Source organism: Antechinus flavipes, chromosome 4 (genome assembly GCF_016432865.1).
Source record: "Antechinus flavipes isolate AdamAnt ecotype Samford, QLD, Australia chromosome 4, AdamAnt_v2, whole genome shotgun sequence".
In the NCBI taxonomy this organism is placed as follows: domain Eukaryota; kingdom Metazoa; phylum Chordata; class Mammalia; order Dasyuromorphia; family Dasyuridae; genus Antechinus; species Antechinus flavipes.
This window is the reverse complement of record NC_067401.1, coordinates 90310831-91464263: the sequence shown is the minus strand read 5'-3', so window position 1 is coordinate 91464263 and position 1153433 is coordinate 90310831. Positions and strand designations below refer to the sequence as shown.

The following is a 1153433-nucleotide window of genomic DNA, read 5'->3' as shown; positions in this document are numbered from 1 at the left end:
CTTCCTTTCTCAAAATTACTTGGGCCTTCAAAAGCTGATCAGAGCAAAGAATTCCCTTTGAAGGTAATGGGAGCTCTAAATAGGAATAGACTCCATGCAGGTATGAACAGCCAATGTTTTCAACACACACACACACACACACACACACACACACACACACACACACACAGAGTCCAGATCACAGTTATTAAGCTGCCTTTGCACTTATTTCCTTGTGTCTGCCTGTGAATAGTTACATAGTTTCCTAGGATTGTTCTTTTTTTCTTTATTAATAATTTTTTTAATTATGTCAACACAGAACCATATTAAAAAAATATTAAGGGTGAAAGGACTTGAATTAGACCTTGTAGCATGGATAAGATCTAGTTTAAAGGATGGGAAAAGGGTGGATTTAAGGGAAAGAGTGGCAATAATACTTTGCATATATATATAGTGCTTTATAGTTCATAATTTATAATATGCTTTCAAGCTGAAAGCATGTTATAAACTATGTATATGTGTGTATGGGTATATATATATATATATATATATATATATATATACACACACACATTATTGAATACAAAAAGCTACTCTTTGTGTCAGGTAGTGTTAATGTTGGATGTCATTGCAGAGATAAAGAAATTGAAGGATAGCCAAGTTTAAATAATTTGGTTCCGGTCGCATAGCTGGTAAACAGCAAGGTCATGACTCATATCTATGTCTTCTGATTCTAATTCCAAACATCTTTTCACTATACTAAACTGCATCTTAAGTAGTTAAAGGAGGATAGGCAATGGGCCAGAGGCAAGAAGTTTATACTTTGACATTCAATTCAACATAATTTTTTCTATAGAAGAGACCTGAAAACCAAATATTAAGTACCTACTGTGTTCAACAAATGGGGAGAATAAAAGTGTACCTTATCTCTAGTCATTGTTCCTCCTAGAACCCAAGATTTAAGAGCAAAGACATAAACACAGACAATTGTTTTGCAATATAAAAAAAAACTACAAAACAAATAGTATATGAAGTTTCAGATGCTAAAAAGGGGTGATGTTGTTGCTTGTTGTTCAGTTACTTCAGTTGTATCCATCTCTTCATTATCCCATTTTGGGATTTTCTTGGCCAAGATGTTGGAATAGTTTACCATTTCTGCCTCTAGTTCATTTTACAGATGAGAAAACTAAGGCAAACAGAATTATGTGATTTGTCCAGGGTTACATGGTTAGTGTCTGAGATCTTTGAAATTAAGTCTTCTTGACTCTAGTCCCAGAAAACTATTCACGGTGCCAGATACTTGCCCCTGTTTTGAGTATGGGTACCTATTTAATAGATGAAGAAAAGAGGGAAGGTAATATAGGAAATGGAACTCTTTTAGCAAAAGCACAGAGATGTAATGTGTTCAGAGGTTGAAAAAAATGTAGGTTAACTACTACAGCATGGAATCAACTGATGTTTCATGAGGAGGATGACACAATAAAAAGAAGAAAGATGAAAAGAAAAATGGAAGAGAATATGGTTTATATAGTGCCTACTATGCGCTAATCATGTGCTTAGTGGTGTATAAATATTATCTTCTTTAACTTTCATATCAAGGATATAGAGCTGGAATGTATCTTGGAGATAATTTAATTTGTCAATTTCCTAACACAATCCTTTTAATTTTATAACTTCAAGTAAATCATTTCACTACTCTGGGCAGTAATATTCTTATCTATAAAATGAATAATTTGGACTATATGGCTTTGATAGAAGATTCAGCTAAAAATCTCTGATATTATAAGCTTATTATCTTATGACTGAACGATTATGATTCTTGTAGTGAATTTAAAAAGACAGAATGCTATCCATTTGTGGGGGTCATAAATATTAGGAAAAAAGAATCTAAAATTTATTCAGTAGTTAAAAAGAAATCATTCAAGATCACTGAGTGGAGAGATGACATGACCCAAACTAGACTTCAGAAAATTTTAGCCGAATAGATTAAAGACGAAAAAGTAGAGACAAGAAGACATATTGTGAGTTCACTATAATAAACTGGAATTATGTTTGACAGTGAGGATACAAAGAGGGAGGGAAGGACATATACAGATACTGTTTTCAAAAAGAATATTAAGGAATTGAGTTTTTTTAAATCATAATTTGACTTTGTCAATTTAAAGTGACATCCTAAATTTTATTTCACATTAAGCATAATGCCTATATTTAATTATCTCAATTCCATTAGACCATCAGACTAATCAGCTATGCCTAGATTTATTGGTGAAGCACATATGAAACTCTTTTTAAAGAAAGCAAACAAGGAAGTGACATTTGGATTGTACATCATACACGATGCTAAACATTTAGATAAAACTGCATCATTAAAAAATATATAGCCTTTCCATGCAAAGTTAGGTTGACCTCAAATCTTTATAAACAGATACATAGAGTATAATTGAAAACAGTGAACTAGAGAATCCAATGAAAGAAATGAAACTTTTGCTTGTAGGCATTACTACAAATTGGTAGGTGGACTTTCCCCCAAAAAGAAAGTGAATAGGAAAAATATATTGTTAAGTAAAATTGGAAACTCAATATATAGAGATTTGTAAGAGACAACAGAAGCCATAGTCTTATTTGTACCTAAAAAAAGTATCCTATGTACAATATATTTAAAAAGTGTTACCAATTATTATTTGAAGACAGTGTGAGGAAAAACAAATATTTTATGGGATAGCCCATTCTTTAGATATAACTAACTGGCAGGAAATTATTACATTACACTTAAATTTAATTCTGAAACTTCTATCTGTTGCTACAAATTTTGTCATCTTATTCTATGCAGAAAAACTAATCCTCTTTCCAGATAAGAAACCATCATGTATTTAAAGGCAGACATTATATACTCTTAACATTCTCTCTCATCATCCTCAGTTAGAGTGCCAATGGATAGGTCACTACATTTGGACTAAGATCTGATTTCAAATCCCTGTCTCAGATATTTTTCTAGCTGGCTGACCCATGCAAGTCACTGTAGTTGTCTCAGTTTACTCAATTTAAATTAGGCATGATAACAGCATCTATCTTACAGGATTATTGTGAACATAAAATGAAATATAATTGTAAACCATAAAGTATTGTGATAAGGGAACCACCTGCCAGTGACTGCTGGAGGTCTAACTCAGACCTGTAGAATGGTTCTCTTCATGTGAGAGACTGATGATGATACAAGGATACTGAGAGGCAATTACTGTTCTCTGACCTCTCCACTGAAAGGCAATTACATTTTTTGACTTCTCTCCTCTTCCCTCTTGCCTCCAAATTATTTCATTCCCAATCCACAAAGAACATCTGTGTTAATAAACATTGCTTTGCAACTCCTTCAAGTGTTACAATTCACAGCTGGAGAGACTCTTGGAGAACTGACCTGTCCCTTCACTTAAGCATGGTTCTTAACAATAAAGTGCTATGATGATGATAAATATTGTTACCATGAGCAAAAGAAAATCTAGAAAGAATGGGCAGGAAAAATGTTTGAAGTACTTTGGTTGAGGACAAATAGAAGGGGAAAATGGGGGATTCCATATCATCAGGGGAAATGCTACACACTATCTGGACTATCTGGACAGAAAGAAGAAATTAATAAATTTTGGAAAGGGGTAAAAAATATCTAGCACAGAGACTTGATAAATTGATCAATGTAATTAGAAATATACTGGACTTTTTCTTAACCAAAAGCAAATCAGCTAACAAAATCAACTTGTCAATAAGCAATAATTTGACCTATGTGTATGATTCTATTTTAAATAAGAGGAAAAAAATCAAATAGAATTCTAATTCCATATTTAATTTGTACTAACAAAGAGAAAATGCTTTTATTGTCAATGTAAAAATGATAAACAAAAGTAATCACTTTATCTGAAAATCAATTATAGTGAAGTAAAAAAAAAGCAGGTATTCTATTCGTTCATCCAAGTCATTGACAAAAATGATAAATGAACTATATCCTAAAATACTGACAGGTATGATTGATGAGAGTTTTGGAAGATGTTTGCAAGATCATAATTGGTCTTTTATTTGCTCTTTATATTTTAGTGTCTTTCCTACTTAATTTCATCATCTACATAATTGCTAAAATGATATTCCAAAAGCACACATATGACTATGTCACCCTGAAATTTCAAACACCCCAAAGATTTTTTTATTATCTCTTGACAAAAATATAAAACATCTTTATTTATCACTGAATACATCTCACACTCTATCTCCAACTTTTACTTTGTTTAACATTGAATACGTCACACTCTATTTCCAACTTTTATTTGCTGATGGATTTCATATTACTTCTTCTAAGGCATCCTTTCTCCATCATGAGTCAGATAAACTAGCACACTTGCCTTCTACATCACATTCAGTTCCTCATTCCTGTACCTTTGTACAAGCTGTTATATGTTTTGACTGTTTTTTTTTTCCTTTCTTACCTCCACCTCTTAGAATTCATACTTCTTTGAAAAACTCAGTTTAGCTTTCTCCTTCTTTCTTAATTCCCTACTCTTATTTTTATCATTTTCTTACCCTAAAAATTACTTTGTATTTAATATGTATGTATATATGCATATATCTACATATATGCACATATGCATATACATATGTACACAGAGATACACATTTGCATTATATATATAAGTATATAATGCAAATGTTTATCTGCATTGTAATGCAAATGTTTATACATACATACACACACACACACACACACACACAAATGTATATATGCAGGTGACAATGTTTCAATGATTATAACTTTAAAGCTAAAAAAGAACACCAAGCAATCACAAAATCTCTTTATTGGTTAAAAAGTTTTGTTTTTTTAAAAGAGAGTTTTGTGGTAAATTAAAGCTGTGGGAAGCATCAACCAATCACTAATCAGTGATTTTATTTTTAAAGCAAGTCAGATAATGTACTTAGTATTGAGATACCAACTATAAATTGTGAAATAATTTATTTTTACACTGAACAGTGCTAATGGGAGATTAAAATAAAATTGAATAAGAGTAATTTTTTATTATACCTTTTTTATTTACAAGATATATGCATGGGTAATTTTTCAGCATTGACAATTGCAAAACCTTTTGTTCCAAATTTTCCCCTCCTTCCCCTCACCCCTTTCCCCAGATGGCAGGTTGACTAATACATGTTAAATATGTTAAAATATAAATTAAATATAATATATGTATAGATATCCAAACAGTTATTTTGTTGCATAAAAATAGTCAGACTTTGAAATAGTGTACAATTAGCCTGTGAAGGAAATCAAAAATGCAAGTGGACAAAAATAGAGGGATTGGGAATTCTATGTAGTGGTTCATAGTCATCTCCCAGAGTTCTTTTGCTGAGTGTAGCTGGTTCAATTCATTACTGCTCTATTGGAACTGATTTGGTTCATCTTATTGTTGAAGATGGCCATGTCCATCAGGATTGATCATCATACAGTATTGTTGTTGAAGTATATAATGTGAATAAGAGTAAATTGAAAGAATCCTGAAGTCAAAAAGTCAATCCAAAATATGGGATTTGAGAAGCATGGTGTTCACAATTCATTTGAAAAAAATCTGGAAGTTTTAGTGTATCCCAAGTTCAAGACAAGTCAAGAATAAAACATCTAAAACAATATATTGCAAATTTAAGTCTCTAAAGGTAGATAAAGGGTAAAGAATTAGGGATATAATAATACCACCATATTCTACTCTGATCCAATCACATTTGGAGAATTGTGCTTCTAAATTTATATTAAGTTTTGTGCACCATATGTTAGAAAGTACATTGACACATGACAAAACAACTAAAGGAGTATAACCATGATAGAATAGGGATTAGGTAGCATTATTTACTTAAAGGAACTATTATTATTTAACCCAAAGGAGAAAAGACTTAGAAGAGACATGAGAGTTACATTCAAATATTTGAAGGGTTATCATATCAAAGAGAGATATGGTTTTGTTCTTCTTGAGTCTGGGAAGATAGAGAGAGGTAAATAATAATAATGAATGACAATGATAATGATTAAGAAATGTATTCATTTGATCATAACAATAGTCTTGAGAGGCAGGTACTTTTACTATACCTATCTTCCCTAAGATCATATACCTTGTACAAGTTTGAAAGTAGTTTTGAGCCCCTATTTACCTAATCACAATGGCTTGCAATTATCTCTAAAATCAAATTTAAACTACTCAGTTTAATTTCTAAAGCTGTTAACTACCTCAACCCTAATTGACTTTTCCAGTTTCAAAAGACATGCATGTCTCTTCTGCATTCTGGGATATGGAAAAAAAAAAAAAAAAACTACCTTTTACTCTGTTCCTCATGCATGACATTCCAGCATCTCTCTTAATGCCTTTACATGCGCTATCTTTCATTTCTGAAAATCATTCCCTTACCCCCCTTCCATATTCTGTGATATTGTCAAACTATTTTTTCTGTTTTTCATACATAACAGGTCATCAACCATTTTCATTACATTGAATGAGCCACCTACCATGCCAAGAATTCACTTCACCAACAAAAAGTGTGCTTGACACATTTCTCAAAGATTCAGTTGAAATACTTGCTTCCACAAAAAGCCTTTTCCGATCCAGGATTTTTTATTTTGATCATGACTTTAAGTTAGACCAAAAATTTTGAAATTGTCTCTCCTGGATCTATTTTCCAGATCAGTTGTTTTTCCAATGAGATATTTCACATTTCTTTTCTTTCTTTCTTTCTTTCTTTCTTTTTTTTTTTTTTGAATTGTTTTTGGTTTTGCTTTAATGGATCTTGCAAAAATGGTTTTAATGATCACTGATTTATTATATAGTTTTAGGTCTGGTACAGCTAGACCAGCTTCATTTTCAATTTCCCATGAAATTCTTTAGCATTTGTTCTTACAGATGAACTTTGTTATTATTTTTCTAACTCTGTAAAAAAAATTTCTTGGTAGTTTGATTGGAATAGCACTGAATAATTAGATTAAGTTAGGTAGTATTGTCATTTTTATTATATTAGCTCAGTCTACCCATGAGCATTTGATATTTTTCCAATTGATTAGAATTAATTTTATTTGGGTAGAAAGTGATTTCTAATTGTGTTCATATAGGTCCTGACTTGACCTTAGCAGGTAAACTACCAAATACATTATATTATTACAGTTATTTTATTTTATTTATTCTTTTACTATATTTTTTTATTTACAAGATATATGCATGGGTAATTTTTCAGCACAGACAATTGCAAAACCCTTTGTTCCAATTTTTTTCCTTCCTTCCCCCCACCCTCTCCCCAAGATGGCAAGTTGACCAATACATGTTAGACATGTTAAAGCATAAGTTAAAGGCAATATATGTATACATGTCCATACAGTTATTTTGCTGTACAAAAAGAATCAGAGTTTGAAATAGTGTACAATTAACTGTGAAAGAAATCAAAAATACAGGTGGAAAAAAATAGAGGGATTGGGAATTCTACATAGTGGTTGATAGTCATCTCCCAGAGTTCTTTTGCTGGGTATAACTGGTTCAATTCATTACTGCTCTATTAGAACTTATTTAGTTCATCTCATTGCCGAAGAGAACAACATCCATCAGAATTGATCATTACATACTATTGTTACTGAAGTATATAATGATGTCCTGAAATCATTCTGCTAGTCATTTCTTACAGAATAATAATATTCCATAATACTCATATACCAAAATTTATTCAGCCATTCTCCAATTGATGGGCATCCACTCTGTTCCCAGTTTCTGGCCACTATAAAGAGGGCTGCCACAAACATTCTTGCACAAACAGGTCCCTTCCCCTTCTTTAAAATCTTTTTTGGAATATAAGCCCAGTAGTGACACTGTTGGATCAATGGGTATGCACAGTTTGATAACTTTTTGAGCATAGTTCCAAATCACTCTGCAGAATGGCTGGATGTATTCACAATTGCACCAATAATGTTTCAGTGTCCCAGTTTTCCCACATCCCCTTCAACATTCTGCATTATCTTTCCCTATCACGCTAGCCAATCTGATAGGTGTAGAATGGTATCTAGAGTTGTCTTAATTTGCATTTATCTAATTAATAATGACTTGGTGCATCTTTTCATATAGCTAGAAATAGTTTCATTTTCTTCATCTGAGAATTGTCTGTTCATATGCTTTGACCATTTATCAATTGGAGAATGGCTTGATTTCATATAAATTAGAGTAAAATATTTAACATGTATAGGACTGCTTGCCATCTGGGGGAGGGGGTGGAGGGACAGAAGGGAAAAGTCAGAACAGAAGTGAGTACAAGGGATAATGTTGTAAAAAAATTACCCAGGCGTGGGCTGTGTCAATAAAAAGTTATAATTATGAAAAATAAATAAATAAATAAGATAGAGTCAATTCTCTCTATATATTTTGGAAACAAGGCCTTTATCAAAACCTCTGACTGCAAAAATATTTTCCATGTTTATTGCTTCCCTTCTAATCTTGTCTGCATTAGTTTTGTTTGTACAAAAACTTTTCAATTTGATATAATCAAAATTTTCTATTTTGTGATCAATAATAAACTCTAGTTCTTCTTTGGTCATAAATTCATTCCTCTTCCACAGGTCTGAGAGGTGAACTATCCTATGTTCTAATTTATTTATAATCTCATTCTTTATGCCTAGGGCATGAACCAATTTTGACCTTATCTTGGTGTATGGTGTTAAGTGTGGGTCAATGCCTAGTTTCTGCCATACTAATTTCCAATTTTCCCAGCAGTTTTTGTCAAACAATGAGTTCTAATCCCAAAAGGTGAAATCTTTGGGTTTGTCTAACACTAGATTATTAAAGTTATTGACTGTTTTGTCCTTTGAACCTAACCTATTCCAATGATCAACTACTCATTTACTTAATTGATGACCACTGCTTTACAATATAATTTTACATCTGGTATAGCTAGGCTACTTTTATTTGATTTTTTTTTTTCATTAGTTCCCTTGAAATTCTTGACCTTTTCTTTTTCCATATAAACTTTGTTATTTTTTCTAGGCCATTAAAATAGTTTCTTGGGGGGAAGCCTGACTGGTATAGTGCTAAATAAATCGATTAGTTTAGATAGTATTGTCATTTTATTTTATTTTCTTGCCCTATCCAAGAGCATTTAATATTTTTACAATTGGGTAGATCTGACTTTATTTGTGTGTAAAGTGTTTTGTACTTTTGTCCATACAGTTCCTGATTTTCCCTTGGCAGATAGATTCATAAATATTTTAAACTATCAGTAGTTACTTTAAATGGAATTTCTCTTTGTAACTCTCACTGTTGGATTTTGTTAGCGCTATATAAGAATGATGATGAAGTATGTGGGTTTGTTTTGTATCCTGCAACTTTTACAAAGGTGTGGATTATTTCTAATAGCTTTTTAATAAAATCTCTGGGGTTCTGTAAGTATACCATCATATCATCAGCAAAGAGTGATAATTTGGTTTCCTTGTTACCTACTCTAAGTCCTTTAATCTCTTTTTCAACTCTTATTGTCAAAGCTTACATTTCTAATACAATATAGCATAGTAATGGTGATAGTGGGCAATCTTGTTTCACTCCTATTCTTATTTGGAATGGTTCTAGTTAATCCCCATTACATATGATGCTTACTGATGATTTTAAATAGATGCTCCTGACTATTTTAAGGAAAAGTCCATTTATTCCTATACTCTCAAGTGTTTTTAATAGGAAGGGAGATTGGATTTTATCAAATGATTTTTCTGCATCTATTGAGATGTTTGTATGTTTTTTCTTAATTTGGTTATTAATATGATCAATTATACTAATCATTTTCCTAATATTGAACCAGCCCTGCATTCCTGGTATAAATCCTACTTGGTCATAGTGTATTATCTTGGGGATGATTTTCTGTAATCTTTTTGCTAATATTTTATTCAAGATTTTAGCATCAATATTATTTAGGGAGATTGGTCTATAATTTTCTTTCTCTGTTTTCAACCTACTTGGATTGGGTATCAGTACCATATCTATGTCATAAAAGGAATTTGGTAGGACTCATTTATTCCCTATTTTTTCAAATGGTTTCTATAACATTGGAGTTAATTGTTCTTTAAATGTTTGGTAGAATTAACATGTAAATCCATCTGGTCCTGGGGATTTTTTCTTAGGGAGTTGATAGCTTGTTCTATTTCTTTTTCTGAAATGGGATTTTTAAAGCAATTTATTTCCTCCTCTGTTAATCTCGGCAGCCTATATTTTTGGAGGTAGTCATCCATTTTACTTAGGTTATCAAATTTATTGGCATAAATTTGGGCAAAGTAACTCCTTATTATTGCCCTAATTTCCTCTTCATTGGCATAAAGTTCTCCCTTTTTATTTTTAAGGCTAACAATTTGATTTTCCTCTTTCCTTTTTCTAATCAGATTTACCAAAGGTTTATCTATTTTATTATTTTTTTTCATAAAACCAACTCTTAGTTTTATTTACGAATTCAATAGTTCTTTTTTTACTTTCAATATTATTAATTTCTCCTTTTAATTTTAGAATATCTAGTTTAGTATTTGATTGGGAATTTTTAATTTGGTCTTTTTCTAGCTTTTTAAGTTGCAAATCCAATTCATTGATCTTCTCTTTCTCTATGTTATTCAAGTAAGCCTCTAAAGATATAAAATTTCCCCTTATTACCACTTTGGCTGCATCCCACAAATTTTGGTATGATATCTCATCATTGTCATTAGTTTGAGTGAAATTGTTAATTATGTCTATAATTTGCTGTTCCACCCAATCATTCTTTCAGATGAGATTATTTAGTTTCCAATTTCTTTTTGGTTTATTTACCCCTAATGTTTTGTTGAATGTAGTTTTTATTGCATCATGATCTGAAAAGAAAGTATTTACTATTTCTGCCTTCCTGCATTTAATTTTGAGGTGTTTATGTCCTAACATATGGTCAATTTTTGTATAGGTGCCATGAACTGCTAAGAAGAAAATGTATTACTTTCTGTTACCATTCAGTTTTCTCCAAAGATCTATCATACCTAATTTTCCTAATATTCTATTTACCTCTTTAATTTCTTTCTTATTTATTTTGTGATTTGTTTTATCTACCTCTGAGAGTGCAAGATTGAGATCTCCCACTATTATAGTTTTGCTGTCTATTTCTTCTTGCAACTCTCTTAACTTCTTCTTTAGGAAGTTAAATACTATACTTGGTGCATATTTTTATGCATTGATATTGTTTAGCATTGATATTGCTTCATTGTCTATGGTACCCTTTAGCAAGATATTGTTTCCTTCCTTATCTCTTTTAATTAGATCATTTTTTTTTTTTTTGCTTTTGCTTGATCTGAGATAAGGATGGCTACCCCTGCTTTTTTGACTTCACCTGAAGCATAATCGATTCTGCTTCAGCCTTTTACCTTTACTCTGTATGTATTTCCCTTCTTTAAACGTGTTTCCTGTAAACAAAATATTGTAGAGTTCTGGCTTTTGATCCAGTCTGCTATCTGCCTCCACTTAATGGGAGAATTCATCCCATTCACATTTATGGTTAAATTACTAATTTTGTATTTCCTGTCATCTTATTATCCCCAGGTTATGCTTTTCTTTTTCTTGCCCCCCTTTACTCCCATTCCCAGTATTAAACTTATGGGCACCACTTGCATCATGCAGATCTCCCTTTTTAAGTTCCCTCCCATCCCCTCTGAGTCCTTTCCCCTTTCTTATACCCTTTCCTTATTACTCTTTCATTTTTCCCCTTTCCTCTCCCACATTTTAATAAGGTGAGAGAAGTTTCTCTGTAAACCAAATATGTCAATTGTTTTCTCTTTTAGCCTGCTCTGATGAGAGTAAGATTCACACAATGTTCTTCCCTTTCTCTAAATCCCCTCAGATATGATATGTTTCCTTTGCCTCTTTGTGGGATGTAGTTTCCCTCTTTTTATCTCTCCTTTTCCCTTTTTTGACACTACCCCTTTCCATTTCTACTTCCCTTTTTTATGTTATATCAGTAAAATCAAATTATACACGTAGACTTTATGTATATCTACAACAGAAATACAGTTCTCAAGAGTTCCTTTTACCTTTATCTGCTTCTCTTGAGTCCTGTGGTTGGAGATCAAATTTTTTATTTAGTTTTGTTTTTTTTTTTCCTTAGAAACAAATGAAATTCATCTGTTTCATTAAATGTCCATCTTCTTCCATAGAAGAAAATGCTCAGCTTAGCTAGGTAGTTTATTCTTGACTGCATTCCAAGTTCTTTTGCCTTTGGGAATATCTGATTCCAGGCCCTTCGATCTTTCATTGTGGAAGTAGCTAGATCTTGAGCAATCCTTATTATGGCACCTTAATATTTGAATTGTTTTTTTTCTGGCTGCTTGTAATTTTTTTTTCCTTAGTCTGATAGTTTTGTAATTTAGTCACAATACTCCTTGGAGTTTTTATTTTAGGGTCTTTTTCAGAAGGTTTTTGATAAATTCTTTCAATGCCTATGTTATCTTCTGATTCTATTACATTTGGGCAGTTCTCTTTCATGATTTCCTGTAAAATACTATCTAGGCTCTTTTTCATCATAATTTTTGGGAAGTCCAATAATCCTCAGATTATCTCTCCTAGATCTATTTTCCAAGTCTGTTGTTTTTCCAAGTAGATATTTAACATTTTTTCTAGGCGGGGGGGGGGGGGCGGTTTGCTTGACTCCTTCTTGATGTCTCAATGAATAATTCATTTCTATTTGTTCAGTTCTGATTTTTTATGAGTTTTTTTCTTCGTTAGTTTTGTGTGTGTGTGTGTGTGTGTGTGTGTGTTTGTTTGTTTTGGGTTTTTTTTTTAACTTCTTTTTGTATATGTCCAATTGAGTTTTTAAATCAGTTGTTTTGCTCTATGGAATTTTTTTTTCCCATTTCACTATTTTCTTTTTTTACTGAGTTATTTTCTTTTTCGAATTCACAAATCCTACTTTCTTGGGTGTTCTTTACCTTTTCCAATTCACAAATCCTATATTCTTGGGAGTTCTTTATCTTTTCCAATTTACAAATCCTACTTTCCTGGGAGTTCTTTACCTTTCCCAATTCAAATTTTAGGAAGTTGTTATTCTCTTGCATAGCTTCTTTTTCAGGTCCCCATTTTTCTTCTAGCTCTTTTTTAAGATTTTTCATACTTTCTTGTAGGTGAGCCTTGTGTGATGGGAAGTGGGTTACATCCCCCTTTGCAGTTTTGTCTGGAGACTATATGCTATTAGTCTCCTTGGGGTTGAAAACCTGCTCTCTTTCTGTATAGAAGCTATCTATCATTCTTTTGATTTTTTTTTTTACTCATTTTTTAAGCCTTTAAGATCTGCCTTCAGGCAGGGAGGTTACCAGCTTCCTCTGCATAGCAGGGATATGCATATGGAAAGTAGCTCTCCTGCCAATGGACTGCAAAGAGAGATCAGGCTGGCGAGAGTGCTCTGGGAAAAGCTCCGCACTGGAAGTGACTCAGGCCCAGACCTGATTATAGGCGAGCTACAGAAGTGCCTGCAAAGAGCCCAGCTGTGAGGATTAGTAACTGCTTTGGGGCTAGAGGCTGAGCAGCAAAAGTGTCACTACTCCAGGCAAAAGCCCACTGTGGATATTAGCAGTTGCCCTGCCCTGCTTGGCACAGTCATACTGTGGAAGTTCTATTGCCCCAGGCCAAGCTCTCCAAGCTGTGCCCCCTGCCATGCAGATTTGTGACTACCCCAGGTAGAAGCCCCTTGCTGCAGAATGTGGCTGCACAGCTGTGCTGTGACCTGTGCTAGTTCATTCGCTTCCAGTTTTTAAGGTTCTGGTGTTTTTTAGACTACCATCTACCTTTGGCTTTAATTTCTCTGCTGGTCTATTGCTTTGCAACCAAAGAAGAGTAGTCAGCCTATGGTAGAGTCCTCTCTGTAAATTTTCCAGCCACAGAGACCATCTCTGCCCCACTCTATTTGCCAGCCTCTCCTATTTCCCTGCTTGTACAGTTCTACTCCCGCCACTCAGAACAAACCTTTTCTGGTGATCTTCCAGATTATCTTCAGCTGGTAAATTGTTGCACTTCCAATCTTCATTAATTTTGCCAGTCAAGTGCTATTTTTGAGGCTGAATTTAATAATTAATAGTGAGGGTATGAAAGAGGCTCAGAAAGTCATGTGTGCCTTCTCCACTATCTTGGCTCCACCCTATTACAGTTATTTTAAATAGAATTTCTCTTTGTATCATTTGCTGTTGGACTTTGTTAGTAACATAAAAATGCTGATGATTTGTGTGCATATATTTTATATCCTGCCACTTTGCTAAAGTTATGAATTGTTTCTAGTACTTTTTACTTGATGCTCTAGTATTTTCTAAATATATTATCATACTATCTACAAAGAGTGATAATTTGGTTTCCTCATTAACCTTTCTAATTCCTTTAATTTCTTTTTCTCTTTATTGCTAAAGCTAACATTTCTAATACAATTTTGAATAGTAATGGTGATAATGGGCAACCTTGTTTCACCCCTTATAATGTTCGGACTAGCTCTCTGGAGGGCCTCAGGATCAGTCAGAGTCAGGATCAGTCAAAGTCCTTGGTATTTAGGAGGAAAAGTGAAGGAGGCAGGCAAGCTGACACATGGTTCATCAAAGATGAATCCTGGACTCTGGCATCTGGAGCCTGAAGTCTTCTCTCCTCAGTGTGCTGTGGCAGAGAGATTCTTAGTCTCTGCCATAGCCCTCCAATTATTGGCTACTATTACCTCATCATGACATGTTCAGCAAGTGTCAATCTTGAGGAGAGCCATCACATCACCATATCATCTAAATATATGTTTATAGAATCATTGTCTCACATTGAGTAGGTACTTAGCCTTAAGTACTTTTAATTTTTTAGTTTCATGCCCCATTCATTAATCTCTTTCTCTATTTTATGCAAGTAAGTATCTAAAAATATGAAACCTTCCCTAAAAACTGCTTTGGCTGTCTTTAGATTCAACTACATCTTTTCAGACTTCCAGCTCTCTACAATTGTTGATGTTGCTGAGACTAGTTCTAGTTTATTCCCATTGCATACAATGCTTGCTGATGGCTTTAAATAGATGCTACTGATTATTTTAAGGAAAACTCCATTTATTCCTCTTCTCTTTATATTTTCAAAAAGAATGAGTGTTAGATTTTGTTATCTGTTTTTCTGCACCTTTTGAGCTAATCATGTGATTTTTGTTAGTTTGCTTAATAATAAGGTCAATTACGCCAATAATTTTCCTAATATTGAACCACCCCTGCATTCCTGGTATAAATCCTTCTTGGTCATAATGTATTTTCCTGGGGATAAAGTTCTATAAAATCTTTGCAGATACTTTACTTCAGATTTTTGCATCAATATTTATTAGGGAAATTTTTCTATAATTTTCTTTCTTCATTTTAACCCTACCTGATTTAGGAATCAGCAGCATATCTGTGTCATAATAAGAATTTGGTAGAACTTCTTCTTTCTCTATTTTTCCAAATAGTTTAACTAATATTGGAATCAATTGTTCTTTAAATGTTTTGTAGAATTCACATATAAATCCTTCTGTCCTGAGATTTTTTGTTGTTGTTGTTGTTAGGGAGTTGATTAATAGATTGTTCTAGTTCATTTTCTAAAATGGACTATTTAAATAATTTATTTCCTCCTCTGTTAATCTGGGCAGTTTACATTTTTGTAAGTATTCATTGATTTCACTTAGATTATCATTTATTGGCATATGGTTGGGCAAAATCATTATTATTACTCTAATTTCCTCTTTATTAGTTTAAAATTCAGCCTTTTCATTTTTGAGACTAACAATTTGATTTTCTTCTTTCCTTTTTCTAATCAAATTAACTAAAGATTTATCTATTTTGTTAGCTCCTTTTATAAAACCAACTCAGTATTGTTTACTAGTTCAATAGTTTTACTTTCTGTTTCATCAATATCATCTTTTATTTTCAGAATTTCAAATTTGTTATTGAATTGGGAGTTCTTATTTTTTTTTCTTTTTCTAGCTTTTTTAGTTTCATGCCCCATTTGTTAATCTCTTTCTCTGTTTTATGCAAGTAAGTATCTAAAAATATGAAACCTTCCCTAAGAACTGCTGTATCAAATACATTTTTGTATGTTATCTTATTATTGTCATTCTCTTGGATGAAATTATCAATAAAGTCTATGATTTGATGTTTCACCCACTCATTCCTTAGGATTAGATTATTTAGTTTCCAATTAACTTTTAGTCCATTTTACCATGGTCTTTAATTACATGTAAATTTCATTGCAAAATGATCTGAAAAAAAGATTCATTTAACATTTCTGCCTTTCTGCTTTTGATTTTGAGGTTTTTAAAATGTTCTAATACATGTTCAGTTTTTGTGTAGGTTCCATGTACTGCTGAGGAAAAAAAAAAAAAGTATATTCTTTTCTGTGTCCATTCAATTTTCTCCAAAGGCCTATCAAAATTAACTTTTCTAAAATTCTACTAAATCTCAACTTTTTTTTCCCTGAGATAATTGGGTTAAGTGACTTGCTCAGGGTCAAAGAGCTAGGAAGTGTTAAGTGTCTGAGACAGATTTGACATCAGGGCGGGTGCTCTATTCACTGCACCACCTAGCTGCCCCTCTTAATTTCTTTCTTATTTGTTTTGTGGTTCTCTTTATCTATGGTTTTGAGAGAGCAACTTTGAGATCCCACATTAGTATAGTGGGGTATTATTCTTGCAGCTTTCTTAACTTCTCCTCTAGGAATTTAGATGCTATATCGCTTGATACATATATGTTTAGTATTGATATTACTTCATTATCTATGTACACTTTAGCAAGATATAGTTCCTTTCCTTATATCTTTTAATTAGATCTATTTTTGCTTTTTCTTTTTTTCTTTTTTTTTTTTTTACTTCAGCTGAAGCATAAGCTGATTCTGCACCAATCTTTAACTTTACTCTTGTATACATCACTCTGCTTTAAATATGTTACTTGTTAGAACTTATTGTAGGATTCTGGTTTTTAATCCAGTCAGCTATCCGCTTCCACTTTTTGGGAGAATTCAGAGTTTAAGTTACTGACTATGTTTCCCACCATCTTATTTTTCTCAAGTTATAATTGTAGCTTTCCTTTCCAGTGTTTTGCTTCTGACCACTCTCTCCCTCAAACAGCACTCCTCTTTTATATCCCCTTTCCCTTTCTTATCTCTTTTTTTAGACTCCCTCTTTCTTTTTCCCTTTCTTCTCCTACTTCTCTTTTGGGTGAGACATATTTTACTTGAATTTTAGAATCCCTTTTGAGTTCTATCTTAACCTGAGTCCAATTCTTTTTATTCTTGGAGGTTTAGGATATAGGAGCTTTGAGGTTTTTTAAATCATTTTCTGAATGTGTGTTTTGATCTTCCTTGTCACCATAATAATTTTCAATGATCAGAAACGGTTTTTTGTTTTGTTTTCTGCTCATTTTCATAGCCTATTACTCTTTTTCTTTTTAACTCTTTGTTAAAGTAGGGTTCTGTTTCCTGGGTAGAAGGTGCATTGTCCCAAGTTTCAGAGCTTTTGTGCAGCTATTTTTGGAAATTCTTCTAGGAATCTGACCACAAACATTCTTTTCTGCTCTGGATCTATTAGATGTGTCCCCACCCCATTGTAGCTGTAAGATCTAGAGTGCTGATTGAAGTTGGGGCTCTGCTGTCTGGGGCTGTCCTAGGACTGCACAACAGACTTCCACCCCATTGCCACAGACCTTCTCCACTGACTTTCCAAGTCTTCTTTGGTGTCTTGGGACTGAGAGGTCCAGAAGTGAGTAGCATTGTTGCTGATTCAGAGGTTTTTGTCTCATTGATGTTGGGGTCCCAGCTAGCCCTATGCTGGAATTATGCACTTCGACTCTAGTTCAACAGACTTTTTCTGTTGACCTTTCAGGGTACTCTTTGGTTTCTCTGGGCTGAGAGGTCTGGAAGCCACTAGTATTGCCACTGATTCAAAGATCAGGCCCAGGCCATGGCTGGGGCTGGATCTAGGGATGCACAATGGACTCCCATCCTGGTGACACAAACCTTTTTCTGTTGAGCAACCTTCAGATGGAAAATGCTCTACAACTTTTACATTATAAAATTTGTTTAGAATTATTATTTAAAGGAATTTGTAGCACTTTGGGGAAGAGATTGGGCAAGTTCCTTTCTTTATAATACTGGCTGCACCCTCCCCCCACCCCCAAAGCCTTTTTTGATCAATTGATGAGTGTCCAGTGCTATTCCTCCAAAGCTACTTTTTTATTTCACATAAGTATATGTGTGTGTATATATATATATATACATATATATATATATGCACACACACTCACATACACACATATATGCATATATTTACAATTAATTTTCTATTTATTACATATGTGTATTTTGTGTATGTATGTAATATTTGAGATGTATGTATATATACCAAACACATATTTTATGTTTTTCCTCTCCCATGAGTATTTTCCATTGTTAAAAGGGAATGCTTCACTGGTTATATTTTCAATGTCAATGTCCATATCAAGTGCATTTCTTGACATGCTTTAAAAAAACCTATGCATTGATGATTGATTGATGCTTCTCAAAGCTCTAATTTACTACATCACTTTCTTAAAAAGTAACAATGCTTCAATTAATAAGGGATTCTAAAGTTTTTTTTTTCCATTTTTTTCTAGTTTCCTAGTTATAATCATTGTATTATTGTCTCCTTCTTTTCAAGATCTTACCTTTATTATTTTATGCAATGCTTTAGTATAATTGCTTTAATCTTGCTGCTGGTTAATGGTCTTTTCCATATCAAGATTTCTTTCATTTCCCATCTTGTTTTTACAGTTATTCTTTTTGCATTCTTTCTTGAATTTATTCCTGTTTTTAAGTGATGAATGGAAACTGGGATTTGACCTAAACTATCACTCAGACATTTTTCCAAACTTAGAATCAATTTATTTTTCATAATAATTTTTAAAATTTTAAATGTTAAAGAATTAAAGTAACCTTTATCACAGACAAAATGATTTTTTTCCATTAGAATGCTTATAGTCACAACAATAGAATCTACTTTTCCACTAAAATATTGTGAAAGTCATAAGGATATATATTAACTAGTTTCTTCTTTAGATGGATGCTTTTATGAAAATGTGGAAAGTCATAAATCAGTCAATGAATCATTGAAAGGGGAAAACACTGATTAATATTTACTATGTGCCAGACTCTGTACTGTCAAACTGCTAAACCAGTACTTTTTTTCAAAATACACTAGATTGCTTTTTTTTCAAAACTCTTGTCTTTCAAAGATAAAAGATGAGCAAAGTAGCTGCATAGTTTCCTTTTTAAATTACCTTAAATTCCTTTATGCCACTTTGAGAATTTGATTTTGAAGATTCAAATTTTTTGCTTACAATCAAATACTGAGCTAAGAATTTTTAAGTTTATTTTTTAACATGTATTACTTTATTTGATTCTCACATGGATCAGATAATATAAGTATTATTATTCACATATTTTTTTTTCCTATTCTTGGTCTTCTCTAATTCTTTTTGTTTCCCACTTGAAGACAGTCTAATTCTTAAAAATTTTTTTCTCATGTAAAACTAAAGTCTGTCTTCTTTTTTGTTTGTTGTTTTTTTGTTTTTTTAATTTTTTTTAAATTTTTTTATATAACTTTTTATTGACAGAACCATGCCAGGGTAATTTTTTACAACATTATCCTTTGCACTCACTTCTGTTCCAATTTTTCCCCTCTCTCCCTCCACCCCCTCCCCTAGATGGCAAGCAGTCCTATATATATTACATATGTCACAGTATATCTTAGATGCAATATATGTGTGCAGAACCAAACAGATCTCTTGTTGCACAGGGAGAATTGGATTCAGAAGGTAGAAATAACTAGGAAGAAAAACAGAAATGCAAACAACTTGCATTCATTTCCCAGTTTAAAATAGTGACAAAGACACTTCTGAAACCAATACTTTTTAAAGGACATAATTTCTCCTCTATCCATAGTACTTTCCTCTGTCTGAGATGCTCATAGTACCTTCTATAAAAAGAGACACAGAAACATAAAAATAGCCTTTGGTTAATGAATTTCAATACTACATGAATAAAAATGTTTAATCCTTAAAGCTCTTGATATAGTATTCAGTTTTGTCTTTTGCCTTACCATAACTTCTTGTGTATATATAATTTAATATGTACTTCATAATAGTAATAACATTGGTCTATTGTGGCTCCTTGATACTTGAATTGGGTTTTTCTAGCCGCTTGCAATATTTTTTCTTTCATCTGTGGGTTCTGGCATTTGGCCACTATATTCCTTGGTGTTTTGATTTTAGGATCCCTTTCAGTGGGTGATCGATGAATCCTTTCAATGTTTATTTTTTCCTCTGTTCCTATGACTTCTGGGCAGTTCTCTTTGATAATTTCCTGGAAGACAGTGTCCAGGCTCTTTTTTTCATCATGTTTTTCTGGGAGTCCAATGATTCTCAGATTGTCTCTCCTGGATCTGTTTTCCAGGTCTGTTGTCTTTCCCAGAAGGTATTTCACATTTTTCTCCATTGTTTGATTTTTTTGGATTTGCTTGACTGATTCTTCTTGTCTCCTCGAGTCATTCAATTCCACTTGTTCAATTCTGATTTTCAGTGAAGTATTCTCTTCACTCACTTTTTTAAAATCTTTCTCTAATTGTCCAATTGAGTTCTTTTGTTCTGTGGAATTTTTTTCCATTTCGCCAATTTTGTTTTCCAGTTCACTAATCCTATTTTTCAAGGATTTTACTTCTTTATCCACTCTCTCTTTAACTGACTTCTCCAGGCTCTTTTGCCAAGCCTCCCTCTCCTTTTCCAAGCTTCCTTCTCCTTTTGCCAAGCCTCACTCTGCTTTCCCCATTTTTCTTCTAGCTCCCTTGTGAGAGCCTTTTTAATCACTTCTATGAGGTTCATCTGTGCTGAGGAACAGACGATCTCCTCCTTTGGGGAATCACCTGGGGACTGCCTGTTTTTAGTCTCCTCAGGATTTAGAGTCTGCTCTCTATCTGTGTAGAAGCTGTCTAGGGTTAAAGTCCTCTTCAGCTTCTTGCTCATTCTGTCTATTAATCAGAGACAAACTACCAAAGAAAAACAGAAAAAACTGGAGTCTTTCTTTGGGGGGGGGCTGGGTGTGTTATCGAGCTTCCTCTACAGACTGCAGGTGGCAGCAGTGAGGCACTAGCAGGACTGTGCTGCGCCTGCGCTCTGAGATCCCAAAGCGTGCTGAGTCACTGAGGGGGGGGAAGGGGGGGGCGGCCAGGTCCTGAGAGACTCCAGCTGTTTGCGGTTGTGTTCTTCAGCCCCGGTGTTTTTAGCTTCTCTGCTGGGCTGTTGACTTGCTGCAGGTTCCAAACCTGTAGCGAAGCTCTCCCCGCAGAGACAGCTGCGATCACTCCCCGCCCCCTCTCCAGTCTGCTCCCGTGCTCTCACTGCCGCTGCCCTCAGCCTGCGCCCGATCTAAAACCGCCCCAGCCCTCCAGTAAAGACAGACCTTTCTTGGCGGATCTCAAGGATGGCTTCTCTTGGTAACTATTTGTGGGTTTTTTTCAGTCAAGCATTGATTCAGAGGCTTGTAATGAAGTGGATAGTGAGAGAAAGCGCGGAGCTTATGCAACTGTGAGCCTCCTCTCCGCCATCTTAACCGGAAGTCTTCCTTTTTAAATTACCTTAAATTCCTTTATGCCACTTTGAGAATTTGATTTTGAAGATTCAAATTTTTTGCTTACAATCAAATACTGAGCTAAGAATTTTTAAGTTTATTTTTTAACATGTATTACTTTATTTGATTCTCACATGGATCAGATAATATAAGTATTATTATTCACATATTTTTTTTTCCTATTCTTGGTCTTCTCTAATTCTTTTTGTTTCCCACTTGAAGACAGTCTAATTCTTAAAAATGTTTTTCTCATGTAAAACTAAAGTCTGTCTTCTTTTTTGTTTGTTTGTTTGTTTTTTTAATTTTTTTTTAATTTTTTTATATAACTTTTTATTGACAGAACCCATGCCAGGGTAATTTTTTACAACATTATCCTTTGCACTCACTTCTGTTCCAATTTTTCCCCTCTCTCCCTCCACCCCCTCCCCTAGATGGCAAGCAGTCCTATATATATTACATATGTCACAGTATATCTTAGATGCAATATATGTGTGCAGAACCAAACAGATCTCTTGTTGCACAGGGAGAATTGGATTCAGAAGGTAGAAATAACTAGGAAGAAAAACAGAAATGCAAACAACTTGCATTCATTTCCCAGTTTAAAATAGTGACAAAGACACTTCTGAAACCAATACTTTTTAAAGGACATAATTTCTCCTCTATCCATAGTACTTTCCTCTGTCTGAGATGCTCATAGTACCTTCTATAAAAAGAGACACAGAAACATAAAAATAGCCTTTGGTTAATGAATTTCAATACTACATGAATAAAAATGTTTAATCCTTAAAGCTCTTGATATAGTATTCAGTTTTGTCTTTTGCCTTACCATAACTTCTTGTGTATATATAATTTAATATGTACTTCATAATAGTAATAACATTGGTCTAATGTGACACTCACTGAAGGGATTGTAAAACACTTTTATTCCAGATGATTTTTTAGTCATGTCTGACTTTGGGAATACATTTGGCATTTTTAATAGTATTCACCCATTACCCAATTGATGGGAATTCCTTCGATCTCCAACATTTTGCCATCAGAAAAAGAGCTTCTGTAATAGTTTTGCATATGTAAGTCCTTTCTCTTTTTATAATCTACTTGAGATATAGACCTAGCAGTGGTATTTTTTGGATCAAAGGATTGAACAATTTTATAGGGTTTTGAGCATAGTTGCAAATTGCTCTTCAGAAAAGTTGAATCAATTCCAACAGTTCGTTAGTGTTCTTATTTCCTTATAACATTTTTAACATTTATCATTCTCCTTTGTCATATCACCTAAACTGATAGGTATGAGGTGGTATCTCAGAGTTATTTTAATTTTCAATTCTATAATCAAAAGTCTCAAAGCATTTCTTAATATTCTATAGATAACTTTGATTTCATCTTAAACTGCCTATTCATATCATTTGACCATTTATCAATTGTAGAATATACATATTCATATAAATTTTACTCAGTTCATTATATTTTTGAGAAATAAGGCCTTTCCTCATTTCTAAAATATGTAGGTAATTGACTCCAATTTATACCTATTCAAGATATTCTCCAATTGATAAGTGGTCAAGCGAACAATTTTCAAATGAAAAAATTAAAAATCATTTATAGTCATATGAAAAAATGCTCTAATTCATTATTGACCAGAGAAATACAAATTAAGAAAATTATAAGATACTACTACACAGACTGGCTAAGATGACAGGAAAAGACAATGATGAATGTTGGAGAAGATGTGGAAAACTGTGACATTGATACATTGTATCACTTGTGGAGTGGTAAACTGATCCAATCATTTTGGAGAATAATTTGGAACTATGCCCAAAGGTCTATAAAACTGTGTATACCCTTTGATCCAGCACTGTCTCTACTTGGCCTGTATTCCAAAGAGATCATTAAAAAGTGAAAAGTACCTATGTGTGCAAAAATGTTTGAAGCAGTCCTTTTTGTAGTGTCAAGGAATTAGAAACTTAGTAGATGTCCATCAATTGGAGAATGACAGAATAAGTTATGATACATGAATGTTATGGAATATTATTGTTCTATAAGAAATGAGCAGGACGTTTTCAGAAAGGTCTGGAAAGACTTACATGAACTGATTCTAAGTGAAGTGAGCAGAACCAAGAGAATGTAGTTCACAGCATCAGCAACATTATATGATGATCAATTCTGGTAGATATGGCTCTTTTCAACAGCAAGTTGATTCAGGCCAGTACCCATAGTCTTGTGATAAAAAGAGCCATCTGAACCCAGAGAATAGACTATGGAGAGTGAGTGTGGATCATAACACAGTATTTTCACTTTTTTGTTGGTTTTGCTTAACATTTTGTTTTCTTTCCTGTTTTTTTTCATTTTAAATCTGAATTTTTTTGTGTTGCATGATAATTGCAGAAATGCATGTAGAACAATTGCACGTGTTTAACATCTATTGGATTACTTGCCATCTAGAGAAGGAGATAGGAAAAGAGAAGGAAAGAAAAATTTGGAGCACAAAGTTTTGCAGGGATGAACGTTGAAGATTATCTGTGCATACATTTTGAAAATAAAAAGCTTTCATTAAAAAAAATAATAATACCTTAAAGGGAAAGCATATTTTTGCATCACAAATGTTTAACACAAGGTTTTGCAAGAGTGAATGTTGAAAATTATCTATGCACATTTTGAAAATAAAAAGCTTTTTTAAAAAAGAGAAACAAGGCCTTTTATCAGAGACATTTGCTGCAAAGATTGTTCCTAGCTTTCTGCTTTCCTTGTAATATTGGTTGCATTGGTTTTATTTGTATAAAAGTCTTGTGATTTGATAACATCAAAATTATTTATTTTCCTTTTCTTAATGCTTTCTATTGCATTACTGTCCATAACCCTTCCTTTCCCATTGATATGATAGGTAAACAATTCTTTGCTCTTCTAGTTTTCTTGTGGCATTATCCATAATGTCTAAATCAGAAATTCATTTTGATTGTATCTTGGTATTTGGTGTGAGATTTGGTCTATAGTAGTTTGTGTTCTATTGTTTTCCAGTTTCCCCTGCAGTTTTTCTCAAACATTAAAGACAAAAGCTGGGGCCTTTATGCTTATCAAACACTTGGTTACTATGATCATTGACTACTGTTTTTTGTATACCTAATCCATTCCACTGATATATCACTTTGTATATTTTAGGCATTAATAAATAGATAGTTTTAACAATTACTGCTTTACAATAATGTTTGAAATCTGGTATTGCCAGACCTCCTTCTTTTATATTTTCGCCATTAATCCCTTGATATTTTTTACCTGTTTTTTTTTTCCTTCCAGATGAATTTTGTTATTTTGTTTTTGAGCTCTATCAAATCATCTCTTGATAGTTTGAGCAAAATGGCACTAAATAAGTAAATTCATTTAGGCACAACTGTCATTTTTATTTTATTGGCTCAGCCTATGCCTGAGCAACTTTTTTTCTAGTTGCTTGGATTTGACTTTGCATGAAAAGTGTTTTGTAATTGTTTTCATAGATTTCCTGAATTTGTCATGGCAGGTAAATTCCCAAGCATTTTATATTGTTTACAATTATTTAAAATGGATTTTTTTTCCATCACTATTGGGTTTTGTAAGTTTTGGGAAAATGCTAATGATTTATGAGGGTTTAGCTTATATCCTGCAATTTTGCCAAAATAGCTAATTATTTCATTTTTTTATTTGATTCTCTAGGTTTCTCTAAGTATAACATCATATCATGTACAAAGAGTGCCATTTTTGTTTTCTCTTTGTCTACCCTAATTCTTTCAATTTTTCCTTGTTTTATTGACATAACTAATATTTCTAGTACTGTATTGAATAATCATTGTGATAATAGGCATCTTTGCTTTATCCCTGATCTACTGGAAATATTTCTCACTTATCCCCCTATATATAATGCTTGTTAATTGTTTTAAACAAGTAGTACTTTTCATTTTAAGGAATGTTCTCTTTATTCCTATGCTCTGTAGTATTTTTAATAGAAAGTGATGCTATATTTTCTCAAAAGATTTTTCAGTTATCTTTTGAGATACTCATATAATTTCTGTTGATTTTGATACAATTAATTATGACAATTGTTTCCCAATACTGAATTAACTCTGTATTATGTCAGTAATACATACAGTAATACTGGCATAAATCAAATCCAGTCAGAGAATATAATACTTGTTAATATATTGTTCTAATTGCCTTGCTATTATTTTGTTCCAAATTTTTGTAGCTATATTTATTAAAGAAATTAGTCTATAATTTTCTTTCTCTGTTTTAGCTCTTGCTGGCTTAGGTATCAGCACCATATTTGTGTCATAAAAGGAATTCAATAGGATTCTTTTTTGCCTATTTTTTTCTAAATAGTTCATACAGTATTAGAATATATAGTTCTTTAAATATTTGATAAAATTCACTGAAGACCCCATTTGACCCTGAAATGTCTTACTGTGCAGTTAATTAATGACTGTTCAATTTGTTTTTCTAAGATTGTATTATTTAGAAATTTTGGCATGTTCATCTAAATAACTTAAATTAATAAATATTCATTAATTTAGTTCAGATTATCAGATATATTGACATATAATTGAACAAAATATTTCCTAATAATTACTTTTATTTCTTCTTAAGTGGTAATTTCACCCTTTTCGTTTTTGACATTGCATATTTTGTTTAATTATTTTTTAAAAAATAAAATTAACAATCACTTATCAATGTGGTTTTTTTTTTTTAGATTTATTAGCTCAATAGTTTTTTTATTATTTATTCATTAATTTTTACTTTCAGTCTGACTAATCTCACCTTTGATTTTCAGGATTTCCAATTTGGTGCTTAATTGGTAATTACATGCCTTATGCATTGATCTGTTCTTTTGTTATTTTGTTGACATAAGAATTTAGCAAAATATTTTCCCCCGAATTCTGCTTTGTTTTCATCTCATAAGTTACTGCATGTTTTTTTCATTATTATCATTCTATTTAATTAAGATATTGATTGTTTCTATGATTAATTCTTTGACTAGATTATTTTTAACATTAGATTATTTAGTTTCCAATTAATTTTTAATATTTCTTTCCATTTCCTTTGTTGGATATCTTATTGAATTATGATCTGAAAAGAATGCATATAATATTTCTACCTTTTTATAATTGATATTGAAGTTTTTCTGTCCTATCTTATGGTCAATTTTTTGTGTAGGTGCCATTGCTGCTGAGAAAAATTTATATTCTTTTTTGTTCTCATTCAGTTTTCTACAAGGATTTCTCTTATCTAACTTTACTAATATTCTCCTTAGTTTTTTCTGGTTTATTTTTTGGTTGGATTTATTGAGTTCTTAGAGGAAACAGTTGAGATACCTAACTGGTATAATTTTGCTGTCTATTCTTCTTGTAACTCACTTAACTTTAAAAATTTGGATGCTAAATTAAGACAACTCTGAGGTATTATTTCACAATTCTCATACTGGCTAAGATGACAGGAAAAAATAATGATAAATATTGGAGAAAATGTGGGAAAACTGGGACAGTGATACATGGAGGTTGTGAACTGATGATTGGTGGAGTTGTGAATTGATCCAACTATTCTGGAGAACAATTTGAAACTATGCCCAAAGAATTTTCAAAATCTGAATACTCTTTGATCCAGCAGTGTCTCTTTTTGAGTGATATGCCAAAGAAATCATAAAAAGGGAAAAAGGACTCACATGTGCAAAAATGTTGGTAATGGCTAGAAACTGGAAACTAATTGGATGCTCATCAGTTGGGGAATGGATGAATAAGTTATTGTATATGTATGTAATGAAATATTGTTCTATAAGAAAATATCAGCAGGCTGATTTCAAAAAGGCTTGGAAAGACTTACATGAACCGATGCTAAGTGACATAAATAGAACTAAGAGAACATTGTACATAGCAACAACAAGATTATATGATTATCAACTGTGATAGGCTTGGCTCTTTTTAACAGTAAGGTGATTCAGGACACTTATGATGAAAAAGGCATCTGCGTCTAGTTGAGGATTGAATGTGGAATACAACATGATCATTTCACCATTGTTGTTGGTTGTTTTCTTGCCTGTTTTTGGTTCTTTTTTTTTTCCTTAGTGATCTGATTTTTCTTCTGCAGCATGATAAATGTGGAAATATGTTTAGAAGAATTGCACATTTAAAGTATATTAAATTACTTGCAATCTAGAGAAGAGAGGTAGAGAGGGAAAAAAATCTGGAACACAAGGTTTTGCAAAGTGTTTGTTGAACACTGTCTTTGAATTTATTTAAAAAAATAAAACATTAAAATAACCCCCCCAAAAAAAAAACTTCAATGCTATGCTATATCATTCATATATGATTATTATTGATATTGTTTCATTGTCTTTGGTACCTTTCAGCAAGATATATTCTTTCTTTATATTTTTTAATTATGTCTATTTTTGCTTGTATTTTGTTTGAGATCAGGATTAATACCCCTAGTTTACTTTATTTTTGCTATTGTTGTTTTAGTTTTGTATGTTAGCTGAAGCATAATACATTTTTCTACAGCCCCTTTCCTTTATTGTCATTGTATTTCTTTCATTCAAGTGTGTGTCTTGTAAAGAATATATTATAGGTTTTGATCTACTTTGATATCTATTTCCATTTTATGTGGGATTTCATCCCATTCACAATTATGATTATCACCTGTATATTTCCTTCTATCCTATTTTTTCCTCCTATTAATACCCTCTTTTCTTTCACCCTTTCCCTCCCTACTAGTGTTTTACCCATTTGATGTTTTCTTGACAAGATATTGGGGTGGTTTGCCATTTCTTTCTCTAGCTCATTTTACAGGGAAGGAAATTGAGTCAAAAGTTAAGTGACCTGTCCTGGGCCACAAAGGTCTGGGTCATGTTTCAACTCAGGAAAATGAGTTCTCTTGGTATCAGCCCTGGTACTCTATCTGCTGCTCAAAGTCTTTCACTTGGATAGGGAAATATATATATACATACACACACACACACTTCACAAGTGTAAGGTAGAAAAAGCATTTGATGGAATTATTAGATTTATTCTGGTTGGAAACAGAAAACAAACAAGAAGTCATAGTTGGAAGATAAAATGAGGTAAATGTAGCCTTATAGACAGAAAACACTTCTCAAAAATGGAAACTATCCAAAGGTGGAACGAATTACCTGAACTTCAGTGGAGTTTTACTCTTTCAAAATCTTCACGCAGAAGTTAGCCAAGCCTTGGTTGAGTAAATACAATAGGAATTACAGTTGTATTCCACTGCTACCTTTTTGTAAAAATACATCATCTAAGCTAATATTAATATTGAATAATCATATTCCTCGTATTTCATTATAAGTTTCTAACCACTAATTTTGATCCAATTATTCTCCTGATTTATTAAAAAATTTCCCCTATAGATCATATGTACTCACATATAACATATAACAAAAACAAAGAAAAGGAAGTTTCTGTCTACCAAAAATGGAATGCAGTGAACACACACACACACACACACACACACACACCATATACAGAATATATGGAATATTTAATAAATTGAATACATTAAATATGTATATAAAGTTATTACAAAATAAATTGAATTCATTAGAGAATAAATGAACATATATCATAGAATAGTAAGTAATTATATATATTATAGATATAAATATATATATATAATATTTGTGTGTTGAATATGTGAATATATATCTCTTCAGATACATATACACACATGCATACACACAAACACACACACACACACACACAGAGTAAAGATTGAAGTATTTAGAGCTCTCAGTCCAGAGATGGTAATGATTCAAACTACTGGTCAGAAAAAGAATACAGCTGACATTTTGCTGGCACTCGGTAAAAGATCTGATAGTGTGGCAATTTCCATGTCCATATGCAATTCTGAGACACAGTTCTTGGACAGAGAGAACAAGCTGAGGAAATAGCAGTGTGAAAAAGTCTGAAGCTTGGGATATTATTTCCCCACTTCCAGGTGAACAGAGGCCAACTTTATTGTAAAGTTCAAAATCAAGAAATAAGCTGGAATAATGATAAAAGAAGAACCTAACCATAAAAAGTTACAATAGTGACAGGGAAAATTGAGACAAACTCCAAAAAAGAGAACCAGATGAAAAGCTACAAAGCAAAGCCCCAGAAATAGTTGCTGACAAATAAACATGTATCAAAAATACTGAAAATTACAGGAGAAAAGTATATTGAAAACCAAAAACATTATTGATATGAAAAAGAAGATGAAGATTTGTTTCTTTAAAAACAACAGAAAAAGATAAATTTTTAGCCTTAATGAAAAGAGGAAGAGAGAAAAATTTGGACAAAATAGCAAATGAATAAGATGCAAGGAAAATCACTGAAGAAGTAAAATTAATTCTAACACTCTCCTAAGTACAATTTTCTTATAACAAACCTCAAATTCAGAAAACTGGAAGAGATAACAGAGTCAAAGTTGGAGGAGATGTGGAAAGGAAAGTATATTGGCATATTGCTCATGATACTCTGAATTAGTACAACTCATTTGGAAACAATTTGGAATTATGTAAATAAAGTTATTAAAATGCCTTTTTTTTGACCCAGAGATTCTGTTAACAGAAATATATTCCAAACACTAATAAAAAGAAATATGTTATAGGAAAGGATTGGAAGCAAAATAGATGCTCATTTATGGAAAAATGCCAAAAACAAATTGTGGTATTTAAATGTAGTAGAATATTACTATGCTATAAGAAATAATGAATTTTATGAATACAGGAAAGCCTGGAAAGATAATGAATTAAGAAGATGCAAAAAAGTCATAACAATAATTATTGTAGTAATGTAAACAGAAAGAACAACTAAAAATTGAAATTGAAAAAAGATATGAAAAGATATTCTCACTCCATCCATTTGCAGAAGTGAGAATATTGTACCTTATATCTATTTTCTGGCTTTTTTCAAAATATTAAATAGTTATTATTTATCCCTTTTTGCTTTAATATGCTTTTTATTCTTTTGAATGATTTTCTGGGAGGGGAGGGAATGAGATATTGAGGAGATTTTGTGATGATATTAAAAAAGGTAGCTATTAAAACCTATATTCTAAAATTTTGTGGATGTAAATATTTGATTTATGGTTCAATGATCTATTATATGAATCTAGTTTATATTTATAATCTTCTAATACAGTCACAGATCTAGTTCCCCATTTTTATCCAATTCTAGAAAGTTTTGATGATTACTGATTTGATTTCAGACCTGAGAATATATTTCATGCTACATTTCCCCTTTTTCATAATTCTACTAATGTGTTTGACATTTGTTTCATTCAAATGAACATTTTGGAAAAAAAAATGGGGCTAATTCTAGAAATCATGACATTGATATTTGGAGCAAAGTTGTTGTAGGGATTTTTGTTTATTTGTTTTTGCCACTTGTTTATCCCTAGGTGGCAATACTCTCTCCATTCTCATTTCTGACTTCTGGCTTCCCTGGTTTATTTCAAATCTGTACTGAAACCTTATTTTTTTCTGGAAAGACTGTTTCCCAATTTTCCTTAATTGTAAAACTTTCTCTCTGTAAACTATTTCCTATTTATCTTATATATAGCTTGTTTGTACCTAAGAGTTTGCTTGTTATCTCTCCCATTAAACTGTGAACTTTTCAGGTGCAGATATTATGTTTTACCTGTCTTTAAATCCCCAGAACATAGCACAGTGCCTGACAGAGAAGATTTACTTAATAAATGTTTATTGTCTAACTGATTATGTCAGCTAATGGTTAATAAATTTCATTTGGTTCAATAAGGCATTTATTTTAATTCATTAATTTAATTATTCAACTGCAGTTTTTGTTTTTTTTTTTTTTGTATCTAAGAAATTTGCTTTTTTAATGCATATTTTGGGCCTATTGACACCTTGTTTTTCCAAATTGTTAACTATAAGCTCACTTCATTAACCTCATCTTTTTAATATAAGCATTCAGGAGGTAAATTTGCTTGCAAATTCATTTTAGCTTTGTCCCATAAATTTGAAAATGATATGTACCATCATTGCCTTTATCTTTATTCTATCTTTAAATATTTCTATCATTTGGTCTTTGTGCCAATCATTCTTGAATGAATCTCTCTGTCTCTTTATCATCTTTAATGATGACTTTCACTTTTAAAGCATAGTAATTTCAAGAAATATCTTCCATTACCACTCCCAAATGCACAGTGGAATAGGCCTTACATTAAAATAACAAGTAAAAACATGAAAGAAAAGACAAAGATCACTTGAATTGACCATATCTACCATCATCTTAAACATTTTACTAATAATCTACCAGATCATCAATGAAGGGAAGAAGGTATATTTCCTCATCCTTTTACTACAAGCTTGGTCATCTTGGTTCATATAATTACACAAAACTAATTTTATGCTATACTTATTCCCATTTGTAATGTAATCATTTCATTTTGGGAGCTCTCCCTATTTTACTTTATAATAGATCAAAGAAATGTTCCCATATTTCTCTAAATTCCTCAAATTCACTTTTCCATATTGTGAGATCATATTCCATTATTTTCACTGAACAAAATATTTAGCCATTTCTTATCCATTTCACACACTTTGATTCCAATTCTTTGCTCACTCCTAAAAATAATTTTGTTACAAATATTTATGTATATGTGAGAAATTTATTTCTATCTTTAACCTATATGTGGTTTGTGTCCAATATCATATTTCTGGCTTGGTCCATGAAAAAGCAGCAGCTGCATCATTTACACTGAGCTTAACATTGATTTTGGAGTGAAAAAAAAAAAGAGGGGGATTACCTTCAACTTCCAGGGAAAGAAGGGTTATCATACACTTGCAAGTAGAACTATATGGTATGTACAATATCCTAGCTACTCCTCACTGCCATATAGTTTAGGCTAGGTTTTTTCTTTTTTTTTTTCCCTTCAAAGGTACTAAAACTGTTTAACTGTTTAATTTAATTGACTTAGGTAATTAACACTGAAGCCACTAGCTAAACATTTTTGGAGATCTATGTGCAAAAGCAGTTAAGGCACAAAGGGACTAGAATACCCTCAGGTTTTTGAACCTGGCCAACATCAACACAGAAGACTACTATTCAGCTGAATTGAGACTATATCCTCATTAAATATCATTTTCCACTCTGAACGTCCTTTAATATTCGAAATGTTTCTTACCTGGTCTGGGTAAGCAAACATTCTTTTGTTAACTATTAGATGGATCGAGTATTTCTTTTCATCTCTTTTGTTTTTAAATAACTTTTTATTGTCAGAATCCATGCCAGGGTAATTTTTTTACAGCATTATTCCTTGTACTCACTTCTGTTCCGATTTTTCCCCTCCCTCCCTCCACCCCCTCCCCCAGATGGCAAGCAGTCCTTTACATGTTAAATAGGTTACAGTATATCCTAGATACAATATATGTGTGCAGAACCAAACAGTTCTCTTGTTGCAAGGGAGAATTGGATTCAGAAGGTATAAATAACCTGGGAAGAAAAACAAAAATGCAAGCAGTTTATATTTATTTCCCAGTGTTCTTTATTTGGGTGTAGCTGCTTCTGTCCATCCTTGATCAATTGAAACTGAATTAGATCTCTTTATCGGAGAGCTCCACTTCCATCAAAATACATCCTCAAACAGTATCATTGTTGAGTATATAATGATCTCCTGGTTCTGCTTATTTCACGTAGCATCAATTCATGTAAGTCTCACCAGTCCTCTCTGTATTCATCCTGCTGGTCATTTCTCACAGAAAAATAATATTCCATAACATTCATATACCACAATTTACTCAACCATTCTCCAATTGATAGGTACCCATTCACTTTCCAGCTTTTAGCCACTACAAACAGGGCTGCCACAAACATTTTGGCACATACAAGTCCCCTTCCCTTCTTTAGTATCTCTTTGGGGTATAAGCCCAGTAGAAATACTGCTGGATCAAAGTGTATGCATAGTTCCAAATTGCTCTCCAGAATGGCTGGATGTGTTCACAATTTCACCAACGATGTATCAGTGTCCCTGTTTTGCCACAGCTCGTCCAACATTCCGCAATATCTTTCCCTGTCATTCTAGCCAATCTGACAGGTATATAGTGGTATCTCAAAGTTGTCTTAATTTGTATTTCTCTGATTAATAATAATTTGGAACATATTCTCATATAGCTATAAATAGTTTTCATTTCTTCATCTGAGAATTGTCTGTTCATATCCTTTGACCATTTATCAATTGGAGGATGGCTTGATTTCTTATAAATTAGAGTTAATTCTCTATATATTAGGAAATGAGGCCTTTATGAGAACCTTTGACTGTAAAAATGTTTTTCCAGTTTATTGTTTCCCTTCTAATCTTGTCTGCATTTGTTTTGTTTGTACAAAAACTTTTCAATTTGATATAATCAAAATTTTCTATGTTGTGGTCAATAGTGATCTCTAGTTCTTCTTTGGTCATAAATTCCTCCCTCTTCCACAGGTCTGAGAGGTAAACTATCCTAAGCTCTTCCAATTTATTTATAATCTCATCCTTTATGCCTAGGTCATGAACCCATTTTGACCTTATCTTGGTGTATGGTGTTAAGTGTGGGTCAATGCCTAGTTTCTGCCATACTAATTTCCAATTTTCCCAGCAATTTTTGTCAAATAATGTGTTCTCGCAAAAACTGGGGTCTTTGGGTTTGTAAAGTTTTTGGCTGTTTTGTCCTTCGAACCTAACCTATTCCATTGATCAACTAGTCTATTTCTTAGCCAATACCAGATGGTTTTAGTAACTGCTGCTTTATAATATAATTTTAGATCTGGTACAGCTAGGCCACCTTCATTTGATTTTTTTTTTCATTAATTCCCTTGAAATTCTTGACCTTTTGTTTTTCCAAATGAACTTTGTTGTTATTTTTTCTAGATCACCAAAATAGTTTTTTGGGAGTCTGATTGGTAGTAGCGCTAAATAAATAGATTAGGTTAGGTAGTATTGTCATCTTCATTATATTTGCTCACCCAATCCAAGAGCATTTAATATTTTTCCAGTTGGTTAGATCAGACTTAATTTGTGTGGAAAGTGTTTTGTAGTTTTGCTCATAAAGTTTCTGATTTTCCCTTGGCAGACAGATTCCTAAATATTTTATACAATCAGTAGTTACTTTAAATGGACATTCTCTTTGTAACTCTAACTGTTGGGATTTGTTAGTGATATATAAGAATGCTGATGACTTATGTGGGTTTGTTTTGTATCCTGCAACTTTGTTAAAGGTGTGGATTGTTTCTAATAACTTTTTAGTAGAGTCTCTGAGGTTCTCTAAGTATACCATCATATCATCAGCAAAGAGTGATAATTTGGTTTCCTCATTGCCTATTCTTATTCCTTAAATCTCTTTCTCAACTCTTCTTGCCAAAGCTAGTATTTCTAATACAATATTAAATAGTAAAGGTGATAGTGGGCAACCTTGTTTCACTCATGATCTTATTGGGAATGGTTGCAGATTGTCCCCATTACATATGATGCTTACTGCTGGTTTTAAATAGATGCTCCTGATTATTTTAAGGAAAAGTCCATTTATTCCTATACTCTCAAGAGTTTTTAATAGGAATGGATGTTGGATTTTATCAAATGCTTTTCTGCATCTATTAGATGATCATATGGTTTTTGTTAATTTGATTATTAATATCGCCATTTATACTGATAGTTTTCCTAGTATTGAACCTGCCCTGCATTCCTGGTATAAATCCTCCTTTATTGTGGTGTATTATCCTGGGTATGATTTTCTGTAGTCTTTTTGCTAATATCTTATTTAAGATTTTAGCATCAATATTCATTAGGGAGATTGGTCTATAATTTTCTTTCTCTGTTTCCACCCTACCTGGTTTAGGTATCAGTACCATGTCTGTGTCATAAAAGGAATTTGGTAGGACTCCTTCATTCCCTATTTTTTTCAAATAGTTTATAAAGTATTGGGGCTAATTGTTCTTTGAATGTTTGGTAGAATTCACATGTAAATCCATATGGTCCTGGGGATTTTTTTTTTTAGGGAGTTGATTAATAGCTTGTTGTATTTCTTTTTCTGAAATGGGACTATTTAAGCAATTTACTTCCTCCTCTGATAATCTGGGAAGCCTATGTTTTTTGGAGGTAGTCATCCATTTCGCTTAGATTATCAAATTTATTGACATAAAGTTGGGCAAAGTAACTCCTTATTATTTCTTTAATTTTCTCTTAATTGGTGGAAAGTTATCCCTTTTCGTTTTTAAGACTACTAATTTGATTTCCCTCTCTCCTTTTTCTAATCAGATTTACCAAAGGTTTATCAATAAAATTGTTTTTTTCATAAAACCAACTCTTAGTTTTATTTATTAGTTCGATAGTTTTTTTTTTTTTTTACTTTCTATATTATTAATTTCTCCTTTTAATTTTAGAATTTCCAGTTTAGTAATTGATTAGGGGTTTTTAATTTGGTCTTTTTCTAGTTTTTTAAGTTACAGGCCCAATCCATTGATCTTCTCTTTCTCTATTTTATGCAAGTAAGCCTCTAAGGATATGAAATTTCCCCTTATTACTACTTTGGCTGCACCCCATAAATTTTGGTATGATGTCTCACCGTTGTCATTATCTTGAAGAAACTATTAATTGTGTCTATAATTTGCTGTTTTTCCCAATCATTCTTTAAGATGAGATTATTTAATTTCCAATTATTTTTTGGTTTATTTACACCTAACTTTTTGTAGAATGTAGTTTTTATTGCATCGTGATCTGAAAATAAAGCATTTACTATTTCTGCCTTCCTGCATTTAATTTTGATGTCTTTATGTCCTAATATATGGTCAATTTTTGTGTAGGTTCCATGAACTGCTGAGAAGAAAGTATACTCTTTCTTTTACCATTCAGTTTTCTCCAGAGATCTATCATACCTAATTTTTCTAATATTCTATTTACCTCTTTAATTTTTTTCTTATTTCTTTTGTGATTTGATTTATCTCAATATGAGAGTGCAAGATTGAGAGCTCTCACTATTATAGTTTTGCTGTCTATTTCTTCTCGCAATTCTCTTAACGTCTCCTTTAGGAACTTAGATTCTATACCACTTGGTGCATATATGTTTAATACTGATAGTGCTTCATTGTCTATAGTACCCTTTAGCAAGATATAGTTTCCTTCCTTATCACTTTTAATTAGATCAATTTTTGCTTTTGCTTGATCTGAGATCAAGAATGGCTACCCCGGCTTTTTTGACTTCACCTGAAGTATAATAGATTCTGCTCCAGCCTTTTACCTTTACTCTGTATATATCTCCCTGTTAAATATGTTTCTTGTAAACAACATATTGTAGGGTTCTGACTTTTGATCCCGTCTTCTATCTGCCTCCTCTTTATGGGAGACTTCATGTCATTCACATTCACGGTTAAAATTACTAATTCTGTATTTCCTGCCATCCTAATATCCCCAGATTATACGTTTCTTTTTCTTGTCCTCCTCCCCTTCTTCACTAGTATTAAACTTATTGGTCCCATTTGCATCGCGCAGTTCTCCCTCTTTAGCATCCCTCTCTTCTGCCTTCTTGTGCCCTTCCCTTATTACTCTTTTTCCTTTTCCCTTTTCCTCTCCCACTTTTTAATGAAGTGAGAGAAGAATCTCTGTAAAACAAATATGTCAATTATTTCCTCTTTCAGCCAACTCTGATGAGAGTAGGATTCACACAATTTTCCTCCCCCTCTCTAAGTTCCCTCAGATATGATAGGTTTCCTTTGCCTCATCGTCACATGTAGTTTCCCTCTTTTTATCTCCCCTTTTCCCTTTTTCTGACACTATCCCCTTTCTATTTCTATTTCCCTTTTTATATTATATCAGTAAAATCAAATTATAATATGGTTTTTATGTATATCCACAACAGAAATATAATTCTCAAGGGTTCCTTTTACCTTTTTCTACTTCTCTGAGTCCTGTTGTTGGAGATCAAATTTTTTTATTTAAATCTGTTTGTTTTTTCCTTAGAAACAAATGGAATTCCTCTATTTCATTAAATGTCCATCTTCTTCCATGGGAAAAAAAAATACTCAGCTTAGCTGGGTAGTTTATTCTTGGCTGCATTCCAAGCTTTTTGGCCTTTTGCAATATCTGATTCCAGGCCCTTTGATTCTTTAATGTTGAGGCAGCCAGATCTTGCATGACCCTTATTGTGGCATCTCGGTATTTGAACTGTTTTTTCCTGGTTGCTTGTAAAATGTTTTCTTTAGTCTGAAAATTCTGAAGTTTGGCCACAATATTCCTCGGAGTCTTTATTTTAGGGTCTTTTTCAGAAGGTGTTCAATGAATTCTTTCAATGCCTATTTTCCCTTCTGGTTCTATTACTTCTGGGTAGTTCTCTTTGATGATTTCCTGTAAAATAGTATCTAGGCTCTTTTTTTCATCATAATTTTCAGGTAGTCCAATGATCCTCAGGTTATCTCTCCTAGATCTATTTTCCAAGTCTGTTGTTTTTCCAAGTAAATATTTGACATTTTTCCCCAATATTTCATTTTTTTGGTTTTGCTTGACTGATTCTTGATGTCTCCATTAATCAGTCATTTCTATTTGTTCAGTTCTGATTTTAGTGAGTTATTTTCTTCATTAGCTTTTTTTACTTCTTTTTGTATATGTCCAATTGAGTTGTTTTGCTCTATGGAATTTTTTTCCATTTCACTATTTTTTTTTAGTGAGTTATTTTCTTTTTCCAATTCACAAATTCTGTTTCCCTGCACTTCTTGGGCATTTTTTATCTTTTCCAATTCACATTTCAGTTGTTTTTCCACTTTATTAATTTTTTCTTTTAGTGAGTTATATGCCTTTTCTGTACTCTCTTACATTGTTTCTCTTTTCTTTCCCCATTTTTCTTCTAGTTCTCTTTTAAGGTTTTTAATAGTTTCTTCTAGGAGAGCCTTTTGTATTGGGGACCAGTAATTGTCTGGAGACTGTCTGCTATTAGTTTCTTCAGGGTTGAAAAGCTGTTCTCTTACTGTATAGAAACTATCAATCATTCTTTTGATTTTTTTACTCATTTTGTTAAAGCCTGTAGGGTCTGCCTTCAGAGTCAGGAGGTTACCAGCTTCCTCTGCAGAGCAGTGAAAGGTGTATGGAAGGGTAACTGTCCTGCCAGCTGGCTACAAAAAGCAGCGAGATACTGGAGTGCTCTGGGAAAGAGCTCCCCACCTGCAAATAATTCAGGCCTGCAGGGCAGAGCTGGGAAAGTGCCCTGCAAAGAACCCCCGTTGTGTGAGATAATGATTGCCCTGGGGCTAGACACTGAGCAGTGAGAGTTTCACTACTCCAAGCGAAATCCCACCCTGGGGCTGTCAGTATTAGCAATTGAGCAGTGAATGGATTTGCAGGGATGAGAAGTGTTTTCCCAGGAAGCACAGTCTGCTGGGAAAGTTCTATGGCCCCAGGCCGAGCCCCCCACTTTGCCAATTAGTGGATGCCCAGGCTGTGCTCCCCTGCCATGCAGATTTGTAAATGCTCCTGCAAAAGCCCCGAACTGCAGGATGTGGCTGCAAGGCTGCGATACAGTCTGCCTGAGTCACTTCTGGGTTTGAGTGGTTTCAGCCAGATCTCATTAGGTTCTGGTGTTGTTTTAGAGTACCCTCTGTTTTAGGCTTTAATTTCTCTGCCAGTTTACTGCTTTGTAATGAAGGCAGAGCAGTTAGCCTATAGCAGAGTCATCTCTATAACTTTTCTAGCCACAGAGATCACCCCCACCCCTGGTCTGCTCAGGACGCTAGTCTCTCACAACCTGTGCTAGTCAGTTCCTGGCCCCTCAGGACAAACCTTTCCTGGCAATCTTCCAGGTTGACTTCGGCTGGTAAATTGTAGTACTTCTAATCTTCATGAATTTAAGCAGTGAAGAGCTATTTTTGAGGCTGAATTAAATAGTTGGTTATGAGGGGAATGAGAGGAGCTTAGAGAGTCATGTGTGCCTTCTCCACCATCTTGGCTCTGCCCCCGAAGTCTGGACTGAGTATTTCATTTCATTCCAATACCAAACAAATTCAACTTGTCTGATTTTAATTAGCTTTGACCTACTATTAATTGCACATAGCTTGAATAGAACAGAAGTCATCAGAAAGGAAAGATTTAAATTACTTTTTCATCTCTCTTTTGTGGTAAGAAAAACTGAAGAAACAAGTAGTTCCTCTCCTTTGTCTTCCCTGCTTTCTACCTCTCAGCCACCCTCTCTCTCCCTTCTTTCCTTCCTTTCTCCATATTTCCTTCCCTCCCTGTGTCTGTCCCTCTTTCTCTCATAAAGACTGTCTTTTTTCCCCCTCTTAATAGTAATCCCCACACACACTTATAGGTAAAAATAATTTGCAACATTAAATTTTCTAAGACACTGAATTCCAAATTTTTCTCCCTCCCTTTCTCCTTAATTTCCCTTTCCCAAGGATAGCAAACAATCTGATATATATTATGCATGTGCAATCATGTGAAACATATTTCCACATTGGTCATATTGTAATAGAAGAATTATAACCAAAGGACAAAACCATTGGAAAGAAAAAAGGTGAAAATTGTATGCTTTGATCTTAGAAAGACTTAAAAATTTTATGCTCAATTTATAAAAATCATTTTTAATGAATTTCATATTTTACTTACCTAGAAATTTCCCCCACTGTCAATGTGCTTTTAAGAATTAATTAGATACCTCTCCTCATCTTTGTAAAGCAAAGTTGTCTCTGCATGAGGATTAGCTCCCCATAGTGTACTCTGGACTTCTTGCTAAAAGATCCCTAGAAATACTGGCAGGGAAATGGTAGTGTTCATAGCATAGAGGCATTTGGACTGCAATTAGTAGCTTGGTATAAACCAAAGCTGTGTGCTAAAAGGAATTTTGCCTAATAGCATTTTGCAACAACTTCTACCTTTCTTTCCTCTTTTTTTTTCATCTCTGCTCCTCTATTGAACAGAGCCATTGTATGATTTCCTTTGCTGCTTTGCTCTTCGTATTTTTTATCAGTTTATGTATTGCTGCTTCTTAAAAAAAAGTATCACATGTCATTCTAATGATCCATGTTGTATTAGTTATTTCTGAACAAAGTATATGTCTTTGAGAGACTGTAAGCTCCATGAGGACAAGAATTTTTTTTTCCTCTGCTCATATGCCAGTACCTAGAGAAAACTGTATAGAGTACATATATAATACATTTTTATTGAATAAAATGAACATAAATTAATGGGGCTAACATGTTTTACACTCACTATTTGAGGATAAATAAAGAATCTTTAGATGATATTTTTTCAATCTAATATTTGACATCTGCTCAAGAAGACATAAATTGAAAAATACCAGTAGCAACAGTCTGTGATAAAATTCCAGTTATCTTATTTATCTAATAAGGAATAAGGTTATAACCCCTTATTACTTCATGTCTAGATTATTGCAGTAAACTTTCTGATTGGCTTCTGTGTATCTAGTTTCTCCCTTCACTACTTAGCAAATCAACATTCATAAGAAGCCAACATTCCCTTATTTGAAAATCTTCAATGGTTTCCTAACTACATGAAGAAGAATAACTGAGACTGATATTTAAAGAACTTAATGTTTGGCTGCCAACTATCCTTCCAGGCATTTTTAGGAGTCCATTTTACCTACTACTTGTTCAGGCTAAGTTTGTTTATCTAGGGTTTTTTTTTTTTTTTTTGCCTTTTTTAACTCAATATGCTATTTCCTGTCTTTTTGCCCTTATCCTGGCTAGCATCCCTACTTGGATGTAATATCTCCTTCTTGAAATCTCTGGCTTCTTTCAAGACTAATAACAAATGAGATCTCCTATAGGAAACCGTTCCTGATTATTTCAGTTCTGGGTATTCTCTTTTTCATGTATTTGTTGATATGCATATATGCTTATAAGTACATATATTTATGTGCATATATGCTCTCTCTCCCTAGGAAGTGAACTACTTTAAGGGGATATAGTCCATTTCATTTTTGTCTTCATATCTCCAGCACAATGTCTGGCTGAGAGTAAACATTTAATTAATGTTAGTTGTATGGAATTGAATGATATGATCATTAAGTACCAAACTGCCCAGGGACATGATCTTGATTTGAGTAGTCCAATGTGTCTTAAATATCAGAGTCCATATACAATACATAATATCTTCCTTCAAAAAAAAAAGCTTTGGTTGGTAATATCATCTCTAAAATTCGCAAATTATACTAGATGATTAATAGTTTTGCTTTCAGCTCTAAAGTCTGCATTCTCATAAAGTTACAACCAAATAATTTCCTGCCTTCCCTTTTTCAACATAGTGATTTCTTCACTCATTCACTGAAGAAATATTTTCTGGTTATATGCCATTTGTAGAACATATCCTCCATTATGGAGGGAATAAATCTAATAACAATATCTATCTATTTGTTAATTATGTCTCTCTGTATTCCCTTTCTCAAGGAACTCATAAATTGGAAAAGCTGTTTGCTTGAACAAAAGAAATTTATTAAGTGTTTATACCAAAAAAAAAAAAAAAGTGTTTAGTGCTTTAAGTACAAATAGAAAAGTAAAACAACTGTGGCTTTCAAGAAGCATATGTTCCATTAACTGAAACAACACCTGAAATATTCATCTGTAACTCTAATAGAAAGCTCCTATGATCATTAGATTATAATGGCAAAGCCAATAGTAATTCATCATCTTTTATACCCCTTCTGCTGATAAAATCATAATCATTTTTTAGCCATATGACAGTGCTTAAAATTTTGCTCGTAAGAATTTTCTATTGTTCTTCAGGAGGTGGCACTACAGTGCTTTGTCATATAGTAATGGCAATTACAGAGAAATTAAAAAACAAAACAAAACAAAACAAAACAACTTCATCCCTTAAAATCTAATTCTCATAATTTGTAAAATGAGAATTGTAAGATGGTGTGATATCATGAAAAAGAGAACTTTCTCCCCAGCCATATGACTCGGGTTCAAATCCTGGTTGAGATAATGACTACTCATGTGCACTTTTACAATTCACTAAAACATTCTGGGATTAAATTTATTCTTGTGTAAAATGATAAGGTTAATCTTGATGATTTTTAAAGTTCTTTTCAGTTCTGAAATGATGAAATTTTCCTATATTGCCTGCTTTATGGGGATATTAAAAGAATCAAAGAAGATAAAACACAATTATGTTTTATCTTTTGCTTCAAGTAAGTCTATTTGGTAAAAACAACTTTATATTTTTAAAGAATATTTGATTAAAATTATTTCTTCCTATGGAAACAAATGGACCAAATCATCATGAAATGGAACATTTTCTATTTTATTGTCAAATGTCGATAAATGAATTGATTAGGAGAAGCAGAATGGGGAGAGGGGGAAAGTCTGCATAGAAACAATTATCCTAAACAACCCTTACTGAGCAACAATTTAACTTTAAAACACTTTAATGAGGATTAAAATAGAAGTTAAGGAACATAGCAAATTCTATATTATCCCTATATTTACAAAATGTATAATCAATTCATAAGGTGCAAGACTCATTTTCCCACTGATTTCCATTGCTAAATAAGGAACACCATTTTGGCTTTATTAGCTACATCCATATATAGATAACAATGCGAAATGACAGGAGAAACAACATGTCAGAATAGAAAGCTGAATTTAGGTTCAGAAAGACCTGGAATCAAAATTGTTCCTAAAATACTAAATGTATGACCATGAGCAAATTATTTAACCTCTCTTGCAATCAATTACTCTCCATAAAATAAAGAGATTATACTAGATGTGTTTTAATGTCCCTTTTAGCTCTAATCATCTGAATTCTATTAAACTAGAATCTATAAGATCTCCTTAAACAGAAAGAATGAATAGATATAGACTAAAAATGGGAATAAAGCCTGTAGTTTCTATGGTATAGAGACCTTCCCAGGTGAGAAAACTCTTTCTACTTATGTGAGTTTATACTTCCCCAATCTGCTAGAAGCCAGTCTTGTAGAAGCCAACATTTGTAGAGGAACTAGATTAAAAAGTAATTAGGAAATACTTAACAAGATGAATTAAAAAACAATAGAATGCTCAAGTACCTTAATCTGGGGCATACAACCAATATTACTGACAAGACTTGAACTCAGGTTCTCTTGTTTTCTAAACCAGCTTTCCACCCACTCCACAATGCTGTCTTTTGAAAAAATAATAATAATATAGAATAATCACATATATAAATGTTTATGTGCATATATATTATATTAAAATATATAATAGTATGTATATGTGTTTTATATATAGATAGATAGATTACATAAAGGATTTTTTTTCAATTTCTTTCCATTAAATAAAAAAATGCTTCATTATTTTTTTCATCTTTTATTTTTGTTTTCATTCACTATTTGTTATTTCAAAATTTTTTCATACTAACCTCTAGTTAATATGACAAGCTGCAATGCTGGAGAAACTGAGGCAGGATAGAGATGAGAATTGTTAATATTTTCTCTGGATTTCTGAGAGGGAGAGATTGTGCTGGGGGACTGATGTTCAAAGCATCCAGCATGGAATGTGAGTTCTCAATGACATTTATTTGACTATAAACTCAGGTAGACAAAGGCAGGGGCGGAGTCAGAACACTGACAATGGGAATCTCCAGGCAGGGACTATCAATCCAGTTCTGACAGGTTGGGTAGGACCATAAATTCTTACAAACTGGGAGTCAAGGAGGTGCAGCTTAGAGCCAGGAAGTCTGAACTTAAAAGTATAAACAATGCCAATTAGGTACCTGAGATAGGACATCTGGAGTCTTATCTTCTAGAATGTCAGATCTCCACAGCCCTAATTATCTCATTTCCAATAAGCAGAAGGCTGGGGTCACACAACAAGGTCACAACAGCTGTGTCTTATTTATACATCAGAAAAGTGGGAATCCTAATTTTGCACCATTTTCCAAGAGGGAGATGTTACGCAGATCAAATGAGTCCATGTAACTAAAGTTTGCTAGTTGAATAAAGCACCATTATAATAATTGCCAAATGCCCTAACTCCCACTTAACCTTTGATATCAATGGTACACTAATAATGAGGAACATTATTGTTATATATAGCAGGTCTTCCAAGTTTAAAAAAAAAAAAAAAACTGTTCAGTGATATGACTTTGCCAAAAAATTCTAACCAGAGAAAATTATTTAATGTTATCAACAGCTGTCAGTTTCTCATAGTAGGGGTAATATTGCTGTATGTAATCCTGTAGAAAAGATTTTTCAAGGCCTCATTAAGTGTGTAATTTTATTCTATTCAATTATGACATAGTATATACTATGTTATAACTGAAAGGAAAAATGATACCTAGTTTGGTTTAATAACAAAGTATAACTAAGATATAGACCAAATTGAGTTTTAGGTTTAGGATCAATTACCCAAACAATAAGCATTTATTGTCTGTCATGTATTTGGTATTGTGTTAGGTATTAAAAGATACATGGACAAAAGAGAGACAATACTGGCTCTTGAGAAGCTTCCAATCTACTGGAAGGAAATAGATTGTCAATAGATAAGTTAGTTAAATGTAAAGCAAATGCAATTTGGGTGTGGAGGAGGCATTACTAAGAAAATCTAAAGAAAAAAAATTAAGTTCCAAAAAGAATTGAACTGAGACTTGAAGGCAAAATTAAAGACAAAGAATATTCTTAGCATGAGAGGAAACCTATAAAAAATACAAAGATGGAAAATGAATTAATTGGATTAATTGGAACAACATACCAGTTTTACTAGATTGTGGAGGAAATAAAGGGAATTAATATGGATCATATTAGAAATTTATGTAGAAGAGAAAGAAATAAATTTATATTAAACATCAGGATGTATGTGATGCTGTACAAAGCCCTTCAAAATGTTATCTCAGTTAATCAAGTCATAAATCATGTTGTGAAGGACTTTAAATTCTGCCAGCCCCATCTCATCCCACCCCTACCCCCACCCCTCACCCCCACCCTCCACCAAATGTTGTTAATATTTTATTCTAAAAATTAAAGAGGACCACTAAAAATTCTTGAGCTTGGGAGATACTGTGCTTTAAGAACACCAATTCAACCCTTTATGGAGGAACTTGAATATCTAACCTGGAGGGAAAAAAAAAAAAAGACTTATGTCTTCAAGTTTTTGAAGAACTGTGATGCTAAAAAAGGAATAGTCATTGTGCTGGACATTAACAGAGAGAACATGAAAACATAGGTGGATGCTCCAAGAAGTTTGATCTAAGAACAATTAGAAATATTTGAAATAATGGAAAGTAGTTACTGCACGCAAGGATGCATTCATTGCACATGTGTGTGCATATGTGTGTGTATGTGAACTAGATAACAGTGAATTGTGCCAGATCTGGAGTCAGAAAGACTCATTTTTGTGAATTCAAACCTGGTTTCAGATTAGCTGAGTGATACTAGGCAAATCACTTAATGCTATTTGTCTCAATTGTTCATGCATAAAATAACCTGGAGAAGGAAATGGAAAATTATCTTTGCCAAGAAAATGCAAATGGAGTCAAAGAGTCAGATATGATTGAAAAACATCAAAACAAAAATTACAAACATACATGTATATAGTTCTATGTATATTTGCATATATATCAAACATATACATATAATATGTATGTGTATGTATACACACTCATTTAATTCACACAACCCTATAAGGTAGTTATTATTATTAATGCTATTTTAAGGATGAAAACAATAAGGCACAGTCACAACTTCCTAGAAAAGATGTCTATCTATAAGAAAAGTCCAAACTCCTGGCTTAGCTTTCCTGAGCTTTTTTTTTTTTTTTTTGAGCTTTTTACCCAGCTATGTGGTCATAATTCCTCTCTTCTACCAATGTGAATTCAGAACACCATCCTTACCCCCATTCTTCCAAATAACTTCTCAAAGATTCCTACTATTTTGTGAGGGATGGAATAAGAGATAACTAAGATGGATTCACTACTTTTAAATTTTCATTGAGTCAGTGGTTCTTCTTGTAAAGCCCTCTACATTTAGAATTATTGTGTTAGAAGGACTTTCATATACCATCCAGCCCAAACAGAAAACAAAGAGAATTCTTTTTTACAAAATATGAGACAAATGATTGTTATGAGCCAGAACTTGAAACAAGGTGTTAACTCACTAGAATTGATAAAAACAATGCTTAAAGTTACACCTTTGAGAGTTCACACATTAGCTCACACATTAGAGTTCACAAGTCTAGGAGATTCACAAAGTTATACTTCCCACAATCCCACTCTCTCAGAGGAGGAGTCAACCTTTGGGTTCACACCTTTAAGAGATCATATATAAGAAGCTCTTAGAGTCAGTGAGGTCAGTCAGTGGAGGAGTCAGTGGAGATTGAGAGAGCCAGAATTCAGTCAGGAGAAAATTGAGAACGAAGGATTTGGAAGAGGAGAAGTTGAAGCTGCCAGAGGCAAAAGACTAGCAATGAGAGCTCTGGGAACCAAAGAAAGCTAACCGGTCTATTTTGAAAGAGACAATAAAGGACTGTACTTATTATCCTGGCTCCTTTTGAGGTGATTATTACTTTGAACTGAAACTAAGGCTGCCTCCAGAAGCTCCCTATGAAACCTGCTCCCAGAGACCCATTATAGTTTAGAAAAGAAGAGAACATTACAAAAGATGATGCATTTTTTTTACTTGAAATTACCTGGGGGAACCCTTTAGTTTCTGAGGCAGCCTATTTCATTTTCAATTATGTCAAATATTTCAATTATTTCTCATTGTTTTTAGATCAAATTTCTTTGGAACATTCACGTTACCTGGTGAACAATAAATAGACTATCTTGTTAAAGATTTTTTCTGCACTGAGCTACATAAGTTTCTGGAGTCTTCAGATGGGTCTGCAAATGGGAAGTTTCTACACACAGTTTTTAGAAAGGTCATATAAGTCAATTCTAATGCATTCTCCATAGGGTGTAACTCTAAAACACAAAACACGGATCTCATCACTACAGTGATCCATGCAACCACAGCACAAACAAGTCAAAAGTATTTAAAGTATCACCTTGACTTTAAGATGTTTAAGAACCTGATACCAGCCTGATGCAAATTTCTGTACCAAATGCTATACAAAGAATCTATTGAGTATTTTGACATGAACACATAAATATTCCATGAAAAAAGGCAGTAAACACATTTCACATCCAGAATTTTTTTTGCAGCTTCCTTATTGCACTAGAGTTTTTGTGTTAGATGTGTAGAGCATAGTTCATCCCTGGTCCCTAGAGAAAAACTCTCCAGTGTCTGCCAATCTATTACCATTTCATTTTGGAAACAGAGAGGAAAATTATGAATTCTCTTCTTTCTACTAATAGGTTTCACTCTCTCTCTCTTTCTCTCTCTCTCTCTCTTTCTCTCTCTCTCTCTCTCTCTCTCTGTGTGTGTGTGTGTGTGTGTGTGTGTGTGTGTGTGTGTGTGTCTTTCTCTCTGTCTCTATCTTTCTATTTTCCCTTCTCCCTGTGTATGTAGAGATGGATGCGTGTGTGTGTACATATGTGTGTATACATATATATATAATATATGTATATATTATATATACACACACACAGTGTGTACATATGTGTGTGTATACACACACATGTATGTATGTGTTTGTACATCTATCTTAAGTCAGGTTTTCATATGCTTTCAAGACATTTTTATTATCTTAAATGCAAACAGAAGTGGTTCATTTACATTTCTTCTGTTTCTAACTAGGCATATTACAACAGCCCTAAGGAACTGATTTGGTTGTTTCACGTCTGTTACATTGTTATGAATTCTTGTTACTATCACTTTTGATTGTCTTACTTTAAATGTAGATGATGAGAATGATGATAAGCATGATGATGATGATGATTGTATCTTTATAGTCTATCTACCACAATACATCTTATGTTTTAAATTAAGATATACAGTATTGAAATTTTTTCACAGAACCATATGTTTTCTTGGTATCCTTTAGGATCATTTGAGTTTTGGGCAATACTTTAATCCTAATGAAAGTTATAGGGTCCACTGCAATACTGCAGCAAGAAAAGCTTCCTTTAAAGCAAGTACTCAAGATTAATCCTGGCATGTAGAAGTTAGTAGAGCAATTGTAGAAGTTGCAATGAAGGAGGGAGAAAGCTAAACTTAAAAAGAGATATAAAATTCTATTAGAGTTTCAAGTTCTGCTAACCTAGCGTAAACAATAAGAATAGAAAACACAGGAACTGTGCTGTAAATGAACCTTGGAGCATATATTAGGTGAAGGGGGATGAGGATGGGGGACAGAGATGAAGAAGACATTTTTAATGAGATTTATAGCAATGTGTACCCAAGTGTATATAAGAATGTAACAGTAATTAGCAAGGCTTTTAAAAAGTCAATTCTGGTGTAGAGTCAAAATGGCCTAGTAAATGAAGTACTACAGCTGAGCTCTCTCAACATTCCCCTCCAACAATTTTGAAATAATTGCTCAAATCAAATTCTTAAATAACAGGGTTGATAAAAATTCAGTGTGTGACATTTTTCCAGCCAAAAAACAACTGAAGAAATTGGAAAGAGAGATCTGTGGCACTGGTGTGAGGGCTAAGCCAAAGTCCACATGGATGCAATATGAACTTTGAGACTTGGTAATGGTGAAAAAAGCATTATCAGAAGTTCAGTAATAGGATCTAGTAATTGATCTGGAAGAGACTATGTAGGACTCCTTTATGGTACTGGATATAGAACCAGGAGCCGTTTGCCCACTCTATTGCCTATAACCATTTTCAGGTTGCAATTCATGGCTGAAGAGGAACATTTGCAATCCTAAAGGATCAGGAATCCTGGAGAGTAGTATTGCTTGTCATGACAAGGGATTATGTGGAAAAGGAATGACCACCACTGTCATGAGATCACACCAACTTGGAAACACCAAAAACTTCCTAACACCTAGAACTAGCTCTGCAAACAGCAGTATGACAAAACCTAAAGTCTGGAACAGTGCTCTTTTATTCCCATGTTAGGAACAGATTCCATCTTTAATATAAAATTTGAAATCAAGAAGCAGACAAAAAAAAAAGGAGAAAGAAGGAAAGAAAAAAAGACACAAACACAAAAAGAAGGAAGGAAGGAATATAAATATAAAAATAATCTATTGTGGTAAGAAGGAAAATCAAGACACAAACTCAGAAAAAGATAATAATGTCAAAACAGCTATAAGTAAAATCTCAAAGGAAAAAGTATATACTGATCAAGTCAATAACCCAACATAATTCCAAAGGGCCCAAGAAAAAAAATTCAACTCACACCCAGAAAGAGAACTGATGAAGATTGAGTGCAGATTGAAGCATTTTTTTTTTCATTTTATTTTCCTTTTTTTTTGTATGTGTGTTTTGCTACATGACTAATATGGAAATATGTCTTGCTTGAGTTCATAGGTATAACAAATATCATTTCAATTGCTTTCTCAAGGGGTGAGGAAAAACAAGCAGGAGGTAAAGTATTTGGAGCTCAAAATTAAAAAGAAATATATATTTTTAATTATTTGGAAATATTTAAATAAACAAATGTCAGCTGTCAGATGAGACAATTGATAAAACACCAGTCCTTGAAATAGGAAGACTCATTTTCATATTTCAAATTCAGGCTCAAATAGTTACTAGCTATGTGGCTCTGGATAAGGCACTTAACTTTATTTGCCACAGTTCCTCATCTGTAAAAAGAGCTGGAGAAGGAAATGGCAAACCATTCCAATATTTTGTCAAGGAAACTCGCAAAATATGATCATACTGAAATATCTGAAATAACCATAATAAATAAATAATTTCCTAAATGAAATACTATTATTAATAAGGGAAGAAAAAATGAAATAATAAAAATTGGCAATGGAGAAACAGAACTACCACCCCTAGCAGATGATATAATGGTATAATTAAAGACCCGATGGAAAATCATGTAAAGCAGAAAAAATATTAGTTGAAACTATAAAGTGGCAGAATAAAAATCAAACCTACATAAAGCACCAGCATAGTTTTATATTACCAACAATACCCAGCAGGAAAAGGTAGAAAAAAATCCCAATTAAAACCATTTCTAGTCATATAAAAAATGTTCTAGGTCACTTTTGATCAGAGAAATGCAAATTAAGACAACTCTTGGGTATCACAACACACCTCTCAGATTGGTTAAGATGACAGGAAATGATAACAATATATGTTGGAGGGGATGGGGGAAAATTGGGACACTGATACATTGTTGGTAGAGTTGTGAAGTGATCCAACCATTCAGGAGAGCAATGTGGAACTATGCCCAAACAGCCATTAAGCTGTGCATTCCCTTTGATACAGTGTCTTTACTAAGTCTGTGTCCTCAAGAAAGCATAAAAAAGGGAAAGGGACCTACATGTGCAAGAATGTTTATAGCAGCCCTTTTTGTAATGGCAAGGAAGTAGAAACTGAGTAGGTGCCCATTACTTGGGGAATGACTAAATAAGTTATGGTATATGAATATTATGAAATATTATTGTTCTCTAAGAAAATATCAATAGGATAATTTCAGAGAGGCTTGGAGAGATTTACATGAACTGTTGCTAAATGAAATGAGCAAAACCAGATCAAGGTACACAGCAACAATACTACACAATGATCAATTCTGATGGATGTGGGTCTTTTTAATAGTGAGGTGATTCAAGTTAGTTCCAATGGTCTTGTGATGAAGAGAGCCACCTATACCCAGAGAGAGGACTGTGGGAATTGATTGTGAATCACAATATAGTATCTTCACTTTTAAGTTGTTTGCATTTTGTTTTCTGTCTCATTTTTTCCCTTTTTGATCTGATTTTTCTTGTGCAGAATGATAATTGTGGAAATATGTATGGAAGAATTGCACATGTTTAACATACATTGGATTAATTTCTGTCTAGAAGAGAGGATAAGGGGAAGGGAAAGAAAAAAAATGGAATACAAGGATTTGGAAAGGTGAATGTTGAAAACTATCTGCATATGTTTTTAAAATAAAAAGTTTTAAAAAAAGAAACTAAAAATACATATATTTAAGTAACTGAAGGTAATATAAAAATACTTGGGAGTCTACTTCCCAAGACAAACACAGGGATTATAGGAACAAAATTACAAAATACTTTTCACACAAATACAGATCTAAACAGTAGGAGAAATATTCATTGCTCATTGGTCATGTGCCAATAGTAAAATCATCCTTTTATTTTAAGTTGATTTACTTATACAGTATCAGAAAAATCAAAATATCAAGCAATTATTTTAGAAAATTGAAAAAAAATTTTTTTTTTGGAAAAAACAAAAAACAACTATATTAAGAAGATAATTTTTAAGTGAAGGAAGCAATCCTAGTATAACTATATTTGAAACTATATTACAAAGAAATAATCATCAAAATAATTTGTTACTGACTAGGAAATAAAGTAATGGATCACTGGAATAGATTAGTCACACAATAGACTAGTAAATTATCACAGTATTCTAGTGTTTCACAAAGACAAAGAGCCAAATTTGGCAAGGGGGGGTGGGAGTAAAAATTTACCACTGAGTAACAAAATGTTGGGAAAACTAGAAAGCACTTTGGAACAAATTAGGCATAGACCCACCATAGATTAAAAGAAGATTAACATGGATAAATGGTTTAGATTTAAAGGATGATGTCAAAAGTAAATTAGGGAAGCATGGAAAAATATCTATCCAATTTAAAGATAAAGGAAGAGTTTATGATCAAATAAGAAAAAGTGTCAAGGGAAATAAAATGGATAATGTTGATTGCATGAAATTTTTTAAAAATAGGTTTTTCACAAACATAAACAATGCAAATAAAATTAGAATGAAAAAAAGGAAATTGGGAAATAATTTGTACATCATTTCTCTGAAAAAAAAAAGGCTCTTTTCCCAAATACATAGGAAACTGAGCCAAATATATAAAAATAAAATCAATCTCCAAATAATAAATGGTCAGAGGATATGAAGAAGCACAATTCAAAAAAAAAAAAAAATCAAAGCTATCAAGAGTCATATAAACAAAATACTCTAAATAACTCTTGATTAGAGCCATGATAGTGGAATGAAATCAGGAAGCTACTTGAACTCTCCCAGGCACTCATGAAATCACATGAAACCACACCTCTGAAAAGAGTCTGCCAAAATGAAACCACTCTCCAGTTCAAAATAGAGTGGCAAAACTTCAAAAAAGGTCAGTCTCAAGGTGGTCTAAAGGGTGTTCAGACAGATACTGGGAAAGGCAGTGAGACAGTATTAATCACAGCAAATAAGCAAATGAGATAGTTGGTCATAAGTCAATAGAGAAACAGATCAGTGGGGCAGCCTCCAGTCCTATCTCAATCAGAAGGCAAACTGTGAAATCAGACTGTTTCCCAAAAAGAGCAGGCAAAGCTACCCCTATAAGTAGCTTATACTTATATAAGGGGTTCCTGTGCTCAAAGCCAAAGCTGAGCTGCACAAGAAGCTTAGGAAAGTACCCTCTTTACTCCAAGTATAAAGCTCAAAAATAAAAGTTTTTTTTTTTTTTTTAAAGTAAAGAAATTGGAAAGAAACAGAAAAGAACTTTGATGACAGAAAGCTGCTATGGTGACAGGAAAGAACAAAATACTAACACAGACAAGAACAGAATCTCTACAGAGGAAATCTCAAAGAATGATATAAATTGGACTCAAGTCCAGAGAGACTTTGTAGAAGAGCTCATAAAAGACTTTAAAGCACCAATAAGAAGTGCAGAAGAAAAAATGACAAAAGAAATGAGAGGTATGCAAAAGAAAATTAACAGCTTGGAAAAGGAATGCAATCCCTTAAAAAAAAAATACAATGGGCTAAATGCAAAAAAAAAAAAAAAAAAAAAATCCACTGAAGAAAACACATTTCAAAAATGGAATCAGCCAAATGGAAAAACAGACACAAAGGATAACTAAAGAAAATCACACAATAAAAACAAAAACAGGGCAAATGGAAGCTCATGACTCTAAGAGACATGGAGAATGAATAAAAAAAAAAAAACTGAAAAGATTGAAAAATGGGAGAAAGTGTGAAATATTTCATTAGAAAAACAGGCAAACTGGAAAATAGATCCAGAAAAGACAATTTAATGAATACCATTGCAAAACTCCAAAATTGCCATCTCAAAATAAAAATACCACAAGCAACCTGACAAAAACAATTCAAATATCAAGGAGAAACAGAACATCTGGCAGCTTCTACAATAAAGGATCAGAGGAGCTGGAATACCATATTCCAGAAGGCAAAGTACCTGGGTTACAATTTATCTAAATTTTTCCACCTCTTAATGTCTTTTTCTCTTCATCAGAGTCCATTCACAACCACACTGTAAGTCCATGTGTTCCCCACCTCTGTCTGCCCTAATTACAAATATAGTTTTCAAGAGCTATAGGTAACATTTTCCCATTTAGGGATATAAACAATTTAATATGTATTTTAAATATATATTTCCCCTGCTTAAGTTTCTATGCTTCTCTTGAGTGCTGTGTTTGTTGATTAAATTTTCTATTTAGTTCTGTTTTTTTTTTTTTTTCAGATGGAAAAACAATATCTGTAACTCTTCATAATTTATTTTTGATGAAGGACGTGGTTGTGAATTGACTCTGATGTCATAATATCAAAGAAAAAGACATTAAGGGGTGAATAAATGGCCCCTCAATTAACCCTTCATGGGTGGATGGAGAAGGAGAGAGGGAGAGGCAGTGATACAATCAGCACCACCTATGAAGCAGCCTATGACACAATTACAAAATGCACTAGTTAAAGCTAAAAAAGAAGGACAGGATATATCTGATTTACAAATAAATGCATATCCCATTATTGAAGAGTTTGACTCTTCAAGTCAACAAAGAAGAAGATACATTCCTTTTGATCTGGAAAAAAAAAGTCATGGATTTGAAAAAGAGTTGCACTCTTTATGGAGCTACATCATCTTATGTTAGGATGGTATTAGAGAATTTGGCTTATTAAATTCTAACTCCTAGAGACTGGAAATCTATAGCAAGGACATGTTTCAAACCTGGACAAAATTTGGTGTGGATTTTGAAGTGTAATGAACTATGTAGGATACAAGCCTAATGAAATAGGCAAACTGGAGTTAATATACAAATCACCTTTGACCAATTAGCAGGTAAATGTCAGTATGCAGATGCTTCAGCACAGATTAATTACCCTTTGATAGCATATGAGCAAATTGCTGTTGCTATCAAAGGATGGGCTCCCTCCCAGGAAAACAAGATCAAGGGGAAGCCTTCACGAAAATAGAGCAAGGTCCAAATGAACCCTTTGCTGATTTTGTGGGATGTCTGCAAACAGCTGTCATACAAACGATTGAAGAAAATGCTGCAATAGGAAGAATGATCAAACAACTGGCTAAAGAAAATGCTAATGAGGTCTGTAGAAGAATTATATGGGGACTACGCAAAGATGCTTTTTTAGAGGAGATCATAAGATGCTGTGCCACAGTGGGCATAAATGTCTTTTTTATACCCAGGCTATGATGCATAACATGGAAAGACAGGGTCCCTTATGGCAAGGGACTTCCAGAGAGACTCATCAATGTTTTCAATGTGGTAAAGTAGACCACCTAAAAACTCAATGTAGGCATAGAGATAGAGTGTGAAAACAGAATGGGAGAAACCCCATTCCAAAATGCAACAAGGGCTTCTACTGGGCCTCAGAATGTAGAGTGACCAGAGAAATGAGAGGTGGGGCCCAGCTCCAAGAACTCAAACAAAAAAAGAGGTGAGGTATGATGGCAACCAAGGTTGCACCCAGAGTTTTTAAAAGTTCAATACTCTGATATGATCAATCAGCCAAAAAGTAATCTTATGGAAGAAAAGAATTACATGATCAATCATCCAAAAAGCAATCAGACAGGAGAAATGGATTACAACTGGGGAGAATTCAGGCTTTTTAACTCAGCAGAACAGTGTCTAGTACAAGCAGCTCCAATATAATCTCCAGGTGATGGTGAATGGAAGGGACCAGATAGATTAATTGCTTGGGAGAAAGGTTTGCTTGTGTCTCTACAGATGGAGAAGGAATCAGATGGGTGCCAATGAGCACCCAGAGAGAGATAGAAAAAGAGAAAAAACCTTAAAACAAAGGAGAAGACCTAAGAAATACTTGACACTGAAAGAGCATGGCTGATAATGAGACTGTTACAGAACTTCAAAACCAGCAGGAATCGCTGGATTTTCTGAGATAAAAAATTATTGATAAGACTGTTGCAGAACTTCAAAACAAGCAGGAATCAATGGATTTCCTGATGATAAGACTGGTACAGGACTTCAAAATCTGCAGGAATCATTGGATTCTCTGACAGATGAAGTAATGGACAATAGATTGGTTTTGGACTATTTCTAGGACTTATGGACATGTATAATTCCTCATGTTGATTCATGTTGTTTGTTACATCACTACTAGCCTGTGCTATATTGCTATGTGCTTATGTAATAACTCCCATGATGATGGATTTATGTATGCCTGTTTCAAGTGAGACCCTTCAGAAACCCACTAATCTGGTTTGATTCCCCATTTCCTTTGGTGTTTTCATCTTCTTTCCTGAGATGTCAAGGAGGGTGTGATAACCTCCTTTTTTGGTGTTTTCACCCCTTTTTTGAGAAGTCAGCGGAAGGCATGATCACTTCCTTTTTGGGGTTCTCACCTCCCTGAAAAGTCAGGGAGGGCATGACCACCTATATTCTAAAACAGAAGAAAGCAGGAAATGTTATGGGCCAGAACTCTTATCCTTAAAACAAGGATTCTTACAAGATGTTAACTAAGTGGAATTAATAATACAATGGTTATCCAGTTTAGCATAGTGATTAATACTTCTCTAGTTCAGTACATGTACATAGTACATAGTTCTACAAGATTCATACCTATGCTTATGTAATTATAATAGAGTATACAACAGCCAGCAGGGACTAAGACACAAATTCATTCCATTGTCCTCTTTTGTGGTGGCTGGAGGATGAAACACAAGCCCAGGGACTTGGAGCCAGATTCATTCAACTTCATCTCATATGATCTTGGTGGCTCACCTCCTGCACTTCCCCACTGAAACCAAGGCAGGTCTGAAAGGCTCTCCAGAAAGCTGCCCAGCCCCAGGCAAGGAGACAATAAATAATTTGGATTTTATCCCTGGCTATTCTCATGGTAATTACTCTACTGAAAAATAGGAACATTACATTGTAATGGTCAATACATTACAATGTAAAGGTCAATGTAAGGAAGGAACATTACATTGTCTGAAGCTTGATGTATTTTCTTGATCTCATCAGTTTTAGCTCTAACAGGGAATAACTAATTATTCGGTTAGGTATAGACATTTATCTAACCTTATAGAGAAGTAGGAGGGAAAAGAGGAAAGAAAAGAGAAAGGCTGAATAGAAGGGAGAGCAGAAACACTAAGAAAAAAATGTAAGAGGATTGGGGAGGTGCTAGGAGATAAGGTAGTGAACTGGATGAATTAAAAAAAAAAAAACACTACTAAAAGAAGGGAAAGGGATGATAGAAGATAAAGTAGTGGGGGAGGGTGAGACAAAAAGTATATTATATATATATATAACTGTTAAGGACAAGGTAAAAAGAGAGAACTAAACTATATATAGTGGAGAAAATAGTGTGAAGGGAAATACAGAGCTGGTAATCATGATTATGAATGTAAATGAGATAAACTCTCCCATGAAATGTAAACAAATAGCAGAGTAGATGAAAATGCAGAATCCTACAAAACATTTGACACAGAGAAACACATTCAGATTAAAGTTAAAAGGTTGGAAGAGAATATATTAAACTTCAACTAATGTAAAAAGATCAGGGGTAACAATTCTGATTTAGGATAAAGCAAAAAATATAAAGAAAACAAATAAGGAAAATACATCTTCATAAAAGGAATTATAAACAATGAAGCACTAACAGTATTAAGTGGTAGAGCATACAAATTCCTAGACAATATATTAAAACAATACAAGAAATAGACAGAAAAACTATATTAGTGGAGGACCTCAACCTTTCCCTCTCAGAATCAAACAAATCGAATCACAAAATAAACAAGAAAGAAACAAGGGAAGTTAATAAAATTTACATATGATAGACCTCTGGAGAAAATTAAATAGAAACAAAAAGGAATACACTTTTTCTCAGCAGTACATGGCAAAAGAAAACATGTTTGTTTTGCCAACAAAAATCTCTTGGGGTATAAAAATCTCACAATCAAATGCAAACAGGCAGAAATAGTAAATGCTTCCTTTTCAGACTGCAATGCAAAAAATCATACTCAATAAAGGATTAGGGAAAGATAGACTAAAACCCAATTGGAAATTTAATATTCTAATACTTTTTTCTGTTTTTTTTTTATTTTGAAAAAATAATTTCTTTACATTATCCCTTGCACTCACTTCTGTTCTGACTTTTTCCCTCCCTCCCTCACCTCCTCCCCCAGATGGCAAGCAGTACTATACATGTTAAATAGGTCACACTACATCCTAGATACAATATATGTGTGCAGAACCGAACTGTTCTCTTGTTGCACAGGGAGAATTGAATTCAGAAAGTAAAAATAACCCGGGAAGAAAAACAAAAATGGAAACAGTTTACATTCATTTCCCACAGTTCTTTCTTTGGATGTAGCTGCTTCTGTCCATCATTGATCAATTGAAACTGAGTTATATCTTCTCTTTGTCAAAGAAACCCACTTCCATTAGAATATATTCTATTAGGATATTCTCTATTAGGATATATTCTAATGGTATCCTCATACAGTATCATTGCTGACGTATATAATGATCTCCTGGTTCTGTTTATTTCACTTAGCATCAGTTCATGTGAGTCTCTCCAAGTCTCTCTGTATTAATCTTGCTGGTCATTTCTTACAGAACAATAATATTCCATAGCATTCATATACCACAATTTACCCAGCCATTCTCCAATTGATGGGCATCCATTCATTTTCCAGTTTCTAGCCACTACAAACAGGGCTGCCACAAGCATTTTGACACATACAGGTCCTTTTCCCTTCTTTAGTATTTCTTTGGGGCATAAGCCCAGTAGTAGCACTGCTGGATCAAAGGGTATGCACAGTTTGATAACTTTTGGGGCATAATTCCAGATTGCTCTCCAGAATGGTTGGATTCATTCACAACTCCACCAACAATGCATCAGTGTCCCAGTTTTCCTGCATCCCCTCCAACATTCATCATTATTTTTTGCCTGTCATCTTATCCAATCTGACAGGTGTGTAGTGGAATCTCAGAATTGTCTTAATTTGCATTTCTCTGATCAATAGTGATTTGCAACACTCTTTCATATGAGTGGAAATAGTTTCAATTTCATTATCTGAAAATCATCTGTTCATATCCTTTGACCATTTATCAATTAGAGAATGGCTTGATTTCTTATAAATTTGAGTCGATTCTCTATATATTTTGGAAATGAGGCCTTTATCAGAACCTTTAACTGTGAAGATGTTTTCCCAGTTTGTTGCTTCCCATCTAATCTTGTTTGCATTAGTTTTGTTTGTACAAAGGCTTTTTAATTTGATATAATCAAAATTTTCTATTTTGTGATCAATAATGATCTCTAGTTCATTGGATTTAACCCAATTTCATCTGTTATTTTCACATTGAAACACCAAGTTGTTGTGTTGTTGTTGTTGTTGTTGTTTTTTGGTCCCTTTCATGGTTTTGGCTTCAGATATCAATATTGTAGTCACTACTTTCCAACCCTGATTCCTTTATTTATAAGTTATGAATTTCTATTAAACTATTAAACATTCCATTTATAGCCAGATGACTTTGTCCTTAGAAAAAGAAAATACCATCTTCATTTCTTATAGATTATACCAACCTGCTTGTTTCTACACCATACAAAAAATTCCAGCTTCTTGTTAATTTTCCAAGCAGTATTACATTCAGGTAGTTAATCACCAAATAGTTGGCAAATTCAATTCACCAAAGATTTTTGAATAGCTAATGTGTGTAAGCAGGATAAAATTAGACATTTTGATATATGGAAAAAATACACAAAATACCTTCCCGGACAAACAGAATGAAGAACTTCCTTAAATCAACATATGACAAATTCAAATTTTGGGAAAATCCTCTACGAGAAACTCTTACACATTGAAACACTATGCCTCATAGAGCTGAATCCCATGTGACATCATGACAATATCACCAGGATGGCTAACCCCTGAAATGATATTAAAAAGGGATAAGCCAGAGCAAAGTTAACATTTGGAGAAATTTCCAAGGAGAAGCAGCACACTTAGCAGGTCCATTTTAACTAATTATTTTATGCTATGCACTAAAATAAGTTTTGTCTATTGGTTAAGAGTATGGATGTTGTCAATATTCTAATTTTAGTCATCTTGAGAGCCCTATCATAAAATCCTGGTGTTAAAAAAATAATCCTCACATCATGAAATAAACATATATACATATATGATTTATTTAAAGCACTTCTATTATAAAAATAATAATTTCATATGTTTATGCCTTGTTATGACAGAACTTCAAAAACTAGATCAGTTGATTCTTTCACTGGACCTATACTTAAAGTTCTGTTCTTCTTTAGGATCTAATAGCACTTGTGGTCCAATTTCATAGCCTTCAAGAATTGAATCCCCTCCATCAGACAATGAAATATTGGAAGGCATTAATGGAAATGTGAATATCTTTAGCCTAATTTAATTTAATTTTGCTTTCTATGTTTGTGAGAGACTGTGTAGCAAATTGGATAGTGAGTTAGCCTCAGAGTTAGGAAGTCCCAGGTCCAGATCTGTAACCAAATAACCAAATAAGAGAGCTCTTCTAGGTATTCTGAAATAGCAGAATAGCAGAATGGTTGGCAGTGAAATCCCAAGTATTGAGACTCCTTCCACACCTACCGTTTCTCTTTATTATTGATTACCTTACCTCTGTCACAGAAGAGATCACCTCTATCCCATTTATAATATTTATTATTTCATTCTTCATCCTCAGAATTTTCCATGAACTATTCTGGTGTCACACTCAATTACTCCAATGAGAAATTACCTCAGAGGGGTTTTATATAGAATTTCATGATTTAACTATATGAACTTTTCATGTACTAAGAAAACTGATGTCTGATTATTAAGAGCTCACGCAAAATGGCTGAAGAGTTCTAAATTTATATTCTCAAAAGAACATCTTAAAGTTGATTTGATAACCAATTCTTTATTATCATGGTATTTTTTTGCTCCTTAATGAGAAGTAAGAGAATGAAAAAGAGAAGGAGAGGAGAAGGAGGAAAAAAGAGGAGAAGGAGAAGGAAGAAAAGGAGGAGGAGTACAAAAAGAGCAAAAAGAAAGAAGAAAAAGCAATGAAAGTCAAGCTATTTATCTGTCAGATAACAAATAATTGACATTGGTCTTAAAATTAACTAAGAAAAGAATATGATACCTTAATTTAACTATATAGTTAGGTCTCTGATTGATTAAAATTAGATTTCTGAATTCATTCCTTCAAGATTTCATGTTTATATACTTGTTTTCCAATAACTATATAAACAACTTGACTAAGACAAAACTATATAAAAGAGCCTGACTAGGACTAGAAAGGAGATTTGAAGACTTCTATTCTACCACCTCATTATATAAACAAGTAAACTGAAACTAAAACAGATTAATTTATTATTATCATTATTTATATTTTATTATTTTAGTATCTAAACACTGAAGGCAAAATTAATTTCATATTTTTAGCATTTGCACATATCTGAGGCATAAATGCTTACATTGGAAATTTTATAATATAATTCTCAAGACCTTTTCATGATGACTCCAGAAAAAAACAAGCATCTAATCTTTGTTTTACTTCAAGATATAATTTAATTATCTGTAAAGATGGGATCAACTAAGGTCAATCAATTTCCCAGTTGAAATATTCTCAATCCTTAGGACTATTTTAATGCCCTGAGAATAGCTATAGCAGTGAATATTTGGAAATGTGACTACAAGTGAGAATGGAGATTGGGATACTGAGATCAGAGACAATATATGTGCTACATATCACCTTCTACATGAAATCTTTATTGATTCCCCTTAATGCTAATAATTTCTACCTAATCACCTCATATGTAACCACTTTGTATTTATTTGTATGTTATGTACGTTTTGTTTCCCAATTGGATTTTAAGTTCCTTAAAAGGAAAGACTTTTTTTCATTCTTTGTATTTATGTCCCCAGAACTTAGCAACATAGTGGTCACATAATAAGCACTTAATAAATGCTAATTGAGTGATCCTGACCATTAAGGAGGAACTAAAGAATTTCTGGGAACTAGAAGATTAACAACCATTCCTTATTAGTTTTTATAACAAAAAAATGAGAGTAAAACTGATTACACTAAGAAAGGCATGCTAGAATTCTAAGGATTCAAAGAAATGAGAGGTAGCATCTCATGGCCAAAAATTCTATGCAACTAAGTGATAGAATATAGAGAGCATTGGGCTTAGTATCATGAAGGCATCAGTTCAAATCCTACCTTAGAAATTCACAAAGTATCATTTTTGGCAAACCATGTAACTTAGGCGCAACTTCTTCATCTGTAATATTGGAATAATAATAGCATCCATTTCACAGCATTCTGCTTAAGTCTCAACTGATAAATCAAATTCTTTTTGGGTCAGAACCAAGATGGCAGAGATGACACACATTTCTCTCTGACCTTCTTTACAACCCTCACAATAATTATGAAATCCAGCCTCTGAATTAGCTCTAGATGGGCAGAGTGCAACAAATTATCAGCAGAAGATAATTTCAAAGATCACCAAAACAAACAAACAAAAAAGTCTTTTCAATTGGAAATGGAAGGGAGGCAGTCAGGGCAACCAGTACAAATGCCAACATAAAGAGCTCAGATTCCTGGGGCAGATAATTTACAGAAGGAAACAGACCAGAAATGATCTGTTTCAATCAGAAACAAGAGAAAGGCAGCAAAGCACAAAAAGCTGACCACAAATGCCAGCACAGACAGAGAGGAGACCTGGGGCAAAATAGTCTCAGTGTGTTGGTGTGACTTCCCTGGAGCAGAGAGTTTCCGGAGGAAGTAGACCAGAGAAGGTCTATTTCAATAAGAAGTGGGAGAAAGACAGTGAGGCCCGAGAGGGTGACCAGAAATTCCAGCACAGATAGCTCATAGTGCCAGAGTAGTGCAGTCTTAAAGTGGTTGAGCAGAATCCAACCACAAACATCAGGACAGATAACCCAGAATCCCAGGGGTATTGCTGATGACTCCACATGGCAGAGCCAGCACCAGGAGTGAATCAGCATTTACCCAGTGCAGCTGAGGTTCCTTGAAAATCTGTCCCACCCTAAAGGCAGACCTTAACATAAAAAAATGAGGAAAAAAAGTAAAGAGGACTCTAACAACTGACAGCTTGGTGAAAGAGAAGAACAGATTTCAAAACCTGAGGAGACTAAAGGCAGATTGTTTCCAGATGAAGCTCTAAAAGGTGAAATACCCTGGTCCCTATCACACAAGGCTCTCCTAGAAGAACTTAAACAGGATCTTAAAAGAGAGCTAGATGAAAAATGGGGAAAGAAAATGAAAGCTTTGCAAGAGAGTTCAGAAAAGGCAACACAAAATAGATATAGTGAAATGGAAAAAGCATGCAACTCATTAAAATATAGATTTCATAAACTGGAAAAAGAAAGCAACTCCCAGAAAACAGAATTTATGAAACAGAAAAAGAAAATAACTTCTTAAAAACAAAGTTTGTGAAATGGAAAAAGAAAATAACTCCTTTAAAAAAAAAAAAAGAATTTGTAAAATGGAAAAAAATTCCATAGACCAAAACAACTCATTCAAAAATTCAATTGGACAAATACAAAAAGAAGTTTAAAAAAAAATAAATGAAAATAACACACTAAAATTCAGAATTAAATATATGGAAAATAATGACTCAATAACACAAGAATCAGTCAAGCAAAACCCAAAAATAAGGGAAAAAATAGAAAAAATATAAAATACCTAATGGGGAAAACAACCAACCAGAAAATAGATCTAGGAGAGGCAATCTAAGGATTATTAGATTCTCTGAAATATATGATGAAAAAAAGAGCCTAGACAGTATTTTTTAGGAAAGCACCAAAAAGAATTGCCCAGATGTCATAGAAACAGAATGTAAAACAGATATTGAAAGAATTCATCGATAACCTACAGAAAAAGAACCCAAAATTAAAATTCCAAAAAATATTGTGGCTAAATTCCAGAACTATCAGATAAAGGAAAAAAAGGCTACAAACAGCCAGGAAAAAAAAAAAAAAAGAAGCAATTCAAATACCAAGGAGCCACAATAAGGATCAATCAGGATCTAGCAGCTTCCACATTAAAAGATCAAAGGGCCTGGAATCTGATATTCTAAAAGGGAAAGAGGAACTTGGTATGAAGCCAAGAATAACTTATGCAGCCAAACCGAGCATTTTTTTTTATAGGAAAGAAAATGGACATTCAATGAAATAGGTGAATTCAATTTATTTCAGATGAAAAAAAAAAAAAAACAGAGCTAAACAAAAAGTTTGACCTTCAACTATAGGACTCAAGAGAAGCATAAATAGGTAAAAAGAACTCTCAACAACTGTATTTCTGTTATGGGCATACATAAAGAGTAAATGTATAATTTGTTTAGGGTGGAAAGGAAATTGTACCAGAAAAAGAGAAAAGTAGAGGTACTATAACTCATAAAGAGGCAAAAGAAACCCATTATATCTGAGGAAAAGAAGGGAGGGTGATGATCATAATGTGACTCTTACTCTCTTCAGAATTGGCTCAAAGAGAAAATATTAGACATAATCGGTTTACAAAGAAACTTCTCCCACCTCATTGAAAAGTGGGAGGGGAAAAGTGAAAAGGGCAGGGGTAGGATAAATAGAAATGAATACAGAAATTTAAAGGGAAAGGCTTAAGAAAAGGGGAGGATCTCTGGGTGTAGGGGGGGGGATCCTAAAGATGGAGGGCTGTGTGATGCAAGTGGTGCTCATACGTTTAATACTGGGGAGGAGGGTAAGGAGAAAAACAAAAAAAAAAAACAAAAGAAAAAGGGGGGTTAACAAGGTGGTAGGAAATACAGAATTAGCAATTTTAATCATAAATGTGAATGGGGTAAACTCCTCCTTAAAGCAGAGGCAGATAACAGTCTGGATTAAAAGTCAGAACCCTACTATAAGTGAAAACACACTTGAAAAAGGGCATTACATACTGACAAAATGTAAAAGGCTGGAGTAGAATCTACTATGCTTCAAGGTGAAATAAAAAAAGCAGGAGTAGCCATCCTGATCTCAGATCAAGCAAAAGCAAAAATTGATCTAATTAAAAGAGATAAGGGAGGACACTATATCTTGCTAAAGGGTAGCATAGATAATGAAGCAATATCAATATTAAACATATATGTACCAAGTGGTGTATGTAGCATCTAAATTCCTAAAGGAGAACTTAAGAGAGCTGCAAGAAGAAATAGACAGCAAAATGATAATAGTGAGAGATTTCAACCTTGCACTATCAGAACTAGATAAATTAAACCACAAAATAAATAAGATAGAAGTTAAAAAGGTAAATAGAATACTAGAAAAAATTAGGTATGATAGATCTTTGGAGAAAACTTAATGGAGACAGAAAGAAGTACACTATCTTTTCGGCAGTTCATGGAATGTATACAAAAATTTGACCATATATTAGAACATAAAGACCTGAAATTCAATGCCGAAAGGCAGAAATAGTAAATGCATCCTTTTCAGATCACGATGCAATAAAAATTACATTGAATAAAAAGCCGGGGGGAAATAGAGCAAAAAGTAATTGGAAACTAAATAATCTCATTCTAAAGAAAGATTTTGTGAAACAGCAAATCATAGACAAAATTAATAATTTCACCTAAGAGAATAACAATAATGAGACATCATACCAAAATTTGTGGGATGCAGACAAAGCGCTAATAAGGGGAAATTTTAAATCTCTACAGACTTGTATAAAAAAGAGAAAGAGAAAATCAATAAATTAGGCTTGCAACTAAAAAAGCTAGGAAAAGAGCAGATTAAACCCCCCAATTAAACACTAAACTTGAAATTCTAAAACTAAAATGAGAGATTTATAAAATTGAAAGTAAAAACAAACAAACAAACAAACAAACAAACAAACAAAACTATTGAATTAATAAATAAATCTAAGAGTTGGTTCTATGAAAAAAACCACCAAAATAAATAAACCTTTGGTAAATTTGTTTAGAAAAAATGAAAGAGGAAAATCAAATTGTTAGCCTTAAAAATGAAAAGGGAGAACTTGCCACTAATGAAGAGGAAATGAGAGCAATAATTAGAGTTACTTTGCCCAACTTTATGCCAATAAATTGTAAGACATGATATATTCTTTCCCTCTACTCCAGTAAAAAGATGTAAACTGGACCATCTCAATTTACAATCATAAATCCTTTGATTCATGTTGAATGAATGTGTGATATATGCATTTTTGTGTATATTTGTGTATTCTTATGTGTGTGCATGAATGCTGTATAGACATATATATATATATATATACATATATATATATATATATATAAACACACACATACTTTGCATTTTTACACCTTCTTCTACAGTGAGATTTATCTGCCATAGACAAGTACAAGATACTGATTGTTGAATGTTCTGAGGTGACTTAGCAATTTTTGTTTCCAAAATTCCTTTGGACTTAACAAAATACTCAGCAATTACATCTGGTTAAAATAAATGTGGTTAGAAGGTAGATATTGATGTTTGGAAAAACTGACTAGACTGAAGTATAGAAAGGATTATGAAAATGTGGATCAGAGGAGTAGAGAATCAGGCACAAGAAGCATGAGACAATTGCCCTTCCATCATGAAACAAAGTCCAGATTCAAAATAAAGAAAAAAAGTTCAAAAAAATTAATAAGGAAAAGGGAACATGATCATAGAACGTTATTATGGTGACAGAGAAGACCAATTCCATACTCAGAAAATGTCAAACTGCCAGTGGACAAAATCCCAAAGATAAGTGAGAAGTGGTTCAAGTCCCCAAAATATTTATGGAACAGAGACCAAAAAAAGAAATTTAAAAATCATATAGTAAAGATTGAAGAAGCATGAGAATTATAGGGAAGAGAGAATTAATGTATTGGAAACTGCTTAAAAAGTAGAATTGGCCAAGTGGAAAAAAAGGAGACACAAAATCCGCAGAAGAAGATAATACCTCCAGGAGTTTAAAAAAAAATGGCCAAATGATAAAATACAAAAGTTAATTGTGGGAAACACCTTAAAAATTAGAATTGGATATATGGAAGCTAATGACTAAAAAACATCAAGAATCCACCAAACACATTTAAAAGAATGAAAAAACAAACAAGAAAATATAAAATATCTCAAAGTAAAAACTGATATCGTAAATTGTCCAGGAGACAATATCAGAATAAGTTGCCTACCTAAAAGTCCTAATCAAAAGGAAAACATAGACAGCATCTTTCAAGAAATTATCAAGGAAAACTGTCCTGATGTCCTGGAAACAGAGGACAAAAGTAGGCATTGAAAAAATTCACTTATTGCCCAGGAAAGAGATGCAAAACAAAAACTCCAAAGAATATTAAAACCAAATTTCAGAACTATGAATTCAAGGGGAGTTGGTAGATAGGAACAATCACTGGTGCAGAGGGACAGAGTGAAAGAAGAGAAAACATAAAGGAAGAAGAATAAGATAGAAGAAAATATACAGATAATAATCATAACTGTGAATGGGAATGGAGTGAACTCTTCCATAAAATGGAAATGGATAGCAGAATGGTTTTTTAAAAATCCATAATCCTGCAATATGTGGTTTATAAGAAACATACTTGAAGTAGAGAGAGACATACAGGGAATAAAGGTAAAGTGCTACAGTGGAATCTATTAAGCTTCAGCTGAAGGGGAAAAAAAAAAAAAAAAAACAAAAGAAAAAGGGGGGTTAACAAGGTGGTAGGAAATACAGAATTAGCAATTTTAATCATAAATGTGAATGGGGTAAACTCCTCCTTAAAGCAGAGGCAGATAACAGTCTGGATTAAAAGTCAGAACCCTACTATAAGTGAAAACACACTTGAAAAAGGGCATTACATACTGACAAAATGTAAAAGGCTGGAGTAGAATCTACTATGCTTCAAGGTGAAATAAAAAAAGCAGGAGTAGCCATCCTGATCTCAGATCAAGCAAAAGCAAAAATTGATCTAATTAAAAGAGATAAGGGAGGACACTATATTTTGCTAAAGGGTAGCATAGATAATGAAGCAATATCAATATTAAACATATATGTACCAAGTGGTGTATGTAGCATCTAAATTCCTAAAGGAGAACTTAAGAGAGCTGCAAGAAGAAATAGACAGCAAAATGATAATAGTGAGAGATTTCAACCTTGCACTATCAGAACTAGATAAATTAAACCACAAAATAAATAAGATAGAAGTTAAAAAGGTAAATAGAATACTAGAAAAAAATTAGGTATGATAGATCTTTGGAGAAAACTTAATGGAGACAGAAAGAAGTACACTATCTTTTCGGCAGTTCATGGAATGTATACAAAAATTTGACCATATATTAGAACATAAAGACCTGAAATTCAATGCCGAAAGGCAGAAATAGTAAATGCATCCTTTTCAGATCACGATGCAATAAAAATTACATTGAATAAAAAGCCGGGGGGAAATAGAGCAAAAAGTAATTGGAAACTAAATAATCTCATTCTAAAGAAAGATTTTGTGAAACAGCAAATCATAGACAAAATTAATAATTTCACCTAAGAGAATAACAATAATGAGACATCATACCAAAATTTGTGGGATGCAGACAAAGCGCTAATAAGGGGAAATTTTAAATCTCTACAGACTTGTATAAAAAAGAGAAAGAGAAAATCAATAAATTAGGCTTGCAACTAAAAAAGCTAGGAAAAGAGCAGATTAAACCCCCCAATTAAACACTAAACTTGAAATTCTAAAACTAAAATGAGAGATTTATAAAATTGAAAGTAAAAACAAACAAACAAACAAACAAACAAACAAAACTATTGAATTAATAAATAAATCTAAGAGTTGGTTCTATGAAAAAAACCACCAAAATAAATAAACCTTTGGTAAATTTGTTTAGAAAAAATGAAAGAGGAAAATCAAATTGTTAGCCTTAAAAATGAAAAGGGAGAACTTGCCACTAATGAAGAGGAAATGAGAGCAATAATTAGAGTTACTTTGCCCAACTTTATGCCAATAAATTGTAAGACATGATATATTCTTTCCCTCTACTCCAGTAAAAAGATGTAAACTGGACCATCTCAATTTACAATCATAAATCCTTTGATTCATGTTGAATGAATGTGTGATATATGCATTTTTGTGTATATTTGTGTATTCTCATGTGTGTGCATGAATGCTGTATAGACATATATATATATATATACATATATATATATATATATATAAACACACACATACTTTGCATTTTTACACCTTCTTCTACAGTGAGATTTATCTGCCATAGACAAGTACAAGATACTGATTGTTGAATGTTCTGAGGTGACTTAGCAATTTTTGTTTCCAAAATTCCTTCGGACTTAACAAAATACTCAGCAATTACATCTAGTTAAAATAAATGTGTATAGAAGGTAGATATTGATGTTTGGAAAAACTGACTAGACTGAAGTATAGAAAGGATTATGAAAATGTGGATCAGAGGAGTAGAGAATCAGGCACAAGAAGCATGAGACAATTGCCCTTCCATCATGAAACAAAGTCCAGATTCAAAATAAAGAAAAAAAGTTCAAAAAAATTAATAAGGAAAAGGGAACATGATCATAGAACGTTATTATGGTGACAGAGAAGACCAATTCCATACTCAGAAAATGTCAAACTGCCAGTGGACAAAATCCCAAAGATAAGTGAGAAGTGGTTCAAGTCCCCAAAATATTTATGGAACAGAGACCAAAAAAAGAAATTTAAAAATCATATAGTAAAGATTGAAGAAGCATGAGAATTATAGGGAAGAGAGAATTAATGTATTGGAAACTGCTTAAAAAGTAGAATTGGCCAAGTGGAAAAAAGGAGACACAAAATCTGCAGAAGAAGATAATACCTCCAGGAGTTTAAAAAAAAATGGCCAAATGATAAAATACAAAAGTTAATTGTGGGAAACACCTTAAAAATTAGAATTGGATATATGGAAGCTAATGACTAAAAAACATCAAGAATCCACCAAACACATTTAAAAGAATGAAAAAACAAACAAGAAAATATAAAATATCTCAAAGTAAAAACTGATATCGTAAATTGTCCAGGAGACAATATCAGAATAAGTTGCCTACCTAAAAGTCCTAATCAAAAGGAAAACATAGACAGCATCTTTCAAGAAATTATCAAGGAAAACTGTCCTGATGTCCTGGAAACAGAGGACAAAAGTAGGCATTGAAAAAATTCACTTATTGCCCAGGAAAGAGATGCAAAACAAAAACTCCAAAGAATATTAAAACCAAATTTCAGAACTATGAATTCAAGGGGAGTTGGTAGATAGGAACAATCACTGGTGCAGAGGGACAGAGTGAAAGAAGAGAAAACATAAAGGAAGAAGAATAAGATAGAAGAAAATATACAGATAATAATCATAACTGTGAATGGGAATGGAGTGAACTCTTCCATAAAATGGAAATGGATAGCAGAATGGTTTTTTAAAAATCCATAATCCTGCAATATGTGGTTTATAAGAAACATACTTGAAGTAGAGAGAGACATACAGGGAATAAAGGTAAAGTGCTACAGTGGAATCTATTAAGCTTCAGCTGAAGGGGAAAAAAAAAAAAACCAGACCTATCACTGCTGATCTCACACAAAGTAAAATGAAAAATAGACCTAATTAAATGACAAAAGGAAGGAGACTACATATTGCTAAAAGGCACAATAAATAATGAAGCAATATCATTCCTAAACATATAGCTACCAAGTAGTATAGCATCTAAATTCTTTTGATAATTCTTTTTATTAAATAATAGCTTTTTATTTTCAAAATATATGCAAAGATAATTTTCAAAATTCATCCTTGCAAAACCTTATGTTTTAAATTTCCTCCCTCCCTTTCTGTCACCCCCTTCTTAGACTGCAAATAATCCAATACATGTTAAACATGTACAATTTTTCTAAACATATTTCCACATTTATCATGTTGCACAATAAAAATTAGATCAAAAAGGGGGAAAAAAGAAAACAAAACAAAAAAAAACAAGCAAACAACAACAAAAATGGTGAAAATATTATGTTATGATCCATATTCAGTCCTCACAGTCCTCCTTCTGGATGCAGATGGCTCTCTCCATTACATGTCTATTGAAATTGGCTTGAATCACCTCATTTTTGAAAAGAGCCATGTTCATCAAAATTGTTTACATAATCACTTTGTTGTTGTAGCATCTACATTCTTCAAGTAGAGGAAAGGAATAAATAGCAAAACTAGACTTGTGAAGGACTTCAACTGTCCCCTCTCAAAACCTGATAAATCCAACCAAAAATAAACAAGAAAGAAACTAAGAAGGTAAAGAGAATATTAGAAAAGTTAGATATCACAGTTCTTTGAGGCAAAAAAACTACATGGGAACAGAAAGCAATACACAGTTTTCTCAATAGCACTTGGCATCTACACAAAAATAGATGATGTAATAGGCCATGAAACATCAATATCTAATGTAAAAAGACAGAAATATTAAGGATATTCTTTCACATCATAAGGGACTAAAAATCACATTCTACAAAGATCAGTGGAAATGGAGATTAAAAATTAATTGGAACCTACGTAATCTGATCCTAAAGAATAAGTGGGTCAAAGAAAAACTCATAGGAATAATAAAAAGAATGACAAAAAAGAGACAACATACCAAATAAATGCCATGGAGTCAAAGAAGTATTTAAGGGGAAAAGCATTTCTCTAAATTTTTATACTAATAAAATGGGGAAAAAAAGCAGATAAATGAATTAGGCTTTTTTTTGGGGGGGGGGGATTTTTTAAAATAACTTTTTATTGATAGAACCCATGCCAGGGTAATTTTTTACAACATTATCCCTTGCACTAACTTCTGTTCTGATTTTTCCCCTCCCTCCCTCCACCCCCTCCCCCAGATGGCAAGCAGTCCTATACATGTTAAATAGGTTACAGTATATCCTAGAAACAATATATGTGTGCAGAACTGAACAGTTTTCTTGTTGCATAGGAAGAGTTGGATTCAGAAGGTATAAATAATCCGGGGAGAAAAACAAAAATGCAAACAGGTCACACTCATTTCCCAGTATTCTTTCTTTGGGGATAGCTGCTTCTGTCCATCCTTGATCAATTGAAGCTGATTAGATCTCTTTATCGAAGAGAACCACTTCCATCAGAATACATCCTCAAACAATATCATTGCTGAGATATAAAATGATCTCCTGATTCTGCTCATTTCACTTAGCATCAGTTCATGTAAGTCTCACCAGTCCTCTCTGTATTCATCCTGCTGGTCATTTCTTACAGAACAATAATATTCCATAACGGTCATATACCACAATTTACTCAACCATTCTCCAATGGATGGGCATCCATTCATCTTCCAACTTCTACTCACTACAAACAGGGCTGCCACAAACATTTTGGCACATACAGGTCCCTTTCCCTTCTTTAGTATCACTTTGGGGTATAAGCCCAGTAGAAACACTGCTGGATCAAAGAGTATGCACAGTTTGGTAACTTTTTGAACATAGTTCCAAATTGTTCTTCAGAATGGCTGGATGTATTCACAATTCCACCAACAATGTATTAGTGTCTCTGTTTTCCCACATCCCCTCCAACATTCTGCATTATCTTTCCATGTCATTCTAGCCAATCTGACAGGTGTGTAGTGGTATTTGAGTTGTTTTAATTTGCATTTCTCTGAGTAATACTGATTTGGAGCATATTTTCATATGTCTATAAAAAGTTTTAATTTCTTCATTTGAGAATTGTCTGTTCATATCCTTTGACCATTTATCAATTGGAGAATGGCTTGATTTCTTATAAATTAGAGTCAATTCTCTATACATTTTGGAAAGGAGGCCTTTATCAGAACCTTTGATTGTAAAAATGTTTTCCCAGTTTATTGTTTCCCTTCTAATCTTGTCTGCATTTGTTTTGTTTGTACAAAACTTTTCAATTTGATATAATCAAAATTTTCTATTTTGTGGTCAATACTGATTTCTAGTTCTTCTTTGGTCATAAATCAATTCCTCTTCCACAGGTCTGAGAGGTAAACTATCCTATGCTCTTCCAATTTATTTATAATCTCATTCTTTATGCCTAGGTCATGAACCCATTTTAACCTTATCTTGGTGTACGATATTAAGTGTGGGTCGATGCCTAGTTTCTGCCATCCTAATTTCCAATTTTCCCAATAATTTTTGTCAAATAATGTGTTCTTATCCCCAAAACTGGGGTCTTTGAGTTTGTCAAACACTAGATTATTAAAGTTATTGGCTGTTTTGTCCTTTGAACCTAACCTATTCCATTGATCAACTAGTCTACTTCTTAGCCAATACCAGATGGTTTTAGTAACTGCCACTTTATATTATAATTTTAGATCTGGTACAGCTAGGCTACCTTCATTTGATTTTTTTTTTCATTAATTCCCTTGAAATTCTTGACCTTTTGTTTTTCCATATGAACTTTGTTGTTATTTTTTCTAGGTCATCAAAATAGTTTTTGGGGAGTCTGATTATTATAACGTTAAATAAATAGATTAGTTTAGGTAGTATTGTCATCTTTATTATATTTGCTCGCCCAATCCAAGAGCATTTAATATTTTTCCAGTTGGTTACATCAGACTTAATTTGTGTGGAAAGTGTTTTGTAGTTTTGCTCATAAAGTTTCTGATTTTCCCTTGGCAGACAGATTCCTAAATATTTTATACAATCAGTAGTTACTTTAAATAGAATTTCTCTTTGTAACTCTGTTGGGTTTTGTTAGTGATATATAAGAATGCTGATGACTTATGTGGGTTTGTTTTGTATCCTGCAACTTTGCTAAAGATGTGGATTGTTTCTAATAACTTTTTAGTAGAATATCTGGGGTTCTCTAAGTATACCATCATATCATCAGCAAAGAGTGATAATTGGTTTCCTCATTGCCTATTCTTATTCCTTTAATTTCTTTCTCAACTTTTCTTGCCAAAGCTAGTATTTCTGATACAATATTAAATAGTAAAGGTGATAGTGGGCAACTTTGTTTCACTCCTGATCTTATTGGGAATGGTTGTAGTTTGTCCCCATTACATATGATGCTTACTGCTGGTTTTAAATAGATGCTACTGATTATTTTAAGAAAAAGTCCATTTATTCCTATACTCTCAAGAGTTTTTAATAGGAATAGATGTTGGATTTTATCAAATGCTTTTTCTGCATCTATTGAGAAGATTATATGTTTTTTTGTTAATTTGATTATTAATATGGCCAATTATACTGATAGTTTTCCTAATATTGAACCAACCCTACATTCCTGGTATAAGTCTTACTTGATCGCAGTATATTATCCTGGGGATGATTTTTTGTAGTCTTTTTGCTAATATCTTATTTAAGATTTTAGCATCAATATTCATTAGGGAGATTGGTCTATAATTTTCTTTCTCTGTTTCCATCCTACATGGTTTAGGTATCAGTACCATGTCTGTGTCATAAAAGGAATTTGGTAGGACTCCTTCATTCCCTATTTTTTCAAATAGTTTATAAAGCACTGGGGTTAATTGTTCTTTGAATGTTTGGTAGACTTCACGTGTAAATCCATCTGGTCCTGGGGATTTTTTTTTTTTAGGGAGTTGATTAATAGCTTGTTCTATTTCTTTTTCTGAAATGGGACTATTTAAGTAATTTACTTCCTCTTCTGATAATCTGGGAAGCCTATATTTTTGGAAGTAGTCATCTGTTTTGCTTAGGTTATCAAATTTATTGGCATAAAGTTGGGCAAAGTAACCCCTTAATATTTCTTTAATTTCCTCTTAATTCGTGGAAAGTTATCCCTTTTCATTTTTAAGACTACTAATTTGATTTCCCTCTGTCTTTTTTCTAATTCACATTTACCAAAGGTTTATCAATTTTATTGGTTTTTTCATAAAACCAACTCATAGTTTTATTTATTAGTTCAATTGTTTTTTTTTTTACTTTCTATATTATTAATTTCTCCTTTTAATTTTAGAATTTCCAGTTTAGTAATTGATTAAGGGCTTTTAATTTGGTCTTTTTCTAGCTTTTTAAGTTACAGGCCCAATTCATTGATCGTCTCTTTCTCTATTTTATGCAAGTAAGCCTCTAAGGATATGAAATTTCCCCTTATTACTACTTTGGCTGCTTCCCATAAATTTTGGTATGATGTCTCACTGTTGTTATCTTGAGTGAAATTATTAATTGTGCCTATAATTTGCTGTTTCTCCCAATCATTCTTTAAGATGAGATTATTTAGTTTCCAATTATTTTTTGGTCTATTTACACCTAACTTTTTGTTGAATATAGTTTTTATTGCATTGTGATCTGAAAAGAAAGCATTTACTATATCTGCCTTCCTGCATTTAATTTTGAGGTCTTTATGTCCTAATATATGGTCAATTTTTGTGTAGGTTCCATGAACTGCTGAGAAGAAAGTATACTCCTTTCTTTTACCATTCAGTTTTCTCCAGAGATCTATCACACCTAATTTTTCTAATATTCTATTTACCTCTTTAATTTCTTTCTTATTTGTTTGTGATTTGATTTATCTAAATCTGAGAGTGCAATATTGACATCTCCCACTATTATAGTTTTGCAGTCTATTTCTTCTTGCAATTCTCTTAACTTCTCCTTTAGAAACTTAGATGCCATACCACTTGGTGCATATATGTTTAATACTGATAGTGCTTCATTGTCTATAGTACCCTTTAGCAAGATATAGTTTCCTTCCTTATCTCTTTCAATTAGATCAATTTTTGCTTTTGCTTGATCTGAGATAAGGCTGGCTATCCCTGCTTTTTTGACTTCACCTGAAGCATAATAGATTCTACTCCAGCCTTTTACCTTTACTCTGTATGTATCTTCTTGTTTTAAATTCCTGTTTCCTGTAAACAACATATTGTAGGGTTCTGACTTTTGATCCAGTCTGCTATCCACCTCCTCTTTATGGGAGAGTTCATCCCATTCACATTTATGGTTAAAATTACTAATTCTGTATTTCCTGCCATCCTAATATCCCCACATTATATTTTTCTTTTTCTTGCCCTCCTTCTCTTCTTCCCTAGTATTAAACTTATTGGTCCCACTTGCATCATGCAGCTCTCCCTCTTTAGTATCCTTCCCTCCTCCCTTTGAATCCCTTTCCCTTTCTTGTACCCTTCCCTTATTACTCTTTTTTTTCCTTTTCCCTTTTCCTCTCCCACTTTTCTGATTTTCTGTAAAACAAATATGTCAATTATTTCCTCTTTGAGTCAACTCTGATGAGAGTAGGATTCACACAATTTTCCTCCTCCTCTCTAAGTTCCCTCAGATATGATAGGTTTCCTTTGCCTCATCGTCACATGTAGTTTCCCTCTTTTTATCTCCCCTTTTCCCTTTTCCTGACACTATCCCCTTTCTATTTCTACTTCCCTTTTTATTTTATATAAGTAAAATCAAATTATATATATGGTTTTTATGTATATCCACAACAGAAATACAGTTCTCAAGAGGTCCTTTTACCTTTTTCTACTTCTCTTGAGTCCTGTTGTTGGAGATCAAATTTTTTTGTTTAAATCTGTTTGTTTGTTTGTTTGTTTTTTCCTTAGAAACAAATGGAATTCCTCTATTTCATTAAATGTCCATCTTCTTCCATGGGAGAAAAAATACTCAGCTTAGTGGGGTAGTTTATTTTTGGCTGCATTCCAAGCTCTTTGGCCTTTTGCAATATCTGATTCCAGGCCCTTCGATCCTTTAATGTTGAGGTAGCCAGATCTTGCATGACCCTTATTGTGGCATCTCAGTATTTAAACTGTTTTTTCCTGGCTGCTTGTAAAATGTTTTCTTTAGTCTGAAAATTCTGAAGTTTGGCCACAATATTCCTTGGAGTCTTTATTTTAGGGTCTTTTTCAGAAGGTGTTTGATGAATTCTTTCAACGCCTATTTTCCCTTCTGGTTCTATTACTTCTGGGCAGTTCTCTTTGATGATTTCCTGTAAAATAGTATCTAGGCTCTTTTTTTCATCACAATTTTCAGGTAGTCCAATGATCCTCAGGTTATCTCTCCTAGATCTATTTTCCAAGTCTGTTGTTTTTCCAAGTAAATATTTGACATTTTTCCCCAATATTTCATTTTTTTGGTTTTGCTTGACTGATTCTTGATGTCTCCATGAATCAGTCATTTCTATTTGTTCAGTTCTGATTTTTAGTGAGTTATTTTCTTCATTAGCTTTTTTTTTTTTTTACTTCTTTTTGTATATGTCCAATTGAGCTGTTTTGCTCTATGGAATTTTTTTCCATTTCACTATTTTTTTTTTTTTAGTGAGTTATTTTCTTTTTCCAATTCACAAATTCTGTTTCCCTGCACTTCTTGGGAGTTTTTTACCTTTTCCAATTCACATTTCAGGAAGTTGTTTTCTTTTTCCACTTTATCAAATTTTTCTTTTAGTGAGTTATATGCCTTTTCTGTACTCTCTTGCATAGCTTCTCTTTCCTTTCCCCGTTTTTCTTCTAGTTCTCTTTTAAGGTTTTTTAATAGTCTCTTCTAGGAGAGACTTTTGTATTGGGGACCAACAATTGTCTGGAGACTGCTGCTATTAGTTTCTTCAGGGTTAAAAAGCTGTTCTCTTTCTGTATAGAAACTATCAATCATTCTTTTGATTTGTTTTACTCATTTTATTAAAGCCTGTAGGGTCTGCCTTCAGAGCCAGTAGGTAACCAGCTTCCTCTGCAGAGCAGTGAAAGGTATATGGATGGGTAAATGTCCTGCCAGCTGGCTACAAAAAGCAGCAAGGTACTGGAGTGCTCTGGGAAAGAGTTCCCTACCTGCAAGTAACTCAGGCCTACAGGGCCAAGCTGGGAAAGTGCCCTGCAAAGAACCCCTGTTGTGTGAGGTAATGACTGCCCTGGGGCTAGATGCTGAGCAGTGAGAGTTTCACTACCCCAAGCCAAAGCCTGCCCTGGGGCTGTGGGTATTAGCAGTTGAGCAATGAATGGATTTGCAGTGACCCGGAAGTGTCTGCCCAGGAAGCACAGTCTGCTGGAAAAGTTCTATTGTTCCAGGCTGAGCCCCCCCACTGTGAGGATCAGAGTGCCCAGGCTATGCCCCCCTGCCGTGCAGGTTTGTAACTGCCCTACAAAAGCCCCAAACTACAGGATGTGGCTGCAGGGCTGCATTAGAGTCTGCCTGAGTCATTTCCGGGTTTGAGTGGTTATAGCCAGATCTCGTTAGGTTCTGGCTTTTTTTAGAGTACCCTCTGCTTTAGGCCTTAATTTCTCTGCCAGTTTACTGCTTTGTAGTAAGGTAGAGCAGTTAGCCTATAGCAGAGTCATCTCTATAACTTCTCTAGCCACAGAGATCACGCCTGCCCCTGGTCTGCTCAGATAGCTAGTCTCTCACTGCCTGTGCTAGTCTGTTCCTGGCCCCTCAGGACAAACCTTTCCTGGTGATCTTCCAGATTGACTTTACTGGTAAATTGTAGTTCTTCTAATCTTCATGAATTTAAGCAGTGAAGAGCTCTATTTGAGGCTGAATTAAATAGTTGGTTATGAGGGAAATGAGAGGAGCTTAGAAAGTTGTGTGTGCCTTCTCCACCATTTTGGCTCCCATGAATTAGGCTTTATACAACAACTACAAAAATCTTTGAAGAAGAATAAATTTAAAATCTCCTATTGAGCACCAAATTGAAAACCCTGAAAATCAAAAGTGAGATCATTAAGATTGAAATAAAAAATAATAATTGGATTAATAAATAAATTTAGGAGCTCATTTTATGGGAAAAAAACCTATAAGATAGGTGATCTTTTGGTTAATTTGATTATTTTTTAAAAAGGAAAAATAAACAGAAAAATAAATGTCTTGTATCATGCATGAAAAGGATGAAATCACCACCAATGAAGAAGAAATTAAAACAATCATAGGAAATATTTTGCCCAATTTTATGTTCCATCAAACTCCTTTTATGATACAAACATGGTGCTAATACTTAATCCAGGAAGAGTTAAAAGAAAGAAAACTATATAGCTCAATTTTCCTAATGAATATTGGTACAATTTTTTAAAAACAAAATATTAGTAAATAAATTAGAGCAATATATCAGGTGGAATTTATACCAGGAATTCAGGGTTATCTCAATATTAGGAAAAATACCACTGTAATTGATCATTTCAATAACAAAACCAATATAAATCATATGATTATCTCTATAGATACTGAAAACCCTTTTGACAAAATACAGCACTGACAAAAGACTATTTACTAAGACAAACAAGCCCAGAAATTATATTAACAATCCTGCCTAAACCTAATTTACTTATTTAGTCCCACACCAATAAAACTACCAAAAAAAATTTTTGTTGTTGTTGTTGTTGTTGTTGTTTGTTTGTTTGTTTGTTTTTCCTGATAGACCTAGAAAAAAAATTAGTAATGAAATTCATCTGGAAGAAGAGAACATCAAGAATTTCAAGGAAATTAATGGAAAGAAGGGTAGGAATACAAAGAAAAATGGCCTAGCAGTACCAGGTCTCAAACTATGTTATAAATCAAAATATCTGGTACTGGCTAAAAACATAAAGTGGATGGATTAATGGAGTAGATTAGATATACAAGACATAGTAGTCAATGACCAAAACCCAAAGACTCCAGCTTCTGGGATATGATGTGACTATTTGACAAAAACTTCTATAAAAAGTGGAAAACAATAGGACACAAATGAAGTATAGACCCACACCTCACACTGTGTACAAAAATAATGTATGGATGTATGACTTAGATACAAAGGTTGAATCCATAAGCAAATTAGAAGAGCAAGGAATATTCTATCTGTCAGATATGTGAGGAAGGGAAGAATTGATGACCAAACAGAAGATAGAGAATATTTCCAATTATAAAATAGAGAGCTTTGATTGTATTAAATTAAAAATCTTTTGTACAAAAAGTTCTTTGCAACCCATATTAGAAGGAAAACAGAAAGATGGGAAACTATCTTTACAGAAAGTATCTCTGATAAAGGCCTTACATCTCAATTAAATATTGAATGAATCAAACTTCTAAAGAAATGTGTCACTCTCTAATTGACAAATGCAGAGGGAGAGAAGGAGGAAGGAGAAAAAGAAATAGAGAAAAGGAGAGAAAGGGGGAGAAGGAGGGAAGAAAATAGAGAGAAAAAGAAAATATCATTTAATTCACAGTGAGTGAGTCTGAATGCTTGTGATATAAATATTTGAAGATTTAAATAAATGTTTTTTTTCCTGACCTCAAGGTATCTAAGAATGATTTTTTTAAAATTTTATATAGTCAAAAAATAGAGTGATCATTATATTGGGATTAATGGAGGGAATACACAAGTCACCAGGAAAGTGTCAACTAAATTTGGAAGAAAGGGCAGGCGGAAAGGAAAAAAAAAATTCTTTATTAAATTGTCACATTAAAAAAAAAATTCCCCCATTGAAAGAACTAAAGAAAATCTCCTTGAGGATATTCTTTTCTTTCCTTTTTTTTTTTTTTTTAATTTACCCTGTTTGCTTTATGTAATGTACTTTCACTTTAAGGTACTTCCCTTTCACATTCTTTAATTTGTAATTAATTGCCTGTTCTAGATGAAAAAAAAAATTCTGAGTTCTGAGACAGTTGTTACTTATTTTGAATGTTACAATCTATATCCTACTGGAATTACATGTATTTCAGAACTGTTCTAGGATTACAGGACACATTTGATAGATAAGACAGCTAGAAAATGACTATTTACTAACCATAAAGTAGGGTGGATCACAGAAAAAACCTAAAGTCTGGACCCAGGAAAATCAGGAAAGGTAGAAGGGAAGATAAGATTTGAATTGGGTATGCTTGAAGCTGGTATTGATGTATACTGCACTATTAGGGAGTAAATCCAGTTGAACAGAAGAACACCTTAAAACCAGAGAATTAGAGAAGTCACGAAGGATGATCAATTAGTTTGATTGAAATATAATGCTCAGTAAAGTGGTAGTCATGAACAGTAGAGCTCAATTTAGCCTAGCTGTAGAAGCATCTTTCAACATAAAAACTACCTCATGAAAGTAAATTTTATGGATAGTTTCTCAAAAAGAAAGAGAATAAGAAAATTTAAAATCCCAGGGTTGTGAGTTACCCTAGGCATCCAAGTTTTCCTCAGTTTTATACTTCTTTGGTAAGTTTCTTTAACTGTATACTCACTTTCCTTTATAAATCCTGACTGTATTGGTGGGTTAGTGTTATCCAAATTATGTGTGAATTCTGAAATATTTATTAATCTGTGATTCTTTTTAATAAATGTGAATTTGTGATATATTACTTTTGAATGTTGTCAAGTATTTTTTTTTAATTATTGTGAGTGGCTAATTTTTATTTAAATGGAAATACATTGTAGGGGCCTTATAGTTGTAGTGCTGAATAAGTGGGGAAATAGCCTCTCATAACAAAGATATCCCTTGGAGAGTTTTATTCTGACTGGAGAGTGTTAATACATCTCTGGGATTCCTATCATCATGAAGAGAATCCTGAGCAAACAAGGTAGTCAAAGAAGAAACAGTATTTTTTTGTCAGATGCTATCATCATATATCCAATATACTTAGTTTCTTTCTATTCTGTCTTTTGGAATTTGAAATTATCTCTTGGGAGAAATAATCTAACAAATTCCTCTTGTAATATCCTATAATAATATGAATTATTGTTGTTTTATGGCAAACATTTGCTTTATTATTTCTATTGATAATCTACCTCTGAATTTGTCCTGTGCTCCACATTATCTCAAGAAATGCTAACATGTTTTTGTTTGTCTAAGGATAAATTAATTTCCCTCTCTATCCCTATCCCCACCATGAAAGACAATTAAAAAAAATAAGGGAGAAATGAAATTCCCAATCTTTATTAGATGTTCTCTAAGAAAGATTGCCATTCTTGGAGAGATATGAAAGTGTGTAAAGAAGAACCCAATAGATATAGTTCTTACTGATTCTTGTGGAAGAAAAATAATAATAATAACAGAGTGACATTCATCCTACTTTCAAATCCCACCAAAAAATGAAGTGTTCCCTTAATAATATGTCATTCTCTTCTCTATCAAAAACAAATATAAATGTATATTGGCATTAGAGTGCATTGTTAGCAAAGAAAATTTGCAGTGTGGAATCTATAAATCCATAGTTTTATAATTTTAGAGGAAATCCAAAGAATTAATCATTCATTTACAAAGCTGGAAAAATTTTTAAAGATGATCAAGAAATACATGAAAATAATTGCATATTATAAACACAAAGAAAGTACCCAAATCATATGGTAGAATTTAATAGAAATAAAATTTAAACATTCAAAAGATTTGGGGCTTCAAATTAATTGTCTAAGTTCTCTGTTAAATTACTTTGATATTCATATTTTATTGCTTGGATATCTTATATCAGATTTTGAAAACAAGTAAAATAATGATGAGAATACATGGGACATAACTAACATTCCTATCATGCATACCATGTGTCAAGCACTATTCTAATCACTTTCTAAAAAAAAAAAAACTATCTCATTTCATTTGACATAGGTGCTGTTATTATATTCTACTTTATAGTTAAGAAAACTGAAGCAGGTGAAAATTACATGGCTTTCCCAAAGTCACAGTGAGGTAAGATTTGAACTCAGTTAGCATTGATTCTAGGCATAGTGCTCTATTCATTCATAGCTGCTTCAAATATAATACATCACAGGTGTGGTAGGAAAAATATCCTAACTTTCACTCTCATGAAAAATTCTAATATTTCTTTAAATGGTATTGTGATCATTCTTATTGTTATCTGTGTTGGCCATATCCCTGCATCACAACATTTTAATAGGAAACAAATACATAGGTAAATCTACTTGGGAATCTTCATAAGCCAAAGAATAACACAGGGAGTTACACATATCTTTCATATATATAAAGAAATGCAAGACATCCAAAAACTATGGAAGTACCCCTCTTTCAACTTTGTCTCTTGTAATCTCATTCCTCTTCACCTTGCTGATACTTTACAGTATTTTATCAGTAGTTCAGTTAACATCAATGTCTTATCAATAGTGAAACCCTCTTGCAATTAGTTTGGGATAAATACTTACATTTACATGAATAAAATAACCAGATGAAGTTTTTTAGATTAATAAACATAAACCCATTCTATTTCCCTCCCTCTATTGGAAATCTATAGTACCCAGGTGGTCTACTTCTTTCATCTGAACATATTTTGTAATTAACCAGTAGCCCCATGCTGGATTCCTTGCTTTTTGCTCTTCTTTCATAAGTCTTTATTCTTTTATTATTTGACCATTCTTTCTTTCTTAAGGAAAAAAAAATTGGTAAACATTCCTAAGTATTGACAGGCCAGAATTGTGTCATTAGGTTTTTTCCCCCTTTCCTCTTGTTTTATTATTGTCGTTGCTATCGTTGCATTTATTTCTTAATCAGATATCTCTGAGACGTCAAACTACTAATTTGATAATGCAAAGAGCAAACTTAACATAAATCTCAAAGATTAAAAATGAGAAAAAAAATGTAAAGAAATTTAAACAACTTCAAACTGACATGATATAAGGGATTGAGGTCAGAATGAGGAAATGGATAGACAAAAATGATAAAAGTTGTTGACAACAAATGTTTAACCATGAAAATTAGAAAAGACAAAAATAAGCATGGAATTTCAGGGAAACATATGTCTAGAATATAATATCAATTGTACAATGTATAGGAAAAGATTATGGAAGATTTTGAGCTCTATGATTTTAAATCTTAAGGAATAGAGAGAAAAACTCATATAAATAAAACTTGATGAGAGCCTCAACTTATTAATGACCTCTAAAGGGCTTTTGATTCTGAAATTTAGAAATAGAAAGAAGCAGATGAAAGATATAAATATCTCTAAATATGTTGTTACAACTTTTTTTTAACCATATTGAAGAAGAGAGCTACTGTTTTTGATCTATAGCATCACAATTGCAAGTGAACTTACTGAAAAAGTGAAGATATCATGAAAGAAAAGAAAGAAAATACATGGACTAGACAAACTATAGATACAGGAAAGCTAATTTGTAGATAATCCATCTATGTTACTATACATGTAGAAAATTATCTCAACCACTGTCAAAAATAATCCAAGAATGAACAATAATTACTATTCTTCTGAGAGAAGAAAAGCTCATGCATCATTTTAAATCTATGTACATTTTTCTTGCCTGATCTCCCAAACTCTGAATATAGAAGAGGGTCTTCTGTTCCATTGTGTACTTTCCATTTCATAGTGATGGGTCTTCTATAGAAACAGGAAGAAATGAGGTGATACTTTACATCTGTCTATAACCCTTTAATTCTGTTGCTCTACTCTCTATCCTGATGTCTCACATAAAGTTTAAGTTCAAAACCTGCCATGAATTGCCATTCCCATACTCTTGATGCCTAAGACTTTCCTGCTATGCTGATTATAACAGCTGGCCTAATTTCCTGGTGTTATAATATTCTGGTTTAAAAAAAAAAATATTCCATTAAGTAATCCTTGAATACTTCTAGCGCTCATCATGACCAATGACTTTCCAGACATTTGAAAAGTATTCTGGTTTTAGGTCATTCTAAGTATTCTGGAGAGTTAGAGCATCTAGGAGAAAAACATATATGAAATCAGGCTTGAGGTCCTTTCATTCATTGAATTCATCATTTTGGTTCCATACTTGGCAGACATATCTGATAAGCTTTTGATCTACTGCTGCTCAGAACTTGTGACCTCAAATGATCAACCAGGTTCAGTCCTTCCAGTAGAAGAAATATATAAGTAGGATGAAATTCAGCCCAGACTTCTTAAGAATCGGATCATCTATGTAAACTGTTTTAATATAAATATCCAGATAATTTCTATGTTGTTTCAACAGTTAATAAACTAAAATGAAAATACCTAGAGATCATGTTATTGTTGTCATTAATATTCTATTCAAACAAAATATCCATCTAAATGTTTCATTAAGTTGCTAAACTGGCTAGCGTATCAGAGAATTACCCATAACATTTTTAGAATCTAAATTAGTAGAAAATTTTGCATCTGTCTTAAGTGCCAAAATTACAGTAGATTACAGAAACCCACTATGCAGCAATTCCAAGCAGTAAAAGTTAAAGGTCAGAGTTCGCATGTAATATTATTCTGGCAAGGTCATGACATGCAACAAAGTCCATTTAAAAAGAAGAAGAAATCAACTCCTTTCTTCATCTCATAGATTATATTGATTATTCATCAGAGCTTGAAGTTTGTTTAAGTTGACTATTCAATTGTTAACATACTAAATTAATATGTAAAGATCACTTGAGGCCTCAAAGCTCAGTCCCAGATGTGAATGAATTCTTAATTCAAAATAAATAGGAATTCATTTATATGCAATAATTATGCTACTTAATGCCCAAATGCTTCAAATTTCCTCCAAGACTATATTTTCCCCTAAACTTCTACACTAATACCAAATGAGAATAAGATAATCTCCTGCAAAACTCCCTTCTCTTAGGTTGTTTCTACAAAACTACTTCCAGACCACTAGAGGCTCCATTGTTACATGTGTAGCTTGTAAAGCACATGAAAATAATTTTCTTTTGGGATAAAGGAAATCTACTGATGAAACCAGAATCCGCAGATCATTACACGTGATGATTATGAATGCATATTAACTATTTTAATCAATCATCAAGCAATCTGAGTCAAACTATCTGGGACATAGTATATAAAGTACTATATATACTAGTACTTTATATACTAGACTTGAAGTCAAGAAAATCTAACATTTAATTCTGCTTCACACATTATCTATGTGATTCCTGACCAAGGATGTTATTAATTTCTCTCTGTCTCAGTTTCCTCAATGGGAAAGTGACAAAAACAATAGCTCCTATCTTATGAGATGGTATCAACATATATTTACAATATATGCAAATCTCTTTCTAAATTTTAAAGCTAATAAATATTAGCTGCTTTTAAGTGCCTTCTGATATATGTGAATCACTGTGCTATATTACTGGAATACAAAGACAAAATTGAAAGCTTCACCTGCCCCCCCAAATTACCTACCTATTAGTATAGAGCAAGTTTCCTAGATTAAACATACCAAAAGAAAAAGGAAACACTAAGAAAATAAATCCAATGAATACTCAATCTCAGGGAAAAAAATAAACACAATGATAGCATCAGACTAAGTGAAAGAGAGCTAAATCACTTACTTAACATAGTTACTCTTTGGTTTCTCCATCTGACTTCCAAGGATAGCCACCATGTTTATCTGTTTCACTCACTAGAGTGAAGAGAGGATTAATGTATATTTACAGAGAAAACCCATCTGCCCACAAACCAGCTAAGCCAAAGCAGCTAGAGATAATGGCATTTCTCCAAGGGAATACCAAACATTTTCAGAGTTTTGCCAGATTCCAGACTTAGTTCTTCCTTTACATCTCTCTTTCCTTTTTTCAAAATGATGCTTTTTAAACAAAAACAAAAAAGATTTTTTTATTATGTAGTGCTATATAATTAATATAAGTCACATCAGCTTCAGCTTTCCAGTGATTTTATAACAAACTCTTTCAATGGCATGAGTTGAATACATCTTGAATACATATGATTTATCATTATCTGCCCTTTAGGTTTATACATTTATCATAGCATGTATTAAACAAAAATCATACTTTAGAGCCAGGAAGTCTTGGTTAGTCTTCCTGCCTTCCAATATATTGCATTTTGATTTTTTCTTTGTATTTAGAATTTTCTCCTGAAAATTTATTTTTCTTTTGATTGCTATAAATGATGTAATATCCTATAGTATTTATTATCTCTATTATGTAATTTAACATTTGACTGTAATCTCTTTTTCAATATTCCATAAAAATGTAATGTTTAATTGATAATTATTAGTAATCCCAATTCTTCCAACTCTATTTAATTTAAGAATAAGACTCTGGCTTGATTTCTTTTTTATATTAGACAGTTGTTGTTCAGGTTGTCCTTAGAATTGTTAAAAAGAAAAAAAAAAGTGAAGGGAAAATACTAACTAATTTGGGATTAAAGCTCATTCATTTTCCAATTTTAATTCAATTGTTTTAAAAGGCTAACTTCTTGATCTCTTTACATTTGGTAACCTTCAGCTTTAAGAATTGCTGACTTCAAGCCTTGTCTGACTCTGGAGTTTTGATTAAATTTAGTTCCCTTCAATTCAACTGAATTCCATTCAAAACATTTAAGTGCTTACTATAGGAAATATGTCTTCCAAGGATCAGGGACACTGAGACAAAAACAAACATACAAACAAACAAACAAACAACAACAACAACAACAACAACAACAACAACAACAAAAAAAACCTTTGACCTCAAAGAGCTGATAATTATTTGGAGGATTGCAGTACATACATAGGTGAATGAACTTATGGAATCTAAGAAAAGATTGGGCACTAACAATTTAGAGGATTGATTGGGAAAGGTATTCTCTAAGAATTGACTTCTGAACAAAATTTTAACAAAAGCTAAGAATTTTAAAAGACCAAGAGGAAAATGCATTGTGAGCAAGATGGAATATTTATTCCATCAGTTAGAAATTTTTAAAAGATACATACATGTTTATTAAGTCCTTACTAGTGCCAGTACTATAAATAGTTATTTGTATCTGTAACAGGGATTTACACATTCCCAGATTATCTAAAATAGAAACATTCAGTGGAAGACAGCAGGGTCTTACAATTTGGAGATGTTCTGCATTCCCCTACTACATGGGTGAATTCAATATCTTTCATTTGGCTGGGAAGAGACTGCTTTTTTTAAAACCACCAAAATGGAAGTCTTAATCTCATTTTCTGGCTACATCTTTATGTGAAAGTCTTGTTTCCCTAGGGTGCAGATATCATGCACTAAACGGGGTGAGGACAAAATGATACCATCCTGATTTTCTCTTTTTAGACCTTGTGTCCCTGAGAATTAAGGTTTGAGTTTTCTTCTGTTTTGTTTACATTTATCAGTTCTAAATGAAAGAATTGGATTCCTAAAATCCAAAAGTTCATATCATGTTGACTTTGGAGTCAGGATTCCAGGCTGTCTGTTACTATTAATCCAAAAGGGAAGCCTTAAGAAACTAGAATGGTGATATAAACACAAGAGAGCTTTGATGTGCACTTGGTGGGATAGGTTCTGTACAGAAATTATTTAAGACAGGAGACTAACTTTTTCAATACAAAGGGTATAATTGAGCCATCGAGGTATTATTGGAGATATATGCATATTTGTTCTAGCTCTGTCTTTGAAGTAAATATTCCTTTGTAATAGCTAATGTGATTGCTATGGTCTTAAATCAATCTGGAGTACAAAAGACCTCCTAAAACTGGGAAAACACAATTGCTAAAGGTTTGAGGCAATTTATATATATGAAGTTATTTTGGAAGAGAGGTACTAAAAATGGTGGAGGAGGAAAAAGCTTCTTAATGATAGTAGTATTTGGACTAAGTCTTCAAGGAAGTTAGAAAATGAAAATAAGGAGGGGAAACATTGTAGGCATGGATTTTTCAAACAATTAAAAGAAATGAACAGAGGTCACCCAAGTCAGAAGAGTAGGAATAAACAGAACAATCCAACTCCTTTCTTAATAATTATTACACCCAAACCTATAAAAATCCAACACCATGTTTAATGAGAAAATTCAAAGAATATCCACAATGAGTTTAGTTCTATATAGTGACAGAAGTCTTTGGACATTTAAAATGAGATCTACCTAAGTGGGTGACATAAGGACTGAATTATTTTCTAGGGCACGAAATGGTAACAGCTCTATCTTTGAGCAACATGATATTTTAAAGGATGTAGGAATAGAAATAAATGGACAGCTCTGCAATTCACATATCAAAGATGTTTCACATATCAAAGATGTTTCACATATACATAATAGAATAACAAGAGGATATCTTTCTAGAATAACAAACCAGGGTACAGAAAAAAAATTGTGGGCAAAAAGAACTTATTGAGTAAGGAGCAGAAACAAAAGCAATACATAGTGGTGTGGTTCTCACCCTGAGAGCTCAAGAAGAGCTCAGACAATCCTCAAACCAATTCAAAGTGTGTAGTGTGATAAACTGACAAGAAGCACAGACCAAGAAAAAAAAGATGCAGTTTTATCATTCTAATGCCAAAGAGGCAGTGGCTGTGGACAACAAAAATCTATGGAAGCACCAACCAGGACAAGCCCACAGTTTCATTGCTCAACTCCAGAATCAAGTCAAGAGCTTACAATTTTCAGATCAAGAAGCTAGCAATCATATTTCACTCTAGATCACATGGTCATGAACAATGAACTCTAGTAGGTCCCCCTTGAAAATGCCTCTGAGGAAGACAATTCTAGGAAGATGGCAGAGTAAGTCAGAAAATTCTAAGCTCTTAGATTTTCCCCACGAGACAAAATTGCACTGTTAGGCAAATATAGAGTAATAAACACAAATAAGATTTGGGGCACAATGATGATCTTCAAGGGACAATCAGAAAGGATCTGAAGAAAAATACTGGATGATACCAGGATGATGATTTGATCTCAGTGAAGTGTAATCACTTCCAAGCTAGTTCTATTAAAAGAGCAAGTTGTGACATCTGTGGATAGCCCCAGCCATAAGAATTTTCACCTCCTAAAGAGTATAGAGAATCAGGTGTCTGAGTCAGAAAAGATCGAGGGAACCTCTGCTGATAAAGAATGCCAAGTCCAACTTGCTACTAAGGTATGGCACTGAAAGAAGAGTCTAGCTCACACCAGGTGAGCACAGAAGCAATGGCGCAGATACACTGCTTGATGCAGTCACTTTCAGGAAGATTGAGTTCTTGTTCTTAGATTGCAGGCTAGAGGGGAGATTTAAAGCAGGACCTGAGGCCAAACGGGCCATCTTCCTATCCTCTATACTCTATGACTAGAAGTGATTATACCAATAATACACTACAAATAAAATAAAATTACTAGGCAAAGGAGAAAGAATCCAACTATAGAAACTTACTATTAGAATAGGGAAGATGGGGATTCATCAGAGAAGAAGGACATTTAAGTAAAAAAAAAAGTCTCTTCTAAACCAAAAAGTTATGTTAAATTGTCATCTGCCCCCCAAAAAAATTCATATAAGAACTCATAAAAGAAAGATCAAATGAGAAAATGAGAGAGAATGAAGAAAAACTAAAAAAAAAAAAAATCAAGAAATATAAGATTATGTAAAGAAAGTCAATCAAATAGAAAATAGAAAGATGATCCAGAATCTTAAGGAAGAAAATGACTTGAAAACTGGAATTGGGCAAGAGAAAGCCAGAAAAGGTATAACACCAAGAAATAATAAAACAAAATATAAAGAAAGAAAAAAAATAGAAGAGAATGGGAGACATTTCATAAGGAAAATAACACATATGGAGAAAAGATAAATAAGAGAAAATATAAGAATATATGGATGACCAGAAAACCAATTTAAAATTGGTTTAAATTTTTAAATTTATTTTTTATTTAAATTTAAAATTTTTTTAAATATTTAAAATTTAAATTTAATTTTTAAAAAAACCCTGATACAATAATACAAGAAATGAAGAAATTTGTCCTGAAGTATTAAAACAAAAAGAGCAAGTAGAAATAGGAAAAGTTCACCAATCATCACCTGAAAGAGATCCTATGAAGAAAATCTACAGGAACATCATAGTAAATTCAGAAATTCCTAGATCACTGAAAAAATATTACAAGAAACAAGAAAAAAATCAGTTCAAATATGGTAAAGCCACAGTTAGAATCACATAAGGTCTAGCAGCAGCTAAATTAAAAGACTGAATGCCTTTGAACACTGTATATCAAAGAGCAAAAGAATTAGGGTCCCAGTCAAAAATATCATACCCAGCAAAGTCAAGCATAATCCTGAATAATAATTTTTAAATGAACATTCAATTAACTCCCACACTTTCAAGATTTTGCTGCAAAAACCTGAACTAGATCAAAATTTTAATACATAAAATCAAATAAAATACATAGAATCAAAAATATAATGAAAACATCAGGACTTATTTCATGAGAATTATAAATATAGACTGTAAAAATACATAGAAATATAAACCATATATCTAAGTTTATCATTAGTAACAGTATTTGGGGGGGTGGAATTGGGAAAGAAAAGAGTATGATGTAGTTTAGAAAAGCAAAACCATCTAAGAAAAGGTAAAAAAGAGGAATGATATCATACAAATAAGATATGAAAGTAAGAGGTCTTCCAAATTTAAGAGGAGAGAAAAGGACAAGAGAAGGAGGGAACAGAAATGGGATTCTGTATGAATATTAATAGGAAGGGAAAGGATAGGAAATGGAAAAAGAATAAAGAAGGGGTCCTTGGAGGTGGGGTAAGTTAAGTAATAGCAAGGAAAAGTAGTAGGTAGAAATAAAGCAGAGGAATCAACAGTGATATGAAATAAAAGATACATACAAATATAATAATACTTATCAGGAGTAGAATTTATAAGAAAAGCAAAGCTAGCAATCACTGATAGACAAAAATTAAAGCCAAAATAGATTACATAAAAGAGAAAAGTAGGGAAATCTCACTATATGCCATGCGTATTAATCAATATTGTTTTAGGCTATTTAAAATAACTAGGTGGTATAAGATTGTAATATTGCTGTAGTGTAGGAAATGATGAGTTAGTAGATTTAGATAAAATATGAGATACTTGAACTTATAAAGGATGATGTTATCTACTATCAGAGAAACAGAAGACAAGCAAGTGTAGTACAATCTTACATAAATGTATATGAAGTATATTTGGATATGTGTGTATGTTTCTGTGTGTGTGTGTGTATACATATATATGTATATATACACATATCTATGCTTATAGATATCTATATATATATCTATATATCTATATATAGATATATATATAGTGTAAGTATGTGTATGTGTGTAAACACATATATACTTAATTATAGTCTTCTTGGGGGAGATGAGGGTTGGGAATAAAGGGAGAAAATAATAAAGTAAAATGTGAACAGAGAACAAAAGAAAAAACTACAAGGAAACAAAGAAAAGATGAATAGCTTTTTAACACAATGCATAATATTTACTATATAGGCATTCTTGAAATGGAAATTTATTGTCTCATATGTTGAATCCTCTCATGTTTTATTTTACACATAGCAATAGCTTTTATTCTTTTTTTTTTTAGTTTTTTCCTCTTTCTGTCATTTTTTTTTTTTTTTTTGTATTAGACTCTTAAATTAATTCATTAAAAAAGATGTTCCTGAGATTCATGTAGATCATTGGCCTTAATATATCTGTGTAAAACAATAGCAAGATTCAAAAGAATATAAAACATAACAATCATATTTTGCACATTTCCTTTAGAAATAGTACTGTATCTAACTTTCCTAAAAAGCCCTCAAACAAGAAGATTAAAAACATAAATAAACAAATAAACCAGATTTCAATATATCGAGCTACTATAATATCAGACATGAAGAAGATAATGACTCTGAAATATCTACCAGCAATGCACCACACACACACACACACACACACACACACACACACTCACACGCACATGCACACACAACAACTTTAGGATGAATTCAATTAGAATGTTTTGTAAAAGAAAAAAGGCAACATTTTTTTAAAGAACTAATATTGTTTTACAAATTAAATAGGAATGTTAGAAAAATATGAAAATAAATAAGAATTAAAAAAAGAAACACTTGGAATGAGAATTAACAAGATAGCATAAGAGATATGAAATCTTAACCAAGTAATAGATATATTGAAAAAATGAAATGTACCAAATAGAAATTAATCATTCTGTGAACTGATGAGTAATATTTAAAAAAAATAGAACCCTAAAACTAAAGAAAAGAAGAAAAATTAAGTTACCATCCTCTCAATAGCAACTGAATTGGGAAACATTTCAAAAGGAAACAACATAAATAACCAGACAATGTGAAAGCTATGACACCTTTTCCTCCTAAACCTAAAAAAACCTAGAAAAATATTTCAAAAATTCCTGAAAGAAAACTGCTTAAGTTTATTAGAACAAGGGGTGAAAAAGAAATACACACACATATATAATTATACACATTTGTGTTTGTGTAAAATATAAATGGATATATAAACACGGATTACTTCCTAAGAGGACCCAAAATGTAAAATCCCAGATATGTGATAGCTAAAAACCAGAAGTTGCTGATCTAAGAAAATGTAATGCAAATACCTAACACGTAATAATTCAGGCCTGAGGAACTTGAGAATCACAAAAGATTTATCATTAACTACCACTAAAAAGAGATGATAAGGAGGGAGTTTAGAATACAATTTCCTAAAAGGCCAATCAAAAATAGTATCTAGTTTAATACTTCAGGATCAAGTACTTTTTAAGTGTCTATTATACTCCAGTCACTATGATATGTTGTTGGAATCTTTACAAACTGCTAACTAATTAGAGTGATCTACTCTTACAAGAAGATGTTTTGGGCAGAACCTGAAACAAGGTACTAAGTAGAACTAATTAGTACAATGCTTGTGTTTGCACCTTTACTCATTGGAGTTCACAAGTATGCCAGCTTCACAAAGTAAACTTTGTAACTTTGGGAATTCACACCTCCCTTAAAGCTCTTAGGGCCAGAGAGCACTATGGGAGAAAACCCACAATTCCTCCCTCTTGTATAAAAGAAACAGACAGAGGCTCTCGATCAGATTTCAGCAGAATGACATAAAGAGTGGAGCTGGCTGGAGGCTGAAGAAAGCAGAGGCAGAGGCTGAAGGACAAAACCTTTGGATTTGGCGACATTTGGAGAGAGCTCTTGGAACCAAGCAAAGAGATAGGCCTCTAAGCTAACCGGGCTATATTGGAGATAATAAAAGATTTGAACTTTTATCACCTGGCTGCATTTGGGAAGAAGATCACCACAATATGTACTTTATATATGTTAGCTCATTTGATCTTCACAATCACCCGATAAGGTAGTTGCTATTATTATTCCCATTTCATAGGTGAGAAAACAAGGGAATCTTAGAGCTAAGGTAAACAAGGAGAACATTCTGGACATGGGACACCAGCAAAAAAGCATGGAATTGTAGATAAGAGTATTATGTGACTTAGAAACAGGAAGAGCTGAGTTCAAATCTTTCCTTAGATTTACTAGCTGCCTGAACTTAGGCAAATCATTTATCCTCTCCTGCCTTCAGTTTTCACATTAGCTCCCACATTGTGGGAATGAAAGAATTTTTTTTTAATGCTTTGCAAACCTAAAGGTGCACATAAACTTTAAGTACTATTCTATCTTCTCTTCCTCCTCCTTCTCTTTCTCCTCCTCCTTCTGCCCTTCCTCCTCCTTTTTCCTTCTTCCCTGCTCCTTCTTCCTCCTCCTCCCCCTCCTCCTTTCTGTTCCTTCTCCTCCTCTTTCCTGTTCCTCCTCCTCCTCTTCCTTCTTCTTTCTTCATTTTTATCAGCAAATGAGTTTGTATGAATAGACATAGATTTTGTTCAGAGTTGTAATTTGCAAAAATATTGGAAGGATAGGAAGGGAACAGATTATAAAGAGCTTTAAATGACAAAGAATGAGGTTTATATTTGATCCTAAAGACAATGGGGAAAAGGACACTAAAATTTATTGACTTGGGGAAGGCCATAACACAGAGAGATCTATATATGGACAGCACTAGAGTGAATAGAATGCTTTATAACTATGTTTTGCTATGATTGTCTAATTTATTTTTACACTCATTTGGGGGTGCAAAAGAAATCCTCTCATTTAATTGAAAAGATTTTTCAGGTTGACTTACATATAATCAAAACTATCCTAATTCATTAATGCTTCAGCATATAACCCATTTCTAAAATGGAGTGAAAAGAACTTTTGAATTCAAAAGGATTAGTAACCTTTTTAACAGATATGACTTATGTTAGAAGACTTTGGCATCCCATCATTTAAGATGTTGTTTGCTATGTGAAAGTCTCTTCATCTTAGGGATCTGGGTATGTTTCAAAGCCCTGCTGTACTAATGGATAGTATTAGAAACTGTAAGAAGAACCAGAAATTAATAATATTAATTTGCCAAGAAAATAGCTTATAAAAAATAGGGACAAAAACAACATTGCTCATTAATGATTCAAAGGAGAAGAGGAACGAACCCTATTGTCACTATTTTTTTTACTTCTTTGTATCAGTACAGCAAAGTTTGTCATTACTACTTTAAAAAGAATCAGAATCAGGGGATTATAGACCCTCAGAAAAAATGGACCAATTGCCAATGTCTGGATGGAGATAGTACGATATAGTGGACGAAGTACTGAGTTAGTAGTTAAAGATATTTGGCTTAAATGCTGGCCCTTCTAATTAGTAGATTCTTTCACAAGTCATTTAATCTCAGGGGATTTCATTTTCTCCACCCATAAAATGAGACACTTGGATCAGGATATCTATAGGGTTCTATGTAGCTCTTAAAATAAATTATATTAATCCAGGGTTCAAGGAACTTTAAGACTCAGGACTGAATTACACTGTTTCTATATATTTTTAAATAAAACTTGGCATCCTTTAAGATTACATATGGGATTTGAAGGAATGCCTTGAAATCATTATAGCACCATAGCAACATTGTAGCTACCATTGTAGTGAATTAGAATTGTAGTATATGAGCTCATACTAAACACTAGATATATGAGTCAGTAGGAGAGGTGTTCTGTATCTTTCTCTGGTTCACTTACAGAAAATGTTACTTCTGTGTTTTAAAGAACCTACAATTTATACATATAAATCAATGTCTAAAGTCGTTTCTTAAAAACTGGACTAATTGAAATGGTCCAATAGTCTTTAAGTTCATAGAATTTGGAACAGGATAAAGATCATCTTATACAATCTAATTTCATAAATGAGGTATCTAAGGTCTACAAAAATTCAGTAAGTTGTCCATAGTTTTAGAATAAGGATTCAAATTCAAGTTGTGGTAAAAAACAATATCTAATCCACATAGGTTAGGTACTTTTCCCCTAAAAAGAAAAAGAAAAGAGACACTTGAAATTTAATAGATCTAGAGCTTTAAGACTCAAATTATTATCTTATGGTTCCTGATATCTAAGGCATAAAAAATCCAACAAAAGAATTCTTAAGACTTTTAGATATTATAGGATTTTCTGTTGCCCTATATAAACATAATTAGCCATCTCTGTCTTCTTAAGGAATAAAAAGAACTGTATCCAAATGAACCACTTTTGTATTTTTGTTAAATGTTTTGTAAGATACTCTTAAGAATATTTCTTTTGTTAAATATTACACTTTTTTTGACTATATTATTTCATTCTGGACTAATTTGAGTCAAGCCTTAGCCCAGAACATGAGTCATCTGAATACAACTCAAATGATCTTTCTACTTAACCACCTGTCACATCATCCTACCTATTCACATAAGCTCCATTATGTACTTGAATATTCAAAAGAAATCTCACCCTGAGAGGGAGTTGTGTTCTTTGACCTCTCTCCTCTTCCCTCTGTCTCCAATTTATTTCCTTCTCAATCCACAAGGAACATCTGTGAAGGCTGCTTTGTAGCTCCTTCAAGTGCTATAATTTGCAGCTATGGAGGCTCTAAGAGAATTGACCTGCCCCTTCACTTAAGCATGGTCCTTAACAGGAATTAAATTTATAAAAACAACAGAATTCTTCAATATTTAAATAGTCAGAGGGTATTGACAAAGGGTTCTTGACAAAGAAAATGACAATTTTTGGAGGAAATACAGGAAAGCAGACACAAATATACTGTTACGAACTCATTAATTGGATCAAACATTCTGTAAAACAATTAGGAAACATATCCAAGTAGTCCCTAAACCTTAAATGCTCTTTGATCCAATAATACCATTATTAAGTCTATGACCCAAAGAAATCAAAGAAAGAAAAGAACCTTTATGTACAAAATATTGATAATAGCTCTTTTTGAAATGACAAAGAACTCAAAACAAAAGAGTGCTGCCCAGATCTTGACATAGAGGTGCTGGATTCAAGGTGCTAAATTAGAAATATATTTTCTGATTGAGTGAATGCTCATTAGTTGGGGAATGGTTGAATAAGTTGTGGTGTGTAAATGTAATGTAATATTATCGTTCTATTAGAAATGATAAGCAGACTGATTTCAGAAAAGCCTGGAAAGACTTCATATGAACTGATGCTAAGTGAATAGAACCAAGAGTATATTATACACAGCAACAAGAAGATAATATGATAATCAACTGTGATAAAATTGGCTCTTTTCAACAATAGTGTGATTCAAGGCAGTTCCAATAGACTTGTAATGAAAACAGCTGTCTTTCCAGAAACAGACATCCAGAAATCCAGAAAGAGGATTATGAAGACTAAATGTGGATCAAACATAGTATTTTTAATTGTTGTTGTTGTTGTTATTTGTTTGTTTGATTGTTTTTAATCTCTTGTTTTACCCCTCTTTTGATCTAATTTTTCTTGTTCTGGAAGACAAATATGGAAATAGGTTTAGACTTAGTATCTGATTACTTGCTATCTAGAGGAGAGGGGAAGAGGAAGAAAAATTTGGAACACAAGCAAGGTTTTACAAAGGTGAATATTAAAAACTATCTTTGCATGCATTTGGAAAAATAAAAGCGTGTGTGTGTGTGTGTGTGTGTGTGTGTGTGTGTGTGTGTATTTTCTGAAGCATCCAATGTGGCAATCTCTGTTGTTCAATTATAAATATTGAATACAAGGGTTTTTCTTATGGCAGTTAGGTGATGCAGTGGATAGAGCCCTAGATCTGGAGTCAAGAAGATGCAAATTCAAATTCAGCCTTAAATATCTACTAGTTGTATGATCTTGGTCAAGTCACTTAACTTCTATTTGCCTCAGTTTCCTCAATTATAAAATGGGGACAATGATAACTCTTACCTCACATAATTGATATGAGGATCAAATGAGATATTTTTGAAACATTTTGTGCAGTTCTTGGCACTACTATTACTACTGGTGCTTCCAACTTTTTCATTTCATAAATGAGTAAACTGAGGGTGAAGTAGGCAAAATGATTTGGCCAACATAAGAAATAAACCATATATATTTTTTAAATGAAAATAAAATATCAAGCTGTTATATGCAAATCTCTGGTTCAATTTAAGATTTCCAAATATACTAAAATACGATTTTCTTTTTCCAAAGATTTTTGGCCCTCATATTTATTCCCTATTCTCTGATGGTTTAATCTTTTTTGGTTCCTTTTATTTTCATATCATCTCAATATCTTTGACTTATTGATTTATGTTTCCAAAGTAAATAAAAATGTCTTTGTTCATTTTTAGGTTTATACCCCAATATTTTTTTGTGTGTGTTTTCAATTAACTCCTTTTTAGATTATTGAAAGTTTACTTCACCCAGAAAGCCTATTTTCAGGACAAAACACTTGATAATAAGGATTCAGTTATCATTTGGAGGCAAAAACATCATAGCTGACATTTTATATGATATTGTTCATCTTCCTAGTTATTATATACTTGGTCTATTTTATTCAGATTATCTGTAAATAGCAATGGAATAAATCAGTTCTTAATTATTTATGCTAACAAGGATAATATGGATAGTTTTCATCTATCCATGATGAAATGGAAATAGATGAAATCCAAAAGTAACCAATTATTGAAAGTGTTTATACGATAACCCTAAACTCCTTCCCTTTGGAACCAGTTTTTGAGTTGGTAACATTAGATTTAACTTTCCTCTCCAGTTTACAGCCCCTCTGACCTTAGGAAAGGTGCTTGTGAACAATAAAGAGATTGGGAAGCATTGCTAAGAGAGTAAATTATCAAAATAAAAGACTTAAATAATGAAGAGGATAATGATCTCTGAATAATTGATAGTGACCTACTTTTCATCAAATCAGTTTAAAGGCATGGTCCAGATTAAACATATCTCTTCATCCCAATCATGAAAGTTTAGTTATTCTTCTCTCTCCAAAATAAGAACTATCTTTGCTCAGGGCAATTAGAGGAAAGGGAAGTCTGAGAAGCAGAGGTATGTGGGAGGACGATTTCTGTATAAATTGAACATGACTCCAGGGCCTTACAGAAGAGAAGAAATTATATATTTTTTTTCATAACTGACAAATGTCAATGTAAAATAAGAAAATCATAATTAGTATTATTATCAAACGATAATGGCACAATTTCTCCAATAAAAAATTCAGGTTCATTTCTGCTTTATAATTATTGGGGAAAGTTTTACTATTATTGTTACAATGGATAGAAATGGAATGAAACATCATTTATTCATTGTTGGAATCCTTACTAACTGCTAACTAATTAGAGTTGATCTAATCTTACAAGAAGATGGTTTGGCCAGAACCTGAAACTAGGTACTAAGTAGAACTAATCAATACAAGGCTTGTTTTCACACCTTTACTCATTGGAGTTCAATGAGTTCATACCTCCCTTGAAGCTCTTTGGGCCAGAGAGCACTATAGGAGAAAACCCATAATCCCTCTCTCTGGAAGGAGCATAAATAGGCCAATGGGCCAGTCGAAGAAGTTCTTGAGAGGAAGACACTACAAGTCGAGATTTCACCGGAATGACATGAAGACTGGAGCTGGCTGGAGGCTGAAGAAAGCAGAGGCAGAGGCTGAAGGACCAGACCTTTGGATTTAAAGACATTTGGAGAGAGCTCTTGGAACCAAGCAGAGAGATAGGCCTCTAAGCTAACCGGGCTATATTGGAGATAATAAAAGATCTGAACTTTTATCACCTGGCTGCGTTTTGAGAAGAAAAAGCTCACAACATTTTGGCGCCCAACATGGGGCTAACAGACTCCTCAGTGGATTTCAGTGGAAAAGCTATGATCCTGATTCAAGTGGAAAAGCCTCTGATCCTGTTCCAGTGGAAAAGACTCTTCAACCCAGAAATTAGGGTGAGTGCAACAAAGAAATTTTGTTAAAAGAGTTAAAGTAGAATTTCAGCTAAGATGGGACAGATATTTAGAAAACAGCCTGTTTCTGTTCAAGGAAAATGTTTAGAGAGCATTGTCAAAATTATGGAAAGCCAAGGTTTAATTATAAGTTTACAGCAAATCACTGAACTTTTACAAACTGTAAAGGACATATGTCCTTGTTTCTCTCTTGATAAGGAATTAGATATAAATGAATGGAAATTGGTTGGAGAGGATCTTTATCAATTCTATGATAAAAATGGGCCTAACTCAATAATTAATACATATAATGTAATACAATTGGCTATAAGAAGTTATTTAAGTGATAGAATGATGAAAAGGAAAGTACAGGAGGAAGAAATGCCAACTTTACTAGGTGAAAAGGAGGACAAATCAGATGAGAATGGAGTTAATTACAATTCTGAGTATGATACTTCACAGCAGGAGGAATTATGTGATTCCACATCTCATGACCCTCCCTCCACAATTAACCCTTCATGGGTGGAACAAGGGGGAGGGAGAGAGACAGAAACACAGTCAGCTTCTCCTGTAAAGCAGAATTTGACAAGATTAGAAAAAGCATTAATTAAAGCAAAAAATGAAGGAGAAGATATATCTGATTTTATAAATGCATATCCTGTGATTGAAGAGCTCAACTCCTCAGGTCAAAAAGAGAGAAAATACACTGCTTTTAATTTGGGAAAAATTAAAGATTTGAAAAAGGGTTGCACTCTTTATGGGGCTACATCATCTTATGTGAAGATGTTACTAGATAATTTGTCTTATGAAATCCTAACCCCGAATGACTGGAAATCCATAACAAAAACTTGTCTAGAACCGGGACAAAATTTATTGTGGCTTTCGGAGTTTCATGAATTATGTAGGATTCAAGCCCAACGCAATAGGCAAACAGGAGCTATTGTACAAGTTGCTTTTGACCAACTAACTGGAGAAGGTCAGTATGCAGAGAGTTCAGAACAGATTTATTATCCCATAACAGTGTATGAGCAAATTTCTAAGGCTGCAATAAAAGCTTGGAATTCTCTCCCTGGACAGAAAGATGGAAATAATGCTTTCACAAAAATAGAGCAAGGTCCCAATGAACCTTTTGCAGATTTTGTGGGACATTTGCAAACAGCTGTAATAAGAACCATTGGAGATAATGCTGCCACAGAAATAATGACTAGACATTTGGCTAAAGAAAATGCCAATGAGGTTTGCAAGAGAATTATATGGGGGCTAGACAAAAATGCTTCGTTAGAGGAGATCATTAGACGCTGTGCCACAGTGGGCACAAATGCTTATTATGCCCAGACTATGATGAACATGGAAAGACAAGGTCCTTCTTGGCAGAGGAATTCTAGAGAAACTCGTCGATGTTTTCAGTGTGGAAAAATTGGACATTTGAGAGCTCATTGTAGATATGGAGATAGAGTGAGAAGACAGGGTGAGAGAAAACCCAAAACCCCATGTCCAAAATGTAACCGAGGCTTTCACTGGGCCTCTAAATGTATATTGAACCAGAGGAATGAGAGGCAGGGCCCAGCTCTAAAATATCAATCAAAGGACAGGTGGGGCATGATAGCAGCTGAGGTTACACCCAGAGAGACTTTAGAAATTCAGAACTCTGATGTCATCAACCAACAGAAAAGCAATCAGGATTACAGTTGGGAAGAATACAGGTCTTTTAAGACAACAAGACAATATCCAATGCAAACAGCTCCAATGTAATTACCAGATGATGAGGAGAAATCCCAAAAGTGGTAAATAGAAGAGAATTAGATAGGTTAACTGCTTGGGGAAGAGGATCTGCTTATATTTCCACAGGTGGAAAAGGAATCAGATGGCTAACAATGAGACTGTCAAAAGAATTTTAAAATCTTCAGCTTTCAGTTCCTGAAAAACTAGCAAGAATCACTGGATTCCCTGAGATGAAAAATTGTTGATGAGACTTTTTGCAGTACTTCAGAGCTTACAGGAATTATTAGATTCCTGGCGCATGAACTAATGGACAATGGATTCCTTATGGACTATTTCTAGGACTTATGGACATTTGTAAATTTTCAGGTCGATTTATGTTGTTACATTACTACTAGTCTGTGTTATATTACTATGTGCTTATGTATTTTAAGCAATTGCAAGAATCATTGGATTTCTTGAGATGAAAGATTGTTGATGAGACTTTTGCAGTAGTTAAATTTTCATGTTGATTCATGTTATTTGTTACATTACCACTAGCCTGTGTTATATTGCTGTGTGCTTTTGTAAATTATGTATAATGCCTCCCATATTGATGGATTTATGTATACCATGTATATCTGTTACAAAGTTCTGGCCCATATTGATGGATTTATGTGTACCCCCTCAAAAACCCCCTAGGTTTTAAAACAAAAGAAAGGGGGAGATGTTGGAATCCTTACTAACTGCTAACTAATTAGAGTTGATCTAATCTTACAAGAAGATGTTTTGGCCAGAACCTGAAACTAGGTACTAAGTAGAACTAATCAATACAAGGCTTGTTTTCACACCTTTACTCATTGGAGTTCAATGAGTTCATACCTCCCTTGAAGCTCTTTGGGCCAGAGAGCACTATGGGAGAAAACCCATAATCCCTCTCTCTGGAAGGAGCATAAATAGGCCAATGGGCCAGTCGAAGAAGTTCTTGAGAGGAAGACACTACAAGTCGAGATTTCACCGGAATGACATGAAGACTGGAGCTGGCTGGAGGCTGAAGAAAGCAGAGGCAGAGGCTGAAGGACCAGACCTTTGGATTTAAAGACATTTGGAGAGAGCTCTTGGAACCAAGCAGAGAGATAGGCCTCTAAGCTAACCGGGCTATATTGGAGATAATAAAAGATCTGAACTTTTATCACCTGGCTGCGTTTTGAGAAGAAAAAGCTCACAACAATTCATGATTTAGATGACAACAATCTAATAGAGAAGCATTCATCTTAGCTCTCCCAAAATTCCCCTTCAAACAACTTTAAAATAATGCCTCAAATTTGATAATGGAGTAGCAAAAAAAAAAAAAAAAACACTAGGTCAGAGAGAGACATTTTTCCAGCCCAAGATAAAATAGGTTGGAAAGAGGATTCTGTGACACAGGGTAGGAGATTTGATCAGAATTTATACATGTGAATACCTAGTGGTGAGACTAGGAATGGAAACAGTTGCAGCTTCTAGATCTCCTAAGATATAGATGATAAAGAGATGATTGCCTATATCCAGTTCTGGATCATATTTCAAGAGGGGAGAGAAGTACTTTTGATTAAGAGAAAAGAGAAAAGTTCCCTTTTAATGTCCTGACCCAGTTTCTCTAATTGTCCTATTCAGTTACTCTGCCTTGGATTATAATCATTCCCTCTTAATGTTAGCATAAAGGTCTTATATCTTAGACCGTAGGCTATAATCATTCCTTCTTAATGTTTGATGGGATAAAAGTCTTTATCCATTTTAGACATCATTAGAATATCAGGAGCCTCTCTAGTACCTCCCTCCATTATGTCATCCTAGGTGCCTCCCCCCATTAGATCACCCCCATCCAAGTACCTCCCCCATTATGTCATCGTTCTTGTTACCCTATAAAAGAATCTTGTTTTCAACATTCATGGCTGGATTCTTGGAGACAATAGTCTCTTTCAGCCCTGGGACCAAACTATGGATCCATTTGGTCCCAGTATATCTCTCCATTAAATAAATTACTAAATACTTTCTAATCTCTATCTTGCTCAGTTTCTCCAGCATCACAAGATGATGAAGCTGTAAGGGGCACTGTGACTTTAGACTTCAAGGGATCAGGGACCCTAAGGAATATAATTCCAATCCCAAAAGAGAAGGGGTCCTTGGGTAAGGAACAGAGTACAGACCAAGAGAACAGTGACCACAGCTCTTCCCAAATGATGCCACCTTGCAAGTGCTGATAACTTCAAAACCCAGAACTAATAGGGCAACAAAAGCCTGAAACATGAAACAAATATTAAAAGAAATTAGCATTTCTGATGAAAAGATGAGAACTATATAAAAAACTTGACTTTCAAATATGAGAAGTATAAAAAGGTAATGATGAAAGAGAAGTCACAAAGGAGTCAATAAGATTTTAAAATGTACCTTTTTTTAAGGGAAAATGACACATGTATCTTCTAAGATTACTACAAGGGCCAGTAGAGGGATTCTACATAGAAAAAGGATGCAAGAGTGAGTCAATAATTTTGGTACATGTGCTGTCAAAGCAAGCATGGGTCAATTATTTTGGAATGATGGGGGGAAATTGATATGCAAGTAAAAGAAATGAGAAGGATGTACTAGATGGTGTGGATAGGGAGAGAAAAAATGGGAAATTATGTCAGAAAAATGGGCATACAAAGGAAGGGAAAATGGCAGAGCAGATGGACAATGTTTAAACCTTACATATAATTGATTCAAAAAGGGAATTACACATACATACTTAAATATACACACACATACACACACACACACACACACACCACACACAACACACACATACACAAATACTTAGCTGGTAATAGAAATCTGCCTTACCCAAACAGAAAGTAGGAGGGGAAGAGGATAGGAAAAGGGAAGGACAAAGAGAAGAAAAAAAAAAAAAACAGGATCAGGAAAGTGCACAGTTAGCAATCAAAACTGTGAATATCATTTGGATAAACTCCTCCATAAAAAGGAACTAGATTACAGAATGGATTAGAAACCAGGATTCAACAATATGTTGTTTACAAGAGATACATTTGAAAGACAAATACATATAGTCTCTGGTGTTAAAATAAGGGGCTGAAGTGAATTATGCTTTAGTTGAAGTTTTTTTTGTTTGTTTGTTTGTTTGTTTTTTTTTTTTAAAGGCAGAGATAACAATAATGATCTCAGACAAAGATAATGTTGGGTAAGTTATTCAATCACATATGAAGATTTAAAATTTTGAACTCCACTGTGGATTTCAAGAATTCTATTAACTAGTAAATCTCTGAAGAATATTCTAAATATTCAGTAATAGTTTTTCAACATGCTGTCTACCACCCTCTTCCATCTATAAATGTCTACTATTTCCATGAATTGGTTCCCTTCAGTAACATTCCTATTTTCAAGGGAGTAGGGGAATTAGCTATGAGGAGGTATTTAAGATTGAATTTAAAACAGAAAAATAAGTCTTAGAAAAATTACCATGCACTCTGACACCAATGTAGACTTAGGTTATTGAAGCCTAAAAACAAATAGTATATTAAGCCATAAATTCAATATTTTTAAAGTATAATTCAATTCACTTAATTTCTGTACAGATTATATTTATTAAAAAATGCTTTAAAGACCTGAGGGTATCTTTTTAATTCTCTCCATGAATTTAACACTTAAGTCCTATCTGAAAAATTTCACAAACCTATAATTTGGTATCTAAGCTTATAGCCCAAAGTCAGAAAATATTTAATGGGAAACCCAAGCAGAGAGAAATTACTAATATGCCTTGTTGGAAAAGACTGTTTTTTAATTTTTTAAAGCCTGTATATACTGTAAAAAGTTGGAATCTCCAAGCCAATATATTAAAATTCAGTTAATTTCTTGAGTTTGAATATACTGTAAAGAGTTGGAATTTCAAACCAATATTTTAAAATCCAGTTGCTATATGGAGAAAGGCAAAAGGGAATGCAAACATAATGAAATTCCTTGAAATCTTAAAAAAATATGATATATTTGAATAATTTTCATCCCAGAACTATTCTTATGATCATTTTTAATCACAACTTTTTTAAAGGCAGTACATTAATCAGTATTAAAATTTATGCAATGATAGAACTACAAGAAATATAAAAATCATTTAATTCAACTTTTTTTTTAACAAATGAAGAAATTAAAGCTTGTTAGAATGACACTTTCTTAAAATCACACAGCAAGAGACAGTGGTAAAAATCAAATAGAGCTATTGATTCCCATTTCAGTGCTCTTTTCCCCATACTACATTAACTTTTGTACTTGAATTTGAATAATTGAATGATTTGTGATTTTTTTTTTTTGGTGTCAGCATTCATTCTACCAATTTATAACTCCTTACCTTTTATTAAGTAGCTTTTGAGAGCTGATGTAATCAAATCCCTGATGACAGCATACTCCAAATTTAGATAAATTGGTTCTGTATCAGTTCCCTAATGTTATTGTAGTTATTGTTGTTTGATTATTTCAGTCCAAATCCAACCTTTTGTGACCTCATTTGGAGTTTTCTTGGCAAAAATTCTAGAGTAGTTTTTCACTTCCTTCTCCAACTTATTACACAAATGAGGAAATTGAAGCAAACAGGGTTACATAATTTGCCCCGAGTCACTCAGCTAGTGTCTGAGGCCAAATTCAAGTTCAGGTGTTCCTGACTCCCATCCTTGTATTTTATCTACTGTGTCACCTACTTGCTCCCCTCCACTGTGATTGTTTTGTTTTGTTTTGTTTTTCTTTTGTGTAAAAAAGTGAGAAAGTTTACATTCCACTGGCATAGCCTTCAAAAACTTAATGCCATCTCCATAACATGATACATTAGAAGTAGACATGAAAGGATATTGTAGGGGGGAAATTAGATACACAAGAATGGATTGACTTCTCACAATTATAAAATAATAACAGGTTATGTATCATAGCCTGGGAGATACTATGTCTTTCTTTTTATCTCTAGTACTTATTACAGTGTCTGTCAAATAATAACAGCTTAATAATTATTATTTTCAACGATGATGAAAAAGTAAAGAAAGAGGAGAGAATAAACTTAGGAGGTAACTATAGCATTATGCATTATATATCACGCATAATGTGAAGCAAGGCAAAAATTTAGAAAATGATCCTTCAGTACATCAAGAGAGAGAGAGAAAGTGTAGTGTTCTGGTTAGTTTTCTGGAGATCTCTGGACCAGCCTTTGTTTCAGCAGATAATCATCACAAGAATAGCCAGAGATAAAGTCCAAAAATCGTATTGTCTCCTTCACAGTCTTGTCTCCTTGCCTGGGGCCCAGGCAAGCTTTCTGGAGATCCTCCAGAATGTGTCTTGGTTTCTGTGGAGGAGGCAGGTGGACCACCAGGACAGTCTTTGTCTTGTAGTCTCCCTGAGTCTGGGAGCTTGTGTTACAAATTCCAGCCAATACAAAGGTGGGAGATGGAATGAATGTCTCAGGCTGAGTTTGTCCCAGCTTATACACTCTATTATAATTATATCATCGTAGGTGTTAATCTTATAGAACTATATTAAGTACTAAGTACAGGAACTAGAGAACTGTTAATCACCATGCTAAACTAGATAACCATTATAATATCAATTCCCCTGAGTTAACACCTTTCTCCAGAATTCTGGCTCATTACAAGAAAGAAAGAGAAAGAGAGAGAGAGACAGAGAAAGAGACACAGAGACAGAGAGACAGAGATTTGTGTTAATTGTATACTAACATACATTCTTTCTGTGGAAAAAAAAATGATAGTTCTCCCCAGGCCACTGCAAACTGAGGGAATCATTCATGGAAATGCCTTTCTTCTCAGATATTTGGAATATTTATTAAATTTAATTTGATGAACCCTCACATTTTGTTTACAAGGAATTTCCTAATTCCTTTCCAACCCAGTTGTCTACTTCCCAGACAAAACCTTTCCTAATGTCCATAGTTATTAATGCTCTCTTCTGTCTAGTAAAATTATCCTGGATATATTTTGTACATATTCTTTGGGAAAAAATAAACACCTTATCTCTATGCACGTTATATCATTCAGCACAAATTGAAATTGAAGGTAGGATTGAGTCACATTCCCTTTTTTTATTTCCACAATTGAGTATAATTTCTTCCAAATAGAACACATCTAATAAATATTTATTCAAATGCATTGAATAAAAATAATAGTAATGTCTGGCATCTTTGTTGTTTTTATAGTGTTTTACATGTACTATATAATTTTAAACTTCAAAACAATACTGAGGTAGATGCTTATTATTAGTATCCCCACTTTACATGTAGTATAAGGAACTTGTTCAAGTTATATAGCTATTAAGTATATGAAACTAGATTTAAATTCAGATTCTTCTGATCCAAAGTTCTCTCCCAGTTACTACCTAGTTATCTAGAATGTCAAACCTTATTCCCATTTTGTAGAAAGGAAAATTAGATGACAATTTATAATTTTATTCAGCATCTCTACTCCCTAAAAAATGATCTGGACATTATTTTAAGGGTTCATGAACATATTCTCAGAATTTGAGAAAAAGAAAGGGCCCTCAGTAGAATCTTTTAGTTATAGTTCTGGATTGTGTCTTTTCTCGAAATGTACATATGGTAAAATGTACTTATGTAGTTTCCCATTTATTTTTTTCACACCTATAAAGTTCACATTTAGAAGTCTCAGCACAAAGCCCATAATTGTGTTTTTTAACCACATGTAACATTTCCATTTCTATATTCCTGTTATATTAGAAACTTGTACAGCAAATCTCTCTGTGCTCCCTCCCCTCACTTTGATCTGCTGTCATATCTCCTAAACACCACCAACAAAAGTGCACTTTATTTTTGTGCTGTTATTATCATAGCTATCAATGAATATCCAGAACCTAGAATATAGTGCTGTTCATATTGGCTGATTAATATATTTTTTTAAATTTTCATCTACTGCTATCTCTTTGTTAAGTTGTCTCACACACAGATGATATAATTCAAGACTATAAAGTATCTGTTCTGAGAATTTTAAGCTTTCTTACACATCAAGATATCCAGAGCATTTATATCCTATGGTACAGAATCCTTAACATAATTGTGTGAACTTTTTCTTCTAGAAGCATAGTGCCTAAATTATATATTGGATCTCTCTTAAATATGACTCTTCTCTGCCCTTTTGGAGGATGCTGTAAAGTAAGGATAGTGTACATATTAGGTCTCTGGCCAGGAACCCAATAACTACTTTATTTTTCCTCAGGGTACTGCAACTATAACAGATCCTGGACTCTTCAAAGGTATTCAATTTAACTGTACACTGATTGAGTTGGCTCAGTCATCGCAAGACCTTAAAAGAGTGGTCACTATCCGTTGGTAATTCTCCATTTTAAGGTGTAGGTAGTCCTAGTTCCCCTTCCCTTTATTCACATACTTTAGAGTCAACAACAGCTGAAAATAAAATAAAAGAAATAACAACAAATCTTCCTGTTTTCCCTAGAATCATTACTATGAATCTCAATGATATTTTTTCCATAATTCATATAATTGCTTGCAATTACAGTAATGATCCTTGGAATCTTTACTGTATTTCAACAAAATTATTGTAATTTTACTCCTAAAGTTCCATTTTGAGACTTCATTTCTCCTTTTGCTTTATTGATGATATCATCGATTTCCATAGGATTCGTGACAATCTCTATGATTATGCCCATATGTTTCCATTTAATTCTAATTACTACTATAAACTCTAATCCCATATTACCAATTACCTGCTAGAGATACCTGGATATCCCATAGGTATCTGAAATATAACAATGTCAAACTAGCTTCATTATAAACTCTTTCCTATTCTCATCAAATCCCTCCTCCAAACATTCCAATTTTTGTTGGACTCAGAGGCTGAGACAGTTTGGCAAATCTGATAACTTGTAAACTTCAAGAGTGTATTTCTATGCCTGGGCATGGGAAGTTGGCTATGAAAAAGCTTCAGCTGGACAGTTCTCCAATAGCAACACCTTCAGTAGAAGCAGCTGTCTCAAAGAGCAGATAAGAGCAACAAGAACAGAGAAAAAGAGGAGATAGAAGAGAGACTGAAACAGAGATACACAGAGAGACAGAAAGACAGAGGACTTGGAAAGCAAGTATATTTTTCCAGGCATCACATAGAATCATTTATAATACTTAACGAATACTGCCTAGGGGGCAGCTAGTTGGTGTAGTGGATAGAGTACCAGCCCTGAAGTCAGCAGGACCTGAGTTTAAATCTTGTTTCAGATACTTAATACTCCTAGCTGTGTGATCCTGGGCAAGTCACTTAACCCCAATTGCATCAGCAAATTAAAAAAAAAGTATATTGCCTGGGTCCTAAATGTTAATGATGTACAAAAGACTCCAGTCCTAGAAAGGAGAGTTAACAGAAGCAACACTTGTGGGGCGGAGGGGAAGAAACAAACAAACAAAAATTCATTCAAGTATGGAAACTCCAGCTTCAAAAATTAAATCTCCATAAATGAAAGCAGTACCCTGAGGGGGAAAAAAAAAAAAAAGGTTTGTTCTCCATGTATTTTTAAAACCTGTTTATTCTTCCTTACAGAGGATTTATTACTTCTCCCTATTTTTGATGGGGGGCACTTATTCCTAATGGTCATAATCCAGTTCTATTGTCAACAAAAGTCATTTCTCTAATTCCATCACACTGACCCTAAAGTGTCGTGAGATGGTTGAGTATAGCCCCTTAAGCATTTGAATTGCAACAAAACATTAGCTGATTAGTCTATTATTTTGTATAATACAGATGCTCACCAAGTAGAATCAAAAGTCTCCCAGGTAGATTTTTAAATATAATTTAATATTTTATATTATCTCTGATTTCAGATTTCCTAGTAGATACTCCATAGCCCCACATAGCTGTTCTATTCTCAGATTTCATCCAGATCTTCTCTTTTGTTTATTTTAGGCAACTTCTAAAATTTCAACCCCATTATGAATCTTCAAAATAATTTTCATAAAATACAAAGCTATAATTCTTTCCTATCCAATAAACTCTACTGGTTCCTTTTAAACTTTATTAAAAAATACAAATTTTTTGTTTAGTATTTTTAAATCCTTCACTTTCTATTATAGAATAATTATACATTATAACTGTTTATATATTCTACATATATCCAACCAAATTGGCCTTCTTATTGCTCTATTTCACCTAAGCCTTCTGTTTCTTAAAATCCCTTACATTTAAAATTTTATCTTAGATGCCAAATTCTGTGAGACCTGTAATGATTTCCCCACCCCCTGGCTGCCTCCTTGCCCAAATTCTTTGAAAAACTTGCATAAGCTTCTTCAGGGTAGAGATTATTTCTCTATTAAATAGCACGTTATACTACTTAGCATACATATGCTAAATTAGTCAATAAATAAACAAGAAATTATTAAAGACTTAAAATATACTAGATCAGCTCACCCTAGGGATACAAAGGCAAGAGTAATGCCTGTCTTTAAAAGACAAATAATCTACTAGGGAAGATAACATACAAACTAAATACAAACCAATATTTCTACCTTCTGTATCTAGGATATACTGTGGCATATTTAACATGTATAGGACTGCTTGCCATCTGAGGGAGGGGATGGAAGGAGGGAGGGGAAAAATCGGAACAGAAGTGAGTGCAAAGGATAATGTTGTAAAAAAATTATTCTGGCATGGGTTCTATCAATAAAAAGTTATATAAAAAATAATAATAAATACATAAATACAAACCAAGACATATATGTTAAATCATAATCATTGATTAAATGCTTATTGACTGATTCCCTAGTGAAAAGAAGAAAAATATTAATGACCTCTGCCCCACAACTTTCTAAATACCCCAAATATTTGAATTTTAATGTTTTATAACACTGATATTAACATATGTTTCATATTCTACATTACTGGTTGTTATGAAGACAAGCTTCATGTTTTAGAAAGATGTCAGCTTAATTCTTTCTCTTCTGTTCTGACAGTACAACATATAATATAAAGACTTAATAAATGTTTGTAATGATGATTACTATCCAATTTCCAACTGTTCAATAAAAAAAATTTAATTACTTGAAAGAGCACCTGAAATCCAGTCTCTACCTTTATTAATTCTGGCAAGACATTCTACCTCAAAATGTAACTACCTATAGCAACCTAAACCTCAAAAATAATTAAATTGATTAAAAAATCTAAAATATCACTACAAAGATGTCACTTTCATTTATTTTTAGGAAGAAGGCACTAAAAGATAGATAATACATCTTCTATTATATTCTGTTCTCAGAATCATTCTCAACTCTTTGTTCTCCCTTGATACTTACACTACATGCAATAATTCATTAATTTTCCTAATCTTGTTCTGTAAAGTTTTTTTTTTTTTTAATCATCCAATTCCCCAATTCCTTTTATTCACTCATGTAACTATGACTTTATCTTAGGTCATAATAATTCCTACCTCTGACAACTACTCTTTTTTTGTTGTTCAGTTGTTTCATTCATGTCAGTTTCTTCATGACCCCATTTAAGATTTTCTTGGAAAAATACTGCACTTGTTTGCTATTCCCTTCTCCAGCTCAACGTACAGATGAGGAAACTGAGGCAAATAGATTTGAGTGACTTGCCGATAATCATATAGCTAGTAAGTTTTTGAGGCTAGATTTGGACTTAGGAAAATGAGTATTTCTAACTCTAGGCAGTGCACTCTAACCACTCTAGTTGTTCCTATTAATAACTCTAATATCCTTCTAATTAAACTCTGCTCTTTCTCTCCTCTCATCCAAACTATCTTCCTAACAGCTACCAAATTTTGATTTCAAAAGCATAGGCTTTTGTTTTTTAACATTGCTTCTCCCCAACCAGGAACTTATCTTTTAGGCAAATTGACTTACATAATGTTTCCCATAGAATTCAAGCCATTTCCTGGCTCTGTGTTTTTGCACAAATTATCCTAAAAGAATTGAAAGTTATTTCTCACTACTACTTCTTGGTATTTCAAGACATATCACATGCAGTCTTCACCATAAATTGTATTAGAAATGAAAACTTATAAATGTTAAAAAATAATTATTTATTTACTTTAAATTAACAATAATGAAGCTTTATATGTTAACATAAGTGACATTTTTAAAATGCTATATTTCAAAAATAAAAAAATATAGTGAAAATTGACATTATTTTTCATTTTTGCAAATCTCTATGATGTCTATATTAATAAAAGACAGCTAGATTCTCATATCTGCTTCTGTATTTAACCATTCAGTCACAATATTTTGTTTTAAATACATGAAGAAAACATTGCTTCATACAGAACTATTTTTGGAAAAAGAAAAGCATTTAATAGTCTTTTCTGATAAGTCTGAACCATCTTCTTTGAATAACTTGAAAATTTCTAAATTAAAAACCGACAATGTTGGAATGACAAATGTGAAGTAATACCAACAAATTCCTTGCAAACTGTTATGTTAAAAGACATTAGTCCATCTTTCACTTTTAATGGGTCTTATTTATGTAACATCATATAATGCTGTCTCATCAACTCATTCAGATTTTTCACCACAGTTGATTATAGAATATTAAAAATTTACATTCTCACAACAAAATCCTAAGTATGAGAAAGTTGTCAAGTTCATGGCAGCATGATTTTTCCTCAAAAAAATTCTTTTTTCTTGAAACTTTGGATTTTTCCATTGGCAACATATTTTATTAATATTTCAGCAGTTCATTTTCAAGAAAATGTCTGCTAAATAATTAAGTCTGGATAATCATAGTTTGTCAATTATTCCAAAGGTAAAAATGATGATCCATGAAAAAATAGCTAGTTTAATTTGCCTTTAAGACAACCATTATACTTAGACATGGACCAACAATACTTCAAGCATATGTTCAATTCCTTTCCAAGGTCAAGATTCCATAAAATTAATGGTTTTATTTCTTTATCAAGTTTATTCTTGAAAGAAATTAAGATTTTTTAATTCTAACAATATTTAAACTCCATTAATAGTGTCTAATATGTATTGGGGATTGTATTAAGCAATGGGGTATAAAAAAGAGGCAAAAAACAGTCTGCTCTCAAATAGATTGCAGTCTAATGGATGAGTCAATATGCAAACAAATAAATACAAAACAAGCTCTATTCAGGATAAATAGCAAATAATTACAATAAGGGAGGTATTGGAATTAAGGGAGATGGGGAAGGCTTCCTATAAAAGGATTTTAGTTAAGGCTTACATGGAGCTAGGAGCAGTAGTAAAAGTGGAGGAGGGGGAAAGATAATTCCAAGGAATGAGCTAGAAAGAATGCCTTTGAATGAATTTGAGAGATGGACTCTCATATGTTCCCTATGTCAAGGGACAAGCTTAATTTATTGTGGTAAAGGAAGGAAAACATTCTTAGGCAGTGATTTTCCAAGGATAATCCTAGGATTTCAGAAACCCTTTGAGGGGGAGTCTGTGAAGTTAAAGTAATACTGGTATTATTGTTATTATTATTATTATTATTAGCTATTTCTGGAACAGATTGGAAGTCAGGATTTGTCACTGAACCAAAAGATATGTGGCAGAGAATAAGGTATAAGATGACTGGAATGGTAGGAGGGGGCTTAATTATGAAGGACTTAAATATTAAACCAAAAGATGTGTATTTGCTCTTGGAGACAATTGGAAGCATTGAAATTTGTTGAGCAGCAAGGGAAGGGGGTAATATGGATGTGCTTTAGGAAAATCACTTTAGTGGCAAGTACATGGCAGTAAAGAATATAATGACTACTAGTATAATTTTGTACCATTGCTTTAATTCCTGCTAATATCCTGAGAGCTCTCCCCACTATTGCACTCGCATAATTAATGCAACTATCAACCCTCCTGTTCCAAGATAAACAACAGGATTCCAAAAAGTTGTTCGATACACTGCGAGTTGAACCCAAAATGGCCTCTTTTAACAGGTATTTTAATCAATCAAGTCACAGGAACAGCCAAAGTCTCCCATTGCCATCCAGGGTTATCTCCAATTATCCTGATCTACATCTGGGCCTTGGACCCACATGGCTTTGGAGGGGAAAGTGAGGCAGGTGATCCCTCCCTCACTTTATTGTCGTAGCATCACCTCCCTGATATTGTGGTCCTGTTAGAGAATGAAGGACAAACAACATTTCAGTATTTGTTATTGAGTAATCACATAACAATAGATCTTTGATGATTGGTTTTGATACTTGGTATTGCATTTAGTCACGAACAAATACAAACAAAAACAAGTTAACCACATCTATAGCTTCATCTGCTTGTAAAGCAAAATTACAATACATCAAAAGATATTAACTCAGTTTTCATGTTTAAAAATAAACTTTATTTCACTGATTATTTAGCCTCTGGAAAATTCTACTTGACACTCATGAAAGAATAAAAGAAAAAAGGGAAAAGAGTTTCTTAGTATTATTTTGTCCTCACAAACCCTCTGAAACAGTTTCTGAAATATTGGTGTTCTTTTTTCTTCTTTAAAATGTATAATATAAGATGATGGTTCTCTCTGGGGGAGAGGGCAGGTTTCTCAGGGAGGTTTTCTTGGAGGTAGCCTTAGTTTCAGTTAAGAGTAAATAATCACCCCAATGCAGCCAGCTGGTAAAATGCAAACGTTTATTTTCTCCTTCCAAAATAACTCGGTTAGTTGAGGCCTATCTCTCTGCTTGGTTCCAAGAGCTCTTGCAGATTGTCCTTTGCTTCTGCCTCTGCTTTCTTCAGCCACCAGCCAGCACAAAGATGGAATGAATGTCGTGTCTCCTTCACTTGGGACTAGGCTAGCTTTCTGGCGAGCCTTTCAAACCAGCTTAGTCTCAGTGGGGGAAGTGCAGGAGCCCAGCCTTCTCAGTCTCCCGCTCAATTCTCGACTCATAGCTTATTTCTCCCAAAACTCCCCTGCCACCAGACAGCCAAGTGGAAAATATTCTCATGAATCACTCTTCACTGGTTTATATGTGACTCTTCTGAGAGAATGGGATTATGGGTTTTCTCCCATAATGCTCTCTGGCTCTAAGAGCTTCAAGGGAGGTGTAAATTCAGATATCTCATACTAAACCCTGAAATTTACCAAACGTGTGAACTCCAATGAGTAAAGGTGTGAACACAAGCATTGTATCAATTAGTTCTACTTAGTACCTTGTTTCAGGTTCTGGCCCAAAACATCTTCTTGTAAGATCAGATCAATAATCTATCAACTCTAATGAGTTAGCAGTTTGTAAAGATTCCAACACTGAAATCCTTGGGCCATGTCTAAAAGCTAATGTCTAAGAATGTTTCCCTCTCTTTGACACAGTAAATTAAACAGATCTCTTAAGAGACCTAAGTATTATACAAGGAAATTTGGGTTAGATAAATAGGTTATTTAGAAAAGCAATTCATGTTTTAAAGATTAAATAGGAAAAAATAAAAGTAAATTTAAAAATAAATAAAAGTTAAATAGGAAGAATATCTCTCTATCCTATTAAAACAGTGAATACCAATGATACCTTTGTATCCTGAAACTGAATATGTATGTGTTTGACACATTAAGAAGAGTAGAGGCTCTTGTTTTAATATTGGCTCTCCCCTCCCCTCTTCTATTCTCACTGTTTTCAGAGTGCTGAATCTTAAATACCTCTTAACTTTTTCTGCTTAAACAGTAGCTACCACATAGCTCAGGAAGAATTATGACAGATTCCAGAGGGAAATAGTTTTGTTTTGTTTTGTTTTTTTCCCCGTACTCCACAGGTACTTTCACATGTTGCATCCCTTTCTATGTGCCTACTATTCTGTGTGTATTTGTATTTGTTTTCTCCCTCTTGTGTTCCTTCAAACTATTTGTCTCTTTTTTGTATAACTTATCTTATTGTGGTAAAATCAAATTTCTTTATGCAAAATAATTATGTGATTGAAGTAATTCTTATTTTGATGAAAAATGACTCATGCATATATCTGAAAATGAAATTTCTCCAATATAGTCAACATATGTTTTAATTCTGTTTACCTAATTATTTTATACTCCTGCTTTCAAAGAAATACACCTGATTTGGGCGAATATAATATTCTAAGACACACAAATTGATGACACTAACAAAAGATTACAGTCACAAGATTACATCTCAGGATAGTTGCTATTTAAAAAAATGAATTACTATGAATTTTTCAAGTACTTAATTTATTCCAAGCACTGGAGATAGATGACAATGAAAGTTATATTTCTAGGCACAAAGACCAAGAAAAGACAAGAACCTTTCAATCTATTTTTTTTTTTTTTTTGCTATTAATGGACATACAGTCTAGAAAAGTTGTTTCTCATTAAGAAGATAATAGATATGACTTTGAGATTTCCATACCTGAGGGTCATTGAAAAAGACAAGAAGTAAAGTTTAATATCACATAAAAAGGCTGAAAACAAGATTAGTATGCTCAACAGATTGAGTTAATTATATATAAACTTTTTCCTAAAAATTCAACATTACTTAACATAAGTGCTTGAATATTTGCTTGAGCATAGGTTGAGATCTAAACCTACAGTCAAGAAGTCCTGAGGTCATATTTGGTCACAAAGAGTTACTAGTTGTCTAATTCTGTTAAGTCCCTTGACCTCTGTCAACTTCAGTTTTCTTGTCTGTAAAATGGAGCTAAACATAACATTTACATTTAACATTGATCTGTATATAAAATGAAACATTTCAAAAATACTTTATAAAACATAAAGTATTATAAATTCTAGATTTTATTATTATGATTACAACTTCTTCCTCCCTTCTTTCCTTATATACCTTACCAATGTAGATATCTCTATTGCTCCTCTTTGCTAGTTATTTTATAGTAGTTATATATTTTTCAAAATTCTCTCTTTTTTATGTTACTATCCCTTCATGAATAGTGATATTACCACTGTGGACTAAACCACAAGATTTGGCAGACATCACACCATAGAAAGAGTTTAACTGAAAACTTTGCTTGATACGTGACTTGACCCCACCTTTCCTTAGGACCTAAAAATAGTATAACTAATTTCAGTACATACCTTTGAGTCCTAAATCACTGTTGTTATCTTTAAAATATTATTTCATTTTAGACTTTATAACAAATTCTCAAGGATGCTATTTATGGCTGACAAAAAAAAAGAAAGACACCCCAAAAGTATATGTAAATATTTGGTTAATTTCAAAGTAGGTTTCCTCTTTACTAAATAATGGTATAAGATTGTAATATATTCTTTTTTCCTAAGACATGACAGCTTTATTCATAAACAAGGTGACATATACTAATCACAAAAAAACAGAGATGCCAACACTCATGGCAAAGAAAAAAGAATATTCTGTAAAATCAGAACATATAAAATACTATTATGTCTACTATAAATTCATGTTTTCAAAACCAATTTTTGTGTTCTAAAATATTTTGTTTTCCAACTAAAAGTTTATTTTTTTATCTTTGATATTGAGAGTAACATAACTCATCTATGGATATTGAAGCATAAATGTTAAAGCTATTAATGATTATTCCTAATTCAGGTTCAATCATAGTTATAAATTTTATTTCCTTAACTTTATCAAAAGGAAAACAGTTCTAATGAAAGATCTCAGTCATTTTATGTTTTAAAACTTTTTTAATGATAAAAATAGTTAAATGTTAATGGGCAACCAGGCATTTTTTAAAAGTATAAATGATAATCAACCTTATTAAAAATCACTTATAATAAGAAAAATATACAACAAATAATCTACTGGATTGGGAAAAAAGACATAAGAGAAAAAGGACAGATGTCAAAGAGACTTTATGGAAAGAAAGGCATACTAATTCACTGTAGGTCCAGCTAAGAATTGTTTTAATCAATCAGAAATGAAATTTTGATCTGTATTTCATCTTGCCTTCTCAAACAAATTTTGTATATCTTAACCTAGCATTATCTTCATTTGGCATTTGCCACAAAGAGGTTAAAGGGGAAAGAGGAAAAGTACCAAATGTTCAAAAAATTATAGCTGTACTTTTTATTATAAAAGGTGTGGAAGCACAGGAGAAAATCTATTAATTATGGAATAACTGAGTAAATTACATTATATGAATGTAATAAAATACTATTTTTACATAAGGAATTATAAAAGAAAGGAAGTCAGAGAAACTTTAGAACACTCATACATACTGAAGCAGAATGAGGTAAGCAGAAACAGGAAAATTCACATAATAATCATAAAAATGTAAAGGAAAAAAATGAAAGATTTCAGAATTTTGATCAACGTAGTGACTAATCATGACTTTAGAAGACTGATGATAAAGTTCTATACACAATTTGTTGTTGAGAACTAGAGAACTAGAAGTGTAGATTAAACATATTTAGGCACAGCCAAAGTTCAATGGATATGGTTGAGTATATGTATGTGTACATAGATACAGATATAGATATAAATAGATATAGCTATATGAAAGAACTTCACTTTTTGGAAGGGAAAAATGGAATTAGTGAAATAAATAGAACACAAGGAAGACAAGAGCATTAGTGGAATATTTTTAAAATACACAAAAGAGAAATAAAGTTCAAAAGAAAACACGGAGTAGGGCATTTTTGTTATTGCTATTTTTAATTTATGCGAAAATTATAATTTAATCTATCATTTTTATATGTTTCTTTTTCTTTAAAAGATTCACCTTTATTGAGTTTGTTAAATTTATAATTTAAAAAAGAAAGGCAATTGTTTCTATTTTATTTCCTCCCAAGCACTCAGGATCATTCAGGCTAAACAACACAAGCCCTTGCCCTTGTAATTTTGCATACATATTAGCTTAATTATTACATGGTTGAATGAATGTGCCAAGGGAAGAAAAGGAAGACAGAGACAGAGAAATTGAGAGTGAAAGAGAATAATTCTTGTAAATGCTGAAGGATGGGAATTGAAGGTCAAAGGGAAAAGAAGACATCTTTGTCAAAAGATTAATATTATCAGATAATTGTAAGAGAGTTCACTTTAATATATATTTTCATTTAAGTACTTACTTTGATATTTATGAAATGGGATATTTGAAAGGCATTTATCATAATGTCTACAGTGTCTACACCCTGGCAGGTACTTAATTAATCTTTATCCCCATCCACTCTCTGTGTGTGTAAGATACTGAAGTATAAAAAAAAAAAAAAAAAAAAAAAACCTAAAAAAAAAATGTCAACCCAGCTTAGCATACTATTGGAATCTGACATGCACATAATACTTAACTTATTTAGCCCTCCAAGAATTCCCATTTTGCATATTAGGTAACAGCCTCAAATACTCAAATATTTTAGATGTTCACATCTAAATTAGTGTATGTCAGAAATAAGATTCAAACTTTTGTCTTCTTGATAGCCAGCATGTCATCTTCTATAATATATTATGTTTTTATTGCTTTTGTTCTATGGAACAGATTGTTGATTTAAAGTTGAGAGTGACATTAGAAGTTTTCTATCTTAGTCCTTTCTTTTTACCTAAGAAGAAACAATATCCCAGAGAAGTTAAGTAATTTGCCCAAATTTACATAAGTAGAAGCAGTAGAATCCAATCCATTTCTACCAATTCCAAATCTATACCTCTTATTCACACAAAAAATTATAATTCAAGATATTCTAGAGTCAGGTATTCTAGCTTGCACAATGAATAGAGTACCAGGACTGTAGTCAGGAATACTTAAATTCAAATCCAGCCTCAGACATTTGCTACCTATGTAACCTTGGTTAAGTCACTTAATCCTATTTTTCTCAATTTACTCATATATAAAATGTGAACTAAAGAGGGACATGTCATACTACCCAGGTTCTTTTCTAAAAAAACTCTAAATGGGGTCACAAAGAGTTCAACATTGCTAAAATGATTGAACAACAACAGTTATTAATATATTAAGATCAATGAGACAATTGGGCAAAGTTTCACATAAATGACCTCTGAGTTATGCCCTAAATAAGGACAGTATTTTGAGAGATTGAAATCAGAATGTTTTCCAAGAATAAGAAATATTTTAAAAATCTTGCAATGTGTAATAAAAGTACAAAAAAGTAACATTAAATAAATGAAATCTTATTTTATGACATTGTTAACTGTTGGAAACAGGGGTTAGGTTGGAAAACTGTTGCTACAGGTCTAAATTAATTGAAAGCAATTGATTTTTTGAACTTATTTTATCCAAAGGAAAAATGAACTCTATAAACATATATAAAAAATATTAAAAACTATATATTGGTCTTGGAAATATTCACATGAGGTCAAGCAGCATTGTGTATTTATTTTTCAAATGCAGTTAGACATGGACAATAAAGTCTGATGAACTAGAGAAACACAGTTCTATGCCCAACTCATTTTTCACCCTTATTGTGTCCTTCACAGTAAAACCAAAGAACTAAACCATTTGCCTAATTCTTCAAAAGTGTTGGTGAGCAAACAGATAAGGTCAATGAATTAAAAATGAGTTGAAAAATTTGGAACACAAGGTTTTACAGGGATGAATATTGAAAACTATCTTTATATGTATTTGGAAAAATAAAAAGTGATTTAAAAAGAGAAAATGAATCAATTAGGTTCCATTAAACACCAACCTTTCCACTAAAAATCCACTTAGATCATTCATTGTGATGTAAAGTAGATTTTGGGTCTTTGCTGTGTCAGCAAAACACAAACTCTACCAACCTAGAAATGCTTTGAATATGAGTCTAATTATCACATGCCCTTTATTGAAAAATCACCCAAGATAAATTTAAAAAAAGATTCTTTCCAAAAAGGAAAAAATGTAATTCTTTCTCTAAAGCAAATCTCAAAGATAGCCTTCAGAATATTAAATAAATTGACATATGCCCTGGAGAAGAGACTATAGATCATTTTAGTATTTTTTTTTAAATCATAGTAAAATTCATTCTTTTTTTTTTTTTTTAGTTTCTAAAATTTATTTATTATATATTTTTCTCAATTACATTCAAAACAAATATTTTACATTTGGTTTTAAGATTTTTGAATTCTAGATTCTCTTCTTTATTCCCACCCACAATTAAGAAACCACATGTGAAGTTAAATAATTGATTTATTTAACAAATATTTAATGATTAAGTAACATATCCAAAGCATATGTAGTTGAGACTAAACATTTTGATAAGTATATCAATCTTTTAAATATTTTTATTCAATTAACAAACATTAATTTTCTCTACCTTCTTTCTCCCATATCCACAAGAAAATAAAATTATCATAGCAAAACAAATTACCATATTGGAGATGTTCACAAACCTGTGTCTTATTTGGCATGTTTAATCTGTTAAATCTCTGTCAAAAGATACGCAGCATTCATCATTACTAGTTCTGAAACATGACTTATATGAATGTTACTGACTATAATAGTAGGAAAGATAGAAGAGATTGCTTACTTTTTGTCAGAAAGTTTAGACATATATGAAAAGTGGCACATTTGAAAATTTTATTTTATTTTGATGCAAAAATTTGTTGAGTATGCATTTGACTCATGGACATCAGAAATTTGTTGGGTAATCAAGAAGCATAATATGATATTATAAAAAGAATACTAAACAAGTAAAATTGAATATTTTGGTTTTATTCTTAGTTTCACTGTTAATTAGCTACATGACCACTGCTCTATCAATTCTTTTCTATGATGAAGCTTCCCCAACTTTAAAATAATATTGCCAATGCCACCAATGCCAATGTCGTAACTGCCATGCTCTTTCAGTGCTGGGTACAGTCAGCAATGGAACCACCTGATGTTTCTTGGGTCTTCTCCTTCATTTCAAGGGTCTGCTCCATCTCTCTCTGATGGACAAGGCAAATATGGCTCATTGGCATCCATCTGATTCCTTCTCCATCTATAGAGATATAATCAAACCCTCTCCCCCAAGCAGTTAACTTATCTGGTCCCTTCCATTCACCACATTCTGGATTGCTCCACATCACTTGGCAATTATCTAAAGATAGTAGAGTGATAATGATAATTAATGAAGTAGGGAGGCTGTTTCAATGAGTGAATATTCATACTAACCTTTATATAGTATAGATTAGATACATTAGAAAAAATAACATCTGGTATGAACACATCAAATAATTTTAATTAAAGTGGTACTTTAATGTCTGCCTCCCTTTCTCCAAATGCTTATGTGTGTATATGTCTGAATCGCTCCCCAGACCCAATTATTACAAAATTTCTACAAATAAGTTTAATTAGCATATAATAGACATAGTAGTTAGTATTTCATTTTATTGTAATAAGCTTTAAGAGAGTCTTTAGTGATATAGTGAACCCAAAGCATGCATTTCAAGTAACTGCTCTTCTGAGAAAACCTTACTTTGATTGCATGGACCTGGGATAGCGTGTAAGAATAAATAGGACAGAATCATGGTTATATTTTTAAATCCACTTTAAAGTTCAGATTATATATTAAATTTATGAATTATTACTACATGGAATGGAAGAGAGAGCAAGAGAGAAAAGGTACAATAGCTTAGTCTCATACTCAAAGAACACTGCTCTTAAAAATTCAGGATAAAAGCACTAAGTTTTGACTTCAAGATGAGATGAGGAAAGCTTAGGGTTCTTTGATGCCATCTGATGAAGTAAAGAAGTAAAGGTCCTTAACAATGCCAAATCTGGATGATATGAAATTGCTCAAACCTAAAAGTAATCCATTTTCATATGGGTTTCATTATATTTATTTATAGTTTTCAAAATTATTTTACAGACATTTAAACCTCTATTCCTATGGTGTAGGCATCATTATTCATATTTTGGAGAGTAGGATTCAGCATCCTACCAAAATCCCGTAGAAAGCAGGAAATATGGGAGTGGAACCTAGTTCTTTTTCCTAATCCAGTATTGTTTGCAATAATTAATGTTGCCTTTTGATTAAGAATGGCTGGAATTTTCTGTCTTAAATTCCACTACATTTTCCCCTTAAATGGAATGGATGAATTTAGGGAACCATTGGTTCTTAGGTTAATTACACAACTAAATGTCCTAGTCAGTCTTGGAATCTTTCTTCAGTTTATGTTCATATATATGACTTTTTCCTGCTTTTTCCTGCTATCCAGAGGATGAATATTCCATTAAGGAAAAATACAGATACAAACCTTACTTGAGAGAATACCACAATTGATGTAATTTAGTTGAATTGATATAATTTAATAAATTTTTCATTTGATGATTATTTGGCTATTTAATCTTTTTTAGACCACTGAATTATTTTTATAATTATATGTGTATATAATTATATATTGAGATACTGATAGATTCTATATTAATTTTTATGTACAAATACAGATAGTAAGTTTGTTGTGAGAACTCTAGCATAGTATATATATGTGTGTGTGTGTGTGTGTGTGTGTGTATGTGTTTGTGTGTACATATATATATATATATATGCATACACACATATATGATGCATATTTTGTGTGGTATACAGGTTAATATATTTGGGCAGGAGGGATTTTATTACAATAACAATAGTATATTAATATTATAACATAATTGTATAATGTGAATTATATTATATACATTATATATTATATAAATATATTTAAATATAATTATATCATATAAAATTATAATAATAAATAATAACAAAAATTATTATAGTACTGCAATAGTATTTTTCTGGCAATAAAAGGTAAGAACATAGTGAGGCTCCATTAATTGAGATATAGCTGAACAAACTTTTCTATAAATGTAATAGAATATAAAAAAACAATTGATATAAAGAGTTTAGAGACACAAGGTATACAATTTCTACAATGACTACAAAGCCAAACAACAAAGAAGTATATCAGAACTCAGTTAAATGTAGTGATCAACCCTTCCCTCCCAGGACTAAGGTAACAAATTTCCCTTCCTAAAGTAGGAAAGTGATAAACTCTAAGTGTTTTTTCCTAAATATAATTTTAATGTTTTTGAAAGGCAAAGACTTTTTAGAAGAATAACATTTACAAAGTAACAGCAATAGTTAAAATACTTACTAAAAAACTCTGCCAATAATAAAACTGAAGTACTTGAATGAACAGACTAGCCAAATATAAAATGTTCAATAGTCATAGTTCACATTTTTTATGAAATTCTCTTAAATAAAGGAAAATATTCACATGATTTGTGATCAAATGGATGATTTTGTTTAAAATGTGTTCTTATAGCAGCTTATTCTGTGGAACAATTTGCTGAATCTTGGCCCACTTCCAAATTGAACAAGATATTAGCTTTTTCAAGATCTCTAAATATAAAGGCTCTGGTTTGATTCATGTGACTAAGGTCATAATCACATGGTCAATGTTCAAAGTCATTTCCAAATAACATAAAATGACTCATTTATGGGTAGAGAATTGTAGGTAACTGCTGCAAGCTTTGGAGGCTACCAAAAAAAAAAAATAAAATGGTAGCATGACATGAATGTAGTTACCAAAGTCAACTTTACATTTTTATTAAACTGGTATTATGAATCATGATTAGGTGAGGAAAAAACACAATCAAGATGTAGAAGAATAAATATTCTCCTAATTCATTGTCCCAACTCTCCTTCAATTATCCCCAGTGAATTAAAATGAAGCTCTATTGAATTAGAAGACTCATATCTCTAAACAGGAGAACTTTGAATATTCAGACAGAAGATCAAAATTGGATTTCTGCTATCTTCTTGAATTCCTTCACATTGTTTTTCAAATACAGTGAAAAGTGTTTTGCTTTCAAGTATTCATTACACTAGTGTTTCTCAAATTGAAAGGTAAAGATGTTGGGAGAGAAGGTTGTTTAAGGTTCAAGAGAATAGGGAAATTGGTAGAAGCAACTGAATTATAGGTTACATGAACAGTAATTGAATTACAGGTTACATGAATAGTATATGACATCATCCACAATTTTCTGTATTTTTACTCTTTTCCTAATATTCCATGCTTTTATGGATTCCGTGATCTCAGAATAAGACTTAGCTATTTAATAGATACAATGCTTGTAACATGAACCAGGGGATTATTATTCTAATACTGAGAATTACACACATACTGGTGAATAACACATTTACAACCCTTTTTGTTCCAGAAAGTTCTTAAACTATATGTCAAATGCATTGCTTCTCAAAATCTGAACCAAGGAATTTTGACTCAAACTCTCAAAAAGGCTTGTGATGGTAAAATTACAGATATTTACTTCAGTGATTCAGATTACAATTTTATTCTGCCTGATCAGTTGCTCCCCAAAATTTATAAAATGTATTTTGGCATGTTTGCCAAAATCTTTTACCTTTAGAAGTTTACCCTTGAAAAGAAATGAAAGAGAAGATTAAGGTTTTTTGTTTGGTTATTTGTTTGTTTTGATTCTAGGGTTTTTTCTCATGCTAATGATGGAAGCCAGTTCTCCCTTTCTAATGTCTTCTTCTTGATAGGTTACAACCCTTTCAATATGCTGTCTTTATAAATTACTACAACAACCAATATATCCCCAATTTTTTCCCATTCATTAGAACCCTTTGAGATTAAAGGAACTAGAGTAGGTAATGAGGAAACCAAATTATCACTCTTTGAAGATGATATGATGGTATACTTAGTGAACTCAGAGAATCAACTAAAAAACTATTAGAAGTAATCCACAACTTCAGTAAAGTTGCAGGATATAAAATAAATCCACAAAAATCATCAGCATTTTTATACATCACTAACAAAATCCAACAGCAAGAGATACAAAGAGAAATTCCATTTAAAATAACTGTCAATTGGATAAAATATTGGGGAATCTATCTGCCAAGGGGAAGTGAGGAACCATATGAGCAAAACTATAAAACACTTTGCTCACAAATAAACTCAGATTTAAACAATCTGACAAATATCAAATGCTCTTGGATAGGTTGAGCAAATATAATAAAGATGACAATATTACCTAAACTAATTTATTTATTTAGTGCTATCCCAATCCAACTCCCAAAAAATTATTTTACTAATCTAGAAAAAATAACAACAAAATTCATCTGGAAGAACAAAAGGTCAAGAATTTCAAGGGAATTAATGAAGAGAAAATCAAATAAAGATGGCCTAGCTATACTAGATCTAAAACTATATTATAAAGCAGCGGTCATCAAAACCATTTGGTACTCAATCAGACTCCCAAGAAACTATTTTAATGACCTAGAAAACATAACAACAAAATTCATCTGAAAGAACAAAAGGTCAAGAATTTCGAGGGAACTAATGAAAAAAAAATCAAATGAAGGTGGCCTAGCTGTATCTAGCTAATCTAAAACTATATTATAAAGCAGCAGTCACCAAAACCAATTGACATTGGCTAAGAAATAGACTAGTTGATCAGTGGTATAGGTTAGGTTCACAGGACAAAATAGCCAATAACTATAGCAATCTAGTGTTTGACAAACCCGAAGACCTCAACTTTTGGAATAAGAATTCACTATTTGACAAAAACTGCTAGGAAAATTGGTAAACTAGTATGGCAGAAACTAGCCATTGACCCACACCTAACACCATATACCAAGATAAGTCTAAATGAGTTCTTGATCTAGACTAAAGAATGATATTATAAAAAAAAATTAGAAGAACATAGGAGAGTTTACCTCTCAGATCTGTGGAGAAGGAAGGAATCTGTGATCAAAGGAAAACTAGAGATCATTATTGATCACAAAATAGAAAATTTTGATTATATCAAGTTTAAAAACTTTTGTACAAACAAAACAATGCAGACAAGATTAGAAGGGAAGCAATAAACTGGGAAAACATTTAGGCACTTAAAGGTTCTGATAAAAACCTCATTTCCAAAATATATAGAGAATTGACTCTAAGTTATAAAAAAATCAAGCCATTCTCTATTATTGTTCAGTAAGAAATGACCAACAGGATGATTTCAGAAAGGCTTAGAGAGACTTACATGAACTGATGCTGAGTGAAACAAGCAGGGCCAGAAGATCATTATATACTTCAACACCAATACTATATAATGACCAATTCTGATGGACCTGGACATCCTCAGCAATGAGATGAACCAAATCAGTTCCAATGGAGCAGTAATGAACTGAACCAGTTATACCCAGCAAAAGAACTCTGGGAGATGACGAAAAACCATTACATTGAATTCCCAATCCCTATATTTTTGCCCACCTGCATTTTTGATTTCCTTCACAGGCTAATTGTACAATATTTCAGAGTCCGATTCTTTTTGTACAGCAAAATAACAGTTTGGTCATGTATACTTATTGTGTATCTAATTTATACTTTAATATATTTAACATCTACTGGTCATCCTGCTATCTGGGAGAGGGGGCGGGGGGAAGGAGGGGAAAAATTGGAACAGGAGGTTTGGCAATTGTCAATGCTATAAAGTTACCATATATATAACCTGCAAATAAAAGGCTATTAAAAAAGAAAAGAAAAGAAAAGAAAAGAAATCAAGCCATTCTCCAATTGATAAATGGTTAAAGGATATGAAAAGACTTTTCAGATGAAGAAATTGAAACCATTTCTATTCATATGAAAAGGTGCTCCAAATCATTATTGATCAGAGAAATGCAAATTAAGACAACTCTGAAATACTACTACACACTTTGTATATTGGCTAAGATGACATAAGAAGATAATGACAAATGTTGGAGGGGATGTAGGAAAACTGGGACACTGATGCATTGTTGGTAGAGTTGTGAACATATCCAACCATTCTAAAGAGCAAGTAGGAATATACTCAAAAAGTCATCAAAGTATGCATACCCTTTGCTCCAGAAGTGTTACTACTTAGCTTATATCCCATAGAGATATTAAAGAAGGGAAAGGGATATGTATGTGCAAAAATGTTTGTGGCAGCCCTTTTTGTAGTGGCTAAAAATTGGAAACTGAGTGGATGCCCATCAGTTGGAGAATAGCTGAATAAATTATGGTATATAAATGTTATGGAATACTATTGTTCTGTAAGAAATGACTAGCAGGATAAATACAGAGAGGATTGGAGAGACTTACATGAACTGATACTAAGTGAATCAAGCAGAACCAGGAGATCATTATACATTTCAACAACAATACGATATGAAGATCAATTCTGATGGAAGTGTCACTCTTCAACAATGAGAGGATCTAAATCAGTTCCAATTGATCAGTAATCAAAAGAACCGGCTACACTCAGGGAAAGAACACTGGGAAATGAGTGTGGACCACAACATAGCATTTACACTCTTTCTGTTATTGTTTGCTTGCATTTTTGTTTTTCTTCCCAGATTATTTTTTTCCTTCTTTCTAAATCTGAATTTTCTTGTGTAGCAAGATAACTGTATAAATATGTATTCATATATTGCATTTAACATAAACTTTAACATATTTAACATGTATGGGACAACCTGCCATCCAGGGGAGGGGTGGAGGGAAGGAGGTGAAAAGTTGGAACAAAAGTTTTTTCCAAGTTAATATTGAAAAATTGCCCATGCCAATGTTCTGTCAATAAAAGGCTATTAAAAAAAAATTGGTACTGGCTAAGAAATAGAGCAGTTAATTAGTGGAATAGGTTATGTTCACAGAACAAAATAGTCAATGATTATAGCAATCTAATGTTTAACAAACTCAAAGATTCCAGCTTTGGGAATAAAAATTCACTATTTGACAAAAACTGCTGGAAAAACTGGAAACTAGTATAGGAGAGACTAGGCATTGACCCATACCTAATACTGTATACCAAGATAAGGTCTAAATGGATTCATGATCTACACATAAAAAATGATATTATAAACAAATTAGAAGAACATAGGCTAGTTTACCTCTCAGATCTGTGGAGGAGGAAGGAATTTGTAACCAAAGAAGAACTAGATATCATTACTGATCACAAAATAGATAATTTTGATTATATTATGTTAAAAAGCTTTTGTACAAAGAAAACTAATGCAGACAAGATTAGAAGGGAAGCAATAAGCTGGGAAAGCATTTTTACATCCAAAGAATCTGATAAAGGCCTCATTTCTAAAATATATAGAGAATTGACTCAAATTTATAATAGTTCAAACCACTCTCCAATTGATAAATGGTCAAAGGATATGAACAATTTTCAAATGAAGAAATTGAAACTATTTGTAGTTATATGAAAAGGTGCTCCAAATTACTATTGATTACTCTGAGATACTACTACACAGTTGTCAGATTGGCTAAGATGACAGGAAAAGATAACGACAAATGTTGAAGGGCATGTAGGAAAACCGAGACACTGATACATTGTTGGTGAAACTGTGTATGGATCCAACCATTCTGGAGAGTAGTTTGGAACTATGCTCAATAAATTACAAAACTGTGCATATCCTTTGACCCAACAGTGTTTTTACTGGGATTCTATCCCAAAGAGATCTTAAAGGAAGGAAAGGGACCCACATGTGCAAAAATGTTTGTGGCAGCCCTCTTTGTAGAGGCTAGAAACTAGAAACCTAATTGATACCCATCAATTGAAGAATGGCTGAATAAGTTGTGGTATATGAATATTATGGCATATTATTGTTCTGTAAGAAATGACTTGTAGGATGATTTCAGAGTCCTGGAGAGACTTATATGAACTGATGCTAAGTGAAATGAGCAGAACCAGGAGATCATTATACATGGCAACAACAATACTATATGATGATCAATTCTGATGGACATGGCTCTCTTCAACAATGAGATGATTCAAATCAGTTGTTGTTTGCCTGCATTTTAGTTTTCTTTTATAGTTTTTTTCTTCCTTCTTGATCTGATTTTTCTTGTGCAGCAAGATGACTATATAAATATGTATACATATATTGGATTTAACATAAATTTTAACATATTTTAATGTATTGGACTACCTGCCATATTGGGGAAGGGGCAGAGGAAAGAGGGGAAAATTTAGAACAGAAGGTTTTGCAAATGTAAATGTTGAAAAATTACCCTTTCATATGTTTTGTAAATAAGAAGTTTTAATTTAAAAAAGAACCCTTTGAAGGAAAAAGAAGGAAAATATGATCTGCAAAAAAAGTTTGTTTCATTGAGACTGAATAGAAAACTCAAAGTACATGTAATTAGAAAATATTCTATAATGGCATTTTTCTTTTTCAGGTTACCTCCCAACTCTCAAACATCACCAAATGTTGTCCTTTAAGATTTCTATTCTCTCAAAAATTTTGGAAGGTATATGGGAAAAAGGGGCACTAATGCACAGTTAGTGGAGTTGTGAACTGATACATCCATTTTGGAGAGTAATTTGGAAGTAGGCCCAAAGGGCTATAAAATTGTGCATACTCTTTGATTCAGCAATACCACTACTAGGTCTGTATCTCAAAGTGATCATAACAAAGGAAAAAGAACCCACATGTTCAAAAATATGTATACCAGCTCCTTTTATGGCAGCACAAATTAGAAATTGAATGGATACCCATCAATTGGGGAATGGCTAAAAATGCTGTATGGTACAGGAATGTAATGGAATACAATTGTCCCATAAGAACTGATGAGTAGGTAGAGTTCAGAAATACCTGAAAAGGCTTACATAAACTGATGTTGAGTGAAGTGAACAGTAACAGCAAAATGTTTTATGCAGTAACAGGAAAATCGTGCAAAGATCGATTCAATTCTCCTTGTCAGATAGATTTAACTCTCTTTGGCAACACAATGATAAAAGACAATTCCAAAAGACCCATAATGGAGAATGCTATCCATATCTAGTGAAAGAATTGTGGAGTCTAAATGCAGATTGAAACATGTTATTTTCACTTTGGCCCGGGGGTTCTTTGTTGCTTTTTATTTTATTTTGTTCTGATTCTTCTTTCACAACATAACTAATGGGCAATCATTTTAATATTATTGTACTTTTATAATCTATATCAAATTGCTTGCTATTAGGAGGAGAAGGGGAATGGAGATAAGGGAAAATATGGAATTCAGCATCTTATAAAAATGAATTTTGAAAAATATCTTTACATATACTTGAAAAAAAAAACTACTAAAAAGAGATATTCTCATTTTTTCTCATAGAAATGAAGCAAAACTAGGCTCACATGAGATTTTCTGTGCTGTGGTGACAATTTATAAACATTAAGACAAAAGTGTTTCATTTTCATTACCTTCATCAGGCCTTACGCCTCCACTGAATCACTATTCTTACTTGATCATAAAACAAATCAAGTTAACAAATACTGACTAAATATCTATTCTGTACCAGGAACTTAATCAGATGTTGTCACACTCTTTTAAATTGTATAAAATAAATTGAAAATATGGAACAGATACAGTTGGCAGAGATCTTAAAAATTATCTCACACTTGCCCTTACTTTTATAAATGAAAAGACTGAATCTTTCTGAGGTTATTTGTCTGCGGTAACAAAGCTAGTTAGTGTCAAAGATAGGATTTGAAACCGAGATCTTCCTGACTCCTAAATTCTGCATTTTAACCACAAAAATATTGCTTTTTATAAATATTCCTCATTACTACTTGTTGATATCTTTCTGATCATTTGGGGATCAGTTCAAATGTTACATAGTCTTTCCTTTATTTGATCTCATAGAAAATTCTATGAATTTTATTCATGCATCTTATTTTAATTAGCATGCTATTTGTTTGGCATATATGCCTTATCAGCACATTAGCCACATTTTTCCATCACTTCAACCACTTTCTAATAACCTTAAATTAAATGAAGGAGCCATATTTTCTTTTACATATGCACTGCACGTTGTAGGTGCTTTACTAAAGGTGATTGAATGAATACACACATTCTAATGCCATCATCATATGAAATGTTACTTTTATCATTTAAGACAAAGTTTCAAATTTTCATGTGAAATGTATTTTGCTCTAAGCTAAAAGAAATGTTTTAACTTATAAAAACATAAAACTTATTTTATATAAAATTTTTATTCTTCTTTACATATTGAAATGTTTGTGTTAATAATTGCCCTCAAGGTAAAAAAAAAAATTTAAAAATCATTTCAGAGAAGGAAAGGTAAGTAACCCTATTGACTTTTCTCTATTCCATCTCATTTTCACTTTACCAATGACTGATCTTATTCCTGAGTTCAATTTATATATATTAAAAAAAAAAACACTTTATGTGGATACTCCACCATTGGCAATATTTTATTTATAGATGAATCTCTCTTTTCTAGTATTCACTTTACAGTGACCTAGAAAGCTGACCAGACTGACACATATGGGAAGAGGAGGAGAAAGAATTCATCTTTTATGCAGAATCCACATTATTTTCTTCCTTATATGTAAGGGACAAAAATGATAGTAGAAGGCATCTTAAGGGTGTTATTGTATAGGAATAAGAGAGAATTTACTTCCATAAAAATTTCCCCTTGCTGCTCCTTAAATCCAGACTTTGAAATATGAGTTTCAAAGTGGGCTGCCCTATATTCTTTCATTTTCTTATATTCTCCTGTCTCATCATCTCTCTATTGCTGCCACATACCTTTTGTATTCTAATATCAACATAGCTAGGATATAGCATTCTCCCCACATAGATCAATAGTGTTCTTCTCATCTTTCCTTCAATGACTGGCACTTTCTTGAAATGTTTATCTTTACTTATTCTTATCTAAAATTTTAAAACAAGGGATAAATATCTATCTATAATTCTGTACATATTTCTAGGCATAGACATATAATGGCAAAATGTAGATTAAATGATATAAAATATCATAGGGGATGATATTTTTATATTATATTTACATCATTTTTACATTTACAGGGATGACTGTTTTACATTAATTAAAACAAGAAGAACAAGAAGAAAAAGGAGAAGGAGGAGGAGAAGAAAGAGGAAGAGAGGAATATTTAAATTGACCACGATGTGTTACCATATTTGATTCCAATATGATTTGGATCTAATTTGAATTAAAAAGCAATTTGAATTAATTCTCACTGACACATTTTTTATTAACTTTTTATTGACAGGACACATTTTTAAAAATAGCTTTTTATTGACAAAACCCATGCCAGGGTAATTTTTTACAACATTATCCCTTGTACTCACTTCTATTCTGATTTTTTCCCTCCCTCCCTCCCCCTCCCCTAGATGGCAAGCAGTCCTGTACATGTTAAATATATCACAGTATCTTAGATACAGAAGATAGAAATAATCCGGGAAGAAAAACTAAAATGCATACAGTTTACATTCATTTCCCAGTGTTCTTTCTTTGGGTGTAGCTGCTCCTGTCCATCATTGATCAATTGAAACTGAGTTAGATCTCTTTGTCAAAGAAATCCACTTCCATCAGAATACATCCTCATACAGTATCGTTGTTGGAAGTATATAATGATCTCCTGGTACTGCTCATTTCACTTAACATCAGTTCATGTAAGTCTCTCCAAGACTCTCTGTATTCATCCTGCTCATCATTTCTTACAGAACAATAATGTACCATAACATTCATATACCACAATTTACCCAACCATTCTCCAATTGATGGGCATCCATTCATTTTCCAGTTTCTAGCCACTACAAACAGGGCTGCCAAAAACACTTTGGCACATATAGGTCCCTATCCCTTCTTTACTATCTCTTTGGGATGTAATCCCAGTAGTAGCACTGCTGGATCAAAGGGTATGCACAATTTGATAATTTTTTGGGCATAATTCCAGATTGCTCTCCAGAATGGTTGGATTCATTCACAACTCCACTAACAATGCATCAGTGTCCCAGTTTTCCTGCATCCCCTCCAACATTCATCATTATTTTTTCCTGTCATCTTAACCAATCTGACAGGTGTGTAGTGGTATCTCAGAGTTGTCTTAATTTGAATTTCTCTGATCAATAGTGATTTAGAACACTCTTTCATATGAGTGGAAATAGTTTCAATTTCATCATCTGAAAATTGTCTGTTCATATCCTTTGACCATTTATCAGTTGGAGAATGGATTGATTTCTTATAAATTAGAGTCAATTCTCTACATATTTTGGAAATGAGGCCTTTATCAGAACCTTTAACTGTGAAGATTTTTTTTTTTATTGTTTCCCTTCTAATCTTGTTTCCATTAGTTTTGTTTGTACAAAGGCTTTTTAATTTGATGTAATCAAAATTTTCTATTTGTGATCAATAATGGTCTCTAGTTCATCTTTGGTCACAAATTTCTTCCTCCTCCACAAGTCTGAGAGATAAACTATCCTATGTTCCTCTAATTTATTTATAATCTCGTTCTTTATGCCTAAATCATGGACCCATTTTGATCTTATCTTGGTATACAGTGTTAAGTGTGGGTCCATGCCTAATTTCTGCCATACTAATTTCCTCACTGACACATTTTGAAATAAATCTAGGGTGTGAAATGAAACATAAAATTATGGATATAGAGAAAGGAATAAGATATGGTTTTGTCCATACTCCATCTCAAGATCATTCACTGGAGATATGGGGAAATGCAGAAGACATAGAAGTAAAACAGTCATCCCTTTTCCCACATTCTAGCTTGCTCATCCAAGATGATTTGTAACACATGAAAGTTTCCGCAACTAAAGATCTTTTCTTCAATAATCTCTGTGTACTTGTTTCTCTACTGAGATCAAGATCTCTTTCACAGTCCTTGCCTCCAGTCTTCTCTTGCTCTAGGCCTTTAGAGACATGGCAACTTCAGACCTGCTCATATCCTCTTTCTCATGAAAACTCAAAAGACTAAGTACAGGAAAACAGCTATTTGTCTCCATTTCTCCCAAAGTAACCAGGGACTCTGAAATCAGATTCAAGTAGGGCAATCCCCCTATTTTCTCTCTTTTAATGAGGTTAGGGCAATCTCACTTGTGATTTTCTTTAAAAAAATATAATCTGCTAAGTGAAATGAGCAGAACCAGGAGATCATTATATACCTCAACAACGATACTGTTTGAGGATGTATTCTGATGGAAGTGGATCTCTTCGATAAAGAGAGCAAATTCAGTTTCAATTGATCAAGGATGGACAGAAGCAGCTACACCCAAAGAAAGAACACTGGAAAATGAATATAAACTGTTTGCATTTTTATTTTTCTTCCCGGGTTATTTATACCTTCTGAATCCAATTCTCCCTGTGCAACAAGAAAACTGTTCGGTTCTGCACACATATATTGTATCTAGGATATACTGTAACCTATTCAACATGTAAAGGACTGCTTGCCATCTGGGGGAGGGGGTGGAGGGAGAGAGGGGAAAAATCGGAACAGAAGTGAGTGCAAGGGATAATGCTGTAAAAAATTATCCTGGCATGGGTTCTGTGAATAAAAAGTTATTTAAAAATATATACATATAATCAACTTGACACCTTCTGTGGAAACTTCATGGGTCCTAGGGTCTATACAGAGAGGGAAAAAATCATACTGAAATATTGGCTACAAACATATATATATATATATATATATATATATATATATATATATATATATTTACACATGCATATATGTACATTTATAGCTAAATAGATATAGATAGATAGATATACACACATATATATATGTGTGTGTATACATGCATACACATTCATACTAGAAATGAAATGTAATATAGAAATAATGACTACAAATAAGTATGTATATATGTATCTATTCTGTAAGTGATACCCAATCTCACAGCATTCACTACAGTGATCCTTGTGAGAATATAGTACATTTCCAGAGTGGTTAAATTGTTCTCTGTAAAATTGCTATTAGCTGCTTAGAGATTAAGTATTCTTTAGTTTATGGAGTAGAAAGGTGGCAGAGTGGATAGAGTACTTGCTAGGGGTTTGGAAAGTCTGAGTTCAAATTCAGCTTCAAATACATACTAGCTTTGTGACCCTGGGTAAATCATTTAACCCTGTTTGCCTAAATTTCTTTATCTCTCAAATGAGCTAGAGAAGAAAATGGCAAGGCACTCCACTATCTTTGCCAAGAAAACTTGAAATGGGGTCATAAAAAGTTAGACACAATTAAACAAATAACAACAACAAAGCTTATTGTAAGACAATTTGTAAACCAGTCACTTTAAATGCATGATATTAACATATTATACACTCAACAGATGTTTACTTACACTAGGTTGACAACAGACTTATTCATGTCAAGGTTTATTTGTATAGACATCTTGCCCAGCCATGTATAACCATTTGATCTGTGGGAGTTATTAGTTCATCAGCTTCTTTCTGAAATGGTAGGCAGCTGAAAAAGAAAATGGGAGAGGGGACTTGTGAAAGTATTCCAGCTGTTTTGCAAAGAAGTTCAGAACATTGAACTCTAAAAAGCCAAGTTACAGTAAACATTTAAAAAGCAAAACCCATTAAATATTAATAGATGTTGGATAGAATCTGTTCAGGCTTTTGAAACCCCAGCCTTTTTCTCTGTGTTCTTACAGACCAAAGTTTTCCTTATTCAAACTTTAGCCCTCCCTATGAAGAAATTTTATAATTAGTTTCCTTGATTCCAAAATGTCCCTTTCTAATCCTCTTCTCCATAGGTGCCAAAATAATGTTCCTAAAGTTTTCACTGTTTTTTTTTTTTCTTTTCCTTCCTTTCTCATATTTTCACTTCCTTTCCTTTGCAGCAATTAAAACTCTCTACATATTGTCACTTATATACCTATCTAATCTGATAATGTATAATTTCCCTCCAGAAACCTGATATCCAATCACAATGGACTCCTAGCTATTGTTCAAATTCAGTACTCTATATCTCATCTTTGTGTGATTGCATTAGTTGTCCTTGATGGCTGTAATATACTTTTGGAATCTCTACCTTATAGAGTCTCTGATTTCCTTCAAGGATCAACTCATATGGAATAGGCTAGAATAGTAAAGTCTTTCCTGTTTTCCCTTAGTCTTCTCTGACTCAATTTATATTGTTATACTTATTTAGAACACACAAAATCACTTGTATTATATGTATTCTTTCAGAGCAAGAACTGCCTTTTTCTTTTTCTTTCTTTTTTTTTTTTTTTTTTTTTTTTTTTTTTTTGATGTTTTAGCCACAGTCCTAAAGTTAGCATGATATTGCATATAGAAAGAGTTCAAATCTTGGTTCTGGTACATCCTGGCTGTTTGATCTCAAAAGTTGTTTAATTTTATTATACCCCAACCACTCTTTAAAATTAAAAGTTGCAGAGCAATTGTTGATTTGTACTGATGAGGAAATTTTCTCATCTGTAACTACCAATATCAATGAAACCACAGTACTTTGTATTGAAAGGTATTTAATAAATGTGTGTACATGTATGCCCATTGCATAGAATAAAGCAAAATGTTTTATCAGATATGCTCCACTCATATTGTATTTTCTCTCTTCTTCTACCTCATAGAATTGATGGTTCTCAAGAATTTGATTGGGGCTATGCAACTTACTTTATTGACTTCAATATAATTTGTGTATAATTTGTGTGATGCCAAAAATTTTTAGTCAGATTATCATAATGAAAACTAGAATAATAATTCAACCCTATTGAGTAAGATAATAAAATTGGCTTGTACATGTGGTTACCATCTTATCTTAGGCACACTACTATTATGCCAGTTTAAAAAAAAAAAAACTGTTGAATTCCATACCTAAATATTTGATTCAATGGCACAATATAAAAAGCTTTAGTTCTAGTTATACATAAATTGTCAGAATTCCAAAGAAGTGAAATAACTTCTTAAAAGTTCTATAACAAGATATTGTCAAAAAGAAAATTAAAGTTAAGTTAGATTCCCAATTAATTCCACTTAGTCCTTGAAGCACTCTGAATATATAAGGGTTTGTACAATTGAAATTGTGTTAGAATTCCAAGGATCATCAGGCTCTTTCTGAAGCCTCAAACAATTCAGGGAATAAGATTTACCCACAGTCCAGTAGAGCCTTGCAGTAGGACTTTGGCTAGTAGAGCAAATGATCCAGGTGACACTAAATGGACTAGTCTTTTCTTTAAGAACTAAAGAATTGCCTACTGGTTGAAGGAAACAAATAGGAACATATCTTCTATGGACATTGGATTCAAAAATTTATGCTGTATTATCAACAAGACCAAATGTTGAGCCAGTGTGCTTCTAAGCAAGAATTCCTTATATACCCATTAAATGGGGCCAGAATTGGTCCTCAATCTATAAAGAATGAGGTTCAGAGGAGAAAAGAGCAATAATAATAATAGCAGAAGGCAGGACAGTATCAGTCAGTATAGTAGAGGAATGACATTTCTGGCAGCATGGTATTAGACCTCAAATACTATAAGATGAATATTCATCATTCAGGACATGATACTAACAGAGAGTAGTAGGATTACAGAACATAAGGAAGTAAAATTATAAAAATATATTAGTATCAAATTATAGACATCCTTAAGTATGAGTCCAAGAAGAAATAACTTTCAGTTTACATACAACAAGGAGTATTTGATTTTATTTGTTTGTTCTTTTTAAGTAAATGTGATATGATCAAAGTGATAATATTGAGAGATTAATTAGATTACACTGTCTCAAATCTCTCTCCACTCAATGATCCCATGGAGTTTCAGAAAATCGCTAGTTCACATCATCTCCTCCTTCCCCCAATTTGATAGTGGTTTCCTATTTCCTTTAGAATCAAACATAAAACCCTTTGTTTCATGCTCAAAAAATCTTCATAACTTGTATCTATGCTACCTTTCTAGATTTCTTAAATGTCACATACTATTTTGTGCAATGCAATGACTCTTTGATGGTTTCCTTATAGAAGACATGCCATTTCCTGACTTCCAACCATTTTACAATGGCTATCCCTCATGCCTGGAATTATCTCTTGTGGCTAGAATTATTCCTCATTTTGTTTCTAGTTTTTATCTAACTTGACTTCCTTCAAGAACTAGATAAATCTCATCTAATACAAACCTTTGCAGATTCCCCTTAATTCTAGTGCCTCCCTTGTCCAATTTGTCTTGTATATATCTTGACTGGATACTACTATTTATATGTTATCTGTTCCTTACTATGTGAGTTCTTTGAGTTCAAAGATGGTTTGTTAATTTGTTTGTTATTTTGGGGAAGGTTGGTTGGTTGGTTGGTTTTGTTTTGTTTTTCTATTTCATTGTATTCTCAGGTATTACCACAGTACATAACAAGTTGTGAGCATACAATAAATTTTTGTTGACTAAGTGACCAACAAGTTACAATAGCATGATTATTTGGGTCCTAAAGTCTTGCATTCAGATCCTGCCTCTTATACATACTAGCTGTGTAACTTGGACAAATCACTCAGATTGCATATGAGTCTTGGAACTGCCTTGGATTTAATTACTAAGTCACAACCATATGACTTTTATACTTAGTAGGAGCACTTTCCATATTTTTCTTTATGCTGATGAAATTACAGCAGAAATTTGGAAGTAGGCTATAGGATGGTAAATAATGGAATCCTAGAAACCAATTAAGAAACTACTATAATAATTAGAGGATTAGTTAATAAGAACCTGGGTTTTGGAGTTGCCACAAACACCAAAAATATTGGAGACAGAATGATGTGTTAAGTCCCTAATATCTGAATTTATATTAAATAAATTGGGGCCTTAGAATATGGTCTCTTTCTCTGATTTCTTACTAGTAATTTTGTTTTCATTGTCCACAGATAGGTATTCTTTCTGCAAGACAGATTTCAATAAATTTATGGATTTTTCTCCTCTATTTTTAAAGACAAAACTTCAAATATTGTGACCCCTACTTCAAATCATGATATTATGAAGTGATGACAACTAACCAAATAACAACAAAAACAGACAATACCTGTTCAAACAAGTTCTATCATAATAGAGGCCTTTGAGAAGTTTTGTGCAGAGCTAAGTTGGTGGAGAGTACACAAGTCTTTGAGTTCTTTCTGATGTCCCAAAGACCAACACTAGATCAAGCCTCTGAATGGGTTTTGGAGTGACAGAATACATGGATATTTGTAGTATAACAAATTTTCAGCAGAATATATTTTGGAAGAACTTCAGAAAAGGTATTTTTCAATTGGGAACATGGGGCAGAGGGGAGAGGCAGCAGCACAGAGATGCAGAGAGGTGTCACATGTGCCCATCAGTGAATCTACTGGGTGGCTTTTAGCCAAAATACAGCAGCACCACTACTCTGTCCTTGTTCAGCAGCCAGTGGATCATCAGATTACCTGTAAGACATCCAATGCAAACACAAAAGACAAATAGTGAGTCCTCTAAATCCCAGAATAACATGGGACATGGCCACACCCAACCCACAAAGGAAGGAAGTCAGCAAAATCAGGCCAGTAGCAAAAAGCCTCTGTAACCTCAAGCGAAAGCCTGGGAAAAGCTCCCCTTTGCTGGAAGAGCAGAACTCAACATTCTGACCATAGATAGTTTTTATGTAGAAAGAGAAGGACAGACCCCAAACTCTAAAGATACTAAACGGAAATCATCTCTAGATGAGGCTCAAAAAGGTGATATGAATTAATTCCCATCTTACAAGGTTCTCTTGGAAGAATTTACAAAAGATATTAAAAGAGAGTTAAAAGAAAAATGGGTAAAGGAAATGAGAATATTGCAAGAAAGTATGGAAAAGGAAACACAGAAATCATGAGAAAAACTCCTTATAAAATAGATTTAGCAAAATGTAAAAATGCATATAACTCCTTACAAAATAGATTTGACAAAATGGAAAAAGAAAATAATTTCTTGTAAAACAGAATTTGTGAAATGGAAAAAAAAAATAATTGAACAAAACAATTCATCACAAATTTAGTTGTCCAAATGCAAAAAAAAAAAAAAAAAAAAAGATAAAAAAGGTAACTGAAGAAAATAACTCACTAAAAATTAAAATTAAACAAATGAAAGTCAATGAGACTTCAAGAATTAGGCAAACAAAATGAAAACAATTGAAAAACTATATATATATATGTATGTATGTATAATACCTCATTGGAAAAACAACTGACCTAGAAAATAGATCTAGGAGAGACAATCTAAGAATATCTAAGAATCATTGGACTTCCTGAAAACCGTGATGAGAAAAGAGTCTACACATCATCTTTCAGGAAATTCAACTTCAAAGATAACTACCCTGATGTCCTATAATCAGAAGGTAAAATAGCCATTGAGAGAATTCACTGAATACCTCCTGAAAGAGACCCCAAAATTAAAACTCCAAGGAATATCATGGCTAAATTTCAGAACTATTGGAACAAGGAAAAAGGATTACAAACAGCCAGAAAGAAACAATTCAAATACCAAGAAGCCACAATTAGAATTACACAGGATCTAACAGCTTCCACCTTAAAGAATCAAAAGGCCTGGAATCTGATATTCCAAAAGACAAAGAATCTTCAATTGCAGCCAAGAATCAACTAACCATCAAAACAGACAGAAATACACAGGGGGAGGAGCCAAGGTGATGGGGAGTAGGCATGTCTTTATCTGAGCTCCTCCTAGCATCCCTTAGGTGAAGACCAGATCAAGCTTCTGAATTGGTTTTGGAATCACAGAAGCCAGAAATATTTGGAGTGTGACAAATTTCCATGAGAAGATATTTTAAAACAACTTCAAAATAGGTCCATTTCAATATGGCATGGGGGGAGGAGACCAAGTGTGAAGTCCAGCCTAGCTCTCTGGAGGCCTCAGAATCAGCCAGAGTCAGGATAAGCAAAAGTCCTTGGTCGTTAAGGGAAAAAGTGAAGGAGATTGACAAAACTGCCAGGAGTTTTGCCAAGGATCCTTCCTTGATTCTAGAGTTCAGAATTTCCACGAATCTTTACACTTTTCTCCTCCTCCTCCTGAAGCCAAGTGAAGTTCTCTCACCTCTCTCACTCTACCCCCTAATCCTTCCCTACAATTCTCTTAAACTCAAGCATTGAGCTAGCATTAACTATGAAAAGAGAAATTCCAAACATGCTAATAGAGTTATTGTCTGATAGGTAATTAGCCTTAAGTGCTCAGTTGTCTGATTTCAGTGCACCTATTCAGAGTTTTAGCCCTTTACATCTCTTGTTTTCTTTGGTTTTAGAACACAGGTGGTCATGCCATCCCTGACTTCTCAGGGAAGTGAGAATCCCAAAAAGGAGGTGATCACTCTCTCCCTGACTTCTCAGGAAAAGAGATGAAAAACACCAAAGGGAAGAGGGGAGTCAAGTCAGATATTGTTAGCAGGTTTCTGGGCTGAAGGGTCTTATTAGAAACAAGTTCGGCCAAACCCATCAGCATAAGAGGTATTACACAAGCATATAGCAATAAAGCACAGGCTAGTAGTGATGACTCTCCCCACAGCCAGTGCAGGCTCAATGTGGTGTGACAAACATGAATGGTACATGCAATTGGCAATATAACAAACGATATAAAACAACATGGTGTTGTAAAAGATTTCCAGAAGTCCTAGAAGGAAGTATGTAAACAACAATTACATATACACCTTCTTCAGCCAAGAGATAGTCCAAAACCAATCTATTGTCCATTGCTTCATGAGTCAGGGAATCCAATGATCCCCACAAATTTTTGAAGTCCTGAAACAGTCTTATCATTTCTCAGAAAATCCAATGATGCCTGAGGCTTTTGAAATCCAACAATTTTTGATGTCCATAAGTCAATTGCCATAACTGCCATGCTCTTTCACTGGTGGGCACAATCAGTGATGGAACCATCCAATGTTTCTTCGGTCTTCTCCTTTGTTTCAAGGGTCTGCTCCATCTCTCTCTGATGGACAAGGTGAATATAGCTTGTTGGCACCCATCTGATTCCATCTCTATCTGTAGAGATACAAGCAAACCCTCTCCCCCAAACAGTTAACCTATCTGATCCCTTCCATTCACCACTTTCTGGGTCTCTCCACATCACCTGGTGATTATCTAGATAGTGCAGCTGCTCGCACTGGACACTGCTCATCTGGTGGGTTATAAAACCTGTCTGCCAGAGCCAGTGCATCTTTTTCAAAAATCAAGAAGTTAATAGTATAAAGAGTTAAATTTAGAAGTTCTCTAGGGTTACCAGTGGCTCCCCCTTTCTTTTATTTTTGGAGGAATATCTCAATGTCTGTTTCTCCTCTCTAATATTACCTGTCCTTGAGGATTACAAGGTATGCCAGTGGTGTGTAAAATCTGATACTGTGCACAAAAGTGTGGAAAATGTTTAGAAGTATATGCAGGTCCATTATCTATTTTTATTGCTTGTAGCCCATCCATAATTGCAAATGATTGCATAAGGAATTCAGTGACCACTTGGGCTGTCTCTTTTGCTGCTGGTATTGCAAAAGTGAATCCTGAAAAGGTGTCTACCACAATGTGGATAAAAGACAAATGACCAAAAGATTTATAATGAGTCACATCCATTTGCCGAATTTCACTGGGTCTGAAATCAAGAGGGTTCTTCCCTGGGAAGAGTGTAGGAGCATGAAAAGGAAGGCAAGGTATACAGGTTTTAGTATGCTCCTAGCTTCATTTCTTGTTATTCCAAATTGTAAACATAAAGCTCAAACAGTCTGATGATATTTAGAATGAGAATCTAGGGCTTCCTGAAATAAAGGAGTATTGGCCAACATGGTTAGAAGGCTATCTGCCTTTGAATTATCATCAAAAACAGGACCTGGAGAGGGGTGGAGCCAAGATGGTGGAGAAGGCACATGCAATTTTCTAAGCTCCCTGATACCCTCAGGACCAACATTAAATTCAGCTTCAAAAATAGCACCTGACTGGTAAAACCCACAAAGACTAGAAGTACAACAACTCACCAGCTGAAGATAATCTGGAATTCCATCAGAAAAGGTTTGAGGGGCTAGGGAGAAGATCAGCACAAATAGGGAGAGAACTAGAGGCTACCATATTGTGCAGACCAGACAGGAGTGGTCTCTATGGTTAGAAAATTACAGAGACGACACCAGCATAGACTGATTGCTCTGCAAAACAGTAGATCACAGAGAAATCAAAGCCACTCTAAAAAACACCAGAACCTCACAGCATCTGGCTGTACACGCCCAAAACTGGAAGTGACAGCACAGATCACAGCACAATCTTACAGCCCCAACGCATAGTATGGGGCTTTTCCTTGGAGCAGTGATGAACCTGCACAGCAGGGGTGCACAGCCTGGAAAAGTCTATAATCTTCACAGTGCGGGGCTTGGCCTGGGGCAATAGAACTTTCACAGTGTGATTTGCTTCTGGACAGAGACACTTCCAGTCTGAGCGGGGCTATTTGCTGGTCATCTGCTAATATCCACAGCCCCACAGGGGGCTTTGACCTCAGGTAGTGACACTTTCACTGCTTAATGTCTAGCCTTAGGGCAATCGCTACACCACACAGCAGGGTTTTCAGCTGGACATTCATAGCTTGGCTGTGCTGAATCACTTCCGGTGTGTGTGGAGGGAGACACTCCCATACCTCGCTGCCTGAAGTCTGTTTACATCTTTCCTTGCTTTGCAGAGGAAGTTGGTAACCCCCTTGCTCTAAAGGCAGACCCTAAAGGCTTTAAAAGTGAGTAAAAAAATCAAAATGACAATTGATAGTTTCTATAGAGAAAAAGAGCAGGTTTTCAACCACGAGGGGATTAACAGCAAACAATCTCCAGACAATACCCCAAAGGGGAATGTTACCTGGCCCCCTTTACATAACGCTCTCCTGAAAGAGCCCTCAGGTTGGCTAAGGTCACAGGAAAAGATAATGGCAAATGTTGGAGAGGTTGTGGGACACACTAATGTATTGTTGGTGGAGTTATGAACTGATTCGCCTATTATGGAGAACAATATGGAACTATGGCCAAAGGACTATCAAACTGTGCCCCCACCCTTTGATCCAGCAGTGTCTCTACTGGGCCTGTATCCCAAATAGATCATGAAGAAGGGAAAGGAACTCACATGGGTAAAAATGTTTGTGGCAGCCCTCTTTTTAGTGGCAAGAAACTGGAAAATGAGTGGATGCCCATCAATTGGAGAATGGCTCAATAAGTAATAGTATATAAAAGTTATGGAAAATTATGAAATGATATATGGAAAGTTATTGTTCTATTTAAAAAAAATAACCATGATGATTTCAGAGAGCCCTAGAAAGATTTACATGAACTGATGCCAAGTTAAGTGAGTAGAACCAGATTATTGTGTACAAACAGAAAGATTATACAATTATCAATTCTGATGAATGTGGCTCTTTTCAATAATGACATGATTCAGGACAGTTCCAATGGTCTTGTAATTAAGAGAGCCATCTGCACCCAGAGAGAGGACTATGGGGATATAATATTTTCATTCATTTTGTTGTTTGCTTGTATTTGTTTTTTCTCATTTTTTTTTCTTTTTTGATCTATTTTTTGTGCAGCATAATAATTGTGGAAATATGTATAGAAGAATAGCAGGTGTTTTACATATATTGGATTAATTGCTATCTGGGGGTGAGAGTGGGGAGGAAAAAAGGAAAAAAAATTGAAACAAAAGGTTTTGCAAGAATAAATGCTGAAAATTAACTATGCATATGTTTTTAAAATAAAAAGCTTTTATGAAAAATAATTTGCCCCTTAAAAATAAGAAGAGTTAGAACCATACATGGAACAATTGATTGGTTTAAAATTGGAAGAGGAGTACAAGGTGATATGTTGTCACATCATTTAACTTATACACAGAATACATAATATAAAATCTCATGATGGACAAATCAAAAGCCAAAATTAAAATTGCCAGGAGCAATATCAAAAATCTTAGATATGCAGATGATGCCATTTTAATAAAAAAAAAAGTAAAGAAGAATTAAGAAGCCTCTTAATGAAGATGAAAGAGGAGAACATAAAAACTGGCTTGAAACTTAACATAAAAAATCTGAGATCTTGGCTATCATTTCATGGCAAATAGAAATGAAAGCACTGTCAGATTTTATATCCTTGGAATGAAAGATCACAGCAGATAGCAAATACAGCCATGAAATTAAAAAGCACTTGCTCCTTGGAAGGAAAGCTATGACAAATCTTGACACCATACTAAAAAGCAGAGACATTATCCTCCCAACAAACATTTGTATTAGACAAAGCTTATTTTTTCCCAGTAGAAATGTCTGATTTTGAAAATTGGATTACAAAAAAAAGCTAAGTGCCACAGAATTGACACTTTTGAATTGTGGTGCTAGAAAAGACTTATGAGAGTCCCTTGCATCCCTAAATAATTAAAATGTTTTAATACTTTGTCAATACTTAAAGAAATTGATTCACTCTCTTCACTGGAAGGTCTTCTGGAGCCAAAGATGGAATATTCTGATCACATAATGAGACTCATTGAAAAAGACCTGATGCTGGGAAAGACTAAAGGCAAAAGGAAAAGGAGATAGCAGAGGATACAATGGATAGATAGTGTCATGGAAATAATAATGTAAGCTTTTGGACAGACTTCAAAAAATAGTAGAGAGGTAGAAGGACCTGGTGTGCTATGTGGTTTATTGGGTCACAAAGAGCCGGACAGGAATTATTGAATGAATAACAAATTGTATCTAAATAAGAAAACACAATTGAGCAGGTAAAGATAATAAGACATGGTATAGATGCTTAAAACTGAACCAATAGAGGAGTAAAATATATAGTCTATAACCCAGTGGTCATATGGGATTTCTTTTATAATCAAAAAAGAGAAGTTAGCAATAGATAGACAGATAAGTAGATAAATATTTAGATTATATAAAGATATAATTATACGTTTATTTATTATTTGTTTGTTTGTTTATGGGCCCAGACCAGAAAGTTCTTCCTCTGCAATTAGCTCAGTGACTAACTGAAGTTTTAAAAAAAATCTTTACTAACTAAATATGCCATCTTAGCAGAGAAAAGGATGGGTTTTTTGTTTGTTTGTTTGTTTGTTTTGTTTTGTTTTATAAAAAGGTTTTAGCCTTTTAAAATGGTTCATCCTGAAATGGCTGAGACTCTGTGCTTGCAATGACATTCAGACTTCTTCCTCCATTTATTTTGACATCAGTATCTAAACTTACAAATATTTCAGCTTGTGTAATGAAAGTTCTCTCTTATAAATGCATTATTAAATCTAATTTGTGCTGTTGTTTCTCCAAATTTAGAAATATCACTGATCTTTCATAAACTCACAGGGTTAGTTGAAGAAATTTTAGTAGCATAGACAAAATTGAATTTTCCACTCCAGGGCACATTGTTTGGTATTCCTCTGAAGTGACCACATCAAGGCTGTACTTAAGAAAACTTGGAATTGACAGCCCTTTAGACACACCATCATAGGCAGCTTGTGGTCTGATTATCCTGTGTCCAAAGTTATTCTTGACAGTTTTAAGCACATTGAAAGTATAATTTGTTATATTTATTAACTTATTTTTAAAAATTAAAAATTAAATAGGCAGGTCTATTAAGGATTTAGCTTCAATAGAACCATGGCTGTGTGTGTGTGTGTGTGTGTGTGTGTGTGTGTGTGTGTGTCCCTATCCCCAAACTAGAAACTTTTCCCTTCACTGTAATTAAAGTCTATTTTTTTGTCTTCAGAAGATACTAGTCCAGATTCAGATACTACTCCTAGTTCTTATTTCTTTGATGCCTTTCAAAAGTCATTTAATATTTTTAGCCTTCTGTTTTCACACATAGTAAAATGAAGTTTATGATTGTATGACCGAATCAAACCAAAGGATTTTAAATATTACAAATTAACAATTTTCCTTCACTATGACATTACCAACAAAAGAAAGCAAAACATAGGAGTTTTTTCCACTTGAAAAAAATTGAATTTCTTTTAAAATTTAATTTTAAAAATATTTCTGCTAGTACAAAGAGAATGGATGTTCACTTTTATTATCTTTTGTAATTCTTCACTCCTAGCTATTTTGTTCTATTTACCTTAACTTCTTTCTTACTGAGGGCTATATTGCCATGTGTTCAATATTTGGCAAAGTCAAGATGTCAGATAAAAGATAGTAACTTGCTTGAGTGTCCCTCCAAACCCTTCCAAATACCTTTATTTAAAATAAAGCAAGTTCTGGAGAGGCAGAACCCACAAAAGAATGGAATGAACCAATCTTCCAGCCCAAGATAGCTTAGAAGGTCAACTAGAAAGGTCTGTTGCACAAGTATAAGTGAGTAAACTAGTTCAGCACAGGCTGCAGCAGTATAGCTCAGGCTCCAGCACACATGAATTAAGCATAAGGGTAACTGACTGAATCCATGATGGCAGTGGTGTTTACAGAACTCTAAGCTTACAGATGGTAAAATAGTCAGACAGCTGATCAGAAGGCTATTACAGGGACCCCTACTAGCACAGAGGCAGGACTTTTTGCATTGCCCATACTTGGATCTAATTTTCAGTCCTAGGTCTCAGTCCCTGAGTGGGGAAGAGCACTAGCTTACCAGAGTTTGTGCTACAAGCAACCCAGAACCCCAGTCATCGTATTTGTAAAAAGTGTTTCTAAAAAATACTTGTAGTTATTCAAGAAGAGTAAGAAATACACCTATCCCTATATCATCTTGGAAAAAAACAAAAACTTATAAGTCTCCAGAAGTACTCTGAAAACTGCTGCACCAAAAATCTGAAGCTTGGGATAATACTTCCTCCATTCCAGCAACAGAGAGCCACTTCAGCATAGAGTTAAAAGTTGAAAAATAATAAAGGAGGGAAAAGAACTCTCATGTGCAAAAATGTTTGTAGCAACTCTTTTTGTGGTAACAAAAAATTGGAAAATGAGTAGATGCCTATCAATTGGGAAATGGCTGAACAAATTGTGGTAAATGAAGGTAGTGGAATATTATTGTTCTATAAAAAGTGATGAGTGTGCTGATTTTAGAAAGGCCTGGAAAGATTTACATGAACTAATGTCGAATGACACAATTAGAGCCAGGAATATATTGTACACAAAAATAGCAAGAATGTATGATGATCAATTATGAAGGACATTGTTCTTTTCAGTGGTTCAGTGATTCAAAGAAATCCCAATAGATTGTGGATAGAAAATGCCAACTATACATGGAGAGAATGAATGTAAATCAACACATGCCATGTTCACTTGTTTTTTTTTTCCCTTTTTAATTTTATTTGTTTGTTTGTTTGTTTATTATAGCTTTTTATTTATAAAACTTATGCATGGGTAATTTTTCAACATTGACACTTGCAAAATCTTCTGTTCCAAATTTTCCCCTTTCTTCCCCAACCCTCCTCCCCTAGATAGAAGGTAGTCCAATACATGCTAAATATATTAAAGTATATGTTAAATCCAATATATGTATACATATTTATATAGTTATCTTGCTGCAAAAGAAAAATTGGATCTGGAAAGAAAGGAAAAAACCTAAGAAGAAAAACAAAAATGCAAGCAAACAATAACAGAAAGAGCAAAAATGCTATGTTGTGGTCCACACGCATTTCCCATAGTTCTTTTTCTGGCTTTAGATAATTCTCTTCATTACTGAACAATTGGAACTGATTTGAATCATCTCATTGTTGAAGAGAGCCACATCTATCAGAATTGATTTTCATATAGTTTTTTTTTTTGTTGCCGTGTACAATGATCTCCTGGTTCTGCTCATTTCACTCAGCATCAGTTCATGTAATTTTCTCCAGGCCTTTCTGAAATCATCCTGCTGGCCATTTCTTACAGAAAAATAATATTCCATAACATTCATATACCACAATTTATTCTCCAATTGATGAGCATCCATTCACTTTCCATTTTCTAGCCAATACAAGAAGGGCTGCCACAAACATTTTGCACATACAGGTCCCTTTCCCTCCTTTAAGATCTCTTTGGGATATAAGCCCAATAGAAACACTGCTGGATTAAAGGGTATGCACAGTTTGATAAACTTTTTGAACATAGTTCCAAATTTCTCTCCAGAATGGTTGAATTCAGTCACAATTCCACCAACAATGTATCAGTGTTCCGTTTTTCTTTCATCCCCTCCAACATTTGTCATTATCTTTTCTTATCATCTTAGCCAATCTGAGGGGTATGTTCACTTATTTTTTTCAGGTTTTTTAAAACCTCCCATGTTTTTTTTTTTCCCTTTTATTGATTTTTCTGCCCCAACATGATTCATAAAACAATGTGTATTTAAAAAATATACATTTATTTATTTATTTTTAAAAAAGACAAAATGCCTTATAGACAATGTCAGAAACACAAAGTCTCAAAACTGGTTGTTTTAGTTGTCCTTGAAATTCATAAAGATAATTGAACTAAGTTGCCATATTATTTATATGATATATGCATTATGCAGACATATATATAATGCCCATATTAAGCTGATATATACACACACATTTAAATCATATGATTTAAGCATATATGTATATTGAAATGCATGTATGTGTAAACATTTATGCATACAGTTTAAATATAACTGTATATGTATATATGTATACATGTTTCTATGTTTGTATATATACATGTGCATATTCATTTTAGGCATATATCTGTGTATACAATTACATATATATTCATAGGCCTATTAAAGAAAGCTATAAATACAGTAATGAAAGTACTTTGATACTTAATAGTGCATTTTGTCCAGATTTATAAATTCATTAATTTAGGGATCTGCCAAATAGAAATACCTCATTGATGTAAATCAGCAAAAACTCCATTATCATTTTAAAGCTTTGCTTTCATCCCTCAAAGGTTAATAATAACTAGTTTTTATATAGTGTTCCAAAATTTATATAGTGTTCCTTTATGTAAGTTAATTCATTTGATCTTCACAACAACCTGATAGTGCAAATGTTATTATCTCTGTTTTCCAAATGAGGAAAAGTGAAAGACAGAAAGGTTAAGTGATTTCTTCAGAATTAATGTTGATGGAGGGTTGAACTCTTGTCTTCTTGACTCCAATGGCTGAGCTTTATCTATTACACTAAGGATAAGTAATTTCACCTTTCTCAGCATTAGGACATAATGGAGAGAAAATTCAAACTAGGATCTTAGCAACTCTAAACAAAACCTTCAATAACTGTACTATGTTCTATTCTTCTAATAACTAGATCATCCAAAAGATGGAAATACTGCTTCTCAAAGTTTTGAGTTTCCTATTGCTATAAATGTTCAAATTAAGACTGGTTGACCACCTGTGTAAAGAAAATTGCTAGATTTGGTGACAGGTTGGATTGGATCTATAATCTTTGATATCTCTTTCAATTCTATTAACTTTAATCAAATTTCTACTCACTCATTAAATACCCAATGATAAATTATGTAAACTGTTTAATCTCTAAGAAACAAAGCCTTGAATACTGTAGAATCTTTAAAATATTAAAAATAAATGTTCTAACATGAATTATGTAAAAAAAAAATTATACCATATTTTCCATAAAACATGTCATAATTTCTCTTATTCCATTATTCTCCAAATAGAGGATAGTTAAACATATGACTCATTGTCACAGTGCAGAATTATCTTGCCTTTTTATAAGTGGCAGTATTTTTTTTTTTGTTTTGTTTTGTTTTGTTTTGCATTTGACTAAATGTAATGGAAAAAAAATGTTCAAACACACTTATTTCTAAAATAATTACCTGAGATTTCTAATCACTGATGGTATTCTCTGAATAACTAATTAATTCACTTATGAAATCATCATGCACTTCATTATACCTGGGTTTTGACAGAGAGTAAGAGAAAGTAGGTATCTATATGGAAAAAATTGTATAAAACATTGAAACTATTTCTTTAGTTGCTTTTCAGCATTGTCTCCTGTCAAGCTAACTCAGACAGTTAGCTTGATGATACTTTGATATGCAAAATAACTTTCTGTTTAACTATAGACCACCCACTAGCAGAAGTTGAGAGTATCATTAGGTAATTTGAAAGAGTGAAAGAAAAGGGGAGAGAAACTGTGACAAGTGGAAAAAATAAAGAAAATTAACTATAATTAAGGTTTAGTTGATACAGTACTTATTGATATTAATGATTCATTATTCAGTAGAACCATGAGTGGGCACTCACCAAGTATTTGTTGAATTGAATCAAATAAGAACAAATGAAAAGGCTAAAAATGAATAGCACTTAGAAAAAGAACACAGAAAAGGTATTAAAAGAATAAATATGGAGGGGGGGGATGATTTAGGACTCAATAGTCATAGAAACTGATGTGGTCCTGGGTGACTAAGTGGGGTGACATAGAAAACTTGAAGTATTAATAAAATTATAATAAACTTGAGGCAATAAAAGAAAGGCACTGATGGAGATAAATTCAGTCTCAGAATCCCACCCCTATGGAGGTCTTGGATAATCCCACCTTACTATATCCAATCAGAAAGCAAAGTTATGATGTCAAATTCCCCTCCCCCCCAGGTTAAATTTCCCTTATAAATCTATCAATGGCCTATGCCATCTTCACCCTTTTGGGTTCCATCAAGGTGTCTTTCTCTCACCTTCTCCCCCCCTCCCCGTAATTAGTGGTGTTTTTTCCTCGTTATAGTTAATGAACTCTTTTAGGGTGCTAAACTCCTCTATGGATTTAGCTAGCCAATCAATGCCATACTCCCACCTCATGTTATATTCCCTTTCTACTGGTTAATTTTAAGTTCCAGTCAGGAATTTTTCATTGTTAATTGTTAACCCCCTTTCCTTGCTAACTATATCTTTCCTGACATAGTATCTATATCCTTGTACCTATTTTACCTCTTCATTTTGTCTGTAACTTCTTCTCATAAGTTAAGGTACCTTTTTAGCAAAATGACTTTCTAGTCATTGTGAAATTTTTTCATGTGCCTTGTGCCTTATGCCTTCTATTTGAATTAGGAATTGCTACCCTAACCTTATCATTTGGTGCTGAACCCCATCATTTAGTGCTGACCTCACCAGCAACCAACTACAAATGGAATATTAATCAACAACAAAACAGTGGGTTTAAAAAAAAAAAAAAAAGTTTGATACCTTAAAAAATGCTAATACAAGTTTGTTGACCTTTGCCTTCTTATGGACACCCACCTCCTTGATTTCAGAGATACCTAATTCTTCTTTTTTTACCTCTCTAACTGGCTCTTCTCTATCAATTGACTCTTTTTTCTCTTCACTTCCTTCACTGTTAATGAAATATCTCTGAAATCATTCCCTATTTACACTGAGTGAAATTTATACACACATGGTTGTTTCCACACTGCTGTCTTCCTACTAGGAGAGGGATTGTGTTTTTGCAGTAATTGTTGCTGAGCAAAATGCAACTTTACAAATGTTTATTGAATTGAATTTGAACCACAGGAATGATAAATCCAAGAAAAAAATCATAGAATCATAGATTTAGAGCTGAGATAAACCACATAATTTGTTTACTCAAACCCCCTCACTTTATAAATAGGAAACTGAGGCCTAGAAATATCAGCCCCTCAAACCACTTTGAATTTTGACGGGCTGTTTGTATATTGCCTATATTTGGGCTTCCATAGCATTTCTTGGCCATGTCCATATCATACTACTGTGTAGGAGCCTCTCCCCATCTTTCTTTTCTTTTTTAATTTTATTTTTATTTTATGGAATAAAACAAACATTTACATAATATAGTACAATTAAAATAAAATTATTATATATTAAACTGCAAATCTACTATGCACAATTTGCTATTTTTTTCAAATGTCAACAAAATTATCTTATATAAATTTCTTTTATTCTTCATCCTCTACCCTAGATATAAGTAACATTAAACACAAACAGGTATGCAATAACAGCAATATTGTTTTTAAATTGATTTGAATGAATAAGTTATTTTGAATATTCTAAGTACCCAAATTAACTATAACAGACATATGGAGAAAGACCCTATTTGCACCTACCTTTTCCAGCTCCCTTTTATATTTTTATCATTTCTCAGTTAAATATAAATTTATTAATGACAGGGACTGTTTTCCTTCTGTTTGGAATTCCTGTTTATAATACAGTATATGATAAATAGTAAATACTTAACAAATTCTGCATTTCTTAATGAATAAATGCTTTCTCTTGTAGGAGATATATGTATCTGATTGCTATCTGAGATAGGATTTGAATTCAGGTCTTCTAACTCCACAGTTAAAATTCTTTCCTTTGTATTACTCTGTGTCTTTTGTATGATGTTGAGAATTGATTAAATCAAAGTCAAACGACAGTCAAGTGCCATCTTCTCATTATTTTCAGGCTTGCTTTGTTTGCTTATTTGTTTGTTTTGTGGGGAAGAAAAGAAGTAAAACAACAAGGACCATGAAATTCCAGTAGAAATGATTAATATTCTAGACATCATAGCCAATGAGTAATGATTAGAGGTTATCATTCATATCACTTAGGTAGTATGTAATAGTTGTATATTTCTCTTTCCTTTTTTAGGTATATAATCTGTCCCTTAAACTACACTTTAAGCCACTTCCATTGAAAAAATAGCATCTTGTTCTTCCTTATTTACCCAATATCTAATTGTTGTTGTAGCAATAACATCATCAAGTAAAGGATTGTAGATTTTAAGTTGCCTGATAAATCTTTCTGTTAGAGCTGCAGTTGTGTAGCCTGGAAATTACCACCAGGCAATACCTGCATTTTAACAGTTATCTATAAAATATTACCAGAGCATAAAATAACTTAGCACTTATTTCCTCCCTTCATTAGAAAATATCAATAATATACTGAGGCATAATGATCATGTGGAAAGAGGAAAGGATATGTCCTTTCTATTCTTCCCTTAATGTGTGATTCGCAAGTCACTCTACCTCAGTTTCCTGATCTGTTGAAAAAGGGATCATACAGTGCTATATAATCTTGTGATCATAGTGATACATGATCTTGATAAATGAATGAGAGATTATGAGAACTGTTTTTTAAATAATAATGGTAACTAACATTTATATATACCTCCTTTATGCCAGACTTTATGCTTAATGTTTTACTATAATTGTCTAATTTGATTCTTACAATAATCCTTTGAGGTAAGTGCTATTATCATCTCCATTTTATGGATGAGGAAACTAAGGCAAAGGGAAATTGTCTAGGGTTGCTCAGTTTATAAATGTCTAAGGATTTGAACCCAGGTCTTCCTTACAGGCCTAACACTAATATAGATCTTGAAAAAAATATATTTCATTCTACTTGTTCTATAGGAAAAGAATTAGAATCAGATGATCCTTGTAGAATGATACAACTCTATAATTCTTTGTTGTGGGTTTAGGTTTTTTAAACAACCTGATTTAATCCTATTTCTTTCCAAAATCTCTAAACTTTTAATTGGGATAATATTGTAACTGGATCTAAAATATTTCTCAACTGCACCTGAATAATATGCAAGTAAAAATTTATTTAATTTCATTATCCTTAAGCCATTAGGGAAAAGCATAACTAATCAAGTCATCATGCAATTCAACTAATGAAATAGGGGATTTCATAAGCCTGCAATCTAGATTTTGTCATGCCCAGGAGTGCCAACTGACACAAGGTTAAATGTAGTCACTGACAAAGAAAATTGGCTTACAGAATCGCAGGAGCACATAATTTTGCAACTGTAAGGCTTTTCAAAAAAGCACACCCCCCCTCCAAATTATTCAACATGTCATTATCCAGTCTCTTCTTAAAGATATCCTATGAAGGCAAATCCACCACCGCTCATGTTAATCATTAAACTAGCTATATCAAACTCAGAGAGAAAAGGATCTCTATGGATCACACATTGACTTAGAAAATCACAAAATTAGAATTATCTATGTTATATTTAATTTCTATTTATTTAAAAAAAAAAAAACATTTCCCAATTACACATTTATCTCTCTTTAGGACACTTGGGAGTTTTGCCTCCTACAAGTCTAAAATTTATTGCAAAACCATGGTGCCTTACCTCAAACATGTGGAAGAATGGAATGACCAATTTAATTACAGCAAGAAATGAATTTAAATTGAGAAATGTACTTTCTGATTTAGCTAGAAAGGGTAGGTAATATGTGTTTTAACGTATCCTTAGAAAGTAGATATTTAGACAAACCAAAATATCCTTACTGAAAACTACATAAAAGTAGTTGCTCAAATAGATCCCTAATGCCAGCAAAACCACCCACTACTACCAAGCTGTATATTCATTACTACTTTTTTTCAGCATAGAAATACATACATCAAATGAAGAATGAAAATAATCCTAATTTACTCTCCCGTGGGAGGTAAACCTAATGTCTAAAGTTGTACATCTCCTCTTAGCAATTTTATTAAGTAAAAAATAGGTTTTCCCTAGTTTCCTTTTTTATTTGTATTATCAATTAATTAGCATATCATTTATTGTTTGGTAGGATTCATTGTTAAAGATTATCTTTAATAATCAAAGGATATGAGCCATAATAACATCTATCAGCTGAAGCATATATGTTTTAATAGCTCCAGCTCAATAGGCATTTACAAACTATTTATTTAGACCTGGAACACTTCCTACTAAGTAAATAATAATAATAATAAAGGCAACTCATAATGTCTTTGGGGGCTGGCAGAAAGTTATTGTATGTGAAAATGTAGAAATATTATTTTTTATGATAACTTTTTGTCAAAAGAACATATGCATGGGTAATTTTTGAATATTGACCCTTGCAAAGACTTTTGTTCCAATTATTCCCTTTCTACCTTCCATTCTCTCCCCTAGAGAGCAGGCAGTCTCATACATGTTAAACATGTTAAAGCATATCTTAAATATAATAGATGTGTACATATTTATACAATAATAACGAGTATTTATATAAAACTTTAAAGTCTTCAAATTGCCATATAGATATTATTGTATTCTATCCTACCATATACCCTAGTAGGTAAGTTTACATATGTCAGGCATATTAATATTTGTTTAAACTTATGTCTACATATGTGCAAATGAATACACACATATGTGTGTGAGTGAGTGTATGTATGGTGTGTATATCTTTATTTGGGTAGGAGGATATATGTGTGAATAGATTTTATATGTATATATGTAGAGAGCCTGAACTCTGGAGAAGTATACTTGAAACAAGGTGTTAACTCAACGGAACTGATGAGATGATGATTATATAAATCATATAAATATAAATAATATATATGTAAATATATATGTGTGTGCATAAATAAATAAATATATCTGTGTGTGTGTATTCTGTTTATTTATATATGCATATATAAATAAACATTTATACATGTATATCTCTCTGTGTGTTTGTGTGTGTGTGTGTGTATAAATATACACATGCTTGGGGAAAGTGAGGGAGATGGAGGAAAAAATACAATAAAGTGAAAAGTACAGAGAAGAAAAGGATAATTTACAAGGAAGCAAAAAAAAGAGGGATAGTCATGAATTATTTTTTATTAATTCCTTTGAAATTCTTGACCTTTTCTTCTTCCAGAAGAACTTTGTTATTATATTTTTTAGCTCTTTAAAGTAATTTCTTAGGAATGTTATTGGTGTGACACTGAATAAGTAGATTAGTTTAGGTAGACTTGTCATCTCTATTATCTCTTCTTTTATTATACATGCTTTCTTGAAGAGGAAATTTATTGTTAAATATTTTGAATCCTCCCTGAAATTCTATTGGGCACATGACAAAGTTTTGTTTTCTTTTTTTATTTTCCTTTTCTGTTTTTCTTTTTTCCATTTTAAAATTTTGTACTTACTTTTAAATAAATAAAAAAAATAAAATAAAATAAAATAAAGTCATTTCTAAAGCAGCTAATAGGCACAGTGGAAAAGTACTAGACATAGAAAACAGAAAAACCTGAGTTCAGATTTGCTCATCTGCAAAATGAAAAAGGGAAATGGCAAACCATTTCCATATCTTTGGCAAGAAAACCCCACATGGAGTCACAAAGAGTTGGACATACCTGAAAATGAATGAACAATGTAATTTTTAATTTTGAATATGTGTGTGTACAAAATCATATTTTCTTATTTATTCCATCTTGTTTTCCCTACTAAATTCTAAGTTCTTAAAGGGGATGTTTTTTGTGTGGCATAACATAAACATAATATCCAATAAATGTTTTTTATTAACTAGTTGTTTGATATTTAAAACCTGTTAAGATTTACTCATTGAAAAAAGAGAATTGCTGGCATTAATTAAATTTATTTTTAAAAGATATTAAGGCAAGGAAGCTAGATTGCAGAATAAATAGAGAATAAACCCTGGAGTTGAGAAGACCTGAGTTCAAATCTGGTTCTAGACACTTAACACTTCCTTCTGATCCTGGGCAAGTCAAATAACCCCAATTTCCTCAAAGAACAAAAATGATAGAAAAAAGAAATTAAGCAGTGGTACATAATCTCTAGATTTCATTTTATACCAATTTACAATCAAAAAAGAGAATGTACTTGGGGAAAAAAAAATTACTCTGTTCAGTTGCCAAAGAACTAGAATTTCAAGAAGAGAACAGAACATCTAGAAACCTAATATGTAAAAATAAATAGATATCAAGGACATCAAAACTGAAGAATTAACCAAGAAGAAAACCTATGGATGAAACAAGTGATGCAGTTAGGAATGATAAGAAAAGCAATATGAAGTAGTATCTCATACCAAAAATCAAATTCTAGGAAAAGAGAGAATGTACAAATAAAGCTTGAATAGGCCCCACAAAATAAGGTTGATGCCCTAAGGTACAACATTTCTGTGGCTTCCTTTGATATTGAATTGGGGAATACATGCCTTAGCTCAATTTGTTTTATTGATAAATCAGTTTGCTAAGGTTTATAATGCAGGCAATAGCTGCCACTTCCTGGAATGTTTCTTTTTATTTCAGAAGTTTTGAAACATTCAAATCCAATGCATATTTTAAGAAGAATTAAAAAATATTTTATATCTAAATTATTTCTCCTTATCTCTATTTAGAGAATCAACTTCAAAATCAACTGAAGACTCTTTATGAAATATGAATGATGACAACAAAAGATTTGAGCTGGGAAGGATCCTTCTGAAAAGGGAAAAGGGAAAAGTGACATAACTAAGTGTACATTCAGGCTCTGATGGCAAATTTCCAGGAAAACGAGCTTATGGTCTTTCTTTTATTATAATATTTGTTCTCTTTTATTATCATCTGATTCTTTGGGGGAGAGGGGTTTGTTTTCTTTTTCTATGTTTCACATATGTAATTCTTCTATACATATTCCAATAATTATCATGCTGCACAAGAAAAATCAGATCAAAAAGGAAAATAAATGAGAAAGAAAACTAAAAGCAAGCAAACAATAACAAAAAAGGTGAAAATGCTATGTTGTGGTGAACATTCAGTTGTCATAGTCCTTTTGCTAGAAGCAAATGGTTCTCTCCATAACAAATCTATTAGAATTGTCCTGAATTACTTCATTGTTGAAAAGTCCATAACAATTCATTGTTGCATAATTTTTATAATGCTCTATACAATGATCTCCTGAATCTACTCACTTCATTTAGCATAAGTTCATGTAAGTCTTTCCAGGCCTTTCTGAAATCATCTTGTGGATTGTTTCTTAGTGAATAATAGTATTCCATAACATAGATATACCTTAACTTATTCAGCCATTCTCCAACTGATGGTCATCCACTCACCTTCCAGTTACTGTCACTACAAAAAGGGGTACTACAAACATTTTTGCACATGTGAGCCCTTTTCTCATTTTTTTTTTATTTCTTTGGGGTACAGGTCCAACAGAGACATTACTGGATCAACAAGTCAGCATAGTTTGATAGTCCTTTAGGCATAGTTCCATATTGCTCTCTAGAATGGTTGGATCGATTCACAACCTCACCAAAAACATATTACTATTACAATTTTCCCATATTCTCTCCAACATTCATCATTAACTTTACCTCTCATCTTAGCTAATCTGAGAGGTGTGTAGTGGTACATTAGAGTTGTTTTAATTTGCATTTCTCTGATCAATAAAAATTTGGAGCATTTTTTTCATGCAACTGAAAATAGTTTTAATTTCTTTGTCTGAAAATTGTCTGTTTATATCCTTTGATATCAATGACAGAATGGCTCTTATAAATTTGAATCAGTTCTCTATATATTTTATTTTTTTATTTTATTTTTATTTTTTAAATAATTTTAACTTTTTATTGACAGAACTCATGCCTGGATAATTTTTTACAACATTATCCCTTGCACTCACTTCTGTTCTGATTTTTCCCCTCCCTCCCTCTATCCCCTCCCCCAGATGGCAAGCAGTCCTATATATGTTAAATAGGTCACAATAGATATAATATAGGTGTGCAGAACCGAACAGTTCTCTTGTTGTACAGGAATAATTGTATTCAGAAGGTAAAAATAGCCTGGGAAGAAAAATAAAAATTCAAACAGTTTACATTCATTTCCTAGTGTTCTTTCTTTGGGTGTAGCTGCTTCTGTCTATCATTGATCAATTGAAACTGAGTTAGATCTTCTCTTTGTCAAAGAAATCCACTTCCATCAGAATACATCCTCATACAGTATCGTTGTTGAAGTACAGAATGATCTCCTGGTCCTGCTCATTTCACTTAGCATCAGTTTGTGTATGTCTCTCCAAGCCTCTCTGTATTCATCCTGCTTGTCATTTCTTTTTTTTTTTTTTAAATAACTTTTTATTGATAGATCTCATGCCAGGGTAATTTTTTACAGCATTATCCCTTGCATTCACTTCTGTTCTGATTTTTCCCCTCCCTTCCTCCACCCCCTCCCCCAGATGGCAAGCAGTCCTTTACATGTTGAATAGGTTACAGTATATCCTAGATACAATATATGTGTGCAGAACTGAACAGTTTTCTTGTTGCACAGGGAGAATTGAATTCAGAAGGTATAAATAATCCGGGAAGAAAAACAAAAATGCAATCAGTTTATATTCATTTCCCAGTGTTTTTTCTTTGGGTGTAGCTGCTTCTGCCCATCTTTGATCAATTGAAACTGAATTAGCTCTCTTTATCGAAGAGATCCACTTCCATCAAAATACATCCTCAAACAGTATCGTTGTTGAGGTATATAATGATCTCCTGGTTCTGCTTATTTCACTTAGCATCAGTTCATGTAAGTCTCACCAGTCCTCTCTGTATTCATCCTGCTGGTCATTCCTTACAGAACAATAACATTCCATAATGTTCATATACCACAATTTACTCAACCATTCTCCAATTGATGGGCATCCATTCATTTTCCAGCTTCTAGCCACTACAAACAGAGCTGCCACAAACATTTTGGCACATACAGGTCCCTTTCCCTTCTTTAGTATCTCTTTGGTATATAAGCCCAGTAATAACACTGCTGGATCAAAGGGTATGCACAGTTTGATAACTTTTTGCTGCTGGTCATTTCTTACAGAACAATAATATTCCATAATATTCATATACCACAATTTACCCAGCCATTCTCCAACTGATGGGCATCCATTCATTTTCCAGTTTCTAGCCACTACAAACAGGGCTGCCACAAACATTTTGGCACATACAGATCCTTTTCCCTTCTTTTGTATCTCTTTGGAGTATAAGCCCAGTAGTAGCACTGCATAGTAGATTCTGCTCCAACCTTTTACCTTTACTCTGGATGTATCTCCCTGCTTCAGGTGTTTCCTGTAAACAACATATTGTAGGATTCTGGCTTTTAATCCATTCTGCTAACCACTTCCTCTTTATAGGAGAGTTTATCCCATTCACATTTATAGTTAAAATTACAAATTCTGTATCCCTTGACATCTTGTTAACTTCTGTTTATTCTTTTCTCCCTTCTTTCCCTCTTAGCCCCCTCCTCAGTATTAAACTTGTGAGCACCACTTGCTTCTCACAGTCCTCCTTTTTTTTAGTATCCGTCCCCTCGCCTTAGAGTTCCTCCCTCTATCTTACTCCTTTTCCTCACAGTTTCTGTATTCCCTTCCGCTTAGCTTATTCCTTTTCTTTTCACTTTTCCCTTCCACTTTTCAATGAGCTGGGAGTTTTATCATAAATCGAATATGTCTAAAATTTTTCTCTTAAAGCCAATTCTGATGGCAGAAAGATATCCACTATATTCATCCCCTTCCATTCTTTCTCTCAGATATAATAGGTTTCCTTTGCCTCTTTGTGAAATGTAGTACCCCCACTTTATCCTTTTTCTGGTACAATTTCCTTTCCACCTCTAGTTTCTAGAACAAGGTATATATGTATTCTTTATATATCTTTATAGCAGAAATATAGTTGCCAAGGTTTCTTTTTACCTTTTTAGTTCTTGAATTCTATATTTGTAGATCAAACTTTTTGTTAAGTTCTGGGTTTTTGTTTTGTTTTTTGTTTTTTTTCATCAAAAATAGGTGAAATTCACTTATTTCATTGAATGTCCATCTTCTTCCCTGGAAAAAGATGCTCATTCTGGCTGAGTAAGTTATTTTTGGTTGCATACCAAGTTCCTTAGCCTTTTGGAATATAATATTCCAGGCCCTTCAATCCTTTAATGTGGACGCTGTTAGAGCCTGGGTAATCCTTAATGTGGCTACTCTATATTTGAATTGGTTTTTTCTAGCCACTTGCAGTTATTTTGTTCTATGGAGTTTTTTTTTTTTTCATTTCACCAATTTTATTTTTTAGAGAGCTATTTTCTGTTTCCAGTTCACTAATTCTATTTTTCAATGATTTGATTTCTTTATCCACTCTGTCTTTAAATGAGTGGGATGACTTCTCTAGACTCTCTTGCCAAGCCTCCTTTCCTTTTCCCATTTTTCTTCAAGCTCTCTTGTGAGAGCATTTTTAATTTCTTCTATGAGATTCATCTGTGCTGAGGACCAGATGATATCTTCCTTGGGGGATTCAGCTGCAGACAGTCTGTTTTTATTCTCCTCAGGGTTTTGAGATTACTCTCTAGCTGTATAGAAGCTGTCATTCTCTAAGGTCTGTTTAAATTTGTTGCTCATTTTGTCAGTGAAGAATCAAAGACAAACTAGCAAAGACAAAAAAAAAGAAAAGAAACCCCAAATAGAATTTGCTTTTTTTTGGGGGGGGGGATGGAAGGGGGCTGAGTGATGTTATGGAGCTTCCTCTAGAGACTGCAGGGGGCAGCAACGAGGCACTAGCAGGACAGTGATGGCTGTGCTGCACCTGCACTCTGAGACTCTGAGAGTGTGCTGAGACAATATGGGGGAGGGGTGGCCAGGTCCCAAGAGACTCTCAGGGGTCCTCAAACTACAGCCCCCGGGCCAGATGCAGCAGCTGAGGACATTTATCCCCCCTCACTCAGGGCTATGAAGTTTCTTTATTTAAAGGCCCACAAAACAAAGTTTTTGTTTTTACTATAGTCTGGCCCTCCACCAGTCTGAGGGACAGTGAACTGGCCCCCTATTTAAAAAGTTTGAGGACCCCTACAACTGACTGTTTAGGGTTGTATTCTTCACCCCCTGTGTTTTTAGCTTCCCTGCTTGTTTACTGGCTTGCTGCCAGGGCAAAATATCCAATACTGTAGCAAAGCTCTCCCCGCAGAGACAGCTGAGATCACACCCCACCCCCCCCTCCAGTGTGCTTGGTCTGCTGCACTCTTGCTGCCACTGCCTGCCCTCAGCCTGCAACAATCTAAAACCCTGGAGCAAAAACAGACCTTCCTGGTGAATTTCAAGGATGTCTTCTCTTGGTAATTATTTGTGTTTTTTTTTTTTTTTTTTCAGTCAAGCATTCATTCAGAGGCTTGTCATGAAATGAATTCTGAGAGAAAACACTGAGCTTACACAGATGTGTGCCTCCTCTCCGCCATCATGGCCAGAAATAGTTATCTCTATATTTTAGAAATTAGTTTTATGAGAACCCTTGGATATAAATTTTTTTCCCAGTTTTCTGCTTCACTTCTAATCTTTTTTGCATTGGTTTTGTTTGTACCAAACCTTTTAAACTTAATATAATCAAAATTATCCATTTTGAATCTCATAATGTACTTTAGTTCTTCTTTGGACAAAAAATTCCTTCCTTCTCCACATGTCTGAGAGGTAGACCATTCTTTCTTTCTTTTTTTTTTTTTTAATTTGCTTCATGAACTGATTTTGATCTTTTCTTGGTATAGAGTATTAGGTATTGGACAAAGACTAATTTCGATCATAATATTTTCCAATTTTCCCAGAAAATTTTGTCAATCTGAATCCAGAATCTGAAGTTTAGGGGTTTACCAAACATCAAATTCTTATAGGTCTTGATTATTATGTCATGTATATCTAATCTATTCCGCTGATCCACCATTTTATTTCTTAGCCACTATTGATTGATATGATACTGAACAAGTAGACTAATTTAGGCAGAATTGTCATTTTTATTATATTAGGTCAGCATAGACATGAACAAATGCTATTTTTCCAATTGTGTAAATATGATTTATTTGTGTGAAAAGTTTTTTGTAATTATTTTCATAATTTTTTTGGATTTCTCTTGGCAAGTAGAACCGCAAATATTTAAATTTATCCACAGTAATTTTAAGTAGAATGTCTCTATTTCTTGCTAATGGTTTTTTCTTCCAGTAATATATAGAAATGCTAATGATTTGTGTGGTTTATTTTATATCCTACAATTTTGCTAAAGCTGGAAATTGCTTCCAGTAGGTTTTTGAATGATTTTCTAGGATTCTCTAAGAATATCATCATATCATATGCAAAGAAGGATAGTTTAATTTTCTCAATACCTATTCTTTTTCTGTTAATTCCTTTATTCTAATTGCTTTAAATTCTTTTTTCTTTTCTTATTAGTGAAGCCAACATTTCAAGTACAATGTTGAATAATAATGGTGATAATGGGTATCTTTCTTTCATCCTTGATATTATTGGGAATGTGTTCCACTTCTCTCCATTACAAATAGGGCTTGCTGTTGGTTTTAAATAAATACCATTTATTTTAAGGAAAGCTTTCTTTATCTCTATGCTCTCTCGTGTTTTTTAATAGGAATTGGTGGTATATTTTGTCAAAATCTTTTTCTGCATTAATTGAGATTATCATATGATTTCTGTTGGTTTTGTTATTAATATGGTCAATTATGGTAATAGCTTTTCTGATATTGAACCAGCCTTGCATTCCTGTTTTAAATCTTGCATGGATATAGTATAATATCATGCTTATTAGTGGCTGTAATGTCTTTGCTAATATTTTATTTAAAAATTTTGCACTCATTGCATTCATTAGGGAGATTGGTCTGTAAATTTCTTTCTCCATTTTGCTTTTTTGTGATTAAGTATCTGTGCCATATTTGTGTCAGAGGAGGAATTTTGCAGTACTCCTTCTTTACCTATTTTTCCAAATAGTTTATATAGTATTGGAATTCATTGTTCTTTAAAGGTTGGGTAGAATTCACTTGTGAATTGATCTAGTCCTGGGAATTTTTTCTTAGGAAGTTGATTAATAACTTGTTCAATTTCTTTTTCTAAAATGGGACTATTTAAGTCATTTATTTTCTCTTCTGTTAACTAGGAAATTTTATATTTTTGTAAATATTGATCCATTTCACTTAGATTGTTAGCTAACTCTGCTCAAAAAGTTATCAAACTGTGCGTACTCTTCAACTGGGCTTATATCCCAAAGAAATCTTAAAGGAGGGAAAGGGACCCACATGTGCAACACTGTTTGTGGCAGCCCTCTTTGTAGTGGCAAGAAACTGGAAACTGGATGGATGCCCATCAATTGGAGAATGGCTTAATAAATTATGGTATATGAGTATTATGGAATAATACTATTGTTCTGTAAGAAACGGCCAGCAGAATGATTTCAGAGAGGCTTAGAAAGGCCTACATGAACTGATGCTAAGTGAAATAAGCAGAACCAGGAGATAATTATACACAGCAACAAGAAGACTATATGACAATCAATTCTGATGGGCATGACTCTCTTTAACAATGAGAGTATTCAAAACAGTTCCACTTCCCACTCTCTCTGTTGTTATTTGCTTGCATTTTGTTTTCTTTCTCAGTTTTTCTTTTCCTTCCTTCTTGATCTGATTTTTCTTGTGCAGCAAGATAACTATATAAATATGCATACATATATTGGATTTAACATGTATTTCAACATATTTACCATGCATTGGACTAACTGACAGTTTGGGGAGGAGATGGGGGAAATGGATGAGAAAATTTGGAACAAAAGGTTTCCCAAGGTTGGAATGTTGGCAAATTTATCCATGCATATGCTTTGTAGATAAAAATAAATAAATAAAGGGGGGGGGGGGAGAAATTACTTCACAGAGCTAGGAAAAAATAATATCAAAATTCAGCTGAAAGAACAAATGGTCAAGAATTTCAAGAAAATTAATGAAACAAAATGCAAATGTATGTGATCTAGCTGTGCCACCCTTAATAGTTTTTTTGTAAAGCAGCAGTCATCAAAACCCATTTGGTACTGGCTAAGAAATAATGTAATGGATCAGTGGAATTTGTTAAATTTACAAGACATAATGGCCAATGACAGTAGTAATCTAGGGTTTGATAAACCTAAAGACCCCGGCTTCTGGGATAAGAATTCACTATTTGACAAAAATTGCTGGGAAAATTGAAAATCAGTTTGGCAGAAACTAGGTATTGATACTCACCTAACACTTAATACTAAGATAAAATCCAAATGACTCAGGATCTAGACATAAAGAGTGATATTATAAGCAAATCAGAAGAACAAAGGATAGTCTACCTATCACATCTGTGGAGAAGGAAGGAATTTGTGGTCAAAGAACTGGAGTATATTGTCCAATGCAAAATGGATAAGTTTAATTATATTAAATTAAAAAGTCTTTGTATAAGCAAAATCACTGCAGACAACATTAGAAGGGAAGCAATAAACTGGGGGAGAAATTTTACATTCAAAGGTTCTGATAAAGGCCTCATTTCTAAAATATATGGAAAATTGACTCACATTTATAAGAATTCAAGCCATTCTCCAATTGATAAATGATCAAAATATGTGAACAGACAATTTTCAGATAAAGAAATTGAAATCATTTCTAGTCATATGAAAAATGTACTCTAAATCACTATTGAGTGATGCATCATGAGAATCAGAGAAATGCAAATTAGGACAATTCTGAGGTACCACTATATACCTCTTGGCTAAGATGACAAGAGCAGAAAATGAGGAATGTTGGAGAGGATGTGGAAAAAACCATCTGGGAGAAGGGATGGGAAAAAGGGAGGGAGAAAAATTTGGAACACAGGGTTTTTCAGGGGTGAATGTTAAGAATTGTCTTTCCATATGTTTTGAAATAGAAAAAGTTTTAATTTAAAAAATTAAAAGTTCAAAGTATAAATTAATTTCCAGTCTTAGTTTATATACTAGCTCTAGTATCAGAGGTACAAAGGTTTATCAACTTGCTAATTAATAAACCTCTTTGTACCTCAGTTTCCTCATAAGTAAAATGAAGATAATTACTCTTACTTGCCTTAAAATGTTTTAAGACAGCAATGTGTAAATCTTAGTAAACTTTGAAAATTACCATTGGACTAATTAATTTACATGCATGTTCTCATTCTGCAAATAAAGTAGATCTAGCAAGACAAAATAACTTGCCCAAGTAATAAAGTTAGTTCTATGTATATGTGAGATTTCATTGATTATCATTATCATTATTAAGGCTGTCAGAAAGGGGAATGCCTCATAAACTAATAAGCTTTCTTTCTTTGGAAATGATCAGGCAGAGGCTGAATGAAGGCCCAGCAGAAATGATTTCTACTTAAAATATTTCATAAATTAAATGACTTCTTCTTGTATCCAGTAACACTTAGATTCTATGAATTTGTATGTTTTTAGAATTGTTACTATATGTCTTTGTTCTATTTCTCCCATCCCATCAGTGTATAAAGTATTTTAGGAAGAGGCAATATATTTTAGTGGAAAGGACATTATCCTGAACATCAATAGGCCTGGGAAAAAATGAAGGTATTATGGCTTAACACAATCCTGGATTGGTCTATCCCACTGATTAAGGTAATCTGAAATCACTGAAAATTCTTTTTAGAAGGAGACATCCATATGTTTATTTTTCTCTCTTTCTTTTGAAATCAATTACTCAGGACTTCCGGGGTGGAGCCAAGATGGCAGAGCAAGCACACACGACTCTCTAAGCTCCTCTCATTACCCTCATAACCAACTATTTAATCCAGCCTCAAAAATAACTCTTCACTGCTTAAATTCATGAAGATAAGAAGCACTATAACTTACCAGCCGATCCAGAAGCTCATCAGGAAAGGTTTGTCCTGAGGGGCCAGGAACAAGACTAGCACAGGCAGCGAGAGGCTAGTGTCCTGAGCAGACTAGGGGTGGGGGTGATCTCTGTGGCTAGACAAGTTATAGGGACCACTCTGCTATAGGTTAAGTGCTCTGCCTTGATTACAAAGCAGTAAACTGGAAGAGAAGTTAAAGCCTAAAATAGAGGGTCCTCTAAAAATCGCCAGAACTTAACGAGATCTGGCTGTAACCCCTCAACCCCGAAGTGACTCAGGCAGACTTTACCGCAGCCCTGTGGCCACATCCCACAGTTCGGGGCTTTTGCGGGGCAGTTACTAATCTGCACGGCAAGGGGGCACAGCCTGGGCAGCCTCTAATCGGCAGAGTGGGGGGCTCGGCCTGAGGCAATAGAACCCCCCCAGCTGACTGTGCTTCCCGGGCAGACACTTCCAGTCCCTGCAAATCCATTCACTGCTCAGCTGCTAATACCCATAGCCCCAGGGCAGGGTTTGGCTTGGAGCAGTGAAACTCTCACTGCTAAGTGTCTAGCCCCAGGGCAGTCATTATCTCACACAGCTGAGGTTCTTTGAAAGGCACTTTCCCAGCCCCGCACTGTAGGCCTGAGTTACTTTCGGGTGGGGAACTCTTTCCCAGAGCACTCCAGTACCTAGCTGCTTTTTGTAGCCGGTCTGCAGGATAGCTACTCGTCCATATACCTTTCACTGCTCTGCAGAGGAAGCTGATAACCTCCTGGCTCTGAAGGCAAACCTTACAGGCTTTAACAAAATGAGTAAAAAAATCAAAAGAACGATTGATAGTTTCTATACAGAAAAGTTTCAGCTTTTCAACCCTGAAGAGACTAATAGCAGACAGTCTCCAGACGATTGTTGCTCTCCAATACAAAAGGCTCTCCTAGAAGAGACTATTAAAAACCTTAAAAGAGAGCTAGAAGAGAAATGGGGAAAGACACATAACTCACTAAAAGAAAAATGTGAATGTGAATTGGAAAAGGTAAAAAACAGAGTTTGTGAATTGGAAAAAGAAAATGACTCACTAAAAAAAAAAAAAATTAGTGAAATGGAAAAAAATTCCATAGAGCAAAACAACTCAATTGGACATATACAAAAAGAAGTAAAAAAAGCTAACGAAGAAAATAACTCACTAAAAATTAGAACTGAACAAATAGAAATGACTGGTTCATTGAGACATCAAGAATCAGTCAAGCAAAACCAAAAAAATGAAAGATTGGAAAAAATGTCAAATATTTACTTGGAAAAACAACAGACCTGGAAAGTAGATCTAGGAGAGATAACCTGAGGATCATCGGACTACCAGAAAATTATGATGAAAAAAAGAGCCTAGATACTATTTTACAGGAAATCATCAAAGAGAACTGCCCAGAAGTAATAGAACCGGAAGGGAAAATAGGCGTTGAAAGAATTCATCAAACACCTTCTGAAAAAGACCCTAAAATAAAAACTCCAAGGAATATTGTGGCCAAACTTCAGAATTTCCAGACTAAAGAAAAAATTTTACAAGCAGCCAGGAAAAACCAGTTCAAATACCGAGATGCAACAATAAGGGTCACACAAGATCTGGCTGCCTCCACATTAAAGGATCAAAGGGCCTGGAATCAGAACTTGGAATGCAGCCAAGAATAAACTATCCAGCTAAGCTGAGTATTTTTTTTTTCCACAGAAGAAGATGGACATTTAATGAAATAGAGTAATTCCATCTGTTTCTAAGGAAAAAACCAGACTTAAACAAAAAATTTGATCTTCAACAACAGGAATCAAGAGAAGTAGAAAAAGGTAAAAGGAACTCTTGAGAACTGTATTTCTGTTGTGAATATACATAAAAACCGTATGTATAATTTGATTTTACGGATATAACATAAAAAAGGGAAGTAGAAATGGAAAGGGGATAGCGTCAGTAAAAGGGAAGAAGGGAGATAAAAAGAGGGAAACTACATGTGACAATGAGGCAAAGAAAACCTATCATATATGAGGGAACTTAGAGAGGGGGAGGAACATTGTGTGAATCCTACTCTCATCAGAGTTGGCTCAAAGCGGAAACAATTGACATATTTGTTTTACACAGATTCTTCTCTCACTTCATTAAAAAGTGGGAGAGGAAAAGGGAGAAGGAAAAAGAGTAATAAGGGAAGGGTACAAGAAAGGGGAAGGGATTCAAAGGGAGGAGGGAGGGATACTAAAAAGGGAGAGCTGCGCGACGTTAGTGGGACCAATAGGGAAGAAGGGAAGGAGGGCAAGAAAAAGAAAAGTATAATCTGGGGATATTAGGATGGCAGAAAATGCAGAATTGGTTATTTTAACCGCAAATGTGAATGGGATGAACTCTCCCATAAAGAGGAGGCAGATAGCAGACTGGATCAAAAGTCAGAACCCTACAATCTGTTGTTTACAGGAAACACATTTAAAACAGGGAGATGCATACAGACTAAAGGTAAAAGGCTGAAGCAGAATCTATTATGCTTCAGGTGAAGTCAAAAAAGCAGGGATAGCCATCCTTATCTCAGATCAAGCAAAAGCAAAGATTGATCTAATTAAAAGGGATAAGGAAGGAAACTATATCTTGCTTAAGGGTACTATAAACAATGAAGCAATATCAGTATTAAACATATATGCACCAAGTGGTATAGCATCTAACTTCCTTAAAGAGAAGCTAAGAGAGTTGCAAGAAGAAATAGACAGCAAAACTATAATAGTGGGAGATCTCAATCTTGCACTCTCAGATTTAGATAAATCAAATCACAAAACAAATAAGAAAGAAATTAAAGAGGTAAATAGAATATTAGAAAAATTAGGTATGATAGATCTCTGTAGAATACTGAATGGTGACAGAAAGGAGTATACTTTCTTCTCAGCAGTTCATAGAACCTACACTAAAATTGACCATATATTAGGACATAAAGACCTCAAAATTAAATGCAGGAAGGCAGAAATAGTAAATGCTTTCTTTTCAGACCACAATGCAATAAAAACTACATTCAACAAAAAGTTAGGTGTAAATAGACCAAAAAGTAATTGGAAACTAAATAATCTCATCTTAAAGAATGATTGGGTGAAACAGCAAATTATAGACACAATTAGTAATTTCACTCAAGATAATGACAACAATGAGACATCATATCAAAATTTATGGGATGCAGCCAAAGTAGTAATAAGGGGAAATTTTATATCCTTAGAGGCTTACTTGAATAAAATAGAAAAAGAGAAGATCAATGAATTGAGCCTGGAACTTAACAAGTTAGAAAAAGACCAAATTAAAACCCCCCAATCAATTACTAAACTTGAAATTCTAAAATTAAAAGGAGAAATTAATAATATAGAAAGCAAAAAAAAACTATTGAACTAATAAATAAAACTAAGAGTTGGTTTTATGAAAAAACCAATAAAATTGATAAACCTTTGGTAAATCTGATTAGAAAAAGGAGAGAGGGAAATCAAATTGGCAGTCTTAAAAATGAAAAAGGAGAACTTACCACTGATGAAGAGGAAATTAAAGAAATAATAAGGGGTTACTTTGCCCAACTTTATGCCAATAAATTTGATAACCTAAGCAAAATGGATGACTACCTCCAAAAATATAGGCTTCCCAGATTATCAGAGGAGGAAGTAAATTGCTTAAATAGTCCCATTTCAGAAAAAGAAATAGAACAAGCTATTAATCAACTCCCAAAAAAAAAAAAAAAAAAAAAAAACCCAGGACCAGATGGATTTACATGTGAATTCTACCAAACATTCAAAGAACAATTAGCCCCAATACTTTATAAACTATTTGAAAAAATAGGGAATGAAGGAGTCCTACCAAACTCCTTTTATGACACAGACATGGTACTGATACCTAAGGTAGGTTGAAAACAGAGAAAGAAAATTAGAGACCAATCTCCCTAATGAATATTGATGCTAAAATCTTAAATAAGATATTAGCAAAAAGACTACAGAAAATCATCCCCAGGATAATACATCATGATCAAGTAGGATTTATACCAGGAATGCAGGGCTGGTTCAATATTAGGAAAACTATCAATATAATTGGCCATATTAATAATCAAATTAACAAAAATCATATGATCATCTCAATAGATGCAGAAAAAGCATTTGATAAAATCCAACATCCATTCTTATTAAAAAACTCTTGAGAGTATAGGAATAAATGGACTTTTCCTTAAAATAATCAGTAGCATCTATTTAAAACCAGCAGTAAGCATTATATGTAACAGGGACAAACTGCAACCATTCCCAATAAGATCAGGAGTAAAACAAGGTTGCCCACTATCACCGTTACTATTTAATATTGTATTAGAAATGCTAGCTTTGGCAATAAGAGTTGAGAAAGAGATTAAAGGAATAAGAATAGGCAATGAGGAAACCAAATTATCACTCTTTGCTGATGATATGATGGTATACTTAGAAAACCCCAGAGATTCTACCAAAAAATTATTAGAAACAATCTACACCTTCAGCAAAGTTGCAGGATATAAAATAAACCCACATAAGTCATCAGCATTCTTATATATCACTAACAAAATCCAACAGTTAGAGTTACAAAAAGAAATTCCTTTTAAAGTAACTACTGATTGTATAAAATATTTAGGAATCTATCTGCCAAGGGAAAATCAGAAACTTTTTGAGCAAAACTACAAAACACTTTCCACACAAAGTAAGTCTGATCTAACCAACTGGAAAAATATTAAATGCTCTTGGATTGGGCGAGCAAATATAATAAAGATGACAATATTACCTAAATTAATCTACTTATTTAGTGCTATACCAATCAGACTCCCAAAAAACTACTTTGATGAATTAGAAAAAATAACAACAAAGTTCATATGGAAAAACAAAAGGTCAAGAATTTCAAGGGAATTAATGAAAAAAAAATCAAATGAAGGCGGCCTAGCTGTACCAGATCTAAAATTATATTATAAAGCAGCAGTTACTAAAACCATCTGGTATTGGCTAAGAAATAGACTAGTTGATCAATGGAATAGGTTAGGTTCAAAGGGCAAAACAGCCAATAACTTTAATAATATAGTGTTTGACAAACCCAAAGACACCAGTTTCTGGGATAAGAATGCATTATTTGACAAAAATTGCTGAGAAAATTGGAAATCAGTATGGCAGAAACTAGGCATTGACCCACACTTAACACTGTACACCAAGATAAGGTCAAAATGGATTCATGATCTCGGCATAAAGAATGAGATGATAAATAAATTGGAAGAGCATAGGATAGTTTACCTGTCAGACCTGTGGAAGAGGGAGGAATTTATGACCAAAGAAGAACTAGAGAGCACTATTGACCACAACATAGAAAATTTTGATTATATCAAATTGAAAAGTTTTTGTACAAACAAAACAAATGCAAACAAGATTAGAAGGGAAACAATAAACTGGGAAAACATTTTTACAATCAAAGATTCTGATAAAGGCCTCATTTCCAAAATATATAGAGAACTGACCCTAATCTATAAGAAATCAAACCATTCTCCAATTGATAAATGGTCAAAGGATATGAACAGACAATTCTCAGACGAAGAAATTGAAACTATTTATAGACATATGAAAATATGCTCCAAATCATTATTAATCAGAGAAATGCAAATTAAGACAACTCTGAGATACCACTACACACCTGTCAGATTGGCTAAGATGACAGGGAAAGCTAATGGGGAATGTTGGAGGGGATGTGGGAAAACAGGGACACTGATACATTGTTGGTGGAATTGTGAACACATCCAGCCATTCTGGAGAGCAATTTGGAACTATGCTCAAAAAGTTATCAAACTGTGCATACCCTTTGATCCAGCAGTGTTTCTACTGGGCTTATACCCCAAAGAGATACTAAAGAAAGGAAAGGGACCTGTATGTGCCAAAATGTTTGTGGCAGCCCTGTTTGTAGTGGCTAGAAGCTGGAAAATGAAAGGATGCCCATCAATTGGAGAATGGTTGAGTAAATTGTGATATATGAATGTTATGGAATATTATTGTTCTGTAAGGAATGACCAGCAGGATGAATACAGAGAGGACTAGCGAGACTTACATGAACTGATGCTGAGTGAAATGAGCAGAACCAGGAGATCATTATATACCTCAACAACGATACTGTTTGAGGATGTATTCTGATGGAAGTGGACCTCTTCGATAAAGAGAGCCTTAATTGATCAAAGATGGACAGAAGCAGCTACACCCAGAGAAAGAACACTGGGAAATGAATATAAACTGCTTGCATTTTTGTTTTTCTTCCCGGATTATTTATACCTTCTGAATTCAATTCTCTCTGTGCAACAAGAAAACTGTTCGGTTCTGCACACATATATTGTATCTAGGATATACTGCAACCCATTCAACATGTAAAGGACTCTTGCCATCTGGGGGAAGGGGTGGAGGGAGGAAGGGGAAAAATTGGAACAGAAGTGAATGCAAGGGATAATGCTGTAAAAAACTACCCTGGCATGCATTCTATCAATAAAAAGTTATTAAAAAAAAAAAAAAAAGAAAGAAAGAAAGAAAGAAAGTCAATTGCTCACCCCCCAAAAAAATATTTTTTAAAAATTTGTTCATTTAGCCAAAAATAGATAAAATAAAATTGATAATAATTTCTAAGTGTGGGCCTACTATGTGCAAGGTAACATACCAGAATCTGTGATGAATGCAAAAATGAATTGGCAAGATCACTAATGGTAATGCTGGCAATAATCAGCAGTCAAGAGTTGAAGCAAGTACATTTGGATGTATACTAGATAATATAGGCATAAGGACTATAGAAGTGAGGGAATGTGAAAGACCTTTATAAAAATGAAAGCTGCAAATTGCTTAATAATCAAAAGCAGTACTGTATTTATTGCTTTATGTAGATTATCTCATTTGATCATCTGACATAAACAGTGCTATTTCCCCCATTTTACAGATGAGAAAACTAAAACTGATTATGCTTACATGACTTCCCCAGGATTACACAGTAGAACTTGAGCTCAGATCTTTCTGACTAAAGTCTAACATTTTATCCACGGAACCTCATACTTACAAACTATAAAATGTACGCCTATATTTAAAAACTGCATTGTAAAAAACTGACCCAGCATGAATATATAATTTTTTTTATTCTAACAAATTAAATAATTGCTTTGAATCTGTTCTAGTATATATCAAATGCTACAGTAACAAATATCATCACATCATATATAAAACTAACATGATGTATAGGACATCTTGTCCATTAACATCATATTGGGGATGCCTATCAAAAAATTGAAATACAAAAGACCATCTGATGCTAAAATAAAGATTGCAAAGAACTTATACTAAATTATATGGCTAATGAATTGAATAATGTAATAGTCTACAAGCATAATTATGTTTAAAATTGATGGTAATTTGGGCTTCCTCTTCTTTCCCCTCTGTTTTCTCTTATATAATTATCCCATCATTTGCCGAGGAAGAGAGATACAGACACAGAGAGAGAGACAGAGAGTCAGAGAAAGAAAGAGACAGAGAGAGAGAGAGAGAGAGAGAGAGAGAGAGAGAGATAAGAGAGAGTACAGTGAATAGAACATCAGGCTTGAAATCAATAAGACCTTAATTCAAATCTGGCCTCAAATACTTTCTAGTTATATGAATCTGGGCAAGTTATTTAACCTTGTTTTCTTCATTTTCCTCATCTGTAAAATTAGCTAGAGAAGGAAATGGCAAACCATTTCTGTATCTTTTCCAAGAAAACCCCAAATGAGATCATGAATACTCAGACATGACAGAAATAACTTAACATATATAGATATAGATATAAAGATATACATAGATGTATAGATATAAAAATATAGATATAGGTAGACAAACAAACAGATAGATGATTCCCAGTTCTATATATTTAGTCCTACTTTCCTGAGCTTTAGTCTCAGATAATCAACTGTCTTTTGGATATCTCAAACCCAGCATGTCCAAAAGAGAACTGTTCATCTTTCTTTCAAAAGTCTCCTCTGTCGTTGATGAAGGCAATATAACCTCAGCCATCCAGAGTTGCTGATTTATTGTCATCCTTAACTCCTCACTAACACTTACTCCACATATCCAATCAGTTGTCACATCCTGAATGCTTCTGTCTTATATCATAACTCTACAGTGTCTTATATGCATCCTTCTCTATGTTCATACCACAGCTACAATGTTGCAGGCAAACATCCTCTTATACCTGTAGTACTATAATAACTTTCTAATTGTTCTCCCTGGCTCAAGTCTCTCTCAATCCATTTTCTACTCAAAGTGCACAATCACCTGCAAAAGTGATTTTTCTCCTAAGTATAGTTCTAACCATATTATCCTCCTAATCAATAAATTATGATGGGGCCATATTACCTATAAGATCAAATAAAAAATCATTGTCATTTATTGTCCTTCAAAATTAGCCCCTTCCTATCTTTCTGCAGTCTTCTTACACTTAGCTCTTTACATAAATCTTTGATTCAGTGATACTGGTCTTCATATTGTTGCTCCCACTTAGCATTCACCTCAACTTTCTGCCTTTTCACTGGATATCCCCCACGACTAGAATGGTCTCCATCCTCAATAATCTCTCCTAGATTCTATGGCATCATTCAAGACATCTCACATCCCACCTTTTGCAGCCTGCCACCATTTGTTATATTCCTGCTCTGAAACTTCTTTTATTTGTGCTATAGATTTTTTTTTTTGTATAGACATTTTTTAACATGTTGTTGCCTCCATTGGAATAAGAGTTCCTTGAGGGCAAAAGTGAAACCTTAAGATTTCTTTGTATCCTAAGGGATTATCATAGTGCTGGCACACAATAAGCAATATTTTTGTTATTGCTTGATTAGTTATGGAAGAATAGTTTGGACTTTGAAATCTCAAAATAGTCACTATATACTCAAAAAGAAAAAAAAGAGAGAAGAAATGAACCATCTTTGATACTGGTAGAAATGAAAGAAATCAGATTCTTACCATGATCTTCAATACTAATTTATGTTCTATTTGACACATTGAAAATCAGTTTCATGTGCTGGACTGTCAGCTTAATTCCTAGATCTAAGTAGTACTTCTGAGACAATCTAACTTTATGTTACTAGATAAGTCATTATTTTCTCAATGTGCTAACCCAGCTCTTTAAGACTATAAATTTCAGAGAAGGTGTCAACCTGCATAAAGGAATTTTTCTAACCTCATTTTATGCAATATACTAGTGAAATCTCATTTCTGAATAGAGTGAAATTTCTATTGAAATTAATTGAAAATTAATCATCAAGTATTTATATTCTGAGAATTTTTTTAGAAAATTTCCTTATTACCTATCAGTTTTGCTTTTGTTATGTTCTTTAGATAAGTATTAATAATATTGTAATACTTTATAGTTATAAAAGATATATGCCCTAACAAGCAGAAAGGGGGTTTACTCTATTTTTAGAAGCAAAGGAGTGATCTCAATAACTTAAATTCCATTAAGAAATCACAGGAGGTTTGTGGTCTACAAATATCCTGTCTCAAACTCCAGTCCAATTTGCTCTTACAATTTTAAAGAGGGTCAGACAATCAGTAATCAAGAAAGCAACTGGCAAGGTAAGACCATCTTGCCTTAAGCAGGGTTCTTATGATTCAATACCTGGCAATTTACTTTCCCTGTGAGTCACCACTGAGTCAGTTCTCTCAATATAAATCTAAAGCTAAAGAACTATTCAATGTATCATTCTTTGATGAAGCATAAAAATAAGGTCCTAATCATTTCTAGTTGCCCAAGATCCCCATGGCTTTGAATACAAAAATAAAAGCAATAAGAGCATCTGTTATAGGGTCTTGGTCAAATCTCATGAGGGATAATTTAATTGTTTTATTTCTGTTCCCTTTACTTCTTGTCCTTAAAAATACTTCACCAACCTCTTGGCACCTTCATAGAATTAAGTACTGACTTAAGACATATTTAACCATTAAATCATTCCTTCTCTATCCCTGCTCCAACCCCATTAAGCTATTTTTCTTTCTTTGGAAAGTGAAGTTTGCAAAAGATATCATAAAACACAAATAATAGTAATCAGTGATTATGAAAGGAATAATTGAAGCATGTATGTCTGCGTGTATGTCAATCTGTGGGGGGGGGGGGGGAGGGACGTGTTTAACTTCAGTTCCTTCTTTTGGCCAATTGTATAATCTAATGGAATCATTATGGAGGGTAATATCCCCTTCACATTGTTAAACAGTTGGTAAGCATCAAAGACATTCTCTTAGGTCAGATTTTCATTTTTATTTTGTTTCAAAGAACTATATTTTTCCCCTCCTGTCCTTTGTTTCTATTCCTTCACAGCAGGAAACAGCCTTCAAAGATAATGAGAACCCTCCACCCAGGAAGGACAGGATTATGAAGTATATCCTTGGTTGGCAATGTGGTGAAGGTGATCGAGTATATTAGAGACACAGTTGTAGAATGTAGCAATAGGACTATAAAACAAAAGGTGATAGGAATTCCAAATGAATATGGGAAAGGAGGAAGGTGTTAATAAAAATTGCATGTAGAAAGATATTGCAATCCTAAGGAACTGAAAAGCAAATGTTTGGAAGAGATCAACTGGAATATGGAGTCAAAAGTAACTCACTTCACATATTATTAAATGGGCCTCATTAGGAATCCTATTCCATTGTAGGAAAGGATCATATTTTAGTCTTATATATCAGATATTTTTCTTCATGCATCTACTCCCTTAACTAGACATAATATACAATAGGATACATTGTTATTATTAGTTTTATTATTGCTGCTGTTTTTATTATTAATAATACAAAAATACTTTTATATTTATTCACTAGATTTTATGCCCCCGAGTTTCTCTTACATAAATATTATTCTAACAATTTCTATATCCTTTCTCCATGCCACCTTCTTCATTCATCATTAGAAAAAAAAAAGAATAAAACAACAAACAACAACAACAATCTGCGAAATCCAAACTAAAATCAGAGAATAAGAAAATAACACAGTAGCTGGGGTTAACCAGGGACAGAGAGCTAAGCCTACAGTCACAAACATATTTTCTTGAATTCAAATCTGGCCTCAGATTCTTACTATCTATGTGACCCTGGTGTCTATTTCTCATCTGTAAAATGAACTGGAGAAGAAAATGGTAAATTACTTCATCATATGTGCCAAAAGTTGGATGTAACTAAACAACAAAACACAGAGATAGATGAAAAAGGATAGTTTTTAATTTTTTCTTTTAAATTCTGATTAGGAAGTTTTAAAGCATTTTAAAGCAATACAAATTGTCACATAATTGAAAATATTATTAAGACCTTGGGTTTACCTGCTTGTGGTAAAAACATGTGGAACAGAGAAAACAAATACCCTGATTTTAAACTAATGCTGTCTCAACATGATGGCAAAACTAAAGCAATATTAACTTACTTGGCTAAGACAATAAGATATGTTGCAAATTTAATCATCATTCATATCCTCCTTTACTAAAACATTTAGCTATTTTATATCCTAAATTATGTTGATACTATAAGTTTAAGACATTTATTTTAACTTGACACCTGCACAAAATTAGTTAAAAGTCTCACCATGGCTATGTATATATGGATTTCAATACAACTGTCACACAAAGAGCAAATTAGTCTTTAGGAAACAGTCAGATCGTTCTCTATTCTTCTACTGGAGAGATTTACATAATGTTAAGCAATATGTTTCACCTCATATTACAAGTCCATCAGGAAAGTTGACTAGTTATAACTCTTTTCATGGTGCTCATATATCACTGGATTTAAATAACATGATATTTGTCAAGCATTTTGAAAAATTTAAAGTGCTATAAAAAATGTAAGTTGTTATTATATATATTCTCTAGAGTAAAAGTGTATTCATAAGTTTCTTTTTTTTTAATCCTTTGTGTTCTGTTTACATTGTTGAAGTCATTGTACATTGACCATAAAGGACTTTCTCATTCCTATCCATTGTGATTACCTTCCCTTTGAGATTAACTGCAATTTATTCTCTATGTAGTTTCTTTTTAATTTAATGTATTTTCATTTCCTAAAGGACAGGAACTGTGTTTCTGCCTTATTTGCATCACCATTGCTTAGCATAATTTCTGGAACTGTTTTTGCTGAGTCATATCAATCATTTCCAACTCTAAAACAAGCAACAACAACAATGAAATCTTAATTTGCCCTTAGTCCTTACTCTAAATCTCAAAAAAATTAGGAAGTGTCTAGTTCCCTTCTGAAGCTAATTCAATTTTAAAGCTATCATGCCATTTGAGGGGACTATATAAAAGGTTATGCAAAAGCCTAACTATCCCACATAAAAAAAAAAAAAAGCTAATATCCAGATAGATAACACCAAAAAGAAACAGAAGACAGTTTTTCTATTCAGTTCAAAACTGCACAAAATGTGAATCAACAGATGATAATAGAAAGATTATATCAGAGAATGCACTGAATTCAGGTAAAAAGGTTGGAAAGCAAATAGTGGCAAAGGAGCCCCCACTAGGAGAGCCAAACTCCTCAAAACAGTCTTTTATTCATTCTGAACAAAGTGGGTTCTGAAGTTAGATCCTGGTTTAGCCTACTGAAACAAGTAAGTGGTATATCAAATATCCAAATATCATTATATAGTAAGACATTATATAGTAAGTAAGAAAGCAAAAAATAATTTAGAGCTAATTCAGAATCTTGGCAGTATACCTGGGAAAGTTAGGGAGGGGAACTGTTCTGTAGACCTGAGCCCATCATAATTATCAATATCCACTAGGTACTAGGTACCCAACTAAGGTTGGGATCAAATATCATTTGGGGAAGACCTTAAAATGGATATGGAGAGAGATGAGTTCTAGCCAGAATTCCCATTAAAATGTTAGGAAACTATGAAAGCAGTACTAGGTTGGCTTAGTACTATATACCCAGTTTAGCAATGGCATCCAAAGGACAGAAGAAGTGGATCAAACAAGACCCACATGATCCTTTTAAAAGTACAAAAGAGAATTGACCACAAAAAAGTCCTAATAGAATAACTGAGGCTGGAAATATTAAATATACATACCAAAACACAACACATTCACAACATGCAATTAAGTCAAAGAAGGCTAAATAGATAATTAGGAAACATCTCAGATTTTTTTTTAAATTAGGCATTGCCCAATGGCTAGAATGAAATGTAGCAAGAGGTAAAAATGAAATTAGAATCTAGGAAGAAAAATTTAAAGCACTGGAACCAAGTAGTGGACATAGAATGGAATGAAGTATAGAAGTCAGCACTCAATGATGTAACATAAATATTATACTCATTGATCTAAGAGTTAAAAAGCACCTCTATTATGTTCAGCATATAATACGGTTCTCCCTCCCCTTTTCCTTATGAGAATTATTTTTCTCAAATGAGACAAAACTAACCTTATGAACCCCAGGTCCCTTGAGGCATTTTTCTGATCAGCTGATAAGAAGACCTCTACCCAAGAAGTTGGAACTCCTTTTTTATGATGGATCTCTGAAAATCTTATTATAAGGAGGACAGATATTATAGCAGTTACACAGAATATCTTTGTTATTTTAGGGCTAAGTAAATCTATTTTTTAAAACTATTAAATGACTTCTGAGTGCCTCATTTCCCCAAAAATGATCCTAAATTGACAGGACATGAATGTCAGAGCTACCTTTAACAGATCCATAAAGATTATTATATCTAAACCCCCCTTTCATTTCACTGATGAAGAAACTAAGGCAAAGAGAGATTAAATGATTTTTCCAGGTTCACACGACTTGTAATTTTGTCTGTTGAGGTTTTTAATCCATATTCTCCTGACTCTGAGTCCCTTATCTTTTCCACTACAATAACCTACATTTCTCTATTAAAGCCAATAAGCAAATGGGCCAGATCTATTAGAACAGAAGGTAAAGTAAACATGCAAAAACCCATAAGTCAGTCACTTATTTAAAGAAATCCCAAACTAAAACCACCTATGAGGTCTATAACCAAAATTCAGGGCTTTCAAGTCAAAGGAAAAAAAATGTAGAAAAGCCAGAAACAATGAATTTAAGTGCTAAAGAACTACTGTCAGGATTATATGTGAATATGCTATAATTTCTGCAAAGGAAAGAAAATCTTGGGAAAATATAACAAAGAGTAAAAGAGAAAGGTTTGTGATCAAGAGTAACTTACTCTGCAAAAATAAATCCAATTGACCTAGAAAAAGTAACAACAAAATTCATCTGGAAGAACAAAAGTCAAGAATTTCAAGGGAATTAATGGGGGAGGGGGGAAGCAAAGATGCCTTAGCTGAACCAGATCTAAAACTATATTATAAAGCAATGTTCATCAAAACTATTTGATATTGACAAAGAAACAGAATAGTTGATCAGTGGAATAGGTTAGGTTCACAGGACAGAATAGTCAGTGACTACAGTAATCTAGTGTTTGACAAATCCAAGGACCACAGCTTTGGGGATAAGAATTCACTATTGACAAAAACTGCTGGGAAAATTGGAAATTAGAAAGGCAGAAACTAGGCATTGACCCACACATAACACCATATACCAAAATAAGGTTAAAATGTGTTCATGATCTAGACAAAAAGAATGATATTATAATCAAATTAGAAGGACATAGGATAGTTTACCTCTCAGATTTGTGGAGGAGGAAGGAATTTTTGACCAAAGAAGAATTAAAGATCATTACTGATCACAAAATAGATAATTTTGATTATATTAAGATAAAAAGGTTTTGTTCAAACAAACTAATGCAGACAAGAGTAGAAGGGAAGGGGAATCAATAAACTGGGCAAACTTTTTTTTTTTACATTTGAAGGTTCTGATAAAGGCTTCATTTCTAAAATATATAGAGAATTGACTCAAATTTATAAGAATTCAAGCCATTGATAAATAATCAGAGATATTAAAAGAAGGATAGGGACCCACATGTACAAAAATGTTTGTGGCAGCCCTCTTTGTAGTTGCAAGAAACTGGAAACTGAATAAATGCCCATCAATTGGAGAATGGTTGAATAAATTATGGTATATGAATGTTATAGCATATTATTGTCCTGTAAGAAATGACCAACAGAATGATTTCAGAGAGTCCCATAGAGACTTACATGAACTGATGCCAAGTGAAATGAACAGAATCATACATGGCTATACTATAAGCCTATACAATGATCAGTTTTGATGTACATGGCTCTCTTCAACAATGAGATGATTCAAAACAATTCCAATCGTTCAGTGATGAAGAGAGTCATCTACACCTAGAGAGAGGAATGTGGGAACTGAGGGTGAATCACAACATAGCATTTTCACTATTTCTGTTGTTTGCTTGAATTTTGTTTTTTCTCAGTTTTTTTTTTTTCTTCTTGATCTGATTTTTCTTGTGCAGCAAGATAACTGTATAAACTATGTATATATATATTGGATTTAACATGTATTTTAATATATTTAACATGTATTGAACTACCTGTCATCTAAGGGAAGGGGGTTAGGGAGGAGGAGGGGAAAATTAGGAACAGAAGGTTTTGCAAGGGTCGATGTTGAAAAATCACCCATGCATATGTTTTGTAAATAAAAAGCTTTAATAAAATTATAAATAATAAAATTTTAAAATAAATTAATTTTTAAAAATAAATAAATCTGATCCTATCAGTGGAATAGCAGCATTTTAAGACAAGACTTTCAAGTATTTGCTGAAAGAGAATTTTGTATACACTTTTGAATACAAATACATGAGTGAAGTGATAACTAGAAACTTAAATACATCTGAGCAGAACTATAGAATTTAAAGAATCATAAAGCACTTGTATTCATATGGGTTTGAAAAACATATATTTTCAGAGGTGAGCTTCCTTCAAGGATAACAGAGAGAGTTAAATGAGATTGGCAGTAGGTAGGAATTATTGGTTTTTTTTTTTTTTCTTTTCTTTTCTTTTCTTTTTTTTTTTAGGTTTTTTTGACAAATAAAAAGGAAACATACTACAGAAGAGCAGAGAAAGAAAGGAGAGAGTCTTGCTATCTCACATAACCATAGTGTTGAATATAAATATGGAAGAAATATTAGGATTTGGGTTATCTCATGGACCTCATTTTTATCTGAACCATACAAGATTTAAATATATATATATATATATATACATATATATATATATATATATATATATATATGTATATATATATATATATATATAATGTATAAAAATACAGAGAGACAGAGAATATATGATATATAAATATATTGAAATAGAAAAACAAAAACTTGAAAAGGAGAAACACAATGCCTAATATACATTTGAAAACATGTGAATGTTTTATATTCCATAATTTCTCCTTTTTCTTTTTAATTTTGACTGAATTTATTTTGTTTATGCAAAGCCTTTTTAAATTTATCATTCTAAAATTATCCATTTTGCCTTCTATAATCCTACCTTTTTAAATTTATTTCTTGTTGTATTTATCAGACACTAGGTTGCTCTAGTTATTTACTTCTGTATGTTGTGCACCTAATCTATTTCATTTATAAACTACTCCATTTCTTACCCATTATAATATTGTTTTGATGATTACTGGTTTTGAATATAATTTGAGATCTAATACTGTCAGGTTACTTTTCTTTACTATTGTTTTTCATTGATTACTTTGATATTCTTGACCTTTTATCATTCAAGAAGAAAATTTTAATAAAATTTTCTAATTCTATAAAACATTTTTGGTAGTTTGGTATAGCACTTAATAAGTAAATTAATTTGGGGAGCATTTTGACATTCTTTTTCTGTGTTGTCTCACCACCTCATTCTATTATAAGTTTCTTGAAAACAGGGAACATTTTTTTAAGTTAATTGTATAATCAGCACTTATCACAGTTCCTGGCACATACTAGGTGCTTAATAATGTTTATTAGATTGTATTGAATTGTATTCCTCACTATCTCTTGCCACACCATATGACCAATGTCAAAGCAGATTTCAAGGCCCACAGATTTCACCTTTGCAACATTTCTTGAATATACTTCCTTTTCTTTTATGATACTGCCATTTCTCTAGCACAGGCCCTCATAATTTCATGTGCTGATTATTTTAAGAGCCTGCTGGTGAGTTTGCCTGCCTCAAATCTCTCCCTACATCTATCTATCCTCCATTCAATTACTAAAATATTCCTAAATAACAGATCTGATCAGGTCATTTTATCCACTCAATAAAGTTCAATACCCTCTTATTGCTTGTAGGACCAAAAACAAAATGCTTTGTTTGACATCTGAATCTCTTCATAACTGAGTGTTCTCCTGCTTCTCCCTGACACCTCTCCAGTATTGTTATACCTTACTTCCCAAAACATATTATTTGATCTAGTGATTCTGACCTCCTCACTATTCCACAAACAAGACAGTACATTTCTTGGCTCCAAACATTCCCTCTGACTGTCTCCATGGATGGAATACTCTCTCTTTCTTCTAACTACTGACTTTTCTGGTTTCCACTAAATTCCAACTAAAATCCTACCTTCTATAGTTTCTTAACAATATAATGTTTCATAACAATAATAATGTTGGGCAAGCAACAAGATAACATTAGTATCAAGCAATCTAGGAGCATATATCAAGGACTACTGGTTTCACTGTCCAAAAATAACATAAAAGAACAACTACTATAAGGGAGTTGATTACAAATCATTTATTTGATAATGACTGCTTGCAAAATATAAGAAATGTCTTGTATTTTGAAATGATATTTGAAATGATACTGCTGAGAAGTAGTATAGATTGTGGGAGTGTTAATTAGAGCAAGTCATCATTTGAGTGACCTATCATAGCTCTAAAAGCTTTCAGCTTTTTTTCCCCCTGAAAAAATGCAGACTGGCTTTCTATATATAATATTATATATGAAAAAAGCCTCTCAGACATTGATGTCTCAGTATTCATAAAGCACAGTAAGCAGGAGAATTAATTGTACTTTCATCTTTTCTACTCACTAAAAGATCACTCTGTCCCTCCATTTCCTTCATTTTAAATAAGATGCAATCCTATGAAATAACATATCAAATTACAATGAACATCTCAATATAATAATGATAGTTCAAATAATTAGCAGCCTTTTCTAGGTTAAAATATATCTTCCTCACAATCCCTTTTTCATGCAGCTACCAAATTTATATTATTAAAAATCTGATTTGATCATGTCATCATAACTACTCAAAAATATTTATTGGTTTTCTTCTGCAGATAAAATACAGTCTTCAGACAATCATTAAAACCTCTCCATAATCTCGCTCATACTTACTATTCCAATCTTATTACTATTAAAAATCAGTCTCTGGTGCCATTTAATTGGGACTGTTAGTTGTTCCTTGTACATTTGTACCTTTATTTATTTTCCATATCTAGAATGTATCTTCTCCTTACCTCTGCCTCTTAGAATCCCACACTAGGGTGCCATCTCTTAAATAAAACCTTTCTCGATTACTGAAGTAGTAGTTGGTACTCTGCTAGGAGACTGGCATGAGTCAGGTCTAGCTCAAAAAAATTGGTTTAAAGAACACACTTGATTCAGTACAGCATGTTAACTAGTTTCAAATGTATCAACCATGTTGCTACCAAGATTTCAGACTTTTTCAAATTCTTCCAAAATTCTCACTACTTTAAAATAGTCAAGAAGGTAAACTAAGATGTAACATTTTCTTTTAGAAACATCATTTTTTACTATTTAAACATGTAAGTAACAATGAAGGGGCCAAGAAAAGAAAAAAATATCAACCAATATCTTTGAAGATCTAATATTCTATCCAGGTAATGATCTGCTTTTAATATTATATATAAGTAGCATTTATAAGCTGTACAAAGTAATTCATTATCTCAATGATTATATGATTTTCTTCTATTCCCTTCTTCTCCTTAAAGGATTCATTTTTGTACACCTATGAGACTGTGAATCAATGAAACCTTTTAGTTTTTTTTATTATAACATTTTATTGACAGAGCCCATGCCTGGGTAATTTTTTTACAACATTTTCTTTTGCACTCACTTCTGTTCCACTTTTCCCCTCCCTCCCTTCACCCCCACCCCCAGATGGCAAGCAGTCCTATACAAGTTAAATATGTCACAGTGTATCCTAGGTACTATATATGTGTGCAGAATTGAACAGTTCTCTTGTTGCACAGGAAGAATTGGATTCAGAAGGTAAAAAATAACCTGGGAAGAAAAACAAAAATGGAAGCAGTTTACATTCATTTCTCAGTGTTCTTTCTTTGGGTATAACTGTTCTGTCCATCCTTGATCAATTGAAACTGAATTAGATCTCTTTGTCAAAGAAATCCACTTCCATTAGAATACATCCTCATACAGTATCGTTGTTGAGATGATCTCCTGGTTCTACTTCAATAAGACTTTTTATATGCTCCTACTGCTTCCTGTTGCCTGATGTCATTTGTATCATCATTGATCCTAAGTTACAGTACCTTTATTTCTCTCTGCATGGTACTCTGCGAGTCTTACTGCCTCTACTCTTTAGAATTTTTTAAAAGCAATTCATTTGGTTCTCTCCTTTTTTTAGAGGCTATCCAATCACAATATATCTTTGTAATTCAACTACTTGGACCTTAAACTATTCTCTTTAATTGCAAAATAAATGTGCTTGCCATAGATACAACACTAACAAGTTTGCTTTGTTTTGTTTTGTTTTGTTTTTGGATTACAAAACCTTTGAAATAGATACAGTTGCCCTTTATGTATGAAAATATTTTGAATTTGCAATTGAAAAGATCCATATATAACCTGTTGTTTTACTTTTTCATGAGAGCATAGCGATTGTAGTTTTAAGGGACTTTAGAGGTTATCTAACCAACAACACCACCTATAAAAAATATAGAACCATGGAATTATGATTGATCATCAGACTCAGCATTTAATATATGAGGAAACTGAGATCCCAAGATGTAGTGTTATGTCCTAAAATCTTATGTCATAACTGACTGAGCTAGAATTAAAATGTGTGACTTCTGACTAACAAATATAGCATTCTTGCTTTTGCACTATTCTACCAGCCATAGGAAGCTCTTCAACGTGATTCCTAAAAATTGGTTTCTCAAAATCTTCTTTTGAAGCTTTTAAATTCATATCTAATGATAAGTAACAGGGGCAAGCTATAACAATCCTGAAATATATAGGGATTGAAATATTTAGATACAAGTGATAGTAAAGACTATGCTTCCTCCTTTTTTGAACCCTGTTTTATGTTCCACTATAATTTTGGAAAACATCTTTTAATGAACTATTTATAACTCATCTATTTGCAAGGCAGTGCCAATCACTATGCACTTCGTGTACTCCTCTAGACTGTATAATACTTAACCTACGATAGCTTTAAGCAAAATTCCTACTCTTTGTATGTATGTTCTCATTGGAAATGATTCCCAACTAACAAATTATAATTGGGAACAGGGCAAACATTAAACTTGGATTAATTTCCCAGTTTGTGATTGTTACAATGAAGTGATTTTTACACTTTTTAAAATAAAAATCTAGGGCCACCATGGAAGAATGACTTGTTCCAAAGGGAAAATTGCAACAATCTAGATATTTCTATCCATAAATTAGGAGTGACAAAACTGGCATCACCTCTGAGTGACAAATCTGAAAGAAAACTGTATATGAACCAATGAATACCTTTGTCACCTTTGTTTTAACTAGTGAATATTTTAGTTTGGGCATGGTGACTTCCCAGAAGAGTGACAACAATTTAGTTGTATCATCCCTCTCTGGTAACCTAGATTCAATGGCCTCCTTTACTATGATTCCCCTCTTTTTATGTTCTTCTTTTCCTATGTACTTGGGTGCCTCAAGTAAGAACTAATCCTTTTTTTGATATGAGTTAAACCAATCTACCATGAAATACCTGTTCCTTATTACTCTGTTTGGTTCATTACAAAATATATTTAAATCCCAAGACAACTAAAGCAAACTAAAACATTAGCAAAATGAAAATATGAAGTAAAAAAATAATTAATACAATTTAAGGGAGAATAAAAGCTCAAAGAAATCTCAAGTGGGTAGAGATAAACCAATATGAAATTTGCCAGGTACTAATACAATATCGATATTGAGTAATCAAATCATCAGCATGCAGGATAAAGAAAAACTGTACTCAACAACATTTTATTTGACAAAAATCAGAGGTTTAGAGTTGACCACAAAGTGATCATGAGCCAAAGGTGTGACATGCCTGGAAAAAAATCTTAATAATGATATGAACAAAGGGTTAGAATTGCCAGAGATCTCAGAAATCATATAATCACATTCTTCATTTTCAAGATTGGGAAAGTGAGGTACAAGACACATCAAATGATTTAATAATGATATCTTGAAAAACAGAACAAAGTATTGTCTATGCTAAAGAAAATGATAATGATAAACTCTAATAGTTATTAAAAGAACTTATTATACACAAAAATATTTAAGCAAACAGAATAATTTAAATAAAACTTTACCTACAAAAATATAAAATTCTTAAATTTATAGATTATGAAATAGAGGTCTCAATCAACCCAATTTTAAGAATAAATTTATGTTACACATAAAAATAGTTCCAGATGAATAGTTCCAGTCCCTATCTACCTATCTATCTATCTATCCTTGATTAAATGTATGTGTATTTATTGTATGTGTTTATGTATTTGAAAAATAGAAATATTGGAAGGCAATAAAAGGCAAATGTAAATTGAAGATGCACCTATTTCTAATGCCATAATTCTTGTTATATGAAGCATTTACAGTAATGCTGCTAACAATATAAACAATATAAGAGAAAGAAAAGGCATAAATCTAAATAAGGAGAGAGAATTGTGCTGATTCTACTACTGAAATGCTTTTTCTTTTCATTTTGCTTAGCTAATGAAAATAATAATTTCACTCAAATATTGGAATACAAATAAAATGCACAAATTTATCACCATTTTTGATAACAATGACAAATTCCAGGAGGAAATAATGAAAAAAAAATCCTATTCAAAATAATAAAAAAAATCTTGGAATTATTCTATCAAGGCACATGGAAAATATATAAATACAATTATAAAACACTCTTTAAAGATACAACTAATCCTTTAATAAAGATTCTGTATATAATATTATACAGAATAAAGATATCATTAAAGGAATATTTATTGCTTAAGTTTGGACCATGCCAATATAACAAAAATTATGATATAAACTAAAGTTTGAGTTGAGTGCTATGCTAATCAAATTACCAAGAACTATTTTAAAGCATTAGATGAATGAATGAATGAGAAAAAGCATTATTAAAAGCTTAATTTTGTACTAGGAACTATGCCAAGTGCTAGGACAGATATTTAAACAAGACAATCTTGTATCCAATAAATTTAAATCCTAATTGGCAAAGAAAATGTGTAGAAGTAATGAAGAATTGGAAAGTGATCCAGAGGATATATGATTACCTGCCCAAAAGTGATGCAAGGAATAAAAATATAGGTCTTAGAATCAGGTAAACCTGAATACAAATTCAGATTCACTTATTGGCTATGTTAATCTTTTTTTAAATATATATTTTATTTTATTTTATAATAACTTTATATTGACAGACTCCATGCCAGGGTGATTTTTTTTTTTACAACATTATCCCTTGCACTCGCTTCTGTTCCAATTTTTCCCCTCCCTCCCTCCACTCCGTCCCCTAGATGGCAAGCAGTCCTATATATGTTAGATATGTTGCAGTATATCCTAGATACAATATATGTTTGCAGAACTGAACAGTTCTCTTGTTGCACAGGGAGAATTGGATTCAGAAGATAAAAATAACCCGGGAAGAAAAACAAAAATGCAAATAGTTCACATTCATTTCCCAGTGTTCTTTCTTTGGATGTAGCTGCTTCTGTCCATCATTTATCAACTGAAACTGAGTTAGGTCTCTTTGTCAAAGAAATCCACTTCCATCAGAATACATCCTCATACAATATCATCACTGAAGTGTATAATAATCTCCTGGTTCTGCTCATTTCACTTAGCATCAGTTCATGTAAGTCTCGCCAGTCCTCTCTGTATTCATCCTGCTGGTCATTTCTTACAGAACAGTAATATTCCATAACATTCATATACCACAATTTACCCAGCCATTCTCCAATTGATGAGCATTCATTCAATTTCCAGTTTCTAATGGCTATGTGAATCTAAGCAAGTTGCTTATTCTCCATCTTCTTCAGGGTACTTGATGATATAATGAAATGATAACAGTATTTACCTCCTAAGGTTCTTATGAAGATTATATAGTATTATATATGCAAATAGCTTATCATAGTTTCTGGCACATATTAGTCACCTAAATTCTTATTTCTTCCTTTCACTTCTTCTTTCCTATTGATGAGTCTTAAAGTTGTTCAAAAACTGCCTTGTGCAAGTTCAGGACTTGGTAAGAGAAGACTCATCAATCAAAGTACAGAATCCGAGAGACAAAAATCTGAGTTCCAATGGGAACTTCAGTGGGAAATATAGTAGATACAATAATCAAATTCATTCAGAGTAATAAAATGTATGGAATCTCAAAGGGAATGATTTTAAAGATAGAAAGGGGAATTTCACTTTCAGACATCAAATTATATTGGAAAGTGAAAATTATAAATGGACTAAATAAGTGGGTAAATAATTCAGTTCCATAATCAAGTATTCTATCAACCTAAGAAAATCAAGTAATTGATGAAGAATTCTCTATTTGACAGAAAACTAATGGGAAATTTTGGAAGCAGTTTGGCACAAATTCAGTTCATATCATCTTATACTACATACTCAAAAAACTGAAACTTTATACACAACTTAACTATAGTATAAAAGTTACATCAAAAAGCAAATAATAAAATTAAGTAATTTTTTACAAGTACAACTGGTTTCTTTGAACATAAAAATAAAATACAATTTTGATTATGTGAAATTAAATATATTTTGCATGAATAAAATCAATGTAATTAGGATAAGAAAAAGAATAACTTAGTTTAATTCCAAGATAAATGAATAATTAACATAAATATATGACTAAATACCATTCCCTATTATATGTGTTCAAAGTATTTGAACAAATATTTCCCAATAAGAGAATCTCAAACTATTAACTGTCATGTGAAAGAAAATCATTTTTACCTGAGTAAAGTCATTCTTAATCACTAATAATTATGACAGAAATAGAAGAAAAGATTCTGAGGTCTGACTTCACAACTAGAAAAAGACAGAAATAGTTAATTATGGAGAAGACATGGAAAACCAAGAATACCCACTTGAGGAAACCGATTCTTAGAGAAAATTATGGGGATATGTTAATCCTTTGCAACAATTTACTAGTGGTTACCATACTATTCCTTTTTACAATGCTTGACATCTATGCAAAATAGTAAAAGTGTTAATAAATGCTTTTTGAATGTCAAAAAAGGAAAGAAAGAAAAACAAAAATACAAACATTGTTGAGGGAGTGTTGAATTGGTTTGACTGTTATGAGAAACAGTTCATATCAATACAAAAAAGTGATTAAATAACTATACTCTGATCTAGCTATCTTATTGCTATGTGTATACACAAGGAAATCAAAGATAAGAAGGTCCCAAGGCACAGCACTTTTCATAGCAACACTTATTTATTGTTGCTATATTAAACAAAGTAAATGTTAGTTTATTGGAGAATGACAAAAAAAAATAATAAAAAATAAAGAACAGGTTAAGAATCCCTGTTCTGCATGGTGAGATCCTTCTGTTATTTTTGTTGTAAATGACATTGCACTAATTCATCAAGATTTGAATCATTGCAAATCCTCCTTTAAAAGATCCATAACTACTTAAGAGTTTAGTTTATTAACTCTGTTATTGGAATGAATCAATTATTAAAGGGAATGAACATTTTTCTATACCCTTACCTAAGTAAGTGCACTTTCCTAAGTACTTTGCAATTATCATCCCATTTGATCTTCACAACAAACCTTGAATATAAGGTGCTGTTATCAGCCCCATTCTACATATTAGAAAAGGAAACACATATAGACTAGGTGACTTTTGTAATGTCACATAGCTAGCAAATTTGAGGTCATTTGAACTCAGATCTTTCTGACTCCAGAATTATATTCACTGCAGAGTCTAGCTACCAAAAAACAAAAGAAATGAACAATGTTTGATGAGTTATATGATACCGATAGTAAGGGTCTGTTAAAGAGACAGATCTGCAAAAAGTAGTTAGACAGGGATGAAAGATAAATAGATAGACATATAAATACATACATGCATACATATAGGTATATGTACACACTGAGTGGTCACATGACTCTTAACACAGCACACTTTCAATCCTCTGAAGGGCCAGTGCTACCTCCACAAGTGATCCACATTGCTCCTAGTATATTTATATTGGGCACAGATGATCCTCAAATAAAGCAAGATGAAGGATCCAAGAGAAGGATCAGAATTAAATCATTTCACATATATTTATGTGAAGACAATAATGCAAAATTTGAGAAATTTGCGAACTTAATTGGCTATGTGATAGATGCAAAAAAAAAAAAATGGTGATTGCTTTACCTTTGACAAAGTGTTGAGTGATTAGATAAAGAGTGATTCAACAGGCAATTGTAGCTGCTCTATGGTGATTTCTTGTTAAAAGAGCTAATCTAGAAAGCCCTAATTACTATTCTGCAGAGAATGGATCACCCAATTCTTCACAGTTCCTGGAATAATGTGGTGGCACAGTAGACTTAACCTGGAAAGCAGTTACTCACAGAAGCTGAATGGAAATATAGCTTTAGAAGAGTCCTTGAGAATAGATTTTTCACATAGGGTAACAAGTTGAAGCTACATTATACAAATACTTGGTAGAAAAAAGTGTGAGAAACACTAGTAAAGATGGCTTCTAAGGAACTGTTGACTGCCTTTCCTCCAAATGAATAACATCTATACTACACAGTGAGGAATGCTTAGGAGTTGGATTTGGTACAGAGGATTGTTCATTATTCTGTTGATGAAACTATTGATCATAAAGGGAAACCCTCGGGGAATGACCAACTGAAGAAAATTGGACCATACATTTACCATAACTCCTATTTATACAAATATCTGTGCTGTCCACAGACAGAATACGTAATTCTGTTGCTTCCAGAGTCTATTTGGTATAGTTTCTATTTCAAAAAGAAATTATAAAGTGAGATTAAATAAAAATGTGCTTTTAAAAATAAATAAAGAGCTTGCGAATTCTATTAGGTAGAGCTAAAATGTGATTTATTCCCTAAATTTGAAATTTCTACCTTATTTTACCAATTGCGAATAAAAAAAAAAATTGCTTCATAAAATACCCAACCAACTTTAAAAAAAATAACCCTGACATCCTGTCTATAATTTTCTTTTACACTTGGATGAAATTAAGTACAAAGATTTATCACATTTAAAGTTGATTAGGTGTTACACTGTCATCTCGTTTGCACTTTGCTTTAATAATGGTATACTGAGAAGAAAAATAGAATTAGTGGCAAGACTTGGAATCATAAAATTGATTAAGTCAAAATTTACATTCAAAATCCAATTTCCTAAGTGGAGAAGATCAAAACTAATTTTTTTTAATTTAAAAAATCTGGATTTTTTTTCTCATATGTTCTTAAGTTCATCCTTTCTATTTTGCTCTAAATAGAATAAAATGTGTGATAGTGAAATTTGTCTGGTATTGGTATTTTTCATGGATTGATGAAGCTTTTTCTGGCTATTATTATCTTTGTTGATCTGTCATTTTCCTGTCACATAAGAAGGCATTTAGTAAATGTGTTGATTTGGTTTCCTACAGCAGTTTTTGTTTATGCTGCATAATCAGAAATTTATTCTTTATTTTTTTTAACCTTTTGAAATCTCATGTTCAGAGGTCTCATCCAATTACTAATGTGGGGTCTTTTGCCCTTTTTATAAAAATCCATACCATTATATCATTACTACCTAGATTTGTGGAGCTATATGGCTATGAATCATGGTTGTTATGCTATATAGCTATAATTCATAGAATACTATAATTAAGGGACACTCAAAATTATAAGTAACTTAAGGAACAGCCAAAAAAAATAAATATTTAAGTAGGTTGCAGGTTATTACCAGTGTGAGAAATGAGTATTTCTCCCTTACATTTAATAATTAGTTATTATATTAAGACCAACTTTTTTTTTTCCTCTTCTGTATTTCATCATCCCAGCCAGTGTGAGAAATCTTAGGCAGAGATTTACCCACGCTATTTCTTATCAGAAAATAAGAGAAATTCTAAATTTGGACAAAAGGGTGCATTCCTGCTCATTGTGTTTGCACAGACAAATCTAGGGAAATGTTGATATCCCAAGATCCTCATCATAATATAACCTGTCCTCTCCTTATATTTTTTCATTAATTGTTAACCAATCAGAGTTGATTGACACTCTCACTGGAATGCCCACTTTGTCAATAGCAAATAAACTGTGAGTCATCTCTCTGAAGGGTCTTTGGTCTAAGAGAGAAAGTTAATTTTATTAATAAATATGCTGACCTTATTAATGAAATGGTTAAATTATGCAGAAACTATGTCCCTCAAACTTTTTAATTGTCACACCAATAAGCACATTTGTGAAAGATTAAGTGTAAAAGATATCAGGGACACTTAATATCAGTCAAGCAAGCAAAAGTTTATTGAGCTCTTTTTTTTTTTTTTTTTTTTTTTTTTTTTTTTTTTTTTTTTTTTTTTTGCTTTTTCCTGAGGCAATTGGGATTAAGTGACTTGCCCAGTATCACACAGCTAGGAAGTGTAAAGTGTGCCTGAGACCAGATTTGAACTCCTGACTTCAGGGCTGGTGTCTATCCACTGTGCCACCTAGCTGCCCCTATTGAGTTCTTAATACAGGGGAGTCCTTATTTACTAAGGAATTTACTGAGGAATTATTTCCTTTCCACAGGAGTTTATATTCTGATAGGGTGGAGGTAAAGGGTAAGGAGAGGAACATTATTTATATATATGAGTAAATATAGATTTATGCACTACAAGGTATTTGTGGGGTAAGGCTGCTCCATAAGTTGTAGGAATCAGAAAAGGCTTCATGAAGAAAGTAGTCCTTCAGTTGATTCTTGAAGGTAAACAATTTTTAGTTGTATAGTCATATGAGAAGGATAAGAAATAATAGATATATAAGACCAAGTAGTACCATCAAAATAACAAAAGAACAAAGTATTGGGTGAATCCTCTATAAAGAAAGAAAGGCATGAAGAAAAAGGGAAAATAACATATGAGCAGTCACCTGTTTACTACTGGATTAAAAAAATATTGAACGATGAAATCATCAAAATATCATTTAAATACTAAAGACCTGAATTATATTGAATCAAAATAAAAAATGTCTCATTGACAATTATTTTTATTAAATTAAACTTTCTTTTTTTTCTTAATCCAAAACATCTAAAATCCCAATGAGAAAATGGAAAAAAAAAAAGAAAAGAAAAAAGAGGGGAGGAAAAACAATGCAAAGATCTGAAAGATCTATCTGAAAGAGCTTCTTCAACTGCCCTCCACACACAATGTTCTAAGTAGTACTAAATTTATACAAAACTTTTCCTATTTCTAAATGGGATGGATTGACTCTTATTCCATCAAAGTCCTCTTCATGTAGTTCTTGCTTTTTGATTATTGTCATTAGTCTTCATAGCACTGGTATGGGAGAATTGCTTTGTATATTTCTTTTCCATATCTATTGCTTTTTGATTTGTAATAATTACAATAACAAGTTATTTCTTATTGGAGTATAATTACTTGATTAAAATTCATTAAGATAAATGTTAAGAGGATATATTCAAAAATGCTATCATGAGCTAAAATATTCTGTTCATTGGTTGATGTAAATGTTCTTTGTTGTTAGAGGCCAAAGCCTCTAAAGATTTAAGTATACTTGGGAAATCTGCAGCTAGCAGAAGTTATTGGAGTCTATAGTCATTTACCTTGCCATCGCTTAGTCCCCCTGATTGTCCTCTTGGTTCCCCTCCAAATCCTGCACAAGTTGCATTTGCTGGAAAAAAAAATCTTGTCAATATTGTCTTAAGTGGTGATAGCACCCAGTAAATTACAAAAAACTTTATGCAGAAGAAAACATTACCTAAGACCACTATGGGTCTCTATTACCCCCATCTAAATTGCTCTATAATAATAGCAATTATATTCATTTTGACATAAAAATAATGTCTGCTACTTTTGCAAGCATTCACTGATCTATCAAAGCTCTTATTTTAAAGGGCTAAGAATTAATATTGGTTGTGCTTGTGCATGATCTCTTGCTGAAACAGTATGACACAGTGTATAGACAGTCAATGGTTATTGTGAGGATCAAATGAGAGAATATTTGTAATGAAGTTAGCACAATGTCTAGCACATATTTAATGCTTAATAAATGCTAGTCCTGCTCCTCATCCTCCTCATCATATTAAATGCCTGGAATAAAAAGAGACAAAAAACAGCCTCTGCTTTGAAGGAGCATAATAGTTGAATGAAATAGATATTGTGCAAACAACTGTGTAAAAACTAGATAGAGGATAATATCATAATATTGAGTTCAGTCCTATACTAGACATTTACTAGCTTTGTGATTTTAGTCAAGGTGGCTTTCAGATTTCAATTTCGTCTTTTGTGTAAGGTGAATGATACTAATAGCACTTATTTCTCAAAGGATTATTGTAAGGACTAAAGAAGATAAAGTATGCAAAGTGCTATGTTTGCCAAATTAAAATGATATGTAAATATCAGTTATTTTATTATTATTATTATTATTAAGGTATGAAGTCATTTCTACTAAGTTACAATTACTTACTTATGTTTATTTAGTGTTTGAAATGTCAGTTAGCCACCTATTATCTAGTAGTTTCTCAATTTATTACATCTGAAGAAAGAACATATAGAGCAATAGAAAAATAAGTATCATGTAAGGTTCCTACAAGGACCCAGGAACACTAGTCTATAGTAATCTGACAAAATATGGCAAGCTTTACACTCTTCCAATAATATACTTTCTTTGTTTCTTGAGACTTGGATTCTCAACTCTCTTTGTTTTGTCTCTAATTTCAGTTCTTGCCATGCTAATTCCCACCTGACTTTGGTAGCTATGTAACTACATACCTATATATAGCTATATAGATAGTTCATATATTAAATTCCTCTATCTCTGGTTCCTTAACTCTCAAAATCTCATAGTTGAAAGGACATGAGATATCAAAATCTAAACTATTCCCAAACAATAATCTCCTCTATAACATTCCAATAAATAAGCATTCATTCTTTATTTGAATTCTAATGCTGAGGAAAGCAATATTTTCTTAAGTAGACCATTCTACTTTTACTTGGTTCTCATTTTGTAACTTTAAAAATATTGAGCTGAAATATGCCCTTTTACAACTTCCACTCATTCTAAGAAGGATTCATTCAATAAATTCAATTCTTTGTAACCTGGTAACTATACAAGCCTGAGGCATTTTGTGTGCTGCTCCAGATGTAGAAAGAAGCATAATTTTTGACTGGTGGAAAAAGTGCTGGACAGACTACTAAGAATGATTGCATACATAGAGTCCTACTAAGTTGGTTCCAGGCATTTGTTGGAGAAATATGTATAAAGAGGATGCTCTAGAAAGAAAAAAATGAAAAACTTAGAAATACCAGACATTAATGGAAAGCCAGTCCCATGAAGTCTTTGAAATTGAATTGAAATCTAGAGGCTGATAGAAAGGATCCCTTATGCTAAGATTATTCTTTCTTTCCTAGTTTGAACTGAGATAGAATTGCTGAGGAACTTATTCACTCTAATGTATTCACTGACATTCTAATTTATATAATTTTGATATCTATCTGCTATTGTCTGGATAAATGGCTTTGCTGTTCAGTAATATGATTTTTTTTTAATGTAAGCAGTGGTGTGAGAAGGAGCTAATCTAGTGAATATAAACTAAAGCTGCCCTTCCTCTTGAGAGAAATAGTGCCTCATTTGCTTGAACTTTATATGCTTAAACCAGATAGATATTCAAGCTGAAGAGATAGTTATAATTATAGCACAACATCTTTCCTGAAAATAAGTTCAAGAGTAAGGCAATCCTTTTCTCTGTACCCTTTAAAGCAGTAATTGTATTCTGCCTTGAAGAGGAGTGAGCAAAATGCTATTGATATGCCATCCATTAACTATATCATATATTCGCACAACCCATGATACCTTATATTAGAATAATTTGTTAAATATTAACTACTTATAAAGCATACTACCAGGTGAAAATTTATATTAGCCTTAATCTTAAAGACTTGGCAATTGATTAGATTTATGTGGATGAGGGAAAGAGAAGACTTAGAATGATTCTGCGCTGTGAACCTGGACATAGTGAGGATGGTATTACTCTTAAGAGTAAGAGGAAAAATTGAAAGAGTTAGTTCTATTCAAGGGGCAAGCAAAAATGAATCACACAAGAGGTGATTAAGAAACCTTCTCTCGGTGGCCTAGCTGTACCAGATCTAAAATTATATTATAAAGCAGCAGTTACTAAAATCATCTGGTATTGGCTAAGAAATAGACTAGTTGATCAATGGAATAAGTTAGGTTCAAAGGACAAAACAGCCAATAACTTTAATAATATAGTGTTTGACAAACCCAAAGACACCAGTTTCTGGGATAAGAATGCATTATTTGACAAAAATTGCTGAGAAAATTGGAAATCAGTATGGCAGAAACTAGGCATTGACCCACACTTAACACCGTACACCAAGATAAGGTCAAAATGGGTTCATGACCTAGGCATAAAGAATGAGATTATAAATAAATTGGAAGAGCATAGGATAGTTTACCTGTCAGACCTGTGGAAGAGGGAGGCATTTATGACCAAAGAAGAACTAGAGATCACTATTGACCACAACATAGAAAATTTTGATTATATCAAATTGAAAAGTTTTTGTACAAACAAAACAAATGCAAACAAGATTAGAAGGGAAACAATAAACTGGGAAAACATTTTTACAATCAAAGATTCTGATAAAGGCCTCATTTCCAAAATATATAGAGAACTGACCCTAATCTATAAGAAATCAAACCATTCTCCAATTGATAAATGGTCAAAGAATATGAACAGACAATTCTCAGATGAAGAAATTGAAACTATTTATAGACATATGAAAATATGCTCCAAATCATTATTAATCAGAGAAATGCAAATTAAGACAACTCTGAGATACCACTACACACCTGTCAGATTGGCTAGAATGACAGGGAAAGATAAAGGGGAATGTTGGAGGGGATGTGGGAAAACAGGGATACTGATACATTGTTGGTGGAATTGTGAACACATCCAGCCATTCTGGAGAGCAATTTGGAACTATGCTCAAAAAGTTATCAAGCTGTGCATACCCTTTGATCCAGCAGTGTTTCTACCGGGCTTATACCCCAAAGAGATACTAAAGAAAGGAAAGGGACCTGTATGTGCCAAAATGTTTGTGGCAGCCCTGTTTGTAGTGGCTAGAAGCTGGAAAATGAAAGGATGTCCATCAATTGGAGAATGGTTGAGTAAATTGTGGTATATGAACATTATGGAATATTATTGTTCTGTAAGGAACGACCAGCAGGATGAATACAGAGAGGACTGGCGAGACTTACATGAACTGATGCCGAGTGAAATGAGCAGAACCAGGAGATCATTATATACCTCAATAATGATACTGTTTGAGGATGTATTCTGATGGAAGTGGACCTCTTTGATAAAGAGAGCCTTAATTGATCAAAGATGGACAGAAGCAGCTACACCCAGAGAAAGAACACTGGAAATGAATATAAACTGCTTGCATTTATGTTTTTCCTCCCGGGTTATTTATACCTTCTGAATTCAATTCTCCCTGTGCAACAAGAAAACTGTTTGATTCTGCACACATATATTGTGTCTAGGATATACTGCAACCCATTCAACATGTAAAGGACTCTTGCCATCTGGGGGGAAGGGGTGGAGGGAGGGAGGGGAAAAATCGGAACAGAAATGAATGCAAGGGATAATGCTGTAAAAAATTACCCTGGCATGCGTTCTATCAATAAAAAATTATTTAAAAAAAAAAAAAAAGAAAAAGAAAGAAACCTTCTCTCTCCTACACATAAAATTTCCACAGGGCACATTCCTCTGCTAGTCCCTGCTTATCTGCTGGTGACTTTTGGTGATCTAAATATTGCACATAAAGTATTGCTCTGCTGGATTTGGTAGTCTCATGATAGCTGGTGGTTGTGGTAGCAATTTAGACATTGCCCCCAATACAGTTTTTTGGGCTTTGTCTCTTTAGAGCCAACTGTTGGCCATCTCAGATCTGATAAGGTAGGACAGGGCTTCTTAAACTTTTTCCACTCACAACTCCTCTTCAACTGAGAAATTTTTATATGAACCAGGGTATGTAGATACACAAAATGGGTATATAAATCAAACATTTACTGATGATAAATAATAATTTTAGAATCCCCACATTATGAGATCCCATATGGGGTCATGCACCATAATTTAAGAAGTTGGGAACTAAAGTATGATTGAAAGTGATTAGCATAGTACCTAAGGAATAGTGGGCATTTAATAAAATGTTTGTTGACTGACTGGCTAGCTACAGCTAGACTCTGATAAGGGCAGATTGAGAATTCTTTTGTCATAGCCACCACATTCACCCAAAAAAGCCCTAAATTTGAGTGGAGAAAACAGATATCAATTGCAGATATATATCTAACTTAGGGATAGACATTTTCAAGCTCTTTCCTGGTCTATTTTGTAAGTTAATTTCATCAATATTATAGAAAGCAAATATAGGTTAATGAAACGAGATTATTATTTTGTCTTGGTTTGAATCCTTATCTTTATTATGCTCATCTGTCAGCAGCAAAACCCCTTTGCTTTGGGATTTTATTTTGTTCAAGAAAAAGAAAAACAAAACAACTTCATTGTCTTCTAACACTGTTGTGGGAACTAACTGCTCAGAGACAATAACTAAATAAGTGGAGCTGATGACATCACTGATAGAGTATAAAGAAAGACGAAATTAGAACCTATGAAAGAGTTTTGGGGAGGTGCCATATTTAATAGAACAAAGGAAGAGGATGATTCACCACAGACAGCTGAAAAAGAATAGACAAAAAAGTAGAAGAATAACAAAATAAGAATAGAATACAATTTAAATGCTACAAGCAGCCTAAAAGGAATGAAGATTAAGGGTAAAATAATAATAATAATAATAATAATAATAATAATAACTATCAAATTTAAAGTTAAAACATGAGTTAATAGTAATAGATGACATTTATATGTTTTCTTCCAACTCATTAAAAAAATTGCTGAACAACCTAGGGCTAAGAACATGAGTGACTCTTCTCCATTAGAGATTGTCTTCCACAATGATATTATTCCATTAAATACCAAACTTCTTGATCTAATCATTAAACAAAATATGAATCTACCTAAAAAATCTTTTCAAATCAATTTTTTTTTAAAAGTATATCTTTGTGAATGGCATGAAACACTGTATAACATGATGAAAGCAAGCAGAGTTCCTGACATTCATTTGTTACAACTATGTAGTAATCCTATCAAAAAAAGATGAACTTAGCCAGACATAACTTGTTTTTTATGAAGCCATGGCAATCTTAGTATTCTTACTTTACTTTCTAATTGCCCAGAACTCACTACTTTAAAATAATAAATTCCAAAATTTTTGTGAAAAACTGAAATCAAATTCATTAGTCTATGATTTCAAAACTCTATCCTTTCCTCTTATTTATTTGTTTGTTTTTGAAAATTAGAATATTTACTCATATATAATATTGAGGCAACTCTCATATTTTCAATATTTTTAATTATTTAGAATAGCTTAAAAAATAAAGATTGTCAAATCTTTAAATTCCTTTGGCTGAGGCACATCTGTCTTGGTAATTTAAATTCACAAAAGACAGTTCTCTCACTATCTTAATCTAATCATCTTGAGTTTCAATTCAATGTTAATCCTTATGATTTTGTGTTTCCCAGTCTAAAATCATTCTATTTGTGAGGAGAAAAAAAAAAGGGAAATTCATTGAGAAATACTGTCTTTCACCTATGAGCAGCTGTTCTCATCTATTCTTTGATCTTTCCTCTTATATAAAGATTTAAAAAAAAAAAAAAACTTTACACTGTCTTTATTGTTTATCATGAACATTGGCTTATTCTGACCTTTGGAACTTCTGGCTTGTGTCCCAATTATACTTTCTTTCCTGTCATCTTTATATTGGTCTCATTATTCCCTTTCCTTCAGTGAATCATATAATTATGGAATTAAAGCTTGGAAAAGACCATCTAGGTCACCAATTTTCATCTCCTAATTTACAAACACATTAATTGGGGATTAAGAAGGAATGTGATTTGCCTAAGGACATACAAGTAGTAAGTAAAATAAGTCATGTATATGAAGCATATATGAAATCATGTCTTCTAATTCCAAATGTACGTTCTTTCCTTTATCCTCTGTTGCTTCTTTGGTGTGTCACTTTTTTACTAGACATTGAATCTTGCTATCTTGTATTTACTTCAATGTCTGATAGCTTTAAACAAACATTTTCCTATTTCACATAGTGTTCCTGCTATTTGAATTTAAAAAAAAGGAAAAAAAAAAAGCATTTCCTTATCAGTCATCTAATAAATATATCCAGAGTATGAATAAACCCTTCAATTCCATAAGTAAGGAGTAGTCATCCAGTTTCTGCTAGAAGACTTTGGTGAGGAGGGATCCACTAATTTCCAAGGCACCTCTTCCTCTTTACAAAGATCTTGTTTTTTAGGAAGTTAGAAAACAAAAGTATCAGTTCACTGTTGCCCTCTGTTGATACCAGTGAGACTTGGAGACTGAGAAAATGAAATACCAACCCACTTAATTTAAAATACCTGGAGCATCATTTAGAGTCATCACAATATATGCTAATTTTTCAAATCATTTCAGTTTGTTTGTTTTCAAATGTCCCTTAGTAAATTCAATATAATTTACTTCAAAAAACAAGAGTGATTGTTATCATCCTCCTTTCTGAGACTCAGGATCACTCAAGAGCTTAACATGCAAAAAAAAAAAATTAAAATATTTATTGTCTAGACTACTGAGTGTGGCTTAATGGACAGTTCATTGAGTTGGTCTTTTAAAACATTTATGATAGAAATATTTGAGGAAGACAATTAGATCACGAATTAAAGAACACAAAGAAAATGTACTAGATTTCCTTTGTGTGATTCTATAGTATTTTCAGTGATCCCAGACTGCTCATTGAAATACAAATGCATCATAAAAGATCACAATTTATGAAAAATGATGTCTGTCAGCCAAATGGTGTAATAAAAGAAATCTATGGTGGGCATAATATATTATCAATACTGAATTGTTAATGATCATTTTAAAAGATGATAAAAGGTGTTATTAAAGATTTGTACTCAAGTAGGGTGACTGCTCAGGTAATCAAATGGCAAAAAGAAAGACTCCTTGCAGCTCTAATACCTTTATATATTAGGAAGAATTCTCATATTAGACAATCCCTAGGAAGGATTTATGGGAAACCAACAGTCAAACAGGATGAGAAGGATGGAGAGCTGCATTATTCCAGAAAATACTCACATTAATGAAATCACAGATCTTTTGAGGTATATAAAATAAGTGTCACATTAATATCCTAAGTTACTTATATTTCTCCTTTTTTTTTAATTTTATCAACAGTCTATAGATGCTTCTTAGAATCTTCTACACACTCTTGTTGGGAATTTTAAAATTAGTATGGGGAGATGACAATTAAATAGTTGCCAAAAAGTATTTGAGAGGTAAGCATTTTTATTTCTCCTAGGTGCTAGTAATATGTTTTGGAGAGAAAAGTTTGCCAAATACTTTTATTATACTTCTGCTAAAATATAAATCAAGTCTCAGGATAGTAAGCAAAGCAAAATATGAATAAAGCAAATAAAAAGCTAGACAAGAAGAAAGAAATATAAAAGTGGGAAAAAATGAAAAAAAGAAAAGAAGAAATGATGAATAAATAAAGAAAAATGTCAAATGAAACATGATTCTTTTCTAAACATTTTTTTTCATCAATTTAGAAAAAGCAGGAAAGATTTTGTACAGTTCATGTTATTCTTTATTTCTTCCTGCTTATTACATTTTGCTTTATATTTTCCAAGTTTTCTGCAACCACCCATCCTTCCTATTTTGAAGTGACTATAATATGATATCTCATTTAGCTTCTGTCAGATAATTTGTCCTTTGTGCCTATCTCATTTTGCAGTTTGATTTGATCTATCACACCAAAAAGAAATATGGATTTGAGGCATAGATAAATAAATCAAACAAAGTAAACCAGAAGAAACTGGGTTTCATTCCTTAGAGAGAAAAGAAAAACAAGGAATTGTTTAAAAGCTACTAGAAAAGTTTACAATTAATCTGAAGGATATGTGAAGATATGTTTATTTTTCATACATGCACATGCATGGACATAAATAAGTGCAAATATTATACAAATAACCATGTGTGTCTGAAGATTATATATATATATATATATGTGTATATATATATATATATACACACACACATATATATAATGTGCACATATAAATATATACATATATGTCTGTGTGAGTAAAATGGAGGCACTGTGCACTATCATTCTAAGGTCTAATTTTAATATTTCCTCCTTTTGGAGAATTTTGGATTAATTTTTAATGAAGCTGCATTGAGGCATAGTATCTGGAAAGGGAAATGCAATAATCAATCATCAGAACATACCCTGGTCAAACCACATCTGATATATTATATTCACTCCTTTGTACCACATTTTAGAAAGGTTTTTGACAGTCTGAAGTGGTATCAAGAGAATTTCAATCAGGATATCTGAGGCCATTTTATTTGATGTAGATGTTACAGGAATTTGAAAATGTTTCCGATAGTGAAGATATCAACTAGTAGAAATATGATAGCTATTGTCAAGTATTTGAAGGACATCATATAGAAGAAGGATTAGACTTTGTTCTGATTTTTCCAGAAAAATACAATTAGGAGCAATGCACAGAAATTGAAAAGAGAACGATGTAGATGTAGAATTATTGTAAGGAAAAGGGGAAAAAATCTTTCTATTTAACAAACAATAAACAAATAATTATTAAATCCCCTTTATATGTCATGATATGTATTCAGGGATAGAGATATAAAAATGAAACAATTTCTCCCCCCACAAAAGAAACCACAAACTACTAGGGTTGGAAAATAATGGTATGGACAAGATAAGAGAGGACACACCACCAGTAGCTGAGAAATTTGAAAAAAATTCATGTAGAGGTCTAATAATTAGAAACATCCAAAACAGGAATGTGTTGGCCCTTATATTGAATAGGGAATTCTTAAGAAAATATGAGTTAGACCAGATAGCTTTTGTTTCCTTTCAACTTTGATATGCTCTAATTTTTAGGTAGTATTTTAAAGTATTTAAAAGTGTGTGTTTGTGTATATATATATGTACACCTACATTTTATGCCTATAAATGTGCATATGTGTTTGCATAATATATTTATTTGTATGTATATATGTTTATGTATATAAATAGACATGCATGTATATGCCTATACTAAAAGTTTAAACTATTATTTTTCTCTTTTCTTACATTATGCTACTTTTAATCTGTCTGACAGGTTTATTTCCAAAATAGTTTTCCTTGGTGCACAAAGGCTGTTTTTACATGGCTGTCACAGAATAAAATTGCCAAAAAAATCCACTGGCTCTAATTTACCATAACTTTTATAGACTGTTACATGATTTTTGCAAAGAGTGGAAATTAAATGGCATTTACTGAGTTTATCTTATATACATCATTATACAAGTTCTTCTAATTTTATATAACCACATAGAAAGTATCAGTAGGCTTCTGATCCATAATTAATCATTTCTGAATCTAGGGCAATAGCACAAACTAGTCCCAGGGCAAGTAACTTGAGACTTATCCTCAAATTATCTTTGTTAAGAAAAATTCAGGTGTGAATGAATGACACCTGAGAAAGGTCTAGTGCATTGAGAGAGCTGAAAGGGCTGGAAGGAATGAGCATTCTGTATGCTGGAAGCTTTATGAAATCAACAAGGGACAGAGTAGCATATATGTCAACAACAGGGAGAAGATGTAGAGGACTACCCAACAACATTTTCCAAAACAGGATATAAAAGGCAATTGAAAGAAAATGTAAAGTTATAAAAAGATACTGCTTAAAATATATTCATCTGTTTTTATTGATTATAATAATTTCAAAATGAAAATAAAAGAAAACATCTGAATATCTAAAAGAAGAGTGTCCAAGTGTCTATATCCCTTAGCAAATACAACTTCATTTTCTTAAAAAAAATAAGACTGTAACTAATTTAATTTATAAAAGCAAAACCTGGTGCTAAATGATAAATTAATTTGTGGTATTATATCCACAGAAGGAATCGTTGTTTATCTTAAAGGTAGCATTAGATATAGGGAAATGAGGGAACAAAATTGGATTTGAGCTGAGGGATATAGGGAATATTTATTTGTAAACTTTTTGGTGTGTTATTCAGCCTTAAGCTACTGAGTTTCTTTTAAATCTTTTTAATTTGCCTCAGTCTGATATTTCTTATTTTAGTAAACATTAGACAGAACTATAAAGAACAAAGGATTTTTAAAGAACACCAGTATTTTGAAATATCAGGTACCTAATAAAGGGAAAAATGCCTTTACTTAAAATCAGTTGCAATTCTATATAATTTATCTTTTATTATCTATTTTTAAAGTTGTAACAAATCTATCAAACATTTACATAAATTCTATCATCCAAGAAATAATACAAGATTCAAACAAATTCCCTTTGAATAGTCTCTTATCCTTCCCCTTATTAGATATTAAGTTTGTTGTCATATGAAGTTACCAATACAAATTTAACATATGGATTTATAAATAATCATATAAATAATATAAATAATTCATATCATGTTATGTATTCAAAAACTTTTGTTACTAAAAAAAAAAAAAACATGATTTTATTCCAAACCTGAGTACATCACAAACATTTAGCTAGCAAAACTGCTTCCTAAGTATAATCTCTTCCCTTCTCAACATCAAAGACATAATCTTCTGCTCTGGAATACTATTGGTATTCACATCTTGCCAAATTTAACCCTGAGTTAATTCCATTGCCCACCTCCTTAACACATATGTTCACTATTGAACAGAACTGGAGGAAATCAGCTGACTATGTTGACTACAACATCATCTACAAATTCATCTATTAGTCAATAAACATTTAATAATACCTTACTATATGGCAAGAACTATGCTAAGCTATGAGGATATGTAAAGATGAAAAAGACAAAGCCTTTTCTCAAGGATCTAACAATTTAACAAGGGGAAGGTGGAACAAGTGGGTGGGAGGGAGGATGAGGAAACAAGAAGAAAAGAAATATATACAAATTGTAAATTATGTATATCTGACTAGACTTAAAAATAATAGAACCCCTCAAATTTAATAGCTGCCCAGTTAGTTATATATTCTATCAAATATTGAAAAATATAGACATTTTCAAAAGAAATATGTTGACCTAAGGCATTATGTAATATTTTTAATAATATGGATACCTTATGATGCTATAACCACATGTTATTAGATTTCAGCTCATACAACAAAACTCATCTATGCAATGGAATGATATTCAAATATTAGAAAACAAAAACAACATCTTCACTGATCAAGTACTTTAAAGCTCTCTAACATAATTTTAATTCTTAAAAAAAAAATAACTCTGCCACAAATTGATCTTTCCCTTCTGTGATCTTCCATACAAATATATAAATCTAGACCACCTAATCAAGCATTTGGTTTTAGTGAGATGTATTATTCCCTTATCATTCCTGAAATATATCTTATATTCCCAATACAATTTTCAGTAGTTCCAGAGTAAATGCTGTGTGTGTGCACACATGTGTGTATGTAGATTCTATAGAGTATAAATTACTATAAATAAATTTCCAAATTCAACCATTTTATTCCTCCTCCAAGCTTGTATTTCTTTCAAGTGATTCTTATTGTCTGAAAGCATTATTAATTGTGATTTTTTTTTAAATGAATATAGAAGATGAGCTTATTATGTGGTTTTCTGTCATTTCCCTCTCTAAAACCAATAAAGAATTTTCTTGGAAATGACTTCTAAGGGAAGAGCCAAGATGACAGAGTAGAGAAGCATTCAGCAAATCTCTCCTAATGTTCCTTCCAAAAAACTTTAAATAATGCTTCAAATTGAGTTTTGGAGTATAAGAGTCAACAAAACAGTAGAGTTAGACAGTCTTTCAGCTTAGATTGAAAAAAGAAATCTATATCTATCCTACAGCCCAAATACATGTAAAACCAGTGAGGGAACTAAATGTTGTCAACAGAAGCAGTAGCAACTTTGGAAGCCCCCAAACAAAAAATGGTAAGGGGACCTGGCGATTCTGACCAATTCTGTTCAGAAAAAAAGTATAGTGTATCCCAATGCTAGTACTAGACACAAAAACAGTCATCATTTGGTGTCTCCATCACTACTCTCATTTCTAGGTCATAGTTGAAGGGTAGAAAAGAAACCTGTTCTGTCAAGAGAGAGTAGAAGCTCTATGGAACAACCATTTGCCAATTATTTTGCCTATATCCAATTTTGGGATATAGTTTAAGGGCAGGGAGAAGCATCTTTGTTCAAGAAATGGAAGCCCTCAGGTAAAATATAATTTCATGCCCTGAAGGACCTCTGATCTTAGAAAAGGCATTATTTCCAATCCAAAGAAAGGGGCTGCCTGAGGAGCAGTATGCATCACATGCCAAAGGAATCAAAGATTCTTCCAAAGAATTAGAGTTCAGACCGAAAGAACAATGACCATACATCTCCCCAAATCATACCACCTTGGAAGCACTGAAAACTTCCAAATCACCAAAGTCTTAAACTTTATATTGTAAAGGGCAAAATACCTAATCCTGGGCCATCACTTCACTTGCCAATGTCCTAGTGTTACTCTGCAGCTCTTTACATTGCCAGTCTCTCCTAATTCCCGGAGCTTCAGAGAATCCTCTGGCCACTGACCTTTTGCAGTGTCAACCAACTTTAACCCAGCTTACCTCTTCTGAGGCCTTCAGAGGTTTCTGGCTATGATTTCTCAAACTGTAGTTTAATAACCGATAGCATACTCAAGAACAGATATGTGCAAACTTAAAGTCCTTTATTATACTTGCTTACATATTGCCCTGACCTATTAACTCCCACATGGACACCAGGTCTGCAAGAGATCCACATGCTCACTACCTGGAACCTTACCACTCAGCTATCCATCCTCTCAGCTTCCCTAGCCCAAAGAGACTGACCTCTTTCTGTACGGGGCTTAAGAAGGGTCTGTGAGGTCACACACACAGCCAGTCAGAGAAGGAGACACTCCCATTCATGAGGCTTTCTCGATATGAGCATCCCACCCACTAGATGGTCTCTTGGTCACAGAAATTACTTCTGGAAACCTCAAGTATTTCCAGATTCTTACTTCCTGTTTGCTCTGGGCTTGACCCTGGTTAAAAAAACAAACAAACAAAAAAAAAAAACAACTAACAGATACAATCTCCTTCTAATCACCCTCTGCAATATGGGAAACAAAGTCCAAAATTGACATAAAGTTCCAAATCAAAAAATAGTGTGAGAAAGTGGACAAACAACAACAAAGAATAACCTACTTAACAAAACTGAATAAGTTCATTTGAGGGAGAAAATATATTTAAGGAATTAGAGAATTTTAAAGCATTCTTAATGAAAAAAAGATTAGAGTTGAATATACATTTTGAAATTCAAATTCAAAACTCAAAAGAAATATAAAAAGGACACAAAAAAGAGAGATCATAAGGGACACAGCAAAGTTAAACTGTTTACTTTTGTATATTAGAAGTTGATACATAATTTCAAACAAAAGAAAGAAAAATCAGTCCTAATTAAAATAAAGAGGGAAACTTTATCTTCCTAAAAGGAACTGTAATCAGGGATATAATATAAATACTGTAGGCAAATGCCAAATAGTATAGCATACAAATTCATAAAGAAAAATAAATAAATAAATGAATTACAGAAGGAAACAGTAAAACTATGGGGGAATCTCAACTTTTCCATCTCAGAGATTGATAAATCTAAACATAAAAAAGTTAAGGAGATGAATAGAACCTTAGAAAAGTTAGATATGATAGACTTCTGAAGAAAGCTGTATAAAACTACAAAGGAATATAACTTTTTTCTGCTATACATGGCACCTGCAGAAAAAATAAACATGTATTAGGACATAAAGACCTCATTGCTAAATGCAGAAAAGCAGAAATATTAAATGAAACCTATAAACAGTACAATAAAATTCAATTAAGAATTCAATTCATTTAATTAAGAGCTAGGGAAATATAAATTGAAATTTATTTGAAAACTAAAATGTGTACTCCTAAAGAATGTTTCAGTTAGGGGCAGCCAGATGGCAAAGTAGCTAGAGCACTGGCTCTAAAATAAAAAAGATTGTGTCAAAGAACAAATTATGGATAAAAAAAAAAGTTTCATTAAATAGAAATTCAACAACATTGTAGGGATTAAATTCATCCCACCTACAAGAAAAAGGCTGAAACAGAGCAAAGAGCCAATGGCACTTTATTAAAGAGTCAATGGTCCCATCTAATGAAGTGGATCTTAGAAGGACCTTATTTTTATATGGCTAGATAGCCAGTCATTCCAAAACAACTATACCAAATACAGAATAATTCCATTGATTAACATGTGACAATAAGCTAAAATAAGCAAAATAATATATCATCAGGGTCACAAGTTGGGTGAAGTAAGGAATATCTCCACACAATATTGACAGACCTCTCCTTAGGTTAAATAAGAAGAAATGGTGCAAGCTCTTACAGTCAGTGACCTAAGTGGTCATAAGATGGTCATCTCTTCCTGTTGAATAAGGGATTGGTCTAGAGGCACACAAATATTTTGGGGGGCTTTCTAAGAAAGGAGTAATTGCTCACATTAACCAAGAGATGGACAAACATAACCATTCTCATCCGGTAACCATACACTGCCTCATTCACCAACAAGCACTGTGTAGTAAATAACTGAAGTGGGACTCTGTTACAAAAATTGTAGTATTTTGTGTTAACTTCATTAGAACTAATGCACTAAATCACAGACAATTTCAGGAATTTCTGTCTGAGCTAAATGTTGAGTATGAAGTTGCTCTATATCACACAGAAGTCCATTGGCTGAGTCAAGGAAGAGTTTTGAAATGGTTCTATAACTTACTTCCACCGATTACAACTTTTCTGCTTTCAAAAAACAAAGAAGTGCTCAGTGATGCAGAATGGAAATGGCACCTTGCCTTTCTGACAGATGTAACAGAGCTACTCAACAATTTCAATATGCAGCTTCAAGGAAAAGGGAAGCTCATCTGTGATATGCAATAATATATCAAAGCATTTGAAGTAAAATTAGGCCTTCTCATCAAACAAGTGAAGGAGGAAAACTTCTGCCATCTCCCCACAACTCAAAATCTGTTAGCAGAAAAACCGCTGATTGCATTCCCAAACAAAATACATGTGGATTTACTGGAAAAATTGCAAAACAAGTTCCAATTTAGATTTAAAGAGCTTTATCTTCATGAACAGAACCTACAGCTTTTCTGTAACCCATTTTCTATTGACATTGAAAATGTGGATACAATTTACCAAATGGAACTGGCTGAACTGCAGAATTGTGAAAAGATGCATTCAAGTCAAGCAGCCTTCATAATTTCTATGCATCTCTCCCTTTTGAGACATATCTTCATCTCAGGAATCATGCACTCAAAATGGCAACCATCTTTGGCAACACTTATGTCTGTGAACAGACTTTTTCTAGAATGAAACATTTGAAATCTCCAACCAGATCAAAACTAACAGATGCACACTTGTATCACTTGTTACGACTAGCAGTGACAAATATGGAACCAGACATTGACTCTGCTATCTTAGATTCAAGTACATCTTTTCAGAATTCCAGCCCCTGCATTCATTCCAGCCCTGTACAGATTTACATGTGAATTTGACCAAACATTTAAAGAACTATTATTTCCAATATTATGCAAACTATTTGGAATTACAGGGGGAAAGGAGTGCTACCAAATTCTTTGTATGGCACAGATTGGTGTTGATGCCTAAAATATGGATGATCAAAACAGAGGAAAAAATTATAGATGAATTTCCCAAATAAATATTGATGTAAAAATCTCAAATAAAACATTAGCAAAGAGATTACATCAAGTTACATCCAGAATAATATGCCATAACCAAGTTGGATTTGTACTAGGAATGCAGGGATGGTACAATATTAGGAAAACTCAGCATAATCAATTCTAAAAGTAACTAAACTAACAAAAATCATATGTTTATCTCAATAGATGCAGAAAAAGCATTTGACAAAATCCAATACCCATTCCTATTGAAAACATTATAGAATAGAGGAATAAATGGAGTTTCCCTTAAAATGATCAGAAGCATATATTTAAAACCATCAGCAAGCATCATATGTAACGGGGATACACTAGAATCATTCTCAATAAAATCGGAAGTAAAACAAGATTGCCCACTATCACCATTACTATTTAATATTGTATTATAAATGTTAGCTTTCACAATAGGAGAAGAAAAATAAATTAAAGGAATTACAGTAGGCAATGAGGAAATTATATTATTACTCTTTGCAAACAATATGATAATATATGTAGAGATCCTAGAGAGGCAACTAAAAAAAAGAAAAAAAACTACTAGAAACAATTCACAGATTTAGGAAAGTTGTAGGACATAATAAATAAATTTACATAAATCAACAGCATTTTTATATGTTACCAAAAAAAGTGCAGCAGCAAGAGATATGGAGAGAAATTCCATTTAAAATAAGTGTAGATAATATAAAATATTTGAGATTCTACCTGCCAAGGCAAAGTCAGGAACTATATGAACACAATTACAAAACACTTTCCACCCAAATAATTGATCATATCTGATCAATTGGGAAAATATCTAGTGGTCATGGGTAGGCTGAGCTAATAGAATGAAAATGACAATACTACCTAAATTAATCTACTTATTCAATGTCATGCCAATCAAACCTCCCAAGAAAATATTTTACAGAGCTAGAAAACATAATAATAAAGTTCATCTGGAAGAACAAAAGGCCAAGAATTTCAAGGGAATTAATAAGAGTTGCAAATGAAGATGGCCTAGCTGTACCAGACCTAAAACTATATTATAAAGCAGCAGCGATTAAAACCATTTGGGACATAGACTAGCTGCTCAGGGAATAGGTTAGGTTCACAAGACACAATAGTCAATGATTATAGTAATCTAGGGTTTGATAAATCCAAAGACCCCAGCTTCTGGGATAAGAACTCACTATTTGAGAAAAATTGCTGGGAAAATTGGAAATTGATATAGCAGAAACTAGGCATTGACCCACATTAATACCCTATACTGAAATTATGTTGAAATGGATTTATGATTTAGACATAAAGAATGGTATTATAGGAAAATTAGAAGAACAAAGGACAATCTACCTCTCAAATCTGTGGAAAAGGAATACATTTGTGACCAAAGAAGAACCAGAATACATTATAGAATGCAAAAGAGGTTATTTTTATTATATTAAGTTTAAAAAGTTTTGCACAAATAAAACAAATTCAGGTAATATTAGAAGGAAAACAGTAACGTGGGGGGAGATATTACATTCAAGGGTTCTAATAAAGGCCTCATTTCTAAAATATATAGAGAATTGACTCAAATATATAAGAATTCATGTCATTCTCCAAGTGACAAATGGTCAAAGGATATGAACAATTTTCAGATGAAGAAACTGAAAGTATTTCTAGTCATATGAAAAGGTGCTCTAAATCACTATTGATCAGAAAAATGCAAATTAAGACAACCCTGAGGTACCACTATACATCTTTCAGATTGGCTAAAATGACAGTAAATGATAATAATGATGTTGGAAGGGATGTGGGAAAACTAGGACACTAAAATTTTGTTGTTACAGTTCTGAACTAATCAACCATTCTGCACAACAATTTGGAACTATATCCAAAGAGCTATCAACCTGTGCATACCCTTTGATCCAGCAGTGTCTTTACTGGGCCTATATCCCAAAGAGATCATGAAAAAGGGAAAAGGACTTATATGTGAAAAATGTTTGTAACAGTCTTTTATAGTGGCAAGAAATTGGAAACTGACTAGATGTCCATTACTTGGAAAATGGCTGAATAAGTTATGAATATTATGAAATATTATTGTTGTATAAGAAATGATCAGCAGGATGATTTCAGAGAGGCCTGGAGAGGCTCATAGCATCAGTTTTGATGCTAAGTGAAGTGAAAAACCAGGAGATTGTACACAGCAACTGCAAGATTATACAATGATCAATTCTGAGAGACATGGCTCTTTTCAATAGTAAGGTGATTCAGGCCAGTTCCTCTGGTCTTGTGATGAGGGGAACCATTTGCACCCAAAGAGCACTGTGGGTACCATATACCTGCAACATCATATTTTCACTTTTTTGTTGTTGTTTGCTTGCATTTTGTTTTCTTTCTCATTCATTTTTTTCTTTTTGATCTGATTTTTCTTCTTCAATATGATAATTATGGAAATATGTATAGAAGAATTGCACATGTTTAACATGTACTGGATTTCTTGCCATCTAGAGGATCAGGAAGGGAAAAGGAGGGAAATAAATTTGGAACACAAGGTTTTTCAAGGGTTAATGTTAAAAATCATCTATTCATATGTTTTGGGAAAAAAAAAGAATCAAGAAAAAAAAATTAACAAGCCAATATTGAACTCCCTAAAAAGAAAACCCAATTCAGTAGGTTGACAAGTGAATTTAACCAAACATTTAAAGAACAATTAATTCTTATAGTAAATACACTATCTTGAAAAACAGACAGAAAACAGGTCCTATAAAATTCATTCTACTATGCAAAGATGGCGCTGGTAAACCAATTTCTGCAATGAATATCGATACAAATATTTTAAATAAAATTCTGGCAAGGTGATTACAGCAACATATCACAAAAAAATCAAAAATTATAACCTCATGAGATTTATACAAAGAATACAGGCCTGATTTAATATTAGGAAAACTATCAACATAATTGACCATATCAAGGACAAACCCAATAGAAATAATATGATAATCTCAATGTATGAAAAAAAGAAAAAAAGCTTTTGACAAAATATTATGTCCGTTTCTATTAACAGCACTAGAAAGGTTAGGAATAAAATTCCTTTCTTTAATATTATAAATAGAATTAATCTCAAACCATCAAAAATCTCACACTGTATACCAAAATAAGGTCAAAATAGTTATATGCTTTAGACTTAATGATATCGTAAGCAAAATAGAAGAACATGAAATACTTTACCTGCTGGATCTATGGATAAGGGCACAATTTATGACCAAATAAGAGATAGGGAGTTTCACAAAATATAAAACAGATAACTTTTATTATATTAATATTTTTTAAGTTGAACACAAATAAAACCAATGTAACCAAGATAAGAAGAAAAGCAGGAAACTGGTGAATCAAAATTATAAGCATATTGAGCCACCCCACAATTGATAAATTGTCAAAGAATATGAAAAGTAATTTTTCAGAAGAAAAAAATTATCTAAAATCACTATTGATTAGAGAAAGGCAACTCTAATACAATCCCATTCCTTTCAGACTGGCTAGCTTGATAGAAAAGGAAAATTATAAATTAGGATACTAATATTCTATGTGGAGTTGTAAATTACTTCAACCATTCTGGAGAACAATTTGAAACTATACACAAAAGGCTCTAAAACTTCGTTTACCCTTTAGCCCAGAAATACCACTACTTGGTCTGTATCTCAAAGTAATCAAATAAAAGGGAAAATGACCTATATTTACAAATATATTTATAACAATTCTTTCTGTGATGGCCAAGAATTGAAATTTGAGGGAATACCCATCAATCGGGGAGTGGCTAAAGAAATTTTGGTAGATTGTTGTGATGAAATATTATTTTGCTATAAGAAATGATTTGTAGGATGGTTTCAGGAAAATCTTGAAAGCCTGATTATGAACTCATGAAATGATCAGAAACATGAAACCATTGTGTCTTACAGCAATAATGTAAGGATAATCAGCACATTAACTATTCTGATACATATAATGATCCAAGACAATTCCAAAAGACTCATGATGAAAAATGCAAGAATGAATGACCTCTAAAAGCAGCTGAAGCAAACTTTATAAAACATTTTTTATTTATATTGTTATATTTTGTTTGTGTTTCCTTTTGTAAAATGGCAACCATGGAAATATATTTTACATTATTTCACATATGTAACTGAAATCAAATTGCTAGCCTTCTCAGATAGATGGTTGAGGCAGAAGACAGGAAAATCATTTTGAACTCAATTTTTAAAAAAAATATTTTAGCATTTGAATTACATGAAAATGGTAAATAAGAAATAAAATAAAAATAACTTTGTTCCCCCAGAAAATAGAAGAGAAAGTAAAATTATGTATACTTACTTCCAGTTTCCAAATAATTACTTTTTAGTTTGAAATTCAAATTAACCTCTGCTTTGTGGAGAATGATTGGATAAATATGTAAAAATCTTACTAATAAAATATTTCCCATATTCCCCTATTGACATCTATATTTACAAGCAGTGAAACTTCAAGTATTCTAACTTTTCAGACAGAAAATATCAGATATTATTTGAAGATTAAGTGTCATATCTTTAAAGTTTCAGTGTTCAATGTCTTGAGCTTTATGGATTTTATACACACATGCACATATATACATACATACATATATACTAATTAGTAGAAAGGAATGTAGAAAGAAAGTACACACAAAGAGTACACATAAAGTGATTTTTGATAGGATAGGAAGATATTCTATGGAAAGTAGCACTTGAAACTGACTTATAAAGGATACTAAAATTTTTAGGGAGTAGATGGAGAATGGTATGGGGACAACCAGCATAAAAGCATAGATTGAGCAACAAGGCACAAACAAACAGCAAGAATATTCCCTTTATTCCAATAAAATAGATATTCACCATAGTGAACACATATTTGCTTGAGACATTGTAAAAATTTCACCTCTCTCCTGGTAGTAGAAAACAAGATAACTTCTCTGAATACCATCTCTTGATCTTCATGCCATTTTGGTTAAGGAGTTTTCTAAACCAAAGCTTATTAAACTGCAAGTCCCAGCATCATATGGAGTCATGTAACTGAATCTGGAAGTCATGAAAATTTTGGCAACAGTAAAAGGTACCCAACATTCTTTTTTTTCTTTTTTTTTTTTTTAAATTTTTTATTTAATAATTACATTATATTGACACTCATTTCTGTTCCGATTTTTTTTTCTCCTCCCTCCCTCCACCCCCTCCCCTAGATGGCAAGCAGTCCTTTATATGTTGGATATGTTGCAGTATATCCTAGATACAATATATGTTTGCAGAACCGAACAGTTCTCTTGTTGCGTAGGGAGAATTGGATTCAGAAGGTATAAATAATCCGGGAAGAAAAACAAAAATGCAGATAGTTCACATTCGTTTCCCAGTGTTCTTTCTTTGGGTGTAGCTGCTTTTGTCCGTCATTTATCAATTGAAACTCAGGTCTCTTTGTCAAAGAAATCCACTTCCATCAAAATATGTCCTCATACAATATCGTTGTCGAAGTGTATAATGATCTCCTGGTTCTGCTCATTTCACTTATCATCAGTTCATGTAGGTCTCTCCAAGCCTCTCTGTATTCATCCTGCTGGTCATTTCTTACAGAACAATAATATTCCATAACATTCATATACCACAATTTACTCAGCCATTCTCCAATTGATGGGCATCCATTCATTTTCCAGTTTCTAGCCACTACAAACAGGGCTGCTACAAACATTTTGGCACATACAGGTCCCTTTCCCTTCTTTAGTATTTCTTTGGGATATAAGCCCAATAGAAACACTGCTGGATCAAAGGATATGCACATTTTGATAATTTTTTGGGCATAATTCCAGATTGCTCTCCAGAATGGTTGGATTCGTTCACAACTCCACCAACAATGCATTAGTGTCCCAGTTTTCCCGCATCCCCTCCAACATTCATCATTATTTTTTCCTGTCATCTTAGCCAAACTGACAGGTGTGTAGTGGTATCTCAGAGTTGTCTTAATTTGCATTTCTCTGATCAATAATGATTTGGAACACTCTTTCATATGAGTGGTAATAGTTTCAATCTCATCCTCTGAAAATTGTCTGTTCATATCCTTTGACCATTTATCAATTGGAGAATGGCTTGATTTCTTATAAATTTGAGTCAGTTCTCTATATATTTTGGAAATGAGGCCTTTATCAGAACCTTTAACTGTGAAAATGTTTTCCCAGTTTGTTGCTTCCCTTCTAATCTTGTTTGCATTAGTTTTATTTGTACAAAGGCTTTTTAATTTGATGTAATCGAAATTTTCTATTCTGTGATCAGTAATGGTCTCTAGTTCATCTTTGGTCACAAATTTCTTTCTCCTCCACAAGTCTGAGAGATAAACTATTCTATGTTCCTCTAATTTATTTATAATCTCGTTCTTTATGCCTAGGTCATAGACCCATTTTGATCTTATCTTGGTATATGGTGTTAAGTGTGGGTCCATGCCTAATTTCTGCCATACTAATTTCCAATTATTCCAGCAGTTTTTATCAAATAATGAATTCTTTTCCCAGAAGTTAGGGGCTTTGGGTTTGTCAAACACTAGATTGCTATAATTGACTATTCTGTCTTGTGAGCCTAGCCTTTTCCACTGATCCACTAATCTATTTCTTAGCCAATACCAAATGGTTTTGGTGACTGCTGCTTTATAATATAATTTTAGATCAGGTACAGCTAGGCCACCTTCATTTGATTTTTTTTTCATTAGTTCCCTTGAGATTCTCGACTTTTTATTGTTCCATATGAATTTTGTTGTTATTTTTTCTAGATCAATAAAATATTTTCTTGGAAGTCTGATTGGTATAGCACTAAATAAATAGATTAGTTTAGGGAGTATTGTCATCTTTATTATGTTCGCTCGGCCAATCCAAGAGCACTTAATATTTTTCCAATTGTTTAAGTCTGACTTTATTTGTGTGGAGACTTTTTTATAATTTTGCTCATATAATTCCTGACTTTCCTTTGGTAGATAGATTCCCAAATATTTTATGGTATCAACAGTTATTCTGAATGGAATTTCTCTTTGTATCTCTTGCTGTTGGGTTTTGTTGGTGATGTATAAAAATGCTGAGGATTTATGGGGATTTATTTTGTAGCCAGCTACTTTGCTAAAATTATGAATTATTTCCAATAGCTTTTTGGTAGAATCTCTGGGGTTCTCTAGGTATACCATCATATCATCTGCAAAGAGTGATAGTTTGGTTTCCTCATTGCCTACTCTAATTCCTTTTATATCTTTCTCGACTCTTATTGCCGAGGCTAGTGTTTCTAATACGATATTAAATAATAATGGTGATAGTGGGCAACCTTGCTTCACTCCAGATCTTACTGGGAAAGGTTCCAGTTTTTCCCCATTGCATATGATGCTTACTGATGGTTTTAAATATATGCTCCTGACTATTTTAAGGAAAAGTCCATTTATTCCTATGCTCTCAAGTGTTTTTATTAGGAATGGATGTTGGATTTTATCAAATGCTTTTTCTGCATCTATTGAGATGATCATATGGTTTTTGTTTGTTTGGTTATTGATATAGTCAATTATGCTAATAGTTTTCCTAATATTGAACCAGCCCTGCATTCCTGGTATAAATCCTACTTGGTCATAGTGTATTATCCTGGTGACAATTTTCTGCAATCTTTTTGCTAATATTTTATTTAAGATTTTAGCATCAATATTCATTAGGGAGATTGGTCTATAATTTTCTTTCTCTGTTTTCAGCCTACCTGGTTTAGGTATCAGTACCATATCTGTGTCATAAAAGGAGTTTGGTAGGACTCCTTCAATCCCTATTTTTTCAAATAGTTTATATAACATTGGAATTAATTGTTCTTTAAATGTTTGGTAGAATTCACATGTAAATCCATCTGGTCCTGGGGATTTTTTCTTAGGGAGTTGATTGATAGTTTGTTCTATTTCTTTTTCTGAGATGGGACTGTTTAGGATATTTACTTCTTCCTCTGTTAGTTTGGGCAAGCTGTATTTTTGGAGGTATTTTTCTATTTCATTTAAGTTGTCGAATTTATTGGCATAAAGTTGGGCAAAGTAACTCCTAATTATTGCTCTAATTTCCTCTTCGTTAGTGGTGAGTTCTCCCTTTTCATTTTTAAGACTAACAATTTGATTTTCCTCTTTCCTTTCTTTAATCAGATTTACTAAGGGTTTGTCTATTTTGTTGGTTTTTTCATAGAACCAACTCTTAGTTTTATTAATCAATTCAATAGTTTTTTTACTTTCAATTTTGTTGATCTCACCTTTTACTTTTAGAATTTCAAGTTTAGTGTTTGACTGGGGGTTTTTAATTTGTTCCTTTTCTAGCATTTTTAATTGCAAACCCAATTCATTGACCTTCTCTTTCTCTATTTTATACAAATAGGCCTCTAGAGATATGAAATTTCCCCTTATTACCGCTTTGGCTGCATCCCATACATTTTGGTATGATGTCTCATTATTATCGTTTTCTTGGGTGAAGTTATTAATTATGTCTATGATTTGCTGTTTTACCCAATCATTCTTTAGTATGAGATTATTTAGTTTCCAATTATTTTTTGGTCTACTTCCCCCTGCTTTTTTGTTGAATGTAATTTTCATTGCATCGTGTTCTGAAAAGGATGCATTTACTATTTCTGCCTTACTACATTTGAGTTTGAGGTTTTTATGTCCTAATATATGGTCAATTTTTGTATAGGTTCCATGAACTGCTGAAAAGAAAGTGTATTCCTTTCTGTCTCCATTACATTTTCTCCAGAGATCTATCATATCTAGCTTTTCTAGTATTCTGTTTACCTCTTTGACTTCTTTCTTATTTATTTTCTGGTTTGATTTATCTAATTCTGAGAGTGCAAGGTTAAGATCTCCCACTATTATAGTTTTACTGTCTATTTCTTCTTGCAGCTCTCTTAGTTTCTCTTTTAAGAATTTAGATGCTACCCCACTTGGTGCATATATGTTTAATATAGATAGTGCTTCATTATCCATGCTACCCTTTAGCAAGATATAGTGTCCTTCCTTATCTCTTTTAATTAGGTCAATTTTTGCTTTAGCTTGATCTGAGATCAGGATGGCTACCCCTGCTTTTTTGACTTCACCTGAAGCATAGTAGATTTTGCTCCAACCTTTTACCTTTAACCTGCATGTATCTCCCCGCTTCAGGTGTGTTTCCTGTAAACAACATATTGTAGGATTCTGGCTTTTAATCCATTCTGCTAACCGCTTCCTCTTTATGGGGGAGTTTACCCGTTCACATTTATGGTTAGAATGACCAATTCTGTATTACTTGCCATCTTGTTAACCCCGGTTTATGCTTTCCTCCCTTCTTTCCCCTTTCCCCCCCTTCCAAGTATTAAGCTTGTGAGCACCCTTGCTTCTCACAGCCCTCCCTTTTTAGTGTCCCTCCCCCCGCCTTAGAGTTCCTCCCCCTATCTTACCCCTTTCCCTCCCAGTTCCCGTATTCCCTTCCGCTTAGCTTATTCCTTCCCTTTCCACTTTTCCCTTCTCACTTTTCAATGAGATGGGAGAAGTTTCACCATAGATTGAATATGTCTTAAGATTTTTCACTTAAAGCCAATTCTGAAGGCAGTAAGATACCCACTATATTCATCCCCCTCCATTCTTTCTCTCAGATATAATAGGTTTCCTATGCCTCTTCATGAGATGTACTACCCCCACTTTACCCTTTTTCTGGTACAATGTCCTTTCCACATCAATTTCTAGAACAAGGTATACATGTATTCTTTATACATCTATATAGTCAAAATATAGTTCCCAAGATTAATCTTTACCTTTTTAGATTTCTCTTGAGTTCTATATTTGTAGATCAAACTTTTTGTTAAGTTCTGGTTTTTTCATCAGAAATAGATGAAATTCGCTTACTTCGTTGAATGTCCATCTTCTTCCCTGGAAAAAGATGCTCATTCTCGCTGGGTAAGTTATTTTTGGTTGCATACCAAGTTCCTTAGCCTTTCGGAATATCATATTCCAGGCCCTTCGATCTTTTAATGTGGATGCTGCCAGATCCTGGGTGATCCTTATTGTGGCTCCTTGATACTTGAATTGGGTTTTTCTAGCCGCTTGCAATATTTTTTCCTTCATCTGAGGGTTCTGGCATTTGGCCACTATATTCCTTGGTGTTTTGATTTTAGGATCCCTTTCAGTGGGTGATCGATGAATCCTTTCAATGTTTATTTTTTCCTCTGTTCCTATGACTTCTGGGCAGTTCTCTTTGATAATTTCCTGGAAGACAGTGTCCAGGCTCTTTTTTTCATCATGTTTTTCTGGGAGTCCAATGATTCTCAGATTGTCTCTCCTGGATCTGTTTTCCAGGTCTGTTGTCTTCCCCAGAAGGTATTTCACATTTTTCTCCATTGTTTGATTTTTTTGGATTTGCTTGACTGATTCTTCTTGTCTCCTCGAGTCATTCAATTCCACTTGTTCAATTCTGATTTTCAGTGAAGTATTCTCTTCACTCACTTTTTTAAAATCTTTCTCTAATTGTCCAATTGAGTTCTTTTGTTCTGTGGAATTTTTTTCCATTTCACCAATTTTGTTTTTTAGAGAGCTGTTTTCTGTTTCCAGTTCACTAATCCTATTTTTCAAGGATTTTACTTCTTTATCCACTCTCTCTTTAACTGACTTCTCCAGGCTCTTTTGCCAAGCCTCCCTCTCCTTTTCCCAAGCTTCCTTCTCCTTTTGCCAAGCCTCACTCTGCTTTCCCCATTTTTCTTCTAGCTCCCTTGTGAGAGCCTTTTTAATCACTTCTATGAGGTTCATCTGTGCTGAGGAACAGACGATCTCCTCCTTTGGGGAATCACCTGGGGACTGCCTGTTTTTAGTCTCCTCAGGATTTAGAGTCTGCTCTCTATCTGTGTAGAAGCTGTCAAGGGTTAAAGTCCTCTTCAGCTTCTTGCTCATTCTGTCTATTAATCAGAGACAAACTACCAAAGAAAAACAGAAAAAACTGGAGTCTTTCTTTGGGGGGGGGGGGGGCTGGGTGTGTTATCGAGCTTCCTCTACAGACTGCAGGGGGCAGCAGTGAGGCACTAGCAGGACTGTGCTGCGCCTGCGCTCTGAGATCCCAAAGCGTGCTGAGTCACTGAGGGGGGGGAAGGGGGGGGCGGCCAGGTCCTGAGAGACTCCAGCTGTTTGCGGTTGTGTTCTTCAGCCCCGGTGTTTTTGGCTTCTCTGCTGGGCTGTTGACTTGCTGCAGGTTCCAAACCTGTAGCGAAGCTCTCCCCGCAGAGACGGCTACGATCACTCCCCACCCCCTCTCAGCTCTGCTCCCGTGCTCTCACTGCCGCTGCCCTCAGCCTGCGCCCAATCTAAAACCGCCCCAGCCCTCCAGTAAAGACAGACCTTTCTTGGCGGATCTCAAGGATGGCTTCTCTTGGTAACTATTTGTGGGTTTTTTTTCAGTCAAGCATTGATTCAGAGGCTTGTAATGAAGTGGATAGTGAGAGAAAGCGCGGAGCTTATGCAACTGTGAGCCTCCTCTCCGCCATCTTAACCGGAAGTCCCCGGTACCCAACATTCTGTCAAGATTTAAATCTTTATGTAAAAATAAAAAAGCACATACATCTCATTAGTAGGTAAATTTGCTTTCATGTTTAATAAATGGTAAAATTATAAATATACAAAAATAGTTTTAAAATGACTATGATTTACTATTAGTAAATGATTTATATATCTATTTTATATACTATATACAGAATCACATAAAATTTTTTCAGGCAAAAATGGATTGCAAGTGAAAAAAGGTTTAAAGAAGCCATGTCCTAAGCTATCCCATAAAATAGCTTATCTGCCAAATGAAGAGAACTTTAGCTATTGTCCAGAGCACATGGACTTTCCAAAAGTGTGAGAACCTGAAGACCCAAGCAAGTCTGTGCTGGAAAAAGAAAAATGAAGGGCCCAAGTGAATATGTTAGAACTATATCAATAAAAGCTGTATATCTAAGTCTTCCCGGAGATTGGAATCAAGAAACTGCTGAATTAGAGAGCACCTCCCTTCCAAGATTGAGATTAGTTTGTCAAAGATATGGTTCCTGGCAGACTAAACCCCACAGCTCAGGTAGCTGATGATTCAGCTGTACTTAGTATGGACAAATCTCTGGTCTTGACAAATTTGAAAATTATTTTGCAAGTAAAATTAAACACTGAAATTCAGCAAGAAAGCAATAAGAGCCCTTCAACCCCTTTAAAGCCTAGAATCCTCTAAATTCTCTGTCCCATTGACATCTTTCATTGTAAGCTTAAGACAGCAGATTATGGAAAGAAAGGATATGGACAGTTAGGAGTTCATATTTTTGCAGCTTTTTTCAGCAGATTCATTTTTTTTTTAGTAGGGTAGGGCTAAATGAAATTCTTGGAGTTACCCAAACCATCCTATGTGATTAAAACCAAATAATATCATGTCCCAGAGGTAGTAAAATAAAATTCTTCTTTAGTAATAGAAATAAAAGAAGTTGGGAAAGCATCTGGTCAAAAAAGCAGTGTGTGATTTTCAGTCTTGGCACATCCACAAACTTTCTAACTCCATGGGAAATTATAGCAAGGGATTCAGAGGTAAACCTTGAACTCTGAATAAATCAGCTCCTGATGACATCTTTGTTGTCTTTTAAAGGAAACCAATAGGAGTAAAGTTAGGAAGCTGCTCCAGCTCTCCCAGGTTCTCTCGAAAATCACATGAAATAAGAGTCTGAAGGAATGAAACCATTCTTCAACTCAAATTAGACTGAAAAAAACTTCAAAAAAGACTAGTCTCACTGGGGTGAAAAGGGTGTTCATCAGAGATTACACCAGAGATCCACAATCAGAGATTGTGGGAAACCAGTGAGAGGTTCTTAATCACAACAAGTCAGCAACTAAGACCCTCAGTCGTGACTCAGTAGAGGAAAAAATCAGTGGGGCAGTTTCTAGACACAGCTCAGAAGACAAATTCTGAGAAACTAGTCTGTTTTCTGAAAAGAGCAGGCAAAACAATCCCCCCATCCCTCCATACACAAGGGGCCCCTTTGTTCAAAGTCAAGGCTCAGAGTTGCATAGGAAGCTTGGGACATTGCCCCCTGTACCCAGGAGCAAAGATCAATCATAAAAGTTTTAAAAAAAAGTGGAAATACCAAAATAAAATGAGTACCAAACAGAAAAGAACCAATAGAAAGCTACTATGGTGACAGGACAGACCAAAACACAAACTCAGACAAGGATGGAATGTCCACAGAGGAAATCTCAAAGAGTGATATAAATTGGTCTCAAGCCCAGAGGCTTTTTGAAAGTGCTTATAAAACACTTTAAAAGGCAAATAAGAGAGGGAGAAGAAAAATGAAAAACTTGCTTTTTTAAAAGGTAGAATTAATCAAATGGAAAAAGATGAACAAAAGCTAACTGAAGAAAATAACACATTAAAAACCAGAATGGGGGGCAAATGGAAGCTAAAGACTTTGTAAGGCAGCAATAATCAATCAAAAAAAAAATTAAAGAACGAAAAAATGGAAGAAAATGTGAAATACCTCATTGGAAAAACAGTTGACCTGGAAAATAGATCCAGAAGAAACAATTTTAAAATTATTGGACTCCCTGAAGGCCATGTTCAAAACAGCATTCTTCAAGAAATCATTAAGGGAACAGTTAGGTGTCACAGTGAATAGAGTACCAGCCCTGAAGTCATGAGGTCTTGAGTTCAAATCTGATCTCAGACATTTAATACTTCCTAGCTGTGTAACCCTGAGCAATTCATTTGACTCAGCAAAAAAGAGAGAGAGAGAAAAAGAAAGAGAGATCATTAAGGAAAACTGCCCCAATATTCTAGAAATAGGGAAATAATCATTGAAAGAATCCATTGATCATCTTCCGAAAGAGATCCCACAAGGAAAAGCCCAAAGAACATTGTGTTATGACCCAGCTTCCTTTTAATGTCCTGACCCATTTTCTCCATTGTCCTATTTACTCTACCTTGAATTATAACCTTTCCTCTTAATGTTTGATGAGATAAAGGTCAACCTCAGTTGCTCTGCCCCCAAACCCCAGGCCATAATCATTCCCTCTTAAATGGTTGATGAGATAAAGGTTTTATATCTTTAGGTTATAATCATTCCTTATTTATGTTTGACAGGATAAAGGTTTATCCATTTTGGCTGTCATTAGAATATCAGTAACCTCTCCAGTACCTCCCTTCATTGTGTCATCCTAGGTGTTTCCCCCCATTAGGTTATCCCCATCCAGGTACCTCCCCAATTATGTCATTGTTCTTGTTATCCTTTAAAAGAATCTTGCTGTTTAATGCTCAATGCTGGATTCTTTGAGATGATAGTCTCATCCAGCCCTGGGACCAAGTATATCTCTCCATTTAATAAACTATTAAATTGGTCTCTAATCTCTGTCTTGCTCAGTTTCTCTGGCATTACAATTGTAACAAAACTGCAAAACTACAATCTCAAGGAAAAAATACTACAAGCTGTCAAACAAAAACAATTCAAATATCAAGGAGCAACAGTCAGAATTACCCAGGATCTGGCAGCTTCTACAATAAAGGATCAGAAGGCCTGGAATACCATATTCTGGAAGGCAAAGGACCTGGGATTACATCCAAGAATTAACTATCTTCAGCGTCATTTCAGAAGAGACAATGGAACTTCAATGAAGTAAGACACTTTCAATCATTTATATTGAAAAAAAAAAAAAAAAGGACTAAACAGAAAATTTAATCTACAGTCACAAGACTCAAGAAAAGCAAAGAGAGGTAAACAGGGGAAAATTATATATTATTTAAAGGTTAAGCTATTTATATCCCTAGATAGGAAGATGATATCTGTAACTCTTGAGAATTGTATGTTACTGAGAAGACAGAAGAGACCATCACATAGACTGTGCTGTGAATGGACTCTGATGTAATGACTTCAAAAAGAAGATATTCAGGAGTGAAAAAAGGTCATACTGAAGAAAGAGGAAAGAAGAAGTATAATGGAAAAATTAGTTCCCATGAAGAGGTACAAAAAACCTATTATAAAAGAGGGAAAGAAGGGAAGAGGATGTCTGAAGCTAGATCTTTTGGTTCTAAGAGGGAATAACTTAATCATTCAATTGGGTATAGAAATTTATCTAATCCTATAAAGTTGGAGAAGAAAGAGGAAAGAAAAGGGAGGGACAAGATAGAAGAGAGGGCAGAAACACTAGGGGGAAAAAGTAATAAAAGGAGGGAAAGATTGAGAGAAGACAATATAGTGAGTGAAGTGGGTTAAAAAAACACTACTAAGAGAATAAGTGAGGGCTTTTAAAAGATCAAGTAGTAGGTGGAATGGGTTAAAAAATTGCTAAGACAAGGGAGGAAGGGTGACAGAAAATAAGGTAGTGGGTGGAGTGAGCAAAAAAAAAAAAACACAAGAGGAAGGGATGATAAGGGACAAGGTAGTGGGTGGAGTAGATTAAAAAATATTACTAAGGAATGGATTATATACACATGACATAATAATCAAGGTCTTTACTAATCTAGTGTTTCATAAAACCCCAAACTCCAGCTTCTGGAACAACAATGCACAAAAATTACTGGGAAAACTGGAAAATAATATGACAGAAACTTTGCATAGACTTACATCTCCCACCCCATATCAAAATAAGTTCATAATGGGTACATGGTTTGGGCATAAAGAATGATGACATTAAAAAAAAATACAACAAGGGATTTTTACTTATCGGATCTTTGGAGAAGGGAGGAATTTATGACCAAAGAACTAGAGAACATGAAAGACAAAATGGACAATTTTGATTACATTAAAGAGTTTCTTGCACAAATCCAATAGAAACAAGATTAAAAGGGAAATACAAAGCTGGAAAAAAATATTTGCAGGCAATATTTCTGATGGAGTTCTCATTTTTAAAATTTATAAAGAATAGTGGCAAATTTAGAAGAATAAAATTCATTCCTCAATGAATAAATGGTCAAAGATTATGAACAAGCAATTTTCAGATGATGAAATTAAAGCCATTTATAGTTATATGATAAATGGTCTAAATCAGTATTGATTAGAAAAATACAAACTAAAATAACTCTGAGCTACCACCTCACACCTCTCAGAATGGCTAAAATGACAGGAAAATTTAATGATGAATGTTGGAGGGAATGTGAGAAAACTGGAACACTAACACATTATTGTTAGAGTTGTAAACTGATCTAATTATTCTGGAGAGCAATTTGGAACTATGCCCAAAAGGCTATAAAACTGTACATATTCTTTTAACCAGCAGTATCATTACTGGGTCTATATCCAAAAGAATTTCTAAAGGAAGGAAAAGGACCCATATGTGCAAACATGTTTGTAATAGCTCTTTTTGTGGTAGCAAAGAATTGGAAAATAAATAGATGCCCATCAATTGGAAAATGGCTGAACAAGTTCTATTATATAAACAGATGTATAAAAAATTATGAACAAGCTGATTTTAGGAATGTCTGGAAAGATTTACAGGAACTGATGCTGAGCAAAACAAGAAGAATCAGGAATACGCTGTACACAATAACAACAATGTGCAATGATCAAGTATGAAAATCTTGGTTCTTTTCACTATTTCAGTGATTAAAAGCAATTTCAATAGATTTTGGACAGAAAATGCCATTCATTTGGACAGAAAGGAGACAGAATGTAAATGAACACATCCTAGGTTCACTTCTTTTTTCTGTTTTTTTTTTTTTTTTTTTTTTTTTTTTTTTTTAATCTCTCCCATGGTTTTTCCCCTTTGCTCTGATTTTTCTCTTTAAACATGATTCAAAAGGCAATGTGTTTTAAAATAAACAAATTAATTGATTAAAAAAAAATAACAGCCAGAATGTGCTATGATAACAACAACAGCAACAACAACAACAACAACAACAAAAAAGAATGGAAACCAGTAAACTAACTCATATGACATGAGGAGGGAGGAACCCTGGTACATAATGATCCCATTACAATAAGGCAATATAAAATATTCTCTTTTGTTGTTGTGTCATTGATTGTTCTTTACTTAAATGTTCATTCTTTTTTTGTTCTGTAAATTTTGTAAAGTTAAAAATAAATAATAATTTGAAAAATACATAAAAAAGGTACTATGATACAAACATATAGAAAGATACATTTTATTTATATATATATATATATATATACACAGAGATATAGATATAGATATTAAACATACCAATCATTTAGTGTCCAAATAATAGAAGTAAAACCCTTGCCTAAAAGAAAATGTTCATTTACATTGTGAAAAGCTTAGTGCTTGCAGCTTGGAGAAATATTGCCATTGTTGTCCCAATTCTACCCAACTAGAAAGACAGGACAGTTTTTAATGGGAATCAGGACAGTAGAAATCAGAACAGTTTTTAATGGGAATGATAACTCCATCTTACAAACTCTTCGAAGAAAAAAGTCTGTCCTCTCTCATAACATTTAATTTAGATTTGGGGGGGAGCACATCATGGTTCCATAGTCATAGAACAGGATCTGTACCCAAAGGCCCCAATAACAAATTCTCTATATTCCAGTTAACTCATCTACAAAATAAGAGTATTGTACTTGATGACCTCTGAGTTCCTTCTAGTTGTAAATCTCTGATCCTATTATTTCCATAGAAAAGGCTTCTCAAGAATTTTTTTTTTCCACTCATGCCCACCAATTAGGGAATGGCTGAACAAATTATGGTATATTAATGTAATGAAATATTATTGCTCTATGAGAAATTATGAGCAGGTTGATTTCAGAAAAATCTGGAAAGACTTATATGAACTGATGCTAAGTGAAAATAGCAGGACCAAGAGAACATTATACTTAGTAACAAGATTATGTGGTGATCTGTGATGGAGTTTGCTCTTCAACAATGAGGTGATTCAAAGCATTTCCAATAGACATGGAATGGAAAGTACCATTCACATCCAGAGGGAGAACCATGAAGCCTGAATGTGGATCAAAGCATAGTATTTTCATTTTTGTTGTTTTTGTTTGTTTTTTTTGCTTGGTTTTTTTTTTTCCCTTTTGGTCTAATTTTTTCTTGTGCAGCTTGACAAACATAGAAATATATTTAGAAGATAGCCTATATAAAATTACTTCCTATCTTGGCAAGGAGGGTAGGAGGGAGAAAGAGAAAAAAAATTGGAATACAAGGTTTAGCAAAGGCAAATGTTGAAAACTACCTTTGCATGTATTTGGAAAAATAAATAATATTAAATTTTTTTCACTTACAATCCCTTTTTGCCCTAGAAATTTTTACATGATCCTGAGTACATATGTATAAAATGGGTACATAAATTAAACATTTACTGATAAAAAAAATCATAATTTCATAAATCCCACATTTAGTTATGAGACCCCATTTGGAGTTTAATTTAACAAGTTTTGCTATAGAAGAAGGTAGCCAAAGCTATCGGTCTTACTCTCAAGAATTAAATTTTGAGACTTCTGGGGCAAAGCCAAGATGGTGGAGAAGACATATGTTTCTTTCTAACCTTCTCCTACAACCCTTCTCCTAATTAGTAAATCCAACCTCTTTTCAAAGATCACCAAGAAAGGTCTGTTTCAATTGGAAATGGGAGGGAGGCTGGCAGCACAAGCAGTTGAGCACAAATGCCTGCACTGACACAGCAGGATCACAGGGTGGTGCAGACTCAATTTGGCAGAGAATCTATGGGGACGAATCTATAACAGCAGTGTTGGCTGCTCTGTCCTGGCTGCAAGCCAGTATATCAGCAGAGAAGTTAGAAAACATCCAACACATACACAAAGGTGAACCTCGAAATGCCAGAATCTCATGGGACCTGGCCACACCTACCCAGCACTGAAAGTGAGTCAGCACTGGCCCAGTGCAGCCACCGCTGCTCATAGAGGAAGCCACTGCTTGTAGAGGAAGCTTGTAAAACCTTCCCTGCCCTAAAAGCAGGCTTTTACTTAAAAAAAAAAAAAATAGTAAAAAGTAAAGAGAACTCTGATGATAGACAGCTTCCATGGTAAAAAAAAAAAATAACAGTTATCAAAACCTTAGGAGACTTAAGGCAGATTGTCTCCAGATGAAGCCCCAAAAGGTAATATAAACTGGTCCCCATCACACAAGGTTCTCCTTAAATTAAAAAAATAAATTAAAAAAAAATTTAACATGGATCTTAAAAGAGAACTAGAAGAAAAATGAGGAAAAGAAATGAAAATTTTGAAAGAGGGTTTGGAAATGGCATATAACTCATAAAAGATAGATTTGATAAAATATAAAAAGAAAACAACTTCCAGAAAAACAGAATTTGTGAAACATAAAAAGAAAATAACTCCTTAATAACAGAATTTGTAAAATGGAAAAAAAATTCCACAGAACAAAATAACTTATTTAAAAATTAAATTGGACAATTACAAAAAGAAGTAAAAAAAAGTAAATGAAAAAAATAATTCACTAAAATTCAGAACTGAAAAAGAGAAATGAATGACTCAATGAGAAAATAAGAATCAATCAAGCAAAAAAAAATGAAAAAATATAAATACCTACTTGGGAAAACAACTGACCAGGAAAATAAATTTAGAAGAGACCCTTTAAGGAATATTGGACTCTGTGAAATCCACCATAAAAAAAAAAAAAAAAAAAAAAAAGCCTAGAAACTATTTTTCAGGAAATCATCAAAGAGAATATGACTGGATGTCATAGAATCAGAACATAAAATGACAATTGAAATAATTCATGAAACACTTCCCGACAGAGACCCCCAAATTAAAGCTCTAAGGAATACCATGGCTAGATTTCAGAACTATTCAGACAATATGGACCAATTATTATCCAATATTACAAGAAGCCAAAAAAAAAAAACAAACAAAAAAACAATTCAAATACCAAGGACCCACAATAAAGATTACTCAGGAGCTAGCAGCTTCCACTTTAAAAGAGTGAAGGCCCTGAAATCTGATAATCTGAAAGGTGAAGGAATTTGGAATGCAGACAAGAATAAATTACCCTGCTTAATTTAGCATTTTTTTTTTTAGAGAAGAAGATGGACATTCAATGAAACTGGTGAATTCCATTTATTTTTGATGAAAAGACCAGAGCTAAATAAAAAAAAAAAATGTACTTCCAAATATAGAATTCAAAAGAGGCACAAAAAGGTAAAAAGAAAAGAAAAGGAAAAAAAAACACTCTTGAGAACTATTTCTGTTATGAGTATACATAGAAAATACATGTATAATCTAATTTTACTGTTATAACATAAAAAACAAACTAGAGGGGGAAAGGGGATTGTAATGGAAAAAATGGAGTAAGTGGAGGTAAAATGAAGGAAATAACATCTCAGGAAAAGGAAAAGAAAACCTATTATAATTGAGGGAAAGAAAAGAGGGTGATGAATATTGTGATAATCTTACTCTCATCAGAACTGACTCAAAAAAAAAAAAAAAGAATATTATGTATATTTGGTTTCACTGAGAAACTTCTCCCACCTTATAGAAAATCGGGAGAGGAAAGGCAAAAAAAAAAAAAAAAAAGAAAGAAAATTACAGACCAATCTCCCTAATGAATATGATGCTAAAATCTTAAATAAAATATTAGCAAAAAGACTGCAGAAAATCATCCCCAGGATAATACACTGTGACCAACTAGGATTTATACTAGGAATGCAGGGCTGGTACACTATTAGGAAAACTATTAGCATAATTGACTTTGTCAATAACCATATTAACAAAAAACCATATGATTATCTCAATAGATGCAGAAAAAGCATTCAAGAAAATCCAACATCCATTCCCAATAAAAACACTAGAGAGTATAGGAAGAAATGGAGTTTTTTTTCTTAAAACAATCAGTAGCCTCTATTTAAAACCATCAGCAAGCATCATATACACTGGGGATTAATTGGAACCATTCCCAATAAGATCAGGGGTGAAACAAGGTTGCCCACTATCACAATTACTATTCAATATTGTATTAGAAATGCTAGCTTTGGCAATAAGAGAAGAAAAAGAGATTAAAGGAATTAGAAGAGATTAAAGGTAATGAGGAAATCAAATTATCACTCTTTGCAGATGATATGATGGTATATTTGGAGAACCCTAAAGAATCAGCTAAAAATTATTGAAATAATCCACAACTTTAGCAAAGTTGCAGAAAACAAAATAAATCCACATAAATCATCAGCATTTTTATATATCACTAACAAAATCCAACAGCAACAGATACAAAGAGAAATTCCATTTAAAATAACTGCCAATAGTATAAAATACTTGGGAATCTATCTGCCAAGTGAAAGTCAGGAACTACATGAGCAAAACTACAAAACATTTTCCACACAAATAAAATCAGATCTGGAAAAAATACAAAATGCTTTTGGATAAGTCAAGTGAATATAATAAAGATGACAATACTTCCTAAACTATTCTATTTATTCAGTATTATACCAATCAGACTCCCAAGAAAATATTTTAATGACCTAGAAAAAAGAACCAAAGGTCAAGACTTTCAAAGGAACTAATTGGAAAAAAAAAACCAAATGAAGGTGGACTAGCTGTACCAGATGTAAAATTATATTATAAAGCAATGGTCACCAAAACTCTTTGGTATTGACTAAGAAATAGACTAGTTGATCAGTGGAATAGGTTAGGTGCATAGGACAAAATAGTCAATGCCTACAGCAATCTAGTATTTGACAAACCTAAAGGTCCCAGCTTTGGGGAAAAGAACTGACAAATTCTTCTGGGAAAATTGGAAACTAGTATGGCAGAAATTAGGCATTGGCCCACAACTGACATCATATACCAAGATAAGGTCAAAATGGGTTCATGATATAGACATAATGATATTATAAACAAATTTGAAGAACATAGGATAGTTTACCTCTCAGATTTGTGGAGGAGGAAAGACTTTGTGAACAAAGAACTAGAGATGATTATTGATCACAAAATAGATAATTTTTATTATATTAAGTTTAAAAGTTTTTGTACAAACAAAACGAATACAGACAAGACTAGTAGGAAAGCAACAAACTGGGAAAACATTTTTATATCCAAAGGATCTTATAAAGATCCTTTAAATTTTAAATTTTATAGAAAATTGTCTAAAATTTAAAAGATTTCAAGCCATTCTTCAATTGATAAAGGATCAAATGATATGAACAGACCATTTTCAGATGAAGAAATTGAAACTATATGTGGCCACATGAAAAGGTGCTCCAAATCACTCTTGATCAGAGTTTTAAGATAACTCTGACATACCACTACACACCTGTCAGATTGGCTAAGCTGACAGGAAAAGATAACAGATTTTGGAAGGGACACTGATACATTGTTGGTGGAACTGTGAATGGATCCAATCATTCTAGACAGCAATTTGGAACTATGCTCAAAAAGTTATCAAACTGTGCATACCCTTTGACCTGGCAGTGTTACTACTGGGCTTATATCCCAAAGAGATATTAAAGAGGAGAAAAAGACCCATGTGTGCAAAAATATTTGTGGCAGCCCTTTTCATAGTGGCTAGAAACTGGAAATTGAATGGATGTCCATCAGTTGGAGAATGGCTGAGCATATTGTGGTATATGAATGTTATAGACTATTATTGTTGTGTAAGAAATGACCTGCAGGATGATTTTAGAGAGACTTGGAGAGGCCTACATGAACTGATGCTAAATGAAATAAGCAGAACCAGAACATGGCAACAAGAAGACTATATGATTACCTATTCTGATGGACATGACTCTCTTCAGCAACGAGAGGATTCAAACTAGTTCCACTTGTTCAGTGATGAAGAGAGATATCTACACCCAGAAAGAGAGAGAGAACCATGGGAACAGAGTGTGGAATACTACATAGCATTCTCACTCTCTCTGTTGTTATTTGCTGGCATTTTGTTTTCTTTCTCAGTTTTTCTTTTCCTTCATTCTTGATCTGATTTTTCTTGTGCAACAAGATTACTGTATAAATATGTATACATATATTGGATTTAACACATATTTCAACATATTTAACATGTATTGGACTACCTGACAGCCAAGGGAGAAGATGGGAAGAAGGAGGGGAAATTTTGGAATAAAAGATTTTGCAGGGGTCAATGTTGGAAAAATTACCCATACATATTCTTTGCAAACAAATAAATAAATAAAATAAAAATAATTAAATCCTAAAGCCAAAACAGAAATAATTGCACTGAGGAAAAAAAGGTGTAAGTTATCTAGAAAAGCATAATGTGAATCCCCAAGGAACTCATTAATTAGTTTTAGTTTCTGAAAAAAACTCATAGAAAGCTGGTAAATAAATAACAGGGAAGGAAGGAAAAGGAAGAAATCTTGATATGGCAAATTAAGGCAAATCAGAGTTTGAGCCAAGACCCTAGGGTCTTGATTGTTCTGTTCTTTGAGAAAAGGAGAATTTCTGACACTAGCTATGGGTCACTCCCCACTGAATCTTTTTTGCAGATAAATTGGACTAGTAGATATTTTCTAAGTTTTCAATAACTTCTTCTGATTTTGTGTTTTCATACAGTCAACCTTCAAGACTGGATGAGAAGACAAAGAACAATTGCAGTGAACAATTTAGAGGTACTTGCTAGATGATTTGATACTTTGCCTAGTTAAGCCTTACCCTGCTCTTTATACTTCCTCAAACACACAGAGTGACAACCACTGTCCTGTGATTTCTGCTAGATTAGGAATATTGGTTTCATAATTTTAGCAATGATAGATCTTGGCATCTTGTCCATATTGACAGCCAGAGGGCCAAGGATAATGGGCATCTGAGTGGGATATGTACTTATCAATCTGTTTTACTGTCTTCTCTTCAGAGAGCATTAAGCACAATTCAGGACATCATTATATTTATATTATATTGAAATTCCCCAAAATAAGAAGTCATCATGCTGTCTATATATCTATGATATACAGCTAACACCAAAAGATAGATCCCCATTGTTCATGTCTACAGTCTATTAGACCAAATTATACTATGTGTTTTAAGAATTCATTGATATGCAAAAAGCAACCAAGTTAGCATTTTTCTCACCAAAGCCCAAGCTTTTCTCAATAAGAAGAAAAACTGGAAAGGTTAAACACTATATTGATTAATAGGAACTTAATGTCTCCAATATTGGTGACTAAAATCTATATTCATCCATGCCTCCTCCTCTTGATCCCCAACTTATTGGAATAGCTCCACTGGGATTTTATTTTCACCAACCTATACTGTCATGGAGTACATACAGAATGTGCTGGTCAGTACCTAATAGCTGTTTCTCAAAAGATATATATGAAACACATTCTTAGTTTAATATGCAAAATTAAAACTTTAATAAATCTAGGCAATTTACCTGGTCTGTGGTAGAATTCCTAAGTACATAAGTATTCACACTGAAAATTTAGGAAAGATCTTGCTGGTTCAAGATAGTTCCAGCACATCCCTGGGTACATAAATCAGTATGGACCATGAAAGGGAATCAATTCAATTTTCATTTAGATAACAAATTATACAATCATACAACTATAGTTACAAAGCTAGAAAGAACTCAAATACCATCTATTCCAGGATTCTGAGTACACTCAGATACTCTCTCAGAGTGCCTTCCATCTAGTGATAGATATCTACTTAAAATATATCTACTTAATTGTTTATGTGGTATATTTGTTTGTTTATCTCACTCATTAGAATGTAAGGTCTTTAAAAGCAGGGACTTTTCCCCCCCATTTCTTTGTATTTCCAATGCTTTTGGGATTTGGCATATTGTTGATATGACTTGAAGAACCTAAAAAGTCATTTAATCCAACTTCCTCATTTTATACATGAGGATATTAAGAGCCAGAGAAGTTAAATGATTTGCACAAGGTCATAGAAATAATTAATAGCAGAACTGAGATTCAAAATGAGATTCTTAATTATTGCTCTATTCCTTGTCTCCTTTAATTCTTTTTTTTCCCCAATCATTTCAATTCTAATTGATTCTACATGACCTATTTAGAATTTTCTCAACAAAGATACTGGAGTGATTTGCCATTTCCTTTACAACTCATTTTACGGATGAGGAAAATGAAGCAAATAGGATTGTGACTTATCCAGCATTACCTAGGTAGTAAGTATCTGGATTAGATTTGTAATCATGAAAATGAATCTTCCTCACCAGGCCTGCTGTTCTATCTACTTCTCCACATAGCTACCCCCAGAAGTCCTATTGCAAGGCATGCTATCATTCTGAAAATGACATAGAAAAGGGACCACAAATGTCATGAGTTAAGGAATTCATTGTGACCTCCTCAAGAGCAATGGTTGCCTTTTGTCTTTTTTTTTTTTTTTTTTTTTTTTTTTTTGGTATTTTCAGGGCTTAACATAGCTTCTGGCATATGGTAGGCATTTAATAGATGCTTATTGATTAATCATCAATTTAGATCTATAGAGGAATTTTATAAATCATCATCTATGTAAACTTCCTCATTATACAGATGAAGAATCTGAAGTCAAGAGGTTAAATCAATTGTTCAAGATGTCCTAGAGAATAAGTAAAAGAGCAGAATTGTAATCGCTATTACTGTGGCTCAAGACTAAACACTATCTACAGTTTTCTAGGCATTACTTTTACGGAGTCTAGTATTATACACAGAATGCATTGATAATCACAACTTAAAGCACCTATCAACAGTTCTCAAGCTTATCAAATGATCATTGTTACAATCCAGATACAGCTTCTAAATCCTTTAGATAAGACTGCCACAAGCACATTTAACATTTCTCTCTATCATAAGCCAAAGTATCTGATCTAAGCCAAAGATGTTGTATTTATTAGATTCAAGTTAGAAAATATTATTGCAATCTGACTCCAGTGTACATGCAATGAAGTATTTGCGTATCACCCTTACAAGTTTATTGTTCAGCTTAAAAGTTAACTAGTGGCATGATTTTACAGAAGATATTTCTGGATGTGGAAATTTCTAGAATCTTTTCAAAACCAAACCTTTGGTTTTTAAGTGAATGGATGATTTCTCCCAGTTCTACTACTATTTTCACATAAAGGTTGAATTGCAAATCATTGTGTCAGGCAAGTTTTTCCATCATGCTCAATTCTCACCACACTTATTTACTATGTGTTGTACTAAGAAAAGCCCAGTTTCTAAGAACCTGCAGCCCTGAACAGAACAAGGGAAGACATGACAGTTCTGTGTAGGATAATGACTGCTACTTTTAGCCTACAAGAAGACAAACATATTTCATAGGGGGAAAAAAAAAAAAGCATATCACCCATTCCTAGATGTTCCCAGTAATGAGACACTTGTTCAGTCATTCTGGGGGGGGGGGGGGGGGGGGGGGGAGGAGGGAGAGGGAGGACAACAAAACAAACTAGTAAAAGCCAAACCTTCCTGTAAAAGAAGTCTTGACATGTTTTCTCTCCTATTACCATCTTTTGCAATTCCTATGTCTCTTTAAGATGACTCAAAAAATACCTTTCTCCCAAAGGCTCTTTGTTTTCCTGATTGTCCAGTGGAGATTCTCAAACACTGTAAATATATCAATGAGCATTCATCAAGCACTTACTATATGAAAGGCAATATGAAGAATTCTGGTATATGAAGAAATGAAAAAAAAATCAAAAAAAACTTTTTTTATCCTCAAGGAACATATATTCCAACGAGGAGGATAAGATGTAAATAAATAGATATATACAAGATATTTAGAACAGAAAGAATGAAATCTTACAAGGGAAGTATATCTTCCCTATAATCAATAGTTATATATACCTACCTTTCAAAAAATGTAAGCTCTTTTATTTAAAAAAAATGTATATATTATTATAGCTTTTTATTTACAAAACATATGCATGGGTGATTTTTCAACATTGACCCTTGCAAAACCTTTTGTTCCAAAATTTCTCTTCCTTTCCCCCCACCCCATCCCCTGGATGGCAGGTAGTCCAATACATGATAAATATGTTAAAATGTATGTTAAATCCAATATATGTGTAGATATTTATACAATTATCTTGCTGCACAAGAAAAATTGGATCTAGAAAGAAAAAAAAAAACTGAGGAGGAAAAGAAAAATGCAAGCAAACTATAACAGAAAGAATGAAAATGCTATGTTGTGATCCACAGTCAAGTTCCCATAGTCCTCTCTCTGGGTCTAGATGGCTCTCTTCATCAATGAACAATTGGAACTGGATTGAATCATCTCATTGTTGAAGAGAGCCACATCATTAAAATTGATCATTGTATGGTATTCTTGTTGCTGTATACAATGATCTTCTGTTTCTGCTCATTTCACTTAGCATCAGTTCATGTAAGTCTCTCCAGGCCTCTCTGAAATCAACCTGCTAGTCATTTCTTAAAGAACTATAATATGCCATAACATTCAAATACCATAATTTATTCAGCCATTCTCCAATTGATGGGCATCCATTAAGTTTCCAGTTTCTAGCCACTACAAAAAGGGTTGTAACAAACATTTTTGTACATATGGACCCTTTTCCCTCCTTTAAGATCTCTTTAGTATATAAGCCAAGTAGTAACACTGCTAGATCAAAGGGTATACACAGTTTGACAGCTTATTGAGCAAAGTCCCAAACTGCTCTCCAGAATGGTTGTATCCCTACACAGTTTTACTAACAATGTATCAGTGTCTCAGTTTTTTCTCATTCCTTCCAACATTTGTCATTATCTTTTCCTATCATCTTAGCCAATCTGAAAAGTGTGTAGTGGTATCTCAAAGATGTCTTAATTTATATTTCTGTGATCAATAGTGATTTGGAGCACCTTTTCATGTGACTACATTTAGTTTCAATTTCTTCATCTGAAAATGGTCTGTTCATATTCTTTGACCATTTATCAATTGGAGAATGATTTGAATTCTTATAAATTTGAGTCGTCTCTGCATATTTTAGAAATGACATCTTTATCATATTCTTTAGATGTAAAAATGTTTTCACAGTTTAATTTTTCTCTTCTACTCTTGTCTGCATTCATTTTGTTTGTACAAAAACTTTTTAACTTAATATAATCAAAATTATCAATTTTGAGATCAATAATATTCTCTAGTATTTCTTTGGTCACAAATTATTTCCTCTTCCACAAATCTGAGAGGTAAACTATTCTTCTAATTTATTTATAATATCATTCTTTATGTCTAGATCATGAACCCATTTTGGACTTCATCTTGGTGGTATGCAGTATTAAGTGAGGATCAATGCCTAGTTTCTCTCATACTAGTTTCCAATTTTCCCAGCAGTTTTTGTCAAATAAAGAATTCTTATCCCAAAATCTGGGCTCTCTGGATTTGTCAAACCCTAGATTGCTATAGTTATTGAACATTTTGTCCTGTGAACCTAACCTACTCCATTGATCAACTGCTCTATTTTTTAGCCAGTACCAAATGGTTTTGATGACTACTGCTTTATAATATAGTTTTAGATCTGGTAAAGCTAAGCCACGTTTATTTGCTTTTTTTATTTCATTAATTCCCTTGAAATTCTTGACCTTATGTTCTTCCAGATGAATTTTATTGTTATTTTTTTCTAGCTCAGTAAAATAGTTTCTTGAGAGTTTGATTGGAATAGCACTAAATAAATAGATTACTTTAAGGAGTATTGTCATCTTTATTATATTTGCCCAACCTATCCAAGAGCACTTAATATTTTTCAAAATGCTTGGATCTGACGTTAATTTGTGTGAGAAGCATTTTGTAGTTTTGTTGATATAATTTCTGACCCTCCTTTGGCAGATAGATTACCCAATATTTTATACTATAGACAGTTATTTTAAATGGAATTTCTCTTTTTATCTCTTGCTAGTGAATTCTGTTAGTGATGTATTAAAAATGCTAATGATTTATGTGGATTTATTTTGTTTCCTGCAACTTTGCTAAAGTTGTGGATTATTTATAATAGCTTTTTAGCTGATTCTCTGAGATCCTCTAAGTATGCCACCATGTCATCTACAAAGAGTGATAATTTGGTTTCCTTATTACATACTATAATTTCTTTAATCTCTTTTTTCTTCTCTTATTGCCAAAGCTATCATTTTTTATAGCTTTTTATTTACAAGATATATGCATGGGTAATTTTTCAGCATTGACAATTGCAAAACCTTCTGTTCCAATTTTTCCCCTCCTATTCCCCACTCCCTCCCCTAGAAGGCAGGTTGACCAATACATGTTAAATATGTTAAAGTGTAACTTAAATACAATATATGTATACATGTTCATACAATTATTTTGCAATACAAAAAGAATTGGACTTTGAAATAATGTACAATTAACTTGTGAAGGAAATGAAAATGCAGGCAGACAAAAATAGAGGGATTGGGAATTCTATGCAGTGGTTCAAAGTTATCTCCCAGAGTTCTTTCGCTGGGTGTAGCTGGTTCAACTCCTTACTGGCCTGTTGGAATTGATTTGGTTCATCTTATTGTTGAAGAGGGCCACATCCATCAGAACTGATCATCATATAGTACTGTTGTTGAAGTATATAATGATCTCCTGGTCCTGCTCATTCCACTCAGCATAAATTCATGTAAGTCTCTCCAGGCCTTTCTGAAATCACACTGCTGGTCATTTGTTACAGAACAATAATATTCCGTAATATTCATATACCACAATTTATTCAGCCATTCTCCAATTGATGGGCATCCATTCAGTTTCCAGTTTCTGGCCACTACAAAGAGGGCTGTCACAAACATTCTTGCACATACAGGTCCCTTTCTCTTTAAAATCTCTTTGGGATATAAACCCAGTAGTAACATTGTTAGATCAAAGGGTATGCACAGTTTGATAACTTTTTGAGCATAGTTCCAAATCACTCTCCAGAATGGCAGGATGTATTCACAATTACACCAACAATGTATCAGTGTCCCAGTTTCCCCACATCCTCTCCAGCATTCCGCATTATCTTTCCCTGTCATTCTAGCCAATCTGACAGGTGTGTGGTGGTATCTCAGAATTGTCTTAATTTGCATTTCTCTGATTAATAATGATTTGGAGCATCTTTTCATATAGCTAGAAATAGTTTCAATTTCTTCATCTCAGAATTGTCTGGTCATATCCTTTATTATTTATCAATTGAAGAATGGCTTGATTTCTTATTAATTAGAGTCAGTTCTCTATGTATTTTGGAAATGAGGTCTTTATTAGAACCTTTGACTGTAAAAATGTTTTCCAGTTCATTGCTTCCGTTCTAATCTTGTCTGGATTGGTTTTATTTGTACAAAAACTTTTCAATTTGATATAATCAAAATTTTCTATTTTGTGATCAATAATGATCTCTAGTTCTTCTTATCTTGGTGTATGGTGTTAAGTGTGAGTCAATGCCTAGTTTCTGCCATATTAATTTCCAATTTTCCCAGCAGTTTTTGTCAAACAGTCAGTTCTTATCCCAAAAGCTGGGGTCTTTGAGTTTGTTAAACACTAGATTATTGAAGTTATTGACTGTTTTGTCCTTTGAATTTAACCTATTCCACTGATCAACTAGTCTATTTCTTAGCCAATACCAAATGATTTTGGTAACCACTAAAACTATCATTTCTAATACAATATTGAATAGTAATAGTGATAGTAGTCAACCTTGTTTCATCCCTGATCTTATTGGGAATGGTTCCAGTATATCCCCCTAACATATTATGTTTGCTGATGGTTTTAAATAGATGCTAGTGACTATTTTAAGGAAAAGTCCATTTATTCCTATATTCTCTAGTGTTTTTAATAGGAATGGGTGTTTGATTTTATCAAATGCTTTTTTTCTGCATTTATTGAGATGATAATATGATTTTTGTTAATTTTGTTACTGATATGGTCAATTATGTTAATAGTTTTCCTAATATTTAACTATCCCTGAATTCCTGGTATAAATCCTACTTAGTCATGGTATATTATCCTGGGGATGATTTTCTGTAATCTCTTTGCTAATATTTTATTTAAGATTTTTGCATCAATATTCATTAGGGAGGTTGGTCTATATATATATATATATATATATATATATATATATATTTCTCTATTTTCATCCTGCCTGGTTTAGATATCACTACCTTGACTATGTCATAAAAGGAATTTGATAGGAACACTTCATTCCCTATTTTTTTTCAAATAGTTTATATACTATTGGAGCTAATTGTTCTTTAAATGTTTGGCAAAATTCCCATGTAAATCCATCTGGTCCTAGGAATCTTTTCTTAGGGAGTTGATTAATAAATAGCCTGTTCTATTTATTTTTTTCTAAAATGGACTATTTAAGTCATTTATTTCCTCCTCTGTTAATCTGGACAATCTATATTTTTGTAGGTATTCCTCCATTTCACTCAGGTTATCAAATTTATTGGCATATAATTGGGCAAAGTAACTCCTAATTATTGCTCTAATTTCCTCTTCATTGATGGAAAGTTCTTCCTTTTAATTTTTAAGAATAACAATTTGATTTCCCTCTTTCCTTTGTCTAATCAAATTAACTAAACATGTTTATCTACTTTGTTTTTTTTTTTTTTTTTCACAAAACCAACTCTAAGTTTTATTTGGTAATTCAATATTTTTTTTTAACTTTCAGTTTTATTGATCTCTTCTTTTATTTTTAGAATGTCAAGTTTGGTATTTGCTTGGGGATTTTAATTTGCTCTTTTCCTAGCTTTTTTAGTTGCAGGCCCAATTCATTGATCTTCTCTTTTTCTATTTTATGCAAGTAAGCATCTAGAGATATAAAATTCCCCCTTATTACCACTTTGGATGCATCCCACAAATTTTGGTATGTTGTCTCATTATTGTCATCTTGGATGAAATTATTGATATTGTTTATGATTTGCTGTTTCACCCATTCATTCTTTGGATGAGATTATTTAGTTTCCAATTACTTTTTGTCTATTTTCCCCTGGCTTTTTATTTAATGTAATTTTTATTGCATCATGATCTAAAAAAAATGTATTTACTATTTTTACCTTTTGCATTTGATTTTGAGGTTTTTATGTCCTAATATATGGTCATTTTTTTGTATAGGTTCCATGAACTACTGAGAAGTGTACTACTTTCTGTCTCCATTCAATTTTCTCTTAAAATCTATCATACCTAACTTTTTTCTTTACCTTTTTTAACTTCTTTCTTATTTATTAGGTATTTTGATTTATCTAGGTCTAAGAGAAACAATTGGTATCTTCCACTATTATAGTTTTGGTCTCTATTTCTTCTTGCAGCTCTTTTAAGCTATCCTTTAGAAATTTTCATGCTATACCACTTGGTGCATATATATGTATGTGTGTGTGTGTATATATATATATACACATATATATATATACATATATATATATGTATATATATATGTGCATATATATATATATATATATGTATATATATATATATATAATATTTATATTGCTTCATTATCTATGGTACCTTTAGCAAGGTATAGTTTCCTTCCTTATCTCTTTTAATTAGATAATTTGTTGCTTTTGCTTGATCTGAGATCAGGATGGTTTCTCCTGCCTTTTTTACTTCACCTGAAGTACAATAGATTCTGATCCAGCCTTTTACCTTAACTTTGTATGTATGTTGTTTAAAAAAAAAATTGTAGGATTCTGGCTTTTAATCTAGTCTGCTAAGTGCTTCTGCTTTATGGGAGGGTTCACCCCATTCACATTTATGGTTACAAGTACTAATTCTGTATTTCCTGCTATCTTATTATCCCCAGATTATACTTTTCTCTTTCCTTCTCCCCTTTCCTTCTTCCCCAGTTTTTTTTACTTATGAGTGCCACTTGCCTCAAGCAGCTCTCTCCCTCATTAGAGTCCCTCCCCCTTTCTTATATCTTTCTCCTACTATTTCTGTTTTCCCTTCTATTTAGACTACCTCTTCCCCTTTTCACGTTTCCTCTCCCACTTTTAAATAAGGTAAGAGAAGTTTCTTTGTAAACGTAAATATGTCTAATAGTTTCTCTTTGTGCCAAATCTGATGAGAGCAAGATTCACACAACATTCATCCCCCTCCATTTTTTCCCTCAGATGCAATACATTTCCTTTGCCTCTTCATGAGATGTAATTTCTCTCATTTTACCTCCACTTTCCCTTTTTTCTGTACAAGCCACGTTCCAGATCTAGTTTTGTTTGTTTGTTTTTTTTTATTTCATAATGGTAAAATCAATTTTTATGTGCACTCTCTGTGTATACTCATATAAGAAATAGAATTCTCAAGAATTCTTTTTACCTTTTTATGCTTCTCTTGAGTCCTATATTTGGAAATCATTTTTTTTTTTAGCTCTGGTCTTCTCAACAGAAATAAATAGGATTCACCTGTTTCATTGAATGCCTATCTTCTTCCCTGGAAGAAAATGCTCAGTTTATCAGGATAGTTTATTCTTGACTGCATTCCAAGTTCCTTTGCCTTTCAGAATATCAGATCCCATGTCCTTTGATCCTTTAAGGTGGAAGCTGCTAGATCCTGGGTAATCATTATTGTGGCTCCTCATTATTTGAATTTTGTTTTTGTTTTTGTTTTTGTTTTCCCCTTGCTGTTTGTAATATTTATTCCTTGGTCCAATAATTCTGAAATTTAGCTATGATATTCCTTAGGGTTTTCATTTGGTGTCTTTTTCAGGAGGTGTTCAGTGAATTCTTTTAATGGACATTTTACCTTCTGATTCTATGACATCCAAGCAGTTCTCTTTGATGATTTCCTGAAAAATAGTGTCTAAGCTCTTTTTTTTTTTCATCATGGTTTTCAGAGAATCCAATAATCCTTAGAATGTCTCTCCTAGATCTATTTTGCAGGTCAGTTGTTTTCCCAAGTGGGTATTATATCCTTTCTTTCTATTTTTTCATCTTTTTGGTTTTGTTTGACTGATTTTTGATGTCTCATTGAGTCATTCATTTGTTTAGTTCTGATTTGTAGTGAATTATTTTCATCATTTAGTTTTTAAACTTCTTTTTTTATTTGTCCAATTATGTTTTTAAATGAGTTGTTTTGTTCTATGGATTTTTTTTTATTTCACAAATTCTGTTTTCCTGGAAGTTATTTACCTTTTCCATTTCCCAAATTCCATTTTTCAGGGAGTTGTTTTCTTTTTTCCATTTTGTCAAATCTATCTTTTAATGAGTTATATGCCTTTTCCAAACCCTCTGGCAAAGTTTTCATTTCCTTTCTCCATTTTTTTCTTTTAGCTCTTTTTTAAGATTTTTAAAAATTTCTTCTGGGAGAGCCTTGTGTGATGGGGCTTGATCTGGAGACAATCTGTTTTTATTCTCCTCAGGGTTTGAAATCAGTTTTTCTCTTTCACCATATAAACTATCTATGGTCAGAGTTGTCTTTGCCTTTTTACTCAGTTTTTTTTTTTTTAATTGTGATCTGCTTTTGGGGCAGGGGAGATTTTTCAAGCTTCCTCTACAAGCAGTAGTGGCTGACTTACTCCTACTGCTGGGTGGGCGTGGCCAGGTGCTGTGAGATTCTGGAGTTTGGGGGTTTACTCTACCTTTTGTGTTTGTGTTGGAAGTTTTATAACTTCTCTCCTTCTCTACTCTCTTGTAGCCAGGACAGAGTAGCTGATACTGCTGTATAATCTCTCCCCTATATTCTCCTTCACACAGAGTCTGCACCACCCCACAGAGTTTGCACCTACCTGGGTCTGCACAGCATGCACTGCTGTCCATGTTTGGCCTGCTTGTACCTGGCCACCTCCCTTCATGCCAGACTGAAACAGACCATTTCTGGCTATATTTGAAATTATCTTCTACTGGTAATTTGTTGCATTCCCAATATTCATGGATTCTGCCAGTCCAGTGCTAATTCAGAGGCTGGATTTGGTGATTAGCTGAGGGCAAGGGAAAAGATCAGAAAGAAGCATGTGTCCTCTCTGCCTTCTTGACTCTGCCCTAGAATATAAGCTCTTAAAAGATAGAGATGTTTTCAAGCAATTAATCAGTCTTCCGATAAATATTTTTGTTTGTCAGGCACTGAAAATACAAAGAAAAAGAAAATAAAAACAATCTTTACCCTCAATTATATTCCAGGGAGGGAGATAATGATTTAATAGTTTCATTTTTTTTTACTTCATATTTCTAGAAGCTAGCATCTATCCCGACACATAAAGTTTATTTATTTCTAAAATATTTGCCATCTATATAAGATGTTGATTGTGTATGTGTGTATGTGTATTATTTTATCCTTCCACATCATGAATTTCCCCATCACAGGTTTCAATATATCATGGATCAGCATAAAAAAAAAATTAAAAGAGAATTTTGCCAAAGTTTTATAGAAGCTGAAGATGACACACAAAGGCCAGTAGATGCCACAGGAAAAAAAAAATATTTAGAAACTCACAAATGCACAATATATATATATATAATATTGTATAATATCAACATACTTTGTCTTTTAATACTATAATAATTAAGACTCCTTTTCTGGTGCAAAGAGAGAGTCAAAAATCTTCATGCAGATTTTCCAGACCACTGGGACATTATGCCTTTAATTCTCATGATGTGGAAGGGATAACTCTGTGTGTGTGTGTGTGTGTGTGTGTGTGTGTGTGTTTACATATGTAGATGAATATATTTAATGAAGAAGAAAAATAAGATGATGAAGGAGAAGGAAAAGGATTACATCCAAGAAAATGGTTGAGTGGTGATAAGGTCAGTGGACTCCAGCAAAAGATCATATTTGACTTTCCTTTGAAAACCACATGAAATCAAGCCTCTGAACAGAATCTCACAGAATGAAACCACTCTGAAGCTCAAGCTAGATTGGAAAAACTTTTAAAAAAGTCTTTTTTTTTCCTTTCTGTCTATCTGTCTATCTCTTCTGTCTGTGTGAGTGGGTATGTCTCTCTCTCTTTTTCTTTCTTTCATCTCAGTAGAGTGAAAAGGGTATTCATCCAGCTCAGCCAGACTCTGGGAGAGCTGGTGAAAAAGTCTTAACCACAGCAGATCAGCAGCTGAGAACCTCAGTACTGGCTTGGTAGAAGAGCAAATCAGTGGGGCAGCCTCCAGTCCCAGCTCAGAAGGCAAACTCTGAGAAACCAGGCTGTTTCCTGAAAACACAAGGGATCCCTTTGCTCAAAGCCAAAGCTCAGTGCTACACAGGAAGCTGGAGAGAGCAATCCCTTTATCCCAGGAGCGAAGATCAGCCATAAAAGTAAAAATAAAAGACATACCAAAAGAAAAGGAGATACAATTTCTTGTTTCGAAAAGAACCTTGACTAAAAAGCTACTGTGGTGACAGGGAAGGTCAAAACTCAGATGGGAACAAAATGTCCACATAGGATATTTAAAAGTGTGATATGAATTGGTCCCAAACCCAAAGAGGCTTCTTGAAAGTGCTCACAAAAGACTTTAAAAGTAAATAAGAGAGGCAGCAGAAAAAAATGACAAAAGAAATGAGAAGTATGCAAGAGAGAGTTAATAGATTAGAAAAGGAATTGAAAAAATTGTCTGAAGAATACAACTCCTTAAAAAATACAACTGGCCAAATGAAAAAAAAAAATTAAAGAAAACAACAGCTTCAAAAGTAGAATCAACCAAATGGAAAAAGAGATACAAAAGCTAATTGAATGGAAATTAATATGGCAGAAACTAGGCATTGACCCACACTTAACACTGTACACCAAGATGACATCAAAATCAGTTCATGATCTAGATGTAAAAGATGAGATTATAAATAAATTAGAAGAACATAGGATAGTTTACTTCTCAGATCTGTGGAAGAGGAAGGAATGTATTCAAAGAAGACCTAGAGATCATTATTGATTACAAAATAGAAATTTTTGATTATATTAATTTTAAAAGGTTTTGTACAAACAAAAGTAATGTAGACAAGAGTAGAAGGGAAGCAATAAACTGGGAAAACATTTTTACAGCCAAAGATTCTGATAAAGGCCTGATTTCCAAAATATATAGAAAATTGACTCTAATTTATAAGAAATCAAGCCATTCTCCAATTAATAAATAATCAAAGGTTATGAGCAGACAACTTTCAGATGAAGAAATTGAAATTATTTCTAGCCATATGAAAAGATGCTCCAAATCATTATTGATCAGAGAAATGCAAATTAAGACAACTCTGAGATACCACTACACACATCTCAGATTGGCTAGGATGACAGGAAAAGATAATGACAAATGTTGGAGGGGATGTGGGAAAACTTGGTGGAATTGTGAACGAATTCAACCATTCTGGAGAGCAGAACTATGCTGAAAAAGTTATCAAACTGCGCATACTCTTTGACCTGGCAGTGTTACTAATGGGCTTATATCCTAAAGAGATATTAAAGAAGAGAAAGAGACCCATATATACAAAAATGTTTGTGGCAGCCCTTTTCATAGTAGCTAGAAACTGGAAATTGAATGGATGTCCTTCAATTGAAGAATGGCTGAATACATTGTTGTATATGAATGTTATGGTATATTATTAGTCTGTAAGAAATGACCAGCAGGGTGATTTCAGAAAAACCTGGGAAGACTTTACATAAACTGATACTGAGTGAAATGAGCAGAACCAGGAGATCATTATACACTTCAACAACAGTACTATATGATGATCAATCCTGATTGTCATGGCTTTCTTCAACAATTAGATGAACCAAATCAGTTCCAATTGTTAAGTAATGAAGAGAACCAGCTACACCCAGTTACACCCAGGAACTATGGGTAAAGAATGTGGACCAAAACATAGCATTTCCACTCCTTCTGTTATTGTCCACTTGCACTTTGGTTTTCCTTCTTAGGTTATTTTTACCTTATTTCTAAATCCAACTTTTCTTGTACAGCAAAATAACTGAATAAATACATAAACATATATTGTATTTAACATATATTTTAATATATTTAACATGCATTGGACTACCTATCATCTAGGGGAGGGAATGGGGGCATGAGGGGAAAAGTTGGAACAGAAGATTTTGCAAGGGTCAATGCTGAAAAATTTCCCATGCATATGTCTTGTAAATAAAAAGCTATAATAAAAAAAAAATTAAGCTAATTGAAGAAAATCACACATTACAAGGTATAATATGGACAATGGAAGCTAAAGGCTCTATGAGACATGAAGAATCAATCAAACAAAGTGAAAAGAATGAAAAAAAATGGAAGAAAGTGTGAAGAAAAGTATTTCACATTTTAGAAAAAAAATCAATCTGGAAAATAGATCAGAAGAGACAATTTAAAAAGCATTGGCCTACTTGAGGCCACGACCCAAAAAACCTTGCATAGTATTCTTAAAGAGACCCTTAAGGAAAATTGCCCCAATATTCTAGAAACAAAAGGGGAAATACTCATTGAAAGAAACTATTGATCACCTTTGGAAAGTGATCCCACAAGCAAAACCCCAAGGAACATTGTAGCAAACAATCCAGAACAACTCCAGAACTACAATCTCAAGGAAAAAATACCACAAGCTACTGGACAAAAACAATTCTTATATCAAAAAGCAACAGTCAGGATTACCTGGGATCTGGTAGCATTTACAGTAAAGGATTGAAGGGCCTGGAATAACATATTCTGGAAGGCAAAGGGCCTAGAGTTACAACCAAAAATTAATTACCCAGTGATACTCAGCATAATCTTTCTGGAGAGGTGATGTATCTTCAGTGAAGAAAGAGATTTTCATTTTATAACAGAACTAAACAGAACATTTAATTTACAAATATAGGATTCAAGGAAAACATAAAAATTAGATGGCAGGTATATCTTACAATGGATCACAATGACAGGTCCAACATCAGAGAGAAATTAGTTTATATTCAATCTCAGAGCCTTCCTAATTGATGATCCTGAAGAATTTCCTTCAAAGTAAATCATTTATCTCCTGGAGTTTTGTGGGGATCAAATGAGATAATGCTTCAAAAACTGTTAACATGATGCCTGGTACATAGTGCTCATAAATACTTATTTCCTTCCTTCCTAAATGGATATTCAAATTGAGCGTGCCAATTTTAGCCTGAAGTAAAGGGTCACTGAAGGAATCATCTCATGCATGGTGGTCTACCATTTGTCATTTCATTTTGTATAGCACCTATCCCATTTCTGAGTGTTTAGAGCCTCAATGGATTATTTTGGACAGTAAGTTCTAAAGACACTCACAGTTACTATTATGTGGCCTTTACAGAGGGGTACAATATATTTTATTAGTATATATGCCACTCAAATTTTTTTCTCTTTTTGAGGCAAAAAATTATTGAACTATGACAAAAATAGCTAACATTTCTATGGGTTCATAGAGCACTTTGCATATATTTTTCATAACATGGTACATAGCATTTTTTAAGGTTGATGGAGCTCTTTACATATATTATTTGAGTATCACAAAACTGAATTACTATCATTCCCATTATATAGACTAGGAAGGAAACTCAGGGCTACTTAGTAGCATCACACAACTGTAAGAGTCAAATCATGTAATCCTGTTTCCCTCAGTTTCCTCATCTGTAAATTTGATGACCTGGATAATTAGATGGAGTTGGAAGAGAAAACCTGATGTACTGATGAGATTGTAATATTTCCTAAGGTAAGCAGGAAAGGGCACGGATGGGGATCAGATCAGTCTTACAGTCCCACTCCTGTGGAGATCTTGGGTAACTCCTCCTTACAGTATCCATTCAGAAAGCCAACTTCTGATGTCAAAACCCAGAGGTTAAATTTCCCCTATAAATCGGTTATGGCCTATGACATCTTTGCTGAACCTCCTGCTTTGTGGTACCTCCTCTCACCCCCTCTCCCATGCCTCATGGTGTCTTTCTCTTTATAATAGCAAACTCTTTTAGAGTATTAAACTCCTCTCTGGATTTAGGCTGCCAGTCAAAGACATATTCCCACCTCATTGTGTAGTGCCTTACTCCTGGTTAATTGTGGGTTTCACTAAAGAACTTATTTTTCCTCTTGTTAGTTGCAGAACCCCCTTTCGTTGCTAACTATATATTCTCCTGATATTATTTCATATTCACCACTCTTGTCTATTCTACCTCTTCCTTTTGTCTGTAACTTCTCATAAATAAAGGTACCTTTTGGCACCAAGAGAAAAAAAAAAAAAAAGATCATGTCCCTGGTAGCAATCCAGTATCTTAGTGGGCCCCAGTGATAAGCAAGATGACCCTGTAGAATTATCTTATACTAATAGAATTACCCTGCTACTGACAGAGCTACTGACACCCACTGCTACTTTTGCAAATTGGAGGTTAAGCTATAAATGTCAACTTCCTCAGCTATCTTGCATAAACAGGTTGGTCACTACCATCTGTTGATTTACTAATGCACACGATTGTCATAGTTATCACACCTTGCTCTAGGTCTTTTCCCATAAGAGAGCCAATACTTACCTTTGTTAATTACAAGTTCATTATGAACTTGCCTGCTTGCTAAGCATAATAATAAAGTAATATCCCTTAACTTGGAGATGGTTTGAGTCCATGAATTCATTCTAGATGACTACCCACCTTCATGACTCATTAGACCTCATCATGGTTTTTAGCCATCATTAAGTGTATTTCATATTTGACGCCAGCATGCCCCTATGATTCTATGATTTCATAAACACTTTATTATTTAAGTAATTTTAACTCAGATCACTCCTTTAAGAAGAGGCCAAATTTTTTGACAACTTAAATTACCCTTCTCTTTTTTAGCAAAGGAGTAGCATTTGAATATGATGTCACTTATTTTGAATGTTGCCAAGGGTGTTAGAAAGATATCTTGTCCCCAACAACTCCCATTGTCATCAAAGAAACAATAATCAATAAATATGTATTAAATACCCACTATGTATCAGGCAGTGTTCTAAGTGGGGTTAAAAAAGAAGCAAAAGATAGTATGTTCCCTTAAGGAGCTTATACTTTAATGGGCGAGGCAATCTGCAAGCAAATATATGTAAAGCAATCTATATGCAGAATAAATAGGAAATAATTAACAGAGGGAAGATACTGGAATTAAGAGAGCTTGAGGAAAGATCTTGAAGGATTTCTGTTATCCCTCTAAAATGACAAATACCATTAGGCAGGGTTAGACTAAAATCTTTTTGTTGTTGTTTATTCATTTTCAGTCATCTCTGACTTTTCAAAACCCCATTTGGGGTTTTCATGGCAAAAACACTAGAATACTTTGCTGCTTCTTTCTTCAATTCATTTTACAGATGAAGAATCTGAAGCAAATACGGTTTAAGTGATTTGTCCAGTCACCCAGCTAATAATTGTCTGAGGCCAGTTTTGAACTAAGGAAAAGCTTTCTCTCTGACTCCAGACTCAGAACTCAATTCACTGTATCACCTACCTGCCCTAATATAATCCTTGCAAAATTGTTTATATTTTGCAGAAAAGAAAACTGAAGCACAGAAAGTTTAATTGAGTAGTTTGTCCTTAACTACTCAATTTATTTATTCAAGTTATTTATTCAAAGGCTATATAAGCAGTTGCATATCTGGAACTAGACTCCAAGTTTCTTGATTGCCAATTCATTGTCTTTTACTTCATAATATGCTGCCTCTGAGATCAAAGGCATACAGTAGAAGCAGCTGGAAAGCTGCCAAAAATGGGGGAAGAGTAGTACTGAGAGAAATGAGAAAGAATGAAACAACACTGCCTGTCTCACAATTTCCCTAGGATTTCCCCACCATAAGGGTATCAAAGCTGTTTAATTTTAAAGCCTCGTTTCCTTAAAAAAAAAAAAAAAAAAAAATGATGCAAGGATGTTAGGTGAGACCAACGTGGAGTTACAGGAAGTAAGAGGCCAGTACAACTAGGGGTCACTAGTAATCATCCAGTGCTATAAAGAATAGCAGGAAGCAGCTGGCACTGAGAGTTTTTATGGTTGCACATGACATCTCCACAAGAGAAATTCAGATAAGGGAAATTTATATGGGTCTATTTTAAAATTTGGGTGCTAAATCAACACTAACTTATTAAGCATCTATCTACTGCAGGCTTGACACAGTATCAAGGGCCATATAGAAAGTGAAACACTTTTTTTTTTAAGGTTTTTCTTAATGTTTTTTAATAATAATAGTATGAAGTATATAATGTAGGTTGAGACCCTGACTTTGAAAAACAAAAGACAGAATCAACATGCCTGAGTAATGGCAGGGATTCTCCTGAGTTCTTCCCCAAACTCTTCCAAATACCTTTAAGTTATGATTTAAATAAATTCTTGAGCAGCAATACCCACAAATAGTTGGAGTGAAACAATTTTCCAGCCCAGGATAACTTGAAAAGTCTATTCACCAGGAGTAGGAGTGGAGGGCAATCCAGCATGGGATATTCCAGCATGACCCCAGCCCTCCTCAGAGCAACTGAATTAGAAACAGCAGCAGCATTGCCAGACCTCTCAGAGGCCAAAGATAATTTAGAAGTTCAATAGGAAAGATTTGCCTCACTTGGATGGGAGTGGAGAGCACTCCACTGCTAGAAACACCAGCAAAACCTTGGTCTAGCAGAACAGGAGAGGACTGTGACAGCCGCTGAATCAGCAACAACAATAGTAGCTTCTGGAGGTCTCAGCCTAGAACGTAAAGAGATCCACCAACTGGTCAGAAGGAGAATATAGGGGAGTTTTGCTAGCTCTGAGGCAGGACTCATTTCCTTTGCCTTTACTCAGATCCTGGACACAATGCTTAGTGACAGTCCTAGAATGAGGAGGAGCACTCATACACCAGAGCTTTCAGCAACTGTGGAGCAAAGCTCCTCCTCACAATTTCAAGACAGAAATGAGTACTTGCGGTCACTCACAGACCAGAGCACAAATAAGGAGAAAAGTAAACACACTCTCCTTACATCATACCAACTTGGAGGAACTAAAAAGATCTGTAGAAGTATACTTGAAAATAACTTCACAAGGAGCTTAACACAGTATACCTTCAACCATGGAAGCAGACTCCTACTCTAATCAAGAGCTAAAAGACAAATAATAGGCAAACAACAGAAGAGTCTGATCATAGAAAGTTCCATAGTGAAAAGAAAGTTCAAAACATACTCAGAAGAAGATAACAAGTCAAAGTTCCCACATTCAAACTCTCCAAGAAAAATATGAATTTAGCACAGACCATGGAAGACCTCAAAAAATATTTTGAAAATCAAGTGAGAGAAGAAAAGGAAAAATTAGAAAGAGAAATGCAATTGATGCAAAAAAAAATCATGAAAAACAAGTCAACAACTTGGTAAAGGAGACACACACAAAAAAAATAGTATAACACCTTAAATAATATACTAGGCTACCAAATGGTAAAGGAAATACTAAAAGGCATCAAGGAGAAGAATACCTTATAAAGCAGAACTGGCCAAATGGAAATTGAGGTTCAAAATTCTCTAAAGAAAAAAATTTCTTAAACAGTAGAATTGGCCAAATAGGGAAAATATCCACTGAAGAAAACACCTCCTTTAAAAGTGGAATTAGGCAAATGGACAAGAAGGTACAAAAGCTTACTGAAGAGAATTATTCCTTAAAAAATAATAGTGAACAAATAGAAGCTAATGGCATTATGAGAAATCAAGACACAAAAAAACTAAACACAAGGATTGAAATGATAAAAGACAATGTGATGTTATCACATTGGGGAAAAAAAAAAACTGGTATGGGAAATAGATCCAGGAGAGATAATTTTAAAATTATCTGAAAGCATGATCACAAAAAAGAATCTAGACATCATCTTTCAAAAAATTATTGAGGAAAACTACTCTGACTACTCTAGATCCAGAGGATAAAATAGAAATTGACAGAATCTAGTGATCACCTATTGAAAGAGATACCCAAATGAGAACTCCCTGCAATATTATAACCAAATTCCAGAACTCTTAGGTCAAGGAGAAAATATTATAAGCAGTCAAAAAGATACAATTTAAGTATTGTGGATGCAGTTATGATAACACAAATTTAGCAGCATCTATGTTAAAAGATCTAAGTGCTTGGAATACAATATTCTGGAGGGCAAAGAAATTGGGATTACAACCAAGAATTACTTACTCAGAAAAACTGAAATAACCTTCAGGGTTAAAAAAAAAAAGACATTCAATGAAATAGTCAACTTTCAAATAGATAGAAAAACCAAAGACAATGGAAAATTTGACTTTCAAATACAAAACTCAAAAAAAGCATTAAAAAATTTAATTGGAATGGGAAATTATAAGGGACTTGATTATTTTTTGCATTCCTACATGAAAAGATCATACTTGTTATAAGAACGTTCTCATTATTAGGGCAATTAGAGGGAATTATATATATATATTATATATATGTGGAGAAAGAGAGAGAGAAACCACTTGTGTGAATTGAATGTAAATGGATGAAAAGGTGAAACTAAGAGATAAAAGAGGAATGTACTAGGAGAGAGGTAGAAAGGTAGAATGGGGTAGAAGCTTTTGTAATAAGGAATAAGAGGGGAAATATAAGAGGAAGTAAATGAACCTTTCTTTCATCAGAAGTGGCTACTTCTACTAGATTGGCTAATAGGACAGAAAAGAAAAATGACAAATGTTGGAGGGGATATGAGAGAGATGAGACAATATGCACTTTTGGTGATTCTGTGAACTAATTCAACCATTTAGTAGAGCAATTTGAAACTTTGTCCAAAAGGTTATAAAACTATGCATATCCCTTTGACCTAGCAATACTACTATTCTATCTGTATAAAGAAAATAAAACACAAAAATGGAAAGGACTTATATGTACAAAAATATTTGTAGCAGCTCTTTTTTGGAAGCAAAGAACTGGAATTTGAGGAGTAGCTGAATAAACTGTATCATGTGATTATGATGGAACACTATTGTACTATATGACATGATAAGCAGAATGCTCTCAGTTCCATGAACTGATATAAAATGAAATGTACTATATACAAAGTAAAAGCAATATTGTAACATGATCCGCTATGAAATGACATAATTTATTCTTGGCAATACAATGATCCAAGATAGCTCTGAGGAACTTATAATAAAAAATGCTTTTCATACTCAGAGAAAGAACTAATGATGTCTGAATTCATATTTATGTAAACTGTTTTTAAAATTTTATTTTTCTGGAGTTTTTTTTCCTGTTTTTTTTTTTTTTCCCACAACATGACTGTATGGAAATGTTTTGCATGAATCTATATCAAATTTTTGCATTCTCAGTGAGAGGGAGGTAAGGAGGGATGAGAAAAAAATCTAGAATTCAAAGTTTTAAAAATGAACATTAATTTTTTACATATAAGAAGAAAATACTAAAAATAAAATGAATAAGAGGTAAATTAGGAACAATTCATGTTTTACCACAGGAAATAAAATATAATTAAAGTAAAAAAGAAAAACAATAGAGGACAACACGTTACTTTTTGTTATTACCCTTGCTCCATGTGAAAAAAAAATGTCTATTCCATCTACTTTATAATTAATGATCTTCCTCAGTATTTCAGTTTTTTGTAAGTTTGTTTTTTTATTGTAGTATCATTTATTCCATTTACTAAGCTCTCTATGCTTCACATTCATGAATTATTAAGCTTTTCTGATTGAGTAGCTGCAAATAAAATTCATCCCTTAGAAGTCCCTCTCATATTTGAATTCTGAGCCTAACCTGATCCAGGAGCCACTGACAAGACCACTTTTTGATTTGCTTAAACTTTGCAAGAGATTGTCCTCCACTGGGATAGTGTTTGAGATTCCTAATAGGTCTTACATGAAGTGATGGAAGAATTAATGAAATGTGATATTTGCAACAAAACATATTTCAGCTTCAGATAAGAAAACACTAAATTATTATAGCTACATATAGCTATATAGCTATCTATTTTATAGCTATATATAAAAATGGTTTTTGTCTGAAAATAACGGTTTCCTTGTCATTAGAAGTCTTCACTTAAAAGTGGGTAGAGCATTGATCAGAGAAATTATAAAGGAGATTATGTCTGAATTCTCAGAAAGTTCTTATTTCTATAACAAATTTACTTTAAAGGGAAAATATATAAACATACTCTATATGCAAATATTCATTATCTGTATTTACACATCCCAGATTTATAAATGGATTGATATTTGTTGTACACCAAATGAAAAAGAGATATTTTGACACAGTGAATAGTCAGTCTTGGAGCTAGCTGGAAAGACCTGGATTTAATTGAAGCTTCTTATATGGATATATTAGCTGTGTACCATGGATATGTTACTTAGCTAATCAGTGACTCCAAGCAACTATAAAATTATAAGCCACTAAAATCTTACTGCCCATGTGTTTGTGTCAGAAATTCCTCCATTGACAAATATAGACCTTCCCCTCCCAAATAAATAAATAGAATCAGTTTGAGATTAAAATTAGATTTGCAACAAAATTTGAATGATTCCAACTATATAATGTACATTTGCTCGCATTTTAGATAATGGTATATCTATTTAATATAATTGTTAAGCAAGAGATTAAATGTAACTCAGTTCTAGAGTTGTAAATGGATGTAGGAAATAGCTCATTTTTTTTTTCAAAATGGTAGTTCTCCTATCTACATTTATAATAAAATATTAAGGAATTGAAATTTAATGTCCATCAAATCTGTAAAATGTTCTCTTTAAGATTTGTATCTTCCATTTTCTAATCCTATTGTAGACCCAGAACCCTCCTTTTGCAGTAATATTCATTCCTTTTTCCATGTAAGAAATTCACCATATATACATGGACATTATTGGAAGGCTATCTCAACAAATTAATGATGTAATTTCATACTGGAAAAATGCTAATTAAAATCACTTAATGTTAGTGCCTTCATGCATTTGTTTATCTCTGATTTATTGGTACATAATTGCTTGCATGTTATTTTTCATATTAAATTGTAACTCCTTGAAGATAAAAACTTTCTTTTGTCTTTCTTCATATCTCTGATGTTTATAACAGCATCAGGCACATAGTAGGTCCTTGATATGTTTATTGTCTGACTGAAAAATGACCATAAATCATTTAGTTTGGTGATTAAAACAACAAATTTTACTTTTATAACATTTTAATTCTCATATACAAAAATTATTTCATATTCATAATTCCCCTCAGATATTACAGAATAACTATATCTTAATAATAGTTTGTCCAGTTTCAGCTTTAATCTAAACATTTTCTCTCTTCCCTGCTAATATTTTTTTTTCTCTGTTCTTTTTACTATCTGCAAAGGAGTTTATCCCTATAGCTACCCTCACCATCTCTCTTAACTTGGAGTTAAAAGTCAGTCTGCTTGTTGAGTATAGACTTGTCAAATATAAGGCAGCTAGAAATGAATAAAGTGAGAGAAATCCATTATGAAATCATCTAGATATATCCCATCTAAAGGAAAATCACCAAGTAGGAATTTGCATTCCAGGAAATAAAAAATTATGTTTATAACAAACACACTGTGCAAATCTAGGCACCCCCTAATTAAATAAAGAACTGCTGCTGAAGCCAAATCAATAGCGGCAAACACTCTTTAATGTGGTCTGAGTCCAAATGGCCCTTAGTTAAACAGATAGACAATTAGCTCTATTTACAATAGGAAACAAAGGGCTAAACATTAGCACAGCTAAAGTTCACTTTATTGCTTTTGGTTTCAAAAGAATATTTGTTTGGAATATCTAGGCAATCAAAATTCATATATATGCATACATATATAATTATTATATATTTTAAAATAACATTTTGTTTTGTAACATTTAAATATTACTATTAAATTTATCCAAAAAAAAATAACATTGAGAAAAGAAGATATAATATTCTTAATTGAGATTTTTATTATAATTTAGAGAGAATTATTTTTTCTTTAAGAATATATCTCCAATAACACAACTTAAATGACTAGCATATATGAGTGGATTTTCAACTAATTTATGTATATACAGATTTTCAGATGCACATCTACTCTAAAATGAGATATTTAAACATGAGGAAATAATTTTGTATTTGTAAAATCCACAATGTGATGATGAGAGTTGCTAAGAGACAATCTAAGATGCCTTATTAGATTATTTTCCCTATCTTTTAATCTCTCATTTAGATGCAAGAAATTTGTTTTGCTCACAGTTATTTCTTCCTTAGTATTATATTCCCTCTTAATACCAACTTTCCCTATCCATGCTTATTTCCTTCTTGAACTTGATGTTCTTCATCAAATTGTTTTAGTGTTTGTTCAACCTTCCTTTATGTTTTAGATAATAGTAAGATTAAACTCTTGCTCACTCACCCTATTCTTTTCTCCATGTTTGTACACTGCTCCTGTGCACCCAATAATGAGCATTAGCAAATTTCACCACATCTCTGTCAATACTTTAAGGTTTCTTATTTAAATTCTTTCTGCCTTGGTCAGTTTATTTTGGTGGCTTCCATTTTGGGGCATGTCCCAAGCCAGTCAACCTACAAAATCTTCCTGGTTCTGCTTCTGACTTTCTGGAATTTACAACCATGCCTCAGGTTCCTTTCAATTTAAAATTTCTCTCATATTTTAGGTCTGACTCACCCTAGAACATCTACTATTCATAGCAGTCTTCTTATGGTAGAATAGGAATATCTATCTACTGTGTTGGCCTACTTCCATTATACATTTGGGGAAGGAGAGTTCCCTATTTTTAGGAAGGGTCCATGATGAATAATGTTCATGCTCTTCTTAGTTTTGCTTCTGAAGTATTGGACATGGATATTAATCTCCCATATAGGTATCTTCCACCCAGACATACTTTCAATTCAATTCCCAATTTTTGTTTTTATCTTCCCCCATTAGAAAGTAAATTCCTTGAAACTTGGGAAAGTCTTTCTTTTTGTCTACATATGTGTCCTTAGTTCTTACCTTAGTGCCTTGCACTTAGTAAGAATTTATAAATTCTTACTTTTCCTTTTCTTGTCTCAGTTCCTATTCTGAAAAACACTTGTTTCTTTTCTCTTAGTGAAATATTAACACTACATTATATAATTCCTTCATTTGCTCAAACAAATTATATTTTTGGTTTCTCTTGACTCTTTTATTTATAGTTCAAGGTGTCTATTTAGTTCTGGATTTTGATCAGAAAAGATTAAAAGTCCTCTATTGCACTAAACATCCATATTTTAACCATATGGAATGACACTCAATTTTCCAGGATAAGCTATTCTTGGTTGTATACCACTTTTTTTTTTCTTTTTTTTTTTTTTTTTTTGGAATATCATATTTCAAGATTTCCTCTCATTTTTAAGAAAAATTACCAAGTCCTATAAGATCCTGATGATGTTTTCATAGTATTTAAACTATTTCTTCCTGAATTGTCTCAGTACTTTTTCATTGATGTGAGAACTTTGGATTTTAACTATGACTTTCCTGGGACTATAAGTTCCTTTCAGGATTTTACTTTCTTTTTAATAGATCTGGCTAGTTTTAATTTATGATGTGTTGAAATATAGTGTGCAGGCTTAAAAAAAAAACTTATTTTATTTAAATATTTTAAATATGTCACAATTGAACCTATACTGTACTTTGAATGGTAAAAAGATCAACATCTATAAAATGTTATAAAAAATTACAATTTAAAATTTCCTTTCCATGTGCTATTCCTCTCCTAACTCCCCCTCCCATAGCAAAATGTGTGTGTGTGTGTGTGTGTGTGTGTGTGTGTGTGTGTGTGTGTGTCTTTAAAGGGATTGTTGAGGTCTAGCTTTGGGGTACCTAAATGAAATTAGGGTTAAGGTCTAGTGGCAGGTTTGGGGTACAGATTTGGCGCAAGGTGGTCTAGTAGTGGCGCGAGTTCCCAATAAAAGCATTTATTGGCCCAGAGAGCTAGATTGATAAAAGAGGTTTATTATTAGATAAGCAAAGGTAAAGTATAGGCGAAGGTAGAGATAAGGAGGCCTCCAGTGGACGGAGGGTCCTCACATGGTAGCCATGTTTAGAATCTCTGCAAAGAGGGGTTCCCAGCGTGGCCTTTTTATAATAGGACACTTAGTTCGAGGGGCTTTCGGGTGTAGCCCCAAAGTTGGCTCATATCCGGGTGGGGCTGGGAACAGGTCAGATCTTCTATTGGAATTCAAAAGGACCAGGATGTGTGAGTTAAAGAGCAATTTACATTATTAACTAGGAGAGGGTGGGAATCTAGAAAGCAAGCTTTCCCGCATCAGGATGATGAGAGGTTTGAAGGGGATGGTGGGAGATTGAAGGGCTTGATGAAAATAAAAGCACCAATGCCTTATGTAGGACAGTGGAAAGAGGAGATTGGGAACAGGAGGCCAAAGAGACTCTACTTTCCCTCTGGCCCCCAGGCCAAGGGGCTTTATCAGTAGCTAAACACCCTGCTGTTTGATGGTGAAGGGTTTTTTTTTTTTTTTTTTTTTTTTTTTTTTTTTTTTTTTTTTTTTTTTGAGCTTCAGACACTGGAATATACAAAAACAGGAAGACTAGGGGATAGAGGAGCTATAGGAATTTAGGTAAATGCTCCATTGATATAGCTACTCCCCTATAAACTGGATCACCTCAGATGTCATATCTGCAGCACTAAAGAGCTGCACTCTTTAAAGAGTCTTTAAAGAGACCCACTAAAGAGGGTGGGAAGGATTTAATTCAAGAGTCCTGGTAATTTTATGTGGTTTCCTCCTTTGATGAGGATCTTTAGCTTGGATGGGAAGATATGCATCATTCTTCCTTCCATCCACCCACCACTTGCTCTAAATGTTAGCATCCATTGCAATGGAATTAGCTATGGACTTTACTTTACTTGCCAGTATTGCCTGTGAGTTGTCCTGACTTGTTACCCTATAACAGCCTCTTTAGTTCACTCCTCATTTCTTTGGGTGCTCTAGAAAAAACTGAGGAAGCAGTTTAACTTAGAACACATCAGGATATAATCCATCCACTCTTTTCCCCATTCCTATAAAAGAGAGAAGGGAAGAAAGAAAGAAACCTATCCCCACCAAAAGGGGAGAGGTAGGAAGAATTATTCCCAGTTTTTAAGAGTTGTTTGAGGCTTATATTTGCAAATTCATCTTTGCTACTCTTAATACTCCTCATTGTTAGCATTTAAGGAAATTCTAGATCCTGACAACACCAGCTCACTTCTCTTGACACTCAGGACTGACTGACATTCATTAAGATTATGACTCCCAGAGATCATTCACTACACATAGGAGGGGAAATGCATAGAATTTAGACCAGGGAAAATGGATATGAAAATAAAATAGGAAAATTGAGCAAAATCTGAAAGCCAAGGTTTCCTTTATGATTTCATTGAACACTCAGACTTCTGACAAACAGCATTCCTTGTTTTTTTCACCAAGTTTAATGAGTAATTGTCATTAGTATTTAATAATAATATATTAATTAATTTGTAATTATTAATAGAAGTACTATTGCATCTCCCAAAAAGATCTTTACATCTTTGCCCTAATGAAAACAGTGGCATTCAAAATTGCCATTGTTCAAGAATCTCTAACTCTATGCTTAAAATTGAAACACCAGAACACCCAATTTGTTAAATAACAAAATCATTATTATACAAATCCCCAAAATCATTGAGATGCTACCCAGTTTTTCAGGAATCCTTTAGGTAGGAAGAAAAGAACTGCTTAACTCAATTTGCTATTACTATATATTCCAAAATGTGAGAAATAGATGGGCATTTGTTCGATTTCCACAGCTGAAGGTTGAATTGGGAGAAATAGGACTTGAATTGGAGGGTTAAACCCACAGGGTTACTGGAGAGGGGATGGTAGAGAGAGGAGGTTAACTTCCCTAAAAGAATATGAAAATGTAAATTCCTTGGGGTCAAGGATTGAGTTTTGTAATCAGGGATGGTCCCTAAGACTTGGGGAAAAAAAAATTTGTTCTTTGCCTCTAGCTTTCCACTGTTGTCTTCCCCTTTTAGAATGGAAATTCCTTGGGTGTGGGAATTGGATTCAGTGGGAAACATCTTGCCCTGTTAAGTATTTGATAGCCTAAGGCTTTCTTACCTCACATTTTTAGAAACTATGCTTTAGGAACTCCAGTCAATGGGGGAAAGGAACCAGGAATTTGAGAAAAGGACCCCCCATTAGGGAATAAAAAGGGACTGCCCCTTGCTAGTGTGTGTCTCTTTCTCAAACCACACTTTATGTGTCAGAGTGTGCACCCTTTCCTGTTTTATCTTTCCTAAGAAAAGTCTTTTATTGACTAATTGAAAGAACAGGGCAGGCAGTGATCCTTACCATACACAAAAACACCCACACTAGTATTGTAAACATAAATACTTATAACCAATCAAACTTCTGAGAGGTGGGGCTTCTGGGGTTTGTATATTACTTAAAATATGCCTATATTGGTTCTATGAGTCAGTACTACTACCCCTACCCAGATCAGAGCTATGGAAGATCTTTAAGGAGGGAATAAACTCATCTGGTCCTTTTATTAGGAGAAAGAAACCATGTTTATCTCAATACAACTATAGAACTTATGTGGGATATTCCTCTTTAGGTGATAACTTTTTTTTTTTTTTATGTCCAGTGTCACAAAGGTAATAAGTGTCAAGTGACTGAAACAGGATTTGAACTCAGATCTTCCTCCAACTTCAAGGCCAATGTCTAAATACTGAGCCATTCAGGTGCCCAAAAGTGATAACTACTTCGAAAAGCTCTCAAATTTTGCTTACAAATAAATTTGTTGGGTATGTTTTATTCTTTCTTTCAAAAAAAAAAATCATCTTGTTCCATAACCATCCCCAAAAAAGTTTTCATAAAAACTTCTCATAATTCTCTGAAAAGAAATGAAGCCAATCATTTAAATGAAATAAAAGCTGTATAAGAAAGAATTAAAAGAACATCTAACTTAGAAAAGAAAGTGGCAAATGTAACCCAAATAGCATATCTTGAAAACCAAAATACACTGCTCTCCTATGCATCCTCTCCAATAACTCCATGAGACATCAAGAAATAGTAGAACAAAATCAAAAGTTTCAAAAAATAGAAGACAATCTAGGGTATCTAATATCAAAACCACCTGACCTGGAACATTGGTAAGGGTAAGAATCATTGGATTCTGAAAACTATGATTATTAATAAAAAAATAAAATAAAATAAAAAAACAGTCTGCAGGAGAAATAGGCCCCTAGCTGGGGTTTGTAAACTTGCTTCTGTCCCTTCAGGGCAGAGGCAGGGCTGACACCAGAGAGTGGACAGTGAGAGAGGACTTCTCCCATACAAGAATACTGCTTGAGGCAGAAACATGAAGTTTCAGGTTTCTGAAACAGATTCAAAGCAACTTTCAGAGACTTGAACAGTACACCTAAGATTGGTAGGTTTTTGAATAGGATTGATTGGATGAAGTTCTCTCAAGATGTCTGGAACTAAACCTGGGTCACAGGATTCCATTTTACAGAGCCAGAAGATGAGGTCTTGGGCCTCAGGTTGAAGGAAATCACATGATCTCTTGGCCTAGATCTCTAAAGGTCAACCCCAAGTTCAATGACAGGAAGTTACAGGAAATGATGTGACCCACAAAAAACAAATAACATTTGTGACCATTGGTCAAGAATGGTTACTTCCTTTTAGTCTGTCTAATGAAAAGGCTTGGGTCTTTTACTATTTAAATCCTGACAAGATTCTGGTTTTTCAAATTCCACAAGAACATGGTGGGATCTGGGATATCTCCCAGGTGTGCTTGTTTGGACCTCTCCCGGCAAGGACTAAATAAATGCTTTCTCTTTGTACCTGAAGATGTCTTTGATCAATTCATTCGGAAAAGGGGGTCTTGCACCCTCCCCACAAGTTTGTGGGGGCTTGTCTGGGATCTGTGGCTTCCCACAGAGATGGGTAGGATCCTGATTCAAAGCAGGAGCCCGGTTGGGTTTTCTCTGACTGTCCTTAAGATCAGACTCTCAGCCTCCCTCTCTGTGATGTACGGGCCTAGAAGAGACGCTCAGATACAAACAATGTTTCCAAAGATGAAGAAGCCCGGGTAAGAGTGAGCCTGGTAACTTATGCATGTGTAATCCCTAGGGACACTGCCTGTGAATATGTCCTTGGGCTGTTTATAGGAAGTGTGAGCCCTGAGGAGAGGTAAGCCATGAAGGAAGGCATGTTAATGACACAGGACAGTGGGGCTCCACAGTTGTCTTTGGAAGCTAGGTAACTACTTCTGAGCTTGATTGGCAGACTCACTGAGGAGTCGATTCTGTGTAGATGAAGCTGTGAGATTGAATGCTCTGATGATCCAGGGGAAGGGGTCACTCTCTGAGTAAGGGACCCTGGGATCATCAAAGAGAGGAAGCAGTCCAACTCAAATACTCAGAACAAAAAAAAAAAAGAAAGAAAAAAGAAAAAAGAAAGAAAAAAAAGAAAAGAAAAGAAAGAGGGAAGGGGGGAAAAAAAACGCACTTGATGGGATATATCTGTTGTATGTAGGAAAGGGATGGTTCTTTTCCATGTAATTTTTGTCTGTGTTTGTCTTTGTGCAGAATGTCTTTGTCATGTCTGTTCTGTGAGCTATAATTTGTTAAAAAGAGAAAGTCTGTTGAGAGTAATGATTGAGAAATTTGTCAATTAGTCATTTCAAGATCCCAAAGCAAATGCTATATGAGTGTTAAGATAAAAGGGGTGTGTGTGTATGTGTGTGTGTGTGTGTGTGTGTGTGTGTGTGTGTGTGTGTGTGTGTGTGTAAGGTAGTTTGAGAGCTATTCAATGAAGCTGGGGCCTCCTGGAGGAGGATAGTGCATAAAGAGAGGCTCTTTTTCTTTCCCTTTCACCATTCCCTGACTGCAGCAACGACTTGTGGGGGGACCAGAGGGAGAGAAAGAAACTATGCTCAATCAGTGTAATGAAATCTGTTATTTGAAATACAATAGTAAAAGCAGGTTTATATTATTGGAAATTTAAATTCGTATTTGATTTGATTTTAAGTTAAAATATAGGTTATTAAAACAAAGTTCCAGTAGCTTACCTTAGGGGAGGTCATGTTTGTATCCACCTAATTAGATAATATGTTGCTTTCTAAAGTGTATATTGGGTAATTTGTAAAATTATGAGTTATACCTTAAAATTTTGTCAGCCCTGCTGGATATATGTATAAATTTTATGAAATTTGGTCCAAAGTTATGTAATTGTGAATCTTAAAGTTTAAAGTTTAAACAAAAGAAAAGTGAGTTAATGACAAAGGACAAGAAAGATTGATTTGCAAAAGCAATTAATAGTTTGAAAAGAGCATCTAGTTAGAAGAGTTATTGGTTTGGGTAATGTTAGAGAAAGAGAGAGAGTATGTTGGAGAAGGAAAGAGTATGTTGAAATAGGGAGAATAGAAAAAGGGAATGAGTTACCAGATGAAAGATGGCATGAGAGAGATAAAGAAGAAAGAGAGGAAAATTGCATGTTGGGAATAAGGGGGAAAGAGAGAGAAAAGCACAGTATGTTGGAAAAGAGAAGAGTTAGGTTGGACAGAAAGGCACTAGCTTTTAGTGGTACTTGCCATTTTCCAGGGGAAAGAAGATACCCCATAAAGTTGGGGTACATCTTTAGCTGCCAGGCTGGATTCTGGGAGGACTTGGCACACTAAAAAAGTTAGCTGTGTGTCAGGTGACAATCTAACTCTCCCTCCCCCACTAAGTGAGGCTGCTTTTTAACAAACTGCAGCTCTTTGGAGCATCCCTCCCCCTTTCTGGTTGAAACATTAACTGCTTGTATTATTTAAAGGATCAGCCTACATTTACATGGTGTTAATAACTGAATGTTTCATTTTTATTTTTCAAGTCTATAGCCACTTTAAGAGGTTTATTGAAACTGCAAGTTTTCTGAAAGAGATTTATTTCTACTAAGGTATCCCATCTGTCTTCAGCACATTATTTAATGTTTATCTAAGTATATAATAATCTCCTTGTTTAAGGAATATGATAACAAATGTGATCTATAGCTTTTTTGAAGTACTTAAAGCCAAATTTTCAAGGGACTCCTCAATTGGAAGAAGTTGACTTAATATTTTTTAAGAACAAAGAAATTATTAATGTTAACTCTGATAATGTTGTTTTATGTGAAATTAGAATATGCTATATTTTGTATGAGTTTTAATTTATTGTATTGAGTTATCTTAAAATTGTAACCCATTATCTAAAGAGACTCTGGGAATAATAGTTTTTGCCTTTGAACATGTTTCTGCTATAGACAATGTGCAATTTAGATTTTTTTCTGTGTTTTGGGCATTTTAAAAGCAAAATGATTTGTGTAATGTTGAACTTGACCATCTAGTTAAATATGAAAAATAAGCTATGAATGTTTTACTGTGATCCTTGAGAGCTAGATTCATCTGAAGCTTTGATTAATGATAATGGCTATTGGAGATAAAATCTCTTGGGACTGCAGCTGATATTTAATTGAAGTTTTAAATCCAAGTATAACTATCTGATCATCAAGCCACCATCTGCAAGAAATATACCACAAACTACTCAGAAGAAATTATTACAGGTGGAAGTTAGTATTTGGGAACGAATTAGGATGATGATCTTAGCCTCTGCTGAAAGTAGTATCCTTCTGACTCAATTTCCCATTGATGTTCTTTTGAATGAAAACCTACCTGATTATTCCTGACACTGGCTTAAGGGGAAATTGTTAAAAACTAGACAATTACTTGAAGTAAAATTGCATTAAGAATGTCTTATCCTGTATGTACTCTCAGGTCAAGATCTGAAGGAGCAGTTTTGATATTATTTAAATCATGTCCCTGATTTTTCCTTTTATAGCAAATTTCTATAATCAGAGCAAGTAGTCAGTGGAAGATATGAGACACAATACAAGTATATAGATGATATTTTGATTTGCAGCCCAGCCTTGGAGGATTCTCTGGTTGCTGGTATAAAATCTTTAACTCTTTTGCTTCCTCGGATTAGAGTTTCTTTATTTAAAGGCACACTTTGCCTAAGTATTTGGAGCCACTCCTACTTTTCTTTTTGCTCATTGGAAGAGGAAACAGACAATCTTAGCATGCTCTGATCAGGCCAAGGTTTTTTAGGACCCTGAAATCTAAACCCATCTACCTAGAGCTTTTTACACTGTATGTTGATGAAAGGTGGAACTAAATCCTTGGGGTTTCTGGAACCCTATCCTAGACCCCTTAGTTACTTTTTAAAGATCTATATTGATTTTAACTGTGTTTTCATATTTTACATGATTATGGGGGCTATATGGAAAAGAAAGGAGATTTTTGATAGCCAAATAATTCTCCATTAAGTATGCAGGGAAAACAATTACTGCTAACTGTCCATAGACCTAAAAAGGTTTCTGTTGTTTCCTATAGAAAGGGGAATTCACTTCAGATGAAAGCAAACAAGCTTACCGATTAGCTGTCTGCTTACCCCTGACCATGACACATTTAATTCTCCAACTCCTGACTCTTGCATTCCCCCATATTGCTCCCAGGCAAGTAAATTCTAAAAGGACTATTAAATGGGCTTGCACATGTGTATCTTTGCAGGGGCTTCAAACTGCTTTCCATTTTGTTAATACCTGTACTAATTGGGTAAAAGTATTTCCTTACCTATATGTGCCAAAATGTTTGCGGCAGCCCTTTTTGCTGTGGCTAGAAACTGGAAATTGAATGGATGCCCATTAATTGGAGAATGGCTGGTTAAATTGTGGTATATGAATGTTATGGAATATTATTGTTCTGTAATAAAAGACCAGCAGGATGAATACAGAGAGGCTTGGAAAGACTTACATGAATTGATACTTAGTGAAATGAGAACCAGGAGATTCTTCTTCTCCTTCAACAACAATACAATATTGTTGAGGTTTAGCTTTGGGGTACCTAAATGAAATTAGGGTTAAGGTCTAGTGGCAGGTTTGGGGTATAGATTCGGCGCAAGGGGGTCTAGTAGTGGCGCAAGTTCCCAATAAAAGCATTTATTGGCCCAGAGAGCTAGATTGATAAAAGAGGTTTATTATTAGATAAGCAAAGTTAAAGTATAGGCGAAGGTAGAGATAAGGAGGGCACTGGACAGAGGGTCCAGTGGACGGAGGGTCCTCACATGGTAGCCATGTTTGGAATCTCTGCAAAGAGGGGTTCCCAGCGTGGCCTTTTTATAATAGGACACTTAGTTCGAGGGGCTTTCGGGTGTAGCCCCAAAGTTGGCTCATATCCGGGTGGGGCTGGGAACAGGTCAGATCTTCTATTGGAATTCAAAAGGACCAGCATTTGTGAGTTAAAGGGCAATTTACATTATTAACTAGGAGAGGGTGGGAATCTAGAAAGCAAGCTTTCCCACATCAATATGAGGATATATTCTGATGGAAGTGGAGATCTTCGACAATGAGAAGATCCATTTCAGTTCCAATTGATCAATGATGGACAAAACCAGTTACAACCAGAGAAAAAACACTGGAAAATGAATGTGCACTACTTGCATTTTTGTTTTTCTATGCAGGTTATGTTTAACTTTCTGAATCTGATTTTTCTTGTGTAACAAGAGAACCGTATGGATGTGTACACATATATTGTATTTAAGATATACATTAACATGTTTAACATATATGAGACTGCCTGCCATCTAGGGGAGGGAGTGGAGGGAGAGAAGGGAAAAGTTGGAACAGAAGTGATTGCAAGGGACAATGTTGAAAAATTACCCATGCATATATTCTGTCAAAAAGCTATTTTTTTAAAAAAGAAAAAAAAAAGCATTCCCTTATAAAGGCCTAGGATTTTTGCTGGGAGAGATCAGAACTCACTGAAGGGTACAATATTCTACCCATTACACCTACTTCTTTGAGGAAACAAAAGAAGAATTTTGAGAAAACATTCTTTTATATTTATCCTAGGAAAAGCTGTTTGGACGAGACATTTGTAATAGCCTCATCTTTCCCCCCAGCCTTCCTCTTGGTGGGGTACTGTCCCTATTTACTCCCATATTAACTCCACTTTTGTTTATACTTTTTCTTTTGCATATACTTAGTCCCTGAATTTTATGGTTTTTTTTGGTCTTTTTTCATTTTATTTATGAAGGACAAATAATTAAGGACTCACTATAGGTTAAGTGCTAAAAAAAAAAAAAAAATAGAAACTGGAATAGTCCCTGCACACATTCTAATTGGAAAAGTGTATAAAACAAAGTTTAGCTGGAGGGAGTTTGAAATGGCCTTAAAGTCCTAAGAGGTCAGGAAGGCAGATGTCAAGGATTAGGGTCCTTTAGTGCAAAAGGAGTAGGCAGGGCACAGAGACAGAGCATATGATAAAGTTTGGAGGATCATAGAATACAGCTATAGGGTTAAGAAGAAAGGTTAGTGGCTGCTTTCAGCTGGTTGGAATTGATTGGTGATCTGTTAAGTAGTCTAGACAAGGATGGGAAAGGAAAACAAGTGTCCATCAGTGGAGGTGGCTTTTCCTGCCTAAGAATTTTCAAAATATTTGTGAGAGTTGCTTCTTCCAGAGACTCCAACTCTTGAAATTCCAACAACTTGGTCAACCTGAAATCGCCTGAGACCTTGATTCTAAGATTCAGCACCAGAAGTTGCTACTGCCTCCAAGTAACTTGTCTTCCCTCTCAGTCTGAATCCCACAGTAAGACCATCTATATGCCCCTTGAAAGTCTGAAGCAGCTCCAGAAGATGAGACCTTTGTCCCTTTTTTCCCAAATGAATCTGAGTCTGGACTGCTTGAGGTGAGAATGATGTGACAATGGCTCTGAGGCTACTGGCCTCCACAGTGCTGTAGTTCTACTGCTACCAGATACCAATCTATTGGTCTGTGATGAGTGGATTTCCAAGACAAATAGTGGCTTGGAAATCAGGGGTAGAAGTGATGAGGTCTAGATATGGAATACCTAAATGAAATTAGGGTTTAGTTGAGGTCTAGTGGCAGGTTTGGGGTACAGAGAGTCAAACAGAGTTCCCCTGCAACCCCCATTGGATTCGGGGCAAGGATACGGCAGTAAATGAGGTCTAGTAGTGGCGCGAGTCCCCAATAAAAGCATTTATCAACCCAAAAAGCTAGATTGATAAAAGAGGTTTATTATGGGGTTTGGAAACAAGGTTAAAGCATAGTTATGGAAATAGGTGAAGGTAGAGATAAGGATGGCACCAGACAGAGGGTCCAGGGAACAGAAACTCCTGCCATGGCTAGCATGTTTGGGACCTCTGCAAAGAAGGGGTCCCAGGGTGGCCTTTTTATAATGGGAGGTTTAGCTAGAGGGGCTTTTGGGTGTAGCCCCAAGTTGGCTCAGATTTGGCTGGGGCTGGGACAGGCCCGGACACTTCTATTGGAATACAAGGAACCAGGATTTGTGAGTTAAAAGGTAATTACATTAACTAGAGGGGGAGGGGAGTTGGGAATCAGAAAGATAGGAATCTTAAAGGGACCACATATGCATCAGAAGCAGGGTCTCTGATTCCTGTTAATTGTTTTAAGCAGCAATATCCTATCACCCACTTGCTTATTCACTTAATTATTAGATTAGTTCAAGATTATCTAAGTTCAGGAGTAGCTAAAATAGTTCCTATAAGCTTCCATTGTTGTGTGAGTGTTGTTTCTAAATGGTAGAGGGAAGATTATAATTATTACTGAAGAGGGACAATCCTGAAGGTCTAGGTCACGGAGATGCCTTAATGGAAGATATATATATATATCAGGATTGCAGTGAGAAATCTTCAAACGGATGAAAAAGAGGGGGTACTGAATATGACTATATGGATGAAGTTTTCTCAAAAAGTCTGGGACTAGGCTTAGGTCACATGATCCCTATTCCCAGAGCTAGAAGATGAGATCTTGAGCCTCAAATTGCAGGAAGTCTCATGATCTTTGGGCCTAGGTTTCTAAAGGTCAGACCCCAAGTCAATGACAGGAAGTTACAGGAAGTGACATGATCCACAGGAAGCAGAAAACATATGTGACCATTGGTTAAGGATGGTTACTTCATTTTAGTCTATCTAATGAAAAGGCTTGCTGTTTAAATCCTGACAAGCTTCTGGCATATCAGATTCCACAGGTACATGGTGGGAGCTGGGATACCTCCCAGGTGTGCCTACTTGAGCCTCTCCCTGTAGGGACTAAATAAATGTTTTCTCTTTGTACCTGAAAATGTCTCTGATTAGTTAATTTGGGAAAGGGGGGTTTGCATCCATCCCACATATTTTCATTCTACTCTGACAACAGGAAGAAGTCCATCAGAAAATGACAACTTCTCTTTAACAGACATGAAATTCAATTTATTTTTTATCTTTTTCAATCTTTTGATTTTTAGTTTAGGATGACTGAAGATGGTCCTGGATGCAGTGAAAAACACTTGCTTTTTTAAGCTAAGGTCTTTCCCAGGTTTCAGTTTATCTGAGTCAATACTCATTCAGTGATTAAGGGTAGGTAAGAAATGAGGCAAAAATGGCATCTTTTACCTACTTGGGAAAACAAACAAACAAAAAAAAAAAACAATTCTGGAAGGGAAGGGATGAGGGTGGGAGTGTTATGACCAAAACAGAAATAATTCCTATTTACATTCATTATGAACCATCAAAAACCCAAACAATGATTTAAGGTAGACTTGGGCTGGGACTTATTTTAGTTCAATTGTTGAGAGTCAGAATGATTTAGGTTTAAGGTATGATCTTTAAAAAGAAATCTCGCCCATAAACCCCAAGGTATCTTCCAATATTTCAGCAATCAAGATTTATATTATTTTAGCTAGAGTTGCTGCAAGTAAGGGTGTGATTCCATATGTGGACAGAGAGAAAGGAGGGACCAAGAGGAGAGGGCAAGGAAAGGAGTGGAAGGAAGGAAAAGGAAGGAAGGAAAGAAGGAAGGAAGGAAGGAAAGAAGAAAGAAGGGGGGAGGGAAAAGTAAAGAATGGAAGGAGGGAGAGATAGAAGGAGAAAGGAAGAAAAGCTTTGCATTGGTAATCCAACTGACTAGTTCCAATTAAACAATGGGGCAGCTACTACTACTACTACTACTCATGGTTTGTTGTTTGTCCCTTGTTCTTGAAAAGAACTATGACATCAGAAAGATGATACCATGACTTGCAAATGAATTGGATTCAAGTGAGGCAGAGATGTGCAAAGTTATCAGACTCCCTCTCTACTCCTGATGATGAGGTAAAAATGATGAGATTAGTGGTAATTATGATAAGGTATGAGAATTGGGGTGAGGAATCCCCTCTGGTTGGTGCAGGTTCAATGCGAAAGAATTCGCAAACTCAAAATCTGTGTGGCAAAAGGGATTTTTATTGGCACTGAGAACCCAGCCTGTTAGGAAAACAGACTTCTTAGTGGAAGGTAACCGAGGTTAATACTGAGAAGAAAATATCTTCACAGTGGACAAAAGTCTTGGCAGGGATGCTTGCCAAGAGAGCTTCCTTTGCAAGCATAATCCTGTTTAGGACTTCTGTAAAGATTCAGGGTTCAGAGTTGTCTTCTATTAGATGCCTGAGGCTCGGGGGTTCAGTTCAAAATTGAATGAGATTTCCTCAATTTCTGGGGAATGCCCAGAGCCTAGATTTCCAATTGAATAAGCTACTATGAGTTGCTCCAACCTAATCTTCAAGTCAAGGGAGAGTGCAACCAGTCCCTGGCCAAGATTTCCAACTGAATGAGACCACTTATTTTGATTCCCTGAAAGTGGGCCTCTCCCAGAGGAGAGTTTCTCAGGGTTCACCTCCATCATTTCCCCAAAAAAGTCAAAGGGGACACAATTTGCAACACTGAGCCATCTGAGTCCAGTGCAAAATAGACATCCAGATAGTTGAAGATGGCTATTTTTAGTTAAGGGTACTGGTATTTCTTCAATCCTCTTTCCTATTGCCATTAACTTTCTGGCTGACTTATCATTACCTACTCATGAGAGAATATTCTGTTCACAATTATTTACAGAAGCAGAGGGTTTTTTTTCCCCCTCCTTTGGTGCTTACTGAAATTTAGTACCTAATTAATGCTTGTTGACTTAATCCTAAAACAGAGGAAGGATGGTTTCAGGTAGAACCTCTCTTAGCTCTCTCTCCTTCCCCTCCCCCTCAATTTCATATACTCAATCCTATCCTTTTATTTCTATCCCATTTTTCCCTTCTGGTGCTTTCTATTGTTAAACTCACTTTTATCCTAGAGATACTATTCTAAGTAGTATACAATTTGGGTACCATTTTATTTCCCCATGATTATTCAAAGACTACAGACAATGATTCACTTACCAAATTCATTAGCTCTTTAAGTACCCTTGTATATACTTGTTTGGCTTAAGGGGAGGGAGCAGGGACTTGAACTTATCAAGATCAAATATGTACACTCCCTTTTTAGCTTAGCTCACTAGAATATATGTGTGTGAATTCAACTTGACCTTGTTTAGCTCATTTGGAAATGAGCTTTATGAGTTCTTTTCTTATGGATTCTTCCTCCATTTTTGCCTGTCATCCCTTGAGAAATGAAGAATTTCCCTTTCTTTTTCCTTTCTTCTTTAGTTCAGTCTTCTTTTTCTCACATTTCATTTTTCACCTAAACCAATAAAAACAGAACAACAATCCTCCACCCTTATTTGTCTTAATTTCTATCACTTTCAAAAGCAGTGGCATTGTGGAAATAAACTTCCTTTATTAGCATGTAAACAATTTATGGTTACATGGTCCTTTATAATTGACCAAATATACATACTTTCTCTCATGTTTCTCTTGCCTCTTAGAATGCTATTTCAATGTTTCTTCTCAGTTTTAGCCTTACAACAGGATTGCTTGGGGATCCTCTATATCAGGGGTCCTCAAGCTTTTTAAATAGGGTGCCAGTTCACTGTCCCTCAGACTGTTGGAGGGCCAGACTATAGTAAAAACAAAAACTATGAACAAATTCCTATGCATGCTGCATATATCTTATTTTGAAGTAAAGAAACAAAATGGGAACAAATACAATATTTAAAATGAAGTAAAGTTAAATCAACAAACTTACCAGTATTTCAATGGGAACTATGGGCCTGATTTTAGCTAATGGGATGGTCAATGTCTGGTTCCATGTTTGTCACTGCTAGTTGTAACAAGTGATGTAAATGTGCATCCATTAGTCTTGATCTGGTTGGAGATTTCAAATGTTTCATTCTAAAAAAAGTCTGTTCACAGACATAAGTGCTGCCAAAGATGATTGCCATTTTGAGTGCATGGTTCCTGAGATGAGGATATGTCTCAGAGGAAGAGATGCATAGAAATTATGAAGGCTGCTTGACTTGAATGCATCTTTCAGAGAGTCACAATTCTGCAGTTCAGCCAGTTCCATTTGGGAAATTGTATCCACATTTTCAATGTCAAATAGAAAATGGGTTACAGAAAAGCTGTAGGTCTTGTTCATGGAGATGAAGCTCTTTAAATCTAAATTGCAACTCATTTTGCAATTTTTCCAGTGAATATACACATGTTTTGTTTGGGAATGCAATCAGTGGTTTTTCCGCTAACAGATTTTGAGTTGTGGGGAGATAGAAGAAGTTTTCCTCCTTCACTTGTTTGATGAGGAGGCCTAATTTTATTTCAAATGCTTTGACATGTGATTGCATATCACAGATGAGCTTCCCCTTTCCTTGACGTTGCATATTGAAATTGTTGAGTAGCTCTGTTATATCTGTCAGAAAGGCAAGGTGCCATTTCCATTCTGCATCACTGAGCTCTGGTACTTCTCTGTTTTTTGAAAGCAGAAAAGTTGTAATCGGTGGAAGTAAGTCATAGAAACGTTTCAAAACTCTCCCTTGACTCAGCCAATGGACTTCTGTGAGATATAGAACATCTTCATACTCAACATTTAGCTCAGACAGAAATTCCTGAAATTGTCTGTGATTTAGTGCATTAGCTCTAATGAAGTTAACACAAAATACCACAATTTTCACAACAGAGTCCCACTTCAGTGATTTACTACACAGCACTTGTTAGTGGATGAGGCAATATATGGCTATCGGATGAAAATGGTTATAGTTGTCCATCTTTTGGTTAATGCGAGCAATTACTCCTTTCTTAGACCCCACCATGCTAGGATAACCATCAGTTATCATGCTGATGAGTTTAGCCCAGTCCAGCTCCAAACCATTCATAGTTTGACAAAGCTTTTCATAGATATCCTCTCCTGTCGTTGTTCCTTTGATGCTTTGAAGTGCAGCAAGCTCTTCCATGACTTAAAAATAATCATTCACCCCATGAATAAAAATTAGAAGTTGTGCAGAATCACGAACATCACTGCTTATGTTGAGTGCCAAGGAAAAATATGAAATTTTTTTTTTATGGAGTTTTGCAAATGCTGATGCAGATTGTCTCCCATTTCTTCAATCCTCCGTGTAATTGTAGGTGCTGAAAGACTCATTATACTAAATAAATCAGCCTTCTCTGGACACATCTCTTTGGCAACAGAAAGAAGGCATTCTTTTAACAAATTCTCCCTTCATGAATGGTTTGCCAGTGTATGCTATTAGCTTGGCAACTTGAAAACTTGCTCGCAGTGATGAAATATTTAGCTGCTTCTGCTTCACAAAAGTATTTTGCTGCGTTGTCAATGTATTTTTCAGTTTTAATATTTTATCTTTTCTCACTTCTCCAACCAAACAATTATATTTATCTTTATGTTAAGTTTCATAGTGTTGACGCAAATGATATTCTTTGAACACAGACACTCTATTCTGGCATATCAGACATACAGCTCTTCCCTTGTACTGCATGAAAAACTAATTATAAATCCACTGTTCTTTGAATATCCTACACTCTGAGTCAATTTTTCTTTTTCTTGACATCATTATTTCCAATTGCTATTAGTAAAATACACACATACATATATATATATATATTTATATAGCACTACAAAAACAATATACCAGCAATAAATCTGCCCACACAGAGACATACAGACTACAATGCCCAACTTCCTCCAAGCTGCCTCTGTGTTGTGATGCCTCCATTACCCACACTCTCTCTCTCACTCTTTGTGTTCCCGCTTTCGACCTTCACTGCTGCAGTGAATTCCCCCTTCAGTGGCCGTGACATGTGCAGCATGCACTGTACATCCCCATGCCTGTCTATTGTGGTGGCTGCCGTTACTGTACAAGGCCATGGGCGGTCAGTTCTCCGTCTTCTGCATCTCTCTCCCTTCCCCACACCACACACCCCATATCACCTCACACTCAGTCTCTGCCTCCTCAGCCCAGTGCCAGAAGTGTGCATTGCTAACCGAGTTTAGGTCAAACATCACTTCTGGTCTGATTTTGCCATAATCCGGTGGGCCGCATATATGTCCTCAGTGGGCCACATCTGGCCCGCGGGCTGTAGTTTGAGGACCCCTGCTCTATATCATTTCAAGTCCATTCCTTCTTCTCCAAGATTATACTCACTTTACAAAAATCACTTATTCTTGGTTATAAGTCTTTCTTTTTTGTGTTTGGGAATTTAATATTCTGAGTATTTCTCTTCTTCACTGTGACAATTGCCAAGTCTTTTTTAATCCTGACTGATATTACTAGTAAATGATAAAATCCAGATTTTTCTGCAGGTTTTGTAGCCCCCAAAGTAATGCTCTATATACTCTACTACTATCAACTCAACCCCATTGAAAGGCACTTGATAATTGTTGGTGTGGAATATTATATAAGTACTATACCCCTTAATTCATGCAAACCTAATTTTTAAAAAATAAATAAGAAGCACAATGTCTTGGAACATCCATCAAACTAGATGTCATAGAGTGCAACTACAACATAGGAAGAAGAACAGTGGAAGTTAAGAGTAATAAAAAATTCTAAGAAATCAGCTAATATTAATATTCATGTTCTTACCTATTCTTACTCCAAAACAGAAAGTATAAGTGATGGAAATGGAAATCCTAAAGCAAGAAGGCAACTGTAAATCTTGTCAGTAGTACTGATGTTACTGAAATGTGATGTTGAGAATAATAACTTCAATATGACTTCAGAAGTTTATATGTTACTCACAAAAAAACCTAGTAAAGAAAGTTGTAGTGTGTGAAATAGCATTGTATCTTTTAAAAAATATTATCACATAAGAAAGTTTTGGAATCAAGGGAGGTAGATAGCATCTGAGTAATTATAAATGGAACCAGAGAGTAAAGCAAATATTCTTTTCGCAATATGACAGACTTGAACCTGAACAGAAAGAAGAAAAACTTGATTAATCTGAGAAGCAAGTATAATCAGAATGCAAATAATCATATGGTAGTTATGGTTGATTTTGTCTAATCATCTTATGGAACCTTGTCAAAAGCAGACTACTAATAATTGCTTGATGATAAATTATTAGTTTCTTTTTTTTTTAATTTTGAAAAAAAAATCTTTACCACATTATCCCTTGCATTCATTTCTATTCTGACTTTATCCCTCCCTCCCTCTATTCCATCCCCAAGATGGTAAGCAGTACTATACATGTTGAATATGTCACAGTATATCCTAGATACAATATATGTGTGCAGAAACGAACAGTTCTCTTGTTGCACAGGAAGAACTAGATTCAGAAGGTAAAAATAGCCCGGGGGAAAAAAATGCAAATAGTTTACATTCATTTCCCAGTGTTATTTCGTTGGGTATAGCTGCTTCTGTCCATCATTGATCAATTGAAACTGAGTTAGATCTTCTCTTTGTCAAAGAAATCCATTTCCATCAGAACACATCTTCATACAGTATCGTTGTCGAAGTGTATAATGATCTCCTGGTTCTGCTCATTTCACTTAGCATCAGTTCATGTAAGTTTCTCCAAGCCACTCTGTATTCATCCTGCTGGTCATTTCTTACAGAACAATAATATTCCATAACATTCATATACCACAATTTACCCAACCATTCTCCAATTGATGGGCATCCATTCATTTTCCAGTTTCTAGCCACTACAAACAGGGCTGCCACAAACATTTTAGCACATACACCTGTATGTGTATACTATATATGTGTATGTATACACCCTTTCCCTTCTTTAGTATCTCTTTGGGGTATAAGCCCAGTAGTAGCATTGCTGGATCAAAGGGTATGCAGTTTGATAACTTGTTGGGCATAATTCCAGATTGCTCTCCAGAATGGTTGGATTCATTCACAACTCCACCAATGATGCATCAGTGTCCCAGTTTTCCGTTATCCCCTTCAACATTCATCATTATTTTTTCCTGTCACCTTAGGCAATCTGACAGGTGTGTAGTGGTATCTCAGAGTTGTCTTAATGTGCATTTCTCTGATCAATAGTGATTTGGAATACTCTTTCATATGATTGGAAATAGTTTCAATTTCATCATCTAAAAATTGTCTGTTCATATCCTTTCACCATTTATCAATTGGTGAATGGCTTCATTTCTTATAAATTAGAGCCAATTCTCTATATATTTTGGAAATGAGGCCTTTATCAGAACCTTTAATGGTGAAAATGTTTTCCCAATTTGTTGCTTCCCTTCTAATCTTGTTTGCATTACTTTTGTTTGTACAAAGGTTTTTTAATTTGATATAATAAAAATTTTCGATTTTGTGATCAATAATGATCTATAGTTCATCTTTGGTCACAAATTTCTTCCTCCTCCACAAGTCTGAGAGGTAAACTATCCCATGTTCCTCTAATTTATTTATAATCTCGTTCTTTATGCCTAGACCATGGAGCCATTTTGATCTTATCTTGGTATACAGTGTTAAGTGTGGGTCCATTATTAGTTTCTTCTTCAAAAAATATGCAAACCAAGATAAGAAAGAACTGATTTATGAAGAGGAAATCATAGTAAACTCAAGAAAAAATGACCAATTTCTCTCAAAGTTTGTGATAAAGAAGAAAAGTCACACATAATTGAAAATATATCTAGGAAAGCAGATTTAAATTGTCAAAATTTATGCTATTTCCTATATGTTCTGTACTAAAATTAGCTCTAACCAGTCCAGTGATTCAGTCTTGAGGCAGGAGGATAATGACATATCAGTGGACCATAATACATAAATTTTAAAAAAGTTTTCTTATGATAAAAGATAAAAGATGATAAGAATTACCTAATTTAAACAGTCTCTACTCTTCTCTACTCACCTTTACCTTCACATTCACCATGGCAAAAACATTAGATCAGAATACCAAGTTCTGATCATACCACCAGAAAGAAAGGTCTTATGTATACCAAAATATTTTTAACAGCACTTTTAGTAGTACCAACAAACAAACAAACAAACAAACAATAAAACCTCCAAAGTGAATATCAATTGACTAGTGAATAGTTAAAGAAATTATAGCATATAATATCATTGAACCTTATGCTTTAAGAAATATGAAGAATTCAGACCAATATGGGGAAATCCCCTTGATATTCCATGGTAAACATCATTTGCCTAATGGTCAATCTATTATTCCAGATTCATATAACTGTAATTAATTAATTAATACTAATTAGTAAAGAATAAAATTGGGGGTAAATGACTTTTTAATCTTGAATGCTGGCACTTGTTTGTATAGTATTAATTTGGTATGCTGTGTACAAGAGATGAAGTATGGTGTAGTTTAGACATATCAAATATACACATGGAAGAAACAAAATATTTTACCAAGAACTCCATTGACTGACTGATGAATGCTGGAAAGATTTTATTTTACAGTATTGCATGAATGATTGTCTAGATTGGTAGACGTGTTTCTAAAACCTCAAGGGCACTGTTTTATTTCCTGTCCTGGAACACAAGTCCCTCCCCTGATTCTCCATTTATTAAATGTTAAAGAAGGTGCAAAATGTGATTCTCTATCCCTACTCACATAAACCAGTCGCTGGCCTCAAGGAGTTTATATGCTTATGGGGGAAGTTAATCTGAGAAAGGGAAGTAGGCAAGGTTCAGAGTTCCTTTCCAAATCTAAAATCACCAACTTCAGATTCTTTTGAAGGAAGATAACACTTGAAGGAGACAAAAGAAAGAGAAATCCACAAGGTTCCTTTTCAAATCTAACATCTCCACCCCTGATTACATTCTTTGATTTCCTTGTCAGTCCCAATCTCCCATTTCTTAGGTTTCATTTCTCCAATTCAATTTTTCATTATTTTGTGAAAACTAAATCAACATCTAATTCTCACATGTGGTATTCATGAAACAGACTGTCTAATTTTCCCTGGTGAAGTAACTTAACTTTTCATTGCTCTTCTCTAATACTAGCAGTTGCAGAGAAGATGCCAAAATAAAGAAATGGAAGGATTATTCTTCCCAGAAGTTCTCTACACTAAGGAAATTACTAATCCATTTCCTCTTCCTGTAGTTTGAACATAATTTTTTTGTGTACATGCTGTCGTCTCCACAACAATTTGACTTTTCTCTTGCCACTGGACTTTGATGACTCTGGAAAACAGCGTGTGATTTAGGAATTTTTTTTTAGCTCTGCCTCACTTAAATACAATTCACACACAAGTCAAGAAAATACTATGAGAATAAAAGATTACCAAGAGCATTATTCACTTCATATTTACACACACATATATATGCACACATAGATTTACTTATAGACAGACAGAATATCCATTTTGTACTTAATATACAAATTATGATAAGGTAATTTTAGGAAGGAAGAATGAGGAGTCAACTAATCTTGAAGTTCTATTCTAAATGAGTGTTCATAAAAGTTAGTTGAGAATGTTGGAACAATAACAATAACATTTGATTGCTTTTTGCTCTCCAAAATTCTATATATAATAGCAATACTGAAGAAGGGACCCTGAAACTCTAAAACTCCTTGAAGAAGAAAATCTCCTTCAACTCTGCCTCAGTGAGAAGACTGCCCCCAAAGAATCAGATAAAATGGTTTATCTAGGTGGGGTTTGTTCAGTCCTGTGCAAAAGAATTCCAACTCTATTCAATTAAAGAAACTCATTCAATTCTATTAAAATTCAGCTCAAGCTGAAAACCACTTCATAGCCAAAACTTCTATTACAAAAGAACCAATCTAAAATCCTCTCTTTGCAGAAGGTTCTAGACATACCAGCTATGCCATGCTTGCTCTGCCAAGGAGGCATTTATCCACTGAATAATATTTTTTTCCAGTGCTATCCTCTCTTTATCCTCACCTATTTCCCTAAAGAAACTCTATGCCTCTATTGGGATTTCTAACATTACTTCCCAATCTCTATAATAAACCTCTTTCATCAATCTAGGTTTTCAGGTTTGTAAATTCCTTTACAGAGAATGCCTGCACCACCAAAAGGGGGTACCCCAAAACTCCCTATCCTTGTGCCAAATCCCAAGGGGTGTAGGAGAGCCAAACCAGTCCATTTGGTTCCCTGAACCCTGAACCTGTCACTGGACCCTATCATTTAACTCTCTGACCACCAGAAACCCTAATCTCATTTTGGTTCCCTAAATCTAGACCTCATCATTTGGTTCCCTGACAGAATGGAACCCCAAAACCTAAATCTCATCAATACTAGTTAGTTAAATAGAAAAACAAAATTACATAAGTTCGAAAACTGCATGAGTAAGTCTAGTTTTATTTTCATTTAGCTGTTAAGGCTAGGTAAGAAATAAAGCAAATGATGGCTAGTTTCTTTTCTCAAAAAAAAAAAAAAGAATCTGTCTGGGAGGGAAAGAACCTCAGGGTCTCTTTAGTTTCTTTGACCTCAAATGGCCTAGAAGATAATGAATGATCTTGGTCTTACAAAATTGAAGTCTTTCAAGGGTTCCCTCAATTTATCTGAGGCAACCTAGTAGGTAAGAATTGAGACAAAAGATGCCCTAATTTACCATAAAAAGTATTCTGGGAATGTTACAGTTATGAGAATGTGTGGTAAGGGTCACTGTCCCCTTCCCCCCTTTCCCTTCAATTAATCAATCAGAAACTTGTCTTACAAAAAGCAAAACAGAATTTATTTCTTTTTCATGAAAAAGGATGCACATACTCTCTGACACACAAAATGTGGTTCCTTAAGGAGGGGGGAGGGGGGATCCCTTCCCAACCTGCTGTCTCCTTTTCCTATTGGCTGGGGTTTTTAAAGCACAGTTCTAAAAATGTAAGGTAAGAAAGCCTGAGGCTATCAAATGCTTAACAGGGAAGGATGTTTCCCACTCAATTCCTATCCCCAAGGAGCTTCTATTCTAGAAGAGGAAGATAAAGTGGAAAACTAGGGGCAGAAAACAAAAGTTTTTTTTTTTTAAAGATTATTGATTTATTGATTCTTATGTAAAAGCTATCTTTATGACATCAATGATAATATAAATAAAATTTATATCTATAGAGCACTATTAGAGTATATTTTTCTTCTAATATTTCCCTTGACTTGACTCTCTTATGGGAAATTTTATGCCAGAGCTACCAATTGCCAGAATCAAAATAAAAAATTTTGGTAGCTGGGTCAAGTGAGCATCAAAAAACATGCCAAGTAAACATATCATAAGTGTAGCACTCAAATCAACTTGTAGTGACAAATTTAGATGAATATAAGAGGATATCTGTCTTTATATTAATGACCAAAAAAAAAATTCTTTGCAAAAGACAGCAATTACCTTAATGTAGGGGTTCTTAGTCTCGTTTAAGTCTTTATGTGTGTGTGTGTGTGTGTGTGTGTGTATTTGTGTATGTGTCTTTGTTTATATGTGTATGTGCATATACCATGCCTAGAATGAAATAACTCCTAACTCCTGCATCCTGATTTCCTTTAACTCAGTTCAATTTATAGTATCAGTAGGAAGCATTTCTGGAAATTGCCCCATACTCTCTGAGGTAATCATTTATTTTAATTGTATATTTCTTGTACACACCTATATGGTTGGTCTCTTATTAATATATCATCTCCTTTAGGGCAGGAATCATTTTGTTTTTATTTTCTTTGTAATTTCAGTATATAGAATGATTCTTGGCGTATCATAAGCATCTGATAAATTCTTGATTGAGAGATTGTTGATAAAATCTGAAAGTGAAACAATCCTTGCCCTCTAGTGGAGAAATCAATATGTACATAAGCTCATAAATAAATATGTATGTTTAAGAGTTGACTAAAATGTCTCAAAAAAATTACAGAGAAAGAGTCTTGGTCAAACCTGAAATGCCCCCTATAAGAAAAAATATCAAGAATTAAAGGAGGAGAACAAAACCAACGCAGCTTCACACAAATGAAGGGAGAAATGGGGACAACAAGGATAGAGGTGTTCCTAGGCTGCCACTCTATCCTAAACAAAGGAGAATTCTGAAGAGAATTGATTCTATTCTGAGACTGTCCACCAGTTAAGAGAGTGCCCTCAGTGAGGATCTAGAGGAGAAGAAATATATGTTGTTGCTGTGTTGAGGGAGGAGGAAGCAGTTGCCTCAGGGAGAACATGTGATTGGGGGAAGACTTGGAGACAGCTTTGTGGGCCCTTGGAAAAACCAAAAAAATCCCTAATCTCTATTGTACTGTCATTGTTTCACTACAATTTATATTATCTGCTTCTTGCTGCCTCCTGTGGTTTGGAGACAAAGCTAGAGCTATGTCCACTTATCAGTTCTGTGGAAGATTTGAGGCTCCCTGGATGTGCTGTCCATTTTTTAAAAAATCAAGTCACATTTTTCTTTTGGTAGGGGCAGAGGTGGGGATAGGGTGAGGAGAACAGAGGTAGAAAGCACAGTGAGTATAGCATTGGTCCTGAATTCAGAAAGACTCATTTTTCTGAGTTCAACTCTAGACTCAGATAGTTGTTAGCCATCTGATCCTGGATGAGTCACTTAACTAAATTGGCCTAAATTTCCTCATCTGTGAAACAAGCTGAAGAAAGAAGTGGCAAACCATTCCATTATCTTTGATGAGAAAATCCCAAATGGGTTCAAATGAATTGGACACGACTGAAAAATGATTGAACTGAAATGGATTTTTGAGTGCCTATAATGCTGGAGAAACTGAGCAAGATAGAGATTAGGGAGTATTTAATAATTTATTTAAATGGGAGAGATTTACTGGGACCAAATGGATCCATGGTTTGGTCCCAGGGCTGAATGAGATTGTTGTCTCAAAGAATTCAGCAGTGAATGTCAGATACAAGATTCTTTTATAGGGTAACAAGAACAATGACATAACGGGGGAGGTACCTGGATGGGGCTGACATAATCAGGAGAGGCACCTAGGATGACATAATGAGAAGTACTGGAGAGGCTCCTGATATTCTAATGATGTCTAAAATGGATAAAGACCTTTAACCCATTAAACATTAAGGGGGAATAATTACAGCCTAAGGTCTAAGATATAAGACCTTTATCCTAATGTTAAGAGGGAATGGTTATAACCTAACGCAGAGTAACTGAATAGGACAATTAGGGAAACTGGGTCAGGACATTAAAAAGGAACTGTGGCACAACATGCCCACTCTGGCTGCTCTAGGCACTGTAATAGATACTGAGAATATAAGAAAAAGAAAAGAAAGAACAAGAAGAGAAAAATGATTTCTGATTCTAAGTTGCTAACTCACTTGTGAGTTGAAATAATAGTATACTGTTTGGAAAAGGAAGTTGGTTTCTCAGTTCAGTTTCTTGGTTCATCATTGTTCCTTTTTTCAAATAGCTATGCATCTGGCTATGTTTTAAGAGGAGAAATACTTTATTATACTCCTATCCCAGGAATGTGTTTATCAATCAGCAATCTGGACACATACACACATCATCTGCTCTTTTAAATTTAAACTACATTACTAACATTCTCTTTATCATTCTCTTAAATCAAGATAATCAACTAAATGGGAAACAACTAAATCAACTGATTCATAGATTTTCTGGATTCTGAAGAGTAAATGCTCAAACTTAAAATTTAACAATAGGTAATCCAGTTTATGATGTCACAATGGATCAGCATTTATTAGGTTTCTACAGTTATGAAAATTAAATTGGAGAAATGAAACTTAAATTAGAAAGTTGAAAACCACAAGGACATCAAAGAATAATCAAGGAGTGGAGGTTGTAAGAATGTAAAAATGTAAACTCTTTAGGGGCAGGAATTAGGTTTTATAATCTGAAGTTTTGAGACTTGAAAAGAATTTTTTGTTCTTTGCCCCTAGATTCTCACTGTTATCTTCCCCTTTTAGAATGGAAGTTCCTTGGGGGAAGGAACTGGATTGAGGGGGAAATACCCTGCCCTGTTAAGCATTTGATAGCCATTGGCTTTCTTACCTCACATTTTTAGAAACTGTGCTTTAGAAATCTCAGCCAATGGGGAAAGGAGCCAGGGGGTTGGGGAGGGGAGCCCCTATTAGGGAATAAAAAGGGACTGCCCTTTGTGTGTGTGTGTGTGTGTGTGTGTGTGTGTGTGTGTGTGTGTGTGTTTTGCTAAGATTTTTTTTTTTTTTTTTTTTGCTATTTTTACTATTTTTGCTAAGAAAATCCCAAATGAGGTGATGAAGAATTGGTCATGATTGAAATGACTGAACAACAACAAAAAAGCTAAAATTATGAAGTTTTGTTAAGAATGACTGTTTTATAATATAACTCCCAGGTCACTGGAATTAAAAGAACTCTGGGTTTTTCCTGAGTTTTAAGACAGCACAGAGTTATATAATGTACTTCAAAATTCCAATTATCACCATCTTTTCCTAATGTTTACAATGATTTTTATTTTTCTCTGACAGGACTAGTCATGAGGAAGTTTGTTTTGCATGCTTGGATTTCATAAAATAATATCTTCATTGTTGACTTCCTTATTCCTCTCTGAAATAGGTCTTTGTGATGTGACTTCATTCAGGTACAAGCACTTGTAACTTCTACTTCATTGACTCAAATGTTTGTTCTTTAACTCATTTGGAATTCCAGTTATCAAATACTTTTTTTCCTGTTTTTTCCCAGTAAGAATTCAATTTAGCATATCAAAGTGACCTCAGAATTGATTCTAGAATTAAAAAGATACAATTAGGAAAATAATAAATACTGTTTCAATTGCTCAGTTGTCAAGTTGACCTGCACAAAGTGAAGTTTGTTTCCTGTGTGTGTGTGTGTGTGTGTGTGTGTGTGTGTGTTTTAACCTGAAAAGTAATCCAGGATGTGGTTCAAGCAGGGAGGAAGTCAAACAGGTTAGTGTAAAGGCAGTTTGAACTATAGCAACAATTCTTGACACAAAAGATAGTAGTAGATAGAAATGTAAAAATAGTTTGGCCAGTGATCAAGTGCTCCAAGTAGTCAGCAACCAAACTGGCAATTGGACCAAATTTAACAACTTCTGGCCTCAGGCGTGTTCCATGAATATGGGACTTAAGACTTACAAGAGAATAAAATATATAAGCAGAGATGTACTGGCATCAGATTAGAACAGTTCAGAAGCCAATTATTAAATTTTCATTGTGAGCAATGATCCTACTACAAAACAGGAGTTATTTAATTTATTGTTTTGGTAATTGTATAGATTTAAGAAAGTAGTAGCAAAAATGTTAATAATGCAGATTAAAAATGAAAGTGTTATGTTTGAGGAAAACCGATTGTTAAATGTTTAACATGCCCAAATACTGTGCTTAAAATATAGCATGACTAAACAGTGATGTAGTCCTTCTTAATTTGCTTCCAAGTAGCCCCAAAGACAAGAAATTCATTGGCTATTCATTGTGAGATTTTTTAAACCAAAAAGGGGTGGGGGGGGGGGGAGAGGGGAAGGTAAGCATAATGGGCTACCATCATCATAAAGAAGATTTATTCAATAATGGCTTCCACCAGCAGTAGTGAAATTTGATTAACTGTGCTAGGCTCTCATCATTCTGTTACAGATGACAGTTAACACTAACCAAACCTGAAGCACAACTCAAATAATTGCTAATAACTGGGATAGATTTTCCTGGAATGCTAAGCCAGCAGGGTCTTGACTACTGATGAAAGTTATGTTTTTTGGTTTTTGTTTTTGTTTTGTTTTGTTTTTTTAAGAAGTGGATAAGGTTTTCTTTTTAACGCAAAACATTCCCATATTAGATAACAACAGCAGTAACAGCCACAAACATTATATGACACTTTATGGTTTGCAAAGAACTTTACATATACTGTTTCATTTGATCTTCACAACAACCCCATAGGATAGATGGTCTTATTGTTCCTATGTTACAGATGAGGGAATTGAAACTAAAAGAAGTTAAATGACTTTTACTGAATCACCTAACTAGTACATATCACAGACAGAATTTTAATTCAGTTATTCTAAGCACCAAGTCTCTATCAATTATATTACTGAGCTAATTTTATAAAAGGACTAGGGAATATCTTGTTAAAAAAGTTGTTATATTACTCCAAATTAGCAAGAAGAAGGCAAATGAGTTTTTCTCTTTTTTTAAGCAATGAATCTTTATTCTCAGCTATAGGTCTTAAGGTGGCAAAAAACTTCTTGGAAATGCTGGAAAGAATTTTGTAATATAAGGCATGCAGGGTAAAACAAGACTAGTTTCTTTCTTTAATTCAATTATTAAACCATTTTAAAATTGAAAGGCTGATGAAGCCATTGATTTAAATAACCATAGTGACAGAACTTATGGTCATTAAAACAAGGAAATATTAACTTGCCAATTAGAACTACATTACTATGGCATCCCCATTTGCAAACATAATGCCTAAAGAAAGACAGAAGAATATAGCTTTATTTTACTTTCAAAAGAAGGATTTAATATGTCCATCCAGTATGAGATGATAAGGACCTAATAGCTTTGCTACAAAGACTTGGCAATATTTTAAATGGCAAAAAATGGGATATTACTGACCTGAAATCAATACATCATGCCTGATTTTGGTGTCTACAGATAAAGTTGAACAAAAGATAAGTGAACAAAAGATAGTTTGTATCAAATTGATTATATGTTACATAAAAAACATTTTAAGATAAAAAATATAATTTTTAAGTTTTTAAATTTGTTTTTTATACATCCTTGCTATAAACAGCTTTTGTTGAGTTCTCTAGTTGTTAGAACTCCCAGTGAATGAATGTCATTGTATTTTATATTTTTAAATATACTTATGTGTGCATATTATTTTTTTAATAGAATAGAAAATCTTTTACGTCAAGGATTGTGTTTTCTGCCAGAACCCAGCATATAAATTATGTTTAATAAATGTTTACTGAATTGAATTGACCTAATAAAGAGGTGGGAACATCAGACTGTGAGTGTTTCATCTACAATCAGTCAGATGTAGTCACTGTTGACTTTTTTTTTTTTTCATTTTAGTCCCATGTTATAATGGACCACAGCTCACTGAGCTAGGATATATACAGGAAATAAAACATAAAAAACATAAAATGGGATAAAACATAAAGTAACATAAAAAGTAGCAAGAATACATTAAAATAGAAACACCATTATGCTAAAGTTTACCCAGCTCTTGGAAATCTTGTCACTTTTCTCCCTATTTAACAAGCACTGTTTGCTCATATAAACTTGGGTCTTAGCTCTCTTTATTACTTTATAATGGTACCTGTGGTCTGCTTCTACTTTCTAGCTAATTAAATGTAAATATTGTTTCAAAATGTAATCCATTGGCACAAGGTGTTATTTCTTCACCTGTATGTCTAAAAGCACACTTCTTAGAGTAATAGACTGCGATTGTTTGTTCCCCCCCACTTACTACCTAGATTGCCAGAAATCTGGTGTCACTGTCTAAAGTCACCAGTAATCATTTTACCACAGAAGAAGATGAAATCCTTGGAGTAGACATATGGTAACTTAAAGCTGCTCAAGGCTAATTAGAGAGTCAAAGCACAAGCACATGAAATTACTTAGAACCATAAAAAAGCAATATTTCAATAAGTAGGGATTTTCATATTAAAGTTTGATTACATAAGGATTGAGAGATATATACACTATATAAAGGAAGGCAGTGATTTAAAACAAAGTTTTAAGGAATTGTAGCATTTAGCACTGGAAAAACACCTAAAAGTTCAACTTGTCTCTCTCATTTTATAAATGAAGTCACTGAGTAACCAAAAGTGATTTACTTAATATAGGAAGGAAGGAAGGAAGGAAAGAAGGAAGGAAGGAAGGAAGGAAGGAAGGAAGGAAGGAAGGAAGGAAGGAAGGAAGGAAGGAAGAAGGAAGGAAGGAAGGAAGGAAGGAAGGAAGGAAGGAAGGAAGGAAGGAAGAAAGGAAGGAAGGAAGGAAGGAAGGAAGGAAAAAAGAAGGAAAGAAGTAAAAAAAGAAGGAAGGAAGGACAAAAAAGAAGGAAGAAAACAAAAAGAAAGAAGGAAGGAAAAAAGAAGGAAAGAAGTAAAAAAAGAAGGAAGGAAGGAAAAAGGGAAGAAATGGAGAGAAGGAAGGAAAAAAATTGGAAGGAAGGATTATGGGAAGAAGAGAGGAAGAAAGGAAAGGAAGGAAAATAGGAGGGAGGGAAGAAAGAAAGCAGGTATGCATGCATTGGGGATTTTTTAAAATGACTACCAAGGAAGGAAATTGTAGGATTTACTCCTATATTGAGTGATAATTTAGACTCAAATCCCTTCCAACTAAAAGACTGCATATTCTAAAATACCAGCTAGAAATTTTAACCACAAATTGAAGCAGAAAAAAAAAACCTGACCAATTATAGAATTTTTGTGCATTCAATGAACTATTATTTCATAAAATCAAATAAGTGAATAATTATCATATAATATAAAATCCCAAAGCAAGATATTATGAGGAAAGTTTCTTCAATACTCCAATGAGTGAGGTGGCAGATTTCACTTTTTGAAAAATAGTCCTTAAATAATTTACTCTCCAAAGACTTTTTATATTGATTCTTAGAAAACAGTAAAGTCCTTTACAAAATAAGGTAATTAAGAAATATATTTTCTACAAATATCATGCAACAAATTCCAAACTAGGAAATAGAATATTCACAGTCATGTTTATTTGAGTACTCTTTTAAAAAATGCTCTTCTTAATTAACCGATCTTACCAACTACACAGGAAAAAAAAAAGAGGTGACCTTTCTAGAATAAATAATGTTCTGTGCTTTGCTAAATCAACAAATAAGTATTTCCAAGATTCAAGTCATTTTATTCTATTCGAGCAAATTGACTCTTATTATAAGGAAAGAAATTTGTGAGGAAGAGAGATATATGTGTACATTTTATATATGTTTCTGCTTATAAATTTGTGTATACATACAGATATTATATATATATATATACATACATATATATATATAGAAAACTCATTTATTTGTACAGATGTGTATGTGTGTGTACACACATACATATGCAGATGTTTTATATATATAATGAAACACACACACACACACAGAGAGAGAGGGGTAATTTGTATAGTAGATAAAGATCAAAACTCAGAGAGGTAGATCTGTGTTCAAGTCTTACATCTGAAACACACTGGTTATATGACTCAACTTTCAGTGTCTCAGGTAACACTCAGAGTTTCCAATTCTGATACTTCTCTAATTTCTTAAACTATGGTTCATAGCCCCATATAGAGTCTTATAATAGAATGTAGAGATTAAAAATTATGATTTATTATCAATAAATGTTTTATTTGAACACTATATTATAATAAATTCTGATGGACGTGGCCCTCTTCAACAATGAGATGAAACAAATCAGCTCCAATAGAATAGTAATGAATTGAACCAGCTATACCCAGCGAAAAAACTCAGGGAAATGAGTGTGAACCACTACATGGAATTCCCAATCCTTCTATTTTTGTCTGTCTGCATTTTTTATTTCCTTCACAGGCTAATTGTACACTATTTCAAAGTCGGATTCTTTTTGTGCAGCAAAATAACTGTATGGACATGTATGCATATATTGTATTTAACATATGCTTTAACATATTTAGCGTGTATTGGTCTATCTGCCATCTGGGGAGGGGGTGAGGGGAAGGAGGGGAAAAATTAGAACAAAATGTTTTGCAACCGACAATGCTGAAAAATTACCCATGCATATATCTTGTAAATATAAAGCTATAATAAAAAATAAAAATAAATAAATAAATGTTTTATTTGCACACATATTTTATATCCGACACACCTGGGATCCTGTAAAATTTTCTTGGGCAAATAGACTTGTTGCTTTTCATCATTTCAGTTGTGTCTAAATCTTCATAACAGTATTTGAGGTAGAATGGTTTGCTTTTCCTTGTGCAGGTCATTTTACAGATGGGAAAACCAGATTAAGCCCACAACCACACAATTAATATATATTTGAGACTGGACTGGAACTCAGAAAAGGCATCTTCCTGACTCCAGACCTAGCACTCTATCCATTGTACTAGCTAGCTTCTATATATACTGATATACACATGTAGTAAGAAAAAAAGAGAAAAAGAGAGAGCAATATTATGTGAAATAGTGTGAATAGAGAGATGATATCAGATTCTCAAAGACCTGAATTCAATTACATATACTGACTCTTCAAGGACATATACTGAACATATGACTCTTAGCAAGTCATTTAATTTCTTACTCCTCTAACAAACTCTTTAGAACTATAAATTGTAGAGAAAGTCCATATTTGCATTAGAAGTTTCTTCATCTACAAGTTAACATTATCAATGAAATCATAAGAGTAGTCCCTTTTTTTTTTTTGTTTCTCTCTTTCCCTTTCTCTCTCTCTCTCTCTCTCTCTCTCTCTCTCTGTCTCTCTGTCTCTCTGTCTCTCTCTTTCTGAATCTCTCTGTCTCTGTCTCTTTCTTTGTCTCTTAATATATGTGTGTATGTATATGTGTAAATATATATACATATATATACACATACATGCATACACACAGAATTTAGAATCTTAATGCTAGTAAAAAAAAAAGGAAGCTCAATTAAATAATGCATTTTGTGATACAGAGCCATATATGTGTTTTATTTTAATAATAAAATTATCAATATTATTCTTCCCTGAAAGAAAAGTGATTTCCTTTTACTGTGCATTATATTCTGTTTTCTGATCCCCACAAATATTAATTATATATATTTAAAAATGAATAATGATACAGTAGAAGAATTTGGCTAGAAAAAAAGAAGAGCAGTGATATAATCTTTGTTCTGCAACTTAAAGCCATGTTATCTAATTCACCTTTGTGGGTTTTGGTTTTTTCATCTTTAAAACAAAGGGGAAAGGAAAAATTATACCTAAGTGTTTTTATAAATGTATAATTTGATCCTCATAACAACTTTGGGAATCAGATGCTATTATTTATATATTATCCTCATTTTACAAATGAGGAAACCGAGACAGAAGTTTTGATTTACACAGGTAGTAAGTGTCATCATCCTGACTTCAGATCTGCATTCCATCTTTCCACAATTTTTTATTCACAGCATCTTATCTACTCCTTCAATTACCTCTCCTCTCTAATAAGAAGACTGGGCATTAGAATGAATGCTAAACTCCTCCCAATTTCTTTCTTAAGGGTTGAGAGCTGAACTTTCCAAGCAACTCTCCATTTCCCAACAATAATTCTACTTGATTTTAATTCCATTTAACCGTTTTTTTTCCAACCTCTTCTCAGTTTCTTTTTGTATATATTTTCCCATTAGAAACTCTTTGAAGGCAAGGATCATGTTTCTCATTAGTATCCCCACTTAAATATAGATTTTCTAACTACAAAGCCTTTTTGTACTTTCAACTACACCTTGCTTTGGCAGTAGAAAAACTATTAAATAAAATTTTGCTTTATGATTGTCTGTCAATTTAATTTATTTAAAGTTATTCCTTCTCAAGTTTTGGGAATCTTACTTGAGTACAAATCAAAGGGTCTAAGAATTATTATTGAATACTTTCAAAAATTGAAAATTTTTTTCCTGAATGTTTTAATTTTAAAGTGTTGATTTTCAATGATTACATCCATATATAAATTCTATATTCTTCCTTGTATTACCAAATATTAATATGTGATTGTATCAGATAGCAAGAGTATGCGAGTTCACTAACCAAAGTCATAGAATATTCTCTTAAAGCAGCTGAGGGAAACTTTATCAAAGTAAATTATTAAGTCCTGGCACTGCAGTGAGTTTACGTAAGAAGAGGCTGAAGTGTACAATCAATTGATATGCCAAATCAGGCAAAGGATTTAGTTCTAGAAACAACACTGTTTTATACAAACAGCACGTGTTTGCTCAGATGTCTACCTTGATCATTTTCTTCTTATTTTGCTCCTGTGATTCAACCTGAAGGTTGCCAGTTTCTGGAGGCAATCAAATGGGACACATGAACTTCTTTATGGATCAAGCACCAATGGTACACAGTAATCAGACATCATTATATGGTATTGGTCCAGTGATTTTGATTTGTACTTTTTACTAATTTTTTAATTGCCTTTTAGGTTTTCTTTTTATTAACCTACTCTTCATTCTGAACCTATTGGTACTCCTGAAATTTTTGAGGCAGTTAAAGTTCTATCAGCATTTCCATTATGTAGCTCCCACAGAGGAAGAATTTATTACTAGGGCATTCCATTCATATTGGGTTCAAACTTGTCTTAGCCCAGATGCACCTTTGTTCTTAGCCTTTTTTTTTTTTCCTTTTACTGGTGTGTGTATTGGGGAGGAAGTTGGATGACATTTTATTTATTTTAAATTGTCTTTTTTTTTCAGGAGCAGCAAAAGGAAGGATGTTTTCCTGGTTAATCTTTTTTTAGAAACAGATTTCTACAAGCAACAGTCTTTTCATATTTTTTGAATAATCCCCCTTGCAAAAGACATTATTTAACTTTGAAATGCAGCTGCTGCACACCCTTCTTAACTACTCTCCAGAGCAATTTTCCACTCCACATTGTGCCCAGTCATATATATGCTATCTTGCAAAAAGCCTGGACCTCTGCCAAAGTCAATTGAGAAATTTAATAGGTTCTTGGGAGTTGCTAATGAAATATATCATTCCCCAAAACTTCTACTACTGAAAATATCACATGTGACAGTTTTTCCAACAGTTAATTTAAAATTGGGTTGTACATCTGAGACCTAACCCAGGCAATAAATTTAGCCTTTCAAATTGCTCATCTATGAGCATATTTAACATTAAATGGCAAGGTAGGATCATAGAATCCCAAAATTATATTTAAATAACCTTATTCTATCAACTTGGAAGATAGTTGAGAACAGGAGATGTAATGGGCTGAGGCTTGAGTTGATGCATTGAGGTCCCAAGCACATGAGGCTAAATAGTAATTGGACCATACTCTATTAATATATAAGCTTGGAGAAAGAATGGCCCCCACCCACTCTTTGTGCAAGTCCTGATGTGTTGTATAGGAAATGACGATTTTGGTGGGTAGAGGCAGGGGAGTGGAAAAGGAAGGAGAGGAGAGCTCAGACCTCTCTTTCTGCTAGCTGTTTGTTTTGGTGAACAATATATGGTAGAACAAACAGTAAGAAAAGAAATGCTATACACCAAGACTCACAATTTTTTTTTAAAGTGCTATTATAAGGTTCTGACTTCTTTCTTTCCATTGAGTAGGACAGGAGATAGTGGGAATATGGTACACAAGCACGTCACTGGAAAGAATAGGGAATATGATGAACCTGTAACATACTTCATACTGAAAATTAATGTTGCCAAAAATGGTACACATACCACAGGTTGCCATTACTTGGTATGCTTAGAGCAATACAGACAAAAACTAAAAGATATCTCTTATAGACCTATGTTTTATTTCTTAATCAAGAAATTAAATGAAATCATTCTCAAGATTTGTTTAGTTCTTTCTAGAAACTAAGGTTCTGGCTTCCTCAGCATCCTAAATTATAAAAGCCTAGTCCATGGAGTTGGAACTCCTGGAGTTGATATGTTGAGAGACATTTCACAGAGTTAGAGTCAACATACTTTTCTGACCAAATACAACACTGGCCAGTGCAGATATAAGAGGAATAATGTCCAACTGATCCAATAATCAATTTTTATTGAAATCCTTTCTGTGAAATTGTGATCATTTCATCAAATGTTATGTGTGATATAAACCTCTTCTTTCATTCCAAACTGGAAACTGAACCAGCAGACCAAGACTGAAGGAAAGAAAAAGAAATCAAGTTTGTGTGCAAAATCAAAGTTGGGGGATTCTTGAGAATTAAAAAAAAAATGAACAAATTTAATGGCCTATCATTGAGAAAGTTACATTCAAGTTCACTATGCAGAGGGAAATGTGTAAACATTCATTTCAGAGCCCTAATATATGGTGAGGCTTTTTTTGTAGGTGCCATGTGCAACATGCAGCAGGTACTGAGGGGAAAAAAAGTATAATCTTTTCTATTCCTGTTTTGATTTTTGTTTTTTGTTTTTTTTTGTTTTTTGTTTGTTTGTTTTTTTGCTAGTTGTCTACTCTATTTTTTTCAAAAAAAAAAAAAAAAGTATTCATCTCCTCAAATTTTTTTTTTTAAATTTCCTCTAGAGAGGGAAATTTGAAGTCTCCCATTAATATAGTTCTGCTACTTTCTTTTTTTTTTAAACTCATTTAACTTTTCCTTAAGAATTTGTATGATATAACATTTGGTACATATATATTTAGTATTGATATTACTTCATTGTCTCTGTTACCCCTTAACAAAATGTCATTTCCATGCTGATCAATTTTTGCTTTTGTTTTCTCTGAGCTCATGATTGTCACCACTAGGTTTTTTGTTTATTTGTTTTTTATCAGCTGGAGCAAAATAGATTCCAGCTTCTGTGTGTCTGCTTCAGGTGTGTAATATTCAGGTAACTAATATATTGTCAGATTCTACTTTTTAATCCACTCTGTTATCTATTTCTGTTTGAAGGATGAGTTCATCCCATTCACATTCACATTGCTGATTACTATGTGTTTTCTTCTATCCTATTTCCCCCCTACCCGTGCCCCCCCCCTTATCTTTTTCTCTCTCTTCTTTAACCTTATCTCTTTTCAAAAGTGTTTTGCTTTTGTCTGACTTCCCCAATTCATCCTCCCTTCTAACAGCTTCTCACTTTTTTTATCCTCTAATTCTACTTCCATGGAGGGCAAGATAGACTTTTATATCCATGTGAGGGCCTATGTTATTCCCTCTGTACATTATTTCCTCTTTGAGCCAATCCTAATGAGAGTAAATTTCAAGCAATGTCTGCCAGCTCTAATATTACTCATCACCTTCAAAGCTCTTCCTCTGGTGCCTCTTTTGTTTGAGATAATTTATTCTATTGTGCCTCTCCCTTCTCATTTCTCTTGATAAATTCTTCTATTTCACACATAGATCCTTAAAAAAAATTCCATTAGTTTTCTCATACTCTCTATATGTGTACTCTTTCAAGTACCTAATAGTCATAAAGTTCTTAAGAGTACCAAGTATCAGCTTCTCATTTATATATATAAATAATTTAACCATATTAAATACACTTTTCTCTTTTCTATTTAGCTTCTTTTATTTGCTTGTTTTGTTTCTCTTGAGGTTTGTCTTTGGAAATCAATTTGTTTTTAAAGTTCTGGTCTTTTCCACTTTACTATTCACTGCTGTTTTATGGGAGAATTAATCCCATTCATATTTACAATTATGATTACCCACTCTATATTTCTTTCCATCCTATTTTCTCCTCTGTTTTTATTTTTATTCTCTCTTTCTACCCTGTTCTTTTTTAGTGTTTTTTTTAAACCCACTCCACTACTATCTTGTCTTCTATCTCTTTCCTTTTCCCCAGTGTTTCTGCCTTCCCTTCCATCCTGCATCACAGTTTCTTACATTTTTTTCCATGCTTTTTTGTGTAATGGGATGAGGCTTGAGTTGATGCACAGAGGTCCCAAGCACGTGAGGCTAAATAGTAATTGGACCATACTCTATTAATATATATGTATGTATGTGTGTGTGTGTGTGTGTGTGTGTGTATATATATATATATATATATATATATATATATATATATATATACATATACATACGATTTTGGTGGGTGGAGGCAGGGGAGTGGAAAGGGAAGCAGAAAGAGAGACTGCTGGCTGATTTCTTGACACAGCTACTCAAATTGCTATCGCAATCCTTCTTAACCTCTACTGAGAATAAAGATTGAAGATTTTTCCCTTAACCTGACTTTCTGACTCTAGCTGATTTTAAATATGTGGTCATCACATTTTTGGTTTGTTTAAATGATTCTTGCTATCTCACAAAGTCACTGGCTTCTATTTGCTTTGTTCTAGTTTTCAAAGTATGATTTTCTTCAGTTAGCTTTATATATCTTCCCCCCCCCCATTTGATTAATTCTATTCATTAAGGAGTTGTTTTCTTCAGACAAATTTTTGCTTTCCTTTTCCAAGCATACCTTTGATTTCCTTTCTCATTTTTTTTTCTTCTGATAATTGAATTGCTTCTTTCTGGAAGTTTGCAGTATTTTTTTTTTTTTTGATCTTTAAGTTGTGAAATTTAAATATAATATTGGTGGAAATTTTTATTTTGGCAACTTTTCAGAGTTGATCAGTGGATTCTTTCTATTTCTATTTTACTCTCTGGGTTTAAGATATCAAGGACATTTTAACTAACAAATTATTGAAATATGATATTTATGCTCTTTTTTCAATCATGGATTTCCAATAATTCTGACATCATCTCTCCTAGATTTATTTTCTAGATCAGTTGTTTTCCAATGAGGTATTTCATATTTTCTTTGATTCTTGATGTCTCATGGAGTCATTAGTTTCCACTTGCCCAATTCTAGTTTTTATTTACTTTTTTGTTTTGTTTTGCAAGGCAATCAGATCACATACCTAATAAATGTCAAATAACTGAGATCAAATTTGAACTCAGATCCCCCTGACTACAGGTTTGGTATTCTGCCACTTAGCTGTCCCCTAATTCTAGTTTTTAAGAATTTTTTTTTCTTCAGTGGATTTCTGTACTTCCTTTTTCATTTAGTCAGTTCTATTTTTAAGGAGTCATTTTCTTCAGGGAATTTTGTATATATTTTTTCTCCATTTTTTTTTTTTTTTTGGTTCTTTGTCAAGAAATTGTCTCTCCTGACATGATTCTTTTGCATCACTCTCATTTCTTTTACCATTTTTTTCTCTTGTTTCCCTTATTTTATTTTAAAAATTAATTTTGAGTTCCCCCCCGGGGGGGGGGGGAGTGAAACCAATTCTCATTTTGCTTATAACTGTTGTGACATTGTTGTTCACTTCTGTTTGTATTTTTAAAAATTGAACAAAAATTGAACATGTACAACTGAGAAAAACATATTCAGTTTTCTTCAGGGAACTGCCATATCTAAATTTCCTTAGAACTTCTTCATCCTCTTGTCTTCTTCTTATTTATTTTATGGTAATATTTATCTAACTCTTAAAGGAGAAAACTGAGGTACTCCATTAATATAGTTTTTATTTTTTTTTTATTTCTTCCTCCACTGTATTTTATGTGTGATAATTTTCCCCATTCTTGTTCACCTTTTCCTATTATCTAACAGCATCCTTCTTTTTGATATATATATATAAACATTATCCCAACATAATTGACTCACTCCCATCCCCCTTTTAAATGTAGAATCTTTATAAATAACACAATAATGGAAAATAATTCTTAGAAGTTCCATGATCATCTTCCCACATTGAAAGGTAAATAGTTGCACTTTATTGAATCCCCTATGATTTTTTTATGTTTACATTTTTGTGTTTATTTTGAGGCTTGAATTTGATTGATGGAAATTGTCTGATTGGTTTTAGCTTTTTCATCAGGAATACTTGAAAGATCTCTGTTTCTTTAAATATCTTTTTTTTTCCTTAAAGGATTATACTCATCTTTTTCTGTGTAGATTTTTTTTTATTGTAATCCCAGTTCTTTTGCTTTCTATAATATAATACCCCAAGCCCACTTTTCCTTTAAGGTGGAAGCTGCTAAATCTAAAAAAAAAAAAAAAAAACAAAATATTAGTATGTACAAATCATTTTCTTTTTTTGAATCAATTTAGATGTAATTGAGGTATAAGCATTGTCAACTCTCCCCCAATCAACAGTGATTCAGAGCATTTTTTCACATGACTAGAAATGGCTTTAATTTCTTCATCTGAAAATTTGGTCTGTTCATATTCTTTGACTATTTATCAATTGAATAATGACTTGTATTCTTATAAATTTGAGCCAATTCTCTATATATTTGTGAAATAAGGCCTTTATAAAAAGAAATACTGGCTCTAAAACTTTCCTCCAGCTTTCTGCTTCCCTTTCAAGGTTGGCTGCCTGGGCTTTGTGCAAAAAACTTGTATTTAACATAATCAAAATTATCCATTTTGCATTTCATAATGTTTTATAATTTTTCTTTGGCGATAACTTTCTCCCTTCTTTACAGATCTGACAATCTTTTGGTTTTTTGTTTGTTTTTCCTCTTTTTTTTTTTTTCTGAGTGACTTGCCCAGGGTCTCACACAGTAAGTGTTAAATAACACAGTAAGTGTTAAGTAAGACCAAATTTGAACTCTGGTCCTCCTGACTTCAGGGTTGATGCTCTATCAACTGCACCACCTAGCTGCCTCAATGCTTTGTTTTACTACTTTGGTTATAGTATCATCTTTTATGTCTAAACATTATTTTTCTTTTAAAATATTTTATACTTTCTTTTTTTTTCATTCATTTAGCTTTGTTTTATTACTTTTTATACTTACTTATAAGTCTTTGGGGTTTTTAAGAAAGTTGTTTCAAACTTCAAGCTTTTTTGCACTGATGTTTTAAGAACTAGTTTTGTGGTTTAAAAGTTTTTGATGCTTCCAAATTTTGGGATTTGGAGAAAGTTGTGGTCACTGCTTTAGTTTTCTATACTTGGATTCTTACTTGGGAAGGCTCCCTGATAACCCTGGGTTTTCATTTGATACTGCTGCATAGAGCCCCTGCTTCCTCGGGAACAAAAAAATGATAGTGTTCCTCAGGATCCCTGATCCTTTATGACTAAAATAAATGTGAACCGTAATAACTGCAACTCTTTCTTGACCACATATATTCTCTTCATTCTTGAACTATGACCTAGAAGTGGATATAAACCATCAACTTGCCAAATAGCACCTGGTTCTGCATCTAGTGGTAATACAGTGGTCCTCTATAATCTCTTTCTAAATCGTGTTCATATCTCTTTAACTTTTCTTGATTGAGGGCTCCACAATCTTCTGCTTTGTAGCCATCACCTAGTCCTATCACCTAATACTACTGGTATTTTACCCACCTGACTCTAGAACAGACCCCACTCCCATGTCATTAGTCTATTTCCAGTCCCCTAGAATCTTTGGATTGGAAGAATGTCTCATTCTGAACTTGTGTTACCTCTACTAGTCCAGAATTCAATTAGAAACATTTTAAAATTGTTTGGAGGGGACTATTAGGACAGCTTAGTTGATTTCCTTCTCTACCCCAACATCTTGACTCCACCCTGATTGTAAGCTTTTTAATATGCTGGCACTTTTATCTAAAATTTCTAGCTCCCCAGAACTTAGCATAGAATTCTGTATGCAATAGATATTTAGTAAATACATAGGATCTTTTGGTTATAGGATTGAAATAGGTAGTACATTTCAATTATATTGGCTCAATTATCATTATATTTCTAAAGTAAATAATGAAAAGATCATACAATCCAACCATGTACAATTATAATAGCCTTGATAAGTAAGAGCAGGTTCTTTAAAAGCACTTGTATTAGACATGTGGAAGCTTCACTGATAAAGTAGACCAGTCTAGAATTAAATTCTGGTGATTTGGTCACCATGTAGATACTGGTTCCAACTTATTCTGAACAGGTAAAAGAATGTGTTCTTAAGTATAAACATTATTTGTTTTTGTCCTTATATCCAGAGAAGTCAGCACAGTTTCTGGTAAATATTTAATAACTATTGAATTGGATTGACCTGAAACACCATGAATAGACATGATATGAATGCTTTGTAATTGACCTTTGGCAAAGACCAACTATTCTGAGAGCTCATTAACTGTAAAATGGGGAGGGGATTTAGATTAAATGATCTTTAAAGATTCTTCCATGTCTAAATATTTCATCCTATTAAGCTATTATTTTTCCCTATAAAATTTCTTCTTTCTTGTCTTCCTCTCTTCTTTCTCATATCTGTTCTCCATTCCCTCACACACACCTTTTCTTTCCATTTACCACAATGGAGAATACACACACACACACACACACACACACACACACACACACACAGATAGATAGATACATACATACATACACACACATTTATATTACACATGTGTGTATGTATTATTATGGTTGTATTTCTAGAAAAACAAAATGTTATACATATAATTAGAAAAACTGGAGCTGCACTATCTGTGCTCAAAATAAACAGTCTAAGATTACAACATACACCTTTAATCTGTCTCATTCTTATTTACCAGCCATCAGTATCTGTATTATTTTCTCCTTCTTTATAAATCAATTTATTGACCAATATTGAATATTTGCTTTGTAATCGACTCTATATTAATCACTGCAGTGTCCCCAGTTTGCTGACTATGGACCTCTCTGAGCCTCAGTTTCTTTTCATGCATGCAACTATCCTCATAGTGTACTAAAGAGTACATGATAAAAGTGTTGGTAAAGTATCCTGGCAAAGTTTATTTTTATTATAGTTTATATTATTTATTTATTATAGTTTATTTTTAATTGTACTTTTGACTTTCCCTTACTATGTCTCAAAAATCTTTTAGTTTTGGAAGTTTACTCTCATGCTGAAATTTTTGCATTGGAATTATGCTTCATTCCTGTGGTCTCTCCTCCTGATTCAATGACTCCTCCCAAAATCTCCAATTAGGAAGGTCCCCAGGTCATCTATAACTCTTTCCTCTGTAAATTGTATTCCAGATTTTTTTTCTACCATTCAGCTTTACTGTGTACTCCCCATCCCTTTTCAATCTCCTTTTATGTGTTTTCTTCCCCTATTAGAATGTAGGCTTTTTTACGAAGGATTATTTTTCTTCCTTCTTGCATTTATGTTTCTTGCACAGCATCAAGCACACCATAAGAACTTAATTGAGGGGCACCTAGGTAGTGCAGTGAATAGAGTACCAGCCCTGAAGTCAGGAGGATCTGAATTCAAATCTGACCTCAGGCATTTAACACTTCTTAGCTATGTGACCCTAGGCAAGTCACTTAACCCTAATTGCCTTAGGAGGGAAAAATAACTTAATTGAGATTGTTATTTTTGAATTGCAGCAATAATCTTTATTTTTGTTCTTCATCTACCTTATAATGTTGAAGCTTAAATGAAGAAACAACCAAAAATGTTTTAACATGTTATACGTGATTTTAAAATTACTGTTGAAAATATTTTATTCAAATATAACTGTCAGCATATTTTCCCTCTTTGGATCAGAAATTCCTCATTGAAAAACTTTGCTTCCTTAAAATTGCTTTATTAAATGAGGCAAATACTTATTTCAAAGTTTAGCATCAAAAAATACATATTAGAGCAATTTTCCTGGTAAAACAAAATATATTTTGTTAAAAAATTCTTCACAAGTCAATATTTTTACTATGCTTTCCATTACCTATTAAAAATAATTGCTATGATATATGTGATGATGGTCAGCATCAGTGAGCTACTCTATTTGCTTAAAGGAAAGCTCAGCATAGATCAATTTCCCTTCCAAATAAGCAAATTTCTTTCCTCCCTTCCTTCCTTCCTTCCTTCCTTCCTTCCTTCCTTCCTTCCTTCCTTCCTTCCTTCCTTCCTTCTTTCTTTTTTCCTTTTTTCTTTCTTTCTTTCTTTCTTTCTTTCTTTCTTTCTTTCTTTCTTTCTTTCTTTCTTTCTTTCTTTCTTTCTTTCTTTCTTTTCTTCCTTTCTGTCTTTCTTTTCTTCCTTCATTCCTTTCTTGCTTTCTCCTCCTCCTCCTCCTCCTCTTGTTCTTCTCCTTCTTTCTTGCTTTCTCCTCCTCCTCTTTCTCCTACTCTTCTTTCTTCTCCTCTCCATCCTCCTCTTCCTTTTTCTCTTCCTCTTCCTCCTCCTCTTTCTGCTTCTTCTTCACTCATCTTTATTTCTTTTCAGTTCAATTTGGTATCCTTTTAGCCTCTATTTGACTTACAGGATTTGCTTTAAAATGACACAAAGTGATAAAATAATAAATGCTAATCATAGGATTCTGATCTTGGGACCCAATTGCCTCTTTCAAGTAGAACTAGCTCAGACCCTTGGGTTATTTACCTGCCTACAACTAAATAGCTGTTATCTCTTCCAGTTAGTTACCTTATCAGCAGGTGGCTCCAGTGTTTCCCTGTTCCTTCTATAAGATCTTGTGAGTTAACCTTTATCTTATCACTCATTTAGCTTAACTAACTTGGTTTCTAGTTGCAAACTACATAAACGTGTCGGGAAAATTTGGGAGAGAACAAAATATATAAGACCATTTCCAGATTATAGTTCATTATAAATGGACAATAAGAAGATCTTGAATGAAAGTTCTCTTTGGTCTTGTCATAAGTGGGTTCTTCTTACCTGCTGTTGATTAGTTTTGTAGCAGATGTTCTACCAGTTAGAAGTACAAGACTTGTTTATTGTCTTACTTCCTCTTCTTTTAATTTTCCACATGAGGAAAATGTAGTGGATTTTAAAAACTGCCTTGTTTTATACAAGTAGTTGTTAAGGGAAAGAATGATTGCTCCATTGTGCATCAGAAGCTGGCTTTAAGAATGAAAATATTCTAAAGAAGCCACACTGCTTGCAAGAAGCCAGATCACCTGTGCATCTAAATCACTGTGTTGTCACTTTGGAAAAGTCCTTTTACTTCTGCCTCAGACTCCTATATGAATCAAAAAGGGGGAAAAGGAATATCTTGCTGGGTTTTTTTTTTGTCATTTATTCAAGATTTCAATCAATTTTGTGTATTTTTGTGAATACAGGTGCAGTAGGAAGTTAAGCCAATAAGGATATATTCATTATTGCACAGCAAAATATGATGTCAGAATATGGTTTCTTTTGAAGGAAAGATCAGAGGAATGGACAAAGTCTATGAAATCATTAAAAATAGAAAAACAATAAAGTCAAAGTTATAAGTCCAAAAGTAAGCCAAGAAATAATTCTGAAAGCACACTGTGTCTTCCCATAAATATGTGTGGGAATATGTCACTGTGATATGTCTGGCATACGATTTGCTAGAAATAACTATATCATAGTGACAGGTAGCAATGGACTTCTGCAGTAAAACTAAACTAATAAGTATTCCAGAAGTCAGATGAGTAAAAATAGTGGTATATCCTACCTCTAAGCAAAATGAAAATCCTGGATTGTGACTAAACATGGTCAACAACCAATGGCCATTTGAGGGAGAGGATAGAGAAACTTTATGTATATTACATTAGAAAACTGGCTTAGAAGTATCATCTACCCTCCTCTATTCATATCATTTAGAGTTCTAGGTAACCATAGGTAACCATCCTCCTCTTTTGACAAATGAAGAAATTGAGGCCCCAAAAAGTGAAGTGATTTTTCCAAGATCCCATAGGCAGTAAAAGTACCACAGATAAGATTCAAACCTTGGGGCTTTGATTACCAATCTAATTAATTTTCTTTTCTTTTTTCTTTTCTTTTCTTTTCTTTTTTTTTTAATTTTCTTTTCTTCTTTCTTTCTTTCTTTCTTTCTTGCTGAGGCAATTGGGGTTAAGTGACTTGCCCAGGATCCCATAGCTAGGAAGTGTTAAGTGTTTAAATGTCTGAGACCAGATTTAAACTCAAGTCCTTCTGACTTCAGGGCTGATACTCTCCACTGCACCACCTAGTTGCCCCAATCTAATTAACTTTCCATTGGCAATTTTTAGGGCAATTTTATTTTGACATGTCATCCAATGTAATCTCTGTTTTTACTTAATAAGTTGTAATTTTATAGTCTGCCATCTAAAGAATAGACAGAATATATAAAGTGTTTATAAATCTTAGTACAATTCTAAAAATTTGAAGAAGTGAATTTCACACACACACACACACACACACACACACACACACACATACACCCATATATGTTTATCTTTATGAAACCATATTTGAGTTCAATTTTGGGATCTGTCCTAAAGAATTCTTTTTTAACCTTTTTAAAGCTCTTTTCCTGGAATAGTCAAAGTAATGACAGGATACCCAGACCAAACAGGTGTTTAATATTCCATGCTCTCAACATTAGTTTAAAATTTGAAAGTATATTACTAAAGGTAGCAATCATACTTTTTTTAAAAAATGGCTTATCACTGCATGTATTTTTAAACTAAATTTTGAGTAGGTAAAGGTCAAATTCTCAAGCTTTTGTTTGTCATTCTGGCATCTTTCACCTGGTTTCTTTCACACAATGTGGGTAAAGTTGCTTTTCTTTGATCTTAGTTACTGTTGATATGATTCTGTGAGCCTGAAAACTTGAACTTGATGTCTTTAAGCAAATAAATAGCAGAGGGGATTGTCTGAAATAAAAGAATTAACTCTGGATGAAGTCTTAACTCTATTATCCAACACCAGGCATTAGAGATTTGAATGGCAATAATTCTTTCAGCATACAGATACTTGCATGAAATTTTTCCAGTCTTTTTTTTTCTATTTTGAGTTTTTTCTCTTGCTTTAAGACCTATAGGTTGTAACTACAGGTAACAACGACCTGTGTCTATAAGGCAAACTTATACAATCTTACCCAAATTCATAATAATTCTGCATTTAGAACATTAATTACAAAGTGTCTCATGCCTAAGTCTCCAGTTAAAGAAAAAAAAAAACTTTTAATATATTATTGAGGATCGAACTCTCAGCCTTGTACTAGGAAATATCCCTCTCTCCTGTGTGTGTCCCATTTCAACCACGTGACATAAAAAACAAACATCTAGAAACATAAGGACAAGTACATGCATTGGTGTTTATGCAAAATAATATTAAATGTGGCAAATGTACTCCATTATAGAATAAAATTTTAAAACAATAATGTGGAAATAAAGCAGGGGCAGGGCAGGACCCTCCAATCCCCAGCCCTTAATATGTGCTTGAGACTTAGTAGGGACACCCAATAAGTATTGATTGACTGGCTGATACTTCTTGTGATTACCTGACTTTTCTTAGAACTCCTGCTACATAAGTGAGTGCCCATAATGAACAATATAATTTAATACATACATCTTGAGTTGTGCATTTAGAAATCACTCCTTATGGGTTAAAGAAGAGAACTGTAGGTTTGGTAGAACAAATTGGTGCCATGGTGGCTCTACTGCCATGGGTAGCTGCTACCTTTCCCTTCTCCTCCCAAACTCCCAAACTTTCATTGTTGCCATGAATGCAAACATTCCTCTTCTCCTCTACTACTCAAAGGCTGATCTCAATTTAATTTTCTTTCATTCCAGGCTGGGAAGAACTATACATCTCCTTGCCAGACATAGTTACATATGCAATACCAAACACATTTTATTCAGTGAATGAAATCTCACTAAAATATGATGGTAGTGGGGACTTAAGAAAGAAATTGTACTTTAGAAATTTGTTTAGACTTTAGAATGAACTTAAGTTCATTTATCATTTCAAATACACAGTCTCATGCTGTTTTACATTATTTGTAATGGGCATATCACTAAATGGGCTACATGCCCAGGGTCAGAGAAGACCAGTTCAAATGACAATTATAGGTGAGGATGGGTGGTTTTAAAAGAGAATGTTGGGAAAGCAGAGAAAAAGTTGTAATGGGCTGAGGCTTGAGTTGATGCACTGAGGTCCCAAGCACATGAGGCTAAATAGTAATTGGACCATACTCTATTAATATATAAGCTTGGAGAAAGAATGGCCCCGCCCACTCTTTGTGCAAGTCCTGATGTGTTGTATAGAAAATGACGAGTTTGGTGGGTGGAGGCAGGGGAGTGGAAAAGGAAGGGGAAGGAGAGACTTTTGGGATTGCTATTGCGACAGTTGGCTCAGCTCAGATCGCTCTCTGTTAGCTAGCTTCCTGTCGCAGCTGCCCATATTGCTATTGCAATCTTTATTCACCTCTTCACCTTAATAAATATTGAAGATTTTCCCCTTAACCTGAATTCCTGACTCCGGCTGATTTAAAAGCGGTCATTACAAAGAGTGGTAGAATTTGGACAAGAACTGTCAATTTGTGTCTCTCTGCATATTTCCTTTTGGATGAAAGTAGACAGTTTTTTATTTCTCTTTGGGTAAATTCAACCTACTTCTTTTTGATACTAAGTGAACAAAGGTATGATAGAAATATTAATAATCTTAAGCTGATAAGCATGCAAAGAAACAAGATGTGGAACTTGGGGAAGAGGGATTGCCTGAGGCTGACCTGGAGAAGGAAACTGAAATGGACACCATCCACTTCCCTGACTGGACTTATGCTTCATTTGAAAGAAATAAATATTCATTCTAGTATGCATCAACTCAGTCTGAGATACCCTGTTAGAACCCTAATGTTAAACTCAAGAGAGTTCAGCTGAATTGGATTGAGAGTCAGGAGCACTTTGGGAGATACAGAAACCCACAAGCCCTCTCTCGGAGGCAAGAGAGATTCATTCCATTTTCCACTTGGCTGGCTGGTGACTGAAGAAAACAGAGGCAGAAACAAAGGACAAAGCTGCAAGAGCTCTTAGAACCAAGCAGAGAGATAGGCCTCTAAGTTAACCGGGCTATATTGGAGACAATAAAAGATCTGAACTTTTATCACCTGGCTGTGTTTTGAAGTGATTATTACTTTCAACTGCAACTAAGACTGCCTCCAGAAAACCTCCCCCGAGAAACCTGCCTTTCCCCCAGAGAGAACTGTTATATATATATATATTTTTTAAATTTTTTATTTAATAATTACATTATATTGACACTCGTTTCTGTTCCGATTTTTTTTCCCCCTCCCTCCCTCCACCCCCTCCCCTAGATGGCAAGCAGTCCTTTATATGTTGGATATGTTGCAGTATATCCTAGATACAATATATGTTTGCAGAACCGAACAGGAGAACTGTTATATATTTTAAAGAAGAACAAAAACACAACAATACTCTATCAATTACTTAGCAAAACTCCCTTTTTTTAACTCCCTACTGGGAATCACTGAAAACTGAATTTACATGTTCATTACTTCCTTACCATTTGGGAGGTTGGATTCGGGGCTGGACAAAGTTCACTGTATATGATTGTGTGGCAGTCAACTCTGCTATTACTAAATGTAATTGGGGTCTGCTACTGATAAAAGATACATAGAGTGGTATATCTTAACATGGAGAAGTTGAGAGTGTGCAATAGAAAATTCACTAATAAGTTCTAGCATCTCTTATTCCAGAGTTGGGCCAACCGCAACTATACCTTGGTATTATAGGATATGTTGAAGCGATAGAAGTCTCTTTTTCTATTATCTGGAGCTCTCACTGGGCAAATTCTCCCATTTCCAGGGTACCAGTAACTAAAGCTTCACTTCATTTATATTTAGCCTCAATATCAATTGGTATTTTTCTTTCAAGGAATAACAAGGATAAATATGTATAAACATTTCCCTCAATTTTGGGGGTCACATTGTCCTTAGTCTCTGAGGTAAATAGGATCTATTTAGCTCAGTTCTCACATAGAATTATTCTAAGTTTTGTCACTTTTGCGGAATGATTCCTGGTCTGTACTACCACTGAGTTGGGAGACTGGACTCCAGAAGCTAAATTCTAAAGACAGGAAACAGAACTCTCTTGATCTTCCAAACTCACAAAGTTAGAAGTTTCAGTTTCCTTCATCTAAGAAAAAAAGAAAAAAGGCAAAGAACAAGAATAAAGATCTTATCATAGGGCCATATGACTTCATAGAAGAGAAGACTTCATGACCTCTCCTATTGCAGCCCAATGTCAATAGACATCATGAATGAAGGAGTAACTGAAATAGGCTAAGAAGTGGCAATAACAAGATAGAAAACTTTTCAAAGTGGTACTACAGTCAACCAAAGAGCCTCCTTTTTTACACAAGATAATCATAGCAATTACAGAATGTCTCCATATTTTAACCAGTCTCCATAATTCGTCTCTCACACATCATCACAACTTTTCTGGAAACAGAGTCCCAGGCCTCCATTTAGAGAGATACCATTCCAGGTATTATCTATGCATCATACCCCAGTTATATATAAACATATCCCCTTTTTTGTCTCATGATTAAACTTATTCTCAATTATTGACCTTGGAAAAGTGGCAATATGAAATGCATTCAAGGACCAGAAGGAAGGAGAGTAATTAATCAAGGCAGGCTTAAATCAGATTTGATTGTTGGATACAGACACACTCCTTCCTAGTATTATCCTTTCAGTAGGCTTACTTACTGACAGACTATCATCAGAATCCTGACTGAGAGAAATAGGCTGACTGATAACCTCAGCAACCCCTACTAAAGATAGTACATTTACTACTTATTTCTATTATGCCTGTCTAAATGTCACACTAATCAATAAGTTCCTTAAAGGCAAAGCATAATCTTGTACTTCTAAATACCTCATTACATATAATCAGTGTTGAGTATATATTAGAGGCTAAATATTTTTTTATTAAATAATTAAAAATTAAAAAAAATAAAATTTAATTCAGGACAAAAATATTGAAAATACTCATTTCCTAAAATCATAGCTGTAAAGCTGGGTTTCTCAGAAGTCAAATTGGGGGAGTTTTTGTTTGTGTTTACAAAATTGCTACCAATGCATCATTTCCAATTACTCCTAAAAACTGAATCTGGGTATGCTTATGGCTTAAATGAATTATTTAGTGGTTTGTTGGTCTCACCATACATACTAGGTAAATGCCTGATTTCCTTTTTACCATATGCTCTGCAATGTGAATGCAGCGTAATAGAAAATTACAAAAATGTTTAAGAGCACAAATATTATATTTCAATTTGAAGGAAGTACATAGACTCATATAGACAAATAGAATTTAATACTTACTATTTAGGCTTTAATTCATATCTTTGTTTCAGTGAGCTACTGATTGTACTTTTATCCTGGTATACTTCCCATGCCTTACCACCACCCTGCCTCTTTATACAGGGGGTATCAAAATAACAGATCTTTACTTCATATTAGAGACTAGGAGTTGAAGTTTCAGTTCTGTCAACTGTGACAATGTCTGTTTTTTAAAAAGAAAATTAGTTATGACCACAAAAATAGAGGATTGTTTTTTTCACTTGCCAGTAGTGGGAAAATAGTGAAAAGTGGAAACACACCCATAGCATGTAACAATCTTGAGGATATACTGACACTCAGGATGAAAATGAGAGGAAACTGATGGGAGCTTTATGTGGCAGAATTTCCAGAGTGATATTGAATGTGAGCCACAACACCTGGAGTGTTCCCAACATTATTTAATTCTGTCCACCTTCCTGAAGTTCTTCTCATTTTTAAGTCTGTTAAATAAGTGTGTGTGTGTGTGTGTGTGTGTGTGTATGTGTGTGTTTACTTCAAATGTTCAATAGGACAAATGCCCAATTCATGGTAGAATCTTCCAAGATTGTATTGGACTGATAAGCCACATTCAGACACACAGTACTTGATCCCAACCTAGTGATGCTATTTAGTTCCTCTTTGAGAATGAAGGACAGCAACCAATACAAACATCTATATGATATAAAGAAAGAGACAAAGAGAGAAAAAGACAGACAAAGAATGTATACTCATGTATGTATGTGTATATATGTGTGTACATATTTATATATCACATATATTGTATATATGCATATATATATACACACATATGGAGATAGAGATATCCATTTATACATTTATTTTTACATACTACTTGAGGACAATAAATCAGGAGTGACCAGCAAGCCAGTACGAAGCCAACAGTTAGAAAATATTAGAACTACCTTTTTTTTTTTAACATCTTTTCAATAATCTTCAATGTTATAGGAATGGGAGAGAGGGACCCATCCTGTGATTTCATTGGCATAAAGTACTCAAAGTGATAAAACTTCTCCCAATAGATTGGCATTTTTCCTGTAACTTGCAGTCTTGAGAGCTGCACACAAGATTGAGGGGTTATGACTTGGAACAGGATTACATAGCTATTATGTGTCAGAGAGAATATTAAATATTGGTCTTCCTGACTAGAAGACCAGCTCTATGCATTGAACAATGCTGCCTCTCTGTAGTAATATAGGAAGCTGTCAAACATTTATATCAAGACTTGGAAAGTATAAATACTTTGTCCAATGTTACCAAGTTAATAAATTTGGGGAGGATTTGAACCCAACTTTTTTTATCCAATCTCTACCTTCCCAAAACTGAACTGTTTTCAAAAGACTCGAAATGTTGCTTCATTTTAATGTGTATTCTTAAAAAATAATAATAATTTCAGCATTATGGAGAGATCTTGGTGAGGAAAGTCCTCTATCAATTCTGATTGGCACCTCCTTTGCAACTGCTAATCTTAGAGAGTTGCCAGATATATTGAATGATTGCTTTGCCTGAGGTCACTTCTTGGAAGCCCTGAACCATATCCTACATACATTTCCCATCCATTTTTATTCAGATTTGCCCATGTTCTGAGACATTAATCTTACTTTTGTTAATTTATATCTTACTTATTTGTTTACTCCTTTTTGTAACCTGCATATTAATTTTTAGTAAGGTACTGGTATCTATAGTTTTCTTTGTTTTCTATTCAGTACTATGGAGGCATGGAAGAGAAAGGAGGGGAAGAGGAAAATGCTTGTTTAATGGAAAGGATTAAATCATATAATGGAAAGAGGTTTGAGCTTCAGTAATAATTTTAAGAGTAAAAATTAAGATATTTCTATCTCTTTCTCTATCCATGAAAATGTTCATTTCAGGGAACTCATAACTCAAGCTACAAGGGCTTTCTACTTATAGTATGTGCTCAAGAGATGGTCATTCTTTTATTTTTACTTCCTCCGTCCCCTCTCATAGCCTATGAAGTAACACCAGAAGAAAATGACACTGGAAAAATATACTAGAAGGATACTGAAAAACCCAGGAAGACACTGAGTGATAAATACAGCCAGATTGTAGGAAATGTGTAGTGAATTAAGAGCATACAGCTGTAATCTTTACCTTGAAAAGGAGGTGTTCAGGAAGCAATTATTTATCAACACATTTTAGGATATAATTGCAGAAACTAACACAAAAGTCATAGTAGGAGGAGTTGAGCTTTAAGAGTGTGCAGGAATGTCCTCCACCATCCTATTTTATCATTCTAATTCAATACTTCATTAATTTCATTTCCATTTTATACATATTTTTTAATTAAAGATTTTTATTTACAAAACATAGGTATGGATAATTTTTCCAACGTTGACCCTTGTAAAATCTTTTGTTCCAAATTTTCCCCTCCTTACCCCCACACCCTCCCCTAGCTGGAAGTTAGTCCAATACATGTTAAATATGTTGAAATATATGTCATAAATCCAATATGTGTGTGTGTGTATATATGTGCGTGTGTATAGATATAGATATGTGTGCGTATATATATCTATATATCTGTGTATATGTGTGTGTATGTGTGTGTGTATGTGTGTGTGTGTGTATACATATATACCATTATCTTGCTGCACAAGAAAAATCAGATCAAGGAAGAAGAAAGAAAAAATTGAGAAAGAAAACAAAATGCAAGTAAATAACAACAGAGAGAATGAGAATGTTATGTTGTGTTCCACACTCTGGTTTCCACGGTTCTCTCTGTGTGTGTAGATGTCTCTCTTCATCACCGAACAGGTGGAACTGGTTTGAATCATCTCATTGTTGAAGAGAGCCATGTCCATCAGAATTGATCATGGTATTGTCTTGTTATTCCTATGTATAATGATCTCCTAGTTCTGCTCATTTCACTTAGCATCAGTTCATGTAGGTCTCTCCAAGCATCTCTGAAATCACCCTACTGATCGTTTCTTACAAAACAATAGCATTCCATATCATCCATATACCATAATTTATTCAGCCATTCTCCAGTTGGTGGCCATCCATTCAGTTTCCAGTTTTGTGCCATTACAAAGAGGGCTGCCACAAACATTTTTGCAAATGTGGGTCCCTTTCCCTTCTTTAAGATCTCTTTGGGATATAAGCCCAGTAGAAACACTGCTGGATCAAAGGGTATGCACAGTTTGATAACTTTTTGAGCATAGTTCTAAACTTCTTTTCAAAATGGTTGGATTTGTTCACAGTTCCACCAACAATGTATCAGTATCCCAGTTTTCCTACATCCCCCTCCAACATTCCTCATTATCTTTTCCTGTCATCTTAGCCCATCTGATAGGTGTGTAATGATATCTCAAACTTGCCTTAATTTGCATTTCTCTGATCAATAGTGATTTAGAGCACCTTTCATGTGATTACAAATAGTTTCATTTCCATTTTAGAAAATGTGGTTTAAACTATATATGAATGAGTAATTTTTTTGGGATTACACAAAGTTGGAAGAGATTAATATCCTCTTGGAAAGGGAAATGGGGATGTTTCATAATTAATACAGCATTATTAGAAATATTAATATCTCTAGAGTATATGGAAATTCAAGGCTAAGGCAACTGGCTAAACAGTGGTTGAAATATATTCAGAGAGTAATGATCAGGCTACTCACTTGGATTGGCCTTTGTTTTGTTCATGTATATGTATATCTGCTCAAGCTGCTCCCTCAAGATTTTATTATCTTCTAACTTGTATAATTAATCAATAAGCTTTTATTAAATACCTATTATATGTCAGCAACAAGCTAAGGATTGGGGATACAACAATGAAAAACTATCAAGGACTCTGTGGTTGCTACATATAGAAGGATATTAAGAACATATGCAAAATAAATATAAATTAGTTTGGGACATTCTAAATCATATAAGAGTAGATAAATCATTAACATTTTGCATCTTAATTTCTTTATGAATTAATGACATTGGACTTCAATCTCTAGATATATGATCTCATATATAATGACATGAAATTAAAGAGGAATAACTATAATGTACCAATTAATTAAAATAAATTATTTACATACAAGATGAAAGAGGTATTGCTATACAGTTTGGTTTTTTTGTTTGTTTGTTTGTTTGTTTGTTTGGTTTTTTTGGTGAAGAACTCTGAATTTAAGTGAATCTAAGTCATCATGAACCCACATTCTTCATGCAAGCTAACAAGCTACAGTAACATTAGGCTACATGAATGGAAACATGATACCACAAAAAAATAGCTTGTTGTACTTTGCCCTACTCAGAAAACATGCAGAACACTATCTTTATTTCTGGGTACCTCAAACTTTGTATGTGGACTGACTGAAGAAACTAAAGAATGTCTTTACTCTGGAAAAGAATGACTTAAAAAACAATATTATAGCTACGTTCAATTATTATAAGAACTTCCATAATACAAATATGGTTTGACCTCAGAGGGTAGAACTATAGAATACTATGTACTGACCAATTTTGATGTGAGAAGACAGGTAAGTGGCTCAGTGCATAGGATGTGGGACTTGGAGTCAACAAGATCCGAGTTCAAAAGTAGCCTTAGGCATTTACTAGCTGTGTGATTTTAGGCAAGTAATCTATGCCTTAATCCTTGGAGAAGGAAATTGCAAATCACTTTCTAATGTCCTTCCAAGAAAATGCCATAAATTGTATGATCCCAAAGTAATAAAGAATTGGACATGACTGAATAACCGATTTTGATGTGATATAAGGAAGAACTTCCTAACAATTAAAGCCATACAAAGTAAATTGAATTGAAGGACTTCAGGTGGAGGTTGGGTGAATATTTAAGGGGATAGTGTGTTGAGGTTAGCTATTCAGATAAGACTTGGACTAAGTAAACTTCAGGTTTTTTTCCCTTTCATATAATTCTGAAGTTGTATGATACTAAGAATATTTTCTCATTACAACTCAATTCATTCCATGGTAATATGTATTCATGCATAATAATTGACTTAAAAAAGCAAATAAATTGTGTTTTAGAAAAAAAAAATTCTGAATGTCCAAATTGGAAGAGGTCTTTGAAGTCAGCCAATCCAATACATTCAACAAATGAGGAACTGAGACCAAAGAAGTTATTCTTTATAATTAGCTGAGTATGGAATCAAAACTAAATCCATCTTCTAACTCTTAGTTCACTAAATCTTTAATTCCACCATACTGTTTTCTTCTTTTTAAGCACTTGAAATAAAAAAATAATAATAATAAGCCATGCAAAATTAGAGACTTCTTAAAGGGTTTCAAAGCATGTCTTTCTGTCTTTCCACCCAAAACTAAATAGGATTGTAGAGAACAATAGTTCAAACCATAACATTTTGTTTCTCTTCTCATTCCCAGATTCTCAGGTGTGTTTTTTTTTTCAAGTAGTCTAAAAAGTAATCAACAGGCTCTAAGTATAACAGTTAAAGTATTTCCTCAAACTAGATGTTCCTGATGATGTCTTCACACTCAGATCCTGTTGACTTCCTGTGCGATCCTATTATTTTCTTAAATACCCTCCTCCTGGTTTCTTCACTTTTAATGACTCAAAACAAAACCTACTGTTAATTAGAGGCTCATCTATCCCTCATGATATAAAACTTGTAAAAATCTACTTTTCTCTCATTTACAAAACCAACAATCTTATTTAATCATCGTAGGATGCTATTTGTTGTATCACTTTGTGATTTATAACCTTTCAAATTCTAAAAGCATCTATCTGTAGAAGATCCAAGAGATAACATTCTATCACAACAATCATTTTTTTTTTTTTGTCCTCATACAGATTCTATAAGAGCTGGGGAATTATATTAATGTGAGAGGCAGTTTGTTATCCAATCTTCCTAACAATCTGCATTTCCCCAAATCTTTTATGAATAAAATTGTTTGTTTTTTTCAGATATGCATTTCTCAATTTTTCATACACAAATTATTTTATCGGTCCTTTTGGCAACTATGCAACAAAACTATTTATACATGAAAGGGATAATATCTTAAATCTTTGATAAATTTATTCCAATGTTTTTTTCCTACATGAAAATTTATTTTCTACCTCTTGTCCCAAGACTGCTCTCTTAGGATTAGGATAGCCAACTTATGAATAGAAATCAAAATGGTATTTTTCAAATCTTTGACATTTTGAGTATGAATAACCTTATTATATAGTCAACAAATACTATTGAATAATTGGTGAAAGAACCACTGGACTTGGAAGTCAGAAGATCTAGATCCCAATTTCATCTCGGATATTTTATTAATTGTGTGTATCTATCAATCTGTTTCCTCAATTCTAAAATGAGCATAATATTACTTGCTTTTCTTATCTCAAAGGTTAACATCAGAATACAATTAAAGAGTATATAGTGGTAGCTTGGCGTTTGTTTGCTTCAAAACTCATCAAATTCCATATTTGATGTGAAAAAATGATTAAGCACTTAATGCTTGCTCTGCACTCATCACATTTGTTTGTCTTAGGTGAGCAGCAAGAATGTGAGATTGGCCAGGTATACAGTACAACTCCCACAACAATTGCTGCTATTGCTCCCAGTCATGAGCAGCTTCTCCCTCAGGAAGACAGCAATACACAGAATTGTGAGGTTGGATCCCATGATGATGCTAATATTATGCCCATTGGTGGTCATGAGACAATTCCTGGTGATGTGGCTACAATGTGTAGTCACCTAGATGCCAAAATAGGAGTACTGGAAGAGGCATAGAGCAGTGGTGTGCTCAAGAGGAGGAGAAGCAGCAGCAGCAGGAGGAGCTCAGGTGGAGATAATGTTCATAGCAGTGGGCAACTCAAGAATATGGCTTCCAACTCCACATCCAAGTTTCCTTTCCCCCAAGGAAGTTTGGATGGTGTAGGGTGGGAAAAGAGTATAAATGTTAAGGTTCCTCTCAGAAAATGAGTTGGATCAAGAAGGGAGAAGAAAAAAGAGCTGGGCTGGGCTACTTTGTTTCTCCACAGTTGTAAACCCCATTTGTTCCTTTGGGGAATTGGGTGAGGAAGAATGGTTAGTTAGACTGTGGAATGGAGATGCATTTTTGGTAGGAAAAATCCATTCAATACTCATTGGTTTTGCCATTAGTTGTGCCTTCTGAAACCAATTAACTATGAGTGCCAAGATACCATTCTATAATATAGAATTCTATATTATCTTATATACTATAAGATATTATATTATATATAAGATAAGATATTATATAATATATCATTCTATATTATCTTATATACTATAAGATATTATGTTGGAATCTTTAGAAACTGCTAACTCATTAGAGTTGATAAATTATTGATCTGATCTTACAAGATGTTTTGGGCCAGAACCTGAAACAAGATACTAAGTAGAACTAATTGATACAATGCTTGTGTTCACACCTTTACTCATTGGGATTCACAAAGTAAACTTTGTAACTTTGTGAATTCACACCTCCCTTAAAGCTCTTAGGGCAGAGAGCACTGTGGGAGAAAACCCATAATCCCTCTCTCTCGTATCCCACAATTCTTCTCTCTCATATATAAGATACAGACAGAGGCTCTCAGACTGAATTCAGCCAAATTACATGGAAAAGAGTTTTCAGAGAAAGAAGCTACGAGTCGAGAGTTCAGCGGAAGATTGAGAAGGCTCTTTCAGAGGCACAACCAGATTCATCTTCATCTCACACCACTGTGGTGGCTGGGCTCCTGCACTTCCCACACTTAGACCAAGCTGGTCTGAAAGACTCGCCAGAAAGCTAGCCGAACCCCAAGTGAAGGAGACAAGAGATTCATTCCATCTTTATGCTGGCTGGGGGCTGAAGAAAGCAGAGGTAGAGGCTGAAGGACAAAACCTTTGGATTTGGAGACATTCGGAGGGAGCTCTTGGAACCAAGCAGAGAGATAGGCCTCTAAGAATCTAGCTATCTGGGCCTAAGGAAAGAGACAAGACTTGGAAGGAGAAATAAATATTTGTATTTTTACCAGCTGGCTGCATTTGGGGTAATTATTGATCTGAACTGATACTAAGGCTGCCTCTAGAAAACCTCCCCGAGAAACCTGCTCTCCTGCAGAGAGAACTATTATATTTAAAAGAAAAAAATACCACAATATTACAAAAACATTTTTCCTATAATGATAACAATAATTTTTTATTATTATTTACAAGTGATTATTCTAAGGATTATAGGGCATTTGAGGAAGTTTAAGACAGTTTCGGTCCTATAATATGGTTAGGAAGAGTAGATATATGAAAATTACTAATACTCCCCTAAACTACCTACACATCCTCCAGCATGGGTGTGACCTCTCTTGCTACTTCTCCAGTTCAGTATACACTTTTAGAACATTTGCTACTCAGTATCACAGGCCAATAATACATATGACAGCTTATACCAAAGATACCTGAATTTGTTTCAAAAAAGGAATTTCATTTAACAGAGTAGCCAAGTAAATAACAAGGAATTGAGTCTGGGAATATTATTTGTACCTGTAAAAAAAAAAAAATGTATCATCTATCTCACTTTCAAAAAAAATGTTAATCAACTTCCCCTTTAATTTCTCAACTTGCTGTCCAAAGTAGTATAAAGGAATAATAAATTTGAATACATATGGCTTATGCACTGAAGACATTTCCTACTTAAGTTTCTTTCCCTCTATTTTCAGTGTGCTATAAGTTTTGAAGTGCAACAGGCTTCTTTTAATGAATTTATCACACTATAGTAAGAAAACATGTAATCTCCTCCAGCATCCCCCATAGCTCTCACAGCTTCTTCTGTCCTCAGTTTTCTTTTCTTTTGTTTTCTTTCTTTCTTTCTTTCTTTTTCTTTTCTTTTTTTTTTTTTTTTTGCTGTTCTCTAACTTTGCCCATAATTCATGATATGGCTTTATTTCATATTTTTGAATTCAAGGAATCATTTTCCTTGTTTTCTGGACAACAGGCTGCTCTTTCCTTCTCCTGAATACAATTTACTTTCTCTTCCTGCTATTGGCAGATGATTCTCATTTAGTTTATGCTACCACATCCCTACTTTTCCTTTTCATGTGAATGTTTGTCTGGTTCTAACTTTCTGTCGAGTTGACACAATCTCCTATCTTATGAATACCTCATTGTCGAACATTCTCACAAGAATATTAGCTCAGTTGTGAGAAAATTGGTGTTGTCTTGAAAAACATAAAATAAGATTATATTATACTAATTAGAGGTAAATTGGCAAGGGATCTGCAACTTTGGTCTTTTTTGGAGAAAACTCTTGCTTGACATGGGACCTACCAATACATAGATCACAATCTATCTAAGATTTAATGGATGATCCATAAAGAATTGTCTTTAAAAATAAATTATTTGATTTAATATAGCACAAATGTCAAAGGTTATACTGAAACCCAGGTCTTCTTGACTCTGAGCCTCAGTGCTCTATATACTATGCCTCATGGCTTCTGTGAAATATGATTTCTACACGAACATTATAAAACACTGTATGAAAAGTACAAATTAAGTGGCACTACCAGTAAGTTATAGATGATTCCAAACTATCAATGTTAAATGCTACTTTAAAAAGCCATTTGGAATTAACTACATCAGAAAATATCCATAAATGTCTATAGTAAAAACTAAAAAGTAAAACCATAACAGAATATGAGTAAATCATCAGAAGTAATTGTTCCTTCAATTAATAGAGTTCTCTATGGAAATTAGAGCTATAAGAAACAAATTAATAAAGCTAATTTTGATTAAATTGAAAAATATGAGGAAGGAGCTCACATGTTGAAGACTTTGATGGTAATGACAACAAGGAAAGAGTTTTGTTGATAAATTGAAAATATATTTCTGCAGCCAAAAAAAATGTTTGTGGTTGTTGTTGATATTATCAAAAATAATAGGGGCAGCTAGGAGGCACAGTGGATAGAGCACCAGCCCTGAAGTCAGGAGTCAGCAAAATAATAATAATAATAATAATAAAATAAAAGTGCTGATGAAGAAAAAGAGATAACTGATTTTCCTTGTGGCTACAACAGAACTTTATTTTATTCTCACCCAATTTCTGAGTGCATTGAGAAATTAAGAGAGAATGTGGTGAATCATTTTAATCAATGAAAAAGTGATAGAATTATTCCAAGTGTACTTGGAGCATAGGGCTTAATCCCATCCATTAACACCACCCCCTCCCCAGAGGAACATTTATATAGTCTCTTTCCTTTCTTCTAATGATAAGGGCCAGTAACAGTCTTAGGTATAAAGTTTATATATAGTTTTTTGTTGTTGTTGTTATTGTTGTTTTTTTTTTTTTTGTTGTTGTTGTTGTTTTTTTTTTTTCTGAGCCATCTGGTGTTAAGTGAAGTATTCAGGGCCACACAGCTAATAAATTTTAAGTATCTGGGGGCAGATTTGAACTCAGCTCCTCCTGACTTCAGATCTGGTGCTCTATCCACTGCACCATCTAGCTGACCTCAAATGTATAGAGATTTTAAAGTACAAAATACACAACTAGTAACACATAAATCTATCATAGAATACATATATTTATTCAACAAAAATCTATTATATCCTAATCCCCACCACTTATGCTTTGGTTTTTGTTGTTAAACATTAATTCTAACTAGGTTAACTAACAAGATCACAAGAATCTGTTTGTAATTATCCCATACATCAGAAATACAACACAAAAGTCTAGCATCAACTTAATGTGATTCAAGAAAAGTATCATTGCATATGAAAGAATGTTCTCTCATTGCAAATAACAAGGTAATATAGAAGATAGATTGCTGAGCATGACAACAGGAAAACATCAGATCCCCTTCTTATTAGCTTTATGATCCTGACTAAGTCAGCTAACTTGAGTCCATCTCAGTTTCTTCTTCTGCAGTGGCAATAACATTGGTGCTTATCTCACTGGTTGTTGTAAGGATCAAATGAGGTAACATCTATAAAGAGCTTGTACTTAGTAAGAGCTTAATAAATTCTTATTTCCTGATGATAGAGAATAATATTAAACCTTGAATGCTTTCTTACTGAATAAAAATCAGACCAATTCAAAGCAAACCTAAGCATATCAGCAAGCAAACTGTAGACAAAAAGCAACAATATTCTATTGATTCAGGTTATTTCTTTTCTTCTTTCTTTTTTTTTCTTTCTTTCTTTCTTTCTTTCTTTCTTTCTTTCTTTCTTTCTTTCTTTCTTTCTTTCTTTCTTACAGACCTCTTGGATTTTTTTTTTAATAGTCTGGCTTAGAATTGTGTTTTGGCTTGCTTTCTCTCTTCTGAACTTTCATAAAATTCCTTTTCTTATCTAAGAGAATTAAATTAACAGAGGTTTCCCTTCACTGCAGTTTATCAGAAGCTCATTTTTCCAATGATTTTCTTTGTTGATTAACTTATCAGTCTTCATTGTGGGCATGCGGGAAAATAGAATAAAGGCCTCCCTATACTGAAAGGAAGATTAAGCCCAATAGTAGATTATCTGAAGTACAAAGTTCGGTTTATATATGTTGGAATCCCTTCAGTGCTTTGTATCACTGTTGTTAAAAAAAAAAAACACTTAAGATTCTAGATTATTTGGCAATAAAAACACTATTTCCCCCAATCTACATTTCAACAAAGATTCAATTTAATTTAAGAAATGTTAGTTTAATTTTTAGCTATATGAAAAGATGCTCCAAATCATTATTAATCAGAGAAATGCAAATTAAAACAACTCTGAGATACCACTACACACCTGTAAGATTGGCTGGGATGACAGGAAAAAATAATGCTGAAAGTTGAAGGGGGTGTGAGAAAACTGGGACACTGATGCATTGTTGGTGGAATTGTGAATGCATCCAACCATTCTGGAGAGCAATTTGGAACTATGCTCTAAAAGTTACAAAACTGTGCATACCCTTTGATCCAGCAGTGCTACTACTGGGCTTATACTCCGAAGAGATACTAAAGAAGGGAAAGGGACCCGCATGTGCCAAAATGTTTGTGGCAGCCCTTTTTGTAGCGGCTAGAAACTGGGAAATGAATGGATGCCCATCAATTGGAGAATGTCTGAATAACTTGTGGTATATGAATGTTATGGAATATTATTGTTTTGTAAGAAATAACCAGCAGGATGATTTCAGAAAGGCCTGGAGAGACTTACATGAACTGATGCTGAGTGAAATGAGCAGGATCAGGAGATCATTATATACTTCAATAACAATACTATATAATGATCGATTCTGATGGACATGGTCCTCTTCAACAATGAGATGAACCAAATCAATTCCATTTGTTCAATAATAAAGAGAACCAGCTACACCCAGAGAAAGAACTATGGGAAATGAGTATGAACCCCAACATGGCATTTTCACTCCCTCTGTTTTTGTGCACGTGCATTTTTTATTTCCTCCTCAGGTTATTTTTACCTTATTTCTAAGTCTGATTTTTCTTGTGCAGCAAAATAATTGTATGGCTATGTATACATATATTGTATTTAACATATACTTTAACATATTTAACATGTATTGGGTCTACTTGCCATCTAGGGAGGGGATGGGGGGAGAAGGAGGAGAAAAGTTGGAACAGAAGGTTTTGCAAGGGTCAATGCTGAAAAAAAATTACCTATACATATATCTTGTAAATAAATATATATATATGGAAATGTTAGTTTAGTTCTTTTTATGAAACAAGAACAGTGACAGTACAAAGAACCCTAAGTGATGTAATGGATAAAGACCTGGACTCATGAAGTGCTACATTCAAATTTGACCTCAGTCATTACTCAGGCAAATCACTTAACATATATCTTGCTTAGTTTTTTCTCAAAAATAAGATGGGAATATCAATAGCACCAACATAACAGGGTTGTTGTGAGGATCAAATGATATAGCTGTAAAGTGTTTTGTAATAATTCAAATATGATGTGAATCCTAGAATTATTATTATAATGAAGACAAAATGAAATTATCTTTGCATTCAAGGAGTTTATGTTCAATTGGGGGAAATGTACAAAAAGATATGTAAATAGAAACATTTTAAAGAGTAGGGATGATGGAACACTAATCATCTAAAGAAATGGATGAGCAAAGGCTTCTGTAAAAGGAAATATTTGAAGCAGGCCTTGAAAAGTTCTTTGGGTTCTAAAAATCAGAACTGAAAAGGAAGAGCATTCTGAGTATAGAAGACAATCTGTCCAAAGATAGGACAGGAGACAGAATATCACTTCTAGAAAGAGTAAGTGGAGTCTAGCTGATAAGAAGAGTATCTGAAGGAGAGTAATGTTTAATAAGTCTTGAAAAGGTAGACTGGATCTATTGCTTTTTAATAAGTGTTCATTACATATCAAGAGACCTCTTCCTCACTTCTAACCTACCTTTTTTTTTTAGAACTGATAAAAGTAAACCAGAGCAAATATTTATTTAATATTGACATCTTTATCCTCCTAAAAGGGGGCCCCATGTTAAAAGGAAAATGAGAATTTCAATTCAGCATTTTATGTACTGAAAAATTATCTTCTAGCATTTACTATAGAGCACTGTTGACCTAAAGCTGAGGTTCTAAATTGCCCTTTAAATCAATGGAAAAAATAGAGAAATTAGGAAAAGTGCTTTACTGTTGCCTTTACTGAGTATAAATTTGTATGTGTGTGTATACATGCACATTTGTGTATGTGTTTGAGCATGTGTGTGTAACTTTCAATCTAGTTTATATTACAAATTTTGCCATAATAAAAATTATTGGGAAAAATAACTTTTTTTGGAATAAAGCCAATTAATATTTGAGAGATTCTTTCTGTAAATACTTTATGTTATGTATCTACTGATCCTTTCTACAGTATGCAATAAATCATATACTCCCCTCCAACTTGGAATATCCATGGAATATTACAGGTTAAATTTGCTAATGCTGAAATAGATCTAGAAGGGACCATCAACATTCAGTCATACTTAATATAAACTTGCCTTTTGTATTGTATCATATTGAATGAAATTAAATTTTATCTAGTCCAACTTCTTCATTTTTCCAAGGAAACTAAAATGCATATAGGTGAGATAACTTGGCAAAGGTCTCATAAGTAATAAATTGAAGAATTGAAATATAAATTCAGTTTCTCTGACCATATCCAGCACTCCTTCTAGATAGATATCAGATAATATATGTTCTGATTCAAATGTCTTCCTGAGTATTATCTATTCATTTTGCTAATGTGTACTAACATACTCTAGGTCATATCACAAAATAGCTTAATTTAGGGTTTCCAACTTTGACACTGGTTTGTATGGCTGAAAAAATTATCAAAGTATTATGATAGAAGTGAATAGAATGACATTTTAATTCTAATAATTTTGGTACTATATATTTATTCTTAAAATTGTAGCCAAATACTCTTCCAAAAGCATAGGTCTTAGTATGTAACTTTCTTATTCAAAAGGCTCTTGATGAATTCTAGGATGAACTATGAATCTTTTTTATCCAATTCTGAAGGCCTTCCAAACTATCACTAGTTTAGAGATATGAATTTGTTTTTTCTTACTTTTAAGAAGTTTTTCTGGTTGCTGCTCTTCAAATAGGAGTTGATAGCCCCAAACTTACATCTATGGGTTTGATTCATTTCCGCAAAATGAAAGTTACACAAAAGACCATTGTAAGTAAGGAACAGTGATTATATAGATGCATCCAAGCAGATAGCAAACAGAAATCAAAGAAGTTATACAGGATAAAATTTACCAGACAAAAATCAGAGTGAATGACTTATCACATAGGGAGTAAGATGTCAGATTATCCAAGAGAGAACATAATAATTCAAAGAGAAATTTGTCAAAGATTATAGGGAAGCAAATTGGAAACCAGCAACATGTGGAGGAGCCAAATTTCCCCTTCATGTCTGTACTCTAAAATCTGTTCTCTTTCCACTGGAGCTGCTTGCAGTATTTTTCTTTTTTAAAAATAACTTTTTATTGACAGTACATATGCATGGGTCATTTTTTACAACATTATCCCTTGCACGCACTCCTGTTCTATTTTTCCCTTCCCTCCCTCCACCCCTTCCCCTAGATGGCAGACAGTCTTATACATATTAAGTGTGTTATAGTACAACCTAAATACAATATATGTGTGCAGAACCAAATTGTTTTCTTGTTACACAGGAAGAATTGGATTCAGAAGGTAAAAATAACGTGGGAAGAAAAACAAAAATGCAAACAATTTACACTCATTTCCCAGTGTTCCTTGTCTGAGTATAGCTGATTCTATCCATCATTGATCAAACTGAATTAGATCTTCTCTTTGTCAAAGATATCCACTTCCATCAGAATACATCCTCATGCAGTATTGTTGTTGAAGTATATAATGATCTCCTGGTTCTGATTATTTCACTCTCCATCAGTTCATGTAAGTCTCTCCTCTCTGTATTCAACCTGCTGGTCATTTCTTACAGAACAATAATATTCCATAACATCCATATACCACAATTTACCCAAACATTCTCCAATTGATGGGCATCCATTCATGTTCCAGTTTCTAATCACTACAAAAAAAGCTGCCACAAACATTTTGGCACATGCAGATCCCTTTCCCTTCTTTAGTATCTCTTTGTGATATAAGCCCAGTAGTAACACTGCTGGATCAAAGAGTATGCACAGTTTGATAACTTTTTGGGCATAATTCCAGATTGTTCTCCAGAATGGTTGGATTCGTTCACAACTCCACCAACAATGCACCAGTGTCCCAGTTTTCCTGCATCCCTTCCAACATTCATCATTATTTTTTTTCCTATTATCTTAGCCAATCTGACAGGTGTATAGGGGTATTTCAGAGTTATCTTAATTTGAATTTCTCTGATCAATAGTGATTTGGAACACTCTCTCATATGAGTGGAAATAGTTTTAATTTCATCATCTGAAAATTGTCTGTTCATATCCTTTGACCATTTATCAATTGGAGAATGGCTTGGTTTCTTACAAATTAGAGTCAGTTCTTTATATATTTTGGAAATGAGGCCTTTATCAGAACCTTTGACCGTAAAAATATTTTCCCAGTTTATTGCTTCCCTTCTAATCTTATCTGCATTTGTTTGTTTGTACAAAAACTTTTCAATTTGATATAATCAAAATTTTCTATTTTGTGATTAAAGATGATCTCTAGTTTTTCTTTGGTCACAAATTCCTTTCTCCTTCACAAGTTTGAGAAGTAAATTATCCTGTGTTCCTCCCATTTATTTATGATCTCATTCTTTATGCCTACATCATGGATCCATTTTGATCTTATCTTTGTGTGCAGTCTCTTTTTTTTTTTTTTCTAACCAAATGGAAGAAGAAAGTCTCTTTTATCAAGTCCATGCTCAAAATCCATTTGTTGTGAAGATATATAGCACTGAGTTATTTTCTTTTTTTTTTTTTACAATACTTTCCCCCCCAGTTACATGTAAAGATAATTTTCAGTGTTCATTTGTGTAAGATTTTGACTTCCAAATTTGTCCCTCAAGCAATCTAATGTAGGTCATACATGTACAATCATTTTAAACCTATTTCATTATTAATCTAGTTGTAAAAGAAAAGTAAAAACAAAAGGTAAAAATCATGAGAATGAAAAAGGAAATAAAATAAAAAGTGAAAATTGTATGTTTCAAACTATATTCAGTCTTCAGCGCACTCTCTGGATGCAGGTAGTATTTTCTATCCAAAACCTATTAGAATTGTCTTGGATCACTGTATTGCTGAGAAGAATTAAGTTTATCACAGTTGATCATAACATAATCTTGCTATTACTATGTAAAATGTTCACTTCATTCAGGAGCAATCCATTTAAGTCTTTCCAGGCTTTTCTGAAATTAATCTCATATAACAGTTTTCATAAAACAATAATATTCAATTACATTTATATACCATAACTTATTCAATCATTCCCTAGTTGATGGGCATCCAATAAATTTCCAATTCTTTGCTACTACAAAATGAGCTGCTGCAAACATTTTATTTTGCACATGTGAATCCTATTTTCCTCCTTTAAAATCTCTTTGGGATATAAGCCCAGTAGAAACATTGCTGGATCAAAGAATATGCACAGTTTTATAATTCTGGGGAAAGTTCGAAATTGCTCTCCAGAATGGTTGGATCAATTCATAACTCCAGCAACAATGTATTTGTGTCCCAGTTTTCCCACTTTCTTGTCAACATTTGCCATTATTTTTTTCCTGTAATCTCAGTCAATCTGAGAGGTTTGTGGTGGTGTATCTCAGAATTGTCTTAATTTGCCTTTCTCTGATCAATAGTGATTTGGAGTACCTTTTAATATGACTAGAAATAGTTTTAAATTCTTCATCTGAAAATTGTCTATTCATATCCTTTGACCATTTATCACTTGAAAAATAGCTTGAAGTCTTATAAATTTGATTCAGTCCTCTATATATTTTAGAAAGGAGGACTTTATCAGAACCCTCGAATGTAAAAAAAAAAAAAAAAAAAATGTTTTCCCAGTTTCTTGCTTCCCTTCTAATTTTGTCTGCATTGCTTTTGTTTGTACAAAAGCTTTTTAACTTTATATAGTCAAAATTATGCACTTTGTATTCAATAATATACTCTAATTCTTCTTTGACCACAAATATCTGTCTTCTCCACAGTTCTGAGAGGTAGACTATCCTTCATTCTTCTAATTTGCTTATAATATAACTCTCTATGTCTAACTTGTAAACCCATTTTGACTTTATCTTGATATAGGGTGTTAGATATGCGTCAATGCCTCATTTCCATCATATTAATTTCAAATATTCCCAGAAGTCTTTGGCAAATAGAGAGTTTTTATTCTAATTGCTGGGGGTCTTTGGATTTCTGAAACACTAGATCACTATAGTCATTGGCTATTTTGTCCTGTGAACCTAATCTATTCCACTGATAGACTACTCTGTTTCTTAGTTGATACCAAATGGCTTTGATGACCATTGCTTTATAATATAGTTTTAGGTCTGGTACAACTAGGCTACCTTCATTTGCATTTTTCATTAATATTCTCGAAATTCTTTAGTTTTTGTTCTTCCAGATGAACTCTGTTATTATTTTGTCTAGCTTTATAAAATAATTTCTTAGGAGTTTGATAGGTATGGCACTGAATAAATAGATTAATTTAGGTAACATTGTCATTTTTTTGTTTTTTGTTTTTGTTTTTGTTTTTGCTGAGGCAATAGGGGTTAAGTGACTTGCTCAGGGTCACACAGCCAGGAAGTGTTAAGTGTCTGAGGTCAGATTTGAACTCAGGTCCTCCTGACTTCAGGGCTGGTGCTTTATCCACTGCACCACCAAGCTGCCCCCAACATTGTCATTTTTATTATATTAACTTAGCCCACCCATGAGCACTTGATATTCTTCCAATTGATTAGCTCTGATGTTATTTGTGGGCAAAGTGCTTTGTTACTGTGTTCATATAGTTTCTGACTTTGCCTTGGAAGGTACAGTACCAAATATTTTATATTATCTATCATAATTTTAAATGGAATTTCTATTTATATCTTTTGCTGCTGGACTTGGTTGATAACATAGAACTGCTAATGATTTATATGGATTTGTTTTGTATTCTGCAACTTTGCTAATGTTGTGAATTGTTTCTAGTAGTTTTTAAGTTGATTTTCTAAGACCCTATAAGTATATCATCATATCATCTGCAAAGAATGATATTTTGGTTGCCTTATTACCTATTCTAATTCCTTTCATTTCTTTTTCTTCTGTCATTGCCAAAGCTAACATTTCTAATACAATATTGAATATAGTATTGGGCAATGTTGTTTCACCTCTGATCTTATTGGGAATTGTTCTGTTTATCCCCATTACATGATATGTACTGATGGATTTAAAGAGTTGCTACTGATCACTTTTAGGAAAACTACATTTATTCCTATACTTCTTAGTGTTCTTAATAGGAATGGATGTTGCATTTTGTCAATTTTTTCTGCATCTATTGAGATAATCTTAATATTTTTGTTAGTTTGATTATAGATAGAGTCAATTATGGGAATAGTTTTCCTAATATTGATCCAGTCCTGCAATCCTGATAGGATTTATACTTGGTCATGGTGTATTCTTCTGGAAACAACTTGCTATAATCTCTTTGCTAATATTTTATTTAATGAATGTTCATTAGGAAAATTGGTCTCTAATTTTCTTTCTCTTTTTGGCCCTACCTGGTATAAGTATCAGTATCATATCTATGTCATAAAAGGAATTTGATAGCACTCCTTCTTTCCCTAATTTTTTTTCCAAATAGTTTGCATAGCATTGGAATTAATTGTTCTGTAAATGTTTGGTAGAATTCACATGTAATCAATCTGGATCTGGAATTTTTTTTTTTTAAGGAGTTGATTAATTGTTGAATTTCTTTTCTAAAACAGGACTATTTAAGTAATTTATTTCTTCTGTTAATCTGGGCAATCCATATTTTTGTAAATATTTCTCCCTTTCAGTTTATCAGACTTTTTGATGTACAGTTAAGCAAAATACCTCCTAATTATTGCTCTAATTTCATCTTCATTGGGCATAGTTCACCTTTTTTATTTTTGATACTAACAATTTGATTTTCTTTTCATTTTTTAAATTAAATTAACTACATATTTATCTATTTTGTTAGTTTTTCTAATAAAACCAACTCTTATTTTTGTTTATTAATTCAATAGTTTTCTTACTTTCAGTTTTATTAATCACCTCTTTTCTTTCCAGAATTTCAAATTTGATATTTAATTGGGGCTTGTAATTTGTTCTTTTATTATAGCTTTTTTAGTTGCATGGCCAATCCATTGACTTTCTCTATTTTATCTAATTAAACATTTAGAGATATAAAACTTTCCCTAAGAACTGGTGTGGCTGCATCCCACAAATTTTGGTTTGTCTCATTATTGTCATTTTCTTTTGGATGAAATTATCAATTGTGTCTATAAATTGTTCTTTCACTTATTCATTCTTTAGGATTACATTATTTGGTTTCCAATTTATTTTTGGTCTATTTTCCCCTGGCCTTTTATTGCATATAATTTTTTATTGCATTGTGATCTGAAAAACAGGGATTTAATATTTCTGCCTGTCTGCATTTGATTTAGTGATTTTTAATGCCATAATACATGGTCAATTTTTGTACAAGTTCCATGTCTTGCTGAGGAAAAAAAAAAAAAAAACAACTATATTCTTTTCTGTCTCCATTCAATTTTCTCCAAAGTTCCATCATACCTAACTTTTATAGAATTTTATTTATCCCATTAACTTATTTCTTATTTATTTTGTGGTTCAATTTATCTACTTTTGAGAGAGCAAAGTTGAGATTCCCTACTAGTATAATTTTGTTGTCTAATTCTTCTTTCAGCTCTCTTAACTTCTCCTCTAGGAAATTGGAAATATACCACTTGGTACATATATGTTTGGTATTCATATTATTTCATTATTTATGGCAAACTTTAGCAAGATAGAGTTTCCTTCCTTATCTCTTTTTATTCTTTATGAAGCATAAAAGCTTCAGCTCCATATCTTTACCTATACTCTGAATGTATCACTCTGCTTTAATTGTGTTTCTTGTAAACAACATATTGTAAAATTCTGACTTTTAATCCAGTCTTCTATCTACTTCAATTTTGGGGGAGAGTTGATGCCATTTACATTCACAATTAAAATTATTCATTCCATACTTCCCACATCTTGTTTTCCCAAAGTTGTACTTTTCTTATTCTTTTCCCTTTCCTGTCTCAATAGTATTTTGCTTCTGACTACTATCTTCCTTAAACACCCCACCCCATTTTCCTTCCCCAGTTTTATAGCTTAACTCATCTATTTCTGTTCCCCCTTCTATTAGTCAAATTTGGTGAGAATAAGATTCATACAATATTTATCCCCCTCCTATCTTTCCCTCAATTGTAATAGGTCTTTTTTTCTCTCCATGAAATGTAATTTAACCCATTTAAATTCAATTTTCTCCTTCTTTCAGAAGAATCCCATTTGCTCCTCTAGTTTTTTTTTTTTAATATATAATCACAATAAAATTAAATTATGCCTGCATCCACTAAGTATACCCATAAGAGAGTTACAAATCTCAAGAGTTAAACATATCAGCTTCCCTTATAGAGATAGAAGCTTTTTTTAACCTTTAAAAGAAAGTTATTTCTTTTTCTTTCTGTTTTATGCTTCTCTCGAGTTTTGTATTTAAAGATCAAGTTTTCTGTTCAGCTCTGGTCTTTTCACCAGAAAAAATGAAATTCACTCATTTCATGAATATTCCTATTTTCCCCTGTAAAATAACACTTGATTTTGCTGTGTAGTTCATTCTTGGCTACAATCTAAATTCCTTTGCCTTTCAGAATACTATATTCCAGATCCTTCAATACTTTAAAGTGCAAGTTGCTATTTCCTGGGTAATCCTGATTGTGGCTCCTTGATATTAGAATTGTCCCCTTCCTCTTTGCCTGCTTGTAATATTTTCCCCTTGATCTTATAATTCTGAAATTTAGTTATGACTTTCATTGGAGTTTTTATTTTGGGGCCTCTTTCACAAGTTGATTGGTGAATTCTTTCAATGGCCATTTTACTTTCTGGTTCTAGGATGTCAGTGCAGTTTTCCTTAATGATTGTATGAAATATGATGTTCACACTTTTTTTTTACATCATAATTTTCAGGAAGTACAATTATAGATTTTCTCTCCCAGATCTATTTTCCAAATCAATTGTTTTTTCAGTGAGGTATTTTACATTTTCTTCTATTTTTTTCTTTTAGTTTTGTTTGATTGATTCTTGATGTCTCATTGAATTATTCACTTTCATTTGTTCAATTCTAATTTTTAGTAAATTATTTTCTTCAGTTATCTTTTAGTTCCTTTTGCATTCGGCCAGTTTAACTTTTAAATGAAGTGGGTTTTTTTATTGGATTTTTTTTTCCATTTCACAGATTTTATTTTCCAATGAATTGGTTTCTTTGTCAATAAAGGAGTTATTTTTTTTCCATTTTGTAAAATCTATTTTGTAAGAAGTTATATTATTTTCCCTTTTCAATAAATCTATTTTAAGGAATTTTTTTCAAATAATTTCTGTTTTCTTTTACAAATTCTCTTGCAAAGTTTTTATTTTATTTTCCCATTTTTCTTCTTTCTTTTAAAATCATTTTTGGATTCTTTCAAGAGAGCCTTGTGATATGGGGACCCACTCATATCAGCCTTTAAGGCTTCATTTGGAGATAATTTGCCTTTAGTATTCTCAGGATTTGAAGTCTGTTCTTTTTTCCCATAAAAACCATCCATGATCGGAGTTCTTCTTGCTTTTTTTACTCACATTTTTTTTTTTTAAAGTATGAGCTCTGCAAAGGGGAAATTGTCCCAAACTTTCTCTACAGGTGATAGTGGTTTTAGGCTGCCCTGGACCAGTGCTGCTGATTTCCTTTCTGTACTGGGTGGTCCTGGCCAGCTTCCCTGATATTCTGAAATTCAGAAGCTCACTCTTTGCCTTTTGTACTTGTGTTGCATGTCTCACAGCTAATCTGCTGATCCATTGCCTTGTAACTATGATAGAATAGCCAATGCTGCTATATTTTGGGTTAAGAGCCTCCTGATGGGTTTGTTGGTCAGAAGACCCCACACTGCCCTGGGTTCCTGTGCTGTTTGTGCTCAGCCACCTCTCCCCACTTCACCTCCCTATTCCCTACTTCCTCATCTTGATTGAGACAGACATGCCTTGAAGTTCTTTCAAAATATCTTCTGCTGGAAAGTTGTTACACTCCAAATATTTGTGGGTTCTGTCACTCTAAAACCAGTTCAAAGCCTTGGTCTGATTTTGATCTGAGGGACATCAGGATGAATTCAGATAAATATCTGCCTATTCTCTGCCATCTTGGCTCAATGCCTCCAAAGGTCTCATTTCTAAAATATATAGAGAATTGAGTCAAATCTATAAGAATAAAAATCATTCCCCAACTGATAAGTGTTCAGAACATCTGAACAGTTTTTAGAAAAATAAATAGAAGCCTTCTCTTGTCAAATTAGTTTTAAAAAACTCCAGTAGACAGGCAGAACTAAGATGACAGAGAGTAGACAGATCTTTGTCTGAGCTCTTCCTGGCTTCCCTCATATCAACACCAGATCAAGCCTCTGAATGATCTTTGGTTTGACAGAACCCATAAGTATTTAAAGTGTGATTAATTTCCAGCAGAAGATATTTTGGAACAACTTCAGGAAAGTTCTGTCTCAATTGTACAGTGTAGGTGAGGTTTTAGACCAGTGAGGGGCACAATACAGTGCAGTGCAGTGCAGGGAGACCCAAGGTAGAGAGGAGGGAATCTAGTGGAAGGCTTGTAGGCAGAATACAATGGTGTTTGCTAATCTGTCCTAGTTCAGAAGCCAGTGGGTAAGTAGGTTAGTTGCAGGACCATTAATAACTACCAAAGGCAATAATAAGGCCCTGAACCCCAGCAAAATGTAGGACAAGGCTACATCAGGACAGCATGAATCTGCCATTGCCTGTAGAGGAAGCTTGAGACAATATTCTCTCTGCTCTTTAAAAATGAGCAAAAAAGCAAAAAAAAAAAAAAAAAGAGCTCTGACTATAGACAGCTTTTATGGAGACAGAGAAGAACAGACTCCAAACTCTGAGGACACTAAAGGCAAAACATCTTCAGATGAAGCTTCAAAGAGTAACATAAGTTGTTCTCCAATTCACAAAGTTTTCTTGGAAGAATTGGAAAAGTATTTTAAGGGAGGAGGGGAAGGTTAGAAAAGAAACGGGAAAAGTAAATGAGAGCTCTGGAAAAGTAAACAAAGAAATTATCTGAAGAAAATCACTCCTTACAGAGTATTTTTGACAAAATGGAAAAAAACAAAACAACTTGAAAACAATTTCTGATGGGCAGAAGTGGCTACACCCAAAGAAAGAACACTGGGAGATGAATATAAACTGCTTGAATTTTTTTTTTCCCCGATTATTTATACCTTCTGAATTCAATTCTCCCTGTTCAACAAGAAAACTGTTCGGTTCTGCACATGTATATTGTATCCAGGATATACTGTAACCTATTCAATATGCAAAGGATTCCTTGCCATCTGGGGGAGGGGGTGGAAGGAGGGAGGGGAAAAATCAGAACAGAAGTGAATGCAAGGGATAATGTTGTAAAAAAAAAATTACCCTGGCATGGATTCTGTCAATATAAAGTTATTATAAAATAATAACTGGCTTCTGAACTAGGACAGATTAGCAAACACTATTGTATTCTGCCTACAAATATTGTATTCTCCCCAAAACAGAGACACTTCCAGTGAGGTGTTCCCATAAAATGGGAGGACATATTGAGGTAGGTAGTGATTAGAAGCAAAACATTTGTGAAAAGGGAAAGGGGGAAAGAGAAAAATATAACTTGGGGAAAATAAGATGGCAAAAAATACAGTTAGTAATTTTATCTGTGAATGTGAATGGGATGAACTCTCCCATAAAATAAAATTGGATAACAGGGTGGATTAAAAGCAAGAATCCTACAATATTCTTGTTTACAAGAAACACATTTAAAGCAGCTTGATGCATATAGAGCAAAGAGGAAAAGAAAAAAAAAATAGAGCAGAATCTACTATACTTCAGCAAGGGTAGTAATCTTTATTTCAGATAAAGCAAAAGCAAAAATATTTCTAATTTAAAGAGATATGGAAGCAAAGTAGATTTTGCTAAAGGATATCATAAATAATGAAGTGATATCAACACTAAACATATATGCAACAATTGATATAGCATCCAAGTTCCTAGAGGAGAAATTAAGAGAGCTGCAAGAAGAAATACACATTGAAACTATACTAGTGGTATATCTCAAACTTGCTCTATCAGAACTAGGTAAATTGAATGACAAAACAAATAAAGAAATTAAGGAGATAAATAGAATTGTAGAAAAGTTAGGTATGGGGAAAAATGAAAGAATAAAATAAAATACTTTTTTTTTTTTCTCAGCAGTACATGGAAGCTACACAAAAAAAACTAATCATGTATCAGGGCATTAAAATCTGAAAATCAAATGCAGAAAGCAGAAATAATAAATGCATATTTTTTCCAGATCATGATGCAATAAAAATTACATGTAATAAAAGGCAAGGGAAAATAGAGCAAAAATTAATTGGAAACTAAATGATCTTATCATAAAGAATAAGTGAGTAATAATCATATACACAATCCATAATTTCATTTAAGAGGATTACCATAGTGAGACAACATACTGAAATTTATGGAATGCAGCCAAAGCAATAATTAGGTGAAGTTTTATATCTCTAGATACTTAATTGCACAAAAAGGATAAAGAGATCAATGAATTGTGCATGGAAATAAAAAAGCTAAAAAAAGAACAAATTGAAAACCAAAATTAAATATGAAATTTGAAATTCTGGAAAGAAATATGGAGATTAATAAAAAAAGAAAGTAAGAAAAGTATTGAATGAATAAATGAAACTAAGAATTACTTTTATGAAAAAAAAAAAAAAAAGGATGGAGCCAAGATGGCAGAGAAGACACATGCAGCATCTAAGCTCCTCTTATACTCTCACTACTTATTACCAAATTCAGTCTCAAAAATAGTGCTTGCCTGGTAAAATTCATGAATATTGGAAATACAACAACTTACCAGCTGAAGATAATCTGGAAGGTTTGTCCTGAATAGTGAGAGACAGCCAGCGCAAGTAGGGAGATAGAAGTAGAGGCTAGCATTCTGAGTGGACCAGGGCAAGGGAGGTCACTGCAGCTGGAAAATTTACAGGGAGGACTCTACCACAGCTTGACTGCTCTGCTTTAGTTGCAAAGCAGTAGATCAGCAGAGAAGTTAAAGCCAAAGGTAAAGTGTATTCCAAAAAACATCAGAATCTAACAGGATCTGGCTACACTCACTGAAAACTAGAAATAAGTGACTGAGCACAGACCACAGCACAGCTATGCAGCTGCATTATGCAGCATGGGGCTTTTGCCTGGGGCAATCACAAATCTGTATGGTAGGGAAGCTCAGTCTGGGGCAGCCTCTAATCTTCACAGTGCGGGGGAAGAGGTGGGGAGATGACAGGGGGAATAGAACTGGTGCAGCATAACTGTGCTCCCCAAAACAGAGACACTTCCAGTGAGGTGTTCTTCTCAGGGCAACTGCTAATCCCCACAGTGGGGTTCTTTCTGGGGCAGTGACACTTTTACCCACTCAACCTCTGGCCTGAGGACAGTTGCTAATCCTCACAGTGGGGCTCTTCACAGGGCATTTTCACAGCTCTGCTGTGCTATCCAGGGCAGAGACATTTCTGATGCAGGACTTTTCCCAAAGTACCTCTGCACTTCGCCATTCTTAGCATCCCATTTGCAGGACAGATACTGTCTATATATCTATCCCTGCTCTGCAGAGGAAGCTGGTAACCTCCTTACCCTGAAGGCATACCATAAGGGCTTTTTTTAAAAATGAGTGAAAAAGCCAAGCAAACTTTAACTATTGATAGCTTCTATACAAAAAGAAAGCAATCCTGAGGACATAGTAAACATTCTACTGACAAAAATCCCAAAGGGGGATATAACCTGATTCCCATCACACCAGGCTCTACTAGAAGAAATTATTAAAAAATCTTAAAAGAGAGCTAGAAAAAAAGGGGAAAGGAGAGAGAAACTATTCAAGAAAGTAAAGAAAAGGCTTATAGAACTCATTTAAAGAAAAATTTGATAAAGTGAAGAAAGAAAATAACTTCCTGAAATGTGAATTGGAAAAGGTAAAGAACTCCCAGGAAAATAGGAATTGTGAATTGGAGAAAGAAAATAACTCAGTTTAAAAAAAATAGTAAAATGGAAAAAAAATTACATAGAGCAAAACAACTCATTTAAAAACTCATTAAAAACTCAATAAAAGAGGGAAATTACATCCCACAAAGAGGCAAAGGAAACCTATCATATCTGAGGGAATTTAGGGAGGGGGAGGAACATTGTGTGACTCTTACTCTCTTCGGATTTGGCTCAAAGAGAAAATAATAAACATATTTGGCATACAGAGAAAGTTCTTTCACCTCATTAAAAAGTGGGAGAGGAAAAGGGAAAAGGAAAAGAGCAACCCTAACTCCCTTTGCTTCCCTTCCCCTTTTTTGTGCCTTTTCCTTAAAATAGTCAGTAGGAACTATTTAAAACCATGAGTAAACATCAAATGTAATTGGGATAAACTGGAACATTCCCAATAAGATCATGAGGAAAACAAGGTTACCCACTATCACCATTACTATTCAATATTGTATTAGAAGTGGTAGCTTTGGCAATGAGAGTTGAGAAAGATATTAAAGGAATTGAAATAGGTAATAAGGAAACCAAATTATCACTCTTTGCAGATGATATGATGGTATGCTTAGAGAACCCCAGAGATTTGACCAAAAAAAAAGTATTAGAAATAATCCACAACTTTAGCAATGTTGCAGGATACAAAATAAACTCACATAAATCATTGGCATTCTTATATATCACTAAAAAAATTCAACAGTTAGAGATACAAAGAGAGAATCCATTTAAAATAACTGCTGATAGTATAAAATATTTGGGAATCTACCTGCTAAGGGAAAGTCAGGAACTATACAAGCAAATCTACAAAACACTTTCCACACAAATAAAGTCAGATCTAACCAATTGGAAAACTATTATGTGCTCTTGGATAGGTTGAGTAAATAAAATAAAGAAGACAATACTAGCTAAACTAATCTATATATTTAGTGCTATACAAATCAGACTCCCAAAAAAAACTGTTTTAATGACCTAGAAAAAATAATAACAAAATTTATCTGGAAGAACAAATTTCAAGACTTTCAAGGGAACTAATGAAAAAAAAAATCAAATGAAGGTGGCCTAGCTGTACCAGATATGAAACTATATTATAAAGCAGCAGTCACCAAAAGCATTTGGTATTGGTTAAGAAATAGACTAATTGATCAGTGGAATAGGTTAGGTTCACAGGACAAAACAGTCAACAACTTTAATAATCTAGTGTTTGGCAAACCCAAAGACCCCAGATTTTGGGATAAGAACTAACTTTTTGAGAAAAACTGCTGGGAATATTGGAAATTAGTATTGCAGAACCTAGGCATTGATCCACACTTAACATCATACACAAAGATAAGGTCAAAATGGGTTCATGATCTAGTCATAAAGAATGAGATTATAAATAAATTAGAACATAGCATAGTTGACTTCTCAGACTTGTGGAAAAGGAAGGAATTTGTGATCAAAGAAGAACTAGAAATCATTCTTGATCACAAAATAGAACATTTTGATTATATTGCATTTAAAGGTTTTGTACAAACAAAACTAATGCAGACAAGATTAGAAGGGAAACAATAAACTGGGAAAACATTTTACAGCCAAAGCTTCTGATAAAGGCCTCATTTCCAAAATATATAGAGAATTGACTCTAATGTATAAGAAATTAAACCATTCTCCAATTGATAAATGGTCAAAACATATGAACAATTTTGAAATGAAGAAATTGAAACTATTTCTAGCCACATGAAAAGGTGCTTCAAGTCATTATCAATCAGAGCAACATAAATTAAGACAACTCTGAGATACCACTACATACCTCTCTGATTGGCTAGGACAACAGGAAAAGATAATGCTGAATGTAGGAGGGGATGTGGGAAAATTTGGACACTGATATATTGTTGGTGGAATTGTGAATATATCCAGTAATCCTGGAGAGCAATTGGAACTATACTCAAAAAGTTATCAAACTGTGCATACCCTTTGATCCAACAGTGTTATTACTGGGCTTATAGCCCAAAGATATCTTAAAGAAGGGAAAGGGACCTGTACGTGCAAAAATGTTTGTGGCAGCCCTTTTCGTAGTGGCTAGAAACTGGAAATTTAATGGATGCCCATCAATTAGAGAATGGCTGAATGAATCGTAGTATAAGAATATTATGGAATATTATTGTTCTGTAAGAAATGACCAGCATGGTGATTTCAAAAAGGCCTGGAGAGACTTAGATGAATTGATGCTGAGTGAAATGAGCAGGACCAGGAGATCATTATATACTTCAACAACAATACTATATGATGATCAATTCTGATGGACAGAGCTCTCTTTGACAATGAAATTAACCAAATCAGTTCCATTTGTTCAATAACGAATAGAACCAGCTATACCTTGTGAAAGACCTCTGGGAAACTGAGTCTGAACCACTACAAAGCATTTCCAATTCCTCTGTTTTTGTCCACTTTCATTTTTGATTTCTTTCTAGGTTAATTTTACATTATTTCAAAGTCTGATTCTTCTTGTGAAGCAAAATAACTGTATGGATATGTATACATATATTGTATTTAACATATACTTGAACATATTTAACATATATTGGTCTACCTTCCATCTGGGGGAGGGGGTGAGGAGAAGGAGGGGAAAAGTTGGAACAGAAGGTTTTGCAAGAGCCAATGTTGAAAAATTACCCATGCATATATCTTGTAAATAAAAATCTATAATAAAAAATAAGACACAATAGTAAATGAGTATAGTAATCTAGTGTTTAAGCAATATAAAAATCCGAATTTCTGTGATAAGAAGTCAGTATTTGACAAAAATTTCTGTGAAAATTTGAAATTTCTATGGCAGAAAGTAGGTATTGATGCACACCTAACACCCTATATACCAAGAAAAGGTTAAAATGATTTCATGATCTGTACATAAAGAATGATAACAAGCAAATTAGGAGAACAAAGGACAGTCTATCTCTCAGATTTGTGGAGAAGGAAGGAATTTGTGGCCAGGGAAGGAAGGAATTTGTGGCCAAAGAAGAATTAGAGTACATTATGTAATGTAAAATGAATAATTTTGATCATATTAAGTTAAAAAGTGTTCTACAAACAAAACCAATGTAGACAACATTAGAAAGGAAGCAATAAACTGAGGAAAACTTTTACATCTAAGGGTTCTGATAAAGGCCTCATTTCTAAAATATATAGAGAATTGGCTGAATAAGCAATTCTCCAATTGTTAGGTGGTCAAAGGATATTAACAGATAATTTTCAGATGAAGAAATTGAAACTCTGAATTATATATCAGAATTGATCATCGTATAGTCAGAACTGAATGTGGACCACAGCATAGCATTTTCAGTCTTTTTGTTGTTGTTTGCTTGCATTTTTGTTTTGCTTCTCCCTCCCCCCCCCTTTTTAAAACTGATTTGATTGGATTTTTCTTGCATGACATGATAATTGTATAAATATGTATGTATATATTGGATTTTCAAAAATATATAAATATTTTTTTCTTCATTGCTAGTAGGTTCATTCTTTTCATTGTTTACACTGATAATTTGGTTTTCTTTTCTTTTTCTAATCTATTTCATTAAAGTTTTATCTATTTTGTTGTTTCGTTTTCATAAAACTAAGTCTTAGTTTTATTACTTGAATTATTTTCTTATTTTTTATTTTATTCATCTTTCCTTTCTTTTTCAGAATTTCTAATTTGGTATTTAATGGGATGGGGTTTAATTTTTCCCCCTAGTTCTTTTAATTGCTAAGTGTTAAGGATCTGAGGCCATATTTGAATGAGAATCTTCCTGACTTTAGAGCCAGTGCTCTATCCCTCATGTCATCTAGCTACCTCATGCCCAATTTATTGATCACTTATTTCTCTATTTTATTCATGTAAGCACTTAGAGATATAAAATTTCCCTTAGAACTGCTTTGACTACATCCTATACATTCTCACTGTTGTCTCACTATTGTCATTTTCTTGGATGAAATTACTGATTGTTTTTATTGTTTGCTGTTTGACCTACCCATTCTTTAAGATTAGATTATTTACTTTCCAATTAATTTTTGGCCTATTTTTCCATGACCCTTTATTACACATAATTTTTTGTTGCATTATGACCTAAAATGATATATTTAATATTTCTGTCTTTCTGCTTCTAATTGGGAGGTTTTTATGTCCTAATATATAGTCAGTTTTTGTGTAGATGTCATGTACCACTGTTAAAAAGGGTATATTCCTCATGAAATTTTCTTCAAGGATCTATCATATCTATTTTAAATTTTTTATTCCGCTTATCTTCTTTTGTGTTTATTTTGTGATTAGGTTTATCATATTCTGACAGAGGGTGGTTGAGATCCTCCACTAGTATATTTTGCTGTTTATTTCTTCCTGCAACTCACTTAGCTTCTCCTTTAAGAATCTGGATGTTATATCACTTAATGAATATATATTTAGTATTAATATTACTTCATTATCTATTGTACCCTTTACTAAGATGTAGTTTCTATCCTCATCTCATGTAATTAGATCTATTTTTTTTTTTTGTTTTTGCCTTATCTGACTGAGATCAGGACTGCATCCCCTGCATTTTCCCCCACTTCAGCTAAAGCATAACATACTATTTTAACCTTTTACCTTGATATTGTGTGTATCTGTGTCATTCAAATGTGTTTCTTATAAAGAACATATTTTACTGTTTTAGCTTTTAATCTGCTCTGCTATTCACTTCTGCTTTATGGGAAAGTTCATCCCATTTATATTTACAGATATGATTGCTAACTGTGTACTTCCCTCTATCCTGTTTTTCCCCTTTTATACTTTTCTCTCTCACAATTTCCTTGCTCATCAGTGTTCCTGCTCACCTTCACTTTCCTCAATTTGCCCCCCTTCTATCAGCTTTCCCTTTTAAATTTTCTTTTCCTTTTTCCCTCCCACTTCCTCAAAGGGTTAAATAACTTTATATACTCAATGAGGAGTGTATTTTATTCTCTTTGAGTCAAATCCAAGGAGATTAAGGTTCACACAATGCTCATACCCCTCCCTTCTTTTCCTCTACTAGAACAGGTCTTTTGTGACTCTTCATGCGATATAATTTATCCCTATTTTACCTCCCATTTCTTCTTTTTGCAATATAATTCTATTTCTACCCCTTCATTCTTTTTTATACCATCACATCAAAATCAATTTATATTCATATGCTCCATCTATGTATACCCCTTCTAACTATTTTAACAAAGACACAGTTCTTAAGAGTTAGAAATATCTTTCTGTGTAGGAATGTAAACATTTTTACGTTTAAATAATGTTTTTATGGTTTGGTCATGTATACTTATTGTGTATCTAATTTATACTTTAATATATTTAACATCTACTGGTCATCCTGCCATCTAGGGGAGAGGATGGGGGGGCGGGAAGAAGGGGAAAAATTGGAACAAAAGGTTCAGCAATTGTCAATGCTGTAAAATTACCCATACATATAACTTGTAGATAAAAAGCTATTAAAAATTTAAAAAGAAATAAATGAATTTTTTTAAAATTAAAAATAAATGAATAAATAAATAATGTTTTTATTCTTCTCTGTTTACTTTTTATATTTCTCTTCAGTCTTGTATTTGAAGATAAAATTTTCGGGTCTGTTCTGCTCTTTTTATGAAAAATGGTTGAAAACCCCCTATTTCATTGATATCCATCTTTTCCCCTAAAAGATACTGCTCAATTATGCTGGGTAGTTTATTTTTGGTTGTAGTCTGAGCTCCTTTGACTGCTAGAATATTTTATTCTAGGCCTTCTAATCCTTTAATGTGAAAGCTGCTAAATCTTGTGTAATCTAGATTGGTGCCTTGATATTTGAATTGTTTCATTCTGGCTTCTTTCAATATTTTTCTTCTTACCCTGATAATTCTTGTGTTTTGCTACAATATTTCTTGGAGTTTTTATTTTGTGATCTCTTTCAGAAGGTGATCTCTAGGTTCTTTCAGTGACTATTTCATCCTCTAATTTCAGGGTTTTCCTTATGTTTCTTGAAAGATATTGTCCAGACTTTTTTTTAATCATGGTTTTCATATAGTCCAATAATATTTAAATTATTTCTCCTGAATCTATTTACCAGGTTGGTTATTTTTTTCCAATGAAGTATTTACTCTTTCTTTTATTTTTTCAGTTTTTTTATTTAATTTGACTAATTCTTGATTTTTCATTGAGTTATTTACTTTTCCTCATCCAATTCTAATTTTCAATGTATTTTTTAAATAAATTTGTTTTTTAGTCAGCTTTTTTAACCTCTTTTTCCATTTGTCTAATTGTACCTTTAAAATACGTGTTTTGTTCAGTTTTTTTTCATTTTGCAAATTCTATTTTTAAAGGAGTTGTTTCTTCAATACATATATATTTTCATTTCACCAAATCTAGGTTTTTAAGAATTTGCTTTCTTCAGGTAAAATTTGTGCCGTTGACTTTTTTTTTTCATAATTCTCCTGCATAGCTCTCATTTCTTTTCCTAAGTTTTTTTTTCTAAATCTCTTATTAGATTGTTAAAATCCTTTCTGAACTCTTCCAAAAGAACCTTATGAGCTTGAGACCAATTCATATCCCTTTTTGAAGCTTTATATGTAAGCATTTTGCCATTGCTATTGTTTTCTGAGTTAGTGTTTTGATCTTCTCCTATTACCAAAATGGCTTTCTAAGGTCAGAGTTCTTTTTTTGCCTTTTTTCTTCTTTTTAAATGTTGATCTCACAGGGGACATTGTCTCATGATTCTATTGTAGGGGAGGGGAGCCTTCACTGGCTCTCTGCATTGGAACCAAAGGTGCTATTGGCTTTCCCACTGTAGTGGGTTGGCCTGGCCAAGTCCCACCTGTTGTGCTGAAGTTAGGGGGCTCACAATTTGTCTTCTCTGCTTGGATTGGAAGTCTCATATTTGGCCTGCTGAGGCACTTATCCACTGAACAAGAATAAAGGGTTTTCATTTGCTGGTCTGTGCTATGACTAAGAGCCACCCACTCGATTTCTGGGCCATGTTCTCTTTTTATCCAAATGAAGTAGACCTTTCCTGAAGTCTTTCCAAGATATCTTAAGCTAGTACACTGCTTCACTCTGCATTTTGTTGGGTTCTATCACTCCAAAATCCATTTAGAAGCTTCATTTAACATTTTTTTATGAGTAAAACTGGATAGAACACAGACAATTTCCTGAATGCTTTCTGGCATATTTCATTGAGTAATTTTCTTTACCAACAAGGAATGCCTTATATGAATGCTAGTGGCTTAAAGTCTGAGTTATCTATAGATCTGGAAACTGTCTATATAGAAATGCTATCTGAACCACAAAAAAATGATGAGATGTATACAGCAAGATGGCATAAATTAGAAGAAAAAAATATAAGCAGGGCAAAGAGAAACCTTTAGGGAATATCTATAATGATCTGGTTGAAGATGAAACAAAAATTAAATAAACAAACAAATGGAAAAAGAGTGGTGAGGCAAGTACAAAAAAAAAAAAAAAAAAACAAGGTTCATAAAAATCTAGAAAGGACACAGTGTAAAGGAGAGGATTATGAATATTGTTAAAGTTTGAAAAAGGTCAAGTAGAATAAAGATTCATTAAAGGCCATCAGGTTGGGCAATTAAAATATCATTGGTGACTTTGGAAAGAACAGTTTTAGTTGCGATAAGTTTAGAAGTCTGGTTGCAGAGAGTTTAAAATTGAATGATAGGAGGGTAAGGGAAAATTTATAGCATAAATCATTTCTCAAGGAGTTTAGCTGAGGATAGATAGAAGGTCATAAGTGGTTCAGATGCTAGAAATAAGTGAAGGTTTTGTTTAAACATAAGGGAGACTATGGGAGTATTTCTAGGCAACAAAGAAGCAGCCAATAGACACAGAGATTAAAGATTAGAGAGTAGGGATGATAGGATGGACAATCTGTTCTAGAAGATGAAATGAAATAGGATTAAAGGGTACACATAGAAGTGTTTGCCTAGGAAAGGAGAAGTGTCATCCTTTCTTGTGAAACAACAAGAAAGGAGAAAAATGAGGGAGTAAATACTTTGTAGTGCTTGAATAGAGTTGGGAATTTTCAGAGTGAGTAAAATAGCAAATTTATTAAGGAGGTTTAAAGTATGCTTCATGGATCTGACTTTCTATATCTCTTAAATGAGGTGGTAAAACTAATTTGCCATTAGGCTCCATTCTTTCCTAAGAATTATGATCCTATGTCTCCTAAACTGTATGGTGCATCCAGGAAGTCTGCTGTCCTTGCCCAGAATTCCCTCTTTTCTCAACATTACCTTTTAGGTTCCTTACCTTCGTTCAGTTTCAACTTAAATGCTACTTTTCTTTCTAGTCTTCCCGGATCCTCCCAGCTGAAAAAATGTTTTGCTCCTCAAATGTTCCTGTCCATTTGTCAAAATCTCTCATTTGCCTCTAGTATCCCTACCTGGTATTATACTTAATTTTCTGTAAGTTATGTCCTTCTAGCAAATGGTAAACTCTTGAAATCAGGAATTGTTTCACTATGTGCCTGACACTGATTTTCAAATAGTACCCGATAAATATTTATTGAATTATCTTGTAAATCAAGGAATATCTCCTTTATCTCAGTGGATAATATCTGCTTATTTATTTTATCAGTTCCTGAGTTTTCTCTAAAGTTGCCACATGTCTAGTATATATTTTGAGTATATACAGAAGCAGTTAGTTGGTCCATCAGATAAACCACTGGTATCTGAATTCAGGAAGACCTGACTTCAAATCTAGAATTAAACATTTACTTTACTTACTTAATCAACTCTCACACACTAACAGTTTTAAGCTTCCCTTATGTAAAATTAAAATAAAAATAGCACTTACCTCCCAGAATTGTTGTACAAATAAAATATTAGATAATATTTATAAGTTATTTCCCAAATTTTAAAGAATTGACTATATGCTAACTGTAGTTATTATGTTTATTTAGCTACATATTTTCTTGCCTATCAAATTTGAAATACTTTGAAGACAATAGCATATTTTGCTCTTCCTTTGTATCCCAGAAATTATATAGAGTGGGACTTGAAGGTAATCTTAGAGAGAAGGACTAGGGATGGGAAAGGTTTCTTGAAAATTTAAATTTGAACAGAAGTCAAAATATTAAGCCCATTTCTGCAAACAGGATCTAGGCTGAATTTTTACTAAGATTGATGGCTTTATCATCAATGAAGATACTAGGAATTTTCACTTTTTTTTCCAATAGTGAGATCAACGTAAATGGGAAGTCAATCCTGAAATTTCTATTTTGTGACCTGGTGTGAAATTTATCCTAGGAGCTCATAATTCATAGTCTTTTAATTAGAATTAATTGGATCAAACTATAATACATTGTGTAAACTGTCCAAACTTGGGGGAACAGGGTAAAACTGAATGATTTCTCAATTGATCATTAGCTGCTTTCTTCTTTTAATTGTGGTCCTGATAATACACAGCTCCAACCTCTTTTGAATTTGTGTAGCTTGACTGAACCATTCATCTTTCTTTTAACAGTTATGTGGGAGATTAGGGAGACAGCAAGCACAGTTTTATTGCAAGGCTTAGCCAAATATAGGCAGATGGCTCCAAATTTGCCCAACATATCTCAACGATCCCATCATTGCACAATGTGGTATTTTGTCAATGACAACCAAAAACTTGAATCTACTTACTATAACACTGGCAACTTCAAATTAAATTAAACAAGAAACATCAAATCTCATTCTTTTATATCTAATGTAATAATTAAATCTATTTTCTTAATTTAAATTTTTTTTTCTTAATTCATCCTATCAAACTAGTAAATATTAGTTAATTTTACTATATTCTAAGCATTATGAGCCTGATATGGTCATCCTCGATAAGAATAGCAAACAAAATAGAAAATAAAATTCAATGATCATAAAAATTAATAATTCATATTCACAGGAGGCTTAACAGTAACAACATTTTGGCATATATTATCTCTTTAGATAATAACAAACAATTCCATGAGTTAGGTACTTCATCTCAATTTCACATAAAGCAAGTGTTTAAAAATACTTCTTGACTTCATTTGACTAAGTGAGCCTTAGTTATCAAATCACTTGCCTCAAATCTTTTAGCCTACAAATAAAAGAAATATAATTTCAATTGATATCTTCTAGATCAAGAGAAAGTATCCAAGTCCCTTGTTCTTTCCTTCATTCCAACTTTTGTGCTAATCCAAGGCAAACCAATATAAAATAGCAAAAGGAATAATTGTCCTTGAAATAGTTTTGATGTAGAAGAAACAAGGAGATTAACTTTCTTTCTAGATCTAATTCTGATTAGAATATAATAACTGGTTACCCCTGCATAGAGAAAAGATAGGCATAATCCAATATACACTCTATGTAAAATATATATATATATATATATATATATATATATATATATATATATATATATATATTCCATTGGATATATTTCTCATATGTTGATTTAATTCTTGAAAATCCATGGATTTTCAAAAATTAAATCAACATATGAGAAATATATCCAATAGATTAGTATTTTGTAGAATTTGGTCTAAGAGGATTGAGATTACATGAGAATTAAATTCTGAAAACAAAACCAAATATAGTATCAATGCACAGAATAAAGGAGTAAATAATTAACAAATAAAAATTGTGGCTACACAAGGAATTCAAATAATTTTAGGAAATGTAATCAAGGGTAAAAACAGGTGGAATACAAATGAAAAGCACCCCAAATTAGTGGTAAATATAAGGGTAAATAAAAAGATTTTCTTTTAGCTATTTTGGGAGTAAAAGAAGGATCAAAAATGTTTATATCAATTTTTAGTTGTAATACAGATCAGAGTTTTCCTCACAGATGTAGTTGCTCTAAGACAACCAAGTTCCATTGGGAGGACTGCAATTTATCTCTCAAAAGAGCTGAAAACAAAGGCTCAGAAATACAGATGACTATAAGAATGCAGTGGGGTTTTGCTGAATAAGTTCTCCCCATCTTGAATGTTTATGTCTTGCCCAAAACTTAATAGTTATGTTTCTGCTGATATATGGGTTTGCTGAGCTTCTGGCACTAATGTTGAGAGAGAATCCTAGAAAAATACTAGACCATATTATTAAAAGGATGGTTGAGGACTTAGAAAGAGAAGCAATGATCATTAAAACATGAATAGTTTCATGAAGAACAGGTCACACAAGACTAATTTAATTCCCTTTTTAGAATAATAGAATTCAAATATAATACAGAAATAGCACAATTAGATTTTAATAAAATATTTGACAAAGGCTATGTACAAAAATAATATATGAAAATACATTAGTTTCAGAGGTTAGAAACATGGGAATCTACCAGTGTAAAGGGCATTAGATGGGATAATGTTCCTGCTGTAATAAGACAGAGATAGAGAGAAGAGATGGAATTTAAGGCGCAGAGCCAAGATGGCAGAAGAAAAGGCAAGAACCCACTCCAGCCCTCCCTTAAACACTTCCAAAGACCTTTAAGTAATGTCCTAAAACAAATTCTGGAGTGACAAAAACTCCAAAAAGATAGAGTGAAACAATTTTCCAGCCCAAAGCAATTTAGAAGATCACCAGAATGAGAAAGGAGCACAAGCCAATACAGGTTATGTCGATGATGATCAAGTTCCAGCAAATAAGGAACAACTATTGTGAGCCACTGAATCAGCAGTGACAGGAGCTGCTTCCAGAGATATCAGTCTACAGATGGTAAGGGGCGGGGGTTGAACAACTAGTGAGAAGGAGATTACCAGGGTTTCTATGTTTTGATCATACTTAATCTGAGCCACAGTCTGAGCTACAGTCCTAGGTGACAGATCCAGGGCAAGGAGAAGCATTAGCACACCAGAGTTTGTGGTCACAGTGGAGTAAGGACACTCCTCACAGTTACAAGGCAAAAGAATCTCCATAAAAGCAAAGCCAAAGGAACAAATTACAATGGCTACCACTATATGTGGCAAAACCACAGTGATCTCTACTCTTGTGTTAGTATTTATTAATATTATCTTACTGAGTAGTGGCTCCAGATATTATTTTTCAGTGCCCACTCACTGTGACATATAGAGTATAATAAAGGGAGTAGTGTGAGAATAAATAGGTTAGATTTATATTGTAAAAGGCAAAAAAAGCAAGGCTCAGTAAATTATGCATTATTAGGCAGTTAATGCAGACTAACAATAATTTTAATGGAGTAACAATATGATTAAAGCAATATAATATAAAAATTGTTCAGGATATAGTAGAAAGAATTGATTGAAAATAAGAGGGAATGAGGAAAACAGTTAAGAAATTGTTAAAATAGTCAAGATGCATTTTGGATGCGGTCAGAACAAGGGTGATTATTCTAGTGGGGCTAGAAAGGAGAATGTAGATGCAAAGAATATTGAAGAATTAGGACAGGTTTGGAACATGATTTTATTTGGTCAGTGAGTGAGAAGGAAGTGTCAAAGATGCATCCAAAATTTTGAGTGTGGGTGTCTGGAAAAAGCAGACAGGTGTCAGGGCAGAGGATAGGGGAGAACATTGTTATAAATTTAATAGTGCTTTAAGTTTTACAAAGTGCTTGGCTCACAACTATAAAATGATGAGTTCATTTTGGGACATGTTGAATTTGAAGTGCCACCAATTCATCCAGGATATTATGCAGAACATCCTTTTACAGACACTAAAGTAAAGAGAAATGCAAACTAGAATGACTCCTTTAACATCGTGTCCATGATATATAGTATGTCCCCAATAAATACTCCTCTCCCCCTAAAAAGTTGAATTCTGTCAGTTTGGGACATATTGTCCTATACCTGAAAAACCAGGTATAGTTCCCTGGATGGTTGCTTTCACAAGTCTATATTCATGACCCCTTACTTATTGATTGTATTGGACATTGAAACAAAGGGTAAGAGTGAAAAAAAGAGTAAAATTAGGGATAATAAAGGAATGAGTAAAATGGCAAAGCTATTCAAAGAAAGGAATATTTCCCCTCATTCTCCATTCTACCACACTTTCAGACCTTTATAGGAAATAAAATAATTAAATCCCTTTGGCTTTGCATAATCATATTGGCTCATTTGAATAATCATAGCAATAATGGCTTAATATTCCTAAGTGAACTGGACAAAAGAAAGTAATAGTATTTTTATATGTGGAAAAAAATCTTGATACTCCTAATTTTTTTGTTCTTAAACATATATATTCAAATGGTTTTTAAATAGTTCACAAGATTGCAAAATAAAAAAAGTTTAAGACAAAGATGCATTTTTTGGTGATAGATAAGGGAAAATTCAGCAACTTTTCAAAAAGTTAGTCCTTATTTCATTGTGCTGTAGCTTTAAAGTGTCTGTGATGTCAATGCAAATCAATGTTTGGATGTCAGACAGCTGATCATCATGAATTCATGTGTCAAGGTGGAATATAGTCCTAGATTCTGGACATTTTTTTTTTTTTTTACAAAATTGCCTGTTTTTATCGACACTTGAAGGTAGTGGATTTTTAAAAGCACTAAAATATTTTCTCCCATTTTTTATGTTGAAAAAAAAATAGACACATTAGAATCATGAAAACCTGCTTTTGACTCCTGTGTTAGACATTTAATAGGTATGTAAAACTGGAAAGTACACTTATTCTATTTCAGTCTTAGTTTCTTAATATATAATATTATTTTTTTTTGAGAATCAAAGGAGAAAATGCATATAAAATGCTTTGTTAAACTTAAAGTACTATATAAATGCCATTGTTGTTATATATGGCTTTATAGATAGATAGATAGGTAGATACATAGATAGATAGATACATAGATACATGTCTCTCTTATATAAATACAATAGATAGATGATATATATGAATTTGATTACATTTTACTCACTTTCAATTAGTTCAGATTTATTTACCTTTCTAGATATCATCTGTCTCCAGTATTTGTATTTCAAAGATTCTATGTAACTTCTATCCTTTCCAACAGCCTACTGTTGGTTTTCCAATAGTCTGCTGTTGATTTACCGGAAAATTAAATTCAGATCTATAGGAAGTTATATCAGGGTATAGGTCTTTCTTTTTTGCTTTTGACTACTAATTTTCTTCTCCTATTAACTGTAATGCTATATGACAGTGATCAATGTTTCTGGGTTATGATCTACCTTTTTCTAATGGCAATAATGTTTCTTTTATTTGTAAATGCTGGAATTTAAATCTGGAGATACTTTTTAGTCCATAGCCCATGGATTCATCTTATTTTTCATTTTCATTTGTCTTCTAGTTCCAATTGTTTTGGGGAATTTTTCCCATAGCCCATGATTTCCTAATATCCAGTTTTTGTTTATTTTTGTTGTTTCATCATGCTTTCTTGGGAGCCTAATTATGCTTAGTTTCTCTCTACAAATTTTGTTTTCAGGTATATATGTTTTGAAGAATAAATATTTCATGTGTGTTTTAAATTTTTTCTTTCTTTTAACTTTAATATTTCTTGTCATATCTTTGAATTTTGAAGTTATACTTCTTGCATTCCATTAAATCATATACCTCAACTTGTTCAGCCATTTCCCAATTGGTGGGTATCTGAAAGCCTTCAATTTTCAAACTTTGACAGCCCAAAAAGAACACACACACACACACACACACACACACACACACACATATTTTTGAAATATGTCTTTTTCATTTTTCTTTGATCTCATCAGGATGTAGATTCAGAAGTGGTATGCTGGGTCAAAGAGTAAATACAGTTTTATAAACTTTGGGGCATAGTTTTAAACTGTTATTCAGAATAGTTAGACCAGTTTACAACTCCACCAACATTGCTTCAGTGTCCAAATATTTCCATATCCCCTTCAATATTTGTCAGTTTTCTTTTCTGTCAACTTAGCCAATTTTACAAGTATAAGGTCGTATTTTGGAGTTGTTTTAATTTGCCTTTCTCTAATAAGTAGTGATTTAGAACAACACTTACATGATTCATATGATTATTGATAGCTTTGATTTCTTCTTCTGAAAATTGTCTGTTCATATCCTTTTAGCACTTATCAACTGAACAATAATTTTTATGTTTACATATTTGGTTTAGTTCCTATATATTTGAAATTAGACCTTTATCAGAACAACTAACTGCAAATGTTATTCTACTTTCATGCTTTCCTTGTAATTTTGACTGAAATATTTATTTGTTTATTTTTTTTTAATTTTGTATAATCAAAATTATCTATTTTACTTTTTTTTTATGCACATGAAAGCATCTGGATTCTTTACCTTCTGTGCAGTTATGGATAAGAAAAGTAATGAGTCAGATAAATGTTGTTACCAGAGAGCACAGTCATAACAGAATAACTACAGGAACACCATCTACTCTGTTTCTCAACCAGCACAAATTTGTTTTGAAATTTGATGTTTTGTAATATAGGTTATATTACAGGATTGCTAGGCTGTCTTCCTGGAGTCAGAACGATTCATCTTCATGAGATTTAACCTGGCCTCAGACACATAGTAGATGTGTGACCCTAGGCAAATAACTTAACCCTATTTGCCTTCGTTTCTTCATCTATAAGATGAACTGGAAAAGGAAATGACAAATTACTCTAGCATCATTGCCAAGATAACTTCAAATTGCATCATAAACAGTCAGACATAGCCAAAACAATTGAACTTTTTTTTTCTGCTTTGCAAATTGAGATTGTGATCACTACCACCTGCCTTTTTATTAACTTAGCTGAAGCATAATAAATTCTGCTCATTCTGTGTGTGTCCCTCTGTTTTAAGTATGTTTCTTGTAAATAAAATTTTAGTGTTTCTGTTTTCTAATCCATTTTGCTGTCTACTTCCATTTCAAATGTGAGTAGTTCCCATCCACAATCACAGTTATGATTGCCATTTATAAAGCCTCCATCCTATTTTCTTCTGTATATTCTTATCTCTCTTTTTATCCTTGTCTCTCCTCAAAAGTCTGTTTTGCTTCTATCATTACCTTTAACCTAAAAAGGTTTCATTTTTAAGATGAACATTGGAGTTCTTAGAAGCAGAGAGTGAGATAGCTGCACATCTAAGGAACAGATACAATGTAGTAATAGCCTATGCAGTCATAGAGATGGGAAATACAACACAGGTGAAAGGGGAAGCAAGAAGATTGATTTGTTTGATCCAGCAGTGTTACTACTGGGCTTATATCCCAAAGAGGTCACAAAGAAGGGAAAGGGATCTGGTAATCCTCATTACCTCATCATTTGGTAATTACATTGGAGTTGTTTGCATTGGATATTGTCTTGTTGTCTTAAAAGGCCTGTATTCTTCCCAACTGTAATCCTGATTGCTTTTCTGTTGGTTGATGACATCAGAGTTCTGAATTTCTAAAGTCTCTCTGGGTGTAACCTCAGCTGCTATCATGCCCCACCTGTCCTTTGATTGATACTTTGGAGCTGGGCCCTGCCTCTCCTTCCTCTGGGTCAATATACATTTAGAGGCCCAATGAAAGCCTCGGTTACATTTTGGACATGGGGTTTTGGGTTTTTTCTCACCCTGTCTTCTCACTCTATCTCCATTTCTACATTGAGCTCTCAAATGTCCAACTTTTCCACAAAGAAAACATCGACGAGTTTCTCTAGAATTCCTCTGCCAAGAAGGACCTTGTCTTTCCATGTTCATCATAGTTTGGGCATAATAAGCATTTATGTCCACTGTGGCACAGCGTCTTATGATCTCTTCTAAAGGAGCATTTTTGTCTAGCCCCCATATAATTCTCTTGCAAATCTCATTGGCATTTTCCTTAGCCAAATGTCTAGTCATTATTTCTGTGGCAGCATTGTCTCCAATGGTTCTTATTACAGCTGTTTGTAAACGTCCCACAAAATCTGCAAAAGGTTCATTGGGACCTTGCTCTATTTTTGTGAAAACATTATTTCCATCTTTCTGTCCAGGGAGAGAATTCCAAGCTTTTATTGCAGCCTTAGAAATTTGCTCATACACTGTTATGGGATAATAAATCTGTTCTGAACTCTCTGCATACTGACCTTCACCAGCTAGTTGGTCAAAAGCAACTTGTACAATAGCTCCTGTTTGCCTATTGCGTTGGGCTTGAATCCTACATAATTCATGAAACTCCGAAAGCCACAATAAATTTTGTCCCGGTTCTAGACAAGTTTTCGTTATGGATTTCCAGTCATTCGGGGTTAGGATTTCATAAGACAAATTATCCAGTAACATCTTCACATAAGATGATGTAGCCCCATAAAGAGTGCAACCCTTTTTCAAATCTTTAATTTTTCCCAAATTAAAAGCAGTGTATTTTCTCTCTTTTTGACCTGAGGAGTTGAGCTCTTCAATCACAGGATATGCATTTATAAAATCAGATATATCTTCTCCTTCATTTTTTGCCTTAATTAATGCTTTTTCTAATCTTGTCAAATTCTGCTTTACAGGAGAAGCTGACTGTGTTTCTGTCTCTCTCCCTCCCCCTTGTTCCACCCATGAAGGGTTAATTGCGGGGGGAGGGTCATGAGATGTGGAATCACCTAATTCCTCCTGCCGTGAAATATCATACTCAGAATTGTAATTAACTCCATTCTCATCTGATTCGTCCTCCTTTTCACCTAGTAAAGTTGGCACTTTTTCCTCCTGTACTTTCCTTTTCATCATTCTATCACTTAAATAACTTCTTATAGCCAATTGTATTACATTATATGTATTAATTATTGAGTTAGGCCCATTTTTATTATAGAATTGACAAAGATCCTCTCCAACCAATTTCCATTCATTTAGATCTAATTCCTTATCAAGAGAGAAACAAGGACATATGTCCTTTACAGTTTGTAAAAGTTCAGTGATTTGCTGTAAACTTATAATTAAACCTTGGCTTTCCATAACTTTGACAATGCTCTCTAAACATTTTCCTTGAACAGAAACAGGCTGTTTTCTAAATATCTGTCCCATCTTAGCTGAAATTCTACTTTAACTCTTTTAACAAAATTTCTTTGTTGTACTCACTCTAATTTCTGGGTTGAAGAGTCTTTTCCACTGGATCAGGATCAGAGGCTTTTCCACTTGAATCAGGATCGGAGCTTTTCCACTTGAATCCGGATCGGAGCTTTTCCACTGAAATCCACTGAGGGGTCTGTTTGTCCCTGTTCAGGCGCCAAAATGTTGTGAGCTTTTTCTTCTCAAAACGCAGCCAGGTGATAAAAGTTCAGATCTTTTATTATCCCAATATAGCCCGGTTAGCTTAGAGGCCTATCTCTCTGCTTGGTTCCAAGAGCTCTCTCCAAATGTCTTTAAATCCAAAGGTCTGGTCCTTCAGCCTCTGCCTCTGCTTTCTTCAGCCTCCAGCCAGCTCCAGTCTTCATGTCATTCCGGTGAAATCTCGACCTGTAGCGTCTTCCTCTCTCGAGCACTCTCTGACTGGCCCATTGGCCTATTTATGCTCCTTCCAGAGAGAGGGATTATGGGTAGTTCTACTTAGTACCTTGTTTCAGGTTCTGCCCAAAACATCTTCTTGTAAGATTAGATCAACTCTAATTACTTAGCAGTTAGTAAGGATTCCAACATCTCCCCCTTTCTTTTGTTTTAAAATATAGGGGGTTTCTGAGGGGGTACACATAAATCCATCAATATGGGCCAGAACTTTGTAACAGATATACATGGTATACATAAATCCATCAATATGGGAGGCATTATACATAATTTACATAAGCACATAGCAATATAACACAGGCTAGTGGTAATGTAACAAATAACATGAATCAACATGAAAATTTAACTACTGCAAAAGTCTCATCAACAATCTTTCATCTCCAGAAATCCAATGATTCTTGCAATTGCTTAAAATACATAAGCACATAGTAATATAACACAGGCTAGTAGTAATGTAACAACATAAATCGACCTGAAAATTTACAAATGTCCATAAGTCCTAGAAATAGTCCATAAGGAATCCATTGTCCATTAGTTCATGCGCCAGGAATCTAATAATTCCTGTAAGCTCTGAAGTACTGCAAAAAGTCTCATCAACAATTTTTCATCTCAGGGAATCCAGTGATTCTTGCTGGTTTTTCAGGAACTGAAAGCTGAAGATTTTAAAGTTCTTTTGACAGTCTCATTGTTAGCCATCTGATTCCTTTTCCACCTGTGGAAATATAAGCAGATCCTCTTCCCCAAGCAGTTAACCTATCTAATTCTCTTCTATTTACCAAGTTTGGGATTTCTCCTCATCATCTGGTAATTACATTGGAGTTGTTTGCATTGGATATTGTCTTGTTGTCTTAAAAAGCCTGTATTCTTCCCAACTGTAATCCTGATTGCTTTTCTGTTGGTTGCAATTTCAAGAATTTTGGTGACAAGAACTTTTCTTTTCCAGGTCTTCCATAGATGTGGCTGTAACATCAGCAGAACAGAAGTTTTGATGGCTCTCCTGATTCTACTTTCTACTTGATCATTAGTCTATACAAATTTTCCCAATTTTCTCTGAATTCTTCATATTTATCTTTGCTTATAGTCTAATGGATAGTTGTAGGATACGAGAGAGAGGGATTATGGGTAGTTCTACTTAGTACCTTGTTTCAGGTTCTGCCCAAAACATCTTCTTGTAAGATTAGATCAACTCTAATTACTTAGCAGTTAGTAAGGATTCCAACAGCAGCCCTCTTTGTAATGGCCAGAAACTGGAAATTGAGTAGATGCCCATCAATTGGAGAATGGCTAAATAAATTATGGTATATGAATATTATGGAATATTATTGTTTGGTAAAAAATGACCAACAGTACGATTTCAGAAAGGCCTGGAGCGACTTACATGAACTGATGCTGAGTGAAATGAGCAGGACCAGGAGATCATTATATACTTCAACAACAATACTATATGATGATCAATTCTGATGGACCTGGCCATCTTCAGCAATGAGATGAACCAAATCATTTTCAATGGAGCAGTAATGAACTGAACCAGCTATGCCCAGCAAAAGAACTCTGGGAGATGACTAAGAACCATTACATTGAATTCCCAATCCCTATATTTTCGCCTGCCTGCATTTTGGATTTCCTTCACGGGCTAATTGTACAATATTTCAGAAGCCGATTCTTTTTGTACAGCAAAATAATGGTTTGGTCACGTATACTTATTGTGTATCTAATTTATACTTTAATATATTTAACATCTACTGATCATCAGTAGTAGGGGAGGGGGTTGGGGGAAGGAGAGGAAAAATTGGAACAAAAAGTTTGGCAATTGTCAATGCTGTAAAATTACCCATTCATATAATTTGTAAATAAAAAGCTATTAAAAAAAAAAGATTTGTTTGGCTAAATAAAAGACTACACAATAGGTTCATGTTATTGTTTCCTCTTCAAGTAAAATCTTTCTAGTTCCATTTTTAATGCAGAAGTATAAATATTTTCTCATATTCCTTTGAAGTACGTAGCTCAGAAAAGATTACATCATAGCTATTTCATATAGAAAAGAAGAGGCACTGGTATTTCTACTACATTTAGGGCTTAATGGGTGGGGGTAACCTCTGATTTCTTTCAGAAGAATATAAATTTCTTGAAGATAGAGACTTTCATTTTTTTGTTGTTGTTGTTTCCTTGATCCCTAGTATAATCCTTGCATTTAATTAGTCTTTATTGAATTCAGCATCTTGTGTGCAAGTTCCAAAGACAATTTTATTTTGCTCTTATTTCAACATACTGAAATGTAAATCACTGGAAAATATTAACATTATTATATTATTTTAGTATGAAAACTAATGTTGAAAGTTATTTATTTGTACCAAGATATGAAAGCACTAAAATAAACTTGAAACTCTCTCTTGCTAATTTCTAAGTAGATCTCATAGACTTCTGCCTTAATTGAACCATGGTCATCAATGACATTTTGGATTCTGTGATTCCTCAAAAGTTATTTTGTCCCTAAAGAGATCATTTACCATCACCTTGAATAAAAGGAAGGAAGGGGATAGACATTTTCTCTGGATTCTGAAGCCTTAGGGAAATATTTTTTTAAAGTCCCTAAAAATAAAACCCACAAGAAACAAGATTAAAAGGGAAGTGCAAAGCTGGGGAAAATCTTGACAGCTACTGTTTTTGATAAAGGTCTCATTTCTAAAATATATAAAGTATTTGTCAAATGTATGAGTATAAGTCATTCTCCAATTAATAAGTGGTCAAATGATATGAAGAGTTTTCAGGTGGCCATCTATAGTTATATGAAAAAATGTTCTACATCATTTTTGATGAGATAAATGCAAATTAAAAGAAGTCTGAGGTATCACCTGACACCTCCCAGATTGACTAAGATGAGAGGAAAAGATAATGATAAATGTTGGAGGTGATGTGGAAAAACTGGGACATTAATACATTGTTGGTGGAGTTGTGAAATGAGCCAACCATTCTGAAGATCAATTTGGAAAGATACCCAAGGGACTATAAAATTGTGCAGGCCCTTGAACTCAGTAGTGTCTCTACTTGGCCTGTATCCCAAGGAAATCTTAAAGATGGGGAAAGGACCCACATGTGCAAAAATGTTTGTAGCAGCTCTTTTGTGATAGCAAAGAATTGGAAAATGAGTAGGTGCATATAAAATGAGGAATGGTTGAACAAGTTATGGTACATGAAAGTAATGGAATATTATTATTCTATAAAAAATTATGGACAAGCTGATTTTAGAAAGACCTGGAAGGATTTACACAAACTAATGCTGAGTGAAACAAGCAGAACCAGGAATACATTGTACATAAAAATAGCAAGAATGTGTGATGATCAACTTTGAAAGACCTGGTTCTTCTTGGTGGTTCCATGATCAAAAACAATCCCAATAGACTCTGGACAAAAAAAAATGCCATCTGCATTCAGAAAAAGAACTAAGGAGACTGAATGTAAATAAACACATGCTATGTTCACTTTTTTCTGTTGGTTTTTTAAGTCTCTCCCATTTTTTTTTCTTTTGCTCTGACTTTTCTCTCCCAATTTGATTTATAAAGCAATGTGTATTAAAAATAAATAAATTTCCTAGGGAAAAAGTCTCTAAAAAGAAGCCTTAAAAGAAATATAAATATTCTGAAAAGACAAAGCCATTCTTCAAGAGATTAAATCCACTTATTGTCCCACAAAATGCCACATGAACCCAGGCATCATCTATGCAACATTTACTATTTATATGGTAAATAAGAAATGATATTTGATTCCTTTCCTGGCATACAAATATGATTAGATAAGAAATTTTCTAAACTTTCCTTACGGCTGTTGGCACACCAGTACTATAAGGCTGGTATTTCCTTTTATTTATTTTTTATTTATTTTTTTCCCCCAGCACTAGAGGTGAGAATGTTGTAGTCAAGTATTTTAGTAAAAATGATTTTCGTTAAAAAAAAAAAAATTTAAAAAGGTTCTTGCCTTTAACAAAGGTGCCTAATTTTGATGGGTCTTCGCAGAATATACGATGACACTCAATTATCTTTGAATCTGTTATTAATTGTGATCATATAATGCCAAATCCTCTCTTGCTTCTTAGAGAGGCAGGTATAAAACAAAGTGGTCAGAAGACATTAGCTGAAGAAATTATTTCATAGAAAAATGGAATCTAGTGCAGGATAAATATATGTTGCGATTTTTTTTTTTATTCTTCTGTAGCTTATATAAGGACTCTTTGCTTCTAATTTCTCATAGTAAATATGGGACTGTAACACAAGGTTTGGAACAACCAAAGTTAAGCAGCCTTAGTCCTGAGCACCTTCTGGAAATGACACTGATATCAACCAATTCCTCACTGGCTTTTAAATTAACAGTAGGGGATTGGAGAGTACTAAATGTTAATACATATAGTTGTTTAAAAAAAGTGCGATGACAAGATAGATCAGTTTGTTTCAAAGTTAGCCTAGAGGAAATCTAGCATGAGATACATTCTATTAATGATCCTCACTTTTGAATGGTAGAACATTGTACACAGAAACAGCAAGATTATGTGATGATCAATTCTGATTAATGTGGCTCTTTTCAACTTCAAGGTAATTTAGGCCAGTTCCAGTGGTCTTGTGATAAAGAGAGCCATCGTGGCATAGTATTTTCACTTTTTTATTGTTGTTTGCTTGCATTTTGTTTTCTTTCTCATTTTTTTCCTTTCTGATTTGTTTTCTTGAGCAGAGAGGCCACACGTTTAACATATATTGGATTGGAGCAATAATGAACTGAACCAGCTACATTCAGCGAAAGAACTCTGGGAGAAGACTAAGAACCATTACATTGTATTTCCAATCCCTATATTTTTGCCTGCCTGCATTTTTGATTTCCTTCACAAGCTAATTGTTCACTATTTCAGAGTCTAATTCTTTTTGTACAACAAAATAACAATTTGGTCATGTATACTAATTTTGTATTTAATTTATACTTTAATATATTTAACATGTATTCATCATCCTGCCATCTAGGGGAGGGGGTTGGGGAAAGGAGGGGGAAAATTGGAACAAAAGGTTTGGCAATTGTCAATGCTATAAAATACCCATGCATATAACTTGTAAATAAAAAGCTACTAAAAAAAAAAAAAAAGAAAGAAACAAATGTTTATTGTCTTTAAAAAAAACATATATTGGATTACTTGCTGTATAGGGGGAGGAAAGAGGAGAAAGGGAGGGGAAAATTTTGAAACACAAGGCTTTGCAAGGGTAAATGTTAAAAATTATCTATGCATATATTTTGAAAATAGAAACAGTATTAAATAAATAGATAAATTATCCTCTGTTTTCCTTTGCCACAAGTAGTCTTTAACAGAGATTCAGATGACATATATATATATATATATATATATAATATATATATATATATATATATACACACACACATGTTTGTTTTAAATAATTGTACATTTTTGATGTTCTGCCTAGCTGGAAGTCTTAAATGATTTGAAGACATAATGAAAATAAGATATCCCTATATTTAATTTTCCAGGGTTTCAGTTTTATCTTTGTATACCTCACACTTGGTATGGTATTGGCATATAATATGTGCTTGATAAGTATTTGTTCATAGGGATTGAATATTTCTAAATTAAGGAAACAACTGTTACAATAATGTTTCTAATCCATTTTTTGCTATGTGTACTTATTTTCATGGGCAGTTATCTTATTGTAAAATGCCTTGATTCTCAGGGATTGCTTTTAAATGTAGAGCTGTCACTTTTCGCCAGAAGACACTTTTAGTTCAAAAAGTTCATCTAAATTTATAGGAAGTATATTGGAGATACTTAGATGGACTATAAGAAACTGGTAGGTATAAAACAGGAATTTAGGATATATAAAATCATGTCTATCTGGTCAACCAGCCTGACTGAGCATCCTTTATGCCGCTAATGACTTTTAGATACCAGGGAGTCCTGCAGGCAAGCAAGTGCTATGCCTCTTACTCAAACTTCCCTCTAGATAAATAGTAATTATGGAACTACTGTGGCATAGCATTGCTTTGTCAATAGGAGGTGAGAAGACGTGGAGCCTGGGGATAGAACCCCATGTTGGGGAAATGGGCCAACTTTCAGGACTAAGATTTTGAAAGTACAGGATCTTGCTGTTTATAGAGTAAGTGTACAGTTTCTTTCTGGGAAAATGTGTAGTAATACCCTAGTCCAGAAAGACGCAAATTGAAATAATAACTAAAACCAAATGATGAAGCAGCTTCCTGACTAAAAGTCCAAGATCATCAAGGATAATTAAAAAATAATAGCATCCCTCAGCATTAGAAATGCAAGCTATCCTTCCTTATATGTGCTTTAGCCATATATGTGCCTCTGTGTTTGCTTCTTTATTTATAAATGATATTAATATCAATTCTTGCAATAAAGGTTGCTTTAGGCAAGAATATGTAATAGATGTATTGGAAAGGTGTTTTGTTGCAATTTTTCTTATGGTGCTTATTATACACCCTATTATTTCTACTGATAACATGTCTCATGGTTTTTGTTGTTGTTGTTGTTGTTGTTGTTGTTGTTGTTGTTTTCTTTTGTTTTGTTTTGTTTTTTCCTTTTCCCCCTCCTGACTTTGCCATCATTCTGATACAAATCCTAATTATTTCATGGCTAGAATACATAAATAGCCTGCTGGTTTGTCTTCATGACAAATATCTCATAACTCCAGTTCATACTCTAACTCTAAAATTGATCTTCCTTAAGCACAAAACTGACCACATTACTCCCCTTAAAATAATAAACTCCCCCTCCCAAAAGCATGATTCCCCATTACCTAAAGGATCAAAAATGAAATCTTCCTATTGATACTTACAGATTTCTATAACTTGGCCCCTTATTACCTTTGCATTTGACTAGTTCTGCTTTTTTAGGATTCCTTATTTTCAGTGGATTTTGTACCCCACTCCCTTTTAACCATTTGGCTTCTTCTGTTTTTTTAAGGTATGGTATTCTTGTATCACTGTCATTTATTTTTCCAATTTTTCCTCTATTTTATTTTATTTTTGAAATACTTGCTGCACTATTTCCAGGAATTATTTTTGGGTCTCAGACCAATTCACATTTTTATTTGAGGCTTTAGATTTAGCAGCTTTGATGTTGTTGTCTTTTGATCTCCCCTGTCATCCTAGTAATTTTTTTATGATTAGATTCTTTTTTGTTGTTTGCTCCTTTTTTCTTTGTATATTTCTTGACTTCTATCTTTAAGTTAGGGTCTGCTCCTAGAGTGAAGGATATACTTCCAAGCTTCAGAGTTAGTTCTGGAGGGATCTGTAAGTTTTCACTTCTTCCAAGATGATATGAACTAAGAAGAGATATCTTCACTACTCTCCTGAACTGTTATATTTGTGAGTGACCATAAGCATTTTTTCCTATCTTTGAACTGTGATCAGAATCCTCTGAGGTCTAGTGAGCTAGTGTTCTTTCTTGCCTTAGGACTTTATGAACTGGACCTGAGTATAGATGATGTAACAGAGAACTATATACAAAACCAACAAAGGGACTCCTTTTATCTCCTGATCTGATCTTCCACGCCCTTACCATATGTGGATTCAGAGCTATAGAAGCTACCATTGCTGCTACTGATTCAGTTACATATACACAGAAAGAAACATACAGAGAGAGAGAGGAGAGAGAGAGAGAGAGAGAGAGAGAGAGAGAGAGAGAGAGAGAGAGTTAGTTTGAGTCTGTTGCTGGACTATCAAGTCATGGCTTGTGCAGATAAAACCTGCTCTGGACACAGACCCTTCCTGCTGACCTTATAAGTTGTCTTGTGCTGGAAAAAAAAATATTTTCCTATCTTTTTATGGACTCTTTTGCTCTAGAATTCAATTTGAGGTATTATTTGAAGTTATTTAGAGAGAACTCAGTCTCATTCCTGCTTTTTCTCTACCATCTAAGCCATAACCCTTCACTTCCTTGACAGTTTTTGAAGAAAACATTTCACCTTCTGGTCCTGATCAGTTTCACTGGCTAGTTCCCATATATCATCATTTTTGGTTCCTAGCTGTTATGAGTTCAAATATTGGAGTTCTTGTTCTTCTCAAAACACGGGGCTTAGAGGCTTAGAGCCCTCCAAATATCTCCAAATCCAAAGGTTCTGTCCTTCAGCCTCTGCCTCTGCTTTCTTCAGCCTCCAACCAACACAGAGATGGAATGTCTCTCTTGTCTCCTTCTGGGGAGCCCAGCCACCAACTACAGTGGTGTGAGATGAAAATGAATCTGGTTGTCCACTGAACTCTCCACTCGTAGCTTTATGCTCTGAAAACTCTTCATCTGCTACCAGCCAGCCAAGAGGAAAAATGTATTCTGGAATGGCTGTGTCGCCTTATATGTGAATCTTCTGAGAGAATGGGATTATGGGTTTTCTCCCATAGTGCTCTCTGGCCCAAAGAGCTTTAAGGGAGGTGTGAACTCCCTTGAAGTTAGAAAGTGTACTTTGTGAAGCTGGCATACTTGTGAACTCCAATGAGTAAAGGTGTGAACACAAGCCTTGTATTAATTAGTTCTACTTAGTACCTTGTTTCAGGTTCTGGCCAAAATCTTCTTGTAAGATTAGATCAACTCTAATTAGTTAGCAGTTAGTAAGGATTCCAACATCTCCCCCTTTCTTTTGTTAGATGAAAACACCAAAGGAAATAGGAAATCTAATCAGATTAGTGGATTTCTGAAGGGGTACACATAAATCCATCAATATGGGCCAGAACTTTGTAACAGATATACATGGTATACATAAATCCATCAATATGGGAGGCATTATACATAATTTACATAAGCACATAGCAATATAACACAGGCTAGTAGTAATGTAACAACATGAATCAACCTGAAAATTTACACATGTCCATAAGTCCTAGAAATAGTCCATAAGGAATCCATTGTCCATTAGTTCATGTGCCAGGAATCCAATAGTTCCTGTAAGCCCTGAAGTACTGCAAAAGTCTCATCAACAATTTTTCATCTTAAGGAATCCAATGATTCTCGCTGGTTTTTCAAGAACTAAAACAATTTCGTCTTGTGTTAGGAAATCCAATGATTCCTGAAGATTTTAAAAGTCTTTTTAACAATCTCCTTGTCAGCTATGCTCTTTCAATGGTGAGCACAATCAGCAACAGAACCACCCGATATTTCTTGGGTCTTCTTTGTTTCAAATGTCTGCTCCATCTCTCTGCGATGGACAAGGCAAATGCAGCTCATCGGCACCCATCTGATTCCTTCTCCACATGTAGAGATGCAAGCAAATCCTCTCCCCCAAGAAGTTAGCCTCTCTGGTCCCTTCCATTCACCACTTTCTGGATCTCTCCACATCATCTGGCGATTATCTAAAGATAGTGGAGCTGCTTGCACTGGACACTGCTCTTCTGGTGGGTTATAAAACCTGTCTGCTGGAGCCAGTGCATCTTTATCAAAGATTAAAAAATTAATGATATAGAGAACTAAATTTAGAAGTTCTCTAGGGTTACCCGTGGCTCCCCCTTTCTTTTGTTTTTGGAGGAGTGTCTTAATGTCCCTGTTTCTTCTTTCTACTATTGCTTGACCTTGAGGATTAAAGGGTATGCCAGTAGTGTGTAAAATCTTATACTATGCACAAAAGTGTTCAAAATGTTTGGAGGTATATGTTATGAGTTCAAATGTTGGAGTTCTTGTTCTTCTCAAAACACGGGGCTTAGAGGCTTAGAGCCCTCCAAATATCTCCAAATCCAAAGGTTCTGTCCTTCAGCCTCTGCCTCTGCTTTCTTCAGCCTCCAACCAATACAGAGATGGAATGTCTCTCTTGTCTCCTTCTGGGGAGCCCAGCCACCAACTACAGTGGTGTGAGATGAAGATGAATCTGGTTGTCCACTGAACTCTCACTCGTAGCTTTATCCTCTGAAAACTCTTCGTCTGCCACCAGCCAGCCAAGAGGAAAAATGTATTCTGGAATGGCTGTCTCGCCTTATATGTGAATCTTCTGAGAGAATGGGATTATGGGTTTTCTCCCATAGTGCTCTCTGGCCCAAAGAGCTTTAAGGGAGGTGTGAACTCCCTTGAAGTTAGAAAGTGTACTTTGTGAAGCTGGCATACTTGTGAACTCCAATGAGTAAAGGTGTGAACACAAGCCTTGTATTAATTAGTTCTACTTAGTACCTTGTTTCAGGTTCTGGCCAAAATCTTCTTGTAAAATTAGATCAATTCTAATTAATTAGCAATTAGTAAGGATTCCAATTCCTAGCTTCTTTCAAATCCCAGTTAAACAATTACTTTCTACACAAATTCTTCCCATACCCCTTATTGATAGTCTCTTCTCTGTTGAATATCTATAATTTATTCTGTATATATCTGGATATGGCTTATTTATGCGTTCATTTACATATGGTTTCCTCAATAGATTGTTAAGTTTCTTGAAAGCAGGACTATTTTTCCCCCTCCTTTATTTGTATCCCCAAGATTTGGCACATAATAGATGTTTAATACATGCCAGTCTACTGATTATTACATTTCTGTAATAATTTAGGGCTCATGTATAATTGCTTTCACAGTGAAAATCCACAGAATACAATGAATCTGAGGTTATCCACACCTGGGATATATACTGCATATGTGATCCTAGATAAAACTAAGTTTCCTTATTTAGGTCATAGATTATTTATCAGATTCCATTTTTTATAGCTTTTTATTAACAAGATATATGCGTAGGTAATTTTTTTTAGCATTGACAGTTGCAAATCTTTTTGTTTCAACTTTTTCCTTCTTTCCCCCACCCCTTCCCCCAGATGGCAGGTTGACCAATACATGTTAAATATGTTAAAGTATAAGTTAAATACAATATATGTGTACATGTCCAAACAGTTATTTTGCTGTACAAAAAGAGTCAGGATTTTGAAATAGTGTACAATTAGCCTGTGAAGGAAATAAAAAATGCAGGCAGACAAAGATAGAGGGATTGGGAATTCTATGTAGTGGTTGATAGTCATCTCCCAGAGTTCTTTCCCTGGGTGTAGCTGGTTAAGTTCATTACTGCTCTATTGGAACTGATTTGGTTCATTTCATTGTTGAAGAGGGCCACATCCATCAGAATTGATCATCACATAGTATTGTTGTTGAAGTATATAATGATCTTCTGGTCCTGCTCATTTCACTCAGCATCAGTTCATGTAAGTCTCTCTAGGCCTTTTTGAAATTATCCTGTTGGTCATTTCTTATAGAACAATAATATTCCATAATATTCATATACCACAATTTATTCAGTCATTTCCCAATTGATGGGCATCCACTCAGTTTCCAGTTTCTGGCCACTACAAAGAGGGCTGCCACAAACATTCTTGCACTCTTTCCCTCCTTGAAGATCTCTTTGGGATATAAGCCCAGTAGTAACATTGCTGGGTCAAAGGATATGCACAGTTTGATAGCCTTTTGAGCATAGTTCCAAATTGCTCTCCAGAATTGCTGGATGTATTCACAATTCCACCAACAATGTATCAGTGTCCCAGTTTTCCCACATCCCTTCCAACATTCCACATTATCAGATTCCATTCTTGAATCAATATTTATTCATTATAAAGCAATTAAATATCTGATAAAGCTATGAGATATATACATATATTATATATATATATATATATATATATATATACACATACACACACACATACACACACACATATATATATATAGTCGCAAAAGTTTTTTTTTTTTTCAAGATATGATTTTAGGCTAAAAGAAACAAAAAACTTACACATGTTAAATGCACATAAACATTTCCTGATAGAGCTAATGTTACATTTCTTTGAGGGTAGAATTATTCAAATGTCCAAACAGTAAATCCAGTACTATGGAGAGAATCAAGAATAATCGAATTATATAATAATCTCTAAAAACACAAAAACCCTTCAATTTTAAGCTTCAAAGATTTTATGCAAAACTGCATCAAGGCTAGACTCACATTAGCTCAAGAACCCATAGATCTCAGAATTTTGGAACATAGATGGGGATTACCAAAAAAAAAAAAAATGCTGTTTGAGCTTGACTCCCTGACTTATATCATCATCATTATGATAAGCAAAATATTTTGAGATTTTCTCTTTCAGGCTAAAATGGCTGCTCCAGTCTGAGTTATATAACAGTTAACAATTGTATAGTGACTTAAGGTTTGCGAAGCACTAGACATAATAGATACATAGATGCATAAAAAAATACACAGATAGATACATTCATATACACATACATAGACAAGCATCTTCTTAAGAATCATTTGTAGTTTGAGCTATCATTGTATAAATTTATGCTCAAGGAAACTGAAGCTATCAGAAGATATGTTTGAGACAGAATTCAAAATCTACTCTTCCTGTCTCTAAAATCACTACTGACCCTAACTCTATTCACGATGTCTTTGGAGTCAAACTCAAACAGAAACTAAAGTCATTAAAGCACACATAAGGATCTCTGTGGCCAGCATACTGACTTAAAAAAAAACAAAAAACTAAATATTAGTATTTTCTACGTTCTGTAATATTTTGGTTTATTTCATTGGGTAGCCCCAATTCCATTTTAGTCTGGTTTTAAATAGTAAGATTTTGTGTTTGACACCTTTGTATTAAACCACCTATCTTCTATTTCTTTTATGTTCCAACTCACACCTCTGAATCACAGATGCTCAAGGTTAGAAGAGACCATCTAATCCAATGAATAAATGAACAAAATTGTCTCTACAAGTTGAAAATAGCTCTCATGATCCCTCTAATTACTCTATTCTTTCTATTTGTTATCATCCAACTAATCCTCATATGGCATGATTTATGTCCTTCACCATGTTATTGTAATCCTGAGATCACAAATCACAATGATTTATTCTTTATATATGGTGCCTAAAACTAAACACAATAAGTTGTTCTGACTTGGAAAGAATGAAGTAGTAAGAAAGAGTAGCAAATCTTTCAGTGGAGACAAAGATTACATTAAGGTTTTTTTTTTTGTTGTTGTTGTTGTTTTTTGTTTTTGTTTTTTTTTTTAGTTTGCTAATTGTAGACTTGACTAGTAAAACTAAAAACCCCGTATCTGACCTATAGTTTTCAGATTTCATTTTCTTCTTTGCGTAAAAACTCAAACATTTTCTCTTCTCCTGTGATTTATTACTTCTCCCATTCTCCAAAAGTATTTCAATCACTGATGCTAACAATTGAGCAATCAGATACATAAGTTCTTTTTGTGAAATCTGAGTGCATTCTACTTATGTCTAGTGATCAGAACATCAAATTTAGAATTCCTGTACCATCTCTGTAGTTATTTTGAATTGCAATTCCTAATTAACAAAATTATTTGTTCTTTCTTGTCCAAACATCATTGTGAAACAGAAGCAAAATAAAAGCTAAATTGTTCTACATTCTTTCTTATCATCATCCCATCTATCCAAAACAGCCCTTCTATCCTATATTTGGGTTATCCTATTTCCCACTATAATTTTTAAATCATATTTTACTGAATTTAGCATTATTTACCAGCCAAACTTTATTCTTAGGTCTAGCATTCATCAAAATATTTTAAGAATACGCCATGCTTTTCTGTTCATGCATTTGTTTCCTTGGCTGTAAAATCGATTTCTTTTTTTTTTTTTTTTAATTTGTTCCTCAGTTCTCAGTATATTCATAATTATTTCTTTTGACTGCCTGGCTTTTCTTTCTCATTGGAATCTTAATTTTTTCTTTGCATCTTCTATACTTTATTCCATTCCCTATATTCCCTAGTATTCCTATAGTTTAATCCATCAGTCTTCAAAATCTGGCTGTAGTATAATTACAATCATATTTGAAAATGTAAAAACAAGGCTCAGTTTTTAACTTACTGACTATAACAAAGAAGACAGTGGTCCATATTTCACCTTCGGCTCATCAATTGTTGAACTCTGGAGTTAGTTCCATGGGACTAGCTCCAATGCAATTTTTTACTAATATTTTCTTAAGAGGCATTGTAATTGTTCTTGAGAGTCAATTATTAGTACAGTTTCCTAGTCCTCTAAAGAGAAAAAAATAGTACACCAGGAGTCAGGTAGTTGCTTTGAGGCTTCTGAGAGTCAGGCTATCAGGAATATTGTGCATCACTGCATTATTGCTGTATCTTTGCTGAATGTTTTCCCCCTATTATGACAAAATTATTTTTATTAACTGCTAAATTCTTCATGACCAAATTATTTCACTTTAACCTTTAATTTAAAGTACTATTTTAACATAAGCAAGGCTTAGAGTATTAGAGGTTCCAGAGTTTAAAATTCTATTCCGAGAAGTTCTTGATAATGAGATTCTAAAGAAAGAAAGTAAAGCAATTTCAATAATGGGAGAAATATTTTAATTTTTTTTTGTCTGAAGAACTGATGTGGATATTGAAGGAATTCATCAACTAACATTTATATTTTTTTAATTAAAGCTTTTTATTTACAAAACATATGCATGAGTAATATTTCAACATTGACACTTGCAAAACTTTCTGTTTCAAATTTTCCCTTCCTTCCCCCTACTCCCTCCCCTAGATGGCAGGTAGTCCAATATATGTTAAATATATTTAAAATATTATTACTATAATACAAAATTAAATACATGTATACATATTTATAGTTATCTTGTTGCAGAAGAAAAATGGGACCAAGAAGTAAAAAAAGAAAAAAAAAGAAAAAAGAAAAAAAAATCTGGGAAAGAAAACAAAAAGCAAGCAAATATCAACATAAAGAGTGAAAATGCTATGTTTTGGTCCACAATCAGTTCTCACAGACCTCACTCTGGATGTAGATGACGCTCTTCATCATTGACCAATTGGAACTAATTTGAATCATTTCATTGTTAAAGAGAGTCATGTCCATCAGAATTGATCATCATATAGTATTGTTGTTGAAGTATATAATGAGCTCCTGGTCCTGTTCATTTCACTAAGCATCAGTTCATGTAATTCTCTTCTGACCTCTCTGAAATCACCCTTCTGGTCATTTCTTACAGAACAATAATATTCCATAACATTCATATTCCCTAATTTATTTAGCCATTCTCCAATTGATGGGCATCTATCCAGTTTCCAGTTTCTTGTCACTACAAAAAAGAGCTGCCACAAACATTTTTGCACATGTGGGTCCCTTTCCCTCCTTGAAGATCTCTTTGGGATAAAAACCCAGTAGAAACACTGCTGGATCAAAAAGTATGCATAGTTTGATAACTTTTTGAGCATATTTCCAAATTGCTCTCTAGAATGGTTGGATCCATTCACAGTTTCATCAACAATGTATCAGTGTCCCAGTTTTCCCACATCACCTCCAACATTTGGCATTATCTTTTCCTGTCATATTAGCCAATCTAAGAGGTGTGTAATGGGGTATCTCAGAATAGTCTTAATTTGCATTTTTCTGATCAATAGTGATTTAGAGCACTTTTTCATGTGGTTTCAAATAGTTTCAATTTCTTCATCTGAAAATTATCTGTTCATCTCCTTTGACCATTTATCAATTGGAGAATTATTCGAACTATTGTAAATTTGAGTCAATTTTCTATATGTTTTAGAAATGAGGCCTTTATCAGAACCTTTGAATGTAATATTTTCCCAATTTATTGCTTCACTTCTAATCTTGTCTGCATTAGTTTTGTTTGTACATTTTTTAACTTAATGTAATCACAATTATCTATTTTGTGATCAATAATGATCTCTAGTTCTTCTTTGGTCACAAATTTTTCATACTATCTATAGTTATTTTAAATGGAATTTTGCTTTGTATCTCCTGCTATTTGGATTTTGTTAGTGATGTATAAAAATGCTGATAATTTATATATATTTATTTTGTATCCTGCAACTTTGTTAAAGATGTGGATTATTTCTAATAATTTTTTAGTTGATTCTCTAAGGTTCTCTAAATATATAATCTTATCTGCAAAGTGATAATTTGGCTTCCTTATTATCTACTCTAATTTCTTTAATCCATTTTTCTTCTCTTATTGCCAAAGCTATTATTTCTAATAAAATATTGAGTAATAATAGTGATAGTGGGCACCCCGATCTCACTATGAATGGTTCCAGTTTATCCCCATTACATATGATGTTTTTATATATGATCATTATATATGATGGTTTTAAATAGATGTCACTGACTATTTTAAGGAAAAGTCAATTTATTCCTATATTCTCTAGTGTTTTTAATAGGAATTAATTTTGGATTTTATTAAATGCTTTTTCTGCCTCTATTTAGATAATCATGTAGTTTTTGTCAATTTGGTTATTAATATAGTTTTCCTAATAATTGAATGAGCCTTGCATTTCTGATATAAATCCTATTTGGTCACAGTGTCTTATCTGGGGGATGATTTTCTGTTATTTCTTTGTTATTATTTTATTTAAGATTTTTGCATCAATATTCATTAGGTAGATTGGTCTATGATGCTTTTTTCTCTGTTTTCATCCTACCTGGTTTAGATCCCAGTACCATGTCTGTGTCATAAAAGGAATTTGTTAGGAGTTCTTCATTCCCTATTTTTTTTTCAAATAGTTTATGTAGTATTGGATTTAATTGTTCTTTAAATGTTTTCATTTTTTCAATTTTTTCAATTAGTTCATATAGTATCGAAGTTAATTGTTCTTTACATGTTTGGTAGAATTCACATGTAAATCCATCTGGTCCTGAGGATTTTTTTTTCCTTAGGGAGTTGATTGATAGCTTGTTCTATTTCTCTTTCTAAAATGGAACTATTTAAGTAATTTATTTTCTCTTCTGTTAATCTGGGCAATCTATATTTTTGTAGGTTTTCCTTCATTTCAGTTAGGTTATCAAACTTATTGGCATAAAGTTGGGCAAAGTAACTCCTAATTATTGTTCTAATTTCCTCTTCATTGGTGGAAAGTTCTCCCTTTTCATTTTTGAGACTAACAATTTAACTTTCCTCTTTCCTTTTTCTAATCAAATTAGCTAAAGTTTTATCTATTTTTTTAAAATAAAACCAACTCTTAGCTTTATTCATAATTCAATAGTTTTTACTTTCACTTTTATTAATGTCTTCTCTTGTTTTTAGAATTTCAAGTTTGGTGTTTGATTGGGGGAAAGAATTTGCTCTTTTCCTAGCTTTTTTAATTGCAAGCCCAATTCATTGATCTTCTTCTCTATTTTATGCAAGTAAGCATCTAGAGGTATAAAATTTCCCCTTATCACCACTTTGGCTGCATCTTACAAATTTTGGTATGTTGTCTCATTATTGTCATTCTCTTGGATGAAATTATTAATGGTGTCTATGATTTGCTGTTTTACCCATTCATTTTTTAGGATGAGATTATTTAGTTTCCAATTACTTTTTGGTCTCTTTTCTCCTGGCCTTTTAATGAATGTAATTTTTTTATTGAATCATGGTCTAAAAAAATGCATTTGCTATTTCTGCCTTTCTGCATTTGATTTTGAGGTCTTTATAACATTTATATTTTAAAATACATATACAAAATGCAGAAACAAAGAAAATAATAGAAGAATATTGCATTGTGCTGCAACTGAAGATGAACAAAGTATTGCATAGAAAAAAGCTAATAACAAAAATGATTTTCAATGACTGTTTTTGTTTTGTTTGGTATTTGAGGAGAAAGAGGTAAATAAAAGAAAAAAGTAAAATAAGAGCTTGAGGTACAGGATGACTATAACTGATGAGGAAAGAATGCCACTCAATTCTTATTTCTCTTCTATTTTTTCTGAAAGGAAAATGACCTTTGCTCCAGAAACAGCAAAACAAAATTAGCTAGGAGGAAAGTGAATACATTATAAGGACATAGTAAGGGAATGTGGAATTATCTTTGACAAATTGAAGTTATCAGGATCTAATGAACTGTATCATCAGCTATTGAAAGAACTGGAGAATGTTGTTGATTCATTGTCAGTGATACAACAGAGATCAAGGAGAATAGAAGAAATGTCGCAGAATCAGAAAAAAAATGCTGATTTAATGCTCAAAATAGAAAAGAAAATGGATGTTAGATCACTGAATTTTACAGAACAAATGATTGAAGAGTTGGTTGGTGAAAATATTTGGGAGGTAGAGGTGCCAGGTAAGCAATGACAACAATGTTGCAGAACATAAAGTATTGAATCTGCAGTCAGAAAAAATTAAGTTCAAATCCTACTTTAAACAGTTTCTAGTTTTGTGATCCTGGATGAACTATGAGGATGTTGTCTGCTTCAGTTTCCTCACCTGTGAAATGGGGATTATAATAACACCTAGACCCAGCATGCAGCAGAGAGGTGGCACAGTGAAGGGTAACCCTGGATAAGTACCTTTAATCCATTTGCCTCTGAATAGGAGCTAAAGAAGAAAAGGTAAACCACTACAGTTTCCTTACTAAGAAAATCCTAAATGGAGTCATAAAGAATGAGATATAGTCTGAAATGACTATACAACAACTTCTAGCATTCTTAAGAAGATAAAATGAGATAATACTTGTAAAGCACATAGCACAATGTACTCACTAAGAATTTAATAAATGATACAAAATCTGAAGGAGAGAATCACTTCAAAACATCTAAAAGCAAAGCCCCAAAGGAAACACAGCTTGGTAAAAATTCAACTAAAATTCATGAAAGAGACAAAGAAAGACCATTACAAAAATGGTGAAGGCCTAATGATTATATAAATGAAATAATAACAGTAGGGAAAATTGGGAAAGAAATGAGATCTATAGAAGAAAGAATTAGAAAGAGAATTAACAGCTTGAAGTTATGCCAACATTTCTAAGCAGCAAGTACTTTGAGAATGGACCAAATAGAAATTAATTGTTCCATGGTATAAGATTTCAAAACAAAGCCAAAAGATTGGTGGGGGTGGGGGGAAGCAGGAAAAAAAGGGGGGAGGAAGCTCTTTTATAACAGAACCAAGTGACATAGAAAACAGAACAAGGAAAGTTAATTTAAGAATTATGGGAAAGGGACAGCTAGGTGGTACAATAGATTGAGCACCAACCCTGAAGTCAGGAGGACCTGAGTTCAAATCTGATTTCAGACACTTAACACTTCCTAGCTGTGTGATCCTGGGCAAGTCATTTAACTCCAACTGCCTCAGCCAAAAAAAAAAAAAAAAAAGAAGAAGAAAAGAAGAAGAAGAAGAAGAAGAAGAAGAAGAAGAAGAAGAAGAAGAAGAAGAAGAAGAAGAAGAAGAAGAAGAAGAAGAAGAAGAAGAAGAAGAAGAAGGAAGAAGAAGAAGAAAAGAAAGAAAAAAAAATCATTGAAAAAGGCTCTCCAGCATCTTAGCACATTGTGTTAGGGACCTCACAGGATATCCTTTTTCTGCCTGCCAGAACTTGTAAGGATGGTGGTGTCTGTGGTCCTCAGTTGCTTTTCTGTACTGAGATTGGCTCTACTTGTGGACTCCCTTACCTACAGCTCTCAGCATCTTGTTGACTTTTTGCACTGTTCTGAAGTAGAATAAATTACTGTAGTTTTGTTGTTGTTATGATTGTTATTTTAATTAGATTTCTTGATCACTTTCAAGGATAGTTTGAACTTCTGGATCTTTCTGGAGCAGATATGTGGGCGCTAAGTAGATTACCTCCATTCTAATGATTATTTTGGAAAGGAAGAAAAGAAGGAAAGAAGGAAGGAAGGAAGGAAGGAAGGAAGGAAGGAAGGAAGGAAGGAAGGAAGGAAGGAAGGAAGGAAGGAAAGAAGGAAGAAAGGAAGGAAGGAAGAAAGGAAGGAAGGAAGGAAAGAAGGAAGGAAAGATGTTTCTTCCGACAAGTTACTCTTCCACGTATTTTATTACCCTGGCTACATCAATGTACATGGCATCATGCAGTACTTGTTATCTAGGAAAGCAATTTGTCTTTCAGTTGTGATTTCTTCTTCAAGTTCCTAATACAAAGCACTGGGGAAAATTCATGCATAAGATATACGCTGAATTTTCAACTACTTGGAAAACCATCAACTTTCAGTTAAAATCCAAGAACCAATTTTTAATTCAACTTCCAAGTTCTTTCTATGCTTTTTCTGACAGGACAATGGGATTTACAATTGGAAAGAGGCAATGGCTACTCAAGCAATCACAGGCTCTTTCTTCTCTGACTCTGTTAGGGAGGTCAGGAGTTTGGGCTGGATCCAACTGAACTGGGCTTCTTTGAAATGGGGCTGAAGGTGGACAGGACACTTCTAGGGAGCAGCGGCTTCTCCTAACTATCTCTGTTCTGTCTCCCCTGAACTATGCTTCATACCTTATAAACACTGTATTCACCTTTACAATCATTTCCATATATACATCACATTTATGAAAACAATCGATACACTACAATTTCCAGTTTTGTTCATGACACTGAATGATATATTTGTTGTTTTCTGCCATTTGGAGAGGGGGGAGGGAAGGACACACAAGAAACATTAAGAAAAAGTTAGTAATAATCAAATTTAACAAATTCTTGCTTGCCTTTAATAGGGCATCTAGGGAGCTGGCAAAATCCTAGGAAATCTCGGGTAGTCTCCCACCACTTCTACTTCACTTTTTTTTTTTTTTCTGACCCTTTCTGTATTATTTCTCATTTTACAATGCATGCAGATTAAAATCATTCAATGGAAGAGAAGCAAAAGCTTCCTTCTTATTGACCTTTCATCTAGCAATCAGGAAAAGTCTTATTTCTATTTTTTAGCTTCAAATTTTCAGTCATCTTTTAAATAAAAGGGAAGACGTTCTTCTAGGTCACAATATTCTCTACACCCATTTTATTATACAGAGGAATATTATCCTTTGCTTCTTCAGATCCTTTTTATTCTTTGATTTTATGTTTAAGTATTTCTTCTCTTTCTAGTAGTCAAGAACTGCTGCTATGCCTAACTAATGAGAATTTCCCAAAGTCCTATACACCCTCATCCATCAGGCTGGTCTTGTTACTCCTTCTTACACATTTGATTGGCTGAAATTATCTCCAACTAATCCTTTTAAAACATCCCCTCCCCACTCCAACTCTCAGTATCATAAGGCTTGCATTTTCTGTCAAGTCAGATTAAGAAAAGAATGGTAAGGGCAAAGTGGACAAGACACCACCTTCAAAATCAGACCCAAATCCTCCATTTGATTTAATTGCCTAGAAAGACTCAGGTCTAATTTTCTTTCTGCTTTGTAAATTCATTAAAAAAATAATAAAAATAGATTTTTATTTTTCCAAATACATGCAAAAATAGTTTTCAACATTCACCCTTGAAAAATTTTATGTTCCAAATTTCCTCCCTTCTCCCCCTTCCCCTTTACCTAGAAAGCAAGTAATCCAATATAGGTTAAACATATGTAATTCTTCTAGACATAATTTGGAAATTCTTTAAACATGAATAAATAATATCATTTCCCTGCTCAATCACCCAAGAAAATATCTTTTCTACTGAAACATATACAACAATATGAAATCTGTTTCAAAGAAACAGTAGAGTGACCCAATGGATACAGAATTGGACCTGGAATTAGGAAAATTTGTGCTCAAATCATATTAAGTCACTTTACCTCTGTCAAACTCATTTTCCTCAACTGTATAGTAATTGCAATATATTCCAGGGTCATTGAAAGGAACAAATGAAATCATATTTCTAAAGTGTTTAGCCTAGTGCCTGGCATAAAGTGTCTACTTAATAAAACTTAACAAATGCTTATTCCTTCCAAAGCCTCTACTATTGCGTTTGCTGCATAAGTATATCATATTAGCTGGGAGACTTGCCTCATATTTTACAGTTAAAAAATGACGTCATTTACCATGGGTTCCTTTTTTTACCCTTTTCATCATCTCATATCACTCATGTGAATTCTAATGCTATCTCCTCTTTCACTTCTGTCTTACATGAAGAAATGGCCTTATTCCTTATTTACCTAATCTAGCTACCTAATCAAGTGATCCTATTCCTTCCCATCATATTCAATATATTATGTCTGTCATCTCCACTTTGTCACTTATTTTCAATCTTTCCATATCTATTTGCTGCTTCTCTACTACTTATTAATGTGTCCACATCTCCTCCATCTTACTTTATTCTTTCATTCATGCTATTACCCTATATCTTTTCTGCTCTGTGGCTAAATCATTTGAAAAGCCTGTCTATAATAGATCTCCTCTAATTCTCTTCTTCTCTCACAATATGGCTTCTAACTTCATCATTCCACCAAAACGGCTTTCTCTAAAGTTATCAATAATCTCCTAATTGGCTAAGCTAATGATTTTTTCCTCTATCTCTATTATTCTGGACTTCTATGGAGCCTTTGATACTAGTGATACTTTGAACTTTCTTGTCTTCAGCAGGATGAATACAGAAAATCTTGGAGAGACTCACATGAACTGATGCTAAGTGAAATGAGAGAACCAGGAGATCATTATATACCTCAACAATGATAGTGTATGAGGATGTAGTCTGATGGAAGTGGATCTCTTCGATAAAGAGATCTATTTGAGTTTCAATTGATCAAGGATGGACAGAAGCAACTACATCCAAAGAAAGAACACTGGGAAATGAATATAAGCTACTTGCATTTTTGTTTTTCTTCCCAGGTTATTTATCTTCTGAATCCAATTCTCCCTGTGCAACAAGAGAACTGTTCAGTTCTGCACACATATATTGTATCTAGTATATACTGTAACCTATTTAACATGTAAAGGACTGCTTGCCATCTGGGAGAGAGGGTGGAGGGAGGGAAGGGAAAAATTGGAACAGAAGTGAGTGCAAGGGATAATGTTGTAAAAAATTACCCTGGCATGGGTTCTGTCAATAAAACGTTATTTAAAAATAAAAAAAAATAAAATAAAATAAAAATCTTCTTCTCTAATATTTAGATGCTTTTTGCATTTCAGCATACTAAAAGGGGCTAAGACAAAATCAAAACAAAAGCAATAAAAAAATTTTCATAGATAAAAAAAAAAGAAAAGAAACTTTCTTGTCTTTAGATTTTTTGGAACCTCACTTTCTCTGTTTTTCTCCTACCTTTCTGATCACTACTTCGAGGTTTCCATTGCTAGATCCTTATTCAGATCATATCTTCTAACCACGGGTGTCTACATAGGTGTCTGTCCTAAATCCTCTATTCTTTTCTCTATATATTATTTCATTTTGTAATCTGATCAATTACCATGAATTTAATGTCATATATTTGCTCTTGATGGTTAAATCTACCTATTCTGTTGCAACCTAACACATTGCTGAACTCCAAATTTGAATCTCCAACTATCTTTCCAACACCTTAAAGTACATATTCAATAGACATCTCAAACTCAATGAGTTCACAACTGAACTCATTATGTTTCCTTCCAAATTTGCCTTCCCTCCTAACTGCCTTATCACTGCAGAATGCAATATCATTTTCCCTGTCCCCAAGGCTCACAGATTATGGGTCATCCTCAATTCTTAACTATATCTTACCCCCAATATCGAATCTTCTGACATGATCTGCCAATTTCACTCTTGAAACATCTTTCAAATACTCTGCCTTCTATCATCTTACATAGCCATCACTTTGGTGCGAGTCCTCATCACCTTACACCTAGACTAACACTATTAAAATAGACTTATATTAGTTGTACCCTAGTTTATGTTTCTCCCCAATCTAATTCATCCACCATTCATCCATGAAAGAAGTTTTCTAAATTGCAAGTCTGACCATGTCAACTCCCTACTCAATAAATTCCAGTGACTTCCTATTGTCTCAAAGATCAAACACAAAATAATCCACTTGACATTCAAGTCTCTTTATAACCTAAACCCCTCCAAATTTCCCAGTCTTCTTATACTTCCTCTCATATGTTCTTCAAAACTGAAAATAGCCTCCTTTATTTTCTACAAGCAAGATAAATACATCTCTTCAATCTGAGAATTTTTTTTTGGTGATTGTCCACCAAGCGTATAGTGCTTTTGCTCCCCATCTCCAATCACTACTTTAATTAGCTTCTATCAAATCTCAATTAAAATAATTTCCACAGGAAGCCTATAAATTCTAGTGCTTTCTCTCTCAAAAATGCCTCTTTACTTTATATAAAGCTTGTTTGCAAATATGTATTAGCTTCTTATATGCTTCTCAAGGAGGAAGGAATGTCTTCTCTTTTTCCATGCTCAGCACTTAGCATAGTACTTAGCACCCTACACAGAAAGTAGCAAACAAATGTTTTTAACTGCCTCACTGATATTTACATAGATCAAAAATGTAAAGATTAACCAACTTTATCATACTTAATTAGCAAAACATAATAAAAAGCAAACAGACTTTTAAGAAACAGAGATTCATTGAACATTTATACCTCTCCCAGGAAGGGAAAAAATAAAAGGAAAGGAAAAGAATGATAGAATTCCAGCTCTGATAACAGATATTTGAATAATCCCATCAACAGAACTTGTGTCTCATCTACATAGTTCAGTGTTTCAGCCCTTTCCCTTTTCCTTCACTGCTGAAGATTTCATGGCTGCCACTTTACCTCCACACCTTATCATATAGTGAACCTTTTGATTCCTGAGCATAGTAACATGACTTCATTGGTACCCATGTGGCTGCTCTTGGTGGAAGGTTGTGATTAATTTATGAGTCTAGTTCTGTCATTCATAGGTTCAGGGCAACTCCTTCAAGACTGTATCTTAATAGCAATTATGTTATTTCCAAGATCCAGATCTCCTTGGTAACTTTAAAGGGAATTATATCACTTTTTTAAAATTCTTTAATTAACACTTTTTCCTCCATGTTTATCTCAGCATTGGAGAAGATGTTTCTTTACTTTCTGTTCTAGAAGGAAAACAACTTTTTCACTAGTTTAAGCATTAATATCAGTTACTTGGACATAGCAGAAAGACAAAGATCTAAGCAGGTCATTGAGAAACTATTCCTGATCTTTATAGTCATTGGAAATAAATCCTCAGCACTTTGTCATTCTTGCTAGAAAATTTTAGTTTTAGTTTAGTTTTTTTTTTAAACAACTTCTGTGGAAGATTTTATGCTACTTCTGTATATAATTGATAAATTATCCAACCAGTGAACTGGAAATGTTGAGTGAAAAATATAGTTATTAATTTGAGGGGAGTAATAGATGTTTTTGTCTGACAAACCAGCTGCAAAAAATTGTCTTAAAATGTTTCAACTATGCTAAATTAATGACTGAATGAATATTTACAATCTAGTCCTTCATTTACTCTTCAGTTTACCTAATAGCACAGTTTTATATGGCACTTAAAGGGCTTACAAAACAACCTTACAGGCTTAAGAACCTTTCTTCCCATAAGGATATCTAAATTTAGTGAGATATAATGATTTTCCCAGGATCACAAAGCTCTTCAGGATCAGAGTTGAAATTCAAACACAGATCAACTAAGTCCAAAATTCTTTCTACTATATACTAGTTTTCCATACATGTAACTCTTCAAAATAAGCCATGGCTTTTCTGTCATTAGGGTCTCATGCAATGGATTTAAAGAGACATTTAAGTGTCTCTAAATGGGAGTGCTTCTGTGGATCAAACTAACTTAGACTGAGTTCAACTTTATTAAAGTAGAAAATGAAATCAAAATGTGTGTCAATTGCATATATCTATAAGAAGAGTAAATCCAAATTATATTTTTGGGAGTTTGGTTTTGAGGGTTTTTTTTTTCCTATAATGCAATCAAAAATTTATATTTAGTTTTGTTTATGTCTATGTGTCTGTTTAATATGTAACAAAGAGCAGGTGACATTTCCCGCCTTTTTAAGCACTTCATTTTTTGTGTGTGTGGTTATTGTTGTATTTATATCTTTTCAAAATGCTACATAGCTTTTAGGTATAGTTAAATCAAAAAATCTGGCCATTTTCTATACATTAAAAATTATATACACTAAAGACTCAGACAAAAATTTTCTTGGATGGGAAATGGCATAGGTTTCTATTGAAACACTAAATTGTGTTTTTATAAAACATAAAATGAAAACATTTTAAGTTTAGAACATTTTGTTGTTACATTTGATATTTGGAATGGTACCAAATTATGGACAAAATGCTATTAAAAAAAAAGAAAGTAATTTGTGCTTTTTTTGTTTTTAATACTTTATGAAAATCCTACCTTCTAATATTGAATATTATACCTCTATTCATTTTTTCTACTTTTAACACTGCAAAATCATTTTGAAGTAAAAGATATGATTAAAAAAATGACAGTATTCTTGTACTTTGGGTTAATTTTATATTTACATTAATCAATGATTACTACAAATGACCAGTCTACGTGCTTGTTAAATTATCAGGCCAAATATACCTACATTGCTTCCTTGACTACTTCTTTTCACAGTTGTGTGTATGTGTATTGTGTGTGTGTGTGCATTTTCAATCAAAATGTTCAATGCTAAACTAAATATAGATATTCTATTTCCATCAGAACACTCATCCAAAAAAGAACAGAAGATTAAAGTGACTGAGGACTAGGGAGATCTAAAAAGATCTAAACAGAAATCTGGTTTAGACTTCTATAAGAACTGGACAAGAATAAGATAAGCTAGCCCAATAATTTTCTTTCTTTCTTTTTTTTTTTTTTTTTTTTGATGTGATTAAGTTTTTTTTTTTCTTTTCTTTTTTTTTTTTTATTTAATAATAACTTTGTATTGACAGAATCCATGCCAGGATAATTTTTACACAGCATTATCCCTTGCAATCACTTATGTTTCGTTTTTTCCCCTCCCTCCCTCCTCCCCCCCCCCCCCAAGATGGCAAGCAGTCCCTATATGTGTTAAATATGTAGCAGTATATCCTAGATACAATACATATTTGCAGAACCGAACAGTTCTCCCACTGCACAGGGAGAGTTGAATTCAGAAGGTAAAAATAACTCGGGAAGAAAATCAAAAATCAAATAGTTCACATTCATTTCCCAGTATTCCTTCTTTGGGTGTAGCTGTTTCTGTCCATCATTTATCCAATGAAACTCAGTTAAGTCTCTTTGTCAGAGAAATCCACTTCCATCAGAATACATCCTCATACAATATTGTTGTCGAAGTGTATAATGATCTCCTGGTTCTGCTCATCTCACTTAGCATCAGTCCATGTAGGTCTCTCCAAGCCTCTCTGTATTCATCCTGCTGGTCATTCCTTACAGAGCAATAATATTCCATAACATTCATATACCACAATTTACCCAGCCATTCTCCAATTGATGTAGCCCAATAATTTTCAATCCTCCCACCCAAACTACCTCCTCAAAATTCATTGCCTGTTATCTACACAATGAAAGACTAGCACAGGGCACTCAAAGAAATTATAATTTTATCCTATATGAAATCTGATGACAGTGTAAGGCTTCATCGAACTTTTTTAGCTTCACCTTGACTGAGGCAAAAAGGCCATTTGCTTCATTGTGAATATTTGCTAGATTGCCAACAATAAAATCTATTACACACACCCACAAAATATAATACAGGTAATTAAATGCATCTGATTTAATAGAATCATTTGAAAGATGATTCATCAGTGGTAGGTGTGAAAAGGATACTAAAACAAAAACAAAACAAAACAAAACAAAAACAAACAAAAAAAAAAACCCAAAACAAACAAACAAACAACAACAACAACAACAAAAACCTTCAGTTTGATAGTCTCCCGATTTCACTTTAGGTTAATAACTAGATGATTAAGCGTCTTTAAAGGTCCTGATTCAACCCTTTACCCTTACCACTGATACTCTGTTTTAGTCTCATGCCAAACTGTTTATTTTTAGAACGTTAAATAATGAAATCTCTAAAATGATTATAATGGAGGCCCAAAGGATATATTACATGGGAGTTATATAAAGATTGATAACATAAATCTACCCATATATACCTGTTATTAAATTATGAGAATAAAATTAACAATTGTAAAAATTGTAAAATGAGTTTGCATGCCTTGGCCCATCTTGCCTTTTAGTTCATTCTTAGTTGCCCTTCCTGACACAGCAGTCTATCCCTCTCAACCACACTCTATTCCCCAAGCACACACTCTTGTTCCTTACAATGAAAGCATTTTGTTCTACCTATTGAAAGGCCTGCCAACAAGTCCTATTCATCTAGTCAATTCCCTGTGCCTGCATTAGTCTGTTCAATCTGCCCTCTCACCTTCCCTGTAGCCAAGTGTCAATTGGAAAGGTTTTACAAAATTCATTCAGTCTCTATTATTAATAAATCATAACTATTTTATATTGCACCTTTCAAGAAAGTTTCTCTGCTAAGAAGCAATGCTCTAAATGTTAGAATGGGACATAAAATTATGAATTTTCATAGTATCATAATCAGATAATAAGGAAAATACTTTGGGAATGTGACCTCCTGAAGTTTGCTCAAAAAACTCATATAGGTAGTCATCTAATTCACTTATCAAGAATGTTGCTGTTTATCAGCCTGCTGTGGTAAAGCAATATACTGTTAGCATATTATGTCAACAAAATGTATCAAGTGTCAAACAGAAATTGATGTAGTGAAAACTACTTCCCCTTTTCTCAATTTATTTTGAGAGCAATGACTGGGATTTCCCAGAAGATAACTGATTCTCAAATTGACCACAGAGAAAAAGAAGGGAAGAGTAGCTATTTACTAAACTCTTACTCAATCTCATTTCAAAATTCACATGTCTTCCTGGGCTATCTTTTTCTTATTTTTTTTTTAAATTAATGTTATTTTTTATTTATTTTTTAACACACATTGCTTTATGAATCATCTTGGGAGAGAAAAATTAAAGCAAAAGGGAAAAACCATGGGAGAGATAAAAAAAAACACACACACACACATACACACATAAAAAAAGTGTTAATGTACATTCAGTCTTCTTAGTTTCTTTTTTTTTTTTTTTTCGCCATATGCAGATGGCACTTTCTGTCCAAAATCTATTGGGACTACTTTAGATCACTGAACCACTGAAAAGAGCCAAATCTTCCATAGTTGATCATTGCACATTTTTGCCATTATTGTATGTAAGGTATTCCTGATTCTGCTTATTTTGTTCAGCATCACTTTGTGTAAATCCTTCCAGGCCTTTCTAAAATCAGCTAATTCACCATTTTTATAGAACAAAAATATTCTATCCATACACCACATACTTATTCAGCCATTCCCCAACTGATGGGCATCTACTCATTTTACAATTCTTTGCTACCACAAAAAAGAGCTGCTACAAACATTTTTGCACATGTGGGTCCTGTTCCTTCATGTTTTCCTTGGGTTACAGACCCAATAATGGCCCTGACACGTCAAAGGATATGCATAGTTGTATAGCTCTTTGGGAATATTTTCAGATTGCTCTCCAGAATGGTTAGCTCCCTTCACAAGTCTATCAACAATGCATTAGTGTCCCAGTTTTCTCACATCCTCTCCAACATTTATTTTTATGTTTTCTTGTCATTTTAACCAGTCTGAAATTTGTGAGGTGCTACTTCAGAGTTGTTTCAATTTGCATTTCTCTAGTCAATAGTGATGTAGATCATTTTTATATAACAAAAGATGATTTTAATTTTGTCATTTGAAAATTATCTATTCATATCCTTTAATCATTTATCAATTGGGGAATGACTTGTATTCTTATAAATTTGACACAGTTCTTCATATATTTTAGAAATGAGACTTTTATCAGAAATATTGGCTGTAAACATTTTTCTCAGATTTGTACTTTCCTTTCAATCTTATTTCTGTTGCTTTCGTTTGGACAAAATCTTTTAAATTTAATATTATCAAAGTTGTCTATTTTACCTTTTTAAATGTTCTCTAGTACTTCTTTGATCATAACATCTTCTTCTTCTTCTTTTTTTTTGTTAATTTGTTGCTACATCTCTTATCAGTACAAAACCCTAGATATTGGATACAAATTAAGGACCTGCATGTATTAGTATAAATGATAACAATATATTCAAATCAGTTGCCAAGTAAGCTTTGAGTGAGTTCTCTCTTAGAAGAGAGAAGAAAAAGAAAACCACGTAAGCATATCCTAAAAGATAGATACCACAGAGTTGCTTCAGTAAAAGAAGTGGCTACTGAAAATATATAGGAAAAATCCAAGAGAGGAATCCATATTAAAATTCATGACTTCCAATGTTTAAACAAATACAGAAAGTTTAGACATGAAATAACAGGACTTACAAGGGAGGCACATTTCACCTCAAAGATATTGAATCTTGGTGAATGAAATATATGATTGTAATACAGTTTTAAACTAGTAAATTTTGTTTAAAAAAAAAAGAAATAGGATAGGTAAAATCGAGAGGGGACAGAATTATGTATTAAAGTTTATTCATAAAAGAAAATTCAGGAGCTAGAGTGGGTAAGCATGATGGAGAATATTTGGATGATGGTCAATGGATAAAGGAATAGAAGTGATTTTCAACATTTGTGTTTACTACAAATTAGTAGTTAGGGAAATAAAGTACAAGCCTGATACAGAAGCATGATATAATAGTTTTTTTTTTTTTTTGGTAATTTCACTTATTTATATATCTGCTAGAGTTTTCTTCCAAACCAAAATAGCTTAAAATATCTTGCAGTGCCTTATTAGTAATGTCATCCTTTAAAAAGTGATGAAACAACAAAGGAGAAAAATCTATTCTATATTTGATTCTTTTTTTTTTAAATAACTTTTTATTGATAGAACTCATGCCAGGGTAATTTTTTACAACATTATTCCTTGCATTCACTTCTGTTCCGATTTTTCCCCTCCCTCCCTCCACTCCCTCCCCCAGATGGCAAGCAATCCTTTACATGTTGAATAGGTTACAGTATTATATTTGATTCTTATGAGCGGAAGAAATTATATTTCTGAAGTGGAAATGGTAGTGGCCTTGGGAATGAGGCAGTTAGTACTCTAACCTAAAATTTATTATATGGATGGAGAAGACATGTGAGTGTAATCTTTAGCCTAGAATTTTGGAAAGTCACTTTAAAAAGTGGAAAGATAGCTAGGATGGAAATGGACAAAAATGGTAGAAAGCTAATCAGCACAAGAGGGATAGGAATGTTCAAGAATGAATTTTGAAGATAGAAAGGGAAATGATTCCAATAATGAGGAAAATGAGATTTGTTGGGAAGTTAATGTGGATGAACAGAAATCTCAATGATTAACTTACTTTTTTTTTTTTTTTAAGTACAGAAGATAAAAGCAAGTATAAGTACTTGATTCTGTAAATACATGATTCTGTAAAGTTAATGGCAGGAATACTAATGCTCAGAATGAGCTGGGGAAGGCATAGAAAGGTAAGGATAATAAAAAAAAGTTTGTTTATATATTATGAGAAGAAGAAAGATTATAGAGGAAAAAAAGAATGTTTGTCTGAGGTGGATGGGCCAATCATAACTGAAAGTAGACTGAAGTCAGATCTCAAATTGTATTTTGCTTCCGTTTTCTCTGCCAAGGAAAATGAATTTAGTGCTAGAAATAAGAGGATAAAAAGATACCCAAGATAAAGTAAGGACATAAAAAAGATCACTTAACTGCCATGGATGAATTCAAACCATCGAGCTCAGATAAAATGCATCTTTGGGTTGAAATAAATGAAATGTGACTGCTGAAGACATACTGCCCATGTTATTTGAAAGGGTATGAAAAATAAAAACTACTACAATATTGAAGCAGAAAAAAGATTGCAGTTATTTTTTAAATGATAAAGAATGGAATCTAAAAATTATAGACCAATGAACTTGACTTTTATTCCTGTGAAATCAAAGGACATGTATTAAGCACATCCTGTGTGTCAAACACTGTACTGAACCCTGGGAATACAAAGAAAGAGAAGAAAAAAAAAAAACCAAAACATCCCTGCTCTCATGGTACTCACAGTCTAATGGAGAAGATAAAATGAAAGAAAGATATATAGATGGATATGTGTATTTATAACCTATATATGAATACATAAAATATATATTTACATAAAATATACATACACGCATATCTATGTGGGGAGAAAGTGAGAAAGAGGGAGAAAAAGAAAGGGAGAGATTGAATTTATGTGAAAATTGCAAAAAAGATTATTTAAGAAGTGGTCAATGACCATCTCTAAAGGGAAGTAATAATTACACAGAACCAATACAGTTTCACCAAGAACAAGTCATAGCAGATTAAAATCATTTTCTTTTCATAGGATTACTTAAACTAAGTTTTAGCAAAGATTTTTTTGGGGAAATCTCATACTATTTGTGTGAAGAAGATAGAGAGATGTTAGCCATTTTAAATAATTTAACTAGATTGTTTAGAAATGGTTAAATGGCTGTACTCAAAGTATAGCTGTTAATTATTCAATGTTAATGTGACAGGAGTTATTCACTGGAGTGACCCAGAGATCTGGGCTTAGCCCAGTAAAATTTAATAGTTGTATCAGAGACATGATTAAAGGCTTTAACAATGTGTTTTTTGTTTGTTTGTTTGTTTTGTTTTGTTTTGTTTTAATCAAATTTGCAGGTGACATAAAACTGGAAAGGAGAGATAACATACTCAATAATTGAGTCAGGATCTAAAAAGGTCTTGACAGTGCACATTTAGAATGACTCTAATAAGATAAAATTTAACATGGCACAATTTAAAGTTTTACACTTGTAGACATAAAATGAGCTTCAAAAATACAAATTAATAGTAGTTGGTCTGCAAAAGAATTCCAGGCTTTATCCTAAGATTCAGCTTTCTGTTGCTGCAGTCAAAAAAAAACCAAAACAAAAATAAGTTTTATAATTTTGAGATGTGTTGAGTAGTCTAGATCCAAGGAATACAGAAGCAATAGCCCCACTGTACTGACTTCTTCAAACTTTTAGTCTCTTGTGTTAAATTGACTCAGTTATAAGAAGGGTGTTTATAAGCTAATGATTGTCCAAAGTCAAGAATCTAGATTGATGAAGGGCCTTGAATTAATATCATATGAAAAACACAGGGAAGGACTGAGAATGTTTAGCCTAGAGAACAGAAGATTCATAAAGGACATGCCAAGTATGTTCAATTATTTGAAATGTTAAATGTTAAGTGAAAAAGGGAATTAGACATAATTTATGACTACAAAGGACAGAATTTTGAGCAATGGATAGAAATTTCAAGGAAGCAAATTTAGGCTTGATGTCAGGGAAAAAATAATAAAGCTTTCTAGCATAAGAAAAATGCAGAAGTGGAAGAGGATTTAAGGAGAAGTAATTTCTCTTTTCTTGTATATCTTCACTAAACTGGATTAGCACATACTAAGAATATTAGAGAGAATATCATTTTCATATATGGATTGGACTAGATGATCACTTATCTTTTCTAAGACCTCCCCCTCCTTTTTAACTTTTCATAATCTTCTTGCCTTTTAGTGTTATGTTCTTGTTGGTGGAAGGGGAAAGTGACTGTGGACCTATCCTATATCTTCTATTCTATACTATAAGACTTATTATATACTTACACCATATTATAAGATCTACTCTATACTTCATCAGTTTAGAAAATTCCTCATGGTCCAACCTATAACTCTCATCTAGATTGTCAGTTCTTCTGAAACTTAGACTCTTCATGGATACCTGAGAATATTGAAAGATCAAGGGCTATGTTTATGGTCACACACTGATCATTTTTCAAAGACAGGATTAGAAACCACAGCTTTCTTGACTCCAAATTTCCATAATAACTTTTATAAATATAACTTGAAATGATGCACAAGAAAACAGTTTTAAAATATCTTTGTATTTTTGGTTGTTTAAATTTGTGAATTCAACTTGTGGCAAAGTGAACAGACATGAGCTAAGGTGTGTCTAACCCACTTGGAGGAGAGATATGCCAGCATCATCAGAAACCTAACAAGGAAAGAGAGCGAATTTGGACTAATGATGCTGGACAATCCTCCAGTTAATAAAAGAGATATTGTATCATATTTATTTTTATTTGACACTTCACAGATAAGTTAATGGGTACATTTCTAAGAAGTTCAGAAGGAAGAGTTGTTTTTTCTGATTGCACTGAAGAGAAAGAGTAAATAGAAGCTTAAACTCTTTAAGTATCTCAAGAAACCTCTCTAATAATTATTTCAGCATACAAGATTTACATTTTTCTATATGCAATATCATAGGGATATTCCCCATTAAACACTCTTCCATTAGGGTAGGGTTTTAAAAAATAATGCCAGTTAATTCAAAACAATATTGTGAATTCTTCCTTAAGGAAGATGTTTAATAATTGAATGTCAGGACTTTAACCTCATCCCATATGCGTTAGATTCAATTCAACTGCTATTTCAAAAGAAATTTTCTTTCTACAAAGCAAATGAACTTATGTTTTAGATTTTAAAAATACTTTTCAAATTGCAATACATAAACAGCTTTATCTTTGTCATTTATGTGTTTTTTTTCCAGTCTCCATATAATTTATATGTCTTTGAGTTTTTCCACCTCCTTGGCTTAGCAATAGAAGGTTAATCCAAATAAATTTCTTGGAAAACTGCTCTTTTTCCTGAGCAGCCCTAGTTTTAGGGTTAAAGTAGCAATATTCTTTGATTCATTTCAAGAAATATTTAATTTATGACTATATTTCAGGCACTGTTCTAAGCATCAAAAATGCAAAGTGGAAAATGCTAAAGAATAAATAGAAAAAAAGTAATTTGGGATACTGTAATACAAGAATTGGGAGGACCCTATTAGAATATTAGAATATTATTGTGATACTGAAGGTAAGTCTTAAAGGAAGCTAGGAGTTTCAAGAAAAAGAGATCTGATTGGTGTTATTAAAGTTTTAAATTAATGAACCTTTAAATTGAACTAAGAATTTCAGGATACCCTATATGTAAAAGACCAGTGATCAAAGGATATGAATAAACTGTTTTTAAAGCAAAAAAAAAAAAAAAAAAAAAAAAAAAAAAATTAACAACCACAAGAAAGACTGCTCTAAATTATTTATAAGGTTTATATAAATCCATATAATTCTGAAATACAACTTCCCAGTTTACTGATTGGCTAAGTTGACACAATATGAATAATCAAAATAAAAAATACATGGTTATATAAAAAAGGCTTATCAATGTTGTGCTATTAGAGCTATGAATTGGTCCCAATATCCTGGAAGTCTATATGAAATTATGCAATGAAATTGACTAAGATAACCATACTCTTTGAGAAATTTTCACTGTGTGGTCCAAGACAGATAGGAATATATGCAAAAAAGGTCTCATAATCACCAAAATAGCCACAATACATTAGTGTAATATAAAATAATTGGAAACAATGTCATTGATTGGGAAAAATCTAAATAAAAGCCAATCTATTGATGCAAAAAAATTACCTATATGTTCTAAGAAGAAATGGATTTGAGGGTTTATATGAACTCTAAAACCTAGGACTATATCAGAAGTAAATCGATATTAGAGGATAAAAGTAGTGTCTGAATATCACCTTGTTAGTTTTCCCTTTCTGTGTGTAATATGACTATTTGTTGATTCCACTAGTTTCAGTGATGGGGTTTCAGGCCATATAGGAAAGGAGGGCAGGTTGATAATGAAAATGATTAGAGCCTGGGGACCTTAATTTACTTTGCCAATCAGACCACACAGGTGGTCAACTGCTCCACTTATGCCTGGGAGTGGTTCTGATAAGTGTAAAGAACTGAAAGGAAAAGTAGTTTCTTTGTTCTAGTTTGCTGAATACTCAGAAGCAGTTCCTGCTCATGACAGGTGATTAGCCAAGCTTTATTATAGGCCATTAAATCCTAAGAGTCATGGATGTGACAATAAAATATTCAGTTTTGTCTGTTTTCCCAACTTAAAAGCTTTCAAATAGAATTAACTACTTTTATCAATCATTGAGCAAGTACAGATTTAAAATGGGCCGAGTTACATAAAGAAATTTTAAAAATCTATTCTGTTGAAAATATCACTAATACAAATGTGCTTCTAAAGGAAGAAACATGGGGCAGTCATTGCTATCACACTTATATACTAGCAAAAAGATATTAAGACTGGAAAGCTATTTTTAATCTTTGAATACAACATCTAAATTCCCATAGTGTAGGATTTTTATATCTCTACTCAAAATCATTTTATTTTTTCCCACTCATATCTGATCTGTGTGTATGTGTGTATATTAAGGGGTGACTGCTATTGGTAGGAACTATATTTTTGAGGGAGGAATAATTTTCATGACTAAAGCAGTAGATGTATTTGTTTTCATTATATATATATATATATATATATATATATATATATATATATATATATATATATATATATAGTGCATTCTTCCTTTTCAAAGTTTCATCTACTTGCAATGAAACCTGGACATAGTTTTCCTTTTTTTTTTGGTTGACACTCATAAAGTGACTATTAAAATGTATTTTATATTGTCTCCACTAGAAAGGTTGGATTGTTCTTTGTTTATAGAGAGTATTTTAATACATACCCCTTATCTGTGTCATTGTTGCATATGGAATGCACATATCATTCTCCAGAATCCCTGTCAGAAAGACAAAGGAGTAAATGATCTTTTATCAAATATAAATTTATTGACTTTCACTATCTGAAACTATAAAGTAGAAGTTTGTTGTTGTTGTTGTTGTTGTTGTTGTTGTTGTTTTTTGTTATTCAATTTCAAACACTTAGAAACTGCAGTATGTAATATTTTAATCCTCATCAGGTAGAAAAGACCAAGAAGTTCTTTCCCACAAGATGTCTCATTTCATTATCTTCCACTGGTCTTGAGGGAAACAATGAATGAAAACTCACTAACATTTTGTTCTGAATTTAGTCCTTCCCTCCAACCTCATCTGCCTATTTCTTCACAATTATCCTTCTTTCCAGAGGATAGTTTTTTTTTTTTTCCTTCAAACTCATTCCATTGTTGTCTAGGTATTCAAGAATTAGAATTAGAGATCAGTTCTTCTTCCCCACCATAGGAAACTGTTCCTTTTTCTTTTTCCTTGCAGCTAAATGTAGTATAAAGAATAAAATATAAAAGACCTGAGTTATATCCCTGGCTATTTTATCAACTCAAGGTTGTGACCTTGACCACAGGAGAGATTCTTTATTTCTCTCATTTAAAGCTTATTAATATATTAATCATCTAAAAGAATTGTACTAAATGATTTCTAAGATTTTTTTTTTCAGCTTAGATATGTAGCTTGCTCTTAGAATATTTCATTTAGGACCACTTTGGGCTTTATCTGCTTTGGACATAGGAGATAGCATGTTTATATTTCAATATCAAAATCAAGTAATTCTCTGATCTGATCTAAGTTGATAGTCTCCAAATCTGATCACAAAATTTAAGTGCTTTGGGATTGGGGAAGTAAATTCTTTACATAAATGACTGTCATTATTTCTACTACAACATTAAGACACTTTAGGATATGTTTTATTGGTCCATTAATAGATTCTTTGAGTGGTGAAGATATCTGGCTAGCAGCACTGTATCTTTGAATACAGCTAAGATGTGGGTTAATGGACCAATTAAATACATTGTCATCTCTTAGGGCTATTGCAGCATTGGGGAAAGTTAAGTGAACTACCAAATTAGATGGAATGTTTTAAATTAATAGAAAATTCTAATAGAAACAGAATGAATAAATTCTGCAAAAGTGAGGGTCATAGGGTTTTAAATGGTTGTCCTCTCACAGAATCCTTGACATAAATATCATCAAAGTTTCTTTTCATTTAAAAATAATTTTTTTAGTTATATTTTGTTTTAACATTTTCATTCCTGAATGTAGTCATCCTTTTTTTCCTATACTCAGAAGGATACATTCTTCATAACAAAGAATTTTTTTTTAAAATCCCTTAAAAATCGAACAAAAACAAACAATATTATCAACTATGTCTGAAAATATATGAAAAGCTTTTACACTGATATTTTAACCTCTGCAAAGAAAAGAGGGAGGTATTTGGCCTTTGTAAAGACAAGGTTGATCCTTATAATTACACAACATTCAATTTTTTTTCTCCTTTCTATTTACATTGTTTTAGACATTATGAATGTTGTTTTGTTGATTCTGCTTACTTCTCTGCATTAGTTCAAATGATTATTTCCATACATTTCTGAATTCTTCTTATTCATCATTTCATGTGGTAAAGTAATATTCTATTACGTTCTAATTCTATTACATTGCCATATAACAATTCTTTTGGCTGTTGACCTATGGGTTAGCATCTATTTTGTTTCTGGTTCTTTGCTACTAGCAAAAGTACTCCTATTGTTTATATGGGACTTTTTTTTTTGTCATTGACCTCTTTGAGTATATGTCTAATAGCAGAATCTCTACATCAAAGTGTATGAACATTTTATTCACTTTCTTAGAATATCCACATGATTTCCAGAATAGTTGACCCACTTCACATTTCATCAAAAGTGTATTAATGTACTATTTTTTTTTTCCTGTACTGCTTCCATCTTTACTATTTCTTTCTTTGTCATTCTAATTAATTTATCAGATGCATATTAAAATCTCAGAATTATTTTGATTAGCAATATTCTTATTATGAATAAGTGCATATCTCTTATGATTTAGAACAATCACTAATATAGTTGTTAATGTTTTGTTGATTCTTTTAACTTTATTCATGTTCTTTGACCACAATACAATAAAAAGGCCCTGGGTTTGGAACCCCTGGATATGGGTTCAAATATTGATTCTGCTACCTATATGACCTTAGGCAAATCACTTCATTTACCTTGGCCTCAATTATAGAATTAGATTAGACTGAAATTATATACTTTATTTTTTGTTTTGTTTTCAACTCTTTCCTTTGTTTGATTAATTCTCTCTTAGTTAATTCTTCCCCAAGCCATCAGATAGTCATTGATTTGCTTCTTTTCTAACTTTTTGTCATTATGACTTTTGTATTCAGGTCATCTTCATTTTGAACTTATTTCAGTAGGTGTGATCAAAGCTTGGTTAAGCTCAATTTCTCCACAATTATTTTGCAGTTTGCCTAGTAGTTCTTTCCAAATAGTGAGTTCTTCTCCGGGTAATTTAGGTTCCCATGTTTATACAAAACAAATTATTGAGTTAAATTGATTCTGATTCTCTTTTTTTAAACTAACATCTTACATTGATCTACTTTTCCATGTTTTAAATAAGTACCAAATAGCTTTGATGATTAATGATTTATAATTTAATTTGGACTCTGGAGATGCTATTCCCTTTTTATTCTTATTCTATTTCCTTCTCTACTGAATCCTGACTTTCATTTCAAATCAGGTACAAATAAAACAATAAGATCTGAAAAATAAGTTGGTTTAATTTCAGATTTGTTCCTACCTCTTATGTGACCTTGAACAGATATTTTAACTACAGACGTAGACTAGATTATGTTTAAAGGCACTTCCATCTATGATATATATATATATGTATATATATACACTATGATAGGTTTTTACTGAGCTGAGAGACAGAAACATGAACGTTATCTAGATAGGTAAAATAGATAAAATATTTTAAAAATCAATCAATAAATGTCTGTGGCTCATAATATTTTAGAGTGATCAAAGAGCATTTTGAAATATACTGAAAGCTCACTGATGATAGGACATTAGTACACTAAATTAAATATAATGAAAGAAGTTTTCACAAATGTAAAAGAAGAAAGTTGCATAATTGTACATTTTAGGTAAAGGAAGAAGAAAATTGTTGCTGGGAAAAAAAAAAAAACTAACAATAGTGATGCTACAGACTATATAGCAGTTATTTACCATGTGCTCATTTTTCTTTCCTTTTCCTTATCTTATATCACTCATATGCCTTTTGCTACTATCTTCTCCCTCACCCCTATAATTTTTATATCATTAAATAGTTTTACTCCTTAAGAAAGCTAATATCTCTACTGCTCAAGAGATCTCATTTCCATCATGCTGTCCAATAAAGTGCCCCCCATTTGTCATCCTCACTTTATCACGATTTTCAATCTCTATCTATCTAGTGACTCTTTTCCTACTGTGTACAAATATGTGTCAATCCTATCCTCAAAAACTCTCAGTGGATCCTTATGTCTTTAATTATGTCTTTTAGCTCTTCCCCTACTAAGGTCAAACTCCTTGACAAGGCCATCTCCAAAGATGTCTCCCCTTTCTTCTCTTTCTCTCTATTCTTACCTCTAACAAACTGCCTTCTGACCTTATCATTTCACCACGCTGAAGTTTCCAAACTTACCAATGATCATTGAGATGCAGTTCAATAATCTTTTCTTAACCCTTATTGTCCTTGACCACTTTGTAATTATGACACCATGGAACATTCTCTTGTCCTTAATCCTCTCTTCTCTCCAGGTTTTCAGGGCACTATTTCTCTCTTGATTCTCCTCTGATTCATCTGACTTCTCATTCTCAGTCACTTTCATTGGATCCTCACTCAGTTTATGTTATTTAGCAATAGGAGTCCACAGGTTCTGTCTTTGGTCCTCTTTTCTCTACCTCTATGCTACTTAACTTGGATTTAATTATTGCCTCTAGAGTGATGATTCTTAAATCTACCTGTTCTGCTCATGCTCTGTGCTAGACTCCTATCATCTAAGTGCTTTTCAAGCATCTTGAATTGAACATCTAATAGACCTTTTAAACTCTACATATGCAAAATAGAACAATAATTTTCCAACTAAACCCTCCTCACCTCCTACTTTCTCTATTATTGCCTAAGGCAAAACCACTGTCCCATTTCTTTAGACTTATATGGTTATTTTGATCCTCAATTCCACATTACCTCTAACCTGTTAAACCCGTTAACCAACCTGTAATCAAAATCTACTAATTTCAGCTTTTTAGTGTCTCTCAAGTACTCTATGTTTTCTTCTCTGACATTGCCACCAGTCTTGTACAGGTTCATATCACATCAAAATAAAACATTGTAATAACTTGCTGTTGGAGTGCCTGCCTCAAATGTCTCCCCACTTATCCCATCCTCTAATTTGTCACCAAAGTGATTTCCTGTCTTTCTCCACTTAATAAACTGCAATGGTTCCCAATAGCCTCCTGCATCAAATACATTCTATCATTGGCATTCAAAGCCATTCATAATCTAGCCCCTCCCTGCCTTTTCTAGACTGCTTAAATCTAATTGACTGCCACATACTTTTTATTTTTTATTTTTTTTTAAATTTTTATTTAATAATTACTTTATATTGACACTCGTTTCTGTTCCAATTTTTTTTTCCCTCCCTCCCTCCACCCCCTCCCCTAGATGGCAAGCAGTCCTTTATATGTTGGATATGTTGCAGTATATCCTAGATACAATATATGTTTGCAGAACCGAACAGTTCTCTTGTTGCATTGGGAGAATTGGATTCAGAAGGTATAAATAACCCGGGAAGAAAAACAAAAATGCAGATAGTTCACATTCGTTTCCCAGTGTTCTTTCTTTGGGTGTAGCTGCTTTTGTCCGTCATTTATCAATTGAAATTCAGATCTCTTTGTCAAAGAAATCCCCTTCCATCAAAATATGTCCTCATACAATATCGTTGTCGAAGTGTATAATGATCTCCTGGTTCTGCTCATTTCACTTAGCATCAGTTCATGTAAGTCTCGCCAGTCCTCTCTGTATTCATCCTGCTGGTCATTTCTTACAGAACAATAATATTCCATAACACTCATATACCATAATTTACCCAGCCATTCTCCAATTGATGGGCATCCATTCATTTTCCAGTTTCTAGCCACTACAAACAGGGCTGCTACAAACATTTTGGCACATACAGGTCCCTTTCCCTTCTTTAGTATTTCTTTGAGATATAAGCCCAATAGAAACACTGCTGGATCAAAGGGTATGCACAATTTGATAATTTTTTGGGCATAATTCCAGATTGCTCTCCAGAATGGTTGGATTCGTTCACAACTCCACCAACAATGCAATAGTGTCCCAGTTTTCCCGCATCCCCTCCAACATTCATCATTATTTTTTCCTGTCATCTTAGCCAATCTGACAGGTGTGTAGTGGTATCTCAGAGTTGTCTTAATTTTCATTTCTCTGATCAATAATGATTTGGAACACTCTTTCATATGAGTGGTAATAGTTTCAATTTCATCCTCTGAAAATTGTCTGTTCATATCCTTTGACCATTTATCAATTGGAGAATCTGCCACATACTTTTTAAAGAGGGATACTAGTTTCCTTGATATTCTCTGAGCAAGACACTTAATCTCTTAGTTCTGGGCTTTTGTCCTGGCTGACACTTTTGTCTGAAATGCTATCCTTCCTCTTTCACATTTACTGACTTTCCTAGTTTCTTTAAATCACAACTAAAATCTAATATTTTCAGAAACCCTTTCTCAACTTCTCTTAATTCTAGTGTCTCCCTTCTCTTAAATATTTTAGCTTGTTCATAGTACATTTGCACATCTTTGTTATCTGCATTGGATTGTGAACTCATTAAATAAGAAGGAATTTTGCCTTTTTTGTATTTCCAATGTTTAGCTTGATGACTGGAAAAAAAGAAGTACTTAACAAATTTGTAATAGAATACTGACTGAGATTATAGATCATAATTTATACTTAGAATATCAAATCAGATCTTCTCATTTTCAGACATGGCAGCCTCAGGCCCAGAGTAGTTAAATGACTTTCCAAGGGTCCAAGTGCTAATTGATGTCTGTGATAAGACTTGAAAGTAGGCTCCAAAATCCAATGTGCTATTCATTATACCATTTTGGCTCCCATAATGACAATAAAGTCAGTGTTTTTAATAAGCAAGTATTTAACAAAGTGGAAAATGAGCCAAATATTAATATATATTTGATATTATATTGAGATTGGATTTTGATTTTTAGAATCAAAAGATAGTTTTCATTTCTAAACTTCTATTATTTTAAATACTCTGGAGAGTGTTTCACCTCATATTTATAAGAATGAATGATGAAACAATAGAAAAAGGTAAAAATTCCCCAGGTGTTATTAGAGATATATGCTGATTTTCATAAGTGACCAGTTATTGTGAAAGAGATGAAAAGAAAGACATAGGAAAACTGTATTTTACTAGGATAAAGAAATCCATTTGTACTGTATGTAAAAGAAACTCCTTTTGTTCTTTCTTGATAGCTTATAATGGGTATATTAAATGTTTCTTTCCCCCTGCTATCAAAATGACTCTTAATATTGACTATCTTTATTATCTACTATCTTTTCTAGCTCACTATCTTAATTATAAAAGTATTCTTTGTAAATATCCAAAAAATAGACATTAGCTGTTAATAAAGCCTCGACTTTCCATTGTTTAACAGATATATATCGGGTTACTACTATGTGCGAAACAAAACTCTTTTAGGTACTGTGAGAGATTATTAAAAAGATGAAAAACACAAAAAATATAGTCCCAGCTTGAAGACAAAGACATAATCGCAAGTAGAGACCGTGATCAAAAAATGTAATAATGGAAGTTTCAGAGTGTTATATTGGTACAAAGTAGAAACATAAAACATGTGACCAGAAGGATAAAGAATCTTTCCAAAAATGCAGTTGAAATTTAATATGAAGGTTGAAAATGTTTAGAAGTTGGATAGGGTGCCATTTCAGGTAAAGGAAGAGTATGAAAAAGGTATGGAAATAGGAATAGAGAAGCATAAATCTGATAATTTGACTGGATTGTAAGGCAGTGCTAGGAATAAAATGGGAACACAGAGACTAGAGGGACATAAGATTGGGAAGATTGGAAAGAGCCAAATAATGAATGATTATGAATGTCACATAAAAATAAGACTTTTTCATGTAGCTAATGAGGAGTCATTTAAATTTTTGAGAGAATATGGCACATTGAAAATGTTGCTTTATGAAGATCAACCAAGTAGTAGCCAATACTTAGATGTAAAAAATGTGTCAATATAATACTAGTCTAATTACTATTTATGGAGTAATGAAGTAATCATTCATAACAACTTATTGGAATACAAATTATAAAATTGAATGTGAGTAAGAATAGAGGCTTAGAGGTTAATTTAAACTTTATGTTTGGATGATTGATCATGAGTCCTGAAATCCAACGATGAAACATGTCAGTCATAACAGAAATGATATACCTAAAAATGTAAAATAAAACTTACAAAATTTAACAATGGGCAAAGTGGGGATTTGTTCTTGCTGAACTATGTATGTTTATGATGAAAATCTTATTCTTCATTTTATTTTTTTTTCAGTGAGAGGGGAGTGGGAATAAATACACTTAAAATAAATGAGTGTACTTTAAAACAAACAAACAAAAAAAAGGGCTCAAAATGCTTTACGAACACACCATTAACTCTCATTGGGCCTCAAGGAGAGTATAGTTAAGCAAAAATTCTCATTTCTAGGGCAAACCTAGTAATTTACCCAGTATGGGTGAGATGGCATCACTTTGTGGAATGTCTTGGATGCCACAATGATAAATTTAACCTTTGTTGGTTGGGCAAAAGGAAATCATTGAAAGCTTTTTAACAAAGTCAGATTAATACAACAACAGATTTTTAAATAAATGAGATTTATTTGTTTGTCAAATGGCAGAGTCATGATTTGAATGTAGATTTTCTGAGTCCAAATAGAGTATTTATTTCCATTACACCATGATGTTTCTTGAGTGAAATAATTGTAACAAATTTTATGCCTAACCTTAGAATTAATCTTTTCATTAGAAATTTAATTTTAAAATATTAAATAAGATTTCAATAATATACAGAAAATTCCCCCCATTTATACACCTTTTTCCCTTTTCATCTGTACCACTCTCAGAATTTGTAATTTATTTAAAACCTCAACTCCTGTACTAACAAGACAGAGGAACCTTGATCCCTTCAATTGACTATGCTCTTTTTCATAAAATTGCTGTGTATATTTGCATTGCATCACTGCTATATAATGAAAACCTTTTAAGGCCAAGAACTGTTTAATTTCTGTCTTTGTTTTCTTAACACCTAGGACAGTGCTTTGCACTAAGACTGTTCTAAGTAAATGCTTGCTTAGTTGAATTGAGTAGGGTTAATTCCAAGTGTGCAAATTTACATGGAAATAATAAGAATGATTAAGTCTGCTAATGCTAATATTAGCAGACTTTTGTTAACTAATGTATAATATCTTGGGACATTAGTCCAGTTTGAAAATAAAAATCAGGAATCTCTTGATTATTAATGAATTCTACTTAATTTTAAACTGATAAGCTGATTACCTTTTCAGTTCTGGGAAAAGTGGCTTTCTTTAGTTTAGTGTATAGTTAAGCTATACTGAAATTTTCTATTTTTTTTTCCTGAGGCAATTGGGGTTAAATGACTTGTCCAAGGTCACAAAGCTAGGGATTGTTAAGTGTCTGAGATCAGCTTTGAATTCAGGTCCTCTTGACTTTAGGGCTGGTTCTCTATCCATTGTGCCACCCAGCTGCCACCAAATTTTCTATTCTTACTCTTCTTTATACCGGGATATTTTGGAACTTCATTAAAAAAAGAAAGTGAGACTCAAAGTTATGACTAAATTGTCTATGTTCACAAAGCTAATAACTACCAGAAACAGTATTTGAAATAATATCTTCAGGTTTAGCACTGTTTCCATACATAATCTAATCATGATCTTTCATAGGGTGAATACAACTCTGGGTTCTTGAAAACTATTCCAGTCAGTCAACAAACATTTATTAATCACCTACAATGTGCCAGGCACTGTGATTAGTGGAAAGTAAGGTCTGACAGGTCCTACCAAGCTGTAAACATTTCAAATATGGTGATAAAGTATTTGTCTATCATACAAGGATCATCCTGGCTAAATTTCTCACCAGGTTGGCTAAAGTTCAATGATTTTTTAAACTCTCAAAGACAATTTACAGTATGATAGAGAGATCTTCATTTATATCATTGGAGGATGTGCGCATAGTATTGAAATCATAGAAATTTTAAATAGTCATTGAGGTGTTTTGTTTTTTACATAATAGTATTCTGTTTTTCTAATTACATGTAAATATAGTTTTCAATATTCATTTTATAAGATTTTGAGTTTGAAATTTTTTTCTTCCTCTTTTTCCCTTCTCATATCCCAAAGACAGCAAGAAATTAGATGTAGATTATACATATACAATCATCTAAAAAATATTTCCATATTAGTCATGTTGTGAAAGAAAAATCAGAACAAAATGGAAAATCACAAGAAAGAAAAAAACAAAAGGTGAAAATAATATGTTTTGATCCACATTCAGTTTCCATATTTGTCTTGGATCACTGTATTGCTGAGAAGAGATAAATCTGTCATAGTTGATCACCACACTATCTTGCTATTATTGTGTATAATGTTCTCCTAGTTCTGAGCACTTCACTCAGTATCAGTTCATGTAAGTTTTTCTAGGTTTTTTTGAAATCAACATGCTCATCATTTCTCATTGAACAATAATATTCACTCACATTCATATACCATAATTTATTCAGTCATTCCCCAATTGATAGACATTTCCTGGATTTCCAATTTCTTGTCATCCCCAAAAAACCTGCTACAAGCATTTTTGCACATGTGAGCTCTTTTCCCTCTTTGGGATACAGACCTAGGAGTGGCACTCTTGGATCAAAGGTATATGTACAGTTTTATATGCCTTTGGACATAGTTCCAAATTGCTCTCTAGAATTGCTAGATCAGTTTACAGCTCTATCAGAAATTATTGTGGTTTCTTAGAGATTTAATATAACCTGCATTTAAATTGTTTCTTTAAATGAATCATTATCAAAAGCATTTTAGTATAGACATGGTGGTATACTTTTCTCATCAGTAGGGCAGCTGATGTTGGTGATGATGGTGGTGTTCTAAGTTTCAGTAGTGCTAAACCAATTGGATGTCCCCATTAAATCTGGAAATAATATGAAGAATTTCAGAAAGGGTATCTACCATGCTGCCTAAGGAGATATAAACAAACTCATGTCAGAAAAAAAGAGCAAGTTACAACTTCCATGCTAATTAGAGGTGGGATTAGTCATAGCATGGCCACTGTACTTTTAGGCTTAGTGAGAAAAATCATTTTTTTTAAAAGAAGCATTAAAAAAATTTTTTAATAATGTCATTAAAATAATGATGTTTTTCCTACTTAGTAAAGTATAAAACTAAATCTAACAACTTTCAAAGTAATCATTAAGAGAACATTTTAAGCTCTAAAAATGAAAGAGTACAAGTTAAATCCCTACGCATCTTTGTGACAATGGGATGAAAACTGAATAACAGAGATTTTAACTGTAAGTTAAAAGAAAGTATTGACATGTCCTTGATCTAGTGATATCACCCATGTGAGCCATTTCACAAATTGATAGTAAATGTAGGAAACATCAAATTAGACTAACAACACCATCAACTTAATGTTTCAAACAGACATTCCAAAAATACTATATATGTAACTGAAATACATCTATGTTGGGAAGGGATTAGTACAGACTCCATTCTAATGATATATCTCTTATTCAAACTGTTTAAATTATTATTTTTATCTGCTGAATATATATTTATTAGTGTAGATTGAGCCCCTAAAGTTCTGGGTGTATGTTGGAGAATACAACAATTAAACATATATTCAAATTATGCTATAATATAATCCACAAAATAAATAAGCTAAACAAAACTTTACAAGTTACAAGCTTTGCTCACATCTAGCATCCCCAGAAGGACAGTATTGAGTCACCTCTGCACTGGCTTCATCACTGGCAAACAGATCCCAATCAAGAAGCTATCTAGGTGGTTCTTTCCTACTATAAAAGACATTGATTGCCTAAACAAATTGGAAAGACCACATAGAACATTTCCATTGAATGTTTGAACACTATCAGACATTGCTCATATTCCCCTACCATGCTTCCACTCAAGATAAAATTGTTATTGCTTCCTGCCAGGATATGATATTCATCAAAAGTCAGGCACTTAATTTAGTCCTTCATAGCCACTGAGAGTCAAAAGCAGTGTGGATGAAACTACAAACTATACTTCTGCCAGACATTCTTCAAAGCTGTCCATAAAGTGGGTACTGATGATCTTGGCTGATAAAAGGGAGCATTTACATGTGAAAGTTTTCAGGCACTTCCCAATGTTCAAATCGCATGCCATCTGGTTAATACTGAATTTCCTGCATGACTATATTGGGTCTTGTAGTTCCTCTTCTTCTGGACAATTAAGTAGTCTAAGATCCTGTAGTTTGAATGATGGATAAAATAACTTATGCTGCTAGTCTACATTGAGCCCTCAGGACAGATGGGAATAAGCCTTTCTAGTCTGCCACATAATATAGCAAAAATAACAAGATTATATTCTTAACAACATAGTGGGATGAAATTCAATTCACAACATACTATACCAGTCTTGGTAGCCATTCTTCTTTTTTCCTAGGTTTTTTTCTCATTAAAAATAAAAATAATCAAATAAGGTTTGCCACACATTGAAGATAGAAATTAAAACAACATTCAAAATAATTCTTTTGTTTCTTGTGAATTTAACAATTATCAGTAAATATTTCAATATACAAAAATTTAAAAAGATGGATTATATAAAAATCCAATCAGCCACAGAACCAAAAAAAAAACTATCAAAAAGCCACTTAATAAATCTGTATTAAATTTGTTATGAAACAGTTTTTTTCTCTGACCTTATGCAACTGAATTTTTTATTTGTGTGTGATTTTACTATAAAGCAATATATAAATGTGATGTTTTCATTAAGCTATACATCATCATTATTATTTTTTATTCTCTATGGGATGCATTTCAATTCAATATCCATTTATTAAGTCATGATAAAAACCTTTGAACTGAAAGAATAAAGGATAATATAGAATAACATAAAAATAATTATCCTCAAGGGTGATTTGGATTCATACACTGAGTTTTGAGTATTATTTTTTCAACTAGTCACAACTTCTAACTATTAATTTCCCATCTTAATTTTGTCCATCAACTTTATCAAATGGTTTAAAGAAATGAAGAACAACTGTATGTGAAGCATTCCCTCAAATAAAGGAAATTAGTATATTAATTTGCTCTTAATTAATTCACTTTAGTCTAAGTGATAACTTTTCTTTCATAAATTGACATTAAACAGCCTCTCAATAAAGTATTCATTGTGATACAATAGAAAAAGCATAGAATCTAGGATCCGAAATTACCTCTGATAGCTTTTGTTGCTTGGATCTTGGTAAATTACTCACATTCTCTTTGCCTCAATTTCCTGGCCATAGATGAAGGAATTGAACTAGATGGCCACAAACACAAGTTGGATTATCAGTGGATTTCTATTTAAAATGTTTGTTACTAATTAAAAGTCCATACAATCTGGAATTCACTTTTATATATATTTCATATATAAAAGAACAGATCTGGCATCTCCCAAATATTCCATGATTTCACAATAAAAAGTCTAATAATGGTACTCCCTTCTCTTCTATTTTACACTTAATTCTTCTTTGATGTCACTTGTTTTTTTTTTTTTTTCTGTCTAGTTGATTGATCATTCTCTTTCTTGAAGACAGAAGTTTTGAGGAAATATTAGACTCAAATAATTTCTTATCTTTCTCAAAGAGTATGCCTGTCCCTTTCTTATTAATTTTCTTATTCTTAAGAATAAGATATAATTTATGAATAACTTAAAACAATAGAAACAACATAATATGAACTTATGAATTTTTGAAAATAATTTGAAGCAAGTCTAAGCACTTGCTTTACAGTTTTTTGATTGTCTCCTATTATTTTATTCTTGCTTTTTTTATGTGATCCTGCACTTTATTTTTATTCATGCTCTTTTAAAATTTGAGCTCATCAGAGAGTTCCTTGTGCAACCACATTATTTTCTTTAGCAGCTTCTCATTTTAGTTCATTACAAAAACTATTTGCAATTGTATTTCATAATTTTGCCATATTTTCTGACTCATATCGCCCTTTTGAGTTTCTAGCCTTATCAAGATATCTTCAAAATTTGATTTTCCTGGAGTATGCACATGTATATGATTGTTTTTCCCATTTTCATGATTGTTTTTTCCCATTACCCTCTTGTAGTAAAACATTCCTAAAGGCAAAACCGAATACTCAGAATAGACTGTGAGCTTAAAAGCAATGAAAGAGATAATTTAATCCATCCTTTTCAATTCACTGAGAGGATAACCACGATCCGAAGTGGTTGTTGCTTATCTGATCTCTCACAGCTATTAACAGAATTTGGACTAAACTGCAATTCCAAATTAAGGGCTTTTTTTTCTATTATAGTATAAAGTGTCTGATTCTAATAATGTTCTGCTTCCTACCACTGCTAAAGGAATCATATACTACTAGACATTATATTATGATCTTCAGATGCAGACTTCTAAATGAATAAGATTTTATACCAAGATCGTGACTATTAAAACAAGCCCCAGATAATGCATATTCGCTTACAACCTTTTGAATAATTCCCAAAAAAGCCATATCCTTTTGCAGTAGCCAAGAGCAGAATAGGTGACACAGGTGTGGTTCAGAGTGATTGATTGATGACCCTCTGTCCCCTTTCCCACTTTTCTCACGGCTTCCAGGAAGCATAAACCCTTAGTGGACTATCAGAGCTTCCCTGATCTCCTTCCCGGGCGGCCACTAAAACAGGGAGAAGCGGAATCTCACCGCACATGGGAGGTTAGTGTGGTTCCACTAGGGCAACTGGGCATGCTCAGTAGCCAGGACAGGTTTTGGTCTCAAGTAGACAGCCAGTGCATTACACCGGCGCTAGGCAGTGAGGGAGCTTAGGGAAGGCAGCTGCTGCAAGAGGAGGAAGGAGAGGAGGAGGAGGGAGAAAAAGAGGAAGAATTGGCAGGAGGGGTGGGAGCAGCACTGAGGAAAATAGCCAACCCTAGGTGAAGGAAGGGTTGGTGGGGAGCGAACGTGTAGGTGGTGGAAAAGACCCTCCTTCCACTTCCAGTCTCCTGTGCTTGCTTTGGGAAAAAAGAAGAGGAAGAAATTTTAAGAGGGAGAAAAAGAAAAAGAAAAAGAAAAGGAGCGAGGAGAGAAAGGGGTTGGGTGGGGGTGGGGATAAAATACGGTGCGGGGGGGAAAAAAAAAAAAGCAAGAAAGCGCTGCGGGAAACGGATCCCGGCAAGATAGCGCTGCGGGGAAGGGATCTCAGCAAGCCCGGGGTTGGCAGCGTGGAGCCGGCGCGGTTGCTTGGACAGGTGCCGCTGCCCTGAGAAGAAGGCATGTGACGCGGCGGCGGCCGCTGCCTGCGGGCGGAGCGCTCGCTGGACCTAGAGCCCACACCCCGAGTGAGGGACAAGTTGCCCTTTCTCCTTTAGTCAACTCCCATGGAGCCTACTGAGCTTCGGATTGGATCATGAACCGGAGTCTACGAAGCGTGAATCTGGTTTGAGCATCTTGGTCCTGGGTCATTTGCTCACTGAACCTTCCTAGAACGCGAGTGGAGAGAGGAATCCAGGCACCTTGTTGAGGGCATTGGAAAGGTTTGGACAAGGCAGAGGTACCTGCAACGTTCAGAAGTCCAGTCCACCAGGTAAGTAAGGAGTCAAGCGTCCAGAGCTTTGGGGAAAGGGTGGTGCCAGGGTCGATTTAACCTTCTTATTGCCTTTGCGAGTAGTTATCTGGAGGAAAAAAGTTTTCAGCTGGGGTGGAAAAGGTCTTTCTTCACCGGAGTTGAAACAGAGCTGGGGAGAATGAAGGAAAGCGTTGCTCTTAGTGCATTTGCACTAAGACAGCGCATAATAGGGTGAAGATGGAAATGGGGGACAGACTGAGGATACCGCCTTTGTCACAATAAGATACCCCTAAAGGACTGACCTAATGGCGAATTGCAGCCGGGGGCTTCCCTTGACGCCTATTGGGTCGTTTTCTTTCTTTCCGGTGACAAGAGTTCTGACTTGAAGGACATGGTGTTCTGGCAAAAATAACTTATCGCGTCTTGATTTTGCCCCCTTTGCCCCATTATTTAAGTGGGGCAGAGAAAAGATAAGCTCAGTTTTCCAGCGAATGATCTTGATCCATTTTTATTTCTGTAGAGGGTGGAAGTGGGAGTTGGAGTGGGGGTGGGGTGAATTGAGATCTGAGACTTGAGCAACACCTAGGCGAAGGTACGCAGCTCAGTGCGCGCGTCTCTACTGTCGGGGCAAGGAGTCTTCCAAACTTGTGGAACAGCTGCTGAACTACATTCCTATTTCTTATCCAGCGCTGTCAGTCCCTGACTTGATTCATTTTAGGAATATTTGTTAACTAGACTATGTCTTTTTTTTCTTTGTTTCTTTCTAGCTATGTAGAAGAGGGGGGACTTGACTTATGTAATAGAATTCCCTTGTATACTTAGTAGGGTGTGCATGTTGGAATTGGGAGCTCTATTAAGATTGTGTGTATGTGCCCACGAATGTTTAACCCTTGTGTTGCTTCCAGAATGGAAATGTTACGAGGAATTAAGGACTTGGGAAATTTTCCAATACGAAAAATTCTCAAGGATGGAATGAATCATTTATTGGCTTGCGTTATTTAAACTATTGCGACGGAATACAAAACGCTATTTCTCTCCCTCTGTATTTTCAACGAGGGGTACTGTTGATACTTGCTATAGCGAAGAGAATACTATATTTATCATGACAATTAGGCTGTTGAGAAAATGAATCATTTAATGTATTTTTCACAGTGGTTAGAATGTTGGCTCAGTTTGAGTTCAAGCCGAACTTTAAATCATTTTTCTTTGTAATTCTGTAAATCTATATTGAGTGATTAAAAAAAATCTATTAAAGATCCCTTTGAAGATTGCATTTGAATAAGTAAGCCCCCAAAGATTTTAGTAGGCAAAGAGTGTTAAGACAAATTAATATGGATCTACAATCGCCAGTGATTAAAACTGAGTCCAAGTATTTACTTTAGATAATGTCTCTAAAATGAATAACAATATTCATTCTACAAAGTGTGAAATTGAGCTCAGGTTTCAAAGAGAACGTGCATGTCTTTTGTGTTAATATAACCAATATAAAGATTTGTCAGGGTCTTTCCCAAATGTTCAAGGTTGGGGGGCACCCCCTTGTAATAACAACTGGTATTGCTAGGTATAAATGCACACAGAAATGCCTGTTTGTGTCATTGGTGTTCGTTCTCTCTCTCTCTCTCTCTCAATCTGTGTATGTGTGTTCTAACATCTTATTTTGGCTGCATTATCTAACCTTTTCACAGAAAATGCAGAATAAATAGATTTTTACACATCATATAATGTGCCTTAATTTAAAATTTTCTTTAACATTTTTCACAAGAAATAGACACATAGGGTCATTTGGATAGAATAGAATTTATTTTTGATATGACTTTCCATTTAAGAATGCATCGTACAGGTTTAATACATTTGTATCCATCTTTCTGATCCAGAGAGTCGATTTCTTTTATATGAAGATTGTCAATATGTATGTTTCTATTCATATCTGATTCTTTAAAATAATAAAGCTGTAATGGCAATTAACTAATATGATAAAACCTGTAATTGAATTGAACATTTTGTTTCTTTTACTTTAAACAATGAAGAATCAGGTGAGAACTTTGAAGAATTGGGACATTTGAAAAGTTAGGTATGGAGATATAAGAAAGTTTCTTAGAATATTACTGTAAATATATTTTCAAAAAGGTCTTTTGGTTTGTATGAGAATTGCTTGCAGGTAGCCTAATAGCCTTATATAAGTAACATCTTTGTATTAACCTTTAAAGTTATTATAAGAATACATATAGTTTAGCAAGATATAGCACTATTAATTCTTTCCCCTACCAAAGTGCCCCCCACAATCATTTCTAAGATATGATTTCTTTTTTTTTCAGTCCTTAAAAAACCCAGTGCAACAGGAATTTGCACATGCACACGCCGAAAAAGCATAGTTGATATTTTTCCATTTAGAATACTGTTTTTTTTTTTTTTTTTTTTTTTGATTTTTAGTTACACAGAGTGTAAAGGAAGCTACCGCTTTGGATGATGTTCAGTATATGAGATTGTTGCATAACACTGAGGTATTAATGCAACCAACCTGTTGAGGGTATAATAGGGATAAGAGCTAAAACTTTAATTTCCTTCATGTGGAAAGCTTCTAGGGTGGAAAATCCTTTTCCCAATGAAGAGCACTAAAATCTAAATGACTTGCTTGAGATTACACAATCAGTAAGTGTCAGAGACACAACTTGATCCAAGTCTTTCTGTCTTTAAGACTAGCTCTCTACCTACACTGTCATGCTGTGTCATTGAGAATATGATTCTGAAAAAAATACCCTAAAATTTACATTTATACAATTATTTGTATTAAAAATAATTTGAGTAGAGAGAAAATTAAAAGATAACATTTAAAAAACTTTCTTTAGTTAATTGCCGTGATTACATATTTCTATGTAAAAATTCTTTGTTGTTTAATGAAATGATTCTAACTCAAAACATATATTTTCTACCATCTTTTTTCTTACTCCCCCTTCTTCAATGGACATACTGTTCTGGCCTATTAACACTTGTAGAAATAGTTATCCTCTCTTAAATGATTTGGCTGTTTCTCATGTGAGAATGAAGAAACTAGCTTGTTTTGTTTGTAATTCAGGGAAGTTTATATTCTGAACAGCTGTGGTGTAGTGCCACTTCAAAAGACAAGATGAATGAACTGTGAATCATATGAAGGAAGGGACTTAGATCTGTGTGTATGGGAGAAATGCATCAAGGCTTTATTTACATAAATGGAACATAATTATCTTGCTGTAATATATTATGGCTAATAGCAATATACTCACAATTTGGCTTCATTTTAAAGTTTTAGTGAGGAACTGGAAAAAAGATAACTCTTTGGGAAGGAAGGCAAAAAAGCTATATTGAGAAAGGAAAAACAAAGAAAATAGGACACAACTCTACTTATACCTGAGTATCATTTATATCAATCAAAATGATTTAATTTACATAGTAATTACTTGAAGATAGGAATACAGTTGCAAATAAGTAATAATAATATTACTCCATGAGAGAAGTTGAGAGGAGGGGCAATATATAGCCTTTCCTCAATTCAATTGGCATTAATACTGTTTTTATTTGAATTCTGCAATATAACGCACCATACTTCCTCCCTTCCCCTGCCATTTGAATATAGAATTTGAAAAGTATATACCTATAGCATAATCAAATGGAAACTGTAGATTTCAAAAATGTTGATATTATTCAGCTAATTTCATAGGAAAAATTAGGCTCAATTAAAAGTTATTTCATTTATGCTCAACAAACACAATTATCTCACTCTTGATTCAAAACAATTATCTTGCAATTCTCTTTCTTCTAGGTTCTGCTCAGGTGCTTCCCTCTGCAGCATTCCCTGACTTAATGTCCTGAACTGATAGTGATTTTTCCTTCCTAGAATTTCTTAAAGCTTCTTGCCTAAACCTACCTCATGCCATTTTGTATTTTGTGGTATAATGAATGCTACATGTCATATTTTTTTCCAATTTTTGAAACATTTTTATTTAGTTTTCTATTTCAAATTCTATTGCCTCTTCTCCTCTCAGACATAAGAAATCAGATATAGTTTATGCTTTATAGTCATTTTGTGTAAGAATTTTCAAATAAAAAAATGAAAGAAAGTTTAAAAAATAGCATACTTCAGTCTGTGTTCAAACACTATATGGAAGTAAATAGTGTGCTTCAATATTAATACTTTGGAATTATTTTGAATCATTCTATTGCTGAAAATAAGCAGATTCTTTCACAGATCTTCATCAAACAATATTACTATTACAATGTATAATGTGCTCTTGGTTCTGTTCACTTCACTATGCATTGGTGTATGTATTATTTTCAGGGTTTTTGGGATCATTCTGCTTGTCATTTTTTTAATAGCACAATAATAATCCATTACAATAAAAAACAGCATGGTTTAGCCATTCCTCAATTAACAGTAATCCCTTTGATTTCCAATTTTTAGCCACCACAAAAAGAGTTATTGTAAATGTTATTAGTACAAATACATCCTTTTTCTTTTGGGGGGGGATATCTTTGGGATATAGATCTAGCTGTGGTATTATTGGATCAAAGGGTATGCACAGTTTTATATCTTTTTGGTCATAATTCTAAATTGCTCTTTAGAATGATTGGATCAGTTCACAACTCCACTAACAGTGCATTAATGTCCCAGTTTCCCCACATCCCCTCTAAAGTTCCAACATTATTTTTGTGATAGTAACCAATCTAATAGTTGTATGGTGGTATCTTGGAGTTGCTTTAATTTGCCTTTCTCTAATTAATAATGATTTAGATAATTTTCCCCCATGACTATAGAAAGCTTTGATTTCTTTGTCTGAAAACTGCCTGTTCATATCCTTTGAACATATATAGTTGTATTTTTATAAATTTATACATATTAATTTCATTTAAGTATATACATTATACATATAGATGTGTATATGTGTATATATGTATATATATATATATATAATTTTATAAATTTATCTTTGTATATTTGAGAAATGAGGCCTTAAAGGTATTTATTGCAAAAACATTTCCTTAGTTTTCCACTTTTCTTATAATTTTGGTTTCATTTATTTTGTTTGCACAAAAACTTTTAAATTTCATATAATCAAATATACCTATTTCATGTTTTGTAATGCCCTCTTTATCTTCTTTGGTACCTTAGGACTTATTTTGACTTTATTTTGGAATATCACATGAGATGTTAGTCTTTACTTAATTTCTGCTATAATATTTCTCAGTTTTCCCTGCAGTTTTTGTTAAATAATGAGTTTTTATTCCAAAAGTTTACACCTCTGGATTTATCATATGCTAGATTACTATGGTCATTTACTACAATGTGATTTGTATCTAATCTATTAGACTGATCTAAACTCTATTTTTTAGCCAATACCATAATGCAGTTTGAGATGTGATAGGGCTAGATCACCTTCTTTTGCATTTTTTTTTATTGATTCCTTTGATATCCTTGAGCTTTTGCTTTTCCAGATGAATTTTATTATTTTCACTTCATATTCTTTTTAAAAATATTCAATTGATAAGCTCCTTTTGGATAGGGACCGATTAGTTTTTCATCTTTACTTTTTTACCATGTAGCCCAAGACATTATATGTAGTAGGAGCTTGATAAAAGTTTGTTGAAATGAATTTAAATGTCAAACATATATAAATAATATCTTTGGACATATATCAAAACTCCCAAGGTTTAAGAGTGTCAAATATTTGGACGATGATATCTGTTTTGCTTCTTGTGGGTACTCCATGAAGGATCTTTTTTAATAATTACTAAAATCATTGCTTTCAGAGAGCAAAGATTTCTTCTTTTTTTTTTTTCTCCATCCTCTGTACAATCTCAAAAAAAGCATATTGTTAGCTTTCTTCTGGTTCACGAATGCGAAGTTCAACCAGAATGTGTGCTGTTTAGGAAATGGGGGTTGGGGGACTTGTAGAGCAAGCTTGCATATTCTCTTTTAAATATTCTCTACTTCACCCAGAGTCTTCAGTATTCCTTGATATTGCTATGAGGATTAATGTGAAGTGTCCTTTTAGCTTAGTAATTGGCTACTGATTATTCTCTTTTGGCCATTAGGCCTGGCACCATATACATTACCCTGGGCATTTGGCAGTCTCTGTTATTGAGACGAGAACCAGTGTGATTTATCCACCTGTTACAACTTCCCATTTATTCCTTTCTGAGTGCCAACTACTTTGCCTACATTAATAGTTTCCATATTTCTGTGATTGAGGTTCCAGTTGCAGCTTGACAATTTGTCATAGAATAGGTCCCTTGATGGCAGGAAGAATGTTCCCAACTAAAATCAGCTGTTCTTCATTGATGATGCCAATTCATTTCAAAGCCAATGGAAACTTAAACATTTTGAAGAGAAATATGGAGATACAATTCATTTTATAGAAAATATAGTTGGTAGAAATTTGTCAAATCCTATGTGTACCTTTATATACTATGTTCAGAAATAATTTAAATATTTGAAAATAAAACCTCAAATATAATTTAACCTATTCTTGAAAACTGCTAGCAAGGTTATATGTGATGATTTTCTACATCAGGAGTCTGATCTTTTTTATGTTGTTGTGCTGTTCTGTTCATCATCTGAAGTTTTGCAATGTAACCCCACTCCTTGTTCCCTCATCCTCTGTGAATAGGTGTTGACAGAAATATATGATATCACATGAATTTTGGCAAGATAATTTTAAAAGCATACATTTGGCATTGAAAACTGGTAATTTTCTTCTACAGAACAACCAAAACAAACACCTGGAAACACAGTAAATAGCTGCCACATACAATAATCCTCCACACTGGACCATAGACTATTTGAAATTTAGATAGAAATGATTGGATCCTTTCCTGGGGTAGTAGAATTCTTGGTCATCTGAATACTTCCAAGTGGCATTGGGAATGTCCTTGGTCTCCAAGAAATGGAGAGACTAGCCAGAGATTGCTTCAACTTAATCAAGATAATTGGAGGTCCGTAATCAACTGGACAATCTTGGTATCCTTGCTCTATATTCTAATCATTTTTAGTATTTATTTTTCTTACATTTTAGGTGACTATAGTAAATAATCAATCAGTCAATATTTATTAAACATCTACTATGTGCCAGGTACTGGGCTTAGTGATGGGGATATAGAAAGAGACAAAAGCTAGTGCAGATCTCAAAGAGCTTATAGTCTAATGGAGAAGACAAATGTATGCATGATAAGCTATATATATTGTAAATAGGCAATGCTTAATAGAGGGAAGAAATTAAAATTAAAAGGAGTTAGGGAAGGCTCCTAATACAAATGGTATTTTAATTTCGACTTGAAAAAGCCAAGGAAGTCAGTAGGCAGAGGTGACAAGAGAAAGCATTCTAGGGATGGGGGACAGTTAAAGGAAATACCCAGAGCTAGAAATCTTGTTCCTGAAATGGCACTGAAGATGAAGAATACTTATTGTTTTTACATTCACCTTATATTTATGCTTCTTTGTATCTTCTCTTTCTATATTGCAGTCTCATCTCTCCAGAAAAAAAATAATTATTTTTAGTGTAATTTGTATCACTGAGTGTTTAGCATGATTTATCTACTAGGTATTCAACAAATAAGTGTCATTAATAAGGATTTTTTTTCTGATTACTTCCTGTATTTAAACCTTATCTTTCCCATTAAATTATAAAATTCTGGAGGGAAAATATTATAACTTCCTCTTATTTGCCTAAGCTCAAAAATATAGTGGAAATATAAATATAATCAGAAGGATGGCTAGAAAACACAACACCAAAATAAAGGCAGACTCATTATTTCTTAGAATCGATTCATTAAAATGCTGTTTATATCATAGAAGAGCACAAGTATATTGACCTATTTAATAGCATTTAATAAGTACTTACTAATTATCAGACACTGTTTTAGTGCTGAGGATACAAAGAAATTTAAAAACAATACCTATCCTCAATAAGTGTGCATTCTAATGAAGGAGACATATAAGAAACTAGGTAACTCTATATATTCAGTACAACAGATACTTTTCATGACATAGAATCAAATTACATTCTGAGGCACTTTGTTGCTTGTATTTTGTTCCTAACAAAACCTAAGATTACATAGTTTTTTTTTTTTTGTTTGTTTGTTTGTTTGTTTGTTTGTTTTTGTTTGTTTTTTCCCCAGGAAACTGAGAATGAGTCACCTCTTTTAAAGACTCGGTTTACAATATTACCTCAAAAAAGTTTTTGTTTTTTTTTTAAATAAAGCACAGAAACTTTTCTCGCTCTCTTTTTTTTTTATTTACAAATTATCTCATTTTGCCTACATGTTCTTCCACACAAGAAGGCAAGAAAAACAAAACTTATTACAAATATGTATAGTCATGCTAAACAAATTTCCTCATTCATCATCTCTCCCCCTTTCTCCTACCAAAAAAAAAAAAAAAGCAAAAGAAAGGAATAAAGAAAAAAAAATAGACTTCTGTTTACATTGAGTTCATCACTTCTCTATATGGAAGTGGTTAGTATTTTTCATTGAATACTTTGGAATTCTGTTGGATGATTATGTTAATCACTTACTGTTTTTCAAAGTTGATTAGCTTTATAATATTGCTTTTACTATGTTGATTGCAATCTGATGAGTTCTGTTAATTTGCATTTTATAACTGTTACTGATTTACTGCATTTTAAATATACTTATTGATAGCTTTAATTTTGCCTCTGAAAATTGCCTATTTATATATCTTGACCAATTATTATTGGAAGGAATGACTCTTATTCTTATAAATTTGGTTGTTTTGTTCCCTGTGTATTTTAGCAATAAAATTCTTATTAGTGAACTTTTCTGCAAAGTTGTTGTTACTCCAGTTTTTTCCTTTTCTTCTAATTTTAGCTGGATTGGTTTTGTTTGTATAAAAACTTTAATTTTTAAAATTATTCATTTTATCTCTTATCAAATGTCTTCATTTCTTGTTTGGTTCAAAAATCTATTCATTGATCTGATAAGTAATTGCTTCTCTACTCCTTTAATTTGTTTGTTTTATCCTTTACCATGTGATTTTTTTGAGCTTATCTTACCTTGGCAAATGATATGAAATGTTAGTCCATGTATAATTTCTATGAGGCTACTTTCCAAGATTCCCAAGATGTTTAATTATATTGAGTTCTCATCTCAATATCTGGGATCTTTGAGTTTGTCAAATACTAAGTTATTTTTCTTATTTGCTTCTATATTGTATACCTAATTTTTTCAACTGATTAATCTCTTTACTTCTTACAGAGTATCATATTATTTTGAATACAACTTTGTAGTAAAGTCTTAAGATTTGGTATTGCTAGGCTCCCTTACTCATTGATCCCCTTAATGCTCTTGACTTTTTTTTTCCTTTCCAAATGAATTTTGTTATTTTTTCTAACTCTTTGAAGTAATTCTTTGTTTTTGTATTGGATATAAAAAATGAATTTAGGTAGTATTGATATTTTTATCATATTGGCTCAAGTCTACCCATGAGCATTGAACATTTCTCCAGGTATTTAGGGGGCAGTTAGATAATACAGAGCACTAGACCTGAAGTTGGAAAGACTTGAATTCACATTTAGTTTCAGACATTAGCTGTGTGATCCTGAGTAAATCATTTACCTTGTTTACCTCAATTTTCTCATCTATAAAATGAACTGGAGAAAGAAATGCCTAACCACTCTAGTATCTTTGCCAGGAAAATCCCAAGTGGAGTCACAAAGACCTGAACACCACTAAAATGAACAACAATAGATATTTAGATTTATCTTTATTTATTTGGAAAATGTTGTGTAATTGTGTTGATATAATATCTGTATATTTCTTAGCAGACAGACTTTGAAATATTTTATACTAACTAATTATTTCAACTGAAATTGCTCTATCTCTTGCTGCTGGATTAGTGTGGTTATTTTTTAATGGAAGAAAACAAATATAAATTGAGTGCCCATTAGTCCCACAAGCCTAAATCATTCCTTAGAAAAGATCCATCTTTAATGTGGGAGTTTCTCACTGCTGTGAATTCTCAATGGATGGTTTTGGGTGATAATCTCAATTGTTTTTTTGCTCACTACTGTTCCTTCTGGTGTTCATTGTTTCTCCTTATAGGGACCCAAAGTACATTTCTCTCTCATTCAGCCATGGAATTGTTCTGGTCAGCCAAGTTATATAACCTTTTCTGCCAAGATAATATTTAATTATTTCATACTGTTTCTGTGTACTTTCTCTTTCCCCTTCTCTCTTACTCTTTTTTCCCTTCTTTTCCTTCTCTCCTTTTCTCCTCCTCAGTTCTTCTCTTCCTCCATTGCCACTTCTCTTTTTTCCTCTAAAACTCCCTCTCTTCATCCTCTCTATCTTCTGTTTTCCTTCCTCTCTCTATCCTTATTTCCCCCTCTTCTCCCTCAACCCTTTCCCCTAAGAAGGGTCCCCCTTCTTCTTTTCTTTTCTCCTCCTTGTCCTGTTTATCTTCCTTTCCCTCACCCTTCTTCTTACCATTCTCTTCTCCTCTTTCTTTCCTACTTCTTCTTCTTCCCCTCTTCTTTTCACCTTTTATCCACTCCTTATCTCTTGCCCCTTTTCATCCTCATTTTCTTTGTCTTTCTTTCTTCATCCTCTTGTCCTTTTCTTATACTCTATCTTCTTTTCACCCATTTTCTTCTATTTTACATATTATTTTCTCCTATGAGTTTTTTAAAATTATCTCTTTGCACAAAAGAATATATTCATCATCTGTCCATCCTGACACTTTGGTTCTATATAACCAATGACCTATTGTACACTTCAAACTAGATAGCAGATATAGCAAACTCAACATTTCCCAAATGTAACTCCTTCTTTTCCCCAAAAGTCTGACCCATTTTTGAACTTTCCTACTTCTATCAAAGACATCACCATTCTTCCATTCTTCCAGGTTTATAACCTTGGAGTTGCCATTTAATTTTCTCCCCTTCATCATAGAATCACTTGTCAGAGTTCACCATTTTTAACCATAAAAACCTTTCTTATACGATATTATTTTTCAAAAGTATTCATTTTTATTTAAATTTATGGAATAAAGTAGGCCTTTCCATTGTAAAATAAAAGGTTATTGTACATGAAATTGTAAATTGATGATGCCCAATTTGCTATTCTTTCCAAATTTCAAAATTATCATGTAAATTTCTTTTATTTTCCTCTCCCTTCACTAGAGAGGATTATCATTAGACAAAATAGGTTATCTATATCTATCTATGTGTGTTATCTATATCTATAGCTATCTATAGATAACACACATAGATAGATATATCTATGCACATGCATGCACATGTATATGTAAAATTAGTCTGTACATACTTCTATTTATCAGTTCTTTCTCTGAATGAAGATATTTCATGTGTCCTTTATAGTTAATTTGGATATTCATAAAAAACAAAATAACTTATTCATTCACACTTGTTCTTAAAACAATATTCTTGTGATTATATACATTGTTTTCTGCTTATCTCACTCTTTACAAAACACTATTATGTTTCAAATTTTTTTTACCTCATATGTAGTTTATTAAACTAACCATTAGTCTCCCTGTCTCATCTCTCCTCACTTAAATCCATGCTTCATGCAGTTACCAAACTGATTTTCCATAATTTAAAATTTTCCCCATGTAACTGCATTCCTTCCATAAACTCCACTATTCCTTAAACTCCAGTGACTCAATATTGCCTCAGCGATCACTGCTATTTTACCTTTAAAGTTCTTCACAGCCTAATTATTCAGCCTTGATATATCTTACTTACTTTCCAATACACTATGACCCAGCCAAACTGATCTTTGCTATGTTCTTCACAAAAGGTACTTCATTTTCTTTTTGTGTCTTGGCATTGACCATCTCTCATGTCTGGAATCTATCTCTCCCCCCCCACCCCTTCCTACAACCTCACAGAATTCCTGTCTTCCTCAAAGTATGACTCAAGCACATCTCCCTCCACAACAGGAGTTCTTTTCTGGCATCTGTAAGCTTAAGCTATGTATTTCAATATAATTGTATTTCAATGTAAATATATTTCAATATAATTGGTTTCTCCTATATATTTTATTTTATATATTTAAAAAAAACAATTATTCTGAGATGCATCCAGAGGTTTTTCCTGCCACTGTATCTTTGATACAGAAAAACATTGAGAATTTCCATTCTTTATAGAACTTTTCATTATTCATCCTCTCCCAACTGTTAGAGACTTTTCTCTTTTTATTAATTCTGTAATCACTATGAGTTAATTCTCTTAACATTTATTCTGTATACACTTATATGTATACTTATTGTTTCATTCATTAGCATGCAAACTTGTTTATGTCAAGATTTATTTCATTCTTTGTATTATCCCTAGGATCTGGTACATTGTCAGACATGTAGTAAGTGCATAATACATGCTGTTGATTGATTTACCTTTTAGAGGCTGACCAGGCAAGACTGTAATTCATTGGGATTAATTGGTAACAAAAAAAATAAGAGTTAAGGTTTACCTATCTGGAAGCAAATTGGTGAGATGGAAAGATAGTAGTGCCCTCAAAAGACATGAGGAAGTCAGAAAGAGGTGATTGAAAGGTAGGGAAACAAGGTAATGAATTCTATTTTTCACAGATAGAATTTACCTAAGTTAAATTGCCTGTGGAAGAACTAACTGGAAACATCCAATAGACAGTTGGTAATGCAGATGGATGTTCAAGAGATAGAATCAGACTCTTAATAAACTAAAAATGATATACATAGAGATAATAGTTGAACCTTCTAAAGCAGATGATATCACTAAGAAAGTGTTGAAAGAGAAGAGGGTCTAAAACAGAGATCTTCCTCTGTGCAGGGGACAGGGCATAGTAATTTTGAAAAAAAAGAGATTAAAAAGAAATAGATAGAAAGGAAGAAAAGTATGAAAGAGCAGTATCAAAATATCCAAGTGAGGATATTAGAATTGGTAAACAGCAATGAATGCTGTAGAAAGATTAAGAAAAATGAAAATGGAGGAGGCCAACTGATTTGGTATTTACATCATTGGATCTCTTTAAAAAAAAAAAGTGGCTGGGAATCTTGAATAATATAGTTCCAGAAGAGTTATTACATTAGAAGTCAAATTACAAATTTATCTATCTATTTATTTTGCTGTGGCAATTGGGGTTAAGTGATTTGCCCAGGGTCACAGAGTCAGGAAGTGTTAAATGTTTGAAGCCAGATGTGAACTCAGGTTCTCTTGACTTCAGGGCTGCTCCAAATTACAAATTGTTAAGAAGTGAATCATAGAAGAAAGAGAGACTGCTAAGTGGAGACTGAAAGCTTTATGATGTTTAAGGAAGGAGAAATAGTATGAAAATTGAGGAGATAATATATTCAACTGAAGTTTTTTTAAGAATTGTGGAAACCTGCATATTTTTGCACACATTCAGGTAGTAATAGGAGATATTAGAGGAAGTGGAGATGATAGTGGGGGAAATTTCTTAAAAAGAGATAGAAGAGAATGGAATTAATTGTACATGTAGAGTGTGTGGTCTTGCTAAAAAGGACTATCTCTTCATCAGTAATGTGTGTATATATGTATGTTTTACTACAGTATGTAGTAATGAATGAAACAATAAGAGATGATGTCACAGAAATGTGAAAACTGAAAGATAAAAGAAATCGCTCAGAGTGAATGGTCTATATTTTTTTCCCACAAATCGTTTTACAGAATGTTAGGAAAAAGAAAAGAAATAAACAACCAAATTGTCAATGATAATTATATCACATTCAATACTATGCTATATATTTTAAAACCCTTCTCTTAAAATAATTTTCTGAGGCATATAAGACAAGTTTTACTACCACCATTTTACAGAAAAAAAGATTAAAGCTTAGGGAGATTAAGAGAATTATCAATGGTCACAAACTAGTAACTTGTACAGTGAGGATTTGGACTCTGGTCTCTTGATTCCATATATAGGTGACTCATGTTAAGTACCCACATTGCATTCAGACTAGCCAAATTTAAAGTTGTGAAAACTTGGAGCCATGTAAAAATTATATTACAATCCCTTATGAAATCATAAACTTCAGAAAAGATAAAGTGAATGCAAATTTATTTTAGTTTTGGGTTTATACTGCTATAATATAGACTTATTTATAAAATGAAATAATTTACATTAAATTTCACTTATCTAATAAATGTGTATTATTTTAATACTTTTATATCATTTATTTACACTGCTATTCACTGCCTCTATCATTTTTTAGTCTCAGATGAATTCCTTCTTTGTTTCTTATTCTTTATAACCGCTGAAGTATAGTAATTTTTCCCCTAACTCCTTTTTATATTTCCATTTTTTCAATTATACTTGTTGACTTTTGCCCTCCAGATGACTTTTAAAATTTGTTCTTTTGCTCTGTTTCTTTAGCCAAAGAAATAGAAAATGGCTTGTAGAACACCTGAGATTGTAACTTAGCAATGATATTGTGTGGTCATATTTGCCCTTGCAGATAGTGCATCGGTTGAATTAGGAGAGTCAGAATGTACTTTAAAAATTTAGAGAGTAATGAATATTAGTAGTCCTTGATTAGTATTTACCTTCCAAAAAATTCTCGTCTGTTCATTAAAAATATCTCAGAAATGGATGCTTATTTTTCCTGGGTTAGTGAATTCAATCTTTTATCATTTTTAAAACATTTTTAAAAACTAATTAAAATCCAGTGGTAACTGAGGTCATTTGCCATGGAAAAGAGTGGATAGTTTAAGAACTAACTGGAAAAGTTATAATGTAAAATTCATTATTTGATTTTTAAAATTATTTAAATGTATTACATTAAAGTATTTTTAAAATACATGTAAAAAATTAACAAAAAATTTAAAAAAGTTCCAAATTCTCTCCCTTCCTCTCATCCCTTTCACGTTATTAAGGAGGCAATAAATTTTATTTTATTTCATTTTAAATGTGAGGACAACATATTTAAATATTAGCCATATCACTAAAGAAAAGACAAAATAAAACAAAAAATATAGTGTTTTTAAAGTTTGCTACAATGTGCATTCAGAGTTCATCTGTTCTTTTTTTCTGGAAGTAGATAGCATTTTTTATCCCTAAATTTTAGGCATTTTCTCAATTTTTAATGGTCACCAAAAGTTACTATAAATATTTTCATATAGATAGGTTATTTTCCTTTTTCTTTAATATTATTGCAACAGAGGTCTGATCAGCACCATCAACAACACTTATAAAAGAGGGGAAAAAAAAGTTAGAACCAGTTGAAGCCCATTGTCAAGAAGTCCTGGAACAAAACAGTCTATTTCCCATAAAAAAGTATACTCAATAGAAAAGACCATGATAATGGCTTAACAGTAGGGATTTGGAAAAACTGAAATAACAGTCCAAAAGCAGTTTATAAATAAGAGCAGAGAAATCAAAGACCAAAGATAGTTATCGACATTTAGAATAAGATGTGAATCTAGACTCAAAGTCCTCAAACCAGGTTAAATTACTAAATTGTAAACATCAAGGAAATCTCCTAGGATTCAGATATCAGGTTATATTAAATTAAACTCAAACTCAGGCTTTACCATGGATATAAGAGAAATAGCATATTTTGCCTCTGTGAATTTGACAATACTTCCCTACAAGAAGGTGCCTGTGAAGAAAAAATTCTAAATTGGATTTCTGGTAAATGAGAGAGGAGAAAGACACAGCAATATTGACACTAGGGATTGTCCATATACATGTATGTGTATATATATATATATATATATATATATATATATATATATATATATATATATATATACATACACACACATACACATATATAAATACATGTATGTATATATGTATACATATACATATATATACACATACATATATATGTATAATTTAACCATGAAAGATGATAAGATATTGAAGCATCTGTGCAGCTAAAGGCAGAGAGATCTGAAGAAACACTGAACATTGCCTGAAGCATGACCTCACATGGTACAGTCTAATTGGTATCTGGGAAAGAAGCTACACCAACTCTTACATAAGTTTAGCATAAAGCTAAGGAAATGGAGCTGCTCTTTCTGAACAAGAATGAGGAATCTAATGTAAGTTGGGAACCCCAAAAACATCTTCAAATTTCAAATATGTGCTAAAATTATATTTTTATTTTGTGGGACTTTCCAGATGATTCTTCCTGCCTTCTCCCCCCAGCTCTGCCCCCTGCGCAGACACACACACACACACACACATGCACACTTTTAATTGCAAATCATCATTGGTAATATCACTTGGAAAACTAAATGTTACTGTTGTTCACTTGTTTCAATTGTGCCTGATTCTTTGTATCTCCTTTTCATGTTTTTTTAGTAAAGTTACTGGAGTCCTTTGCCATTTCCTTTTCCAGCTGGTTTTACAAATGAAGAAGCCCAGGCAAGCAAGTTTAAGTAATTTGCTCAGGATATCTGTTGTTGTTTGGCCTTTATTCTCAAAAGAGGACCATGACATCAGGAAAGTGATACCATGACATGCAAGTGAATTGAATTTAAGTGAGGGAGAAATGTGTAAGATCATTTGTCTCATTTCCCCTTCTGAACCATGAGGGTCCAATGGCAAGATATAGATCAAGGTGACAGATAAAATAGCCCTTGATAAAATGGTAGACTTTGGCATTTTTTAAGCTAACAACTAGTTTCTGAAGCCAAATTTCAACTCCAGAAAATGAGTTTTTCCCACTCCAAAGCTGATTGATACCTTATCCATTATACACCTGTCCACTGTCTAAACTAAGAAACTGAAATCATATATAGAAATTTTGTATATTAATTCAGAGAAACAAATTAATTTTGTGTACATGGTTGTGTTGTACATATTGAATTTTTTTGTTTACATTTTTGTTTTTTGTTTTTTTTTATTTTTTTAATTAAAACTTTTTATTTTCAAAACATATGCAGAGTTTTCAACATTTACTCTTGCAAAACCTTGTGTTCCAAATTTTTTTCTCCCACCGTTTCCTCCACCTTCTCTCCTATATAGCAAGCAATCCAATATATATTAATCATGTGCAATTCTTATAAACATATTTCCACAATTATCATGTTGCACAAGAAAAATCAGATAAAATAGGAAAAAAAAAAAGAAAAAACAAAAAGCAAGAAAACAACAACAAAAATGTGAAAATACTATGTTGTGATCCACACTTAGTTCCCACAATCCTCTCTCTGGGTGCAGATAACTCTCTCTATCACAAGACCATTGGAATTGGCCTGGATTACCTCATATCCATCAAAATTGATTATCGTATAATCTTGTTGGAATAGTGTACAGTGTTCTCTTGATTCTACTCACTTCACTCAACATCAGTTCATGTAAATCTCTCCAGATCTTTCTGAAATCATCCTGCTGATCATTCCTTATAGAACAATAATATTCCATAATATTCATATATCATCATTCCTTCAGCCATTCTCTAACAATGGGCATCCTCTCAGTTTCCAGTTGCTACAAATATTTCTGCCAGTGTAGATCCTTTTCCCTTTTTTATGACCTCTTTGGGATGCAGGCCCAGTAGGGACACTTTTGGGTCAAAGGATATGCACAGTTTTATAGGCCTTTGGGCATAGTTCTGTGTTGCTCTCCAGAATGGTTGGATCAGTTCACAAATCCACCAACAATGTAGTTGTGTCCAGTTTTCCCAATGCCCTCCAACATTCATCATTATCTTTTCTTGTCATCTTAGCCAATCTGAGAGGGCTATAGTGGTACCTCAGAGTTGTCTTAATTTGCATTTCCCTGTTCAATAGTGATTTAGAGCTTTGCTCCCATTTTTGTGATACTTCCTTATTTATTTTTAAAATTCTATTTTATGTTTAGTTCCAAATACTCTCCCTTCTCCCATCATTCACCCATTCATTAAAAAACAAGAAATAGAAAACCCATTATAGATATCAAGTAAGTCATATAAAAAACTTTCTGCAGTATTCTTTAAAAAATCAAGAAAACAAAGTGAAAAAAAAATACGTTTGTCTGTAGTTTTGAATCCATTGGTTAATCTAATGGTTTAAATCATTTCTAGCATCTTGAAATTCTAATAGGTCATTGTGTTAATCATTTATGAAATCTTTAAAAGTTGATTATCTTTACAATATTGCTATCTCTGTGTAAATTGTTCTCTTGGTTCTGCTCATTTTATTTTGTATCAGTTCAAATAAACCATGCCAGGTTTTTCTTTGCCATTTCATACATCGCAGTAGTATTTCATCACATTCATATATCACAAGTTGTTCAACCATTGTCCAAATGATGGACATTTTTCAGTTTACAATAATTTTTAAACCATAAAGAGAGTGGAATATACACACCCATTCATATTCTCTGTCTCTGTCTCTGTCTCTCTCTTTCTCTCTCTCTCTTTCTCCCCTTGTAATGTAACCCTTGTAGCAATCTTGTTGGCTGAAAAGGATGTGTGGTTTGACAACCTTTTGGTCATAGTGCCACATTTCCTTCTGGAATGGTTGGACTAATTCACAACTTCACATACCCTGCATTAGTGTGACTTTTTTTCTGTATTCCCCATACATTTTCAGTGTTCTTTTTTTTTTTTTTTTATCATCCAGTTTGATGACTATTACATAGTACCTTAAAATTTTGAAATTTGTGCTTTTCTAATATTTAGGGATTTAGAACACTTTCACCATGACTATTGTGTTTGATTTCTTCCTTCTAAAAGTTGTCTTTCATACTTTTGATCATTTATTAATTGTGGGGGAAATGGTTCTTTTTATAAATTTGGCTTTATTCCTTATGTATTTTATACACATTTTCCTTATATTATTAGTATATTATATGTAGTATAAAATAGTATTATGTATCATACTTTCTTATATTATATATGTTCCTTATATATTTTTAGAAATGAGAACTTTATCAGAAAAAAACCTTTTAATTTTATATGCTTGGTATTATCTATTTAATTGTCAAGAACTTTTCTGTGTTTTGTAGGTTCACAAACTCTTCAGCTATCCATAATGTGACAGGTACTTCCTTTCATACTCCACTGATTTTCTTATGATATCACCCTTTAGATTTTCATTATATACTCACTTTGTACTTATTTTGGTGTATTGAGTGCCAAGGCCTAGTTTCTGCTTTCCAATTTTCCCAATGATTTTTGTTCTGAGTGTTGGAAAGTGTCATTCTTCTTCACAAAACAGACTAGAGATTAGATAGGAGACAAATGAAGTTTGAGATAAAAGTCACATGACTACATCGGCATATATTCAGATGGGAGGCATAGGCCAGAGTCTGGAAATTAGACAGGATAGGTTGCAGCAGTAGACAATGCATCAAGACATAAAAGTTGATGGAAACCCTGCTGTCCATCTTGAGGAACAAGCACAGCAAGGGATGGAAGGCTTGAAGTCAAATGAAAGGTTGCATCTCTTTACAAAGGAAGCTCTCCACATTGCAATTTAGAGATTAAGAAGGCAACAGAATGTTGGAATCCTTACTAACTGCTAACTAATTAGAGTTGATCTAATCTTACAAGAAGATGTTTTGGCCAGAACCTGAAACTAGGTACTAAGTAGAACTAATCAATACAAGGCTTGTGTTCACACCTTTACTCATTGGAGTTCAATGAGTTCACACCTCCCTTGAAGCTCTTTGGGAGCATAAATAGAGCTTCAATGGGCCAGTCGAGGAGTTCTTCAGAGGAAGACGCTACAAGTCGAGATTTCACCGGAATGACATGAAGAGTTGGAGCTGGCTGGAGGCTGAAGGACCAGACCTTTGGATTTAAAGACATTTGGAGAGAGCTCTTGGAACCAAGCAGAGAGATAGGCCTCTAAGCTAACCGGGCTATATTGAAGATAATAAAAGATCTGAACTTTTATCACCTGGCTGTATTTTGAGAAGAAAAAGCTCACCACAACAGAAGATAAAAGTTCTATATCCACAGAAGTAATAATGGATATCTTTGTGTCAGTCCTGATTTTACTGGAAAAAAATGAGTTTTCCTTTTTATATAAAATTGTAGCTATCAGTTTTAGGTGTATATACTATGTCTCATTTTGAGGAAAATTCACCTTGTTCCTATGTTTATATTGTTTTTAAGAGGAATGACTATTCTATTTTTATATAAATGATGATTTTTATTATTAATGGCTTTGAGTTATGTTTTATAATATTAAACTGACATTACAGTTCCAAAATAAATCCAATTTCATCATTATGTATAACCCTTGTGCTATGTTTTTTTGTCTCCTTGCTAATGTTTTTATTTAAAAGTTTTTCATCTATGTTCATTTGGAATACTGATCTATAATTTTCTGTCAGTTTTGACTGACTTGATGGTTTATCAACACGCTATATGTTATAAAAGGAATTTATACATATATATACATATATATGTGTGTGTGTATGTGTATATATATATATGCACATATATATGTATATATATACATACATATATGTATATATATGGAATGTAGAATTTTTTGCCATTAAATTTTTCTCTTCTTTGTCTGAAAGAATCTATTCTGAATTCATCCAGACATTGGCATTTTGGAAGTTCATAGTTTAGAAATCCATGACCTGTTCAATTTATTTGTCTATCATTGGGTGGCTTTTAAATTTTTTTTTCTTTTCCTTTTAACTGTTTTATTTTTATAAGCACTCATTTATTTCATTTAAATTGGTGATTTAATAATTTTGCTAGACAAAATAATTTCTAAGAATATATTTTTTCTTATGTGTTGTGAATTTTTTTGGTAATTTGATAATTTGTTTTTCTACTTCATGGTTTATATATTTTATTCTTTAAAGAATCTTTTTATTCACTTATTTTTTTGGTTTTGTTAATCTCATCTTTGTTTTTTTTTATTTTGGTATTTAATTAGATGGCTTATTAGTGATGTTTTTAGTTGTATTACTAGTTAATTGATTTCCTATTTATCTTTTTTTGGTGAATAAAAGTTGTTAGAGATATACATTTTCTCTTATATACTTCACTAATGATATTGCTCAAATTTTTGTGTTGTCTGATTGTTAACATTAGCTTTAATGAAATCATTCATTATTTCTTTGATTTATTCTTTGACCAATTAATTTTCAGGTTAAATTAGCCTCCAGTTTATTTTTTATGTTTTTAATGACTCTTTAATATAATTTTATTGCATCATCATCAGTAAATCAGCAAAATCAACACAATTAATACTGAACTAGTAATATCCTAAATATGAATAATTTAGAAAACTTCTTAAGCTGATGAAGAATAAAATGATTAGAACCAGAGCAAGTTAAACCTTAACGGCACTGAAGAAACAGACAACTTTGAAAGTTACAAGAACTAACATCAATATAGAGGCCATTTATGCTCCCAAATGAAGAGTGATGAGAGAAACCATCCACCTTGTGGCAGATGGTAATGGATTTAGGGTGCAGAATGAGAGTAACCTATTTTTATACCCAGTCAATGAGGGAATTTGTTTTACTTGACTATATATATTTGTTTCAAGGAATCTGTTTTTCTTATCTTAATGGCTGGAAGCTGTAAGGGAGCAGTTTTTGTTTGTTTGTTTTGTTTTGTTTTGTTTTGTTTTGTTTTACTTCAAAAACAGAGGAGGATAAGTTACTACAAATAGAGAATGTTTCAGAATCTTTTTATATGAGAGTATTGTTAAATTAGCTTAATCATTTTACTGTGTTTCTATGAGAATTCTCATAGAGTGGTAGTAATAGATAAAGTTAATAATATAAAATAAAATAAATGTTCATAAATAAACAAAACAACTTTACTAATTATCCATTACAAATGAATCAGTTTTATCCTGTTTATAAAATAAATTGTCAAATAACTTTTTGAAGCCTAGATCATCTATTTCTGTAATGTTCCCCTAATAAATCAATCTAAGATCCCTATTAGGAAAAGAAAGTTTTTCATGATTTTTTTGTCCTGAACCCAGAGTGACTCCATGTACCTTCATTCTAAAATGCTCACAAACATATTTCTTAATCTATAAATTTAGAGTAAATTTTATATTTCTTCTTTATGTATCATGTTATGATGTTAATTTAATATTCCTGGTATTTTGTTTTAGATTGAACATAATAAATTAGTCTAATATTTAGAAAACTTACTTCTACTTTTCTTTTTTATTCATTTTGAAAATGAGGACCATCTTTTCTGTTATATAATCTCACCAATATTCCATGGTTCTCAAAGATCACTGAAATAGTTTTATGGTTAGATATCCAAATTCTGTATAAATATGTAATTTTTACTACATTAAAACATATATTTTTATCTTTGTTACCTTCAGTTTCAATGCATTCTTATTTTTGTTTACTCTCTTTACTCTAGGGGAAGGGAATAAGCATTTATTAAGCAGTAATTATATGGTAACCATTGTTCTTAGTACTTTACAAATATTATTTCATTTGATTCTTTGTCTGAAAATTCTTTTGTTTGAGAGAGAAGACAAAGAAAATAGAGTTTCAGTAGTTTTATGCTCTACCAGTCATGTTCATTCAGTGTTGACATATTCCTGGAATATATCTGATCTATATTTTCTTTGTTCTTTTTACCTTGATACTTCTAAACAAAGAAACAAACAAAAGACATTTCTTATTATTGTTTGTTGTTGTTGTTGTTGTTGTTGTTGTTGTGTTGTTGTTGTTGTTGTTGTTGTTGCTGCTGCTGTTGTTTTCCTTGGCATTTGTCTCAGTTCTCAGTTCCTTCTGGGATTAGATTTCCTGACACTGTACTCATAAGAATGCCTTTTTTTCTTTGCTTGTATTCAGATGTTCTTGTCTCTATCGTATGTTACTTTAAAATACCAGCTAATGATAGCTTTCTGTGAAGTTATTTTGTTTCCTTAGAGGTTAACCATTTTTTCTTTCTTAAATGGTTCATTTTCAATTATATCTTTTGATTTTCTGTCTTTAAGTCCTCCAGTTCTTTTTGAATTATCACATTTTTAAGTCTCAGGCTTATATTACTCCTTAATTTTATCAATCTATCAATAAAAAAAATTAAATATTTATTACTAATTGCTTGAGATAGAAAGAAATGCAAGGTGTTCAAAAAGAAAAGAGAGCATATGTGAGAAATGTTTAAAAGTAAAATTTTCAGGTCTTAGCAACAAATTAGATATGGGTAGTGAGAAAGATTGAGGAATTGAAGATTATAACTAATTGTGAGCCTCAGGGAATGGGAAGATGGTATATTAATGAATCAATAGTATTAAAAAAGTTAGAAAAAGGAAAAGATAGGTTTGGTGATGGTAGAGATAATGAGTTCAGTTTTGAACATACCAAGTTTAAGATAGCTAAAGTACATTTAGTGTAAGATGTCTTATTGGAAGTTGGAGGTATAAGACTAGAAGGCAATAGAGAATTAGTACTGGATAAGCAGATTTGAAACTCATCAGCATAGAAATGACATAATTAAATCCATGAAATCTGATGAGATTATCAAGTTAAATAGGCTAGAGGGAGAAAATGATTCAGGATGGAGAACTGTGGAGTATCCAAGATTAGGGAGTATAATGTTGATAAAGATCTAGCAAAAGCAAAAAAGGAACAGTCAGATAGTAGGAAAAGAACTAAGAGAATGGAGGATTATGAAAATTTTGAGAGATCAAAAATGATGAAGATTGAGAAATTGATAAGGCAATTAAGAGACCACTCATAACTTTGGAGAGAGAAGCTTCAGTTTTTGCCTATAACCTGTGAGGTTCCATAGAGGAAGAAATGTATAAAGTTTGAATTGTAAAACTGTTGATTTTCATCATTTTTATTCATTATTTTAAAATACCATACTACCTCATAAAATTAGGAAGGCTTGGGATTATCTGCATAGATGAAAATTTGCTTTATTTATATTTTTAACCGTGGAGCAGAGATGTGCTTAGTTTAAGAAATGTCAGTTAGACTATTTCTACTAACAATTGTTTGTTGAACTCATAAATTTTCATGATAGCTACTTTCCCTCTGAATTGATATTATTGAAAAGAATTATTAGTCCTTTGCAATATCTAATCATCTTAATACTATCATTAGATACCTTGTGGTATTGTAGTATCCTAGGAAAAGAGTTCAGAAGACTTAGGTGCTTTTGAAGCATCCTCACTCTGTAACTCTAGGTAGAAAACCCATTTAACTTTTCAGTACTCCAAGCAATTCAATAAAATTATTAATTTTGGAATAATTTCATATCAGTACTGGCAGAGGGAGATTACTGACCAAACCAGTTATCGTTGCCCATGATGACAAGTTTAGGTGAAGTCTTTTGTTAGCATTTCTTTTTTTGCAATAGTTATAAAATTTTTCATACTCATTTAGGATATGTAAAAAACTACAGATATTTCCCAACAGCATGGGATTATTTAATGAGAACATCCTAGATTCCACAATTCCTGATTTGTGTTTATTATGCAGCAGATCAACAAGCAAAACCTAAGGGAGAAAAACAATTTAAGTGAAATAGCATACAACTAGAGACATTGGACTTACACAGAAATGATTTAACTCACCATACATCATGCATCATTTATATATACATCACACACACACACACACACACACACATATAATATATATTCTATTTTCTATATTCCATGGTTTTCTATATTCCGTGGTGATATACACATATATATGTATATATGTATGTGTATATCACCACGGAATATAGAAAATCATAACTATATTGTGAGATTCCATTCTGATACTGAAGAGGCATGTTCTGAACATTCAAACTAATGATTGCAATTTTCCACACTATCTTGATTTTAAAGTATAAAACTTTCTGTATTATTTACATCTCTCATAGATTCATTGACTTTCCTATCTATCTGTCTACCTTACCCTTTCTTCCAAGTTTCATTTTGCATCATTAATTTTCTTCCGGACATTCCTGGATGTCATGCAGGCATATATGATTCAATTGTGTTCAAAGTAGAATTAATTACTTTTCTCTCTGTAGGCATCCTTCTTACCAATATTTTATTGCTGTCAATAATACCATCATTGTTTCAGTCATATGTTTACAGTCTAAAAGTGACCCTTGACTGTTTCTTCTTCACTCCATTGTATTCTATCAGTTCCTAAAGGTCATGCTATAATTTTAATTGATAAATAATATGTATTGATTATATTATAATTCTTTCCACCTATTCTTTTCACTCACATGGCTTTTACCTTAGTTTAGGCCCTCATCATCTGTTACCTGGACCAGTATGATACTGTCTTCTTTGTTCTCTTTGTTTCCAGTCCCCTCACTCTCCAATCCATCTTCAATATAGTCAAGATAATATCTAAAATGTATGTCTGACCCAGTCTTCCCTTGTTTCAAAAGCTTCATTAATTTTTTATTAATTCCTATCCTTGAGAATAAAATATAGACTTCTCTTCTTGATATTTAAATCTCTTTATTTTTGAATCCAACTCAAATTTGTAGGCTGTTTACATTTTATTTCAATTCATGTATATTGTGGTTCAGTCATGCTTTTTTAATTGTTATGCCTCATATATGATATTTCACCTTCCATGTTCCATACTTTTGCATGCCTGAAATAAATTCTTTCCTCAACTGGAGTTTTAAAAAAAAATCTTTCTTCCTTCAAAGGCCCATTTATTCATTGCCTACAAAAGACTTTCAGCTGTCAGTGCCTTCCTTTCTAGCCTAAACAGCCTTATATCTTACATATTTTGTCCATATATTTAAAATAAAATTGGGAGAAATTACATATAAGATTCTTGAGATCAGACCCTATGTCTTTTTTGTCATTGTATCCTTAGCACAGTATTTGATACATGGCACATACTTTAAAAACACTTAATTGTTAATTAATTGATGTGGCCCAACATCGTCAAATGATATTCTGTTTGGAAAATGTTTCCCTCACTAGAATGTAACAATATAAACACATCATAGAGCACCTAGTGGACAGAATATTGTTCTGGAGTCAGGAAAACTTGAGTTCAAATGTGACCATAGACACATACTAGCTGTATGATCTTGGGTGAATTAATTAATCTTGTTTGCTTCAGTTTCTTCAACTATAAAATGATCTGAAGAAGGCAATGGCAAACTGCTTTAGTATCTTTGCCAAATAAACTCCAGATGGGGTCATGAAGAGCAGAACACTACTGAAACAAGAAAACAATCCCCTTTTTCTTCTCTCATCAGAGTGAGCATTTGTTAATCTATATGAGGCAAGTTATTATTTCTCACCATAAATATGTATAGCAGGCAGATAGCTTTAGGTTTCTTTTATTTTGGAATCTTCTTTTTTTGCTATTGTTGCAAGTGCAATTTTGGTGGCTAAAGTGTAATAGTAGACTGAAAATATGGAAATCAAGAAGAAAAAATAAGTGAATAAAAGTGAATAGAAGATCCACAAGGAAGAATAAGGTAGAGGAAATGTCCTTCTGTGTCATCTATATCTGTCACAATAAAAAGGCTATTATAAATGGAACTAGATTTTTTTTAAATTTAATTTTATTTAATAATAACTTTGTATTGACAGAATCCATGCCAGGATAATTTTTACACAGCATTATCCCTTGCAATCACTTATGTTTCGTTTTTTCCCCTCCCTCCCTCCTCCCCCCCCCAAGATGGCAAGCAGTCCTATATATGTTAAATATGTATCCTAGATACAATACATATTTGCAGAACCGAACAGTTCTCCCACTGCACAGGGAGAATTGGATTCAGAAGGTAAAAATAACTCGGGAAGAAAATCAAAAAATCAAATAGTTCACATTCATTTCCCAGTATTCCTTCTTTGGGTGTAGCTGTTTCTGTCCATCCTTTATCCAATGAAACTCAGTTAAGTCTCTTTGTCAGAGAAATCCACTTCCATCAGAATACATCCTCATACAATATTGTTGTCGAAGTGTATAATGATCTCCTGGTTCTGCTCATCTCACTTAGCATCAGTCCATGTAGGTCTCTCCAAGCCTCTCTGTATTCATCCTGCTGGTCATTCCTTACAGAGCAATAATATTCTAAATGGAACTGGATTTGAAGTACAAAGACCTAGGTTTGAATTTCAGTTCTGTCATTTTAAGACCTTAAGCAAGTCACTTCATCTTTAAAAGCTAGAAGATATTCATTTGTAACATTACATTACTGAAAAAGCCCTTTTTAGTTGTGCCATTCCATTTTTTTTGTGAAAGTATTCTAAATATAAGGAGAAAACTATGAATATCAGATAGGTACTTTATCATCAGCAGAGTAAAATATATTTTACATGATTTAGACTTGAAACAAATTGCTAAAAAAATTCATTACACAATTTATTTAAGAAGTATTGTCAAGTACACTGAATTTAAGTCTTTTTCCAAATTCAAATCTGACTTTGTGGATTTCTTTATAAAAATCACATTTTAGTACTATTTCTGCTTTTTTCCTTGAAAGTACATATACAAAAATGTTTAAAAGTAATTTTACACATGAATGTATAAAATACAGAAAACATTTTTTAATGCACTGTTCTATGTAAATCCTAAAAAATTCTTTGGCAAGTTTTAAAAACTTTGATCTTTCCTATAAAATACATAGTGATAGTGGAGTTATCATATTTTACAGTTACTTTTTTTTTTTTGCTATTAGACAATTGTGTGTGTGTGTGTGTGTGTGTGTGTGTGTGTGTGTGTGTGTGTGTAATGAATGCTAACTTCTAAGAACTGAGTTCAGGGTCAAAAGAAAAAGGAATTGGGTAGGAGGAATGGTTTAAAGTTAATTCAATGGAAAACTCTTTTTGATTAAAATGCTTGTAAGTTACTAGGTGTCAAAATTAATTATTAAATCTCATTCCTTTGTAGGTGGAATAGGAAGTTTTCTGCTAGAGTTCACTTTAATTATACAAGGTAGCAGGAAAATATGAACTTAAGTTGAATATGTTGTTTCATGTAACTAATACCTTTCAGGATGCCAGAATTCTAAGTTCTTGATTTTTTCAGAAGGCTACTTACCAAAAGCATGACTAGGTTATTTTGGAAAAATCTTTATCATCTGTTTCTGAATTTAGGAAAAAAGATGAATATGTACTTTTCATCATCATTCTAAGATGTGAAGAAAACAACTTCAGCTGTGAATATGTGTTGCTCACACATGCTGTTTTCAAAAGGAGAAAAATGTGTGAATGGAGATAATTTCTATGAAATGAAATTCACAGGCTACATGATGACATAGAGATTATACTCCAGAATATTTTTCATCAAGTGGTTATACTTGTAGGTGTAAGCTTGAGATTGAACAGTCCTTTGTATGAAGAAAAGGGAGGAGAGGAAGTTAGTCACTAAACAGTTACTTCATTATCTACTATTTGCCAGAAACCGTGCAGTGCCTTGGGAAGACAAAGAAAGGTAAAAGACAATCCCAGTCTTGAGGAGATTATAATTTAATAAAATAAGATCACATATAAAATGAAACTTAAAAAAAAGGGGGGGGGAGTGAACATGATGAAGTATTCCAGGGAACTACAGATGGAAACCATGTAAAAACCTGGTTGCCTGGGGGCTGTCTTTAAATGGAGGTTCTTAGAGGAGCTCTCTATTCTTCATAGCAAGATAGAAACGCAAGGTCAGAGCTTAGTAACCAGAGATGAGTTTTAGGACTGAAATGGATGGACTAAAGTCTGGTACAGAAGTCCAAGGAGTACATCCTGGTGGGAAAATTAATGTTATTTTTTGCATCCTACATTAGAATTTTATTAAGAAACCATAAGACTTGGGTACTATTATAAAATTTGTAGGTGGTGAAAAGAAGGGTAACTAATTCTCTGACTTTTATAGGATCAGAGTCGAGGACAATATATGCTAGCCACTTTTACTCTATCAAGACAAAAAAAAACTAAGATAAATAGAATTTAAAATCAATATTTTAACTTTTTAAATACAGTATGAATGGCAAATAGTTATAATAACTGCATGATAGAGATAATTTTCATTTGGTCACAAGGCATGAGTTAATAATTTGAAGGGAAAATCAGAATACTTAATGTGATCTTAAACTTTGTTAATAAGAGTATATTTTCCAGAATAAGGGAATAGTCACAGTATATACCCTGCCAGAGTCAATCTTAAATATCAAAGTCTTATCTAAAATTTTTAGATATGCTGTCCATTTCCCAGAACAAAGGTATTATGAAGGACATCTCTACTCCAAAGAATATCTAGTAGTAGAATTCAGATGGTGAGAGAAACTTGAAAGCATGTCATAGTAGTAAGAATTGAAAGAACTGGGGCTATTGAATTTGGAAAAGAAACTGAATAGGGGGATGGGAGACAAGATAATTTTCTTCAAATACTAGTTTGTCCCATGGAAGAAGGGATAGACATTTATTGTAACTTCCAAGTATAAAAATATAATCAATAGGTTAAAATTACTCAGAAACAAACTTAGGCCAAATATAAATGGACATTTTTTTTTTTTTTACAAATCTTGTGATTTCTTTGTAGAGAGAATTCTTAGCAAAGAAATTACTCAGTTTATCAGTATATATTGGTAACTGTCCATAGGACACTATGAGCTTGAATAATTTGCCTAGTGCCAGTGTAAATCACAACCAGCGTATATCAGAGGCAGAATTGGACTCTTTTGAGACTGGACTTTTCCCATATTATACTGCTTGTATTTGGAACTACAATATTAAATAGACTGCTTCATGTGATAGTGGGTTCACAACCTTATGTTGTCAGGGCACTTCATTCTCTATGAAAAGGATTGAATTAGATGACTTCTGAGATCCTGTCTAATTCTAGGATTCTATGAATTTCCCATGGGAATTAGTGGTATACTGTGTACCCATTGAGATATAAATTATTTGATTATGGTGATATATGTATGTATGATGACAAAGCATGAACATATATGTGTCATGATCCCAGTTATATATTCATTTTCTTATGAAAATATGAGCTTTAGGACTGGTCTAAGTACTATGGGTGAAAACAGAAAAAGCTGGTATTATGTTAAAACATTAAAATCCATAATCACTCATTTCATAAAAAATTCAAATTTGCCTTCAGATGGATGACTCTTGAAGGTATAATAGTAACAAGGCTGGTTCGATTAAAAATGGTTACAATTCATTAAACAGTATGCATATCTCTCATGATATAAGTACCCAATTAACAGAGACCTGGAAAAGTGGCCTCTTTCTGTTGGAGTTATTCAAGTTGACTACAAATCTCAGAGCTTATACAACAAAACAAAATAAAACAAAACAAACCTTTCATGATATATCTCACTACATACAATTAAATATGTCATAGATTCAGTTTAAACCCTGAAACCCTGAAAACTAAAATCCTCACAAAATATTTTATAAGTAAGCTTTAAACTAATATTCCAATGTTAACATTATTGTGAGATTTTACTGCATACGATTAGATAAAACAGACCATTTTTTTTTTTTTTGCCTCATCTCTTACCTATTCTTAATTACTTAATGGGTATTACCTCGGGTAATCTGGGACTTGGAAAAGAACTTAGCTTAAAAAGGCCAAGATCCCCCACTTCATCCAGGACCATTCTGAATCATTCTGATCTGTTACTTGCCACTGAACCCAGGAGACTCTGGGGAAAAGAGTGAGGCTGGCGATTTTGCAAAGCCCTGCCTTCCATTTGCAATCCATTCCACTTGCAAGTCCTGACATCTCACCCTCCTGATGTCATGGTTCTCTTAGAATAGTTGTTCTGAAAACTTCACATATTATCTCCTTCCTATATTCCTTTATATAAGCCATTCCTCATGCCTATAAATACACTATTTATCCCTAAATGTTAACATTTTTGTCTTTCTCCAATTCTTAACTCAGGTACTGTCTCCTTTGTGGGGATTTCTTTAACCCTGCTCTCTTGAAATTGTTTCTATTCACATATCTGTATCAATATCATTTCTTCCATAAGAATGTAAACTTATTCAGGGTAAGGACTCATTTTTGTCTTAATATTCCTGGCACCTCGCCCAGAGAATTATGTAAAGAATATGCTTATTGAATTAAATTAAACTTGCTATAGTTGCAAATATATATATAAAAATCTGGGAAATTTCCTGAAATGGCAGTTAATCGAAGGGCAATTTTAAGGATTTTAAAACAATTTTGAGCATAGCTGTCATAACAGCCCACAATTACATAGTGCTTTATAGTTTTTTTAAGAAATGTTCTGATGACAATATCATGAGATAGGCATTACTCATTTTATAGATGAGCAAAATGAGGTTTATAAAAAAGTTATTGATTTACTTAGAATCAAACAGCATTGTTGAAGTAAGTATATAACTACTACATATATATGTTCTGATATATGCATTTTTGAGTAATACTTCAAAGTCTCTTCTCTATGCTTAATATCTATCTAGCGCCTACTCATCTGTCATAGTCTAGCAACTTCTTTGACCTTGTAACCTGAAATAATCTCTTTCTCTTGTGAAGTCTTATAATTCAATTTTGTCTGTATAATTCAATTCACACTTAATAATATGCTTCCTTATGACACTTCTATTATTGTCTTGAATTCTTTTCACCATTTACCTACTCCTCAACTTTTATCATTCAAATGTTTCCCTAACTGTATTATATACTTCTTCTCTTATATTTCTATGAATTGTTTACATCCACTTGACCCATTCAATCCAGAATTACTTTATCAATATTTTCATGCATAATTCAGGAAATTGTGGTATGGGGCAGCCTATATATATATATATATATATATATAGAGAGAGAGAGAGAGAGAGAGAGAGAGAGAGAGAGAGAGAGAGAGATAGATATAGATATATAGATATATACATATGAAGAAAATATGAATATATATAAATCTAAAATATGAGATAGTTTTTATTTTGATCTCTAGAAAATTCAAAAGAACTTTCAGTAACCTATAAACAATTAATGAAATTTTCTTTCTTCTCTACCTCTACCATCCTGTGGTTTAGACTCCATAAAGTTTGTACTGAGGCACCTAATAACATTCAAATTAATTCTATCTTTTGTACCAAATACCCATATGGGAATTCAACTTTATGATACTATATGAAAGCTATGCAATCCCTTAAAAAAAAAAAAAAAAACATTTCCGGAGAAATACCCTTTCCCATGAGATTCTTATCATTTGAAAATCTCATAAGAATGCAGAAACCAAACTACAAGTCAACGAGTTTTCGCCATATACTTTATATGTACTGTCTTTTAGTCCTTCTCTACTCATTCATCTTTGTATATTAGAAGAAGACAAATATATAACCCTGTTCTCCCTAAAAGGTTGACTTACCAGTATCCAGGTAGTCTCCCCTCTCTAACGTTAAGCCTAGATTCTTGAATCAGATTATTAAGTCCATATCCTCTCTTTTATCTAGGAGTATAGATTGCAAGAAATCTCACCATTTAGCCACATAGTCCCACATTCTACAGCTGCCACATCTGGGGCTAAAACCAGGATGTATAACAGAAAAGTCAAGAATATAAAATACTATTAATTTTACAGGTTATATGAAAACCTTATTTGGCTTGCCATTTTTATTATTCTTCACATTTGAATTACATTTTTAATATTAAACATAAGATGTGAGCAAGAAGTGATATGAGGAAGAAGACACATGGAGAGATTGAGTAGTTTTGTTTTTTTTTTTTCCCTATCCTATAGTAAAAGACGATACTGTTTTAAGTATTCTTAAAGATTGGAGATTATCTATTAAAGAAATGCAAATTAAGACAACTATGAGGTACCACTTCCCACCTCTTAGTTTGGTTAAGATAACAAAAAAAGATAATGATGAATGTTGGAAGGGATGTGGGAAAATTGGGACACTAGTGCATTGTTGGAGGAGTTGTGAATTTATCTAACCATTTGGCAGACTAGTTTATACCTGAAAGAGCTATAAAACTGTGTATATCCTTTGGATCCAGCAGTGTCTCTACTGGATTGGTATCCTAAAGATATCATAAAAAAGGAAAAATAATCCCAATGAACAAAAATGATTGTAGTAGCCCAGAACTAGAATATGAATATATGTCTGTCAGTTGGGGAATGGCTGAATAGGTTATGGTATATGAATGTAATGGAGTACTATTATTCTGTAAAAAATAATGAACAAGCTGATTTCAGAAAAGTCTGCAAAGATTTGCATGAATTGATGTTAATTGAAGTGAGTAGAACTAAGAGAGCATTGTACACAGCTATGACAAGATTATGTAGTGATCAACTGTGATGGACCTGGCTCTTTTAAACAATGAAGTGATTCAAGGCAATTCCAAAAGACTTGTGATGGAGCCATTTGCATACAGAGGGCACTATGAAGACTGAATGTGGATCACAGCATAGTATATTCGCTTTGTTGTTGTTGTAGTTTATTTGCTTGTTGTTTTTTTCTTTCTCATTTTTTCCCTTTCATTCTTATTTTTCTTATATAGCACAAGAAATGTGGAAATATGTTTAGAAGAATTGCACTTGCTTAATCTATATTGGATTATTTGTTGTTTATCAAGGGAAGGGACTTGTGCTTCAGGATGAGAAATAAAATACTATCTATGGAGTTTCAAAGGTGTGTGTATTAACCTAGGCACCCATTCTTGTAAGAATGTAAAATAAATCTTTCCTGCATTTATCAGTGAGTTAGTGGAAAGATATTTTGTTTCTTACAAAAGGAAGGGATGAAGGAAAGGAGGAAAGGAATGGAGAAAAGGGAAGGAGCAAGAGAGGAAGGAAAGAAGGACTAGTCTAAAGAGGAAATTCTTTGTCTCAATTGCTACCTAGCCTGAATCACTGAATGGATGCAGACTCAGTCAAATTTAAATCTTGGGTTAAAAAAGCCTGGGTTTCCCATTTCATTCATGGCCATCTCCATTCTTTTTGATCTATATCTGGCTACTGGAGCCAGATGGCTCTGAAAGGGAAAGTAAGGCAAGTGACCTTGCACAGCTCTTCCTCAATTAAATTCAATTCACTTGCATGTCAGGGTATCATCTCCTTGATGTCATGGTGCTCCTCTTTGAGAACAAAGGGCAAATAATAACAACTTGCTGTCTAAGGGAGGAAGGAAGTTGAGAGGGAGGGAGAAAAAATAAGAATACAGGATTTTATAAGGATTAATCTTGAAAACTATCTTTGCATGTATTTTGAAAAATAAAAACATTATAAAATACAATAAAGCTGTTTTAGCTCAGCCAGTCCCCCAAAATATGAGGAAGATTTTCATTTTTCCCCTCGATACTGGGAAGTTAGAGAATTTCTGCTTTTGTACAAAAGAGTTCTCTTCTAAGATAGCAAATCAAATTCTAGACTTACTCCTAATTTGCTATTCTACTTTTTCTAAGAATGTTATTGAGAGAAAAAAGGCAGAAGGATCTCAATGAGACAGTTAAAACTTGCTAGTAAAGATGTAGAAATAAGTGAGGGAAAAGTTAGAATTGTTTGACTGCTGCTTCTAATAATGAATACCGAATGTATTCTTTTCTTGTCAAACTATTTAATATTAAAATATAACATATTACATTATTATATGGTGATATGGATACTTAGTGTATTTAAATTCATACATATTAACAAAATTCTATCAGATTTAGTAGCTTCTAGCTTGTAGTTTTCCTAACTTGTAGTTTCTGTAACAACTAGTGGGTTTTCATTCATCATGTGAAGCATAACAATGCTTGTCAGTTTCACTTTTTGGTTCCCATACACTAAATACCACAATGTTTGGATTTCTTTTCCACCAGAGAGGACTTTTACTCTTATTTTCTTACCAAGAGTAAAAGGAAATGGGGAAATAAAAATAGATTATATTTTACAAGCCTATCTTTTAATAATGCATATTGTGTAATTTTTTAATGTAATGTCTTATTTTTTTAACTGTCTAGAATTACTAATTTTAGTATTTATTATATTTAGTTATACAGACTAATACATTTATGTAATACTTATCTCTATAATAGCTTGACTTTTTTGCAGGGTGCTGGTTATTGCTGTGCTGTTTAATCTTTGTTCTTGACCTTCTCTAATGTCTGGTTCAGGGAGGTTCTCTTTTTTGTTGTTCTGAATTTCTGTTTTCAAATTTAATGGCTGTGCTTTGGAACTCAGTTTTCAAGTAATTAGTTTCCCTGCAGCATTATCAGACTATTCCATATAGGTGCTAGATTGGTTATCCAGAATAGATGTGAAGCATTATATGTGTTCATTTTTAATTCTCTCTCTCAAAAAAAAAAAAAAAACACAACTTGTGATTGATGTAAGGTTATAATTTGCATCACACAGAGCAGTATATTTGAAATTCAATTGTTATGAGTCCCAGATATAATTATGACCCTTTTATGACATATCAACTTAAGTGAGGAATTATCAATGAAATGACTTAGCTCTCATTTAAGGTGTTAATTCAACATATTATTTATGCACATATTATATTTCGTCATACACTGTGCATTGTGGTGAAAGTTACAGATGGATTTGTAGATGCAGAAATAGAATATTCCATTTTTACCTTTCAGATGCTTATGACATATATTAGGAAGAAAGGTTATATACAGATATAAGTAAACTAGAGAATAGCACATGACAATAGGTAATAAAGTACAAGAATTTATTATGTTATATAAATATGGCATGGATTTAGAGAATGGGGCAGTCACTTGAGGGACATGGTTAATAAGAAAGTAAAGAGGGAATAGGAAAATATAAGTTTTAGCTTGGGTCTTGAAAAAGTGAAGAAATTAGATGGGAAGAATATAAAGAGGGCCACTAAGTGATATGCAGTTTAAGGAGCACAAGATTTGGAGTAATAAGATGCTAGTGTTTCCATTTGGAACCAAAGACAGATTGGACACAGAATCACAGTTCTAAAAGGAGCCCAGTAAAAAATACCATCCCACTGCCAAATTCTAGGAGCCAGAAAGAAATGTGGTTCAAATATTGCAGAGGCACAATTGGTCTCATAGAAGATTTAATGGATCTCTCATTGAAGTAATGGAGAGCTTGAAATATGATATTCTGGAATTCAAAGGTGATAGGGTTCATATGTACCCTAAAAATGGAATACAATGCCTCATGGGAAAGAATGGACATTTTATGAAATGGAAGACTATTTAAGCATTCCTGATTGAAAGACAAGAAGTGAATAGAAAGTTTGATATGCAAACACAAGACTCAAGAGAAGCATAAAAAGGTAGACATTAAAGGGTGATAATAAAAATTTTAATAAAGTTACACTGTTTACTTTCCTAATGTTGATGAAAATAGATGTAACTCCTGAGAACTTTATCATTATTTGGGCAACAAGAATAAGTTTACATAGACAGATAGGATGTATGTGAGTCAGTTATGTTGAATGATCTCTCCCAAAATTAAAGCAGTGAAAAAAGGGGATACAATAGGGGGGAAATTATCTCATGTAAAAAGGTGCACAGAGAAAAACTTTAACAATGAAAAGGATAATGTGGGGAGGGGGGGAGAGTTGATGGACGATGCTTGAACATCACTTGCATTGAAATTGGTTCAAGGAGGAAAGAATACACACATATAAAGAGAGACATACAGATGACTAACTCTATTGCACATACTGAGTATATATACTAGTATAACATAATTTATTAGGAAAATAAGAAGGCAACAGGATAAGGGGAAAAGGATTGATAAAAGGAAGGGTAGATTAAGAAGAAGCAAGTGTAAAAGCAAAATAGACTTTTGATGAGGGACAGGATAAAGAGGGAGAAGAAGAAACAAGAAAATAGGATGGATTCAGTAATTATAACTGTGAATGTGAATGAGATGAGCTCATCCATAAAAGGGCAACAGATAACAGAATGCATTAGAAACCAAAATTCAAACAATCTATTATTTGTAAGAGACATACTTGAGACAGAAAAACACACACAAAGCTAAATCTGTAGTAGAATCTAATATGCTTTAGCTAATCTAAAAAAGTCAGGAATAGCAATCATGATCTCAGACAAAACAAAAGCAAAAGTAGATCTAATTAAAAGGATAATCAAGGGAACCACATTTGGTAAATGGTATCGTAGAAACAATTTAAAAAATATATATAACAAGTATCTTTTTAAAAGACATAATTTCTCAAATATATATATTGAATATAGAAAAATCAGTTTTATAATGAGTCATTCCCCAAATGATAAATGGCCAAAGGAGATAAACAAATAGTTTTCAGAAGAAATGAAAACTATTATAATCATATGAAAAAAATGCTCTAACTCAGAGCTTCTTAAACTTTTTCTACTTCTGACCCTTTTTGCCAAGAAATTTTTACATGACTCTGGTATATAGGTATATCAAATAGATATGCAAATCAAACTTTTACTGATCATAAATCATAATCTTGCCAATACCACTTCCCTAATTCAGTTATGAGATCTCATATGTGATTATGAAATTTAATTTTTAGAAGTTGGGTTCTAAATCACTATTGATTAGATAACGGCAAGTAAAAACACACCTCATACCTATCAGAACTGACAAATGCTGGAGAAGATAAGGGAAAAAAATTGGAAAATAAAAGGGAAAAAAAAGTGAATCATTCTGGATTCACTATTCTATCAACAGTTAATCAGTGTGCATTTTTTTTCCCCTTTTCTAATGCATTTTGCTATCTGCTGCCCCTTTATGGGTGAGCTCATCTCATTCACATTCTGGAGAATACTAGACTCAAAGGACTATAAAACTGTGTATACATTTTGACCCAGAAATGCCAGTACTAAATCTGTATTCCAAAGAGATCAAAGAAAAAGGGAAAGGCCCTCTCTGTATAAAAATTTTTTATAGCATCTGTTTTTGTGGAGGCAAAGAATTGGAAATTGAGAGGATGCTCATACTTGGGGAATTAGTGTACAAGTTGCAGCAAATGATTTTGATGGAATATTATTATGCTGTTGAAAATGACAAGGAGGGATGAAAATGACATGGCAAGAAATGAGAAGAATTGGGAATTCACTATGCACAGTAACAGCAATGTTGTGATGTTGATCAACTTTGGAAGACGTGGATACTCTGATCAATACAGTAATCTAAGACAGTTCCGTAGGAATCACAATAAAAAACAACAATAACAACAACAAAAACAAAAACCATTTTAATGGTTTCCAGAGAGAAAATTGTTGAACTCTGAGTACAAATTGAAGTATAATTTTCTTACTTAGTTTTATTTTGTTTTTTGAAATATGGCTTATATAGAAATATTTTGAATGATTTCACATGTATAACCAATATTATATTGCTTTCTGGGGAAGGGAGGGAGATTAATTTGGAACTCAAAATTAAAAAAAAATAGTTTTAAAAGAAATATATAATAAAAAAATAAATATTATGCTATGGCTAAATATGACATTTTCAGGTCTCCAGTAAAAGAGCTTTCAAGGAGTTATGAGTTACCCTTTTTTGTCACATGTTCCCAACTTTAAATTTGCTTTTACTTCACCTTTATATATACTTGTGGGAGATTATGCCATAGACTTTTGAGGGGATGTTTTATATGAATTGTACCAATCTTAATTAATATATGGTAAAATATAGGTAAAATATACCTACCTGAAAGGTGATTTTTCCGTCTGACTCACTGATAATCTACCCCAAGTCATAGTGGGGAACTCTGAGCTATACTAGTGAAAGATAAATCTACAACCCCTTAGGAATTATTCCAGAGATCTGAAGGGATATATACCTCAGAGGGAACATTCCCCTCGGGGACCCAGTTATTCTTGTTTAGATAAAGTTTAGATAAATGAGCTTGAGTTCTAAAACTATATTACCATTAAAAAATGAAGGCATTGGCCAGAGCTTTAGTAGTGACAATAGCAATAAAGGAAAGAATTGGAAATCATAGTTTAAAGCTAAAAGGAAAGAAGGAAATAAACATTTATTAAGAGCCTACTATGTTCCAAATACTAAATACCTTAAAAATATCATCTTATTTAATATTGATGACACCCTTGGAAGATGTGTGGTATTATTATATCCATTTTAAAGAAGAAGAAATTGAGACAGGTTGTAGTTAAGTGTCTTGTTTAGGTTCGTATGGTTAGTAAGTGTCTGAGGCATGATTTGAAGAAAATAGCCATTGAAATGAACAAATCGTCACTACCTAGTAATAAAAATAGTAAATTCTCCAAAATTGGAAAATATTCTACAATTTAACTCATGGGTTATTAGATGGAAAAAAGTGATTCTCCACTCTCCCCTCACCCCCCTTTTCCCTTTCTGACTAACAATCTCCAAGAGGGGAGGAAGCACCAGCATTTGTATCTTGAAGTTGACAGGGTTCTTTAATTCCTTTTGTTGACATTGGTTTTTGTCTTGACTTTCAGCGATGATTTGACCAACTTTCTAATTTATTTATTTTTTTTTAATTCAAAGATACCTATTCAAATAGATCTACATAAGAAATAGAAGTAATTTAGGGACAGCTAGGTGGTGCAGTGGATAAATATTTTCCCAAAACATTCATATAAATCCAACTTGTTTGAGTGTTTTTTTTTTTTGGTATTTCACTGAAAAATATCAGATATTTGATGTATGAGTTCATAGTTTTATTATTTTTCTTTGCTCTTCTATTCATTTACCTCTTTTGGTGTAGATAGTTTATAAATATATCCTTTAAAATTCTGTTCTCAGTAATATTAGGAACTTTTTCTCAAAAAATTAATATGTTTACATTTCAAAGTCTGGATATAAAGTTGATGGTGTAAATACGTAAAATTGATTCTTGCACTATCCAGACAACCAGGAAATAAAATAAAAAGCAATGTTGAATATTTGATGTAATATCTCAACACTGGCAAGCTGGCAGGGATGAAGAAAGAAGGAAATATCCAGTAGGAGGAGGAGTTATATTATTGATGGAGCTGTAAATTAGTACAGTCATTCTGAAAAGCAATTTAGAATTATGTAAATCAAATGACTAAAACATCTATATCCTTTGACTCTAGAGATTTTACTTCTAGGCATGTACCTCAAGGAAAGCAGTGACAAAAAAGAAAAGCATCATATATACTAAAACAATTTATCAGGTTACTTTTGGTGGTAGCAAAGAACTGGGTTTGAGTCCTAGTACTAATACTTGCTACCTAGTACTGATACTTGATAATAACTTTTATTCATTTAATATTTCCATCGCTTAAGTTTTCTCATGTATAAAATAATAGAGGGCTTGAGTAGATTATTTCAAAGGAACATTTTTTAATCCCACAACATATTCAGTACTATTTTATGAAAACAGACTCAAATATAAATTTCATGTGAAATTTCACATGAAAGTAACTTAACCTAGAACATGACCTGTTTTATTTAGAAAATGTATAAACATACTCATGTGTTCCTGACAACTTATTTTTATATAGAAATTTTTCCTGTTTTTTTTTTTGTGTGTGTGTGTGTGTGTGTGTGTGTGTGTGTGTGTGTGTGTGTGTCTGTGTCTTTTCTCACTGAATTTCTGTAGCTTCTGGGAATTGAGACATACAGAATTTAGGAGAATCTGTGTCTGTTATGACTGAACAGTTATTAATATTTTCTAATATATCAAATGGTCCTTTATCAAAATGCATAACATCTAAAAGCATTTTGCATGTACGGGCACTAATTAAAGGTCATATTTCAGTGATAATGCCAAAATTTTAATAATTTTTATTATCACCTCTAATGAATACATTAGCAATAAAGTTTTTGTATTTATCCTGATTTTTATGGACATTTTTAGTTATTATTAAAGCTTTTAATTTCAAAACATAGGCACAATTTTCAACATTTACCTTTTTAGAATCTTGTGTTCCAATTTTTTCCCTTCCTTGCCCTCTCCCCTCTCCCCTAGACAGAAAGTAATCCAATATGTTAAACACATGCAATTCTTCTATACCTATTTTCCAAATAGGAAATATAGGAAATATCCAGTATCATGCTGCACAATAAAAATAAACCAAAAAGGGGAAAAATGAGAAAGAAAACAAAGTACAAGCAAACAATAGTTAAAAAAAAAAGGTGGAAATACTATATTGTGATCCACACTCAGTCCCTGAAATCCTCTCTCTAGGTGTAGATGGCTTTTTTCATCACAAGACCATTGGGACTGGCCTGATTCACCTCACTGTTCAAAAAAGATCCACGTCTGTCAGAATTGATCATATTATAATTTTACTGTTGCCATGGACAATGATCTTCTGGTTCTGTTCTTTTTTACTTATCATTAGTTTCTGTAAGGCTCTCCAGGCCTCTCTGAAATCATCCTGCTGATCATTTTTTACAGAACAATAATATTCCATAACATTCATATACCATAATTTATTCAGTCATTCTCCAGCTAATGGGCATCCACTCAGTTTACAGTTTTTTCCACTACAAAAGGGGCTGCTACAAACACTTTGGCTGTGGGTACCTCTCCGTTTTTTATGATCTTTTTGGGATACATATTATGGACATTTAAAAATCAGGAACTCAGGATAATTACATCTTTAATTATAAGGATTCTAGTTTACCATCTCCAGTATCCTTCACATTTTTTCCCCCAAAATATTCATGTAAATCCAACTTGAGTGTTGTTTTTTTTTTTTTTTTTGGTATCTCACTGAAAACTATTATAAGTTAATAGTTTTATTGGTTTTCTTTGCTCTTCTATTCATTTGCCTCTTTTGATGTAGTTTATAAATTTGTCCTTCTTTAAATTTCTTTTTATGACCATACCACCATCCTCCTATTTGCCTAGATTCACAGCCTTGAAATCACTCTTCATTATTCACTATCCTTGGTACAACAGGATCTGATAAGTTGTCAAGCCTTATAAAAATATACTTTAACCTATTCTCTGACACTCAGCTCCTAGGCCATCACTGGAGTTTGGGCCCTTATCATCCTTTTTGTAATTCATTCCATAGGCTTTCAAACAATTCTGGTGATTATTTTATGACTTCTAAAGTCTTCTATTATAATAGTATGGTTTAGTCTCTTATCTCTCTAATCCATCTTCTTCACAGCTGCTAAAATATGGTCTGACTGGGTCTTTTCCAAGATCAATAATTTACTATATCCCTATTGTTCTTAGGATATGAGTCATTTAATTCATTCACTATCAAATACAGACTTTATTCCTTGACTTTTTCATGTTAGTTCTCTTACAGTGTTCTCCTTTTCAGCTAACCTTGTCTAGTTACTCTTTCATTTTGAGTATGAGGCTGCTCATTTTATGCAGACCGTTACCTCCTATCTCTGAATCTGTGTCAGTTATCACGATACTCTGGCTATATACCTTTCTTTAAATGAAACACAATTTTTATGACTGTTGGATGAGATTTTTTTTCTAATCCCACAGGTAATTGTTTCTTCTATGGGTTGGAGACAGAGTTAATATATCCACCTATATATTTTTGTACATCTAAAGCTGGAAGAGACCTTCTAGATCCCTCATTTAATTTATTTTTCCCACTTAGTAATATTTCATTTTCCCCAATTCATATAATGGTAATTTTTTAACCTTTGTTTTTATATTTTGACTTCCATTTTTCTCCCTTCTTTCTCTCTTTACAAAATGGCAAGCAATCTGATATATATTATTCATGTACAATCATTTTAAAACACATTTCCACATTAGTCAAGTTGTGAAAGAACAAAAGAACAAAAGAAAAAACACAAGAAAGAAAAAGCAAAGTGAAAATGCTATATTTTAATCTTCATTCAAATTCTATTGTTCCTTTCTTGGATGTAAATAGCATTTTTTATCATGAGTCCTTTGGAATTGTCTTAGGTAATTGTAATGCTGAGAAGATCTCAGTCTATCAAAGTTGATCATCACACAATTTCGCTGTTAACTTATACAGTGTTCTCCTGGTTTGGTTCACTTCGGTCAGCATCAGTGAATCCAATACATGCTCTCTGGGATCCAAATACAAAACATAAACTAGGAAAAACTATGCAAATAAGACATCTTTATTTTTGTTGTTTGACTAATTCCAAATGAGATACTTCTTTTCTGTGAATTTAGACAACAGATGATCTCTCTATGCTTCATTTTCCTTATCTGTAAAATAAAGTGAAATTGAGTGATCTTTAAAAGCCATTATAGATCAATATTGAAAGAAAACTGGTACAAACATTCCATTCACATTCAAAGTTATAATTATTGTTTGTGAAGTTCCCTCCATGTTATTTTTACTATTTTCTTTCTCAGTCTCTCTTTTTTATCCTGTTACCTTATCTTCTCTCTCCATCCTTCTACTTCCTAACTCCTTTCTTTGCCCACACTCACAATCACAGCCACTATCCATGATCAGCACTATTAAGCCTGGAACCTAAAAGCAGCTGAGATTCTTCAGTCTTTTCCCAGTAATCTGCAGTTCTTTAGATTAAATGATGTGAGGTAAAAATTCAGCAGTTGAAAATTCCTTAGGCTGTGAGATGAAAGATGGGGTAAATTCTCTTAAGGCCTTGTTGGTTTCCTGAGAGAACTGCTCAGGGACTGCTATTTGTTAATTTATCTAGTGTCTTTTTCTTTCTCTCCACAGATATTTTTATTTATAGCTGCTTGAGAATTGAGAATTTATTTCTGGACCTCCAATTCTTAACACAATGTTTTTACATTCATTAAGTGTTTTAATAATATTTATTGTACATCACTCATATCTCACAGACTGTTGAGTAGTCTTTCTTATAGAATAATTGAGTAACTATTGTCTTTTCAATACTTTGCCTACAAAAGGAAAATATTTAACCAATTAAATAGTAGGCTAAACTTAAATGTTTAAATTCAATCAAGAAGAGTGATGGACCCAAACTCAGAATATCATGGCAGACTATAGAATATTTGATATTATATGAAACATTTTTATCTTAACTTTCTAATTAACATAATGCTTTCGTTATGTTGAATATGTTTAATTTAGCACAATGAATACAGCACTGGACCTAGAGCTGGGAAGACCTACTTTCAATTCTGTCTTAAAAACATAATTGTATGAACTTGGACAAGTCATTTAACTTCTGTTTTAGCGTAGCTGGGTGGCATATAGTCGCTAGAATTTGGGCCTGGAGGAAGATTTGAATTCAGGTTCAGATATGGCTTCTGCACTTAATAACTATTTGATCCTGGGCAAGTCACTTTAATCCTGTTTGCCTCAGTTCCTCTTCTGCTGGAGGTGGATAAGAAAATGGTAAACCACTCCAACATCTTTGCCAAGAAAGCGTCAAATGAAGTCAAAAAGAGTTGGACAGAATGAAAAAATAGTTAAACAGTATTTAATTTCTCAAATTCACCATCATTATCTATAGTTAAATATCATTCAAAAAGTAATGGTACTTTATAAGACTCTCTATGATATATGTGAAATTAAAAAGCATTTGTGTCAATTAAAATTTAAAGACTTCAAAGTAGAATCATTTCAGATCAAAAATGATAGTCATTTTTTTTTGCCAAAAAATAATAAAATCAGGATCCTGGCAATATAAACATTGTACATTTTCATATAGTTTCTGTTTCAAAATATTTATTGATATTGATAAATCAGTGTTTTAAATATTTTATTACTTTTTCTGTGTTCTTTAGAGAAGTTTTTGGTGATTACATATATCTAATTTCTTTCTTATAGATGTTCTTTCTTTCATAGGTCTTAAAGCAAACATGGATTAATATGTTCAATAGGTTGTTAATCACATATGTCTGGTTAAGCAAATTATTTATGATATTTGTAGGAAAAGGAAAATAAATTGTTCTCAAAAGAAATCTGATCTTGTTCTTTTGTTGTTGTTGTTGTTTTGTTTTGTATTTGTTTGTATTTGACTGGGGAGAAGCATAATCAAAGTAAGGGAATGCTAGTAACCTAAGCAGAGATTAATTACTCTTAACATTGTCTATGTTTTCATGTGAATCATAATTTCTCACTATGAAAAGAACAAGTTCCTCTATGCTTCCTGTGTCCATTAGTTGCTTTTCAGTGGTTTTGAGGCCAAATAGATATCAGAGGATGTGAGGTCATGTTCTTTATGAACTCTTATAACCACATCCACTTCACACAGCTGCTATCACAGAAGGTGAGACTGATATGCTGGGGCAACAGCAATATGTTCTCTTTCTGCCCTAGGAGGACAAACAGTAGCTGCAGAAAAGAGCATAATCAAAGAGAAATCCACAAGTAGAGCTATTCCTGTTTTATGGGGGGGAGGGGAGGGAGGAGAGAGTCAAAAACAAACAAACAAAAAACCCAACCATAATTAAGCAACAAACATTTATTAAGTATGTATTAACCAGGCAGTATTATAGGTATAGGAAATACATAAAGAAACAATCCCCACTTTCAAGGGCCCTAAGTTCTGTTAGAGTGATATGGTATATTAACAAATCTGTGCAGAGGTTACATTCAAATAAAAAAAAATGAGAGAGAAGTGATAAAAAAGAATAGAAAGCTCAAGAAAGGGCTCTGCATTAGATGTGTATTGGGGGAACAAAACATAATTGAATCTGAAAAGAAGGAAAAGGAATGGTGACAATGACAGTTGGAAGGGATTTTGGTTGTCATCTGTTTCACCCTTTTAATTTTTATAGATGAGAAAAGTGAGATCTAAAGAGGTTAGTGGTCACTCAAATAGTAAATGGCAAATCTACCTTTTTTTCCTTTTCCACCTCCAATTAAAAGCTATTCCTTATAACAAAACTATAGTTAGTCAAAAGAAATGCTTAAAATGTCTGTGTCAGAAAAAAAAATGTTTCATTTCATAACTTTAGTCTATGACCACTGACTTAATAAAAAGACATGATTCATTATCTATCATGTTTGGTCATTTCATTATTTAGATCTCATAGCATCAGCAAATCATTTTCAAAATAATTTTTCAAGCCTGTCAAATATTAAGTAAAATACAAGAGAACATACTGTAATAGAACAAATAATGAAATTCTTATTATTGGGAAATCCACACAACTTACTCTCCTGTATAATAATGAGGAATTATATGACTAATATGGCTTATTTGTCATATATAATATAATATAATATTCTTAGGCATTAAAAATCATAAGAATCAGATCGTTGAAAGGAAGAGGCTTATTTCTGTTACTGTTAACTTCATTGGAGGTTCATTATCTTTTCTGTGAGGCATAAGTGATTTAGGGAACTATTAATTACAATGTGAAATTTTAGTAATCCAATTGATTTAGTGAACACTTTTGAAGAATTATGAATTATATAAAGGAAGCAGAAGACAAAGAATCTCCCCTGGACGTATACTTAATTATCTTCAGTGGTTAAAATGTAGACTTAGGAGAGTAGAATTGGAGAGGGAGATATTCAGAATCAAAACGGACTTTAATTAGTGAGAGTTGATTATGAAAGGGAGAAAGGAGTGACAGAAAGGTTTAATTTTGGTGGTTTAGGTTGACAAAAGAGAAGGGAAGAGATTTGGCATTAGCTTATTCCAATAATTAATAACTAGTAATGAGAAGGGGTCAAAAAACAAAACTCAATAATTCGTTATTTGTGGAAAAAGCCATTTAAAACAAAATATTTATATACACTTAAACTCAAGGGCTGAAATGAGATTATGTTAGTGTCAACTCCCTTTCATTCCCCCACCTCCCAAACATACAAACAAAAACAAGGGTAAATCATAATTTCACATTAGGCGATTGGTGTGATTAAAGGAGAAAGACTTTGAATTTACATTATGCTGACAAGTACAGTAAATAATGAAACAATATAAATATTTCATATATGTATTTAGATACAAACATTTGAAATAGGATAGCATTTTAAAAGAGAATAAAATAGAAGAAAACATGAAACAGTAATATTAGGCAACTTCTTTTTAGGCCTTGACAAATCTTAGATGTTATTTTTTAAAGTCAGGAATGTAACTAACTTATCAATGTTAGATATGATTGACTTTTCATGATTATTAAGTGAGGATTTATGAGAGAATACTTTCTAACTTACATGACACCTTTATAAAATTTTATCTTATGTTAGGGTATAATAGTCATGTAGACAATCCGCTATATTTAAATACTTTCTTATTATATATAACTTCATAAATAGTTACCAAGATAAATAGGGAAAGAGATTTACATTTAAATAAAAGTTAATAATATTATTCTAAAGAATGGATGAATCCAGAAATGAACATATATAAATAATTAATAACCATACCAAATAAAACTTGAACAGCATGACACACTTAAAAAAAAATCAATTATAGCTTATATATAAGTAGAGAGAAAAGTATATTTTTAAATATTTACATAAATAAAAAGAAAGGAAAAAAAGAATTCAATTGATTCAATATGGAATGCAAATAATTCTCTAGAAAAATGAATTCAAAACTCCCAATTAAACATAAATGTTATTGAAATAAAAATAATCATATAAACCTGAGACTGAAAAAATCCAACAGCAGCAAGAAACTAGTATCAGCATAAAGAAAACTAAGAAAACTTTTTTTTAAAGAAAGTTTCCTTGGAAGAATAAAAGGTCAAGAATTTCAAAGGTATTAATGAAAAAAATGTTAATGAAGGTGGCCTACCTGTGCTAGACCTAAAACTGTATTTTAAAGCAATGGTCATCAAAATCATTTGGTACTGACTAAGAGAATTGTCCGTCAGTGGAATAAGTTAGGTTAATAGACCAAATTGTCAATAACCATAGCAATCTAGTGTTTGCCAACCCAGAAAACACCAGCTTTTGGGATAAGAACTCACTATTTGACAAAAAACTGCTGGGCAAATTGGAAACTAATATGGCAAAAACTAGGCATTGACCCACACTTAACACCATATACCAAGATAAGATCAAAATGGATCCATGATTTAGACATAAAAAGTGATATTGTAAGCAAATTAGAAGAACATAGGATAAACTCTCAGATCTGTGAATCAGGAAGGAATTTGTCCCCCAAAAAACCAAACCAAAACAAAACAAAACTGGAACTCATTATTGAATGCCAAATAGATAATTTTGATAATATTAAGTTCAAAAGTTTTTGTGCTAACAAAAGTAACGCAAACAAGATTAGAAGGGATGCAATAAATTGGGAAAACATTTTTATATTTAAGGGTTCTAATAAAGGCCTCATTTATAAAATATATAGAGAATTGACTCAAATTTCTAAGAATTCAAGCCATTTTCCAGTTGATAAATGGTCAAAGGATAGGAACAGACAATTTTCAGATAAAGAAATTGAAACCATTTTTAGTCATATGAAACCATATTCTAGTCATTTCCCAGAGTTCTGTTGCTGGGTGTAGCTGGTTCTAGTCATTCCTGCTCTATTGGAACTGATTTGGTTCATCTCATTGTTGAAGAGGGCCATGTCCACCAGAATTGATCATCATATAGTATTGTTGTTAAAGTATATAATGATCTTCTGGTCCTGCTCATTTCACTCAGCATCAGTTCATGTAAGTCTCTGCAGGCCTTTCTGAAATCATCCTGCTGGTCATTTCTTACAGAACAATAATATTCCATAATATTCATATACCACAATTTATTCAGCCATTCTCCAAGTGATGGGCATTCACTCAGTTTCCAGTTTCTGGTCACTATAAAGAGGACTGCCACAAATTAAATAAAAAGCTTTAATTAAAAATAAAGAAAATTTTTAAAAAGTATCCTTAATCTTAGCTAAGTTGATTTTTCATTAAAAATCATAATCATAATAATCATAAAAACCAAAATAAACTAAAAGAAATAGAAAGAGATCACAATAAAAGTAGAAGAAATAAAGGAATAGAGGAAATCAAGGAAGTGTTTAAAAATTACTAAACATAATTATCTGCCAGCAAACTGAAAAATGTAAACAGATAAGCATTTATGACAAAATACTCAAAGTTAGCAAATGCAGAAAACCCAATTTCAGAAACAGAAACTGAATAAGAAAGAAATTTGATGGAAATTAGGGTTAGATGATTAACTTATGTCTTATACCACAATAAAATCCAAATAGATATGTGACTTACATATATGACTTTACCATATCATGGCATAATAATAGCTAAAATTTTCATTTTACTTTAAAATTTGTAAAGCCTCTCTAACATACTAGCTTTTTGACTGTGGACAACATGTCAGTTTCTCCCCCATCCCACTCCTATCATCATAAGAGAATAGGTTGGGGAGAAGGTCCATATTACCATTGCTAAAGATAGTTTTCTTACTGGAAGTTCCTAGTAGCAAGCATAAAGTCTGATTGTTTTTTTTTTTAAATGAAATTATGTGATCTTATACCAACGGGAGTAAGAAATTATATGCCTTGAGAAGTAGCTCCCTACTACAGCATTTAGAAATAGATCGAGCCTATAGCACTTTTATTCTTCTATCATATTCCTTCTAAAGAATGAAATTCCTTTCCCTGAATGTTATTATTGTATTCCTGGCACAAAGGTTTGCTTTTTCACTACCCTGGCAAGGTTCCACCTGTTTTGTGCTGGGAAACATTTAATCATTTGTAAACTGAGAATTATTACAAAGAAAGTGATTACCACCTGGGGTTGTCATTAATCTAAACATTAAAGGATAAACAGATACAGCTATCTAGTTTTTCCACAGCCATGTCCTTTACCTACAGTAAAATGTTAATGCCATTTGGCTATGACTGTTCTATCATACAGACAACTACTATGATCTTGATAACCTAGATGCTGTCAGATTTATCTGTTCAATATTGTTTGAAATAATTGCTGTGGGTTTGTTTTTCCCATTTTTATTTTGTATTCAAACTTCAATATTATCAGTCTTAAACTAATACATAGACAATATTAAATTCACTTTGCCTTTTGATTATTTCAACAATTCACCATATTTTTATTAATAATCTACTATGAGCAAGGTAACATACTAGTTAATGTGTACATAAAGATGAATAATCACAGACTGAAAACTTACAATAAGATTATGGAATTGATATCTGAGGAAAGGTTATTAGACTTTATAACTCCTATTTCATTGCTATTCCTAAATAGAACACTATCTATCACTGTATAGAAAGATAGCCTCAGAATCAAGAACACTTGGTTCAAGTCTTGTTTCTGAGATACTGAACAAAATCTGTCTCTCCCCATCTCACCCTTGTCAATCCAAGAATATAGGTTGGGGGGAATGTATATATTTTCACTGATAAAGGAAGTTTCAAAAGTTTTCAAAACAAGTGTTGCAAAAATAGAAACAAAGAGCATGTGGAATTTGACAGTAGATTGTGTTGGTGGATGGAACTCCACAGAAAGATACCTTGAGGCTGCACAGTGTCATGACACAATTACTTTAGCATAGGAAAGATCTATTCTTGCTATAGGTGGATTGAAGGAAGCAGTAGAGAAGGAAAGACTGAAAGTAAGAGAGGGCATAGTGATAATGAATGGAGCAAAGTCCCAGAGGATGAGAATACAAATACCTTAGTCTTTTAAAGAAGAAAGACTCTTTCATTCTACGAGATAAAGTAAAGGAAGGTAGAGAAATTTTCAATTGTTTAGGATAGACAATGAATCACTCCGGACTGTGCTCAATAAATTCCAGGGACTTCCTATTATCTTTGGATCAAATACAAAAGTCTCTGCTTGGCATTCAAAGCTTTTCCAAATCTGCTTCCTCACCTCCCCTTACTTTTCCACTCTTATACCTGTATACCAGGAACGTTGTGCCATGGAGACAAAGACCAAAAAAAAAAAAAAAAAAAAAAAGTGAGACGATTTCTTCCTGAAGAAGCTTACCTTTTCAGGAGTGGGTAATATCCTGTCCATGGGCCATATTAGGCCTTTAAAATAATTTGTTGAGGCAACTGCAGGCAATGCTGAAGTGAAAGCAGTTCTGAGAGGAGAAAGGTAAAACCGGCCACTCTTTGAATTCCATATGTTGGTAATTGTATCACCTGCCAATGATATAAATATCTAAATGGCCCTTGGAATACAAAAAGTTCCCTACCCTCTTATAATATAATGGAATAATACATTCATAAGAGAATGAAAGGGCAGGGGAGAGAGTTGTGATTCAGGATATTACAGAGATTAGGAGTGCAGCTATAAGGCAGTTGATTATCATATTCTTTCTGGTATCAATGGTAGAATTGATTTGACTTCCATGCCCAGAACAAGAGGTGGAAGGGAGAATAACAGAGCAAATAACATGATTCTTGTAGATAGGTGGTCTTTAGTTTGCTGATGGAAGGGGAGGATAGTTAATTATAATGGGCCACTTATCCAGCAATTAGGGTATCCCAGGCAAAGAAATGTGACTTGCCAAAGCCAGTTTCAGTGATAGAAAAACTTCCTTTTCCTCCTTCCTTCATCCCTGTTTTTTTTTTTTCTTAGCATATATTAAAAAGAAGTGGCGTTTCTTTCTTGTCCTTTGGGGTTAGGATTGAAGGCAGTAGCCAGTGCCCACCACTGATAGAGGTCAACTTACTATGTGTATGGGAACATTTTCAGTTTTTAAGTAAGACCTTTTTTACTTAAAAATTTATATTGGACTGGAACTCTTCCTAAATAAAAAGAAAAACATTGTCCTAAAAAGCCACACCTTGTTGATTCCTCCTCAAAGAGGTTTCAATTTTTTTTCTACTCAATCTTTTCCAAAGAAAACTTTTGATCCTCTATTTTAAACAAAATTTTCTATGCAATTTTATCTTTGCTTTGAATCATGAACAAGGAAATTGTTTTGAATCACACAGTCTTTGCCTACCAATACTTAAAGATTTGTCATTATTAAAATAAAGAATTTATATTTGTGCTATGAATAATGCTTGTGATTAACAAGTGAATAAAAAAAAAATTGTGTGTGTGTTCACTCTTGTGTTTGTGTTTATGTTTAGGTGTGTTTTAAACAGAATGGGGAATTATTTTGATTATTTAATAAACAAGTATTTTTTTTTTTTAATTGGCAAAAGTTGTTTTGAACTTCAGCCACACAAGGGTTTTCCTACATTTTGTAAACCTTGTGTTTTGATGGTTATCAATTAAGGTAACAGTGACAGAGTATTTACTTTATCACTACTATTATGATCTTAGGCAAATCACTTTTTCTAATTGCTTCATCTGTAAATTGAGACAGGGTTGAACTGACCTTTAAGATTTTTTCCAACCATGACTGTCTGCAGAGACCCCGAAAGAAAAAAAAAAAGATGAGCTATTTGAAATCAGAAACTATGACCACAATTTCTGTTCATTTTTTCTCAGCATGGGCTAATTCCAGTTAACAGAATTCTTGCTCTTTGCTGCTTTTACTAGATCATAAATAAATGAGCAGGCTAGGCTACCCTTGCTTTCTAGAATTTTAATGCAGCTGAGCTATATTTTGTGGGCAGCCCTGAAATGTCACAATCACTGCTTTGTATTCACTAATACAGGTGTCCATCTATCCCATAACCTGTCAGGGCTTGTCAGTTATTAATCCTTTTTTTTTTTTTTAATTTTGGTAGGAAGTGAGTTTGCTTTGGCAATTTGATAAACCTTTCTTTTACTGTGATCAAGTATTTCCTGTGTGACTCTTGGCAATTTCCCTCAAGTAGGTTACCCACAACACCTTAGACCTTTCAGGATGGGTTCATTTGAGTCTACTGTGTTTTTGTCTTCCTGGGAACTTGTCAAATAGTTTGTTGTTGTTTTACCATGTATAAAGTTATTTGACCACTCTTGCTCATGACTTAGTCCTTAGATAATTTTTTTCATTAGAGACAGACACCAATAATTCCCATGATAAAATGGTCTTTCATCATTAATTAAAGTTTCTTTTGACATGTGTATTTTGCCAGTTAATGACTCATTTGAGAATAATGTTATCACTTGTAGTGATTGTATGATTTTAGTCCCAGGTGCTATTTAGTTGGTTTTTTGATGGCATTCATTTTAATTTGAAATATTTCCCTTAGTTTCATGATGCTATATCCTACCTTCTATTAAGTGAATGGAAAGATAAATGCTTTATGTAAAGCATGATGAAGTGTATCACATAATTGACTTTCCAGAAAACTCAAGGTAATACATGAGCACTTAAAGTTCATTTTAAGAATAAACCACTTAAATAGAAACTTAAAAAAAAATTCCCCTGACTTTTTAAGTGCACTATATTAACCCCTTTTCTTGATTATTCAGCATATTCATGTACTAACATGACAGTCAAAGAGCATCAAAATCAACTAGGTGTCAAGGATTGTGCTAGGTATTGGAGTTACAAAGACATACACACAAACTCTTCCCTTAAAGAGTCTATATTCTGTATAAGCCAGAATGCTGTCTTTGGGCTACTGAGTACTATCAGGGTAGTTTTTTAGATTATCTTTTGTCTTAGAAAATTTTGCTTTACTATTTCTTGTGTTTGCTTTAAATGGAATTTAGTTCCTTTCTGACCTATCAGTAAGTTTTAGAAACTTATAAAAGGTAAATTCAAAGTGATAATGTGTTATTGAACTCATGGGTTTTAGTGTATAAGAATTTTACTATTTTTTCTGCATTTTTTTGCCTTTTAATGTTTTGAGATTTTTATATGTGTTTCAGAGGCTTTAAAATGATACACAATTGACATCTAGGTTAAATGTAGTCTTACTTTAACTCTTCTGTACTCAGTAATTATTGCATTAACTGTCTAATTCAAGTGAGTTCCAAGTACTTCATTTTATTGTTGGAACATTTGAATCATAGAAATTGAGTAAATTTTCTAGTTTATTGAGAAATCAGTTGCAAAGCATCTCTTATTTTAAGGATTAATTTTTAAAAAAAAATACTTGCCGAGGAGATTTGTGTGCTTATTATTTTCACCTACTCCCTCTCATTCACCACATATATCCATTCAGCATAGATCTCCGTTTTTCTACCTGTGTACCCAACTCCACCACTGCTCACACAACTACCACCATACTTCAGGATTATATCATATTCTGGTTAGATTATTTTAGTGACCTACTAAATGGTTTCCTGTCTCAAGTTTCTCCCTCCTTCAGGCCATCCTTCACACTGTTGATAAACTGATTTTCCTCAAATATAAATTAGATCAAGTCACACTCTAGTTCAATCAACTTTGATGGCATACTATCGCCTGGAGGATAAAATAATAAATTCCTCTGTTTCGTTTTTAACCTTCTTCATAACCTTGAACCTACTCTTTCTTTCCACCCTAGGTATGCTCTCTGTCCTACATATTATAATGCAATCCTACGGTGGGTTTTCTCTATGATGAGCACAGATGAGCAAGTATATGACTTCATTTCTTAATGCTTTTGCTTCGACTGTTCCTGATGCTCCAAATTAATTTTTCTTATTTTGTTTCCCTTCTTTTTTTAGTGTTCTCTATCTTATTTTCCTTATATCTTTCAATGTTAATACTTTTCTTTTTAGACAACTGTAGTATTTAACTATCCTGCAATTTGAGGAGAGAGGCATTTATTCTCTTTATTTTTATTCTGTATTTACTTATGTATCTTTACTGTTCCTGTGTTAAAATGTAAACACCTTGTACTGAGTAGGCACTGTTATCTGTTATTGTTATACTTCCAAAGCCAAATAAAGTGCCTTAAACATATTAGGAACTTAATAAATGAATATTTATTGACTGGTTGCAAATGTTAGAGGTTTATGAAAAGGGACCCCCCCCCAAAAAAAAAAAAAAAACCTTACAGTGTAATCTAGAACTCAGAGAAGAACTGGTAGTCCAGGTTGGCTGAAACATTATATGATGGAGATTGATATGAAATTATTCGTTAGTAGGAAAGGTAAATTGAAGTCCAAGGAGAATAATTTAAATGTAAAAATAAGGAGTTTGTATTTATCTTGGGGCAATAGAGAGGCACTAAAAGTTTCTAAACAGGACAGAGTCAATGTGAGACCTATACCTGAGGGAGAGATCTAGTAAATCAATTAGAGAGAAGACAAAGTAGAGGGATGTAGGCCAGTGAGAGGATATTATTATAGAAGGGCTTGCTGTGAGAAAAATGTTAGGAAAGCATTCAGGAATTGGGTTCCATATTTTTGTATTTTTCCCTAAGAAATTCAAAATTACTAATTTATTATAGTTTGTCATTTCAGCATATTTATGACAAAGTTGAAGCTATATTTTCAGTGAAATTTATGGTTGATGAAATTTTTATGATAGCACATAAGTGCGTATTTATTGTTTGGATGAATGAAAGAATGAATGCAAAACACTTTTAAATATGAGTTAGAAAAAAGTACTTGAATTTTTATTAATATCTTTGGTTTTTTATTACCTATATTTTCTAGTGTACTCTTCTCAACTTCTCTTCACAATCCTGTAATATTCAGTCAGAAGTCAGTAAGCATTTATTAAGCTCCTACTATGTGCCAGGCACCATGCTAAATGCTAGGATTGAGACAAAAGAGAGCTCTCAAAGACCTCACAATCTAGTGAAGCACACAACAGCCAAATAAATATGTATAAATTAGATATATACCAGATAGGAAAAAAATAAGGAAGAAGGCATTACATTTAAAGGATGAGAAAGGCTTCCTATAGAAAAATGATATTTTAGTTGGAATTGAAGGAAGTCAAGAAAGTCATTAGGTAGAGATCAGGAAAGAAACCATTCAAGGTATGTATGGTAATAGTCAGGAAAAAAATGTTTTGAATTGAGAGATGGAATGTTTTGTTCATGGAACAGCAAGAAGGGAAATGTCATTGGAACATAAAGTGTATTATTCTAGGTAATAACAGATGAGTATTTGCAAAATTGAGGTAGTGTGGTAGAATATAAAGGTTTTTGAACAATAAGTAGGATTCAAGAAGTAATGATAAAGATAAAAAAAATGACTAAGCAGTGCATATGAAAAATACTCCAGATTTCCACGTCTATAATCTTCTTTGCAAAGAAGGATTGGAAGGTGTATTCTCTGCATTCTTTTATCCATTCTTTGGCAACCAACTGATTATTATAATTTCAGTGCATTCAATTTCAATTGTTCTTGTTTTTCCATTTACATTATTGTAAAGATTGTATATATATTTTTCTGGTCTGCTTACTTCATTCTGCATTATTTTACATAATTATTCCCATGAATCTTTATATTGATCATATTCAACACTCTTAAAGTTCAGTAATACAACATTAAATTATTTACCATGATTTATTTAGTTATTTTACAAGCAATTGGTATCACCTGCTTTGTTTCCAGTTTTTTGGTAATACAAGGATATAACTATAAATATTTTATCTTATTTAGGACTTTTCTTTTTTTCCATTGTCCTCCTTGGGACATTTGCTTTATATGCCTCTCTAAGTCAAAAAGTATAATTTATAGTAATATTTTAAAATATAATTTCAAATATTTTCAGGAATGGTTGAACCAATTCACATATCTACATACTAATTTTAGATGATACTTTTTTGCATTTCATTCTGATTTTGTGTTTTGAAACATTTAAATTTTTTTGAAAGTCAAGACAAAGCAGCAAAATTTGTCAAGTGCTTATTAAGCTATACATTGCCCTAGTTGAAAGGAATACAAAGAAAACCCAAAACCAAACCAAACCAAACTCAGTCGTGCTTCTAAATGCAAAAAACTATGTACAAACACATTGTATACAGGATAAAATTAAAACAATATTTCTCATTTCTCATATTAAACATTGTTATTTTCTGGGCAGGACAGTTTAAGTAAGGAGGGTATTAAAAAATTGGAGATTATCCAGATGACATTAACCAGGATATTAAAGGTTCATCAGTTCATGAAATATAGGATCAATTGAAGGTTCTGCCATGTTAATGACAGATGGAGAGGAGATTCAAAGTATATATGTTAGCTGTTTTCGATTGTTAGAATGACTTTCATGTAGGGGGAGGATTGGGCTTATTTTTTTTAGTCCCCTTCATACACCAGGAGTAGGGGTAGAAATTGGAAAACAGTGAAATTTAGGCTTGATGTTAGGGGAAAAAGCTCCCTAACAATTAGGCTCAAGAGTGGAATGAGTTTCCACCTCCATTTATGCCTTTAAATTGGAGTCAGATGCACACTTGGAGTCTGTTTTATAATTTACATTCCTAGTCCCATTCTAATCTAATTCCCATGGTTTGGACTAGATGGCCACTAAGGTACCTTCTAGTTCTCAAATTCTGTGATTCTGTAAATAATTGAATAATTCCATTTTCCTTTAGTATTTTTAAAATGATGTCAATGAGTATTCATTTATGACAGTTTTGTTTTTATAATTCTAGATGAGATAACAATGCTTGTTTTATTCCATTTTATGGTGAATTAAAGAAGGTTGAGATCACTGTTCTTATGGGGAAAATGATTTATCATGTATTGTGTTATACCTCCCATTTGTGTTTTAGGAGATTTGCCTTTGGTGTTTTTAAGAAAAACTCAGAGGAATAAATGTAATCTAACCTAAGAGCCATGTCTTTAAGGGATAGCATGAAAATAATCTTGGCCATTGGCCTTATGGGCTCCCAATATGATGTTGAAATAAACGTTCCTTATTTAATTCACTAACAGTTTTCAGAGCTCCGAATTCAAAGATTACTTTGTCTCTGTTCTAAAAGTATAGCTCTTGTATAAGACTGTTTGTTGACTGTTAATTATATTGAATTTTTTTGTGTTTTTTGTGTTGTTTTTACTTGGAACTGACATCAGTTGTATTTTAAGAAAATATTTTGAGTAGGGGAAAAAAAAAAACCTTAACATTAATTTATTAGTAAGATCCAATGCTGGTGTTTGTAAATAGTTATCTATGCATAAATATAGGAAAATCATATTTGATGGAAAAAAATGATTCCTATGATTTTTTTGTTCCCTAACTAGTCAAGGTAACATTAAAAGACCATTTGAGACAGCTGCTTTAAAAGTTATTTCACAGAAGCGAAAAGTTTTAAGTTTCATTCTTACAATGGTATTGGTGTTTTAGGTCCAATAAACTTCTTTTAGGTTCAATGGTCAAATGGTTAGAGCAATAAACTTAGAGTTTGGAAATGATGAATTTAAGATTTGACTTGCCTAAAATATGTATTAGTTGTTTGATGCTAGGTTAAGTGTCTTAACCTCTGTTTATTCATATGTAAATGAACATAATAATAGCACTTAACTTACAGAGTTTTGTGAGCATAAAAAAAAAGATATTTGTAAAAAAAATACTTTGCAAATATTAAATATTGTATAAATGCTGGCACTGTTAGCTACTGCTAAAATGTGGCCCCTGGAACTGAATACCATATTTCAGATATGCTCTTATCAGGACTGAGTCTTGTAGGACTATCACCTCCTTACTCTTAGACACAGTGGCTTTGTCAGACAGTGTAAACATTGTATTTCCTTTTATCCCTGCAACATCAGACTATTTACTTATATTAAAATTATTATTCATTATATCCATAGATCCTCTGCCCTCTAACCTTCCCTTTTATCTAGCCATGTCTCTCTGCTTCTTCTATATGTTCTTAATCATTAATTTGGTATGACATCCTTAAGGGATGTGCTTAGTGAAAGGTGTATATAGTGTTTAATGATTGAGAATTCACTCTAAAAGATTCATTCATTCTTCATCTCAATATTCTCCACACAGTGGTTTATATATAGTAGTTACTATATATAACTATATAGTTTATATTAACTATAAGTTAATAAACCTTATAACTTCTTCTTTTTCTACTACTTCAGGTCAAATCTAATTAATAAATAGAAAACAGTCACTTTAAAAGCTCCTGATTTGCATCTTATAACTAAAATAATGTATGTTATATTACATTCATGTGGTTTTTTTTATCTTTTTCAAAGTATTTTCTCATGTATACTTCATATATATTAGAGCTTCTTAAACTTTTTCCACTACAAACTCTTTTTGGATAAGAAATTTTCACATGACTCTGGGTATATAGATACATAAAATAGGCATATAAATCAAATATTTATTGATAATAAATAATAATTTTGTAACCCTTAAACTTAGTAATGAGGCTCCATAGGGTTACAGTATACAGTTTAAGAAACATTGATATATAATGTTATGTATTGCCACATGGATTATCATATATAATGTTTATAATAATAGTTTTTTTTTATTTTTCAAAATACATGCAAAGATAGTTTTCAACATTTACCCCTCGCAAAATCTTGCATTCCAAAATTTTCTCCCTCCTTCTCCCCTTCCAGGAATCAAATATAGATTAAGCATATGTGATTATTCTAAACATATCTAATATAATTGTTATTTCATAAAGTATGTTACTTCTGAATGCCAAATGACAGATCAGTACTTTTGATTTTGTAAGACTAAAATGTTTTGATTATTACTGGTGAGACAGGACTATAACTTTACGGTGGAAAGTATCTTGGTCAAACCTCTTAATTTTACATATATATAGTTGAGGCCCAAAGATATCGGTGGTCACACAGGTTACAAATGGTAGCATCAAGATTTGAATTTACTCCTCTGTTTCCAAATCCCTACTGTATCAAGCTGTGAATACAAATAGAATCAGGCTATCACTGTATTCAGTTGCAAATAGATGAAATAAATACTAGTAGCTATCACTATGATTAATATATTATTTTTTGGCATTTTTAATAAAAATATAAACAAATAAGCTTTCCCCTTGTCATTTAGTCTTAACATATTTAAATATTGTTTTACTGTATAATTTATCACTTAAATACATATTAGGTCAGAATTAACCATAGGATGATGCCAAGATCCCTGAAGTCATGATTAGCTTATATTCTCCCTTCTGTGGTTTATTCCCCCAACATTTTAAGAAATAAGCTTCAGCTAAATTGTCTTTTCTGGTAGACATTGAAGACTGAGACTTCCAGTTCCTATTTGATTTTAACACAACGGTTCTGTTTATTATAACCGTTTGTTACCATAAAAGTATAAACTGAAAGGTAGCAATGATGGGTTAGGGTAATATATTACATTAAATAAACTTGTCCTGTGAGCAGTGCATGGAAGGCTTTGTTTACATTACAGTAAGCTGTTTTGTGCTGCATTTATAATTCTGCTGTTCAAGTAAATTAAGGGAACATCTGACAGCACCCTTTAGCTTATCTATCCAAACCAAAAGGCATTATTATTATTATGTTAACATATTTAATTCTATTTATGTATTTAGTCATACAAGTCATCAACCCTTTCACTTTTCAAAGCAATAAGTGAAAGTGTGTTGTCTGATCATTTAGAATAAAGCAAATATTATAAAGAATTCAGCAGCTTCTAATGGAATATTGGGATAAAACCTGTGTAGTATCAGGAACTATGATTTATGGCTTTGGCATATGGTCAATATAAAGTGAATTAAGGAGAGCTGAGGAATTATTTTAATAGTGATAAAGTTTCAAATAGTTTTTTTAAAGTAGGATAGTTTTTTATTCCCTAAAGTAACATATAAACCAGTGATGTACATTTTGCTTGAGAAACTGTAGTAACCTGGGACACTCTCTGTTGAGTGAAAGAGAATAAACTTATTTAAAATAATGAATGCTGCTACCATATATCTCTATATAGCATTTGTTGTTCCAGAATGAATATCTTTAATCATACTTGAATGGTAATAATATTTGTATAGCATAGAGTTTTTGAAAACTGTTTTATATTTGACATCTCATTTAATCCTGTAAGATAGGCATTATTATTATTTCCATTTTATGGATAAGGAAACTGGGGTTTGGAGAGGTTAAGTGATTTGTGTAGGGTCACATATTAAAGCATCTGAGATAGGATTCAAGTTCAGCTTGTCTGACCCCAAGTCCACTATTATGTCCCCTATATCATGTTGTTGTTTCAAACATGATAGACACACAGGTAGCTTATTAGAAATGACCTTGTTTCATCAAATAAAGAAGACCTGATTTCAGATGTGGCCTTTGACACTTAGTGATTATGTTATCAAGGCACAATCTTTTTGCCTCAACTTTTTTGTCTATAGTGTGAGGATCAAATGAGAGTGTAATTAAAAAACACTTTGCAAACCTTAAGTGATAGATAAATGTATGTAATAGTATAATATAGTAATAGTATATAATAGTAATAATAATGATGATGATAATTCAGTGTTGAGTTTAGAGAATGAGCAATGGTCTCCTTTGACAGGATAGTACAGTTAATACATCTGTAGGAAAGAGGTTGAAGAGAGGGACAGAGAAAAGAAAGAAACATTTATTAAGGACATACTTTCTGACAGGGACTATGCTATGTGTTTCACAAATATTATCTCATTTAATCATCACAATAATCCTTATGAAATAGACACTATTATTAACTTCATTTTACAGAAACAGTGAGTGACTTACATAGAATCATAGAACTAGTCATTGTCTCAGAGCAGATAGAAGGGAGCCTGGTTTAGAGGGCTTTCAAATCTAAGCTAAGGGATTTGAATTTTTTTCAAATGGTTGGTGAGGAACCATTGACATATTTTGAGCAAAAGAGTTGACTGGAGGAAACCCATGTTTTGTTTCTCTATGGGGAATGAATTGGAAAAGAAAAAGGACTGAAAATGGGGAGGCCATTTATAGTATTTATAGGGAGGCAATCAATAAGTCTTTATTGAGTCTTTGCTGTGTATTCCAGACAGCATGCTGGATGCTGAGGATACAGAGGAAAGGAAAAAGAGTTCTTTTTTAAAGGAGATCTTGTTCTAATAAAAGAGAAGATAGTTTGCATAATATGTTGCAGAATATGAAATTAGGGAAATAACATTTTAGTAAGATTCAAGTCCTTCATTTCTGAGGCTTACAGGGTAGCAGGAGTATCACATACACACAAATATAATTATAGTATACAGAATTATATCACATTAGAGAGGAACAAAATAAAACTTTTTTTTTTTTCATTTCGAAGGGGACAATTCATTATTGACCTCAAGGAAGAAAGAAGACTTCTTTGAATAGGTGATATCTTAAGTAAGGTTTTAAAGGGATAGGCAAAAACTCAATAGGCAAAAAGGGTAAAGAAAGAAATTGTTGGTAAATGAGAATTTCTGAATAAAAAAATTAGAGGACATGTGTTATATTCAGAGAACACAGAGTAGCTCACTTTGGTTGGAGTTGAGATTGAATAAAGGTAATAATGATATAAGACTAGAAAGATAGAATATTCTCAGATTGTGTATATTGTTTTGAATGTTAGACAAAGAGGTCTTATCTTTACTTGGTTGGCATTAGGGAATGTGCTAAAACAGATCAATGATATGATTAATTCTCTGTGTATAAAAGCTTATTTCATTAGTGGTATAAAGCAGAGCTTCTTTAATTTTTTTCTACTCACGACCTCTTTTAATCTAAGAAATTTTTATGCAGCCCTGGTATATACATATATAAAATAGGTGTACACATCACACATTTATTGATAATAAATCTTAATTTTGTGATGCCCACATTCAGTGATAAGCCTCCATATGGAGTTGCAAGGGGCAAAAGAATAGAAGTGAGATGATCTATTTAAAGGTTATTGCTGCAGGCCAGATAGATACTAGGGAGCAACTATCCTAGGTTTATGTAGGTAGAATAGAGAAGAGGTAATTTATTAAAAATGTTGCTCTTAGGGCTTCTAGTAATAGGGGTTCTTGGTAGGACAAATTCATCATTATTATTTCTAACTAGTGAAAAATTTTCATTGTTAACCATGTGGAAGGAAATCTGCTCTTTTTGGTATGATTAAATATTGATATTCATTCAGAAGAGCATGGAGTTTAGGTGTTTGGAAAGGATTCCATGATTAGCTAATAGAATATATAATTAATATCTTAGTGTGATATCTTCTACTGTACCCATTTCAGAAGTTTAACATGTTCAGACAATTGACATTTCTGCATATGCATAATATAGAACTTTAGCTATCAAGTCTCCTTAATATAGCAGAGCAAGCATTGTATTGATTCATTCCTGGGTTGCCATTGCTTTTAAAATGGTGAAGTAAATATTGTAAACTGATGAAAATCCATTAGATTAGCAAAATATCTTAAAAGTCCATAAAGCCAGAAGAGGTAAAGTCATTTGTAAAAGCATAATACTTTAAATTATGATCTGTTGTGACATCTGGCTTAGGTGTGGATTCATGACCAATCCTTTGAATTAACAAAGTTTAAAGATATTTGAAAAATATTTTAAGTAGGGAAAAAACAATAACAAATACATTAAAAAGTAAAAAAATAAAATAAAATAAAAATATTTCAATTCACTTCAACAACGATTACTAAGTAACTACTTGTAGTATATGCTGAGACATTAGTATAAGAAGACAAAAATGAAAGTTGCTGTTCTCAATATCATTTCTCAATAATTAAATGGTCATGGTTCATTTTTTATGAATCCATTAAATTGCTCTATGATACTGTTCCCCATAATTATACCAGTCACTTCTGTTAATATATAGAAATATGGGGACATATATTGATTTCTAGAAGTTCTAATGCTTTTATCTTCACTTATATCATTTTTAGGATTCATTTAAGATTCTGGTGAAATTGCATATTAACTTTGGATGATAGATTTAGCATAGGAACATTTTTGCTTGCAATACATTTCTTTTCAAATATTTTTGTAGTATCATAATGGAAGCCATGACAATATACATTGAATTCTAGTTATTTTAAAATTATAAATATAATTAAATCATTGTTTTTGCATTAGTACTGGGAAGCTTAGCATATGACTAATAACATAAAAGTGTTTAGGGGGGATTGAATGAAAAATAAGTGCTGAAATATGTGTTTAGGTGACAATTACATTGCAAAGTCTCTGACATATATTCATCAATAAATGCTGATACTTAACTATTTATTGCTATCAATGCCCAAATTTGAAAAGTAAGGATAATTCATTATGACAGCATTCATTAGGTTAATGATAACACTGTTTTCTAAGTTTATTTTAATTAACTAGCTAATTATGCTTTCCATTCAACTTGTAGGTTTGAATCCAAATCTTTATTTACTCTTTATAATTTTTGCATATCTATTCCTGTAATGTGATGTATTAAAGTAGAATTTTACTATTTAAATTGCAGCATTCAGTTGTAAATGTGTATTATATATCTGTATATGACATGTTAAATCACACATAGAATATATAACAAAACTCAATGACTCAAAAAAAACCACATTTTTTTCTGCCTTCAGTTAATGAAAAAAGTATAAAGATACATTATTTGGTAGTTTGTATAAACTATGTCAAACATTTTGTTTAATTCTATATATGTGTATATATATATATATATATATATATATATATATATATATATATATAATGTGATATATTTAGATGTGTATATATATGTGCATGACTGTGTGTATAGAGTTGAATTTTATTTATCAAGTGGTAAGTTGTATTTTTTATCTATCACTTCAAAGTAATATTAAGTTATAATATGACAGTTTGTAGGAATTTGACTGATTTAGACAAATGATTTATGATTTATGATAAATGAAGAATAACTACAATGATTTTAATGAACTAAAATTTTAAAAATCAGACTCTTTAATAATTATCACATGCCTTCTGCTACCTAATTTCATGATTTTACACTAAGAAATATTATCTTTCAGTTAAGTTCTTGAAATTCATAATCTGAATTTAGGAGAATAGAAAGGTTCATCTCAAGTCAGTAAACATTTGTCAAATATATATTGTGTGTTCAGCACTGTGCTAAGCAGCTGAGGATTTAAAGAGATGAAAAACAGTAAGTCAATCCCTTCTCTCACTGAGATCACATTAAAATGGGTTAGAATATGCAAACAACTATGCATATTACATATACATTATTTTATGTATATATATATATGTATGTATGTATGTATATATATATGTATGTATGTATATATATATCACATATATACAAAGCTACTTATGTGATGCTGTGGTTCTGGGGTCAAGAAATTAGTTTTTTAAATTGCTGAAAATTATCATAAGTATTTTTGTTCACAATTTTCACAGATGTTAAATTAATGTCATAGCCTTATTAGAACCATAGACTTATAATTAAAAGTGACTTCCTAAGGTATCTTGTCAAAACATCTCTTAAATCATGAATTCTCTCTATGATATCCCAGCTATTAGTAAACTGTTTCTTGCTTGAAAAAAAGTATTATGTTCTTCTCTTCAAGCAGAGTCTGGATGACAATGTAGAGATGTAAAAGTGATTTGTGATAAAGTATAAGATGGTCTAAATAGATTTTAAAGAGCCTTCAAAGTCTTAAGGTTCTGTGATTACATGATGACTAAGAGAACTAAATATCATGCTTCTCCTTTTACCTTTTGGAAAAAAAATTAATTGTTAGTCTTACTGCTGTTTTTTTTTTTTTTTTTTTTTTTTTTTTTTTGATATGCTCCAGTATATGTAAATTCCTTCTGAAAGGGGATGCCCAGAACTAGAATGCTGCTTTAAATTAATTCTGACTAGATCAAAATATATTGGGACTGTGAACCTAATCTAGTCACCATTCTTTGTGGTATTTACCACCTTCTTTTTAAAAAATAGGACCATCTGCTCATCTTGCATTCAGCCATAATTGTTTTATTTTCGACGATTTTTCAAGAATAATTGTTATATGTGTGTACACACACACATTATAATAGTTCATGTTTACTATATTAAGAATAAGAATGAAATTTATTTTCTGTCACCAGTATTTCTAGGAAATGAAATATTTTTTCCTTAATCTTACTCTCAGTAAATTGGGAATCCAGAGGTTGAGATAGGAAGATTGATGCACATTATAATCTGCAAAGGAAGATTCCCAGTTCCTCTTATCTTTTCAAAGGCAGCTATGAAGTAGATTTATTTAGTGCTTGAAATTCTAAAAAGGATATTTAAAGGTATAAAGAAGTAGGTGACTAAATGATGTAGCTATTGGGTTGCCTAGTGCTTTCTCCCCAGTCACTTTTCTTGAGATATTAGACCTGAATGTAAGCTCACTTATGCTATGATTTGAATATCCTATACTAGATAGAATCTGATCGGAGGCTCTTTTTATTCCTTATGCTATTCTGGCTCTTGCTGTGAAGGAAAGTGGTACTAGTAAGCATTGAATAAACTCTAATCTACAGATGCTACTCTGCTATGCCAAAGTGACTGCAATGTAAGGAACTTAGTCACAAACACTACTTACCTGAGAGCCTGTGTGTGCCATATTTATTCTATCTACTTACTAATACCCTTGTATATTCCCTCAAGAAAATATAAATATGCAAAATTTTGGATTGCTGGCCCAAAAATGAAGAAAGTGAGAAGGCATCTTCCCATCATAGTAAGACACTACTGGCACCTTCACCCAATGTAGCCATTCCAACACAAATTAGGATTTAAAGTTTCTTGTTCCTTCCTTCAAAAAAAAATCACCAGAGTAATTTGTATACCATAGTATACCATAGGTATATTTACTTATAGTAGTTTAGAAGTGATAAAAATCATTTGCAATATAGAAATAATAACCATTTCAAGAAAAAGGAAGAAATAAGTTTTTGTTTTATTTGTTAACATTGAAATATCATAGATTTTGATATTAATTTGTTTTCTTAAATTACCCAGATCTCCTTATTAATAAGAATGTTTTCATTGCCATAGTGTTATTTGTTTTTCACGAGGGGAAATATTTACTTTTAGGGATTGTTTTCCTCTTTTGAATTTGAATTTTATTTTAGTGATAGTATTTGTAATAGAAAGTGTTTAGTGACAGAACCTAAAACTCAATTAAATGTTAAATTGTTGAATGTGAAAGTAAGTGTCTAAGGTCATATTTGAACTCAGGTCTTCTTGATTTCAGACCCAAGATCTAAAGTGCCACATTTATTAACATCCTGACCACTGTTGTCATTTATATTTTTCAAGTAGTTTCCCTGCATAAATTAATAAGAGAATAAACTTGTAAAGGTGCAGAAAGATGTTATTTGGTTCTTCCATGGATTTAAATGTATATCCTAAGGAGACCATTTTAATTCCCCCTTTCAAAATGCCACAATTTCAAATTTGGAAAGACTTTAGAAATCTCTTAGTTCAAAACATACCTGAACAAGGATTCCTTTTATGATATCCCTGAAGCATGCTCATCTAGCCTCCCCTTTAAGATTTCTAAAGAGAAATATCCTCCTTTTAAAGAAAACTATTACCCTTTTAGCTGTCAGGAAGTTTTTCTTGTGTCATACCTGAATCTTTTTCTGCAATTTCTAGCTATTCATTCTAATTCTATTTTTTGGTAGAATTACCACCTCATATTGCCATCTCATACTGGAATTTTGAATGGATTTTCCCATTGAAATATTGGTACATATGATGACTAGATTCTATTATAGAATATAGAAATTTAAAAATTCTTCTAACTTACATGGGTCAGATGGCTTACCAAGGAGTGTCCAGAAGTTTAATTGTGAATGAATGTTCTCTCTAGGTACCTCAAATCCAGAGGGGGAAGCTTCAGTGTAGTTTGTCCATGTCTTACAATTTCATGGTAGGTTGCTGCATGGATAGCATTTCACAATGGTAGAACATGATGGGCCACAAATGGGTGGAGGAATGTTGAATATGTGATGTTCAGGGAGAGGTTGGCCTAGATGTAGGGTCCTGAGCTAATTAGCAAGATAACAAGATCTGAATATTGGTAGGTAGCTTTATAGTATTAAAAAAGGAAAATGAAGAGCCCTGATTCTTATTTAAAGTGGACAAATAGGACATGTACATTTTTGTTCACAATAGGGAAGGGTAGGCAGTATGAAGATATAGAAAGAACACTGGACTATGAATCAGGAGATTCAGCATACCTGTCTATCTGCCATTAGCTGACTATATAACTGGTATTCTTTATAAAATAAAGCCTCAATAAATTAGTTGATCTCTTAGTTTCTTCCTTAGCTCTAACATTCTAGATATGTATTGAGCTAAATAGACTCTTGATGTCTTGGATGATAGTTGTTTTGTGGGAAACTGAATTCCAGTTTTCAAAGGTCAAATGATTTGCCATCATTTATAACACACCCCTTTTAGACAGTCAAAAGCAGCCTAGATTCTCTTATTAAAACTATTCGGCTCTCATGCATTGTTTTAGTAATTGACTGGATAATTTTTTATATATTCTCCCTCAATAACTAATCTGCATGTATTTTCAAGAATTGGAAACCCATTGGAGTTGAATCAATTAAATAATTTATAAAGCCTAAACTCGGTATTTTTTCAACCTTCAAAATAAATAATCAAAGCAAATATGATCTTATACTTGCTCCAAAAATGGGAATAGCTACCTGAACAATTTAGTTTATTTAATACCTGACCTTGAAAAAAGTTACATGCCAACTTGTTTGGGAATAAATAAGATCACAAATTCTTTCAATCAATATTTATAGAATATCTACGGCTTACAAAGTTAGAGCTATGTCAAGTATTGTAAAACATACAAATACAGTTTCAGAAGAGGTTCTTTTCCAGAAAGATCTTAAAATTTAGCTTGAAAAAATCTATAAATTACCAAAATGATTAATAAAAAATACATAGTATCCTTGCTTTATTATGGCATCTGTATGTATATTTAGGTTTTTGCAGTAGATCTTATCCTGAAAAATTGCATGCATGCCAACCAATTTATGATCATTCTATAAATTTTTATGGAACTTGCAGGGGAGGGATTATGTTAGCTATCATAAGAGAATGATATATGAGAGATGCTTTTTATCCTTATAGATTTTGAAATTTAATTTGAAAAACATGTTTTAAATGTTGTACAGGAGCTTGCAAATTACAAAAAAACTTCATGGTCAGGCTGTTCAGTTTGCTAGGAAACTATAAATAAAAGATTGTTGGGAAATGTATAACAACTGATTCTTTAAAAATAAAAAAAATATCTTCACACACACACACAAAAACAAACAAACAAACAAAAAACTTCATGGTCACTAATTTTGAAGAAGCAATGATTATCTTCTCTAACTCAGTCTCAGTTAGAGTAGCATGATTCAAATTTTCATTGCCTGTTTCCATTGGACTAGAATTAAGATATTTTTATATAATCAAAACTTCAAATAATGTAAACTCAATGCTATCACTTCATGTGATTTATTTTTCATGCTACTTCACAGACATCAATATTGTACTAATAGGTCCTGACTGTAATTTCTTTTTCTTCCTAGCCATATAGATATTCAGTATATGTTTGTCTAAAGATTAAAGTGTTTTGACTATATGTGTATAAAATGTCACAATATCTATACTATTCAAATAGGTGTGACTGGTTCTCGTGTGATTTTTTTAAACAAACATAAAAGGCAATAATAACAAGATATTATCAATTATGATACCTCAATATTCTTGATAAAATGATATTCTTGATATCAAAATGCTTGTGAAAATATCTAATTTTCTTGCCTCACAAAGTATACATTCAACATTCATGACAGTACCATTCTGCCTGCCTTGTTGACCAAATGTCAATATAAGTATTGTGGTTCTTATTAACTGTTTATCTTTTAATGCATTAGGTGATCATTAGAAACAGCTTAACATTTGTTCTTTTGTTAACTATTTTAACAAGTAAATGATAAAAAATCTTTAATGTTTGAATTCAATTAATGTTCAAATGCCAACAACATAAGCAATTCTACTTTTCTCACTGTGAGGGTAGAATTGGATAAGTGTTTCAAAAGGTAAATAGGGTAGTAGAAGTAAGTTGTCATTTTATTGGATGTTGCATACTATTTGTTAAAATTTACATGAGATAGTATCATGATTGAAACTATTTCTTTTGGAATTCTCTTCCATGAGAAGTAAGAGACAATGCATGTTCCTTTACTTTGAGTTTCTTATTTCTTTGTTGTTGTTGTTGTTGTTGTTTTGTAATGACTACCATAAAATAAATATTTGGTGCAAATTCTATTCATGGAATTTTTTAAAGCATATCCTACAAAATGTTATAAGAACCCATCTTTTAAACTCATTTTTACATCCTTGGAACAGATAGCTTCCATACTGCAACAATTAAAAGATTTTGATTTTGAATTAATAATGTTAAGATGTAAAACTCCTTTCCTTCTCTCTGAGAACTAGGCAAATCATTTCTTCTTTATCCTATATATGACCTTTTTGATTTAAATATGTAAAATTTATGTTAATGTGCCAGTATAACAAAGGTCAGGTTGAAAATACCTTACTTGCCTTCCAAAAGGAAAAGTAAACTGTCTTGTAATTGTCTTAGATTAGCATTCATAGTAGATACTATATTTGAGTCCCAAGGCAACTCAGGAAGAAATAACTTAAAGATGACAGAATTTACAGGAGCTGCCACATTTTCATACAAACGCAGTGTGTGGGAGAACTAGCTTTGTTTACTGCTGTACTGTCATCATTCCCTCTCCGGTTTTTTTCCCCTGCCAGTTTGTGTATGTTACTTGAGTACTTCAGGCACAGGGTCTATACAAACAAACCTCTTGGCAAGGAATGTACTGCTTTCTGCATAAGCCCATGGTGCTACTGACCTACTTGTCCTGAAGGCTGACTCTTTGAGGATTTTTTTTTCCAGTTGTGGTTGATTTGCATTGATATATCTATATAATCTCACTTGATTCTGAGCTCACATGTTTGCAAAATGATTGACTAGGTGAAGGTGTCTGAGGTCATGGAAGAGAAAGTAATGCTTAATTACTGGTGGAGGAATTGAATGCTTGACTTAGACTTCAGTAATATTATACTCTAAGTCATTAACTGAGATAAATTAGCATTTCTTTTTCAACCCTGTGTAGCTCCAAACATAATAACCAGATATTTTGAAAAAATATTTGACATAAAAGTGAAGCTTCAATATTTAGCAAGTGATGAAGTTAAGACATAAATTGGAAGTTATGTCAAAGTCCAGACATTTGAATATGTTTAGAATAAAACTTTGCTATTTATTTTTACTTATTTTAATGTATTGCCACGCAATCTTAGGTTAATCAATATTCTTTGTTATCCTGTTTCCAGTATCTGTAGAACTCTTAATATTAAACTAGGATAACATAAATAATAGACAGAGGATTTAAAATTTTATAACAGACTTGAAAAATGTTTTTGACTTCACATACATACAGAGAAAAGTTAGAAAAGTTGTATTTCTTATCTTTGATGGATCTAGTCACCTTATTTGTTATGGATGGCAGTTTCATAGCACTGTTCCATTTCTGGAATAAACTTCATCTTCAATTAGCATTCTTCGTAAAATATGTTTTCACTTCTAAATTATGTAGTTAAATTATGTTAAAAACCACCAAGTATAATTTCTACATTATCTAATAATCTTTTAAATATTTTCCTAATATGCTCCATATTTATCAAATGACTAATTTATCCTGGCCAAAGATGATTAAAAAAAACACAAAATATGGTTATTGAATTTGCAAAGGCAACATATAGAAGTAGTATACTATAGCAGACAGTTGTACTCAGAATAAAGATGGGTTAAAGTCTAGCCTCTGAAAAACAAATGCTTTATGACTGTGCAAATCACTTAATTTTTTAACATTCTAGACAACTTTCAAAGAGCATAATTTACAAATTTTGTGTCAACCCACATTGTAAGAAAAAGTATCCCCACCTGGGGGTTTATTATCCCAAAGAAAACACAAATTACAATAGTGATATCAAATCTTACAATCAATTTTAGTTTTTAAAGTCTTAAATGCAATTGTTTCACTCTATTTTTATTTTGTTTTTAAAAAATAGAAGTTAGAATAGAGAGAATACATGAGTGGAAGAAGGAGAAATCCATATAAAAATTAAGATCTAATTTCATTAGGTTTTTCTTTTCTTAAGTTGTTCTTTACTTAAATTTAAGAGGTAAATAAGAGTAAATTTCTTGTAATTCTATATAAAACTATGTAACATTAAAATAAGTACCTTAAACCAGGAGAATATTTACAGCTTGAGACAGGTAGACACATACATTTCATTTTTCCATGTGATGTTTCATCCAAATAATGCTAAAATTGCTTTTATTTGAAATGGATTTTTTAGAAGTCATGAAGATTTATTGTCAACTAATGAAAATGAAAAGTGTTTATGTTCTTCTGCCAGACAATAACTATATTTGTTTTGTTTCTATGATATAATGCAGTCTAAGAATATAAGAAGCTAGTCAACATTTCATTTTTATACATTCACACTTATACAGCTGCTTGGAGGGTGTATATTAAAAATAACTTGACTAAAAGTTCATTTCTCTGGCAGATTAAGATTTCAAAATAGATGATTGATATTCAGTTACCAAGACATGTTCTGGGGGAGATAATTTGGTTTTACACATTTTAAGAGGTTTTTTTAGGTTAGTGTCACAAAAATATTATATTTTTTAACATACCAGTGGGTCCATAACTTCTTTTGATTTTGAGATATGCTTAGTATTAACAAGTGAGTTTTTATTTTCTCAATTTTGGGTAATAATAATAGATATAGTCTTTTTTCAGGGACCTTACTCAAGCAATTGATCTAAAATTTAATACACTATATTTGTTTTAAAGAAGAAAATATCTTTTGAAAAATTCTGGTATGAAATAGACATGGCCCAAATAGAACCACAGATTCTAAAAAGTGAATGGGAAGCTATCTAGTCCAATTTGCTACAAACCAAAGCTTCCACTGTCTATGATGTGGTCTTTGTTTGAAGACCTCTAGTAAGGGAGAACCTATTATATCTTCAGGTAACCCAAGTCTAAACATTAAGTATTTCATTAATTTTGATAAATTACATGGGTGAAAGAATTGTTAATGAATGTTTGTTGATTGATTCATTTTATTAATAATCAAATATTTATTTATGTAAATCCATATGAAGCAAGGTGGCACTGCAGATAGAAAGCTGGAGTTAGGAAGAGTCATGTTAACAATTTTTCCTTCAGATATTAACTGTGTGACCTTGAGCAGGTCAATTAATCCTGTGTGCCTCAGTTTCCCCATCTATAAAATGAGCTGCAGTAAGAAATGGTAAACACTTACAGTATTTTTGACAAGAAAACCCCAAATGGAGTCACAAAAAGTCAGACATGACTTAAAATGACTGAACAAATTTATTGAGGGATACATCTTTCTATACTCTGGAGGGGTTGTTGATGGTGGTAGAATGTAGACAGTATGTAAGATATGGTCTCTGCCTCCAGGTAGAGATTAAGAAACAGACTTCTAATTTCTGGTGAAAAATGAATGGTTAAATATGACAATATGTGATTATTTACTTATTTTTGTAGGCATTTATAATGGAGAAAGATTATTGTGGGCAATGATGAAGAAGAACATGAGCTTAATCTAAAAAAAAAAAAAAAAACCAACTAGGCTTTTGAGAGGTAAAGGTAAAGAATTAAAATGAGTGATGATGGAGATGTGGAAATACCTACAGTATGTGGAAGTAAATACAGGATAGGGAGAAGAATGGTCTCACTGCAATAAAGAATAATGAGATGTAAGATAGAAGTGGAACCTGGCCCTAAAAAAAAAACAAAAAGAAGAGTTTTGTGTTTAATGAGATAAGCAGTCCTTAAAAGAGATTTGAAAAAAAGAATATTATGTAAGGAAGAGCTAAGGAAGATAAGCCAGCAGTTATGTGTTGGATAATTTGGTGTGGGAGAGACTAGATTTAGGAAGATAAGCTATGTTAATAGGCGAATACTACGAGAATAAGGGACTTCCTAGAGGACCCAATCCCATGTCTGTGCTTCAAGTCATTAACAATAAATACTTTTCATGTTCTGTTGGGGTAGGCACTTGCATACTCTTACCAGCCTTTTTCCATCAGTGTCAGCAAAGGGACATAAACACAGAAGAAAGGCCAAGAATGACTTTTCTGATTATCATAGAATCGGCCTACTGCTCCCATTTATAACAAATTTCTTTTTCATCTCTTTTTTCTTGATTTCTTTTCATCTATCCATTTCATCTGCCTCAGTTATTTTTCTGCCTATCCTTGATCTTAATCATGAGTAATTCCACTTCACACACTTCAAACTTTGTACTAGATTTGGTCATTTGAATATGATTTGACTCCCCAAACTTGGTTCTTAATTTCTTTCTCTGAATTATGTCTTGGGAAGAAAAAAAAAAAAAACTTTCCTAATTACATTATGGTTCTGTCTTGTATTTCACATGTTCCTTTTGTCCACCCTGTTGTGTTCTGCTTACAAGAATATGGTAATAGGATAGAGACTTTGGCTCAGAAAGACTTGGTTTCAAAATCCATCTCAGACATTTACTAACACTGAACTCTTTAAAAAGTCATTTAACATCCATGTAACCTTAATTTCTTCATCTATACATGAGCGTTTGAGACTGAGTGGATCTTAAAGGCTTTTTGTATCCTGTGATAAGGCTGAATTCTTGCTTCCAGATTTATGTACTTGCTTCCATACTCTTTGAAAGGCTGAGCAGATGTCAGAAACCATCTCATTTTTATTTTCTTAAATGATCTATAGGAATAATTCCAGATTGTTTTTGTTGTTGTTGTTGTTGTTTTTAAACTGTGTTAGGGTCTTTTTTCAGAAGTGCCATTTGGGATCTTTGGGATCCATTTTCCCTTATTGTTATCAATTCATAGCTCTTAACTAATCTTGGCTTCCCCATTTTTTAATCAATTCCTCTTCTTGATCAGGAAGTATAATGACTTGAGCAATTAAGGAAGAATGTGTACTTACCGCTCAGTTGAACCCTCTAACCAAAAACTGGGGTCCAGTAGCTTAGGGTCTAGAAAAGAAAGGCTTCTGACATTTACTAGCTGTGTGACCATGGGAAAGTCATTTAAATTTTTTGAGCCTCAAAAAATTTCTTTTTTCTTCCTTAGTAAAACCCCAGTTAAATTATTCAGCAAAGTTTACTTAAGCATTTATTCATACACAAGTGTTATTCTAGGCTATGGGAATCGAAAGATAAAAATGGCCTAAAAAATTAATGACAACATTTTCACTCATTTTTCCACTGGCTTTTCCAATGTGTTTTAAAATCCTATTAGGACTTTTCAGTCTTCAAAGAAAAATCTTTACTTGATTGTGCTGCATAAACATGTACATATATGTGTGTGTGTGCGTATGTGTGTATATGTATATGAATATGATTTGTAACCTTCATATTTCTTCTGTGTTTCCTTTAAGATCTAAACTTGTAACAGTTATTTGCATCTAGTGGTCATTTAGGATTACTAGATGACATAATAGATAATTATTCCAAGACACAGGAAAACAAGTTCTAATTCACCCTCAGAAAATTCTTATCTTTATGATCCTGAGCAAATAATTTAATCCTATTTGCATCATTTCTATCATCTGCAAAATGAAATGGAAAAGGTAATGGCAAATCACTCTACTTTTTTAGCTAAGAAAACCCCTAATGGGTTCACAAAGTGTCAGACATGACTGAATAACAACAGTAACAAGTGGTCACACACTACAGTTTTGTTTCATTGAAAGTAAAATGAAATATACTCTCTCTGCTTCAGTTTCCTTATTACTTAATGCTTATTTTAACTCACAATTTGGCTTACCACTTTAAAGAAATGTCTTTTGAAGGTGAACAATCATTTCCTTATTAACAAATTTAGTATTCTAAATTGAACTGAAATTCTTTTCTCCCTTATTAACACTTTCCCCCCAGATCTTCTTTGCTATACTGACAAATGATTTTAATCAACTCCCTTCTTGGTACTGTTCTTTTGCCCTAATATATTTGTCACTGAGGTAAATAAAAAAAATAAGATTCAGGATAGTTTCAGACCATTACCCTGTTCTGTTTATTTTGTCTTAACCTCTTCAAAAATAGGAAAAACAGGTGACAATAACATCAATAACAACATTAAAGATAAAAGTGTATCATCTGGGGTAGAAGATATTCAATGGTGTTAAATGAAGTATTTCAGTCTTAAAAGGATTGTGAAGAGATCTTCATATCTGGCAATAAAAAGATTACTGGTAACTTTGGAGAGAATAGTTTCAATTGGATGATCAGGTAAGAAACCAGATAACAAATGATTAAGGAATGAAGAGATAAGAGGTAGAAGAAATGAATGTCAAAAACTTTTTTCTACTAATTTGACTGAGAGAGGGAGATAATGTATGGGATGATATTCAGATTTAGTGAATATTTTTCTCTTTAATGAATGATCTTTGAACATCTGAAGAGTAGATCCTTGGAACTTAAATGCCTTAAAAGTGGTGCTAAATTAAAATAGAAACAAAGCTGCTAAATATTACCTAGGGTTCTATGCAGTCTGCATGTGACTTAGAAAAGCACATATTTATGTATTTCTTTTTTTATTAATTTACTTATTTGGTTAAATATTTAGCAATTATACATCGATCTGGTTTAGCCTGAATGTGGATTCAGGAGTGTTGTAGGCTGCAAGTAATCCAGATATATGTGTTTGCTAACTCTTCCTTAAAATGTCTTCCAGAGAGAATATACATATTTTTTATAGTTTTCCAAATATTTTATGTCATTTTTTCCTATTAAGTAGAATATGTTGTATAAAGCTGTTCTCTGGTGAAGTCATGTAGAATCTGACTTTTAACACCAAATAGCATTCATAGTGGAGAAGAAGTTTTATAGGCTGATTTTAATCTACTGTTGAAATGAGATAATAGCAATATTGTGTTCGTATCCTGTCTCTTAAAAGCATCAAGGAAACAGAGTGGGCTGGTTCATTTTTATTTTTTTTTGTACTTCCCAAAGTCTCATCCTTAAAATAGAATTTATCATTTCTACCAAACTTCCCTACTCCTCCCAAATATATTCAAAGAAGAAAGAGATAACAACAACAACAACAAAAAAATTTAGTTGATTCCTCTGTTCCTGGAGATGTTATAGAACTCCTAGATGACATACCAGATGAATTTATCTTAAAAGCACATGACCATATAATTTTGCTCAAAATCTGGAAATCTAAACCTAATGAAATAAAGGACTTGAGTCTCTGTGAAAGTATCAAGAAACTGAAACTCAAGGGAACAGAGAAGATACTAAATTATTAGCAGTCACAGATGACTGCACAGGAAAAAAAGGCATTTGCCAGGACACTTTAAATAACTTTCTCACGGGGCAGCTAGGTGGCGCAATGAATAGAGCACCAATCCTGAAGTCAGGACGACCTGAGTTCAAATATGACCTTAGACACTTAACACTTCCTACCTGTGTGACCCTGGGCAAGTCACTTAACTCCAATTGCCTCAGCAAAAATAAATAAATAAATAAAAATAAATATATAACTTTCTCGATTCTATAAGGCACTTACAACAATGATCTAAATATATATTGATGGTATCCTTGATAAAAAACATAAACCTGGAACAAGTAGGCTTTGACAAATGATTTGCTATAGTGGAAAATATCCTCATTGAACCATAACCAGTTGAAAGTTAAAGAGAATACAAGACCTGAAGCTTATGTTTTTTGTTGGTGATTAAAAAAAAAAAAAACAAACGAATATCACCAACAACATTTAATTCAGAAAAGTAAAGGGCTATCTTAGTATTTGTACTCCACAGAGTAGCCTCTATTTGTCAATGTTAAAAAGTTATCTAACTAAAAACAAAGTTTAAATACCCAATGATCAAATGAGTTTTACGTATATGTACATATGTGTGTACATATGCATGTGTATTTGTGTGTGTGTGTGTATATATATATATATGTATGTATATATATATATATATATATATATATATATATATATATATATATATATACATGCATATAGAAATTCACCATTTCTTAAATCAAGGAGTTTTAGCCTGAGGATCATATTCTCTTCTGTCTCTTTTAAATATATATTATTAAAATTCTATTTAATTATGCTAAAAAATTTTTCATGGTTCTATGTATTTTGATTCATTTTAAAAACAATTTGTTTAAGCAAGTGTTCATGGATTTCACTAGGCTGCCAAAAGAATCTGTGATACAAAAGTTTGGAAACCTTAAGGACTTATGTCAAAGACTTCCACATGTTTCTGAATGTTATTATATTGACTGAATCACTAAATTAATTTAAAAAAAAATTTCCTAAATGTAAATACTCATGTTAAAATTGGCCTAAATCCACAAAAGGAAAAAAAAAAAGAATGAAAAAGATTGATTATTCAGACTATGTTATGCATTTCTATAATCGGCCATTAAAGTTGATCTAATATATTTTGGGCAAGTACTGCAGATGAAAAGAGCTTGACCTAGAACTGATAGGAAGAAAAAGTATACCAACTTGCATAGCATTCTTGACCATTCTCAATGTTTTTGGTGAAAAATAACTAATAAATATTTTTGTACCAATAATTTTCCTATCATGTTTCCCATAATTCTTAAAGGTAGAATGCCACTATGGTGTAAAGATCAAATTTATGGGTGATTAAATGAACATTTGGTGATCAAGGATCTTTAGTCTACTGAAGGGATACAATATTCACACACCAAAATAAAACATAAAGTTGGGTGTGACAAGAGCAAAAAACAAAATGATGTGGAAAAATCCAGGCAAGATGTTTTAGAAAATTTGAGGAGATGACAATTTGAAGTAAATAAGAATAATGATAATGGGTAATATTTATCTAGCCTTTTGGATATGTGATATTTTGGATATGTGATCTTGGTTCATCTTCCCAATAAGCCTGTGAGGTAGGTTTTGCTACCTACTGTTATTATCACCATTTGGTAGATAAGAAGAATGAAACTGAGAAGGGTTAGATAACTTGATAAAATCTATGGTAGTGTGGGAAATACTGTTATTTTGTTATGTTTTGACTCTAAATCAATTGATGTATATAATGTGTTGTGTTACATTATTGCCTCTTCCTACTTCTTATAAGACCTAAAGAATGAGGAACAAGGTATGAAAATTTCAGAGAGGTAAATTCATTTCATCCCAAATAACTTTCTAATAATAAGAGTTACCCCAAATCAGAAATAATGGGTGCCTCTGGTGGTAGCAAGTTCTCCCTCAATGGAGGTCTATTAGTGAAGGGATTTCTTTTTCAAGCAAGGAGTTGGTGAATTAGTCATTAAATTCTTTCCAGTTCCGAAAAAAATATATTCTATTCATAATTTAGAAATATTTATTTCTTAACTCATTGATTTTAGTCACATGATTTAGTTTTTCCTGCCTAAATTTAAAAAAAAAATTACAAATGTAACCAAATAATTATCTCTCCTAAAAGGAAACAATGCTGGTCTAGACAAATTTATTCCACATGTATTTTAATACTAAAATTTTACTTTTATCCTTTTTACACTTTTTACCTCTTAAACACAGTTTCTTTCCACTAGAATCTCCAGTAGGAAGCACAATTGGTTGATGAATTATACTCCATGCTGATTAATATGAAAATGGCCAAGGCAGGTAAGAAAAATGAAAAGTAAGAAAACTAAGTGTGTTGTCATCTACAAGAGGGAAAATAAACCACCAAATAATTGTGATTTGTCTCTGCCTTAATAATGCTACTTATTTTCTAAGAATGTGTCTCTAAGGAGCTCAGAGTATATTAGAGACATTATTCAATTAATTTCTCTATATGTGGGAGGCAGGATTCAGATTTAATTCATTTCATCATTTAAAAAGCTTTCAAATGTGAAAAAATGCCTTGTCAAAAATGTGTCTTAATTAGGGAGATTTTTGTAGTGGAAAAGTCCTGTTTTCTTGGGAAGGTGACAGTTATATCCAAATACTTGACCTCTCGGGCTTTTGAATGAACAGTCTTCTCATAGCAAATCAGCCTTATAAAGCATGCTTGAATTTCTACTATAAAAATCCGATGGATCACTCTAATACAGAAAAGGGTCACTAAGACTTTTTGGTATGGCATATTTAAGTGATTAGCTTTTTGTTTGATTGGCAAAGTACTGAAAGATAACAAAACCTATGTCTGAACTGTTGGGTTATAAAGTATAGATACATAAAATTGCATTCCTGTTTTTGACTACTTGATGGTATCTTGAAGGCTCTCAAATCCCTTGCTGTTTTCCATGTTTATGGCAAATCTTGCAAGACTCCTTAACTAATAAAACATCAAAAATTTTGCCAATGATCTGACAATGTCAGATGATGTTGGATTGCTTTGGGAAAATTAGGGAATTCTTTAAATGACTTAATGGGATAAAATGAGGGAGATGTTCCTTTTTTTTTCCTGAAGCAAAAACCTATATTTGGAAGATCAATTGTCTTTCGTAGTAGATTGCTATATGTCATTATTAGTTACAAGAAAATGTATTATATGTTGTGGACAATATAAATTTGAATAAAACATATTCCCTATTATTGAAGGATTTAGAATATAGTTTAATAAAATATATCATTTATTAAATAATAGTTATAACTATATAATTTTCTTATGGAAATATTCCAATTATGGAATAATAATATAGTTAATATAAGCAATTATGTTCATATTAAGATGTTATTTTTGATATAGATATGTAGGAAGATGAACAGTGATAAATATTTTTAAATGCTTACAATTTGCTAGACACTATGATAAGCCCTCATCACGTCCCTGTTTTCAAGGAGTTTATATTGCCCTCCCCCCATCTTATTCTTTATTTTTAATGGTATTATATTTTTTCCAAATACATGCAAAGATCATTTTCAACATTTATCTTTACAAAATTCGTGTTCCAGATTTTTTCTGCCCTCTTCTTTCTCTCCTCCCCAAAACAATAAGTAATTCGATGCAGGTTAAACATGTGCAATTCTTCTAAACATATTTCCATATATTTCGTGCTGGATAAGACAAATCAGTTTAAAAGGGGGAAAAAACCATGAGAACATAAAAACTTACAAAAACCCAAATAAGTATGTATTTACTTGTAGATAATTTAGTTTGCTTCTAGTGTTTTATTGGTATGATAAGATGTCATTTGTGTATTTAAGGGGAAAGTCAAATGGAATTTATGGAAATTTGAAATTATGTAATATTTCAAAAATTCAATTTCAACATTTCAAAAATTCCTTCCAAGTACATATAATTAGTCAAATTAAACTGTTTTCCCTAGTTAAAGTCCTTTTAGGAACTCATTGACTTGTTGGACAAGAATGGCTTTGAATGGACATTCTTCTGTGCTTGAAGACGATTTTTTCACTCAAGTGATTTAATGAAAGAAAGCAATTTCTTTAAAAAAGGACTTTAGCTCAACATTGTTCCTTATACCAAAAATCTCAGTAATAGTGTCCATATTTATTAAATACTGTGTTCTAATTAAGTCATTTAAGCAAGCAGAGACTTGATAGATTTTCTCTACTCAGTAGTAGTTATTTAAAACTCGCCTTATGTTAATATTTTTATTTTTCCTTCTTCCTATTTGATATTTGATGATAGGAATTGTAGTATTCCTATAACACCTACTGCTATACTTACACATTTTGACAACAATACCATATTTAGTTCAGGAAATAAGAGAATAAAGAAAATATGAAGAAATGAAGATATTTTTCTGTATTGTTATTGTTGTTGTTGTTATCCTAAGGTTTTTTTTTTTTTTTTGGGGGGGGGGAGGGAATGGATAGGGGAATATGTTGGAAAAATAAAACTTATCAGAATGAGTCACTGGACAATATATTGAGGGAGTTTAATTGTTATTTCATAATTTTAGGGCATAGTATTAACCTTATAGTTTACATCTCCCAGTCTGAACAGCTCTTTCATAGTATCCTTAAAAGTTACTTTAAAGGTCATCTAAGTGGTACAGTAGATAGAGTGTGAGGCCTATAGTCAGGAAGATATTTCTACCTGAGTTTATATATGCAATCAGATGCTTAATAGTTGTGTGATCCAAGGTAAGTTTTTTAATCCTGTTTATCTGTTTCCTTATCTGTACAATGAACTGGAAAAGGAACTGGCAAACCATTTCAGTGTTTCTGTCACGAACAGTGGTATGTGACTATTAAACAATTACTCTTTGAAGTGTAAACTAGGACCCATTTTTAATCAGTATTAAAGCATTTGGATTTATTTTGATATTTGTGTTATTTCAAAAACTATATTTGCTATATCCATCTGTTATAAAAATTCAGTTTAACCCTTTATTGGTATTGGCATTTACACCAGAAGAGAAATCTAGTGACTTCTTTTACTAATTAGTGGTATAGATCCCTTGCAGTTTTAATATTTGATGAATCTCTATATTAATTCAAGAAAGAACTTACCTGTGTAGCTGAGAAAAGTCTGTATTTCAGTAATTTCTGGGTAATGATATTTCTATACAGTATTTCTAATATAAGATTTAAAGATCATTTAATCTTCTTCTCTTAAGATCACTTGTTTTTTCCTTAGTCAGTGCTCTGTATTAAAGCAGTTTTTAACTTTATGATGAGTTGTATTGCAAAATGTAATTTTTCTATCTGTTATTTGATACTAAATATTTTTTCTACTTAGCATTTTTATACCTAGTGATTTTAGGTTATTTCACAAACTCCTATTTAATCTATAATAGCTTTCATTCATATACATATTCATTTTAATACTCATATATGTGTGTAATATCCATTTATGCATGCATATAAATATTATTATGAATTAAATATAACTATAATTACATTATAGTATGATTAATATGACTATATGCATGTGTATACATATTATATATTTATGAGTATGCATATGCACACGAATGTATATGTATAGATAAATACACATATATATCATATATCATTTTTGGAGCTTATTATTTTTCTTACTCAAGATGTGAAAAAAGCATTATTGTTCTATGTTTTTTGCAGTGGGAAAAGGACAATCAATGACTTGCCAAAGATCCCATGAGTCAAGAGCAGTCTAAGTTTTTCTGTTTTAAAATAAAATGTAAAGCAAAAATTCTTAACCTTTTTTGTATTTCATGTATATATCTCTGGCAGATTGGTAAAGACTATAGATTCATATGAGAACATTGTCTTTAAATAAAAAAAAGTACAAAAGAATACAAAGGAATCTGGATATATTAAATATATATATGTATATATTATACAATTTAAAGTTTATGAATCCAAGAACCTCAGATCTGGAATGGAAAAAAATATGGCCTAAGCACTAAATTTTGGCTTTTTTCATTTAAAAATAACTGAAGTAAAATTCATTTATTTTTGTTTCAAAGGGAAACCAGAAGGATTTAGAACTACTGGAGAAGAGATCATTCTTTTCTGTTTTAAAAAAGTAGAAAATCATACCGTCCCAATATATTTTACTTACTTGTGTTCATCTGAAGCTGGAATGGGAAAGGAGAATGAGATCAAAGATTTAAAGATTGAATGGGCCTTAAAAATCTCTGGATCCAATTTTTTTTTTCATTTTAAAGGTGAAGAAACTAAGATCCAGAGATGAAAAAATGAATTTCCTAAACTCACACAGGAATTAAGTGACAGAGCCAGTATAGAGGACTACATTGTGGGAGAACTCTGGGAAAGGTATACTTGAAGCATACTTACAACACGGTATTAACTCAGTGTGATTGATGAGATAATGGATATCTAGTTCACATATAGTTAGTGTGATAAAATGATGTAATCATTCTAGTTAGCATATACTTGGTGTGATATGGTGATATAATAATTCTACAGTTGGCACATGTTCAGTATGTTGTAGTGATGTAATCATATTAAGGTATTTAAGAGCTGAGAGGACTTGACATAGACAGACTCCAGACTCCAGACTCCATCCTCCATCCTGGACCATCCTCGTGGTAGCTCACCTGCCTTCATCACTTCTCCATGTAAGACCAAGGCCCATCCAGAGATCTTCCAGAAAGCTACTCCGGACATTACATTTTGGCACCCAATGTGAGGCACAAGAAGCAGCAGCATCCTAGAGACAGGTACAGGTCATACAGTCATTAGAAGTGCCAGTTGGCCCAGTCATTGACCAAAGATTACGGGAGGCACTCTGTAATCAATGGCATAGGAGAATCAATGGCAGCTGAAATTAGTGCTACCCTTTTGAGATGGATGTTTGAAGGTGAAACAGGAGTTTTTCATTCATATGAATGGACAGTTTTGCCACAGGGAATGAAAAATGCCCCTACTATGTGTCAAATGTATGTTGCTGCTGCTCTTACTTCAGTAAAAAAAAAAAAAAGCATTTCCAAAAGTAATATTATTACATTACATGAATGATATCTTGAGGTGTGCATCTGAGGAGCAAATGTTAGAAGCATGAATACAAAAGATCATAGACACACTAAGAAACTACAAATTGTATATAGCTCCAGAAAAAGTTCAATGGTATGCTCCTTTTCAATATTTAGGATATGAAGTATATCCTAAGGTGCTTACAGTACAAAAGCTTTGTTTAAGAACAGAGAAGTTGGACTCCTTAAATGGCTTTCAAAAATTGATAGAAGATATCCAATAGATGTGCCCAATGTTAGGCTTAACTACCTATCAGTTACAATCATTATATGACATTTTAAGGAGAGACACTGCTTTAGACTCACCACACCAGCTTACAAAAGAAGCTCAAGAGCCTTTGAGAGAAGTTGAACTGGCTTTATCCAATGTGGTTGAAAGAGTCATTCAGAAAGCCTTGGAAATATCAGTTTTTGCTACAAAAGAGGCACCCCCAGGAATCCTTCATCAAGGAGACATTGTGATAGACTGGGTGACTCTCCAAGACAATAAGATCAAAACCTTACTCCTTATTCAGTGCTTGTGGCTAGAATCTTATTAAAAGCCATGAAGCAAGTAATACAGTTATCAGGGATAAGACCTGCAAGATGCACCTTTTACACCAATGCACAAATTAATGTATGCTATGAAACCATCCCAGAGTGGAAAATTTTATTAGCCACGGCTCCAAATTTTACACACAGGTCTCCATTTAAAGATAACCAGGCTACTACATAATTGGCAATGGATTTTTGAAGAAAAAGTTTCTAAAGGACCAACTATAGTTACAGATGCATCCAAAGATAACATTTGTGTGTATACTCTCATGACTTAACTATAGAGTAATTAGAACTCCTTTTCAATTCACTCAGCAGAATGAATTGTGTGCAGTCATGCTAGCTCTGATTTATTATCCAGGAGATATAAATATAATATCTGATTTGGCCTATAAAGTAGGTGTGATACAAAGAACTGCCATAGCCCAAATAAAATTTGTAGCTTCTAATATATATCAGTTCTTTAAGGAACTTCGAGAGCAAGTGAGAAAGCATCCAGATAAGATTCATATCTTGCATGTCCACTCTCATAATGCACTTCCAGGTCCTATTTTTTTATGAAAATTCAAAGGCAGATAGCCTTCTAACCATGTTAGCCAATACTCCTTTATTTCAGGCAGCCCAAGAATCTCATTTTAAATATCATCAGGCTGCTCGAGCTTTACATTTGCAATTTGGGATAACAAAAGAGGAAGCTAGGAGCATAGTAAAAGCCTGTACAGTTTGCCTTCCTTTCCACACTCCTAAACTCCCTCCAGGGAAGAACCCTCGTGGTTTGAGACCTACTGATATGACCTATTATAAATCTTTTGGTTGTCTGTCTTTCATCCATAGTTTAGTAGACACCTTTTCAGGATTTACTTTTGTAATACCATCAGTAAAAGAGACAGCTCAAGTGGTCACTGAATTCCTTATACAAGCTTTTGCAATTATGGGTGTGCCACAAGCAATAAATACAGATAATGGACTTGCATATACTTCTAAACATTTTGCACACTTTTGTTCACAATATCACATTTTACACACCACTGGCATACCTTTTAATCCTCAAGGACAGGCAATAGTAGAGAGGAGAAACAGAGACATTAAGATGCTCCTCCAAAAACAAAAGAAAAGGGGAATCACAGTTAACCCTAGAGAACTTTTAAATTTAACTTTTTATACTATTGCGTTTTGATTTTTGTTAAAGATGCAATGGCTCCAGCAGACAGGTTTTATAACCCACCGGAAAGGCAGTGTCCAGTGCAGGCAGCTTCACTATCTTTAGATAATCACCAGATGATGTGGAGAGATCCAGAAAGTGGTTAATGGAAGGGACCAGACAGCATAACTGCTTGGGGGAGAGGGTTTGTTTGTATCTCTATAGATGGAGAAGGATTCTGATGGGTGTCAACAAGTCATATTTGCCTTGTCCATTGGAGAGAGAAGGAGAAGACTCTTGAAACAAAGAAAAAGACTCAGGAAACATCTGGTGGTTCCATCTCTGACTACATGTGCCACTGAAAAAGCATGGCTGTTAACCCATTGTGTATGGCAATTGACTCATGAACATCAAAAATTGTTAATGAAACTGCTGTAGCACTTCAAAACCTGCAGGAATCATTGGATTCCCTGACACATGAAATAATGGACAGTCGGTTGGTGTTGGACTATGTCTTGGCTGCTGAAGGAGGTGTATGTGTGATTGTTATTTATATACCCTCCTTCTAGGACTTATGGACTAGTATACTCATGTTGATTCATGTTGTTTGTTACATCACTACTAGCCTGTGTTATATTACTATGTGTTCGTGTAATACCTTACATGCTGATGGATTTATGTATACCTGTTTCAGTTAAGACCCTTCAGCCCAGAGGAAAACCTGGTAACAATATCTAGTTGGCTCCCCATTTCCCTTTGGTACCCATCTCCCTTCCTGAGAAGTCAGGGAGGGCATGACCACCTGTGTTCTAAAACAAAAGAAAGTGGAGATGTAGAGGACCGCAGATAGTAGGAGAATTCTGGGAAAGGTGTAGTTGAAGCATACTTACAACAGGGTGTTTATTTAGTGTGATTGATGAGATAATGGATATCTATCACATATACTTAGTGTGATATAATGATGTAATCACTCTAGTCGGCATATATGGTGTGATGTAGTAATGTAATGGTTCTACAATTGACACATGCTCAGTGTGTTGCAGTGATGTAATTGTACTAAGGGATTTAAGGGCTGAGAGGACTTAAGATAGACAGATTCCAGACTCCAGACTCCATCCTGGGCCATCCTCATGGTGCCTCTACTGCCTTTATCACTTCTCCACCTAAGACCAAGGCCAATCCACAGATCTTCCAGAAAGCTAGTTCAGACATTATAAGCCAATTTGAATACAAATTTTCTGACTCTAAAACTAGCTCTATTTCCATTATTTCATACTGTCTTGATTCATAACTAAGAATAGAGCAGGATTTTTTCTTCAGAGGCTTTATTCTGAATCTATTTTCATTAATTGTGGATGAAAAATTGATTTATTATAATGTTATCATAGTTATTTGTTCCATATACCATATTTCAATATGTGATTATTTTTTTCCTTTGGGGAATTAAGTTTACTGTTTTAATTTGTTTTGTCTTTACATAACACAATTATGTTATACTCTTAAGGCAAAGAGTCCCAGATTGATAGACACTACTGAAATCCAAATAAATGAAATGAATCACTTTCATAGAAAATTTTATTACCTATTGAATAACTTTATAATTTTGGGCACTGAAATTCTCAAAGATGTATTCAGATAATATTCTTACACATTCAGTTCCATAGTATTGCTCATTATTTAGCTTTCAACATTTTGACAAGATTTTTAAAAATAGCTAAAACTAGTTTATTCCTCAGCCCTGTATAATCTGTCCCCAGCCAATCTTTAAGTTTATGATAAATTACACATTCTATGGTCCTAGCCCACTTGCAGTCTTTCATGTATGATGTGATGTCTATTATTTTTGTGCCTATGTAAGCTTTCTCAATGTCTAGAATAAATTTCCTCCTTGCTTTTGATTCCTAAAATCTTTCATTTACTTCAAAATTCAAATATATTTCATTATTATTCTTTCCCTTTAGCCCCAATTATTTTGTCTCAATCAATGAAAATCTAGCTTCTCTCTCCCCTTCTACTTTATTAACAGAGAAAGAAGTAACCATAGGATAAAATATGTCTAGTCAAGCAAAACATTTTCCCACATAGGCCATGTCCAAATATCTATCTATCTAGATACGTGTGTGTGTGTGTGTGTGTGTGTGTGTGTGTGTGTGTGTGTAGATAGATAGATTCAGATATAGATAGATAGATAGGTAGATAGACAGATACTGATATATATTATGAGTCTGCTACCTCCCCATCAGGAAATGGAAAGCATGCTTCTTTTTTGGTGTCTTGGGAATAGTACTTACTGTTTTGTTTTTCCTTTGGATTTGTTTGGTGTAGCTTTTAGAATTTTGGAGGAATTATGGGATACAACATAACAATACTTCTGGCTGAAACTCTACCATCTTGACTATACCTTCTTCAAATTGGCTTGTATTTTCAAAAATACTTTTGTTTTCTGAATTACCATTGCATTTTATGTTCTATCTTGATGTATAACATATTGGACTTAGAATAAAATATTCTAGGTTTTAGTCTCCCTACTTCCACTTACTACCATAAGAATCCTTCTATAAGTCATAATGTCTGTTTTCCCATCTGCAAAATGGGGAGAACACCTATAATTGCTATACTTTCTTCTAGTTGAAATAAGATATTTGCCATTGTTTCAGTTGTTATTTTCATTCTGTACAATTTTTTTATTACAAAAGGATCTTTTGAAGGCCAAGGAAAACCAAGTAATCAATGTTTAATAGAGGCAGACATTATGGTTGTGTCACAAAGGCTTGAGTTGTGAACAGATCTGCATTGTTTTCAGTTTCCCACTGCTTTATGGAAAATAAGGTACAAAAGCTCACTGAAGAAAATAATTCTTTAATAATTAGAATTGAGCAAATGAAAACCAATGACTTTATCAGACATTAAGAAACAAACAAAACCAAAAGGATTAAAAAATAGAAAGAAATGTGAAATATTTCATTGAAAAAACAACTGACCAGAAAAACATTTATGAGAAATAATTTTAAAATTATTGGACTACCTGAAAGCCATGATTTTAAAAAGACCTTAATCCATATTCAGAAAAAGAATTGATAGACTCTAAATGCAGATCAAAGCTTTTTTTCCCCATTCAATTTTTTCTTGTGTGTTTTTTTTATCTGTTTCTTCTTTCATAACTGTGACCAATATGGAAATGTGTTTTACATGAGAGCACATGTATAAACTAGATCAAACTGAATACCTTTTTCAGAAAATGGGAAGGAGTGGGGAAAAAAAAAGAATTCAAAATATTGTAAAAGTGAATGTTAATTTTTTTTTAATGTGTCATTGGGGAAATAAAATACTATCACATTTAAACAATGAACTGAGATGTTTTCTTTCAAGAAATTGTCAAGGAAAAATGCCTTAATGTTCTAGAATTAAAGGATAAAATAGAAAATGAAAGAATGCACCAATCACCTCCTGAAAATAATCTTTACAATAAAAGTCCCTAGACTATAATAACCAAATTCCAGAGCTCACAGGTCAAAGTGAAAATATTACAAAAACAAAGAAAGAAAGAGAAAATTCAAGTACTGTGGAGCCACAGTCAAGATAATTCAAAATTTAGCAACTAATACCTTAAAAGATCAGAGAGATTGGAATATAACATTTTGGAGGGCAAAAGAACTAGTATTACAATCAAGAATCATCTACCCCTCACCTGAGTATAATCTTTTAGAAAATTGTATTTTCAATTAAATAAAAGACTTTCAAGAATTCCTGATGAAAAGACCAGAGCTGAATAGAAAATTTTACTTTCAAATACTATCATAAGGGATTTAATAAGGTTAAATTGTTTACATTTATGAGTACTCAAAACATTTCTCATTTTTAGGGTAATATGAAGAGGATGCAGTTGTAAGTTTATTTCAAAGAGAAGATATCTAAAAAATAAAATTTAAAGATGAAAACAAGTTTATTGTGAGAAAGGGAAATGGAGAGATGAAATGGGGTAAATTATCTTATGTATAAGATACCAGACAAACAGTGAAGGGGAAGATGGAAGAGGTGGGGGTGAATAAGTGAACCTTACTCATGCAGGAATTGACTCAAAGGAGAAATAACATATACACCCAATTGGATATAGAAATCTATCTTCTCTGATAGGAAAGAAGGGGGTGTAGGGAATAAGAGAAGAGTCTGTGTGATAAAGGGAGGACAAACATTGAGGAAGTATCAGAAGCAAAACAATTTTAAGGAGCAAATGGGTGAAAGGACAGAAAGAATAATATAAACCAAGGCAGGAATAGGATGAAGGGAAATGCATCTAATAATTGTAACTGAAAAAAAAAAAAAACTTTTGAAGCAAGTTTCTCCAATAAAGGCCTCATTTGTCAAGATATAGAAAATTGACAAATTTCTCAACAATAAGAGCCATTCTCCATTTGGTAAATGATCAAAGACATGAACAGTTTTCACGTAGAAGTAATTTTAATAATTTAATAGTCATATTAAAAAATACTCCAAATCATTATTGATTGTCCAAATGAAATCAAGATAATTCTGACATACTAGCTCATACATACCTATTAAATGGGCTAATAAAACAGAAAAGGAAGACAAATATCAGAGGGAATGTAAGAAAAGTGAAATATTACAACAAATACAGTTGTGCTCTAATGAAACTGTTCTTTGGCTCAATTATATTCTTTGACCTAACAATTATCACTATTAGGTCCTTATAGATTTAAAAAAGACTGAAAAAAAAAACAAAAAGGAAAAGGAATTATGTCTATAAAAATACTTATAGCAACCTCTAATGTCTGGGCTAGTTTTCTGGTGGGCTTTGGGATCAGCCTGACGCCTTGGGCTTAATAGGGGTAGGAAGTGAAGGAGGCAGGCAAGCAGACATGTGGCTGGTCAAAGATGGAGCCTGGCCTCTGGAGTTTTCTCTGTGGCTGAGATTGCTGTGGCCCAGAGCACGAGAGTCCTCTGTGACTCCTCTAAATACTCCAGTACAATTATGGCACTATCTTACACAGAGCATGCTCAACCACATTTGAGCATGTGCCAGCTTGTCAGGAGAGCCATCACATCACTATATTACCTTAAGTATATGTACTTGACTAGAGTGAATACATCAATAGCTAAAGAACTATCTCATCGACTATACTGAATCTTAAGTACACCTTTTCAGAGTTACAGCCCTCTACAGCAAACCTTTCCTGGTTTCAAAGCATTGAAAATTTCCCTCAATTTCTAATATTTTGTCACTGCAGAAAGAGCTAGCATAACTGTTTTTGCACATATATGTCCTTTCCCCTTTTTATGACAATTTTGCTTTACTGATCTAATAGTGGCATCACTGGATCAAAGGATATCCAGTTTGGCTGACATTTGGGCATAATTCCATATTGCTTTCCAAAATAGTTGGGTCAATTCATAAACTCCCCCAACGATGCATTAATGATCCAGTTTTCCCATATCCTCTCCAATATTTACCATTTCCCTTTTTTCCATGTTGACCAATCTCAAAGGCACAAGGTGGTAACTCAGAGTTGCTTTAATTTCTTTAAGAGTGATTTATAGCCCCCCTTCATATGTCTATAGATAATTTTGATTTATTCATCTGAAAAATGCATGTTGATATCCTCTGATCATTTAGCAATTGGGGAATGGCTTATACTCTTATAAATTTGACTCAGTTCTCTATACATTTGATAAATTAGACCGTTATCAAAAACACTTGCTGTAAAGATGATTTCAGGGAGGCCTGGGGAAACTTTTATGAACTGATGCTGAGTGAAATGAGCAGAACCAGATCATTATCCATGGAAACAAGATTATACAGGGATTAATTCTGATGGATGTGATTCTTTTCAACAATGAGATGATTCAGGCCAGTTCTAAAAGACCTGTGATGGAGAGAGCCATCTACATCCACAGTGAGGACTGTGGGAAATGAGAGTGGATCACAATATAGTATTTTCAGTCTTTTTGCTGTGGTTTGCTTGAATTTTATTTTCTTTCTCTTTTTTTATTTTAATTTTTGATCTGATTTTTCTTGTGCAGCAAGATAATTATATAAATATGTATGCCAATATTGGATTTAATATATATTTTTGCGATGTTTAACATATATTGGATTACATGCTATCTAGGGGAGGGAGTGTGAGGAAGGGGGGAAATGGGAACACAAGGTTTTTCAAGAATCAATGTTGAACAATTATCCTGGTATATGTTTTGAAAATACAAAACTTCAATTAAAAAAAAAAGAAAAAAATAAACACTTGCTGTAAATATTATGTCCCACCTAGAAAGAAGCTTTCCTTCTAATCTTGATAACATTTCTTTGTTCTTCTAATTTTATTATGATGTCACTCTTTATGTCTAATTCATGCACTCATTTAAAAAAAAGTCCTAGTAAATTTATTTATTTTAATACACATTGTTTTATTAATCATGTTGGGAGAGAAAAATCAGAAAAAAGTGAAAAATCATGGGAAAGATTAAAAAAAAACAGAAAAAAATGAACATAAAATATGTTGATTTACATTCAGTCTCTTTAGTTCTTTTTCTGGATACAGATGGCATTTTCTGTCCAAAGACTATTGGGGTTATTTTGGATCACAGAACCACTGAGAAGAATCAAGTCTTTCATAGTTGATCATTACACATTCTTGCTGTTATTGTGTACAATATATTCCTGGTTCTGCTTGTATTGCTCAAATTCAATTTATATAAATATTCCAGGCCTTAAAATCAGCTTGTTCATCATTGTTTTATAGAACAATAATATATTATTATATTCATATACCACAACTTGTTCAGCCATTCCCTGGTTGATGGACTTCCACTCTTTTTCCAATTCTTTGCTAAAACAAAAAGAGCTGGTAAAAATGTTTTTGCTCATGTGGGTCCTTTTTCCTCCTTTATGATTTCCTTGGACTACAGACCCAGTAATGGCACTACTGGCTCAATAGGTATGCCATTTGATAGTCCTTTGGCCATAGTTCCAAATTGTTCTCCAGAATGGTTGGACCATCTTACAACCTCATCAACAATTTATTAGTGTCCCAGTTTTTTCACATTCCCTCCAATATTTATCATTATTTTTCCTGTCATCTTAGCCAGTCTGAGAGGTGTAAGATGGTACCTCAGAGTTGTTTTAATTTGCATTTTTCTAATCAGTAATGATTTGCAACCTTTCTTCATATAACTATAGGTGGTTTTAATTTCATCATCTGAAAATTATCTGTTCATATCCCAATTTGACTTTTTCTTGGTGTATGATGTGAAATGTTGCTCTATATCTGAATTGTGTCCTCTTGTTTTCCAGTTTTCCCAGAAGTCTTTGCAAGTAGTGAGTTCTTACTCCAAAGGCTAGGATTTTTGGTTTTAACAAATAGTAAGTTACTCTGTCCATTTACTGTGTCTCGTATACTAATCTATTTGATTCACCATTCTAGTTCTTAGCAAATGTCAGGTAGTTTTTGATGATTACTGCTTTATTATATAATTTTAGATCTGGTAGTGTTAGGATACCATCTTTTGTATTTTTTCATTAATTTCCTTGATTTTCTTGGACTTCTATTTTTCTAGATAAATTTTGTTATTTTTTCTAGCTCTGTGAAATAATTTTCAGTACTTTGATTTGTATGAAACTGAATAATTAAATTAGCTTTAAAAATTTATGCTTTCTATTATATTGGCCCAGATTAATCATGTGCAACAGATATTTCAAGAGTTATTTAGATATGGATTTATTTGTGTGAAAACTATTTTGTAATTTGTAAACGTAGTCCTTGGGTTTGTCTTCATAGGTAGATTCCAAAATATTTATATTGTTTACTGTTATAATGTAATTACTTTTTCTATTTCTTGCTGCTAGGCTTTGTTGGTCATGTAAACGTGCATAAGTCATTAGCATTTCTTTATATTATGTCTTGAAACTGGTAAAATTGTTATTTCAAATACTTTTTAGTTGGTTCTCTAAGCATACCATCATATCATCTGTAAAGTGATTGTTTTGTTTCCTCATTGCCTATTTTAATTCTTTCAATTTCTTTTTTGTTTTATTGCTATGGTTAATGTTTCTAGTACTCTATTTGATAATAGTGGTGATAATGAGCATCTGTGCTTTAACTCTGATTTTATTGGGAAGGTTTTTAGCTCATCCCAATTACAGATAATGCTTGCTGATGGTTTTAGATAGATATTGTTTATCATTTTAATGGTCATTCCCTTTATTCTTTTTCTGTTTGGTGTTTTTAAATAGGAATGTGTGTTTTGTTTCATCAAAAGGTTTTTCAGCACTTTTTAAGTGCTGAAAAGTGGTGAAATGGAAGCCATACAATTCCTGTTGTGTTTGTTATTGATAAGATCAATTATCTTTGATAATTTATCAAATATTGAACCTATCATGCATTCCTGATATAAATCTCACTTTATCATAATATATAATCTTTGTGGTATGTTGCTATAATTACTTTGCTACTATTTTGTTCAAAATTTTTATTTTTACATTCATTAGATAACTTGTTTTTTATTTTAGGGAGTCTAATGGCTTATGTGATACTGAACTGAGTTCCTAGTTGTATATGGCATAATCTGAGACTGCTGGGTTTTTTCTGTATTTCCCTGAGAAACAGTGATCATCTGCCAGTTGGAGGCTACCTGTTTGTGCAGGGCTAGGTTGAATCAGATGAGTTAACAGTGCTGGTATCTGCTTATTTGCTTAAGAACTATAGGCTTGTCTAGCTCTTTATCTGAGACTATACTGAAATGTAAAAATCTGGCCAATTGAAGTTGCCTGTTTGCTCATGGTTATGGTGAAGCCCTTGGCATTTCTCAGAGTTGGAGACTGCCTGTTTTCCTGCCTATTTTGAGGCATGTTGGGGATCCTGGTTTTGGAATTTGCCTGCTCCATTGCACAGGGGCTTAGGATCTACTCTGATTTGCTGGAATGTTTCCCATCTTGGACTGTTGCTCCCCTTTTATCCAAGTGAGACAGACTGTTCCTGCTGATCTTCCAAGTTTCTTAACTTAAAGTTTGTTTCGCCCCATCTTTTTTGCTGTTTCTGCTGTTCCAGGATTTGTTTTAAAGCATTATTTTATGTTTTCTGGTATATTAATATGGGAGAGTTCTGGTCAATTACTATTTATTTTGCCATTTTGGCTTTTGGAAGTCTCTGAGTGAACTTATACTTTCTGACTCCAGATCCAGTGTCCTAATCACTTTGCCATCTAGCCACCTCTAATAAGGATCAGGTGAAAACCACATCAAAATTCATAATGCACAGTCTAAATATAAAGTGATATCCTAATTCATTATTATTACTATCTTTTCTTCTATTCTTACTATAGATATTCATTAAATGTGGATGATTCAATTTACATATTGTAGGCATTATTTTTTTTTTTTTTTTGCCAGAATGCATTCCTGGGAACTTTATGACAAATCTGATCATATTTTCACATAGAAACAATGTTATAATTAGAGGATATATTCCTGACTAAGAACTTAGCACCACATAAATCTTATCTACTACTATCATAAACAATATGTCATAAAAACAAAAATACAGCTTTGAAAAGAGTTAAGTTATCCTCCAAATCCTATAAATGGACATAGATTGCCCATTCCATTTGATTATACTTGAGGTGCAGGTTGGTGTAAATGATGAAGACAGTAAATAATACAATGCTGCTATAATATCCATTTTTCTTATTCTGAACTTAAAATGCTGATTTACACTAAATAGTAAACTAACAACAGCTACTTGCCTCAGAGGATAGAGATTTGAGCCTGGATTCAAGAAATCACTTTGGGCCTTAGACTTCAACTATGTGAACCTGGATAATTTGCTTAACCTTATTTTATTATTATTATTATTATTTTTTGGTCTCAGTTCTCTTACTCGTAAAATGAGAATAACATTCGCTTCAAAAAGGAGATCAGGAATATCAAATGAAATAATATTGAAGAGTGGGCTTGGTGCTTGTCATATTGTCAGTCTTATATAAATATTTTTTTTTCCTTTTCCTTCCCATTCAATTTAAACTTTTTTTTTTACTTTAACTTGAATTTACAAGTTCATTGGATAGAGGGAGTGATTATTTTAATTGGACCATATATTTTTTTAAATTATGAAATTTTGAAATAATGTAGACTCTTCTTGACTTTCTCAGTATCAGAAAAATGACATTTGAGAATAATTCTATTAAATTTAGAGTTTCATTCTCTTCTTTGGATTAGTTTTTTTTTAATATGTTTTGTCATATTTTAAAGCCTCCCTGAATATATTAATATGAAGTTTAGGGAATTTTTTCTTTTTTCCTCTTATTCTTACTCTTCCATCTCATTTCTTTCATTCTCTCTCCCATCTTAAACTCCCCATTGAGGATCAGCTTCATAGGAAAATAATTTTCAAAAAGAAAATAACAGGAAGAATCCAATGTATTCTGCAGTATAACAGAGGATGGGGCGGGGAAGGTGGGGACATTTATAAACTGTTACTTAGTCTTAGTGATAATTAAGAAGGATATATAGGATTGAGTGGTGTGAATATTGGTTTCCAAACTTAACACCAGCTGAATAAACAATCTCTCTTGCCTTCTCCTGAGCTCCTCCCTTAAGTTCTTCCAAGTTCTCCTTGCTCCTCCCTGAGCTTCTGCTCCACACTAATTACATCATGCCTATTCTTAAAAAAAAAAAAAAAAATCCATACAAATGAATGGAACATCGCCTTAAGTTGGATGAATTCAAATGAGTAGAATAGTGAAGATAATGCAGGTCTAATACTTAACTGTATTAGTTTTTGACTTCTTTGATATCCATCATCTGTATCTTCAGAACAATAATTTGTAGGCTTTGATATGCTACATAGATACAAAATTAATTACCTACTTAGGTACCCCAAAAGTCCAATGTGAAAGAGAATTATGCAAGTGAGCCTAGAGGGGAGTGTGTGTACTCCCCACATATACACAACATAAATCTGAATATTTCAATCAATTATGCTATGACTCCAGATCAAACATACCACTCCTTTGAATATATTATTTTCCCAATTAGAATAGAAATTATTTTAGAATAGGAAATATCTTGTTATTTGTAGCAAGTGCTTATCAAAATGTATGGCATATAGTAAGCACTTAAAGTGTTTTTATTTTATTTATCCATTCATTACATATTGTAACTTCTCTGTGAATTAATAAATTATCTTCAGGATCTGGTGTTTCTATAATATTCCATATGGTTCCAAGCCTATTTGGTATGAGCTTTTCTCATCATAGCTAAGCTGATCCTTAGATATTAGCATAGATACTGTTGTCTGTGACTGCCGGCAGTTGAAGTTTTTTTTCATTAAGGTACAACTTAGCCAATACTTATGCTCCACTGGTATAAGCCTCAGAATCGTAAAGCTACTTGCATGCCAAAATGAGACACTGGTCTGTATTTGCCTGGGAACTAAGGTGAATAAACAAGTACTCTAGTAGTCAGGTCATAACAATGTCAAGACAGTTTCTAGTAATTAGAAAATTTGTTTTTTTTTTTTTTTTGTTTGTTTTTTTTAGTATTTCTCTCTTTTTTTTTTCTCTCTTTTTTTTTATTAAATTTTGTTATTTAATAATTACATTATATTTACACTCATTTCTGTTCCGATTTTTTTTTCCCCTCCCTCCCTCCACCCCCTCCCCTAGATGGCAAGCAGTCCTTTATATGTTGGATATGTTGCAGTATATCCTAGATACAATATATGTTTGCAGAACCGAACAGTTCTCTTGTTGCGTAGGGAGAATTGGATTCAGAAGGTATAAATAATCCGGGAAGAGAAACAAAAATGCAGATAGTTCACATTCGTTTCCCAGTGTTCTTTCTTTGGGTGTAGCTGCTTTTGTCCGTCATTTATCAATTGAAACTCAGGTCTCTTTGTCAAAGAAATCCACTTCCATCAAAATATGTCCTCATACAATATCGTTGTCGAAGTGTATAATGATCTCCTGGTTCTGCTCATTTCACTTAGCATCAGTTCATGTAGGTCTCTCCAAGCCTCTCTGTATTCATCCTGCTGGTCATTTCTTACAGAACAATAATATTCCATAACATTCATATACCACAATTTACCCAGCCATTCTCCAATTGATGGGCATCCATTCATTTTCCAGTTTCTAGCCACTACAAACAGGGCTGCTACAAACATTTTGGCACATACAGGTCCCTTTCCCTTCTTTAGTATTTCTTTGGGATATAAGCCCAATAGAAACACTGCTGGATCAAAGGATATGCACATTTTGATAATTTTTTGGGCATAATTCCAGATTGCTCTCCAGAATGGTTGGATTCGTTCACAACTCCACCAACAATGCATTAGTGTCCCAGTTTTCCCGCATCCCCTCCAACATTCATCATTATTTTTTCCTGTCATCTTAGCCAATCTGACAGGTGTGTAGTGGTATCTCAGAGTTGTCTTAATTTGCATTTCTCTGATCAATAATGATTTGGAACACTCTTTCATATGAGTGGTAATAGTTTCAATCTCATCCTCTGAGAATTGTCTGTTCATATCCTTTGACCATTTATCAATTGGAGAATGGCTTGATTTCTTATAAATTTGAGTCAGTTCTCTATATATTTTGGAAATGAGGCCTTTATCAGAACCTTTAACTGTGAAAATGTTTTCCCAGTTTGTTGCTTCCCTTCTAATCTTGTTTGCATTAGTTTTATTTGTACAAAGGCTTTTTAATTTGATGTAATCGAAATTTTCTATTCTGTGATCAGTAATGGTCTCTAGTTCATCTTTGGTCACAAATTTCTTTCTCCTCCACAAGTCTGAGAGATAAACTATTCTATGTTCCTCTAATTTATTTATAGTCTCGTTCTTTATGCCTAGGTCATAGACCCATTTTGATCTTATCTTGGTATATGGTGTTAAGTGTGGGTCCATGCCTAATTTCTGCCATACTAATTTCCAATTATCCCAGCAGTTTTTATCAAATAATGAATTCTTTTCCCAGAAGTTAGGGGCTTTGGGTTTGTCAAACACTAGATTGCTATAGTTGACTATTCTGTCTTGTGAGCCTAGCCTTTTCCACTGATCCACTAATCTATTTCTTAGCCAATACCAAATGGTTTTGGTGACTGCTGCTTTATAATATAATTTTAGATCAGGTACAGCTAGGCCACCTTCATTTGATTTTTTTTTCATTAATTCCCTTGAGATTCTCGACTTTTTATTGTTCCATATGAATTTTGTTGTTATTTTTTCTAGATCAATAAAATATTTTCTTGGAAGTCTGATTGGTATAGCACTAAATAAATAGATTAGTTTAGGGAGTATTGTCATCTTTATTATGTTCGCTCGGCCGATCCAAGAGCACTTAATATTTTTCCAATTATTTAAGTCTGACTTTATTTGTGTGGAGACTTTTTTATAATTTTGCTCATATAATTCCTGACTTTCCTTTGGTAGATAGATTCCCAAATATTTTATGGTATCAACAGTTATTCTGAATGGAATTTCTCTTTGTATCTCTTGCTGTTGGGTTTTGTTGGTGATGTATAAAAATGCTGAGGATTTATGGGGATTTATTTTGTAGCCAGCTACTTTGCTAAAATTATGAATTATTTCCAATAGCTTTTTGGTAGAATCTCTGGGGTTCTCTAGGTATACCATCATATCATCTGCAAAGAGTGATAGTTTGGTTTCCTCATTGCCTACTCTAATTCCTTTTATATCTTTCTCGACTCTTATTGCCGAGGCTAGTGTTTCTAATACGATATTAAATAATAATGGTGATAGTGGGCAACCTTGCTTCACTCCAGATCTTACTGGGAAAGGTTCCAGTTTTTCCCCATTGCATATGATGCTTACTGATGGTTTTAAATATATGCTCCTGACTATTTTAAGGAAAAGTCCATTTATTCCTATGCTCTCAAGTGTTTTTATTAGGAATGGATGTTGGATTTTATCAAATGCTTTTTCTGCATCTATTGAGATGATCATGTGGTTTTTGTTTGTTTGGTTATTGATATAGTCAATTATGTTAATAGTTTTCCTAATATTGAACCAGCCCTGCATTCCTGGTATAAATCCTACTTGGTCATAGTGTATTATCCTGGTGACAATTTTCTGTAATCTTTTTGCTAATATTTTATTTAAGATTTTAGCATCAATATTCATTAGGGAGATTGGTCTATAATTTTCTTTCTCTGTTTTCAGCCTACCTGGTTTAGGTATCAGTACCATATCTGTGTCATAAAAGGAGTTTGGTAGGACTCCTTCGATCCCTATTTTTTCAAATAGTTTATATAACATTGGAGTTAATTGTTCTTTAAATGTTTGGTAGAATTCACATGTAAATCCATCTGGTCCTGGGGATTTTTTCTTAGGGAGTTGATTGATAGTTTGTTCTATTTCTTTTTCTGAGATGGGACTGTTTAGGATATTTACTTCTTCCTCTGTTAGTTTGGGCAAGCTGTATTTTTGGAGGTATTTTTCTATTTCATTTAAGTTGTCGAATTTATTGGCATAAAGTTGGGCAAAGTAACTCCTAATTATTGCTCTAATTTCCTCTTCGTTAGTGGTGAGTTCTCCCTTTTCATTTTTAAGACTAACAATTTGATTTTCCTCTTTCCTTTTTTTAATCAGATTTACTAAGGATTTGTCTATTTTGTTGGTTTTTTCATAGAACCAACTCTTAGTTTTATTAATCAATTCAATAGTTTTTTTACTTTCAATTTTATTGATCTCAAGTTTTTTTACTTTCAATTTTATTGATCTCACCTTTTACTTTTAGAATTTCAAGTTTAGTGTTTGACTGGGGGTTTTTAATTTGTTCCTTTTCTAGCATTTTTAATTGCAAACCCAATTCATTGACCTTCTCTTTCTCTATTTTATACAAATAGGCCTCTAGAGATATGAAATTTCCCTTATTACCGCTTTGGCTGCATCCCATACATTTTGGTATGATGTCTCATTATTATCGTTTTCTTGGGTGAAGTTATTAATTATGTCTATGATTTGCTGTTTTACCCAATCATTCTTTAGTATGAGATTATTTAGTTTCCAATTATTTTTTGGTCTACTTCCCCTGCTTTTTTGTTGAATGTAATTTTCATTGCATCGTGGTCTGAAAAGGATGCATTTACTATTTCTGCCTTACTACATTTGAGTTTGAGGTTTTTATGTCCTAATATATGGTCAATTTTTGTATAGGTTCCATGAACTGCTGAAAAGAAAGTGTATTCCTTTCTGTCTCCATTACATTTTCTCCAGAGATCTATCATATCTAGCTTTTCTAGTATTCTGTTTACCTCTTTGACTTCTTTCTTATTTATTTTCTGGTTTGATTTATCTAATTCTGAGAGTGCAAGGTTAAGATCTCCCACTATTATAGTTTTACTGTCTATTTCTTCTTGCAGCTCTCTTAGTTTCTCTTTTAAGAATTTAGATGCTACCCCACTTGGTGCATATATGTTTAATATAGATAGTGCTTCATTATCCATGCTACCCTTTAGCAAGATATAGTGTCCTTCCTTATCTCTTTTAATTAGGTCAATTTTTGCTTTAGCTTGATCTGAGATCAGGATGGCTATCCCTGCTTTTTTGACTTCACCTGAAGCATAGTAGATTTTGCTCCAACCTTTTACCTTTAACCTGCATGTATCTCCCCGCTTCAGGTGTGTTTCCTGTAAACAACATATTGTAGGATTCTGGCTTTTAATCCATTCTGCTAACCGCTTCCTCTTTATGGGGGAGTTTACCCCGTTCACGTTTATGGTTAGAATGACCAATTCTGTATTACTTGCCATCTTGTTAACCCCGGTTTATGCTTTCCTCCCTTCTTTCCCCTTTCCCCCCTTCCAAGTATTAAGCTTGTGAGCACCCCTTGCTTCTCACAGCCCTCCTTTTTAGTGTCCCTCCCCCCGCCTTAGAGTTCCTCCCCCTATCTTACCCCTTTCCCTCCCAGTTCCCGTATTCCCTTCCGCTTAGCTTATTCCTTCCCTTTCCACTTTTCCCTTCTCACTTTTCAATGAGATGGGAGAAGTTTCACCATAGATTGAATATGTCTTAAGATTTTTCACTTAAAGCCAATTCTGAAGGCAGTAAGATACCCACTATATTCATCCCCCTCCATTCTTTCTCTCAGATATAATAGGTTTCCTATGCCTCTTCATGAGATGTACTACCCCCACTTTACCCTTTTTCTGGTACAATGTCCTTTCCACATCAATTTCTAGAACAAGGTATACATGTATTCTTTGTACATCTATATAGTCAAAATATAGTTCCCAAGATTAATCTTTACCTTTTTAGATTTCTCTTGAGTTCTATATTTGTAGATCAAACTTTTTGTTAAGTTCTGGTTTTTTCATCAGAAATAGATGAAATTCGCTTACTTCGTTGAATGTCCATCTTCTTCCCTGGAAAAAGATGCTCATTCTCGCTGGGTAAGTTATTTTTGGTTGCATACCAAGTTCCTTAGCCTTTCGGAATATCATATTCCAGGCCCTTCGATCTTTTAATGTGGATGCTGCCAGATCCTGGGTGATCCTTATTGTGGCTCCTTGATACTTGAATTGGGTTTTTCTAGCCGCTTGCAATATTTTTTCTTTCACTGAGGGTTCTGGCATTTGGCCACTATATTCCTTGGTGTTTTGATTTTAGGATCCCTTTCAGTGGGTGATCGATGAATCCTTTCAATGTTTATTTTTTCCTCTGTTCCTATGACTTCTGGGCAGTTCTCTTTGATAATTTCCTGGAAGACAGTGTCCAGGCTCTTTTTTTCATCATGTTTTTCTGGGAGTCCAATGATTCTCAGATTGTCTCTCCTGGATCTGTTTTCCAGGTCTGTTGTCTTCCCCAGAAGGTATTTCACATTTTTCTCCATTGTTTGATTTTTTTGGATTTGCTTGACTGATTCTTCTTGTCTCCTCGAGTCATTCAATTCCACTTGTTCAATTCTGATTTTCAGTGAAGTATTCTCTTCACTCACTTTTTTAAAATCTTTCTCTAATTGTCCAATTGAGTTCTTTTGTTCTGTGGAATTTTTTTCCATTTCGCCAATTTTGTTTTCCAGTTCATCAATCCTATTTTTCAAGGATTTTACTTCTTTATCTACTCTCTCTTTAACTTTCTCCAGGCTCTTTTGCCAAGCCTCCCTCTCCTTTTCCCAAGCCTCCCTCTCCTTTTGCCAAGCCTCACTCTGCTTTCCCCATTTTTCTTCTAGCTCCCTTGTGAGAGCCTTTTTAATCACTTCTATGAGGTTCATCTGTGCTGAGGAACAGATGATTTCCTCCTTTGGGGAATCACCTGGGGACTGCCTGTTTTTAGTCTCCTCAGGATTTAGAGTCTGCTCTCTATCTGTATAGAAGCTGTCAAGGGTTAAAGTCCTCTTCAGCTTCTTGCTCATTCTGTCTATTAATCAGAGATAAACTACCAAAGAAAAACAGAAAAAACTGGAGTCTTTCTTTGGGGGGGCTGGGTGTGTTATCGAGCTTCCTCTACAGACTGCAGGTGGCAGCAGTGAGGCACTAGCAGGACTGTGCTGCGCCTGCGCTCTGAGATCCCAGAGCGTGCTGAGTCACTGAGGGGGGGGAAGGGGGGGGGGCAGGTCCTGAGAGACTCCAGCTGTTTGCGGCTGTATTCTTCAGCCCCGGTGTTTTTAGCTTCTCTGCTGGGCTGCTGACTTGCTGCCCGAGCAAAGTATTCAGTCCTATAGCGAAGCTCTCCCCGCAGAGACGGCTACGATCACTCCCCACCCCCTCTCAGCTCTGCTCCCGTGCTCTCACTGCCGCTGCCCTCAGCCTGCGCCCGATCTAAAACCGCCCCAGCCCTCCAGTAAAGACAGACCTTTCTTGGCGGATCTCAAGGATGGCTTCTCTTGGTAACTATTTGTGGGTTTTTTTCAGTCAAGCATTGATTCAGAGGCTTGTAATGAAGTGGATAGTGAGAGAAAGCGCGGAGCTTATGCAACTGTGAGCCTCCTCTCCGCCATCTTAACCGGAAGTCCCCTAATTAGAAAATTTGAATGATTTCTGATGCTTCCTAAAACCCCCATTTTTTTTTTGAATGGGATCCTACTCCAAACTCTAGCTAAGGTAACAAGCAGAATGCCTTTTGAATCAAAAAAGAACAAACTCCAATACATTAATAACTTCTTTTGAGATAGTGTTTTACCAAACTTACTTTTTTTTTTTTTTACTGGTTTCTTTATTTGGATTTGAAATATTTTCATGTGGAAGATTTTTTCTGCTTATCTCCCAAGATATTCAAATGATTCCCACAGGACAAAATTAGGAAGAAGAGGCAGAGATTTCAGAGGCAAATTTAGAGATAAGAAAACTTCCTTATAATTAGAGCTATGCTACTATGAAATGATTTTCATCAGAAGTCTATTCCTTGCTTCCATTTGAGCTTCCTAGAAGGAAGTTCCCCCATCCCGCACATACTCCCACTAGAAGGTCTTTTTTCAAAGACTTGATAGATAGTCAATTGTTTCAGTTGTCAGCTTGCATAGAGGACATTCGTATTCAGATATGATTTGTAATGTTTATCCTATGAGGTTTCTTGCAACTCTGATTCTATTTTTGTTATTTACTTCTATTTGTAGTTTTATATGAGTTATTTAAACTCTAGATATCAGTTTTTCATATGTATAATAAAGAAATTGTAATAGACAATTTCTAAATAGAGGATTCAAGAAATCATAATACATACAAAGATTTATTTAGAGATTTTTTTCCCACCAGTGTTCATTAAAAAGTGAAAACTAAAACCCCAAACAATAACAAAACAAACAAAAGAAAAGAACAAACAAAAAACTCAGCCACTTAATTAAGCCCCTACTGTATTTTAGGAACTATGTTTGCTAAATTCTTCCTTCAGGCTCATTATTACTTGTGCTCCACAAGTCAAAGAAGAATTCATTAACCAACATTTTATAGTCCCTTTCTTCCTCTCTTAATAATGACAATTATTTTTCTTAGCACCCTCTCTTCAATCAACTTCTGGCTTCCTAGTTTATAGCCTATTAGATAATTTTAAAGTCTATATTTGTTTTGTTCTTCAGTTGTGTACAACTCTTCATGACCCTCTGGATTGTAGAGGGTGGGATTTGGAGAAGTATACTTGAAACAAGTATACTTGAAACAAGGTATTAATTCAGTGGAATTGATGAAATGATTGTTCTCTAGTTCACATATATACTTAATATTTAGTATGGTGATGTAATGATTCTCTAGTTCATACATAATCAGTATGCTGTAATAATGTAATTACAATAAGGTATTTAAGGACTAAGAAGGACTGGAAGGTAGACATTCTATCTCTGACCAGCCTAGTGGTGGTTCTTACACCTCCTGCACTAAGATCAAGACTGGGCCAGAGTAAAGAATCTAGACTCTATATTCTTGACCATTCTTGTGGTGTCTATCCTGTTGAGACCAAGGCCTGTCCAAAGGACTTCCAGAAAACTACCCCATACCTTACACTGGACCATATTGTGGAAGGATTTTCATGGCAAATATAGTGAAATGGTTTGGTATTTCTCTAGTGGATCATGACTTGTCCAAGGTCACACAACTAGTTAAGTATCTGAGGTCAGATTTGAACTTAAGTCTACCTGACTCCAAGTCTAGTGTTCTATCCACTGAACCACCTAGATGTCTTCAGCAACCTGCATCTACCTGAGTCATTGCTAACAGGTAAACTTCCTCATTTCTTCTGCTGGTCTTTGATACTTTTCCCAGGCCTTGAATATCATTCCTGATTTCTTCATGATTATGCCACCATCCTTTTTTCTTCCAAATGATAATCTGGTCATAAAATATGGATGTTTCATATGAGGATTTTAAGTTCAAGTAAAAAATGGAATTTTTTGATTTTAGAAGAATTAGTTTAGGGGGTGGAGCCAAGATAGTGGAGAGGGGACATGTCTTTTTCTGAGTTCTCCCCATATCCCTCAAATTAACAGAAAATTAAGCCTCTGAACTAGTTTTGGATTGACAGAACTCACAAATATTTGGAGTGTAACATTTCCAGCAGAAAATAATTTGGAATATCTTTAGAGCAAGTCTGTTTCAATCAAGCATGGAGGGAGGTGGGCTGAGCATAGGCTCCAGGGAAACTATTGGGATGAATCTACAGCAGTATTGGCTACTCTGTCCCGGGGGCAAGCCGGTAGATCAGCAGATTATCTGTAAAACATCCAACACAAATACAAAAGGCAAATGGTGCCTTTAAACCCTATAATATTGTGATCTGGCCATACCCACCCAGCACTGTTGCCTGTAGAGAAAGCTTGGACATTCTCTCATTTGCCTTAAAAGCAAACCTCAACTTTTTTTTAAAAAGCAAAAAAAAACTCTGAGCATAGATAGGTTTTATGAAGAAAGAGAAGAACAAATTTCAAATCCTGAGAACACTAATAGCAGATCATCTCCAGATGAAGCACCAAAAGGTGATATGAATTGGTCCCCATCTCACAAGGCTCTTTTGGAAGAATTCAAAAATGATATTAAAAGAAAGTTAGAAGAAAAATAGGGAAAGGAAATGAGAACTTTGCAATAGGGTTTGGCAAAGGAAACACAGAAATTATCTGAAGAAAACTTACAAAATAGATTTAGTGAAATGGAAAAAAAGCATATAACTCCTTACAAAATAGATTTGACAAAATGGGAAAAAGAAAACAACTTCTTGAAAAACAGAATTTGTGAAATGGAAAAAAATCCACAGAACAAAAATTGGCCAAATACAAAAGGAGCTTTAAAAAAGATAATTGAAGAAAGTAATTCACTAAAAATTAGAACTGAAGAAATAGAAATGAATGACTCAATGAGACATTAAGAATGAGTCAAACAAAACAAAACAAAAAAGAAAAGAAAAGAAATAAAAGAAAATGTAAAATACCTCATTGGAAAAACAGTTGGCCTGAAAAAATAGATTTCAGAGATAATCTAAGGATTATTGGACTTCCTGAAAACCTTTTAGCCTCAACATTATCTTTTAGGAAATTTTTGGTCGAGGAAAACTGCCCTGATTTCCTAGAATCAGAAGGTAAAATAGTCATTGAATGAATTCACTGATCACCTCCTGGAAGAGATCCCGAAATGAAAACTCCAAGGAATATCATAGATAAATTTCAGAATTATCAGACCAAGGGAAAAGTATTGCAAGCAGCCAGAAAGAAATAATTTAAATATTGAGGAGCCACAATCAGGATTACCCAGGACCTAGCAGCTTCTACCTTGAAGGTTTGAAGGGTTTGGAATATGATATTCTGAAAGGCAAAGGAACTTGGATTGCATCATAGAATTGACTATCCAGTTAAATTGAGCATTATTTTTCAGGAAAGAAGATGGACATTCAATGATACAAGTGAATTTCATTTATTTCTGATGAAAAGACCAGAGCTAAACAAAAAAATTGATCTCCAAATACAGAAGTCAAGAGAAGCATAAAAAGGTAAAAAGGAAAGAACTCTTGAGAACTTTATTTCTGTTATGGGTCTACTTAGAGAGTGCAGGCATAGTTCCATTTTACTGTGATGATATAAAAAAGAAACTAGAGGTGGAAAAGGGATTGTATTGGAAAATGGAGGTAAAATGAGGGAAATTAAATCTTATACAAAGACAAAGAAGATCTTTTGTAATTGAAGGAATGAAGGGAGGGGGATGATGATTGTCGGAATCTACTTTCATCAGATTTGGCTCAAAGAGAGAATATTATACATTTTTGGTTTCACAGAGAAACTTGTTTAACCTTATAAAGAAGTGGGAGAAGAAAGGAGAAAGGAAAAGGAGAGGCTAATAGAAGGGAAAACTGAAGTGATAGAGGAAAGATATAAGAAAGGGAAAGGGGAAGGAGTGTTTGAGGAAAGTGGTGGTCAGAAGCAGAAACTGGGGAGGAGGGAAAGGGAAAAAGGAAAGAGAAAAGCATAACTTGGCATAAATAAGATGGTGGGAAATACAGAATTAGTCATTTTAACTGTGAATGTGAATGGGATGAACTTTACCAGAAAATGGAATCAGATAGCAGACTGGATTAAAAGCCATAATCCTACAATATATTGTTTACAAGAAACACATTTAAAGCAATGGCACATTGAGCAAAAGTAAAAGGCTGGAGCAGAATCTATTATGCTTCAGGTGAAGTTAAAAAAAAAAAAAACAGAGGTAGCAATACTGACCTCAGATCAAGCAAAAGTAAAAATAGATCTAATTAAAAGAGGTAGGAAGGAAACTATATCTTGGTAAAGGCAACTGCAGATAAAGAAGTAATATCAATGCTAAATATATGTCCCAAATATTATAGCATCTAAAATTCTAAAAGAGCAGTTGAGAGCTGCAAGAAAAAATAGATAGCAAAACTATACTAGTGGGAGATCTTTTACCTTGCTCTCTCAACACTATATAAATCAAACCACAAAATAAATAAGAAAGAAGTTAAGAAGTTAAATAGAATTTTAGAAAAGTTAGGTATGATAGATCTTTGGAGAAATTGACTAGAGACAAAAAGTAGTATACTTTTTTTTGATGGTTCATAGAATGTATACAAAAATTGATCATGTATAAGGCATAAAGACTTCAAATGAAATGCTGAAAGGCAGAAATAGTAAATACATTTTTTTAAAGATCATGATGCAATAAAAATTACATGCAATAAAAGGCCAGGGGAAAATAGGCCAAAAATTAATTGGAAACGAAATAATCTAAACATAAAGAATGGATAAAACAGCAAATCATAAATACAATTTATAATTTCATCCAAGAGAATGACAATTATGAGACAACATACAAAAATTTTTGAGATGAAGCTAAAGTAGTTATTAGGGAAATTTTATTTCTACATGCTTACTTGCAAAAAATAGAGAAAAAGATAAATGAATTGGGCTTACAAGTAAAAAAGCTAGAAAAAGAAGAAATTAAAAAACCTCAATTAAATACCAAATTTGAAATTCTGAAAATAAAAATGGGAGGTTAATAAAACTTAAAATAAGAAAACAATTAAATTTATAAATAAAACTAAGAGTTGGTTTTATGGAAAAGCCAACAAAATAGATAAACCTTTATTTAATTTGATTAGAAAAGGGAAAGAAGAAACTGAAATTGTTAGTCTCAAAAATGAATAGGGAGAACTTTCCACCAATAAAGAAGAAATTAGAGCAATAATTAGGAGTTATTTTGCCCAACTATATGTCAAAAAATTTGACGATCTAAGTGAAATGGAGGAATACTTACAGAAATATAGATTGTCCAGATTAACAGAAGAGGAAATAAATTATTTAAATAGTTCCACTTTAGAAAAAAGAAATAGAATCAGCTATTAATCAATTCCCAAAGAAAATAGCTACTGGGCCAGATGGAGTTACATGTGAATTCTACCAATTAAGAACAATTAATACCAATACTTTAAAAACTATGTGAAAAAATAGAGAAAGAAGGAGTCCTACCAAATTCCTTTTATGACAAAAATATGGTGCAGATACCTATACCAGGTAGAGTGAAAACAGAGCAAGGAAGTTATAGACCAATTTCCCCAATGAATATCATTGCAAAAATATTTAATAAAATATTAGCAAAGAGATTACAGAAAGTCATTCCATCATAATACACTATGACCAAGTAAAATTTATACCAGGGATGTAGGCCTGGCTCAATATTAGGAAAATTATTAGTATCATTGACTATATCAGTGATCAAATTAACAAAAATCATATGATTATCTCAATAGATGCCCCAAAAAAGGCATTTGATAAAATCCAATACCCATTCCTATTAAAAACATTTGAGAATATAGGAATAAATGGACTTTTCCTTAAAATGATCATTAGCATTTATCTAAAACCATTAGCAAGCAACATATGTAGTAAGCCAAATTAGAACTGTTTCTAATAAGATCAGGGGTGAAACCAGATTGCCCACTATCACTATTACTATTCAATATTGTATTGCACATGTTAATTTTGACAATAAGAAAAGAAAAAAAAAATAAAGGAATTAGAGCAGATAATGAAGAAACTAAATTTTCACTCTTTGCAGATGATATAATAATATACTTAAAGAACCCTAGAGAATCAAATAAAAAACTACTAGAAAATTCTACTACTAGGAACTACTAGACAATTTTACTACTAGAAACAATTCACAACTTTAGCTAAGTTGCAGGATACTAATAAATCCACAGAAATCATCATCATTTTGGTATATAACCAACAAAGTCCAGCAGCAAGAGATGCAAAGAAAAATTTATTTTAGAATAACTTTTAAAATAATAATAAAATTCCATAACATAAAATACTTGGGAATGGGTCAGCTAGGTGGTGCAGTGGATAGAGCACCAGCTCTGAAGTCAGGGGGAGCTGAGTTCAAATATGGCCTCAGATACATAACACTCTAGCTTTGTGACCCTGAGCAAGTCATTTGACCCCAATTGCCTGAGCAAAAATATACATACATATACATACATACATTATACACACACACACACACACACACACACACACACACACAACTCTACAACTACAAGACACTCCTTTCCACACAAATAAAATCAGATCTAATCAACTGGTCATGGTTAGGCTAAGTGAATATAATAAAAATGACAACACTACCTAAATTCGTCTACTTATTTAATGCCATACCAATCAAACTCCCAAGAAATTCTTTTACAGATCTAGAAAAAATAATGATAAAGTTCATCTGGACAAACAAAAGGTCAAGAATTCCAAGGGAATTAATGAATAAAAAATGCCAATGAAAGTTGTTTAGCTGTGCTAAATCTAAAACTATATATTATAAAGCAGCAGTTATCAAAACCATTTGGTATTGGCTAACAAAGAGAGTAGTCAATCAGTGGAATAGGTTAGATTCATAGGACAAAATAGTCAATAACTGTAGTAATCTTGTGTTTCACAAACCCAAAGACCTCAGCTTTTGATAAGCACTCAATATTTGACAAAAACTGTGGGGAAAGTAGGAAACTAGTATGGCAGAAACTAGGCATTGACCCACACCTAACACCATATATCAAGATAAGGTTGAAATGGGTTCATGATTTAGATATTAAGAGTGATATTATAAGCAAATTAGAAGAATGTAGGATAATTTACTTCTCAGATCTGTGGAGAATTTGTGACCAAAGAAAAACTGGAGCTCATTATTGAACACAAAGTAGATAATTTTGTTTACATTAAGTTAAGTTACTAATATAGACAAAATTAGAATGAAAGCAATAAATTAGGGAAAAAAATACATTCAGTGTTTCTGATAAAGACTTCATTTCTAAATTATATAAAGAATTGACTCAAATTTATAAGAATTCAAGCAATTCTACAATTGATAATTGGTCAAAAAACAAAAACAGATAATTTTCAGATGAAGAAATTGAAATAATCTCGTCATATGAAAAGGTGCTCTAAATCACTATTGATCAACAAAATGCAAATTAAGAAAACTCAGATACCACTACATACCTCTCAGATTGGCTAAGATGCAACAATGGCAGAGTCAGCAATGCCCTTGGAATCTGCACTGTCTGCACTGGCATTTGCCATCAGCTGTTTGTATTAGGCTGGCTGCCTCCCTCTCATTTCTGATTGAAACAGACTTTTTCTGGTCTGTTTTCTCTTATAGATTCTTTGCCATGTGGAGTCTGCAGTGCCACACTGAGATTGCACTTTACCGGGATTCTGCGCTGTCTGCACTTGTGTTTGTACTCAAGCTAGTTTGCACTGGCTACCTTCCTCCTGTTTCCAATTGAAATCTTTTTCTGGCAATCTTCAAAATTATCTTCTGCTGATAATTTGTTGCACTTCCAATATTTGTGGGTTCTGTTGGTCCATAGCTAATTCAGAGGCTGGATTTCATAATCATTGTGAGAGTTGTGGAGAAGATCAGAGAGAAATGTATGTTGTCTTTGCCATTTTGACTCCACCCCTGGAAATCTCCTTATCCCTCTTTTATGCAAAACCAAACCTGATGACCAGTTACTTCTTTATTCTTCTATAATTAATTGTTTCTAAACAGATACAATTAAAATGTCCAGAAGGAAAAGGTGTTCATTTATTCTGTCCTGTTTTATTTTCACTGTACTTTTATTCATCAAATAAATGTCAGAGAAAATAATCACATATGACTTTAAAAGGTGATAAGGGTATGAAATTAGGCAAGCAACCAAAGGCTATCACAATTGAAATTTATAGTTATTTTGGTTCTGTTGTTTAAATGAAAGAAGAAATCACTAAGTTGAATAAATGATTTATAGTGTAATTTTTCTTAAAAATTAAGAAATATTAAGTAAATTTCTGTTCAGTATTGTGTTTCATGGTGAGACAGCATGATACATTCCTATATAGTAGACTTTAATCATCTCATAATTCCCCTTTCATTTATCTTCCTCCTCACAAAACCACATCTTGACTCACTGATGGGATGTTTTGTTTTGATTGCTATCACTTCTACCTACCTGAAATTCACTGCTTCCCAGGTCCCTGACAGAGAGAAAAACTGCCTCCTTTACTTTCCTTGACACTAATCATGGAACACCAACATAAAAGAGATTATGTATTTAATTGGGAGGGAGTACAATAATAGATGGCATTTTACAAAGGTTCTTATACTTAAATCTAGTCTTCATGACCAAATACAAGATATGTATTTACCTCTTCTCCTTATACTTCTTGAGCTATGATTTCATAATAATTTCTCATTTCATCACCATGGATTTAGTTGACCGAAATTATTCAAATTTAATGAATAATTATTCAAAGTCATTGAATAATTATTCAAAGGCTATTATTCAGAGCCCTTTAGTCTTTCCTGCTCTGTTCTCTCCCATTTTTAATTGTCTTTTTTGATCTAGTTTCTCTTTACTCCAGTGGCTCTGACGTGGGGAAAGCTTTCCGTCTATCTTCCCCCAACTCAGCTTCCTCCAAGAATTCCTTTTGCCCAATTTAGGATGAAAAATGTCTCCAAGTTTTTCTTTACATTCTTATCTGTAAATTTCTTTGATACCCTAGTTTCTTGGAATTTGGTTTCCATCTTGCCTCACTTACTATTCCTCAATATTTTCGTCTAGGTTCTACTTTGCAAGCAGATCTTCCTTAATGTCAAAGTGTATCTGATGAGTTCAGGAAAAGGAAAAAAAAAAGATATGAAATATTAATGCTAAGGAAATATTTAGTTACCTTAGCTTCTTTTTTCTCCTATTGTCTTTGTGCATCATATAAATCCCTTCTAGTATATTCAGGAACCATTTTTAGACAAGTGAGAAAATTATAATCTAGAGTGAGATAAATATAAAATGAGATCTAAGCAAGGTATAAAGAAAAGTCCTAGTCAATAATGGAAGAAGGATTTGGAACAGAAATATATATGGGGATTAGCATAATAATGGAATTAAATTGTGATAAGTGGTATATTTGGAGCTTGGAACAAAAATTAAAATTTAACATTTGGGCTCTTACAGTTATGTTGAATGTACTGGTTCTCTTCAATTGTTTATTTAATAAATTAAAATAAATTGACTATATTCACTATATAAAGCTACAAAAAGTTTGGGATATATTTTATATTAGGCATGCTAAATTTAATTAAAATTAAACCAGTAGCAAAATTTTTGCAATCTTAAGTTTTTTGTTACTATTATTAATCATAGTTTATTCATTATTTCTTGAATTATACTTACATTTTAAGTTAACAAAATTATTTATAAATATAGTTTGCTGTTGAGTTGAATTAAATTGAAGAATAAAGCACAATAGTTCATATTTAATAAAGCATTTTTTAAAAATCTCCCCTCTCCTGATGATGTACAGGCATTCTTTTCCCTATGCAATATAAACTCCAAGATTTCTAAAAGACCATTGGACTAATGGAAGAACATAACTCTTTCATTTAAACTAGCACAAAAGTGACCATAAATTACAAGTATAAGCTTTCTGGGAACTTACCAGAAAAGTGCTTTTATCTGGCTGATTAATGACTTATTGATTAAAATGGGAATTGGCATTATCTTAATTGCATGAAACCAATTCGTTGACAGAGCATTTATTTGAAAGCTGAATTGGGTATAAGATACAATGTTTTCATATAACATTCTATTTATGAGCTGAATTTGAACTTTTGGTTGTAATTTTAAAAAAAATTATTCCTGGAACTCCTAGAAACTGGCAAACCTGTGAAATCTTTTGGTATTTATCCAATTCATATGTGTTTCTAGGATTGCTGTCTTTGCATAATGTTTAATGCTTTTCAGATATTTGTCTTTAAATCCATCCCCTAATGCTATGCAAATAGTTATTATCAGTCTGATCTATCTATCTGTCTGTTTGTCTTTCTATCATCTACACTTATCATATTAGTTACTTCTTCCTTCCAGCAAAAGCTATCCCTTTTAAGAGATTTTTTTTTATAGAAAAAAAAAAGTTTATCAAAACCAACCATACAGGCAAATACATGGTGCAGTGGATAGAGAGCTAGCCCTGAATTTAGGAGGAGCTGAGTTCAGATCTAATTTCAAACACTTAGCACTTCCTAGCTGTGTGACCCTGGACAAATCACTTAAGCCTAATTGCTTCAGGAGGAAAAAAATCCTTTCCAAGATTATTGAAATAGGAAAATAAAAATAATTGAACCACAATATTGCAAAGGTCTGAAATGATATCAAGCATTCCAAATCCATAGTCCTTCAGCTTTGCAAAAGAAAAGGTGAATCATGCTTAGGCTTACTATTTACTATATTTTAATTTTAAAAGTGCAATGCAATAAATATACTTATAAGTAGACCAATTTCTCAGTACTGATATATTTTTTTAAGTTTTTATTTAATAATTACTTTATATTGACAGAATCCATGCCAGGATAATTTTTTTACAACATTATCCTTGCACTCGTTTCTGTTCCGATTTTTTCCCCTCCCTCCCTCCACCCTCTCCCCTAGATGGCGAGCAGTTTTATATGTGTTGGATATGTTGCAGTATATCCTAGATACAATATATGTTTGCAGAACCGAACAATTCTCTTGTTGCACAGAGAGAATTGGATTCAGAAGGTATAAATAACCAGGAAGGAAAAACAAAAATGCAGATAGTTCACATTCGTTTCCCAGTGTTCTTTCTTTGGGTGTAGCTGCTTCTGTCCGTCATTTATCAATTGAAACTCAGTTAGGTCTCTTTGTCAAAGAAATCCACTTCCATCAAAATATGTCCTCATACAATATCGTTGTCGAAGTGTATAATGATCTCCTGGTTCTGCTCATTTCGCTTAGCATCAGTTCATGTAAGTCTCGCCAGTCCTTTCTGTATTCATCCTGCCGGTCATTTCTTACAGAACAATAATATTACATAACATTCATATACCACAATTTACCCAGCCATTCTCCAATTGATGGGCATCCATTCATTTTCCAGTTTCTAGCCACTACAAACAGGGCTGCCACAAACATTTTGGCACATACAGGTCCCTTTCCCTTCTTTAGTATTTCTTTGGGATATAAGCCCAATAGAAACACTGCTGGATCAAAGGGTATGCACAATTTGATAATTTTTTGGGCATAATTCCAGATTGCTCTCCAGAATGGTTGGATTTGTTCACAACTCCACCAACAATGCATCAGTGTCCCAGTTTTCCCGCATCCCCTCCAACATTCATCATTATTTGTTCCTGTCATCTTAGCCAATCTGACAGGTGTGTAGTGGTATCTCAGAGTTATCTTAATTTGCATTTCTCTGATCAATAATGATTTGGAACACTCTTTCATATGAGTGGTAATAGTTTCAATTTCATCCTCTGAAAATTGTCTGTTCATATCCTTTGACCATTTATCAATTGGAGAATGGCTTGATTTCTTATAAATTTGAGTCAGTTCTCTATATATTTTGGAAATGAGGCCTTTATCAGAACCTTTAACTGTGAAGATGTTTTCCCAGTTTGTTGCTTCCCTTCTAATCTTGTTTGCATTAGTTTTATTTGTGCAAAGGCTTTTTAATTTGATATAATCAAAATTTTCTATTTTGTGATCAGTAATGGTCTCTAGTTCATCTTTGGTCACAAATTTCTTTCTCCTCCACAAGTCTGAGAGATAAACTATCCTATGTTCCTCTAATTTATTTATAATCTCGTTCTTTATGCCTAGGTCATGGATCCATTTTGATCTTATCTTGGTATATGGTGTTAAGTGTGGGTCCATGCCTAATTTCTGCCATACTAATTTCCAATTATCCCAGCAGTTTTTATCAAATAATGAATTCTTATCCCAGAAGTTAGGGTCTTTGGGTTTGTCAAACACTAGATTGCTATAGTTGACTATTCTGTCTTGTGAACCTAACCTTTTCCACTGATCCACTAATCTATTTCTTAGCCAATACCAAATGGTTTTGGTGACTGCTGCTTTATAATATAATTTTAGATCAGGTACAGCTAGGCCACCTTCATTTGATTTTTTTTCATTAATTCCCTTGAGATTCTCAATTTTTTATTGTTCCATATGAATTTTGTTGTTATTTTTTCTAGATCATTAAAATATTTTCTTGGAAGTCTGATTGGTATAGCACTAAATAAATAGATTAGTTTAGGGAGTATTGTCATCTTCATTATGTTCGCTTGGCCGATCCAAGAGCACTTAATATTTTTCCAATTATTTAAGTCTGACTTTATTTGTGTGGAGACTTTTTTATAATTTTGCTCATATAATTCCTGACTTTCCTTTGGTAGATAGATTCCCAAATATTTTATGCTATCAACAGTTATTCTGAATGGAATTTCTCTTTGTATCTCTTGCTGTTGGGTTTTGTTGGTGATGTATAAAAATGCTGAGGATTTATGGGGATTTATTTTGTAGCCAGCTACTTTGCTAAAATTATGAATTATTTCTAATAGCTTTTTAGTAGAATCTCTGGGGTTTTCTAGGTATACCATCATATCATCTGCAAAGAGTGATAGTTTGGTTTCCTCATTGCCTACTCTAATTCCTTTAATATCTTTCTCGACTCTTATTGTCAAGGCTAGTGTTTCTAATACGGTATTAAATAATAATGGTGATAGTGGGCAATCTTGCTTCACTCCAGATCTTACTGCGAAAGGTTCCAATTTTTCCCCATTGCATATGATGCTTACTGATGGTTTTAAATATATGCTCCTGACTATTTTAAGGAAAAGTCCATTTATTCCTATGCTCTCAAGTGTTTTTGTTAGGAATGGATGTTGGATTTTATCAAATGCTTTTTCTGCATCTATTGAGATGATCATATGGTTTTTGTTTGTTTGGTTATTGATATAGTCAATTATGCTAATAGTTTTCCTAATATTGAACCAGCCCTGCATTCCTGGTATAAATCCTACTTGGTCACAGTGTATTATCATGGGGATGATTTTCTGTAATCTTTTTGCTAATATTTTATTTAAGATTTTAGCATCAATATTCATTAGGGAGATTGGTCTATAATTTTCTTTCTCTGTTTTCAGCCTGCCTGGTTTAGGTATCAGTACCATGTCTGTGTCATAAAAGGAGTTTGGTAGGACTCCTTCAATCCCTATTTTTTCAAATAGTTTATTTAGCATTGGAGTTAATTGTTCTTTAAATGTTTGGTAGAATTCACATGTAAATCCATCTGGTCCTGGGGATTTTTTCTTAGGGAGTTGATTGATAGTTTGTTCTATTTCTTTTTCTGAGATGGGACTGTTTAGGATATTTACTTCTTCCTCTGTTAGTTTGGGCAAGCTATATTTTTGGAGGTATTTTTCTATTTCATTTAAGTTGTCGAATTTATTGGCATAAAGTTGGGCAAAGTAACTCCTAATTATTGCTCTAATTTCCTCTTCATTAGTGGCGAGTTCTCCCTTTTCATTTTTAAGACTAACAATTTGATTTTCCTCTTTCCTTTTTTTAATCAGATTTACTAAGGGTTTGTCTATTTTGTTGGTTTTTTCATAGAACTAACTCTTAGTTTTATTAATTAATTCAATAGGTTTTTTTTTTTACTTTCAATTTTATCGATCTCTCCTTTTATTTTTAGAATTTCAAGTTTAGTGTTTGACTGGGGGTTTTTAATTTGTTCCTTTTCTAGCATTTTTAGTTGCAAGCCCAATTCATTGACCTTCTCTTTCTCTATTTTATACAAATAGGCCTCTAGAGATATGAAATTTCCCCTTATTACCACTTTGGCTACATCCCATATATTTTGGTATGATGTCTCATTATTATCGTTTTCTTGGGTGAAGTTATTAATTATGTCTATGATTTGCTGTTTCACCCAATCATTCTTTAGTATGAGATTATTTAGTCTCCAATTATTTTTTGGTCTACTTCCCCCTGGCTTTTTGTTGAATGTAATTTTCATTGAATCGTGGTCTGAAAAGGATGCATTTACTATTTCTGCCTTACTGCATTTGAGTTTGAGATTTTTATGTCCTAATATATGGTCAATTTTTGTATAGATTCCATGAACTGCTGAAAAGAAAGTGTATTCCTTTCTGTCTCCATTACATTTTCTCCAGAGATCTATCTTTTCTAGTATTCTATTTACCTCTTTGACTTCTTTCTTATTTATTTTGTGGTTTGATTTATCTAATTCTGAGAGTGCAAGGTTAAGATCTCCCACTATTATAGTTTTACTATTTCTTCTTGCAGCTCTCTTAATTTCTCTTTTAAGAATTCGGATGCTACACCACTTGATGCATATATGTTTAATATAGATAGTGCTTCATTATCCATGCTACCCTTTAGCAAGATATAGTACCCTTCCTTATCTCTTTTAATTAAATCAATTTTTGCTTTAGCTTGATCTGAGATCAGGATGGCTACCTCTGCTTTTTTGACTTCACCTGAAGCATAGTAGATTTTGCTCCAACCTTTTACCTTTAACCTGCATGTATCTCCCCGCTTCAGGTGTGTTTCCTGTAAACAACATATTGTAGGATTCTGGCTTTTAATCCATTCTGCTAACCGCTTCCTCTTTATGGGGGAGTTTACCCCGTTCACATTTATGGTTAGAATGACCAATTCTGTATTACTTGCCATCTTGTTAACCCCTGTTTATGCTTTTCTCCCTTCTTTCCCCCTTATCCCCCTTCCCAGTATTAAGCTTGTGAGCACCACTTGCTTCTCACAGCTCTCCCTTTTTAGTATCCCTCCCCCTGCCTTAGAGTTCCTCCCCCTATCTTACCCCTTTCCCTCCCAGTTTCTGTATTCCCTTCCACTTAGCTTATTCCTTCCCTTTTCACTTTTCCCTTCTCACTTTTCAATGAGGTGGGAGAAGTTTCACCATAGATTGAATATGTCTAAAATTTTTCTCTTAAAGCCAATCCTGAAGTCAGTAAGATACCCACTTCATTCATCCCCCTCCATTCTTTCTCTCAGATATAATAGGTTTCCTATGCATCTTCATGAGATGTACTACCCACACTTTACCCTTTTTCTGGTACAATGTCCTTTCCACATCAGTTTCTAGAACAAGGTATACATGTATTCTTTATACATCTTTATAGCCTCAGTACTGATATTTTGCCTCTTATAGTGTAACCTTAGGGAAATCACAACTTGCCTAAGCTTCTTTTTTTCTCATCTATAAGAGAAAGATAATAATATTCACTGAGTTGTTGTGAGAATCAAATGATATCATATATGTGATGAGTTTGGGCCTCTTTAAACCATTAAGTCAAAGTATTATGATTAGCATTATATCTGAGAAGCCCCTTAGTCGTTTTCAAGATAGAGAAGAGAGTCTCAGATTGCTTACTCATATACCCAAGCTATATCTCAATTACATTCTCATCCTGGACTTGCTAGGATTATGAACTTAATTGGACTCTGATGCCATATAATAAACACAAATATTCTGTTATTTCTGCCCTGATTGCCTTCCCTATGGAGCAGAACACTCTGGTTTTTAACTAAATCTGTTTTTCAAACATTTTCAGCGTATCTATTTCTCTTTCTTTTATTCTGTTTCTTTAAAAGCTAAGGGTATAGCTTAGTCAAATGTCACAGGTCATCAAATATCAAGGATATATGTGAATTTGAATTTAGCTGCTTGCATTAAGAAGTTAAGAAAGTGGAGCTATGATTTGGTATAGGAAAATCCTGGATAAGAAAATTTTCTCTTTTAATATATGATGGCGTCTTCTCTGCAACTTGGTAGTCTATGAAAGTCATTTAGAGCACAAAGAGATTAAATGATTTGCAAAGGAGCACACAGTCAGGATGTGTTGGAAGAAGGAGTCAGTACTCATATTATTGGAAGTGAGATTGGATCTTTAGACTCTAACCCATGCTTTCCCCCCCACTACTTCCTTTTATCAAGGTTTCTGTTTCTATTTATTTATTAGCAATAGCACAGAGAGATGAAAATATAAGAGATGCATAAGGGAATAGGCAAGAATTAAAAATTCATATGGAAGAAGAGAAGGGGAAGCTTATCACTTTATTGAGGACCTTCTGACTTGTATGTTGAGAGTTTTGGAAATTTGATATGATAAATTTGGAGTCAGAGGCCCTGGGTGCAAGACCTGATTCTTTTACTTATAACTTTGTGCGACCATGGAGAAAATCATCTTTTCAATGATGAAGTCACAGAATTAGGCTAGATAAGCTCTAAGGTACAATCAAGCTCTAAATTGGAAGCTCTTCCAGAAACAAATATGAATGATTTTTGTAGTCATCTGCCATTCAGTATTTTTCTCATTGCCTCTTAAAAATGAGAAAATTTAACAATTCATCAATTCATGTATATAGTAGCAATGTTTAGTGCCATTTAACACCCAGAGTTCCCTTCCATTATTCTTCCAAAATGTGTGGTTTGTGTTTTGATTTTCTATTCTAAAATATGACGAATACAGAAGCAATTATGGAAAAATTAAAATGTTCTCCTCACTGAAACTGAATGATACTTGCCTTTAAAATTCCATGGTAATATGTATGTTTTTAAATTAGTAATATAGTAATTTATCTTTGAAGCACTTTTAACTCAATTTGAAACTTTAAGTACTTTCTCAAATTTTCAATTCAAATTCTTCTCAAATTGAAAATTCTCTTAATGATGAGAAAATGAAATATTTTGGCTTTCCTTTGTGTTAAGAAGATGGACCCTCTGAAGTGCCTCAAAAATGTATATAGATATATAATTTTGCCCATGTTTGTATTAATGTTAAATTTGCTACTTTTGTTTTCTGCTTTATGTCTATAAATTGTTGTATCTAGAACAAGGTGAGTGGTGATGAGATAATGAAGTCAAGATTCCACAGTAATTCCTCTAAAAGTAGTTGTAATGGAAGGGCAGTTGAGAAAAAGATAATAGATTTTAAGGTTTTCCTGGTAATTTGAGAATGACATAGGTGATAAGATAGAGACATACTAGAAATAAAGAAAGTCAAATAAAGAATACAAATTTTGTCATTCTTGTATACTGGGTGACTTAACCAAAAAGTTAAGGGGAAAGTGGGTCATTACAAGTGTAATTTAGTTAAAGTTAATTCAGGTCATAAAGAACTAGAGGGAATTTTGAAAATTATTAAAAACAAAAAATCTGACTAAACTGAAGGCTTCTTTACCGAAGTATTATCTTTTTCTCTTTGCAACAACACACACATTTCATTTAAAAATTCATGTAATACTTATTCATTGCCATCTAAGATGAAAAGTGGATAAACATTGTATCACATAAGTACAATAGAATATTTCTATGCTGTAAAAACAATTTATATGAAGAATATAGAGAAGCATTGAAAGACTGATGCAAAGTGAAATAAGCAGAATTGGGGGCGGGGAGATGGGAAAATCTACAATAACTACAATAATGTATACAGAAAGAATACAAATGGAAAAAATGGAACACAAATAATTATTTTGCTTTGCCCTAAAGAAGAAAACAGAAAATGTTATCTCTAGATGGATAATGGGATGAGATATGGAATGTGACTTGATCAATATTTTGGCAGTTTTACTGATGTTTGCTTTCTTTTTTATTCTCTTTGCAACAAATGAAAGTTAAGGGAGAGAAAAATTTAAAGCTCAGTGTGTTGCAAAAATATATCAGTAACTTAAAATTTTATTTTAAAAGATTTAAAATTAATAAGTGTGAAAGTTGTGTTTTATAATCAATGAATCAGAAACAATTATGAAGTGCTACTATGTGCCAATCACTGTGCTAAGCAATAGGGATGCAAAAAGAGAAAAAAAAGATACTTCTTGACTTTAAGGAGCTTGAAAGAATGGGTGGAACAATATGCAAACAAATTTATACAAACCAGCTATATACAGGACAAAAAGGAAATAATTAATAGAGAGAAGGCACTGGAATCAAGAGAAGTTGAGGAAGTCTTCCTATACAAAGTGGGAATTTGGTTGAGATTATACTTATTTCAGCTATTTTGATCCCATAGATAGGAAAAATGGCATTTTCCTAATAAATCATGTGTTAATAAATATGCTAAAATGCTTAATTGTTGATGGTAGTTTTTAAAAAATGAAGAATAACTTTGTATTTTTTTTCCTTCTGAATGAGGTTAGCACATGTATGAGCAAATTTTTTAAACAACATGAGGAAAGTTATTTGTAAATCTTTATGTAAGGTCCATAGAAATGTGAGTTCTTATTATTAGTTGATTAGCCATTTGTCCGAATTTTTTTGTTTCTTTGTTTTGTTTTGTTTTGTTTTGTTCTAGGAAACCCAGTAACGTCATTTGGATCAGAAAGGAAATTAACAAATTTCTTCACCTGTGATAAAAAAGCATTGGAATATATGATCCCTAAGGACTCTTCCAGTTTTCAGGGAGAATTTATTTTACTGGGGAAAATGTGGGGATTGAGGTGGGGTGATAAAACATATATCAGATAAATATTCACAAAAGTCCTGCTACATGATAATGAGGACCAGTCTAACTCTTTCAGAGCAGAACATGTTGACTCTTAAGGTAATGAGTTCTTGCTTATTGTAAATCCTTAAGCAGAATTTGGCTAGTTACTTATCAGTTGTATTGTAGAGGAGAATGCTTTTATGTTGTTGATTGGGCTAATAATAATTACTTTTGAGATACTTTGTTCTTTTATATTCTATGATGAATTGAAATGCTATAAATCATATATGCTTGTTAATATTTTAGTACTTCCATGACATTTGATTTCATTGCTCTGGGTACTTTCTTTAATGGGATACATCTCAACTTTTTTTTTTCCTGACTTGCTAATAAATCTTCAGGAATTATTTAGCTGAAAAATACTTCAATCTGGGGTCTGCTATTTAGTAGACCGACACAGGCAACAATTGGTGCTTCAGGAATATAAGGGGCACCAGACACCATTGTGGGAAGAATTAGAATAAGATTGTAAATTCAAAATTGAATTATGATATCAAAATCAGTTGTTTTTGTTTTGTCCCTCTTGCTCAAAGAGGTCCAAAATGTCATCACAAATTTCAAGGTCATTGTTTCTGACTATGGCCAATTATGCCAATATGAGTTTATGAGACTCTTCCATAGATCAGTCACAAATATTCCATGTGAACACTTGGGAGGAAAATTTCTCTAAATTTTTGCATCATCTCACATTTCCTTACCTATGGGAACATCTTCTTTGATGTGTGTAATTTTCTTGTTTGGTTTTCTGGTGGTCTCTGGGCAGCCTTCTTTTCAGCCAAGTAATCACCACGAGAATAGCCAGGAGTTAAAATCCAAATTCTTTATTGTCTCCTTTTTTGTTTGAGGTCTTGGAGCTGGACTCTGCCTCTCATTTTCCTGTGTCAATCTACATTCTGAGGCCCAGTGGAAGTCCTTATTGCACAGGGTTTTAGACCTTCTTTCCTCACCCTTTATCTCTATGCCTACATTGAGCTTTCAGATGCCCTATTTTACCACACTGAAAGCATCAATGAGTATCTCTGGAAGTCCCTTGCCAAGAGGGACCCTGTCTTTCCATGTTCTGCATCATTCCCTGGGTATAAAAGGCATTTGTGTCTACTGTGGCACAACATCTTATGATCTCTTCTAAAGGACACCCTTGTGTAGTCCCAGAATAATTTTTCTACAAATCTCATTAGCAAATGCTAATGCTAACCTACATGTTCCTTTCAGAGCTTCTCAAATGGTTATTTAGCTCTGTTAATGTGTGTATCAACCTCATCATCCATTTTATATGGCCATTCTACTTAGAATAAAGAAATTATTTTCTCCTTGTGAAGATAATATGTCCGTGTTTGAGCAACAGTGGTTTGGGAGACTCTTAGTTATTTTCTATCGAAGTTGTTTTTTTTTTTTTTTTTACCTTAAATAAGTTAATATTTCACCTTTGTGAAGATTTAAAAAATTATAAAGACCAAGCTGAAAGCTATTAAAAATGGAATATTAAGTTATTTTGTTGCTATAATTGGGCAGCTAGGATTTAGGATTAAGAAGACCTGCTTCAAATTCTACATGAAAACACATACTAAATGTGTTATCCTGAAACAATCGCTTAAACTTTTTTCCCCTGAGGCAATTGGGGTTAAGTGACTTGCCCAGGGTCACACAGGTAGGACATGTTAAGCTTCTGAGACCAGATTTGAACTCAGGAACTCCTGACTTCAAGGCTGTACTCTCTGCACTGCCCCTTCTAGCTGCCCCACTTAAACTTTTTCAGTTTAGTTTCTTCATCAGTAAAATGAGAGGGAGAGATGGTGGGAAGGAACATTTATTATGCATTTAACTATATGTCAGAAATTATGCCAGTTAGCTTTACAAATCTTATCTTACGGTATCTTTGTAAAGATCAAATGAAATAATATATGGAGGGTTTTGCAAATCTTAGTATAGTAATATTTATTTTTATAATGAAGAATTATAATCAAGAAATATTAGAAGAGGGATACATGGAATGATCAGGGAAGACTAATACTGCTGGTATGACAGTTTCCTGAGATCTTTTCAGAGCTGCTTATCTACCTTTTTCATCCACTTGTCACTCAATTTTCACTTGTGGCTTCAAGAAACTGTAGGATGCATAATGGCCACACCCTACTAAGCTTTTTTGGCAGAAAGACTGAAACAAGTTTGGAGTATAATATAGCTCACATTTATTGAAGGAATTCCATGGTCTCTGCTCTTCCTTAAGTATTGATAGGGGAAATTAGCTTAAAAACAATGAGGAAGAAAGGATAGGGAAACACAAGGTTGGTTCCTAAATAAAAGTTAATTTCCTATATGTTAATATCAAATTTATTAAGTACAAAATATTCAGAAATAAATTGTTAAATTCAGGTTTTACAGTTGTTTGTCCATCAGGAAAAGACTAATTTCCAAAAGATTGTTATGTTTATTTCAAGTATTTTTCATACTATTATGTGATCTAATATGAAACTAATTTCTGTTGGAATCCTTACTAACTGTTAACTAATTAGAGTTGATCTAATCTTACAAGAAGATGTTTTGGGCAGAACCTGAAACAAGGTACTAAGTAGAACTAATTAATACAAGGCTTGTGTTCACACCTTTACTCATTGGAGTTCAATGAGTTCATACCTCCCTTGAAGCTCTTTGGGCCAGAGAGCACTATGGGAGAAAACCCATAATCCCTCTCTCTGGAAGGAGCATAAATAGGCCAATGGGCCAGTTGAAGAAGTTCTTCAGAGGAAGACGCTACAAGTCGAGATTTCACTGGAATGACATGAAGACTGGAGCTGGCTGGAGGCTGAAGAAAGCAGAGGCTGAGGCTGAAGGACCAGACCTTTGGATTTAAAGACATTTGGAGAGAGCTCTTGGAACCAAGCAGAGAGATAGGCCTCTAAGCTAACCGGGCTATATTGGAGATAATAAAAGATCTGAACTTTTATCACCTGGCTGCTTTTTGAGAAGAAAAGGCTCACCACAAATTTCTGTGTAAAAAATTCCTTTTTTTGGAAACATTTGTGATGGAAAAAGACTGGAGAATTTTTGCATGTGTGTGGAATTAAGTTTTCATTTTCATTTTGAACCTGATCCCAAATAATATACAGCATATTGAAACACTCTATTTCTTGATCAGAATACATCCATGAGAAATTTAGTGGAAAATGTTAAAGTTAAAATGCTATTGTTAGTCATTACTATAATAAGTAACTTTATATGTTAGTTTAGATATAATTTGACAAAATAATTGAAACAGAACTAAAGTAAATGTTTTGATAATTTCTTTTTAGTTAAATATTAAATTCACTTATTTATTATAGAACAAGAACACAAAAAGGCAGGGGTGTTAGAGCTCAATATATGAAGTAAGGATTCATCTTTTACTGAGTTTTTTATCTATTTAATACTACTTCTTCACAACCTAGATATTTGATCATGAACAAGTCCTTAACTCTTTAGTGACCTAGGAAACTCTTTATGAATTTCAAATAGATAGTTTCAGTGGAAGAAAATCATACAACAGGAAATCACCATGGCAAAACAGCAACAATAATAAAGCAAAAACAGAGGGAGGAAAGAAAGGAAGGAAGGAAGAGAAGGAGGAAGGGATGAAGGAAGGAATCATGACAGTGCTGTATAGCCCAGCTTCTTAAACTGAGCTTTAAAACTTCAAGTAGGGTCTTGTAATTGAATGTGTGGGGTCATGAAATTATGATTTATTATTAGTAAATAGTAGATTTGAATACTTCTTTTATATACCTATGAAATTCCTCGGGTGAAAAGGAGTCACAAGTAGAAACATTTTAAGAATCTCTCTTGTATAAGACAGACAGTAAAGGTGACAGCAGGGAGATAAAATCAGGGACATTAAAAATTATCTTTATACAGGTAAGCATTACATGAATATAAGCAATGTAATGTTATTCTCACCAACATAATATTTCACAAATCATTTTTAATTGCTTAAAAGATATTGAAGGATTTCTGTGAGGTAAAAATTGTGAAGTTAAAACAATAGAGATATTATTCATTTCTTTATAATAATAGATGAGATGAAATATTTCTCAGAAATAATTATCAGAAAGGAAGTTATAACAATATACAAATCAGGGCAGCTAGGTGGCCCAGTGGATAGAACATCAGTTCTGAAGTCAGGAGGACCTGAGTTCAAATCTAGTCTCAGACACTTAACACTTCCTAGCTGTGTGATCCTGGGCAAGTCACTTAACCCCAATTGCCTCAGCAAAAATTAAACAAACAAACAAACAAACAAAAACTAAACCTAATATGCACATATTTTTATTTAAACAGGAGAAGTCAGATTTATACATTTTTCTTGGCCCTTATCCTTTCTAAATAATATATTTTAAAATAATTCAAATAAAACCCAATGCATTCAGAAAAAGGGACTGGACAAAAATAGCTTTTCAAAATGATGTAAGGAAATAATAATAATAAACAAAATAACTTTTCTTTTTAAGGGAATAATTAGATTAAAGAACAATTAAAAGCATGTGTTTTTTGTGATTCTTTTCTTTTTTTTCTTTTTATATTATTATACCTTTTTATTTACAAGCTATATGCATAGATAATTATTCAGCATTGACAGTTGCAAATCCTTTTGTTCCAACTTTTTCCCTCTTTCCCCCCACCCCTTCCCCCAGATGGCAGGTTGACCACTACATGTTAAATATATTAAAGTATAAGTTAAATACAATATATGTATACATGTCCAAACAATTATTTTGCTGTAGAAAAAAGTCAGGACTTTGAAATAGTGTACAATCAGCCTGTGAAGGAAATGAAAAATGCAAATGGACAAAAATAGAGGAATTGGGAATTCTATGTAGTGGCTCAGAGTCATCTCCCAGAGTTCCTTCCCTGGGTGTAGCTGGTTCAGTTCATTACTGCTCTATTGGAGCTGATTTGGTTCATCTCATTGTTGAAGTGGGCCATGTCCATCAGAATTGATCATTATATAGTATTGTTGTTGAAGTGTATAATGATCTCCTGGTTCTGCTCATTTCACTCAGCATCAGTTCATGTAAGTCTCTCCAGGCCTTTCTGAAATCATCCTGCTGGTCATTTCTTACAAAACAATAATATTCCATAATATTCATATGCCAAAATTTATTCAGCCATTCTCTAATTGATGGGCATCGACTCAGTTTCCAGGTTCTGGTCACTAGAAAGAGGGCTGCCAGGAACATTCTTGCACATACAGGTCCCTTTCCCTTCTTTAAAATCTCTTTGGGATATAAGCTCAGTAGTAACACTGCTGGGTCAAAGAGTATGAACAGTCTGATAGCTTTTTGAGCATAGTTCCAAATAAGCATGTGGTTTTAATGGAGAAATATTAAGGTAGAGAACTTCATTTTTTCCATTAACATAATTTCTAAGATAAGCCTTTCTTGTCTTAAAAAGCAGGTTAATTATCATTTTTTTTAAATTTCTGTCTTCTTTTTTTCCCCTCCTGAGTACAAGATATATAACTTTTAAAAGTCCGTAAGATATTTTTTGAAATTGGAAATGATGAATAGAATTTTTAGGAAGTAAATCTATATTTATAAATGATATATCATTCAATATAAAATTTTCATTTTTGAACACCATCATTTGGCTATAGTAATGCTAAATAGTTTTTGTTGGCTTTATTTACAAAGATGCTGTTAGGAGAAGAAGTAATCAATGAAGTCTTCTAAGTTCCTAAGGAAAATCAATCTCTGGAAATAGAAGATACTAATACTTACCTAGGGTGGAAGAATGGATTTGAGGTTTTCTGTTAAGTAACTGACTTCAGGACATCAATTCAAATCTTAAAATTCTAGAGTGATATGAGTCCTTAGAGTTTTTGTTGATATACTTTAAAGAAATCATATAAAAATTACAGGTTAAAGTTTCCTATGATTTTAGCTAAATGGGGTAAGCCAAAAGGGAAAACTAAAACCTTTCTACACATTATCACATGGAAGAAAACAGCTTTCAGAGAGAAAATGTCAGGCACAAACTCTAAATGAAGAAAACCTGAAATAATTCAAAAAGACCGTAGCAACTAGAAAATACATGTGAAAATAATTAGACTTAAAGAGAAAACTAAAAACAAAAATGGAATTTGCAGTAATTGAAGTGAACTTAGATGAAACTTGCCCTGCCATTTGTTTTCATTCATAACAAATTTTCCATTTCTATATACAGATAAATAACACTGAGGTTATCAGTAATCAAACATTAATTTTTTATGTGACATTCTCATTAAGCAGTCATCACTTTCATAGAATATTTATAGTGGGAGGAAAATGACTGTCCCAACAAGGTATCCTATTTCACTTTTTTGGATTTCTCTCTTTGATTAAAAAGTATTCATTTCATAATTTTATCAGACATAAAATTGCTCAATGAATGTAGTTACAAATACAGAAACTACATTAAGTAAATTTAATCTATCAATTCATCAAGTATTGTTTTTCACTTATAGAATATGAATTCATTGAAAGCAAAACAATATTTTTTTTGTTTTCCTGTTTGCATTGCTGTTACTTATCACAGTCTTTGCACATAGTAAAAAATTTATAACTTCTTTTTCATTCATTCATCATTTATTTTCTGCTAGGCTTAGTACATAAAATAAGTATAAATCATAACTTCAAGTTCTTATTGATACTCTGGGTTGTAGTTTACACAACACAAAGTTTATACAACACCCAGAGTTACTTGACATCTTGCATAAAATTAAATGTTCTCTTTCTACTTCCATTAAAAAATATTTTGGTTTAGTTCCCATTGATTTATTTTTATTCCATTTTTCCCAAGATATGATATGGTTGCAAGTATCCTCACATAAGTTACTCTCTCTCCTTGGAACTCAATTTAGCTTGTCAAATTTTGCCCTAAAAATATGTTCTTGTATAACTAAACACACTACTCCAGATGTTATCTGACCATACAGCATACAATGGAACTATTTCCTTTCAGATTCTGAATAGTACATTTTTACAAATATAGCCTAAAATTGGGGGAGGGGAGTAATTTGTTTTTTGGGCAGCCAAATCACATTGTTGATTCATTGAATTTCCTGTCAAATTTAATCCCTATAGTCTTTTCCCTCCTTAACTATTATATAACCATGAATCTATTCTTGTATATTTCAGTTGAAGTTTTGAATCTTAAAGCAAGATTTTACATGGATTCCATCCAAATTTCTTGTTTTGAACTATAGTTTTTGAAGCTATTTTTCTCATTATCACATGCTACTTTTCTCCTCAGGGCTGTTTCCCCTTCCCCTAGCCAAGTTATTTACAAGTAATATAAATTTTGTATATCTACATCTAATTATACTTAGAAATATATACATATATATTTTAAAATTTTCTCATTTTTGTGTGTAATGAGAATCAATATTAAGTACAATTCTTAGTTTAACATGTACACTTCATAAGAAATCTGTATCTCTGAATTTTTTCTATAGCTTTTACCAGCCACCAAATTGCCTAGCAGACCATAATTTATTAAGTACTCCTAGATTAGCATCTGTTAAATCTTTGCTATTGACTTTTGATGCATTACTTTTTAATTGTTCATTTGAAACCTGAAGTTCATCAACTTGTCTCGCTTTAATTTTAGAAATATAAAGTTTTTTTTTTTATTTTTTAACAAAAACTAAGTAAAATAAGCATTTTATTGTACAAAGTAGTACAGAAAAAGTGGAACTATACATAAAAATGTGCAACTCTATTATATGTATTTTGCTTTTTTAGATATGTAGTAATTGATCTTTTAAATGTGTTCTGTTTATGCTTTCTTCTGCTCTTCCTCTGTTCTCTTCTGCATTTAAAAATACTTCAATGACCCCTTTTTCTATCTTTTTTTGGATAACCTTATTGGTATTCCCACTGTGCTTTCTAACTCCACCGATTTTTTTTTTTATTGGGGAAGATATGAAAAAGAGAGAGAGAGAGAGAGAGAGAGAGAGAGAGAGAGAGAGAGAGAGGAGAGAGAGAGAGAGAGAGAGAGAGAGAGAGAGAGAGAGAGAGAGAGAGAGAGAGAAGTGAAGAGAGGAGAAGAGAAATTATTTTTTTTTTTTGACTGAGGAAATTGGGGTTAAGTGATTGGTCCAGGGTCACATAGCTAGGAAGTGTTAAGTGTCTGAAGCCAGATTTGAACTCAGGTCCTCTTGACTTCAGGGCTGATGCTTTATACTGTACCAACTAGCTGCTCCAAGAAGAGAAATTCTTATGCCAAATATTGAAACAAAATAAATTTCCATATTGATCATGTCTAATAATATATGTATTTTCTTGTGAATCTTGAAGCTATCATCTCTCTTTCAGGAGACAGCATGCTCACATTTTTCTGTATCTGTTCATAAAAAGCACCATGTCTCATGTCATGTCTTATATTGACACAATATCCCATTCTATTATTATGCAATATTTTTTTTAATTGTGCCCCAATTGATGGATACTCCTTTAGTTACCAGTACTTGGCTAAAGCAAAATGAGCTGCTATAATTAATTTTGTATAAATGTATCTTAAATTTTTTTTTCTTTGTTTTCTTTGGGATTCTAGGCCTACTTGTGATATTACTGGATCAAATGTTCTATGCATTTTAAAGACTTATGGGGTATATTTCCAAATATATTTCAAGAATGACTGAACCAATTCATAGCTTAACCAACAATGAATTGATGAGCTTATTATTTCTTCTAGGGGCAGCTAGATGCTGCAGTGGATTGAGTGCTGGACCTGGAGACAAGGAGAATCATTGTCTTTAGTTCGAATGTGGCTTCAGACATTTAACAGCTTTGTGACCCTTGACAAAGTACATACTCCTATTTGCCTCAGTAGGAAATATAAAATGTGTTAGAGAATGAAATAGCTAATCCCTCCTTTATCTCTGGCAAGAAAAAAAAATAGGGTTACAAAGAACACCATATTATTGAAATGCCTGAACAAAAACAACAAATATCCTCTTCCAGAATTGCCATTTTACTTTTGGTTGTCATTGAGTATAAGAGAAATGCCAGTTGTTTTCATTCAATTTTTTTTCCATTTTGGAGCATTTTTCCATATAACTTTTGATGACTTAGTTTTCTTCTTTTGAGAATGCTTGTTTATAGTTACTGACCATTGACTTGTTGTGAAATAGCTTTAGTTTTTATAAATTTAAATCACCTTTAAATTTATTTTGTTTCTAATTTATTTTATTTCTCTAAAAAAAAAGTTAGAGAAACTTTTTATAAAAAAAGATTTCCTCTAAGTTAACTGATTCTTTTCTAAAATCCTTAGGTTTTGACTACTTTGGGAAAATGTTAGCCATGTTGGGATAAAAAAGAAGATTAGTGAACTTTGTAGTGGTAGATATAACAATGATAATAGACAAAAAGTTAATGCAGAACTAATCAACTCTGTGTTCTCTGTCAAGAAGATGATTTGGTTTGGAAAAATAGAATGAAATAATGTTTTTCAAAGACACGAAATCTAAGAAAAAGAATGAGATGGTTAGAAGGCACCTGTCTACTTTCATTTAGTTTAAGTCACAGGATATGATGATTTTCCTCCTAATACTGAAATTACTGGCAGATGTGATTGCTAAGCTGTTCTTGGTGATCTTTTAAATTTAATGAAGATAAGGAGAAGTGCCACATGACTGAAGAACCAACATTCTTATATTTAAAGGGAAATAGATATGATCTGAATAAGATATTGACCTTGACTTGATTCCTTGTAAAATTAGTAAATCCAGGAATAGTTTCTAACTTAAGCCACCAAGCATTTATGAAGGATTTTCTGTGTTCAAGGGAAGGAAATAAAAGCAGAAAGACAATCCCTGCCCTTGACAAATTAACATTATACTAGGGAAAGACAACACTTAAAAGGAAGCTAAAAGGGAGAAAAGAGAATGTACTGCAATGGGACACTGTGGAAAAAAAGAAATCTAGAGAAGTCAGGAGCAGAGTTTGGAGAACACTGGAGGAGTTAACATGATGTTCTTGAACATTTCCCTTAAAATTAGAGTTTGAAAGTATTTTAAAGTGGCCTTCATAATCACACTAGCCCATACCAGTCCATCAGGAGCAAGTCATTAGATTGTTCTCATTTATTTAATACAACTATTAGGCTGTAACAATGCACAAATGTTATAAAAAGCATACTTCCATTGCAAAAAATATTGACATTTTGTTATGGAGTAAATGGAGAGATGAGGGTTATTTAACAATGTTGTTTGTGTGATTCAATATTAGTTGAATAACAAGCTTAATAAAGTGGTCATGAATGGGTTATAATCAATCTGGAGAGAGAGATTTACTAGCTAGGCTATATGGCACAATGGACAGAGTGTTTGACCTGGAGTCCAAAGGACCTAGGTTCAAATGTGGTTTCTCAGACATTTAATAGCTGTGTGAGCCTGTGCAAGGCACTTAGCCCTGTTTGCCTCAGTTTATTCATTTGTAAAAGAAGGAAATGGCAAACCATTCTAGGATTTTTGTCAATGAATCCCCAAACAGGATCATGAAAATTTGGACACAATTAAATCAACAAAACAGCAACAACAATAAGTTAATGGAATGCCTCATGGATCTATTCTTTGGTTTATTCTTTTCAAAATGGAAAGTATTTGCTGCTCAAAATACTTTATTTTCTTCTTTACATATGTACTTTTAATATATACTTATATTTATACATGGTTATCTTGTACAATGAATAGACACTGGATTTAGAGTCATAAAGACCTGAGATTTCAACTGTTATGGGCCAGAGCTTGAAACAAGGTGCTAAGTCAATGGAATTGATAGAGACAATGGTTATTTAGCATGGTGCTTAACAGTTCTCTAGTTCAGTACATATACTTAGTACTTACTATATTTCTAAAAGAGACCATATAAACTCGGATAAACTCAGCCAGAATGAGAACTAAGGAAGACAGAGAAGTGATGGCAGGTTGTCCTCCTTTGTTTCTCCATTGAAACCAAGACTCCAGAAGGCTCTCCAAAAAGCTGCCCGGCCCCAGGAAGGAGATAATAAAGGATCTGGACTATAAGAAAGCTAACCAGGCTCCAGGAAAGGAGACAAGATTTTAAAAGAAACAATAAAGGATTTGGACTTTAACCCCTGGCTACTCATGTGTTGATTACTGAACTGAAATGAAAGCTGCCTCCAGAGACCCCAAGAAAACCTCAACAGAACATTACATTTTAGAGAGAATATTATATTCAACCATAAACATTTATTAGCTATGTGTCACCAGGTAAATTACCTAACTTCTGTTGCCTCAATTTCCATGTCATTAAAAAAAATAGATAATAATAGCCTTTAATTTCCAGGTTTATTATGAAGTTAAAATGAAATATTTATAAAAATTATTTGCAAACCTTAAAATTCTATATGAAAGAAAAGTATAATGTGGGTATAATAAAAATGGCAGGAAATATGGAATTAGTAGTTTCAACCATAAATGTGAATGGGATGAACTCTCCCATAAAATGGAGGCGGATAGCAGACTGGATCAAAACCCAGAATCCTACAATATGTTGTTTACAGGAAACATATTTAAAGCAAGGTGATATATACAGAGTAAAGGTAAAAGGTTAGAGCAGAATCTGTTATGTTTCAGATGAAGTAAAAAAAAAAAAAAGGCAGGAGTAGCCATCCTTATCTCAGGTCAAGCAAAAGCAAAATGTGATCTAATTAAAAGAGATAAGGAAGGAAACTATCTTCCTAAAGGGTATCATAGACAATGAAACAATATCAATACTAAACATGTATGCACCAAGTGGTATAGCATCTAAATTCCTAAAGGAGAAGCTAAGAGAGTTCCAAGAAGAAATAGACAACAAAATTATAATAGTGGGAGATTTCAACCTTGCACTCTCAGAATTAGATAAATCAAATCACTAAACAAATAAGAAAGAAATTAAAGAGGTAAATAGAATATTGGAAAAGTTAGGTATGATAGACCTTTGGAAAAAAAAAAAACTGAACGGAGACAGAAAGGAGTATACTTTCTTTTCATCAGTTCATGGAACCTATACAAAAAATGACCATATTTAGGACATAAAGACCTTAAAATTAAATACAGAAATAGTAAATCTTTTCAGATCATGATGCAATAAAAACTACACTCAACAAATACCTAGAGGTAAATAGACCAAAAAGTAATTGGAAACTAAATAATCTCATCCTAAAGAATGAATGGGTGAAACAGCAAATCATGGACACAATTAATTTCACCCAAGAGAATGAGACAACATACCAAAGTTCGTGGGATGCAGCCAAAGTGGTAATAAGGGGAAATTTTATATCTCTGGAGGCTTACTTAAATAAAATAGAGAAAGAGAAGATCAATGAATTGGGCTTGGAACTTAAAAAGCTAGAAAAAAGAGCAAATTAAAAACCCCCGATCAAATACTAAGTTTGAAATTCTAAAATTAAATGAAGAAATTGATAAAATTGAAAGTAAACAAAAAAAACTATTGAATTAACAAATAAAATTAAGAGTTGGTTTTCTGAAAACAAAACAAAACAAAACAAACAAAAAAAATAGATAAACCTGTGGAAAATTTGATGAGAAAAAGGAAAGAGCAAAATCAATTTTTTTTTGTCTCAAAAATTAAAAGGTAGAACTTTCCACCAATGAAGAAGAAATGAGAGCAAAAATTAGGTGTTACTTTGCCCAACTTTATGCCAATAAATTTGATAACTTAAGTGAAATGGATGAATAACTTCAAAAATATAGGCTGCCCAGATTAACAGAGGAGGAAGTAAATTTCTTAAATCATCCCATTTTAGAAAAAGAAATAGAACAAGCTATTAATTAACTCCCTAAAAAAAAAAAAAAATCCCCAGGACCAGATGGATTTACATGTGAATTCTACCAAACATTTGAAGAACAATTAACTCCAATGTTATATAAACTATTTGAAAAAATATGGAATGAAGGACGCCTACCAAATTACTTTTATGACACAGACATGGTACTTATACCTAAACCAAGTAGACCAAAAGCAGAGAAAGAAAATTATAAACCAATCTCCCTAATGAATACTGATATAAAATTATTAAATAAAATCTTAGCAAAGAGATTACAGAAAACCATCCCCAGAATAATACACTGTGATTATGTAGGATTTATACCAAGAATGCAGGGCTGGTTCAATATTAGGAAAACTATTAGCATAATTGACTATGTCAGTAATCAAATTAACAAAAAAAAAAACTGATCATTTCAATAGATGCAGAAAAAGCATTTGATAAAATCTAACATCCATTCCTATTAAAAACACGAGAGTATAGGAATAAATGGGCTTTTCCTTAAAATAGTCAGTAGCATCTATTCAAAATTGTCACTAAGCATTATATGTAGTGGGGATAAACTGGAAACATTCCCAATAAGATCAGGAATGAAACAAGTTTGCCCACTACCACCATTAGTATTCAATATTGTATTAGAAATGTTAGCTTTGTCAATAAGAATTGAGAAAGAGATTCAAGGAATTAGAGTAGGTAATGAGGAAACCAAATTATCACTCTTTGTGGATGATATGATGGTATACTTAGAGAACCCCAGAGATTCAACTAAAAAGCTATTATTAGAAATAATCCACAACTTTAGCAAAGTTGCAGGATACAAAATAAAGCCACATAACTCTTCAGTATTCTTTTTTTTTTAATGTAATTTTATTTAATAATAACTTTGTATTGACAGAATCCATGCCAGGATAATTTTTGCACAGCATTATCCCTTGCAATCACTTATGTTTCGTTTTTTCCCCTCGCTCCCTCCTCTCTCCCCCCCCAAGATGGCAAGCAGTCCTATGTATGTTAAATATGTAGCAGTATATCCTAGATACAATACATATTTGCAGAACTGAACAGTTCTCCCACTGCACAGGGAGAGTTGGATTCAGAAGGTAAAAATAACTCGGGAAGAAAATCAAAAATCAAATAGTTCACATTCATTTCCCAGTATTCCTTCTTTGGGTGTAGCTGTTTCTGTCCATCATTTATCCAATGAAACTCAGTTAAGCCTCTTTGTCAGAGAAATCCACTTCCATCAGAATACATCCTCATACAATATCGTTGTCGAAGTGTATAATGATCTCCTGGTTCTGCTCATCTCACTTAGCATCAGTCCATGTAGGTCTCTCCAAGCCTCTCTGTATTCATCCTGCTGGTCATTCCTTACAGAGCAATAATATTCCATAACATTCATATACCACAATTTACCCAGCCATTCTCCAATTGATGGGCATCCATTCATTTTCCAGTTTCTAGCCACTACAAACAGGGCTGCTACAAACATTTTGGCACATACAGGTCCCTTTCCCTTTTTTAGTATCTCTTTGGGGTATAGGCCCAATAGAAACACTGCTGGATCAAAGGGTATGCACAGTTTGATAACTTTTTGGGCATAATTCCAGATTTCTCTCCAGAATGGCTGGATTCATTCACAACTCCACCAACAATGCATCAGTGTCCCCGTTTTCCCGCATTCCCTCCAACATTCATCATTATTTTTTCCTGTCATCTTAGCCAATCTGACAGGTGTGTAGTGATATCTCAGAGTTGTCTTAATTTGCATTTCTCTGATCAATAGTGATTTGGAACACTCTTTCATGTGAGTGGTAATAGTTTCAATTTCTTCATCTGAAAATTGTCTGTTCATATCCTTTGACCATTTATCAATTGGAGAATGGCTTGATTTTTTATAAATTTGAGTCAGTTCTCTATATATTTTGGAAATGAGGCCTTTATCAGAACCTTTAATTGTAAAGATGTTTTCCCAGTTTGTTGCTTCCCTACTAATCTTGTTTGCATTCGTTCTGTTTGTACAAAGGCTTTTTAATTTGCTATAATAAAAATTTTCTATTTTGTGATTGGTAATGGTCTCTAGTTCATCTTTGGTCACAAATTTCTTTCTCCTCCACAAGTCTGAGAGATAAACTATCCTATGTTCCTCTAATTTATTTATAATCTCGTTCTTTATGCCTAGGTCATGGACCCATTTTGATCTTATCTTGGTATGTGGTGTTAAGTGTGGGTCCTTGCCTAATTTCTGCCATACTAATTTCCAGTTATCCCAGCAGTTTTTATCAAATAATGAAATCTTATCCCAAAATTTAGAATCTTTGGGTTTGTCAAACACTAGATTGCTATAGTTGACTATTCTGTCTTGTGAACCTAACCTTTTCCACTGAACAACTAATCTATTTCTAAGCCAATACCAAATGGTTTTGGTGACTGCTGCTTTATAATATAATTTTAGATCAGGTACAGCTAGACCACCTTCATTTGATTTTTTTTTTCATTAATTCCCTTGAGATTCTCGACTTTTTATTGTTCCATATGAATTTTGTTGTTATTTTTTCTAAATCATTAAAATATTTTCTTGGAAGTCTGATTGGTATAGCACTAAATAAATAGATTAGTTGAGGGAGTATTGTCATCTTTACTATATTCGCTCGGCCTATCCAAGAGCACTTAATATTTTTCCAGTTATTTAAGTCTGACTTTATTTGTGTGAAAACTTTTTTGTAATTTTGCTCATATAATTCCTGACTTTCCTTTGGTAGGTAGATTCCCAAATATTTTATGCTATCAACAGTTATTTTGAATGGAATTTCTCTTTGTATCTCTTGCTCTTGGATTTTGTTGGTGGTGTATAAGAATGCTGAGGATTTATGGGGATTTATTTTGTATCCTGCTACTTTGCTAAAATTATGAATTATTTCTAGTAGCTTTTTAGTAGAATCTCTGGGGTTTTCTAGGTATACCATCATATCATCTGCAAAGAGTGATAATTTGGTTTCCTCATTGCCTACTCTAATTCCTTTAATATCTTTCTCGACTCTTATTGCCGAGGCTAGTGTTTCTAATACAATATTGAATAATAATGGTGATAGTGGGCAACCTTGCTTCACTCCAGATCTTACTGGGAAAGGTTCCAGTTTTTCCCCATTGCATATGATGCTTACTGAACTCTTCAGTATTCTTATATATCACTAACAAAATCCGACAGCTAGAGATACTAAGAGAAATTCCATTGAAAGTAACTGCCGATAGTATAAAATATTTGGGAATCTATCTGTCAAGGGAAAGTCGGGAACTATATGAACAAAACACTTTCCACACAAATAGAATCAGACCTGTTCAACTGGAAAAATATTAAGTGCTCTTGTATAGGTCAAGCAAACATCATAAAAATGACAATACTATCTAAATTCATCTATTTATTCCATGCTATACCAATCAGACTCCCAAAAACCTATTTTAATGATCTGGAAAAAATAACAACAAAATTCATTTGGAAGAGCAAAAGGTCAAGACTTTCAAGGGAACTAATGAAAAAAAAAAATCAAATGAAGGTGGCCTAGCTGTACCAGATCTAAAATCAAAAGAAGGTGGCCTAGCTGTACCAGATGTAAAAGTATATTATAAAGCAGTAGTCACCAAAACCATTTAGTATTGGCTTAGAAATAGACTAATTGATCAGTGGAATCACAAGACAAAATAGTCAATAACTATAGAAATCTAATATTTGACAAACCCAAAGATCCCAGCTTTTGGGATAAGAATTCATTGTTTGACAAAAACTGCTGGAAAAATTGGAAATTATTATGACAGAAACTAGGCATTGATCCACACTTAACACTGTACACCAAGATAAGGTCAAAATGAGTTCATGATCTAGGCATAAAGAATGAGATTATAAATAAATTAGAACAAAGGATAGTTTACCTCTCAGACCTGTGGAGAAGGAAAGAATTTGTGACCAAAGAAGAACTAGAGTTCATTATTGATCACAAAATCAAAAATTTTGATTATATCAAATTAAAAAGGTTTTGTACAAACAAAACTAATACAGACAATATTAGAAGGGAAGCAATAAACATTTTTACAGTGAAAGGTTCTGATAAAGGGCCTCATTGCCAAAATATATAGAGAAGTGATTTTGATTTATAAGAAATCAAGCCATTCTCCAATTGATAAATGGTCAAAGAATATGAACAGACTATTTTTAGATGAAAAAATGGAAACTATTTCTAGCCATATGAAAAGATGCTCCAAATCATTATTAATCAGAGAAATGCAAATTAAAACAACTCTAAGATACCACTACACACCTCTCAGATTGGCTAGGATGACAGGAAAAGATAATGTTGAGTGTTGGAGACGATATGGGAAAATTGGGACACTGATACATTGTTGGTGCGATTATGAATGTATCCAATCTTTCTGGAGAGCAATTTGGGAGTATGCTCAAAAAGTTATCAAACTGTACATACCCTTTGATCCAGCAGTGTTACTGCTGGGGTTATATCCGAAAGAGGTCTTAAAGAATGGAAAGGGACCTGTATGTGTAAAAATGTTCGTGGCAGCCCTTTTTGTAGTGGCTAGAAATTTAAAATTGAATGGATGCCCTTCAATTGGAGAATGGCTGAATAAGTTGTGGTATATGAATGTTATGTTCTATAAGAAATGACGGGCAGGATGATTTTGGAGAGGTCTGGAGAGACTTGAATGAACTGATGCTGAGTGAAATGAACAGAACCCGGAGATCATTATACACTTCAACAACAATACTACATTGCATTTAGTTTCCATAGTTCTTTCTCTAGATGGGTATGATGTCTATTCAAAATTAATTGGGAATGCATTAGATCACTTAACTACTGAGAATCAGATCTTTTATAATTAATCATTGCGTGATATCTTGCTGATGCTCTGTACACTAGACTACATTAGCATAGTTTTATTGTTCTTGTAATTGGCTTAATTTCTTTTCTAAGAATATGAATGCTGTGCCATTTGATCCAGTTACATTTAATATCAATGACATTTCATTTTCTATGTATCCTTCAACAAGATGTAGTTTCCTTCCTTATCTCTTTTAATTAGATCTATTATTGCTTTTGCTTTATCTGAGATCAGAATTGCTACCCCTATTTTTTTTGTCTTTGGCTGAAGTCTAATGTATTATCTTTTAGCCTTTTACCTTTACTCTAAATGTATCTCTCTGTTTCAAATGTGTTTCTTGTAAACAATATATTGTAGGATTCTGATTTCTAATCCTCTCAGCTATCTGCTTCCCTTTTATGAGATAATTCATCCCATTCACATTCAATTATATAACTGTGTATTTCCCTCTATCCTGTTTTCTCCCTGCTTATACTTTTGTTCTCTCTTTTCACCCTATCCCTCTTTATTAATGTTTTCTTTCTACCCCATCCTGCCCTCAACCTATTCTCCCTTCTATCACCCCTCCTCTTTCACTTATTCCTTTTTACTAGAATTTCTGCCTCACTTCTGTCCAGCCCTTCCTTTTCCTTTCTTCTTTCTCTTCTGACTTCCTTATAGGATAAGAAAAAATTTCTACACCCAACCAATATGATATTACCTCTTAGAGCTAAAACTGATGATATTAAACTTCAGACATTGCTCACTTCCCTCCCTTCTTTCCCTCTTTTGTAATAGGTTTTTTGTGCCCCTTCATGTGATTTAATTTATCTCATTTTACCTCCCCTTTCCTCTTCTCCTAGCATAATCCTTTCCTACCCCCAATGTCTTTTGCCTTGATATCATCACTTCAGAATAAATTTATACTCACACCCTCCTTCCATATATGCTCTCTCTAACTGTCCCACTAAAAGATACATTTCTCAATAGTTACAAGAATCATTTTGCCATCTATAGACATAAATGGTTCTTTAATGGTTCTCTCCTCTCCTTCCCTCATTTAATGTTCTGTACTTCTCTTGAGTACTGAATATGTTTAGTTTAGTTTGTTAATTAGTCTGTTTAGTTCTGGGTTTTTTTTTTTTTTAATAGAAATGATTGAAAGATTCATTGAAGATCCATTTCCTTCCCTAAAGTGGTTGCTCAATCTTGTTGGGTTATAATCCCCAATCCTTTACCTTCCAGAATATGGCATTCAAGGCCCTTTAATCCTTTATTGTAGAAGCTTTCAAATCCTGGGTAATCCTGACTGTGGCTTCTAGATACTTGATTTTTTTTCTTGCAGCTTGTAGTATTATTTTTTGAAATTATAGTTCTGGAATTTTGCAAGAATGTTCAGTTTTTCTTGATGATCTCTTGAAGAAAGTTTTCCAAGCTATTTTTTGGTCATAACCTTCAAACAGACTAATAATTTTTAAATTGTCTCTTTTGGATCTGTTTTACATGTTGACTGTTTTTCTGATAAGATTTTTTTTTATTTCCTTCCATTTTTAATTCCTTTTTAAAGTCCATTTAACTGATTCTTGATGTTTCATAGAGTAATTAGCTACCATTTGCCTGGTTCTAGTTTTTATTGTATGATTTTTCTTCAGTTACCTTTTTTATCTCTTTTTCAACTTGATTCAGTCTACTTTTCAAGGTCATGTTTTCTTCAGTGGATTTTTTTTGTTTTTGCATTTGGCCAATTACATTTTTTAAGGAATTATTTTCCTTCTCCAAATTATCGACTTCTTGCATACATTTCATTTTCTGAATTTTTTTTTCTTCTACTTCTATGTATTTGCCTTTTAAAATCATTTATAATCATCTGCAAGAAGTATCTTTAGGCTTGAGACTAATTCATGTTATCCATTCAAATTTCTTGGGGTTTTGGGCTTCCCTGTCAGTATAGTAGCTTTCTTTGGTTAAGGTTCTTTTCTTTTTCTTGCTCATTTTCTTTCTTTTCCTATCTTGTGACTTTTAAAGATGAGTTCTGCTCCTGGAGTACAAGGAGTACTGTCCCAAGTTTCTTTTGCCACTATGAGCCTTGGCTTTGAGCATAGGAGCCCCTTTAATTTGGAGTCTTGCTCACCTACCTGCTCTTTCCACAAAACACCCTGGTTTCTCAGGCTGGTAATTTGCCTTTTGTGCTGGGACAAAAGGATATCTCACTTTTCTACTCCTGCTGTGGAGGCAGGACTGATGGTCTCTGAGAACATCTTTTGATTAAGACCCTCTCACTGACTTTTCCAGACACCATCTGAGCTGGGCTGAAAATCCCTTTTATCCCAGGAAGTTTGGCTTTTCTTGAAGTCTTTCCAATCTATCTTGAATTTAAGAATGGTTTCATTTCATCAGACTTTGTTCAGAGGCTTGGTTTCTTGTGTTTTTTGAGGGGAAAAGGAAAAATTCAAGCAGCTTCATGGCTTCACTCTTGCCTTCCTGGCTCAATCATTGCTTTTTAAAAAATATGTTATTAGCTCCAGATTGTATCCTTTTCTTCCTCCTTTATATATTAAGTGATCTAATAAAGGTTATAAATATCCAATTATTAATTGTATTTCAATATTAGTCATTTTGTGGAAGGAATCTTGAAATCCACCCATACGCCCCCAAAAGAAGGAAAAAGATTTGAAACTAGTAGGCTTCTGCCTTTTTTTCAGATACCATTTTTTTCCATTGTAGGTGATTAGTATTTCTCATGAATTCTTTGGGATTGTCTTAGATCATCATATCACTGAGAATACTTGTCAGTAATTGGAATAAATATAAAGTACTATAAGCATATAATGGGGCATTGATAGCTAATGTGGCATCTCAAATGAAAAAAAGTTGTAGCAATGTAGAGAACTAAATATCCAGAGAAAGTTAATAATACATAATGGCAATAGGTAAACTATAATCATTGGCTGAATTAGTAAAAGTATAGTTTTCAGGACAAAGGAAAGTATGGTTCTGTTGTAGTCTGCTCTATTAGAACAAATAAAGAGGATGATGTTTAGTTTTAAGGACTAACTTTAGGTGCTTTTAAAAATATCTTGTTTTTAAGAGAACTGTTCGGTTCTGCACACATATAGTATACCTAGGATATACTGTGACATATTTAACATGTATGGGACTGCTTGCCATCTGGGGAAGGGGGTGGAGAAAAGAAGGGGAAAAGAACAAAACAGAAGTGAGTGCAAGGGACAATGTAAAAAATTACCCAGGCATGGATTCTGTCAATAAAAAGTTATGTTATTAAAAAAAAAGAAAGAAAGAAACTAGGGGGTATAATGAATAAAGCTAGTATTAGAAGAAAAAAAAATCTTGTTTTCTGACTCTGGGCAAGTCACTTAATGCCAATTAACTCAGCCAAAAAAAAAAAATCTTGTTTTTACATTCCCATAATTCCCCCCACTATTCCTCTTCCTTCCCAAAGAAAAAGTTGATATTGTGTCATAATTGTGTATATTTGTGTACATGCATGCATGTGTGTGTGTTTCATGGAAACTTGCTTTTAATTGAATAAAATCCATAGTATTACAATATAATACAGTTATGTTCAAATGTAATTATAAATTAAAAATAAATTGATGGACCTCAGGTTAAAATTCTCTGCTTCACAATGTTACATATTACTATTATTCATAATTATAAAGTGCTTAGCACAATGACTGACACAGTGTTGCTGCTTAAAAATTCTTATTTACTAGCTTCCCTTTTCCTTTATGTTTTTTTCTGTTCTAATCAAACCACCTGACCTCCTTTTTGCATATTATGTTTTTCTCCTCTTTTTTTTATCTTTACATACATAGTCCTTTATACCTTGTATATGCTCCTTTCTCATCCTCAACTTGTAGAATCCTTACATTTCTTCAAATAATAAGTTCAGTACCCCCTCCTACATAAAACTTTCTCTCTAAGTGCCAGTACTTTTTTTTTCACTTAAAATTGCTTTTCTTACCAGATATACATGTTTTATGAGCATTTTTTTCTAAAACCATCAATTTATTAAGGCCAGGTTTTTTCTTTCTTTTACCAAGGTCTAACAAAGTTATTATACATAAATGCAAATATTTATTTTTTTTCAAATTGAACAGAATTTGATTGTATGGTAGAGTATGGAGACTATATACCCTCCTGAATTTTTCTTTAAAACTGGAAAAATTCTATAGCATTTTAAATACAGAGTTTGTGGATATTTGAAAAGGGTCACTAACCTTGATGCACTAATGTAACTTTATCATGAACTAATGGTTCTGTCCTTATTTCCTTTTTAAAGGGTGGGTAGCTCAAGCACTTAATGTCAACTTTTCTCATAGATAACAAATTGATAGCAATTTGTCTACAAGTTAACTTGGAGGGAGAAAAGAATTGTTACTCATTTTAATATCACTGTTTTATGCAACATGATATATCCTTGTTCAAATTATTGGCTATTTCAGAAAGCTTACTTGAATTAAAAAATATATTGAATAAGGATTGAACAAAAAAGAAAACAATTGAATTGAATATTTAAGGTTTTTTATCTCTTTCAGTTTAGTAAAAAGAAATCAAATGAAAATTAACATCTTTATATTACTTCTTGTAAAAGTCCTCTGAAATTTAGTTTACTCTCTAGCTACTCAATCATGTTTGAAGATAGAGAGATGAAAATTCTCTGTGTCTCTTTCTGAGTGGGATATATAATTTAAATTTTTTCATTCTCTGAATATTTGTTGTCCCAGGGGCTATCTTTATCTTTGAAACTGGAGAAAAGTCAAAGGACATTTTGTATGTATATAGAGGGAATATTGTGACAAATATACCATATTTTTCTGGGAAAATTAAGAGTAGTAAATTGGTGTTGAATCATCAGTGCATTGATGAAATAATGACAATTTCTATTTGAATTTTAATGGAATTGCCTTTTAGGAAGCATGAGGGAATACTAAATAGTCAAATTAATTTCTACCACCATCTGTGATGAATGAATTCAATCAGCCCCATAAAATTATATGTGGAGAATAGTAAAGATAAATGCAAACATTCTGCCCAATGACAAAGGAAAAGCAGACTTTGTAGGTCTTTGTATGATGGAATGATTTTTTTTTAAAAAGGTGTTAGTGTAGAATCTGGTCTTCCGGAATCATTCTAAAAGTTGCATTATCTATTTGGCTGTCCATCCATTTCTTAAATCTAGAGTGGTTGTGGTGGTATTGTGGTTAAAGAAGTAGACTTTGGAAGGAAAAAAAAGTTAAAATTATTCCCATAATATGTATCTATGTGGTCCAGAGAAAAAACATTTAAAATTTTTCTTAGATTTAATTTCCCATTTGTAAAATAAGGCTGATAATAGCACATTACCTAATGGGGTAAAATAATTAAAAGATATATGTAAAGTACTTTTTAAGTCATAAAGCACTATGTAAATGTTGGTTATTATTATGTGGGTTTTTATGAGTACATAGAACTTAAAATCGGTTAACATAATCAACAACTGGACTTTAAGCTTATCTACAGAATTCATCTTTTAATGGTTACAAAATTAGCCTTTACATTTTCTGATTTTAAAAGGACATTTAATTAATGTTTGTTTTGTGTTCACAAAACACATGATGCTTTAGGGATTAGAGATACAATACAATAATAAAGTATATTTCAGTCTTCAAGGAAATTATACTCTTAAAATGAATACAATATATTGATTATGTATAATATTATGTCCATACTATTAAAATGTGTATCCACACATATATAACAATAACAAATGAAGTAAATGCTAGGGAAGTTCCTCACCTGGCCAAATAAATATTAAATTTCCAATCATGATTATAGATTTTCCTTGTTTAGAGAGCACTATCTAAACTGGTAACATCCACAGTACACTATTAAATCCATGTGGAATAACATTAGATATTCAGTTAGAAAGATAAGAGGTGCATGTCTCAAAAATCTTGAAGATATACTTCAAAGATCTGTGGTTTCATTGAAAAGAGTAGACACATAACAGGATCATGGAATTTCAGAGTTGGAAGGAAGCGCTAAAAAAACACACCAAATTAAAAAAAAAAAATCCTCTCTATGATATTTACAGTAAGAGATCCTCCAACCTTTTTTTAAAGCCTGCAATGGTGGTGGGGTATTAATTAAGTCCTGCAGTCATCTATTCTCCTTTTGAATTGCTATTATTAGGAATTTTTCCACATTTCAAATCTTAATTTTCCTCTTCACCTTCCATCTGTTGCCTGATAACACTTCCCCTTGAACCAGTGGAAGAAATCCCTTTTCATCCTCCTTTCTTCCTTTCTCTTTCCCTCCCTCCAGTCTCCTTCCCTTTTTCCCCTCCCATATCTGTTTGTCTGTCTGTCTCTCTCTCTGTCTCCTCCTCTCTTTTTTTCTTTTGTTACTTCTCTGCCTTCCTGTCTTCACTTTCTTTGTCTTTCAAATACCCTTTTAAATTTTTTTTCTGAACTTTAATATGAAAAAGTTTTATGCAAAAAGCAGAATATATAAAAAAAAGGATTTTACATAAAGTCATGAGTCTGCATTTAATACTGTTACTTTTACAAAAAAAAAAAAAAGTATAAAATAAACTCCAAATGTTCCTTTCAAAACTGCCCAGCTTCCCTGTTCTTTCTTCTGAAATTGTCTTCTGTACATTTTAAAAAATGTCCCAGTGATCCACTTTTTATTTTGGTATCACACTTGTCCTTTCTTCTCTACCCTCTCCCAACCCACCTAACTTCTAACTAATATGAACCAAAAGAAAAAAAAAAGGTAAACTTTCATAAAAATAAGTATAATTAAGCTAAAAAAGTCTACACAATGACAATTTCCAAAAATAGATGTGTCTCTCTGCATTTTGTGTCCATCACCTCTATTTTAGAAAGCATATATACATTATAGGACTCTTAGATAAATGATTGCTTATTGTGTTGATCAGTTCTTGTTGATGTTTATAATGTTTGAGAAATTTTGTAAGTAGTTTTATTCACTCTCATATCTCCCTTTTTTCTAGTAAATTTATTTATTTTTAATACACATTGCTCTGTAAATCATGTTGGGAGAGAAAAGTCGTTGCAAAAAGGAAAAAAAAAACATGGGAGAGATTTTTAAAAAATAGAAAAAATGAAGTAAGCATAGCAAGTATTGATTTACATTCAGTCTCCTTAGTTTGTTTTCTGGATGCAGATGGCATTTTCTGTCCAAAATCTATTGAGATTGCTTTGGATCACAGAAGTACTGAGAAGAACCAAGTCTTTCATAGTTGATCATTGTACAATCTTGCTGTTAATGTGTACAGTATATTCCTGGTTCAGCTTGTTTTGCTCAGCATCAGTTCATGTAAATCTTTCCAGGCTTTCTAAAATCACCTTTTTTATCATTATTTTATAGAACAATAATATTCACTTATGTTCATATATCACAACTTGTTCAGCCATTCTCCAGTTGATGAGCAACTACTCATTTTCCAAGTCGTTGCTATCACAAAAAGAGCTGCTACAAACATTTTTGCACATGTGGGTTCTTTTCCCTCCTTTAAGATTCCTTTGTGATACAGACCGAGTAGTGGCACTGCTGGGTCTGAGGATCAAACTGTTCATCAGTTTGATAGCCCTTTGTGCATAGTTCCAAGTTGCTCTCCAGAATGGTTGGATCACTTCACAACTCCATCAAAAGTTCATTAATGTCCCAGTTTTCCTAGATCCTCTCCAAAATTTATCATTACCTTTTCTTGTCATTTTAGCCAATCTGAGAAGTATGAGATGGTACCTCAAAGTTGTTTTAATTTGCATTTCTCTAATCAATAGTGATTTAGAACTTTTTTTTTCATATAACTATAAATGTACTTAATTTTGTCATGTGAAAATTGGTTGTTCATATCCTTTGACCACTTAGCAATTAGGGAATAACTTGTGATGTTATAAATTTGACAGAGTAATTTATATATTTTAGAAAGGAAATCTTCATCAGAAACACTGACTGTAAAGATTTTCCCCCAGCTTTGTATGTCTATCTTCTTTCTGTTGGTTTTGTTTGTGCAAAAACTCTTTAGTTTAATATAATCAAAGTTGTCTACTTTGTCTTTGATCATGTTATCTGGTTCTTCTTTGGTCATAAATTTTTCCGTTCCCCAAAGATCTGATAGCTAAATTATCCCTTGTTAACTAATTTGTGTATGGTATCATCCTTTATGCCCAAATCACATACTCATTTTGACCTTTTGGTATAAGGTGTAAGATATAGATTTATGCAGCATTTCTGACATTATTTTCCATTTTTCCTAGCAACTTTTGTCAAATAGTGAGTTGTTATTCCAGAACCTGGGTCATCTTGTATCAAATACTAGATTACTATAGGCCTTGATTATTGTGTCATGTGTATCTAATCTGCTCATATCTTTCTGCATTATTTTATATGACTCTTCTTAAATTTGTCTTAATCCATCCTTTTTCCTTCTGAACAATGTAATAATATTTAATTATGTCAACATGTAAATTGTTTTCATCCATTCCCTTACTAATTGGCAATTTCTTGGTTTGGATTTTTTTCCCCTCCCACAAAACAAATTCTATTATCAGCCTTTCTGTTTATTTCATCTTTTGTTTTTTGGTATTTATTTTTTGGCTGTAGAAGCCTTGAAATTGCATCACTTCAAAAGTTAAACACCGTTTAATGATCTTTAGGATTTAATTCCAAATTGCTTTTTAGAGTGGCAATATTAATTCACAGTTCTACCAACAGTGCCTTCATATTCTTGTTCTACCATTATCTGCTTCCCAGAATTGTCATTTTCGTTCTTGTCAAAAATTGGTGAAAAAGAAGTTTTGATTAATACTTGTGATATATAATTGAAGTGGTCTTCTACACAACTGTTCATTATTTATGATTGCTGTTAAGTCTCAGTTTGGGTTTATACATTGGTTTGTGGTCCCTGAACCAATTTCTATTTTAATTGCATGATGGTGTGTAACGCATTATTGACTATTTCTACTTTTTTACATTTATTCACAATATTTGTGTCTTAGTATATGGACAGATTTTTTTGTAAATGTTCCATGTGGTACTAAAATTTTGTATATTGTTCTGCTGTCCCACTTAGAAGAGACCATACATCTTTTAAACCTAGTTTTTCAGCAATTTTTTTTTGTTCCACATTTTTATTTTTGTTTCTCTTTGTGAAATTTATTCAAAACTGATAAAGGTATATTAAAGTCTCCTCTCACTTCTGTGTTCCTGTCTATATTTTCATTTACTTTACATATTATATTTTTTGTTTTGAATGTATATTCTGAGGCATGTGGAGAATTTATGTTTATTATTGAAATTATTTTTTATTATATTTTATTTGCAGGGCCATCTTTGGTTCCTTTGAATTCAGTAAAGTTGTTTATATGTTTTCCTTTTTACTTTTTGTTAATTTTATCAGATAGCACATTTGTGACTTCTGATAATTTTTTCAGATGATACATAATATTATTCCTAACACTTCAGTTGTATTTTGTGAAAGTCTTTGATTTTTGAAAGTTGGAACTAACAGTTTGTAGGGTTTTGTTTCTTATCTAATCTGTCATTCATGTTAATGGCTTGTTTAATCCCTTTGCATTTAAAGTGAATGATTTAGTTTTATATTTTCTTTCCTTGCTTTCCTCCAATTATTAATAATCATTTAATATATATATAATTTGATATATAATTAATTTATATATAAATTTAATAGAACCAGTTATTTTACATAATTAATACAATTATTTAATAATTATATAATAATAATGTATTATAATTATATTAGATAATTATAATAATAATATAATTACTATACATATATAATTAATAATTAATATAAATAATTTTTTAATCCTCCAATTATTAAAAAAAGTCTGTGTGCCTTTACAAAAAGGGTTTCTCTCCCTCTATTTTCCATCCTCCTATTTTGTCTATCCTAGGCCCCTTTTCTCTGATTCATGATCGCTATTATTATCTCTTCTTTCTGTTTTATCTGTATTCATCATGTAATCAAAGTTTCCAAGGTATCTATTCTTGGCTTTCTCCTCTACAGATTTCTGCTACTCTCTTGTAGAGTATGCCCCATGAGTTTCCATTTTTCATTGTCCCTCTCTCTCAGAATAATGTCACTTATTGTATGGGTCAGAGAGAACATTGTCCCAAGTTAGCAACCCTCACCTACCATATTTCAATTACACAACTCCCCATTGATCTATATCCTTCCCTGTTCATTTTTTTCCCCTACATTTGTCTCAAAACCTACTCCATATGTCCATAGTCTTCTATTCCCCCATGGATTCAAATTCCTCCCTCTGAGTCAGTTTTTCAAGGATCAAATACCCCAGGTCCCATTTGGTTCAAGGTCCCCATGTCCCTTTATGGACCATCTTTCTTCACTCATGGGAGATTCACCCAGTCATGTCTCTTCTAAATAACAAAGTAAGGACTCCTTTTTCTCCCTGCCCATTTTCAATCATTTCCCCATTCTTCCTCATTTACTTTCCTGAAAGGTCTTGGCCTTATTACTAACCCTTGATTTAAACCTGTACATCACATACTCATTTTATCTCTCTTCTTCCCTCCTCCCTATTACATACTTTCTTAAGTTGTGATGTAGCCACATACATTTATCTGTAATCCGAATGTCACCAGGTTCGAAATGCCCCTTGTATGCCAGTTCTCTATTATCTATAAATTTCTGCCTTAAAATTTATGTCTTCACCTCATCTCCTTCTGTATATGTAGGAAAAATCTCTTATTGGTTTTTCTACATACACTTTGATACTATTACAATCCTTGACCATTGCATTTATTCATTCCCCGCTACATTTCTGTTGTTTGATTTGTTTAGAAATTTCAAAGGCCAAATTTATTTGTTTATATTCAGGATTTTTGAGTTTTCTTCTCCCTGACATATTTGATAATTCCAGTTTTTTCCCTCTTTTATTTTCACTTTCTGATCATTTTTAACTCCCTTCCTTTGATTGTAATTTCCATAGGGAATGGATGTCAAAGTGTATCAACTTCTTCCTATGCTGGAAAAGAATGCTGGATTTGAAGGCAAAGAACCTAGAATTTAATCCTATATGGTTTGGGGCAAATTATTTAATCTCTGCAAGGCTAATTTTCCAAGGACATTGGTTTCAATAATATCTGAGGTCCCTTATAGTTCCTGAATTGTGATCTTTATTTTCAGTCCTAGTCTCTTCCTGGATTACAGTTCCACATTCCATATTGATATTGCAAACTAATTATTCCCAAGGGTCATAAATTATAAATTCATCAGGTCCAAAATGGAATTCATTAAACTTTTGCCAAAACTCATCTGTTTCCCGATATCTCTCTTTCTCTTGAAGCTATTTTCATTCTTCTAGTAACTTAGATTTGTAATCTTTGAATCACCCTTTAGGCTGAAGACTTCCTCTTTTCAAGTATGGAAATTGCTGATCCCTCTTAGATCAAGGCACAGACTTAATTTATTTTTTCATCACTTTTCACCTAAATAGTCTCTTTTCCTTTTGAATTCATCTTCTATATAGCTGTCAAAGTGATTTTTCCCAAACAAAAATCTTTCTTTCTGTTTGATAAATTCCAACATGGTTTCCTATTGCCTGCATAATCCAGACTCCAAATGTAGATTTTTCTGTTTAGCATTTAAAGTTCTTTACAATCTAACTGCAACTACCTTTCCAGGCTTATGCACCATTTCCTATTCCGGAACATTCCAGTGACATTATCCTTCTTTCTTTTGCTTGCATCCATCTCTGTGTGTTTATTGAGGTAGATTGTCCTATATCTTATCTCTTAAAATATTTCATTTCCTTTCATATTCTGCTCATGCACTACCTTCTAAATGAAATAGTTCATGATTCTGACTTCCCAGCCAGCTTATAGTGCCTTTATGCCTTCCAGAGGAAAAAAAAAAAAAAACTGTTGATTTATATGTGTCTCTCTCTCTCTCTCTCTCTCTCTCTCTCTCTCTCTCTCTCTCTCTCTCTCTCTCTATATATATATATATATATATATATCATCTGCACATGATATAAGCAGATTAAGGACAGGGATTTTTTTTCTTTTATTTCTCCACTTTGTAGCAAAGTTCCTGTCTCAGAATAGTTCTTCAATAAATACTTATTAACTGATTGAAAATTTCAGGATAAAGAAGTTTAAATAGCAGCACCTAGGAGTAGAATGGACAGCTTAAGGGTAGAGTTGCATGGTGCTAATATGTTTTCTTTCATTATAAGTATAAATACTGCAACTTAATCACTACTTTCTGGCTGGTGGGGAGAAGATACTTTTTTTTGGACATAGGCTATTATGGATAGCCACTGAGGTGCTTTTAAACCCTTGAAATTATATGACTTCAATAATGTTTAAGTATAATATCTCTACATACCCTTCTTTCCTTTTCACTTTCCATTTCTATTCCAACTTCTCAGACTGATTCTACCCTTGTGACAAAGAAAAATTAAAGAACAAAATCCTGTACAGAAATGTTTTTTTGATAATATTCTTTGCTGATAGGATTCTAGCCCTCTTCATTATGGGAGGAGATTTGTTTCACTGTCATTTCTTCAACATCATCTTTCCTTTTCTTCTCACTTCTCTCTCTACTCAGAGTTCATCATTTTGGGGATCTTTTGTGATTTACTATATGTTGTATGCATTGTTTTCTTATTATTACTTATTTAATTTGGTATCAGTTATCCTAATATTCCTATCTTTCTCATGTTGTTATTTCTTGCTCCAAAAGAATGATCACATGATATGCCATGATATTTGTGGAAATTCTCAAAATGAGAGGAAAATACTTTATTTCTACGTAATCAGTATTAATAAAGAATGTCACTATGTAGTATATCTTAGAACTTTATTTCTGTTTTTGGTAATTTTGGGGTATGGATAGTGGAAATTATGGATTTAAAATGTTTAATCATTTAATTATATAATTTCAAAATATTTGTATCATTTAAAATAGGTTCTCCCAAAAAATAGTATATGAATGATTGTCTTTCTATTTCCCTCTAAGATGGCTTCATTCTATCTTTTTTATGTCATCAATTTGCATGAAAAAAAATGAAATTTCAAGATGTTTTTATTTAAATCCCTCTTGCTTTTAATAATTTTTATCATTTCTTCATTTGATCTTTTATAATGTACTTATTTTTAGATACTTAATGTACTTAATGATAAATATTCAGATGATATATATCTTGGCCAACTCCCTGAATATTTAGATTATGAGAATTTTTTTTTTAATTGAGAATTATGTTAGTGATATTTCATGTTACCATTTTTCCTCATCTTTTTTATTCCCATCTGAATTTATTTTAATCATGCAAAATTGTTGTTAAATTATATGCATTTTTTTTCCATTTTATTATTTATATCTTTTCTCTTGTTTGTTTAAAAAATAATCTCCCTTTCCAGAAATATTAAAACAACTTAATAGCCCAAATGCTCCTTTTCCAGAATAGGACTTTTGAAATCCTGTTAATGTTAAGAGGCAGCCTCAAAACTTAAGAACTTGGCATATTTTTTCACTTTTAAAATTTTAACATTTACTTTCATAGATCTGCAATTTTATTAATGTGAATGCTCCCTCTACTGGTGTAATTCACATCCATCTATGATTTCTTAGAGAGAGAGGGTGGGGGAAGAGATTGTCACAAAGGCATGAAATGTATATTCAACAAGTTATCAGCAAGTGGTATAAATTCGATTTTTACACATAAATATGCATACATTGAATATAACAATTATGTGTGAGGACGTTTAGCTCTTTCATTTTAAGAAGTCTCCTTTGCAAGACTTGGAGGCCAACTTTCTGTATCTTCAGGGCAAAAATAAAAAAAACAAAACAAAAAAACAAAATCAGATCTAATCAGTATAGTTTTTTGAGTAAATAATACCTCCTAGACACTTCCTATTTTATTTTTTATAGTTTCTTCTTGTTGCAGCAATGGTAAAACTCTCTTAATAGGATAAATATCCTATCCTTGACAGTGTCCCTAACTTTGACATGGATGTTGTTTTCTTATAATAATGTTATTCTCATGGAATATTATATTAAATTTTCTTCATAAGTTTTAGGTCCAACAATTAAATTACTGAGTTGTTAACCTTTATACTTTGAATTTGTTGAATCATATCCTAGAGGGCAGAAAGATAAAACAAGTATCATGCCTACACAAATCTTCATGTCCCATTCCCGATTTTCCCCACATTTCTGTATTTTCTACATTCCCACATTAAACTTAGTACTGAAAAAATAGTGAACCATTCATTATTCCTTTGTGCCATCTTCTAAGACTTTTGCCCATTAAGTTCTGAAATACTTCTGTCCATATTCAGGAATATGAACTAAATGAAGCTTTCATTTTGTTGATAATTACTCTGGATCAAAACAAGTTTAAGATTTAAAACAATTTTGATTTACAATATTTTCAAAGCATTTTTTGATTGTGCCGAAAGAAGAATCTGAATTGTAAAATTTTAGACATTTAGTGGTCTTACCTTAATTTCATCTGAACATAAGGGATTGGATTTTATAAGATATCATAATATATTTTATAATGAATCATTTATTTTATAGTTAAATTACTTAGCCAGGAACTCTATAACTACAAAATTTCCCCCAATATACTAAACTAAGTATATCGACACATATGATGTTACAGGCTACATTTTATATATATCTTGGACCCCTCACAGTCACATACTTGGCAAATATGTTTCAGAATTTCTTGCTAAGATTGATCATTTTGTTGCTTCTGTACTGAGGATTAACCACTGAAAATTACCATCTGTCTATATAAATATCACTTGTGTTCATTTTAGTACCACATTTCAGCATAGTATATACAATTAAGGATTAAGACCTATGATTTCATTGGAATAGGTATATAGTGTAGGCTTATAATTTTCCCTCTTTCAGTGAAAGCCTACAGCTCATTGTTTTAGAAAGTCACCTAGATTACTGATCGGCTACTGAATTTTCCAAGATTACCCAGCTACTCTGCACCAGAAACATAAAAAAAAAAAAAAAAATTACACAAAATTTTCCAAGCTTTAAGACTGGCTATGTCATGCTGCATTATTTATTATATAGATATAGATAACAAAGGGCAATTTTATTATATTACATTTTCAAACATTTTCAACTCACAATCTGACAGTTTACACCATAGTTCAAATAAAATGTCTTTTCTGAAGGGTTTTGCTGATATAATCTGTTTTGCTACATGATAAAAATAGGCCTTCAATAAGTCTTATTAATATTCTTTTGATATTTGAAGAGGTGGAAACGATTTTGTGTGTATGATCAATTATTGGTTGTACATAAATAGACAAAATTATTTATTGGGTTATCATCAAAACAAGACATATTTATATAACTTGAAAGTATAATTATGAAAAGGAATAGTTAATTTTGAAGTTAAGTTTATTTAAAAACTTATGTCCAGACTTCTATTCTTAAGACAGTGATTTCTTCAATGATCAATATGGGAATAAGAGTACTTTGAAATTTTTAGAGTTTTGGTACTTTCCTTTTACCTCTATGGCCTAGTTGCAAAATTTGAATTTTTTAATCATACACTGAATTCACAATTGGATTACTGCTATAGGCAAATTTATTCTTGTTGGATACTCTCATTGGCAACTATTTAAATCACAAAAAGATGTGATTTGCATTGATAGAGGGAATAGCCATATCGATAAAATCACATATTTTAAAGTATTTTGACTTTCAAAATAATTATAACATTAAAATGTGATAGTAATTATTTTGTATATCGTGTTACATCAAGTTATAATGAGGATATCAAATCAGGTAGATTATTATTGTGGTATCTCATTATAATTCTATCCAGTCAGTTCATGCTATGGGATGTATTATATGTAAAAATGTATTGTAGTCAAATCCTTCTGGTACTTACAATAATAAATTCCTTTGTATGAGGGCCAAAACTAACTGTAACAAGTTGTTTTATAACAAGACTTTAGTGTGTTTGTCAAGACGCTATTTTGGTTGTGAAAATGTAAAAAACAAACAAACAAACAAACAAACAAACAAAAAGCATATCGGAGGTAAAGCTTTGTTGACTAAGAGATACAACATGAAACCATATCAGTCTATGAGTTTTACATCACTCTGGGTTGCAAAAGAGTAGTTTTTTGATCTGTTGTGTCAACATTGCTGATTGAATTTTGTGATTATAAAAATGTAAATGAACAAAAATTGTTTATTTTAAAAACTACTTGTGCTAATTAGAACTCCCATTAAACTGATTCTGTCACATTTCTAAAAATGATTGTTCTTGATTATTTGAGTCACAAAATACTAGCCATGAGTAAAGCATAGTGAAAATGTCATTTTTAGGAATAAAACTTAAAATCTCATTTGTGCATGCAGATGCAAAATTTTAGGGAGAGGGCAGAGTTATTTCTTAAAGGTAATTACCAAAAATTTCAGAAAAGGCTATTGTTTTCCTTTAAAAAGTAAGTCAGAGAAGGCACTGAAGTTTAGTAGGAGGTTGAAGTAGTTACTTAGTTTATATTAATAAAATATTTGAAAGCTATTAAAAATGAAAAGCACACTAGTAAATATGGCAGAGATGATTTTATTGAGAGCAATAAAAATACAAGAGAAAGCTGCTTAAGTATATAATTCGGAAATTAATATTAAAGAAAGTGGCTTTTGAATTGCACAGGTCATTAGGCTACTATACATTCTGTACAACACTTTTATAAGGAATAAATATGTATTAAAAAAAATGAAAGGAAGAAATTATTTAATATAGAATGTCAAAATAAGAAAGTGATAAAGAAGTCACTTAGATCTAAGGTCCTTGAACTTTAAAAATATATATATTTGATAAGTAATTTAACATAATTGATTTTCCTAGGATATTTTTTTTGATATTTTATAAAACTCATAATTTTTTTCTTCTAGGCTTTTTTTTTTTTTCATCATGACCCTTCTTCTGCCCGCTCATGAAAAGCATTCATCTATTACTATAATATTGGCTCAAAACAAACAGATTCAATGCAGCAAACTTGCTAAAAGAAAAATCATCATGATACATTCTAAAATCCAATTACAAGTCACAGATCCTTAAAATCAGATTCATAAATGATATCATCTAACAGATTCCTTGCCAAACCAACATATAGGAATTCTAACCAGTGAGAATCCAAACTCTGCTTGCACTCTTCTATTAATGCTAAACCTAGTACTTCAATATGTAGCCCTTTATATTTTTGGACAAATTTCTATTGTTTTTCATGATATTTTTAGACTTTTTTTGCTATAAAATTTCTGATACTAATTTAGCAAGAATTTCAACGAATAATATTGGACATCATCATATTAGAATAATGATATGCCAAGTATGACTTTCTTCAAATTTATCTTTTCCCAGAACTTCACTAAAGGTGATAAGAATATAGGATCATTATATCCCTTTTAAAAAAGGGTCATAATGTCTGGAAAATAAATGTCAGTGAATGACAATACTGGAGTACAGATAAACTTACCTGAATTAAAATCTAAGAATATATGTGTTTGTGTGTATGCATGTGTGTGTGTATTTCTTTTGATAATTCCTCTTTCTATAGATAGGGCTCTCAACATCAATTAAATCTCAGATTGCTAATATATCTGTCCCTAATGTGGTTCATTTTACTATTTCAAAAGGCTTGATTAATATGTCACCCATTAAATCTTACTTTAATTTTGGTTAAATAGTATGAAAACTTTAAAGTTTTAATTAATAGTTAACTATTATTCTTTAGGGATAGAAATAAAAACTGGAACTGTGATTTTTATTGGTATCAGGTACACCTGGATGATGATACTCCCTTTATAACTAGTATAATTTTCCGCAGGTCAGCAGATAACATTTTTCTGATTCATATACTTTAAGCACCATAACCAACTGAGTGCTTCATTTTTGATCTATTGTATGTAAGGTCTTTCCACTGAGAGGCCACCTATGTAACCTGAAGTTTACATAGTTTGGCCACATAATGAGAAAACAAAACTTATTTTGTTGAGAAAGATTGTTGATGTTGAGAAAGATTGAAGGCAGAAAGAATTGGACAGCAGAGGATAAGATGGATAAAGTCATGGAAGCAACAAACATGATCTTGGACAAATTTTGTAGAAGATAGAAAGAGTAATGTGCTATGATCCATAATGTCTTGAAGAATCAGATATGAATGAACAACTGAAGAACAAAATATCTTTCCAAACTCATGATTTATCAGAGGAGGTATTTTTAGAAGAGATGAATTGGTCCCACAATTGGGAACAAATGAGAATTTCAAGTGAAACAGCACAAGAATGAGAACACTTACTTATTAACCTTTGCAAGTACTGATATATATTCTGGCTGTCCTAAGGAAGGGATTGTACTTCTGTTCTGCTGTTTCTTAGTATAAGGAATTAGTTACATATTACTGATGATTTTTCAAATGACTGTATTAAAATAATCAGAATGGCAAATGTGGTTTAACATATAAAAATAAAATTTGAGTCCGTTGTCACTCTCAGTATTTGAGAAGTATTATGTTTTAGCTTGTATTTTTCCTTCTAGACCTCTATTTTAAAACATGATCATGTGATCATAATTCAAGGAGCTAAATAGAATAATCTACTATATTCTCAGGTTAATTATGTTCAACAGAGGTAGTCTTACCATTTCACAAAGGGTTCATATATTAAAAATAGTTCTAGAATTAGAAATAATATATAGTTTTTAGAAGTACTGGGAATACAGGTACAACAATGAAAGATACAAGTAAGACTGTTTCTATTCTCAATGAGTTCATATTTGAAAGGAGAAGATAACATATAGAAGAGTGATAGGCATAGAAAGATGTAAATCTTTCTGCTATGGTGTAAATCACTGCTATGGTGAGTAGAGCCTTCAGGGCATTGATTCATATATTCTGAACATTAACAATGGCCTTATTTTTGTTCCAGTTCTACCACAGGAAAATGGGGGTATGAAGGATACTAGGAAATTCATATAATGGAGTTGATGGATTGAAGGTTTACAGGAGGATGCAATTGATATTTTTCCTCTGTTTATATTATTGGTAACATCAAGCAGTTAATTGCACTTTACCAATGATGCTTTTAAAATTTTTGCCAAATGAAGATGAGAAGAATAAATACAAGGCCTTTTCCATATGACATTAATTATATGAAAATACTGACCTTTTTTTTTCTTCTGCTTTAAAAAAAAGCTAAATCTTTTCAATACCTTTTTAGATGGTATGGTTTGAAGTTATTTCCAATTTTGGTGATGCTCTGGACAATCTCCACTTGAACAATGTCTTTTCTAAAATTCAGCCTTTAGAGTAAAATATAATACTCTATATGTGGACTGATAAAGCAGAGTTATATGGAATTATTACTTCCATGTTCCTTGACATAATGCGCTTAAGGCACCCTTAGATTATATTACCTTTTTTTTTTGCTATCATATTGCATTGACTCATATTGAGCTTGTGAATCACTAAAATCTAAAGTACTTTTGGGGGAAGGCAATCAGGGTTAAGTGACTTACCCAAAGACATACAACTAATTAGTGTAAAAGCAAATTTGGACTCAGGTCTTCCTGATTCCAGGGCCAGTGCTCCATCTACTGTTCTACCTACTTGTGTCCCCAGCCCAACCCCTATGGGAAGTACTTTTTCAAAGAAATTGCTGTCAAGCCATATTGCTCCCATCTTGTATTTATGAATAGATTTTTAAATCAAGTGTAAGATTTTAAAATTAGTACTGATACATTGCATTTTATTTGATTTATAGGTATCTATACATTTTTGGACCTTGTCTCACATTGTGTTATCAATCTTTCTATACTTCATTTCATCTGCAGATCTGATAACAATGTCATATCTTACTTATTTTCAATCATCCATTATTTTCTCCAATTACATGTTAAAATTATTTTTAACATTTTCCCAACCCTTCTTTATATAAATTATTGATAACAAGTTTAAATCAAACAGGATCACATAGAAGTTCATGGATCACTCTATTACACACATATATCTAAGGTGACATCAGTCGCTTAAAGACTACATTTTTGATTGAACCATAATTAGTTTGAAATCTACTTAATTGTGCTCTCCTTGAATCCACATTCCTACACCATTTCTTACCCTAAGACACATAACATAAAATATTTAATCAGATACTTATGTTAAAAATCTAAGCAAAATTTATCTATAAAATTCCTTGAAGCTACTAGTTTAGTAATTCTCTAAGTATAAAAGAACAAAACAAGTTTGATCTATCATAAGTGTTTTTCCCCCCACCCAGAAATCAAAGCCAAGCTTAGTGGCTTATATTTTACCAATTTTTTTTCTGTTTCCTTTTTTAACTATTCTTTTTTTTTAAATTTATTTCATCAAATATTTTACATTTGCATTTTTAAAAATTAACATTTTAATAAAATCTTCTTACAAATTCTCTTCTTTTGTATTCCTCTCTACCTTTTGAGAAGGCAAGCTCGCTCTCTCTCTCTCTCTCTCTCTCTCTCTCTCTCCCTGCATACATACACACACACATACACACACACACACATACACACACACACACACACACACACACATATACATCAGTTATCAATGTGAAATCATGCAAAGCACATTTCTATAATAGCTATGTTACAAAATAAAAAACAAAAGCAAGAAAAATAAAGTGAAAAAAGAATGCCTCAATCTGCAGAGTTCATCATTCTCTCTCTGAAGATAGATGTCAGAATCCAGTATTAACTCAATGGAATTGATACAATGCTTATTGGTTTACATCTTAGAGCAAATCCTTACAAGGTGATAAGTTGCTAATATTGATAGAAACAATGCTTGTATTCACACCTTTAGAGAACTCGTATAAGCAAGAAGCTCTTAGGGCCAGAGAGCACTCTGGGAGGAAACCTATAATCCCACTCTTGGATCCCACAATCCCACTCTCGGAGAAGGAGCATAAATAGAGCTTCAGTGAGCCAGTCAAGTGAGTTCAGCTGAAAAGATTGAGAGGGGAGCATCAAGTCAGTTCAGAGAGAATCCCTCTCTCAGAGGCAAGACAGATTCATTCCATCTTCCATCTTTGTGCTGGCTGGAGGCTGAAGGGAGCAGAGGCAAAGGACTAGCGGCAAGAGCTCTTGGAACCAAGTAGAAAAATAGGCCTCTAAGAAAAGCTAACCTGGCTATTTTGGGGGAAGCAATAAAAGTTCTGAACTTTTATCACTTGGCTGCATTTGGAGTAATTATTACTTTTAACCAAAACTAAAATTGCCACCAGAAAACCTCCCCAAGAAACCTGCTCCCACAGAGAATCATTATATTAAAGAAGAACACCACCACTGATAGAGAAAATTTTTTTATCCTGGGTCCCTTGGAACTGCCTTGGATCATTCACTTGATCAAAATAGCTGTATTTCACAGTTGATTCTTAAATCTTGCTGTTACTGTTTACATTGTTTTCCTGGTTCTGCTCATTTCACTTTGTGTCTGATCATATATGCTTTCCCAGGTTATTTTGAAATCATTCTGCTCATCTTTTTTTTAATATATTACAATAATATTTTATCCAAATCAGATTTCCCAACTTGTTCAGCCTTTCCCCAATTTATGAATATCTCCTCATTTTTCAATTCTTTGCTATACATAAAGAACTGTTATAAATATTTTTTTTTTAATAAGTAAGTTTTTTTTTTCTTATTTCTTTGATCTCTTTGGAATAACTATCTAGTCATAGTATTGGTAAGACAAAAGATATGCCTTGCTTCATATTCCTTTGGACATATTCCCAATTGTGCTCTGGTTAAACCAGTTTACTACTCCACAAAAAGTACATTAGTGTATGTATTTTTCTATATAACTTGCCAGCAATTGTCATTTTCCTTTTCTGTCATGTTAATCAATCTATTAGGCATGAAGTGGTATCTCAGAGTTGTTTTTACTTGCATTTCTTTATTCAGTAGTAAAACTGTTTTCATGTGACTACTGATAATTTTGATTCTCTTAAAATCACCTATTTATATGATTTTGCCATTCAAAAATTCAGGAATTTTTATTGCTAAATTTGGATCAATTCCACATATATTTGAGAAATGAGATATTTATTAGAAGAACTTGCTACTAAAATCCTATCCATCACCACCACCACCACTTTCCTGCTTTCTTTCACACAATGGCTGCATTAGTTTTATTTGTACAAAATATTTTCACGTTAATAAATAATGAAAATTATCCATCTTACTTTTAGGATCTTTACTATCTTACTTGGTCATATACTATTCCCTTATCCAAAGATCAAATAGGTACATTTGCCATACTTTCCTGATGTTTTTAATCTCCTTTTAAGTCTAAAATCTATACTTATTTCAGTGTAAAATATGACAAATAATTATTTCTGCTATAATTCTTTCCAATTTACTAAGCAATTCTGGGGATGATTATTTGTAAACTTTTTTTTACTAATATTTTGTTTAGGATTTTTTCATCAATATTCATTAGGGAGGTTGGTCTATAATTTTCTTTATTTTCATCCTACCTGGTTTAGGTATCAGTGCCATGTCTGTGTCATAAAAGGAATTTGGTAGGAGTCTTTTATTCCCTATTTTTTCAAATAGTTTATATAGTATTGAATTAATTGTGTTCTTTAAATGTTTGTTAGTATTCATATGTCAATCCATCTGGTCCTGGGGATTTTTTCTCAGATTAATAGCTTGTTCTATTTCTTTTTCTAAAATGGGACTATCAAAGTAATTTATTTCCTCTTCTATTAATCTGGGCAATCTATATTTTTGTATGTATTCCTCCATTTCAGGTAGGTTGTCAAATTCATTGGTGTAAAATTGGACAAAGTAACTTCTAATAATTTCTCTAATTTCCCCTTCATTGGTAGTTCTCCATTTTCATTTTTGAAACTAACAATTTGATTTTCCTCTTTCCTTTTTCTCATCAAATTAACTAATGGTTTATTTATTGTGGTTTTTTTTTTCATAAAACCAACTATTAGTTTTATTTCTTAATTCAATAGTTTTTTTTTTTAGTTTTAATTTTATTGATCTCTCTTTTTATTTTTAGAATTTCAAGTATGGTATTTGATTGGGGGGGTGGTTAATTTGGTTTTTTCCTAGCTTTTTTAGTTTCAAGCCCAATTCATTGATCTTCTCTTTCTCTATTTTATACAAGTAAGTATCTAGAGATATAAAATTTCCCCTTATTACTGTTTTGGCTACATCCTATGCTGTCTATTTCTTACTGTAACTGGATTAATATATTCTGTAGGAATTTATATACTTTACTATATGCACCATATACATTTAATATCATTATTCATTGTTTAAGGGATCCTTTATCAAGATGTGCTCTCCTTCCTTATCTCTTTTAATTAGATCTATTTTTATTTCTGCTTTCTCTGAGATTAGAATTGTACTCTCTGCTTTTTTTTTTTTTTTTTTTTTATTTACTTCAGCTGAAGCATAATAAATTCTGGTTCAGCCTTTTACTTTACTCTGTATATGTCCCTCTGTGTCAAATGTATTTCTTGTGAACAACGTATTGTAGGAATCTATTTTTTAATCCATCCTGCTATTTGCTTCCTTTTTATAGGAGAGTTCATGCCATTCACATTCACAGTCATGATCATGATTATCAGCTCTGTATTTCCATCTATTCTATTCTCTCCTCTGCATAACTGTTTTTTTTTCTCTCTTTCCACCCTATACTTAGCATTATTTCTTTTTGACCCACACCATCCAATACCTTAAATTCTATCACCCCTCCCCCCTTGTTTTAGTAGTCTTTTTTTAACCCACCCCACCTATTACATTATCTTCTATCATCCTTCCCCCTTTCTCTTACCTTTTTTTCCCTAGTATTCCTGCCCTCTCTTCTATTCAGACTCTCCTTTTTCTTTTCTCTTTCTCCTTTTACTTCTTAGATTTAGATAACTTAGATAATTTTGATATCAAATTGAAGGATTAAGTTATTCCCAGTTTGAGCCAAAACTAATAAGATCAAGCTTCAGACAATGCTCATCCCCCTCTTTTATTTTCCTCTGTTGTAGTAGGTCTTTTTCTTCCCTTCATGTGAACTACATTATACCTCTCCTTTCAGTCACAGCTGCACAGCAAGGCCTGGCATACCTAATCAGCTGAGATTCACTCAGTCCTTCTGGACCCAGACCCTAACTTGACATTCAGGGAGGTTAAAGTTTCTGTGGTTCCTACAGAGGTTCCAAACACACCTAGCTAGCTGGAAGGGTCCCCACTGGTATTTCTGTGGTGCTAGCTCAAAGGTGTTTGCACTTCAGATTGATTAATCCTCAGCCCATGGATATTTCCTCAGGTCTTCTCAGGTTGTATCTGGAAGACTCCTCTTATGCCCCAAATCTTCTTGATTTTTCACCATGTTTACCCTGAGGCACAAATTTGCTCTATTTGTGGATAGCTTCAAATTTGCCAACCTATTCTGCCATCTTCCCAGAATCCTCCTTCCCCTGAATCTCCCCTCTTGCTGATCTTTTTTTTTTTTTTTGAAGTTTTTCCAGTCAATTTTGAACCAGAGAGTAGTTTAATTGTATCAGATGCTGTTTAGAGGGTTGGTTTCTTGTGGTTTTTGTGGGAAATTGGGAGAGCTCAAACAGCTTCTTGGCTTCTCTCCACCATCTTAGTTCCATCCCCAGAAATCCTATCCTATTTCTCAACTTTGAACTTTAAATTAAAGTTGTGCTTTGTTTCCAAACTTTGGATAATGAGAAGGTTACTTCCCCAAGTTTTCAGATTTGCTTTTTTTTTTTCTTTAACTGTTTTCACAGAGCTTGTTGTCATGTGGGGAAAAGTGTGGTTTCTGTTCTTATCTAAGAAGGAACCCTAATCTCTTATCAGCATAAATAATACTGTTTCTCAGGATCCCTAATCCTTTGTAAGCAAATGCATTTCTCTTGGCCCCTGAACTCTGGCATGAAAATTGATGTAGTTTCTGGAATTGACAAATAGCATCTGTTACTATTAACACAGGAGTTAATTGATCCTCTAAGTAGCTTCCAAAGCTACTTAAACCATAAACAAGTCCCACCACTGGTCTTGTACCTACTTGCACACTGAATTAGCCCTCACCTCTGAGTTATAGATCTCTCTTTCTGAATTGACAACTTGTCTTGAGCTGGAAGAATATCTCACTGTGACCTTTTGTCTGCCCTCCAAAAAATTTGTAGAGGTGTTATTTTAAATATGTAGGGAAGAAAATGTTAAAGAGAAGTCAGCTACAGTGCTTCCCTTACTCAGCCATCTTAGCTATGTTATATCAATATATTTTTAAATTCTTTCTTTTTCTAAGATAGAGATATCACTGGTAGTGGCTCAACTTTTACATCATCTTGTCCTCCTCCTCCTCCTTCACCTCTTCCACTTCCTCCAACCTCCTCCTACTCCTCTACTTCCATTTTCTCCTCCTCCTTTACCTACTCGATCCTCTACCTCTTCCTCCAACTCCTCCTTCACCTACTCCATCCTCCTCCTCCTTTTTCTCCTCTTCTTCCTACTTTTCCTCTTCTTCCTTCTTCTCCTTCTGCTTCTTCTCCATCTCAGGGTGTAGTTTATGTGAGCAAGATTTGAATTTATCAAAGCAAGTAAGTCTGTACTTGCTATTTCTCTTACATGAATATTTACTCCAAAATAACCTTTTTTAAAGTCCTTTCTTATTTAAAGATATTTTTGGCAAAGAAGATAGAAGGTAAATTCAATTTAAACATGTCATTCTTCTTTCTAACTCCAGTTATCATTGTCCCATTTAGTCCATTCCTTGGTCATATTCTTTCCTGCCAATGTGCCATAAACAAATCCTTTTTAGTGATCATTCCTTGCATTTCTGTCAGGTTGATTAATTATTAGCATTCACATCTCTGGCACTAGTATGTTCCCACCCTGCCATGAATCTTTGTTCATGTACTTGTTTCATCTTTTGTCCAATTTAAAAATCTGACTAGATTATTTTAAAGACTAGGTTCTCTTAGACTTAGCCTCTTATTTATCTCTTTAGATAATTCTTTTTTTTTCTTTTTTTAATTAAAGCTTTTTGTTTTCAAAATGTATGCACAGATAATTTTCAACATTCACTCTTTCAAAAACTTGTGTTCCTATTTTTTTTCTCCCTCTCTTCCCCCATCACCTCCTCTAGATGACAAGTAATACAATATATGTTATGTGTAGTTCCTCTCTATATTTTTCCACACATATTATGCTATACAAGATTTCTTTACTATTCCAGATGATGGAATTAAAGTCATCTATATTCATGTCACATGAAAAATGGTGTACATTGCTATTAATTAGAGACATGCAAATTAAAACAACTCTCAATTACCACTTCACACTTCTCAGATTGGCTAAGATGACAGGAAAAGATAACGATAAATATTGAGGGAATGCGGGAAAACTGGGACACCAATATATTGTTGATGGAGTCATGAAATGATCCAAACATTCTGAAGAGCAATTTGTAATTATGTCCAAAGAATCATAAAAGTGTATATACTCTTTGACCCAGCAGTGTGATTAGTGGCTTTGCATCCTAAGGAAATTCTAAAGAAGGGAAAAGGAGCAACATATGCAATAGTGTTTGTAGTAGCTCTTTTTGTAATTACAAAAAAATAGAAAAATGAGTAGATGCCCATCAATTGAAGAATGGCTGAATAAGTTGTGGTATGTAAAGATAATGGAATATTTTTCTATAAAAATGATGGAACAAGCTGATTATAGAAAGGTCTGGAATGATTTGCACAAACTGATGCTGAGGGAAACAAGCAGAACCAAGAATACATTCTACACAATAACAGCAATGATCAAGTATATGAGATAATCAACTATGAAATATTTGGCTCTTCTCAGTGGTTCAATAATAATCCCAATAAATTTCGTATACAAAACACCATCTTCATCACAGAGAGAGAACTATGAAGATTGAATGTAAATCAACACATGCTATGTTTACTTCTTTTTCTGATTTTTTTTCTCTACTGTGGTTTTTCCCTTTTATTCTGATTTTTTCTCCAATATGATTCATAAATAAATGTGTATTTAAAAAGTTAATATACATGTATAAACAGAAAAAAAAACAATAAAAAAGAAATTCTGACTTCAATTTTTCCCGTTGATTTTCAGCTAAATGCCATCTACTCTGCTTTTTTTATTTTTTATTTTTACTGGTTTTGGATTTCTTCATATGAATATATCTTCTCAGTATAAAACATATTCATCCAGCCATTCTGGAGAGCAATTTGGAACTATGCTCAAAAAGTTATCAAACTGTGCATACCCTTTGATCCATCAGTGTTTCTACTGGGCTTATATCCCAAAGAGATACTAAAGAAGGGAAAGGGACCTGTATGTGCCAAAATGTTTGTGGCAGCCCTGTTTGTAGTGGCTAGAAGCTGGAAAATGAAAGGATGCCTATCAATTGGAGAATGGTTGAGTAAATTGTGATATATGAACATTATGGAATATTATTATTCTGTAAGGAATGACCAGCAGGATGAATACAGAGAGGACTGGCGAGACTTACATGAACTGATGCTGAGTGAAATGAGCAGAACCAGGAGATCATTATATACCTCAACAATTATACTATTTGAGGTATTCTGATGGGAGTGGATCTCTTCAATAAAGAGAGCTAATTCAGTTTCAATTGATCAAAGATGGACAGAAGCAGCTACACCCAAAGAGAGAACACTGGGAAATGAATATAAACTGCTTGCATTTTTGTTTTTCTTCCTGGGTTATTTATACCTTCTGAATTCAATTCTCCCTGTGCAACAAGAAAACTGTTTGGTTCTGCGCACATATATTGTATTTAGGATATACTGTAACCTATTCAACATGTAAAGGACTGCTTGCCATCTGGGGTAGGGGGTGGAGGGAGGGAGGGGAAAAATCAGAACAGAAGTGAATGCAAGGGATAATGCTGTAAAAAATTACCCTGGCATGGGTTCTATCAATAAAAAAGTTATTACATATACATATACATACATACATATATATATATATATATATATAATGTATTCTCACACTTTTACCTATCCAGTTTCTTTTAAATTAATTGTTTCTTTTTCTAATTTATAGAACCTTCTTCCCAACCAGTCCTATGACTGAATGAATTTTTTAACCTCAGTGCAACCAAACAACTTTTTAAGGCTACTATTTGTTGGTGCAGTTTCCTCACCTGGTATTTCCCATTCTAATCAAATCATATATTCAATCCAAATCCCTTTCCTTTTATCTTTCCAAAGTTATGTTCAAGGGATGAAGTTCTTCTTACCATGTGTCATCAATATCTGTTAGATAAAATTTCCTCCTTACATTAATTTCTAAATTATTTTTTCATGTGTGTCATCTTTTCTACATTCCTCTATAGACAACAAGAGTATGGGTTATATTGCTGGTGATTTTCTTATATTTTGTCTTTTTTGATGTTTTAAATCTTAATTTCGTTTTTCTATTGTCTCATTTCAATCGTTGGAAATTATCTTTGTGTATATACAAAGGTACATCTTTTTCCTTTATCATTACAGAGAGTAGGTTCATAATTTTCCTTTGAAATCAATCAATTAATCCTGAATTTCTTCCTTATCTGAAAATCTGTACTTTCTTAACTCTCCTAGACATAGCCAGATACTAACTAATTATCAGCTGGAAGGTTTTATTTTTTTCTTCTCATTCCCAGCAATAGTACCTCTTTATATTAATTCAGTCTTCCTTCATCTCTAGCCAAAAGGAACAATAAACTGAAATTTGGCTATATGATTAAAGAACATTTACTAAGCATTTACAACATGCATAACACCATATGATATTTGCCGAGATGACATTTCAATTCTGTTGGAGAGAGAAATTATTATCAAAAGTTATTAAAATGCTTTTATTGAGCAAAATAGCAAACAGTACCAAATGATATGTGGTAGTGTTATACAAGAATGGAGATATGTTGGAGATTCTTCCCTTGAGAAGGTGAATTAAGGATTTTGCAGGGATTGGGGAGAATATTTTACAATAGTAAATGGAATATTTATGGATTAGTTTGTCTCCTGAAAATCACTTGTATTGAGGAGTAAGGTAAATTTACATTGTAAGATAAGGTTATGACAGGTGATGTGCATATATGGTAAAATGGACAAAAGAGAGACTGAAACCTTTTTTCTTTTCCTTAATCCTGCCCTCCTCAAATATCTAGAACATGAATCCATTTTAATCTTATCTTGGTGTACAGCTTTAAGTGTGCATCGATGCCTAGTTTCTGCCATACTAATTTCCAATTTTCCCAGCAGTTTTTGTCAAATAGTGAATTCTTATCCCAAAAATTGGGGTCTTTAGGTTTGTCAAACACTAGATTGATATAGTTATTGACTATTCCACTGATCGACGAGTCTTTTTCTTAGCCAATACCCAAATGTTTTGGAGATTGCTGATTTATAATATAGTTTTAGATCAGGTACAGCTAGGTCACCTTCATTTGATTTTTTTTCCATTAGTTTCCTTATAATTCTTGAACTTTTGTTCTTCCAGATAAATTTTGTTGTTATTTTTTCTAAGTCATTAAAATAGTTTTTGGGAGTCTGATTAATATAGCACTAAATAAATAGATTAGATAACTAATTCACTCAACCTATCCAAGAACACTTAATATTTTTCCAATTGTTTATATCTGACTTTATTTGTGTGGAAAGTATTTTGTAGTTTTGCTCATATAATTCCTGACTTTCCTTTGGAAGATAGATTCCCAAATATGTTATACTATCAACAGTTATTTTAAATGGAATTACTCTTTCTATCTCTTGCTGTTGGAATTTGTTAGTGTGTATAAAAATGCTGAGGATTTATATGGATTTATTTTCTATCCTGCAACTTTTCTAAAGTTGTGATTATTCCTAATAGCCTTTTAGTATAATCTCTGGGATTCTCTAGGTATACCATCATATCATCTGCAAAAAGTGATAATTTCATTTCCTCATTACCTACTCTAATTCCTTTAATCTCTTTTTTATTTCTTATTACTGAAGCTAGCATTTCTAATACAATATTGAATAGTAATGGTGCTAAGTTGTCCACTAGCAACCTTGTTTCACTCCTGATTTTATTGGGAATGGTTCCAGTTTATTACCATTACATATGATGGTTACTGGTGGTTTTAAATAGATGCTACCAACTATTCTAAGGAAAAGTCCATCTATTCTTATACTCTCTAGTGTTTCTAATAGAAATGGTGTTGGATTTTTATCAAATAGATGCTTTTTCTGCATCTATTGAGAAGATCATATGGCTTTTGTTAATTTGGTTATTGAAGTAGTCAATTATGCTAATGGTTTTCCTAATTTTGAACCAGCCCTGCATTCCTGGTATAAATTCTACTTGGTCATGGTATATTATCCTGGGGATAATTTTCTATAATCTTTTTGTTAATATTTTATTTAAGACTTTTGCATCGATGTTCATTAGGGAGATTGGAGTATAAGGTCTATAATTTTCTTTCTCTGTTTTCGTCCTACTTGGTTTAGGTATCAGTACCACCTCTGTGTCATAAAAGGAATTTGGCAGGACTCCTTCAATCCCTATTTTTTTCAAATAGTTTATATAGCATTGGAATTAATTGTTCTTTAAATGTTTGGTAGAATTCACATGTAAATCCATCTGGTACTGGGTATTTTTTTCTTAGAGACTTGATTAATAGCTTGTTCTATTTCTTTTTCTAAAATGGGACTATTTAACCAATTTATATCTTCCTCTGTTAATCTGGGTAACCTATATTTTTGAAGGTATTCATCCATTTCATTTAAGTTATCAAATTTATTGGCATACAGTTGGGCAAAATAACTCCTAATTATTGCTCAAATTTCCTCTCCATTAGTGGCAAGTTCTTCCTTTTCATTTTTAATACTAACAATTTGATTTTCTTCTTTCCTTTTTTGTAATCAAATTTACCTAGGATTTATCTATTTTGTTATTTTTTTCATAAAACCAACTTGTAGTTTTATTTATTAATTCAATATATTTTTAGGTTAAATTTTTTTGATCTCTCCTTTTATTTTTAGAATTTCAAGTTGGTATTTGATTGGGGTTTTTAATTTGTTCTTTTTCTAGCCTTTTTAATTGCAAGCCCAATTTATTTATCTTTTCTTTCTCTATTTTATGCAAGTAAGCATCTAGAGATATAAAATTTCCCCTTATTACTGCTTTGGCTGCTCTCTCCCATTTTGTTTGATATGTCAACTTATTATTGTCATTCTCTTGGGTAAAATTGTGTCTTTGATTTGGTGTTTCTCCCAATCATTTTTTAGGATGGGATTATTTAATTTCCAATTACTTTTTGGTCTATTTTCCTCTGGCTTTTTATTGAATGTAATTTTTATTGCATCATGGTCTGAAAAAGATGGATTTACTATTTCTGCCTTTCTGCCTTTGAATTTGAGGTTTTTATGTTGTAATCATCTGGTTAATTTTTGTATAGGTTCCATGAACTGCCAAGAAGAAAGTGTACTTCTTTTTGTCTCCATTTAGTTTTCTCCAAAGATCTATCATATCTAACTTTTCTAGTGTTCTATTTACCTCTTTAACTTTTTTCTCATTTATTTTGTTGTTTTATTTATCTAGTTCTGAGAGTGCAAGGTAGAGATCTCCCACTATTACAGTTCTGATGTCTATTTCTTCTTGAAACTCTCTCAACTTCTCCAGTTTTCTTACTTTCAATTGTATTAATCTCTTCTTTGATTTTCAGAATTTCTAATTTGGTATTTAATTGGGTGTTTTTAATTTGTTTTTTCCCCCTGTATTTTTGTTGATTTCTTCTTTCTCTGTTTGGAGATAGAAATTATTTAAAAATATAAAATTTCCCCTAATAACTATTTTGGCTGTATCCCATAAGTTTTGGTATTATTGTTCTTCTGTGGGTTAAATTATGTATTCTATGATTTGTTGTTTGACCACTTATTCTTTAGAATTAGATTATTTAATTCTCTCTCTCTCTCTCTCTCTCTCTCTCTCTCTCTCTCTTTCTGCTGAGGCAATTGGGGTTAAGTGACCTGCCCAAGGTCACACAGCTAGGAAGTGTTAAGTGTCCGAGGTCAGATTTGAATTCAGGTCCTCCTGACTTCAGGGCTGGTGCTCTATCCACTCCATCAATTAGCTGCTTCTAAATTATATAATTCTCAATTGGTTTTTAGTCTATCTTTCACTGTCCCTTTATTGAATGTGATTTTTATTACATAATGACTGAAAGGTAGCATTTACTATTTCTGCCTTTAGGCATTAAATGTAAGGTGTTGATGCCCTAATTCATAGTCAGTTTTTGTCTAGGTGTTATATACTGCTGAAAAAAAAGGTATATTCCTTTCTGTTCCTATTTAATTTGCTCAAGAGTTTTCTCCCAGTTTCTTTCTTGTGTATTTTCTGCTTAGATTTATCTTATTCTGAGAGGGGGAGGACTCATAAAGCACATGTAGGGAGAGAAAAATCAGAGCAAAGGGGAAAACCATGGAAGAGGTTTTTTTTTTAAAAAAAGAAAAAAAAAAAGAAGTAAACATACCATATGTTGACTTATATTCAGTCTCCTTAATTCTTTTTCTGGATGCAGATGGCATTTTTTGTCCAAAGTCTATTGGAATTACTTTGGATCACAGAACCACTGAGAACAACCAAATCTTTCATAATTGATCATTGTGCATTCCTGCTGTTGTTGTGTACAATGTATTCCTCTTTGCTTCTTTTGCTCATAATCAGTTCATGTAAATCTTTCCCAGCCTTTTATAATCAGCTTGTTCATCATTTTTAAAAGAACAATAATATTCCATTACCTTCGTGTACCACAACTTGTTCATCTATTTCCCAAGTGAAGAGCATCCATTGCTTTTCCAATTCTTTACTACCACAAAAAAGAGCTGCAACAAACATTTTTGCACATGTGGGTCCTTTTTCCTCCTTTATTATTTCCTTGGGATATAGATCCAGTAATAACACTGATGGGTCAAAGGCCCTTTGGACATAGTTCCAAATTTCTCTCCAGAATAGTTGGACCATTTCACAACTTCACCAACAATGCTTTTCTGTCCCAGTTTTCTCACATCCCCTCCAACATTTATCATTATTTGTTTCTATCATCTTAGCCAATTTGAAATGTGTGAAGTGGTATCTGAATTGTTCAATTTGTATTTCTCTAATCAATAGTGATTTACAGCATTTTAAAATATAATTATAAATAGCTTTCATTTCATCATCTGAAAATCATTTGTTCATATCCTTTGATCACTTATAAATTGGGTAATGACTTATATTCTAAATTTGACACAGTTCTTTATATCACTCAGAAATGAGATCTTTATCAGAACAATGGGCTGTAAAATTTTTTCTCTTTTAATTTTGTATTTCCATTTTAATCTTGTTTCTGTTGGTTTTGTTGGATTACACTAAATTAAAAATTTGTCCATTTTGTCTTTTATAATGTTCTCTAATTCTTCTTTAGTCATAAATTCTTCCCTTCTCTAAAGATCTGCTGGGTAAATCACCCCTTGTTCTCCTAATTTATTTATGGTTTCCTACTTTATGCCTAAATCATATATCCATTTTGATTTTATTTTGGTATTGAGTGTGAGATGTTGGTCTATGCTGAGTTTCTGGCATTATTTTCCAATTTCCCCAGCAAATTTTATCAAATGATGAGTACTTATTCCAGAACCGGGAGTTGGGTGGTTATCAAATAGTAGATTGCTATAGACCTTAATTATTGTGTTGTATATATCTAATCTATTCCAGTCATCCATCACTCTATTTCTTAGCCAGTACCAAATGGATTTTGATTATTGCTGCTTTATAATATAGTTTTAAGTTGAGTACTGTTAAGCCACCATCCTTTGTTTTTCATTATTCCCTTGCTATTCTTATCTTTTTGTTCTTCCAGATGAATTTTGTTATTAATTTTTGTAGTTTTATAAAATATTGTTTTGGCAGTTTGGTATGGCACTGAACAAGTAGAAAGATTTCAGCAGAATTGTCATTTTTATTCAATTTCCTGTTTCTAGCCACTACAAAAAGGGCTGCCACAAACATTTTTCCCTACTTTAAGATCTCTTTGGGATATAAGGCCAGTAGCAATACTGCTGGATCAAAGGATATGCACAGTTTGATAACTTTTTGAGCTTTTGAGATAACTTGGTCTAGCCATGCACACCTGCTATTTTTCCCATTGTTTAGCTCTATTTTTATTTGTGTGAGAAATGTTCTGAAATTGTGTTCATATAGTTCTTGGGTTTGTCTTGGCAAATAGACTCTGAAGTATTTTATTTTGCCTACAGTAATTTTAAATGGAATTTCTCTATCTCTGATGGGCTTTGTAAATAATATATCGAAATTCAGATGATTTGTGTGCATTTATTTTAAATCATGTAACTTTGCTAAAGCTGTGAACTGTTTCCAGTAGATTTCTGGATGATTTTTAGGATTCTCCAAGTATATCATTAGTCATTTGCAAAGAGTGATAGTTTTATTTCCTAAATGCGTACTCTAATTCCTTTAATTCATTTTTCTTTTCTTATTGCTAAAGCCAACATTTCTAGTACAAAGTTGGACAACAGTGAAATGGGCATTCTTAGTTCTCCCCTAATCATATTGGTAATATGTCCAACTTCTCTCCATTACAAATAATACTTGTTTTTGGATTTAGAAAGATACTGCTTATTATTTTAAGGAAAGCCCCCTATAACCCTATGGTCTCTAGTACATATATATAAAATGGGTGCTGTATTTTGTCAGATTTTTTTTTCTGTATGTATTGAGATTATCATATGATTTCTGTTGGTTTTGTTATTGATATGGTTACTTATGGTAATAGTTTTCCTGATATTGAACCACCCTGAATTCCTTATATAAATCCCACTAGGTTGAAGTGTATTATCCTGCTGTTAAGTTGCTGTAATCTCTTTGCTAATATTTAATTTAATATTTTTGCCTAGATATTCATTAGGGAGATTGATTTGTAAGTTTCTTTCTCTGTTTTGGCTGCTCCTGGTTTAGGCATCATAGTCATATTTATGTCATAGAAGGTATTTGGCAGTACTTCTTTACCTTTTTTTCCAAATAGTTTACATAGTATTGGAATTAATTTTTTCTTTAAATGTTTAGTTGAATTCATTTGTGAATCTATCTAGCCCTGGAGATTTTTCCTTAGCAATTTCATTAATGACTTGTTCAATTTCTTTTCCTAAAATGGAATTATTAAAGTATTTTTTTCCTCTTCTGTTAACCTGGGCAATTTATATTTTAGTAAACATTCATCTGTTTTGGTTAGATTGTCAGACTTGCCATAAGTTGGGCAAAAATTAGTTTTGCTCCTAATTATTGCTTTAATTTCATGATAAGTTTATCCCTTTCATTTTTGATGTTGGTGATTTTCTTGAAGAAGGTTTTGCAAACTCTATGGAGTCTGATCATGGCCTTTAGATAGACCAATAATTTTAAATTGTCTCTCCTGGATTTGTTTTTCAGATCAGCTGTTTTTCCAGTGAGATATTTTACATTTTCTTCCACTGTTTTCATTCTTTTTATTTTGTTTGAGTGGTTCTTAATGTTTCATATGGTCATTAGCTTTCAATAGCTTGATTCTAGTTTTTAATATATGATTTTCTTCAGTTACCTGTTGTATATCTTTTACCATTTGATTGATTTTACATTTCAAGGTATTGTTTTCATCAGTTTTTTAAGGAATTGATTTTGTCAGTGGATTTTTTTTTTTTTTTGCATTTGACAATTGTATTTTTTAAGGAATTTTTTTGTTCAATCATTTATGATTCTTTTTCTTTCCAACTATTGACTCTCTTGCTTATTTCACATTTCTTTTCCCAGTTTTTCTTCTACTTTTATTGTTTGTCTTTTAAATCCCCTTATGAGTAATTCCAACTAGCCTTATTAGGCTTGAAACCAATTTATATCCCGCCTTGAGATTTCCCATGTGCCCATTTTATTGTCTTCTTAATTGGTATTTTTGTCTTCCCTGTCACCATAGTAGCTCTCTATACTTATAATTCTTTTTTGTTGTTGTTGTTTGTTTCTTGTTCATTTTTTTTTTCTTTCTTCCTCTTCCTCCCCAATTTTGTGACTTTTGTGGTTGAACTGTGCTCCTGGGGTTTAGGGGGCACTGTCTCAAGCTTCTTGTACCATTCTGAGCCTTGGCTGTGAACTCGGGGTCCCTTTGAGTTGCATGTCTTTCTTACAGCAGAGTGTAGTCCTACCTGCTCTCTCCAGGAAACCCTGGTTTCTCTGGCTGGCAATTTCCTTTCTGTGCTAGGATGAAGGCCGTCCCCCTGGATTTAAGAGTCCCAGTTGTTGATCTGCTATGATTAAGACCTTCTCACTGTCTTTCTTAGACACATTCTGAGCTGGGCTTAATACCCCTCTCACTCCAATAAGATTGATTTTGCTTGAAGTCCTTTTAATCTATATTGAGCTGGGGAATATTTTCATTCTGTCAGACTCTTTTTAGGGGCATGATTTCATGTAGTTTTTGAGGGAAAGTGGGAAAGCTCTAGCAGCTTCCTTGCTTCACTCTACTATCTTGACTCCATCCATCAAAACTCTAAAAAAATTAACAGAAGAAATCATATTTAAAAACAAGGGCATTCTAGATATATGATTATATGACTTAATACTACTACTACTGGGGACTGTGTTGCCTTTTTCTTTTTCCTTCATGTTTATTAAGCAACACATGCCAAGTACTGTGTAAGGCTTGAAGTCTAGTAGCAGATTCACACAAAATAACAGGAAGTGTGCAGGCAGGGGAAAAAATGTTAAAGAAGTTTTTACAATTCAAAAAAAGTATTTACAATTCAACAGACATTCTCAGAAATCTTACTATGCAATGTAAATAAAGGGAAAACAAGTTCAAAATTCCAAGCAAGCTTTAAGTTGGATTTAGGCCTGTTTCACCAAGTCTGGAACAATTTCCCTAGAATAAACAAACAATAAGGTGTGCTTTATTTGCTTAAATTCCTTGTGGAGGCATAATTTTTTTACATATACCTCACATAGATAGGATTGAAATAACTTAGTTAATAATAACATCCAGAGAGTGCTGTGCTGGTACATGTTTAACAATTAATTCCCGGTAGGGTTTGGGGGAAGGGAAGACTATATGCACAACCAATTTTAAATTTAATCTGCTTTATTAGCATTTATAAATCACTTTCCTTCATCTAGACAGTCTTAAAACAAAACTAAGCCCTGATTTGTAGCATTTGCTGATTGCAGTTGTATCAGTGCTTATATTGAAAAATTAACTATTGACTCTCCTAAGCTATACTTTAGGAATGGGCTCCAGCACATCATGCACTTGGGCCACTTGGGAGTATCTAAAAAGAATTACAAAACCTAGAGATAATAGAGGATTAGGGAGGATTAGCAACTCCAATGTGAGGGCTTGTCAAGGTCTTTTCAGAGTTGTTCATTGGTCTTTGATGTTCATTTGTCACCCAACTCTCACCTGTGATTCCAAGAAGCTATAGCGTGTGCTACATGGTAAAATCATCTTGACAGATAAGCTAAACCAATTTGATGATGACTGACAGGCCTCAAATAAGTCAGTGAATTAGGGTGTTGCCTACCTCAAGCATGAAAAGACTTTCCATGGTGAAATGAGCAGATAAGAATAATTTATTTCAGTGATGTTGAGGAGCTCTTTGAACATACATCAAAATACCAATCCACTGCATTCTAACTGTAATGTCTAGGCTAACTTTCTGGAGGGCTTTGGGACCAGCCTTGGTCTCAGCAGAATAATTACTCTGAGAAATAGTCAGGAATAAAGTCCAAAGTCTTTATTGTCCCCTTCACAGTTTGTGTCTGTAATAGTTTGACTTAGTCTCCTCTGCCAGTCTGCCAATCTGATCTTAGTGCAGGAGGCAGGAGAATCACCAAGAAGGTCAAACATAGAATGTCTCTCTTCCAGTCCTTGTTGGCCCTTATATACCTTATTGTAATTACATCATTACAATATACTGATTATGTGTGAACTTAGAGAACCATTACATCACCCTGCTAAGTATTAAGTATATATGTAAACTAGAGAACAATCATCTCATCAATTCCACTGAGTTAACACCTTGTTTCAAGTATACTTTTTTCAAGTATACCTTTCCAGAGTTCCAGCCCTCTACACTAGGCCATTACTAGTCATCTTGAGTTTTGTCTTAATACCAAAACTTGATGACTCAAAAAAGAAAGAAACTGATGACTTCATACAACTCTGCCTCACTTAAATCCAAGTTAAGTCATCATCCATGTTGTCTTTGGTCCTTTTCAAAAACAGGGTGAACAACAACAAAACAAAGTCAAAAACTTTACAATCAACAGGGGAAATACAATAGATGTAATTCAATAAGGAAATTGGATTGAAAGTACAATGAAGAAAACTTAAATTTGCTTTTGCATCTGTCTAAAGAGAAGACAATAGACTGCAAGATCTTTCAGCCTTGCTTTCTTCATGGTAATTTTCTGAAACTTGATTTTACATTAGACAACACCTGCATTCTAAAGGATAAATGGTTAAAAAAAAAAAGGAAACTGACAAAATGACATACTTCTGCTTATAAATATGTTATTTTTTTTCTTTTTAACAAACCTTTTTATTTTATTTAATAGCACCTGAGCATTACCTGTGTCTAGTAAATATGTCTTCTATTTCTAATCAAAAATTGGACTTAACTCCAATGGTTAAGTAATCAACAGATTATGAGTTCCTGTTTTAATATTAAAGCACAATCCAAGTATTCCCTTAGTGTAGTAAAAATAATGTTAGATTTATAGTCAGAAATTTGGTTTTGAATTCTGAATTTTTTCCTCTCAATCCAAATATGATTTTGGTCAATCATATAAACTCTTTGATCTTCTGGTTCCATATTTGAAAAATTGGGTTTTTGTGTGTATAATAAATGGCATTTCTATATTTCTTTGACTTTTCAGAGATGTGTGCTTAGACTTTATTCAACTTCTACTGATATAGTATGTTACTGTTTGCCAATCATCTACATTTACTTTTTTTTATTTGATGCTTATTCAAGCTCATGAGGTTCTTTATTGCAATTACCCTTAGTTTGCCAATGAAGAAAGCAGGTAAAGAGATTCTGACTTATCTAAAATGACACATCTTATAAGTTTCAGAGATGGGATTAGTCCAAAGGCATACAAATAATAAAAAGCAAACAAAGGAGTCAAATGCATATCCTCTGACTCCAAAGCTATGGTTTTTAACCACTATGCTATATTGCTTTGAAAGTCAGGACTGTCATAGGTCAAGGTAGTGCAAGCCTGTAATCCCTGCAAGTAAGGAGGCTGAAACTGGCAGATTCTTTGAATTTAGGATTTCTGAACTATGGTGGGCTCAACCAGTGTCTGCATAAAGTCACCATTAATATAGTGAAGTACCAGGAGCAGGAAGTATCTAGGTAAGTTTTCTAAAGAGGAATGAACTGGCTCAGATTAGAAATGGAAGGCACCAGAATTCCCAAAACTATCAGTCATGAAACTGAACCTATAAATAGATGATGAATTTTCAGCGTAAGTGATAGGAAAACAAATCTTAATAACAGTAAACAAACAGACAGACAAATAAAAGGACATATATCATAGAGGTTATTTGGTCTATTGCAATTCAAATCAAAACTAGGTGGAAAAAATAAAGAGAAAGAGAAAAACAAATAAAACTGGAGTATATCAAGATAATTATTATTAATGTAAGTAATAATCAAGAAAAATTCACCATCAAAATGGGCACTGAAACTTTATAGTGCTACTAAAACAAAAGGAGAATACTTTTTATTCTGGAAATTTATAATAAAATTATCAACTGAAAAATATTTAATCACTTTCTGTATTAGATTATGAGATCCAATCCTTAAGGGTCTCATATTTGAAAGCAGGAGTGTACTATGCCACCATGTATAACCAATTTACTCCCTTCACTTACACTTGGAAGCCACATAGTACCCTTCATTTAAAATAGTCTACTTACTATCCCTATACTGCAAAAAATCAAGAGAAAGAGACAGAGAGTCAGAGACAGAGAAACAGAAAGAGATAGAGAGAGATAGACAGACAGAAAGAGAAAGGGAAGATAGGAGTGAGGGACAGAGAAAGGAGGAAGGGAAGGAAGGAGAGAGGTGGGGAGAGAGAAGAAGGAGGAGAGACTGGGAGAAAGGAAAGAAAGTGGGAGGAAAAGAGGGGTAGAAAGATGTCTTTTTTCCCATTCTCTAATGTTTCATTATCATCGTTTCTTATTATCTACTGAATGGTACTTGCCCATTGACTTTCTGATTCCATACAATCCAAGGTAAAATCAACTCTTCTAAGAAACAATTTTTATATTAATGTAAAGCTTTCTCCAATCTCTACTCCATGAAGTTGCCTTCCACAGTTCCTCTTTTCAAAGTCTATAGATTGCTAATGATTACTAAAGTTTACATATTTATTGTCATGGTATACTCTAATTCAGTTTATATTATATTGGAATTTGTATATGGGAGTTCACTGCTAGATTTCTGAAGTCTCACATAGTAAAAGTGACTACTAAAATTATATAAACTTCACAATGTCTAGTGTTGTGTAGTATACCACATATGTTCCATCATTTTTTTTTTCATGATTCCATTTAAGATTCATTTGACAAAGATATGAGTGGTTTCCCATTTCCTTCTCCAGATTATTTTACAGATAAGGAAACTGAGGCAAATAGAGTTAAGTGATTTGTCCAGGGTGATTTTGCTCTGATTTTCCTCTCCCAATATGATTCATAAAGTATTATGTGTTAAAATTTTAAAATAGAGAGATGTTAAGCTATGGGAGAGAGTGGAACATAGCATGTGTTGATTTACATTCAGTCTTTTCTCAGGTCTTTTTCTGGATGCAGATGGCATTTTCTATCCAAAGTATATTAGGATTGCTTTGGATCTATCAGTGATGATAGGTAAATAAAATAAAAGTGAAATAAAAAATAAAAAATTCATCACTCTGGAATGAGTTTCATTGTGTTTTATCAGGTGATATATAAGATATTTTTGTGGAAACCTTGAAAAAATAGGGAATGTTACACAAAGATGTGATTTAAAGTTTTATTGGCAGAATCAGATACATTCAAACTGAGGATGAAAAATAATTTTCCTACCACATCAGATAAGCAATTTTAGTGGCTTTTTGTTATTGTGGGAAAAACACTAGATATGGAACCATGTGACATAGTTTGAATGTCAAGTCCTGGTATTTACTAGGTAATGCCGAGGCAAAGTCATATTGTCTCTCTAAGCCTCAGTTTCTTCAGCTGTCAGTGATGGCTAAAAGTAATGTCACATAATAGATATAGAACCAATTGGAAACTTAGGTTCAAGTTCTAACTTGGATCCTGAGCAAATAAATTAAAGGTTTAGTTTCCTGGGTGATTATTTTAACAATATAAATTGCATAACAATTGCCAGTCCACAGTGATAGAAGGAGTTTCTTACTGTAAGTTTCTAATATGAATTAATTCATAGTTTTTGTTCAAATTTTATCCCCTGAAAGGAGTAATAATGCTCTTAAGAGAACATTAAAAAGATGTAGACATGAGTTATTTTTTATCAGAAAAGGAACTGAAAACTGTGAAAAAAATTATTATGATTTTCATAATTATCAATGTTATGTGTAATGAATATACTAACAATCTAGAAGAACTAGCAGATAATTGTGCACAGTAACAGCAATGTCATACTGATGATCATCTATAAAAGACTTAGTTATTCTGATCAAAACAATAATCCAAGACAATTCCAGAGCTTTCATGATATAAAAATGCTCCAGAGAGAGAATAATGAACTTTGAGTACAAATTGAGGTATAATTTTCTCACTTTATTATTTTTCCAACATGGCTAAGAGGAAATTGATATCATATTGCTTATCTTCTCAGTTGATAAGGAGGAGGTAGTAAGAAGGGAGTCAATTTGGAACTCAGAATTTTAAAAGACAAGAATATTAAAAATAAATAAATATTGATTTTGAAATTTTTGTTTTATTTCTTGAATTAACTAGTAGGCTTAGATGTTGAATTAAACTTTTCAACCCATTTGATACTCACAACACCTCTAATGGGTAGGTGCTATAATTATCCTGATTTTACATTTGAGGAATTTGAAACAAATAGATTTTGAGTGACTTAACCAGGGTCAAATGTTAAGTATTTAAGGCTGGATTTGAACTCAGGTCTTTTTATCTCCAGACCCAGGAATTTAGCTTCCCTATTATATTTCATTCTATCTCTCCCATTCCAATAAAAAAAATGGCTATATGTTTGACCATCAACATAGACAGAGATTGACAGATGAAACAGAGAGAGAGGCAGAGAGGCAGAGGCAGATGCAGAGAGAGTAAAAATAAGTGTGTAGATGGCTGAATTTGATGAAGACATGTTCTCTTTCTATGATCGTAGACCCTGAAGTTCCTCTATCCAATTATGTAGCCTCCAATCATTCTATCTCTCCTGTAATTTCACTCCTAAACCTACTAAACTGTGCTCACTATCACATCTAGTTCCTTTATCCCTCAGTCCTTTCCAAGCTAGCATTCCTCTTATGGCTTCTTTTTCTTCTTTTCGTAATTGTAAACCTCTAATATATTGCCCTCTATTTTTGCCCTTGACCTCTTGTCCTGTAATGTCTTATGCTTTGCCAAAAACCACCCTTGATTACTTTTTCTATGTGTTTCCTGACTGGTGATGAGGGAAATCATTCATCCTAATTGTTTGGGTTCACTATAAATATGCCATCAATATCATGTAAGTTGGAAAGTTTTACTTTTTCTTAGTTGATTATTATACTGATGTTTATCTAAACTTCTCTACTAAACCACCCACTCGAGTCCCAATCTCTCAGTCAAGGATCTTGCCTCATATTTTTATTGAGAAAAGAAACAATTCACTATATACTTTGTTTTCTTTACACTACACCTTAAATTAACTTTAAATTCACCCCATTTTTTCTTTTATCCCATATTTCCTTACAAAACTACTGCCTCTACTTGTACCCCGATCTTATTCTATTCTGTCTCCTCCAGAAAATCCCCCCATTAATTATTCTTGCTCTTTGTAATATTAGAGGCAGCTGCATGGCATAGTGGATACAGTACTGGGTTTGGAATTTAAAAATATTTTAAATTTAAAAAAAATTTTAAAAATAAAAAAAATCATTTTCCTGAGTTCAGATCTAGCCTTAGACACTTAGTAGCTATGTCACCCTCAATAACTCACTTAACTCTGTTTACCTTGGTATGATGTAGAGAAGGAAAATACAAACCATTCCAGTGTCTTTGCTAAGAATATTCTAAAATGGGATCATGAAGAGTTAGTTATGACTGAAATGACTGAACAATACAGAATTTATAATATTAAATCTATGACTTTCTCAACTTCTTAGAAATATACTCAGGTATCAAAAAGCCACAAAATACTTCATTTCATCCTCCTATGTTCCCAATCAATCTACTTGTATTTTATTGTTACTCATAATCAAAATGGTAGAAAAAAAAATTTGTACTCATTGCCTCCATTCATTGTGTTTTGAGCACTTGCTGCTCAATCCCTGGGATCTTATTTAGTTATATTTTTCTGTTTTTTCTCCATCCCCTTTCCTTGATCATGAACCATGGTCTATACACTTTATTTTCTTTTTCTCTGTCTCTGTGTCTGCCTCTGCTTCTGACTCAGTCTCTCTCTCTCTCTCTCTCTCTCTCTCTCTCTCTCTGTCTCTCTGTCTCTCTGTCTCTCTTACTTTTTTCTCTCTATTTCTGTCTGTCTTTCTCTCTTTTTGTTTCTTTCTCTCTCTCTCTCTTCCTGGCATGCAATTTTCATCTTTACAATATTTAGCTCATAGATTTAAATATCCAGCCCTGGCCTCTCCTAATTCTACTCTCATATGGTCTACTACCTACTGAGTATTTTTAACTGGATGACTATATAACTGTAGTCATGTCAAGATTTATATTTAGAAATCAGAATCTATTTCCACCAAATCTTTTATTTTGAACTAACTTTTGTTTTAATTTGAACACTTCATTATCACAATCTTGAATTTATCCTCATCTCTTCACTTTCTCTCCCCACACATAGCCAAGAGGATTATTACATATTAATGATTCTGCCTCCCTGTCTCTTAAATCTATCCCTTTTTCTGTATTCATAAGAGAACAATCCTAGTTCAGGACTTCATAGCAACTCTCCTGGGTTATTGAATTCATTTGTTAATTATTCTTCTTGTCTTGAATGTCACCAATATGTAATTTACCCTTCTCGATATTGCTAAAGCATATATGTGAAATTATCACCAACATCTTCAAAAAAAATAGTGATTGCTTATTGATTTTAGGATAAAATTCAAACTGTTCTATTTAGGAATTAAAGACACATTCTGTATTCTTCTTATATTTTTGAGTTTATTTGTTATTACTTCTTCCAATTACCTATATGCCAACCAAACTGGATGATTCTTGCTGCTCATATACAACATACAACTTTTTTTTTTATAAGATGTATTCCCTGGAATGTAATTCTTCAACTCTTTGTGGAGTCTCTAGTTTCCTCTGAGGCTCAGTTCACTTCCATCCTAGTCCTTCCAATTGCTAGTATCCTCTTCAGATATTACTTTTATATTTTTAAATGTAATGTAATTTCTATGGACCATGTTTTCTTTTTAAGTTCATTGAACAGACAATTTTCAAGTGAAAAAATTTGAAACCATTTCTAGTCATATGAAAAGGTGTTCTAAATCACTATTTATCAGGGAAATACAAATTAAGACAATTCTGAGTACCACTATATACCTCTCAGATTGGCTAAAATGACAGGAAAAATAATGATAAATGTTGGAGGGGATGGGAGAAAACTAGGACATTGTTGGTGGAGTTATGAACTGATCCAACCATTCTGGAGAACAATTTGGAACTGTGCCTAAAGTTATCAAAATCTGCATACTGTTCAGGGTAGCTAGGTGGCGCAGTGAATAGAGCACCAGCCCAGAAGTCAGGAGGACCTGAATACAAATCTGGCCTCAAATACTTAATATTTCCTAGCTGTTTGATCCTGTGCAAGTCACTTAACCCCAATTGCCTCAGCAAGGAAAAAAAATCAAACAAACTATGTATACTGTTTGATCCAGCAGTGTTTCTAGTAGACTTGTATCCCAAAGAGATCTTAAAGTAGGGAAAGCGGCTCAAAGGTACAAAAATGTTTGTGGCAGCCCTTTTTGTAATGGCAAGAAACTGAAAACTGAGTGTATGCTCATCATTGGAAAATGGCTAACCAAGTTATAGTAAATGAATATTATGGAATATTATTGTTCTATAAAAAATGATCAACTGGATGATTTCAGAAAGACCTGGAAAGACTTACATGATGCTAATCATGAAATGATTAGTGAAATGAGCAGAACCAAAACATCATTGTACATGGCAACAAGATTATACAATGATCAGTTCTGATAGACATGCTTCTTTTCAATAATAAGATGTTTCAGACCAGTTCCAACAGCCATCTACACCCAGAGAGAGGACTGTGGGAACTGAGTGTGGATCTCAGCGTAGCATTTTTACTCTTTGTTGTTGTTTGCTTGCATTTTGTTTTTTTTCTTGTTTTTTTTTTCTTTTTGATCTTATTTTTCTTGTGCAGCAAGATGATTGTATAAATATGTATGCATATATTGGATTTAAGATAGTTTTTAATCATAGTTAACATATATTTAATTACATTTCATCTGGGGGAGGGGTTGGGAGAAATGGGGGTATGGAATTGGAATACAAGGTTTTGCAATAGTCAGTGATGAAAAATTGTCCATGCATATGTTTTGGAAATAAAAAGCTTTAATTAAAAAAATAAAAAAAATTAATCTCTACTGCAAAAAATAAATAAATAAAATGTAAGTCCATTGAATGTAGGGGCTATTTTATTGTTTCTTTGTATGCCTAATACCTAAGAAAGTATATGATTTGTATTATGTGCTTATTGACAATGATAATGCTTCTTTACTCACATAAGCAGTTCTTTAATAATGACTATAATAATTAACATGTATATAGTTCTTACTACATATCAGAAACTCTGCTAAGCATTTTACCAATATTGTCTTCTGATCTTCACAACATAAGGCACTTGCTTGGGAGACAGGTGCTTTTATTAACCCCATTTTACCTATGAGAAAATGGAGGCAAACAATGTCTATGACTTTCCCAGAATCATAGAGCTAGTAAGTGACTGAAGCAATAATTGTGTTTGGATTTTCCTGATTCCATGCCCTGTACTTTATTCATGTAATAATTAAGTGCCAGGAAGTTCTCTAAGACTAGAAGTCACAGATAAGATGTCAATCCCCTTTCAGAAATGCTCACATTAGTGAAATAAAAATAATGATACAAACTAATGAATTTAAAGTCTCATTATATCATAAATTTGTTATTCTGATTTAGTTCATTTTCTCTTTTCATGTTCAAAGATAATATATATTTCTCAGTGACATATAGGATCCATGATGCATGCATTTTGTTTTTGTTTTTGTTTTGTTTTGTCAATATTGGTAAGATACACACACACACTTTTTTATTTTAATACTGTAGCTGTTAAAAATTGTCCCTAAAGGAAAGGGAAAATAAAAACAATTATGATTATAATAATAGGTGGTCACATTTATATACTGCTTTCAATTTAAGCACTTTCCATGTTATCCTAATTGATTCTATCGCTAGATAGAATAGTGAATAGAATTGTGGACCTTAAGTCAGAATGATCTGAACTCAGAAACTATGGAAAAATAATTTAGTCTTTGTCTAGCAGTTTCCTATCAGTAAAATGTATATAATAATATAATCTCCTTCCCAGAGGCATTATGAAGTTCTTTGGAAGTAATATTTTTTAAAATATTTAAAGAATTATATAAATATTCAGTTATATTATTTCTTATTTTCCTCCCAATGTCTTTTAAGATAGGTGCTATTTTCATTTTACAGAAGGGCAAACTGAGGCGCAGAAATATCAGGTGTCATAACAAAAGAGTAATATTTAAACCAAGGAAGATCTTAACTGAAAATCCAATTCTATAGGTTCGTATGGAAACAAAGACCTAGATTTGAAGATCAACTGACAAACTAATAAAAGCGAGATAAATGAATAATGACTTATTCCAGTGTATAGAGTAACCTTCTAAGCCATTTTAGCTATATTGTATTTAAGTGTGCCTGTAATATGGTCTCTAATATAGCCATTTTAAAAGAATAAAGCGCATTCAGCTAAAATTTTATTCATTTGTCTTGTCATTTACTCCAATTTCTTAGTAGCATAAAGCAGTAAGTATATATATATATTTTTTTTCCTTTGAAAAATTACCACTTTATAGAAAATATCCCATTAGGTGATGTTAAATCATGATGTAACTGCCCAAAGTACTCTGCTAAGGTTTATATGCTTCAAAGCACTTTCATACCCTTGTGAAGCAATTTTTAAAAATCTTATTATTTGTTTTAGATCAAGGCCAATTTTTTTTAATTAAAAAAAGGATTTTATTTACTTATTTCATATAAATGCTTATTGAAAAAAATTTGCCAGAATAATAATTCCAAGTTTAAGTTTTATGATATCTTCTCTCCCTTTGATTTGCCCTATCATACTTGAATAGTATATCTCATTCCATTGTACTTAGAAGTTCCTCATTTTCATGGCTGTGAATTATTAATTTAAAAATATTGAAACCTTGGTCATACTTATCAATTTCATATATATAAATTACCATAAGTTAAATCCATACTCATAAAGCCTTTTAAAATTAACAAATTACATATAGTTGTTATAAGGTCCCAGTGGCTTCTTAACCTTTGTAGAAAAATTTACTCCTTTTTTTCGTTATAAGCCTTAAAGTAAATGCATAGCAACACCCAAGCAAGGAAATTTACTATTGTTTGCACAAACAAAACCAATGCATGAAAAATTAGAAGGGAATCGATAAATTGAGGGAAAAAAATTACATTCAAGAGTTCTGATAAAGGCCTCATTTCTAAAATATAGAGAATTGACTCAAATTTATAAAAATTTAAGCCATTCTCTGATAAATAGTCAAAGAATATAAATAGGCAATTTTCAGATAAAGAAATAATAATCATTTCTAGTCATATAAAAAGGTGCTTTTAATCACCATTGATCAGAAAAATGCGAATTAAGACAACTCTGAGGTACCACTACAGATCTTTCAGATTGGCTAAAATGACAGGAAAAGGTAATGATGAATGTTGGAGGGGATATGGGAAAACTGGGACACTGATACATTGTTGGTGGATTTGTGAATTGATCCAACCATTCTGGAGAGCAATTTGGAATTTTGCTAATGCAAAGGGTTATCAAAATGTACATAGTTTAATCCAGCAGTGTTTCTACTGGACTTGTATCTTAAAGAGATCACAAAGGAGGGAAAGGGATCCACATGCACAGAAATGTTTGTGACAGCTCTTCTTGTAGTGGCAAGAAACTGAAAACTAAATAGATGCCCATCGATTGGAGAATGGCTGAACAAATTATAGTATGTGAATGTTATGGAATATTATTGTTCTATAAGAAATGATCATCAGGATGATTTCAGAGAGACTTGGAGAGACTTATAAGAACTGATATTAAGGGAAATGAGCAGAATCAGGAGATCATTATACATGGCAACAGCAAAATTATATAATGGTCAATTCTGATGGATATGGCTCTCATCAACAATGAGGTGATTCAGACCAATTCCACTGGTCTTGTGATTAAGAAAGCCATCTGCATGCAGAGAGAGGACAGTGGGAACTGAATGTAGACTATAACATTATATTTTTACTCTTTTTGTTGTTGTTTACATACATTTTGTTTTCTTTCTCATTTTCTTTTCATTTTTTAATCTAATTTTTCTTGTGTAGCATGATATTTGTGGAAATATGTATAGAGGAATAGCATATGTTTAACATAGATTACTTGCCAACTAGGGTAGAAGGTGAGAGGATAGGAGGGAAAAATTAGAATACAGAGTTTTGTAGGGGTGAATGTCAAAAATTATCCATGTCTATATTTTGAAATAAAAAGATATAATTTAAAAAAAAAAGATGAAACAGACAATTTCTCAGTGCAAGACAACTTAGTAGGAAGGAAAAGTCTGGTGCACCAGGGTGAGAGTGATGCACAGCTCAGCATGAACCGTAGCCTAGGCTCCAACAAATCAGGAACAGGAATGAAGATGACTGAATCAGTGGCAGCAGTGGCACTTTGTATATCTCTTATTTCACAGATACCACATTAATTTAGAAGATAATAGGAAAGGCTCCTCTCACCTGGCTGAGAGTGAAGCATAGTAGGAAGAAGATAAAGCCAGTACAGTTCTGCTTCCAGCAAACCAGGAGCAGGCAATGTGAGTCACTGAATCAGTAACATCATAATTAGCTTTTGGAACTCTCAGCCCATGGGTGGTGATGGAGTTGAACAAGTGGTCAGGAGCAAATTACTGGGTTCTCTTTGCTAACACTGAAACAGGACTCTTTTCCTTTATCTATACATGGATCCTAGTCACAGTCTTGTATGATAATCTCAGGAGGAGGAAGAGCAGTAGCACACCAAAATTTGCAGCCACAATGTAGCATGGGTCCTCCTTACAGTTCCAGGTAAGAAAATAGTACTCATACACCTCTAAGATACTACTATACAACTGTCAGATTGGCTAAGATGACAGGAAAAGATACTAACAAATGGTGGAGGGGATGTGGGAAAACTGGGACATTGATACATTGTTGGTGGAATTATAAACAGATCCAACCATTCTGGAGAACAGTTTGGAACTATGCTCAAAAAATTATCAAACTGTGCATACCCTTTGATCTAGCAGTGTTTCTACTGGGATTATATCTCAAAGAGATCTTAAAGGAGGGAAAGGAACCTACATGTGCAAAAATGTTTGTGGCAACACTTCTTGTAGTGGCAAGAAACTGGAAACTGATTGGATTCCCATCAATTAGAAAATGGCTTAATAAATTATGCTATACAAATGTTATGGAATATTATTGTTCTGTAAGAAATGACTAGCAGGATGATTTCAGAGAGACTTGGAGAGGCCAGGAGATCGTTATACACAACAACTAGAAGACTATACAATGATCAATTCTGATGGATGTGGCTCTCTTCAAAACTGAGAGGATTCAAACCATTTCCATTTGTTCAGTGATGAAGAGAGCCATCTACACTTAGAGAGAGAACCAGGGGAACAGAGTATGGAACACAACATAGCATTCTCACTCTGTTGTTATTTGCTTGCATTGTTTTCTTTCTCAGTTTTTTTTCTTTTCCTCCCTTCTTGATCCGATTTTTCTTGTGCAGCAAGATAACTGTATAAATATGTATCCATATGTTGGATTTAACACCTATTTCAACATATTTAACATGTATTGGACTATCTATCAGCTTGGAGAGGGGGTGGGAAGAAGGAAGGGAAATTTTGGGACAAAAGGTTTTGCAAGGGTCAATGTTGAAAAATTATCCATGCATATACTTTGCAAATTTAAAAAATAATAATTTTTTTTAAGTTACTACTTGTGATCATGCATAGATCAGAGAAGTAGAGTAGCAAGCACACTTTTCCTTAGACCATACCACATGGAAGAATTGAAAACTTGCAAGTCCTTAGAAATATCTCTGAAAGCAACTGCACAAAACTCCTGAAGCTTGGGACAGTGCACACTTGCACATTTCACCCTGGAAGCAGACCTCTACTTTAACAAAGAGCTAAAAGTCAAATAATATGCTGGGAAAATAAACAAGCAACCAAAAAGTTCTTTGACCATAGAGAATTACTATTGTGACAAAAAAAGATTTAAAAATAAAAAGAAATTTACTGCTGTTTGACTACCAAAATATTTTCTTCATGGGGACTTAAAATGGTTTCGTTTCAAGATCTCTTTACATTCCTAACCAAAAAAAAAAAAGTATTGTGGAGCCTAAAGAGCTGTTGTTTTGTGTCAGCTAATAATTCTGTATTAGAAATTAAAATCAAGGCCAAGAATTAGAAAGGTACTAAATACTTATCAATTGGAGAATGGCTGAATAAATTATGGAATATGAAAGTAATGGAATATTATTGTTCTATTAAAAAAAATGAACAAGCTGATTTTAAAAAGGCCTGGAAAGATTTACATGAATGAATGCTGAGTGAAACAAGTAGAAGAAGGAATACATTGTACAAATACATTGTACACAATAACAGCAAGATTGTACAATGATCAAGACTTGATTCTTCTCAGTGGTTCAGTGATTCAAGGGAGTCCCAATAAACTTTGTTTAGAAAACCCCATCTGAATCCAGAGAGAGAACTATGGAGAATGAATGCAAATCAACACATGCTATGTGCACTTTCTTTTTCTCTTCAGTTTTTTTTTTCTCTCATGGTTTTTCCCTTTTGTTTTGATTTTCTCTCCCAACAGGATTCATAAAGAAATATGTATTTTTTAAATTAATGTACATGTATAAACAGAAAAAGAAAGAAAACAAAAAGAAACTAAAATTGTTAAAGTCAAAATATATTAATTTGCTTAATAATAAACCCATTACATATAATAAATACATAAAATGTATGATAAAAAAACCATATTTTTTAAAACAAAAAAGAATCAATTAAATAAGTAGCATTGTTTTATACATTTTTGCCAATCTCCTTAATGCCTGTCAATAGAAGATGGCTAAATTCTTGTATCTTTTTCTACATTTGTAAGACTGTTGTGATATGTTCTTTTTGGTTGAGGTATATGAATAAAATTTTGTCTTACACTATATTTTAATAGACAAATAAGATCTTTATAGTTTTAATCTTAGGGACTTATTTAAAAATATCACTGGCATCTGCATAGCTTACTTTGAAAATGAAAATTATTCTTAAATGACAACTGCATGCTATATAATTCATCATATTCAAAAAAAATAAGCTAAAATTTTATGCAGTTTAATTTTAAGCAAATTCTCACTACAGCAAAGAAACTTCTTCTTAATTTCTTCTTTTATTCTAAACATTCTCTTCTCAAGTCAACCATACCAATTCTTCATCCTTCCCTGTCAGCTGATTTTTTGTTTTCATATTATTTTTTCCTGAAAGTTGAGATCATTATCCATATGCATCATGTTCTTTATTTTCCAACTCATAACCCCTTACCATCAAATTCCCCATTATCTCTTCCTTGTTACAGAGTCTGTAGACTGAAGAAGGCGAGTCTATTCTCTTTGACAAGGCTAAATCCTTATTCTCTATATATCTTTTATCCCTTCTTCTGTTTTTTTCCTACTGTCATCATCATTTGTTTTCTGTCTTCTGTCTTTTTCTCAGTGTCTCTATATATCTCTTTCTAGTTTTACATATTTTTCTCTCTCATTTTCTTTCATGATGCCTATAAACATGCCCAAGTATCCATCATCAGAAAAGGAAAAATATACTACAACAACCAAAGCCCCAAACTAGAGCCTACCATTCCAACTGGATATTACTATCTTCTATCTTTTCTGCCTTTGTTAGCCAATCTCAAAAAATTACACTCCTTTTACTCACATTGTTTTTGAAATCCATAATAATCTGTCTTCTGTCTTCATGAATTGAATTGAAACTATTATTTTCACAAATGATAATGACCATTTAATTATCAAATTTTATGAACCCCCCACCCCAATTTTTATCCTTTCTGATTTCTTTATACATTCTGATAATATTGACCACCACTCTTTCTGGATATTTTTTCCTAAGTTGTCATTTTTTCTCTCTTAGCCCTCCCTTAATTATCTTTTTTGCTGGTTGATTATTCATGTCACATCTCTCTAACTGTATTTGCATCCCCAAAGTCTTTATTTAGGGACTTCTTTTTTGAACATTTTCCATTTATTATTCTTATCACTTTTTATTGATTTAATTATCATCTTTGTAAAATTATGGCACAGATGGAATATCCATGGATTTGGAGTTAAGAGAATCCAGCTCTACCACTAGCTATCCTGTAACCATTACAAAATCATCTTACTTTTTTGGACCTTATTATGCTCAATAAATAAGTAAATAACATGAAGAGTTTGAACTTGATGACTTATAATGTTCCTTCCAGTTCTAAATCAATAATTTTGTCACATAACTATGACTCCTCCATCTCTATATCCAGTTGTAATATCTCTTGAGCTCTTGGCCTTTATCATCAGGTCCTTATTAGGTATCTTGAAATGGATGTCCTGTAGACTTATACAATATATCTAAAACTAGAATCTAATATTTCTACCCACTTCACCCAAAATAATCGCCACATTTGCAAAAATCTCTGTTTCTTTAGAGTGCATTATTGTACCTCCACTTACCTATATCAAAGCTTTGATGTCATCACTAACTTCACATAACATTCAGTTATAAAATTATTATTTCTGCTACCACAGTATTTCTTGCATATCTCTTTTTCTCATATACATAGCTATTACATACATCAAGTTCCTTTGACCTGATCTATTATAAGACTTTTAAAGAATCTCCCTAAAAGGGACCCACATGTGCAAAAATATTTGTGGCAGTCCTATTTGTAGTGGCAAGAAACTGTAAACTGAGTGGATGCCTATCAATTGGAGAATGGCTGAATAAATTATGTTATATGAATGTTATGGAATATTATTGTTCTGTAGAAACAACCAGTAGGATGATTTCAGAGAGGTCTGAAAGGACATGAACTGATGCTGAGGGAAATGAGCAAAACCAGAAGATCATTATACATGGCAACAACACGATTATGAAATAAAGATTCCAATGGATGTGGCTCTTTTCAATAATGAGATGATTCAAACCAGTTCCACTTGTTCAGTCATGAAGAAAGCCACATACACCCAGAGAGAAGACTTGGGAACTGAGTGTAGTACACAACATAGCATTTTCACTCTTTTTGTTGTTGTTTGCTTGCATTTTATTTTGCTTTCCTTTCTCTTTTTTTTTTTTTTAAACTGGTTTGATTTGATTTTTCTTGTGTGGCTTGATAATTTTATAAATATGTATGCATATATTGAATTTAACACATATTTCTACCCTGTTTAACATGTATTGGACTATTTGCCATCTAGGGAAGAGGGGGGAAATTGGAACACAAAGTTTTTCAAGAGCTAATGTTGAAGAATTGTCCACACATATGTTTTGAAAAATAAAAAAAAAAAAAACAAATTTAAAAAATCTTCCTGTTTTAAATCTCTTCACACTTCTGTCCATCTGCCACATACCTGCCAAAATAATTTTGGGTTTTAATTTATTTTTCAAGTAAAAATAATTTTCTCTATCCACATTAAAAAAAAATAAAATGGAAAACATTGAAATAAATAAATCCAGTCAAGCAAAACCAATTCCTCTACTGGACATATTCAAGATGTGTCTCATTCTACATATTTAAGTTTATTACTTCTCTATCAACAGGTAAATAGTGTCATATGCCTGAAATCTTGTTTCACTGAGCTGTTTAGTTATATTTTTTTAAAAAAATATTTATATTTACAATATTATTCCTTGTGTGTGTGTACATATTTTTTCTATTTCTATTTACTTCCTCATGAAATTTTGTTTAACTATTTTAAATGTTTCTAACTCTTTTTGATTCCATTTGAGGCTTCTTAGTAAAGGTACTGAAATGATTTAACATTTCCTAACAGAACTCATTTTGCAGATGAAGAAGCTGAGGACTAAATGACTTGCCCCAGATCCTACAGCTAGCGAGTATTTGTGGCCAGATTTGAATTCACAATGAGTCTTCTTACAACTCTGAGATACTACATGTATCAGATTGGCTAACATGACAGGAGAAGATAATGAAAATGTTGGATGGAATGTGGGAAAATTGTGACACTAATGCATTGTTGGTAAAGTTGTGAAATGATCCAACCATTTTAAAGATCAATTTGGGATTATGCCCAAAGGGCTATAAAATTCTGCATACCCTTTGATCTAGCAGTGCCACTACTGGGTCTATAGCCCAAATAAATCATAAAAGAGGGAAAAGAACCCACATGTGCAAAAATATTCATAGTAGCTCTTTTAGTAGTGGCAAACTATTTGGAAATGAATAGATGTCCATCAAATGCAGAATGGCTGAATGAGTTATGATCTTTGAAAATAATAGAATATTGTCATTCTATAAGAAATGATGAAAAGATAATTTTGAAAAATTCTGGAAAGATTTATATGAACTGATGCTGAGTTTAGCAAACAGAAACAGAAGAACATTATACACAGCAACAGCAATATTGTATAATGATTAGCTATGATAGCCTTGGCTCTTCTCAGCAGTTCAGTAATACAAGGAAATTGCAATAAACTTTGATGGACAATTCCATCCATATCCAGAGAGAGAACTATGGAGATTGAACACAGATTGAAATATACTATTTTCACTTTTCTGTTTTTTTTTCATTGTGGTTTTCCCTTTTGTTCTGATTTTTCTCTCCCAACATGACTTATAGGGGGGAAATGCTAATTAATTGTTTTATTTCTAGGTTTCAAAATTGTCAATTTTCATTCTAAACGGATGTTCAGAAAAGTTGAGTCAGCTCTATAAAGCTCCATCTGAGTGGGTATCATGTAGCTGCTGATATATACTGGCAAAAAGCTGCAATGGAAATGCATACTTCACACAGAATCTATTAAAATAAAATGTTGTGTTTTAAACTTGCTCCTCCTCTAATTCCTAATGCCCATCTCTTTTGCCCAGCAGGATCTCAAATGCATTCTGAATTGCCAAGGTATTCACACATTTTTGCCCATTTAGTAACAGTTCAGTAAAAACATATTTTCCTACTTGCATCAGCTAAACTATTTGCTATTAATCCCCTATTTCTTGCTAGTAGTTAATTAACTGCTACTACTAAATTGTAAATAGGTTCCTTCTAACAGCAGGTTCAGAATTTCCAGTTCATTTTTTATGATTTTATCTTAGTATTTCAGTTTTAATAATGTTTAATTGTTTAAGTAATGTTCTGGTAGTCTACTAGGTCCTGTGCCTTGACCCACACACTTGTTTTTCCTGTTTCTCTATCTTCTCACAAGGATGTGATGTAGATAGAGCAGCTATAGTATTACAGAACATTTGGAATTCACATATACTTTTCACCTTATGGAGAACCTTTGTTCTTATTTAAAGAAAATATTAGTTCAGTTTTGTGACTGAGATTGTAGAATATCAATTTGAGTTGAAGCAGTATTACTGGATCTAGTTGAAGGATAGTCATTTCAGTCTTGTCCAACTTTTTATGATCTCATTTTTTTTTTTTTTGCAAAGATAAAGGAGTGGTTTGTCATTTCCTTTCCAGATCCCTTTTTCATATGATGAAAGAGGCAAATAGGGTTAAGTGACTCACACAGAATTACACAGCTAGTATGTATTTGAGGCCAGATTGCACAGAAAAATGAACTTTCTTGATTCCAGATTTGGCACTCTGTCCACAGTATCACTTAAATGATAACTATTTTCAAGTATTTGAGGAAGAGAAAAGGGATTAAACTTCTCTCTTGGTCCTCAGATAGCAAAACAAGCAGGAATGAGAGTATTTGCAACAGGAGGGTGGGGAGGACAGATAGGGGGAGGGGATAATTTTTTTTAAGGAAAATACCTTAAAAAATAGACTTGTAGAGAAATGAAACAGTTTGTTTCGAAAAAGTATCTTTAAATTGAATGTGAATGATTATTTTTAAGGATGTAGTAGAAGTGCAGTGGTCTGTGAAGTTCCATCTGGCTTAGAAAATAATGATTTTCCCCTCACATTCTGTTCACATTGCTTCTTCATACAAAATAATTTATAAAATGGAGTGTGACTAAGAAAATATTTACATGTGAAATTTTGAGAGAATTTATCAGTGAAAGATCCTTCTCCTCTTTCTTAACCCATTGATTCAGCAACTAACTTTCTTCCAGTTTCATGACCATAGAACTGAGTAATCTCATCAGTTATTTTTGTGATGAGAAATTAATATCAGAAAATAGAACAATATTTATATCTCTTTAAACATCACAACTAAATTCTATGATCCTAGATTTACATAAAGGAAGGTTGAAGATGTATTTTTTCTTTTTTAAATTTAATAGGAAAATTCTATTGATTTCTGTCTTTTTATAAGTGAATTTTATCTTTATAGAATAAGTTTAACTAGAATACTTTTAAATAAAAGGCAAATAAAGCACAGTTGTTCATTACTAAAAAATGTATAGGAATAAAACTATTCCTAAAATTTGAAGTGTGCATATTTGGACACAGCATTTTTTTTTCCATTTGAACTATAACCAGTGACATGCACACAAACTAATATATTGAACACTTAAAATAAGGATTGATAATGTAGACATATACCACATATTATGATATATGCATAGGTGCACACATATAATCTCAGAGAGAAGAGTTTTTTCCATAATTTTGAATTTCTTATTTTCCATTGTAAAATGGAAAGTGCAACTACTGCAAAGTGTAGAAATTAGCAAAGGAGTTTTTGTTGGATGGGAAAACTTTTAAAAAGCTCATCTTTACAATGGAAAAAAAATCCCTAAACATTTCATTAAAATGTACAAACCAACCTCAGTTATATGCCTTCGTTAATAAACTCTCCATTTGCTCTATGGGACCAACATTCTTGCTAAATTCTGTAAATTTTAACAATACTTATGCCATTTCTGCGGTTTAAAGCTAACTGTTTTGTATCAAATAGGAAAGAAAAACTTGAAGGAGTTTCCTTTGACTCCCTAATGATTATATTCATTTACAAAATGAGTCCATTTTTGAGTCATTTCTTTGAGCAAAGATGCATTTGGTGAAACAATATCTATATTTGTATATATTTGACAAGTAACAGAAAGGATATGGAACAGGGGGTAGAAAGGGAATGACTAGATGTCAGATGATTTTTATGAATTAATGAGGGTCATGGTTGATCATGAACATAGTTATAATTGATGATTGTCATTTCATAGATTTAGTTTTAAATTATCTTCGATTCAAAATGTAAAGATTAAATGAATGAGTTTGAATGCTACTTTTTTCTTACCTAAAAGATTAATATTTTCCTTTATTTTTTGTATTTTCTTAGTATATCATTTAACCATTGTTCTTCAGCTAGGTTTGCTGTAATCACTTCTGTTTTATACCAAACCTAATCTGTAGTACTATACCATAATGCAATACAAATCAAATATACAAGTTCTCTAAGAAAATTAGATTAAAGAAATAATTGTTAATTCATTTTTAAAGACTATATACACCTCTTCAAATATGTTTATATTTTTTATTAATTCTTTAAAATTGTACCTCAACTATAGTAGTTTTAGATATTGTAGATACAAATGACTATTTCTTGAAGACTCAAGCCCATTGAATTTTCATTAAGTTCATTTCAAAGAGAAAAATAGTTCTTTGATGGCAAATAGCAACAATTTATTCCTTTGTCCAGTGAATCAATGCAAACTATAATGAACTGAGTATTTAGAATGCTACAGAAATCACAGAATTTTAAAATTGGGAGGGCTCTTAAATGTTATTTGAAACTAATTAACTAGAATTCTCTCTGTAACACGCCTGTCCTAGAATTATGTGGCTTTTGATTTATATCTATATTTATCTCTATCTACTTATAGATAGAGTTAGTTATATAGATATAAATATATAAATATATCCACAGTGAGTAAATTTACAACCTCCAGAGGAATCTTATTTTATTCCACTTTTGAACAACTATTTTTATTAAAATGTGTTTTTTTTCCCCTCAGAAGACTATTTTTCTCTCATTTCAAATTCAAAATATTTTGGAACCTTCGATTCCTTTTAAAGCTCAACTCAAAGTTCACCTGCTTTAAAATACTTTTAGTGTTTTTCCTCATTATTAATTTGTTATCTTAAATAACTTTGTATATATACTGAATTTATCTATGCTTGAAGATGGTACTTCCCCATAGTAGAATTTAAGCTTTCTGAGGGTAGGAATTATCTCATTTATCTTGCACACATTCTACCACACATATTCTCTCGCATAGTACCTCTGTATAGTGCCTTAAATAAAAAAGGCATTTTAATTTTAGCTAATTAGTCAAGTTGAAATTGGTTTTAGAGAAAGAATGGGAAGAGACTGAGGCATAGGAGAGGTTAAGTTTAATGAAAAAATAAGAATAAATGTGCAGTGTATGTGCTTACCTGGTATACAGTGAAAATCCAAGGGATAGAAATCTGAACAACAAGGTGATACAGTAGGATTCTTACTCAAGTTTAGGGGCTTTTCGAAAACAGGAATTGGAGGGATTTCTAGCTATGTAGTAACTCCTAGGGACCTGAAATGAATTAGGCACATGTGAAAAAGTAGGCAGTTTCTCTAACTGGCACTAGGAGGATGGGATTATACAAACAGAAAATGCACAAAAATAGGATTTTTCAGTCCTCATTTTGACTTGTTCTGTTGAATGTACATGGTATCCATTTTGACATCTTTTTTTCTTATTTAAATAGCACTTATTGGATTTTATCCATACAAAAATATAAGGGGGAAAGGGGATGAGGAAGATAGTATACAATATAGTGTTGTATTTTTCCATATTTTCTTAGGTAGGGCTGATACTGACCAGGATAATATTTTCCTACAAGAGAGTGGCCAGGGTGTGCTTCCTTACAATTATGTTTCAAATCAAATCTATACTGAAACATTTTTAACTGAGAAGGAAAAAAATGGCATATATTATTCAGCCAAGAAAGGTTAAAGAAGATGATCATATATTCATAATAAATCTGTAAATTACTTTTTAAAGATTGCTTAATGCACAAACTAAACCAAATTATGTTTTTTTTTTTCTGTTTGTTTTGTGAAATCTCAATTGTGTTTTACCTGATGTGTAACAGGCAATATTAGAACTCAATAAATACTCCACTATGCATCCTATAAGAACTGTACATCTAAGAGATTCCAGTTTTACAGTCTCATTCATGGAACACATCTAGAGTACTATAGAATATTAGTAGGAGGTTTTTCTTGCATTTTGTTTCTTATCCTCTTAAACAATGTTTTAAAAAATAATAAATAATCTTTTTCTCTGTGTTACAGTATTAATATTTGTATGATTGTATCTATGTATGTAGTTAGACAAGAGTAAATGAACTTTTTAACCCTTCTGCTTGATTATACAAGATCAAACTTGTACTTTTGAATATGTGGTTTGGAATTATTCCCATAGTTTTTGTAAACATATCTTGCACAGAGTGCTTGATTGGTTCCCTGGACCATATAAGGTGAATAATCGTTGAAGGGGATAGTTAGTTTCATAATAAGAGCATTACAAATTGGAAATGCATTGGACGTTTGTGGGAAGAGTTCTTTAGGAACTTTTATAGAATAGCTGGGGTGACCTTGGAAGAAGAGAAGAAAGATTAAGTGAATTAATTAGAAACAGAGTTTGGATTTCTGAATATTTTGATTCCAAAGATGGGAAGAATTGATTGTGACTGAGGACAGAGGAATATGCCTGAGGCTGAGAAGAGCTGTGGAGATTGATTGGTCATATAGCCCAATGTCTCCAGTTTTGAGGTAAAGCAGTGGTAAAGCAGTGTAGTAGTACTGAGCATCCATAAATAGGAGAAAAGTGGAATTATTCCAAGGAGATTTTAGGTTGAACACAACAAGTCAAGAGATGAGCATTGAATTATTTATTTATCCTATAGTTGTGATGACCACATATTTAAAATCAGCTGGAGTCAGGAATTCAGATTAAGGGAAAAATCTTCAATATTTATTCTCAGTAGAGGTGAAGAAGGATTGCGATAGCAATATGGGCAGCTGTGACAGGAAGCCAGGTAGCAGAGGGGGATCGGAGGTGAAGGGCTGTCATGATAGCAATGTGAGCAGCTATGTCAAGACGCCAGCCAGCAGTCTCTTTTTCCACTTCCCTTTCCACTCCCCTGCTTCCACCCACCAAAATCATCATTTCCTATACAACACATCAGGACTTGCACAAAGTGTGGGCAGGGGCCATTCTTTCTCCAAGCATATATACTAATAGAGTATGGTCCAATTAGTATTTAGCCTCACATGCTTGGGACCTCAGTGCATCAACTCGAGCCTCAGCCCATTACATGTCGTGATTGGACTTACTGCCATAAAAGAATGGGATTTCAAATTGTTCCCAAAGAAAGAATTACTAATATCATTGGGAAATTATATTGGTTGGGGTGATTTTTATAGGGGTAAAGTATTAACATTTCTGTATCTTTTGATTATTTAATAACATCTCTAACTTAATTCTTTGAATTTAATATATAAAGGTGTAAAGATTGCTATCTATTAATTCAATTAGAGAAAATTATGTGGATGTAGGTGTACTGTTATGTTGAATGCCTAATGTATGTGTGTGCGTATTTGTTAGTTGAAGGATTGACTAAATAATTATGGATACTAAAATAATGCTTCTTGTGTTACCTATTGCCAAGACAAGTTTTTAGCTCTTTTTATAAAGGAAAACTTAAAAAAAAATGGTTGGAACTTTCTTTAATTATTAATTTATTTTTCTCCATTATAAAGCTAGAGCATATTCTCTTTACTCACCACCTGAAAGAGCCAAGTTTATTAATTGTTATATGTTTTGGTTCAGGGAATAAAGTACATTCCTTGGAATGATACATCATAAGTGAAGGGATAAGAGAATATAAATTTTATCAAAAGTCACTTATCTTTATTTTGAATTATTAGTAAAAGACACATAATTGGTAATTTATAGCACATTCAAGTAAATGCCTTGCTGTCATTACCCTTAATGCATAAGTGGTTGTACTGAACTTGCCATAGATTTGTCAGGAGTAAATTGTTTTTAAGATTACTCATTGATAGCTAATTGACTATTGGTGCCAATTATATATTAGCACGAATAGTGATTTTCATGTTAGATTAAATGTAATTATATTTTAAGAGTGAATAATTTTCATTAAATGTTTTTTAATCTTAAAATACCTTTTGAGAATCTCTCTTAATGGTCACCGATTAAATTGACTGCTACCTAGAGTGTTATTTTGAAGCTTCTAAGAATGAAATTATTTTAATTTCTTGAAATTATGAAGTTTGTACTTTATATTTCTTTCCCTTGAGATTTCCTTGCAAAATGCAATGTGTCTGGAAAGTTTATGAAAAAAGTAGCAAAATTTATAAAATAAATCATGAATTTGGGCCACAAACTTGTTTGGGTGAGAAATTTAACCTTGTTTCTTAGTGGATTGCTATCACGTTTAATATATTCACAAGATTAGTCTTTCTGGAAATCATTAAAAGATTTTCCTATCTATAATATTTGTTCTCATATAAATTCAGTCACTGTGTGTGATGGGGAGAATGAGGTAATTGAAGGGAAAATTGAACGGTGAGGTATATATCCTTTTGAAATAAAATACTATAAATAATCTTTGTCTTCTGCTTGTCAACCACTAAGAGTGAGAATTTCTCTAATATTTATATTAAATAGCTCTATTGCAAATCTCCATTCATTCTCTGAAGAATTATAAGTACTACTGAGTCAGTTTTTCCCTAAGTCGCAGATCTCACTACATCTCTCTCCCTATAAAATAAATTAGAATGTCTATTTATGATGTCTTGGATCATATATAATCTCTTCTTTTTGACATTCAAAGCTCTTAGCTGGCCTATCTTCCCAGCCTTTGAACATATCATTCCTCTTCCCTGCTTCTATAGTATAGGAACACTACAATTATTTTCCCTTTTTCATACAAAGTGCCTCATCTGCTTGAAATTTTCTCCCTCATCACTAAGTTCTTAAAATCTGTGGGGTTGTTCAACACTCAGTTAAATGATAGCTTCTGTAGAAGGCCTTTCCTTTTTCCCTCATCTATTACCTCCCTTTTACTATATATCTTGTATCTACTTTTTATTCATTTTGTATACATTTATATGAGTAGTTTTGGCATAACATAGACATCATATTTATACCTCCTATTTCTCTTCCTAAACCAGGAAGAATAGATTCAGGGATTTTGTGTTCTTACTCAAAATGTCATTTTAAAATAATTTTTTGGATTATTGAATGCATTTACATTTAAAATTATGAAAGTTAGGTTTGTCTTTTTTATTTACCTTTAATGTTTTTGCTTTTCTGAATTCAATTTTATTTTGGATGTTGCTTCTTTATAAAGTATTTTGGGGGGGTTGTTTTTGCTTAACACAATATTATTCATACAGATTCTCTCTCTTTCAACACTTCTCCCAAATGTCATCCATTTCCAGTTTGGATTTCATTTAACCAACAAATTCCTTTTTTTCTTTTTTTTTTTATAGCAAGGTATCACTCAATCTATCTTTTTTCCTCTCTCAATTAAGTGGATAAGCAGGATCCCCTTCCTCTGTGCCCCTTCAACTTATGTGGTTTATTATTTTTATTTTTAAAACATTTTTCCTAAAACAAAAGAGTATAGATAGAGATAGAGATATACACATAGATATGTTTCTTTCATGATCTTAATTAAATATATTATTTTTCATTCATTCTGAACTTTTATTCTTTATTCCATGGTTTGCATACTTGCTTATTCATTATTTTATCTTTGTATTCTTCATGCAATTAAAGTTTTTAAAGACTCTATTTTCTATTGTCTCTTAAAGAGAAAAGAAAAATGGAAATTAACTTACAATTGTAATTCCAATTTATCTTATTTATTCATCTAAGCATGTTTCTTAATTTCAATTTTTATTTTGTTGACAAGCATTCATTGTGTAGCTACTTCAGCCTTGATTTTTTGGTAGGAGGAGGCAGAAAGGAAGGATAAAAATATAGTTCTAGTTTTACTCCTGAAATGTTTATACTGTAACTGAAATCAATACATAATCAACACACATTTATTTGCCACTAATTAGTGTATTATAATTAGAAAAAATATATGATGTAGTGAATAGAGATAACTGATTTTGGTGCAGGGTCTTGGATTGGAGTTTATAACACTTCTTCCCCCCACGAAGTGATTTTGTGCAAGATATCTTCACTGGGCCTTTGTTTCATTATCTGTGAAACTGAGATAAGAATGCTATTACTTAGTTATTCTAATCAATATAATGATCCAAGACAATTCTGAAGGACTGAAAATGAAAAATGTCCTACACCTCTAGAAAGAGAACTGATTAAGTCTGAGTCCAGATTTTGAGCCATAGATTTTTCTTTTTTTTTTTTTTGAAAAATAGTTAATATGGATATGTATTTTACATGATTTCACATGTATAATTGATGTTTTATTGTTTGTCTTCTTAACAAGTTGGGGAAAGTGGGAGGTGGGGAAAGAATTTGGAACTCAAAATTTATACAAAGTGAATGTTAAAAATAAATACATGACTCAAGTCGACTTTATATCTACATATATAAATATTTGTAAATATTAAATATGAGCATATTATAATATACATATAAAATATGGAAAAGGATGATGCTTCTTTTAAATAGGGCTATTTTGAGGAGGGTGCTTTGTTAGTGGAAATGAGCTATAAATGGGAGGTCTTTTTATCTTATGAGCTAGGTATAATTTCTGTTAAACATTATGAAATTTCAGTGTTTTGACATGTTTTTTACATGTTTCTTATTTAGATATGGATGATTATAGCACACATTTCAGCAAGGAACATTATCAGAGATTATGGATTGGATGAACCATATTCATTTGCAACATGATGTACACTATCAGGACTCTTTCCTGTCATTGGTAAGTCTTACTCATTATGTTTTGCTCATACCTATGTCTAATGTATATGTGTATGTATGGCTATATCTTTATATACAGAAAATGTATATGTATATATGTATATTTGTGTACTATTTATTTATTGTTAAATGTGCTTGAGTTTAAGATATGATTATATACTGTCAACAAATTAGAATAGCACTAAAAATTATTGGCACCTTTTGCATTGTTAACAACTGGAACAGAACCAAAAGGATTGGCTTTGTCAAACATGAAACCAAAACTTTTTAGACCAAACCTGTTTGGTGGTCTCTTGCTTCCAATAATATGTATCAGTCTAGATCTGAGCTTAAGAATGATAAAACTTTGACTTTAATATAGGGTATCTTCTTATTTTCTGCATACTAGAATTTGTGGCATATCTTCTGTACATATCATATATAAGTATTTCTTGTGATTTACTCAATCAGTACGATTGCTGAATCTCCTGAAAAATATCTGCACCAAGTCAAATATTCAGTTTGACCATTAATAAAAGAAAGATTAAGTAGATGAAAAATATTACCCAGATCATTATATAGATTTGACTTTACAGACTATATAGCAAGCTTTCAGTATGTATCAACATACACAGACAGTACAAATAGGCAAGAAGTCCTTCCACAAAGTTAATAAAACAAAAGTTATGCTTCTTTCTTGGCAGAATATTTTGATCCCTTTTATAACCATAAACATCTCCAAGAAACAAATTATTTTATTTTAATAACCATATTATAGCAATCTACTCTGGCTGGAATATATGGAACATAATAGTTTTTAAAGAATTGAAATTGAATATCACAGAAAGAGCAATAGAGAGGTGCTTGGTGGGTGGATGAAAGCCAATTACAATATATGACATATGCAAAACTTGGAAAAGGAAATGTTTTCAGGGAATTATATAACAGAAAGTCTAGTTACATGACAAGGGATTAGAGATCTAGAAATAGAAGGGACCGTTGGGCCATCTAGCACAACCTGCCTCATTCAATAGTTGAAAAAAAGGAGAACAAACAAGTCTACATGACTTACATAAGATGAAGCAGGTAGCTGGTGGCAAAAGGAGTATTTAAAGACATTTTTCTGACACCACATTGAGTACTTTTCTCTCTATATGACCCTGAAATCAAGAGCCAAAGTACCCTTTGAGTTCCTTGGAATTTCTGGAGAAAATTAAGTCAGGCTACACCTCTTTAGATGGAGTCTTTTGAATCAACTTAGGAAGGAAATGAATTAGAGTTTTGCAGTATGGAAAGGCCTTGATAAATTGTGATCAGCAACATTTCAAGGAATATTCAAATTATGAAGTTACAAATTCATTTACATCTTTGTCACTTCTGTGGCTACAAATATTGAGTCATAGATTAGAAATAAATCATAATTGCAATTCTCACTTTAAAACGCTAACGTGTTATAAATGTCTGAAATATCTTATATTTTGGGAGTAACATAAAATGATAGAACTTGGAGATAGATGGCTTGGATTAGAATATTGATCTTTTCCCCTGTGGAACATTTGGCATGTAAATTCTCTTTTTTAAGGCTTCAGTTTCCTCATATATTAAGTGTGAGTACTTGATGGATGACTTTAAAAGTTTCTATGTACTTTTCTGATGAGTTCTATTTGGGGAATAAAATAATTGTACTTAAAAATATTTATAACAGCAGGGAACAATGGATTTGGAGTCAAAAGACTTCAGTTTAAATTAAAACTTTTCTACTATTTATCTCTGATTTTGAAAGAGTCATTAAAGCACTCTTGACTTCAGATTCTCCATCTGCAAAATGATGGAAGGATCCCATTAACAAATTTTGTATATATTAGAAAATGTACCAAATTTTAATAGTGCAAAATATCTTTTCTAAAATTCTATAAACCAAATAAATGAAGAACTTCCATTACATTAAAAACTTTCTGCTATCTAGATTGTGTGCTTTTTATTAGATCATATTTATTAGGTATTTGTGCTTAGAGATGAAAAATGCATGGTATTTGTGTTTTTTCTCCTTGTACAGTTTAATTTCAAGACTGCTATGAAATCATTCTTTTTAGACTATTGCGAGTTAGTGCAAAAATGACTCATTTCTGTTACAAAAAATTAATTCTTCAAGTCTAGAACTAATTTTTGTTTCATTTTTTATATCTCAGGTACCTTCTGCTAATCAACATACATTTGCCAATGTAGTTGTATGACATATATATGTCACATATCCATACATGCACACAGAAATGTACATGTATCTATATATCTATATAAGAGAAACATACATCTAGCACAGTTTCTTATAACGCCTTATTTTACTTATGTGTAGTTATGTTTGAACAATTTTCTCAGCAGACACATGTGATCCATTGAAATGTATTTCAGAAATTTTATATCTATAACAAATCAATAGATGTATATACAAATATATGTATGTATACACATATATGTCTGTCCATATGTGTATGTGGATGTGTGTGCATGTATATGTATATGATGTATATGCATGAAACTCAAGAATTAAATGACTTTCATTAAGAGGATATTTAAAGCAGATAGAAGAATAATTAACATACTAGATAAAGTTTAATCATTCTCAGAATCTTAACCCTTTCTTGCCATATTTTGGAAGGGAAAAAAATGTAGTCATCTAGTGGTATTTCTTGTTGTTATTACTATAATTATAAATATTGGTAGTACCAAACTAAGTATACAAATCAAGATGAATTAAAAATGTGAAGTAAATTGTAGATTAAAAAATAATATTTTTCAAGCTTCAGGAATGAAATATTTCTCAAGGCTTTTTAAAGTCATACCATATTCAAGTTTTAGTCACTCTTTTTAGATAAGATGTTTGCATCTGGAAAAAAGCATATTTTGTGACTCCTTTAATAAAAGAGAAGGGGGGGCTATAGAGTAAAGGTTTATAGAGATAGAAAATAGAGATAATGGAGAATATAGCAGGAAAAGGGTAGAGGAAATGGGAGACTGAGCATAGGATGTGGAGAGGTGATAAACATCAATTTTAGAACTAATTTCTATGCTAGACTATTTTATGAGTTATTTATCGTGATATCTTAGTCACTTTCATTCAACAAATTTTACTTTTTTTTAATTGTTCGGTTTTATATTAGTTCATTGTGATAGAATAATACTGTGAAAAGTACACTGGCACTAAAGCTAGAGAACTTGAGTTCAAAGCCTGTTACTGATATTTATGACTTATGTGACCTGTTAGAAAGCACTTGGCCTAATTGGGTCTTAGCTTCCTTGTCTCTGAAACTGTTTGACCACACACAGGTGGTCTCACCAGCTGCTAGGGCCTTTCCCTCTAAGCTGAATTACTATTTATTGTGAATCATAGAATCACATATTTTGATAGGTGGATGCATTCTTAATGGCCATATTCAACCATATATGAAGTACACCCTACCATAACATATATGATAAGTGGTTGTCCAGTATCTTCATGAAGACCCCAAAAGTTGGAACTTATAACTTCTCAAAGCAAACTATTATACTAAAGACTTCCCCCCCATAAAAGTCTTCATAAAAAGACTTTTTTTCTGTCTTTGTCTCTCTCTTTCTCTCTCTGCTCACTGACATTTAACCATTTTCAAATCTATGTATCTGCATTATTCACTGTGGGGTGGCCCTAATGCCATATTTCAGAATCAGTCCTCCTTTACTAGCTACATCTTGAATATATTGAATTGGTTCGGTAGGTTTTCGAAATTTGATATACCCAAAACAAAACTAGTTATCATTTCTTCTTCCAAAATACTGTCCTTTTCTCAACTTCCTTGTTACTTTTCAGCTCAACATCATTGTTCAGGATATCTAATTCCCCTATCTCACTGTCATCTTGTGCTCACTTCCCTAATATACCCAATGCATTATCAGCTCTTGTCATTTTACACTTATAGTATTACATTTATAATATTCCTCATCATTTTCTCCTCTTATTTCACCGTTACCATTCATTTATACCACTAAACTAGTCCTTTACCTCATCTCTTTGTCTCAGTCTTCTCTCAATTCCAAATGATCAGCTGCTAAAGACATTTTTGTAAAGAGTAGATCAGAATATGTTATCTCCTTACCCAATAATATCCACTGGTTCCCACCTATATCTAAGATTAAATAGAAATACTACTTTTCCTCACTACTTTCAGTTTTCTTTCAGTTTATTTTCTTCATAATATATAGCTTACTTTTAGTGGTCTACTTATCTTTCCTCATACACGAATCTTCATCTTCCATTTTATTGATTGAACTCCATTCTTAGAATGCTCTTCCTCTTCATTGTTACTTCTCAACTTCCATGGCTTCTTTCAAAAGTTAGATCACCTTCTAGAGGACTTGTTTCCTTCTTCTTCACATGTCTTTTCACCCTTCCTCCATTTCATGCTTACAAGTGCCTGCTCTCTGAGACATCCTTCCATTATGCTGCATTTATTTTTTATATACTTGGGTTATTTGCATAATGCCTTGTAAGAGAACTGGGACCTTGTTTTTACCTTTCTTTGTGTTACCAGTACATACTCCATAGTAAATATTCAATAAAAATTATTAACTGACTGACTTACTGACTGAGCTAATCTGTCTGTTATTTGAAATATCTACATTCTTCTCTTCATTTACATTTGCTTAATTTATTCATGTACAGTAGCACTTATAACTCAAAATAATTGCTTAAAGAATACCAAGAGCATTTTTGGCATCACATGTTATAGAACAATAATATTCCATTATTTTTATATACCATAACTTTTTCAGACATTCCCTAATTGATGAGTATCTACTCATTTTCCAATTCTTTGCCACCACAAAAAGAGATGCTACAAACATTTTTATATGTGTTGAGCCTTTTCCCAGTTTTTTTTTTTTTTTTAATTTCTTTGGGATACAGATCCAGTAGTGGTAATGCTAGAGCAAAGGGTATGCACAATTGTATAGCTCTTTGGGTGTAGTTCCAAAGTGCTGTCCAGAAGGATTGGGTCATTTCATAACTCCAACAGCAATACATTGGTGTTCGAGTTTTCCCATATCCCCTCCGGTATTTATCATTATCTTTTCCTGTCTTAGCCAATCTGACAAGTGTAATATGGTGTGCTATAGTTGTTTTCATTTTCATTTCTTTATTCAATAGTGATTTAGAGCATTTTTTTCATATGACTAATAGATGGTTTTAATTTCTTTCTGAAAAATTGTCTGTTCATATCATTTAACCATTTATCAACTGAGGAATGATTTGTATTCTTATAAATTTGACTCATTTCTTTATATATTTTAGAAATGAGATCTTTATCAGAAACAATGTTTATAAAAAAAATTCTCCAGCTTTCTGCTTCCCTTCTAATCTTGGCTGCATTGGTTTTGTTTGTGCAAAAAAGTTTTTAATTGAATGTAACCAAAGTTGTTCATTTTGCATTTTATAATATTCTCCAGTTCTTCTTTGGCCATAAATTTCTCCCTTCCCCAAAGATCTAATAGGTAAAGTATCCCTTCTTTTCTAATTCACTTATTGTATTACCCTTTATGCTCAAATCCTGTAGTGATTTTGACCTTATTTTGATATGGGGTATGAGATATAGGACTATGCTGAGTTTCTGACCTATTATTTTCCAATTTCCCCAGCAACTTTTGTGTAATAGTGAGTTTTTATTCCAGAAGCTGGAATTTGGGGGTTTAGTCATTGATTATTATGTCATATGCATTTAACCTATTCCACTGATCCACAATCCTGTTTCTTAGCCAGTACCATATAGTTTTAATGATTTCTGCTTTATAATAGAGTTTTAGGTTTAAGACTGCTAAGCCACAAATCCTTTTCATTTTTTTAAATAAGTCCCTTGATATTCTTGCCCCTTTATTCTTCCAGATGAGTTTTATATTTTTTTTTAGTTCTATAAAATAATTTTTGGTAATTTGATTGGTATGGCACTGAATAATTAGACAAATTTGGGGGGAATTGTCATTTTCATTATATTAGCTTGGCCTATCCCTGAGTAATCAATATTTTTCCACTTATATAGATTTTACTATATTTATGTGAAAAGTGTTTTATACTTGAATTCATATAGTTTCTAGGTTTGTCTTGGCAAGTAAACACCCAAACATTTTATCTTGTCTACACTTATTATAAATGTAATTTCTCTTACTGTTTCTTGATGCCAGACATAATTAGTAATACATAGAAATGCTGACAATTTGTGTGGATTTATTTTATATCCTGAAACTTTGCTAAAGCTATAAATTGTTTCAGATAGATTTTTGATTGATTCTCTTGGATTTTCTAAGTATACCATTGATTGTCATATGCAAGGAGTGATAGTTATATCTCCTCATTGCCTATTCTAATTCCCTTAATTTCTTTTTTTCTTTTCTTATGGCTACAACCAACATTTCCACTGAAGTATTGAACAATATTGGTGATGATGGGCCTCCTTGTTTCACCCATGATCTTATTGGGAATGTATTTAATTTCATTCATTTACATATAATGCTTGCTGTTGATTTTAGAGAGATACTTCTTATTATTTTGAGGAAAGTTCTCTTTATCCCTATTGTCTCTAATATATTTTTAATAAGAATGGGTGCTGTATTTTGTCAAAATCTTTTTCTGCATCTATTGAGATTATCATACGATTGGTATTAATTTTGCTATTCATATAGTCAATTATGCCAATTTTTTTTCTGATATCGAACCAGCCCTGCATTGATACTCATTTGAGAGATTGGTTTTAAATTTCTTTCTCTGTTTTGGCTCTTCCTGGTTTAAATATTACACCATAATTGTGACATTTAAGGAATTTAGCAGGACTTCTTCTTTGCCTTTTTTCCAAATAGTTTACACAGTATTGGAATTAATTGTTCTTTAAATACTTGGTACAATTCACTTATAAATCAATCTGACCCTGGACATTTTTTCTTAGGGAATTCATTGATGGCTTGTTCAGTTTCTTTTTTTTTTCTAAAATGGGACTATTAAGTTCCTCTTATTATTATTATTTTATTGTATATTATTGTTATTATTATTATTTCCTCTTCTGTTAGTCTGGGCAATTTGTGTTTTTGTCAATATTCATCTATTTCAATTAGATTGTCAGATTTATTGGCATACAGTTGAGCAAAATAGCTCCTAATTATTGCTTTAATTTTTCATTGGTAAGTTTATATCTGATGCTAATTATTTGTTGTTGTTTTTTTTTTCTCTGTATGTATTTTTCTGTTTCAAATGTGTTTCTTGTAAACAACATATTGTAGGATTCTGATTTTTAATCCACTCAACTATTCATTTCCCTTTTACAGGAGAGTTCATCCCATTCACATTCATAATTAAGATTAGCAGATATGTATTTTCCTCCATTCTATTTTCTCCCATGTATTGTTCTTTCTTTCTATTTTGCCCTTCTTTGTTAGTGTTTTGTTTCGAATCCACCCCACCCTCAATCTGCTCTCCCTTCTATCGCCTCTCTTCTTTTCTCTTACCTCTTTTTCCTAGTGTTTCTGCCCTCCCATGTAAGCCCCTCTCTTTTCTTTCCTTTTTCTCTTCATACTTCTACGTCCTTAAATTTCTATTCCTAACTGAATGAATATGGTATTTCCTCTCTGAGTCAAAACTGATGAGAGTAAGCTTCATATTGCCCTCCCTTTTTTGCTTCTATTGGAACAGGTCTTTTGTCCCTCTTCATGTGATCTAATTTATCTCCCTTTCCTCTTCCTGCCTCTTAATATCTTTTTTCTTTGATTTCATCACTTCAGACTGATTTATATCCACATTCTCTGTCTATATATGTCCCCTCTAACTGCCCTAATAAAAGATTTTAGTTCTTAAGATTTTTAAGTACCATTTGCCCTTCAAGGGAAATGAACAGTTTAACTTTTAAATAATGTTTTTTTCTTCTTTTATTTATGAATTATATATTTTTAATATTTAAATGATTGTAAAATATTCTTCTTACCTTAATATGTAATAAATACATCAATCTTTTAAAGTAAGTATTCAGAGTATTATGATCTCCGTTTTAAAGAAGAGTAAACTTCCTATGATAATGAATTCATTATCTTTCAAGATCACCTATTTTCATTTTTGAACAAATCTTTTGTATTTCAACAAGTATCATTGTGGGCAGGTAGGTGGTACATGGACCTGAAATCAGAAAAACTCATTTTCTTGAGTTCAAATATCCTAAGACACTTACAGGCTGTGTGACCCTAAACAAATTATCTAACCCCACTTACCTCAGTTTCTCATCTGTAAAATGTGCTGAAGAAGGAAATGGAAAACCAATTCAGTATGTTTGCCAAGAAAACCCCAAATAGGTTCACAAAGAGTCAAATACAACTAAAATGACTCAACAACAATACCAAAAAATATATCAGCTTAAATTTGAAGCATTTTCATTGTTGGTTAGTAGAATCTGGACTTTGCAAGGACAATGAAGATTATTCACTTCATTTATATCCTCTCATTTTACAGGTTAGGAATTGAAATCCAGACTCTGTATGTATGTATGTATGTATGTATGTGTATATACATGCATATATAGACAGACCTATAAAACATGCATATGTATGTGTACATGCACATACCTGTATAGACACACAAATACTGGCATATAACAATGTATGCATATATATACATACATACAGGCATATATTGTGTATAGATTATGTATGAATTATGTATTTGCTTATCAATTTTTATTTATTTATCTATAAAGATTGAGCTTTAAGTTCTTTTATTTCCATTCTCTTCCCTCTCCGAAATTGCAGTTTATCAAGTGCCTAAGTTCTTTGTAAGAACATTACAGCCATGCCATTCCCTTGACTCACATAAATACTTACCTTTCTTTTAGAACCTAACTATATGAGTTTACATTAAATTATATGAGTTTATATTTTATCTTACATTTATTTACATTTTAAGCATTTGATCTTGTGCTATTATTTTTCAATGTTATCATAAAGAATTGTCCATTTTGCAGATTCTTACTGTGTTTGAGTATATTTTATTTATTTGAGTATATTGAGTGTAAATATATATATATATATGTAATATATATTTAAGTTTTTCCTGGCAACTTGGCTAATCATAACATCATTTTCAAATTTTATCTGACTGTTTAAGCTTCATAGAGTTGAAGGATTAGCAAGAGTTTATGTTTCAGGGACATGTATTTTTTTCCCCCTTTCCTGTTTATCTTTCCATGCTTTCTTGTGCCCTGTGTTTGAAGATCAACTTTTCTGTTTAGTTCTGGATTTTTTGATAGAAATGATTGAAAGTTCCTTACTTCATTGAAGAGTCACCTTTTCCCCTGAAAGATGATGCTCAGTCTTGCTGGGTAGTTGATTATTGTTTCCTGGGTAATCCTGATTTGTAGCTTCTCAATACTTGATTTTTTTTTTCTTTGAGTGCCTTGCAATATTTTTTTTTTCCTTGAGACTATCATTTTGTGACCAGTGGGATGAATACAGAGAGGACTGATGAGACTTACATGAATTGATGCTAAGTGAAATGAGCAGAACCAGGAGATCATTATGTATCTCAACAATGGTACTGTTTGAGGATGTATTCTGATGGAAGTGGATCTCTTTGATAAAGAGAGCTAATTCAGTTTCAACTAATCAAAGATGGACAGAAGCAGCTACACCGAAAGAAAGAACACTGGGAAATGAATATAAACTGCTTGCATTTATGTTTTTCTTCCCGGGTTATTTATACCTTCTGAATTCAATTCTCCCTGTGCAACAAGAAAACTGTTCGGTTCTGCACACATATATTATATCTAGGATATACTGTAACCTATTCAACATGTAAAGGACTGCTTGCCATCTGGGGGAGGGGGTGGAGAGAGGGAGAGGAAAAATCAGAACAGAAGTGAATGCAAGGGATAATGCGGTAAAAAATTACCCTGGCTTGGGTTCTATCAATAAAAAGTTATTTTAAAAAAAGAGAGAGATTATCATTTTGGAGGCTTTCAACATTGTTTCTAGGGGTTTTCTTTCTGGCATCTCTTTGTAGAAGTGATTGATGGATTCTTTCAATGACTATTGTTACCTCTGGTTCTACTATATCAATGCAGTTTTCCTTAAAGATTTCTTTTAAAATGCTACCCAGGCTCTTTTTTTAGGTTGTGACTTTCAGGTAAACCAGTAATTTTAAAATAGTTTCTCCTAGACTTATTTTCTAGGTTGGCTGATTTCCAGTGGTATATTTTATATTTTCTTTCATTTTTTCGTTATTTTTAGTTTATTTGACTGATTCTTAATGTCTACTAGAGTCCTTTGCTTCCATTTGTTTGGTTCTAGTTTTTAATGTATGATTTTCTTAAATTAGCTTTTGTATCTTTTTCTATTTGATTAATTCTACTTTTCTTTTCTTTTTTTGCTTATTTATTTATTTATTATTATTATTATAGCTTTCAATTTACAAGATATATGCATGAGTAATTTTTCAACATCGACAATTGCAAAACCTTTTGTTCCAACTTTTCCCCTCCTTCCCCTCACCCCTTAACCCAGATGTCAAGTTGACCAATACATGTTAAATATGTTAAAGTATAAATTAAATACAATATGTATATATAGACATGTCCAAATGGTTATTTTGCTATACAAAAAGAATTGGACTTTAAAATATTGTACAATTACCCTGGGAAGGAAATCAAAAATGCAGGCAGACAAAAATAGAGGGATTGGGAATTCTACGTAGTTGTTCATAGTCATCTCCCAGAGTTCTTTCACTTGGTGTAGCTGGTTCAGTTCATTACTGCTCTATTGGAACTGATTTGATTCATCTCATTGTTGAAGATGGCCACGTCCATCAGAATTGATCATCATATATTATTGTTGTTGAAGTATATAATGATCTCCTGGTCTTGCTCATTTCACTCAGCATCAGTTCATATAAGTCTTTCCAGGCCTTTCTGAAATCATCCTGCTAGTCATTTCTTAATATTCCATACATAGAAAACAATAATATTCCATAATATTCATAACCACAATGTATTCAGCCATTCTCCAATTGATGGGTATCCACTCAGTTTCCAGTTTCTGGCCACTACAAAGAGGGCTGCCGCAAACATTCTTGCACATACAGGTCCCTTTCCCTTCTTTAAAATCTCTCTGGGACATAAACCCAGTAGTAACACTACTAGATCAAAGGGTATGCACAGTTTGATAACTTTTTTGAGCATAGTTCCAAATTGCTCTCCAGAATGGCTGGATGTATCCACAATTCCACCAATAATGTATCAGTGTCCCTGTTTTCCCACATCCCCTCCAACATTCTGCATTATCTTTCCCTGTCATTCTAGCCAATCTGACAGATGTGTAGTGGTATCTCAGAGTTATCTTAATTTTCATTTCTCTGATTAATAATGACTTGGAGCATCTTTTAATATGGCTAGAAATAGTTTCAATTTCTTCATCTGAGAATTGTCTGTTCATATCCTTTGACCATTTATCAATCAGAGAATGGCTTGATTTCTTATAAATTAGAATCAATTCTCTATATATTTTGGAAATGAGGCCTTTATCAGACCCTTTGACTATAAAAATTTTTTTTCCCAGTTTATTGCTTCCCTTCTAATCTTGTCTGCATTTGTTTTGTTTGTATAAAAAACTTTTTAATTTGATATAATCAAAATTTTCTATTTTGTGATCAATAAAGATCTCTAGTTCTTCTTTGGTTATAAATTCCGTTCTCAGGGAAAGAAACCTGTGTGTGCAAGAATGTTCGTGGCAGCCCTCTTTGTAGTGGCCAGAAACTGAAAACTGAGTGATGCCCAGCAATTGGAGAATGATTGAATAAATTGTGGTATATGAATATTATGGATGTTTGGTAAGAAATAACCAACAGGATGATTTCAGAAAGGCCTGGAGAGACTTACATGAACTGATGCTGAGTGAAATGAGCAAGACCAGGAGATCATTATATACTTCAACAACAAAACTATATGATGATCAATTCTAATGGACCTGGATATCTTCAGCAATGAGATGAACCAAATCAGTTCCAATGGAGCAGTAATGAATCACCCAGCGAAAGAACTCTGGGAGATGACGAAGAACCATTACATAAAATTCCCAAACCCTCTATTTATGTCCACTTGCATTTTTGATTTCCTTCACAGGCTAATTGTACACTATTTCAGAGTCCGATTCTTTTTTTTTTTTACAGCAAAATAACTGTTCGGACATACATACTTATTTTGTATTTAATTTATACGTTAATGTAGTTAACATTATTGGTCAACCTGCCATCTAGAGGAGGGGGTGGAGGGAAGGAGGGGAAAAATTGGAACAAAATGTTTGGCAATTGTCAATGCTGTAAAATTACCCATGCATATAACTTGTAAATAAAAAGCTATATAACAATAAATAAATAAATTTCTTCCTCTTCCATAGATCTGAGAGGTAAACTATACTATGTTCCTCTAATTTATTTATAATCTCATTCTTTATACCTAAGTCATGAATCCATTTTGACATTATCTTGATGTATGGTGTTAAGTGTGGGTCAATGCCTAGTTACTGCCATACTAATTTCCAATTTTCCTAGCAGTTTTTGTCAAACAGTGAGTTCTTATCCCAAAAGCTGGGGTATTTGGGTTTGTCAAACACTAGGTTATTAAAGTTATTGACTGTTTTGTCCTTTGAAGCTACCTATTCCACTGATCAACTAGTCTATTTCTTAGCCAATACCAAATGGTTTTGGTAACTGCTGCTTTATAATATAATTTTAGATCTGGTATAGCTAGTCCACCTTCATTTGATTTTTTTTTTCATTAATTCCCTTGAAATTCTTGACTTTTTGTTTTTTCATATGAACTTTATTGTTATTTTTTCTAGGTCATTAAAATAGTTTTATGGGAGGCTGATCGATGTAGCACTAAATAAATAGATTAGTTTAGGTAATATTGTCATCTTTATTATATTTGCTCACCCTATCCAAGAGCATTAAATATTTTTCCAATTGGTTAGAGCTGACTTAATTTGTGTGGAAAGTGTTTTGTAGTTTTGCTCATATAGTTTCTGATTTTCCCTTGATAGATAGATTCCTAAATATTTTAATATTAATTATATTAATTATTATATATTATGTTAATTTATATTTATTGTATCATTATTATATTATAATACATTATTAAATTATATTAGAATATATTATATTAATATTAATATATAATAAATATATGTTTTATTAAATATATATATCATTAATTACTATAAATGGAATTTCTCTTTGTAACTCTTTTAACTGTTGCATTTTGTTAGTGCTATATACAAATGCTAATGACTTATGGGGTTTATTTTATATCCTGCAACTTTGCTAAAGGTGTGGATTATTTCTTTTTAGTGTGGACTTATTTGCTTTTTAGTAGAATCTCTGGGGTTCTCTAAGTATACCATCATATCATCAGCAAAGAGTGATAATTTGGTTTTCCTCATTGCCTACTCTAATTCCTGTAATCTCTTTCTCAACTCTGATTGCCAAAGCCAGCATTTCTAATACAATATTGAATAGTAATGGTGGTAATGGGCAACTTTGTTTCATTCCTGATCTTATTGGGAATGGTTCCAGTTTATCCCCATTACAGACGATGGTTACTGATGGTTTTACATAGATGCTACTGATTATTTTAATTAAAAATCCATTTATTCCTATGCTCTCCAGTGTTTTTAATAGGAATGGATGTTGGATTTTATCAAATGCTTTTTCTGCATCTATTGAGATGATCATACATTTTTTCTTAATTTGGTTATTAATATGGTCAATTATACTAATAATTTTCCTAATATTGAACCAGCCCTACATTCCTGGTATAAATCCTACTTTATCGTGGTGTTTTAACTGGGGATGATTTTCTGAAGGCTTTTTGCTAATATCTTATTTAAGATTTTTGGATCAATATTCATTGGGGAGATTGGTCTATAATTTTCTTTCTCTCTTTTCAACCTACCTGGTTTAGGTATTAGTACCATGTCTGTGTCATAAAAGGAATTTGGTAGGACTCCTTAATTCCCTATTTTTTTTTCAAATACTTTATATAGCATTGGAGCTAATTGTTCTTTAAATGATTGGTAGGATTCACATGTAAATCCATCTGGTCCTGGGGATTTTTTCTTAGGGAGCTGATTAATAGCTTGTTCTATTTCTTTCTCTAAAATGGAACTATTTAAGCAATTTACTTCCTCCTCTGTTAATCTGAGAAGCCTATATTTTTGGAGGTAGTCATCCATTTCATTTAAGTTTTCAAATTTATTGGCATAAAGTTGGACAATGTAACTCCTTTTTATTTCTCTAATTTCCTCTTCATTGGTGGAGGGTTCTCCCTTTTCATTTTTAGGACTAAAAATTTGATTTTCCTCTTTCCTTTTTCTAATCAGATTTACCAAAAAATGATCTATTTTATTGTTTTTCATACATTTTTTTTTTACTTTCAATATTATTAATTTCTCCTTTTAATTTTAGAATTTCAGGTTTAATATTTGATTAGAGGTTTTTAATTTGATATTTTTTTAGCTTTTTTAAGTTATAAGCTCAGTTCATTGATCTTCTCTTTCTCTATTTTATTCAAGTAAGCCCCTAAAGAAATAAAATTTCCCCCTATTACCGCTTTGGCTGCATCCCACAAATTTTGGTATGATGTCTCATTGTTGTCATTATCTTGAGTGAAATTATTGCATCTATAATTTGCTGTTTCACCCAATCAATCATTAAGATGAGATTATTTAGTTTCCAATTACTTTTTAGTCTATTTATCCCTAGCTTTTTGTTGAATGTAGTTTTTATTACATTGTGATCTGAAAAGAAAGTATTTACTATTTCTGCCTTCCTGCATTTAATTTTGAGGTCTTTATGTTCCTAATATATGATAAATTTTTGTATAGGTTCCATGGACTGCTGAGAAGAAAGTATACTCCTTTCTGTCACCATTCAGTTTTCTCCAAAGATCTATCATATCTAATTTTTCTAATATTCTATTTACCTCTTTAATTTCTTTTTTTATTTGTTTTGTGGTTTGATTTATCTAATTCTGAGAATGCAAGGCTAAGATCTCCCCCTATTAAAGTTTTGTCTATTTCTTCTTGCAACTCTCTTACCCTCCCCCTTAGGAACTTAGATGCTATACCACATGGTGCATATATGTTTAGTATTGATATTGCTTCATTGTCTATGCTACCCTCTAGCAAGATATAGTTTCCTTCGTTATCTCTTTTAATTAGATCAATTTTTGCTTTTCCTTGATTTGAAATAAGGATGGCTACCCCTGCTTTTTTTAATCCACCTGAAGCATAATAGATTCTGCTCTTTTACCTTTACTCTGTATGTATCTCCCTGCTTTAAATGTGTTTCCTGTAAACATATTGTAGGGTTCTGAATTTTGATCCAGTCTGCTATCAGCCTCCACTTTATGGGAGAGTTTATCCCATTCACATTTATGATTAAAATTACTAATTCTTGTGAATACATCCAGCTATTCTGGAGAGCAATTTGGAACTATGCTCAAAAAGTCATCAAACTGTGCATACCCTTTGATCCAGCAGTATTACTGCTGGGCTTATATCCCAAAGAGATTTTAAAGAAGGGAAAGGGACCTGTATGTGCAAAAATGTTTGTGGCAGCCCTCTTTGTAGTGGCCAGAAACTGGAAACTGAGTGGATGCCCATCAATTGGAGAATGGCTGAATAAATTTTGGCATATGAATATTATGGAATATTACTGTTCTGTAAGAAATGACCAGCAGGATGATTTCAGAAAGGCCTGGAGAGACTTACATGACCTGATGCTGAGTGAAATGACCAGGACCAGAAGATCATTATATACTTCAACAACAATACTATATGATGATCAATTCTGATGGACATGGCCCTCTTCAACAATGAGATGAACCAAATCAGTTCCAATAGAAGTAATGAACCAGGTACACTAGTGAAAGAACTCTGGGAGATGACTATGAACCACTGCATAGAATTCCCAATCCCTCTATTTATATCCATCTGCATTTTTTATTTCTTTCACAAGCTAGTTGCACACTATTTCAAGGTCTGATTCTTTTTGTACAGCAAAACAACTGTTTGGACATGTATACATATATTGTATTTCCCTTATACTTTAACATATTTAACATGTATTGGTCAACCTGCCATCTGGGGGAAGGGGTGAGGGAAGGAGGGGAAAAGTTGAAACAAAAGATTTTGCAGTTGTCAATGCTGAAAAATTACCCATGCATATATCTTGTAAATAAAAAGCTATAATCAAAATAATAATAATAATAAAATAATAATAATAATAATAAAATGTAAACTCCTTGAAGGCAAAAAAATAAAATAAAATAAAATTACTAATTTTGTATTTCCTGCCATCTTATTTTTCCCAGATTATGCTTTTCTTTTTCTTATCGTCCTTTGAACACTTTACCAGTATTAAACTTATGGGCCCCACTTGTGTCACACAGCTCTTCCTCTTTAGGATCCCTCCCTCCTCCCTTTGAATCCCTTCCCCTTTCTTGTACCCTTCCCTTATTACTCTTTTTTTTTTCCTTTTCCCTTTTCCTCTCCCACTTTTTGATGAGGTGAGAGAAGATTCTCTGTAAAATAAATACATCAATTATTTTCTCTTTGAGCCAAGTCTGATGAGAATAAGATTCACACAGTGTTCCTCCCTCTCTCTAAATTCCCTCAGATATGACAGATTTCCTTTGCCTCTTCTTGAGATGTAATTTCCCTCTTTTTGTCTCCCCTTTTCCCTTTTTCTGACACCATCCCCTTTCCATTTCTACTTCCCTTTTTTATATTATATCAGTAAAATCAGATTATACATGTGGTCTTTATGCATATCCATAACAGAAATACAGTTCTCAACAGTTCCTTTTACCTTTTTCTGCTTCTCTTGAATCCTATAGTTGGAGATCAATTTTTTTTGTTTAGATCTGTTTTTTTTTTTTTTTTCCCTTAGGAAGAAATGGAATTCATCTGTTTCATTAAATGTCCATCTTCTTCCATGGAAGAAAATGCTCAGCTTAGCAGAATAGTTTATTCTTGGCTGCATTCCAAGTTCTTTTGCCTTTTGGAATATCAGATTCCAGACCCTTCAATTCTTTGATATGAAGGCAGCCAGATCTTGAGTGATCGTTATTGTGGCACCTCTGTATTTGAATTGTTTTTTTCCTTGCTGCTTGTAATATATTTTCTTAGTCTGATACTTCTGACACTTCTCAGAGAAGCACAGTCATGTGCCAAAGTTCTATTGCCCCAAGCTGAGCACCCCTGCTGTGCAGATTTGTGGCTGCCCTGGGCAAAAACCTCGTGCTGCAGAATGGGGCTGCATAGTTGTGCTGTGGTCTTTGCTGAGTCATTCACTTCTGGTTTTGGGTGAGTATAGCCAGATCTTGTTAGGTTCTGGCATTTTTTAGAGTACCCTCTACTTTCGGCTTTAATTTCTCTGCTGGCCTGCTGTTTTGCAAACAAAGCAAAGCAGTCAGCCTATGGAAGAGTCGTCTCTGTAGATTTTCTAACCATAGACTGCTCAATATACTTGCCTCTAGTTCTATTCCTATCTGTGCTGGTCTTTTCCTACCCCTCAGGACCAACCTTTTCTAGCAATCTTCCAGGTAATCTTCAGCTGGTAAATTGTGGTACTTCTAATTTTTGTGAATTTTACCAGTCAAGCATTTTTTTTGAGGCTGAATTTAATAAGTGGTCCTGAGAGTATGAGAGAAGCTTAGAAGATTACGCATGCCTTCTCTACCATCTTAGCTCTGCCCAATTCTACTTTTCAAAGTTTTGTTTTTCTCCTTTGCATTTGGCTAATTGTGTTTTTTAAAGAATTGATTTCTTTAATGGATTTTTTTTTTTGATTTGGCCAATTATCTTTTTAAGGAATTGTTTTCTTCATTCAGTTTTGTTCCTTCCTTTCCCAAGCTATTGACTGTCTTGCATACCTCCTCATTTCTTTTTTTTCCCCCAATTTTTCTTCTACTTTTATTTTCCTTTTAAAATTCTTTTTTATTTCCAATGAATTGAGACCAATTCATATCACCCTTTAAAATTTGCCATGTGGACATTTTGTCCTCCTCTGAATTGGTCTTCCCTGTCACCATATGGTTATGATTCTTTTCTATTTCTTGTTCATTTTTTTCTTTCTGCTACCTGCCTTTTTTGTGACTTTTGTGATTGAACTCTGCTTCTGGGACTTAGGAGGACACTGTTCCAAGCTTCTTGTGCCACTCTTCACTTTGAGCCCAGAGGCCACTTGAGTTTGGTGCAGTCCTACCTGCTGTCTTCAGCCAATGACCTGGTTTCTCTGGGCTGGCAATTTGTCTTCTGTGCTAAGACTGGAGTTTGCCCCCCCCCCCCATTCCCTCTCATCTGCTCTCTTACTGAGCCAAGACTCAGGATTTCAGTTTTTGATCTTCTGTGATTAAGACTCTCTCACTGACTTTCCTAGACTCCATCTGAAACTGATCTTTATTGAAGTGCTTTCTGATCTGTATTAAGGGGGAGAGTGGTTTCATTACTTCAGACTCTGTCTAAAACCTTGGTTTCATGTGGTTTTCAAGAGAAACTGGGAAAGTTCAAGCAGCTTCCTGGCTTCACACTACCATCTTGGCTCCGCCCCCAGAACTCCAGATACATTATTTTGAGTTACAATTCAATTGACAATTTTTGTATTGTATCTAGAAGGTTGAAACCACATCATTAGCTCAATGGACAGGTTTTTCTAGAACTGGAGGCAGAAAAACCTGTGTTCAAATCATATACTATTTATGTGAGCTTGGCACTTCACTTAAATTTCTTTCTTGCTTCAATGTCCTCATCAAAGGGATAATAATAGCATCTATCTCCCAGAACTATTCTGAGGAAAAAATGAATTGTTTGTAATACTTTACAAACCTTAAAAGTAGTACATAAATGCAAGCTATTATTTACATCATTATTATATTTTTGTGAAGTTACTTCATTCTCTTTGTCTTTTGTAGACTAATCAGAAGAGTGACTGAAACAGTTTTGATCTTTTGAATTTTAACTTGTATTTCTTTACATATTCATTTAATATACATAAAAGATTGAAATCTCAATACCATTAAACAGAACACACATAGTTTTACCAAATATAAAATCCTTAGAATCGTCTCATTTTTGATAGCCCATATTTGTCAAATGATTCAGCACTTACTTGTTACTGTAGATGGAAGACTATTAAATTGAATATAAAGACATTTGGGAAAAAAGAAAGTAGCAGAATCATGCTATAATTACTTTAGATTTTTAAAAGATCAAGCTTGCAGTTCTACTTAAGGGATTTTGGATGTGTATGCTTTAGAAACAAAGAACAGGTTTTGTTTTTTTGTTTTTTTTTTTTCTTAATGAACCATAAATCAGCTACATCAACCAAGATGATTTGCTCAGTCTTTTGATTTAAAAAAAAAAAAAAAAGAATTTTTGAAGTGATGTGGAAATTGTACTTAGTGCCTTTCCTAAGCACTTGAATTGGTTCCAGTAGGTGGAGCTATTGAGTAACAAAAGATGGGATTTTTCTTTAAATATATATATATATATATATATATATATATTTAATATCACATTTTGAAAATGGTGACACTTGGCATAATGTAATAGTATTGTAGCAGTTTTCTGTTTATTGTGATTTGGTAAGAACCTGCTTATTAATTATGAAAATAAAATATTCCATGTTATTAAAAATATATTTATTAAATGTTTACTACACTTGACAAAGTATCCACCATCAGGCACAATGCTAATTACATGACAAGGCAGAATAAAAGATATACGTCAACATCTATGAGTTTTCAAAATCATGAGAGGAGAAAGAGAGGTAACTAGAGAGATCAGTGAAAGCTTTATATAAGAGATGGACTTTGAAATAAACTCTGAAGAATGGACAGAATCATCACAGATCGAGCTTTGAGTTAACATGAGCAAGTATAGTAGTAAGAACTGAAATTTATAAGATGTACTTTTTTTTTTAAATTTTTAATTTATGGAATAAAATAAGCATTTCCATAACTTGATATAATTTAAAAAAAGAAAACATTGCATATGAAACTCTGAATCTACCATTTCAAAATAGCTATTCCTTTCAAATCTTCAATAAAATTAACATGTAAATTTATTTTTTTTCTTCTCTCCTCCAACCTCATCCTAAAGATATCTAATATTAGGCACAAATAGGTATACATATGTAAAATTATTCCATACATACTTCTATTTATCAATTATTTTATAGATTCAGTTAGCATCGTTATATATCCTTTATAGTTAATTTGAATATTTATCATAGTGAAAATAATTTATTTACTTAGTCATTCTTAAACCATTGCTATTACTGAATACAGTGTTCTCTTGATTCTATCCATTTTCACCATTCATTATTTCATGCAAATATTTGCATGTTTTTTCTAAAATCATTATGTTATTATTTCCTAGAAATCATTAATATTCTGTCACAATCATATGCCACCTTGTTCAGCCATCCCTCAATCGATGGGTGTCTCAACAATGTCCAGTTATTTGCTACCACAAAGAAAACTGCTATGAACATTTTAAAACATAAATATTCTCTTCTTTTTCCCCGATTATTCTTGGAAATTGATCAAGTAATGATACTGCTAAGTGAAAGGTAGTTTAATAACTCTTTGGGCATAATTCCAGATTCTCTTCAAGATGATTGGATCAGTTCACAATTCATCAACAATGAATCAATGTTCCAGTTTTTCCATGTTCCCTTCTACATTTGTTACTGTCCCATTCTATCATTTTAAACAATGTGGTAGGTGTTTTTACTTATTTATATATTATTTTAATTTGAGTTTCTTTAAAAATAATGATTAAGATTTTTTAATATGAGTATAAATTATTTTTATTTCATCTTTGGAAAATGTCCTGTGACCATTTACCAATTGAGGAATGACTAGTAGCCTTATAAATTTGACAAAGTTCTTCATAGAGTTTAAATATGAAATGTTTATCTGATAAACACTATACATTTTCCTTCAAATTTCTCCTTTCCTTCTGATTTTGGCTACATTTGTTTTATTTATACAAAATCTCTTTAATTTAATGTAATCAAAATGATTGATTTTATACCTAACTTTCCTCTCTATCTTTTATTTATGCATAAATTGTTTATGTATTCATAAGCCTGATAAAGTAATATTTTCCATGTTCTAATTTTCTTGTCAAATCTCTCTTTATATTTAGGTTATGTAAGATGTACTTTAAAGTGTGTCAAGTATCTTTTATCTACTCATTTGATCTTTGTAATCAGTCTATATAAATGCTGCAAGTATTAAGATCCCTAAAATATAGTTCAGAAAATTTGGGAATCAGACATTCCTGTGGTCACACAGCTAGCAAAGGTTGGAGGTCAGCTATAACTCAGATCTTGCCTCATTCCCGAGTTAGCCCTCTTTTTACTACACCAGACTTCTTTAAAGTAGTTATGACCCAGACTGACTAAAATTCTTTTCAGCAAAGATACTTGCTTTCCTACATGAAGGTGGAATAGAGAATTTCTGAACTTTGAAAAAAAAATTAACATATTCGTGATTTTTAGCAAATTATGAAATGACAAAACAGTGAGTTAATTCTGTTACTGCTAATATGCTTTGGAATTAAGAAACAAAAATTTATATTTATCATTCTTCTGGACCAGGAAATATTCGGTGTGTGCTGACGGTGAGGGTGAACACCACCACTAAAAAAACTACACATAAGAATTTTTATTTTTGTTATTTTCTATTTTCTATAAGTAAAAATAATTTGGCGTTGGATCAATTTGAGCTACCTATTTAATAGTAAATACAATTGGGGTAAAGACTTTCATCAGAAAAGATAGCTCATTTGATAATTAGATAATTATCAATAAAATCATACCACTTTAATATTTAAAAATATTTCTTTATATTTTCCCCAGAAGTGGTGTATGAGTTCCTTTAGAGAACATCTGATTATTTTCCTCACCTCTGGTTTATAGCATATTCATAGACACACAGTAGATATTCAATAAATGATTGCAGAATTTTGTTGAAATATTATTTTATTGTTTTCATCTTTTACATAACTTGTCAGAAAAAATAAATTATATTATTCATGAAATATACACACACATAAAAATGCAAATTTGTGTGTCTATACACATACATTGAGTTGCTTTTGTTATTTGTTTAAACAAAGAAAAAATACTGCTCTTAAATCATCTTGATGTTGAATTTTTAAGAAAAAAGTTTCAATAAGTTTTAAATGTTTTTAAAATAATTACAATTTCAAACACTGGAAAACAAAAAGACTGAATTCTCTGGTTGGTAGGAAGAGGGCATTTTAGTTTATTTATTTTCTTCTAAACATTTAAAAGATATTAAAACTCAAATGAACACTGTGACCAAGCTTGGATTTAATATAGACATTCCTTCACTGAAAATACCTTATAGGGTTTGGATTTTGATTCTTTTAAATGAAAGACTAATTTTCTTTCACTTTAAAGTATAACATTTATTGTTTTGATAAAATAATCAAATTTTAAATCATGAAAGTGTTGCAACATTAGGTTATTACCAAATACATTCAAATTTTAGATCAGCATTTTTTTAAAAATAACTTTTTATTGATAGAACCCATGCCAGGGTAATTTTTTACAACATTATCCCTTGCATTCACTTCTGTTCTAATTTTTCCCCTCCCTCCCTTCACCCCCTCCCCAAGATGGCAAGCAGTCCTTTACATGTTGAATTGGTTACAGTATATCCTAGATACAATATATGTGTGCAGAACCAGTTTTCTTGTTGAGTAGGGAGAATTGAGTTCAGAAGGCATAAATAACCCAGGAAGAAAAACAAAAATGTAAGCAGTTTATATTCATTTCCCAGTGTTCTTTCTTTGGGTGTAGCTGCTTCTGTCCATCTTTGATCAATTAAAGCTCTCTTTATCGAAGAGATCCACTTCCATCAGGATACATCCTCAAACAGTATCGTTGTTGAGGTATATAATTAGATCAGCATTTCTTAACCTGTTTTTGTGCCTAAAAGTATATGTCATGCATGCCTTCTCAGAATAAAGTTTAAAAAAAAATAATGCATAAAATAAGATATATAGGAACACAAAAGATTACAAAGGAAAGCAATTATATTGATATACAGTTATTGGAACATGTTTTCAATAGATGTTAGGCTTAGAATTTCTTTTTTAGAGTGAAGAAGGGAGAGAGCATAACAACCATAGGCATTTATTTTATTTGCCTATTGTGTTTCAGGCAAAATTCTAAGAATGGGAAATAGAAATATTAGCAAGAAAGACACAGACTCAGGGATTATTTATATTTAAGGGAAACGAAACATGGGAAAAGGAGCTGGAAGGGGAATAAATAGAATACAGTTATGGTATGAGAAGAAATAAAAATGACCAGAGGGTAGGTAGCATGTTGTGGAGATGATGTGGATATAGAGGCCTTGTTCTTGGCAAGATAAAGTGAATGTGTATCCATCAGCACTTGACATCCCAGTTCAGGTGGGCAATAGGGCATATGTGGATGATAGCTTGACTAGAGAAAGAATAATTTGAAGGGAGATATCCTAGAAATGTGAGGTCCTATCAGATACTGTCATTTAATAGCAATGAAATGCTTGCTTGGCTTTATTCTAAATAAAAATTCATGCATAGTTTTTGAAGGCTACTTACATTATTGCTTCTAATAATGTTACTTTTTTTTTAGATGGGGCAACACTTTGCAATTCCTACAGGTCTGTAAAAGTTCAAACTGGAACAAAGATATCTAAACAGTTAAAGAGCCATATGACTTTTGAAAGTTAAGATCATAGAGCAGTCAGTGCTTTGATCTTTTAAGTCATGTTGTCAAATTTTGTTCTTTGTTCAGGAAGAGAATAATGATCAAGTGTCATTCCTAGTATGTTTTTATTCAATTTGTCTTTATAAGAACAATGAACTTGTTCATTAGGAAGGAACTCAATGAAGGTCATTCACTAACTGATTATTTTTGAATACCTCTAATGTACAAGACTCTGGAATTCTAACAACAACAACAAAAAAGTCCTCCTTGCAAAGAACTTTACAATCTGTTAAGTAATACAGTATTTACACTGATAAATACAAAATGATTTAAGGAAGAAGGCAATGAGCACTGAATAAGAGATTGAAAAAGAAAGGTTTCCTGTAACAGGTAGAACTGAAATGCAACTTGAAGGAAACTCTGTAATCTAAGTAATAAAATGAAAATCAGAATGTAAAAGCATGAAGACACAGACTATAATCTAATTTGGAGAAAGGAAAGTAGGACTATCTAATTGGAATATAGAGTGTTGAGGGAATGAAACCATATCATTAGTTGATGGATTTCTTCTAAATGTGGCAACACTGTCAAGGTGAAGAGCAGCATGTAGGATGACATTTACATGTAGAGTTAGAGTTAGGCATTTTTAAGTTTTTTCATCAAAATGTGTTGGAAATGTAGTCAGAGAAGCCATTTAATGCCCACTTTGTCAATAAGGAGAATATCAGGATTTGTAATGAATATATTTAAGCCCTTAGTTATATATTTAATGTGGTTAATTATTTCCATGATGTCTTTTTTTTTTGTTCACTTCCATCATATTTTAATTAGTCTTGGATTATTTTGTTTTTGTTTTTAATGTATTAGTTGTTTTTTTTTTTAATTGTTTCTTTGGTTTGGTTTGGTTTGTTGTTGTTTTTGGTGTTGTGAAGTTGGCAAATCAACAATATGACAATACAAATATCAGAATAGTCAGAAGAGTTGAGGGAGCACATGCACACAATTGCCTTGTTGATGGAATTGTGTGTTTTCCCTGGCTATTTTGGAAAGCAATTTGTAATTATATAAATAAAATAATTACATGTCTATACTCTTTGGCCAAGAGATTCTATTACTGGGCATATTCTCCAGGCAGATCACTGATAAACAGAAAGTCACCCTATTCACCAAAATATTTATAACAGCATTTTTTTCAACAACAAAAAAGGGAATCAAATTCAATATATATCAATTAGAGAATGGCTAAATATAATACATGGATGTAGGGGAATATTACTGTGGCATAAGAAATGATTAATATGATAACTATAGAAAAGCATGGGAAGATTTAAATGAACTTAGTATGAAATAAATAGAACCAAAACAATCATCACCAACACAAATAATACACACCATGTCTATGATAGCTTAAAATAACAAGCACAAAACAGGTGACTTACTGTAGCAAAATTGCAGAGAAGAAGCATGCCAACAGAATTATTTTAATGTAGATTTAGGAAGTCCATGGTTATGAAGAATGTACATATTTTTATATTTTTTTTTGATGTTTCAAGGTGGGTATTTGCTTCCCCCTGCTCTTATTTTTGTTATTCAAAAATATTCTTTATTGTATGACTCTCTGAAGAGTGAGTAGAGGTAAGGATACAAGGATAAAACTAGACAATATAAAAATGAATACATATATATATATATGCTGAGGCAATTGGGAGTTAAGTGACTTGCCCAAGGTCACACAGCTAGGAAGTATTTAGTGTCTGAGGCCAGATTTGAACTCAGGTTTTCCTGACTTTATGGCTGGTACTCTATCTACTGCACCAACTAGCTACTCCCAATAAAATTTATTTTAAAATAAAATGATAAAAATAGTATTTTTATTCCATTCTCCTACCAGTCACACATACTCCAAATATACAGCAAAAAGTAAATCATAATAGCCTTTCATATAGTAAGTAACCACAATATTAGTTCTGTCCTCTTCCCATAAATCTTTATTAACTATAACTTATAAGTTTAAATTACCAATATACTTTTTCTACATTTTTTTCTATCTTGGAAAAAATTTTTTTTCTAAAGGAATTTGCTAGGAAATAATCTCTTCTTATTTGCTTTTCAGAAAAAAGTGTTTTTCCTGTGAGTTTTCCTATTGAGATATTCCAAAATTAACTTGAGAATATGTTAAAATTTTTGATTTCTAAGTGAGTCATCAGGAGGCATTATGGTTCATTGAAGAAGGCTGAACTTGGAGTCATAGCACCTAAATTCACATCCTATATTTCCCACATAGTATCCTTTAATCCCATTTGACTTAGATTTCCTCATTTATAAAATGAGGGCATTGAATCTCTATGATCCATCCTAGTTCTAAATTTATGATTTCATAATGGTCAGTCCTTCATATCCAGCTTAAATTTTGACCTTCGAAAATGTATTTTTCTAATCCAGTTGAATTTCAGTCAGTTAAAAAGCATTTAATTAAACATATAATTATTATAAGGAACTAATAAATAGTAAATCAAATTGGATTATTTTGTAAGACTGATTTTATTTTAGTAGAACTAAATTTACTATCCCATGTGGGAAAACTGGGACATTAAGACATTATTGGGAGAGTTGTGAACTGATCCAGCCATTCTGGAGAGCAATTTGAAACTATGCCCAATGGGCTATAAAACTATGCATTCCTTTTGATTCAGCGGTGTCTCTACAGAATCTATGTTGCAAAGAAATCATAAAGGGGGGAAAAGTTCCCACGTGTACAAAACATGTACATGTTTGTAGTAGTTTTTTTTTTTTTTTTTAATGGTGGTAAGAAAATGGAAATTGAATAGATACCCATCAATTGAGTAATGCCTGAATACATTGTGATATGTGAATGTAATAGAATATTATTTTTCTATAAGAAACAATGAGCAGGCTGATTTCAGAAAAGCCTGAAGACTTAAATGAACTGATGCTAAATGAAGTGAGTAGAACCAGGAGAACATTGTACATAGTAAAAACATGATTGTAAGATGATGGATTTGGTTCTTTTCAACAGAAAGATGATTCAAAGCAATTCCAATAAACTTGTGATAGAAAGATCTATCTGAATCCAGAGTAAGAACTATGGAAATTGAATATGAATCAAAGCATATTATGTTTTGTTTAAAATTGTTGTTATTGTTTATTTGTTTGTTTGTTTCTCATGTTATTCTTTCCTCTTTTGATCCGATTTTTTTTTGTACAGCATGATGAATATGGAAATATATTTAGAAGAATTGCACATGTTTAACTTATATTGGATTGCTTGCAGTCTAGGTGAGAATGGAGGATGGGGGAAGGAGAAAAGTTTGTAATGCAAGGTTTTATAAACATGAATGTTGAACACTATCTTTGCATGTATTTGGAAAAATAAAAGGCTATTTTAAAACATTTACTATCTCTTTTTTTTTACTAAAAAAGATTTTGGGACAGCTAGGTGGTACAGTGGTAAGAGTACCAGCTCTGAAGTCAGGAGGACCTAACAGATCTGGCCTCAAACACTTAACACTTCCTTGCTGTGCGACCCTGGGCAAGTCACTAAATCCCAACTGCCTCAGACAAAAAAAAAAGTTTGCAAATATTTATTTATTTTAAGCTTTTTGGTACAAACTAGTAATGAGGAATCTACCTCCAGCTGGCTGGCCACATCAGGTCTGAAAAATCATTTGCATAATGAATTGCAGGTGATGATGAAGTGAAAGCAACTTCTCACTGCATGAGTCATATTTTGTATGGCCCCCAAATAATCTTATAAATATCCAAAAGGCTCCTGGCAGGAAAAAAAAAAGCTTCCTTATTCCTAGCATAGTCAAATTCATCTTCAAGAAAGAAGGATGTTAAGATTAAATAAAATTTTCAAACTTTTGAAAATTTCATCACCCTAATCTAAAAATGCCAGAATTTATTATCTTCTTATAAGGCACTGAGTAATGTGGGAAAAGAATATATTGCCTTGACAAAAATATATGATTTCATTGAAAGTCTGGCTAACATTTGGCAAATGTCATTTTTTTTCCTTTTTCCTCCATTTTAATAGCCAATTTTCACACATATATTCTTATTTTTAACCTTTCCCATATAATTAATTGGCATTTAGGTGGTGTAATGGATAGAGTGCCTGTTCTGAAGTCAGAAAGACTCATATCCCTGAGCTCAAGTCTGACATCTAACAATAGTTTTGTGACAGTGGTTGGAGTAGGAAATGACAAACTATTCTAATGTTTGCCCAGAAAACCCCAACAACATTGGTATCCTCACAGAATCAAAAAAAAGTTAGGAAAAATTGAATAAACAAAAGAACCTGGTTGGATCAAAGATCTGAAGATAAAACATATAAGATAAATACAGAACTTTCAAAATCCACTATCAATATTATTAATTTGGTCTCTACATGGAATTTCACTTAAGCCATGAGACAAGAGGTTTTGTCACACACGTACAGTACATATGTATTGACTTCTCAAAAGAGTTAAAAGCAATCCAATCTCTATATTTCATATGATAGAAGAAATACAATTTTTAGTCATCTATTCCATTTCATTTTAGCTTGATTTATTAACTTGGTATTATATCTCAATCAGGTAATTTCAGTTATAGGCCTTGATATAAGTAACAAAAATTGCAAAGCATTGATAAAATGAAATGATGTTAGACAAGAGTTCTATATCTATTGGCTACAGGATTATTTCATATTCCCTGGCTTTTGAATAAAACATCAAATTAGATGGATTGGGAGGAATTGCTTTCCAGCACATGTCTAAGGAGAAAGTTTACTACCTACTATCTAAGGGAGAGGAGTCTTACGCTTTATCCTTGGCCAGATCTCCTCCCTATCCTATCTTGACTATAAGAGGACATTCAGATAAAGGATCATGAAGGGATTTTGTTTTACTTATTTACCATTGAAATCTGAAACAACATCTTCCAAAATGCTGATGACAGTGTCTGCCATAACCAAAAATATAATGATGATAGATTGACCTTGCTTAAGGGGAACTTCTTAAGGATCCAAGGAATGATGAAAAGTACTTCCAGCAACTAGGAGGTATGGGTTATAAGTTACTTCTTTTCTATATGTGCTCTCAAAGTTTGAGTCCATTTCCTGTAAATTCTATATGTACTTCTAGGAGGATGTGTCACAGATTTTGTGGGGAAAGAGTTGTTCTTATTTTTTTTTTAATTTTTGTTTTGATAATAGTGTTTTTATTTTCAAAATATATACAAAGATATTTTTTCAACATGCACCCTTGCAAAACCTTGTCTTCCAAATTTTTTTCCCTCCCTTCTCCCCAGTTCCTTCCCATACAAAGCAAATAACCCAATAAAGATTAAACATGTGCAATTCTTTTAAACATATTTCCCCATTTATCATGCAGCACAAGAAAAATCAGATCAAAAAGAAAAAAAAAAGGAGAACCGGAAAAAAAAGGAAGCAAATAACAGCAAAAAAGGTGAAAATACGGTGTTGTGAAACACATTCAGTCCTCATAGTTCTCTCTTAGATATAGGTGGCTCTCTCCAACACAAGTCTATTGGAATTGGCCTGAATCACCTCATTATTGAAAAGAGCCATTATACTTGATCATCACATAATCTTGTTGTTGTGTGTACAGTGTTCTCTTGATTCTACTCATTTCACAGAATCTATTAAATAACATTTTCTAAAAGTTACTAGAGACTGGTTGACTAAAATGATTCTCATATGACAATCTTTTAAGATAGCATACTATTGGGGACTCAAGTTTTTGACATTAAAAAGCTCCTCAAAGCTATCCCTAGAATTCTTAGGGGGAGATGTAGCTAGCCAAACTCTTAGTGCTCAACTTAAATCAATGAGAGTTAGGAAAAGATTTCTCAGAGCTCAAATGGACTGGAGTTTTAAAGAAGTTGATCTATCTAGTTTCTCCATATATATCCTTCCAGATAATTAAGTTATGGGAAAGGAAAAAGAAAGGGATGTGTAACTAGTTCTATGTAAAGAGAAAACAAGGAGGAAGCAGTCATGAGTAGAAAATTTGTTTCCTGGCCATATTTCACTAGAGACAAAAGTTTTACAACAGCTTGAGTTCTGGTTGATGGCTTATTTTATCTTTGCTACACTTTTTTTTTCCCCCCACTATCAGGCATTGTGGCTTTGCATGATCATTGGGACTGCACCACCATAGCAATGCCTTTTCTCCCTGCTGTCAACAAATACCTTTTCAATAGAGTTCTGTTTCCACTTCTTTAAAATTAGCAATGTGAAGGAATGGAAAGGCAGAATAACAATCTGGATCAGAGGATTTGTGGAGAAAAATTCTTTTAATAGTGCAAAACTAGAGACCAGAAAAAAAGAAAAAAAGATTGCTTTGTTCTCCCACAATAAATCTTACCTCTAGTTCTTGACTTCTTGATCTCTTCTTCCATAGCTGCTTCAAACTGGCAAGGGTTGTAGAGATGTTCCTAGTTCATTTGAGAGTTCATGCTAGCAGGTGAGGTGTGAGGTCTGAAAATGGCAGCAGAGCATTAAGGGGGTGAGATCTCTGCCCTTTATCCCAAATGAATTTGGGGTGACTTCTTGAGGGAGGAATGACAAGGGAGTCCTGAAACTCTCTAAAACTCCTTCAAGGAGAAAGCCTCCTTGAATCTTATATCTTGGTGGGACTAGTTAAAGCATTCAATTCCAAGATTTTCTACCCTTATTGTTGGCTCAAAACCACTCCCAGTAAGTGGTCTTATCTAGGCCTGAGGTCAGTGACAGCATTGAGGGAATCTCATTCAATTGAAACTTCTGTCTCACATTTCCTTATAAATGTGGTGATTTTAAACTCACTCCTTGCTGAGGACCTAACATGTCATGCCATCCCATGCTATGCCAAAGAAACCTCTGTCCGCTGAAATAATATTCTCTTTTAACATTCTCCTCTCTTTATCCTAACTTATTTCCCTAATGAGACTTTATACCTCTCTATTGGGATCTCTCTACTAGAAACTTTATTTCTCTGCCAGGATTTTGCCACTAAGGAATTCAGCCTTTCTATTCATGCATAGCAAAAGCTGACTTCCCAATGCCAATAATAAACTTCTTTTTATCAGTATAGCTTTTTGGGTTCATAAATCCCTTCACAAAGGACCTCTGTGCTGGCAGAAAGAGTGTACCCACAACTCTTTACCTTGCACCAATCCTAAAGGGGCCTTAGGGGACCCAAACCTCTTCATTTGGTTCCCTGAACCCTAAACCTGCCATTAACCTCATCATTTAACTCCCTGATCACCAGTAACCCTAATCTCATCATTAGGTCACAAAGAGTTGGAGATAATTGAGTGATTAAGCAGCAACTACTTACATAAACATTTCAGGAATCTATTATTTTATTAGTATTGGTACTCCTTCCAACAACCACATCACAACTTTTCAACATTTCAGTAGATTATATTAAATAGTTTTTATGCCTAAAAATTCACTATTTTGTGCCTGCAAAACTGATAAGATACCTTAAATATACTAATATGTTAAATGTAGTTGATCAATGTGCTTTTGCTTAAAGCCTTCTGAGCATAGCAACTAAATCTTGTTGTCTTCCTATATAAATTATAAGCTTCTTGAGAGCTCAGATTGTTGTACTGCTTTCTTTCTATCATAGTGTTTGGCACACATTAGTGCTTAGTAAATGCTTATTGATTGAAGAGTCTTTAATTTGTGGTTTGGATTTTATTTTGTTTACCTTTGCACTTCCACTGCTTAGCACATTGACACATAGGAAATAATTATTAAATGACTGTTCACTGACTGATCTGTCATAATTCATGAAATTCAACTGTAAATATGAATCTCAGGCTCTTCAAATGTCTGAGATTCCACATTTTCAGATGTCTGAGATATTTTGGAATATAAATTCAGGATCCTTATTACCCAAGCTTATACAGATCTGCTCTTTTTTTTTTTTCAGGACAGAAACTAGCAAGGATTTTAGTTTATTATACTTCAAAGGCTACAACCTGTCAAAGACAGACAAAACTGCCAAATTAAAGATCAGATAGTGATGGAATTATGAAGAAGAACTTTATTTTATGAAGAATTTTAAGATTACATAATGGTATCAATAATAATGTTAATTTTAAATGACACAAGAAAATTAAATCTGTGGTGATTCATTCTTTTTATTATTATGCCTTCTTCTGTAGACACATTTACTCCTTTGTCTCATCACCTTATCCATTACCTTCTTTTAATATTACCAAGTAACAGTGCTGTCCTTAATAAAAGATTTCACTAGGTAATGGGTTGACTCAGCAATCCTAGGAATTAATATAACTAAAATAGAAGTGATTAGCTATAGATGAAATTGACCCACTTCTACTAAAACTTTTCCTCTTGCCTTTTGTTGTTATCAGTATGTTATTAATTACTGAAAGGAACCAAATATGAATAAGGAATTTAAAATTGAGTGATTAAAATAAGTTTGTCGACAAAAATAGTGCCACTGTTTTATTTCAGGTTGTGAACAAGTGATGACTTTAAGGGGACAAGCAAAAAGACAAAATGAGATATCAGAATGGAAATGTTCTCATACTTCATGTAAAATTTTATTTTTCCCTAAATTTTAATATGCATATGTATAAACAGAATGTGAGAGGGGTCAGTTTTTTAGATTAGATACTCTATTTCATTGTTGAAGGACCTCCTGAAAATGAAGCTTCATATAACCAATAAAGAAATGATAATTGATCCATAATGTATACTCTTAAATATTTGCCTCAGGCACAGTGTTTAAAGACTTATAGTTCCAAGGTCATCATGCATTTAAGACAGAATTTGAACCCAAGTCTTTCTGACTTTAAAAATAGTTCTTTATTGACTGTACTATACATAGCAGTGTATTTGTGTGTATATGTGTGTGTGTGTATGTTCACACTATCATGGAAACATCAGATTCTAATCAAATTCAAGGGAAATAACCCATTCGATTGGGTTAATCCCTTTCAAACTTGAAGATATTATGTCATTTATTAGGGAAAACAACAACATGAATTATATATATGTTGCTGAGATAATGAGAGTTAAGTGACTTGCCCAGGGTCACACAGCTAGGAAGTATTAAGTGTCTGAAATCATATTTGAACTCAGGTCCTCCTAACTTGAGGGCTGGTGCTCTATTCACTATGCTACCTACTAATGTTCTTGCTAGAATGCAGGGATACAGATCAGAATACTTTTCATGTTCTCTTCTGATAATTTTCTCTACCTTCTTTACATTCTTTCTAGACTTATAAATACTTAGCTTCCTTTGAAAATATCTTCCTTCAAGGGCTTTTGATTTATATTGTTGTTCATTCATTTTGTCATGTTCTTTGTGACTCCATTTGGAGTTTTCTTGGCAAACATAATGAAGTGATTTGCCATTATCTTTTCCTGCTTATTTTACACATGAAGAAACTGAGGCAAACAAGGTTGAGTGACTTGCCCAGGGTCACCCAATTAATAAGTGTCTGAGGTCAGATTTGAATTCTGTTAGATGTCTTCTTGATCCCAGGCTTGTAACTCTATCTATTGTACTAATGAGAAATAGCTCCTAAAGAAAAAGTAGCAATCTCTGAGAAACCCTAAGACTACTGAGTCTTGGGAGTGTCACAAATAGTGCTGGCTGTCAGAGAACAATTTGTTGGTCAGTAAGACATAGAATTCAGTGATGGGAGCTGTTTCACCTCTATTCCATACTTTCCATGAAGCTATAGAATTCAATAATGGATGCAATTCCAACTGCTACCACTGCTCAATTATACCTCTAAGCCATCAAATTAGTTTATCAGTGACTTGAGCCTGATCTTTGTTTCTCTTTTTCATAAAATTAGCTTCTTGCTCTTTGTTAAATTTCCTTGGAACTTAGCCAGTTGTCAGGAGCATAATAAATCTTCTCCTTTCAACTTGGAGACAAATTGAGTTTGTAAATTCTTTCACCATATCCGGGACACTCACTTGAACACCCTAATAATGTTAGGGTATCTTTTACTTTAACAGTACCACCTAGCCATCTGTATTCTTTCAATTAAATACACCAAATTAAAGAACCATTTGTTTGATCGTCTATCAAATTCTACTCTGAAACCCTTTTAATTCCAATAAAGATTTAGAATTTCTAAAATTTTGTTTGTTCATTTATTTCCATAATTCTGTGATTCAAACAAGTTTTATTTTTATATTTTGGGTTTTTTTTTTAATCATACATTTTGAGAGGGACAATATTGCTTAATGCATGAGTGTCTGACCTGGGAGTGAAGAAGAAGACCTGAGACTTGATCTGTGACTTTGGACAAATCTACTCACTTATCAGAATGTTATAAACAGCTCTCCAAGTCTACATATTTACAGGAAGGTATGTATTTGCTTAAGAAGCTAGGTGGTACAGTGAATAGGTGCTGGGCCTGGAGACTCATTTTTGTGACTTCAAATCTGGTCTCAGACATTTATGAACTGTGTGATTTTGGTCAGATAACTTAATCCTATTTTCCTCAGTTTCTTCATCTGTAAAATGAATCCAAGAAGGAAATGGTAAACCACTCTAGTATTTTTGTCTTATATTATTCCTTCACTGATCACAAAATCTCCATTTAAAGGAAATATATATGTTGAAAATTTGAAGATATTAATTTTGGATCCTGGACTACATGTTTGTTTTGCAGTAAATTCTAAGATATGAGCTTTTCCTGTTCTTTTAATATTTGCATCAATGAAACAAGCAAAATAATGTGATTGGATTTGTTTCCTGTAGCCTTTTTCCACCCCCACCTCCTGCTTAAAACTGTAGTTTTTAGGAAATTAAAATTAGAAATATACTATATTATCATATTAAAAGGAGGCAGAAAGAAAGAGAAAAATAGTTTTCTGAAAATTACTCTTTCTCACTATAATTTTAGGGAAATACAGCATATAAAAGTAAGAATTCATTTTTTAAACCATTTCCTGTCCTCGATTCCCTGCTCATGGGAGAAAAGAATGCTTTAGATAAACCAGCTGCTAGATTTCCTAGAATAGTAAATTACACTAATGCTTCTATTCACTGTAATCCTGCTGCCTTTCCCCGCCTAGGATTTCCTCATCTTTCTACAACTACTTTTTTCTACCCTAAATTAGTTTCCTGCAAATACTCTATAAGTCAAGTGTTCACTTAAGCATTATTCATTGAACCATAATAATTGAAATCCCCCCACCACCACCACCACCACTACTCCCATCCACATTAAAAACCACCCACTAAACTGCATCAATTATAATCAGCAATTGGCTGTATTATACCAGAATCACTATGGACTAAAAAAGAAAAAAAAAAAGTCTAACACATTAGATAGATTGGCACTTCTGTAAAATTATTCATCATTATGGAATTCTGAATTTGCATAACTTGAAGGGAAAGTATCTTAAAATTATAAACCATAATATGGAGTTATGATTTTTATCAAATTCCAACTTAACAATGGTGCTAATATCAGCTCTTAAGCAGGCACTATGCTAAGCTAAAATCAGTAAGGATACTAATAATAGTGGTAAGTAGCAGTAGTAGTAGTGATGGTGGTGGTGGTAGTAGTAGTAGTAGTAGTCGTAGCAGCAGCAATAGCAGCAGCAGCAGCAGTAGTAGCTTTAAAATTTTGAAATATCTTTAAAGTTTGTTGTTCTTTAACTCTTTAACATATGTTAACTCATTCTATCCTTACAGCTATGCAGTGAAAAAGGTGTTATTGTTGTTGATATTGACGAAGAGTATAATTATGTGCCAAACAGCTATGCTAAGCATTTTACAAATATTATTTCATTTGATCCTCACAACAACCTTAAGAGGCAGATACTGTTATTAACTCTGTTTCACAGATGAGGAAACTGAGATACATTTGGTAACCTGCACACAGCTACAAAGTATCCGAGGTTTAAATAGGAAGTCCTATGTTCTTGATTCTGAGTATTCTAAGACTTGTACCACCACACTGCCTACTAATGATAGGAAGATACCCATTTTTATCCCTACTTCACAGTTGGTAAAACTGAGGCCATAGCAGTTAAGTCACTTGCTAAGGGACACACAGTTAGGAAGTGTCTGTACAGGGTAGACAAAGACTAAAAACAATATTCAATAATATAGTAAAATAAGATAAAATAATGTAACGTGAAAATAATATAATAAAAAGAAAAGACAATATGCAAACAACTATGTACAAATAAGATTAATACTTGGCAAATTGGATTTATTCTCAGAGAGAAGAACTAAGTTGACACTTTAGTTAAAAATTGAAAAACCAATAAACTGGGGAGAGGAGATTTCTAGGCATGAAGTCGATGAAAAGATTTAATCAGGAGACAGATTATCATATGTAAGAAACAAGGATAGCTTTACTGGATCTCAAAATAACAATTTTCCTCTCTTTCTCTTCAGATTATTCTGCCTAACCACATTGTGTTTTGCTGAGATAGATTTTCTTTCTCTCCACTCTGGTGATTACAATAGTAGTTTTCCCCTTATCAACATCAGATTCCTCCACAACTATGACTAAGGAAACAATGTGTTTATTAGAGGTTTCTACATATGTCATTATGAATGTAAGCATAAAATCCATAGAGGAATCCAGAGCTATTGACACTGATAAGAGTGTGACAAAGTAAGATGCCACAAATTTTATGAGATTAATTTGAGTGAAGAAACAACAATTGAAGTTCCTACTATGTGCCTTGAAAAGGCAGTATCCTTGAAAGTAAAATTAGTCTTCCCTCAAGAACAATACACTTCTTCTATAAAACTTAATAAGCTATCCGTGAATTAACTTGAACTTCAGAAATAACACAATTCTGTACAATTTTTTATAGAAAATATATGAATTTTTTCCTCTCATATAAGTTTAGTAGCTTTGGAAACATTTTATTTTATGATTTGTTCTCTTTTTCTTTTAAATATTTATATTAAAAGGATAATAATATAATGATAATAATTCATATTGTGTTTTAAGTTTAGAAAAACACTTTAGGTATATTTTACTTTATTCTCACAACTCTGGGAGGTAAGTGCTATTATTATCCCTATTTTACATATAAAGGAACTGAGGCAAACAGAGGCATAAGTGCCTGGAATCACAGAGCTACTAAATGTCTGAGACCAGATTTGATGTAGTTTTAAATTCAAAACATTTTTTTCTGGCTCCAGAAATACTATTCTCGCCATTGTGGGCAAATATAGGAACTTTGATTCATTGGTATATTGATTTATGTATAAATAGATTTTTTTTTTGAAATAGAAGTCTCATATTTATCTCCTTGGTGGCCTTAGAAATAAAAATAAATGTGTGCCAAATCAAAAGATTGTTTGATTCTTATCTGTAGTAATAAAATAACTTTCTGCCATCATTATATTTAGGACATTTCTGTAGGTGTACATTCTTCATCACATAGATGAAATTAGCCCTAATTTTTTATATTAAGGTTTCCAGTTTTCTCTGGAAAACCCAGCTCTCATTATACCTAGTTTCTTTTATTAGCTTATTATTAATATCTGTAATGCTGGAGAAACTGAGACAAGATAGAGATTAGAGAGTATTTAATAATTTATTTAAAAGGGACAGATTTACTGGCTCCAAATGGATCCATGGTTTGGTCCCAGGGCTGAATGAGACTATCATCTCCAGCAATCCAGTAAACAATGTGAGTTCTCAATGACATACATACATACATGCATACATATATACATACACACACATATATATATTATATGTGTATATACATATACATTGGCTCAGACTCAGGGGATAGATTGAGGCAGGGGTGGAGTCAGAGTGCTAAGACTCTTGACAGGGTGGGGAGAGCCACCAGAGATGTGATGACATAATGGAGGAAGGAACCTCGGAGATAGGGAGAGGCATCTGGATAAGACAGTTATCTGATATTTTGATAGCTTGTGATGGGGAGAGGCATTCTGATATTAAATATAAGATCTTTTATCCTTATCAAATATTCTGATTAAGAGGAAAGGGTGCTTTTACAGGACTGAGCAGAACAATTATAAACTAAGGCAGAACAATTAGGGAAACTGAGTCAGGACAATAAAAGAGAACTGAGGCACAACATATCTTTCTCTAAAAATGATTAATACTCATAACTATTATATTCTCTCTCCCCCAAAGAGGAGGTAAGTAGTATTTCTTTTGCTCAAAATAACCTTGTTTCTTCATATACTAAGATTGTTATGCCACAGTTCCCTTGTAATATATCCTTTCCCAGGTTCTCCATTGTCCTATTTAGTGACTCTGCCTCAGGTTATGACCTTCCCCTCTTAATGGTGATGAGATAAAGGTTTTATATCTTGGGCTATAATCATTCCTTCTTAATATTTGACAGAATAAAGGTCTATCCATTTGAGACATTATTAGAATATCAGTAATCTCTCCAGTACCTCCTTTCATTGTGTCATCCTAGATGCCTCCCCCCATTAGGTTATCCCCATCCAGGTACCTCTGCCATTGTCATTGTTCTTGTTATCCTATAAAAAAAATCTTACTAATACTCAGGACTGGATTCTTTGAGATGGTAGTCTCATCCAGCCCTGAGACCACATGGATCCATTTGGTCCCAGTATATCTCTCCATTTAATAAACTATTAAATTGGTCTCTAATCTCTGTCTTGCTCAGTTTCTCTGGCATTACAAGATGTTTATATTACAAGAAATTATAATATCTTGAGGGCAGCAAGGTAGTACAATGAATAGAAGGCTGGACTGGGATCTAGAAGACTCATCTTCCTTGGTTCACATCTGGCCTCAGAAAAGAATTAGTTATGTTTCCCCTTGCAAACCTTTTCAGCCTGTTTGCCTCAGTTTCCCTCATCTGTCAAATGACCCCCCCCCCAAAAAAAATAGCAAATTACTTTAGTATCTTTGCCAAGAAAACCCCAGTTTGTGAACTATTGGACACAACTGAAATGACTTAACAATGGTACTTAAATTCAGTTATAAAGATTTTCACTCCCAGAGTCAATAAATATCTCTTTTGTGATTCAAATCCAAGTTTTCCTGGCTACAACTTTAATGTTCTTTCTTCCATATTGCTTCCCCAAGGGGAAAAAAAAGAAAAAAATCAAAGACAATTTTAGATTAAATAAAGGATGATTAGCATTCAAAATGAGTGTGAGACTATGTTTTAGTCAGACCACATTTGAAGAATACTGTAGAATTCTAGATTTCATATTTTAAGTATGTTGACAAAATGGAGGACATTTGGAAAAGGAGAACCAAAATGGTGAGGGAGTTAGAAGTTATGCTATATGAGAATCAAATAAAAGGATTTGCAGTGTTCAGCCTTAAAAAAAAAAAAAAAAAAAAAAAAAAAAAAAAAAAAAAAAAAAAAAAAAAAAAGACTTATGAGCCTTAGTTGTTGTCTTAAAGTATTTGAAGGGTTTGATGTCGAAGAGGGAGTCCTCCAAAATCATGCTTCATTTAATTATCAAATCCTTGTGGACCTGTACGCATTTTTGCTTTCAGAGTCTCAGTAAACATGATAATCCTGTCTCCTTGCATGCACCTATTTTACTTTTAAACTTTCCTTAGATGTATCTGTGGAATTTTAAATGATTCAGAAATCTTATTTGGAATGTAAGAGCTATCTCCCTCTGTATTTTCTCTTTCTCTCTTTTTCTTCCTTCCTCTCCCTCTGCACCTTTCTCAAGTCTTTCCCCAAGAACATGCAGCCTATAAATTCTTCACTCTAATGGTAAGTTTTTAATGATAATTTTATTCTTCAAAAAGTGGAAACAATGATGAAGAAAATTTCATCAGTGATGAAAAGGTTAGGAAAAATGGAAATGACTAGCAATTATTAAGTCAGATGGAAAGTAATTGAGGAAGAATGGCATTATCAGATAAGAAAAGTATCAAGATATACAAATTTCAGATCACCCTGAGGGTATAGATCACAACAGCTTTCTTTTACCCAAGGAAAGAAAGAGGAAGAATAAAAAAGGGTCAAGATTTCTTCTAGGGGTGGATGAATTCAGTAGAAAGCTTTCTCAACTCAAATTTTTCTTATCTTTTCTCTGCTAAAGGGAGAAAATAATGATAAAAAAATGTAGTTTAAAAGAAATTGAAGTATATGATAAGAAATGAGGAGCAGCTAGGTGAGGCTCAATGGATGGAGCCCTGATCTTAGAGTCAAGAGCACCAGAATTCAAATCTGACCTCAGCCTAGATGCTTGATACTTATTAGCTGAGTAACCTCGACACATCATTTTATTCCAGTTGCCTCATTAAAAAACAAAAAACAAACAAACAAACAAACAAACAAAAAAAGATTTCTCTATTGGGAAAACAACAGGTCCCTGTAAAGTCACTTTTTGTTTTTTCTCTGACTCAGCCTGTTGGTGGAGCTCTTGTACTTTTTGTTCTAACTGCTTAAGCCCCTCTCCCACATTCTTCCACCTTTTTTTGAACTATACTCAATGGGCATGGAAGGCAAATTTCCTGTTGTTCAACTCTTAATGAATTCTTTCCACCTCTTCTATCTTGGTCAGAAAAGGGCATATACCCTGGTAGAGACTGTAAAGAAGGGTATAAATGCCTTGGAATTCTGGAGCAAGCCGATGTGTTTTCTACTAAAGAATTACTGTCTTGACTCTCTTAACTTAAATACTTGAGCTGCATGCATGGGTGTGTCCTTGAGCTTGATCATGGGCAAACTTATACCCTGACCCATGATGCTTCCTTGCCTTCCCGTCTCTCAAAGAGGCTGTTGAACCTTCCCTTACAGGGCCTAATGACTCTGAAAGTGTTCCCCTATGTTGGGCTGCCACTTGTGACCACCCAGATCACTAGTCACCAGTCTTACCTTATCCCAGGTCTTCAGATGTATCTGGCCCCTGCCTCATAGAGCATTAGGTCCTTGTTCAACAGAGCACCTGGACACAGAAGCTTGCAAGTACAAGTTTTTGTTGAACATGATCACATCCTGCACTACTCTGCTTCTTGGTCCCACTACTTATATTGGGTCTATGAGGTTACACACATAGCCAATAAGAGGAGACATGTCCCGTTAATGATGAGTCCTCAATGCAGCCAGAGTTTCCACACTCATGGCAGTTCTTACTAGCTATAGAAGACACATCTGGGTGCATAAGACACTAAGGTCTTTTTACTTCCTTGTTGCACCATGCTAGGTTCTTCTTCGGACCCTCATAGTATGCAGTATGATAAACTAAAAGAATAAACAACACTTAGCATGGAGATGAAAAGATTTTGGTGATAATGGATGTGATCATTGCCTTCAAGTGTCCTTAGGAAGTTATAAACTACTTGGTAAAATTGGAAACAATGGGTGATAGTTGTACATCATCTCCATGAATGGAAAAAATCTGTAGCTATCTAAACGTATCTCAAATAATAGGCTCCCATAGAAGCTCTCTATTTTTCAAGATTTTCCAGAGGAAGTTTGATGACTATGTAGGAATTGGGTGAGATAATATTTGAGGTTTCTTCATATCCTGAGATTGCATAATTGAGTCCCACCAATTCCTAAACAGAAAGAGTAATGTAGGTAAATCCAAGTAAATTGTTTATGTATCTTCTGTTTTCAACAATGTCTATTAATTCTACTTTTATTATTAAAAGTGTCACAAAAACTTCCTGAAAATTACTATCTATTTTACCCTCATTTGATATTTTATCAAGTACATTTGATGCCATATGTTCATATCAAATATAATATATCTTTAGAGATTTTCCATAAATTCTCTTCATCCCTAAGCATTTTTAATATCTGATGAAAATAGTAAATTTAGTCATTGGAAAAATATAGTTGACATAAATGAAAACTGCATTTATCATATTGTGTCCAATCTTATCCTTCTTTGAAGGGCAAAGTAGCAGTTCTATTATGAAGCTGAAAGCATTTTTTAATAAATATTTCACAATGTCCTGTTATTTCTATTGTTGGTCAAAAGAATAAAATACATTTGTAAAAAATTATGGATGTGTCAGAAATATGGATTTGTTTTATTTTTTCTTCCCCTTGCTGATAAGTTACCTTGTATCATTATAAGTAAACAGGATTTACAGATTTTAATGCGAATCTGGAGATTATATCATTGTGAATCTGTTTTAATCTTAGTTTATATGAATTATCCTTGTTCATAAGACTTTATTCACTTTAGCATGCCTTGTGGCATCAATCATCAGGGTAGTAAGAGGTAGAAAAGTCATGTTAATTTCTCAAGTTGGGGAGTATTACAATAATTATACCTATTATGGAAGAGAAGCTATCAGTTTTCATTTTTTTAAAATCATATTATTTCATAATAGAGTTGTCTGTCTCAGATTGTCAATTTTATTTCTTAGTTCTTTCTTTTCTGTTTATAACCATTGTTTTATGATCACTGGATTCAGAACTATCATTATGCACTTTTTGTCATAGATTGGTCTAGAACTATTGGGAGCTAATATATCCATCATTCAATTGAATTATGTCACTGGTACATATTATCATGAATATACCAAAATAATATGCATAACTAGCATTTGCACAGAATTTTAAGGTTTACAAAATGGTTTACACATGTTAACATATTTTGCTCTTATATCAACCCTGTGAGATCCTTTTATTAACCCCATTTTATAATAGAAGAAACTGAACTATAGAAAAGTTAAGTGATATATCCAGGGTCAAAAAGATTTTAAATCTCAGCTCCACTTCCCATTTTTTTGTATTCTCAATTCCCTATGTACTGTTACAACCAGCTGCCTAATAATAAACTTGTTTATTGATTGAACTTCCACGTGGCTTTTCCTTTAGAATTAATGGCACTGTTAACTTCCCTCTTCATAGATTTGTAATAGTATAATGATTCTTAACTTATCTCTCTTGGCTTCTACACAATTGTCATATTTTAGTGATTTTACCTCTGCATTGCCATGGTCCTAATTAGAGACATGAGTACTTCACATCTCAATTATTATAATATCTCTCTGTTTAGCCAACCTAGTCATTATCTTCTCTCACCAATCTATCATTCACACTTTAACTTATGGGGAAATGGAGTGAAATAAGCATTAAATAAAAGCTTGTGTTGTGCCAAGCACTCTCCCAAGCTTTTCACAAATTTTATCTTATTTGTTCCTCATAAGAACCCTGAGAAATAGGTGCTATTGATAGAATTAACATTTTACAGTTGAGAAAATTGAGGTAGGTGAGGTTAAGTTATTTTTCCCAAAGTTACATGATTTTGAAATGTCTAAGTAATTTGTATCCAAGTCTTCCTTAGTTATCTATGCATTGTATCACCTAGCTGGCAATACATCCAGTGACAAAAATTGCAATCCCTATGTACTTCACAGCTTTGATAATCTCATTGATTCAACAATGGAGATTTAAGTTTGTGGCTATCCATACCATGTGTCTATTGAAACCCATCTATCATTTATTAAATGTTCAAGAATACTATGGTTGTAATAGTCACCACCTTGTAGTTACCTTTTATTCTTTATGTTTATGCTAAAATACATTTCTTAATAAGCAGTTCTGATGATATCATTCTTCTTTTCAAAAACCTTCAGAGGCTTTCTGTTGGTTATAAAATAAAAATACAAACATCTTAGCTTAGTTGTTAAAGCCCTCTACTATGTTACTCCAGGCTAATTTTCTAGTATTATTTCAGAATTCTGAACTCAGCCTTCTCCCAGTCTATAGTCTTTTCAATTTACATTGCTCTTTATCCTAATCTTGCCCTGCACCTTTCACCTTCTTTATATTCAGGTCTCTCATCCTTAAGCTTTGAAGACACTGTTCTCATTTCATATTTAGATTTTTTTTTTTCTCCTTTAGCTGCTTGTTTAAACTTCCTCTAATCCTCACATCTGAAATATTTCTCTCCCTTTTTAGAGAAGTCAGTTTGCTTTGATCCCATTATTAGCCTTTATATTTCATCATCAATCACTTTTTTTCATTAATTTCCTTCTCTTTTTCACCATGTGCATATATAGTCTTTTGCCCTGCCCCCAAAACAAGAGCATATTTTCTGAAATCTCTGCTTTGTCCTTATCTCTTTCTCTTTTGCATAGTACTTATTTGTGGCTATATCATATGCTATTTTAAGTTCCTTGAGAGTAGAAACAGCATCAATGTCATTGGTCACTGTCTGTTCTCTTGTAAAAGGATTCTCAATACATGAATACATGCCTACATTCTAGTGTGTAGAGTGTATAACATTTTGCATAAACATTCAGAAAAAAAGGATTTTAATTGGCAACTGGAAATATGGGTAATAAGGGAATATGTGTTGTTTTCAGAAATGAAAAGAAAAGGATATGTTGAGACAAGTCAGTTTTCTTTGATCCTATCTTTATCCATTATATTGCATCATCAATCACTTTAACTAGTGTTCCTTTTCTTTTTCTCACTACATGCACAGAAATTATTTTGTCTACCATAAATAAATATAAATAAAAAGACTCTATAACTCCAAATTGTTATTTTATCTTTATCCTCTTCTATCATTTAAAATTCTAGAAGGAATAGTCTGTTTTGTTTGCTATTTATATTTATAATTAATTCTTCTAAGTCCATTATAAACTCCTTCATGGCAGAAATTTGTTCTAATTTGTCTTAGTATCTCCCTAAGAAGCAAATCTAAAATTAATTCTATGATATATCTATACTTTATTCTAACATGAACTTAGTATTATGAACATTACATTTGTTGTTCCTGGCACAATAATTTCTGCATAGTGGAAGCTCAAATTTTGTTGATTTGATGTTTAAAATATAAGAGAATATGAAGTGGGGATGATAGACTCTAGACCCCTGGAAATGGATTAACTGTAGACTTTTTGTAAGCATATAAGGAGGTTAATGTTTAATTCTTAGCTGAGGGTTTTTGCCTAATTGAACAAGAGTTGGAACAACGATATTAAAGGGTAGTTTGAGGATTACTGTGAGGGATAAAGAAATTCAAACTGTTTGTGATAACTTTCAGGCTGATAAAGACCTTCTTTCCTTTTTTGGTATGCCTAGTAAGTTCAGGGAGAACAGCCTGACATATTCAATATGACTTTGTTGTCACATATAATACAAAGTTAAGTAAAGATATATACCACGGGTATTAGAGATCAATTTGAAAACAAAAAGTGGTGGCAGGATTTGGTAAGATGCTACAGACTAAGGTCTAAAGAAGTGGGGAGATGTTTTAACTCTCCTTTTGATGTTCTTTTTGATGCTCAGTGAGTCATTTCACACTTCAACCCCTAGTTGTTTCATCATGTGATAAATTCAGTGACTGCTTCTGTAAATCCATTACAAAGTCCCTTATAATTGCAAATAAAAAGTAATAATGGAAATTAAATAAAATTAAATATAACATTTAAAACATTTACCACATGGAAGATACTATAGATTAAAACAGCAGAATTCAACAACCCCTGCATTTAATGAACTAACAATAGGAGGAATTTTGCATGGACACTAACAATCTGGGAGTCAGCAAACAATCATGTAATGGAGATGGCAGGTGAACTGAACCTTGAAAAAAAGGTAAATGATTTTTAGAGTAAAGGGGGAAATGTATTCCAGGGATGGGAGTTAACTTTTATGAACTGCAAGAAGGTGGGAAACATAATGCCAAGATGACATATAGCTTATGGCCCAGTTTCTTTTGACTGCAGTGTGAATGAAGGGAAGTAGAATGAAATATCCAGAAATATTCCAAAGAATCTTAGTATTGCAAACCTCAGAAGATGTTGAATATAGTCCATAACTGAATAAGTGCTCTCTTCTGTAATATTTACAATTGGACTAAAGGTTTTGCTTGAAAACTTGAGCTGAGTGAAGGCCAGTACCTTCCAACTATTTGGGGGGGAGGTTTTCACAATTTTCTATAAAACAAGCATACTGACCTTTGAAAAAAGTTTTCCAAGAGCCTTTAAATGCTCCCACAATTTCTTTTCAACTTTTCTTTTTTTCCCCTCTTTACGTGTAACATCTGAGGAAAACCATAATTTCATGCATGTGCCATTTTTTGCTCGTTAGGGATAATAATAATCTTTCTGTGGAAATACAATTTTGAAATAAGCTTATCTATCAACAATCTAGATGGGGAAACAGCCTGAAAACTATAGTAGACTTCTATCTATGAGTCTTATGACTAAAAGCAAAATTAGAATTGATCCATTAAGCACTTATCCAAAAATTCACTATGGTTGGATTGAAATGGGAACTCACTCCCATAAAAAAAAAAAAAAAAAAAAAAAAAAAAAAAAAAAAAGCTTTGAGGGGGATTGAGTAGGATATGAAATAGAAGATAGTGATGTTTCTGAGAGTAAGATAATAGCATAGGAATTAAATGAAGAAGACTTCCTGTAGGTGTTATTTCTTTCCACTTTTCCCTCACAGTGAAGCAACTTTTACCTATCACTTCCCTATAACATGGGAAAAGATAAACCTAAAAGAAAAGGGGTTCAAAATTAAGTTGTTATTGATCTCTATGAGATAGCCATTATTAGCCAAATTCTTTGTATTTCTCTGTGTAACCAAGAATTCAAGCAACTCATAACAGAGCTCTTCCTATAAAAAGATTTCTGCGGGAACTTCTTAAACATTGGGCACAGGACAACAGACATAAAATGATGTGTAAAGATAAAAGTCTTTCCATTTTCATGAAAAATAGCTCTGAAATTATTACAGACAAAGGTAGTCTAACATACATTAATCTAGTAGTTCTAATTGTCTTTGTTTTATATTGGCCTCCTTCTTCCTTTCATTTCTTATAATCAGTTTCAGAAAGAAAAAAAACACAAGTGAAAACCTCAGGAACATTGCCTAAAACCTTCACTTTCTGACTCACCTGCCAGAATTTGCATTAGCTAACATTCTCTATTAGATCTGTTACCACTCACTCCCATCCTGAACAGGTCCTGACTTGGGAAGAGAAAGAGGCATTGTAGCCACAGGGATTAGGTGCTCTCAATTTTTGAGGAATTTAACTGTCCTAAATTCCTTTTCCTTTTTTAAAAATTATAGCTTTTTACTTACAAATATATGCATAGGTAATTTTTCAGCATTGACAGTTGCAAATCCTTTTGTTTCAACTTTTTCCCTCCTTCCCCCACAACTTCCACCAGACCAATACATGTTAAATATGTTAAAGTGTATGTTAAATACAATATATGTATACATATCCAAACAGTTATTTTGCTGTACAAAAAGAGTCAGACTTTGAAATGTGTACAATCATCATATAGTATTGTTGTTGAAGTATATAATGATCTTCTGGTCCTGCTCATTTCATTCAGCATCAGTTCATATAAGTCTCTCCAGACCTTTCTGAAATCATCCTCTTGGTCATTTCTTACAGAACAATAATATTCCATAATATTAATATACCACAACTTATTCAGCCATTCTCCAATTGATGAACATCCACTCAGTTTCCAGTTTCTGGCCACTACAAAGAGGGCTGCCACAAACATTCTTGCACATACAGGTACCTTTCCCTTTTTAAAAATCACTTTGGGATATAAGCCCAGCAGTAACACTGCTGGGTCAAAGGGTATGCACAGTTTGATAACTTTTTGAGCATAGTTCCAAATTGCTCTCCAGAATGGCTGGATGTATTCACAATTCCACCAACAGTGTATCAGTGTCCCTGTTTTCCCACATCCCCTCAAACATTCCACATTATCTTTCCCTGTCATTCTAGCCAATCTGACAGGTATGTAGTGATATCTCAGAGTTGTCTTAATTTGCATTTCTCTGATTAATAATGACTTGGAGCATCTTTTCATATGGCTAGAAATAGTTTCAATTTCTTCATCTGAGAATTGTCTGTTCATATCCTTAGATCATTTATCAATTGGAGAATGGCTTGATTTTTTATAAATTAGAGTCAATTATCTATATATTTTGGAAATGAGACCTTTATCAGAACCTTTAACTGCAAAAATGTTTCCCCAATTTATTGCTTCCCTTCTAATCTTGTCTGTATTAATTTTGTTTGTACAAAAACTTTTCAATTTGATATAATCAAATTTTTCCATTTGGTGATCAATAATGATCTCTAGTTCTTTGGTCATAAATTACTTCCTCTTCCATAGGTCTGGGAGGTAAACTGTCCTATGCTCTTCCAAATTATTTATAATCTCATTCTTTATACCTAGGTCATGATCCCCATTTTGACCTTCTCTTAGTGTATGGTGTTACGTGTGGGTCAATGCCTAGTTTCTGCCATACTAATTTTCATTTTTCCCAGCAATTTTTGTCAAACAGTGAGTTCTTATCCCAAAAGCTGGGATCTTTGGGTTTGTCAAATACTAGATTATTAAAGTTATTGGCTGTTTTGTCCTTTTAAACTACCTATTCCATTGATAAACTAGTCTATTTCTTAGCCAATACCAAATGGTTTTGGTAACCGCTGCTTTATAATATAATTTTAGATCTGGTACAGCTAGGACACCTTCATTTGATTTTTTTTTCATTAATTCCCTTCAAATCCTTGACCTTTTGTTTTTTTCCATATGAACTTTATTGTTATTTTTTCTAGGTCATTAAAATAGTTTTTTGGGAGGCTGATCGATATGGCGCTAAATAAATAGATTAGTTTAAGTAGTATTGTCATCTTTATTATATTTGCTTGCCCAATCCAAGAGCATTTAATATTTGTCCAATTGGTTACATCTGACTTTATTTGTGTGGAAAGAATTTTGTAGTTTTGCTCATAAAGTTTCTGATTTTCCCTTGGCAGATAGATTCCTAAGTATTATATACTGTCAATAATTATTTTAAATGGAATTTCTCTTTGTAACTCTAGCTGTTGGATTTTGTTAGTGATATATAAGAATGCTGATGACTTATGTGGGTTTATTTTGTATCCTGCAACCTTGCGAAAGGTGTGGATTATTTCTAATAGCTTTTTAGGAGAATCTCTGGGGTTCTTTAAGTATACCATCATATCATCAGCAAAGAGTGATAGTTTGGTTTTCTCATTACCTATTCTAATTTCTTTAATCTCTTTCTCAGCTCTTATTGCCAAAGCTACCATTTCTAATACAATATTGAATAGTAATGGTGATAGTGGACAACCTTGTTTCACTCCTGATCTTATCGGGAATGGTTCCAGTTTATCCCCATTACAGATGATGGTTACTGATGGTTTTACATAGATGCTACTGATTATTTTAAGGAAAAGTCCATTTATTCCTATACTCTCCAGTGTTTTTAATAGGAATGGATGATGGATTTTATCAAATGCTTTTTCTGCATCTATTGAGATGATCATAGGTTTTTTGTTAGTTTGGTTATTAATATGGCCAAATATACTGATAATTTTCCTAATATTGAACCAGCCCTGCATTTCTGGTATAAATCCTACTTGATCATGGTGTTTTATCCTGGGTATGATCTTCTGTAGTCTTTTTGCTAATATCTTATTTAAGATTTTAGCATCAATATTCATTGGGGAAATTGGTCTGTAATTTTCTTTCTCTGTTTTCAACCTACCTGGTTTAGGTATCAGTATCATGTCTGTGTCATAAAAGGAATTTGGTAGGACTCCTTCAATCCATATTTTTTTCAAATAGCTTGTATAGCATTGGGGCTAATTGTTCTTTAAATGTTTGATAGAACTCACATGTAAATCCATATGGTCCTGGGGATTTTTTCTTAGGGAGTTGATTAATAGCTTGTTCTATTTCTTTCTCTGAAATGGAACTATTTAAGCAATTTACTTGCTCCTCTGTTAATCTGAGAAGCCTATATTTTTGGAGGTAGTTATCCATTTCACTTAGCTTATCAAATTTATTGGCATAAAATTGGACAAAGTAATTCCTTATTATTGCTCTAAGTTCCTCTTCATTGGTGGAAAGTTCTCCCTTTTCATTTTTAAGACTAGCAATTTCATTTTCTTCTTTCCTTTTTCTAATCAGATTTACCAAAGATTTATCTATTTTATTGTTTTTTTTTTCATAAAACCAACTCTTACTTTTATTTATTAATTCAATAGTTTTTTTTTTTTACATTCAATATTATTAATTTCTCCTTTTAATTTTAGAATTTCAAGCTTAGTATTTGATTGGGGGTTTTTAATTTGGTCTTTTTCTAGCCTTTTAAGTTGCAAGCACAGTTCATTGATCTTCTCTTTCTCTATTTTATTCAAGTAAGCCTCTAGAGATATAAAATTTCCCCTTATTACCTCTTTGGCTGCATCCCACAAATTTTGGTATGCTGTCTCATCATTGTCATTATCTTGAGTGAAATTTGGCCTATTTACCCCTAACTTTTTGTTGAATGTAGTCTTTATTGCATCATGATCTGAAAAGAAAGCATTTACTATTTCTGCTTTCCTGCATTTAATTTTGAGGTCTTTATGTCCTAGTATATGGTCAATTTTTGTATAGGTTCCATGAACTGCTGAAAAGAAAGTATTCTCATTTCTGTCACCATTCAGTTTTCTCCAAAGATTTAACATATCTAATTTTTCTAATATTCTATTTACTCTCTTTACTAAATTCCTTTTCCTTAAAGGATTTCCTCCTACATATCTTAACCTCCTCAATAAGATACTTGTTGGGCCTTTGCCTCAACTCTTCATCTTTGGAGTTATCTTATACCTTTCTGACTGTGTCTTATCTCTTTGATGAATTTTTTTTTAAATATACATTTTACTTTTTAAAAATAGCAAAAACCTAATGTTTATTGCTATAATTATGTCTGGTATCTGGAAAGCCAAAAGGAATCAATTTTAAGATATTTGCATTCCAAAGATCTGCTTCTGATTTAGTTTTTTTTTTTGTTTTGTTTTGTTTTGTTTTGTTTTGTTTTTTGATTTTTTTTTCCTTTTTTTTTTGTTCTTAAATTGCCATTGAATAAATTAGCTTATATTCTGTTAGATGTATAATCCTCCTGTTGGTAGAATGTTTGTGGAAGAGGCTACTTTACCAAAGCAGATCATTTCTTTGTTAGTATTCATATATTAGGTTTGCTCTGATTAACAAGAATAATTTTATATTTAAAACACACTAAATATAACCCACAAGGAAAACTTTCAATATCACTTTGTTTTCCATAGTTTCTGGTTTTTAAATAAATAGAAATATACCATGGTTTTCTCTGGTGATATTTTCTTTTTTGAAAAAAAAAGTCAAGAGTTTTCAGACTTGAATAGATATTCCATAGTTCATGATGTTTAACCGATGATTTACTTTTTGACTGAGACATAATTCATGTTAGTTTTACTTTATGTTCTATAATACTTGCAGTTTTATCTAAAATTTTGATAAAAATACAATACAATTTTCATCACAACTAGCTGAATTTTATATAGGTAAACAAAGCCTCAGGTGAGTATAAGTAGATTTCACATCCTACTTTACTACTGGTAATGTGTTATTAGTTATAGGTGGTTTAATAAATCTCTATACTTTATCTTTATCTGCTCCTATCCTTCCAAACTCAGAATTGTAAATAAAAGCTGGGGATCTAAGGTTGAGGGCTTATGTATTCAGAATGGGGAATAGGCATATAGGGTTAAAAGCAGAAGAAAACATTAGCCAGAATGAATAAATAGAATGTAAGAAATAAAATGTAACTGTTTTGAGGGATGTTGGAATCCTTACTAACTGCTAACTAATTAGAGTTGATCTAATCTTACAAGAAGATGTTTTGGGCAGAACCTGAAACAAGGTACTAAGTAGAACTAATTAATACAAGGCTTGTGTCCACACCTTTACTCATTGGAGTTCCATGAGTTCACACCTCCCTTGAAGCTCTTTGGGCCAGAGAGCACTATGGGAGAAAACCCACAATCCCTCTCTTGAGCATAAATAGAGCTTCAATGGGCCAGTCGAGGAAGTTCTTCAGAGTGAAGAAGCTACAAGTCGAGATTTCACCAGAATGACATGAAGAGTGGTGCTGGCTCTGGAGGCTGAAGAAAGCAGAGGCAAAAGCAAAGGACAAAGTGGCAAGAGCTCTTGGAACCAAGCAGTTAACCTAATTCTCTTCTATTTACCAAATTTGGGATTTCTCATCATCTGGTAGTTACATTGGAGTTGTTTGCACTGGATATTGCCTTGTTGTCTTAAAAAGCCTGTATTCTTCCCAACTGTAATCCTGATTGCTTTTCTGTTGGTTGATGACATCAGAGTTCTGAATTTCTAAAGTCTCTCTGGGTGTAACCTCAGCTGCTATCATGCCCCACCTGTCCTTTGATTGATACTTTGGAGCTGGGTCCTGCCTCTCATTCCTCTGGGTCAATATACATTTAGAGGCCCAATGAAAGCCTCGGTTACATTTTGGACATGGGGTTTTGGGTTTTCTCTCACCCTGTCTTCTCACTCTATCTCCATTTCTACATTGGGCTCTTAGATGTCCAACTTTTCCACATTGAAAACATCGACGAGTTTCTCTAGAATTCCTTTGCCAAGAAGGACCTTGTCTTTCCATGTTCATCATAGTTTGGGCATAATAAGCATTTGTGCCCACTGTGGCACAGCGTCTTATGATCTCCTCCAAAGGAGCATCTTTGTTTAGCCCCCATATAATTCTTTTGCAAACCTCATTGGCATTTTCCTTAGCCAAATGTCTAGTCATTATTTCTGTTGCTGCATTATCTCCAATGGTTCTTATTACAGCTGTTTGTAAACGTCCCACAAAATCTGCAAAAGGTTCATTGGACCTTGCTCTATTTTTGTGAAAGCATTATTTCCATCTTTCTGTCCAGGGAGAGAATTCCAAGCTTTTATTGCAGCCTTAGAAATTTGCTCATACACTGTTATGGGATAATAAATCTGTTCTGAACTCTCTGCATACTGACCTTCTCCAGTTAGTTGGTCAAAAGCAACTTGTACAATAGCTCCTGTTTGCCTGTTGCATTGAGCTTGAATCCTACATAATTCATGAAACTCTGAAAGCCACAATAAATTTTGTCCCGGTTCAAGACATGTTTTAGCGATGGATTTCCAGTCATTCGGGGTTAAGATTTCATAAGACAAATTATCCAGTAACATCTTCACATAAGATGATGTAGCCCCATAAAGAGTGCAACCCTTTTTCAAATCTTTGATTTTTTCCAAACCCCCTATGTTTTAAAACAAAAGAAAGGGGGAGATGTTGGAATCCTTACTAACTGCTAACTAATTAGAGTTGATCTAATCTTACAAGAAGATGTTTTGGGCAGAACCTGCAGAACTAAGTAGAACTAATTAATACAAGGCTTGTGTCCACACCTTTACTCATTGGAGTTCAATGAGTTCAATGAGTTCACACCTCCCTTGAAGCTCTTTGGGCCAGAGAGCACTATGGGAGAAAACCCACAATCCCTCTCTTGAGCATAAATAGAGCTTCAATGGGCCAGTCGAGGAAGTTCTTCAGAGTGAAGAAGCTACAAGTCGAGATTTCACCAGAATGACATGAAGAGTGGTGCTGGCTCTGGAGGCTGAAGAAAGCAGAGGCAAAAGCAAAGGACAAAGTGGCAAGAGCTCTTGGAACCAAGCAGTTAACCTAATTCCCTTCTATTTACCAAATTTGGGATTTCTCCTCATCATCTGGTAATTACATTGGAGTTGTTTGCATTGGATATTGTCTTGTTGTCTTTAAAAGGCCTGTATTCTTCCCAACTGTAATCCTGATTGCTTTTCTGTTGGTTGATGACATCAGAGTTCTGAATTTCTAAAGTCTCTCTGGGTGTAACCTCAGCTGCTATCATGCCCCACCTGTCCTTTGATTGATACTTTGGAGCTGGGTCCTGCCTCTCATTCCTCTGGGTCAATATACATTTAGAGGCCCAATGAAAGCTTCGGTTACATTTTGGACATGGGGTTTTGGGTTTTCTCTCACCCTGTCTTCTCACTCTATCTCCATTTCTACATTGGGCTCTTAGATGTCCAACTTTTCCACATTGAAAACATCGACGAGTTTCTCTAGAATTCCTTTGCCAAGAAGGACCTTGTCTTTCCATGTTCATCATAGTTTGGGCATAATAAGCATTTGTGCCCACTGTGGCACAGCGTCTTATGATCTCCTCCAAAGGAGCATCTTTGTTTAGCCCCCATATAATTCTTTTGCAAACCTCATTGGCATTTTCCTTAATGTCTAGTCATTATTTCTGTTGCTGCATTATCTCCAATGGTTCTTATTACAGCTGTTTGTAAACGTCCCACAAAATCTGCAAAAGGTTCATTGGGACCTTGCTCTATTTTTGTGAAAGCATTATTTCCATCTTTCTGTCCAGGGAGAGAATTCCAAGCTTTTATTGCAGCCTTAGAAATTTGCTCATACACTGTTATGGGATAATAAATCTGTTTCTGACTCTCTGCATACTGACTTCTCCAGTTAGTTGGTCAAAAGCAACTTGTACAATAGCTCCTGTTTGCCTGTTGCATTGAGCTTGAATCCTACATAATTCATGAAACTCTGAAAGCCACAATAAATTTTGTCCCGGTTCAAGACATGTTTTAGCGATGGATTTCCAGTCATTCGGGGTTAAGATTTCATAAGACAAATTATCCAGTAACATCTTCACATAAGATGATGTAGCCCCATAAAGAGTGCAACCCTTTTTCAAATCTTTGATTTTTTCCAAACCCCCTATGTTTTAAAACAAAAGAAAGGGGGAGATGTTGGAATCCTTACTAACTGCTAACTAATTAGAGTTGATCTAATCTTACAAGAAGATGTTTTGGGCAGAACCTGCAGAACTAAGTAGAACTAATTAATACAAGGCTTGTGTCCACACCTTTACTCATTGGAGTTCAATGAGTTCAATGAGTTCACACTCCCTTGAAGCTCTTTGGCAGAGAGCACTATGGGAGAAAACCCACAATCCCTCTCTTGAGCATAAATAGAGCTTCAATGGGCCAGTCGAGGAAGTCTTCAGAGTGAAGAAGCTACAAGTCGAGATTTCACCAGAATGACATGAAGAGTGGTGCTGGCTCTGGAGGCTGAAGAAAGCAGAGGCAAAAGCAAAGGACAAAGTGGCAAGAGCTCTGGAACCAAGAGTTAACCTAATTCCTTCTATTTACCAAATTTGGGATTTTCCTCATCATCTGGTAATTACATTGGAGTTGTTTGCATTGGATATTGTCTTGTTGTCTTTAAAAGGCCTGTATTCTTCCCAACTGTAATCCTGATTGCTTTTCTGTTGGTTGATGACATCAGAGTTCTGAATTTCTAAAGTCTCTCTGGGTGTAACCTCAGCTGCTATCATGCCCCACCTGTCCTTTGATTGATACTTTGGAGCTGGGTCCTGCCTCTCATTCCTCTGGGTCAATATACATTTAGAGGCCCAATGAAAGCTTCGGTTACATTTTGGACATGGGGTTTTGGGTTTTCTCTCACCCTGTCTTCTCATTCTATCTCCATTTCTACATTGGGCTCTTACATGTCCAACTTTTCCATATTGAAAACATCGACGAGTTTCTCTAGAATTCCTTTGCCAAGAAGGACCTTGTCTTTCCATGTTCATCATAGTTTGGGCATAATAAGCATTTATGCCCACTGTGGCACAGCATCTTATGATCTCCCCCAAAGGAGCATCTTTGTTTAGCCCCCATATAATTCTTTTGCAAACCTCATTGGCATTTTCCTTAGCCAAATGTCTAGTCATTATTTCTGTTGCTGCATTATCTCCAAGCCAAAATCTTCTTGTAAGATTAGATCAATTCTAATTAGTTAGCAGTTAGTAAGGATTCCAACAGAGGGAGATGATGTTTTCTTCTTTTCTTTCTTTTCTTTCTTTTCTTTTCTTTTTTTTCCCCTGTTTCCCCAGGTTGGTAAAGTGTCCTGAATAAAATTGACACTAAATAAATGTTGATTGACTTGAAGCAGACTTATCTGTGGTTCAGGAATATATGAATTTATTTTATAAGTCTCCAAATTTTGTTCAAGTTAGATTATAAATTCTCTGAAATGAAAACTTTCACTTTAACTTTTGGGGAAGACGTCTTCCATAATGTCTAACACATCTATGTTATAATGACTATTTTATTAAGTCTCTGTGTTGAATGATCTTATGAAACTAGTTTCAATTGCTATTTTTTATAAAATAAAGAGAAGTCAGGAGATAGAGAATAAAAGATGTAATAAAAGGATGACTAGTTACTAATTAGAAGCCTTTCCTCTACTTTGAAGAATTATATTATCATAATGGTAATTGGTCACAACTACTAATTGTTGTGTATTTAATTCTCCAATTCACTACCTTACAGAGTACTTCCTCAGGTACTTCCTAAATGTGTCAGTCTTGGCAAGCCACTTAATTTTTCTCTAAAATGGGGGAAATAATAACCTCTATCTCTCTGAGTTATTGTGTAAAATGCTTTGAAAATTTTAAAGCATTGTGTAAATGCATATTATTTATAATTATTATTCATGTCAAATCAATTGTTTTAAATTCATTTTTAACAGCATTACAAAGGAGCCTCAATTAATGTTAGTTACATACATATATGTATATATGTATGTGTGTATGTTTTATATATATATATATATATATATATATATATATATATATATGTATTCCCTTTCTAGGAAATTAAATAGAATGTGCAGTTTTGAGGATGGTTAACATGAGGGAATTATGTAGTGAAAATAAACAAGATATGATGATATATAAGTTAGGGGGAATTCCTTTCATATTTTTATAAAACATTTTATTTCTTTGAGTTTTATAATTAATGAAGTTTTATGAGTTGTGCACAAGTCAGAAGATAGATATAGCCTGATATATAGCAGCATTTGCATATCAATGTTGTTCACTTGAAGCATTGTGTTGATTATGTCTATTTATCCAAATGAATGCTGGATATTTCTCTTTTAAAAATCAAAGAAGTCAATTAAATTTTGAATGAACTCTTTTTTTTTTCTTTTTTAAATAACACAATGATAAAGAGCATACGAAAATATAATGGAAAATAACGTGGGATAAGAATGTCTCTGAAGTCTACTGAATACAATATATTTAAATGAAATTTCACCCTGTTTATGAAACCTTGGGAAAGAAGGTATAACAGAATACTAAAATTTAATTTCATAAAACTAAATTTACAGAGTAACTTTACTTTTTCAATTTCCTGAAAGATTCTAAATTCTTTGAATTACAGGTAAACAAGGATGTCCATTCAAAGTAAATCCCTAATCAGTTTCTTAACCTTTATCTTAAGATATCATTATTCTTCATATTTAAAGATAAATCTCCTGGTGATGCTCATGATATCTTGACCAGAATATCAGAAAAAGAAAAAGATCTAAACAAAAACAAAAATAATATATACCTTATTTGCCAGCAGCAGAATATATCGTTGTTAGGGGTTTTTTTTTTTTTTATTATTTTTTATTTGCAGACACTAATTCTGAGGTTGAATTCACGTAAACCATTCTTGTAGCTAGACTATCAAGCCTATAACAAAAGAGGAATTACTGCTTATTGCTCATGGGATCAATAATAGATCTTAATTACAAACAACATATCAATATCTAGTTTTCTAATCATGATATTAATTTTCCTTAGTGATATTTTTATTTGGCCTATTTCACTACTTAAGCCCCAATGTACATGTATTCCATTGATGAAATAAGACAAAGCACAGACCTTTTGTCATTTCCCAAAAAAAGGGACTTAATCACAGAAAATGTAACGTTATTTTATAATTTTATTTTTTTTTGCATGTACATGCATTGACTTCTATAAATAAGGATCAAAGCAATGTAGAATTCCTAAAATGCAAGTACAAAGTCAATGTAAAGTCGTGAACTCAAATAATTTGAGTTTTTATTAAGTTTAATTTGATACTTAAATTTATGATTTTTGTGGGATGCATATCAGAATTTATATGTGATTTCCAAAATTGTGTGACTTTTAAATGAATGTATGAATGAATGAATGATAAAATATTTTTAAACATTTATCATGTGCTGACACATGTATAATCTCAAACAAGATTGCTCTTGCCCTCAAGAGGGCATTCTTATATAAGAAGACTACATATAAAAAGGAAAATAGAAAGCTAATTTCCTCCCATATTCCTTTGTATTTAACTGCTTTATATATGTTTGAATTTATTAATTACATATTTTGATGCATTTTTTCTTATGTATTTGTGTTATCCATTAGAATGTAAGCGCAGTACAAATAGGGATTATTTCATTACTCACACTTGGGTTTTCAGTGCCTGACACATTTTAAAAAAAAACTTAAATACTAAATGGCATTAAAAAAAAATAGAAGTAAAAGGGAATTCCCTGGGGATAGAGTATGTGTGTGTGTGTGTGTAAGTATAGCCACGTTTGTATCATATTGCTCAGCAGAAAAGTGATTGAAGAGATACTTCCATGATCTCCTATAATATTCTCCAAAGATGATCCACTTCCCTTTAAATCTATTTATTAAATGAATAGCAATTGATAAAAGAGACTGTCCATTTACTATGTTTTGTTGTCACTATATGACCAGTTCAACAAGATTCAATTGAATCATTCCTATAAAATATTCAATACATTTGTTATAGTGGTCTACTGTGTTTGTTTTCCCTCTTGTATTCTCAGGAAAGAGACATCATGCACGAAACAAATGTGCATTAAAAAGGGTTCAAATGATTTTGATATTCCTCAAAAGGAAGCAATTGAACACACTGTGAAGATTCAGAAGAGGAAGGTATTTTATGTCTTTTGATACTACTCACTGAATCATCTGATCTAAGAGGAACAGTTCCTATATTTTTGGCTTTCATTGAAAAAATCATATATATTTGAATCTTTCTAGAAGAAAAGTGAAAATGAGGTATTGATTCTTATTGACAATTTCACATGGATTACTTTCTTGACCTAGCTAAGACATAAAATGAGAAACAGAATGATTTCCATTTAACTGATTTGGCTTTGTCATCTTTATAGATGGAACATATCTAGCATTTCAGAAAGAAGGAAGGGAGAAAGGAGAAGGAAAGAAAAAAAAAAAAAGAAAACATGTGACTGTTGTTAATGGCTATAGTCATGATATGATTAAATTACTTTTTAAAATTATGAATCACTTACTATGTACTCAACTTTTACCTGAGGTAAAAGTATAAAAGCCGAAACAATCCCTGTCATCAAAGAGTTGCATTCTGATAGGAGAAACACCACAGATCTAGAATGTTTCAGGAAATATAAAGGAATAACAGGGTATCTATCCAGGAATAATGAGGGTTTATGTGAGTCACCAGTCAAAACTGTGGATCCCAAAATGAAAGTTTCCTGCAAAGGATTATGTTTGATAGGGGTAAAGAGGACACTGTGGAGAATATGACCCAAAAAGAGAGATGCAGCAAACAATTCAAAGAGTAATTAATCACTCTCCTAGGACTTCTACAGAATTATGTTTACACATTCTACATGTATACATGTTCACAGAAAGACAAACATGGGTACTCCATTCAACTCTAGTGCTTGCCAATTCCATCCCTTTCAGCATTTATGAAGTGCATATTTTGCCATGGTAATCACTAAAGGAGATAAAAAGGAGATAAAAATTAAGATAAAATAATTTTTGCTTATGCAGAAAGCTATCAGCTATTCCTGGATAAAATCTGACTGTGATACATCCTGAGCTCTTCTCCTCTTTTTATGGAGCTTACAATCTGATAGGCTAGTACTAGATGAACAGTGGAATAAATGTAATTCATAGGTTTTTTCTGTGCTCTGAAGAATTGGGCAATGAGATTATACTGAGAGAGAACAAAACAGATTATGTAAAGGAGGGGATAGGAACCCTCACCCCAATAATGCGGACAAAGAAGGGTCTTAACTCAGTCAAGGAAAAAATCCTTGGCTAATTTGGAGAGAGCTACATACTTAATTTATTAAATGAAATTAGTGCTTTCACACAAAAAAATATATTGGGATTTGTTGAAAAACAAAACAAAACATACATACTTTGGGGCCATTGTATATAATAAGATTTCAGAATTCCAACAGTACATTCTAATTCTGCGACTGAACAGTTAACATAATTTTTATGATACACTAAATATAATTTATTAATATATAGTAAAGAGCCCTTATAGGAAAGGGCTGGATTGGATTGTGATTAAGGTATCTTCTAATTGAAATCCCATGACTCTCTGAAAATAAATTAGGTGAGTTTGGATAATTTCTTTTTGGTAGAAGTAACTCAGTGTTAGTTTTGACAATTTAGTCAGCTTCAACATAATGAAACATCAAAATAGAACTTTCAAGGAGATCTAATAAATTAGAAAAAAATATATAAAGAAACAAATGTTAGGTTATTTACCCTCCCCTCACCCATTTTCAGCAATATTCTATATGCATCCAGAAAGAATTATTATAATTAGATTTCAAGCAAAGTTGATCATTTTTTTTTTTGCTTTTTCCTTCTTTGTTGACACATTTACCATTATGAATTTATGTATGTATTTAATAGTTTTATGTTTTTTATATTTGGTGCATTTTTTATTAGGAAATAAATCTATTGATAAAAAAAAACTATAGATAGTAAGGGAAGAGACTTAGTAATTATTTTATATTATTTGTCCATTTTGCAGAGTGGGTTTTTTGTGGATTGGATTATAACAGTCATTCAATGATGACAGTTTATTTGATTATAATAGGGTAAATTTCAAAAGCAGTTCTCAGGCATGTTTAGAAACTGAAGGACCATTTACCCTCTTAAAAATAAAAAAGAGATGAAAGTTCAATTAAATATTAAATCATTAATCAAATTGTTTTTCTTTTTCTTTTTTGCTATTGAAGCCTTATCCTCAGGGCAGAGCTTCTAGTTATATAGCTATAGGACTGAGAATTGTTTCTGCCTTTCAGATAGTTCTGTCCATGTACTTTTTTCTGAAAGTCTTTTGCTTATCCTCATCACTTTAGAGAATGGTTAAAAGATTGTTCTTCCAGAGAGAGAGAAAATAGGTTGGAATAGTGATAAGGGAAGAAGATATTGGCTACTCCTTGTCTATCCTGAGCTATCGACCTCTTACTCATTGTTTTTCAATCAGATGAAAACAAACAAGCATACATGGTGACTTTACTTTTCTCAAGACCCATAAAGTACATTATAATATTCCATATATATACATATATATGCACACATTATACTGTTGCGGTTTAGAAATCAGAATTTCTTTTTTTTTTAAGGACAAAATGTGCATGCCTTCTCTTATGGCATAAAATTGACCTTCAAAAACTTGAGGCATCAGCAAATTAATTATGTCAAGAAGAACATTTAGAAGGAATTCTTAATTGCATTCCTTTCTGATTTCATTACTTATTTAATATGTAATTTGCTATAAATCATTCAAGATTCTTTTTTGTGTTCACCTATATCAATTTCTTAAATTTCTTAAACAATAACCTCAAACTAATTTAATGCATATACCTCAACAGATATATCTCATATGGTTTATCATGAGTAAACTGTGCTAGTACTGACACGGATTTTCAACCTAATCTTTTCTTTATTGAACTGATTATTTTGTCTTCAATTAGAGGCTATTAGTAAAATAAAGCAGTCTTTGCTTTGCTTTGCTTCACATTTTTGATTCTAAGTATAATTTGTTTTGTAAAAATCATTTTTGTATGCTGAGCTTCTAATGAAGATAGTTAAAGTTAAGTTGAGAAAATTAGCTACTCATGAATATACAATATAAAATTTGGTGCTCATTAATAGATATGAAAGTACCATGGGCATATAAATGATAATTGTTTCTTAAAATATTTTGACTAAAAAGCTTTTAATAGAATTATTCAATTCAACAAATATTTATTATGAATTAACAACCTCTTTCTTCCGCTGCTGAATTCCAACAGAAGATCCATTTTGAGGAATTATCCAGGCTTGGCTTCCTTTATTCCTCTCCCAGGCCAGTTTTGGGCTTTCTTGTTTTAAATCACCATTGGCTATATAGTACCTTCTTCAATCTGATTCCTATTTACACTTAAAGGAATTCCTCCATTAGCATATAAGCTCCTACAGGGCAAAAAACTGCCCTGTTCTTACTCATATTGTTTTGCCAAGTGCTTATCACAATGCCTAGCTTGTTATATGTTTTATATATATGTATGTATATATACATATATATGTTAACATATATGTATGTGTGCGTGTTAAGGACTTGATAAATGTTTTGATTAGACTTTTTTTCTGGCAAAGATACTGCCCCAGGAGCTGGGATAAAGACAGGATAAATAAGGACAGAGATTATAGCTAGATGTCTAGCTTTAGGAGTCATTTGAACTGATGAGATCACCAAGGAGAGCCCAGATTGAAGTTGTACAGGATAGTCTACAGTTTCCAGGGTTTAGAAATAAGCAGTAAAGGGGACTAAAATGTCTGTCTGGTAGTAAATAGGAGAACCAGAGACAATAGTGTCAGAAGTTCAAAAGCTTCAAAAGATATGGATTGATAAAGGTCAATTTGGATTTAACAGATATGAGATCATCTGTAACTTTGGAGAGAAATGTTTTAATAGCACCAGAAGTCTTCAAATCTCAGACTAAAGCAATAAACCTACTTTTAAATTACATACTTTTTATAGTTTCCTAGGTAATTGAGTTATTTTTTTCTAATGTGTTTATTTTTATTCTGCCTCTCATTTGTTTCTATTATTTGGGTTTGATACTCAAATTTACCTGCAAAGTTTTCATAATTTAATCTAACCTCTAGACATTGTTATTGTCTCAGACTTTAGTAAGTATGGTTACCAAATTACTTTCCTTCCAGTCTCAAGCTCTGTTCCTGTTTTCATCATTATTCTATTTTTCTTTGCTATGTGCCATCTCTTAGGTTATTGCACTCCCTTCATTTCTGGTACTATATAGACCTCTAATAATGTCCTAATCCCATATATCATCCTGATTCGCAAGTGATCTTTCTTGAAGAATAACAGTAAATCTTTTATGGGGTTCATGTGAAAACACAAAGATAATTAGGTATTATGTGATAAGTTGTGAAAAAGCTGACACCTCGCTCATTGGAGGGAACTACCACGTTCCAATGAATGGTATACAAAGTTACTGAAGTATTATTTGGCTACCTATGGGGTTTTTGCCCCATTGATCATTACTACTAGTTAAATGAATCTGGAAAGAATTGTCTAATGATATCCAATGAACAAATAGACTGTGTTATTGAAGATAATGGTATAATGAATTATGTATGAACTTTATTCCAAATTTCAATGGCATTTTTTCATTAAAGCTTTGGCAGTTTCTAAGCTATGTTAAAGATCATATTCTTATACTCATGACTTCATCTTCATGGTCTCTTTATATATATATATTTTCCCCTGGACCAAATATGCACAATTTAGATTTCTGTTTAAGTACACAAACTATTTGAGTGAAGAGCAAATAATTTTTAGATAATATGAAACACTTCTGTATTTCATTCAAAGTTTACTTCCCATTTCAAATCAAGTCCTCTCTTATAAGAATAATATTCCTTTCTAGACCACAAAAATCAAGTTAAAACTGTTCTTATTGAATTTTCCAAAAGTGGTAATATAACTCTCTAGTTACGTCTCTGAGATGCTCATATTTTTACACATTTTTTCTCTATCTATCAACAATTTCTCCAAGTTTTCCGAGGTTCTTTCTTCTAAACTCCTTCTTTCGCATGCAACAAATCGGAATTCATTGTTTGCCATGTACCCTGCCCAAGGAAGTCACTTTTCTCAACTTAACTTTGGCCCATTATTCTTCCTAGTACTGGTACTCCCAAGAATTATCATTTTTACAATGCAATTGTATTTCTTTTGTAATGCGGGAGAAACTGAGGCAAGATAGAGATTAGAGAGTATTTAATAATTTATTAAATGGGAGAGATTTACTGGGAACAAATGGATCCATGGTTTGGTCCCAGGCTGAATGAGACTATCATCTCCAACAATCCAGCAAACAATGTGAGTTTCTCAATAACCTATATACACATGGCTCAGACTCAGAGGGTATATTGAGGCAGGGGCAGAGTCAGGATGCTGAGAGCGGGAACAGGACTCTGACAGGGTGGGGTGAGCTTCCAGAGAAGGGGGGAAGCATCTTAATAAGACAGTATCTGACATTCCGATAGCTTGGGATGAGGAGATAAGATCTTTTATCCTTATCAAATATTCTGATAAAGAGGAAAGGGGAGATTTTGCAGGACTGAGCTTTGAGCTGATATTATAAATTGAAGCAGAACAATTAGAAAAACTGAGTCAGGACTGGGTCAGGATAATTAGGGAGACTGACGGTGGCATAACACTTTATTCACAAATCCAAGTATAGTGATTTAAAGAAAAGAAGAATTGATTTCTACAAATGAAAGTACTAACATGATGATGCCTAGAGTAATGCAATAGCCCAGTCAAAGACTGCACTCATGGATGAAATACCAGGAATTATATAAACTGAGATAAAAAAAAACCAAAAATGTGCCCAGAGAAAGCACCATGAAATCCTTTGCTACCATGGCAGAATAATAAAAATATTCACTCACACCAACTTTGTAATTTGAAAATAACTTACTAAGTCACAAACAAATTAGAGCAAATTTATTGTTATGTATCTTTTCACTTCTCAGAGAATGTATATGTTAAATTTCTGTGTTCTCTGATTTTTTGTACCCTGGAGCGAAGCTCTTCTTTCTTTACCCTACTTAGAGCTCTAGTGGCAAGACCTTCTTTTTGGCCCCAGATTAGCACAGAATACATTAAACTAAGCTTCTTTAAATCTTTCATGTCCCAGGCTATATAAGTAGAATTTTGAAGATCTACCTGAATGTTAATGAGTGAAATAACTTTTCTGCCCTTTCAGGTAATAATAAACACTTTTTTCCCCCAATTTAAAGAAAATTTCTCAACATTTAGTATATCAGATATACAGAAGAAGCAGACACCTGTGCAATATCATTCTGAAGTTTTAAATTTCATTTCTTCCCCTCCCTTTATGCAGGTACTTATTATAATTATTTGTCCTTAAAATAATGGTTTGTGTCTATGAGAATATTATCTATGTAACATCTCTATTCATCTATAGGTATGTGTATTAAATAGATCCTCATTACTAGACAGCCATAAATAAGTCATTCAATCCTTTAGACATCTGTAAAGTAAGGATGGTTTGCAAATTCAAGATTGTCTTACCAGTATTACTATTTCCATGACAATATCCTTTTTGGCATTCTATGACAATGTTCATATTAATGCGAGAATAATCTCTTCAATATTTATTTTCATATTGTAGTTTAATTAAATTAGTTATAATTCAAGCTGATGATACTCAGCTTAGAGGGACATTTGTATTGTGTAGTATGGCAAATTCAATTTACAAATACTCAGAGATATTGTATTTTAAAATCAGCCAGAGTCAGGAATTCAGGTTAAGGGAAAACCTTCAATCTTTATTCTTTTTTGAGGTGAAGGGGGATTGCAATAGCAATATGGGCAGCTGTGACAGAAGCCAGCCAGCAGAGGTGAAGGGGGATCACAATAGCAATGTGAGCAGTTGCTACAAGAAGCCAGCCAGCAGTCCCTCCCTGCCTCTCTTCCTGCCCCTCAGCCTCCACCCACCAAAATTGTCATTTCCTATACAACACATCAGGACTTGCACAAAGAGTGGGCAGGGCCATTCTTTCTCCAAGCATATATGTTAATAGAGTATGGTCCAATTACTATTTAGCCTCACATGCTTGGGACCTCAGTGCATCAACTTGAACTTCAGCCCATTACATCTCCTGCTTTCTTTTGTTTTAGAACATAGGTGGTCATGCCATCCCTGACTCCTCAGGGAGGTCAGAGCCCCAAGGGGAGGTGATCACACCCTCCTGACTTCTCAGGAAAGGAGGTAAAAGCACCAAAAAGGAGGTGATCATGACCCCCCTGACTTCTCAGGAAGGGAGGTGAAAAGCACCAAAGGGAAGTGGGGGTTGCTAGCGGGTTGCTGGATTGAAGGGTCTTATTATGCACAAACCCATCAGCATGGGAAGTATTACACACGCACACAGCAATAATGCAGAGGCTATTAGTGATGACCTTCCCCTCAGTCAGTGCAGGTTCGATGTGGTGTAACAAACATGAATTGTACATACAAGTAGCCATATAACAAACAATATAAATCAACATGGTATTGTAAAATATTGCCAAAAGCCTAGAAGGAGGGTATATAAACAGCAGTCACACATATGCCTTTTTCAGCAGCCAAGAGATAGTCCAAAACCAATCTATTGTTTTCCAACTATCTTATCATGTCTCAGAGAATCCAATGATTCCTGAGGGTTTTGAAGTCCAACGATTTTCAATGTCCATGAGTCAAATGCCATAACTGCCACGCTCTTTCAATGGTGAGCACAATCAGCAAGAGAATCACCCAATATTTCTTGGGTCTTCTCTTTCATTTCAAGGGTCTGTTCCATCTCTCTGCGATGGACAAGGCAAATATGGTTGGTTGGCACTCATCTGATTCATTCTCCACCTGTAGAGATACAAGCAAACCCTCTCCCCCAAGCAGTTAGCCTATCTGTTCCCTTCTATTCACCACTTTCTGGGTCTCTCCACATCACCTGGCAATTATCTAAAGATAGTAGAGCTGTTCGCACTGGACACTGCCCTTCCGGTGGGTTATAAAACCTGTCTGCTGGAGCCAGTGCATCTTTATCAAAAATTAAGAAGTTAATAGTATAAAGGGTTAGATATAGAAGTGTTTATTTTAGAAAAGTGTAAGAAGCAAACATCTTTCCACTGGAGTTCCACCAGTGGAGAGAGGTTAATTTCCACAGAGATTGAAGTGAGTTACATAGTCGTGACCACAAGAATCCATGATTCTTCCCTTATCAATCAATTCTCCCTTCCCCACTTAGTGGCAGAAATTTGCCAATTTCTGGTCAGGCCCATATGGTCAGTTTCCAGGTTGTTTTCCTAAGCTTATGAATTTATGGTGGTCAGTTTTACAAGGTTTACAACTATTTATTTGAGCCAGTATGAGCATCCTTTTTCATTTTCCCAAATTCCCCAAATAAACTAAATCTAAATTATAAATTCAATCTATCTTAGTTAATAATTTTATAAGAGGACTTCCGGGGGCAGAGCCAAGATGGCAGAGCAGGCACACACGACTCTCTAAGCTCCTCTCATTCCCCTCATAACCAACTATTTAATCCAGCCTCAAAAATAACTCTTCACTGCTTAAATTCATGAAGATTAGAAGCAATTTACTAGCTAATGTCTATTTGGAAGATCGCCAGGAAAGGTTTGTCCTGAGGGGCCAGGAACAGACTAGCACAGGCAGTAAGAGGCTAGCGTCCTGAGCAGATGGGGCAGGGGTAATCTCTGTGGCTAGAGAAGTTATAGAGACGACTCTGCTATAGGCTAACTGCTCTGCCTCGATTACAAAGCAGTAAACTGGCAGAGAAATTAGAGCCTAAAACAGAGGGTTTTTTAAAAAAACGCCAGAACCTAACGAGATCTGGCTGTAACTCCTCAAACCCAGAAGTAACTCAGGCAAACTTTACCGCAGCCCTGAGGCCACATCCTGCAGTTCGGGAATTTTGCAGGGGCAGTTACTAATCTGCAGGCAGGGGGGCACATCCTGGGCAACCTCTAATCAGCACTGTGTGGGGCTTGGCCTGGGGCAATAGAACCTCCCCAGCTGACTGCGCTTCAGGGCAGACACTTCCTGTCCCTGCAAGTCCGTTCACTGCTCAGCTGCTTATACCCATAGCCCCAGGGCAAGGTTTGGCTTGGGGCAGTGAAACTCTCACTGCTAAGTGTCTAGCCCCAGGGCAGTCGTTATCTCACACAACAGGGGTTCGTTGAAGGGCACTTTCCCAGCTCAGCCCTGCAGGCCTGAGTTACTTTCAGGTGGGGAACTCTTTCCCAGAGCACTCCAGTACCTCGCTGCTTTTTGTAGCCAGGTGGCAGGGCAGCTACCCATCATATACCTTTCACTGCTCTGCAGAGGAAGCTGGTAACCTCCTGGCTCTGAAGGTAGACCTTACAGGCTTTAACAAAATGAGTAAAAAAATCAAAAGAACGATTGATAGTTTCTACACAGAAAGAGAACAACTTTTCAACCCTGAAGAGACTAATAGCAGACAGTCTCCAGACAATTGTTGGTCTCCAAAACAAAAGGCTATCCTAGAAGAGACTATTAAAAACCTTAAAAGAGAGCTAGAAAAGAAATGGGGAAAAGAAAGAGAAGTTATGCAAGACAGTACAGAAAAGGCACATAACTCACTAAAAGAAAAATTTGATGAAGTGGAAAAAGAAAACAACTTCCTGAAATGTGAATTGGAAAAGGTAAAAAACTCCCAAGAAGTGCAGGGAAACAGAATTTGCGAATTGGAAAAAGAAAATAACTCACTAAAAAAAAAAAAAAAAAAAAAAAAAAATTAGTGAAATGGAAAAAAATTCCATAGAGCAAAACAACTCAATTGGACATATACAAAAAGAAGTAAAAAAAGCTAATGAAGAAAATAACTCACTAAAAATCAGAAGTGAACAAATAGAAATGACTGATTCATTGAGACATCAAGAATCAGTCAAGCAAAACCAAAAAAATGAAAGGTTGGAAAAAAATGTCAAATATTTACTGGGAAAAACAACAGACCTGGAAAATAGATCTAGGAGAGATAATCTGAGGATCATCAGACTACCAGAAAATTATGATGAAAAAAAGAGCTTAGATACTATTTTACAGGAAATCATCAAAGAGAACTGCCCAGAAGTAATAGAATCGGAAGGGAAAATAGGCGTTGAAAGAATTCATCAAACACCTTCTGAAAAAGACCCTAAAATAAAGACTCCGAGGAATATTGTGGCCAAACTTCAGAATTTTCAGACTAAAGAAAAAATTTTACAAGCAGCCAGGAAAAAACAGTTCACATACCGAAATGCACAATAAGGGTCACACAAGATCTGGCTGCCTCAACATTAAAGGATCGAAGGGCCTGGAATCAGATATTCTGAAAGGCAAAAGAAATTGGAATGCAGCCAAAAATTAATTACCCAGCTAAGCTGAGTATTGTTTTCCATGGAAGAAGATGGACATTTAATGAAATAGAGGAATTCCATCTGTTTCTAAGGAAAAAACCAGACTTAAACAAAAAATTTAATCTCCAACAACAGGAATCAAGAAAAGTAGAAAAAGGTAAGAGGAACTCTTGAGAACTGTATTTCTGTTGTGAATATACATAAAAACCATATGTATGATTTGATTTTACCGATATAACATAAAAAAGGGAAGTAGAAACGGAAAGGGGATAGTGTAGGAGAAGAGAGGAAGAGGGGAGATAAAAAGAGGGAAACTACATGCGACAATGAGGCAAAGAAAACCCATCATATATGAGGGAACTTAGAGAGGGGGAGGAACATTGTGTGAATCCTACTCTCATCAGAGTTGGCTCAAAGAGGAAACAATTGACATATTTGTTTTACAGAGATTCTTCTCTCACTTCATTAAAAAGTGGGAGAGGAAAAGGGAGAAGGAAAAAGAGTAATAAGGGAAGGGTACAAGAAAAGGGAAGGGATTCAAAGGGAGGGGGGAGGGATTCTAAAAAAGGAAAGCTATGCAACATTAGTGGGACCAATAAGTTTAATACTAGGGAAGAAGGGAAGGAGGGCAAGAAAAAGAAAAGTATAATCTGGGGGTATTAGGATGGCAGGAAATACAGAATTGGTTATTTTAACCGTAAATGTGAATGGGATGAACTCTCCCATAAGGAGGAGGCAGATAGCAGACTTGATCAAAAGTCAGAACCCTACAATCTGTTGTTTACAGGAAACACATTTAAAACAGGGAGATACATGCAGAGTAAAGGTAAAAGGCTGGAGCAGAATCTATTATGCTTCAGGTGAAATCAAAAAAGCAGGGGTAGCCATCCTTATCTCAGACCAAGCAAAAGCAAAGATTGATCTAATTAAAAGAGATAAGGAAGGAAACTATATCTTGCTTAAGGGCACTATAGACAATGAAGCAATATCAGTATTAAACATATATGCACCAAGTGGTATAGCATCTAACTTCCTTAAAGAGAAGTTAAGAGAGTTGCGAGAAAAAATAGACAGCAAAACTATAATAGTGGGAGATCTCAATCTTGCACTCTCAGATTTGGATAAATCAAATCACAAAACAAATAAGAAAGAAATTAAAGAGGTAAATAGGATAGTAGAAAAATTAGGTATGATAGATCTCTGGAGAAAACTGAATGGTGACAGAAAGGAGTAAACTTTCTTCTCAGCAGTTCATGGAACCTACACAAAAATTGACCATATATTAGGACATAAAGACCTCAAAATTAAATGCAGGAAGGCAGAAATAGTAAATGCTTTCTTTTCAGATCACAATGCAATAAAAACTACATTCAACAAAAAGTTAGGTGTAAATAGACCAAAAAGTAATTGGAAACTAAATAATCTCATCTTAAAGAATGATTGGGTGAAACACCAAATTATAGACACAATTAATAATTTCACTCAAGATAATGACAATGATGAGATAGCATATCAAAATTTATGGGATGCAGCCAAAGCAGTAATAAGGGGAAATTTTATATCCTTAGAGGCTTACTTGAATAAAGTAGAAAAAGAGAAGATCAATGAATTGGGCCTGGAACTTAAAAAGTTAGAAAAAGACCAAATTAAAAACCCCAATCAATTACCAAACTTGAAATTCTAAAATTAAAAGGAGAAATTAATAATATAGAAAGTAAAAAACTATTGAACTAATAAATAAAACTATGAGTTGGTTTTATGAAAAAACCAATAAAATTGATAAACCTTTGGTAAATCTGACTAGAAAAGGGAGAGAGGGAAATCAAATTGGCAGTCTTAAAAATGAAAAAGGAGAACTTTCCACTGATAAAGAGGAAATTAAAGAAATAATAAGGGGTTACTTTGCCCAACTTTATGCCAATAAATTTGATAACCTAAGTGAAATGGATGACTACCTCCAAAAATATAGGCTTCCCAGATTATCAGAGGAAGAAGTAAATTGCTTAAATAGTCCCATTTCAGAAAAAGAAATAGAACAAGCTATTAATCAACTCCCTAAAAAAAAGATCCCTGGGACCAGATGGATTTACATGTGAATTCTACCAAACATTCAAAGAACAATTAGCCCCAATGCTTTACAAACTATTTGAAAAAATAGGGAATGAAGGAGTCCTACCAAACTCCTTTTATAACACAGACATGGTACTGATACCTAAACCAGGTAGGTTGAAAACAGAGAAAGAAAATTATAGACAAATCTCCCTAATGAATATTGGTGCAAAAATCTTAAATAAGATATTAGCAAAAAGATTACAGAAAATCATCCCCAGGATAATACACCATGATCAAGTAGGATTTATACCAGGAATGCAGGGCTGGTTCAATATTAGGAAAACTATCAGTATAATTGGCCATATTAATAATCAAATTAACAAAAACCATATGATCATCTCAATAGATGCAGAAAAAGCATTTGATAAAATCCAACATCCATTCCTATTAAAAACTCTTGAGAGTATAGGAATAAATGGACTTTTCCTTAAAATAATCAATAACATCTATTTAAAACCAGCAGTGCATCATATGTAACGGGGACAAACTGCAACCATTCCCAATAAGATCAGGAGTAAAACAAGGTTGCCCACTATCACCATTACTATTTAATATTGTATTAGAAATGCTAGCTTTGGCAATAAGAGTTGAGAAAGAGATTAAAGGAATAAGAATAGGCAATGAGGAAACCAAATTATCACTCTTTGCTGATGATATGATGGTATACTTAGAGAACCCCAGAGACTCTACCAAAACGTTATTAGAAACAATCCACATCTTTCGCAAAGTTGCAGGATACAAAATAAACCCACATAAGTCATCAACATTCTTATATATCATTAACAAAACCCAACAGTTAGAGTTACAAAAAGAAATTCCATTTAAAGTAACTACTGATTGTATAAAATATTTAGGAATCTATCTGCCAAGAGAAAATCAGATACTTTATGAGCAAAACTACAAAACACTTTCCACACAAATTTAGTCTGATCTAACCAACTAGAAAAATATTAAATGCTCTTGGATTGGATGAGCAAATATAATAAAGATGACAATACTACCTAAATTAATCTATTTATTTAGCGCTATACCAATCAGACTCCCCAAAAACTACTTTGATGAACTAGAAAAAATAACAACAAAGTTCATATGGAAAAACAAAGGGTCAAGAATTTCAAGGGAATTAATGAAAAAAATAAAATAAAATGAAGGTGGCCTAGCTGTACCAGATCTAAAATTATATTATAAAGCAGCAGTTACTAAAACCATTTGGTATTGGCTAAGAAATAGACTAGTTGATCAATGGAATAGGTTAGGTTCAAAGGACAAAACAGCCAATAACTTTAATAATATAGTGTTTGACAAACCCAAAGACACCAGTTTCTGGGATAAGAATGCATTATTTGACAAAAATTGCTGGGAAAATTGGAAATTAGTATGGCAGAAACTAGGCATTGACCCATACTTACACCAAGATAAGGTCAAAATGGGTTCATGACCTAGGCATAAAGAATGAGATAATAAATAAATTGGAAGAGCATAGGATAGTTTACCTCGCAGACCTGTGGAAGAGGGAGGAATTTATGCCCAAGAAGAATTAGAGATCACTATTGACCACAAAATAGAAAATTTTGATTATATCAAATTGAAAAGTTTTTGTACAAACAAAACAAATGTAGACAACATTAGAAGGGAAACAATAAACTGGGAAAACATTTTTACAATCAAAGGTTCTGATAAAGGCCTCATTTCCAAAATGTATAGAGAATTGATTCTAATATATAAGAAATCAAACCATTCTCCAATTGATAAATGGTCAAAAGATATGAACAGACAATTCTCAGACAAAGAAATTGAAACCATTTATAGACATATGAAATATGCTCCAAATCATTATTAATCAGAGAAATGCAAATTAAGACAACTCTGAGATACCACTACACAACTGTAAGATTGGCTAGAATGGCAGGGAAAGATAATGTGGAATGTTGGAGGGGATATGGGAAAACAGGGACACTGATATATTGTTGGTGGAATTGTGAACACATCCAGCCATTCTGGAGAGCAATTTGGAACTATGCTCAAAAAGTTATCAAACTGTGCATACCCTTTGATCCAGCAGTGTTTCTACTCAGCTTATACCCCAAAGAGATACTAAATAAAGGAAAGGGACTTGGATGTGCCAAAATGTTTGTGGCAGCCCTGTTTGTAGTGGCTAGAAGCTGGAAAATGAAAGGATGCCCATCAATTGGAGAATAGTTGAGTAAATTGTGGTATATGAATGTTATGGAATATTATTGTTCTGTAAAGAATGTCCAGCAGGATGAATACAGAGATCCCTGGTGAGACTTACATGAACTGATGCTAAGTGAAACGAGCAGAACCAGGAGATCATTATATACCTCAACAACGATACTATTTGAGGATATATTCTGATGGAAGTGGATCTCTTCAATAAAGATAGCTTTAATTGATAAAAGATTGACAGAAGCAGCTACACACAAAGAAAGAACACTGGGAAATGAATATAAACTGCTTGCATTTTTGTTTTTCTTCCCGGGTTATTTATGCCTTCTAAATTCAATTCTCCTTGTGCAAAAAGAAAACTGTTCGGTTCTGCACACATATATTGTATCTAGCATATACTGTAACCTACTCAGCATGTAAAGGACTGCTTGCCATCTGGGGGAGGAGGTGGAGGGAGGGAGGGGGAAAATCGGAACAGAAGTGAATGCAAGGGATAATGCTGTAAAAAATTACCCTGGCATGGGTTCTATCAATAAAAAGTTATTTTAAAAAAATAATAATAATAATTTTATAAGAAACTATATAATCCCCCCACAAAAAGGAGATTTGTTTAGAGGTAAGTAGTCCATTAAACTAGAATAACCAAGCAGACTTAGTTTACCTTAGGCTTCCTCAATCAACAAATAGAGATTAGTCAGTTTATAGACCTCTTAGAATAACTCCAGGTCATTAAATCGTTAAATTCTTCTCTAAGTAGTTAAGTAAAGATCCAGAAGATCAACTCAGATATTTCTACTAGTAAATCAAGCCTTTTATTTCTCCTTCCCAGAGCCTTAATGATTAACTTTTGAAATTGGGTCTGGAATTATCAAGTGACTGATTCTGAGAAGTCCTCAGTTTCCTGTTACACTCAGTATGGATTAGTTGCTTCACTCTATTCCTTGTGCCATTCTGTATCCTGAATTGTAAAAAAACCTTCTCATGGGCATCCATTGCTCATCCACAGAAATAATGTGTGAGAAAGTATGAAAAGATCACTATATGCACCCATCACATTCTCTTTATCTCTCTCTACCTATCCATCTGTCTTTATGTATATTCATTCATTCATTTGTTAATTTTTCTTATTTATTTATCCAACATAGGATTATATATATATATATATATATATATATGTGTGTGTGTGTGTGTGTGTGTGTGTGTGTGTGTGTGTGTATATGTATATATATAATATATATATATATATATATATATATATATATATATATATATTAAGAGATGCTATTGTAGAACTTCTTCTACTGGTGTGAATCTATATATCTTCTCTGCACTTTATAGGCTTAGTGAGTTGACAAGCATTATGACATTAATTGAGTTGTTCAGAGTCATATAATGAGTATGTGGAAATCAGGATTTTACTCTAGGTCTTGTGCAGAAGCATAGTCCATGTCTCTAAACTGCATTACTTCACTATGTCATGGTAATAAGGTATTAAATATATATGAACGAAATAGCAAAGCATCTAAATTTATAATGTAAGAGTAATTGAATTATAAACAGTCACATATAGTAAAGCACTTGTAGGATATTTTAATGTTTGTTTCTCAGGGCTGAATAAGTATAACAGAAAGGTAAGTAAAAAAAAGAAAAACAAAGAACTGACTAGAATGTGAGGAAGTCTAAAAAATCAAATAAGAATTCCCCTCAAAGCCCCACAGAAAACAAAATACTGAAGAAATTAGAAAAACAGCTTATGTACTCATCATGTGCAGCTATAATGAAAGTGATAATATAAGATTTAGAAAGTCTTTGATTCAAACATTTCCTCAGACATATGAGTTATGTTAGAAACCTAACAATGCCTCAGAAATCTCTAGAACTATACATTACCAAAAAGAGAGAGAGAGAGAGAGAGAGAGAGAGAGAGAAAGAGAGATATGCAAAACCACTTTTGATTTTTATTTTTAGACAAAATTTACCTCTCCATAGTTCTCTATACCAAATGATCAAAACCTTGTATAAGCTACTCTATAAAAATGGAAAAACCAATGACGAAATTAAAAAAAAAAAATTCTGCTCTTGAGGAGTTTAAATAGGGCAGATAAATTTAACATATGAAAACATAAGTACATAATAATTTGAGAAGAAGAGGAATACCAAGTGGCATTTCTGACCATGTTAAGAGTTATGTAAGTGAATAGGTAGGGTAAAGGAAAGGATTGTGGATAGAAAATGTAATTCATGAATCTCGATATACAAATCAAATAATGTGTGTGGTCTCCTATTAACAGATTGACAATGTTTCATTCATTATGAGGATTCCTCTAGTTATTCGTATAGTTTTATAAGATGATAAATGGAAATTTGGAAGTAACCTCAAAAGCCCTAAACCAAATATCTCATTTTTAAAATGAAGAAACTGAGGTCCAAATAGCTAAAATAGCTGACCTAAATTGGCACAGGTAATTAGCATAATTCAGATTAAATCCCAAGTTTCTGATACTATATCTGGTGCTGACAATTCTAAAATTTTGACTCAAGGAAACTTAGTAATCATGTAATAATTTCCTTTCATTGATATGACAGCCTAGAGAATTGTAATTTACGTAAAGTGATTCTTTAGAATTGAAAACTCTATGTGTATGCATGCATATATATTTATATGATTATGTATGTTGTTGAGGGATTTGTGTGTGTGCATATGTGAGTGTTTGTGTGTGTGTACTGATCCAAGATACAAAGAATAAGAACAAATTTAGATTCTCTTACTAAATCTTTAAATTAATAAGGCTAATAAAAGAAATAATTCCAGAGATAAAAGAGTATATGAGACACAATGAAATTGTGTGGGATGTGAAAGAAGAGTAATGAACTTGGAATGAAAATGGAGCTGAGTGGAAGAAGTGGATAGGATCATTACCTTAAAAATCATCAGTATTTTTTTTTTTACAGCCAGTGTTTCTGATAAAGGTTTAACTTCTAAAATGTATAAAGAACTATGTCTGATTTTTAAGAATATAGATCATTCCCCAATTGATATGTGCTCAAAGGGCATGGGCAAACAATTTTCAAATAATGAAATTAAAGCCATCTACACACATGAAAAAATGTTCCAAATCACTATAGATTAGAGAAATGTAAGTTAAAACAATTCTGAGGTACCACCTCACACCTGTCAGTTTGGCTAAGATGACAGGAAGAAATAATAATTAATGTTGGAGGAGATATGGGAAAACTGGGACACTAATGCTTTTTTGATGGAGTTGTGAATGATCCAACCATTTGGGAAAACAATTTGGAACTATGCCCAAGGGACTATAAAATTGCACATAACTTTTGACCCAGCAGTGCCACTACGGGGGCAGTATCTCAAAGAAATCATAAAGGAGGGAAAAGGATCCACATGTGCAAAAATTTTTGTAGCAGTTCTTTTTGTGACAGCAAAGAATTGAAAAATGAGTAAATGCTTATCAGTTGGGGAATGACTGAATAAACTGTGGTATGGAAGGTAATGAATATTATTGCTCTATAAAAAAGTGATGAACAAGCTGATTTTAGAAGGACCTGGGAAGATTTACAGGAACTGATGATGAGTGAAACAAGCAGATTCAGGACTATGTTGTACATAATAACAGCAATAATGTGTGATGATCAAGTATAAAATATTTGGTTCTTTTCAATGGTTCAGTGATCCAAGGCAATCCCAATAGACTTTGGGTAAAAAATGACATCTGCATCCAGAAAAAGAACTATAAAGATTGAATGTAAATCAGTCCATGCTATGTTCACTTCTTTTTTCTGTGTTTTTTTTTTTTCCTCTCTCCTATGTTTTTTTTTTTTCCCATTTTGTGCTGATTTTTCTTCCCCAAGGTGACTCATAGAGCAATGTGTATTAAAAATAAATAAATAAAGCAAATAAACACAAAAAAATCATCTACAGTCAACTTCATTAGGCCATTAGTAACTAAATATAGTAAAGTGACTCTTGCTTTTCTCAAAATACTCTTCACTCTATTAACTTAAAGAAGCAACATATTGTACCTTTAAAAAGTTTAATTACTTAAACTGAAAAGATTGATCTTTTGAAGTAAGTATAGTAATAGATATGCAAACACACACACATATATACAAACATTTAGATATAGAGAAATGTAAGTTGAGGTATAGGTATATAGATAATATATATGTACCACAAAGATACCCACACATATATGTATCACATAATATGTATCACATGTGTGTATTTGCATTGAACACATTATGTTCTTTCAAAAAGGTTGAGGACCTTGAGACTAATTTCAAGCACTGGAAATTTTATTTGCATAGAATTGCTTTTCATGAAATTCATGGAGTAGAGTCAGGAGGCTTTATAATGAGATTCTGGCAGTAGTAAGGAAGATTAGTTACCAATGCTGTTTCATTGTCATATGTGAGTCATTAGTTTTTGTTGTTGTTGTTTTTATCAAAAGAAGAAAGTCATTTATACCTTCTGAATTCAATTCTCCCTGTGCAACAAGAAAACTGTTCGGTTCTGTACACATATATTGTATCTAGGATATACTGTAAACTATTCAACCTGTAAAGGACTGCTTGCCATCTGGGGGAGGGGGTGGAGGGAGGGAGGGGAAAAATCGGAACAGAAGTGAATCCAAGGGATAATGCCGTAAAAAAATTATCCTGGCATGGGTTCTATCAATAAAAAGTTATTTAAAAAAAGAAGAAGAAGAAGAAGAAACTCTGACTTGCTAAATTATTAGTCAGTCTGTACATACCAGTGAAATTATGTAGTCATTTAATTTTCATATCCAAAGCCAGGATACTATGAATCTTAGAGAGGATATTTACCTAAAGTTGGAGAATTCATCTTCCTTAGGAAGCTGATTGGCAAAGTAGGTAGACTACTGATGCTGGAGTAAGGAAGATTCATCTTGATGTTCAAATTCATCTCTAGACATTTACTATGTTTCCTGGGCAATTCACATAACTCTGTTTGCCTTACTTTCTCAATTATAAAATGAGCCAGAGAAGGAAATGACAAACCATTCCAGTAAATTTTTGAAGAAAATTCTGAATGGAGTTACAAATAGTTGGACATGACTGAAGCGATTGAATAATAATAGTAATAAAGAAGAACAGAAAGAGTGATTTTTTTCCAGATTCAACAGTTCTTTATTGGAGAAGAGGGATGTGAAACACATTGTGGTTTTCCAGAAATACTTGGACCTTTTCAGAACACTTATTTTTTCAGAACCCATTCTTTTTTTTTTTTTAATAATTTTTTATTGACAGAACCCATGCCAGGATAATTTTTTTTACAGCATTATCCCTTGCACTCACTTCTGTTCCGATTTTTCCCCTCCACCCCCTCCCCCAGATGGCAATCAGTCCTTTGCATGTTAAATAGGTTACAGATTTCAGGTACTAGATACAATATATGTGTGCAGAACTGAACAGTTTTCTTGTTGCACAGGGAGAATTGGATTCAGAAGGTATAAATAACCCAGGAAGAAAAACAAAAATGCAAGCAGTTTATATTCATTTCCCAGTGTTCTTTCTTTGGGTGTAGCTGCTTCTGTCTATCCTTGATCAATTGAAACTGAATTAGATCTCTTTATCGAAGAGATCCACTTCCATCAGAATACATCCTCAAACAGTTGAGGTGTATAATGATCTCCTGGTTCTGATCATTTCACTTAGCATCAGTTCATGTAAGTCTCACCAGTCCTCTCTGTATTCATCCTGCTGGTCATTCCTTACAGACCAATAATATTCCATAACATTCATATACCACAATTTGCTCAACCATTCTCCAATTGATGGGCATCCATTCATTTTCCAGCTTCTAGCCACTACAAACAGGGCTGCCACAAACATTTTGGCACATACAGGTCCCTTTCCCTTCTTAATATCTCTTTGGGATATAAGCCTAGTAGAAACACTGATGGATCAAAGGGTATGCACAGTTTGATAACTTTTTGAGTATAGTTCCAAATTGCTCTCCAGAATGGCTGGATGTGTTCACAATTCCACCAATAATATATCAGTGTCCCTGTTTTCCCACATCCCCTCCAACATTCCGCATTATCTTTCCCTGCCATTCTAGCCAATCTGACAGGTGTGTAGTGGTATCAGAACCCATTCTTGACTATATTTAATAAATTTAGATTAGTTCATGTTCCAAGTGAGAAGCTAGGGATTAGGTAATATTTAGTCCATTCACTAATTTATGTATTAAAACATTAATTAAGATTTGGATGTTGTATCAGTAAATTTTGAGCAGTGAAACAAGAGCTTCCTGTCACCATTCTTTTTTGGGGTATTATTTGGGCAAAATTGGCAGTGGCTCAAGGACTAAAACCCAAACCCCAAAACAAAACCATAACCAAAACCCAATATTCTCCCTGAAGAAACAGAAGGTTTCCATTTAGATAGAGGTAAAATAGGTATGGGGTACCTCAGGACTTTACGGGGAGTGCTGTTGCTTTAGAGGCTTAGAGGGTAAGAACAGGAGAGGTAGTATGATTTAACTCCACAGGGCTTGTTTCTGGGAGCTAGTAATAGGAAAGTCACTTATTAAGTTTCACTATCTCTTATATATCCTCCCTAATAAATGAAATTGTTCTTTTTCTTTTATCTGTAAGCAAGATGAAAGACTGTATTGCAATACAGTAATACAGTTATAGGGGCAAAATAAGGGACTGCAAATAAAATAGAGACTAAATAATTAAAAGATATATTTGAAACACATTATTTTTTAGTTATGTTTTTGCTTTTATTTTGTCTAAGATCATAACTGCTACATCTGCCTTTTTTTACTTCAATTGAAGCATAATGGATTTTGTTCTAGCCCCATATTTTAACTCTGTGTGTGTCTTTCTGTTTTAAGGGGACTTCTTATAAATAACATGTTGAATTCTGGTTTCGATTCCATTGTATGATCCTCTTCCATCTTATGGGTGAATTAATTTCATTTACTTTCACACTTATGATTGCTGTATATTCTATTACATTCTCTCCCTCCCTCTCTCTCTTTTCCTCCCTCTCTTTCTCTCCCCCTCCTCTTCTCTCTCTCTTTCTCTCTCTCTTTCTCTCTCTCTCTCTCTCTCTCTCTCTCTCTCTCTCTCTCTCTCTCTCTCTCTCTCTCTCTTCTCCAATTTCCCTATTGCATAATATGCAATTCTATGGCCAACTGAGTATGTGTATATGTTTTCTTCCTTCATTTAACCACTTCTGATAAGAGTGGAATTCAAGCATTGCCTGTACTAATTCCCCCCTCCCCCCATTGTAAAAGTTTAACATGGATTTCTTTTATGTAAGTTAATTTCCCCCATTTTTTCTCTCCTTTCCCCATTCTTCATTTCTCTTTTTCACTTCCTCTATTTGTTTTAAATCATTCAAACTTAAATGAGTTTCACCTGTTCCTTCTATGTAGGTACTTAAAACTTGCCATAATAATAATATAATTCTCAGAAACTACATATATCTTCTAACATAGGAATGTAACTGCTTCACTTTATTAAATCCCTTATGATTGCTCTTTCATGTTCATCCTTTTATGTTTGAATGTTCTTGGGTTTTTGTTTTTTGCTTGTACTTCAAATTATTATTCACCTATAGTCTTTTCATCATGAATGCCTGAAAGTCCTCCATGTCATTAAATATACATTTTTTCTTCTTTCCCCAAGGAATATAATCAGTTTTTCTGTGTTTTGTTCTTGATTGTAATTCTAGTTGGAAAGATATAGCCAAGATAGTGGAGTAAAGGCAGGGATTCCCCATAATCCCCCCAGAAAACTCTTTAAATAATGACTCTAAACAAATTATGGAGTGATAGAACCCATAGAAAGAGGGAGTGAAACAATTTTCTATCTAAAGACAATTTATAAGTTTGGCAGAAAGAATTTGTTATACCTAAGTAGGAGTAGTCCAGCTCTGACCAGAATAACAATTTATCTTACCCTTAAAATGTACCAGGCACTGTAATATCACTGTTTACAACTGTTATCTCATTAATTCTCACAACAATCCTGCAAGGGAAAGACTTTAATATTCCCATTTTACTTTTCAGAAAACTGAGGAACAGAGGCTAAAGTAACTTGTGCAGAATCACTCAACTAGTAAGAGTCTAAAGTCACATTTGAACACAGGTTTTCCTGTCTCTGAGACCAGCATTCTTTCCACTGGACCACTTAGCTGCCTCTCACTAAGCAATATGCTATTAGTGATAAGTACAAAACTTCTCTTTAAATATCTTCTGATTTGTAAAGAAGAGAATATGGGACAAAAAAAGAAGAAGAAAAAGAAATAAAGCAGGTTAGGATGGAGTAAAATATGTAATTTACAATCATAATTTGAATGTGAATATGATTAAATAAATCATAAAATAAATATCCATAAAAAAGGACTACAAAACACTTTAAAAAACAGACTTCACATGAATATCCATAAAAAGGACTGCAGAATACTTTAGAAATCTTCAACACTGTGTTCTTTATACTAAACAAACATTCCTGAAGCACAAAGATTCAGACAAAGTAAAGGAACCAGAGACAAATCACTTTTCTGTTGAATTTTTAAAAGAAAAGCATATTATTCATCTCAAACTATGCAATGGTAAGAATAGACTTTATTAAAAGAAACAAAGAAATTACCTTTTAAGGAATGGTACTTTGATCAGTGAATTAACATCATTTAAAATTTATTTATCAGATTCTATAGCATTAACATGAACAGGCTTATATAATAAAATAATGACAACCCCCACCCCTGCAATGTACCCCTTTGCAAACCTACATAAGCCTAAACTGAAGAAATACAAGAAAAATGTTAAAAACCTGAAAAGAGGTTTTTTTTTTTTTTTTTTTTTTTTTAATTGATATAATAGATCTTTGGCCATTGTTGGATGGAAAGAAAAAAGGAATATTACTCAGTTATGCATAAAAGCTTCTTTATTTTTTAAAAGTAATTCTGAATTAGAATTTAAAGTCCTCACAAATTTTGAAAAGCAGAAAAATACATCATTTACTGTCCACCACAAAATAAGCATTATAGTCAATTAAAAGTTTAAAGTTGTGTGGATATGAAACAATCTAATAGTAATGAATTTGGTAGTCATAGAACAAGACATAAAAATAATAGAAGTGTCATGAATTTTAAAAAGGGCAGCCCCCAAAATGATAACATTTTGAGAATGCAGTTAAAATAGTCATATAGGAAACTTTTATACTGCATAGAATTTTCATCAAGAAAAGAAAAAGAATATAATAATCCTGAACTAAGATCTTTCTGATTTCAGGCCTAGCACTCATTTCCTGTGCTTCAATGTAGTTAAGTTTGCCTCTTTGAATAGTATGAAATCAAACCAGAAAGTTCGTATGAAGACAAAGAATGGAAGGGCTGGAAGGCACAACTCATAAATGTCCACTTTGACCAGTGAGTAGCATTGTGTTTAAAGACTGGTCAGGTAGAAGTGTTTTCAGAGTATGGAATGGGGAGAAGCTGTGCCACCTTACTATCATTGGACATTATATTAGGGCCAAACTCCATGCACTTCTGGAACTAAGCTGTTGATGGAAGATCTTTTTCTGCTATTTTCTTTAGGTTTTGAGTATTATGCTAATCCAGCATCTCAAGGATATCTGAGGCTGGGGATCTGCAAATTTTTAGGGCTCTCTTCTACATTGAGGAATATACAAAGACAGTTTTCTTCCTCACCTTCCCTTTTAAAAATAGCTTTATAGAAAATGTAGTAGGCATGTGTGTGTGTGTGTGTGTGTGTGTGTGTGTGTTTATGTATATGTTGGGAGTAGGTGGGAGGGGATATGCACTTATAGGTTCCTTTCTTCAGATTGCCTTCCATTATTACTGTATTTGTTAAGTGTAATGAATTGCATACTGTGCCCATATAAACTCCCATATAGGGACAGAATATACTGTCCCTCTATGGTTTTTAGTGACCATATTGTTTTGTCTTTTTCTTTCTTTCTTTTTTTGGAGGGGGAAGATTAGGATATATCCTGAGGTACCATACATGACACATAGTAAACATTTAATGTTCGCCTATTGACCAACTTTCTACATTCTTGATTTTTTTCCTCCTGTGAACACCTGTTTTTTTTTTTTTGTTTTGTTTTGTTTTGTTTTGTTTTTTACTATTATTCCCTTTAAATTGTGGCTACTCTCTCTGTTATCTAGGTTGATGGATACACAAAGATCTTGGGCAAAGTTTATTTATTGTCTTCCTGGTCTGAAGTTTGAAAGTTTGTGTCTGAATCAATTTAAGTGATTTTAGGTCTAGTTAGATGTTGTAATAGGTTTCTGCTAAGCTCAAAATCTTTCAAGACAATTTTTTAATTCTAAAGGTTCATACCTGCAAAAATGCAAGGTTGCTTTTCATCCAAAATTCCTGCCATGTTTTAATATTGGAGGCTTTAGACTGAGATGTAGACTACAACTGCATCTCCTGCTTTACCCATGGAGTTAGAGCTTCTGTTTGTTTCTTAAATTTCCCCTTACTTTGGCTTAGAGGCTTTGGACCATTTCTTACACAAGAAAGCCACTCTTACTAATAAACCCTCTCTTCAGTCTATTACCCATATTTGAGAAAGGATTGGGAGAAGTGTCAGTTGATATTGTCCAGTGTCATGGGGTCATTATATTTTCCTATTCTAACCTTGGATAGAAAAGTGATTTGCTGTGATTTTTTTTTCCTTATGGATTTCCCAGTCAGGATTAATCTTATTGCATTTGTCTTTATAAAGGGTATACTTTTCAAGATGTAGGTTGTACTTTCCGCTACTCCTTTGTCTCAATTTTGCTTTTTCTCTATAACTACTTCTCAGATCAAACATAAAATCCTCTCTTTTGCATAAAATCCTTTTTGACCTGTCTTCTTTATATCTTTCAAGTTCTTTTCTATTTTATTTTCCCTTCAAAGATGGTGTGATCTAGATCCACTAGTCTTAAAATAGCTTATTCCTTATACAGTACACTTTTTCTTCTGACTCGATGCCTTTTCATTGGCTTTCCTCCTTGCCTGGAATGTACTCCTTCTTCACTTCTACCTTTTTTTTCCCCTATGTGCTTGTTTTTTTTTTTTTTCCAAGAATCAACTCAAATCTGTCTTTTCCTCCCATTCACCCTAATATGCAGCAAACTTTCCCCATTCCCTTAGTATTAGTTCCTTTCTTCAGATTGCCTTCCATTATCACTGTATTTATCTAGTACAATGAATTGCATATTGTTGCCTTCAAAATATAAACTTCTTGAGGTAAGAGACATCTATCTATCTATCTATCTATCTATTTCTTTGTCTTTTTCTTTCTTTCTATTTTTTTGGGGGGTGGTATGGACTTAGTACCACACATGGCACATAGTAAAGATTTAATAATTGCCTCCTGGCCAACTTCATACATTTATATATTGACATTTGAGATCACCAATTTTATTACACATTATATTCTTGATTTTTTTTTTCTCCTGGGAATACATGGGTATTTTACAATTATTCTCTTTTGACTGTGGCCACATTTTCTGGTATCTATCTCTGTAGAGGATCACAGACAGTGGGGAAACTCTGAGAAGTGTAAGATCCTTCAGTCCAGAGGGAACCTGCTAACAATGTCTGGTTTGGCTCCCCATCTCCCCTAAGGACTCTCAGCCTTCCTGAGAAGTCAGGGGGCAGTGACAACCTGTGCTGTGATTGAAGCAGAGTGATATTAGGTGGCAAAGAGTGATATCAGGTAGCAAACTACATACAATAACAAGTTGTTTATGTGGTCCCACGTGGGCAGTATATATATTTGTGCATGCCCAGTTTTTTTGTTACATAAGTGTATGAGGGTATAAAAAGGGGAAAGTCCTTGAAATAATGGAACTCCATTTTTCCACCATCCTCAGGAGTCCTGCCCCAATACTTCTCCGCTAGGACAGGATATTTTAATCATCCCAGCATGGGAGCTCTAGAAAGCAACAATAAATTTTGTCACCCCAACTTGGGGGCTCTAGAAAGCAGGATACAACATAGATTGAATAAACAAAGATAGTTTTCTTCCTCATCCTTTCTTTTTAAGATAGTTTTATGGAGAATATAGTATCTAAATTAAAAGAAGAAGCAGACGTGTATGTGTGTGTGTGTCTGTGTGTGTGTATGTTTTGCAAATGTGGGTAAGTCTGGGGAGATATGCACTTTTAGACCTGAAAGACATTATAAGAAAAGACATTAGAGGAGGAGAGGTTAGTATGAAAACTCAGAAGTAAGAGTATTTTAGTTTGTCTGAGACAAAGAATGCATGAAGAATAATACTATAAGTATGGATACTACTTTTGGATCTCTAAATCCTGTCTACTTATCTGAAGTAGACAGTGAATTAAAAGGTCCTTTCTAGTTTTGAATTTATTATAAGAAACCATTGATATATTCCCCTCTGCCCCCCTTGAAAAGCAATGGGACAGGACCTAGGGTCAATATTAGAGGTTTTTTTTGGTTTGGTTTTGTTTTTTGTTTTTTGGTTTTTTTAGAGAAACAAAAAGGATGAGTGACACTGGACATTACCTCATGGAGAGCTGAAAAGAAAGTGAAAGAAATGATGTCAGCTTAGGAGCCCAACCAGGTTCATAACAGTAAATAAATAGAACTCTACATCAGTACGCAGTGAGAGGGGTGATCAGTAGAGGCAATCAGTCTTTTCAGTGGTCCATGTAGTATTATATATTTTGTTTACTTTATGCTTTTAATAATACTTATGGTTTTTGAATTCTTTGAACAGTGAGCAGACATTCTAGTTCATATAATATAATGAATTTCCTAAGTTGTCTGGGGAGATATAGTGCCATAGATACTCTTGCTAACTGTATTCCCCCCTGTTTATTCTATTCTCTATCTCATTCTGTTGCCCCTCAAAAAGTGCTTCATTTCTGGCTATTGCCTCCCCTAATCTGCCCTCTCCATTATCCCATTCTTCTCTAATTCCATTTCCCTTCTCTTTTATTATAGATTAAACATATATGTATGTATACATATATGCATATTACTATACCCAAAAGAACATATGTTATTCATGCATTCTGATGAAAGTAAAGTTCACTTACTTTCCCCCATTACTCTTCATTGTAAAAGCCTTTAATTGCCTCTTATGTGTAATCATTTAGCCTATTCTACCTTTTGCTTTCCCTTCCTCCATGTATATGGCTCTCTCACCCCTTAATTTTATTTTGTTGGATGTTATTCCTTCATATCCAAATCACAATTGTGCCCTCTGTCTTCTTACTGCTCTAATAATGAAAAAGTTCTCTTCCCTTATAGAAATATAAACAATTTAAGTTTATTAAGTCCCTTATGATTTCCCTTTCCTGTTTACCTTTTTATGCTTCTTGCCAGTTTTTTTTTTTTTTTTTAAATTTGAAAGTTTAATTCTCTATTCAGCTCTGGTCTTTTCATCAAGACTGCTTGAAAAAAACCTTTATTTCATTAAAAATCCATTTTTGCCCCTGAAGGATTATATTCAGTTTTACAGTGTAGGTGATTCTTAGTCATAACCCTAGCTTCTTTGCCTTACAGAAAGAACGTCATATTCCAAGCCCCCTGATTCTTTATTGTAGAAGCTGCTAAATATTGTGTTATCCTAATTATGGCTCCATCATACTTGAATTGTTTCTTTCTAGCTGCTTGCAAAATTTTCCCCTTCACTGGAAGTTCTGGAATTTGGCTATAGCATTTCCGGGAGTATTCATTTTGGGATTGCTTTTAAGAAGTGATTGATGGATTCTTTCAATTTCTACTTTACCTCTGGTTTGAATATCCAAGCACTTTTCCTTACAATTTCATAAACAAGTGATGTCCAGACTCTTTTTTTGGTCATGATTTTCAGGTAGTCAAATAATTTTAAAACTATCTCTTCTATCTATTATCCAGGTCATTTGTTTTTCCAATTAGATATTTCACATGGTCTTCTATTTTTTTCTATTTTTTTTTGTTTTATTGTTTCATAATTGCTCGTAAAATTATTAGTTTCCATTTGCTCAATTCTAATTTTTAAGGAATTATTTTCCCGAGTGAGCTTTGGTACCTTCTTTTTTCATTTGTGCAATTCTACTTTTAATGGAATTATTTTCCTCAGTTCATCCCTCTTCCCTCCATCCCCTCTGCATTTGACCAATCTACTTTTTAAAGATTTTTTTTTTTACTTCAGTGAATTTTTGTGCCTCTCTTTCCATTTGGCCAATTCTGCTTTTTAAGGCATTCCGCTCCTCATTGGCTTTTTGTAATTTTACAATTTGACTTATTTTGTTATTAAGGTGCTATTTTCTCTTTTTTCTGTGTCTTTATTAAGCTGTTGACACATTTTTTCATCATTTTCTTGTATCACTCATTTCTTTCCCTGCTTTCTCTTCTTCTTCTCTTATTTGATTTTCAAAATATTTTTTGAGCTCTTTCATGGTCTTTGACCAATTCATATTTTTCTTGGAAGGTTTGTATGTAGGAACTTTGATTTTGTTATCTTTTGAGTATATGTTTTGATCTTCCATGTTACCATAGAAACTTTCTATAGTCAGTTTTTTTCCATTGTTTGCTTTTCCCCAGTCTATGACTCAATTTTAATTTTTTTTTTTTTTTTGTTAAAGTAAGATTCTGTTTCCAGGGTGGAGGGTACAATGTCCCAAACTTCAGAAGTTCTGAGCAGCTATTTTAAGAAATACTTTTTTGGAACTGTAACTTTTCAGTTCTTCCAAAGTAGTATGATCTAAGGAAAGGCATTTTTCATACTCTCCTGGCCTATTCTCTGGTTTGTGAGTGATCACATGCCCTCTTTTTTTGCCCTGGAATTGTAAAAAGGGTCCCTAATCTTAGTGTGCCACTCATTCTTCTTTCCCTAGAACTGCCACTCAGCATTTACTCTTATTTAAGTATGGACAAAGCAATCAAGTCCTTCCTCAGTGCTAGCAAAGAAACCTGATAAACTCCTTCCGACTACTTCTCTGACTCCCTTAAATTTTATGGGTTGAAAACTCCAAAAGCCATTACTGCCACTGCTTATTCAATAACTCCTAAGCTTCTGGTTTATAGGGATTAAGGGTGTACTGATGAATCCTAATCTGGGTTGTACTTCACTCCCACCCAGGTGTGTGATAGACCCTTCCTGCCAACTTTCTAAATTGTCTTGGACTGGAAAATTGCTTCACCCTGTCTTTTTTGTGAGTTCTGCTACTCTAGAATTTGTAGAGTAGTTATTTAAAGATATTTAGAAAAGTTTGGGGAAAGTATCTATCTTTACTTTGCCATTTTGGCTCAGATCCCAAGAAGTAGCTTTGAAGCATATGTTAATAGGACTATAAGATTTCTAAGAAGTAAAGAGCCAATGTATTCCTGGCATGAGAAATGTATGCTTTGAGTAGTCTGGAGAGAAAAGAGAGAATTTTGTGTATAAGAAATAGAATTAGAGAAAAGGCCACTTTTACTGGAACATAGAGTACATGAAGATGAAATTAAAGCAGAACAAATTAACAGTACTTTATTAACTCATAAATGGCTTAAAGATTTTTGTAAGGGACCATTTAAATCTAAATTTCATTTCATCCATTTAGGTGTGTTAGTTTATCTAAGCTAGAATCAAAGTAAAAGATATAGGATAACATTTATTTCTATGATTAGGAATCCATAATAAATTAATATCTATCTTATTACCAATGAATTTCTTTGCCAAGAAGACACTAAATTTGGGTTCATGAAAAGTTGGACATAACTAATTGAGTAAACAACAAGTTATTTTACAATGCACTATGCATTGGAGATATAAAGGTAGAAAGAAAATTAGTTCTGGTTTTTAAAGCGTTTAAATTTACTGAATTGCTGGGTGAGGACATAATCGGTAAACAACTAAGTCTCTATGTATGATACTTTTAGATCTAAGAAAACATTAGGAGGTAACATTGGAACTGAGCTTTGAATGAAAGAAAATTAGAGTACTATATCATTGAAAGTCAGAGGTTATTACTTAAGAGAAGTTTGTTTAATTTTGGCATTGCAAATAGTGCAATTTAATGATGGTGGGACCATTACCTATCTGGCAAATTTACCTGCATTTCTTTCTTATTACTCGACTCTGTTTTGTCCCCACACACACATACACATTTATTTTTTTTCCTAAATAGCATCAAAGTCTCCCTTCCGAGGAATCAGTTCTAGATGCATATCTTTTGAATCCAGTGAAAATTTTGATCAAAATAACTATGTTCCTGCATTCAACCTTAAAGACTCCTACATTTTAGAAATTTAGAAAATATTATGACATTTACCAAACATTTATTGACCCATTTTATACAATATAGATTTCCCTATATGTATCATGTTTGCTTTTATCACATTGTTAAATATACTTCTGCACATTGACTTATTTGTTTTATTATTTTATTACAGGTGATTCATCAATCTCTGTTGTCTCAGTTTGAATTTTGAATTATTTCCTTAAGACCCATAAAGTTATATTCTCTTATGCTTTTAATTCAAAACATGTATTGAATTTTCCATCCCAAGTGAATACTGCATAAAACCTTTGAATACATAATGTTGCCTGCTAATTTTATACCAACCTCATTTAAACATGTATGCAGATTATTTGATTTGCTCTTTAGCATATTATCTTACTGGTAGATCCCTATTTGTTCTCCCCAGAGAGCTAATGAGCCTGAGGCTAACATTTATTTCTTCTGTGAATAATAGCAATAAATTCTCATAACCAAACTGATGTTAGGATTTTGGAACTAATATTTAAGCAATTTGAATTTTTGTCCTCATGTCTGGGTACTTGATGTGTGCCTTTAGGTATGTCATTCTACTTCTTCATGAATTAAAATAATACCTGATGGAACATTTCCTATAGAGTGACTGGGAAGATAAACTGAGATTATCTTTGTGGAGTGGCACTAATATAGGGATCAAAATCAAAGATTATTCGAGTTTATATATATGCAAACATTAGATATCAGATATAATTGAATCAATTCAACATGCATTCTATTAAATAATACTTTAACATCATTGACAAAAATTGAATTCTAAATTATCTTCTTTCTCCATTGCTTCCTCCACCCCACTGATAAGGGTGAGTAATATGATACTCATTGTACATGTAAAGTCATACCAATCATATTTCTATATTAACCATATTGAACAAAATAAAATAAGTGAAAAAAAGAATGCTTCAATCTGTTTTCTCCAAAAGCTTTCAAGCCCTATCAATGGTATTCCTATAAGGAGAGAGAAAGAGGTCCCATATTCACAGATTCCACTTAGCAATTGATAATCAGATTAACTTTTATAAAGGAATATTAAAAAGGTATAATCACAAATGTATAAACTTTCTATCCCAATAGAGGGAGACATACTCCTCCTTTGTCTCTGCATCAACTCAATCTCTGGAGGGGAAAATTAGGATCACAGGCATTCATTTTCTATAGATCATAGTACAAGTTACAACCCTCTCAGGCTCAAGTCTCTGGCATCTGGCTTCTCATAGTTCCCTTCTCTATTTCTGGTGCTTTCATTTCTCTGCTTACAAGGTTGTCACAGCCCAAACCCCTATAGCCCTTGAGGATCACCTCTGACACTTGAAACTGAAGTGGTCAAACTTAGAACAGAAACAAACATCCCCTGGACAGTTTTTTTTTTTTTTTTTTTTTTTACCTGAACTAGGATAAAAGAGGAGGGAGAGCAGGGGAAGGAAGGCCTTTTCCCTTTATCAGTTCAATTCATGGAACTTGTTCTGTAGTTCCACTACAGAACTGGATCCATTAGATAAGACTGGCAGAAAGAGTAGAAGAAAAAGAGATGAAATGTCTTGCCAGTTTTAAAGACACAGCCAATTAAAAGGGACTAGCCCACCTATTTGACAGAAGATTTTTAGACATGTTAGGTAGACTGGACATGCTTGAAAGCTATCTTGGGACCCCTGCATATTACATGTTTAGTTCTCCATTTCATATATATATATATATATTTATATATGGGGGAGGGGGGGTTGCTTCGTTTTCTTTGACTTAAAAAAAAACAACAACAACAACAACAAAATCTCCAGTTCTTAGCAAAGTACTTGGCATCTATTAGATGCTTACTAAATGCTCAGCAATTTTATTAATTAAGTGCCTACTTAATAAAGTATTACATTAGACTCCTTACATTTATATGATGCTTTAGGATTTGTTAAGTATTTTAATTGAGATTATCTCACTCAATTCTTCTAACAGTACTATAAAATAGGTACTCTTATCTCCCTCAATTTTATGTATGAGGAAACAGATTTAAAGAGGTTGTGTGTGACTTGCTCAGGGTCACTTGCAAAAGATAAATCAGAAATCTAGAAATGATTCAGATTTCAGAGTAAAGTCTTAAAACGATTCTCAGAAGGTCTCACCAATGGAACTAGTACAGAGGATTGCACAGGACCCAGTCTATAACAGAAGAAATAATCTTCAGTGGCCCATAATCTCAAACCAAGGAACATAAATATGTCGACTCCATTGACGTAAAACTTCAGTGAAGTAAAAGGTCTCACTTTATAAGGGCAAAGTTGCTTTGTCTGGTGAATCACTGTCATATTGAAAGGATATCATAGACAGATTTCCTTCTTCCCACTCACCTTGCACTCAACCTAGGAAAGTTGTCATCCATTCACAATTCTGCTAGGTGGGTGGTGATTGGTTCTTTATATATCTGTAGCAAAGACTAAATCTTTCTAATTTAGAAAGACCTATTCTGTAATGACCCAGAGCTTTTCTCTGAGTATAGTCAAACACAGCCAACTACTGAACTAAAGAACTAGATTGCAGGGAGTAAAAAGAAGTAATTAACATCTAAGAAGACTGTCATATTTATTCAAGAAAAAAAAATATTGAGAGATAGCTTATTAAAGCCCCCAAAACAAGAAAGAAAAAGAAAAATAAGAAAAGAGCATGTTTGAAGTATTTTTTAAAGCAAAGAAGAGAAAAAAAAAGTGGAAGTCACAATTAGAGTAGCTTTGAAAATTATGTTGAATTTATTATCCATTTTAAAATAAACAGCAAAATACAAACCTTGGTCTTCTGCAATTCAAATTCAGTGCTTTATCTACTAAGGAGGAGCCACCTTTCAAAGACAAAGACCAAAACCAAAGCAGTTCATGCTTTAAAGAAGTTTCATTCTTTTGGAACAACTTTATTTTCATAAACATCATCAATCCCAGGTCTAAGTGAAGCCAATTTCCTAGAAAATGTAACCTTATGATTCAAGGCAATTCCAATAGACTTGGGAGGGAGAACCTATGGAGACTGTGTGGAGCATTTATCTCCTTATTTCTGTGTTTTGTTTTGTTTTTTCTTTCTCGTGGCTTTTTCAACTTTGATCTTTTTTTTTCCCCTTGAACAACTTACAAATATGGAAATATGTTTAAAAGAATTGCATATATTTAATCTATATCAGATTGCTTGTTGTCTTGAAGAGAGAAGAGGTAAACAAGGAAGGGAGAAAAATTTGAAACAAGAAGGTTTACAAAAATGAATGTTGAAAATTATCTTTACATATATTTGGGAAAATAAAATACAGTTGGAATAAAATAAAATTACAGTATGCAAAACAAAAGAAAATGTAACTTTAATACTCACCTAGTCTTTTTAAAGTGAGGACACTTTTCTCACCTGTTGCAAATTTGAAACCACTAGTTTTAGGCATTTGAGTTTAGCAGCACCTGCAGCCTGAAAATCCTTGCAACAGAACAATTTGTGAAGAGGGAGGAATAAGTAACAATTTTGTTTTTGAAAAAAGCTATCAATAACTACAGTATCAACAGAGGTAATTATCATGTTTCTGCTTACCCTGGTATCACACTGCTGATTAAGCCTTCAGATTAATTAATGCATCTATTAATGGAGACTCCATTCAGTCTTAAGAAGTGAGAGTGTGATGAATGCCCCTGAAGTATTAGAAAAGTTGATTATAAGCACATTAAATATCTGCCCTTAGCATTCTTATCATTCTTTAAGAAATTTGCCATTTTGCTTGACAAATAACTTTATAAAAGAGTAATTATTCCTAACATCATGATCTATTGATAAGGATGTTCATTCTTTAGTATTCCATAACTATACCAATTGTCCTCTGAGGTATTTTCCATGTTAATGGTCTTTTTATTTTCTTTTCAACCTTAGAATAAATTTGAAAGAATTTTTAAAAGGATATAAGTGGATGACCTTTTCCACACTTTTTATTATCTGAAAAACTTCCAGGCAGAAATTATTCCTGGGCTTCTTCCATGTGAAACACCTCAGGCCTCTTAGTTGTCATATTTGATAATTCAAAGGTAAAATGCTTTTTAGTTAGACCAGTGATTTTCAGTACCATAGGAATCACAAGATTTTCAATTCTCAAATATTAATCTGCAGCATAATATCCTCTGGCAGTTAATTAATTGTGAATTTTGACATATACACAGTCACTAAAATAAGATTCTTTCCCTGTAGTAAATGTAATACCTCACATTTATGAAAATAATTATGGAATTCTTTATGGGAATTGGGGAAATTACCCCAATTGACAAAGAATGATTCTGGAACTGATGGCAGTTGGGTGACTTATTAGTGTTAAGTTATTATTCAGCGATTTTCAATGCCATCTGATTCTTCATGATCACTTTTCGGAGTTTTCTTGCAAAGATACTTGAGTGGTTTGCCATTTTCTTCTCCAGCCCATTTTTCAGATGAGGAAACAGAAGAAATCAGGATTAAGTGACTTGTTCAGGATCACACTGCTAGTAATTGTCAGAGGCGTATTTACACTCAGATGTTCCTGAATCTAGATCCAGTGCTACAAACATTTAGCATTTAGCAGGCACCATGCAAAATTCAAGGGTTATAAACCTTTTTTCATTTGCTACCCTTTTTTGCCCAATAAATACTTAACATGACTGGATTTATAGAGTTACATATATAAATTAGATATTTGCTGATAATCAATCATAATTGTGTGACCCCCCATTCTGTTCAGACCCCACATGGGCTTGTGACTCACAGTTTAAGAAGCATGCTCTAGATATGAAAAAATAGAAAAAGTTAAAGAACATGATTCCTAATCTCAGGAAGGTTGAGTTCTAATAGAAAAGAGGACATGGAAGCACCTTTGTCTACAACGTAAGTCTTATAGATGGATTATAATCTCAGAGAAAAACACAAGTAATATGAAGGGGCTATAATTGAAAGTATTTGTGTACTGTGTCATTAGCATATTTGTAGTTGCTTCTCAGCATTAAACCAAATGAATGCTATGGTACATGCATGTGGAATGGACAAAACATCATTTCATAGAATTATAGATTTAGAGGGGCAACTAGGTGATGCAGTGGATAAAGCACTAGCCCTGAAGTCAAGAGTTCAAATCTTCCCTCAGACACTTAACAAACACTTCCTAGCTGTGTGACCCTAGGCAAGTCACTTAACCCCAATTGCCTCAGCAAAAAACAAAAACAAAAACAAAAAAACAAAAACAAGAATTGTAGATTTAGAGATAAAAGGGACCCTGGAAGTATTTAAGTCCAACTTGGTTTTACGTGTGTGTGTGTGTGTGTGTGTGTGTGTGTGTGTGTGTGTGTGTGTTTATTGGGATTGTCTTGGATGGGTTGTGTTCTTTACCATGGTCACACAGCTTTTGGATTCCAACACAGAGCTTCTTGATGCCAAATGATAACTTATATGAAGAATTAACATTTATGAAATACCTTTTTTTTTTTTTGCAAAGCACTTCACATGTGTTAATCTCCCTTGGGATAAACTATTTCCTTATTTCATATATCTAAAGTAGATTAATTTCCATTGGGATAAACTACTAAAGTAATTTTGAGATGGCATATTCTAAATACCCTGGGAAGTTACTCTATTAAACTGAAATTTAGTTGTGATAATCATTCTAGTAGATAGAAAACTATTGGTGTAAATAAACAGGTTTATCTACTATAAGCAAGGATTACTTGTGAGATATGGGGGATAATATAATTTTGAGGAAAGAAAAGGTAAGATAAGGATAGCATTGAAGCATTTCTTTATTCACAGGAGAGAGCAAAAGGAAGGACAGAATCACAGAGAAGTAGGCCATCTTTGAAAATTACAGTTTGAATCTATTATATATTTTAAAAGGAAGATATTTATAATAGAAATTTTCAGGTTCATGTTCACCTCTTTCTTATTCCATTCTACTATATATATGAAAATGACCATTTTGTTCAGAATTTTTTTTTAAGTTAAAAAGAAAAAGAGAAAAGGAACAAATTATCCAGATATCATCCTAGGAATCTGGAGGAACAAATGTTACTGCATCAAGGATTATCTCCCATACTTTAAACACATACTTTAATGACTGCATACACTTTTCTATCTTTCCAGTTTTCTAACATCTTATACCATATACTCACATACTCTTTGATCCAGGAGTATTGGTCTTCTTGCTGTTTCTGAAACAATACAATCTTTCTGTTATTTCCATGTATTTTCATTGTATGAACCCCATACCCGGAATGTGTTCCTTTTTTAGTTGAACTTCTTGGCTTTCCTAGATTCAAATCTTAGCTAAAATCTTAACTTCTATAGGAATTTTTTCTTAACTCTCTTAACTTTAGTGTTTTTCTTTTTTATACATATTTTTCATATGTGTATGTATATGTGATAAATAATTAATAATATAAATATACATATATGTATATTGAATACATGTTTATCTATGTTTTCATGCTGTCACTCCCCTTACATTATGTGCTTCTTAAGGGCAGAGGATTGCCTTTTGCCTGTCTTTGTATCCTTAACAATTTGCACATTGCCTAGCACATAATAGGACCATAATAAATGCTTATTGACTGGTTGACTGACTGAAAATAATTCCAGATACAAGGTACTACCATTATGAAAAATACGTAGGTATGAAAAAGTGCAGTGTCCTGTGTGAATATCACCAGGTAGACCATTATGATTGAATCATGAAGTAAGTGAGTGAGAGTAATAGAGTAAGGGCATTAAAAAAGATGGCATGGGAATGTTTCTACCAAATCTGTATCCCAAAGAGATCATAAAAAAGGTGGAAAGGACCCATATATGCAAAAACGGTTGTAGAATCCTTTTCTCTAGTATCAAGGAATTGGAAACTGGAGTGCATGTCCATCAGTTGAGGAATGGCTGAATGAGTTATGGTATATGAATATAATGGAATATAATTGTTCTATAAGAAATGATCAGCAAGATGATTTCAGAAAGGCCTGGAGAGACTTACATGAATTGATGGTAAGTGAAGTGAGTAAATCAAAAGAACATCATACATATTAACAAGATTATGTGATGATCAACTATAATGGACTTGGTTCTTGTCAAAAATGAGATGATTCAAAGCAATTCCAATAGACTTGTGGTGGAGAGAGCCATCTGCATCCAGAAAGAGGACTAAGAGGATTGAATGTGGATCACAATGTAATATTTTCACTCTTTTTGTTATTTGCATGTTTTTTTTTTTATCTCATTTTTTTTTTCCATTTTGATCTGATTTTTCTTGTGCAGCATGATAAATGAAGAAATATGTTTAAAAGAAAAAAATTAGCATGGGATGTGTTGTGAAGAATTTTAAGTTGCAAAAAGTACAGTTTATATTGGATCCTAGAAGTTAGGAAAATAGTAGTTACTGATTATGGAAGGATATCATGATTTGATCTGTGCTTGAGCAAAATCACTTTTTTTTGACTGAGTAGAAGATTAATTGGAGTGGGGAAAAGGCTTTCAATCAAATAAGAAACCATTGCAGTATTTCAGAATAAACATGAAGATTGCCTGAGCTATAATGATAATATGTGATAGAGAGAAGCAAATATATAAGAAATCTTGTGGAGATAAATGCAAGATTTGAAACTAATTGAATTTGTGGGACTAAATAATAACTGAAAGATGAGGTTATAAATCTAACAATGATATTATAAATCTTAATGAGTTTATGAATAATGATGTCCTTCATACTAATAAGGAGGTTCCGAAAGAGAGAGACTTTGAGAGATAAGCTAATGAGTTCTCTTTGGGATATTTTAAGTTTGAAATACTTACAGGGGATCTAATATGAAAATCTAGTAGGCAGTGTCTAAATAGGGACCAGAAAGACTTAGGTTTAATGGCTATATCTTGCAATGTAAGAAAATAGGAAGACAAAGAGATTTTGATTTGACCAAGAATATATAACAAATAAATGTGATTGATAAGAATTAAATCTAAAATTTTCAGCTCAGCCTAATATTTAAAACTATATTACACTGTTTTTTAAAACATGATTTTTATCATCTACATTTGCTTGAAAGAGGAAGTTGGGTTATTATTCACACAAAGTAATTTAAAACCTGAGTCTTAACCATTTCACTACCAATAATGTCATTACATCTATATTGTTGTAAAACAAATTGCTCACAAGCAAAGGATTGAGAAAACATATTATGGTTTAAAGACTTGAGTACAATTTTATTTATTATTGTCATCATCAGTTAATTATTAATGATAATGTATTATGATAAATAATTATTATCAATAAATAAATTTTAGTGTTTAATGTTATATTATAAATGTACTACAATTTTAAAACTATAATTTTAAAATCCAGTTGTATCAGGCTTTGCTTTTATGATTTGTTTTCTTATGTGACCTGAAGCATATCTTTTTTTTTTAATAGCTTTTTATTTACAAATATATGCATAGGTAATTTTTCAGCATTGACAGTTGCAAATCCTTTTGTTCCAATTTTTTCCCTCCTTCCCCTCACTCCTTCCCCCAGAAGGCAGGTTGACCAATACATGTTAAATATATAAAAGTATAAGTTATGTATGTATGTATACATGTCCAAACAGTTATTATGCTGTATAAAAAGAGTCAGACTTTGAAATAGTGTACAATTAGCCTGTGAAGGAAATCAAAAATGCAGGCAGATAAAAATAGAGGAATTGGGAATTCTATGTAGTGGTTCATAGTCATCTCCCAGAGTTCCTTCCCTGGGTGTAGCTGGTTCAGTTCATTACTGCTCTATTGGAGCTGATTTGGTTCATCTCATTGTTGAAGTGGGCCATGTCCATCAGAATTGATCATTATATAGTATCGTTGTTGAAGTGTATAATGATCTCCTGGTTCTGCTCATTTCACTCAGCATCAGTTCATGTAAGTCTCTCCAGGCCTTTCTGAAATCATCCTGCTGGTCATTTCTTACAGAACAATAATATTCCATAATATTCATATGCCAAAATTTATTCAGCCATTCTCTAATTGATGGGCATCGACTCAGTTTCCAGGTTCTGGTCACTAGAAAGAGGGCTGCCACGAACATTCTTGCACATACAGACCCCTTTCCCTTCTATAAAATCTCTTTGGGATATAAGCCCAGTAGTAACACTGCTGGGCCAAAGGGTATGCAAGTTTGATAGCTTTTTGAGCATAGTTCCAAATTGCTCTTCAGAATGGTTGGATGTATTCACAATTCCACCAACAATGTATCAGTGACCCTGTTATCCTTTTATTATTTTTCCCTGTCATTCTAGCCAATCTGACAGATATTTCAGAGTTGTCTTAATTTGCATTTCTCTGATTAATAATGATTTGGAGCATCTTTTCATATAGCTGGAAATAGTTTCAATTTCTTCACCTGAGAATTGTCTGTTCATATCTTTTGACCATTTATCAATTGGAGAATGGCTTGATTTCTTATAAGTTAGAGTCAGTTCTCTATATATTTTGGAAATGAGGCCTTTATGAGAATCTTTGACTGTAAAAATGTTTTCCCAGTTTATTGCTTCACTTCTAATCTTATCTGCATTAGTTTTGTTTGTACAAAAACTTTTCAATTTGATATAATCAAAGTTTTCCATTTTGTGATCAATAATGATCTCTAATTCTTCTTTGGTCATAAATTGCTTCCTTTTCCACAGGTCTGAGAGGTAAGCTACCCTATGCTCTTTCAATTTATTTATAATTTCATTCTTTATGCCTAGATCATTAACCCATTTTGACCTTATCTTAGTGTATGGTGTTAAGTGTGGGTCAATGCCTAATTTCTGCCATTGAAGCTTATCTAAATATTGAGTAATGCTATATAATAGAGTTCAACTATCTTGTCTTTTCTTATTCTGATATGTAACTAGGAAAATTGGAAAAAAATAAAACTTTTTTTTTTAATTTGGAACATGACCAATTTAATAACTTAAGATTCTAGCATTTTTATTATTCTAAATCATTCAAATCTATGAAAATAAACCAGTTGACAAATTCTCCACTGTTCTTTAGATATTGTAATTTTCCATCTCCTTAATTCTTCACTTGAAAATGTGTGTGCAACTTCTGGGACATCTCATCTGTTGACATGTAAGGAACCTCCATCTCTGTGTAGGCGTTTTGAAGTAAATTTGAAACATGGAGGTGGGAGATGAGCCATATGTCTGTATAAGGCATTAAAAAAAAAATCTCACGGTTTAAAAAGAAAAAAAAAAAAAAAAAACAGTGAAAAAGAGCCTCAAAAAAATCAAGAAAAACAAAAGGTTGTTCAAAGAATGAGCTAAGTTGAAAACAAGGTTGTTGTTGTTTGTCCATTTTCAAAGAGGACCATGATGTCAGGGAGATGATACTATGTCATGTAAGTGGAATGAATTTGAGTGAGAGTAGGCTGTGCAAAGTTACCAGTATCACTTTCTCCTCTACAGCCTTCTGGATACAGTAGCAAAATATTGATCAGAATAACCTAGATGGCCCTGAACACAGTAGGAGACATTGACCTTTTAAAGCTAAGGTCTTTAATAGGTTTCAGCTTGACTGAGGCAAAACCCAGCCAGTGATTAAGTAAAAATAGGGAATAAGATAGATAATGGCCTCTTTTACTAAGTCAAAAAAAAAAGAAAAGTCAGTCTGGGAAGGCAAGATCCCCAGTCAGAACTAGGTTGGTCTCATAATGATTTCTTTAATGAACTGTGTATTTCTTCAAAATTTTAAACAAAAATAATAAAGTTGGAAGTAATCAGGACAATTTATGTAGTGAAAAAATAAGCTCATTTCTGTAAAATGGGGAGCAGCTGGAATAAAAAGGCAGAATATGGGGAATAAATTATGTAAATAGCAATTATGGAATGATTGAATAAATTTCAGGCATCTAAGTACTGCAGTGGATAGAACTGGGACTGGATTCAGGAAGTTCAGAAACTCTGGGCAAGTCACTTAACCCTCTTTGCCTCAGTTTCCTCCTCCATAAAATGAGTTGGAGAAAAAAAGTCAGACTATTATAATATCTCCCCCCCAAAATGAAAAACAATGGGTCATGAATATAACTGAAAAAGATTTTTTTTCTTTTTCTTTCTTTTCTTCCCCCCTTCCTGTCTCTTTCCCTCCCTCCCCTCCCTCTCTTTCTTTCTTTTTTTTTTCTTTCTTGACTTCATTTTTCTGTTCTGAACATTAATGGTTATAATCCTTAGGACTCAATTATTTGAAAATAATCTCTCTGGATTTAGAACTATTAATGTTCAGACTTTAACTTGATAACCTCTAAGTTTCTTCCTCACTATAATATGATTTTATTCCATGTTCATCTATATTTGCTGAAATATTGGTCCTGTCACACTTCTCCATTAAACAACTTTCCCTACTCAGTAGTTCCTGCCTGAAGGCTGTTAAATTCGATTTGCCTTATATGCTTCTCGATTGTTGTTGTTATGACTCAGTCATGTCTGATTCTTCATGATCCTATTGGAGGTTTTCTTGGCAAAGATGCTTGAGTAGTTCACCATTTCCTTCTCTAATTTATGTTACAGGTGAGAAACTGAGACCAAAAAAAGGAGAAATGTCTTGCTGAGAGTCCCAAAACTTAAATGCTTGAAAATAGATTTGAAATTAGGAATATGAGTCTTCTTGAATCTTGACCCAGTACTCTATCCACTGTGCTATCTAGATGTCCTACCTTATCTTCCTTGCATTTCCTCATACTAGATATAGCTAAGTGATGCCATGCATAGAATAACAGATCTGGAATCAAAAATATCTAAGTTCAAAGCCCCTTCTCAGACACTTACTGACTAGATGACCCTAGACCCCTAGGCAAGTCACTTTATCTCTGTTCACTTCAGTTTCCCCATTTGTAAAATGGGGATAAAAATAGCACCTACATATCAAGGTTGTTGTGAGGATCAAATGAGCTTATAATTGGAAAGAGCTTAGTACAATACCTGGCACATAGTAAGGCTATATAAATGTTAGCTATTATGATGATGATGATTATTAGTATTATTATGATTATTATTCACACTCAAATATATATGTATGTATGTACATATATACATGCATGCAAAGTAATAGAAAATAATTTCAAGGGAAAGATATAATAACTTAGAGGAACAAGAAAGGCCTACCTGAATATAGCTTTAAAGGAAGCTAGAGGTTTTTTGAAGGTTGTTGTTTGTGCTTCATTCATGACAAGATCATAGGTATAACAAAGAAGAGTAGATTCTAGATGTGGGAGATAGCTTTTGAAAAGATAAAGAACCATAGAATGGAATTTCATTTGTGAAGAACAACTAGCAAATTATTTTATCCAAAACAGAGAATTCTGTTTTGTAGTTATGATAGAAAGTGGTCTCATATCTGTGAGAATGTTATACTATTTAAATTACATTTGATCTTCATATAAATTCCTTTAAAGTCTTTACTGAATGTTTAAATTACACTTGACCTTCATATAAATTCTTTTAAAGTCTTTACTGAATGTTTTGCCTAGTACCTTAATTCTAGTGGAATGTAGACACTGATTCTAAGCTATGAATGTTAAGACAGACTGGCTTATAGCTGGTGTTTGATAGTTATTATCTGACATTGACTAGCTATTCAAATATGAAGTGTTCTTACGAGCTCTGACATCTTGAATGTTTTAGAGAACATATTTGATCACGTGAAACCTGAGTTTGAATCCTTACTCTGAATTTAATAATTGTGTCATCTTGGTCTACTTAACATTTTTAGGCCACATATCTTTTTAAATTGAGAATTATAATACCTATACTATCTGTTTTATGTAAATTTTATAAATAAATGCTTTTTAAACTTTAAATTGTCTTCTACATTTACTTTAAAATTCTAAAAAGATTTTTCTAAGAGAGACTAAGGAAAAATATCAAATATATTGTTTGTCAAAAACAATAGAAAAACTATGTGTTTTATGTTTTTTGAGAACAGTTCTACAATAGTAATAACTAGATTTATAATTCATCACATCAAAGTTGACCTTTCCAAATTTTTAAGAGGCTGGAATTTTGACTAAATGTTTTTTCAGGAACTCATTAGATTGTCAAGTGTGCATCTAAGAATGTCACGGCTGCATTTTCAAAGGTGATATTTGAAAATGTATCTTTCTAAATGTTATTATCAAAAGAAGTAATTTATTTCCAAAACCTGTTAGTATTTTCATTATTTGTTCAGCATGAGTCACTGCCCTGGTTTTTTTGGACTGCCAATTTTATTTTTCAGCATATTTTTGACATAAGGTTTATGCATTTTATTCAAATATTCACATAATCAAATAAATTTTCAGACTAAGACAAAGTTTAGCAAAAGGTAGTTTCTTTTTCAGTCAGGTTGATGTAAACCATTTAAATTTTTTCAGATTTTTAGAATTTATTTTTCAATTTTTGAGAGGTAATTGGGTTCAAGTGATTTGCTTAGCATCACACAGCTAGTAAGTGTTATGTTTCTGAAGCTGGATTTGAACTCACTTCCTCCTGATTTCAGGGCTGGTGCTCTATCCATTGTGCCATCTAGTTGCCTTAAGAGAGTTTTTGTGTTTATTTTTTGCTGTTTTTTGAAAATTAAAAAACAACAACAACATTTTATATATATGTGTGTGTGTGTATGTGTACATATATATATGTGGGTGTGTATTTGACATTTTTTCTCAAAATATACTTAATTTTAAATATATATATATGTGTGTGTATACACACACACACACACACACACACATACATATAATCTTTATTTCGTTTTTCAGCATCATCCTATTATTAATACACATAATTTGGAATCGCTTCCCTAGTCACAAATTGAATATGGATGCCTAAGTTCAGGCTATGCCATTCATATAGATAATTTGCATTATGACATTCAAAAAAAGTTTTGTTACATTGTTTTAAAGTCATTTTCAGGTCAAAGCCTTTTATTAGCCAATGGAAATTGGTCTTTAAAATTTAAAAGCTACAATAGAAGATCTGACACAAATAGAATTTATTATTGGCAAACTGAAATGAGTTGTCATTAATTAAAATATTTCTCTGATAGAGAAAGGAAATGCTCTGATAAGAAACTATCAATATTTCAAAAATGATTTTCTTTTAGTTCGAAAAAGCCTTCAGGAATTTTGATACAGTGAAAGTTCTATGAGAATAAGCAGGATAGAGAAAAGTGATTAATTGGCTATCATGAGATCTGTCAATTAAAGGCCACTTTAACCTAGGAAGAAAAGGTATTAATAGAGATTTTTTTATAAGAGGTTTAAATGAAGAACTAAACAATTAGTGGGAGTCTCTGTGGATGTGACATTGATGTGATAATTCAACTAAATAAATGACTACAAGAGCTGTAATGCTAGGAATTGACCCTGAGAATCTAGAGAGAATGTGTGGGCAAAATGGAATTGGCTGTCAGTCTTGCAAGCATTTGAGAGCTACTCTACACATGGAGCTTGATCCCAAAAATATTATTCCTGAGGTCTGAAAACATTTAGAGAAAGGGCATATAGCTAAATAAAGGAATTTAAACTTTTCCCCTTCATCCTAAAATAAAAGGAACTCAATGCAACTATGTTCCAATAATGCTAATTGACATTGACTGTCTTTGGATGAATTCTATAGAGAGAATTCATTATATTGAAATTTAATTTATATAGATTAGATGTTCCTATTTTAAAAATAATTTGCATTAATGTCATTTTGAAACTTCAAATTTTACCATATTAATACCACCAAATACTACTTCTAAAGGACATAACTGACAAGAGGGGTTAGGCCAGTTGTCCTATAAGCTACTTTTCACTTTTCACATTGTGTGGTTATTAGAAAAGGGGAGGGAGGAAGAAAATTAATGATTAGTCATAATGTCTAGTAATTTTCAGATTAAAATAAGCAATTTCAGAATTCAAAAATGCAAGTGCAAATTGAAAAATTATAGATTTTTTTTCCTAACAAATTCTGTTTTACCATTCATTCTGACTTCTTTAATAATGCAACAAATTTAAATAGAATTCAACTGCTGAGTAACACAAGTATGAGTAGGTCATAGAGTTTCTTTTTGGTCATGCTATATTTCATTAAACTTTTAAGTATCTTTGAAGACATTGGAAAATGTAAATGAACATCACAAATAAGATGTTCTTTTAGTCTCCATCATGATTTCAAAATCTGCATGCTGAAGATTCAGGATTAGGCCTTTTTTTTTTTTAATAACTTTTTATTGACAGAACCCATGCAGGGTAATTTTTTATATCATTATCCCTTGCATTTACTTCTGTTCTGGATTTTTCCCTCCCCTCCCTTCAACCCCTCCCCTAGATGGCAAGCAGTCCTATACATGTTAAATATGTCACAATATATTCTAGATACATGTGTGCAGAACTGAACAGTACTCTTGTTGCACAAGGAGAGTTGGATTCAGAAGGTAGAAATAACCCGGGAAGAAAAACCAAAAATGTAAACAGTTTACATTCATTTCCCAGTGTTCTTTCTTTGGGTATAGCTGCTTCTGTCCATCATTGATCAATTGAAACTGAGTTAGATCTTCTCTTTGTCAAAGAAATCCACTTCCATCAGAATACATCCTCATACAGTATCATTGTTGAAGTATATCATGATTATTTATATTATGATTATGATTATGCTCATTTCACTTAGCATCAGTTCATGTAAGTCTCTCCAGTCCTCTCTGTATTCATCCTGCTGGTCATTTCTTACAGAACAATAATATTCCATAACATTCATATACCACAGTTTACCCAACCATTCTCCAATTGATGGGCATCCATTCATTTTCCAGTTTCTAGCCACTACAAACAGGGCTGCCACAAACATTTTGGCATATACAGGTCCCTTTCCCTTTTTTAGTATCTCTTTGGGGTATAAGCCCAGTAGAAACACTGCTGGATCAAAGAGTATGCACAGTTTGATAGCTTTTTGGGCATAATTCCAGATTGCTCTCCAGAATGGTTGGATGCATTCACAGTTCCACCAACAATGCATCAGTGTCCCAGTTTTCCCGCATCCCCTCCAACATTCATTATTATTCAGAAATCTTTTCATTTGGATTTTGATTCTTTCCTTCCTTTACGGGCTTATCTCTCAGATTTTGAGTTATTCTTTTATGTTTTTTGGAATATTTCAAGAGAACATGAGTTGTACCAAAGATGAACTAGAGACCATTACTGATCACAGAATAGAAAATTTCGATTACATCAAATTAAAAAGCCTTTGTACAAATAAAACTAATGCAAACAAGATTAGAAGGGAAGCAACAAACTGGGAAAACATTTTCACAGTTAAAGGTTCTGATAAAGGCCTCATTTCCAAAATATATAGAGAACTGACTCAAATTTATAAGAAATCAAGCCATTCTCCAATTGATAAATGGTCAAAGGATATGAACAGACAATTTTCAGAGGATGAGATTGAAACTATTACCACTCATATGAAAGAGTGTTCCAAATCATTATTGATCAGAGAAATGCAAATTAAGACAACTCTGAGATACCACTACACACCTGTCAGATTGGCTAAGATGACAGGAAAAAATAATGATGAATGTTGGAGGGGATGCGGGAAAACTGGGACACTAATGCATTGTTGGTGGAGTTGTGAACGAATCCAACCATTCTGGAGAGCAATCTGGAATTATGCCCAAAAAATTATCAAATTGTGCATACCCTTTGATCCAGCAGTGTTTCTATTGGGCTTATATCCCAAAGAAATACTAAAGAAGGGAAAGGGACCTGTATGTGCCAAAATGTTTGTGGCAGCCCTGTTTGTAGTGGCTAGAAACTGGAAAATGAATGGATGCCCATCAATTGGAGAATGGCTGGGTAAATTGTGGTATATGAATGTTATGGAATATTATTGTTCTGTAAGAAATGACCAGCAGGATGAATACAGAGAGGACTGGCGAGACTTACATGAACTGATGCTAAGTGAAATGAGCAGAACCAGGAGATCATTATACACTTCGACAACGATATTGTATGAGGACATATTTTGATGGAAGTGGATTTCTTTGACAAAGAGACCTGAGTTTCAATTGATAAATGATGGACAAAAGCAGCTACACCCAAAGAAAGAACACTGGGAAACGAATGTAAACTATCTGCATTTTTGTTTTTCTTCCCGGGTTATTTATACCTTCTGAATCCAATTCTCCCTAAGCAACAAGAGAACTGTTCGGTTCTGCAAACATATATTGTATCTAGGATATACTGCAACATATCCAACATATAAAGGACTGCTTGCCATCTAGGGGAGGGGGTGGAGGGAGAGAGGGGGGAAAAAAAATCGGAACAGAAACGAGTGTCAATATAAAGTAATTATTAAATAAAAAATTAAAAAAAAAAGAGAACATGAGTTGTGTGCTGCATAATGAGAACTGAACAGGATATGAGTCTAGAAAATATAAGGAGGGCTAATTAAAAAAAAAAAAGAAAAGAAAAGAAAAGAAAATGGCAATGCAATGCAAACTCCTTGACATCAGGGACTTTGATTTTTTTTTTTCTTTGTGTCACCATAGCCTAGTACAATAACTGATAGTAGGTGCATCATAAAAGCTTGTTAAATGAATAACAGGCAAGTAATTACTAGCTTGCTTTCTCATTACTGAGTAATGTTGCAAAAGTCATACAATTGGTTTTCTCCTTAAGTAGGAGAAACCCCTGAGACAGAAGTTACCATAAAATGCCATCTTTAAGCCACTTTGTGGGTCCCTTTTAACATATTATTCTTCCCCAGACTTCATTTCAAATAAGCAACCAATTTCTATTAACATCACTTGAGTTAGATTCCATGATGGATATTGACATCTCTCTCTCTCTCTCTCTCTCTCTCTCTCTCTCTCTCTCTCTCTCTCTCTCTCTCTCTCTCTCTCTCTCTCTCTCTCTCTCTCTCTCTCTCTCTCTCATTTTTAGATCTTTGTTTTCGCTTCAATTATTATATAAGGAATGAGTGAATACTCATGATTATTTTAAAAGAGAATATTTTTAGATCTAGCTGGAGTTCAGCTTCTTAGTACATATAAAAGCCAAAAATTAAGAGTGCTATATGACATCTGCATGAGTGTAAGATAATGAGTGAGTGTTGGGGTTAACTAGAAACAATGCAAATCAGACTAGATTGAAGTGTAATATGTTATAGCATCTATATTAAAAAAAAATTGGTTAAACTTTTCAAGGCACTTCCTATTTTTATCCCTAGATAAAACATGACTAAATATGTTTTCTGTTATTAAATTGGAAGATGAGGTCATTCTGGGTCATCCCTATGAATACTTTATTTAAATGGGATATTATGTCAAATTAAACTAATTGATCAAAAGTTATTTCAATATCATAAACATGTATAATAAAATACTTTTCAGTCATGCTGCAAGCATGTATAAGACACAAAGTGTCAGCTAAATAGCTAAACAATAGAAATACAAACAAAAGCAAAGAAAATGTCTCTTCCCTACAGGAATTTAAATTCCAATAGGGGAAAAAATGTATGAAAGTAATCTGAAAAGTGGTGGTGAGGGAGAAGGTACTCAGCACAGGGTTATGATACAGAAAATACAATGGAATGAGCTTTGTCTTGTTCCCTTCTTAAATGGAGGTTCTAGGAGGAGCCATCTAATCAGAGGAAGAAGCCACAGTACAGCCCCTGTGAATTGCAGGACTGGAGTAAATTTCCAAAGTGAAAAAAAATTTAAGTCATGGTAGAAAAAGTCCTAAGTACAAGCTGGAGAAGAGTAAGAAAAAGCCAAATTTTAAATATATCTGGGATCTTATCAATGTGTATATTACCATTACAGATGCAAAATACAACTCCCTGTGTCTGTTTACCTTATGTTATTCTTATTTATATATTATTATATATTTATGTATCTTCATACAAGAGGAATAATCTGTTGGATCCATTTGGAGTGCTGGGTGATGAGGTTCCATAGCATAGGTTTAGTTGATGCAGATAAATTGGAACATTGACAGAATTGTTCCTTGAGTCAGGCAGGGAGAAGGCTCTGATAGAGATCAGTTTAGCTCCATGATCCCAACCTCTGTGGAAATCATCCAGTCAGAAATTCAAGTTAGGTCAAGCCTTGAGGTCCTGTAGGATGGTAAGCAGCCTCACCTTGCTATGTCCTGTCAGAAATCCTAGTTATATCCTTTAAGTTAAATTTTCCCTATAAATCTACTTTTGGCCCATGCCATTTTTGCTATACCCCTTTGGGTAAGTCAGCCTCACCTTGCTATGTCCAGTCAGAAATCCTACTTATATCCTTGAAGTTAAATTTTCCCTATAAATCTACTTTTGGCCCATGCCGTTTTTGCTATACCCCTTTGGGTAAGGCACTCTGCCTCATGTGTGTATTTCCCCTTATTCCTCCTCCATGGCACATGATATCTCTCCTAACCCCATTATGCTTCTTAATCCCACTTCTCCTCCTTGTAGAGGTCTTTTAAGGTGCTAAATCCCTTTCAGAATTTGGCCTGCCAGTGAAGGGCATGCCCCAACCACATGGAGTGTTCCCTTTCTACTGAATATTTGTGAGTCCCTCTAAGGAGAGTGTCGTTTATATGTTCTCCCACTTTATTTCATATTTACCATTCCTAGTATCTATCGTATGCCTTCATTTTGTCTGTAATCTTTTCTCCTACATAAACCCTAACTTTTGCCAAAGAGAATGGCCATTGTGAATTCTTCACATGACTGAACCCCAAACATTTGATACTTCTCCTAAAGCTCATCACCTGGTAGTGAATCATTTGCTACATCAGCCACATTCTGGAGGCTCTTCTAGATTTCTCTTGACAATATGAAGAGATCCCTGGGGCACATAGGTTATCTCTTCTCTCATCACCTAATTAGTCTAGTTTATTTTTTAGCTTTTTAAAATATTCTAATTCTTTTTTGTAAGTCCTGATTTGCTGAGGCTATGGAAGGTTAGTCATCAACAAAGCATCTCTCCAATATTATCTGAGTGAAAATAATTTGTGATTTCTTGGAAATTACTGGAATGCCAGTAGAATATTAATTTTCAAAAGTTAGCACTTCAATGAATAAATGAATTTACAAAATTGATGTATGAAAATTTATTAAACATTTTGTATAAAGTGCTAAAATTTAGGGACACAAATTGGAAAATAGTAGATAGTTTCCACCCTCAAGATTTACATTGAGATAAGGAGACAGCACAAAAGGGTCTTGGTAGTGAGAGAGGGTCTCTTTCACTAAGAGCAGTTACAAGGATGTTGAGTGGGCCATAGAAAAGTAGAATTGCATACCATATCCAGGAATAATAGTAGAGTATATATGATCATGAGAGAAAAGAATCCATGTGTGGAGGTAAGGCAGATAAAAAAGTAGATTGTGAAGGTAGTAGATGGACAGGAGAGAGTAAAATAAAGAATGGTGATAGAAACCATACTAAAATAATGACTGGAAAGAGACAGATACCCTTCAGTGGAGTAGGAAAATAAGAAGAAAATTCCTTTATTGTGATTTTTATTGAGGAGTGGGGCTGTGCCAGAAAAGAAAGATAAAGTGGGAAAGGGTAGTCAGGACCAAGTGATAGGTAAGGAAAAAGTAGCAAGCCATAGATGGAGCTGTTATTAATTTTTTTCAAGTTCTATAAAATAATGTTTTGGCAGTTTAATTGGTATGGCACTGAAGAAGTAGATCAATTTAGTCAGAATTGTCATTTTTATTATATTAGCTTGGCCTAGCAATGGACAATTGATATTTTTCCAATTGGTTAGATCTGATTTTATTTGTGTGAGAAGTGTTTTGTAATTGTATTCATATACTTCTTGGTTTTGTCTTGGCAGGTAGACCCTCAAGTATTTTATTTTAATCTATAGTGATTTTAAGTGGAATTTCTCTTTCTATTTCTTGCTGATGGGTTTTGTCAATAATATATAGAAATGCTAATGATTTGTATGAATTTGTTTTATATCCTGCAACTTTACTAAAGCTGTGAATTGTTTCAAGTAAGTTTTTGGATGATTTTCTAGGATTCTCTAAGTATATCATCATATCATCTGCAAAGAGTGATAGTTTTATTTCCTTATTGCCTATTTTAATTCCTTTAATTTTTTGTTCTTTTCTTATTGCTAAATAAAGTGTTTCTAGTACAATGCTGAATAATAGTGGTGATAATGGGCATCTTTGTTTTATTACTGATCTTATTGAGAATGTGTCCAGCATCTCTTCATTATGAATAATGCTTTTTGTAGTTTTAGGTAGATACTGTTTATAATTTTAAGGAAAGCTCCCTTTATCCCTATATTCTCTAGTGTTCTTTTTGTTTTGTTTTCGCTGAGGCAATTGGAGTTAAGTGACTTGTCCAGGGTCACACAGCTAAGAAGCATTAAGTGTCTGAGGCCAGATTTGAACTCTGTAATGGGCTGAGGCTTGAGTTGATGCACTGAGGTCCCAAGTACATGAGGCTAAATAGTAATTGGACCATACTCTATTAATATATATGCTTGGAGAAAGAATGGCCTCCGCCCACTCTTTGTGCAAGTCCTGATGTGTTGTATAGGAAATGACGATTTTGGTGGGTGGAGGCAGGGGAGTGGAAAAGGAAGGGGAAGGAGAGACTGCTTGCATTGTCATTGTGACAGCTTTCCAGCTCAGATCCCCCTCTGTTAGCTGGCTTCCTGTCGCAGCTGGCCATATTGCTATCGCAATCCTTATTCACCTCTTCACTTCAATAAAGATTGAAGATTTTTCCCTTAACCTGAATTCCTGACTCCGGCTGATTTTAAATACGTGGTCATTACAGAACTTAAGTCCTCCTGACTTCAGGGTTGGTGCTCTATACATTGCACTACCTAGCTGCCTCTCTCTCTAGTGTTTTTAATAGGAATAGATGCTGTATTTTATCAAAACCTTTTTTTCTGCATCTATTGAGATGGAGCTGTTCTTAAAATAATGGCCTGGGAAAGGTTGTTATCAATCAGTTATGTTAGGCCTCAGTTCAAGAAAGCATTTGCCTAGGTAATATATGTACTACATTAACATCTTAAACTTAATATATTCAAAATAGAAATTATTATCATCTCCTAAAACCTACCTTCCTTTTAACTTTCTAATTTCTGTTATATGCCTAGAACTTTTTTAGAATCTACCTGAACTTTTTACTCTTAATTCATTTCTCTTGACTTCATATCCAAGTGCTTGCAAAATATTGTTTATTATTATGCCTCTACTGCATCTGTGCCCTTCTCAAAGTTTATACTCAAAATGCTCACTCTATTTCAGGTGCTCATCCCTGCTCTTCTAGATTATTGTTTCCCAATATATTTTACTTCATTAAATATTTCTTAATTACATATAGATTTTTACATTTAAAAAAAATTGGTTCCAAATTCTGTCACTTCCTCTCTTTTCCCTTCCTTGAGAAAGCAATCAACTAATAGATTGTACATGTGAAAACATGCAAAACATATTTCTACATTAGCCATGTTGCAAAAGAAAATATAGATCAAAAAAGAAAAAAAAACCAACCCAACAACAAGAAAATATAGCCATCTTGTTCTTCATTTTTTTATAACAGTATTCCATTAAAATCAGAAATCAGAACTTGTTCAACCAATACCCAACTTATGAGCATCTCTTCTATTTCCAGTTGTTTGTTATCACAAATAGAGCTGTTATACATATTTTTGTGTGTCTATCATTTGCCTTTTTATTGGACTTCTTTGGGATATAGATCTGGAATATTGTATCAATCTAAATAAGCTCCCTGTTTCCAGTGTTGCCTTTCTCCTATTTATTCTTTCCACACAACTGCCAGATTGATATTACTTAAGGATAGATCTGGTTATATAATTTCCCTGATTAAGAAATTTCAATGTTTCTTCTTATCTCTAGGTTGAAAACAGACTTCTCTTTCTCTGTCTCCTTCTCCCTCTCTATCTATCTCTTTCTCTTTGTCTCCCTCTCTCTGTGGTTCTGGTGTGTGTGTGTGTGTGTGTGTGTGTGTGTGTGTGTGTGTGTGTGTGTATTCTATAAAATCCTTCAAAACTTGGCTCAGTTGTGACCTCTGAAAATACATTTTCCTTATGTTCACCCCTGTTTTTAGCTTACTGCCAACTAGTTTTATATATCCATATCTATATATATAGTATATTTACTTTTTATTGTTTACCTACATTAGCTAAATAAACATGATATTCCTTCCCAAAAATGTAAGCTTCTTGAGGGCAGGAAATGTTTTATTTTTATTTTTCTGTTCCTGTTACCAAGTTGCAAGGTGTTTGACTCAAAGTAATTATTTTAATATATTTTTAATTGAATTGTTTGTATTGAAAATGTGATGTGATTAAAGGGCTTTTGAAATTTCCCAAAGACAATCTCATTCTATATATCATATACTTTCCACCAAATTTTGAATTCAACTCATTGGCCACTTTCATTACCCAAATTATATAGATATAAAGATATATTGATGTGTGCATATATTCTAATATATTTTATAATATTATAATATACATGTATATATATATAATATATATATATATATATTAGATAGAAGGTATAGATACTCTATAAATATTATATGTTGTTTGTTATATTTTATGGGGGGGGAGGAAAGAAAAAGAACTCAAAATCTGAGGGTTAGAAAAAAGGAGATAATATGGTATTGTAAAAAACAACAACAACAACAACAACAACAACAACAACAACAAAAAACAATTATTCTGAAATCAGAATCTGGGTTCTAATACTGTCACTGATGATTGCTATAGTATGTATGACATTGCACAAGTCACTTCATTTCCATAGGCCTCAGCTTCTTCATCTGTAAAATGAGGGGAGAAAGAGCAAGTCTCTTCCTTTTCTAAATATAAGTTTAGATACTAATTACATCATATTCCTTGAAGCAGTTGTTTAAGGCTCCCTAAAATAAATTTTAAAATAATTTATCAATCCTCAGAAAATTATATTTCAGAGGAATGGGTTAGAATGATTTTGTCTGATGAAGCAAAATGAAATGGATATCACAGTGAAACATCATAATGTGCTGTTGACAAGGAAGTTTAAAATTATGTAATGTGAACTGAGAGGGAACATTCCTTTAAAAAGTTTTTAGCATTTCTAACAAAAATGTAGATGTACGAATATTTATTTATTGGACCAAATTAATTGAATCTTTCATTTTCTTTCTAATAATTACAATAAACTCATTTATGGAGAATTTCATGATTTCCTGAAATATTTTCCCTATCAACCTGTGGGGGAATTTGTAGAGTCATGACTACAACCATTTTATAAACGAGAAGATTAATATCAAAAACAAAAACAAAAACAAAAACAAACTTGTGATTTGTAGATAGTTGTACAATCAGTAAATAGTAGAGCATAAGTGCTAAACCAAGTTTTCTCAGTCCATGTTCATTTTTCTCTTGAGACCTTTCAAATAATATGTTGTCTTTGTGAATGATCTAAGTTCTTGAACTGTTTCTTCCTCTTCATTTGGTCTAACGATATAATAATGGCAACAACCTAAGAGTCATCCATTTAAACCATGTGTTCTTGAAGAAAGCTGTCATCCATGCTCTATGGTTTAAATTCTCACTCCTAATGAATGTCACACTCAAATAATTTATAATAGAATAAGCTGGTACTAGGAAAAAAGCCAGTTCTTGTTTCCAAAATGAATGCTTGACTACTGAGCCTAATCTCGGAACAGTAACATGGGAGTGGAGGGAAGGGAGGAACCAAAATGGCAAACTTTTGGTTGTTTAACCCTGTTCCTGTTGGTCTGTAATTTTTTTATGCCAACAATCACCCTGATGTTGTTAATGAATAGTATTTATTTATTTCAGTTTATTAATTTTGACAGGATTATTGTTAGAAGTAAAAGAAACTCCTCTGTTGGATGCTTTTCCTCTGACTCTCACTAACACAAAATATCTTTGAAGGATCAAAACTCCCAGACAGATAGTAGACATTTGTTATTACCAGTAAAACAAAATGCCAATTTTATGGGCTTTGCACTAAGTCTGTGTCCCTTAAATTTCAAATTGGACCTGTTTGATGACCTTAACTCTGAGTCATTTCATTTTTTAAAGATTTAGGAATAGAAAACTAATGATTCATATTTCCTTGATTTAAAACTTATGCTTTTAGGAGCTATCCTTGAGGTAAAATGGTGAACTATTAGAAGTCAAATGAGAAGTTTTGTAAAACCCATATCATTAAAAAAAAAGAAAAAATAATTTTTTAAAAAATTAAAAAAAAAAGAAACTCATGTTTAGTGAGCTAACACTAAATATGTGCTTAACCAAAATGGGGATAAGCAAATAAAAGTTGGGACCTCTCTTTATTTACACTGTCATATACAATGAATAATTCTGTGTTTTGTTCTTTTAGCAAACAATATAATAATAATAATAATAATAATAATATACTTGACATTTGCACCTATTAACTTCACAAATTACCTCATATATGCCTCAGAAAGTAAAGTGGTTAATTTATTGATTAATTAGATGCACTTTATAGAGTTTCATTATCTACATATATCTACATTATTTGTTTTGGAAAAGATAAAAGGAATCATTCTGGCCAAAATGAATGGCTATAGCCAAGTCTTTAATTAATATTGGAGTAGAATTTCCTTCTGCTGGCATAGATCATGATAAGGATACTAGTTATATTAAAGTAGAAAAGAAGAGTTGCTGTTGTTGCCATTTGTCCTTTGTTGTTGAAGAGGATTATGATATCCTCAGGTGGCATCATGATATGCAAGTGAGTTGGATGTAAGTGATTAGGTTGTGCAAAATCACCAACTTACTTTCTCTTCCAGAGTCATTTGGGTCCAATAGCAAGCTATGATCAGAATAACTAGATGGGGCACTGAATTCAGTGAGAAACCTCGGCCTTTCTAAGGTAAGATCTTTAACAAGTCTCAATTTGGCAGAAACAATATCCACTCAAGGGAATTACTTGTAATTACTTGTAATCCTTACCTGTAAGGATTGAGGCAAAGAATGGCCTCTTTTACATAGTCAAAAAAAAAATTCCCATGTAGGAGGGAAGATCCTTGGAGACAGACAGTTCCAATGATTTTTGCCTCATTTATTTCCATTAAAATAGCTTTGGAAAGGTGTTAATATTAATAGCTAAAATACAGTTTATATGGATTATTGGCTTTTCCCCATGGTTTACCTTTTTAGAAATTTTAAAAGCTAATTGACAAAATTAGTTTTTGCAGAGATTGCTTTAATCTTTTGTTTTTAATTTTGTCAAAGACCTCATATAGAATCTTGAGATTTAGGTCTTTTAAGAGGCTGGACCTTCTTATTCAATCTTTTATAAATACTATATTGTTCATAGATAAAAGATGTATTCATAATAAGTACTTCATCAAATAAGTAAACTTTTGCAGACATTGACTTTTTCTGTTTCATAACTTTCTTATCTTTTTATTTACCTTGAATATTTTTAAATGTGTAGATATAAGGGGCAACTAGGTGGTGCAGTGGATAGAGCACCAACCCTGAAGTCGGGAGGACCTTTATTCAAGTCTGGTCTTGACACTTAATACTTCCTCACTGTGTGACCCCACTGGGCAAGTCACTTAACCCCAATTGCCTCAGGAAAAAAAAAGTGCAGATGTAATGGGAAATAGTATGAAGGGATTTTTAAAGGGGTGGTAAAGCAACACTAGTAACCGTGTTACTAGTTAGTTTTTTGAGAAATCTTCTAAAAATATTTATTTATTTATTTTTAGGGGAGGATGTAAAACTAAAACTAAATTTAAAAAAATATTGGGTTCTATGATCTTTAAGGCTCTTGCCAATGCCATTATTCTGTGATTTTTCTTTCTGAATATTATTTTTCCTTTACACATGTATTTATTTCCTTGGTCTGAAAAACTGAATATATGTATGTGTGTATATGTTCATATATATGCATATAACTTTATGTATCTAATTAACAAATTAATTCTATAGGTTAGAGTTATTATAGACCACAGTTCAACTCATATTTACTTCTTTTTATATCTATTCTCATGTTAGTGATCAAATAAAATAATTTAAAACATTTTTAATGTTTTAATATAGAATCCTTTAATTGAGTATGTGGTTATTTTTTTTTCTGTGGGTCAAGAAACATTTAAAAGCCTCAACAATTATGACTAAGTATATTAACTGTTTATGTTGAGGTTATGAATTGTTTTAGCTATTTTTTTCCTGAAAAATAAATAGCAAATATGAAGGAGAAAAAAGGAAAGAAGCTGTTGCATTCAATTGTAGTAGTTCAACTTAACTTGTTTAAACAAGCTGTCAAGTCTAAGAAAAGGTTTTGAAAGACAAAGATATTGAGTATGATTATTGTTATTTCTTAAAGAACTCTGACGCAAAATAATTCCAAAAAATGAACATAAAATCTCCTGAAGCAATCATAACAATCTTCTTTCCAATTATTGTTTTTATCGCTATTGTTGTTTTGCAAAATATAACAAAGAAGAAAAAGATGAAGAGTAGGAAAAATATCATAACAAAAGAAGAGAAAAGAAGCCTTCAGAGAGTAGTTATGAAATACAATGAATCCAGGTCAACTTGAAGGTATTTGTATGTAAAATCAAGAACAACCACAATGAAATAGAAGAGACTGTTAGTTTTAAAGGGATTATCTTTAATTTGCAACAGTAAGAGAACCACCACATTTAGACTCTTGCTGCTTTAGTTTAGTATACAGTGAATTCATTGACGAAATATTAATGACACAAAATAATAAAACATAAAAAATGACTGAATCAGATAAGAAAGAGATTCACTTGTAAATGATAAAAGTTTAAAACACTCAGGTACCAAATTTGGAGATATTACAATCATATCATTTAAAGAGGGTTAAAAAACATAATGAAGGTGAATGCTTTTTTAAGAGAAGATAACTGAGAAAATATTAGAAATAGTTCACTCAAATAATTGCTTTTTTGCCTTTATAAAAATATTCAGTGTGATTTAGATCTGATCAATACTAACACAGATGAAAACAAAGGTTAATGAGAATAAAATAGAATTACTCCTAAGTGTCCACTAAAGCTAAGTTATAAGTTTTAGAACATTTGTAATCCAAAATATTTCTTCATCATGAGTTCCTTATATTAATTCATAAGTCTGCTCTAAAATATGGTTCAACAGTATTATGAAAAACATGCTGTGCAGAGGTGTTTGTTTGTTGTTTTTTGCTTGTTCCTTTTTTAAGTTCCCAAGTGAAAGTCTCTAAATATTCCTGCTTAGATGACACTGCATTAATTACATTGAGCTAGGTCACAACAGAAGCCTATTAAATAAGGTACAAAGTAATAAAAAATAAATTGATCTCAATATACACATTTTTAAAATGTGGAAGTGGAGAAAAGATAACAGAGACAGATAGACAAAAACAGAGACAGAGATTTTTTCTAAAATGTCATGATTTCTTAGTTTTTATTGGATCTAGCATCTGACCTCATTTGTTGATCTCACTTTATCCCATCATTTCAATAATTTTTATATATTCAAATTTATCTTGTAGGTTCTGTTATATATTAAGAATATGCTAGAAATGTTTTTTCATTAATAAATTTGCAATATTTTCTCATTAATTATTTTGAATGACCAGTTCAGTTTATTGAATATTAGTTATTTATTGAAATAGAGAAGCCTTCTCCTCTCTTTCCCCAGTCACTTTTCCTATAAAAATTCATACCAAATTGCTCCTTTTTTGTTACCATTTCCCTCTATGTTTTTATTTTCTCCATTAGACTAAATTCCTTAATGCAGAGCTTATTTTTGTATTTATTTTTATCAACATTTAGCACATTTGGGATTAATATTATTTAAAATTTATTCATTCAGGGGCTCTCTAGGATCATATGGCCTGGTGAGTGGATGAGGTCTCAAAAGCTAGCAGGATGGCACACTCTGACTTGTTTAAGGAAGCCTGTGAACTTCCAGGATTTTTCCCTACTTCCAATGGCCTGATAAGGAGAGATTCAAGGCAAAAGGAAAGTCAGTAAATTAGTAAATTCCAAGGCAAATCCCAAGGGATTGGGCATGGCAGTCAGGCAGGCAACTTTTGGGCAAGGACAGCTAAAGGGTAAGTACATTTGAGACCCTTGAGTTAACCCTTGAGTCAACAAACTCTGGAGGGGTGCTGTGGACTCTTGAGGGGTGCTCTGACATGTAGGAAGTTAGTGAAGTTACAGAAAGTGATGACCCACAGGAAGCAGACTACATTGGTGACTATTGGTTACGTCCTTTTAGTCTATCCAATGAAAAGGCTCAGGTCTTTTGCTTTTTGAACCCTGGACAAGCCGGGAGCTGGCCAGATTCATGAGCACATGGATGGAGTTGGGATGGCTCCCAGATGTGTCTGAGCCTCTCCCTGCAGTAATTAAATACATGCTGTCTCTTTGTACCTGAAAATGTCTCTGATTAGTTAATTTGTGAAAGGGGTCTAGCACCCATCCCATATGCTCGGGAGGGGTGATAGGCCTTTTAGGAGACCCTTGAGTAGACAGACTCTAGAGGGATGCTACAGACTATGGAGGGGTGCTGTGATAAACCTCATCAAATATTCAGAATGGGAAGGCTCAACCAAAAGTCTTCCAATGAGAAAAATGATTACTCTATATGGGGAGGACACTCCCAGGTCTAGTTGAATATACACAAATCTGTATGTAAAATAGATTTTTGTCTGTCTGTGTGATTTCTTTCTGTGTATCTGCTTTGCATTCTTTGTTCTGTGTTAAAAGCTGAGTAAGAGTTAAGGAGTCAGCCTCTGTTGCTGGTTTGGAAAAGATCAGGCTGAGTTGGAAAGGTAAATTTGTAACAGGTTTATGGAAAGGTTATGAGAAAGCTTAAGTATGTATGAATGAGAAGAGCATAGACTGAAAGGCAATGGTAACTTTTGGGAAAATAGAAAAGCAGTGTGCTACCACTTTAAAAAAATTATGAAATGAAAAATGATATTTCTGTGAACCCAGAACTGGCCAATTTGAGGGTGCAGAAATCATTGTTAAAAAGCTGTTTTAAAAAAAAAAAATTAGCAGATTCTGGGATTTTTGAGAATAGGTTTTAAGTTACTTGGCCCTATCAGCTAAATTGAGTTGGTCTGTTGTCTTTTCAAGTAGGCCTAATTCACATGATTAAAAGCCTTCTGAGGGAAACTGCCCAAGGGAAAAACAAAAACAAAAACTCTAGGTTTTTCAAGCTTTTCAGGTTTGTGAAATCTATCTTGGCTAGCGAGGTGGCCCTGGCTGATCTGAATTCTTCTGTAGTTTATACTGGTGCCCCAACATCTTTAACATGGGCCCCCTCGCCAGCATTTGTGGCAAGAGGGAGACAACCATTGGGCCACAGACCTGCAGCACGTAGACCCAAATTTCTCCAACCCTCTTCCCCTGGGGTCTCAAGAGTTTGTCGATTTCTTAAAGGCCTGTAGTCTGATTTGAAAGGGCAATTTTCTGCTATTTTAAATTTTGGGATTGTGTGTTTACACTGGAATTCTGATTCTGAAAATGTAGGGGAATAATTACTAATAACTCTAAAAGTAAGAACTTGTTTATTCTGGCATAAGAATTTAAAAATGTGTGCATTGATATTGAATTATTGTTACTAGAAATATACTGCAATGCCGGAGAAACTGAGCATGACAGAGATTAGAGACCAATTCAATAGTTTATTAAATGGAGAGAAATACTGGGAACAATGGATCCATGTTTGGTCCCAGGGCTGGACAAGATTATCATCTCAAAGAGTCTAGCCCTCAAGTATCAGAGGGCAAGCTTTTATTAGGATAACAAGAATAATGACATAATGGAGGAGGTACCTGGGTGGGGATAACCTAATGGGGGGAGGCCCCTAGGACGACACAATGGAGGGAGGTTACTGATAGTCTAATGATATCTAAAATGGATAAACCTTTATACTGTCAAATATTAAGAAGGAATGTCTATAACCTAAAGATATAAAACCTTTATCTCATCAACCATTTAAGAGAGTTTTGGGTTTTGGGCAGAGCAACTGAGGTAGACTTTTATCTAATCAAACATTAAGAGAGAAAAGTTATAACCTGATTGAAGAAATTGGGTCACGACCTTAAAAGGGAACTTTGGCACAACAATATATCTGTATTTTAGTTGATTTTGTTGTGCCGTAGTTCCCTTTTGATGTCCTGACCTAGTTTCCCCATTGTCCTATCTGCCTCAGGTTATAACCATTCCCTCTTAATCTTTGATAGGATAAAGGCCTTACCTTATATCTTAGACTTTAGGCTATACTTATTCCCTCTTAATGTTTAATTGGATAAAGGTCTTTATCCATTTTAGACATCATTAGAATATCAGGAGCCTCTCCAGTACCTCCCATTATGTCATCCTAGGTGCTTTCCCCCAATTAGGTCATCCCCACCCAGGTACCTCCCTCATTATGTCATTGTTCTTATTATCCTAATAAAAGCTTGCCCTCTGATACTTAATGGCTGGACTCTTTGAGATGATAGTCTTGTCCAACCCTGGGACCAAACATGGATCCATTGGTCCCAGTATATCTCTCCATTTAATAAATTATTAAATTGTTCTCTGATCTCTGTCTTGCTCAGTTTCTCCGGTATTACAATTTTAAGTTAAAAAGTTTGGTTCTCTAGGAACTTACCTAAAGAAATCATGTTTATATCTCCTAATTAGATGAAATATATTTAAGCTACTTTTTGTTGCTTGCTAAATTGTATATTGGGTAATTTGTAAAATTTGTACAAGCTGTGCTTTTGTACATTTTGTCAGCCCAGCTAGATATGTGGCATAAATTTTATGAAATTTGATCCAAGGCTATTTAGAATATTAATCTTAAATTTGTAAAAGCAAGAAAGTTTGGTACATAGGAATGAGTGTAATTGCAGAACAAATTGTATCTGAAAGATGTGTAATATGTCTAAAAATAAATAAGAAGTACTGAGGAGGTGTCCCCTGGAGAGAGAGGGAGCCTGCCTCCAGAATATTTAGATTAGGCTTTAATGAAAAGAACCAGTGGGGAAACAGAGATATAGGGGGATAACTGGAAGCTTTCTCTTAAGCTCTGCTGACTACTAGGCAACAACTAGGCTTACAGGATCTGTAGAGGAACTGCAAGAATGAATGGTCTATTAAGGATAATTAATTACTTAATTAATTAATTCCTTCCTTCCTTCCTTCATTTATTTTTAATTAAAGCTTTTTATTTTTCAAAATATATGCGTGGACAATTTTTCACCATTAGCCCTTGCAAAACCCTGTGTTTCAATCCCCCCCTTCCCTAGAAGAAGTCCAATGTATGTTAAACATAGTAGAAATATATGTTAAATTTTAAGGACAATTTATAATCTCTAAAATTGACTTTGCAATTAGGAATGTTTTGGTGGGAAATGGGAATGTTTGTGCCTAGAGGAATTTTAACAATATCCGTGTTGTGCCTGTTACTTACATTTCCAATAATAATAATAATAATAATAATAAAGTTTAGAGAGGTTCCTCAATTGGAGGAAGTTTTTTTGAATGGAGAAATCATTAATGTTAACTAATGTTTTATGTGAAATCAGGATATTCTATATTCTGTATGAATTTTAATTGTATTGCATTATCTTAAAGTTATACCCATTATTTAAAAGGACTCCGAGAATAATAGAAAAGAATGATTGAATAATAGAATAATAATGTCCTTTATTCCTTTGAACATGTTTCTTTTACGGACAATATGTAATTTAGATTTTTTCTATGTATTGCACACTTTAAAGGCAAAGTGATTTGTGTAATGTTGAACTTAGATATGAAAGAAAAGCTGTGAACCTTCTAGGATGAATTTTTTACTGTTCTCAATGTAAGGTCATAGTCAATAAATTTTTAGGATGTGTTATCCTTGAGATCTAGATTCATCTGAAGCCTTGATTAATGAGATTTGCTATGATTAAATCCCTTGGGAATGTAGTTAATATTATTTGGAGTTTTAAATTCAGGTAGGACTGTCTGTTAAATCATCAAGCCAGTGATCCACCATCTAAAAGGAATATGTCATACTCAGAAGAATTCAGTGATCCTGAATTTTTACAGGTTTAAGTTAGTATCTGGGAAAAAAAAAATAGGAGCACAATCTTGGCCTCTGTTGAGATGGGATCATTCTGACTCACTTTCCCAGTGGTGTTCTTTTGAATAAGAACCCACCTGATTATTCCTGAGCTGGCTTAAGGTAGATTATTACTGCATGATTAATTCGAAAATGGGATAATTACCTGAAAGTAAAACTGAGTTAAGGATGCTTTATCCTATATCCTGTATGTGCTCTTAGGTCAAGCCTTGAAGAACCTGCTTTGATGCTGTCATGTCCCTGATTTTTTTTTCTCTAATGGCAAGTTTTAATAAGGACAAATGGTCAATAGAAGCCATGAGGAAGAGAGGAAATTGTCTGGGTGATTTCACAGTTAATATTCCCAGTTAATATTGAGAAAAGACTATGTTTCTAGGAAAAAATACTGGCTATTGCTTTGGTAAAAGATACAACTCAAAACATCAAAAAATTAGCACATGTTCTGATTGGATCTCCCCTTTTAACACCTCTTGGTGGTCTTGGTTTGGAGGAGCCTGTTGGAGACAGGCTTTATAATTTCTCCTAATAGCCCTCAGTAGAGTTACGTTCATTCTGTGCAAAATCATTAGATAGAAGGTACATTCAGGGGATTAGGGTTATCGATAGTGCTCAAGAGTCAAGGGTGGAAACTGGAGCCTAGGAGGATAAGTCAGACCTTGAAAATGAATTTGATCAGGGAGTTGAAGAAATGTATAAACTTTGGTGAAAGTCGGACAGGACCAGGTTTCCTTCTCCAGAGATTATGGTTTATAAGGAGGGGGACCATTTCTTTGTGAGACTAAATTGGAGTCACCTTGGCATTGAAACTCCCATATGAGGTAATTTAGTAATCCTAAAGATGTGGTTGGGTTGAAAGTTTTTCCTCATTTATGACTTAGACTATGAAGTCATTTGTCATGGCTAATCAGGGCAAAGATCCAGCCTATAGGGAATGTAAGCATAGACTCCTATATAATTCTTTTCTGTTAACTGGGCCTTGCCTCTCCTCGTCTAATTGCCCTTTAGGGAGACACCCTTTCTCCTGAGATCATAATAAAATTCCTTTCTGCTTTTGCCTTGAAAAATCTCCTTAATTTATTTGACTTATTTGAGCCTGTGGTCTTGTCTCACATATGTGCCTAGATGTGTATATATGTATATGTGTTTGCAAGTATCATTATATAAGTGTGTGAGAGAAAAAGAGGTAGAGAGAGAGAGAGACAGAAATTAGTTGGAAATTAGTTAAGGCTGGAGTAAATTTTTTTTAGTTAACTACTTATTGATTTTCTTAACTTAGATTAATTGGCTATAATACTTACATTATTTAGATCATGCCATTAGTAATGTAGACACAGCAGTGAACATTTTATTTTATATTTGTAACTTTATGTGCAACGCTTTGCAAATTATTGTGTGAACTTAATAGAAATGTGTTTCTTATTCAGTGCTGTGAATGCGTTAGGGATGTTTGTTTGTTTTAATTACATTAATTTAGTATTTTGCTCTTGCCCAGTTACATGTAAAAACAATTTAAACATTTGCTTTTAAAACATTGAATTCCAAATTCTCTCCTTTCCTTTCTTCCCATCCCCCTCATTGAGAAAGCAAGCAAATCAATACAGGTTATACATGTGTAGTTATGCAAAATATTTCCATAATAGTCACATTGGAAAAGAAAACATTGATTAAGACAAACAACAATCTTTTATTTTATTTTATTTTTTTTAAAATTTTATTTAATAATTACTTTATATTGACAGAATCCATGCCAGGGTAATTTTTTTTTTTTTTACAACATTATCCTTTGCACTCGTTTCTGTTCCAATTTTTTTCCCCTCCCTCCCTCAACCCCCTCCCCTAGATGGCAAGCAGTCCTTTATATGTTGGATATGTTGCAGTATATCCTAGATACAATATATGTTTGCAGAATCGAACAGTTCTCTTGTTGCTTAGGGAGAATTGGATTCAGAAGGTATAAATAACCTGGGAAGAAAAACAAAAATGCAGATAGTTCACATTCGTTTCCCAGTGTTCTTTCTTTGGGTGTAGCTGCTTTTGTCCGTCATTTATCAATTGAAACTCAGTTAGGTCTCTTTGTCAAAGAAATCCACTTCCATCAAAATATGTCCTCATACAATATCATTGTCAAAGTGTATAATGATCTCCTGGTTCTGCTCATTTCACTTAGCATCAGTAAGTCTTGCCAGTCCTCTCTGTATTCATCCTGCTGGTCATTTCTTACAGAACAATAATATTCCATAACATTCATATACCACAATTTACCCAGCCATTCTCCAATTGATGGGCATCCATTCATTTTCCAGTTTCTAGCCACTACAAATAGGGCTGCTACAAACATTTTGGCACATACAGGTCCCTTTCCCTTCTTTAGTATTTCTTTGGTATATAAGCCCAATAGAAACACTGCTGGATCAAAGAGTATGCACAATTTGATAACTTTTTGGGCATACTTCCAGATTGCTCTCCAGAATGGTTGGATTCGTTCACAACTCCACCAACAATGCATTAGTGTCCCAGGTTTCCCGCATCCCCTCTAACATTCATCATAATTTTTTCCTGTCATCTTAGCCAATCTGACAGGTGTGTAGTGGTATCTCAGAGTTGTCTTAATTTGCATTTCTCTGATCAGTAATGATTTGGAACACTCTTTCATATGAGTGGTAATAGTTTCAATTTCATCCTCTGAAAATTGTCTGTTCGTATCCTTTGACCATTTATCAATTGGAGAATGGCTTGATTTATTATAAATTTGAGTCAGTTCTCTATATATTTTGGAAATGAGGCCTTTATCAGAACCTTTAACTGTGAAGATGTTTTCCCAGTTTGTTGCTTCCCTTCTAATCTTGTTTACATGAGTTTTGTTTGTACAAAGGCTTTTTAATTTGATGTAATCAAAATTTTCTATTTTGTGATCAGTAATGGTCTCTAGTTCATCTTTGGTCACAAATTTCTTTCTCCTCCACAACTCTGAGAGATAAACTATTCTAGTTCCTCTAATTTATTTATAATCTCGTTCTTTATGCCTAGGTCATGGACCCATTTTGATCTTATCTTGGTATATGGTGTTAAGTGTGGGTCCATGCCTAATTTCTGCCATACTAATTTCCAATTATCCCAGCAGTTTTTATCAAATAATGAATTCTTTTCCCAGAAGTTAGGGGCTTTGGGTTTGTCAAACACTAGATTGCTATAGTTGACTATTCTTTCTTGTGAACCTAACCTTTTCCACTGATCAGCTAATCTATTTCTTAGCCAATACCAAATGGTTTTGGTGACTGCTGCTTTATAATATAATTTTAGATCAGGTATAGCTAGGCCACCTTCATTTGATTTTTTTTTCATTAATTCCCTTAAGATTCTCGACTTTTTATTGTTCCATATGAATTTTGTTGTTATTTTTTCTAGATCCTTAAAATATTTTCTTGGAAGTCTGATTGGTATAGCACTAAATAAATAGATTAGTTTAGGGAGTATTGTCATCTTCATTATGTTCGCTTGGCTGATCCAAGAGCACTTAATATTTTTCCAATTATTTAAGTCTGACTTTATTTGTGTAGAGACTTTTTTATAATTTTGCTCATATAATTCCTGACTTTCCTTTGGTAGATAGATTCCCAAATATTTTATGCTATCAACAGTTATTTTGAATGGAATTTCTCTTTGTATCTCTTGCTGTTGGGTTTTGTTGGTGATGTATAAAAATGCTGAGGATTTATGGGGATTTATTTTGTAGCCAGCTACTTTGCTAAAATTATGAATTATTTCTAATAGCTTTTTAGTAGAATCTCTGGGGTTCTCTAAGTATACCATCATATCATCTGCAAAGAGTGATAGTTTGGTTTCCTCATTGCCTACTCTAATTCCTTTAATATTTTTCTCGACTCTTATTGCTGAGGCTAGTATTTCTAATATGATATTAAATAATAATGGTGATAGTGGGTAACCTTGTTTCACTCCAGATCTTACTGGGAAAGGTTCCAGTTTTTCCCCATTGCATATGATGCTTACTGATGGTTTTAAATATATGCTCCTGACTATTTTAAGGAAAAGTCCATTTATTCCTATGCTCTCAAGTGTTTTTATTAGGAATGGATGTTGGATTTTATCAAATGCTTTTTCTGCATCTATTGAGATGATCATATGGTTTTTGTTTGTTTGGTTATTGATATAGTCAATTATGCTAATAGTTTTCCTAATATTGAACCAGCCCTGCATTCCTGGTATAAATCCTACTTGGTCATAGTGTATTATCCTGGTGACGATTTTCTGTAATCTTTTTGCTAATATTTTATTTAAGATTTTAGCATCAATATTCATTAGGGAGATTGGTCTAAAATTTTCTTTCTCTGTTTTCAGCCTACCTGGTTTAGGTATCAGTACCATGTCTGTGTCATAAAAGGAGTTTGGTAGGACTCCTTCAATCCCTATTTTTTCAAATAGTTTATTTAAGCATTGGAGTTAATTGTTCTTTAAATGTTTGGTAGAATTCACATGTAAATCCATCTGGTCCTGGGGATTTTTTCTTAGGGAGTTGATTGATAGTTTGTTCTATTTCTTTTTATGAGATGGGACTGTTTAGGATATTTACTTCTTCCTCTGTTAGTTTGGGCAGGCTATATTTTTGGAGGTATTTTTCTATTTCATTTAAGTTGTCGAATTTATTGGCATAAAGTTGGGCAAAGTAACTCCTAATTATTGCTCTAATTTCCTCTTCGTTAGTGGCAAGTTCTCCCTTTTCATTTTTAAGACTAACAATTTGATTTTCCTCTTTCCTTTTTTTAATCAGATTTACTAAGGGTTTGCCTATTTTGTTGGTTTTTTTATAGAACCAACTCTTAGTTTTATTAATTAATTCAATAGTTTTTTTTTTACTTTCAATTCTATTGATCTCTCCTTTTATTTTTAGAATTTCAAGTTTAGTGCTTGACTGGGGGTTTTTAATTTGTTCCTTTTCTAGCATTTTTAGTTGCAAACCCAATTCATTGACCTTCTCTTTCTCTATTTTATACAAATAGGCCTCTAGAGATATGAAATTTCCCCTTATTACCACTTTGGCTGCATCCTATACATTTTGGTATGATGTCTCATTATTATCGTTTTCTTGGGTGAAGTTATTAATTATGTCTATGATTTGCTGTTTCACCCAATCATTCTTTAGTATGAGCTTATTTAGTTTCCAATTATTTTTTGGTCTACTTCCCCCTGGTTTTTTGTTGAATGTAATTTTCATTGCATCGTAGTCTGAAAAGGATGCATTTACTATTTCTGCCTTACTGCATTTGAGTTTGAGGTTTTTATGTCCTAATATATGGTCAATTTTTGTATAGGTTCCATGAACTGCTGAAAAAAAAGTGTATTCCTTTCTGTCTCCATTACATTTTCTCCAGAGATCTATCATATCTAACTTTTCTAGTATTCTATTTACCTCTTTGACTTCTTTCTTATTTATTTTGTGGTTTGATTTATCTAATTCTGAGAGTGCAAGGTTAAGATCTCCCACTATTATAGTTTTACTGTCTATTTCTTCTTGCAGCTCTCTTAATTTCTCTTTTAAGAATTTAGATGCTACACCACTTGGTGCATATATGTTTAATATAGATAGTGCTTCATTATCCATGCTACCCTTTAGCAAGATATAGTGCCCTTCCTTATCTCTTTTAATTAGATCAATTTTTGCTTTAGCTTGATCTGAGATCAGGATGGCTACCCCTGCTTTTTTGACTTCACCTGAAGCATAGTAGATTTTGCTCCAACCTTTTACCTTTAACCTGCATGTATCTCCCCGCTTCAGGTGTGTTTCCTGTAAACAACATATTGTAGGATTCTGGCTTTTAATCCATTCTGCTAACCGCTTCCTCTTTATGGGGGAGTTTACCCCGTTCACATTTATGGTTAGAATGACCAATTCTGTATTACTTGCCATCTTGTTAACCCCGGTTTATGCTTTTCTCCCTTCTTTCCCCTTTCCCCCCTTTCCAGTATTAAGCTTGTGGGCACCCCTTGCTTCTCACAGCTCTCCCTTTTTAGTATCCCTCCCCCTGCCTTAGAGTTCCTCCCCCTGTCTTACCCCTTTCCCTCCCAGTTTCCGTATTCCCTTCCGCTTAGCTTATTCCTTCCCTTTTTCACTTTTCCCTTCTCATTTTTCAATGAGGTGGGAGAAGTTTCACCATAGATTGAATATGTCTTAAGATTTTTCACTTAAAGCCAATTCTGAAGGCAGTAAGATACCCACTATATTCATCCCCCTCCATTCTTTCTCTCAGATATAATAGGTTTCCTATGCCTCTTCATGAGATGTACTACCCCCACTTTACCCTTTTTCTGGTACAATGTCCTTTCCACATCAATTTCTAGAACAAGGTATACATGTATTCTTTATATAACTATATAGTCGAAATATAGTTCCCAAGAGTAATCTTTTTTTTTTTTTTTTACATCACCAACAAAACCCAACAGCAAGAGATACAAAGAGAAATTCCATTCAGAATAACTGTTGATACCATAAAATATTTGGGAATCTATCTACCAAAGGAAAGTCAGGAATTATATGAGCAAAATTATAAAAAAGTCTCCACACAAATAAAGTCAGACTTAAATAATTGGAAAAATATTAAGTGCTCCTGGATCGGCCGAGCGAACATAATAAAGATGACAATACTCCCTAAACTAATCTATTTATTTAGTGCTATACCAATCAGACTTCCAAGAAAATATTTTATTGATCTAGAAAAAATAACAACAAAATTCATATGGAACAATAAAAAGTCGAGAATCTCAAGGGAATTAATGAAAAAAAAAATCAAATGAAGGTGGCCTAGCTGTACCTGATCTAAAATTATATTATAAAGCAGCAGTCACCAAAACCATTTGGTATTGGCTAAGAAATAGATTAGTGGATCAGTGGAAAAGGCTAGGCTCACAAGACAGAATAGTCAATTATAGCAATCTAGTGTTTGACAAACCCAAAGCCCCTAACTTCTGGGAAAAGAATTCATTATTTGATAAAAACTGCTGGGATAATTGGAAATTAGTATGGCAGAAATTAGGCATGGACCCACACTTAACACCATATACCAAGATAAGATCAAAATGGGTCTATGACCTAGGCATAAAGAACGAGACTATAAATAAATTAGAGGAACATAGAATAGTTTATCTCTCAGACTTGTGGAGGAGAAAGAAATTTGTGACCAAAGATGAACTAGAGACCATTACTGATCACAGAATAGAAAATTTCGATTACATCAAATTAAAAAGCTTTTGTACAAATAAAACTAATGCAAACAAGATTAGAAGGGAAGCAACAAACTGGGAAAACATTTTCACAGTTAAAGGTTCTGATAAAGGCCTCATTTCCAAAATATATAGAGAACTGACTCAAATTTATAAGAAATCAAGCCATTCTCCAATTGATAAATGGTCAAAGGATATGAACAGACAATTTTCAGAGGATGAGATTGAAACTATTACCACTCATATGAAAGAGTGTTCCAAATCATTATTGATCAGAGAAATGCAAATTAAGACAACTCTGAGATACCACTACACACCTGTCAGATTGGCTAAGATGACAGGAAAAAATAATGATGAATGTTGGAGGGGATGCGGGAAAACTGGGACACTAATGCATTGTTGGTGGAGTTGTGAACGAATCCAACCATTCTGGAGAGCAATCTGGAATTATGCCCAAAAAATTATCAAATTGTGCATACCCTTTGATCCAGCAGTGTTTCTATTGGGCTTATATCCCAAAGAAATACTAAAGAAGGGAAAGGGACCTGTATGTGCCAAAATGTTTGTAGCAGCCCTGTTTGTAGTGGCTAGAAACTGGAAAATGAATGGATGCCCATCAATTGGAGAATGGCTGGGTAAATTGTGGTATATGAATGTTATGGAATATTATTGTTCTGTAAGAAATGACCAGCAGGATGAATACAGAGAGGACTGGCGAGACTTACATGAACTGATGCTAAGTGAAATGAGCAGAACCAGGAGATCATTATACACTTCGACAACGATATTGTATGAGGACATATTTTGATGGAAGTGGATTTCTTTGACAAAGAGACCTGAGTTTCAATTGATAAATGACGGACAAAAGCAGCTACACCCAAAGAAAGAACACTGGGAAACGAATGTAAACTATCTGCATTTTTGTTTTTCTTCCCGGATTATTTATACCTTCTGAATCCAATTCTCCCTACGCAACAAGAGAACTGTTCGGTTCTGCAAACATATATTGTATCTAGGATATACTGCAACATATCCAACATATAAAGGACTGCTTGCCATCTAGGGGAGGGGGTGGAGGGAGGGAGGGGGAAAAAAATCGGAACAGAAACGAGTGTCAATATAATGTAATTATCAAATAAAAAATTAAAAAAAAAAAAAAAAAAAGAGTAATCTTTATCTTTTTAGATTTCTCTTGAGTTCTATATTTGTAGATCAAACTTTTTGTTAAGTTCTGGCTTTTTCATCAGAAATAGATGAAATTCGCTTACTTCATTGAATGTCCATCTTATTCCCTGGAAAAAGATGCTCATTCTTGCTGGGTAAGTTATTTTTGGTTGCATACCAAGTTCCTTAGCCTTTCTTAATATCATATTCCAGGCCCTTCGATCTTTTAATGTGGATGCTGCCAGATCCTGGGTGATCCTTATTTTGGCTCCTTGATACTTGAATTGGGTTTTTCTTGCCGCTTGCAATATTTTTTCCTTCGTCTGAGGGTTCTGGCATTTGGCCACTATATTCCTTGGTGTTTTGATTTTAGGATCCCTTTCAGTGGGTGATCATGAATCCTTTCAATGTTTATTTTTTCCTCTGTTCCTATGACTTCTGGGCAGTTCTCTTTGATAATTTCCTGGAAAATAGTGTCCAGGCTCTTTTTTTCATCATGTTTTTTTGGAAGTCCAATGATTCTCAGATTGTCTCTCCTGGATCTGTTTTCCAGGTCTGTTGTCTTCCCCAGAAGGTATTTCACATTCTTTTCCATTGTTTGATTTTTTTGGATTTGCTTGACTGATTCTTCTTGTCTCCTCGAGTCATTCAATTCCAATTGTTCAATTCTGATTTTCAGTGAAGTATTTTCTTCACTCACTTTTTAAAAATCTTTTTCTAATTGTCCCATTGAGTTCTTTTGTTCTGTAGAATTTTTTTCCATTTCGCCAATTTTGTTTTCCAGTTCACCAATCCTATTTTTCAAGGATTTTACTTCTTTATCCATTCTCTCTTTAACTGACTTCTCCAGGCTCTTTTGCCAAGCCTCACTCTGCTTTTCCCATTTTTCTTCTAGCTCCCTTGTGAGAGCCTTTTTAATTACTTCTATGAGGTTCATCTGTGCTGAGGAACAGATGATCTCCTTCTTTGGGGATTCACCTGGGGACTGTCTGTTTTTAGTCTCCTCAGGATTTAGAGTCTGCTCTCTATCTGTATAGAAGCTGTCAAGGGTTAAAGTCCTCTTCAATTTCTTGCTCATTCTGTCTAATAATCAAAGACAAACTAGCAAAGAAAAACAGAAAAAACTGGAGTCTTTCTTTGGGGGAGGGGCTGGGTGTGTTACCGAGCTTCCTCTACAGACTGCGGGGGGCAGCAGTGAGGCACTAGTCCTACTGTGCTGCCCCTGCGCTCTGAGATCCCAGAGCGTGCTGAGTCACTTGGGGGGGGGGGGAGGAGGGAAGGGGGGTTGGCCAGGTCCTGAGAGACTCCAGCTGTTTGGGGTTGTATTCTTCAGCCCCGGTGTTTTTAGCTTCTCTGCTGGGCTGCTGACTTGCTGCCGGAGCAAAGTATCTAATCCTGTAGCAAAGCTCTCCCCGCAGAGACAGCTGTGATCACTCCCCACCCCCTCTCCAGTCTGCTCCTGTGTTCTCACTGCTGCTGCCCTCAGCCTGCGCCCGATCTAAAACCGTCCCAGCCCTCCAGTAAAGACAGACCTTTCTTGGCGAATCTCAAGGATGGCTTCTCTTGGTAACTTTTTGTGGGTTTTTTTTCAGTCAAGCATTAATTCAGAGGCTTGTAATGAGATGGATAGTGAGAGAAAGCGTGGAGCTTACACAACTGTGTGCCTCCTCTCCGTATCTTAACCAGAAGTCCCCAACAATCTTTTAAAATAGGGCTAAAAAGTATGTTTCAATCTGTCAGATACTATCAGTTCTTTCTCTGGGTATGGATAATATTTTTCATCGTAAGTCCTTCAGAGTTATCTTGGATCATTGTATTGCTAAATATAGCTAAGTCATTCATCGTTGATCATCTACAATATTGCTATTATTTTGTATATAATACACTACACTTTATGTCAATTCATGTAAATCTTTCCAGATTTTTATGAGAGCACTTTGCTTTTCATTTCTTCTCTCACAATGATCACATGCTACTCTTCAGCCATTCCTGAATTAATAGGCATTCCCTCAATTTCCAGTTCTTTCCTACTACAAAAAGATCAATTATAAATATTTTTGTATATGTAGGTACATGTTTTCCTGTTTTTTAAAAATCTCTTTTAGAATGCAGAATGTTAGGGAGCTTCAGCATATAATAAGAGTAAAAATGTACCCAATGATCAAATTTGGAAGCTATATTACAAGTGAGAGCTTATTAAAAACTTGATGTAAACTGTCATTGTCAGCATCAACTAAACCAAACTACACACTGTATGTTAGTTCCAAAAGTGCTAACAAGAATATTAAAACTAGAACATATATCTTATCTGTCAAATAAATATAGATTTATATGATCCAACCATTCTGGAGAGTAATTTGGAACTATGCCCAAAAGAATATCAAACTGTGCATACATTTTTTCTTTTCTATCAATTGAAATTTGTGACAGCTGCTTATAAAATATTTTTTCCTGATTTCAGTCATATAGCATAGACTTGTGTTATAATCATATTGTAAGCACTTTAGAGGGATAACTACATGTTAGGAAAATGTAAAAAATCAAACATTCTCTCCCCTCTTCAAAAAAAAAAACCCAAAAAAACCTAAATTAAACTAAAGAACAAAGATGTTCTATGGAACATAATATAGTTGAAATAATACAGGATTGGGATTTATAATATATAATACATAAATAATATAAATGATAATAAAATATTAGCAACAACTGCTACTATAGCTCCTATTACCACTAATATTTATATTTAATTAAGATTTTCAAAAGATCTTAATTCATATTATTCTATTTGGTTATGGCTCGGGTTTAATCCCAGTTCTATCACCAAGAGAGCTAAATGAGTTCTCTAAGTGATAATATATTTTCTTGGACAGCTCGATGGCTCAGTACATAGAACATCAACCCATATGGAAGAGTTCTAATTTGGCCTCAGACACTTACTAGCTTTATGACCATGGACAAGTAATTTATTCTCTATTTGTCTTACTGCACTGGAGAAGGAAATGACAAAGCATTGCTGAACTAAAGTTAAGTGGTTCTATGACTCCATACTAAGTTCTCTCTGTTCCACAGAATCTACAATCTTCAACAGAAATTACTTTTCATTACTAGTAGCCCAACAAAGTCTCTAAATGCAGAAAAATATTTTACTGAGCTGATAAATAAATTTCTCAAAGTTACAAAAAAAAGTCTATACTTTTTGATTATTCTTCCTCTCTTCTCACTCAATTCTAAGCCCTCTGAAATGTGACTTTTAGCATTTAATTGAAACCACTCTTTCCAAAGACACCAATAATCTTTTGGTTGGAAATCTAATATCCTTTTCCCAATACTCAACTTTTCTGACCTCTGAGACTATCAACCTCTTCTCACTCAAGGAAACAAGCATTTTTTAAAAGCTTATTGTCTGTCTGTATATGCTTTCATCTTTAAGTTTTGTATCTTTTATCCTTTTTCCTGTTTCTCTTCAAATCTCCCTGACCTATCTTTTTGCTAGATCTTCCTCAAGGTCACCCTTGCTAACAGGAATTTTCAGTTGAGTTTTCACCAAGATTTTATCCTAGTGCTTTGTATTATATCATTTAGTGATCATTTCTCTTGGGTTCAATTATCATTAGTCAAGTAATTTCTAGATCAAAATGTCCAGTGCTCAACTTTTTCTTGAAAATTATTTTTTAATCACCAATTGTCTTTTGCATATATGGAAGTAAACATCCCAAAGGTTTCTCAAACTTGGTATAACCTAAAGAAAACAGTGCCTTTTATTGTTGAGGACATTGTCATCATCCTCATCACTCATTCACTATTATTCCTTTCTCATCTATTTCATTAATATCAGGTATCCATAGTTCCATTTCACCTCTACCTCTTTACTTTCTTAGCTGGAATCCTACCTCTTGCAAGAGTCCTTTTCCCTTCCACTCCATATCCTACCCCAAAATGCTGGTACATTTCCCCTCACATTGCTTTCCATTTGTACTTTGTATTCCTTATGCATACTGTTTTATTGCATGATGTCTCTCCAATAAGAAAGTGAGCTCCCTGAGGAAAGATATCATTTTTTAATCTTCATTTAATTCTCCAGAGTTTAACACAGTGCCTGGCACATAATAAATCACTTCATAAATTCATGTTTGACTCATAAACATAGCATATGCATCAGAATGTTGAAAAGCAGCTATGCATAGCCCAGAGGAAAAGGTAGTTACTAACTAGGATTAATATAGGAAAACTTCATTTTACAACATGATCTTTAATTTGATTCAAGACAGAAAACTAAGATTCTGAGAGATATAGAAGCAAACCATTAACTGTGACTGAATAGTGAAGTTCGGTGTTTTCTGTTCATATTGGATAACCAAATGGTTTTTGATGAAAAGGGGATATTGGTTTCTGCATCATGGAGTTCAATAAAATTGATTTTGAAAAAAATTTATATAAAATAAACCTGATTAATATATTAATTTTCATTTAAAATTGGAAATATCTTCTGATAATTATCTCCTCAATAAGATTGCTGCCTGAAGCAAACAACAAACAAACAAACAAACAAACAAAAAAGAACCACTCCACAGGATTTACAAGAATTGCATTTGAATCCTGATTCAAACATTGCCATAGTTTATTTTCTCTGAATAAGAAGGGTTAATGTCTAGCAGAACAGCCTGAGGAGACCAAGGAGTAATAGGTATTCTATTAACATATAGTTTGGAGACATTAAGACCAAGAATTGTAGAAACTCAAAACATGAGTCAAGGTAACTCTAGAAAAAGTCTAAGGAATTAGTTTGATGATATAGGTAAGTCACAAACTATGAGAGACAGAAACAAAGAACCAAATGTTAATTTGCAGTGGACAGTGATACAGCAATCATTCAAGTGGATAGCTGGTCATATTACAAGGAGCTCCTACTAGACTCCTTTTTTTGAAGAAGTAAGTGATCATATTTAATTTTGTGTAAGCATTTTTAGCCAGAACAAACCATACTAGCTTTATGTTCAATGATCCTATTATGATTTAACCTTTCTAAGCTTCAGTTTCCTGATGTACCAAAATAAGTTTAAAATTTCTTCTGTTACTCTTACTCTCATAATTGTTAAGAGGATGACATGAGATGATGCATCTGAAAATATTATTATATATGTGAGTCATCATTAAGATATGATAGCATTATTACCAACTAGTATTACTAAATTTGAAGCTGACATATTTGGTAAATCTTCATTCAGTTTCACTTTGCCAGAAGTTTAAGTGCAAATGTGTGTGACTATGACAGACAGAGACAAAGACAGGCAGAAATAGAGACAGAAACATACAGAAAGAGACAAAGATGGACAAACCTTTAAAATATGAATCAACAGAGGTTAATTAAATTTAGATACAAGATTTCATGTGGTGAAACTTTTTTTTAGGCCAATACTTAAGCAAGACCTTCAAATAGATGTCTAATTTAATCAAGATTTTCTGAGAAAATAAAACATCATATATTCCAGCATTTACATTTACCATATTTTTGCATATATACATTGTATATTAAATGTGTACATACATTTATGTATTCATATACACATTTCTTATACATAATCATATATATGCAACATACACATGTGCATATTAATACAAATGTATATTGCATGTGCATGCCTACAATTCATACATGACTCAATGTGATGTGCAGTTATATTTCATATCAATACACATGTGTGTGTGTTAAGTACACTGAACATGTGTATAAACACATACACCGATTTGAAACCAGTTCTAACTACATTAATCACTATCTCTCAAATTCTGATTGGGAAATGCAGAACCCTGAACCCAGTTCTTCAAATATTAATGTTCCCCAAATCTTCTAATCCAGTTTCCATAGGCATACTTGAAGGGAGAAATAATTGTGAAAAGACAGGTAGGCAGGGGAGCCCTATTGTGATATCAACCCACAAAATACCAATCCTGCTTCCAGGATCCTTCATCAAGAGAAGCATCTCTTATGGAGAAAGGATCAGTCTTATTCATCAACTGCTAACTAGCTTCCACACATAGAGCAAGCAAGCCAGGATGATCAGGCAAATCAAATCATTACAACCACCTTGACTTTTTTTTTCCCCCTGAGGCAACTGGAGTTGTGACTTGCCCAGGATCACACAGCTGGGGCATATTAAGTGTCTAAAACTTAATTTGAACTCAGGTCTTTCTGACTTCAGGGCTGGAGCTCTATCCACTGTACTGCCTAGCTGCCTCAACTACCTTGACTATTATTTCCCTAATAGAGACAATCTAGAACCCATGAATCTTGGAGACAATTGAATCCAGGAGTCCTGATTACAATAATGTTTCTAGCCCACAGAACTTCCCATATCATCCAGGAAAGCCATTCCTGTTAAGATGCAGCCTGGTAATTACTCCTGCAAGTGCTACAATTAGAACGACTGGAGACCCAAAAAGAAAGTTCTTGGCATGAAAAGCCTAGACACTGACAAATAGTTCAACACCAGAAACTTTGTAAGTCAAGAAGAACTTATACCCTTCACTTCAAGGTACACATGGCTGGAAATAGCATATAAATTTGAACTATTATTATTTTTATTATTTCTAATGTTGGAAATAACCTAGACTTGAAGAGGTTTAACTTGAATAAGATTTTGAAGGATGAATAAGAAAAAATTGGATTTTGAATTTCAGGGTAAGGCAGTGGTGAGAGCAAATGTGCAGAGGCAAGATTGTGAACATCATATTATTGAGTTAGTCAGGAGAGGAAGTAAACCAACTTATATGTAGAGGAATAATAAAAGATAAATTTGGAGAAGTTGAATCTAAATTGTGTAGAGAAATTTGGATCTTACTCTGTAAGAAATTACTTGAATTTTACATAGCATTATAATATGGGGTTATAGAGCAGTAAACAACTCATCTGTAGGAAGAAATTAATTTTAATCAAGTAAAAATATAGTCTACTTTTTTCTTAAACAGCTTCAGTTTTGAGGCACTGTATACATTGGGTATATAAAGTAACCAATGAATAAAGAACCTCAAATAAGAGAATCAAATGACATTGGAGAAATAGAGGATGTTATTGTCTTTTGCTTAGTTTCTAATATACTTAAATTTATGGTGTGTTGAAAGAGATGGTCTAAATAATCTTCAAAGTCTCTTCAAATTCTAAATTTTTTGTTCCAATGATTAAGCTCTTAACAAAAATTGTCTTAATAAATCATTTAATTGGATTTCCTTTTCATCTTCAGCTGAAAATATTTCAGAAAAAAAAAAAAGATTTTGACTTAATGTAGAAAAGAATCATGATGTTATTCTTTTTATATTATTTATTGTTCATTTTCATTTAAGCAGCTAATAGAAAAATGCCAGAATCAATAACTTAATCTTAGTTGTATTGAATTTCAATTCCTTATCAAATTGTTCCAAACTTATTGATGGGAAAGAACATCCATAAAATGTCTAGGAAGAAGAATCAGGATAATTCATTCTGATGCACACCTTTTCCATATGCCCTTATATTTTGTTTATCCTAACTTGTTTAATTCAAATCTGCAAGAGTGATCCTGTATGAAAATACAAAACTGGATTATATCTTGTACTGTAAGATAGATGCTTTTTACCAAATTCAAACTTTACTCTCTGGTTCCCTCAATATCCCCACTGTGGTAACTTGAGGAGAATGGCAAATACACTGGTTTGGTTTCCTGTTCTATTTTTATGTCTTTACTCAGGGAAGGAGAAGAAGGAATCATTCTATTCATGTGTCATATACTAAGGCTTATGGTAGTTTGCTAATTATAAGTTGCATTGTCTTTGTCTCAAAAGGAATTTAAGAGCTGAACCAAGTATAGTTAGGTCTCTTAGCCCTCAGTGATTACACAGCTGCAGAATTTATAGCCCAAATGTCAGCTTGCTTTAGCATTGTCTTAGGCCAAAAGGCCGAAACCAAGTAAAGTAAAACTCTTAGTTATTTTAAAACTTAATGTAGATCAAACAATACAACTTTGAATGAAATCAGAAAATTTTTGTCTCTATGTTTTATTCCCTAACTTTCTTTACATTATTTGTTCTCACCGGACTTTAGGCTTTTCTTTAGACATGCTTTTTACTTTCTTTACATTTTATTTTCATTATTAATTTAGTAAAAATCTCAATAAAAAATTAAACAAAATGAGGAATAAAATTTTGAATCAGAAGTGAAGTTTTAAACTGTAGTTTGCTAAGAGAAAATATGTTTATTATGTGTATGGTTTGCTTATAATCTTTACTAAAATCCTAGCAGTATCTAATTTGCCCTGTTTTTTTCCTTTGGTCACTTTTTGTCTAATTACCAAATCTTACTGCTGTTTTTTTTTTTTGTTGTTTTTTTTTTTTGTTTGTTTGTTTTTTTAATTTTTATTTTGTTATAAACAGTATCTGTTGATCTGTATCTTCTTCCTTCACTCACTTTATACATTTCTTTCTATATTACTTATTGTTCTGTTTGGTCATTTTGATGTCACCATTACATTTCATACTTTGACAAACCATAATTTAATCTTGCATTTGTAGTAATCTTTTTAACAAAAATAAATATAGAGCATTTTGAGGTCTTTGTGGAGGGAACATTATTCTATCCATTCAAAGATTTTTATTAATTTTCCAAAATTAGACAATTGTACTGTGAACGTCCTTATGTAAATAATTCTTTCCTTAGGTAGGTAGTTTGTACAATTTCTTTTGTCTAAGGAGGACTACACTTCATTTCAGTTATTCCTTAACTTTGGTATCTTTTATTTTTTCAAATATATTAATTCATTATGTATAGTAACATTTTATCCTAAAACACCTGATTTATTTGGAAAATGTTTAGAACTTGAAGTTGGAAAGAACTTTTAAAAAAAGTTCAAGTCTAGTATAATCACAGATTCTCATAGTTTATAAAATCCACAAAGTCCATATAGCATATTTCTTTTTATAACATAACTAAGTCAGCTCTAGTGAGAGGAAACAACCATTGTGGATAATTGGATAATTCAAGTGGTCTAAATGTTATCTTTCATTGCTAAGTCTAACTCTGTCTCTTTGTAGCTTCTACCCATTGCTTTTATTTCTGTCATCTGAAAAGTAAGAAAAAGGGTTGTTCCTCTTCAACAATGTTCAACTGATATAGTCCTTCAAATAGTTGGTGATGGTTTTTAACTTTGCCATTCCAAAGCCAAAATGTCTTTTCTAGGTTAAATATTTGTATTTGATTCAGACATTTTTTTTTTAATATGTCAGAATCTCAGTCCTTTCACTAACATGGTAGTTATATTCATTCAACATTTTTCAGCTTGCCAATCTCCTTTCTAAAATGTAGCTCCATGGAATGCAAATAATATTTTATATATGGTCATACCATGTAACTGACAGTAATATACTGTCATGATTACTTAATTACAGGCAAATTATCACTCAGATTCTTAAATGGGAGTTGTGTCGCCAACCAATTGGGAAATTTAACTAGTTACTGTCTTTTTCAAATCACTCTTTTAGGACAGTCATAACCACAATTCTTCATACTGCTCTCTCCTCCCTAGTTGGAACCTAAACAGCCCTGCCAACTACATTGGCACCATATGATTAGCTCTTCCTCTCATGATCTAAATAGTTCTTCTACTGTTCCAGACTAGGACATGTAAATCTACTTTGCTATAGATCTATTTCCCATCTCTGTAATTTTTATTTATTTATAGGACCTATCTCTAGTCATCATTTACCACTGTGAATTTCTCTCCTATTAGGATGTAAATGTGAAGGCAGGAAATGCCTTTGCTTTTGTTGTCTTGCACTTTGTTTTCATTTTGAACCTGAGTGCAATGTTTGACTCAGAGAAAATATATAATAAATTATTTTTCATTCATTAATTCTGCATTTTAAAATCATTTCCCCCTCCCCCCAAGACCCAGCTAAAATAATTCTTCTTCCATGAAGTCTTCTGTAAATTCAAAGTAGTTTCTGTGGCTTTTCTAATTTCACATCCCTGTGGTTGTATTTTTAAAAATATTTCTGAAATTTTTTTCCATATTTGTAATGTCAAAGAAACTGAGGCAAAATAGAGATTAGAGAGTTTTTAATATTTTATTTGGATTCCTGAGAGGGAGAGATAGTCTGGAGGCAGAGCAGAATCCATTCTGTCTCCAGGGCTGAATTAGACTTCCATCTCAAAGAATCCAGCGTCAATGTGAGATTCCAATGAGTTATATATGGCTCTAAGCAATCAGGGGAGGCAAAGGCAAGGCATGGAGTTTGAGCATTGGTGAGAGCTGGAATTTCCAGGCAGGAACCATCAATTGGATTCTGACAGTTTGAGGGGAAGGACCATAAATTCCTAATAACTTAGGAAGGCTTAGGAATTAGGATATCTGAAATCCCCCTTATCTGAGATTAAAAATTTACAGTTTGTAACCCTAGAGTAGCCAGTCCTAAGTTATATCAGTCCTAATAATCAGGAAGGAGGAGTTGTCAAGAGGGAGATTGAGGCAGAACAATTCAGGGAAACTGAGGTAGAACTATTAGGAAAACTGAGGCAGGACAATTTAGAGAAATTGAGATAGGACAATTTAGGGAAAGTAAGGTAGGACAATAAAAGGAAATTGTGGCACAACATATTAATATGTTATATACATTAATGCTTTTAACTAGATTCTGTGCTCCTAAAAGGCAAAAAATGTACTTTTATATTTTCAGTGTCAGGTCCATTTAATATAATGTTGTGTGTACTTACTAAATTGTTAAATCTAATTTTCACATTGCTTTATTTTTTTAAGGAATTTTGAGGACAGATCAGATTGTTTAATTATTAGTTTTATTTTACATTTGACTCTATTGACATATGGAACTCCCTTTATCACTGCAAATCTTCACCTACTCTGCAACCCATGGTCATAGAGTTACCTGGGACCTGAGAGTTTATTGACCAGCCTCAGACCATAAAATCAGCAAATGTCTGAGGTAGGATTTGAAACTGGTTATTCCTGATGACTGGAACAACTTTATCTACTTCACCACTGGCTACTTCTCGATTAGCCATAGGAACAAAGAGTTTAATACTAAAAATTTCTTTTCTATATGTATACTACAATAACATACCAATTTTTCTGTAGTACGCTGATTATTGTTAACTTACTGCTTCCTGGTAAAGACAAACTTGTCTTTTTAATCCAAGTATAGGTCTGGGTTCTTAATTGATTACTGGAAAAATAATTACCTTTCCTTGAGTCTTTGAAAGGTTAATTGGAATTATCATAACAAATTTGACATAGTACTTAAAAATTGGTAGAATACTTTACAGACATTATTTCAATTGAGCTTAATTAAAATCCTATGAGCAAGGTACCAAAAATTTTGTCCCCATTTTTCAGATAAAGAAATTAAAATCAGAAAAAATAATTTATTTTACCATAGTCAACAAGATAGGTTAGATGTGATATTTTGATCCAGGCCTTTATCATTCTTACTTATTTAGTTGAACTAGTAATAAGATAATTCTAGAGTGTATATTGTCAGTTGAAATTGTTATAGCATAATGTAAAAACAGTTTAAAAACTGATACTGGTCATCATGTCATTAATTTTTTTTTCCTTTTAGTTGAAAGTTATATATAATGTTGAAAATAAATTTTATTTTAATTTATTTCAATCTGAGATTTCTTGTTGAATCATCAATAAAACTTTCTAAGTATGAGCATCCAGCTGCACAGTACATTTATTCAGAAATAAGCACAATATTCCTTGGCTTGGAATCCCTTTCATGTGATTGTCATTCTGCAGCCAACTTTCCCAAAAGTTTGACAAAAATACTAACTTCCTTAAAAGGCAAAGATAGAGCTAGAATAAGAAATCTTTCCCCTACCTCTTTTTTTTTTCCTAGTCATTCTTTCTCCTTGCTAATTGTCTAACAATGACTTCCCCATTCTGTTTCCTATCATACATCTAGTTATTTCAGGCAAATTGGTTGTCCATTTCAATTAACAAATTGGTGCCTCTTCATAGGGATGTCTCATTTGTTTGTGAAAGGATCACATCCAGACATCATGATTTCCTCTAATTAACAGAATTATTCACCGTCCTTTGCTTCTCGTGAGTCTGGAAGAAAGGGGGGATATACAGAGAAAATTTTCAATCGTATTAAAATTCATTTCAGTAGAGGAAAAGTCAGTCTGACATATAGAACAACCTGTTTATTTTTCCCTTATTTGAAATTCTAGACCTTAATTGAAATTCCTATATAATCTGAACTTTGTCCTAATATAATAATAAATATCAATGGCAGCAATTAATAAAGGGAGAATGGGACAAAGTATTATGCACAAAGATGAATGGAGGAGAATTATCTCTATTTTTCATTATTTTCTCCCTTGTATCTTGAAATATTTATTAATCTGTGAGATTCTCACCAATATCTAAATAAAAAATGTAGAGTCCCCCTGGGATCCATATAATCATTAGTAAAGTTGCTTGTAATCTAGATCTAAAATTTCTTCTTTGGTAAGATGATTCTTAACATAGAAGAACAAAATTTTCTAAGTGGAGTTTCTAAGTCTCAGTTTTTGAGAAAGACAAAGATAATTTGCAGTTAAATTAAATAGTAGTTTCTATTTAGGTTTCTGTTATTTTCCTTTTAAGTAAGGGGATTAAATATCTTTCATGCAGACTAAGTGATACATTTATATGAAAATGCTACTCCTTAGGCTTTCTATTGGAATGATTTTGTTTTTTCCTCTGCACCTAATACAATATTTAGCATACAGTAGATGGTTTACAAATGCATTTAATATTGTACTTGAGGTAGTAAGAGCAAGAGACCTTTTTTTCTTTACTTCAAATGTTTTTCTTGTAAACAATATTTTGTAGGAGTTTGTCTTTTAATCCACTTTGCTTTCATTTTGTGGGAGAGTTCATCTTATTCACATTCACAGTTAAATTTCTGTTATTTCCCATTATCCAATGTTTCCCAAGTTTCTTTCTCTCTGTCTCTCTCTCTCTCTCTTCCTCCTCTCTCTTTCTTTCTCTCTCTTCTTTTCTTCCCCACCAGTGATTTGCATCCCTTAATTTACTTTCCTTTTTAAAATTCCCATTTCTTATCCCTTTCTCCTTCTATTTCTGCCTTCTCTTCTATTAGCTTCCTACTTTCCTTTCCCCTTTTCCCTCTTACTTCCCTATAGCATAAGAAAAATTACTATACTAAACTAAGTATGTATGTTATCACTTCTAAACCAAATCCAGTGAGATTAATGTTCAAACAATGCTTATTCCTCTCTTCTTTCCCTTAAATGTAATAGGTTATTTGTGCCTTTTCACAGGATATAATTTGCCTCATTTAAATCCTCTTTCCTCTTCTCATAGTACAGTTCTTTTTCTACCCCTAATTTCTTTTTTATATCATCACATTCACATTAAAGTCAAGTTATACCTACATCCTCTATTCCTTTTAATTGCCCTGACAAAGATAAAAGAATTACATGTATCATCTTCCCGTGTAAAAGATATAAACATTTTAACTTAATATGTGTATATATATATATATATATATATATATAGTTTGGGGGACACTACTACATTGTTGGTGAAATTGTGAACTAATGCAACCATTTCTGGAGAACTATGTGGAATTATGGCCAAAGACCAATAAAACTGTGCATATCCTTTGATCCCCCAATGTTTTCTACAGGGTCTATATCCCAAAGAGATTTTTTAAAGGGGAAAAGGACTTACATGTGCAAAAATATTTATGCCAGCCTTTTTGTAATATAAAGGAACAAGATTGTATGGTGATCAACTGTGATGGACTTGGCTCTTTTCAACACTGAAGTGATTCAAGCAAGTTATTCCAATAGACTTGCCATAGAAAGAGCCACCTATATCCAGAGAGAGGATTGAATCAAATATCAAAATAAATGAATCAAAATAAAGTATTTTACCTTTCTGATGTTTTTTTTTTCCTTTTTCTCATGGTTTTGTCCCCTTTTGATTTGATTTTGTTGCATAGCATGATGAATATGGAAATATGTTTAAAAGAATTATACCTGTTTGACCTATATTGGTTGCTTGCTGTCTAGGGGAGGGGGAGGAGGGAGAAAGAGAGAAAATTTTTCAAACACAAGGTTTTTGTAAAGCTGAATGTTGAAAACTATCTTTACATGTATTTGAAAAAATAAAAAGTTATTATAAAAAATAGAGTTTATTTCCCCCCTTCTCTTTTTACCCTTTTATGCTTCCCCTGAGTCTTATATTGGGAGATCAAGTTTTCTCTTCAGCTCTGATCTTTTCATCAAAAATGAATGAAAATCCTCTATTTCATTGCTTATCCATCTTTTACCTTAAAAGATAATGCTTAGTTTTCCTGGGTAATTGATTCTTGGTTGTAGTTCAAGCTTCTTTGCTTTCCAGAATGTCATATTCCAAGCTCTTCAGTCCTTTAAAGTGGAAGTTGCTAGGTCCTAGGTAATACTAATTATGATTTCTAAATAAAAATATTAATTGTTTCTGGTTGCTTATAGTATTTTCTCCTTGATCTGATAATTCTGGAATTTAGCTATACAATTCCTTGGAGTTTCCTGTGGTGAGCTTTATCTTCTCAAGACACAGCCAGGTGATAAAAGTTCAGATCTTTTATTATCTCCAATATAGCCCGGTTAGCTTAGAGGCCTATCTCTCTGCTTGGTTCCAAGAGCTCTCTCCGAATGTCGCCAAATCCAAAGGTCTGGTCCTTCAGCCTCTGCCTCTGCTTTCTTCAGCCTCCAGCCAGCTCCATTCTTCATGTCATTCCGGTGAAATCCCTCAAAGTGCTCTGTGTCTGTTTCTTTTATACAAGAGGGAGGAATTGTGGGATACGAGAGAGAGGGATTATGGGTTTTCTCCCATAGTGCTCTCTGGCCCAAAGAGCTTCAAGGGAGGTGTGAACTCATTGAACTCCAATGAGTAAAGGTGTGAACACAAGCCTTGTATTAATTAGTTCTACTTAGTACCTTGTTTCAGGTTCTGCCCAAAACATCTTCTTGTAAGATTAGATCAACTCTAATTAGTTAGCAGTTAGTAAGGATTCCAACATCTCCCCCTTTCTTTTGTTAGATGAAAACACCAAAGGAAATAGGAAATCTAATCAGATTAGTGGGTTTCTGAAGGGGTACACATAAATCCATCAATATGATATACATGGTATACATAAATCTATCAATATGGGAGGCATTATACATAATTTACATAAGCACATAGCAATATAACACAGGTTAGTAGTAATGTAACAACATGAATCAACCTGAAGATTTACACATGTCCATAAGTCCTAGAAATAGTCCATAAGCAATCCATTGTCCATTAATTCATGTGCCAGGAATCTAATAATTCTTGTAAGCTCTGAAGTACTGCAAAAAGTCTCATCAACAATTTTTCATCTCAGGGAACCCAATGATTCTTGCTGGTTTTTCAAGAACTAAAACAGTTTCATCTTGTGTCAGGAAATCCAATGATTCCTGAAGATTTTAAAAGTCTTTTTAACAGTCTCCTTGTCAGCCATTTGATTCTTTCTCCATCTGTGGAAATATAAGCAGATCCTCTTCCCCAAGCAGTTAATCTAATTCCCTTCTATTTACCAAATTTGGGATTTCTCCTCATCATCTGGTAATTACATTGGAGTTGTTTGCATTGGATATTGTCTTGTTGTCTTAAAAGGCCTGTATTCTTCCCAACTGTAATCCTGATTGCTTTTCTGTTGGTTGATGACATCAGAGTTCTGAATTTCTAAAGTCTCTCTGGGTGTAAGCTCAGCTGCTATCATGCCCCACCTGTCCTTTGATTGATACTTTAGAGCTGGGCCCTGCCTCTCATTCCTCTGGGTCAATATACATTTAGAGGCCCAGTGAAAGCCTCGGTTACATTTTGGACATGGGGTTTTGGGTTTTCTCTCACCCTGTCTTCTCACTCTATCTCCATATCTACAATGAGCTCTCAAATGTCCAATTTTTCCGCACTGAAAACATCGACGAGTTTCTCTAGAATTCCTCTGCCAAGAAGGACCTTGTCTTTCCATGTTCATCATAGTCTGGGCATAATAAGCATTTGTGTCCACTGTGGCACAGCGTCTTATGATTTCCTCTAAAGGAGCATCTTTGTCTAGCCCCCATATAATTCTTTTGCAAACCTCATTGGCATTTTCCTTAGCCAAATGTTTAGTCATTATTTCTGTTGCTGCATTGTCTCCAATGGTTCTTATTACAGCTGTTTGTAAACGTCCCACAAAATCTGCAAAAGGTTCATTGGGACCTTGCTCTATTTTTGTGAAAGCATTATTTCCATCTTTCTGTCCAGGAAGAGAATTCCAAGCTTTTATTGCAGCCTTAGAAACTTGTTCATACACTGTTATGGGATAATAAATCTGTTCTGAACTCTCTGCATACTGACCTTCTCCAGCTAGTTGGTCAAAAGTAACTTGTACAATAGCTCCTGTTTGCCTATTGCATTGGGCTTGAATCCTACATAATTCATGAAACTCTGAAAGCCACAATAAATTTTGTCCCGGTTCAAGACATGTTTTAGCGATGGATTTCCAGTCATTCAGGGTTAAGATTTCATAAGACAAATTATCCAGTAACATCTTCACATAAGATGATGTAGCCCCATAAAGAGTGCAACCCTTTTTCAAATCTTTAATTTTTCCCAAATTAAAAGGAGTGTATTTTCTCTCTTTTTGACCTGAGGAGTTCAGCTCTTCAATCACAGGATATGCATTTATAAAATCAGATATATCTTCTCCTTCATTTTTTGCTTTAATTAATGCTTTTTCTAATCTTGTCAAATTCTGCTTTACAGGAGAAGCTGACTGTGTTTCTGTCTCTCTCCCTCCCCCTTGTTCCACCCATGAAGGGGGGGGAGGGTCATGAGATGTGGAATCACCTAATTCCTCCTGCTGTGAAGTATCATACTCAGAATTGTAATTAACTCCATTCTCATCTGATTTGTCCTCCTTTTCACCTAGTAAAGTTGGCACTTCTTCCTCCTGTACGTTCCTTTTCATCATTCTATCACTTAAATGACTTCTTATAGCCAATTGTATTACATTATATGTATTAATTATTGAGTTAGGCCCATTTTTATCATAGAATTGACAAAGATCCTCTCCAACCAATTTCCATTCATTTAGATCTAATTCCTTATCAAGAGAGAAACAAGGACATATGTCCTTTACAGTTTGTAAAAGTTCAGTGATTTGCTGTAAACTTATAATTAAACCTTGGCTTTCCATAATTTTGACAATGCTTATTAAACATTTTCCTTGAACAGAAACAGGCTGTTTTCTAAATATCTGTCCCATCTTAGACGAAATTCTACTTTAACTCTTTTAGCAAAATTTCTTTATTGCACTCACCCTAATTTCTGGGTTGAAGAGTCTTTTCCACTGGATCAGGATCAGAGGCTTTTCCACTGGAATCAGGATCGTAGCTTTTCCACTGAAATCCACTGAGGGGTCTGTCAAGGGCAAAATGTTGTGATCTAGTTCAGATGGATCTGAATCTGTCCCTGTTCAGGCGCCAAAATGTGGTGAGCTTTTTCTTCTCAAGACACAGCCAGGTGATAAAAGTTCAGATCTTTTATTATCTCCAATATAGCCCGGTTAGCTTAGAGGCCTATCTCTCTGCTTGGTTCCAAGAGCTCTCTTCGAATGTCGCCAAATCCAAAGGTCTGGTCCTTCAGCCTCTGCCTCTGCTTTCTTCAGCCTCCAGCCAGCTCCACTCTTCATGTCATTCCGGTGAAATCCCTCTAAGTGCTCTGTGTCTGTTTCTTTTATACAAGAGGGAGGAATTGTGGGATACGAGAGAGAGGGATTATGGGTTTTCTCCCATAGTGCTCTCTGGCCCAAAGAGCTTCAAGGGAGGTGTGAACTCATTGAACTCCAATGAGTAAAGGTGTGAACACAAGCCTTGTATTAATTAGTTCTACTTAGTACCTTGTTTCAGGTTCTGCCCAAAATATCTTCTTGTAAGAGTAGATCAACTCTAATTAGTTAGCAGTTAGTAAGGATTCCAACAGTTTCCATTGTAGGGTCTTTTTCAGGAGGTGATCAGTGAATTATTTCAGTGACTATTTTATCCTCTGGTTCTAGGATATCAGGGCAGATTTCCTTGATGATTTGACAGATGTTTTCCAGGCTTTTTTTTTTTTTTTTATCATGTCTTGCAAGTAGTCTAATAATTCTTAGATTGTCTCTCCTGGATCTATTTTCCAAGTCAGTTGTTTTTCCAATGAGGTATTTTATATTCTCTTCTATTTTTCCCCCATTTTTTGGTTTTTCTTTGACAAATTCTTGTCGTATCATTGAGTCATTCACTTCCCTTTGTCCAGTTCTAATTTTTAGTAAATTCTTTATTAAGCTTTTGTACTTTCTTTTACATTCGACAAATTGCACTTTTAAAGGAGTTGTTTTGTGAAGTTGATTTTTTTCCCATTTCGGCAATTCTATTTTTTAAGTTGTTTTCTTCAATCAATTTCTGTGTTTCCTTTTCTAAACTGTTCTTTTCCCTAAATGTTTATGCTTCTACATAGCACTCATTTCTTTTGCCCATTTTTCTTTTATCTCTCTTTTAACTTTCTTTTTGAAATCTTTTGAGAAAGCCTTTTGAGCTACAAACTTATTCATGTCCCCCTTTGAAGTTTCACTGAAGGCATTTTGCCTTTGCCATCCTCTTCTGAATTTGCATTCTTTTCTATCCTGTTTCATAATAGCTTTTCAGACCTCTTTGGCCTTTTTTGCTCATTTTTAGAAGTTCAGCTTTGCTTCCAGGGCATAGGGGAAATTGTCCCAACCTCTGTTGTAGGGAGAGAGGGGGCTGACACTGGGCTGTGTCTGGGGTTGTTGATGCTGCAGGCTTTCCCACAATGCTGGATGGACCTGGCCAAGTTTTGCCTCCTATACTGGGGTTCAGAGGCTCAGAATTTGCTTTCTGTATTTGGACTGGGGGGGGGGTCTCATAGTTGATCTGCTGATCCATTGGCCTTCTGAACCAGGATAGAGTGATCAATGCTGCTGTATTTTGACTAAGAGCCTCCCACTAGATTCTTCATGCAAAGACTCTCCATGCAAAGCTTCCCCACACCAGGCCTTTATGCTGGGCCAGTTACCCCCTTCCCAATGAGACAGATCTTTTTTGAAGTTCTTTGAAGATCTCTTAAGCTGGACAATTATTATAATCTCTATGTTTGTGGGTTCTGTCACTCCAAAATTTGTTCAGAGATGTTATCTAGCATTAATTCTGAGGGAAGCTGGGGAGAACTCAGGCAATGTACTGTTTACTCTCTGTTATCTTGACTCTGCTTCCCCCCTCCTGCCCAAGAAAGATGATCTTAAGTTCAAAAATTTTGTTACTGTCCAGATATGTTTACTGCATACAGTATTTTTTTTTGGGGGGGAGATCCCAGGGTTCTTCAAAGTAATTTTTATTAGGATTTTTCCCTTGGTTAAATTTTAAAATAGCTTATTATAAGCATATTTCCTTTTAATAGTAGCTAATCAAATCCTCTTTTATGCTAGACATATTTAATTTGAAAGATAAGTACTTGTCATTTCTGATTACTATTCAATTAGCACTGACCTGTAATATTTTTAGTTAATAAGATTCCTTTCCCTTCTTTCAATTTTTCTATGTAATAATAACTATTCTGGCAATACTTGTCAAGGTAAGCGATTTGTTACTTAAGGAATTCCTTTTTGTAATAAGTGTCATCGATTTTGTATATTCATATCCTCATATACTTGAATTGAGTTTTCTTGGCACTTGGTCTCACTTATTTGACACTGTTCATTTCTCCTCAACCTTGAACTCTGGCTAATATGTCAAGTGTTTCCAACTCTTATGCTTTAAACTTTAAGATTAAACAGTTTATAATCTACTCTTATAGATGCACATAGCAAAAAGTAACAGATAAAGTAAGCCTATTACATTTAAAAAATGAATAATTCACTTCTCTCAGTTTACACATAGCCCATTCTCAAAATGCCTTGTCCAAATTTTCCCCTATTTGGGCATCTGAGAAGCTTTGGATTTTGTTTTTGGTTTTATAGTTGCTTTGCTTTGGCTACATTTTCTGTCTCTTGCTTTTAGCTCAAGAAAAAAGTGAAATTTCATGCCAATATACCTAATTTAATTTGCAATGATTTAATTGTGAGAATGACTATATCTGCATGCCACTGTATGAAGGCTTACCTTCCTAAAACTGCTGTTATTGTTTTGACATATAACTGTTTGGAAAATGGTTTTTGCCTTTAAAAAATTTAGTAGGCAAAACTGCTTATTTAAGTAAAGAGGTTTTTTTTTTCTTTAAAGCCAAAAATCAACACTTACTATAATCTAAAACATAACAAACTTATAATGAAAGGCAATTCTAAATAAAAGCAGCATTTAAAATAGATGTTATAGTCTCAGGGAAGACTTGGGGGAATAACTTTTCGAGTTATTTTTTAAATGTCCCTCCCTGTCTAGACAAGATCCAAGAGACCATCAAACCCAACCTTACCGTGTAAAAGAATTTACATAGTTCCAAGAATGAGCTGATCATATCCCTTTCTTTAAATTCTGCATTGACTGAAAGTAATTGTTGGAAGTCTCATGGGTTTTTTACTCTATATTATCATTTCATAGATTTCATTAAAATATTTCTCTTTTGACTTTTCATTCTTCTGTTTTTGGGTCTGAAGCGTTGTGAAATGAAGGATAGTGTTTATAAATATGCAAATAGCAAAGTAGACTAATGAAATATAAGCTTTTAGTAGATCAATAAATCTATAATCAATATAATCAATAAAACCAAGATATCTTGGTTAAACTAGTTTTACCTAAACTCTTATCTTATTTGGTCCAGGGAGCTGTGAAATTTGGTAATCATCTTTGGATGGGAGATAAAATATGCCTTTTGCTTTAGCCCTGAATTTTTATTTTTTCCTCCACAAAAACTTTCATGTGGTTTGTGTTCTAGGAAGAATCCACTTTGTTTTATCAGCAACATTAGCATAGTCATTGTTTAAATTACCTGCACTTTCTTGTGCTTCACTTCCATTAATTAGTCATTTCAATTGTTCATGGGGAAAGAAGGAAGAAAGGAAGAAAAGAAGAAAGGAAGGAAGGAAAAGGAAGGAAGGAAGGAAGGACTAGAGGAAGGGAGAGAGAAAGGGAGAGAGGGAGAGAGGAAGAAAGGAAGAAATAGCATACTTGTTAATGTCTGTATTATGACAAACATTGGGCTGAGGACTTTAAAATTATCTCATTTGATCTTCACAACAACCCCAAGAGGCAGGTACATTTATTACCTTCATTTTACATCTGAGGAAAAAACTGAGGAAAATAGAGGGATAAGTGATTTGCCAGGATCACACAGCTAATAAATGTCTGATGCTAGACCCAGTGCTAGAGCTGCACCACTACATCACAGATTTAAGTAATGTAGATTTTGGATTAGATGCTCCCTAAGTTTCCTTTCAAATTTAAGATTCTGTATTTTTTTTTGGTCAATTTTCAACTTCATATATCAGAAGTACAAGTTTTGGGGCAACTGAATTGAGGGTTGGAATCAGGTAGACCTGTTTTATAGTGCTACTTGCAATACTATTTGAACCTGAATAAGTCGTTTTTCCTCTTTGTGCATCAGTTTCCTCATTCATAAAGTAGGGATAGTATATCTCAGAGTTGTCATAAGGATCAAAATGATATAAATAAGAACATTTTGCAAACTATAATTTCTATGAGTATAAGTATTTTCCTGTTTTGTTTTTTTTTTTTTCATTGAATTATTTTTCATGGGCTCTTTGTTATTCAGATTTCCAAGTGTCAGATTATAATGGATTTACTGTCTAATAATTTTCTTTTTTTTTTCTTTTATGGGAATCTAATCTTCCCTTTTTTCCTTTCCCTGTTTCTTTTACAGCCTTCATGGTCATAGAACACCAGGTTTCCTTCAGGAAGAGAAATATACAACAGTGTCTAGTCCAGTGGCTTGATTTGATGTTTCTACCTAGAACATGTATGTAAAATTTACTCTATTTTTTACCTCTAGTTTCTTATAGATCTTTTATATAAACATAATTTATTTTCCAAAGTAGAAAACTTTTATTCTGTAAAATACAATTGATAGATACAGAAAAGAAATATCATCCCTATACTTTTGTGGGATATGGGCTTAAAATATCATGATTGTTTTTTTTTTTTTTTTAATTTTCTTATTTAGTCTGTCTTTGTAGAACTATTTACCTAACAATAGTGCAGGAATGGACTTATAATTCATTAGTAGTAGTTACTCTTTTGGCACATATTTTGGTTTGTATATATCAAATAGAATTTACCAGACCCAGTGCTAGATCTGCTACATCTGTAGCTGGATGGACCTGGATCCAGGAAGACTCTTCTTCTTGAGTTCAAATCCAGCCTAACACATTAGCTATGGGACCCTGGACAAGTCACTAAATCCTATTTGCCTCACTTGTTCACATGTAAGCTCAAAAAGGAAAAAGTAAACTATTCCAGAATTTTTGTCAAGAAATATCCAAATGTGGTTACAAAGATTTGGACTTGACTGAAATAACTAAATGTCAACAAAATGAGCATCTGTCTGGTATGACAATTAAGCAATTAACTCTGTGGAATCTGAATGTTCAACATATGCAATTAAAAGGTCAGTCTAAGAAAAAAGGATAACATGTTAAATTTAGCATGAGATGTAATAGGTAGACAGACTTTTTTTCTTTTACATTTTGTTATATTTTACTTGAATTCTACTTAATTTCTTAATATTCTCTTCTTTCTCCCTTGCCAGAGTGGCACCCTCATAGCAAAGAATTTTAAAAAGAGGAGAAAAAGAAAAAAAAAAAAGTTTAATACTATAATCCTCACATTAACCAAATTTGACTATTTATGGTGTTTTCTACACCCTCAACCCCCTACCTCAACAAAGAAAGAAAAGATTTGCATTCTTATTATGGTGTCATTATGCCTGGTACATCACCTAAAATAATACTGGATAATTTCAGTTTCTCAACATTACTGTTTGCTCATTTTATTATTACTCTTTTCATTTGTACTGTTTTTGTTCCTAGTTTTCCTTACTTCATTTCTAATCATTTTATATAATTTTTCATATCGTTCACTATATGGATTATATTCTTTGTTTACTACATCATGATATTACTCTAATGTATTAATGCTTGATCATTCCTCAAGTCATGGACATCTACTTTTTTTTTTCAATTTCCTTACCTTTAGGAAGAATGTTGCTGTACACCTTTTACTATATATGAGGCTATTCATTTTTTTTTCATTAATATCCTTATTTTATATGCCTAACAACAGGATTTCTGTGTCTTGTGGTATAAGTATTTTTGTTATTCTTTTATAGCATAGTTCCAAATTACTTTGCAGAGTTTTTAGACTAATTCATAGCTTTACCAGCAGTATCTAAGTATACTCATCTTTCCACAAGCTCCTTCTACATTTACAATTCCCATAGTTTCTTATATTTAACAATTTGAGGTTCTGATAAAGGCCTCATTTCCAAAATATATAGAGAACTGACTCAAATTTATAAAAAATCAAGCCATTCTCCAAATGATAAATGGTCAAAGGATATGAACAGACAATTTTCAGATGATAAAATTGAAACTATTACCACTCACATGAAAGAGTGTTCCAAATCACTATTGATCAGAGAAATGCAAATTAAGACAACTCTGAGATATCACTACACACCTGTCAGATTGGCTAAGATGACAGGAAAAAATAATGATGAATGTTGGAGGGGATGCGGGAAAACGGGGACACTGATGCATTGTTGGTGGAGTTGTGAACGAATCCAACCATTCTGGAGAGCAATCTGGAATTATGCCCAAAAAGTTATCAAACTGTGCACACCCTTTGATCCAGCAGTGTTTCTATTGGGCTTATATCCCAAAGAGATACTAAAAAAGGAAAGGGACCTGTATGTGCCAAAATGTTTGTAGTAGCCCTGTTTGTAGTGTCTAGAAACTGGAAAATGAATGGATGCCCATCAATTGGAGAATGGCTGGGTAAATTGTGGTATATGAATGCTATGGAATATTATTGCTCTGTAAGGAATGACCAGCAGGATGAATACAGAGAGGCTTAGAGAGACCTACATGGTCTGATGCTAAGTGAGATGAGCAGAACCAGGAGATCATTATACACTTCGACAACGATATTGTATGAGGATGTATTCTGATGGAAGTGGATTTCTATGACAAAGAGACCTAACTGAGTTTCAATGGATAAATGATGGACAGAAACAGCTACACCCAAAGAAGGAACACTGGGAAACAAATGTGAACTATTTGCATTTTTGATTTTCTTCCCGAGTTATTTTTACCTTCTGAATCCAATTCTCCCTGTGCAACAGGAGAACTGTTCGGTTCTGCAAATATGTATTATATCTAGGATATACTGCAACATATTTAACATATATAGGACTGCTTGCCATCTTGGGGGGGGTGGAGGGAGGGAGGGGAAAAAACGAAACATAAGCTAGTGCAAGGGATAATGTTCTTTTCCATTGTTTGATTTTTTTGGATTTGCTTGACTGATTCTTCTTGTCTCCTCAAGTCATTCAATTCCAATTGTTCGACCCTGATTTTCAGTGAAGTATTTTCTTCACTCACTTTTTAAAGATCTTTTTCTAATTGTCCAATTGAGTTCTTTTGTTCTGTGGAATTTTTTTCCATTTCGCCAATTTTGTTTTCCAGTTCACCAATCCTATTTTTCAAGGATTTGGTTTCTTTATCCACTCTCTCTTTAACTGACTTCTCCAGGCTCTTTTGCCAAGCCTCCCTCTCCTTTTGCCAAGCCTCCCTCTCCTTTTCCCATTTTTCTTCTAGCTCCCTTGTGAGAGCCTTTTTAATTTCCTCCATGAGATTCATCTGTGCTGAGGAACAGATGATCTCCTCCTTTGGGGATTCACCTGGGGACTGTTTGTTTTTAGTCTCCTCAGGATTTGGAGTCTGCTCTTTATCTGTATAGAAGCTGTCAAGGGTTAAAGTCTTTTTCAGTTTCTTGCTCATTCTGTCTAATAATCAAAGACAAACTATCAAAGAAACAGAAGAAAAAAACCCTTGAATGGAGGCTGCTTTCTTTGGGGGAGGGGCAGGGTAGCCGTGAGGCACGGGTCCTACTGTGCTGCGGAGCCTGCACTCTGAGATCCAAGAGCGTGCTGAGACACTGTGGGGAAGGGGTGGCCAGGTCCCGAGAGACTCCAGCTGTTTGGGGTTATATTCTTCACCCTCGGTGTTTTTAGCTTCTCTGCTGGGCTGCTGACTTGCTGCCGGAGCAAAGTATCCAGTCCTGTAGCGAAGCTCTCCCTGCAGAGATGGCTGCGATCATGCCCCACCCCCTCTCCGCTCTGCTGGGCTCTGAGCCGCCTTCCGGGCTCTCACTGCTGCTGCTGCCCGCAGTCTGCTTCCGATCTAATAACCATCCCCGCCCTCACGCAAAAACAGACCTTTCTTGACGAGTCTCAAGGATGGTTTCTCTTGGTAACTAATTGTATGGTTTTTTTCAGTCGAGCATTAATTCAGAGGCATGAAATGAAATGGATAGTGAGAGAAAAACGTGGAGGTTACACAGCAGTGTGCCTCCTCTCTGCCATCTTGGCCGGAAGTCCCGCAAGGGATAATGTTGTAAAAAATTACCCTGGCATGGATTCTGTCAATACAAAGTTATTATTAAATAAAATAAAATTTAAATTTAAAAAAATATTTAACAATTTGATTGGTAAATATAGTTACTATGTAATATAATTTCAGAGATGATTTGATTTAATTGCTCTTAGTAGTAGTGATTTGAAGCAGTAGTAGTGATATGTTTGATAATAATTTGCAGTTAAACAACTTTTTTTTTTTTTTTTTCTGAGGCAGTTGGGGTTATATGGCTGGCCCAGGTTCACACAGCTAGGAAATGTTAAGTGTCTGAGACCAGATTTGAACTCAGATCTTCCTGACTGCAGGGCTTGTGCTTTATCCACTGCATCACCTAGCTGCCCTTTAGTTATTTTTTCAAGAACTGTTTATATATGTTAACAAAAGAATTATTTTTGTCCTATATATTTTCTTTTTTTTATTAATATTTTATTTTATTTTATTTAATAATAACTTTATATTGACAGAATCCATGCCAGGGTAATTTTTTTACAACATTATCCCTTGCACTCGTTTCTGTTCCGATTTTTCCCCTCCCTCCCTCCACCCCCTCCCCTAGATGGCAAGCAGTCCTATATATGTTAGATATGTTGCTGTCCTATATATTTTCTTTAGTTACCTATATATCTTTGATATATTAGACTCTTCTCAGAGTGCTTTGTTACAATTTCTTTGTACCAATTGATGCATTTCTTTCTTATTCTAATTGCATTAAATTTATCACATAAAAGTTTTACAGTTTCTTGTAATAAAAAAATATCTTCTTTATACTTAGTGACTGCCTTTGTGTTATATTTTGTTTAATAATTTTTCCTGTAGTCATAATTGTGAAAGGTACCTGATCTGATGACTATCTTCTCAAATTTCAAAAATATAATTTTTGGTCTATCAGAATCTAAGTAAGTTCACTTTTTATTCTGATTCTTCTTTAATTAAATAGTCATATTTCCCAACAGATTATTTGACTTATGCCAACTTGTAATAATTACTCCTTCTTTGTATCTAATAATGATATTAAGAGAAAGTGAATACTTTCTAGTTCTATTCTGAAATTTATAGGGTTTCCAATTAAATCTCTTATAGGAGTCAATACTGAAATTTTTGTTTTAATATAAGGGTTTTTTTTTTTTTTTACATTAAATTATCGAATTGTGTCTGTGTATGTTTTGTATGTGTGTGTAAATTTTATGAAATCTTAAGTAAATTTGGGTAAGAACTATTTATGGCATTAAATCCATTTAAGAGCAGTTTAACTAGTATTTCCTGTACTTACTTATATTAAGTTCTTATATTTGATAAGGAATATGATTCCCTGATTGTAAGAAAGTTGATACATATAGAAAATTGTGGTGACTGTGTTAGCACTCAGGATACTTTAGAATCAGCCAGAGTCAGGATAAGCAGAAGTCCTTGTTCTTTATTCTTTGTGGATATGAAAGGAATGACCCCCACAAATCCGGCCAGGAGTCATTCTGCTTTCTTACTCCATTCTTTAATCCCGCCTCCAAATCTCTCTATAGGCCAACAGATAGAGCCAGCACAGAATCGTGGGGCAGGCCATTTTCCAAGCAAATGCTAATAGAGTATTGTCCAACTGGTAATTAGCCTTAAGTGCTTGCTTGTCCCAACCTCAGTGCATCTGCTCATTTTCAGGCCATTACAGAAAATCATATCATCTAATTTGGAAGTCTGGACATTTAATGCTTTTTTTATTGCCTGCCATCTATATATTACATGAAAGTTTAAGTACATGTAATTGAAGGTTTTCTAACTACAGAATAGGTTAAAAAAAAAATCTTCCTTTATATAGAATGACTACTAATTGTTGACAGGAACTTTGTGCAAGGAAATTGAGACTGACAATGACTTTCATTTTTTTTTTGAAAGTACAACATATTTGTTTAAACTTTTCTAATTTCTTTAACCATTTTCTTATTAAAATATTTTATTAACCATAATATTCCATTAATTTTCAAAGAAAATTTTTCAAAGAAAACTTGATCCAGGAAATAAGTAGCAAAATTCAGGTTATGCTTTGGGTTTAGCACTCTTTCTTCACACAACCTTGGCTGTCTCTATCTATCTATAAATAAGTTCTCATAGACTGAGATCTGATTAAAAGTTATAAGAGGAGCCTCAGAAGTTATCTAGCCTAACTCTTCCTTATAAATAAGGATACTGAGACCCAAGAAGGATAAGTGATTTGCCTGAAGTCATATATAATTGTAAGTCTTAGAAATGGTATTTGAATCTAGGTGGGTTGACTGCCAAGCCAGTTATTTTACCCATGCCTTCTGATATTCCAAATATAATACTGAGAAAACAAAAGACTCATCATCACAGCTATCAATATAACTTTCATTTATTAAGATTTCAAAACATATGATATCAACAAAGAAACACTTATATTTATAAGACTAGATTTATTAATATAGAAAAGAAGGCATATATTCTAGAATGCTTTTGATTAAATATAGGTTAAATCACCAAAAATATTAGCAAGAAATAGTAATTTCCTAGAATCTTCCATTTCTTGACCATTCCAGCTAATATGAGTTTTATTATAATCAGTAGATACACTAGTGATGGAAACATAGCAGACACCCCAAGCAGAGAGGCATCTTCCATGAAATCAACATGTGGCTACCTAGAGATTATAACTGAAGTACTGTTCTTGTGATATGTATACCCATTGACCTAAATCATCCAGTTCATAAATATTTATTATGCATCTATTTTGTATCAATTATGCTAACCACAAGAGGAAGCAAAAGACAACCCTTGCGCTTAAGTTTATCATCTTATTCATATCTGCCTCTTAACCTATCAAGGTTTGCCTCTTCTGTGTCTCATCCTATCAATTGACTGCTATGGCCCACTTGCTAGAAAAACTTCCTAAAATGGTAAATAATATGAAAATTACTTTTGTATTGCTGGATCATTATATACAAGGAAAAAATATAGAATTTAGAGACAGAATCTTTGAACAGTGGCTAGATGACAATTTGTCTGATAGACAGTAAAAGTTGTTGTTACTGTTCAGTTATGTCTGGATCTTTATGACCCCAAACAAACCCTTTTGATTTCTACTATCTCTCCAAGTCTGTCCAAGTTCACATGCATTTTTTTCCATGACACTCTCTAGCCATCTTATCTTCTGCCATCCTCTTTTGCTTTTGTCTTCAGTCTTTCTCAACATCAGGATCTTTTACAGTGAGTCACATCTTCTTATTATGTGGCCAGAGTGGCTAAGTGATGCTTCAGTATTTGACCTTTCAGTGAATAGCCTGAGTTAATTTCTTTATGTATTGATTAATTTGACCACTTTGCTATCCAAGGAACTTTCAAAAGTTTTTTTTCCCATGATTCAAAAGTGCTGATTCTGTGAAGCTTAACTTTCCTTATACACCTACTCTTTTGCCATAGACTGCTAATGGGGTGAAAAAAAATCATAGTTTTTAACTATACAGACTTTGTAAGCTTTGTAAGCTTTCTCTGCTTTTAGTGTATTGTTCAGATTTGCCATAGCTTTCCTTTTTAAGGAGCGAATGTCTTTTAATTTCATGACTGAAGTCAAGGCCTGCAGTGATCTTTGAGCCCAGGTATATATGGCTCTGTTTCCATTTATTCCCCCTGTATTTTCTGGGAAATGATGAGACTAGTTGGCAAGATCTTAGTTGTTAGGATTTTTATATGTTAATCTTTAAGCCAGCTTTTATACCTCTTTCATCCTCATCAAGAGACTTCTTAATTCTTCTTCACTTTCTACCTTATCTTGGTGGAGGGACTTCTGTAGCTCAATGAAACATTGATTATGCTGTATAGCATAATCCCCAAGTGAAGAACATAATGAAGAGTTCTGACAAAAGGTGATCCACTAGAAAAAGGAAATGGTAAATCACTCTGATACTTCTGCCAAGAAAAACCTATGGACTGTACTAAAATTAAACAAACAAACAAAAAAAAGATATGATACTGGAAAAATGACTCTCTCAGGTCAGAAGGTGTCCAATATACGATGGGGGAAGGATTAAGACAATTCTAAACAATTCAAGTACTAATAAAGCAATTGGGCCTAAGTCAAAAGCCTAAGGCTCTGATGTAGATGTGTCTGTAAAAAAAAAAAAAAAAAAAAAAAAAAAAAAGCAAAGTTCAAGGCTATAAGATCAATATTGCATAAGACCTAATATGTAAAAATCTATGTATGAAGATAAGCAGAATGTGATCATAAGGAGATGGAAAAATTAAACATTAGCATTTGTTAAATGTATGTAAATGGGTGGATTTAAATCAAGTGATCACTACATATATTAATTACTGTGGGCAAAAGAACTTTAGAAAAAATGGAATAATCCCCAGTCAATAAAAGGGTGAGAAAAGCAGTACTGAGATATGTCTCAAAAATGATTGAATCAGACAATATATAACAGTAGACTAAGGTACAGAGATCTAGATGGATACACTGAACTAAAACACATATGTTGTATGAGCTTTGACTTCTTGGTTTTATTGTCTGCAAAATAAATGGGGTCAACCCTTTGATCTACAGTCTTTTACAGTTCTCAATTTTAATATTAGCAAATCATTTCTCTTCTCTTTGTAAAATGAAAATTTTGGATTAGATGCTTCTAAAGGTTCTCCAGCTGTATTACTAGAAATCTGGGTTAATGAAATCTCTACTCTTCAAAGATAAACAGCTAAAGATATCTTGCTCTCTTTCATCCCAGAGATTCAATCATTTGCCAGGCTTTGTGGATTGTACCACCACAATTTGTCTCTCATCACTCTCTTTTCTTTTTTTTTATTATTAAATGTTTCTTGCCACTACAAAGAGGGCTGCCACAAACATTCGTGCATATGTGGGCCCCTTTCTCTCCTTTAAGATCTCTTTGGAATATAAGTAAGTGGAAAATTGCTCCCACATCTATCCTATTCTAAATTGCCCCATGCTTAAATATAAAAATCCTCATCACTCTTGCAATCTATCCACTATCCTAGGGGGATGAGGAGGACTCAACCAAACCCACCTACGAAAAATCCTAGCTTACTCATCCATCACTCACATAGGCTGAATAGCAATTATTGTCCACATTAACACTACTGGGTCAAAGGGTATGTACAGTTTGATAAATTTTTGAGCATAGTTCCAGATTACTCTCCAGAATGATTGGATCCATTCACAGTTTTACCATCAATGTCTCAGTTTTCTCACATCCCCTCCAACATTTGTCATTATCTTTTCCTGTCATCTTAGCCAATCTGAGAGGTGTATAGTGATATGTCAGAGTTGTCTTAATTTGCATTTCTCTGATCAATGGTGATTTAGAGCACCTTTTCATATGACTACAAATAGTTTCAATTTCTTCATCTGAAGAAATGTTCATATCTTTGACCATTTATCAATTGGAGAATGGCTTGAATTATTATAAATTTGAGCCAATTCTCTATAGATTTTGGAAATTAAGTCAGAATCTTTGAATGTAAAAATGTTTTCCCATTTTATTGGCTTCCTTCTAATCTAATACACTTCTCTTTTTTTGAAGTTTTTTTTTTTATTTTCAAAACATATGCAAGGGTAATTTTTCCTTTTTTGTCTTTTGCATATAATAATTCTTTTTTGTTTTTTAATTGTAGATAAGAATATATTGTAGGAATATATGTTAAGTCCAATATATGCATACATATTTATATAATTATCATGCCACACAAGAAAAATCTAATGAAACTAGTTAAAGAAAAAAGAGAAGCAAAATAAAATGCAAGCAAACAACAAAAAGAGTGAAAATGCTATGTTGTGAACCACACTCACTTCCCACAGTTCTCTCTCTGGGTGTAGATGGCTCTCTTCTTCACTGAACAATTGGAACTGATTTGAATCATCTAATTGTTGAAGAGAGCCACATCCATCAGAATTAATCATCATATAACCTTGTTGTTGCCGTGTATAATGATCTCCTGGTTCTCCTCATTTCACTTAATATCAGTTCATGTAAGTCTCTCTAAGTCTCTCTAAAATAAAAGGATAATTTTTTTCAGCAGTGATCCTTGAAAATCCTTGTGTTCCAATCCCCTCCCCCACATTTCTCCCCAACTCCTTCTATAGGTGGCAAGTAATCCAACATATGTTAAACATGGTAAAAAAAAAAAAAAAAAACTTAACTCCAATATAGGCATATATATTTATACAATGTTCTTGGTGCACAAGAAAAATCAGATCAAAAAAGAAAAAAAAGAGAAAGAAAATAAAATTCAAGCAAACTACAATAAAAAGAGTGAAAATGCTATGTCACAGTCCACCCTCAGTTCCCACCACAGTACTCTGGGAAATACACGTTTCTTTATGAATAATATTGGGAGAAAAAATCAGAATAAAAGAGAAAAATCATGAGAGAAAAAAAAAAAACAGAAAAAAGAAGTGAACATAGCATGTGTTGATTTATGTTCAATCTCTATAGTTCTCTTTCTGGATGTTGGCATTTTCTACCCAAAATTTATTGGGAATGCCTTAGATCACTGAAGCACTGAGCAGAACGAAGTCTTTCATAGTTGATCACTGCACAATCTTGCTATTACTGTATACATTGTATTCCTGGTTCTGCTCATTTCGCTCAGCATCAGTGACTTTCAAATATTTACGAATGTATTTTTAAAAGTTACTTTTTTTCCTTTTATATCATAAACTACTTCATGTACTTCAAATTCAAAATCTTTAGCAATAAAAAAGAAAGAAAACAAAAATGTGCAACAAAGTATAGCAAATATATTTCATTAGTTTACAATTATTTAACATATTCAAATACATTTTACAGAATATCTATAATTACCTATGGATAACATTAAAGATTCTCTCCATAAGAGGTAATAGTATTTAGCAAAATTTATAGAGAGCCAGTGCCATTAAGTAAAAATCAAGTTAAACCTGGATAGAATTGTCATGCAAAGCATACTACCCAACCTTGTTCTTGAATCTCTACTTGTCCTACCTCTTATTTGAAGGAATATTTTATAAAGAAAAGGCTGCTGGAATTGGATTAAAAAAAATTGCATCCAAGTCTTGGTTTAGCTATATAACTATTTTTTTTTTTTTACCTCAGGCAAATTATTTATCTCTAGGAGCTTTGGGGTTTTTTTGTTTTGTTTTGGGTTGTGAATTTTTGTTTTTGTTTTGTTTTTCCTTTTTTTATAAAGTGGAGAATATACCTGCATCACCTACCTCAAGAGTTCTGCAAACCTTAAAGCTCATTCAGTTTCATAATTTAGCTAATACAATTCAATAAGGAATAAAAATTATATCCATTCACTTATCAAATATAGGAATAAAGCATAAGAGACTATATATGTCACAGAGAGTTGGAATTGTTCACATTTGTATAAGGGTAAATATCAATACTTCTGGTACTATTTTACCCATATACCATAAGATCTTGTTTTCTTTGTATTTTTTCATCTCTTTCATTACTCCGTTGCAGTATTATGTCCTCTTTTTATTTATTTAATATTTTCCCCAATTATATTCAAAAAACATTTTCTTACATTTGTTTTTAATTTTTTTGCGGTCTAGGTTCTCTTTGTTATCCTCACCCACTATTAAAAAAAAAAAACACATATGAAAACATTTTTATAAAAATCAAGTTGTGAAAGAAAACATAGATCCCCCTACCCTAATGTAAATAAAAACCCTCAAGAATAATTAAAGAAAGAAAGAGAGAGAGAGGGAAAGAGGAATTAGAATGAATGCTTGATTCAATCTGTGTTCAGATGCAATCAGTTCCTTCTTCTCTGGGTATGGATAGGATTATTCATTGTTCTTCCGAGTAGTAATAGATGATTGTATTACTGAGAGTAGCAAAGTCATTTACAATTGGTCATCCCAGAACATTGCATATTCTCTCTTAATCATTACACACAGGTAAAGTATCAGGTGCTTAGTTTGCTTTCAAGATCAAGTACCATCCTCTCAACTAGAGAAATTCTTCTCTACAGGATGACTGATGCCAAAAGTTCTATTACAAAAGGAAATGGCATTTTAGACCAAATTCTAATTAATAAAGAGGAACTGATAGCAGGAATACCTTTTACAATTTATAGTTCACTATAGAGAGAAAAGGCAGGAATAATATAACATATACCATTGATAATATCAGTATAACTAAAATTGCTTATCACAATATCAAAATTAATTAATTTCCATTAATAAGGATTATTATAACTTTTTAGTCATGTCTAAGTCCCCAACAGAAATCTTTGCTATGTAATATATTTTAATCAATGCCAAGTTACTGAATATAGAATTTGTGATCGGTACAATCTAAAGACAAAACAGAATAAGCTGAGCATGAAACTAACATAAATCAAATGATGGGTAATTATAATGACTTCACTTGTCTCTTAACAAGATACAAAAAGTCTGATTACTGATATTCAATGTTAAATTTCTCATATATAAGAAATAAGATTTAATATTTTGTAAAAAAAATATGTCGTTCATGTTTAAAGCTATGTAAAAATATCTTCTTGTAATAATGTGATAAATGTAGTCAAGAAAGAGACTTTATAATCCTTTAGAATCATAAAATCAGATTTAGAGATGGGATGTATCTTAGAGATCATCCATTCATCACCCTCATTTTGTGGTAAGGAAATTGAGTCCCAAGAAGTTTAATTAACTTGACAAGGTCACACAGACAGTAAATGAGTTGAGGTTTAAGCACAGCTCTAAAAATAGCCATCCCCTCTTACTTTTTCCATTGCACCATGAGGTATAAGTAAGTATATTCAATTTGTGAACTGAATTTAGATTCCTAAATATTTTGCTTCCACATACTTATCAATTTGGGGGAAAAGTAATCTTTTTAGAATAGGATTTATTGAAAAATATGGATAAGACAGATATGTTGCGAATCTCATACAGCCATCCTTAGAATTATAGGTTTATAAAGCTTCCCAGCTGGTAAGAGCCTGAGAGATGAGCTTGTCTATCCCCCTCATTTTATAGATTAAAATGAGGTGTGGAAAGCTTAAGGTCCTTTTATAGAGTCCTTCAGCTAATGACAGTGTTGGGTTTCATACTGAAATCTTGTGACTCCAAATATAGCATGTTTTCTATTACATTCTACTGACTCTCATTGATACAGGAAGACATTCTCTTAATGAAATAAGATCTCTTGAATATATCTCAGTGATAGAAATAAAAATTAACTTGCTTTATAATGAATAACATCACAGTGAAGTTCCAGTGTATTTTCACATCTTTTTTGAAAGTTCTTTAATATTATGCTGCTAGAAATGTTTGAATGTGTGTATATATTATGTATAGATATAGGGTAGATATATACATAGCCAGAAAGGTAGATAGGCATACCTTGAAGGTAATATAATTGTGAGATAAAGTAATAGTATTTTACTTAGATAATTAATTTCAATTTTGTGACATAGCATTAGGAAAATATTATTTCTCATATAGACAGAATTATGTTCCATATCTTCCATAGGACAGGCATGGAAAGCCAATTGGTCAAAACAATTGATGATAGTTTGTATATTCTTCTAAAAATATATCAGATATAATTTTAAGAAAAAATGCTGTCAGTTTCTGTTAAAAACCACAAACATGTGCATTGTTGAAGTTATTTCTGAAGTACTTAGTTTAATTATTATATGTAAAAATACACAAATTAAAATAGGACATTTTAAGACTTTTTCATTTTAACTGAAAACAAATTAAAATACTCTGAAATTAGGGAACTTGCTGGAAATAGTAATTAGAATCACTGAAGATAATTTTCTAGTTGAGAAACTATGCCCAACTAAGCCCAAAAGAGTAATGCATCATTCTTGAAATGGCCTGGGCTTTGTGAGATAATAAATGTTATATGGTGGGCAGAATGGTATTTTTCTTTGGAAATAGAATTCCATCTTCTATTTACCTTTGCAACTTTTAATCTATTACTATCTATTTATAACAAATTGAGGAATATTTTCCAGAACAAAAACTAATAGAAATATAACATGTTGACACTGAAAGAAACCCTAAAAATCATGTGTTATAACTTCCTCAATTTATAAAAAAACACCCAAAGACATAAATGGATTGGCTCAAGGTACCATAGCAAGTTAGTGGCAGAACCAGGACTCTCTTTCTCTCTCTCTCTATGATTAAATACTTTATCTGTGGGTCTTTCTGTCTCTATCCCCTTCTTGGTCTCTGCCTCCTTTTGTTTTTTTCTCTCTCTCTCTTCTCTCTCTCTCTCTCTCTCTCTCTCTCTCTCTCTCTCTCTCTCTCTGTGTGTGTGTGTGTGTGTTTGTCTCTGTCTCTCTCTTTTGGTCTATCTCCCTCTTTGTCTATCTCTTTGTTTTTTATTGTCTCTTGTCTGTCTTCTGTCCTTTTTTTCCTTCTCTGTCTCTCTCACTGTCTCTCTTCTTTGTCTTGTTCTCTGCCTCTCTGTTTCTGCCTCTCTCTGTCTCTGTGTCTCTATCCCTGTCTTTCTTTATCTTTCTATTTCTGTCTGTTTCTTCCTTCCCACTCTTTCTCTCTCCACCCGTTTCTGTCTCTGTTTTTCTGTACTTGTCTGTGCGTCTCTCTCTTCCCCTTTTTCTTTTCCCATTTAACCAAGTCTGTTTTGTTTGAAACAACCACTATAGATCCTTACCAATGAACTTCTCTGGGGGGGAAGGAGAAGAGAAAGGCAGCAGAAAAATCGTGTTATAGCAAACACAGGGCAGAAGACATGAACCCAGGCTTCACTTGTGGCTCCTTGAATACACTTTTAGCCTTGTTCAGTCAAATGTTTACTCTTTTAGTGTACTTTCTAGGAAGAATGCTCGTGGAAATTCTGTCATTCCAGCCATGATAACTATTTGCATTACATTATTATAGTTGATAATACACAGTCACAAGGAATAAGTGTTTCATGTGTATTAGATTGGAAAATTGGATCTATTAATGGTGCTTTTATGATAATAGATAGAAGGAAAGAAAGAAGGAAGGAAGGAAAGGAAGGAAGGAAAGAAGAAAAAAGGAAGAAAGAAAGGAAGGAAGGAAGAAAAAAAGGAAGGAAGGAAGGAAGGAAGCTTTTCCTTCTCAGTCACAGCCTGTCTTTATAGGCATATTTCAAATTATAGTGAATGTATTAGACAAACTACCTTATTTGATGTTTCTCTATTTTCACATACTTCTCATACTTCTGCTTTTGTTCAGATTGTCCCATATTTCTGGGATTTGCTCCCTTCTCATCTCACTAGTAATTCCTAGCTCCTTTTAAAACTTATATCAAGTACTAATTCTTAATGGAAACCTTTTTTGATCTCTCTAAATCCTTCTCCTATTCACTTTGTCTGTCCATTGTAAATTTTTTGTTCTAAGAATATTTCTCCTGCCCCATTAAAATGTAAAGGGAGACTGAGACTATCATTTTTTTTTAGCTTTTATCCGTAATGCTTGGCATGATAAATAGTTATGGCATTGGCTTTAATTCGTAATCTCCTTTTAGTGAGAAATCAAAGATTAAATCACATTGTTGTTGTTTTTTTTTTTCCCTTCTAATTAAGTTGGGATCTCAGCTTTGTTTTGTCTTCACCATAATGTGAGTTAAACTTTATTGTTAGTTGATCCAACTAATGAGAAATTTTTCCAGACTGACTTGTATGAAGACTAACAGGGTTCTTTAGTGAAATCCTGATCCCTTAGGACTATAAATATAGCCACTCTCACTGAAGCCAGCAACAAAAGCCAAGTGACCTTGAACAAGACACTCAAACATAGAAAACAGTATAAAGATGAGATAGCTTTTTACAGAATTGCTTTAAATATGGTCTTCCTTGAAAATTAAGTATACTTTTTTCTGTAGCTAATACAGTAAATGGGCTTGGATGATACTGATTATACAAGAACTTTGCCATCTCAGTGGTGACAAATTGTCAGAAGAAATCTCACTATTTCTTAGAGTCATTCTACTGGTCATGCACTGTACTTGATAACATAAGTTTTACTTTATGATAAAGCCCTGCATGAGCTCATATACCATTTAGCCCTACTTTGGAAGTTAAATATATCAGTTGTTATTTTGTGGGCAGGACATCCATTTGAATTTGACTAGTTAGTGTTGTATGTAGCATATATATTGTTCTTCTGTATATGCTTGATAGTAGAGTCCTGAGATTCTGTTTGAAGCCTCAGAAATTTGAAAGGAATCAAAAATGAGTATTTATAAAAATGGCCTTAGAGTATGCACCATGCTTGATTTTAGATAATATTTATTGCTGCTTTATTTGGACATTCTTTGTGAGAGCTCATTGAACTGAATTAGCTCATGAAACAATAGTATAATATTGTTTCTGACTCTGTATCTCAAATTCTTTTGCAATACCTTGTACTTAATTGGTAGTTGAATTGAAATTCATTTGTTTATGTGTCAGTAATATATTCAAATGCCTGTTCCTCTTTTCAAATGATTTGCTACTGCATTTCTTCAGGTGGCATTACAATTTCTTCCTAATACTTAAATAAGAAAATAGAAATCTGATTGCAACATAGGACCTATTTACAAAGAGATGAACCGTCATTCCAAAGAATCAGACTACAAGGATGAGTATTTGGATCTATCCTGAAACATAACTCTGCTTGTCTATCATCTGTCCCATTCACTTTATTTGTGTTATCATGTTTTTGGCAGCAGCTGTTCTGAGGATTATAACCAGACCAGGAAGGTATTTCTTGAATTCCACTGGTCTCTCTCATTTAGCTATAGCCTAATTTATGATTTGCCTTTATATATGACTTATTTCTTTTCTATTCTTTTGAGATCTTGTAGTAAACAAATTGATATTCCTTACACTGAACACTGACAGATTTAAATTTTCCCTTCTATTTCCCTCCTTTTTCTCTAGTTGAAAGTTCAAAGCTCAGAAAAGAAGTTAGTTATATGAACTTTTTTTTTCCTATAAGGAGAATCTATCATAGTTATTGCTTTAAAATAACTACTTTCATTGTTAGCTCTTCAGATTATCAGTTATTTAAAATGTTATCTTGATTTAAAGTCTCTTTTGTAGTGGAAGGGATGGTAATGGTTGGCTTTAGGAACTTAGGACTTATTGTTGATAAATTATTTGTATGTTCTTAAAAACTCTTATTTACTATTCAAGTAGATTCCTCCAGCAACAGCTACACCCATCTTCTTAAGGAATAGCAAAACATTTGTTTTCTTTATTTCTCTCTTTCCTTCTTTCCTTCCTTCTTTCCTTCCTTTGCTTCTTTATTCTCTGATTTCATATGGGAATAAATGTGTTCTAATTAAATGGTATTCATTTTAAAAATATAGATATATGCACACTATATATGTCTCTCTAGATATATATATGTTTATTTGTATACACATTTATGTTTGTATATTCATATATAGTGTATATGTACATATATTTATATGTATATATGTTTTGCTTTAAATATAACTTACTTGAAAGCAGAAACCACATTTTAAACTTTCAGGCATTATTATTTTTTTTTGTTATTATTATTCCATTAAGTGATATTTGTGTCTTTATGGCATAGTTATTTAGAAAAATTTTAAACAAATGTACAACTCATAAAAATGGGGGAAAAAAAAAAAACTAAAGTACATACTGCAGTTTTCTTCATACAAATACTGAGGCAGACTTTGATGGCAAGTTAATGATGCTATTATTAAATAGTAATTGTTGTTATCGGCACTATTATTATTTTACAATAACAATAATATTGTAATTTAAGCTGAAGTAGAGGGCTGTCATTAAGTCTTGTGAATAATGAATTGATCCATTTCCAGGAAGCAAGGGGAAAATGTAGGTTTGCTCTGCAATATTTAATTTATCTCTCACCTAACTCTTGTTTCTATAAAACCTAATGTAACTGCTTTAACTTCCATGCTGATTTTAGACATAACTCATACCGTTATAATTGTTAATGAGAAAATACCAGTATAATATTGATGTAATATGGCCACAGTATGATAGGGCAGAAATAGGATTACTCTGGTGATCTTTGCAATTCCATAAATTTTGCTCCTGAGCATAGCAATAGAAATAATAGGTGGAAGCTGAATTCAAGCAAAAATTATACTTACTATCAGGAGGTGGGAAAAAAAACCAAATAAATTTCCTAGCAATTAGAATTATCCAAAAGTATAATGGAATGCTTCAGAAGATATGGATTTCTCTGTCAGTAGAAATCATCAAATTAAGGCTGATGACCCTTTCAAATTCCAGATTTCTGTAAAAATTCCTTCATGGGGTGAAGTCATTAAAATATGCTCCATTTAATTTTTTTTCCAATTGATTAAAATAAAAACGTCAATATATCAAATGTAGATACCATAAACTAGCCTGCTGATAAATACATGGATTACAATTTAAATCTACATATAAAAGATTTAGCTTATTTATAAGCTCATATAATATATATAATGTTATTATATGTTATTTGCAATAACTGTGATATTCCACATAGGTATTTTATCAATTTTCAAAAGCATTGAGCACTTTATTTTACATCATAACAGTTGTTAGAATTTTTTTTTTTTGCTACACCCTATATCAAAAAAAAAGTAGTTCCTATAAAACTGAAAACATATTTTCACTATTTTTAAATAAAATTATTATTTATTTTAACATTCTTTTTTTAAAATTTTGAGTATTGAATTTTTTCTCTCCTCCAACTCTTTCCTCACATATTGAGAAGACATTCTATATCAGTTATGCATTTGGAATCATGTAAAATATATTTCCAAATTAGTCACATTGCAAAAAAAAAAAAAAAAAAAAAAAACAGAAAAATTTAAAAAGTGAAAAGATACATTTCAGATTGCACTCAAAGTTTGCCATTTCGCTTTCTGAAAGTGAATCACATTTTTCATTAAGTCCATTAATATTATCTTGTATCATTATCTTAATCAGAATAGCTAAGTCTTTCATACTTGATTGTTGTTACAAAATTGCTCTAACTCTATCAAATTCTCTCCTGTTCCTATTCACTTCAATTGTAATCGATTCATATAAGTCTTCCTGAGGTTTTTGTTTTTTTTTTGTTTTTCTGAAGCAATTCTGCTCATAATTAATTATAGCACAATAGTAGTCCATCACAATCATGTTCTTCAGTTATTCCTACAATTTTGGATATCCCTTTGGTTTGCAAATCTTGGCCATCACAAAAGAGAATTCCTATAAATAATTTTGTACTTAATAGTTTTTTTTTCTCTTTTCTTGTATCTCTTTGGGATACAGACCTAGTAGTGATATTATGGAATAAAAGGATGTACTCAATTTTATATCCCTTTGGACATAGTTCCAAATTGTTTTCCATCATAATTAGGCCTGTTCACAATTCTACCAACAGTACATTAGTATCCTAATTTTTCTACATCCCCTCCAGCACTTGCCACTTTTTTTTTTCTGTCATGTTAGTCAATATCATAGATAAGAGATATCTTAGAATTATATTATTTGCATTTCTCTAATTAAAAGTGATTCAGAAAAAAATTAAGGGAATATTGTTTTTTTTTTTTAATTTCTTCTGAAATCTTCCTATTTATATCTTTTCACCATGTATCAACTGAGTAATGATTTTAATTTTATAAATTTTACTTCATTCTCTATACATTTGAGAAAAGGATCCTTTATCAGAAAGCTATAAATTTTCCCCAGTTTCCTAATTTGCTTCTAACTTCAGAAGCATTTTTTGATTAAAAAAAACTTTTTAAAAACATAATATAGTCAAAATTATTTATCTTACTTTCCATGATTCTCTCTTCCTTTATTCATAGATCTGGCAGGGAAATTTTTCTGTGCATCTATATAAAAGATATTAGGATATTCTTTCCTTAGATTTTATTATTTTTAAAATGAAACATAAAAACTGAAAAAATAAAACCTCAATAATAGTGGTATCATCAATTTTTTAAGTTACATGTAAAATATTAAGTTAAAAATAGCATATTATTCTAGAATCATAATCTTCTCTAATTTTGCAGTCTTCTTATATATCACATGCTTGTTTCTTTCTAATTAGTTCTGTATATCAAGGTTTGCAAAATAGGGTTTAATAACCAAAATCTGGTTACTAACTAGAGGAGGTTACATTTTGGAGGTTGGAAGTGAGCAAGAGTCTCATCTTTTTCTTTTTCACACCTACAGTATTAGGATCATTTAGTAACCCATTTTTTCCATAACCATCATATCTACCATAACTTTAGGCATAAAGAAGTTGTCTAATCAATAGTGAGTTCATGCCGATTTATATCAATTGTCTGAAAATCATGAAACAGGTTATATACTCTGCATATGAAAGTATCCCCTAAGGATTTAATCAAACACTGAAACTGGTTTACTCCCATGCCCCTTAGATTATTCATACAAGATCATTTAAGATGGAACCTATAGGAATGATATGATTGTATTATATATCAGAGAAAGGTAGGAGCCAGACATAAATCTTTTAAAAGTCATAGGGGAAGTCCTCATTCCTGGAGCCCTTGAATTAAGAAGATATTTTTCTGTAAGGGGCACCATGCTACTTAGGTGTGCTCAGGAGTGGAGTAAAGAAGATTTATTTTACTGAATAAAAATCTGTTCTTAAACATTTAGTAATTGTGAGACTCGGGGCAAATCACTTCACCCTGATTGTCTCACTTTCCTCATCTGAAAAATGAGAGCTGGATAATATAATAGCAAACTACTTTAATATTTTTTTCTAAGAAACCCCAAATGGGTCACAAAGAGTCAGACATGACTGAAAAACAACTGAATGACAAATTTGTCTAAAATGCTCTTGTATCCTTTTAAAAAAATGTATTTATTTAAAACTTAAATGCAAACTAAGAAAAAACAAAATAGAAAAAAATGCAAAACCAAAAAAAATTCATTGTCATATCATCAGCAGAACATTGGAGGGGGATTCAAAATATGTAACTGTAATGTCTGTGCTAGTTTTCTGGAGAATCTCTGGATGGGCCTTGGTCTTTAGGTAAAGAATTGATGAAGGCAGGAGAGCCACCACAAGGCTGGTCAAAGATGGAGTCTGAAGTCTGGAGTCTGAAGTCTCTGTAGCTGAGACTCTTTGATCCCAGTCCTCTCAGCCCTTAAATACCTCAGTCGATGTGGAGCATGTGCCAACTGTAAACCATTATATCACCATATCACACTAAGTATATACCAACTAACGTGATTATATCATTACATTACATTAAGTATATGTTTAACTAGAGAACCATTATCCCATCAATCACACAGAGTAGGTGCTTAACTATAAGTACTCTTCTGTCCTTGATTCAAGTATACCTTTCCATAATTCCAGCCCTCTACATGTAACATTTGTAATTTTCTCAAAAATATGTAAATTTCCATTTCAAGAAAGTATATATAATAAAAAACATTGCATTCATCACTGTCCAATTTTTTTTGCTTACTTGTAGGTTTCCTTTTGTTCTCTTCTGTGCAATTTTTACGTTATTCTTTTTTTTTTCTTTTCCTCTCCCCCACCTTCCCCAAGCATGCTGAAATTAAGCACAGATAGATTTACATATATAGTTTATATATGTGCATGTATATGTGTATACATACAAACATATACCTATATACATACACACATATATAAACATGTATGCATACATACATACACAAATCTAAACCAATATTAATATGGCTGACATAATGTAGATGTCTCTCTTGAGGATTACTACACCTACTTTTCTTTATTTAATAAATTTTACTTCTGACCATTATTACTATGTTTGTATATATCTCTTATTTCCTATTCCTTCTTAGTCTTCTGCTACCCCTTAACTTGCCTTACTGTTACTAAAACTCCCTGCTGCCCCTTACTATGCTGCTCTCTCTCCCTTATCTTCTCCTTCTCACACTTTCTCTCCCAATTTATCTCTTTCCCATTAATCTACACATCTTATCTCACTCCCATTGATTTACACACCTTTCCATATCCCATCTTATCCTATTCCCTGTTTTTTTTTAAATATATTTTGGAGGGTGCTATATCCTTCTTTGTATATGTGCATGTGTGTATGTGTGTATATGTATGTATATGTGTGCACGTGTTGTTCCCTTTTTAATATATTTCTGATATGAGTAGGTTTTCAGAAGTACCAGTTTTTTCTCCCTTCAAATTCCTCTGTACTAATTTTTACTATCACAACTCAAACTTATAAGTATTAGTTTTATCTTTTCCTATACAGTATTTTACTCATTAAATCTTTAATGAATAGTAGGCTCTTCATGAAATTAGATTTAACCTTTAGATGTTTAAAACTATTTATAATTGCTTTGGGGTCATAGCAATTTTTTTTTTAAATACAAAGAAGTAATAGAAAAAGTTCAGAGAGAAAAATAAAACCAGTAGGATACCTTTGAAACTAAGCTGATGAAACATTTGCTTTAAAAAACAATGATATATATAGATAGATATATGTAAATATCTATCTATATCTACATATCACTGTTTCAGATACAATCCTTTTTCTTGTAGATAGAAATATTTGTTTATTGTTTTTTGTCAAATTCAGAATAAAAACTTATCAAAATTTAAAAAAAAAAAAAAAGAAAAGAAAACCGGTCTTTTTTTCTTCCTTAAAATTTGTTGAATAAGAGCAGAATAAATTTCTATCACACAACAAAATGCAGATATTTGTGCATATATACTTATGGTTTTATCCATTTTTCTTTTTCACACCTTAAAATATACAGAAGCTTAGATATCAGATGTGTCAAGCAGGAGTTAAAGTAAAAATATAGCAACATAAATATTACATTTTAAAACAAAACAGTTAATTTTCATTGGATAACAACACATCACAAATCTTTATATACAATGCTATTAAATATTTAACTTAAAGATGTAGGTCCTTTTTTAAAAAAAGGAAATGGTACAATAACTTTTGGACTAAGGTATACATATGAATATTAAAGATATTTTGGTCAATTTTAAATAAGATTAACTTTTGCTTTCAGATATCTAATATTCATTTAATTATTTGTCTGTTTTATTTAAGGTAAAAAGGAAGTTCTTTTCCTTCTATAGGTAAAAAAAAAAATTGTTCTTTTCCTTTTACAAAAACAGAAATAGAACCAGAATCTATAACATCCCAGCTGGAAGGAACCTAAGAAAAAAATCTCTGATCTAAGCTCCTTCTTTTACAGCTGAGAAAAGTAAGGCCTAGAAAAGTAGAGAGGTGTGCCCTAAAGTGCACATAGTAAATTAGTTTTAGCTCCAAGATTACAATCAGGGATTATATTTAGTAATTTTATGATTGTGAAGAATTGTACTCAAATTATCTTGCTTGTGGCTTAAAATGACCCTGTGAAGAAGATGGTGAAAGTACTGTTATCCTGTTTCATTTGGATATGAATCAATTATTTTGTTGGTATGGAGTAATCCTGGTGAGGAAATTATATTTACTAATACAAATCAGCAACCCTGATCTTCAGTTTATGGTCATAGAGTTACTTAGAACAAGGCTTCTGAAATCTTTTACATTTGCAATCCCATTTCACCCTAGAAATTTTTTGTTGGCCATGGCTATACAGATATATAAAATAAGTATATAAATCAAATTTTTACTGATAATAAACCATAACTTTGCAACTATCACATTTACTTAAAAACCCCATATGGAGTCAGGAACCACAGTACAAAAAGCTTTGTCTTAGGAAATGAAAGGTTGTATAATCTTTCCAGGGTCACATAGCTGCTGTTTATCAAAAACAGTACTTGAACACAAATCTTAATACTCTGAGGCCTACTCAGCATCTATTAGAATAGTCTGCCTTTTGTTTCCATTTTATAGATGGGGAAACTGGCTCAAATTCTTTTCCTAATTTGATGGAGGAACAAGCACTAGAATATAGGCCTTTTGATTCCCAGTACAATGTAGTTCCTTGGAAGTCATCATTTTGAATCCAAGTCCATTACTCTTTCCATTAGCTAGCTCATACTATATAATTATATATTGTTCCATCGTTAGACAAACAATCAACTACTGGGACTCAAAGTGGGAAGGGAGATAATTGACTTTTTTTTTTTTTGGAGGGCAACTGGGATTAAGTAATTTCACCAGGGTCATACTGCTAGAAAGTATCTGAAGCCATATTTAAACTCAGTTCATCCTGACTCTAGACTTGGTATTCTATCCACTGTACCACCTACCTGCCCTGACTTTGTCCTAATTTATAAAATAATATAAATCTGATTATCTTTCCTTAAGTGTTCTTATGTATTAATAAAAAAAAAAAGCTATATTCTGCTAAACTGCTAAATATTCCTGATACTGAAATTTATAATGTAAAATTGCATTTTGTCTTTTTTTTTTTTTTGCTTAAAGGGCAAAAATTATAAAAATTTTATAGTATTTGGTTATTTTTATTCATATTACTGAATGACCCTTTTTAATATATTCCAATGTTGTAGAGCTAAAATTGTGAAATGTACACATGAGATACATTCGTGATTTGACTAGAGAATTCACTGTTGACTGAAATAATCCACAGATGTACTTAAAAGGAAACTTCCTAGCTCTAGGGACACATAAGTTGAGTTTAAAATCTTCCTATATGTGTAGTTTAAACAAATCTCTTGACCCTCCTGAGCTACAGTTCCTCATCAGTAAACTAAGGACCTTCATTGAGATTGCCTAGAAGGTACCCTCTAATCTAAAATCAACAATTCCAAACCTATTTCTAAATCTTGAAAACGTACAAACCCACTGCCCTATACCCCTCCAAAAAAAACAAAAACCCTTAAAATTTATGTCACAAATATTTAGACTATAATAACAGGGAATTTATTCAATATATTCATCTTAATTTGCAGTAAATATCAGAAAAAAGAGAAAAAGTCTAATCATTATATAGTTTTCAGTATACAACAAAAACACGTATGAGTCATATTCAATAATTTTTCTGATGTTCATCTGAAGACTTTATTATGCTATTTATTATTCTTCAGTTTTAAAATTTTAACTGTTCCGTTGAATTCAACAGCTTATCAAGATTAAAAAAAAATCTAAATGTTTAAAGTTGTAATATCTTTTCCTGTTTAGTTATCTTGTCTTTTTTGTGGTTCATGTCAAGATAGTACTGAAATGTCTTGCATCATATTCAGATCTCATCTGAAATAGGATTTGTACTATTAGATTATAGGCTTGGTATTATCTGAGGTGAGCCATTTCAGAAATTTAGTCCCAAAACCAGGTATCTGGAAAGATTAATAGTGAAAACTATGATATCAAATATCAACATGTTGACAAGGATTTAGAGCCAAGATACCCACTCTTTCCAAATGAATTAAGTTAAATGTGACCAACTACTTGTATCACATTTTTTAAGATGGCTTCCTAAGATATGGACCAGATTCTTATTCCAAAAGGAGGTGCTGCTGCATTTAAGGTGAAATAACCAAAATCTTTCATGTCAAAAATGAGAAAATATGATGGAGAAAAGCTGGCATAGGACATAAGTCATATAGGCATCACAACTTTAGATAGTTTTTGTTTTTTCCAGAGCTAGGCCACTTTGGTGGGACTTTCTCTCTACTTTCATGGATTTATATAATTGGAAGGGAAGTAATATTTTAATATTGTAGAATGTTATACTGATGTTTCTGAAACATGAATCAGTTCTTTTCTATGAAAAAAAAGAGACACATAGGGTTGCAAAAAAGATATTTTTGCATAATATTATTAAGATTTGAATAACTTTTTAAAATAACAATTTAGGGAATCCTCAAAGTAATCTTATTGTATATTATAAGTATATTGACTGTATAACTTAAATGAGAAATTTAAAAAATTGAAAAAGGTTGATATAATAATTGTAAGAATGACCAATGGGGCAAAAAATATGAGGTAAGGTAAAACTAGAGAAATTGAAGCAGATGCCAAGGGGAGAATATATGAAAATCATCAAAGAATTATTATATAAAACATGGTGACTATGTTTATTCAAATTCTAAAGGCGATAAAATTGTTATAGTGGCATCATGAGGAATTTAGGCTAGATGTAGGGTAAATTTTCCTGTCTGTCATTGAATACTCCTAAACATTAAAGTTTACTAAGCAAAGTGTGGAATTTCATTATTCAGAGGCTTAAACAAAAGGAAACATTTTCATCTAGATCAGCTTAGATGAATCCTCTCTAGCAAAGGAACAGATCAATCTGGCTTCTTGGACCTTTGTAACCACTTAATTTTATGATTTTATTCATGTATACAAAAAGAGTAAAGACTTGAAGATATTTCCATGGTTATGCTTAGCATGCAGTATTTGTAATCTCATACTCTATTATGCATTCTTGATGAGAGCATTGTTAGAAAACCATTATGTTAGTATCTATTTCCTGGGGAAACTGATAAGAAATGAGCAATAAAACTTACTAAAGTAACTCTAAATTCTAAACCACATACATAGAATTGTTTTTAAAAAATGCCAAAAAGTAAAAGAAAAAAGGAATATAATGAAAGGACTGAAAAAAGTCATTCACTGTTGGTAGTAGAATTATGAATTAATATAACCTTTGTGGAAAGCAATTTAGAAGTATGCCCCCAAAGCAATTAAACTGTATGTAACTGTTGGTCTAGAAATAACTCTACTAAGTTTATTCCCCCCAAGACATCAAATAAAGGGGAAAAAAAAGGATCCAAGTGGACAAAAAAAGTATTCATAGCAGCTTTTTGTGTGGTGAAAAACTGAAACTAAGAGGCATATCAGCCAATTTGAGAAATGATGAACAAATTCCAATATGTATATATCGGAATTTGTTCATCATTTCCCTACCATAAAACATACCTAACAGAGTAATTTAGAGAAATGTTGGAAGACTTGCATGAACTGATATAGATTGAAGGTGAAAAACTAAGACATCATTTATACATTAATAAAATTATAAAGAAAAATAACTTTGAAAGACTTTGAAAGACTCATTAATTAATGAGTAATTATTATTGAAGGTGACAGAAGAGGTTAGCAAACTAAGCTTAGGGAATCATATATAGCCTAGTTCTTGTGTTTGTTTGGCCAGAACTAGGAATGATAATAACCAAAATATAATATATTTTTTAAATATAATAAACTTTTATTTTTAAATTTAAATAATCATTAGTTCTTAATCAATATAAAACTAGTCCATGATTTGGTAGGCTGGTACAATTTGCTAACTGCTATTCCAGATGATCAATAATACAGCAAGATGCCTACTTTCTAAAGTAACTTGATGGACTTGTGATACAGAGTAAAACATATTATTCAGTTATGAATACAGTGAACTTAGTTTTATTTGACTATGCATATTTTCTTTTAAGATGAAGGGAATGGGAGGGCATGGGGAATTAGGATATGGTAATGAAAAACAAAAAGAAAGAAAATAAAGAAGAGAGGATCACATAAACTTTGAAAAAATGCTCAGAAGTACAGAAATACAGACAAGTGGGGTAACTGTGATAACTGAAAGTTGATTTTTGAACATTTTTTTAAAATAAACCAAGTACTGTTTAATGGAGATTTTCATTTTACTCCTGATTCTTTTTCTCTCTTAAATTATATAATGGAAATATCCATTTTATTTGGTATTTGTTAAATTCAGATTTTCACTTCAGTAAAGAATATGAGTCAAGTATTGCAGTCATGTAGAATGATGGGAGAATCTCCAGAGGTTATAAATGGCAGCTTTATGATCATAAGAGAGTTAGGTAAAGTCTGGGCATAAAATTAAGTGAGAAAAAAGTATTTTGAATGATGATTGCAGAATAGTGATTTGAAAGTAACAGTTGGAGTGGCAGGGAGGGGAAGGAATATAATACTTCTATTCCAAGTTCTATGAGACCGAAGGAGTGAGGAAATGTTTAATGAAAATCTTTGTAGTTTTATTTAAAATGTTGGTGTGACAGTATGTCATCTGGATACCTAAGATCCTTGTATTCTAAGTGGTTAACTTTTTCATAGTGTGGAGGGAAGAAAGGATGGAGGAGAATAAACTTCTATAGTGGAAGCTTATTCCACAGTCTACTTGAATGTGAATGTGTAACTATCAAAATGTACTAGTTTAAATTTAAAAAGTTGTGTGCTGGTTCTTGTTAATAGGAGCGCTTTCTTCTCACTCCCCTAATTTTTTGACAGAAAATAGAAAGAGGGAACAAAAACACACTACTCCAGCTTAAAAACCAAGGAAACTAAAGTATTTAATTCTCTTACACATTAATGTAAATATAAAAATAAAATTGTGGAGAAAAAACTATGGATCATCACTCATAACTTAATGTCCTAGAATGATCACATTTAATTAATGTAATTTTTAAATTATATTTTTAAAAAATTAATTTTATGCAAATATCATTATTATGATTTCAATAAAAACATTAATAACGTGTTTAATGTTAATGAAGTCAGTTTTTCTACTAAAACTTAGACTTTTTATTTTTTGAAAATATATTTATGCATCTTTGGTACCTTGACTAATAATTAAAAAAGAAAACATAATTTGAATATGAAGTATACAAAAATACAGGACACTAGACATTAAATAATTTATCCAAAAATATAGTTATATTGTATTTTGTTGTTATTGTTTAAGAAATTTAAAAATTATCAAAAATAAGCAAGTATTCATATACTTGCTCATGCAAGTTAAATGATTTATCATATTCAAGTTAAATGTTCTAGATTTAGAAGAATTTTTTTAAATCCAGTTTACAAAAATAAAAATCTTAATATATTAAAGTTAGTCTCTTTCAATTACAAATAATAAAAGACTTGAATTTTAAGACACTAGCAATTGAGAAGCTTTGGTTTTCTCTATTCAGCTGAATTATGTTTAGGAAAAGTAAGAATTAAAAGTGAGTTTTGCAAGTTGTATTTGTTGGCATTTAATTTTATTGCATATGAATTTAAAAGAAATGAAAATGTATAGGGTTTTTATTTTCTTAGTAAGCTGAACTGAGAATTTTCTAAAACTCACATCTTTATGTGTTTATTGGGAATGACCAAAAAAGGAAATTGAATTAGTAAATAAGTAACTTGATTTATCTTTAGGAAACCAGCATAAAAATGTAATAAAATTCCCAGTAGTTGCCATTTCTTTTTAAAGAACTGAGATGTGTATGCTTGAAGTTTCTACTAGACTTGCAACTAGACATTCAATATTGATTTAGCTTTACCTACGTATATTTATTTTAGAAAATAATCTTATTTAGGTCCCCAGCAACAGTTACACAATTTTCATAGAGAAGATTTGGGGAAAATAATGTTTCTACCCCTACAGTATCATGGCTAAAAGAACTAAGGTCTCTAAAGCTAATATTCTCATCATGCTCCACCAGAGTTTAGAATACAGAGAAAAATCAAAGCTACCATCATTGTGATCATTAATAAGGCAGGCATCTTTTCACTAATATATATACAGAATTGAAATCACATCTTTGCTGATTTTGTTCATGTTGCCTTGAGAATTCTGAGGAAAAAAACCATGTAATTAGAAATTCTTTTAAAAAATATTTCGAGAAAAAAATATTCAGTATTAGAAGATTATGATAATTGGGAATGTAGTTGGGAAAAATATATATGCACACACATATATGTGTATGTATATTTATGGGCATATATGTATGTAACATGTGTTTATTATTTTATTTTCACTTATTACATAGAAAATGAATATCCTTCAAAAAAAAACTTTTAAGTTTCAAATTCTTTCTCTTCATACCTCCTCACATTGAGGAGGCATACAATTTGATATAGGTTATGCATGTGTGGTCATGCAAAGCATATTTCTATATTATTCATGTGAAAGAAAACATAGATCTAAAAATATTTCAAGAAAAAAAAAAAGTATGGTTCAATATGTAATCAGATACCATCTTTCTCTGAAGATACATAAAATTTTGCATCATACGCTCTTCAGAGTTGCCTTGGATAATTAATTTGCCAACAACAGCTAAGTTATTACAGCAGATCAAACAATATTGCTGTTACTTTGTGTATAGTACATTTCACTTTGCATTGTCATTAAAATTTTTCAAAGTTTTATTGAGAGATCCTGTTCATCATTTTTATGCCTATTTCAGCACAATCACTTAGCAAAATTTGTTCAGCCATTCTCCAATTGATAGAAGTTCTCTTAATTTTTATTTTTATCAGAAGATAAAAGATTGATATAAATATTTTTGTACATATAAATTCTTTTTTTAAGTTGGGAAACAGTTCAAAAACTTGTGCTGTGTAATTAAAATGAAATACCATTATGATATAAAAGATAAAGAAGGGAATTAGTTCAGAAAAACCTGGAAAGATATAATGTGAAATGAGCAGAATCAGGAGAGCATTGTGCACAATAATAGCAATGTTGTAATGATGTTCAACTTTGAAAGACTTAGCTTTTCTGATCAATATAATCATCCAAAGTAATTCTTTTTTTTTATTTTATAATAACTTTATATTGACAGAATCCATGCCAGTGTAATTTTTTTACAACATTATCCCTTGCACTCGCTTCTGTTCTGATTTTTCCCCTCCCCCCCTCCACCCCGTCCCCCAGATAGCAAGCAGTCCTATATATGTTAAATATGTTGCAGTATATCCTAGATACAATATATGTGTGCAGAACCGAGCAGTTCTCTTGTTGCACAGGGAGAATTCATCCAAAGTAATTCTGAAAGACTCATGATGAAAAGTGCTACCTTCATGATGAATTTTGAGTGCAAGTTGAAGTATAGTTTTTTTTTCCTACTTTATTTTTCTTGTTTTTTGTTTTTTTTTTTTTTTGTTTTTTTCATATGTGGCATGTATGGAAAGTTATTTTACTGTGGGAAAACTGGGACACTGATACATTGTTGGTAGAATTGTGAATACGTCCAGCCATTCTGGAGAGTGATTTGGAACTATGCTCAAAAAGTTATCAAACTGTGCATACTCTTTGATCCAGCAGTGTTACTACTGGGCTTATACCCCAAAGAGATTTTAAAGAAGGGAAAAATACCTGTATGTGCAAGAATGTTTGTGGTAGCCCTCTTTGTAGTGGCCAGAAACTGGAAACTGAGTTAATGCCCATCAATTGGAGAATGGCTGAATGAATTGTGATATATGAATATTATGGAATATTATTGTTCTTTAAGAAATAAGCAGCAGGATGATTTCAGAAAGGCTGGGAGAGACTTACATGAACTGATGATGAGTGAAATAAGCAGGACCAGAAGATCATTATTTACTTCAACAAAAACACTATATCATGATCAATTCTGATGGGCATGGCCCACTTCAACAATGAGATGAACCAGATCAGTTTCAATAGAGCAGTAATGAAGTGAACCAGCTACAGCCAGGGAAAGAACTCTGGGAGATAACTATGAACCACTACATAGAATTCCCAATCCCTCTATTTCTGTCTGCCTGCAGTTTTGATTTCCTTCACAGGCTAATAGTACACTATGTCAAAGTCTAATTCTTTTTGTACAGCAAAATAACTATGGACATATATACATATATTGTACTTAACTTATACTTTAACATATTTAACATGTATTGGTCAACCTGCCATCTGGGGGAGAGAGTGGGAGGAAAGAGGGGAAGATTTGAAACAAAAGGTTTTGCAGCTGTCAATGCTGAAAAATTACCCATCTTGTAAATAAGAAGCTGTAAAATTTTAAAAAGAAAGTTATTTTACATGATTTCACATCTGTAATTGTTTTATATTGCTTAATTTCTCTATGGATGCTGAAGTGGTTGGAGATAGGGAGGAAAACTTGGAACTCAAAATTTTAAACAAAAAGGTTGATTTTTTTTTGGAAAAAAAATAGAGCAAAATGGAAAGCTATTTTCCTAAGACTATTTTTGGCTGATTGAACAGTGTCTTCTGATTCTAAGTAATGGATGTGTCCCACAAAGGTCAATCATTTAAATGAAGTCAGAGCAAAATAACTGACTACTTTTGTGGTGGCAATACTAAATCGCAATCCCTTCCACAGGGCTACATATTTTCTCTTTCTTGTTTTTCTATCACTTCATTCAGCATTTCCCTTTTTCTGTTATTACTCTGATTGTTGTTACTCTCATCTTCTTGTAAAAAAGAAAAGTACTTTTGAGACCTAATTAACACATGTTTTTTTTGCAATCTACAGCATCTTTATTCTTTGTCAATACCTTGGTTTTCAACCTTTCTTTTTTCTTCCATTTTTAGTAACTGACTTCATCAATTTTTCATTTTCCCTACTTAGAAACCCTCCATATCTTTCTTTCTCAATGCCCAATTTGTCATAAAATCCTATTATTTTGTCCATTCTTAGAAATATCTTCTTTCTAGCTTTGTATCTGTTATCTTCCAGCTCTCTATCATCCAGAATTAGTGCAGTATCAGATTTTCATGTATTTTTACTTTCTACCTCTCCCCTATTACCTTATTGGCTTCTTGTGAAAGTAAAATGCAGGGAGCATTCGGTACTCGCAAGTGTGTGTGTGTGTGTGTGTGTGTGTGTGTGTGTGTGTGTGTGTGTGTGTGTAAATTCAAGAGAGACAGAGAAAGAGACAGAGACACAGAGACAAAGAGAGATTAGCATTATTCTTTATCATATTTAACAGATGTCAGGGAACATAATAACTATTCAGCATATATTTTGGTTAGTTGATTAGATTTAATTAGTTAATTGATGCTATTCCCTTCCATTTTGAATAAGTATATAAAGAAGCGCTAGTTCTTGAAGGAATTGTCTGTAATTCCCCCTACCTACACAGATTACAACTTTTTGCAAGCCCAGCTAGGAGGAAGTAATCATTTTTTTGGTCCTTTAAAAAAAAAAAAAGCAGTCATTCTGCAATTATAGTAGTGAATCTTCCCAAATATCAAATGACAAAATTATAGTTCATATTGGAGCCATATACAAAATCTTTATAACTTGGTAGGACCTACTAATATGTGTCCTTCACCTGTATAAACTTTCAGGGACCTGAGATCAGCTTTACATCATATTGAAAAATGAAAGTTGAATTTTGGGAAGGAACAGAGAGAAGTATGCAAAGTTGTAACGACCACGCTAGCACCCAGGACACCCCAGAATTAGCCGGAGTCGGGATAAGCAAAAGTCCTCAATCTTTATCCTCGGTCCCCAGATGCAGGATGGAAGCAGAATCTCTGTGACCGCCTTCTCCTTCATCTACTGCTGAGAGTGTGTCTCTGGCTAGCTTTACTCCATTCCCTTGTCCCTCCTACCATCCTCTATACACCAATCATTGAGCCAGTACCAATAGTGGAAAGACCATTTTCCATGCATATGTCCATAGAGTATTGTCCAATCAGAAGTTAGCCTCAAGCTCAGCAGTCCTGACCTCAGTGCATCCCAATAGTTTCAGCTCTCTACACAAAGCAAAATGAATAAATTCCTATTGGTAATATTTCAGACTCAAATGTGTCTGATTGAGAGAGACACTTTTGAGCAGAAGATCTCCATCTTCAAGTAACACCTTATATGAAACTATCTTTATTTAAAAAGCCATTTCTTATCCTAACTTCTGCTATTTTATTTTAGGATAATTGGAAAAAAGAGAGATAAGGGAAAGTATTTATTTCCTTTAGTCTTCATCCAAAACATAGTGCCTCTTACTTTTCTCTTTCCTTGGAAATGCTATTTGATCTTTTTGGTTTTGTTTTTATTTTGTTTTGTTTTTTTTCAGATTTTCAAAATATATCCTATTGGTAATTGTAAAGAAATAGTCTTTGGGGAAATAAGACGGTTCTGTCAGATCAAATGATCTATAGCTACAGGGAATCTAAATGATTGCTTGGGGAATCCTTTTCATATAAAACAACAACAAAATTGTATCAAGGGTCCTTGGATAAAGAAGTATCCACTAGCCTAAAAATGTTTTATTATTTTTCATAAAACAATAATTGTACCAACATAATAAATTAAATATTGTTATTTTAGTAAGTTAGTAAATGTTTTAAAATTCTATCAATTTTAATTATGAATACAAAAAAATATGACCTACATAAACAAAATCTCTTTGGGGTTCTCAGTATTTTTAAGAGTCCAAAAGATTCCTCACTTCAAAATGTCTGAGAATCACTAAACTAAGTTTTATTATTCATTGAGAGAAACAGTATTGCTTTAACAAAATGGGGGTGAAATATATTTATCTTGAAGTCTCTTATCTGTCATCCCTAATGATGGCCTACCAGTGTAAATGGGGAAGTATTCCCTTCTTGTCTCCCCCAACAGCTGCCCTTCCATTTAAAGGCATCCTTACTTATAGTCTTCAGTATTTAGTACTCAAACTTTAAGAAGAGAAGAGGAAAAACCAAAGAGGTTTTGAAATTTCAAACATTTTTCCAAATATAGCTGAGATACATAAACCCTAGGTTTCACTGACTGGGAATACTTAGGTTGGGAATATAAGCTGCTAATGTAGAATAATAGTGAATGCGAAGCATTTGAACTGATAGCAGAATCAGTCCTTTCATCTTTAGGGAACCTTTATTTTACTCTCATGGGAAACATTTTTTTCTGTATTCTTATATATTTTACATCAGTACCTAGTTCCCCAGAAAAAATTAGAGGAAGTAAATAAATCATGAAGACACTTCCAATTCTCACACATTGCATTTTTCCCAGAAGTGGTTTGTATTTCATTATGGGTATGTTTCAATGTTGTTTTTGTGTATATAACCTGAATCATAAGTGAATTAAGTCTAGTTGTCTCTCTAACTTCTGGAAGGAGTCTAGCTAAGGAAAATAGAATAACAACCAAAATATGTTCACTTTTAGGAGAAAGACATTGGTTGGCTATTACATAGAAAATGTGAGCTCCTTTCAGTAATTGCCATTCAGTTCCCAATATCTTTCTGGTTCTTTTGAGCTTGTCTCTAGATATATTCTGTCCAATTATTTTTTTTTTGTTTGTTTTAATTCTCCTTGCTTTTATTACATCATGACATCTCAAGCATTAGATTCAATCCATTTATTTTGCCATAGCCCAAGTTGTCTAAGGCCCAGGCTAAAGATGGTCTAATGAAGTAATAACATATTGATGGAAGCTATGAAAGCATATCTGGACAGTGTCAGCCTATTCTAGTTAATTGAGTAATTCATTTGAATTTTACACTTTGATTCAATCCAGTTCAGTATAATTTGGTATAAACAAAGGGAATAGGGCTTCTGAAAAGCACTAAAGTCTCAAAATCCAGTATTTATGAAGAAATAACATGTTCTCAGGTATGATTCTTTTTCAGTTGATCAAAATTACCTTCACATAATGCATTATGTATAAAACATGCTAAATAAATATTTGTTTAATTTAATCCAGGGTCATAAAGGGGAATTGTGACTGTTGAACTAAATATCAACTCTTAGGTTATTGTTTCAGGTTGCTAATAAATTTCTATTATCCCTTAACTATGTATGTATGTATGTATATAAAGTCTGGTTCATAGCTTCATATCTACAAATAAGCAAACAAAGACTTTTTCACAATATTATTTCCATATGGTCAACTGGATACAATTCCTTTATTCAGGACTATCCTGAAGCCAGACACTACCTGCTAGAGTCAATTGTTAAGATTTCAGTGTGAGCATTTACAGGTCAGAAATCAATCATCAAGCACTACAAATCAGGGCTTGGTTCATTATTTCATTTATTTTCTGGACTTAAAAAAAGCAATGGGGAAAAGTACATTATGAAGATGAAATTTTAAGAGGTATTTGGCTTTTTGGAAAATTAGTTGTTAATACTTAGCAGCACACCATTGCTCTTATTTGTAAATCGTTTCAAAGAAAATTTATGAATGAAGGAGTTTACTGCAATTACAGAGAAATTTGGGCTAGGCACCAAACAAATTAAATAAACAATCATAATACAGACTGGAAAACAAGGTAATACAGTAGTAATAATAACTCTAATTTCTGTTTAAGATTTACAGTTCCTTGATTACAATAGCCTTATAAGATCATGAACATATTCTTATTGCTGTTTGATAACAAAAGCTGTTATTCATGTAGTGTTTTAAATTTTGCCCATTGATTTTCAAAAATTCTCTCAACATATATTTACTTATTTGTTTATTTATTTATTTTTGCTGGCAATTGGGGTTAAGTGAAACAAATATTGATTAAGCACTATTATATGTCAGATACTGTGCTAAACAGTAGATATACAATGAATGATCAATGTTCTTAAGGAGTTTACTGGGAACACACAACAATGGGAACAACACATACACAATTATATACAAACAAATTTTATACAATCTGGAAATAATTAATACAAGGAAGGACAGCTATTAAAAGGGATTGACAAAGGTTCCATTAGAAGTGGTACTTTTGCAGGGATTTGGAAGAAACTAGGAAAGCCAAGAGACAGACATCAAGAGGGAGAGAATCGGAGTCTTCTCAGACTTCCGGTTAAGATGGCGGAGAGGAGGCTCACAGCTGCATAAGCTCCATGCTTTCTCTCACTATCCATTTCATTACAAGCCTCTGAATTAATGCTTGACTGAAAAAAAAAAAAACCCACAAATAGTTACCAAGAGAAGCCATCCTTGAGATTCGCCAAGAAAGGTCTGTCTTTACTGGAGGGCTGGGACGGTTTTAGATCGGGCGCAGGCAGCAGGCAGCGGCAGTGAGAGCACAAGAGCAGACTGGAGAGGGGGTGGGGAGTGATCGCAGCCGTCTCTGCGGGGAGAGCTTCGCTACAGGACTGGATACTTTGCTCCGGCAGCAAGTCAGCAGCCCAGCAGAGAAGCTAAAAACACCGGGGGTGAAGAATACAACCCCAAACAGCTGGAGTCTCTCGGGACCTGGCCGCTCCTCCCTTCCCCCCCCCCCACAGTGACTCAGCACACTCTGGGATCTCAGAGCGCACCCGCACACAGTCCTGCTAGTGCCTCACTGCTGCTCTTCCCCCCCCCCCCCCCCCCCGCAGTCTGGAGAGGAAGCTCGGTAACACCACCCAGCCCCTCCCCCAAAGAAAGACTCCAGTTTTTTCTGTTTTTCTTTGCTAGTTTGTCTTTGATTATTAGACAGAATGAGCAAGAAACTGAAGAAGACTTTAACCCTTGAAAGCTTCTATACAGAGAGCAGACTCTAAATCCTGAGGAGACTCAAAACAGACAGTCCCCAGGTAATCCCCAAAGGAGGAAATCATCTGTTCCTCAGCACAGATGAACCTCATAGAAGTAATTAAAAAGGCTCTCACAAGGGAGCTAGAAGAAAAATGGGAAAAGGAGAGGGAGGCTTGGCAAAAGAGCCTGGAGAAGTCAGTTAAAGAGAGAGTGGATAAAGAAGTAAAATCCTTGAAAAATAGGATTGGTGAACTGGAAAACAAAATTGGCGAAATGGAAAAAAATTTCACAGAACAAAAGAACTCAATGGGACAATTAGAAAAAGATTTTAAAAAAGTGAGTGAAGAAAATACTTCACTGAAAATCAGAATTGAACAATTGGAATTGAATGACTCGAGGAGACAAGAAGAATCAGTCAAGCAAATCCAAAAAAATCAAACAATGGAAAAGAATGTGAAATACCTTCTGGGGAAGACAACAGACCTGGAAAACAGATCCAGGAGAGACAATCTGAGAATCATTGGACTTCCAGAAAAACATGATGAAAAAAAGAGCCTAGACACTATTTTCCAGGAAATTATCAAAGAGAACTGCCCAGAAGTCATAGGAACAGAGGAAAAAATAAACATTGAAAGGATTCATCGATCACCCACTGAAAGGGATCCTAAAATCAAAACACCAAGGAATATAGTGGCCAAATGCCAGAACCCTCAGAAGAAGGAAAAAATATTGCAAGCGGCTAGAAAAACCCAATTCAAGTATCAAGGAGCCACAATAAGGATCACCCAGGATCTGGCAGCATCCACATTAAAAGATCGAAGGGCCTGGAATGTGATATTCCAACAGGCTAAGGAACTTGGTATGCAACCAAAAATAACTTACCCAGCAAGAATGAGCATCTTTTTCCAGGGAAGAAGATGGACATTCAACGAAGTAAGCAAATTTCATCTATTTCTGATGAAAAAGCCAAAACTTAACAAAAAGTTTGATCTACAAATATAGAACTCAAGAGAAATCTAAAAAGGTAGAGATTAATCTTGGGAACTATATTTCGACTATATAGATGTATAAAGAATACATGTATACCTTGTTCTAGAAATTGATGTGGAAAGGACATTGTACCAGAAAAAGGGTAAAGTGGGGGTAGTACATCTCATGAAGAGGCATAGGAAACCTATTATATCTGAGAGAAAGAATGGAGGGGGATGAATATAGTGGGTATCTTACTGCCTTCAGAATTGGCTTTAAGTGAAAAATCTTAAGACATATTCAATCTATGGTGAAACTTCTCCCACCTCATTGAAAAGTGAGAAGGGAAAAGTGAAAAGGGAAGGAATAAGCTAAGCGGAAGGAATACAGAAACTGGGAGGGAAAGGGGTAAGATAGGAGGAGGAACTCTAAGGCGGGGGGAGGGATACTAAAAAGGGAAGGCTGTGAGAAGCAAGTGGTGCTCACAAGCTTAATACTGGAAAGGGGGGAAAGGGGAAAGAAGGGAGAAAAGCATAAACCGGGGTTAACAAGATGGCAAGTAATACAGAATTGGTCATTCTAACCATAAATGTGAACGGGGTAAACTCCCCCATAAAGAGGAAGCAGTTAGCAGAATGGATTAAAAGCCAGAATCCTACAATATGTTGTTTACAGGAAACACATCTGAAGCGGGGAGATACATGCAGGTTAAAGGTAAAAGGTTGGAGCAAAATCTACTATGCTTCAGGTGAAGTCAAAAAAGCAGGGGTAGCCATCCTGATCTCAGATCAAGCTAAAGCAAAAATTGATCTAATTAAAAGAGATAAGGAAGGGCACTATATCTTGCTAAAGGGTAGCATGGATAATGAAGCACTATCTATATTAAACATATATGCACCAAGTGGTGTAGCATCTAAATTCTTAAAAGAGAAATTAAGAGAGCTGCAAGAAGAAATAGACAGTAAAACTATAATAGTGGGAGATCTTAACCTTGCACTCTCAGAATTAGATAAATCAAACCACAAAATAAATAAGAAAGAAATCAAAGAGGTAAATAGAATACTAGAAAAGTTAGATATGATAGATCTCTGGAGAAAATGTAATGGAGACAGAAAGGAATACACTTTCTTTTCAGCAGTTCATGGAACCTATACAAAAAGTGACCATATATTAGGACATAAAAACCTCAAACTCAAATGCAGTAAGGCAGAAATAGTAAATGCATCCTTTTCAGACCACGATGCAATGAAAATTACATTCAACAAAAAACCAGGGGGAAGTAGACCAAAAAATAATTGGAAACTAAATAATCTCATACTAAAGAATGATTGGGTGAAACAGCAAATCATAGACATAATTAATAACTTCACCCAAGAAAACTAATAATGAGACATCATACCAAAATGTATGGGATGCAGCCAAAGTGGTAATAAGGGGAAATTTCATATCTCTAGAGGGCTATTTGTATAAAATAGAGAAAGAGAAGGTCAATGAATTGGGTTTGCAACTAAAAATGCTAGAAAAGGAACAAATTAAAAACCCCCAGTCAAACACTAAACTTGAGATTCTAAAAATAAAAGGAGAGATCAATAAAATTGAAAGTAAAAAAACTATTGAATTAATAAAACTAAGAGTTGGTTCTATGAAAAAAACAACAAAATAGACAAACCCTTTGTAAATCTGATTAAAAAAAGGAAAGAGGAAAATCAAATTGTTAGTCTTAAAAATGAAAAGGGAGAACTCGCCACTAACGAAGAGGAAATTAGAGCAATAATTAGGAGTTACTTTGTCCAACTTTATGCCAATAAATTCGACAACTTAAATGAAATAGAAAAATACCTCCAAAAATATAGCTTGCCCAAACTAACAGAGGAAGAAGTAAATATCCTAAACAGTCCCATCTCAGAAAAAGAAATAGAACAAAGAGGGAGAGAATCCCAAGCATGAAGGGCAAAGAGCAAAAATGGTAAAAAGTCAGCAGTGTAGTGAGAGAAGGAACAAGGAGGCTAGTGCCACTGAATTATACAGAATATAGGTGGGGAGGAGAATTTAAGAAGACAATAAAATCACAGACCAAATAATGAAGAGTTTTGGATGCCAGTCAGATAATTTTATATTCAATGCTGGTAAATAGGGTCCACTGGAGTTTATTGAAAAGAAGATAATGAGATCAAATCTGTGCTTGAAAAGATCTCTTTGCCAGTTGAGAAGATGAACTGGATTGAGGAGACAGACACTAGCAAAAGACAGAATAACCTGTGGATTATTGAAGTAGCACAGATGTGAAGTGATGAGCCTGTGCCAAAATGGTGTATGTGCCAGAGGAGAAAAAAGAATGTATATATACAAGATGTTACATAGATAAAAATTAATAGAACTTGACAACAGAGTAGATGGGGTATGGGAGAAGGGTATAAAGAATGACATCCAAATTGATAGCTTGGGTTATTGGAGGAAGGTGGTACTCACAACAATAGTTCTGGTACTTGAGTCAATCATGCAAATTCAAGATTGGTAAGGAATTAGTATCACCCTACAAAATGGTTAAGGAATAGTGTTGACATGAATTGTTTCACTACTAAATTCTTGGTAAACTGAACAGATAGGAAAGTCTAGACATAATTTAAGAAGGACTTTAGAATAAAATGAAATGCCAGTTTGTATTATTAGCAAGTCTGCTTTTTTAATGGGAAAAGGGAAAAATAAAAGAATAGAGCTGACTATAGGTGTTTCTTTAGGAGATCATAAAATCAACTCCATACTTCTGAAGCTATATAAAATGCATAATCACTTGATGAGAATATTTCTATCTATAATTTTGATGTCGATCAACTGCCACCTCTTGAAATTAATCCAATATTAGCTTTCTCAGCTTTATGAAATACCTGCTCTTACTACCAGGGATTTTCCTTCTTACAGTTCTTCTGTCCATGTATCTAGAATCATTTTTTTTTTTTGCTTCTGTCACATCTTTATCCCAATTCAATAATCATTTTTGAAAATAGCTATAGAGACTACATCTAAAGATTCTAGATCAGTCACCAATGGGTTCATTTTATTCTAATTCATAACTCTAATTCTGACACTCCCAGATTATGAAATCCACATCCTGCCATTAGTACACATCTATTCTTACCTTTTTTTTTAACTAATTGAAAGTAAATTGGCATAGTAATGAGATAGCAATAAAAATAATAGGTATTTTAAGATCAATTCAATTCAATTCAACAAGGATTTATTATCCTTATTAAGGATTAGATTCTAGGGATAAAAGAAAATAATGAAAACAATCACTGTCTTTTGAGGAAATCAAATTCCTAAGTATACTTTTTATAAAATAACTAAGGTTTTTGGAGGAAGAGAACTAACAAATTATGGGATCAGAAAATAGTTCATTTGGGCACTTGAACTGATCCTTGAATGGAGCAAGAGAATGCAAATTAAGGAGAGAGACAATTTTAGGAATAGGGAACCACCAATACAAAGTCAGGGTGTGTGTGTGTGTGTGTGTGTGTGTGTGTGTGTGTGTGTGTGTGTGTATGGAGATATTTTCATACTTTGGTGGATTTTGTTATCTCATTGGTGTGTCCTTGATCAAATGGTAGTACACTTCACAACTGTAATAAATTCCTTCTCAATTCAGTGCTTATGAGACTCTTTTTATCTAGGCCCATCTTTGATCACCAAATATAATATTTTTAGCATTACAAAACTTGCCAGATTTTGTAGAATAGCCTTTAAGGTCTGAGGGTCAGCTCTACATCACAATGAAAAGTTAAAAATGGATCTTGTAGGAAACAGAAATATAAATTATGCAGGAATATAAAACATATATTTATGTGTATATATATATACAGTTTGAAGAATAAATGGAACGTTATATTTTCTATTAATATACCAATATTTATTACTAAAAAGTACAGAACAAATCAAATCATAACATTTAATTGCATGATATTGGGCTTTCAAAACATCTAATGATTCTAAAACATTAGTGAGGATATAAAAAATAATCTCCTTTTTTCTTTACTTTTTATTCTGAACAAGGCATTTTCTGGGCAACAGAATTTGTCAGCAATTATTTTATTGAGAATCTAGAAAAGAAAACAGTAATTAAATACCTTCACTTACACTCTTCCTCTGATTGGATAGATAAACAACAGATGCAAACAATTTAAAAACAATTAAAGTTGCATTTTACAACAAGCATTAGGTTATTACAAATTCAAACCACTTATGTTAATGCTAGAAAAATTTTATTATCCATGGACACAGGTATTTATTTAAAGTAAACCAAGTCCCATAGGATATAAGGAAGTCTCATTTCTAAATTTTACCCACAGCACCCAAATAACTTGTTCAGACATTGGGAAGTAACCCCCAAAATGGGAGAAGAATATAACAAGGGCTATATTTTACAAGCTCATCACTGAAGCAATCTAGATAACACTCAAAAAGGGACTAGAACCTACTAAATTCTATCCCTCAAATATTTGGTCAAAATATAAGCATTCAAGCTATGTTGATCTTTATTATCAAATAAGGAGATCAACAAGTTAAATTGTTGAATTTCGTTGAAAAACCTCACCTTGAGGTTCAGGCCTATAAAGCTTCCAGAGTGAGGAAGTTAGTAAAGTCTTCTATATACAAGTTTCCTGATTAATGCAGGGCCAGGAGGCTCTGCTCCCTCTTTCTGACTTTGGGCCAACTACAGAAAAATACCTGTATTTAATTAAATATTAAATAAGCCACGATGGTGATAGGGAAGTTTAAGATACAAATTCAGAAAACAGACATAAGCAAAGTATCAATTTAAAAAAAATAAATTAAATAAAAGCCAAGAATAATTCTTCAAAGAGCTAAAAAAAAAAAAAATTCTTCAAAATAAAATAAGAATGAAAGAAGAAGAATTAAGTAAAGCAATAAGAGTGAAAAAAAAAAAAACATGGAGTGACAATAGCTTAATAAAAGAGTCACATGAAAAAATATTAAAGAAATTAACACTCTGAAAACAATTTGGCCAAATGAAAAAAAAGATACAAAAATGTACAATTCCTTAACACACACACACACACACACACACACACACACACACACACACACACACACACAATTTGCCAAATTGGGGGGGGGGGGGGAGAAGCAGTGCAAAAGTTCACTGAAGAAAATAATTCCTTTAAAATTTGAATTTGGCAAGTAAAAGTTGTTGATTCCATGAGACATCAAGAAACAATAAATATCATTAGAAAAACAACTTTCATGAAAAAGATAGATCAAAGATACATTATTTAAGAATTATTGAGCTGCATAAAACTCATAATAAAAGAAAGAGCCTAGAAATCATATTACAAGAAATTATGGGACTGGAGCCAAGATAGCAGTAATGACTGAACAAATTCTAGAACAACAGAATCCACAAAAAAGACAGAGTGAAACAATTTTCTAGTCCAAGAAAACTTGGAAAGTCAGTTTAATTTGAATAATTGTAGTCTGATTTCAAGTTATTAATTATACCTAAGGGATACTGTCTTTATTCTCAGTTATTTAAGAAAGTAATCTAAAACCACTTTCCCCTTGAATAGCAAGGGAATTAAATGTAACTTTTCTTACTTCAAAAATGTATTTTATGATTATTTTTGGTGAATTTATATTTTTTAGGTATGTTATAATTATAAAATTGAAAGATTTAATTTGAAATATGATATATAATTTCTTTCCCCCTTATATAAAATTCTCTTGTTGATCAAAGAATAGAAATGTTAATGATTAAGCATTTCCCCCAAAACACACAAAATAATACTAATGCATTCTTTTCTGATTTTCTCTTTTTGTATACTCAAACGTCATTTCTCCTTTCTTCAAAGACACATAGATCTGTCTATCTCTCATCTCTCTAACTATATAAATGTATGTATTTATGTATATATGCATGTTTTTATACCTAACTCATGGAATATAAGATATTCCAATGATTTATCCTGCACACAATTATATAACTTAACTTTTATCTATTACTTGATTATTAGTCCCTTTCAGAAAGTGATTTTTGACATTACCCTCCCTCCTACATTGTCCAGCACAATGCTTCCTTCATAGTAAATTTCATAAAATGAATGAAACAGAAAAAGATACTTTCAACATTTTAACATTCATTATTTTTTTTGCCAGTGTGACCCTGTATTGAATGCCAAATGAGAACTTTAGAATGAATATTTTTAATGAAAAACTCCCAGGAATTTTTCAAGATGTGGGAGATATTTGAGTATTGAATTTTGTTGTTGATGAATTCTGTTATGGTTGCCAGGATTTATGGGGATTTTAGGATGATGATATATTTCTACTTCAGCACCCTTAAATAGCAAAGAATTCTAAGAGAGATCATGACTCACTTATTTTGTTAAGGGAGTACAAAGTAGTAATGAATTCTATTTTATTTATTATATTCAAAGAGAACAGATTAATGGAAAGATGTGATTTGTTCTTAGATATGTAACAAATAGTATAGACTATTTCTCGGTCCAAAGTGTATAATGGCTGTCTCTGTTCTGTTTCATTACTTGTTTGAAGTAATGTGACTATATAAGTTGAATTTAACTATACAGTAAATGGAAATGTCTTAGGCTATTGTATTTACTTGGCAGCTAGCTACAAGTTTGGTATCCCAATGAGTCAACCAGAGAGCTTCAGATTCATTCAGCATTCCAGAAGTACTTCAGATTATCTGTCCCAGTGCCAGTTCTCTTTGCTAAAGAAGGATGTGAAGAAAAATGTCTGGTGACCTCAAGAACATTCTCTATTTACAAACCATCCTATGTGTTTGATGGGTATTTCTCTAGGGTAATATATACAAATGCATAAAATACATTGAAATTTACCCTATACTCATTTTAGAAGCAGAGTAATTCTGGAAAGAGAATTGGATCATTCTTCAGTTCTTTTTATTCCCATCTCTGCCAATAATTTGCTTGTTAGATGACTAAGTCTCTTATTTTTCCTGAAATTTAATTCTATTACATATAAAGTAGGCATTCCAAGTGTTACCTTGCAGCATTATTTTAAGTTTCTTAAAGATCAGCGAACATTCATTGTCATACTTTTATAGTCTTTAATTCTAGAATAATTCTGGCCATATGAGATTTTCAATAGATTCCAATTGATCTTTCCATTAAAAGATTATTGTGAAGATCAAATGAAACAATTAAATTGAAAATAAATTTAAATGTATAAAATGCTTCTTACTTTATAGGACCTTCCACCCATAGGTTGTAACCTATATTATAACATTTAGAAAGTACTTTTTCCCCTTCCTCATTCTAATCTGTACCACCTTATTTTCATCATTTGTATCATTTTTTAAAGTACAAGTATACAAAAATTGGCATAAATGTTCTTGTGTTTAATCATCAGAAATGTCCTACTAATAAAGAAGACAGGGTGGTATTATGTAAAAACTCCTGGACTATGGAAAAATATAGGATTTTAGTCTTAGCCCTTCCATTAAATAGGTGTCTGAATTCTGGAAGTCACTTCTGCTCTCAGAATTCTAAATCTAAAATGAATGGGTGGCATCAGATGATTTTTAAGGACTTTTAGCATCCTCTGATATTGTGATTAGTTCAGTAGGGTTTGAACCCCAGACTGTCATTAGTAAACAACATCCTCAAAACTGAAGGATCTTTGGGATACCTTGCACTAAATTTTTAGTGCAGTTTTCTTCAGAGCTCTGAGGATTGAATTTTTCACTTTCCACTAATAGAAACCTCTTCTTTTATTTCCCATTCACTTGCTGCTAGTCTGGACTTAGCCTGCCTATTTCTGTTGTTGACTTACAGCTAAGAACACAATCTGATCTCCATTACCTTATACTTGCCCGGAACTCAGATGGTGTCTGAGTCCAAATCCTGGCTCATCACCATTCTGTTGTTCTTACCATGTTCCCTTGTCTGTTGATCTCATTTGTGATCTTGGAGTAGAAAAATGCCATGCCCAATTTTCCCTTATTTCCTGTCTCAGTGGTCTTATGTCTTTATTGGAGTTTCTGAGGAGCTAGACTGTACTGCTTTTTTCCTAGTCAGAAAGATTGGCTTATCTGCCTGTATCATTTTTTCCCCCACTGATACACTTTGTACATTTTTAAGCAGTAACAAACTATTTTGGTGACTACTACTTTAAGTTTTATTTTCAGATCTAATTATGCTATCCCATCTTAATTTTGCTTTTTCTTATTATATCTCTTGAGATTCTAGAACTTTTTTCTCACCCCTCTCTCACCCCATCCTCAAATCCTAGTCTACTATTATCTTAACACCAAACATTCAATAAACACCAAATAGTGAGAAGAGCCAGCCATTTATCCAAAACATATGGTAATAGAGTCATTGTCTCACATCCAATAGCTAATTAGCTTTAAGTGCTCCAGTCTGATTCAAGCACACCTTTTTTAGAGTTTCAGCCCTTTACAGAAATTATCTTAAATAATCAAGAAGTATTTGTTGTTTTAAATTTGGTCATCATCTTTAATTCATTTTTCCTAGGCCTTAACTTTCTTTTTGACCTTTTATAAACTTTTATAAAAGGAAAAATGTAGAAAGGACTTTAAAAGAGGAAAAAAAAACACATATTTCTTTTTTTAATCTGAACTTTGGAAGAGAAAGAAGTATATTCTTAATAGGCTTCCAAATGGGTTAATTTACAAATTTAATACTATAATAATTCTTTTACCAGTGGATGCTATCACCAGATAAACAACAGTACAAAATTTATTTGGAAGAAAAAAAGTTCTAGAATCTCGAGAGATATAATAAGAAAAAGCAAAATTAAGGTGGTAATTGGATGGGGAAAGAAATTTGTGAATTTGGACTCAGAATCTAGGATACATCTTTGGTGAGCCTTGTGGCAGTTTGTGTGCTTCTTTCACTTCTCCCCCTAAAGACCAAGGACTTTTACCTATCCTGACTCTTGCTGATCTTGAGGCTTCCAAGGAGCTAGCCCACACTTCACAAATTTCCTTTCTTGCTCCTTCCTTCCTGAATAGACAAATATGTTGATCATGGGGAGATTTTTTTGATTATTCCAAAACAACACTTGAAGAGAAGGGCCAAAAAAATTAGAATTAACTGACAAGATTAAGTAATCATTCCATCAGATGCAGTAGAATGTTGTCAAAGCTGTATTTGATCTTGTTACAACCTTTTTTTTTTTTGTAAAGATTTTAATAAATGCTATTTCAAACTGTTGAAAAAAATTTGAAGGATCAAAGTCAAAGGAAAAGGAATGACAAAAGTTAGTATTTCTGATTAAGAATAAAGATTAATTCTCCAAATAGCCACAAAACCAGATTTGATCCTATGATCCTTTCTGTTATTATAGTCTTCTTATTTATAATCCAACTTCTTTCTCTATATTATACTTGACTTTTTTCTAATTTAAAGTATTTAATGTTCTAATCCTAAACAGGAAAAAATTAGTCTTCATAGTATCTTTAATTAAAACATAGAGAAAGGATGGTGAAAAAATAATTTTAGTGTTGATATTAACTCTAACCTTGTGACATCACTGAAGTTATTTAATTATTTTCTGCCTTTTTTCTCACTTATACAATAAGCAAATAGGAGTATAGTTTTGCTGATTGTGGGGGGAAAAACTTGTTGGTATTATCTTTTTTTTCACAATGAGGATAAACATGGAGTCAAAGTCAGATTCCACATTGATGGTAAATTCTTCAACTTGAAAGGGCTAAAAAGCCAAAACTAAAGTGGAGAGAATGTTGGTGCATGGTTTTTTGTTTGCAGATGATTGTGCTCTCAATGCAGCCTCCAAAGCAGAAATGCAACAAAATATGGATCAATTCTCTGCTAATTGTGCTAATTTGCACCTAACAACCTAACACCAAGGAAACATAGGTCCTCCATCAGCCAGCTTATGTGGAACCATCAAGTACAGTAAATAGTGAAGTTTTGAATGCTGTGGAAAAGTTAATTAACCTTGACAGTATACTTTCCACATATGTCCACATTAATAATGAGATTAGCACATGCATTGCCAGAATTGGATTTGTATTTGGGAGGCTCTGAAGAAAAGTGTGGGAGAACAGAGGTATTACATTGACTACCAAACTGAAGATCTACAGAGCCATTGTGCTGATTTCATTGTTGTATGCCTGAGAAACCTAGATAGTGTACCAGCACCACAGCAAAAAATTGAATCATTTCTATTGGAATTGTCTTAGGAAGGTTCTGAAGATTAGGCAGGATAAGATACCAGACATTGAGATCTTTTATTGAAGAAACTGTGAAGTATTCCAACTCTTCTCCAGAGAACACAACTCTGTTGGGCTGGCCACCTTGTTCCAGTGCTTGCCAAAAAATATATATAAACATATATATACACACACATATATATATATATATATACATATATATACATATATACATATATATATATACATACATACGTATATACATATATATATATTTTATGAAGAACTCACACAAGGCAAGTGTTCACAAGGTAGTCAGAAAAAGTGATACAAGGAAACTCAAGGTTTCTCTTAACTTTAGAATAAATTGTATGATGGGAGACCCTGGCAGAGGACCACCCAGCATGGCTTGCTCTCATCAGAGAAGATGTGCTTTATGAGCAAAGTAGAATTGAATTAACCCAAAAGAAATGTGAGGTGTGCAAAATTAGAGAAGCCACCATAAATGTTCATATGGATCATTTGTATCTGTGGCACAGCATTCCTAGCTTGTATTGGTCTGATCAGCCATAGATCAACTCTAACATAGTGATATCATTTTGTTCTTCTTGAAAATGAATGTCAACAATGAACCAACCAACCAGTATATTAATGAAATTCTCCCCCCTTGTTTTATAATTATTAATAGATGATTTTAATTCACTCATTAGATAACATTCATTTCAAATGCATTTATTAGGTATCTACAAGGTGTTAGGCATTAAGAATATCCAAGACTTAAAGAAATGTGTGACATCAATGATTTGGAATCTCTTTTAACTATACAGTCAAATACTAATAAACCAATGAATCAATCTTTTTTTTTTTTTTTTTTTTTTGTGCCAAGTACTGTGTTCATCCTTGGAGAGACATAAAAAAGCAAAAATGTCTCTTCACTCAAGGAGCTTAATAAAATCTAAAGGGAGAGACAACAGACAAACATATACATTTAAAAAGTAAGCTATATATGGGATAATTGAAAAAATTATCAGAGGGATGGCGCTAGAATTAAGATGGTTTTGTGCAGGTGTTTTATTGAAGAAGGTGTTTTATTTGGGACTTGAATCTAGGGAAATGAGCAGAGTAGAAGGAAGAAGGGGAGGAGTGGTTTCCAAATTCTGAGAAGGGGAATAGCCAGAAAGAATGCCTAGAGCCAAGAGATGGTATACTCTGTGGGAACAGCAAGGAGGCCTGTGTCACTGGATCGAAATATGTGTGGCAGAGTAATGCATGAGAAACCTGAAAAGAAAGGAGGGCCTTAGGTTAGCATTTTGCATTTCCTCCTAGAGGCAGTAGAAAGACACTGAAGTTTATTGAGTCAAATAATCTGATCTGGGGATGGAAAATTTCTTTAGTTATTTAGTACTTTCTTTATGTGAGGCATTGTCCTAAACATGGTGATACAAAGACAAAAAGCAAAAACAGCCTCTATTCCCAAGAAGTTCATACTCTTAATGATTAAAAACAATAAACAACTATATACAAACAAGATATATACTGTGTGTGTGTATCTCACTATTCTAAGAATTAGGAGGACTAGGAAGGACTTCTAAAGAAAGCCAAATTTCAACTGACAATTGGCACAATGGATTGAACATTGGATGTTGTTCAGGAATCTAGGATGATCTGGGTATAAATACAGCCTAAGATATTTACTAGCTTATGGTCTCAGGTAAGTCATTTGACCTCTGCCTGCTTCAGTTTCTTCAATTATAAAAGACTAGTAAAAGTGCCTATTTTGCAATGTATAAATAAAAATAAAATAAAATTTATGAAGTAATTTGAAAATTGTTAAATTCAATCTAAATACCTATTATTATTACTAATTACTTGAAGAAATGAATTACTAGGGAAAGTAGGAGGCATAAATGATGATTATGACCTATCCATACTGTCTCACCTTCTGTTATACTTGTCATTTGCTCCCATAATTTTGCTTCAAAAAGTTCACTTAGCATTTTGAAATTTATCCTTATGTTTTCCTGAAACTGTTGGGGTTCTAATGGAATATTCTGAATATTAATTTGCCATCACATGAAAAGACTGTCTTCTTTGAATACAATAGGGTCACTGAGGAATAAAACAAACATGGAGGTGGAATAATATTAATATCAAACAAAAGGCAACCATGAAGCATGGTTGTACAAATGATATGTCTGCTAGCCAAAGGTGTTCAGCACCATGAAGGAAATTCACTGCAGATTCAAGCTGAAAGGGGATTCTCTTGATAATGAAACCCTGCAGATATTTCCTTGATATCATCTCTTCTCTCTTTTTGTCTTTGCATTTGGTTATACATTTCAGTCTGCTCATATCTCTGATGAACTTTTTCCATTTCCCTATTTGTGCTAATTCAATTTTAATCCTTTAGAAATTCTTGTATTCCTTGTCTGGCTGCCATACAGCAATCTTAATAGAATGTTGTGATTTTCAAAATGAACCTTTTATTCCATTAGAAATGTGAAATTGTTCTTTTCATGCTAGTTCTTTTTCCTTTGTCTTTATTTATTTATTTATTTATTTGGAGGAAGGAGGAATTTGAAGCAATTGGGATTAAGTGACTTGCGCAGGGTTACATAGCTAGTAAATCCAATATCTGAGGTCAGATTTGAATTCATGTCTTCCCAACACCAAAGTCAGTGTCCTATCTACTGTGCCACCTCTGCCCATTTTGTGCTATTTCTACATATTCTGGATGTGCATCTAAAACTAAAATATTATGATCCAAGTATAATCGTTGTACAGGTTATTTCAGTTATATTTTTCAAGAAATTTTGAGCATTGAAAACACCTTCACAAAAAATCTCTGAAATTAATATTCTGCTCTAACAAATCAAAAAATTTGGTTTTATTTTCAAAATGTATAAACCAGTACATTGGTATCTATTCTGCATGTCATTAATCATTTGTGAAATGTAAAGGTGTGAGGAATTGTTTTATATTACTTTTGAAAGCTTTCTTGTTTCCTGATATTGTTCATTACTTATTTTCAAAAAGGACCAGTAATATCACAGGTTATGTCTTGACTTGTATGTGAATTGGATTTAAGTGACGCACAGTTGTATAAAATCTTCATCTTTACTCTCTCTTCTTGAATCCCAGTGTCAGGGAAAAAAGTCAAGAACACTGGTAATGGCCCAGAATGCAGTAGATGAACTAAGTACTCCACAGCACCTGCTTTAGCCGCCTTCATGGTCATTGTGACAAATGTTTCTAATCTATCCGTTCCACTGGGGAAATTTTTCAAATTCTTGAAGTAGACATCCTCCTAATTCACTACAGGTTTGAGGCTTGTCTGTTACTTTCAACTTAGTTTAGTCCATTTGCAGAGATGGTTTATCAAGGTATGGCCACTGAGCACACTATAGCTTCTTAGGGTTAAAACATTAATGTTGGGTGAACTTGGACAATAAATATGAATGTATATACCTGAAAAGAGCTCAGTAAACTCTCACTCCAGAAGTGTTAGTCCTTTCCTGAATACCCAGTACACTGCTTATAACTTCACTAAGGAAGCCACCAAAGTATTATATTTTTATTGGTTATTTTATTGGTTAAGCACCCATATAAAATTGTTATAATATGTTCAGGTATCATTTATATTGTGTTGTTTAGCTCCCATTTTTAACTTCTAATTACTTGATTAAATTGGTAATGAGTTTCTTCAATTTTATTACAGTTTTTTTTATGAGTAATTTTCTTGATTTTGTTAAATTTGATCTTTACTCTGATAATTTGATCAGCAGACAGCTGATTCAGAGATAACTTTAACAAGTTCCTCCTTTTTGTCAGTTTTGGTGCTGCCATAGTCAATATTTGTCAATTATTTTCTTTTTAAAAAATTGCTTCTCCATAATCTGGAAGCCTTAACCTTTCTCATTCTTTTCCCTGAACCATGCTTTTTCATTATTTTAAGAGCACAGACCTATGGTTGTTTTTATGATTGTTTATTTGGATAATATGGATAAAGTGTATCTTTTCCCCATTTTTGTTTTTTTTTTTTTTCCCTATGACCTCATTGTGTCTTCTCAGATATGGAGGACCTTAACATACAACTGAAACAAAATGGAAGACTGTTTTCTTTGTTTCTTTAATGTTATATATACCTATGCTATAAGCACATTTATAATTAAGATTTAACTGTAACCCTTAAAAATGAGAACTATTATACTAAGCTTTTTAAAGTTTTTTGTTTCATTTTTCTTCCTTTTGCACTCCTTTGTAGCTATTTTTCTCATAAATTTTCTTAAGATGATTTTGCTTAGATATATTTCCAAATTTTCCTTAAGCAGAATTTATCCCTCTATTGGTTCTTTCTATTTCTTGATAAAATACTGTTCATAATCATTCATCATACTTCTTTATAAGATTTTACAAATAATTTTATAAGTATTAACTGGCATTGGTCACCATAGCTCTCCTTTATCAGAAAAATCAAATGTTTTCTGACATTTGTACTTTAGGAATGCTTTTAGTCTTCTTTTTTATGGCGTTATATTTATATTTTTATGGGTTATTATATCAGTTAAGCATCTGTATAAAATTGTTATACTATATTCAGGTATCATTTAAATTGTGTTGTTTAGTTCCCATTTTTAATTTCTAATTACTTGATTAAATTAGTAATGAGTTTCTTCCATTTTATTACAGTTTTTTATGAGTAATTTTCTTGATTTTGCTAAATTTGATTGTTATTCTGATAATTTGATCAGCAGACAACTGATTTAGAGATAACTTTAACAAGTTCCTCTTTTTTGTCAGTTTTGGTGCTGCCAAAGCCAATATTTGCCAATTATTTTCTTTAAAAAAAAAATTGCTTCTCCATAATCTGGATACCTTAACCTCTCTCATTCTTTTTCCTGAACCATGCTTTTTCATATATTTCCCCCTTTCCATCATTCTCAGCATTTCTCATGTTTGCAATGAAAACAATACATTTTAAATACATGTTGATTTAATTGGACTGGCCTTATCATGTTCTTTACAGAATTTCTCTACTTCTTCATCTTCAGAATCAGTTCTGTGCTCAACCCAGTTATTTTCATGGTGTTTATTTTATTGTATTTCATTCATTTATTTATAAGCTTCTATTACTACTACAATACAAAATGACCAAGTAAGTTAAGACAATCATTCCTCTTTCTCTCTTTGGATGATTATAAACAAATGCAGCAACTCTTTTCTTTGCTTCATCAGGGAATACTTTTAAGTCATTTATCCATTTTTTATGCAACTTCCTTATTTTTTTATTGTTTTTCTCCCCTTCTTATGCTCCAGCCTCTTTTTTTTTTCCATCCTGTCACTCCAGGTTTTGTCCTGGGTCCCTGGATTTCTGATTGGTTGGAATTCACCATAGTAATCTGATCTAAGCTGACCGTAGTATTGCTTCCTGCCACTGCTTTTCACCTTTATCACTGTAAAAATAATTAAAGGAATCTCCTCTTCCTATAAAGAAAACATCAACTAATTATCCCGTATCTTCCTTAATCAAAACACCCTTCATTGATCACCACTATCATCAATATGTGTTGGCTTTCTCTATTAAAATCTTAGTTCCTTAAAAGCAGGACCTATTTTGTTACTTATATATGTATCCTCGGTCTTTAGCACAGTATCTGACATATAAGAACTCTTTTTTTTTTTTTCTTCATTTACTCATACCAAGAAGGTCAAAATTATATGAATCATTTTCTCTAGAAATATGTCCAGTCATTGGTTATTGGACAAGGATTTCCAGTTAGAGTAACAACAGTCAAATTAAAGTTTATAGAATATCTGTTGATTCTTATTACTCTCTTCCCTTCCCTGACATTCTTCCATAGTCAGTGTTTTCCTTTGTTTGTTTTATGGCTTATAACCAAAAGTTTTTAATAGAAGTAAGGAATGATTAGAGTTACTTGCTTAAGAGATTGGAATCATGTGATCCCAGAATTGACCAACAAATGAAGTAGTACACTGTGGGATAAATATTCAAGGTGGGAGTAGGGTTAGAAAGAGCAGGTGGGGAATCACAATTACGTTTTGCCTCTTTAAAAAGTGAATTCTTCTCTTATACTTGTGACTTGGCTTTTCTAGCTTATATATTTGTTTAGTAAATTCATCATATTTGAAGAGAAGATTAGTTCCTTGTGTTGTATCTTTTCTTCTCTTGTAATGGTACTTATTGGATTAATATTCTTAAGTAATTTTTGTGCTGGTTGTTCAGTTGTGACCAATTCTCCATGACTCCATTTGAGATTTCTTTGGCAAAGATAATGCAGTGACTTGCCATTTCCTATTCATTTTACAGATGAGGAAACTGAGGCAAACAGTTAAGTGACTTATTCAGTGTTACACAGCTAGTAAGTGATTGAAGCCACATTTGACCTTACTTGCTAAATTGAATCTTTCTAACTCCAGTTCCAGTACTTTGCCATCTCACTGCCTCTGAAGTGAATAATTATTTTAATTTCATTGATTGGTAATGTTCTATTTGCTTCCATTTCCAAGATTCTTCAATGCATAAGATAATCAGTTCTATACTGATTTATAAATAGAAATATAAAATACAATCTACATTTGTATACCACTGGAAAGATCAGAAAATATTTTCCTCATTATATCCCTTCTTTGGAAGGGGGTGAAAAAACTATTATCCCCACTGACATTGAGAAGTAAAGTGATTTGTTTAGGATTACATACTTAGTAAATATTTGCAGTGGATTCAAAATCAGGTCACCCAGCTCCAGATCTAGCACTTTTCCATTTCAAAATATTGTTCTAACTTCAGAAAAAATTGATTGTTATCATGTGATAACATTTTATAATAAAGGTGGTAGGGCATTCAAATACATGATATATGGTTCTTAACAAATTATGTCAGAACCCTTAGTCATTTGATACATAGAGGGTTTCTCTGCTGAAATACAAACTACAGAGGTGAAAACTGCCATGTGACTCATTGAACACTACACAGAAGGTAAATGAAGTGTATATTTTCCAATTGCAATTGGAATTTTAAGTGAGTGGAAGGGAATAAACTGAATTTGGAATTTGGAATAAATGCAACTTGGAATGTGTCCTAGAGATCAAGGTTTACACAAGAGCTGTACAAACCTCTCAGAGTGAAGCATGACATAAGGTGAAAGTTTCCTGGCTTCCCAGTGTCAGCTTTAGATTTCTCTTAGCCTACGGCAAACTATTTGACAGGGAAAGAATAGGGAACATAGCTGAGTCATTTTGAAAGATGAAAGTGAATGGTGATACTCTATATAATAATCATTGATTGGCCACTATTATCTGAGTAGTTATGTATATCCTGACAGAAATTTATTTTTTTAGTTATAATGGTATCCAAAAATACCACTAATCAACTCTCTGCCTTTTGCTTTTCTATAGTTGCTGTCTCCATGGCACCAAGAACCTTTTAAATGTGAGAAATAGTAGATATAGTAAAATGAGGAAAGGTGGGGGGAACAAAATGTGATTTAAAAAATCAGCTGTCTGTAGCTCAAGAGTAATTCATGGTTTCAATTCTACCACCTTTTCCCCAAAGTTGAATGAACTGTTTGATCACAACTTTTAAAGGACAGAATAAACCCAGGCGCATTTTCTTCATCTGGTTTGCCTATTTTCTGGGTAACAGTCTTATGAGGGCAGTAAAATTGGAGAGGGATTGTGAAGACAGGAATTTGTAGCTGAGGATCTGCAACAGGTGGTAGCTAACAAACCACTTGTTTCAAAGGTAAGTTTGAGTTCACAGACTAACCTCTGCAGGATGTTTGACATATGCTTTGTGGTTTAGAAGAGCTGATACGTCCTCTCATTGGAGCCTTGAGCTCTTCAAGATCTAGACAAATCCATAACCAGAGATGCACCATGCTAAAAATCTTTGAAGAGCAACGGACAGAAAAGATGGAAATCCTGAGAGAGGTGTTGAGTTACAATCAAAGCATTAATAGAGGAAGCCTTTAAATCATGGAATAGAGAAAATGGACAAGATTCAGAAATTCAGGTAACATTGGGATGTAATTCAGGTTTGGTTGTTGCTTGTTTGGAGTTTTTTGGTTAGGAGTTATCGATTTCATTATTACACATTTCGCTTTACTCATTGTTCCATGGCTTATGATTAGTTTGGTCTCTTGTGAAACCAAGAGTATATCCCTTAATTTGGCAAATATTTATTTGCTTTGCAGTGAATGATCTGTCAGTGTTTATAGTTTCAGTGGTAGTTCAACAATGTTTACTGTTTCCACTGTTCAGAGCTTTCTGTACACTGAGCTCTGGATTAGAGTCAAAGTAAGCTGATTTTTATCAAGCCAGTGGGTAATTCTGATCATTTCCTCTGACAATTTTTAGTACTCTAGCGTGGCAGCTGACCTGTATATGTGCAGGATTACTGTGTCATCAGCTCCCAGAAATGTCTTTGATTATGAACACACTTTCAGCATGTGTCCATTGAAGGTAAGAGGCAAAGAAGAATTGTATTGTGCTCTTGAGAAATTAAATAAAGTTGGTTGGTTATAACAATATTGCAATTTCTTTGGTGGAATAATATATCAGTTCTTTGTAGAAACAATAGGTCTTTAAGAAACAAGTGCATTACTGAACAATTTTCTTATGTAGCAACTTCTTTTTTTTTCCCCAAAGGCTCAACCACATCCTTCCTGTTGCCTGTGGGAAAATTGTGTTATTTGTATTGTATTCTGTGCATATTCAGAGCAGATTGCATATATTTCGACAATAAAAGGATATTGTCTGTATAAAAGGCAGCAGCAGTGGGTTTCTTTTAAATACTTTTGTTTCAGGACTGGGATCAGCAGATTTTTTTTTTTTTTAAGCTCTGAACTAGAAACTGAATTCTTAAAATAAATATAGTGGGATTCTCTCATAATGGTAATAGAGGGAAAAAGAATGGATACTCATCAACTGTATTACATTTGTGTTTTAACTACTTTTAGCTATGGTTCCAGGAGAACATAATTTGATTTATAGTATTTCTAAATTACCAATTCAGACTAATATTGGAGAGACAGAGACAGAAACAGAGATAGAGAGAGACAGAGATTTAGTACTGCTGGTGAGTAGAATCCAACATAGAGGCAGATGAAATTCATCCCACACACTTTATTTGCACAGACATAAATAAACTTTGTGGTGAAAAAGTAGAATAATTTCCCTTTCTCTTTTGTGTTTTTGTTTTTTGTTTGTTTCTTACTTTCACCATACCCTGCTTGCTAACCTTTAAGCAAGGTGTATTATCTACTTCCCCTATTTACAACTATTTTGATATTGGGTGATTTTTTTTTTTTGATCAGAAAGTGATATGTCAAATTATAGAAGAAACAATACACCTTTTAATGTGTGTGTGGGAGGGGAAGGGGAAGCGGAACACATCATTTATTGAAAAAAGAGAATGAATAAAAATAATATTTTCATGGCATTTATTTGTTGATACCCCAGAGCAAAAGAATTTACTTGTAGCTTTCAGAACATTATTTATAGATTTTTTTTAAAGTTTTCATGTTTTCAAACATTTCTCTCCTATTTTGTCTTGGAAGTATTTGTCCTTCATGCTTTATTTATAAGATTATGATTTTTCAGCCAGTTTCACTGACAATTTTTTTAATTACAGTAAAATTGCCAAGGAGGTAGTTTATTAAATACAAACAGTAGATAATATAATTTAGAGATTCTGATGATCATTGTCTTCATCCATAATTAATCAAATGGCCATTTATGTAACCACTTTATTTACATAAATAAAATTACTAATAATCATTTAAGCTTATTTGAATTTTTATGGCGTAGAATAATAAATTATAAATGGAAATTTTCTTCAAGGACAAAATGCAATTTTTAAAGTAACATCTTTAGTTGAATATATTCAGAAATGGAACATTCATTAAGACATCCTCCTCTAGTAATCCTATTTTTCTGTGTCTTGCAAAATATTTCATAGTTTTTATTTTAGTGATAAATCTAAAAGATGTATTCATTTAAGTATTTAGATTATGTCAGATGAATAAATTATAAATACTGTAATACTTATGAATCTTTCCCCTGGAAATTCAGTGGCAGATTTATGAAAGAAATTTTCTTCTAATTAATGTAAGAAAAAATATTCTACACACTGTTATGAATGAAATTCACCTTAGAGGACTGTTGAATATAGGCAATGAGATTAATGGCAAATGTAAGAAAAATGCTGTTATTCAGTTTAGTTTATATTAGTCACCTCCTCCTCTACTCAGATAGCTTCTTAAATCAGAATCTTAGTTAGTTTTAGGATCAATAGAAGCATTTTGATTAAATAACTATATACCATTTGTAAGACATTTTTATTGAATCAAACTAAAAATTTTAGTCATTCTGTTTCTATAATTCCAAATTCTTAAATTGTTGTATCAATTCATATCTCCACCAACAATACATGGGCACATTATCCCATAATGCCCGCAACATTGACAATTGTCACTTTTTCTCATCATTGCTAATGAGGTGAAACTTCAAGGTTGTTTTGATTTGTATTTTTCTAGTATTAATGATTTGGAGTGTCTTTTTAATGTGGTTGTGATAAATATTAATAATGCATAATATATAAAAAGAAGAAACTGGGGGAAATGAGTACTCATTGTTATATATGTATTGTAATGCATTCTGCAAAATAAGAAAAAAAAAATACCATACCATTTCATGTGAAAATAACTGGAGAGTAAGAATATTATTAGGAATATCAGAGTAGATCCATGCTTCCTGGAGGAAGTGATATTTGTCTTGAAAGGGAGGTACAATTTTGAAAGTCAAAAGGAGAAAAGGCTTACCAAAAGTTACTTAAGGCATCCCTGACTATAAAGTCATAGAAGGAAGTTAACAAGAACTAACTTGCTAGATCATAGTCACAATTTTAGTTCAAAGGATAAGCTTTAAAATTCAATGAAACTTATTTGATGTTCATCTGTGTAGATTATTCATTTTCTTTAATGTTTTAGCCAAAGTCTGTTGAGAAATGTTAACATTAGGTTATGCAAAACACTTTTAAAAGATGTAGTCACCTGGAAAATACTTAAAAACCAGAGAGTGGGGGAGGGGGAAGTGGGAAAGGAATGAAACTAATTGTTTTTCGCTTGTGAGATCTGCTTATCTTTGGCTTAATTCAACTAGACAGCTATCAGGGAATTTAAAGGGAATGTTTTGGGGAGCCAATCAGTGATGTTCAGAAACACAAAGTAAACTTGTTCTTGGTCACTTCATTATCCAGTACTATTTTCCATTGTCTGTGAAGCACAAAATCTAAGCAATATCATGAATTGTGGCATTAAAACAAACATATCTCATAGACTATTGCTATTACTGTTTTCTAAAGAAAATGTTAATAATTTAGCTTTTTGAGAATTGGTGTGTGTGTGTGTGTGTGTGTGTGTGTGTGTGTGTGTGTATGTGTGTATGTGTATACATCATTCATTCACCAGGAATTTCTTAATTCAGACACAACTGAAATAACTCAAAAATATGTATCAGAGAACATAACATGAGTTACTTAAATAACTTTAATTAATTGAACAAAAACACTCCACAATTCTCCTCTTACCAATGTTCTAACCTCTGAAATAAGACTTTCTGAGCACCCACTTCTAGATTCCCATTTCTTGGTTGTAGTTTCTGTAGTTTCTGCCTTTTGTCAGTAAAATAACCAAGCTTGTTGAAATTGTATAATAAAAACCAGTAAAATTCTGAATGGAGATTTAAAAAGTAAAATAAAACTATGAATTTTGTGATTAATATTGAAATTAATGAGAATTTATTTTCTTATTTTGAAATTTTACTTCTGCATTTTGGATTGAAATTGCTGGCTGTCTAACCTCTAGACTTTTATTATTACTCTTTATAATTTTTTTTAAAAAATCTGTCAATGTGGAAATCAAAATGACATTAATGAACATTATGCTTTTGCTTTTTAATGTATGTATGCATACATGTATATGTGTGCATAGTATAATGTATAGTTTGATATGGGGGAGGTGTTTGTGTGTGTATGCATGTATGTGTGTGTGTGTGATGTGTGTGTACATTATAAGAATTGAGAAGTGTTAGACTCTTCTTCATTTTAAAGACATTAGGTAAAGAAATTGCCCTTCAGAGAAAAATTTCCCAAACCTTCATATGCCTTCCCATATTACCAATCTTTCTTTACCCTTTTTCTCTTCCTCCTACATAATTTGCAACCCAATGACATTAGTTTCCTTGCTGTTTCTTATAGAAAACACTATTTTCTGACTGGGAATTTCAACTCCTTTTCTTATCTGGAATTTTCTCCATCCTCATCTATACCTTCTGACTTCCCTTGCTTCATGCAAACATCAACTAAAATTTCATCTTCTACAAGAATCCTTTTTAATGCTAAGGCCTTACCTCATTACTTAAGTTTATCTTGTATATATCTTATCTGTACATGATTGTCTGCATGTTTTCTCCTTTGTTAGAATGTGAGCTCCTTGACAGCAGAAACTAAGTTTGTTGTTGTTATTACTTTTCCTTGTATCCCTAAAACTTAGCACAATACTTGCCACATAGAAAATGCTTAAGATATGTGTTGAGTAAATGACTGGGCTACCCATCAATGTCCCCCTCAACTCTCTCAAACTGTTGAGATCCAGCCCTCTATCGAAACAGCCCAGTAGTGCAATGTGTATAGCACTAGATCTAGAATCAGGAACACTAATTCAAATTCGATCTCAAGCTCTTAGTAACTGTGACTTTCTGCAAATCCTTTAATATTTGATTACCTTAGTTTTCTCAATCTTAAAATGGCAATACCAATACACTCTTAGGATTGTAGTAAGATTAAATGTGATAAAATTTATAAAGTGGTTATCACAGTAGTTTATAAATAGGGGCTATAAAATGCTAACAATTAGCATAACTTTTTATTATGGTGATGATGATTAGTACTACTGATACTACTACTACTACCATCATCATCATCATCATCATCATCATCATCATTAGACTTGTCCCAGGAAAAAGGAAGTAAATGGCAGAATAAAGATTTAATTCCATGTCCTCTGATTCCAAAGCCAGGACTTTCTTCATTCACCATTGGCTACTGCCAACTAAAACATTGACAAGCCAGAACATATCTTGACAGTGCTAACTACAATACTTTGTGGATTTGAAGAGGTCTAGATTTTGGGGTTCCTGGTGAGGGAACCAATTGATGATGAGGTTAGGTTTCCTGGTGGTCAGGGAGTTAAATGATGAGATTAGTGGCAGGTTTAGGGTTCAGGGAACCAAATGAAGAGGTTTGGCTCCCCTAAATCCCCTTGGAATTCGGTGCAGGGTAGAGAGTTGTGGAAACCCCCTTTCTGGCAGTGCAGAAGTTCTTCATAAAAGAATTTATAAACCTGAAAAATTAGACTGGTAAAAAGAAGCTTATTATTGGCATTGGGAAGTCAGCCTTTACTATGCATGAATAGAAAGACTGAATTCCTTGGTGGCAAGGTAAACTTTCTAGTGGAGGAGTCCTGGCAGAGAAGTAAGATTTCTAGTAGGGAAATCTCGATAGAGATCTAAAGTCTCATTAGGGAAATAGGTGAGAAAAATAAAAAGAGGGTAACACTGAAAGAGAATATCATTTCAGCGGGCAGAGGTTTGCTTCTATGCCAGGGAGAAAGAGTTTCTTTGGCATGACATATTAGGTCCTCTGCAAGGACTGAGCCCTAAGTTGGCTCATTTTATCTATAAACTGGGGTTTGCTCTTGATGGGGGCTAGTCAGCACAAGTTGAGCTGGAATTAGAATAGAGAATCTTAGAATTGAATGAATGTCTTTAGGCTGATCTTTAATTCAATGGGAAGCTTAATCAGTAGTGAGTGTTATCAATGGGGGTAGTGCAGTCTCTCAGGATAACAGAATGAAGCTTTATCCTGTTTCCCTTGGTCGGGGTCCTTTACAGAGGCTGAGTTCAAGGAGAATCTCTCCTTCAAAGAGCTTCCCAAGTGTTTTACCTCATGGCTTACCCAGAAGTCAGAGAGAGAGAAAGAGAAAGAGTTTCAGGGCTCCCCTCATCAAATTAAAAACTTCTTAATTGAAAGAGTGGGCAATGTTTACTATAGAGATGTTTTGTTTTTAAAGAAAATGTGATTTATAAATGAAGCTGAAAGCTGTATGTCTTACCCCACTTCTGTTGAACCTGTTCATCTTTCTTGAAATTTCTAGTCTCTTAGCTCCTAGCTGTTGTCTCTGCCTTTGATCTCTCTTCTGGCTTCACTTGCAACTTCATTCTGCCTATTGGATTTTAATAGAGAAAGTTATAAAACCTAATAACTTAAACAACTAAATTTCTGTTCTATAATCTTGATTGGATCAATACATTTGCTTAAATGTGCTTCTATTTATCTTGAATCTTTACTCACTGTCATAGTATTTACTATGTCTTCTTTTCTCCTCCTCCAGCATCCATCTCACTTCCATCTTATTTATTGACCACAACCACTTCCTTTTATTTGATATAACCCAATCGATAGAAAGCAAGTATTGGAGCCGAGAAGACATTATTTAAGTCTCACCTCTAGCATGTGTTTTCTACCTGAACCTAAACAAGCACTTAACCCTCTCAGTGTCCATATCAACTCTATAGTGAGCCATAATTGTTCTTTTGCTTCCTGTTGTTGAAGTTGAGAAGGGGAGACCCCGAAAATCCCATACTCAGTGTTATGAGTTGTCTCAAAAATTTTTGCAGGCTTGAGCCCATCTCCTAGTCAAGGAGCAAAGTTTATTGAAGTAATGTGATACCATTACTGAGCAGACTGAATTGTAAGGGAATTCAGTAAAGAAACTGAAGCAAGGAGACACACTTATACAGTTTTCAATCATAGATATGTTAATTCTATAACCTGAGGGTAAGGCTAGTAAGTAATTTCCAGATAAATTAAGCATGGTCTCCCTGAAATTTAATTATCACTGACCAGATCATTAGTCAGCAATAAACTGAGAAGTAGTCTATTCAGAATCAGACAAACTGGGCGTAGGAGTTTCCTGAGACCAGAAGCTATCTGGCTAAGTAATGGTCAGAATCAAATAGACTGATAGTTTGCAAAGCTAGAATGCCCAGGACTGATCCATTAGAACAGAAGCCCCACAGTCAGGGGACCCCAAAATCACATTACATCACTGTTTCTTATATTAAAAAAATACAAATTCCTTAGTTTGTCATATAAAGCTATCCAAAATCTGTCTCCAACTTACTTTTATAGCTTTGTTTTTTTCTCCTCTTCCCATCATACTTAATATATTTCAGCTAACCTATACTATGCTCTTTTCACTATCCATTCATGCACACACACACACACACACACACACACACACACACACAGAAAGAGAGAGAGTCTAGAAATGCATTTTTTCAATATCTCCTTCTTTGTTAATATCTCTTGCTTTTTTCAGATACTAGTTTAGGAACTACCTCTTCTAAGAAGTTTTTCCCAAATTAAAGTGAGCTTTCTTCACAAATTTCCTTTAGTTTTTTTTTTTTTTATTACATCCTAACATATATATATATATATATATACAGAGAGAGAGAGAGAGAGAGAGAGAGAGAGAGAGAGAGAGAGAGAAAGAAAGAGAGTACTTTAGAGTTTGCTTTGTCCTTATCATATTCTAGCATATAGCATATATTTTGTATACATATTTTTTTCTTAGTATATTATAAACTCCTTGATATCTGAAATCATCTTTGTCTATCATTCCTTAAAAATTAAATTCCCAGTATGGGACTTTGCACATAGTAAATGCTGAATCAATGTTTATTTAATTGAATTGACTAATAATAATTCTTTAAATTTTATATTCTTTGAACTTTAAGCTCTTTACACTTTGCAAGGTACTTTCTTTTCCAAGTTTTATTGACTGTCCTTATTGGTGCAATTATCCTTATTTTATAGATAAGGAGATTGAACCCTGGAGAGTCTATATAACTTTCACAAGGTAACAGCTGATTAGTATTTAGTTCTAAGTAAATTATCTTTTTTCAATTTTATTTCTTATTGTTTTCTTTTAATATTACAAACAATTTCAGATTATCTTCATTATCATGAGAGACTTCTCCTAACAAAGCAAAACAGCTAAATTCCTACAATGTTTCACCTCGGTAACACCTCCCAATCTTTATTTTAAAAATATTTTTAACGAACAAAAAATTTTCCCTTTCTCTCCTCTATCCAAATTAGAAAAAACTAGGAAGGGAAAAAAAAGTACATGTGGCACATATGCAAAGTCAAGTAAAATTAATAATTTTACTAATTGTATACAAAAATTAGGCAAAATATCCAAAATCTTATTCAGTTTTAAGCATTAATAGCTAGACATATGAAATAAAATATACAGCCATTCTATATGGCTCATTTTATATCCTAAATTTATTAGGTCTTTGTGAAAGCATAGCATGTCTTTTTCTGGGTCCTTTGTAATCATGAATTGTTATTATATTGATAATCCCTACAGTTTTCATAATTGTTTGACTTGGTAGTGTTGTTATTATATGTTTTTCTTCAGCTTCTATTCTCTTTATTCATCAGTTTATAATATTATTCAGAATTGTTCCTTTTCATGATTTCATGTTCTCATGGTTCTGATTATTTTGCATAAATTCATATATCTTAACTCTTTAAAAAAACTCTCCTCTTTTATTACAACACAGTAATTTTTTATTACATTCATATTGCCCAACTTATTTAACGATTTCTCAATTGATGGGCATCCCTTTAGGTTTCAGGCTCTTTCTAGTATACCACACTAGCTTTTAGCCATCTGACTGAATAACATCTTTAGCATAGCACTGGCTTATTGCTTCAATATTTTCTCTTTTATTTTGGTTGTTCATTTGTTTTACAGCAATATAGCAAAGTTCAGTGGAAGAAACTGTTCTTAGAATCAAAAGATGGAAGCTTTATCCTCAACCCATCTTTAATCCAAATTCGTAACCTAGGACAAGGATCTCCTTCAGTTTCCTTTTTATTTAAATTGAAATGATAGTCAATTTTTTCTTATCTATACTGCCTGTGGGTGATGTGAAGATTAATTAATAATAAGATAAAAGAGCTTTGAGCTTTTGCTGACAATAGGAAACAAAACTTCAAAGTGCTAACCTGTAATACAGGTAATTCCTCCTGTAAGTTCAATTTCTTCATTTTGAATCATAATTGTTATTCTTTCTTTCCTTTCTGCAATCCCCATAAGAATGACTATTAAAATGTTCTCTCATTTCTAATGACTGTTCTATAAATCCTTTGCCAATTGAGCCCTGTGAAGTTCATTGCTCTCTCTGACCTTTTTTGGTATCACCAATTGTTTAAAAATCTCCATTTAATTTTAAAGAGCTTTTGTGCTCCTTTTCCTTGATGCTTATTATAGGTTTTGAATCATGTACTATAAAAAGTAGTTAGCTGTATGTGCTTTTATAATGAAAGTAATTTAATTGGGCACTCTGTCTCCACAGATCAGTAAGGGTCAGAATGATTTTTTTTAAAGTACTTGAGAGAAGTATTATAGAAGGAGAAAGCAAAGCATTTTGCTCTCAGCAGTGAATTATGTATGTTGTGTTAACACCAATGAAGTGCCTAAACTCCTTTGTAATGAAAAACTTTGATCAACATTTTCAGCATTCATTCAATACCAGCTGATTTTTATACCCGTATGTATTGCTCTTGTAGGATATGGTCTACAATAGCCCAATGACATGTTAATTATGCTATGTAAACGATATCTCTTCATTGTATAAATTGGATTATTATTGGCCCTTGACTATGGTTTATGCTTTATTACCTCAGTATATATGCTGCCACTTGTACCCTACTTTTCCTGTTTATGGTTATAATCCTTGAGGAGGCCATCTGCAACTGAGACGTTTGCTTCTTTTCTTTTACTCTCTTTTTAAATCTCTACGATCTGGTTTACAATTTCTTCATTTAGCCACTACTGCTTTGTCAAAAGTTACTAATTGTCAAATTCAGTTGCCTTTCTCAATCTTCATTCATCTTGACCTCTTTGAAGCCTTTGGAAACACTGCCAATCACCCTAATCTTTTTGATACTGTCTTTTTCCTAAGTTTCTGTCTTGATTCTTTTCTTACTACTCTGAACCCTACTCAGTTTTCTTTGATGGATTTTTGTCCATGTCATGTATGCTTATCATGGATGTCACCCGGACTCTATCCAGAGCCCTCCCCTCTTCTTCCTCTATACTAAATCACTTAATGATTTCATTAGCTCCCATATATTTAATGATCATCTCTATGCTGATGATTTTTATTCATACCTAGCCTCTGTACTGGTCCCACATTTCCAAATCCCAAACTAGAACTGATTTATCCTGCATTTGATTAAATTCATATGCTTTTTATCAATTTATATTCTCCATTCCCCTACTCTGTTATAGAAAAGAACTATATGTTGTGTATCTGTGAATGTCCTCCAAGGCTTAGTGAGTTATAAATACATAATCATTGCTTAATATTATAGAAAAATTCTTTCTTATGCCTTAAGGAGATGTATAAGTAGGGATGATTTTTATAATTTTTCTTTTCTTCATGATGACAAGAAGATTATTAGGGATCTGCTTCAAAATCTTTGCCATCTTCTCTCTTCCATTGTGCAGGCACATGTTGTCATTCTATTAGAATTGGTGTTCTTTAACTTTAGTTTTCTATATTATGTTCAGTTAGATTTAGGTTGGATATTACGCAATAAGATAGTGATTCAGAAAAAAATGCAGTCTAACATATCAATTAGGACATGTCTCCTGTGTAGTTAAAGGGGTTTAGTGGAAGGGAGATCATGTAGCCACAAATGTTAATGGGGGAGAAGAACTAAGCATACTCCTTCTTCTTCCAAAAAGTTTATAATATCTAAATAAAAGCTCACCAATTTTCTACTTATAAATAAGTGAGTTGTGTCTAAACAAGGAATCTAGTCAGAATCATAAAATATCAAGGTAGGAAAGGATCACAGCTGCCATTTAATCCAACCTACTCCTGAAAAAAATCTTCTATAATATGAGCTGGTGCATATTAACTCTTACCTAAAAAATCTAATTTGTAATCTATACCTAACAAATATAAAACCAATCTTTTATAAATTTCTTGAAATGGAGATCCGAAAAACCAGGCTTGGATAAAGAGCATTGGAATTTAAGTGGCACTATTTGCCTATGCCTTAAAACCAAAATCACTTTTTCTCCTACTAATTGGTCACAATTAATTGGTCACAAGTCAATCCTCAGTTGTTGTTGTTTGTAAATAGCAATCGTTCCTGTCCTAGTCAGAAACTGTTAAGTCTTCTCCCAGAATGATTTTTTTTTTTGAGTAGCTAAAAGAGTCCATCTTTAGCCTCATTTCTTGCCTAGCCTTAATCACTGAATGTGTTGCCAACAAACTGAGACTTAGGAAAAACCTTAGTATAAAAAGGCCAAGGTCTCCCACTGAATCTCGGGCTATCTCCACTCCTAATCTATGTCTTGCCACTGGATTCAGATAGCTCTGGAAGAGAGAGTAAGATTGATGACTTTGCACAATCCTACCTCAATTGAATCAAATTTATTTATAAATTAAGATATCTTCTTAATGTCTTTGATCCTCTTCCAGAAGGAAGGACAAACAACAAACCAGTCTACACTTAAGGACCATGAATGTAATCCCAAAGCAAAACATTCACCTTTTGAAAAGAGTAACTGTGAGGAAGTTTGTTTCATGTTTTTTTTTTTTTTTCCCTTTTCCTTATATTCAACTTTTGATGTAAGGGTTATTGAATTGTATGTATATATATATATATATAAAATGTTTGTGTGTGTGTGTGTGTGTGTGTGTGTGTGTGTGAGAGAGAGAGAGAGAGAGAGAGAGAGAGAGAGAGAGAGAGAGAGAAAGAGAATCAAAATAATATATTTGAAAATTTTATATATTGTCTAGTATAAATCTCCTTTTTCTTCAGGTGGCAGATTTTTAGAAGTCTTTTTTTAAAACTACAATTCATTATGATTGTTTGAAAAAATCTAGGAAATATTTCACGCATTGAAATAAATAGGTTGACTAGAAAACAATAACACAAAGAATCTAGAAAAGGCAAATTTCCCCAAAGGCATCAAAACATAGTGTGACTTGATACAAACATAAGAAAGAAACACTTCTCATTAAAGAAACTTCTTTCCTTAAAAGGGTTCTTCTCTTCAAATTCTAATTAAATAGGATCATAGGATATCATATGTAGGGTTGGGAAAAAGAACTTGCACAGTTCTTTAACTTTTTTAGCTTAATTCCAAATTGCTTTCCAGAATGATTACATGAATTCACAGCTCCATCAGTAATGCATCAATGTGCCCATTTTCCCTCATTTTTAAAGCATTGCTTGTAATGTTTTCTCTAAAGTGTAATGTTCTCTGGGAGCAGATTTCTTGGGGGGCTTCTGGAGGCAGCCTTAGTTTCAGTTCAGAGTAATAATCATCTCAAATTCAGCCAGGAGTTATTAAAGTCCAAATGCTTTATTGTTTCTTTTTAAATCTTGTCTCCTTCCTTGGGCCTGATTAGCTTTCTTAGAGGCCTATCTCTCTCCTTGGTTCCTGCTGCTAGTCCTTTGCCTTTGCCAGCTTCAGCCTCTAGCTCCCTCCAAGTCTCCAGACCTTTATCAGAGAAACTTATTGTATTTTTTTTTGCATTTAACTATTTGTCTTTTGATCTTATGTATCGAATTCATTGGCAAAAAGACTCTTTTCAATGTTACAATTTTCCATTTTAATTTGTTTTCCTCTTGATCTGTTACTTGTTCGTGAACTCTTCCCTTACCTAAATTTGAAAGGTAAACTCTTCCTTGCTCCTCTAATTTGATGTTTTTTAGAAAAAAATTAAAGGAAAATTTGAAAATATGATCTTTTATATCTAGATCATATATACATTTAGAACTCATCTTTTCATGTGATGTGAGATATTGGTATAAACAAGGTAATTGCCCAGTTTTCTAAATATTTTTTCCACATAGTGATTCTTTGCCTTGGCAAATGAAGTATAATTTAATCAAACAGTAGATTTCTAGTTTTATTTGTTATTCTGTACTGTGTTCTAAATCTATTGCAGTGTTCAATCTCTATTTTTTAACAAGTAGTGAGTTGTTTTGATAAATGTAACATAGCTTGTGAATTGTTATGGCTAGTTCTTCCTACATTTATAAAATTATTTCATTTGATATTTCTAGTCTTTTATTCCCTCAGACGAATTTCATTAAGGTTATTTCTAGATTATATACCATAATCCTTTGGGAATTTGACTGGGTTAGTGGCATTACATAAGTAAAATAATTTAGGTACTACTATTATTTTATTACATTGGTACAATCTTCCAACAAATCATTAACATTTGCCCAAATATTTAGGGTTAGACAATAAGCAATATGTACCAAATGTATGTATACAATACTTTTAAATATGTTTCCACATTTATAATATTGTGCAAGAAAAAAATCAGACTAAAGTAAACAATCCAAATAAAAAGTGAAAATACTTTGATCCACAGTCAGTCTCCATAGTGCTCTCTCTAGATGCAGATGGAAATTTCCATCCCAAGTCTATTAAAATTGTATTGAATCATTGAATTATTGAGACAAGGTACATCTATCATAGTTGATTTTCACATAATCTTGTTACTGTGAACAATGTTCTCCTGCTTTGCTCATTTCACTCAGCATCATTTCATATAAGTCTTTCCAGACTTTTCTGAAATCAGCTTGCTTATCATTTCTTATAAAGCAATAATATTCAATTACATTCATATATCATAATTTCTCCAGCCATTCTCCTGTTGATGGGCATCCCCTCAATTTCCAATTCCTTGATGACACAAAAAAGAGTTACTACAAATATTTTTGCCTATATGGTTTTCTTTCCCTCTTTTATGATCTTTTTTTTAGGATACAGGCTCAGTAGTGATACTGCTCGATTAAAGAGTTTGCACAGTTTTATAGCTCTTTGGGCATTGTTCCATATTGCTTGCCAAAATGGTTAGATCATTTCACAACTCCATCAATAATTCATTAGGGTCCCAGTTGTCCCACATCCCCTCTCACATTTATCATTATCTTTTATTGTCTTAGCCAATTTGATAAGTGTGACTTTTTAGAATTGTCTTAATTTGCATTTTTCTTATCAATAATGATTTAGAGTATTTTTCCACGTAATCATAAATAGCTTTAATTTCTTCATCTGTTCATATCCTTTGACCATTTTTCAATTGGGGAATGTTTTATATTCTTATAAATTTGGCTCAGCTCTTTTTTTTTTTTTGTCCTTTTGTTGTTGTTGTTAGAAATGAGACTTTTATCAGAAAAACTGACTTTAAATATTGTTTCCCAGCTTTCTGCTTCCCATCTAATTTTGGCGGCATTGTTTTGTTTGTGCAAAGCCTTTTTAATTTAATGTAATCAAAATTATCTATTTTGCATTGTATAATATCCTCTAGTTCTTCTTTGGTCATAAATCCCTTCTTGCTCCAAAGATCTGACAGGTAAACTATTCCTTGCTCTCCTAATTTGCTTATTAATAGTAGACATCAATGCATCTTTGATATAGTGGGGAGCTGACTCAAGCATTCTGTCTAGTAATTCGAAACTATGTCTAATGGGCATCAAAGTACCAAAGGTTTTTTTGGTGAACATTTTTGTATTTAAACAATGATGCAAAACAAGCAGATCTATATGTTTTCTATGTCCATTATCAATAATAGATTTATTCAAAAATATTTCATATCACTGAATCTAATGAGAATGAGATAAATACAGATTACCACATACTTTGCTTTGTATTTTATATTTAGAACTGTACATATTTTCTTGGGAGGGGAGGTTAATTGATAATCTTATTGGTGTTTCTCTTCTATGACAAGTGAAGCCAATAAAATTCTCATCTCTGGTACTATTTTGACATTGCTCTTTTTAGTTTTATGTCATTGAATATAAGATGGAATATAGTACCTGAAAGAAAGATGCTTGTGAAAAACATATATCCCTTAGAATCCACTTTATTTTGTTTATTATAGCTTTTTATTGACATAACATATGCATGGGTAATTTTTGCAACATTGTCCCTTGCACTAACTTTTCCCTTCCCTCCCTTCACCCCCTCCCCTAGATGGCAGGCAGTCTCATATATGTTAAACATGTTAAAGTATATCTTAAGTACAATATATGTGTGCAGATCCGTGCAGTTCTCTTGTTATACAAGAAAAATTGGATTCAGAAGATAAAAATAACCTGGGAAGAAAAACAAAAATGCAAGTAGTCCACATTCATTTCCCAGTGTTCCTTCTCTGGGTGTTGCTGATTCTGTCTGTTATTGATCAATTGGAATTGAATTGGATCTTCACTTTGTTGAAGACATCCACTTCCATAAGAATACATCCTCATACAGTATTGTTGTTGAAGTGTATAATGATCTCCTGGTTCTGTCATTTCACTTAGCATTAGTTCATGTAAGTCTCTACAAGCTTCTCTGTATTCATCTTGCTGGTCATTTCTTACAGAACAATTATATTCCATTACATTCATACTCCACAATTTACCCAACCATTCTCCAATTAATGGGCATCCATTCAATTTCCAGTTTCTAGCCACTACAAAAAGGGCTACCACAAACATTTTGGCACATACAGGTCCCTTTCCCTTCTTTAATATCTCTTTGGGATATAAGCCCAGTAATAACAATGATGGATCAAAGGGTATGAACAGTCATAGTTCCAAATTTTTCTTCAGAATGGCTGGATCCATTGACAACTCCACCAACAATACATCAGTGTCCCAGTTTTCCCATAATCCCTCCAACATTTGTCACTATCTTTTCCTGTCATCTTAGCCAATCTGACAGGTGTGTAGTGGTATCTCAGAGTTGTCTTAATTTGCATTTTTCTGATCAATAGTGATTTGGAACCCCTTTTCATATGAGTAGAAATAGTTCCTATTCCATTATCTGAAAATTGTGTGTTCATATCCCTTGACCATTTATCAATTGTACAATGGTTTGATTTCTTATAAATTAGAGCCAATTCTCTATGTATTTTGGAAATGAGGCCTTTATCAGAACCTTTAACTGTAAAAATGTTTTCCCACTTTATCACTTCCCTTCTAATCATGTTTGCATTAGTTTTGTTTGTATAAAAGCTTTTTAATTTGATATAATCAAAATTTTCTATTTTGTGATCAATAATGATCTCTAGTTCTTTTTTGGTCATAAGATTACAAGTTTGAGAGGTAAAGTATCCTATGTTCCTCTAATTTGTTTATAATCTTGTTCTTTATGCCTAAATCATGAACCCATTTTGATCTTATCTTGTTGTACATGTTAAGCATGGGTCCATGCCTAGTTTCTGCCATACTAATTTCCAGTTTTCCTATCAGTTTTTGTCAAATAGTGAATTCTTTCCCAAAAATTGGGATCTTTGGGTTTGTCAAACATTAGATTTCTATAGTTATTGACTGTAAATATAAATATTTTGTCCTGTGAACCTAATTTATTCTAGTGATTAACTAGTCTATTTTTTTTAGCCAATACTAAATGGTTTTGGTGATTGCTGCTTTATAATATAGTTTTTTTTTTTTTTATAGCTTTTTATTTACAAAATATATGCATGGGTACATTTTCAGCATTGACAATATAATATAGTTTTAGATCTAGTACAGCTAGGCCACCTTCATTTGAATTTTTTTTTTCATTAGTTCCCTTGAAAGTCTTGACCTTTTGTTCTTCCATATGAATTTTGTTATTTTTTCTATGTCAATAAAATAGTTTGTTGGGAGTCTGATTGGTATAGCACTAAATAAATAGATTAATTTAGGTAGTATTGTCATTTTTATTATATTTGCTCGGCCTATCCAAGAGCACTTAATATTTTTCCAATTGTTTAAATCTGACTTTATTTGTATGGAAAATGTTTTGTAGTTTTGCTCATATAATTCCTGACTTTCCTTTGGCAGATAGATTCCCAAATATTTTACGCTATTAATAGTTATTTTAAATGGAATTTCTCTTTATAGCTCTTGCTGTTAAATTTTGTTGGTAATGTATAAAAATGCTGAAGATTTATGTGGATTTATTTTGTATCCTGCAACTTTGCTAAAGTTGTGGTTTATTTCTAATAGCTTTTTAGTAGAATCTCTGGGGTTCTTTAAGTATACCAGCATATCATCTGCAAAGAGAGATAATTTGGTTTCCTCATTACCTACTCTAATTCCTTTAATCTCTTTCTCAACACTTATTGGTGAAGCTAGTGTTTCTAATACAATAGTGAATTAAATGGTGACAGTGGGCAGCCTTGTTTCATTCCTGATCTTATTGAGAATAGTTCCAGTTTATTCCCATTACATATGATGCTTACTGGCAGTTTTAAATAGATATTTTAGATAATTAAATAGATATTTAAATAAATATTTTAAGGAAAAGTCAATTTATTCCTATACTCTCAAGTGTTTTTATTAAGAATGGATGTTGGATTTTATCAAATTTTTTTTCTGTATCCATTGAGATGATCATATGGTTTTTGTTAATTAGTTATTGATATAATCAATTATGCTAATAGTTTTTCTAATATTGAAGCAGCCTTGCATTCCTGGTATAAATCCTACTTGGTCATGATGTATTAACCTGGGGATGATTTTCTGTAATCTTTTTGCTAATATATTATTTAAGATTTTTGCATCAATATTCATTAGGGAAATTGGTCTATAATCTTCTTTCTCTGTTTTCAACCTACCTGGTTTAGGTGTCAGTACTATGTCTGTGTCATAAAAGAAATTTGGTAGGACTCCTTCAATCCCTATTTTTTCAAATAGTTTATATAGCATTGGAGTTAATTGTTCTTTAAGTGTTTGGTAGAATTCACATGTAAATCTGTGGTGATCTTCTTCCCAAATGCAACCAGGTGATAAAAGTTCAGATCTTTTATTATCTCCAGTATAGCCCGGTTAGCTTAGAGGCCTATCTCTCTGCTTGGTTCCAAGAGTTCTTGCCGCTTTGTCCTTTGCTTCTGCCTCTGCTTTCTTCAGCCTCCAGAGCCAGCACCACTCTTCATGTCATTCCAGTGAAATCTCGACTTGTAGTTTCTTCATTCTGAAGAACTCCTTTGACTAGCCCATTGAAGCTCTATTTATGCTCTTTCAAGAAAGGGATTGTGGGTTTTCTCCCATAGTGCTCTCTGGCCCAAAGAGCTTCAAGGGAGGTGTGAACTCATTGAACTCCAATGAGTAAAGTTGTGAACACAAGCCTTGTATTAATTAGTTCTACTTAGTACCTTGTTTCAGGTTCTGTCCAAAACATCTTCTTGTAAGATTAGATCAACTCTAATTAGTTAGCAGTTAGTAAGGATTCCAACATCTCCCCCTTTCTTTTGTTTTAAAACATAGGGGGTTTCTGAAGGGGTACACATAAATCCATCAATATGGGCCAGAACTTTGTAACAGATATACATGGTATACATAAATCCATCAATATGGGAGGCATTATACATAATTTACATGAGCACATAGCAATATAACACAGGCTAGTAGTAATGTAACAAATAACAAGAATCAATCTGAAAATTTACACATGTCCATAAGTCCTAGAAACAGTCCAATAGGATTCCATTGTCCATTAGTTCATGTGCCAGGAATCCAATAGTTCCTGTAAGCTCTGAAGTACTGCAAAAAGTCTCATCAACAATTTTTCATCTTAAGGAATCCAATGATTCTTGCTAGTTTTTAAAGAACTGAAACAGTCTCATCTTGTCTTAGGAAATCCAATGATTCCTGGGATTTTAAAAAGTTCTTTTAACAGTCTCATTGTCAGCTATCTGATTCTTTCTCCATCTGTGGAAATATAAGCAGATCCTTTTCTGTTGTGATCTAGTTCAGATGGATCTGAATCGGTCCCTGTTCGGGTGCCAAAATGTGGTGAGCTTTTTCTTCTCAAAAAGCAGCCAGGTGATAAAAGTTCAGATCTTTTATTATCGCCAATATAGCCCGGTTAGCTTAGAGGCCTATCTCTCTGCTTGGTTCCAAGAGCTCCCTCCGAATGTCGCCAAATCCAAAGGTCTGGTCCTTCAGCCTCTGCCTCTGCTTTCTTCTGCCTCCAACCAGCACAGAGATGGAATGAATCTCTGAAATCTCGACTTGTAGCTTCTTCACTCTGAAGAACTTCTTCTGCCACCAGCCAGCCAAGAGGAAAATATTCTGCCTTGCCTCAGAGAGAGGGCTTCTGGTGTAACTCCACTGAAATCTCGACTTGTAGCTTCTTCACTCTGAAGAACTTCCTCGACTGGCCCATTGAAGCTCTATTTATGCTCTTTCAAGAGAGGGATTGTGGGTTTTCTCCCATAGTGCTCTCTGGCCCAAAGAGCTTCAAGGGAGGTGTGAACTCATTGAACTCCAATGAGTAAAGGTGTGAACACAAGCCTTGTATTAATTAGTTCTACTTAGTACCTTGTTTCAGGTTCTGCCCAAAACATCTTCTTGTAAGATTAGATCAATTCTAATTAGTTAGCAGTTAGTAAGGATTCCAACATCTCCCCCTTTCTTTTGTTTTAAAACAGTTAACCTAATTCCCTTCTATTTACCAAATTTGGGATTTCTCCTCATCATCTGGTAATTACATTGGAGCTGTTTGCACTGGCTATTCCCTTGTTGTCTTAAAAGGCCTGTATTCTTCCCAACTGTAATCCTGATTGCTTTTCTGTTGGTTGATGACATCAGAGTTCTCAATTTCTAAAGTCTCTCTGGGTGTAACTTCAACTGCTATCATGCCCCACCTGTCTTTTGATTGATACTTTGGAGCTGGGTCCTGCTTCTCCTTCCTCTGGGTCAATATACATTTAGAGGCCCAATGAAAGCCTCGGTTACATTTTGGACACGGGGTTTTGGGTTTTCTCTCACCCTGTCTTGTCACTCTATCTCCATTTCTACATTGGGCTCTCAAATGTCCAACTTTTCCACAATGAAAACATCAACGAGTTTCTCTATAATTCCTTTGCCAAGAAGGACCTTGTCTTTCCATGTTCATCATAGTTTGGGCATAATAAGCATTTATGTCCACTGTGGCACAGCGTCTTATGATCCCTTCTAAAGGAGCATTTTTGTCTAGCCCCCATATAATTCTCTTGCAAATCTCATTGGCATTTTCCTTAGCCAGATGTCTGGTCATTATTTCTGTTGCTGCATTATCTCCAATGGTTCTTATTACAGCTGTTTATAAACGTCCCACAAAATCTGCAAAAGGTTCATTGGGACCTTGCTCTATTTTTGTGAAAGCATTATTTCCATCTTTCTGTCCAGGGAGAGAATTCCAAGCTTTTATTGCAGCCTTAGAAATTTGCTCATACACTGTTATGGGATAATAAATTTGTTCTGCACTCTCTGCATACTGACCTTCACCAGCTAGTTGATCAAAAGCAACTTGTACAATAGCTCCTGTTTGCCTATTGCGTTGGGCTTGAATCCTACATAATTCACGAAACTCTGAAAGCCACAATAAATTTTGTCCCGGTTCAAGACATGTTTTAGCGATGGATTTCCAGTCATTCGGGGTTAAGATTTCATAAGACAAATTATCCAGTAACATCTTCACATAAGATGATGTAGCCCATAAAGAGTGCAACCCTTTTTCAAATCTTTAATTTTTCCCAAATTAAAAGGAGTGTATTTTCTCTCTTTTTGACCTGAGGAGTTCAGCTCTTCAATCACAGGATATGCATTTATAAAATCAGATATATCTTCTCCTTCATTTTTTGCTTTAATTAATGCTTTTTCTAATCTTGTCAAATTCTGCTTTACAGGAGAAGCTGACTGTGTTTCTGTCTCTCTCCCTCCCCCTTGTTCCACCCATGAAGGGTTAATTGTAGGGGGAGGGTCATGAGATGTGGAATCACCTAATTCCTCCTGCTGTGAAGTATCATACTCAGAATTGTAATTAACTCCATTCTCATCTGATTCGTCCTCCTTTTCACCTAGTAAAGTTGGCACTTCTTCCTCCTGTACTTTCCTTTTCATCATTCTATCACTTAAATGACTTCTTATAGCCAATTGTATTATATTATATGTATTAATTATTGAGTTAGGCCCATTTTTATCATAGAATTGACAAAGATCCTCTCCAACCAATTTCCATTCATTTAGATCTAATTCCTTATCAAGAGAGAAACAAGGACATATGTCCTTTACAGTTTGTAAAAGTTCAGTGATTTGCTGTAAACTTATAATTAAACCTTGGCTTTCCATAATTTTGACAATGCTTATTAAACATTTTCCTTGAACAGAAACAGGCTGTTTTCTAAATATCTGTCCCATCTTAGCTGAAATTCTACTTTAACTCTTCTAACAAAATTTCTTTGTTGCACTCACCCTAATTTCTGGGTTGAAGAGTCTTTTCCACTGGATCAGGATCAGAGGCTTTTCCACTGGAATCAGGATCGTAGCTTTTCCACTGAAATCCACTGAGGGGGTCTGTTTGTCCCTGTTCGGGCGCCAAAATGTTGTGATCTAGTTCAGATGGATCTGAATCGGTCCCTGTTCGGGCGCCAAAATGTGGTGATCTTCTTCCCAAATGCAACCAGGTGATAAAAGTTCAGATCTTTTATTATCTCCAATATAGCCCAGTTAGCTTAGAGGCCTATCTCTCTGCTTGGTTCCAAGAGCTCTTGCCGCTTTGTCCTTTGCTTCTGCCTCTGCTTTCTTCAGCCTCCAGAGCCAGCACCACTCTTCATGTCATTCCGGTGAAATCTCGACTTGTAGTTTCTTCACTCTGAAGAACTCCTTTGACTGGCCTATTGAAGCTCTATTTATGCTCTTTCAAGAGAGGGATTGTGGGTTTTCTCCCATAGTGCTCTCTGGCCCAAAGAGCTTCAAGGGAGGTGTGAACTCATTGAACTCCAATGAGTAAAGGTGTGAACACAAGCCTTGTATTAATTAGTTCTACTTAGTACCTTGTTTCAGGTTCTGTCCAAAACATCTTCTTGTAAGATTAGATCAACTCTAATTAGTTAGCAGTTAGTAAGGATTCCAACATAAATCCATCTGGTCCTAGGGATTTTTTCTTAGGGAACTGATTAATAGCTTGTTCTAGTTCTTTTAATAAAATGGGACTGTTTAACCAATTTACTTCTTCCTTTATTAATCTGGGTAAACTATATTTTTGAAGGTATTCTTTATTTCATTTAAGTTATCAAATTTATTGGCATAAAGTTGAACAAAGTAACTCCTAATTATTGCTCTAATTTCCTCTTCATTAGTGGCGAGTTCTCCCTTATCATTTTTAAGACTAACAATTTGATTTTCCTCTTTCCTTTTTTTAATCAAATTTACTAAGGGTTTATCTATTTTGTTTTTTTTTTTCATAAAACTAACTTTTAATTTTATTTATTAATTCAATAGTTTTTTTTTCTTTCAATTTTATTAATCTCTCCTTTTATTTTTAGAATTTCAAGTTTAGTGTTTGACTCGGGGTTTTTAATTAGTTCCTTTTCTAACTTTTTTAGTTGCAAGCCTAATTCATTGACTTCTTTTTCTATTTTATGCAAGTAGGCCTCCAGAGATATAAAATTTCCCATTATTACCACTTTAGATGCAGCCCACACATTTTGGTATGACATCTCATTATTTTCATTTTCTTGGGTGAAATTATTAATTATGTCTATGATTTGCTGTTTCACGCAATCATTCTTTAGTATGAGATTATTTAGTTTCCACTTATTTTTGGTCTATTTTTCCCTGGCTTTTTATTGAATGTAATTTTCATTGCATTGTGATCTGAGAAGGATGCATTTACTATTTCTGCCTTTCTGCATTTGAGTTTGAGGTTTTTGTGTCCTAATATATGGACAATTTTTGTATAGGTTCCATGAACTGCTGAGAAGAAAGTATACTCCTTTCTGTCTCCATTTAGTTTTCTCCAAAGATCTATCATACCTAACTTTTCTAGTATTCTAGTTACCTCTTTAACTTCTTTCTTATTGTGCTTTGATTTATCTAATTCTGAGAGTGCAAGGTTGAGATCTCCCACTATTATAGTTTTGTTGTCTATTTCTTCTTGCAACTCTCATAATTTCTCTTTTAATAATTTAGATGCTACACCACTTGATTCATATATGTTTATTATTGATATTGCTTCATTGTCTATGCTACCTTTTAGCATCCTTTAGATGCCTCCTTTGGAATCCACTTTAAAAAAAAAAAAGCATTCCATTGGATAACTGGGATAATTAGATTGCTATTACTAATTCAGTTTTTTCCTGTAAGTTTAGGGATCTGCCAAAATGATGTTACTAGATCATATAAAATATTTACATTTTCACAGAATCTCCCTCACTGATTGAATATTAATCAGCAAACAAGTATTTATTGGCTGCCTCCTACATACCAAGAACCATGATAGATGTTCTGGATATAAGTATAACAAGTGAAATTGTTCCAATTTACAAGGAGGTTATCAATTTTTATTTTAAATGTTTCATAAAACCTTAAAACACATTTTTTGGTGTTATGTAAAACTTTTTATCTCACTTGAACAAATAATTATTTGAAGAAGTTATTCATTTTCCATTCACCAAATAATGATCTATTCTAAAATAATTTATTTTCTTGCTAGGGAAAAAAATCAAGAGAATTACCTTAACTAATATTTTAAATTCCCAATAAATAATAGTAAGATATTCTACTTAATCACCTGGTCCATAAGTTTATAAATACCTACTACATTGTGCTAAGTGTTTTGAGTACAAATAGGAAAAGGAAACACAAAGAAGTTATGAGACAACTTTTGGCAAAGGAGAAAAACAGCTAGCAAAAACGCATGTTTGAATCATGATTAGAATTAGAATTTAGTTCTTCCTGATCACAAGTGCAATATTCTATCCATTATGCTATTTAATGACATATAAATACTTGTTGAATTATTTTAATCTTATTTGTGAAGGCTTAAATAGGAAAATCTAATTTTGTTTCAAAATAAAATATGTGCCCATGTAAATATTGTTATGCTCTGATTTTATTGATATAGTATTTTTCTTACTATTAAAATATAACTCATATCAGTTTTATAATCCTGCTGGTTGCTGCTTTCCAACAATTTGATTTGACATTTAAGGTTGATCAGGAATTGATTTATATTCTTCCATAGCAATGGCATATTTTTCATGATGCACAATTTCTATTTTTCTTCTTTCTCTTTTTCCTAAAATAAAAGATTGTTTAAAAACTGTGCTTAAAATACCCTGACAGCATGATAGTGGTGATAGATTACCAGATGCACCTGTTACCTCTTCTCTGAGAGTCAATTAAGAACATATCCTAGTGTTTTCACTGCATAAAGTAAAGAATCCCCAGAGGCTGCAGTATTTTCTCTTGAGGAAATTTTAAGTAAGAAAAAAAAAAGTGTCTAAAATGATTATACCTCCTTAGCTCAGGCAATAATCTGTCCCCTCAATTATTCAAAAATGGAAACAAAGGGCAAAAAAAGGTAATGTTTGTGTAGAATATATCTTTAATTTTTGAATTCAGGGGAAAACTGTGCTGATATTCTATTCTGATTCTTATTTCTGACATAGAGATGACCTTGAACTCTTTTTTTTTTCCTTTTTGAGGCAATTGGGGTTACTGACTTGCCCAGGATCACACAGATAGAAAGCATTAAATGTCCAAGATCAGATTTGAATTTAGGTTCTCCTAATTCCATGGCCAATGCTCTTTTCACTGTGCCATCTAGCTGTCCTGATTCTGAGCTCATGAAGGTTATATCAGTAGAGTATAGGTTCAGTCAACTTATAGCAAGTAGATAAGACCAGGGTAGAGGATCATTGGTAGCTGTAACTCAATGACCATACTAAATAAGTTCAGAGAGATGGGTCTCCAAAATTTTAGACACAATAAGTCAATTTTCTTTTTACTGCAACTTGCAAAGACTATTTACCAAGACATAAATGGTTTAGTATCTGAATTTATTAAGGGAATACTTATATTGATGAAATCAGATATTCTTGAGGATAAAGGAAAAATGATAGTGGCTTTGCAGTCAGTTGCTTTGTTTATTGCTGTCTAGCTGAACTTTTGCTCTCTAACAGATTAAATTTTAATATTAAAACAGACTCAGTATCCACAAATCCTTCACTTTTAATGCCTTCTTTCCCCTTGTTTCTCCAAGCCTTGAACTGTATCTCCACCTCTATATTAAGTCAGATAGTGTTATACAGTCCAAATTGCACTGGGCATAGAAGGTTGCCTCGAAATGAAGAAAACTACAATGCATTAATTTGCACTCAGTCTTGTCTCTTAATAGCATGACAGCAAGCTAGAATAACCAGTGCCAGATGGATGGATTATCATTTCTAGTGTAGGGATCAGAGGGATTTGGAGCACAGGGACTGTTCTTAGGGTAGTGTAAGTGAACTATTATGGATAGAATGATCAGAGAATTGTAGAAACAGCTGCTTCTTTGAGAAGGTGTGACTCACGTGCTAGCATATGGGTTGAGCTCAATGTCCATATAGTTAGACTATATGTAGGTTGTTAAAAGAAGCCTATTAGGGTTTGGGGATTGCAGTAAAGCTAGCAGAGAGAGAATTGAGATCTTGATTCTATTCACAGATTTTCTCTTCTCAATTACTTTAAGATAATTTAATGAATATTTTTGAAGTAATTCCCCTATTTCATGGTGTTTGTAGTTACTACCTGGTATATTTATTACATATGGAGAAATTAAGAACATTAAACACATACTTAGCACTCTGAGGAAATTTATATATCCATTGGACATATTCTAAACACTACACACTAGTCAAACTTTGGGAAGAATAATGTTCATATAATGCATAGTTGCTAAACCAATGTAATTTTTTTCTAAATAAAAAATTAAAGGTTATGAAATCTGTCTTTGGGATTCCCTAGCAGATGAAATTGGAGAAGGGAATGGCAAATCACACTGAAAATGACTTAAAACAACAACAAGCACACGAAAGGTCTTCAAAAGCTTTACAATCCTTTGACTGAAAAAAACATATGTAATACATGGTACAAACCTAGTATCCGTATGTAATACTCTCCTGAGGGTAAAATGAATAATTACTTGCCATTTCCACCCCTTAGCAAACACAGGATATCAATTAATCATTCTCTCAACCAAAGAGAAGAATTTTATGCAAATGCATCAGGATTGGACCCTGGGTCACATGAATGTTAGCAAATTAGAAACAATAAATAACATTTATTAAGAATTTTGAGGTACACACAAGATTTCAATATACCCTAATTATATTTAGATCATATTGAAAACACCAATATAATTTGCAGAACAAATTTAAGATCTAATAGAATCCTCTCAAAGGGTTTGTACAGAAAGAAGTCATGCATCCAAAAAGAAATGGTAGGGATCAGATAGAAAAGAGGAAATCAATATATCTTTCCAGAGAATTTCTGGAATTTCAGATCCACAGCCTTCAAAGTCTTTTGGACAGAAGGCCACAAGTAATCATAAAGAAATATTTACAAGTAAAACAATAACAGGCTTAAAATCCTGTTATCTAAAAGTTCCTATTCCAAAGTTTGCTGCTGTTTCAAAAAGGGCACATGAATAAGATAACCAAGTTTGCCATTTTATTCATTTCCTTCCTTTTTTCACTTTTTAAATTATTTTATTTTTAATACACATTGCTTTATTAATCATGTTGGGATAGAAAAATCAGAATAAAAGAGAAAACCATGGGAGAGAAAAAAAACAGAAAAAAGAAGTGAACATTGCATGTCTTAATTTACAATCCATCTTCATGGTTCTATTTCTGGATACAGATAGTGTTTTGTATTCAAAGCCTATTGGAATTGCTTTGGATTTCATTTTCTTTCTTTTCTCTAATGGTCTTATTCCTGTTAGCTTACATCCTGAGATCATTCTGACCTACTTTTGGAGTGTCTCAAGTTTCATCCATTTCCTCCAAGGAGAGACACATATCCAAATCTGGTAATCTGTATCTTTAACTGACAGAACAATGCAAGATTATCTCCAACCATAAAGAGAAGTTGGAAAAACAAAGTTTGTAAAAAAGGGAAAGGATCAATGGTCACTAGAGAAATTTAAGATAGAAAAGATCAAGATGTCTTTACAATATGGACAAGTGATTTGTTAATAAGATGATTGAAGGTCTATCTCCTTTGATCTTCTATCCTCTCCCTGGAAATGAAGTGATATTTTTAATTGAAAAATATCAACTCATTCCACTCTCTTGCTCCTATCTAGTTTCAACTCCTGGGAACAAGATGTCCCTCCCAGGGTAAGCTAAATTACTTGGAAACTCACCATCATGATACTTACTCTAGCATTGATTGACACCATCTCTCTCAACCTATTCTCTCCTCTGATTGAAGAGCTAAAAGTCAAGTGCCAAATTCCTGCTGGAACCTTACTTTATAGAGCAAACTAGAAATTAGTCTCTCAAGTCTCTTCACTTTGCATCTGCTGATATCCTTGGTTTCACCTCTAAGAACAAAATGTTCCTTAATGTCTTCCATCTCCTTTTGTGACTCCTGTATGTTGTCTCCTTCTTTAAACTGTAAGTTCTTTAAGAATAGGGACTACCTTTCTTTTTACTAATTATACCTTCAGCTATTACCTATTTCTCATCTTCTTCCCCAGTAAAAACCTTCCCTTCTAGGAGAAATAGATTGTCTAGCAAAACAAATCCACGAATTGTCTATGTCTGAATATGTACATCTTATTTTACATTTCTACTCTATTATTTCTTTGTCCAAAAATGAGGGGAAAAAAACTTTGGAGGATATCTATTGTACTTTTTGACTACATCCCATTGGTATCTGGGGAAGTTAAGTGGGGCAGTGGTTAGAGTGCAAGGCCTGAAGTCAAAAAAGATTTGTCTTCCTATGTTTAAATCTAGTCTCAGATTCATTATCAATATGACCCTAGGCAAGTCACTTAATACTGTTTGCCTTAGTCCCCTCATCTATAAAATTAAAATTAACTGGAGAAAGAAATGGCAACCACTTCAGCATCTGTCAAGAAAACCACAAATGAGAATCTGAAGAGTCAGTCCTAACTTTGAAAGATCAGAACAACAACACTGGCCTCTAGGCAAACTGTTCCTGAGTAAACTACCCTCTACACACCTTTTTTTTTTTTTTTGGTAACCCTTAACCTATGATTTATCTTTGACATAAATCTCATCTTGTTGGTATTTTTTAGTAAATTTAAAATAAAATGTTAAATATGACAATTAATGACATAAAATATTTAGCATATAGAAAGCATGTTGGGGAAGGAGGAACAAGTCCCATTGTACCTACACTTAGAAAAAAATAGGCATTTCATTATATGTTTCTTTTGGAGATAATAGCCAAACTACTATTTGTCAGGAATATACTTTCTTCACCAGAACCTGAGGTCCCAACCATTAGAACTAAGTTAAGACTTTCAGAAAGTCACTATTAAATTGAATGTCTTTTTTTTTAAACTGAGGACAGAAGAGTACATTAGCATCCATTAAAGATGATTAGTTTATCAAATTTTCTTATCACCTTGGAAGTATTAAGCATTTAAGGGAATGGAGTCCAGACCAGATATATTTTGATTAGATTTGGGATCAAGGTCCAGCACAAATGTGGAAAGAGAAAACATGGATGGACAGTCATATTCCAAAAAGAAAAAGGAACTTTAAAATTTCTCAAAGGCATCACATTTTTTATGTTTGAGTGAAGGGTCAAAGATAATTTTACATAATTCAGAAAATTGCCTAAGGTAAATCACATTATTAAGATATATAAAATCTTTGTTATTTCAATCAAAATACATTCATCTTTAGACCTGAAGTTTTTTTTTTTGAAGCCTTCTACCATTCCTCTTCCTCTATACAGAACAATAATTCTGCTCATTTTTTTCCCATGAAACAAATGGAACAAACTTGCTATGCTCCTTTGCTCTAATATGGATTGTTTTTCAGTGCTCATAAGCTGGGATGAAGCCAGGAAAACTGAAGTGAAGAGGTGAAAACCTTAGAGCAATGACTAGACTCTCTTTCATGCAGTTTAACCAACTGAGCAGTGGTAACAATCATTGCCATTTGGAAAATGTACTGCCAATTTAATTTGAAAGCACTCACTTGTTTCAGAAGTCTTGGGTACTGGCATGTACTAGGCTTTAGTGATATGTTTGTAGTTGCTATTAATAGTAGCTGAGGACTTGTGCTTATATTACCTTTTTTTTATCCAAAAGAATCCCAAAAGCCTTTGAAAATGATGGTGTGAACTTTAGTTATTGCAACTCCTTCAATAACACATTATTTATTCTCTGGCCTAGAACCCAGAAATTGTTCTAGGTCATGATCCTAATACTAGATTTGGTATAGGAGATAAAAAGGAAACAAGAGTTTAGGGTAGGTCTGCCAGCAAATTTGAACCATATAAATCAAATGCATTGAGTTTTATCTAACACTATATCCATATTCTATGTCAAGACTTTAGAGTTTGAAAGTACTGATGCTAGTGAAAATGATGGTAGCTTTTTATCTGATCTTGGAGCCCTTTATCCAAGTTTTCATGTCGCTGTATTCTTTTACTTGTAATGAAAATATTGGTGCATGACCACCCTCCAAAAAGTAATCCTATATCTTCAGATCCATTAAAGTTGTTTCTTTTTTTTTTTTTTCTTTCTTTTTTGCCCCTTTGTGAGGCAGGGAGGGATGAAGGTAAAAGAATGTGACCTAATCTCACAAATAACAATATTGTTGGAAGCCTTAATACTTACTGAAACTACCTACAACAATTTCTTAAACAACTTTCTCCCCTGAAGATATTGATTGGACCTGCCCTCTTGTGCAAGCTGATTGTACACTGCACCTATAGAGCAGTTCATTGCATTTATAGTCCCAGTGCTAGGGAAAGGTTTTAATAGTAACCTAGCTTTCAAAGAGGAGTATATTCAAAGAGAAGCCAAATTAAACATGTTTGTATGGAACATCACTGGTCTGCAATACGGATATGGATTAAATGTACTAGTTGCAGTATTTCAAACCTGATTTGAGCATAACATTTTTCTTGGGATGATGAATGAAGTCAACCTAATTAAATGCATTTGAGGGAGTTATTTCAAAATTACTTTCTGTCAAAAAAATTTCTGTTTTCCAAACAAAATGCAATGTAAAAAAGATACAATGGAATAGAATGTTATATATTCAAGAATTTTGAGAATACAAATGAAGTTTGGGAAACCATTATCTTTCAACACAATAGTCAACATTTTTTTTCAGAGAATTTCCCCCTCTTTTAGTATGTTCCAGTTCCTCCATATATTGTTTCTACTTTTTGTAATGCATAAAAGTTTAGAATTTTAAATGGGGTTCTGACATAAAAACTATGTTACTAGGAGATACACATGCTACTTTTACTGAGACCACTCATTGCCCCCAAAAAAATTGAGCTTGAAATTTCATACACAAATGACCCAGGATTATCGTTGGGACGAGTTGGTTTTGCTTATTTTATATTTTTGGAGAATAGTTAATTGTATTCAAGAGAAATTGAATATTTTAACATCCCCCAAAGCACTGCTAGTTATATTCCCTTTATTTTGGTTCAGTTTATTGACTACAGATTTTTTGCACTAAGATGCAAAGATTAAAAGCAATGTACCTCTGAAGACATAAACAAAATTAATATAATAGAAAGTAGATTGAAGAAAGGGGGAAAAGTAAGAAGTGAAGAGAAAGTTCATTTTTATTGGGAAGATCTGAAAAAATGTTGGTGCCCTAACAAGACCTCAGAGGTTAAAATTTTTTTTTTCTACAAGTAAAGCTGGGGGTTGGGTAGCAAATAGGCAATGTCAGGATAAAGCTGAAGAAAGAAAATCTAATCACTGAAGTTGCTGAAATACAGGGCCTGTGAAGGATGCTAGAAAAACAGGATGTATTCAGATTGTAGAGGCATGAATATATTTAAGACTTAGAGCAAAGGAGTGATATAATTATACCTGTACTTTAAGAAGTTTTTTGGCAACTTTGTGAAGGATAGATTGTAGGTCAGAGACCAGTTCAGAAGCTATGGCAGTAGTGATGAGCCACAATGTGATTACAATCTAAACTAAGGTGATATCAAACAACTATGGAGGGGGGGAATTACATGTAGAAAATATTATGGAATTGAACTTAACAGGACTTGGCAATGTGCTAGATCTAAGGACTGACATAACATGACAGAAATATAGAGTAGTTCTAAAAGAAGCTTTGGTTCTAAAAAAAAAAAGTTTACAAGCTCATCACAAGTTTGCGTGCTATTGAGGAGTGAGAGAAGAAAGATAGAACACTTAAAGAGATAGGTAAAATCAGCAAAATTTGGGGGTGGAAAGTAGGTCAGGAAATCATTATCATGGGAGATAGACTATGAGTTGACATCTGAAGGAATCCAAGTTTTCCAAGAAGTGAATATGTGGAGAGAGAACATGAAGAAGAGTCTAGGAAAAATATTAAAGGCATGATATGAGATATTGAGTTGTCAGAAGATAAAGTATATTCATTTGATAATGATATGAAGTGAAAAAAAGATGATAATAAGAAATAAGACAACAAAGGGATATGGGATTCACTTGTGAACAGAAAGAAATTTGTATTTTCCTTAAGCAGAAGTAGCTAGTCATCAGGAGTCCTTCAGGAGGGGACGATCTGTGTTTGAGGAAGATTTTTCTCAGCAGCTGTATGGAAAATGAATTAGAGATAGAAGTGAATAAAAGCCAAGAGTCTAGTGAGGAAAGATTTGTAGAAGTCCACGTAAAAGGGATGAGGTACTGAATTGGAGAAGAAATGGTGTGTGAAGAAAAGAGGACATATGTGAGGAATTCTGGATAGGAAGAATTAAAAGGAGATTTAATTGTTGAGCAAAAAAAAAATTCAGTAAGGAAAGATGCTTAAGAGATTGAAAGAAAAAGTGATGGCGGGGTAGGGAGAGAAGTAAGAAAGTTCAGCTAAACATATAGCAGGGTAAACCAGGAGAAAGCAGTATAGTGGCTATCAAAGGAGAATCAGAAGGAATTGGTATTCAAAAGTATCAACAATACAAAAAAGTTAAAATAAGACAAATGCTATGAAAAGATCATTGAATGTTGGCAATTAAGAAATCCCTAAAGATATTAAAACAGTTTAAGGATAGCACAGTAATGATGGCAAAATTTTGGTTGCAGTGGTTTTAAGAGTCAATTATTGGTAAGGAAAAAAAAAAGTTAAGTTTCTGAATTTTAGTATCCCTTTAAATAATCTAGTTATAGACTGAGTTTTTGTTTCCAAATTCATTTATATATCTGTAAGCATGGTTAAGATCTACTGCACAAATTTTCCTGATTCAGAAAATCAGGACACAAAAAAGGGTTAAGATTTTCTGAGATTTGGGAAACTGGAATAGAATTTTGGCTTTACTTCTCAAAACCCTGACATCCTTTTTATTGTTCAGTGATATCAGTCATGTCCAGCTTTTTGTGACTTCATTTCAAATTTTTTTGGAAAAAGTACTGGAATGGTTTATCATTTCCTTTTCCAGTTAATTTTACAGATGAAGAAGCTGAGGTAAATAGAGTTAAGTGATTTGCTTGGAGTCATACAACTAAAAAGGGCCTGAGGCCAAATTTCAACTCAAGTTTACTATTCCCAAATATAAAATTTTACATTATTTGATCATTCATTTTTAATTCTTCCCATGCCATGGTAATCCCTGCTTTTGAGATATTGCTTATATCTTCTCCCTACCTAAAATACCCCTTGTTATTCATGGAGTGATATGTTTTAGAACTGACAGTGATTAAAAAGGTCATCTCATCTAACCCTTTTATTTTAAAATAATTAGCATTAATATTATATTTTAAAGTTTGCAAAGCACTTAACAGATATTATCTCATATTATTCATACAATAAGCCTGTGAGATGTAGGCATTTATTGTTATTCAATTTATATAAATAAGAAAAAATGAAGCTTAGGGAGGTTAAGGAATCTTCCTTATTTTATATATGAGTTATATAGTTAGTGTTACATAGTATATATAGTTATATAGTATAATATAATTACTATATATAGTATAGTATATAGTTATATAGTTAGTAACTATATATATTTATATAGTTAGAAAATCTGAATCTGAATGTGAACACAGATCTTCCTGACTCTAGGGGCAACTAGGTGGTACAGTAGATAAAACTGCTGGGCCTAGAATCAGGAAAATTCATCTTTGAGTTCAAATCTATTTATTAGCTGTGTGACTCTAAAAAAGGCATTTAATACTTTTTCCTCATCTGTGAAATGAGATAGTAAAGGAAATGACAAACCACTCCAGTGTCTTTGACAAGAAAACCCCAAATGGGTTCAAAGAGTTAGATACAAGTAAAACAATTAAACAAAATCTAATTCTAAATCTAGCAATTTATCTGTTATAGAACTAAGCTCCTTTTGCTAGTTGTTAAAATTGAGACTGATTAATTAGGTCAACTAACTAAAATTTGGCATACCAATTGTGGAGTCAGAATTTGAACCAGGTCTATTGAATCCAGTATCACTGTTGTCCTCAATGTTCCTTTCTTTTTATCTAATTCTGACCATTTTAGGCTTCCATTCTTGTAATTGTTTGCCATTGAAGTCTCCTTCACCACTAAGACTCACAGTGATCTCTCTTTTTCTAAATTCCTACTGTACTTATAATCAGAACTACCTGAATATATATGTTTTAACTACCTTCCAATTTCATAAATTTTTTTCAGAATTGAAAGAAAGATTAGAGACTCCACAATATTTTTTCTGCGTGAATTCTTTCTTCAATATTGATCAATAAGTTAAACTACAAACATGTTTTTAGATGCTTGCAATGTGGACAGGCATTGTGCTTATCACTGTCTGTAACACCTGATTTCAAGGAGCTTTCTTACATTGTAATGCAGAAAACATGTATATGTACCTAAGTGTGTCTACGGATCAGTATTTACAAATAACATTTGTTTAAAATATTTACATACAAAGGAAGTAAGTGAGAAATGGGAATAGCAGTGGAAGAATTAGGAATAACAATTCTGTGATGTCTTCTCCAGTCTTTCCTTGAACAACTTATCATTTTAATCTTGTCTCCTTTAATTCACTTGTCGGTTCCCTTATGATAAAAAACAGGTTACAAAAAGAATATAATTCTCTGTCTTAAGTTTTCCTGTCATGCTTTTTTTTTTCCTCAATCAGGAAAATAAAAGTGGGTGTGTGGTAGAAACAACAACTCAACAACAGCAACCTAAATACAAATAAAATTCTTGGTTGACTTCCAATTCTGGTACTTAAGAAATCATGAATGTGAGCAAAGTATTTAAACACTTTGATTTTCAGTTTCCTTGTATTCTAAAATGGATATATAAACACTTGTACTGTGAACCACACAGATTATATGAATGAGTTATTATGATTTTCCATTATATTTATTGTAGTCAGATATCCTAAAGCATCAGTTTGAAGATTCTGATAGCAGAAAAAGTCTTGTTCCTCACCAGTCAAAATCAGAGAATCTTTAAAAAGAGGGAGCATCTCTAATATATGTAAGAAATGGGGCTTTTCATAAACAAAAAGAGAAAGCTGGAAAAGCTTTTCTACAACCTATCTTTACTATTAGTCAAAAAAGAATGATTATTTTCTGAAATAACAAATATAATTGTTTTAACACAATAAAATGTAATGTACAGGTTATACTGATTTTTGAAGGGAAAGAAGATTATTTTATTATATAATTAATAATAAGGCATGGTCTATTGTAAAGAACATTGATCTGAGATTTAGTAGACCTGGGCTTAGCTCTGTGGCAGTAGGCATTAAGATACTTGTTCCTTTGGTGTATAAAATAAAAGAATTAAATTAGATGCTCTCAAGAGACCTTCTACACATTTCTGTGAATTCTAATAAAAACCTAATTTTTTTTTTCTCGGCTCAAATATAACTCAAACCTGACTAAATAGATAATAGTTTCAACTGCTGCTGCTGAAGTCATTATTGCACAACAGAAATTGTTCAATAAATTATTTCTATTGCCTAAATTAATTGAGAGATATTTCCTAATGAATTAATGAACGAATGAAGCATTAAATGTTTACTTTTTACAAAGCACTATGCTGAGTGCTGGGATTGCAAATAGAAGAATGAGATAATCTGCTCTTAAAGAGTCCACTTGCTTTAAAAACTTCTTTCAACTTGCTTCAATTTTTTTTTTTTTAGTTTCTCTGAACATTCTATTGAATTTCCCCCCCTTAAGTTATAATGAAACCATTTCTTTCCAGGAGGTGGGAATGGAGAGGATGGTAGACACCCCTCCACACACACACACACATGGAAATCTAATAAATCTAATCTAATAAATAAAAATTAAAAACTACCCTTTTTTATCCAAGATAGAACTTGCCAATGCCTGCTTTTAAATAAAACACACACGATGTCTGCCTCGACACTATTTATGTAGCTTTGGTTGAACTCTGGTACACAGTAGATTTCATTTCAAAGTGACAAGTTTATGTTAGAAAAACATATTTTGTCATTGGGCACATGATTTATTCTTTGAGGAATTGTCTTCTTTCCATGAACATTCATTTAATTAGGCAGCCTTTCTGTCCTATGCAGCAGATATGTAAATAGAACAAACTTAACATTTTCATGTGGCAGGTTTAGAAATTCCATTTGTTCTACCAGAGCAAAACTAGCTTATTTTTTTAAAAATACTTTAGCAAAATGAATTTAATGACTCTTCCTCTGACATCTAATATAAAAAATTCAATTTAACTGTCTAGAGTGTTCCACATTTCTGGAGGATTGGTATCATATATAAAACAAATTTGGATATATGACAGAATTTGTCCCTTTTTTAGAGATGTTAAGCAACATATAAACACTCTTGTTTTTACATTTGAAACAGGTTGTGTTTATAACCATGTATCCAGATATATACTGAGAATTCTAGCCCTTGGACAGGGCCAATTGAGCTCTACTGTGCAGAACTAGCCTGATGAGTAGTGTACATTGCATCCATTTCAAATACATTGGGATCCTTCACTGATCTTAATTACTTTACTCTAAATGTCTCAATCACTGCATTTTCTCCTCCTTTTGTGGGCAACACTGATATCTGATCCTGGGTTGTTGGGACTCTTTTGTTTATCTTCATAGCAAATCCTGTTTACCCCAGCTGTCACCATATCATCTGTCACTAGCCCACATTTCTTTAGTTTTTTTTTTTTCTTTGAGGAAGGCCTTCTGGTTGACATCTAGCTTGACATCCCATACCCCATCTTCCAGACACCCTGGAAGAAGGATTTTTGGTTGATGGCCATTTGTCCCATTGATCAGTACAATCTGGATTATTTTTTTCAATCCATCCTTCAGAAGGAATTCATGGGAGCCTCTGTGGTGATCAGATCAAGCACATATTGGTCCTAGAGCCTCAGATGGACATATTCTTATTGATTTTGAAATCAAACTTTTAAATTCTCCCTCATTGATTTCTCTCCTTTTCCTACTCCACCTCAGTTTTTTAGTGGAAACACGGATTCTCTTAGTTCTCTAAAATTGCAACTTCCCTGCAAACTAAAACAAGATGGGAATCTGTTTCACGGCTTAAATGCCCAGTTAATCTGGAAACTTTTATGCTTTCATCTGAAACTTTTCAAGTATATTTAATAACTTTCTTTGGGACAAAACCATGAGATCTCAGAAGTTTCCACCTATGTTACAGATTAATTATAAATTAAACCTAATATTTTTAGGATAGTGGTTTCCCTAGAATAAAAATTCATAACCTAAGACTCATTGACCAAGGAGCCCATGGGTAGAGTTCATTGGGAAAATATAATGTGAGTCTGGCATTAGAAATCTATTAGAGATTTTCAGAACAGCTAATATTTTTTTGACTTGTCTTACTGTTAAATTTCACTATTTGAATGTTAGAAGAATCAACAAGAGGGAGTTCCATAATGGATCAGATTTTCACTATATATAGGGAAATAAGTATTGGTTGTTGAGTTGGAAATGAAGGAAACCTTGGAAGGAAGGAAGAACCATTCTAAAGAGTATGACAGAAAAAGGGAAATCTAGGAATAGTCTCTCATGAACTACAGAGAATAAGAAATGCTCAAAAATAAAGTTCTAAAGACAAAAAGGGAAATAAATCCAATAAAGAAGAAAACATTGCATTTTTTCAGTTTCCTAAATTATTTCATCTTTCAGTTCAGAGGTATTAATATTCCCTCATAACATGCTCCTTTCACTATTTTCATTCCTTTATTGTTTTCCCTTCCCTTCCTATTACTTACCTTCCCATTCTATTCCTATATTTCTACATTTTTAAGGTATACCCAAATATTTAGTTTAGTTTAGTCATGGGTTTCATCAAGAAATTAATTGTCTAGGTATTTACACCTCAGAAATCAGTAAATCCAACAAATAAGACCTTAATTTATTGTTTTGTTGATTGGCTTAATCACACAAAATCTTTTTTTTTTTAAATTATATCTTTTTATTTTCAAAATATATACATGGGTGATTTTTGACATTCACCCCTACAAAACCCCGTAGTCTAATTTTTTCCTTTCCCTTCCCTCCATCCTCTCCCTCAATCTGCAAGTGATCCAATATATGTTAATCATTGCAATTCCTCTATGCATATTTACACAACTATCATGCTGCACAAGAAAAATCAGATCAAAAAGAAAAAAGAGAAAGAAAACAAAATGCAAGCAAACAACAAAACATGAAAATATCATATTATGGTCCGCATTTAGTTCCAAGTCCTCTCTTTCAGTACAGATAACTTTCTTCATCACAAGACAGCATTGGAACTGGTCTGAATCATTTCATTGTTAATGAAAGTTATGTCCATCAGAATTGATCATCATATAATCTTACTGTTGTTGTGCATAATGTTCTCCTGGTTCTGCTCATTTCACTTAGCATCAGTTCAAGTAAGTCTCTCTAGGCCTTTCAAAATCATCCTGCTGATCATTTCTTATAGAAAAATAATGCTCTATAATATTTACATACTAAAATTTGTTCAGCATTTCTGTAATTAATGGACATCCACTAAATTTGCAGTTTCTTGCCACTACAAAAAGAATCTTGATCATATTTTCTGCCTTGTGTTGTTGATCTCTAGTTTCTCTTACTTATTATCCTAACATTGGGAATATATGTATAAATATTTGAAGCCATGGATTTTATTGTTGAATTCACTCTTGATTTTGTCTCCTGCAGTTAAAAAAAAAAAAAAGCTTTTAGCAGTTATTCTTCTGAGATGAATGGATGTAATAATCATTTATGCAGCACAGGCTATTTGCTAGGCACTATGCTAAGATCTTACAAATGTTATTCATTTGATTACCACAACAACCCAAGAAGGTAGATAATATTGTCCCCATTTTATAGTTAAGGAAACCAGAACAGATGGCAGGCAAATAACTTGCCCAGAATCACATAACTAATAAGTGTATGGGGCTGAATTTGAACTCATATTTTCCTAACTCCAGGCCCAACTCTGTGCCAGCTTCTTTGGAGCTATTCTTTACAGTATCTCACTTTGAGGATATATGTAGGCAGTTTTCTCTCTTTCAGCATTAAACTCTTAGGACTGTGACTGATTACAAAGAGTAAGTCAGGATTAAAGCCTAGAAAACAGTGATGTCCTTTCTGCTTGTAAACAGTGACTTAGAAGGACAAAGTCTTTAATTTTATGATTTAGCAAGTTTTTATTAATTAAGAATAGTTATGGAAAGATTGATTTTAATTGGATTAGCGTAAAGAATTACAAATTTGTCTTAGAGAATCATAGGTTTGCTATTTTCAAATCAAACAGTGATCAAAAGAAATATTGCCAAGGAGTAGACCTTTTTTCAAAAGAAACATTTTGAGTAGCAAATCGGGTGAATCTATTTGAATGTTTAACAACTTGAAAATGTTCAAATCCCTCTGGAAAAATGCTGGCTAAAACTGATTTCAAAATCTGCCAGTGAAATTTACAGATTCTGTTATCTTTGATAAATCATATACCCTTTCTGTGTCTCAGTTTCTTCTTCTGTAAAATGAATGGATTAAATATGTCCTAAGAAGTCCTTTTCAGCTTTCAATCTATGATCCTTCTCATTCCCTATATGTTGCATGTAATTATATTCTATATGTTATGTTATATATCATTATTTATTATACATATTTATTATATATCATTATATTATGTGTCATATATAAGATATATATCATTATGTATTATACATATGTATTATATATCGTATTTTAGTCATATATAAGATTTTATACATTATATATTTTACAAGCTTATTGTCATATATGTTAGATATGTCATATTATACACATTTGTTTTATATAATTAATTTGTTTAGAATATATTTTGTTTCTAATTAGAAAAAAATGAAAATATCATATCAGATCTCTGAGTTATTACAAGTTATCAATTGGTGGATTTTGAATTTGTAAGGCTATACAATGATGATTTTTTTTGAACTTACACTATTTTAAACCTTAGTATGATACCTTTTCTTTAAAGAACAAATGTTATTTAAATAAAATTACTTAATATCTAATCAAAATAATATAATTTTAGAACATTTGGAAATGGAAAATATATTTAAGAAGCTGTCATTTTTAGCTTATATTCTCATGTTTAGAATTTGCTACTAGACTTTTCATTTCTATCCATTTAAATATATGCAATATTTGATAATGACTTCTGATATTGTCTTTGAGTCAGAGATCTCAGACTTGTCAGTTCAGTTAGTTGTAGAAAGCATTAATGAGAAAATTCTTTTACTCAGCAAAATTCTGAAGGTGGGAGGCAAAAGTTAAGAGAACAGATAGGTCACATCATTGCAATCCCACTTTATAAGTGTTGTGGTAGGGATATGAGCATATTGATAGTGAATGAATGAAAAGTTTCTCTAAGACTAGTTCTAGGCATAAAACTACTGCCAAATAAGGCATCAATTGGATCACTGAAGTCACCTACTGCCCTTGACTCTTTTGTATCATATGCACTTTTAATAGCTGATGGGACAAATGGTAGTAATGTAGAAGCAATGTAATGTGACTTTTTCTTCTCAATATTTTTAAATAAACAATCAGTTTAACTAGCACAGTCTAATGTAACTTATGTTTGACATATTTATTTCTGCATTCTAGATAATTAAAATTTGTTTTCTATCAGAAAACATTAGTATGCTGAAAACATTCTTGTCTGCTGATTAAACTGTTATACATTTGACCCAATACATGTAAGAAGCAATGAATTTTAATAACAATTGATCTGCTCTGGTTTGTGATTAAGTCTTATTTTTATTTTATGTAACAGAGTGGGAAATGGTACAATCAGTGTCCCATGTTAGCTTGCATCTTAGCATTCAATTTCTTTATAAGTACTATTAATAGATTTGGGAAAATAGTAAGACACAAATTCTAGACATTTACTATGTGAAATTTTGTCATTCCTTTGGTGGATCCATGATCTTCCCCATATGAGTACTTCTCTTAGCGACATAGCTCACAATCCATCCTTCTTTCTCATCCTATAATATTCTTATCTTTCTTTATTCAATTGTCTTTTAAAGAAAATTTGGCTCATGCATTTCATGATTATCATGGTTTTACTTGATTTATGTATACATTATCAGTCACATTTACTGCATCTTTTGTCAAACTGACAATTTTATACAATTTTAAAATTAAAATTATTGGTTGATTATATTGTTTAGCCTATTTATACTTAGCATATAGCATTGTCTTTATTCAGTTTTCAATTTATACTGTGAAAATTAAATGCATATATACATAGATGTACACATATTGTATATGTGTGTGTGTTGTATGCATTGGAGAGAGACAGAAACATACAGAGAGACAGAGAGGGAGAGAAAGAAACATAGAGAGAGAACCACACACTTCAATTATGATTTCTTTAATTCAGCACAATTCAGCAAGCATATGACACTGGCTATTTCATTTTATTAAATGTGAGTAAAGAACTAGATTTTTACCTTGGTTTCATTTTTGTTTTTAATTTTTAAATCACCACTCCTTTTTATTTCATGCATTCATTTGCTTCTTCTTTATCAATTTCTCTTTCTAATGGAATTCTTTATAGAGTTTCAATCCATGCTGACTTTTCTGAGTTCTAGGAAAGAATAAATCACAAGACCCATCTGTCCTCTGATTTTTTTTTTTTAATTCAGTGGCAGATTTGAACTATACAGTGGCTATTAAGTTAATGAAATGTTTAGACACCTGAACAGTAAACTCCATGTCAAGTAGTTTTCTAGGTCAGAAAAATTTAAACTCTGAAATTAACTAGAAAAAACCTATATCTGCTTTTTTGTTATATTTAAAAGAAAGAAAAAGATATCCAAAGTTTGTAATGATTCTAATACATGATCATTTAAACCTGGGAAAGATAGCTAATACAGTGGATGAAAGTATGAAGATTCAAAATCCTTAACAGTCTAGAAAAATGTATCATCAAACAAGATAAAAAGTTATACAGATAAGAAGAGTCTTATATTTGTATTCAATCAATCTCCTAAGTACAATTAGAAAAAGGCATGTCTAGACAATAGTTGATCATATGCATATTTTGTGTGTATACAAGCATGTATATGTCTATATGTACATATATTTTTATATCTATATATAGTACATACAGATTGATATACATGTGTTATATATGTATGTTAGTGGACTGGATGTCCACTATGACTCAAAAAAGCAATATGACTTCCACAAAACATAACATATAAATTTAAGTTATGATAAGAGAAACTTGTCCAGAATTAGGGAAGCCAAAGTACCATTATGCTCTGCATTTTGATTAAATAACATTAGTAATATGTTCAGTTCAGGGAACTATATTTTCGAAAATATGTTGATAATCCATAGATCTTCCAAGAGGGGGAAAATAACATAGTGCAGGAGGGCATCAGTATTATGACAGAAGGAACATTCTGGGAAGGTGAAAAAGTAGGAGGTCAGAGATTTTCCAGGCTCTCCATATTTCCTCCATAAACAAACAAAAACTTCTCTTGAAATGAACATAGAGCAGTGAAAATAAAAGGATAAAGCAATTGTCCTCCTAAAATAATTTGAGAGAACCTCAAAAAATATAGGACCTCCTAGGGATGAGATTTGGCCTAAATTAAGTAAAAACATCCCAAGGCAGGTTGAATTTAACAAACAGTAAAGCCTATAGGACAGTTCCCTTAGGAAAGGGACTAGATTTCAAATAATTTCACCTCAATTTTCACCTCATTCTTGCCTCCAGAAATTCCATGTCACAAACTTTCATTTCACAGACTTAGGAACTTTCTTCTTATATATTTTTATTTCATAAAGAATATTAGACAGCTAAGGAGGGAAAGATTGAAAGACAAGGCTTCTCCCACTCTCAGGTGCCAGACCAAGCAATGTAGATCAGAAGTGATCTGTAAATTGAAAACAAAATAAATTTTTAAAAAAACCTTGGCATATTAGGATCAAAGAAAATGGAAATTTTTTGATTGGTGGGGGGAAAAAATCAATAGTTAGGAATATAGTAGGTGCCTTAAAATAGTTGAAGTCTTTTGAATGTATGAGAGTTTAAGTTTGTTATTCTTGGTTCCAGAGGAAAAAATTAACTTTTAAGTTACCTGTAAAGAAATATTTTCTATGAGTTAGAACTATCCAGTGCAGTCAGTTTTGGGGCAGATAGTGGTTTCCTTTTTACTGGATTGTTATTTCAGCGGATGGCTGTTGGGTTTGTTTTAGAAAGAATTCTTGTCCCAATATAACTACCATTAGACACAAATAAGAATGTGTGTGTGTGTATATATTCATACATATATGGAAACACACATATACATATGTACATATATGTAAAATTACTTTCTATATACTTCTATTTATTATTTCTTTCTCTGGATGTAAACAGTGTCTTTCTTTATATGCCATTTATAGTTAAACTAGGTATTTATAATAAACAAAATAACTTATTCAGTCAAAGTTGTTCTTAAAACAATATTGTTTTTACTGTATACAATGTTCTCTTGGCTCTGCTCATTTCATTCTTCATTACTTTGTGCAAGTGTTTCCATGTTTTTCTAAAATCATTGAACTCATAATTTCTTATAGCATAGTACTATTCCATCACAATCATATTCCATAATTTGTTCATCCATTCCCAAAAATTAACTTCAGATAACAGAGATGAAATTATTAATAAGCATTATTATAATAATCAGTTTACTAATTTTGATACACTATCCAGTATTTCAGCTGGCTTTCCTTTAAACTTTATAGAAGGTGGAGATTATGTTCTAATTGAATTAATGGCCTCATTAAAGATGATATCATTTCTATCATATGCTTTATTGCATATAAGAGTTTCACAAAAGACAGTAAACTCTTTGAAATCTAATGTTGATGTGTGCATATACCTTGTAGAGTTCAATAAACATAACTTTTCACTTAGGAGTTATAAAAAAAGACTGAAGGGCTTCATTAGCGTTCCCAGCACCACAGAAGCTCAGATTTGCTACTTTGTTCAAAAAAGAACAAATATACCTCTATTTCTCTTGCCCTTTTCCTTATTTGCTTTCCTTTTCATTAAGAGTTATGGGTATATACACCACATTCTAAATAAAAAGAAACTACTTTCATTGGTAATGCTTTTCTTTGGACTCTTAAGACATTTCAGAAATTAAATTGAAAGTGAAACATTTTAGTTCCTATGTTTTTAAATTTTTAAATAATTCTGATAACTGTATATGACCAATGGCTTCTAATAGGACTTTGGGTCAGAATACTGTGGGGAAAAGTGTGGATAAAGAGATTTTCAAGAAATTTAAAAAGCTCTTATAAATTTTAAGCAAAAGGTTGGTGTATTGGAGTGGCAGGATAGCCATCCTGCAGAGGCAACTATTAATGAAAATCACTGTATTTGATTTTTGTATTGTCTTCTTTTTCAGAATTTAAAACCTTGGTTAAACCTTATTAACTAAAATTCTAAATAAGGGCATTTGGATAGGATTTGTGATCCAGCTTTTGTTCTCAAGTTCTCTGAACTGTGTAATTTTATGCCACAATTTCCCTGGGCCTCAATTCAATAAGTTTTTATTGGTTGACAGATTTCCTCATCTGTAAAATGGGACAAATAAAACCTCTTCTAACTACCAGACAGTTGCTGTGAGAATCACATAAAACAGCATCAAAGGAAGAATTCGGAGCAGAAGAAAAAGTTATATTAATAAAAGGGATTAATTATAGGGGAAAAATAACCCATATCAAAATAATTTAAGAATAATAAACAGCACAGGAAGTCTTCACTGATGTGTTTATTTTGTTACAAAATAATCATTTATAGTTTTCTTTTAAATGGTATAGCTCTTTTTGCTGTTTGCCAACCATCCTCTATCAGTAAAGCAGCTCTTATATAATTGCATCTATATTAGGTGTTCTCATTCATGGAATTTTTATAGCAGTCAAATAAACATGCACTTCAAAAGTGGGTAATATTTAGACCCATAAAATGAAAGAGTTAGCCTATCTTTAATGTCACTTCTGCCTCAAAGATTCTCTCTATATTTTTTTAAAATAATGAAAATTATTAAGCCTAGATGCATATTTAGTGAAGGAATAGTGATTAGAATGCTGTATAGTTTACAATTACACTTTTTCCATCTTTATATTTCCTGGGACTCTATTATATAACTTGTATAATTGTCATTTAATGAATACTTGTTGATTAATTATTTTGTTGATTGGCTTACATTCCAGAAACATGGGTTTGAATCCTATACCAGATATTTAATGTTTCTGTCACCACTGGCAAATCACTTTACCTCAGGGAACCTCAGTTTTTATGCATCTTTAAAATGGGAATAATACTTTCACTATCTGTCATAGAGGTATAACCAATACAAGGTTAACATATTTTTTGCCCAGAGTGCCCTCTACAGCAATAGATTGCTGTAAGTGATGGCCCAAGGACATTACTTTTTCAAAAAGCACAGGTCCAGAACTCACCACAGAGAAGAAACATGTCCTTGGAGAAGCAACACTTTCTTCTTGCAGTTTTCTTCTTGTTTTTTAAAAAAGAAGAAAATCAAATGACCAATATGAAAAATGAAAGGGTGAATTCACCACCAATGAAAAGAAAATTAAAGCAATAATGGAATTTCATATATATATAGTGTATATAGTATAAATATATATATATACAAAAATATAAATTACCCAGAGTAACAGAAGAAATAAAATGTTTAAACAACTCCAATTTAAAATAAGAAATTGAACAAGTTATCAATGAACTCCCTAAGAAAAAATCTCCAGAGCCAAATAGATTTACAAGTGAATTCTACCAAATATTTAAAAAACAATGTGATTTAAAGTATTTCAGAAAAGAAACAAAAGACTCCTGCCAAATTCCTTTTATAACACAAATATCATGCTGATAACTAAACCAGGAAGGCCTGAAACAGAGAAAGAAAAATAAAGACCAATTTCTCTGATGACTATTGTTGCAAAAAACTAAATAGCATATTAACTAAGATATTACAGCAAATCATCCTAAGGAAAATTCACTATGACCAGATGAGATTTATACCAGGAATACCAAGGCAGTTCAATATTAGGAAAATAGTCACCATAGTTGTTCATATAAATAACAAAACCAACAAATCATATGATGATCTCAATAAATGCTGAAAAGCTTTTGACAAAATACAGCACCCATTCCTATTAAATATAAGATAGATTATTGGAATAAATGGAGGTTCCTTAAAGTGATAATAAGTATTTACATAAAACCAACAGCAACCATTGTATGTTACAGGGATTAACTAGAAGCTTTCCAAGTAAGATCCTGGAAGAAACAAGGATCCCTATTATCATTATTATTCAATATTGTACTAAAAAGATTAATTTTAAAAATAATAGAAGAAAAAAGTAATTTAAGTATTAGAATAGGCAATGAAGAAACAAAACAGTCATAAAAATCAGCTTTTTTTTAAAGCAACATTTTGGGTTTAAAATTTTTAAATTCATTTATAGTCATATAAAAATGCTAAATTATTATTGATTAGAGACATGCAAATTAAAACAATTCTAGGGTATCATCTTACACCTCTAGAGATTGACTAAGATGAATGGAAAAGAGTGATAAATGTTGGAGGGGTTGTGGGAAAACTGGGACAGTAATGCATTGGAGATAGAGTTGTGAAATAATCCAACAGTCCTGGAAAGCAATTTGGAACTATACCAAAAGGGCTATAAAATTGTATACCCTTTGATTCATCAGTGCCACTACTGGGTCTGCATCCTAAATAAAGCATTAAAGAGAGGGAAAGATTCATATGTGCAAAAATGTTTGTAGTAGCTCTTTTTGTTGTAGTAAAGAAATAGAAAATGAGTAGATGCACATTATTTGGGGAAATGGCTGAATAAGTTATAGTATATGAAAGTCTTGGAAGCATTACATGTTATGGGGATCTACTTAATCCCCTTATCTATTAAAAATGATGAACAGATTGATTTTAGAAAGGCTTGGAAAGATGCTGAGCAAAACAAGCAGAAACAAAAAAGCATTGTACACAACAAAAGCAAGATTGTGTGATGATCAGATTTGACAGACTTGATTCTTAATAGTTTAATGATCCAAGGCAATCCCAATAAACTTTGTATGAAAAATACAGTCCACCCAGAGAGAGAATTATGAAGACTGAATGAAAATCAACACATGCTTTATTCACTTTTTTCTTTTCTATTTTTTTTTCTCATGGTTTTTCCCTTTTGTTCTGAGATCTCTTTCGCAACATGATTTGTAAGAAAATGTTTTAAAAATGAATACATATGTATAACCCAAAAATGTTTTTCATATGTAATTGGGGAAAATAAAAATAAAAAAGAACATGGAATCCAAAGGAGGAATTTTTTAAAAGGAAGAGAAAAAAATTCAGTGTGTTTTGTTTTTCCAATTACATGTAAAGATAGTTTAGAAATCAACTTTAAAACTAGTTGAAGCAATACCAATTTTAGAGAAATTTCAGTATGTAAAACAAGCTCACATAATCATCAGCATTTCTACATATTATCAAGAAAGACAAGTAACAAGAGATGAAAAGAGATACCTTTGAAAACAACTGCAGGTAATATAAAATATCCAGGAGTCTATCTGCCCAGACAATATAGGGCTATGATGTGATCACAAATATAAAACCACACAAATAAATTCAAATCTAAACAATAAAAGAAATATTAATTGCTCATGTGTAAATCAAGCTAATGTAATAAAAATGGCCAATTCTACCTAAATTAATTTACTTATCCAGTGCTATATTGTTAGAGTTCAAATGTCTGTCCAGCAGACAGGTTTTATAACCCACCAGAAGAGCAGTGTCCAGTGCGAGCAGCTCCACTATCTTTAGATAATCGCCAGGTGATGTGGAGAGACCCAGAAAGTCATATGACAACTTGAATAAGACTCAAAGTGAAATATTTCTCAGATTTTATAATAGAGACCACCCAAAAAAGGAATAAGGAAACTTACTAAAGGTACACAGTGAAACCAAAGACATATGAAGAACAGTAATTAAAGACATTGAATCATGATTTATTTTATAAAGCATTTTTATTTTGGTTCATCTTCATGTACTATTTCTCCTGTCAAATGAAAGTGTTGGATGAGATGATTCCCAGGGACCCATCTAAGTCTAACATCTTATTGCCATGTACATAACAGGTGTATAGTAAAAAGTCAAATTGAACTGAGTTGGGAAAAAATGATAAACACCACAATTATAGGTAATGATGGTCTATGCAGCAAAATAATTTTACTGTATTGGGAATATTTAATGGGAAATCAGAAATAGTGTGAGAGATTCATATTTTTGTTTATTTTTCATTGTGGGTGTCATTAAAATCATATCAAAACAAATAGAATTCTCAGACTGACTTTCATTTATCACAGGATGTTCTTTGTATGAGTGTACAATGTGTGGCAGGGTATAGGTCTTGAGTAAATTTGTTTTAAACTCTATTATAGTTTTTTTTTTCCCTAACATTGAAGAGCCTAGAATTCTTTAAACTGTTCCTGAGGTAGGCTAATTACATCATCAAAAGAAATCTCAGTGGTAGTGTTCAGCAGTTCTAGTTCATACAGCCATTATGAAGGACACAATTCAAAGAACGTAAAAAATCAGAATCAATACAGATTGGTGGCTCCATTTCACCCACATGACAAGGTTGGAATGCATGCATATTGGAATTGGGAGCGGGGTGAGGATCCTGTTTACTCTCTATACAAATGGCATATTAAAAAGTCTGATTTTATAACAATTTGCCACAAGGATACTGTTGATGATGTTTCACAACTGAGAGAGTCTTGAAAGGAGATTTATTTTAGGACATACTGAAAGAAATAACAAGACAGAATGAAACATTGAAATAGAAGTCTTATATGGAAATAATGTTAGTTTTGTTGTAGGAAATTCCTTTACAATCTGTTTTAGATAACAGATCACTAGAGAGTGTTTTTTGAATACTGTAGTGAAGGCTGCTATCTATTCTTGTAGCCCAGTGATTGGTTCAATTTTGAGACAGTCATTTTAGAAAGCAGTATTTTCAAGCAGAAATATTGATGTTCCAGGCGGAAAAGCAACTTAATGCATGAACATCTTCTGCAGGCTGGCATAATTTAAATTTTGGGGTGGTAGTTTTCTTTCCTGTTGGGTTAGGTGTAACTACTTCCTTTCCTTGATTATTTACACAGTTGTTCTCAAACTTTTGTTCTCAGTATCTTCATGTTGTTAAAAAACTATCGAAGATCTGTTCAAAAAGTTTTTGTTCACATGGGTTATATTTATAGCTATTTTCTATATTAGAAATAAAAAAATAATTTTGAATTTCTAGACCTTCAGAAAGGGTTTCAGAGACCCCAACAATTCTTTGGACTACACTTTGAGGACTACTGACACAAGGACAACAGGAGTGGAGGAATAAGGAGACTTCAAAAATATTTTTCTTTTATCTCTTCTAAAGACCATTTTTCTTTACTACCCCTCTGTGGCCTCCACATAGTTGAGTAAGGCCTTGAGATACAAATTACCATTGGATAAAATCCTGCTTATTTATTCTAATAAAAGAAACTAATATTAAACATGAGTGTACATTAAAGGTAGGGGAGGATCAGGGAAATATCTTTAAGTGGGCAGTACACAAATCTTTAAATAAGTAATCTTTAAAAAACAAAAAGTTTATCAATGTAGAAAATAATCACTTTTTTTCTAATATCAATTTATGCCTTTAATATACTCCTTTTGGGAATAAGGGCTCTTTTTTTTTTTTTTGTATTTATATCCCAAAATATCAAGCACATTATCTGGTATATATTGAACAAGTTCTTATTGATTGATTATCATAATTTTATTCCTATACAAAAATCAGTATAGAATAAAATATATAAAGACCAAGGATTCCTTTACTTTGTCATTAAGGTAATGTGATTGTTCAAAAAACTTTTCAGTTTTAGAATTCTCATATATATTCAGCTCTCTTTTTATTCAGCATGATGGAAGCATAAACTCAATGAATTCAGCAATTCTTTTTTCACGGTTTCTGTTTTGCTCAAATTTTTGGACCACCAACTCATTCCAATGAGTCTACCATTTAAAAAAATTTTTTTTAAATTCTAATTTATTTATTAATTTGGCTATCCTATTAGGTAACATTGCTATGGGAAACCTAGTTCTACCAGTTAGTCAATCAATAAACATTTATTAAACAACTATGTTGTAGCAGAAGCTGTGCTAACGACTAAGATTATGAAGAAAGGCAAAAGATTGTCTCTACTTTCTAGGAGGAGCAGCTGGGTGTCTCAGTAGATAGAGTGTCATGCCTGGAGTTAGGAAGACTCTACTTCCTGGGCAAGTTATTTAACCACATTAGTCTCTCTAAACCGAGACAGAGATAAATGGCAAAGCACTCCAATATCTTTCTCAAGAAAATCCCAATATTTGGACACAGATTAGAAAAACTCTAAAAATAACAACATTCCTTAGGAGCTTACAGTTTAATGATATTAAATTATTTATATGTGCCTAAAAGGCATGCATTATAAGGTAGAGTATGTTTCCATTAGTATAAAATGAGCTGTATTTTTTAAAATAATGTTTTAATTTTGTTCTCTGACAATATCATAATGAGAATCTTCTGGACTTATAACGAGAGATAAAGGACCATTAGCTAACAGAAATTTTGAATAATAGTCCTATAGTATTTTGGAGATTATCCTCAAATATTTCATAAAAATACAAATCAGATATATCAAAGAAATAGTAGAAATGTTAATTAAACTGAATGGAGTTATAAATAGATTCAGAAATGTAAATATTACAAAATGCTTGTTGATTGTGAGTTCCATCATAACAAGAATTCCTTGTTGCCTTTTGCCTTTCTTTGTTTCTTCAACACCAATCATACTGTCTGATTGATAGTAAATGCTTAATCAATACTTATTCACTGACTGACTAATTAAATAAATCCAACAATCAATGTGTATTTTTTAAAATAATAGCTTTTTTTTTATTTTCAAAGTATATACAAAGATAGTTTTCAACTCCACTCTTGCAAAATCTTGTATTCCGAATTTTTTCTCCCTCCTCTTCCCTCCACCCCTTCCCCTAGACAGCAAGTAATCCAATATACATTAAACATGTGCAATCCATATATATGTATATGTATATATATATATATATTTCCACATTTATTAAGCTGCACAAGAAAAATCAGATCAAAAATGCAAAAATTGAGAAAGAAAAAAAAGCAAGCAAACAAAAAGGTGAAAATACTTTCATGTTAGAATCCTTACTGTTGTGATCTAGTTCAGATGGATCTGAATCGGTCCCTGTTAGGGCACCAAAATGTGGTGAGCTTTTTCTTCTCAAAACGCAGCCAGGTGATAAAAGTTCAGATCTTTTATTATCTCCAATATAGCCTGGTTAGTTTAGAGGCCTATCTCTCTGCTTGGTTCCAAGAGCTCTTGCCGCTTTGTCCTTTGCTTCTGCCTCTGCTTTCTTCAGCCTCCAGCCAGCTCCACTCTTCACTCGGTGAAATCTCGACTTGTAGCTTCTTCCTCTGAAGAACTTCTTCGACTGGCCTATTGGCCTATTTATGCTCCTTCCAGAGAGAGGGATTATGGGTTTTCTCCCATAGTGCTGTCTGGCCCAAAGAGCTTCAAGGGAGGTATGAACTCATTGAACTCCAATGAGTAAAGGTGTGAACACAAGCCTTGTATTAATTAGTTCTACTTAGTACCTTGTTTCAGGTTCTGCCCAAAACATCTTCTTGTAAGATTAGATCAACTCTAATTAGTTAGCAGTTAGTAAGGATTCCAACACTTACAAAGTGTTAACTCAATGGAATTGATAGAAACAATACTTGTGTTTACACATTAGCTCACACATTAGTTCACAAGTTTGGGAGATTCACAAGTCAGGATTCAGTATGAGATTCACAAGTTTACACCTCCCACAATCCCACTCTCTCAGAGGAGGAGCCAACCTTTGGGTTCACACCTTTTAAGAGATCATATATAAGAAGCTCTTAGAGCTTCAGTCAGTGAAGAGTCAGTTGAGGAGACTTAGAAAGCAGGAGACTGCAGTCGGGCAGAACTGGGCATTCGGAAGAGGAGAGACTAAAGCTGGCAGAGGCAGAGGCAAAGGCAAAGGACTAGCAACAAGAGCTATTGGAACCAAAGAAAGCTAGCTGGTCTATTTTGGAAGAGACAATAAAGGATTGTACTTTAATCCCTGGCTGCATTTGAGGTGATTATTACTCTGAACTGAAACTAAGGTTGCCTCCAGAAAACCTTCCCAAGAAACCTGCTCCCAGAGAGAACCATTATAATTTAGAAAAGAAGAGAACACTACACTTTCAGGCCACATTCAGTTCATGCATTTCTCTCTCTCTCTAGATGCAGATGGCTCTCTCCATTACACTTCTATTAGAATTGACCTGAATCACCTCATTGTTGAAAAGAGCCGCATCCATCAGAACTGATCATTGCACAATTTTGTTGTTGCTGTGTATAATCAAATAGTATTTTTTAAATTGTATGTTAATACAATTACAACACATTAGTTTTTGGTTTTGTATTATAGTTACAGATCATCCCAACTCAGTGAATCTGTTATTAACAAAGTGAAACAATTAAAATTAACATTATATTGACTTCATCTGAAAATAATACAGTACACATCTGTAATATCCCCTCATCTCTATATTTTAATAATATTTTATTTTTCCAAATATGTGCAAAAATAGTTATCAACATTCACCTTTATAAAACCCTGTGTTCTAATTTTTTCTCCTTCTCCTCCTTGCTCTGTCTTTCCAAAGACAGTAAACAATCTGATATAGGTTAAACATGTGCAATTCTTCTAAATATATTTCAATATTTGTCATGCTGCACACATATACACACAAAACCCAGCAAACAAACAACAAAGAAAAAAAAAAAAAAGAAGAAGGTTAAAATACTATGCTTTGATCCACATTCGTCTCCATAGTTCTCTCTTTGGCTATGGAGGGCACTTTCTATTATTACAAGTCTATTGGAATTGCCTTGAATCACCTCATTATTGAAAAGAGCCCAATCCACAAGTTTATCATTGTTAAATACCACATGATCTTCTTACTATTTACAATGTTCTCTTGGATCTGCTCACTTCACTTGGCCTCAGTTCATGTAAGTCTTTTCAGTCTTTTCTGAAATCAGCCTGCTCATCATTTCTTATAGAACAATAATATTCCATTACATTCATATACCATTATTTATTCAGCCATTCCCCAATTAAAGAGCATCCTCTCAATCTTCAGGTTTTTCCCACTACAAAACTCACCTCAATATTTTAAAATTATTTTAAAACTTTTATTTTTTTTAATTTAACAGAATTCTATTTTATAAGAACCATAATAGCTAGTAACTATGTAGTACTTTAAGATTTACAGAGTTATTGACTAATGCCCCCTTTGGTCTTCAGAACAACTCTAGGGAAGAAAGGAAGGAAGGAAGAAAAAGGAAAGAAACTGAAGTGATAGTATAAAATGATTTATCCAGGATCACACAACTAGTAATATATAAAATAAGAAGCTAGATTGTAGAACGTTAAGATAAAAATAATAAGATTTTTTTTTTTTACTGTCGATTGATTATTCAAGGGCTCAGTGACTAAAGAAAGATATTTTATGATAACCAGCAATGATGAATAGATCAAATAAAGGTTTTTTGGGGTTTTGGTTTTTGTTTTGGGGAGGTTTTATAAGCATGGCAGAGAAATGAGCATGTTTTTAGGAAGCAAGGAAAGCAGCTACTAGACAAAAAGAGATTGAAGATTAGTAAAAGGGAGGATGAAAGAGAAGGCAATCTGCTGAAGAAGACAAAATGACTTAAGATTACTTATATATAAAGGAATTTGCCTTGGTGAAGGAAAGAACCACTTCTTTTCAAAGAGAAGGGTCAAGGAGGAGATAGTGGCGAAAGACATTTGAGTGCTGAGATGAGTAGAAGGTAAAAAGGACTTTTCAGGTAATATCACTTTTCTCCAGTGAAATATGAAGCAAGTTTCTCAATTGTGAATGTAAGAGGAGGAACCATAGAAGATCTAAGGAGGGACAGTAAAGTTTGGAAAAGCCATGTGATGAGTAGGATAGTAAATCAATTATATAAATTTAAAAGAATATCCTTGCCATAAAGAAGGTCCAGTTGAGATTCAGAGATGTACATTTGTAGTGGGATCAATCAACATATTTTTTTTTATGTTCTTTAGCTTTATTCAACAATATATAAATAGGAGAAAAGGCAGCAAGCAGATGGTGAGATTAATGCGAGCCTGAACCTTGGCAGAGTAAGATTGGTGAGAGTACAAGTAATACTCAATCCATTTTACAAAGATTCCAGGAGGGTGAATGACTTGTGCATGATCACATGCTGAATAAGTGACAGAACCAGGAATTGGGCCCAAGTCTTCTGATTCCTTGTCTAATATTTTTTTCTACCACTTTATCATTATTTATTTATCCTCTATTTACCATGACTTTTTCTAATCATTGAATTAAGGAGAGATCCTTCAAAAAAAAATCTCAGTTATCATTTATTAGGCTCCCACCCAACATGTATCCTCACTATAAAAATAATACTGATAAATACACTAACCCTAAGCATTTTAAATGCATGCTATTTTCATTTACTGTGATGACTGCATATTTAAAATCAACCGGAGTCAGGAATTCAGGGTAAAGGAATAATCTTCAATCTTTATTCTCAGTAGAGGTGAAGAAGGATTGCAATAGCAATATGGGCAGCTGCGAGAGAAAGCCAGCTAGCAGAAGAGGATTGGAGGTGAAGGGCAGTTGCGATAGCAATGCAAGCAGCTGTGACCAGATGCTAGCCAGCAGTCTCTCTTTCTGCTTCCCTTTCCACTCCCTTGCCTCCACCCACCAAAATTGTCATTTCCTATACAACACATCAGGACTTGCAAGAAGAGTGGGCGGGGGCCATTCTTTCTCCAAGCATATATATTAATAGAGTATGGTCCAATTACTATTTAGCCTCACATGCTTGGGACCTCAGTGCATCAACTCGAGCCTCAGCTCATTACAATTTACCAGTAGCTAAATGAAATAAAAAAATTATGAACAGTTCATTTAATTTCTTCACTATTACATTAAAAACAAGTTGATAAATACTTCTTGAATAAATGAATTTTGTTTATTGGTCTCATAGTCTAAGTCTAAGGAGAAAGATATATAAATAAAAGACTATTGTCTTTGAGTCAAGCATAGGATATGTGTATATATCTAGGATCTTAAAAGGGAAGTAACATTTTGAATGGCTTTACTGATATTCAAAAAAGGAACTAAAATTATTTTTATTGATTTTTATCATTGAGCTACAAATTAGGATCATGAGATAATAGATTTTGATCTGGAAGACTAATCATCCACTTCAAACCTCTCATTGTACATATGGAGACATTGAGATTTATAGATAGGAAGTAGTTTGCCCAATGTCAGATAGGTACATACAAATTCATATCCAGGAACTCCAAATGTATTTCTTCTCTACACAATGACAATTCTAATTCAGAATATAGCAGATGACTTTTTGATTTCCCTCTGTTGATTACTTTCAATTTATCTTGGATAAAGCATATTTGAAGATAATTTTTGTATGTTGTCTTCCTTATAAGACTGTGAGCTCCTTGAAAGTAAAAGACTGGCTTTTGCTTTTTCTTTATCTCCACTACTTAATACAATGTCTTGTATATGTAGGAACTTAATATATCTTTATAGACAACTATAGAGTCATAACTTGGCTTTTGAACTGTTCATTTTTACAAATGAACAAACAGGTTAAAAAAAATTAAGGAATTTACCTAACATAATACAACTTGCAAGTAGCAGAAATGGCCTTTCTCTTAAATACAGTATAATTTTATAATTTTCCTGTGGCATCCCTTTTGGAGAAGGGCCCAGCTTTCATTATCTTTTGCTTCTGACTTTCTAGACTTCACTACAAAATCTCAAATGGATTTTCTTCCATCCTTACCCCTCTTTCAACTCCCTGTTATGTGTATTCTTCCATGTTTAGACTATAAGCTCTTTGAAAGATTGGACTGTCCTTTTGCTTGTATATGAATTTAGCATAATGCCTATGACATGATAAATGCATGATAAATGCTTGTCACTTTTCTTTGCCAATCAGACTCCAGAAAATTGGATGAGAAGTTAAATTGTGGAATCATTTTGCCTACAGTGATTAAAGATTTGGTTTATGTCCATAGAGGAATGTTTGAAATAATTTACATTATTTCAATAGTATGAGAACACTAAAAATAGCAAGAAAATATCCAAAATATATTATATGCAAAAAAATTTTTTATAGTCAAGTACATTTTATAATAAATTGTTAGATTACAATTTTTAAGTTTTATAACTATAATTTTCTTAAGGGTGAGCACCTTGTCTAATTTAATTTAACACTCCCTTTTTGCATATACATACATAAAGAATATTTGCTGAATAAATGAATGAATATTCAATCACTATTCCTTTTTCTGTTTCTCTAAAGTGCTATTTGTATAAATTGCAACAGTGTTGAGATGAGACACATTTAAATAAAAACCTCTGGCAATTGCTTATTCAAACAGAGAAACATAAATAGCAAATATGTAAATGAGTCCAAATTTATCCAATACTTAGTTTTCTTCATGCTTTAAAATTGTTTTAAATGGCTGAACTTTCACTAGTTTCTTCTTAACTGGTTAGTCTATTACAGGCAGTTCTAAATATGATCAATTCAGGTCAAAGTTTAGTTCTCAAATGTCAATGTAAATTTTTTTAACCAAAATATCATATTTGATTTTCCTTTATAAAAGTTCTCAACTTACTGAGCAATTTCCTTTTCAATATTTATAGTTATCTCAATATATTAGTGAATATCTCAGTCTAAGCATAATTGATCAATTGAAGGTTGAAGAAAACCTTTGTTTACATGGTCATTTAGTAGTTTTGGTTATTTACATATTCAATAAAACATATAGTCTCAGATTCTCTGGTTATCTTACAAATGGCAACCTGCCAAGTAACATCTAGTCTATCGCACCTTCTCAAAGAAGTCACAAATGGATCTTCAAAGTTCCCAGCTGAGTCCATCAAAACTACAAATGTTCTTCTATGCAAGTACTGGGCTTTTAAAATATTATAGATGTTATCCATTAACCAGCACCATTTGTAGCATCCTGATAGAAGATACACACACACACACACACACACACACACACACACACACACACACACATACATAGTCAGTGTTCAAGGGGAAACAATGTTTACTATCATTATCAAGTAGGGATTGCCTACATTGTCTGAGTATGGTATAAAATGAATTATTGGAATTTTATGCTTGAATTTGAACTATTAAATTATTTTTATAATTGTTCCATTTTATTTTTGTTATTTATATTTTCTAGGTTTAAGTAAAAAAAATTTCCTAAAGGCTCATTGCTGTTATTACAGTAATGAAAAATTTCACATGAGAACTCACGTGGATTTATTTTCTTAATCTTGATTATTTATATTGTAGTTTAGTCCCTTATCACATTCATTACATTGAAAATCATAAGTCCAGCTATTCTCTAATATGTTGTACTTTTTAATGAAAATTATTCTCATTCCAGCTATGCCTCCCCTTTGCAGTCCCTCCCTTTTTCTCATTGGTGAGTCCATACCCAAGACCACCATTTCATGAGAAACTGAGGCCTTGATCACTTAACTCTTGACACCTCTTTTTCCAAGTTTTCTACTTTGTCAACAGAAGTATACCTTTCATCCTTCCCCCTCATTCTGGGAGAGGAACTCTCAATCTCAATTTGGTAAGAAGGAGACTTATTACCCTTTTCATATTACAATGTTTTGATATCAAGAAGCTAGATTTATTCACCCCTAAACCAGAAAGCTAAGCATACAGGGCCAACCAGAACTTGAATAGTTTTCTGCCAGAAAATCTGTTTAGTTTAAGGCTTATCCGGAATTTCTGTAGGCTTTAGCAAAGAGGAAAATCACATTTAAATGTTTGTACTTTGGGCTATATTTTTCTTTAATACAGTTATTAGAATAGGATAAGCCCTTTAAAGTTATCTGGTCAATTTCACCTGCTTGCAAGTTTTCAATTGAGTATTAACTTACAGCTGTGGAAGTTAAGATCATAGGAGAAACCAGCTTTCGTGATTTTAGAAAGAAGTAGTAGAAGGGAAAGGAGAAGAAAGAAGAGGAAGAGGAGGAGGAACAGGAACAGAGGGAGAAGAAATGTTTTACTTATTCCAAATAAACATTAACAGTTTAACTATATAGTAATATGCATAATATATATTATGTAACTATATATGAAATATATATATGTATGTATACATATATATATATAACTATATCATAATATAAGAACACAAATAATTAAACTTTTGGATTTTTAATTTTCATGTTGAAATCTTCTTAAACATGATTTTACTTATAAATTCACTATATATATATGTATATATATATATATATATATATATATACCTACAGTGAATTTGAACACTTACCAGGTTTGCAGAGGATGCAACATTTAGAGACACATATATGTAGAATAAAGGATTCAATATCCCAAAAGATGTCAATAGACTGGAATATTTAAGACAAATCTACTAGAGATTAAATTTACTAGAAATAAATGTGAACCTCTGCATTTGAGCTCAAAAATTATCTAAACAAAATGAAGGAAGCAAGATAACAAGTATGAAAGAACAACTTAGGCTTTTAGAGAGCTTTGAGTATAATGTAAGTCAGAATTATGATATGGAGACTAAAAAAGTTAATATGTCATAGGCAAAGATGTGTCCAGAGCAAGAGAAAAGATGCATTTTGTCATGATTAGAACACATTTAAAATATCACGCTCCATTATGAGTGCCACTCATATTTGAAAGGATATTGAAAAACAAGAAAGACTTTAGAAGTTCTACCAGAAAAATGAAGTTCTCAGATATTATATCATTTTTATTGTTGCTTGTCCTTTATTCTCAAGGAGGACCCTGACATCAGGGAGGTGATGTCATGGCATGAAAGTGAAACAGATTTGAGTGAGGAAGGTTGTAGAAAGTCACCTGCTTCACTTTCCCTTCCAGAGCCATCTGGATCCAGTAGTAAGATATAGATCCAGACAACTAGAGATGATCCTGGGTGAAATGGGAGACTTTGGCCTTTTTAAACTGAGGTCTTCTGCATATCATAAAGAAAACTGGGATGTTTAGCTTAAAGGAAAGAGGATGTATGGAAGTACTTTAGAAGTATCTTAATGACTGTCATATAAAAGATTAATAAGCAGCATTGTCTTGTATGGTCTCAATAATTAGAACTAAAAAAAGTGAGCAAAAGCTATTGAGAACAGATTTAAGCAATCTAAGCAAGAGGAAAAATTAAAAATAAAAAGACCTTTCTAAATGTGAGAGCTATCATAAAAGTCATTCAAGTCAAAGTTGGATGTCTTCTTAGTTACATTTTTTTTTTTGAATTGAGGTGATAAACTGGATAAAGAACTATGACTACAACAAGGAAAACTTTAGTTCAAATATGATCTCAGACACTCATTAGCTGTATTATTCTGGGCAATTAACTGAAACTCTTTGCCACAGTTTCTTCATCTGTAAATTAAGAAAAATAACTTCCCTTCCCAACACCTAGTGTGAGTAAGATATAATTGTAAAGTGCTTGACAAAGTGCCTCCTTGGCACATTTTAAATGCTATATATTAATCATTATTATTGTTATATAATATATTTTTATTTTAATTTAGGAAATACAACAATATTTCCATTACATTTTACAATAAAAAATGATTGTGCATGAAACTACAAATCTACCATGCACAACTTGATATTCCTTTTAACAATACAAAATTATCATTCCCCTTGACCTAGAGATGGCTACAATTAGTCACAAATATGTCTGTCTCTGTCTATCATATATCTAGCTGTCTGTCTGTCCATTATCTACTGGATCTTTGTAAATTTGTTTTGTAAGATAGTGGACTATGTTCAGTTTCTGCCATATTGTTTTTCAGTTTTCCTAGCAATTTTACCAAATAATGAATTCTTATCTCAAAGTTTTAAGACTTTATAATAGATACATGTTTTTGTGTTTATTTTCTGCTATAAATTGCACATTGACTCTGTTCCATTTCTATTTTTAATCAGTATCAAGTAGTTTTGATAATTGCTACCTAATAATATAGCTTAAAATTTGGTACTGCCAAACTTCCTTCCTTTACTTTTTTTTATTATTCCCTGTGATATTCTTGACTTTTTTGTTTTTCCAAATGTATTTTGTTATTATGTATTCTAAATCAGTTAAAAAAATTAATTTAACTGAAATGGCATTAAACCTATACATTAGTTTAGGTAAAATTGTCATTTTATTATATTAACCTTGCCTACATATAAACAATTGATATCTCTCTAATTATTTAAATCTGATTTTATTTGCATAATTTCTAATTTCCTTCATATAGCTCCTGAATTCATTTTGGCAAGTGAATTCCCATATACTTTGTACTATCTAGAGTTATTTTAAATGGGGCATTTTTTTTTTTACTTTTTCTTCTTCTAGAGTTTTTTGTGACATAGAATAGTGATGATTTATGTGCATTTACTTTGTATCCTGATGTTTTGCTAAAATTTGTAATTATTTCAACTATATCAAATAGATTTTTGCTAAGGTAAATATTATATCAGAAGGCCTCTACAATCCCTTTTAAAAACATGAACCTTGCAAAGCTATCTCTGCTGAGTGATCTATCATCAACCAGTTAAATATATTGTAATATTTTTGTATAACTAAATTATTCTATTGATAATTACATTTAGCAGACTATCTCATGGTCCATGATGACTCATAGCCAAAATTCATTTCTTCTATTTCTGGTATACTATCCAATAAACCATCCTTCTTCATCTTAATTTACCTTTGCAATGTAGCTCCTGAAATTATATTTGAAGAGTGATAAAAAATTTAAAGAACAATAAATTCATTATTACCAATTATTATGTTGGAAAATAACTTTCTAGTTAGGTCATCAAGAATTTTCCAATAACCACTTAATTAGTTAAAGGTGCCTAACATACTTCTATCTCTTACACATATGTTAAATTGTTCTGTCACTAGATCAAAATACAAAACAAATTGGAAAATTCTCATGAGAAATCCGTTTCCAAGGCAGGAAGAGTCAGAACAGTTAATGACTGCTATTTGATGGTCCTAATATTGAAATTCTACATTCAGATGAATATTGTTTGGAAGTAGAGATTATTCAATATGTTTAAATCATCATAAGTACTAAACTGATTGCCCAATACCAGGATCGTTTATTAAATACAACATTTTAAAAAAGAGAGAAAGAACAGTGGTTTCTAGAGGTTTCTAAATGATAAAATACAAGACAATTCAGATTTTTTTCCTAGAAAAGTGGATCCTCTGAAAGAGAATTCTCCTAACAAAGTTATCCAGCAGGATAATTTGGTCTAGTGAGCCAGAAATGCCTTTTGAGTTAGCAAGAAAGTTCATGTGCAACAAATTATCCACATACTTGAGTAAACCTGAGAATAATCCCTGAGTCAAAAGAAGAAAATGCAATTCTATTGTGCATTTCATTATGGACCATAGGTTGAAATATTACTGAGAAGTGAATGCAAATTTTCTTTGACCCTTATGAAAAACATTACTCTTACCAACTCAGGGTGCATCAGAAGCATCAACCAAGGTTTACTTCAGCTGTGTTTCATTTTTTTTCCCCTTTCTTTTTAAAACTGAGTTTCTATTTCCTTAAAGCCCAAAATGCATTGTTTATGCATAATTCTAATCCCACTGTTGATCATCATGGTAGCTATTTTTCCTGTTCTGTTTTCAATCTGGACTAATTCAGTCTTCCAGTTGTCTTTTGCTTTTTGGGACTCTCCATATTAATGTTGGATTTAGTTAAGACACCTGACCAATTTAGTTCACTACAGCTCACATTTATATAGCTGTCTACCACCAAAATCAGCTGCGTTCATTCCTAACAACTTCCCTTTGGCACGACACTGACAAATGTAGAAGATTGAAGTGCCCATGTCAGTTCCCTGCTAATCAATCCCTTTCTTTTTCTTCATTCCTATTTAAAAAAGTTTAGAGAGCAATAACAGCCCTTATACTTTGTTTTTATATTTGCCTCTTTTTTCTCCATATTCCTCACTATGTAAAAGTTTATTAGAAGTTAATAAAGTTGAAACTTTATTATTTTGTAGCCCTGAATTTTTAGGCATTTAGATGACATAATGCATAGACTGCTCTACCTGGAGTCAGAAAAAAAAATAATATATGAATTCTAGCAAAATTATATGTGAATTCTAGTTATTATTATTATAAATGATTTAATTGTTTATAGTAGCAGAGAGAAAGAACTCTTGTAGACTCAAATATACTAGACTACATACAGATATTTTTAGGACAAAAATTATAGAACATTTACATCTGTAGTTGTAGCTAGTTATATAGTGAAACCAAATAATTCATATTTAGTAAGAATGATAACAAAATTGGTCCACTCATTTTCTTGGAGAACAGTTTTGGAAGAAAAGAAAACCTTCAGTTTTAACTTTTATTTTATACATGTCCCCAAAGTATTGAAAGGAACTTTGGGTCTATATATTAAAAATGAATCTCTGAGCACAAATTGTGACCAAGATTAGAAATGGCAGTAGAAAAAGTATCTTCGGAAAGTATAGTAACACCATACACAAATGCAGGTGGTGCAGAAACTACCCCCAAAAGATATAGTGCTGATAAAAAAACTTTGAGGGTTCATCATTAAAAGAAGGATATTCCCAGAGAATACTATAAACCATTTTTCCTATATCATTTCTACTTCATTATTTCCAATTTATTTTTCTTGAGGTTTGCTTGACCCAAAGATTTGACTTTTTTCACATTATGATGAAATACATTTGGTCCACATAGCATGCAAAATGAAAACCCTTTACTTCCTTAAAAAAAAAAAAAAGCTGTTTGTCCATGTCCAAGATAAATGAAATGCAATTACTAATTAATTTTAAAAAGCAAAATCAATATCTGGGTAATCTTCAGAAATGTAAATAGGAGATTTGGATCCCTATTTTATGCCCTCTGTTGGATAGAGATAAATGGAAAGAAGAAAAACATTTCAGATTCAAGTAAAACAATGCTTACTTCTCTGACTACCTAATAGTGTTTCACTGTGCAATTTTACTGTGCAATTTTTGAACATTGTTAATGCCCCTGTTTTTTTTTTTTTTAACATTTCCTTTGTAGCATTGGTTAAATATCTTCTGTGTCTAATAGCAAGATTGGTTAACATCTGCTCTATGAGTGCAATGGTCAATCTATATGCAACCCACATTTTCTACTTTCCCTGACAGTGCTACAAAATTGATACTTAATTAAAAAAAAAAAAAAGATAAGTTAATGAATGAAAATAAAACTCTTTAGGTATCAGTTAATTCACGTGCAAAATTATGCATTTAAATAAAGTGATCAGTATGACATTAAGATCCTATATAACTCTAAAGTCCCTTAATTTCCATCACTGTGAAGCTAAAGTGTTAATAATACCAGTTACTTCTTTTAAGAAGTCAGTTACAATTTCTCAAAGATTCTCTATTGTTACACAGAATTCAACCTATTCCTTAATTAACTATAAACTGTATATGTGACTTTAAGTGAATGCTAGTTATATTATGCTAAATTAATTCTGCTGTGTGAATAATTTTAGTATTCATGAATAGTTTAGGAAAATACTAAAAAGATAAGAATGATGATGTTTGTTTATATCTAACCTGACACCCTGCCTTTGCCAAAATCCTTTGGTAATTTGGAAAATGCTTAAACCCATAAGAGAAAGAGGTTTGAAATCTTTAAAAGTTATTTTTTTCAAACAATATATTAAATATTCACCCCTTTGCTATAGGGTATATTTAAGCAAAGAAAAGTATAAAACAGTCACTGGTAAATTTTGTCATACATTTTTCATAATTCTGTTATCTTTATGATAATGTCCTTTATGATATGAGGCATGCTGATGTTTATTCAGCTTGTTTATCATTCAAGGAAAAGAAATAATGATGTATTTCATTTCTTCCTCCAAAGATAAAGCATTCTATAATAATATGTTACTTCTTGTAGCTATCTGGGTTCAGACTGCCTTGAGTCACCTAGTAAATCATTGATCTACCCTGTCTGATTTTCCTGGCCCTTATCTGAATGGCCTTAGGTGGATACATCTTTCTTTCATATCAAACATGAGTACAATTTGCCCTAAGAATGTTAATCTATTACTAGTAATAAATAACTGGTTCACAACTATTGAAACAGGTCCTGAGATCTTTTTTCTTGTTTTTAAATGTGACTTCTTGATGTCATAGTGACTGACCTATTTAGTGTATGGAGTAATATTGAAAACTAATGGTGATTGGATAAGGAGGAGAACTCATCATATTTAATGTTCTGTCTTCCTGCCAATAACATTTTCTGTCAGAATTGTTATTCATTTATTAAGCACATACTATATATTAAATATTCACATTGTCAAAGTGGGTGGCATCCAGTTATGGATGGTCTTGGAATACAAGCAAAGAAATATAAAATAAAAAAAAAGAAGCTGTTGCAATACTTTGTATAAGAACATGACATAATGAAAAGAATGTTTAAGGAAAATCAGTCTGTCAATTGTGTACATGGTAGATTCCTGTAATCAGGAACGTCAGACTATAGATTTTTATTATCCTTTAGCCACTTAGAGCAAGAGTAGTGCCCATGGAAATGGAAAGGAAAATATAAGTAGTAGAGCAACAAAACTGAATCACAACTTGGGTGTAGAAATATTAGAGGGAGTAAATCAAAGACAACTCAATAGTGTTTAGCCTGGTTGATTGGAACAATGAAGATTCCATTTAAAATTAAAGCGAAATTGAGATAATGGTTCTCTAGTTCACATATATCTAGTATGATAGAATTACTCTAGATTTGCATACATTTAGTACATTGTAATGATGTAATTGTAATAGGGTATTTAAGATTTATTAGGTTACTCAAGGTAGTCTGAACCCAGATAGCTACAAGAAAATAATATGTATGTATATATTACATACTTTTAAGAGATATTAAAATTCAAGTGTGGAGGTAAAAATGAGAAGAATCTATTTATTTGTGTTAGACATTTGCCTATCACAGCACTAAAGCTAAGAATGTGTGTTTTGAATCAATTTATCAAAAAACTTAAAAGATAGAAAAACAGCCCCCAGTCATAATATTCCTCTTCAGATACATGGTGATATTTGTTCAAGTTTCTTTTTACTAGAACAATTTGCAAATCACATTTTGTAGATTGCAATCTTCTGCATAGATGATTGCTACATAGAATGAAAAAAATGATATGTCTCATGGCAGAATGAAAATGATATTTTTGCCTTCTGATTTTATTTCATTAATTTATTTTACTTTATGACTAAAAGTGTGGTAGGAAAAGAAGCACAAATGGATGGTATGCCATACATCACATAAAACAGAAGATTTCCTCACTATTACATAAGGGTCCTGTGCATATTTAACTGTTCTTTACTGTCTTGTTTGCTTAATGTTCTGGGGTTTATGTATATAACAATTCTGAAAATATATGTATGTATATATGTATGTATATAAATATATATGAGTATATTTATTTATATAGCTACATTTTCTGGCCAAGCACAGAATCTGAATATTGCACAAATGTAGGTCCATGGTTAGAAATGTGCAGTTTATTAGAGTAATTGATTAATAAATGGGTAAATTTGATGGGGAAAGGAAGCATATAGAAGCAAGGGAAATAATGAAGGCTATTATATAATAATCTAGGAGAGAAGTAGTGAAGAAATAAACTTGTGGAAAAAATAAACTTGTGAAGAATGAAAAAAAAATTAGGTTCACCAAACACTGTACAAGAATTGATAGGACTTGGTGAATGATTGGTTTTGAAAATCAAATACTAATTAGTAATAATAATAATAAAAGCATCATTTATATAGTATCTTAAAGTTTATCTCATCAGTTCCACTGAGTTAACACCTTGTTGTTGTTTCAAGTATACTTCTCCAGAGTTCAGGCCCTTTACAGTTGGTGTTAGTATTGGCCCAACTTTACGGAAGAAACAGGTTTGCTCAAGCTCACACAGCTAGTAAGTACCTGAAGGTGAATTGAGTCTTTTTTTTTTTTATTCCATGTCCATTGCTCTTTCCTCTGTGCCACCTAGCTACTTCATAATCAACAAGTCAAATGAAAGCAGAGGGTTTTGAGGCTTCAAGCTTAAGTAACTAGGAAAAAAGGTGGTGCTCATAGAGAAAGGAGTCAGAAGAATTGATGGATGTTACAGAAGAAAATGGTGACTTGGGATTTGAGTTATTAGTAGAATATTTAAGCTGGGAATTATAATTGTGGATATGGATCTCAGAAGAGAATTTTGGGTATAAATGTGCGTGGAGGTTGTCCACATGCAACTGATAAGAGATTCCATGGGAGAAAATGATATAAAGAACAAAAATCACTGGCATCCTTCAGAAATGTCTAAAATGGTAGATCAGTATTAATAGCTCATACTTATATAGGATTTTAAGGCTATTACATTATTTTACATTATTTCATTTGACAGTAATCTCTGAGCTAGGTGCTATAACTCTTCCTGTTTGACAGATCAGGTAATGGAGGCTGAGTGGTTTAGTCATTTCTCCATAATATATTACTCACAAATCTGTGAGTCAAAATTCAAACTCAGATTTTATGTCTCCCTCAAGAGCCCTTAAATTCTCTTGCATAGGACAGCTGGGTGGCACAGTGGATAGAGCACCAGCCCTGAAGTCAGGAGGACCTGAGATCAAATCTGGCCTCAGACATTTAACATTTCCTAGCTGTGTGACCCTGGTTAAGTCATTTAACCCCAATTGCCTCAGGGAAAAAAATTCTCTTGCATATAGTAATTCTTTAATAAAGACCCTTTCATCTCCTTTCCTCTTTCCCTTCTTTCTCCTTTTCTCTCCTCAGCATCTCCTCTACTCTCCTATCCTATTGCCATGCAGGGGTCCTCAAACTACGACTCATAGGCCAGATGCAGCAGCTGAGGACATTTATCCCCCTCACCCAGGGCTATGAAGTTTCTTTATTTAAAGGCCCACAAAACAAAGTTTTTGTTTTTACTATAGTCCGGCCCTCCAATAGTCTGAGGGACAGTGAACTGGTCCCCTATTTAAAAAATTTGAGGACCCCTGGATTAGGGGGTCTAACTTCTAAGAATATTATCAATAGCACCAAGAAAATGAAAGTCATATTTCACTCAGGCAATGTGAGATGCTATTTTCCTTGTATTTCTCTTCCCCATTTGCATTATATCTCCCAGATTCTTTGGTTTTAATTTCTTGAGGTGTAAGCCAGAGAATTTGGCCATTAACCTTGCTTTTGGGAGATTTAAGATTTTAAAACACTGTGTTTGCTAAATGTTAACTTTAGTAACTAATGTAGATTCAACATGTGTAACGAGGTGGCAGCTATGTGTTCCTATCATATCCAACTTCCTTTTCTGTTTAACCATATGTCAAAAATTCTCCCACTGTGGGTTTCAAAAATGCTTGGGCAATTAGATTGAGGAAATAGGAAATATAATTTAGAAACTCCCATGAAATGAAATTTCTTTTGAGGTTTAACTACCTGCCCCTCCACATTGCTTTGATGTATCCTTTTTGTTTATCAACATTGACAACTAATTCCAGAACTCTAGGATTTTATTCTACTTAATAAAATAATGAGTAAAAGGATATAGATCATGTCTCATAGAAGTGTTGGCTCTTCTGCTCATTGTTTCCTCATGTAAATATAATGGTCTCATACAATTTCCTCCCTGGTGACAATAGCCACGAGTTACTTGGGGTAGAAGATGGACAGAGGGATATATTTTCTATTTGTGGGAATTTCTATCTTTTTTGTTGCTTTTTCTCCTTGGATGTATGGGACTGAGAAGAGACATGAATTAGTGAGAAGCTGAACACTAGGTGTGAGTAGTAGTCCTAAGATAAAAATGGGCTAGAAGAATTTCCTTGAGAGTCAGAAGTAATAAAGAACATAGGTGACAAATACAGTTGAGTGTGACCCACTATACTCTCAAATGTACACCAAATTAAATTAAAAGGTCATTGGAAACTATTTAACAAAATAAATAAAAATATATTAAAACAAAGATATTATTAATATGTGGTTTTAAGCCATCATATAGCTTGCAGTGATCCTTCTTTATAATTTACTTACCTTCATTTGTATTTTTTTGATGTCACTGATATAGAGAACAGAAGTCTTGATGTGGAATTAGGAAGATTTAGATTTGTACTAGCTGTGTGATTCATTTATTGTTTCAGAAACTTCAATTATCTTTACAATAGGATTAATAACATTTTTATCTCATGTCATTCTTGTTAGAAATGCTTTAAAAACCTAAATGAATGCAAGTTGTTAACTTTGTAGCCACAAGTAGACATTGTCTCTAGTCCTCTCTACCTTGGACAATAAGAACCCATGTATGATAGAAAATCGAGTTATTAAAGCAAAATTATATAAGGAAACACCCACACTTAATTATTTTGATTCATTTGTTCCTAAAAATCACCCAAAAATGTGAGGCAAAAGAACTATACAAAAATGGCTGGAGGTGGAGGAGCAATCTCTATTTTTTTTAATGAATTATTTATTTTCTTAGCCTTTTGGGGGGGGGAGGGGAAGGGTTGAATATGGGAATGTTCACTGAAAGCATTTCTATTTAGGCATCTCTCATTTTGTCTGTCATTGGATTCATTATGCTTTTCTTCCTGCAAAGTTTTATCCATTTTCCCTCTATGTAACTAAAAATACATAAAAACCTTTGAGAACTTTTTAGATATGACAGACATTGGATAACTACCTCAGTGAGGGTGTAGAGTTATTATAACTGAAAACACAATTGAAGCTTTTTAGCCTCCATTGTGTTCATACATTTTGAATATGCTCTTCTAGGAGGGGTGAAAAATACTTCATACCAACTCTAAAGTTACTAAGGAAATATATATATATATATATATATATATATATGTTTAATATGGAGCAAAAGCAGCCATATCAAAATATAGTAGTCTTTGTAAAGTTGTATTCCACTAAGGTAATTTTTTTGGGTATTCAAAAACAGATCAATTCTTCTGTGCAAATATATCAAAATAGGTTCTTTTATGAAATATAGAGAAAAATCTCCTGTGGATTTTCTTTAAAGACAAATAAAATTCCACTTCACCTTATAGTTCCAAAACTATTCAATTTCAAACCAAAATGCTATCTTTCCTGTGAGGCTTTGTGAAACTATTACTACTACATATGGGACATTTTATCTAAATCTATAGGGGAAGTGCAAATGATTATGTAAAATCAACTGCCAAAACTTTGCTGTCAAGTTGAATTATTTGCTACATTAAATTAAGGACTATGGAGTGAGGGGTGAAAATTACATGGTGCATCTTAGGAAAGGGAGAAATACCAAATCCTAAAGAAAGATCAAAGACATGAATGAGAATTATACTAGAAATATTACACAAATATTTATTAAGCAACTACTACAAACCAGTCAGCATGCCAAGCACCAGGGTTATGCATATAAAGAAATAGAAATCTCTCTCTATAAGGAGGTTTTATTTCCAATGATGAAGTCAACACACACATGTATAAATATGTAAAGAGTAATCTTAAGAGAATAAATATAAATTTTTATTTATACAAATGTAGTTTGGGTTAAAGAACAATAACCATTGCCAGGAAGATTAGCAAAGTTTTCTAATGAAAGGAAGGAAGAAGAAAGAAGAAGGAAGAATTATAGCTTTTATTTATCAATTTATGTTTTGACAAACATATATATATATATGTATATTTATAATGTCATTTGATCATCTGATCAATCTTGGAAGACAGGTACTCTTATTTTTGCTATTTTGCAGTTGAGGAAACTAAGTCTTAGAGAGAAAGAATCACTTTTTCAGTCATATTTCCAGTAACTCAGAGGCAGGATTTGAACTGAGGTTTTCTTAGCTCCAGGTGCAGCACTCTAACCACTGTACCAGCGAGCTGTTTATATGAACTTGACTGTACAAGAAAAGATAGGACAGTAGGGTGAAGAAATATAAAGAGTCAGAAATATGACTGAAGTTATAAGACTGTAAGATTAAAAAAATGGTGGTGGATTTGGGAAGAAATGATTATGTTTTATATGTAGTGAGTTGGCCTTCTTATTAATTCTCTTATGTTCCACAATCATACCTTCTCTGTACTTTTATAAAAGGTATTCATATCTGGAATGTACTTCTTCACCTTCAACTTTTAAAATCTCTTATTTTCCTCAAGACCCATTTTTATATACAGCCTTTTAGAAGGCTGATCATCTTCCCTGATCACCCCAAATACTACTTATAAAGTTACCTTCTATATTTTTGCTATTTCTTTACGAATATATGTGTGTGTGTATACATATATATATACATATATATGTCTATATATAGTGTGTATTTGTCATTTAAATATTGTTAGTTAAGAGATTATTTCATTTTTATGTTATTATCCTCATCACCCAGCATCACCATTTAACAAAATGCTTTGCCTACTAAATTCTTGTTAATTTACTTCTCTGATTTTCAAGTGTCTCACCTATAAAATTGTGATAGCGTTTGTTAGCTCTTGCCATTTTTTTTCCATTTCTTGTAGCCTTAAGGTTTGGTAAAATGTACTGAGCATTATATTCTCTGAAGTCTTTCTCAGCTTACTTCATCACTGGAAAGGAGCTAGTCTCTGAAGCAGAGCCAAACAGGTTAGAGAAACAGAAGAGTCAGGAATCAAATAGAAATTTAATTCCAGAGTGAGGAAAACAGGTTTGCAAACCAAAGTCCTCCTGGGAAGGAGGGCTTGTGGCTTGTGGCTTGTGGCAGAATGGGGCTTTTAAGGATGAAAACAACAAAAAGTAAACACAGGTCTTGATTGAGTAAACAGTTTCTATGGTTGCTATTTCTTGGGACAGTATAGATGTTCTTGGATACTGTGTGAACAATCCCTAAGTTACAAGTCTTAAGGGTTGGTGAGCCTTGGGATCATTTAGAGTTAGAATGTTAGAAATAGGAGTATAGTACCTGGTTTAGCTCACTTACCAATTCTGAGCACAAGAATTGTTCAGTATCAGGAAATTTGATTGATAACTTTCTGCTATATCACATTGGCTGCTTCTCAATCACAGGTCCCTAGAAAATAGGAAAGCTCCAAAAAATCTAAATGGTTATTGATTAATATTAAAATCATAAATCCCTCTAAGAACACTTAGTACTGTTCAAAGCATTAGAGGGTGCTTCTTCTGAGGGTGAGATCATCCAATGGTGAGTGCAAAGAATTGTTGTTATGCCAAACTTAGGGCAGAGCTTGCTTGTTGGGTCTTTGGTCTGGAAAAAAAAGGGTGTCTGTCTTCTAATATCTTGACATTTCCTTCTTTTAGTTAAAGGGAGAGGGTATGAAAGAATTGCTACCCTTATGGTCAGTAAAGGAGAGGCAGATATGCCATTAGAGGCTAGTGGGTTAGGACAAGATGTTATTCAGGTGGTTAGTTCCATGAGGGGACCTATTGGAGAAGTATGTCCCAAGTATCAATTGCTAGTTGTTGTTTGCTCGTAAATAGAAAAGAGAGGGGCAAGAATGTAGGGGGAGGAAAAGCCAACAAACACTTGATTCAGGGAATTAATGGTTGGACACACTAACAAAAGGTAAGATAAAAATTCTGGGTTGGTATATTCAGCCATTATCCTAAATATTAGGATGGCTGTCTCATCTGGATTTCAGATGCTTCTGGGTCCATACTAAATTAACTCTGAGGTCCCTGGATGGTTTTGCTCTCTACTCAGGAGTAGGACTTTCTTTGTCCAGGTGTTCCTATCATATATGCCCACAAGTTTGGCCGCTGTGAGACTAGTCAGAAATACCTGGTAGGGACTTTGAGACACAGTGATGGACTGATCAGTATGAGGCCATTTTTCAGATAATAAAGCATCTTTCATCAATCTCTAGATCTGAGTGTCTGATCAGTGTAATATGGGTTCTTAGTTAAGAGTCTCTAAACAACTCATAGAGATGATTTCATTTTTCAGTCACATAGGGCTAGATTTAAGCAATACAATATTTTTTTTTCTTTTGTAATTATAATATAGGAATTGTAATTGTCATAATTGTATCATTTCTTTGTCAAGTACTTAGAGGTCTTACAATAGACTAGTTCAAAGAAGGGGGATCTACATATCTCCAATGTAATCAAGAAAACTTAAAAACACCTTGAAACAAAAGACCAAAGCAATACAATAATTGTTTGATTATTAACTGATATTAACTATCAAGTTTCCGTAACCAATTCTCATGTCCGTTTAATCAGCACATTTTGAGTCCCAGAAGTTTCATGTAGTTATCTAGTTCTTAGATACCTGTTTTTTGGATAATGAGCTTTATTCTCAGGACAGCTATAAAGAGGATCCTGCTTTTCTAGTTTCACATCTGGAGGTTCCCAGATAATTTTGCTAGTAATAGCATTTAAACTTGCTTCTCCAGTTTTGAAAATTCTGATGGTTTCAGTTTATGTACCATTTGCTATTTTAATCTTTACTTAAATCCACTACCTATATAAGAATCTTTAAAAAATAAATGATGGTTTACTTTTCTATTTCTTAGACAGCACCAGATAATTTTAATAATTAATGCCTTGTAATATAGTTTAACATCTGATACTACTAAATCTCCTTTTACGTTTTTATTCTTTACTTTTTGTTCTTCATTTTTATTTTGTTGGCCTTGCCTATACATAAATAATTTATATTTTGACAATTACGTACATTTGGTATAGTTCCTGGGTATGTTTTTGTAAATGTACTTTCACATACTTTATCCTGTCTAGAGATGTTTTTAAATGGAGTAGCTCTTACTAATTTTTCTTGCAGGATTGTACATATTGATTACCAAAAAGAGATGATTTTGCTTTATTCTCTATTTTGATTCCTTTTATTTCTTTTTCTTCTCTTATTGCTATTGCTTGGATTTCTAATACAATATTGAATAATATTAGTGATAGTGGGCATCCTTGTTTCACAACTGATCTTACTAGGAAGACTTTTAACTTACCTCCATTACAAATGTTTGCTGATAAAGAAAAAAAACATGCTTTTTAAAATTAATTTAAGGAAAAACTCATTCATACCTATATTTTCAGTATAATCAATTATGTTCCTCATGTTAAATCATCCCTATATTCCTTGTAAAATGGTCATATTGTACAACCTTTGTCATATATTATTATAATCTTTTAGCTAGTGTATTAGGATTTTTGCATCCATATTCATTAATGAAATTGGTTTATAATTTTCTTTCTCTGTTTTTGCTTTTTTCTGGTTTTAGGTATCAGTATTAAATTTGTTTCATAAAAAGAGTTTGGTACGACTCCTTGTTTGCCTATTACTCCAAATTATTTATTTATTATTGAAATTAGATGGTTTTTACATATTTGATAAAATTCACTTGTAAATCTGTTGGGTCTGAGTATTTTTTTTTTTTTAGGAATCTCATTCATGGCATCCTCTTCTGTCTTTTAAAATTATCCTACAAATACTTTAAAAATGGGAAAGTAATTTCATTTTCTTTGCCATTATCAATAACATACTAAAAGTCATAATAGATAAATTTATTAGTGAATCATGTACATCTGTATATAGTTCTTAGAGAAAACAGTCTAATCCTGGCTTTTTTTGCAAATTTTACTATTCCATTTAATAAGAAAACTTTTACATTACATCTTTTGTTTATTATATTATTAATCTAATCATTTCCCCCTTAAGAGGATATCATCCCTATAATATATTTTGACTACAAATATAGGTTAAAATTTGTACGATGTGCACACTTGCATCCTACTATATTAACTTAGAAATGTATCAATCTATTATTTAAAAGATTTAGTATTGTTTTACAAAACTTCATTATAGAAATTTGTTATAAAAGGAAAAAAGAGAAACATAGTGATAATATTATGATATATCATAGTAGGAGGAAAACTCCCTTAGTTCTGCTTGATTCCAATGATGAGTTATATCTGACAGTCCAACCATATGAGTCACAGTGTATCAAAAGCAAGACTCAGGATTAACAAAGTGAAAATTTTCCTTTTCAGAAAGGAAATAGCACAATGGATTATAGAATTAGGAGAATCCTAAGTAGGGGGTTTACAAGATTTTCCACAAAACTTTTCCCAGGCACAAACATCCACCTTTAGCAGTTCCCAGACTATATACAGCATATACCATTTTCTATTGTTGACTTCATGACAATTCAGATGGCCTCTAAAAGCAGAGAGAGCATGTATTGTGCAAGACTCTATTACCTGAGATCCATGAATGTTTTTGGAGAGGATGGGTTGAATAGATTATAGACATATTTCATTATCATTGGTTTCCTTTTTTATCATATGTATTTTATCTTATACATTAAAAAAATAATAATCTTAGAAATCAGCAAACAGCCGAAGGTATATATCATATACATAAGCACACACACACACACCAAAAACATTAGAAACCCCTAGTATAGTCAGTATAATTCTAGCTCTTGTCATGTGATAACATCTGGAATAATGAGTTTGTCTATTCTCTGGGCTAAAAAGTCCTTTAAATTATACTTTTTGACGTGGACTCCAGGCCTTTTGTACTAGTTAACCAATTTTTATCAGTCTCTTTTGTTAGAGCTAATTAAAGCAATGCATGATAAGGGCAGGTATCCCAAAGCCTCTGAACTAGGGACTGCATTCTTTTTCACTAGTAGTATTTTATTTGATCTCATCAAATCTCATGGATTTAATTATCATCTCAGCTAATGATTATCAAATTTAGTCAGCCTACCCTAAACTCTCTATTAATCTGTAATTAATATCCTATCTCCAACTATTTCTTCAACATATCTAATAGGATGTTCCATAGACAATTGAATTCAACATTCCCGTCTTCAAAAATCTACCTTCTGAACTTCACTTTAATCCTTAAGGGCAGCATCATGCTCCTAACCAGTCTAACAACCTGGATGTTATTCTCAACTCCTCAATCTCTCTCATCTTCCAAATCCAGTTTATTGTCAAGTAGATTTCCCCTCACAATACTATTTTTTATTCTAACATTATCCCACATGGCTCAAACTCTCATCACTTCATACTTGGATTATTATATTAATCTATTGCTTTATCTCAGAGCCATAAATATCTCCTCTTTTTTGGTCTATCTCTCAGCTATCAAAATGTCTTCCTAAAGTATAGATCTGATCATATTATCCTTCCATTCAATAAATTCTAGGGATTCCCAGATGCCTCTGGGATCCAATAAAAATCCTTTGACATGAATCTTGTCTTCTGCAGAATGCCTTCCCTAACCACTTTTAATTCTAGTGCTTTCCCTCTTTGAAAGGATATTATTTTATCCTGCATATAGGTTGCTTTTTATTTATTTGTTTGCATATTATGTCCCCCACTACTCTTCAAGCTTATGACTGAAAAATGTCTAGCCCTAGAGGTAAGCACATTACTTTTCATATATTAGTTATTAATACACATATAATGATTGACTGATTCATAACTTGCCCCCCCCCCACACCTACCTTTCCCCCATCCTTATATCCTACTCTTCTATATTACTCTTTGATCTAGTGATATTGGCCTCCTGGCTGTCCTTGCAAAAGAAATTCTATCTTCTGCCATCATGCTATTGTTATGATTATTTATTATTTATTTTAATACTTATTATTATTATTATTTGCTATATCTACTCCATTCTTATTTCTTTCTCTTGGTCTCCTGGTTTCCCTGACTTCCTTCAAACCCCAAGTAAAATCCTATCTTTTACCAGAACCATTTTTAATCCCCTTTATGCTAGTGCCTTCTTTCTGTTGATTATCTCCACTTTTTACTGTATATCTTCTTTGTACATAGTTATTTTTCATGTCAGGTTCCTCTTAAATTGCAAGTTCCTTTAGAGCAGAAATTCACTTTTGTCTTTCTTAGTTTTCTCTAGGACTTGGCTCATTACCTAGGACATACATGGTAGATAATTAATAAATGCTTATTGACTGACTTAATGATTCTAGACTATCCAACTTTTTAAAATTCTCTTTGAACATTGTTACTATGAAACCCTGACTCCAGGGATTGGAATAGTGTTACTTTATATTATCTGCTTTGGTCATGATCCTTTATCAACTCCTAACTCTCATATCTAAACATTTATGTCAGTGCTATCAAACTCAAATAGAAATGGATTCCTGAGGGCCATATATTGACTTGGAAAACCACAAATTAACATTATCTGTGTTGTATTGCATTTGTTTTTATTTTGTTAAATATCACCAAATTACATTTTAATCTGGTTTAGGGACAGGGAGTTTTGCTGAGCACTTGAAGTCTGTGCAATGATTTTTGACAATTCTGACTTAAGTGTCACATGTAACTGATTGTTTGAAACTTCTCTAGCCAATCATTCCTATTGTAGCCATATTCAGATACACCCTAGCTCTGATGTCCTTTCAATACCCTATGGTGAAATCTTGTTCTCTTTTCCCTAGCAATTGTATCCTAGTTGTCCGCAGCCTAACAGGGTCCCTTGTTGTAGTTGAGCCATTTCAGTTTTGCCTAACTTTTCATAACCCTATTTGGGATTTTCTTGGCAAAGATACTGGAATAGTATGATGAGAAAAATAAGGCAAAGCTAAGTAACTTGTCCGGGGTCATGCAGCTAATAAATATAGAGGTACCTCTTAACTTGTATTGTTCAATGAATGGACATATTAAAATTACCCTAGATTCTTAGAGAAAAATTCTTAGCCACCATCATCCCATTCCAAGGGAGGCAACATTTTGAATAGTTTTATTTAATTTTCTGTGTTTCTTAAATTATTCCATACATGAGAATTAATAAATATTTATTAAGTGAATTATTATGTACCAGGCATTATGCTAATATTAGAGACAGAAGACCAAAATAGTTCCTTCTCTCCTCTCTTCCCCCCTAGACTCTAAGGAATTTTCATTCTAAGAAAGGAGATTATACTGAGGGAGTTCAAAGATAAGATTTCCCTTCAACTGACACTGGTTACATATTTGCAACCTTATTTTTAAAATTGCCACAGCATAAATAGGAAATTTTTGATGCTGTATGGCAATGAGGTTTTGGAATTTTATGGAAAAAGAAATTTCTTACTGATTAAAAAATCATCCAGTTGCAAAACTTGAATAGTTTGCACTTGAACCACTTGTTGAACTGCCTCTCACCACTATGTTCATTTTAGGGGAAACTTCTTCCCTACATCTTGTCTACCCTGCTTTGTAAACAATAATTCCCCTCATTTGTCTTACATCTATTATTAAAAGGATGAGTCTTCTCACCCCTACCCTCAAAGCATTTGAAAAGCAAGTCCTCATTTACTTTGCCCATTTCCTTCCTTACTCCTACACTTCTTCCACCATACTTCTTAACTTTCATCCCTTTAGGTGAGAGGAATCCTTTCCTTCTGCATTCATAGAGCAAGCCCAGGTTGTTCGTTCCCTGTGTTGTTTGCAATGTCTTCCTCTATAAGATTTCTCAAGATGCAGCAATGGAAAAAGCACTTGGTATTCTATGTGGTGTATGATTTTTGAATAAGAAGGTTCATAAGCAATTTTTTTTTTCTTGATTGAAGCAAAGGGATTTGGATTTGATTCAGAAATGACTTGGACATTACCCCAGGCAATCTTGTAATTCTTCCTTAGAGCCACAATTACAGGGGATGCCAGGGTATATTCATTTTGGCCTTTTTTGTCCAACTTTTCTTTGGCCACAGATTCTAAGGACTTGTATTGACCATATAAGGATCTCTCCCTACAGGAGTCTATGAAGACCCATTAACACTACTATAAAACTCATGTAAAGAGTTTTATATGAGAACTCATATAGGGCTGCATGATAGGGTCTTCTCTTATAGCCTTTCCGTTTATCATTCTCATTTTTCTGGGATGGATAATCTGGCAAATATCTTTTCATAGCTCATTTAGCAAGGAAAATAGCAGTAAATTACCATTTTTATCATTGAGGAAGATATCATATTAAGTAATTTCAGAATCATTTAGAGAAATAGAAATTAACTAATTGGTTATGTTACTTTAGACAGATTATTTAACTTCCATGAATTTCAGTGCTCTAATCAGAGGAAGAAAGGCATTAGTCCAGTGATTTCTGATATCCTTTCCTGCTCTAACCTTTTTAAGATGCTAAATCTTATTGATTTTTTCCTTATATACTAAATGATTTGCTTGGACCAGGTCCTATTGCATCCTATAGTGGTCTCAGTATTTCATTTATCTTGTTGCTTCCCTTGCATGTTTTCCAGTTTGCCATCTGTTAGGTTGCTGACTTGGCAATATGTCTGATATCTGTTTACCAGCCTTGCAAAATTTCAGCAAGACTTTCAGATTAAATCATACTATTTGAAGCCTTAAGTATAAATAGAATAAGTGGGACAGAGGTTAGTCCTTTGAATACAGGAATGTTATTATTTTTTAAATAAAAAATGAATAATTCAGAGTCAAGTGTCCTCTTTACCCAGGATTGTGGATAAAGATTGATTTGTGAAATCCTAGCAAGATCGTATGTCTTCATTTAAGAGTATTTTATTTGTATGCATCATATAAAATTAATGAGGATTGACAAAATAATAAAAGCAGCATAAAGTCACTTCTTAACCTTAAATTCATAGTTACGAATATTGCACTTAAAAAGGATTAAGGAATTAAGATGAGAAGAAGAGTTGGAAAATTGAAAATAGAAAAACAAATCATTTAAACTCCTGGCTTTTGATCTTGCTACATGAAGTCTCAACATGGATAGATTCACTATAAATATGCCCTCCCTGTATATCTTTGATTTGTCTATTCCTCATATTCCATTTTTTGCTTTTTGCCGATGGGTCCATCCAGATGGATTTTTCTCCCATCTCTTCTCTTCCACCAATTCCAAATCTATTCTCATTCTTTCCTCGCCCAATTTCTATCTGCCTTTTCATTCTTCATTCTTCATGATTTATAGCTTCTCTGACTGTCATAATGTTTTTTGACCCATGACACATCTCTCTCTGGTGTCGCTTCTCCATAGCATTCACTCTAGTCAGTGATGATGGATTGCTGTTTCCTTTATGAAAAAATCATTGCAAGGAGCTGCGGTCAACAGGTTGTATTTTCGTTTTAAAATTGATATTGGTTGTTTATGTTTATAGAAATATTTCCTATTGAGGGATGAAAGGTCTTTTTATCCAAGAGGGGAGTGGAAATTCTTCTCAGGGAAAAAAAAATCATATAAAAATTCAATACAATGTGTGTTCATGAGTGGTGTAAATTAAAATTAATGTCAATTATTTTTATGTAAGCAAGCAAAAGTAATACTGCATAGTTGATTCAATGGGTGAGGAGAGAAATGATTTAAAGGATTCATCAGCTCTACTGCTATCCATCATATTTCAAATTCAGTGGACAAAAACTTAGCTTTTACTATAGTCTAATCTGCTTCCAAATTTTTGATTTTTTATTTTGTTAAAATGTAATCCACTTTCATTTTAAACTTGAGGATAGTAATGTAGTTCAAAGCCTGATTACTAAATATTATGCTTTTCTTTAGAAGCCCCAAGTAGAGAAAAATTCTATTTATTCCAAATCCAAAGAAGTGGAAGAATCTAATAATTAGAAGTATTTTTTTAACTTTTCTTGTATTAGAAAGAAACAAATGACAGATCTCATCTCATATAAAAGTTTAGTAAAGAAAATCACTTTTAGACTAAGCCATCAGATCTGTTTAGCCTAATTTCCTCCATCTTCTATTTTCATGCCGTAGTAAAAATTCTAAATTGCATTCTTAATCACTGAAGGAAAATGAAATTATGCTAAGTAATATGTATTTTATTACATACCAATTTTTTGAGAACTGGTATTCTACTTATAATATGTAATGACACTATTAAGAAGAATATTCTGCTAGTGAATTTAACAGATATTGAAGAGTTATCATATGCAAGACATGGTGGTAATCATTTTGCTATATATTGGGAAAGTTACAATTATAAGTAAGAAATGGTCACTGACCATCAGAAGCTTGTGATACAAATGCTTAGGAATGATATATTGAAACATGTTTAGTATAAGACAGAATATGGTAGAGGAGAAAAGTACAGCCCAAGTATTGTAAGAGTAAAAAATGACTGACTGGGAGCTCAGAACAAGCTTCAATGAAAAAGTAGCATTTGAATTACGTCTTGAAGAACAGATAGGGTTATGTTATAGAGCCATAACAAGTTTGTAGTTCAGCTAAGTATGGTATAACAAAAGTTAAAAGTGGTAGATTTGGGGCAAAGGTAGAGATACAGATTTGAATCAAATCATGTAAGATTGTAATAGGATAAATCAGACATAGATTTTAGAATATAAGGTTAAGAGAGATGGCTGAAACTTGATCAGTGTTTTGTTTTGTTTTAAGAAATATTACACTACAGGTATAAAATTAGAGATGGTCTGCTAACAAGATTAGTTGGAAAATATTTGTGATACCATAGATTAAAAAATAAAAGAATCTGAACTCAAATGAAGGAAATAGAGAAGGGAAAAGCCAGTGCAAGAAAATTTGTATAAGACAAAATTAACAGAATTTGACAACTACAATAAGATATATAGAATAAAGAAATTATTTAGGGCTTCTAGTCTGTATGACTGGGAAAATGAGGATTCCATTAATAAAAACAGAAAAAAAGAGGAGGATCTGACTCTGGAAGGAAAGCTGATTTTTGTATACTTGTGAAACAGGATTCTCCATCCTTCCAATATTCTCAAGAGATAAGACATTTATTTTATTTCATAGACAATTTATGAATAACCCAATCCATCATGTCCAATAACTACTGAGAACCACTAAGACTGAATTCCCTTTCTTAAGTTTAAGAAATGGGAAAGCATTGGATGGTTGATGTCTTGCCTGCAGTCATAAATTTTGTCAGTTTTATAACTGCAAGTTGATATTCTAACCATTTGTTTTACATAATATTCACTTAGACACATTATCTTAAGATCATAGAACATGCCATTAAGCATTGAATTTATATATTCAAATTCAACGTAATTAATATCATATTGAGCTGCTAAGTATAGCCTAAGGAAAAAAAATCTTATTGGAGGAATCAATATGTACATTTTTTTAAAAAGATGTAATTTGTTTAAGATCCACTCAATTTTCATTAAGCATCAATGAAAGTAAAGTAGTAAAGTTCCATGAAATATCACAAAGTATTTTGAGACTTCTGAGTAATTCCTCTAATTTGTAGAGATCAAAAATTTTTGAAAGAGAGAAATGAGTAACTTCCTAATATCTTTGAAGTATCCACCAGCAAATAGATAGTAAAAATATAAAGAACAATGGGTATTTCTGCATCTTTGGTTGTTGCAAGAAATCTATTGGGAATTTTTCTCATCAGTTTTTGCTTTTTTTCTGGGCAAAGCTAGATCATTTTCTTTGCCATTCTAAAATTTACCTCATCTGATATAGAAAACCAGACATATGGTTAATCCAGTGAATGCTGGCAATGTGATGTTGCAAAAAGAATGTTAGACTTGGTGTAAGGCAAAGTAGGTTACAATTGCATCTAACTGCAGCTCTGAACCAATCACCTAAATTTTCTGGATTTAGTGTCATCTTCCACAAAGTGGAGATAAATGTAGGGGCATTAGAGATAGTATTCCATTGTAGGTACACAGTGATTTATTTCTCTTTATCTCATTTCATAATGAATGAATAACTACAACTTAAGATATAAGCTTATTATTCTTCAAAATCAAAGGCGTATTAGTGCCCTCATACTTCACTCTGACACTGTTATTTCCTGCTGCTTCATTTGTATTAGCATTTATTATCTGTAACATATACTTTGTCATCTGAAATTATTTAGTAACATGATGCCCTTTTATTCTTTATTTACTGATTTAAACCTAAGACTTAGTCATTAAATGGTGAGGTTTTTTTTTTTTTTTTCCTGATAGAATGCTGGAAATATCTGGAGGAGATCAACATTCCCTACACATTGTTGTATAAGAAATATTTCAAGTATATTTTGATTTATTTCCATGTATATGTCACATACCTGTATCTTTTCATGTTGTTAGACATATTTATTTCCAGGCTTTGTAAAATACCATAATTTTTATCACAGTCCCTTATTATGAGTGGGCAAATCTGAAAGCCCAGGATATTATATGGTAGCTACACATTCTTAAATCTTTAGGAATTACATAAGTTCATGGCTTCTTTTTTCTTTTGCTTCCAGAAGTAGCATTTCACAATTTCCTATTGAATTTAATAATAAGTACCTAATGACAACAAGTCATTTAATTAAGTTGTGAGTAACAGTCTCATACTTGCATTTTAGGAAGCAAATAACTTGCTAATAGTGGGGAATGGGTTATTTCTTAAAAGATTTTTCTTATCTAAGGCAGGACTCATCAGACAAATGCCAAAAGCAGATGAATAAAAAAAAGCATATTTCAACAGAACAATTTAGAGAAAACTCCCATAAATTATAGGGAGAAAATATGCTATTAAAAGAATATATTATGAAAGGATATAATAAAAGAAAAGTTTATCTTAATTATTTTTTTAAAACAATTTCAAGGTATAATCTCATGTAATTTGTGAAAATAAACTTCAGGAAACACTCTGAAATAATTACTAAAAGAGAAGAATAGATCAAATTAAGGAATATTGAATGGAACTTTGGTTTTTTATGTTATTGTTTGTTGGTGATAGTGGTTTTGGTTTTGGTGTAGAGTGAGGTATTTTGTTTGTTTTTGCTTTTCTTACTTTTTTTCTATTTAAATTTCCTAGCACAATAGTGCTATAGAAGTTAGAAAGCTATAATCTAAAGAACCAGGAAGGAAACTGTCAAGTCTACTTAGCTTTTTGAAGAGACCAACAAACATTAATTTTGCCACAGTGTTAACAGTGAGCAATTTTTGAGGAATTAGTCCTCTTTCATAATTCTAGTTCCCACTAGTCCTTTTGGATTGTTCAGACCAAACTATAAAATAGCATGTGAAATGGAGGAATCTCTCAATAGAGAGAAGAAAGTCTACAACAAAATCTCTATTATGACAAGTTATTTTCTACAATAGTTAGCTATGATCTGCATAACCAAAGAAAAATATAACTCCCTGTCACAAATATTTTGATTATTGTTCTTGCTTTCCTACTTTTCCCCAAGATATTTTTCTCCTTTAAAAAAAAAAAAAGCTATTTACTATGCATTGAACTGTGCTGACTCACAATTCAACAATTGATATTATTTTACATGTGTAGTAACTATATTAACATAGTTGTAAATAAAAATAGGGATTTATAGTTTCTGTTTAAAAAGAGCAAGCCTATAACCAGAAAGAATTGGGCTTAACTCCTACCACTGACATATGGTTTTGTGATCCTTAGGAAGTCATTAAATCTCTCAATTTTCCAGATGCTCTAATTCAAGTAATTGCAGAACTGTCTACCAGTACAAGTAAAAACTTTTTCTTCATCTAGTGGTTCCTTTTATCAATAAAATCAAAGGTATGATGCCTTTCCTATGGTTATAAATATTTGAATGGATGAATAAAGGTTATTCTAGTCTTTAAATTGTATAGAAAGAAGAAATTACCTAGTATTTTATGAAACATTCATCATATATCACAATTAAAAATCATTTTTAATGTACAGTTAGTAATATTCTGCTCTTTATGATATTATGGACCATACTACTCCAAGCTCTTCTATTCTCCAATATCTTCAGAAGTCTGTCCAAGCTTGTGTTTCTTGCTTTCAAAAACATTTTTCTCCATTTCATCCTCTGCTGTCCCCCTTTCGTTTTGTTTCCAATCTTTCCTTTTTTCAAATAATTGAATCTTGTGTCCACAATGTTTAAGCTTCTGCTTCAGTATTTGATTTTCCAGTGAATAGTTTGAGTTAATTTTTAATATTAACAGATTTTACTTCTTTGCTGTCCAAGGAATTCTCAAAAATCTTCTCTAGTACTACAATTCAAAAACATTGATTTTGCATTGCTCAACTTTCCTTGAAGTCCAACTCTTAGAGCCACACATTGCTACTGGAAAAAAAAAAGCATAGTTTTGGATAGATGGGATCTCAGATTTTTTACTGTGCTGTCTGGATTTGCCATATCTTTCTTTCCAAGAATCTATTATTTTTTAAGATCATGACTAATGTCACAATCTTCAGTGATCTTAAAATCCAAGAATATAAAACCTCTAATTACTTTCACTCCCCCATTTGCTAGGAAATAATGAGACCAATTGCCAAGATCTCAGGTTTTTGTTTTGTTTTAATTTGGTTTTTTTTGCTTGTTAGTTTCATGTTAATCTTCAAGCCAGCTTTTGTACTCTTTTTTTTTTCACTCTTTTCAAGAGAATTCTTAAGTCTTTTTTACTTTTTGCCTTCAAAGGCTATCATTTACTTCTCTGGAATTGTTGATATTTCTCCTAGCAACCTTAATTCTGTCTTTTGATTCATAAAGCCTAGCATTTTGCATAATATACCCTGTATATAAATTAAATAAATAAGTTCACAACACACAGCCTTGCCAAGTTCTTTTTCCAATCTTAAACCAACCACCATATTAAGTTCTAACAGTTGCTTATTAGTCTACATACAGCTTCCTCAGAAGACAAGTAAGATAATCTAGTACTCCAAATTCTTTTAAGGATTTGCCACATTTTATTATGTCAAAGGCTTTAGTATACTCAGTGAATCAGAAGCAAATATTTTCTGGAACTTCCTTGCTTTCTCCATATTTCAACAAATGTTGGCAATTTGATTTCTATTTCTTCACCTCTTTGAAAATCAACTTACTCTTCTAGTAATACTTAAACTTAAGTTAACACATTGTTGAAGCCTAGCTTGAAGGATGTTAAGTATAATCTTGGTGGTATGTGAAAAGAGCAAAATTGTTCAATAATCTGAACATTTTTTGGCTTTTCATTACTTTAGGATTGGGATGTAAATTGAGCTTTCCAATACAGTGGCCTCTGTTTAGTTTTTCCAGTTTGGTAGCATATTAAGTACAACATTTTAATAGCATCACCTTTTAAGATTTTTAATAACTATGCTGGAATTCCATCACCTCCACTAGCTTTATTGTTAACAAGCTTTCCTAAAATCCACTTGACTTCATTCTCCAGGAGATCTGGTTCTAGATCATTAACAGCATCATAATTATTGTTGATATTAAGATCTTGTATGATTCTGTATATTCTTGTCAGCTTTTCTTGGGAGCCATCTGCAGTTGTCCTGCTTTATATTTTGTCCCCGGGCCCCGAAGACTCCAGAGGAGAGAATGAAGCTGGTGATTTTGGGTATCTTTTTCCTCACTTAAATTCAATTGGTTTACAAGTTATTGCCTTCCTGATGTCATGATCCTCTTTGAGATTGAAGGAAAAATAACAACCTATTAGTAGTAGCAGCTACCCTACTAGGGACCCACTGGCCAGTTTCAGTTAAGCAATGCAGCTCCCTCTCTCCGTACTCCTTCCTTCCTTCCTTGCTTCCTTCCTTCCTCTCTTCCTTCCTTCCTATATCCCTTCCCTCTCTTCCTTTCTTCTTTCCTTTCTTCTTCCTCCCTCTCTCCTTCCTTCTCTTCCTCCCTCACTTCTTCCCTCCCTCCCTCTCTTCTTCTCTCCCTCTCTCCCTCTTTCCCTCCCTTCCTCTCACCCTTCCTTCCTTCCTTCCTCCCTCTCTTTCTTCCTTTCTTCTTTCCCTCCCTTCCTCCCTTATTTCCCTCCCTCTTTCATCTTTCTCCCTCTCTCCCTCCAAAGAACAGGAAATCTTACAAGTGCTCTGCCAAAAAGAATATAAATTTTGTTCTTTACAACTTCACACGTTAAACTATGGGTTTACCGGCCAGGAGTATGCTTTAAATCCAATCACTATGGCTCTTACTGTTTAGCATTGTAGGAGCCAACCCAAACCTTATTTGGTCGATATTTGGGCCTTGATGACACAGAGTGAGTGTAAATAGAAATTGTTACAACTAGAAACCTTGGGGGTCTAACCCTCCCAGATTGATTTTTTAAAATAGGTAAAGGAAACCATTTTTTGGCTTCTTTTCTTATTTTGTCTTCACTGAATGGTCAAACTGAGACCAGGGAAAGACCTTAACTTAAAGACCATATTATCCTGTCATGTCTGGAGCTATATTCGGTTACTCTGATTTATATCTTGCCATTGAACTCAGATGACTCCAGAGAAGAGGGTAAAGCTAGTGACAGCACAGCCCTTTCTCATATAAATCTGTTTTACTTGCAGGTTATGGCATCATTTTTCTGTTGATGAAAGACAAACAACAATAGTCTATTCAATGTCAGCCAAATCCTTCACCAATTTTGTCTTTTATCAAGCCCATTTACACATAAAAACTTCTCTTGACATTTCTAATTTTCTTGAATAGATCACCTATATTCCTCATTCTTTTGCTTTCTTCTATTTCTTTTCATTGCTCTTTTTAAGAAAGCTTTCTTATCTCTTCTTGATTTTCTGTGCAATTCTGCATTCAGTTGAATATATCTTTCTCTTTTCTGTTTCCCTTTAGCTTTTCTTTTTTCCTCAGCTTTTTATAAAGCTTCATCAAAAGCCAATTTGCATTCTTTCTCATCTTTTTCATTGGAATTATTGTCGTGGTGGTTGGTCTTGCTACCTCCCATGTAATATTGGAAACTTTGTCCATAGTTCTTCATGCTCTCTATCTACCAGAACTATTCCTTTCAATCTATTCATCACTTCCACTTCATATTTATAAGGATATTATTTAGTTCATACCTTTGTGGTCTGATGGTTTTCTCTATTTTCTTCATTTTGTCTAAATTTTACAATAACATGCACATAATCTGAGTCGCTCTCACTTTTAAATCCTCTTTTTAACTTACTGTAGAATTGTGCCACCTTTGACTGCAAAATATATAGTCAATTTGATTTTGATTTTGATTATGTAGCTATGTCCTTGAATAAAGCTACTTTTTTCATTGTGGGAAATTGTTTTTTAATGACCAAAGAATTACTTTTACAAAACTTTATTATGTCCTGATCCATTTTATACCCTAAGATCAAACTTGTCTGTTATTCCAATTATCTTTTGATTCCTGTTTTCTCATTCTCATCATCTTTGATGAATATCCCATCTCTTTGGTTGAGGGTTATTTCTAGAAGATATTGTAGATCTCCATAGAATTGGACTTTTCAAAATTAAAGCTATCTCCAGTCATATAAAAATTACTCCAAATCATTATTGATTAGAGAAATGAAAATTAATGCAACTTTGAGTTACCACCTCAAGCCTATCAGATTGGCTAATATGACAGAAAAGAAAAATGATAAATGTTCGAGATTGGGACACTAACTCATTGTTGATAGAGTTTTGAACTGATGCAATAATTCTAGAAAGCTATTTTAAACTATTTAGGGCAATCAAACTAAGCATACCTTTCAATACCACTCCTAATTCTGTATCCCAAAAAGATCATTAAAAAATCAGAACAATCCATATGATTGTTTATAGCAGCTCTTTTTGTTGTATCAAATAATTGGAGATTTAGGGGATACTCATCAACTGGGGAATGGATGAACAAGCTGTGGTCTATGAATGTAATGGAATACTACTGAGCTATAAGAAATGATGGAGATGGATTTCAGAAAAACAACAAAACTGGAAAGACTTACATAAACTGAGGCTGAGTGAAGTGAGCAGAACCAGAATGTTTTGCACAGTAACAGCAACATTGTATCATGATCAGCTGTGAGAAATTTAGCTCTTCTCACAATTACAATGATTCAAGACAATTCAGAAAGATGCATGATGGAAAATTCTGTTTCCATCCAGAGAGAAACTATAGAATCTGTATGCAGATTAAAACATACAATTTTCACTTTGGGTTTTTTCTTTTTTTTTTTTTTTTTTCTTTTCTTCTGTTTCTTCTTTGACAGAATAACTAAAGCAGAAATATGTTTAATATGATTGCACATATATAATCTAGATCAAATTGTTTGCCATCTTGGGGATGGGGAGGAGAGGGAGAGGACAGAGAAAAATTAAAAAATCTAATACAAATGAACGTTAAAAACTCCCTTTACAAGTAATTGGAAAAAATAAAATTCAGTTGAAAAAGTCATAAAGACCTGGCCTCTTCAACAATCATTGGTTGTAGCATAAACTTGTATTAGTCTGATGTTGACTCTGATGTTTGCCTTGGATTTAAATAGATATCATTCAGTTATTTTGAAATTCTATCCCAGGAGCAGACAGGTGGTAGGTACAGTGGATAGAGCACCAGCCCCGAAGTCAGGAGGACCTGAGCTCAAAGCTGACCTCAGACACTTAACATTTTCTAGCTGTTGACCCTGGGCAAGTTATTCAAACCCAATTGCCTCAGGGAAAAAAAAAAAGAAAAGAAATTGTATCCCAGTACTGTTTTAGCCACCCTTTTATTGACTTGTTCACAATAGTATGTACAATGATAATCTGAATTAAATTCACTCATTCCCATCCATTTGACACTGACACCCACGATGTCAATGTTTAATCTTTCCTATCTGACCATATCCAGCTTGCCATGGTTCATAGATCTTACATTCAGTTTCCTATGCAATACCGATCTTTATCTTAGATTTTCTTTTACCAACAAACACATTCATAGCCAAGCTCCCTTTTGGCTTTGGCCCAGGTATTTCATTCCTTTTGGAGCTACTTTTAATTGTCTTCTGTTCTTCCCCAGTAGTGTGTTGAACACCTTCAATCCTGAGGGGCTCATCTTCTGATGTCATTCCTTTTATCATTTTAGTGCTGTCTATAGAATTTTCTTGGCAAAGATTTTTGGAGTGATTTGTCATTTTCTTTTCAAATGGATAATCTTTTGTCAGACCTCTTTACACATGACCTTTCTATCCTGAGTAACCCTGCATGTCATAGTTAATGGTTTCATTGACTCTATGCAAGCTTCTTTGCTACAACAAAGCAGTGATTCCAGAGGGGGAAAAGAATTTAAGTAAATAGTAGTAAGTACCAGAAAGAATTTCAGAGGTCATTTAGTCATAAGCCATCATTTTACAAATAAAGGATCAACTTAGACCAGGGAAATTAAGTGATTTACACAAAAGGATATATTGAATAAAGGAGTAGGATTTGAATCCAGGGCCTCAGACTCCAAATCTAGCATTCAGTCATATCATAGGATTCTTGATTGCACAATATATCCAGAGACAACATATTGTTAGTGGGAAGAATATTGTATGAGGAATTAAAAGGCCTAACTTCTAGTTCCAGCTGCCATTAAGAGCTACTTGAACTTGGTCAGACTATTTATCTCCATTGGGCCTCTGTTTACTCATTTATGAAATGAGAAGGTGATTTGATCTTTAAGGACTATTCTTCATTCCAACATTCTCTGATTCAAAATACCACTTTCTGAACTGATATCTAAAAGCTCTGAGATTTTAAAGATGTGTATCATTCCTGATTCAAAGATGGCAGATGGCTTTTCATTAGTATAACTCCATTCTTCTACATTTATTTTTCCTTGTAAGATCTTGAGATATTTCTATTTATGTCATAAAATTCCACAATTCTGCTAAGTTTATAAAATAGCAGAATAGCAAGGTTTGGGTTTTTTTTTTTTTTTTTTAGATAATTTGTTGTCTCTGAATATCCTATCACGACTGTTATCCAAAGCCTGCATGATGTAAAATAAATAGAACATTATTTAATAAATACATGGAGAGTAGAGCATTATATTTATTATGCCATTGTACTCCAGCCAATAGAGTTTATTAAGGAGGAAGGGGACAGTGATGATATAATTTTTTTCCAATATTCTTCCAGATTTTGTCATATGAGGAAGTTTTTACATGTTCAGCTTTCTGGAGGTGAGAGCCTCAAAAAGAATGAATCCCCAAAAGAATATGTACCTATAATTCCAAAATTTCCTTTTTTCCTAAAAAAAAGTTTCACTTCATTTAAAATTTTATGAACCTTCACTCTATGATACTCCAACTACCTACCACTTTAACCACTTGTTCCTCATATCATTCAGTAATTAGGTTGTCTCTGGATTAATCAGTTATTTCATTACTCTTTTTGTACCAGTTTTTCTCAATGAGGTCTAAGTTGACTATATTTAATTTCTTGTTGTTCTTACTTACCCAATTTAGGTTTAGCCCACCAATTTAGTTTAACAGTGAAGACATTCTCTGTTATGTCATCATTAACTTTCTATTTCTATTTATGGTAATGTTCTTTCAGATGTGATTATGAAGGAGTTCCTCAGATTTACTTTCATTTCAAAAACTAGGGGTGAAAAGTGAATGAGTCACTGCTTTAAATGAAATTTAGTGAATTGAACCAGCTACACCCAGTGAAAGAACTCTGGGAGATGACTATGAACCACTACGTAGAATTCCCAATCCCTCTATCTGCCTGCATTTTTTATTTCTTTCACAGGCTAATTGTACAATATTTCAAAGTCTGATTCTGTACAGCAAAATAACTGTTTGGAAATGTAGACATAAATTGTATTTTATTTATACTTTAACATATTTAACATATATTGGTCACCCTGCCATCTGGGGGAAGGGGTGGGAAGGAGGGGAAAAGTTGGAACAAAAGGTTTTGCAATTGTCAATGCTGAAAAATTACCCATGCATATATCTTATAAATAAAAAGCTATAACAAAATTTAAAAATAAATGAAATGTAGTTTTCCCTCATAGAGATATAAATATGAATTTTTTTTCATATTTAGATACAGTTTTAAAGCCACAGAAATGCTTTTTCATCTAGGAAGCTGCAAGTACATTAAATCTGGTTGAATTCATCTTAATATAAACTAATACAAATAAACTATTATCTTTCATTTAACAAATCATGAGGAACGATTATAATTATGTATTTCAATTGACTTCTTTTTTGCAACATTTAAACTTTAGAATGGATTGGAGTAAGGTTAGGAGTCTCTTCCTTTGATATATCTAGCTACATAGAATAAAGTTTTCAATGGGAGGAATATAAAATATAAGTAACTCCATAGATAATATATGTTACTTTAACAGATTTATTAGTAATGCTGTTGTTATTCAGAATTTTTAGCTATATGCAGTCTTAGACAGAACACATACTTTAATATTCATTCAGCACAAATGTTTTAAGCAGCATGAGGAGGTCCACAAAATTTAAAAGAAGAACCATGCTCTCTGTTATGGAGCTTATAGTCAGTGTGAGGATTATCACAAAAATGGATAATTATAATACACCACGTGTTATAAAAATGTATATAAAAATATGTATATAAAAAACTTTATTATATTATAATAGTTTAACAAGATATATCAAGATATATGCATTTTTAATTTTTGTTTGTTTAAGGGATTTCTATGTGCCTGTTCTGTGATTGCTTGAGAGAGTTTCTTATGTTCAAGAGTTACAAAAGACATGATATCACAGGGTCTGAGGAAAGTGCTATCAGTGGAGAATGTTGGATAAAATTAAAAAGGAGTAATTAAGATAGGATAAAAGAAACTAGATCTTTGATTTCATCAAAATAGTTAAGGAACTTATTCTACTAATGCAGAATATTAATGTCTTATCTATACATTATTTTGAAATACAATTATTAATTTTCATTTTTAAGTTCATGGATCTTACCTTAAGAACCCCTATCTTAAAGAATTGCCTAGATTACTAAATATTTAATTGATCTAACCGAGATTTCACATTTGGTAGGTCAGAGGCAAAACTTGAATGAGGTGTTCTTGGTGCCAATATCAATTTTCTTTTCATTACATCATACCATGTATGGCTTAAACACACACACACATACATACACAAACAAACACACACACACACAAGCAAGTCATTTAACTCTGCCTCCAAACAAAAGAATACAAAACAAAATCCTATAGCATCTTTCTCCTTTTGCTGATTTGCTCTCCAGTTAAGAATGGGGGGGGGGGGAACTCAGGGGGATAGTAAATTCAGAACAATGGTAATTATTGAAGAAGAATAGAAGTGGTAAAAAAAGGAAAAGTCCTTCTTGTGACTATTTCTAGTGAAACTATTGGGGGATGATGGAATCACAATGATTCTTATTGGTGGGGGACCAAACATAAGGCAAGAACAAATATTTAGAGGCATCTCCGTTGTAATTTAGCATATCACAAATGTCAAATGAAAGTAGATTGGTTCTAATGCCTTTGGTGTGGTTAACTTTGTGCTTCAGAGTGGGTTTTTGTTTATTTGTTTTAGAGGCAAATGTCTTTACTTAAGCATTAAGCTACTCCAGTTATCATAGGTTTTTTCACAATAATTAAAGAATCCTATCCTCCCAGTGTCCCTTTTTGATATTTAATTAAAGTCCAAAACACACTTTCTTTCTGTTTATAAACAAGTATAAGCAAATGAACTATATAGACTATTGTCCTGCTGCCACACAATTTCTTCTGGTAAAAAGAGTCAATTAAATTCACTCTGAAGGTTAATTTATAGACTTGCAGTCTTAAAAGGTAAAGTTTGATTGATTTATAATCTGCATGTTAATGAAACCAGCATGAATTAGATTTTACATCCACTGAAATATAATGGGGAATAGAAAAAATGGGAGGGATTCAAGAGGTGTTGCCAATATAGAATAAACTATATTTGACAATTGATTAAATAGCTAAGAAGAAAAAAAGAATCAGGCACCTTTGAGGTTACTTACAGGAGTAACTTAGAGCATAGTGTAGCCATTAAAAGAAACAGAAATTACACAGAATTTCAAGGTTTTTTTCAAAGACTGTTTTGAGTTTAAGAATGTTATGCAAGTATATCTTAATACAGTAGGCAGCTGCAAAACCAGACCAGGGTTGCCAATGGTTCTAGAGTTGTTGATTTTTTTATGGAAAAAAAAAGTTTTCTAGAATCATAGAATGTTTGAATTGAAAGGTATATTATGGAATTTTGTGAAATGACACGAGAATTCCAAGGTTGAATTGCTTTTATGTGTATATACTCTCCCACCTACTGTAGCTCTTTAAAAATCTACTTTGTAATTTCAAAGTATTTATTCTTTTTTTTTAATAATTTTTTATTGATAGAACGCATGCCAGGGTAATTTTTACAGCATTATCCCTTGCATTCATTTCTCTTCCGATTTTACCCCTCCCTCCCTCCACCCCTTTCCCGAGATGGCAAGAGTCCTTGACATGTTGAATGGGTTGCAGTATATCCTAGATACAATATATGTGTGCAGAACCAAACAGTTTTCTTGTTGCACAGGGAGAATTGGATTTAGAAGGTATAAATAACCCGGGAGGAAAAACAAAAATGCAAGCAGTTTATATTCATTTCCCAGTGTTCTTTCCCTGGGTGTAGTTGCTTCTGTCCATCTTTGATCAATTAAGGCTCTCTTTATCGAAGAGGTCCATTTCCATCAGAATACATCCTCAAACAGTATCATTGTTGAGGTATATAATGATCTCCTGATTCTGCTCATTTCACTCAGCATCAGTTCATGTAAGTCTCGCCAGTCCTCTCTGTATTCATCCTGCTGGTCGTTCCTTACAGAACAATAATATTCCATAATGTTCATATACCACAATTTACTCAACCATTCTCCAATTGATGACATCCTTTCATTTTCCAGCTTCTAGCCACTACAAACAGGGCTGCCACAAACATTTTGGCACATACAGGTCCCTTTCCTTTCTTTAGTATCTCTTTGGGATATAAGCCCAGTAGAAACACTGCTGGATCAAAGGGTATGCACAGCTTGATAACTTTTTGAGCATAGTTCCAAATTGCTCTCCAGAATGGCTGGATGTGTTCACAATTCCACCAACAATGTATCAGTGTCCCTGTTTTCCCACATCCCCTCCAACATTCCCCATTATCTTCCCCTGTCATTCTAGCCAATCTGACAGGTGTGTAGTGGTATCTCAGAGTTGTCTTAATTTGCATTTCTCTGATTAATAATGATTTGGAGCATATTTTCATATGTCTATAAATAGTTTCAATTTCTTCGTCTGAGAATTGTCTGTTCATATCCTTTGACCATTTATCAATTGGAGAATGGTTTGATTTCTTATAGATTAGGGTCAGTTCTCTATATATTTTGGAAAGAGGCCTTTATCAGAACCTTTGATTGTAAAAATGTTTTCCCAGTTTATTTTTTCCCTTCTAATCTTGTTTGCATTTGTTTTGTTTGTACAAAAACTTTTCAGTTTGATATAATCAAAATTTTCTATGTTGTGGTCAATAGTGATCTCTAGTTCTTCTTTGGTCATAAATTCCTCCCTCTTCCACAGATCTGACAGGTAAACTATCCTATGCTCTTCCAATTTATTTATCATCTCATTCTTTATGCCTAGATCATGAACCCATTTTGACCTTATCTTGGTGTACGGTGTTAAGTGTGGGTCAATGCCTAGTTTCTGCCATACTGATTTCCAATTTTCCCAGCAATTTTTGTCAAATAATGCATTCTTATCCCAGAAACTGGTATCTTTGGGTTTGTCAAACACTATATTATTAAAGTTATTGGCTGTTTTGTCCTTTGAACCTAACTTATTCCATTGATCAACTAGTCTATTTCTTAGCCAATACCAGATGGTTTTAGTAACTGCTGCTTTATAATATAATTTTAGATCTGGTACAGCTAGGCCACCTTCATTTTATTTTTTTTTTCATTAATTCCCTTGAAATTCTTGACCTTTTGTTTTTCCATATGAACTTTGTTGTTATTTTTTCTAATTCATCAAAGTAGTTTTTTGGGAGTCTGATTGGTATGGCGCTAAATAAGTAGATTAATTTAGGTAGTATTGTCATCTTTATTATATTTGCTCGCCCAATCCAAGATCATTTAATATTTTTCCAGTTGGTTAGATCAGACTTAATTTGTGTGGAAAGTGTTTTGTAGTTTTGCTCATAAAGTTTCTGATTTTCCCTTGGCAGATAGATTCCTAAATATTTTATACAATCAGTAGTTACTTTAAATGGGATTTCTTTTTGTATCTCGAACTGTTGGGTTTTGTTAGTGATATATGAGAATGCTGATGACTTATGTGGGTTTATTTTATATCCTGCAACTTTGCTGAAGGTGTAGATTGTTTCTAATAACTTTTTGGTAGAATCTCTGGGATTTTCTAAGTATACCATCATATCATCAGCAAAGAGTGATAATTTGGTTTCTTCATTGCCTATTCTTATTCCTTTAATCTCTTTCTCAACTCTTATTGCCAAAGCTAGCATTTCTAATACAATATTAAATAGTAACGGTGAGAGTGGGCAACCTTGTTTTACTCCTGATCTTACTGGGAATGGTTGCAGTTTGTCCCTGTTACATATAATGCTTACTGCTGGTTTTAAATGGATGCTACTGATTATTTTAAGGAAAAGTCCATTTATTCCTATACTCTCAAGAGTTTTTAATAGGAATGGATGTTGGATTTTATCAAATATTTTTTTCTGCATCTATTGAGATGATCATATGGTTTTTGTTAATTTGATTATTAATAAGGCCAATTATATTGATAGTTTTCCTAATATTGAACCAGCCCTGCATTCCTGGTATAAATCCTACTTGATCATGATGTATTATCCTGGGGATGATTTTCTGTAGTCTTTTTGCTAATATCTTATTTAAGATTTTAGCATCAATATTCATTAGGGAGATTGGTCTATAATTTTCTTTCTCTGTTTTCAACCTACCTGGTTTAGGTATCAGTACCATGTCTGTGTCATAAAAGGAGTTTGGTAGGATTCCTTCATTCCCTATTTTTTCAAATAGTTTATAAAGCATTGGGGCTAATTGTTCTTTGAATGTTTGGTAGAATTCACATGTAAATCCATCTGGTCCCGGGGATTTTTTTTTTAGGGAGTTGATTAATAGCTTGTTCTATTTCTTTTTCTGAAATGGGACTATTTAAGCAATTTACTTCCTCCTCTGATAATCTGGGAAGCCTATATTTTTGGAAGTAGTCATCCATTTCACTTAGGTTATCAAATTTATTGGCATAAAGTTGGGCAAAGTAACCCCTTATTATTTCTTTAATTTCCTCTTCATCAGTGGTAAGTTCTCCTTTTTCATTTTTAAGACTGCCAATTTGATTTCCCTCTCTCCTTTTTCTAATCAGCTTTACCAAAGGTTTATCAATTTTATTGGTTTTTTCATAAAACCAACTCTTAGTTTTATTTATTAGTTCAATAGTTTGTTTTTTTTTTTACTTTCTATATTATTAATTTCTCCTTTTAATTTTAGAATTTCAAGTTTAGTAACTGATTGGGGGTTTTTAATTTGGTCTTTTTCTAACTTTTTAAGTTCCAGGCCCAATTCATTGATCTTCTCTTTTTCTATTTTATTCAAGTAAGCTTCTAAGGATATAAAATTTCCCCTTATTACTGCTTTGGCTGCATCCCATAAATTTTGATATGATGTCTCATTGTTGTCATTATCTTGAGTGAAATTATTAATTGTGTCTATAATTTGCTGTTTCACCCAGTCATTCTTTAAGATGAGATTATTTAGTTTCCAATTACTTTTTGGTCTATTAACACCTAACTTTTTGTTAAATGTAGTTTTTATTGCGTTGTGATCTGAAAAAAAAGCATTTACTATTTCTGCCTTCCTGCATTTAATTTTGAGGTCTTTATGTCCTAATATATGGTCAATTTTTGTGTAGGTTCCATGAACTGCTGAGAAGAAAGTATACTCCTTTCTGTCACCATTCAGTTTTCTCCAGAGATCTATCATACCTAATTTTTCTAATATTCTATTTACCTCTTTAATTTCTTTCTTATTTGTTTTGTGATTTGATTTATCTAAATCTGAGAGTGCAAGATTGAGATCTCCCACTATTATAGTTTTGCTGTCTATTTCTTCTCGCAACTCTCTTAGCTTCTCTTTAAGGAAGTTAGATGCAATACCACTTGGTGCATATATGTTTAATACTGATATTGCTTCATTGTCTATAGTGCCCTTAAGCAAGATATAGTTTCCTTCCTTATCTCTTTTAATTAGATCAATCTTTGCTTTTGCTTGATCTGAGATAAGGATGGCTACTCCTGCTTTTTTGACTTCACCTGAAGCACAATAGATTCTGCTCCAGCCTTTTACCTTTAGTCTATATGTATCTCCCTGTTTTAAATGTGTTTCCTGTAAACAACAGATTGTAGGGTTCTGACTTTTGATCCAGTCTGGCTATCTGCCTCCTCTTTATGGGAGAGTTCATCCCATTCACATTTGCGGTTAAAATAACCAATTCTGCATTTCCTGCCATCCTAATATCCCCAGATTATACCAAAGTATTTATTCTTATCAATAAATAAACATGTATTAAGCATATACTGAGGGAAACTAAGTAGTACACTGAATAGAGGGTACTGGCCCTGGAGTCAGGAAGATTAATCTTCCTGAATTAAAATCTCACCTAGATACTTCCTAGCTCCTCATCTGTAAAATGAGCCGGAGAAAGCAATGGCAGTCCACTTTAGTATCTGTGCCCAAAAAACTCCCAATAAGAGTGTAAAGAGCTGGATATGATTGAAAAGGAATAAACTTTTTGAAGTACCTACTATATAGCCTAAGGGACCATGCCAGATGCTTGCCATATAAAGGTGATAAAAAATTACATGGCCCCTATTCCTCCTTACAATTAAATAACGATGTGTATATTTGTGGTTATATGTTTTAGATAAATATTGTGATGCCAATTTTGTTGAGGTAAAGGAAAAGACTCCCAAATTGGATTTGAAAACATTTGAAGAGAGATATAATAGTTTCATCTAATATGTTGGGAAATTGGTTGGGATAAAGGATGGTTTCACAGAAGAGGCTGATTCTGAGCCCTTAGAGAACTGAAGAATTTTGAAAGTCAGAGATGAGAATGTGTTTTTCAGATATGTATGAATGCCTCCATGAATATTTGAAGGTAGGAAAAAGCAAGTTGATTTTAGGGAGTACTTAGTAATGTGGCCTGAATAAATTCCATGATGTCATGTGGAATAAGTGTAGGAAGATAGAAAGGAAATGAATTGTGAAGGATTTTAAAAACCAGGCTAAAAAATTGGTATTTTATCTTAGCCATTGTAGGGAGCCACTACAGAGCTTTAAGTATAGAAGGGAAGGGTCAGACTTATTGTTTAATAAGCCTGTTTAGACAGTTATCTGGAAGAGGAAACAGAGGTAGAAAAAATAGAGCTGATAAGATCAGTTAAGAGACTATTATATTAGTTCAAGGAAAAGATAACAAAGACTTGAACTAAGGTCATGGCAATATGAATGGAAATAAGTGATTAAGACACAAAAAAATAATCAATAAAAATAAGATCAGCTAATGCAGATGTCTAGTAGATCTTTTACATTTGTAAAATGTTACATATATGCATATATGTATATATTTAAGTACGTATCCATATATGTATGCATATACATGCACATCTATAAATGTATACACATATGTATATGTGTGTGTATAGTGTCTCATTTTATCGGCACAATCTTGGAATTTAGGTAAAATTATTATCCCCATATTACATATGAAAAAAACTGAGATAAAGATTAACTGATTTTCCTGGGTTACATAGCAAATAAAAATCTGATTCTAAGTTCATCCACCTAAATGTTTCTATAATATCATGGAACTATATAGTTATGCTACAATAACTCCAGGTAGCACATTGAATAGAGTACTGGACTGGAATCAGGAAGACTTAAGTGCAAATTCAGCTGTGTAACCTTGAGAAATCACTTAATCTTGACCTTCCTCAATTTTCTGAACTATAAAATAGGGATAATAATAGCACCCAACTCAGAGTTATTGTGTGTATAGCACTTAGTACATTTTTTAGCTCTTACTAAAACTTAGTTCCTCCTTATCTTCCCCATATGTTATATCAAAAATAAGATTAGTACCCATAACAGTTTGCACTATTTGAAGATAACTTTTGTATTTTTCCTGAAGTGTTCACTAAAAAATTACTCTACTTCCTCAAATGATATAAACTTCAGAAACTTTTTGACATCATGATTATTCTTTTTGGATTCACTCTAATTTGGCAATTTCTTCTATTAAAACTTGATCCCCAGAATTAGTTACAATTCTGCAGTATGAGGACAAGTGCAGAACATAATGAAACCATTTTATTTTCTAAACTTTTTAAATATCAACTCCATATTGTGGGCATATATTAAACCCATAGTCCACCAAAATCCAGGTTTTTTTCATATCGCCTTCACTCAAGAGAAGTGTAAGCCATGTAGAATTGAGAAAAGAGCATTAGTTCTAGAGTCAGAATTCCTGGGTTGACATTGATATCTAATGCTTACCTGTGTGACCTAGGACAAATTAGTTGCTTAACCTCTTTGAGCCTCAGTATTCACATTTCTAAGGTGAGGGTATTGAACTGCACAGCCTCTGACATATCCCTGCCCTCTCAAAATTTATGATTTTATAATAGTGAGTTTGAAGGATATTGAAGTTGAGAGGTAATTGGAGATTTATGTCTTGATACTGATCCATGCAGACATTTGTGGACATAAATACAAATAGCTATCCATGTGGAATTGACATTTGAAGCTGTGTTTTTGGATGAAAGCTCCAAATGATTAAGGAAGAATATGGAAACTTGTTGGGCTAATAATTAAATTGAATCTTTTGGATGACCTCCAGTAAAGGGTAGAAAGAGAAACATAAGTATAGAATGAGCAGGAGTGATTTAGGAGGGGGATCAGAGCAATGTAGTGTCAAGGGAGGAGAAAGTTACAACAAAGAAATGGGCAATGGTGTAAAATGTTGCAGATGTCTAGGATAGTAAAGACTAAGAAAAGAATCACTGAATTTGGTAGACGTAATAGAGAATGGTTTCATTAAAAGTTTAGCATGTCAGGAGATATTGATTAAATGGTGATAGATGGTGAAAAAGTGATACCATATTTAAAGATGATCAAGTGACAGAATAGGAAGCAGGAGTAAGAAAATGTTGGCATTTGCTTCAAAAAAGATAGTATAAATCATGTTGCTTATATTCCTTTTTTTTTTTTTTTTTTTTTTTTTTTTGAGGCAATTGGAATTAAAAGATTTTTTCCCAGGGTCACACAGCTACAGTTACATGTTTGAGGCTAGATTTGAACTCAGGTACTTCTGAATCCAGGGCTGATGTTCTGTCCACTGTGCCATATAGCTATCTTCCAGATCCTATCTCTTTACATGCTCTAAATCTGAATTTTGCCTGAACCCAAAATAGAAAATCAAGACAATCAAGAACTTATTTGATCATTCCATCAGAAAACAACACATGCTTTCTGGAGTTGCTTTTGGTTACCCTCCCTCCTTTAGCTTGACAATTTTTTTTAATAAGTTATTTTGTCTAGATTGCCATTTTTGGTCCAGTGTCTCACACATAAAGCTTTCAACTTTCAGATGAGATGTCTGTTTAGGGCTTTCATTTACATTGTATTTCCCTGCCATGATATTCTTTCCTAACAGTTCAGATCCCATTGTCTTCAGGCAAAAATGTCACTCTGCACAACATCAAACTTTAACTGCTCCATGCTGCGCTCTCTCTGGGAGGAAATGATGCCGTTATGAAATACCAAAGTGCAGACAGTCCCTTACAGCTCTCAATAAACCCATGAATTATGAATGACAGGATCTAGATGAGAATATGTCTGAAACATAGACTATAAACAGGTGGTTGGAAGACACAGCCCTGGACTAAACAACACATTCTAATGGCTGCCTTGGGAAAATTGTTTGTCTGAAGCACTTTCTTAAGATCACATTAATGTAGCTCTTGTATCCCTTCAATCCAGTTCAATTCAGAAGACTGTTATTGAGCACCCTCTATGTTCCAGACACTGGAAATACAAAAACAGAAATGAAGTGATGCTTTCTCTCAAGGAGCTGTAATGATTTGGAAGGGTAGAGGTGGAGGGGATGAAGGGGGAGAACAACATGTACCAAGATAAGTCTATATACAACATATTCAGAGTAATTGGCGGGATAACAAAGAAAGCACCAAGAACTGGGAAGATTAGAGAAAATTTCCAGTAAGAGTTAGAACCTGAGCTGTGCTTTGAATGAAGTTAGGGATTCTGCAGAAGACCAGTCAGAATAGAAAATAGTCGAGGCATGGTGTAAAGCTTTTACAAAATTATAGAGAGAAATTATGGAATGCTGTCTACATGAAACAGAAAGTAAGCAAGTTTGTCTTGAAGGTACAGCATATGCTTGGTTTAAAGTAAAATCAGTCTGGAAAGATTAGAAAGAGGCAGATTGTTCAGCTTTTTAAATGAAAGTTTATCCTAGAAGTAATAGAGAGCAAATCAAATTTATTGAGCAGGGGTATTGATATATGAGAAGTATTTCCTGAGATAGTCTTGAGGATTTGGAGCAGTTGATTATATTTGAAAGAGGTGAGGCACATTTGAAGATTTAAAATAAAATAGGAAAATTAGGGGCAGTTAGTTGTTAAACTGGGTAGAGTACTAGGCCTAGAGACAGGAATATCTGAGTTCCTGGGCAAGTCATTTACTCCCTATCTGACGCAGTTCCTTATCTGTAAAATGGGGACACAATGGAGAAAGAAATGCAAACTACTCCAGTATCTTTGCCAAAAATACCCCAGTGTCCATGTCAGACATGAATCAGACATGATTGAATGAGTGAACAGCAACAACAAAGGGAGATAAACAGGGGACAAGAATTTTATTCAATTTCTCCAATTTAGAATCAGTGATTTCTCTTTTCAATTCCTCTTCCTTTAGGATTACACAGCATTCACAAAAAAAGACTAGATAAATTCTCATGATTATAAATTCATAGGCCCATTTATCTTAGGTTATAGAATTATAGATTTAGAACTAATAAGAATCTTAATGTTTTTCTAATTCAATGCCCTCACCCTCAGTTTTTCTTATGAGAAAATAAAAACTATAAAAATCTAAAAGATTTGACCCTAACAAGTAAATAGCAGAGGAAAAATTTGAAATAAGAAATCCACATTTATATCGAGCCACACTTTTAATTCCTTAGTATTCCCCACTATATCACTATTAGAAAAAGTTTAACCCAGAGATTATTGAACGTAGCCATATAACTACCAGGTTATTCTGATTCCCTCTGTTATCCACACATTAATGAAATAACTTTGATGTATGTAGATGATAACTTTTATCTCCAAATAATGACTTTAGAAATTATTTTTTTAAAGGTTCCATAATTTTAAATGCCTTCACTTTCAACTTTTTGAAGGCATCTAGATAATGCAGGAATTAGAAGGCTGGTGAGATTCAGAAAGACTTGAGCATTAATTGGGACTCAGATACTTGCTTGCAGCATAAGTATAGGGGCAGGTCTTTTAACCATTCTTAACCTTAGTTTTCTCATCTCTAAAAAGAGAATATTAATAGCACCTATTAAATAGACTTGTTCTGAAAATTGGCTGATTTAACATATATGAAGTGCTTTGCAAATGCCCTTACAAATATGATGTATCATTATTTTTACTACCAGGTTTCTTTTTTATTTTTTCTTTCCATTCTTCCTCGCTCTTTTTATTTTTTTCCTTCCATTCTCTCTCTTTCTTTCCTTCCTTCCTTCCTTCCTCTCTCTCTCTCTCTCTCTCTGTCTCTCTTTCTCTCTTCCTTCCTGTCTTCCTTCCTTCCTTCCTTCTATAATATAACAGTTCATCAGTCTGTGGCTTAATTCTCACATTCCAGCTTTTCATACGGGGTTGAGGATATATACTGAATTTTACCATAGTTCATCTAGCAAGGGAAAGAGCCACAAGTTAGACTGAGTCACCATTTCCATATTATAAAACATTTAGGCAAAATGTTTTTATTCCTTTGTGATATCAAATCATACTTTTCTTTAATATAGCTTGATTGTGAAGTCTATTGTCCTAACAGTAGCAAAAAATATTCATGTAATTTTTAAAGATAGAAAAGGCATGTAAAGCATATTTATGTCACATAATCATATTTACCAACAATTAAAATGAAGAGGAGCAGCTAGGTGGCAGAGTGGATTGATAGAACACCAGCCCTGCAGTCAGGAGGACCTGAGTTCAAATCTGATCTCAGACACTTAACACTTCCTGGCTGTGTGACCCTGGACAAATCACTTAACCCCAATTGCCTCAGCAAAAAAAAAAAAAAAAAAAAAATTAAAAATAGTCACAGAATGAATATTCACTCCTTTGCAAAATAATTTGAAGGGCACAAGGAAGGTTCTCACCACTTAAATAGCACCTTAAATAAGACATGAAAATCTACTTTAGCCATTCATATGAGACATTGCCTGAGTGAATAGAAAATAACTAAGAATATCCCTTGCCAAACATTTTGCTTAGGAGTAGTAACTTTAATTTGGTCATTGAGTATTGGAAGAGGAACATTTGGCTCATGAAACCAAAAGTATATAGGTAATTTCATATTGGAATGGTGGAGGAAAAGACTGATGGGGGCACACTGCCAATGAAGTTGTTATGGAAATGTAAAGGATTTCTAAAATTATGTCTGCCCAAGTAAAAATATTATTGAATTAAGTCAAATCACTTTTTTTGGTAGAAATATATCACTTTTTAGGAACTCATCATTGACTAACGTTAGTTAATTGTCAAGGAGTGCTGCTATCTACTTGTGTGATTCTATTTAATAATAAAGAAAAAGCCTAAACCTTATCTAGTGATTAGAGCTATGCAAAAATGGTATGATCTATTTTATGAAGTAGTAACCTCCTCCTTTTTAGAGGTTTTCAGAAAAGATCGAATGATCACTTGTCAGGTACTGGATAACAGGAATTCTTGTGAGCATTGGACTAGATGGTCTAGTTAAGAGGATAATAAATGTTTTTATTCATGAATTCATGCCCTCTAAAATCCCTTCCAGCTTTGAGATTCAATAACTCTAGACCTTAAAGCTAATAAGAGGCTAAGTTCCCATGCCATTAATATAGTTACAGTTACTTCCTTTGGTAATAAATTAAACATTAACGGCATCCTGTCAGATTTTGGATTGAGGAAAGTAGCCACCAAAATATTAACAAAATAACTATTATTCTGTCATTCATTCTATGGGATCACCAGAATTGCCAACCATTGCCTCAGAAGAAATAAGAGAATTACCACATCCTGAAAGGAAGAATCCCAAGTTTTAGGCACTCTGGAAGGAAAAAGGCAATATTCAACTTATCCTGCACCCTAATTATTATCAATATATCAGAGATGACAGTTTTATGGTTTCTGTGTGGAAAACCACAGAATGCAGTTTTGCAAAAACTTCAATAAGCCTTTGAAAAGGTTATGAGAGGCGTCTGTAAGGGAAACCAAGTTATGAAATAAAGACAATTGAAACTCCAGAGTGCAAGGTATCATCACCATCAAATGAAATTGACAGTTTTTATTCAAATCCCTCCCATTGCACTCTCAAATGTTGCCAACTGTTGTGATTTCACTTTTTCATAATGAGCCATACTTCATATCTAAAAAGCGTGAATGTTTCTACCAGCAGAATTGTCCTGGGTAGAGTTAGCAGGGATGGAAAGGAGCACACTTTTTTTATTACTATTTTATTAAATCAAACTTAAGATTATACAAGTTGATTCTCATTTAATAGAAGCTCAACCTGATATTGTGACACCAGCACTAATCATATTGTGACAATTACAACAGCACTAATTTAACCTATTGACTTATTTTCCCTCAGTTTTTGTTATTTATTTTTTAATTAAGACTTGTAAGTTCTATCAAAGTGAAATGGCTGGATATAGCATGAATGGCTAGCAAAAGACTCTGTCTTTCATTCATGTTCTGTCCCTTTCTCTTCCTACTTGTCTCCATTTCTTTTCATGTTCTTCTCTCTCTCTCTCAATTCCTTCTCTCCCCTTCAGTTTGGTGACTGTGGTGAAGAAAATATAGCTAAGTTAATTCATCTTTTCCAATTCCACCTTCTGTGGCAGACTCTTTTTCTAGCTTTATTTTTAAGTCTTTCATTTTTCAAGTTTGTTTCTTTCCAGATTTCCTAATAAATAGATCTACACTTCTCTATCTATTTTAGCTAATAGCCCTTGTGTCTGTCCCGATTCTCCTACACAGTATAATATAACAAATATTTAGTAGGTTGGCTGTTGTGTGTCAAACATTGTGCACACACCAATGAAATATAAGATATAAAATCTGAGAGAAGTCTCTGTGTGGAAGAGAGGATAAGATCATAAATAGATCATGTTGATAGAACTTAATGATGTTAGAGTTACAAAAGTTAAGTTCAATAAGATGACCTCTAAAGAAAGTCATTCATTGTAAGAGATCAGAGAAGGCTTAGGACAGTTAGGTGACTGCTTGGATAGAGCACCAAGCCTGGAACCAAAAATACCTGAATCCAAATCTTTCCTTCCATATTTACTAGTCCTATATTCCTGGGGCAAGTAGGTAACCCTGATTGCCTTAGTTTCTGCAACTATAAAATGAGCTGGAGAAGGGAATGGCAAACCATTCTAGTATCTTTGAAAAGAAATCCCCAAATGAAGTCACCAAGATGGGGCATAACTGAAATGATTAAGCAACAACAAAAAAAGACTTCATAAAAAAGGTACCATCGGAGTTAGTTTTTTAACAAATTGCACAAACATGAAGGATAGAAGAGGACATCCCAAGGAGAAGTGCATGCATGCATTTGTACATGTGTATGCATATATATGTTTGTGTGTGTGTGTGTGTAGATAGATAAATCATAGATAGTTTTTACTAATATACTAAATGTGTTTAATTTTTGTTACATAGGAGGTGTTATCATATTTGACAAAACACAAATGTCCTTATCAAGGTCAAAGTAATATAGAACAGAGAATACACTTGGGAAGCTGGGAGATAATGTGATCATGCTACTGTCATCTAAGCCCCTGATAATGGAAGACTAGGATTAGAGAGCTCACTATAAAAGAAGGTAGAATGATGTGGTATCTTCCTTCAACAAAAATAAACCCAGAGCAGATTTGCAGTTAATCTGTTTCTGGAGTTTGGTAAAATTCACTGTCATGATAAAAGATTTCTCCTCCAGGTATTTGGCTGGTTTATGGAGAGAGTCTCATGACTTTGGTATCCTTAGGCGGAGGTGTTCTGGAGCTTGCTCAAACTGAGCACTCATTGTTAAATTTTCATTGGGAGCATTTACAATGCAAAAATTGTTGCTATAAATCAAAGCTTGATTTATTGTTTGTTGATGATATAAATGAGAGAGAACTATCTAGCTGCCCTAGTTATACATATATATCCATATGTATGAATGCACATATGTATACATGTATAATCTATATTATATATGCATGCGTATGTGTGTATATATATATATATGCATATGTATTTTTAAGTGATTCTAATTTTGTCCCTTAAGAAATAAGAAAATTCAGAAGTGAAGAAAAATTAAAAAAGATTTATCCATAAAGAATTAAATTATTCTTTCTAAATATTCAGTTCTAGAGGATTTAGTTACTTCCATCCATCTTTTAAATAAATATTTTAGCTTATCATGAACTTAGGCAACTATACAGCATAAAAGAAATGAATGGACATTACATTCCAAATATTTACATCTCTCTAAATTCTCTTCTGATTTTTATTACTGCACATAGATGTGTTTTTACTAAGTTGTACTCACTGTATATATATAGTATTTATGTTCTGTTTTTTCTACATAACATTATTTCATATAAACATTTCTGCATATTGCCAGCAGACATATTGTACCATCGTGCCACTATATCATCAAATACTTAGTCATTTCAGATGTCCAAAAATAGAGATTTGCTTCTAATTTTTTTTTTTTGTTATAAATAAGCATTAAACAAGATGAAGCTATGTAAATGTTGAAAAAGCTGAGAATCTTTATTTGGACAAGAATACATAGATGATTCCAAATGTATTAAATTTTCTTTGCTTATTTTAGAAAAAGAACCAGGGATCAAATTCCTTAATACCTCAATGATATATTTCTGATCTTTTCAAGACTCAGTTCAAATGGTATCTATCACAGTCAACTTTTCCATATCCCTACTTTTGTGAGTCCCCTCACATACCCCCTAAATTTTATTTTGCATAAATTTTATGTTGATTTATTTGTGTACATGTTATTTCTTCCTTGGTGGAGTGTGACCTGTTGCTGTGGTTCAATCATGTCTGACTCTTTGTGATGTCATTTGGGATTTTTTTTGGCAAAGATACTTGAGTGGTTTGCCATTTCCTTCTCAGATCATTTTACAGATAAGGAAATGGGGCAAATAGTGTTGTGACTTGTTCAGTAAGTTCTAGTAAGTGTCCGAGGCCGGATTTGAAGTCACAAAAATAAGTCTTTCTGACCCCAAAATTGGCTCTCTAATCTTCTTGAAGTAGTATTTATATCAGACTTTAATATTTGCAAAATTCTTCGAAATGTTATTTTATCCCCCCAACAGCCAAAGGAATTAGGTGTTCTTATCCCCTTTTAACAGATGGAGAAACAATCAGGGAAAGATTAAATGATTTTCCCAGCACAACACAGCTACAAGTATCTAACACCAAATTTGAACATGTATCTTCAGGTCCACACTCTTATCTACTTAGCTGCTTCATGAGATCAGACACTGTGTTTTTATCTTTGCACTCTCAGCCCTTACTAAAGAACATGGTAAAATATTCAATACATAATGACTGTTTGTTGATCGAATGAATGAATGTCCCAGAGAGTTTTAGAGTAGAAATACTCATGTTTATGTATCATATTCTACCAAAACAAAAACAAATTCTTATTTGAGATCTGAACAGCCATTTAAGTCTCCTCATTTTCAAAAGGAAAAAACTTTCAGACTCATCTGTCTTAATGTTGGGCATCAAGCCCATAAATAGTAATGCTAAAGGAGAAGAAAGGAATTTGCTCTCAAGAGAATAGAAGCGTTGGAAAAGTGAATGGAAAATGTTGCCTCTGTTTAACATGAATGAGGCCTAGGATTTAAATAACATCATTCATGTCAGATAAATAGTTTTCATTTGACTTAGAAATCTTCACATTGCATTCATTTATTCAAATGTAATGTTTTCTGGCATTCTTCTTTGATCTTTATATGATCTGTAGTATTTTAAATCCTAAACTGCATAAAACAAAATGTCTAGTTTATTTTTCATTTAATATAATATAAATTTAACTCTCCATTGTTTCAAAGACTAGAATTTTTATTATTCAGTTGTTTCAATCATGTCTGACTCTTCATGGTCCTAGCTGGGGTTTTCTTGGTAAAGATATTGGAATAATTTGCCATTTCCTTCTATGATTCAGTTTACAAATGAAGAAACTGAGGCAAGCAGTTAATAAGAATCTGAAGCCAGATTTGAACTAAGGAAGAGAAACCTTTTTGACTCCAGATCCTGTACTCTACCCATTGTACCACCTAGCTGCCCCAGGGACTAGGGGCAGTATTAAACATCTACTTTGTGACAGTCATTTGATAGCTACTGGGAAAGTAAGGACAAAAAAAAGATAAAAATACTGCCCCTTATATTCGCCTGAAAAGAAGCATTTGTTTTTGTTGTATCATTCTGATCATGTCCACAACTACTCTTTCTGACTTCATTTGGGATTTTCTTAGCAAAGATACTAAAATATTTTTCCATTTCCATCTCCAACTCATTTTACAGATGAGAAAAATAAAAGCAACCAGGGCTAAGTGATTTACCTATCATCATTTAGAGACAATTATTTGAGGCCAGATTTGAACTCAGGAAGATGAGTGTTTTTGACTCCAGGCTTTCTATTCCATCCACTATGACACCTAGCTACCCTTGGAAAGAAGAATAATTTACAGAAAAAACTCCTCTTAGAGGAGATGGCAGAAGAGCTGAATCTTGAAAAGAGATAGGGATTTCAAGATGTAACATTGAAGAAGCAAGGCATTCATTACTGGGTCTGTATCTCAAGGAAATCATAAAGGAGGGGAAAGGACCCACATGTGCAAAAATATTTATAGCAACTCTTTTTGTGGTAGCAAAGAATCAGAAAATGAGGAATTGCCCATCAATTGGGGAATGGCTGAATAAACTCTGGTATATGAATATATATTATTATTCTATAAAAATTGATGAACAAGCTGATTTTAGAAAGGCCTGGATTTACATGAAATGATGCTGAGTGACAAAAGCAGAACCAGAAATATATTGGACACAGTAATAGCAAAATTGTTTGATGATCAGCTGTGAAAGACTTGGTTCTTCTCAGTGGTTCAGTGATCCATGGCAATACCAATAAATTTTGGATAGAAAAAGCCATCTGCATCCAGAAAAACAACTATGAAGATTGAATGTAAATCAATATATACTATTCACTTCTTTTTTCTATTTGTCTTTCTCTCTCATATTTTTTTTCCTTTTTCTCCCTTTCTCCCAATATGATTCTTTAAAAATGTGCATTTAAAAAGTTAATATACATGTATAACTAGAAAAGATAATTAATTTCAAAAAATATTAAAAGAAAAAGGAAGAAGGAAGGAGGAGGAGAAGGAGGAGAAGAAGGGAGGAAGAGGGCATTTTAGGTAAAAGACAAACTGTGAATGATAGATTGATTGCCATATATAGGAAATGCCAAGTAGGCTAATGTGGTTGACATGTATGATGCATGAGGGAAATTAATATGTAATCAGCCTGGAAAAGTGAACTTAGAACCATATTATGAAGAGTTTTCTTTGCAAAATAGAGAACTTTGAATTTGATGTTCAAGACAATTTAGGAGCTCTAAAACTTTTTGATCAATAGTGTGTTATGATCATAACTGTGCTTTTGGCCACTGCATTGAGGATGCATTGGAAAGGGGAGAGACTTTAAATAGGGAGGTAATGGCAATTGGCCAAGCAAGAGGTGAGGAGGGCCTGGATAGAGTTGGTAACTAAATACTTGAAAAGGGAAATGCAAGATAGAGAGCTTGTGGATGTAGAATTGGCAAGATTCAGGAGCTGAGGAAAAGGGAGAAGGAGTAGTAAAGATTTGACTGAAACATTTCAAACTCAGGTAATTGTGTCCTTGACAGAAATAGAGATATTAAAAGAAAGTATAGATTTAAAGAGAAAGAGGGAGCTTTATATATGTTGAATTTGAAATGTTAAATTTTGAATTATTTTGAAGATTTAAAAATAATAATCATTCTAAATGTTAACCTTTTTCACCATGAGATCCAAATAAGACAAATAAGTAATCCTGTTAAGTAACTGTTTCTCTCCTCTGCTTAAACACTGTGCATGGCTCCTTATTAGCTGTGGGATAAAGTGTCCACTTCTTAGTCTGGCATTCAATACCATCCATATTATGGCACCAAACTGCCAATGTAACTTACTTCACCATACTTCCTTCATGTATGTTACTTCTAGCCAAATTGTACAACCAAGTTTGTTCTGCTCTCCTCATGTGCTGCCTGATCTCCATTCATTTATGAAGCCTATGCTTATAACTCCCATCTCCACCTATTTAAATCATTTTCTGCTGTCAACTTCCAGTTAATGTGTTACCTTCTCCATGAAGTCTCCCCTGATTCCTCTAGTCTCCCATTATCTAATTAATGTGTCATTTATTGTGAGTGAGTCTCTCCTTTGTAAAATAATCATTTTCTGTCTCAAAACATGCTTATTTGGCTGTGTATTTTAGCCTAGCCATATGTTCCACCATCAAACCCTCCCAATCCCCAATTTTAAGGCCCAGCTTTGGAGGACTAGTTAGGGCTTTATTGCTTTTTATCTAGGACTTTCACATAGCTGGATGGCACAGTAGATAAAGCACCAGAACTGGAATCAGAAAGACATCTTCCTGGGTTTAAATCTGGTCTCAAACACTTGCTGGGTGACCCTGGACAAGTCACTTAACACTGCCTCAGTTTCCTCATCTACCAAATGAACCAGAGAAGGAAATGGCAAGCTACTTCACTACCTTTGCCAAGAAAACCTCAAATGATGTCACAGAGTCTGACTATCGAAACACATCTCAACAATAATAACAATTACAAAGTGTTTGTTGAATTAAAATTATCATTATTATTATTAATTTGTATTCATATAGTGTCTCCTCTGTACCAAGCATTGTGTTAAGTACTGGGGATACAAAAAAAAGAGCAAAAAGCAGCTCTTTCTCAACTTAAATCCTAACAATCATTCGAAATCTAGACTAATTGAATTCCAAGAAAAGTCTTTTTCATTTGTCTCATTTTATAGTCTTAAGGATTTCCATTATAACCAACCATTAGGGGAAACACAGAGTTCTTTTGAAGTGACCATAGAATAAAAAGAATTATAATGAATCTGTCCTTAAAAGCAACAGATCCCTGCCCACCCCATCTAAATACTACTTGATATCTAAGGAGCAGTAGATAATTTTAATTATTTTCTCCATTTCTTTTTAGATGCTCCCTCCCCAAGAATAAGTCAGAACAATATTATCAAGGAGAATAAAAAGTTTCAAGTTATTTCCCAAGAACAATTAAGTAGAAGCAAAGAAGATGAGCCCTACCCCATCCCAAAGTTATGATAAGTCAGTTTTTTACTTTATCTTGTCAAGGCTCCAGGCCTCCCCCCAAGGCCCACCATCTTCTAGCTCTGACTGCCTCATCTTTCCTACCTCCTTTTTCAGAATTCAGGGAGTCAGTCATTGAGCATTTATTAAGTGCCAAAGAATCCTAAGAGAATCTGGCAAGCTTGTAGGTTAAGAAAATATTTCAGTCCCCTGAAGGGATTGAGTCCAGAGGGGCAGACAGATAGTGGTGAAGTTTAAAGAATGGAAATTTGAATCACGGGAGAAAGAAATTAAAAGATACAAAGAGGTCATAAAGATTCATCTTTAGCAGTGTTCAGGATAAGATTGTTTAGGTTTTCCACATGTGGGATCCTGCCACTGTTTGCCATTATATTTAGCAGCTTGTGCCAAGGCAAAAGTGTGGGGGGCACAGGCATCTCCACACAGTGCAGCTGCCAACAGTATAATGACTACTCTTCTAAATATCCTTTTGTGATCCCCCAGAACTATGATGTGATGCCAGCTGTGAGGTAATCCTCACCAAAAGGGAAGCTGTGCTGCCTTGGATTCCCAGGCTATTAAGGGAAGGCTGGGGAACTTCATAGCATTCTTTTTCCTTGTCACGCTAGAGTTCTGCTGCAGGAACATCACAGGGACTCCAGTGTCCCTGGTGTGAAATAATAACCCCCTACTTACCAATGGTTTAAAGGCAGCCCATGCTGGGATGATGGGTTAGGCAAAAGTAGAGCTGACTGGAGGGTCCCTTTGACTCCTAAAGAAACTAGGGCAGAAAAAAAACAATCTCCCCCCCAAAAAACTGTCACTTTCATGGATGAGTTAAATGTAATCCAAAAAACTATCACTCACTTGGATGACTTAAATGTAACTACCACTCAGATAGCTTCTACTGTGCTTTGGAGACCAGAGAAGGAAGGAACCTGTGAGATCATTTAGTCTAGTTCCTTCATGTTAGAGATAAGGTGATTGAAACTAAGGAGCTACAACAATTTGTTCAAGGTCACCATGGTAGTAGTAACAGAGACAAGATTCAAAACCAGTTACTCTCTTCCCAAATCCAGTTGTCATTCAACCATAACATGTTTCTCAAAATGGATTACAGTGGTAACTAATGAGCTAAGGATGAGGTATTGTGAAAATACTGAGATTCCCAAAATTAAACTTATGATAATGACTACAGATTTTATACCCTTTTTTAGAGGGCAGGGGAGAGAAGGAATGATGACAAAGAATGGTAATGTTTTCATTCTTTAATTCTCTAGTGACTGTAAAATATAAGATTAAAAATTGATGGTTCAGTCATTTCTGTCATGTTTAGCTCTTTGTAACTTCATTTAAGGTTTTCTTGGCAAAGATACTAGAGTGGTTTGCCATTTTCTTTTCCAGTTCATTTTACAGATAAACAACTGAAACAATCAGGGTTTAATGACTTGTTCAGGGTCACACAATTAATAAACTTCAGAGACTGAATTTGAATTCATGAACCTGAAGACTAGTTCAAGATTAAGGTAGCTAAGTGACACAGTAAATTGAATGCTGGGTATGGAGTCATCATCTTAAGTTCAAACTTGACTTCAAATGCTGTGTTAATTCTGCTTTCCTCAGTTTCTTCATCTAAAAATGAGTTGGAAAAGGAAATGACAACCCTCTCCAGTGTTGTCACTGGAAATTCAAATGGTGTTGCAGAGAGCTGGAAATAGCAATGAAAACAACATGTAAAGCGTTTAACATTTTTTGTGTGTCTTGGACCCCTTTGGCAATCTGATGAGGTCTATAGAATGCACTCCTTTTCCAAATAACATTTTAAATGCATTAAAAGAAGACATAGGATTACAAAGAAAATTAATTCTAGTATTATACAGCTTGAGGACAGGAAGAAAGTCATCATGTGACATCTTGATCATATACAATCTTGTGACATTTCTAGTAACCACAGTAATTTTCAAGTAGTACTAAACATAAAATATATTTTGAAATAATTGCAGCATCTATAATGTGATAAGAACATATTTATGATTTCTGTTGTCTACCAAAAAAAATACAATTACTACTATAGTTTGTTACCTATATTCATAATTGAATGTAATGTGAAAATTTAATTAAAGGTTAGTGACATATTGCCTTTAGTAGAAGAGTAGACTGTATGTGGGTACTAGAATGAAATCTCACTGAGTACCATTTTAGAATGAAAAAAATTATACATTTAATTCTTAATTTATTTTTGTTCTTATTTATAGTCACATGAAATTCTAAGATCCCATTGAGAATGCTTGTCAATAAGCTATAAACTCACTGTATTAAAATGAATTAATTTCCTTTTAAATTTTCTAACTACTTTTTAAGTGGGATTATATGAATAAGTATTATCAAAGCTGTTGGCACCAGAAAGTATGTTTTCTGCAAGCATATTGTCTCCTATTCAATCACTATTTTATAATTTGATCACACATTCTTTTGATCCTTGATCAGGCACTTGCATCCAGTCACTCCTTGTTGACAATTATTTGGTGTGGTTTCATCATTTTTGAAGGAAACCAATGACATCATAGATGATTATGTTCAGGAAGAACTAGTACCTCCAGTATTAGGACTTGTCAAGCCTTTTCCAGGACTCCTTATCTTCTTGTGGTTGTCCACCTATTATCCAACTCTTACCATTGACTCCAGGAAGCTGTAGCAGATAAATTGTCTACACCCAAATACAACTATTTTGGCAGATGAGCTAAACCTGGTTGAAGGTATCCACAGACTTGACATTTATACTGTTGTGCATTTCATATCAGCTTCAATCTCTTTACTCTGTGTTTGGAAATCTGGTCCTGCTATGTCTACAAAACTTTCCCATTCTTTTCTCCCTTTGCTGCTATCCACAGATTCTTATATTTTATTACATATTACATGTGTAAATCATATTTAGAAATTAAAGAACACAGAAGAGACAGGTTTGGAAAAAACAGCACCAAGTATTTGACTATGTAACTATTGAAGTTAGAGCAAAGGCAATACCTTTCACAGCCTATGTACACATGTATATGTGTAAGAGATACAGAAAAAAACACAAAGAAAATAACAGAGAAATACACACACACACACACACACACACACACACACACACACAGAATCCTTGTGTTTTAAATCTAGGAATATTTCCTTTGGACTTTCCTTACCTTGTCTAGCCTTCTCCTTTAGAGGAATTTAACAAAAACCAGCTCATCTTTATATGGAGACACAATCCCTTATAAAATTGTGGACAGCAATTTAAAAAAAAAAAAAAGGTTTGAATGCAAGAGAAAACTCTTAATGACAGCTATGTCAGATGGCCTAGTACCAATGTAGCAGGAAAAAAAGAAAAAATGGAGAGTGGATAGCTTCACCATAGCCCAGAGTGTGACAAATAGGAAAACAGCAAATTCTTAGCAAGATTAAATTCTCAAATGATTCAAACTCAAGAAAGTTTGAAATGATCGTGAATTTAGTTTAGATTGTGGTCTTTGCCGTTAGGTCACCATTTGTATGTCTCTACTACGTATCCTTCTCTTTTTCTTTCTTATCTCCTCAGAGCACCAGTTTCCTGGGCTTTTCTGTCCCTACTACATTTTCCATCTCCCATCATCTTTTTGTTTCTCCTTCTAACTAGGAAAAAACAAACAAAATTATAATTTGTGTAACCAATAAAGGGTTACACAACAAACATTTGATAATTTCATATTATGTGCAAAGCACTGCCTCAGGTCCTGAGATACAATGAGATATGGCTTTTGGCCTCAAAAACTTTGCAATCTAGTAAGATGTACAAAATGTATTTTAACTTTGAAGATATGAATAGGATATAAAGTGCTAGAAGATAAGAAGATATAACTTTCAATTGGCTTGAGCATATACAGGAAAACAACATGAGACAGGCTATGGGTCAGAAAGAATGTTTTAGCTTTGGGGTTTTTCTTTTTTCTTTAAGAAGTCAGCTTGTTTAGTTTAATTACATAACAGTTTAATATTAAGTATCCTAATTAGAAATCAGTCATATTGGACCAATGGAAAGATATCAATCTGTTCAGTCTTAAATATACAAATATAAAATGTTACTGCAGCATTCAATTTTCAGTAGAGTTGATGTCTCTATCCCTATCTACCCTGTGTTAACTACAGGGCCCACATCTTTGGGATGGTAACTATGGTTACAGCCCCAGCAGGACTGAGACTGGGCTTAATAGAAGAATGAGAGCTTGATTTCATTTCAATCATGCATGAACGTGCTTATTGTCAATTTCTTGTGAAGGATTTCTATCCCATAGAGATTGTCTCTGTAACTTTGCACCTAAGTGAATGGAAACCATTACCTTTCATGTATGAAATATGAGCTGTCCCTTCTATTATGATGAGTTACCAGCAGGAAGAAAAGTGATCAAGTGGCTACTCTGATTGCTGAGCAACAGGAGCCCTGGGTTCTATTTCAGCCTTGCCCAGAGCCGATTGAGTAAATATGGGGGAAAATCACTTGGCCTCTTTCGGCTTCTGTTTTCCCTACAAAATGGAAAAGCTCCACATTGGTGTGTATATATTTATTTACTTGTTAGATTTACTGACAGTTATGACTTTCCTTTGATAGCTTTTAGAATTTCAGACCTTTTACTAAAGAAATAGAATGAAATCAAGGAGTGTTGGAATATAAAAGAAATTGTTTATTCTACTCTAGATGTGCAGTGGGTGGTTTAGTTGGTAATAAGTTAGCAGTATGCTCTATGTGTGCCTCTTGTCTGCCATCACTATGCTGCATATGCATTCTTATGTGCCAAGAAAGAATAGTAGTTAGCTATATTGAAATGCTTGACGATAAACTACAAAAGAGATGCTGTTATCTAGGCTGAACTAATATTTAAAAGGTTCCATTTAATGTGCTGCAGTATTAAATGGGTTTCAAGTGGCTTATTTAATGATAATATGAAGCCAAGTAATGCATCTCAATTTGTGGATGTAAAGAAAAATGTTACTTTCAACTATATGCAGTTGGAGATCATGTTCAAAATGATATAAAAGAAAATCAATGTGTCTGTTTCCAACACCACTGCCACTCCCCTGCCATCATTTTCATTGAGAGGAGAGAGAACAACAGAGGTTGAATTCTCACAAAGGATTGTTATCAGGGTGAAGAAAAGTATTTCTTTTGGGAATCAGAATAAATAAGCAGCCTTGGACTTTGGCAGAAAGTGCCCAAATATTCTCTTTCTTCAAGAATTTCATTATTACCTGTTGCTTACATGTAACTAACTAAAAAAAAAAAAAAATGCTCTTTTGCTTGGAGTCCTTAGTTGGAGAGAAATAATTTGGTCCTGACTCTATGACAAAAGTAACATAATCCTCACAATCAAACATGGACAAAACTGAGGTAGACCAAGTTTATCTTTGGAGTTATTTCCACCCCATAGTCCTCTGTTGTGTTGCTGACCAGCATTCCCTAACCCCAGGAAAACTTTTAACATAGACCTGCTCACCTTTGCTTACTATCTCATGTTATCCATCCATCCCTTCCACATAACCACTTACCAAAACTATCCATCTTATATTCCATTTCCTTAGGACTCTGTTTTTTTGCTAGCTGATTTGAATTGAAAGATTAATCTAGCATAATGGAAAGTGTATAGGATATACAATCAAGGGACCTTGGTTCTTCTTCCAACTCCATCATTTACTGGATGTATGAACTTGAATATGTCATAACCCCTGTAGTCCTCAGTTTCCTCATCTTTAAAGTTATATTCCATAATTTCTAATGTCTCTTCTGAATGCAAAGTTCCTTCTCAGTCATATTATTCATATTTTTGGAGTCTCCTCGAGAAAATGATGTAGTACAAAGGAATGACTCTAATCTTAAGAATTTCAAGATCTATCCTTGACCTCCAGAAATATGAACTAAATAATTCATTGAATATCCTCAAATGACACTATATGAACAATTGAAAACACTAATCATACTAAACATAGCAAGCAATTTGCATAATACTTTTTTTGGGAAGGAGGCAAGGTAGACATTGTTTGAGACATTGACTTCAGCCATCTGAATTAGATCTTTAAATCAAGCAGCATAAAATCGAATGATCTGAAGTGGTTTTTTTTTTTCTTTGTTTTTTAATGCCTCTTTTCTCCAATTTTACTCTCAAATGATCTTCCAGTCAAGTTCATGGTTTGTTTCTAAGGGCAAATTTTAGTCAATTTGCTGTAATTTTTTTCGGCAAAACCAGTCTTTCTCTCTTTATAATTCAGGCTGCTCTCATATTTAATCACACACAAGAGAAATAATGGTGAGTTCCAGCAAAACTCTGTCAGAGCTGGCTGCTTAGTGTAATGGGTATTTCAGAAGGAAAGAAGGCTTCCCTTTTTCCACAAGAGAGAATGCACCTGCTTTGCTTTTTATCTGTGATAATTATTGCATGTACTCTGTGGCACCTTTAGAATTAAAATGCTACCAGTGAGATTTCATTTGAGGTTGAAAAGAAGAACAGATGAGGCAAACTGATTAGCTGCAGTGCTTGTTAGAGGGAATTTAATGAAGATCATACATTCATAGATTTAGAACTGAAAGGGGCATTATGTAGTCTACCCAAGCACCTTTATAGGTAAAGAAATTAAGACTGAGAGACTCATCTAAAGTCACACAGGTATCTCATGGAAGAGCTGGGGTTCAAATCCAAGTCTTCTGATTACTTATCTTCTGCTATTTCCACTGAAGCACAGAAGGGAATATAGAGATGTTTTGGGTTTCTTTACATGAGGGTTTACTTAAGGTCACTGAATAAGTTAGCAATAGAAAAAAGAATGAACATGAAATTTATTACAATGCACTCTGCCTTTAAAGTGAGACATGTTTGAGATATACAAACAATTATTTTATATTTCTTGTCATTTAAAAGCTGAACAAGTTCATCATTACTACAGGTAAATTTTGATTTTATTTGGATTAACTATATAGTCAGCAGATTTTTCAATAATTTGGGGTTTTCTTCGTTGTTCTGACTACTTAGTGACCATTTCAGTTTTTTTTTTTTTAACTGCAGTTCTAACAAAAGATAAGAGAGGAAAATAAACTTTTTTTTAGAAGCCATATAAAAAGACTTAGTGAGGATTATTTAAATAAAGGATTATTTGTGGATTTCATTTATCTGTTTTCTTCCCTATACTAAGTAAGTGAAGAGATTCCATGTTTATTATTCTTAGATTATTAAAAAAAATAGGAATTTGTTTATTCATAAACAGTACAACTAGACAAAAAAAAAAAAAAAAACCTACCCTTTCTACCTATTTCCTCATGTGCAAAATAATGAGATTGAGCTAAACTGCACTCACAGATCTTTCTAGCTCTAAAATTAATGTGTGAGAAATTACTTAAATATATTGGAAAGTCGCATAAAATTGTGAGTAAAACATTGGAATTGGAGTTAGAAAAACCTGGTTTTAAATCTAGCCATAAATCTTAGTAGTATGAGCCTAAGCAAATTTTATATGTATACATGTTTACATATATATTTATGTATATTTGTGCATATGCACATATATTTATAGCTAAATAAATTAGATGATAAATAGATAGATACATATTTTTGTAAAACAAAAAATACTAAAGACATATCAGCTGTTATGTCAAGACTTCTAAAGATACTATGTTTCTGAATGATTTCACCAATAATTCTTGTTTCTGCTCTCTAAAAATCTGCAAGATGAACAGCCATGATTGGTTTGAAAGGGAGCAGAATATTAAGTGATGATGTCTCCTGGGAAGTAAAATAGCTAGACTGAGAAAGATTCCTTTTTCTCAAACTAATTAATTCACTCTGTTATGTTTCATCCTATTGCACTTAGAGGAATCATTTTATTGCATCAGCAGAGGTAGACACAATTTCCATTCCCAGTACAAATGAAAATTTTAGCATCTAAATTCATAGTAGGCTAGAAGTTTAAAAATTATTAAAACATCTAGGAATATGTTTTCTTCTTGAGACCCACATTTGACCTCTGGAAGTCTATACATAAAGTAGAGTGACAAAGCTTGGCTAAGTTTATGTTCCTTTGTTGAACATTGTTAATTAACCTGTCTTCAGTTTAATGATGCCCAGTGCTAACACTTGAAGAAAATCGATATGTGTTTTAATTTCATTGGCACCTGAACAATAAACCCATGTCTTTGTGGCTCCTCAGATGTTATTATGATGACTTTTAAAAAAGCAAGAAACTCAGTAATATAAAAGATATGGTTTCCTTTTATGCCTTTTTCCTTTGAACTTCTCTTCTATCATCCATTGCAGTCAAGTGTCAATAGGGGGAATTAAGTGAAGGTATGTATGTTGGCAAGATAAGATTTTCAGGAAAGCAAAGAAGCCTTTTGAATATTTACTACTTGTGTGTTCTTGAGCAAACCATTTAACCTAATTGGGCCCCAGTTCCCTTATTTGTAAGATGAATGTGTCATACTAGACAGCCTCTTACATCCCTTTCAGAACTAGAGCTATGATTTTATGAACACAGGAATCTTAAGCTAGCAATTTTAATTTGCTTTAATCTGTAAGACAGAATGATGTTTTGGTATGGTTTGGTTTTGGTTTTGGGGTTTGGGGTTTTCTTGCTCAATATATTTGCTTAAAAACATGATCTGTAACCTTGCCTAATAAGATAATATATTTACTAATTTGACAATCATACCAAAATGTTTTATTTATGTGCATTTTTTCCTTATCTTTATTAAGAATTTGTAAACATTTCATCCACTAATCTCCACACTATTCCTATGGATAGGAATTTGGTATCACTACTGAAAACAAAAGATAAAATGAGAAAAACAGAAGAAGCAATTTTCTTGTGATACGTAATGAAACAATGAGAGTCAGCATTAACCCAAAAGCATACCAACACCAAGTCCAGATTTTATCATTTTTATTATCTCTACCTCTACCACTTACCAGAGGATTAGATATATGCAGGAAAGCTATAGAGATCCATAAAAGTAAATATAGGATATCTTTCACACAGAACCAAATAGTTCTTTTCTTCCAGAGGAATATTCTAGTAAAGTTCTTTCAAAATATCATAAACATTTCTATATCACTGCATTACTGAGCCCTCTTGGCCTCCATCTCTTACTCTTGAAAACCCTAAAACTGCCCTAAATCTCTGTATCCCCCCAAAAAAGGATCTTAAAGAGCCAGAGATTTCCTGAATATTTGCTGCAATCATGAATTTTTCCCTCTCCACTAGATTAATATAAAGGGATTCTTTCCTCTGAAGGATTTAAGTTACTTGGAGGATCTTAGTTTGATCTTTAGTTTGAATTATCCTATCAATATTATTTATCATCCCCAGTAAATACTTAAATTGCTACCATTATTGAGTACTCCCAATCTCAAAATTCAGAAGCCTATTCTGCTTTTCTTCCTCTTTTCTTTTCCCCTAATACCTGTCATCTTGAAAGAAAAAGTTTAGGTCTTTGGCTCATTATACTGTTATAAATCCCTAAGCTTTTGTTTACTCATCCAAATCTTGCAACTAATTTCTCTGTCTTCTCACTAGTTTACCTTTTACACTGCATTTTCAGAAATTCATTTCATTGTTAACAAATTTCCCTTCATCAAAATTCCTTTTTTTCGTTAACATATCATTATCTTTTTAGTCCCTAACATTTAAAACCTCAGAATTATCTTCAGTTCTTCATTCATCCTTTCATTTCTTCCTCTCCATTATCCATGCAGTTTCTAAGTCTTATCATAAATTCTAAATCCTCAGTATATTTTGTTAGGAATTCCCATATTTCCATTTACATGGTCATCATCCTACTTCTAACTGTAATCAGCTCACATATATGCTAATACAATGGGTTTCCCAATTGATTTCCTTATTTCCATTTACTCCATTTTCTAGTCAGTTCAGAAAGTGACAAAAAAGATACACAATCATCCTCAAAGCCAGGAAGACCAAGGTTCAAATCCTTCCTCTGACACATATTATCTGGGTACTCCAGACAAATTATTCAACCTTGGAGCTTAAGGCTACTCTTTAAGACTATGAGTTGTAGAAAAGACATTGCCCTGCAATGGCAGGACTTTCCTCACTTGAAAGTTTCCTATGTCAGTGTAATCATGGTTCCAGTCTCTATCCCTAAAACGCAGGATAGGTCTTTGTTTGCCATTTCTTTGCTCAAACATTTCCACTGCCTTCTATTGCCATGAAGATAAAATATAAATTGCTCAATTTAGGATATAAAAGTCTTCAAAATCTGATTCTAATTTGCCTTTCCAGATTTATTTCATATTACTCCTTTTCATATAATCTGCCTACAAACCAAACACACCCCAAATATTCTGTCCTCCCATTCTGATATTCTGTTTCTCACCTCCATCCCTTTGTACAAACTGTACTTCATGCTTAGAATGCACTCCCTTTCCTGCTCTAACTTAGAATCCTTAGCTTCTTTCTAAGTTAAATTCAGATATTGTTGGCTGTGGGAAGCCTTTTCTTCTCAAATTATATTTACTTGCATCTGTATATGTATCCCTCCCGCCTCCTCTCTATATCCCAACCCTGAATAAAAAGCTCTTTAAGGCAGGGGAATTTTTTTTCATTATTCTTGGTAATAATTCACATAGATATCTGCTCTACTTATACAACAACCTCCTACTTGAAACACTCAACACATATCATTTGTGAACTATTATAATCACCACAATTTTTCTTCTCCACTTCCATTCTCTACTCTCTCCAGTCTTCTTCACATTAATTCCTAAATAATTTTCCCAAAGCACTACTTTTAATTACATAGCACTCAGAAACTTTCAGTGGCTTCCCTCTATCTACTGAATAAAGCATAAACTCCTGATATTAACATGACATTCAAGGCCCTCCACAGATCAGATCCAAAATGTCTGACCAAATTTCATATAGCCAATCTGGCCTCTTTTTTTCCAAGTTCCAAATGAGTACATTCCTCTTCAGGTGTGGGTTGCATTAAATGACCTCTTAATTATCTTCTAATTTTGACTTTCTGTGTTATTTGCTCTCTGATAATAACTTTTAAAAAAAGTCTCCATTCATTTGCTCATACAATCCCCTACGCAGTTTTGTTTTGTTTTTTAATCCTTTGATAGTGTTAATTTTCTTCAATCCTATTTTAGGTGATCAATCCATAATAAACACTTCACTTATTCCACTTCTTCCCCAATGCCCTAAAGCTAAAAGTGATACTTTTCTCTTCAAATTACTCTTTCCTTAAACCTTTTTCTTTCAGTTATCATAATCATTGTTAATTAGATGAAGCCCTTTATCTGATGGTTAAGTTGTCTTCTTGAACAGATAGACTATGCCAAAGTTAGCTTTATGTCCCTCAAACACAATTAATGCTATAAAGTGTGTTTAACTGAATTGTATCATGGTGTTTGTTGTGTTTATCTTAATTATAATGGAGTTTGACCCATCTGTAGTAGAAGTTTTTATCTAAATCACAGTTAGCACCAAACAAATAAATGGAAAAAAAAAAATTCACAATAAAAACAAAACAAAATAAAACAAAACTTGGAATCCATGATTATCAAGACTCTGATTCCCCATCACTAATATCAGCATCAGTTTATTTTTGTTTGTTTTTTGCTTCCTTGATATAGAAATTTCTGAACAAGAATCTTTCTAAACAGTTTTGGTAGAAAGCGCAATTTGCTATTGTGTCCTTTACATAGTGAAAACACTTGGAAGACAACCCCTCATCCCTTCCCCCAATACCTCCCTCCAGTGTTTTCTGCTGAATTTAGAAACACTAGTGAGTGTTCCTTCAATGATTGTTATTGAATTCTCAATGTTGACAATACTGCTAATCTTAAAGCAAATGGGAAAGAGAGCTATGGTCTATAAGAAAGACATATGCAGGGCAGGAGCCATTTGCTTTGTGACCCTCAATTTTTACCTGCAGTGGAGAGGTCTGTGGCTCCAAACTACAGTATTAATAGATCTCAGAAAAGTGATCTTTTTAAAGTGACACTTTAATTTATTACTGGATTTACAAGGTACCTGGCAATGACTCAGGCAGTTCTAGTCCTTATTCCTTCCCCTTCTTTTATGGATTTTCTTCTTATCATTGTTATAAAAAAGGACAGAACACAACTATATTACGCGCACACACACACACACACACACACACACACACACACACTGGATTTATGTAAAGTTATCATTTTGTGAGTTGTCTCCATGGAGACTTTTTCAGGCAATCCAAAAAAGGAAATAGTACACATAAATACAGGCTCTGCTGTAGAAAGGTAAGCTAGAAGAAAATGTACTTATCACAATTAAATTTTAGGGTCAAAATTTTTATTTATTCTGTGACTTTTTAAACTTCTCGCCAAAGGAAAGAATGTTTGTAAGGAATCTGTTTGTAAGTGAACAGTGGAAAGTCCCTAAGGACAAGGACCATTTTTATTATTGCTATTGTATTAACACTAGTACTTTGAGTGGCAGACAGTATGTACTTAATAAATGAAAAGTGAATTGAATATATTTTAAAGTACAGTTAAAGACTTTATTAAAATTGTACACCTATACTGAAATTTATTGTATTTTTTTCCTTAAATGAAACAAGTATTTAAAATGAAAAGTATTCTATTTCTAATTCTTGATGTATCACAGTTGAGAATGAGGCATTTTGCCCTGAGTCAAAAAATCTACTGCTAAATTATGGCAAGAATTAAATTGGCCTAATTATTTTTCCTAAAGAAAAACTGGAATGGAAACAGGAAATTATGCTGATTTTATAAACAAATATATTTGAATCTCATAAATGGGGCCAAAAAATTGACCAGAGTCAATTTCAGAGTTTAGACTCTTAAGTTGACTGCTTTTGCCAGATGATGGTCATATCTTTTCTTTTTTGTCTCAAATATACTATCAATGCAAGCGGCCATCCCAAATTGCCCTGATATACTAATTCAAATCATGTGGCAGTACATGCTAAAGAAATAGAAAAAACAAATATTTTTCTAAATCTCTGTTTCCTGGGAGAGATGGCAAGCTAATAAGCATAACTGCATACAGGCATTCTAACATGGAATAGTATAATGTGTAATTTTATTTGTAAGAATTCTGTTTTGGTTGATTAGTTCTAGCACTTATAGATAGAGTGTGTGTTGAATGGGTCTTTTCTACAAAAGCTATTCCCTGGGAAGGTGGAAAAGAGACAGCATTTTTGGTCTTCACAAAGTCTCTAATTTATATTGTTCTCCCTCCTTAATCAAGTGTAACAACTTTTGGACCATTGACCATTGAACAGAAACAAAAAAAAATGTCAGAAGGATATGTCTATTTTATTATCCTTTTCTAACATTTCTTTATCTACACTAATAACACAAGCATCCTCTTCTCTTTTCATAACAACCTGAGAAAGAAATGGTAGCTCCATTATGCTACTTTAAGTATTACTAAGTATTTAGTAAAATATTTAATAAAGTAAATATTCAGTAAACAGTAAGTGTACTACTTAAAATCAGTAAGTATTTACTAAAAGTAAGACATACAGTGTGTGTCATAAAGGGAAAAACAGAATAAGTAGTTTCTGAAAGGTTCTTAAAGAGTTTTTAATTTTGCTTTGTTTCATTTTGTTTTTATATCAGATATAATACAATTGCCATTTCCACCTTAAAATGTTTCCCAATACGACAATGAAATTCCTTTAAATAATGGAGTCAATCCCATCTGTTCTTTCATAATAATTTTCTAAATTTGGTTCCCTTTATCCTTGATTTTCTAATTTCTGGTTTCCCCAAATCCATTCAATTATATGTTTCTGTGAACAATAAAAATAAAATAAAAGAGTCCCTATCAATTGAGTTGTTCCTGACTCATTTAACCACAGTCATCTGAAAGAAATGCAATTCAGGAACTCAAAAAACATTTATTAATGTATTCTATACAGAGCATTATGCTAGTCACAAGAGAGGGTAGGAAGATGAATTTAACATCTAGTAGCAATGGGAAGATATAGGCACAATGTTATAAAGTAGAAAGGATAAGTACTGTAATGCTGGAGAAACTGAGGCAAGATAGAGAGTAGAGAGTATTTAATAATTTATTTAAAAGGGAGAGATTTACTGGGACCAAATGGATCCATGGTTTGTCCCAGGGCTGAATGAAACTATCCATCTCCAGCCAACAATGTAAGTTCTCAATGACCTATATACACGTGGCTCAGACTCAGGGGGTAGACTGAAGCAGGGGTGGAGTCAGGGTGCTTAGAGCGGGAACAGGACTCTGAGAGGATGGGGTGAGCCACTAGAGATGGGATGACATAATAGGGGGAGGAACCCCGGAGATAGGGAGAGCGATCTTGATAAGATAGTATCTGATATTCTGATAGCTTAGGGTGGGGAGAGGCATTCTGATATTCTAAAACATAAGATCTTTTATCCTTATCAAATATTCTGATAAAGAGGGAGGGGTGGTTTTGCAGGATTGAGCAGAACAATTATAAACTGAGGCAAAACAATTAGGAAAACAGTCAGGATAATTAGGGAAACTGAGTCAGGACAATAAAAGAGAACTGTAGCATAACAGCACATAGGTGAGATTGAAAATGCTACCTATTTATTCAAGATTTGAGGGAATTTTTTTTTTTTTACTTTGGGATATTAGGAAAGATTTCAGAAAGGACAATGTATCTGAGCTAGATTTTGAAGAATAGCTAGGATTTCACTGAGGCATTGAGAGATAGGAATATAAAAGAACTATTCCAGGTTATAAGGCATAAGCAAAGAGAAGGAGGTAGAAAAATATACATTTATAAGCAGAGATGCCCAGTAATCTAGTTTCTGACTTCATTGTAATATAAGATAATGTGGAAAAGGTAGGGTGGTATCAGATGATACAGGACTTTTAAGGAGCAGCTAGAGATTTTAGATTTCAGTAAGTAAGAGAAGTACTAAAGGATTTAGAGAAGATAAATTATCTATATAAGGAAAACCAGCATGTCAGTTGTGTGAAGAATGGATTTAAGGAAGGCACTGTTGAAGGATGGTTGAAAAATAATAGCAGCAATCAACAGTATAATAAAGACTTAGACCAGGTTGGAGGCAATAAGACCTCTGCTGTCCCTGGGCATTATTGTGTTCTCAAAGGGTTTGAGGAAAGTAGCAGTGAAGTAACAATTCACATTCATCTGCATTCTGAACCCTGCATGTGTCATAATCTTATAAATCAGAGAATCTTATAAAATCATAGAATTTCAGAGTTAGAAGGGACTTCATCAGTAATATTGTTCAACCCATATTCAAAGGAAATTCCTACCATAGCACACAAAACAAATGGTTATTCATCCTTTTCTTGAAGCTCTAAGGCAAGGGGGAGAATCATTTCCTTTCTCGGCAACTCATTCACATTTTGTAGTAAGTCACTTGTTAGAAAGATATCTGATATCAAGTCTAAATTTGCCTCTGCATAACTTTTACCTACTATTTCTGGTTCTGAATTATGGGGTCAAATAAAATAAATTTTATCCCTATTCCATATAATAGACCTTCAGATATTTGAAATAGATTACATGTTCTCCCTGAGTCTTTTCTTTACCAAGTTAAGTATTCACAATTTCTTCAAATAATCCACAGAGGGCAGTGTCCCTCCTTATTATGGTTGAAATTTTCTCTGTATTTCTGTACTTATAAGGAAGGAATACTCTTTCTTCAAGTATCTATCTATACCACCAAGAAATAATTTATTTTTCAAATTAAAAATAGCATAATAATCTCAAATTCTATCAAGAATGACCCTGAATGCTCTAAATGACAAAGATCATTTGGACAAGGTTCTAAGTCACCACTTTTTAATAGTTACAATTTAATGTCAATATCCACTGTTGTTTATACATATAGTTTTTATATATATAGTGTTTATATATATATAATATATGAAATAATATTTATACACACACACATATATAATATCCATAGATAATCACAAACAGCAGGCCTATGTTCAGAGACAGAAGAAATACCTGGATGACATCATCAGTAAAAGAGAAGGAATGAAAAGATAAAGTGAGGGGAATAAATATTTATATAGCAACTACTATGTGGCAAGATGATACTGTGTACTATATTAGCACAGTTCTAATGCTATTTGTATTATTATTTCATTTGATCACCCTGGGAGGTGGTTGCTGTTATACTTCCATCTTATAGTTGAAGAAACAGGTAAAGAGAGGTTAAGTTATAAGTTAGTGTCAGAAGACAGTTTTGAATTTAAGTCTTCCTGATACCAGACCCAGTGTTCTCTCCCTTGAACTACCTAGGTGCCTAGCAATTAAAAATGAAAGAAGATAAAGAATATGTAGTTGTCATTCCTTCTTTCTCCTTTCTTCCTGATATTCTAAAAGAAAAGCTAATGCTGGGCAAAACATACTATAATCCCTGAACAAGAGATATACTGAAGTGAATCATAGAATTTAGGCAACTTCACAATAAGTTATTATTATACCTTATAATAATACATCATAATTATGTAATAATCATAAATATTATTATAAGGGTTCTTAGAAATTACATGGAGACCAATCATAATTTCAGATAGCATGTGGTGATGTATGCTGCCTACTTCCTGATAGAGAAGGAATGGACTCAAGATAATTTTTTGGATATGCCAAAATAAGAAATTTTTTCATGACTGTATATTTATTATAAGGATTTTATTTTTCTTTTTCTTTGTGGGGAAATGGATGGGAGGGAGAGAGGATACATGTTAATGAAAATATGGGGGGAAAATCATTTGAAAGCATTTTAAGGAAATAGGGTAAAAGAAACACTGGTGATATTTTTCTGAATGAAAATCTTCATTCATTTATAGCATTTATAGTTAGCATAAATTCTAATCAGTTGTAATATTCTTCTCTAAAATGTAATGTTCTCTGGGAGCAGGTTTCTTGGAGATTTCTGGAGGCAGCCTTAGTTTCTGTTCAGTAATCCCCTCAAATGCAGCCAGGAGTTAAAGTCCAAATCCTTCATTGTCTCCTTCAAAGTCTTATCTCCTTCACTTGGGGCTCGGATAGTTTTCTGGAGGCATTCTGGATCTTGGTTTCAGTGTTCTCCGCAGGACAGCCCGCCACCACTTCTCTGTCTTCCTTAGTTCTGTCTGACTATCTTCTCTGGCTTCTGAATCGCCTCAACTTCCAAGAGTTTGTGCTTGAACCTCCAGCTACAACAAAGGTGGATGATGGAATGAATTTGTCTCAGCCTCAGAAAGTTTCTAGTGTGCTTACCCTTTCTGGCCCTGAGAGCTTCTTGCTTATATGCTGTACACTGAGTACAAACCAATCATTATATCACTAGGAAACCATTATTTGTTATAGGATTAAATCAATGCTAAACTAGATTTAACCATTCCACTTACTTAGCACCTTGTAAAAATCCTAACAATTAGTGGTCTTTTATTTTGTATAAGTGAAAAGCCATATACATAACTTATGTCACTAACCACCTATGCCATTAATCCTTCAGTATATAATCTTTTTATTTTTAATCAGTGTAATAAACAAAGAGAGAAACAAAATCCCTTCTTTGATTTTCTGTTTCTTTGGCCAGAATCAACTTATAAATTCATAAAGTTTCTTTTCAGTGATAATAGTTTGTTCAACATGAAAAGATGAAGGATCATTATTTCTCAGCTAACCAATTGATATTACCCCAACTTTTACAAACAAAAAAATTAACTATTATTGAAATAAGCACTTTGTACTTATAACAAGATCCTCTTTTTTCCCCTTATGCAAGTAATAGAATTCAATGCATTAATTTTATAACTAATCCAATTGCTAGGGACTGTGCTATTTCCTTAATATTTTTCTTTATCATTTTTTTCTTTCTAGGAACACTTTTTAATTTGGTACTTCAAGGTTTGTTTGTTTCATCAGTGAATTTTACTTCTTATTTCGTTAGTAGACCGTCTTCATGAATTGCTGTACTTAAAGCAAATTCATAATGTGGTATTCAAGTTTCTGATAACTGAACCCCTCTACTAATAGTTAAGCTAATCATCAGATTACAAACACTGAATACAAAAACGGGTCTTTATTTGAAGTATTTCTTGTTTGAGGTTGGCAAAGATTTAGAGAACCCAAGATCACCTCCTCTGCATGGTAAAACATCAGAATAGCACTATAAAAAGGAAATTTTAGGGAAATGTTTTTTTAAAGAAATGAACCTTAGAAAAATAAGACAAGGTAGCATTGATGGGAAGTTATTAGTATCAAATAAGAGATGGAAAATTATTCTCTACTAGATTTTCATCTTTGGATACTCATAAGTTTATAGGTTTTTTTGAAAATTCATGGACCATGAACCATAGGTCATATAGGTCATATAAAGTGAGTGGCCAAACTGGAAGAAATAGAAATTTATTACACTAAGGAAGACTGCTTGCTATCAGCTTCAGCTCCCTGAAACATAAATCTTGATTTATTTAGCTTTTCTTAGGCCTGCTTAGAATATGGAGTCATCAGCTTTCTATAATATCTGAATGAACCAGTGGGACATAGTCTATCCTTAAAAAAAAATTAATCTGGAAAATACTTGTTAGATACAACATAATGGCAATGATAAGTAAAGTGTTCCTCATGCAACAAGGTTTTGCAAATTCAATCTAGGAAGTAGACTTATTCTACAGCCTTTTGGGTATTTTCTACAGTAGAACAGAAAGCATTTTAATCAGATTTTTCGTTTGATCAGTAAGAAAATGGTATGTAGTTCAATCAGACTAAACTTATTCTTCCTTTTTCCCTAACAAATTTCATACTGCCTGATTCAATTAAGAAATTTAGAGGTTAGTTATTTTAGGGGAAAAAAGGGAAGGAACAGACAAACCCTGACTGTAAAATAGAACCAAATCAATGTCATCTTTGATGACCACCTTATATTAAAAGAATAAGAATAACAAATGTTCTTTAGTAATTGTTATTTGACCTAATCTTGAATTATCTTACATTTATGGTTGGGCTACCATAAACCCAGCATGGAAAATTCTCCCCAAATTTTCCAGTTTTCTTCAGAGAACCATGATAATATACACTTTCTGAGAAAGATGAGACTCAAGGTGCACTATGAGATACACAATTTTTTAGCTTTTTCAATGTAAGGATAATCTTTCTGAATATGTATGTGTGTTATAGGAATTTTATTTTATTTTTTTTTCACCATGGGCAAAGGGATGGAAAGAGAAAAAAAATGTTCCTGGAAAAAAAATGAAAAAAAGCTTTGGAATACTTTTAAAGAAATATGTAGTTTCAGTAATAACTGATTTATTTATAATCCCATTTGGAGTTTTCTGGACAAAGATTTGGAAATCTTTTGATATTTTCTTCTCCAGCTCATTTTAAAGATGAGAAAACTGAGGCAAACAGGATTAAGTAACTTGCCCTCCCAGGGTCACACAGCTAATAAGTATTTCAAGTGACAGAACTCAAGTCTTTCTATCTCTTGTCCTATATAATACTGTGCCACCTTTAAAGACACAGAGTAGACAAAACTTTGACTTTTCACAGCTTTTTAAAATAAAAATATAATTAACTCATTTATAGCATTTATAGCTAACATAATTAACACAAGTGAGATAATTTTCTATTCCTGAAATCTAATGCAGTGTCATCTATATTCCTAATTCTCTCCCCTTACACAGACTACCTTTTAGACCTGCTTTTCTTTCTCAATCTCTAAGACTTGAAATCATAACCTGCCTTCAAGATTAAGTTCAAATTACCTTTTATAAGAAAAGTTTTCTGATCTCCCAAGTTCTTAGTTGTTGTTTTTTTTAATTTATTTTATAACTCTGCATTTAGTTTGTGGATATTGTGGGTGTGTATATGTGAGTAGCACTGTGTGTATGGGTGTCCAGTAAATTGAAGAAGAAATAATTTTGTGAATAAGAAAACAAATTCAACTAACAAAAATAATCTTCATGACCAAAATGAAAGAAAAAAAAATAGAATCTTAGGGACTGACAGAAGTCTTTATGAAAAACAAACAGAAGACTGTGGGTGGGTTCAGAGCAGACTCTAACCTTTCTTGGACACTTAAGGAAAATTAATATTGAGTAATAACCTTTTAAGTAACTTAATAACTCTACATTATGTACTGTGTGCTTATGCTTTCCAGTGCTTACAATGGCCATCTGCTGCCCAAGCACAGAATTGCTTTCTTATACCACTTAACCCACACTAAGTTATTTTGGATGTAACTCTGCTTTCTTATGATTATAGTATTATGTAAACCATATAACTTACCCAATATTTAGCATAATGTTCTGTTTATAGTAAGTATTTAATAAAAATTGCAGAATATTGTTTACTTTATACTTATAAGATTATGGTATTTTAGAGCTGAAGGGGACCTTAGAAATCATTTAATACACCACCTTATTTTACAAATGAGAAAACTGAGATATTGAAAGGTGAAAGAAAGGACTTGTGCATTATATAAGCTAGTCACTGGCAGAGGTGGGGTCAAATCTTCTCAGTCTAAATCCTTCCAAACAATACCGCATGGGATATTCTCTTATGTATTCAGACAACTCTGTCATGAGCATAAAATACTAGAACTTAGAGAGAAATGTTATCTGGTATTCAGTTCTCCAATTATTTGACAAAAACTTATTCATCACCTACTACCTACAAACAGTAGACAATGTGCTCCCCCTCTGTGACTCATGTTTCAAGAGCATATGTTTGACTACATCCACAACAGAGTAAAAAAGCTTTAAAAAATTCTGAATTATCATTTAGATTAAATACCATTTTAGAGGCTAATTAATAAAAGATTATGTCTTGAGCTGAAGATTTTTGGTATGAAAATGTGGCTGAGTTACTTAGTGTAAATAGGACATACATTTCTAGGAAACTGGAAACATTTTCCTTAATTATTGACACCTACTGGCCTGTAGTGATGGCAGAATTCCAGGGAAAGAAACCATTTGTTTTGAGTTTAAACAGAGGTTAAACTGAAGGCCAACTATTTTTCTATTTGGAGAGAATGTGCTTTTTCGTGAGTTACAGCCATATGCCATTACCTGAAGAATATTGATGTTTAAAAAAAAAATGGGTATTGATTTTAGAGTGAAACTTGAATTCATTAGAAGGAAGCATAGTGTAAATTATTTTTCCCCATTACTTATTGTGAAATTACTCATCAACAAATATGGACATTTATAGATATAAAACACAAAGAAGAGAAGATTATATGAGGAATTATAACTATATAGTTTAAAAAATATATACATTAAGTTTAGCAAGATAGCAATAGTTTTATTTGTGTCCCTTTCTGTGTTTTGTCTTCTGATCTTCTCCTCCATCCCTACCCTATAAATGTCTATCATTAGACACACATAGATATATTTGTAAAATTATTCTAATGTATACTTCTGTTTATCAGAGGGCTTTTTTCTGAATGCAGATAGTCTTCATCCATCTTTTATAGTTAACTTGATGTTTTTAATAGTCAAAATAGCTTATAGCACGATAGTATTCCATCACAATCATACACCATAACTTCTGATCTTTTTTTTTAAATTGATTGTTTTTTTATGTTTATCATTAGCCATTAGCCCACTTCTCTTAATATTCTAGAGTATATCCCCTCACTAGTAATAAAACTATTTAGTCAAGAAAAACAACTAAACTTATTGAACATGATTGAGAATGGATGTCTATTGTGCACTCTAGTTCACCACCTCTATGCCCAGAGATGAGAGCTTTTGAAGTCAGGAATTAATGGATTGATGGATAGATAGATTGATAGACAAATGGATAAGAGATTTATTAATTGATTGCCATGTGTCAGGAATTGTGGTAAACACAAGAGATACAAATACAAGCAAGAAATAGGTGCTGAAAAAATTGAAGGAGGATATGGGGGGAGAGTAGTATTCATAATAGCATGGTGAAAAGATGACCAGGAAATGTCATGGTGGCTTGGGCCCTGGAAAGAAAAATGACTTGTCAGATCCAAGGGACCAAGGAGTAGAATTTGAGTTTTTAATGGGATGAAAATAGATGATTAGGGAGTAGAGACATGATGAGACTATGTCCAAGAAGTCATTTGGTTATAACTCTGATCAGAGAGCTGAAGTCTTTCAAAGTTGTTTCCTCTTATATATTAATGTGAACAAACTATTGCCCTACTTATTTCATTCTTTATGAGTTCATCATATTCCTGAATCCATCATATTCCTCATTTATTATTGTTCAGTAAAATACTATTAAATTCATATAACAAAATTTGTTCAGCCATTCCCTAATTGATGTGTATCTACGTTGTTTCCATTTCTTATCTAAAACAAAATATGCTACTAAAATATTATTTTAGCCACATAGGGGTTGTCCATCCAACTTTGTATCACACATTCTCCAAAGAATTAAAATTGTGAATCACCCAAAAGAAAATGGAAAATCAACAATGGACATACCTTAAGCATATTTCCAATGATTAATTCAATGAAAGAAGCAGTAGGCTGAAAGACAACACAAAAGGAGTCTCTAATTAAAATTATACTCTCATTTTGTGGGCCAGAGAATTAGAATCATGGACAACTATGGATAGCCAATTCAGTGACCATAGAATTAAAACTGTGTTAATATCATGACCCTGACTAAGAATAGTTTAATGGCAGGAGGAAGCCAGAAAGTGTGGCAAATGTCCTATTTTTAATGGAGGACCAGAAGAAAACTAAAAACGTTTTAAGAACTACAAGAACCAACTCTAAGCAAAATATCTTGAATATAGATTTGCTTTATAAATATATATTGGAATTTTTTGAGTAAACTCTGTTCTTTTAATACTTTCATCATTGTCCCCTGTAATGATGGATGCTAAATCCTCTTTAAATACCTAGGAGAATGTTGTATTGTTATTAGCAGGTGAAGGATATACATATTGTATGTTCTATGATAGGTAGCACATTTGTTAATTTAATTATTATATTAATTACATGAGTATTAATATCAATCTATTATGTCTAATATGTTAAAACCTTGTGGTTTTCTCCTCACTTGGCATGTGAAGTATAAAGACCTTGATAAAGAAAAAGAAATGGATGCATCTTTAATAATGAAGTTTATTCCAATGACTTAAATCCTAGTCCTAAATAGCAGGCAGAATATGAGAATATACTTCATCTCCATTTAAGCAAAAGTATGAAGTTGAGCAGGAAAATAGAAGTCAGCAGCATCAATCTGAAATATTCATTAGAAAACCTATGAAAAATAAAAAGCTTTAATAAAAAAGAAAATCTATGAAATAAATCATCAAGTATAAAACCTTTGAAGATGCTTTAAAAATATGATGATCATAAACAAACAAGAGACTGCTGAAAGAATCAGAAATGTGGGTAAAATAGAAGATAATAAATATTTTGAGGGGAAATAAAGAGAGGTGCCTCTTCTCAAAAAAGGGAATGCATCCGGCAATGGTTTGGCAATTTATTTTTCTCAAGGCCAGCACTAAACATAAGTTGGAGAGATGGCCTCGGGTAGAACTCTCAAGTTTTGTTGGCAAAGTCTGTTGATGAGAAAGACAAAAAGCAGCATATGGAGAAATACAAAAATATATACTCCCTAGATACACTGCCTCTTCAGATGTCAAGAAAAAACCTGGAGTGAGCACAATAAGTGTGGCATGCTGAAAAGTTAAGAATTTAAGGCCCACCCACAGAGCCAAACATGAAATATTAGGCAAGTTGCTTCTTTTCCCCCAACCCCCATTCTTTTGCAGATTTTTTTTTTTTCTTCTACTGCTTCTTTGGAAGATAATGTTGCCTGTAAAAAAGGAACTTATAAATGTCCTTGGTTGCTTCATTGTTAGATAAAGATCCAATAGTATACCAAATAGGAATTTGGGAAATGGGAGCTTGAATCAGGAATTGTCATTCTTAATAATGGGAAGAAATAGAGCAAAAAGAGCATTTTATTTTAAGTAGGAATTCTGAACCATTTTTTGTTTCATGAACTCCTTATCAATCTGGTGTCATGGACCCCCTTTTTGAAAAAAAAAAAAAAGCAAATGTCATTGCATAAAATAAAGTATATGTGATTGCAAATGAAAACATAGTGAAATAAAATGATCTAAAAATATTTTATGAAAAAAATTCACAGATCCCAGGTTTAAAAATTCTGATTTAGATTTTAAAGAGGTTAGAATTGAAGCTTATCTTCTCATTGTGTAACTCACAAGTCAGTTTCTACCTCTGAGTCTCATTCTCCTTACCTATAAAAGTAGTACTTTTCTGCTTTTATAGGTAAGGAGAATGAGACTCAGAGATTCTACATTACTAACCTTATGTATTACAAGCTTAAAATGAGATCATGTACATATAAAAGTAGAAGTCCTTGGTGGGAGAGCCAAGTTTTTGTCTTGGTATTCACACTCATGTTTTTTTTTTTTTTGTTTGTTTGTTTGGTTTTTTTTTTTCCCCTTTATGCTTCCCTGCATCAGAGTAGTTCCTTCTTTATAAGGCAAATTGATTGAAATTCCGTGCCTCTGGTTTTTATTTCTGGATATCTAGGAGCTGTTTCCTCACTACTAAAATGGTTTGGGGTCTGTTACTAGCTCCCTTACAAATTTACTTTCAGGTCTAAAACTAGGGTTAGAGAAGAGTGTCTTTAACATGAGGGTCTTGGGATTTAGATAGATAGAATGAAAAACCATTAAATTCAACCCCCTCATTTTATAGAGGAGAAAAATCTTCCCTCACTTAAGCACTTATTCCAAGATTCCAGAAAGGGAAGAGATCAAATCCTCCAATTCCAGAGTCAGCATCCTTTCCTCTGTACCTTCCTTAAGAACTTGGCTTAAAAGTTTTTTAGTGGGTATTTCTTCTATTCATACTATAATGGATAGAAACTGAGAAAAGATAGAGACTGTAGAGTTTTAATATTTTATTTGAAAGGGGGAGATTTACTGGAACCAAATGGATCCATTTTTTGGTCCCAGGGCTGAATGAGACTAGCATCTCCAAGAATCCAGCAGGGCATGTGAGGCTCCCATGAAATACACACACACACACACACAACATACATACATACACACACACACACACACACACGTGGTCGGGGGTGGAGTCAGAGCACTGAGACTGTTCTGACAGGGTGGAGGGAAGTACCAGGCAACTGATAAGTAGGGAAGGTCTGGGGTCGTGATGTCTAAGATAGAAGTTCTTTCTCCTTGTCTGGATTAAACATTTACAATTTATAATCTTAGTGTAGCCAGCCCTAAATTATATGAGTTCTAATGATCAGGAGGAAGGGGTGGTGTTGCAACCAGGGGGATTGATGCAGAACAATTAGGAGCCAAGGCAGAACAATTTAAGGGAAACTGAGGCAGGACAATTAGAAGGGAACTGTGGCACAACAATACAAATTGCAAAATCCTCACAGATAGAGTTTGTGAAATCCTTTGGTTAACACTTCATTACCCTAAGGCCATGTTCACCTTTCTGAAAATAAATAGCATCGTCTTCAGGTGACAGTTAAAACAGCCCATAGGTAAAGCCTTTCCAGTATGATGGGACCTTCTCAGCTCATGTTTGGGTAGCATGGCAATTGAGAGCTTAGGATCATCTTCACCTCATGATGAAATATTAGAAGAACAATATAATGAAGATTTAAAAATCTAAAAAGATAAAAATCCATATTATGGAACTTAATGCAGTATGATGTCTACAAGGTTTTTCTGCTTGCTACATTCTAACCTAGTCATACTATGTCCAGAGCATTTGTTGTTGAGTACCAAATTTTTAAGAGGAAATTGATAAATTTCTTAGATGAGAACATTAAAAACAACACCATTTGAAGAAGGACCTGGGAAAGGACCATTTAGATTAGATTTAGAGAAGAGATTTAGGGGTTCTATGTTGCTTATTTTAAAGAACTATCACATGCAAGAGAGATTTAATTTGTTCTGCTTGGCCCCGGTAACCAGAATTAGAAAACATAAGTGGAAGTTACAGAAAAGGCAGATTTCGGCTCAGTGTATGTAAGAAAAAAAATAGGAATGGGGCATGTCCAAAAGTAAAAGGAGCTATCCTGATATCCTAATCCTTCCCCTCACAAGAAGTTTTTAGCTGAAGGTTATAATTTCGTTAAATGGAGTATTATAGAGGTGATTCGTATTTGCATTAACTGATTTCTGAAGTCCTTTTCTGCTCCAAGACTAGATTGCTTCTTATTCCATTTTTTCCCCAATAAATGTTTGAAAAGTTAGCCCTGTTCCTGCTTAGTGAAAGTGTTTCACCCATTTCTGCATTTAAAGGAATTCAGATTTTTTTTCCTTCCTAGGCCTTTCTACAAAAGGATACCAATGCCAGAGGCAAGGAGAGCTTTTTAGTTTCCCTTAAAGCCTTGTGTCCCCAGGCTGTTAGCAGAGGCATAGACAGATTGGATACAACCAAAAATTATGTTTTGACTTGGCCTTTTATCTCTCAACAGCAGGGTAATATTAAAGACAATACTTGGTTCAAGCATTTCCAAGTGGAATCTCTATAAATGAAATTTGACATGGTTCTCCTAAGTCCCATATGCAGAATCTTGGCACACTTCAATATGCTTACAACAAAATAAGAAAATCTGGGGAGGCAATGTAAGGTAGGCTGCCTGTATATTGACAAAGGAGGACAAAGTGTATCCCTGTACTATAGGTGTTCCAGCACTCTTACAAAGAGTGTCCCCACCTCCCACTGTTCTGAAACAATCATATTTTTGTTTGGAGTTTCCTTAGGCCTGATCTCAGAACGTTTAGTACTAACTTGCTGAGGAGGAGGGAAAATTTCCCTACTTGTTTGGCTAAGAGATTTCTGGAATTGTCTCTCTTTGGAAAATTAAAAAATGTGTGTGTGTGTGTGTGTGTGTGTGTGTGTGTGTGTGTGTAGTTTTGAAGAGTTATGCCCCTTGTTTTAAATAAGAACATTTAACAAGTGTACATATGTTAATTAATTGTTCTATACTACATCATAATTTTCCTTTTGTTCATATCACTAAAGGCAGCCCAACTTAATTCAGGTCAATGAAATCAAAATTTTTAGTATCTGCTGTATGCAGAGCTGTGTACTAGGTAATGTTAGTTGTACTTCAGCCCTTTCACTCATGTCTGACTCTACATAATGAGTTCATCTTGTCAAGGATACTAGATTTCTCCAGTTTGCCATTTCCTTCTCCAGCTCATTTCTCTCATAAAGAACTCAGGCAAACAAGAGACTTGGCTAGGATTAGACAGATACTAAATGTCTGAATTTGAATTTGAACTCAAATCTTTCAGACTATAGACCTAGCACTCTATCCATTTGCTACCTAGCTGCCTCCAGGAGGTGCTTAACAAAATTGTATTTATTGATTAGAATTAGTGGGAAAGGAAAGGAAGAGGAGGAAAAAAGAGGGAAGGGAAGGGAATGAGCATTCATATACTTACTATGGCGTGATCATATACCACTTACTACCACTGTGATAAGTGCTTTTTAGAAATATTATATTATACCATTTGATCCTTACAACAGCACTAGTAGATGCTATTATTATTCCCATTATACAGATGAGAAGACTGAGTCAGAGGCTATCACTTCACTAATCTCACATGGCTGATATATTTCTGAGTCAATCAATTTTACATGTTCCTGACTTTGGGTCCACCTCTTTTATCCATTGAATCATATAGTTGCCTTGGTATAGAAGTAAAAATTTTGTTAACTAAAAAGTTGGAAGAAAGAATAAAAAAAGGAGAGGAAATATATAGGATTTGAGAAGGGGGAGGGAGAGAAGGAGGGAGAGAGGGACAGAGAGGGAAAGAGGGAAGGAGGGAGAGAAGGAAAGAGGGAGGGAAGGAGGAAAAGATACCTGTATGTGTATGTATTTGAAGTCCTGCTCTGTGCATAAACATTATTAAAACAAAGCAATTTAGTTTGCTCCATGGATAACAAAACATGCAAATAAAAAGATAAACACAAATTTGTTTTCTTTATTTTGTCAGACATTTACTCAAACCAATAGGCTTCTAAATCATGTTGAAATTTTCCCTAAAAACACTGATTTTTGAGAGTAGACATGTGTGTTAGCATTCTGTACATAGTCTGTTATTTGTATATAATGCCTGCATTTACTAAAAGGCCATTACATTGACGTCGCAGCTGTCATGCTCAATTTTATGCACAGTCCTTATGGAAATGAGTAAAAGAAAGCACTTATTCTGGCTAAGGTCTTTAGTAGACCCTATCACTGAAACTGATCAAGAAAAATCATTCCAGAAGAAACTTCTATTAACACACAATATATGTTTTCACCATTTTAGCATCAGCCTGCTTGATTTATGGAGAAAAAGTGCTTTTCCAAGGTCAGCCAAGAACCAATGATCTTTTGTTCTATTCTTGTTCTTCATTTCTAAGTTTGTCAAACTGAGGAAACACCTATCATACCTCATGAATGGCAGATGATAATAGGATTCTGTAACCACCCATGAAATAACCTTATTGTCTTTGGTTCTTAGTATTTCTATTTTATGATGATTTATATAGCAACCACTTCCTTTCCATTTCATAAATATCATGTGCCTAAAAAAGCAAAAATAATCTCTTCATTTTCACAATTCAAAATATCTTCTAGTATAAAGACCCATAAGCCACTGTCCCAAGAATTTTAATGTGAGATACATTCATGTTTATACTATTTTTTCATATATCCAACCTCTTATTAAAGGTATTTCTGGTTACCCTCTTCCATAGCTACTTCTCTTCAAAATACTTTGCATCCCAGTTTCTTCATCCAAGAAATTATAATCTTGAGCTAGATAATTTTTAAGTTGCAGATCCCTTCCATTTCTAACATCCTATAAATGTTGGATCAAAATTTGGACTATCTTTGTCTATGAGTAAAACATACATTTAATTATATAGTGATTGGATAAATCCCACTGGGCCACCTGATGCACTGCTAGATTGTACTATATTTATATGTGCAGAAGAGTGGACTCTTAACTAGCCAGATTTTCTTATATTTCTAAGATGTATTTCCCCAATAGATTCACATAAGTGATGTTGTACTATATTTATATTATCATTTCTTAAAATGCTAAAGGAAGTTTTAAATAAGAATTATAGCCTTTTGAAATAAAAACAACTCAAAATAGTAGTCAAGCAATAATATTATACCCCTTAAAATAACTAAAAAAGCAGACTTCAGATGTTGTAAAATAAATTTACCAAATAATTACAATAAACCTCTATGGCCACTGTAATTTCATCTGAAAATTATTTATCTCAACAAGTGATTAATGAAGCTTTAGTTTATGCTAGTTGCTAAGAGCAAATGCAAAGATGAATTCTTTCCCTCAAGATTCTAGGGACTTGAGCATCAAATCCCTCCAAGTTTGAGCATTCTCTAAGGCTTTTGGATAAAATTCCCATTCCATTGTGTTTCTCTACTGTTGGCTGCCATTAAAATGTTTCCCTGTTCCATTAGGTTGCTATAAAAGAATATTTCCTTTGCAGGTGCAGGAAGTAAGAAATGAAAGAAATAAGAAAGGGAAGAAGGGAGGGAAGAATAAAGAAAGGAGAAAGGAAGCAAGGAAGAACAAAGAAAGGGAGAAGGAAGAGAGGAAGGGACTTGGAAGGAAGGAAGAGAGGGAGGGAGAGAAAGAAGGAGAAAAGGAGGGAGGAAGGAAGAAAGGGAGGGAGGAAGGGAGAGAAGGAGGAAAAGAAGAAGGGAGGGAGAAAGGGAGGGAAAGAAGAAGGAAGGAAAGTAGAGAAGGAGGAAGGAAGGAAAGGAGGAAGGAGGAAGGAAGGAAAAGAGGGAAGGAGGAAGAGAAGAAAAGAGCAAGGAAGGGATAGAGGAAAGGAGGAATGTCCAAAGATAGTTTCCCTATCTCCCATGGTCCCTGATGAGACTGAGATTAGACTTAACCAGATTCATTAGTTCCACCAAGTTCACAGACAAATATAGCATAGCTGATTTCTATCTCAGCTACCACTGGGTTGGGTCCCAGACGTTGTTTCTCAGGACTTTGACAATAGACTGGCTGGCCACAAAACTCAGCATGGACTTCACTTACAGAACCCTGGTGGCTTGCTCTCCTAATATTTTGAATTTCACAAGGTTACTGGCATCTGTAATTTCCTTCACTTAAAGCAGAACAAAAAGACATATCAGCAACAGAAGCAAGAGTAGGACCATATGCTTTTGAAAACCTGGCTATTGCTTCTCTTCCTGCTGAAGGTAGAGTCCTTGATTTCTCAATTTTATAATTTACATATTAGGCAGGGAAAAATGACACAAAGAAAGAGTTTCTTGCTAACTAGAGTCACCCATTGTTAATCCAAAAGGTCTTTACCTTGTGGATAGTAGACCAAACACAAGAAATGTCTTTTTCAAATTAATTAATTAATTAATTTTGAATATATATTGCTTTATCAATCATGTTGGGAGAGAAAAATCAGAGCAAAAAGGAAAAACCATGGGAGAGATTTAAAAAAAAAAAGAAGTGAACATAGCGTGTGTTGATTTACATTCAATCTCCTTAGTTCTTTTGCTAAATGCAGATGGCATTTTCTGTCCAAAATCTATTGGGCTTGCTTTGGATCATGGAACCACTGAGAAGAACAAAGTCTTATTTAGCATATTCCTGCTGTTGTTATATACAATGTATTCCTGGTACCATTTGTTTTGTTCAATATTATTTCATGTAAATCTTTCTAAAATCATTTTGTTCATTTTTTATAGAACAATAATATTCTATTACTTTCATATAATGCAACTTGTTCAGCCATTCCCCATCTACTTATTTCCCAATTTTTTGCCACCACAAAAAAAGCTGCTACAAAATTTTTTGCATATGTGTGTCCTTTTCCCTCCTTTATGATTTCCTTGGGATACAGATTCAGTAATGACACTGCTGGGTCAATGCACAGTTTGATAGCCCTTTGGGCATAGTTCCAAATTGCTCTTTAGAATGCTTGGATCGTTCACAACTCCATCAACAAGGTATTAGTGTACAAGTTTTCCTGCATCTCTTCCAACATTTGTGATTTTTTCTTGTCACTTTAACCAATCTGAGATGTGTGAGGTATTATCTCAGAATTGTTTTAATTTGAATTCTCTAATCAGTAGTGATTTAGAGCATTTTTTCTTATGACTATAGATGGCTTTAATTTTGTCATCTGAAAATTGTCTATTCATATCATTTGGCCATTTATCATTTGGGGAATGACTTGTATTCTTATACATTTTACACAGTTCTTTATATAGTTTAGAAATGTGACATTTGTCAGAAACACTGGCTGTAAAAATTTTCCCCAGCTTTGTACTTAACTTTTAATTTTGGTTGGTTTTATTTGTTCAAAAGCTTTTTAATTTAATGTAATCAAAGTTATTTATTTTGCTTTTCATAATGTTCTCTAGTTCTTTTTTGGTCATAAATTTCTCCCTTCTCCAAAGATCTAATAGGTAAATTATCCCTTGCTGTCCTAATTTGCTTATGGTATCACACCTTATGCCCAAATCATATACCTTTGACCTTATTTTGGAATAGGTTGTGCGACATATAGTCATAAGTCGATGTAGACTTATGTGAATTTCTCACATATTATTTTCCAGTTTTCTCAGTAATTTTTACCTAATAGTAAGTTCTTATCCCAGAAGCTGGAGTTGGGGGTTTATCAAATGCTAGATTACTGTAGGCCTTGATTATTGTGTTATGTGTATCTAATCTATTCCACTGATCCACCATTCTTATCCAATACAAAATGGTTTTAATGATTGATACTTTGTAATATAGTTTTAGGTCTGCTACTACTAAGCCATCATTCTTTGTAAATTTTTTCATTCATTCCTTTTTTTTTTCTTGACTTTTTCATTAGTTGTAACTTTACCCTTCTCATTTTTGATGCTGGTGATTTTTTTTTTCCTTCTTTCCTTTTTCTAATCAAATTACCTCAAACTTTATTTCTGTTTTTTCAATAGAAATGATTGAAAGTCTTTTTCTTCATTGAAAATCCATTGCTTCCCCTGAAAAATGATGCTGAAACTCACTGGGTAGTTAATTCTTAGTCATAATCCTAGATCCTTTGATTTCCAGGAAATATGATATTCCAGGTCCTCCTATCCTTTATTGTAGAAGCTGCCAGACTCAGGGTAATCTTGAATGTTGCTTCTTGATATTTGAATTTTTGTCTGATAGCTTGCAGTATTTTTTCCTTCAGATTGTAATTCTGGAGTTTTGCAGTAATGTTCTTTGGAGTTTTCCTTGTGGGATCTCTTTCCGAAGGTGATTGATAGATTCTTTGTGGATTATTTCTCCCTCTGTTTCTAGAATATTGGGGCAATTTTTTTCTTGATGATCTCTTAAAGAATGCTACCCAAGCTCTTTTTTTTTTGTTCCTGACCTTCAAATAAATCAATAATTTTTAAATTGTCTCTTCTGGATCAATTTTCCAGATCTGCTATTTTTCCAATTAAGTATTTTATATTTTCTTCTATTGTTTCATTCTTTTTAGCTTGTTTGACTGATTCTTGATGTCTTAGAAAGTTTTTGGTTTCCATTTGTCCTAGTCTACTTTTTAATGTGTGATTTTCTTCAGTTAGCTTTTGTATCTTCTTTTCCATTTTGTTAATTCTACTTTTAAAGGTGTTATTTTCTCAATGGATTTCTTTTTGCATGTGGCCAATTGTATTTTTTTAAGGAATTACCTTCCTTTTCCAAGCTGCTGACTCTCTTTTGCATACCTCTAATTTTTCTTATTTTTCTTCTAACTCTATATTTGCCTTTTAAAGTCTTTTATGAGCACTTCTAAAAAGCCTTTTTTGATTGAGAATGAGATTCTCTCATTTTTTGAGATTTCCTCTGTGGACATATTGTCCTCATCTGAGTTGGCATTTTGATCTTCCCTGTCACCATAGTAGCTTTCTATGGTCAAGGCTCTTTTCTGTTTCTTGCTTATTTTCTTTCCTTTTCTTTTGGTATTTCCTCTTTTTTTATCTTTATATTAAGCTCTGTTCTTGGGGTGAAGTGTATACTATCCCAACCTTCTTGTGCAGTTCTGAGCCTTGGCTTTGAATATAGGAGCCCCTTATATTTGCAGGGGGTAACTTTATCTGCTCTTTCTAGGAAAAGTCTGGTTTTCTATAATTTGCCTTGTGAGCTGGGAATGGAGATTCCTCTACTGGTTTGCTCTGCTCCTGAGCCAGGACCGAGGATCTCAGTTGCTGATCTGCTGTGATTAAGATCCTCTCACTGGCTTTCCCAGAATCTGACTGAGCTGGGATGAATATTCTTTTCATCTCAATGAGACGAACCTTTCATAAAGTTTTTCCAATCTATCCTGAACTGGAGAGTGGTTTCACTCATGAGTCTGTGTTCGGAGGTGTGGTTCCATGTAGTTTTCATGGAAAACCAGGAGAGTTTGAGTAGCTTCATGATTTTACTTAACCATTTTGATTCCACTCCTGGAAGCCTTTCCATAAAATGTGTATATATGCTCTTGAGTCTGAGGTGATTACCTCAGAGGGGTATTCTCTGTACGCTCACAAGAACTAGATTCGCTGGATACTCTTCTGTTATACACTCCTTCACTGCATCTCTGATCTTATCAATATAGATATTGATCTATATTGCCTCCAATATTATTGAGTCCTTCAATGCTGTTTCAGTCTGAAACACTCTGGTCCACACCCTCCCACAAGTCTCCCAAACACATTAGGTCTTCTAGGCACATATACAAAGCCATATAATACAAAATATAATGAAATACATTGAATTCTATGAGTTCTGAGAAGAGAGATCACTCCAATTTGAGTGAGTAGCAAAGGGGAAATAATGAGTTTAGATTTACTCTATGGTTTTTATTAAAGGAAGGAAAGAGGGAATGGTACATTGAAGAGGTGAATGTATCATTAAGAAATTTCAAAATAGAGAAACCTAAACATTTAAAGGCAGAAAAGACAAGCCCAGGGAAGGAGAGAAATTGACAATGTGGAGAATGGTATGGTGAGCAGTAACTGATGTAAAAAAAAAAAAATTTCAAGGAAGCAGGAAAAAAATAGAGTGAAGGGCATGGGCAATCTAATTTCCTTCATCAGTATCTTTTTTAATATGTTTGTCAGAAACAAAAAAAAAATCATATTTATTATTTACAAAGACTTCAAAAGATGCCTTGAGAGACCCGTCTGTTAAAACAATGAAAATTTTACTTTGTAGTTAATAAATATGAACTTTATGTTTCTGACCAACATATTAAAAATGAGCTTTTTAATCACAGGAGATTAGATTGATATATTAATTTCTGTTGTTTTATCTTTTTTTATCTGAAAAGAAAAAGGAATCAAGAAATAGAAGACTGGGATAGAGGAAAATAGGTTCTTTAGACTTGAAAGAATAAATTATGTAGAGGGAAAGGAGTTTTCTCATCAGAGTATAATTTTACAGCTTACAGGAAAGGAATAGTATATATGTAAATTGTAATTCCTGCGTTAATCTTGAAAGATGAGATTTATTTAGAAATGTATTTCACACCAGACCCTCAGAATTAACTGTAATTTACAAAAAATTTGCAGCAGCTAATTTTCAAAACCTCTGCCTGTACTGCTCTTGACATTTGGGATTTACTTCTTAAAATTTAAGGTACAACTAAAATTCAATCTCCTTTGTAAAACTTTTCCAGGTTGCCCAAGCCAGAAGTATTCTAGTCCTTCTCCATAGATATTTATCAAATGAACAAAATGAATGAATGAATCAGTACATGGGCTTTATGTCTTTCCACCCTTCTTTGAGCTTAAACAATCTGCCAGTTGTAATCATAATGAACTTTGAAATCATTGCCTTGATTACATGAACAGAATGAGGAAAATGAGGTGGATTATTTTTTTTTTATTTCTTCCAGGTGGTGTGTTTTCAATGCCTGTGTCTGAATCATATCATTGATTTTTCATTTATTTTATCTGATCATCACCATCCATCTCTACCAAGAACAAAGGAGGAAAGATCAAGAAAAGGTTAATATTAATGTGCATGCTATGTCTTAATAGAAATTAAGTTGCTTTCACAACCCTTTTTTCCCTGATGAATTGTATAAATGCCTTAACAAAAGCTAAAAATCTGTCAAATATGGATATCCTCTGAAATGGGTGATATAAGAGTTCAGATTGCTTCTATGAAAGAAGCAGTATTACCCTTAATCCATGTTACAATTGGAGCTAAGAGAGCTGAACTAGTATGTTCTGACTCTTACTGACTAACAGTGTGGCCTCAGAGAAATTAACAATAATTAGTGATACCAATAATTAGCAATAATAACATGTTTATACCGTAATTAGTGATTTGCAAATTGGTTTTGAATTCATTTTCTCCTTTGATCTTTACAACAACTCTGTGGGTTAAGTAGTACAAGTACTGTTATATATCCATTTTGTAGGTGTGGAATCTGAAATTTGGAGAGGCAGCAATTTTTCCAAAGTCATATTAGAATTCCTCCTGTTCCTGTAACCCATCCCTTCATCCTGTATATATGGGAATTTTTTGCTAGATGCCAGGAATATAAGGTGCATTCCCTGCTCTCATGGAACATACACTCTACTGACTCTTAGTACTTTTGCTGTAACCCTCCCCGCCAAAAGGCTACCTTATACTGAGATTCAATTTCTTCATATATATAAAGAGGATAAGAATATTTACATAATCTGCCTCATAACATTATTATAAATATAAAATGGCATAATGGAAGTAAAGAATTTGGTAATTCCAAAGCACTTTAGACTCTAAAATTAATTTTTGTTATATTTGACACTGCCTTATTATAGGATTACTTCTGACTCCTTTCAGAAGTCCCAGTTAGAGTCACCTTTTATATCACATTCTGCTCTATGGTAAAAAAATAACCTATTAAGATTGATAAATCCACCTGTTCTTGTAATTCCTTGCTCCACCCATTTTAAAAAGTCAGCAGACAGATTTTCATTTTGCTGGAGGGACAAGTCTGGATAATACAAACTTCTCATACTCTCAATACTCTCATCAGCTGAGAAGTTATTTTTTATCTATATGCAAGTGGGCAGAATTTCTTTTACCATCTAGGAAATACCCTTTTGCCAAATGAGATAGAGATATATTCACTTTCAGGAAGGTTTCAAACTGAATGCTAGAAACAAAAATACATATATACATGTGCCATGTACATTGCATACATAACATATATATGTGTAGATGTGTATAATATATATATACATATACATATATATATATTCTATGTACACGGAGAGAGATAAATAATAATGTAGATGTTATACATACACATGAGTATGTTTGGTCAGTCATAACTATGGGAAAAAATGAAGATTGAAGATAGGATTTATTTTTGGAGTACCTTTTTTTTTTTCCCCTGAGAAAATTGGGGTTAAGTGACTTGCCCAGGGTCATACATCTAGGAAGTGTTAAGTGTCTGAGGCCAGATTTGAACTCAGGTCCTCCTGACTTCAGGACTGATGCTGTATCCACTGCACTGCCTAGCTGCCCTAGTATTTTTTTAATGTTATCAAATGAACAAATGAATGAATGAATCAGTACATGGGCTTATGTCTTCCCACCCTTCTTTGAGTTTAAACAATCTGTGGATTTTTTGGGTAGATATTTGAACACTGTCTTTAAACTTTTTAGGTGTGTTTTTAAATTATATATCTTGAAGTTCTGTTTTGGAGTCTTCAGGTTTTCTAGCTCTAACAACAAAAATAAAGATACGAAATTGTTGTACAGTAAAGTGGATGATGGATACTAGGTATGTGGCCTTGCTATACCTAATCTGGCAATATTTTACTGCTTACTTCGCCTTTGTACATAAAGATGAACATATCCTGGCTGTTTTTTACAGCTTAAAAACAAACACTCACACATAAACAAAAACCACAAACTGATGGCTCTTTAGGTAAATGGTGATTGCAAATATTGCTTCAGTTAGATAGAAAGAACTAATTACCTTGTGGCAATTTAGAATGTTATCTCTTTTCTTAGTAAATCATGTTAATCTCCTAATTTTAGCTAGTATTTATGTGACACTTTAAGAATTACAAAGGACTTTATATGTGTTATATCATTTGTATCAATTATATTATTCCTATTTCTTCTTCTCCTCCTCTTTTTTCTTCTCCTCCTCCTCCTATCTATAATCAATGGAGAGAATTCTCCATGTGAAAATTCCCTTTATTGTTGTAGCTTAGCAGTTGTTGTCTATTTTGTAATCTTAAAAAGAGCTACTTAGGACAATAAGAGAGAAAATGTGATTGCCCAAAGCCACATTACAGAAAATATGTTTCAGACATTTGTCTTGTGTATACACACACACATCTGAATTAAAAAAAAAAAAAAAAAAAAAAAAAAAAAAAACATGTTATAAATATCAAATGATTATAATAAAAAGCATGGTGAGTAAAATCAATGTAAGTACAAACATAAAATAAGTCTATAACTACAAATGCTAAAGAATACAAAATAGAGTCATGATCAAAGTTAGTAGGCTTCATATAAGAAGGAAGTTTTGAGATAATGAAAATATTAATGGGAATGTGAAAGGGGGCAAGGAACAGGATGATGGAGGGATAGAAGAGAATAAGATGCCAAGTAATCATCCTGGAGGAATTATTACCAGAATCAACTATTATTGAATGGTATATATATGTGTATAGAGAACTGAATTTGGACTCAGGAAGACCTGGATTCAAATTCTACTTAAAAGATTTAGTCACCATAGGTGATTTCTGTCACTCAGGTTATCTTTTAACTCTTGACTCATCTTCAATCTCTTCCTTTGTAAAATATTGATAAAAGCACTTATTTCACAGGACTAATATAGGGAAAAAATGAGATAATACACATGAAGCAAACTTTTAAGTACTATGAAAATGTATCATCATCATCATTATTATTCAATAAGTCAGTGTCATAAAAATAAAAGAGTTGAACCAAATATCTAGAAAACTTTAAGATTATTTCTTTGTTAGTATAGGTTTCAGTCATTCTTAAAAGAAAAAAAAAAAGGCAGTGGAATGAGAATAAGTATAATAGTGGTATTTTTACAGTAGTTGAGTTTTTCAAAGCACATTACATGCATTATATAATCATATCTTTCTCAAAATATAAGCATAGGAGGAACCATATACTAAGAGAAAAAAGAAATACTGTAGCATTTCAGACAAAATTCCCAGGGTTAAAAATGCTATGCTAGAATATAACTCTGTTCCCATACTGTTTATATCTGGAAGGTAAGATCTGAACTTTGTCAACTCTTCCATTCTTCTACAAATGAGGGTAACTGTAGGCTTGGTAAAGCTCTGAAGGATTTATAAACTTAGTAGGAGTTTCAGGCCTACATAGAAGTCTTTTAAAAATCCTTACTATAAACATAAATGTTGATTGAATGGATGCAAATTAAAGTTTCTTAAGATATCAGGAGGAACAGAATATACATATATACATGCATATACATATGTGTACATATATGTGTGTGAGTATACATACATATATGAACTCTAATAGCTTAAGCGTATGTTAGGCCTTATCTACTATATATATGCATATAAATGTGTGAATACATGTGGATATGTGTACGTGTACATATATGACTATATATGCAAATGTATGTGAATATATGTGTAAGTATATATGTATATAAAAACATATATACATGGGGAGACAATGAGGATTTTAAATAGCTTAAAACTGTACTAAGACTTTTGGGATACATAAACATATATGTGTATAAACATATATACTATATAAATATGTATATGTATATATATATTTATTAATCTCAAAGTTTTTTTTTTTTTAAATCATTGTTAGTACATAATAATTAGGGGAATTAGCAAGAACAAATATAATATTTTTGCCTCAGTACCCATGGACCCCTGAAAGACTAGATAAAATATGACTTGAGAATTCATTACTTTTTAGGATAAATGAAGTAGAATAAATATATATCATTTTTCTTCTCTTCATTTGCTTCTTCTTTTAAAAAGGATAAAATAACACCTCTTTCTCAGAGTTCTTGGGAGGATAAAATGAGATATTTGTAAAGCCTGAAAGATATCGAATGGCAAATAAATGTTTATCCCATAATTCTCCCTCACACCATGAACAAAATAATCAGTCAAGCCCAGATTTTTAGTATTTTCCCATTTCTTATGCAAAAATCTACATACTGACATTTTAACAATGATCTGCCCATTGTTAGTCATCCTGACCTACATCATGGCACTGGACTCAGGTGACTATAGAGGAGAAAGTGAGACTGATGTCTGCACTGCTTTGCTATACTTAAATACAACTCATTTACAAGTCACATCACCCTCCTGAAGTAATTGTCTTCTTCAAAAACAAAGGACAAACAATGTAATATACCTATCTCCAGCACACCATTGGCTCAAACTGTTTACTATAGTTTCTGAGAAATGGTTAAGCCCTTCCTTCCTATCTGTTCTCATACTTTCTCTTCTAAATATTTCTCTTCTGGGACCCCATTTATTCTGAACATGTATGTGTGTATAGAAACATTAGTATCCTTGTGAATAATATTTCTGAGCAGGATACTGGATTAATTGAGTACATAGATATTACTTATAGTCATATTTCTTAAGGTTAAGTTTCAGGTGTTACAGAGTTATTTTGTTTTTTGTTTTCCTTCCCTTCTAATATTCTTCCCTTGGAGTGGGATGCACACAGAACAACTGTTTAGTAATGAGACAAAGAACTATAAAACTGAACACTAGAGAAAAATTGTGCCTCTTGAATACAACTATACATTTAAGTACTCTGGAATACAACTATACACTTAAGTAATCATACTTGGGCTCTTCTCATTCAAGGACCCCAAGTCATAGGCCCTTGAAAATTTCATCAGCTTTGAATGTTTCTTAATTATTTCATTGATTTCAATTCAATAGACATTCAATAAGTTTCTAGGATTGTTACATTGATAACTTGATCTCAGCATCTAGTATAACCTTTCACTTTACAGATGAAAATATTAAATGTATATATAATATATGTGTTTGTGTGTATACATATATACATATAATATATACACATGCATACATACATATACATTTGCTCTGAAACCCCCAAAAAGGATCAGAAACATTAAATTATTCCTATATGATTCTTTCCAGGGATTTCAAATTCTTTGTTTAACAAAAATAAAAAATATTTTTTCTCCTGAAAATGTTTTCTTGTCTGTAGACACTGTGATAGGTGAAGAAAGATCACCAGGCAAAACATTCTTACTATTATAAGAATCAAAAATCCTTTTCTGAAAAACCTGACTGTTTACAAAAGAAAACTATTTATGCTTAGAAGGTAATTTCTTCAAAAAAATGGCTCAGGAGAGTAATAAAATGTCTACATTTGGTAGTAGGAAAAATGTCATCTAAAAAGCTAATGGTAAAGTAGAAAAAGATTTCTTGAAAAACAAGTAAGAAGAGGGTAAATATAATTCTTCCCTTAAATGACAAAGACTACAATAATAAATTTTTATATTTTTATTGCATTTTACAATTTTTTTCATTGAAATTATGCCTATTATCTCCCTTGATCATTACAAAAAAATCGATGAAATGGACATTTATAAATATGGAAACTAGGTTGCAAATATGAAAGCAATATCTGTGTACTTATAATTCAGCATCTTTCTTAGCAGGCTATTTAGGAGATTACTACCCAAAAAGCAGATGATACCAGGGTACTAAATGTATTAGATTGGGCATTATTTAAGATTTGACCACTTTAAATAATATTATATTAGCACATACCAAAATTTCTGAGGTTTTTTTTTTTTTTTTTTTTATGAGAGTTATTTCATCAACTCATCCCTTGTCAAAATAGAAAGAAAAAAATAAGTTCCATAAAGGCTTCTTGTTAACTGCAGAACACACTATTTCTAGTGTCTAGTAACTTGCTGCACCAATGGGGCCATCTGTCAGTGATTAATATTCATTTTTTTTTTCAGCCCGGCACATGCAGTGATTAGCCCTTGATTCATTGTCAAGGCTGCAGAAGACACTGAATATAGAACTTTTGTAGGTCATTTACAAAGGTTTGGCTCTACAAACAGATTGCAGAGGCCATCTACCTACCTTCTACTTTCAAGCCAAACTGTCAGCAGCTATACAAAGTGACCTAAAGTGTCATCTTTTTTTTTTAATAAGTTAAGATTAAATGGAGATCTTTAAGTTACTGAGTTGCCTTGCTACCATTGCACCTGTGAAAAACCCATACACATACATGCGCAAAAACTTGTACTTTGGCTCCTTAAACAAGACTATATTAAGGTCACAGTGCTTAGAGAACACAATTCAAAGCAAAAATTTAAGGAATATAGAAAGAAAAGTAGCCTTAAAACATTTCCCAACAAATCTGGTACTCACAATCCCATAAATACTTAAGCCATCAGACAATCATAACAAAAATGCATAAGGACAAAAAAAACATAGAACAAAACACACACATTGGGAAAATATATGCCTAAAAAAAAAGTACTTGTGTGTAGGAACAACTCATGCCCCAAACTCTACAGAACCATTGATGTCATTTGATAATGTTATGCTGCTTCTGCCAGGACAGTTCCTGATATAATTGGTCCTCCTGAAGAACCAAGGACAAACAACAATCTAATCTACCTGTTCAAACTATGTCCAGTATACCACTGGCTAGAACTACTTACTATAAAGTATCTGGAAAATGGTTAAGCCATTCCTATGTGTTTTCACACTTTCTCTTCTAAATATTTTTCTCATGGGAACTCTCTTAATCCTGCCCAATCATATTTATCATCTTATATCAGTCAGTTAATTGATATTCACTTATTAAGCCCCATATTAAGTACCAGTCACTATGTTAGACTCTGGAAACAAAGACAAAAATAAAACTACCCTTGCCATCAAGGAGATTCTATACTTACCTTCTATAGTTGGGGTTTTATCGTACTCATATGAGTATGTGCAAAATAAATGTAAGATAAGGGTAGAAGGTAGAAAACAGTACCAAGGAAGAATAAAAAAGACTTGAAAGTAGCAATTAATCTGATTCCATGCTAACTTTAAAACCATTATTGAGGAACCTATGAAGCTTAAATTTATTAAAAGTTCCATTCATGTGAACTTCTTGGTGTTTTTCCATGGGTCCAAAAATTTTGGAATATGTGATACATACCAAAGTGTCATATTATTCTTTATGGATGCTTTAGAAACAATTGGCTATAATTTTTAGAATAAGCCTTGGGCGAGAGAGCTCTGAAGCTGAAATAGAAAAGATGTGGATTTCAGCTGGGCATGTCTGAGCCTGATGTTGCTCTTGGATTAACAGACCTAGCATTTACTGTATATTGCCTACTTGTCTATTGGGATTCTTTTAAATGGTGTACATATTTGCACACTACCAGGTGGCTTACAGGAAAATGAAAAATGAAGTATGAAAGAGATGTCTGAATAGAGGTTGGCATGTTATACTTGCTTAGGTGAAAAGAGAGATTTTTCCATACTCTAAGATGGAATGGTTCATGTCGGAAGACCTAAAAAGCATTGTCTAGAGTAACAAATTCATAAAGCTATAATGTGGAAGGCATTTAAATAAAGTCAGGCTGCTTATCACTCTATTTCCTGCCACCAAAGTCTAGCAAGCCGTGAGCGAATGGAAAGTTCATGGATTTAGAATCTGGAGATTTGTGTTTTCCTCTGTCATGCTATTAAAAGACATCTTAGTTCATGTCTTACCTTGGTTAGTAAGGCAAACTCAAGAAATAAGACCAAAAGGAGTTTATTAGCACCCTGAAGCATTAAGCAGTTGGAGTGTGGCCAGCCCAAAATTCAAACTATTCTGCTTTTATAGACAGGAGTAAAACAATTTCCATATAAAGGTAAAACAATCCTGATTGGTACATGTTTTCAGGGTGGAGATCAGATTACTATCCCTTGAGCTTCCCAGTTTTGCCCTTATAACAGCTTCCTAGGGAAATGGGATTAACATTATTAAGTAACATTAGAGCACCTGTGAACTTCCTTCTCCTTCAGGCTGGCTGGCCAAATGTTCAAAGGTTAGAAAAGGTTAAAGCATGGAGTTACTCAAGCTGACTGTACCAGTGACTGACCATGCAGTGACTGACATGACCATAGGCAAGTCATTTCATCTCTCTGTGGTCCTCAGTTTCCTCATCTGTAAAAGGAGGGGGCTACCTGAACTTTAAGATGAGTTCTGGCTTCTGTGATTCTTTGTGTTACCTAATAGTTCACCTCCGGGTTTGAAGTAATGGAAATAACTCTTTTCTGCTTAGCTCTAGCACAGTTCATGGCTGAGTCATCCTGGTTTTATCCTGTTATAGATAAAAACTTCTTATAACCAGTGGTCAGGAGAAATCTGATTTAAAATTTGTTTGCTTATGCTTATAGATTCTGGGACTACTGCAAATTGCCACTGCTCTGTTGCTTCTATAGAGTCTCTCTCTTCCTTCCATGCATATGCCACAGATATGTGTTCTAAAGCACAAATTAGCTTTTTATTGCTCTGCTCAAAAACATTCAGTGATTTCCTTATTATCCCTTTAAAGTGCAAAGAGAAAGCATTTATTTAATCCCTGTAGGGAGAGGCTCAACACACCCAGGAAGCACCCCAGCTCCAGCCATGTGCTCCATCTGACCAGCAAGAAGTAGAACATCTAGTTAATTAGGTAAAGACCCAAGCCTTTTCATTGGATAGACTAAAAGGAAGTAGCCATTATGTGACTTTCTCAAACCTGAGGCCCAAGACCTCATCTTCTGGCTCTGGGTATAAGGATCATGTGATTTAGGCCTAGTCTCATAAACTAGTCTCATAAACTGAGAAAACTTCATCCAATCAGTTCCATTCACCCCTTTTCAAAATAAAATACTATTTGGCATTTACACTCTGTTGCCAGTCTACCTTACAAGGATTATTTCATGTTATTCACCTTTCTTCCTTATGTATTTTATTTAGCTAAAATGACCAGCTTGCTGTTCCCAAACATTAACATTAGCACTTTGTCTTCCACCTCTGTGCCATTTCAAAGGCTGCTCAAAGCCTGGGTTTCGTTCCCTGTGCACTTCTGACTAAGCTTCCTTCTCAGCTCAGCTCATGTGCTTCCTATTGGAAAAGCCAGAGCCAGAACTCCCTAATTGTTACTGATCTCTTCTAGAGACTATTCTGTGTTTACTTTATCCATTTACTTGTCCCCTCAATACAATATTAGCTCCTTGAGAAAAAACAAAACAAAACTGATTTTCTTTATTTTTTAAAATTTTGTCTTTGTATCTCCAATTCTTATCATAAAGCCTTGTTTCTAGTAAACATTCATTAAGATTCTGTCGGAAACTTTATCCTTTCTACTCTTGTACTTCTCACACTCCAATTAAAGGTGCTTCCCTGCCTTTTGCTATGGGTACAAAATTTCTAGTTAAAACTTTGTTGAATTTAAGTCTCACTGGATTAGGGCAAATTGACCCCACTGGTTTCATCCTCATTTGTTCGGGATATAACTGGAAAAAGCAGAGGAAAGACTTGAAAGAAAAATTTTCAAATCTAGGGTTTAAAAAAGAAGGATTTTGTAAAAGCTAAGCAGAAGAGGAAGTTTGGAGATTCCTTTTCACAGATAGTGAGTATGCAATTGAGACCAGACACTGGAACTATAAACAGAAGAGGTCTGTGATTCCTAATTCAGATAAAGTGGAGTGGCTAAAGCAGCCTGAAGGGTTTTCCCACTTGAATGGCTTTTCTAAGCCTTTAGAAACTTTCTTGGTAAGTAAAAGTTAAAATCCAGACTTCGATGAAGTTAAATGATAATTGATGGTAGCTGAAGTTAAAAGTAGGGAGCAATGAATTGAAAAATCTGTATCCTTAGTGTGGATATAGGCAGTTATGTGAAGCTGTGGCTTGAACCAGGTCTGAAGTCAAAAAGACTTGAGTTCAGATATAAATTCAAACTCTTCAGGGTCATGCAGAGTCAGATCCAACTATAACAAAAATTATTCATGTAGCACATTTAAGATTTGAAAAGTACTTTAGATTTGTTTTATCCCTTAGTTTTTGCAACAGCCCTGAAAGGTAGGTGCTGACTGAGGATGAGATAATTTAAATGACCTACCCTAGATCACATAATTAGTAAGTGGCTAAGATGGGGTTTTAATTTAACTTTTAACTCATACTGTGAATACAGTACTCTAGTCAATGCACCCTTTAGACCAAAGTTTCTTAAAATTATAGATCACATGTAACTGAATATGGTGGTGGTGAAATTATTATTTATTATCAGCAAATGTTTGATCTATATACATACTTATTTTATATACCTATGATGCTGTTCTAGTGGCAGTGCAGAGAATTTTTGATCGGAGGCTCAGTCCAACGTGAAAGAATTCACGAACCCGAAAAGTTTGAATGGCAAAAGGGAAGTTTATTCTGTTGGTACTGAGAAGCCAGCTTTGCTAGGAAGGCTGAATTCCTCAGTGGCAAGGTCCTGGCAAAGAAATAACAAGAGGTTTTCACAGAGAAGAAGGTCTCTTCACAGCAGGTAGGGGTCCTGTTAGGTAACTGTGCCAAGATGGGGAGAGGTCCCTTGGCAAAACATCCTACTTCAGATTCCTGCAAAAATATGGAGCTTAGAATTGTCCTTTATAGAAGTCTGAGGCTAAAACTTCTATTTGAAAAGAAAGACAACACCCCCAGGCCCAGATACTCATCTTGGAGTTTCAGCCCATATTAAATAAATATTGAATGAAAATCACTTTGAATGCTTCCTGAATGGGGATCCGGCTATCCAAAACATCTGTCGGGGAGAGAGGGGTGATTTCCCTTAGAAAAGCCTAGCCTGGAAAATATGTTTTCTCCTAGATTCTGAACTCTGGGAGGCCGGAATCTCCCTTCTTTTACAGATCAAAAGGGGAGACAATTTCAGAGTATTAATTTTACAGATTAAAGGGGACACAGTTTCATCCCCATAGCTGTGGGCATATACAATTTTTCAGGAGAAAAGAGATCACAAGTGGAGAAAATTTAAGAAACCCCACTTCATAGAAATGTTATCAATCAACAGTACTGCTTAGTGAAAAAAATTCTGTCTTTGATTTTGTCAAAAAGATAATAGGGAACTATGAACTACTCTTTAGGAGAATCCAACATGTATTAGAATAATTGAAGAATTTTGTTATGATTATGAAAATGAGTTTTTACTACAATAACATACTTCCCTGCCAGCTTTGTGAGCTGATGTAGAAATTCAACCTCCATTTCTTTTTCCTGGATAAGTGATACACACACACACACACACACACACACTCATCTACATTCATACATATACATATAGAATATATATTTTATATATACACATATGCATATGTATAATTTTGAGAATAGACACACACATGTAATCTTGAGAATCATAGAATTGTAGTATTTTGAGCCAGCCCTTTGAAATCATCCATTCTAACTTTGTTCATTTTGCAGATAAAAAAAAACTGACAGAATTGTTCAAGTGCCTTGCAAGGTCAGGCAATTAGACAAACTATTTTTTTCTCTATTCTTACTCAAAAATTCTCCACTCTACTTTCTTCTTCCACTTTGGGACTTTCCTCATATGAATGTAATGTGATTAGTAAATATCATTATATGACTATATACTCATATCAGGAATGTATGTAAGTATGAATCGATGTGTATGTGTCTTTAAGGAATTACTGTTAAATAAAGTATGTCCTTGAAATTAATCATATCCTATCTAGTCAGTCAATCATTCAACAAGCATTTTTTGACCATTTGCTAGATGCTAGACTCATGTGCTATATGCAGGAGAAACAAAGAAAAGGAGGGGGGAAAGGAGAAAAATAGTGAAATCTTATAGTCTTAAATTAAGATCTTGGCTAAAAAATGTTGATTGTATTCTCCAACCTTTCAGATCCCCATTTATCTTTCAGATTCTGTGATTTTATGCATTGATCACTTAATGACTTCTGAACCATAGTGCCCCCAGATATCAGAGAATAAACTGGCTTCAAGACACTATTTCTAGAAATAGAAGTTCTTAATAAAATGACAGGCATTACTTTATACAACAGCCAGTCTGCTTCTAGAGATTATGTCTGCCCAATTCCAGTCTATTATCATTATAGCAAATAATAATAAAAGTAGATGCAGTGTGAGCTAAACAAAATGCTGTGCCTAAAAGGAAAATATTATTGCTAATAGTTAGGCTCAGTGAAATATTCATGAAAAAGATAGCATTTGAAGAGAGGGGAGGAAATTATATTAAGCTGACCTAACAATAGCAGGGAAGACAAAAAGCATAAAACATATTTGAGGGACATAGAGTAATCTGGTTTGGATACATCCTCTAAGACATAGATGACTATGCCATATGGCTGGCCAGATCAGGTGGTGTCAAGTTGTAGGCAGACTGCAAAATACTTATGTCAGAGTTCATTAACACTCTGTACTCATAGGAAATGTTTGTTAAATGAAATGTTCTGTCAATTTGGTTGAAATGAGAAGTTATAAACTGCCTGTTTTTAAAAGTAATTTTTAAATTGTAGAAGTACATTATGTCAGAAAAGTACTGTTTTGTTTCTTCTAGAATTTAAGAATAAAAAATAAAAATATTACAGGCATGTTGAACAAAAATCACTTACATGCTTAAAGGTTTTGCTTTCCGAATTATAGTTGGCATCCAGTTGCTTAGAAGTAAGCTTTCAAATGCAGCCTCTAATCAGTATAATTAGTAACATGTGACATACATACATACATTGAACTATTATATAAGTAATTTCTCCTTTGATTCAAGGTTACTGTGTTAGGTATTGGTGTAACAAAGTATTTGCTACCTTCTGGGAGCTTACCTTCTATCTGAAGATACAACTTGAAAAGTAAAAAATAAATGCAAAAAATAACTAGTCAGTGGAATAAAACTGAACAGTTTTTCAGTTTCAATAAAATAGATTCTGGGCTGAAGAATAAATTGCTACATTTTCAGTATGAATATTTATATTAAAGAAATCATGATTTGATTTATTGTTTTGTTGGTTTTTCTAGGCTTAAGAAAGCAATAGAGAAAAATAATGCAGATTAAATTTAAACGTGTGCTGAATACTTTTTTTTTTTTTCCTGGAGAGGGGATTTTTAAGCATTTACCAGTATTTCTCCAACACTAAGTGAGTAAAAGTCAAATTTTATTTGTGGAAATAGATTTTATTAGAACTGATCTCACGTTTTAAAAAATAGTAAAATGTAACTTTTGTTATCAATGATTTTTTTTAACCTCTGAGATATATGAATGCTAAGTTAAGAAATCATAAGCGACATGGATGACAATGCTTATAGGTAGGCTGATGTTAGGTCAGAACAGTACCCTTTGAAGATTGTTTTGCAGTCCAACAAATACTGTTTAATTTAATCAATAAGGAAGCCAACTCCAGTTTGTGCTGGATCAGGGCCCTTAGTGGCATAATGGGTTTGTCGTCATATTCGGTATTTTATTTCCTTGATGTGATTTTTTTTCTGACATTGATGTTAGGAAATGTCAACATATTTCCTGAAGTAAATTCAAAAAATGCTTGCTGTGGAAAGGCTGTCAACCTTTAACAATAATGGCATTCCCGGGAGCCACTATTTCTGCTTTAGGTACTTGATACTACAACAATTTTTGAACAAGAAGAAAAAAGTTCCTACCAAAAGGCGATTTTTCTCCCCAAGCCTCAATCCTGTTGCATTTCAGGACTTTCTGGACCATACAACAAAAGTCTCAATCTACCTATCGACTACTGTCACCTTAGGGAGCCCTTCTCCTTCCTCTCTCCCAAATAATAGTCTAGTTCCTCCATTTTTAAGAATTTTCCCCAACCACATCTATATTCCTTCTCAGGCTACATTCCTAACTATGGACTTTCTCTACCATGCCTCAGAAGAGGGTACCTCAATTCTTCCTTCCAACTCCTTAACTTTTCAATTCCCCTTTATCTGCTTTCTTTTGCCTTTAGAATGTAAGCTCCTTGAGGTCAGGAACCATTTGTATTTATATTCTGAGTATTTAGTATAGTGCTTGGCACATAGTAAAACTTAATAAATGTGTCTAAAAAGAAAAACATATTTTACCTAATTAAACCTACTATAAGAACCTTTTCTGTGTAAAGAAAGAAGGAATTCTACAAGCCAGACATATCACAAATGAAATTAAAGCTACTGAAGAATAGAGAGTACTAACACCAGCTAAGAATGATGACTGGTCTGAAAAACACCCGACTAATTAGTTCTATCACTGTTTCTCCAAATGTTGAAGTGTATAGTTATGCATAACCAAAGCTAATCATTCTCCATATCAGTAATAATATTAGGAATCATTGATATAGATAATCAAAAGCATCAAATAATTTTAAATAAATTTTTATTGATTTCTTTTGGTTTTATATTACCATACTTTCCTCTATTTTATTTCTCTAACTCCCTCTCCTAGACAGCAATCCTATATAATAAATAGTATTTTTAAGACAAAAAAAAAAAAAAAAAACATAAATGCTTTGTCCACACCAATGGATTTATTACTTCTGCAAATGAATGGGTTGTATTTTTTTCTTTCAACCCATACTTGTTTTATATAATTTTGCAACATTCTCTTTTGATTTTGGGGTAGTGTAATTGTTCTTTTTATTTACCTGTTCTGTTATTATGTATAGTTTTCTTATTTTCTTGATTCTGCTAATTTCATACTACATCTATCTGTAAATCTTTTACTGTTTTCATTACAGTAATCATTTCTTATGGGATAACAATATTCCATTACATTCCTATCCCATAGTTTGTTTTGCTCTTTCATAGTCAATGTGCATCTATTTTTTTCCCAATTCTTTACTATAATAAAAGTAGTAGCTATAAATATTTTGATGTATTTGGGGACTTTCTTCTTGTCAGTAGTCTTCTTGGAATGTAACTCCAGTAATGAAATCTCTGGATCCAAAAATATAAACATTTTCATCATCTATTTCCACAATTGCAAATTAATTACAAAATGGTTCTACCAATTCCCAGTTCTATCAATATCTTGATCTTCCCACAACACCCCCAACATTGAGTATTGTCATCTTATGTCAACTTTTCTAGTTTGCAGGGTTTGAGATAAAACCTCAGGGTTATTTTGATTTGCATTTCTCTTATTAGTAGTGATTTGGAAGATTGTTTTATGTGATTGTACCCAAGGAACATAATAGTACAAAGAGTTCAGTTAGTAGTACCTTGAAATTCAATTAGATCAAGTTCTACTTTATAGTCTCAATTCATTTTGTGAGTAGGAAGGTGCATAAACAGCATTATTTTTTAAATGTATGATTAGGCAAACGGGTAGATCTGTCACAAAATGGCTGAAAAAAATAACGGTAATAATAAAATACTCTCTGTGTAACATGAAATGTACAAAATGCTGAGGATACAGATACAAAAATAAAAGCTCTAAACTTTAAGGAGCTTACATTCTAGTAGATGAATACTATACACATAGGAGAATGATGACTAGAGAGCCATGTTTTGATCTGAAAAATCACCAGGACAATGAGTGAAGCCATAGAGCAACTGATAGAAAAATAGTAAGATTCAACAATTGGAGAAGCTAAGGGGTCATTGGTATTCCCAGGATATTTAAAGAGAGAAATTCTTCTCATGTTAAATAGATCCTCTATGGATATTTTAAGAAAAATCATGCATAGGAATTGCACAGGATAAGAAGAGTTTGTTTGCAGAGGTCTATATACATATATGGATGGATGACAATTCTATCTTTGGAGATCAAAAAAAAAAAAAAAAAAAAAAGGACCTAAAAGGTGGAAGACATGTTTTTGTTTTTCCCCTTATTTTTTCCTTATGAATATTCTGGCCACATTTGCTTAGTTTTTAATTTGGATAAAAATTGGGCTTTTTTCCTGTTTTTGTTTTGTTTTGTTGTTTTATTTCTAGCTAAGAAGACATCATTTGATTAAGTATCTTCATTCTGCAGGAACATTTGTTACAAGGGATGACTTAAGTGTTACGTAAATACTAGGAAAAGGTCTCAAATTAATGTTCCATTTTGTCTAGAGGTATCATTTCCCTTCTTCTTTACATACTACACTCCTGAAAACATCACAAAAAAAGTGAAATGCTGACTCTGTGTGTGTGTGTGTGTGTATGTATATATATGTGTGTGTGTGTGTGTAATATGTCTGCTTACTGTTACCTTCACCTATCAGAGCATCAATGAAAACATTAAAGCAATGTGTAAAGGTGATGAGGAATGACTGATAGGTTCTTTCCAAGGCCAGAATTAAAGGAAAGTGATGAAGAAATGGAATTATGGCTGAAATGAAGATTAACTGTCTATCTCTGTGTTTCTCTCTCTCTCTCTCTCTCTCTCTCTCTCTCCTCTCTCTCTCTCTCTCTCTCTCTCTTTCTTCCTCTCCCTCTCCCCTCTCTTCTGTCTCTCTGTCTCTTTCTTTATCTCTCTCTGCCTTTCTCTGCCTCACTCTCACTTTTCTCTCTGTTTCTCTTGCACGCTCTCTCTCTCTGTCTCATTCTCTCTCTGTGTCTTTCTTTCTCTGTGTCTTTGTGACTGTCTCTCTCCCTTCTCTCTCTGTCTCTCTCTCTTTCTTTCTGTCTCTGTGTTTCTCTCTCTTTATCAGTTTCTCTTTCTCTTCCTCTTTCATTATTATAAGGAAAAGAGTCTAGGATCAGAGGGTCATAGTTCGAAAACTAAAAGGGACCTCAGAGGCCATTCAGAGGTCTCTAATTTAACAGGCAAAGAAACCAAGTTCCCAGGAGTGTGTAACTAGTCCTAGTTCAAATATGTAATCCATATGAAAGGTAAGGTTTGAACCTAGACTCTCTGACTTCAGAATTAATACCCGTTTCCTACACACATCTTCTGTGTAGAGTTGTATTTTAATTTAATTTTTAAATGTTTGAAAGATTATTTTTAATGTAGCAGTAGTAATAACAACTGAATCTCTCTCTCTCTCTCTCTCTCTCTCTCTCTCTCTCTCTCTCTCAAACACACACACACACACACACACACACACACACACAAAACTTTTTGAAATGACTGATATACTGTCTAAAGTGACTAAACAGATATATCATGTGTGAACTTGAGCAAGTTACTTAACAGCTCTCTGTCAATCCTCAGTTTTCTGATGAGAGAAAATCGACCATAGGACCTCTGAGATTATGTCCAACTCTTTCTTCCATTATTCTGTGACTCAAAGTTATAACTAGAAGGAGGGCATCAAGCCCAGGGAGACTGCATGTGGATGGGACCCCTCACACCTTATGAAGTGATACCATTATCCCTAGTCTTTTCATGGTGTGCCTTCTTGGGATCTATGTCTACTATCTTTTGAGAGCCACTAGTCTTTCCTCCCTCAGTATTTCCACTGATCTTCAACTGGTTTGACTGCAAGGCCATTTGCTGCTCTCTACAACCATCTGCTGGACTAGAGCTGCTAATAAACTTCTCCCTTGCTAGAGAGGGTTGTGGTTTGTTATTTTTTTTCCATCGCATTGCCTTAGGCTATAACCAGTCACACCCAGCCTGGCAGCCAGTAGAAACCCCTAGGCTAGGATTATCTATTATTTGAACTTGCTCCTTTGTTTCCTGTTTCTGGCTTCTAGAATATAAATTTCATCTGAGTAATGGTAAGAAATCCCTCAATTCTTATCTCATCCCCTAGTCTAGGCAAGTATTCCCAGGGCTCTGCCAAAGAATTAAATGAAGCTATGATAGAAAGTTTGCTTTTAAACCCACCAACCTTTCCCAGCCCTCCTTGCCTCACTTCCTCTGCCTTTTGTTACTCAGTCCCTTTCATACTTGGCTTCTAGTCAGAACAAAAGTACTGTTCCCTCTCCACTAAAATCTTAGCAATTATAAAAATGAGGCCATGAAAAAAAAAAAAAGTCCTCAACTTAAAAAGACAGTGCTAGATCAAAAACTGTTATAATATGCATTGTTCTCTCTACCCTTAGTCTATAAAGGTAGCAACCTCTAATATTGTATTTAGAACTTTCTTAAAGGCTCAAATTATCTTAGAAATCAAGGAAGATCATTTTTTGTGTTGAAACTCTATAATTCTTTGAACATTCAGTGTTGTTCTTTTGATCTTTTCTTGCATTCTAAAAACATTTTGTTGCCTTGTCCTCCCCTCCGTCACTGTCAGTTTTTTTTTTTTAAATCTTTGAATAAAAGGACATAAAACATTAAAAACTTTAAGTTTTGAATTCTAATGATGGATCTTTACTCCAGATATACAATATCATAGAACATAGATTTAAAGATGAGTTCATTTTTCATTTGAGGAAACAGCCTTTCAAAGAAATGGTGATATTCCTAGGCCTTCTAGAGAAATTAGATGATTTGCTAAAAGCCAGATAGATAATAGGTGGCTACTGGGTGATATAGTGGATAGAGCCTTTTCTGGACTAATCTTTTTGAGCTCAAATCTGGCCTCAGACATTTACTAGCAATGTGACCTTTGACAAGTCATTTAATTCTGCTTGCCTCAATTTCCTCATCTGTAAAATGATTTGGTGAAGGAATGATGAACCATTCCAGTATCTTTGCCAACAAAACCCCCAAATGGAGGCACAAAGAATCAGACCTGACAAAAACAACTGAATAATAACAAAATAAAAATATGGCAGAGTCAGGAATTGAACACAGATAACCTGACTCTAAATTCAGAGTCCTTAATTCTTCACCATAATTTCTACTTTCATAGACCATTTAATGGCTGGCAGTCATCAACAAATTAACAGAGTATTCCCATGTAAGAAATTTTCTTCCTAATTAATGGTGCTTTTAACTAATGATAAATAGCATCATTAGGAATTTGTTAAGGCTAGTAAAGTACCGATCATTACCTGGCATTAGTTAGACTCAGGAGCTTAAACATAACACAGGAAATAATGGGGAAGATAGATTATTTCCATTCTACTCTGTGACAAATTCACAGAGTATGGTTCCTTATGGGAACTTTGGGAGTTTGAATAGATTCTTTGTGGTTCTTTGTTTATTGAGTGAATTTCTTTTCAGAAGGAAGAGTTCAATTCAGAGAGCCAAACATGAATTCTTGTTTGTGTTTATAGAAGTCTCTAAGCCATACTATGAAAATGATGTACCTAACTGAGTAACAATAGGGTAATATCGTTGGATGGGCATTTTTAAAAAAATAAATGCTCAGGTCAAAATTATGACTTCTGAAGGCCCTTCTGACACTGAGATTTTCTTTTTCTTTTTGACTGTATGCAAAGGATTGGAACTGGACCTGTGAATTTACTATTATAAAAAATACCAGCTGAGGGAGTTTCCTCTGTATCTATGTTCATTGGCTCTAGACCCACTCTGTTAATTATACTAAACTGCCTTTTCAGTGTATGTGTGGCAGGGTTTTGTTATTGTTTAATTTTTGTTTTGGTTTTGTTCAGTCCATCTTCAATTGTGTCCCACTTTTTGTGATCCCATATGGAGTTTTCTTGGCCAAGATATTGGAGTGGTTTGCCATTTCCTTCTCCAATATATGGTAGTTATATTATAAAAAGACAAAGGTGAGAAAACATCTCACTACTTGGTATAACCTTTGAGGCCTATTAAGAAGAATCTGTTCTAATGCCCTAATGAACCTCCAAGATTCAATTCTTAATGTTGCTTCTGCCATATTTGTTAAATATGTTAAAGATCAAACATTAAAAAGGGGTGTAGAAGTTATGAGCCAGTTTTCATGTCATCTACTAAAGAAAAAAAAAAAACAACTCAATTTAGAATTTAATACATTTTTGTTTTGACCCCTTTCTGCCCGAAGTTTAAAGAGTTCTCACCCTATCTTTTCTGGGAAAGACAGCACAATTATTTCCTTTTCCAAAACAGAGGCATCCAGAGAATTACTATTACAGAGAAAAAAGTTACCAAGACCTAGAGATCTCTGGCTTTTTTGACTATCTGAGCTGCCGTGGCTCACAATTCCCATTTCTAGTAAAATACCAAAAGAAACTTTGACATGCTATATGACAATACCAATGGAAATATGACAATCAGGACTGTGTATTTGACTTGTGGTTTTGTGATTCTATGAATAGATCTGTATATGTGATCCACTGTTATAGTGGACAGAATTGTTGGGGCATTTATTAGAGTTATATCTGATTCTTCATGATCCCATTTGGGTTTTTCTTGGCAAAGATATTGGAATGTTTTCTCCTTCTCCAACTCATTTTACAACTGAGGAAACTGAGGAAAACAGGGTTAAAGAACTTTCCCAGAATCACATAGTTAGTAAGTGTCGAAGGCCAAATTTTAATTCATAAAAATGAATTTTCCTGACTCCAGGCCTAGTATTGCATCTAACTGTTCCAGAAATAGAGAGCTGGTTTCAAAGCCCCTAGTCAAATTCAAGTAATGTCTCTCTCACATTCTGGCTTTAAGACCCTGAATTAGCTGCTCACAGTTCTAGAAACTGTCTATAAGTTGCCCAGAATATATATATATATACACACATACATATATATGTATATATGTATAGATATATATATATACACATATATTCATATATACATATATATGTATGTGTATATATATATATTATATATATATATATATATATATATATATATATATATATGCCTTAGTAGAGGGCATTTCCTCATTTAGGAGTTACAGTGAAATCACAGGTCCATTTCCTATTCTTACCCCTAAGTGAGCAAACATACAATCTGTGCCCACATTCCTTATGAAGAATAATTGGGGCTGGTGATTCAAACAGTCCCATGAGAATCTAAGAGGTAAAACCAAGGCTGCTTTAAAATTTTTCTAAGCTATACCCTAGCAAATGTTAACCAGGCATTTCTTCTGTTGTTCTGAGGGATTTGTTAAAAATAAAACTTTATAGTCAACCCATACAGGTGCTTTGATTTTGCAGACAAGCTTTGTCAATTTTTTTTTTTTAATTTGCTTTCTGCTTTTTGGTACTTTATGAGCTCTTATGTTCATTGCTGAAATTCGATAGCACTATTTATCATATCTTGGGGTGCTATGGGAGGATAAATGTTCCCTCTTATGTTTGAAGTCCCAGTGGCCATCCTTAGAAATAGATGTGGATTTATTTTTAAATTGTTCTTTTCTTTTTTCCCCCATGGGAAATATATTATAACTTAACTTTCTATTGATTTCAGATTTTCCATTAAGTATTTTACCAGCTTTAGACAATATTGTTGCCTGCTATCAATCTTTTTTTTTTTTTTTTTGTGGGTGAGGAATATATGTACACATACATACATAAATACATCTACATACAGAGAGAGAGAGAGAGAGAAAAGAAGAGGGAGAGGGAGAGAGAAGAGAATACTTGATTGCAAAAGGAAGCTCTATCATCTCACATAGTTTTATTAAGTAAAGAAAGAGATATTTTCTTAACTCTGTTCACATGTATCCATTATGTCCCTCTGAAATATGTAGATCATAATGAAAATATTTCCACCTCCTGAAAAAAGTCAAGTTGTCCTTTGAAGGATAAATAGTTTGAAGAGGGAAAGTTTACTTCAGTATTTTGAACTAGAAAGAATAGGTGAGAGTTGCTGTGTTTTGTATGGAGCTAGAAGGAAAGATCATCTAATCTAACTGCCTCATTTTAGAGATGAGTAAATTGAGGTCCAAAAAGCTTACATGACTTTGCCAAGATCACAGGTATTAAATGGCATAATTGGGATTCAAATTCTTGGGCTCTGATTTCAAATATTATTTATTATGTAATGCCAGAGAAACTGAGACAAGATAGAGATTAGAGAATTTTTAATATTTTATTTGAGTTTCTGAGAGGGAGAGATTTTCTGGGGTGGAGATAGAATCCATTCTTCCCCCCAGGGCCGAATTGGACTTTCATCTCAATCAAATGTGAGATTCCAATGATTTTTATATAACTAACGATCAGAGGAGAGAAAGACAAGAGTGGAATCCGAACACTTGTTAGCACGGGTATTTCCAGGAACATGCCATAAACTCAGTTCTGACAGGTTGGGTGTAAGATCATAAATTCTGATAAACTGGGAGTGAAGGAGGTATTCAGCTAGAGACAAGAAGTCTGGAGAGATAGAGGATGCCAATTAGGTATCTGAGATAGGACATCTGGAGTGGCCAGATGTCCACAGCCCTAATTATCTCAGTCCAATTGAACAGGAAAGGTGGCAGGGGTGGTTATAACCAGGGAAATTGAGGCAGGACAATAAAAGGAAACTGTAGCACAACAAATGTATCATCTTCCTCCCCCAAATGTCTTATGATGAGATAAAATATATTAAGCTTTGCATGAAACTATCTAAATGCTACTTTGAGATACATGAAAAATTTCATTTCCTCTCTGTGAATTATTAATGTGATTAATCTTGAAGTTCTTCCTTTATTCTGATCCCTTTCCTTTTCCTTCTTTAGGTTGAATTTTTTTTTTCCTGCTGTTTGCCTCTTCCTTATTCCTCTCCTAGGTTTCTTTTCTTCTCTACCATCTCAGGTCTTTCTGTTTGAGTTCATCTCTTCAATTAGTTCAAATTCTTGTCTCCTTTTTCTTTCAAATTCTCATCTTTACAATTTTTACCTCCTCATATTTGATCTGTGGCCTTTAAACCTCCTTTATAGTTTTACTTTCTCAGTCTGAATCCTCCTATACTTTCTCCCAAACAACATTTTCTCACTAAAGTGGAAACTGAACTATTACTTGCAAGGTTTTCCTCCTGAAATGAACAAATTAAATTGAAGAGTGAGAACAGGGAACAAAATTATATGAGCATTTAGGTTCCTGGAATCTTCATAAATCTTTGAGATTCTTATTGTCATTAAGTAATGATCAGTGATTACACCCAGAATTAAGTAGCCAGTGATCACATTTATTGGCATTTAATTTTTTTTAATTAACTATTTTATTTTTCCAAATACATGCAATGATAGCTTTCAACATTCACTTTTGCGAGATCTTGTGTTCCAAATATTTTCTCCCTCTCTCCACTCTTTCTCCCTCCTTAAGACAGCAAACAATCAGATAGAAGTTAAAAATGCACCATTTTAACATATTTCCATATTTGTCATGATGCATAATAAAAATCAAATCAAAAAGGAAAAAAATGAGGAAAAAAAAAACAAGCAAGCAACAAAACAACAAGATGAAAATACTATATTTTGATCCAGTCTTTATAGTTCATCCTCTGTATGTGGATCACATCCTCCCTCACAAACCTATTGGTATTTGACATCTAAAATGACTAATTAGTTTTCACTAGAAGATGACTAGAAAACTGGGCTTAATCTCCTCTACACTGTTTGTAATGTTCACCTTTTAACAGACTTTTAGAAAGAAAGAACATTAAAAATTGGATCTAAATGTTATTGAAAATCCTGCATATTTCTACTTCCATTGTTCTGGAGAACAATGAAAATCTCCTAGTTAATCACCAAAGGCTTTATTTTACTGTATTTTGTAGAGTTAATACAATTACTTTGTCATACTATCCCAGGCTTATGTCCATGGGTACTTGATTCATAAGCACCTGCTAGGATAGAAATCAGGGAGCATCATCCAAAAAGCCCAATTTTATCAGCATTGCAAAATTGTTTTTAGGCTGTTATTTGGAAAAATGTGTTCTCTGAAAGATCCATAGAAATATTCTTTAGCATTTTGATGTATTGGTTGGTTTCTTTCTTTGCTTTGGAATTGTTGTTGTTGTTTCTTTCCATTAGTAATATCTAGAGAAATAATGCCAGATCTGACTCAGAAATGCTAAAGCCATTTTCCTGAGATTATGGCTATATTTGCTTACAAACATACTTTACTTTTTTTGGCTAATTTTAGGCCAGGAAGAAAGTAATGAATTCTAATCTTTGTAGAAATAATCACACATAAAAAAAATTATCAAAGGAGATAATATTTGTAATGTGCTTAGCATAAAGCCTAGGACATAGTTGACCCTTAATAAATGCTTGTATCCTTCCTTATTTCTTCTTTCCTTTGAACAGTATGCTGAAATAAATTTGCCTGCAATAAAAATAATAAGTATAATGGACATTTGTGTAATTCATCAAGGTTTACAAAATGCTTCTAATATATTATTTCATCTAATCCATACTTTCCCTATTCCACTTGTGTGCAAATCTCTGTTTTGTCTTTGAAGGTTAAAACAGCTTTCTTTCTTATGTTTCTGCCCTTTGCCTTCACTGGAGAAAGCATGAAATTTTAGAATTGTTCCCATTGATGTGGTGCTTTAGGGTTTTCAATATGACTCAAAATCAAATAGAATTGCAGATATAGCTGGGAATGGCTTTAGGAGATTGTCTAGTCTAATCCCTTCAGTCATTACATATGAGGAAACTGAAGAACAGAGAAATAAGTACTTGTTCAAAGTCATTGACTCCAAGGCCAATTCTCTTTCCATCACACTGAGCTCCTTCTGCCTGGTTGATTCTTGAGTTTCTGTGTATACCATGTTATATGTGTGTGTGTGTGTGTGTGTGTACATATATATATATTCTATAATACTTGGACTCTCCTATAGGAGGTACCTTCAAAGACATCCATCTTATAAGTAGGTCTGCCTTCCATGTGATACTACTTACTTTCTGAATCAACTTAAGTGAGTCAGAGTTAGCTTGCCCTTTCAGAAAATGGTCTGTTTCAACTACTTCCCACTCCCATCAATAAAAAAAGAAAACATGAACAACAATATGATGTCCTAACTATTTAACCTAATTCTACAGAAGTATTTAAGTTTTATTGGATCTTCTTTTATTTTCTTTTTTCTTTCTGATTTTCTTACCTTACCAATACCATTTCTCTTCTGTATTCTTTCCCTACTGCTTCTACAATTCTTTTTTTTTGTGCCATCAAGATTTGCCTTCAATGTCCATTTGGTACTAATGAAAAGCTCCATTTTTTTCTGGTTATAACACATGGCATGATTTCAAAGTCTTTGAGTCTCAGTGAGTTTAGATTGTGTTTCATGTGTCATGATCGTAGGCTATTTCCTAGTTTTGTTGCTATTTCAGATGCTTAAAACTACAAGAAATATCTGATTAAAAGAGATATTTATTTACTCTTACTTAGCAGTTATGGTTGACTCACAAGTTTAGTGCAGGAAAAGACTTCAGAGACTATAGTTCAACCCCTTGGTTTTATGGAGCAGAAAACTAAGCCCAAGAGAGAGCAATTTGTCTTAGATCACAAGAATTAAATATCACAGTCATAATTTAAACCCAAATCATGACCCAAAATCTAAGTTTCTTTAGATACCACACTTTAACTTCAGAACTATTCTAACTAAATATAGAGGAAGTCTAAATCTTTACTTAGTATTTTAAACTTTTTCTCATTAAAAACTAATTTTAATGGTTGCTTTATTTAAACACTTGGCAGAACAAAATTATCTCTTGTTATAGTTATACTAAAGTCATCCTTTGATGTTTCACTACTGTGGGGAGAAAACCTTGGATTCTCAAAATCAAAGCCACCAGAACATGAATTTTGGCAAGTTCTGCCATGCCAGAAAAGCTACAAGTATGGGACTGATGACTAAATGCACAGAGACTTGTCACCTTAGACTTGGTGACCAAATCATGAATATTTTTGGCCATGGTTAAGTCATGTACATCATCTGGCTGCTGAGAAGTTATCAGCTGCCTCAGGAAGGAAGTATTCTCCCCATTAGTATCTTGATCTATTAAAAAAAATACTCATATTGTGTGGATTGAAATTAGGGTTTACTATACATCTCTCAAACTAATCTTTCTCATCTCTAAGTTTGGTAGGCCAGTTATGTTCAAAGTATCATCAAATTTTTAACTAATTTTGGTTTCAGTGTAAAATTTTTTAGTGTATGTGCTGCTGAAGAGAGCATTCAATGTCAAATTTTTAATGAGCCTCAATATTCCAGTTATTGTTCTATCATCACAGCTTACTTCTATCTATAACAATTTAACACATCTGTTATTTTGACAGCAAAAACTCATCTATCCTTGTAGATATTGTCAGGCTTTGTTTTGGCAGTTATTTTTTAATAGGTATTTAGTAATACCCTCCAGGGTAAGGTACATTTTAAATTTGACACTGATATTTTGGAATTATAGTTCACGTATCGTTGTTCAGTGCTTGCCTAGGAGAGTTGTGTGAAATCAACATTTTAAATAAATGGAGGTGACAGGTATTTGTGATAGCATTGAATGAGCAATTTTTTTTTTCCTTTTCCTTCTTAGAAATAAACCTCTTTGTAACCTTCAACATCAACATCAGCTAAACAGTAGAGCAAAAACCAAAATGAAAAACAAAACAACAACAACCAAAAAAAACCCCTGGTTTCTTTATATCTGTTCTTTGCATTTTTTATATATGGAGGCTGTTAAATGAAAAAGAGAGGAAGATATATATAGATATATATATATATATATATATATATATATTTATATATATATATCTATATATATATATATATATTAATGTAGCTTCCTTTGAGCTATAAAATACAGCTGGGTTCAGATGCTGCCTCAGACACTTGCTAGGTGACCTTAAACAAGTCACTTAGCCATGTTTGCCTCAGTTTCGTCATCTTCAAAATGAATTGAAAAGGGAATGGCAAACCACTCCAGTATCTTTGCCAAAACATAAAGAGGAGGGGGACTCACAAATAGTCATTCACAACTAAACAACAATATCAAAGTATGAATATAGATCTCCATATGGATATGTGTTTGTAAAACACACACACACACACACACACACACACACACACATTATATATGTATCGCTATATAGAGAAAAACAGAGTGAGAGAGATATAAAGAAAGAGAGAGATAACAAGGTTTGAAAGGTGTGTCTACTAGCTAATTGATTCTTTTGGTATTTTATTTTCTCCTGTGGCAATTGGGGTTAAGTGACTTGCCCAGGGTCACACATCAAGGAGGAGTTATGTGTCTGAGGCCAAATTTGAACTCAGGTTCTCCTGACATCAGGGCTGGTGCTCTATCTATTGCACCACCTAGCTGCCCCTCTTTTGGTACATTTTAAATTGATTTAATGCTAAATATGTGTTTAAACTTATCATAGAAAAGGGAACTTTCAGTCTGATATATTTGCATTGATTAAAAAGTCATATTAAAATTTCCCATCTCACCCCCACTTTAACTATATATTTTTTCTTCCATTGACCCTTATGTGTGATCCTTGGTGGAATTATTGATAGTTTTTATAAATCCCAATAGAAGGGTCTTTCAGTGTGATGCAGCTCTCTGTGTTTCAACTTTTGTCATTTACACAAAAGTCATCTTTACTGAGCAAATTTCAATAAAGTGACTCCATAGAGCACAGTTTGGGATCTGGTGGTCAGGAAGAATCATTCGTTTTCCTGAGTTCAAATCTGGTCTGAGACATTCACTAGTTGTGTGACCCTAGGTGAGTCATTTAACCTTCTTTGTCTCAGTTCCTCAATCTGTAAAATGAGTTGGATAAGAAAATGGCAAACTGTTCCTGAATCTTTACCAAGAAAACTCCAGATATGAGGTCACAAAGACTCAAATATAACTGAAAAACAATGCAACAAGAAGAAAATTTCTGACTAAGTATTTCATTAGCATTATATGGTCATATGTGATGAAAAAGAAATCTTAAGATAAAGAAAAACTGGACACAGTTTTCTAAAATGGCTGGAATTTTTTGGAAATGCTTATATATCATTGTCACAAACTGAACACATAGTGAACATTATGGCCAATCAATTAATCAATTAAATGCTTATGAAGCAGAAATAGACATGAAGAATTCCTGAGGGCAAGAAGACAAAAAAGCTTCATTAAAATTTTACTGCATTTAATCAGAATTTGTGAAAGGAAGCCTATTAAAGAGCAAAAAAGAAATAATCATTAAAAACTAAAGAGAATGAGATAAATAAGAATGAATGTGCTAAAATGGTCATTAAAAGTGGAGAAAGGAAGGGGTCAATTCAACAAGTACTTAGCACCTATCATATATGGAACAAAAATCCAATGTCCCAAGCAACTGAATGTCATTGATGAGGAATATTCAGTTAGTTCCCACTTTTTATAGCCATGATGATCTTTGATACACTTCTCCAGTGATATATAAACAGTATCTGTCCTTTCTTTTTCACCATTCTTGATATGTGCATAGTTCACTTTTAACCTAATTTGTTAGGATATACATAACACTCCATCAGTCTAAATCAGGAGATCTAGGTTCATACTCTATTTGTGCTACTAATTAACTGTACAACTTCAATTGTAGCCCTTTAATACTATAGATTTTGATGGTCTGTGGATCTGCTATGGGGTTATATCTTTTGGGAACATTTCCATTGTGTCTGAAAGAAAGGAAGCTTCCCAGATGAACTAGTATATCAGGTTCAAGCAAAATCTGAGCATATAACTGTCTGACTCATAGCCTAATTATCCCTGTCTATAAATCTGTGAATATATGATAGGATAAAAAAATGAAATTGCTGTTGTTATTCCTTATTTAAAATTGTAGACCTTGAGGTTTTATGTAAGAGTAGATTTTGGAGCCTATATGCTAGGAAAAATACGGCACACACGATAGATGTTACAATATTGAGAATATTTCTCAATTTGTTGAGTGATGTTTCTGGAATAGCTAAAATGAATTTATAACAATAATATTTCTCCATGGAAGGATTTTTTAAAATGAGATTTATAAATATCTATATCCATACCTATGAGAAACAGTGATTTAATATATGTGACTTATCATAGATAAGTGAAAGAATGAAATTAATAAGATTTTATTTCTTTAACAAACAGTGTAAGTTTAAGGGATAAAGAAAGTGAAAGAGACATTTAATATAATATATTTGGATTTTCAAAAGCTGATAAAAATCCACGCAAGATTTCATCATATAAATCATTCTAAGTATGGGTTGTATTGAGATTCTTTAGTTCTTAAACTCTGTTTCTTATGATGAGACCTTTTGTAAAAGCAAATATTGAATCTTTACTTGGTCTCCTGTGTAAATTCTTACATATAAATTCCTCTTTTAACAAAGAGAATACATTTCTGAAACTTCATTATTCTATGCAGAAATAGTGTAGGATGTTTTCTAGGATGTGAATGTCTTTTTATTATACTTTTACAGGATCCTTCCTTCTTCTTTCTAGGTACACGTTGGAACAAAAAATTTCTGAGGTCCCATCTAGATCTGAAATTCTGTGATTTGTGTTATTATTGGTCTGGATATTCCCCTCAGTGACACAGATTGCAAAGCATCTTTTCCCCTCAGTTCCCACTTTGCCTTAATAGATGTAGTATATTCAGGGATTCCTATAATTAACCTTCTGATGGGGTGGATGTTACTGTGAACTCAATTTGTTAGAACTTCAGAGGGTATATACAATCCATTGCTGAATCTCTACTCAGAATTTTTGCGGTTTGATAGAATCTAACAAAGCTTTTGCTAACTAATGGAAAGGATGATTGAAAGGAGAATCAATTTTAATACAGTAATTTGAAATAAATGTGACTTTTTTTGTTGTTGTTGTTTTTTATTTTTAAGTACAAGATTACCTTCCTGCCACACTAAGGCATCATAGTAATCTACTTTAGTACAGCAAAAATAGCTTGGTATCAAATAAATTAAAATGAATATAGCAATTTACAAATGTTACACAAATGTCATCTGTAATCAGTAATAGTAGCAGTAGATGTTGTCGTCTGTCCTATATTGTGAAGAGGACTATGACCCATGATATGCAAGAGAATTGGATTTAAGTGAGAGAGTGCTGTGCTTTCTCCTCCAGAGTTTTCTGGGTCCAGTGGCCAGATATAAATCAGGACAACTAGAGATGGCCCTGGATGCTATGAGATACCTCTGCCTTTTCAAGATGAGTTTTTAACAGGTCTCAGTTTGACTAAGACAGCACCCAATCAGAGGAAGTATGATGTGGCGAATAGAATATTACACATAAAATCAGAAAAATGGGGTTTTAAATCTCACTTCTAACACTAATATTTTCTATCTGAACTTAGTACTCTAGGCCAGAGGTGTCAAACCCTTAGTCATGTATCCAGCAATCCTTTGGAGTACTCTCCTAACCAAATTAAACTATAATGGTGAAGTATTTAACAAAATAAATTTTTAAAAGAGGAATATAGATAATGTTAAGGTCACCAAATAGTCATTGAGGTTTCAGAAAAGTGACAGTCATTAAGTCTCTGCTTTGGTTAGTTTTTCTCCTTCATCCATGTGGTCAGTTCACAAAAAGAGGACCTGTGAATATTCAGAGCCTTCTCTTTAGTTCCTGTCCATAATACTCAAAGAGTTGTGCCTTGTTAATATATAATAGAATTATAACCTTCTGTTTCAAACAACTAATTCCTTTCATGTAAATATAGATATCACCTCATAAGCATTTGACAAGGGATATCTATAACTAGTTTTTATGACAAGAATAATATAAGGAAACACCATTTCCTGAAAAATGCTTGCAGAAAGAACTTTTTTTCTTAGCAATCATTTCCCGCCTCATTAATTATTTGGCCTATATTGAACTTCAGAAGCACAAACATATATCTTATTATATGAGGAAAGATGTGGAATTTACCTTGAAATTCAGCATGTTTCCTTTATTCTTTTAAAACTCAGCAATTCCTAACTCAGAAGAATAATTAAAGTCATTTTCTAAATTATGTTGCTCATACATACAGAAAAAAAGAATATTCCTGTAGTGCCTATCATACATTTTCTTCCCTGACTCTTATAAATATCACTTCATTCATAGAATTTGCATTGATTTAAAAGCCTTACTATTCAGTTATTTCTGGTAATGTCCTTCACTGTTGCCTTTCCAAATTGAAATGTGTTATATTGATCCAAGTATATGCAGTATTTCAGACTCTCTGAAACTTAGCTCATGGTCATCTTAGTGCAAATTTAATATAAGCATTGAGTGTTACACAGAAATGAAAAAAAAATCCTTTGGAATAATAGCAGCTGTGGAATGTTTATATTGAGATTGGATTGTCATAGTTTTCACAGCATTCTTAAACACTTAAGAAGAGATTTTATAGGATTTTTCTAGGTTGAAGTTGACCTTTTTCTCTCTGACACATCCAAGGTGAAATCTAACTGGAAATATAAACAGAACCCATTGGGCCACACATGATTATTTTATGATGAGATAATGTTGCATTCTAAAGATTGAAATCCATGAGGAAGGATTATTTTCTTTATTTATAGATAAGGTACAGAGAAATTCAGATGAATTCACCAACCCAATATTATATATCACAACAAAAGAAGACATAAATTCCTAATACGTGATAATATCTTTTGAAATTGGTCATTTGGAAGTAGCTTCCCATTAACAAACTGAATATAGACTTAAAAATGACTAGTTGGTGAAGTGGGGCAGAGAAGGGGGAGAGAGGACTCTTCCATCATTTTCTTAGTATGTGAATGTTTTTTTTCCTAGTTTGTGATTTTTTAAAAAAGATATTTGATTGACTTGAAATTTTAGGGTTTGTTTGTTTTTTCAAATTCTGAGAGATTCCTATGATTAAAGACTCACAGATTTAGATTGGGAAAACTCTGGAACCATCTAACTCAACTCCTTCATTTTATAGAAGAATACAAGGTTAATAGACAGTTGACCTCAAAGCCTGGAAGATCTGAGTCATAAATCCTACCTGCTATATTGACCTTGTGATAACAGGGTAAATTATTTACCCCACTAGGCTATATTTAACACTATAAGACTCTAAGTTATAAAAAAAGGTGTCAACTTAAATAAGTATGAGGAGTTTCTTCACCAGGTATTCTTCATTCCAATGGAATCACCTCTTTAATCCCTATATCTCTCCCTCTTAATAGCTCTACAAGAATTTACTAAGCATTTACTGTGTTTCAGGTACTATGCTGGGCATTGGAAGTACAAATATCTCCTCATGAGTTGTGGGACTATTTGACTTTTGTCTTTGCATCCACAGCACATAGTATGAGTCAGATCACACAGTAGGTATTTGATGAGGTCCTATGGATTGAGTTATTTTGATTCACAAGTGCTTTCCTTTACTTAGTTCAGTAGAATGAAAGTCAATGGAAGTTTTTCATCAAGGAATAACATGATCAAAATGGAATCTTATCAACAACCAAACATACTGCTTACAGTATGCAATGCTCTAGATGTACAGAAATAGAGGACACAGATCATGCTTTCAAGAAATTATCCAATAGTGGATAAAGACATAAACAGCAATGAATGTTATACAAGGTGGAAAGCTGTCATGTAGTTATAGATGTTAGATTTGATCCACTCAGCTCTAGAAGTCATAATTAATCAGTCAATCAGTATCTATTGTGTGCTAGGCTTAAATTGGTCCAGACAAAGCACTACAGAAAATTTGAAGAGGAGAGTGTACTTTAATACTGAGAAGGAGTTTTTAGGTTTCAGGACGAGGTTGTCAGCTGAGATAGACCTTGAGGAAACAGAAGGTTAGTCTGGGAATAATGTAGGCTAGTTGAAGGGATTCTGTTCCAACTATTGAAAGATTGATCTAATGTGGCATATAGGTCCAGGTATCAGTGACAAGACTGAAGACAGGAAAACTATTTATTATGAGGCTGTTGAAATTACTCAGAAAAAGAGACCTGAAATAGTGTTTACTACCAGGGGAAAAGAAAGCACAGATGAATGAACAGGACTTTTTACTGATTGGGTATAGAAAGTAACAGACAGTGAAAATTGAAAGATGATTGAGATTCTGAGCCTGGTATGAGAAGAAGAAAAATGGTAGAATTGATAGAATTAGGGAAATCAGGAAGGGAAGCTAGAGATGTTTTCATTCCTTGTGTTAGTAAACTTCCTTCTGATAGAAATATTTGCAAAACTGTGAGAAAATGTATGACAACTGCTCAGAAGAATAGTCAGAGCTGTAATCCTATTTAAGAGAGTCATGGGATAAATGTTATGTCTGAAGCTATAGGAGTGAATAACATTTATAACATTTAATAAAACATTTTCCTCAACCAAGTACTATAAGGTAGGCAGTCATTCACAGTTTACATGAGAAAACTGAAGTAAGAGACTTTGTCATTTCCTGATGGTCAGACAGGAAGCTTCTGAGTCACAATATGAATCCAGGTCCTGACTCAAAAGTCCTATACTGCATCATATCACATCTCAAGGAAATCACCACACAAAAGAGTATAGAGACAGGAAGCAACAGATGAAAGATAAGAAATGCTCATAAATAAGAACCAAGAGCATAAAAAGGGTCAGGGAGGAAGACAAAGTGAATAGAGTGGAATAAAGGAAGATTTGAGGAGAATGATCAATCTCAAAGTAATTCGCAATGAACAGTTCAGACATTAATCCTGTTATTCTTTACTTTGCAATCATCTCCTAATCTGTAGTACCAGTTGTTTCCTCTGCCCTTCATTGTACTTTCTTCATCAGAAATGCTGCTACCATTATCTTTTCATAAATCAATTCTGTTCATCCCGAATACCTTTTCTGTTTTCTATCTGGACCCAATGCATTCCTCCTCTTTTCTGAAAATGTTTCTTTAAAACTTCTATTCATGTAGAATGGATTGAATTTACTTAGAAACTGACCTGAGAGGTTCCAAGTATCATGTGGAAAGCAATGATATCATGGCTGCCAAAAGCTGTAACCAGTTTTGCCAAGTGAACAGAATTCCAACTGTGTATTAAGAAAGTGAACTGCTGGATGAAATGAAAGGCCTGCCAATGAGATCATCTATTCTTTGTGGCAGAAATTTGGCTAAAGCATGCTTCCTGAAAACATTCAGAATTAAACAAGATCTTGGGAGCTTAGAGGATATTGGGGGAGGGCCCTAAGGGGTATGAGACACAGATGCAGCAATTTTGTGATAAGTGAGAGGCAAATTAAAGATGTACCAGAAAACCACATAAATAAAGAGCAGGGACTCTTCTCAGTTATCAATATTTTATTTTATAAGGACAATAGAAATGTCTTATTGAATTCCACGATGGAGCAGAGCTGAGGGGGACTTGAAAGAATTGGAATAGAAAATACTTTTATGAGTTTTCTCAGGAATGAAAAGATTTTATATTTGATATTCAATTAATTAGTAATTTAGCTAGTTAATTTTAGCTAATAGTTAATAGCTAGTTTATAGACTAACCTTGGAGTCAAAGAACATGTTCAAGGTCTGCTTCTAACCCATACTACCTCAATGAACCTAGTTAAGTTGCTTAATGTTTTTTGCTCTAGGAAATTCTTAAAGACTATATTTATGCATGAATTTCTCTTGGAGGAAGAATTTCCTACTTGAGAAAAATCACATATAATAACTTTGCATACCCACATATGCACACACAAATACATATATAGTCATGACATGTGAATTCTCTGGGAGAGAAAACTCTTCCTTCAGACAGTGACAATTTATAGATGTGTAAAATTATTTACATGTTGGATCCCATGTAACAATCCCAAGATCAAGTAACTGCAGGCATTATATCCAAACTGCAAACAAGACAACTATAACTCAGAAAATTGGTGAATTGCTTCTTGTTATACAACTAGTTTGTAGGTAAGTATAAAAGGCAAGAGTTTAACATATCTTAGTGACTCTCAGTCAAGATCTTTATCTTCTACAGGTAAATTCTTAATCATTTCTGAGTGCCATGGACACTTTTGGTGGTTTGGGGAATCCTTTTGACCCTGTCAGAGAATAATGATCTTAATTACTTAAAATATATAACATTACAAAGGAAGTCAATTATATTGAAATAGTTACACAAATATTAAAAATAAACATGTTTGAGTACTCCCGGATTAAAACCGTTGCTCTATTCCATGCAGTTTCTTACTACTTGCACTAAAATTATATTCTCTAAAGCTTCCTGCTAGCTTAGACATAACTCTAAGTTCTAGAAAGCTGAGCCAGTAAACATTAGGTCTGGCAGGTCTTTACAAGCTGGAATGACTTCAAGTACAGGTCCAATGATGGACTGTATAGCTAATTGTGCAGTGACAAACCTAGGTAAGGTCAGAGAATCTGAGCTACAAGGAAATTCTTTTTCTTTTTTCTTTTTCTTTTTTCTCCCCTTTTACCCTTGGTAATACAACAAGACTATCAGCTATGTTGCAGGGTGGTCCTGATCAGTGTTGGTGGAAAAAAATACTCACATATCCCTTAAAGTATTGAAATATATTAAATATTAGAATACATTAAAAACTAGAGAGTCTTTCCCAGACTTTATAAGAGTTTTATATACAATTTGCCAGATGTTAGTTAGCTTTCTAAAGATTATATATGTTCATGTTTGCTTGTAAGCAAGGAACAAAACAAGCAGAAAAAACAAAGGATCAGTAACATAATTATTTTCTTTTGTCTAAAATTTCATGAGGACTACAAAGAAATACATTTCCCTTCACCCAAGTCATGTCATGTAGACAGGAATGTAGAGTTTGGATTCATTCCCTTCATCATCTGTTTACTTATTGAATCTAATGAGCTGTAGGCTAAATGATCCATATGTAATTTGTAGTATCTGCTACTGATAGCTTTGATTCACCTTGTCTCAATGCTAAGAACCCTGCAATATACCTAGATAGTCACAATTCATTAAGCCACAGACTATTTCAGGTTGTTCAAACATAAAGTTTGAAATCTGCTAACCTCAAAAGTGCTTGTTCAGGTATCCATATGTACTGAATAACTCATTGAGCACTACTATTTTCTACTTTCATTCTTAACCTTCCGGAGAGCTGGAATAAAGTACATTTACCTTGCTTCAGACATTTTCTAGGACACTGTGATATTCAAAGGGAACAATTAAAAGCTTTTAAGAACAGAAATACAGCAACTACAAGGTGTTTTCACTTTATCCTAGTCTATTTACCATCAATTTAATCACTCCTAAGATCATAAGATCTAACTGTAGAGATTATTTGACCTTCTGTTCATAATTTTAGGGCTAAAGGTTCTCCAAACCCTTCATTAAAAGATTAAAAAATAAAAACCAATGACTCATGTGACTGGGGGAGTAAGTGGCAGAGGTAGAATCTCAACCCAAATCCTCTGACTTCAACTCAACTTTTCTTTCTCCTATGCCATTTTTAAACAATTGTATAAACAAAAATCAGAGATAGATTCTGGAAGTCAACAAGTCACTAAAGAAGTATTAAGCACCTATTAAATTAGATCACTGTGCTAAGTACTAAGGATACAAAGGAGGATAAAAAACAGTCCATTCTCTGGAAGATCTCAGTCTAATGGGGAAGATGACATTCAAACAAATATTTAAGGACAAGATGTGGATACAGGAGAAATTAGAAATAATTACACAGTGAAAACATTAGTTTTAAAGGATGATTGGGGAGGGTTTCTTATAGATGATGAAATTTTAGCTGGATCTTGAAGGAAACCAGAAGGTGGAAATGAAGATGGAGATTTTTCAAGCTAGTGAAAAATGTCTGGGATTAAAATATGTGTTATCTCATGCAAGGAACAACAAAGGCAAAAAGTCCTTTGTTCCTGGATAGTAGATTTTGTGGAGGAGAGTATGATATAAGGCATCCAAAAAGACAAGAGGGAGCCAGGTTTTGAAGGGCTTTGTAAGTCAGAGATTTTTTTTGAATTGGATGATGTGGGCTTCTTTCATGGTATGTTTTATCCAGTAGCTGTGCAATATGTGTTAGTCCTGTGATATATGGTTTTCTTTACCAAATAAGCATTTTCCAGTCTCTATAGTCCACTTGGCACATTCAGTTTGTATTTTTGTTTTTCTCTCACAAAATTAAGCTAGTGTGCTTATTTCTCGTTAGTAAATATACAAAGCATTATTTCACACATAATGAAACAGGAATGTGGAACTAGGAAATAGTAAATCATCTTTCCTCCTTAAAGATTACAATCCATAGTTGGGATTCAGCAGAAAAACTTGCAAGAAAAAACAAGTGAGAAATATGCCATATGCATAAACATATGTATACATGTACACACATACAAACATATGTGTTTATGTATAAATATATAGATATGTGTATTCATATTTGTATATGTGTATGCAAAAACACATGTATATACATGTATAAGGAAGGAAATCTAGCCATCACTCTATACTTATGAGTTATTTTATTTTGTACTTCAGCAAATTATTTTCTGGGGCCCTAAGAAAATAGGTCCATCCAGCATCTCATTTAATTGACTAGATTTCAAAAGCTGTTCTCACAAAGTGACATTTTAAGGAACTGATTCTTTTATCCAGCCAACCTCCCAGACTGTTTCAATTTGTGTTGTTGCTTTTCTCTAATTCACAAAATCAAGCTAGTATGTCAATTATGTTGATTCATTTCAACTAAACTTTAGTAAGCACCTATTATATGCCCAGGGCAGTTCCTTCTCTCACTCATTTGATTATATTCATGAATGTAGGTGAATTAGCAAGAAACAGAGATTTTACTCATCCTCAACAATTCTCTTAAAATGTCATTCCTAAATATAAGGAAGAACTACATCCATGTTATGATTTGCTTCCTCTTAGGAAAAAGTAACTTCCCCAAGTGAGATTATGTGGGTTGTAGAGGCAGTACTTAATAGAACTAAAGATTGGATTTTTTTGTTCCTGTTCATTTAGAAGGACCAGAAATACCAGCCTTGTCACTTTTAGGGCCATTTGAAAAATCCAAAATAAGCCAGATCTTTTAGAAACAAGTTCAGTCCTACTCTTAAAGAAATGAACCATTGTTTGCTCCTTTCACATCTTTCTATTCAGTCATTCTGGTCATTTAAGAGCATACCTTGTACAAGGAGCATAAACATATTAAAGCAGTGGAGATGCTTTAAGCAGAGCAAAAACAAAGTCTCTGCCCTCAAAGGTTCAAAAATCTTTAGAACCACAGGTTAAAAAATCGAAAAAAGAAGGCATCATATGTTCTCAGGGGAAGAAGGGAAGTAGGCCTTTAAGAGAGGAAAAGCATGAAGTTAGGAGATGGTATATCATGTGTATGTATATGTGTATGTGTGTGTGTGTGTGTGTGTATGTGGGAAAATAAATGGGCCAGCATAGCTGGATCATAGTGCCCATAGAAAGGAGTAAAATGTAAGAAAATTAGAAACATAGGAAGAGGTCAGATTGTAAATGACTTTGAATGCCAAACAAAGCATTTTATATTTGACCTTGGAGATCAAGGGAATCCACTAGAATTTTTTCAGTATGAAGGTGAGTGACATGGACAGATTCACATTTTAGGAAAATTATGGAATTTAATATAGCATATGCTATAGGTAGTTCAAATAGAATAATCTTATTTAAGCAAGATGGACTAAAGAGCAGTTGTAGAAATTCAATTAAATACTTGAAGCATTTTTTGCAATATGACAAAGCTGAAATATTCACATTTAGAACAAGACATTTATGAAGTGTGTGTATGTGTATTATATATATATATATGTATAATATATATAAATTATGTGTGTGTGTGTGTATATATGTATGTGTTTACACACACGCACATCAGGGATAAGGCCCCTCCTGTTCAGTTAATTGGCATGAATCCTATGATGCAAAAGAAAACAGTTTAGGGCAATGTTTTTGGCGCCTTCTTGGAACTGCTGAGAAAATTTAAGCAAAAAATTCTACTATTCCCCATTGCCACACTTCATTCAAAAATGTACGCCTAGTTAAATCACATGTGTCTGTGAATGTTTGTGTACACACAGATATACACATATATGAGAGTGCTTTAAATGCTTTAGTATGGGAAGCAGAAAAGTAAATCTGAAGTTGGAAGACCCTGGTTTGCAATCCTTTTCACTACTAGCTTTGTGACTTTGGGCAAGTCTATTAAATGCTGTTGACCTCAGTTTCTTCATCTTTAAAATAGAGTATTTGGACCAGATGGTTTTTAAACAACCTTTCAGATCTTGGATCCACTGACAATTGTACCTAATATTTATGTAGCTCTTTGATTAACAAAATGAGAGACAGTGTCATAGTAGATAGAAAGTCAGGTAAGATATCAGTTCCTTCTTTTGACACCTACTGGCTATGTGAACCTGGGCAAGTCACCTAACCTCTCTGTTATAGCCAATCCTATAAACTTAGAAGTTGTGGAAAAGATGCCAGTATGCATTGGCAGAGAGAGTTTTCTCCTCTAGGACTTTCATATAACAGTGAAATTATAGGTTCTAACCCTTATTTTGAAGACTGTTATCCAATTAAGTACAACAGCTTTATAAGGTAAGAAATGAAAATATCATTGCCATTTTACAAATTTAAAAAAAATGAGGTTTCAAAAAATTGGGATTTGCTCAAGATCATAAAGCTGTTAGGAATTATTTTATTTACAAGATGAATTATTTTGTCACTAAATCAATAAGCTTTATTAATGTACAAATACAAAGAATAAAATAATTTCTAGCCATGTAGAGCTTATATTCTACTAGGGACATTTTATATTTATATGTATACATACACACAAACATACATACATACACATAAATAGAACTATATAGCAAAAGAAATAATATACTTAAATACCAGGTTGGGGAGTGAGGAGGCAATTAGAGTGATCATGAAAGACTTTGTGAAGGTATTGATTTATCTCAAATTTGAAGGAATATAGGGATTTTTAGGAGATAGAGTTTTATATCATGGAAAATAGCCAATGAAGACATCAAGATGGCAAATAGCCAGGTGTAAAGAACAAGAAAGGTCAAATTGGCTAAACTATCAAGTATTAGAAAGGGAATATTGGATCTTGAGAATTGAAAAATAGCTTGATACTAAGTTTTGAAGGACTTTTAATGCCAATCAGAAGAATGTATATCTTATTCTAGAAGTAAGTTTACTTAATTTACAATTTATTTAATAAAGAAGCAATATAATCGGATCTGTGCTTAAGGAAAAACATTGACAGCTGTGTGGAATTTGGGTTTGTATTACCCCAGGATTACCAGTGACCTTTTTAAAGAGAACATGACTTGTTCTTAAATGTATACAACGATACATTTGAACTGAATTGAACTGAAATATTGGTTTCTGAAGCCAATAATTATATTTGATAGAGATACAAGTAAAAAGAGCTTTATTATTTTTTGCTAAAGAGTACATTCTTTTAAGAGTTGAGGCATGTCAAAATAAAATCACCATTAAAATGCATCCAGTATCATTAAAATATTTTTACATTTTAAAATGTCATCCTAGTCTTTCAAAAACAGATAAAAATGTTAAAATTCCTAATTAACAGAAATAGAAATTGAGGCCCATGGAAGCCAAGTATGGTCACATGTCCAATATTACACACATGCTTTATAATAGAGATGATGTTAGAAAGCAGGAAAGATTCTTACCACTAAAGTACTTTGCCCACATGACCATGTAATAAGAGAAAAGATTATGTAACAAAACCTGTAGTGGCCAAATAACTTAAAATTATCCAATATAGAGAAGAGAATTTGAAATTTTATATGTCCCATTCCACTGGGCAGTTTGTTTTTATTAGAGTACAGGACCTTGTGAGTCAGAATAATTTTAATAATAGTATAATAAGAAAAATGACAGTGTTATTTTGTGATTTATGGGAAGGAGGTTATTTCATAGATGGGAAGTATCCTCTCTTGAGTTCACAAGTCTTGTATATAATAAAGTCAAGAGAAAGAACTCAGGTGTCCTAACACTAATATAAGAGAGTAAATCACTATTGGAGTAAATCACTTTTTTCCAAATTGGAATTCACTGAGGAAGGGTGCTTTAACATCAGGCTAAAATGATTGATCAATCAGCAAACAAAAGAGTTTTCTTGAAATTTTCGGAATACACACAGAGCAGCCTAACTCCAGAGTGAGAAAATCTTGGTTTTATGTGCCTCATTTCCTTGGTACACATAAGACATTGGAAATCATCAAATGGATTCATTTAAATAATGTAAAATTTCAGATTCTGCTACTACAAATTAAAACATGTAAAAACAAATAGTAAAGAAAATGGGGAGAATTGGATTAAAAGAAGTTTAAGATAGAAATGTTGATAAAGACATTATTTCAGTGAGTATGGCCTGAGATGACACCCTGGAATTGAATGGTGAGAATGTAAAGGGAGAAAGTGCAAGGAAGATGATGTTTGCAGATGAATACTAATAAGAGAAAGAGACTCAAAAGAGACTGAATATAGATATAGGTGTGGAAGGAAAAAAAGGAAGTAGTCAAAGATAATCTCAAGATTTGATCATTAACCGAAATAGAGATGTCAAAGGAAAAAGGCAGATTTAAGAAGAAAGATGACAAAGTCTAGAGTTTAAAGAGGTATTAGTACAGATGGTATTGGCGAACATTTACAGGAGACTATTCAATACTTCTTGATTAGTGAAGCTGATGATTTTGTATAATTCTTACTCACTGAAATCCAATTCATGAAAAAGTCAAGATATTACTGCATGATGTCATTGGTTCTCTTCAAAAACAAAGGTCTACTTGATTGATTGGAAAATCATTCCTTGCCCTGACATCAAAGTTATAATTTCCTCAAGTTGAAAACTCTCTCTACCTACACAGATCATAAGGGGTAAAGCTTTAATAGCTTTAAAATGCACTAAGACTTTGGGGACAGCCTCTAAAACTTAGTATATAGTTTTAGAAATTTGCCTGAGCCTCAAAGAAGTTAAATAATTTGTTCATCTTATAGCTAGTAAGTTTCAGAGGTGGCCCTCACCCTGAAAGAAGTAAAAATATAGTTTGAGAAACAATATAACCTATCAATAAGACAACTTGGGGGAAATATTTTATCACCAGAAAAATTGGAGAGTAATATGGTTCAAACTTTTCATGAGAATTACAGTACTTTTATTATCTTCAACATGCTGGGATCATGTGAAAGGAAACACACTTAAACTGAGAAAACATCAGAGTGAGAATTTTAAACTTCCCAAGTCATTAGGACTCTTAAATGGTAGACATCTTTCTAAGTTTATGCAACTATATTTCTCTTTGGCGATAAAAACTATCCAAAGGAAAAATAGAACAGCAAATAGAAACTTGCTCAAAGTATGATTGCTTCAGCAAATTTCCTTCTTTGACACTATTTTCATTCAACTGAACCTTTGGTTTTTGATAATCACTAAAGTGATCTTTTGACTTATTGTTTGGAAGTTATTAAATGGAAATTCCATTTGAAACATAATTTTTTCTTGTATTGGCACCCAAGAGAGAGGTAAAAAATAAGTAGATATAAATAGTGAGGATTAAGAAATAACAAAAAGAGAGAGTGATAATTCTGTAGGTATAAGTGTGCCTGAACATGTAAGCAAAAATTAAATTTATTATTTTGGTAGTTATTAATTTGCTTTTGAAAAGCAGATGACTTCCATATAATAAGGTGAGAAAATCAATGTAACTAAGACTCTCAGACCATAGTTATATCTATATATAATCAATTTGAGATTTATTATACCAGAGTAAAGGAAAAAGGAAATAGACATCATGAGACAGTTTAGACTTTTGATTACCTGTAATGTTTTGTACATTCACTTATGGATCTCCCTCTACTCCTCATTTTTGCACCAATAAGAATGTCCTGTAAAGCCTCTACAAGATATATGTACTGATGGACTAGCTCAGTGGACTTCCTTCCAAATATATTTTAATACTTTGTATAGTAGGCACATTTTATCCATTTGTTTTTGCTTGTCCTATCTCTTTGAGTAATATCATTGCTCACTGGAGAGTTTAGTGTAATCAACACAATATCATCTTTAGACAGCACTAAACCTCACAAAGGGAATTGCTCATGATAGCCTCACATATCTTTGATTTGCACGTCTCCATGTTTTTTGTCTTGCTATTAGTAATGAGAGAATTATGTTGTTGTTTTTCAGTTGTTTCAGTCACATATAACTCTTTGTAATCCCATTTACAGTTTTCTTGGCAAAAAATACTAGAATAATTTGACATTTTTTTCTCTAGCTTATTTTACAGATGAGGAAACTGAGGCAAACAGGGTTAGATGACTTGCCATGGGACATGGAACTAGTAAATGTGTAAGGCCAGATTTGGATTCAGATTCTCCTGACTCCAGGACTGGCATTCTATCCACTATACTATCTAATTGCCTATAACAACACAACAATAATAAAATTCCAGTAACTGATAGAATGATCATGTTGTGTACATACTTAATAAATGTGTTGAGTTGAATTGAATTGAAATTTGATATCTTGAGATCTAGTCCTTGAAAACTGTATCACTGGGGCAGATGGATGGCTCAGTGGATAGAGCACCAGCTCTGAAGTCAGGAGGACCTGAGTTCAAATGTGACCTCAGACATTTAAAATTTCCTAGCTGTGTGACCCTGGGCAAGTCACTTAATCCCAATTGCCTCAGGGGAAAAAAAAGAAAGAAAACTGTATCACTTTCAACACTGTGTTCCTCTATGTATATCTGATTCTAAGATTAACTGATTTGTGTTAGGAGTAATATACTGACAAAAATCTCATTTCTGTCTTTTTTGGTATTTTTAATAGCTTAGGTGCATTTATTAGAAGAAATAGAAAGACAGTAAATTGCACAATATCAAGATTCTGGGTCTTACTGTTAGTTATGGGAGTTTACATATTTATGTCTCCTTGGTGAAGATAAGAAGTTGCCTTGCTCCTGAACTCCTTCCCACCCCACTCTCATGCTTTTGACACCTCTAATCAAGAGATCTGTGAAGGAAACAAGGATTTTTCATTAAAAGAAAGATAAATAACCTTTAGGTTTAAGGCAACCTCCAGAATTATAGCAGAATAGAGATTAAGCCACTTGGAACTTCTGCATTGGCCATCATTATTCACTTCATGTAATCATGTTTTATATATTTTTTTAAAAAGTATTAATTAAAATGGATCATGCTGATGAAAACAGAATGGATAGATTATGAATTATTAAGCCTCAATATTGCAGTGGAATTTTTGATAAAGTTGAGATATAAACGTACACGGAGGTCTTTGTTGGCTTATGGAACATATATTAACTTGGCACACTTCTAAGCCAAAATATCCTTTAAAGCCTGATTAAATTGCCACCTCCTCTGTGACACCAATTTTCCATTCCTGGCCTCATCACCCCAATTTTTAGGACATTTCCCCTAAGACTAAAGGTCTTTGTGCACTTTTGCACTTTCTCTGCAATTCTCAGATAAACTTAAATTTAAAAAGTAGTTTCTTTTTTTTTTTAATTTTTATTTAATAATTACTTTATATTGACAGAATCCATACCAGGGTAATTTTTTTTACAACATTATCCCTTGCACTCGTTTCTGTTCCGATTTTTTCCCCTCCCTTCCTCCACCCCCTCCCCTAGATGGCAAGCAGTCCTTTATATGTTGGATATGTTACAGTATATCATAGATACAATATATGTTTGCAGAGCCGAACAGTTCTCTTGTTGCATAGGGAGAATTGGATTCAGAAGGTATAAATAACCCGGGAAGAAAAACAAAAATGCAGATAGTTCACATTCGTTTCCCAGTGTTCTTTCTTTGGGTGTAGCTGCTTCTGTCCGTCATTTATCAATTGGAACTCGGTTAGGTCTCTTTGTCAAAGAAATCCACTTCCATCAAAATATGTCCTCATACAATATCGTTGTCAAAGTGTATAATGATCTCCTGGTTCTGCTCATTTCACTTAGCATCAGTTCCTGTAAATCTCGCCAGTCCTGTCTGTATTCATCCTGCTGGTCATTTCTTACAGAACAATAATATTCCATAACATTCATATACCACAATTTACCCAGCCATTCTCCAATTGATGGGCATCCATTCATTTTCCAGTTTCTAGCCACTACAAACAGGGCTGCCACAAACATTTTGGCACATACAGGTCCCTTTCCCTTCTTTAGTATTTCTTTGGGATATAAGCCCAATAGAAACACTGCTGGATCAAAGGGTATGCACAATTTGATAATTAAAAAGGAGTTTCATTAGTTTATTTTTTAAACTTTGCTTAGCACTTTCTCGTGATCCTCCCCCCCACACACACACACGCCTTTTCATTATTTACCAAATGAAAATTTACCAAAGTACAGTTTACCAAAACAAATCAGATGTTTGTCGTCTGCTAATGCTTGCCTCATTCTCCAAGGAAAGGAGAAATGTTTCTTCACAGAGTTCATATTCAGCTCTCTGAAGTAATAATTGGTCATTGAATAGATTTGAATTTTGAAGTTTTTCATTGTTGTTTTTCTTCTTATTATTGTGGTTATTACGTAAATTGGTTTTTTTTATTCTTAGTTTATTTACCCAGCATCAATTTGCATGTCTTTCCATGTTTCTATAACTGCTTTATATTTGTCACTTTATTTGTAATTCACTTGTGTATCTGCTGTGTCCAATTCTTCATGACCTATTTTAGGTTTTCTTGACAAAGATATTGGAATAGTTTTTTCCCTAACTCATTTTACAGATGAGGAAACTGGTAAACAGGTTTAAATGACTTGCTCAGGGTAATACAGCTAGTGTCTGAATCCACACTTGAACTCACAATGAATATCTCCAATTCCAGATCCAGTGCTCTATCCATTGTACCACCAACTATCCTTTCTCATTTTATAGTCTAATATTATTCTATTAATTTATTTACTACAGTTATTCAGCCATTCCCTTGATTAGGAAACATCTACTTTCCTTTAAATTGTTTCTTGCTTCTATTACTATTACTACCAAAAAAGCAAGTGAGATTGTTATAGATATTTCTATAAAGGTAACATCTTTTTATGCCTTTGATGTCTTTTAGGTTTATACCTCCTAGTAATATTGCTGAGTTAAAGAGCATGCACAAGTTAATGACTCATCTGTTGTAATTTCAAAGATTTCCAGAATGTTTGGAGCAATTCCCAGCTCCACTGATACATTAATGTATGTGTCTTCTCATAGGTCTTCCAACATTTGCCATCTTTATCTTTTGTAATCTTTGGCAATATATTAGAAGTGAGGTAAAACCTCAAGATTGTTTCATTTTCACATCTCTTGTCATTTTTGATTTGTAGCAATTTTTACCTTTGTTGATAGCTTGCTTTTAATGTACTTTTCATGGATAATCTTGTAATATCATATACAATTTATATTTAGATATCAGGTCTTCTCTATATTTTATTATCTTTTCCAATATTAAATTTTGTGATAGCTGGTAAGAAGCCTTTAGCTTCCACTTTTAGATAGAGGGTTTTAAGGAAGTGTTTCATAATTTCCCATTATAAAAAGGGAATCATTCCCTATCATTTATGGGTAGAGTTCGGAGAGAGGAGTCTGCACATAGTAAGTGATTAGTAAATATTGTTGAATTAAATATCTCAAAATGTGGGCACATAAATCAATTGAGTAGCCACCTAATGCTGACCAGGCACTGTTAGACTTTTTTGTTGTTCGATAACTTCAGTCATGTCTGATTCTTCATGACCCCATTTTGGAGTTTTCTTGGCAAAAGTATTGAAATGATTACCCTTATCTTCTCCATCTCATTTTACAGATGAGAAATCACAAAGATGAGTATTCCCAATTCTAGGCCCAGTGCTCTCTCCACTGTACTACAACTACCCTTTGTTATTTTAAAACCTAATGCTATTTCATTAATTTATTTACTACAGTTAATTCAGCCTTTTCAATTAGTAAACAAACATCTACTTTTCTTTTCAATCCTTTGCTGCCTCTACTATTACTACCACCAAAAAAACCAAGTGAAATTGTTATAGATATTTCTATAAATGTGACATCATTTTTTCTGTCTTTGACTTCTTTTGGGTTTGTACCTCCTAGTGATATTGCTGGTAAACAGTTAAGTAACTTGCTCAAGGTCACACAATAGTAAGTGTCTGAAGTTAGATGTGAACTCATCAAGATGAATCTTCCTGATTCCAAATCTAGTTCTCTACCTAGTCACTTTGCTACCCTATCAGGTCTAGAGTTTGCAAAGATTCCCTGCCATTATGGAGTTTTTACTTTACCAAATGTGTCAGAGAGACTTTAATCATTAAAGTCAATAAATCAGCATGTCATCAAGCATTTATTTAGTGCGTACTATGTGTCAAGCAAGAATGGGGAAGGCTTTTTTTCTTTCCTAGGTATCAGGAATATATATATAATACTATCATATTATGATGATACTTACTATTTACAAATCACCTTTGTGTGCATTATCACATCTTCTCTTCACAATAATTCTCAGAAATATAAATGACTATAGTTAGATTGAAACATTACTGCCAAAGAAAACATGAGTCTCAAAAAATCACAGAAGACTAGATTTGTTCTTATCATCCACATCATTTTCACAATTTTGGGAAAATCCCTCCATCACCAATCTTTGACTTAGTGAAGAAGTAGGAAGGCTGAAAGAATAATGAAATATGGTAAAGAAGACCAGTGAACACATGCTAATGGCGTTCCAACATAATACTTTAATTATCTTTTTACTAGCCTCTTCCACACACTGTAAATGAAACATGAAAAACAAAACTCTGAAATAGTTCAAAGAAAAGAATCCTTCTTCTATGTGGGTGAGAAATTAAATGCCTAGCAGTCACCCTGGGTGCTAAAGGGAAGAACAGAAGGGAAAAACATAAATGATTGTTTAACAATTTAAATACATCTTAAATGATATCATAGAATCGCACTTTGCATACTTATCTATTACTGCCACATTGGATGCCATGGTTAATTCTGGGCAGAATGTGCCTAAGTTACTAATCCATAACTTTGCATTCTTTAGTAATATTTTGTAATTTTCCCTCATCAAAAGCAACAGGTCCATAACTGTCATGCTCAGTTAGAGGGATTTAAACAAGACCTCTCTAATTCCGGGTGGTAGCCAGAGGGTGATTTTCTATCCTATGTGGATGGAAAAATGGAGAAAAGGCCTTGGATGTTACACACATTGGCAGGCTGTGACTCTCTTGAAACCTCCCTCCAGCTGCTGATTCTAACCACCTTGAGTGTTGTAAGTACTAAAAACTCACACCTTATTATAGCAAGATGGTGAAAATAATAAAATTTATTATTAGATAATAATAATAAAATGTACTTATGTAGTGCATAAGGATTACAAAATGTTGATGAACATTTTACACAATAGGAAATTGAAACTGTTCAAAGTTAAGTGTGTGGCCCAAATTTAAATAGATAAAGGCAGAACTGGAATATAAACCCAGATATGATCATTTCAAGCTTCGCATATTTCCCAGTGATATCCCTTTAGTCATTTCCAAATTAACATATCTAAAATAGAATTCATTATAAGTGCACCCTTCATCCTAACTTCCCTATTTATGTTGTCCTTGAGAAACTCGGGTTTGTAACTTTGGAGTCATTTTCAACTGTATCTTCTTCCTCACCCCTCTACCCCCCTCCTATATCTAATCATTTGCTAAATCAAGTTAATAACACATCAAGAAGAATTTTAAAAACACGGTCAGATAAAGTGCTAAGCACTGTGGATGCAATGAAATGGGAAAAAACTTCTTGCCTTCAAAAGGTTTATATTCTCACAATGGGGACAATCTGCAAACAACTATATGCATAAAATATACCTACATGCATACGAACTTACAGAAATATAAATATATATATATATATATATATATATATATATATATAAATATATACTTATGTATATAGATAAATTGAAGATATCACCACACTCCAGTAGCAGAACAAGAGTTAATGATTGGTGATGATGACTTTGATATCATCAGTGTCTAACCAAGCTCTAAGTGCTCCACGGTCTCTATTTTAACTATATTTATGGCAGTTGAAACAAATTGTTCTCATCCATCCATTCCACCAGGGAAAGTCTTCCCATGCTTGGGAGAGGTACTCCCATAACTCATTGATGGGTTTGAGACCTATCTGCTGAAATGGTCTATTGGTATATGGCCATTGTGCATGCTATAGCTTCTTAGAACCACAGATGAGAATTAAGTGGATCAGATAGACACCAAAGGTGGAAAGCAGCCCTGAAAAGGGTTTGGCAGCTCTCATATCAGAGGTACTAGTTTTTTCTTTAATACTCTCATTAATAAATGAGAGCATTATCAGAGGAGATCCAATAGTTTGATTAGTAATCTTAAAATCATATCATAGGAAACAACTGAGGAAATTCAGAGAATTATGAGATTTTAGAAATGAATAAAACTATAAAAAAGAAATTAATATGTGTGTAATACTTTAAGATTTGCAAAGAGATTTACATACATTATTCCATTTATTTCCATGTGTTATCATTTGTGCATTTCTAGTCTGCCAATGTACTTTCTAAATGAGGTAATTGAGACTTAGAAAGGTTTAGGGATTTTGTTCAAGGTCATGTAGCCAGATCCAGATCAAGAGCCAGAATCAAGATCTTAATTCAGCATTCCTTTCATTATGCTCCTCTTAAAGCTATGCAGAGACTGAAAGATTAGGCAATCAGATATTTGATCACCTAGTATTATTTAGTATCTATGACAAACACTGTGTTTTGTACTGGAGGTACAAAGTAAGGCAAAAACAAACAAACAACAACAAATAGGGAAAAGATATATAATTTCAAGAAGTTCACAAACAAGTGAGAAGAGACAACATGCTTATAATTATATACAAATGAGATATATACTTGAGAGATGCTTACATCTAATGAAAAGAATTGACAGCTGTTTAGATATGGAAGGTAAGAGAGAGTGAAACTTTAAAAATGGCACCTAGATCGAGAATCAGGGTGACTGGTGTCATTATCAATGGTAATATATAAATCTGTAAAAGTGAAAAGGATCGAATACTGGATGGAAATCTGGACTTGAGTTCAGGTCCAGATCTGAGTTCAAATTCAGGTATCTACTAGCTTTGTGATCCAGGGGAAGACAATTTTTTTTAGCCTCCATTTGTTCATCTGCAAAATAGGGGTAGTAATAGAACCTATTCACAAGGTTGTTCTGGAATACAGATATACATGTAAATCACTGGGCAAATCAGTTAAATCTTAAAATGCTAGCTACCATTATAATTATTATTATACAAAACATTTATCAAAACTTCAAAGAGTATAATGTAAAATAAATTGATTTCCTTTGTGTACTAAAGAAGGCAGAACTAAGGCCAATGGTTAGCAGATTTCAGTTAAGAAAAAGCTTCCCAAAACAAATGTGATAAAAGCAAAATGGTTTTTATTCATTCTCAAAAAATATATCGGCAATCTCATTAATTCCATCCATCAGCCTACTTCCCTTTCATGCCCCATACCTTTCATACAAAAAAAGTATCTTCTCTATTTTCGTAACTCTATTATGACTGATACACTTAGAGCTCCTCTAGTGAGCATTAAGTCCATAACATAACACAGACATCACCACTGCTCATTATACAGTTCATATGTCTCATGATATACTCTATCTGTCCATCAGGGCTTTGGGGAGTCCCAAGTCTTCAATGGAAAATTAAGAGCCATCAAGTATCTTACTTCTGGAGGAGGAATGTACACTTAGGTAGACAGGTTCATCATTAAGTCAGTACATTTACCTAGGATGATTTCTCCAACCATATAAATATTATCCTATTACAGTAACTAAAGTAGAATTCTTTCATGAAGCTTTCCTGAAAGCTTGATTACAAAGTTGGAATATCTGAGTTTAAAAGCCCATTAGCCATGTGATTTTAATATATAGCAACCTCTTTGAGTCTTGGTTTTCTTGTTTATAAAGTAGAGATAATAATACTATCATTTCCACCTCTGCAGTTTTATTATATGGAAAATGTTTATTGAATAGAAAATATTTTGTGAATTTAAAATTTACATACACATGCATATGAAATGCATGTGCTTAAGTGTATCTTTTCTAAGTGTATCCTCTCCATCAGTCTCTCATCTTTGCCATCAGGTGATATGTTCAAACAACCAGATACAAAGTATGATGACTAATAAAATTTTCATTTATTTATTTAAAAAAATTAATACACATTGCTTTATGAATCATGTCGGGAGAAAAAATCAAAACAAAAGGGAAAAACCATGAGAGAGGAAAAAAAAAACAGAAAAAAGAAGTGAAACTAGCATGTGTTGATTTACATTCAATCTCCATAGTTCTTTTTCTGGAAGCAGATGGCATTTTCTATCCAAATTTTATTGGTATTGCCCTGAATCACTGAATCAGTGAGAAGATCCAACTCTTTCACAGTTGGTCATTACAGAATTTTGCTATTACTGTGTACAATGTGTTTCTGGTTCTGCTTGTTTTCTTCATCATCAATTCATGTAAATTTCCCCAGGCCTTTCTAAAATCAGCTTATTCATCATTTTTTTATTCCATTACTTTCATATACCACAAGTTATTCAGCCATTCCCCAATTGATGAGCATCTACTCATTTTCCAATTCTTTGCTACCACAAAAAGAAATACTCTACAAACATTTTTGCACCTGTGGATCCTTTTCCCTCCTTTATGTTTCCTTGGGATACAGACAAAGTAGTCTGACTAATAAATTGACATCAACTTGGAAGGACGTTAGTTTCTAGTTCCGTGTTATAGATCTCTGTCCTTGGCCCTATTCTGTTCAGAAATTTTAAAGTTACTTATATGAAGCCATTAATAGCCAGCTTATCAAATTTGCTAGTTGCAAAAGGCTAAAGAAGATACATTAATATGTGAGATGACAGATTTGGCAACAAAAAGGGACTTGGCAGGATAGATTGGACTGAATTTAAAACAGATAGGATGAAATTTAATAGTATTAAATGTCAAGCCTCCCTTACATTAAAAAAATTGACATTACAAGTACACAAAAAGGGAGACATGGTTGGATAACATTTTGATCTGGAGATTTTGATGGAATGAAAGACCAATTTTTTTCAATAGTGGCACATTATAGACAAAAAAAAAATCACGTCAGACTACATTAAGAAGGATAATTTTAAGAAATAAGAAGGTAATAGTCTAAATGTCTCTGCTATGGTAAGTTAACATTTAGAGATCTACATTCAGTTAGAGACACTAAAATGTGGGAAGAATATTACCTGAAGATGTTTGCCCTCATCTTCATGACCAACACTTAGGTTAAAAAAATCAATCCCACAATTTTAGAATAGAGGAAATAGTGCTAGCTAGTAATTTATCTGGAAAAGATAGTGGAGTTTTAGTGTACTACAAATTCAGTATCTGTTAACAATAAGACATATAATAATCACATCTGATCATAGACTACATTAATGGAAATATAGAATAGGCAGGGAGATAAACCTATAACTTATTGATAAGGGAGAAAAAGCTTGACTGTAGAGATTGTTGTTGCCCTCTTGTGGAAAATCCCACAGAAATTGGATGCCTTCTTATTAGATATATTGTATATGTGTTGGATTAGATAGCTTTTGATGTCACTGGTGACCCTCAAACTCTTCTGAATCTATAATTCTGAATTAACACAACTAATACAGGTTGGTAGCTTATCTGCAACTTATCACCCTAGAACATTGCCTAGAAGAGAACAAAGTAGTTAAATAACTTGCCAGAGGTCCCATGCTAGATATGTGCAGAATTAGGATTTGAACTGAGATCTTGTTGGTTTCAAAATTGGTTCTATCCAATACATAATGAAGTCTCTCTAAAAGACAGAGTGGCAGAATAGCAGTAAAATGTTTAGAATAGGGAACGTTATAGTCCTTCCTAGTAATATTCCACACCACATCTGAATATTAAGGTCAATTCTGTGGGCTATATTTTGGGAAAGACATTGACCACGAAGAGCACATGCTTAGGACTATGATTTGATTGACAACTATGATACACAAGAATTAGTCAAAGGGAAATTTAACAGTTATCTTTGTGTTTTTGGAGGACTTTCAGGACTTTGGGTTAGATACTGTTAATTACCTTGACCTTAATAGGGGAAATTAGAAATCATGGGTTTCTGAGAAACAAATTTTGGCTACATCTAAGGGGAAAAAAAACTTTCCAAATATGCAATTGGCTACCTCAGGAACTAGCCTATTCTCTCACAGTTGAACACAAGCTAAATGAATATTTGCCAAGGAAGTGTCAAACTCCCAGCTGGCAAAATTCTTTCCTAATTAGATTAAAACATAATTGGAAAATACCTTATAAAATCTAAAAATATGTTAACATATATAATATCAATTGTAACTTATATAATGTTAATTTGTGGTATTCTAAGTCAATATGTGGCCTGCAGAGCCATTTCTATTTGATTTGACACCATTGTTATAGAAGATATCCCTGCTTAAAAAAGGAATAAAGGAGAGGTCTCATCAACTATGATATTTTAAAATCATATTAATCTTTCCTCAACTAGAGTACATGTCATGAAATACTATCTTGCATTGTACTTGATAGCATATAGTTAATTAACAAATATTGGTGTCAATATTTTTATGGAAATTAGGACAAAAGGGAGATTCTATGGGAGGTAAAGGAGTCTATATAAATTATGTATTTAATTCTCATCTTACTGGCTTTTTCTATAAAATATTTTCTGTACAGATTAGGTCATTTGGAGCTTTTAAGTGGACATTATATGAAGTCATTGAACTTGTTTCTACTTTTCTGACAACAAAGTAATCTTTATCATTAATGAACCATTTCTTGGCCATTATAACTAGTTCTTCTGGCTGATTGGAACAAAGTCACCTGTATGAAGTAGTGTGATGAAGGTTCACAGAATGGAAAGAAGATGTAGTTCCTGAACACAATTAATTAATCTTTAAAAGAAAAAATCAATTAAAACTATGCAAGGCTAACAAAGTAAATGTTCTGTTCCCTTCTAAAAGCAAATCAATAAATTACATATTATATATATAATACCACATAAATATATGATTTTTTCATAGTTACCTGAAATTATTGTGAGTTGTGAAGAGGTTGCTATTCTATTTAAGAGATTGTGGTTCTCTAAATGAATAGAATTATACCTGACTACATAGGAAGGACAGGTGAAACTGCGTATGCTAGTTTCCTGTGCAGGCTTTCAATTAAGTCATATGATAAGGATTAATATTATTTGTTGAATGGCTGCAATGTAGTTGGCAACATGCCGGACACATGACACCAATCTTTTCCGGGAACACAAAACAGACAAACCATTCAAACACAAAATGGATCAGCTAAGAAAAATGGCAACATCTCAGAGGGGAAGGATTTCAGGGAATATCTATTTGCCAATCTTGAATTTCTCCCTCTCCCACACCCTGAGACCCCTGTATCTCAATTGATATTCTGGGAAGAAAAAGGGAACTCCCCTATAGTCCAAATTCAATATTTGTATGATTTTTAAAAAATAATCCTGAGTTAATAGTAAGGACTATAAACCACATAGTTCTTATTATTAAATTGTGTGGGCCTGTCTTACTTTCATAGAAACTACTTTAAGGATATCTTGTTTTCATGTGGACTATCCCAAAAGTCTTTTAATGTAATTCTAAACTATTTAAAACTTAGATTTTTGGAATTCCTTGAATGTTTCCACTGAAGCACAGAAAGAGGGAGAGATTACCTATGTAAGGAGGATATATTCTCTTGTTTTGACTCAGATAACAATTCATAAGTTTTAACCTAAGACACACCTGACAGAGTGTCAGCAATGTATTGGCTTATGTTAGACACATGACCCCAGTCTTTTCTGGGAATAGAAAACAGATATACCATTCAAATACAAAATGGATCAGATGAGAAAAAAGGCAAAATCTCAGAGGTGAGAAGTTTCTGGGGCATTTCTATTATCAGATTTTGGGTTCCTCTCTTTCCCTGACCCATACTCCCATACCTAGGCTGGTATTCTGGGAAAGAAAAGGGAAGTCCCCTATGACCTAAATTCAATATTTATATTTTTAATAGTCCTGAATTAATAGGAAGAACTATCGACTATATAGTTCTTAGCATTAAATTGTGTTTCCATAGAAAGGAACTACTTTAAGGAGATCCTCTTCCTCATACCACCTGTTCTAAAAGTTTTAATGCAATTCTAAGCTATTTAAAGCTTCGATTTTTGGAACCCCCTGTATATTTTCACTGAAGCACAGAATGAGGGAGAGATCACTTATGTATGGGTTGTTTATGCTCTTGTTTTGACTCGGATGACTTTTTTCATAAGTTTTAATATAAGGCACACCTGACAACTATAAGTCATGGAGGGGTTAAAAAGTTTAAAAAAAAATTAAGAGATATATGTTGTATACTTTTAAGGAAAGGGGTGGGCAGGAAGAGAGGGAAAAAAAAAAAACTAATAATAGCCATAGATAATTTGTTGAACTTGTTAACCAATGATGACATTGAGGATTTCATAGGAAACAGTCATAATATCTGTTCTTTCCCCTGCAATAGTACTTGGTGGTAAATCAATGGCTTAAATACATTGTATATCTAGAAGAATGTATAATACTGTAGAGAATGAATTTTTAACATTATGATGACATATACATAAACAATTTCATAGATAAATGAGATGAATATGATTAAACCATGTTAAGAGCTGGAGAAGAAGAGACTATGGAAAACTTTGAGTGCTTTTGATGGCATTTTTCATTTTTTTAAGTGGGGCATTGTTATAGCCTGTGCTCACCTGTTTGCCCAGTAAAAAATTCACAAATCAATGTAGCTAGGAAGGAATGCTTGTTGGCTTCCTCTTCTTATCTTGCCTGATTGAAGAATTTCAGTTTCTAATATTTATTTATATACTAATAACAACAATAACAATAGGTGACATACAGTTAGTGCTTTATGATTCAAAAAATACTTTATATTCATTTTCTACCCTGATCCTCACAATAGCTCTGTGAAGTAGAAAATGTAAGTATTGCTAAACTCATTTTACAAAGGAGAAAAGTGAGTACAAAAAATGTTGGTGGCTTATGAAAAGTAAGTGACAAACTAAAGTTTGAATCCAGGTCTTCTAAGAAAAAATGTAGAGATCCTTACTTGTTCTAGTTCTGTGATCTATGTCTCTAATTACTACAAAAGCAGTGAACTTCAGAGTAATCAGCCTCTTTGTCTCACCAATGATAGAACCAAAAACAAAGTAAAACACTTAATAAATAGAATCATAGACTCATAGATCTTAGAATTTTAAGGAACCTTGAGCAAGTATCAAGTCCAGCTTCTGCCTTCAGAATTTATGTATTATACTTAACATTATTATTAAATGAAGTAACTGATACTTCATTAAATGACTTGTACAAGGTCACATGGCCTAGAAAAAGTATACTGAGGAGATTTATAGACTCTAGCTTCTTCATACAATATTTTTTCCACTATAACAATTTACTTTTTTTCCTTCGTTGAAAAAGTGAGAAAATATGGAATTGATTAACACCATCTATTTTTGTTGTCCTTTCTACATTTTAATATCCTTAACACCAATTTAAGTAGTCACTTTAAATGGTTTGCAGAGATAGAAAAACAAAGGTGTTCTAGGTAACAATGAGAGGCCTAGAATAGAATGGACAAAGAGAAGTGGGTGGAAAATAGAGGAAGGAAAACTGATAGAAAAAAGGAAGAAGAAAAGAAATAATCAAATATGATACAGTAAGGTATTGTGTAGCCTTAATGTCAAACTGCCTAACCTTATCCTAAAGAATATCACTTAACCAGATTTATATTTAGGTATAAATTGTACTGTAGGTTTTTTCTATAAAAAGCCTGGAAAATTTATATTATTAAATGCCTCTTTGAAAAAGCAAACAGAAAGCAAGAATACTATATACATATACATATACACATTAATATATATATATACTATACATATATATACATACACATATACACATTAGTATATATATATACATATATATACTACATATTATACACATATATACATATATACACATACACATTAGTATATACACACACACATACACACACACAAAATGTATACTACATATACATGTGTGTACATATGTATGTGTATATGTGAAAATGTATATGTGAATGGGTATGCATTACCTGTAATGTTAAACATACAAATAATTTATATACATTTATATACTAACATATATGTGTAATGTTACATGTATATATAATATTATCTATTTAACACTCCATAGGTCAAGAATAGTATAGCACTTTGGCAGAAAGTAATTCATTTGATGAACCACATTAGTCCTAGATGTGGTATAACATTTTTCCTCAGGCTAAATTCACAATTCAAATTTAAGAAATAAAATGAAAAGATTTGAAGAGATGTCCTTTAAATTTATAAAACATGAATAAATAATGACAATCTTAATGTCATTCTGTCACTCTTTTTAAAGCTCTTTCAGATGGCAGAAAGTTTTTGAGGAGGAATACATTTAGACATAATTAATACTTTTCGAAGCTATTTAGTCACATAATCCTAATGCCCAAGCTATTTGGTGATGAACCTCTCTGACCTGAACATAGTATATTATTAAGATTGAACTCCAAACTGTAAGCATCTCCAAATCTTCCAGAGTTTAGGTGTTCAGTTATTATGGCCTTAGAGGACTCAGGATTACCTTCATGCCATGAAGAATGACTCTGGGAAGATGCAGAACTATTGTGCCTATATAAATATTGCCAATTGTCTTCCTATGTGAATAAGTTCAGTGTGGCTTTAACATTGCACTTGAATAATACATTATATTTGAATAGGACAGATTCTTAAAGGGCCAGGAATAATAATAGCTCACGTGTAAATAATACTTTTAAGATTTATAAAGGGCTTTATTCACAACTGCCTTGAGAAAGAAATATTGCAAATATGATTATCCCCATTTTATAGAGGAGAAAACAGTCTAGTGTCATACAACTACTGATAATCAGAACTTGGGCTAGAATTCACTTATCTTGAGAGAGAGCAAGCATTTACAACTTATAAAACATTTCCTCAGAATCATTTTCTGAGACAGATAATATATTATTATCATTTACCAGTTTAAAAAAAGCTGACCCAAAAAGAGACTACATGACATTTTCATGATAAGCTGGAACATGTTAGATCCATGATTCCTACTTCTACCTTTTAGCTCTAAAATTTAGATTCTCTCCGTTGCTTCCCAAGAAAGCATTTGTCAGATGGACTATAGCTTCTCTCACCCAGATGCTACTGCTACCAGTCATGCCCAATTCCCAGGCCTTCAGATTATCTCTGGCTACTGTCTCACACAGTGGTTCCTTACCAATCTTACCTCAATGAGAGGTCTTCAGAATCTCTTACCACCACCTCAACAGAGGCCAGCTGCATACAAGCTTAAGATCTTTATTCCATGTGTTCCCCTCCTGCCCTAGCCCTGCTTCCTCATCCCCACTCCTTATATGGGGTCTATGTGATCACATGCACAGCCAATTAGAAAAGGAGACGCTTCCCGTTGATGATGCAATCTCAATGTGACCAGAGTTCCTCCCCACATGGTGGTCCCTGTTTATTCACAGAAACCACTTCTGGGGGTCTCAGGCAACAATGCCTGTTTACTTCCTGTTTGCACTGTCCGTGACTCCTCCTCCGACCCTTATAATTCCCTTTTCTTGTAAAGTGGGGACCATTTATCACATCAAGCTAACTTTAACATCAACAGTAGTTTGCTTGAGCAATGAGATTACAGAGTGCATATAGCAGAATAAAGGCAAACAAAAGTAAAACAGTAAGAACTAAGCCCAACAGGGGCCAAAACCAAACAAGGATAACGTGGTGTTCAACCCACTCAAGAAAGTCATGTTCAAGGACGTAGGATGTCATAAGTGGTTTCAATTGTATACAACCTTTGGGATGTAATAAAGAAGGCACAGAGGAAGGAGTATAGAAGAAAAGTCTTGTCCTATAGCACTGCCTCACTAATTCTGGCAGGTGGGCGTGGAATGGGTTTTTCACCCATTAATTTAGAGGCCTTGCCTACATGTGGAAAACAGGATGAAGCCTCTCCCTAGGCCTCCATATGAATCGGGTCTCCATGGGAGAAGCGCACAAGCCCATTGTCCAGTTCTGTCAGTCTCTAGCATTGTGCATCACCTAGGACAATCCAATTCAGATGTTCCACTGGTGCTGTGTCTGCCATCTTTGGTGTCACAGTCAGGAGGGACATGGCTGCCATCAACATCTGAAGGGCTGCTAACACATGGCTGATCTTTCTGGGCTGTCATCTGGTCCTTTTCTTTTTGATTTCCCAGGTCACGGATATTTCTGGTTGGGATTCACTCCTTTGCTGTTGGGTCTGTATCTGGAAGACAAGAGCATACCCGGGACCCCAAACCTTGACCAAACCCGGGCCCTTCCAGAGGCCATCTAAGCTCTTCCACATCACTGTGGAGAGAGGGCTCTGGTCCTTGTCAATCAGTCTGTTAGTTAGCTACACCTTCTGCGTGTGCCAGAAGTGTATGGCTGGGGTGAGATCCAAGGAATGTGAAAATTGTAAGTAGTTATACGTATATATCACCACATCTAAGTGGGCCTGTGTGAGTCAGGTGGAGGGTCTTGTAAACCCCAATACCTCCTTTTCTTGCTTAGACAGGAGCCTCTTGAGGTTACAATTAGCTTGTTCAACAATGGCTTGGCCTGTAGGATTATATGGGATGGCAGTGGAATGGGCAATGCCAAATTCAATGCAAAAGGACCAAAAGGCAGAAGATATATAAGCTGATCCGTTCTCTATCTTAAGTGCACATGGGACTCCTGCAATGGAAAAGCAATGATAAAAAATGGCTGATCACACGCCTAACTGCTTCTCCTGACTGGAGTGAAGCCATGAGGAATTGAGAATGTGTATCCATGGTTACATGGATGCACTGCCTTTTAACTTGAGTAATGTCCATTTGCCATAGGGCATTGGGTGACTTACCACGAGGATTTGTTGCAGTATTTTGTGGAGCAAGATGAAAAGGAGCAAAAGTAGTATAGCAGCAAACAGTAGCTACAGCTTCTGCTGTAGAGATACAGCCTCCGCAATGAGTGGGCAGATAAATGAAACGGAGCATGTGTCTTTTGGGTAGGAAAATCAGACCAGAGGCCACACAAAGGACAGAGAAAGGCATCAGCTACCCTATTGCTGTCGAATATGGGACTGATACCATCAGTGTGAGACCTAACATGCATCATAAAAAGAGGTGAGGCTCTGTTGTTCAATGCATCCTAAGCCTGATGAAGAAAATCAGTGATGGTAGAGTGCCTGTCATCTATATATGCATGTGGTAGCTGTTGGACAGCTTGACAGGCATAAAGACTGTTAATAATGATATTAATAGCCTCTTGATATCGTTGCATGGCACATATGAGGGCATATAACTCATTTTTCTATGTGGAATCATAGGGGGTATCAAGGACACATGTCTCTTGAGTATCCTCCCTGTATATTGCGGCCTGTGATTTTTGGTAGCATCAGTACAAACATTAAGGCATTGCACTGGCTCTGAGGAAAGAGATCCAGCGGCGATACTTACCTTTAATCTTTTGTACAGTTGCCTAAGTGGCTGAGAAGTATACAAAGGCACTAAGGGACAAAGCTATAACAGGACAGCCCACATTAAGTCATCCTGGGCAATAGCAAGCACCTGCTGTGTTCGTATACTAAGAGCCAATTGAGGAGGCCTTCCTGATATAAGTATGGTCCCCTGGCAACATTGCTACAAAAAGGAACCAAGTCCCTCAATCTTATCAGACAGAATGCATGAAGATCTAGTAGGGTACAGCCATTCTGTGGGATGCTTACCTTGGTGCAGTGTGGTAAAAAAGGGCTTATCAACAAATGCCGACAGCATCAAAGATTGTGAAGGATCAGTTCTAGAGGTGGGACAAGCACACAGCAAAAAAATAGATTGTAATGCTGCAGGGGCCTCTGCAGATCATGATTGTGGTGATTTCAGGGCTTTCAAAATATTGTTTTTGAGTCTGAAGGGGCCAATCAAGTTTTGTTATAATGGATATATTAGCCCCTGTATCAATCATTCCTTTAAATGGCCTATTTTCTACATAAATAGTACACATAGGTTTTTCTCATCTAGTCATCTGAGTAAAATTCACCTCACCAAAGGATGTAATGGGAGTGCTTTGGCAATTGGATGATCTCCTTTTAGGCTCACAGGATCTGGGTGAGGGATTGGTGACCAAGATAAATGGCTCCATATGTTTTAATGACATAGTATGTACAATTACAGGTGCATAGTCTGAGAGTCCAATCACTATTCTATCTACAGCCAGTGCAGTGGTCCATGGGTTGATATCAAAACTCTCAACTGCATTCACCAAGTGCTGTTTATATTCCTCATCAGGACTTGATAAGTCTCTTTGAACCCTGTAGCTCCTCTCTGGATAAGTTCCTGATCTATCAGGCATGCATTTGGGGCCCCCGTGGGGGTTCCTGTGCCTGTTTTCCTGGAATTACTTCTCATCTTGGTCTACAAAATTTTACAAAAATTTGCCTTATCTTGCCAAAGCAAAGCAAAAGCATTTCCCTCCTCCCTAGGGGCTGCTTGTGGCATTGGGCTTGGAAATGTCTTTTTCTGCCACAGCTATAACATTTCTTTCCCTCCTCCTTCCTGTTCATCCCTTGTGTGATTCCCTGGGCTATAGCTGAGGTCATTGCATCTGTATTAACAGCCTCATAATCTGCTTCATAATATTTGTCTATAATCTCAGAGACAGGCGCTTCTTTTGAAAGTCCAGTCACTATTCAGCTGCACACTTTATTCATTCCCTCTTTTAACAGTTGCCTGAAGAGAAGATCAGAAGTGCCACTTTTCCCTATAACTGTCAACTGCTGTTCTTAATTGGGACACATAATCTTGAATAGGTTCTCGGGGACCCTGCTTTATTAAAGTAAGATGTTGCTGCACCAACGCCTCCTTGTCTATTCTCTCCCAAGCCTATATTGCGGATAGGTGGAAATATAGTCACATCGTATAAAATCTGAGCCCGAGTTGTGGAGTAGCAGCCAGTGCCAGTAATTACAAGCACAGACTCTTCTGGATCCTGATGGTCACTGGTCACGGAAGTAGCTAATTTAGATAACTATATGAGTGATTGACCAGGGGTAAAACAGGCAGATGCCATGGATTTCCAATCATTTGGGTGGGGGCATACCTACTTGATAATAGCTGTAACTTTTGTAGGGTGTAGGGAGCATTCGAGACATAATCAATACAAGCTTGTTTCATTTCCTTCAATATTTTAAATGGGAATGGGACATCCGACCTCCGGCCCAGTCCTTCTTTACTGGATAGGCCTGAAGGCCCCAATAGGAATCCTATGGAATTACATCCTCCTCCTCAGCAGCTGCCCTTATCAAAGCTTCCTGTAAAATTGGGCAAGGGGGGAATTCCTTAAAGGGGGGAAAGGAAAGGGGGAGGAAGAGATGGTGAGTGGGTGGCTCTTTCTCTCTGCTGTGAAATAATCTTTTGTCTGTTCTCTGCCTCAACCTTTAGGTGGAGCTGTCCCCTCACCCATCCTTTCTTGCTGAGCTGTACTTAATGGGTGGGAGACAAATTTCCTATTGTTCAATTCTTATTGTATTCTTTTCATCTTTGCTATCTTGGTCATCTGAGGGCATTTACCCCTGTAGATGTGCTAATGAAGGGTATAAATGCCTAGGTGTTGGGGAGCTTGCACTTCATTGGGCATGTTTTTTATTAAAAGATCACCCGTCCAATTTTCTAACTTGTATGTTTGACTTGGTCAATCGGGCTTGGTCCTAGGTAGACTTATACCTAGACCCATACTGCTTCTCCGCCTTCCCTTCTAGATATGGGCTGCTGAATCTTCCTGATTTGGGGGCCTGGTAACTGCTGCCTCCACATTGGCCACTACCACTGTAGCTTCTCTCACCTACATGTTACCATGACCAGTCACGCCTAATTCCCAGGTCTTCAATCAGAGGTCTTCAGAGATCTCTGGCCACCGCTTCACTGAGCGGTGGTTCTCATGGTCAACAAAGCCCCCGAGGACAGCTGCATGCAAGCTTTATTCCTCGAGTTCACATCCTGCCCTAGCTCTACTTCCTCGTCCTCACTTCTTATATCGGGTCTATGAGGTCCCATGCACAGCCAATTAGAGAAGGACACACCTCCTGTTGATGACGTGCTCTCACCAGAGCTTCCACTCACCAGGCGGTCCCTGTTTATTCACAGAAAACCACATCCAGGATCTCTTGCTTCAAGGTCTTTGTGCTTCCTTATTGCACTGTCTGAGCTTCCTTTTCAGACCCTTACAATGGACTTTAGAATGAGTACATAGAAAGAAAAAACTTTTTTGAAGATCGGGACAATTAATGGATCTCTGATTTCATTAGTAGAGGGAACTCTTAGTTATGAAACTCCCTAGTCCAAGAGTTGTTGTTTTTTTTTTTTTAATAACTTTTTATTGACAGAACCCATGCCAGGATAATTTTTTACATTATCCCTCGCACTCACTTCTGTTCCGATTTTTTCCCTCCCTCCCTCCTCCCCCTCCCCTAGATGGCAAGCAGTCCTATACTTGTTAAATAGGTCACAATAGATGCAATATATATGTGCAGAACCAAACAGTTCTCTTGTTGCACGGGAAGAATTGGATTCAGAAGGTAGAAATAACCTGGGAAGAAAAACAAAAATGCAAGCAGTTTATATTCATTTCCCAATGTTCTTTCTTTGGGTGTAGCTGCTTCTGTCCATCCTTGATCAATTGAAACTGAATTAGCTCTCTTTATCCAAGAGATCCACTTCCATCAGAATACATCCTCAAACAGTATCGTTGTTGAGGTATATAATGATCTCCTGGTTCTGCTCATTTCACTTAGCATCAGTTCATGTAAGTCTCGCCAGTCCTCTCTGTATTCATCCTGCTGGTCATTTCTCAAAGAACAATAATATTTCAAAACGTTCATATACCACAATTTATTCAGCCATTCTCCAATTGATGGGCATCCATTCATTTTCCAGCTTCTAGCCACTACAAACAGGGCTGCCACAAACATTTTGGCACATACAGGTCCCTTTCCCTTCTTTAGTATCTCTTTGGGGTATAAGCCCAATAGAAACACTGCTGGATCAAAAGGTATGCACAGTCTGATAGCTTTTTGAGCATAGTTCCAGATTGCTCTCCAGAATGGCTGGATGTGTTCACAATTCCACCAACAAGGTATCAGTGTCCCAGTTTTCCTTCATCCCCTCCAACATTCTGCATTATCTTTCCCTGTCATTCAAGCTAATCTGACAGGTGTGTAGTGGTATCTCAGAATTGCCTTAATTGGCATTTCTCTGATCAATAATGATTTGGAGCATATTTTCATATGGCTGGAAATAGTTTCAATTTCTTCATATGAAAATTGTCTGTTTGTTCATATCCTTTGACCATTTGTCAATTGGAGAATGGCTTGATTTCTCATAAATTAGAGTCAATTCTCTATATATTTTGGAAATGAAGCCTTTATCAGAACCTTTGACTGTAAAAATGTTTTCCTAGTTTATTGTTTCCCTTCTAATCTTGTCTGCATTATTTTTGTTTGTACAAAAACTTTTCAATTTGATATAATCAAAATTTTCTATTTTGTATTTAATAGTGATAGACCAAGAGTTCTTAAGTTCTTAAACATTAACTTGTTTTAAAAATATTTTGATATAATTGCTTTCCTATATATTTTATTTTATTCATTTAAAATATAATTCTAAGAATGAATCCATAAATTCTGCTAAATAGCCCAGGCACCAGGACACCAAAAATGCTTAATAACTACTTTCTAGACCACTGTTTATCAAAACTTTCTCTGCAATTTATATTCTTACAAAGTTGCCTGACACTAAGCAATTAATCAAGTTATCCAAGATCCTATAACTAATTACGTGTCAGAGGCAGGATTTGAACCCAGGTCATCTTTGCTGTTAGACTACTTTTTTGTCCACTGCATCTTGCTGACTCTCACTGAACACCGTAAGTTGAAAAAAGATACATCTCATAAGTTCAGAGCTGATCCTGCATAAGTGGCAGGCCCTATGCCCTGATCCACTTAATATCTATTTTTCCAGACAAAAAGAAAGCATTGATTAAACATTGGATTGCAACAATTTCCAAATATCAGCAGGAAGTATAAAAATGAAGATATAACATCCTGACAGCCTGCAGTCATGCTAGACTGTGGAATATTTTTAGGGTAGTGTGTATTTTTTTTTAAATGTACATGCTGTGAAATATGTCATGAGCACTTCTAAAAAAATCAGCAGGGTTTGTTTCCCTTGGAACACAAAGCCACCTGCAAAAAATATATTAGTCAAAGTCCTTTTTGTTTGGTTTAAAACTTTGTAACACCACACTCCAGTGCTTTTTTATTTTTCACTCTTTATCCACATGCTAAATTTGGGGCCATGAAGATGCTATTGTAACAAAAATTAATCTAAAATTGACCACTAAAACAGATTTATACCCAAATGATTCAAATATTTCATCTGTTATAAAAAAATTAAAATTTATATACATTTATAAATTATAAATTTTTAATTTTTATTAGCATATAATTAGAATATCTATCTCCGTATCTCTCTGTACATATTTTCTGAGGATTATTTCTCTATGTTCTAGGCTAGAAATGCAATGAATCTAAAAATCCCACTAGGCCTGCTTTGTATATTTCTATATCCTATTTTTTAAAAAGTCGATGATTTTCCTGGTCACTGGATAATCTAGATGATCCATTCAAGGCTGTCAACTATTAAGCTTCCTCTAACCCCTCCATATTCATCTTTCTTTAATTCACTATATGAGTGTTTGCCCTGCTTTTGATTCTGCTGTGGTTGTGTCAGAGCAGTGTTGAGAGAGAATAAGGTATTTAAAGAATCACAAGAGTTTTTATACCATTTCTAGCTAGATGTTGATACTCTAAGTGTGAGATCTTTGTTCAGTGATAAGAAGACGTATTATTGAAAGAGTTTTGTTATTTGTGTTGCTTACTAGAAATGAAACCAGAAGACAAAAAAAGAGTTGAAACTAAAGAAAGGAGACAATAAAGGAGGTGACAGAAGTAGTTTTATCTCAAATCCAAAGGCAATAAGAAATATCATTTCTTGAGACATTTGTTATTTTATATTGTAGTACACATGGTAAACATTTCTAGAAATACTACTATGACAATAATTACAGCTTTTGTGTCAACATTAGACATGGAAATGCAGATAGAGATAATATATGAAAAAATTAAATATACTTAAAATTAAACTTACATATAATTATGTAATTTATGTGTAAAACATATAATTCAATGCAAGAGTAAGCATAGAAGAAGAAGAAAAATATATTGGAAAATATGTTTCAAGAATAAGGAATGAGAGAAAACATAGACTGGCAGTTCACATGGAAATCTCATTCCTATCCATCAAGATTACTATTTTTTTTAAGAAAAGTGGAAAGTGCTAGACATAGCAAATGAAATTGATTATTTTTTAAGCAAAGGAAAAACAAGTCCTTGAACCAGGAGTAATTCTTGAATTGGTATACAATCAGATCGCCAATTATTTAAGAGAAAAAATAGAATAAGGAATAAAAATGAGAAAAATAAATCATAAACAATTAAAACAACTCCAAAACAACCTTAAAAAAATAACTATTCTCCAAAAAAATAAAAAATGACTGGAGAAAAGTATATTAATGGTGATTCTTAACAATTTCATACTAGTGTTTAGCCATTACAAATTAATGGCTATAACAAGAAGACCAAAAGAATATAGCTATTTTATCCCCTTGACAGATGAAAAGATATACAAGAAAATAATTGTTTATGATTCATATGTATTTGTAAAACATTATGGAAAAAAAGTTGATCAAAAATTAAAAGAAATATCTCTTTATAAGACATTAAGGAGCAGTGAAGATACAAACTTAAATAGCTTAATAATAGTTGAAGTACTGCCTTAGATATTTAAATGGCTGAATAAGAGAGGGTATTTAAGAATAAGGTTTTAATTTCTGACTGAAAGTTTAAAATAGAGGAAGAGTGGGATGCTGGCCATGGATGGATTATACTAAACAAATACTGGCAGGAATATATTTGTGTAAAGTCTTTCAGATCTAGTCAATAGGTTGATAATTCTAATCTCTTGATTTTAAGGAGAAAAGATCAGATGCACAAGGTAACAATCAAGACCTGGAGGATAGGAATGGGGGAAGACCCCATGGGTCTCTGTGAGCAAGGTAGTCACCAAATGAGTCAAAGAGATAGTAGTGAAGCTGTCAGACCTTTTTGAATGTCTTCAGAGCATATTGAAGACCCTCTTATTCAGATAGTTAAAATCACATGTGGAATGTCTATATATCCTCTACAGAGCCTCTAAGTTATTTCCATTATGTGTCACCCAGACACTCCTATAAGCAAGACTTCTAATCTCCTCCACGTGGAAAGATGTAGTTTAAGGCACTTTGTGCATATGCCAGATGCTATTATAATGCTATTACCTTTACTTGAGAAAATAGAGAATGGGCAGGCTGGAGGTAGGAGAATAGAGATGAACATAATGAGTTCTATTTGGACATATTGAGAAAAATAAAACTGACATGAACTTCAAGTAAATTATCCAGCAGACTCTTGGGACTGTAGAACTGGAGATCAGAAGTTAAACTAAGATGGTAGATAGATAGATACATAGAGATTAGAGATGCATAGAGGTAATTATTGATTTCATGAAAGCAAGGTTTATCTTATTTTTGTTTTTGTATCCTTACCACCTATTACAGTCTCTGGCACAAAACAGGTATATAGAAATCTTTGATTGATTGATAAGTTAGAATTGGGAGAGAGAAGAAAAGAGAAAGAGAGGTCCCAAGACAGGGAAACTATTGTCCAGATGTCAAGGAAAAATAGATCATACAAGAGGGAAATATGACCAATGATGTAAAAAGCAAGAGAAAATTTCAAGAACTTGACCTTTGAGAAATAGCTTTTAGATTTAATAGTTTGGAGGCTACAAGATAATGGATTTAGAAAGAGAAAGGAATTCAGAGACCATCTTGTCCAAAGCTTTAATGTTATTGAATTGAGAACTGAAAATTGAGAGAGGTAAAGTTACTTGTCCCAAATCATGCAGGTAGTAAGAAGCAAAGGTGAATTTGAACCTAGATTCTTTGATTCTAGTGCTCTTTCTGCTATACTGTGTTGCTTAACTAATGTACTTCATGTGAGAATATGTGATAATTCCTAAAATAGCTATTTCAGTGGAGTAGTAGTCAGATGCCTGGTTACAGAGGACTGAGATAGGATTGCATGCCAAGTAAGTGGAAGCAAATATTGGATCAAACAATTATAAGTATGCTTCCTAAAAGTTTAGCAGTAGAAGAAAATATATGTCAATGGTTTTAAGGTACTGAAATATCAAGGAATAGTATTTTTTTTTTCAAAAATGGGAGAAGTTTAGGCATGTTCTTAGGTCCTGAGGAAGGAAGCCAGAAGAGAGTAAGAAACTGAAAATAAGAAGCAATCATTAAAGGAGCAAATTCCCAGAGGAGATGAGAGCATGTGACATAGGTACAGCTATTAGCAGATGAAAGACTACCTTTTCCTTGGAAAATACAACAATGGAGGGAAAAGATCGGTCAAGGTTGAGATTTTCATTGTATAGCTTAGGTCAGAAAAAAGAGTACCAAATTAATTTCCTCAATTTTGTCAGTGAAGTAGAAAGTCATATCTTTTACTGGCTAGAATAAGAAGAAACCTTTATTTTATTTTATTTTTAACATTTATTATTTTCTGATTATACATGTATATTAACTTTTAAAAATATTTAAATAAATAATAACTTTTTAAATAAAAACTCTAAAAATACATTTCTTTTAAATTATGTTGAAAGAGAAAAATCAGAATAAAAGGGAACAAATCAGAACAAATCAAAACAAAAATAAAAAAAAAATCAGAAAAGGAAAAAGAATAAAAGAGAAAAAACAGGAGAGGGGAAAAAAACAGAAAAAGAAGGAAACATAGCTTGTGTTGATTTACATTCAATTTTCATAGTTCTTTTTCTGGGTGCAGATGATGTTTTCTATCCAAAGTTTAATGGAATTGCTTTGGATTGCTGAATCATTGAGAAGAATCAAGTCTTTCATAGTTGATCATCTCACAATTTTGCTGTTACTGTGTACAATGTGTTTCTGGTTCTGTTTGTTTCACTCAGCATTAATTCATGTAAATCTTCCCATATATTTCTAAAATCAGCTTATTCATTATTTTTAGAACAATAATATCCTATTATCTTCATATATCACAACTTATTCAATTGTTCCCCAATTGATGGGCATCTACTTATTTTTTAATTCTTTGTTACCACAAAAAGAGCTACTACAAACATTTTTGCACATGTGGTCCTTTTCCATCATTTATGATTTCCTTGGGATACAGACAGTAGCAGCAGTTCAAAGAGTGTGCACAGTTTGATAGCCTTTTGGACATAGTTCCAAATCATTCTCCAGAACAGTTGGATCATTTCATGACTCTACCATCAGTGTATTAGTGTCCCAGTTTTCCCACATTACCTTCAACATTTATCATTATCCTTTCCAGTCATCTTAAGCAGTCTGAGAGATGTGAGGTGATACCTCAGAGTTGTTTTAATTTGCGTTTCTCTAATCAATAGTGATCTAGAGCATTTTTTTTTCATGTAACTAGAGATGATTTTAATTTTGTCATCTGAAAATTGTCTGAGAAGAAGCCTTTACTTAAGTACCTATTATGTGCCAGTGTTGACCCAAGTGTTATAACATGAGTTAAAGAACCTTATGTTTTGTCCTTTAAAAAAAAAGAAAAACAATGGGATACAAACATTTATTATGTATCTACAGTGTAGACCACTCATATAGATCTTGAGGAAGATAACAAATTTAGAGAAGATATAATTCTTATCCTTGAGGAGACTATAGTTCAGTAGAAGCTACTTGTTCAATCACCAAGCTGGTAGACAAAGCTTTTCTACGTTCTGAGAACTTATCAGATTTTATGTTCTTCTAGAATAGCCTTTCAGAATCCAAGGTCATCCTAAATACTATAATAATGAATTAAATAAGTGAGTAAAACTATAGTGGAAAGGAAAAAGTGATGAAAATAATAATAAGGATATAACAATGAAAATAATGGTAATAAGAATAAGAAATATTGATTATTTGATAGTAAAAAGAATAAGAATAGCAACTCATGCTTTTGATAATTCATTATATTAATAGTTTTCTCACATTTCATTTTTGTCTAGTCAGCATCATATGTCTATGTATTAATATTGATTTTATACGATCTTTACTTGAGGGAATCACTCTTGGCTTTTATTATCCTGCATTCCTTTTCTGGTTATGTTGCAAATTACATTCCTGGAGTGTGTCTATTCAGCACTCGTTTTCAGACACTTAGGTTTATAAGCTTAGTTTGCTGGTTCACCCAAGGCTTTTCACCAAGGTAAGCACAATTGCAGAACACCATTTGCTCATTTGAAAAGACTCTGGGCGAAAGACATAAATGTCATTTTTCACCTTCCATGAGGCATAATTGTTATTCTCAATGAGGGAGGCAAATGGAAAATGTCTGGAATTGCTATATATTAAAAGATGCTTAGAGAAATTGAGGTAAATTTACTTTTGAGACTACACACTAAGGTAAGAAGAGATCAGAATGTTTTCTGCAATTTGATTTTTATTTGCTGTTCTCAGTTAATTTAGATTGTGATTGTAGATTCAGAACAGTTGTGGGGGAATGCTTTCTTTTAAAACCCTCTGGGAAAATTTCAATTAACAATGTGATTTTGGCAAAGAGACATGTTTCTCTCCTGCCCCCACAAAGTCTTAGTGGTCATGCAGAGGATTCAAACTAATTCTTACAGTGCTGGAAATTCAGCCAAATTATTCAGTTTATTTGCTCTTTTATGAAAACCATAAAATTTTATATAGAATTATAAGCAGAATGTAGTTTACAGAATTCTAATTGAATAAAAAGTATATAATTAATTAAATAGGAACTTTTAAAGATTATCTTTTATATTTATAGAATTTTGTTATTCCACATCTTTGAAATTAGTTTTTATTCTTGTGTTCTTCTCGTGACCTTATTTTTAAAATTTTATTTAAATTACATTTTACATTGCTGGCTGCTTTTCAAATAAAAGACCATGAACTTTAGACTGTTTATCAAAAGAGGAATATAATTCTTTTATAAGTTATTAAATCTATAACTATTTTTCAATCATATCAGTGTACTATCTATCTCCATGTATTATAGCCAATACCAGCACTAAAGGGCTTATGATTATAAAGGCCTACTCCTCCTAGATTTCCTTTGCAAACCAAAAAAATTCTTAGAAAGAGACAGAAACAGACAATGCCAGAGAGAAAGAAAAAACCCAAAGCTTTCATTTTTCATTCCCAAGTTGTCTGGTTGGCCCAATTACAGAGTAAATAGCCAGCTTTTGCCTTCTTGGAAAGCAGATAAGAGTGCCAAAAACATAAATACAATGACAGTAGAGACAAAGAAAAACAGTCCAATTTTCCTATTCTTCCCTTTTTTTGGGGGGGGGGGATTATCTTTGTTCTGTGGAAGAAACTGTAGATCTTGGTGGTCATTTCTTTATTATTGATTTAAGAATAATAGCTAACATGTTATATAGCTTTAAGGTTTGTAAATCACTACTCATTTAATGTTCATAACAATTTTGTGAGATGATATTGCTATTCCCATTTTACAGATTTGGAAAATAAGCTCAATAATAACATCAACAATTATATAGCTTGTAACCATTTGTAAATCATAAAGCATTATTTGAAAAAGTTGTTATTCATAGGATAGGTCTAGGTACTAGATCTATACTTTGACTGGTTTAAAGAACTCCTGTATGTGGAAATTTCCTTTCCTGGTACAAATTCCCTCTGCTTCTTCCCCTTTCATTCTTTTTTGTTTAGGCTGTATAATCTGGTTTCCAACTTTGTTTCATTTCACCAAAACTACTCTCTCTAGAGTCCTCAATAATTTCCTAATTGCCAAATCCAAAATTTGCTCAATTCTTATTTTTCTTGCCCTTTTTGAATGCTTTGACACATTTGATCACTCTCTTCTTGATACTGTCTTTGCTCTAGGTTTTTAAAATATCATTTTCTCCTTGTTCTCCTCCAACCTATTCTTTTGCTGGATGCTTAATCAGGTCACATCCACTAACTTTGGGTGCCCACAGGGCATCATTCTGGGCCCTTTTCTATTCTCCCTCTACATTACATTACTTGATGATTTCTTTAGCTCTCAGGAATTGAATTGTCATCTCTGTACTGATGATTCTCAAATGTAGGCATCCAGACCTAATCTCTCTACTGAATTCCAGTCTTGAATCTCTAACTAGGTTTCAGCCATCTTAAACTGGATTCCAATCGACATCTTAAACTCAACACATCTAAAGCTGAATTCATTATCTCCCTCTCCAAGCTTCTGTATTACTCCCTTTCCAAACTCCCCTTTTACTGGTAAAAGCAACATAATCTTCCTAGGTCTCCAGGCTTATAATCTAGATGTCATCCTCAATTCTTCATTAATTTTCTCATGTATTCCCACCTCATGGATAATGACCTATTGATTTTACTGTTGCAACATCTCTTGAATGCATTCCTCTTCTCTCTTGTGATACTGTCACCTCTCTGGCACAGGTTTTCATTACTTTCACACCTGGATTATTTCAATAGCCTGCCAGTTGGTCTACCTGCCATTAATTTCTCCTCAGTTGGGTCCATCCTTTTGTTTAGTTGCCAAAGTGGGATTTTAGTTTAGACTTAAAGGAAATCAGGGAATCCAATAAGTGGAGATGAGGTGGAATTGTTCTGTGTATGTGTGATAGAAAAAAAGTATCTGGAGATGAAAGATGAAATGTCTTTTTGGGATACCATAAGGAGATGTCATTGTTTCTAGGATCCAGCTATACTAGTTTGTTCTTTGAATATGATTGACCATCTCCTGTCTCTATGCCTTTGTCATGGCTTTCTCCTATGTCAGGAATGCTCTGTCCCCCTCATATATGTTTCCATTTTTCTCTGAAAACTTAGGTCACATCCCATATTCTATAGGAAGCTTCTCATTATTATTTTCTCCCAGCTGCTAGTCCCATCCCTTCTCAAATTGCTTTCAATGTATTGTGTATATATATATATATATATATATATATATATATATATATATATATATATATATATATATTATTTATTTAGCTAATTATTTATAAATTGTTTTTCCTATATAGAAGCTACTTCTCAGAGTTTTTATGAAGATCAAGTTTTTATGAAGAATCTATTTGTAAAGAATTTAGAATCTGCCACATAGTTATAGGTGTATAACAATTACTTATCTCCTTCTCTCCTTATTTACCACTAGTCTTCCTGTCCTAGAACTATTTGATGTTTATGTTGCCAGACATATTTATTCTCTGACACAAGGTTTTATTTAAAATTTGGAAGGAAAAAAGACACATAATGCATATTTTTTTCTTTTTCTTGTCTTTCACACCCATATAAATTTATCTGTTGTTATTGATAAAGGAAATTAAACCAGTCTAGAGAAATTGGCATTTTCCAGGGACTATGAAGAAACAGAGAATTAATAGTTCTCTTACCTATCAGTTTTCTCTATCTAGCTAACAACATACTCTCCCTTGTTCATTTTTAGGAAGATGGGAAAGGAATTTTCTCATTTCAAAATAATCCTAACATACACTTAAATCTCAGCAAACTTGAAACTAGGAGAAAAAAAGAATTGAAAAGGGTATTCATGGTAAGAAGTCTCAATCCAATAAACAAATGTTTTCATGTCTTAGATTTAATTTTTTGAACTTGAGTTTCAAAAGGTCATTTAAAAAACTCAGTTCATATCATGTTATGCTGACATTTTCAAATTGTACTAACTGCTTCATCTTCATTTCATTATTAGAACTTTTGGTGGCATTAGTTCTGTTCAACTCTACCTTGCCAATAAAAGACACTACCTTTTAATGTTAAAGAATACAGGGAAAGGATAGATTTCCCTAAATATCATCATAACTTATCCTTCAGTTTAATATTATTAAACTTATAATCCTCATTAATTATATCCTTATTGTTATAATTATAAAATTATGCATTATAATTCCATGTTTTACATAATTATATGCTATGTAAATATCATATAAATATATCATGTTATATATTTATTATAGGTTGTTAATATACCAAAAAAATACTATAACATATGTATCATTGTGTGAAATATATATAAATAGTATCTAGAAAATTCTACATAAATACTATACTATGGATACTATATAAATAATACATTATTGTATTATATATTATTTAATATTAATATTAAATATATTGATATATATGATTATATTTATATTATATAAACACTTATACAACTTATACAATTTTAACTTTAATATTCTGCAGCTATATCTATATATGGCTTTGTTTTGTTCATCAGAATGAACTTAGAAATAGCTTTTAAAATCTATCATTAGTTAATTATTAAATATTGTCCTATGCTTTCTATGTTCCTTTGAGGAAATGGAGACAAACAGATAAATAACTTGCTTAGCATCACAAAGCAGCTACTAAGTGTCAAGGCCAAATTTGAACTCAGTTTTTTCTTAATCCAGGCGGGGTCTCTGTCAGTAAATCACCTAGCTGCAAGGAAGAACACCAGCTTTATTAGATCATGGAGCGAGGGAAAGAGAGTTAAATAGATGGATGCATATGATAGATAGATAGACAGATAATTATATAATATAATTATAAATACCAAATGTAATATAATAATAAATTATAACAATAAAATTAGAAAGGTAGCTACAAATGTTTCAAATGCCAAGTGAAGGAGTCTGTTAAGAGAGAGCCACTGTGGAGGAAATGCAAAGAAGTTTATATAGTTCAGCTATAATTTTTCTCAAAATGGTTTCTTATTTCTGTTTCTTCAGCTAGATTCTTGTTCTTAACCTTGAAGTTAGGAGTAACCACAGTTTGACATTTGTTTTATATTCATCAAACCCAATATTCAACAAATACCTAATATTTCTTTTACTATATTGTCATTAATTATCACAAAATACTTTCAAGTGTAGTATTTAGAATTAGCATGATAAGAATAATGGAAATACGGCATTCCAAGGAGATTTTTTTTTGAGAGAGAGAAGGATTTGAGAAAGACAATTTATTTGGAAAAAAGAGAAAAAATGGTCCTAAATTACTAAGATCCTCCAGGATTTTGTGGGCATGTAACCAAAAATCATTTGTTGCTGCTAAAGATCTGGCATTTTAGCAAAATCCCTTTAGTCAATTCCACTAAAAAAATAATAATAATTCTCCTTAGTGATCCTGCCTCCTTCCTAACAAATCTCTAGTATAGTTGTTTGTTTAGTGATAGTTACTTAGGATCATTGAATGCATCCAGAGAACAAAGCAACTACACAGTTTATGCTAAATATGTTAATTTTTAAAATAGCAAGTGTGTTTATTTAATGATAGATTATTTGCAGGGAACAAAGTAATTATTCTACTACTGTCTACTCTGGCAAAAACATTATTCACTTATCAAGCAGTGGACACACCTGCTTCTTTGCTTCCAGTTCATTCTCTGGCTAATTCACTAATCTTCACACCTGCAATGGTTTTTCTTCAAATGCCTGCTACCACATGTACTCAATATTATGCCCATTTTAATGGAATGGCATGGTTATGTCAGGCCAGACTAACTGACCCAAGATAGTGGGAATTCTAAATTTTTGTGAGAATCATAATTCATCCTTGAGTGTTGTGATCTAGTTCAGATGGATCTGAATCGGTCCCTGTTCGGGCGCCAAAATGTGGTGAGCTTTTTCTTCTCAAAACGCAGCCAGGTGATAAAAGTTCAGATCTTTTATTATCTCCAATATAGCCCGGTTAGCTTAGAGGCCTATCTCTCTGCTTGGCTCCAAGAGCTCTCTCCGAATGTCGCCAAATCCAAAGGTCTGGTCCTTCAGCCTCTGTCTCTGCTTTCTTCAGCCTCCAGCCAGCTCCACTCTTCATGTCATTCTGGTGAAATCTCGACTTGTAGCTTCTTCACTCTGAAGAACTTTTTTGACTGGCCCATTGAAGCTCTATTTATGCTCCTTCAAGAGAGGGATTGTGGGTTTTCTCCCATAGTGCCCTCTGGCCCAAAGAGCTTCAAGGGAGGTGTGAACTCATTGAACTCCAATGAGTAAAGGTGTGAACACAAGCCTTGTATTAATTAGTTCTACTTAGTACCTTGTTTCAGGTTCTGCCCAAAACATCTTCTTGTAAGATTAGATCAACTCTAATTAGGTAGCAGTTAGTAAGGATTCCAACACTTGAGTTGAAGAAAATTAGTTTTATCTCACAAGCATATTGTAAAACATGATTAATTAAAATGTTCCTGTAGTCATTTCTAAATGATAAAATCTAGTCTGAATGTTGAATATCTGTATAAATTGTCTAAAATTATGTCTCATAAATTTCTGATATAGTAATCCACATTTCCAAATAAGGAAGATGAAGGTAGTAACAACTCATATTTTTATGTCACTTTAACATTTACAAATTACATTCTTCACTAGGATTCTATTAGGTAGGTAATGGGAGCATTATTATTCTCCCCATTTTACAGTTAAGAAGCTTGAGGATCTGAAAGGTTAAATTATTGTGTGTATTGACTTATACCATAGATCATATTGATAAAGCACCAGATTCTGGGAGAGCAGTTTCAAATGTGAAAAACTCACAAAAGGTGTTATCATGATCACAAAGGACCCTTTATTGTCATAAAAGGAGCATGGGCATTAATCAAAATGATGACTGAAGGGGATCATTTAAAAGTTAGACACGAAGAGTAGGGTGGGGTCTCATTTTAGATTGGAGTTAGGGAGGGTCCTACTGGAGAACAAACTCCATGCATATTATGTCTACCTCAGCAACTGTATGATGGGATAGCAGGAAATAAAGTGTGATAATTAAGGTGCTTTGGTCATAAAGGTTATTTGTAGGGTGAGAATATGTGAAATGCATCTGCTTAGAGGAAGGAAGGGATTCTTATCTGCAGGATCCTTAACGATTTGATGAGTTCAGCAAACCTTAGTGATGCTGACAAGATAACAGTCCCAGAAATTTAGCTCCCTTTGTGATAAAGTTGTCAATGGCAACAGGAGGACTTGGTTAGAATGCATATAATTTCTGACCATGGCAGCACCATATCAATATAAAGAATATGTATTTAAAGTAGGATTTAAGCCCAGATTGTCTGACTCTAAGAAAATCATTCTTTTTTTTTAAATTAAGATTTTGCCCCAATTACATTCAAAACAATTTTTTACATTTGTTTTGAAATTTTTTGAGTTCTAGATTCTCTTCCCTATCCTCACATACAATTAAGAAACTACACGTGAAGTTATGCAAAACATTTCCATAAAAGTCAAGTTGTGAAAGAAAACATAGATCTCCCACTCTAATGAAAATAAAAACTCTCAAGAAAAATTAATTAAAAAAAAGAGATAAAGAAAAAGAGAGAATGCTTCTATCTGTATTCAGACACAAATAGTTCTTTCTTTGGGTGTAGATAGGATTTTTCATCATAAGTCTTTCAGAGTAGTTGTGGATGATTGTACTACTGAGAATAGCAAAGTCATTTACAGTTGATCATCCCAGAACATTGCTATTACTTTGTATACAGTAAATTTCACTTTGCTTGAGTTTGTGGAAGACTTTCCAGGTTGTTTTTTCTTTTTCTGAGAGAATCCTGCTCATCACTTCCCATAGAACAAATAATATTCCATCACAAACACATACCACAATTTATTGAGACATTCCCAAATTGATGGGCATTCCCTCAATTTCTAATTCTCTGAGAAGAGAGCTGCTATGAATATTTTTTGTATATAGGTTACTTTCCTTTTTTTTTTTTTTGAATCTCTTTTGGTATTCATGCTAGTAATGCTATTGTGAGGTCAAAGTTATACCTCTTTGGGTACATATCATGTCTTTTGATCACTTATTAATTGGAGCATGGTTCTTTTTTTTTAAATATGACTCAGTTCCCTCTATGTTTAAAAAAATGAAGCCTTATTAGAGAAACTTGCTTTGAAATTCTTTTTATAATTACTACTGCTAACTGGGTTTCCTCCCATTTAATTTTCTCTCTTCTTTCACCCTTTCCCTTCTCACTGATTCCCCCCCCCCAAAAAAAAAATGACTTTTCTTTTATTACCCTACCCTTATTCTCATATTCCATTCCCCTCCCATTTTTCTGCAGGGTAAGATAGATTCTGTGTGGTATAACAAACCCTAATTCAAAATACTAAGAGATATCTCAAAGTGAAGAATAGAAGCTTTATTAGACTCTCACAAGAATCAGACAATCCACTCCCTGGAGTAAGAGAGGAGAGCCAGTTTCACAAAGGCTGAGAGATAATTTAAATAGTCAAAAAAAAAATTAAAGAAACTATTCACCCACCCATCTCCTGTTATTCCTCCTAAAATCATTCCTTTATTTGTCTCTGGAATATAGGTGGGCTTTTGTAGCACTAAGGTCTTGGTTAAGTAATACCTATTGTAAAAGAAAGAGTGTGATCTGCTTCTAAGGTTAATAATCAATTAAGTTAGAGAGGTTTCTAAAATAACCTGAGGAGACTTGGTTTTACCTCAGGTTTTTTCTCAATCAACAAATAGAGATTAGGCAGTTTGCAGACTTCTTGAATATCTCCAGGCCATTAAATAGTCAGATTCTTCTCTAAGCAGTTATCTCTTAAATGTTTTCTTTTGGAAAGTCTTTCTTTCTTCTTTCCAGAGCCTAAAGATTAAACCCTTGGTGCTGAGATTTATTATTCTGAGAAGTCCTCAGTTTCCTGTTTCACTGAATTCTATACCCATATTGAGTATGTATGTAATTTCCTCTTTGCACTAATTCTGATGAAAGTAAGACTCACTCACTCCTCCTCTCATCCCTCTTTTCTCCAGTTTAAAAAAAAAATTTTATTGCCTCTTTTTATGGTAGATAATTTGAACCATTACACTTCTTCCTTTCCCTTTCTCCCGGTATATCCTTCTCTCACTTTTAATTTCATCATTTAAAAAAAAAGATATTATTTCTTTATATTTAACTCACACCTGTGTCCTCTGTCTATATTTACTCCTTCTAACTGCCATAATAATGAGAAAGTTCTAATGAGCTACAAGATTTATCCTCCCTACTAGGAATATAAATAAATAAACTTTATGAAGTCCCTTATGATATAACTTTCCTGATTATCTTCTTATGCTTCTCAAGAGTCTGTGTTTGAAAATCAACTTTTCCATACAGTTCTGATCTTTTCATCATGAATGCTTGAAAATCCTTTATTTCATGGAATTTCCTCTCAAGGATTATACTTAGTTTTGCTGAGTAGGTGATTCTTGATTGTAATCCTAGCTCCATTGCTTAGGGAAGCATCCTTTTCATTCTATCACATTGCCTTAGCACCACATTCATAATATCAAAGCTAAAAAATATTGAATTTTGAATTCAGGATCTTAGTATTTAAAAGCCAGAAAGAATCTTTGAGGATATCCAATTCAATTCTTTTATTTTACATATAAGGAAAAAAGAAAGTCTGCAAGGTTTAGTACTTGTCCCAAACTTATAGAAAAAATCCTCATATAGTTGCAGCCTGTCACCTTGCAGACTACAAGACAAGAAGACACAGGGAGGAGATATACATTTGACTCAGTTCTCTCTGTATTTGAAAAATGAGGCCTTATCAAAGAAAATTATTTCATAATTATTTTTAAAATGATTATTGCTAATTATATTTGCCTTCCCCCTCCCCATTTATTCTTTCTCTCCTTTCACTCTGTCCCTCTTCTTTACCCATCTGAATGATTTCCACAAGGAAGAATCATTAAACTAGTTTTTAGCACCAATAAAGAAACCACTTTAGATTCCATAAAGAACATCATTCTATTTGATAGAGCAATAAAAAACTGGAATGGACTATCTTGGAGATGGGATATTTCTCATCACTGGAAGTTTACAAACTGATAATATTACACAGAGTATTTCTGTCCTGGAACTGGTCAGATTAGTTGATCTCTGCCATTCCTTCTAATGCCAAGATTGTTATTATAGCTTTTTGCCTATATTTCTCACTTATTTTGTATTATAGTATGAGTATTTGTGTGTGTGTGTGTGTGTGTGTGTGTGTGTGTGTGTGTGTGTGTGTATTTGTATCTTATGTTCTTTGTAGGCTGTTTTAGGGCAGTAACTATATTTTATTTTTATTTCTTTTTCTATTCCCTTTAGTTTTTAGAGTAATACTCTATATATTGTAGATTCCTTTTAACATCTGTTCAGTAGTGAACAACATTCATTTAACAAATGGTTCTAATTTAATATCCAAATATCTCCCTAGATATAAAATTTCATAGGGGAAGACAAGTTTATGAATACTCATGGTGGGTGACCTTTTACAATGCTTAGCTGTTTTTCCTTTAAATTACATAATACATTTTGGTGTCACAAACCTCAATGACAACCTGGTGAAGTCCATGAACTTCTCAATATAATGTTTTTAAATGCATAAAATATAATACATGAGATTACCAAGAAAATCAGTTACGTTGAAATGTAGTTATCACTTAAAAAAAAGTTTATAGAACCCAGGTTAATAATTCCTGATCATCTGAAATTCCTCTACTTTTAGTTTGCCTAATTTTGTTATTTGTCTTTATTCTGCAGTGGTTTATAGAATATCCAGTCAGAATTTTCCATTTAATAACCTTGCATATGCTTGAAGAAAGATTCATCTATTTTCATGCCTCTATTTTGACTTGTACTAGCTACAAATTTAATATCACGTGCAAAATTTCATTAACATCCACTTACAGATCTCTGATTAATATTTCAAAGTCTATTGGGCCCAACATTCCTTCAGGAACCCAGTGAATACCTGTCTGCAACTGGATGTGCTATAATCTGTCATTACCCTTGCTAATTGTATCCGACTTGGTTTCCAATCAGTTTGACTGTGCTTATTTTTCAATTAAGTTGGGCTAATTTTACAAGAAAAATTCCTTCAAATTTTGGCTATAGTCATTTTTTAAAATAACAGAGTCACATCCTCTATACTCCTGGCAGGTGGGGGGAGAGAACCCAATCTTGTTATGCCTGCCTATTCCATTTTGATCTCTTTAGACAAAGGCTGTCCCTGTGAAGCACATCCCAGTAAGATTTTCTATGTTTATAGATCAATCCCCTTGTTTTGGGTTCAGTGTTAAACTCAGGTTGTCCAGACTGAAATGTCTTTATTCCATCCTTTTCTTGAAATTGGAAAAAAAAAAAAAGAAAAGAAAAGAAAAGAAAAGAAAAAGTGCTAAGCATTGGGGATTTCACCAGTTCATAATAAAAAAATTTAAAACTAATTGAAAGTTCAGGAAGCTAATTACTCTAGTGCCCCAGTATAATAATCACCTGAATATGCTACATTATATTCTGTACAGTAACAATTGCCAGGAAGTCCTTTAGCATGCTTTTATTAGACATTTTTGAATAGCTCTTCATTATTTCCTAGTACTTCAAATTTTTATTATTCCGTGTGAAAATTAAACCATGTAAAAAAAAAAAAGCTTTCAATAGTTCAGACATCTTTTAATCATTAATTTATGAAACTTCCTTTTATTGACATTTTATTAGACTATGTTTTCATTCACATGTATTAAAAAAAAAACTTTCAACTTTATTTTTCTACTTTATTGTTACACAGAACTAGTTTACTATGATACCATTTTCTAGGTCCCTTGTTACATAGTTAAGCCTGGTTACATAAAACAGACTTAATAACATTAGAATCACATGGGGGTACAATCTGTTCTGATACAATTTGCTGCCCATGTAGTAGTCAGAAGGGATCTCAATGAGCTCTACTGAACAATCAATATTCCTTGATAAATAAAAGCTGCTTATTATTTTCATTATTATTTCAGATTAGTGGAAAGAAGTTAGGATTTGATGTGCAAAAGTCTGAGCTCAAACTCTTTTTGATACTACCTATGTAACTTAGAGCAAATTGTTTCATAACTTTGAAACATATTTAAAATGAAAGATATGGACTAAGTGATTTTTAAGATTCTTTCTAAATCTCAATTCATTTATTTTGAGTCTTCCACAAAGTCAAAAAATAGATTGTAAAATTATTAAAATTGTCTGTATTTTTCCTTCATGATCTCCAATTTTATGAAATCCAAATTCCATTGGGCTGAGTATTTACTTTAGTTTGACTTTACCTTCACTGCTATCTTGCCAGCAATAAAAAATAATGAAATGCTTTGGTAATTGTTGCAAGGTGTGTACTTTTAAGTTTATTCATTCTCTCTGAGATTTCACCAATTTCCATGAGGTGCCATTTAATTGTAGATGTTTATTGCCTGCTTTGAAATTTGCACTAAAAGATAAACAGTACAAAGTAACATAGACAGTGTGTGGTGAATATTACAAGCAAAAGTGCTATCAGAATTCAAGTGAAAAAGTGGCTCATGAAGAAAAGAGCAGAAGAATAAGGTTACATTAATATGAGCCTTGTAGGATGGATAGTGTCCTTCCATTATTATGGTACTTGGTAATTCCAAGTAACAGACATCAATAATCGCCTATACATAGTATTTTGCTTCTATTCTGAAACTTATAATCTCCAGAATCTACTTATTTCTATTAATCCTCTTTCACTGTTCTTCACTCATTTGGTCATGTCTGACTATACATTACCACATGGACTTTGGTTTTCCTGGCAAAAACACTGGAGTGGTTTGACATCTCCTCTATTTCCTTCTCATATTCATGGCACATGTGAATAGAATGCAACTTGCATTATTGGAAGGAATGCTCCCATCAATGAGATCACAGACAATCCAGTTAAGTACTAAGAACAGTCACATTCTTAGTTTTCTTTTGTATATTCATATTTCTTGCATGAGTGAAAAGAGTTTTATTCATTTTATTTGATTCACTACTGCTTAAACTTTTCACATTTGTACCTTGTAGGCTACTAGATGGTACAATCAAGAGGGCACTGGACTGGGACCTAAAAAGACGTGAATTTGAATACTATCCCAGACACTTCCTAGTGGTTCTGATCCTAGGAAAGCTACTTTCCCTCTCAGATTCAATTTTCATCTGTAAAATAAGAGTAATAATTGAACCTACCTCATAGGATTGTTGTTTGGTTCAAATGAGGCAAACACATATAATGTGCCTTGAAAATCTTAAATTGTTTTGTCAATGATAGATATTAAATGTCAGCTATTATTACTATTGTTGTTGTTTATTGATTATATAGTATGAAGGCTAATACCAAAATAAGTTTTATTTTCTGTTTCTCTAACTGAAATTCAAAATGAGAAAAATTTTTCTAATATTTAATTACTTAGTAATCACACGCAAAATATATATTTCCATTATTACTTTTTATTCTTCATTTTTATACATATTTATTGTTTTCTTTTTTTTTAACTAGGCAGTGGCCTCAGAATTATAACTATAATTGATATTTATACCCCAAAAGTTAGAGATTAATTCAGACTAGAAGATAAATACAAAGTTTTGAGAATCTTTTCATTCCAATATTTTGAAAACATCATCTTTAAGAAATCTTCAAATATAGTCCCTGCCATTTATTGGGAAATCAAAGTGTACATAGTTCACATCCCTCACCTAAACACTTAATTGAATCAGTGGCTAAAATGCAAAAAAAATAGAAATATTTTCTTCAATTTTTATCTTTAACTTATACCCTATTTAATACATTTGCATTTCTTTCAGCTATGAATTTCATTTAAACCCAGAGTTTTCAATGTTAGAAATCTTTCTAATATATGTGGATTTGATTTTAAAGTATTTCTTTAGCAGGTGCTCTTATATTGGAAAAGTTGATGAGATCAAATTCTACAGAACTCTAGTGACATGATATTGTTCATATTTAAAATCATTTTTAAATGTGCTTAGAAAGAAATATTTCTAGAACCAAAAACAATATGAAATATAAACAATGTTTCATTGCCTTATCATCCCCATTTACTTTCCTTTCTTCAGTGCTTAAAAATAGTTTTTATTTATTTAATTACATTAAAAATTACATTTCATTAAAAATTTTAGTATTCATATTTTACAATTTTTAGTTTCAAATTCTCTCCTTCATAACCCTTTTTCACCCTTTGAGAAGGCAAGCCATATGATATTGATTATACATGTGAAGTCATGCAAAATATATTTTGGTGTTAGCCATGTTGCAAAAGAAAACACAATATGTATGTGTGCTTCAAGGCCAAATTGTTTCATTTTCGCTTTGTTCTGATTTTTTTTCTTTGCTATATATTACAGATAATTCAAACTGTTTTTTTTCCCCATTTTTTCTGATGTTAGTTTGTTGTGAGCATTTTTTTTTTTAAGGAAAGAAGGATTATATATTTTCCTTTCTACTCTGACAATTGGTCCATTTAACATTACATTAGTCAAGCAAACATTCATTGAGGATATATAGTAATCAAAATACTTTAATAGTTACCATAGGGTATAAAACAAATTTTAATATATACTTCATGTCTTTTAGGTACTGACAGCCTTATAGTGGGGAATAATGTATAGCACACATGAGAAGCTAATAATACAGTATTATTTGATGCAACTAGGGGCAGCTAGATGCACAGTGGATAGAGCTCCAGGTTTAGAGTCAGAAAGAGTCATCTCCTTAAGCTCAATTCTGGTCTCAGAAACTTAATAACTTTGTGACCCTGGGCAAGTCACTTTACCCTGTTTGTCCTAGTTTTCGCATGTGTAAAATAAGCTGGAGAAAGAAATGGTAAACCATTCCAGTATCTTGGCCAAGAAAATGTCAAATAAGGGTTACAAAAAGTCAGATGACTGAACAACAACAAAACATAATTTGTTGTATCAAATGATTTACTTGGATGACTTCAGGAAAGACTGGAAAAATTAGAGAAAATGGCATTATTCTTGATATACATTACTTGTCCCTATCACTAATTTATTTTAGGTTCATTTCTAGGTGGATAGTTCCTTTAAAAAAAGCTTCGTTATTTAGGAGTTCACCTTTAATTTCTCTGGAATAGTAAAGAATATTTAGGCATTCTAATTGGAGAGAATAAATTATACTCTTTATCACTAATAGAAATATCTCTAATGGAACAAGGGCATTTCCTCTCTTTAAAATAAGGCCTCCATCAATCTTTTTCCTCATTAAACAATGCCAATTCTTCCTATTCACAAAAGAGCATTTCTCCCCTCTCCCTATTTTTGTCTTTTAAGCTTCCAAATCATCAACTTCATTCCAGTTCTAAGATCTTTAAACACATGGCCTATTCCCTGTCCTTTTTGTTCTCTATCTTCCAACCATTTTCTGGTACGACTCTTAGTCTTTTCATTCTACCATTACTGCCTTTATCCAACTATAATAACATCTTTATCTTTGTCCCACCACATTTTCCCTTCAAGATTTGAGTTTTCCTTTCATATAACCACAATGAAATTGCAGTCCAGGGCTTAAGTGTCTTAACACTTAATTATGATCTAGAAGTGAATAGCATAACTAAGCACAGAAAAAAAAAATCTAGTCATCCACTAAAATCATATTATCAAAGATTAAAAGTTAGAAGGAACTGGCATTAGAGATCATATAATTTAACCTCATTACAGGTGAGGAAACAAGTCCAGCATTTATCCATATTCATACAAGTTATAAGTGTAAGATCCTAGATTTGGACTTTAATCCCATTGACTAAAGGCTTTTCCCTCTGTTCCACAATGTTTCAGCAGATACTTTTTTTTTTTTTTAACAATATTTTTTTTTCTCCTCAATAATAGGTTATTTTTCAAAATACATATAAAGATAGTTTTCAGCATTTATTTCGGTAAGATTTTTTGTTCCAAAAGTTTCCCCCTCCCATTCCTTTTTTCTGTCTCCCAAGACAGCAAGCAATCTAGTATAGGTTATAAATGTACAATCCTTTTACATCTATTTTCATATTTATCATGTTATGCAAGAAAAATCAGATCCCAAAAGAAAAAAAAAACCACCAACAAAAAAGTAAAAATACTATACATAGATCCATATTAAGTCTCCATAATTCTCTCTGGATACCGATGGCATTTTTCATCCTAAATTGATTGGAATTGTCTTGGATCACTGCATTTCAGCGAATACTTTTAAAAACATGTTATTTCTAAATATTTTTCTCTATTGCTTATTGAATAGAACATAGAACATCTTCTGTCTGTTAGAATATCCGTTTCAGTTTATTTTTATTTGTAGAAATTTATAATGATAGTTAATGTTATTTCTTTCATTCTTTCATTTTTTTGCTTGGTTATTTAATTGGGTTGTTAACTTAAGTAGGAGCTTTTAACCTACTATTATTTTCTCTCTACATATACTTAATATAATCCATTTCAACTCTCTTTGGGAGAGTTTTCTGACTTTAGTCTCACCATAAGAAAAATAGTACACTAAAAATGTACCTAGTTAATTTCAAATAAATTAGATTACCATTTCCAGATTTTTATTATTAGACCTGAATACAAAGGAATCATGAGAATGTGTATCTTTTTTTCTTTTTTTTTTTTTAACCTGTGAAAAGATCCAGCTTTTGTAATATCATAGATTTATAGCAGGGAGGGACCTTGAAGAACATCTAGTTCAATTCCTTCATTTTATAAATTATCAGGATGATTAAATGTCTTGCCAAAGGCACATGATAACAAAAACAATCTAGAATCTAGTTCTTCTGACTCCTTCCTGTGCATCATGAGACAGTTATGTGGCTCAGTGGCTTTAGAGTCAGGAAGTGAAGTTGTTGAATTTGTCAGGAAGATCTAAATTGAATCCAGCTTCAGATACTTTCAGTGTGACCCTCGGGCAAGTCTCTTAACCTGTTTGCTTCCGTTTTTTCAACTATAAAATAAGGAAAATAATATCTACCTCCCAGGATTGTAATGAGGATCAAATGAGATAATTAGCATAAAGCACTTAACACAGTACCAGGCACACAATAGCTACTTAATAAATGCTTGTTCCTTTCTCCTTTTCTCCTTTATGACTGGGATTTTTAATGGCAAGCATTTATTATTGTTGGTCTGTCACTTTCTTCCTGACCTACTCTTCATAACTACATTTGTGATTTCTTGGCAAAGATACGGATTGCTTTGCTATCTCCTTCAGGTCATTTTTTAAATGAGGAACTAAGGTCAATAGGATTGTTATTTGACCAGATTCACAAAGCTAATACATCTGAGACCAGATTTGAACTAAGGAAGAGGATCCTTTCTTACTTCAGACTCAACATTTAATCCACTATACTACTTAGCTGCCTCAAGCAACAATAATATGCCTACTATTTGCCAATTGTTGTGTTAATTGCTGGGCATACAATGAAAGGAGAAAGACACCCAAGAGCTTACCAGTTTAATGGGCAAGCCAAAATGAAACAACAATGTACAAATAAGATGTAAACAGGTTCAATTGTGGACAATCAGCAAAAAAATCCATTAGCATTATATGAACTGAGATACTATTTGAGAAAGCCAGAGAAGCCAGGAGCTATAGATAAGAGAGAGACAATTCCAGACATTAGAGACAACTTTTCTCTTCTTTATATTTTCTTCCCCTCCCACCTATACCTACCATAGCACCATGATTTTATCAATTTATCTTTTCTTAATAGAAATTTACCCCTTTTATATGTGTTATTAGCTTGTTTAGATTTTATTAAACATATATGGATTGACTTCAGGAAAGGATCATATGTAAGGCAGCTCCGGGGTCACTTTTATATCACTGATTCAATTTTAACTGATCCCTTTCATAGTAGTCTTTAAAAATCACAGATCCCACCACCTCCCCTCCACCAGGAATTCTTAGGGAAAAAAAAAATTGGCACTTTGGGAATATTTTTCTCAGTAGTTCTTTTTCTTCCTGAAAATTTATTCAACCAAACCATTTCTTCACCTATGCAACCAGTTCTCTCCTACGTTCAGTGGTTCAAACTTTGAACTTTAAAAAATAAATCTTTAGAGAAAATAGCTTAGGATTGAACTCTTTTAAAAGTTTTGCCATTAGAGATGCAGGTTTATTTTTTTCCCTATTCATCTTAAACTTTAATTCCCCAGTGAATCACCTCCTGAATTCTTTTGGGTTTGTGATAACAGAAAGAAGGCATAAAATGGCAGGAGTCTTGAGATATGGAATGCTCTTAGGGTAAACTGAGTGAGCAGAGACAATTTGTAGAGGTAGCCTTACCATTGGTCTTGTTTATTTGCTTGAGTTGTTTTTGTTTTTTTGTTTTGTTTTGTTTTGTTTTCATTTTTTTCAAATGAAGTGTTTCACAGTTTTTCTTTGGATCACCAAAACAAAAGGTTTTCAGGCTTGAGAGAACTGATGAAGATAATAATTAGTCCAATTTAGTTCCTTGTTTTAAAGGCAAAACTGTGCAATTTTGAAGGTAATAGATTGCATAATCAATCCTGATGCAATTACATTTCCAAGCATCCTTCATTTTTGTTGTCAAATTCAAGCAAACCTATGAAAGGAAACAACAGAGATAGTATAATGCATAAACTTTTTTTTTTTAACAAATAGATGGCTTTTTCCTTTTTTTTTCTTTTTTGAAAGAGGGATTTTATTTTAATTTTGGTATTCTGAGGGGAAAATATTCTATTCAAAGCGTGAACAATTCTGCCAAATCAGGACACATTTCCTTTTTTTACCTCCAACAATGAATAATAATAGCAGAGTTTTTAGGGTTTGTTATGACTATGCATGCTACTAAAAAGTTTGAATTCCTTTAAAACCGTTTTTGATTGGGATAGGCTTTGTTGATTCTTTTTGATATCATTTAAGAATTACTTCTAACCGATTCCCTGCTAGTTGGAGTAAGTCAAGAGCTATGACTCTTTTTTTAGTCAGGCTTGCCATCTAGTGGTCAGATTTTCATATTTCTTTTCTTCTGACTCCCAAATTCTCTTGCTTCTCTTGCAACCCCTTCTCCCCCCCCCCGCCCTCCCCCCCCCCCCCCGCCGCCTTCTACCCCTCCCCCCCAAACTATTCTAAGCCTCTCCTTAATTATGAATGCTCTCAACAAGATCGGCACTTGAAAGTTTAACCATGGTGCAAGATAGATACCAAATAGAGAAAGGGGGAAAAGTATCATCTGAGGATATTTCTCTTCTGTACCAAATTGTTCTCCAAGTCTGATGAAAACAGAAGTATAGCTAAATTCAGGCTTTTAGTAGGCAGTTTTTGAAACTGGTTTCCTAGTGAATTTTTGGATGACTGAGTGAGAATTGAGAATTGCTAAGTTTAGATGACTCTGTGGCAGGAACATGAGTGTTACTAACATATCATTGTCATTTGCTTTTCATTGGATGGGATGATTGGGTGAGAACTCTGGGAAAAAAAAAATAGTTGAAACCCAAGTAAAAGAAACTCAGTTTTAATTTGTGAAAGAAGAGACTAAGTTCCAGATATCAGAAGAAATGAGTTTACACTACTTAATTATCTCTTGCAAGACCTTCAAGTCCACAAAAAGAAAGGAGACTCAACTCCTATCCTCAGTTCTCTCCTCCCACATACATACACCATGCATGATGGTTTCACCTTATACCGCCCTAGCATTTTGTTTTTTTCTCATTGGTTTCACATTCATTGAGCTATTTGCTTCTCCTAAATTTTTGATAATGTTTTTATCATGTTTATATATCTACATAGCGTAATGCCGGAGAAACTGAGACAGGATAGAAATTAGAGAGTATTTAATATTTTAATGGAAAGGAAGAGATTTACTGGGACCAAACAGATCCATGATTTGGTCCCAAGGCTGAATGAGACTATTGTTCTCTAAGAATTCATCAAACAATGTGAGTTCTCAATGACATACATATACACATGGCTCAGATACAGGGGATAGACTGAGGCAGGGGCAGAGTCAGAAAGCTGAGACTGGGAACATGGGACTAACAATCTGGTTCTGACAGAGTGGGGGGAGGCATGGGGGACATCTGATAAATTGGGAATACAGAATGGGGAGAGGCACCCAACATTCTGATGATGCCTAAGATAGAAGGTCTTTCTTCTTATCTGGATCATCATGATTAGGAGGGAGGGGTGATGTTTCAGGACAATTAGAAACTGAGGCAGAACAATTCAGGGAAATGGAGACAGAACAATTTAGGGAGACTGAGTCAGAATAAAAGAGAACTGTGGCACATTAGTACTGTAATGTGGAGAAACTGAACAAGATAGAGATTAGAGAGTGTTTAATAATTTATTAAATGGAGAGATTTACTGGGACCAAATGGATTCATGGTTTGGTCCCAGGGCTGAATGAGACTGTTGTCTCCAAGAATGCAGCAATCAAAGTTCTCAATGACATATATACACATGGCTCAGATTCAGGGGGTAGACTGTGGCAGGGGTGGAGTCAGGGTACTAAGAGCGGGACTCTGAGAGGGTGGGGTGAGTCACCTGAGATGGGATGACATAATCAGGGGGAGGTACCCCGACATAGAGAGAGCCATCTTAATAAGACAGTATAAAATAGCTTGGGGTGGGGAAAGGTAGTCTGATATTCTAAAACATAAGATCTTTTATCCTTATCAAGTATTTTGATAAAGAGGGAGAGGAGGTTTTACAGAACTGAGAAGCAGAAAAATCAAGGCAGGACTGAGTCAGAATAATGAGGGAAACTGCATCAGGACAATAAAAGAGAACTGTGGCATAACAGTACAAATATTTTAAATTCTTTAACCATTAGAAAAAAAACTCATGATTTCTACAATGGATTGTTTTTCAACATTTATCCATATTCTCAAATTTAATTTGACTTTAATTTCTTCTTGGCTGACTTGTCCTTCTCTTCTGTTTAACGTATTTTATTGCTCTGTCCATTCTTCTCCAAACTGGCATATTTTTTTTTTTAATGAGATCTGTTTTCATTCCTGCACAGAGTGCCAGGTAAAGAATTATCACTACCAATACACATCAACATGTCTCTGCATTGTCCTAAAGTTGCTTGGGGCACTGAGAGGTAAGGGAACATAGCCAAGATCACATAGTCAATTTGAATGTGAGGTAAAATTTGAAATCTTTTTGATTCCATGCTAACTCTCTATCCTCTATAATATGCTGAATTCTATTGATTTATCCTTATTATATTTAAATTTTTTAATTTTATTCTGAACTAAAGAAATGAAAGAAGCATTTCTATAACATAGTAGAATACACCCCCAAAAAAAGATTGCACATGAAATTGTAACTACAACTTGCTGTTGCTTTAAAATATGTATTACCATTAGTGCAATAGCTGACTTTGATTCCATGTTTATCCTCACTGAAGGCAATTGCATGGGAGCAAGCACACAGCCATGGGGGGAAATATATATATATATGTATAAAGTTATCATATAACTTTTTCCTACTTTTTTCTTCCCTCCTCCTCCACTCTAAAAATGGCTACCATTAAATACACGTGTGAAAAAATATATACATATATATACATATGCATATACACATATATATGTGTACATATGTATATACATGTAAAACTATTCTATAAGTACTTATATTTATCAGTTCTTTCTCTAGATGTAGGTAGTATTTTCTTCACACTTCCATTGTAGCTAATTTGCATATTTATAATAAGCAAAATTATCTAGTCACTCAAAGTTGTTCTTAAAACAATATTGCTGTTACTTTATACAAATAAATATTTCTGTTATACCAGTGAGCCTAGAATCTTGGAGTTGAGGAAAACATGAGTTCATGAATTCGAAGTCAGGTTCACCATCTAGTGGTCAGATTCCAACATCCCTGACAATGGTTACTTAACCTCTGCTTCTTTCTGTATTTGAAGATCTATTTTTAATTTTATTTCATTTATTTATTTTTGCTGAGGCAATTGGGGTTAAGTGACTTTCCCAAGGTCAGACAGCTAGGAAGTGTTAAGTGTCTGAGACTAGATTTGAACTCAGGTCCTCCTGACTTCAGGGCTGCTACTTTCTATCCACTGTGCCACTTAGCTGCCCGAAGATCTATCTTATAGAAGAAGGATTATACTTATTTGGTTGGCCAGAGGGAAGAACTAAGGCAAATGTGTGAAAGTAACAGAGTGGCAAATTTGGGCTTGCGATGTGATGATCATCCTGTTTGTGCTTTCCCAAAATTTAATGGGTAAATCTAGGAAGTAATTTTGACTCAGTTCCCTATACAGTTGAGAACTAAGGCTTCATCAAAAAAAAAAAAAAAAAAAAAAACTTTCTTCAAAATTCTTTTCATAAATACTATTATTTCTAACTGTATTTCCCCCTTGTCTATTAAATACACATAGAGGACACAGGTGTGAGTTGAATATAAAAGGATAATTTTTTTTTAATGGGAAATTAAGAGATAAGAGAGAAACAGCCTGGGTGGAAGGGAAAAGAAGAAGTGAAATGGTATAAATTGTCTGCCATGAAAGAGGCATGAAAATGCTTTACAGTAGAAGGGAAGAAGGGGAGAGAAGGAAGAGTAAGTGAACCTTACTTTCATCAGAATTGTCTCAATGAGAAAATAACAATCATATTCAAAATGGATATAGAAATTTCTCTTACCTTACAGGAAAGTAGAAGGGGAAGGATGGGTGATAGAAGAGAAGACGTACTGGGAGAGGGACTGGTCAGTAGCAAAACACTTTTTGGCAGAAGGACAGAGTGAAAAGAGAGAGAGAATGAATAACGAAGGGGGAAATAGAAATAGTAATTATGAAAAGAATTTTAAAGCTCTTTTTTTTAATAATAATTTTCAGGTACACTAATAAGTTTTAACTTATCTCTCTTGGATTATTTTCCCCAGTGAGTTTTTGTACATCCTTTCCCATTTGGCCAGTTTTGCTTTTTAAGGTATTCTTCTTCTCATTAGCCTTTTGCTTCATTCTTTTTTTCTCTTCCAATTTTTTCTTCCATCTCTCTTATTTGATTTTTAAAATCCTTTTTAAGCTATTCTATGGATTCAGACTTTGATATTGTCAAACTGTGTGTTTTGATCTTCCTTGTCACCATAAAAAATTTTCTATGGTCAGAATCTTTTTTTTTTCCTGTTGTTTGTTCATTTTTTCAGTCTATTACTTGACTTTTAACTCTTTATTAGAGTATAATTCTGTTTCCAGAGTGAAAGGTACAATGTCCCAAGCTTCAGAGGTTTTGTGTAACCATTTTCAGAAATCCCTTTAGGTACTTGTATTGTGAGCCAGCATCACTATCCAGGCAAAGCAACAGAATCCTGTATAGTTCCAGCAGAGAAACCCTTGTATACTTCCTCTGATCAACTCTTCAACCTCTCTACCTATGGGCTGAGATGTCTGGAAGTTGGTGCTGTCATTGCTACCACTGCCACTACTGTTGAATTGGTGACTCCTAAAGCCTATTCCTGATTTTCTGGGGCTTTTCCTCACACTCTAGTGCAACAATCCTTTCCTGCCAATCTTCCAAGTTGTCTTTGATGTCTGTGGGCTGAGTGGTCTGGAGATTGCCATCAGTACTGCCTCTTCAAAAACCCTCAGGCCTTCTTTTGGTTTGCTGGGGCTCTGGCTGTGCTGCCAGAGTACAACTGAACTCCAGATTCACCCCTGTGCAACAGACCCATTCCCCTGATCTTCCAAGCAGTTGTTGGCTGGAAAATTGTTATGTTGTCTTTTTGTGAATTCTGATGCTTTGAAATTTATTTTGAGTCATTATTTAAAGGTATTTGGAAGAGTTTGGGGAAGAGCTCAGGTGAAACCCTGCCTTTACTCTGTCATCTTGGTTCCACCTTCAGAATTGTTAAAAGTGTGTGTCTGTGTGACTTTACAAACCTCAAAATACTTCATATGTTAGCAATTGTTCTGTATTTTAGACAGATTCTAAATATTTTTATTTCATAATTACTTTTACTTAGTTTCTAACCCTATTACCTTTCCCTAAAGAGGAAGTTGAAATTTCTTCCCAACATTACCATTTTAGTTATATACAGGAAAAGTAAGTGTCATTCAAGAATTTCTGCTTTCACATTGTTTTTATGGAACTCAAACATTTGTGGGTATGATTGTTTTCTCAGTAAATATTATCCACATTTTGTGCTTAATAAAATTTTCTTCTGTATGATTTTCTTCACTCATTTGAAGAATGCAAAGAGTCTCAAACCCAGTCCATTTATTCTTGATAGTTCCCTTTTTATTTTACCCTTTATTTTTTTTTTGTACTAACAGTACATCACTTCTGTCCTTTTTCAGCCCCACTAGAATACCTTATAGTTTTCTTCCTTCTTTTACTACTTGCATTACAAAATTTTAAAATAAATGATGCTTTCTCCTAACTTAAAGGATGTTATTGAGTCCCTCCAGACACTGGAATGATTCTCTCTCCCTCCTTCCTTCCCTCTCTCCCTTCCTCTCTTTCTCTCTCTCCCTATCTTTCTCTTTCTCTGTGTCTCTCTCTTTCTCTCTTTCTTTTTTCTCTCCCCATCTCTCTGTCTCTCTCTTTTTCTCTTTCCAGCAGAAAAAGACAATTCATTAAGGTTGTATTATTGAGTGTACAACAGAATGAAGTATAATTTAAAAAGCACATTGGAATAATAAAATTGTTTTTTTCTTCCACACCAACAGAGGGGTTTTTCCCCTCGTTGAATGGCCAGTTATCTAAACCTCACACTAACAATTTAAGTTTTAAAAGGAAAAACAAAAACAAAAACAAAAATCAAATATTTCATTTCAAATTTATCAGCATTAAAACAATCAGTTTCTAAATGAAGTTCATTTTCATTTTCTTAGGTTTGTGTCAAATGTATTTTATTTTTGGTCAAAAGAATTCCCAATGAGGAAATTAATTAACATCTGCTCTTTAACATGTAGAATATCTGGGGCACTGAGAGGTTAAATTCTCAGTATCATCCAGGCAGCAGGCTTCAAAGGACTTGGACTTAGTTCATGATTACAAGGCCAGGCCAGCTTAATATTTATTGTCACCCATTATTGTTGTCTTATCATTTTCTGTTGATTTGACTCTTCGTGACCCCATATGGAGTTTTCTTGGCACAGATACTAGAATGCTTTGCTATTTTTCCTTTTCTAGCTTATTCTACAAATGAGAAAACAGAGGCAAACGAGGTTGATTATTTTTTTCAAAGTTACACAGTTAGTAGGTTTTTGAACTCATGTCTTTTTGACTCCAGGCCTTGAGTTCTGTCTACTATAACACTAGCTGTCTTATGCTACTTATAGTGCCTCTCATTTACCTTGTTCCCTTCATAAAATATTTTATGTACTACTACAAATTATTTCTAAAAACATTTCTAAAGGAGATAAATGGTGATAACATCTTAGATCCAAAGTACTTTATAATAATAAGCAAATCTATGTGAATTGTATTGAAAAGTAATTTTGGAGAGATATCGCCAACTATGGACTCTTATAGGAAATTAACAATACATATTTATGGAATGCTATTTCACCATGCATTTAGTTTTTGACAACTAGGAATTCATTGAATAAACCATTACAATAAATTTATGCATACAAAGATAATATAGTTTCTATAGCAGGGATTCTTAACTATCTTTGTGTCATGAATCACTTTGACAAATTGGGAAAATTTATGAATTCCATCTGATTCTTTTTGTGAAGGCAAAGTAGACTATCTTTAACTCAATTCTTATTTACTCTTTAACTACAGATGGGTGTTGCCTCTTCAAACTGAGACCTGGGAAAGACTTTATCTTAAAAAGACCAAGGTCCCACACTGAATTCTGGGTCATCACCATTCATTCTGACCTATGTTTTGATACTGGACTCTAATAACTCTGGAGGAGAGAGTGAGGCTGATAACTTTGCAAATTTCTTCCTCACTCAAATCCACTTTACTTGCATATCAAGACATGATCTTCTTAATGTCATTGGTCCTCTTCCAGAACAAAGGACTAATAACAAAATGAATCCCTTCTCAAAATAATGTTTTTAAATGAATAAAATAATATACAAAGGATTACAAAGGAGACCAGCATATTGCAGTGCAGTTATAAGAATATTTATTTTAAAAAGTTCAATGACCCCAGGTTAAGAATCTCTGCTCCATCATATTTTTAAAAATTTGACTTTAACTTACTCTGTTTCTATTTTTTCCTTTGCTATGGATGTAGAGGTGTTTATTCTCATCTCTATGAAGCTCATCTGGCAGATACCTTATAAAACTTGTCCTTATCTGAGCTCAAGTTTTATAAATTTTTCTTGAAATGTTATTTTTAGGAAATGAATATATCAAGGACAGGGGTGATGAAAAATGTCCTGGATAAGTATGATATAACTTGGAATCACTCTACATTTTAAGAATTACAATAAAGAAAAAAGATGAAATATTATGAGCATATTATGGTATACAGAAAAAATATATCCAGAGCTAGGAGTTGGTAGTCCTGGGGTTTTAGACTTGAGCACTTAGTCAGTTGGCTGTGTGACCTTGGACAAATTAAAAGTTTTGAAGGCTCCATCTTTTTCATTTATAAAATGTGGAGATTGAACTAGATGGTTCCCTAGGTCCATGCCAGTGATAACAGTTTATTGAATATTCCCTGATGACCTTTTAATTTCTTTCTTTCTTTTTTTTTCCCCTGAGGCAATTGGGGTTAAGTGACTTGCCCAGGGTTACACAGCCAAGAATGTTATAAGTGTCTGAGGCTATATTTGCATTCAAGTCCTCTTGACTTAAGGGCTGGTGTTCTATCTACTGCACCACCTAGCTACCCTGGCCCTTTAATTTTTTTTATAATGTCCAGTTCTGAGAAAGCACCAAAATAAGCAGCATTTTCCCTGATTTCTTTTTTTCTCTCTTTTTGTCTTTCTCTTCCCTAGACTATGCCAGAGAGCCACGATGACCCTGCACAGTAACAATACAACCTCTTCCTCTTTTGTTAACATCAGCACTTCCTGGACCCAAGGCAGCTCAGGCCCAGGTCTTCCCCCTCACTATGGCAGCTACAATGTCTCTCAAGCATCTGAGGCTTTTTCCAACAATGCTACAAACAATGATCCCCTTGGTGGTCACACCGTCTGGCAAGTGGTCCTCATTGCCTTGCTGACTGGTATCCTAGCTTTGGTGACCATCATTGGCAACATCCTGGTCATTGTGGCATTTAAAGTTAACAAGCAGCTGAAGACGGTCAACAACTACTTCCTCCTGAGCCTGGCTTGTGCTGATCTGATCATTGGTGTTATTTCAATGAACCTTTTTACCACGTACATCATCATGAACCGATGGGCCTTGGGAAACTTAGCTTGTGACCTCTGGCTCTCTATTGACTATGTGGCCAGCAATGCTTCAGTCATGAACCTTCTGGTCATCAGCTTTGACCGGTATTTTTCCATCACCAGGCCGCTCACCTACCGAGCTAAGAGAACAACCAAAAGGGCCGGTATGATGATCGGCCTTGCTTGGATCATCTCCTTCATCCTTTGGGCTCCTGCCATATTGTTCTGGCAGTACTTTGTTGGAGAAAGAACTGTCCCACCAGGGGAGTGTTTCATTCAGTTCCTCACTGAACCCACCATTACCTTTGGCACTGCCATAGCTGCCTTTTATATGCCTGTGACTATTATGACTATTTTATACTGGAGGATCTACAAGGAGACTGAGAAACGTACCAAAGAGCTTGCCGGACTGCAGGCCTCAGGGAGCGAGGCCGAAGCTGCCCATTTTGTTAATCCAACGGGCAGCTCTAGGAGCTGCAGTAGTTATGAGCTACAACAGCAAACCCTAAAACGCTCGAGCAGGCGGAAGTATGGCCGCTGTCATTTCTGGTTCACAACAAAGAGCTGGAAACCCAGCGCTGAGCAGATGGATCAAGAGCATAGTAGCAGTGACAGCTGGAACAACAATGATGCTGCTGCTTCTCTTGAAAATTCTGCCTCTTCTGATGAGGAAGACATTGGCTCGGAGACAAGAGCCATTTACTCGATTGTGCTGAAGCTCCCAGGTCACAGCACTATCCTGAACTCGACCAAATTGCCCTCATCAGAGGACCTGCAAGGATCAGAGGAGGAGCTGCAAAAAGCTGACTTGGAGAAGAAAACTAACAAGCTACAAGCCCAGAAAAGCATGGAGGATGGAGGCAGCTTTCAGAAGAGCTTTGCCAAGCTTCCCATTCAATTAGAGTCAGCCGTGGAGGCTGCCAAGTCACCTGAGGCCATTTCTTCTGTTGCTAAGACAACAGCAGCTCTGCCTCTTTCCTTCAAAGAGGCTACACTGGCCAAAAGATTTGCCCTTAAGACGAGAAGTCAGATCACAAAACGGAAAAGGATGTCCCTCATCAAGGAGAAAAAAGCAGCACAGACCCTCAGTGCAATTTTACTTGCCTTTATCATCACCTGGACTCCATATAACATCATGGTCCTGGTGAACACCTTTTGCAAGAGCTGCATCCCTAAAACCTATTGGAACCTGGGGTACTGGCTTTGTTATATCAACAGCACGGTGAATCCCATGTGCTATGCACTATGTAACAAAACATTCAGAACCACATTCAAGATGTTGCTGCTTTGTCAGTGTGATAAAAGAAAGAGGCGCAAACAGCAGTATCAACAAAGGCAATCAGTTATTTTTCACAAGAGGGTCCCACAGGAGGCTTCATAAAGTGAAAAATTTTTAAACAACAGCAGCGACCAAACACACATGCACTTAGACCACACTGACCTTGAGAAAGGGAGAGGGAGAGGATTTTTTTTTTTTCTGGTATTGATATTAGACATTTCAATGTCCAGATATGAAAGCCGCTGCCTGGCTGATGTATTCTTTTAATAAACCTATTTTAATATAAAAATTCAAATGCACATTAAGCAAAAGAAAAATATACTACTGAAAGGTAAAACATTAACTCAGAAGTTGTTACTCTACTACTTTAAATGGTTTTCCTAAAAAGGGAGAAAAACAAAGCTGTATAGTAGTTATAAATCCATTATTGACCTGCCCAGGTCTACTGACTCCTATCAGCTCTGGGATCTCAGGTAAGAACATCTAGCTGGCCTAATTTCCAACTTCTTTCCAAGGATCCTGCAAGTTTTAACCCAGGCTCTTGGACAGAGGCCAGCAAGAAGATGGTTGTGAAAAGTTTTAACATGTTGCAAGATGGCATCTTTTCCCAATAGAGCTTCCTGTCTTCTCTTTGATGTATCCTTGTTAAACCCTACCTACCTGTGGACTTGATCCTCCATCCTTCCGGAGTACTGTTTTGTGCAGCTAAAGTTTCGTGTATATGAAAATAAATTCACATATATGTGTGGTTACAGAGTGCACACACACATATATGTAATATACTGGGAAACAACAAAACTGGCAAATTATTCCTGCAATACATGATTTCAGTATTTTGGCAACTAAAGTTCTCTGGAAATCTAACACAACACAAATGTACAACATGATCCAGATGAAAACTGGTCTCATTTAATGCTTTTAAAACAAGGCTTTTTTTAGGGGCCATTCCGAGAACAGCAGAATCCTATCCAAAGTAACCCAGATGAAGCCAGCAGTGTTCAGCTATACCTACTAGATGCCCTCATGTTCAGTCTGAGCAGCTAAGCGAAGGTAAACAAATCTGTGGAGATCAGTGGTCTTGAGACCAGCTGAGTCCAAATCAGCCAGGAAAATCAATCTCTTCTGGACTCTAGCACCCCACACTGAGAACTGGGTAGCGGCATTGGTTTAAAGCTTTCTGTACCTGTGCTAAGGCTCAGGCCCCTTGGATTTCAAAGAATGACTTGCAAAACAGCGTTTTTGAATTCTCCACAGTCTCAAATCTGAACTTGCGGCTAAAAAAATTTCTATGATATGCTTGAAACTCAACATTAGTGACATGGCTGTCTGGGTCTTATTAATTGCAATATATCTGGTAATAATAAAAGGAAAAATCTCTTAAAAAAAAAAGAAGAAGACAAAGAATGAAAAAAAAATGAAATTGTTTTGGTTACCTGGCATTTTCTGATGAAAATTTATTAAATAAATTAAAGGGCTTAAATCTGTGTCACTTAGACATTGCCAGTGTTTCCTGGGCTTGAGCATGTGATCAGCACCCAAATAATGGTTGGGTCTATAAAAGTTAGGTGTCCTCTGAGCAAGGGACTGTATTTTTTAAAGTATTGCTTCTAATTTGATTTATTTACATTTTGAGAAATAATTTTGTATTTTAATTTGACCAAAATTATATGAGTTTTGTTTTGGGGTATTTTTTGTTTGTTAATTGTTATTGTTAAATTTTCTTCCTCTTTCTTTTTTTTTTTCTTCTTTTCTTTCTTTCTTTTTTCTTTTCTTTTCTTTTCTTTTTCTTCTTTTTTTTTCTCTGTGTGTATCTCTCTCTCTGTCTCTGTCTCTGTCTCTCTCGCTCTTATTTTTGGCTTGGGGTGGGGGAGGGTAACATGGGTGGGGGTGGGGGGAGGAATTACCTTTGGGGCATCAGTGTTGTGAACACAGAGCTGGTGTAAAAGCTGCTTTTGTATTCAGTGTGAGATGGTGTTTACAGATGATTTTGACCACAGTGGAAGTATATTAAATGGTGTCTGTGTATTTGAGCTATTTAATTTGTGTTATGTTTATATGAAGAAATATTTATACATACTTCACCAAATGTTTATTTAATGTTGATAAATATTACTCTTCAGTCTTCAGCTGTGGTGTCCTCTTAAAGTGATTGCTAAAGGTCCACTTTAACAATGGATACAATATATCTAGCTTTCATGTTGCTAAGAAAAAAAGTCATTCTGTTGGCATCAGTGAATATTTAACTCTTTGTCTGGTAATTTAAAAAAAAAAAAACAATAATTTTAACATAAAGCAGTTTAGCCACGATTTTGTTGCACTTGAGAACAAAACAAGAGAAACCAATACAATTGACAGTAATTTTGTTGACCTTATTCAACCAAAGAATAAGGAAAATATTTTCTAAGTTAAGTGGAAAATGACAGGTCTCTACACTCTAAAACCAAGTGGCAACCAGATCTCATCCTAGTTCTACCACTAACTAGTTAATCTTGACAATTCATTTTCCTCATCTGTAAAATGAGGGTGTTGAACTAGATTATCTCTAAGGTCCCTTCCTGTTCTAAAAGCTTATGATTTATGTTTCAGTTGAAACATTAAAAAATTTTTTTATTCAAGTTGAACTGGAAAAAATATATTTTAAAAATGTTAATGTCTCCCATTACAAATCATTGCAACCCAATACTTCTAGAAGTTGCAAAATCCTTTCCTTATTCTGGTTTATCATACTACTGTCTTCCTAAAACTGTTATTTGGTATGCTTTATTTATTTATTTATTTATTTTAGATTAGAAAAAATTAGACTCACTTTGAGAATTGGAGGCATTCTGGGTATAAAAACAAAACAAAACAGGGTCAGTAATCACTGTTCCTCATAGAGAAAATTGTCTCTTGATTCATTCATGTCTTTATATAATTCTGATAAGCACAGAGGAAAGGGGAAAAAAATGAAACTACAGAGAATCTATCCCTCCTCCATTATAATTCATTTTTAACTACAGATTTTTAAAAAAATTATGAACTCTTAACAGTTACTTTTAAAAATTACTTGTTGACATTGTTTACAGGATAGGGACAGCAAACCTTGGATCACTTTCAGAGAAGAAAAATACAAACAACAAATGAGATTTTAGTGTAAAAAAGATTTGAAACTATAATACAATGTAGTGAATGTTTATAAAAGGCATTTCATAACATTACACATTCACATCATAATAGGTTCGCTACAAATAAGGTAATTTAATATATCAAGTACAAATATCCTTTTGTTCAAATTGAGAACTAAATGACTTTATTATATGCAAGTCAGGTAAAATGTATGTTCTGTGATTATTCTTTTGGAAAAGAGCAAAAAAAAACCAAACAAACCCCAAAGAGGTAAATTACATATTAACCCATGCTGTCTTATCCTATCATATGCTATCTATCATATGCCATCTCATACTGCTATATCCACACACATTTATGCCCATTCATTCTGTTTTCTGCTTTTCTTCCCATGATCTTTCCTTTGGTCACTATTTGAGTTTCCTTCTTTATACCCTCTTTTCCTTCATCTTTCCCTTTACTCATCAAAGTCTACTTGTCTTCCCTTGCTAGATGTGTTTTAATTCTATCCACCCCATTACCTGGTAGCTCTAGAGTTGTGGCAAAATGTGAAGCAACAAAATACTCATAAATGCTAAGAAGCTGCCTGCCTCTAGTCCAAAATGTTACAAAGCTTTAGTGGGATTTCTTTGTTAACTCTTTCAGTACTTCCAGATAGATTAGTCTCAGTTAATTGGGGTTAAAGAAAGCATATTCAGGGAGAAATTTCTCTACTTATTAAGCATCATTATGGGCACATTCATTACTTCATTTAAATATTTATTTGGTACTGATTATATGCATAGCTCTGTGCTGTGCTACTACAGAAATCAGCAGTCATTTTGAAAGCAAAGAAACTAAGACTAAAAAATCTGGGTTCATTAATCTAATGAATCTTTCAAGAATAGTGTTCAATTACACAGTGAAGGATACATACTGATAGGGAAGACAAATCCTTAATCACATAGAACTTGGAAAATTCCAAAGCCATACTGTTTATAACTGCTTCAGTTTTCCACCAAACCTTTTAGCAGAGCTACCAACAGGTACAAATCTATCTGTTAGAGATTCCCATTTATCTCCTTTTCAAAGCTAAGTTAAAATATTTCCTTACATTAATTAGGAGAAATGGTAGGCCCAAATAGTCTACAAACTGCATTGATAAATATACATAGATAATCTAAAGTTTCTTCTATGTATGTTAGAATTGTTGACTTGGCTCTAATCATCATTGCATATAATTTTGGTTAACTTACAAAACTGAGGAAGATTCTAACTTTAGCCTGTGATCCAAATATTGAAGAGAAAGCCCTCATAATCATCACATCATTATATATACTCTTAGTTCTAGACTAGTAAGTAGATTTGTTTTAAAAAAGAAAAGAAAAACAACCTTTGTGGAAACCTGTTTTTGCCTATTCTTAGAGACATATGATGCCAACTTTTTTTTTTTAGCAGTATCATCTTTTTTTCTTACACATTGAAAGCTTCACTAAGTTTGGGGGCAGGCTTGAGGGGAATCTTATGGAAAATAGAAGTAAAAATGTGCCACTTAGTTGTAGCACAAATCACAAATGGGCTTCCGAGATAGTGAAACCAGAGCATTATTTCATTGGGCAGGAAGCTTGGATAGATAAACAAATATTAAGAGAATTAGGATGGTTGCATCCTATTCTAAAGGGGTTTACAAATATGAATTAATCAGTGTCCACATGAGTTGAGTGTATTATTTGCTTTGTAAGCAAAGAACATGTATCATAGCTGTATTAAAATATCGTCCGAGCCTTAGAGAAAGGTGCCAAATTTTACCTTTTTACTACTTAATGACCAGGCATTTCTTCCAGAGACAAATGGGGGGTTTCAAATATCATTTTCATCTTTTTTTTTTCTGAAAACTAGTCAATGGTCTGTATGATAAAATTATGCCTGCAACTTTGTGGTAAATATTACTTCCTTGACTAAGTTAAACAACATAAATAGCTAAATAAATAAAATCCACTACAAAATAAAGATTGTGTCCTTTCATTTTCATCTAAGGTCTACAACATAACATGAGACATGAAAAAGCTTTTCTTTTTATATAAGCAGATTTGCATTGCAGGTTTAAAGGAGAATTGGAATGAATATAATGGAATGAAAATGATAATACATTCTGAAATATGGTGCCATATCCATTAAATTGTGCCTTTTTTCCACACAAAAAAATATGATTTTCTCCAACATTTGGAAAGACTGAATTATCATGTTTATTCATTAAGTATGGGTGTTGCAGTAACAGTTAAACCATATGTAAACCACTATATATCTGAGTGTGGATATACAAGCATATGGATATGGTTCGTGTCTGCTAAGACTGTATGTAAAACAAATCCAAAAAAAAAAAACCTAGATACCAAATCCAATAAAGGAAGATAGTATGCTTAGTTCAAAGAATACTGACGATAGAGTAATCAGATTTGAGTTAAATTCCATTTTTGATACTTACTGTCTGTTACCTTTTGTGAATCACTTAAATTACCTTGTATATGCATAAATATGCAAATATATAAAATGAAGAGCTTGTGACAGAAAGCCACTAAAGTGCATTCTATTTCTATTTCTCTGATTTCATTGTTGTGAGTGTTACCTCCAAGAATGAAGATCATAATCTATACATGCATACCTACCTTGTGAAACTCTAACCCATAGTCTTACATAAATTTGCCATGCCCTAAATTATTGGGATCTATCTTATACTCTCTTGACATTGTATAAATACTAATGGAGCACAGACGCTGTTTATACCTTGTGCTCACTAAGTGACTAACCCATCATTTTTCTGATCATAAATTTCTCTAATGGCATATTTCACACTGCTTCTTTATAGAATTCTCATTTTCTTTGGGCTGCAACCTTTCTACATCCACAAAAGATCTTTTTACTTTCCTTTAGTTGAAGTTTTATTTCAATGCACTCAAAAATATCAACTGAAAGAATATTGGTGTTAAAAAGATTGGTCTTTGTTTCATGGCAAAGCTTTTATGTTTTGCAAGAATTGTGCACTTTCCAAAAGCAATTCAGCCCAATTTTTCCATTAGATCCTGGATCCACTAATTATACATTTATAAAAGTATAGGTACTCACAAGAGTGAGGAAGCTTTTTAAAGAAAAAAATCATTTTAAAAAGATATTTTCTACTACCTGGTTTATTCAGAAATAAATATTTTCTTGCCAAATAAAAACATGTTTCATTGTACTATGTAGTTCCCTTTTTCTTCCTGGCAAGGTGTGTGTGTCTTAGCAAAAAGTTAGAGTATTTAATTCCACAAAAGTATCCTATTCTAGTCCCAGACCTTTGGAAGGCATTTGGAGATGCAAGATTGGAGTTTAGTAGAGAGATTAAAATAGGATAGATAAAACTGAAAATTACAGTTAATGTTGTTAGTGTTGAAAAAAAAAAAACAGAGGCAGAACTAGAAATTATCCCATTATAGCAGTTCAGAGGTACTAGAATGTTGCAACAACAGGATTTATTATTTTTAAAAATTATAATTTTAACTGAGATACATGGTTAGAGAGATCTCTCATGAAAAGAAAAAGTAAGGAAATAATTAAAATAGCATCAAAACTATTGCTCCAGGCCATGAAAGAGGTACAACAGGATAACATCTTTATCCTTTTGATTTCAGCTCAGTCATAGCTAATTTTTTTTTTCGAACAGCCAATCATATAGTAAAGTTCCATGTTGTTCATTGGGGATCCTAACTTGGCACAGAATTGACCAGGTAAGAAACATTCCTTTTCAAAAAGGTAATAACACAATGGGAAAACTGAAACAGAGTCAAGAAGATTCTATTTTGCCTTTGCCAACTTTCCCAGGACTAGACATCTGCCTGTAGCAGTTTTCAGATCACATGCCTTTTGAGTAGCTTGTGGCATTTCCCATAAATTGTATATTGATAACAATAACAATTGATGACAATTATTAGACACTAGCTGTGTGACCTTGGAAAAGTTACTTAATCTTGTTTATCTCAGTTTACTTATTTGTGAAATGAGTTAGAGAAAGAAATGACAAACTACTCTCTCTGTCTGCCAAGAAAACCCAAAATGAGATAACAAAGTTAAACATGATTGAAAATGACCGAACAACAAACAACTATTAGAAGACAGCAGGAATCTGATAAGTTGGCTTAAGATATAACATCCATATATATTATTTCCTGTATAATTTCATAATTTCCATTATCACAAATCAAATATAAATTATTTCTATTCTATAAGCAAATTGTCCTTCCCTCCTTATTGCGGTGGTATTTGTGATGGAAGTGGGAATTCCATTTTCTCAGTAGAGTAATTCATTATTTTAGAATTTCAAAAATTTTGCGAGTTCTTTTACAGGACTAATAAGATTTTATAACTTTATCCAAGAAAGATCATCTCAAACCTAGCAAGTCAAACAAAGTAAATAACTATGATTCTTCCCTTTTAAAATACATTTATTTAAATACTTACTGGCTTTAACATTATGACAATGGCCTCTAATAACTAAATTAAAGTTTCATAACATCCTTATAAAAAGAGTTAAATTTACTAATGATACAATTGCATCATTTTCTTGAAAGCATCATATATGATTTTTCCAAAAAAAAATTCATAAACACATGTAATTTTAGAAGCAATAATTAATGTCATGTATTTAAAACATGTAACAGCCTATTACCAGTCAAATGATATGAATTAAATTGAATGTGTTTTCAAATAATCTTACATGGCAAAGCATTTCATTCATTTTATTGCTTTTGACATTTTATACTGATTATATTCAAGACCAATATAGAGTAATTTGGGACCATTTATAATATTAGCAAAACTTATTTTTTCAGTTTCTAAACATATTGCCTTAATGCCAGATATTAAGTATTTTTTCCATTTAGATCTGATCTACTTATAGAGGGTCAAATATCATAATTTTCTTAACAGGTGATTATGTCTCACTTAAATTGAGATGAGAATAAATTCAATCACATCTGGATCTATATATCCAAATAGTATCATACAGAATCTCATCAAATAGTGTCCCAAGAATCAGACAATTGAATGAAATGAGAGTTTTGAGCCTTAAATTGACAATTTTATTTTATTTTTTTTCCCCTGTGCACCTTTTTTTCAGTAAGGTTTGCTTAACAGAAAGGACTGCCCCCTCTGATTTTATCAATGCAATTGATCTCTTTCCCTTTTCCCTCTCACATTATGATCCATCATAATCTCCATAATTAAGAATCTTTGATGAAATGTTTGTAATATCTTATATTCATTGAGGAGATTTCATCTCTCAAATAGAATTAAATAGGGGAATGTGAGAAATGAATGTTGCTCTCTAGTATTTAATAACTAATTATGAAATCAGGATCAAGTTTTCTTTTCCCTTTTCTCCTTCTTCATCAAGAAACCAGTCTGGGAAATCTCTGTTAAAGATTCATCCAGGTCAAGATCTAAACAGAGAGTGAAAGAAATTCTATGTTTGGTAGGTGTAATTAATGTATTTTTGCTCATTGTATTTGCTCAAACAAGTCTGAGAAAGTAGATTTTCCCTTTTGTCAAGCTACATGATATAGAAATTAATGTCTCTTTGACAAAAATTTGGGTGATCCAAGTCACCTATCCCAAGACCCTCATTTTAATATAGCCCAATTCTCATTGTGTTAACCAATCTGAGTTGATTGGTTCCTCTCAGAAACACCTACTTTCCAAAGGGCATATTAACTGTGAACCCTCTGCCATGAAGGATCCTTAGTCTAAGGAACAGCCAAATGACTGTCTTTTCATTAATAAATATGCTGACCTTATTAATAAAATGGTTAAATTATCCATAAACTATTTCTCTCCAGCCTTTTTAATCACCACACTCATTCTGCTTTTTTCCTTTTGTAAAAAATCCAGTATATATTTACCAAGACCCAAAACACAGACAATGCAAACATCCTGGATATTATATAAGTAAACTAAAACAAAGACATGACAGATACCTAGAAGCATCTTTACTGTTTCAATTCCAGAGAAACTGTTTCTAGAACAGGCCAGACCAGATCAGACTGATCAGGTTGAATGATCAGGTGTAGATAGAGTGGACCAGTGAGGGAGGGATAATTGCTATTTACAAATCATGGCAGCAAAGCCCATCTTTCTCCCAACCACCAGGTTCTCAAAATTAAAATATAAAGGCTATCCCCAAATAGGCAGAATTTGTGGTATTTTTAAGAATTCAGTCTATAGATCAATCTATCTGGGAATCTCAACATGGGTTTATTCAGTGCAAGGGAGTCCACCTGCTTGAGAAGGGATAGGGAATATGGTGTCCCTTGTTTAGACAGAGCCATTAGTACTGACCTGAATCATTTCAGTGAAAAGAGCCATGTCTATCATAATTGGTCATCATATAATCTTGTAGTTGAAGTGTACAATGATCTCCTGGTTTTGCTCACTTCGCTTAGCATCAGTTTATGTAAGTCTCTGCAAGCCTCTCTAAAATCACCCTGATATTCATTTCTTACACAACAATAACATGTCATAACATTCATATTCCAGAACTTATTCAGGCATTCTCCAAATGATGCGCATCCACTCAGTTTCCAGTTTCTTGCCACAACAAAAGAGCTGTCACAAACATTTTTGCACATGAGGGTCCTTTTCCCTCCTTTATGATATCTTTGGGATATAAGCCCAGTAGAAACATTGCTGGGTCAACTTTTTGAGTATAGTTCCAAATTGCCCTCCAGAATGGTTGAATCAGTTCACAACTTTACAAACAATGTATTAGTGTCCCAGTTTTCTCATATCCTCTCTAACGTTCATTTTTATCTTTTCCTGTCATCTTAACCAACCTGATAGGTATGTAGTGGTACCTCAGAGTTGTCTTAATTTGTATTTTTCTAATCAATAATGATATGGAGCACATTTTCATATACAAGAAATGGTTTATAATTTCTTTATCTGAAAATTATCTGTTCATATCCTTTGACAATTTGTTTATTGGAGAATGGCTTGAATTCATATAAATTTGAATCAATTATATATTTTATAAATGAGGCCTTTATCAGAATCCTTGAATGTAAACATTTTCCCCAGTTTATTGCTCTCATTCTAATCTTGTCTCAATTGATTTTGGTTGTACAAAAACTTTTTAAGTTAATATAATCAAAATAATCACTTTTGTATCAATAATGTACTCCAGTTTTTCTTTAGCCATAAAGCCATTCCTTCTTCACAGATCTGCAAGATAAACTATTCTTTGTTCTTCTAATTTGCTTATAATATCACTTTTTATGTCTAAATCATGACCCTATTTTGACCTCATCTTTATATAGGGTGTTAGGTGTAGGTAAGTGCCTAGTTATTGCCATACTAATTTCTAATTTTCTCAGCAGTTTTTGTCAAATAGTGAGTTCTTGTCCCAATAGCTGGGGTCTTTAGGTTGTCAGACACTAGATTACTATAATCATTTATTATTTTGTCCTGTGATCCTAATCTATTCCACCCTGTTTCTTAGCCAGTATGAAATGGTTTTGATGACCACTGCTTTATAATATAGTTTTTGGTCTGGTACAGCTAGATCACCTTTATTTGCATTTTTTTCATTAATTCCCTTGAAATTCTTGAACTTTTATTCTTCCAGATGAAGTTTGTTATTAATTTTTCTAGCTTTGTAAAATATTTTCTTGGGAATTTGATTGGTATAGCACTGAATAAGTAGATTAATCTAGGTAGTATTGTTATTTTTAATATATTAGTTCAGCCTAGCCAATAGCACTTGATATTTTTCTAATTGATTAGATCTGACTTTATTCATGTGGAAAGTATTTTGTGATTGTGTTTGTATAATTCCTTACTTTTTCTTGGCAGGTAGACTCCCAAATATTTTATATTATTTATAGTTATTTTAAATGGAATTTCTCTTTGTATCTCTTTCTGCTGGACTTTGTTGGTAATATATAAAAATGCTGATGAATTATATGGATTTATTTTGTATCCTGCAACTTTGCTAAAGCTACAAATTATTTCTAGTAGTTTTTTGTTGATTCTCTAAGTACACCATCATATCACCTGCAAAGAGTAATAATTGGGTTTCCCCATTACCTATTCTAATTCCTTTAATCTCCTCTTCTTCTCTTACTGCCAAAGCTAACATTTCTAATACAATATTGAATAGTGATGGTGATAGTGGGGAACTTTGTTTCACCTCAATCTTATTGGGAATGGTTCTAGTTTGTCCCCATTACATATAATACTTGAGGGTGATTTTAAATAGATGCTACTGATCATTTAAAGGAAAAATCCATTTATTGTTATGCTCTCTAGGGTTTTTAATAGGAATGTGTGTTGGGTTTTTTCAAATGCTTTTTCTGCATCTATTGAGATATTCATATGATTTTTGTTAGTTTGTTTATTGATAGAGTTAATTATGCTAATAGTTTTCCTAATATAGTATCAGTCCAGCATTTCTTATATAAATAGCACTTGGTTATGGTGTATTATCCTGCAGATAACTTGCTGTAATCTTTTTGCTAATATTTTATTTAAGATTGTTGCATCAATATTCATTAGGAAAATTGGTCTATAATTTTCTTTCTTTGTTTTGACCCTACCTGGTTTAGGCATCAGCATCACATCTATGTCATCAAAGGAATTTGATAGGACTCCTTCTTTCCATTTTTCCAAACAGTTTGCATAGTATTGTAATTAATTATTCTTTAAATGTTTATAAGTCACATGTATATCTATCTGGCCCTGGAGATTTTTTTCTTAGGGAGTTGATTAATAACTTATTCAATTTCTTCTTCTGTTTTCTTTTCTGTTAATCTAGATAATCTATATTTTTGTAAGTATTCCCACATTTCACTTAAATTATCAAATTTATTGACATACAGTTGGGCAAAATAGTTCCTAATTATTATTTTAAATTCCTATTCATTGGTGGAGAGTTTCCTTATTATTTTTTGAGACTAAGAATTTGATTTTTTTCTTTCCTTTTTCCAATTAAATTAACTACACGTTTATCTATGTTGTTTTTTTATAAAACCAACTCAGTTTTATTTATGAGTTCAACAGTTTTCTTACTTTCTATTTTATTAATTTTCCCTTTTATTTTCAGAATTTCAAATTTTTTATTTAATTAGGGATTTTTCATTTGTTCTTTTTCTAGCTTTTTTAGTTGTGTGCCCAATTCATTGACCTTCTTTCTCTATTTTATGCAAGTAAGCAATTAGAGATATAAAACTTCCCTTAAGAACTGCTTTGGTACATCCCATAAATATTGGTTTGTTGTCTCATTATTGTCATTCTCTTGAATGAAATTATCAATTTTGTCTATGATTTGTTGTTTCACCCACTCATTCTTTAGAATCAGGTTATTTAGTTTCCATTTTTTTTTTTGTCTATTTTCCCCTGGTCTTTTATTGCATGCAATTTTTTTGCATCATGATATATATATCATGATACAAAATATATATATATATATATATATATATATATATATATATATATATATATATATATATATATTTTTTTTTTTACTATTTCTGTCTTCCTGCATTTGATTTGCAGAGTTTTATGCCATAATAAATGGTCAGTTTTTGCATAGATTCCATGTACTACTGAGAAAAAATGTATATTCCTTTCTTTCTCCATTCAGTTTTCTCCAAATGTGTATCATACTTGACTTTTCTAGAATTCTATTTACATCTTTAATGTCTTTCTTATTTATTTTGTGGTTTGATTTATCTAGTTCTGAGAGAGCAAGTTGAGAGCCCTTATTATCATAGGTTTGCTATCTAATTCTTGCAGCTTTCTTAACTTCTTCTCTAGGAATCTGGATGCTATACCACATCTATGCTACCCTTTAGCTGATATAGTTTCCTTTTATATCTTTTTAATTAATCTATTTTGGGTTTTGCATTATCTGAGATCAGGATTTCTAACCCTGTTTTTTATTTTTTATTTTTTTTTTATTTCAGCTGATGCTAATAAATTCTGCTCCAGCCCTTTACCTTTATTCATTTTTATCACTCAGCTTTAAGTGTGTTTCTTGTAAAGAACATATTGTAGCTCATCCAATTCATATTCACAGTTAAAATTACTATTTCCCCCATCTTGTTTTTCCCAAGTTATACTTTTCTCTTTTATTTCCCCTTACCCTCCTCCCCAGTATTTTGCTTCTGACTATCTCCCTCAAACAGCCTTTCCCTTTTATGTCCCTTCCCCCTTTCTTATACTTTTCCACACTACTTCTCTTCTCCCTTCTATTAGCCTTCTCCTTTCCTTTCCTTTTTCCTCTCCTACTTTTCCATAGAGTAAGATAATTTTTTCTGTGAAGCTAAATATGTCTGATACTCTCTCTTGGAGCCAAATCTAATGAAAAATTCATACAATGCTCATCTCTCTTCCTTCTTTCCCTCAATAATAATGTCTTTTTGCCTCTTTATGGGATGTAATTTACCCCATTTCAACTCCATTTTCTTCTTCCAGTAAATCTCCTTTCCTCCTCTAGTTTCTATTTTATAATATCACAATAAAATCAAATTGTATATGCACCCTCTAAGTATACCCAGAACAAAGATACAGATTTCAAGAGTTAAATATATCATGTTCCCATATAGGAATATAAGCTTTTTAACTTTTAAAATGAAGTTTTTTTTCTTTCATTTTTATTTTTTTATGTTTCTTGTGAGTTTTGTATTTGAAGATCAAATTTTCTGCTTGGTTCTGGTCTTTTTCATCAGAAATATGTAATTCAGCAGCCCTGTTTGTAGTGGCTAGAAACTGGAAAATGAATGGATGCCCATCAATTGGAGAATGGCTGGGTAAATTGTGGTATATGAATGTTATGGAATATTATTGTTCTGTAAGAAATGACCAGCAGGATGAATACAAACAGGACTGGCGAGACTTACATGAACTGATGCTAAGTGAAATGAGCAGAATCAGGAGATCATTATACACTTCGACAACGATATTGTATGGGGACATATTTTGATGGAAGTGGATTTCTTTGACAAAGAGACCTAGCTGAGTTTCAATTGATAAATGACGAACAGAAGCAGCTACACCCAAAGAAAGAACAATGGGAAACGAATGTGAACTATCTGCATTTTTGTTTTTCTTCCCGGGTTATTTTTACCTTCTGAATCCAATTCTCCCTGTGCAACAAGAGAACTGTTCGGTCCTACAAACATATATTGTATCTAGGATATACTGCAACATATCCCACATATATAGGACTGCTTGCCATCTAGGGGAGGGGGTGGAGGGAGGGAGGGGAAAAATCGGAACAGAAACGAGTGCAAGGGATAATGTTGTAAAAAAAAAAAAAATTACCCTGGCATGGATTCTGTTAATATAAAGTAATTATTAAATAAAAATTAAAAAAAATCAAATTGGATTATGTAAAGACGTTATCACAGTGCCTGGCACAAAATAGATATTACATAAATGCTCGCAACTATGATAATAATAATACTATATAAACAAATAAATATATAAAGCCTCTTAAAAAAAAAGAAATAAATGTAATTCACCTGTTTCATTGAATATCCATCCTTCTCCCTGAAAGATAATGCTTAATTTTTCTAGATAACTGATTCTTGGTTGAAATCCCAAGTCCTTTGTCTTTTGGAATATCAGATTCCAGGTCCTTAAATCCTTTAAAGTGGAAGCTGCTAGATCCTGGGTAATCCTGATTGTGGCTCCTCAATATTTGACTTTTTTTTTTTCCTGGCTGCTTGCAATATTTTCTCCTTGATGTGATTATTTTGAAATTTAGCCATGATATTCCTTGGGATTTTCATTTTGGGTCTCTTTCAGCAGGTGATTGATGAATTCTTTCAATGGCTATTTTACCTTCTGATACCCTTCTAGGGCATCAGGGCAGTTTTCCTTGATGATTTCATGAAAGATGATTTCTAGAGTCTTTTTTATCATGATTTTCAGGTAGTCTAATAATTCTTAGACTGTCTCTCTTGGATCTATTTTCTATGTCAGTTGTTTTTCCAATGAGAAATTTTACATTTTCTTCTATTTTTTCATTTTTTTTGGTTTGGTTTTACTGATTCTTGAAATCTCATTGAATCATTCCCTTCCATTTGTTCAATTCTAATTTTTAGTGAATTATTTTCTTCAGTTAGCTTTTTATCTCCTTTTTTTATTTTGCCAATTGAACTTTTATTTTTTTTTAATTTAATTTTATTTTATTTTATTTAATAATTACTTTATATTGACAGAATCCATGCCAGGGTAATTTTTTTTTACAACATTATCCCTTGCACTCGCTTCTGTTCCGATTTTTCCCCTCCCTCCCTCCACCCCCTCCCCTAGATGGCAAGCAGTCTTATATATGTTAGATATGTTACAGTATATCCTAGATACAATATATGTTTGCAGAATTGAACAGTTCTCTTGTTGCACAGGGAGAATTGGATTCAGAAGGTAAAAATAACCCGGGAAGAAAAACAAAAATGCAGATAGTTCACATTCGTTTCCCAGTGTTCTTTCTTTGGGTGTAGCTGCTTCTGTCCATCATTTATCAATTGAAACTCAGTTAAGTCTCTTTGTCAAAGAAATCCACTTCCATCAGAATCCAATTGAACTTTTAAATGAGGAGTTTTGTTCATTGCTTCTTTTTTTTTTTCCATTTCACAAATTCTATTTTTCAATGAATCGATTTGCCTTTTATCTTTCTGTTGGATATCTCACATCTAATCTGCTGATTCATTAGCTTCCAACCAGGACAAAGTAATCAGTGCTGCTGTATTTTAGCTGAGAGTCTCCTGGGAGATTCCCTAGTGTGTGGACACCACACCACTCTGGGTCCCTGCACTGCACCTGTGTTATGCTTCTTTCTTTTCCTCTCCCCTGCCCTTCACCATGCTCATTTGAAATAGATATTTTCTGGAATTCTTCCAAAATATCTTCTGCCAAATATTTATGATTTCTCTCATTCCCAAACCAGTTCAGAGGCTTGATCTGATGTTGATCTGAGGGGTGCCAGGAAGAGCTCAGATAAAGATCCATCTACTCTCCATTCTGTCCTTAATTTCCAATTTTAAAAAGATGCTGCTATAAATATATTTGTATACAACAATTCTTTCTTCTTTTTTAAATTATCTCTTTGGCATACAGTCCTAATGGTGGATCAAAGGATATGCACAGTTTTATAGCCCTTTGGGCATAGTACCAAACTATTCTCCAGAATATTTGTAAAGTCTACAACTCCACCAACAGTGGCTTAGTGTTCATATTATTCCACATCTTCTCCAGCATTTATCATTTTCTTTTGCTGTCATATTAATCAATCTGGTAGATATGAGGTGATAATTCAGTTGTTTTAATTTGCATTTCTCTTATCAATAGTGATATAGAACATTTTTTCATATGACTACAGATAGCTTTAATTTCTTCATCTGAAAATTGCTTGTTCATATCTTTTGATCATTTATCAATTGAGGAATGAATTTGATTCAATTCTTTCTTTATTTGAAAAATGAGTATCAGAAAAATTGGCTGTGATCATTGTTTCCTAGCTTTTGGTTTCCTTTCTAATTTTGACTGCAATGGTTTTCTTAATAGAAATTGTAATTTAATGGAATCAAAATTATCTATTTTAGATTTCATATTGTTATCTGTCTCTTATTTGGTCTTTAAATTTCCCCTTCTCCATAGATCTAACAGGTAGACTATTCTTTACTCTCTTAATTTGCTTTTATGGTGTAAACCTTTATGTCCAAATCATGTGTTTATTTCTACCTTATATTGGTATATGATATGAAATATTGTTCTATGACTACTTTCTGCCATACTGTTTTCCAGTTTTCCTGGGAATTTTTATAAAATATTGAGTTTTTATTTCAGAAGTTGAAATCTTTGGTTATATCAAACAGTAGATTACTGTAGTCATTAATACTATGTCTTGTATGCCTAACTTAATCCACTGATATGCCACTCTATTTTTTAGCCAGTACCAAATAGTTGTGATGATTGTTGCTTTCTAATATAATTTTGGATCTGGTATAGCTAGACTACCTTGCTTTGCATTCTTTCTCTCCATTAATTCCCTCAATATTCTTTACCTTTTGTTCTTCCAGATGAAATTTGTTATCATTTGTTCTACCTATATAAAATAATTTTTGGTACTTTGACATAACACTGAAGAAGTAAATTAATTTAGGTATAATTTTTGTATTATATTAGCTTGTCATATGCACGGACAATTGATGTTTTTTCAATTGTTTTGTCAAACTGTTTCTATGAAAAGTGTTTGTAATTGTGTTCATATAGTTTCTTTGTCTTGGTAGGAATACTCCCATATATTTTATATTGTCTGTCATTTATTTTAAATGCAATTTCTTTTTGTCACTTGTTGCTGGGCTATGTTGCTAGTATATAGAAATGGTGATCATTTATATGGGTTTATTTTATATTCTGCAACTTGCTAAAATTGTTAATTATTTTGAGTGTAAAATTTTAGCTGATTCTCTTGGATTCTCTAAGTATACTATCATATCATCTGCAAAGAGTGATGCCTTTGTTTCCTCATTGCCTATTCTAATTCCTTCTATTTCTTTTTTCTTCTTTTATTATTAAGGCTAAAATTTTCGGTACAATATTGAATAATAATGATCATAGTGGCATTCCTACTTCACCTCTGATCTTACTGGAAATGCTTCTTGCTTGTCCTCTTTACATAAAATGCTTGCTAATGGTCTTAGATAATAAAGCTAATCATTAAAAAGAAAAATACATTTATTTCTATGTTCTCTGATGCCTTTAATAGAACTGAATGTTGTGTCTCCAAATTATAACTCATCTTTCAGTTGTTAATAGTCATTTGAGAGCTATGAAGGTAAAAAATAAAATACAATATTACTAAGAGTTTGAAGCTGTATTTCTAAATCCATCTTAGGGATTGTAATTTAGTCTTTAACATGAAGACCCTGGAGTCTTGATTGTTTTCTCTTTGAGTCTTTGGCCCATTGATGTAGCCAGATGTATAAGCTTTTATAACTTCTATTCTCAGATTTCTAAAGTACAACAGACCTCTAAAGGCAATTACTGAGGTTGGCCCTGACCCTTAGAGCAATTGATTTTCTTGTAAGTAAGCAACTGTTAGTCCCAGTTAACCTGTTCTGATGAAAATCGATGGAAGTTCAGTACAGGTGTTAAACAAATACACTAAGGTGAAGCAATGAAATAGACCAATACTGTTTCAAATCTCTAGTGAGTTCCTTCCTTAGTATCTGACTGTTCAGAGAATGACTACAATGAAACTAATTTTAAGACAAAATAAAATTGCCAATCCTGTGCTACTAAGTAGGAGTCAAATATTTTCCTGGTTATCATTGTATAAAATGTTTTCCCAACTCTGTCTTAGAAGACCAGTAACCATTGTGAGTGGGTATTTCAGCTAATGATAGAATGATTATTCCTTGATTCTCCCTTCTAAGTACTCTACTATGTTTCAATTTGGTAGGCACTTAGTTTTTGCTGGTCCCTGGGGCATAGAAATTTTGTTCTCTCATATCTTCCTTTCTACCCCCAATCTTTTCAGCTTCTTTTTTATGTGGTATGTTTGAGGGCAGTAACTTTACCTCCAAATTTATATCCCCAGTGCTTACATAGTTCCTGGGCACATAGTAGGTGCTTTATTAATATTGATTCATTAAATGGTAGGTGTTTTGGTTTGCTCAGTATACCATGATTAAAGAATTATTCAATTAATAATTTTCAATTAATATTTTATTAAAACTGAATGGAATAATTAGACCTAAAATTCTAACTCATCAGTAGATTTTTTTTTCTTATTCCTTTTTTTCATTTTGTGTATGCTGTTTGAGATTGTAAGCTTCTTGAGGGCAGGAATTTGTTGTAGTTGTTGGCTTTGTTGTTGTTGCCATTGTTGTTTTGTTTGTATTCCAAGCATTTATAACAGTACCTGGCACAGATTAAGTCCTTAATAAATGTTTAGTGAATTGAGTTTTTGGCAAATGTTTTTTCAAATGGTCTAGAAACTAAGTCCCCTTTTCAGGAGCTAGTGCTCTCACATTCATTTCTCTTGTTTCTACCATGGCATGGACTAGAAAATGATGATTCCATTGGAAGTATTTGGAAGTAATTAGTCTCATGGTATCATTAAATTTGTTGCTGAGGAGAAATTTTTCTAAAATATTTTCAGGATGGTTTAAGTTTGTACTTTTTCAAATTCTTTTCACCTTAAAGCAGAGTAGAGTGGAAAAGACTATAAAAAGGGAGTCTAAGCTATGGCCAGTTAGTAAACAGTCAACTAATACAAGCATCAGCTAAATGATTCCTGATTAGTCAGATAATTGACTTTATTAGCCAGGAGCTCTGGTGACTATTATCTACTTTTTGCACCACTTTTAGCTGAAGACAAGGGAAGCTTTTCATAAGAATTTATGATTCTCTGCTGCTACCTCTAGCATAAAAAAGAAAAGCAGAGACAGCAGCTTGGTAGAGTTTTTGCCATGAGCTACTGTCTAATTGGACAGAGTAGCAAATGGTGAATGGTTTACTGACTAGTCTGGGTTCTATAAATCAGAGAATCAGTTTGATGGAATTTGCAGCTCTGTGATTTAAGAGACATGTGCTTCACATTAAGATAGATGGATAGATAAATAAAAAAATAGTCATACAGATCATTTTATTTAGAGCTTTTTATAAGACTTTTTAATAAAGATTTTTACTTAGAAATTACCATGTTTAAGGCACTCTGTGCTACAGAAATTAAAATATAGTTCTGCTATAAAGGACATATGCCTCCCCAAAAGCAACAAACTGTAAAATCAGCAATAAAACCCTCAGAGTTAATGGAGAAAATGGGGTAAAATTATCCAAATTTTCATTAATAGCACATTAAAAATAAAAAAATAGGAACTATTAAAATAGTAGCATGTTTTATTGATTTAAATGATTAAAACATACATGAATGCTAAAATAAAATGCCCAATCAATGGTGAAAACCATCACTTCTCTATCTTCAGTTCCTACTATACTAGAAGATATGCAATACATACTGCAGTATATCTTGACAAAATCTGAAATTTGTTCATGGAAGCGCCCATCAGAAGAGTTATGAAGTCATTTATATCTTGGCCATTCTCTAACTGTATCTCTTTGATGAAATCATGCATAGCAAACTGTAAATTTGAGCTATCCTCAAAGTATTGCTTGATATATCAATCAAATTGCAAAAAAAATAGCATTTTTAAACAACATTATGGCAGAGTTTACTGTACAAGAGTATTTGTAACCTCAAAGAATTTATAATCTACTGGAAGAAGACCAATCAATAAATCAATATTTATTAAGTGCCTACTAAGTGCCAGGCACTATGCTAAGTACTAGGGATACCAAAGATATTATATATAAAAGAAAGCTGAAAAGAGAACTGGAAGAGTTCAGAAATGGCTTTCTTGAAACCTGATCATAATTTGCTTAAAGAAGACTAGAATATGGTATCCCTACTTCAGGAAGAACCTTAACATTTTATTCAGTCCTTTGGTTGCCAGAGTAATTCAGGTTCAGGTCATTGTCACTGAAAATTATACAAAATTATTTTTATGGATTCTATAACTATTGCTTTATACATATTATGAAATAATGGATACTATGCAATTTATCATTGATGACACAGAAGTTTTACATCTAGCCAAATATCTAGAAAGATAATTATATAGCTTAAAATTAAGCATCAGAAATCATTATATTTATAAACTAGCATATAATATAACAATGACTCATAATGTTTAAGAACAATATTTTAATAGATATCACTTTACCAAATATGAATCTTACCAAATTTCCAGATGCCACGGATTTAAAAACTTTCAAATTATATAATGTTACTGACATTATCTTTGCAATCCTGTCTATTATTGAAGTTATCCTAAACATATTTTCAGTGAGCATTCAGAAGATGATATTATTTGCCATTATTTTGATTCAGTTACAAATGCAGTTATTATATACACTTGAGGAATAGTCTGAAGAACATTAAATATAAAATAATAGCTAGATAATGGCTTTCCCCAGCAACATTTCTAACTAAAATTCACTGAAAAAAAAGATTAGAAAAATGAGATTAAATATTAATCATAATCATAATATTATACTCAGGGAAATTTTTGTTTATAGTATGCTAAATTATTTCCCCAAACTTCAGAAGCAAATATCATCAAAAATGTTTCCAAAAATTCATTTATTCAAATCAAGCCATTCTCCAATTTTCAGATGAAGAAATTGAAACTATTTCTAGTCATATGAAAAGGTACTCCAAATCATTATTGATCAAAGAAGTACAAATTAAGACTAGTCTGAGAGACCACTACACACCTCTCAGATTGACTAAGATGATAAATGTTGGAGGGGATGTGGGAAATATTGTTGGTGGAACTATAAATGGATCCAGCCACTCTGGAGAGCAATTTGGAACTATGCTCAAAAAGTTATCAAATTGTGCATACCCTTTGATCCAGCAGTGTTTCTACTGGGATTATATCCCAAAGAGATCTAATAGGAGGGAAAGGGACCCACATGTGCAAAAATCTGGCAGCCCTTTTTGTAGTGGAAAGAAACTGGAAATTGAATGGATGCCCATCAATTAGAGAATGGCTGAATAAATTATGGTATATGAATGTTATGGAATATCATTGTTCTGTAAGAAACAACCAACAGAATGATTTCAGAGAGGCCTGGAGAGTCTTATATGAACTGATGCTAAGTTAAATGAGCAGAACCAGAAGATCATTATACACAGCAACAAGACTATCCAATGGTCAATTCTGATGGATGTGCTCTCTTCAACAATGAGATGATTCAAACTAGTTCCAGTTGTTCAGTGATGAAGAGAGACATCTACATCCAGAAAGAGGATTGTGGGAATTGAGTATGAACCATAACATAGCACTGTCATTCTTTCTGTTATTGTTTGCTTGCATTTTGTTTTCTTTCTTGGGTTTTTGTTCCCTCCTTGATCTGATTTTTCTTGTGCAGCAAGATAACTATATAAATATGTAAACATATATTGGATTCAATATGTATTGGACTACCTGCTATCTAGGGGAGGGAATGGGGGGAAGGAGGGAAAATTTGGAACAGAAGTTTTTGCAAAGGGTCAATGGTGAAAAATTACTCATGCATATGTTTTGTAGATAAAAAGCTTTAATAAGGTAAAACTAAAAAAATAATTTATTGAAAAGAAAAATCTTTAGTATCTTTGGTGACAACTAATTAAGAACAGGAAAAATATTGTAATCTTTCAAAAAGGCCTTTTTTCTGACCAATTAATCTATAAATCAACAAGGATTTTTATTGAGCACTTATTATGTGTGCAGCATTAATCTAGGTCTTGCAAAAGACTTGGGGGAGGAAATATGGGCAGAATAAAAGGCTTATAAGACTTTGAAACAGTAAAACAGTTTAAAAAAAAAAAAAAAAAAACGACTATGTAAGCTCTATCCCTGGATCCATTTTGAAATGGATTAGCTAACTGACTTTTGATTCCTTAATTAAAATCAACTGACATTATTTAAGATTTGCTTTACTTGTATGTTTTTTCTTCATTTATCAAAATCAACTGTTAACTCTTTGAGAGTGAATTCTGTTGTTTTCATTTGGGGAGAGTTTTTATATTTGACTATTTGGAGAAACCCTTCCCACTGGTGAAGTTTAAATCTTTGCTAAACATTCTGGGGGAGTGAGATGAGGTGGTGATAGTTTTTTTTTTTTTTTTTTGGATCATCTTCCTAGCCAAGAACTACATGAAAAATATGGAGGGAAGGCAGCCCTAGCTACTCTTATACCAGAAACTTTGAATTTGAAGAGTTAGAAGCTAGTTGTATCAGAATCAGCTAGAGCCCAGCAGAAGAGAAACTATTTCCCTGCCTAGGGAGAGGTATAAAGATTGTTCCATATATTTGTCTATTAGTAGTATAGGAAGTTCCTAAATTGTGCACGTGGCTTGTAAGAGATATGAAAGAACTATCCAACTCTCATGCCCTATCCAGTTATTTATTCATTATCAAGCGTTGCTTTGCTATTTGTCTAACTATCTAAGATGTTTCCTTTATATACTCTTTATTTCTTTACTTTGTTCTTTTATATACTCTTTACTTCCTTATATATTCTTGCTTTTTCCCTCCATAAACGTGTGACCAATACAGCCATTTGTATTTCCTTGTGCCTCTTTGTGAGCTAGCTCTAGGAATTATAGCTACCCGGAAGACTAAGTGGGAAGTTCCTTCCTAATTCTGAGCTGGCAAAACCAATCTGTGGTTCATTGTTAATTGTGAATTGTATTATATAATAAGCCATTCACTCCTTAGTCTCCCCATAATATTGGACCTCCTCAAAGGAAACTCCAGGTTTCCTTTCCCTAGATAAAAAGTACCTGATTTACATGGTTATTATGACACCTAGTGGATACTTCCCATTCATCTCCTGAGTACCTATCATATATGAATTGAATTGAATATTGTCAGATCTAAATTTGAGGAAAAATGCAAAGTAATCTTTCTGTTGCATTCCCTTTTTCTTTTAGCTAATTTTCTCCAGTGCTCTCCTTCAATCAGCTATTCCTAATAAGAAAGGAAAGGAACTGATAAAATGATTAACATTTAAGTGATAGAGACAATGTTTTATCCCTTCCTGAGCATAACAGAATCTTCACTTTCTCCTTCAGGGACTATAGCTATTATTACAGTATCTTTAAGAGGCAATAGAATCTTGAGAGACACTTTATCTGAATTCTGGAGAAACTAATAACTTTCATGCCTGGAGAGAGACTGTTTGAGCATGGACTGAGAGAAGTTGTTTCCTAAGAGACTGAGCTTAACTTTTATGTTATAGAGAAACTATCTGGCCAATAAGTCTTGAGAGCTTTAAATGCTATTCTGGGAGAACTGAATGTTGAGAATCTGTCTCCAGAGTTATAAAGAAGTCAGCTGTTATAGTTTGCACCATCTTCCCTTGTATAAATTAGAAACTTGTTTTGTTGAAAAAGAGGGAGAGAGAAGAGGGAGAAAGAGACAGAGGGAAAAAAAAATAAGTGAGATAAAGCTTACTTAAAGAGGTCACTAGTTTATTTGATAAAATAGGATGGGAGCTCATACATAACTGCTTATTTAATGAATATTAATTTCTATTAATTTATGAAGAAATGGTAGTGGTGGGGAATCTTTTGAATTAAAGAACAGAGATTTTTTTTTTTTTAGTTGTTGGCACTTGTAATATACAACATAATGCATATGATTGTATGAGATTATTAGAGGGGATATTTATCTCCTAAAACCTGTTATTGTATTTGCATTTTCTTTTTTTGGCTGTGGAAATTGGGGTTAAGTGACTTGGCCAGGGTCACACAGCTAGGAAGTGTTAAGTGTCTGAAGTCATATTTGAACTCAGGTCCTCCTGGCTTCAGGGCTGGTGCTCTATCCACTGCACCACTTAGCTGCCCCTATATTTACATTTTTAAGGAGAAAGCAATAAATCTCCAATAATGAAATTTAAGAAAATGGGCCATTTCTCTTCACCCTTAAAATTACAACAAATAAACAAGAGTATTTGCTGTCCCAAAACAAGTCTAGCTAAGTGTGGAAGAGGATTAGGTGATTATAGTAGACAGGTAATACTTTTTTTTTTCAATCATAAGGCATAAAATTCATCTAAGCTGAAGAAGTGTTGGGATTTGCCTGAATGGAGGAAAAATCTTTACTGATGAAATCACAGATCAGACTGGAATAAATTACTATCTGTTAATCTGGTCTGTCTGTAGTATTAATTAATTAGAATTAGCAAGGAATTTCCCCATTATACAAATATTGATCTTTCAGTGATTGAGTGAAAATGTTTTCTTTTTCTGTTTGTGCCCAAATTTCTAAAAATTCACTGAATCACTGAACTTAAGTTCTTTTTGTCTTAGACAAAACTAACAAAGATGTCTGAGTAGGATCAATGGCTCAAATTTATATTTGAGTACATGGAAAAAAATCCTAGAAAGCTGTGCTACTCTTTTTCCTTCCTTATCCTTATTTTTCCTCTTCCTTCTTTTTTTTCCTCTTTTACTATAATTATAATTGATGTGACTGGTTAATTAATAGTGAGTATCATGGCCAAGTCAGAGGCAGGGACACTGCATTCAAATGAATCAAGACAGTCTAGCTACATATCATCCTGCTATGGTTCAGTAAACTTTTTATTACATATTAGATGGACTATGAGAGTCTCATTATGTTTCACTCTTAAAACTAAACTGAGTTCACATCCTTGCATAGTCTTTTTTTTTCTATTCTGAAGAAAAATATATTTCATTCCAAAAATTTAACCCTCTTCTGTTCTAAAGTAAATTGAGTTTTAAGGAAATATTTTAGTCAAATTGGGAACTGGTTCAACTACCTAGACTACAGCCTAAAAGTCACTATTACCCTAAATTGGAAAAAAAAATTAACTAATGATAGTTTACTGAGGTTATCTTCAGGATAGAATTCTTGAAGGTTATATTCATAATAGTTTATAGTTACTGAATCTAAGTGAACAGCTTATTGTCCAGAATTCGAATAAGCAGGCACTCTTACCAGAATCATCATCAGAAACAGGTAGGCCAGGAAGGGTCTACTTTCTTCTATATTGCCCACCACCCAATTCAAGGTCATTCTATTACAAAATTGTTGAATATGTCATTTGGTAAGACAAATCTGGCCAGGCCTATTTCTAAGTAGTTTAGGTTTGCATTAAGAATGAAATGTGAGTCTAATAGTAGTTGTTCCTCATCTAATAATTAAAAGAGGAAAATTTACCTAGTCTTCACAAGGGAGTTAGATATTATGGATAATATCCATGTAGATTTAGAAGAAAAAGTCCTCTTCCTCTGTATTGCCTATGATCTTCGATTGACCAGACATCAGGCCGGTTCTGGAATTTCTTATGGCTCTTCATTGTGAGGTGATTAAACAATAATATCAATATCCTGAGCCTTTAGACCTTTGAGTCTATAGGAAGCTTTCATTACCTTTTAAAGAAAAAGAAAATCTAGTAGAGCACTCATAGTGGGGAGTTTGGTAGCTTATTCCTCTTATTATACCAACCTCATACCATTATACTGATAAGGGGCAATTTAAACTGATCAAAAGCTTAGAATAATTATTTCAGTGATCAGGGCTCAGATAATTTTTTAGAAAACTAGAATTCTTTGGGAAAATGCTCAAATTCTATGTAATATAGTTATATCCTAAACTGTAGGTATATTTTATAAAATAATTGAATTTTTACATTAAATTCACATCCAATTTTTTTTTAAGTTCTTGGATATTTATTCTCAAATACAATTAAATATCATAATTGAAATGATTACAAAGAAATGGTTCAAGTGTTTAACTATTTTCCTCTATAAAAGGAAGTGATTAAAGGTGATATTTTCATTTTATAAAATTTAAGAGAACATTTATATTTGATGTTTTTTCCTTTTTTGCAAATGGAAGTTTTTTTTAATAATGGCAGAATCATAATTATAAAATAGTACTTTCTCACAGACATTTAAAAAATTGAATCATGGTGAGTTCTTTCCCTGCTTGTGCATGAAAGGAAAAACATAAAAAAATCATAATAGTTGACCAGCCTCAAGATGGAAAGCAGTGGTCTGCTTATATAACAGTAAATGCATATGATCTAAGTCTCCCTATTAGGAAATCAGATTACCATATTTTCCACAAAGAAGGCAATTCTAACGTTTCCCTCTGTTGCATTTTGAGAATTTGGCCTAGTTTCATGAAAAGGAGGTTGAGCTTTCCCTTCTTGAATTTGAACAAATATCATGACTCACTGGATTTTTCATGTAATTTCAGATGTTAGTGAATAATTCTGATAATTAACAATTTTCTAAATTTATTACAAAACGGTTCTTCATAAATAGCGAACTGTGACATTCTCTACATCTGTGACTATTTTCTATAAATACCTTCATTTCCTTTCAGAGAGCAATTGATTTTAGTGGAAACAATAGTTTCTGATTACTGTGGCCTCATGCAACCCATCATCCCGAATCAAATGCAATATTGCATGAGCCAAGAAAATGATTTTGTGATATCAAAGAGCAAGACAAACCAATCACAACTAGACTAATCTTTAAATAATGCAATTATATGTGTCATAACAAATTTCTATGGATTAGCTAATGTCCATCAATGACATGAAAATAAACTTTGACTCTCTTGTAAAACAATTTTTGGTTTTCTTAACAGATGTTTTCTTTGTGTTAAAAGCAATTATCTCAATCAATTAATGGTATTTATTGGGTGTACCTGAAAATGAAAATTTGTTTTGTTACATCTTATGTCACCAAGGCTAATTGTATTGTTATTCAATGTTTATTAAAATTCTGATGCTAACAAATAAATAAATAAATAATCTATCAACTTGAAAGTTGAAATATCAACAGGAAGGAGCATTAATTTATTGACATGTGATGAGTACTAGCTAATCAATATATATGAGAGATTAGGGTTGCTCATCCACAAATTCATTCCCACTTACCTTTTAGAAAATTTAAAATTTCCATCATTAAAATCAGTCCTTTTGGTCAGAACATTTACTCTAAGAAACAGTTACTATTAAATGCAACTGTTACTCAGAATAAGTATCAGTATAAAAGTACTAATTGACAAATCCTCAGGAACTATAATCTTGAGAAGATTTTATATGAGTCAATAAAATTTGTTTCAATTTAACAGAACATTTATAAACTGACTACTCTGTTTAGGGAAAGCAATCATTCAACAAGTTTTAATTAAACACTTAGCCTGTTAAGAGCCAGGCATTGTACTAGGTACTAGGTATATAAAGATGAAAGTGAAGCTATCCCTACCCTCAAGAATCTTGCATTCTTTAGAGAAGATAAAATAAACACATGTATGCAAAATAAATAAAAGGCAATGGGGAGTGGAAGACTTCTTAGCTGGAAGAATCAGTAAAAGTTTTAATGTGGGAGAGTTCATTTTTTTTCCCCCTTTGGATTGTTATTTATTTATTTATTTTTAATACTCATTGTTTTATGTATCATGTTGAGAGAGAAAAATCAGAGCAAAAGGGAAAAACCATGGGAAAGGAAAAAAAAACAGAAAAAAGAAGTGAACATAGCATGTGTTACATTCATAGTTCCTTTTCCAGATGTAGATGGAATTTTCTGTCCAAAGTCTATTGGGATTGCTTTGGATCAATGAAACACTAAGAAGAATCAAATCTTTCATAGTTGACCATCACACATTCTTGCTGTTGTTTTGTACAATGTATTTCTAGTTTTGTTTCTTTTGTTCAGAATCAGTTCATATAAATCTTTTCAGGCCTTTCTATAATCAGCTTGTTCATTTTTTTTAATAGAACAATAATATTCAATTACCTTCATATATCACAACTGACAATTCACAGCAATTTCTGTCAAATAGTGAGTTCTTATTCCAGAAGCTAGAGTTTGGGAGTTTATCAAATACTAGATTATTATAGGTCTTGATTATTATATCGTGCATATCTAATCTATTCCACTTATCCACCACTCTATTTTTTAGCCAGTACCAAATGGTTTTGATGACTGCTATTTTAGATTTGGTACTGCTAAGCCACCATCTTTTGTATTTTTTTTTTCATTAATTCCTTTGATATTCTTGACCTTTTGTTCTTCCAGGTGAATTTTGTTATTACTTTTTTTTTTTTTGTATAAAATACTTTTTGGAAGTTTGATTGCTATGGCACTGAATAAGTCCAATTTAGGCAGAATTGTCATTTTTTATTATATCAGTTTGGTCTACCCGTGAGCAATTTATATTTTTCCAAATCTTAGATCTGACTTTATTTTTGTGAGAAGTGTTTTGTAATTATGTTCATATATTTCTTGAGTTTTTCTTGGCAGGGAAACACCCAAATAATTTATTTTGTGTATAGTTATTTTAAGTAGAATTTCTCTTTCTATCTCTTGCTAATGGGCTTTGTCACTAACATATAGAAATGTTGATGATATATGTGGGTTTATTTTATGTCCTGCAACTTTACTAAAGCTGTGAATTGTTTCTTGTAGGTTTTTTGATGACTTTCTAGTATTCTCAAAGTATATCATCATATCATCTTCAAAGAGCGATAGTTTTATTTTCTCATTGTCTATTCTAATTCCTTTAATTTCTTTTTCTTTTCTTATTGCTAAAGCCAACATTTTTTAAAGCTTTTTGTTTCAAAACATATGCATAGAATGCATTCAATATTCACCCTTGCAAAACCTTATATTGTGATTTTTTTCTCCTTCCCTTTTTCTACCCTGTACCCTGGACTGTAAGCAATCTAATATATGTTCAACATATGCAGTTCTTCTCTACATATTTCCAAAAGTATCATGTAAAGTCAACATTTTTAGTACAATGTCAAATAATAGTGGTGATAATGGGAATTCTTGTTTCACTCGATCTTATTAAGAATGATCTTATTGAGAATGTATCCAGCTTCTCTTCATTACAAATAATGCTTGCTATTGGTTATAGATAGATATTGCATATTATTTTAAGAAAAGTTCCCTTTCTCCCTATGCTCTCTAATATTTTTAATAGGAATGGGTGCAGCATTTCATCAAAAGCTTTTAATGCATCTATTGAGATTGTCATATGATTTCTGTTGCTTTTGTTATTGATATAGTCAATTATGTTTATAGTTTTCCTGATGTTAAACCATCTTTGCATTCTTGGTATAAATCCCACATGGTCATATTGTATTATCCTGCTGAAAAGTTGATGTAATCTTTGCTAATATTTTACTTAAACTTTTTGCAACAGTATTCATTAGGGAGATTGGAATTTAATTTTCTTTCTCTGTTTTGGCTCTTCCTGGTTTAGGTATCAGTACAATTTTTGTATCATAGAAGGACTTTGTCAGGACTCCTTCTTCACCTATTTTTCCAAATTGTTTACATAGAATTGGAATTGATTTTTCTTTAAATGTTTGATAGAATTCACTTGTTGATTATCTGACCTTGGAGATTTTTTCTTACAGATTTTATTAATGGTTTGTTCAATTTTTCCCCCTAGAATGGGAGTATTTAAGTAATTTATTCCTCTTCTGTTAATGTGGGCAATTTAGATTTTTTAAATGTTTATCCATTATGGGTAGATAGTCAGGCTTGCTGCCATACAGTTGGGCAAAATAGCTTTAATTTATTTTTCTTTGGTGGTGAGTCCACCCTTTTCATTTTTGATGCTGATGTTTTGTTTTTTTTCTTTCCTTTTTCTAATTAAAGTAACAAAATATTTATATATATATATATATATATATATATGTTACTTTAATATATATATATATATTCATCAAACCAAGTCTATTTTATTAATTGATTCAATACTTTTCTTAGTTTCAATTATATTAATCTCTTCTTTGAGTTTCAGAATTTCTAAGTTGGTATTTAATTAGGAGTTTTTCATTTGTTTTTTTTTTAAGCTTTTGTAGTTGTATGCCCAATTCATTGATCTCTTCTTTCTCCATTTTATTTATTTGGCTATTTAGTGATATTAAATTCCCCTTAAGAACTGCTTTGGCTGCATCCCATAGATTTTGGTATGTTGTCTCATTATTGTCATTCTCTTGGATGAAATTATGGATTGTTTCTGTGATTTATTGTTTGACTCCCTCTTTTTTTAGAATTAGATTATTTAATTTCCAATTGGTTTTCATCTTTTCCTGGCCCTTTATTGAATATATTTTTATTGTATTGTGTTTAGTAAAGGAATATTTTCTATTTCTGCCTTTCTGCATTTGTTTGTGAGGTTTTTATGCCCTAATACATGGTCAATTTTTGTGTAGGTGTCATGTACTACCAAGAAAAAAAATGTATTCCTTTCTATCCCTAATCAATTTTCTCCACTGGTCTATCATATCTAGGTTTTCTAGGATTCTATTAAGGGAGTTGTCACTTCTAAAAGGTGACTTTTCAGCTTTGCATTGAGAGAAATTGGAATCTAATAGTAAGGATATGGAGGAGTGCATTCTAGTCATGGATGAGAACAAAGTCATGGGGATGGAAGAGGAATTCCATGTGTAAAGAACAAGTAGTCTCTTTTGATAAAGTGTAGAGAGTAAAGGGGAATAAAAAATAAGAGTCTAGCAGTAGGTTGTAGGAAGATTCAACAAGGCTTTAAAGGTCAAAAAAGAAAAGTTTGTATTTGATCTTGCAAGTAATAAAGAACAATTGGAATTTGTGGATAAAGAATAAAGGCTGTATCATGAACAAATTAGAAAAGGGATAGTTGAAGACAAAATGACAATGTAGGAATTGCTGAGGGCCACTAGGAAGATGTCTTTGTAAATTCAAGTCCAGATGAGAAAAGATATTATAGAAATAGATTCAACAAAACTTGGCAATTGATTGGTTATATGGGATGAAGAAGACATTTCGGTTGGAAATGAGTGACTAGACAAATGATGGTGTCCTCAATAATTACAGAGAACTTCAGAGAAAATTTTTTTTGGAAAAGAAAATGAATTCTGTTTTGGACATGGTGAATTTGATATCTATAAAATACATAGTTTGAAAAGTTCAATAGATAGTACTTAATGAAGGATTAGATTTTATATTTCTTCAGAATGCTGATAAGTCAACTAATGGCACTAAGATAAATAGTGAAGTATATATATATATATTTTTAAATGAGTCAATTCCTATCCTCAAACTGTTAATAGTCTACTTGGGGAAGACAATATATACACAGAGGTGTATATGCAATATACAATAAATGCAAGTGACAGGTAGGAGAGAGCAGTAATAATAAAAGGAATTAGGAAAAGTTTTACATAGGAAGTACCACTAATTATGATTTCATAGTGCAAAAAGCTCAAGGAAGGATATATACACAATATGCTTCCTAGAGAAGACTAGTCTTAATGGAGTGCTAGAGTAGAAAGTCCATGACAATCAGATTGAAACATAAGACCACTAGGAGACTGATGCAATGAGGAGGAAAATAAGCCTTCTTTAATTCAATACTTCACAATTGAAACAATATTTTGAATCAGTGTAACATCCAATTCCCTATGAAGATGAAGTATATTCTCCATAGCAGAGAGTAATATCTAATAGTGGCTCAAAAGGCAGGGGACAGTAGCAGAGGTGAAAACAGCAGCTAAGGTTTTGAGAAACAGATGATGACAAGAATAAGATACTAACAAACAGAGGAACAGGATGACATGAAGTGAATAGTTCCAAATTGGTTGAATTTTTTTGTTATCTATAATAGCTATATTAAGGAGAAAATAAATTTCAGAATCTTTCTATCATCACATATTAGATGTTACTCTCTGTTATAGAGAATATACTTCATCTTGATAGGGAATTAGATGTTAAACTGATCCAAAATATAGTTTTTAAGTAGTATCTTTAATCAATTAGAAAATCAATCAAGATTTATTAAGTGCTAACTATGTTCTAGTCATGGGTGTGCTAAGTACAGGGTTTATGAAGAAAAAGTAAAATTCTCAAGAAGCTCACAATTCAATGGTAGAGACAATATGCAAACAACTATGTAAAAATATGATACATATAAGATTATTTGGAAATAATAAACAGTTGGAAGATGCTGGCATTAATATAATGAAAGCTGGTATCAGATAGCATCAGTGACAGAGGAGAGAAGAGATATTGATAAATGTTGAAAAGGGAAAATCAATGAGACTTGACAATAGATTTAATGGGGGTGGGGCAGGGATAGACTTAGTAAGGCATAGTGAGAGGGATTATAATAATCCAATTGGCAAGCCTGGGTGACTACGCTGAAGGATAGTGATGCCCTCACCACTTTAAAAAAAAAAAAAAAAAAAAAAAAACTAATTAACCTGATCAGCAACCCCCTGAGGGGTTCTCAGTTAACTTCTTTATCTCTCTTTTTTTAAAGCTATGAATTTCAGGTACTGAGGGAAGTGTTCCTACAACCTATCCCTTGGGCCAAGGGGAACATCCCTTAGAGGGAAAGTTTAGGCAATGTCCATGTCATCCTGAAAAGCGAAATTTTCCTAATCTTTAATTAATTGTCTCAATTCCTTCTAAAGAGGGTGTATGAAGGTGTGCTTGGCTCTGTAAAATCAACTACTTAGTCTCCTGCCCCTTCAGGAGGAGCAGAGGACAGAAGCAAGGGCCAGTGCCAGAGTGGGTTGGCTGAGCTACGTAGGGAGGAGGAAGAGCAAGAAGAGGGTCCCATGGGTGTGGACTTATTGATTCTTTCTCCCTGTCCTTTCCATTCCCTTCACTACAAACTGCCCTTTTGAGGGTATCCAAAAAGCTGCATATGAGCTCTCCTCTTTAGTGAAGGAAGTTGTTGAGCTTATATGCATTCAATTTTTGGCAAACTCAATCTTCAGAAGAGATGGACTTTGGCTAGAGAATGTTTCCTCTGAATTAAATTCCTGATCAAACCAGAGAACAATATTTAATCTCTTTATTCTTATCCTTTCCTTTGTGTTTTGGTATTTCATCCCATCTATTTCCTAAAAGACTGTCCTCAGGGACCCTCAGAAGAACATCATTTAGAAATTTAGAGGAAGATTTTTTTTTTTTTTTAGTTTTAGATTATATTTACTCATGGCTCACTAATTTCACTTGAGGATATGGATAAGAACTCACTAGTTCTTGCCTCCAACAGAGAAACTCACTAAATTTGCCCCAACTCTATCTTGCTTACCTGGATCTATGCATATGGACATACATGGCTTTTGGAGTTTTCAAGTGCTATCTTTCTGTGTCATGAGTTCTCATAAAGGGTTTTTTTTTTTTTAACCTCCTATAGTCCCCTTGGCTATTATTATTATTTTTTTTTAATGTGAGGGAGATGCCATCGGATGATATCTGGGGCCACCAGTAACAAATTACTGTGCTCCTACCCTCTGATCCAATCTGTGGGTCCCTTTTTTCATTAAGAGAATTATCCCAGATGAGCATTTCTAAAACTGCATGTGATATCCTATAATGAGGCAAGCTCAAACAGAGAGGCAAAAATGATTTATTCTCTTTCTCATTAGAAAGGATACTTCCTATGTGGCATTCAGAAACAGCTTGCAAGGAGAGTACAAAGAATTCAACAAAGCACAAATTTTTTATCCCTAATGCAATAGTCCCACCCACCCCTGTTTTTTCTTCTCATTGGTTGGGCTTCAGAAATCACACAATGAACTCAGGAAACTTTTTCCCATAAAAAAAGGAGGGGAGCAGGAAGGATGGGATGTGGAGTGAGAGTAAGATCTTGTTGGTACTTTACCCTTCTTTTATTTCATTTGTCATTGGTCACAGGAAGAATCGTTAGACAGGTGGTCAATGTGGTCAAGTAGGAATGTGAATGTTTTGCAAAAATGTTCTGTATGCTTCCTGAAGGGGCTTTACTCTTTATATATATTTCGCTCATGGCTTACCCAAAGTAGTTCAGGTAGTTGCAAAATTAAGATTCAAAATTAAGTCTTCTAATGTCAAATCCTATATTCTTCAAGGCTGAAACTTGGAATGGCAAGATTGGCAATGTGATAAGAGATTTGAGACAAGAACATGCAGTAGATTGGAAATCAATAATTTTTGAGTCAATCATGATTATTCTTACTCCTCAAGCAAATTTCCCAGTAATGTTTTCCAGGCAGTTGAGTTTTTTTAAATGAAGGCTTATGGATATTTGGCCAAGATTTCTAGAAAATTTATTATGAATACTTTCTGCTTCTGGCCTTGGTCCTAACTGAACTGAAAAACCTTTTCTACTGTTGGCTTATGCTGGAACTTCCTTTAAACCCTGGTGCTTCTTTGCTCTGAAATAATTTACAATCCCTCAATGCTCAACCAGTATTCAAGAACTGTCCCTTTCTCTCATTGGTGAGTGCCTTCTGAAATCTATTTTGTGGAAATGACAAAAAGCATATGCTTTCATTCTCCTTCTTGTCCTGTTCCTGACTCTAAATTTCAAAAACTTGCTCTGCTCAGGGTACCCTTTACTTCCTCTGTTTTCACTTTCTAGCTCCTTTTTGTATATGTACAATCATTCTCTTTTAGCATGTAAATGTCTTGAAGGCAAGAACTATTGTTTCTTTTGTTTGTATTTATATCTATTTAACACAGTCCCTGGAATAAATGTTTGTTTCTTTTCTTTTCTTTTCTTTTCATTTTTTTTTTTTTTTTGCTTGCTACATATTATCAGGTTTCCAACTAGACCTGGAAATTTTGTGCACTGCTACATTTGTTGAAGTAGAGATAGAACTCTTAATTGATGAAGGAAATGTTGGATATGACACTGGGGACCTGTAGGAAGGGAAGAATTGGATAGTGTTTCTGAAGTGAGAATCATGTGATGCCAAAAGAGATTCCAGTGGAGGGGAAAAAAAAAGACTTTGAAATCTGTAGACAAATAGATGAATCTGGCTTCTCAAAGTGTTCCTGATTTCTAGATTGTCTCCCTAAAGGCTTCAGTCATTTTTTTTATTAGGAAAGAATGGCAACTCTCTCATGGTTTGAGCTGAAATATCTCATTCCAAGTGGGAGATCTAATTCTCTTTTGCAGGTATATTTCATTCCTTATCCTCAATATCTGTTTTCTGATTACTTAGGGAAAATACATTTATTCACTATTTGTTATTTCTAATGATAATTTATGAAAGCAGTATTTGATGAGAAGGAACAAACTTAGTATTATGCTTAAACCAAAGGAAAATTTTGTTTTCAACCTCCCAAAATCCTATTTCTAAACTTATACTAATTGAAGAGGGGATCAGATAGATCAAAATTTGGTCCCATATTCCTTGGAGTATATATACTAATAATTATTGCTGATATTTATGTAATAATTTACAAATACTTCATTATATACTCACAACAGTGGTAGATAGATACTATTATTATCCATATTTTGTAGATGAAGTAACTGAGGTAAACCACATTTTTCTGAGACACAGATTTAGAAATATATAGATATCTCTCCCATTCTTGCCTCTGTTCATACATCTCAACTGGAAGTCATTTAAAAAGTGGATTTGTTTTTAATACCCAGTGTGTATATTTATTAATTTTCAATATTCTTTTTTTTTTATTTAGTTTGAACTTCCAGAGGATAGAGCCAAGAAGGCACAATAAAGCCATTCCAGTTTCCCTTAAAAACCACATGAAACTAAGCCTCTGAACAAAGTCTGACTAAATGAAACCACTCTCCAGCTCAAGATAGACTGGAAAAACTTCAAGAAAGGTAAGTATCACTGGAGTGAAAAAGGTGTTCAGCCCAGCTCAGGGAAAGCCAGTGAGAAGATCTTAATCAAAGCAAATCAGCAACTTAGACCCTTAGTCTTGGCTCGGTAGAACAGTCAGTGAGGCAGCCTCCAGTCCAAGATCAGAAGGCAAATTCTGGGAAACCAGACTGTTTCCAAAAAAAGTAAGCAAAGTTACCCCCTGAAAGCAAATGGACCCCTGTGTTCAAAGACAAAGTTCAGAGCAGCACAGGAAGCTTGGAACAGCTTACCCCAGAAGGAGAGCTCAACCATAAAAGTAAAAAAAGAGAGAGAAAATGCCAAAAGAAAAGGAAAGAAAATGAGCGAGAAATAGAAAAAAACCTTGACCACAGAGAGCTACTGTGGTGACAGAGAAGGCCAAAATACCACCTCAGAGGAGGAAAAAATGTCCACAGAGAAAATCTCAAAAAGTAATATGAATTGGTCTTAAGCCCAAAGAGGCTTCTTGGAAATGCTCATAAAATATTTTAAAAGGCAAATAAGAGAGGTAGAAAAAATGAGAAAAAAAATGAGAGATATGCATAAAAGAGTCAACAGCTTGGAAAAGGAAGGCAATTTCTTAAAAAAATAAAATTGCCCAAATGCAAAAAAAAAAAAAAATCCCTGAAGAAAATATACTTTCAAGAATAGAGAATGAAAAAAAAAATGGAAGAAACTGTGAAATATCTCATTGGAGAAGCAGCCAACCTGGAAAATGGATACAGAAGAGACAATTTAAAAATTTTTGGCCTACCTGAAGGCTGTGACCAAAAATCCTCTACAGCATTCTTCAAAAGATAATTAAGGAAAACAGCCCTGATATTCTAGAAACAGAGGGGGAAATAAAAATTGAAAGCATCCATTTATCACTTTCTAAAAGAGATCCCACAAGGAAAACCCCAAGGAACATTGTTGTGAAACTCCAGAACTACAATCTCAAGGGAAAAAAAATACTGCAAGCTGCCAGACAAGACCAATTCAAATATCAAGGAGAAATAGTCAGGATTACCCAGGATCTGGCAGCTTCTACAATAAAAGATTGGATGGCCTGGAATACTATATTCCAGAAGGCAAAAGATCTGGAGTTACAACCAAGAATTAACCATCCAGGGAGGCTCAGCTTCATCTTTCAGAGAAGATGATGGATCTTCAATGAAGTAAGAGATTTGCAATCATTTCAATGAAAAAAAAAAAACAGAACTAAATAGAAAATTTGATTGACAGACACAGGATTCAAGATAAGCGTAGAAAGATAAACAAGGGAAAATATTTATTATTTAAAGGTTAAACTGTTTACAGCCCTAGATAATAAAACAATATCTGTAACTCTTGAGAACTATATCTGTCACTGGGGCAGACAGAGGGGGATATCACATGAATGGAGAGTGTGGTTGTGAATGGTTTCTGATGTGATAATATCAGAGAAAAAGACATTAAGGTATTGGAAAAAGATGAAAGGGGAGGTATAACAAATTAGATCCCATGAAGAGGCACAAAAGATCAATTAAAATCAAGAAAAAGAAGGGAAGGGGATGAGCCTTGTTTGAAGCTTAATCTCATCAGTTTTGGTTCTAGAGGAAATAATTTAATTATTTAGTTGGGTATAGAAATGTACCTAACTATAAAGAAATATTGGAGAAGAAAAAGGAAATAAAAGGGAGGGGCAGAATAGAAGGCAAAGCTTAAATACAGGGAAAAAAGGAAAGAGAAGCAGGAAAGAGGTGATAGAAAATAAGATAGTGGGTGGGTTAAAAAAAACTACTAAGAAAAGGAGGGATGATAGGAGATAAGAGTGGATGGGGTGGGTACAAAACATTACTAAGAACAGGGCAAAAAGAAAGAACAAAAGTATATGTAGGGAAAAAATAGGATAGAGAGAAACATAGAGCTGGTAATCATAACTGTGAATAAAACAGAAGAGAATAGCAGAGTGGATTAAAAAACCAGAATCCTACAATATGCTGTTTACAAGAAACACATTTGACACAGAGAGACACATACAGAGTAAAGATAAAAGGCTAGAACAGAATTTATTATACTGCAGCTGAAGTAAAAAAAAAAAAAGTAATGGTAGCAATACTGATTTCAGATAAAGCAAAAGTAAAAACAAATCTTATTAAAATAGATAAGGCAGGAAAGTACATCTTGATAAAAGATACCGTGAATAATGAAATAGTAAAAATACTAAATCCATAAAGTAATAGAGCAGCCAAATACTCAGAGAAGATTTTAATCCAGTTACAGGAAGAAATAAACAGCAAAACTATTCTAGTGGGGGACCTCAACTTTCCCCTCTCAGAATCCAACAAATCTAACCACAAAATAAATAAGAAAGAAACTAGGGAGATTAATAGAATCCTAGAAAACCTAGATATGGTAGACCTGTGGAGAAAATTGAATGGGCACAGAAAAGAAAATACATTTTTCATGAAAGTAAATGGTACTTACACAAGAATTTACTATGAATTAGGGCATGCAAATTTCACAATCAAATGCAGAATGTCAGAAAGAGTGAATGCTTTTTTTTCAGACCACAATGCAATAAAAATTACATTCATTAAAGGGCCAGGAAAAGATAGACTAAAAACCAATTGGAAGTTAAATAATCTTATTCTAAAAAAATGATTGGATCAAACAACATAACAAAAAAAAATTCATCCAAGAGAATGACAATGAGACAACATACCAAAATCTCTAAATAGCCACATGAATAAAATAAAGAAGACATCAAGGAATTGGGCATGGATCTAAAAATTAGAAAAAGAACAAATGAAAAGTCTCCAGTTAAATACCAAATTAGAAATTCTGAAACTCAAAGGAGGGATTAATAAAATGGAAATTAAGAAAACTATTGAATTAATTAATAAAACTAAGAATTTATGATAAACTTTTGGTTAATTTGATTAGAAAAATGAAAGAAAAATATCAAATTACTAGCATCAAAAATGTGAACTCACTACCATTGAAAAAGAAATTAAAGAAATAATTAAGAGGTATTTTGCCCAATTGTATGATAGCAAATCTGACAATCTAACTAAAATGAATGAATATTTACAAAAATCTAAATTGCACAAATTAACAGAAGAAGAAATAAATGATTTAGATTGTGCCATTTTAGAAAAAAAAAGATATTGAACTTATTAATCAACTCCCTAAGAAAAAATCTCCAGGGCCAGATCAATTCACAAGTGAATTATATAAAATATTTAAAGAACAATTAATTCCAATACTATGGTAAATATTTGGAAAAAATAGATAAAGAGAGAGTCCTGCTAAATCCTTTCTGTGACACAAATGTGGCACTGATACCTAAACAGGAAGAGGCAAAAAAGGGAAAGACAATTACATAAGAATCTTCCTAATGAATGTCGTAAAATTTTTAAATAAAATATTAGGAGATTAAAACAATTTATTAACAGGATAATACACTATGACCAAGTGGGATTTATAACAGTAATGCAGGACTGGCAAAATATCTGGAAATCTATTGCCATAATCAACCAAATCAATAACAAAACCAACAGAAATCATATTATAATCTCAGTAGATGCAGAAAAAGCTTTTGATAAAATATAGCCCCAAATTCCTCTTAAAAATACTACAGAGCAAAGGGATAAAGGGAACTTTCTTTAAAATAATAAGCAGAATCTATCTAAAACCAACAGCAAACATGATTTATAATGAAAAGAAGCTATACACATTCTCAATAAGTTCAGGAGTGAAAAAAGGTTGTCCATTATCATCACTATTATTCAACATTGTACTAGAAATATTGGATTTAGCAAAAAGAAAAGGAAAAGGAATTAAATGAATTAGAATAGCTAATGAGAAAATAGAATGATCACTCTTTCCAGATGGTATATTGATATATTTAGAGAATTCTAGGAAATCATCCAAAAACCTACTGGAAAAAATTCACAGCTTTAGCAAAGTTGGAGGATATAAAATAAACATTTTATTTTTATAATACAAATCATCAGTATTTCTATATATTACTAACAAAGCTCAGAAGCAAGAGATAGAAAGAGAAATTTCATTTCATATAACTGTAGATAAAATAAAATATTTGGGGGTCTACCTGCCAAGACAAAAGCAAGAACTATGTGAACACAATTACAAAACATTTCTCACAAAATAAAATCAGATATAAATGATTGGAAAAATATAAATTGCTCATGCATAGGTCGAGCTGATATAATAAAAATGACAATTTTGCCTAAATTGGTATACTTGTTCAGTACCATACCAATCAAACTGCCAAAAATTTATATTATAGAACTAGAAAAAAATAACTAAATTAACCTTGAAGATCAAGAATATCAAGGGAATTCATTAAAAAAAAATATAAAGGATGGCCATCCTTCTCTCAGATCAAGCAAAAGCAAAAATTGATCTAATTAAAAGAGATAAGGAAGGAGACTATATCTTGCTAAAGGGTAGCATAGACAATGAAGCAATATGAATATTAAACATATATGCATCAAGTGGTATAGCATCTAACTTCCTAAAAGAGAAGTTAAGAGAGTTGCAAGAAGAAATAGACAGCAAAACTATAATAGTGGGAGATCTCAACCTTACACTCTCAGAATTAGATAAGTCAAAGCACAAAACAAGAAAGAAATTAAAGAGGTAAATAGAATATTAGAAAAATTAGATATGATAGATCTTTGGAGAAAACTGAATGGTGACAGAAAGGAGTATAACTTCTTCTCAGCAGTTCATTGGAACCTATACAAAAACTGACCATATATTAGGACATAAAGACCTCAAAATTAAACGCAGGAAGGCAGAAATAGTAAATGCTTTCTTTTCAGATTATGATGCAATAAAAACTACATTCAATGAAATGTTAGGGGTAAATAGACCAAAAAGTAATTGGAAACTAAATAATCTCATCTTAAAGAATGACTGGGTGAAACAGCAAATTATAGACCCAATTAATAATTTCACTTAAGATAAGGACAATGATGTGACAACATACCAAAATTTGTGGGATGCATCCAAAGTGGTAATAAGGGGAAATTTTATATCTTTAGAGGCTTACTTGAATAAAATAGAGAAAGAGAAAATCAATGAATTGGGCTTGCAACTTAAAAAGCTAGAAAAAGAGCAAATTAAAACCCCCCAATCAAAAACTAAACTTGAAATTCTAAAATTAAAAGGAGAAATTAATAATATCAAAAGTAAAAAAAAAAAACTATTGAATTAATAAATAAAACTAAGAGTTTGGTTTTGTGAAAAAAACAAAATAGATAAACCTTTGGTAAATCTGATTAGAAAAAGGAAAGAGGAAAATCAAATTGTTAGTCTTAAAAATGAAAAGGGGGAACTTTCCACCAATGAAGAGGAAATCAGAGCAATAATAAGGAGTTACTTTGCCCAACTTTATGCCAATAAATTTGATAACCTAAGTGAAATGGATGACTACCTCCAAAAATATAGGCTTTCCAGATTAACAGAGGAGAAAGTAAATTGCTTAAATAGTCCCATTTGAAAAAAGAAATAGGACAAGCTATTAATCAACTCCCTAAGAAAAAATCCCCAGGACCAGATGAATTTACATGTGAATTCTACCAAACATTCAAAGAACAACTAGCCCCAATGCTATATAAACTATTTGAAAAAATAGGGAATGAAGGAGTCCTACCAAATTCCTTTTATATCACAGACATGGTACTGATACCTAAACCAGGGAGGTTGAGAACAGAGAAACAAAATTATAGACCAATATCCCTAATGAATATTGATGCTAAAATCTTAAATAAAATATTAGCAAAAAGACTACAGAACATCATCCCCAGGATAATACACCACGATCAAGTAGGATTTATACCAGGAATGCAGGGCTGGATCGATATTAGGAAAACTATCAGTATAATCGGCCATATTAATAACCAAATTAACAAAAACCATATGATCATCTCAATAGATGCAGAAAAAGAATTTGATAAAATCCAACATCCATTCCTATAAAAACACTTGAGAGTATAGGAATAAATGGTCTTTTCCTTAAAATAATCAGTAGCATCTATTTAAAACCATCAGTAAGCATTATATGTAATGGGGATAAACTGCAACCATTCCCAGTAAGATCAGGAGTGAAACAAGGTTGCCCTCTATCACCATTACTATTCAATATTGTATTAGAAATGCGAGTTTTGGCAGTAAGAGTTGAGAAAGAGGTTAAAGGAATTAGAATAGGTAATGAGAAAACCAAATTATCACTCTTTGCTGATGATATGATGGTATACATAGAGAACCCCAGAGATTCTACTAAAAAGCTATTAGAAATAATCCACAACTTTAGCAAAGTTGCAGGATACAAAATAAACCAACATAAGTCATCAGCATTCTTACATATCACTAACAAAACCCAACAGTTAAGAGTTACAAAGAGAAATTCCATTTAAATTAACTACCCATAGTATAAAATATTTAGAAATCTATCTCCCAACGGAAAATCAGAAACTATATGAGCAAAACTACAAAACACTTTCCACACAAATAAAGTTAGATCTAACCATTTGGAAAAATATTAAATGTTTTTGGATAGGTCGAGCAAAGATAATAAAGATGACAATATCACCTAAATTAATTTATTTATTTAGTGCTTTACTAGACTCCCAAAAAACTCTTTTAATGACCTAGAAAAAATAACAACAGAATTTATATGGAAAAACAAAAGGTCAAGAATTTCAAGGGAATTAATGAAAAAAAAAATCAAATGAAAGTGGCCTAGCTGAACCAGATCCAAAATTATATTATAAAACAGCAGTTACCAAAACCATTTGGTATTGGCTAAGAAATAGAGTAGTTGATCAATGGAATAGGTTAGGTTCAAAGGACAAAACAGCCAATAACTTTAATAACCTAGTGCTTGACTAACCCAAAGATCCCAGCTTTTGGGATAAGAACTCACTGTTTGACAAAAATTGCTGGGAACATTGGAAATTAGTATGGCAGAAACTAAATATTGACCCACGCTTAACACCATACACCAAGATAAGGTGAAAATGGGTTCATGATCTAGGCATAAGGAATGAGATTATAAATAAACTGCAAGAGCATAGGATAGTTTACCTCTCAGACCTGTGGAAGAGGAAGGAATTTATTGTATTATTTTTTTAAAATTTTTTTAAATTAAAATTTTTAAATATTTTTAAATAAATTTTAAATTTAAATATTTAAATAAAATTTAAATAAAATTTTTTAAAATATAAATTTTTTAAAATAAATTTAAAAATATTTTTTTTTTATTTACAAGTTATATATATGAGTAATTTTACAGCATTGACAATTGCCAAACCTTTTGTTCCAATTTTTCCCCTCCTTCTCCCCACCCCCTCCCTTAGATGGCAGGGTGACCAATAGATGTTAAATATATTAAAGTATAAATTAGATACACAATAAAGTATCCATGACCAACCCATTATTTTGCTGTACAAAAAGAATCAGACTCTGAAATATTGTACAATTAGCCTGTGAAGGAAATCCAAAATGCAAGCAGACAAAAATATAGGGATTGGGAATTCAATGTAAGGGTTCTTAGTCATCTCCTAGAGTTCTTTCACTGGGTGTAGCTGGTTCTGTTCATTACTGCTCCATGGGAACTGATTTGGTATATTTCATTGCTGAAGATGGACAGGTCCATCAGAATTGATCATCATATAGTATTGTTGTTGAAATATATAATGATCTTATTTGATAAAAACTGCTGGGATAACTGGAAAATAGTATGGCAGAAATTAGGCAAGGACCCACTTAACACCATATACCAAGATAAGATCAAAATGGGTCCATGATCTAGGTATAAAGAACGAGATTATAAATAAATTAGAGGAACATAGGATAGTTTATCTCTCAGACTTGTGGAGGAGAAAGAAATTTGTGACCAAAGATGAACTAGAGACCATTACTCATCACAAAATAGAAAATTTTGATTATATCAAATTAAAAAGCCTTTGTACAAACAGAACGAATGCAAACAAGATTAGTAGGGAAGCAACAAACTGGGAAAACATCTTTACAATTAAACGTTCTGATAAAGGCCTCATTTCCAAAATATATAGAGAACTGACTCAAACTTATAAAAAATCAAGCCATTCTCCAATTGATAAATGGTCAAAGGATATGAACAGACAATTTTCAGATGATGAAATTGAAACTATTACCACTCACATGAAAGAGTGTTCCAAATCACTATTGATCAGAGAAATGCAAATTAAGACAACTCTGAGATATCACTACACACCTGTCAGATTGGCTAAGATGACAGGAAAAAATAATGATGAATGTTGGAGGGGATGCGGGAAAACGGGGACACTGATGCATTGTTGGTGGAGTTGTGAACGAATCCAACCATTCTGGAGAGCAATCTGGAATTATGCCCAAAAAGTTATCAAACTGTTCATACCCTTTGATCCAGCAGTGTTTCTATTGGGCTTATACCCCAAAGAGATACTAAAAAAAGGAAAGGGACCTGTATGTGTCAAAATGTTTGTAGTAGCCCTGTTTGTAGTGGCTAGAAACTGGAAAATGAATGGATGCCCATCAGTTGGAGAATGGCTGGGTAAATTGTGGTATATGAATGTTATGGAATATTATTGTTCTGTAAGAAATGACCAACAGGATGAATACAGAGAGGCTTGGAGAGAACTACATGGACTGATGCTAAGTGAGATGAGCAGAACCAGGAGATCATTATACACTTCGACAACGATATTGTATGAGGATGTATTCTGATGGAAGTGGATTTCTATGACAAAGAGACCTAACTGAGTTTCAATGGATAAATGATGGACAGAAACAGCTACACCCAAAGAAGGAACACTAGGAAACGAATGTGAACTATTTGCATTTTTGATTTTCTTCCCGAGTTATTTTTACCTTCTGAATCCAATTCTCCCTGTGCAACAGGACAACTGTTTGGTTCTGCAAATATGCATTATATCTAGGATATATTGCAACATATTTAACATATATAGGACTGCTTGCCATCTTGGGGGGGGTGAAGGGAGGGAGGGGAAAAAACGAAACATAAGTGAGTGCAAGGGATAATGTTGTAAAAAATTACCCTGGCATGGATTCTGTCAATACAAAGTTATTATTAAATAAAAAAAAAAGAAAGAAAAAGAAATATATAATGATCTCCTGGCCCTGCTCGTTTCACTCAGCATCAATTTCTGTAAGTCTCTCCAGGCCTTTCTGAAATCATCCAATTGGTCATTTCTTACCAAACAATGATATTCCATAATATTCATATACCATGATTTATTCAGCCTTTCTCCAATTGATGAGCATCTACTCAGGTAAGGAAGGAATTTATGACCAAAGAAGAACTAGAGATCATTATTGATCACAAAATAGAAAAAAAAAATTATTATATCAAATTGAAAAGTTTTTGTGCAAACAAAATTAATGCAGATAAGATTAGAAGGGAAGCAATAAACTGGGAAAACATATTTACAGTCAAAGGTTCTGATAAAGGCCTCATTTCCAAAATATATAGATAATTGACTCTAATTTATAAGAAATCAAGCCATTCTCCAATTGATAAATGGTCAAAGGATATGAACAGACAATTCTGTCTGATGAAGAAATTGAAACTATTTCTAGCCATATAAAAAGATGCTCCAAGTCATTATTAATCAGAGAAATGGAAATTAAGACAACTCTGAGATACCACTACACACCTGTCAGACTGGCTAGAATGACAGGAAAAGATAATGTGGAATGTTGGAGGGGATATGGGAAAACAGAAACACTAATACAATGTTAGTGGAATTGTGAAAATATCTAACCATTCTGGAAAGCAATTTGGAACTATTCTCAAAAAGTTATCAAACTGTGTATACCCTTTGATCCAGCAGTGTTACTACTGGGCTTTTATCCCAAAGAGATCTTAAAGAAGGGAAAGGGACCTGCATGTACAAGAATGTTTGTGGCAGCCTTATTTGTAGTGGCCAGAAACTGGAAACTGAATAGTTGCCCATCAATTGGAGAACTGCTGAATAAATTGTGGTATATGAATATTATGGAATATCATTGTTTGGTAAGAAATGACCAACAGGATGATTTCAGAAAGACCTGGAGAGACTTACATGAACTGATGCTGAGTGAAATGAGCAGGACCAGGAGATCATTATATACTTCAACAACAATATGATATGATGATCACTTTGGATTTCTTAAACAGTAGATTACTCTGGTCATTTACTATTAAGGTAGGTGATGCTGTGGATAGAGCATCATGTCTAAAGTCAGGGAGACTTGAGTTTAAATTTGGCCTCAGATATTTGCTAGTTATATGACCCTAGGTAAGACACTTAACCCAGTTTGCTTTTGTTTTCTCCTCTGTAAAATGAATTAGAGAACTAGATGACAAAACATTCCAGTTTGTTTACACAGAAATTTTTAGATATGGTCACAAAGAATCAGACATAACTAAAATAATTGAACAATAAGAGTAAATCTATGAATAATGAATATTCTCCAATTGTTTATACTTGTCTTCTTTTGTATAAAAAGTGTTTTGTAATTCTTGAAGTTATTTTCTCCTTTTATCCCTTCCTGCTAGCTTGTCTTGGTGATTCATAGGAATGTTCATGATTTGTGTGGATTTATTTTATATCTTGCAGCTGTACTAAAATTATTAATTATGTCAATTAGTTTTTTTAATTATGCCCCTAGGATTCTCTGAGTATCCCATATTGTAAAGAGTTATAGTTTTGTTTCTTGCTGACTATTTTTATTCTTCCAACTTCTTTTTCCTGACATTAAGCTAGATAGCATTTCTAATACACCATTGATTAATAGTAGTAAAAATGGACACTCTTGCTTTACCCTGATATTATTGGGAAGACTTCCAGTTTACTCTTGTTATAGACAATGCTTACTCTTTGTTTTAGATAGCTGGTACTTATCATTTTAAGAGAAGATCCACTGATTCTTATATTTTTCTAAGGTTTTTAATAGGAATGGGTGATGTAGTTTGTCAAGTTTTTTTCCTCTTATATCTCTTGGTATAATCATAGGATTTTTGTAATTTATAAGAAGTTATACTCATAGGTTTCTTAATATTGAAACCGTTCTCTTCACTATAATAGTTTCTCTTGCCTCTTTTATGTGATATATGTTCAATCATTCTTCCTCTCCTTTAATCTTTCTTTCAGTGCATCCTTTTCCCCCCACATCTATCCATTTTTAAAATTTTTTTTTGGAGAACATCCTAACATAATTGATTGATTTCCATGATTTCTTTTTATGCAAATTCATTGTAACTTTCCCTAATAACAATAAAGTTCTTAGGAGTTACATGTGCCATTTTCTTACATAGGACCATAAATTAAATATTATTTACTTTCATGATTTCTCTTTCATTTAGTCTTATATTTAAAAATCAAAATTTCTATTCATCTCTGTCTTTTCATCAGAATGCAAAAAAGTCCTCTATTTTCTTAAATATTCATTTTTCCACTGAAAGATTACATTTAATTTGGACAATTATGTTATTCTTTGTTGTAATCCTAGATCTTTTGCCTTCTGTAATATATTTCAACACCCATTATGTTAAAATTCTACCAGCTAAATCTTGTATGATCTTAATTGTAGTTCTGTGGCATTTGAATTGTTTCTTTCTGGCTGCCTCAAGTATTTTGTTGCAAAATACTTTATTGCTTTGTTGAAAGACCTCTGGAATCTGGCTATAATATTCTTAGAAATTTTCATTTTATTTCATTTCATTCATTCATCTCTTGGTGGTGGCAAATGATGTGTTATTTTCATTATTATTTTACTTTCTGGTTTTAGATTATCAGGGCAGTTTTCCTCTATAATTTCTTAAAATATGGTCTCTTTTGTTGTTGTTGTTATTGTTTTAATCATGGTTTCTGTGCAGTTTAATAATTATTTTTCCCTGATTTATTTTCCAGGTTAGTTGTTTTCTGATGAGATACATCACATTTTCTCTTTTTCTTCCCATTTTTTACTTATTTCATTGTTTTTTGATGTTTCAGAAAGGCATTAGTTTCAGATTTCCCAAATTCTAATTTTAAATGAATTATTTTCAGTGAGCTTTTTACCTCTTTTTCATTTGGCCAGTTCTGTTTTTTATGATGTTGGTTTCCTCAGTATTTTCTCAGTTTTCATCCACCACTTTAATTGATTTTTAAAAGTATTTTAGTGCTTTAGGAATTCCTATTAAGTTTGTCAAATTGACATTTTTTCTTTTAGACTTTGGTTGTCACTATTTTGAAATCATTGCCACCTTGATTTTTTATTCATCTTCCCTAAGTAATTTCTTATAGTCGTGTTATTGTTCATTTTTTCTAGCCTGTTTCTTGATTTTGAACTTTAAGTCAAAGTTGAGTTCTATCCCCAGAGTAGGGGTGATTTGCATATTATGATCCTAAGCTTCAGGCTTTTTGTGCTGCTATCAGAACTATTTCTCAGGGTGTGGAAGTTTTTGGCTTTTCCTACGTCTATAATGGGAAAAAAAAGTGAAAAATAATAAATGAAAATTCCTATCATTCTCCAAGGCAGGAATGAAGCAAAGAGACTCCAGAGTTGATTCTGGCCCTTTTGAAGACATCAGCTGTTCACCTCCTAACCAATATAAGTTAGCTTGAACTTGTTATCGACTATTCAGTTATTACAGCTCTCTTTGAAGTAGCTTCCTGATGTTTTCTATAAGATGTTCTTTTAGCAAGCTGATGGGATGTGCACATGCACATTATTTCAGGTAAATATTTCAGTCTATTTTCATTTAAAAAACATTCATATATGTAGGGTATTTCAAAGATTAGGAGATTAATTTGTTTGTTTTAAATATTTACATTAGAAGGCAGAAATTTCTTTTTTATTATAATGAGTTTATTTTTAATACATATTGCTTTATGAATCATGTTGGGAGAAAAAAATCAGAGAAAAAAAAAACATGGAAGAGGTTAAAAAAAAAAAAAAAACGAAAAAGTGAATATAGACTGTGTTGATTTACATTCAGTCTCCTTAGTTCTTTCTCTGGGTGCAGATGGCATTTTCTTTCCAAAGTCTGTTGGGATTGCTTTGGATCACTAAAACATTGAGGACAACCAAATCTTTCATAATTGATCATTGCACATTCTTCCTGTTATTGTGTACAATCTTCCTATTGATATTCCTGATTCTGCTTGTTTTGTTCAGCATCAGTTCAGGTAAATAGAAGGCAACAATTTCAAACAAAGACTTTAAGGTAAAGGATATAGCCTCATGGTTACTCTACTTAGCATTTTTTTTTTCTGATTCATTGATTTGTATGATGGACTCAGAGGACAGACTCAGAGGGGACTGAGGGAAATTATGGAAATTCACAAATCCCTTAAAATTTTGTTGAAAACAAATATAAATTGTTGACATGCAGGGAGCAAATATTGATAGGCCAGAATTGAGTGAAGTTAAAGGAGTCTTTCTAGCCCCAAATCAGAGAAAAGCAGAGCTAGGAAGAAGGGAGAGAGGAAGGATGAAAGGGAAAATAATGGAGAAAAAAGAAAAGAAAAAGGCAAGGAGAAGGGAAAAGATGAAAAGGTGGATAAAGGCGAGAGAGAGAGACAGAGAGACACAGAGAGAGACAGACTGAACAGAGATGATGATGATGATAATGATGATGATGATGATGATGATGATGATGATGATGATGATGATGCAAAGAGAGGAACAACAGGGAATGGGGAGCACTGGTGAGTAGGAGAGAGAAGGAGGGAATCAAGTATGGAAATGCAACACTTCCTATGTAGAATAAATAGTCTATTACTCTCAACATCTTGGTAAAAAAGAGAGAAACATAGAAAATACTCAATTAGGAGTAAGTCCAGAAATGTAGGAGGACATCACCAGAAGAAATATGCAATATTAAGGAATGTTTCCCCTCAAAATATACATGCTGGTACATGTATTTCCTATTTACATGGTCCTCAAAAGTGATCCCTTAACCTGTCCTTATTTTGCCACAGAGAGTTTATAGATTTCTGTGAGCATGTGATCCTCTGGCTGACTAACAGAAATAAACACATTGGTGGGTTCTTATGAGCTCTTATTTTGAGTGGATACAGAATATTTTTCTAAGGTCTGTGTGTCAGAAGAACAAATGTTCCCAGATGCTAAAATTAAAGGGATCATAGGATTTAGAAGTAGAAGAGACCTTAGTTTAGAGATCATCTTTTCTAAATCCCCATTTTTGATATAAAGAAAATGAGGCCTGTTGAAGCTAAATTACATTTTCTAAGGTTAGAAAGGGATTAACCTAAGTTGTCTCATTTCAAATCCAGTACTTTTTCCTCTATACCATTTTCATCCCTATTAGCCATAAACTATCATATATATATATATATATATATATATATATACATATATGTCATATATAATTATATAGTATGTATTATATAATATGTTTAATTTTATATATCCTATATAAAAACATTCAGTTATAATACAATATATAATTATAAATGTTAGCTTATATAATATGCATAATTATCATATTCTATGTATTGGCTATATAAATCTATACTAGCTGTTTGATTCTAAGCAAATCACTTAACCTTGTTTGCCTCAGTTTTCTCATTTGTAAAATGAGCTAGAGAAGGAAATGGCAAAACATTCCAGTATCTCTGCCAAAAAAAAAAAAAAAAAAAAACCCTCCAAGTGGAGTCACCCAGCATGGTACAATGATGGACAGAGTAGGGTAGAGGTTGAGGTAGTAGATACAGCATTTAGTATTGTTAGAATCAAAAGACCTAGGATAAAATCACTTCTTATGTATTTGTTTTTTTCATTTTTTTCATTTTTTTATTATTATAGTTTTTATTTACAAGATATGTTATATATATATATATGTAATTTTTTAGCATTGACAGCTGCAAATCCTTTTCTTCCAACTTTTTCCCTCCTTCCCATCATCCCTTCCTTCAGATGGCAGGTTGACCAATACATGTTAAATATGTTGAAGTATAAGTTAAATACAATATATGTGTACATGTCCAAACAGTTATTTTGCTGTATAAAAAGAGTCTTTGAAAAAGTATACAATTAGCCTGTGAAGGAAATAAAAAATGCAGGCGGACAAAAATAGAGAGATTGGGAATTCTATGTAGTGTTTCATAGTCATCTCCCAGAGTTCTTTTCCTGGGTGTAGCTGGTTCAGTTCATTACTGCTCTATTGAGACAGATTTGGTTCATCTCATTGTTGAAGAGGGCCACGTCCATCAGAATTGATCATCATATAATATTGTTGTTGAAGTACATAATGATCTCCTGGTCCTGCTCATTTCACTCAGCATCAGTTCATGTAAGTCTCTCCAGGCCTTTTTGAAATCATCCTGCTTGTCATTTCTTATAGAACAATAATATTCCATAATATTCATATACCACAATTTATTCAGCCATTCTCCAATTGATGGGCATCCACTCAGTTTCCAGTTTCTGGCCACTACTAAAGAGAGCTGCCACAAACATTCTTGTACATGCAGATCCTTTTTCCCTTCTTTAAAATCTCTTTGGTATATAAGCCCAGTAGTAACACTGCTGGGTCAAAGGATATGCACAGTTTCATAACTTTTTGAACATAGTTCCAAATTGCTCTCCAGAATGGCTGGCTGTATTCACAATTCCACCAACAATGTATCAGTGTCCCAGTTTTCCCACATCCCCTCCAACGTTCCGCATTATCTTTCCCTATTATTCTAGCCAATCTGACAGATATGTAGTGGTATCTCAGAGTTGTCTTAATTTGTATTTCTCTGATTAATAATGACTTGGAGCATCTTTTTATATGGCTAGAAATAGTTTCAATTTCTTCATCAGACAGAATTGTCTATTCATATCCTTTGACCATTTATCAATTGGAGAATGGCTTGATTTCTTATAAATTAGAATCAATTCTCTATATATTTTGGAAATGAGGCCTTTGTCAGAACCTTTGACTGTAAAAATGTTTTCCCAGTTTATTGCTTCCCTTCTAATCTTGTCTGCATTAGTTTTGTTTGTACAAAAACTTTTCAATCTGATATAATCAAATGTTTCTATTTTGTGATCAAAAATGATCTCTAGTTCTTCTTTGTTCATAAATTCCTTCCTCTTCCACAGGTCTGAGAGGTAAACTATCCTATGCTCTTCCAATTTATTTAAAATCTCATTCTTTATGCCTAGGTCATGAACCCATTTTGACCCTATTTTGATGTACGGTGTTAAGTGTGGGTCAATGCCTAGTTTCTGCCATACTAATTTCCAATTTTCCCAGCAATTTTTGTCAAACAGTGAGCTCTTACCCCCAAATCTGGGGTCTTTGGGTTTGTCAAACACTAGATTATTAAAGTTATTGGCTGTTTTGTCCTTTGAACCTAACCTATTCCACTGATCAACTAGTCTATTTCTTAGTCAATACCAAATGGTTTTGGTAACCACTGCTTTATAATATACTTTTAGATCTGGTACAGGTAGGCCACCTTCATTTGATTTTTTTTCCCATTAATTCCCTTGAAATTCTTGACCTTTTGTTTTACCATATAAATTCTGTTGTTACTTTTTCTAGGTCATTAAAATAGTTTTTTGGGAGTCTGATTGGTATAGTGCTAAATAAATAGATTAGTTTAGGTAGTATTGTCATCTTTATTATATTTGCTCTCCCAATTCAAGATCATTTAATATTTTTCCAATTGTTTAGATCTGACTTTATTTGTGTGGAACGAGTTTTGTAGATTTACTCACATAGTTTCTGATTTTCCCTTGGCAGATAGATTCTTAAAAATTTTATACTATCAGTAGTTACCTTAAATGGAATTTATCTTTGTAACTCTAACTGTTGGATTTTGTTAGTGATATATAAGAATGCTGATGACTTATGTTGGTTTATTTTATATCCTGCAACTTTGCTAAAGTTGTGGATTATTTCTAATAGCTTTTTAGTAGAATCTCTGGGGTTCTCTATGTATACCATCATATCATCAGCAAAGAGTGATAATTTGGTTTCCTCATTACCTATTCTAATTCCTTTAACCTCTTTCTCAACTCTTACGGCCAAAGCTCACATTTCTAATACAATATTGAACCGTAATGGTGATAGAAGGCAACCTTGTTTCACTCCTGATCTTATTGGGAATGGTTGCAGTTTATTCCCATTACATATGATGCTTACTGATAGTTTTAAATAGATGCTACTGATTATTTAAAGGAAAAGACCATTTATTCCTATACTCTCAAGTGTTTTTAATAGGAATGGATGTTGGAATTTATCAAATGCTTTTTCTGTATCTATTGAGATGATCATATGGTTTTTGTTTAGTTTGGGTTATTGATATAGTCAATTATGCTAATAGTTTTCCTAATATTGAACCAGTCCTGCATTCCTGATATAAATCCTACTTGGTTATAGTGTATTATCCTGGGGATGATTTTCTGTAATCTTTTTGCTAATATTTTATTTAAGATTTTAGCATCAATATTCATTAGGGATATTGGTCTATAATTTTGTTTCTCTGTTCTCAACCTACCTGGTTTAGGTATCAGTACCATGTCTGTGTCATAAAAGGAATTTGGTATGATTCTTTCATTCCCCCTTTTTTTTTTTTTCAAATAGCTTGTATAGCATTGGGGCTAATTGTTCTTTAAGTGTTTGGTAGAAGTCATATGTAAATCCATCTGGTCCTGGGGACTTTTTCTTAGGGAGTTGATTAATAGCTTGTTCTATTTCTTTTTCAAATGGGACTATTTAAGCAACTTACTTCCTCCTCTGTTAATCTGGAAAGCCTATATTTTTGGAGGTAGTCATCCATTTCACTTAGGTTATCAAATTTATTGGCATAAAGTTGGGCAAAGTAACGCCTTATTATTGCTCTGATTTCCTCTTCATTGGTGGAAAGTTCTCCCTTTCCATTTTTAAGAGTAACAATTTGATTTTCCTCTTTCCTTTTTCTAATCAGATTTACCAAAGGTTTATCTATTTTATTAGTTTTTTCATAAAACCAACTCTTAGTTTTATTTATTAGTTCAATAGTTTTTTTTTAACTTTCAATATTTTTAATTTCTCCTTTTAATTATAGAATTTCAAATTTGGTAGTTGCAAGCCCAATTCATTGATGTTCTCTTTCTCTGTTTTATTTAAGTAAGCCTCTAAAGGTATAAAATTTCCCCTTATTACCACTTTGAGTGCATCCCACAAATTTTGGTATGATGTCTCATCGTTGTCCTTATCTTAAGTGAAATTATTAATTAGGTCTATAATTTGCTGTTTCACCCAGTCATTCTTTAAGATGAGATTATTTAGTTTCCAATTACTTTTTGGTCTATTTACCCCTAATGTTTCGTTGAATGTAGTTTTTATTGCATCATAATCTAAAAGAAAGCATTTACTATTTCTGCCTTCCTGCATTTAATTTTGAGGTCTTTATGTCCTAATATATGGTCAGTTTTTGTATAGGTTCCAATGAACTGCTGAGAAGAAATTATACTCCTTTCTATCACCATTCAGTTTTTTCCAAAGACCTATCATATCTAATTTTTCTAATATTCTATTTACCTCTTTAATTTCTTTCTTATTTGTTTTGTGCTTTGATTTATCTAATTCTGAGAGTGCAAGGTTGAGATCACCCACTATTATAGTTTTGCTGTCTATTTCTTCTTGCAACTCTCTTAACTTCTCCTTTAGGAAGTTAGATGCTATACCACTTGATGCATATATGTTCAATATTGATGTTGCTTCATTGTCTATGCTACCCTTTAGCAAGATATAGTTTCCTTCCTTATCTCTTTTAATTAGATCGATTTTTGCTTTTTCTTGATCTGAGATAAGAATGGCTACCCCTGCATTTTTTACTTCACTTGAAGCATAATAGATTCTGCTCCAGCCTTTTATCTTTTACTTTTTTTTTTTTACCTTTTACCTTTTTTTTTTTTTTTTTTTTTTTTTTTACCTTTTACCTTTTACCTTTTACTCTGTACTTTTTTACCTTTTATCCAATCTGCTATCTGCCTCTGCTTTATGGGAGAGTTCATTCCATTCACATTTATGGTTAAAATTACAAATTTTCTATTTCCTGCCATCATAATACCCCCAGATTATGCTTGTCTTTTTCTTGCCTCCCCCTCCCCTTACCCCCTTCCCTAGTAATAAACTTATGGGCCCCATTTGTGACACACAGCTCTCCCTCTTTAGGATCCCTCTTTAGGATCCCTCTTTCTTCCCTTTGAATTCTTTCCCCTGTCTTGTACTCTTCCCTTATTACTCTTTTTCCTTTTCCCTTTTCCTCTCCCACTTTTTAATGAGGTGAGAGAAGATTCTCTGTAAAACAAATATATCAATTATTTTCTCTTTGAGCCAACTCTGATGAGAGGAAGATTCACACAATGTTCCTCCCCTCTCTGAGTTCCCTCAGATATGATAGGATTTTCTTTGCCTCATTGTGGGATGTAGTTTTCCTCTTTTTATCTCACCTTTCCCCTTTTTCTGACACTATCTCCTTTCCATTTCTACTTCCCTTTTTTATGTTATATCAGCAAAATCAAATTATATATGTGGTCTTTATGTATATCCACAACAGAAATACAGTTCCCAAGAGTTCCTTTTACCTTTTTCTGCTTCTCTTGAGTCCTATGGTTGGAGATCACAATTTTGTTTAGATCTGGTTTTTTTCCTTAGAAAGAAATGGAATTCCTCTGTTTCATTAAATGTCCATCTTCTTCCAATGAAGAAAATGCTCAGCTTAGCTGGGTAGTTTATACTTGGCTGCATTCCAAGTTCTTTTGCCTTTCGGAATATCAGATTCCAGGCCCTTTGATCCTTTAATATTGAGGCAGTTAGATCTTGAGTGACTCTTACTGTGGCACCTTGGTATTTGAATTGTTTTTTCCTGGCTGGTTGTAATATTTATTTTCTTTAGTCTGATAGTTCTGAAATTTGGCCACAATATTCCTTGGAGTTTTTATTTTAGGGTCTTTTTCAGAAGGTGTTCAAAGAATTCTTTCAACACCTATTTTACTTTCTGGGCAGTTCTCTTTGATGATTTCCTATAAAATAGAATCTAGGCTCTTTTATTCATCATAATTTTCAGGAAGTCCAGTGATCTTCAGGTTATCTCTCCTAGATGTATTTTCCAAGTCTGTTGTTTTTCCAAGTAAATATCTGACATTTTTTCTAATTTTCTTTTTTTCTTTTTCTTTTCTTTTCTTTTTCTTTTTTTTTTTTTTGGCTTTGCTTGACTGATTCTTGATGTCTCAATGAATCTGTCATTTCTACTTCTTCAGTTCTGATTTTTAGTGAGTTATTTTCTTCATTAGCTTTTTTTGCTTCTTTTTCTATATGTCCAATTGAGTTTTTAAATGAGTTGTTTTGCTCTTTGGAATTTTTTTCCATTTCACTAGTTTTTTTAATGAGTTATTTTCTTTTTCCAATTCACAAATCCTACTTTCTTGGGAATTCTTTACCTTTTCAAATTCATAAATTCTGTTTCTCTACTCTTCTTGGGAATTTTTTACCTTTTCCAATCCACATTTCAAGAAATTGTTGCTCTCTTGCATAGCTTCTTTTTCCTTTCCCCATTTTTCTTCTACTTCTCTTTTAAGATTTTTAATAGTCTCTTGTAGGAGAGTCTTTTGTGTTGGGAATCAACAATTGTCTGGAGACTGTCTGCTATTAGTCTCCTCGGGGTTGAAAACCTGTTCTCTTTTTTTTATAGAAGCTATGGATTGTCCTTTTGATTTTTTTACTTATTTTTTTAAAGCCTTAGGGTCTGCCCTCAGGGACAGGAGGTTACCAGCTTCCTCTGCAGAGCAGGGATAGGTATATGGATGGGTAGCTGTCTTGCCAACCAGCTACAAAGAGCAGCAAGGTAAGGGAGTGCTCTGGGAAAGTATTCCCCACTGGAAATAATTCAGTCCTTCAGGGCCTAGCTGGAAAAGTGCACTGCAAAGAACCCTGCTGGGCAGGTTAACAACTGCCCTGGGGCTAGAATCTGAGTAGTGAAAGTGTCACTACCCCAGGCCAAAGCTTGCTGTGGGACTGTGGGTATTAATGGCTGACCAGTGAATAGTCCCACATGGACCAGAAGTGTCCATGTCCAGGGAATTATGGTCCCACTGCAAAAGTTCTTTTGCCCCAGGCCAAGTCCCCAACTGTGCAAATTAGGGCTGCCTCGGCCTGTGCCCCTCTGCTGTGCAGATTTGTAACTGCCCCCAGCAAAAGCCCCAAACTGCAGCGTGGCTGCAGGGCTGTGTCAAGGTCTGTGCTGAGTCACTGCCAGTTTTGGGTGGTTATAGCCAGATCTTGTTAGGTTCTGGCACTTTTTAGTGAGTATTCTCTGTCTTTGGCTTTAATTTCTTCTCTACTGGTTTACTGCTTTATAATTAAGGGAGAGCAGTTAGCCTAGGGGAGAGTTGTCTCTAGCCACAGAGGTCATCCCTGCCCCTGATCTGCTCTGAATGCTAGTCTCTCCTAACTCCCTGCCCACAATGGTCTGTTCCCGCCCCTCAGGACAAACCCATTCTGAAGCTCTTTCAGATTATCTTTGGCTGGTAAATTGTTATGCTTCTAATCTTTGTGAATTTTAGCAGTCAAGCACTATTTTTGAGGCTGAATTTAATAGTTGGTTGTGAGGGCATGAGAGGAGCTTAGAAAGTCACGTGTGCCCTCTGCCATTTTGGCTTTGCCCCCTCAATTCCTTCCACTCCTTATGTACTTACTGTTCGATAATTAACAAGTCATTTAATAAATGCTGAAAATCTCAATTTCCTTATCTCTAAAATATGGATACTTGTGCTATCTAACCTATGATGTTGTTGATGTAGGGAAAGCACTTGATAAAATTTAGAGCATTACATAAGTGTGAATCAAAATCATCAACCACAGCAACAACAATGAAAGTCTCTAACAAAAATTAGGTAAAATTTATAGAATTGTAAGCCAGAGGTAGACACAGAAATCACTTTCTTTTCAGCAGGTATATTTAGGGACACTAATGACACAATGCCAACTGAACATCTATCTTTTGCAGTGGGAGACTGTTTTTTTTTTTTTTAATTGTTTTTGTATTTTACTTTCTACAGAGTCTTTCACATAGTAGGTGTTTACTATGAGGTATCTAAGTGTTGCACTGAATAGAATATTGCCCTTGAATCAGGAAAAAAATTTGTTTCAACTTCAGACATTCACTAGGTCTATGACCCTAAAGAAGTCACTTAATATCTCTTTGCCTCAATTTCCTCAATTGTAGATAGATGAGATTATAAATCGACATTATAATAGCACATGACTCTTATAGTGATTGTGACAATCAAATGAGATAATTTGTAAAGCCCTTAGTGTAGTGCCTGGCACATAGTAGGGGATTAATAAATGCTTATCTTCTTTCTTCTAAATACTTGTTGAATTTAATTTAATTGTATCTGTGAAACATCAACATCTTATGTCTGTCATTCTGTAGTCAATAATGCCACTGAACTTTCTCACATGAAAGTAGCAATTCCAGGTATATTTAATAAAAAAAAATGTCTTGGGAAGAAGCAAAGATGAAAATCTTAGAGAGCTAAGAGAAATTCTACAAGACATTCAGAAAATGGGCCATCGACAATTATTAAAAATAGGAAAAGTTAGGTTGTTTATAGACTGAGATTGAAATCCCTGCTAATATTTCTTTTCATATGAAAGACTGCCTGCCTATTAGTGAGAGACAGTTCACTCTTCTAAAGATAGAGATAGATTGATTTAAAAAGATGTAAAGCATGACTTGAGATTTTGTGCCACTTGGAGCAACCTGCAGAGCTATTGTTTATTGTCTAGATTTCAGTGATGATTCATGAGGACTTATAGCAGGCTCCAGGAAAAGTCTGAAATCAGTAAAGGCACTTTTAGGAAGTGCCTCTTATTACATAATGAATTCTCTCTTTTTCCTGTGCCTACCCTTTGTCCCATTTTGTGTAGGTTTGGAAAGCATATATATAAAAATTAATTGCTGATGTGTTAATAACTCTCTCTCTCTTTCATCTTCTCTCCCTGCCTCCCTCCCTTTCTTTGTCTCTCTCTCTACACACACACACACACACACACACACACACACACACACACGTATATATGATCAAATAATCAAAAATGTCAAAATATATCAAATACACACACATATATACATATGTAAAATCTAGATTTTCTAATGATTTAGAGCTGGAAGATAGATAGAGATATATACTTAACAGCAGTGGTGACTTCTTCATGAGTTCCAAAGGTGAGGAGTTCCTGGGCAATGCCAGGTATCAGGAGGTACTTACATTTACAGAACAGAAAACTGAAGCCCAGAAAAGTTAAGTGATCTGTATGGTGATACAAATATTAGTAAGTGATAGAAGTGAGATTTGAACCCAAGTCTTTCAAATCCAGAACTGTTTGCATTGTACTAAGGCCCTTTATCTGGACCTTAGAATCCTAGTATACAGATAGTCTCTAAATATTCTTACAGTGCCCTTTCTTCCTCCCTCCCCCCCCCCCAAGGGTATTTGAACTATAATAGGTGATTCTCACTTGCCCAGGGTTACTCAGCTAGGAAATGTTAAGTGTCTGAGACCACATTTGAACTCGGGTCCTCCTAACTTCAGGGATGGTCCTCTACCCACCGTATCACCTAGCTGCCCCTGTTAATCACTTTCTTCCCAAACACAAGGTTGAATTCCTATCTGGTTTCTAAGCTCTGAAGTACCAAGCAATATAATATTCATAGTGTGTGATACTATGGAATTAAATGTTCTAAAGATCCTGGCAAATTAGAAAGATTTCATGCACACTGTGACAACAAACTGCATACCCTCTGATGACCAATCTAGAAAATCAGCTAATTGGCTAAAAAGGGAGGTATCAGTGAAGAAATTATACACACTAATAAAATCATAGATCCCTAGTACTGTTTGAGAGGGAGGAGAATGATTAGAGAGGGGGGTAGCAAAAATAGATAAGGATATAGATAACAAATTGGGTGAGTAGATAAGATTAGCCATTTGGATACTAGGATTTAGATAGGAATTTTCTTCTATCACCAGTTGTAAAATTAATACTTATTTCCTTGTTTGCCTCCTAAAAAAATTAGATAGTCATAAAAAGACAATTCTGAACTCCAAATCTCTGCAGAAGTCTGAAGCAGGATTATGCCTTGCCAGGGAACCTCTCTTTTTGGCACAGCTGCCTGCCAGGACTCTTGCCTGCTGTGAAGATATCTATCTACTTCTAAGTGATAATCTTTGTTATTTCTCTGATAGGACCTTATCCACTGAGAAGTCTGTCTTCCTAGCAAAGCTGGCTTCTCAGTGCCAATAAAAATCTCTTTTGCCATTCAGATTTCAAGTTTGTGAATTCTTTCACATTGGACCTGTGTCGAACCAGAGGGGATTCCCTATCCCATTTCTCACACCACTAACACTGTATCAGTTGGACAAATAACTACATACCCCCAAATTTAGCAGCTATGGAAGCAGTCAGAAGTACCTGATAGGGACCCTTAAAAACAGTGATTGATTGCCATTTTTCAGATAAGATGTGGATTTCTTGAGATATATAGTTGTGAACTTGAATCCGCCTTTGTATCTTAGTTTCTGTGTAGCCTAACATAGGTTCTTAAACATTTAGAAATGTTATAAATGAATTCATTTTGAAGTAACAAAATGTTCACTTCATTTTTAAAAAGTTAAATGTACAGTGAGTGTGGTTGTTTTAAATAGTATTTACAACATTCCCAATATCCAGAGGAAAGTCATTAAGATTTTTAACAGCTGGTTAGTTTCCTGTGGTTACAATTTATTTGCCTTTTTTTTTTTTTTTAATGCACAAAAGTAAATGAGAGTACATCAGCATCAGGATAGTATTTACCTTTCCATAAAGATAGTCAATCTGCTTGCATAGATAAACCAGTCTATTTGTAGAGACATGTTTGTTTTGTTGTTGTTATTATTATTGTTTTTTGTTTTGTTTTGTTTTATTTTCTAATGGATTAATCCAAGCATAGAGAAACATTCTGGCATTCTAAAACAATTGAAATATCATAGAATCATAAATTTAGTGTGATCATATATCATTTTACTGATGAAAAAAGGAAGGCATAGATATGTGACTTGACCTAGTTTCCTCTCATAGAAACCTAGGATTTAAAATGAGGTTCTTTGACTCAAAATCCAGGGTTCTTAATTATCAAGCCTACAACATACTTTGAGAAGTCATTGATTGACACAGACTTGAATTTATCTTTAAAAAGTAAATCAAATAAAGAACACTAGAAAGTACTTGAAGAACACTTAAATTCTAAGAATTTGCTATATTACAAAGGTAAAGTGAGACAACTAGAGAATTATAGCTAACATTTTGATACTTTCAGATTTTCAAAGCAATTTGTCTTTTGACTCTTACAAAGCATGAATTTTATCTCAATTTCCCAATGAGTCACCTCTCACAGCTAAAGAATGTTTGATGTGGGATTTGAATTTAAGTTTTCTAGAATCCAAACCCATTGATCTATCTAATCTATTCTAGTTCCTACTTGAGTAAGGGTTAAATATTTTGCATTTTGAAGTAGAATGGTAAAATTGCTTTTTCTGGAATCATGAGAATTAGGTTTATTCTTACCTTCAATTAACTAATTAAGGGGACAAATCACTTAGTATATCTGTGATTCAATTTCTTTGTGGTGGCAGTTAAAACAGTTCTAAGAAATGTAGTTTCTAGGTAATTTAATAATTTTGTTAATTATGCCAGTATTAATGATATCAATTAATTATTTATTATTAAAAGGATGATTATTTGGCTATTTCCCTTAGACCAAAGACCACTATTGTGGTATTTTCAGGGTTTATATGTTCTTTTGGAAGACGAGAGTCAATTAACTTTGATTGGCTAACAATTAATAAGAAAAAATATATTGCAATGAGGGGCTGAGAGTGACAATCACTCTTGGACTGAGAGACTATTTCTATACTAAGACTACCCCTAGCCTCAGGTAATCTATTTAAAGAATTGATGTCCCACCCAAGCCTGGGCAGAATACAATGACTACTATACTTGAGTGGGGTCTTGAACAAGAAAGTTAATCCAATTGCTTTATCAGCAATGTCCTTCAAGAGATTTAAGGACTTTAGTAAAAGAGGGAAACTTTGGAGGTCCCCAAATAATTGGTTTTTAAATGGTAATTTCTCTCACTGTCAAAAGAGATTATAACCCAGCACATTTGTTTTGTTTTGTTTGCAATGTTTATTTGTTTGTTGTAAACTTTAAGGCATTACAGAAACGTAAATTATTTTTTATTATTATTATACAAAGTTGAAGATAAAGACTCTAGTGGTATCACCACTCAACTTCATCAAGTGTTCCTCAATACAAATCAGAAAGTTTCCGTATTTTTTTCAGCAATATGTCACTTGCTCAGTAGGCCACAAGATGGCAGTGAAAACCTATCTCTTAAATGACTTTCACTTTTACATTGTTACAAAGGTAGCCTTAGTCCTTTGTGCCAATAAAGGATTTTTCACAACTGGAAAAAAAAGAAAAAAGAATGGAATGGGATCACTTGAACATGTAGAAGAACTATCCTTGCTAAGGATATAGGGCTGCTTCATCAGGTGAGACAGGTTAAGGAGGAGATAATAGCAGAAAGTATCAGAGATAGGAAAAAAGGAAAAAAAAAAGGGGAGAAAGAGGGAACTCACAGGAAATGGTCTCATTTTTTTTCCTCAAAATATAAGGTAATGTAGTGGGAAAAGAAGTCATGACAAATTTGAAAAGGAATGAAAAAGGTTTTAAAGAACCACTGTAGAAAGTGAAATTATGAGTTGATAAGAGTGGTATAAAAAGGTTTTCTAGGAACAGTGAAAGCCCAGTTGAAGTTGTAGTACATAAATTTTTGTGGACCCAATCAGAATGTTCACATAATTTTCTTTATCTTCATTCAGTAGGTCATTTGTAGAAGCAAAGATAATAAATGATCAAAGGCTAGGTCTTGCTAGAGCAAAATTGGTGACATGATAGGAGTTCAAAAGAATAGAGTATAATTTTTCATAGACAAGATAGGGGAGAAAATAAAGTGACTAGTTCAGGGGAGATGGCCTAGCAGAGAATGGAGGAGTCAAAGGAGAGGTCATGGTGCAGATGAAGAGGAGGATTTTATAAGGGAAGGAAGAAGAAAAATTGAAAAGCCAATTAAATATGGTCCAGTAAAGGGATTTCAGACTTGTTCAAAGTGGAGTTGGTACATTTGTGGGCAATGTCAAAATCAAGTGCATGACTATCTCGGTGTGTGGTTGAAATTGGGTGGATGAAAAGGATATGGTAAGTGAAGAGATTGGGATAGCATCTTTGAAGGAAAATGTATATATATGTTTCAATCTCCTAGTACTAGGCCAGAGACTGGAGAGGAGAGGAAAAATTATGAGTCATGTACCAAATGAAAGAAGGGGAGTGTACTAGGGATGTGCAAACAACAGCTACCAGGATTTTGATTATATGGTAGACATAAATAACATGAACCTCAGAAGAAGAGAGGCTACTGAGTGATGGAGACAGAGAGAAATCCTGGATATGACAATGAAGAGCACAGAGTATTTTTACCCCAACAACTGTGACTAGCAAGCTTAGGAGAATGAGTGAAAGTTCAGCCATTATTGGAAAAGAATATCCAAGAAGGCTGTATCATTTGAGGTTTTCTAGATTTCAGTAATAGTAGACAGGACTGGGAGAGGAAAATATTTAAGATAAAGAGAAATGCATTGCTTGTGCACTAGGCATTCCAGAGGACACATTGGAAAGCCTTGGATGGTGTTTGGTAGAAACTTCCATTATTTTCCTTTAAAATCTCTTGTTTTTTCAGATGAATTTTATTATCATTTTATTGAATTCCACAAAGTAGCTCTTTCAGAATTTGATTGGTAAAAATTACTAATCTATAATTACCTATAATTATAATTACTGTAAATTATCTTTGGCAATATTATCATTTTTATTACTTTGTCATGATCCAAGTATGAGCAATAGCTATTTCTTCAGCTATTTAACTTCTTTATTTCTTAACGACTATATAACTGAATCTATATAAATGTTTTTTTTTTGTAACGAATATTATATGTACTTGTAGTTACTTTGATTGAAATTTCCTCATCTAATACATCTTGGATTATTTTTATCACATGGAAATGCTATTGGTTTTTCAATGGATTTATTTTGTATCCTGCTGTTTTGTAGAGTATAAAAATTGCAGAGTACTAATTGTCTCCATTAGTATCTTTGTTCATTCACCAGCATTTTCTAAATAAGCCATTATCATATAAACAAACAAGAAAGTTCTTTTTTTATCTTTTGCTATCTTTATGACTTTAATTTCTTTCTCTTACTAATATTGACAGAATTTTAAAACCACATGAAATGATAGTGGGAGAGTGGACATCCTTGATTTATTCTTATTTATATGAGAAAGGCTTCTAATATATTTCCATTATAATCCTTGCTTTTGGTTTTAAATAGATACTGTGAGTCATATACCAAGTGAAAGAAAGGAAGTGTCTTGGGGATATGCAGACAATAGGTACCAGAATTTTGATTGTGTGGTAGATATGAATAATATGAACCACAGAAGAGAGGGCTACTAAGTGATGGAGCAGAGGGAATTCCTGGATATAACAATGAAGAACAAGGAGTATTTCAAACCTATAACTTTGACTAATGAGTGTAGGAGAAAGTCAAGGTTGAGCCATTAATGGAAAAGGTATCCAGGAAAACTGGAAATGTTTTCATTTTTAACATGATTAATTATATTTATTATTTTCTTAATTTTGAATTATCATTGTATATCTAGTATAAATCCAAATTATCATGAGGAATGATTTCTTGGGTGAATTGCCATGATCATATTCATAGGATTTTATTTTAAGTTAGTATGCATTCATTAATGTGCATTCTTATTTTTTACAAAATATCTTCTTTAATGTTTTGAATTCCCAATTCTATTCCTCCCTCCCTTTCTTTCTTTCTTTTTTTTTTTTGTTTCTCCCTCCCTAACACTATTAGCAAATAAATGTTATACATGGGCAATTACATAAAACATTTCTAAATTAAACACTTTTACAAGAAAATTTAAACAAATGAAAGGAAAAGAAGAAACAAAGTGAAAATGACATACAAGTCTATATGCAAACAATGGAGGCAGAAAGTATACTTCAGTTTTAGGATCACTGTATTTCTGAGAATACCTAAGTCAATCATAATTCTTTTTTGAACTTGTGTTGTTACTTTGTACAGTGTTATCCTAGTTTACTTCACTTCACTATCCATCAATTCATGTAAATATTTTCAGCTATTTTTTGGGGGGGTGTCCTGCTTGTCATTTTTTATATCACAATAATATTCCATTACAATCATATATCACATTGTCTAGCCATTCCTCAACTGATGGACATTCGTTTGATTTCCAATTCTTAAACAACACAAAAAAGCTCTTATAAATATATATTTTTACAAAAAAGAATCTTTTCATTTTTTTTTTGAATGCCTGTGGGCTATAGAACTAGCCATATATTGTTGGGTCAAAGGATAAGCAGTTGTATAGCTCTTTGGACATAATTCATAATTGTTTCTGTGATTTATTGTTTGATCCACTCATTTTTTTTTTAGAATTAGGTTACTTAATTAGTCTATCTTTCCCTGGCCTTCTATTGAATATAATATTTATTTCATCATGGTCTAGAAAGGAAGCATTTACTATTTCTATCTTTCTACATCTGATTGTGAGGCTTTTATGCCCTAATACATATTCAATTTTTATGTAGGTGTCATGTAATGTTGAGAAAAAATATATATTCCTTTCTGCCCCTATTCGATTTTCTCCAGATGTCTGTCATATCTAGGTTTTCTCAGATCCTATTAACTTCTTGTTTCTTTCTTGTTCTCGGTCTTTGTGATGCCCACTCTCTGTCTGCCCCACTGACAGATACAATTCTTAACAGTTGTAGACATAGTTTCCCATCTAGGCATGTAAACAGTTTAACCTTTTAAATAACATATTTTCCCACTGTTTACCTTTCTATGCTTCTCTTGAATCTTTTGTTTCTAGGTTAAATTTTCTGTTTAGTTCTGGTTTTGTTCAATAGAAATGTTTGAAAGTCCCTTACTTTATTGAAGTGACATCACCTCTCCTGAAATATGTTGCTCAGTTTCACTGGATAGTTAATTTTTGGTTGTAATCCTAGGTCTTTTGCCTTCCAGAATATCTTATTCCAATCCTTTGTTATAGAAGCTGCCAGATCCTGGGTAATTCTGACTGTTGCTCCTTGATATTTGAATTTTTTTCTGGCAGCTTGCAGTATTTTTCCTTGAGATTATAGTTCTGGAGTTTTGGAACAACATCTCTTGGAATTTTCCTTGTGGGTTCTCTTTCTGAAGGTGATTGATGAAAACAGTCTTTCAAGAAAGTCTTTGAAGACTATTTTATCTTCTGTTTCTACACTATTGGGGCAGTTTTCCTCAATTATCTTTTGAAGAATGCTATCCAGGCTCCTTTTTTTTTTTGGTTATGGCTTTCAGGTAGGTCAATAATTTTGTCTCTCTATTTTCCAGGTCGACTATTTTTCAGTTGTGATATTTTACATCTTCTTTCATTTTTTTTTCATTTTTTTTACCTGATACTTAATGCATTAAAGAGTCATTAATTTCCATTTGCCCTGTTCTAGTTTTTAATGTGTGATTTTCTGAAGTTACCTTTTATATCTCTTTTTCCATTTGGTTAATTTGGTTAATTTTCTGAAGTTACCTTTTATATCTCTTTTTCCATTTGGTTAATTTGAGACCAATTCATATTGCTCTTTGAAATTTACTCTGTGGACATTTTGTCCTTGTCTGAGTTGGTATTTTGTCTTCTCTGAGACCATAGTAGCTTTCTATAGTCAAAGTTCTTTTTTGTTTCTTGCTCATTTTCTTTTCTTTTGCAATTTTCTCATTTGTGACTTTTATGCTAGAACTCTCCTTATGGGATAAATGAGGTGCTTTCCCAAGCTTCCCGTGCAACTTTGAGCCTTGGCTCTTGCATTTGCAAGAGATAGCTATATCTACTTTTTCTAGGAAACAGTCTGATTTCCCAGAACTTGCCTTCTTAGTTGGGACTGGTGGCTGCCCCACTGGGCTTCTCTACTGAACCAGGAGTGAAGATCTCGGTTGCTAATGTGCTATGATTAAAACTGGGTTTTATAAACTCTTTCTGAGTTGGACTGGAAATCCTTATCTCAGTGAGATTGATCTTTCTTGAATCTATCTTGAACTGGAGAGTGATTTCATTTTGTCAGATTATGCTCAGAGGCTTGGTGTCATGTGGTTTTTGAGGCAAACTGAGAGAATTCAAGCAGCTTTCTGGCTTCATTCAGCCATCTTGGTTTCATCCCCATTAGTTGTGCCTTGTTATTTTTAATCAGGTTGGCTGTAGATTTATCCTCAGTCTTTTTAAAGAACTGGATTGTGCTTTTGAGTATCATTTCTATAATCTTCTTGGTTTCTTCTCTAAATTTCAACATTTATTTTGTGAGTCTCAAGGATATGTATATGGGTTGACTTTCTCATTTTAAATGTATATGCATTCTTATTTTCATTTTATTGTTGTATAATTTTAGGGATTTAATTTTGCTATTGAGGGTTGCCTTAGCTGTATCTCAAAAATTTTGCTATCATTTTTTACTTATTACCATTTCCCCCCCACAAAATTATGTTATTGTATTTTGTTTCCCTCATTATTTAAGACTTCATTATTACATCTTCATTTGGGTGCTTGCTTGTTTTTGTTTGTGGTCCCTGAATTGATTACTATTTTTAAGCATTTTGGTTTTTAAAGCACATATTTGTGATTTTTATCTTTTTATATTTGCTTATAATATCTCTGTAACCTAATACATAGACAATTTTTGTTAAAAAGGCTGTTTATATTATGTAATAAGCCTTTGAGTTCTAGTTTCTCCAGCTAATTGTCTAATTCTACATTTCCCTTCTATATAGTTCCAAAACTGATGGACACTAAAATGTTCTCTTGTATAACTGGCTATGGTTTCTTTATTCATTTTGCTTTCCCTTTATAAACTGAGATATCTTTCTAGGAATATCAACTAAATATTGATAATAGATTGTTGTCTATCATCTCTTTCAATATGATGTAGTTTACTTGTTGAATCTATACATTGTAAATCTGTGTTTTTCATTTAATATATTGTAATAGTATGATTGCAACTTCTACATAGTAAATTTTATAAACAGATTATATAGGGTTTTTTCCTGGAGATTTCTGTGGAGTATTTTTAATTTCAATTATGTTTTCTTTGTTTAGAAATTCTTCACAGAATTCTTTCATCATTTCTTGCATTATATTATTCAAGCTTTTAGATTTACTGTATTTTTGAGAGATCCACAATCTGCAAATTGTCTCTTTTTACAATCTTTGAAATCAAAATGTTTTCCTTTTATAAAGATTATGTTCTTGTTGGCATTATTTCATTTTGCTATTCTTCTAGTTTGTCTTTCTCTTTAGTGCATGTGTGTATGCCCAATCAATTGTTCTCTCTTTTGATTTTTTGGAGAGACTTGCTCCTGTTGATTTAAGTTTTTCTCCTTTGTCAGTTATTTGTGTCATTTATAAATTGTGCCTTATACAATAATCTCTTCCTTCCCCTTTAAAAGTTCCTTGAATGTAAGGACTATTTTGTTTTTGGTTTTTTTTTTTTTTTTTTTTTTTTTGTATCCTCATTTCCTACCACAGTGACCTATTCACAATAGAAGCTTAAAAAAATCTTTGAATAGAAACTGAATAGAAAGTCACGGTTGAATTAAAATGATTGGAGTTGAATGATAATAACAAATAATCCCTAATAGCAATATGACCTATATTTCTCAGAACATTCAGTGTATTGAATGAATGGAAGCACATAGATTTGCTTTATTCCAACCGTTAGTAGACAGATTAAGTGGAACTACTTTTAGAGTGGTTTAAAAAACCTTATCTGATTGTGTATTTCTTTCATCATACCAAGTCTTCTGGTCAATTCAATTCTTCCATCTACTTACACATCCCCTATGCCTTTCCTTTGTTTTTGAGTCACCCACATTGTGGACTGTTTGGCTATCATTATGTTTTTCAGCCATATATAACACCATTAGATGAAATCACTTGTTAAGAAGATAGATTTTTGTGTCAGAAAGTATCAGAGGATCATAAAAGGAATAACCAAAACAGTGAATGACAAAAATCAGGTTCCATAAAGAGCTTAAAAGCTAGAAGAATGGACAAAAATATCAAAAGGCAAATGTGACATCTTGACACTAAGACTGACTGAATATTTCCTGTAATATACTATGACTTTCTACAAATGTTAGATATTACTATATATTAGTATTCTATGATATTACTATCATTTATTCCTATTCCTTATTTCTACAGACAAAGTATATCATATTAACTTACAAATTAAATTCACCTTCCCAGACTGAAATTGGATACTCAGAACTTTTCAGACTAAGTTGATTGAGTCAAAATAAGCTCTTCTAACCATAAAATGCTTGAAGTCATGAAACAAATGGTCTGATACAGACTGGATCATTATAGTATTGACAATTTCTACTGACAATTACTGTGATGAATTGTGAGCAGATTGAACAAGTCTTCTATTTTTTTTCTCTAAAAAGTACCTCTCCCAAGAATCCTTGGCTTTTTCTAATAGTTGTTATTTCAATCATGTCCAACTTTCCATGATAACATTTGGGGTTTTCTTGGCAAAGGGATTATAATGGTTTGCCATTTCCTTCTCCAGCTCATTTTACAAATCAATAACTAAAGAACTTGCCAAGGATCACCCAGCTAGTAAGTGTCTGAGGCTAGATGTGAACTCAGGAAAAGAAAATTTTCTAGATCCTAGCCCAGTGCTCTATTTACTGTGGCAGATACAGATAAAGGTTTACAAAAGGCAGGTACCTGATAGCATTTTCAAGTTTTTTGTGCAAAGAGCCTTATTCAGAATAAAATTTTCTAATCTCAAATGTTAACCTGGTACATTTCCTGCTTTACAGAATAAAAAATGAGAACACCTAACATATTGTAGAATAAAAATGATGGTTTCTATGACTTCAAAAATTAAAGATAAGAAATACTTTATTTTTATGAAAAATATGATTCCTGTTACCAAATTAATTCCCAAATTAAGAAATTTATAAATAATAAACATCCAAATTTTCAATTTTCTTACTAAGAAGTTCTCCTGGAAAAGATTTTTAGCCAGAATTCATAGTTCATACACAGTTTAAGACTCAGCTTTATGCAGTGAACTCCAATCATCAATATTTATTCAAAAATATTCATTCAACATCTATTTCATGCAAAGTGCATTCAAAGCATTATTGGCATTCATTGTTCTTAATATTGAATAATTATCATAATATGATATTCATATATCACATCATGATATTATGACATTCATAATAATATGAATTGAATTATTATTAAAAATAATAATTTTAATCCAAAAATGGATACTTCTTAATTTCCTTCTCTGAATTATAGGCTTAAAAACTTTTCTGAGATAATCTAATATTTTTGGATATGAATCAGAGCTTCCCATTACAGTCCTTCCTAACCATCATAATCCTGAGAAAAGACAGTATGATGATGCAACACTAGTTTTGGAGTAAGAGGATCTTGGTTAAAATCTTTTTTCTGATACTTTCTACTTGTGTGATGGTAGTCAAATCTTTTAACCTATTTTGGCCTCAGTTCCTTTGTATATAAAACAAGAAATAAATGGACTCTGAGAACTCTTGTAGCTGTAAATCTATGATTCTGACACTGGATTTCCCAATGACAAATATGTAGAGGGATACCATTATATCTGTGCAATAATCAAATGAGATAATATAAGCTAAAAAAGAAAACTAATTTATTATTGAAAAGAGATGGTTACATAGAAACAAAAATACTAAAACACCAGTCACTCTGTACTACCCAAAGAGTACCCTGAGAAAAGTAATAGGCATTTTCTAGTGAATTCCAGTTCACAGTGTGATTGCACTGAAGATTGGAAGAGTGAGCCCAGATGGAGTATAAATATTGTGTATGTGATAAATGTAGTATTAAGCTCTTAGAGTAGAAATGCAAAAGTGATATAGTTCTTGCCCTCAAGAAGCTTACATTATTTTAGATGTAAATAATATACTAGGGAGTAGTGGTCCCAAAAGGAAATCTCAGGACAGTAACAAAGATGGTGAAGCAATCAGTAGGACAGTCATTTCATACTCCTTTTTCAGGAATAACGGTAATTTGACCAAAGGTAGGAGTGTACACCTATAATCTTAGTTTCTAGGCAAGTTTAGATCATAAAATCTTCAGTTCAGGGTTTTTCGCTTTAGTGGAATATTTTTATTGGGTGTGCATATTAACTTTATCATTAGGTTGCCTTAAGATAAGTCAACCAGATTAAAAAAATGAAGCAGAGCAAAGCTTCAGTACCATTCAATAGTAAGAGTACATTTCTGAACTTGCAGCTTGAGAGAGATGGAGAGACCTGATCTTTATAAAAAGAACTATACTATATGATTAAGACAATAATCCATTCAGAAAATACTTCCTTAGAATACTTTTAAAAAGTGATTAAGAATTTTTTATATTTTTATAAGGACAAATGAATCCTAAAAGTACAATAAAAACAATTTTAAGAAATTTGTGAAATTAGAGATGGATCCTTCTACCCTGTTCACATGTCCTTTGATCTATTTTGCCATCACACAGCTGGGGAAACTGAGATCCATTTGGTTGAACTCAACAAAGATCACAGAGGTGGTAAATGGCAGAGCGTCCCTTAAGATTTTCAAATGAATTCTTTCATTCTGATTTCAAAAAACAATTATAATATTTATATTTTGGTAAATCATCAGAGACTCCATTTAGAATACTAGTATTGTTTTATTGCTACTGTGAATATTGCTCAGGGCACAGAATGATTGCTAACTTTCTATTCTCTGTCTTTATTAGTATTTTCAAATATGTTTTTATTTCATCAAATATTTCCAATTACATGTAAAAAAATTCATTGTTCTTTAGTTTTAAATTCTCTCTCATCTTTTGCTCCTTTTCCACCCTTTGGGAAGACAAGGAAAAATAAATTGATTTTATATGTGAAGTTGCACATATTAGCCATGTTGCAAAAAAAAAAAAAAGTCACACATACAAAAAAAAAAGAAAATTTAAAAAGTATATTTTAATCTTAGTTTTTCAGTTTTTTTATCTGAAGTGGTTGGCAATGAAGTTGTTTTGGATCACTATCTGGTTTAGACTAGCTAAATCTTCAGAGTTGATCAGCCGTACAATATTGCTGTTATTTTTCAGTGTTCTGATTCTGCTCATGTCAATATGCCTCAATTCATATAAATCTTCTCAGAGTTTTCTGAAACTATCTCAATCAATTTCTTATAACAAAATAGTATTATAACATACTGACATAACTCGTTATACCATTGCCCAATTGATAGTCATCCCACAGTTTCCAATTCTTTGCCACCACAAAGAAAGCTTCTAGAGATTTTTTTTTTATTAATAGGTTCTTTTCTATTATCTCTGCTCACTTTGGGATATAGATCAATAAAATATATCTGGGTCAAAGGGTATACACAACTTTAGAGCTCTCTGGGCTCTAATGGTTCTCCAGAATGACTGGATCCGTTTACAGGGTCACCAACAGTGCAGTAGTGTCCCAAATTTCCACATCCCCTCCAGCATTGTCATTTTTTTCTTTTCTGTCATGTTAATCAATCTGAAAGGTGTGAATAGATATTTCAGTGTACTTTTAATTTGCTTTTCTTTAGTCAAGTGATTTAGAGCATTGTCAGATTTGATAACTTTAATTTCTTTTAAAAATTCTCTGTTCACATTATTTGATGACTTATTAATTGTGGAATAGATCATGTTTTTATAAATTTAGTTAAGTTCCCTATATATTTAATAAATTAGGCATATGACTGAGAAATTCTCCATAAAATTCTTCCTCACCCCCATTTTCTGTTATTTATTTAATTTTGTCATCATGTTTTGGATGTGCAACCCCTTTTTAATTTAATGCAAACAAAATCATCCATTTTATTTCCTATGATCTCCATTATCTTTTGTTTAATCACTAGCATAGTTTTCTATTTCTTCTTGCAATTCATTTAATATTTTCTTTAAGAATTTGGATGCTAAATCATTTGCTACATATATGCTAAGAATTATTATTTCTTCATTTTCTATGATCCTTTTAGCATGATGTGGTTTCTCTACTTGTCTGTTATATACATATATATATATATATATATATATATATATATATATATATATGCTTTGTCAGAGATCATTTTTGCTACTCTTGCCTTTTTTATTTCAGCTGAAGCATAATAGAGTCTGTTGTGGGTCCTTATTTTAACTCTTTGCATGTCTTTTTGTTTCAAGTGTATTTTTTTATAAACAACAAATTATATTCTAGTTTCTAATCTATTCTGCTATACACTTCCATTTTATGGGTGAGTTCATCCCACTTACATTCATGGTTATGATTCCTAACTCTGAATTCCTTTTTTAAAAATTTTAAACTTTTTAAGGCTTTATATGCACATTCATTTTTTAAACATCTCCATATGAGTCATGTTGGGAGAGAAAAATCAGAACAAGAGGGGAAAAACATGAGAAAAAAAAAGAAAAAAGAAAAAAAGGTGAAAATATTATGTGTTGCTCCACATTCGGCCTTCATAGTTCTTTCATTGTATGTGGATAGTATTTTCCATTCAAAGCATATTATGATTGCCTCAGATGACTGAATTGCTGAGAACTATCATAATTGATCATCAGACAATCTTGTTGTTGTGTATGTTTTCCTGATTTGATTTGCTTCTCTCAGAATCAGCTCATGTAGGTCTTTTCAGGCTTTTCTAATACCAGCCTGTTCATCATTTTTAATAAAACACTAATATTCCATTACTTACATATAACATAACTTATTCAGTTATTGCTAGTCGATGGGCATCTACTCACTTACCAATTGTTTCCCACCACAAAAAAGCTCCTATAAACATTTTTGTGCATGTGGGTTCCTTTCCCTCTTTTATTATTTCTTTGGAATACAGAATCAGTAGTGGTATTGCTTTGATATGCACAGTTTTATAGTTCTTCAGACATAGTTACAAATTGCTCTCCAGAATTGTTGGATCAGCTCAGAACTCCACTAAAAAAATGCATTATTGTCTTAATTTTCCCAGAATGGTTGAATCAGTTCACAACTCCATCAATGATGCATTAGTGTCCTAATTTTACCAACATGTATCATTATCTTTTCTTATCATTTCAGCCAATCTGAGAGGTTTGAGGTGGTACCTTAGAGTTATTTTAATTTGAATTTCTCTAATCAATAGTGATTTAGAGTATTTTTTTTCATACTACCATAGAGGGCTTTAATTTCTCCATTTGAAAATTGTTTGTTTATATCCTTTGACCATTTATAAATTTGGGAATGACATATTATAAATTTGATTCAATTTTTTAAATAAACATTAGAAATGAAGCCTTTATATTTTCAAAATATATAGAGAATTGACTCTAATTTATAAGAAATCAAACCATTCTCCAATTGATAAATGGTCAAAGGATATGAATAGACAATTCTCAGATGAAGAAATTGAAACTATTTCTAGCCATATGCAAGAATGTTTGTGGCAGGTTTCTTTGTAGTGGCCAAAAACTGGAAACTGAGTGAATGCCCATCAATTGGAGAATGGCTGAATAAATTGTGGTATATGAGTATTATGGAATATTATTGTTTGGTAAAAAATGACCAACAGGATGACCAAGCCTTCAGACAGGCTTGGAGAGACTTACATGCTGAGTGAAATGAGCAGGACCAGGAGATCATTATATACTTTAACAACAATACTATATGATGATCAATTCTGATGGACATGGACCATCAACAATGTGATGAACCAAATCAGTTCCAATAGAGCAGTAATGAATTGAACCAGCTACACCCAGCGAAAGAACTCTGGGAGATGACTATGAACTATTACATAGAATTCCTAATCCCTCTATTTTTGTCCACCTGCATTTATTATTTCCTTCACAGGCTAATAGTACACTATTTAAAAGTCCAATTCTTTTTGTACAGCAAAATAACTGTTTGGACATGTACACTTATATTGTATTTAATTTATACTTTAACATATTTAATATGTATTGGTCAACCTGCCATCTGGGGGAGGAGATGGGGAGAAGTAGGGGAAAAATTGGAACAAAAGATTTGGCAATTGTCAATGCTGTAAAATTACCCATGCATATAACTGGCAAATAAAAAGCTATAATTAAAAAATATGTAAAAAAAAATAGCTCAAAATACTGAAAAAAAGAAAAAGAAATGAGGCATTTATGAGAAACACTGGTTTTAAACAATTGTTTCCCAACTTGCTACTTCTCTTCTAATCATTGGTTTTGTTTGTGCAAAACCTTTTTAATTTAATGGAATAAAAATTATCATGTTTGCATTTCACAATGTTCTCTATTTCTTGTTTGGTCATAAATTCTTCCCTTATCCAAAATCTCTGATAGGTCAACTATTCCTTGCTCTCCTATTTGGTTTATGGTATCAGTCTTTGTGCACAAATGTACTCATTTTGATTTTATTTTAGTATGGGGTGTACAATATAAGTCTATGCTGACTTTCTGACATATTATTTTCCAGTTTTCTCAATAATTGTTGTGAAAGACTCAGTTCTTATCCCAGAAACTGGAATTTGGGGGATTATCAAATACTAAATTACTACAGTCATTGATTATTGTGTCATGTGGATCTAATCTATTCCACTAATCCATTACTCTATATTTTAGTACATATTGGAAGTTTTTCATGATTGCCACTTTATACTAGGGTTTTAGGTCTGGTACTTCTAGATCACTATTCTTTTTATTTTTATTTCATTAATTACCTTGGTATTCATGATCTTTTCTTCTTCCAGATGCATTTTGTTGTTTTTTTTCTAGCTATATAAAATTTATTTTTGACAGTTTGATTAGTATGGCACTGAAAAAGTAGATTAATTTAGGTAGTTTTTTTTTTATTAGATTAACTCAGCTGACCCATAATCAAACAATTTGAAATTTGTTTTGTAGTTGTATTTATATACTTCCTGAATTTATCTTGGCAGATAGATATCCACATATTTTATTTGGTCTCCAATTATTTTAAATGGATTTTCTCTTTCTATCTCTTGCTGCTAGACTTTATTAGTAGTATTATAAAACCACTGAAGATTTATGTGGAATTATTTTATATTCTGCAACTTTGCTAATGCTGTTAATTGTTTCAAGTAGTTTTTTGGTTGATTCTCTAGGATTCTTTAAGTATAGCATGTTATCATTTGCAAAGAGTGCTAGTTTTATTTCCTCGTTGCCCACTCTAATTCTTTCTTTTTCTTTTTCTTATTGCTAAAGCCAACATTTTAGTACAGTATTGAATATTAGTGTGATAACAGGCATCCTTGCTTCATTCCTGATCTTACTGGGAAGGCATCTAACATCCCCATTACATATAAGGCTTGCTGATGGCTTTTGATAAAAACTGCTTATCATTATAAGGAAAATCCATGTATTCTTTTGGCTCTATAGTGTTTTTTAAAATAGAAATGAGTGTTGTCTTTTGCAAAAGCTTTTTCTGCATCTATTGATATTTATCATATGATTTTTGTTAGTTTTGTTATTATAATGTACAATTATGCCAATAGTTTTCCTTATATTGAACCACCCTGAATTTCTGATACAAATTTTTCTTTGACATAGTGTATTTTCCTAATGATAAATAGTTGTAATATGTTTGCTGATATTTTCTTAAAAATTTTTGCATTAATATTTATTAGGAAAATTGGTTTACAATTGTCTTTCTTTGTTTTGGCTCTTCCTAGTTAGGTAGCAGCATCATATTTGTGTCATGTAAGGCTCCTTTTTAGCTTCTTTTTTCCAAGTAGTTCATATACTATTGGAATTAATTGTTCTTTAAGTGTTTGGTAGAATTCACTTGCAAATCCATCTAGCCCTGAAAATTATTTTTAGGGAGTTCATTGATGGCTTATTCAATTTCTTTTATCTAAAATGGGGTTGTCTTTTATTTCCTTTTCTTAATCTGGGCAATTTGTGTTTCTGTAAATGTTCTTTTCAATTAGATTGTCAGATTTATTGGCATACACTTGGGCAAAAGAGCTCCTAATCATTGCTTTAATTTCTTCTTCATTGGTGGAAAATGCATCATTTTTATTTTTGAGGTTAATAATTTGTTTTGTTTTTCTTCTCTTTTTTCTAGCCAAATTAACTAAAGGTTTATCTATTTTGTAGTTTTTTCCCATAAAATCAACTTTTAATTTTATTAATTATTTCTATCGGTTTTTTATTTTTAATTAATTAATTAGTTTTAATTAATCTTTCCTTTAATTTTTAGAATTTCTCATTTGGTATTTAATTAGGTGGGGTTAATTTGCTCTATTTCTAGTTTTTATTAATTGTATGTTCAATTCATCAAGCTTCTCTTTATTTATGTAAATATTTAGAAAAATAAAATTTCCTCTAAGAACTGCTTTGGCTACATCCAAGAAGTTTTAGTTATGTTGTCTCATTATTGTCATTCTCTTAGATGAAATTATTGATTGTTTCTATGATTTGTTGTTTTCCCACTTTTTCTTTAGGTTTAGATTCCTTAATTTCCAATTGGTTTTTAGTCTTTCTTTCCTTGGCTCTTTATTGAATACATTTTTTTTTGTATTTTTTCTCATTTATTTTGTGGTTAGATTTATGTAATTCTGAGAGGGAGAACTTGAGATTCTTCACTAGTATAGTTTTGCTGTCTATTTCTTCCTGTAACTAGCTTAACTTCTCTAATAATTTGTATGCTGTATCATTTGGCGCATATATGTTTAGTATTGATATTACTTCATTGTCTATGGTCTCTGTCTCTCCTCACTGGTGTTTGGTTTCTGACCAATCCCTCCCTCAAGTTGCCCTCCTTTTTGTCACCTTCCTCCCTTTTTTTACCCCTTTCTCCTAAAGTTTCTTCCCTCCCTTCTATCTAGTCCCTCTCTTTATTTTTCTGCATTTCTCCTACTTCCCTATATAGGAAGATAAATTTCTATATCCAACTGAATATATATATATATATATCTATATATATATATATATATATATAAAATTTCCTTTTCAATCCAAAACTGATGAGATCAAGCTTCAGACAATGCTCATCCCAGTCCCTGTTTTCCCTCTACTGTAATACGTTTTTTGATACCTCTTCACATGATTTAATATAATCCATTTTGCCCCCCCCTTTCCTCTACTCCATGTATACTTCTTTTCCACCCTTTAGCATCATTTTTTTTAATACCATCACATCAGAATCAATTTATATCCACACTTTCTGCCTATAGTATGCCTCCTTTAACTGCCCTAATAAAAGATACAGTTCTGAAGAATTACAAGTATGATTTTCTTATACAGGGATATAAACAGTTAACCTTTAAAATGATATGGATCTTTTCCTTTTCTGTTTAGTTTTCTGTGCTTCTCCTGAGTACTATATTTGTACACCAAATTTTCTATTTAATTCTGCTCTTTTCAATTGAGATGGTTGAAAGTTTCCTTACTTCTTTGAAGTCCATATCCTCCCCTGAAATATGATGCTCAGTTTTGCTGGATAGTTGATGATTCTTGGTTGTCATTTAAGGTCCTTTGCCTTTCAGAATATGGTATACTAGGTTCTCCAGTCTTTTATTAGCTGTTGAATCCTGGGTAATCTTGACTGTGATTTCCTGATTCTTGATTTTTTTTCCTCTGGCAGCCTGCAATATTCTTCCTTGAGATTATAGTTCTGGCATTTTGCAAAAAAACATTTCTTGGAGTTTTCTTTGTGGGATCACTTTTTAGAGGTATTGATGGATTAATTCAATGACTATTTTGCCCTCTGATTCTTATATATAAGGACAGTTTTCTTTGATGATTTCTTGAAAACTTCTGTTGAGGTTTGTTTGTTGTTTGTTTGTTTGTTTTGTTATGATCTTCAGGTAGTCTGCTAATTTTTAAATGGTCTCTATTTATTTTCTAGGTCTGCTGTTTTTTAAGTAAGATATTCTACATTTTCTTCACTTTTTTCTTTCTTTTTTAGCTTGTTTGCCTGATTCTGGATGTCTCATGGAATCATTAGCTTCATTTGCCCAGTACTAATTTTTAATGTTTGATTTTCTTCAGTTAGCTTTTGTATTTCCTTTTCCATTTGATAAATTATACTCTTAAAGGTGGTGTTTCCTTCAATGAATTTTTATTATTTGATCAATTGTATTTTTTAAGGAATTGTTTTTCCTTGTTCAAGTTGTTGACTCTCTCTTACATATCTCTCATTTCTTTTCCCACTATTTATTCTACCTTCTCTCTGTTTTGCCTTTATAATCTTTTATTTGCTCTTCCAAGAAGGCTCTTTGAGCTTGAAACCAATTCATAGCCCACTTAATGGTTTCACATATGGACATTTTGTCTTTTTCTGAGTTGGTATTTTAGTCTTTCCTTTAGCTGTCTATGGTTGAGGTTTGTTTCTGTTTCTGTTTCTGTTTTTCTTTTTTCTTTTCTGTTTTGTGACTTTTAAAATCAAGCATTGCTTCTAGGGTACAGGGACTTCTGTCCCAAACTTCTTGTGCAACTTTGAGCCTTGGCTTGTAGCTTAGGGTCCCCTTATGTTTGGTGTCATCCTCACAGCATTGGGGGTAACCTGACCTAGACCTGCCTGTTATTTGCTTGTTTTTTCCAGCTATCAGTTTTTCTTCTGTGCTGGGCCTAAAGAATGTTCCACTGAGTCAGAACTGAGGGTCTTGGTTGCTGATCCACTGTGATAAAAACCCTCCCACTGACATTCCCAGACACTGAGCTGGGTTGTGTACCCCTTTCACTTTAGTGAGACTGACCTTTCTGAAATTCTCACCTATGTTGGACTGGAAAATTGTTTCATTTCATCGCTTCATGGGATCTATCATTTCAGAATCTATTCAGAGGTTTGTTTTCATGTGGTTTTCAAAGGAAACTGGGAGAGCTTGACAGTTTCCTGGCTTCACTCTGCTTTCTTGACTCTGCTCCTGGAACTCTTTCCTAAATGCATTTCACTCCACCCTTTTTAATTCTTCTGTTTATTCTTCTCTCTCTTTATTCTGTTCCTTCTCTAACATATCTTTTGCTTCTGATTATAATTTTTAGAGAAATATTTTCTTGAATGAGTATTTGTGATCCTTTTCCCATTTGGCCAGTTCTGCTTTATAAAAAAAAAGTTTATTTCAATCAGTGTGTTTTTGTAGCTTCTTTACCATTTGGCCAATTCTGTTTTTTAAGTTGTTATTTTCTTTAGTATTTTTTTGCCTTAAAAAACCCAAGAAAGTAATTGTCTTTCCTAATTTTCCCCCTACTTCTCATTTTTTTAAACTTAGGTTTTCCTTCACATGCTTATTTGATTTTGAAAACTATTATAAAATTCTTATAGGAATTCTTTTTTTTTTTTTGCGTTTATGTACAATTTACTTTTTTTTTCTTTTGAGGCTTTGCTTGTAGCTTTTGGACATAATTTTTTTCTTCCAAATTTGTGTTTTCATATTGCTTGATATCATAGTAACTTTTTGTACTAAAAATATTTTTTGTTATTTGTTCACATTCCAAAATATTTCTTCATTATGAACTTTATGTTAAAGCTGTGATGTGTTCCCAGTGGCAGGATTGTGGGGGATGCTTCAAGTATTTTATTTTTAATTTTTTAGACAATTCTTTTTGTTATTATTATTTGTATTTTTTGCTAGACAATTGGGATTAAGCGACTTGCTCAGGGTTACACAGCTAGGAAGTGTTAAGAGTCTGAGGCCAGAGTCAGATCCTCCTGACTCCAGGGCCGGTGCTCTATTCACTAAGTCAGGCTTTTTTTTTTTTTTTCATTGACCACATTTTCAGAACTAATTTTCATGATTTTCAGTGCTTCCAAATTTTTTTTTTTATCTGAGGAGAGCTGTGTTTCATACTTCTAGTTCTTACCCAGGAAGGGCCCTTGGTCTCTTGGGTTTGCAATTGATACTGCTCCTCATGGCTCCTGTTCCCTCATATCCAAAAGACCTCCTCTCTGCCCTGGAATGATGACCCAGAAGTGAATATAGGTAATGGAATTGCCAAATGGTTCCTAGCCCTTACCCTCCCCTCCCCCCCCAATAATCTGTTTCTGATGAATTGAAAGATCCCTTTACAATCTCTGGCTTGACAAAACCTGAAATTGCTACTGTCACTAACACCAAGTCACATCGCTATTACTGCAATCATGTGAGCTCTGAGCCTACCTGTACCCATGTATCACAGATTTCTTCTTCCTACCTTCTAAAATGACTTAGCCTAGAAAAAATGTTTTTGTCTGACCTTTTATTGTTTCTGATTATTGCCTGTAAAATTAAATTGGATGTGTTATTTTAAAAGGCTTGAACAGAATTGTTGGGCTTGATGGAATTAACAAGTCTGTTAATTACTTTTTCTGCTCTGCCATCTTGGCTTCGCTTCTTGAATTTCCCCTTCTTATATTCTCATTAAGAATGTGCCCCTCAGGTTAAGATGGCGGAGAGGAGGCACACAGCTGTGTAGCTCTGCGCTTTCTCTCACTATCCATTTCATTACAAGCCTCTGAATTAATGCTTGACTGAAAAAAAAACCCACAAATACTTACCAAGAGAAGCCATCCTTGAGATTTGCCAAGAAAGGTCTGTTTTTACTGGAGGGCTGGGACGGTTTTAGATCGGGTGGAGGCGGCGGGCAGCGGCAGTGAGAGCACGGGAGCAGACTGGAGAGGGGGTGGGGAGTGACCGCAGCCGTCTCTGCGGGGAGACCTTCACTACAGGACTGGATATTTTGCCCTGGCAGCAAGTCAGCAGCCCAGCAGAGAAGCTAAAAACACCGGGCTGAAGAATACAACCCCAAACAGCTGGAGTCTCTTGGGACCTGGCCGTCCCCTCTCCTCCCCCCCGACAGTGACTCAGCACGCTCTGGGATCTCAGAGCACAGGCGCAGCACAGTAGGGCTAGTTCCTCACTGCTGCCCCCCCCCCCCCACAGTCTGTAGAGGAAGCTCGGTAACACCACCCTGCCCCTCCCCCAAAGAAAGACTTCAGTTTTTTTCTTTTTTTCTTTACTAGTTTGTCTTTGATTATTAGACAAAATGAACAAGAAACTGAAGAGGACTTTAACCCCTGACAGCTTCTATACAGATAGAGAGCAGACTCTAAATCCTGAGGAGACTAAAAACAGACAGTCTCCAGGTGAATCCCCAAAGGAGGAGATCATCTGTTCCTCAGCACAGATGAATCTCATGGAGGAAATTAAAAAGGCTCTCACAAAAGAGCTAGAAGAAAAATGGGAAAAGCAGAGTGAGGCTTGGCAAAAGGAGAGGGAAGCTTCGGAAAAGGAGCGGGAGGCTTGGCAAAAGAGCCTGGAGAAGTCAGTTAAAGAGAGAGTGGATAAAGAAATAAAATCCTTGAAAAATAGGATTGGTGAACTGGAAACAGAAAATAGCTCTCTAAAAAACAAAATTAGCGGAATGGAAAAAAATTCCACAGAACAAAATAACTCAATGGGACAATTAGAAAAAGGTTTTTAAAAAGTGAGTGAAGAAAATACTTCACTGAAAATCAGAATTGAACAATTGGAATTGAATGACTCGAGGAGACAAGAAGAATCAGTCAAGCAAATCCAAAAAAATCAAACAATGGAAAAGAATGTGAAATACCTTCTGGGGAAGACAACAGACCTGGAAAACAGATCCAGGAGAGACAATCTGAGAATCATTGGACTCCCAGAAAAGCATGATTAAAAAAAAAGAGCCTGGACACTATTTTCCAGGAAATTATCAAAGAGAATTGCCCAGAAGTCATAGGAACAGAGGAAAAAATAAACAGTGAAAGGATTCATCGATCACCCACTGAAAGGGATCCTAAAATCAAAACATCAAGGAATATAGTGGCCAAATGCCAGAACCCTCAGACGAAGGAAAAAATATTGCAAGCGGCTAGAAAAACCCAATTCAAGTATCAAGGAGCCACAATAAGGATCACCCAGGATCTGGGAGCATCCACATTAAAAGATCGAAGGGCCTGGAATATGATATTCCGAAAGGCTAAGGAACTTGGTATGCAACCAAAAATAACTTCCCAGCTAGAATGAGCATCTTTTTCCAGGGAAGAAGATGGACATTCAACAAAGTAAGCGAATTTCACCTATTTTTGATGAAAAAGCCAGAACTTAACAAAAAGTTTGATCTACAAATATAGAACTCAAGAGAAATCCAAAAAGGTAAAGATTAATCTTGGGAACTATATTTCGACTATATAGATATATAAAGAATACATGTATACCTTGTTCTAGAAACTGATGTGGAAAGGACATTGTACCAGAAAAAGGGTAAAGTGGGGGTAGTACATCTCATGAAGAGGCATAGGAAACCTATTATATCCGAGAGAAAGAATGGAGGGGGATGAATATAGTGGGTATCTTACTGCCTTCAGAATTGGCTTTAAGTGAAAAATCTTAAGACATATTCAATCTATGGTGAAACTTCTCCCACCTCATTGAAAAGTGAGAAGGGAAAAGTGAAAAGGGAAGGAAGAAGCTAAGAGGAAGGGAATACGGAAACTGGGAGGGAAAGGGGAAGATAGGGGGAGGAACTCTAAGGCGGGGGGAGGGATACTAAAAAGAGAAGGCTGTGAGAAGCAAGTGGTGCTCACAAGTGTAATACTGGGAAGGAGGGTAAAGGGGAAAGAAGGGAGAAAAGCATAAACCGGAGTTAACAAGATGGCAAGTAATACAGAATTGGTCATTCTAACCATAAATGTGAATGGGGTAAACTCCCCCATAAAGAGGAAGCGGTTAGCAGAATGGATTAAAAGCCAGAATCCTACAATATGTTGTTTACAGGAAACGCACCTGAAGCGGGGACATACATGCAGGTTAAAGGTAAAAGGTTGAAGCAAAATCTACTATGCTTCAGGTGAAGTCAAAAAAGCAGGGGTAGCCATCCTGATCTCAGATCAAGCTAAAGCAAAAATTGATCTAATTAAAAGAGATAAGGAAGGGCACTATATCTTGCTAAAGGGTAGCATGGATAATGAAGCACTATCTATATTAAACATATATGCACCAAGTGGTGTAGCATCTAAATTCTTAAAAGAGAAATTAAGAGAGCTGCAAGAAGAAATAGACAGTAAAACTATAATAGTGGGAGATCTTAACCTTGCACTCTCAGAATTAGATAAATCAAACCACAAAATAAATAACAAAGAAGTCAAAGAGGTAAATAGAATACTAGAAAAGTTAGATATGATAGATCTCTGGAGAAAATGTAATGGAGACAGAAAGGAATACACTTTCTTTTCAGCAGTTCATGGAACCTATACAAAAATTGACCATATATTAGGACATAAAAACCTCAAACTCAAATGCAGTAAGGCAGAAATAGTAAATGCATCCTTTTCAGACCACGATGCAATGAAAATTACATTCAACAAAAAGCCAGGGGGAAGTAGACCAAAAAATAATTGGAAACTAAATAATCTCATACTAAAGAATGATTGGGTGAAACAGCAAATCATAGACATAATTAATAACTTCACCCAAGAAAACGATAATAATGAGACATCATACCAAAATGTATGGGATGCAGCCAAAGCGGTAATAAGGGGAAATTTCATATCTCTAGAGGCCTATTTGTATAAAATAGAGAAAGAGAAGGTCAATGAATTGGGTTTGCAACTAAAAATGCTAGAAAAGGAACAAATTAAAAACCCCCAGTCAAACACTAAACTTGAAATTCTAAAAATAAAAGGAGAGATCAATAAAATTGAAAGTAAAAAAACTATTGAATTAATTAATAAAACTAAGAGTTGGTTCTATGAAAACACCCACAAAATAGACAAACCCTTAGTAAATCTGATTAAAAAAAGGAAAGAGGAAAATCAAATTGTTAGTCTTAAAAATGAAAAGGGAGAA

The 1153433-nt window shown here is 33.1% G+C and overlaps 1 protein-coding gene across 3 annotated transcripts; it reads left to right on the top strand.

Annotated features, from left to right (window-relative positions):
* The first annotated feature begins 408284 nt into the window (after positions 1-408284).
* CHRM3 (cholinergic receptor muscarinic 3) lies at positions 408285-1069707 on the top strand. Of its 3 annotated transcripts, XM_051993532.1 has the most exons (6): positions 408285-409342; positions 614146-614260; positions 729428-729510; positions 767051-767146; positions 969353-969464; positions 1066315-1069707. In XM_051993532.1, the coding sequence occupies exon 6, from the start codon at positions 1066334-1066336 to the stop codon at positions 1068089-1068091; it is 1758 nt and encodes a 585-aa protein (XP_051849492.1). In that variant the 5' UTR covers positions 408285-409342; positions 614146-614260; positions 729428-729510; positions 767051-767146; positions 969353-969464; positions 1066315-1066333; the 3' UTR covers positions 1068092-1069707. The 3 variants fall into 3 exon arrangements, with proteins under 3 accessions (XP_051849492.1, XP_051849493.1, XP_051849494.1); XM_051993533.1 differs by lacking the exon at positions 729428-729510; XM_051993534.1 differs by lacking the exon at positions 969353-969464.
* Positions 1069708-1153433: the final 83726 nt, after the last annotated feature.

Excerpts from the sequence above, each read along its gene's own strand:
- CHRM3 (XM_051993533.1), top strand. The coding sequence starts at position 1,066,334 with ATGACCCTGCACAGTAACAATACAACCTCTTCCTCTTTTGTTAACATC.